The sequence below is a fragment of the Dendrobates tinctorius genome, unplaced genomic scaffold (genome assembly GCF_039654945.1).
Source record: "Dendrobates tinctorius isolate UK_male_01 unplaced genomic scaffold, ASM3965494v1 ptg000293l, whole genome shotgun sequence".
NCBI classification, from domain to species: domain Eukaryota; kingdom Metazoa; phylum Chordata; class Amphibia; order Anura; family Dendrobatidae; genus Dendrobates; species Dendrobates tinctorius.
The window spans coordinates 9,668,871-10,822,303 of NW_027361960.1; the positions used below are offsets into that span (position 1 = coordinate 9,668,871).

General features: G+C 45.6%; 1 protein-coding gene across 2 annotated transcripts; it reads left to right on the forward strand.

The window, feature by feature from the left end:
- Nucleotides 1-931,994: 931,994 nt before the first annotated feature.
- On the forward strand, nucleotides 931,995-938,639 carry LOC141072896 (uncharacterized). 2 transcript variants are annotated; one of them, XR_012226895.1, is made up of 5 exons: nucleotides 931,995-933,121; nucleotides 933,200-933,395; nucleotides 934,459-934,832; nucleotides 937,302-937,855; nucleotides 937,934-938,449. XR_012226895.1 is itself a non-coding variant. In XM_073560119.1 (5 exons), exons 1-3 carry the CDS (start codon nucleotides 932,659-932,661, stop codon nucleotides 937,329-937,331), a joined length of 867 nt encoding a protein of 288 aa, XP_073416220.1. In that variant the 5' UTR covers nucleotides 931,995-932,658; the 3' UTR covers nucleotides 937,332-937,855; nucleotides 937,934-938,129; nucleotides 938,491-938,639. The 2 variants fall into 2 exon arrangements, 1 of the variants encoding a protein (XP_073416220.1); XM_073560119.1 differs by lacking the exon at nucleotides 933,200-933,395 and adding an exon at nucleotides 938,491-938,639 and having other exon boundaries at nucleotides 937,934-938,129.
- The last annotated feature ends 214,794 nt before the right edge of the window (nucleotides 938,640-1,153,433 follow it).

Consider the following 1,153,433-nt stretch of genomic DNA (forward strand, 5'->3'; position numbering starts at 1 on the left):
TGCAGACTTTAAGCAGAAGTCTACACACATGTTCCAGGGAAACCAGAAGGTCCTAAAATGTGTGGGGAGAGAGACCGTGAGTGCACCTGTCGGTGTGAAGGACCTGAAGCACGTGACCACTGGGGGAGTGGCCGGGTCCAGACGCCGAGTAGCGACTGTGACCAGCGAAGCCAGGGAGTAGTCAGGACTTGCTGGAGTCTATCCAGGAGGTCGGAGTAGTGCCAAAGGATGAGACACAAAGAGTTGTCAGGATGTAGCCAGAAGTCAGGAAACCGAAGATATCAGAGAAGTACCAATGGGTCAGATAGGTCAGAATATAAAGCCGGGGTCATAACCAGAAACAGACAATCGGCACAGAATCACAAGGCAATACTCAGAATGGGAGGATGGATCGGGTCAGACACTTGAAGGCAGAAACAGACAAAGCAGTAGGCAAGCACAACGGGTCAGCTACTCAGCCAGGAATGAATGTATCACTGACAAGGAAGGGGCGGTTTCTTATAGCCCTCTCGAAATCAAAGGGAGGTCACACAAAATTAACCCTGCGAGGACGGAAAAGGAGATCCCGTCCACAATCATGACAGTACCCCCCTCTTAATGGGTGGCCACTGGCCACTGAACCCCCAGGCTTTTCAGGATGCCTGGCATGGAATGCTCGCACCAACCAATCGGCATGTAATGAATCGGCCTGGACTCAAGACCGATCCTCAGGCCCATACCCCTTCCAGTGAACCAGGTACTGCAGCTTACGGCACACCCACCGAGAATCCACAATGCGACCCACTTCATATTCCAAATAACCTTCAACCAACACTGGAGGGGTAATGGCCAAGGAATCCCAACGGCACCCAGCGGTTTTAAAAGGGACCTATGGAAAACATTGGAAATTTTGAAGGAGACTGGAAGCTGCAACCTGTAGGCTACAGGGTTGACCACCTCCAAAATTTCATATGGACCAATGAATTTAGGACCCAACTTGGCAGAGGGAATCTTGAGTTTCATATTGCGGGTAGATAACCACACCTCCCCCAGTTGGAAGGCAGGACCCGACAACCTCTTTTTGTCTGCAAAGAATTTATACCTACCCTGAGCCTTAGTGGTGTTCTGTTGGACCTCCCCCCACAGGACCCTCAGACGCTGCACCGTACCTTCTGTCCCCGGGCAGCCAGAATCAATTTGTGAAAACTCCCCAAAGTGTGGGTTAAACCCATAGTTGACCAGAAAAGGAGACATTCCCGTGGACTGACTCACCCGACCATTGAAGGCAAATTGCACCAGAGGCAACGCATCACAGGGACTGGTTGGTACGTTCAGTCTAGCCATTAGACTCAGGGTGATATGCAGACGAAAAAGACAGTGTGATTCCCAATTTTTTACAGAATGCCCTCCAGAACTTAGCTACAAATTGCACTCCTCTGTCAGACACAATATTCAATGGCACAACATGCAAGCGGACTACATGCTGCACAAACAACTTAGTCAAGGTTTCAGCAGACGGCAGAGTGGGTAGAGGTATAAAATGAGCCTGCTTAGAGAACCTGTCCACGACCACCCATATCACAGAGTTACCCCTGGAAGGAGGGAGATTACTGATAAAAATCCATGGACAGGTGAGTCCATGGTCTATCCGGAATTGGCAAAGGCACCAATTCCCCGGCCGGTCGGCAATGAGAACTTTTAGAATGGGCACAAACTCCACATGCAGACACAAACTTTCTGACATCCGCATCCAGAGAGGGCCACCAAAAAACCCTTGTAACTACTTACCGGGTGGCCGATATTCCTGGATGTGCTCTCAGCACAGACTCATGAAACTCCCGCAGGAGTCCAAGACGAAGTTGTTCTGGGACAAACAATTTACCCACATATTTATTATTAGGAGCCAGGTCCTGTGCCTCAAATATCTCTCTTTCCAAGTCTGACAAAATCTCGGCCACCAACACCTCAGGTTGAAGAATGGAGGATGGAGGTTCAGGGGAAGATACCGGATCAAAACTTTGGGATAACGCTGTTAGGCGTCGGGTTCCTGCCTCTGCACAGTAGGAATCCCAGGCCTTGCCTTCTGCGGTCTCCTATTCCTCTCCAGCCGCAGAGGAGCCTGCTCAGCAAAGACGTAGTTCCCAACGTCTTGCTCAGTCTACTTCTGTTGGCTTGGTTACTGCTGCCAAACAGGGTTCAGCTATGGTAACCTGCAATAGCCAGCAGCGAGCAGCTCTTGGAACTAAGTCCTTCTTTCGACCCACTGAGCATGCCCAGATCTCATTGGAGATCTGAGGTCACATGCTCAGGTCCTATTGCTGCTCCCATTGGACCACTAAGAAGGTCCCAGAAGGACCCTGTTATAAAGGGTTTGCATGGCCGCTTGGCCATGCGCTAGTACAGACTCTAATACTCATGGTGTGTATGATGATAGATGCATGTATCTGATGACTGACTCATTGGAAACGCCTACCCTTGGTTGTGTCTGTTGTTATAGGGATTCAGAGTTAGAGTCAGTGCCAAAGGGTGGCTGTGCTCACGCCACTGTGCTCCTGGTACTCTGCACACACTAGCGTCCGATGGTGTCGCCCACTGCAGGGCACTATCGTACCATGGCAAGTTATCGTCACTGCCTGTGCGGCGCCGTGCGCAAGTTTAGCACTTTCCTCCCTAGTCCGGGTGGTTAGTGGCTAGAGCGATGCTGTGCACACGTAGTGCACGTTATCTATTTGGTTGTTTCCTCTTGGCATTGCAGTTCCGGTGCTGAGCACTAGTGTGTCTAGAGGGACTCTGACCCAGTGTCTCAGAGGTAGAGTCCTGTGACTATACTCTAATGTTCACACTGCCATGCTCTGTGAGCTTAAACAGGCCACAGCATTTAAATTTGGCAGCCGTGCGGCTCTGTAAGGTAACAGAATTCGCCTCGGTACACACAGGGTGAAGTTAACCCCGTGTGTTCCTTTATTATACCGCCATATCACATCCTCCATTACTAGCAGCAGTTTACCATCTCTGCACGGTGGACCCCGGATTGCGATCACACTTCCTTATATTTTATATTTTGTGCGATCCGCAACCCTAACATTATACTAGCGCCAGGGTCTGGCTAGTAATGGCGGACGAGCAGCGACTCCTTGCGTACATCCGGCAGATGGAGAGCAAGTTGGCGGCTCTTGAGCGTCCAGCCTCAGCTGCGGATGTTACCGTGGTCGCGCTCCAGGCAGCCACAGAGACTGTCTCCCGTGTGACCACTGCCGTCTCTGCTCCGACTTTGTCTCACCTCCCACTGCCCTAGAAGTTCTCGGGGGATAGTGCCTCTTGTAGGGGTTTCGTGAGCCAGTGCGCTATACAGCTAGAGCTGCTGGCTGCACAATTCCCCTCTGAGCGGGCTAAGGTGGAATTTATCGTTTCCCTCTCGTCGGGCAGGGCTTTGGAGTGGGCCACACCACTGTGGGAGCGTGGTGATCATGTGGTGCAGAGTCCCTCACAGTTCTTGGCCACTCTGAAGCAGGTCTTCTTGGGACCGCGAGTCACCCATGACACCGCGCTCAGGCTGCTGGCATTATCACAGGGCTCGTCCATGGTCAGCCACTTCGCCATCCAGTTCTGGACACTGGCCTCTAAGTTGGAGTGGCCAGATAAGGTCCTCATTCCGGCATTCTGGAGAGGCTTGGCTGACCATGTGAAGGATTCTCTGGCCACCAGGGAGGTTCCTGCCACACTGGAGGAGCTTATCACCGTCTCCACCCGTATAGACCTTCGCTTCATCGAGCGAAGGATGGAGCAGTCCCAGTGTAGGCAGAGTTCTAGGTTGGCACCTAGTTTCGCTAAACCTCTGAAACCTCCCGATCGGGCGTCCGAGCCTCAGGGGGCTCCTTGTGCGGGATCCTGGTCCCGGTCCGCTCGAGCACCTGTGGTCTGTCATGTTTGCCGGCAGTCTGGTCACCTTGCCAACCAGTGCCCACAGTGGTCGGGAGAATGCTCGCCTCTAGTGGACATAGGAGGGGGTTCACTAGAATCAGCGGCGTTTTCCTCCAAGCTGACCTTTAAGGGAACGCTTGAGGTCGGTTCATCCACTCTGGCGGTGGAGGTTTGCGTGTACTCTGGAGCGGAGGGCAATTTCATGTCTTCTGCCTTCGCTCAATGGCTCGCAATACCTCTGGTTATGATGGCCAAGCCAGTCACCGTCAGGGTGGTGAATGGCGCAACGCTACCCTCACAAATTACCCACCAGACCGCCCCGTTGATACTCTCGGTGTCTCCATCTCATCAGTAGACGATATCCCTCCTCGTCATGCCGAGGGTGTCGATCAGACCTTTTTAGGGGTTCCCTGGTTGCGGTTCCACTCTCCCCATATAGAGTGGTCCTCGGGGAGGATTCTCGGTTGGGGGTAAAGCCTGTGAGGGTAGATGTCAGAGGGAGTGCGTTCAGATTGCTTCCACCGAAGTCCCCGCAGATCTTTCCTCTCTCCCCAAACACTATCAACAGTATGCAGACGTGTTCTCCAAGAAGGCGGCGGAGACCCTTCCGCTGCACCGCCCCTATGACTGTCCTATCGACCTCTTGACTGGTGCTGAGCCTCCTCAGGGTTGAGTCTATCCCCTATCTCTCCCGGAGACAGAGGCCATGTCTGAATACATCATGGAGAATCTGGCAAGAGGGTTCATTAGGAAGTCAGTGTCACCAGTGGGGGCGGGATTCTTCTTTGTCCAAAAGAAGAGTGGGGAACTACGTCCCTGCATCAATTACAGGGGTCTTAACACCATCACCATTAAGAATAAGCATCCACTGCCCCTGATATCGGAGCTGTTTGATAGGCTACGGGGAGCGAGAGTATTTACCAAACTTGATCTGCGGGGGGCTTACAACCTGATTTGCATCTGTGAGGGGGACGAATGGAAGATGGCATTTAACAACAGGGACGGGCACTATGAATACCGGATGATGCCTTTTGGGCTCTGTAATGCCCCGGCCGTCTTCCAAGACTTTGTGAATGATATCTTCCTGTATATGCTTACCACTAGTGTTGAACGATACCACCCGATATTGAAAAATATCGGATCGGAGTGGATCGGCCGAAATCAAAAAAGTATCGGGTATCGCCGATTCCGATCCCAGAAGTCCCATTCTAGTCAATGGAACAGAAATATCGGAATTAAAAAAAACCCTTTCTTTCCTTGTAGTTTAATTCTACATGAAGAAAAACAACTAAGAATAATGTAGAATGTATTGGGGGAGGTGGAGGAGACATTAAAGGCATAGAGGCTTAGCCCAATCAAATGGAATAGCAGGAATAATTTTTTTTTTTTTAAAGATGTTCGGAGTTACAAAGATATTGACTATGTTAACCTTTTGTATATTTTGTTAGATATGTATGTTTCACTACTTCCATGCTCTTCACCTTCTTTTTTACTTCTCCAACACTTTCTCCTTCCTCATCCTAAGCAGCAGCATCTTTTTCATCAACTTCTTCACTTTATTCATCTTCTTCTTCTTCACCTTCTTCCTATTATTCTTTTATTTTACATTCTTCATCTTCTTCCTATTATTCTTTTTTTTGTACATTCTTCATATTGTTCTTTTTCATCTTCTTCCTATTCTTCTTCTTCATCATATACTTATTTGTGACAGGCATTCCTGTAGTTGTTATCTATAAAAGTTTGAAGATTACACCTTCTGTTCTGCCTGTCACAAAAGATTTACAACAGGATTTGTCCGTGTTCAGTTTGCCCTGCAGCAGCAGGCATTTTCCAGGGACACCATGAGGAGGAACGGACTCACCCCCATACACTGCTTAGTCTTCTTCTGCTTATAATTTAGATAATATCATTTGCTCTGATTTTTAGTCTTATGCTTAAAGTTCTTCTGCTTTTGGTTTTTCTGCTTCTTGCTCTTCTGTCTCTTGTTGTTCTGCATCTTGGTGGTTGTCTTCATTTTCTTTGTCCTCTTGGTCATCTTCTTCAGGGTCATCTTTTTGGTCTTCTTCGGTGTGGTCTTCAGGGTCGTCGTCTTCAGGATGGACGTCAGGGAGATCCAGAGTGAGAACCAAAAACCATTTCCACAAGCGTGAACTTTGAAAAGTAGCAGAAGGTACAAGAAGGCTGAGGAACTGCCGAGAACCAGCTGATGGTACTGGAACCCGGATGGGAAGCAGAAGGAACGAGATCCAATGGCACAACCGTGGACCAGCTGACGGTGCTGGAACCCGGTTACTAAGCAGGAGGTACCTGTGCTACAAAGCACTACCAAGGACCAGCAGACGTTGCTGGAACTCGAATACTGAGAAGGAGGCACCTAGGCCAAAGGCACTGCCGAGAACCAGCTGACGGTGCTGGAACCCGGATGGGTAGCAGAAGCTACAAGAGTCAATGGAACTACCGAGAACCAGCTGACGGTGCTGGTACCCAGAGTGGCAGCAGAAGGAACAAGAGCCAATGGCACAACCGTGGACCAGCTGATGGTGCTGAAACACAGTTACTAAGCAGAAGGTACCTGTGCTACAAAGCACTACCAAGGACCAGCAGATGTTGCTGGAACTCAGATACCGAGAAGGAGGCACCTAGGCCAAAGGCACTGCCGAGAACCAGCTGACGGTGCTGGAACCCGGATGGGTAGCAGAAGCTACAAGAGTCAATGGAACTACCGAGAACCAGCTGACGGTGCTGGTACCCAGAGTGGCAGCAGAAGGAACAAGAGCCAATGGCACAACCGTGGACCAGCTGACGGTGCTGGAACCTGGTTACTAAGCAGGAGGTACCTGTGCTACAAAGCACTACCAAGGACCAGCAGACATTGCTGGAACTCGGATACCGAGAAGGAGGCACCTAGGCCAAACGCACTGCTGAGAATCAGATGACGGTACTGGAACCCGGATTGGTAGCAGAAGGAACAAGAGCAAATGGAACTAGCGAGGACCAGCTGACGGTGCTGGAACCCGGAGGGGCAGCAGAAGGAACAAGAGCCAATGGCACAACCGTGGACCAGCTGACGGTGCTGGAGCACAGTTACTAAGCAGGAGGTACCTGTGCTACAAAGCACTACCAAGGACCAGCAGACGTTGCTGGAACTCGGGTACCAAGAAGGAGGCACCTAGGCCAAAGGCACTGCCGAGAACCAGCTGACAGTGCTGGAACCCGGATGGGTAGCAGAAGCTACAAGAGTCAATGGAACTACCGAGAACCAGCTGACGGTGCTGGTACCCAGAGTGGCAGCAGAAGGAACAAGAGCCAATGGCATAACCGTGGACCAGCTGACGGTACTGGAACATGGTTACCAAGCAGGAGGTACCTGTGCTACAAAGCACTACCAAGGACCAGCAGACGTTCCTGGCGAAGGAGGCACCTAGGCCAAAGGCACTGCAGAGAACCAGCTGAGGGAACTGGAACCCAGATGGCTAGCAGAAGCTACCCCTGAAAAACAACGTTGCAAGGCCGTGAGCCGGCCACATTAACCGAAACCCATAGTCCTACTGTGGGTGCTTGTCCTATTGGCACTACAGAACCAGCCTTTATTACCAGAACCCGCAGCCCACATAGGAAGCACCTAAACTGCAGGCACCATAGGCTCGGCTGACCCGACCGCAACACGACTGGACAACGTTTTGGTGGCAAAGTGACGTTGACACTACCCGGAAACAGCAGGCGTGCTGGAACCAGGTTGGGCAGGAGGGAGTACCCGTGCCAAAGGCACTGCCGAGGACCAGCTGACGGTGCTGGAACCCGGATGGGTAGTAGAAGCTACCCCCCTGAAAATCAACGTTGCAAGGCCGCGAGCCGGCCGCAGTTACCGAAACCCACAGTCCTACAGGGGGTGCTTGTCCTATTGGCACTACTGAACCAGCCTTTATTACCAGAACCCGCAGCCCTCATAGGGAGCACCTAAACTGCAGGCACCATAGACTCGGCTAACCCGACCGCAACATGACTGGACAACGTTTTGGTGGCAAAGTGACATTGACAATCCCCGGAAACAGCAGGCCGTGCTGGAACCAGGCTGGGCAGGAGGGAGTACCCGTGCCAAAGACACTTCTGAGCAGCAACTGGCGATGTTGGAGCCCAGGGTCAATCATGCAGCAGGCTGAGGCCTACTTGGAGCGAGTAGTAAATAAGATGTAGTGTGATTTTGGAGGCAGCAGGAGACTTTGTCATCCACACAGCAGGGGAGCAGCTGGCTTTACTGAACCCCACACTGGAGCATGTGTTTTTCTCTGTGCAGATGGCACTTCCGAGCAACAACTGGCTGTGTTGAAGCCCAGGATCAATCATGGAGCAGGCTGAGGCCTACTTGAAGCAAGTTTTATATTGGTTGTACACTACTACTTATTGTAACCGTGCTCCACTTAGGCCTCTGGCTCTACTGTCTCTAGATTTTCCCTTGGCCTCCAACCCCGCAGGAGACCTTGCCGGATACACATCAGGGGATCAACTGACGTGACTGAGCCCCTGTAACCCAGGAACAAGTGTGGATTGTGCAGATGCCACTTCAGAGCAGCAACTGGTCAGTTGGAGGCCAGGGGAAATACTAGAGACAGTGGAGCCAGAGGCCTAAGTGGAGCACAGTTAAAAATCAGTAGTAGTGTGACTGTGTAGGCAGCAGGAGACTTTGCCATCCACACAGCAGGGGAGCAGCTGGCGTTCCTGAACCCCACTGACACAGGAGCTAGTGTTTCTCTCTCTGTGCGGACGGCACTTCCAAGCAACAACTGGCTGTGTTGAAGCCCAGGATCAATCATGGAGCAGGCTGAGGCCTACTTGGAGCGAGTAGAAAATAAGATGTAGTGTGATTTTGGAGGCAGCAGGAGACTTTGTCGTCCACACAGCAGGGGGACAGCAGACGTTACTGAACCCCACTAACACAGGAGCTAGTGTTTTTCTCTGTGAAGACGGCACTTCTGAACACCAACTGGCGTTGTTGGAGCCCAGGATCAAGCATGGAGCAGGCTGAGGCCTGATGGTTTTTGAATGTGGAGGCAGCAGGAGACTTTCTCGTCCACACAGCAGGGGTACAGCAGATGTTACTGAAACCCACTAACACAGGAGCTAGTGTTTTTCTCTGTGAAGACGGCACTTCTGAACACCAACTGGCGTTGTTGGAGCCCAGGGTCAAGCATGGAGCAGGCTGAGGCCTGATGGCTTTTGAATGTGGAGGCAGCAGGAGACTTTGTCGTCCACACAGCAGGGGAACAGCTGACATTACTGAACCCCACTAACACAGGAGCTAGGCCTGATGCTTTTTGAATGTGGAGGCAGCAGGAGACTTTGTCATCCACACAGCAGGGGTACAGCAGATGTTACTGAACCCCACTAACACAGGAGCTAGTATGTTTTTCTCTGTGAAGACGGCACTTCTGAACACCAACTGGAGTTGTTGGAGCCCAGGATCAAGCATGGAGCAGGCTGAGACCTGATGCTTTTTGAATGTGGAGGCAGCAGGAGTCTTTGTCGTCCACACAGCAGGGGAACAGCAGACGTTGCTGAACCCCACTAACACAGGAGCTAGTATGTTTTTCTCTGTGAAGACGGCACTTCTGAACACCAACTGGCGTTGTTGGAGCCCAGGATCAAGCATGGAGCAGGCTGAGGCCTGATACTTTTTGAATGTAGAGGCAGCAGGAGACTTTGTCGTCCACACAGCAAGGGAACAGCAGACGTTACTGAACCCCACTAACACAGGAGCTAGTGTTTTTCTCTGTGAAGACGGCACTTCTGAACACCAACTGGCGTTGTTGGAGCCCAGGATCAAGCATGGAGCAGGCTGAGGCCTGATGGTTTTTGAATGTGGAGGCAGCAGGAGACTTTGTCATCCACACAGCAGGGGAACAGCAGATGTTACTGAACCCCACTAACACAGGAGCTAGTGTTTTTCTCTGTGAAGACGGCACTTCTGAACACCAACTGGCGTTGTTGGAGCCCAGGATCAAGCATGGAGCAGGCTGAGGCCTGATGGCTTTTGAATGTGGAGGCAGCAGGAGACTTTGTCATCCACACAGCAGGGGAACAGCTGACGTTGCTGAACCCCACTAACACAGGAGCTAGTGTGTTTTTCTCTGTGAAGACGGCACTTCTGAACACCAACTGGCGTTGTTGGAGCCCAGGATCAAGCATGGAGCAGGCTGAGGCTTGATGTTTTTTGAATGTAGAGGCAGCAGGAGACTTTGTCGTCCACACAGCAGGGGAACAGCAGACGTTACTGAACCCCACTAACACAGGAGTTAGTGTTTTTCTCTGTGAAGACGGCACTTCTGAACACCAACTGGCATTGTTGGAGCCCGGGATCAAGCATGGAGCAGGCTGAGGCCTGATGCTTTTTGAATGTGGAGGCAGCAGGAGACTTTATCGTCCACACAGCAGGGGAACAGCAGACGTTACTGAACCACACTAACACAGGAGCTAGTGTTTTTCTTTGTGCGGACAGCACTTCCGAGCGACAACTGGCTGTGTTGAAGCCCAGGATCAATCATGCAGCAGGTGGAGGCCAACTTGCAGCAAGTTTGATATAGGTTGTAGACTACTACTGATTGTAACCGTGCTCCACTATGGCCTCTGGCTCCACTGTCTCTAGTATTTCCCCTGGCCTCCAACCCTGCCAGTTGCTGCTCTGAAGTGGCGTCTGCACAATCCACACTTGTTCCTGTGTTACTGGGGCTCAGTCACGTCAGTTGATCCCCTGATGTGTGTCCGGCAAGGTCTCCTGCTCTGTCCACATTCACACTACTAGTAATGGGAATGTGGACAGAGCAGGAGACCTTGCCGGACACACAATAGGGGATCAACTGACGTGACTGAGCCCCAGTAACACAGGAACAAGTGTGGATTGTGCAGACGCCACTTCAGAGCAGCAACTGGTGGGGTTGGAGGCCAGGGGAAATACTAGAGACAGTGGAGCCAGAGGCCATAGTGGAGCACGGTTAAAAATCAGTAGTAGTTCGATTGTGGAGGGAGCAGGAGACTTTGCCGTCCACACAGCAGGGGAGCAGATGGCATTACTGAACCCCATTAACACAGGAGCTAGTGATTTTCTCTGTGCAGACTGCACTTCTGAGCGACAACTGGCTGTGTTGAAGCCCAGGGATTACAGTTCAGGTGGTAGAAACATGAACACAACAGGAGACCTGGATACTGTTGCCAACCAATTATTTATTCTGGTAGAGGACTGGCAAATTCTGGCGAGATCCAGGCCTTGTTCATTTTCAGAAAAGTAAGCCGGTCAACATTATCGGAGGATAGTCGCGTGCGACGGTCTGTTAGTACACCACCTGCAGCACTAAAGACGCGTTCCAATAATACACTGGCAGCAGGGCAAGCCAACACCTCCAATGCATACTGGCTAAGCTCTGGCCATGTATCCAGCTTTGAGACCCAAAACTTTAAGGGGGAAGAGCCATCTGGGAGTACACTGACAGGGCAAGACATGTAGTCTGTCACCATCTGACGGAAATGTTGCCTCCTGCTGACTGGAGCCATCTGTGATGGTGTAGACATTTGTGGCAGAAACACAAAGCTTTGCCACATTTGGGCCATAGTGGTCTTGCCTTGTGCTGAGGCGCTGCCTCTGCTCCCTCTTTGTGCCGAGCTTCCTCCACTGCCTCGACGCACAGAGCTGCTTTGTAAAGCACTAGCAGCACTGCTGTCGGGTGGAATGGAGAACATGATGGACTGCACCAGTGTGTCTTGGTACTCCTGCAGTTTACGCTCCCGATTCAACGGTGATATGAGGCTTTGTAAGTTGTCCCGGTAGCGAGGATCTAGGAGGATGTACACCCAATAATCAGTCGTGTTGAGAATGTGGGCGATGCGGCGGTCGTTTCTCAGGCACTGCAGCATGAAATCAACCATGTGCTGCAGACTCCCAACTGCCAAAGAAACGCTGTCCCCTGCTTGAGTCGTCATCTCTGCCTGCTCTGCATCACCCCACCCTCGCTGTACATACTGACTAGAGCATTGTGTACCTCCCTCCTCTGGAGAGATGTCTTCTTCCTCCATTGAGCCCTCCTCATCCTGCTCAAAAAGTGTCCCCTGCCTAGGCCTTTGTGAGGAACCACGTAGCGCAGACTGTCCAGAAGCAGATGGCATTTGGGACTCCTCATCCTCCACCTCTTCCAAAACCTCCTCCCTTAGTGCTTGCAGTGTTTTTTGAAGCAGGCAGATAAGGGGGACAGTCATGCTGACTAGTGCATCATCTACACTCGCCATCCGCGTGGAATCATCGAAGACACGCAAAACGAGGCAGATGTCCTGTTTGCGTCTGATGCAGCTGGTACTCCATGACTGCTGCCTGCTGCTCACACATCCGCTCCAACATATGTAATGTTGAATTCCATCTGGTGGGTAGGTCACATATGATGCGATGTTCCGGAAGGCATAATTGACGCTGCAGAGGAGCAAGGCGTGATCTTGCCGTGCTGGAGCGCCGCCAGTGAGTGCACTCTATGCGGACCTTGTGCAGCAGTGCATCAAGATCCGGATAGTCCCTCAGAAAGCTCTGCACGACCAAGTTCAGCACATGTGCCAGACATGGGATGTGAGTGAGGTTGCCTAGGCCCAGAGCTGCCACCAGATTTCGGCCATTGTCACACACTACCAAGCCCGGCTGGAGATTCGCTGGCACAAACCACACATCGCTCTCCTGCTTGATGGCATTCCAGAGCTCCTGCGCTGTGTGGCTTCGATTCCCCAAAGAAATTAATTTGAGTACAGCCTGTTGACGTTTGGCCACGGCTGTGCTCATATCGGTCGTAACAGACTCCTGCAGCGCTGTTTCTGAGGAACTTCAGTAGGAGGAGGAGTCAATGTGTAGAGACTGGATTCCTGCAATCCGTGGAGTTGGCAGAACATGTACAGCGCCACTCTCCAGATCTGTACCCGGCTCCACAACATTGACCCAATGGGCAGTGAGGGAAAGGTATCGTCCCTGTCCATGGTTACTGGTCCACGCATCGGTGGTCAGGGGGACCTTGCTACTGACGGCGTTTAGTAGCGCATGTTTTATTTTTCCCTCCACATGTTTTTGCAGGGCAGGGACAGCTTGCCTGCTGAAATAAAAGCGGCTGGGCACGGTGTATTGTGGGACTGCCAATGCCATGAAGTTCCGGAAGGTGGCAGTCTCCACCAGCCTGAATGAGAGCATTTCAAGGGCCAGTAGTTTGGCAATGCCAGCATTCAGAGCCTGTGCTCGGGGATGGTTTGCCGAGTATGGCCACCTTTTATCCCATGCCTGTGCTAACGATGGCTGTAGAGTGGCCTGGGAGTGTGAGGATGACTGGGAACGTGGTGCTGTGGGTGGAATGTCACTGGGTCTCCGGACAACAGTGCCAGAGGTTCTTCCTTGGCGATCCTGTGAGGAAGTCGAACCAGCTGTGTGTGAGTTGGAGGAAGAGGCCCCAACACGAGCTGAAGAGGTGGTAGGTGGTGCTGTACGTTGGTCTACGTCTTCAGTGTGTCTGTGTAACTCCAGCTCGTGCTTGGTCCGCACATGTTTCCACATATTTGTGGTATTGAGGTTGCTGACATTTTTCCCTCTTTTGACTTTCTGATGACACAGCTTGCATTTGACAAAGCAAATGTCATCTGCAAGTGTGTCAAAAAAGGACCACGCACTGCAAGTCTTGGGAGCGCCCGTTTTGGCTTTTGGAAGAGGATTGCTCCTAACGGGTGCCGAAGTGGAGGCTACAGGCAACCAAGTCTGCCCCCTCCCTCTCCCTCCTGTTTTGGCCATTCGGGGAATCTCTTCCTCAGAGCTGCTCCCACCACCTCCCTGTTCCTCACGCCATGATGGGTCAAGGACCTCATCATCTACACTCCCCTCTTCAAACACCTGCTTCTCCTGGGTAGTCTCGCAGCACCGTATGCACCAGAAAGTGGCACCTGAGTCTCGTCATCATCTGATGTGTACTGAGGTGTGCTGACCATAGGCACTGGCCCACCCGCCTCTTCAGATTCAGAAGGACAAAGAAGTTGCGCATCACTGCATACTCCCTCTTCTTCACATTCTTGAATGCTGCTTGGCTGGCCCCCTCTTTCAAAGCCAACAGATTCAGAGAACAGAAGTAGAGACTGTGATGGCTACTGTCCAGGGCTCTCTGACTGCCTGGGCACTTTGGCAGGTGGTGAAGAGACAGATGGTTGCTCTTCAGTGCTCTGGCCCTGAGAGGACGTGGAAGTCATTGAAGTCGATGCGTTAGCTTCCATCCATCCGACAATGGCTTCAATTTGTTCCTCCCACAGCAGTGGGGTATGGCGAGGTCCTACAAAGCTGCGCATAAAGGACTGTTGCCTGCTAAACTGGGGGATGCTGACACACTGGTTCCCGCAGCAGGCACAGAATCCTCTCCCTGCAGAATCCCAATGTCCTCTCCCTGCAGAATCCCCACGTCCTCTCCCTGCTAAAACTCCACGCCCACGCCCACGTGCCTTACTCCCTGCCTTCTTCATCTTGGTAGACTGATAAAGATAGGCAGAAAAGTACAAAGGGGGGGCTTAGTGTGCTTATTCCTGAACAGCTGGTAACAGATATAAGAAACACTAATTTTATGAAGTGTGTGTGTGGACTACACTTTAATAGGAGCTAATGTGGCCTACACAACTGTCAAATGGAGTGTTTGGTGAACTTTATTTTGTTTTGTTTTTTGAAAAAAAACTAAAAGGATGTGACCAAAGATTTGAAAGCGATAGTATCACTAACTTTTTGGAGCTATTGCAATGCAGGAAGGTAACCTACAATGCAAAAGATGAGGCTCCAAAAAATAGGGTAATACTAATCTGGCTGCAGCTGAAGGGCACAAGCCAGAAAAAAGGCTCCTCTATCTACTCCTATATAGTGTTTGCAACCAACCAATGTAGATGGATACGGATGGATGCACACTAATAGGAGAATAAAAAATGAGCTGCAATAAAAGAAAAATATGTGTGATGCAGTGACGCACTCTTAGCGGCCTACAACCAGAAGTAGCTGCAGGACACACTACTCAGCGTGAGCTGCACTCACACACAGAGACCTCTCAGACAGCCGTGAACAGTGCAGATAAGTGGGCACTAGCACTGAAAGGCTGCAGAGAGTGTCCGCTGTCTACTCCTATAGTGTTTGCAACCACCGTATATGGATATGGATGGATGCACACTAGTAGGAGAATATAAAATTAGCTGCAATAAAAGAAAAATATGTGTGAGGCAGTGACGCACGTTGAGCGGCCTACAACCAGACGTAGCTGAAGGACACACTACTCAGCGTGAGCTGCACTCACACACAGTCAGAAACCTCTCAGACAGCCATGAACAGTGCAGCAAACTAGGCACTAGCACTGAAAGGCTGCAGAGAGGCTCCGCTGTCTACTCCTATAGTGTTTGCAACCAACGTATATGGATACGGATGGATGCACAGTGCACACTAATAGGAGAATGAAAAATAAGCAGCAAAAAAATAAAAATATGTATGAGGCATTGACACGCAGAGCGGCCTACAACCAGACGTGGCTGCAGGACACACTACTCAGCGTGAGCTGCACTCACACAGACCTTGCAGACAGCTGTGAACACTGCTGCAAGGCAAAAGAAAGCTACAGTGGTGGATTATGTAGCCTGGGTAAAGCACACTATGATTGTGAAAATCGCTATCTCTAACTGTCCCTCACAGTCTTGAACAGCAGCCTATCCCTAACTGAATTCACAGCAGAGTGAACCAGAAATGGCGGCTGTGGCGGCTTTTACAGTGCATCATGACATCATTTCAGCAGCCAATCACAGCCATGCCATTAGTTAACATGCCTACATGCCTAACAGGATGTGCCCACACTTCTGAGGATTGTCATTGGCTGAATCAAATCAAACTGGCTCATAGCATTATGGGAACTTCCGATTCCAGTATTCGATATGATAAAAGTATCGGAACTCAGTATCGGAATTCCGATACAGTGAATATCGGCGGATACCCGATACTTGCGGTATCGGAATGCTCAACACTACTTACCACCTCAGTAGTAGTCTATTTGGATGATATCCTCATCTACTCTCCAGATATTGACTCCCACCAGAGAGATGTTTGCAAAGTTTTCGACCTCCTGCGGGCAAACTCCCTCTATGCCAAGTTGGAGAAGTGTGTGTGCTGTGGGGAGCCCTGTGCGCTGCCTAGGGCCCTGTGCACTGCCTGGGGCCTCATGTGCTGCCTAGAGGCCCTGTGCACTGCCTGGGGCCCCGTGTGCTGCCTGGGGCCCTGTGTGCTGCCTGGGACGCCCGTGTGCTGCCTGGGGCCCTGTGCACTGCCTGGGGACCCCGTGTGCTGCCTGGGGCCACATGCACTGCCTGGGGACCCCGTGTGCTGCCTGGGGCCACATGTGTTGCCTGGGCCCTGTGCACTGCCTGGGGCACTGTGCAGTGTCTGGTGCCCCCGTATGCTGCCTGTGACCCCTGTGCTCTGCCTGGGACCCTGTGTGCTGCCTGGGGCCCTGTGTGGTTCCTGGGGTCCCCATGTGCTGCCTGGGGGTCCGTTTTTGATGGTTCTCAAAAGCGTGAAAAATCTGATCTACAGCAGCGGGGGTATATTCTGACCCAGAGGGGTATAATCTGGCCTAGGCCAATTTATATCCCGGGGTATGGTTTGGCCTAGGCCAGAATATACCCAGGCCTAGGCCACTCTAACCCCGAGTATATTCTGGGTATGGGGTTACTCTGGCCTGTTACATCGGGGCACCACAGTAAAAACACAGCTGATTATCTTTGCGGCGTCTCTTCTCTCTCTCTCTGACCGAGACGGCTCCCACCTCCATGGGTTCTGTGGTTGAAGAAATATCCCATGTACTGGGGTATAAATGGGTTTCTTGCTGCATCACCCCTCTGGCACGGAGCCTACGGTCCATACGGACAGCCTGGGTCATGGCATCCTCCAGGGTTTCTGTGGGAGGATGCAAGGCCAGTGCATCCTGCAAACGGTTGGACAGGCCTCTGCGGAACAACCCTTTCAGAGCTGCATCGTTCCAGGATATCTCAGCTGCCCAGCGTCTGAACTCGGAACAAAACCACTCTAAGTGCTTCCCCTGTGTCACACTCATCACCATGTCCTCAGCCTGATGCACTCTATCAGGCTCATCATAGATGTGACCAAGTGCCTCAAAAAACAGATCCACAGACATACGTTCTGGAGCAGAAGGAGAGAGAGAAAAAGCCAAGCCTGTGGAGCCCCTCTTAATAAAGAAATAATAATTCCCACCCTCCGGTTTTCATTCCCAGAGGCACGAGGCCGCGAAGAGAAAAATAATTTACACCCCTCTTTGAGCACCCTGAGCAATTTTTTATCCCCAGAAAAAGTATCGGGTAACTTAACAGGTGGTTCGGGGAACACTAAAGCGACATCCGTGGCACCCTCATCCCGAGACGCCAAAGGTGAAGAACCTTGCATGGCATCCGCAACCTCTCTCTGAACCCATTGATGTGATTGAGACAGAGAACTCTGCTCAACAGACAGTTTTTGCATCATTTGAGTGAGGCTTTGCACATGCTCAGAAAGTGCCTGCAGCGGATCCATGACTGGAGGAAAAAGAAACCCCACAGACTGGAGGAAAAAGAAACCCCACACCAGAAATAGAAAAGTACTGTGCAGTCAGTGATAATATAATGAACACTGTTGCAGACTTTAAACAGAAGTCTGCACACATGTTCCAGGGAAACCAGAAGGTCCTAAAATGTGTGGGGAGAGAGGCATTGATCGTACCTGTCGGTGTGAAGGACCTGAAGCACGTGACCACTGGGGGAGTGGCCGAGGTCAGACGCCTAGTAGCGCCCGTGACCAGCGATGCCAGAGAGTAGTCAGGACGTTCCGGAGTCAAGCCAGGAGGTTGGAGTAGTGCCAAAGGATGAGACACAAAGAGTTGTCAGGACGTAGCCAGAAGTCAGGAAACTGAAGATATCAGAGAAGTACCAATGGGTCAGACAGGAGGAAGGTTAGAATATAAAGCCGGGGTCATAACCAAAAACAGACAATCAGCACAGAATCATCAGGCAATACTCAGAACGAGAGGACGGATCGGGTCAGACACTTGCAGGCAGAAACAGACAAAGCAGTAGGCAAGCACACCAGGGGTCAGCTACTCAGCCAGGAATGAATGTATTACTGACAAGGAACACCTGGGAGGGGTGGTTTCTTATAGCCCTCCCGGAATCAAAGGGAGGCCACACAAAATTAGCCCTGTGAAGACGGAAAAGGATATCCTGTCCATAATCATGACATTTGCATCCTCTTAATATATTGTAATCATTATATTATATGACAATGTGCACTGACAATTGCTCCTTATGCCCTTCTGCCCAGCCAATTCTTCTCTTTTTCATTAGGTCTATAGCATCACATGATTAAAAACTGACTATCTGAATCTTTCTAAGCTCTATGTAGAAGCATGAGGTCAATTTTCCCTGTATGAGTGATAAGTCACCCTATGAGAGACCTAGAGCAGTTTTCAAAAGAAGAGTGGTCTAAAATACCAGTTGAAAGGTGTAAGAAGATTGTTGATGGTTATAGGAAGCGATTTATCAGTTTTTTATTCCAAGGGGTGTGCAACTAAATATTAAGATGAGAGTGCCAACAATTTTGTGCAGCTCATTTTTGGGGTGTTGTGTGAAATTATGTCCAATTTGCCTTCCTGTCATGTGACAGGTGCAAACAGACAGCATACAATCGTAGATTTCAAAGTATGCTATTCTGTCCAGAAGGGAGAGCTATGTTTATTTTGGTTCTCTGCATCTGTTACGACTCAGGAGACAATTATTAGAAGACTAAATTTGTGGAAAAAACTAATGGCCATAAACAGGGTTGGACTGGTCTGGCCGGTTCCTTGTGGGCCCTTGCTGGGGACAAGAGAGAGAGATGCTGATTGGATCACGCACACAATCTGTATTAAGGACTGACCTGGGTTGGAGTAGTGGTATTGAAACTACTAGGGGCAGCAGCGGCAGATAGCATAGTCAGGGATCGCCAAGGAGTCAGTACACAGGAGTAGCAATGTAGTTTAAGGGAGCAGCACGTAGCGTAGTGTCAAAGAAGGGATTTCTATGTCTCCTCAGGTATTATCTATCTTATGGGTACCCATGCAATGAAGCATAATCAGAGAGACAGACTGCTCGTTGTCTTTCAAAATAGTCTCTAAAGTTTATTGACAGTGTGTGGGTTTATAGTACAAGATCAAAGGGAAATGTGGCATTACACAATAATCTGGCAGAAATATGAGTTATACAGTTGGTTGTCAAACACATCCTGAAACGCGAGAGAGATCACACAAGAAAATGTGAGGGAACATTCCAAAACTTTTCATATGTCAGTGTAACCTGGTTCAAAAGTTGAAGTTCTCAAGAGAATTTGGACTGAGTTACAGAATTTTGGAAGCAAAAAGGAGTCGGTACTTGGAAGCAGCAATGTAGTTTTAGAAGGAAGGAGCAAGTGAAAGGAATCTTCACTAGAGGCTGGTAGCTCAATAATCTCACAAGGAAGGGAGTGCAATGCCAGGTTTAAATAGTATTCAATCAGGGTGGAGACAATCAGAAACAACACAGATACAAGTATCTGGGTTAGCATGGAACTGTCTAGCAAGCTGAAAAGATCAGAGGGTAGAGCTGCTGCCTGGTGCACAAGAGCTCCTGGGTTCAAGTCCTGACAGTACTCCCCTCATTCCTGGATGGCCTCTGTACATCTCAGACGCTGGCTTCTCTGGATGTCTCTGATGAAAAGCTCTTGTAAGCCTGGGTGCATGGACGTTGCCCTCCGGCTCCCAAGAATTATATTCTGGTCTGTAAACCCCTCCATTGCACCAAATATTGTAATCTTCCTCTAAATCTTCTAAAGTCCAGAATTTTATCCACAATGTACTCTTCTTCACCATGGACTTTTTCTGGTGGAGGAGGTGGCTAAGTACTACCTGGAAATGGGTTCTCACTGAAATGTTTGAGCAAGGATACATGGAATACAGGGTGTATTTTAAGGCTGTTAGGAAGTTTTAAATGGAAAGTAACTTGGTTAATTTGTGCAGAAATTTGAAAAGGTCCTGTGAATTTTAATCCCAATTTAGAAGATTGTATGTTTGTGTTCAGATTTCTTGTTGAAAGCCAAATCTTGTCACCGACCCGAAAGGTAAGAGGAGCTTTGCAATGTTTATTTGCTGTTTCTTTGTAATCTTTTTGGGCCTAGTGTAACATCTCAGTTCTTTCTAAGTTTTCTGCAACTCTGTAAGTCTGTTTGTAACAGCAGCAACCAAAATATTGAATGAAAATGTAGGAATAAATACTGGATGAAAGTCATAGATACCAAAAAAATGGACTTTGGGATGTAGAACTGTGGTTGGAATTATTATAGGCAAATTCTACTGTTGGCAAATAGTCTACCCAGTGATCCTGTAGGTAAGAAATGAAACAGTGTAGGTAATGTTAGAGAATTTGGTTAATTCTTTCAGTCTGGCCATTGGATTTAGGGTGGAAGTCAGTAGACAAATTGACTGTAACTCCTAAAGCTGTACAGAAGCTTTTCCAATAACTTGATGTAAACTGAACACGTTTATCAGAAATTACATTGAGAGGAATTCCATGCAGCCTAAATATCTCTTTGACTATTAATTCTGCAGTTTGTTAAGTGGTAGGAATCCATTTAGTTGGAATAAAATGAGCAATCTTTGTGAGCCGATGCACCACAACAAGGATAACAGTTATTTCTTTAGATGGAGGTAGGTCCACAATAAAATCTATTGAGATTGATCACCAAGGACCTGGATGGAACAGGAAGAGCTTGAAGCAGTCCTAGAGGAGATCTTGGCGTCTTGTTCCGTGCACATGTCAAACAGGGAGAAACATATTTTCGCACATCTTTCCTACAATTAGGCTGCCAAAAAGAAAGATACAATAGTTTCCTTTGTTTTCATGACTCCATCATGACTCCAGGATGTCCTGCAAGTTTATAATCATGGACAAGTTTGAGAACTTCAAGTCAAGCACATTTGAGGACATATATTTGGTGGTACTGCATTCAAAGCCCCTCCTTAACCCCTTACCTACAATTGACGTAATATTCCGTCCATGTGACCATGGACCTAATTACCATGGACGGAATATTACGTCATCGCGATCAGCGGCGCCCACGTGGTGAGCGCCGCTGATCGAGGCCGAGTGTCAGCTAATTATCATAGCTGACACCCGACACAATGTGTCAGGGGCGGTCACGGACCGCCCCCGACACGTTAACCCCTTGCACACCGCGATCAAACACGATCGCGGTGTACCGGGGGTTAAAGGGAAGCATCGGCAGGGAGGGGGCTCCCTCCGTGCTTCCCTGAGCCCCCCATGGCAGCGCAATGTGCAGCGCTGCTGCGGGGGACTCCTTTCCTGCAGGTCCCCGGATCCAATATGGCGACGGGGACCTCCGGGGGCCTGCAGGAAGTTGGCTTCCTCAGTGCCTGCAAAGCGCAGGCATGAGGAAGCCTGTGCAGTGCCTGTGACATTGTAATAAAGTAAAAAAAAAATAAAAAAAAAGTGTAAAAATAATTTTAAAAAAATCGCTAAATAAATTAAAAAAAAAAAAAAATATTAACCAATAAATTCATTTTTTGGAAATAAAAAAAAAAAAAACAATGAGAGTACACATATTTGGTATCGCCACGTCCGTAATGACCTGCCCTATAAAACTGTCCCAATAGTTAACCCCTTAAGCGAACCCCTTAAAAAATAAAAATAAAAAACGAAGCAAAAAATAATGATTTATTATCATACCGCCGAACAAAAAGTGCAATAACGCGCGATCAAAAAGACGCATATAAATATCCATGGTACCGCTGAAAACGTCATCTTGTCCCGCAAAAAACGAGCCACCATACAGCATCATCAGCAAAAAAATAAAAACGTTATAGCTCGCAGAACAAAGCGATGCAAAAATAATTATTTTTTATATAAAATTGTTTTCATTGCATAAAAGCGCCAAAACATAAAAAAACGACCTAAATGAGGTATCGCTGTAACCGTACTGACCCGAAGAATAAAACCGCCTTATAAATTTTACCGCACCCGGAACGGCGTAAACGCACCACCCAAAAGAAATTCATGAAACGCTGGTTTTTGTAAATTCTGCGTCCCAAAAAACGAAATAAAAAGCGATCAAAAAATGTCACATGCCCAGACATGATACCAATAAAAGCGTCAACTCGTCCCGCAAAAAATAAGACCTCACATGACTCGGTGGGTCAAAATATGGAAAAATTATAGCTCTCAATATGTGGTGATGCAAAAACTATTTTTACAATAAAAGCGTCTTTTAGCGTGCGACAGCTGCCAAATATAAAAACCGCCATAAATAGTAAATCAAACCCCCCCGTTATCACCCCCTTAGTTAGGGAAAAATAATAAAATTTAAAAAATGTATTTATTTCCATTTTCCCATTAGGGTTAGGGCTAGGGTTAGGGTTAGGGCTAGGGTTAGGGTTAGAATTGGGGGTTTCCACTATTTGCGCACATCAGGTGCTCTCCAAACGCAACATGGCGTCTGATCTCAATTCCAGCCAATTCTGCGTTGAAAAAGTCAAATGGTGCTCCTTCCCTTCCAAGCTCTGCCATGCACCCAAACAGTGTTTTACCCCCTCATATGGGGTATCAGCCTACTCAGGACAATTTGCAAAACAACTTTTGGGGTCCTATTTCTCCTGTTGCCCTTAGGAAAATAAAAATTTGGGGGCAAAAATATCATTTTTGTTGGAAATTTTTTTTTTTTTTATTTCACGCCTGGGCGTTTTAAACTTCTGTGAAGCACTTGGGGGTTCAAAGTTCTCACCACACATCTAGATAAGTTCCTTGGGGGGTCTAGTTTCCAAAATGGTGTCAATTGTGTGGGGTTTCCACTGTTTTGGTACATCAGGGGCTCTCCAAACGCGACATGGTGTCCAATCTCAATTCCAGCCAAAAAAGTCAAATGGCGCTGCTTGCCTTCCGAGCTCTGCCATGTGCCCAAATAGTCATTTACACCCACATATGGGGTATCAGCGTACTCAGGACAAATTGCGCAATAACTTTTAGGGTCCTGTTACCCTTGGGAAAATAAAAATTGGGGGTGAAAAGATCATTTTGTGGAAAAAATATGATTTTTTAATTGTACCGCTGTACATTATAAACTTCTGTGAAGCCCTTGTGGGTTCAAAGTTCTCACCACATATCTAGATAAGTTCCTTAGGGGGTCTAGTTTCAAAAATGGGGTCACTTGTAGGGGGTTTCCACTGTTTAGGTACATCAGGGGCTCTCCAAATGCGACATGGCGTCCGATCAGAATTCCAGCCAATTTTGCATTGAAAAAGTCAAACGGCGCTCCTTCCCTTCTGAGCTCTGCCATGCGCCGAAACAGTGGTTCCCCCCCACATATCAGGTATCAGCGTGCTCAGGACAAATTGCACAATAAATTTTGCAGTCCAATTTCTCTTGTTACACTTGGTAAAATAAAAAAAATTGAACCTGAAGTAATTTTTTTTGTGAAAAAAAGTTAAATGTTAATTTTTTTTAAATATTCAAAAAATTCCTGTGACGCACCTGAAGGGTTAATAAACTCCTTGAATGCGGTTTTAAGCACCTTAAGGGGTGCAGTTTTTAGAATGGTGTCACTTTTGGGTATTTTCTATCATATAGACCCCTCAAAGTGGCTTCAAATGTGATGTGGTCCGTAAAAATAAATGGTGTTGCAAAAATGAGAGATCGCTGGTCAACTTTTAACCCTTATATCTTACTAACAAATAAAAATTTTGGTTCCAAAATTGTGCTGATGTAAAGTAAACATGTGGGAAATGTTACTTATTAACTTTTTTGTGTGCCATATCTCTGTGATTTAAGGGCATAAAAATTCAAAGTTGGAAAATTGCGGAATTTTCAAAATTTTCGCCAAATTTCCGTTTTTCTCACAAATAAACGCAAGTTATATGAATGAAATTTTACCACTAACATGAAGTACAATATGTCACGAGAAAACAATGTCAGAATCACCGGGATCCATGGAAGCGTTCCAGAGTTATGACCTCATAAAGGGACAGTGGTCAGAATTGTAAAAATTGGCCCGGTAGTTAACGTGCAAACCACCCTTGGTAGTGAAGGGGTTAAAAGAAAGATCAATGTCTTTAGAAGGATGGTTAAGAAAAAAGTCAGTTTGGTCTTCATCTTTAATCTTTGTTAAAATTCTTTGGAGTCCAATATTCTCCCAAAAACTTTTGGACATAGAATGGCACAGTCAGTGTTTGTTAGACCTCTCCTGAGGTCTAGGTTCAGTAAATATCCTGGACAGAGCATCAGCCTTGCCATTTCTTGAACCAGGCCAATAAGAAATTGTAAAATAAAAATAAGGCTGATTTTACTGGGATCCATTCTCAGATCTTCTGGGTAGATGATAAATCCCAGAAATTGAGTTCTGGCTTGTTTAAAATCACATTTTTCGAGTTTGATATAGAGATGGTTCTCCTGTAGACGTTCCAGGACTAACTAAACATGTCTACAATGCTCCTCTCAGGAATCTGAAAATATAAGAATGCCATTGAGATAAAATACAACAAATTGATCCAAGATAAAACGATAAACATCATTAATGAAGTGATGAAATGTAGAAGAGGCATTGCTAAGGCCAAAAGGCATGTCCATATTTAGTTCTAAAAGCAGTTTTCCACTCATCCCATGGGCGAATTCGTATGATAATATAAGCCCCTCTTTGATCGAGTTTGGTAAAAATTATGGCAGAACACAGTGTCTCTAGCAGCTTAGGAAATAAGGGTAGTGGGTAGCGCTTTTTAGGAAAAGAGGGGGTGGAGGGCACCATCAAATCCATATAAACAATAGGATACAAGCATGGATCACCAATATGTACAAATTGTGAAATTCTTTATTCAGTTGATCACAGAAAATACACACCACAAGTACTTGTGGTGTGTATTTCGTGATCAACTGAATAAAGAATTAGTATGTCTCTTTCTCTCGTTTTTACGGGTAGCGATTTTTAATGGTAATCTTATTTATTTCTCTATAATCAATACACTGCCGCTGTTGTTGAGTCTTTCTTTTCTACAAAAAACAAGGGTGCTCCAGCTGGCAAAGAAGGTTTAATGGAGTCTTTCTCTAAATTTTCATCTAAATATTATTTTAGTAGTTTCAATTCTAGCTCAGAAAAATTATAAATTCGCCAAAATGGAATGGATGATCCAGGATTAATTCAATGGGACAATCATAAGAACCATGAGAAGGCAGTTGATCGGCTGAGGAGGTAATCTATCATCATTCTCATGAGAAATCTTGGATACTTGAATTTGTAAACAAATGCATTAGCATGGTAATTATTCTTACATTACTCAGAGGAAAAGGTAATGGTCCTCGATGCCCAGGTGATAGACGGGTTATGGATTGAAAACCAGGTAATTCCTATAATGTCTGGAAATTACGGCGATGAAATAAGATGAAAACTAATGGCTTCTTGATGATTTAGTCAGCCACCAATTGTGTAAGTTCTCTCACTTAAAAAGATGAGAGAGGCCTGTAACTGACATCATAGGTAGACCACACTATGAGAGTCAAAATGAGAAAACAAATCCAGAAAATCACCTTGTCTGATTTGGCAAGATTTATTTTGAAAATTATGGTGGAAAATAAGTATTTGGTCAGTAACAAAAGTTAGCAAAAGTTCATCTCAATATTTTGTTATATACAGTGGGGAAAAAAGTAATTAGTCAGCCACCAATTGTGCAAGTTCTCCCATTTAAAAAATGAGAGAGGCCTGTAACTGACATCATAGGTAGACCACAACTATGATAGTCAAAATATGAAAGCAAATCCAGAAAATCACCTTGTCTGATTTGGCAAGATTTATTTTGAAATTTATGATGGAAAACAAGTATTTGGTCACCTAAAAACATGCAAGATTTCTGGATCTCACAGACCTGCTGTCATGATCTGACAGTTTTAAATTGCACTGGGTGAACTTTTTTTACTTTGGAAAGTTCCAAGGTGTCTTGACTGTCCCCGGTGGTGGTTAGTAGTATTGCACTTTAGGCTTTTGTGCACTTAATTATGGATCAGGTGTGACACCCTATAAAGGTGTGCTAGGGGTGTGCAATCACTGCCTGTGATATTGTGAGTTTGTGTTCACTCTGAGTTGGAGAGCCTGGAGGAAGGATGGAGCTGGTGAGGAGTCCTGCGCAGCTTAGCCAGGGGGGACGTGTTGCAGCGATGGTGTCTGGACGAAGGGTTGGCATGGCGTGGTGGGGTCGCAGTGATGGTGTCAGCGGGAAGTGTCTGCATGGGCTGGTGGAGTGGCGACTATGGAGAGTGGCACTCACCATGTGGGACTTGGCCGCTGAGCTGGACTCAAGCATGCTCGACTTCGTGTCAGAAGCTGAACTCATCCTTGGGACTCTGTGACTAAGCAGCTGCAACTGGTGGTGGACTCTGCTCCAAGGCTGCACTAAGGTGAAGGATCCTGTTATGGTGATGGATCCGGGTGGAGGAGAAGACGCACGCAGGTGGTGGGCTCTGTTGCTAGGAGCGCACGCAACAGAGCAAAGCTAAGTGGTGTTTCCCCTGTATTGTCTCTTTCCTCATGTGTGTTATTAGTGCAGTGGTGGGATTAGTCTCCGCTCCGACCCATTCCCTAGTGAGGGTTTAGGGTCAGGGTGAGCAAGGGCGTTAAGGTACGCGTGCGGCGACAGGTGCGGAGCCTGTTTAGGGAATGTAAGGAGTGCAGGGACTCTGGCTCAGGGGAGCTTAGGAGGTCTCCACGTCCCCCATTCCCTATCGCAGGGCCCACCATTGTTAAAGTTTCCCAGGTTCCCCCTTTATTATTTAAATTTGCCTTTCTGGAGGCGGGGTTTCCAGATTGTATGTATAACGTGTAATACCCAAATTCGCCAGGTGGAGACGGCGTATCCACCTGCACGTTTTATTATTTAAATGCGCCCCACTGGAGGCGGTGTATCCAGGGTCACGTGTGTCACATGGGTTCGCCTTACGGAAACATCTGCATCCTGACACGCGTGACCATGACACCTGCAACTTCTTCTTTAAGAGTCTCCTCTGTCCTCCACTCATTACCTGTAGTAATGGCACCTGCTTGAACTTGTTATCAGTATAAAAGACAACTGTCCACAATCTCAAACAGTCACACTCTAAACTCCACTATGGTAAAGATCAAAGAGCTGTCAAAGGACACCATAAACAAAATTGTAGCCCTGTACCAGGCTGGGAAGACTGAATCTGCAATAGGCAAGCAGCTTAGTGTGATAAAATCAACTGTGGGAGCATTAATAAGAAAATGGAAGACACAAGACCACTGATAATCTCCCTCGATCTGGGACTCCACGCAAAATCTCACCACGTGGGGTCAAAATGATCACAAGAACGGTGAGCAAAAATCCCAGAACCACACGGTGGAACCTAGTGAATGACCTGCTCCTCTAGAGCAGTGATGTTTTGGCTCTGTCGCTGGGCAACATGGACTTTCAAATCTGTCCAAAGGTTTTCTATGGGGTTGAGATCTGGAGGCTGGCTAGGCCACTCCAGGAACTTCATATGCTCCTTACGAAGCCACTCCTTCGTTGCCCTGGTGGTGTGCTTGAGATCATTATCATGGTGAAAGACCCATCCACCTTTCATCTTCAATGCCCTTGCTGATGGAAGGAGGTTTGCACTCAAAATCTCACCATACATGGCCTCATTCATGTACACGGATCAGTCGTCCTGGTCCCTTTGCAGAGAAACAGCCCCAAAGGATGATGTTGCCACCCCCATGTTTCACAGTAGGTATGGTCTTCTTTGGATGCAACTCAGCATTCTATCTCCTCCAAACATGATGAGTTTTGTTCCTAATAAACAGTTCTACTTTGGTTTCATCAGACCATATGACATTCTCCCAATACTCTTCTGGATAATCCAAATGCTCTCTGTCATGGTCACGCGTGGCTGGACACAGCGCCTCCAGCAGGGCTGATTTAGATGACACGCGTGACCCTGGATACACCACCTCCCGTTGGGCGAATTTAAATAATAAAACGTGCAGCTGGATACGCCGCCTCCAACAGGCGAATTTCGGAAATACACGTATATCTGGAAACCCCGCCTCCAGTAAGGCGAATTTAAACAAGGGGAATACCTGGGTAACCTGCGATAGGGAACGGGGAAGTGGAGACCTCCTGCACTCCCCTGAGTCAGTGTCTCTACACTCCTAATGTTCCCAAGGCCGGTTCCGCACCGGACGACGATCAGGAACCTAAAAACCCTGACTCGCCCTGCACCTAAACTAATCCCACCACTGCACTAAAACACACATAAGGAAAAGAGACAAAACAGGGAAACACCACTTAGCTTTGCTCTGTTGCTTACTCTCCCAGCAACAGAGCCCACCACCTGCGTGCATCTTTTCCTCCGACCGGATCCAACACCATAGTGCAGCCTTGGAGCAAACAGAGTCCACCATCTGCGTGCAGCTGTCCAGAAACAGAGTCCAGCATATGAGTCCAGCTTTCCAGCAAAAGAGTCCAGCATCTTGAGTCCAGCTTACCAGCAACCGAGTCCAGCATCATGAGTGCAGCTCTACACCATAGCTGCCACGCCACCAAGCCATGCAAGAACTCCTTGCTGACACCATAGCTGCAACTCCACCAAGCCATGCCAGACCTCCTCGCAGACACCATAGCTGCCACTCCAGGACTCTCACTGAGCACTGAGCTGCCCGGGACTCTCCTTCAGCTCCATCCTTCACCCAGGCTTGTTTGTAACTGAGGACTAATCACCAAACGTGATTGACACACCTGACACTCTCTTATAGAGCAATCACACCTGTTACATAATCACATGCACTAAACCAAAGGAACCAGAGTGCAATGACCCTAATGGCCACCGGGGGGAAAACTACCTTTAGCACAGCTAAAGGAAAAAAAGGTTACTTGAACATTTAATCTGTCAGATCCAACCTGGATCATGACACTCTCTAGCAAACTTCAGACGGGCGCAGAGATGCACTGGCTAAAGCAGAGGGACACGACTGGTACTGCAGGATCTGAGTCCTTACCAACGTAGTGATGGTAACCTTTGTTATGTGGTCCCAGCTCTATGCAGGTGTCACGATGTAACTGGCCCTGCATGACGCGATCAGTCGGTCACAAAACCAACAAAGACAAACAAGGGGACACCGGAGACACAATTACAACGGTGGGCCCTGTTTGTGTGTTTTTGTATTTTGGTTGTTTATACTACTAATTTATTATTTTTTATTTATTATATTTTTTAGTCTTTTCAGTAATCAAGTATTCTATGACCATCTTGATGTGTTAGTTGACAAAAGATCTATTGGGCCAAGTCTGTGTTGGAATTGTCTTCCATTCCTGCCTCTTTAGAATAAGGAATCATGATAATTAAATTGAAAATGCATTTCCCTTTTATTCACATTGTTTGTCTTATCTATTTATGTGGTGCCTGTATTGTAATTTTATATGTGCTATATTGTATAGTATTGTCATATGGATATTTTTGACTAGCACTATTTATATGTAAGGATTACTGATATATATGATGTATTTTATTATAATTCATATATGGTTAATAGACATGTAATTTACATATTATTATGCACACTATTCTCACGTTGTAAAAATATATATTTTTCTATGTGCTTTAGTCACCATCTTATTGTCTATATTGCACGGTGTAATATACTTTTTTATAATAAGGGAATGAGTCATCAACATGTAACAATACAGGTTCCTAGTCCGCATGTCTCTTGTTTACTGAGGTCCAGAACATTGCCGATGGCGCTGGGTGATGACGTGTGCGGGTCAGTAACGTCACAGCGACGGTCGTGACCCACAGCGCCATTTTTCCTTGACGGAAGTAATCTAACATCCATCTGGTATTACCGGACACATGCGCTGCTATGAGGGACACCTGGACTGAAGTGACAATGAAGATACATAAGGTAAAGCCCAACACACATTATACCATCGCACCTTGACAAAGCTAACGTGAAAGACACATGTTCTTCCTGTACGGACTATGGCTAAGCACTGTTAGGGTAGGGATGACATAGCTTCCATGACTTATGTGCGCACTGCGCACTAAGATGAAGCTTTGCTTCAAGCATCGGTATTTATCCCACTTAAGCCCATAATAATATTAGAACTTTATTGCATATTTGTCCATTCATGGCTGAACATTTGTAGTCACTACTTACCTGATCCTGCTGCTTTTTGCGTCTCTCATACCTCTTTGTTTACATTTTTTACTTGTTTTTGCATTATACATGTAATCGATATAAATATGTGTTTAATAAATGTATACCTTTTTACGTACCTTTTGGACTCTGTACTCAAATTTCTCTTGTTTTTATATGTGTATTATGGAGTGTCCAATCTTTTTGCCTAATACCAAGCCATATGGCTTGTGGTGTTTTTGGCATTTTGTTATCAATGTGTCATGAACACCGCTCTGCACTTGCTCACTGAGCCAGTGCGCATGTCCTGAGTAAAGCTAACTGCGCTCAAAGATACCTGTGGAGCGGGGCAGCAGCGGTGAAGATGCATGCTTCAGACAAACAGGACTTGAAGCACGTGACTGCTGGGGGCATGGCCTAAACTCCAGAGAGCTAGGAGCTGAAGGAAACCTCCTAGAAAAGGTAACTACGGGACAAAGTTACCAAGGGGCATAGACAGGGACATAAACCAGATCATGCCGGGGTCAAAGCACAAGATAGCACGACAATACAAAAGGATTAGACAGAACGGATAGTCAGGACGTAGAAAGAGATCAGTAAACCAGAACGGGCAATAGACGGTACAATAGGGACAAACTGTAACGGAGTAACAATAACCAAGCCAGGAGGTCAGAACCGGAGAAGACAATAGTACCAAAACGTGGGGGTCAGGCACACAGTCAGAGCAACAGTACAGCTGACAGGGAATCCTATTCTGGAGTGAGTATAAATACCCCTCCCAGATAAGGGAGGGTGGGGTTGGATAGGGTTAAAGGAGCAGTTTTTCAAAAGAAGGAAACCCACTCCTCCACCATGTCTGTTGCCAGGGTGGTGGAAGTGTGCTGCAGGGGTCTGGAGTTCTCGGGTGATCAGGCCGTATTGGGTGTCGGGCATTTTCGGCCCAGGGACTTACCAACTGGAAATGCCCCCAGTAATGCCTATACACAACTCATTTCCAGGTCGGCGCTCGGGAGATTTGTGGTGCCTCCGGAGCATACGTTACCACCTCCATCAGTCCACATTTGCCATGACCCTGAGAGTCAGGTGGCTGCTGAGGTGAACTCTGGTGGATCTAGGCATCCTCTCTGTAGGTGGTTTTCTGGTGAGGTGCAGTGGTGAGGGTCCATAGGCCCCTCATTGTAAGGGGGGTACTGTCACGATCAATTTTTGGATCTGTGTCAGTTTTGGGCTGTTCACATTTAAACTTTTTTCCTTTCTGGCCATCGGGGGTTAATGTCAGTTTTCCCCGCCCGGTGGCCGCTGGTGTTACTACAACTTTAGTTAGTCTGCTGGTAGGTTTTTCCCCCTGTGGCCATTGGTGTTACTGCATTGTGATTAATTATCTATGCAGGTGGGTGCCACTCCCACCTCCCTTTATAAGGCCACTTGGTGCTGCAGCTCACTGTTGGTGATACACTGCCTTTTGGAGACCAACCGTGCTTAAGAGAGGAGCTATCATGAGCAATGGTGTTTGCAGCTTATCTGGAGCAGTGATGATTCTGCTGGAAGCTGTGTTCTTGTGCCTTACTCTGCGGTCCGGTGCATATGACTGCAGAGCAAGCTAAGTGTTGTTTGTTTTTCCCTGTCTGTTGATTTCCTTGGTGTTTTATTAGTACAGTGGTGGGACCAGTGTCCACACTTGCCAGTTCCCTAGTAAGGGATAGGTGCAGGGCAAGTGAGTGACCAAGGTATCCTGGTCGGCGACAGGTTGAAAGAAACTGTATAGGGATCATCAGGTGAGTTCAGGGCTCTTCCTTAGGAGAGTGCAGGAGGTGTCCATTTCCCTGGTCACTATTGCAGTGTGGGTAAAATGAAGGCCGCCATAACTCAGTGCAGCCGGGAAGGCCATGTCAGGGGGTGTCAGCAAGGTCTCAGTGAGGACTAGGAAGGAAAGGTTGCGGGAGGTAAAGAGGTCGTGGATCACTTGGAGCTTGTTGCAGATGGAGCGAGCATTCCAAAGTGCTCCAGAAAGAGGGTGCAGGAGGGAGGGGGTCAGTGGCACAGGTTGTCACAGTGTGAGGGATTGCGGTAGTTTCTCTTAGTGTGAGAAAGATAGGGGTGAGGGTTAGTGGGATGTATGAGGCAGGGGGGCCAGGATTGGGGATATGTCACCAGCAGTGAAAAGAAGCAGAGAAAGGGAAAGCAGGTGGGTGAAGGAGAGTGATCGTCTTGTATTGTATTTTAGTAGGAGAGGTCTGAGGTTAAGGAGTATGTCTGCAGATAAAGCGAGGTGGAGAGGTTAGAGAGAGGGGGAGATAGTTATTTGGTTCAAGGGTGCAGGGGTTTGGGGATAGCGAAGGAGAGTGAAGATTAGTGGAGCAAAAGCAGTGATGGAAAATGTGAGCATGGTTAAAGAGCAGGGTAAAAAAAACCCAAGTCAAGTAAGAAAGCAATGGTTAGTCTTACCGTCTGACCGATTTCTGGACTATTTCTGGTATATTTCTCATTATCACTTTAAAGATGTCACTTCAAATGATGTCAAATCTGACCTGCTCTGTTCAACTTATACCGTTCAAATGGTATAATACTCGAATACTAATAAAGCTCTAATACTTGTTTCTGAGATTCTGAGAGAACATGTGAAGATAGATCGATAACCTCCAATGTATTCATTTAGGCTTTTTTATCACCCTTAGGTGAAGCCACAAACTTCCTTTTATTATTGGACTTTCCACCTTTCCAACGACTATCCTTCACATGAGCTCTCCTGTCCCAAAGTGATCTTATATTCTCAGAACATTGCGTTGAATCCTCAACTAAAGACATGGATGAGATCGAGGTTGATCTGCCTCTCACAAAAGTCTTTTTGCTATTTAAATGACGTCCTTGCCATCTATAGATCCTGCTCATGATCTGCCAAATCACGTTGATATTTTTTAGTTTTTCTCTGGACTATTTCTGTTTCTCATTTTTTTCAGAGATTCATCAACTTTGGTTTTAAATTTAGTTACCATCTCTACAGTTAAATTTTTATTAATTTCATCATGTTTTGTTCCAAATCCAACTGGTTATGTTGTTTTTCATTGGATTTGGATAATAACTCTATAAACTTTTTGGAACATACAGAAGCAGCATCTTCCCATTGTGTAACAAAATCAGGATCATTGATTGTAAAAGAGGGGACAACCTGGACATGTAAACCCCTAGGTATAAGGCCACAAGTCATGCATCTCTAAAGAAACGCTCTATTCCACCACAAGTGTGTACGTTTGTTGAGCATCTCCTTGTATTTAGTAGTAAGTGAAACAGTGTCTCCGTATTTAAAATCTAAAGCACTACCAGATCCTTCACTAAAGACTCAATCAAGCTGTGTCAGGCACGCTTTTTCACGTTCATGATAATCCTTATGTTCCGTAATGGTAACTGTGAAATCACAGAGGGCAATCAGATGAATAACAACCATATAGGGAACCATTGATAACAAAATGCCAAAAACACAACAAGCCATGTGGCTTGATATTAGGCAAAAAGATTGGACACTCCTAAATATATATATGAAAACAATAGAAATTGGAGTACAGAGTCCAAAAAGTACTTTTCCACCATAATTTACAAAATAAATGTTGCCAAATGAGACAAGGTGATTTTCTGGATTAGTTTAGACTCTCATAGTTGTGGTCTACTTATGATGTCAATTACAGGCCTCTCTCATCTTTTTAAGTGGGAGATCTTACACAATTGGTGGTTGACTAAATACTTTTTTCCCCACTGTAGATTTCAGGTTCAATTGTCTCGTGAGTAGTGTTGAGCTTTCCGATACCACAAGTATCGGGTATCGGCCGATATTTGCCGTATCGGAATTCCGATACCGAGTACCGATACTTTTTTCGTATCGGATACCGGAATCGGAAGTCCAAAATGCAATGAGCCACTTTTGTGGCTCTGATTGGATGCCGAAATGACGTCATCATGATGCGCTGTCTGTGCGCATCATGATGCGCCGTCAGTTCGGGCCTTCGGGGGGGCTGTGCCGACTGTCCGGGGGGGTCTGTACCGGCCTGCCGGTGGTCTGTGCAGGCTCCGGGGGTCTGTGCCGGCCTGCCGGGGGGCTGTGCCGGCCTGCCGGTGGTCTGTGCAGGCTCCGGTGGTTTGTGCCGGCCTGCCGGGGGGCTGTGCCGGCCTGCCGGTGGTCTGTGCAGGCTCCGGGGGTCTGTGCCGGCCTGCCAGGGGGCTGTGCCGGCCTGCCGGTGGTCTGTGCAGGCTCCGGTGGTCTGTGCCGGCCTGCCGGGGGGCTGTGCAGGCTCCGGGGGTCTGTGCAGGCATCGTCCGATGGGACTACAAGTCCCATCGGGCGATGCCTGCTACCATGACAGTGATTGACACATTAGCCAATGATGGGACAGTAGTAGTCCCATCATCCGGCTAATGTGTTGAATGTAAAAAAAAAAAAAAAATAAAATTTACATGCTACATACATACAACATGCATACTACATATATACTACATGTAACATACTACATGCAACATGCATACTACATACATGCTACATACTACATGCATGCTACATACTACATACATGCTACATACATGCTACATACATACTTCATACATAATACATATATACTACATGCATGCAACATACATACAACATATATACTACATGCATGCAACATGCATACTACATATATACTATATATACTACATGTAACATACATACTACATATATACTACATGCTACATACATGCTACATACTACATACATGCTACATACTACATACATACAACATACATACAACATATATACTACATGCATGCAACATGCATACTACATATATACTATATATACTACATGTAACATACATACTATATATACTACATGCTACATACATGCAACATACATATTACATACATGCTACATACATAATACATATATACTACATGCATGCAACATACATACAACATATATACTACATGCATGCAACATGCATACTACATATATACTATATATACTACATGTAACATACATACTACATATATACTACATGCTACATACATGCAACATACACATTACATGCTACATACATGCAACATACATACTACATACATGCTACATACATACACACTACATGCTACATACATGCAACATACATACTACATACATGCTACATACTACATACATACTACATATATACCACATGCATGCAACATGCATACTACATATATACTGCATATATACTACATGCATGCAACATACATATATACTACATACAATACATACATATAGACATACAGTACATATAACATAGAGTACATACTCACCGTCACTTGTCACTTTGATCCCCGAAGCCATTGTCCCCTTGAGGAATAAATATCAAAATAAAAAAACACCAATATACTTACCCCGATCCGCAGAAGTCCACGAGGGTCCCACGTCCATCTTGCGTGGAGAACAGCAGCATCAGCTGATGCTACCGTTCTCTACCAGCTCCAGGAATACAATGACAGAAGGTAGGTATCCTTCCGCACTGTATTCCTCCACCACTGTAAAAAAAATTTTCCCACGCAGCAATGGCATAAAGTGAGACTAGGGACTTTTTTTTTTAAAGTGGTGGAGGAATACAGTGCGGAAGGATACCTACCTTCCGTCATTGTATTCCTGGAGCTGGTAGAGAACGGTAGCATCAGCTGATGCTGCTGTTCTCCACGCAAGATGGACGTGGGACCCTCGTGGACTTCTGTGGATCGGGGTAAGTATATTGGTGTTTTTTTATTTTGATATTTATTCCTCAGGCGACAATGGCTTCGGGGATCAAAGTGACAAGTGACGGTGAGTATGTACTCTATGCTATATGTACTGTATGTCTATATGTATGCATTGTATGTAGTATATATGTATGTTGCATGCATGTAGTATATATGCAGTATATATGTAGTATGCATGTTGCATGCATGTGGTATATATGTAGTATGTATGTAGCATGTATGTAGTATGTATGTTGCATGTATGTAGCATGTAGTATATATGTAGTATGTATGTTACATGTAGTATATATAGTATATATGTAGTATACATGTTGCATGCATGTAGTATATATGTTGTATGTATGTTGCATGCATGTAGTAGATATATGTTAAGTATGTAGTATGTATGTAGCATGTATGTAGTATGCATGTAGCATGTAGTATATATGTAGTATGTATGTTACATGTAGTATATATAGTATATATGTAGTATGCATGTTGCATGCATGTAGTATATATGTTGTATGTAGAAAGGACGTAGAAAGAGATCACTAAACCAGAACGGGCAATAGACGGTACAATAGGGACAAACTGTAATGGAGTAACAATAACCAAGCCAGGAGGTCAGAACCGGAGAAGACAATAGTACCAAAACGTGGGGGTCAGGCACACAGTCAGAGCAACAGTACAGCTGACAGGGAATCCTATTCTGGAGTGAGTATAAATACCCCTCCCAGATAAGGGAGGGTGGGGTTGGATAGGGTTAAAGGAGCAGTTTTTCAAAAGAAGGAAACCCACTCCTCCACCATGTCTGTTGCCAGGGTGGTGGAAGTGTGCTGCAGGGGTCTGGAGTTCTCGGGTGATCGGGCCATATTGGGTGTCGGGCATTTTCGGCCCAGGGACTTACCAACTGGAAATGCCCCCAGTAATGCCTATACACAACTCATTTCCAGGTCGGCGCTCGGGAGATTTGTGGTGCCTCCGGAGCATACGTTACCACCTCCATCAGTCCACATTTGCCATGACCCTGAGAGTCAGGTGGCTGCTGAGGTGAACTCTGGTGGATCTAGGCATCCTCTCTGTAGGTGGTTTTCTGGTGAGGTGCAGTGGTGAGGGTCCATAGGCCCCTCATTGTAAGGGGGGTACTGTCACGATCAATTTTTGGATCTGTGTCAGTTTTGGGCTGTTCACATTTAAACTTTTTTCCTTTCTGGCCATCGGGGGTTAATGTCAGTTTTCCCCGCCCGGTGGCCGCTGGTGTTACTACAACTTTAGTTAGTCTGCTGGTAGGATTTTCCCCCTGTGGCCATTGGTGTTACTGCATTGTGATTAATTATCTATGCAGGTGGGTGCCACTCCCACCTCCCTTTATAAGGCCACTTGGTGCTGCAGCTCACTGTTGGTGATACACTGCCTTTTGGAGACCAACCGTGCTTAAGAGAGGAGCTATCATGAGCAGTGGTGTTTGCAGCTTATCTGGAGCAGTGATGATTCTGCTGGAAGCTGTGTTCTGGTGCCTTACTCTGCGGTCCGGTGCATATGACTGCAGAGCAAGCTAAGTGTTGTTTGTTTTTCCCTGTCTGTTAATTTCCTTGGTGTTTTATTAGTACAGTGGTGGGACCAGTGTCCACACTTGCCAGTTCCCTAGTAAGGGATAGGTGCAGGGCAAGTGAGTGACCAAGGTATCCTGGTCGGCGACAGGTTGAAAGAAACTGTATAGGGATCATCAGGTGAGTTCAGGGCTCTTCCTTAGGAGAGTGCAGGAGGTGTCCATTTCCCTGGTCACTATTGCAGTGTGGGTAAAATGAAGGCCGCCATAACTCAGTGCGGCCGGGAAGGCCATGTCAGGGGGTGTCAGCAAGGTCTCAGTGAGGACTAGGAAGGAAAGGTTGCGGGAGGTAAAGAGGTCGTGGATCACATGGAGCTTGTTGCAGATGGAGCGAGCATTCCAAAGTGCTCCAGAAAGAGGGTGCAGGAGGGAGGGGGTCAGTGGCACAGGTTGTCACAGTGTGAGGGATTGCGGTAGTTTCTCTTAGTGTGAGAAAGATAGGGGTGAGGGTTAGTGGGATGTATGAGGCAGGGGGGCCAGGATTGGGGGATATGTCACCAGCAGTGAGAAGAAGCAGAGAAAGGGAAAGCAGGTGGGTGAAGGAGAGTGATCGTCTTGTATTGTATTTTAGTAGGAGAGGTCTGAGGTTAAGGAGTATGTCTGCAGATAAAGCGAGGTGGGGAGGTTAGAGAGAGGGGGAGATAGTTATTTGGTTCAAGGGTGCAGGGGTTTGGGGATAGCGAAGGAGAGTGAAGATTAGTGGAGCAAAAGCAGTGATGGCAAATGTGAGCATGGTTAAAGAGCAGGGTAAAAAAAAAACCAAGTCAAGTAAGAAAGCAATGGTTAGTCTTACCGTCTGACCGATTTCTGGACTATTTCTGGTATATTTCTCATTATCACTTTAAAGATGTCACTTCAAATGATGTCAAATCTGACCTGCTCTGTTCAACTTATACCGTTCAAATGGTATAATACTCGAATACTAATAAAGCTCTAATACTTGTTTCTGAGATTCCGAGAGAACATGTGAAGATAGATCGATAACCTCCAATGTATTCATTTAGGCTTTTTTATCACCCTTAGGTGAAGCCACAAACTTCCTTTTATTATTGGACTTTCCACCTTTCCAACGACTATCCTTCACATGAGCTCTCCTGTCCCAAAGTGATCTTATATTCTCAGAACATTGCGTTGAATCCTCAACTAAAGACATGGATGAGATCGAGGTTGATCTGCCTCTCACAAAAGTCTTTTTGCTATTTAAATGACGTCCTTGCCATCTATAGATCCTGCTCATGATGTCCTTGCCATCTATAGATCCTGCTCATGATCTGCCAAATCACGTTGATATTTTTTAGTTTTTCTCTGGACTATTTCTGTTTCTCATTTTTTTCAGAGATTCATCAACTTTGGTTTTAAATTTAGTTACCATCTCTACAGTTAAATTTTTATTAATTTCATCCTGTTTTGTTCCAAATCCAACTGGTTATGTTGTTTTTCATTGGATTTGGATAATAACTCTATAAACTTTTTGGAACATACAGAAGCAGCATCTTCCCATTGTGTAACAAAATCAGGATCATTGATTGTAAAAGAGGGGACAACCTGGACATGTAAACCCCTAGGTATAAGGCCACAAGTCATGCATCTCTAAAGAAACGCTCTATTCCACCACAAGTGTGTACGTTTGTTGAGCATCTCCTTGTATTTAGTAGTAAGTGAAACAGTGTCTCCGTATTTAAAATCTAAAGCACTACCAGATCCTTCACTAAAGACTCAATCAAGCTGTGTCAGCCACGCTTTTTCACGTTCATGATAATCCTTATGTTCCGTAATGGTAACTGTGAAATCACAGAGGGCAATCAGATGAATAACAACCATATAGGGAACCATTGATAACAAAATGCCAAAAACACAACAAGCCATGTGGCTTGGTATTAGGCAAAAAGATTGGACAATCCTAAATATATATATGAAAACAATAGAAATTGGAGTACAGAGTCCAAAAAGTACTTTTCCACCATAATTTGCAAAATAAATGTTGCCAAATGAGACAAGGTGATTTTCTGGATTAGTTTAGACTCTCATAGTTGTGGTCTACTTATGATGTCAATTACAGGCCTCTCTCATCTTTTTAAGTGGGAGATCTTACACAATTGGTGGTTGACTAAATACTTTTTTCCCCACTGTAGATTTCAGGTTCAATTGTCTCGTGAGTAGTGTTGAGCTTTCCGATACCGCAAGTATCGGGTATCGGCCGATATTTGCCGTATCGGAATTCCGATACCGAGTACCGATACTTTTTTCGTATCGGATACCGGAATCGGAAGTCCAAAATGCAATGAGCCACTTTTGTGGCTCTGAGTGGATGCCGAAATGACGTCATCATGATGCGCTGTCTGTGCGCATCATGATGCGCCGTCAGTTCGGGCCTTCGGGGGGGCTGTGCCGACTGTCCGGGGGTCTGTACCGGCCTGCCGATGGTCTGTGCAGGCTCCGGGGGTCTGTGCCGGCCTGCCGGGGGGCTGTGCCGGCCTGCCGGTGGTCTGTGCAGGCTCCGGTGGTTTGTGCCGGCCTGCCGGTGGTCTGTGCAGGCTCCGGGGGTCTGTGCCGGCCTGCCGGGGGGCTGTGCCGGCCTGCCGGTGGTCTGTGCAGGCTCCGGTGGTCTGTGCCGGCCTGCCGGGGGGCTGTGCCGTCCTGCCGGTGGTCTGTGCAGGCTCCGGGGGTCTGTGCAGGCATCGTCCGATGGGACTACAAGTCCCATCGGGCGATGCCTGCTACCATGACAGTGATTGACACATTAGCCAATGATGGGACAGTAGTAGTCCCATCATCCGGCTAATGTGTTGAATGTAAAAAAAAAAAAAAAAATTTACATGCTACATACATGCTACATACATACAACATGCATACTACATATATACTACATGTAACATACTACATGCAACATGCATACTACATACATGCTACATACTACATGCATGCTACATACTACATACATGCTACATACATACTACATACATAATACATATATACTACATGCATGCAACATACATACAACATATATACTACATGCATGCAACATGCATACTACATATATACTATATATACTACATGTAACATACTACATATATACTACATGCTACATACATGCTACATACTACATACATGCTACATACTACATACATGCAACATACATACAACATATATACTACATGCATGCAACATGCATACTACATATATACTATATATACTACATGTAACATACATACTATATATACTACATGCTACATACATGCAACATACATATTACATACATGCTACATACATAATACATATATACTACATGCATGCAACATACATACAACATATATACTACATGCATGCAACATGCATACTACATATATACTATATATACTACATGTAACATACATACTACATATATACTACATGCTACATACATGCAACATACACATTACATGCTACATACATGCAACATACATACTACATACATACTACATACATACACACTACATGCTACATACATGCAACATACATACTACATACATGCTACATACTACATACATACTACATATATACCACATGCATGCAACATGCATACTACATATATACTGCATATATACTACATGCATGCAACATACATATATACTACATACAATACATACATATAGACATACAGTACATATAACATAGAGTACATACTCACCGTCACTTGTCACTTTGATCCCCGAAGCCATTGTCCCCTTGAGGAATAAATATCAAAATAAAAAAACACCAATATACTTACCCCGATCCGCAGAAGTCCACGAGGGTCCCACGTCCATCTTGCGTGGAGAACAGCAGCATCAGCTGATGCTACCGTTCTCTACCAGCTCCAGGAATACAATGACAGAAGGTAGGTATCCTTCCGCACTGTATTCCTCCACCACTGTAAAAAAAAATTTCCCACGCAGCAATGGCATAAAGTGAGACTAGGGACTTTTTTTTTTAAAGTGATGGAGGAATACAGTGCGGAAGGATACCTACCTTCCGTCATTGTATTCCTGGAGCTGGTAGAGAACGGTAGCATCAGCTGATGCTGCAGTTCTCCACGCAAGATGGATGTGGGACCCTCGTGGACTTCTGTGGATCGGGGTAAGTATATTGGTGTTTTTTTATTTTGATATTTATTCCTCAGGCGACAATGGCTTCGGGGATCAAAGTGACAAGTGACGGTGAGTATGTACTCTATGTTATATGTACTGTATGTCTATATGTATGTATTGTATGTAGTATATATGTATGTTGCATCCATGTAGTATATATGCAGTATATATGTAGTATGCATGTTGCATGCATGTGGTATATATGTAGTATGTATGTAGCATGTATGTAGTATGTATGTAGTATGTATGTTGCATGTATGTAGCATGTAGTATATATGTAGTATGTATGTTACATGTAGTATATATAGTATATATGTAGTATACATGTTGCATGCATGTAGTATATATGTTGTATGTATGTTGCATGCATGTAGTAGATATATATTAAGTATGTAGTATGTATGTAGCATGTATGTAGTATGTATGTTGCATGTATGTAGCATGTAGTATATATGTAGTATGTATGTTACATGTAGTATATATAGTATATATGTAGTATGCATGTTGCATGCATGTAGTATATATGTTGTATGTAGAAAGGACGTAGAAAGAGATCAGGAAACCAGAACGGGCAATAGACGGTACAATAGGGACAAACTGTAACGGAGTAACAATAACCAAGCCAGGAGGTCAGAACCGGAGAAGACAATAGTACCAAAACGTGGCGGTCAGGCACACAGTCAGAGCAACAGTACAGCTGACAGGGAATCCTATTCTGGAGTGAGTATAAATACCCCTCCCAGATAAGGGAGGGTGGGGTTGGATAGGGTTAAAGGAGCAGTTTTTCAAAAGAAGGAAACCCACTCCTCCACCATGTCTGTTGCCAGGGTGGTGGAAGTGTGCTGCAGGGGTCTGGAGTTCTCGGGTGATCGGGCCGTATTGGGTGTCGGGCATATTCGGCCCAGGGACTTACCAACTGGAAATGCCCCCAGTAATGCCTATACACAACTCATTTCCAGGTCGGCGCTCGGGAGATTTGTGGTGCCTCCGGAGCATACGTTACCACCTCCATCAGTCCACATTTGCCATGACCCTGAGAGTCAGGTGGCTGCTGAGGTGAACTCTGGTGGATCTAGGCATCCTCTCTGTAGGTGGTTTTCTGGTGAGGTGCAGTGGTGAGGGTCCATAGGCCCCTCATTGTAAGTGGGGTACTGTCACGATCAATTTTTGGATCTGTGTCAGTTTTGGGCTGTTCACATTTAAACTTTTTTCCTTTCTGGCCATCGGGGGTTAATGTCAGTTTTCCCCGCCCGGTGGCCGCTGGTGTTACTACAACTTTAGTTAGTCTGCTGGTAGGTTTTTCCTCCTGTGGCCATTGGTGTTACTGCATTGTGATTAATTATCTATGCAGGTGGGTGCCACTCCCACCTCCCTTTATAAGGCCACTTGGTGCTGCAGCTCACTGTTGGTGATACACTGCCTTTTGGAGACCAACCGTGCTTAAGAGAGGAGCTATCATGAGCAGTGGTGTTTGCAGCTTATCTGGAGCAGTGATGATTCTGCTGGAAGCTGTGTTCTGGTGCCTTACTCTGCGGTCCGGTGCATATGACTGCAGAGCAAGCTAAGTGTTGTTTGTTTTTCCCTGTCTGTTAATTTCCTTGGTGTTTTATTAGTACAGTGGTGGGACCAGTGTCCACACTTGCCAGTTCCCTAGTAAGGGATAGGTGCAGGGCAAGTGAGTGACCAAGGTATCCTGGTCGGCGACAGGTTGAAAGAAACTGTATAGGGATCATCAGGTGAGTTCAGGGCTCTTCCTTAGGAGAGTGCAGGAGGTGTCCATTTCCCTGGTCACTATTGCAGTGTGGGTAAAATGAAGGCCGCCATAACTCAGTGCGGCCGGGAAGGCCATGTCAGGGGGTGTCAGCAAGGTCTCAGTGAGGACTAGGAAGGAAAGGTTGCGGGAGGTAAAGAGGTCGTGGATCACATGGAGCTTGTTGCAGATGGAGCGAGCATTCCAAAGTGCTCCAGAAAGAGGGTGCAGGAGGGAGGGGGTCAGTGGCACAGGTTGTCACAGTGTGAGGGATTGCGGTAGTTTCTCTTAGTGTGAGAAAGATAGGGGTGAGGGTTAGTGGGATGTATGAGGCAGGGGGGCCAGGATTGGGGGATATGTCACCAGCAGTGAGAAGAAGCAGAGAAAGGGAAAGCAGGTGGGTGAAGGAGAGTGATCGTCTTGTATTGTATTTTAGTAGGAGAGGTCTGAGGTTAAGGAGTATGTCTGCAGATAAAGCGAGGTGGGGAGGTTAGAGAGAGGGGGAGATAGTTAGTTGGTTCAAGGGTGCAGGGGTTTGGGGATAGCGAAGGAGAGTGAAGATTAGTGGAGCAAAAGCAGTGATGGCAAATGTGAGCATGGTTAAAGAGCAGGGTAAAAAAAAAACCAAGTCAAGTAAGAAAGCAATGGTTAGTCTTACCGTCTGACCGATTTCTGGACTATTTCTGGTATATTTCTCATTATCACTTTAAAGATGTCACTTCAAATGATGTCAAATCTGACCTGCTCTGTTCAACTTATACCGTTCAAATGGTATAATACTCGAATACTAATAAAGCTCTAATACTTGTTTCTGAGATTCCGAGAGAACATGTGAAGATAGATCGATAACCTCCAATGTATTCATTTAGGCTTTTTTATCACCCTTAGGTGAAGCCACAAACTTCCTTTTATTATTGGACTTTCCACCTTTCCAACGACTATCCTTCACATGAGCTCTCCTGTCCCAAAGTGATCTTATATTCTCAGAACATTGCGTTGAATCCTCAACTAAAGACATGGATGAGATCGAGGTTGATTTGCCTCTCACAAAAGTCTTTTTGCTATTTAAATGACGTCCTTGCCATCTATAGATCCTGCTCATGATCTGCCAAATCACGTTGATAGTTTTTAGTTTTTCTCTGGACTATTTCTGTTTCTCATTTTTTTCAGAGATTCATCAACTTTGGTTTTAAATTTAGTTACCATCTCTACAGTTAAATTTTTATTAATTTCATCCTGTTTTGTTCCAAATCCAACTGGTTATGTTGTTTTTCATTGGATTTGGATAATAACTCTATAAACTTTTTGGAACATACAGAAGCAGCATCTTCCCATTGTGTAACAAAATCAGGATCATTGATTGTAAAAGAGGGGACAACCTGGACATGTAAACCCCTAGGTATAAGGCCACAAGTCATGCATCTCTAAAGAAACGCTCTATTCCACCACAAGTGTGTACGTTTGTTGAGCATCTCCTTGTATTTAGTAGTAAGTGAAACAGTGTCTCCGTATTTAAAATCTAAAGCACTACCAGATCCTTCACTAAAGACTCAATCAAGCTGTGTCAGCCACGCTTTTTCACGTTCATGATAATCCTTATGTTCCGTAATGGTAACTGTGAAATCACAGAGGGCAATCAGATGAATAACAACCATATAGGGAACCATTGATAACAAAATGCCAAAAACACAACAAGCCATGTGGCTTGGTATTAGGCAAAAAGATTGGACACTCCTAAATATATATATGAAAACAATAGAAATTGGAGTACAGAGTCCAAAAAGTACTTTTCCACCATAATTTGCAAAATAAATGTTGCCAAATGAGACAAGGTGATTTTCTGGATTAGTTTAGACTCTCATAGTTGTGGTCTACTTATGATGTCAATTACAGGCCTCTCTCATCTTTTTAAGTGGGAGATCTTACACAATTGGTGGTTGACTAAATACTTTTTTCCCCACTGTAGATTTCAGGTTCAATTGTCTCGTGAGTAGTGTTGAGCTTTCCGATACCGCAAGTATCGGGTATCGGCCGATATTTGCCGTATCGGAATTCCGATACCGAGTACCGATACTTTTTTCGTATCGGATACCGGAATCGGAAGTCCAAAATGCAATGAGCCACTTTTGTGGCTCTGATTGGATGCCGAAATGACGTCATCATGATGCGCTGTCTGTGCGCATCATGATGCGCCGTCAGTTCGGGCCTTCGGGGGGGCTGTGCCGACTGTCCGGGGGGGTCTGTACCGGCCTGCCGGTGGTCTGTGCAGGCTCCGGGGGTCTGTGCCGGCCTGCCGGGGGGCTGTGCCGGCCTGCCGGTGGTCTGTGCAGGCTCCGGTGGTCTGTGCCGGCCTGCCGGGGGGCTGTGCCGGCCTGCCGGTGGTCTGTGCAGGCTCCGGGGGTCTGTGCCGGCCTGCCGGGGGGCTGTGCCGGCCTGCCGGTGGTCTGTGCAGGCTCCGGTGGTCTGTGCCGGCCTGCCGGGGGGGGGGGCTGTGCCGGCCTGCCGGTGGTCTGTGCAGGCTCCGGGGGTCTGTGCAGGCATCGTCCGATGGGACTACAAGTCCCATCGGGCGATGCCTGCTACCATGACAGTGATTGACACATTAGCCAATGATGGGACAGTAGTAGTCCCATCATCCGGCTAATGTGTTGAATGTAAAAAAAAAAAAAAAAAAAAAAAAATTTACATGCTACATACATACAACATGCATACTACATATATACTACATGTAACATACTACATGCAACATGCATACTACATACATGCTACATACTACATGCATGCTACATACTACATACATGCTACATACATACTACATACATAATACATATATACTACATGCATGCAACATACATACAACATATATACTACATGCATGCAACATGCATACTACATATATACTATATATACTACATGTAACATACATACTACATATATACTACATGCTACATACATGCTACATACTACATACATGCTACATACTACATACATGCAACATACATACAACATATATACTACATGCATGCAACATGCATACTACATATATACTATATATACTACATGTAACATACATACTATATATACTACATGCTACATACATGCAACATACATATTACATACATGCTACATACATAATACATATATACTACATGCATGCAACATACATACAACATATATACTACATGCATGCAACATGCATACTACATATATACTATATATACTACATGTAACATACATACTACATATATACTACATGCTACATACATGCAACATACACATTACATGCTACATACATGCAACATACATACTACATACATGCTACATACATACACACTACATGCTACATACATGCAACATACATACTACATACATGCTACATACTACATACATACTACATATATACCACATGCATGCAACATGCATACTACATATATACTGCATATATACTACATGCATGCAACATACATATATACTACATACAATACATACATATAGACATACAGTACATATAACATAGAGTACATACTCACCGTCACTTGTCACTTTGATCCCCGAAGCCATTGTCCCCTTGAGGAATAAATATCAAAATAAAAAAACACCAATATACTTACCCCGATCCGCAGAAGTCCACGAGGGTCCCACGTCCATCTTGCGTGGAGAACAGCAGCATCAGCTGATGCTACCGTTCTCTACCAGCTGCAGGAATACAATGACAGAAGGTAGGTATCCTTCCGCACTGTATTCCTCCACCACTGTAAAAAAAAATTTCCCACGCAGCAATGGCATAAAGTGAGACTAGGGACTTTTTTTTTTTAAAGTGGTGGAGGAATACAGTGCGGAAGGATACCTACCTTCCGTCATTGTATTCCTGGAGCTGGTAGAGAACGGTAGCATCAGCTGATGCTGCTGTTCTCCACGCAAGATGGACGTGGGACCCTCGTGGACTTCTGTGGATCGGGGTAAGTATATTGGTGTTTTTTTATTTTGATATTTATTCCTCAGGCGACAATGGCTTCGGGGATCAAAGTGACAAGTGACGGTGAGTATGTACTCTATGTTATATGTACTGTATGTCTATATGTATGTATTGTATGTAGTATATATGTATGTTGCATGCATGTGGTATATATGCAGTATATATGTAGTATGCATGTTGCATGCATGTGGTATATATGTAGTATGTATGTAGCATGTATGTAGTATGTATGTAGTATGTATGTTGCATGTATGTAGCATGTAGTATATATGTAGTATGTATGTTACATGTAGTATATATAGTATATATGTAGTATACATGTTGCATGCATGTAGTATATATGTTGTATGTATGTTGCATGCATGTAGTAGATATATGTTAAGTATGTAGTATGTATGTAGCATGTATGTAGTATGTATGTTGCATGTATGTAGCATGTAGTATATATGTAGTATGTATGTTACATGTAGTATATATAGTATATATGTAGTATGCATGTTGCATGCATGTAGTATATATGTTGTATGTAGAAAGGACGTAGAAAGAGATCAGTAAACCAGAACGGGCAATAGATGGTACAATAGGGACAAACTGTAACGGAGTAACAATAACCAAGCCAGGAGGTCAGAACCGGAGAAGACAATAGTACCAAAACGTGGGGGTCAGGCACACAGTCAGAGCAACAGTACAGCTGACAGGGAATCCTATTCTGGAGTGAGTATAAATACCCCTCCCAGATAAGGGAGGGTGGGGTTGGATAGGGTTAAAGGAGCAGTTTTTCAAAAGAAGGAAACCCACTCCTCCACCATGTCTGTTGCCAGGGTGGTGGAAGTGTGCTGCAGGGGTCTGGAGTTCTCGGGTGATCGGGCCGTATTGGGTGTCGGGCATTTTCGGCCCAGGGACTTACCAACTGGAAATGCCCCCAGTAATGCCTATACACAACTCATTTCCAGGTCGGCGCTCGGGAGATTTGTGGTGCCTCCGGAGCATACGTTACCACCTCCATCAGTCCACATTTGCCATGACCCTGAGAGTCAGGTGGCTGCTGAGGTGAACTCTGGTGGATCTAGGCATCCTCTCTGTAGGTGGTTTTCTGGTGAGGTGCAGTGGTGAGGGTCCATAGGCCCCTCATTGTAAGGGGGGTACTGTCACGATCAATTTTTGGATCTGTGTCAGTTTTGGGCTGTTCACATTTAAACTTTTTTCCTTTCTGGCCATCGGGGGTTAATGTCAGTTTTCCCCGCCCAGTGGCCGCTGGTGTTACTACAACTTTAGTTAGTCTGCTGGTAGGTTTTTCCCCCTGTGGCCATTGGTGTTACTGCATTGTGATTAATTATCTATGCAGGTGGGTGCCACTCCCACCTCCCTTTATAAGGCCACTTGGTGCTGCAGCTCACTGTTGGTGATACACTGCCTTTTGGAGACCAACCGTGCTTAAGAGAGGAGCTATCATGAGCAGTGGTGTTTGCAGCTTATCTGGAGCAGTGATGATTCTGCTGGAAGCTGTGTTCTGGTGCCTTACTCTGCGGTCCGGTGCATATGACTGCAGAGCAAGCTAAGTGTTGTTTGTTTTTCCCTGTCTGTTAATTTCCTTGGTGTTTTATTAGTACAGTGGTGGGACCAGTGTCCACACTTGCCAGTTCCCTAGTAAGGGATAGGTGCAGGGCAAGTGAGTGACCAAGGTATCCTGGTCGGCGACAGGTTGAAAGAAACTGTATAGGGATCATCAGGTGAGTTCAGGGCTCTTCCTTAGGAGAGTGCAGGAGGTGTCCATTTCCCTGGTCACTATTGCAGTGTGGGTAAAATGAAGGCCGCCATAACTCAGTGCGGCCGGGAAGGCCATGTCAGGGGGTGTCAGCAAGGTCTCAGTGAGGACTAGGAAGGAAAGGTTGCGGGAGGTAAAGAGGTCGTGGATCACATGGAGCTTGTTGCAGATGGAGCGAGCATTCCAAAGTGCTCCAGAAAGAGGGTGCAGGAGGGAGGGGGTCAGTGGCACAGGTTGTCACAGTGTGAGGGATTGCGGTAGTTTCTCTTAGTGTGAGAAAGATAGGGGTGAGGGTTAGTGGGATGTATGAGGCAGGGGGGCCAGGATTGGGGGATATGTCACCAGCAGTGAGAAGAAGCAGAGAAAGGGAAAGCAGGTGGGTGAAGGAGAGTGATCGTCTTGTATTGTATTTTAGTAGGAGAGGTCTGAGGTTAAGGAGTATGTCTGCAGATAAAGCGAGGTGGGGAGGTTAGAGAGAGGGGGAGATAGTTAGTTGGTTCAAGGGTGCAGGGGTTTGGGGATAGCGAAGGAGAGTGAAGATTAGTGGAGCAAAAGCAGTGATGGCAAATGTGAGCATGGTTAAAGAGCAGGGTAAAAAAAAAACCAAGTCAAGTAAGAAAGCAATGGTTAGTCTTACCGTCTGACCGATTTCTGGACTATTTCTGGTATATTTCTCATTATCACTTTAAAGATGTCACTTCAAATGATGTCAAATCTGACCTGCTCTGTTCAACTTATACCGTTCAAATGGTATAATACTCGAATACTAATAAAGCTCTAATACTTGTTTCTGAGATTCCGAGAGAACATGTGAAGATAGATCGATAACCTCCAATGTATTCATTTAGGCTTTTTTATCACCCTTAGGTGAAGCCACAAACTTCCTTTTATTATTGGACTTTCCACCTTTCCAACGACTATCCTTCACATGAGCTCTCCTGTCCCAAAGTGATCTTATATTCTCAGAACATTGCGTTGAATCCTCAACTAAAGACATGGATGAGATCGAGGTTGATTTGCCTCTCACAAAAGTCTTTTTGCTATTTAAATGACGTCCTTGCCATCTATAGATCCTGCTCATGATCTGCCAAATCACGTTGATAGTTTTTAGTTTTTCTCTGGACTATTTCTGTTTCTCATTTTTTTCAGAGATTCATCAACTTTGGTTTTAAATTTAGTTACCATCTCTACAGTTAAATTTTTATTAATTTCATCCTGTTTTGTTCCAAATCCAACTGGTTATGTTGTTTTTCATTGGATTTGGATAATAACTCTATAAACTTTTTGGAACATACAGAAGCAGCATCTTCCCATTGTGTAACAAAATCAGGATCATTGATTGTAAAAGAGGGGACAACCTGGACATGTAAACCCCTAGGTATAAGGCCACAAGTCATGCATCTCTAAAGAAACGCTCTATTCCACCACAAGTGTGTACGTTTGTTGAGCATCTCCTTGTATTTAGTAGTAAGTGAAACAGTGTCTCCGTATTTAAAATCTAAAGCACTACCAGATCCTTCACTAAAGACTCAATCAAGCTGTGTCAGCCACGCTTTTTCACGTTCATGATAATCCTTATGTTCCGTAATGGTAACTGTGAAATCACAGAGGGCAATCAGATGAATAACAACCATATAGGGAACCATTGATAACAAAATGCCAAAAACACAACAAGCCATGTGGCTTGGTATTAGGCAAAAAGATTGGACACTCCTAAATATATATATGAAAACAATAGAAATTGGAGTACAGAGTCCAAAAAGTACTTTTCCACCATAATTTGCAAAATAAATGTTGCCAAATGAGACAAGGTGATTTTCTGGATTAGTTTAGACTCTCATAGTTGTGGTCTACTTATGATGTCAATTACAGGCCTCTCTCATCTTTTTAAGTGGGAGATCTTACACAATTGGTGGTTGACTAAATACTTTTTTCCCCACTGTAGATTTCAGGTTCAATTGTCTCGTGAGTAGTGTTGAGCTTTCCGATACCGCAAGTATCGGGTATCGGCCGATATTTGCCGTATCGGAATTCCGATACCGAGTACCGATACTTTTTTCGTATCGGATACCGGAATCGGAAGTCCAAAATGCAATGAGCCACTTTTGTGGCTCTGATTGGATGCCGAAATGACGTCATCATGATGCGCTGTCTGTGCGCATCATGATGCGCCGTCAGTTCGGGCCTTCGGGGGGGCTGTGCCGACTGTCCGGGGGGGTCTGTACCGGCCTGCCGGTGGTCTGTGCAGGCTCCGGGGGTCTGTGCCGGCCTGCCGGGGGGCTGTGCCGGCCTGCCGGTGGTCTGTGCAGGCTCCGGTGGTCTGTGCCGGCCTGCCGGGGGGCTGTGCCGGCCTGCCGGTGGTCTGTGCAGGCTCCGGGGGTCTGTGCCGGCCTGCCGGGGGGCTGTGCCGGCCTGCCGGTGGTCTGTGCAGGCTCCGGTGGTCTGTGCCGGCCTGCCGGGGGGGGGGCTGTGCCGGCCTGCCGGTGGTCTGTGCAGGCTCCGGGGGTCTGTGCAGGCATCGTCCGATGGGACTACAAGTCCCATCGGGCGATGCCTGCTACCATGACAGTGATTGACACATTAGCCAATGATGGGACAGTAGTAGTCCCATCATCCGGCTAATGTGTTGAATGTAAAAAAAAAAAAAAAAAAAAAAAAATTTACATGCTACATACATACAACATGCATACTACATATATACTACATGTAACATACTACATGCAACATGCATACTACATACATGCTACATACTACATGCATGCTACATACTACATACATGCTACATACATACTACATACATAATACATATATACTACATGCATGCAACATACATACAACATATATACTACATGCATGCAACATGCATACTACATATATACTATATATACTACATGTAACATACATACTACATATATACTACATGCTACATACATGCTACATACTACATACATGCTACATACTACATACATGCAACATACATACAACATATATACTACATGCATGCAACATGCATACTACATATATACTATATATACTACATGTAACATACATACTATATATACTACATGCTACATACATGCAACATACATATTACATACATGCTACATACATAATACATATATACTACATGCATGCAACATACATACAACATATATACTACATGCATGCAACATGCATACTACATATATACTATATATACTACATGTAACATACATACTACATATATACTACATGCTACATACATGCAACATACACATTACATGCTACATACATGCAACATACATACTACATACATGCTACATACATACACACTACATGCTACATACATGCAACATACATACTACATACATGCTACATACTACATACATACTACATATATACCACATGCATGCAACATGCATACTACATATATACTGCATATATACTACATGCATGCAACATACATATATACTACATACAATACATACATATAGACATACAGTACATATAACATAGAGTACATACTCACCGTCACTTGTCACTTTGATCCCCGAAGCCATTGTCCCCTTGAGGAATAAATATCAAAATAAAAAAACACCAATATACTTACCCCGATCCGCAGAAGTCCACGAGGGTCCCACGTCCATCTTGCGTGGAGAACAGCAGCATCAGCTGATGCTACCGTTCTCTACCAGCTGCAGGAATACAATGACAGAAGGTAGGTATCCTTCCGCACTGTATTCCTCCACCACTGTAAAAAAAAATTTCCCACGCAGCAATGGCATAAAGTGAGACTAGGGACTTTTTTTTTTTAAAGTGGTGGAGGAATACAGTGCGGAAGGATACCTACCTTCCGTCATTGTATTCCTGGAGCTGGTAGAGAACGGTAGCATCAGCTGATGCTGCTGTTCTCCACGCAAGATGGACGTGGGACCCTCGTGGACTTCTGTGGATCGGGGTAAGTATATTGGTGTTTTTTTATTTTGATATTTATTCCTCAGGCGACAATGGCTTCGGGGATCAAAGTGACAAGTGACGGTGAGTATGTACTCTATGTTATATGTACTGTATGTCTATATGTATGTATTGTATGTAGTATATATGTATGTTGCATGCATGTGGTATATATGCAGTATATATGTAGTATGCATGTTGCATGCATGTGGTATATATGTAGTATGTATGTAGCATGTATGTAGTATGTATGCAGTATGTATGTTGCATGTATGTAGCATGTAGTATATATGTAGTATGTATGTTACATGTAGTATATATAGTATATATGTAGTATACATGTTGCATGCATGTAGTATATATGTTGTATGTATGTTGCATGCATGTAGTAGATATATGTTAAGTATGTAGTATGTATGTAGCATGTATGTAGTATGTATGTTGCATGTATGTAGCATGTAGTATATATGTAGTATGTATGTTACATGTAGTATATATAGTATATATGTAGTATGCATGTTGCATGCATGTAGTATATATGTTGTATGTAGAAAGGACGTAGAAAGAGATCAGTAAACCAGAACGGGCAATAGATGGTACAATAGGGACAAACTGTAACGGAGTAACAATAACCAAGCCAGGAGGTCAGAACCGGAGAAGACAATAGTACCAAAACGTGGGGGTCAGGCACACAGTCAGAGCAACAGTACAGCTGACAGGGAATCCTATTCTGGAGTGAGTATAAATACCCCTCCCAGATAAGGGAGGGTGGGGTTGGATAGGGTTAAAGGAGCAGTTTTTCAAAAGAAGGAAACCCACTCCTCCACCATGTCTGTTGCCAGGGTGGTGGAAGTGTGCTGCAGGGGTCTGGAGTTCTCGGGTGATCGGGCCGTATTGGGTGTCGGGCATTTTCGGCCCAGGGACTTACCAACTGGAAATGCCCCCAGTAATGCCTATACACAACTCATTTCCAGGTCGGCGCTCGGGAGATTTGTGGTGCCTCCGGAGCATACGTCACCACCTCCATCAGTCCACATTTGCCATGACCCTGAGAGTCAGGTGGCTGCTGAGGTGAACTCTGGTGGATCTAGGCATCCTCTCTGTAGGTGGTTTTCTGGTGAGGTGCAGTGGTGAGGGTCCATAGGCCCCTCATTGTAAGGGGGGTACTGTCACGATCAATTTTTGGATCTGTGTCAGTTTTGGGCTGTTCACATTTAAACTTTTTTCCTTTCTGGCCATCGGGGGTTAATGTCAGTTTTCCCCGCCCAGTGGCCGCTGGTGTTACTACAACTTTAGTTAGTCTGCTGGTAGGTTTTTCCCCCTGTGGCCATTGGTGTTACTGCATTGTGATTAATTATCTATGCAGGTGGGTGCCACTCCCACCTCCCTTTATAAGGCCACTTGGTGCTGCAGCTCACTGTTGGTGATACACTGCCTTTTGGAGACCAACCGTGCTTAAGAGAGGAGCTATCATGAGCAGTGGTGTTTGCAGCTTATCTGGAGCAGTGATGATTCTGCTGGAAGCTGTGTTCTGGTGCCTTACTCTGCGGTCCGGTGCATATGACTGCAGAGCAAGCTAAGTGTTGTTTGTTTTTCCCTGTCTGTTAATTTCCTTGGTGTTTTATTAGTACAGTGGTGGGACCAGTGTCCACACTTGCCAGTTCCCTAGTAAGGGATAGGTGCAGGGCAAGTGAGTGACCAAGGTATCCTGGTCGGCGACAGGTTGAAAGAAACTGTATAGGGATCATCAGGTGAGTTCAGGGCTCTTCCTTAGGAGAGTGCAGGAGGTGTCCATTTCCCTGGTCACTATTGCAGTGTGGGTAAAATGAAGGCCGCCATAACTCAGTGCGGCCGGGAAGGCCATGTCAGGGGGTGTCAGCATGGTCTCAGTGAGGACTAGGAAGGAAAGGTTGCGGGAGGTAAAGAGGTCGTGGATCACATGGAGCTTGTTGCAGATGGAGCGAGCATTCCAAAGTACTCCAGAAAGAGGGTGCAGGAGGGAGGGGGTCAGTGGCACAGGTTGTCACAGTGTGAGGGATTGCGGTAGTTTCTCTTAGTGTGAGAAAGATAGGGGTGAGGGTTAGTGGGATGTATGAGGCAGGGGGGCCAGGATTGGGGGATATGTCACCAGCAGTGAGAAGAAGCAGAGAAAGGGAAAGCAGGTGGGTGAAGGAGAGTGATCGTCTTGTATTGTATTTTAGTAGGAGAGGTCTGAGGTTAAGGAGTATGTCTGCAGATAAAGCGAGGTGGGGAGGTTAGAGAGAGGGGGAGATAGTTATTTGGTTCAAGGGTGCAGGGGTTTGGGGATAGCGAAGGAGAGTGAAGATTAGTGGAGCAAAAGCAGTGATGGCAAATGTGAGCATGGTTAAAGAGCAGGGTAAAAAAAAAACCAAGTCAAGTAAGAAAGCAATGGTTAGTCTTACCGTCTGACCGATTTCTGGACTATTTCTGGTATATTTCTCATTATCACTTTAAAGATGTCACTTCAAATGATGTCAAATCTGACCTGCTCTGTTCAACTTATACCGTTCAAATGGTATAATACTCGAATACTAATAAAGCTCTAATACTTGTTTCTGAGATTCCGAGAGAACATGTGAAGATAGATCGATAACCTCCAATGTATTCATTTAGGCTTTTTTATCACCCTTAGGTGAAGCCACAAACTTCCTTTTATTATTGGACTTTCCACCTTTCCAACGACTATCCTTCACATGAGCTCTCCTGTCCCAAAGTGATCTTATATTCTCAGAACATTGCGCTGAATCCTCAACTAAAGACATGGATGAGATCGAGGTTGATCTGCCTCTCACAAAAGTCTTTTTGCTATTTAAATGACGTCCTTGCCATCTATAGATCCTGCTCATGATCTGCCAAATCACGTTGATATTTTTTAGTTTTTCTCTGGACCATTTCTGTTTCTCATTTTTTTCAGAGATTCATCAACTTTGGTTTTAAATTTAGTTACCATCTCTACAGTTAAATTTTTATTAATTTCATCCTGTTTTGTTCCAAATCCAACTGGTTATGTTGTTTTTCATTGGATTTGGATAATAACTCTATAAACTTTTTGGAACATACAGAAGCAGCATCTTCCCATTGTGTAGCAAAATCAGGATCATTGATTGTAAAAGAGGGGACAACCTGGACATGTAAACCCCTAGGTATAAGGCCACAAGTCATGCATCTCTAAAGAAACGCTCTATTCCACCACAAGTGTGTACGTTTGTTGAGCATCTCCTTGTATTTAGTAGTAAGTGAAACAGTGTCTCCGTATTTAAAATCTAAAGCACTACCAGATCCTTCACTAAAGACTCAATCAAGCTGTGTCAGCCACGCTTTTTCACGTTCATGATAATCCTTATGTTCCGTAATGGTAACTGTGAAATCACAGAGGGCAATCAGATGAATAACAACCATATAGGGAACCATTGATAACAAAATGCCAAAAACACAACAAGCCATGTGGCTTGGTATTAGGCAAAAAGATTGGACACTCCTAAATATATATATGAAAACAATAGAAATTGGAGTACAGAGTCCAAAAAGTACTTTTCCACCATAATTTGCAAAATAAATGTTGCCAAATGAGACAAGGTGATTTTCTGGATTAGTTTAGACTCTCATAGTTGTGGTCTACTTATGATGTCAATTACAGGCCTCTCTCATCTTTTTAAGTGGGAGATCTTACACAATTGGTGGTTGACTAAATACTTTTTTCCCCACTGTAGATTTCAGGTTCAATTGTCTCGTGAGTAGTGTTGAGCTTTCCGATACCGCAAGTATCGGGTATCGGCCGATATTTGCCGTATCGGAATTCCGATACCGAGTACCGATACTTTTTTCGTATCGGATACCGGAATCGGAAGTCCAAAATGCAATGAGCCACTTTTGTGGCTCTGATTGGATGCCGAAATGACGTCATCATGATGCGCTGTCTGTGCGCATCATGATGCGCCGTCAGTTCGGGCCTTCGGGGGGGCTGTGCCGACTGTCCGGGGGTCTGTACCGGCCTGCCGGTGGTCTGTGCAGGCTCCGGGGGTCTGTGCCGGCCTGCCCGGGGGCTGTGCCGGCCTGCCGGTGGTCTGTGCAGGCTCCGGTGGTTTGTGCCGGCCTGCCGGGGGGCTGTGCCGGCCTGCCGGTGGTCTGTGCAGGCTCCGGGGGTCTGTGCCGGCCTGCCGGGGGGCTGTGCCGGCCTGCCGGTGGTCTGTGCAGGCTCCGGTGGTCTGTGCCGGCCTGCCGGGGGGGCTGTGCCGGACTGCCGGTGGTCTGTGCAGGCTCCGGGGGTCTGTGCAGGCATCGTCCGATGGGACTACAAGTCCCATCGGGCGATGCCTGCTACCATGACAGTGATTGACACATTAGCCAATGATGGGACAGTAGTAGTCCCATCATCCGGCTAATGTGTTGAATGTAAAAAAAAAAATAAATAAATAAATAAATTTACATGCTACATACATACAACATGCATACTACATATATACTACATGCAACATGCATACTACATACATGCTACATACTACATGCATGCTACATACTACATACATGCTACATACATAATACATATATACTACATGCATGCAACATACATACAACATATATACTACATGCATGCAACATGCATACTACATATATACTATATATACTACATGTAACATACTACATATATACTACATGCTACATACATGCTACATACTACATACATGCTACATACTACATACATGCAACATACATACAACATATATACTACATGCATGCAACATGCATACTACATATATACTATATATACTACATGTAACATACATACTATATATACTACATGCTACATACATGCAATATACATATTACATACATGCTACATACATAATACATATATACTACATGCATGCAACATACATACAACATATATACTACATGCATGCAACATGCATACTACATATATACTATATATACTACATGTAACATACATACTACATATATACTACATGCTACATACATGCAACATACACATTACATTCTACGTACATGCAACATACATACTACATACATGCTACATACATACACACTACATGCTACATACATGCAACATACATACTACATACATGCTACATACTACATACATACTACATATATACCACATGCATGCAACATGCATACTACATATATACTGCATATATACTACATGCATGCAACATACATATATACTACATACAATACATACATATAGACATACAGTACATATAACATAGAGTACATACTCACCGTCACTTGTCACTTTGATCCCCGAAGCCATTGTCCCCTTGAGGAATAAATATCAAAATAAAAAAACACCAATATACTTACCCCGATCCGCAGAAGTCCACGAGGGTCCCACGTCCATCTTACGTGGAGAACAGCAGCATCAGCTGATGCTACCGTTCTCTACCAGCTCCAGGAATACAATGACAGAAGGTAGGTATCCTTCCGCACTGTATTCCTCCACCACTGTAAAAAAAAATTTCCCACGCAGCAATGGCATAAAGTGAGACTAGGGACTTTTTTTTTTTAAAGTGATGGAGGAATACAGTGCGGAAGGATACCTACCTTCCGTCATTGTATTCCTGGAGCTGGTAGAGAACGGTAGCATCAGCTGATGCTGCAGTTCTCCACGCAAGATGGACGTGGGACCCTCGTGGACTTCTGTGGATCGGGGTAAGTATATTGGTGTTTTTTTATTTTGATATTTATTCCTCTGGCGACAATGGCTTCGGGGATCAAAGTGACAAGTGACGGTGAGTATGTACTCTATGTTATATGTACTGTATGTCTATATGTATGTATTGTATGTAGTATATATGTATGTTGCATGCATGTAGTATATATGCAGTATATATGTAGTATGCATGTTGCATGCATGTGGTATATATGTAGTATGTATGTAGCATGTATGTAGTATGTATGTAGTATGTATGTTGCATGTATGTAGCATGTAGTATATATGTAGTATGTATGTTACATGTAGTATATATAGTATATATGTAGTATACATGTTGCATGCATGTAGTATATATGTTGTATGTATGTTGCATGCATGTAGTAGATATATATTAAGTATGTAGTATGTATGTAGCATGTATGTAGTATGTATGTTGCATGTATGTAGCATGTAGTATATATGTAGTATGTATGTTACATGTAGTATATATAGTATATATGTAGTATGCATGTTGCATGCATGTAGTATATATGTTGTATGTAGAAAGGACGTAGAAAGAGATCAGTAAACCAGAACGGGCAATAGACGGTACAATAGGGACAAACTGTAACGGAGTAACAATAACCAAGCCAGGAGGTCAGAACCGGAGAAGACAATAGTACCAAAACGTGGGGGTCAGGCACACAGTCAGAGCAACAGTACAGCTGACAGGGAATCCTATTCTGGAGTGAGTATAAATACCCCTCCCAGATAAGGGAGGGTGGGGTTGGATAGGGTTAAAGGAGCAGTTTTTCAAAAGAAGGAAACCCACTCCTCCACCATGTCTGTTGCCAGGGTGGTGGAAGTGTGCTGCAGGGGTCTGGAGTTCTCGGGTGATCGGGCCATATTGGGTGTCGGGCATTTTCGGCCCAGGGACTTACCAACTGGAAATGCCCCCAGTAATGCCTATACACAACTCATTTCCAGGTCGGCGCTCGGGAGATTTGTGGTGCCTCCGGAGCATACGTTACCACCTCCATCAGTCCACATTTGCCATGACCCTGAGAGTCAGGTGGCTGCTGAGGTGAACTCTGGTGGATCTAGGCATCCTCTCTGTAGGTGGTTTTCTGGTGAGGTGCAGTGGTGAGGGTCCATAGGCCCCTCATTGTAAGGGGGGTACTGTCACGATCAATTTTTGGATCTGTGTCAGTTTTGGGCTGTTCACATTTAAACTTTTTTCCTTTCTGGCCATCGGGGGTTAATGTCAGTTTTCCCCGCCCGGTGGCCGCTGGTGTTACTACAACTTTAGTTAGTCTGCTGGTAGGTTTTTCCTCCTGTGGCCATTGGTGTTACTGCATTGTGATTAATTATCTATGCAGGTGGGTGCCACTCCCACCTCCCTTTATAAGGCCACTTGGTGCTGCAGCTCACTGTTGGTGATACACTGCCTTTTGGAGACCAACCGTGCTTAAGAGAGGAGCTATCATGAGCAGTGGTGTTTGCAGCTTATCTGGAGCAGTGATGATTCTGCTGGAAGCTGTGTTCTGGTGCCTTACTCTGCGGTCCGGTGCATATGACTGCAGAGCAAGCTAAGTGTTGTTTGTTTTTCCCTGTCTGTTAATTTCCTTGGTGTTTTATTAGTACAGTGGTGGGACCAGTGTCCACACTTGCCAGTTCCCTAGTAAGGGATAGGTGCAGGGCAAGTGAGTGACCAAGGTATCCTGGTCGGCGACAGGTTGAAAGAAACTGTATAGGGATCATCAGGTGAGTTCAGGGCTCTTCCTTAGGAGAGTGCAGGAGGTGTCCATTTCCCTGGTCACTATTGCAGTGTGGGTAAAATGAAGGCCGCCATAACTCAGTGCGGCCGGGAAGGCCATGTCAGTGGGTGTCAGCAAGGTCTCAGTGAGGACTAGGAAGGAAAGGTTGCGGGAGGTAAAGAGGTCGTGGATCACATGGAGCTTGTTGCAGATGGAGCGAGCATTCCAAAGTGCTCCAGAAAGAGGGTGCAGGAGGGAGGGGGTCAGTGGCACAGGTTGTCACAGTGTGAGGGATTGCGGTAGTTTCTCTTAGTGTGAGAAAGATAGGGGTGAGGGTTAGTGGGATGTATGAGGCAGGGGGGCCAGGATTGGGGGATATGTCACCAGCAGTGAGAAGAAGCAGAGAAAGGGAAAGCAGGTGGGTGAAGGAGAGTGATCGTCTTGTATTGTATTTTAGTAGGAGAGGTCTGAGGTTAAGGAGTATGTCTGCAGATAAAGCGAGGTGGGGAGGTTAGAGAGAGGGGGAGATAGTTAGTTGGTTCAAGGGTGCAGGGGTTTGGGGATAGCGAAGGAGAGTGAAGATTAGTGGAGCAAAAGCAGTGATGGCAAATGTGAGCATGGTTAAAGAGCAGGGTAAAAAAAAAAACAAGTCAAGTAAGAAAGCAATGGTTAGTCTTACCGTCTGACCGATTTCTGGACTATTTCTGGTATATTTCTCATTATCACTTTAAAGATGTCACTTCAAATGATGTCAAATCTGACCTGCTCTGTTCAACTTATACCGTTCAAATGGTATAATACTCGAATACTAATAAAGCTCTAATACTTGTTTCTGAGATTCCGAGAGAACATGTGAAGATAGATCGATAACCTCCAATGTATTCATTTAGGCTTTTTTATCACCCTTTGGTGAAGCCACAAACTTCCTTTTATTATTGGACTTTCCACCTTTCCAACGACTATCCTTCACATGAGCTCTCCTGTCCCAAAGTGATCTTATATTCTCAGAACATTGCGTTGAATCCTCAACTAAAGACATGGATGAGATCGAGGTTGATTTGCCTCTCACAAAAGTCTTTTTGCTATTTAAATGACGTCCTTGCCATCTATAGATCCTGCTCATGATCTGCCAAATCACGTTGATAGTTTTTAGTTTTTCTCTGGACTATTTCTGTTTCTCATTTTTTTCAGAGATTCATCAACTTTGGTTTTAAATTTAGTTACCATCTCTACAGTTAAATTTTTATTAATTTCATCCTGTTTTGTTCCAAATCCAACTGGTTATGTTGTTTTTCATTGGATTTGGATAATAACTCTATAAACTTTTTGGAACATACAGAAGCAGCATCTTCCCATTGTGTAACAAAATCAGGATCATTGATTGTAAAAGAGGGGACAACCTGGACATGTAAACCCCTAGGTATAAGGCCACAAGTCATGCATCTCTAAAGAAACGCTCTATTCCACCACAAGTGTGTACGTTTGTTGAGCATCTCCTTGTATTTAGTAGTAAGTGAAACAGTGTCTCCGTATTTAAAATCTAAAGCACTACCAGATCCTTCACTAAAGACTCAATCAAGCTGTGTCAGCCACGCTTTTTCACGTTCATGATAATCCTTATGTTCCGTAATGGTAACTGTGAAATCACAGAGGGCAATCAGATGAATAACAACCATATAGGGAACCATTGATAACAAAATGCCAAAAACACAACAAGCCATGTGGCTTGGTATTAGGCAAAAAGATTGGACACTCCTAAATATATATATGAAAACAATAGAAATTGGAGTACAGAGTCCAAAAAGTACTTTTCCACCATAATTTGCAAAATAAATGTTGCCAAATGAGACAAGGTGATTTTCTGGATTAGTTTAGACTCTCATAGTTGTGGTCTACTTATGATGTCAATTACAGGCCTCTCTCATCTTTTTAAGTGGGAGATCTTACACAATTGGTGGTTGACTAAATACTTTTTTCCCCACTGTAGATTTCAGGTTCAATTGTCTCGTGAGTAGTGTTGAGCTTTCCGATACCGCAAGTATCGGGTATCGGCCGATATTTGCCGTATCGGAATTCCGATACCGAGTACCGATACTTTTTTCGTATCGGATACCGGAATCGGAAGTCCAAAATGCAATGAGCCACTTTTGTGGCTCTGATTGGATGCCGAAATGACGTCATCATGATGCGCTGTCTGTGCGCATCATGATGCGCCGTCAGTTCGGGTCTTCGGGGGGGCTGTGCCGACTGTCCGGGGGGGTCTGTACCGGCCTGCCGGTGGTCTGTGCAGGCTCCGGGGGTCTGTGCCGGCCTGCCGGGGGGCTGTGCCGGCCTGCCGGTGGTCTGTGCAGGCTCCGGTGGTCTGTGCCGGCCTGCCGGGGGGCTGTGCCGGCCTGCCGGTGGTCTGTGCAGGCTCCGGGGGTCTGTGCCGGCCTGCCGGGGGGCTGTGCCGGCCTGCCGGTGGTCTGTGCAGGCTCCGGTGGTCTGTGCCGGCCTGCCGGGGGGGGGGGCTGTGCCGGCCTGCCGGTGGTCTGTGCAGGCTCCGGGGGTCTGTGCAGGCATCGTCCGATGGGACTACAAGTCCCATCGGGCGATGCCTGCTACCATGACAGTGATTGACACATTAGCCAATGATGGGACAGTAGTAGTCCCATCATCCGGCTAATGTGTTGAATGTAAAAAAAAAAAAAAAAAAAAAAAAATTTACATGCTACATACATACAACATGCATACTACATATATACTACATGTAACATACTACATGCAACATGCATACTACATACATGCTACATACTACATGCATGCTACATACTACATACATGCTACATACATACTACATACATAATACATATATACTACATGCATGCAACATACATACAACATATATACTACATGCATGCAACATGCATACTACATATATACTATATATACTACATGTAACATACATACTACATATATACTACATGCTACATACATGCTACATACTACATACATGCTACATACTACATACATGCAACATACATACAACATATATACTACATGCATGCAACATGCATACTACATATATACTATATATACTACATGTAACATACATACTATATATACTACATGCTACATACATGCAACATACATATTACATACATGCTACATACATAATACATATATACTACATGCATGCAACATACATACAACATATATACTACATGCATGCAACATGCATACTACATATATACTATATATACTACATGTAACATACATACTACATATATACTACATGCTACATACATGCAACATACACATTACATGCTACATACATGCAACATACATACTACATACATGCTACATACATACACACTACATGCTACATACATGCAACATACATACTACATACATGCTACATACTACATACATACTACATATATACCACATGCATGCAACATGCATACTACATATATACTGCATATATACTACATGCATGCAACATACATATATACTACATACAATACATACATATAGACATACAGTACATATAACATAGAGTACATACTCACCGTCACTTGTCACTTTGATCCCAGAAGCCATTGTCCCCTTGAGGAATAAATATCAAAATAAAAAAACACCAATATACTTACCCCGATCCGCAGAAGTCCACGAGGGTCCCACGTCCATCTTGCGTGGAGAACAGCAGCATCAGCTGATGCTACCGTTCTCTACCAGCTCCAGGAATACAATGACAGAAGGTAGGTATCCTTCCGCACTGTATTCCTCCACCACTGTAAAAAAAAATTTCCCACGCAGCAATGGCATAAAGTGAGACTAGGGACTTTTTTTTTTTAAAGTGGTGGAGGAATACAGTGCGGAAGGATACCTACCTTCCGTCATTGTATTCCTGGAGCTGGTAGAGAACGGTAGCATCAGCTGATGCTGCTGTTCTCCACGCAAGATGGACGTGGGACCCTCGTGGACTTCTGTGGATCGGGGTAAGTATATTGGTGTTTTTTTATTTTGATATTTATTCCTCAGGCGACAATGGCTTCGGGGATCAAAGTGACAAGTGACGGTGAGTATGTACTCTATGTTATATGTACTGTATGTCTATATGTATGTATTGTATGTAGTATATATGTATGTTGCATGCATGTGGTATATATGCAGTATATATGTAGTATGCATGTTGCATGCATGTGGTATATATGTAGTATGTATGTAGCATGTATGTAGTATGTATGTTGCATGTATGTAGCATGTAGTATATATGTAGTATGTATGTTACATGTAGTATATATAGTATATATGTAGTATACATGTTGCATGCATGTAGTATATATGTTGTATGTATGTTGCATGCATGTAGTAGATATATGTTAAGTATGTAGTATGTATGTAGCATGTATGTAGTATGTATGTTGCATGTATGTAGCATGTAGTATATATGTAGTATGTATGTTACATGTAGTATATATAGTATATATGTAGTATGCATGTTGCATGCATGTAGTATATATGTTGTATGTAGAAAGGACGTAGAAAGAGATCAGTAAACCAGAACGGGCAATAGATGGTACAATAGGGACAAACTGTAACGGAGTAACAATAACCAAGCCAGGAGGTCAGAACCGGAGAAGACAATAGTACCAAAACGTGGGGGTCAGGCACACAGTCAGAGCAACAGTACAGCTGACAGGGAATCCTATTCTGGAGTGAGTATAAATACCCCTCCCAGATAAGGGAGGGTGGGGTTGGATAGGGTTAAAGGAGCAGTTTTTCAAAAGAAGGAAACCCACTCCTCCACCATGTCTGTTGCCAGGGTGGTGGAAGTGTGCTGCAGGGGTCTGGAGTTCTCGGGTGATCGGGCCGTATTGGGTGTCGGGCATTTTCGGCCCAGGGACTTACCAACTGGAAATGCCCCCAGTAATGCCTATACACAACTCATTTCCAGGTCGGCGCTCGGGAGATTTGTGGTGCCTCCGGAGCATACGTTACCACCTCCATCAGTCCACATTTGCCATGACCCTGAGAGTCAGGTGGCTGCTGAGGTGAACTCTGGTGGATCTAGGCATCCTCTCTGTAGGTGGTTTTCTGGTGAGGTGCAGTGGTGAGGGTCCATAGGCCCCTCATTGTAAGGGGGGTACTGTCACGATCAATTTTTGGATCTGTGTCAGTTTTGGGCTGTTCACATTTAAACTTTTTTCCTTTCTGGCCATCGGGGGTTAATGTCAGTTTTCCCCGCCCAGTGGCCGCTGGTGTTACTACAACTTTAGTTAGTCTGCTGGTAGGTTTTTCCCCCTGTGGCCATTGGTGTTACTGCATTGTGATTAATTATCTATGCAGGTGGGTGCCACTCCCACCTCCCTTTATAAGGCCACTTGGTGCTGCAGCTCACTGTTGGTGATACACTGCCTTTTGGAGACCAACCGTGCTTAAGAGAGGAGCTATCATGAGCAGTGGTGTTTGCAGCTTATCTGGAGCAGTGATGATTCTGCTGGAAGCTGTGTTCTGGTGCCTTACTCTGCGGTCCGGTGCATATGACTGCAGAGCAAGCTAAGTGTTGTTTGTTTTTCCCTGTCTGTTAATTTCCTTGGTGTTTTATTAGTACAGTGGTGGGACCAGTGTCCACACTTGCCAGTTCCCTAGTAAGGGATAGGTGCAGGGCAAGTGAGTGACCAAGGTATCCTGGTCGGCGACAGGTTGAAAGAAACTGTATAGGGATCATCAGGTGAGTTCAGGGCTCTTCCTTAGGAGAGTGCAGGAGGTGTCCATTTCCCTGGTCACTATTGCAGTGTGGGTAAAATGAAGGCCGCCATAACTCAGTGCGGCCGGGAAGGCCATGTCAGGGGGTGTCAGCATGGTCTCAGTGAGGACTAGGAAGGAAAGGTTGCGGGAGGTAAAGAGGTCGTGGATCACATGGAGCTTGTTGCAGATGGAGCGAGCATTCCAAAGTACTCCAGAAAGAGGGTGCAGGAGGGAGGGGGTCAGTGGCACAGGTTGTCACAGTGTGAGGGATTGCGGTAGTTTCTCTTAGTGTGAGAAAGATAGGGGTGAGGGTTAGTGGGATGTATGAGGCAGGGGGGCCAGGATTGGGGGATATGTCACCAGCAGTGAGAAGAAGCAGAGAAAGGGAAAGCAGGTGGGTGAAGGAGAGTGATCGTCTTGTATTGTATTTTAGTAGGAGAGGTCTGAGGTTAAGGAGTATGTCTGCAGATAAAGCGAGGTGTGGAGGTTAGAGAGAGGGGGAGATAGTTATTTGGTTCAAGGGTGCAGGGGTTTGGGGATAGCGAAGGAGAGTGAAGATTAGTGGAGCAAAAGCAGTGATGGCAAATGTGAGCATGGTTAAAGAGCAGGGTAAAAAAAAAACCAAGTCAAGTAAGAAAGCAATGGTTAGTCTTACCGTCTGACCGATTTCTGGACTATTTCTGGTATATTTCTCATTATCACTTTAAAGATGTCACTTCAAATGATGTCAAATCTGACCTGCTCTGTTCAACTTATACCGTTCAAATGGTATAATACTCGAATACTAATAAAGCTCTAATACTTGTTTCTGAGATTCCGAGAGAACATGTGAAGATAGATCGATAACCTCCAATGTATTCATTTAGGCTTTTTTATCACCCTTAGGTGAAGCCACAAACTTCCTTTTATTATTGGACTTTCCACCTTTTCAACGACTATCCTTCACATGAGCTCTCCTGTCCCAAAGTGATCTTATATTCTCAGAACATTGCGTTGAATCCTCAACTAAAGACATGGATGAGATCGAGGTTGATCTGCCTCTCACAAAAGTCTTTTTGCTATTTAAATGACGTCCTTGCCATCTATAGATCCTGCTCATGATCTGCCAAATCACGTTGATAATTTTTAGTTTTTCTCTGGACTATTTCTGTTTCTCATTTTTTTCAGAGATTCATCAACTTTGGTTTTAAATTTAATTACCATCTCTACAGTTAAATTTTTATTCATTTCATCCTGTTTTGTTCCAAATCCAACTGGTTATGTTGTTTTTCATTGGATTTGGATAATAACTCTATAAACTTTTTGGAACATACAGAAGCAGCATCTTCCCATTGTGTAACAAAATCAGGATCATTGATTGTAAAAGAGGGGACAACCTGGACATGTAAACCCCTAGGTATAAGGCCACAAGTCATGCATCTCTAAAGAAACGCTCTATTCCACCACAAGTGTGTACGTTTGTTGAGCATCTCCTTGTATTTAGTAGTAAGTAGAGTTGAGCGATACCGTCCGATACTTCAAAGTATCGTATCGGATGGTATCGGCCGATCTTTAAAAAAAGTATCGGTATCGCCGATTCCGATACCGGAAGTCCCATTCAAGTCTATGGGACTTCCGGTATCGGAATAAGAAAAACCCTTTCCTGCCCTTGTACAGCCTCTCTGAGGTCTGTACGGGCCTTTCGGGGGGCTGTGCCGGCCTGCCAGGGGGTCTGTGCAGGCTCCGGTGGTCTGTGCCGGCCTGCCGGTGGTCTGTGCAGGCTCCGTGGGGCTGTGCCGGCCTGCCGGGGGGCTGTGCAGGCTCCGGGGGGCTGTGCCGGCCTGCCGGGGGGCTGTGCCGGCCTGCCGGTGGTCTGTGCAGGCTCCGGGGGTCTGTGCAGGCATCGTCCGATGGGACTACAAGTCCCATCGGGCGATGCCTGCTACCATGACAGTGATTGACACATTAGCCAATGATGGGACAGTAGTAGTCCCATCATCCGGCTAATGTGTTAAATGTAAAAAAAAAAAAAAAAATTACATGCTACATACATACAACATGCATACTACATACATGCTACATTCATACTACATACTACATACATGCTACATTCATACTACATAAATACTACATGCAACATACATACTACATATATACTACATGCATGCTACATACATACTGCATGCTACATACATACCACATATATACTACATACATACTACATGCATGCTACATGCATGCTACATGCTACATACATAACACATATATACTACATGCATGCTACATACATACTACATGCATGCTACATGCATGCTACATACATACCACATATATACTACATGCATGCTACATACATACTACATGCATGCTACATACATACTACATATATACTACATACATACTACATATATACTACATGCATGCTACATACATACTGCATGCTACATACATACCACATATATACTACATACATACTACATGCATGCTACATGCATGCTACATACATAACACATATATACTACATGCATGCTACATACATACTACATGCATGCTACATGCATGCTACATACATACCACATATATACTACATGCATGCTACATACATACTACATGCATGCTACATACATACTACATGCTACATACATACTACATATATACTACATGCATGCTACATACATACTACATGCTACATACATACTACATATATACTACATGCATGCTACATACATACTACATGCTACATACATACTACATATATACTACATGCATGCTACATACATACTGCATGCTACATACATACCACATATATACTACATACATACTACATGCATGCTACATGCATGCTACATGCTACATACATAACACATATATACTACATGCATGCTACATACATACTACATGCATGCTACATACATACTACATGCTACATACATACTACATATATACTACATGCATGCTACATACATACTACATGCTACATACATACTACATATATACTACATGCATGCTACATACATACTACATGCTACATACATACTACATATATACTACATGCATGCTACATACATACTGCATGCTACATACATACCACATATATACTACATACATACTACATGCATGCTACATGCATGCTACATGCTACATACATAACACATATATACTACATGCATGCTACATACATACTACATGCATGCTACATGCATGCTACATACATACCACATATATACTACATGCATGCTACATACATACTACATGCATGCTACATACATACTACATGCTACATACATACTACATATATACTACATGCATGCTACATACATACTACATGCTACATACATACTACATATATACTACATGCATGCTACATACATACTACATGCTACATACATACTACATATATACTACATGCATGCTACATACTACATGCTACATACATACTACATATATACTACATGCATGCTACATACATACTACATGCATGCTACATACATACTACATGCTACATACATACCACATATATACTACATACATACAATACATTCATACAATACTTTTTTCGTATCGGATACTGGAATCGGAAGTCCAAAATGCAATGAGCCACTTTTGTGGCTCTGATTGGATGCCGAAATGACGTCATCATGATGCGCTGTCTGTGCGCATCATGATGCGCCATCAGTTCGGGCCTTCGGGGGGGCTGTGCCGACTGTCCGGGGGTCTGTACCGGCCTGCCGGTGGTCTGTGCAGGCTCCGGGGGTCTGTGCCGGCCTGCCGGGGGGCTGTGCCGGCCTGCCGGTGGTCTGTGCAGGCTCCGGGGGTCTGTGCCGGCCTGCCGGGGGACTGTGCCGGCCTGCCGGTGGTCTGTGCAGGCTCCGGTGGTCTGTGCCGGCCTGCCGGGGGGCTGTGCCGGCCTGCCGGTGGTCTGTGCAGGCTCCGGGGGTCTGTGCAGGCATCGTCCGATGGGACTACAAGTCCCATCGGGCGATGCCTGCTACCATGACAGTGATTGACACATTAGCCAATGATGGGACAGTAGTAGCTAATGTGTTGAATGTAAAAAAAAAAAAAAAAAAAAAAAAAAATGTACATGCTACATACATACAACATGCATACTACATATATACTACATGTAACATACTACATGCAACATGCATACTACATACATGCTACATACTACATGCATGCTACATACATGCTACATACTACTCACATGCTACATACATACTACATACATAATACATATATACTACATGCATGCAACATACATACAACATATATACTACATGCATGCAACATGCATACTACATATATACTATATATACTACATGTAACATACATACTACATATATACTACATGCTACATACATGCTACATACTACATACATGCTACATACTACATACATGCAACATACATACAACATATATACTACATGCATGCAACATGCATACTACATATATACTATATATACTACATGTAACATACATACTATATATACTACATGCTACATACATGCAACATACATATTACATACATGCTACATACATAATACATATATACTACATGCATGCAACATACATACAACATATATACTACATGCATGCAACATGCATACTACATATATACTATATATACTACATGTAACATACATACTACATATATACTACATGCTACATACATGCAACATACACACTACATGCTACATACATGCAACATACATACTACATACATGCTACATACATACACACTACATGCTACATACATGCAACATACATACTACATACATGCTACATACTACATACATACTACATATATACCACATGCATGCAACATGCATACTACATATATACTGCATATATACTACATGCATGCAACATACATATATACTACATACAATACATACATATAGACATACAGTACATATAACATAGAGTACATACTCACCGTCACTTGTCACTTTGATCCCCGAAGCCATTGTCCCCTTGAGGAATAAATATCAAAATAAAAAAACACCAATATACTTACCCCGATCCGCAGAAGTCCACGAGGGTCCCACGTCCATCTTGCGTGGAGAACAGCAGCATCAGCTGATGCTACCGTTCTCTACCAGCTCCAGGAATACAATGACAGAAGGTAGGTATCCTTCCGCACTGTATTCCTCCACCACTGTAAAAAAAAATTTCCCACGCAGCAATGGCATAAAGTGAGACTAGGGACTTTTTTTTTAAAGTGGTGGAGGAATACAGTGCGGAAGGATACCTACCTTCCGTCATTGTATTCCTGGAGCTGGTAGAGAACGGTAGCATCAGCTGATGCTGCTGTTCTCCACGCAAGATGGACGTGGGACCCTCGTGGACTTCTGCGGATCGGGGTAAGTATATTGGTGTTTTTTTATTTTGATATTTATTCCTCAGGCGACAATGGCTTCGGGGATCAAAGTGACAAGTGACGGTGAGTATGTACTCTATGTTATATGTACTGTATGTCTATATGTATGTATTGTATGTAGTATATATGTATGTTGCATGCATGTAGTATATATGCAGTATATATGTAGTATGCATGTTGCATGCATGTGGTATATATGTAGTATGTATGTAGCATGTATGTGGTATATATGTAGTATGTATGTAGCATGTATGTAGTATGTATGTAGTATGTATGTTGCATGTATGTAGCATGTAGTATATATGTAGTATGTATGTTACATGTAGTATATATGTAGTATGCATGTTGCATGCATGTAGTATATATGTTGTATGTATGTTGCATGCATGTAGTATATATGTATTATGTATGTAGTATGTATGTAGCATGTATGTAGTATGTATGTTGCATGTATGTAGCATGTAGTATATATGTAGTATGTATGTTACATGTAGTATATATAGTATATATGTAGTATGCATGTTGCATGCATGTAGTATATATGTATTATGTATGTAGCATGTATGTAGTATGTAGCATGTATGTAGCATGCATGTAGTATGTAGCATTCATGTTGCATGTAGTATATATGTAGTATGTATGTTACATGTAGTATATATGTAGTATGCATGTTGTATGTATGTAGCATGTATGTAGCATGTAAATTTTTTTTTTTTTTTTTTTTACATTCAACACATTAGCCATATGATGGGACTACTACTGTCCCATCATTGGCTAATGTGTCAATCACTGTCATGGTAGCAGGCATCGCCCGATGGGACTTGTAGTCCCATTGGACGATGCCTGCACAGACCACCGGAGCCTGCACAGGCCACCGGCAGGCCGGCACAGACTACCGGAACCTGCACAGACCACCAGCAGGCCGGCACAGCTCCCCGGCAGGCCGGCACAGACCCCCGGAGCCTGCACAGACCACCGGCAGGCCGGCACAGCCCCCCCGGCAGGCCGGCACAGACCACCGGAGCCTGCACAGACCCCCCGGCAGGCCGGCACAGCCCCCCGAAAGGCCCGTACAGACCCCAGAGAGGCTGTACAAGGCAAAAATAGGGTTTTTCTTATTCCGATACCGGAAGTCCCATAGACTTGAATGGGACTTCCGGTATCGGAATCGGCGATACCCGATATTTTTTTTTAGATCGGCCGATACCATCCGATCCGATACTTTTAAGTATCGGACGGTATCGCTCAACACTACTCGTGAGTAACAGGTCCAGACGATAAAGGTGATCCAGCCACAGTTTCTATATGGATTGGCATACATTTAGTCCTACTTGCAATGTAATTATCAAGTGTGAATTGTAAGTTCACAAAATTTCCTCCTTCTCTAAAATCTAACATAGCAGAGCATTGTATTTTTTGGCTTCCAATTATGACCTGTTTTGGAACGACAAAATGAGATGATGATTTGCCTTTATCCTGCATTGCAGATGAGATGGTCTGCATAACTGGATCTAGCCATTCAGAAAGGTCTAACGTGATTGCAGTTTTGAAATTTGTGAAGGCTATAGTCCTTTAATTAGGACAATTAATGACAAAATGTCCAGAGCTCCCACAATAAAGGCATACATTTTCTGTATGTCGCCTCTCCTTCTCTACTGCAGAGAGAGGTTTTCGGATTACATCAATTTGCATAGGTTCAAGCACACTTTACATTTCCTGTTGTTTTTTAATGTGAAGGAGTAGTTAGGATTGTTTCCAAATTCTTGCAGTCTTTCCTTTTTTCGCTCAGTGAGTCTCTGATCAATTCAGTGGCACAATTGAATAAAGTTCCCTAAATTATCACGGGTTTCGACTAGAGATGAGCGACTTTGCCTTTTTTCGGGTCGAGTCGGGTTTCATGAAACCCGACTTTCGAAAAAAGTCGGGTCGAACGCAATCGGCTGATTATCGTGAAAAGTCGAAGGCCGACTGAAACACGAAACCCAATGCAAGTCAATGGGGAAGAAAAGTCGGCAGTGAGTGAAGGATAGGAAACACACCTACAGTGCCCATTTTAATGCCAAAAACATCAATTCTTATTACTTAAGCTTGTCAACCTTAATTTACTTTATAATAATAGTTAGGCATTGTAAACTGGGGGTTATTTGGCTAAAGTTGTGGGGGATGGTAGGGCTGGCTCCAGATTTTCGTGGGCCCAGGGCCAAAGAGTGTCATTGGGCTCCTTTAACACATGCCACAATTCATGATCCTCTGATACGGCAGAGAAATAGCGGTATAGTACAATGAAAAATACTTCACTTCTTACATCACATGACTGATATCCATTTTAAATTCTCCAATAGCTCCAAAAACGGACAGTATATTACTCCATACAGTATTATGGGCACCGCATAGTGCGCTATACAGAGTAATGAGGCCCATATATTTCTCCATACAGAATCATTGGTCCCATATAATGTTCGATACAGTATATGATGAGCTCCACATAATGCTACAGTATGTGTTGGTCCCCATGGAAGAAGATCCACTGTCTTATGGGCCCAAATAATGCTCCATGTATAATGGGCTCCATTTCTAATGCTCCAGTGTATAATGGGCCCTGTAAATGCTGCTCCAATGTCTGATGCCCCCCATTTGGAAAGCTCCAGCATATGATGGGCCTCACGGATGATGCTCTAGTGTAGTGAATTGGTCCAAATAATGCTCCATATATAATCTGCCCCATTTGCAATGCTGCAGTATATGATGGGCCCCATGGATGATGCTCCAGTGTCTTATGGGCCCAAATAATGCACCATATATAATGGGCCCCATTTCTAATGCTCCAGTATAAAATGGGCCCTGTAAATGCTGCTCCAGTGTCTGATGTCCACCTTTGGAATGCTCCAGTGTATGGTGGGCCCCATATATCATTCTCCAGAGTATAGTGCTCCCCAAAAATTGCTCCCAACCTTTAAAACAATTAAATAAGTCTCCTCGCTAGGGAATCCCTGTACTAGTCTGGACGCCTCGTCGTCCCCATCTTCCATCTCTCTGCACTTGGACTGTTTAGGCAGAGGGCGTACAGACGTGATGTCATCGCGCTCTCTGACCAGAATGTCACTGTCAGGAAACGCGGAAGACGTCACGGCGGTGGAGCAGGGAGAGGTAAGTAATTCAACTTTGCAAGTGCTGTGATCCTGAGCAAGCAGGGGGGGCCCACTTATTGGCGACAGCACTGGCACAGGGCCCCTCATAGTATGGTGGTGTGTCTGACGGCGGCAGAGACACTTTTGCGTACTATGAGGGGCCCTGTGCCAGTGCCGTCGCCCATGAGTATGCCCCCCACCTGCTCAAGGAACCTGCACTTTCATCTGCACCTTCCTCTTTGTCACCGTGTAAGGTGGTATAGTATGCGGGAAGGGGAACTTGAGTTTCATCAGGGTCAGATTCTGGCTGTGTAGAGTGCGAGGGGAATGTAGTGGTCTGGGTCAATGTACCAGCAGAATAATCTAGCAGTGGCTGGGCATCAGTGCACTTGTGGTGCCGCCAGGATTACGGTCGTCACAGTGGCATTACCTTCCTCCTAGGGAGTGTGATGTTATGCTTGGGAGCAACGAAGGATCTCTCTAGCAGTTAAACCAACACACAACACAGTTCCCACTCCAGGCCAGCAGGGAGTGCTCTGAACCTGACTGCTGAGGAGCTGCTCTCTGTGGTCGGGAGGAGGAAAGTTAGGGCAGTCTGTGAAGGGAAGGGGAAGTGTGTGGACATGAGAAGGGGAGCTGGTGGATGAGCAGAGTTAAGGCTCACTCCTAGCTGGTTCGCATGATCCGGATTCCGGTCTCCGAGTTTGTAGGGACAATGACGGTCCTGCAGCAGAAACCGGAGGAAGTAGCAGCTGTAAATGCTCTGTTCCCAACTAAGGCTTGGAGAACCCTGCAGCGACGTGTGTGAGACAGAAGGAAAAGGCTACGGCTGCCTGCCATACGAGAAAGTTCCAAAAGAGAGTCAACAGGGGGAACTTCAGTGAACTCAGTACTGCGAGTACCTCAGATAAGCGCTAGAACGGAGGCCACACTACCTATCTGCAGAGAGAGAATTCCTAATTTGCTTCCAGGCTGACCAACTCCTTCTCCATCTGTACTCTGGGTCCTGGACGGCACTTACCAAGTACAGGTAAAGGAACTGCACGACTGTGTCTGTCATCTTTCTCCTGTGCCTGGCGCACGGCTCTGCTACATCCTGCACTGCACACCATCTGCCAACTCTTTCATCTGCCCTGCGACTACGGCCCTACCTGTGCAGGGCTTCTACATCTTAGCTGCACCACAACATCTGTCCCAGAGAAGCGACACTGCAGCGCTGGTCAATCTGATCAGAAACCACAGATGGCGTGACGTATCATTCACCTATAAACGTTATTCACCCCTTTGCATGGACGCCCAGGGCCACGGACCTGGTCACCACCACCGTGACACATCCCTCTGAGACACTGGCCTGGTACCGATTAACCCCACTGCCCGGGCTGGCGACCCACACTTCATGTCAGATTCATCTTGGACTGGGGAATTCATGATTTGACTTGATAACCAAGGTATGGTATGTGAAATGAGCTCCATGGAGTAATCTGTAGTGTGGCCTGCCGCATTCTTCACTTTTGGTAGGGGTGAAGGACACAAGGAAAGGTGTTGTTCCTGACCAGGAGCCTCCACTGACGACTCAGTGCTTTTATTTTTTGAAACCTCAGAAGAGGAGGTGATAGAGCTGGAGGCTGTGTCAGCAATGTAAGCCAAAACTTGTTCCTGAAGCTCCGGCTTTAAAAGCGGTTTACATACTTCCAGAAAAGGGAGCATTCGAGGCCTTATGGAGCCAGACGATGATGCAGGCTCAACACCTCCTGCCTTAGGTGCCATTGTGCTTTTCCCACTACCAGCAGATGCACCACCACCACCATCAGTACCAGCTGGCAACCCCCGCCCACTTCCACGGCCTCTTCCACCATACTTCTTCATTTTTGGAAAAATGTACCCAAAATACCACCAGCTATATAGTTCTGTAAAACAAGGTACAAGGTGTATATAGTATTGGGGAGAATTTCAATCTCCCTAGACATTTTAGGAAGCTGAACTATTATCTCAGGCCCACTATAGATTACACCTCAATTTAACAGGCTGAAATAGGCTGGTGTATGACAAGGTACAAGGTGTATATAGTGTTGGGGAGAATATGAATCTCCCTAGAGATTTTAGGAAGCTGAACTATTATCTCAAGCCCACTATAGATTACACCTCAATTTAACAGGCTGAAATTGGCTGGTGCATGACAAAGTACAAGGTGTGTATATAGTATTGGGGAGAATTGGAAGCTCCCTAGAGATTTTAGGAGGCTGAACTATTATCTCAGGCCCACTATAGATTACACTACAGACTACTCCATGGTGCTCTTTTCACATACCATGCCTGGGTTATCAAGTCAAATCGTGAATTCCCCAGTCCAAGATGAATCATGGAGTGCACTGATGCACAGCCACTGCTAGATTTTTCTGCTGGTACATTCACTCAGAGCACTACATTGTACTCGCAGTGTACTGAGCCAGAATCTGACCCTGATGAAACTCAGGTGCCCCTTCTGTAAATTATGAGTTATTTTTATATGGTTTCAATCAGTTTAATATAATGTACACTGAGATGAGGTAAGCAAAAGGTCACTGAAACTTGCATAAGATAAAGGAATGTAAATTACTGGTCATTTGTTTATCCATCAACAAAGGACCATTGATAATCAAGGCAACTACCCTAATTAGATTGGGTGTGTTAACTTTCCCAAGGATGTTGTTATCTTGTGCTCTGAAGCCCCTCCTCCAGCTTGCTGTATTTCTGCCATGTGGCACACATGAGACCCCCTCTAGCTTCCTGTATTATATACTGGTTAAAACAGGTATTGAGGGGTTGGTTTATAGCCAATGCACAATAGACTTGTGACATCATTCCCCACATGGTGGGGCTGGACACACCTTTTAGCTGGACATTTAAAAGAACTAGGACACATGTACTCACTCTCTTTTGGCTCCTGGAGGATGACTGGTTGACGTCTATCTGAATAATGTAACGTATTAATAATGCTTGTTTCTGATTAATGCATATGTATTTATAGTTTTATATTGTTTATTATTTGATCTTATCACTTTATATAGTAAATCAATTTAGTAAATTCAATTCTTGTGTGAGCATTTTCTTATTCATCACAATCCATTGGAACCCTTACAATACACCTTCCCGCATACTATACCACCTTACACCGTGACACAGAGGAAGGTGCACATGAAATTGAAGAGGAGGAGATGGATGACCCAGTTGTTGACCCAGATTGGCATCCATTGGGGGAAGAGGGTGCCGCTGTCAATAGCTCAGAAGAGGAGGAGGAGGATCCGCAGCAGGCATCGACATCGCAACAGCTGTTATCTGGCAGGCCCGTAGCAGTCCAAAAATGGTTTACAAAAACCCAAAGGGTTGCAGGACAGCTTGGCCAGACGGTCAAATTAGCATAGCGTGCAAGGGCTCAAAATGTCTTCCATAGTAGGAAGAGTGCAGTGTGGCACTTTTTTGAAAAAAATCCTAATGATGAGGCAAAGGTTATCTGTAAGAAGCGCGCAAAGACCTTTAGCCAAGGGAAAAATCTGAGAAATTTGAATACCAGTTGCATGCTTAGACATTTAACCACCATGCACTTGCAAGCGTGGAAGGACTACCAAACCTCACGTACCACACATGCACCTTCTCCGAATGAAGGTAGTCAGCAACGCTACATCGCATCTCCCACTGTAAGCCCACCGGTTAGAACACCACCAGCAGCAAATGTTGAGGTGTCGTCGCAAGGCCAAAGCAGTCAGGGAATCACAATGTTATTGCTGCAAAAGACTGAATCTAGGCCATCAGCAACACCACCAACACCATCACCAACCCTCTCTCAGTCCACCATGTCCACCGCTAGTTCCACCATATACAGCTCTCAAGTCCAGCTCACCCTACCAGAGACTCTCAGTAGGACAAGAAAGTACTCATGCTCTCATCCGCGTACACAGTGTTTGAACGCCCACATTGCCAAACTAATCTTGTTAGAGATGATGCCCTACCTGTTGGTTGAAAGCGAAGCTTTCCGCGAGCTCATGGCCTACGCAGTACCACGCTATGACCTACCCAGTCGGCACTTTTTTTCTCGAAAAGCCATCCCAGCCCACCACCTGCATGTGAAAGACCGCATTGTCCATGCACTCAAGCAATCAGTGAGTGGAAAGGTGCACCTCACAACAGATGCATGGTCCAGTAGGCATGGCCAGGGCCGTTACGAGTCCATCACTGCACACTGGGTTAATATGGTGGATGCAGGGTCCACAGGGGACAGCGGCGGTGGGATAGTGCTGCCTAGGCCACGGTATAGGAAACAGTTGGCTGTAGGCGTTCGACCCTCCTCCTCCTCCAGAAGCGAAAGCTCGTCCACAGAGCGCAGTCGCACAAGCACTCCATCCGCAGCTGTCAGTGTTGCATATGAGGTGTCCCACTGTCGAACAGCTAGTGGTAAGCGTCAGCAGGCTGTGTTGAAGATTATGTGTTTGGGCGACAACAGACACACCGCGGAGGTACTGGCTGACTACTTGCAGCAACAAACTGAGTCATGGCTGGGCAGTCTACATCTTGAGGCAGGCAAGGTAGTTAGTGATAACAGCCAGAATTTTGTGGCCGCAATAGCCCTTTCAAAACTCAGACACATACCTTGCCTGGCTCACACCTTGAACCTGGTGGTGCAGTGCTTCCTCAATAATTATCCGAAGTTAACAGCCCTGCTCCATAAGGTGTGAAGACTGTGCTCGCACATCCGCCAGTCGCCCATACACTCCAGTCGTATGCAGAAGCTGCAGCGATTGCTCCACCTTCCCAAGCACCGCCTAATTATCGACGTTGCAACAAGGTGGAACTCCACCCTGCACATGGTTCAGAGGCTGTGCGAACAGAGGCAGGCTGTAATGCATTTGTGGGAGGATACACGGGCAGGCAGTTTGAAGGCAGACATGGAGTTGTCTGGTGTGCAGTGGTCGAAGCTGAAAGACCTCTGTAAAGTCCTTCAGTGTTTTGAGGAATGCACACAGCTGGTAAGCGCAGACGACGCTGTCATAAGCATGAGCATCCCACTTATGCATCTGCTCATGCAAACTTTGATGCACATTAAGGAGCAGGCGTCTGCAGCCGAGGAGGAAGAGGAGGAGGGAAGACTTGATGACAGTCAGCCATTGTCTGCTCAGGGAACTCTCCTGGACGAGATGGAGGAAGAAGAGGAAGAGGAGGAGGATGATGGGGATGATTATTTAGGGGAGGAGGATGCTTCTCAGGGGGCAAGAGAAAATGTTGGCATGGCAAGGTCAGGTACAGTGTATGTGCGTGACTGGAGGGATGTTGATTTGCCAGAAAGTGCTCCTCCACCCAGCACTCACAGTGCATCATTGACACCTGGAACATTGGCCCACATGTGTGATTATGCCTTGCAGATCCTAAAAAGGGACGACCGCATTGCCAAAAAGATGAACGATGACGACTACGGGTTGGCCAGCATCCTGGATACACGCTATAAAGGCAAATTCCAAAACATCATGCCACAGGAGAACCTAGAGCTAATATTGGCTAACAAACAAGCAACTCTGGTAAACCGTTTGTTTGAGGCATTCCCAGCACACAGCGGCGGTGATGGTTCTCCCACGAGCCATAGGAGGGCTGTTAAATCCTTCACTGGGACTGCCAATACAAATTTGGAGAACTGATAGATGATGGTTAATACGTAGCTATTCCCTGTCCTGCTGGGCTCTATCTTCAGATGATCAATCGCTTCCATTTGTTATGGACGTCGACTCACAATGAGATGCAGTGGTGGTTTATCATCAGCTTTCACGGTTTTCCTACTCACAGACGTGTGACATTCCTGCCCTCATTTTTAAATGTGTCCTCTCATGCCAATCCAATAGAATCGCCTACGGCCTGTGGCTTCTGTCTTTTGCACTCCAAAGTTACCTGACAGATCATGATAGGCAGTGAGGACAATGTCTACATCTCTCCCTGTGATCACAATTTGATGGAGATGAGTAACGGTGATGGGATCCACGGTACTGCGATACAGCAAACCTTTCTGCACAAGAACTGTTTTTGCTGTCTCCACAGACAAAGTAATTGAGGGTCAGCATCGATTCTGAGAATTCTCCCGGGAGTTTTTCCCGTGATTAGTAATTCCAAAATTTCTGCAATCACTCGATTTTCCGTCTGTACCTGTATCCATCTTGTTTCCTCTTGCGGAGAGTCTGGACTCTTTACTGAGACTGAAATATATATGAAGATTGAAAAAATACCCCAACAGTGTATACTGATGTGCGCTTCGAATACATTACCCTTTTTCTACTTTTTAGATTCTTGTCTAATCCATACTGAGCCTGTGAGTGTCTTTGTCGCACTATGGAAATATACACGGAGATTTTTAATGTTTAAACTATGCTATATATACCTGTTATCCAGTGAAACTGTACCCTTTCTCAACTTTCTACAATCTTGTCGAATCCATACTGGGCCTGAGACCGTCTAAGTCTGCCTCCTGATTAGAGATGAGCGGTGTTCGAATCAACCTGTTCGCCAAGTTCAAATTCGAGCTGTTTTGGGCGGTGTTCGAGCCATTTGTCGGACTCGAACACTTTGCTTAAAATTCGGCTGTTAGAGGTTCCGTTCGAGAACAGTTCGTTCACCAAAAGCGTAACTTTATTTTCACATTAATAATGGTTTTAAATGTTAATAGACAGTTTCATGGCATAGTAGCGGTGTCTGGTAGCCAGCGGTGTAGTGCACCTGTCAAGGAGCAACACCGTGTGTGTTTCTAATAATTTTTTATCGCATCTGGTCCAGAAAATCCTTTTGGACCTTGTAGCACTGTCTGCTACTCAGCAGTGGAGCCCACCCGTGAATCTAGCTATGCCGCTTGTTTATGAAAGAACCAATTTTTGACTGCATTTAGCCCAGTTAATACTTTGGGCCTAGTAACTGTGTCTGCTACTCAGCAGAGGAGCCCACCCATGAACCAAGCTGTGCTGCCTGTTTATGTAAGAACCATTTTTTAACTCCATTTTGCCCAGTCAATACTTTGGGCCTAGTACCTGTGTCTACTGCTCAGCAGAGGAGCCCATCCGTGAACCTAGCTATGCCGCCTGTTTATGTAAGCACTGTCTGCTAGCTGTGGTTTGGACAATTAACTTTTTCACATTCTTTCTGGAATGCCGGTTAGGCCTAATTCCGGAATTCCGGTTGACCTGCACTTACTGGGAAATCCTCTTTCACGGGGAAGAATTGGAATCCCAGACCACCTTTACTAATGTGGTTCAACGGGTTATCTGCACCTGTAAGCAACACATGCTGGTCATTTCAGTGTAGCGCGCATGCAGCCCCGGACATGTAAGGGCATGACAGACCTGTTATTGCTCGATCTCGCGTGCCAGAGCCTTGCGTGTCCCTCTAGTAAGCTGGATGCTGACCGCGGGGTCATGCCGGAGTCTCGTTCGTTAACGGAATTAAGCTGACAAATCGCTAACACAACTAAAAACGGCCATGCACCACCACCCACAGAATCGACAAAGCTTGCAATCTGACAATGTTTTCCATAGCTGGCATGGTTGAGGTTGCCCATGTGGACTCCAATTTAGCCGCAGGCTCCACTCCTGGTGGTGCCCTTCTGGACATTCCTTTAAGGTTTAGCTTTGCAACCATACTGGCCCCGGAAACCAAACACTTTGCCTTCATGGATGCTGTTCGGAGGGTCGTGGGAATAACGCCGCCCGATCTGCAGTTGGCATAATTTATGGTGGGAAGTCCAACGGTATATGATCGACTTCGATTTTAGAATTTTAGATTTTTTTTATTTTAGATTTTTAGTCCAGCCTTTCTTGACTTCATGCCTATATCTGTGTCTCCTCCTCCTCCTTTTACTCCTCCACCTCTTTTCTATATGTAGTTGCCCTTTTCCATATGTTATTTTTGTCTTCTGAGCATTGTGTCTGCTTTGGGATACCTTTTAAGGTGTTTTGTAATTGTTTTCTATGTGTTTGTATGTGTTTGCCTGCCATTGTTTTCAATGGGGCTCGACGGTGTTCGACGAACGTTCGACGAACATTCTACGAACTTGTCTCCTGTTCGACGAACCGAACCGAACTCAAACACTAGTGGGGAGGCTCAACACTACTCCTGATATATAGACGTACATTTTTAATGTTTAAACTATGCTATATATGCCTAGTATCTGGTGATACTGTACCCTTTCTGCCAGGAAGTCCTCCTCCACCCACCACTCTAAGTGTATCATTGACACCTTGAACATTGGCCCACATATGTGATTATTTCTTGCGGATCTTCTTTTTATATTGTGGTGTGATCCATCCAGAGCGTGTGAGAGTCTGTGGGTTACTCCTGCAATTTATATGTAGATTTAAAAATTACCCCAGCACTGTATACAGCTCTACGCTTGTGATACACTACCCATTTACTGCTTTTTATATTCTAGTCTAATCCAAACTGACCAAGTGAGAGTCTGTTTCTGACTGTGAAAATAAATACTGAGATTGACAATGACCCCTACACTGTGTACAGCTGAACGCTTCAGATCCATTACCATTTTACAGCTTTTTATATTGTGTTGTAATCCATACCGAGCCTGAGAGCGTCTGTGTCTGCTTCCTGAAATATATACGGAGATTTAGAATGTATAAATTATACTATATATACCTGGTAGCTGATGATACTGTACCCTTTTTCTACTTTTTATATTCTTGTCTAATCCATACTGAGCCTGTGAGCGTCTCTGTGTGACTCATGAAATATATAGGGAGATTGACAATTATCCATTGACTGTATAGAGCTGTATGCTTCTGATACAGTACCATATATCTGAGGTTATTTTGGGTACATTTTCTCCAAAATTTGGAAGTATGGTGGAAGAGGCCGCGGACGTGGGCGTGGGGGGCCAGCTGGTACTGATGGTGGTGGTGCATCTGCTGGCAGTGGCAAAAGCACAATAGCAGCTAAAGCAGGAGGTGTTGAGCCTGCATCATGGTCTGGCTCCGGAAGGCTACCCTTTCTGGGAATAGGTTAACCACTTTTAAAGCCGGAGCATCAGGAACTGGTTTTGGCTTACATTGCCGAAACAGACTCCAGCAAATATGCCCTCCTCTTCTGAAGTTTCAAAAAATGAAAGCACTGAGTCGTCAAGTGTTGGCTCCTGGTCAGGAAGAACCCCTTTCCTTGTGTCCTTCACCCTCACCAAAAGTGAATGATGCAGCAGGCCACACTTCACATTAGTCCATGTAACTCTTTCCCACATACTATGCCTGGGTTATCAAGTCCAATCGTGAATTCCCCAGTCCAAGATGAATCTGACATGGAGTGTGGGTGGCCAGCCAGGGCAGTGGGGTTAATCGGTACCGGGCCGGTGTCTCAGAGGGATGTGTCACGGTGGTGGTGACCCGGTCTGTGGGCATGGGTGTCCATGCAAAGGGGTGAATAAAGTTTATAGGTGGTGAATGATACGTTATGCCACCTGTGGTTTCCGATCAGATTGACCAGCGCTGCAGTGTTGCTTCTCTGGGACAGATGTTGTGGTGCAGCTAAGATGTAGAAGCCCTGCACAGGTAGGGCAGATGAAAGAGTTGGTAGATGGTGTGCAGTGCAGGATGTAGCAGAGTCATGCGCCAGGCACAGGTGAAAGATGACAGACACAGTCGTGCAGCTCCATTACCTGTACTTGGTAAGTGCCGTCCAGGACCCAGAGTACAGATGGAGAAGCAGTTGGTCAGCCTGGAAGCAAATTAGGAATTCTCTCTCTGCAGATAGGTAGTGTGGCCTCCATTCTAGCGCTTATCTGAGGTACTCGCAGTACTGAGTTCACTGAAGTTCCCCCTGTTGACTCTCTTTTGAAACATTCTCACATGGCAGGCAGCCGTAGCCTTTTCCTTCTGGCTCACACAAGTCTCTGCTGGGGCCTCTGAGCCTTAGTTGGGAACAGAGCATTTACAGCTGCTACTTCCTCCGGTTTCTGCTGCAGGACCGTCAGTGTCCCTACAATCTCGGAGACCGGAATCCGGACCATGCGCTCCAGCTAGGAATGAGCCTTAACTCTGCTCATCCTCCAGCTCCCCTTCTCAAGTCCACACACATCTCCTTCCCTTCACAGACTGCCCTAACTTCCCTCCTCCCAACCACAGAGAGCAGCTCCTCAGCAGTCAGGTTCAGAGCTCTCCCTGCTGGCCTGGAGTGGGAACTGTGTTGTGTGTTGGTTTAACTGCTAGAGAGATCCTTCGTTGCTCCCAAGCATGACATCACACTCCCTAGTAGGAAGGTAATGCCACTGTGGCAACCGTACTCCTGGGGGCGCCACAAGTGCACTGATGCCCAGTCACTGCTAGATGATTCTGCTGGTACATTGACCCAGACCACTTCATTCCCCTCGCACTCTATACAGTCAGAATCTGACCCTGATGAAACTCAGGTTCCCCTTCCCGCATACTATACCACCTTACATGGTGACAAAGAGGAAGATGCAGATGAAAGTGCAGGTTCCTTGAGCAGGTGGGGGGGCGACAGCACTGGCACAGGGCCCCTCATAGTATGCAAAAGTGTCTCTGCCGGTGGGAGGGCCACCCGCCGTCAGACACACCGCCGGACTATAAGGGGCCCTGTGCCAGTGCTATCGCCAACAAGTGGGCCCCCTGCTTGCTCAGGATCACAGCACTTGCAAAGTTGAAATACTTACCTCTCCCTGCTCCACCGCCGTGACGTCTTCCGTGTTTCCTGACAGTGACATTCTGGTCAGAGAGCGCGATGACATCACGTCTGTACGTCCTTTGCCTAAACAGTCCAAGTGCAGAGAGAAGGAAGATGGGGACGACGAGGAGTCAAGACTAGTACAGGGATTCCCTAGCGAGGAGACTTATTTAATTGTTTTAAAGTTTGGGAGCAATTTTTGAGGAACACTATACTCTGGAGAATGATATATGGGGCCCACCATACACTGGAACATTCCAAAGGTGGACATCACACACTGGAGCAGCATTTACAGGGCCCATTATGCACTGGAGCATTAGAAATGGGGCCCATTATATAGGGAGCATTATTTGGGCCCATAACACAGTGGAGTTTCATCCATGGGGACCGACATATACTGTAGCATTATGTGGAGCTCATCATATACTGTATGGAACATTATATGGGACCAATGATTCTGTATGGAGAAATATATGGGCCTCATTACTCTGTATAGCGCACTATGTGGTGGCCATAATACTGTATGGCGTAATATACTGTCCGTTTTTGGAGCTATTGGAGAATTTAAAATGGATATCAGTCATGTGATGTAAGAAGTGAAGTATTTTTCATTGTACTGTATCGCTATTTCTCTGCTGTATCAGAGGATTATGAATTGTGGCATGTGTTAAAGGAGCCCATTGACACTCTTTAGCCCTGGGCCCACGAAAATCTGGAGCCAGCACTACCCCCCCAACTTTAGCCAAATAACCCCCAGTTTTCAATGCCTAACTATTTGTTATGATGAGTCACCGAAGGAGGAAAAAACAAAATACCAGCTAAGTCCAGAAAAACCAGAGAGGTTGGCAGCTATCGGATTGCAGACCCCTGAACCTATCCACAACAACTAGCAGTAGCCGTGGGGGGTTCCTACGGTGCCCTAGACCCCTCGATCACAGCCGGAGAACTACATAGCCTAAAGACAGAAAGGGGAAAAACTAAACTGCCCCAGAGCAGACCCCAAAGCAATAGGCAGCCCCCAACAAATAATGACGGTGAAGCAAGATGAAAACACTAACACAGATAGAAAGATAGTTTGAGCAAATGATGGGGCCCAAGCTAACTACATAGGACAGGATAGGAAAGCTGCTGTCTGCCATCCGCAAAAACCATATCAAAATGAGCCAACCGACTGATAGGAAAAACAGGCCCTGAAGTCGCTAGGCTTCAAAAGACTATATCAGCACTCAGGTATATTCTGAAGACAGAGCAAAAGATCAACAGACCAGAGACAAAAATGGAATTCAGCTCACCCCCGGCTGGGGATGGCAGAACTCCCAAAAAACAAGGCAAAACAAAAACAAAACTGAAGAGTACAAAGCAGAGCAGAAAAACTTAGCTTTGAGATGCAGGAATCAGACTGGTCTCCAAGAATCCAGCAGGAAAATCACCAGCCAGGAAGAAGGGCGTCGGCAGCCTTATATCCAGTCCTCAATTCCAGCCACCCAGTCATCATCTAGCTGCCCAGGTGTTTGGTAATCAGCCTCACTACCTTCCTTCACCGGAGGAGGGAGTTCATCAGACCTCAATGGTGAAGGGAAAAATGAACTCACAACAAGCTCCTGCACCAATCTCCGAAGCATCTACCTGTACCTGAAATGGAAGTGAAACATCAGGCTGCCGTAAAACCGGAGCAGAAGTGAACCTCCGCTTCAGCTCCTGAAATGCCAAAACAGCCTCTGGAGACCAATACAGCACATCAGCGCCCTTCTTGGTCAGATCAGTCAGTGGTTTGGCAATACCAGAAAAATTAGCTATAAATTTACAATAAAAATTAGCAAAACCCAAAACTTCTGGAGAGCCTTCAAAGAAGTGGGCTGAACCCAATCATAAATGGCCTGTACCTTGGCCGGGTCCATTTGAATAGTTGACGAAGACAAAATAAATCCCAAAAATGAAATCCTCTGTACACCAAAAAGGCATTTCGATCCCTTAACATACAGGGAATTCTCCCTCAAAATCCGGAACACAGTCCGAACATGTTCCACATGAGAATCCCAATCACTGGAAAAGATCAGAATATCATTCAAATAGATGATCAAAAACTTATCCACAAAGTCCCGAAAAATATCATAAATGAAGGGTTGGAAGACAGAAGGGGCATTAGTGAGCCCAAAAGGCATGACCAGGTACTCGAAATGTCCCTCCGGAGTATTAAACGCCGTCTTCCATTCATCCCCATGCTTGATGCGAATAAGATTATACGCCCCTCTGAGGTCAGGCTTAGTAAACCAGCAGGCACCTTTAACTCTGGAGAACAAATCAGAAATCAGGGGTAACGGATACTGATATTTAACCGTAATCTTGTTAAGGGAACGATAGTCAATTCAAGGCCTTATTGAACCATCTTTCTTAGACATGAAAAAAAACCCCAGCACCTAAGGGTGAAGAGGATGGTCTAATATGACCCTTCTCCAACGACTCCTTAATATAAGATCGCATAGCCTCGTGTTCCGGTACAGATAAGTTGAAAAGCCGACCCAAGGGAAATTTACACCCAGGCCTCCACTCAATTGCACAGTCATAACTCCTATGAGGAGGCAGGGATGCAGACTTACTCTCACTAAATACATCATACAAATCAGCCAAATAGTCAGGAACATCATGAGACTGGGGAGAGGTGGAGAAAACAGGAGTGTCACCAAGAGCACACCGACAGCCCCAACTCACCACAGACACAGATTTCCAATCCAAGACTGGATTATGGATTTGCAACCAGGGAAAACCTAGAACAATAGTATCATGCAAATTATGCAGTACCAAAAATCTACAATTTTCTTGGTGGTCTGGGGCGACCTGCATTATCACCTGTTTCCAAAACTGAGATTTATTCTCCGCCAAAGGAGTAGCATCAATACCCCTCAAAGGAATAGCCGTCCGCAGAGGTATCATGGGAAAACCACAACGTTTAGCAAATTCCAAATCCATCAGATTCAAAGCCGCTCCTGAATCCACAAAAGCCTTGGCGGAAAATGTGGATAAGGAGCAGATTAGAGGCATTGCCAAAAGAAACTTAGGTTGTACGCCACCCACCGGAAATGTGTGTGCAAAACGTTTCTCTCGTTTAGGGCAGACAGAAATAATATGAGAGGCATCTCCACAGAAAAAACACAGCTTATTACGCCTTCTATACTCCTGACGTTGCACCCTAGACAACACTCTATCACATTGCATAGGTTCAGACATTTGTTGAAAAGGTGGCAACACCTCTCGTGTAGTTTTACATTCACGTAAACGCCGATCAACTTGAATGGCTAATGACATAGAATCATCAAGACCAGAGGGAACAGGAAATCCCACCATAATATCTTTTACGGTTTCTGATAAACCCTTGCGAAAGAGAGCTGCCAAGGCACCATCATTCCATGTTGTAAGGACCGCCCACTTTCGGAATTTTTGACAGTATAACACTGCAGAATCCTGACCCTGGTTCAATGCCAATAGGGCTTTCTTAGCTTGATCAATAGCATTAGGGTCATCATACAACAACCCCAAGGCTTGAAAAAATGCATCCACCTTAGTCAGAATAGGATTTTCAGGTGTCAAAGAAAACACCCAGTCCTGGGGATCGCCACGCAGCAAGGAGACGACAATTTTAACCTGCAGCGCAGAGCTCCCCAATGAGTTAGGCTTCAAGGTAAGAAATAATTTACAATTATTCTTAAAATTCAAAAATTTAGACCGATCCCCAGAAAACACATCAGGAGTAGGGATTTTTGGTTCAACAGCATGTGATTGAACGAGATAGGCGGAAATTCCCCGCACTTCAGCAGCGAGCTGCTACACTCGATCAGACAATTGCTTAATCTCCATTAAGGAAAAAATCCTCCTACGGCCCCAGAGAAAAAGAGGAAAAAATACATAATATATATATATAAAAAAAATTCTGACACTTTTTTTTTTCCTGCTTTTGAGTACCCTAGAATCTGCGGTATGGCTGGTGATTCTGTTATGAATGTGTTACCTAGGAGGAAAAACAAAAACAAGCTAAGCCACAGAAAACCAGAGAGGTTGGCAACTAAACGGATTGCAGACCCCTGATCCTATCCACACAACTAGCAGTAGCCGTGGAGTGTACCTACGATGATCCTAGACGCCTCGTCACAGCCGGAGAACTAAATAAGCCTAAAGCAAGAAAAGGGGAAATCTAAACTGCCTCAGAGCAGACCCAAAAGCAATAGACAGCCGCCAAACATGTATTGTCGGTGAGACAAGATGAAAACACAAACACAGATAGAAAAATAGGCAAATGATGGGGCCCACACTAACTAGAAAGGACAGGAAAGGAAAGATGCTGTCTGCAATCACGCACAAAACCCTGCCAAAAAATGTCCAACAACTTCTGAAAACAAAAACCCTGAAGTCGCTAGACTTCAATTCCCTATATCAGCACTCTGGTATATTCTGAAGACAGAGCAAACAAAAACCAAACTGATCAGGGACATAAAGCAAACTGGCATAAACAAAAACATAAGAATGGAAATTCAGCACAGCCCCAGCAGGGGCTGGCTGACCACAAAAACTGAGTAAACCAGACCAAATCTCATGTGAAAAAATAGCAGAGCACACTTAGCTTGAGAAGGCAGGAACAGAACTGGAAACCAGAACCACAGGGCAGGAAAAATCACAGCACAAAATTTGGGAGTCAGCTGTCTTAAATCCAGTCAGAGACTCCTGATGTCCAATCACAGTCCTCCTCCTCAGGTGGCAGGTCTCTGCCATTTAGATCAGCTTCATTACCTACTGTCACCACTAGAGGGAGCCCGGATGGAGAACTCACGACTCCTCTGTCAACACAGCCAGCTCCACCACCCTCACCAGAAGCCAGAGGTAAACCAGAAAATGAGTTCACAACATTCCTCTCTCCTCTCTACCGGCATCATCTTGAGACTGCTCACTGCCCCCACTCTGGATGCTGTCTCAGCTCTGCTTGGTGTGCCCCCACTTCTGAGGAGATACCACTACATGCACTGCCCCTCGGTAAGGTTATCAGCTGTTTTCACGCCGTCCTGGAGAGTCGCCTTGTCGTTTTTGTGAGATTTAGTGCAGTGGCTAGCCAGAGCTTCTTACCTCCCTCACATCACATCACAGCGCCGGAGCCGGAAGTGGCACTCTGTTTTGAAGGTAGCAAGCTGTCATGATGGCTTCTCCCCAATACATTATGTTATAGGTAGATTTGCATCGAAAAAATGTACTTCTTCCACTTTCACAGAGAGTACGGTTCTTTCTCTTTACAATGCCATTTTGTTCTTGGTTGTATCGAATGGTAGTCTGGAACTCGATACCATCCTTTTTCAAAATGGTTTGCACCTTACCATTTGTATATTCGGTTCCATTATTTGCACGCAGGGCTTTCGGCATTCTCCCAAATTTGTTAAGCACTACAGCAAGATATTCTTCAAGTTTCTGTGGAACTTCATCCTTACTGTGAAGCAGGTAGGTGACTGTATATCTGGAGTTGTCATCAATAAATGTGAGAAAATATCTCTTCTTACTATGAGTTTGAATACTCATTGGACCGCATACATCTGTATGTGTCAGATCCAGTGGCTGTGCAGACCTAGTGGTGCTTATTTTAGGAAAGGATTTTTTAGACATCTTCCCTTTAAGACAGCTAGTGCACTTCATCATTTGACTACACTGGTTGATTTCAATATCATTTGCAAGTTGAGCTAGCTTCTGTAAGGCGTCAGGTGCCTGTCGCTGCACAGCAGGGATCCCCAGTAGAGTTGAGCGAAACGGGTCGAAAAAATTGAAAAGTCGCTGACTTTCGCCAAAGTCGGGTTTCATGAAACGAAACCCGACCTTAGCGTGAGGTTGGCCACGAGGTCGGCGACTTTAGCGCCAAAGTCGCGTTTCAAAAGATGCTTGAGCGCCCTTTTTGCAGCCAATTAGGAAGAACGGACACTGTGGGCAACGTGATGACATAGGCAGTGGTCACCACCATCTTGGAGAAGGGCATGCAAGTGATTGGCTTGCTTTGTGGGGCGTCACAGGGGGTATAAAAGGGCGGGGACGCCGACCGCCATGTTACTCATGCTGATCTCAGAATAGGGAGAGCTGCTGCCAATTCTGTAGGGAGAGTGTTAGGCAGGGAAGAAGATACCAAAAACTGATTCTGCTGCTAGCGATTTTGCCTGTACAACACACCAGTCACTGTGCAGTGCAAGGGGAGGCTATATTTTGGTGCATCAGCTCTGTTGGTTATTAGGCTGCCTTTTAAGGCTACCTGGTAGCTGCATTGCTGTGTGCCCACTGCTGAGTAAACTGCTTTTTTCAAAGCAATCCAGATTTTATTGTTTTGTCCTTGTGAGTTACTGAGCGTTCATTTTTCACACACCGTACAGCGGTGTACGCTCCTTTCTCAGTACCATGTAACAGCTGTTATCACGGCCACAGTGAAGCTATCTGTGTGTGACTCTGTAAGGATAAGTCGAGGAGTTGTTCCGTTCTTACAGACCTCCACCTTATAGTTTTGTCTGGTTTTCAAACAGTTTAGTATATTTGCTGTTTGATTACATTCAAATCTATAGAGAAACAGTGTGTGTCAGTCCGTATACTAAAACACGGAGCTTGACAATTTTACATACACTGGACAGCGGTGTACGTGCACGCTCCTCTCAGTACCGTGTAACGGCTGTTATCACGGCCACAGTGAAGCTATCTGTGTGTGACTCTAAGGATAAGTCGAGGAGTTGTTCCGTTCTTACAGACCTCCACCTTATAGTTTTGTCTGGTTTTCAAAGAGTTTAGTATATTTGCTGTTTGATTACATTCAAAACTATAGAGAGACAGCGTGTGTCAGTCCGTATACTAAAACACGAAGCTTGACAATTTTACATACACTTTACAGCGGTGTACGTGCACGCTCCTCTCTCAGTACCGTGTAACGGCTGTTATCACGGCCACAGTGAAGCTGTGTGTGACTCTGTAAGGATAAGTTGAGGAGTTGTTCCGTTCTTACAGACCACCTTATAGTTTTGTCTGGTTTTCAAACAGTTTAGTATATTTGCTGTTTGATTACATTCAAAACTATAGAGAGACAGCGTGTGTCACTCTGTATACTAAAACACGGAGCTTGACAATTTTACATACACTGGACAGCGGTGTACGGGCATGCTCCTCTCTCAGTACCGTGTAACGGCTGTTATCACGGCCACAGTGAAGCTGTGTGTGACTCTGTAAGGATAAGTCGAGGAGTTGTTCCGTTCTTACAGACCTACACTGTAGGGAGATTCCAGTTCTGCTCAATTCTATATACACCTTGTAGTTTGTCATACACTAGGCAATTTCTGCCGGTCACATTGCGGTGTTAAATAAACAGGGCATGACTGAATCCCACAGTGTCCTGAAGTGTAGAGACATTCCAATTCTACACAGTCCTCTATACACCCTTCTAACAGCATAGAGAATCTGCCTGTCATATTGTGGCGTTAAATAGACAGGGCATGACTGAATCCCACAGTCTCCTGAAGTGTAGAGACATTCCAATTCTCCACAGTCCTCTATACACCCTTCTAACAGCATAGAGAATCTGTCTGTCATATTGCGGCGTTAAATAAACAGGGCCTAACTGAATCCCACAGTGTCCTGAAGTGTAGAGACATTTCAATTCTCCACAGTCCTCTATACACCCTTCTAACAGCATAGAAAATCTGCCTGTCATATTTCGGTGTTAAATAAACAGGGCCTGACTGAATCCCACAGTGTCCTGAAGTGTAGAGACATTCCAATTCTACACAGTCCTCTATACACCGTTCTAACAGCATAGAGAATCTGCCTGCCATATTGCGGTGTTAAATAAACAGGGACTGACTGAATCCCACAGTGTCCTGAAGTGTAGAGACATTCCAATTCTACCCAGTACTATATACACCTTGTTTTACAGTACCAGAGAGTTGGTGTAAATTTGGGTAAATTTTTCCAAAAAATGAGGAAGTGTGGGGGAAGAGTCCGTGGAAGTGGGCGGGGGTTGGCAGCTGGTAATGACGGTGTTGGTGTTGGTGGTGGATCTGCTGGTAGTGGCAAAAGCAAAATAGCACCTAATACTGGAGGTGTTGAGGCTGCGTCATTATCTGGCTCCACAAGGCCTCGAAGGCTCCCTTTTCTGGGAGTAGGTAAACCGCTTCTAAAGCCGGAGCTTCAAGAACAGGTTTTGGCTTACATTGCTGACTCAGCCTCCAGCTCTATCACCTCCTCTTCTGAAGTTTTAAAAAATAAAAGCACTGAGTCTTCATTGGAGGCTCATGTTCATGAACCTCACCTTTCCTTGTGTCCTTCACCACTACCAAAATTGAAGAATGCGGTAGGCCACACTACAGATTACTCCATGGAGCTGTTTTCACATACCATGCCTGGGTTATCAAGTCAAATCGTGAATTACCCAGGCCAAGATGAATCTGACATGGAGTGCACTGATGCACAGTCACTGCTAGATTTATCTGCTGGTACATTCACTCAGAGAACTACATTGTCCTCGCAGCGTACTGAGCCAGAATCTGACCCTTATGAAACTCAGTTGCCCCCTCCCACATACTATACCACCATACACGGTGACACAGAGGAAGATGCACATGACATTGAAGAAGAGGTGATGGATGACCCAGTTGTTGACCCAGATTGGCATCCATTGGGGGTAAAGTGTGCCGCTGCCAATAGCTCAGAAGAGGAGGAGGAGCATCCGCAGCGGGCATTGACATCGCAACAGTTGTTATCTGGCAGGCCCGGAGCAGTCCAAAAACGGGTTACAAAAACCCCAAAAATTGCAGGACAGCTTGGTCAGACGGTCAAAAAAGCACAGCGTGCAAGGCCTCAAACTGTCTTCCCTAGTAGGAAGAGTACAGTGTGGCACTTTTTTGAACAAAATCCTAATGATCAGGCAAAGGTAATCTGTAAGAAGTGTGCAAAGACCTTTAGCCGAGGGAAAAATCTGAGAAATTTGAATACCAGTTGCATGCTAAGACATTTAACCACCATGCACTTGCAAGCGTGGATGGCCTAGCAAAACTCATGTACCACATGTGCTACTGCTCAAAAAGAAGGTAGTCAGCAACACAACATTGTTTCCCCCACTGTAAGTCCATCGGTTAGCACACCACCAGCAGCAAATGTTGAGTTGTCGTCGCAAGGGCAAATCATTCAGGGAATCACACTGTTATTGCAACGAAAGACTGAATCTAGGCCATCAGAAAGAACACCAACTCCATCACCATCATCAACCCTCTCTCAGTCTGCCATGTCCACCGCTACTTCCACCATATCCAGCTCTCAAGTCCAGCTCACCCTACTAGAGACTATGAGTAGGACAAAAAAGTACTCATCCTCTCATCCGCGTAGACTGGCTTTGAACACCCACATTGCCAAACTAATCTCGTTAGAGATGATGCCCTATCGGTTGGTTGAAAGCGCAGTTTTCCGCGAACTAATGGCCTACACAGTTCCACACTGTGAACTACCCAGTCGCCACTTCTTTTCTCGCAAAGCCATCCCAGCCCTCCACCTTCATGTGAAAGACCGCATTGTCCATGCACTCAAGCTGTCAGTGAGTGGAAAGGTGCACCTCACAACTGATGCATGGTCCAGTAGGCATGGCCAGGGCCGTTACGTGTCCTTCACTGCGCACTGGGTTAATGTGGGGGATGCAGGGTCCACAGGGGACAGCGGTGGTGGCACAGTGCTGCCTTGCCCACGGTATAAGAAACAGTTGGCTGTAGGCGTTCGACCCTCCTCCTCCAGAAGCGAAAGCTGGTCCACAGAGCGCAGTCGCACGAGCACTGCATCCGCAGTTGACAGTGTTGCAAACGAAGTGTCCCCCTATCGATCAGCTAGTGGAAAGCGTCAGCAGGCTGTGTTGCAGATGATGTTTTTGGGCGACAGACACACCGCAGAGGTACTGGCCGACTACTTTCAGCGACAAACTGAGTCATGGCTGGGCAGTCTACATCTTGAGGCAGGCAAGGTAGTTAGTGATAACGGCCAGAATTTTGTGGCAGCCATAGCCCTTTCAAAACTCAGACATATACCTTGCTTGGCTCACACCTTGAACCTGGTGGTGCAGTGCTTCCTCAATAATTATCCGGATTTAACAGGCCTGCTTCCTAAGGTTCGAAGACTGTGCTCGCACATCCGCCGGTTGCCGGTACACTCCAGTCGTATGCAGAAGCTGCAGTGATTGCTCGACCTTCCCAAGCACCGCCTAATTATCAACGTTGCAACTAGGTGGAACTCCACCCTGCACATGGTTGAGCGGCTGTGCGAACAAAGGCAGGCCATAATGCATTTGTGGGAGGATACACGGGCTGGCACTTTGAGGGCAGACATGGAGTTGACAGGTGTGCAGTGGTCGAAGCTGAAAGACCTCTGTAAAGTCCTTCAGTGTTTTGAGGAATGCACATGGCTGGTAAGCGCTGACGATGCCATCATAAGCATGCCCACTTATGCGTCTGCTCATGCAAACTTTGACGCACATTAAGGAGCAGGTGTCTGCAGCCGAGGTTGAGGAGGAGGGAAGCCTTGATGACAGTCAGCCATTGTCTAGTCAGGGCACTGTCGTGGACGAGGTGGAGGAAGAGGAAGAGGAGGAGGATGATGATGGGGATGATTATTTAGGGGAGGAGGATGCTTCTCGTGGGGCAAGAGAAAATGTTGGCTTTGCAAGGTCTGGTACAGGGTTTGTGCGTGACTGGAGGGATGTGGATTTGCCAGAAAGTGCTCCTCCACCCAGCACTCACAGTGCATCATTGACAACGGGAACATTGGCCCACATGTCAGATTATGCCTAGCAGATCCTAAAAAGGGACCCCCGCATTGCCAAAATGATGAACGATGATGACTACTGGTTAGCCAGCATCCTAGATCCACGCTGTAAAGGCAAATTCCAAAACATCATGCCACAGTAGAACCTTGACCTAATATTGGCTAACAAACAAGCTACTCTGGTAAACCGGTTGGTTGAGGCATTCCCAGCACACAGCAGCGGTGATGGTTCTCACACGAGCCGTAGGGGCCGGGGGCAACTTGGAAGCGGTGTTGGTGGTGGACACATCAGAAGTGGCGTTGGAGATAGGGGTTTCATGACCATGTTGTGGACTGATTTTTCAAGTCCCGCTCACATGACTAGTAAATACTGCATCGATTGAAAGTGACAGGAGACAGGACTTGTCAAGTATGGTTACAAACTACTTTTTCTCCCATATCGATGTTCTCCCTCACAGGTCATTCCCATTTGACTATTGGGCAGCTAAACTGGACACCTGGCCTGAATTGGCACAATATGCCTTACAGGAGCTCGCATGCCCAGCTGCAAGTGTGCTATCGGAAAGAGTCTTCAGTGCTGCTGGATCAATACTGGTAGAAAAAAGGACCCGTCTGTCGACCCAAAATGTGGATGATCTAACCTTCATTAAAATGAACCATGCATGGGTTTCCAAGGATTTTGTCCCACCTTACCCTGATGACACATAGGTTGCCAGAAAAATTGTTTTCTTTGGTCCGCCTGTTCCTGGGACTTGACCAATTTTGCCTTTAGCAGCAGGTGAATGTCCCACATCAACATATGCCATTTTGTAAACCTCCTTAACTAGGCAGCCTCCTCCCCCCAGTGGCCGGGGTCACCACCGAGCGCACGCAACCGTGCGAGTGCCATTGCCCTGGACAGGTGGGTGGGCCGGCTCGTGGGCGCGGGCACTGGCACAGGGTCCCTCATAGTGCAATCAAGTGTCTCTGACGATGGTGGTGCACACCCGCCGTCAGACACACCGCCGTACTATGAGGGGCCCAGTGCCGACGCCCACGAGTGGGCCCCCCTTGCTTGGGCAGGGCCCCAGCATTTGCAATGTTTACCTCTCCCTGCTCCTCCGCTGTGTAGTCTGGGCTGTCAAATCCATCACTGGGACTGGCACTTCAAATTTGGTGAACTGATAGAAGATGATGGTTAAGACGTAGCTATGCCCTGTCCCGCTGGCCGGGATCCAGCTTCAGATGATCAATGGCTTCCATTTCTTATGGACGTCGACTCACAATGAGATGCAGTGGTGGTTTCTCATCAGCTTTAACAGTTTTCCTACCCACAGACGTGTGACATTCCAGCGCACATTTTTAAATGTGCCCTCCCTCTCATGCCAATCCAATTGAATCGCCTACGGCCTGTGGCTTCTGTGTTTTGCACTCCAAAGTTACGTGACAGATCATGATAGACAGTGAGCACCATGTTTACATCTCTCCCTGTGATCAAAATTGGATGGATATGAGTAACGGCGATGGGATCAATGGTACTGCGATACAGCAACACTTTCTCCACAAAGAAAGGTTTTTGCTGTGTCCACACACTAATTAATTGAGAGTCAGCATCGCCTCTGAGAATTGTGACGGAAGTTGTTCCCGTGAATAGTAATTCGTAGATTTCTGCAATCACTAGACTTTAGGTAAATAATTGTATGCATCTAATTTCCTATTGCAGAGAGTCTGGGCTGTCTTACTGAGACAGAAATATAAAAGAAGATTTAAAAATACCTCCAAAAGTGTATCATGGTGTACGCTTGAAATACATTTCCTTTTTTCTAGTTTTTAGATTGTTGTGTAATCCATGCAGAGAGCACGGAGATTTTAAATGTTTAAACTATGCTCTATATACCTGCTATCCAGTGATAATGTATCCCATCTCAACTTTGTACAATCTGGTCTAATCCATACTGGGCCTGAGAACGTCTGAGCCTGCCTCCTGATCGATACACATAGGTTTTTAATGTGTAAACTATGCAACATATATACGTGTTATCCGGTGAAACTGTACCCTTTATCAACTTTCTCGAATCTTGTAAAATCCATACTGGGCCTGAGAACGGCTGCAGGGGTGTTAAGCAAGCTACAGCACCTGTGGTTTGGACACGTAATGTTTTGCATTTTTTCTGGAATGGCGGTTAGGCCGAAATCAGGAATTGCTGTTGACCTGCACTTACTGGGAAATCATCATTCACGGCGAATTATTGGAATCCCAGATCCCCATCACTAACGGGGTTCAGCGGGTTTTCTGCACCTATAAGCGACAAAAGATGGTCCTTTCAGTGTAGCGCGCATGTAGCCCCGGACATGGAAGGCCATGATAGCCCTGTTATTGCTCAATCGCGCGTGCCAGAGCCTCGCGTATCCCTCTAGTAAGCTTTACGCGTACCGCAGGGGCATGCCAGAGTCTCGTTCGTTAACGGAATAAAGCTGACAAATCGCTAGCACAACTACAAACGGATATAACACACCACACACACACAATCGACAAAGCTTTCAATGTGTGCATCTTTTTTTGAGGTGGCATGGTTGTGGTTTCCCGGGTGGAGTCCAGTTAAGCCGCAGGCTCCACTTCTGGTGGTGCCCTTTTGGACATTCCTTTAAGGTTCAGCTTTGCAATCATACTGCCCCCGGAAAGCAAACACTTTGGCTTCATGGACGCTGTTTGGAGGTTCATGGGAATAGCGCCGCCCGATCGCCAGTTGCCATAATTTATTGGTGGGAAGTACGATGGTATATGATCGTGTTCGTTTTCAGATTTTGGTTTTTTGGGTTTGGTTTTTACATTTTTAGTCCAGACTTTCTTGACTTGATAAGGGCATGACAAGCCTTGATCTGTGTCTCCTCCACCTCCTCCTTTTACTCCTCCACCTCTTTTGTAAATGTAGTTGCCCTTTTCCATGTTATTTTTGGCTTCTGAGCATTTAGTCGGCTTTGGGACACCTTTTAAGGTGTTTTGTAATTGTTTTGTATGTGTTAGTATGTGTTTGTGTTTGCCTGCCATTGTTTTCAGTGTGGTTCGACGAACATTCGACGAACTTGCCTCCTGTGCGACGAACCAAAACACTAGCGGGGTGGCTCAACACTACTCATGATATATAGACGTACATTGTTAATGTTTAAACTATGCTATATATACCTGCTATCTGATGATACTGTACACTTTGTCTACTTTTTATATTCTTGTCTAATCCATACTGAGCCTGGGAGTGTCTCTGTGTGACTGATGGAATATATGTGGAGATTGACAATTATCCTTTGACTGAATAGAGCTGTACGCTTCTGATACAGTACCATATATGTGATGTTATTTTGTGTATATTTTGTGCTAAATTTGGAAGTTTGGTGGAAGAGGCCGTGGACGTGGGCGTGGGGGGGACAGCTGGTGCTGATGGTGGTGGTGCATCTGCTGGTAGTGGCAAAAGCACAATAGCAGCTAAGGCAGGAGGTGTTGAGCCTGCGTCATGGTCTGTCTACGGAACGCCTGGAAGGCTACCCTTTCTGGGAGTAGGTTAACCGTTTTTAAAGCCGGAGCATGAGGAACTGGTTTGGGCTTACATTGCCGAAACAGACTCCAGCAAATATGCCCTCCTCTTCTGAAGTTTCAAAAAATGCAAGGACTGAGTCATCAAGTGCTGGCTCCTGGTCAGGAAGAACCCCTTTCCTTGTCTCCTGCACCCCCACCCAAAGTGAATGATGCAGCAGGCCACACTTCACATTAGTCCATGTAGCTCTTTCTATCATACCATGCATGGGTTATCAAGTCAAATCGTGAATTCCCCAGTCCAAGATGAATCTGACATGGAGTGTGGGTGGCCAGCCAGGGCAGTGGGGTTAATCGGTACCGGGACGGTGTCTCCCTGGGATGTGTCACAGTGGTGGTGACCCGTTCCATGGCCCTGGGCGTCCATGCAAAGGGGTGAATTACGTTTATAGGTGAATGAGTAGATTGACCAGCGCTGCAGTGGCGCTTCTCTGAGACAGAAGTTGTGGTGCAGCTAAGATGTAGAAGGCCTGCACAGGTATGGCCATTGTCGCAGAGCACATGAAAGAGTTGGTAGATGGTGTGCAGTGCAGGATGCAGCAGAGCCGTGCGCCAAGCACAGGAGAAAGAGGACAGACACAGTCGTGCAGTTCCTTTACCTGTACTTTGTAAGTGCCGTCCAGGATCCAGAGTACAGATGGAGAAGGAGTTGGTCAGCCTGGAAGCCAATTTGGAATTCTCTCTCTGCAGATAGGTAGTGTGGCCTCCGTTCTAGCGCTTATCTGAGGTACTCGCAGTGCTGAGTTCAATGAAGTTCCCCCTGTTGACTCTCTCTTGGAACTTTCTCGTATGGCAGGCAGCCGTAGCCTTTTCCTTCCAGCTCCCACACGTCGCTGCTTGTGCCTCCGAGCCTTAGTTGGGTACAGAGCATTTACAGCTGCTACTTTCTCCGGTTTCTGCTGCAGGAACATCAGTGTCCCTACAAACTCGGAGACCACAATCCGGACCATGCGCTCAAGCTAGGAGTGAGCCTTAACTCTGCTCATCCTCCAGCTCCCCTTCTCACGTCCACACACTTCCCTGTTATGAATGAGTCACCGTAGGAGGCAAAAGCAAAAATACAAGCTAAGTCCAGGAAACCAGAGAAGTTGGCAACTATCAGATTGCAGACCCCTGAACCTATCAACACAACTAGCAGTAGCCGTGGGGGGTTCCTACGATGCCCTAGACCCCTCGATCACAGCCGGAGAATTAAATAAGCCTAAAGAAAGAAAGGGGAAATCTAAACTGCCCCAGAGCAGACCCCAAAGCAATAGGCAGCCCCCAACATATAATGATGGTGAAGCAAGATGGAAACACTAACACAGACAGAAAGATAGACTGAGCAAAGACGGGGCCCAAAACTACCTAGATAGGAAAGGACAGGAAGGCCTGCTGTCTGCAATCTGCCAAAACCCTATCAAAGACATAAGCCAACAAGCTGATATGAAAAGGCCCTGAAGCAGCTAGGCTTCAAAAACTAAATCAGCAGTCAGGTATTTTCAGAAGACAGAGCTAAAGGAATTCAGCACACCCCGGCAGGGAATGGCAGAAATCCAGAAAAACAAAGCAAAACAAAGTCAAAGCACCAAAGCAAAAGGCCGAGCAGCAAACTTAGCTTTAGAGGAGCAGGAATTCAGACTGGTCTCCAAGGATCCCACAGAGAAATCACCCGCAGGGCAGAAGGGCGTCGGCAGCCTTATATCCAGTCAGTAACTCCACTCAGCCAGTCATCATCATCAGCCTCAGGTGTTTGATAATCAGGCTCACTACCTTTCTTTACCAGAAGAGGGAGTTCCTCGGGCCTCAGTAATGAAGGGGAAAATGAACTCACAACACTTCCCCTTCCCTTCACAGACAGCCCTAACTTACCTCCTCCCGACCACAGATAGCAGCTCCTCAGCAGTCAGGTTCAGAGGTCTTGCTGCTGGCCTGGAGTGGGAAATGTGCTTTGGTTTAACTGCTAGAGAGATCCTTCGTTGCTCCCAAGCATGACATCACACTCCCTAGGAGGAAGGTAATGCCACTGTGGCGACCGTACTCCTGGGGGCGCCACAAGTGCACTGAGGCCCAGCCACTGCTAGATGATTCTGCTGGTACATTGACCCAGACCACTACATTCCCCTCGCACTCTACACAGCCTGAATGTGACCCAGATGAAACTCAGGTTACCCTTCCCATATACTGTACCACCTTACACGGTGACAAAAAGGAAGGCGCAGCTGAAAGTGCAGGTTCGGCCCACCCGCCGTCAGACACACCGCAGTACTATGAGGGGCCCTGTGCCAGTGCCGTCGCCAACGAGTGGGCCCCCCCTGCTTGCTCTGGATCACAGCACTTGCAAAGTTGAAATACTTACCTCTCCCTGCTCCACCGCCATGACGTCTTCCGCATTTCCTGACAGTGATATTCTGATCAGAGAGCGCAATGACATCACGTCTGTACACCCAGACTAGTACAGGGATTCCCTAGCGAGGAGACTTATTTGATGAGACTTATTTAATTGTTTTCAATGTTGGGACAGCAATTTTTGGGGAGCACTATACTCTGGAGAATGATATATGGGGCCCATCATACACTGGAGCATTCCAAAGGTGGACATCAGACACTGGAGCAGCATTTACAGGGCCCATTATACACTAGAGCATTAGAAATGGGGTCCATTATATATAGAGCATTATTTGGGCCCATAAGACAGTGTAGCTTCATCCATGGGGACCAACATATACTGTAGCATTATGTGGAGCTCATCATATACTGTTTCAAACATTATATGGGACCAATGATTCTGTATGGTGAAATATATGGGCCTCATTACTCTGTATAGCGCACTATGCGGTGGCCATAATACTGTATGGAGTAAGATACTGTCTGTTTTTGGAGCTATTGGAGAATTTAAAATGGATATCAGTCATGAGATGTAAAAAGTGAAGTATTTTTTCATTACACTATACCGCTATTTCTCTGCCGTATCGGAGCATCATGAGTTGTGGTATGTGTTAAAGGGGCACTCTTTGGCCCAGGGGACATGAAGACCTGGAGCCAGCCCTACCCCCACACAAATTTAGCCAAATAACCCCCATTTTTCAGTGCGTAACTAGTATTATGAAGTAAATTAAGGTTGAAAAGCTTCAGTAACAAGATTTGATGTTTTTGGCATTCAAAAGGGGACTGTAGGTCTGTTTCCTGGCCTCCACTCCCTGCCGACTTTGCTTCCCCATTGACTTGCATTGGGTTTCGTGTTTCAGTCGGCCTTCGACTTTTCACAAAAATCGGCCGATTTCATTCGACCCGACTTTTGCAAAAGTCGGGTTTCATGAAACCCGACTCGACCCAAAAAAAGGCAAAGTCGCTCTACTCTAATCCCCAGCTTTGCATTCGGCAGTCTCCCATTCCTCTCCGGCCGCAGTGGAGCCTGCTCAGCAGAGTTGGGTCGCCCTCCCAGGGCTGTGGGGTACTCGGTACCGGGCCCAATGAGCTTCAATGGGAGATGTCACGGCAGCTGGGACCCGACCCGTGGCCCTGGATGCCCATTCTAAAAGGGGGAATGTTCAGTGTGCTTATGATGATTAGAATGAATGAGTCGTGACGCCACCTGTGGTGTTCGGCAATGAAGATGTTAAGCCGATACTGCAGACAGATCCTCTGGGACAGATGGTGTGGTGCAGCAATGATGTTATAGCCCTCCACAGGCAGGGCTGAAGTCCCAGGGCAGAGTAAGTGAAGTGACACTTAGATGGTGTAGTGTCGGGCGCAGGGAATGTAGCAGTGCTGGGCAGGTTGACGCAGGAATAAGTGGAGGACACCAGGGCATGTAGTTCCAAAGCTTTACTCACAGTCTGTTGTGGCACAAGAGCCCGCCGCCATGCCATGTCCTCCGGGTCAGGAGCTCAACCAACTTCCAGGCAAGATAAAGTACTCTTTTCCAACACTCCGCCAACATATGTGCCTTTTCTGAACGTCTCCCTCTTAGCGCCTTTAGTGAAGTACTCACAGTACTGAGTTACACTGGAGTTCCTCCTGTCAGATGTTCCTATGAACTCTACTTGTACGGCAGACAGCTGTAGCCTGCTTCGGGGACTCCTTACTACCTAGTTCTGGCTCTCTCTCACGATGCTGTTGTGCCCACAAGTCTGGTGTGGGAATAAAGTGGTGACAACTTCTATTCCTCCGGTGTCTGTTGCAGGACCATTAGTATCCATACAACCTCGGGGACCGGACCCCGGCCTTGCGGTTAGAACTTGGGAAGGGTTCTCCTCTAAGCCTACTCCGTAGTTCTCTTCTTCTCCTCACGTTCCATACTAATCCTTTCCTTCTTATGGAGAGCCAGGCTTTCTATCAAAGTTCCTTTCCTGTGCCAGCGGACCCAGGTCCCTGAGGTCGGCTGCAGCACTCCCTTCATCCATCCCACTCCGGGGATCTTCTCTCTCCGACTCGCTCTGTCTGACTGACTAAATCCTAATCTCTTCCCGCTCTTTTGATGCAGACTAAACTCCACCCGCCTCCCAGCACGCTTCGTGTTCCAAGCAGGGAGCCACCAAAGGGTGCTTTGCTACACTACTATGTTGTGTGGGATGCAGGTGTTGGAGCGTGGTCAGGTGTCTCCACCTTACCTGAATGGTGGGGTACCACACCTCATTAGGAGGTGCAGTACCTCTGTGGCGACTGAACCCTCAGGGGAGCCACAGACTCGTCGATCCCGGCGCTCTGCTCACACTAGCATTGTGGGTTTGGTTGCTGCTGCGACCTCTGGTCCAGCTATAGCAATGCATGCTGGTCAGCAGCGAACGACTCCAGGGGCTAAGTCCTCCTTTTGGTCCACTGAGCATGTCCGTGGGATGATCTCTCATTGGAAATCGGAGGTCACATGTTCAGGTCCTTCTCCAGCTCGGATTGAACCATCATGAAGGTCCCAGAAGGATGCTGCTTTAAAAGGTTTGCATGGCCGCCCCGCCATGCGCTATGATTGACATTGATTCTATATTGTTTAGCGGTGTGAGTGATGATGGATGTATGAGACTGGTGACTGACTCATTAAGACTCCCTCCCTTTGATATGCATGAGTTAGGGTCTTATAGAGTCAGTACCTAGCACTTGCACTGCTTAGTGCCGCAGTGTACTCAGCTCTCCTTCCTGTAGCACCTGTGGGCATCAGTCAGTACAGGCATCACATACCGCTGATACCGCAGCCTCTGCCATAGCGGCGGCGTGCGCAGATAGGTGCGCTTTCCAGCACTGTGCTTATGCTGGTTAGTGGCGACCGCCAGGGTAGACATAGTACCCGCTCTGAGCGGTAATTTGCATAGTCGTCACCTGTGATGCTTGACAGGTCACGCTTAAACACCGGCTAGTGCGGAATCTGTGAGGTAACAGAGTCTGTCCTTGCACACACTGGGTCAGAGGTTACCCGCCGGTGTCCGGCTACCTCCTGTTATATCATCCCATTCGTCATTGTCTAGCAGGAGTTTACATCTCTGCACGGTGGACCCCCGGCTGTGAACGCATCATATACCATATACCATCTTCATTATTTGGTGCGTTCCGCTAGCCCTTAACAGCTTCCTTACTGCTTCTGGGTCTCTGTGCCCAAGATGTTTGTGCCATAAATGGATACAGTTCATATGTAGATCTTGTCTAGCTCTTTACACTGTTTCTTTGCATTTTAGCTGATAAAGTTCATCTAGGATTTTTCTTTTTGTAAGAATGTGACCCTTCTTTGAAATGATGCAGCTGTTATATTTAAATGTAACTATATTCCTCTTTTACGTGAGCTTCTTTACTGACAGAAGATTGCTTTCAAGTCTGTGAACATAGAGAACATCCTTTATTAGGATCTTTCTGCTTTGTGCTGAGGAAACTGGACAGTGGAGGTAGCATATCCTACTCCGTCTGAAGTTATATAGTGACCATTAGCTAAGATGACCTTCTCTGACTTGCTTTTATTAAGGTCAGTACGACAGTGAAGAAATCCTTGTTATTTATCATATGGCTGTTTGCACCAGAATCTATACACCATATATGCTTTGCAGATGGGCCTGTACTGGCATTAATTGCAGCTTCAACACATGCAGACTCTTCTTTTAAAACTGTTTTAGCCCTTTGATGACTGTTCGGCTTTTTAAGCTGACTCATTCTTGCTGTCATGATCCAGACCGGGGTTGGAGTCCTGTTTTCCCTTTTTCCCGGTCTGGTCATGAAGGGCTTAACATTTCTCAGCCTCAGTCTGGGTTCAGGTTTGCTATTTATCGCCGCTGCTTCCTGCAGGCGATGTCGGTTATAGTTCCTGCCTAGTGCTGCTATAGCTGACTCTGATTGCTTTGATTGGTCCGGCTACGTTTGCTATCTGATCCCGTGTCTCTGTCTTCCCCTATTCCCGTCCTGACTCTGTGTTTCTCTTTAGTGTGCCGACTCCCTGGTTTTGACTTCGTTTGCATCCTGACCTACGTCTGTGTTTTGTCTTTGTCTTATTCGCTTCCGACCATTGCTGATTCTCTGGCTTGTCTCTGACCGTGAATTTGCTTATTCCTTTGGTACTGCGCCACAGTCTAGGTTTTGACCCAGCTAGTTCGATTACTCTGCTGCCTCTTGTGGTAGCTTTGCTGCTGCACTGCAGGCCAAGCTGTTTAGGTGCAGTTCTGCTTCCACTCTACTGCCATCTTGTGGAGCCTGCACTAACCTGCATCGCTGCAGCATTATACTTGCTTTCCAAATTCTGCAGTCTGCTTTAATGTGGCCAGGCTTTTATGAACAAAGCATTCAAGAGTTTCTCTTCGATTACTCTTATATTTAGGGAAATACATTTTTTTAATGCTGTTTCTGCTCTGGATTCATTACTGCTGCTTACATGCTGCGTTTGTCTCTTGAATTCATCCACAAGTTTGCCTTTAACATACTCTAGTGTCAGCTCATCATCTGGCTGTGCATCTAGGGCAGTCATGAGTGTGTCATAACTTTCTGGAAGACCGCTTAATAGAAATGCAGCAACAAGAAAATCTTTAATTTCTTCTCCAATACCCCTGAGATGCTCCACAATCTCTAGGGTGTTTCTTATATAATCCTGCATATTTTGTCCATCACTTAGCTTGGACTCATACAGCTTTCTCATAAGATAAAGATTATTGCTGAGATTTGATCTTTCATGCACTTTCTGTAACTCATCCCACATCTCCTTTGCAGTTGTACACTTGCACACTGTTGCACACTGATTATCATCTACACTGAGGGAGATTGTGCTTTGTGCTTTCTGATCCTTCTTTAGCCAATCATCTGGTAATGGATGAGGCAATTGTTCCTGAGTATATTTCCACATACCGTCTCTTATGACCAGCATGTTCACCTTGAATTTCCAAGACTGGTAGTTCTGGTTAGTGAGGCTGGGCACTGAGAACTTGTCAGGATTGCTGCTAGTGGACATCTTATCTGTTGCTGTGTGCTGCTTTTGCTCTGGGCTTCTGTTGCTATGTTACTCTGGGCCCATAACCTGTTGGCAGCAAATTATACAGGATACTCTCCAAGCGTGTGACAACAGAGCTTCTTTATTCAGGAACAAACAGGAACAATATGCTTAATAGATCAGGAATAAATCATTTGTGTGTTTCTATCTGTGCAGCATCTACAGCATCTTCTCTCATACACAAACACAGGAAAACAGGAAATACAGTCACATTGTAATGCTGCTTAGACTCTGTGATGTGCAACCTCCACCAGAGGGTGCTGGTGGGGGATAAAGGTTGCACTAACCACAGAGCACCACAACGCCGCAGCACAGGCGCCAATAGGTGGCAGAAGCGTAGTCAGACAGGCCTGGTCAGAAACCAACAGGAAATGAGTCGTGAAATTTCCGGAGCACCCTTAACAGATATTGGACAGGCACAAGGAACTTATTATCAGGCACGGACGGAGGAGCAAGAGACTGGGCCTCCCAAATCTCCCACTCTGATGCCAAGGAAACCCCAGCTACAACCACCCCATGCTGAAGAATGGAAGAAGGAGGTTCAGGAGGTGATATTTAATCCAAACTGCAAGATAATGCATCAGCCTTCACATTCTTGGATTCAGGCCTAAAAGTGATGGAAAACTGAAATCGAGAAAAGAAAAGTGACCACTTCACCTGCCTCGGGGTTAAACGTTTGGCAGACTCAATGTAGAACAGGTTCTTGTGGTCCGTGATAACCGTGATTCAATAGACAGCCCCCTGCAAAAAATGCCTCCATTCTTCAAAAGCCAGTTTAATGGTTAGTAACTCCCAGTTACCCCCATCATAATTCCTTTCAGCAGAGGAAAACTTTTTAGAAAAGAAGACGCAGGGTCTTAAATTGGTCAATGTGGTGGGCCGCTGGGACAACATTGCCCCCACTCTCACCTCTGAGGTGTCCACCTCGACGATAAATAGTTCAGACAGATCAGGTTGAATCAGTACAGGGGCAGACAAAACATTATTTTAAAGAAGAAAATGCCGCTAAAGCTGGAGCAGACCAGTTTTTGATATCAGCCTCCTTGCGAGTTAAATCAATGAGGGGTTTAACCACCTGCGAAAACCCCTTGATGAATTTTCTATAATAATTGGCAAAACTCAGAAATCGCTGTAGACCCTTGAGATCTCTGGGTTGCACCCAATCCACAATAGCCTGTATCTTTCTAGGGTCCATGTGAAACCCCTTAGCGGACAAACTAAGGCTGGTTTCACACTTGCGTTTTTTTTCGCGGGATTTTAGCGCTAAAAAACGCATGCGGTTTTTTTTCCTATACTTTGCATGGGATGCGCATATGTGCGCATACACATGCGTTTGTATGCGTTTTTCCGCGCATGCGTTTTTTTGCGGTATGCGCTCGGGCGCACAAAATGCATCCTGTTGCATTTTTTGGGCGTCCGACTTGCCTCAAAAAAACGCATGCGCGCAATGCGTTTTTTTACAGCAGGACACCCATTATAAGTCTATGGGTGCGCATATGTGCGCATTGGCATGCTTATGTATGCGTTTTTTTGCGCATGCGTTTTTTTTTTACCATTAGTTTGACAATGGAATTTAGGGGTTTGGGTTAGAGTTAGGGTCAGTTAAGGGGGTTTAGGGTTAGGGTTAGGGTCAGGGTTAGGGTTAGGGTTAGTATGGTTTGGTTAAGGGTTAGGGTTAGGGTCAGGGTTAGGGTCAGGGTTAGGGTTAGTATGGTTTGGTTAAGGGTTAGGGTTAGGGTCAGGGTTAGGGTTAGGGTCAGGGTCAGGGTTAGGGTCAGGGTTAGGGTTAGGGTCAGGGTTAGGGTTAGGGTCAGGGTTAGGGTCAGGGTCAGGGTCAGGGTCAGGGTTAGGGTTAGGGTCAGGGTTAGGGTTAGTAAAGTCATGGTTTGGGTTAGTGTGAGGGGCCACCTAATGTTGGAAAAAACCGCAAACGCGGTAAAAACGCACTAAAAACGCATACAAACGCATAAAAACGCTGCGTTTTTTTCATGCATGCTCATAAAAATGCTTGAAAAAAACGCAGCATTTGTATGCGTTTGTATGCGTTTTTTCAATGCGTTTTTTTGCGGGAAAAACGCGCTGCAAAAAAAAGCAAGTGTGAAATTAGCCTAAATCCCAGAAAAGACAATTATTGTACAAAAAATGAACACTTCTTCAGTTTAGCAAGAGAGAATTCTCCCTGAGCCTCTGGAGGACTGTACGGAGATGACCCATATGTTTCAGTTCATCAGCAGAATATATCAGGATATCATCCAGATACACCACCAGGAAGTGCCCCATAAAATCAGAAGAAAAATTTCTGAAATACCGCTGGCATATTAGTCAGACCAAAAGGCATAACCAGGTTCTTAAACAGACCTTCAGAAGTGAGGAAAGCTGTTTTCCATTCACCCCCCTCCCACAAGTGGATGAGATTATATGCTCTCCTGAGGTCCAACTTAAAGACCCACCTGGCCTCAGACAATTGATTGCACAAATCAGGAATAAGTGGGAGGAGGCAAATATTCCTCACGGTGATTTTGTTTAATTCTCGAAAATCGAGGCATGGGTGCAAACCACCATCTTTTCTCTGAACAAAAAAGAACCCCGCCACCACAGGAGAAACAGAGGGGAGAATGTGCCCTTTACAAAGGCTTTCGGAGATATACTCCTTCATAGCAGCCCGCTCCGGGCCGGAGAGATTGTACACATGGGCCTTGGGAAATTTAGCATCAGGAACGAGATTAACAGCACAATTAAATGGGCGGTGTGGTGGTAGGACCTCAGCCTCCTTCTCAGAGAATACATCCTCAAAATCCTTCAGGTACTCCGGAATACCCTCCAGACTGATGGATGACAGACACATTAATAAGGCAACCTTTGAGACAATTAGGACCCCAACTAACAATGCCCCGAGATTCCCAGTCAATGATAGGGTTATGTAATTGTAACCAGGGAAACCCCAACACCAATCCTGCAGGTAGATTGTTCAGAACAAAGCATGTAATACGTTCTTGATGACAGGACCCCACCTTAAGGATAAACTCTTCAGCCATGAACTTAACAACATTCTTAGCAAGGGGTGTTTTATCGATGGCCACAATATTAATGGGAGTTCCCAACCTGACTGTCCCTAACTTACATTTGGCCACCAAATCAGAGTCAATCAAGTTGAAAGATGACCCACAGTCCACAAAAGCTGAAGTGGGAGTACAACTGTTCTTGGCACAAAGTTCTACTTCCAACTGTAATTTAAGAGATGAGGAAAAAGGTACCTGAGAGTCAGGGCAACCTCCTCGACAGTTACCCAGACTTAGGCGTTTCCCGGCACCTTGGAAGTTGAAGGATAGGAAGGAAAGTCGTTTTTCCAATGTCCAGGATTACCACAGTAGAAGCAGAGTTTCCCTTCTCATCGTCTCCTCTCCCTTTCCTTGATCGTGGTGACCCCCACCTCCATGGGCTTGGACTGAGGCGTAGCATCAGGATTACTCGGCAGTAAAGGAACATCCTGCTGCATAACACCCCTCTCGCTTAATCTTTGATCCATCCGGATGGCCTAAGTCATAGTTTTTTTCCAGAGAACTAGGCGGTGGATAGAGAGCCAGAGCGTCCTTCAAATGATCAGACAGTCCCCTCTGGAACTGGAACCTAAGTGCAGAGTCGTTTCATGACACTTCTGGTGACCATCGTCTGAACTCCGAGCAATGTCACTCGGCTGAGAGCTTTCCCTGAGCAAGACCTATGAAGGACCCATGATAGTATCTTCTGTCACGATGACAGAGTCCGGTCTGTCATAAATGAGTCCTAAGGTCTCAAAAAACCTATCCACCAACATCCGCACAGGGGCAGTAGGGGACAACAAGAAAGTCCAAGATTGGGGACCCTCCCTGAGTAAAGAAATAATTATCCCCATCCGCTGACTCTCATTCCCAGAGGACCGAGGTCTAAGTGAAAATAACAATTTGCAACTCTCCCTGAAGGTATGAAACGCATCCTTCTCACCAGAAAAGGTGTCAGGGAGCTTGATCGAGGGTTCGGGAGAGTGCAAGGTGGCATATACAGGATCACCAGACCTACTGACAACATGGGGTGTGGCACCCTGCACAGTTTTAACCGTCTCCGTCAACTCTTTCTGCAACTGAGTAAGGGGCGTGGCCAGGGCCCTATGTTCCACCGACAACTCCCACATCATCTGCGTCAAACTGGACACCTGATCAGCCAAGTTGCACAGCAGATCCATAACCAGGGAAAAAAAAGAATAAACCCCTCCAAATATAAGGTCAGTTATAATGCAATGCTACTTAGACCCTGTGATGCGCAACCTCCACCAGGGGGTGCTGGTGGGGGAGAAAAGTTGCACTTACTGTGGAGCACCACAACACCGCAGCACAGGTACAACTAGGTGGCAGAAGAGTAGTCAGACAGGCTGGATCAGAAACCAACAGGAAACGCAGTGCCAGAGCAACGCACGTGGTCAGAAATAAGGAGAGAGGTATGGAAACCAAGGAATGACCAATAAGTCTGTTTTATGCTGAAAAAGAATAACCTTATTGAACAAATTGGACAAACAGGTGGTGAAACAGTGGACAAAGAAGTAAAATGGCGCACAGAAACATAGAAGCCAAAGATTCCTGCAATATTTTTGCCACATGGGGTTTTTGCCTTCCTCTGGATCAACATGTTAGGGCAAGTTAGGATAGGATATGGGTTGAACTAGATGGACTTAAAGTCTTCCTTCAACCTTAATAACTATGTTACTATGTTACTATGTATAAGTATCATAACAACAAGATCAAAAGATAGAGTAAAATAGCAGGAGAATCTGCCATAAATCATTGTATGTGATTGCGCTTAAAACATGCATTAGGCATAGCGATTGACAATAGTTGTCATGAATGTTGATGAAATCAACAAATATGGTAGTATAAATATACGTGGAGTAACCCACAGTTGGTGGAATATATCAATTATAGGAAATAATGCATGTAAAGCACCAAAATGGAAAATGCATGGCAGAAGATAAAATGCTAAGTAGCTATCAAGGAGAAGGTGCCAACTATGTATAGAATTACCTCCAGTAAGGCTGGAGTCACACACAACGTATAAAAAAATTGGTCCGTTTTATACGGCCAAGAATCACTGAAATGTTCCCTGAGCAGTGATCCGTATGTCATCCGTGTGCATGCGAGGATGCGATTTCGTCGTGTGACATCCATATGACATCCGTATGGTGAGTTTTTCTCGCAACCTTGCAAAATGGATATCTAACGGATTTTAGGCCTGAAACTAATTTACATCATAATCAACAACCCTATTTATTGCCTCTACAACAGGTGGCATCCTCCAATATTTGCATTTAGAGTCCGTGCTTGTGTTGGGATTTTTCTGCTTTGCGTCAAACGTCAGACAGGCTTATTTTAAACACTACTGAGCGGGTGCTTTACAACTGGGTTTTGTCACGACACTTTGGGGAGCCATACCCAGTGATTGTGGATCCGAAGAGGCTTAGTTTAATGTGGGTACATCCACTTTTGAGGCAACGCCTCACTAAACGCCTCACTAAAGGCCATTTCCACCGTCTCTATGCATCTCTGTGTACCCATCCTGACAAGTTCTTCCAATATTGTAGGATGAGCCTTGCCACCTTTGACATTCTGTTGGAGATAGTGCGCCCTGGGATCACCTTTAAGGACACCAGGATGCGCAAGTGTATTTCTGCCAAGGAGCGCCTTATCCTTACGTTACGGTATGTATTCCTCCTCTATGTTCAAACAGCCTTGTTTATTAAATTTTCTCATACCTTACTTTTTGTTCTCCTCATTTTATAATATGAAAATACATCATGTGAATATTCTGAATATTTGATTAATTTTGTAACAGCAAAGCCATTGCATGTATTTTAATGTTGTAAAGGCATGGCTTGGTAGCTACAGACTATAACTTTGCTGAATGTGAAAATGGTTTGTTATGGTGAATGTTCTCTAATTTTTTTTTTTCTGCTTACTTTTAGCTTCCTTACAACTGGGCTTTCCTATGCGGCACTGCATCATGAATTTTTAATTGGAAAATCAACAATCTCAGGCATAGTCCTGTCAACGTGTTCGGAAATATGGTCATGACTCCATCAAGTGGTCATGCCTTAGCCAAAAATGGATGACTAGTTGTGGATAGCCCGTGGTTTTGAGGAGACGTGCCAGTTTCCAAACTGTATTGGAGCCCTGGATAGGAAACACATCTGTGTGCGTAAGCCGCCAAACTCAGGGTCCCAATATTATAATTATAAACAGTATTTTTCTGTAGTGTTGTTGGTCGACAGTGCCTACAGGTTTATAATTGTAGATATTGGGGCCTATGGAAGAATTGGAGACTCTAGAGTCTTCAATTTTTCCATTATGGGTCGGCGGCTGCACAATAATCAGTTGGACCTACCACCCCCACATCACCCACCAGTGTCCACTATGGATGCTGTGCCATATGTGATGGCTTCTGATTAGGCCTTTCAATTAACACATCACGTCATGAGGACCTATCCCCGGAGAGGCCTGGACTATCGGCACAGAATTTTTAACTTACGCCTATCCCGCGCACGATGACTGGTTGAGTGTGCCTTTGGCATTCTTTGTGCCAAATGGCATGTCCTGCAGTCAGCCATTCTGCTTAGTGAATCCAATGTAATGAGGTGATTAAAGCGTGTGTAATCCTTCACAACTTTACAAGAATACATAACTGCTCCTCAACTGAAGGAGATGAAGTTGTGTTGTCAAATGTGAGGCTTATTACACATGTGATACCTCTCCATCGTCAGCCCTCTGGATTAAAAGTGCGGGATGTGTTTACCAATTATTTTGTCACACCAGAGGGAGCTTCACCATGGCAATACAATGCTATTTCTATGTTGTAACTTTGAATTTTGTGGTTCAACCCCATAACGACCGCCGATACGCCTTTTAACAGCGGTAGTTAAGGGTACTTAAACCACAGCACCGTTAATTAACGGCACTGTGGAAAAAGTGTATAGCACCCCCAGAGTCGGATTTTCTCCGGGGTCTCGGCTGCCGGGGGTAGCCGAGACCCCAGAGAATATGATTCGGGTCGGATTTTACCGACCCCACATTTGCGATCACTGCTACTAACCATATAGCGGAAACCGCAAAAAAAAAGTCAGATGTGCCATTTAATTTCTCTCTCATCTGATGTGATCGCACATCAGAGGAGAGAGAAATAGGGTCCCCGATCCCTCCCGGTACCTCCCAGTGGTCCTCGGCCTGCGTTCTTCCCCTCTATAGGCGCCGCCATCTTCTTATGGGAAGAAAATGGTGGCGCATGCGCAGTGTGCCCGCCGAGATCTGCCGGCTGGTACCCGGCAACAATAGGAAGATTTTTCCTATTGGTTCATTTTTGGTCACTGTGATAGACCCTATCACAGTAATCAAAATAAAATAATTAGTAAATAAACCCCCCCCCTTATCACCCCCATAGGTATGGAAAATAATGAAATTAAGAAAATATATTTATTTTCATTTTTCCATTAGGGTTAGGATTAGGGTTGGAATTAGGGTTAGGGTTGGAATTAGGGTTAGGATTAGGGTCAGGGGTGTGTTGGGGTTAGGGTTGGGATTAGGGTTAGGGATTAGGATTACGGTTAGGGATGGGATTAGGGTTAGGGTTGGCATTAGGGTTAGGGTTGGAGCTAGAATTGAGGGGTTTCCACTATTTAGGCACATCAGGGGGTCTCCAAATGAGGCATGGTGCCACCATTGATTCCAGCCAATTTTGCGTTCAAAAGGTCAAATGGTGCTCCCTCCCTTCCAACCCTACGTGCACCCAAACAGTGATTTACCCCAACATATGGGGCATCAGTGTACTTCAGACACATTGCACACCAACTTTGGGGGTTTAATTTCTCCTGTTACCCTTGGGAAAATAAAAAAATTGGGGGTAAAAAATCATTTTTGTGCAAAAAAAATGATTTTGTATTTTCACAGCTCTGAGTTACAAACTTCTGTGAAGCACTTGGGGGTTCAAAGTGCTCACTACACATCTAGATAAGCTCCTTGGGGGGGTCTAGTTTCCAAAATAAGGGCATTAACTCAATTGCGCAGTCATAACTAATATGAGGAGGCAAGACGTGGACTTACTCTCACTAAACACATCAGAAAAATCAGCCAAATAGTCAGGAACGTCTTGAGACTGGGGAGAGGTGGAGAAAACAGGAGTGTCACTAAGAACACATGGGCAACCCCAACTCACCACAGACAGAGATTTCCAATCTAAAATAGGATTATGGGTTTGCAACCAAGGAAAACCCAGTACAATAGTATCATGTAAATTGTGCAACACCAAAAATTTACAATTCTCTTGATGGTCCGGAGCAACCCGCATTACCACCTGGGTCCAAAACTGGGGTTTATTCTCCGCCAAAGGGGTAGCATCAATCCCCCTCAAGGGAATAGGGGTTCTCTAGGGGCACCATGGGGAAACCACAATGCTTGGCAAGTCAAGATCTATTAGATTCAAAGCTGCTCCTGAATCAACAAAGGTCTTAGCAGAAAAAGTACACAAGGAGCAGATAAAGGCAACTGCCAACAGGAACTTAGGCTGTATACTGCCCACCGCAAATGCGTGAGCAAAACGTTTCTCATTTAGGGCAGACAGAAATAACATGAGGCGTCCCCACAAAAGAAGCATAACTTATTTCGCCTTCTGAACTCTTGACGTTGCGCCCTAGGCAAAACCCTATCACATTGCATGGGTTCAGAAGTTTGTTCAAAAGGCAGCACCGCCTCTCGCGTACTTTTACGTTCACGTAAATGTCGATCAATTTGAATGGCTAATGACATGGAGTCATTAAGACCAGAGGGGACAGGAAATCCCACCATAACATTTTTTACAATTTCTGCTAGACCTTTCTGAAAGAGAGCTGCTAGGGCACCATCATTCCATTTAGTAAGGACCGCCCACTTTCGGAACTTCTGGCAGTATAACTCCGCAGCATCCTGACCCTGGTCCAATGCCAATAAGGTTTTCTCAGCTTGATTAATAGCATTAGGTTCATCATACAACAACCCCAGGGCCTGAAAAAACGCATCCACATTAGCCAGAATAGGATCTCCAGGTGTCAGAGAATAAGCCCAATCCTGGGGATCGCCGCACAGCAGGGAGATGACAATTTTTACCTGCTGCACAAGCTCCCTGATGAATTAGGCTTCAAAGCAAGAAATACAGTAGTTTACAGTTATTCTTGAAATTCAAAAATTTTGACTGATCCCCGAAAACACATCAGGAGTAGGTTCTACAGCAGTTGATTGAGCGAGATACGCAGAAATTCCCCACACTTCAACAGCGAGCTGCTCAAAAAGATCGGACAATTGCTTAGTCTCCGTTGTCCCAAAGGAATAGACAGCCTCCAAACATATATTGTTGGTGAGACAAGATGAGACACAAACACAGGCAGAGAACAGACTGAGCAAACGGTGGGGCCCAAGCTGTTTAGACAGGACAGAAAAGATACTGTCTGCAATCATGCACAAAACCCTAAAAAAGTCCAACGCTTCTGATATACAAAAAACCTGAGGTCACACGACCTCACCCCCGCTAGATCAGCAAACTGGTATAAACTGGAAGCAAAGCAAAAAGATACTAACATAACAGGGGACTGAACAATCTGTAACATATGAAGCAGTGCCCAGCGCAGCCCCAGCAGGGAGCACGCTGAACCCTAGCAACAAAGCAGAAAGAAAAAAAGGCACAACCAGATTAGATGCAAAGGATTAACAAAAAAAATCACTTAGCTGAGACATGCAGATCAGGCAGGGGACAAAAGAACTCCAAATGCACAAGGAGGAAATCACCAGCAACCTCCAAGAGCAGCCAGCTCAATTATATGCTCCCAGCCAGTAATCCCAGTTTCCCAATTATCATCGTCAGGTGGGGAACTTCCATCCACCTGGCCAGCTCCACTACTCTCAGTAACCACTAGAGGGAGCTTCGGCTCAGAACTCTGAGCAAGAGAATTCACAACATGTTACTCTTGGGAAAATAAAAAAAATAGCAGGCTAAAAAATTTTTTTTGAGGAAAAAAAAGATTTTTTTTTCACTGCTTCTGCGTTATAAACTTCTGGGAAGCACTCGAGGGTTTAAAGTGCGAACCAAACATCTAGATAAGTTCCCTAAGGGATCTAGTTTCCAAAATGGTATCACTTGTAGGGGGTTTCCACTGTTTAGGCACATCAGGGGTTCTCCAAACACGACATGGTGTCCAATCTCAATTCCAGCCAATTCTGAATTGAAAAAGTCAAACGGTGCTCCTTCCCTTCTGAGCTCTGCCTTGTGCCCAAACAGCAGTTTACCCCTACATATAGGGTATCGTCGTACTCAGGACAAATTGCACAAGAACTTTGGGGGTCTAATTTATCCTGTTACCCTTATGAAAATAAAAATTTGTGGCAAAAAAATAATTTTTTGGGAAAAAATATGATTTTTTATTTTCATAGCTCTACGTTATAAACTTCTGTGAAGCACTTGGAAGTTCAAAGTGCTCATCATACATCTAGATAAGTTCCTTAAGGGGTTTAGTTTCCAAAATGGTGTCACTTGTTGGGGGTTTCCATTGTTTAGGCACATCAGGGCTCTCCAAACGCAACAAGACATCTGATCTCAATTCCAGCCAATTCTGCATTAAAAAAGTCAAACGGCTCTCCTTCCTTCCAAGCCCTGCTGTGCACCCAAACAGTGGTTTACCCCCACTTATGAGTTATCGGCGTATTCAGGAGAAATTGCACAACAAATATTGTGCTTCATTTTCTCTTTTTTACACTTGTGAAAATTAAAGAAATTGGTTCTGAAGTAAAATGTTTGTAAAAGAAAGTTAAATGTTAATTTGTTTCCTTACACATTGCTTCAGTTCCTGTGAAGCAAGTAAAGGGTTAATAGACTTCTTGAATGTGGTTTTGAGCACCTTGAGGGGTTCAGTTTTTAGAATGGTGTCACTTTTGGGTATTTTCTGTCATATTGACCTCTCAAAGTGACTTCAAATGTGAGGTGGTCCCTAAAAAAAATGGTTTTGTAAACTTTGTTGTGAAAATGAGAAATTGCTGGTCAACTTTTAACCCTTATAACTTCCTAACAAAAAAAATTTTGGTTCCAAAATTGTGCTGATGTAAAGCGGACATGTGGGAAATGTTATTTATTAAGTATTTTTTGTCACATATCTCTCTGATTTAAGGGCATAAAAATTAAAAGTTTGAAAATTGCAAAATTTTAAAAATTTTCGCCATATTTCCGTTTTTTTCATAAATAAACGCAAGTCATATCGAAGAAATTTTGCCACTGTCATTAAGTAAAATATGTCATGTATAAACAATCTCAGAATCAGCGGGATCCGTTAAAGCGTTCCAGATTTATAACCTCATAAAGTGACAGTGGTCAGAATTGTAAAAATTGGCCTAGTCATTAAGCTGCAAATTGGCTCCGTCACTAAGGGGTTAAGTAAACTCATGTCTTGGTTTCAAGTGTGTGTTGTATTTCCCTTATAATGTTGCAAATGTTTAAATGAAAAGATTACCAATTTCGTCATGGCATTACACATTAGTCAGTTTTTAAAAACTGTTTTTACTTCAAACATAGTTTTATTCATAACAAAAAACAATACTATGAGCATACTGTTTTTTTCCCAATACAAATGGGACAACAAAGAGCAAAAAAAAATAGCATAAGAAAAACAATAAAGTTCAGTTTAACAAAAAACAAAAAAACAAATAAAAAAATTATAAGTTATGGTACGTTGGGAGTGGTGATGGCGGAAGGGCAGCTTGACCTGTTTGCTGCGTTGGAAGCGCAACTTGTACCTCACTCTGTGCATTTACATATGATGCCCCCAGATGGTGAATCTGGCCAGGATCCTGTAGTGAAGCCAAGAAATGTGATGGTGGATACTGTAGTGGATACTCCTGGGGATTGGAGTGTCCACGTGGTTCATACCCCCCCCAATATGGCCATGTCGACCATACCCATGTAGGGAGCAGCTTCCAACAGTGGGTCTGATCAAGTGGCCATATTGGGCAGGTGCAATATAGCCTGACATTTGGGCCTGTGTAGGCCAATGAAGTGTTTGGGGGGAGGATGTGGCTGTGGTGTTGGCACACGGGGAGGAGGTGACTCAGATACTGATTTTGCCTGCACTTGTGAAATTCCCGGCATTTGAATCTGATTTCTGGTTGAGAGTTGCCAGCATTCCAAATATTCAAAAACCAGGTAGGAATCATTGGAGGATGTGCAGGCATTAATCAGTATCTGAATCACTCCACAGGCACGCAGACTGACCTCACGAGGTACTGGACGGAGGTACCGGGCCAGGCTGCGGGCATAGGCTTCCTCACCATCATCGTGGGCAGCCCTTGCCAAATAGTTTAATACCCCAGTATCAACGTGCCTCCTGGTGCTAGAGGCTGTAATGTCTATCCTGCGTCAGCCATGGCATGGGATCACAGCAGCCTGGGGTGAGGTCTCCAGAGGCATGGTAGGGCTGCTGCTGTTTCCCTGGTCCTCTTCTGGATGTTCCTCGTATTGCTCTGATGCCAGTGCTGGTGGTGGTGGTGTTTGTGTGAGGATGCAGTTGGAAGGTGCAGATGATGGGCCAGCCATCTCTTCACCTTCCCCGACTGGATCTATAGGAGCCTCTGAGTCAGAGGCTGTCTCCCTCTCAGTTAGGTTTGATTAAGTACTGTTTTAATTGCGATAAAAAAAAAAAATTAGATTTGACTCTAAAACCAGCATGTGTAAAATGTTGTGTGATGCATGCATTTACGGTCTCAGATCCAGAACGGGAGCCAGAAAGGAAAGCCTGTCAAAGAATATATACTTTCTTTTTGTCGGTGCTGCATCCCTACTCCTGGCATACTGCTGTTTTTCACGCCTGTACTGATCCCTCACACTGCGCCAGCGTCTCATGACATCATTCACTGCAACGGAACATACACAAAATATTTTAACATTGAAAATATGCTTTGGAAATCCAAAAAGTAGTTTACAGTCTCAAGTGGCATGGTACTTTTCAAGTTTTAACTCTGTAATATGCCATATATTGGTATAATAAAAGCACATATCATTTTGCGGTCAGATGGTAAAACGTGTTATATAGCTCAATAAAATTATACAGGGATTGTACTTACTATTTTGCTGCTGGGCCTCACAAGGTTTGTCCTCAAAGTCATGGGACATCTGGGCACATATCCTCCTCCATGCTGCCTCCTTTCTTGCCCAGTCGGCATAATGTGCGTCCCTCTGATCCCATAGTTCTGGCCTCTCTTGTACCAGAACTATGAGCATCTCAACGTTGATATATGTGGGCATGATGGTGGACTCCATGGAGGTGTTCTTACTGTTTTTTTGTACTGCTTGCCAAGCTAATTAGCATGTCCTAGCTTCCTGATAATGGCTGCTTCAATTTCATGTCACCTGAAGAAGTCTTGCTTATTTCTCACAAATCCCACACATGGTCCGTGTGTAATCCATTTTTTTCTTGCACCCATAGACTTGCATTGACGAGTCTCGGCCATAATACGGTGCAAATCGCAGCATGCTGCAATTTCCCTTGAACGTATAATACGGGCGAGAAAAAAACGGATGATGGGAGCTGCCCCATAGATTAACATTGGTCCGAGTGCTATGCGATTTTTTCTCGCATAGCACTCGTCCATATTTCTCTCTAGTGTAACTCCGGCCTAAAGCTTCAGATGCGGGAAGCCTTACTGTGGCACTCACTGGAGGTAATTCTATACGTAGTTGGCACCTTCTCCTTGATAGCTACTTAGCATTTTATATTCTGCCATGCATTTTCCATTTTGGTGCTTTACATGCATTATTTCCTATAATTGACATTTGCCACCAACTGTGGGTTGCTCCACGTATATTTATACTACCAAATATATTGATTTCATCAACATTCATGACAACTATTGTCAAACGCTATACCTAATGCATGTTTTAAGCGCAATCACATACATTGATTTATGGCAGATTCTCCCGCTATTTTACTCTGTCTCTTGATCTTATTGTTATGATACTTATATTGCGGGAATCTTTGGCTTCTCTGTTTCTGTGCGCCCTTTTACAGCCGTGCGATTGTACTCATGGTTGCACTTTTTTATCCACCGTTTCCCCACCTGTTTGTTCAATTTGTTCAATAAAGTTATACTTTTTCAGCATAAAACAGACTTATTGGTCTTTCCTTGGTTTCCATACCTCTCTCCCTTTGTCCTTTTTTCAGCAACTAGTCCACATCTAGGTCCAGCCATCATGTCAGCATTAATTTAATTATTATAATTATATATACTCCTACTGATTTTCCAATATGCTACTTGCTTTCATGAGTATTTTTGTTGTGGTCAGAAATAAGCCAGAAAAGTCACAGCCGAATGGGAGCAGGAACACCAGAGACAGAAGACAGACAAACAGGTCAGGAGACAAGCCAAGTCAAATACCAAGGGGTCACAACACGGAGAGCAAGCACTAGGAAGAGCGTAGTCACAGGGGAGAGCGGGAACAGGACCTAGGCAAATGGGCAGAGGACAAATCAGGGTATAACGGGGTCAGCCGCTCAAGCTTGAGGCAGGAACTATAACTGCCTGCAAGTAACAATGGACTGAAATAGTCAAACAGATTTCAAAACGAGGCAGCGAAAGTTAACCACTGCCTGTTCAGACCGGGGAGGAAATAACCAGAAACAAACCCCGACTTGGACCATGACACACTTGCTGTCCCTGTTTGAGCCTCTAGCAGATGTTTTTTTTTGCTCTAACTTTATGAACAGCATATAAATCTAGCAACTGAACACTCAGACAGGAATGGAGTTGTTGCACCAAACATATTCCAACAACACTGTATCCATCCAAAATCTGCAGTGTATTAAATACTCATTTTCTGTATATACTATAGAACCTGCTTTGTGTGCTTAACGACCAATACGTGGACAAGCGCTTGTGGTCAGGGATGCTACATTTCTGTGACGACACACTGGGAGAACATTGTGGAGACTGGGGCCAAGTCCCACCCTGACACGGCACATGTGCTATCGACGCCGAGGATTGCTGGCCCTACTTCTAACAGAATTTCCTCCACCTTATACATGAGTTACTGCACCTCCTCTTGCTCCTCTTCATCTTTCATCTCCGATGTGCTATCTCAGAGCACGTCATCCATATTAGCTGGAAGCCCTGCAGCACTGCCTCAGCAAAGCGGCAACAGGCCGCTACTACTCCCCTCTTCTCTGGTTGGAGGAAAGATACAGACTGAGGGTACATCCAGGAGCTAAGGCAGGGTACATGGCCCTGGAATCTTCAGCATCAGAAGTAATCCAGGGAACAGGGTGAGCTAGGGCGCCCCTAGCATTAGGGACAGGGAAGGAGCCCCTGGTCCCGGGACACCGGACAACAGAGTCATGACACAGGCATGGTTTTCTGTGTGATAATGGCCATCATCTGGTGGTGGCTGTGAAGCTTGGCAAGCTCACACACAGATCATGTATGGCCCATGTCCTCAACTTGGTAGTTCAGCGGTTTCTGAAAACCTACCCAGATTTGGCAGAGATTCTGGTCAAGGTACGCCACTTCAGCGCCCATTTCCGCAAGTCAGATACAACTGCTGCAGCAGTGCATGCAAGTTCCAGCTCACTAACTTGTGTGCAACATCATCACGTGCTGGAACTCCACACTGCACATACTGGCAAGGCATTGTGAGCAGCAGAGGCCAGCTGTGGAATTCAAACTCCAACACATCCATCGGTCTTCTGATCAGCCTCTGCACATATTTTCTAAATTGTGGGCATGGATGTCTGACATTTTTGCAGTTCTCCGTGACTTTGAGGACTCTACAAAGATGGTAAGCAGCGATGATGCAATCATCAGTGCAAAGATCCCCTTTCTGTGTCTAATTAAGGCCTGTTTCAAACTACAGTTTTTTGACCTCAGTCAAAATTCGCCACATTTAGAAAAAAACGGATCCACCCCTTTTTTTGGCGGATCCGTTTTTTCCCCATAGACTTACATTAACGGCGGATTTTGACTGATGGTCATCCGTTGCATCCGTTTTTTGACGGATCCGCAAAAATTTTAGTGGTTCCCGGGCGGAGCAGACGGACAATGAAACGTTTTTTACACTGGCGGACCGCTTTTTCTGACTGCCCCTGCCCAGGAGAATTTCTCGGCGATGCATTTTAACCCTAAACACTGGTCTGGAAGCGGCGAAAAATCTCTCTCTCTCTCAGGCCACGGTTCCTTTAAATTTCCAAACCTTTCCTACTTCAGCGGATCCATAAAAAAAAACGGTCCGGTGACATCCGTTGGTGTCACAAAGGAAACGGATCTGTTTTTCCCATCTTTGTCAGATTGCAACTGAACAAAAAAAAACTGAAGTGTGAAACAGGCCTAAACAGTCACTGCTGACATTAAACATGAAGCTTTGCATGCAGATCAAGTGGAGATGGAGGAAGACATGAGACAGGGAGAACCTACCCAGGCTCACTCTGATAAAAATGAACAACACACAAAACTTGGATTGGCCCTGACTTTTCCACCCCACCACATGACAGCAGCACATAAAGTGTTTTTAATCCTCAATATTTGAATGAGGCCCTCCAGTTGTTGACGTCAAGGGTCTATGGATGACCCTCCTTATAATTTACTCCTGGTGTTTCACTGCGTGCAAAGCTTTTATGAGTGTAGAAGAGCCACAACTACACTTTCTTATTTTTTTAAGAGGCATTTCAGTTGGTGCCTTGAATGGTGTATACATGACCTTACTTTTTATTTTTTTTTGGAAGATTTGAATTGTGCATAGAGCTTTTATGAGTGTAGAAGTAGCGCAACTACACTTTCTAAATATTTGTATGAGGTACAACAGTTGGTATCTTGAAGGGTGTATGTATGACCCTGCTTGTAATTTTTGGCAGGCTTTGCACTTAGTGCAAGAGTATCAATATATGGCAATTTGAACAGAATGTGCATGAGGCCCTTCTTTAAAATAATAATAATAATAATTTTATTTCTATAGCTCCCACATAGTCTGCAGCACTTTACAGTTTAGAGTGGAGTTGTAAAGGCACTAAAAGACATTACAGAATAACAATAGTCACATAAATCAACAGATAACAAGAGGAATGAGGGTCCTGCTCGCAAGTTTACAATCTATGAGGAAATAAGGAAGACATGAAAGGTAGATGGGAACAATTGCTTGTATTGTATGGTCCATTTTTATTATTATTTTATTATTATTATTTATTTATATAGCACCATTGATTACATGGTGCTGTACATGAGAAGGGGTTTCATGCAAATTACAGATATCACTTACAGTAAACAAACTAACAATGACAGACTGATACAGAGGGGAGAGGACCCTGCCCTTTCGGGCTTACATGCTACAGGATGGTGGGGAAGGAGACAGTAGGTTGGTGGGTTGCAGCAATTCCGGTGTTGGTTGAGGTGATATCACCGGTAGTGGTGAGAGAGAAGGAGGTAGCGGGGTCATTGCAGGCTGTAGGCTTTCTTGAAGAGGTGGGTTTTCAGGTTCCGTCTGAAGGATCCAAATGTGGTTGATAGTCGGACTTGTTGGGGCAAAGAATTCCAGAGAATAGGGGCAGTTCGGGAGAAGTCTTGGAGGCGGTTGGGTGAGGAGCGAATAAGTGTGGAGGAGAGAAGGAGGTCTTGGGAGGACCGGAGATTACGTGAGTGAAGGTATCGGGAGATTAGTTCAGAGACATATAGGGGAGACAGGTTATAGATGGCCTTGTAGGTCAGTATTAGTAATTTGAACTGGATACGCTGAGGGAATGGGAGCCAGTGAAGAGATTTGCAGAGGGGAGAAGCGGATTAGTAGTGAGGAGAGAGATGAATTAGTCGGCCAGCAGAATTAAGGATGGACTGGAGAGGTGCGAGGGTGTTAGCAGGGAGACCACAGAAAAGGATGTTGCAGTAGTCGAGGCGGGAGATGATGAGGGCATGCACAAGCATTTTAGTAGAATGAGGGTTGAGGAAAGGACAGATTCTGGAAATATTTTTGAGCTGGAGGCGACAGGAGGTAGAAAGAGCTTGGATGTGCAGTTTGAAGGACAGGGCAGAGTCAAAGGTTGCTCCGAGGCAGCGGACTTCCGGTACTGGGGAAAGTGTGATGTCATTAATTGTTATAGCTAGGTCGGGTAAGGAAGATCTGTGAGATGGAGGAAAGATGATGAGTTCAGATTTGTCCACTTTGAGCTTGAGGAAGCGAGAGGAGTAGAAGGAGGATATGTCTGATAGACACACTGGGATTCTGGACAGCAGAGAGGTGACGTCTGGGCCAGAGAGGTAGGTTTGAATGTCATCAGCATAAAGGTGGTACTGGAATCTGTGGGACTTTATGAGTTGCCCCAGACCAAGTGTATAGATTGAGAAGAGTAGGGGTCCTAAAACAGAGCCTTGGGGGACTCTAACAGAGAGAGGGTGGGATGAGGAGGTGGTGTAGGAGTGGGAGACGCTGAATGTGCGGTTGGAAAGGTATGAGGAGATCAGGATAAGGCGAAGTCTTGATGCCAAAGGAGGAGAGGATCTGTAGTAGGAGGCAGTGGTCAACTGTGTCGAATGCAGAGGACAGGTCTAGAAGCAGGAGTATAGAGTATTGTCCATTTGATTTGGCTGTAAGAAGGTCATTACTAATTTTGGTCAGGGCTGTCTCAGTGGAGTGATGGGGCAAAAACCAGATTGTAGATTGTCAAAGAGCAAGTTAGATGATAGGTGGGAGGAAAGTTCAGTGTGGACGTGCTGTTCCAGGAGTTTGGAAGCGAATGGGAGCAACGATATTGGGCGATAGCTGGACATAGCGGTTGGGTTGAGGGTTGGCTTTTTAAGGATAGGCGTGATTGTGGCATGTTTGAAAGCAGAAGGGAAGGTACTGGATGTTAGTGATAAGTTGAAGAGGTGGGTTAGGGATGGGATAAGTGAGGTGGTGATGTTGGGGAGGAGGTGGGATGGGATGGAGTCAAGTGCACAGGTTGTGAGCTGTGATTTGGAGAAGAGACGATTAAGCTCCCCTTCAGTGATGTTGGAGAGTGAGGTTATGGGGTTTGGGCATTGGTCTGGTATACAAAGGGGGTTGTGGTGGTTGAGCGATGAAGACTAGCCTTGTTTGGTCAATCTTATTTTTGAAGTGTGTGGCAAAGTCCTCAGCAGAGATGAAGGAGGTTGGCAGAGGCAGTGGTGGGCGGAGGAGGGAGTTAAAAGTTTTGAATAACTGTTTGGAGTTGTAAGATAGGGAAGAGTTGGGTCGCCCTCCCAGGGCCGTGGGGTACTCGTTACTGGGCCGGTATCAGCGGGATGTGTCACAGCGGCGGTGACCCAGACCGTGGCCCTGGGCGCCCAAGTAATGGGGGAAGTTATAGTGAATGGTGGAATGTAGTTAAATGAATAGTTTGTGACGCCACCTGTGGTGTTAAGCAAGGGAGGTGTTAAGCCGACGCTGAAGACAGATCCTCTGGGACAGATGGTGTGGTGCAGCAAGGATGGTATAGCCCTCCACAGGCAGGGCTGTTGTCCCAAGGCAGTGTAGATATGGTGACACTTAGATGTTGTAGTGTTCGGCGCAGGGGATGTAGCAGTGCCAGGCGGACGGACGCAGGAAGGAATGGAGGACACCAAGGCTTTACTCACAGTCTGTAGTGCCCGCTTCTGTGCCGTGTCCTCTGGGTCAGGGACTCAGTCAACCTCCAGGCAAGATGGAATGCTCCCTTCCACACTCCGCCAACTTATGTGCCTTTCCTGAACGTCTCCTCTATAGCGCCTTTAAGTGTGAAGATCTCCTAGTACTGAGTTACACTGGAGTTCCTCCTAACAGATGTTCCCAAGAACTCTACTTGCATGGCAGACAGCTGTAGCCTGCTTCGGGGACTCTCTACTCCTAAGTCCCGGCTCTCTATCCGTGTTGCTGTTGTGCCCTCAAGTCTTAGATGGGAGTAATGCATTTACAGTCCACTACTCCACCGGTGTCTGCTGCAGAACCATTACTGTCCATACAACCTCGGGGACCGGGCCCTGGCCTTGCGCTTAGAACTTCTAGGCAGGGTTCTTCCTCTAACCCACATCCTCTGTGTTCCCTTTCACTCCTACATTCCGTACTTGTCTTTTCCCTTCTGTAGAAGCTCAGGCTTCGATTCAATGTCCTTCTCCTTCTTTCCTTTCCTCTGCCAGCTGGCTCAGGTCACTGAGGCAGCTGCAGCACTCCTTCCTCCACCCCTCTTCCAGGGATCCCCACTCCTCCCGAGTGGCTTCCTCTCCTACTCAACCTCCGAACTCAACTGAACTGAACCTCAATCCTGGAACCATCCCACTCTTTTATATGTATCCTAAACTCCACCTCCCAGCACGTCTAGTGTTCCAAGCAGGGAACCACCAAAGGTGCTCTGCCTCTCTCTAGGCAAGGGTCGCAATGTGGTTTTGCTGAACTACTCTAGTGTGTGGGGTACGAGTGTTGGAGCATGGTCAGGAGCCTCCAACTTACCTGGATGGTGGGGCACCACACCTTAGGAGAAGGTGCAGTACCTCTGTGGCGACTGAGCCCCCCGTTAAACACCGCACATCCGCGGGCTGCAAGGTAAACAAAGTTGACAATACAAAACATACAAAGTTTTGTAATGCTGAATAAGCATTTCTTATACCAAACTTCCCAATGTGAGAGGCACTCATTCTTGAACGTTGCAAGCAATTCTTAATTATTACCTAAAATCCTAAGTCAAAAGTGCAATTTTCCATACAATACTCAATTCAAAGTGCCATTATCTGTTAGTCTCTATCACTTCAGTATTCTTCATCAACACATTTCCTTTCTCTCTTTAATGCACATTTTCTGCTTTCTTTCAACTCTGAGTGATAACCGTGATGCCTGGTTCATCATATACATTTTCAATTCTTTATTCAGATCTCTCATCTCTGTACCAAAACATTCCTAATTCTATATAAAAGCCATTTCCTAGTTACCATCAGTCTTATAAGACACATCATCAAATACTTCACATTAAAACTTTTCAATAATTCTTGTAAGTGCTGGACACCGCTCCCAGCCGGGATCTCTTGCAGTGTCCTTTGATTGGAGTCATGCTCCAAATGAGGTAGACGTAATCTCCGCAAAGTGTCTATATGTAAAACCAAGAGAGGGCACCTAAAGAGGTGCAACTATTTACAAACAAAAGTTTTTGGATCACTCCAAGTTCATGATCGCTCAGTTCAAATGTAAAGGCTGCCAACAACACAGGGCAACACTGGAAAAACCAAAACTAAACCATGCTGGTCAAAAATAGAACAAAAGGCACAACGGTGCAAATAAACCCTCCTGGGCAACGAGAGTTAGTGTTTGTTGTCCCCTTCTGGGGTTCTGGAAGCTGCTGATTGGGAACTGCTACCACATGCAAGGAACGCATGGGCAGTCTTCAAATACTCTTCTTCCAGGTGGGGTGAAACCTGTGGCTTTCTGTACCTTTGGCACATCTTGGCACATGGGGGCAGTAGGTGGTCTCTGCCTGCAAGTCTTGATGAGACCCTCTGGGACTCACCGGATGTTCATGGCATACCAGCCTCTCATACCTTCATGTCTGGTGAAGGTCACATGGTCTCCCGGGCTCAGGTTCCTGGCAGGGTGTCCTTTCCTCAAGTGAGGTTCCACATCTCTCCGGTTGAAAAACAGATTGGAGATTCGGCTAGGGTCATGGATAAAGCTAAACCCCCTCTCATGGTTCACGTTCAGGGCATGGTCCCAACCTGCCGCATCCTTGGGACCATAATGACCGGCACGGATCCGCTCCTTCCGGTCCAAATCTGGGCTTAGTACCGCTTGCCGGCGCTGCTCCCTCTCCTGGTGTTCAGCTGCCAGTTGCCGGATGGTAGCTTGACAGCTAACCAAGTTCTCATCATCCTCCCACTCCTCCCGGGACCGATCCAGGCTGGTTTGGTACTGCGGCGCCACCTTCAGGGGTTCCGGTGTTCCCCCCCGGGGACTGGTATCTCGGTCCCAGACCAGATCTAGCACGACCTGGCCAGCCGCTGCGACCGTGGTGCACCCCAGGGCCTTCCCAGGTGTCGGGGCATCGGACATACCTGGGGCCTCCTGGCGGCATGGTCTCTGCTCCGGTGCCGGTGAAAGCGGGCCGGTGTCAGCGGGTGGTGGCTCCGGGTCCACGGGGGCCTCTGGTGGGACCTGCGTGGCTGCGTCAGGTCCAGGCGGGAACCCCTTCTCCTCCGCTTCAGCTCCCGGGGCCTCGTATAATTCTTCCTGTGGCAGCAGCAAAGGGGCTTAGGATGCTGCCGGTGAGGCGACGGCGGCGGCAGGCTCCACTGAATCTGCCTGGGGAGGCTACTGTGGAGCGGCGACAGTAACCGCAGATGTAGGCCACCTCCTGGGCGCGCTGCCAGTTCAGCCTCCACGAGGCCTTCTGCCTCAGCCGCAAACATCGGGTCAGCCGGGCGATTTCGTCCTCCAGCTGCTGACGGTTCTTCTCTGCTACGGGGTTGGAGCCTTCAGCCATGGCGCCGGGGAGATCCGCTTCCCCGCGCTCCGCAGGCCTCCTTCCCTCTCTCTCCAAGATCAATACAAAAATGGTGGGGGGAACAAGAGGCGCAATAGTGCCCTATCACTAGTGATACTTGAAGTATGAGCGGTATAATACAGTTCCACTCACCTATTCCAGTTATGTAACCCACAACAGGCTTGAGAGCATATCACAGAATCAGCTGCTGCAGGACCTCCACCAACCACTCGCACGTGGAAAAACCTTCAGAAAGTTGTGGGAAGCAGGGTGTGTTGCAGTCCGCGCTGCCGAGATTCACAAATCACCTGGGATACAAGATGTTATAGCAGTGTACTCCTTTATTTCCTCCTACGCGTTTCGGCGCCCTTCATGGCACCTTCCTCAGGGATATCCCAGGTGATTTGTGAATCTCGGCAGCGCGGACTGCAACACACACTGCTTCCCACATCTCTCTCCAAGATGGCGTTCTGGCATTCTTCTCCCTCCTCTCTCGTCCCCTTTCCCGCCACTGGCTTCTGCCCCTCCTTCTTGGGGCGGTGTATTCTTCCAGCACCTCCATACCAAGCCAGTATATGAACCCCTCGGGGGGTGGGCCATGTTGCTGTCACATAGTAATTCAGGCAGGGGAGGCCCAAGACTGTTCGCGGTCTTTTCCTAGGACCTCCCATCTCGTCACGCCCTTCTTCTCCACGCCAACGGCCATTTTTAATGTTCATTTCACAGTCTATTAAATTGGGTCTTCTGCACATTCTCAAAAGTTTTAAGTCCAACAAATCTTAGGAGCACAGAACCCGATGGCATCGGGTCTCGTCATCCCGTTCATGACGCCAAGTTGGGTCACCCTCCCAGGGCCGTGGGGTACTCGGTACCGGGCCGGTATCAGCAGGATGTGTCACAACGGTGGTGACCCAGACCGTGGCCCTGGGCCCCCAAGTAATGGGGGAAGTTGTTGTGAATGGTGGAATGTAATTAAATGAATAGTTCGTGACGCCACCTGTGGTGTTCGGCAAGGGAGGCGTTAAGCCGACGCTGCAGACAGATCCTCTGGGACAGATGTTGTGGTGCAGCAAGGATGGTATAGCCCTCCACAGGCAGGACTGTTGTCCCTGGGCAGTACAGATATGGTGACACTTAGATGTTGTAGTGTTCGGTGCAGGGGATGTAGCAGTGCCAGGCGGACGGACGCAGGAAGAAATGGAGGACACCAGGGCATGTTGTTCCAAAGCTTTACTCACAGTCTGTAGTGCCCGCTTCTGTGCCGTGTCCTCTGGGTCAGGGACTCAGTCAACCTCCAGGCAAGATGGAATGCTCCCTTCCACACTCCGCCAACTTATGTGCCTTTCCTGAACGTCTCCTCTATAGCGCCTTTAAGTGTGAAGATCTCCTAGTACTGAGTTACACTGGAGTTCCTCCTAACAGATGTTCCCGAGAACTCTACTTGCACGGCAGACAGCTGTAGCCTGCTTCTGGGACTCTCTACTCCTAAGTCCCAGCTCTCTATCCATGTTGTTGTTGTGCCCTCAAGTCTTAGATGGGAGTAGTGCATTTACAGCCCACTACTCCACCGGTGTCTGCTGCAGAACCATTAGTGTGGTTTTACTCCTACGTTCCGTACTTGTCTTTTCCTTTCTATGGAAGCTCAGGCTTCGATTCAATGTCCTTCTCCTTCTTTCCTTTCCCGTGCCAGCTGGCTCAGGTCACTGAGGCAGCTGCAGCACTCCTTCCTCCATCCCTCTTCCAGGGATCCCCACTCCTCCCGAGTGGCTTCCTCTCATACTCAACCTCCAAACTCAACTGAACTGAACCTCAATCCTGGAACCGTCCCACTATTTTATACTGTATGTATCCTAAACTCCATCCACCTCCCAGCACGTCTAGTGTTCCAAGCAGGGTACCACCAAAGGTGCTCTGCCTCTCTCTAGGCAAGGAGCCGCAATGTGGTTTTGCGGAACTATTCTATTGTGTGGGGTGCGAGTGTTGGAGCGTGGTCAGGAGCCTCCAACTTACCTGGATGTGGGGCACCACACCTTAGGAGAAGGTGCAGTTCCTCTGTGGCGACTGAGCCTCAGGGGCGCCACAGATACGAGGGTTGTGAAGTAGGCCTGTTTAGCAGAGGTGAGGGCAGATTTGAAATCGAGTGTTGCCTGTTTGAATGTGGTGAAGTCATCTTGCGAATTTGTTTTCTTCCAGCGCCGCTCTGCAGTCCTGGACACTTTCTGGAGCTTTTTAGTGGTGTTATTGTGCCAGGGTTGTCTGTTGATACGTCGCATTCTGCCATGAATGAGAGGGGCAACCGCATCAATAGCTGATGCGAGAGTGGCATTGTAGAAAGCACTGGCACCGTCTGTGTCATGGAGTGAGGATATGGATGCTAGTGGTAGAATAGAGTCAGTGAGCGCGTGGGTGTCTAGGTGTGCAAGGATTCTGCGGAGGTGCGCGTGTTGCTGGACATGGGTGCCAGGTGAGGAGGACAGGGATGAGAAAGTGAGTAGATGGTGGTCAGATAAAGGGAGAGAGGAGGTGGTGAAGTGAGAAAGAGAGCAGAGACAGGTGAAGACCAGGTCTAATGTGTTTCTGTCTGTGTGGGTGGCTGAGGAGGACCACTGAGTAAGTCCAAAAGATGAAGTAAGGGACAGGAGTTTGGAGGTTGCTGACTGAAGGGTATTAGTGGGGATGTTGAAGTCGCCCATGATGATAGTGGGGGTGTCAGTTGAAAGAAAATGAAGAAGCCAGGTAGAGAATTGGTCAATGAAGGCAGTGGTCGGGCTTGGAGGTCGGTATATGACAGCCACTTGGAGGTTGGAGGGAGAGTAGATGTGGACAGAGTGGACTTCAAAAGAGGGGAGGATTAGGGAGGGAAGAGGTGGGATTGGGTTAAAGGTGCAGTTGGAAGAAAAGGAGAAGACCCACTCCTCCACCATGTCTGTTGCCAGGGCGAGGAGTTTGGGTGAAGTGGAAGCCGCCGTAACACAGCGCAGCAGGGGAGGCGGTGTCAGAGGGTGTCAGCCATGTTTCTGTGAGGCCGAGGAAGGCAAGATTGCGAGAGAGAAAGAGGTCATGAATCACATGGAGCTTATTGCAGATGGAGCGGGCATTCCAAAGTGCTCCCGACAGAGGGAGCAGGGGGTTGTGTGTCAATGGCACAGGTTTTAAGTTGGAAAGATTGCTGTAGTTCTTATTAGATAGGGAGCAGTAGGAAGGGGTAGTAATGGGGGGTATGAGCTGTGGGGGTCCAGGATTTGGAGATATGTCACCAGCAGTGAGGAGAAGCAGAGAAAGGGAGAGCAGATGGGAGGAGAGTGGACAGCTTGCTTTATGATTCATTCGGACAGATTTGAGGTTGAGGAGCAGTTCAGCAGAGGAGGCCAGGTGGGGAGGAAAGAGGGAAGGGGAGATGATTATTTGGTTAGAGGGTGCTGGGCTTTGGGGATAGCGAAGGAGAGTGAGGATTAAAGGAGCAAACACTGTGATGGCATATGTAAACATGGTGAAGAAATAAGATGGTTAAAAGAAAAGCTAAGTCCAAGTAATAAGAAGGGCTTATTCAGCAGACATACCCAAAAGAGACAGGTACATAGTGTGGGGTCCTGACTCCTGCCATGACTAACTGCAGTAGTAATAACTGCATCTTCACGATACTTTTGCTGCAGTGATACTTATGCTGCAGGGAGACACGTCCCAGACCTGCACACGGGCCCCCCCTAGGAGGCATCTGAATATATAGGACTGAGTAGAGGATCAGGTGAGAGGGATTGTGGGAACTGATTTGGAATAAATTACCAATTGCCTAGCACACCAGGGTATGTTAGACAAAAGGCACAGGTACGAACTATTAGAGAGTTATTTTTAGTCCAAAAAATACAAAATGTCAAATCGTATATCATAAAGGACCAAAATGAATGATCCATACCTTTATTTCATAATACAAAATCACCAATAAATTCACAAAGTTAAAAATCTAACAATACAAGAACAGGCGGGCAGCTTCATAACCATGTCTGCAATGGTACGCATAGTCATTAAGGTAAAGACAAATAATTCCACTCATAAATGTATATAAATTTCACAACAAGAGAAAGTGCAAAGTGCATTATGTCTGGGAATATATGTCTATTTCAAGCATGGCTCAGGGGAAAAAAAGGGTTCAAAATATTATGAGATTCCTGTACTAATGCATAATATATGTCCATTACTGAGCACCACAACCACGGATGAAAAACACCCCCAATTCCATCAACAAGCCCAAGTAATGCTTACCCATAATGAATGCGTTTACCAAAGCGCAATTACCCCGACGCGCGTTTCGCTGTTGCTTCCTCTGGGGGCAGTGCACATTGTGTTCAATAGCCCCTCTTTAAATCACCCATCACAAGACGAACAACCAATAACCAAGCTGTTTGCAGCTGCATCACGTTATGTCTAAATACCCTTCACACATACGTCATCTCTGCGCCCACTGACACCTCTTACCCTGTGTCATCAGCGCGATGATGTGTCATAAATTTCCCCATATCCATCACATGTAGCGCGGCGTGCACGGGGGCGGAGTTATCCTGGCATGGCGAGGAAAACATTTCCTCTATTGCACGTCACATCCCGTAACGTAACGGAGCGGAGTCACCACAGCTCACCGTCACGTCATGTAGTAAGGCCATGTTAACTGATGAATCCGGCGCTGCACCCCCGGATGTATGGAGGCGGAGCATCCACAACGAGACATCACATCAGGCGTCAAGGGATGGTGAATGGGGAATCAGTATTCCGTCCATCACCTGTAATACCCACCCCGTAAAGACGTCATCAGCGACACCCATTGAAGGATGACCGTCGGCACACATCACCCGCAGCATCCATAACAACCCAATCAGTACATTCCCAATTGATATTATTCCATACACGACAACGGGAAAATAAGGTGCAGAGGATAGTGCATATAAATTTACAATTGTCACATAAAAAATATCGCTATAACCACATACATAGAGTGACACATGTTATATTGATGCATAGTTTAAGCTGCATAAATATTTCATCCAACAGGAGAGTCCAATATTTCTTCAAAGGGATGTCCATCAAATCATCTGGAAGATTGTGTTGTGTATGGGAACTCAAAAAGGGGGCACAGGTAAATGCTGAGATGAAATCCGCTAGAAAGAAGATTAAAAAACACAATTAAAAATCATATTAAAAATTCCATGGGCAAACAGACAGAACCACATAGCAAGCCAAAGAGCAGCTAAACAAGCACAAAAAGTCACTGTGTCTCATAAAAATGATGAGAAACTTAATTTTTCATTAAGACCCGACGGGGTCATGGTGTTCAAATTAATAATCCATTTACATTCAAGCTGCGCAGATCCCCTCCTCTAATGCCGCCATATATGCGGTCAATACCTCTGACTTTAAGGAGATCCGAATCGCAAGAATGGCGCAGCCTGAAATGCTGTGGAATAGTCTTTAGGGACGTCACATCTGCTACATTCCTGGCCGCCCCAAGATCTCTAACATGTTCCCTAATGCGGACACGCAGTTCCCTAGATGTTAATCCTATGTAAATCAATTTGCAGGGACATGTGGCGTAATAAACCACATAGTCACTGCTACACGAGATGTATTCCCTAATCTGGAAAGTCCTAGTGCCATCGGATGTGCTAAAATCCTGTCGGGTCTTAATGAAAAATTAAGTTTCTCATCATTTTTATGAGACACAGTGACTTTTTGTGCTTGTTTAGCTGCTCTTTGGCTTGCTATGTGGTTCTGTCTGTTTGCCCATGGAATTTTTAATATGATTTTTAATTGTGTTTTTTAATCTTCTTTCTAGCGGATTTCATCTCAGCATTTACCTGTGCCCCCTTTTTGAGTTCCCATATACAACACGATCTTCCAGATGATTTGATGGACATCCCTTTGAAGAAATATTGGACTCTCCTGTTGGATGAAATATTTATGCAGCTTAAACTATGCATCAATATAACATGTGTCACTCTATGTATGTGGTTATAGCGATATTTTTTATGTGACAATTGTAAATTTATATGCACTATCCTCTGCACCTTATTTTCCCGTTGTCGTGTATGGAATAATATCAATTGGGAATGTACTGATTGGGTTGTTATGGATGCTGCGGGTGATGTGTGCCGACGGTCATCCTTCAATGGGTGTCGCTGATGACGTCTTTACGGGGTGGGTATTACAGGTGATGGACGGAATACTGATTCCCCATTCACCATCCCTTGACGCCTGATGTGATGTCTCGTTGTGGATGCTCCGCCTCCATACATCCGGGGGTGCAGCGCCGGATTCATCAGTTAACATGGCCTTACTACATGACGTGACGGTGAGCTGTGGTGACTCCGCCCCTTTACGTCACGGGATGTGACGTGCAATAGCGGAAATGTTTTCCTCACCATGCCAGGATAACTCCGCCCCCGTGAACGCCGCGCTACATGTGATGGATATGGGGAAATTTATGACACATCATCGCGCTGATGACACAGGGTAAGAGGTGTCAGTGGGCGCAGAGATGACGTATGTGTGAAGGGTATTTAGACATAACGTGATGCAGCTGCAAACAGCTTGGTTATTGGTTGTTCGTCTTGTGATGGGTGATTTAAAGAGGGGCTATTGAACACAATGTGCACTGCCCCCAGAGGAAGCAACAGCGAAACGCGCGTCAGGGTAATTGCGCTTTGGTAAATGCATTCATTATGGGTAAGCATTACTTGGGCTTATTGGTGGAATTGGGGGTGTTTTTCATCCGTGGTTGTGGTGCTCAGTATTGGACATATATTATGCATTAGTACAGGAATCTTATAATATTTTGAACCCTTTTTTTTTCCCCCTGAGCCATGCTTGAAATAGACATATATTCCCAGACATAATGCACTTTGCACTTTCTCTTGTTGTGAAATTTATATACATTTATGAGTGGAATTATTTGTCTTTACCTCAATGACTATGCGTACCATTGCAGACATGGTTATGAAGCTGCCCGCCTGTTCTTGTATTGTTAGATTTTTAACTTTGTGAATTTATTGGTGATTTTGTATTATGAAATAAAGGTATGGATCATTCATTTTGGTCCTTTATGATATACGATTTGACATTTTGTATTTTTTGGACTAAAAATAACTCTCTAATAGTCCGTAACTGCATGACTCAATATTTTTGAGAGTATCCTTTTGTTAAGGAATATGTATAGATTAACCCAGTTTTTCCCATATATAATTGTAATCAAAGGCACAGGGCTTGGCTACATCCATATGCTAGTAACACTTTACACCTGATAACATCTCTACTGGCCCCAACATGGCTATACAGCAGTAAGTATTGAGTTCAATGCAACAAATGAATTTAACAAACATTCAGTAGGCACTGTTATATACCATTAAATGAAATGTTGCACTAGATGACAGCAAACAGGGATTGTAGCAGTAGCAGTAGGTCCATCCATCGAATATAATAAATAGGGTGGTTCACATAATGCTGCATGAACCGGTCACCAACAGGTATGTGTAAAATTACAGAGGGGGGCTATTAAGTACATGTAGAGTGTGTGAACAGATGATACGAGGGTCCTGGTTTTGAAGAAAAATTTTTATGGGCAAAACAGGAACAGTTAGATAATGTATGTCTAGGTGAAATGCCAGTCCTTATGTCTGATACAGGGTGTATCGGAGTCCCCGTGAGTACCTTATCTTTTGCACTTCTTGCTTTCTTCATAAATTACACAGAAATTCAATTTTGATTTACTTAAATTATTATTTTTCTTAACCACTTAATGACAGCCAATACGTCTTTTTACTGACCTGAGATATAAGAGAATATCATCCCCATACAGGTGACAATCCAGCAGCTGTCAGCTGTACACTATAGCTGACAACTTGCTGTATCACAAACAGTGTTTGCGCCATCCATATCTGTTTAACCCCTTAGTTGCTGCTGTCAAAAGTGACTACATTCGAAAAATGGTTTAAAGATTTTGGGGGCTTCCGCTTTAATCTACCTGACACACTGAGATCATGATTGTGTGGTCCTGATGTTTGCCATAGCAGTTCATGGCCAAATAACGGCCTTAGAGTCTCCCGGCTACAGTGGTCAGTTCAGAAGTTAGCGACATTTAGGTGGTACATTTTACATTTTTTCATTTCTGCTATACCACTTTACATTAATTCCTGAATATCACCTGAAGGGTTAATAAACTACCTGACAGAAGTTTTCAATATGTCAGGGGGGCTGTTTTTAAAATGGTATCACTTTTGGGGGTTTTCCAATATATAGGATCCCTAAAGTCACTTTAAACCTGGATAGGTGCCTCAAAAAATAAATTTTGGAAATTTCCTTGAAAAAATGAAAAATTGCTGCTACATTTTTAAACCTCCTAAAAGGCTAACAAAATAAATTAGTGTTTTAAAAATGGTGCTGCTGTAAGGCAGACATGAGGGAAATGTTATTTATTAATGTTTTTCTGTGGTATGACTATCTGGATTAAACAGATCATTCAAAGTTTGAAACTTGCAATTATTTTACATTTTTGTCAAGTTTCTGATATTTTTTACAAATAAACACAAAACATATCAACCTAAATTTTCCATTATCATAAATTATTAATGTGCCATGAAAAAACAGTCTCAAAATCAATGGGATTTGTTGAAGCGTTCCAGAGTTATTACCCCATTAAGTGATATTGGTCAGAATTTAAAAAATTGGCTCCGTCACTAAGGGGTTAAATCCTTTTAAAGTTTTGCCTCGTATGCAAGTCATTATACAGGAAAATGCTCGGATTTATCATTGATTCCCATTATATTTGCTACACAAACCAAGCATCCGAGTATTAGGAATTACTGTCTTTTAATAATGAGCATCCGAACGTTTTGGTGCTCGTTCATCCCAAATTACCAAAATACGTAATTTTTTTGTGACATACAGCTGTGGCCAAAAGTATTGACACCCCTGCAATTCTGTCAGATAATACTCAGTTTCTTCCTGAAAATGATTGCAAACACAAATTCTTTGGTATTATTATCTTCATTTAATTTGTCTTAAATGAAAAAACACAAAAGAGAATGAAGCAAAAAGCAAAACATTGATCATTTCACACAAAACTCCAAAAATGGGCCAGACAAAAGTATTGGCACCCTCAGCCTAATACAAAATATACATTTACAAATTAAAAATGCTTACAGAAGCATACTAAAGAAATCCAATGCGACAAAAATATCTTTTGACTCCAAAATTTAAAATTTTAGGAGACAAAGGCAGACAAGTGATGTTTTCAGCTTAGAGCTCTGTTGCATATACATAGATTTAATTAGTAGACTGTATTCAGGCTGCCTACAGAAACAGCTAAACGCGGTACTTTCTGCATACTGTGTTACTATAGAGCTTCGTGTAAAATAGAATGCTGTAAGTAGGTGTGCTGTCTCTAGTGGCAGCTGGAGGTAGCTAAAACATAGAACACTAGTTTGTATGAAGACAGAAATCCAAAGGCACTGTCATCAGGCAGTACAAAACATCCAGGCAATCTCCCAATTATCATCCACAGACAGCAATTAAAAACTCAGCTGGGGTAGGCTTTTAGAGCGGTGCTCAGCAGTACAGTAATAGTAGGACAAAAAGTATTTTAGAATCGTGTAATCCATGACACTTACAATGTGACCATTCTAACAATTTCAACCGTTTCGCATGCAGACACTTTTTCACGGCCTCATGAGCATACCACATCGTCTCGTGTTAAGTACACATACACTACATCACCTCCTCAGAGGTAGCACATATAAATAAAACCAGCAATGCACAGGTGTAAAATTTATAGAAAAAATACAAACAATATCTTCCTAAACAAAAGTGTGATAATCAAATTGCTTCTTCAGTAAAAAGCTACCGTAACTGCATTATAGCACTAATTACAAAAGAAATCTACAAGTGCATTCTCATTAAACACAGTAATGTATACCTATATAGATTAATGCTATGTTCACACACAACATTTTATAAGGCTAATAACTTTTATGAGAAATCTAATTAATTATATTGGATAAATAGCACAGATATTTAAGTTGTGTTTACACACTGCGGAAAACCAATTGCAACCATAGTAGAGAGGAACAGTCATGCAAAGGCATCCCCATGGCTGCAGGCAAAGCAAGAATAACACATTGTAGCTGTCATGATTCCACCATGCGCGGTGTCCTAGGGACGCTGTGAATGACCGCTCTACCACACTATGGGATTGAGGGCTGGCTGAGCTGTCAGGATTGTGAGTGACAGGTCTGCCTCCCAATCTGAGGCAGAGGTGTTAATATTGCGTCAATCTCAGACAGTGACATTAATGGCACGTGGCTTGTTCTTACCACTCAGCGGAGGCTGCACGCCAGCGCTGACAGGATCCTGACATTATAACTGACCGTTAAGTTTTTGCGGTTTTTTTTCTTTCTCTGCTGAGAAATATGGATCCCATACAATCTCTTGCTGAGCAAATGAAAAATCTCAGTCAGATGTTTCAGGGTTTATCTCTGGAGCAGCAAGCTCTGGCTCGTTCTCAGCAGCAGTTTTCTGAGACTGTGCGGGGGGCTTTAGATGCTGGGTCTCTGGGGGCTGGGGCGAGTGATGTTGTTTTGGTGTCCCCAGAACCACCTGTTAAACTGCCTGATTTATTTTCTGGGAACAAAAAGGAGCTCAGGGTCTTCATGGAGGGGTGCAAACTCTTCTTTAGTTTGAGGCCACGTTCCTCTGGGGACGAAAGTCAGAAGGTTGGGGTCATTATGTCTCTGTTAAGAGGGTCCCCCCAGCTTGGGCTTTCTCCCTTCCTCCCACTGCCCCTGAAAGAGTGTCTGTGAATGCATTTTTTGAGGCCCTCGGCCACATATATGATGAGCCGGACCGAGTGCGATTGGCAGAGGACATGGTGATGAGTGTCTGTCAGGGGAAACACTCAGCTGAGTGGTTTTGTACAGAATTCCAGATGCCTTGGTATTACATCCCCACCTAACTCACTCGAGGACGCCATGACCCAGGCCTTCTGGATGGACCGCAGGCTGCGGGCCAGGGGGTGATGCAGGCGGAGACTCCATTGTTCCCTAGTGGAAAAGAGACTGTTTCTGTGTCCATGGACATAGGGGTTCTCTCCCTGAAGGAAAAGGAGAGATAACGCCGGAGAGAAAAGCAGTTATGCTTCTACTGCAGTAAAACGGGACATTGGAAAAGGGAGTGTCCTGATTGTCCATCCTCAACCAGGTCGATGGGAAACGACTAGGTCTGGGTAGTCAGCCGGGAGACTACTCAGACCCTCAGGTGCCCTTTTCCTCATTTTCTAAGGTGTTGCTTCATGTGGAACTGTTAGTGGACGATTGATGTTTTCCCTCTACAGCTGTCGTGGACTGCGGATCATCCATCAATCTCATTGACTCCCAATTGGTCACACGCTGTAAGATAGGGACAGTTAGACTTAAGGTTCCGATCAAAGTGGTGGCCATTGACTCCTCCCCCCTCACTAAAGAGGGAATTCTCTTTATGTCTGACTTGTTTTCGCTCAAAGTGGGCGCTACCCATGTGGAAAAATTAAGTTTTTTGGTTCTGGACAATCTACCAGCAGGATTGGTGTTGGGCATGCCCTGGTTACAACGCCATAACCCAGTCATTAACTGGAAAACGGGGAGATTATTGAGTGGGGGTTTAATGATTCGATGTTATGTGATAAGTCTGCACTATTGGTTGAACCTGTTAAATCTGTATCTGTGTCATCTGTCGAGCTGGAAGGTATTCCGGAGTACCTGAAAGAATTCAAAGATGTGTTCTCTGAAAGCGAGGCCGAGACGTTGCCGCCACATAGACCCTCTGACTGCGCTATCGAGTTAGTCCCGGGGGCTAAATTGCCTAAAGCCCGTCTGTTTAATTTATCTGGCCCTGAGCGCTTGGTAATGAAATATTACATTGCTGAGAGTCTTCACAGTCTCACCTGTGGCGGCAGGGGTTTTTTTTGTAAAGAAAAAAGATGGTGGTTTACGTCCCTGCCTCGATTTTTGTGAGCTCAGCAAGATTACTGTACGCAATACGTACCCCCTTCTGTTGATTCCCGATTTGTGTAACCAACTTTCAGTGGCAAAATGGTTCTTCAAGCTGGATCTTCGGGGGGCATATAATTTGATAAGGGTCCGGGAGGGGGATGAATGGAAAACCGTGTTCCTCACGACCGAGGGACTGTTTGAAAATGTAGTCATGCCATTTGGTCTTACCAATGCCCCAGCCATATTTCAGAATTTCATCAATGTGGTATTCTCGGATCTCATTGGTCATTTTGTTATTTACTTAGATGATATTCTGATACACTCTCCCGACAGTCAGTCAATCTCATCTGAATCATGTACGAACCGTTCTCCAAAGACTGAGGGAAAATCTAAACTTCAGCGTCCACAGGTCCTGTGTATCTGTACTTTCCGGCTGTACCTGACCCCGGGGCCCCTACAGTGCGGGTGAGTCCCTGCTCAGCGGAGGCTGCACGCCGGCGCTGACAGGATCCTGACACTTGGACTGTTTAGGCAGAGGGTGTACAGACGTGATGTCATCGCGCTCTCTGACCAGAATGTTACTGTCAGGAAACGTGGAAGACGTCACGGCGGTGGAGCAGGGAGAGGTAAGTATTTCAACTTTGCAAGTGCTGTGATCCTGAGCAAGCAGGGGGGGCCCACTCGTTGGCGATGGCACTGGCACAGGGCCCCTCATATTACGCCGATGTGTCTGACGGCGGGTGTGCACCCCCACCATCAGAGACACTTGATTCTACTATGAGGGACCTTGTGCCAGTGCTGTTGCCAAAGAGTGTGCCCACCCACCTGTCCTGGGCAACGGCACTCACACGGGTGCGTGCACCAGGTGGGGACCCCGGCCCTGTGGGGGGAGGCAGCCCAGGTAGGGAGGTGGAAAAATTTGCATATGTTGATGTTGGACATTCAGCAGCTGCAAATGGAGTAATTGGAGAAGTCCGCGGAAGAGGAGGACAAAAGCAAGCCATTTTTCTGGCAACCTACGTGTCAGCAGGGGAGGGTGGGAGAAGATCCTTTGAAACCCATGCATGGTTCATTTTAATGAAGGTTAGATCATAAACATTTTGGGTCGACAGACGGGTCCTTTTTTCTGTCAGGATTGATCCAGCAGCACTGAAGACTCATTCAGATAACACACTAGCAGCAGGGCAAGCGAGCTTCTGTAAGGCATATTGTGCCAATTCAGGCCAGGTGTCAAGTTTACTGGCCCAATAGTCAACGGGGAATGACCGGTAAGGGAGAACATCGATATGGGAGGAGAAGTAGTTTGTTACCATAGTTGACAACTGCTGTCTCCTGTCACATTCGATCGATGCAGTATTACCAGTCGTGTGAGCGGTACTTGAAAAATCAGTCCACAACATGGTTATGAAACCCCTGTGTCCAACGCCACTTCGGCTGTGTGCACCACGAGCACCTCTTCCATGTTGCCCCCTACGGCTCATTGGAAAAACATCACCATCGCTGTGTGCTGGGAATGCCTCAAACAAACGGTTTACCAGAGTTGCTTGTTTGTTAGCCATTATTAGCTCTAGGTTCTCCTGTGGCATGATGCTTTGGAATTTGCCTTTATAGCGTGGATCCAGGATGCTGGCCAACCAGTAATCGTCATCGTTCATCATTTTGGCAATGTGGGGGTCCCTTTTTAGGATCTGCAAGGCATAATCAGTGTAACATCGGCGGCCGCGTCTTCTGCAGCGGCGCCCGCCGCCGCCTCCCCTTACCGGCGTCTCTGCCGCAGCACGCACTCCCGTCCTGCCTCCAGCACTGCGGCGCTCCTGCGCCCCTTCCTCAGGCCGTGGGCGCGCGCCAGCGCTTCCTCTTCTGCTGGCGGTGGGCGGCATTGAGGCGGCGCTTGTCCTCTTCCTTCCGGTCCCTAAGGTATTTCAGGCGTCCTCTCTGTTGAGAGGACCCCTGAGGATTTTTGTGCTAAACCCACGTCTTCCTGGCCGATCTAGCCTCTATAAGTTACTCTTGTTATTTCTCCTGCTTCCTCCTGTCAGCTCCCGTGTTGTCCCGCCTTCCTCCCTCGTTCTCCTGCTCCCCTGTTTTCCCTCTCCTCCAGCCTATCACCACCCTTTCCTCCCCTGGCGTCTCCCTCGTTTGCATACCTCCTGCCCCCGTGGCTACTCCTGCTCTCCCCACTAGCCTCTGCCGCCTGGGTGTTCCCCGTTTCCTATAACCTGCTCGGGCACTCCTGTCTCTCTCCGGTGACCTAGCCGCCTTCTGGTTTCTTGTCCTTGAGCCGTCCCTCCTGGTACCGGCTGTCGCGGTTCTGTCCTCTGCGGTTTTGTCCCTAACGATCCCTGCATAGGGGTCGGTCATCACCTGGCGCGCTCGACCCAGGGGCTCCAGATCCGCGACCCAGAGGGTCCACTCTCGGACGTACTCCATCCCCGGAATGTTACAGTATCCTCAGGCCATGGACCCCGCCGGTGCCGCGGCCGCCACGCAGAAGGAACTACTGTTCCTGCGTGAGAATCAGACCCGGATAATGTCCTTCATGAAGTCTATGGACACCCGGTTATCCGCGCTGCAGACCTACGACCCAGGGCACGCTCCCCTCCTAGTTAGTCTTCAGCAGGAGCTCGCGCAGCAGCGCGATGCCCAGTCTCACATTTTGGGTTACATGGCGTCCGTTGACGATCGACTGCTTGCCTTGCAGTCTGCTGCGGTCGCTCCTACCCCACCCCGGGACGCAGTCTCATCTCCGCCACCTCGCCTGGGAAAGCCTCCCCGGTATGGCGGAGATCCTAAGCTATGCCGGGGTTTCCTAAACCAGTGCAGACTGCACTTTGAGCTTTTACCCCAACAATATCCCACAGATCGCGCCAAAGTGGCGTTCATTGTATCCCATCTTGAGGGAGAAGCTCTGGCCTGGGTGAATCCTTTATGGGAGAGGGATGATCCTGTCGTGTCTAGTATCCAGATCTTTCTGGAGACGTTCCGGAGAGTGTTTGATGAACCCGGACGCTTAGCGTCTACTACTGAGGCCCTCTTTAACCTCCGCCAGGGTTCCCTTACTGTGGGACAGTACGCCATCCGCTTTCGGACATTGTCGTCGGAACTTGGATGGAATAATGAGGCACTTGTAGGGGCCTTCTGGAGAGGTCTCTCGAGTAAAATTAAGGACGAGCTTGCCGGACGAGATACCCCGACCACTCTAGAGGATCTCATATCCCTGGCCACTCGCATAGACCTGCGGTTTTTGGAACACGCTCGGGAGTTGGTTAGGGAGCGCAGACCCTTCAAGCTGTATCAAGCGCCCATTTCGCGCTCCTCAGCTTCCGCTACTAGCGTCGCTCCCGAGCCCATGCAAGTAGATCGGATCAGGTTGTCCGAGCAGCGACGCAGGGAGAGGATGACGAACGGGCTCTGCCTGTACTGCGGGGGGGGTCAATCACTTTGTGTGCACCTGTCCTGAGAGACCGGGAAACGCCTCCACCTAGGTCAGGTAAGAGAGGCCTCCCTAGGTGATCATGATTCATCTCGTACCCTTACCCTGTCAGCTTTAATTATTGCAGGTCGGGAGCGCAGATCTGTGGAGGCGTATGTGGACTCGGGTGCGGCTGGGAATTTCATCCGACAAGAAGAGGTGGATAAATTTCGGATTCCGGTGGTCTTCCTAAAAGACCCGCATGCTATCGCCTCCTTGATGGAAAGCCTCTTCCTGAGCTTGTCACCATGGTTACGGCCGAAGTTGACGTACAAATTGGAGCGCTTCATCATGAAAAATTAGCCTTCTACGTCCTGCCTAAATTGTCCCACGCTGTCCTCCTAGGATTACCCTGGCTTAGGTTGCACGAGCCCGTTGTCGACTGGCGCTCGGGGGAGATTCTACGCTGGGGCCATTCCTGCCATGCACGTTGCCTGCAGTCCGTCCTCCACCCTCATTCCCTGCCTATGCCGGCCGATCTCCCGGGTCTTCCCGCACCGTACCACGTGTACGCAGACGTCTTTAGCAAGAAAGAAGCGGATTCTCTGCCTCCTCATCGGGCCTACGACTGTCCTGTCGACATAATTCCCGGAGCCACCCCTCCCAGAGGGAGAACATACCCCTTGTCCGCCGCAGAGACCACGGCTATGACTGAATACATACAGGAGAACTTGGCCAAGGGGTTCATTCGGAAATCCTCGTCCCCTGCTGGCGCAGGCTTTTTCTTCGTTCGGAAGAAAGACGGATCCCTTCGGCCATGTATCGACTACCGGGGCCTGAACAATATCACGGTTAAGAATCGATACCCGCTTCCGCTTATTCCGGAACTCTTCGATCGGCTGAGAGGGGCTCGGATCTTCACGAAGCTGGACCTACGGGGAGCCTACAATTTGATCCAGATCCACACAGGGGACGAGTGGAAGACGGCCTTCAATACCCGTGACGGTCATTATGAGTATTTAGTCATGCCGTTTGGTCTCTGCAATGCTCCGGCTGTATTCCAGGAATTTGTGGACGAGGTGTTTAGGGACCTTCTCTACTCATGCGTAGTAGTGTACTTAGATGATATTCTCATCTTTTCGCCAGACCTATCCTCTCATCGGAGAAGCGTACGCATGGTCCTGCATCGCCTTCGGGAGAATCACCTCTACGCCAAGATTGAGAAGTGTCTTTTTGAGCAGACCTCGCTACCCTTCTTGGGTTATATAATCACAGATTCCGGTCTGAAGATGGATCCCGAGAAACTCTCTGTGGTACTCAAGTGGCCCCGTCCTGTCGGTATAAAAGCCATCCAGCGTTTTCTCGGATTCGCGAACTACTACCGACAGTTTGTGCCGCATTTTTCCACGGTGACCAAGCCCATCACGGCCCTGACCCGTAACGGAACTAAGCCTAACAGCTGGTCCTCCGAGGCTGAAGACGCCTTTTTGGCGCTGAAACGCGCCTTTGCCTCTGCACCGGTCCTACATCGGCCGGTTGCCAGTAGGCCTTTTGTTCTAGAAGTGGACGCCTCTTCCACCGGTGCTGGGGCAGTCCTTTCCCAGCAGGCTCCCTCAGGACGACTGGTTCTCTGCGGGTTCTTTTCCAAGTCCTTCTCGCCTGCAGAGTGCAATTATTCCATCGGAGACCGGGAGTTACTGGCCATCAAGATGGCTCTAGAAGAATGGCGGTACTTGCTCGAAGGGGCTGTGCATCCCTTTACTATCTTCACGGATCACAAAAATCTGGCCTATCTGCAGTCCGCTCAGAGACTCAACTCCAGACAGGCCAGGTGGGCCTTGTATTTTTCTCGGTTTGATTTCAAGCTTCTCTTCTGGCCCGGTGATAGAAACATCAAAGCGGACACACTCTCCCGGTCTTTACAGTCGCCTGAGGAGAACGAGGGCCCATCATATATTATCGAGCCCACCAAGGTGATCTCCGTGGCTCCTGTAAACTTTTCTACTCCGCCACCAGGCAAGACCTTCGTTCCTCAAGACAAACGTCTAGAGGTGTTGCGCTGGGGGCACTCCTCGAAGGTAGCTGGGCACGTGGGGACCAAGAAGACCCTCTCGCTTCTCTCCCGTTATTACTGGTGGGCCACTCTTCACCAAGACGTGATGGATTTCGTCGCTTCTTGCACAACCTGTGCTCAAAACAAGGTCCCAAGAACCCTGCCCTCTGGCCTTCTTCATCCGTTACCTGTTCCGGAGGCTCCGTGGCAGCACATTGCAATGGATTTCGTAACCGACTTGCCCCGCTCAGCTGGTTGCACCACCATCCAAGTCGTGGCGGATCGCTTCTCTAAGATGGCTCATTTTATCCCCTTGTCCGGACTGCCGTCAGCCCCGAAGTTGGCCGAGATCTTCATTCACCAGATCTTCAGGCTACATGGTCTCCCGCTGCGTATTGTGTCTGATCGTGGGGTTCAATTTACTTCTCGCTTTTGGTGGGCCCTCTGCCGGCTTATGGGTACATCTCTCGACTTCTCCTCCGCGTATCATCCACAGTCCAATGGACAAGTAGAGCGGATTAATCAGGGCCTGACGACCTACCTATGTCACTTTTCCAACGCCCATCAGGATAATTGGGTCTCGCTTCTACCATGGGCAGAGTTCTCTCATAATAACCATCCCAACGAATCGACCACCTACTCGCCATTCTTTGTGGTCTTTGGTCAGAATCCTGGTGTTCCGCTGCCCATTACTGCATCATCTGGAGTTCCCGCAGCAGATGTCCTCGCCGTAGAATTTTCGGAGATTTGGAAGGAGACCAGACAGGCGCTCGAGAAAGCCAGTACCCGAATCAAGAAGCATGCGGACAAGAGACGGAGGGATCTTCCTCCATATCATCCCGGCGACAAGGTCTGGCTCTCGACCAAACACATCCGCTTGAAAGTTCCATCCTATAAGTTGAGTCCTCGTTTCATCGGTCCCTTCGAAGTTCTGAGACGCATCAACGAGGTGGCTTATAAACTGAGATTGCCGGCTTCACTTCGGGTCCCTAACGCCTTCCATGTCTCGCTTCTGAAACCTGTAGTTCTGAATCGGTTCCAACCTGTCTCCGCGGTCCCTCCTTTACCTATTGGATCGGGTGACATCTTTGAAATAAAGGATATTTTGGCCATGAAAAGAGTCCGGGGGAGGACTCTCTTTCTTATTGACTGGCAGGGATTTTGCCCTGAAGAGAGGTCCTGGGAGCCTCGAGAGAATGTTATCGCCCCCCTAATATTAAAAAGATTTCTGGCCAACCTCAGAAAGGGGGGATGTAAGGAGGGGGGTACTGTAACATCGGCGGCCGCGTCTTCTGCAGCGGCGCCCGCCACCGCCTCCCCTTACCGGCGTCTCTGCCGCAGCACCCACTCCCGTCCTGCCTCCAGCACTGCGGCGCTCCTGCGCCCCTTCCTTAGGCCACGGGCGCGCGCCAGCGCTTCCTCTTCTGCTGGCGGTGGGCGGCATTGAGGGCGGCGCTTGTCCTCTTCCTTCCGGTCCCTAAGGTATTTCAGGCGTCCTCTCTGTTGAGAGGACGCCTGAGGATTTTTGTGCTAAACCCACGTCTTCCTGGCCACTCTAGCCTCTATAAGTTACTCTTGTTATTTCTCCTGCTTCCTCCTGTCAGCTCCCGTGTTGTCCCGCCTTCCTCCCTCGTTCTCCTGCTCCCCTGTTTTCCCTCTCCTCCAGCCTATCGCCACCCTTTCCTCCCCTGGCGTCTCCCTCGTTTGCATACCTCCTGCCCCCGTGGCTACTCCTGCTCTCCCCACTAGCCTCTGCCGCCTGGGTGTTCCCCGTTTCCTATAACCTGCTCGCGCACCCCTGTCTCTCTCCGGTGACCTAGCCGCCTTCTGGTTTCTTGTCCTTGAGCCGTCCCTCCTGGTACCGGCTGTCGCGATTCTGTCCTCTGCGGTTTTGCCCCTAACGATCCCTGTATAGGGATCGGTCATCACCTGGCGCGCTCGACCCAGGGGCTCCAGATCCGCGACCCAGAGGGTCCACTCTCGGACGTACTCCATCCCCGGAACGTTACAATCAGACATGTGGGCCAATGTTCCTGGTGTCAATGATGCACTGCGATTGCTAGGTGGAGGAGCACTTTCTGGCAAATCCACATCCCTCCAGTCTCCCACAAACCCTGTACCTGACCTTGCCACGCCAACATTTTTTCTTGCCCCCTGAGAAGCATCCTCCTCCTGAAAATAATCATCCCCATCATCCTCCTCCTCCTCCTCTTCCTCTTATTCCTCCACCTCATCCACGAGACTTCCCTGACCAGACAATGGCTGGCTGTCATCAAGGCTTCCCTCCTCCTCGGCTGCAGACGCCTGCTCCTTAATGTGCGTTAAAATTTGCATGACCAGGCGCATAAGTGGGATGCTCATGCTTATGATGGCATCGTCTGCGCTTACCAGCCGTGTGCATTCCTCAAAACACTGAAGGACTTTACAGAGGTCTTTCAGCTTCGACCACTGCACACCAGACAACTCCATGTCTGCCTGCAAACTGCCTGCCCGTGTATCCTCCCACAAATGACTTACAGCCTGCCTCTGTTCGCACAGCCTCTGAACCATGTGCAGGGTGGAGTTCCACCTTGTTGCAACGTCGATAATTAGGCGGTGCTTGGGAAGGTGGAGCAATCGCTGCAGCTTCTGCATACGACTGGAGTGTATGGGCGACTGGCGGATGTGCGAGCACAGTCTTCGCACCTTATGGAGCAGGGGTGTTAACTCCGGATAATTATTGAGGAAGCACTGCACAACCAGGTTCAAGGTGTGAGCCAGGCAAGGTATGTGTCTGAGTTTTGAAAGGGCTATGGCTGTCACAAAATTCCGGCTGTTATCACTAACTACCTTGCCTGCCTCAAGACTGCCCAGCCATGACTCAGTTTGTCACTGCAAGTAGTCGGCCAGTACCTCCGCGGTGTGTCTGTTGTCGCCCAAACACATCATCTTCGACACAGCCTGCTGACGCTTACCACTAGCTGTTCGATAGTGGGACACCTCATATGCAACACTGGCTGCTGCAGATGGAGTGCTCGTGCGACTGCGCTCTGTGGATGAGCTTTCGCTTCTGGAGGAGGAGGAGGGTCGAACGCCTACAGCCAACTGTTTCCTATACCGTGGGCTAGGCAGCACTGTCCCACCGCCGCTGTCCCCTGTGGACCCTGCATCCACCACATTAACCCAGTGCGCAGTGATGGACTCGTAACGGCCCTGGCCATGCCTACTGGACCATGCATCTGTTGTGAGGTGCACCTTTCCACTCACTGATTGCTAGAGTGCATGGACAATGCGATCTTTCACATGCATGTGGAGGGCTGGGATGGCTTTTCATGAAAAGAAGTGCCGACTGGGTAGGTCATAGCATGGTACTGCGTAGGCCAGGAGCTCGAGGAAAGCTTTGCTTTCAACCAACCGGTAGGGCATCATCTCTAACGAGATTAGTTTGGCAATGTGGGCGTTCAAAGCCAGTGTATGCGGATGAGAGGATGAGTACTTTCTTGTCCTACTCAGAGTCTCTGGTAGGGTGAGCTGGACTTGAGAGCTGCATATGTTGGAACTAGCGGTGGACATGGCGGACTGAGAGAGGGTTGGTGATGGTGATGGTGTTGGTGGTGTTGCTGATGGCCTAGATTCAGTCTTTCGTAGCAATAACATTGTGATTCCATGACTGCTTTGCCCTTGCAACGACAACTCGACATTTGCTGCTGGTGGTGTGCTAACCGGTGGGCTTACAGTGGGGGAAGCGATGTAGCGTTGCTGACTACCTTCATTCGGAGCAGGTGCACATGTGGTACGTGAGGTTTGGTAGTCTGTCCACGCTTGCAAGTGCATGGTGGTTAAATGTCTAGGCATGCATCTGGTATTCAAATTTCTCAGATTTTTCCCTCGGCTTAAGGTCTTTGTGCACTTCTTACAGATAACTTTTGCCTGATCTTTAGGATTTTGTTCAAAAACGTGCCACACTGCACTCTTCCTACTATGGAAGACATTTTGAGACCTTGCACGCTGTGCTAATTTGACTGTCTAGCCAAGCTGTCCAGCAACTCTTTTGGTTTTTGTAACACGTTTTTGGACTGCTACGGTCCTGCCAGATAACAGTTGTTGCGATGTCGTTGCCTGCTGCGGATCCTCCTCCTCCTCTTCTGAGCTATTGGCAGCGGCACCCTCTTCCCCCAATGGATGCCAATCTGGGTCAACAACTGGGTCATCCATCACCTCCTCTTCAATTTCATGTGCACCTTCCTCTGTGTCACCGTGTAAGTTGGTATAGTATGCGGGAAGCGGCACCTGAGTTTCTTCAGGGTCTGATTCTGCCTCAGTACACTGCGAGGACAATGTAGTGCTCTGACTGAATGTACCAGCAGAAAAATCTAGCAGTGGCTGTGCATCAGTGCACTCCATGTCAGATTCATCTTGGACTGGGGAATTCACGATTTGACTTGCTAACCCAGGCATGGTATGTGAAAAGAGCTCCATGGAGTAATCGGTAGTGTGGCCTGCCACATCCTTCACTTTTGGTAGGGGTGAAGGACACAAGGAAAGGTGTTGTTCCTGACCAAGAGCCTCCAATGACGACTCAGTGCTTTTATTTTTTGAAACTTCAGGAGAGGAGGCGAGAGAGCTGGAGGCTGTGTCAGCAATGTAAGCCAAAACTTGTTCCTGAAGCTCCGGCTTTAAAAGTGGTTTACCTACTCCCAGAAAAGAGAGCCTTCGAGGCCTTGTGGAGCCATATGATGATGCAAGCTCCACACCTCCTGCCTTAGGTGCTATTGTGCTTTTGCCACTACCATCAGATGCAAAACCACCACATCGGGACCAACTGGCAACCCCCGCCCACTTCCATGGCGTCTTCCACCATATTTTCTCATTTTTGTGAAAATGTACCAAAATACCACCAGCTATATGGTATTGTAAAAGAAGGTAGAAGGTGTATCTACTATTGGTGAGAATGTGAATCTCACTAGAGATTTGAGGACGGAGAACTATTGTCTCAGGCCCAGTAGAGATTACACCTCAATGTAACAGGCTGAAATTGGATGGTGTATGACAAGGTGTAGGGTGTCTATAGGACTGGTGAGAATTTGGATCTCACTAGAGATTTGAGGATGCTGACAATAATGCTCTCAGTCCAAGTATGGACGCAGGCAGCCTAATAAGCAGGACTGCTGCACAGTGCACACACAAAAGGGTGGAAAAATGAACGCTTGGTAACTGTGCAGAAAAGAGGAAGAAAAGTATTTTTGCTTTTAAAAAAGCAGTTTGCATAGCAGTGTGCAAGCAGCAATGCAGCTATCAGGGAGCCTTATAAGGCAGCATAATAACCAACAAAGCTGATGCACAAAAATAGAGCCTCCCCTGTCACTGCACACAAAGTGTTGTGTTGTAAGTGGAAATCGCTAACAGCAGAAGCAGTTTTTTTGGTTCTTCTTCCCTGCCTAACGCTCTCCCTATCAGCAGCAGCAGCAGCTCTCCCTATGCTAAGATCGGCAGAAGTAAGATGGCGGTCGGCGTTTACGCCCTTTTATAGCCCCTGTGACGCCACAGAAAGCCAGCCAATCACTTGCATGCCCTTCTCAAAGATGGTGGTGACCGATGCCTATGTCATCGCTTTGCCCACAGTGTGCCTCCTCCATCATTGGCTGAAAAAGGGCGCTGGAAGCATCTTTTGAAACGCGACTTTGGCGCTCTAGTCGCCGACCTCGTGGTCGGGTTTTGTTTCATGAAACCTGACTTCAGCGAAAGTCGGCAACTTTTGAATATGACCGACCCGTTTCGCTCAACTCTAATTAAAAAGACTATTAAAAAATTAGGTTAATTTGTTTTTTTAATGGCATTTTAGTGCATTTTTATATAAGTTTAATTGAGTTTTTGACACTGTGCTTTTTGTCTCTTTTTAGTATGTCACGTAGTGTTGAGCGATATCATCCGATATCGTGAAATTGGATTGGACCTATACCCAAAAAGTCTCGGATATCGCCGATTCCGATACCGAAAGCCCCATTAAAGTCAATGGGACAGAAATATCGGAATTAAAAAAAACCCCTTTCTTTCCTTGTAGGTTAATTCTACATGAAGAAAAACAACTAAGGGTGTGCGCACACGCTGCGGATTCTGCTGCGGGTCCGCAGCAGATTTGGCCGCTGCAGATTCGCAGCAGTTTTTGCTGCGGTGTACAGTACCATTATTCCCCATGGGAAATGGAAACCGCAGGGCAGACGCTGCGGAATTTTCCACGTGGATTATCTGCGGTTTCTAAACCGCAGAAAGAATTGACATGTCCGCAGCGGTTTCCTATCTCCTCCATTGTGGAGATGGTGAAACCGCAGAATAATCCGCAGATAAACCGCTGGTCTTTTGAACTGCGGATTTATCTGCGGATTTTGCATAATCCGCGCGGATGAATCTGCAGACCAATCCGCAGCGTGTGCATGTACCCTCAGAATAATGTAGAATGTATTGGGGGAGGTGGAGGAGACATTAAAGGCATAGAGGTTTACTGCAATCAAATGAAATAGCAGGAATAAAAATTTTTTTTTAAAGACATTCGGAGTTAGGTTACTTTCGCACATCAGGTTTTCGGCGTCAGGCGCGATCCGGCGTCGTGCCGGAATGCCGGATCCGGCAAATGTTTTGTAAAACCTGATGTGCCGGATCCGGTTTTCTGCCGGATCCGTCTTGTTCTTGACCGACAAAACCGGATCCGTCTCATCCGGTTCATCCGTTTTTCTATCCGTTTTTCGACGGATTACGCCGGATCTGGTTTTTAAAATTGACCCTTGTGGCCTTCCGAACGGGATTGGCTACTGGAAAACTATATATAGCATGTTCCTACAGCCCTTCTTTGACAGGTTGTAGAGGAGAAAGTGCAGGTTGGAGAGAAGAGCAAGTTACTGGCGAAGATGGATGTTGTCATTGGAAATATTACCACTAGAAGTTCTGTGACGGTTTCAGTAATGAGGGACAATTTTGCACTATACTTTATGTCACCTCAAGGCAGAATACACTGGCAGGATGACAGAGTGTGAAAGATTTGTGCCCTAACCAAACTTGTGTACCTTCTGGACCAACAGTATATACCTTTGCCAACCAAAGTTGGCTATCTTGTCATGGTCTTACTATTTTTAGCTTTAGGCCACAGGTGTGTTCCTTGGTTGTGTTTTATGCAAAGTATTTCACCTTTTAACAAAAGTTGTGTTCATTGTTAGGAAATCACCAACAATAAACACAACTTTTCAGGTGAAATACTTTGCTTCAAACACAACCAGGAAAACAACTGTGGCAAAAAGCTAAAATTTACCCACAGTTATATACCTGGTTTTGAATACCTTTTTACCTTTTAAATACCCTGTATTTAACCTTTTTTTTAAACATATTTCGCCGCAGAAAGAAATGACAGACAACCAGTGTAAACAATAATTTAACTTTTATTTAAAATATTGTTTTTTGTGTAAACTGTTTTTAAAGTTAAAAAAACTTTTTTAATAAAGGTTTGAAACCAACCAAATGGGCATTTTTATTACAAAAAAAACATTATAACTCGGTGTAGTGTGGGGTGGAAATACTGCTGGAGGGGCTGCGGGACACTTCGACAATGGGAGTGTGGAGAGAGGACTGGGATCGTGGTGGGGAAGGTACAGTTAGAGGTGATGGTGTGGAAAAAGCTACAGAATGGGTGGACATGTGGGAGGCAGAAGAGGTGGTGGGCGGTGGAGTGGAGGGTTGGGCAGGGACTGTAGGAGCAGATGATGTTGATGGAAAGTTGTATGGGGAAGGAGTTTGGTACGGGGAAGGAGTTTGGTACGGGGAAGGAGTTTGGTACGGGGCAGGTTGCTGGAAGTGGGGAGATGTCTGGTACTGGGGAGGTTGCTGGTACTGGGAAGGTTGCTGGTACTGGTGAGGTTGCTGGTATGTAATAGGAGGGGGAGGATGGAAAGTGGCTGGAGGGGGTGCAGATGTAATAGGAGGGGGAGGATGGAAAGTGGCTGGAGGGGGTGCAGATGTAATAGGAGGGGGAGGATGGAAAGTGGCTGGAGGGGGTACAGATGTAATAGGAGGGGGAGGATGGAAAGTGGCTGGAGGGGGTGCAGGTGGAGGAACTACAGTGGTGGGAGGTGGAGGTTGGGATGTAACCTGCTGTAGAGCACCGTGGCACGAATGCATTACATGCATCTGCTGGGTAGGAGATAGTGTTGCCATGCGCTCCACAACAGACCTGACAAAGGTGTGGTTTGGCGAAGATCTTGCTTCTGAATGCATGGTTTGCAGAAGTGTCTTCACCTCCAGAATGCTGGAGTTGATCTGCTGAAAGCCTGCGGAGATTTGCTCTGACAAGACTTTTAGACAGTTCTGGAAAGATGCATTCAGATGCAAGAACTCTGGCGCATAACTCTTTTCCTGACCCCTCTGCTGCTGCCGCCCAGTACCCGCAGGTGTACTAGAGGTGACAGGGGCAGAAGGGTGGGGTAAAGGGAAAGCGATCTCCTCACCAGCAGCTTCATGTAATGTAGGCGGCCACGATGCTCCTGTGCTGGTGGATGGGACAGATGGGTCGAATGTGTGGGAAGGCTGGGAAGGTGCAGATGTACCGGGGCGGTCGAAGTGTCCCTCGGTGCCGGTCTCCTCAGGGATCGCCTCAGAAGGGTCCAATCGTGCAGGCTCCCGAGTGCTGCTCACCGTGCTGTGGAATAAAGAGAAAAAAAAACAATTAAAATACTGACATGGTATGGCCCTGGCTGAAAAAAAAAAGTTACATCTAACATTTTTTTTCACATGTGGTGTGTAATATTTACCTTCTAGTGACCATTGTTTCCCGGAGGAACGACAGGGCTTGTGCGTACTTGTACTTGCTCCTGCGTCCTCCAGATCCACTCGGGGCCCGCATCTCTTTATTGAACTCCTTCTTGAAACGATCCCTCACAGACCGCCACCGATTCACAATTCTGTTCCCTGAAACGAGAAAGGAGTGGTTAGTAGAGTTGAGCGATACCGTCCGATACTTCAAAGTATCGTATCGGATGGTATCGGCCGATCTTTAAAAAAAGTATCGGTATCGCCGATTCCGATACCGGAAGTCCCATTCAAGTCTATGGGACTTCCGGTATCGGAATAAGAAAAACCCTTTCCTGCCCTTGTACAGCCTCTCTGGGGTCTGTACGGGCCTTTCTGGGGGCTGTGCCGGCCTGCCAGGGGGTCTGTGCAGGCTCCGGTGGTCTGTGCCGGCCTGCCGGGGGGCTGTGCAGGCTCCGGGGGGCTGTGCCGGCCTGCCGGTGGTCTGTGCAGGCTCCGGTGGGCTGTGCCGGCCTGCCGGGGGGCTGTGCCGGCCTGCCGGGGGGCTGTGCAGGCTCCGGGGGGCTGTGCCGGCCTGCCGGGGGGCTGTGCCGGCCTGCCGGGGGGCTGTGCAGGCTCCGGGGGGCTGTGCCGGCCTGCCGGGGGGCTGTGCCGGCCTGCCGGGGGGCTGTGCAGGCTTCGGGGGTCTGTGCAGGCATCGTCCGATGGGACTACAAGTCCCATCGGGCGATGCCTGCTACCATGACAGTGATTGACACATTAGCCAATGATGGGACAGTAGTAGTCCCATCATCCGGCTAATGTGTTAAATGTTAAAAAAAAAAAAAAAAATACTACATACATACTACATGCATGCTACATACATACTACATACATACCACATACATACTACATACATGCTACATACTACATACAAACTACATACATACTACATACATGCTACATACATGCTACATACATGCTACATGCATGCTACATGCATGCTACATACATACTACATGCATGCTACATGCATGCCACATACATACTACATACATACTACATGCTACATACATACTACATATATACTACATGCATGCTACATACATACTACATGCTACATACATACCACATACATACTACATACATGCTACATACATACTACATATATACTACATGCATGCTACATACATACTACATATAGACTACATGCATGCTACATACATACTGCATGCTACATGCATGCTACATACATACTACATACATACTACATGCTACATACATACCACATATATACTACATACATACAATACAATACATACATAGACATACAGTACATATAACATAGAGTAACATACTTACCAATACTTGTCACATTGTTCCCCGAAGCCATTTTCTTTTCCGGAATAAATATTAACATAACAAACCACAAAAATACTCACCCACGATCCGAAGCAGTCCACGAGTGTGTCCCACGACGATCTTGGATAGAGAACTGCAGCATCAGCTGATGCTGCCGTTCTCTACGGGCTGCAGGAATCCAATGACGGAAGGTAGGTATCCTTCCGCACTGTATTCCTCCGCCACTTAAAAAAAAAAAAAAGTCCCTAGTCTCACTTTATGCCATTGCTGCGTGGGAATTTCCCACGCAGCAATGGCATAAAGTGAGACTAGGGACTTTTTTTTTTTTAAGTGGCGGAGGAATACAGTGCGGAAGGACACCTACCTTCCGTCATTGGATTCCTGCAGCCCGTAGAGAACGGCAGCATCATCTGATGCTGCAGTTCTCTACCCAAGATCGTCGTGGGACACACTCGTGGACTGCTTCGGATCGTGGGTGAGTATTTTTGTGGTTTGTTATGTTAATATTTATTCCGGAAAAGAAAATGGCTTCGGGGAACAATGTGACAAGTATTGGTAAGTATGTTACTCTATGTTATATGTACTGTATGTCTATGTATGTATTGTATGAATGTATTGTATGTATGTAGTATATATGTGGTATGTATGTAGCATGTAGTATGTATGTAGTATGTATGTAGCATGCATGTAGCATGCAGTATGTATGTAGCATGCATGTAGTATATATGTAGTATGTATGTAGCATGCATGTAGTATATATGTAGTATGTATGTAGCATGTATGTAGTATGTATGTGGTATGTATGTAGCATGTAGTATGTATGTAGCATGCATGTAGTATATATGTAGTATGTATGTAGCATGTAGTATGTATGTAGTATGTAGTATGTATGTGGTATGTATGTAGCATGTAGTATGTATGTAGCATGCATGTAGTATGTATGTAGCATGCATGTAGTATGTATGTAGCATGTATGTAGCATGTATGTAGTATGTATGTAGTATGTATGTAGTATGTATGTGGTATGTATGTAGCATGTAGTATGTATGTAGCATGCATGTAGTATATATGTAGTATGTATGTAGCATGTAGTATGTATGTAGTATGTATGTGGTATGTATGTAGCATGTAGTATGTATGTAGCATGCATGTAGTATGTATGTAGCATGCATGTAGTATGTATGTAGTATGTATGTAGTATGTATGTAGTATGTAGCATGTATGTAGTATGTATGTGGTATGTATGTAGTATGTATGTAGCATGCATGTAGTATGTATGTAGCATGCATGTAGTATGTATGTAGCATGCATGTAGCATGCATGTAGTATGTATGTAGTATGTATGTAGTATGTATGTAGTATGTAGCATGTATGTAGTATGTATGTGGTATGTATGTAGCATGTAGTATGTATGTAGCATGCATGTAGTATATATGTAGTATGTATGTAGTATGTATGTGGTATGCATGTAGTATGTATGTAGCATGTATGTAGTATGTATGTAGTATATATGTAGTATGTATGTAGCATGTAGTATGTATGTAGCATGCATGTAGTATGTATGTAGTATTTTTTTTTTTTTTTTTAACATTTAACACATTAGCCGGATGATGGGACTACTACTGTCCCATCATTGGCTAATGTGTCAATCACTGTCATGGTAGCAGGCATCGCCCGATGGGACTTGTAGTCCCATCGGACGATGCTTGCACAGACCCCCGGACATCAGCACAGCCCCCCGGCAGGCCGGCACAGCCCCCCGGCAGGCCGGTACAGACCCCCACAGGGTGCACAGACCACCGGCAGGCCGGCACAGCCCCCCGGCAGGCCGGTACAGACCCCCACAGGGTGCACAGACCACCGGCAGGCCGGCACAGCCCCCCGGCAGGCCGGTACAGACCCCGGGCAGTCCACACAGCCCCCCGGCAGGCCGGCACAGCCCCCCGGCAGGCCGGCAGAGACCCCCGGAAGGCCCGAAATGACGGCGCATCATGATGCGCACACACCGCGCATCATGATGACGTCAGTCTGTCAATCAACTTTGAACTTCCGATTCCGATGCCGAATTCCGATATTGAAAAAATATCGGAAGCCGGTATCGGAATTCCGATACAGCAAGTATCGGCCGATACCCGATACTTGCGGTATCGGAATGCTCAACACTAGTGGTTAGTATACAACATCAGTGTTTCACAAACTCCAGTCCTCATGGTCCCCAGGGGTCATGTTTTCAGGATTTCCATAGTAAATAGAAATCCTGAACACATGATCCGTGGGGACCACGAGGACTGGAGTTCGGGAAACACTGGTTTACATCAAGCAACCGGTACTGTGTATACTTACGCTCTTTAATCTGGGCCCGAACATCGAGGTCCTCCCAGCGGCCCACAAGGAGCGAACAGATTTCCTCCCAGAGTCGTCGGGTAACGATAAGGTCAGCGTGGCGGCGGTCAGCCATATTCCAGAGCGGCTCCCTTTCTCTGACGAGATCGATGAGGTGGTCCACATCGAGTCCTCCATCCTCACCGTCAGAGTCGGGAGCACGCTGTGAAGGCTGTTAAAGAAAAAGACAAAAATAACATAATTAGCCTCCACAAAAGAAATGAAATAAAAAGTGCAAAAAAAAAAGAAGAAAGCAAAAATATTTATACTTACACGCTGGTGACCGCAGCGTTGCTGTCGCCGACGACCCTGGGAGGCACTGCGAGGACCTCTTGGCCGAGCACCAGATTGGGAAGACTAGAGAAGAAAACAAAAAATGTTATGTCTTTGGATGTAGGCATTTGTTTGCTGTGTGTGGTCTGCAGAACATTGCTTTCTATGTGTTGTGTGTAGTGTGATGTTGTGTTTGATGCAAAAAACTTACCAATTGTGAGCCCACTCCAAGTGTCTGTCCACCCCTTCCTTCTTCTTCTGGGAGCTCCTCTTCATCTTGTGAATCCTGTTTTGAAATAAAAGGCAATGAATAGACATATATTACAGAGATGATGGATTTTGGAAATAAAAACTTACCGTCAAACGCTGACGATGCGAGGGAGGGCTCCCAGAAGATGATGTGCTGTCTTCCTGGTGGCCACACTCCATGCCTGTGGGTGGTGTTTCTGCTGCTGCTGCTGCTGCATCTATTGGGCGGCTGTTGAATAAAGAGAAACAAAGGGCCAATGAATATCTTGATATTCAATAGCCCTAGTTTGGAGGAATGGGGGATTTGATAATTACCGTCTCTCATCTGCTGCTGGCCTCCCCTCCTCAGCATGTTCCATTTGCTGCTCCATTTGGGGTGGTGGTGGTGCTGATGGTGCTGCAGTGGTCTCCTGCCTTCTCCTGCTGCGCTTGGTTGCTTTCTTGGGTGGCATGTTGGGTGTGGCTGTGGGTCCCACTGTCTTGCTTTTATATATGTCTTGTGGGCAGAGCTACTGAGCATGCTCAGACCAAAAAAACCGGATCCGGCCACCGGATCCGGCTTTCGCCGGATCAGGCGCATTGCGGCGCTCATAGGCTTTCATTGTGTGAAAAAGCCGGACGCGCCGGATCCGGCGTGTCCGGCTTTTTCGCCGGAGACAAAAAACGTTACAGTAGCCGTTTTTTCCAGACGCCGGATCGCGACACATTGCCGGATCCGGCGAAAACCGGATGAAACGCATGGCCATCCGGCGCGATCCGGAGCAAATGCAAGTCAATGGGGGGGAAACCGGATCCGGCATTGCATTTCGCCGGATCCGGTTTCTGTCAAAAGCGCCGGATCGCGCCTGACGGCGAAAACCTGATGTGTGAAAGAGGCCTTACAAAGATATTGACTATGTTAACCTTTTTATATTTTGTCAGATATGTATGTTTCACTACTTCCATGCTCTTCACCTTCTTTTTTACTTCTCCCACACTTTCTCCTTCATGATCCTCAGCAGCAGCATCATTTTCATCAACTTCTTCTTCACCTTATTCATCTTCTTGACTTTCTTCCTATTATTCTTTTTTTTACATTCTTCACATTCTTCTTATTCAACTATTATTCTTCTTCATATTCTACTTCTTCATCTTCTTCCTATTCTTCTTCTTCACCATATTCTTATTTGTGACAGGCATTCCTGTAGTTGTTATCTATAAAAGTTTGAAAATTACACCTTCCGTTCTGCCTGTCACAAAAGATTTACAACAGGATTTGTCCGCGTTCAGTTTGGACTGCAGCAGCAGGCATTTTCCAGGGGCACCACGAGGAGGAACGGACTCACCCCCATACACTGCTTAGTCTTCTACTGCTTATAATTTAGATAATATCTTTTGCTCTGATTTTTAGTCCTATGCTTAATGTTCTTCTGCTTTTTGTTCTTCTGTTTCTTGGTCTTCTGTCTCTTGTTGTTCTGTATCTTGGTGGTTGTCTTCATGTTCTTTGTCCTCTTGGTCATCTTCTTCAGGGTCATCTTTTTGGTCTTCTTTGGGGTGGTCTTCCGGGTCGTCATCTTCAGGGTCATCGTTTTCGTGGTCGTCGTCTTCTTCGGGGTGGTCTTCAGGGTCGTCGTCAGGGAGATCCAGAGTGATAACCAAAAACCATTTCCAAAAGCTTGAACTTGGAAATGAAGCAGAAGGTACAAGAAGGCTGTGGAACTGCCGAGAACCAGCTGATGGTGCTGGAACCCGGATGGGTAGCAGAAGCTGCAAGAGCCAATGGAACTAGCGAGGACCAGCTGACGGTGCTGGAACCAGGAGGGGCAACAGAAGGAACAAGAGCCAATGGCACTACCGAGGACCAGCTGATGGTGCTGGAACCCGGTTACTAAGCAGGAGGTACCTGTGCTAGAAAGCACTACCAAGGACCAGCAGACGTTGCTGGAACTCGGATACTGAGTAGGAGGCACCTCAGCCAAAGGCACTGCCGAGAACCAGCTGACGGTGCTGGAACCCGGATGGGTAGCAGAAGGTACCCATGAAAAACAAAGTTGCAAGGCCGTGAGCCGGCCGCAGTTATCGAAACTCACAGTCCTTACAGGGGGTGCTTGTCCCATTGGCACTACGGAACCAGCCTTTATTACCAGAACCCACAGACCACATAGGAAGCACCTAAACTGCAGGCACCATTGACTCGGCTAACCCGACCGCAACACGACAGGACAATGTATTGGTTGCAAAGTGACGTTGACACTTCCCGGAAACAGCTGGCGTGCTGGAACCAGGCTGGGCAGGAGGGAGTACCCGTGCCAAAGACACTGCCGAGAACCAGCTGATGGTGCTGGAACCCGGAGGGGCAGCAGAAGGAACAAGAGCCCAAGGCACAACCGTGGACCAGCTGACGGTGCTGGAACCTGGTTAACAAGCAGGAGGTACCTGTGCTAGAAAGCACTACCAAGGACCAGCAGACGTTGCTGGAACTAGGATACCGAGAAGGAGGCACCTCAGCCAAAGGCACTGCCGAGAACCAGCTGACGGTGCTGGAACCCGGTTACTAAGCAGGAGGTACCTGTGCTAGAAAGCACTACCAAGGACCAGCAGACGTTGCTGGAACTAGGATACCGAGAAGGAGGCACCTCAGCCAAAGGCACTGCCGAGAACCAGCTGATGGTGCTGGAACCCAGATGGGTAGCAGAAGCTGCAAGAGCAAATGGAACTAGCGAGGACCAGCTGACGGTGCTGGAACCCGGGGAGGCAGCAGAAGGAACAAGAGCCAATGGCACTACCGAGGGCCAGCTGACGGTGCTGGAACACGGTTACTAAGCAGGAGGTACCTGTGCTAGAAAGCACTACCAAGGACCAGCAGACGTTGCTGGAACTCGGATACCGAGAATGAGGCACCTCAGCCAAAGGCACTGCCGAGAGCCAGCTGACAGTGCTGGAACCCGGATGGGTAGCAGAAGGTACCCATGAAAACAAAGTTGCAAGGCCACGAGCCGGCCGCAGTTACCAAAACCCACAGTCCCTACAGGGGGTGCTTGTCCCATTGGCACTACGGAACCAGCCTTTATTACCAGAACCCGCAGCCCACATAAGAAGCACCTAAACTGCAGGCACCATAGACTCGGCTAACCCGACCGCCACACGACAGGACAATGTATTGGTGGCAAAGTGACGTTGACACTACCCGGAAACAGCAGGTGTGCTGGAACCAGGCTGGGCAGGAGGGAGTACCCATGTCAAAGACACTTCTGAGCAGCAACTGGCAATGTTGGAGCCCAGGGTCAATCTGGGTGTAGACTGACGCCTAATTTCATCAAGTTTTATATCTGTTGTAGACTACTACTGATTTTAACCATCCTCCAATTAGGCCTCTGGCTCCACTGTCTCTAGTATTTACCCTGTCCTCCAACACCGGCAGTTGCTGCTCAGAAGTGCCGTCTGCACACTCAACACTTGTTCCTGTGTTACTTGGGCTCAGTAACGTCAGTTGATCCCCTGATGTGTGTCCGGCAATGTCTCCTGCTCTGTCCACATTCCCACTACTTGTTTGTTGTTTCAATGTTGTTTTAATGTGGAGGCAGCAGGAGACTTTGCCGAACACACAGCAGGGGATCAGCTGGCATTACTGAACCCCACTAGCACAGGAGCTAGTGTTTTTTTCTGTGCGGACGGCACTTCCGAGCAACAACTGGCGATGTTGGAGCCCAGGGTCAATTATGGAGTAGGCTGAGGCCTAATTTCATCAAGTTTAATATCTGTTGTGGACTACTACTGATTTTAAACGTGCTTCAATTAGGCCTCTGGCTTCACCCTGTCTCTAGTATTTCCCCTGGCCTCCAACACCGCCAGTTGCTGCTCAGAAGTGGCGTCTGCACAATCAACACTTGTTCCTGTGTTACTGGGGTTCAGTAACGTCAGCTGATCCCCTGATGTGTGTCCGGCAATGTCTCCTGCTCTGTCCACATTCCCACTACTAGTAGAGGGTGCTGAAGTGGTGCTGAAGTGTGACCGGCGCACAGTGCGACTTGTTTGCGCCTGATGCAGCTGGTACTCCATTACTGAGGCCTGCTGCTCACACATCCGCTCCAACATATGTAACGTTGAATTCCACCTGGTGGGTAGGTCACATATGATGCGATGTTCCGGAAGGCGTAATCGGCGCTGCAGAGCTGCAATGCGTGATTTTACAGTGCTGGAACGCCGCAAGTGAGCGCACTCTATGCGGACCTTGTGCAGCAGTGCATCAAGATCCGGATAGTCCCTCAGAAAGCACTGCACGACCAAGTTGAGCACATGTGCCAGACATGGGATGTGAGTGAGGTTGCCTAGGCCCAGAGCTGCCACCAGATTTTGGCCATTGACACACACTACCAAGCCTGGCTGGAGTTTCGCTGGCACAAACCACACGTCGCTCTCCTGCTTGATGGCATTCCAGAGCTCCTGCGCTGTGTGGCTTCGATTCCCCAAACAAATTAATTTCAGTACGGCCTGTTGACGTTTGGCCATGGCTGTGCTCATATCGGTCGTAACAGGCTCCTGCAGCGCTGATTCTGAGGAACTGGAGTATGAGCAGGAGTCAATGTGTAGAGACTGGATTCCTGCAATCCTTGGAGTTGGCAGAACACGTACAGCGCCACTCTCAAGATCTGTACTCGGCTCCACAACATTGACCCAATGGGCAGTGAGGGAAAGGTATCGTCCCTGTCCATGGGTACTGGTCCACGCATCGGTGGTCAGGTGGACCTTGCTACTGATGGCGTTTAGTAGCGCATGTTTAATTTTTCCCTCCACATGCTTTTGCTGGGCAGGGACAGCTTGCCTGCTGAAATAAAAGTGGCTGGGCACGGTGTATTGTGGGACTGCCAATGCCATGAAGTTCCGGAAGGTGTCAGTCTCCACCAGCCTGAATGAGAGCATTTCAAGGGCCAGTAATTTTGCAATGCCAGGATTCAGAGCTTGTGCTCGGGGATGGTTTGCCGAGTATGGTCGCCTTTTCTCCCATGCCTGTGCTACCGATGGCTGTAGAGTGGCCTGGGAGTGTGAGGATGAATGGGAACGTGGTGCTGTGGGTGGAATGTCACTGGGTCTCTGGACAACAGTGCCAGAGGTTCTTCCATGACGATCCTGTGAGGAAGCTGAACCAGCTGTGCGTGAGCTGGAGAAAGAGGCTACAACACGAGCTGAAGAGCTGGTAGATGGTGCTGTAGGTTGGCCTACGTCTTCAGTGTGTCTTTGTAACTCCACCACGTGCTTGGTCCGCACATGTTTCCACATATTTGTGGTATTGAGGTTGCTGACACTTTTCCCTCTTTTAAGTTTCTGATGACACAGCTTGCATTTGACAAAGCAAATGTCATCTGCAACTGTGTCAAAAAAGGACCACGCACTGCAAGTCTTGGGAGTAGGGATGAGCGAAACGGGTCGAAAAATTTCAAAAGTCTCCGACTTTTGGCAAAGTCGGGTTTCATGAAACGAAACCCGACCCTAGGATGAGGTCGGCCACGAGGTCGGCGACTTACGCGCCAAAGTCGCGTTTCAAAAGTTTGTTTTGCGCTCTTTTTCAGCCAATCAGGATCCACGGACACTGTGGGCAACGTGATGACATAGGCACGGGTCACCACCATCTTTCAGAAGGGCATGCAAGTGATTGGCTTGCTTTGGTGGGCGTCACAGGGGGTATAAAAGGGCGTGCACGCCGACCGCCATCTTACTTCTGCCGATCTCAGTATAGGGAGAGGTTGCTGCTGATTCTGTAGGGAGAGCGTTAGGCAGGGAAGAAGACAAAAAAACTGCTTCTGCTGCTAGCGATTTGGCCTGCACAACACACCAGTCACTGTGTGTGCAGTGCAAGTGGAGGCTATATTGTGGTGTATCAGTGGTGTTGGTTGTTGGGCTGCCTTTTAAGGCTTCCTGACAGGCTGGCATTGCTGTTTACCCACTGCTCTGCAAACTGCTTTTTTAAAAGCAATCCAATCTCCCTTATCCTCTAGTCACTTTTGTCACAGCTGTGCCATCGAGCCTGTGACATAGCGCTCAGATATCAGTGGGCCTCACACAATCCAAAAGTGTCCAGTGTCCACAAGTGTCTGCAGAAATTCAAAATCTCCCTTATCCTCTAGTCACTTTTGTCACAGCTGTGCCATCGAGCCTGTGACATAGCGCTCAGATATTCAGTGGGCCTCACACAATCCAAAAGTGTCCAGTGTCCACAAGTGTCTGCAGAAATTCAAAATCTCCCTTATCCTTTCGTCACTTTTGTCACAGCTGTGCCATCGAGCCTGTGACATAGCGCTCAGATATCAGTGGGCCTCACACAATCCAAAAGTGTCCAGTGTCCACAAGTGTCTGCAGAAATTCAAAATCTCCCTTATCCTCTCGTCACTTTTGTCACAGCTGTGCCATCGAGCCTGTGACATAGCGCTCAGATATCAGTGGGCCTCACACAATCCAAAAGTGTCCAGTGTCCACAAGTGTCTGCTGAAATTCAAAATCTCACTTATCCTCTAGTCACTTTGGTCACAGCTGTGCCATCGAGCCTGTCACATAGCGCTCAGATATTCATTGGGCCTCACACAATCCAAAAGTGTCCAGTGTCCACAAGTGTCTGCTGAAATTCAAAATCTCACTTATCCTCTAGTCACTTTGGTCACAGCTGTGCCATCGAGCCTGTCACATAGCGCTCAGATATTCATTGGGCCTCACACAATCCAAAAGTGTCCAGTGTCCACAAGTGTCTGCTGAAATTCAAAATCTCACTTATCCTCTAGTCACTTTGGTCACAGCTGTGCCATCGAGCCTGTCACATAGCGCTCAGATATTCATTGGGCCTCACACAATCCAAAAGTGTCCAGTGTCCACAAGTGTCTGCTGAAATTCAAAATCTCACTTATCCTCTAGTCACTTTGGTCACAGTTGTGCCATCGAGCCTGTCACATAGCGCTCAGATATTCATTGGGCCTCACACAATCCAAAAGTGTCCAATGTCCACAAGTGTCTGCTGAAATTCAAAATCTCACTTATCCTCTAGTCACTTTGGTCACAGGTGTGCCATCGAGCCTGTCACATAGCGCTCAGATATTCATTGGGCCTCACACAATCCAAAAGTGTCCAGTGTCCACAAGTGTCTGCTGAAATTCAAAATCTCACTTATCCTCTAGTCACTTTGGTCACAGCTGTGCCATCGAGCCTGTCACATAGCGCTCAGATATTCATTGGGCCTCACACAATCCAAAAGTGTCCAGTGTCCACTAGTGTGAGCAGAAATTCAAAATCTCCCCTGTCCTATAGACACCTTGTACCTTGTTTTACATTACTATATAGTTTGTTGGATTTTGTCTACATTTTTACCAAAAATGAGGAAGGCTGGTGGAAGAGGCCGTGGAATTGGGCGGGGGTTGGCAGCTGGTAATGATGGTGTTGGTGGTGGATCTGATGGTAGTGGCAAGAGCAAAATAGGACCGAATGCAGGAGGTGTTGAGCCTGCGTCATCGTCTGGCTCCATAAGGCTTCGAAGGCTTAGTTTTCTAGGAGTTGGCAAACCGCTTTTAAAGCCAGAGCATCAGGAAAAAGTTTTGTCTTACATTTCTGACTCAGCCTCCAGCTCTATCGCCTCCTCTTCTGAAGTTGTAAAAAGTAAAAGCACTGAGTCGTCATTGGAAGCTCATGTTCATGAACCACACCTTTCCTTGTGTCCTTCACCCCAACCAAGATTGAAGGATGACGCAGGCCATACTACTGATTACTCCATGGAGCTGTTTTCACATACCATGCCTGGATTATCAAGTGAAATGGTGAATTACCCAGGCCAAGATGAATCTGACATGGAGTGCACTGATGCACAGCCGCTGATGGATGACTCTGCTGGTACATTCACTCAGAGCACTACATTGTCCTCGCAGTGTACAGAGCCAGATTCTGGCCCTGATGAGACTCAGGTGCCCCTTCCCGCACACTATACCACCATACACGGTGACACAGAGGAAGGTGCACATGACATTGAAGAGGAGGTGATGGATGACCCAGGTGTTGACCCAGATTGGCATCCATTGGGGGAAGAGGGTGCCGCTGCCAATAGCTCAGAAGAGGAGGAGGAGCATCCGCCGCAGGCATCGACATCGCAACAGCTGTTAGCTGGCAGGCACGGAGCAGTCCAAAAACGGGTTACAAAAAGCCGAAAAGTTGCTGAACTGCTTGGCCAGACGGTCAAAATAGCACAGCGTGCAAGGACGCAAAATGTCTTCCATAGTAGAAAGAGTGCAGTGTGGCACTTTTTTGAACAAAATCCTAATGATCAGGCCAAGGTTATCTGTAAGAAGTGCGCAAAGACCTTTAGCCGAGGGAAAAATCTGAAAAATGTGAATACCAGTTGCATGCTTAGACATTTAACCACCATGCACTTGCAAGCGTGGACACAACACCAAACCTCATGTGCAACTGATCACAACGAAGGTAGTCAGCAACGCTACATTGTTTCCCCCACTGTAAGCCCACCGGTTAGCACAGCAGCAAATGTTGAGGTGTCGTTGCAAGGCCACAGCAGTCAGGGAATCCCACTGTTATATCAACGAAAGACTGATTCTAGGCCATCAGAAAGAACACCAACTCCATCACCATCATCAACCCTCTCTCAGTCCGCCCTGTCCACCGCTACTTCCACCATATGCAGCTCTCAAGTCCAGCTCACCCTCCCAGACACTATGAGTAGGTCAAGAAAGTACTCAGTCTCTCATCCGCGTACACTGGGTTTGAACGCCCACATTGCCAAACTAATCTCGTTTGAGATGATGCCCTTTCGGTTGGTGGAAAGCGCAGCTTTTCGCGAACTCATGGCCTATGCAGTACCACGCTATGACCTACCCAGTCGCCACTTCTTCTCTCGCAAAGCCATCCCAGCCCTCCACCATCATGTGAAAGACCCCATTGTCCATGCACTCAAGCAGTCAGTGAGCGGAAAGGTGCACCTCACAACTGATGCATGGTCCAGTCGGCATGGCCAGGGCCGTTACGTGTCCATCACTGCGCACTGGGTTAATGTGGTGGATGCAGGGTCCACAGGGGACAGCGGTGGTGGGACAGTGCTGCCTAGCCCACGGTATAGGAAACAGTTGGCTGTAGGCGTTCGACCCTCCTCCACCTCCTCCTCCTCCTCCAGAAGCGAAAGCTCGTCCACAGAGCGCAGTCGTACGAGCACTCCATCTGCAGCTGCCACTGTTGCACACGAGGTGTCCCCCTATCGAGCAGCTAGTGGAAAGCGTCAGCAGGCTGTGTTGCAGATGATGTGTTTGGACGACAGACACACCGCCGAGGTGCTGGCCGAGTACTTTCAGCGACAAACTGAGTCATGGCTGGGCAGTGTACATCTTGAGGCAGGCAAGGTAGTTAGTGATAACGGGCGTAATTTTGTGGCAGCCATAGCCCTTTCAAAACTCAGCCACATACCTTGCTTGGCTCACACCTTGAACCTGGTGGTGCAGTGCTTCCTCAAAAATTATCCGGAGTTAACAGCCCTGCTCCAGAAGGTGCGAAGACTGTGCGCGCACATCCGCCGGTCGCCTGTACACTCCGTTCGTATGCAGAAGCTGCAGCGATTGCTCCACCTTCCCAACCACCGCCTCATTATCGACATTGCAACAAGGTGGAACTCCACCCTGCACATGGTGGAGCGGCTGTGCGAGCAGAAGCAGGCCATAATGCATTTGTGGGAGGATACACGGCCAGGCACTTTGAGAGCAGACATGGAGTTGACCGGTGTGCAGTGGTCGAAGCTGAAAGACCTCTGTAAAGTTCTTCAGTGTTTTGAGGAATGCACACGGCTGGTAAGTGCAGACGACGCCATCCTAAGCATGAGCATCCCACTTATGCGTCTGCTCATGCAAACTTTGACGCACCTTAAGGAGCAGGCTTCTGCAGCCAATGTTGATGAGGAGGAAGAGGAGGAGGGAATCCTTGATGACATTCAGCCATTGTCTGCTCAGGGACCTCTCCTGGACGAGGTGGAGGAAGAAGAGGAGGAGGAGGAGGATGATGGGGATGATTACTTAGGGGAGGAGGATGCATCTCGTGGGGCAAGTGAAAATGTTGGCGTGGCAAGGTCTGGTACAGGGTTTGTGCGTGACTGGAGGGATGTGGATTTGCCAGAAAGTGCTCCTCCAACCAGCACTCGCAGTGCATCATTGACACCGGGAACGTTGGCCCACATGTCAGATTATGCCTTGCAGATCCTAAAAAGGGACCCCCGCATTGCCAAAATGATGAACGATGACGACTACTGGTTGGCCAGCATCCTGGATCCACGCTATAAAGGCAAATTACAAAACATCATGCCACAGGAGAACCTTGACCTAATATTGGCTAATAAACAAGCAACTCTGGTAAATCGGTTGCTTGAGGCATTCCCAGCACACAGCAGCGGTGATGGTTCTCACACGAGCCGTACGGGCCAGGGTCAGCTTGGCAGAGGTGTTCGTGGTGCACACAGCAGAAGTGGCGTTGGAGACAGGGGTTTCATGACAATGTTGTGGACTGATTTTTCAAGTACCGCTCACACAACTGGTAATACTGCATCGATGGAAAGTGACAGGAGACAGCAGTTGTCAACTATGGTTACAAACTACTTTTCCTCCCATATCGATGTTCTCCCACACAGGTCATTCCCCTTTGACTATTGGGCCGCTAAACTGGACACCTGGCCTGAATTGGCACAATATGCCTTACAGGAGCTCGCTTGCCCAGCTGCAAGTGTGCTATCGGAAAGAGTCTTCAGTGCAGCTGGATCAATCCTGACAGAAAAAAGGACCCGTCTGTCAGCCCAAAATGTGGATGATCTAACCTTCATTAAAATGAACCACGCATGGGTTTCCAAGGATTTTGTCCCACCTTCCCCTGATGACAGATAGGGTGACAGAAAAATGGCTTGCTTTGGTCCACCTCTTCCTGGGACTTGACCTATTTCACCTTTTGCATCAGCTGAATGTCCAACATCAACATATGCCACTTTCTAAAACTCCCTAACTGTGCTGCCTCCCCCCCCCATGACCGGGGTCAACACCTAGCGCACGACACCGTGCGAGTGCTGTTGCCCTGGACAGGTGGGTAGGCCGACTCTTGGGCGCGGGCACTGGCACAGGGTCCCTCATAGTGCAATCAAGTGTCTCTGACGGTGGTGGTTCACACCCGCCGTCAGACACACCGCCGTACTATGAGGTGCCCAGTGCCAGTACCGACGCCCACGAGTGGGCCCCCCTTGCTTGGGCAGGGCCCCAGCATTTGCAATCTTTACCTCTCCCTGCTCCTCCGCTGTGTAGTCTGGGCCGTCAAATCCATACTGGGCCTAACACCGTCTGAGCCTGCCTCCTGATGTATAGACATATATTTTGAATGTGTACGCTATCCATACATGTTATCTGGGGATACGGTACCCTTTCTCACCTTTGTGCAATCACGTGCAATCCATACTGGGCCTGACACCGTCTGAGCCTGCCTCCTGATGTATAGACATATATTTTGAATGTGTACGCTATCCATACATGTTATCTGGGGATACGGAACCCTTTCTCACCTTTGTGCAATCACGTGCAATCCATACTGGGCCTGACACCGTCTGAGCCTGCCTCCTGATGTATAGACATATATTTTGAATGTGTACGCTATCCATACATGTTATCTGGGGATACGGAACCCTTTCTCACCTTTGTGCAATCACGTGCAATCCATACTGGGCCTGACACCGTCTGAGCCTGCCTCCTGATGTATAGACATATATTTTGAATGTGTACGCTATCCATACATGTTATCTGGGGATACGGAACCCTTTCTCACCTTTGTGCAATCACGTGCAATCCATACTGGGCCTGACACCGTCTGAGCCTGCCTCCTGATGTATAGACATATATTTTGAATGTGTACGCTATCCATACATGTTATCTGGGGATACGGAACCCTTTCTCACCTTTGTGCAATCACGTGCAATCCATACTGGGCCTGACACCGTCTGAGCCTGCCTCCTGATGTATAGACATATATTTTGAATGTGTACGCTATCCATACATGTTATCTGGGGATACGGAACCCTTTCTCACCTTTGTGCAATCACGTGCAATCCATACTGGGCCTAACACCGTCTGAGCCTGCCTCCTGATGTATAGACATATCTTTTGAATGTGTACACTATGCTATCCATACATGTTATCCGGGGATACGGTACCCTTTCTCACCTTTGTGCAATCACGTGTAATCCATACTGGGCCTGAGAACGGCTGGCGAGCTATTAAGCAAGCTACAGCACCTGTGGTTTGCACACGTAAGTTTTTCATTTTTTCAGGAATGACGGTTAGGCCTAATCCCGGAACTGCGGTTGACCTGCACTTACTGGGAAGTCATCGTTCGCGGGTAATAATTGTAATCACAGATCCCCATCACTAACGTTGTTCAGCGGGTTATCTGCATCTGTAAGCGACAAACGCTGGCCTTTTCAGTGTAGCGCACATGCAGCCACGGACATGTAAGGGCATGACACACCAGTTATTGGCCAATCTCATGTGCCAGAGCCTCACGTGTCCCTCTAGTAAGCCGGACTCGGACCGCGGGGCATGACAGAGTCTCGTTCGTTAACGGAATTAAGCTTGCAATGTGTGCATCTGTTCTGTAGCTTGCATGGTTGAGGTTTCCCAGGTGGAGTCGAATTAAACCGTAGGCTCCACTCCTGGTGGTTCCCTTCTGGATATTCCTTTAAGGTTCAGCTTTGCAACCATACTGCCCACGTAAAACAAACACTTTGCCTTCATGAACGCTGTTTGGAGGGTCATGACTCATGGGAATAACGCCGCCCAATCAGTTAACCTGCTAGAGAGATCCTTCGTTGCTCCCAAGCATGACATCACACTCCCTAGGAGGAAGGTAATGCCACTGTGGCGACCGTACTCCTGGGGGCGACACAAGTGCACTGATGCCCAGCCACTGCTCGATGAATCTGCTGGTACATTGACCCAGACCACTACATTCCCCTCGCACGCTACACGGCCTGAATCTGACCCTGATGAAACTCAGGTTACCCTTCCCATATACAGTTCCATCTTACACGGTGACAAAGAGGAAGCTGCAGATGAAAGTGCAGGTTCGGCCCACCCGCCATCAGACACACCACCGTACTATCAGGGGCCCTGTGCCAGTGCCGTCGCCAACGAGTGGGCCCCCCTGCTTGCTCAGGATCACAGCACTTGCAAGGTTGAAATACTGTGCAGTGAGATGGAAGATGGGGACGACGAGGAGTCCAGATTAGTACAGGGATTCCCTAGCGAGGAGACTTATTTGATTGCTTTCAATGTTGGGACAGCAATGTTTGGGGAGCACTATACTCTGGAGAATGATAGATGGGGCCCACCATACACTGGAACATTCCAAAGGTGAACATCAGACACTGGAGCAGCATTTACAGGGCCCATTATACACTAGAGCATTAGAAATGGGGCCCATCATGTTTGGAGCATTATTTGGGCCCATAAGACAGTGGAGCTTCATCCATGGGGGCCAACATATACTGTAGCATTATGTGGAGCTCATCATATACTGTTTCAAACATTATATGGGACCAATGATTCTGTATGGAGAAATAGATGGGCCTTGTCATGAGCTGTAAAAAGTGAAGTATTTTTCATTGTACTATACCGCTATTTCTCTGCCGTATCGGAGCATGATGAGTTGTGGTATGTGTTAAAGGGGCGCTCTTTCGCCCAGGGCACATGAAAACCTGGAGCCAGCCCTCCCCCCCCACAACTGTAGCTAAATAACCCCCATTTTTCAGTGCGTTACTTGTATTATGAAGTTAATTAAGGTTGACAAGCTTAAGTAAGAAGAATTGATGCTTTTGGCATTCAAATGGGCACTGTTGGTGTGTTTCCTGTCCTCCTCTCACTGCCGACTTTTATTCCACATTGACTTACATTGGGTTTCATGTGTCGGGACGACCCCGACTTTTCCCTATAATCGGACGATCTTGCTCGACCCGACTTTTGGAAAAGTCGGGTTTCACGAAACGAAACGCGACCCTAAAAAAACAAAAGTCGCTCAACTCTACTTGGGAGCACCCGTTTTGGCTTTTGGAAGAGGAATGCTCCTAACGGGTGCCAAAGTGGAGGCTACAGGCAACCAAGTCTGCCCCCTCCCTCTCCCTCCTGTTTTGGCCGTTCGGGGAATCTCTTCCTCAGAGCTGCTCCCACCACCTTCCTGTTCCTCACGCCATGATGGGTCAAAGACCTCCTCATCTACACTCCCCTCTTCAAACACCTGCTTCTCCTGGGTAGTCTCGCCATCATCGTACGCACCAGAAAGTGGCACCTGAGTCTCATCATCATCTGATGCGTACTGAGGTGTGCTGACCATAGGCACTGGCCCACCCGCCTCTTCAGATTCAGAGGGACAAAGCAGTTGCGCATCACTGCATACTCCCTCTTCTTCACATTCTGGAATGCTGCTTGGCTGGCCCCCTCTTTCCAAGCCAACAGATTCAGAGAACAGAAGTAGAGATTGTGATAGCTCCTGTACAAGGCTCTCTGACTGCCTGGGCAATTTGGCAGGTGGTGAAGAGACAGATGGTTGCTCTTCAGTGCCCTGGCCCTGAGAGGATGTGGAAGTCATTGAAGTCGATGCATTAGCTGCCATCCATCCGACAACGGCTTCAATTTGTTCGACCCACAGCAGTGGGGTACGGCGAGGTCCTACAAAGCTGCGCATAAAGGACTGTTGCGGGGTAAAACTGGGGGATGCTGACTCACTGGTGCCCGCAGCAGGCACAGAATCCCCACGTCCTCTCCCTGCTGAATCCCCACGTCCTCTCTCTGCTGAAACTCCATGCCCATGCCCACGACCACGTGCCTTACTCCCTGCCTTCTTCATCTTTTTGTAGACTGATAAAGATAGGCAGAAAAGTACAAAGGGGGGCTTAGTGTGCTTATTCCTGAACAGCTGCTAACAGGTATAAGAAACACTAATTTTATAACGTGTGTGGATTACACTTTAATATGAGCTAATGTGGCCTACACAACTGTCAAGTGGAGTGTTTGGTGAACTTTATTTTGTTTTGTTTTTTCAAAAAAACAAAAAAGATGTGACCAAAGATTTGAAAGCGATAGTATCACAAACTTTTTGGTGCTATTACAATGCAGGAAGGTAACCTACAATGCAAAAGATGAGGCTCCAAAAAATAGGGTAATACTAATCTGGCTGTGGCTGCAGGGCACAAGCGAGAAAAAAGGCTCCTCTATCTACTCCTATATAGTGTTTGCAACCAACGTATATGGATACGGATGGATGCACACTAATAGGAGAATGAAAAATGAGCAGCAATAAAAGAAAAATATGTATGAGGCAGTGACGCACGCTCAGCGGCCTACAACCAGATGTGGCTGCAAGACACACTACAGCGTGAGCTGCACTCACACACAGAGACCTCTCAGACAGCCGTGAACAGTGCAGAAAACTGGGCACTAGCACTGAAAGGCTGCAGAAAGGCTCCGCTGTCTACTCCTATAGTGTTTGCAACCAACCAATCTATATGGATACGGATGGATGCACACTAATAGGAGAATGAAAAATGAGCAGCAATAAAAGAAAAATATGTATGAGGCAGTGACGCACGCTGAGCGGCCTACAACCAAACGTGGCTGCAGGACACACTACACAGCGTGAGCTGCACTCACACAGACCTTGCAGACAGCTGTGAATAGCGCTGCAAGGCAAAAGAAAGCTACACTGAGAATGTAGCCTGGGTAAAGCACAATATTATTTTGAAAATCGCTATCTCTAACTGTCCCTCAGAGTCTTCAACAGCAGCCTGTCCCTAACTGAATTCACAGCAGAGTGAACCCGAAATGGCAGCGGCTTTTATAGTGCATCATGACATCATTTCAGCAGCCAATCACAGCCATGCCATTAGTTAACATGCCTACATGCCTAACAGGATGTGCCCACACTTCTGAGGATTGTCATTGGCTGAATCAAATCAAACTGGCTGATAGCATTATGGGAACTTCCGATTCCGGTATTCGATATGCTAAAAGTATCGGAACTCAGTATCGAAATTCCGATACCGTGAATATCGGCCGATACCCGATATTTGCGGTATCGGAATGCTCAACACTAATGTCACATTTTAAATTTTGCTGCTTTGTTTTGGATACTTTCTGTTACTGAGCTTCGACAAAAAAACTTTACTGATACAATAATGTGAAGTTTCCTGTTCGGAATTGTCATGAAGGGGTTGTTACAGAAGCAGGGTGAATGACATCAGCGAAACCCCATCCTCCATCTATCACCACGCCCAAACTCAAGATGATGTCACCATTCATAAGTAACTGCAGCTGGCGTGAAAAGAAGCAAAGTGCCATGCCTTGGATGTTTAAGGAATTGTAATTTTGTGCTTCTGGGACTGGATCGGTTCTGGTGCTACCATTGTCCTGATCCTGGAGGCGGAGCTACCACACACGCGGTGAAAACGCCCCTATCTTATAGAGCATTGCATTCTGGATTAGTAGGATGTGTGGGGACGCGGGGTGCCATATCTTCAATTGATTTCACTGCCCGCGGAACATGGTAGGCAGTGGTTGGATTGTATCCATTCTGCTGTGCAAGTTACATAGAGTGGTTGTCTGGAGATGATTGGGAGGTATTCAACACTTGATCATTTCCTTCAGCATCAGGTGGACTATTTAACCCTGTTTCAAGCTCAGGTATTTGCTTAGGGTTTGTTTCCCTCTCTCTTCGTGCTACACTCCCAGGGTTTGTCACAGAAGAATCTACCTATTCTGGACTAGGCTCCCATTTTCTGGGAGCTGGGTGAAGAGGTTCCCGGGCCTTTAAGGCTCGTTTAGCTGGGGAGGCTTGCGCTAAGTGCGTCTGTGGCAGCGCCTTTGCTGGTTTGATGCCAGTCTTGTTCGATCTCTCTGCGATTGCGCATAACAGGTTGCCTCTGCCACAGCTTGTATCAGTGCCATAGATTCAAGACATCGTCTCGTCAGAGGATGGCAATGAAAGAACCAGTGGTAAATGACTGCAACACTGACCCCTGATGACGTTCTGTTCCAGGCAGGGTGATAGACATGGTGGGAAAGGGAATGTAGCCCTAGCCTCCTGATGACTGCTCGTTTGAGAATTCTCTCAACTGAAACATCACTGGAAGTAAAGTAAAAATACTCATTTAGGATTTAATAACACAAAAGAAACCCCAATTGAAAATAATGTGGCAAAAACTACTATAAATATTAATCCACCACAACAAAACACAGTTTATATTGCCAATAAATACAAATTTTTATTATGCACAATTCACTACAGAAATTAATATTGTCAAACGAACGTAATAACAGGGATACTGCTATCCAAACAGGGAGCCATATTACACGTTGTCCAAAACAGAATAAATATTAGTATAGTTTCTAATCCAGGAAAAACAATATATATTGTGTTACTTTAATTAGAACAGGCCCAGCCTGTATCGGAGTTCATGGAAAACTATGCCAGCTTTAGTATAAACTACCTATGTAGGCAATTCTAATAATATAAGACTAACTGGATAGGCATAGTCTAATAGGAGGAGAGAAATCTTGGAGGCCATTGGGTGAGAAGCGAATAAGCATGAAGGAGAGAAGGAGGTCTTGGGAGGACCAGAGATTACATGATGGAAGATATTGAGAGACTAGTTCGGAAATATATGGAGAAGAAAGGTTATGGATGGCTTTGTAGGTCAGTGTTAGGAGTTTAAACTGGATATGCTGGGAAATTGGGAGCCTGTGAAGGTATTTGCAAAGAGGGGAAAGCAGGCATGTAGCGAGGAGAAAGATTAATTAGTTAGGCAGCAGAGTTAAGGGTGGGGTGACTGGAGGGGTGTGAGAGTGTTTGAAGATAGGCCACAGAGGAGGATGTTGCAGTAGTCGAGTCGGGAGATGATTAGGGCATGCACAGGCATTTTGGTAGAGTGAGGGTTGAGAAAAGGATGGATTCTGGAAATATTTTTTTGAGCTGGAGGCGACAGGAGGTGGTGAGAGCTTGGATGTGCAGTTTGAAGGACAGGGCAGAGTCAAGGGTTACTCCGAGGCAGCGGATTTCCGGGACAGGGGAACGTGTGATTTCATTTATTGTGATAGATAGATCAGGTAGGGAAGGTATGCGAGATGGAGGAAAGATAATTAGTTCTGATTTGTCCACGTTGAGCTTGAGGAAGTGAGAGAAGGAGAATATGGCTGATAGATACTCTGGGATTCTGGACAGCAGAGAGGTGACATCTGGACCAGAGAGGTAGATCTAAGTGTCATCAGCATATAGATGGTACTGGAAGCCATAGGACTTTATGAAATGTCCCAGGCCAAGGGTATAGATTGAGAAGAGAAGGGGTCCTAGGACAGAGCCTTGAGGGACACTAACAGAGAAAGGGCGAGATGAGGAGGTTGCCATGATCCATTTTTGGATCTGTGGCAGACCTGGCTTCTCAGATTAAAACTTTTTTCCTTTCAGGCCATTGGGGGTTAATGTCAGTTTTTTCCCCCGCTGGCCTGCTGGTGTAATTGCGTTGCTGCTGGGTCTGCTGATGTGGGTGGTGACCACTCCCACCATCCTTCAAGAGGTCACCTGATACATCAGCTGACTGTCGGTGTTAGAGGAATCTGCAGTGACTGAGCTGGAGACAGCAGCTTCCTGGGTGGGGTGGTGCTTCAGCTTTAAACGTATCTGGTGTATTTATTCTGCCATGTGGTGCGTTGCAGCAGAGAAAGCTAAGTGTTGCATTTTTGTTACATTGTCCCTTTTGGTGAATGTCTTTGCATCCCTTTTTTTTTAATTAGTGCAGTGGTGGGACCAGTGCTCTCACCTACCAGTTCACTAGTTAGGGATAAGAGCAGGGCAAGTGAGGGATTAGGCATCTTGCTTGGCGACGGGGTGAAAGAACCTGTATAGGGACGATAGTGAGATCAGGGCCCATCCTCAGGTAAGTGCAGGAGGTGTCCATTCCCGCGTTCCCTATCAACAGGGCCCACCATTGTTATTGTTTCCCTGGTGTTCCCTTGTGTGTTGGGCTGTTTGGTGACCGACCAACCATTGAATTATGTCACACAGGGTCAGTCACTCCATGACAGAGGTAGTATGGGAGTAGGAAACTCTAGATGTGCGGATGGAAAGGTATGAAGAGATCCAGGATAGGGCAAGGTCTTTAACACCACAGGAAGAGAGGATCTGTAGTAGGAAGCAGTGGTCAACTGTATCGAAGGCAGAGGACAGGTCTAGAAGAACGAGTATAGAGAGTGGTCTGATAGCCTTGGCTGTAAATATGTCTTTAGTAAGTTTTGTCAGGGCAGTCTCAGTGGAATGGTGGGGACAGAAGCCATATTGTAGGTTGATGAAGAGCGAGTTAGATGCAAAGTGTGAGGAAAGTTTAGCGTGGACGTGCTGCTCAAGGAGTTTGGAAGCAAATGGGAGCAAAGGAGAAAGCTCTCCTTCAGTGATTTTGGAGAGGGAAGTTATGGGTTTAGGACATTAGTTTGGTATACAAAGGGGTTGTGGTGGTTGGACAACAAAGACTTGCCTTGTTTGATCTATTTTATTTTTGAAGTGCGTGGCAAAGTCCTCGGCAGAGATTACAGAAGACGGAGGAGGCAGTGGTAGGCGGAGGAGGGAGGTAAAAGTGTTGAACAACTGTTTGGGGTTGTGGGATAGGGGAGATCCAAGAGATTTAAAGTAGGCTTGTTTAGCAGAGGTGAGAGCTGATTTGAATGCAAGTGTTGCTTGTTTGAATGAGGTGAAGTCGTCTTGCAAGCACGTTTTCTTCCAAAGACGCTCTGCAATTCTGGATACTTGCCGAAGCTTTTTAGTGATGTTATCGTGCCATGGTTGTCTATTGATTCATCGCACTCTGCTATGCATGACAGGGACGACAGAGTCGATGGCTGATGCAAGAGTGGCATTGTAGAAACTAGTGGCTGTGTCTGTGTCATGGAGTGAAGCTATGGAGGACAGTGGTAGAATAGAGTCAGAGAGTGTGCGAGTGTCTAGATGTGGGAGGTTTATGTGGGGGTGCGCAAGTTGGTGCCAAGGGTGACAGGTGAGGAGGGCAGTGATGATAATGTGAGTAGATGCACATTTAAATAATATATGGTACTTAGTTAACACTATTTTGATAAAAAAAAAGTAAAAGCCATCCCACCGTGACAAGGTGTACTCAATCAGGAGAGTCTTATCCTATATCTAGTGTTAAAACCTCACCTTGTGTCAGCGGACCTCAATATAGATAAGGGCAGAGGATACAAACACCTGACTATGGGAAGCTAGATGAAATGCCCAGATCAAAAAGGGAGCGCCGCTCCCCTGTTTATACTGAGCTCAAGAAACTACAGCAAAACTAAAGAAATGAACAGGGACATAAGTTAGTGTAGGTGTAATGTGTAGGAGCATGTTCACACTGGCCATGTCACAAACAAAACCCAAGAAAAATAAACAAAATGAGCATATACCCTGGAAGAAGTAAATTATAATAGTACATGTAAATAATATGGGGTACTTAGGTAACACTATTTTGAATAAAAAAGCGTAAAAGCAATTTATCTCTGGCATGAAAACCTATTTAACTAATTTATTTGAGTCTTGGGCAGGACCACACTCCATCTAAACCTCCTGCAGCCTGCAAGTATTCTCCAGTTATAAGTTATACGTATCCTGGTCTACATCGTTATTTAACCCCTTAAGCCCCAAGGGTGGTTTGCACGTTCATGACCGGGCCAATTTTTACAATTCTGACCACTGTCCCTTTATGAGTTAATAACTCTGAAAAGCTTCCATGGATCCCGGTGATTCTGACATTGTTTTCTCGTGACATATTGTACTTCATGTTAGTGGTAAAATTTCATTCAAATAACTTACATTTATTTGAGAAAAAAATGGAAATTTGGCGAAAATTATGCAATTTTCCAACTTTTATGCCCTTAAATCACAGAGATACAGCACACAAAAAACTTGATAAGTAACATTTCCCACATGTTTACTTTACATCAGCACAATTTTGGAACCAAATTTTTTTTTTGTTAGGAAGTTATAAGGGTTAAAAATTGACCAGCGATTTCTCATTTTTGCAGCACCATTTTATTTTTACGGACCACATCACATTTGAAGCCACTTTGCGGGGTCTATATGATAGACAATACCCAAAAGTGACACCATTCTAAAAACTGCACCCCTTAAGGTGCTCAAAACCACATTCAAGAAGTTTATTAACCCTTTAGGTGCATCACAGGAATTTTTTGAATATTTAAAAAAAATACTTCTGGTTCAATTTTCTTATTTTACTAAGGGTAACAGGAGAAATCGGACTGCAAAAGTTATTGTGCAATTTGTCCTGAGTACGCTGATACCTGATATGTGGGGGGAACCACTGTTTCAGCGCATGGCAGAGCTCAGAAGGGAAGGAGCGCCGTTTGACTTTTTCAATGCAAAATTGGCTGGAATTCAGATCGGACGCCATGTCGCGTTTGGAGAGCCCCTGATGTACCTAAACAGTGGAAACCCCCTACAAGTAACCCCATTTTGGAAACTAGACCCCCTAAGGAACTTATCTAGATGTGTGGTAAGCACTTTGAACCCCCAAGGGCTTCACAGAAGTTTATAATGCCCGGGCATGAAAATTAAAAAATCGTATTTTTTCCACAAACATGATCAATTAGTCCCCAATTTTTTTTATTTTCCCAAGGGTACCAGGAGAAATTGGACCCCAAAAGTTGTTGTTCAATTTGTCCTGAGTACGTTGATACCTCATATGTGGGAGAAAACTACTGTATGGGCACACGTCGGGGCTCGGAAGGGAAGTAGTGACATTTTGGAATGCAAACTTTGATGGAATGGTCTGCGGGTGTCATGTGCGTTTGGAGAGCCCCTGATGTACCTAAACTATTGAAACTCCCCACAAGTGACCCCATTTTGGAAACTAGACCCCCCATGGAACTTATCTAGATGTGTGGTGAGCACTTTGAACCCCCAAGTGATTCACAGAAGTTTATAACGCCCGGGCGTGAAAATAAAAAAATCACTTTTTTCCACAAAAATTATATTTTTGCCCCCAATTCTTTATTTTCCTAAGGGCAACAGGAGAAATTGGACCCCAAAAGTTGTTTTGCAATTTGTCCTGAGTAGGATGATACCCTATATGTGGGGGTAAAACACTGTTTAGGCGCAAGGCAGAGCTTGGAAGGGAAGGAGCACCATTTGACTTTTTCAACGCAGAATTGGCCGGAATTGAGATCCGACGCCATGTTGCATTTGGAGAGCACCTGATGTGCCCAAACAGTGGAAACCCCCCAATTCTAACTCCAACCCTATCCCCAACACACCCCTAACCCTAATCTCAGCCCTAGCCCTAACCCTAGCCCTAATGGGAAAATGGAAATAAATACATTTTCTTTTAATTTTATTATTTTTCCCTAACTAAGGGGGTGATAACGGGGGGTTTGATTTACTATTTATGGCGGTTTTTATGTTCGGCAGCTGTCATAAGCTAAAAGACGCTTTTTATTGTAAAAATAGTTTTTGCATCACCACATATTGAGAGCTATAATTTTTCCATATTTTGACCCACTGAGTCATGTGAGGTCTTATTTTTTGCGGGACGAGTTGACGTTTTTATTGGTACCATTTTCGGGCACGTGACATTTTTTGATCGCTTTTTATTCTGATTTTTGGGACGCAGAATGAACAAAAACCAGCATTTCATGAATTTCTTTTGGGGGGTGCGTTTACACCGTTCCGCGTGCGATGAAATTGATAAGACGGTTTTATTCTTCGGGTCGGTACGGTTACAGTGATACCTCATTTATATCTTTTTTTATGTTTTGGCGGTATTATGCAATGAAAACTATTTTATATAAAAAATAATTATTTTTGCATCGCTTTATTCTGCGAGCTATAACTTTTTTATTTTTTCGCTGATGATGCTGTATGGCAGCTCGTTTTTTGTGGGACAAGATGACGTGTTCAGCGGTACCATGGATATTTATATGCGTCTTTTTAATCGCGCGTTATTGCACTTTTTGTTCGGCGGTATGATAATAAATCATTATTTTTTGCTTCGTTGAATGAATTTATTTATTTATTTGGGAATATTTTTTTTTGGTGTCCTTGTCCGCCCCTGACACATTGTGCCGGGTGTCAGCTGTGATAATTAGCTGACACCCGGCCGCGATCAGCGGCGCTCACCACGTGGGCGCCGCTGATCGCTGTGATATACTATCCCGTCCCTGGGAATCAACTCCCAGGGCACATGGACGGGATAGTACGTCACATGGGACTAAGGGGTTAACTCCTGCCTTTTGATCTTTCTGGTTATTAGAGGTTATTAGTTCCTTATCATGGCTCATTATTCTAACCACCTGAGTGTCTACGATTATCGTATTTTACGGATTATAAGATGCGCTTTTTTTCCCCAAACTTGGTACTGTTGCTGCAGGAAGGGGATGAGGGGGTGTCTGGCGGTGCTGCGGGGTTCTCCGGTTCAGCGCTGAAATCTCATCTCATAAGATCTTGATGCTGAGATTTCCATCTGCGCATGCCCCGTCTCCCTGCATTATTTTCCCCGGAGTCCACCGCACAGGAAACCATGTAACTGCGGGTCTGTGGGGGCTCTGGACTTTCACAAAATGTCGGCAGAGCCCCCCCTGCAGCACTTGAGACCCCAGCAGCACCACCGGACTCCCCTTTGCAGCACCGCTGGGCACACCAGCAGCAGTGTCGGATATCCCAGCAGCACCGCCAGACACCCCAGCAGCATCGGACACCCACAGCGGTGCACTGCACATCGGAACACCCACTCATCCCAACCTGAGGCCTGCAGAAGCAACCCTGGGACCCCGCTTCACCGCAGCCACCACCCCCGGTAAGCAACAAAAGACGCATGGATTATAAGAAGCACCACCATTTTATTAAAAAAAAAAATCTTTTATTATTTTTTTACCTCAATATTTGGGTGTGTCTTATAATCCGGAGCATCTTATAATCCGAAAAATATGGTATGTCCCTGATTTATACCTTGTGGCCACCGCTATTCTGTCAGCTTGCTCCACCATCCAGCAGCCACTTCATAATGAGGCCTGGGGGGGCTACATTAATCCAGATCCCTGTATAGGGGTTAAAGAGTGAAGACCAGGGTTCCATGGGATCTGCAAAACTGAGGGCTTGGGCATTGTCTGTCATTAAAAGTCCTATTATGTGCTCTCATCTTTCTACGGACTATCCTATGCTGTTTTTTTTATAATGTTATTTATTCTTTCTTTAACCTTTTTTGTATCTAATTAAAGCAAAAAACTACATGTTTTGCAAAATGGCTCAAAATTGTGCAAAAATAATTGGAATACATAAAATCACTTCAGAGGGGGAATGGAGTATATTTGAGAATTATTTTGTGACTTTTAGACGTCGCAAATGATGTCTTTCGAAAACATCTGGAACCCCTAAACTCTGTCTACTTTGGCAAACTAAAAAAAACAGGTGAACACAGATAAACTAGCCCTTAAAAACGGTGCAGAGAGAAAGATTAATATGGCGCAAACAAAAAATGTGCAAAACTCTAAAAATGACACAAAAAGAGGCACTAATGCAATTATGAAATGGGCTCTTACGTTAAGGCTCGGCAACCAAATTTTTATAGTACAGACTGAAAGCAGATTAACTATTCTCATAGTTATAAAAACTGTTCAGTGTCCCTTTGTCTGGTGTATGTATATATAATGTTACTATAAATGTAAGTATATTTATAGTAACTGAAGGTTAAATGGTTTGCATTGAAGATGCATTAAGCAGAATGGTTATATTGATTAAAATGCTGATTTAACAGCCCCAATTCTCGCCTCTATAGCGTAGTAAGAATAAGCCAGCTGCTGTCTAAGAATGTCAGGTATCCATGGAGAGTACAGTATCTATCATCACAATATGGTGATCAGAGATGTTTTATGTTTGTGCTAATCTCCCTCACTAAATCAGTAATTATTACAATACGGTCCCTGTTGTTTACCTTGCAGCTGTTTTTCCATTTGTCGAGAGAGTGGGAGTTCTCTAAGGATCACATATGCTTCTATAGTGCATAAATTGTCTCAGCCCTTAACTGTTCTTTCTGAAAAAATTGTGTGCTCAAACTTTCATTGAATATATAAGCATTTTATTTAACCAGATAATTTGCACATTTAGGCCTCAGCGAATTTTCTCGTATGCAAAAAAAAGATAGAATGTCAATTTTTACTGTCAGAGTGTCATCAGTTTTTTTGGCATATGAAAAGCTTTTTCAAGTTTCTTCAGTAAAAAAAAAAATAATATTGGACAGCCCACAGATGGCATCCGAATGCTGTCTGTATTTATTTTTTAGGCTGGGGTCACACTTGCGAGTGCAATGCGAGAAACTGGCGCGAGTCTCTCGCTTCAGTACCTGGCGCTGCCGCCGACATGCAGCCGCACACTCCGATCCTGAGTGCCGGCGGCAGTGCTGGGTATTGAGGCGCGAGTTTCTCGCATTGCACTCGCAAGTGTGACCCCGAACTTAAAGGATTCACCTGTATTAACAAGTTTATCCATGACTAGGATCAGAGTTGGACATGTCTCCATATTTGGGGGTGGATTAGTGATGATTAAGCACTAAAATGCTTGAGTGCTTGGTTATCGAATTGAGCAGGTCGCAAACTCGGTCTTGCTCGACTTAAAAATAAAGTGCATGTGCATAATCACCCACTCAGTAAGAGTAAACATTAATATGTAAAAAGTGCGATATGCAATCAAAAGTGCATTGCATCAGTACATACCAGCCAAGGGGCTCATTACTGCCCCCTGCAACGCGTGTTGGAGTGGTGTGTGCTGTTATTTTTAGGTAATATGACTCAGTAATTATTACATACGGTATATATAAATTTATGCACATTTATTTTTATAGTTGTACTGATTTAAATTGCTTCAACCACTATTTATTACATTGGATACACATTAATATACATGTATTCTCATATTTCCTGTGATTTATTTTTCTTAATACATTATATATACATATATAATATATATATATCTTTCAGCCATTGAGGGTTGTCTTGTCCTCTGCACACTTTTGATGTTTTTAATATATTTTCATTATTAAATTCTTTTTGTAAATATAATTGTCTTGATATTATTTTCTCATTTTATTGTCATCTCTGTCTTTTTTGTGATACAATAAATTTATTTTTAACATGAATATTTTGAATGTCTTTTGTGAGGGTGAAACCATTATTTATGGAGCATTGCATGACGCCCATCATACACTGGAATATCATATATGGGGTCCATCATATACTGTATGGAGAATTATATGGGGCCTATTCTGTATGGAGCATCCTATTGTTTCCATTATATATGGAACATCCATTATATATGGAGCACTATATGGAGACCATTATATATGGAGCATTATATGGGGCTAATTATTTAATATGGGGCCCATTTTGTATGGAGCAATATATGGAGCCCATCATATACTGTATGGAGCATTATATGGGACTCATTATACTGTATGGAGCAATATATGCAGCCCATCCTATACTGTATGGAGCTTTATATGGGTCCTATTATATGTGGTGCAATATATGGGTCCCATCATATACTGGAAAATTATATGGAGCCAATTCTGTATGGAGCATTATATGGGGCCCATCATGTACTGTATGGAACATTATATGGAACCCATTTGTATGGAGCAATATATGGGGCTCATTATACTGTTTGGAGCATTATGTGGGGCTTATTATACGGTATGGAGCATTATATGGGGCTCATTACACTGTTTGGAACATTATATGGGGCAAATGTTACTGTTTGGAGCATTATATGGAGCTCATTATACTGTATGGAGCAATATATGGGGCTCATTATTCTTTATGGAGCATTATGTGGGGCCCATTATACTGTATGGAGCATTATATGGAGTTCATTTTATGGTATGGAGCATTATATAGGGCTCTGTTTTGAATGAGTCACCGAAGGAGGAAAAAACAAAAATACAAGCTAAGTCCAGAAAACCAGAGAGGTTGGTAGCTATCGGATTGCAGACCCCTGATCCTATCCACAACAACTAACAGTAGCCGTGGGGGGTTCCTACGATGCCCTAGACCCCTCGATCACAGCCGGAGAACTAAATAGGCCTAAAGAAAGAAAGGGGAAATCTAAACTGCCCCAGAGCAGACCCCAAAGCAATTGGCAGCCCCCAACATATGATGACGGTGAAGCAAGATGAAAACACTAACACAGATAGAAAGATAGGTTGAGCAAACGATGGGGCCCAAGCTAACTAAAAAGGACAGGATAGAAAAGCTGCTGTCTGCAATCCGTAGAAAACCCTACCAAAAAATGTCCCAACCGTCTGATAGGAAAAACAGGCCCTGAAGTCGCTAGGACTTCAAAATGACTATATCAGCACTCAGGTAAATTCTGAAGACAGAACAAAGAGAAAAACTGATCAGAGACAAAAATGGAACTCAGCACACCCCCGACCGGGGATGACTGAACTCCAAAAAACAAGGTAAACAAAACAAAACTAATAAGTTCAATAGCAGAGCAAAAACTTATCTTTGGGAAGCAGGAATCAGACTGGTCTCCAAGAATCCAGCAGAGAAATCACCAGCTACTCAGAAGTGCGTCGGCTGCCTTATATCCAGTCAGAAGTTCCTGTTACCCAGTCATCATCTACCAGATCAGGTGTTTGGTAATCAGCCTCACTACCTTCCTTCACCAGAAGAGGGAGTTCATCAGACATCGACGGTGAAGGGGAAAATGAACTCACAACAGGGCTCATTATACTGTTTGTAGCATCATATGGGGCCCATTATACTGTATGGAGCATTATATGGGGATCATTATACTGTTTGGAGCATTATATGGGGCTCATTATACTGTATGGAACATTATATGGGTCTCATACTGTTTGGAGCATTATATGGGGGCTCATTATACTGTATTGAGCAATATATGGGACTCATTTTTCTTTATGGAGCATTATGTGGGGCCTATTATACTGCATTGAGCATTATATGGGGCTCATTATAAGGTATGGAGCATTATATAGGGCTCATTATACTGTTTGTAGCATTATATGGGGCCCATAATACTGTATGAAGGACTATACTGTCCGGTTTCTGAGCTATTGTAGAATTTACAATAATTGTCACTCATGCAATGTAAGATGCAAGTGAAATCTTTGTCATTGTACTATATTTATATTTCTCTGCCATATCTGTGCATCATGACTTGTGGTACGTGTTAAAGGGGCTCACTGAGACTCTTTCACCCAGAGCCCACGAAAACCTGGAGCCGACCCTACTAAAAATACAAGCCTGCAGCCACCCCAGAATTGGCACATCACATTCTGACACTTTGACCAGCTCTTCCTGATTGCCTTGCTGTGGTGGCAGTCGAGGTAATGGCAGTTGGGTTTGATGACAGCTGTGATTTGTCAAATCAAAACTGGAATCAAGCCCTGGGGTTAGTAATGGAGAGATATCCATTAGTGATGAGCGAGCACTAAAATGTTCGAGTGTTCAGTACTCAAATAGTGCAGGTCAGACGCACGAACGGCTTGACTCAAGTACCGAATATAATGGAAATCAAAGGGAAACTCAAGCATTTTTCCAAAAGACCCTAACAGGAGGGCTGGGGAGGGCAGGAGAATTGCTGAAAAGCATGGAAACAGCTCTCAAATATGTCTGGATGCATCTCCGACTCCCAGATCGCTGCTGGGAACAATGTTGTCAGAGTATTACTCCATTTTTAGTGCACGTTCCCACGATCAGTGTTTGTTCAGGCTTTAACACAGTTGAATTTCCAAACGAATCCCACACCTCACCTCACTTGTATTTTTCCTTGCATTTTTGTATGCGCTTTTGCATGCCTTTTGTCTCTCTTTGGTATGTTATTAGATGTGCAAAGCTATAGATCAATAGATATGGGGTAGATGGCTAGATAGATATCCGTGAGATATATGTGGGGAGGAGGACCCCCATATAGTGATTGGGCCGGAACCAAGGGGACCGCCATCAGGGTTATTGAAGGAACCACATCAGGAGGATTACAAAGGGAGACATGCGACTGAGGTTGTCAGGGCAACAGGGGGCGGGGCTAGGGTAAAAGGAGCAGGGGGCACGCTGCGGTGGCAGTTGGGAGAGAGTGAGAGAAAAGGCAGGAGGCAGGGTGACTTGCAGGGGCACCGAGAGGAGCCTGAGAGTAGAAAGCTGGGCATTGACCAACAAGAGAGACGTGAGAGACTGTTACCAGAGACTGCTCCCAGCCCCGTTCTGAGAGAATCATCCCCGCTGCCCCTCGCCTTGGTGGGAGAGGAACTTTACCTCAGGTTGTGGCCGTGAGTACACGTAACCAGGTCACAGAGGCCTGGATACTTCCTCCCAGCCTTCCCCCATCACGCCGACCCGGCTGTCACCGGCCTGAAGATACGCCACCTCGTCACAGGCGAGATAAAAGGCCCACTACCCCGGCTTTGGGAGAGACTCCTTGATAAAGGACGGCTACAGGTCATCTGGGGAACTGCATCATCACCGCACGCCACCATCATCGTTTTCTTCAGGGCCTGTTGCGCCCCACCGACATCGTTTTCTTCAGGCCCTGTTGCGCCCCACCGGCATCGCTTTCTTCAGGGCCTGTTGCGCCCCACCGGCATCGCTTACTTCAGGGCCTGTTGCGCCCCACCGGCATCACTTTCTTCAGGGCCTGTTGCGCCCCATCGGCATCGCTTTCTTCAGGGCCTGTTGCGCCCCAGCGGCATCGCTTTCTTCAGGGCCTGTTGCGCCCCACCGACATCGCTTTCTTCAGGGCCTGTTGAGCCCCATTCCTTCCCGGAATAGCGAGGCTTCAGGACAGCCGCCTCAGTGACCTCTGCGCGGCCGCGCTCACGAAACCAGCAGTCCCTGGAAGGCTAAGTGGCATTATAATCTTGTTAAGATTGTTGAGTCCCTGCGTGGACTGTTTGTTTTTGTCTTTAATTTATGTTTGTTCAGCCAAGCCCAGTGGCTACAGTTAGATACAAGTTATTTCGCAAACCACCATCCGTCTAGTGTCTCGTCACTGCTTCATGCAAACCTACTCAACCCTACATATATACAGTGGGGAAAAAAAGAATTTAGTGAGCCACCAATTGTACAAGTTCTCCCACTTAAAAAGGCCTGTAATTGACATCCTAGGTAGACCACAAATATGAGAGTCAAAATGAGAAAACAAATCCAGAAAATCACCTTCTCTGATTTTGCAAGATTTATTTTGCAAATTATGTTGGAAAATAAGTATTTGGTCATTAACAAAAGTTCATCTCAATATTTTGTTATATATCCTTTGTTGGCAATGACAGAGGTCAAACATTTTCTGTAAGTCTTCACACAAGGTTCGCACACACTGTTGGTGGTATGTTGGCCCATTCCACCATGCAGATCTGCTCTAGAGCAGTGTTGTTTTGAGCTTGTTGCTGGGCAACACAGACTTTCAAATCCCTCCAATGGTTTTCTATGGGGTTGAGATCTGGAGACTGGCTCCAGGACCTGCATATGCTTCTTATGAAGCCCCTCCTACGTTGCCCTGGCAGTGTGCTTGGGATAATCATCATGCTGAGAGACCAATCCACATTTCATCTTCAATGACCTTGCTGATGGAAGGAGGTTTGCACTCAAATCTCACAATACATGGCCCCATTCATTCTTTCATGTTCATGGATCAGTCATCCTGGTCCCTTTGCAGAAAAACAGCCCCAAAGCATAATTGTGCCACTCCCATGCTTCACAATAGGCATCGTGTTCTTTGGTAGCAACTCAGCATTCTGTCTCCTCCAAAATTGACGAGTTTTGTTTCTACCAAACAGTTGTACTTTGATTTCATCAGACCATATGACATTCTCCCAATACTTTTCTGGATAATCCAAATGCTCTCTAGCAAATTTCAGATGGGCCCGGACATGTACTGGCTTAAGCAGGGAGACACGTCTAGCACTGCAGGATCTGAGTCCCTGGCGACATAGTGTATTACTGATGGTATCCTTTGTTACAATTGTCCCACCTCTTGCAGATCAATCACTAGGTCCTCCCGTGTAGTTCTGGGATTTTTGCTCACCGTTCTTGTGATCATTTTGACCCAATGGGGTGAGATCTTGAGTGGACTGATAGAGACGTACCCCAAGCGATTTGCAGCTGTAATCGAATAATATTGCACGCCCCACTTTTCAGTTTTTAAATTTCCACAAAAATTTAAAATAACCAATAAATTTTGTTCAACTTCACAATTGTGTCCCACTTGTTGTTGATTCTTCACCAAAAATTTACATTTGGTATCTTTATGTTTGAAGCATGATATGTGGGAAAAGTTGAAAAGTTTCAGGGGGCCGAATACTTTCGAAAGGCACCGTATGTTCAGTAAATGCACTACATACTTGGTCAGGGCTCCTTTTGCATCACTAACTGCATCAATGCGGCATGACACGGAGGCAATCAGCCTTTGGCACTGCTGAGGTGTTATGGAAGCCCAGGTTGCTTTGATAGCAGCCTTCAGCTCGTTTGCATTGTTGGGTCTGGTGTCTTTCATCTTCCTCTTGACAATACCCCATAGATTCTCTATGGGGTTAAGGTCCGGTGAGTTTGCTGGCCAATCAAGCACAGTGATACTGTTGTTGTTAAACCAGGTATTGGTACTTTTGGCAGTGTGGACAGGTGCCAATTCCTGCTGCAAAATGAAATTTCCATCTCCAACAATCTTGTCGGCAGAGGGAAGCATGAAGTGCTCTAAATTTCCTGGTAGACGGCTGCACTGACTTTGGTCTTGATAAAACACAGTGGACCTACACCAGCAGATGACATGGCTCCCCAAACCATCACTGATTGTGCAAAGTTCACACTAGACCTCAAGCAGCTTGAATTGTGTGCCTCTCCAATCTTCCTCCAAACTCTGGGACCTTGATTTCCAAATAAAATGCAAAATTTACTTTCTTCTGAAAACAACACCTTGGACCACTGAGCAACAGTCCAGTTCTTTTTCTCCATGGCCCAGGTAAGACGCTTCTGGCATTGTCTATTGGTCATGAGTGGCTTGACACAAGGAACGCGACACTTGTAGCCCATGTCCTGGATACGTCTGTGTGTGGTGGCTCTTGAAGCAATAACTCCAGCAGAAGTCCACTCCTTGTGAATCTCCCCCAAATTTTTGAATGGCCTTTTCTCTATAATCTTTTCAATGCTGCGGTTATCCTGGTTGCTTGTGCACCTTTTTCTACCCCTTTTTGTCCTTCCACTCGACTTTACATTAATATACAGCACTCTGAACAGCCAACTTCTTTAGTAATGATAATGACCTTTTGTGGCTTACCCTCCTTGTGGAGTGTGTCAATGACTGCCTTCAGGACATCTGTCAAGTCAGCAGTCTTCCCTATGATTGTGGAGCCTACTGAAACAGACTAAGGGACCTTTTTAAATGTTTAGGAAGCCTATGTAAGTGTTTTTATTAACTACTCTAATTTACTGAGATAATGACTTTTGGGTTTTCATTGGCTGTAAGCCATAATTATCAACATTAACAGAAATAATCAATCTGTTTGTAATGACTCTATATATGAGTTTCACTTCTTGTATTGAAGAACTGAAATAAATGAACTTTCTGATGATATTCTAATTTTGTGAGAAGCACCTATATGTGGTATAGTATTATCTAGTCTGATAGATTGATTATAAGAGACCGCCTCCTGTGGGATTTGATAGGCTGAGATATATGGCAGTCATGGAGGCCATTGATTGGTATGTTAATAAGAAAACCTATCATCAGCCCTCCATGATAACACTGTGATCTTCCTCCTTACATGAAGTTGTCAGTGTTAACAGAATCTCTGAGGGATTACAGTGTTCGGATCAGAGCTAGGTCCAGTCACAGCATACACAACAGGCGTTTAAAGGGATATTCTCATTTCCAAGATTCTATCCCAATTTGTAGTAGGTATAATAATAATATTAGCAAATACCTCAAATAAGAAATGTATTATAGTTCTTCAGATTCGCTATGTCGCTTACTTCATGAAAGGCATTGCAGTACCTTAGGTATCCATGGTTATGACCACTCATATACTGACAGTGTGAGCTGGTTGCGGGATGGACAAGAGACAGAGCAAGGGTTAACGCATTTTACTTTAACAACTATGTACTCCAAGCAGGGAGGTAAAAATTTAAACAGTGATAATGCAGGTGATAGTTAATAAAGAGTATGCGGTTTGGGAAAATGCAGGGGAGAATAACAGTAACAGTTCTTAGGGTATAATTTATCCAATCCAACAACTTACAGTCTGTAGAGTCCACGGGACAAGGATTGGCACCAACAGCAGTCAGCGTGGTGTTAAATCCATGTAGTGTTGAAGACAACGCCGAGCAGTGTCCATCCTGCAGCAGAGAGTCTCTGATTCCCTCCACGGGTTCTGAAGTCCAGCAGGTGCTGTGGAGTGTAAGACACAAGCCACAGCAATTTCGGAGCCCAGCGTGGCCCGACAAATATGCACTGGGGGTGGTCAGGGTTCAGTTCACGGTCACACACCCGGTACTACTTAGGCGTCACGCACGCGGTGTAAGGGGGTGAAGCACCGTAGGAGTCAAGGGGGAGTTGCCTTCTTGGCTCTGTGCCTGGAACCATCGAGCAGGGCGTTAGGTTCCCCGGGGGATGCTTTAGGGGACTTGACGGTAACCAGGAAAAGGAAGAGGTCAGGACTGGGAGCGGGAGAACTGCACGCGCTTTCAGCATAGCAGTGCAGAGAGGAGAAGGAGGAGGACGCTGACAAAGGAGCAGAGAGTAGACGGGTGCAGCGGCTGGAGACTGAGAGACCACGGACACAGGCGGTGTGCAGTGAGTACGTGAGGCCTGTCACTGCACCACCAGGAAGGCTGTTGACTCGCCTCCTTGATGAGACCCTGCCCCACAGACAGACCACATATCTTGACAAGACGCTCCCATGCAGAGAGACCCTGCCTTACCCTGAGACACTTCCCTGTGACCAAGGGACATACCATAACATGACACTGACCTGCCAGGAGAGACTGTCTCAGGCAGAGCCCCTGACCCTGGTGAGAGAACGCCGCTGTCACAGCAGAGGGAAGGACCTTGAGTACAGGGGGGATACCGCCATCCACAGACCCCTTGGGCTCCCACATTAACCCCCATACTACAGTTGCACTATACCCAGGACTCCAGAGACAGAGGACATCAAGCACCGCTTGTGCCTTGGTGCCTATGTTGGAGAACAGTGATCTCTGCAATCAAGATCGCCGAGAACTGATAAGTTTCTTCCTCATAAGAAAATAACTTCTGCTGTTTGCACCCCTTATACTTCTACAGTTACTGATATAACCTTAACAGCATTTTTCTCTGTTATACTGTATGTTTACCAGTATTACTCCCTGTAAATAAACCTCCCCTTTACCAGTATTACTCCCTGTAAATATACCTCCCCTTTTACTGTTGGTCTGCCTGCTCCGTGGTGACATATATCCCTCCTGCACGTTATTACAGCGGTAAACACGAGCCCGAAGCATTTAACACTTTGATTTGCGGGTACCGGCGGGCACACGGTACGTTTCCGTCCACAGTCTCTGCAGGCGGCAGTGGAGATATTGTAGCGTGTGCCTACACTACTATGGTGCTCGAGGGATGGAGCACTCACCTCCCCCTGCTGCACGCTGTCTGTTGCCACCAAGTCTGTCTGTTTCCATGCGCGCTTTTGCTTTTTAGCCTCAGACAAGCCCCCTGCTGCCAAGTGGGTCTGGTTCTTTAACCCTCCGTCAGGAACAATGGATCTGACAGGCGCAGCTCTTCTACTTTCATTTCTCCCTTCTCACCAGATTTTCAGGAAACCCCTTCCCTCTAGATAGTCTCCTGGCTCTAGCTGCTGTGTGAAACCTGATACCACAGTTGGTCTGCAGAGCTTCAGGAAGGAAGATATAGCTGTGCTGGCTTCTCAGGCTCATTGGTCCCAAACACATCACACTTTATAAGGTTGGTATGTAATGTTTTTAGTCATTACTATTGTTTATTTAGCTTGTTTTATGAATGGATAGAGAAAGGTTTGTGGATATTTCATATAAATAAGGCAGATTTTCTTACAAATGAAAGTGTACTTCTCAGGAGTTTTGAAATTTGTGTATATCAAAGTTATTACTTTTATGTTGAGTAAATGGGTTTGTTTTGCACCTGATAATGTGTAGTCTCTTTTATTACATCCCTATGAAGGTCTCTGATCACTTTTAGATCACTGAAATTGAGAAAATTAGATATTCTAGGCATTTTTCTAGCTTGCGCTTGACAGGCACATTGTTCCATTACGAGTTAGTGCGAATATTGTTCCTGACGGAGGGTTAAGCTTTACCCAGGACTCCAGAGACAGAGGACATCAAGCACCGCTTGTGCCTTGGTGCCTACGTTGGAGAACAGTGATCTCTGGAATCAAGATCTCCGAGAACTGATAAGTTTCTTCCCCATGATAAAATAACTTCTGTTGTTTGCACCCCTTATACTTCTACAGTTCCTGATATAACCTTTTACAGCATTTTTCTCTGTTATACTGTATGTTTACCAGTATTACTCCCTGTAAATAAACCTCCCCCTTTACTGTTGGTCTGCCAGCTCCGTGGTGACATATATCCCTCCTGCACGTTATTACACTTGGCGTAGTCAGTAGGATGTCACACGAAGGCACGGACGGAGCGGACCAAGCAGTCAGGGAAGGCCCCAAGACTAGCATCTCTCTGGGAGCCATGTTGAATAATCTGCCGAGGTTTACGGGGAACAATGTGATGTTATGGAACTGGACTGAGAGAATTCAGGGGTTACTGTGGATGCACCCCTTGGTCCCAGCACTACAGGCAGAAATAGCATTAATGGCCTTAGAGGGGGAGGCCCAGGACTCTGTAATGCATAGACCCCCCCCAAGAAAGGAATACTTTGGAAAAGGTGCTACGTATTCTAGAGGAGACACATGGGGACCCCACTGAAGTAGGGGAACTGCGTATGTGACTGTTCCATCGTGTGCAAAGAGAGGGGGAGACCGTGACCCAGTTTATGAATGCCCTACAAGATCTTCACATTGCTATTAAAAGAAAGGATGGGGTAGGTGTAGGGTCAGTAGACATGGTGCTCAGAGACCAGATGGTGATGGGGTTACGTGACGGAATGATGAAGCAGGCTATGCGAGAGCGCCTGCGGGTGAAGCCAGGTATGACCTTTTCCAAAGTAGGTCCGAAGCAGGGCAGCACGGTGGCTCAGTGGTTAGCGCTGCAGCCTTGCAGCGCTGGGGTCCTGGGTTCGAATCCCACAAAGGACAACATCTGCAAGGAGTTTGTATGTTCTCCCCGTGTGTGCGTGGGTTTCCTCCGGGCACTCCGGTTTCCTCCCACACTCCAAAGACATACTGATAGGGAATTTAGATTGTGAGCCCCATCGGGGACAGTGATGAAAATGTGTGCAAACTGTAAAGCGCTGCGGAATATGTTAGCGCTATACAAAAATAAAGATTAATATTTATTTATAGTAGGTAGTGAGGCGCGCACACGCGAGCAAGAGCAGGGTGTGATGGGCTCGGTGGGAAAGGTGCTGAGCGGGGAGGCAGCTTCCCTGGAAGATAAAGTTCCCCAATGGGTGGAAGACCTGAGGATGGAGATCAGTCAGTTCCGAGAAGAAATGGCGACTTCCAGGAGGACCCAGGCAGAGGGGCTTGTGCCATGGACGTGGGGAAGAGGAGCCATTCCCCAAAGAGAAGCTGCAGCTACCCCGAGAAGACGTCCCCCCACATGCTATACCTGTGGAGAGCCCGGTCATATCGCCCGGTGGTGTCCCGAGCGGAGCCGACCATCCCCGTTGCTCCCGTTAAACTAAGGGGCTCCGAGCATGAGGGACACTGCCCGGAGAGTGAGTGAAAATAGTCCCACCAGCCTTGTGTCCATGTGCCCCTTGGTCTGGGCCAAAATCAACGGGAGAGCTGTGCGATGCCTGGTAGACACCGGTTCGCAAGTGACCACCATGCCCGAGAAATTTTTTCATAGACACTTCACAGAGGTGCTGCGGCCTGAGTGGGGCCCAGTCATTCAACTTATGGCGGCCAAGCACCTATCCATCCCAGTCGCAGGGGTGGTGTGGCTGAACATTGAAGTCTGTGGAAAAGATTGGGGGCGAAAAGGAGTAGCATTGGTAGATGGAGAAGCCGCTCGGGATCGTAATGTAACCCTGGGCATGAACGTGCTTAAAGACCTCGGAAGCCTACTGCTCAACGAGACGCCAGATCAATTCTTACAACAGTGGAGTGACCAGACTCCACAGAAGAAGGTCTTTCAACAACTGATTCGGGCAGCACGGGTCTGGGAAATATGCAGCAGTGGAAAAGAACTAGGCAAAGTCATCGTCCCTGCTTCTTTGAACCGAGTGTTACCCCCTGGACAGACCGTGCTTCCTCTGCTGGTGCGAGCAGGAGTCCCAATAGAAGGAGCGGAGGTACAGGTGGAGCCTAGCCCAGCTGATCAATTGCCATCTGGGATACTGGTCGCACGGACCTTGGCCACTGTGCGAAACGGCACCGTCCTTGTGCGCTGTGTGAACTTGGGAGAGACTGACGTGACCCTGGCTCCCAGAGCAGAATTGGCCCACATTCTAGGTGTACCAGATGAGTTAGTATCCTCCGAAACAGTCAAGCTGACTGCCAAAACAGAAGATCCCTGGTTGGTGACTGTAAAAGCGGAGGTCGCCCCGGATCCCAGGGTGTTACAAGAAGGCCGAAGGATACTTGAGAAAATGCGGGCTGAACTCTCAGAAATGCCCCCTCATCAGGTTGTCCAGGTGAAGGCTTTGCTGGGGAAGTACCAAGAGGTGTTTGCAAAGGATGAAGATGATTTTGGGCGCACAACTGCCATCACTTATGAGATACCCACTGGGGACGCGGCACCGATACGGGAGAGATATTGCCAGATACCCCCACAAATGTATCAGGAGGTCAAGGGGATGCTGTCACAGATGCTGAAGAAGGGAGTGATCCGTGAGAGCCAGAGCCCGTGGGCTGCCCCCATCGTCTTGGTGCGAAAAAAAGATGGAACTCTACGTTTCTGTGTGGATTACCGCCGGCTCAACGCTTGCACAGTGCGAGATTCTTATGCACTACCACAGATAGAGGAGTCCCTGTCAGCACTGGGAAATGCCCGGTATTTTTCCACACTGGATCTGGCCAGCAGGTACTGGCAAGTACCCATGTCTGAACAAGACCGAGCCAAGACAGCATTCATTCTTCCAATTGGACTATTTGAGTTAGACTGCGTGCCCTTCGGGTAAGCCAACGCTCCGGGAACATTTCAGCGGCTCATGGAGCGGTCTCTGGGAGACCTGAACTTCGAAGTCACCCTGATTTACCTTGATAATATAATCATCTTTGCTCCCACCGTTGAAGAACATCTCTGGAGACTGGAGCAAGTTCTGAGACGGCTACAAAAATATGGCTTGAAGGTGAAACCCCAGAAGTGCCACCTCTTCCTAACACAAATTGACTATCTGGGACATGTGGTCTCTGCTGAGGGAGTGAAGCCCTTGCAGGAGAAGATCGCTGTGGTGCAGGAATGGCCGACCCCAAAAACTGTGAAGGATGTACGAGTATTCCTGGAACTCACGGGATACTTCCGGCACTTTGTGAAGGATTTCACCCGCATTGCAAACCCTCTCCCGGAATTGCTGAAAGGCGTACCCTCATGTGCAAAGAACGGGAACGTACACTGGGGAGAGCCACAAGAGATAGCATTCCAGGCCCTGAAGAAGGCCCTGACTGAGGCCCTGGTGTTGGCCTACGCTGACTTCACGCAGCCGTTCATCTTGCACACTGACAGAAGTCTATAAGGACTCGGGGAAGTACTCTCACAGATGCAGAATGGGAAGGAGCGTGTCATCGCATACACCAGTCGCTTCTTACATGACTCAGAAAGAAATCTGGATAATTACAACTCATTCAAGCTGGAGTTGTTGGCGCTGGTGTGGGCGATGACTTAAAAGTTTGCAGAGTATTTGGCTGGCTCAGAAGTCCACGTGCGTACGGATAACAATCCGTTGGCTCACCTTGAAACAGCAAAGCTAGGGGCCTTAGAACAACACTGGGTAGCACGAATGGCAAAATTCCAGTACAGGATCTCCTACAGGAGAGGAGTGGAGAATACTCATGCAGATGCCCTTTCTCGCCCAGTCGGGATGAAGAGTTGGGCTAGAGGTTCCAGAGTTCGGAGGGACTGCCAGGACGGTGGCAACGACACAGGAAACAGTTCAAGAAAGTACACCTGAGAATTTGTTTGAACAACCCCGAGATGAGTGGGTTCGAATACAACAGGAATATCGAGAGATAGCTCAGCTGAGACGGTGGCTCGTGGCCGAACGGGTGCCCGGCCGCAGTGAGAGGGCAGCCATGTCCCCTGAGATGTTACAATGTTGCACCAGTGGGAGCGGCTACAGTTACGGGATGGCATCTTGTACAGGAAAGTGTACCTACAATCTGAACTGAGTTTCGTTTGGCAAAACGATCATCCCCTTGTCCCTCGTAGAACAGGTGTCACGGTCACGTGTGTCTGGACGCAGCGAGTACCGCAAGACGAACCCATGTGACGCACGTGACCCTGGATACACCGCCTCCAGTGGGGCGAATTTAAATAATAAACACGTGCAGCTGGATACACCGCCTCAAACTGGCAAATTTAGACATTACACAAGGGCTATGAACATTGCCTTGTGGTGATCGACCACTTTTCCAAATTTGCTGTGGTCACACCTGCTCGGGACCAGACTGCAGAATCTGCGGCCTATGCTATCTGTAAACATTTCATTCAAGTGTACAGGTGTCCCAAGCAAATCCATTTGAATCAAGGAGCCTGCTTCCTGGGAAAGGTGATGGAGGAGTTGCATCAGCTGTACAAAATCGATAAGTCTCGGACTACCCCTTACCATCAACAGGGGAACAGAGCTTTTGAGAGATTCAACCGCACCCTGATCCAGATGCTGAGAACACTTGAAGAAGATCAGAAAGCGCACTGGACTGAGTCTGTCCCTGAATTGGTGTGGGCATACAATAACCGTAAACACAGCACCACAGGATTCACGCCCTATTCACTGTTCTTCGGCCGACCCGGGAAGGGACTGACTGAATTGGCGTTAGAGCCCGAGGAGGACTACCCATGGACGGGGGTGTACTCCTGGGTTCGAGAACATCGTCGCCGGCTACGGACCATTCAACGATTGGTGCAGAACCGGCTTCGTGGGTTGGAACACCCGCAGGTCCCTCCCCCGAAGGGGACAGCTGTACAACCGGGGGACCGAGTCTTAGTCAGGGAAAAGCGCCCTAACAGCAAATTGGAGTGTCAGTGGGAGAAGAGCCCGTATAGGGTGAAGCGACAGCTCGGTAGACGGGGACCCATCTACGAAGTTCAACCGGAAACGGGTGAGGAACTCCCCACTCGCACATTACATCGGAATATGCTGCGTCCCTGTTTGTCTCAAGATCCTCCAGTGGTGCCATCTGCCCCGGTGGCCCCGGTGGCTGAACTCGTGCTCGTTGCTGAAGACGACGAAGAGGGAGACTCTCTACTATTTCAGGGAAACCCGGAAACAGGGCTGGTGCCTAAGACGCCGGAAGTAACCGAGGAGACTCCAACTTCCATTTTTCCAGTGACTGATCCCACAACCTTCACTGATCTGAGACGTTTTGAATGATCAACGGCAGGCGTGCCCCCAAGATGCTACAATCAGGACGAATTCATCTGGCAGCAAATTGTACGAGGTCTGGACGATTGTCGACAAGAACTCCAGAAACTCTCGCCCATGGAATGGCGAGCTCACAGAGAGGGGGGAATGTAAGGGGGTGAAGCACCGTAGGAGTCAAGGGGGAGTTGCCTTCCTGGCTCCTTGCCCGCAACCATTGAGCAGCGTGCTAGGTTCCCTGGGGGATGTTTTAGGGGACTGGACGGTAACCAGGAGACGCTTCCCTTTGACCAAGGGACGTACCATAACGTGACATTGACCTGCCAGGAGACTGTCTCAGGCAGAGCCCCTGACCCTGGTGAGAGAACACCGCTGTTACAGCAGAGGGAAGGACCTTGAGTACAGGGGGACACCGCCATCCACAGACCCCTTGGGCTCCCACGGTAACCCCCATACTACAGTTGCACTATACCCAGGACTCCAGAGACAGAGGACATCAAGCACCGCTTGTGCCTCGGTGCCTACATTGGAGAACAGTGATCTCTGCAATCAAGATCTCCGAGAACTGATAAGTTTCTTCCCCATAAGAAAATAACTTCTGTTGTTTGCACCCCTTATACTTCTACAGTTACTGATATAACCTTAACAGCATTTTTCTCTGTTATACTGTATGTTTACCAGTATTACTCCCTGTAAAAAAACCTCCCCTTTACCAGTATTACTCCCTGTAAATAAACCTCCCTTTTACTGTTGGTCTGCCTGCTCCGTGGTGACATATATCCCTACTGCACGTTATTACAGTGGTACACACGAGCCCGAAGCATTTGACACTTTGCTTTGCGGGTGCCGGCGGGCACACAGTACGTTTCCGTCCACAGTCTGCAGGCGGCAGTGGGGATGTTGGAGCGTGTGCCTACACTGCTATGGTGCTCGAGGGATGGAGAACTCACCTCCCCCTGCTGCGCGCTGTCCGTTGCCACCAAGTATGCCTGTTTCCGCGCACGCTTTTTCTTTTTAGCCTCAGACACGCCCCCTGCTGCCAAGTGGGTCTGGTTCTTTAAGCTTTCCCCCGGACAACAGAGGAGACAGCCCCGACAGTTCCAGACCCGGTGCAAGCTTGTTTCTTCTGCTTTCATTAGTTAGAAAGCCCTTAGTGGTCATAACCACCATGGATACCTAAGCTACTGCAATGCCCTGCTTTTATTTAAGCAATATAGCGAATTGAAAGAACTATGCTATATTTCTAATTGAAGGTATTTACTTGTTAGGATGGCGGATCGCACTAAATAATAAATAGAAAGTGCGTTCGCCGCCCAGGGTCCACCGTGCAGAGGTGTTACACTGCTGCTATGTAATGGCAGATGCTCGATATGGCGGTATTGTGCACGTGGGATGAACATCACCCGGTGTGCGCTGGGCAGACTCTGTTAATTCACACAGACACAAATGCTGAGCCTGTTGATCTCACAGGTCTCAGCAGAATGCACGCACGGTATATGGTCACAGGACTCGGGCCCAGACACACAGTCAGCGTTCTTCTAGACCTACCGTGCATACGGCGTTGCAACCGCGGACGCCAATAAGTACTGCTGACTGCAGTGCGGCGACAGACACTGCCGCAAGATGCCAATGCCCAGTAGCAGGCACACTGTCGGACGCTAGTACCGTGGATGATATGCACTGTGGCCTGTAGCTTGCCACTGACTGCTCAGAGGGAGGAGAATCTCAATGAGTCATTTGAAAGTCCATGCATCCATCATCATTCACACAGGTAGCAACTAGAGTCTATACTAGCGCATGGCCGAGCGGCCATGCAAACCTTTTATAGCCGGGACCTTCCGGAAGCTTTCAGATTCGAACGTATGAAATATATATCTCATGGGAATCAGAAATAGTGCGAACATATAAATCCCTTAAAACGAATTATTTATTTTATACATTAAAAACACCTATCCCAGTGAAAAATGGCCAATGCCAAAAATAACCAAACCTACACTGGGATGCTACATATCCCTACTTAAAGGCTCACTGATACCTTCCTAGCCGTGGAGGTTGGCACCCTAAAAATGAGAATTGGCGCCCCCACTCAACGTGGACTGTCCCTCACTCCCCTACCAGTCCCTATTCAGACAGGAGGGAAAACAATAATCCGATAGTGCAGAAATGAAACTTCAGAATGCCCTAAGCTCGAGCAAAACCTCAAACACTTGATGTTATCCTGATAAAACCCCCACACAGGGGTATATTAACCAATAAATTGCTTGTCATATGTAGGTATGCCCTTCTGATATTACAGCAATGAACATTAAAGTTGCCTTAGGCTACAGTAGGACCCCAGGATACTATTAAAGATAAAAAATCTAATACCTCCACATCATGATCATATGTGACAGACTAATATGTCCGACAGACAGATAATACAAACTAGCCCCTCTCAAGGGTATATTCTGAATCATAGTAAAATAAATAAAATGTCACTTATCATGTGCAGGTCAACCCCGACGCGTTTCCCCGCCTGTAGTGGTTCATCAGGAGGATCAATCAATAAACGTCATATCCATATATGATACCCAGATGATGCATGACCTCCACGGCTAGGAAGGTATCAGTGAGCCTTTAAGTAGGGCTATGTAGCATCCCAGTGTAGGTTTGGTTATTTTTGGCATTGGCCATTTTTCACTGGGATAGGTGTTTTTTAATGTATAAAATAAATAATTCGTTTTAAGGGATTTATATGTTCGCACTACTCCGGAAGCTTCCAGATCCCTGAGATGGACCAATCAGATCTAGAGAAGGACCTGTGCATGTGACTCCCGATCGTCTCGTGAGCATGCTCAGTGGAGCGACAGAATGACTGTTAGGCGTTGGATTCCTGCAGCTGCACAGCGGGAATCTAGAGCCATACATCCAGCGGTCTCCAATTCCTTTCCAACCGCTCAGGGACCTGCACAGCAATCTCGGCAATCCAGGCGCCCTGCTCAGACCAGCTCTCTGGGTCTGGATGTTGCTGCCACCTCTGGACCAGCAATGGTAGCGCCACCTGCTTTGCAGGAAACCACTCCAGAGGCTAAGTCCTCTCGCCGCGCTACTGGGCATGCCCACGAGACGATTTCCCAGTGGAGATCGGGGGTCACGTGCTCAGGTCCTTGTCCTGATTGGCCCATCTCAGAGGTCTGGAAGGTCCCGGAAGCGCATGCATGGCTATAAAAGGCCCGAATGGCCACTCACCCATGCGCTAGTATAAACTATACTTGCTATGTGTGAATGGTGATGGATGTATGATTCTGGTGACTGACTCATTATGAAACCCTTTCTCTCTGATATTACACATGTGGATAGGGAATTAGAGTTATAGTCAGCGCCAGTCAGTGGCAAGCCATACGCCACAGTGCATACTGCACCGCTACACTAGCGTCCGATAGTGTGATGCCTCACAGCACTGTCATACAGTGGCAGTAGTTACCGCCGCGCTGCAGTTAGCAGCACTTACTGGTGTCTGCGGTAGTGACGCCGCATGCATGGTAGGTCAAGACGGACACCAACCTCTGCCTTGGGCCATGTCCTGTGACCATATACCGTGTGTGCACGCCAGCTGAGACCTGTGAAGCTAACAGGCTCGGCGTTTATGCTTTATTTGTACTAAAGCGTCTCTGTGAGTTTAACAAAGTCCGCTCTGCGCACCTCCAGTGACGTTTAACTCAAGCACAGTATACCGCCATATAGCGAGTCTGCCATTACTCAGCAGCGGTTGTTACACCTACTGCACGGTGGACCCCGGGCGGCGAACGCACTTCCTATTATTTATATTTAGTGCGTTCCGCCATCCCTAACAAGGACTTAGCCTTTGGAGTGGCTTGCTGCTGAGCAGCCTGCGTTGCTATTGCTGACCCAGAGGTGACAGCAACAACCAAACATACAAAGCTGGTCTGAGCAGAGCTTTGGGATTGACAGGACTGCTGAGCAAGCTCCTCTGTGGTTGATGGAGAATGGGAGACTGCTGAATGTGAGGCTCTGGATTCCTGCTGTGCCGCTGCAGGAGCCTGATGCCTAACATTAATACACACTGGAATAGGTGTATATAACAGCTGTCTCCTTGTGCAGATGACACAGACACAACTCATGTGCCTGGGATGTAACTCTATAATGGATTGTGCTATACTACTTGTAATCTAGACATATAGATTAGGAAGGGGCAAAATAGGGCCATGTCCCCAGAATTGGTTAACGGATACAGTTTCTTACATTTTAGAGTGACTATGCCTGATATTGCACTTCAGTCCCGTTTACTCGAGACTGTGCTGTACTAGGCACAGCCACCGCAAAATGTATGCAGCTGAGACTGGTAAGGCTTGGATCACACTTCCGTCTAAATCCGTCGTTTTCCGTTAAAAACGGATCCGCCATTTTTTTTGAGGATCTGTTTTTTTGTCCCATAGACTTCCATTAGCGGCTACCGCGGATCCGTCAATAAAAAGGAACCGTTTTCATCCGTTTGCGGGAAAACGGAAAAGGATCTGTTTTTCACACTTTGACGGATGCATGCGGATGCCAAAAAACGGATGTGTGAAACAGGCCTAAACAGGTGTGGGATTCCGATTAAATTCACTGCCTTGTGTGCGAGATGCCTGTCCTGTAGCTAGCCTGAATCAAATAGACCAGTTTCTGAGTTGGGTAAAGTCATAGCATTGAAGTTAGTAGGATTATGGAACTACAACTCCCAGTATGACCTGAAGAATAGTAAGGATATGGTGAAAAACTGTAATTAGACCTACCAGTAATTGTGTTTCCAGGAATCCATCCTGACAGCACACTGGAGGACGTCCTTCTTATCCACAGTGGGACAGGAAACCATGAGAGCTTAAAAGGACCCTCCCCTACCACCCTTCAGTGACTTCTCAAAGTAACACATCTGGATGGATGCAAAAAATAAACTTTTATTTAAACCAACATTCCTCATACACATGTTACATCACAGTCGTATGGAAAGGGAACTAGCAGTGCTGTCATTATGGATTCCTGGAAACACAATTACCGATAGGTCTAATTACTGTTTTCCAGATCACCAGCTGACAGCACACTGGAGTAGTACCAAAGGATATTGGTCCTAGGGTGGGACTACTGCATGGAGTACTTTTCTCCCAAATGCTAACTGTGTGGAGGCCACGTCTAGTTTACAGTGCTTAGAGAAGGTACTGAGACTGGCCCAAGATGCTGCCTTGCAGATCTGTTCTGCCGAGGCTCCTCCCCTCTCTGCCATGGCCCTAGTTGAGAGGGCTCTAAGGCTCCCTGGGGGACTCTGACCCTGTGCTCTATAGACTATGCTAATAATGGATCTAATCCACCATGCTATTTTGGATTTTGATGCCTTTTTCCCTTTATTCGGGCCTCTGTATTGGACAAAAATTATTATCTTGCTTCCAAATCCTGGTTGCGTCCAGGTACCTGAGTACTGTTTCCCTGACATCTAGGTTAAGGTAAGCCTCTTCCCCCTTATTCTTGGGGAACTGACAAAATGAAGGGAGCACTACCTCTTGATTCATGCTTGAGTCTGAGATAACCTTGGGGAGAAAGGCCGGGTCAAGTCTTTTGACTAACCGGTTGTCAAATACCTGTAAGTAGGGATCTCGGATAGATAGGGCCTGAAGTTCCCCTAGTCTTTTGGCTGACGTAACTGCTATTAGGAAAGCCGTTTTGAGTGAGAGGTTACCGATTTCTATCTCTGCCCCTATCTGGTATGGGTGTTTACATAGCACATTCAGGACTTGGTTAAGGTCCCAAGGAGGGACGGTCTTTCTTATTAAGGGTTTAAGCCTCTGCACAGCCCTCGAGAAACGGGCTATCCAAGGGTGCGACGATAAGGTCGTATCGTAGAACACACTTAAGGCCGCAATCTGCACTCTCAGAGTGCTGGGTCTAAGGCCCTTTATGAACCCTACCTGCAAGAAGTCAAGTATTTTTGGGATGCCAGGTTGGTCAGTCTCGACTGTCGCCTCTCCACAAAAACTGCAGAATTTTTTCCAGATTTTGTTATATATAGCTGCGGGTCACTGGTTTCCTACTTGCTTGTAGGGTAGATATAACTTCGTCTGATAGACCCCTTGCTCTTAGGACCTACCGCTCAGGATCCAAGCTGATAACTGGAGCGCTTCTGGCATTTGGTGCAAGACCGGACCTTGGTGGAAGAGGTCTTCCCTTCTTGGCAGGAGAATGGGTTCCTCCTGTGATGTCTTCCTGAGCAGGGGAAACCAACTTCTTCTTGGCCAGTAGGGCATCACTAGTATGGCTCTGTCTTCGTAAATTTTCCTGAGAATTCGTGGAATGAGAGCGAGAGGCGGGAAGGCGTATAACAGGCCTCTGCTCCAGGATTATGATAGAGCATCTATTCCTGCTGGGTTTCCCAGAGGGTTCAGAGAGTAGAAGGGTTTGACCTTTGCGTTCTGTTTATCCGTGAATAGGTCTATCTCCAGTTGTCCCCACCGGTCGCATAGGCTGTTGAACACTTCGTCGTTGAGTTCCCATTCCGTTGTGGCTATTCTTCTGCTGAGGAAGTCTGCGACCTGGTTTCTGGTACCCTCCAGATGTACTGCTGAGATTGAGAGGACCTCTCTTTCTGCCTATCTGAAGATTTGTTCTGCTAGGCGTTGTAGCGCTGGATGTCTTGGTCCGCCCTGGTGACTGAGAAAGGCTACTGCCGTGGTATTGTCTAACAGTATCTTGATGTGTTTGTTCCTTACCAGGGACCGGGCGGCGAGTAGTACCTTCCAGACCGCATGCAGTTCTCTGAAGTTGGAGGACTTGTTGCTGTCCTCCGGACTCCATTGTCCCTGGTAGTGTCTTCCTTTGACGTGTCCACCCCAACCTTGTTGACTCGCGTCCGATGTCACTACGATCTCCAGGGACTGGCTCCACGAGTCACCGGTTTGTAAATTTCTTGGGAAGGTCCACCACAGCAGCGACCTTCTGACTCGGGGAGATAACTGAATTTTTTTGTCTAGTGAGTTCTGCCTCCTGTCCCAGGATGCTAGGACTGCCCGTTGTAAGTCTCGGGAGTGGAATTGGCTCCACCTGACACAGGGAATGCACGAGGTCATCAGCCCCAGGATCCTCATTGCGTCCCTGATTGATACCCGATTCTTTGAGAACTGACAAATCTTCTTCGGCATGCTGGCTTGCTTTTCCTCTGGTAGATAAGACATTCTTCTTTCTGAGTCTAGCATGACCCCCAAAAATTTTATTCTGGGCTTGGGTATGAGATATGATTTTGGCCAATTTATGATCCACCCCAATCTCTGCAGTGTGGAGATTGAAGACTGACAGTCGACTCTGAGCTGGGCAACTGAATCTGCTGCGATTAAGAAGTTGTCTAAGTAAGGGACCACCGTGATGTTCCGGCCTCTTAGGTAGGCCACTACTTCCACCATTAATTTTGTGAAGACTCTTGGGGCTGACGCTAGACCAAAGGGGAGGCAGCGGAACTGATAGTGGTATATCCTGCCATCCCTTTCGACCGCAAATCTGAGATATTTTTGATGGTTTGGGTAGATGGGGACGTGGTAATACGTGCGCTTTAAATCTAGAGTGCACATTAATACTGCTTTTCCCAGAAGAGGAATCGTGGATCTTATCGATTCCATCTTGAAACATTTGTATGTTACCCATTTGTTTAGGGGTTTGAGATTTATTATCGTTCTGGACTCCCCGGATGTTTTTTTTTTATCGAGAAGAGGCTTGAGCAGTGTCCTCTCCCCTCTTCTCGGGCGGGTACTGGAACGATCGCCGCTATCTCCAGGAGGTCCTGGATATCCAGCCACATAGGGGAAGCTGAACGGAGTCGAGAGCTGGCCACTAGAAATCTGTTCGGGGGGGAGGGAGTCGAATTCTATCCTGTACCCCTGAAAAATGACCTGTAGTACCCAGGGGCTGGTGGTAACCTCCTGCCATTCCCTCCCGAACTTGAGCAATCGCCCCCTACTCTGGTGGCGTCATTTTCTTCAGGAGCTCGACCCTGGGCCGGAGAAGATGGTATCCCTATTCCTACTTCTGCCCTCACCCCCCTTGTGGTAGCTCCATCGACCCAATTTCCCCTTCCCTCTATAGTCCATTCTCTGGTTGTAACGGGGTCTACGAAAGGGCTGATATCTTTTCCGTTTCTCTTCAGGGAACCCCTTCTCATCTGAAGCCTTTTCTAAAATATCATCGAGCATGGGCCTGAAGACTCTTCCCCCCGAGAAGGGGCTTGAGCACAGCTTATTCTTCGACTGCATGTCACCCGACCAACTCTTAAGCCAGATGGCCCTTCTGGCTGCGTTGGACAGGGACTGACTTCTGGACGTGAATCTGACAGACTCTGCCAAGGCGTCAGCCAAAAACCCTGTAGCTAACTTTAGTAAGGGGAGGGATTTTAAGATGGTTTCTCTCGGAGTTCTATCTGACAGGTGCTCCTCCAAATCATCTATCCATAGATGCATGGAGCGCGCTACTGATGTCGCAGCTATATTCGTTTTTATGACCGCTGCTGAACTCTCCCAGGTCCTTTTTAAGAGCCCGTCTGCGTTCCGATCCAAGGGCTCCTTTAAGTTTGAGGAGTCCTCGAAAGGAATCGCCGTATTTTTTGATACTATCGCTACTGGGATGTCTATCTTGGGGATCTCCTCCCAGACCTTGACCTCCTCTGGGTCAAACGGCAGGCGAAGTCTGAAGTCTCTGGGGATAGTCAGTCTCTTCTCTGCTTCCTCCCATTCGTCTAGTATCATCGCCCGTATATTGGTGTTTACTGGGAAGACCATCGAGGTCTGGGAGCGCAACCCCCCAAACATCCCATCCTGTACTGAGAGAGTTGTCGGGGGTTTCTCGATCTGCATAGTCTGCCGCACTGCACCCAATCGCTCATCCGCATCCCCGGACAAAAAGAGATATTTCCTTCCCCTTTCTGGGTGCTCTCTGATCTCTTCCTCTTCTGCTTCTGATTTGGACAGGATCTCTTCAGAAGAGGTGTTCGACTCCCTCTGCCTCTTTCTGGATACCTGAGGGTTCACCTGTGGGGTCTGGGGAATGACAAGGCCTGACACCGAAGCCTGCACCTCTTCCCTTATAATCGCTCTCATGTTAGTCATGAGTGTAGCTTGTTCTTCCTCCGCAATGTATCTTGTACATGCATCACAGAGGGCTTTCTGCCACGTGTCCTTTAGCTTCTTAGAGCAAATCGGACACTTCTTATCTTTCCTCCTGGGCTCCTTTCTTTCTGAGGTGGAGGTTCCCCCCTGGAACATATAAGATACATGTTCTGTGGGGATCTGCCTTACTGGGGCCCTGCAGTGACCTTCTTTGAGGTTACTCACGTGACCCTGGCTTTCCGGCCCCGTCTCAGTCTTTGCCTGGTCCTCCATCTTTGGATAGGGAGGACTGCTGTGGGCTGTTCCTGCTGACCGTGCTGTCTGCGTTTTCCGATCCGCTCCACTGGAGAAGACGCCGCTCTCTTCCTGATGGTGATCCTATACAGGCTGCGGCCTTTGACGCCGGGCGGCCGTGACCCGGAAGCTGCCCTGTGATGACGCGACCGGAAGTGATGCGCCCCGCCTATGATGACGCTCCTCTCCTCTGCCTGGAGCGATATGCCGCGTCCAACTGCAGGGGGATGCCCTGTGGTGATCCGATGCCGGGGTCCGCTTGTGGCGCCAGTGGACTCCATAGAGGCAGCCCGGGCTCAGGGACATCGGCGGCGGTGTCCGGGGTCGAGAGCCCCCAACAGGAGGAAGTGACCCCATCTCCCTGGACCAGCGCTACACTGGGTGTGCTGAGGGACCCTCTGTCGGGTGTCAGCTGCAGAATTCTTGAGGTAGGAAGGGAAAGGTTGGGCCCCCCGATCCTAACCATCTGCGTGGGACGGTCGGATCTTCTCTCGCTGTTCCTATCCACAGTGGGACAGGAAAAACACAGAAGGGTGGTAGGGGGAGGGTCCATTTAAGCTCTCATGGTTTCCTGTCCCACTGTGGATAAGAAGGACGTCCTCCAGTGTGCTGTCAGGTGGTGACCTGGAAAATATTGTTTCCCAAACTGGAAAGGTATCTGACATTATGTGACCGCAGACCTGACAAGTGACTACAGGACTGATCAGACAATGACAGAACGCATTTACTCTCTCGATCACTTACTGGTAATGTCCTTCCCTTTTTTCTTCATTTGACCTAGACTGCCATGATGACTTATAACAGCCATGGCTTGATCTCTGCTTAGATTGCTATCTATATGTCTTTGGATTCTCATTCTCTAGATTATCTCCGAAAACTGCCACTTACAGCGATGCACTCTACCTCCAAAAACATCAGCTCCATGCATTGTCTTCTTTGTACTGTATATGAGAATAATTCAAGCTGTACCTCTTGAAAATAATGGCACCACACCTTGTCACCTAAAAACAGTTGCACTTGCTATGCTTCCTTTAATTGGTCCCATAGAATGTGCCCCTTGGAATTATTAATAAAAACTTTCTCCCTGAAATAAATAATATTGTCCACTGTGCCCACTGAAATGAATAATCACTATTATTCCCCCTAAAATAAATATCAACATACATTATTCTTCCTGAGCTACCTACGGTAAATAGTAACAGACTTAGTGTCTCCTGAAGTAAATGGGGTGTTGGGAGGTAGTCCCCAGCAAGCTGATATTAATGGTCTATCTTAACTACTTCAGCACTGCCCATAGACTTTAAATGTTCAGGCAATCCACTCATATTCCTGCGTTCTAAACAGTCAATGTAGAACAGTCAATGTAATCAGTTTTCACGAGATTGTGATGCTGTTGCGCAGTGAAGCCACTGTCACAAGTAACAAGAATTCCCAGAGAAAAGAAAAACAGGCGGTGGTATGCAAGTATATAGATCAATATAATTTATTAAAATATTTAAATCAATCAAATGGTCCACATTAATAAAATCCACAAAGGAGCATGTAACACCAAATAATCAAAAATGTTAATTTATTGATAACAGCACAAATCTGTGACGAAAAAAATAAAATCACACAAATGAGACAAATAAGGCCGGGGTCACACTAGAGAGGAATACGGACGAGTGAGAGGCGTTAAAAGCACGCATTACACACGGACCAATGATTCTCTATGGGGCAGCTCCCAACAGCCGTATAATTCTCGTCCGTATTCTACGGTCCGTGCCAATCGCAGCATGCTGCGATTGTCAGTGTACTACGCCCGTAGTACGCCAATGCAAGTATATGGGTGCGCAAAAAATACGGATTACACACGAACCACACATGTGACTTACAAGAAATACGCAGGTCTTTTGGCAGGTGACAGGAAATGGGCCAATTCATCATCAGGAAGCGTAGACATACTAATTAGCTCAAAAAGCGCTCCAGACATCCAGGAAATATGCCTCCACGGAGTCCTGCAGCGTCATGGCGCCATATTTTCTCAATGTGGAGATGCTTATTGTATTAGTGCGGGAGTGGCCAGAAATCTGTGACCAACGTGATGCCCATTATGCCAACCGGGCAAGAAAGGAGGCGTCATGGACGCGCATATGTCGCCAGATGTTCCACGATTTTGCTGATCGGCCACGAGAGGAGCAGCAGCAACTGAGTAAGTACAACCCAAAAACTGTTTAAAAGTACCTCACATCAAAAAAGGCATTTAGAATCAGCCCCCCCTTCCTGTGCCTGGACTTTTTGCTTCATGAGGCGGGTAGATTTTTATGTGACCCATGGTTTTACACTGCCATAATTTGGCCCAGGCCACAAGCTCCTCATCCTCCTAGCCAACCAAGTTATTAAGTGTAGTTACTTGATACCTGAACTAGTGTGACCCTGTGTATCTGGCCTGGATGCCCCAATTATATATGTCACCCTGGATAGAAAGCACACCCTAGAAGGCCACATGCCTAGGCTGCTGGTAGCAAATTTGACCTAGCAAATATGTGAAATTGATAATATTTCCTGTCACATTGCAGTGGAAGATGTGATGAGACGCTGGCGCAGCATCCGCGACCAATACAGGCGGGAACGTCAGCAGCGGTCCAGGAGTGGTGATGCGGACCACCTAAAGAGGAAATATATATATATTATGACGGCCTCTCCTTCCTCGCTCCAATTCTGGATCTGAGACCGTATGTAAATACCTCACACCACATTACACAGATAATTTATAGGGCCAAAAAAAAATATTTATTTTTGGCTCTGTTCTATTTCATAACAGAACTCAGTCCAACCTTACGGAGAGAGAAACTGGCTCAGATACCGAGCCCATCATAGATCCTGGGTCTGTAGGGGAAGAGGTGGCTGGCCCATCTTCTCCCCCCTCCAAGAAGCATGGGTGAAGATTCCTCTCAGGAAAACCCTGTGCCTGCACCACATACCCCACCACCAGGACCACATCCACAAGCAGGACCGTCTGCTGCTGCACCATCAGTCATACAGGAGGAGCAGGGCAACAACAGCTGCAGCCCAACTGCCCAGATCCGGGGCTCCCCACAGCCTGCTGAACCATCCCAGCGAGGAAGAAGAAGGAGCCAGATCCCTGCCCAAGATACCCGTACCAATATTGAACTGGCTAGAGTCAATAATGATGATGGCGAGGAGGCATACTCACGCAGCCTGGACCTTTATCCTCATGCCCTTTCCCATGAGGTGAGGCTACGTATTCGAGGATGTTTTCAGATCCTGCTTGATGCAAGCACACACCCTAATATCCCATATGAGTTATTTGAATATCTGGAGAGGTGGCAGCTTTCCCCCAGGAATCTGATGCGCCTTAGGCACCCCACACACATGCTTGCTCAAGCAGGCTCTGAGGATCCTCAAATACGTGGGCCTACACCTCACCCCCTTCCTCCCCCTACCCAACCTTTCCTACAGCAGCCACATATGTCTGGCTCTAGCCAACCTCACCAATATGGCCACTTGCTGACACCCAGTGTTGGAGGCTGGTCCCAACCTGGTTGGGGATGACATGGCTATTTTGGTGGGTATGAGACACGGGCCTACTAGCCCCAACAAGAGGCCCCTCTCCAGTATCACTCTGGCCAGTACCAACCACAATCACAGGAGGCAGTACACTACCCACATCATGGGCAACAGTATGCCTCCACACAGGGCGATGGCCAAGTTGGGCAAAGTAGCCAGCAGCAAACACAGGCTGGTCTTCCGCCTTCTCCTCCCCCGACCTACCAAAATTTATAATGTTGCCATTTTGGTATTGCCTAATGGTTATGTGGTTGTTTTGTTTGTCCGAAAATGTTATTTGTACCCAATTTTCACATCTGCACAAAAGCCAATTTGGCCCATTGCCACATTTACCATATGGCAATAGTATTTTTTTTTTTTTTTTAAGAAAAACAAAGGCAAAAGTAAACATTTGTCTACTACATTTTACGTCTCTGTCTCAATTCTAAAAAAAGGTGTCAGCATACTAACATACGCTTACCAATGCTATTAAACAGTCATCGAATCATAAGGGGTTTAAATATATATGCCGTATATACTCGAGTATAAGCCGACCACCTAATTTTGCCACAAAAAAATAGGAAAACTTATTGACTCGAGTATAAGCCTAGGGTGGGAAATGCTCCATAGATTATTCCCCCATATGGTGTCCCCAGAAGAAGCTCCATAGATTATTCCACCATATGCTGCCCCCATAAGAAGCTCCATAGATTATTCCCCCATATGCTGCCCCCATAAGAAGCTCCATAGATTATTCCCCCATATATCACCCCCATAAGAAGCTCCTTAGATTATTCCCCCATGTGCTGCTGCCGCTGCATGTAAAAGTAAAAAAATGACATACTCACCTCTCCGTCACTGGGTGTCAGATGCTCACCGCCATCTGCCACGTCATCGGTCAGTGACGTTCAGACTGCAGGGGGCGCAGCGCGCACTAATCACGTCACCGCGCCCTCTGCTGTCTGAAGTCACTGACCGATGACAGACAGCAGCAAGCAGCCATGAACGCAGGAAAGGTGAGTATCGCTATACTTACCCATCCTGACGCTGTCTCTTGAGCCCCCAGCTTCTCTGCGTTCTCTCTTCCTGCTTTCAGTGGTCTGTGATACCGCTCATTAAAACTCATGAATGTGCGCATATTCATGTGTTTTAATAAGCGGTACCACGTGACCGCTGAAGGCAGGAAGAGAGAGCGCGGAGAAGCTGGGGGCTCAAGAGACAGCGTCAGGATGGGTAAGTATGACCTGACACCTCCGACCCCCCGGTGTATATGACTCGAATATAAGCCGAGAGGGGGACTTTCAGCCCAAAAAAATGGGCTGAAAATCTCAGCTTATATTCGAGTATATACGGTATTTAGACAGACATAAAACAAAAAATTATAACATAGACACAGCATGCTCTTGCCAAGAAGTTTCCCCCTCAGGTGACAAAGTAATTTGTGAAAATATCACGCACTTTGAGCCCAGAGAGCGGTCTACATTAAGGGTTGATAGGTGGTCTCGCCCTACGCACGTTGTCCGACCCACGCACAACACCAGCAGAGGAGGAATAATCATGTATCCTGGTGAAGTTATGAAGAACCACACAGGCTTTAACAACTTCATTAACATTTTGTTCACTCAGCTGAATTGTAGACTGCAATACCCGTCATTTGGCACAAAGAATGCCAAAGGAACACTCCACCAGTCACTGAGCACGTGATAGGCGCAAGTTAAAAATTCTGCGCTGGTGGTCCAAGTTGCGCCGGGGATATGGCCTCATGACATTGCGCGTCAACTGAAACGCATCATCTGCCACAAGGACATAAGGGACTGATTCTTGAGTGGAGCCTGGTAGCTGGCGTGGTGGTGTTAGATCCAACTGGTTGGTGCGTAGCCGCCGACCCATAATGGAAGTATTGAACACTCGAGAGTCTCCCGTCCTTCCATAGGCCCCAATGTCAACAATTATAAACTTGCATTGAGGGTCGGCCAGAGCCAACAATACAACAGAAAAGTATTGTTTATAATTGAAGAATTGGGAGCCAGAGTTCGGCGGCTTACGCACCCGGATATGCTTTCCATCAAGGGCCCCAATACAATTTGGAAACTGGCATTCCTCCTCAAAGTTCCTTGATATCCTCAACCAGTCTTCCATCCTGGGCTCGGGCATGATGAGTTGATGTAGTCTTGACCATATTTCACTACATGTCGACCTAACTATGCCAGAAATGGTAGATCTTCCAATGAGAAACTCATGGTGGAAGGCGGCATAAGACAGGCCAGTGGACAGGAAGCTGAAGAACAACAGAAATGGAACATTTTAGAATGTACAAATTAACAAAAGACCAGGTACATACATACCAAACTTGTTAGTGATTCTGATCTACTAACACACATATATTTGGTCGCACAATGACTAAGTGATATTCAGTACATATTACACATAACATTCTGGTCTGTAAATTTAAACATATCTGGAATAAGATGAGGGCATTAAACTTAGCCCAAAAAGCAAAAAATACACATACTTTGGGCAACACATCATGAACATAGAGAATGTGGTTGTGTAGAAAGTACTGTAATGTGAGTAGAAGTCGCTCCTCTGCAGATATAGCTTTGCGCATCCTTGTGTCCTGACAGGTTATCCCAGGGCGCACTGTCTCTAAGAGTAGATCAAATGTTGCAAGGCTCATGCGACATTATTGATAAACTTTTTCAGGATGATCCCGCAGAGAAGAATAGAGGCGGTGAAAATGACCTCTTGTGAGTCGTTGCCTCAAAAGTGGATGGACCCACATGCGTCTCCTCCTCCGCGGATCCACTATCACAGGGTATGGTTGACCAAAGCGGCGTGACAAAAGCCAGTTGAAGAGAACCTGCTCAGTTGTGTTGAAAGTCAGACTGTCTGCCATGTTGCACATACAACAGCAACACACCTAGTCAAGGCAAGGTCACAAATGGACAGAATGGAGGCAGCCACCTGTTCCAGAGCCAATAAATAGGGTGCAGGCTGATGATTTAAATAGTTAGCAGGCCTCAAAACCGTTAAATGTCCATTTTGCAAGCCTGCAAGAAAATCTCGCCATACGGATTACATACGGATGCTGACATGCGCAAAATACGCGACCACACCTTGCTTAAGGATAACATACGGAGCACTATTTAGGGGTCATTCATCCGTATTAGGCTGGTTTCACACTTGTGTTTTTTTGCGCTGCTTTTTAGCGCAAAAAACGCATGCGTTTTTCCCCTATACCTTAACATGGGTGCGCTTATGTGCGCATACATATGCGCACGTACGCATTTGTATGCGCATGCGTTTTTTTTTGCAGTGTGCGCTCGGGCGCACAAAATGCATCTTGTTGCATTTTTTGTGACTCCGACTTGCCCCCAAAAAACGCATGCGCACGCAATGCGTTTTTTTTTACAGCAATACACCCATTAAAGTCTATGGGTGCGCATACGTGCGCATTGAAATGCGCACGTATGCACAAAAAAAGCATGCGTTTTTTAAAAAATGCACCAAAACCTGCAAAAACACGCACACAAATGCATGATGCGTTTTTTTCATGCGTTTGTGTGCGCAAAAAACGCACAGCAAAAAACGCAAGTGTGAAAGTAGCCTTACGCATGTAAAACACGGACCGTATTTTGCGTCGGTTAGTGTGACCCCGGCCTTAAAGTCATGATAGGTGGAGGGATACAGCGCAAAAAGATAGAATTAATGATAATGACCAAGCAATTATATATGAGTAGTTAAATCGTTAGCCAATGTAATTCAATGTACCAATAGCACCAAGAGTCCATCTAGGGGTCTGTATGTAGGGAACACGGACAAAAATCTCAAACACCTCAATCCGAGAACAATAAAACTTTTAGGCTATGTGCCCACGTATGCAGAAAATTTCTGCGTGAAAACCGGACTCCTTCCCAGAAAACGCGCGTTTTTTCCCGCACGTTTTTTGCGCAAAAAAGCACGTTTTTTCCGCGCGTCCCCAGTCTCATAGAAAATAGCTAAAAACGTGGACTTTTCCTCAAAATTAATGAGCATGCTGCGTTTTTTACCATGATGCGTTTTTTTCGCATCAATAGGCACAAAAAGTGCAGAATGCATTAAAATTAATGGGATGCTTCTTTTAAGCGATTTTTGCCAGTAAAAACGCTTAAAAAAAGCGAAAAAACGATTACGTGGGCACACAGCCGAACACTGCTTATCTGTGAACTGCACCAATATTTACATCCACAACTGTTTTTCCCCTTCCCAAACTGAAAGTTCTGCTTCACAGTTGTTTATCTACTTTAGTTCATTATTCCTGTGCCCTGCTGTGTATTAATATGTGACTCTTCAGATTTTGTGTTATACTATGCCTGATTAAGAGACCTGAGTAGTCTCGAAAGCTTGCTATATATCTATATAGCATCTATTCAATTAGCAAATAAAAGGCGTCAACCACTGAGAACTTGCAAATTTTAAAAAGTAATAACAGGATAGCTACATAAATTCCTACGTAGATGGTATAAGTGATCTACACATATCAATAAAATGATATACAGTAATACACAAAAGAAAGTCACACCCTGAAGAAGCACTTGCGAAACACATGTTGGAGGGTGAGGTGGAGGACACACAGCTCACATGGAGACCTCTGGTCTGTTTTGAATTTTTTATATGTGTATTATAGTATTTTATTATTTGTGTTATCAATTATACCATCTACAGTATATAGGAATTTATGGATCTATTCTGTAATTGCTTTTTGACACATTTTGCCTTTTTTGCACCTTATTAATTTATTATTGCATTTTTTTCACTGGCCTCTTATCAGTATTACCATTAACGAGTGCACTATTATTCCATTTATTTGGACTCCCATTATAATGCCTCATGCTGTAAATTTGGTCATTATCATTAATTTTATATTTTTTAGGCCTATACCTCTCATGAATTTAATTTGTCTGATCTATGTGATTTAAAATTGTCTGGTCCATGGTTTTTTGTTATCCAAAAAATTCCCATTTTTGATTATTTGGTGTTATTTAGTCCTCTCTGTATTTTGTAGGTGTGATGGTTTATTACCATGTCTATTTTCTCTTTCTCTCTTTCTGCGCTGAACTACGAGAGTACTTACCATGCTTCCTCCATGGACCCCCTGAACATGTAATCACTGGGGGGAGCGAGAGAGCTGAATACTAGGAAACTCAGACAACTCTGCTATGCAAGAACAAAAAGACTTTATTGGTGTGTTATTATCCCCCCTTCCTCCGCCCATAGGTCTTTTATGATCTTATGGAGGACACAGTCTGTACAATACATTAATTAATTAACAACAATAGCATAAATAAAATAGAAAAAGCATTAAATAAAACTAAACTAAAAATAGAGACACTGCCAGTCTAAAAAGCTGTTTCTAACCCCACCTCAATAAGAAAATGTCCAGAAAATAAAAGTAATTTCTAAAAGGGAACACATTTTAAACAGTTTTTAGATGTTCTTTATGGTCGTAAATGAAAAATCAAAGTAATAGTGAAAAATATACACATATTTCTTATTTTTACACCAATATCAGAAAAAGAGGAATATAATAATAGCATAAAAATTGAGCGCCATGTGTTATGAAAAGATGAAAAACATTTAAAGATAAGAATAAGAAACAATTATAGATCCATTAAAAGCATGTTTGATAAAACCTGAAAATGTCCCTGGTCAGTAAGGTGGGTAAGTGGCTTAGTTATGAATTGGTAAAGGATAGGCAATGTTAAAGCCGCAAAAATGCTGGAAACGTAAAATGCCGAAGATTTCCTTGCAGGAAATCTGGATGAAAAATCTGCAGTCTTAGGCCGGAGTCACACTAACCTGCGCAAAATATGGTCCGTAGTTTACTTGCGTAATACGGATGAATGACCCCTAAATAGTGCTCCGTAGGCCATCCGTAAGCAAGGTGCGGTCGCGTATTTTGCGCATGTGAGCATCCGTATGTAATCTGTATGGCATCCGTATGCAATCCGTATGGCGAGATTTTCTCGCAGCCTTGCAAAATGGACATTTAACGTTTTTCAGGCCTGCAAACAATTTAAATCATTAGCCTGCACCCTATTTAGACACTCAGAAACAGGTGGCTGCCTCCATTCTGTACATTTGTCACCTTGCTTTCACGAGGTGTGTTGGTGTTCTTTGTGCAGCATGGCAGAGGGTCTGAGATTCAATACAACTGAGCAGGTTCTCTTTACCTGGCTTTTGTCACGGCGCTTTGGGCAACCATACCCAGTGATAGTGGATCCGCGGAGGAGGAGACGCATGTGGGTCAATCCACTTTTGAGGCAACGACTCACAAGAGGTCATTTTCACCGCATCTATTCTTCTCAGCGGGCGCATCCGGATAAATTTTACCAGTACTGTCGCATGAGCATTTCCACATTTGATCGACTCTTGGAGACAGTGCGCCCTGGGATAACCTTTCAGGACACAAGGATGCGCAAAGCCATATCTGCAGAGGAGCGACTTCTACTCACAATACGGTATGTACTACACAACCACATTCTCTATGTTCCTAATGTGTGTCCTAAATTATGTTTTTTGGCCTTCTTGGACAAAGTTTAATGCCCTCATCTTACTCCAAATATATTTCACCTGACACAGCAGAATGTTAGATCTAATATGTCCTGCATATCACTTAGTCATTGTGCCACCAAATATGTGTGTGTTCTTCTCTCTCATTTCCTAACAAGTTTGGTCGGCATGTAACTGATTTTTTTTTTTACTTTAGCCATTCTAAACTTTACTATTTCTGTTGTTCTACAGCTTCCTGTCCACTGACCTGTCTTATGCCGCCCTCCACCATGAGTTTCTCATTGGAAAGTCAACCATTTCAGGCATAGTGAGGTCTACATGTGCACAAATCTGGACAAGACTCCATCAAGTGGTCATGCCCGAGCCCAGGATGGAAGACTGGTTAAGGATATCAAGGGACTTTGAGGAGGACTGCCAGTTTCCAAATTATATTGGGGCCCTGGATGGCAAACATATCAGGGTGCGTAAGCCGCCGAACTCAGGCTCCCAATTCTTCAATTATAAACAATACTTTTCTGTTGTATTGTTGGCTCAGCTAGACCCTCAATACAAGTTTATAATTGTTGACATTGGGACCAATGGAAGGACGGGAGACTCTCAAGTCTTCAATACTTCCATAATGGCTCGGCGGCTACGCACCAACCAGTTGGATCTACCACCACCACGCCAGCTACCAGGCTCCCCCGAACAATCAGTCCCTTATGTCCTTGTGGCAGAAGAGGCCTTTCAGTTATCGTGCAATGTCATGAGGCCATATCCCCGGCACAACCTTGACCACAGGCGCAGAATTTTTTACTTGCGGCTATCACGTGCTAGGCGACTGGTGGAGTGTTCCTTTGGGATTCTTTGTGCCAAATGGCGGGTACTCCAGTCTGCCATTCAGTTGAGTGAGCAAAATGTGAATGAAGTTGTGAAAGCCTGTGTTGTTCTGCATAACTTCACCAGGATACATGATTGTTCCTCCTCTGATGGTGTTGTGCGTAGGCCGGACAATGTGCGCAGGGTGAGACCACCTATGAACCCTCAACGTAGACCGCTCTCTGGCCTCAAAGTGCGTGATATTTTCACTAATTACTTTATCTCACCTGAGGGGGCAACTTCTTGGCAAGAGCATGCTGTGTCTATGTTATAATTTGTTTCTTTAATTGTGTCTAAATATATATTACTCAAGCCCTTATGATTCTATGAGTGTTTCATTGCATTGGTTGGTGTCTGTTAGTATGTGGTGAGGGATTGTGAAAAATCACACAGAGACGTTAACTAGAGTAGACAAATTTTTAGTTTTGCCTTTTTTTTTTTTTGCTTAAAGGCAAACATAATATTGCCATAAGACAAATTTGGCAATGGCCAAAATGACCCTTTGTGCCTTCTTTAACTTGTTGTAAAATTAACATTACATAACAAAACAGCAACAAACATTATGCAATAACAATATTGCTGCATGCCTACATTAACCTAGATTTGCCAACAAAAGGTGAGCTCCATCACCAAAATAAAGGCTACAAGATAACACTCACATTTCCTCATAATGTTATCCAATCATAGAAAGATTCCACCATGACAGGCAAGGCTACCTCACAGCTTTCACACAGATATTACCTGTCTGTATAACAGAGAATATTTATCCATGCTATACTTGAAAGGATGAAAAAACAAAACTCACTTGTTAAGACATAGAGAGCGTAATATTCTGAATGCTGGTCACCTAGAATTTTTTTACTAGAGATTGCTAACAAAAAAGGTGACTACTTAACTAAGGCGAGCACGCCTTTCCTAGGCGTTAGCAAGTGAGTAGTGTATTTTCATCCTTTCATTTTACAGTATAGCGCATTTAAATATTCTCATTTCTACACACATGTAATATCTGTCTGAAAGGCGTGAGGTAGCGTTGCCTGTCATGATGGATTGTTTTATATGTTTGGAAAAGATAATTTAACATTCACATTTTGAAACTATGTTCTAAATGTTGGTGAAGGAGAACACCTGTTTTTTCATTTATATTAGGAGCACCAGTTACATCTCACTGGACATCTCCACCCATCAGAATCATAAATCCTCATATGTTGGGGAAGGGGAACGTGGAAGAACAGCCTGTGGGTGCTGCTGGACATTGTGGCCAACATCGCCCTGTGTGGGGCCATACTGTTGCCCATGATGCTGGAATTGTCCAGCCTCCTGGGACTGTTGGGGATACTGGCCAGAGTAATGATGATGGTGAGGGGCTTCTTGTTGGCTCTGGTAGGCCGTGGCTCATACCCACCAAGATAGCCAGATCGTCCCCAACCAGGTTGGGACCAGCCTCCAACACTGTGTGGGTACAAGTGGCCATATTGGTGGGGTTGGCTTGAGGAAGACATTTGGGGCTGCGGAATAGAAGGTTGGGTAGGGGGAGGAAGGGGTTGAGGAGTTGGCCCACGTATTAGGGGCTGTTCAGACCCTGCTTGAGCAAGCATCTGTGTGGATGGTCTCATGCGCATTACATTTTGTGGTGAGAGCTGCCACCTCTCCAGAAATTCAAAAACCTCATATGGGGTATTGGGGGGGGGTGCTTGCATCAAGCAGGATCTGAATACATCCCCTAATACGGAGCCTGACCTCATGGGTAAGGGCACGGAGATAAAGGGTGAGGCTACGTGCATAGGCCTCCTCCCCATCATCTGTAGTTACTCTGGACAAATAATTGAGCACCCCTGTGTCCACATTGGTCCTGCTCTCTTGAATAGTGACCTGGCGCCTTCTTCTTGTTCGCCGTGATGCTAGAGCAGCCTGTGGGGAGGACCTGATCTGGGCAGTTGGGCTGCTGCTCAAGTTGCCCGGCTCTTCCAGGATGGGTGATGGGGCAGCAGCAGACCGTCCTGGTGGTGTTGTGTGTAGGCCAGCCATTGTGTGGTCTTGTGATGCCTCATCTTCAGCCATCCTTCTTGTAGGGGGAGAAGATGGGCTCTGCCTCTGAGGCCGTTCCTCGATCCGTAAGGTTGGATTGAGTTCTGTTATGAAATAGAACAGAGGCAAAAATACATCAATATTTTTGTCCCTGTAAAGTATTTGTGTAATGTATTTGTGTAATGTGGTGTGAGGTATGTACTTACGGTCTCAGATCCATAATTGGGGCGAGGAAGTTCAGCCGGTCATAGTATATGTATTTTCTTTTCACATCTCCAGCATCCCCACTCCTGGATCGCTGCTGGCGTTCCCGGCGGAACTGGTCCCGGATGCTTCGCCAGCGTTTCATCACATCTTCCACTGCAATGTGACAGGAAAGATTGTCAAAATCAGATATTTGATAGGTCACATTTGCTAACAGTAGTCTAGGCATGGGGCCTTATGGGGTGTGCTTTCTACCCATGGTGGCATATGTAATTGGGCCGATACACAGGGTCTCATTAGCTACACTTAAACTAATTTTATTGGCTAGGAGGATGAGGAGCTTGTGGCCTAACCCCTAATTATGGCTGTGTGAAGCCACGTGTCACATCCAAATGTAACGGCCTCATGAGGCTAATAAAAGTACATGCCCAGGAAGGGGGGTGCTGATTGTAGAATCATTTTTTAGCACGCGCTAAGGTTAATGATGTTTTGCGTTGCACTTACGAATTTTATGCTGCTCATCACGTGGTCGGTCACCAAAGTCATGGTACATCTGGCGACAGATGCGCCTCCATGACGCCTCCTTTCTTGTCCGGTTCGCATAATTTGTATCGTGTGGGTCCCATATTTTGGGACGCTCCTGCACCAGCACAATTAACATCTCCACATTTATATAAGTGGACGCCATGATGCTGCTGTACTCCGTGGAGGCGTACTTCCTGGATGTCTGGAGCGCTTTTTGAGCTCATTTGCATGTCTAGTCTTCCTGATGATGGATTGGCCCATTTCCTGTCACCAGCCAAAAGACCTGCGTATTGCTCGCAGGTCACACGTGTGTTCCGTGTGTAATCCGTATTTTTTGCGCACCCATTGACTTGCAGTAGCGTACTACGGGCGTAGTACGCTGACAATCGCAGCATGCTGCGATTGGCACGGAGCGTAGGATACTGAGGAGAAATATACGGCTGGTGCGAGTGACCCCATAGAAAATCATTTGTCCGTGTCTAATGCGTGCTTTTTGCTCCTGTCACTCGCCCGTATTCCTCGCCAGTGTGACTCCGGCCTTAGTCCCAATAGGAAAGTGCGAACAAAATCACACAGATAAGGCTCGCTCACACTGGTGTGTAATACAGAGGAGAGCAGTGCAAGTAGTCTCTCATTGTTCGGTGTCCAGTGCTATTCAATGAGGAGGAGCAGACCTGCAATTTTTTCTCATGGCAATTCGAACATTGCAACATGTCGCGATTGGCAGCATGTCTCGCACGGTGCGCACCAATTCAAGTCAATGGGTGTGTATAAAACATTGGACTGCACTCGGATGTCATTAGAGTGCACTTCAATATATGCTGAGACAGGCAATGTAGATGTAACAATTATGAAGATACTATGGAATCTGTTTGCATAGGATAAGAACGAATCTGAGACCGAATTTGTTACAAAATAAACTGTAGTAACAAGCAATGCATACAAGACAAACAGAGATTATCCTGAATTTACAGTGAAGTCCAAACAGCACAAAAAAAAAAAAAAATGTCCAGCAACAGCGTTATATGGATCTGGTGCAACCAACACTTACACGTAATGAAAATGTCCAGCAACTTTCATGGCAGTCCAGAAATATGCAGGTGATAGTCAGCAATGAGGAGGATTTCCAGTGTACGACTTTAAGGCTGAAAAAGTCCCGGTAAGTCATGCCCACATATACACAGTTCAAGAATTAGTACACTGATAATAATATAAAAGGTTCTTACGGACACAGCAGTTCCAGAAATGTATAACTCCTGACTTAGACGTCTGAAGAAAAGTAACCACAGCCAGGATCAGGAAGCATTACAGATGACTGAAGGCAGCTGGAAGTGATGAGGCAGAGCACCGGGTAACGAGCATCAGTAGGAACTACAGAAGCAAGCCAGGAGGAAGCTCAGGAGGCAGCAACACACAAAATACTCAGGCAAGGGGTGTTTCCCAACCCAGACTTAAATAACAGGACAGACATGAAGTTCAAGGGCAGGACGAAGTACCAGACTCCATGGAACATCCAGAATCCTTACAGTAGAAGATGGAAAAATTAAAATTTCCTCCTCGCCTTTGATCCAATCCTCCTATGCCAGAGCATCGGATCAATGTACCATGACACTCGGCTCGCGCTCATAGCAGAGTGTCATTAGCACATTGCATCCAATACTATATGCTAATTTGACCCCCGGCCTTATAAGTAAGGTCTGACTCAGACTTTTTTGTATCATGGTCCAAGTACAAACTGCAGTTCACTGGCTCTAGCTCTCCTGACCTGATCTCATGCTTGATTTAGTAAGGGGCACACATCTCAAGTCAGAAAATTCAATGTACGCTATCTATGGCTAGATTTCTGCCACTTTCTGGTGTAAATTATATCATATTTGTTGGCTGCAAGTGGCCTCATCCCTTCTGCTAACCCCCACCCACTTTAAGGAAAAGTGCCACGGGTTGTAGAAAAGCACCCTAAAAGCCCCAAATTATGGAGTACAAATGGCAAGCCTCATTATTTGCATTTTTTTATGCCAGTTTTAGCCACATCTCTAATCCCCCTCCCCCTTACTAAATGAACAGTTTGCATTTCACGGCAAAACTACTGAAATGGGCAGCCTGGTTTAGCAAACCGGCACATTATTGATTTGGTGTGGGTTACAGAAATGTGACTTCATTAAGGGGTTTATTTACAAGCTAGTAAAAAATGCTCATGCTTTATATTTCATTATGCAAAAATGTGCTTATTTGTCCGCCAGGTCCGAGCGCAAGTGCTTGCCACATACTGAGTTTTGGAACTTCTCCTAGAAATTTACTCTGCAACTATTTTTGGGTTTCTGGTTTTCAGCTGGCTTTAAAAGTGGTGATATTAATAAAATTAATTACCTAAACCTCCTGCTTAGTAGCAATTTTATTAATTTCAGCTTTTACACTTTACTCTCCTCTACTGCCCGTTGAGATCCATTTGTGTGGGAATTTTATCACCAATTTCAGAGGACACTGAAATGACATTTCTAGCGAGAGTCAGACTGCTATATGTGTGTGTATGTTGTAAGGCAGCGCTTACTGCATGTGTTCGGGGACACTCGCTTGGCAATGGGATTAACCCCTTAAGGACCAAGCCATTTTGTAGGTTAAAGACCAGGCCTTAATTTTGAAATCGGACCACTGTCAATTTATGTGCTTATAACTCTGGAACACTTCCATGGATCCCGTTGATTCTGACAATGTTTTTTCGTGACATATTGTACTTCATAAGAATAATAACCTGAGGCTGAAAGAGCTTTTTTTGATATGCTTGATTATTTTATTGAAAATAACAGTCACACAAATCACCCAATGTTTCGGCTTTACTAGCCTTTTTCAAGGGTATCTTATCTAGGTAAAACAAAAAATAAACACCAAATCACAAAATATGAATTATTATACAAAATATGAATTATTATACAAAATAAATGAATTGCTGACTGATACATATTTATATATCAATATTAAATCTATGATATTGTAGACATATCACTCAAATAGCAAAGTTATAGATAGTTCTGATGTCCATCATTGGAGGCAGTTCACATTGAGCAGAAAAAAACATTGACAAAAAGGTCAAAAAATTAACTAGAACCTAAGGCAGTTTCTGGTATCTCACCAGTGTGGTATAGAAAGAGGAAAAATATATATAAAAATTTTTTGGATATACCTGTGTAACCGTGAGGATAATGATAAGATTCTAGAAAAGGGAAAGGAAAAAAAAAAAAAAGGTTTTTGCCAAATGAAACCAAGTCCATAAAAAACATATTATATACACCACCATTATTGTGAAGCAATCAATTCCAGATGACAAACCTCTAAGCAGGATAAGCGGAGAACAGGACAGCACCGCAGTCAAGGGAGAAGTGAATAGAACACCAGTGAATGAAACTATTTAAAGCATTTTAATTAGGAAAATGTGGAGCAGCTGAAAAGATAAGCTAGCGGTAAAGGCGCGTGAGCAGACCATCAGTCAGGACGGAAGTGTGGCATGTCAGAAAAAGCAAAGAGAAATAAACGATGTATGAGACATCTGTGTATGTGCACATGCGTCGTCCTGCACTAAAGACGGAAGTGGGGCATGTTCAGACCAGAAGAAAGGCTTGATAGCCAGCGAAATATTGAAAGCAATTATCTGTAAAGAATATCTATGGAGTGTTCGTATTAGATGCAGTGAATATGTGTGTCCACTATGTGAATAAACATACTATATAGAAAAAGTATTATAAACGCGCCTGGGAGGCAGATAATAAAATCTGATGATAGTAAGTATCATAATGAGCACCATCCACTATAAATACATAGCGGCGCAGCAATGTGGGCATATATAAAAGTGATGTGTATACATGCAAAAGGAAAAAGAAAAATAAGAAAAAGGAAAATAATCTTTGAAGAAAGAGAAAAAATTAAAAGATATAAAGGAAAAAAATGTTTGAAAAAAATTTTTTGAAAAATTTTTTTGGCAAAAAAAGGGGAATTTTTTATTATTTATTCATATGTAATAAGTCATATTTAATATCCAATCATTGATAATGAAAATTAGAACCAGAAGGTGAGTACCATACTCCCACGATTAGGTCTGTGGAAACAAAAACAAAAAATATTAATAAAAACATATTCAGAATAATACATTCAAAATACATCACCGATCAACATTATAACCATAAGATAATAAATCTCAAAATAATAAAGAAGAAGGGAAACATCAATTCCACCAAGCTAAGAAAAATTAGTGAAAGACTTCATATTCACGATTGAGACCGAAAGGTTCCAATGTTTGAAGCATATATATCCAATATGCCTCTCTTTCTTTCAATTTCTGTACCCTGTTGCCCCCCCGTCTAGCCAACGGTACACTTTCTATAATTTGGTAACGTAGTTGGGAGATACGGTGATTATAAGCAATAAAATGAGCTGGAATCGGTAATAAAGTTCTCTTGCACCTAATGGTTGACTTATGTTGTGAAATGCGGTCTCGGATATGCTGGTTAGTCTCCCCAACATATCCGAGACCGCACGGACATTTAATCAAATAAACTACGTAAGTAGAATCACAACTATGGTAATTTTTGATAGAAAAAATCTTCCCAGATCTAGGATGGGTGAATGTGTCCCCCTTCGTAATGTTAGAACATTGTAAACAATGTAAGCAAGGGAAAGTCCCATTGCGCTGTGGTCTAAGTAACCTTTGTCTATTGAAGTCACGTAAACTACCAATGTCTGCCCTAACCAACAAATCTCGTAAATTAGGAGATTTCTTGTAACAAATCAAAGGAGAAACTTGGAATTCCAAAATGTGAGGGTAGGACTCAGAGAGAAGGGGCCAATGTTGGCGAATGATCTTATGGAACAAATACATAAAAGGATGAAATGTATTGACAAAGGCCACCTTGTTAACTTTGGTAATCGATTTAACTGTAGACGAAGATGGAAGGGACAATACCGAATCTGGATAACCCCGAGATTCGAATTTAGATTTCATGTCGGCATAACGAATAGTGCGAATGTGATTATCTGTCACAATACGTTCAATCCATAGAAATTGTGATCGGGGGAGAGATTTTTTAATGTGTTTGGGATGGCAACTCGTAAAATGTAAAAGACTATTTTTGTCCGTTGGTTTGACAAATAAATCAGTGGAAAGAGAGCCATCAATATTTTTGATGACCCTGGTGTCAAGAAAAGGAATAGACTCCCCATTGTATTGCATAGTAAAAGATAAACCCCCAACTTTAGAGTTAATATCTTGAACAAATATCTCCAAAGAATTCAAATCACCAGACCAAATGAGAAATATGTCATCTATATATCTCTTCCAAAGAACGGAATATTGTTGGAAGAGGATGTGGGTATAGACAAATTCAGATTCAAATTCTGCCATAAAGATGTTGGCATAGGGAGGCGCCACATTAGAGCCCATTGCTGTACCTGATAATTGAATGAAGAACTTATCCTCAAACAAAAAGAAATTCTTTGTCAGAACAAGAGTTAACATAGATATACAAAATTCTTTCTTCTCTGTGCTAAATTCAGTATTCTTATTAAGAAAATTCTTAACAGAAAAAATCCCCTTTTCGTGGCTAATACTAGTATATAAACTCGTTACATCCAGGGTAACTAGATAACAATTAGTAGTAATTGCTCTCAATTCTTTAATAAAGGACAAAAAGTGTGATGTGTCCCTAAGCCATGAAGGAATAAGGTGAAGAAGTGGAGAAAGAATTTTTTCAAGGATCATAGATAAAGGTGACAACAATGAATTTGTGGATGCAACAATCGGTCTCCCCGGAAGGTGTGTCAGATTTTTATGTATCTTAGGGAGTGTATAAAATACAGGTGTGACAGGATAAGAATTGATCAAAAAATCACCCAACTTAGTGTCAATAACACCCCGTGATACAAAATGCTGAACAGTACTACGAACCTCCATTGCAATGGAGGAAGAAGGATTCGAGGACAAGGGAAGATAAGTATCAGTATTGTTGAGTTGTGAGTAGATTTCCTTAACATAATATTGTCTATCCATCACCACAATTGAACCACCTTTATCGGCTGGTTTGATGATAAGCTGTTTATTTTGAAAAAGGCCATCTATGGCCATACGTTCAATTTTAGATATGTTACTCAAAATCCGATAACGGCCATTATGAATCAACCGTAGTTGATTACTAATGTCCTTTTGAACCAGACCAATATAGGTTTCTATTGGATGATATGACCTCGGAGGGGTATAACTACTAGGCTTATATAAATTCAATTCCTTTAATGTAAATTGATCCATATTAGGACATGAATCAGATAGAGTATTAATTGAAGAATTTTGTGTGGTAGATGGATCCTTAGCAAAATGAACCTTCAACCGTAAAGATCTGAAAAAACGATGCAATTCCTGATCTAAGGTAAATTCATTAAACCTAGGCGTTGGACAAAAGGAAAGACCCTTTTGAAGTGCAGACATCTCATTAGTCGACAAATTATATGATGAAATGTTATATACCAACTGATCCTGAGTTACCTGTGAGCGAGTCTGAATACGTGTAGTTGTGGTACTAGACCCTCCTTGATTTCCTCTATTGCTACGATTTCTTGAGTTTCTTCCCTGCCTTTGTTCGAAACTACGAAATGAGCCTCTAGAGCTCTCACTATCAGAGCTATTAGAGAAAGAGAGATCCCAACGTTTTGTAGATCTACGTTCTCTAGAAATATTCTGGTTTCTCCAATAATAAACATTATTACGTTGGTAGTCATCAGCATCTCTCAGGAACTTCAGTCTCTTCCGTTCCTGTAAATGGGTCTGAAATTCAAGATTAGATTTCTCAACCTGTGATTTTATTTTGTTAAATTCCTCCTGAGGGAGTATACTTCGTAGTTACTGTTCGACATTGTTGATTTCCGTGTCTATTGTTGATAACTCCTTCTGTAAAAACTCAACAGTGAGTAAAATTAAGTCCATAGAACACTTGTTAAGTATGGCCAAAAATTTATTACAAAAGTCCATCTTGTCAGAAAAGAGGGTAGGCCTGAGAGAAACTCGAAGGCCTCTAGGTATCCTCTTTACCCGATGATATTCAGCCAATGTAGCATAGTGAAGTTGATGTGCCGTCTTCTTTTTACACATCCTTTCGAAGTCACGAGATCGTAATTGGTCAGAAGGTGTATGGAGAAATTGACCAGGTATGTCCACCTGACCAATGATGGTGTTCGCCTCAGACTCATTGTAAGATAATGTGTCAAAAGACATCATGTCAAGGTTGTAAAATTATATCCCAAAAATAAGTAACATATATGATGATAAATGGGAAAGATACAACCAAGCCGTCAGGAAGAACAGAATTCTGATAAGAATAATAACCTGAGGCTGAAAGAGCTTTTTTTGATATGCTTGATTATTTTATTGAAAATAACAGTCACACAAATCACCCAACGTTTCGGCTTTACTAGCCTTTTTCAAGGGTATCTTATCTAGGTAAAACAAAAAATAAACACCAAATCACAAAATATGAATTATTATACAAAATATGAATTATTATACAAAATAAATGAATTGCTGACTGATACATATTTATATATCAATATTAAATCTATGATATTGTAGACATATCACTCAAATAGCAAAGTTATAGATAGTTCTGATGTCCATCATTGGAAGCAGTTCACATTGAGCAGAAAAAAACATATTGACAAAAAGGTCAAAAAATTCACTAGAACCTAAGGCAGTTTCTGGTATCTCACCAGTGTGGTATAGAAAGAGGAAAAATATATATAAAAATTTTTTTGGATATACCAGTGTAACCGTGAGGATAATGTGATCAACATTATAACCATTATAACCGCGTTTATAATACTTTTTCTATATAGTATGTTTATTCACATAGTGGACACACATTTACTGCATCTAATACGAACACTCCATAGATATTCTTTACAGATAATTGCTTTCAATATTTCGCTGGCTATCAAGCCTTTCTTCTGGTCTGAACATGCCCCACTTCTGTCTTTAGTGCAGGACGACGCATGTGCACATACACAGATGTCTCATACATCGTTTATTTCTCTTTGCTTTTTCTGACATGCCACACTTCCGTCCTGACTGATGGTCTCCTCACGCGCCTTTACCGCTAGCTTATCTTTTCAGCTGCTCCACATTTTCCTAATTAAAATGCTTTAAATAGTTTCATTCACTGGTGTTCTATTCACTTCTCCCTTGACTGCGGTGCTGTCCTGTTCTCCGCTTATCCTGCTTAGAGGTTTGTCATCTGGAATTGATTGCTTCACAATAATGGTGGTGTATATAATATGTTTTTTATGGACTTGGTTTCATTTGGCAAAAACCTTTTTTTTTTTTTTTTCCTTTCCCTTTTCTAGAATCTTATCATTATCCTCACGGTTACACAGGTATATCCAAAAAATTTTTTATATATATTTTTCCTCTTTCTATACCACACTGGTGAGATACCAGAAACTGCCTTAGGTTCTAGTGAATTTTTTGACCTTTTTGTCAATATGTTTTTTTCTGCTCAATGTGAACTGCCTCCAATGATGGACATCAGAACTATCTATAACTTTGCTATTTGAGTGATATGTCTACAATATCATAGATTTAATATTGATATATTAATATGTATCAGTCAGCAATTCATTTATTTTGTATAATAATTCATATTTTGTATAATAATTCATATTTTGTGATTTGGTGTTTATTTTTTGTTTTACCTAGATAAGATACCCTTGAAAAAGGCTAGTAAAGCCGAAACGTTGGGTGATTTGTGTGACTGTTATTTTCAATAAAATAATCAAGCATATCAAAAAAAGCTCTTTCAGCCTCAGGTTATTATTCTTATTATCAGAATTCTGTTCTTCCTGACGGCTTGGTTGTATCTTTCCCATTTATCATCATATATATTGTACTTCATGTGAGTGGTAAAATTTCTTCGATATAACTTGCGTTTATTTATGAAAAAAATGGAAATATGGCAAAAAATTTTAAAATTTTGCAATTTTCAAACTTTCAATTTTTATGCCCTTAAATCAGAGAGATATGTCACAAAAAAATAGTTAATAAATAACATTTCCCACATGTCTACTTTACATCAGCACAATTTTGGAACCAAAATTTGTTTTGTTAGGAAGTTATAAGGGTTAAAAGTTGACCAGCAATTTCTCATTTTTCCAACAAAATTTACAAAACCATTTATTTAGGGACCATCTCACATTTGAAGTCACTTTGAGGGGTCAGTATGACAGAAAATACTCAAAAGTGACACCATTCTAAAAACTGCACCCCTCAAGGTGTTCAAAACCACATTCAAGAAGTTTATTAACCCTTTATGTGCTTCACAAGATTTGAAGCAATGTGGAAGGAAAAAAATGAACATTTAACTTTTTTCCCCCAAATTTATCTTTGGACATAATTTTATTTTATTTTGTCAAGGGTTTCAGGAGAAAATGATCCACAATATTTGTTGTGCAATTTCTCCTGAGAACACCGATACCCCATGTGTGGAGGAAGACCAGTCTTTAGGCGCACGGCAGTGCTCAGAAGGGAAGGAGCATCATTTGAGATTTTGAATGTCAAATTGTCTGGAATCAAGAGCGGACGCCATGTCGCGTTTGCAGAGCCCCTGCTGAGCCTAAACAGTGGAAACTCCCCATAATTGACCCCATTTTGGAAACTAGATCCCCCCCCAAGGAACTTATCTAAATGTGTGGTGAGCACTTTGAACCCCCAAGGGCTTCACAGAAGGTTATAATGTAGAGCCGTGAAAATAAAAAAAATCGTATTTTTTTCCACAAAAATGATCCTTTTGCCACCAAATATTTATTTTCACAAGGGTAACCGAAGAAATAGGACCCCAAAAGATGGTGTGCAATTTGTCCTGAGTACGCTGATACCCCATATGTGGAGTGGAACCACTGTTTGGGCGCATGGCAGAGCTCAGAAGGGAAGGGGCGCCATTTTGGAATGCAGACTTTGATGGAGTGGTCTGCGGGTGTCATGTTGCGTTTGCAGAGCCCTTGATGTGCCTAAACAGTAGAAACCTCCCACAAGTGACCCCATTTTGGAAACTAGACTCCTCACGGAGCTTATCTAGATGTGTGGTGAGCACTTTGAACCCCCAAGTGCTTCACAGAAGTTTATAACGTAGAGCCGTGAAAATAAAAAAAATCATTTTTTTCCACAAAAATGATCCTTTTGCCCACAAATATTTATTTTCACAAGGGTAGCAGGAGAAATAGGACCACAAAAGTTGTTGTGCAATTTGCCCTGAGTACACCGATACCCCATATGTGTGGGTAAACCACTGTGATCGCTTTAATGCGATTCTTGGGAGGCAGAATGCACAAATCCACAAAAGGTGAAGAAATGATTTTATTTTTTATGCCGTTCCTTGTGTGGTATTAGTGATTAGGCAACTTTTTTCCTCGGGTCTATGCGATTACAGAGTTACCAGATTTATATCCTTTTTTCTTGTTTAGCTTCTGTCACACACTAAAAGACGCTTTTTTTTGTAAGAATTTTTTGTGAGAAATTTTTGCATCGCCATATTTTGAGAGCTATGATTTTTCTATATTTTGGTTCTCAGAGTCAGGTGCGAGCTTGTTTTTTGCGGGACGAGCTGACGTTTTTATTGGTACCATTTTCGGACACATAATATTTTTTGATCGCTTTCTATTCCGATTTTTGTGGTGGCAGAATGAACAAACACCAGCAATTCAGGAATTATACCTGAATGATACCGCTTGGAAAAAGTATAATTTTCAACTTTGTTTTTTTTTTACGACATTCACTGAAGGGGTTAACTAGGGTGACACTTTTATAGATGGGATTTTTACGGACGCGGTGATACCAAACGTGTATTTTTTTTTTGTTTATTTTATTTTTTACATAAAAATGTGTATTTATTAGGGGATTTTTTAATTATTTTTATTCCTTTTTATATATTTTATGTACTTATTTTTAAAAAAAATGTTTTTTTTAACTAGTCTCCTTATGCGAGTTTCACTTTCATTTCAGGTATAATACATTGCAGTGCTCCAGCATTGCAAAGTATTTTACCCTATGGAGAAAGCTGATGAGACCATGCTGTGAGCATGGTCTGAGCAGTTTTCCGTAGCTGAATGACCCGGAGGTTGTCATGACAACCCCCGGGTCATCATGGCACAGATTGGGCCCCGCGATTACATCATGGGGACGCCGATCTGAATCAGAGGGAGCCCCCTACTCTCTGCCTCCCCTCCTGAACGCTGCGATTGTGCTCGTTTGCAGCAGTCAGGGGGTTAACAGCCAGGGGCGGTGGGGGCGCTGCTCCTGGCTGTCAGTGCAGGAAGCTCAGCCACTGCATCGCTGAGCTCCTGCACTGCTCAGGCAGGAGATGCTGAAATTTCAGCATCTCCTGCCCGATCGCTGCTGTGTTTGGTCACTCAGATTGACTGACCAATCACAGCGCTCGGGGTGCAGGGACCGACTGCAAGAGTCCCTGCACCCCTTGCCGTGCCTGACAGCTGTCAAAGGCATGACGTGCACAGTCCGTCCTGGTGCGGTAAGTTACAACCGCCCATGACGGACTGTGCACGTCTATGGACGTTAAGGGATTAAGGCAGACAGGCACGTTTTTCTCACAAAACAGTCTAATTTGGTTTATTTTACTCAGCATAAACCACTGTAGGCTGTGTTGTATATCACAGATCTAACCTATAGTCCATTCTCCTCTTTATAGTACACTGCTTTAAATTGCAGACTCTAAACACGCCAGACTTCTCTTCGTCCTGTTACCGTGGGTGACCGCACGCCATGCCAATGTCTCAAAACTTTACTCCACGGCACACGACATTAGGTTGCAGTCTCTAGACATCCTGGACCTCACTTTGTCCAGTTACCGTGGGTGACTGCATGGTTCATTAACATCCATGGAACACACTCCATGGAACACAACAAGCACCAACAGTGTGTTCCAATGGTAGATACTTGACTGCCCTTACTATAACTCCCTTGTCTGGAGTTACCTTACAGGAGCTCCTGGTCCTCGCACTAAGGCTGGAGTCACACTAACCTGCGCAAAATACGCTCCGTATTTTACATGCGTAATACGGATCAATGACCCCTAAACAGTGCTCCGTAGGTCATCCGTAAGCAAGGTGTGGTCGCGTATTTTGCGCATGTGTGCATCCGTATGTAATCCGTGTGGCATCCGTATGCAATCCGTATGGCGAGATTTTCTCGCAACCTTGCAAAATGGACATTTAACGGTTTTGAGGCCTGCAAACAATTTAAATCATTAGCCTGCACCCTATTTAGACACTCAGAAACAGGTGGCTGCCTACATTCTGTACATTTGTCTCCTTGCTTTCACGAGGTGTGTTGGTGTTCTTTGTGCAGCATGGCCGAGGGTCTGACATTCAATACAACTGAGCAGGTTCTCTTTACCTGGCTTTTGTCACGGCGCTTTGGGCAACCATATCCTGTGATAGTGGATCCGCGGAGGAGGAGACGCATGTGGGTACATCCACTTTTGAGGCAACGACTCACAAGAGGTCATTTTCACCGCCTCTATTCGTCTCTGCGGGAGCATCCAGTGAAATTTTACCAGTACTGTCGCATGAGCATTTCCACATTTGATCGCCTCTTGGAGACAGTGCGCCCTGGGATAACCTTTCAGGACACTAGGATGCGCAAAGCCATATCTGCAGAGGAGCGACTTCTACTCACAATACGGTATGTACTACACAACCACATTCTCTATGTTCATAATGTGTGTGTTAATTTATGTTTTTTGAGCTTCTTGGACAAATTTTAATACCCTCATCTTACTCAAAATATGTTTCACCTGACACAGCAGAATGTTACATCTAATATGTCCAGCATATCACTTAGTCATCGTGCCACCAAATATGTGTGTGTTGTTCTCTCTCATTTCCTACCAAATTTGGTCGGCATGTAACTGTTTTTTTTTTTACTTTAGCCATTCTAACCTGTACTATTTCTGTTGTTCTACAGCTTCCTGTCCACTGGCCTGTCTTATGCCGCCCTCCACCATGAGTTTCTCATTGGAAAGTCCACCATTTCAGGCATAGTGAGTTCTACATGTGCAGAAATCTGGACAAGACTCCATCGGGTGGTCCTACCCGAGCCCAGGATGGAAGACTGGTTAAGGATTTCAAGGGACTTTGAGGAGGACTGCCAGTTTCCAAATTGTATTGGGGCCCTGGATGGCAAACATATCAGGGTGCGTAAGCCGCCGAACTCAGGCTCCCAATTCTTCAATTATAAGCAATACTTTTCTGTTGTATTATTGGCTCTGGTAGACCCTCAATACAAGTTTATAATTGTTGACATTGGGGGTCTATGGAAGGACGGGAGACTCTCAAGTCTTCAATACTTCCATAATGGGTCGGCGGCTACGCACCAACCAGTTGGATCTACCACCACGCCAGCTACCAGGCTCCCCCGAACAATCAGTCCCTTATGTCCTTGTGGCAGATGAGGCCTTTCAGTTATCACGTAATGTCATGAGGCCATATCCCCGTCGCAACCTTGACCACAGGCGCAGAATTTTTAACTTGCGCCTATCACGTGCTAGGCGACTGGTGGAGTGTTCCTTTGGGATTCTTTCTGCCAAATGGCGAGTACTCCAGTCTGCCATTCAGTTGAGTGAACAAAATGTGAATGAAGTTGTCAAAGCCTGTGTTGTTCTGCATAACTTCACCAGGATACATGATTGTTCCTCCTCTGATGGTGTTGTGCGTAGGCCGGACAATGTGCGCAGGGTGAGACCACCTATCATCCCTCAACGTAGACCGCTCTCTGGCCTCAAAGTGCGTGATATATTCACAAATTACTTTATCTCACCTGAGGGGGCAACTTCTTGGCAAGAGAATGCTGTGTCTATGTTATAATTTTTTTTTTTTTTCAAAGTGTGTCTAAATATATATTACTCAAGCCTTTTTATGATTCTATGAGTGTTTCATTGCATTGGTTGGTGTCTGTTAGTATGTTGTGAGGGATAGTGAGAAATCACACAGAGACGTTAACTAGAGTAGACAAATTTTTAGTTTTGCCTTTTTTTTGGGGTTTTGCTTAACCCCTTACCTACAATTGACGTAATATTCCGTCCATGTGACCATGGACCTAATTACCATGGACGGAATATTACGTCATCGCGATCAGCGGCGCCCACGTGGTGAGCGCCGCTGATCGCGGCCGAGTGTCAGCTAATTATCATAGCTGACACCCGGCACAATGTGTCAGGGGCGGTCACGGACCGCCCCCGACACGTTAACCCCTTGCACACCGCGATCAAACGCGATCGCGGTGTACCGGGGGTTAAAGGGAAGCATCGGCAGGGAGGGGGCTCCCTCCGTGCTTCCCTGAGCCCCCCACGGCAGCACAATGTGCAGCGCTGCTGCGGGGGGCTCTTTCCCTACAGGCCCCCGGATCCAAGATGGCGACGGGGGCCTGCAGGGAGCTGACTTCCTCACTGCCTGCAAAGCGCAGGCATGAGGAAGTCTGCAGCAGTGCCTGTGACAGATCGCTGATCTGTCACAGTGATCTGTGATGTGACAGATCAGCGATCTGTCACAGGACAGTGATGTCCCACCTGGGACAAGGTAATAAAGTAAAAAAAAAGTGTTAAAAATAATTAAAAAAAAAAAAAAAATCGCTAAATAAATCAGTAAAAAAAAAAAAATATTCCCCAATAAATCCATTTTTTCAAAATAAAAAAAAACAAAAACAATAAAAGTACACATATTTGGTATCGCCGCGTCCGTAATGACCTGCCCTATAAAACTGTCCCATTAGTTAACCCCTTTAGCGAACCCCTTAAAAAATAAAAATAAAAAACGAAGCAAAAAATAATGATTTATTATCATACCACCGAACAAAAAGTGCAATAACGCGCGATCAAAAAGACGCATATAAATATGCATGGTACCGCTGAAAACATCATCTTGTCCCGCAAAAAACGATCCACCATACAGCATCATCCGCAAAAAAATAAAAAAGTTATAGCTCGCAGAATAAAGCGATACAAAAATAATTATTTTTTATATAAAATAGTTTTCATTGCAAAAAACCGACAAAACATAAAAAAACGACCTAAATGAGGTATCGCTGTAACCGTACTGACCCGAAGAATAAAAACGCTTTATCAATTTTACCGCACGCGGAACGGTGTAAACGCACCCCCCAAAAGAAATTCATGAAACGCTGGTTTTTGTTCATTCTGCGTCCCAAAAATCGGAATAAAAAGCGATCAAAAAATGTCACGTGCCCGAAAATGGTACCAATAAAAACGTCAACTCGTTCTGCAAAAAATAAGACCTCACATGACTCGGTGGGTCAAAATACGGAAAAATTATAGCTCACAATATGTGGTGATACAAAAACTATTTTTACAATAAAAAGCGTCTTTTAGCGTGCGACAGCCGCCAAACATAAAAACCGTCATAAATCGTAAATCAAACCCCCCGTTATCACCCCCTTAGTTAGGGAAAAATAATAAAACTAAAAGAAAATGTATTTATTTCCATTTTCCCGCTAGGGTTAGGGCTAGGGTTAGGGTTAGGGCTCAGATTAGGGTTAGGGGTGTGTTGAGGTTCGGGTTGGAGTTATAATTGGGGGTTTCCACTGTTTGTGCACATCAGGTGCTCTCCAAAGGCAACATGGCGTCTGATCTCAATTCCAGCCAATTCTGCGTTGAAAAAGTCAAATGGTGCTCCTTCCCTTCCAAGCTCTGCCATGTGCCCAAACAGTGTTTTACCCCCACATGTAGGGTATCAGCCTACTCAGGACAAATTACAAAACAACTTTTGGGGTCCAATTTCTCCTGTTACCCTTAGGAAAATAAAAAATTGGGGGCAAAAATATAATTTTGCGGAAAAAAATGTTTTTTTTATTTTCACGCCCAGGCGTTATAAACTTCTGTGAAGCACTTGGGGGTTCACAGTGCTCTCCACACATCTAGATAAGCTCCGTGGGGGGTCTAGTTTCCAAAATGGGGTCACTTGTGGGGAGTTTCAATAGTTTAGGTACATCAGGGGCTCTCCAAACGCATATGACACCCGCATACCAATCCATCAAAGTCTGCATTCCAAAACGTCACTACTTCCCTTCCGAGCCCCGACGTGTGCCCATACAGTAGTTTTCTCCCACATATGAGGTATCAGCGTACTCAGGACAAATTGGACAACAACTTTTGGGGTCCAATTTCTCCTGTTACCCATGGGAAAATAAAAAAATGGGGACTAAAAGATCATGTTTGTGGAAAAAATACGATTTTTTTATTTTCACGCCCGGACGTTATAAACTTCAGTGAAGCACTGGGGGGTTCAAAGTGCTCACCACACATCTAGATAAGTTCCTTGGGGGGTCTAGTTTCCAAAATGGTGTCATTTGTGGGGGGTTTCTACTGTTTTGGTACATCAGGGGCTTTCCTAACGCGACATGGTGTCCGATCTCAATTCCAGCCAAAAACGTCAAATGGCGCTGCTTCCCTTCCGAGCTCTGCCATACGCCCAAATAGTGGTTTACCCCCACATGTGGGGTATCAGCGTACTCAGGATAAATTGCACAATATCTTTTAGGGTCCTGTTACTTTTGGAAAAATAAGAATTAAGGGTGAAAAGATCATTTTTGTGGAAAAAATATGATTTTTTAATTGTACTGCTGTACGTTATAAACTTCTGTGAAGCCCTTGGGGGTTCAAAGTTCTCACCACACATCTAGATAAGTTCCTTGGGGGGTCTAGATTCCAAAATGGTGTCATTTGTGGGGGGTTTCCACTGTTTTGGTACATCAGGGGTTTTCCAATCGCGACATGGTGTCCGATCTCAATTCTAGCCAAAAACGTCAAATGGCGCTGCTTCCCTTCCGAGCTCTGCTATGCGCCCAAATAGTCATTTACACCCACATATGGGGTATCAGCGTACTCAGGACAAATTGCACAATAACTTTTAGGGTCCTGTTACCCTTGGAAAAATAAAAATTGGGGGTGAAAAGATCATTTTTGTGGAAAAAATATGATTTTTTAATTGTACCGCTGTACGTTATAAACTTCTGTGAAGCCCTTGTGGGTTCAAAGTTCTCACCACATATCTAGATAAGTTCCTTGGGGGGTCTAGTTTCCAAAATGTGGTCACTTGGGGGGGTTTCCACTGTTTAGGTACATCAGGGGCTCGCCAAACGTGACATGGCGTCCGATCTGAATTCCAGCCAATTTTGCATTGAAAAAGTCAAACGGCGCTCCTTCCATTCTGAGCTCTGCCATGCGCCGAAACAGTGGTTCCCCCCCACATATCAGGTATCAGCGTACTCAGGACAAATTGCACAATAAGTCTTGCAGTCCAATTTCTCCTGTTACCCTTGGTAAAATAAAGAAAATTGAACCTGAAGTATTTTTTTTGTGAAAAAAAGTTAAATGTTCATTTTTTTTTAATATTCAAAAAATTCCTGTGACGCACCTAAAGGGTTAATAAACTTTTTGAATGTGGTTTTAAGCACCTTAAGGGGTGCAGTTTTTAGAATGATGTCACTTTTGGGTATTTTCTATCATATAGACCCCTCAAAGTGGCTTCAAATGTGAAGTGGTCCCTAAAAATAAAATGGTGTTGCAAAAATGAGAAATCGCTGGTCAATTTTTAACCCTTATAACTTCCTGACAAAAAAAAATTTTGGTTCCAAAACTGTGCTGATGTAAAGTAAACATGTGGGAAATGTTACTTATCAAGTTTTTTGTGTGCCGTATCGCTGTGATTTAAGGGCATAAAAATTCAAAGTTGGAAAATTGCGAAATTTTCGCCAAATTTTAACATATTTATTAATGACCTTGTAGGGGGCATAGAGAGTAGAATTTCAATATTTGCAGATGACACTAAACTCTGCAGGGTAATTAATACAGAGGAGGACAATTTTATATTACAGGAGGATTTATGTAAACTAGAAGCTTGGGCTGATAAATGGCAAATGAGCTTTAATGGGGATAAATGTAAGGTCATGCACTTGGGTAGAACGAACAAGTTGTATAATTATGTGCTTAATTGTAAAACACTGGGCAAAACAGTCACTGAAAAAGACCTGGGTGTATGGGTGGACGACAAACTCACATTTAGTGGCCAGAGTCAAGCAGCTGCTGCAAAGGCAAATAAAATAATGGGATGCATTAAAAGAGGCATAGATGCTCATGAGGAGAACATAATTTTACCTCTATATAAGTCACTAGTGCGACCACACTTAGAATACTGTGTACAGTTCTGGTCTCCGGTGTATAAGAAAGACATAGCTGAACTGGAGCGGGTGCAGAGAAGAGCGACCAAGGTTATTAGGGAACTAGGGGGTCTGCAATACCAAGACAGGTTATTACACTTGGGGTTATTTAGTTTGGAGAATCGAAGGCTTAGGGGTGATCTTATTACAATGTATAAATATATGTGGGGACAATACAAAGACCTTTCTAATGATCTTTTTACTCTTAGACCTGTGACGGGGACAAGGGGGCATCCTCTACGTCTGGAGGAAAGAAGGTTTAAGCATACTCACAGACGCGGATTCTTTACTGTAAGAGCAGTGAGACTATGGAACTCTCTGCCATATGATGTTGTAATGAGTGATTCACTACTAAAATTTAAGAAGGGACTGGATGCCTTTCTTGAAAAGTATAATATTACAGGGTATATACACTAGTCTCCTTAATATTGCGTTGATCCAGGGAGCTAGTCTGATTGCCGTATGTGGAGTCGGGAAGGAATTTTTTTCCCCAATGTGAAGCTTATTGTTGCCACATGGGTTTTTTTTGCCTTCCTCTGGATCAACATGTTAGGGCAAGTTAGGATAGGATATGGGTTGAACTAGATGGACTTAAAGTCTCCCTTCAACCTTAATTACTATGTTACTATGTTACTATGTAAATTTCCATTTTTTTCACAAATAAACGCAAGTTATTTGAATGCAATTTTACCACTAACATGAAGTACAATATGTCACGAGAAAACAATGTCAGAATCACCGGGATCCATGAAAGCGTTCCAGAGTTATGACCTCATAAAGGTACAGTGGTCAGAATTGTAAAAATTGGCCCGGTAGTTAACGTGCAAACCACCCTTGGTAGTGAAGGGGTTAAAGGCAAACATAATTTTGCCATAACACAAATTTGGCAATGGCCAAAATGACCTTTTGGGCCTTCTTTAACTTGGTGTAACAATAACATTACAGAAAAAAAATGCAACAAACATTATGCAATAACAACATTGCTGCATGCCTACATTAACCTTGATTAGGCAACAAAGGGTGAGCTCCATCACCTAAATAAAGTCAATAAGATAACACTCACATTTCCTCATAATGTTTTCCAATCATAGAAAGATTCCACCATGACAGGCAAGGCTACCTCACATCTTTCACACAGATATTACCTGTCTGTAGAACAGACAATATTTAAGCATGCTATACTGGAAAGGATGAAAATACAAAACTCACTTGTTAAGACATAGAGAGAGCGTTATATTCTGTATGCTGGTCGCCTCAAATTGTTTTACTAGAGAATGCTAATAACAAAGTTGACTACTTAACTAAAGGCAAGCACGCCTTTCCTATGCATTAGCAAGTGATTAGTGTATTTTCATCCTTTCAGGTAACAGTATAGCGCATTTAAATATTCTTTTATACACACATGTAATATCTGTGTGAAAGGCGTGAGGTAGCGTTGCCTGTCATGATGGATTGTTTCATATGTTTGGAAAACATTGTTTAAAAATGTGAGTGTTAAATTATGTTCTAAATGTTGGTGAAGGAGAACACTTGTTTTTTTGACTAGATTAGAAGCACCAGTTACCTATTACTGGACATCTCCAAACTTTGGATTCATAAATCCTCATATGTAGGGGAAGGGGAACGGGGAGGAACAGCCTGTGGGTGCTGCTGGACATTGTGGCCAACATCGCCCTGTGTGGGGCCATACTGTTGCCCATGATGCTGTTGTTGTCCAGCCTCCTGGGCCTGTTGGTGATACTGGCCAGAGTAATAATGATGATGGTGAGGGGCTTCTTGTTGGCTCTGGTAGGCCCGTGGCTCATACCCACCAAGATAGCCAGATCGTCCTCAACCAGGTTGGGACCAGCCTCCAACACTGGGTGGGTACAAGTGGCCATATTGGTGGGGTTGGCTTGATGAAGACATTTGGGGCTGCGGAATAGAAGGATGGGTAGGGGGAGGAAGGGGTTGAGGTGTTGGCCCACGTATTAGGGGCTGTTCAGACCCTGCTTGAGCAAGCATCTGTGTGGATGGTCTCATGCACATTAAATTTCTTGGTGAGAGCTGCCACCTCTCCAGAAATTCAAACACCTCATATGGGGTATTGGGGGGGGGGGGTGCTTGCATCAAGCAGGATCTGAATACACCCCCTAATACGGAGCCTGACCTCACGGGTAAGGGCACGGAGATAAAGGGTGAGGCTACGTGCATAGGCCTCCTCCCCATCATCTGTAGTTACTCTGGACAAATAATTGAGCACCCCTGTGTCCACATTGGTCCTGCTCTCTTGAATGGTGACCTGGTGCCTTCTTCTTATTCGCCGTGATGCTAGAGCAGCCTGTGGGGAGGGCCTGATCAGGGCAGTTGGGCTGCTGCTCAAGTTGCCCATCTCTTCCAGGATGGGTGAGGTTGCAGCTGCAGACCGTCCTGGTGGTGTGTTGTGTAGGGCAGCCATTGTGTGTTCTGGTGATGCCTCCTCTTCAGCCATCCTTCTTGTAGGGGGAGAAGATGGGCCAGCCACCTCATCCCCTACAGGATCTATAATGGGCTCTGCCTCTGAGGCCGTTCCTCGATCCGTAAGGTTGGATTGAGTTCTGTTATGAAATAGAACAGAGGCAAAAATACATCAATATTTTTGTCCCTGTAAAGTATTTGTGTAATGTTTTTGTGTCATGTGGTGTGAGGTATGTACTTACGGTCTCAGAGCCAGAATTGGGGCGAGGAAGTTCAGCCGGTCATAGTAGATATATTTTCTCTTCACATGCCCAGCATCCCCACTCCTGGACCGCTGCTGGCATTCCCGGCGGTACTGGTCCCGGATGCTTCTCCACCGTTTCATGACATCTTCCACTGCAATGTGACAGGAAAGATTGTCAAAATCAGATATTTGAGAGGTCACATTTTCAAACAGTAGTCTAGGCATGGGGCCTTATGGGGTGTGCGTTCTACCCATGGTGGCATATGTAATTGTGCCGATACCCAGGGTCTCATTAGCTCCCCTGAAACTAATTTTAGTGGCTAGGAGGATGAGGAGCTTGTGGCCTAACCCCTAATTATGGCTGTGTGAAGCCACGTGTCACATCCTAATGTAACGGCCTCATGAGGCTAATAAAAGTACATGCACAGGAAGGGGGGGGGGGCTGATTGTAGATTCATTTTATAGCGCGCGCTAACGTTAATTATATTTTTATGGTTGCACTTACGAATTTTATGCTGCTCATCACGTGGTCTGTCACCAAAGTTATGGTACATCTGGCGACAGATGCGCCTCCATGACGCCTCCTTTCTTGTGCGGTTCGCATAGTTTGTGTCGCGTGGGTCCCATATTTCTGGACGCTCCTGCACCAGCACAATTAGCATCTCTACATTAATATATGTGGACGCCATGCTGCTGCTGTACTCCGTGGAGGCGTACTTCCTGGATGTCTGGAGTGCTTTTTGAGCTCATTTGCATGTCTAGGCTTCCTGATGATGGATTGGCCCATTTCCTGTTCACCAGCCAAAAGACCTGCGTATTGCTCGCAGGTCACACGTGTGTTCCGTGTGTACTGCGTATTTTTTGCGCACCCATAGACTTGCATTGGCGTACTACGGGCGTAGTACGCTGACAATCGCAGCATGCTGCGAGTGGCACGGAGCGGAGGAGAAATATACGCCTGGAATCATTTGTCCGTGTCTAATGCGTGCTTTTAGCGCCTCTCACTCTCCCGTATTCCTCGCCAGTGTGACTCCAGCCTAACTCCTTGTCAGTCCTCTTTCCCAAGGAAGCTGCCTTACTGGGATCACTGTCCTTGTGACCAGGGCACTCCTGACAATTCCAGACCCTCAGAAGGTCAGTAGCTTCTCCAACGCAGTGCCGTCACAGACTCTGCACACACATAGGCTCACCCTGTGATCTTCAGGAATCCAGTCCCCTCATGGGACCTTCCAACACAGAGACCATCCCAGTCCATGGTCTCCCCATATGCTTTTCAGGAGTCCGGTCCACTCACAGGACCCTCCAACAAAGAAACCGTGAGGTCCATGACCTCGCCATGTGCTCTTCAGGAATCCGGTAGACACACAGGACTTTCTAACACAGAGGCCATTAAGGACCTTACAACCTAGACTGTGTGACCCAAACCCTGGTCATATTATGCAGCTGTAGCCACCTCCATAAGTGGGAGGTGTGTGGTTAGCCAGTTCCGCCCAGCTCTCCGGCTAACCCTGTAAGCCCCCTTATAAATGAAAACAAAAGCTCAGAACTACAAATCCCTGAGCAACATTTCTGGCTTACAGCACAGAGGAACTCCCCCTCTACGACACATACCTTCCATATACAGCAATACCGGCCAATGTCTTGCAGTGTGTATATATAATATACTGTATATTAATATACAGTATATATATTAGAAATATGTTTTCTCTGAAATGCTGTCAGGACTACTTTATTATTTTTTTACTTTTGTCTTATTTATAGATGTTCTATATGTATTATATATATCTAATATATAAAGCTGAGTATGGGTGTGTGTGTGTATATCAGCCATGCCCACTCAACATAGCCCCGCCCACTCCGCAACCAATCATTAAGCATCTTTCATTTCACTAGAGCTGTATAAAAGTTGAAAGCTGAGCTGTGATTGGTTGCTATGATCAACAGTTTTCCTTGTAGACAGTTGTCGTAACTGAGGCCTATTCTTCTTAGCATTTCTATGGTGTTATCATTCTTCTGTAAAGCTGTAAATAACACAATTTATTACCCTGCCGACACAGACCACTCTCTGACACAGACTGCAGAGGAAGCCTAGAATCAGTAACTTCTCTTTGTATGGCATGAAGCATCTCATTAACTTAAAACTTCAAAAACTGATTAAGAAAATAATAATAATCTTTATTTTTATATAGCGCTAACATATTCCGCAGCGATTTACAGTTTGCACACATTATCATCACTGTCCCCAATGGGGCTAACAATCTAAATTCCCTATCAGTATGTCTTTGGAATGTGGGAGGAAACCGAAGAACCCGGAGGAAACCCACGCAAACACAGGGAGAAAAGAAACACAAGACGGATTTCTCCAACCCAGGTATCATTTTAATCAGTGTAACAGTACCAACCTGACAATGTTGGCTTTGACGGGATGATGTGGGATATTAGGGGTAGTAGTCCGGTGGCTCTGGTTGACGGGATGATGTGGGATATTAGGGGTAGTAGTCCAGTGGCTCTGGCTGACAGGATGATGTGGGATATTAGTGGTAGTAGTCTGGTGGCTTTGGCTGATGGGATGATGTGGGATATTAGTGGTAGTAGCCCAGCGGCTCTGGCTGACAGGATGATGTGGGATATTAGGGGTAGTAGTCCGGTAGGTCTGGCTGATGGGATGATGTGGGATATTAGCATGAGTGTGACTACTCAGTTATATATATATATTCATTATAATTTGTTATAACTAACTACATTTAGTTACTATGCGAGGCCAATGCCGGGCCCTTCAGCTAGTATACTGTACAGTATATATATATATATATATATATATATATATATATATATATATATACATATATATATATACACTAGCTGAAGAGCCCGCTGTTGCCCAGGCATAGTAACTAACTGTGGTTAGTTATAACAAATTTTAATGATTATTTTGCACATAAAAACATTTCACATCATATATTTAGTTAATTTGTGTTGCAAATCTGTAATGCTAAATGATACACCTCATGCTTCTGCTTTTTACACAGCCTCCTCCTGCACCTCACTTCCTTTTAGTATCAGCCACAGGGGATATATACCGTTTCACTCCTGCCATCCGCAGCCCCGCTGTCCACTCGCCGTCCTGTTCTCTCCGTCCGCAGCCCCGCTCTCTCTCTCTCATATATATATATATATATATATATATATATATTATATAAAGCTCAAGTGTGTGTGTATGTATGTATGTATGTATGTATGTGTATGCATGTGTGTATGTCCGGGATTGGCATCCGCACCGTCGCAGCTACAGCCACAAAATTTGGCACATTCACACGTCTGGACCCCGAGAGAGTCCTAGGCTATGTTGTGTGGCAAAATTTTAACCCCGCGTGTTCCAATTCACCAAACAATTTTGCCCCTATCTACATAATGGGGAAAAAGTGTGTGTATCAAGCCCCGCCCCTCATTATGATGTCATAATGGTTGCCATGGCGACGCTGATGTCATCATAGGTTGCAAGCCCCGCCGCTCATTATGATGTCATAATAGTTGACTATGGGATGGAGGATGTGAAATGGGTATATGGGCACTGGACTATGGGATGGAGGATATGTGTGACGGGTATATGGGCACGGGACTATGGGATGGAGGATGTGTGATGGGTATATGGGCACTGGACTATGGGAGGGAGGATATGTATGATGGGTATATGGGCACGGGACTATGGGATGGAGGATGTGTGATGGGTATATGGGCACGGGACTATGGGATGGAGGATGTGTGATGGGTATATGGGCACGGGACTATGGGATGGAGGATGTGTGATAGGTATATGGGCACTCGACTATGGGATGGCGAATATGTATGATGGGTATATGGGCATGGGACTATGGGATGGAGGATATGTATGATGGGTATATGGGCACTCGACTATGGGATGGCGAATATGTATGATGGGCATATGGGTATGGGATGGAAGATATGTATGATGGGTATATGGGCACTCGACTATGGGATGGAAGATATGTATGATGGGTATATGGGCACAGGACTATGGGATGGAGGATAATTATAATTTGCTATAACTAACCACAGTTAGTTACTATGCACGGGCAGCGCCGGGCTCTTCAGCTAGTATATATCTATATACACATACAGTACAGACCAAAAGTTTGGACACACCTTCTCATTCAAAGAGTTTTCCTTATTTTCATGACTATGAAAATTGTAGAATCACTCTGAAGGCATCAAAACTATGAATAAACACATGTGGAATTAAATAATTAACAAAAAAGTGTGAAACAACTGAAAATATGTTTTATATTCTAGGTTCTTCAAAGTAGCCACCTTTTGCTTTGATTACTGCTTTGCACACTCTTGATGAGCTTCAAGAGGTAGTCACCGGAAATGGTCTTCCAACAGTCTTGAAGGAGTTCCCAGATATGCTTAGCACTTGTTGGCCCTTTTGCCTTCACTCTGCGGTCCAGCTCACCCCAAACCATCTCGATTGGGTTCAGGTCTGGTGACTGTGGAGGCCAGGTCATCTGGTGTAGCACCCCATCACTCTCCTTCTTCGTCAAATAGCCCTTACACAGCCTGGAGGTATGTTTGGGGTCATTGTCCTGTTGAAAAATAAATGATGGTCCAACTAAATGCAAACCGGATGGAATAGCATGCCGCTGCAAGATGACGAGGTAGCCATGCTGGCTCAGTATGCCTTCAATTTTGAATAAATCCCCAACAGTGTCACCAGTAAAGCACCCCCACACCATCACACCTCCTCCTTCATTCTTCACGGTGGGAACCAGGCATGTAAAGTCCATCCGTTCACCTTTTCTGCGTCGCACAAAGACACGGCGGTTTGAACCAAAGATCTCAAATTTGTACTCATCAGACCAAAGCACAGATTTCCACTGGACTAATGTCCTTTCCTTGTGTTCTTTAGCCTGAACAAGTCTCTTCTGCTTTTTGCCTGTCCTTAGCAGTGGTTTCCTAGCAGCTATTTTACCATGAAGGCCTGCTGCACAAAGTCTCCTCTTAACAGTTGTTGTAGAGATGTGTCTGCTGCTAGAACTCTGTGTGGCATTGACCTGGTCTCCAATCTGAGCTGCTGTTAACCTGCGATTTCTGAGGCTGGTGACTCGGATGAACTTATCCTCCGCAGCAGAGGTGAATCTTGGTCTTCCTTTCCTGGGGCTGTCCTCATGTGAGCTAGTTTTTTTGGAGCGCTCGATGGTTTTTGCCACTGGACTTGGGGACACTTTCAAAGTTTTCCCAATTTTTCGGACTGACTGACCTTCATTTCTTAACCCCTTAACCCCCAAGGGTGGTTTGCACGTTCATGACCAGGCCAATTTTTACAATTCTGACCACTGTCCCTTTATGAGGTAATAACTCTGGAACGCTTCCATGGATCCTGGTGATTCTGACATTGGTTACATATTGTACTTCATGCTAGTGGTAAAATTTCATTCATATAACTTGCGTTTATTTGTGAAAAAAGTGGAAATTTGGCGAAAATTTTTAAAATTTCGCAATTTTCCAACTTTGAATTTTTATGCCCTTAAATCACTGAGATACGGCACACAAAAAACGTAATAAGTAACATTTCCCACATGTTTACTTTACATCAGCACAATTTTGGAACCCAAATTTTTTTTTCTTAGGAAGTTATAAGGGTTAAAAGTTGACCAGCAATTTCTCATTTTTGCAACACCATTTTATTTTTACGGACCACATCACATTTGAAGCCACTTTGAGGGGTCTATATGATAGAAAATACCCAAAATTGACACCATACTAAAAACTGCACCCCTTAAGGTGTTCAAAACCACATTCAAGAAGCTTCACAGGAATTTTTTGAATATTTAAAAAAAAAAAAAAATGAACATTTAACTTTTTTCACAAAAAAAAAATACTTCAGGTTCAATTTTTTTTTATTTTACCAAGGGTAACAGGAGAAGTTGGACTGCAAAAGTTATTGTGCAGATTGTCCTGAGTGCGCCGATACCTGATATGTGGGGGGGAACCACTGTTTCGGCGCATGGCAGAGCTCAGAAGGGAAGGAGCGGCGTTTGACTTTTTCAATGCAAGATTGGCTAGAATTCAGATCGGACGTCATGTCGCGTTTGGAGAGCCCCTGATGTACCTAAACAGTGGAAACCCCCCACAAGTGACCCCATTTTGGAAACTAGACCCCCCCCAAGGAACTTATCTAGATATGTGGTGAGAACTTTGAACCCCCAAGGGCTTCACAGAAGTTTATAACGCCCGGGCGTGAAAATAAAAAAAATCGTATTTTTTTCCACAAACATGATCTTTTAGTCCCCAATTTTTTATTTTCTCAAGAGTACCAGGAGAAATTGGACCCCAAAAGTTGTTGTCCAATTTGTCCTGAGTATGCTGATACCCCATATGTGGGAGAAAACTACTGTATGGGCACACGTCGGGGCTCGGAAGGGAAGTAGTTACGTTTTGGAATGCAGACTTTGATGGATTGGTCTGCGGGTGTCATGTTGCTTTTGGAGAGCCCCTGATGTACCTAAACTATTGAAACTCCCCACAAGTGACCCCATTTTGGAAACTAGACCCCCCACGGAACTTATCTAGATGTGTGGTGAGCACTTTGAACCCCCAAGTGCTTCACAGAAGTTTATAACGCCCGGGCGTGAAAATAAAAAAAAACTTTTTTCCACAAAAGTGATTTTTGCCCCCAATTTTTTATTTTTCTAAGGGTAACAGGAGAAATTGGACCCCAAAAGTTGTTTTGCAATTTGTCCTGAGTACGCTGATACCCTACATGTGGGGGTAAAACACTGTTTGGGCGCATGGCAGAGCTTGGAAAGGAAGGAGCACCATTTGACTTTTTCAACGCAGAATTGGCTGGAATTGAGATCAGACGCCATGTTGCATTTGGAGAGCACCTGATGTGCCCAAACAGTGGAAACCCCCCAATTCTAACTCCAACCCTAACCCCAACACACCCCTAACCCTAATCTCAGCCCTAGCCCTAACCCTACTGGGAAAATGGAAATAAATACATTTTTTTAATTTTAATATTTTTCCCTAACTAAGGGGGTGATAACGGGGGGTTTGATTTACTATTTATGGCAGTTTTTATGTTTGGCAGCTGTCACACGCTAAAAGACGCTTTTTATTGTAAAAAATAGTTTTTGCATCACCACATATTGAGAGCTATAATTTTTCCATATTTTGACCCACTGAGTCATGTGAGGTCTTATTTTTTGCGGGACGAGTTGATGCTTTTATTGGTATCATGTTCGGGCACGTGACATCTTTTGATCGCTTTTTATTCCAATTTTTGGGATGCAGAATGAACAAAAAACAGCGTTTCATGAATTTCTTTTGTGGGGTGCGTTTACATCGTTCCGCGTGCGGTAAAATTGATAAAGCCCTTTTATTCTTCGGGTCAGTACGGTTACAGCGATACCTCATTTAGGTCGTTTTTTTATGTTTTGTCGCTTTTATGCAATGAAAACAATTTTATATAAAAAATAATTTTTGCATCGCTTTATTCTGCGAGCTATAACTTTATTTTTTCACTGATGACGCTGTTTGGTGGCTTGTTTTTTGCGGGACAAGATGATGTTTTCAGCGGTACCATGCCTATTTATATGCATCTTTTTGTTCGGCGGTATGATAATAAATAATTATTTTTTGTTTAGTTTTTAATTTTTATTTAAGGGGTTCGCTAAAGGGGTTAACTAATGGGACAGTTTTATAGGGCGGGTCGTTACGGACGCTGCAATACCAAATATATGCACTTTTATTGATTTTTTTTTTTTTTATTTCCAAAAAATTAATTTATTAGGGAATATATTTTTTTTTTTTAATTTATTTAGCGATTTTTAAAAAAAATTATTTTTACACTTTTTTTTTTTAACTTTATTACATTGTCCCAGGTGATCGCTCATCTGTCACATCACAGATCACTGACAGATCAGCGATCTGTCACAGTCACTGCACAAGGCTTCCTCCTTGCCTGCGCTTTGCAGGCATGAGGAAGCCAGCTCCCTGCAGGCCCCCGAAGGTCCCCGTCACCATCTTGGATTCGGGTACCTGCAGGGATGGAGCCCCCCGCAGCAGCGCTGCACATTGCGCTGCTATGGGGGGCTCAGGGAAGCACGGAGGGAGCCCCCTCCCTGCCGAGGCTTCCCTTTAACCCCAGATACACCGCGATCGTGTTTGATCGCGGTGTGCAAGGGGTTAACGTGTCGGGGGCGGTCCGTGACCGCCCCTGACATTGTGCCGGGTGTCAGCTGTGATAATCAGCTGACACCCGGCCGCGATCAGTGGTGCTCACCACGTGGGCGCCGCTGATCGCTATGACGTACTATCCCGTCCCTGGGAATTAAGTCCCAGGGCACATGGACGGGATAGTACGTCACATGACAGAAAGGGGTTAAAGTAATGATGGCCACTCGTTTTTCTTTACTTAGCTGCTTTTTTTTTGCCATAATACAAATTCTAACAGTCTATTCAGTAGGACTATCACACTGATGGTCCCAACCCCATTTATAAGGCAAGAAATCCCACTTACTAAACCTGAGAGGGCACACCTGTGAAGTGAAAACCATTTCCAGCTCATCAAGAGAATGCCAAGAGTGTACAAAGCAGTAATCAAAGCAAAAGGTGGCTACTTTGAAGAACGAAGAATATAAGACATACAGTATTTTCAGTTGTTTGATGCCTTCAAAGTGAATCTACAATTTTCATAGTCATGAAAATAAAGAAAACTCTTTGAATGAGAAGGTGTGTCCAAACTTTTGGTCTGTACTGTATATTGTAGGGATTCGCTCTGGTAGGTAATGGCAGGGCTGCAGTAACGAGGCAACACAGGCTTAAAGTCCAATTTCAGTGGAATAATGTCACGTTGTAAATAGCAGGTTAACAGAAAGTAAGGAAAAACATAAATATACTCCAGCTTGGAGAACCACTGGTCCCAGACTCACCCCTTGCACGGGACAGGCTTAACTAAGCGGCTGCCAGGTCCACGGCATCCGCCAGGTGCCATTCCCAGGGTTGTTGAGAGTCTTGCTGCTATAGTCCTGCAGCATGGGGATCCTGTATACAAGTTCAGGCTAAGTCCAGCCAAGCTCCTGTAACTTCCAGACACACTCACCATGTGCCAAACACAAACCTCAATTACATAGACCCTAACCCCTCCTACAAGTGAGGTAGACATCACATGGGCTGATCACGTGACCATGACATCATCGCAGGTCCTGTCTTTAGGGAAAAACCCTGCCAAACATTAACCTGCAGTGAGAAATCTATCTCCCATCCAGTAAAACACCCTTTACTGTACCACAATATATAGTGCAGTATGTGTTCCCTGAAACAATGGAGCATTTCAAAATAAGACATGCACGACAGCCACAGTGCAGGCAGTGACTGATTCACGCTGCTTGTATTTCATGCAGCAATGATTTCCTGTGGGTTTCCTTTAAGCCAGAAAAAGTAAAAAAAAAGACATGAGTAAATGTTTATTATCTGAGAAGAAATAGTCTAATAAATATGAATTTGCAACATATTTGCATTTTCCATCAGGTAAATTTTCACCATAATTTTCTAAAATGATCATAATATAAAAGCTATTACTTGCGCATGCTTTACATTTCATTCAATTCAGAAATGTTAAAAGGAATCTGTCAGCAGGTTTTTTATGTAACCTGAGAGCAATATGATGCAGTGGCATAAAGCATGTTTCCAGTGATGCATCACTTATTGGACTGCTTGGTGTAGTCTTGACATAATCACTGTTTACCAGGACGTCCCTCCTGACAGCACCATCAGGAGGTTGTCCTTCTTATCCTTGATAGGGATAGGAACACACGAGAGGCTAAAAGGCCCTTCCCTCCATCACTCCTCAGTGTTTTTCCTGTCCCTATCAGGGACGGAAGCATAAGAGTGTACCATACATCTCCCAGCGAGCTGAGGCTACTGATACCGGACACAGGAGGATCGGGACAGGATCCTCCTCTCTCCCCTTCCTCCTGCTGGAGGTCTGGAGGCCAACACCCCACTGAAGTAAGGGGTCCCTCAGCCTGTCCAGTTTAGCGGTGGTTCCTGTGGTGAGCCGTTTCTTCTTTAAGGGGGCTCTCGGCTTACACTGCCCATCCCTGCACGCATCTCCGGTATGTGCTAATGCTTGAAAGCGGCACTCCCGGTTACAGAAAGATGATGTGCAGGCCTCTAGTGCCTGGCATGCGTTCCACCGTGGAACGCACTTCCGGGAAATTTAAAAAAAGGCTCAGAAATCTAAATTAAAGGGAAACCGCCTTTTGACAATTCAGATGGAAGACAGATGAGACAATTCTATTTAAATTATTTGCAAAGGGGAGCTGAGGTACCAGTGCCTCTAGACTGCCAGCTATGGAAGACCAAACCACTGGCTGGTCTGATACCCCTGCTGAAACCCTGGTCCAAGTTAGTTTTCTGGGGGTTTTTGTTCACACTGTCTGTCACCTGAGGTATATTTCATAGTACGGTCCTTTGTTCCTTTATAGGACTCAGAAGCCTCTAAAAAGTCAGTGACATCATTCACACCTTAAAAGAGGGGGAAGAGATGTGCCATGTGTAATGCTAAACGACCGGACACATATGGGAAATATGGGAAACATTTATGCACTGAGTGTATTGCCAAGGTGGTTAAATATTAACACTACCTCATTTATGACCAATATTAGCACCATAATGAGAGAAGGTCCAGAATTCTGTCACGGAGTTAGTTACCCTGCAATCCTCCCGGATGGCTCCCAGGCAAAAAAGACCACGATGGGAGATGGAATCCAGTTCAGAGGGGTAGGAGTTATCAGGTTACACTGACCTGAAAAAGAAGAATTTGTTGCAATTTTCCCTGAAGAAAAGAAGTACCTTTTCTCTGAGGAACATATTGACACACTATTATCAGCCGTCAGGAATACTATGAAGGTAGAGGATACCCACTAGCCCTCTTCAATACAGGAGGAAACGTTAGGAGGTTTAAGGAGACATATAAACAGAGTGTTCCCTATCAATAATCATATTAAAACTATGATCCCGGAGGAGTGGAAAAGAGACTGATAATCCCAAGAAGTTTCAGATCACGTCTACCTTTTGAGTCTGAGGACATAAAATTATGCGAAGCTATCCCTAAAGTAGATATCCCTGTAGATAAGGTAAAAAAAGAAAACTGCTATCCCCTTTGAAGACTCATCATGCCTAAAAGATCCGATGGACAGAAAGGCAGAGGGTCTTCTCAAAAAAGCATGGTAGACCTGTGCAGCCATAGTTAAGGTTAATATACCATCTACCTCTGTGACCAGATCCATTAATATATGGATAGACAAGTTAGACGCTCATCTAAGGAAGAAGACATCCAGAGATGAGATCTTACTCAAAATGGCAACAGGGTTCATGGCGGAGGCCGACTTTCCATCAGAAACTGGAATATAAAGGAAAAGGGAAGACCGGTAGATGGAGCTACCCGAAGGGTGGTAAAGGAAGTAATACCTTTTACAGTTCAGCAATTAGTTTGGGTAAGCAATGACGGCAAGAAAGTGGGGGGAAGACTCCAAAACTTTCTTATAGCATGGACAGAAGTATCCAAGAACCCATGGATACTGTAGACAATAGCAGAAGGATACAAAATAAAATTTGTGCAGATACTCCAGGGAAGATTCCACAACTATCCAGTCTCCCCAGGTTGCAAAAAGGCTGCTGGTGGACATAAGGAAATTGGTGGATTCAGGAGCAGAGGTTCTAGTGCCAGAGTCAGAATGTTGTCTTGGATACTATTCGAGTATGTTCTTAATAAAGAAACCCGTGTACAACTATCGCACCAAAATAAAGTCTCGAAACAGATGGTTATGAAGCACCCCAGGGGCCGTGGGTTACTCGGTACCAGGACGGTTGTCTTAAAGGGAAGTGTCATGGTGGCAGTGACCCGGTCTGTGGCCCCAGGCATTCATGTAAAATTAAGGGATTCTAATAGGGAATAAAGTTTGTGTATAAATCATGACACCACCTGTGGTTTTCTGGTCAGGGTGACCAGCGCTGCAGTACAGATGCTCCGGGACAGATGGTAAGATGCAGCAGAGTTGGTAAAGCTCTCCACAGGCAGAGCTGTAGTCCCAGGGCAGTTGAGAGGAATTTGGAGATGATGATGTAGTGTGGAGTAAAGGATGTAGCAGTGCTGGGTTGCTGACGCAGAAAGAAGGTAGCTGACACAGTTGAGTGCTGTTACAAGACTTTACTTACAGTTCTGTGCACACAGATGCCCGCTTCAGTGCTGTGTTCTCCAGGTGAGGGGTCCAACCAACTTCCAGGCAAAATGAAGTACACCGTTCCAGCACACCCTGTCAGTATGTGCCCTTTCCTTGCCATCTTCACACAATATGCTGCTTTCCACTTTCCTTCCTTTCCAGCACTTCACAGTTAATGTCCCAGGCCAGCAGCTGCAAATCCTGTCAGACAACGTGTACCCTTCGCTTCTGTGATCCTATGTAGCTGCCTTTCTGGTAGGAATAACTGTGGTAGGGGCTATGGTCCATAATGTCACCACAACTATCGGCTTGCTAGTAGCGCCCTGAAGTACGCTCGCTAGGCTTGGGGCAGTCACCCTTTGCGACCAAGTTTCTTCCCCACCTGACGTCTGTCAGCGTGGAATGAGCCCCACAGGGAGTATGCTCCAACCGTGTCTCAGAAGAATCGCCTTTCCTTTTAGGGAGCTTTCTGTAAAAGCCAATCTGTCCAGCAACTCCTGCAGACTGGAGCTGCACAAGACACGTCCTTCTCCTTCCCTCCCTCTGAGGGAACGCAACCCAACTTCCTTGTAACCTACAATTCTCCCACTCTCAAACTATGTTCCGCCCACCTCCCAACACCCTTCATGTTCTAAAGCAGGGGCCATAAAGGGTGCTCGGCTATTCTACATGTGTGTGGGATGTGGGATGGAATGTGGTCGGGTGTCTCCACCTTAACTGGTTGTGGGATACCACACCTCTGGGAGAGGTGCAGCATCTCTGTGGTGACTGGACCCTCAGGGGCGCCACATTCCCCCCCGTTGAACCCGGCACGTCCGCGGGCTGAAATAAAGTACAAGTTGTTACAGGGAACAGACAAAAAAAAATATATTTTTTAATCATTACTGCAGTAGTTAACAATATAAGTAACACTATAAAACATCTCCTGAAGAGAGGTACTTTTACTTTAAACGTTACTTTTAACATTGCAAGATAACATTACCTACATATCTATCTGTCTCCTGGTGACAACCGCCAACTTTAGTTCGTCACCTGGTATGAACTTTTATTTATTAAACATGCATTTTTATTAAGTAGTACCACTATAGTATAAAGTGCTTTTAATAAATGGCAATTACCATTGATAATTGGTAGATACTGGTCCAGGCGAAGTATCTTTAAAGCGTTCTTGTGACGTCCGTCTGGTGCGAGTCTGGACTGCAATTGAGAGAGCACCCTGAGCAACCCCGAGACCCTTTACCCCTATACAGGGATCTGGAATTACAGCAGAGCGCAGGATGTAGCTGTCTGTATAAGAGCAGTGGACCAGAGCAGGACGGTCACCAGAAAGGGATAAATTAACAGAACCGAAAGCGTAGTCTAAACCAGGCGGGCGGCAGAGGTACAAAATCGGCGAGCTAAAGCAGAGTTGGAGTCGAGGCCAAGGACAGAGTCATTAACCGGGAGGGCAGCAGAGAGTAGCAGAGTCAAAATCCAGGCCAAGGTCAGAGTATTAAACCAGGAGGGCAACAGAGGTACAAAATCAGCAGGCAGTAGCAGAGTCAAAATCCAGGCTAAGGTCAGAGATAGCAAAAGCAAATAACACACTAGCACACTGGGGAAACCAAGACTATATCTGGCGGCCCTCAAGACGGGCCCCAAGGTATTTGAAGGATCAGGCTATCCCTCACAGGCTCACAGTCTGATGACGTCATTTGGACCGCCCCCAGAACCAGGCCAGATGGTGATGCACCAGCCACCAACCCCTTCATGACTGACAGAGGAGCGGAGCCTGCACCCACCAGATGCCTGTGCAGGTGCCCCTTCTCTGTCACCACCACACATGGGCGAACCACGGCGCCTCCTAGTGGCCGAGGCAGGAACATCCGTCCCCGAGTCTGACGGCGACGTGACAGTCCGGTGCCTCCCAGTGGCCGAGACCGGAACAGCAGTCCCTGTGTCTGACGGCGATGTGACAGTCCTTGTGTTGGTGGAGGACCTGCTCAAAACCTCCAACGGTGGTCCTGGGTGGGCTGCAGGACATAACTGGTCTTCCCCTTTAGACCCTGTCTTCGGCCACACCCAACGGGTTTTTGTTCAGGTCTGCTATCATGGACTGATGAGGAGTCCTTATTTTCCTACAAGGGATAAGTAAAACCAAGAGGGGGCACCTACAGAGGTGCAGAACTATTTACAATAAAGTTTTTGGGTCAGACATTGTCCATGATATCAGCAGTCTTTCCTTTAAAGAAAACTAGGGAACAATTTACCAATGTAGAAAACTTGCAGAACCCTCCAGGGGTTTACTATGTACAGTCATACTCAGTTACTGTGATTCAGCTTTTACTGTGGTGGAGTAATATAGCCTCCTGAGGTGGTGGAAGCATTGAGACTCTTCTGCTTCCAGGGTAAACGGTCTGGATGCCCGCTACTGGGAGGCATAACAAAGTGGAGGTAGTCCTCCTGTTGAGCTCCTCCTGGTGGAGCTGGAGTAGTGGCTGCTTGCGGTGGTGGAACTGCAGCCTGTTGTTTGGTTGCAGCTGGTGTTACTGCTGCTATTGACATGGAGGCTGCGGTGGTAGCTATTGGGGCTGCTGCTGCTGTTATTGGAGCTGCCGTGGTGACTATTGGAGCTGCTGCTGCTATGGGCACCCCCTGGTGGTAATATACGGCTGCCAGCTCTGCAGGAATCCTCCTCACATTCAGAGCATACCAGCCGCGGGCCCCCAGGTGGCGGGTAAAGGATACATATTCACCTGGGTACAAATCACAGCCTGGATGTCCCCGGATCAGGTGCGCCTCCACATCCCATCTGCTGACTAATAAATCCGCTATTTCCCGGGAGTCCTGAATGAAACTGTCCCTTTTCAACATCAAAGTTGAGGACTTTGCCCCAACTTAGAGGATCGTGGTTCTCCACACATTCAGCGCAGATCAGCCTTTTTGCCGTGAGGTCCCGTTCTACCAGGGCCATCCGCTGCTCCTTTCTTTCCCTCTTTTCTTTGGCAAATTGAAGGAGCTTCAGTTGGCAGATCTCCTCTGAGGACAAGGGGAATCCTCTTGCTGGTGCCTCTAGTGTATCTCGGGCGGTTACTTCCCGCTTGCCTCTACCTGTGGAGGATGGCTGCGGTATGGGGACAGGCTCCAGTATTCCCCCCTGGGTGTTGTCTTCCGGTCCCAGGCGATATCTAGCACCACTTGGCCGGATTTTGGGGTAAGTGGTGACCCAATGGGGCCTAACAGGGTCTCCCATGACTCAGGGGTGGCAGGCGTACCTGTGTCTTCAGGACCACATTGTTCCTCCTCAGACGCCAGCAGCAGGGATACTGGGGAGACTGCAGGATCTGATGCTGGTGGTGCCGGGGAACCGCTCTCAGGGGCTGATGGTGGCGACCCCTGGGCAATGGCGGCGGCTTCCAGGAGCGATATCAGCAGGTAGCAGTGGCGGTGGTTCTTGGACAGCGGCAGCGGGTGCCGGTGGTGAGGGTACCTGGACAGGGGCAGCGGGTACTGGTGGTGAGGGTACCCTGAGGGCGGACCCCTCCTGGGCATGCTGCTTCCTCAGCGCTAGCAGGGCCTGTCTCTGCTGTAAACTCCGGTGCAACTGGGCAATTTCTTCCTCCAGCTGCTCCAGGTCTAGCGTCTCCAGGGGGCCGGAGCCTGGTGCCATGGAGCCGAATGATAGATGTTCTTCCTCACCGCGCTCTTCAGGCCTCCTTCCACTTTCCATGATGGCTGCCTGGTGTTGTGACTTCTTCCTGGCTTTCTCCTCCCCTTGGGGGCTGTGTCTCTTCCCTTTGCCACCATACCAGGCTAGGACCCGGACTGCGTCAGCCATGACGCCGTTGCATAGAAATACAGGCAGGAGAGGTTCATGATTTTTTGCGCTTTTTCTTGGGTGCCACCCATGATGACACGCCCCCCTGCACGGCCATGGTGGCCATTTTCACAGTCCAATTCACAGTCTATTAAATCCGTTCTTTTGCAAATTTTAGGCTTTTCAGTTCGCAAATCCATTAAATCTTCAGCACACAGGACTCGGTGATGCCAGGCTTTGTCATCCTGTTTGTGATGCCAAAATGAAGCGCCCCAGGAGCCGTGGGTTACTTGGTACCGGGCCGGTTGTCTTAAAGGGATGTGTCACAGTAGCAGTGACCCAGTCCGTGGCCCCAGGTGTTCATGTAAAATTAAGGGAATCGAATAGGGAATAAAGTATATAAATCGTGACGCCACCTGTGGTTTTCTGGTCAGGTTGACCTGCGCTGCAGTACAGATTCTCTGGGACAGATGATAAGATGCAGCAGAGTTGGTAAAGCTCTCCACAGACAGAGCTGTAGTCCCAGGGCAGTTGAGAGGAATTTGGAGATGATGATGTAGTGTGGAGTAAAGGATGTAGCAGTGCTGGGTTGGTGGTGCAGAAAGAAGGTAGATGACACAGTTGAGTGCTGTTACAAGACTTTACTTACAGTTCTGGTGCACACAGATGCCCACTTCAATGCTGTGTTCTCCAGGTGAGGGGTCCAGCCAACTTCCAGGCAAAATGAAGTACACCGTTCCAGCACGCCCTGTCAGTATGTGCCCTTTCCTGGCCATCTCCACACAATATGCTGCTTTCCACTTTCCTTCCTTTCCAGCACTTCACAGTTAATGTCCCAGGCCAGCAGCTGCAAATCCTGTCAGACAACGTGTACCCTTCGCTCCTGTGATCCTATGTAGCTGCCTTTCTGGTAGGAATAACTGTGGTAGGGGCTGTGGTCCATAAAGTAACCACAACTATCGGCTTGCTAGTAGCGCCCTGAAGTACGCTCAATAGGCTAGGGGCCGTCACCCTTTGCGACCAAGTTTCTTCCCCACATGACGTCTGTCAGCATGGAATGAGCCCCACGGGGAGTACACTCCAATCTGGCTGAGGTGCATCATCTCTGTGTCAACTGGACCCTCGGGGCACCACAGTTACCCTACAAGAAATTCAAGATGGAGTCTATAAGATCTACAACTCCATTGATCAAGGAAAATATGGTAATGTGCACGTTAGATCTTAACGAAGTGTATTATCACTTGCCTATTCATACTCACAGCCAGTGGTATCTAAGATTTGCATTGGAAGAGGAAGGGAAGATTCAACATTACCCATTCAAATACCTCCCACTTGGTCTTTCCTCAGCAGCACGCATTTTCACCAAGCTGATGGCAGAAGTTATGGCCTGTTGTGGCCTTCCGCAGGGAGCAAGGGATATTGATTGTTCAGTACCTGGACAACTTCTTGTTCATGGCACAGTCCCCTGTGATGCTTGGGAGACTCCAGGAGTGAACCCGCAGGACCTCAATGACTAAACTGCCTCAGGCGAGCTGGCCAGGTGGACCACCCACTATAACGGGAGCATTAGGGGAAGGCCCAGGGGAGACTATCGCCACAGAAGCTGATACCCGGGGACAGATGGAGGGAGACACAAAGGGGTGGTGGGCTGGAAGACAGGAAGGAGCAACCAGCGACCACAGGGGAGACTGCTGCAGGTCCAGAAGGAGGCGGCTGAAGAGAAGGGACTGACGACACAGGAGGAGGTAGGCACAGGTTGGGATGGATGGGCACTAGAAAGAAACACAAGGAGGTCACAAGGAGAGGTCACTAAGTGGTACGGTAGCACAAAGGTGCAGGACAGGACGCAAGGCAGGAGAGGTGCAGGGAAGCGTGGGCCTGAATCAAACGTGAAACACAAGTGATAGTCAGGCACAGAACAGGGGGCGAGGCTACCTGATATAGGGCACGTGCTGCAGGACTTCCGGGTCAGGGTCCTCCAGGATCATAGAGGAAAGGGATGGAGTGGTTGCAGTTCAGCCTTGAGGAAGTGTCTGTGGTGCGAGGTGCGCATGCACACCCGATGAGAGCCAGAAGCCGGCCGCATGACCGGAAGTGAGGGGGCCGGGTGACGTGCACTCACTCCGGGAACGCAGCGGGAGAGGTGAGCACACCGGGGCACAGAGGGTAGCGGGGTCGAGGAGGCAGCGGGCATGATAGCGGCAGATTCAGCGGCGGCAGAGGCAGCGACTACAGAGGCAGCGGCAGGCGTGACAGTACCCCCTCCTTACGCCCCTTCTTCTTAAGACTGGAAAGGAACCTTGCTAAAATTTGAGGAGCCTGGATGTTCTCCTGGGGCTCCCAAGACCTTTCTTCAGGACCAAAACCTTTCCAGTCAATTAAGATGAGGGTTTTTCCTCTAGACCTTTTCATAGCAAGAATGTCTAACTTCAAAGACATCCTGTGCGGAAACAGGCGGAGGCGAGCAACCAGTAGAAGCGTGGAACTGGTTAAGTAAGACAGGTTTCAGGAGGGAAACGTGGAAAGAATTGGGAATTCGTAGTGAGTTGAGGAGCTTTAGCTTGTAGGCAACATTGTTGATACGAGCTAAGACCTCAAAAGGTCCGATGTACCGGAGACCTAGTTTATACGTGGGGATCTTTAATGGACAAATTTGGAGGACAGTCATACTTTATCCCCAGGATGATACAATGGAGGATCCAAGCGCTTCTTATCAGCATATCTCTTTATCTTGTCCCACGCTTGTTCAAGTGCAGTTTTGGTCTCCTGCCAGACCCATAGAGAACTCCTCGGGCAGAAGATCGTCCGCCGGCACACCCGAGACAAGGGGTACTGGCAGAGGTACACCAGTATGTTGCCCGTAGGCGATAAAGAAAGGTGAGTTGGATGAGGATTCGCTGGTGTGGTTGTTGTAGGCAAATTCGGTCCAAGGGAACAAGCTGGACCAATCGTTCTGGTGGGCGTTGGAGAAATGACGGAGATAAGTTACCAGGATTTGATTAGTACGTTCTGCCTGACTGTTAGTTTGGGGATGGTAGGCAGAGGAAAAGCCTAACGTCACATCCATCAGTTTGCATAGGGCTATCCAAAACCGCGAGGTGAACTGGACTCCTCTCTCTGAAACAATATGCTGAGAAAAGCCTTGAATCCAGAAAACATGGGTGATGAGAATTCTTGCCAACTCGGGAGCAGAGGGTGATCCTGGCAGAGAGATGAAATGGGCCATCTTGTAAAATCGATCCACGACCACCAGGATGATTGTATGACCCGAAGACCGAGGCAGATCAGTAATAAAGTCCATTGCAATATGTTGCAAAGGAGCCGAAGGAACCGAAAGCGGGTGCAAGAGACCAGAGGGTAGGTGTCGAGGGACTTTGTTTTTGGTACAAGATGGACAGGAGGTGATAAAACTTCGAACATCTTGAGGAAGAGAGGGCCATCAATAGAAATGAGAGAGAGAGTTTTCTTGAGGCCGGCATGGCCTGCCAGCTTGGAGGCATGACCCCAGTGTAAGGGTCCCGTTACATTTAGCGATGCACCAGCGATCCCGATAACGATACGACCCGGTCAGGATCTCTGGTGCATCGCTAAATGGTCGCTAGTGAGCTGCAAAACAGGCAGATCTCACCAGCGATGCAGCGACGCAGCAGCGGTCATTACTTACCTGTCACACGCAGCGATGATGAAGTCCTCCGCCAGCGTCCACGCATCGCTCGTCGGCGCCAGCAGGAAGCCCAGCAGGAAGCCGCTGACGAGAAACGGCCCAGGACGTTCTCTCGCAATCAGCGAAAGCCAGCGAGGGAGCCGGTCGGAGGTAAGTGTCAAACATAGCGATATCGCTAGCAATATCGCTGCTGCGTCACAAAATCGGTGACGCTTTAGCGATATTGCTAGTGATATCGCTATGTGCGACGCCCTCGTTAGACTTGCTTCCTATTGCTTTCTTGAACAAAAGTCTTACCCGGGGAAATGAAGTCAGATTAACAGGAGCAACCACGATGACCTTACAAGGATCTATGATGTGTGATGGTTCCTCCTCACTAGAGTTGAGCGAAACGGGTCGAAAAATTTCAAAAGTCGCCGACTTTTGGCAAAGTCGGATTTCATGAAACAAAACCCAACCCTAGGATGAGGTCGGCCACGAGGTCGGCGACTTACGCGCTAAAGTCGCGTTTCAAAAGTTTGTTTTGCGCTCTTTTTCAGCCAATCAGGATCCACGGACACTGTGGGCAACGTGATGACATAGGCAGGGGTCACCACCATCTTTCAGAAGGGCATGCAAGTGATTGGCTTGCTTTGGTGGGCGTCACAGGGGTTATAAAAGGGAGTGCACGCCGACCGCCATCTTACTTCTGCCGATCTTAGCATAGGGAGAGGTTGCTGCTGCTGATTCTGTAGGGAGAGCGTTAGGCAGGGAAGAAGAAAAAAAAAACTGCTTCTGCTGCTAGCGATTTTGCCTGTACAACACACCAGTCACTGTGTGTGCAGTGCAAGGGGAGGCTATATTGTGGTGGATCAGCGGTTTTGGTTGTTAGACTGCCTTCTAAGGCTTCCTGACAGCTGCATTGCTGTTTACCCACTGCTCTGCAAACTGCTTTTTTAAAAGCAATCCCAATTTTTTTTTTGTCCTGCTGAGGTACTGAGCGTGCATTTTTTCACACCATACAGCGGTGTACGCTCCTCACACAGTACCATGTAACGGCTGTTATCACAGCCACAGTGAAGCTATCTGTGTGTCACTCTGTGAGAATAAGTCGAGGACATGTTCCGTTCTTACAGACCTGCACCTACTAGTTTTGTCTAGCTTTCAAACAGTTAAATATATTTGCTGTTTGATCACATTCAAAACTATAGAGAGACAGCGTGTGTCAGTCCGTATACTTAAAAAACACGGAGCTTGACAATTTTACGTACACCGGACAGCCGTGCACGTGCACGCTCCTCTCAGTACCGTGTAACGGCTGTTATCACGGCCACAGTGAAGCTATCTGTGTGTCACTGTGGAAGGATAAGTGGAGGACTTGTTCCATTCTTACAGACCTACACTCTAGGGAGATTCCTATTCTGCCCAATTCTACATACACCTTGTAGTTTGTGATACACTAGCCAATTTCTGCCTGTGACATAGCGCTCTGATATTCAGTGGGCCTCACACAATCCAAAAGTGTCCAGTGTCCACTAGTGTGTGCAGAAATTCAAAATCTCCCTTATCCTGTAGTCACTTTTTTCACACCTGTGCCATCGAGCCTGTGACATAGCTCTCTGATATTCAGTGGGCCTCACACAATCCATAAGTACTGTTAACGCCACAGACTGTGAGGAGGAATACCCTGGAGTGGACCCTCTGGACCGTGGCACCGAGGGACCCCGGACGAGCAACCTGGTGTGACTGACCCCTATACAGGGATCGTTAGGCGCAAGACCAGAGACTCGAATGCCATGGCAGCCGGAACCAAGAGGGGCGGCTAGGAATGGTGCACAGGGCGTGAGCAGGAACAGACACAGGACTTGAACAGGCACGGTTACCGGACTGGAGCAGGCACAGAGACAGGACTGGAGCCGGCACGGACACAGGACTTGAACAGGCAAGGACACAGGACTGCAGCTGGCACGGACACTGGACTGGAACAGGCACGGACACTGGACTGGAACAGGCACGGAGACAGGACTGGAGCAGGCACGGAGACAGGACTGGAGCAGGCACGGAGACAGGACTGGAGCAGGCACGGACACTGGACTGGAACAGGCACAGACACTGGACTGGAGCAGGCACGGACACTGGACTGGAGCAGGCACGGACACTGGACTGGAGCAGGCACGGACACTGGACTGGAGCAGGCACGGACACTGGACTGGAGCAGGCACGGACACTGGACTGGAGCAGGCACGGACACTGGACTGGAGCAGGCACGGAGACAGGACTGGAGCAGGCGCGGAGACAGGACTGGAGCAGGCGCGGAGACAGGACTGGAGCAGGCGCTGAGACAGGAATGGAACAGGCGCGGACACAGGACTGGAGCAGGGCTGGAAGCAAGCACAGAGGTTAGGCAGCGAGCCGGATTCCAGCGGCGTACACAGGGCCTGAGGCGCAGAAGGAAACAACCACGGTCAGGTGCCTCCACTAAGGGAGGGCGGCCTGATATGGCTGCTGCTGAGCCCCCATTGGTCCGGCGGTGCAATTGGGGCAGGGCACCGCCGGAACCCAGCTGTCATGTCGGACGCTGTTCACACCACAGCATCCGGCAGGCAGAGGTAGTTCCACCTCCAGCCACTATAGCCTCAGTGGCGCCGGTTTAATCTTCAGGCTCTCGGGGGTTAATCCTGCTGGAGACCAGGTTGGAAGGTTAGTCACGCCCACGGTCTTTAAATAGTCATACTGGCACATGGGCGTCGCCGATTATAGCTTGTGTTTCATACCAAGTGGTTCCGGTCTGGAGTGGAGGTGTTCAAGAGAGAGAGATTCATATCTGGTGTCGTATGATCCGTCGTTATCCTTTCTCCTTCCCATATTTGTGTTTAGTTGTTCCCTGTTCACATTACTGTTTATTCCTGTGTGTGTGTGGCGCAGTGCAGTTTAGGTTCTCCCTGTCTGTCATTATTTGTGTGGGAGCTTTGGTGGTGTGACTCCTCACTGGGTGGAGGGTGGAGGGTTAAGTGCAGGGCTGAGCAGGAGATAAGGAAAGGTCGGAGGCTCAGGCATTTGCACCTTCAGCAAAAACCCTGGGTTGAGGGTCAGACAGGGTTTCCCCTAGTAAAAGGGACACCACAGGGGCCCCGGGTATTTCAGCCTTAGTTGAACTAAGCCCCCGTGACATTATAATCGGCCCACATTTTTTCAGGAGTCCATGGATCCATTAGATTCCATAACCCGCCAGTTGGCGGCGCTGTCCATACAGGTCTCCGAGTTGAAAGGGGCAGTTCAGCAGCAGGGCCTGGTAGTAGCAAAGGTGCAAACGGCATCTGCAGGTATCGGTGCAGAGCCGAAGTTTCCGCTGCCAGAACGATTTTCAGGCGATCGCAGCAAATTTGTCGTATTTCGGGAGGCCTGCAAATTATACTTCCGCATGCGGCCAATATCCTCAGGTAATGAGGCCCAGCGAGTAGGGCTGGTGTTGTCATTACTGAGTGGTGACCCCCAAGCATGGGCATTTTCCTTACCAGCTGACTCTGCTACATTTCATTCGGTCGATAATGTTTTTTCTGCCCTCGGGCTCATTTACGATGACCCTGACCGACTGGCTCTAGCGGAATCTAAAATCCGCGCCCTCCGCCAGGGGGAGCGCTTGGCAGAAGACTATTGTTCGGAATTTCGCCGCTGGGCTGTAGACACACAGTGGAATGACCCAGCACTGCGGAGCCAGTTTATTCATGGGGTATCAGGGAGGGTGAAACAAGCCCTCCTGATGTATGAGACTCCGGCATCATTGGAGTCTGCCATGAGTTTGGTGATACGTATTGATCGCCGTTTTCGTCAGGGGGCACAGGAGACGCTACCTCTGGGGGAAAACGGAGGTGCAGGTGTGGTTGAAGTAGATGAGTCCCCTGAACCTATGCAGATTGCTGGCGTGGCACAGGTTCAGCCTCGCGCTCCGGGATTCCGGAAGCCCGGAGCATGTTTCTACTGTGGTAAAGGAGGTCATTATGTTAACGTTTGCCCGGTACTACCTAAGAGGGTCACACCGGCGGAAAACTGTTAAGCTCAGAGGGTATGGAGGAGACCCAACTGAGCGTATGCATATCCTCCATGATGGTATCTCAATGTATGCTCCCTGCCAAGGTTATTATCGCCGGCAGAGAGCTACCTATATCAGTGTTTGTGGATAGCGGTTCCGCCACCAATCTCATAGATGAGGAGTTTGCACACACCGCCGGGTTTAAGATCGAAAAACTTCCTCACCCCATACAGGTGGTGAGCATTAATGCTGTTCCCCTCCCTCAAGGGGAGATTACTGAGTTTGTGGCAGAGGTGAAACTCCACATTGGGGTCCTACATTCTGAGTCGGTTACATGTAGGGTCCTCCGTAATCTCCCAGCTCAAATGGTCCTGGGTTTTCCATGGCTGTCCAGGCACAACCCGGTAATTGATTGGAAAACTCAGGACATAGTACAATGGAGTGGTTTCTGCCAAGACAATTGCTTGGCCACATGTGTGTCCGCCGTGACGCCCAGCCTGCCGGAGGCTTTGCAGGATTTCGCGGATGTTTTCTCTGAGAAGGGTTGCTCAGAACTGCCTCCACATAGAGCCTATGACTGTGCTATTAGGTTAAAACCCGGGGCCAAATTACCTAAGGCCAGGATGTTTAATATTTCTGGTCCTGAGAGACAAGCTCTGAAAGACTACATCGCGGAGAGTCTGAGCAAAGGTCACATCCGGCCTTCGTCCTCGCCTGTAGCCGCGGGGTTTTTCTTCATTAAGAAGAAAGATGGGGGGTTACGCCCGTGTCTGGATTTCCGAGAGTTAAACCAGATTACTATCCGTGATCCCTACCCAATGCCGTTGATCCCGGATTTGTTCAACCAGGTAGCGGGGGCGAAATGGTTTTCCAAGCTGGACCTCAGGGGGGCGTATAACCTCATAAGGGTCCGTCAGGGGGATGAGTGGAAGACGGCGTTTAACACTCCTGAGGGTCATTTTGAGAGTCTGGTTATGCCGTTTGGGTTGACTACCGCGCCTGCCGTTTTCCAACATTTTATTAATGATGTATTTGCTCATGTCCTGGGGAGATTTGTGATTGTATACCTGGATGATATCCTCATTTATTCTAGCGATCGGGACACTCATTTGGAGCATGTTAGGCAGGTGTTACAGTTGCTCCGGGAGAACCAGCTCTATGCTAAGCTGGAAAAATGTTTATTTTTTGTCCAGGAGTTGCCCTTTTTGGGATATATTGTGTCCGCAGCCGGTTTTAAAATGGACACCGCTAAGGTGCAAGCGGTGTTGCAATGGGAGAGGCCGGAGAGTCTGAAAGCACTCCAGCGGTTCCTTGGGTTTGCGAATTATTATAGGAAATTTATAAAACACTTTTCGACTGTCGCCAAACCGCTCACGGACATGACAAAGAAGGGTGCCGATCTGGCGAACTGGCCTGAGGTGGCTATACGTGCATTTGAGCGTCTGAAGAATAGTTTTGCTTCAGCCCCCATTCTGGTGCAACCAGACGTGTCTAAACCTTTTGTGGTAGAGGTTGATGCGTCGGAGGTGGGAGTGGGGGCAGTACTGTCTCAAGGCTCGTCCTTGAGCGAGATGCATCCATGCGCCTACTTCTCCAAGAAGCTGTCGCCGGCCGAACGGAATTATGATATCGGCAACAGGGAGTTGTTGGCCATCAAACTGGCTTTTGAGGAATGGCGACACTTCTTGGAGGGGGCGGCTCACCAGGTCACAGTTATCACCGACCATAAGAATCTGCTCTACCTGGAGTCGGCCAAGCGTCTGTCTCCTAGGCAGGCTCGCTGGGCATTGTTTTTTACTCGTTTCAATTTTCTTGTGACGTACCGTCCCGGGGCTAAAAACACCAAGGCGGATGCTTTGTCTAGGTGTTTTCCGGGGGGAGAACCTCGGGAAGAGCCGGTACCCATCCTCCAGAAAGGGGTAGTGGTCTCGGCTCTCACGACTGAGGTAGAGGCGGAGATTGCCGAGGCCCAAGAGGAGGTACCACCAGGACTTCCCGCCAACAAATCATTTGTACCCCTGCATCTTCGGCCTAAGGTGTTGAAGGAACACCACGATTCGGTACTGGCTGGTCACCCAGGGGTGAAGGGCACCTTAGAGCTGGTATCGCGTCGTTTCTGGTGGCCCAAAATCCGGCAGGACGTGGTCTCGTACGTGGCAGCTTGCATCACGTGCGCTAGGGCTAAGTCACCCCGAACCCGTCCTGCTGGCACGCTTCAGCCTCTGGGGGTACCCAATAGGCCATGGACAGAAATCTCCATGGATTTTATCACTGACTTGCCAGCCTCGGCAGGGAACACGGTCATCCTGGTGGTGGTTGACCGTTTTTCAAAGATGGCGCATTTTGTGGCGTTGTCCTCTTTGCCCAATGCTAAGACGTTGGCTCAGGTATTTGTGAAGGAGGTGGTCAGACTCCACGGAGTACCGTCTGACATAGTATCTGATAGGGGTACGCAATTTGTGGCGAGGTTTTGGAAAGCTTTTTGCTCTAGGTTGGGGATCAAGTTGTCACATTCATCGGCGTTTCATCCACAGTCTAATGGACAAACTGAGCGCATGAACCAAAATCTAGAACAGTATTTACGATGCTTTGTGTCCGACAACCAGGAGGAGTGGTCTACTTTCCTTCCTCTGGCCGAATTCGCATTAAATAATCACCGCCAAGAGTCATCAGGAGAGTCTCCATTCTTTTGTGTGTACGGTCAACATCCTCAGTTTTGTACCTTACGTCAGGGTGACTCCGGGGGTGTCCCGGAGGAGGATCAGCTAGGAGCCCAATTGTCATCAGTCTGGAGGCGGGTGAAACAGCGTTTGTTGAGCATGAGTGCCAGGTATAAATGGGTGGCTGACAGTAGACGCGTGCCAGGTCCGGACCTGTGTGTGGGTGAATGGGTGTGGTTAGCTACGAAGAACATAAAACTCAAAATCCCATCTTTAAAACTGGGTCCAAGGTTTATTGGGCCTTTTAGGATTTCTGCCATCATTAACCCAGTGGCTTATCGGTTGGAACTTCCTGCGGTGTACAGAATACATAACATTTTTCACAGGGCTTTATTGAAAAAGGTGGTAGGCTTGGTGGACACGACGCCGATGCCACCTCCAGTCATGGTGGATGGCGAGTTAGAGTTCGAGGTCGCCAAGGTGGTGGACTCTCGAGTAGTACGCCGTACTCTTCAGTATTTGGTGCACTGGCGGGGGTATGGTCCAGAGGAGAGGTCTTGGGTTCCAGCCTCAGACATACATGCGGATCGGCTGGTCAGTTCTTTTCACCGTCGTCATCCGGACAAGCCGGGTCCTATGAGTCTTGAGGGCCCTGGGGTCCCTCGTAGAAGACGGGGTACTGTCATGTCGGACGCTGTTCACACCACAGCATCCGGCAGGCAGAGGTAGTTCCACCTCCAGCCACTATAGCCTCAGTGGCGCCGGTTTAATCTTCAGGCTCTCGGGGGTTAATCCTGCTGGAGACCAGGTTGGAAGGTTAGTCACGCCCACGGTCTTTAAATAGTCATACTGGCATATGGGTGTCGCCGATTATAGCTTGTGTTTCATACCAAGTGGTTCCGGTCTGGAGTGGAGGTGTTCAAGAGAGAGAGATTCATATCTGGTGTCGTATGATCCGTCGTTATCCTTTCTCCTTCCCATATTTGTGTTTAGTTGTTCCCTGTTCACATTACTGTTTATTCCTGTGTGTGTGCGGCGCAGTGCAGTTTAGGTTCTCCCTGTCTGTCATTATTTGTGTGGGAGCTTTGGTGGTGTGACTCCTCACTGGGTGGAGGGTGGAGGGTTAAGTGCAGGGCTGAGCAGGAGATAAGGAAAGGTCGGAGGCTCAGGCATTTGCACCTTCAGCAAAAACCCTGGGTTGAGGGTCAGACAGGGTTTCCCCTAGTAAAAGGGACACCACAGGGGCCCCGGGTATTTCAGCCTTAGTTGAACTAAGCCCCCGTGACACCAGCTTAGCGGCGGAGGACCGGCCGCGACCTACTGCGCATGCGCGGGACCCGCGGTGACGTCACCAGCCGTGGGCCGGAGGAAGGGAGAGGCCGACGCCGGGGCTGGAGGAAGCGAGGCTGCTGGAGGGAGCGCGGCTGCCGGACGAGGTGAGTATCGCTGCGCGCACGGGGGCGCAGGGCTGGGAGCGTGACAGGGGGATCGGGGACCGTGACAGTACCCCCCCCTTAAGCCGCCCCCCGCTGCGGTTGGCAAAAAATTTCCTGAGAATGTGGGGGGCGTTGATGTTCTCCCGGGGCTCCCAGGATCTCTCCTCAGGACCAAACCCCTCCCAGTCAACAAGGAAAAATGTCCTCCCTCTAACTCTCCTCATGGCTAGAATATCCCTCATCTCGAAAGTATCATCCGAGCCCACAGGCTGAGGAGCTGGAGTGGGTGAAGGATGGAATTGATTCAGGACCACAGGTTTCAGGAGGGAGACGTGGAAGGTGTTCGGGATACGGAGCGAAGCAGGCAACCCCAATTTGTAGGCGACTTCATTGACTCGATCCAGGACCTCAAAAGGACCTATGTACCGGGGACCCAGCTTGTAAGAGGGTAGTTTCAGTCGAATGTACTTGGATGAGAGCCAGACCTTATCCCCAATGTGAAACGGTGGAGGGCGCAGCCTCCTCTTGTCTGCGTGGTTCTTCATTCGCTCACTGGCCCTTTTGAGAGTGGAGTTGGTCTCGGACCAGATTTCAGAGAATTCCTGGAACAAGGAGTTGGCTGCCGGTACTTCAGAGGTTGGAGCGACAGGAAGAGGTATGTTAGGGTGTTTGCCGAATACCACAAAAAAGGGCGATTTAGTAGAGGATTCGCGGGCATGATTGTTGTAGGCGAATTCCGCCCAAGGAAGCAGATCAGCCCAATTATCCTGGTGGCCGTTGGAAAAATGCCGAAGGTATGCAGTCAGGATCTGGTTAGTTCATTCCGCTTGCCCATTGGTTTGTGGATGATAGGCAGAAGAAAAATCCAAGGAAATATCCAGAAGTTTGCAAAGGGCTCTCCAAAATTTTGCCGTAAACTGTACCCCACGATCAGAGACAATTCGTTCAGGTAGACCATGTAGTCTGAAAATCTGATGGACGAAGATCTTGGCTAATCCGGGTGCGGAAGGGAGGCCGCTTAGCGGAATGAAATGCGCCATTTTAGAAAAGCGGTCCACTACCACAAGAATCACCGTACAGCCAGACGAACGGGGCAGATCCGTGATAAAGTCCATGGCGATATTCTCCCAAGGCGACTTCGGTACCGGCAGGGGAAGCAGCAGGCCAAATGGAGGATGACGGGGTGTCTTATTCCTAGCACAGGAGGAACAGGAGGCGACAAAGTCTGCCACATCTTGACGGAGAGTGGGCCACCAATAATACCGCGTTATGAGGGCCAGGGTCTTCCCAATTCCGGCATGACCAGCCAGTTTGGAGGAATGCCCCCACAGAAGAACTCTCCTCTTAACGTCCTCTGGTACGAGAGTCTTGCCCGGAGGTGGAGAAAGCAGAGACAACGGAGCCACTGTGATTATCTTCGTAGGCTCGATAACATGGGAAGGTTCCTCCCCAGATTCAGTTGGTTGAAAGACTCTGGATAGAGCATCGGCTTTAGCGTTCTTGTCTCCAGGGCGGAAGTGCAGCTCGAAATCAAAGCGGGCAAAAAACAGAGACCATCTAGCCTGTCGAGGAATGAGTCTCTGGGCGGTCTGGAGGTAGGCTAGATTTTTGTGGTCAGAGTAAACAATAAAAGGGTGAACTGCTCCTTCCAGAAGGTGACGCCACTCCTCCAATGCCAACTTCATGGCCAGAAGCTCACGGTCGCCAATCGAATAGTTACACTCTGCCGGCGAAAAGGCTCTGGAGAAAAAGCCACAAGGATGTAGGTGGCCCGAACCGGTCCTCTGGGACAAGACAGCCCCGGCGCCAGTCGAGGAAGCGTCCACCTCCAGCACGAAAGGCTTGCCGCTCTCAGGACGGATCAATACGGGAGCTGTGGAAAAAGCTTGTTTTAGCAACTGGAAGGCCTCTTCGGCTTCAGGTGTCCAGGAGTTGGCAGAGATCCCCTTTCAGGTAAGGGCCGAGATCGGCCTGGAGAGCGAGGAGAAGTGCGGAATGAACTGCCGATAGTAGTTCGCGAAGCCCAAGAAACGTTGAATAGCTCTTAAGCCAGCGGGGCGAGGCCACTTGAGAATGGCGGAGAGTTTCTCGGGATCCATCTGAAGCCCGGCATCGGAGATGATGTAGCCCAGAAAAGGCAGGGAGGTCTGTTCGAACAGGCACTTCTCCATCTTGGCATATAGACGATTCTCTCGAAGACGCCGAAGAACAAGGCGGACAGTCCTCCTGTGGGATGGAAGATCCGGGGAGAAGACCAGAATGTCATCCAGGTAGACTACGACACAGGAGTACAGGAGGTCTCGGAGGATTTCATTGACGAACTCCTGGAACACCGCCGGGGCATTGCACAGACCGAATGGCATCACCAAGTACTCATAATGACCGTCACGGGTGTTAAAGGCGGTCTTCCATTCATCGCCGGCACGGATGCGGATGAGGTTGTATGCCCCCCTGAGATCCAGTTTGGAGAAGATGCGTGCCCCCCTGAGACGGTCAAACAAATCTGGGATAAGAGGAAGTGGGTACCGGTTTTTGATAGTGATGTTGTTCAATCCTCTATAATCGATACATGGGCGCAGCGAATCGTCTTTCTTTTTAACGAAAAAGAACCCGGCGCCGGCAGGAGATGAAGACTTCCGAATGAATCCCTTGGCAAGGTTCTCCGTGACGTATTCGGACATGGCGGCGGATTCTGCAGGGGACAGCGGGTAGATCCTGCCCCTGGGAGGAGTAGAACCGGGGATAAGCTCAATCGGGCAGTCGAAGGCTCGATGCGGTGGAAGAACCTCCGACTCCTTCTTGTCGAAAACGTCCGCATAAGCCCAATAGGCGGAAGGAAGCCCAGAGAGATCCTGAGGTGGGCGAACGGGAACCACTGGCTGAATGGGGTTCAGACAGCGACCATGACACGGGTCTCCCCAGCGCAAGACCTCCCCGGTCGACCAGTTGAGAACCGGCTGGTGTGTCCGTAACCACGGGAGACCGAGGAGAATGGCATGAGACAAGTCGGGCAGCACATAGAAGGCTACTTTTTCATGGTGGAGGGCACCAACTTGCAAGATTACCTCTTCTGTGACCGCGGTGATGGAGTCCAACAACGGTCGGCCATCAACGGAAGCGATAATCCGAGGGTTCTTCAGGGAGACCACGGGAATCCGATATTTGTCCACCACTTCACGCCGGATGAAGTTGCCTGCTGAGCCCGAATCCACATAGGCCACCTCGGACCCACGCCTCCCCCCTGAAAGCAGAAGAACGGAAAGTGTGAGGGCCTGAGAGGAATCATAATCACCTAGGAAGGCCTCTCTTACCTGGCTTGGGTGGAAGAGTTTCCCGGTCTCTCAGGACAAGAGCGGATGAAGTGGGATGCCCCTCCACAGTAAAGACAAAGCCCTTGCTCCCGTCTCTCCCTCTGACGTCTCTCAGCCATCCGGACCCGATCTACCTGCATGGGCTCAGGGGGCGGAGTATGTCCAGGACCAGGCGGACGAGGATTAAAGAACCGGCTAGCGATCTGGGCCGGCCTAATGGGCCTCCTATCCCTCGCCGTTTCCCGGGCGCGCTCCTGGAACCTGAGGTCAATTCGAGTGGCCAGGGAGATGAGGTCCTCGAGGTTGGTGGGGGTATCACGCCCCGCCAACTCGTCCTTAATTCTGCCCGACAACCCACGCCAAAAGGCCCCGACCAATGCCGCGTTATTCCAACCCAATTCGGAGGACATGGTGCGGAACCGAATGGCGTATTGACCAACAGTCAGGGAGCCCTGGTGTAGGTTGAAAAGAGATTCGGTAAGCGAGGCTACCCGTCCAGGCTCATCGAACACCTTACGAAAGGTGTCCAAGAAGAGCGGGATGTTAGAAACAATAGGATCGTCCCTCTCCCAGAGCGGATTTAACCAAGATAAGGCCTCTCCCTCCAGATGGGACATGATGAAGGCCACCTTGGCCCGATCGGAAGGATACTGATGAGGCTGAAGCTCAAAATGCAAGCCACACTGGTTTAGGAACCCTCTACACTGTCTGGGGTCCCCAGCGTATCGGGGTGGTTTGGCAAGGCGAGGAGAGGGGAACGGAGCGGGACTGGGGATGGCGGCCGAGGCCGCAGCGGCGGACTGGAGATCTCCCAGACGGCTATCTACCGAGGCCATATATGACAAAATGTGGGACTGAGCGTCCCGCTGCTGGCTCAACTCCTGCTGGAGGCCGGCCAGCTGTGCGGCATTCCCCGGATCGGCCGCCTGGAGAGCGGACAAGCGGGACTCCATGGCCTTCATGACCGACATAATGCGCCCCTGGTTCTCCCGTAAAAAGAGAAGCTCCTTTTGACCGGGAGCGGCAGCACCGGCGGGATCCATGGCCTGACCGTACTGTTAACGCCACAGACTGTGAGGAGGAATACCCTGGAGTGGACCCTCTGGACCGTGGCACCGAGGGACCCCGGACGAGCAACCTGGTGTGACCGACCCCTATACAGGGATCGTTAGGCGCAAGACCAGAGACTCGAATGCCACGGCAGCCGGAACCAAGAGGGGCGGCTCGGAATGGTGCACAGGGCGTGAGCAGGAACAGACACAGGACTTGAACAGGCACGGTTACCGGACTGGAGCAGGCACGGAGACAGGACTGGAGCCGGCACGGACACAGGACTTGAACAGGCAAGGACAAAGGACTGGAGCTGGCACGGACACTGGACTGGAGCAGGCACGGAGACAGGACTGGAGCAGGCACGGAGACAGGACTGGAGCAGGCACGGAGACAGGACTGGAGCAGGCACGGAGACAGGACTGGAGCAGGCACGGAGACAGGACTGGAGCAGGCACGGAGACAGGACTGGAGCAGGCGCGGAGACAGGACTGGAGCAGGCGCGGAGACAGGACTGGAGCAGGCGCGGACACAGGACTGGAGCAGGGCTGGAAGCAAGCACAGAGGTTAGGCAGCGAGCCGGATTCCAGCGGCGTACACAGGGCCTGAGGCGCAGAAGGAAACAACCACGGTCAGGCGCCTCCACTAAGGGAGGGCGGCCTGATATGGCTGCTGCTGAGCCCCCATTGGTCCGGCGGTGCAATTGGGGCAGGGCACCGCCGGAACCCAGCTTAGCGGCGGAGGACCGGCCGCGACCTACTGCGCATGCGCGGGACCCGCGGTGACGTCACCAGCCGTGGGCCGGAGGAAGGGAGAGGCCGACGCCGGGGCTGGAGGAAGCGAGGCTGCTGGAGGGAGCGCGGCTGCCGGACGAGGTGAGTATCGCTGCGCGCACGGGGGCGCAGGGCTGGGAGCGTGACAGGGGGATCGGGGACCGTGACAAGTGTCCAGTGTCCACAAGTGTGTGCAGAAATTCAAAATCTCTGTGATCCTGTAGTCACTTTTTTCACACCTGTGCCATCGAGCCTGTGACATAGCACTCTGATATTCAGTGGGCCTCACACAATCCAAAAGTGTCCAGTGTCCACTAGTGTGTGCAGAAATTCAAAATCTCTGTGATCCTGTAGTCACTTTTTTCACACCTGTGCCATCGAGCCTGTGACATAGCACTCTGATATTCAGTGGGCCTCACACAATCCAAAAGTGTCCAGTGTCCACTAGTGTGTGCAGAAATTCAAAATCTCCCTTTGTCATGATCCGAAGTGATCTGACAGTTTTAAAAGCACTGTGTGAACTTTTTTTCCTTTTGGCAAGTTGCCAAGGTGACTTAACTGTCCCCGGTGGTGGTTAGTGGTATCGCACCTTAGGTTTCAGTTTAATGTGCACGTAATTAGGAATCAGGTGTGGGCCTCTATAAAAGAGTCTCAGGGTGTGTAATCACTGCTGGTGATACTGATTCATTTATTCTGAGTTTGTGAGAGCCTGGTGGAAGGATGGAGCTGAGGAGGAGTCCGGCGCAGCTTAGCCAGGGGGACGTGTGTCAGCTTTGGTGTCTGGACGAAGGGCTGGCATGGTGTGGTGGGGTCGCAGTGATGGTGTCAGCGGGAAGTGTCTGCATGGACTGGTGGAGTGGCTACTATGGAGAGTGGCACTCACCATGTGGGACTTGGCTGCTGAGCTGGACTCAAGCATGCTTGACTTCGTGGCAGAAGCTGAACTCATCCTTGGGACTCTGTTACTAAGCAGCAGCAACTGGTGGTGGACTCTGCTCCAAGGCAGCACTATGGTGCAGGATCCTGTTATGGTGATGGATCCGGGTGGAGGAGAAGACGCACGCAGGTGGAGGGCTCTGTTGCAGGAGCATAAGCACAGAGCATAAAGCTAAGTGGTGTCCCCTGTATTGTCTCTTTCCCTCATGTGTGTTGTTAGTGCAGTGGTGGGATTAGTTTCCGCACCGACCAATTCCTTAGTGAGGGTTTAGGGTCAGGGCGAGCAAGGGCGTTGAGGTACGCGTGCGGCGCCCGGTGAGGAACCGGCATAGGGAACGCTAGGAGTGCAGGGACACTGGCTCAGGGGAGCTCAGGAGGTCTCCAATTCCCTTTTCCCTATCGCAGGGCCCACCACTGTTAATGTTTCCCAGGTCCCCCTTATTATTTAAATTCGGCGTACTGGAGGCGGGGTTTCCAGAATTTATGTTAACGTGTAATTCCTAAATTCGCCAGGTGGAGGCGGTGTATCCATCTGCACGTTTTATTATTTAAATTCGCCCCACTGGAGGCGCTGTATCCAGGGTCACGTGTGTTATGGGTTCGCCTTGCGGTAACATCTGCGTCCAGACACGCATGACCATGACACCCTTATCCTGTAGTCACTTTTTTCACACCTGTGCCATCGAGCCTGTGACATAGCGCTCTGATATTCAGTGGGCCTCACACAATCCATAAGTGTCCAGTGTCCACAAGTGTGTGCAGAAATTCAAAATCTCTGTGATCCTGTAGTCACTTTTTTCACACCTGTGCCATCGAGCCTGTGACATAGCGCTCTGATATTCAGTGGGCCTCACACAATCCAAAAGTGTCCAGTGTCCACTAGTGTGTGCAGAAATTCAAAATCTCCCTTATCCTGTAGTCACTTTTTTCACACCTGTGACATAGCTCTCTGATATTCAGTGGGCCTCACACAATCCATAAGTGTCCAGTGTCTACAAGTGTGTGCAGAAATTCAAAATCTCCCTTGTCCTATAGACACCTTGTACCTTGTTTTACATTACTATATAGTTTGTTGGATTTTGTATACATTTCTACAAAAAATGAGGAAGGCTGGTGGAAGAGGCCGTGGAATTGGGCGGGGGTTGGCAGCTGGTAATGATGGTGTTGGTGGTGGATCTGATGGTAGTGGCAAGAGCAAAATAGGACCGAATGCAGGAGGTGTTGAGCCTGCATCATCGTCTGGCTCCATAAGGCTTCGAAGGCTTAGTTTTCTAGGAGTTGGCAAACCGCTTTTAAAGCCAGAGCATCAGGAAAAAGTTTTGTCTTACATTGCTGACTCAGCCTCCAGCTCTATCGCCTCCTCTTCTGAAGTTGTAAAAAGTAAAAGCACTGAGTCGTCATTGGAGGCTCATGTTCATGAACCACACCTTTCCTTGTGTCCTTCACCCCAACCAAGATTGAAGGATGACGCAGGCCATACTACTGATTACTCCATGGAGCTGCTTTCACATACCATGCCTGGATTATCAAGTGAAATGGTGAATTACCCAGGCCAAGATGAATCTGACATGGAGTGCACTGATGCACAGCCGCTGATAGATGATTCTGCTGGTACATTCACTCAGAGCACTACATTGTCCTCGCAGTGTACAGAGCCAGATTCTGACCCTGATGAGACTCAGGTGCCCCTTCCCGCACACTATACCACCATACACGGTGACACAGAGGAAGGTGCACATGACATTGTAGAGGAGATGATGGTTGACCCAGTTGTTGACCCAGATTGGCATCCATTGGGGGAAGAGGGTTCTGCTTCCAATAGCTCAGATGAGGAGCATCCACAGCAGACATCGACATCGCAACAGCTGTTATCTGGGAGGCCCGGAGCCCTCCAAAGACAGGTTCCAAAAATCAAAAGAGTTGCTGGACAGCTTGTCCAGAGGGTCAAAACATCACAGCGTGCTAGGCCGCAAAATGTCTGCCAAAGTAGGAAGAGTGCAGTGTGGCACTTTTTTGAACAAAATCCTCATGATCAGGCCAAGGTTATATGTAAGAAGTGCGCAAAGACCTTTAGCCGAGGGAAAAATCTGAAAAATTTGAATACAGTTGCATGCTTAGACATTTAACCACCATGCACTTGCAAGCGTGGACACAACACCAAACCTCAAGTGCCACATGTGCAACTGATCACAAAGAAGATAGTCAGCAACGCTACATTGTTTCCCCCACTGTAAGCCCACCGGTTAGCACAGCAGCAAATGTTGAGGTGTCGATGCAAGGCCACAGCAGTCAGGGAATCCCACTGTTATATCAACGAAATACTGAATCTAGGCCATCAGAAAGAACACCAACTCCATCACCATCATCAACCCTCTCTCAGTCCGCCCTGTCCACCGCTACTTCCACCATATGCAGCTCTCAAGTCCAGCTCACCCTCCCAGACACTATGAGTAGGTCAAGAAAGTACTCAGTCTCTCATCCGCGTACACTGGGTTTGAACGCCCACATTGCCAAACTAATCTCATTTGAGATGATGCCCTATCGGTTGGTGGAAAGCGCAGCTTTCCGCGAACTCATGACCTATGCAGTACCACGCTATGACCTACCTAGTCGCCACTTCTTCTCTCGTAAAGCCATCCCAGCCCTCCACCATCATGTAAAAGACCGCATTGTCCATGCACTCAAGCAGTCAGTGAGTGGAAAGTTGCTCCTCACAACTGATGCATGGTCCAGTCGGCATGGCCAGGGCCGTTACGTGTCCATCACTGCGCACTGGGTTAATGTGGTGGATGCAGGGTCCACAGGGGACAGCGGTGGTGGGACAGTGCTGCCTAGCCCACGGTATAGGAAACAGTTGGCTGTAGGCGTTCGACCCTCCTCCAAAAGCGAAAGCTCGTCCACAGAGCGCAGTCGTACGAGCACTCCATCTGCAGCTGCCACTGTTGCACACGAGGTGTCCCCCTATCGAGCAGCTAGGGGAAAGCGTCAGCAGGCTGTGTTGCAGATGATGTGTTTGGGCGACAGACACACCGCCGAGGTGCTGGCCGAGTACTTGAAGCGACAAACTGAGTCATGGCTGGGCAGTGTACATCTTGAGGCAGGCAAGGTAGTTAGTGATAATGGCCGTAATTTTGTGGCAGCCATAGCCCTTTCAAAACTCAGCCACATACCTTGCTTGGCTCACACCTTGAACCTGGTGGTGCAGTGCTTCCTCAAAAATTATCCGGAGTTAACAGCCCTGCTCCAGAAGGTGCGAAGACTGTGCGCGCACATCCGCCGGTCGCCTGTACACTCCGTTCGTATGCAGAAGCTGCAGCGATTGCTCCACCTTCCCAACCACCACCTCATTATCGACATTGCAACAAGGTGGAACTCCACCCTGCACATGGTGGAGCGGCTGTGCGAGCAGAGGCAGGCCATAATGCAATTGTGGGAGGATACACGGCCAGGCACTTTGAGAGCAGACATGGAGTTGACAGGTGTGCAGTGGTCGAAGCTGAAAGACCTCTGTAAAGTCCTTCAGTGTTTTGAGGAATGCACACGGCTGGTAAGCGCAGACGACGCCATCCTAAGCATGAGCATCCCACTTATGCGTCTGCTCATGCAAACTTTGACGCACCTTAAGGAGCAGGCGTCTGCAGCCAATGTTGATGAGGCGGAAGAGGAGGAGGGAATCCTTGATGACATTCAGCCATTGTCTGCTCAGGGACCTCTCCTGGACGAGGTGGAGGAAGAAGAGGAGGAGGATGATGATGGGGATGATTAATTAGGGGAGGAGGATGCATCTCGTGGGGCAAGTGAAAATGTTGGTGTGGCAAGGTCTGGTACAGGGTTTGTGCGTGACTGGAGGGATGTGGATTTGCCAGAAAGTGCTCCTCCAACCAGCACTCGCAGTGCATCATTGACACCGGGAACAATGGCCCACATGTCAGATTATGCCTTGCAGATCCTAAAAAGGGACCCCCGCATTGCCAAAATGATGAACGATGATGACTACTGGTTGGCCAGCATCCTGGATCCACGCTATAAAGGCAAATTACAAAACATCATGCCACAGGAGAACCTTGACCTAATATTGGCTAATAAACAAGCAACTCTGGTAAATCGGTTGCTTGAGGCATTCCCAGCACACAGCACCGGTGATGGTTCTCACACGAGCCGTACGGGCCGGGGGCAGCTTGGCGGAGGTGTTCATGGTGCACTCAGCAGAAGTGGCGTTGGAGACAGGGGTTTCATGACAATGTTGTGGACTGATTTTTCAAGTACCGCTCACACAACTGGTAATACTGCATCGATGGAAAGTGACAGGAGACAGCAGTTGTCAACTATGGTTACAAACTACTTTTCCTCCCATATCGATGTTCTCCCACACAGGTCATTCCCCTTTGACTATTGGGCCGCTAAACTGGACACCTGGCCTGAATTGGCACAATATGCCTTACAGGAGCTCGCGTGCCCAGCTGCAAGTGTGCTATCGGAAAGAGTCTTCAGTGCAGCTGGATCAATCCTGACAGAAAAAAGGACCCGTCTGTCAACCCAAAATGTGGATGATCTAACCTTCATTAAAATGAACCATGCATGGGTTTCCAAGGATTTTGTCCCACCTTCCCCTGATGACACATAGGGTGACAGAAAAATGGCTTGCTTTGGTCCACCTCTTCCTGGGACTTGACCTATTTCGCCTTTTGCATCAGCTGAATGTCCAACATCAACATATGCCACTTTCTAAAACTCCCTAACTGTGCTGCCTCCCCCCCCCCATGGCCGGGGTCACCACCTAGCGCACGACACTGTGCGAGTGCCGTTGCCCTGGACAGGTGGGTAGGCCGACTCTTGGGCGCGGGCACTGGCACAGGGTCCCTCATAGTGCAATCAAGTGTCTCTGACGGTGGTGGTGCTCACCCGCCGTCATACACACCGCCGTACTATGAGGGGCCCAGTGCCAGTACCGACGCCCACGAGTGGGCCCCCCTTGCTTGGGCAGGGCCCCAGCATTTGCAATCTTTACCTCTCCCTGCTCCTCCTCTGTGTAGTCTGGGCCGTCAAATCCATACTGTGCCTGACACCGTCTGAGCCTGCCTCCTGATGTATAGACATATATTTTGAATGTGTACGCTATCCATACATGTTATCCGGGGATACGGTACCCTTTCTCACCTTTGTGCAATCACGTGCAATCCATACTGGGCCTAACACCGTCTTAGCATGCCTCCTGATGTATAGACATATATTTTGAATGTGTACGCTATCCATACATGTTATCCGGGGATACGGTACCCTTTCTCACCTTTGTGCAATCACGTGCAAGCCATACTGGGCCTAACACCGTCTGAGCCTGCCTCCTGATGTATAGACATATATTTTGAATGTGTACGCTATCTATACATGTTATCCGGGGATACGGTACCCTTTCTCACCTTTGTGCAATCACGTGCAAGCCATACTGGGCCTAACACCGTCTGAGCCTGCCTCCTGATGTATATACATATATTTTGAATGTGTACGCTATCCATACATGTTATCCGGGGATACGGTACCCTTTCTCACCTTTGTGCAATCACGTGCAAGCCATACTGGGCCTAACACCGTCTGAGCCTGCCTCCTGATGTATAGACATATATTTTGAATGTAATTCTTAGGAGAAGAAACACAAGAGCACGCAATAAATTCCATATAGAAAAATGTTAATTTTTTATTAAATAGTTAACAATATAAAAATGGATAGCAAAAGATGTGCTCATGAACAATTAGGACAATAAATCCCATGTACCGACCCAATCCCCTCCAGATGGAAAACCAGGTGAGTATGTATTAAGAGCCTCAAATCATATCTTAGATCAAAATACCACCCCAGCAGATATGAAATACATAATCAAGGTAGCAGTAACTGATATTATCAATGTCAATACACGCAAACAGCGGAGATCAAAGTGCTGGTGGAAGTAAGAGATGACCTTCGGATCATGCCATAGATCAGAATACCACCCCAGCAGATATAGAGTGAATAATCATAGAAGCGGTGACCGATGATACCAGTGCCAACACACACTGCCAGTGGTGGTCAAAATGCTGGTAAAGATAAAGGATCAAATAGGTAACAACTCACCAGGGAGGGGAAGAGGAAGGAGTCCAGCAGTTGGAGCAAAAATCTTCACCTTTCACTGCACAGTAACTACAGTGAAAAGCGCTAGCAGCAGAAGCAGTTTTTTTTTCTTTTTGACTTCCTAACGCTCTCCCTACAGAATCAGCAGCTGCAGCAGCTCTCCCTATTCTGAGATCAGCATGAGTAACATGGCGGTCGGCGTCCCCGCCCTTTTATACCCCCTGTGACACCACACAAAGCAAGCCAATCACTTGCATGCCCTTCTCCAAGATGGTGGTGACCGCTGCCTATGTCATCACGTTGCCCACAGTGTCCGTTCTTCCTGATTGGCTGAAAAAGGGCGCTAAAGCATCTTTTGAAACGCGACTTTGGCTCTAAAGTCGCCGACCTCGTGGCTGACCTCACGCTAAGGTCGGGTTTCGTTTCATGAAACCCGACTTTGGCGAAAGTTGGCGACTTTTGAATTTTTTCGACCCGTTTCGCTCAACTCTAGTGACCACGATGCCTGAAACCTATTTCTGACGACACTTTCCAGAGGCAATGCAGCCTGAGTGGGGCCCAGTGAAGTTGACGGCTGCAAATCACTTGCCCATCCCGGTCGCAGTTGTGGTATGGATGCACATATCTGTCTGTGGTAAAGATCTAGGATGAAAAGGAGTGGTCCTGACCGCCGGGGATGCAGGTAATGGATACACTGTCACTCTGTGGATGAACGTGCTGAAAGAATTCGGAAGTCTTCTCATCAACGGCTACCCAGACGTGTTCCTGAAACAGTGGAGCCCCCGCACTCCTCAGCCCAAGAGACTGAAGGATGTTGGAGAAAGTGATTGTTCCAGCCTCTACTCGTCTCGTCTTGCACCAGGACAGACCGTGCTTACTCTGCCCGTCCAGGCCTCTGGAAGGAGTTGAGATACAGATAAAGCTGGCTAACATGGAGCAACTACCTCCAGGGCTCCTTGTTGTGCGGACGCTAGCCACTGTACATGACTGGACAGATCCAGTGTGATGCGTTAATTTGGGAGAAAGTAACATCACGTTCCCATCCAGGAGTGAAGTAGCGCAAATTCTGGGCATGCCGGAAGAACTAATACAGCTACAGGCCGAGCAATTGACAGTGAAACAGGGAGATCCTTGGACCGTGGCTGTAGATACCTCTTTAACAACAGAACCTCAGCACCTGCGGGAAGATCACCACATGCTCTCTTAGGGCGATATCAGGATGTGTTCGCACATCATGAGGATGACTTCGGCTGCACTACAGCAATCACACATGAGATTCTGACTGAAAAGACAGCGCCCATAAGAGAACGGTACTGACAAATTCCGCCACAAATGTACCAAGAGGTGAAAGGAATGCTGTCCCAAATGCTATAGGATGATGTTATTCAAGAGAGTCAGAGCCAGAACTTTGCGCTTTTGTGTGGACTATTGTAAACTCAGTGCCTGCACTGTGCGAGATTCCTATCTGTTACCAAAGATTGAAGAGTCTTTATCTGCCCTGGGAAGCACAAAATACTTCTCATCGTTGGATATAGCCAGTGGCTATTGGCAAGTGCTGATGTCAGAGTAGGACCGAGCCAAGACGGCCTTTATACTCCCCATGGATTTATACGAATTCAACTGGATGCTGTTCGACCTGGCCAACGCACCTGGGACTTTCCAATGATTGATGGAAAGGTGTTTAGGTGACTTGACCTTTGAGGCCACTCTTATTTATTTAGATGATATCATTGTATTTGCTGCCTCGTTCGAGGAGCATCTCCAAAGACTGGAACAGGTGTTGAGCCACCTTTAAAGACACGGTTTGAAAGTAAAGCAGCAGAAGTGTCATCTGTTTTGCACCCAAATGGAGTACTTGGGTTTCATGTAGTTTCTGCTAAAGGGGTGAGACCGTCCCATGAGAAAATTGCTGCAGTACAGGACTGGCCTACTTTGAAGACCGTGAAGGATGTACGGGCTTTCTTAGGACTTACCGGATATTATCGGCGATTCGTGAAGAACTTTACCCGCATAGTGAACCCACTGCTAGAAATTTTGAAGGGGGTGCTGTCTGGTGCGAAGAACAGAACCATTTCATGGGGAGAATGTCAGCATAAAGCATTCAGAGCTCTGAAGGTGGCATTGATGGAACCGCCAGTGCTAGGGTATGCTGACTTCTCGCAAGCGTTTATTCTCGACACTGATGGAAGCCTACATGGAATTGGGGCTGTGCTGTCTCAGATTCAAGATGGAAAAGAACGAGTAATCGCATACGTGAGTCGGTCTCTCCATGACTCCAAAAGGAATCCTGACAACTAGAGTTCATTCAAACTAGAGCTGTTGGCATTAGTGTGGGCCATAACAGAGAAGTTTGCCAAATACTTTTCTGGCTCCAAAGTTCTGGTACACACTAACAACAAACCTTTAGCTCATCTGGAAAATGTAAAGTTAGGAACCCTGAAGCAGCGCTGGGTGGCTTGGATGGCGAAATTTCAATATAAAATCGTCTACAAGAGAGGAGCTGAGAACACTCACGCCGATGCCTTTTCCAGAGTGACACATAGGAAACCTGGGCCCAACCAATATGAGGAACTGGAAGCTGAGGAGGTCCCTGGATTGGAGTATGCTGCCAGAATGTTGGAAGCTACTCAGGAGCAGATGCAGGTAGTTTCTCGAGAATGCATATTGGGACGTTCCCGTGATGAGTGGGTCAGGTTACAGCAAGAAGATGGGGAATTCGCTCAAATGAGACAGTGGGTGATATTAAAGAAGCTTCCCAGTCAGAGAGAGAGAGACGCCCTGTCTCTGGGGGCTCTACAGATCCTTCAGCAGCGGGAAAGGCTTCAAATAAGAAATATATTGCTGTATCAGAAGATCCAACTTCAGCGAGAGCTGGGTGTCCCCAGCAAGTCTTAATCCTGGAGGCACTGCTGTCTAAAGTGGCCACTGAAGCACATGAGAGAGGAGCTCACTTTGGTCAGAAGTCCTTTCAATGGCTACAACGATTAGTTTATCAACCCCGGCTGAAGGTCGTGGCGGAAGAGACCTGTCAGCTATGTTGAAGTTGTGAATTAGTAAAATCTCCAGAACAGAGAGCTCCCACACAGACCATTGTGACCTCTGCTCTTCTGGAAGTACTGATGATATACTATCTGACAGTTGGCACGGCTCATCAAGGGTATGAACATTGTCTAGTGTTTACGGATCACTTCACAAAGTTTGCTGTTGTGACCCAGATACATGACCTGACTGCTGAATCCACTGCGCATGCCACCTGCAAGAATTTCATTTAAGGGGCCTGTTTTATGGGGAAAGTGATGGAAGAACTGCACCATCTGTACCAGATTGAAAAGTCTCGGACAATGCCTTACCATCCTCAGGGAAATGGGGCCTGTGAATGATTCAACAGCACTCTGATACAGATGTTGAGGATGCTGGAAGAGGACTGAAAGGCCAAGTGGCCTGAATTCGTAACTGAGTTAGTGTGGGTGTTCAACAACCGAATTCATCGTACCACTAGTTACACTCCATATACCTTGCTGTTCGGCCATACAGGAAGAGAGATTACCAAGCTGGAGCTGGATCCAGAGGAGGACTACCCACAGATGGGGGAGCCACCTGGGTTCGAGAACACCGTCATCATCTGCAGACTCTACATCGTCTGTTGCAGACCAGATTCCAGGAACTAGATCATCCAGAAACAACAACTGTGTGGGGGACAGCTGTTCAGGCTGGGGACCAGATGTTGGTTTGAGATAAACGTCCATGAGACAAACTGGAGTACCGATAGGAGAAGAACCCATATCGGGTGAAGCGGAGAATCAGCTCTGAGGAGTCCATCTACGAAATTCAGCCAGAAGGGGAAGAAAACGCTTCCACTTGAATAGTTCACCGGAATATGCTACGACCCTGTTTGTCAAGAGATCCTGACCAGGTGGAGGAAGTGCAAGACGTTCCTGAAATGCCTCCTCCAGACATCACTGATGGTGAAGAAGAGGAAGGCCTGAACCACAGCATGTAGATCTAAGAGAGGAATAAGAGCTTGAAGTTCCTGACGAGACTGTCCCATTGGAAACAGGTGTGTCCCTGTCTTCACCTGTACTGCCTGACGTGACTACACAACTTGACTTCGTTACTTTTTCTGACTTACGGCGCTCCAAACGGACAACAGCTGGAATACCCCCCAACTGTTACAATCAAGATCAATTTATTTGTCAACAAATCGTTCAAGGTCAAGAACTCTCGATCGTGGAATGGCGAGCAAAAGGAGAGGGGGAGTGTAAGAAGATGGACTGGACTGGGGGTACCTCTCTTGCGCCGGTTCCGGAACTGATGGAGCTGTCACCATTGTTGCCTGGGGGAAAGCTCTCTGAAAATGTCCGACCTTTGCACAGTTCAACAGGGAGCATGTCTTTGTTGAAAGGGACTGTACACGGGAACAGAGGAGGAGACTTGGCAGGAAGACAGTGCACGCAGCAGGGGAAGGTTGGTGCTCTGTCCTTGAGCAATGTGACAGCGCAGGCCCGCGCTATAGTCACCCAACTGTAAAGGACAGTTACTGTGAGCAGAGACCTGCTGTGTGCCCACTGGTCCCTGCATCCAAAAGTGCCAGACACTCCGGGCCGGTTTTGCTGCTTGCGTGCTGCCTGAGACAGACAGGGTGACTTGCATAGAACTGTGTCCAACCTCACCTGCAGTGTTCTGCCAAGCTGAACCACACTCAGGCAGTATCATAGACTATTCTCCAGGACCCCGTTCGAGACAGAGAGGACTCGTTGCCACTGTTGAAAATCAGATCTTCAACTTCTTCAGGACTACCCCGGGATCATCACGCGTCGGTTACGAAGGCGCCATCGTTGAACATTACGACTATGCAGCTAAGAAGCCGTCAGACTGATAAGTTTAACCTCTCAAAAACAGTTTCTCTATTGCCATTATTACTTAAACCCGCCTTATACTGGGCCTTTCCCTCCTGCAATATCCCTGTTTACCCATCACCTCTCTGCGTGGATTAATCCATTTGTTAATAAATCTGTTAACTCTTGTTCTGCCTCCTGTCCGTCACTGCATCCTGCAACCTGTCCACACCACATTGATGCAGTAATTGATACAAAAGGAGCCCTGAACAAGTATTGATTGCATTTACTGAACATATATTTCAGTAGGCCAACATTTCGGATTTTAAAATAATTTTTCAAGCTGGTGTTATAAAGTATTCGAATTTACTGAGATAATGAATTTGGGGTTTTCATTGGCTCTAAGCCATAATCAGCAACATTAACAGAAATAAAAACTTGAAATAGATCACTCTGTTTGCAATGACACTAATAATATGAGTTTCACTTTTTGTATTGAAGAACTGAAATAAATGAACTTTTTGATGATATTCTAATTTTGTGAGAAGCACCTACAGTGGGGCAAAAAAGTATTTAGTCAGTCAGCAATAGTGCAAGTTCCACCACTTAAAAAGATGAGAGGCGTCTGTAATTTACATCATAGGTAGACCTCAACTATGGGAGACAAACTGAGAAAAAAAAATCCAGAAAATCACATTGTCTGTTTTTGTTTCATTTGATTTGCATATTATGGTGGAAAATAAGTATTTGGTCAGAAACAAAATTTCATCTCAATACTTTGTGATATATCCTTTGTTGGCAATGACAGAGGTCAAACGTTTTCTGTAAGTCTTCACAAGGTTGCCACACACTGTTGTTGGTATGTTGGCCCATTCCTTCATGCAGATCTCCTCTAGAGCAGTGATGTTTTTGGCTTTTCGCTTGGCAACACGGACTTTCAACTCCCTCCAAAGGTTTTTTATAGGGTTGAGATCTGGAGACTGGCTAGGCCACTCCAGGACCTTGAAATGCTTCTTACGAAGCCACTCCTTCATTGCCCTGGTGGTGTGCTTTGGATCATTGTCATGTTGAAAGACCCAGCCACGTTTCATCTGCAATGCCCTTGCTGATGGAAGGAGGTTTGCACTCAAAATCTCACGATACATGGCCCCATTCATTCTTTCATGTACCCGGATCAGTCACCCTGGCCCCTTTGCAGAGAAACAGCCCCAAAGCATGATGTTTCCACCACCATGCTTTACAGTAGGTATGGTGTTTGATGGATGCAACTCAGTATTCTTTTTCCTCCAAACACGACAAGTTGTGTTTCTACCAAACAGTTCCAGTTTGGTTTCATCAGACCATAGGACATTCTCCCAAAACTCCTCTGGATCATCCAAATGCTCTCTAGCAAACTTCAGACGGGCCCGGACATGTACAGGCTTAAGCAGTAGGACACGTCTGGCACTGCAGGATCTGAGTCCATGGTGGCGTAGTGTGTTACTTATGGTAGGCCTTGTTACATTGGTCCCAGCTCTCTGCAGTTCATTCACTAGGTCCCCCCGCGTGGTTCTGGGATTTTTGTTCACCGTTCTTGTGATCATTCTGACCCCACGGGGTGGGATTTTGCGTGGAGCACCAGATCGAGGGAAATTATCAGTGGTCTTGTATGTCTTCCATTTTCTAATTATTGCTCCCACAGTTGATTTCTTCACTCCAAGCTGGTTGGCTATTGCAGATTCAGTCTTCCCAGCCTGGTGCAGGGCTACAATTTTGTTTCTGGTGTCCTTTGACAGCTCTTTGGTCTTCACCATAGTGGAGTTTGGAGTCAGACTGTTTGAGGGTGTGCACAGGTGTCTTTTTATACTGATAACAAGTTTAAACAGGTGCCATTACTACAGGTAATGAGTGGAGGAAAGAGGAGACTCTTAAAGAAGAAGTTACAGGTCTGTGAGAGCCAGAAATCTTGTTTGCTTGTTTCTGACCAAATACTTATTTTCCACCATAATATGCAAATCAAATGAAAAAAAAACAGACAATGTGATTTTCTGGATTTTTTTTTCTCAGTTTGTCTCCCATAGTTGAGGTCTACCTATGATGTAAATTACAGATGCCTCTCATCTTTTTAAGTGGTGGAATTTGCACTATTGCTGACTGACTAAATACTTTTTTTCCCCACTGTATATCTAACTAGGTACTGGTGGCAGTTGTAACGGGCTGGCAGTGCTCTCTCCTTGATGCTAGTGGAAGGAGCCTTTCAGCCTGTCAGACTCCTTTCATTGAGATGCCTCTCAATGAAGTCATCGACCCGAGGCATTCGGTTACGCGTCAAAACTTCGACGTCTCATTTAGCTTTCTGTAGTCATTACAGAAGCGCCACTCTCCATCCGGTTTCGGCACATGGACAACAGGGCTAGACCAGCTGTTTTTTGACTCCTCGATGACTCCCAGGCTAAACATTCTCCTCATCTCTTTTGAGATCACCTCGTGGCGGGCTTCAGGAATCTGATACAGCTTTTGGTTTACCCTCACATGTGGTTCAGTCAGGATTTTGTGCTCCACAACCTGTGCACATCCTGGTAACTCCGTAAACAGGTCCCGATTCTGCTGAAGCAGCTCATGGCACTGTTGTTTCTGGGACTGTGAGGCTAAGTTCACACGTACCGGAACTCTCACGGAAATTACCACGAGAATTCCGGAATTCCATTCCGCGGGAAAATCGCATTTTTAATTCCCGCGATCCCGCGATCTGCCTGCCGGCACCCGGCAGATTCATTCATCCATTGCAGGTACATTTTGATCACTGTGATAGGGCCTAGTTTGGTTTCATCAGACCATAGGACATTCTCCCAAAACTCCTCTGGATCATCCAAATGCTCTCTAGCAAACTTCAGACGGGCCCGGACATGTACAGGCTTAAGCAGTGGGACACGTCTGGCATTGCAGGATCTGAGTCCATGGTGGCGTAGTGTGTTACTTATGGTAGGCCTTGTTACATTGGTCCCAGCTCTCTGCAGTTCATTCACTAGGTCCCCCCGCGTGGTTCTGGGATTTTTGCTCACGGTTCTTGTGATCATTCTGACCCCACGGGGTGGGATTTTGCGCGGAGCACCAGATCGAGGGAGATTATCAGTGGTCTTGTATGTCTTCCATTTTCTAATTATTGCTCCCACAGTTGATTTCTTCACTCCAAGCTGGTTGGCTATTGCAGATTCAGTCTTCCCAGCCTGGTGCAGGGCTACAATTTTGTTTCTGGTGTCCTTTGACAGCTCTTTGGTCTTCACCATAGTGGAGTTTGGAGTCAGACTGTTTGAGGGTGTGCACAGGTGTCTTTTTATACTGATAACATGTTTAAACAGGTGCCATTACTACAGGTAATGAGTGGAGGAAAGAGGAGACTCTTAAAGAAGAAGTTACAGGTCTGTGAGAGCCAGAAATCTTGATTGCTTGTTTCTGACCAAATACTTATTTTCCACCATAATATGCAAATAAAAGGAAAAAAAACAGACAATGTGATTTTCTGGATTTTTTTTTTCTCAGTTTGTCTCCCATAGTTGAGGTCTACCTATGATGTAAATTACAGACGCCTCTCATCTTTTTAAGTGGTGGAACTTGCACTATTGCTGACTGACTAAATACTTTTTTGCCCCACTGTATATATATATAATTGTAGAGCCCCGCCCACTCCACATAGCCGCATTCACTATAATATCCCACATCATCCTGTCAGCCAGAGCCACCAGACTACTACCACTAATATCCCACATCATCCCGTCAAAGCCGCCGGACTACTACCACTAATATCCCACAGAATTCCATCAGAGCCACCGGACTACTACCCCTAATATCCCACATCATCCCGTCAGCCAGAGCCATCGGACAACTACCACTAATATCCCACATCATCTCGTCAAAGCAGCTGGACTACTACCACTAATATCCCACAGAACTCCATCAGAGCCACCGGACTACTACCCCTAATATCCCACATCATCCCATCAGCCAGAGCCACCGGATAACTACCACTAATATCCCACATCATCTCGTCAAAGCAGCTGGACTACTACCACTAATATCCCACAGAACTCCATCAGAGCCACCGGACTACTACCCCTAATATCCCACATCATCCCATCAGCCAGAGCCACCGGATAACTACCACTAATATCCCACATCATCTCGTCAAAGCCGCCGGACTACTACCACTAATATCCCACAGAAGTCCATCAGAGCCACCGGACTACTACCCCTAATATCCCACATCATCCCGTCAGCCAGAGCCACCGGACTACTACCCCTAATATCCCACATCATCCCATCAGACAGAGCCACCGGACTACTACCCCTAATAGAACCAGATCGCTGAGTGGAACGGTCCTAAGTTCCATACCGGGAATCCCTTTAAGAGAGGCCTGGCGTCAGAACCAGAGCGCTGAGTGGATTTGCCCTGAATTCCATACCGGAGATCCCTTTAACAGAGGCCTGGGGTCAGTAACAAAGCACAGTGGATTTGCCCTCACTTCCATACCGGGGATCCCTTTAAGAGGGGCCTGGAGTCAGAACCAGAGCGCTGAGTGGAATTGTCCTAACTTCCATACCAATGATCCTTTTAAGAGAGCCTGGGATCAGAACCAGAGCGCTGAGTGGATTTGCGCCGAGTTGCATACCAAAGATCCCTTTAATAGAATCCTGTGGTCAGTACCAGATCTCTGAGGGATTTTCCCTAACTTCCATACAGGAGATCCCTTTAAGAGAGGTCTGGGGTCAGAACCAAAGCGCAGAGTGGATTTGCCCTCACTTCCATACCGGGGATCCCTTTAAGAGGAGCCTGGAGTCAGAACCAAAGCGCTGGATGGATTTTCCCTGACTTCCATACCAATGATCCCTTTAATAGAAGCCTGGGATCAGTATCAGAGCGCTGAGGGATTTGCCCTAACTTCCATACCGGAGATCCCTTTAAGAGGGAAGATGTGCCTATGGGATGGAGGATGTGTCATGGGTATAAGGGCAGGGAGGATTTGTCATGTGCTCTCTGCTCCTTTCTGGGGGCAGACAATGGCTGGGAGCTTATGTTCCTGGGGATGCTAGATTTCTCCCACCATGTCAGCGTCTGCAGAGGTGTTGTTGAGTGGGAAAACTGTTGCTCATAGCAACCAATCACAGCTCAGCTTCTTTTAACCAGCTCTGGTGAAATGAAAGATGCTTTACGATTGGTTGGTGATACATATCTAATATATAAAGCTGAATGTGTGTGTGTATGTTTGTATGTATGTGTGTATGTCCGGGATTGGCATCTGCACCGTCGCAGCTACAGCCACAAAATTTTGCACAGTCGCATGTCTGGACCCTTAGAGTGTCATAGGCTATGTTATGAGGTGAAATTTTAACCCCGCATGTTCCAATTCACCAAACAATTTTGCCCTTAGGTAGATAATGGGGAAAAAGTGTATGTATGCATGTATGTATGTGTGGATGTCCGGGATTGGCATGTGCACCGTTGCAGCTACAGCCACAAAATTTTGCACAGTCACACGTCTGGACCCCGAGAGCGTCATAGGTTATGTTGTGATGCGAAATTTTAACCCCGCGCATTCCAATTCACCAATTTTGCCTATTATTCTTATAATTTTTATGGTGTTATCGTCCTTCTGTAAAGCTGGAAATAACACAATTTATTACCGTGCCAACACAGACCACCCTCTGACACAGACTGCAGGGGGAGCCCAGTATCACACAGGATAGGATTAGACACATGGCTCAGCAGTCAGTATCACACAGGATAGGATTAGATACACAGATCAGCAGTCAGTATCACACAGGATAGGAATAGATACATGGCTCAGCAGACAGTATCACACAGGATAAGATTAGATACACAGCTCAGCACACAGTATCACACAGAATAGCATTAGATAGATAGCTCAGCAGACAGTATCGCACAGAATAGGATTAGATACACAGCTCAGCAGTCAGTATCACATAGGATAGGATTAGATACACAGCTGGGCAGTCAGTAACACACAATAGGATTAGATACACAGCTAAGCAGACATTATCAAACAGGATAGGGTTAGATACACAGCTCAGAAACAGGATGTGCCAAAGGAGAGGACATTTTCATTCCAAGAATTCCACTCATTCCATCTGATTTCCATCTCCTGTTTCCAGTTCAAACAGAATAGGATTAGATACACGGCTCAGCAGTCAGTATCACACAGGATAGGATTAGATACATAGCTCAGCAGTCAGTATCACACAGGATAGGATTAGATACATGGCTGAGCAGTCAGCAACACACATAATAGGATTAGGTACACGGCCCAGCAGTCAGTATCACATAGGATAGGGTTAGATACACGGCTCAGCAGACGGTATCACACAGGATAGGATTAGATACACTGCTCAGCAGTCAGTATCACGCAGGATAGGATTAGATACATGGCTGAGCAGTCAGTAACACACGATAGGATTAGATACACAGCTCAGCACACAGTATCACACAGAAAAGCATTAGATAGATAGCTCAGCAGACAGTATCGCACAGAATAGGATTAGATACACAGCTCAGAAGCAGGATGTGCCAAGGGAGAGGACATTTTCATTCCAAGAATTTCATTCATTCCATCTGATTTGCCTTTTGATTTTAAACGCCTCCAGTTTCCAGTTCAACTGCTATTTGCAATGTCCATTAACAATGCTCAGGGACAGTCCTTGAAAGTAGTAGGGATTGATTTGCAATCTCCATGCTTTTCTCATGGTCAACTTTACGCGGTCTGTTCAAGAGTTGGAACTGCCAAATATCTGTTCATCTTTGCACCGAAAGGAAAAACCAAAAATGTTGTTTATCAAAAGGCTCTTGAATGAGTTGAATATAAAATACTATCAATACTTGTGTAATCGTTTAGTTAATTTGTGTTGCAATTCTGTAGTGTTGAATATATGATGTGAAATGTTTTTATGTGTAAAATAATCATTACAATTTGTTATAACTAACCACAGTGGGTTACTATGCCCAGGCAACGCCAGGCTCTTCAGCTAGTATATATATATAGATAGGTGGAAAGCTAAAGGAGTGAATACTTTTTCAAGGCACTGTAAATATATTTATATTTTCTTACTTTCTTACATTTAAGATAGCTGCAACTAGCAACACCTATGAGGTAGACACAAGTACATCCATAATTTTCCATGAGTTCATGCTTTGATGTTAATGGTCTGCATTAATTACAGAGGTTTCATCTCTAAATAACATTTCACAACACCAAAGAACTATGTACAAGTTGCTGTATTAAAATAACCATTATCCTACACATGTAGTAAGTGTGAGCTTCAGAGCTTATGCCTACTGACATCTATTTAGCAAAATGCCCAGGGAACAGCAATATGCTTCACACATTTTTTTTTAATTTCAGGTAACAGATGGTGCCATTTTGACCCAAAGCTTTGCCATTTTATGATCAACTATGAGCATCTCACAGAAGATAAATAAAGATGTATATTGTATACAGTTGTCATTTAACACTTTGGATAATGCCTCTTTTCCATCCTTACTGCATCATAATTGCAAATATTGATGGTGTTTCTGGTTAGAAGGTAAATTCAAAATAAAATGTTTTAATTTGTGATTTATTAGTTAACTCACAAAGTTAGGATACTTTGAACGTCCTTTCAGCTGCAGACACAGACAAGCACATGTGCCGTGTATAACTCATTGGCTCGGATACTTTGCCGGGCGATTAGGAACAGGAAAATTGTTGCTGTTCAGTTCTGATTACACTGATCAGTGAAATCTCTGATATTTCAAATCCTTCTGTGTTGCGATCTAATTGATATTATTGTAGAATGCAAGGGAAAAAAGCATGGGGGATTAGACTGCATGATTTTGCTGCAGCACAGATTTAAAAGAAACTGCTACCAGGGACCAGCTTGTAGACTGTAGGCCTTATAGGCCAGGTGGAAATGTGACCAATCAAAGCTTGGGGGATGGATGGCGCCAAACAAGGTCTGTGATACAGTCAGACAGTATGGCAGCGCTGCCTGTGTGCAATGAGCAGCAACAAAGAGAACTACTTTTATGTAAGATGAAACTGCTGGTCCTCAAAAAGATGTTGCTGTAGAGATAGTGTATTGCCAAGCAGGGCTTAATCAAGCCAGAAGGGGTGCCGGCTTTTATATGAGAAACTTTTTCGCATGGTACAAGTTGTCAAAGTGGTAGTCTTTAACACCACCAAATAATCTCTATATATTCAGACCTCAACTTACCAATATCCAACTTATGAACATCAACTAGTTATGAATGTAATATGTTAAAAGACAAAACTAATACTCACTTAGGAACCTCTCTGACTGCCCTGCTGCTTGCTTTCCACCATCCGGTCGTCATCCTTCCGCTGTCATGTGTCACATCTCCGGTCTCCTCACCATAGGCCTCAGATGTCAGTGTATATTGTAAAGTTGTGATATCACGCCATGCACCATACCCTTGTGATGCACAATGACCTCTGTGGCCTGGATCCAGCAAGAAGTCCTGACCTGTAGAGAAGAGGCTGGAGATGTGTGGCACCCCTGAGGGTCCAGTCACCACAGAGGTACTGCACCTCAGCCAGAGGGGGCACTACCCAGTATCCACACACCCAACACAACACCTCTTTAGGCCAGGGAGGAACTAGGTAGAGGAAGTAGATAAGGGTAGGAAAGCTGGAGAGAAAGCTAACATTTGGTAGTGGAGAGTTGTCATGGTAACAAGAGTCAGTTGGAGGAGGAGTCAGGAAGAGAAGTCAGTTGGTGGAAGAGACTGAAGGAGTTAGGAGCTCATCCCAGAACTGAAAAGTAGAGTGTAGTGAAGAAGGGGTCCTAGGGGCCAGGGAGGTGAAGAATCCACCCATGGCGCCTGAAACCATGCTGACAGTAATGTAGGTGGAGGGACCAGGCTTCAGTTGGGGACTGACCCCAGACTAGTGAGAGACTATAGGACTCATGTCACGCTCACCTCCTCCCTGGCGCCTGGCACGCTCACCTCCCCGGCTCTGGTCCGGTTTGCGGCGTCTGCGACCGCTGTCCCAACCGCCGCTGTCTCTGCTACCTCTGTCCGGGTCTCTCCATCAGCCTATGCCGCGGCTCCACCACTTGTGGCACCTTGGGTCCCCGCCACCTCCCGTGCCTCCACGCCGTCTGGGCCTCTCCGGCGGGTCCGCTCCTCTCGCTCTGCCCCCTCTGCTGGCACCTGTCAATCATCCTTCCTGCGGCCGGCTCCTGCTCCTTCACACAGGCGTACTGATAGATACGCCCCCTAAACCTGGCGTCCTATCTCATGGTCCCATGGTTCAGCTGCACTCTGACCCGGAAGTTCTCTAGCATGTCCTATATCAGGCAGTCTCACCCTATGCTCACTGCCTGACTATCATTTGTGGTATCGGGTCCACGTGCTCCTGCGTTCCTCTTCGTTCCTGCGCTGTCTACCTCTCCGTGGCCTCCTCTGTTCTTCCTGTTTGTGACTTTCCTGTGTTCCCTCCTAGATCCAGTCCGTTCCTGCTTCCGTCCTCCTGCTCCTGTGTCTTGTCCTGTACCGGTTCCTGCCTCCCGCCATTGCCAGTCTCATCTGCCATCCACCACCATTCCCGCAGTCTCAGCAGACATCCCTGTGGCCGTCGTCATCTCTCATCTGGTCGCCTGTATTTCCCTGCCTGCTTACTTACCCGGCTGTTCCCAGGTATCAGCTTCCGCGGCGATAGTCTCCCTTGGGTCTGCCCCTAACGCTCCCTGTATAGGGGGTGGTCCACCTGGTTCAGCTAGCCCGAGGGAGGTTCGTCGTCGCGGTCCTGAGGGTTCACTCCGGAGGTCCCCAATCTCACAGTATAGTCAGGCCATGGACCCTGCTGGTACCCCGACCCCGACCCAAAGGGAACTCCTGTTCCTGCGAGAGAATCAGATGAGGATAATGTCCTTCCTCAAGTCTATGGAGTCTCGTCTGTCCTCCCTTCAGTCCTCAGATCCCACCAGCGCTTCCCAAATGGCGGGTCTCCAGCAGGAGCTCGCTCAGCAGCGCGACACTCAGGTCCATATTTTAAATTATATGGCCTCGGTGGATAACCGTCTCCTTGCCCTCCAGTCCGCAGCCTCTGCACCGGTCCAGGCGGTAACCCCCACCCCTCACCTAGTTTGGCGAGACCTCCACGGTATAATGGGGACCCCAAATTATGCAGGGGGTTCCTAAACCAATGCCTGCTCCATTTTGAGCTGTCTTCCCTGCAGTACCCTACGGATCAGGCCAAGGTGGCCTTTGTTGTATCTCATTTGGAGGGGGAGGCTCTAGCTTGGGTAAATCCTCTCTGGGAGTGAGACGACCCCATTGTCTCCAAACTCTCCAATTTTTTGGACACCTTTCGGAAGGTGTTTGATGATTCGGGACGTTTGGTCTCCACTACCGAAGCATTGTTTAATCTCCAACAGGGCACGCTCTCGGTAGGCCAGTACGCCATACGCTTTCGCACCCTATCCTCTGAACTGGGGTGGAATAACGAGGCCTTGATAGCAGCTTTTTGGCGGGGGCTCTCTGGCCGAATCAAAGACGAGCTGGCGGGACGAGATACTCCAGCCTCCTTGGAGGATTTGATCTCCTTGGCCACCCGTATCGACCTCCGCTTTCAGGAGCGATCCCGAGAGGCTGATAGAGAGAGGAGGCCTCATGTCCTGCCAGCCGCTCGAAGTCCACCTCGCTCCCGCTCAGTGACGTCCTCGGCGGCTTCTGCACCAGAACCCATGCAAGTGGATTGTCTCAAGCCGGTGGAGGAGCGTCGGAGAGAGATGAATGATCAGGGGCTCTGTTTCTATTGTGGGAGTGCATCCCACTTCCTCCGTTCATGTCCCATACGCCCGGGAAACGCCTCCGCCTAGGTCAGGTAAGAGAGGCCTCCCTAGGTGATTGTGATTCCTCTCTACCCCTGATTCTTTCTGTTCTTTTTCACGTAGGCTTCAAACGATCCTTTGAGTGGGCCTACATTGATTCGGGTGCTGCCGGCAATTTTATTCAGTTTGAGGCAGTTAAAAGACTTCGGATCCCTGTCCGATCCCTGGAGACTCCTCGGCAGATTGCTTCGGTCGACGGTCGACCCCTGCGGATGTCCGTCACTCAGGTCACTGAAGAAGTGGAACTGCAGATTGGAGCCTTACACCGAGAGAGGATAGTCTTTTATGTTCTGCCTTCGTTATCTCACCCCATACTCTTGGGCCTGCCCTGGTTAAGAACTCATGAGCCTGTTTTGGATTGGCGCTCTGGGGACATCCTGCGTTGGGGACAGTCGTGTCAAACCGAATGTCTGTCTGCCGTTCAACCGAAGAACGTCAAGCCTTCCGCTCCAGTCCCTACAGGATTACCTTCGGCCTATTGGGCCTTCGCGGACATCTTCAACAAGAAGGAGGCGGAGGCTCTGCCCCCGCATCGGCCCTATGATTGCCCGATCGACCTGGTCTCTGGTTCTACTCCACCCCGTGGTCGGATCTATCCTCTATCTCTCTCCGAGACCCTGGCCATGACCGAATACATCCAAGAGAACCTGGCCAGAGGTTTTATTCGCAAATCATCTTCACCGGCAGAAGCAGGGTTCTTTTTCGTCAAGAAGAAGGATGGTTCCCTTCGTCCCTGCATTGATTACCGGGGTCTCAACGATATCACCATCAAAAACAAATATCCGTTGCCTCTCATTCCGGAGCTATTCGACCGTCTACGGGGGAGCACGAGTCTTCACTAAACTGGATTTCCGAGGGGCGTATAATCAGATCCGCATTCGCCCTGGAGATCAATGGAAGACCGCCTTCAATACCCGAGACGGCCACTATGAATATTTAGTCATGCCCTTTGGCCTGTGCAATGCTCCCGCAGTATTCCAGGAGTTTGTCAACGACGTCTTTCGAGACCTTCTCTACTCCTGTGTGGTGGTGTATTTGGACGATATCCTTGCTTTCTCCGAGGACCTGGCTTCCCACAGAAAAGACGTTCGCCAAGTTTTACTACGCTTAAGAGAGCAGCGTCTCTACGACAAACTCGAGAAGTGCGCCTTCGAGCAGTCGTCGCTGCCATTCTTGGGATACATCATTTCCGACTCGGGTCTCCGCATGGACTCTGAAAAAGTGTCTGCCGTGCTCAAATGGCCGTGTCCTCAGGGAGTCAAGGCGATCCAACGATTCCTTGGGTTTGCTAATTATTACCGGCAATTCATCCCACACTTTTCTTCTCTGACCGCTCCTATCTCCTCCTTGACCCGTAAAGGAGCCAACCCTCACCTCTGGTCCTCGGAGGCCGAAGATGCTTTTCTGTCATTGAGACAAGCTTTCGCTTCCGCTCCCGTCCTACATGGTCCTGAAATTAACAAGCCATTCATTCTCGAGGTGGACGCGTCAGCCATAGGAGTCGGGGCAGTTCTTTCCCAGAAATCTTTCTCCGGTCGGCTACTCACCTACAGTTTTTTCTCTAAATGTTTTCCACCACCGAGAGAAACTACACTATTGGTGACAGAGAGCTACTTGCCATCAAGTTGGCTTTGGAGGAGTGGCGGTATCTCCTTGAAGGAGCTGTTCATCCGTTTAAAATCTACACCGACCACAAGAATCTGGCATACATCCAGTCGGCACACAGACTTAACCCCCAACAAGCCAGATGGTCGCTGTTCTTTGCCCGGTTCGATTTTGAGCTTCATTTCCGTCCCGGTGACAAGAATCTGAAAGTTGACGCTCTATCCAGGTCTTTTCTGGTCTCCGATACTGAGGAAGAGCCATCACACATCGTAGATCCTGGTAAAGTCATCATGGTTGCACCCATTAACCTGACTCCTTTGCCGCCCGGTAAGACCTTTGTGCAAGAGAGCGAGAGAAAGCGAGTGTTACACTGGGGTCATGCCTCCAAGCTGGCCGGCCACGTGGGTCTCAAGAAGACACTCCTTCTCATCTCTCGTTTCTATTGGTGGCCATCTCTTCTTCAGGATGTCCGAAGTTTTATCGCCTCCTGCCCGTCGTGTGCCAGAAACAAAGTTCCTCGGCATCTACCGTCTTGTCTCTTACACCCGCTTCCGATTCCTTCGGTCCCATGGCAACACATCGCAATGGACTTTGTTACTGATCTGCCACGATCTTCTGGTCACACCGTCATCTTGGTTGTGGTGGATCGATTTTCCAAAATGGCCTATTTTATTCCGTTGCCAGGGTTACCCTCCGCACCTGAATTAGCAAGGATTTTCGTCACCCATATCTTCCGGATTCATGGCTTCCCCAAGCATATCGTTTCCGACAGAGGGGTGCAGTTCACCTCGCGGTTTTGGAGGGCCCTATGCCGTATGATGGAGGTAACGTTGGATTTCTCCTCTTCCTACCATCCTCAGACTAACGGCCAGGCAGAACCAACAAATCAAATTCTCGTGACCTAGCTCCGGCATGTTTCCAATGCTCACCAGAACGACTGGTCCAACCTGCTCCCATGGGCCGAATTCACCTACAACAATCATTACAGTGAGTCCTCCTCCAAGTCACAATTCTTTATTGTCTACGGGCAACATCGAGGTGTTCCTTTGCCGGTACGTCCTGTCTCGGGTGTGCCGGCGGCCGATCTTCTGACCGAGGAGTTCTCCAGGGCCTGGCAGAGACAAAAACCGCGCTTGATCAGGCTTAAGGCCGGATCAAGAGACATGCCGATAAGAGACGCCTGGATTCTCCACGGTACCAGCCCGAAGATAAAGTATGGCTGTCTTCTAAGTTCGTCCGCCTGAAGCAACCCTCGTATAAACTGGGTCCTCGGTATATAGGTCCATTTTAAGTCTCGGCTCGTATCAACAACGTTGCCTACAAGCCGAAACTTCCCGCTTTGCTAAGGATTCCAAATTCTTTCCATGTCTCTCTCTTAAAGCCTGTCGTACTTAACCGCTTTCACCCCACCACCGGCCATCCTCCTCCGCCTGTATCTGCTCAAGATGTCTTTGAAGTCAAGGACATTGTCGCAATGAAAAAGTCCAGACGTAAGACCCTCTTCTTAATGGACTGGAAGGGTTTCGGTCATGAGGAAAGATCTTGGGAGCCTCGGGAAAACATTCAGGCTCCTCATATCTTGGCCAGATTCCTTTCCGGTCTTAAGAAGAGGGGGTGTAAGGAGGGGGGTACTGTCACGCTCACCTCCTCCCCGGCGCCTGGCACGCTCACCTCCCCGGCTCTGGTCCTCTCTGCGGCATCTGCGACCGCTGTCCCGACCACCACTGTCTCTGCTACCTCTGCCTGGGTCACTCCATCTGCCGATGCCGCGGCTCCACCGCTTGCCTTCGGTCCCCACCGCCTCCCGTGCCTCCATGCCGTCTGGGCCTCTCCGGCGCGTCCGCTCCTCTCGCTCCGCACCCTCTGCTGGCACCTGTCAATCATCCTTCCTGCGGTCGGCTCCTGCTCCTTCACACAGGTGTGCTGCTAGATACGCCCCCTAGACCTGGCGTCCTATCTCCTGGTCCCATGGTTCAGCTGCACTCTGACCCAGAAGTTCTCTAGCATGTCCTATATCAGGCAGTCTCACCCTATGCTCACTGCCTGACTATCATTTGTGGTATCGGGTCCAAGCGCTCCTGCGTTCCTCTTCGATCCTGCGCTGTCTACCTCTCCGTGGCCTCCGCTGTTCTTCCTGTTTGTGACTTTCCTGTGTTCCCTCCTAGATCCTGTCCGTTCCTGCTTCCGTCCTCCTGCTCCTGTGTCTTGTCCTGTACCGGTTCCTGCCTCCCGCGATTGCCAGTCTCGTCTGCCGTCCGCCACCATTCCCGCAGTCTAAGCAGCCATCCCTGTGGTCGTCGTCATCTCTCATCTGGTCGCCTGTATTTCGCTGCCTGCTTACTTACCCGGCTGTTCCCAGGTATCAGCTTCCACGCCGATAGTCTCCCTTGGGTCTGCCCCTAACGCTCCCTGTATAGGGGGTGGTCCACCTGGTTCAGCTCGCCCGAGGGAGGTTCGTCGTCGCGGTCCTGAGGGTTCACGCCGGAGGTCCCCAATCTCACAACTCAGCTGGCAAACCGGAGGTTGGAGTATCTGTATGTGCCACAGCCAAATTCACACACATTCACTGAAAAGGCAGCTACATAGGGTCAAGGGGACCAGGAGATCGTTACCTGACAGAATCCGAGGCTGCTGGCTTGGGACATTGTGTGTAAGGCGTTGGGCAGCAGAGGCTGGAGCCAGCGCAGTGAGACAACCAGAGAAAGAATATAAGAAGGGGGTTTCTGTAAAGTGTACCCGAAACTACCTGAGAGTTGACTGGACCACCAACCCCGAGGACACAGCACCCCGACTGGGGATTGTAACTTGAAAGACCATGTGTAAAAGTGTGAAGACTGCACCCCGCTGTGTCCTCAAATTTATTTACTGCGTCATCTGCCCTGCACTATTATCATCATCAAAGTAACCCTATAACTGCCTTGGGGCCTAGCTTTACCTGTGGAGAGCTGTAACATCTCTGCTGCGTCACCAACTGCCCCAGTGGATCTGAATCACAGCGTCAGCCATCTTCTTATTGCCGAATACCACAGGTGGCGTCACAAACTTTTCCCCAATCATTTTATTGCACGCTCAGGTCCATGGACCGGGTCACTGCTGCCGTGACATCCCCTGAAGAACTGACCGTCCCGGACCGAATGCCCCCGGCCCTAGAGGATGTCACAGATGCAGTGCAATGTTATGAATGAGTCACCGTAGGAGGCAAAAACAGAAATACTAGCTAAGTCCAGAAAACCAGAGAAGTTGGCAGCTATCGGATTGCAGACCCCTGAACCTAACAACAACAACTAGCAGTAGCCGTGGGGGGTTCCTATGGTGCCCTAGACCCCTCGATCACAGCCGGAGAACTACATAGCCTAAAGACAGAAAGGGAAATCTAAACTGCCCCAGAGCAGACCCCAAAGCAATAGGCAGCCCCCAACATATAATGACGGTGAAGCAAGAAGAAAAAACACTCACACAGATAGAAAGATAGGCTGAGCAAATGATGGGGCCCAAGCTAGCTAAATAGGACAGAATAGAAAAGCTGCTGTCTGCAATCCGCCAAAAAACAAGAGCCAACAGACTGATAGGGAAAAAAGCCCTGAAGACGCTAGGCTTCAAAAAGACTATATCAGTACTCAGGTATTATCTGAAGACAGAGCAAAAAGTAATTCAGCTCACCCAGCAGGGAAAGGCAGAAATCCAGAAAAACAAGGCAAAACAAAACCAAAACACAAATGCAAAAAGTAGAGCAGAAAACTTGGCTTTTGAGGAGCAGGAATCAGACTGGTCTCCAAGAATCCCTCAAAGTAATCACCCGCAAGGCAGAAGGGCGTCGGCTGCCTTATATCCAGTCAGCGGTTCCATGACAATTGTGTACAAGATAATTGTGAACGGACAATTGTGTACAGAAAATTGTGTACAGGCCAATTGTGTCCAAGGACAATTGTGTACAAGGACAATTGTGTACAGGGCAATCGCCTTGTACACAATTGCCTTGTACACAATTGTCATTGTACACAATTGGCCTGTACACAATTGTCTGTACACAATAGTCCGTACACAATTATCTTGTACACAATTGTCCTGTCACCCCAGTCAGCAATCCCAGTCACCCAGTCATCATCATTCTGCTCAGGTGCTTTGTACTCAGCCTCACTACCTTCCTTCACCAGAAAAGGGAGTTCATTAGACCTCAATGGTGAAGGGGAAAATGAACTCACAACAGTGCAATGTTGGAAAGAAAAGGACCATAATGGCTCTCATAATGGTAAAATGTGGTGATCGGTAAGGGCATTAACACCTAAATTGATTTATAGCATAGTTTAAAGGTGATTTGTAAATGATACAAGGAAAATAAAATAAAAAGGAAGGCAAGGTCACTATTTCTGTACCGCATTTTGGAGACTATAAGATGCATTGGACCAGTTCTCTTAGGAACCTTGAGTACTGCAGAAATTCTTTTGTAACCTTGGCCAGATATGTGCATTGCCACAATTCTGTCTCTGAGCTCCTTGGCCAGTTCCTTTAACCTCATGATTCTCATTTGGTCTGACATGCACTGTTAGCTGTGAGCTCTTATATAGACAGGTGTGTGCCTTTACAAATCAAGTCCTATCAGTTTAAGTAAAAACAGCTGGACTCCAATAAAGGAGTAGAACCCTCTCAAGAAGGATCACAAGGAAATGGACAGCATGTGACTTAAATATGAGTGTCTGAGCATAGGGTTTGAGTACTTAAGACTATAGATGAGCGACTTTGCCTTTTTTCGGGTCGAGTCGGGTTTCATGAAACCTTGCTTTGTTAAAAGCCGGGTCGAGCGAAATCGGCCGACTATAGGGAAAAGTCGGGGTCCGACTGAACCACGAAACCCAATTCAAGGCAATGGGGAAGCATAGTTGGCAGGGAGAGGAGGACAGTAAACACACCTACAGTGCCCATTTCAATGCCAACGACATCAATTCTTATTACTTAAGCTTGGCAACCTTAATTTACTTTATAATAATAGTTACGCATTGAAAACTGGGGGTTATTGGCAAAAATTGTGGGGGGGGTAGGGCTGTCGCCAGGTTTTCATGTGCCCTGGGCCAAAGAGTGTCAGTGCGGCCTTTTAACACATACCACAATTCATATTGCTCCAATACGGCACAGAAATATAGGTATAGTACAATGAAAAATACTTCACTGCTTACATGACAAGACTAATATCTATTTTAAATTCTACAATAGCTCAAAAAACGGACAGTACAGTCATATGTTAAAGTTTGGGCACCCCTATTAATGTTAACCTTTTTTCTTTATAACAATTTTGGTTTTTGCAACAGCTATTTCAGTTTCATATATCTAATAACTGATGGACTCAGTTATATTTCTGGATTCAAATGAGGTTTATTATACTAACAGAAAATGTGCAATCTGCATTTAAACAAAATTTGACCGCTGCAAAAGTATGGGCACCCTTATCATTTTCTTGATTTGAACACTCCTAACTACTTTTTACTGACTTCCTGAAGCACTAAATTGGTTTTATAACCTCATTGAGCTTTGAACTTCATAGCCAGGTGTATCAAATCATGAGAAAAGGTATTTAAGGTGGCCACTTGCAAGTAGTTCTCCTATATGATTCTCCTATGAAGAACGGTATCATGGGCTCCTCAAAACAACTCTCAAATGATCTGAAAACAAAGATTATTCAATATAGCTTTTCAGGGGAAGGATACAAAAAGTTGTCTCAAAGATTTAACCTGTCAGTTTCCACTGTGAGGAACATAGTAAGGAAATGGAAGAACACAGGTACGGTTCTTGTTAAGCCCAGAAGTGGCAGGCCAAGAAAAATATCAGAAAGGCAGAGAAGAAGAATGGTGAGAACAGTCAAGGACAATCCACAGACCACCTCCAAAGACCTGCAGCATCATCTTGCTGCAGATGGTGTCACTTTGCATTGGTCAACAATACAGCGCACTTTGCACAAGGAGAAGCTGTATGGGAGAGTGATGGGAAAGAAGCCGTTTCTGCAAGCACGCCACAAACAGAGTCGCCTGAGGTATGCAAAAGCACATTTGGACAAGCCAGTTACATCTTGGAAGAAGGTCCTGTGGACTGATGAAGCAAAGATTGAGTTGTTTGGTCATACAAAATGCATGGAGGCTAAAAAACACAGCATTCCAAGAAAAACACTTGCTACCCACAGTAAAATTTGGTGGAGGTTCCATCATGCTTTGGGGCTGTGTGGCCAATGCCAGCACCAGGAATCTTGTTAACGTTGAGGGTCGCATGGATTCAACTCAGTATCAGCAGATTTTTGACAATAATGTGCAAGAATCAGTGACAAAGTTGAAGTTACGCAGGGGATGGATATTTCAGCAAGACAATGATCCAAAGCACCGCTCCAAATCTACTCAGGCATTCATGCAGAGGAACAATTACAATGTTCTGGAATGGCCATCCCAGTCCCCAGACCTGAATATCATTGAACATCTGTGGGATGATTTGAAGCGGGCTGTCCATGCTCGGCGACCATCAAACTTAACTGAACTGGAATTGTTTTGTAAACAGGAATGGTCACAAATACCTTCATCCAGGATCCAGGAACTCATTAATAGCTACAGGAAGCGACTAGAGGCTGTTATTTTTGCAAAAGGAGGATCTACGAAATATTAATGTCACTTTTATGTTGAGGTGCCCATACTTTTGCACCGGTCAAATTTTGTTTAAATGCAGATTGCACATTTTCTGTTAGTACAATAAACCTCATTTGAATCCAGAAATATAACTGAGTCCATCAGTTATTAGATATATGAAACTGAAATAGCTGTTGCAAAAACCAAAATTGTTATAAAGAAAAAAGGTTAACATTAATAGGGGTGCCCAAACTTTAACATATGACTGTATATTACTCCATACAGTATTATGGCCACCACCTAGTGTGCCATACAGAATAATGAGCCCATATATTTCTCCATACAGAATAATTGGTCCCATATAATGTTCCATACAGTATATGATGAGCTCCACATAATGCTACAGTATATGTTGGTCCCCATGGATGATGCTCCACTGTCTTATGGGCCCAAATAATGCTCCATAGAGTCCATATATAATGGGCCCCATTTCTATTGCTCCAGTGTACAATGGGCCCCATATAAATGCTGCTCCAGAGTCTGATGTCCCCCATTTGGAATGCTCCAGTTTATGTTGGTCCCCATGGACGATACTCCAGTGTGTTATGGGCCCAAATTATGCTCCGTATATAATGGGCCCCATTTCTAATCATTCAGTGTATAATGGGCCCCGTAAATGCTGCTCCAGTGTCTGATGTCCCCCATTTGGAATGCCCCAGTGAATGATGGGCCCCATATATCATTCTCCAGTGTATATTGCTCCCCAAAAAATGCTCCCAACATTTAAAAAAATTAAATACCTCTCCTCGCTGGGCACTGCTCTACTCTGGACTCCCCAGCATTGCCATTTTAAAGCTCTCTGCACTTATACTTTTTCGGTAGAGGGCATACAGACGTGATGTCATCGCGCTCTGTAACCTGAATGTCACTGTGAGGAAAGGCAGAAGACGTCACGGCGGTGGAGCAGGGAGAGGTAAGTATTGTAAGTGTTGTGGCCCTGAGCAAGCATGGGGGGCCCACTCATGGGCGACGGCACTGGCACAGGGCCCCTCATAGTACGACGGTATGTCTGACGGCGAGTGGGCCCTCCCACCTGCAGAGACACTTTTGCGTACTATGAGGGGCCCTGTGCCACTGCCGTCGCCCATGAGTAGGAACCCCCCACCTGCTCAGGGAACCGGCACTTTCATCTGCACCTTCCTCTGTGTCACTGTGTAAGGTGGTATAGTATGCGGGAAGGGGCACCTGAGTTTCATCAGTGTCACTTTCTAGCTCTGTAAAGTGCGAGGGAAATGTAGTGCTGTGGGTCAATGTACCAGCAGAATCATCTAGCAGTGGCTGTGCATCAGTGCACTCCATCTCCGATTCATGTTGGACTGGGGAATTCAGAATTTCACTTGAGCTCCATGGAGTAATCTGAAGTGTGGGCTGCCGTATCCTTCACTTTTAGTGGGGGTGAAGGAGACAAGGAAAGGGGTGGTTCCTGACCAGAAGCCTGCACTGACGACTCAGTGCTTACATTTTTTGAAACTTCTGAAGAGGAGGCGATAGAGCTGGAGGCCTTTTCGGCAATGTAAGGCAAAACCAGTTCCTGATGCTCTGGCTTTAAAAGCAGTTTACCTACTCCCAGAAAAGGGAGCCTTAACTGCCTTCTTGTGCCAGCTGATGACGCAGGCTCAACACCTCACCTCAATACCAGCAGATGCACCACAACCACCATCAGTACCAGCTGGTCCCCCCACACCCATGTCCGCGGCCTCTTCCACCATACGTAATAATTTTTGTGAAAATGGACTAAAAATACCAGCAGATATATTGTACTGTTTCAGAAACGGACAGCTCTATACAGTCTAGGGATAATTGTAAATCTCCGTATATATTTTATGAGTCAGATTCAGATGGTCACAGGCTCAGTATGGATTAGACAATAATATAAAAATTTGCAAAAGGGTACAGTATCACTAGATACAAGGTATATATAGTATAGTTTAAACATACTGAATCTCCGTATACATTTCAGGAGGCAAACACAGACGCTCTCAGGCCCAGCATGGAACCGACAACAATATAGAAAGTTGAGAAAGGGTACTATGGCGCCCCTGAGGGTACGATCACCACAGAGGTACTGCACCTCATCCAAAGGTGTGGTATCCCACCCTCAGGTAAGGAGGGATCACCACTCAGGACTCCTAAACCTGCACTCAACACACACTAGTTAGTCAGTGCTTTCTGGGTGTACCCAGTGGGAGGATGGCCTCATCCCAGACTGACTAGGAAAGGGTGTTGGGGGTTAGTGTGGAAGGTAGGTACAGTGTGAGGAGCTTAGGTAGTGGAGTGATTGTGGGCATCCAATCAGAGAGAGCAAGTTGACAGTTGATGGGTGGAGCTAGTCTGAGGTAAATGGATCTTTCTAGAGAGTTGTCAGTCGGTGACAGGACAGAGTAAGAGCAGGATTGCTGTGAGAGGGCTGAGGGTCAGAGAAGAGAGAAAAATCTTGTCCAAGCTCCTAGACTGGAAGGAAGGGGTCCTTGGGGCACGGGAAGTGCAATAAGCTACCTGTGAAGCCCGTTTCTGGAGAAGGAAGGACCAGGCCTCATTGGGGAAGGTGGCTCCTGAAGGTAGTGGAGAAATACAGGGCTCAGCTAGAAAGACAGAGGCAGAGGTAACTTTAAGTGCCTCAGTCGCAGCCGCATTCAATACTCAAAAAGGCAGCAGTTGGAATAAAGGTCCCTGGAGCCTGACCCACGTCGCCCGGTGTGATCCGTGGCTGCTGGCTTGGGACACTGTTTGCGAAGGTGCATAGCAGGAAGGAAGGGAGAGATCAGCGCAGAGACACGGCCTAGAAAGGATACACAAGGAGGAGTCTTGAACAGGTGCTCCTGATCTACCTTGGAGTTTGCCGGACCCCTCCCTCGGATGACCCAGTACCAATCGGGTCATCTTGTGCACAAAACTTTTGAGGAAAAACTCAGAAACTGCACCCAACTGTGTCCTTGGTGGCTTTTACAACTCGCCTGCTACACACGCTACACTCACCATCACCATCAATGGCTCTTAAACACCATCTCAACTGCCCTGGGATACAGCTCTGCCCGTGGAGAGCTTCATCATCTTGGCTGCTTTAACACCGGCCCAGAGGATCTGTATTGCAGCGTCGGCTACCCTAGCCGAGTACCATGGGTGGCGTCACGATCCCCCTTTTCCAAATTAATTATCATACCATCTTCCCTCTCATCTGAACTGTCATCTTCTTTATTGGACACCAAGGGCCACGGACCTGGTCCCAATCACCAACGTGACATACTTCCCCCTTAAAAGAGCCTGAAAGGCCCGGTACTGAGTAACCCCCTGCCCTGCGTGTCATTTCATTTTAACACCAGATAACAGGGATAATGTCAGGGTCCTGTCATCGCCGACGTGCAGCCTCCGCGGAGCAGGGACTCAATCGCACTGTAGGGGGGCCCGGGGTCAGGTACGGCCGGTTATGTGACTGCAAGGGGTGGGGTTTAGCATCCTGCTGCCAGAGATCAGCAGGACACAACTACAGGAATGCTCAAAGTCAGGCAAACGGGGGTCATTCACAGAGATAGCAGTAAAGTACCAGGGGTGAGACAGAACGGATAGTCAGGGCCAAGCAGAGGTCAAAACCAAACAGACATAGAAGGTATCAAGCAGAATCCAACAAACAGTATCCAGAGAACAGACCGAGTCAAAACCAAAGTATCAGGCAACCAGAACACAGCACAAACGCACTCAGGGGTCAACACACTCTACCAAGGGCGAAAGTATAACTGACGGGGATTGGAGCTTCCTGAGGCTATAAGAAGCCTTCCCAGAACCAAGGAGAGTCCACAATAATAAACCCCAGGTGTGCAGGTAAGAGTCTGCACTGAGAACATAACATTAACCCCAGAAGTGCAGGTCCACCAGCACTGGTTCCAGACATTAACCCCAAGCGTGCGGGTCCAACCCGCACTGGGATCATGACAGTTATATTGTATAGTTTCAACTTTATAAATCTACATATATATTGAGGAGGCAGACACAGATGCTGTCATGGCCAGTATGGATTCGACAACAGTATCACCAGATCCAAGGTATATATAGTATAGTTTCAACATTCAAAATCTCCGTATTTATTTCAGGAGGCAGACCAGGACGCTCTGAGGCCCAGTATGGATTACACAACAATATAAAAAGCAGTAAAAAGGGAATGGATCCCAAGCGTACTGCTGTATACAGTGTTGGGGTCATTTGGCGATCTACATATATATTTCAAGAGTAACACACAGCCTCTCATAGGCTCAGTATGGATCACACCATAATATAAAAAGATCCGCAAGAAATAATCACACATGTGTGCCAATGTTCCAGGTGTCAATGATGCACTTTGAGTGGTGGGTGGAGGATGAATTTCGGGCACAAAGGGTACTGGGTCAACAGATACAAGGTATATATAGTATACTTAAAATACAAAAAAAATCCGTATGTATTTCAGGAGGCAGACACATATACTCACACGCTCAGTATGGATTTGACAATAATGTAACAAGTTGAAAAAGGGTACAGCATGACCAGATACAAGGTATATATAGTATAGTTTAAACATTCTAAATCTCCGTAGACATTTCGTGAGGCAGACACAGTCGCTCTCAGTCCCAGTATGCATTAGCCAAGAATATAAAAAGTATAAAAAGGTTACTGTATCACCAGATACAAGGTACATATAGTATTGTTTAAACATTATAAATCTCCTTATTTTATTCAGGAGGCAGACACAGACGCTCTCAGGGTCAGTATGGATTGCACAATATAAAATGCAGTAAAAGGGTAATGGATCAGAAGCGTACAGCTGCACACAGTGTTGGGGTAATTGTAAATCTCAGTAGATATTTCCAGAGTCAGAAACAGACGCTCACTGGCTCAGTATGGATTAGACCACTATATAAAAAGCAGTAAATGGGTAAGGTATTACAAGCGTACAGCTGTATACAGTGTTGGGTTAATCTTAAATCTACAAATATATTTCTGGAGTTACAGACAGACGTTCACAGGCTCAGTATGGATTACACCAGAATCTAAATAGCAAAAAAGGGTACTGTATCATTAGCGTACAGCTTTTTCCAGTGTTGGGCAAATTTTACATCTTGTGATCGATTTCCGTCGTCACCCTCAGATGCTCACTTACTATGGATTTGACCGTAATACAAAATGTCGATCAAAGGTACTGTATCACAAGATAGGAGGTGTGCTATGAGTTCATTTTCTCCTTCACCTCTGATGTCTGAAGAACTCCCTCTGCTGGTGAAAGGAGGTAGTGAAATTGATCTGGATGGGAAGAACCTGTCATCTGAACAGGTGGAGTGTGATTGGACATCCGGAATTTCTGAGTGGATATAAGGCAGCCGACGCCCTGCAGGGTTGCTGGTGATCCTTTCTGCTCTGAGCTCTGGCATCCAGTTTTGTTCCTGTCTACTTAAAGCTAAGTTTTTGCTCTGCTATTTTTCCATGAGATTTTGTCTGTTTACTTAGTGTTTGTGTTCAGCAAGCCCTGGTTGGGACGGGCTGAACTCCATTTTTGTCTCTGATCAGTTGATCTCTTTGCTCTGTCTTAAGAATATACCTGAGTGCTGATATAGTGATTTTGAAGTCTAGTGACTTCAGGGCCTTTTCTATCAGATGTGTTGGACATTATTTTTGGCAGGGTTTTTTGCGTGATTGCAGCCAGCATCTTTTCTGTCCTTTCCTATCTAGTTAGTTGGGCCCCATCATTTGCTCAGCCTGTCTTTCTGTCTGTGTTTGTGTTTTCATCTGTTTTTCACCGACAATACATGTTGGGGGCTGTCTATTGCTTTGGGGTCTGCTCTGGGGCAGTTTAGATTGCCCTTTTCTTTCTTTAGGCTTATTTAGCTTTCCGGCTGTGACGAGGGGTCTAGGGCACCGTAGGAACCCCCCACGGCTACTGTTAGTTGTGGTGAATAGGATCAGGGGTCTGCAATCCGCTAGCTACCAACCTCTCCGGTTTTCTGGACTTAGCTTGTGTTTTTGTTTTTTCCTCCTCCGGTGACTCATTCATAACAGAGGTGTATATAGTATAGGGTAAACTTTTAACTATGTATATATAGAAGGACTAAACCACACACGCTCACTCACTATGGATTATACCGTACTAACAAATTTAGAACATCAGATACCTGGTGTATATAGTATAACTGAAAATGTAAATCGCCCTATATATTTCCCGAGTCACATACAGATAGTCAGCATGTATTTCTCCATGATACCAGTTGGGACACGGTACTGTGTGAGGAGCGTACAGCTGTATACGGTGTGGGAAATTATGAACGTTCGTTCACTGTGCAGAAAAAAAGAATAAAAGTATTAGTGTTGTGTAAAAAGCTGTCTGCACAGCAGTGTACACACAGCAATACAGCTATAAGGCAGGCTGCACACAAGAAAATCCTCCCCTGTGACTGAACCCTAACTGTACCCAACAATTGCGTTCAGCACAAGCACATAAGAACTTCTGTTTACAGGCCTAAGTGTCTCCCTAAAGACAGGGACCAGAGGGAGCCAAAACCCCACCCTTCCCAGAGGCATAAGTGGAGGCCCACATGACAGTGGGTTGGAGGGAGGGGGTTAACTGTCCCTGGGGGGTGGAGTATGGAAATTAGGGGGGGATTTGCAGTCGGCATATGGGGCGGTTACCTCAGTTCCCACTACAGAGCCGCAGAGACTGTTCCACAGCCAGACGGCATGGAGTCCATATCAGCTGGATTGGATAGGCTGCAGCGTAGTTGCAGCCTGCCAGCGTGGATCGTGGAGCAGGTCGCGGGGATCATCGGTGGAAGCAGCGGGTCGTCGCTGGTGTCTCTTCCCGTGCGAGGCGGCGGTCAAGGGCCACGGAGCGTTTATCCCCCGACGCAGATCCCAGGACCCAGCGTTGGCCACGGAGACCCTTCCAGGGACCCTCCGGGTCTGGTGCCTGCTGGTAAGTGTGCACGCAGGCCCCGGGCTGGGAGGAATCCACGAGCTGGGCTGGGTCCAGTGGCGTTTGCAAGTCCTTCTCCCCAAGCAGAGCGAGATGCGGGGCCTGCACTCACCAGGTCGGCGATGAACAATGGCGTCACTGCAGGCCGTCAAGGAGCCGGGCGGTCTGCCTCCTCTTCTTCTGGCGGCGGTGAGAGTTACCCGAAGGGGAGTCGTCGGGCAGCAGCCTCCATTGCCCAAGGCTGTCAGCTATGCCCAGTACCTCGGGCACCCTGACCAGAATAACGGCGGTGGATCAGCATGGACGGTGCGTCAGACTGTCGGTGGGGGTTGCGGGGGGTGGGTGTCTGCAAGCGGAAGCCCCCGTGGCTGTGCTGCCCGCTTGCCTCAGCGGGGGCCGGAGAAGCAAACAGCCATGAACGGAGTTCCCCGTGATGGTGGCGGCGTAGGTAATGGGGGACAGAGGGTCTGAGGGGAAGCTCCGTAGTCGACGGCCAGCGGGATATGAGATTGGCGGCTGGAGCAGTCACAGCATCATCACAGCCCAGTGAGTATGGCTCCATGTCTTGTTTGTCCTCATCTCTAGTGAGGTCCCCTGAGGTTGGGAGTGGGTTGGGGTCCGGCCGGTGGCGTTTGGTCAGGGAGCTATGGATCAAGTTCCTTCATGGATAGGGGGGCTGGTGGAGATGTTGACTTCCATGCGGGATTTGTTGTCACGGATGGAGGGATTTAGAGCGCACCTGGCGCATTTAGCCGCTTGTGTGAGGTCACAGGAGCGAGGGACCAGTTTGTCGGGGGCGGTTACCGGGGTGTCAGTTGGCCGAGCTGACTCTGTGTCTGTTTCGGTTCAGACTGGGAAGGAAAAGGAATGTCGGATCAATGTAGATGATAGAGCGCATGGGGAGGTATATGTATGCTTTGAGGGCCCACTGGGCGCTCATCGTAAGAAGGAGGTGCAGGAAAAGATACAGAAGGACGAATATGTCGTGATTTTGTCACTGCTTCCTTTGTAAAAGTTAAACTTGGACAAAGGGAAGAAGGATGATAGCCAAAAAGAGGAGTAGGAAAAACAGAGATGGCGATTGATTCCGCACAGATTATCTAATTGGCTACAGGCGTTCGATATTTCGGCTAGCGTGTTTGGAGAGAAGGCACCTGAGAATTGTTCTCCTCTTTTTTTGTTTTTTTGGATTCGATTGGGGAGGCTTATAGGGTGTAGGGGGTTCAGGCTTGGCTCCGTTACGACAAACAGTTTAGGCGTAGGAAGGCATTTCGTCCGGCAATTCGAAAAGAAAGACATCCATCTGTGGTTGAAGGTTATGACGCCGACTAAGTTCAGCCATTCCTTTCCTGGGGGTGCCGGTTTGTGAAATGCACAAAGCAGTGGACAAGGGGCAAGGGGGTCACTCAGGGCAATTGGTCAGCCAGAAGCAGGGTCTCTGCTGGCAATGGAATGATGGTCAGTGTAAATTTGGGGCTACATTGCTGCAAATTCAAGCACCTTTGATCCCATTGCAAAGGAACCTCACATGGTGGTTCCAGATGCTTTAGGAAGCAGAAAGGAGAAGCAGAGTGAGAGTGCAAATTCAAAAGGGGTAGACGCCATTGAACCTGGCCGTGACGGTACCTTATGTAAGTTGTTTTCCTGATGGGGTTAAGTCGGAACTGTTGTCCATTTTCAGTGACGGTTTTAAAATTCCCGCCCCTCCTTTTGAGATACCACGGGTGATTTTCGATCTGAGGTCAGCTGACCAATATGCTGAGGTGGTGTCGTAACAGTTGGGGAAGGAGGTTAAGTTGGGAAGGAGGTCTGTGCCGTTTAAGGATTTGTTAGTCTCGCCCCTGGGTGTAGTGCCTAAGAAACAGCAGCATAAGTTCAGGCTCATTCATCTTCTGTCTTTCCCTCGTGGTAGGTCGGTGACTGATGGAATTGACCCGGAGCTGTGCTTTTTGTTTCATAAGTCATTTCAGGATGCGGCAAAGTTTGTCCGGAAATGTTGGAAGGGGGCACTTTTGCCTAAAACGGATATTGAGATGGCGTTTATGTTGATCCCTGTTCATCCGGATAGTGTTAAGTTGTTGGTGTGTTACTGGGGCGGTGTTTCTTGGGTTGATAGGTGTTTGACAATGGGTTGATCGGTGTCTTGTGCATTTTTTGAGGCATTCAGTTCTTTTCTCGAATGGGTTGCCCGTGAAGTATCGGCTTTTGATTCCTTGATTCATTTCCTGGATGATTGTTTGTGCATCGGTGGTGATAATTCTGGTTGTTTGGAGAGGTTACTTAGAGCGGCGGAATGGGTGGCGGAGGGTTTTGTTGTACCGCTTGCTCCCGGGAAAACAGAGGGGCCTTGTACGTGCCTATCTTTTTTGTGAATCGTGATTGATTCTTTAAAATGTGATTTCCGTTTGACGGAGGCTAAGGTAAAGGCATTGCGGGATGAGGTGTCTCGGGCAAGAAGACGGTTGAAGAAGTTGTCGTTGACATAGGTGCAGTCACTACTTGTGAATTTGACTTGAATGTCACATTATTACAATGGGTCGGGTAGTTTCTCGGCGGTTGGCGAGCGCTACGCCGGGAGTGCGGGCTCCGCATCATTTTGTTCGGCTTTACAGTGAACATAAGGCTGATTTGGAATGGTGGGACTATTTTTTGGAGCAGTACAATGGATGTTTTTGGCTCATGGAGGAGGAGGCAGTTGTAAATGATGACTTGGAGTTGTTCACAGATGCGTGATGGAGTGTGTTTAGGGTCATATTTTAGGGGCCTGCCGTGTGCGCGGGACTTGAGAAATCAGACCACCACATGGTCAGGAAACCCCTGTCTCCAACGCCAGTCCGGCTGTGTGCACCACGAACACCTTTTCCATTTTGCCCACTACGGCTCGTGGGAGAACCAGCTCTGCTACTGTGTGCTGGGAATGCCTCAAACAACCTGTTTACCAGAGTGGCTTGTTTGTTAGCCATTATTAGCTCTAGGTTCTCCTGTGGCATGATGTGTAATTTGCCTTTATAGCGTGGATTGAGGATGTTGGCTAACCAGTAGTCATCATCCCTCATCATTTTGGCAATGCGGGGGTCCCTTTTTAGGATCTGCAAGGCAGAGTCACACATGTGGGCCAATGTTCCAGGTGTCAATGCTGCACTGCCAGTGGTGGGTGGAGGAGCACTTTCTGGCAAATCCACATCCCTCCAGTCACACACAAACCCTGTACCTGACCTTGGCACGCCCACATGTTCTCTTGCCCCCTGAGAAGCATCCTCCTCCCCAAAATAATCATCCCCCTCATCCTCCTCCTCATCTTCCTCTTCTTCCTCCACCTCATCCACACCAGTTCCCTGACCAGACAATGGCTGACTGTCATCAAGGCTTCCCTCCTCCTCCTGTTGCTCCTCAGCTGCAGATGCCTGATCCTTGATGTGCGTCAAAGTTTGCATGAGCAGACGCATAAGTGGTATGCTCATGCTAATGATAGCGTCGTCTGCGCTTACCAGCCGTGTGCATTCCTCAAAACACTGAAGGACTTTACAGAGGTCTTTCATCTTTGACCACTGCATACCCGAAAATTCCATGTCTGCCCTCAAACTGCCTGCCCGTGTATCCTCCCACAAATGCATTACAGCCTGCCTCTGTTCGCACAGCCTCTCAACCATGTGCATGGTGGAGTTCCATCTTGTAGCAACATCTATGATTAGGCGGTGCTTGGGGAGGTTGAGTGATCACTGCAGCTTCTGCAAACGACTGGAGTGGACGTTTGAGCGACAGATGTGTGAGCACAGTCTTCGCACCTTATGGAGCAGGGCTGTTAATTCCAGATAATTATTTAGGAAGCTCTGCACCACCAGGTTCAAGGTGTGAACCAGGCAAGGTATGTGTGTGAGTTTTGCACGGGCTATGGCTGCCGCAAAATTCCGCCCATTATCACTGACTACCTTGCCGGGCTCAAGATGTGGACTGCCCAGCCATGACTCAGTTTGTATATGCAAGTAGTCGCCCAGTACCTCCACGGTGTGTCTACTGTCGCCCAAAGACATCATTTTTAAAACAGTCTGCTGCCACTTACCACTAGCTGTTCAATAGTGGGACACCTCGTGTGCAACACTGACAGATGTGGATGGAGTGCTCGTGCGACTGCGCTCTGTCGACGAGCTTTCGCTTCTGGAGGAGGAGGAGGAGGAGGGTCGAATGCCTACAGCCAACTGTTTTCTATACTGTGGGCTAGGCAGCACTGTTCCACCGCTGTCCCCTGTGGAGCCTTTATCCACCACATTAACCCAGTACGCAGTGATGGACACGTAACGACCCTGGCCATGCCTACTGGTCCATGCATCTGTTGTGAGGTGCACCTTTCCACTCACTGATTGTTTTAGTGCATGGACAATGCGGTCTTTCACATGCCGGTGGAGGGCAGGGATGGCTTTTCGAGAAAAGAAGTGCCGACTGGGTAGGTCATACCGTGGGACAGCATAGGCCATGAGCTCTTGGAAAGCTTCACTTTCTACCAAACGGAAGGGCATCATCTCTAATGAGATTAGTTTGGCAATGTAGGCGTTCAAAGCCAGTGTACGCGAATCAGAGGATGAGTACTTTCTTGTCCTACTCAGAGTGTCTGGTAGGGTGAGCTGGACTTGAGAGCTGCATGTGGGGGAACTAGCATAGGACATGACGGACTGAGAAGGGGTTGGTGATAGTGAGGGTGTTGATGGCCTAGATTCAGTGTTTCCTCGCGAAAATATTGTGATTGCCTGACTGGTTTGGCCTAGCGACGACACCTCAACATTTCTTGATAGTGGTGTGCTTAGCGGTGGCCTTACAGTGGGGGAAGCGATGGAGCGTTGCCGGCTAACTTCAGTCGGAGTAGGTGCACATGTGCTACCTGAGCTTTTGTAGTCCATCCACGTGTCCGTATCTAGTCCTGGAATCTGTTTCTCTTGCCCTTAGACTTGCCCTTAGTTAACATGGATCTTGATGTTTCCACGTCGGCCATCTTGCTTCCTGCCAAAGCTGTATATAAAGCCAGCACCTGCTCTGATTCATTGCTTGTGTATTATGTATTGGACTTTGTGCCTCTGCAGTCCCAAGCCTGGACTTACTATCCCTGTTGGTCCTCTCTTAATGGCGGAGTCCTCTGCCAACCTGCACCTCTGGATCCCTGCCTGCTGACCGAGTGATTGCTGAACACTTGACTTCAGGAACCTCTGCCTGACTACACCTGTGGTGAAGTAAGAACTCCAGCCAGCTAGTGTGTTCCTCTGCCCTGCAAGAGTCTGGGTCTTGTGCACTCATTGCTCAGTGACTTTGCATGCTGTGTCGCAGAGTATCAGCTCTGCTATTACCATTTATCATATTGACTGAACATTTATCTGGACTTATATGCTATATTGCATTCAGATCATTAATACAATATTGCTTGCGCAACCCACTGTGTCTGTAGTCTCTTTGACCTAGCCACTGGTGTCCAGTTGTATCCACTAGTATCGTGACACCACGCTTGCAAGTGCATGTTGGTTAAATGTCTAAGCATGCAACTGGAATTCAAATTTCTTAGATTTTTCCTTCTGCTTAAGGTCCTTCGGCACTTCTTACAGATAACCTTTGCGTCATCAGTAGGATTTTGTTCAAAAAAGTGCCACACTGCACTCTTCCTACTATGGTACAAATTTTCAGGGCTTGCACACTGTGCTAATTTGACCATCTGGCCATGTTGTCCTGCAACTCTTTTAGTTTTCTTGCCAAGTTTTTTGACAGCTACGGGCCTGCCGGATAACCGCTGCTGCGATGACGATGCCTGCTGCGGATCCTTCTCCTGTTCTGACCTATTGTCACCAGCACCCTCTTCCCCCATTGGATGCCAATCCGGGTCAACAACTGGGTCATCCATGACCTCGTCTTCATTGTCATCTGCACCTTCCTCTGTACCTTCCTCGATGTCACCGTGTAAGGAGGTATAGTATGCGGGAAGGGGCACCCGAGTTTCATTAGGGTCTGATTCAGGCTCAGTAGACTGCGAGGGCAATGTAGTGCTGTGGGTGAATGTACCAGCAGATTCATCTAGCAGTGGCTGTGCATCAGTGTCAGATTCATCTTGGACTGGGGAATTCAGGATTTGACTTGATAACCCAGGAATGGTATGTGAAAAGAGCTCCATGGAGTAATCTGAAGTGTGTGCTGCAGCATCCTTCACTTTTGGTGTGGGTGAAGTACACAACGAAAGGTGTTGTTCCTAACCAGAGGTCTGCACTGGCGACTCTGTGCTTGCAGTTTTTGTAACTTCAGAAGAGGTGGCAATAGAGCTGGAGGCTGTTTCGGCAATGTAAGCCAAAACCTGTTCCTGATGCTTCGGCTTTAAAAGCGGTTTACCTACTCCCAGAAAAGGGAACCTTAAAGGCCTTCTTGTGCCAGATGATGATGCAGGCTCAACACCTCCTGCCTTAGCTGCCATTATGCTTTTGCCAGAACCAACCGATGCACCACCACCACCACCATCAGTACCAGATGCACCCCCCGCCCACTTCCGCGGCCTCTTCCACCAGACTTCCTCATGTTTGGGAAAATGTACCAAAAATACCAGCAGAGAAATGGTACTCTATGAGTAGCGTACAGCTGTGTAAGGTGTATGTAAAAAGTGAAATCTCTGTATATATTTTGTGAGTCACAGACACTCATCCAGTATGTATTTCACCATAATCCAACAAGCAGATATACGGTACTGTATCAGAGGTGTACAGCTGTATACGTTGTTGGTGAAACTGTCAATCTCCATATATGTATTTACGGAATGTCACACACACGCTGACTCTGTGTAGATGTGACCATAATGAGAACACCAGATATCCCACGCTGTATGAGAATCAAACAGCTCAATACGGTGTATAGAGAAATGGAAATGTCCATATATGTATTTATGGAGTGTCACACACACCCGCTGACTGTGTGTAGATGTGACCGTAATAAGAACACCAGATATCCGATACTGTTTGATAACCGGACAGCTCAATATGGTGTATGGAGAAATGGAAATGTCCGTATATGTATTTACAGAGTGTCATAGACACACGCTGACTCTGTGTAGATGTGACCGTAATAAGAACACCAGATATCCGATACTGTTTGATTATTGGACAGCTCAATATGGTGTATGGAGAAATGGAAATGTCCGTATATGTATTTACAGAGACTCACAAACACACGCTGACTCTGTGTAGATATGACCGTAATAAGAACACCAGATATCCGATACTGATTGAGAATCGGACTGCTCAATGCAGTGTATAGAGAAATGCAAATGTCCGTATATGTATTTATGGAGTGTCACACACACGCTGACTCTGTGTACATGTGACCGTAATAAGAACACCAGTTATCCGATACTGTTTGAGAATCGGACTGCTCAATATGGTGTATAAAGAAATGGAAATGTCCGTATATGTATTTATGGAGTGTCACACACACACACGCTGACTCTGTGTTGATGTGTCCGTAATAAGAACACCAGATATCCGATACTGTTTGATAATCGGACACCTCAATACGGTGTATAAAGAAATGGAAATGTCCGTATATGTATTTATGGAGTGTCACACACACACTGACTCTGTGTAGATGTGACAGTAATAAGAACACCAGATATTCAATACTGTTTGAGAATCGGACTGCTCAATGCGGTGTATAAAGAAATGGAAATGTCCGTATATGTATTTATGGAGTGTCATACACACACGCTGACTCTGTGTAGATGTGACTGTAATAAGAACACCAGATATTCGATAATGTTTGATAATTGGACAGCTCAATATAGTGTATGGAGAAATTGAAATGTCCATATATGTATTTATGGAGTGTCACACACACACTCGCTGACTCTGTGTAGATGTGACCGTAATAAGAACACCAGATATCCGATTCTGTTTGATAATCGGACAGCTCAATACGGTGTATAGAGAAATGGAAATGTCCGTATAAGTATTTGTGGAGTGTCGCACACACACGCTGACTCTGTGTAAATGTGACCGTAATAAGAACACCACATATCCGATACTGTTTGAGAATCAGACTGCTCAATACGGTGTATAAAGAAATGGAATTGTCCGTATATGTATTTATGGAGTGTCACACACACACGCTGACTCTGTGTAATGTTACCATAATACGAACACCAGATATCCGATACTGTTTGATAGTCGGACAGCTCAATACGGTGTATAGAGAAATGGAAATGTCCGTATATATATTTATGGAGTGTCACATACACACGCTGACTCTGTGTAGATGTGACCATAAGAAGAACACCAGATATCCGATACTGACTGATAATCGGACACCTCAATACGGTGTATGAAGAAATGGAAATGTCCGTATATGTATTTATGGAGTGTCACACACACACGCTGACTCTGTGTAGATGTGACAGTAATAAGAACACCAGATATCCGACACTGTTTGATAATCGGACAGCTCAATACAGTGTATAAAGAAATGGAAATGTCCATATATGTATTTATGGAGTGTCACACACACGCTGACTCTGTGTAGATGTGACAGTAATAAGAACACCAGATATCCGATACTGTTTGATAATCGGACAGCTCAATACGGTGTATGGAGAAATGGAAATGTCCGTATATGTATTTACAGAGTCTCACAGACACACGCTGACTCTGTGTAGATGTGACCATAAAAAGAACACCAGATATCCGATACTGTTTGAGAATCGGACTGCTCAATACGGTGTATAGAGAAATGGAAATGTCCGTATATGTATTTATGGAGTGTCACACACACACACGCTGATTCTGTGTAGATGTGACCGCAATAAGAACACCAGATATCCGATACTGTTTGATAATCTGACACCTCAATACAGTGTATGTATGGAAAAATGTTAATCTCCGTGTATTTTTTTACGGAGTCACACACATATAGCATGTATTTGTCCGTGATACCAGCCAGTACACGGTAGTGTGTGAGGAGCGTACACCTCTATACGGTGTGTGAAAAAATTTACGCTCAGTATCTACTGTGCAGAAAAAAAGGAATAAAAGGATTTTTGCTTTTAAAAATGCAGTCTGCACAGCAGTGTGCAAACAGCAATGCAGCTATCAGGGAGCCTTATAAGGCAGCCTAATCACCAACAGAGCTGCTGCACAAAAAAATGTGAAAAAATGAAGGATTGGTAACTGTGCAGAAAAAAAGGAATAAAAATATTTTTGCTTTTAAAAAAGCACTCTGCACAGCAGTGTGCAAATAGCAATGCAGCTATCAGGGAGCCTTATAAGGCAGCCTAATAACCAATAGAGCTGCTGCACAAAAAAATGTGAAAAAATGAAGGATTGGTAACTGTGCAGAAAAAAAGGAATAAAAATATTTTTGCTTTTAAAAAAGCACTCTGCACAGCAGTGTGCAAACAGCAATGCAGCTATCAGGGAGCCTTATAAGGCAGCCTAATAACCAATAGAGCTGCTGCACACAAATATATCCTCCCCTGTCACTGCACACTATACTGTTGTGTTGTACAGTGACATTCGCTATCAGAAGAAGCAATTTTTTGGGGGGGCCTAAACACTCTCCCTATTGAGAATGAGCAGCTGCAACCTCTCCCTATGCTAAGATCGACAGAAGTAAGATGGCGGTCGGTGGTCACGGCCTTTTATAGGCACTGTGACGCCACACAAAGCCAGCCAATCACTTCAATGTCCTTTTCTAACATGGTGGGGTCGCTGCCTATGTAATAGCTTTGCCCACATTGTGCTTCCTTGATGATTGGATGAGAAAAGGCGCTGGAAACATTGTGGGTAACGCAACTTTGGCGCGCGGGTCAGCGACCTCATGGCCAACCTCACACTATGGTCGGGTTTCGATCGGCGAAACCCGACATTAGCCAAAGTCGGCGGATTCTGAATTTGTCCGACCCGTTTCACTCAACTCTACTTATGACCATGTGATATTTCAGTTTTTCTTTTTTAATAAATTTGCAAAGATTTTTATATTTCTGTTTTTTTCAGTCAAGATGGGGTGCAGAGTGTATTGAATTTACCAAATGGCTGCAATGAAGCAAAGAGTGAAAAATTTAAAGGGGTCTAAATACTCTGTACCCACTGTAGTTTGAAAGGCCATCAGTCGGAAATGTTGGAGGGCCATCAGTCTTCTCTCAGTCATAAATTTTTGAGGGACATAAAGCGGCCCTCGCTCAGATATTTTGGAAGGACATGAGGAGACCCTCAGTCATACAGTTTGGAGGGCCAGCAGGGAGACCTCCACGTTAAATTCATTTTCAGGTCTACATTTTTTTTTAAATAACACCATACAGTTTGCAGGTTCGAGTAAAACAAACATGGTCATCCACGAGAGCTTGCTTCCTGTCCTACTTTGAATAGTGGTGTGAGACACCACTCTTGAAGCCAGAAAAGTGCAAACAGGTGGTCGGTTGGATGGCAGATAATGCTTCCAGTCTGTTTCCCAGCACCACCCATTTGTCCACATGGCCCAGTCTCAGTAGCCAAGAGTCTAGACCACATAATCCTCATCCTACTTCCTCCCACCATGGTGAGTCCCAAGACACAAGTGGCACATTTCAACAGGGACATTAGGAAATCGTGTGTAGTGATGGCCAAATATTTGAGCCGCCATAGTCAGAAGAGGTCAGAAGAAGATGATGGTTTGCAATGCAATTAGTGTCTCAAGAGGTACTGTAGATGATGATGAGACACCGTTGTCAACAAGTGTTGTTAGGTCAACATGTCAGGAGGACCAAAGGGTCAGAAGTAGAAGACAAGGTGATGGACGATGAAGTCATTGACTCAACCTGGGAAGATGCCATGCAGAGAGAGTACAGCAGCGCAGAGGAGGAGGGATTTGCAGCACTGCAACAAGCAGGCATAGGCAGTGGATGGCCAGAGGGAGAAGGCAGGTATTCCCTCAAACGTGACAAGTTCTCAAACTAAGGGTTAGGTGTTGCTTAGTCTGGAGAATTTTTAAGGAAAGTGTGGATGAAAAAAGAATGGTCATTTGCAACTTGTGCCATGCCAAGATGAGTAGGTGCCAGACCACTACCAGCCTGACCACCTCAAGGCACAGTTGTGTAAAGGCATAACAGACAAGACAGATCTGTGGATTTCGCTACTCAACCTACAACCATGCATGGTTGTGTGTGATAATGGCTCTCAGGGCCGCCATCAGGGCATGACACCCGTTAAAGGTGTATGGGGCCCTGGTGATTAGGGTGGCCCGCCCGGGCCCAGTAGTGCCCGAGCACGCTGGCAGCCCGGTCCGTGCTTGGGTCCCGGACGGGCCCCCCTCAGCCCTGCCCTGCTGCCCTGACACATTCATGGTAGACTGGCCTGGTCTGGATATCGGCATAGCGCCTGCTGGGCCCCTCCTCCCTCCCAAGTGCTGAAGTGCTCTATGGTCCAGCGCCGCCCCCTTACGTGACGTCACACTCTGGCCTCTGCTCTCCACTCCCTCATTCCAGGGTGGCTGAGCAGGAAGTGGGTCACCCTCCCAGGGCCACAGGGTACTCGGTACCGGGCCAGTATCGGCGGGACGTGTCACAGCAGCGGTGACCCAGACTGTGGCCCTGGGTGCCCAATGAATAGGGGATGTTGTGAACAGTGGAATGTAGTTAGATGAATAGTTTGTGACGCCACCTGTGGTGATCGGCAAGGGAGGTGTTAAGCCGACGCTGCAGACAGATCCTCTGGGACAGATGGTGTGGTGCAGTAATGATGTTATAGCCCTCCACAGGCAGGGCTGTTGTCCCAGGGCAGTGTAGATGTGGAGACACTTAGATGGTATAGTGTTTGGTGCAGGGGATGTAGCAGTGCCAGGCAGATGGACGCAGGAAGGAATGGAGGACACCAGGGCATGTAGTTCCAAAAGCTTTACTCACAGTCTGTAGTGCCTGCTTCTGTGCCGTGTCCTCCGGGTCAGGGACTCAGTCAACCTCCAGGCAAGAAGGAATGCTCCCTTCCACACTCCGCCAACTTATGTGCCTTTCCTGAACGTCTCCTCTATAGCGCCTTTAAGTGTGAAGATCTCCTAGTACTGAGTTACACTGGAGTTACTCCTGACAGATGTTCCCAAGAACTCTACTTGCACTGCAGACAGCTGTAGCCTGCTTCGGGGACTCTCTACTCCTAAGTCCCGGCTCTCTATCCATGTTGCTGATGTGCCCTCAAGTCTTAGATGGGAGTAGTGCATTTACAGCCCACTACTCCACCGGTGTCTGCTGCAGAACCATTAGTGTCCATACAACCTCGGGGACCGGGCCTCGGCTTTGCACTTAGAAATTCTAGGCAGGGTTCTTCCTCTAACCCACATCCTCTGTGTTCCCTTTTTACTCCTACATTCCGTACTTGTCTTTCTCTCCTATGGAAGCTCAGGCTTCAGTTCAATGTCATTCTCCTTCTTTCCTTTCCCGTGCCAGCTGGCTCAGATCACTGAGGCAGCTGCAGCACTCCTTCCTCCATCCCTCTTCCAGGGATCCCCACTCCTCTCTGAGTGGCTTCCTCTCTCAGCCTCACTCACTGACTGACTGATTGACCTCTAATCCTAAACCATCCTGCTCTTTTATGTGTTGTAAACTCCACCCACCTCCCAGCACGTTTAGTGTTCCAAGCAGGGAACCACCAAAGGTACTCCGCCTCTCTCTAGGCAAAGAGCCGCAATGTGGTTTTGCTGAACTACTCTATTGTGTGGGGTGCGAGTGTTGGAGCATGGTCAGGAGCCTCCAACTTACCTGGATGGTGGGGCACCACACCTTAGGAGAAGGTGCAGTACCTCTGTGGCGACTGAGCCTCAGGGGGGCCACATCATTATCTCAGTAAATTAGAGAGCGGTGTGCGCGTCCGTGCCACGTGGCGTCGGCGTGGGACTGGGAGCAGCTGTGCCGGTGGCAGAAGATGTCGGTGCGGTGGACGGTGAGCGAGCAGGTAAGGTAATAAGTATCTTTTTATGTCTCTGTCAGGGGCCGGCTGATCATGGGGAGTCTGGGGGGGAGCCAGGGGCTGAGGGGCGCATGTGGCCCGGCTGAACATGGGGGGTGGGGGACCCAGGAGCCCAGCTGATGATGGAGGTCTGGGGGATCCAGGAGCCAGGGGCCCGACTTTTGTTCATGGGGGAGCCAGGGACCCGGCAGCTGATCGTGGGGGAGCCAGGGGCCAGGCGGCTGATCATGGGGGAGCCAGGGGCCCGGCAGCTGAGCATGGGGGAGCCAGGGGCCAGGCGGCTGTTCATGGGAGAGCCGGGGGGCCCGGCAGCTGTTCATGGGAGAGCCAGGGGCCCAGCGGCTGTTCATGGGGGAGCCGGGGGCCCGGTGGCTGTTCATGGGGGGAGCCGGGGGCTCGGCTGGTGATGAGGTTCTCGGGGAGCCGGGGACCCGGCTGATGATGGGGGGAGCCAGGGGGCCCGGCTGATGATGGAGTGAGCCAGGGGGCTGATGGGGTGAGCCAGGGCCCAGGGGGACAAATCTCCAGCATCCCTGATTAGTAGGCACATTGTTGACTGTCTCCACCTGCAGCTCAGCCCGTAGTCCTATCCTCTTAGTCAGCACAGCCTGTGCTGTTACCAGTACCAACATCATGTTGACTGTCTCTACCTGCAGCTCAGCCCGTAGTCCTATTCTTTAGACAGCACAGACTGTGCTGACCAGTACCAGCATGTTGACTGTCTCCATCTGCAGCTCAGCCCATAGTCTTACATGGGGTATCAGCCTACTCAGGACAAATTTCACAACAACTGTTAGGGTCCAATTTCTCATGTTACACTTGGGAAAATAAAACATTGGTGGTGAAAAGATCATTTTTGTGAAAAAAAATTTAGATTTGGGGGTTCAAAGTGCTCACCTCACTTCGAGCTATAACTTTTTAATTTTTTTGCTGATGATGCTGTGTCATGGCTCGTTTTTTGCGGGACAAGATGACATTTTCAGAGGTACCATGATTATTAATATTTGTCTTTTTGATCGCGCGTTATTGCACTTTTTGTTCGGCGGTATGATGATAAAGCATTGTTTTTTGCTTTGTTTTTTTTGAAGGGGTTCACTAAAGAGTTAACTAGTGGGAGTTTTATAGGGCAGGTCGTTATGGACGTTGCGATACTAAATATGTGTACTTTTATTGTTTTTTTTGTTTATTTAGAAGAAAAGAATTTATTAGGGAATATTTTTTTTTTTTTTCATTTATTTTGGGATTTTTTTTTAAATTATTTTTACAAGTGTTTTTTTTTTTAACTTTATTATATTGTCCCAGGGGGCATATCACTGTCTTGTGTCAGATCACTGATCTGACACTTAGAACAGTGCTGTGTCAGACCAGCGATCTGACAGGCGCTGCTGCAGGCTTCCTGCAGGACCCTGAAGGCCCCCGTGGCCATATTAGATCCGGGGCCTGCAGGGAGAACTCTCGGAGCGACGCAGCACATCGCGTCACTCCGGAGGTCGCAGGGAAGCACGGAGGGAGTCCCCTCCCTGCACGCTTCTCTCCTATGCCCCTCGGTACACTACGATCATGTTTGATCGCAGTGTGCCAGGGGTTAATGTGCCGGGGCGGTTCGTGACCACCCCTGACACATAGGGCCGGGTGTCAGCTGTGATAGTCTGCTGACTCATGGCTGCGATCAGCGGCGCTCCCCCCGTGAGCGCCGCTGATCGCGTGTGATGTAATATTCCGTCCTTGGGACTTAGGTCCCTGGTCACATGGACGTAATATTACGTCCAATGTAGGAAAAGTGTTAAAATGGTTAAGGCGCATGGCAAGGTATGGGGAAGAGGATGTGATGGTGATGGTGTATGCAGAAGCCGAGGCCGTGAGCAAGCTGAAATTGTGCCACAGCAAACGCCCACATCTTCTCGCCCGACATTCCTGTCCCAATTACTAGGGGACTGCAGCAGCACACCACTATTGAACACAGAGCAGTGTCAAAAGGTTGTTGGTAGGATAGAGGATAATGCTTATGATTACTTTGCCAACACTACCACCGCCCTGGCTTCCACATAGTCAAGTCTGAGTAGGCATTAGTCTAGACTGCATATTCCTCACTATGATCCTCCTTCCTCCCACAATGCAGAGTGCCCAGGGGAACTGATTCCACACTTCGACACTCCGAAGAGCTGTTCACGTTTCCATTTAAAGATTCGGGCCTCTCGCCCGGTCCACTTGAAGTTGAGCAAGAGGAGATCGCATGTAGCGATGTCTAAATATTTGAGCAGCCATGATCACACGAAGGCGACTGTGAGAAAGTGTCACAAGAGTTGGATGATGATGAGACACAATTGCCAGAAAGTCAGGAGAAGGACCAGGGTGAGGAAGTGGAGGACAAGGTGGTGGATGATATAGTAACTGACCCAAGCTGGCAGGATGACATGCAGAGCGAAGACAGCAGCACACAGGGGGGGGGAGGCGTATCACCCCAACAGGCACAAAGAAGCAGTGTGGTGGCCGTAGACAGAAGGCGGGCAACCATTCCACATAACAAGAACACAACGGAAATTGCCAGTCCAACTGTTAGGTCTTCCCGAATCTGGTTGTTTTTTAAAACTCTGCCGATAACCCCAAAAAGGCCATTTGCACCACCAGCCAGGCTAACATCAGCAGGGGTAGCAAAACTACTAGTCTGACCACCACCAGCATGATCAGGCACATGCAGCAAAGCACCCGACTTTGTGGGCCGAACCCCAGGGTCCAAGAACAGTGTCTGCGTGTGACACCACTGCTTCTTCCACTGTTGTGCATGCAAGCCAATCCCCTGTCCATGGTGTATGCGAAGATGCCTCCTGCCCTGCACCTGTTGTTACACACACTCAATTAGCACCATCATCAAGCACATCCACGTGCTTGTCCCAGTGCAAAAGGTGGAGCAACAAAGTATTAAGTTAAAGGGGCCAAATAATATTGCACGCCCCACTTTTCAGTTTTTGTATTTCCACAAAAATTTAAAATAACCAATAAATTTCATTCAACTTCACAATTGTGTCCCACTTGTTGTTGATTCTTCACCAAAAATTTACATTTGGTACCTTTATGTTTGAAGCATGATATGTGGGAAAAGGTTGAAAAGTTCCAAGGGGCCGAATACTTTCGCAAGGCACTGTATATATTTATATATATATATATATATATATATATACACACATGTCATTGGGACTCCTATATATATATATGTATATTTATATTTTATAGAGTTCTGCGTAGCATAATAGCCGCTAAATCAATTGCCAGCTTCTGTAAAATCATTACAAAACCCGACATGAAATGACACATGGTTTACATACAGTAAACCATTTCATGTCATTTAGTTTTTTATGTCTTTGATTAATAATTAGATTAGGGTATGTGTGTAAAATTTTGGACATGTAGGTGTTAAATTAAATTCGTTGAAAAAAATTGCGTTGGCTCCCGCGGTAATTTCTCCGCTAGAGAGGGAAAGCCAGAGAGTGAGGGCAGATTTGAATAGCCTAGAGAGGGACCATTGTTTTTGGCCCCCCCAGGCTAAAAAAATCTGCCCCCAGCCACACCAGAAAAGGCGCATCTATAAGATGGGCCTTTTCTGTCACTTAACTTCTCTATTCCCATTGCCTTTAGCAGTGGCTCATGGGTTAATAATAATGGGTTAATGTCACCTTGCTATTGAAAGGTGACATTAAAGGGAATCTGTCACCCCATAAGCTGGGGCCACCATGATCAGGGGCTTATCTACAGCATTCTGCGGAGTCGGGTGTGGTGGGTGTCGCGGTCTGGTCCGACGCCTCCCATCTTCATACAATGATGTTCTCCTCCTTGCTTCTCCCTGTTGAGGGCAGAGTAAAGTACTGCAGTGCGCAGGCGACGGGAAAGGTCAGAGAGGTCCGGCGCCTGCGCACTGCAGTACACTGCTCTGCCCTCAACAGGGAAGATACAGTACCCATGCGCAGGAGCCAAGGGAGAAGCAAGGAGGAGGACATCATCGTATGAAGATAGGAGGCGCCGGACGGGACGGCGACTCCCATCGGACCATACTGAACGCCGGGATGAGTATAATCTATTTTTTCTTATCTTTCAGGTTTCATCGGGGGCTTATCTACAGCATTACAGAATGCTGTAGATAAGCCCTTGATGGCGGTTGCCGCAGCTGATAGGGCTAAAATGGGGTGACAGATCCCCTTTAAGCCGGGTTAATAATGGTGAGGTGTCAGTAAGACACCTATCCATTATTAACCCTAGAATAGTAAAGGGTTAAAAAAAGACACACAATAATTAAAAATTCTTTTAATGAAATAATCACAAAGTTTTTGACCAAATTTATTATTCTACTTATCCAACAAAAGCCCTTGTTCTGTAAAAAAAAAAAAAAAAACAATATCCATTAGTGATGGGCGAGCACTAAAACGCTCGGGTGCTCGTTGCTCGGGTCGAGCAAATTGGAATACTCGGGTACCCGGATAGAACAATGAGCCCAATGTAAGTCTATGGGTGACCCGAGCATTTTTGCAGCAATCCCCCAAGGGTGGTCCTTTAAAGGTCTAAAAACGCCTGAAAATGTTGGAAACACTGCTCAAATGACACGGGGACATCATGGGGATTACCCTTGGAAGCATTCCTAACTCCTAGTTCACAGCTTTAAACAAATTTTTTTCAGAGTTGCATGCCATTTTAACCGATACACGAAAAAACATGCCAAAACGAAACCAAAACGGATTAATGACTTGCATATACTTAAGGCAAAATAATTAACCCCAGACCAAAATGTTCCTTCCCCACTTGGGCTATGTCCAGATGCAGCGTTTTTGAAGAGTTTTTTAACTTTAACATTGCTTTCAACCAATACAAATGCATTCACTGGGAAATGTCATTGTAACATTTAACAACCCTAGCTAGCCATGTGGTGTGTGACACATAAGCAGACACATCTTGCTTCATTTATTTTTAAAGGGGCATCAGGTGGCATTAACCCCTTTACTCCCAAGGGTGGTTTGCATGTTAGGCTATGTGCACACGTAGTTTTTTTGGTGTGCGGATTTTGGAGAGAAAACCGCAGGTAAATCCGCAGGACTTTTTTATCTGCGGTTTTGCCTGCAGTTTTGCCCTGCGGTTTTACACCTCATAATGGATGAGGTGTAAAACTGCAGGGTTTCTGCACCAAACAATTGACATGCTGCGGATTGTAAACCGCAGCAAAACCACGCAGAAAAATCTGCAGCATGTGCACAGCGTTTTTTAATTTCCATAGGAAATAAAGGTACTGTACAACGCAGCAGGATCTGCTGCGGACCCGCAGCTGCAGAAACGCTATGGAACCGCAGCAGAATCCGCACCGTGTGCACATACCCTTAATGCCAGGACCAATTTTACAATTCTGACAACTTTCCCTTTATGAGGTAATAACTCTGGAAAGCTTACATGGATCCTGGTGATTCTGACAATGTTTTCTCGTGACATATTTTACTTCATGTTAGTGGTAAAATTTCATTTATAAAACTTGCGTTTATTTGTAAAAAAATGGAAATTTGGCAAAAATGTTGAAAATGTCGCCAATTTTCCAACTTTGAATTTTTATGCTCTTAAATCACAGAGATATGGCACACAAAAACTTAATAAGTAACATTTCCCACATGTTTACTGTACATCAGCACAATTTGGGAACCAAAATTTTTTTTTGTTAGGAAGTTATAAGGGTTAAAAGTTGACCAGCGATTTCTCATTTTTACAACACCATTTATTTTTACGGACCACATCACATTTGAAGTCACTTTGAGGGGTCTATATGATAGAAAATACCCAAAGGTGACACGATTCTAAAAACTGCACCCCTCAAGGTGCTCAAAACCAGATTCAAGAAGTTTATTAACCCTTCAGGTGCTTCACAGGAATTTTTTGAATGTTTAAAAAAATGAACATTTATCTTTTTTTCACAAAAAAATTTACTTCAGGTTCAATTTTTTTATTTTACCAAGGGTAACAGGAGAAATCAAACTGCAATAGTTATTGTGCAATTTGTCCTGAGTATGCTGATACTTAATATGTGGGGGGAACCACTGTTTAGGCGCATGGCAGAGCTCGGAAAGGAAGGAGTGCTGTTTGACTTTTTCACTGCAAAATTGGCTGAAATTCAGATCGGAGGCCGTGTCAAATTTGGAGAGCTCCTGATGTGCCTAAACAGTGGAAACCCCCGACAAATGACCCCATTTTGGAAACTAGACACCCCAAGGAACTTATCTAGATGTGTGGTGAGAACTATGAACCCACAAGGGCTTCACAGAAGTTTATAACTTACAGCCGTACAATTAAAAAATCATATTTTTTCAACAAAAATGATCTTTTCACCCTCAATTTTTATTTTCCCAAGGGTAACAGGACCCTAAAAGTTATTGTGCAATTTGTCCTGAGTACGCTGATACCCCATATGTGGGGGTAAACCACTTTGGGCGCATGGCAGAGCTCGGAAGGGAAGCAGCGCCATTTGACTTTTTTGGCTGGAATTGAGATCGGACGCCATGTCACATTTGGAAAACCCCTGATGTACCAAAACAGTGGAAACCCCCCAATTCTAACTCCAACCCTAACACACCCCTTGCTCTAACCCTAGCCCTAGCCCTAGCCCTAACCCTAGCCCTAGCGAGAAAATGGAAATACATTTTTTTATTTTATTATTTTTCCCTAACTAAGGGGGTGATGACGGGGGGTTTTGATTTACTATTTATAGCGGGTTTTTATATTTGGCAGCTGTCGCACGCTAAAAGACGCTTTTTATTGTAAAAAAACAGTTTATTCATCACATTTTGAGAGCTATAACTTTTCCATATTTTGACCCACCGAGTCATGTGAGGTCTTGTTTTTTGTGGGATGAGTTGATGTTTTTATTGGTACCATTTTCGGGCACGTGACATTTTTTGATCACTTTTTATTCTGATTTTTGGGACGCAGAATGAACAAAAATCAGCATTTCAAGAATTTCTTTTGGGGGGTGCGCTTACACCGTTCCGTGTCCGGTAAAATTGATATTGCTGTTTCATTCTTCGGATCAGTACGATTACAGCGATACCTCATTTATGTCTTTTTTTATGTTTTGGCGCTTTTATGCAATGAAAATTTTATATAAAAAATAATTATTTTTGCATCGCTTTATTCAGCGAGCTATAACTTTTTAATTTCTTCGCTGATGACGCTGTGTGGTGGCTCTTGTTTTGTGGAACAAGATGAAGTTTTCAGCGGTACCATGGTTATTTATATACGTCTTTTTGATCGCACGTTATTGCACTTTTTGTTCGGTGGTTTGATGATAAAGCATTATTTTTTGCTTCGTTTATTTTTATTTTTTAAGGGGTTCAATAAAGGGGTTAACTAGTGGGAAAGTTTTATAGGGCGGGTCGTTATGGATGCAGCGATGCTAAATATGTGTACTTTTATTGTTTTGTTTTTTTATTTTCAAAAAATGAATTTATTAGGGAATATTTTTTTTTTTATTTATTTGGCGATTTTTTTATAAATATTTTTACACTTTTTTTTTTTAACTTTATTACATTGTCCCAGGGGGGACATCACTGTCATGTGACAGATCGCTGATCTGTCAGATCACAGATCAGCGATCTGACACAGGCGCTGCACAGGCTTCCTCATGCCTGCGGTCTGCAGGCAGTGAGGAAGCCAGCTCCCTGCAGGCCCCCGAAGGTCCCTGCCGCCATTTTGGATCTGGGGACCTGCAGGGAAGGAGGCCCCCAGAGCAGCGCAGCACTTCGCGCTGCTCCTGGGGTCTCAGGGAAGCACGCAGGGAGCCCCCTCCCTGCGTGCTTCTCTCCTATGCCGCCGGTACACTGCGATCATGTTTGATCGCAGTGTGCCGGGGGTTAATGTGTCGGGGGCGATAGTGCTGGGTGTCAGTTGTGATAATCAGCTGACACCCGGCTGCGATCAGCGGCGCTTCCCCCATGAGCATCGCTGATCGCGCTAGACGTACTATTCCGTCCTTGGGACTTAGGACCCAGGTCACATGGACGGAATAGTACGTCTAATGTAGGAAAGGGGTTAATCTTCTTATAGGGCTTTTGTTGGATTAGCAGAATAATAAATTTGGTCAAAAACTTTGTGTGATTATTTCATACTGTACCTCTCGTGAAAGGGGTATTGTGGTGCGTTGTAATTCTTGGCAGCCCATCCTCTCACTGTATGGGCAATAACAGTTTAGGAGACCCACTGATTAATGATGGGCTGCCAAGAATTACGAAGCACCACAATACCCCTTTCACGAGAGGTACAGGAGGGCTTCCTGAAAAAATGTTGCATTGAATGCAAGGCCTGGCCTGCTCCAAAGTTACATGCACCCCAATAAGCTTTTCAAGCCACGTACTGGATGTCCACCGGAAAATCCACCTCACATTATTCATTTTGTAATCCCAAACTATTTTCTTATGCATAGTCTGCAAGGCCTGCCCTGCTGCCAAGTTATCTGCACTTTGAAGCCACATACTGGATGGGCACAGGAAAATCCACTTCACATTATCCATTTTGCACTCCCATTCTGTTTTCTTATGCATAGACTGCAAGGCCTGCCCTGCTACCAAGTCATATGCACACCAATAACCCCAATCACCCTTGGAAGAAACATGTAGGAGGGCCTATTAACAAAAAATATCCCATTAAAAAGGAGCATGTCTCCTAGATTTGGAATGCCCATACACTAAGTGTGTTGGCTGTTAAACATTTTCCCCTGTGGGGTACACCTCAACCTTTTCCATATCAAGTCTTTTATGCCCAGCAAAGCCACCCACCCTTGTTTGGAATTCGACCCTGGCTGTAGCAGCATGGAACACATTAACGCTGGTGATCTAGTGGCAGAGGATGATGAGACATGGAGGAAGGACTGATTTAAAACTATACCCAACTTAAAGGAGCGGGTCTCCTACACTTGAAATGCCCATACACTTAGTGTATGGGCTGGCAAACATTTCCTTTGTGGGGTACACCTCACCTTTTGGCAGAATAAGTATTTGACGCCCAGCCTAAACACCCAACCTTGTTACAAATTCGGCACTGGCTGTAGCTGCACGGAACACGTAAACCCTTTGAATCTAGTAGGGGTGGATGATGAGACTTGGAGGAAGGCCTTATTAAAAAATAGGCCCAATTTAAAGGAGCGGGTCTCCTAGACTTAGAATGCTCATACGCTTAGTGTATGGGCTGGCAAACATTTCCCCTTGGGGGTGTAAATATTTTTTAAATTTGGGTGACGGACATCATAACACCCTTGCAAAAACATAGAGTGGCCAGAGCATGATTGAATACGTTCACCCTGGTGTTCAAGTGGTGGTGGATGGTGAGGATGGGGAAAAGGAGGAGGAGGACACCAAATAGCAAAACACAAGAAGCGTATATCCATGTTTGGTTGTGAAGAGGCGCATGTGAATACACCTCCCAAAAAACACTACATTGGAGATTATGCTTCGCTGTCATCATTTGGTGGTGTCGCGAAGTCAGGCCCAATCCATCCCTTGTTCATTTCTATAAGAGTCAGCCTGTCTGCATTTTCCTTAGAAAGGCGAATGCGCTTATCTGTGATAATGCCACCAGCAGCACTAAATACCCAATCGGACAAAACGCTAGCGGCAGGGCAGGCCAGGACCTCCAAGGCATAGAGAGCCAGCTCATGCCACGTGTTCAGCTTGGATACCCAATAATTTAAAGGCACAGAGGAAGTTGGTACAGTCAGCAAGGTACTCCCTCAGCATCTTAGAAAACATTGCATTCCTTGTGAGATTACCCTGCGCCTCAGTGCATGGGTGATGGGAGGGTCTTAGAAAACTGTCCTAGAACTTTGCCAGTGTTCCCCTGCCTCTGCTGGAGTGGACTTGTGTCTGTGTCACCTGTCCTGCTTGGTTGGCCAATGAAATATTATCTCTGCCGCCTGCTTTTTGAGAAGGGAATTTTTTTAATGACTCTGCAATGATGGCCCTATGGTACTGCACCATTTTGGTACACCTGTCTGCCTCTGGAACAACAGATACAAAGTTATCCTTGTAGCGTGGGTCTAAAAGTGTCACTAGCCAGTAATGACTTACCAAATATTTTGACAATACGAGGGTAACGGGAAAGGCAGCACAACATAAAGTCAGCCATGCATGCCAGACTGGTAACAGGCAAGCCTTTCGTGTCCTCACCAACAGGATGACTGACCAAGGTGTCCTCCTCCTCTTCCTCTTCTCTGTCCTCAGGCCATCCATGCTGAACAGGCGTTATGACAGTTGTGGCTGTAGTCCCGTCTATAGCGCATAAAAGTAGCTCCTGTTCTTCCTCCTCCTCCTCTTCCTCATTGTCAACCAATCCACATTGGGATGACATGGGGCTGGACTGTGTGTAATTACCCTGTATGGTTCCTTGATCCATGTCCTCATGCTCCGCCTGCAATGCATCCTCTTTCATTGTGAGCAGAGAGCTTTTCAGAATGCAGATGAGCGTGATAGTGATGCTAATTATGGCGTCATCGCCGCTTGCCATCTTGGTGGACTCCTCAAAGATTTGGAGGATGCTACATATGTCTGACATCCATGTCCACTCCTGAGATCTTTTGTGTGGTGTCATACCTGAAACACGACGGCCTTGTTGATACTGGTATTTAACAACTGCCCGCTTCTGCTCACAAATCCTTTCCAACATATGGAGTGTAGAGTTCCAACATGTGGGGACATCACACACCAGTCGGTGAGCCGGAATCTGCAATTGCTGCTGAAGAATAGCAAGGACGACTGAAGCTGTAGCTGACTTTCTAAAATGTGCCCACAGGCCGCGTACTTTAACCAGCCTTTGTGCAAGTAGGAACAGGAGAAGCACTGCCAGAGCCCTGCAAAATGACCTCCAGCAGGACACAAATGTGCATGTGTCTGCACAAACGGTTAGAAATCAACTCCATGAAGACGGTCTGAGCGCTGCTGCGGGGGCATCCTTCCCTGCAGGTTCCCGGATCCAATATGGCCCCGAGGGCCTGCAGGGAGGCGGCTACCTCATGCCTGCAGAGCGCAGGCATGAGTAAGCCTGCTGCAGTGCCTGTGTCAGATTGCTGATCTATCACAGCGCTGTGTGACGTGTCAGATCAGCGATCTGACACATGACAGTGATGTCCCCCCCCCGGGACAATGTAATAAAGTAAAAAAAAGTGTCAAAATAATTTATAAAAAAAATGGCTAAATAAATTAAAAAAAAATATTCCCTAATAAATTCATTTTTTGGAAATAAAAAAAAACAAAACAATAAAAGTACACATATTTAGTATCGCTGCATCTGTAACGACCCGCCCTATAAAACTTTCCCACTAGTTAACCCGTTTAGCGAACCCCTTAAAAAATAAAAATAAAAAACAAAGCAAAAAACAATGCTTTATTATCATACTGCCGAACAAAAAGTGCAATAACGCGTGATCAAAAGACGTATATAAATAACCATGGTACCGCTGAAAACAACATCTTGTCTCGCAAAAAACTAACCGCGATACAGCGTCATTAGCGGAAAAATAAAAAAGTTGTAGCTCGCAGAATAAAGCGATGCAAAAATAATTATCTTTTATATAAAATTGTTTTCATTGCATAAAAGCGCCAAAACATAAAAAAAGACATAAATGATCATACTGACCCAAAGAATAAAACAGCTTTATCAATTTTACCACACGCAGTACGGTGTAAACGCACCCCCCCAAAAAAATTCATGAAACGCTGTTTTTTGTTCATTCTGCGTCTCAAAAATCGGAATAAAACAATGAAAAAATGTCACGTACCCGAAAATGGTACCAATAAAAACTCAACTTGTCCTGCAAAAAATAAGACCTCACATGACTCGGTGGGTCAAAATATGGAAAAATTATAGCTCTCAAAATGTGGTAATGCATAAACTATTTTTTACAATAAAAAGTGTCTTTTAGGAAAAATAATAACATTTAAAAAAAAATGTATTTATTTCCATTTTCCCACTAGGGTTAGGGCTGAGATTAGGGTTAGGGGTGTGTTGGGGTTAGGGTTGGAGTTAGAATTGGGGGGTTTGCACCACTGTTTAGGCAGATAAGGTGCTCTCCAAACGCAACATGGCGTCTGATCTCAATTCTGGCCAAGCTCTGCCATGAGGCCAAACAGTGCTTTACCCCCACATATGGGGTATCAGCCTACTCAGGACAAATTGCAAAACAACTTCTGGAGTCCAATTTCTCCTGTTACCCTTAGAAAAATAAAAAGTTGGGGGCAAAAATATCATTTTTGTGTAATAAAAAAATATGATTTTTTTTATTTTCATGCCCGGGCGTTATAAACTTCTGTGAAGCACTTGGGGGATCTTAGTGCTCACCACACATCTACAGTCATGGCCAAAAGTTTTGAGAATGACACAAATATTAATTTTTACAAAGTCTACTGCTTCATTTTTTCTAAAGGCAATTTGCATATACTCCAGAATGTTATAAAGAGTGATCAGCTTAACAGCAATTACTTGCAAAGTCAATATTTGCCTAGAAAATTAACTTTATCCCCCAAAACACATTTCAGCATCATTGCAGCCCTGCCTTAAAAGGACCAGCTAACATCGTTTCAGTGATTGCTCCATTAACACAGGTGTGGGTGTTGATGAGGACAGGGCTGGAGATCAATCTGTCATGATTAAGTAAGAATGACACCACTGGACACTTTAAAAGGAGGCTGGTGCTTGACATCATTGTTTCTCTTCTGTTAACCATGGTTATCTCTAAAGAAACACGTGCAGTCATCATTGCACTGCACAAAAATGGCCTAACAGGGAAGAGTATCGCAGCTAGAAAGATTGCACCTCAGTCAACAATCTATCGCATCATCAAGAACTTCAAGGAGAGAGGTTCCCTTGTTGCCAAAAAGGCTCCTGGGCGCCCAAGAAAGACCAGCAAGTGCCAGGACCGTCTCTTAAAAGTGTTTCAGCTGCGGGATCGGGCTACCAGCAGTGCAGAGCTTGCTCAGGAATGGCAGCAGGCAGGTGTGAGTGCATCTGCACGCACTCTGAGGCGGAGACTCTTGGAGCAAGGCCTGGTCTCAAGGAGGGCAGCAAAGAAGCCACTTCTCTCCAGAAAAAACATCATGGACAGACTGATATTCTGCAAGAGGTACAGGGAGTGGACTGCTGAGGACTGGGGTAAAGTCATTTTCTCTGATGAATCCCCTTTTCGATTGTTTGGGACATCTGGAAAACGGCTTATTCGGAGAAGACCAGGTGAGCGCTACCACCAGTCTTGTCTCATGCCATCTGTCAAGCATCCTGAAACCATTCATGTTTGGGGTTGCTTCTCAGCCAAGGGAATGGGCTCTCTCTCAGTCTTGCCTAAAAACACAGCCATGAATAAAGAATGGTACCAGAATGTCCTCCAAGAGCAACTTCTCCCAACCGTCCAAGAGCAGTTTGGTGATCAACAATGCCTTTTTCAACATGATGGAGCACCTTGCCATAAAGCAAAGGTGATAACTAAATGGCTCAGGGAACAAAACATAGAGATTTTGGGACCATGGCCTGGAAACTCCCCAGATCTTAATCCCATTGAGAACTTGTGGTCAATCATCAAGAGACGGGTGGACAAACAAAAACCTTCAAATTCAGACAAAATAAAAGCATTGATTTTGCAAGAAAGGACTGCTATCAGTCAGGATTTGATCCAGAAGTTGATTGAGAGCATGCCAGGGAGAATTGCTGAGGTCCTGAAGAAGAAGGGTCAACACTGCAAATATTGACTTGCTGCATTAACTCATTCTAACTGTCAATATAACCTTTTGTTACTCATAATATGATTGCAATTATATTTCTGTATGTGATAAAAACATCTGACAAACACACATAAAAACCAGAGGGCAGCAGATCATGTGAAAATATAATATTTGTGTCATTCTCAAAACTTTTGGCCATGACTGTAGATAAGTTCTGTGGGGGGTCTAGGTTCCAAAATGGGTTCACTTGTGGGGAGTTTCAACAGTTTAGGCACATCAGAGACTCTCCAAACGCGACAAGACACCAGCAGACCATTCCATCAAAGTCTGCATTCCAAAACGTCACTACTTTCCTTCCAAGCCCTGACGTGTCCCCATACATTAGTTTTCTCCCACATGTGGGGTATCAGTGTACTCAGGACAATTTGAAGAACAACTTTTGGGGTACAATTTCTCCTGTTACTCTTGGGAAAATAAATAAATTGGGGATTAAAAGATCATGTTTGTGGAAAAAATATGATTTTGTTCTTTTCACGCCCGGTCGTTATAAACTTCTGTGAAGCCCTTGGGGGTTCAAAGTTCTCACCACACATCTAGATAAGTTTCTTGGGGGGTCTAGTTTCCAAAATGGGGTCACTTGTGGGGGGTTTACACTATTTAGGAACATCAGGGGCTCTCCAAACGTGACATGGCGTCCAATCTGAATTCCAGCCAATTTTGCATTGAAAAAGTCAAACGGCGCTCCTTCCGTTCTGAGCTCTGCCATGCGCCGAAAAAGTGGTTCCCCCCACATATCAGGTATCAGTGTACTCAGGACAAATTGCACAATAACTTTTGCAGTCCAATTTCTCCTGTTACCCTTGGTAAAATAAAAAAAATTGGACCTGAAGTAATTTTTATGAAAAAAAGTTAAATGTTCATTTTTTTTTTAAACATTCAAAAAATTCCTGTGAAGCACCTGAAGGGTTAATAAACTTTTTGAATGTGGTTTTGAGCACCTTGAGGGGTGCCGTTTTTAGAATGGTATCACTTTTGGGTATTTTCTATCATATAGACCCCTCAAAGTGACTTCAAATGTGATGTGCTTCGTAAAAATAAAATGGTGTTGCAAAAATGAGAAATCACTGGTCAACTTTTAACCCTTATAACTTCCTAACGAAAAAAAATTTGGTTCCAAAATTGTGCTGATGTAAATTAAACATATGGGAAATGTTATTTATTAAGTTTTTTTGTGTGCCATATCTCTGTGATTTAAGGGCATAAAAATTCAAAGTTGGAAAATTGCAAAACTTTCAAAATTTTTGCCAAATTTCCGTTTTTTAAACAAATAAACGCAAGTTATATCAATGAAATTTTACCACTAACATGAAGTACAATATGTCACAAGAAAAGAATATCAGAATCACCAGGATCCATGGAAGTGTTTCAGAGTTATTACCTCATAAAGGGACAGTGGTTAGAATTTTAAAAATTGGCCCAGTCATGAATGTGCAAACCACTCTTGGGGGTAAAGGGGTTAATCCCTTGGGCACCAAGGTATTCAACCTAAAAATCCACTAGCTTTCAATCTGACTCAAAATCCTGAACAAATTACCACCCCTCATTCCCAGAGATACCTGATCGATAGCCATAATACATAGTCCCCTTGCATCAGAGTCATGGATATCCTTGAAGTGTCTTGGGAGGGTCTTGAGTTGTTCCCCCTCCTTGGCATTCTTGAATTTTTCAATATCGCGTACATGTTCGCGAAACCTTACACGTAGTTCCCTGGTAGTCATCCCTATATAGATCTTATTACAGGGGCAGTTGGCATAATAAATTACCCCTTGGGATGTACAAGTTAGGTGTTTCCTGATCTGAAATATTTTGGTGTGGTCCGAGTTAAAAAACTCTTTACCCCTAACAGTGTTGGCACAGGCCTTGCATCTCTTACATGGAAAGAAGCCTTGAGTTGCACCAAGAAAGTTGGTTTGAGAAGATTTTTATAAAAAAATAGTGACTTCTTACAAGGAACCTTAACATGCGTTTAAAGGATAGGGGATATCCTAGATCAGTATTTTCAGGAGCATAATCTAAAGCAATGTCCAAGACCCGTGAGGACATTTTGTGGCCCAAATCATGTATTGAAAATTATGGGATTAGGTTTATTACCATGTACCACAACCAGTGGGATAGGGTACGTAACCTTTTCTAAAAGCACTGGCAAATATTGAAAACTGACACTAGAATCTATGGTCTCTTGCCGGAGAGACCACTACTCACAGCGAAAAGGGCTCCAAATCTCTGACATTCGCTGATGAAACGTTATTTTGTCAGGCCAACATTGAGGACTCATACTGGGATCCGACTACAGGGATCTTATCCCTGTGGTGAGTGCAATGTCTGTCCATTTATGAATCGAACGGAGTCATTTTGCAATCAAGTTGACTCCGAACTGTATAAGTTGGGGGACTACATAAATTGCAAAGCACAAAATGTTGTGTATGCAATAGTTTGCCCTTGCCCTATGGTGTATGTAGGGCAAACGTCACAAGAGTTACGTAAAGCATTCAAAAACACATATCTAATATTAACCTGGCTAAGTCGGATTTGGCGAAAGGCAAAACCTTGTCTTCTGTGGCAGCACATTTTTTAGAACATCATATTGGAAAAACCATTGGGCTTAGGGTTATAGGTTTTCAAAAGATAAAAACTAACATACGTAAGAGAGATCGACAGGGTGGACTACTCAGGATAGAATCCAGATGGATCTATAAACTTAATTCGGTTAGGCCTATAGGAATTAATGAAGAATTATATTTTACAGGGTTCCTCATGAACTGAGTTGCTATAAGGTTAGGTGATGTAGAGCTAGACCTCCATTGTTCAGGTTTGGTTGGTTTTTGTGTAGTCCATCTTTGAGTGTCAAATAGTGTTTTTTTACTAACTCACCTGCTATATTTGATGTACTGGGATACTTAAGATTATTGTGTAAATATTTGATATTTTTGTAAGATTAATGCTTTTTCCCTTGTAATATATAGGTCATAGCTATTAATGGGATATATGAGCTGCTAAAATATGATAGCCAAAAAGTATCTAACTATTACTAGGGCTTTGTATAAACGCTGTTTTCGTTCAGTGAGTTATAGCAGTGACGATATTTGGAGGGCGTTTCTAGTTTGTATGGACTTCCTATCGTTGAAACGCAAGGGCGCCATCTTGGCCACAGTGGAACGCAAACATTAAGCGGGCGCATACGCAGTAGAAATCTTGATACTCTGCTTCCCATGTGATTAGAAGTACCCAGAAGGCGCCACACATAGGTGACGGCACGTACTGGGGAAATTGTAAGTGCACTTACATCATATAAATAGGGGCTTGATCCACAATTAGACTACTTTCCCTGAGGAAGCTGTCTTTGGGACAGCGATACGCGTTGGACTGGACTGAGCTAACTGTATGACGTCTCCACCTGGTAACTATGCTGACAATTGGGTTATAGGAAATATCTCTTGTGGGTGTCTAATTGCAGGATCATGTGGAGGAACCACTGAGAGGAATCATCTCTTTTTGGTGTTGAGATTTGGATATATTTGCATCATTCAGAGGGACAAGCATGACTATAATGTTTAGTTTCATAATATACTGTATATTTGGACAATTTTATAGTCCTTTATGACAAATTGATATGTAGCATTTGGTGCATATCTGTCTCCTCTGTAAGATTTATTCAAATTTATTATTGGATACTCGGTGGTGGCTGCATGGTCCTGCTTATATTCCACATCCCACTGCCTTTATATGGAGATCTAATATAATCAACCTGGTGGTAGCTATAATTGTTTATTATATTTATATATATATATATTCAACAATATTGTATATTGGTCATACATGTTTGCCATTTTCTGTCCTTGCATGTCAGAAAATGTTTTTTAACGGTGTTTTAATTGTTGTATTTTCTGATTGGCATTTTTTTCTAAATAAAGCCTGCTTTTTACATGTTATATGGGCTGAGTGTGCGATGTTATTTGCGCTTCTTCCTTCTTTTTTGTTTGGTCTCTATTATTGCCGCATGTCTGCACCGGGCCAGAATATTCTTGTGACATATAAAGTGGTGCCCACCTTCACCTCACACAGTTATTAAGTTCAGACGTCAGTTCCTTAAGTTTGTTAATAGTTCCCTCCCAAACATAATGTCATCAATATATCTTATCCAGTTCTGGATTTTGTCTACACCTGGAATGGAGGCACACTGGAAGATGTCATGTTCCCAGCGGCCTAGGAATAAATTAGCATATGAGGGTGTGCAGGCCGCCCCCCATAGCTATGCCCTGCAATTGAAGGAACACCTGATCTTTAAAAATAAAGCAGTTGTGAATTAGAACAAGTTCAAGAACAGTTAAGAGGAATTTAGTCAGAAAGGAGTACAAATTGCTGTTCTTTTAAAACCAAGAGACAGCGGCTAGACCTTGAGCATGTCAGATGGAGGTGTCCGTTGTAACCAATATCATGTCTTCATCAAGATGAAGTTGGTCCAATCTTCTTATTGTAGCAGTAGTAACCAAGATGTGGAAAGGGAAGGCAGTAATAATGTGTTTGAAGTAATAGTCAATTAATTTACAGATCACTTCACTAAGTTCCTTATTACTAGAAACGATCGGACGACCAGGAGGATCCATAGGATGTTTATGTAACTTCGGTAATAGATAGAAAGTTGGTAACTTAGGTTTCATACTCTCAACCTGTTTTAAAAGTTTTTTAGGGATGACACCTTCCTCATGGGCCTCCTTAAGGATGCTCACAAGTTTTTATTGATAGACAGGGGAATAAAAGTCAGTTTTTATAACAATTCTTGTCCATAAGTAATTTGTAAGCCTGTTTTTCGTATAATTCAATTGGCCGGATGACTAGAATGCTCCCTTTATCCGCCATCTTGAAGATGACATCATTCCATCCCTGTAACTCTTGAATAATTTTTCTATCTATGAAATCAGCCGATTTCAATCAATGTGTATTATGGATATTCTCAATATCTTTGGTTACCGATTTAACAAAAACTTTCACAGTGGAGCAGGTATTAATGTTAGGGAATTTTTTGGATTTGTTAAAAAGGAAAGTGCTCACCATCTCAGGAGTGTTTCTCTCCACAGCCAAGGATTCTAATATGGTGAGGGCTTTAGCTTCTTCCTCTGAGTTGAGTGATAACCCCATATCTGATTTTTCATGAAATCTCTTTAAGATAAGCTTTCCTGCAAACAAGTGTATGTACTTTACGGTCATGAAGATGTCTAAAGTTTGGGGAGGACAAAAGGTTAAGCCTTTCTCTAATAGGGTGATGTGGTCAGCAGAGATGGTCATTCCTTTGATTAGCGTGTCTCCCTTGAAATCTACCTCTACCACCAAAACAGGTTTTGACATGTCCAGGGTTAGGGTAGTCATGGTCCTGTGTAGAAGTGGCAACGCTGGAGAGAGAGGAAATGGACGACACCGAGGGGCTCCTAATGGGCATCTTTTTTTTATTCTTGGTGTTCTGAGTCCTATTCTGCCAGCGAAAGACCCTCTTGTGTTCATAGTCTTGTGAGTCTCGTTGATATTTTTTCATTTTGGCAGTGCTGAATTGTTGTTCCTATTTACCTCCTGGTAAATGACCTCTGGCTTCCTTAACTACGATTCCTGTTTATTCCTTCAAATGACACTGCTGCTCCAGGAAAACGACCCCTGGCTTCCTTGACTATGATTCCTGCTTATTCCTTTAAACTCCATTGCTGTTCCTATGTATCGACTCCTTGACTATTCCAGACTATCTGCCCGGTGCTGCCCATAGTGGTTGCAATATTACTACTCCAACCAGGTCAGTCCGTAACAGAACCGCAGGAGCCTTTATTGAACCAATGGAGCCCACAAACCCCTCAATGGAAGGTGTTCCAGAAGTTAATCCAAAAAGCTGAAGCTCAGGAGACATCGGGAGACAGAAGAGTCTTGGGGAAAGTGATGGTACCGGCGGCTGCAAAGATTACCCTACCGCCCAGCCAGACAGTGCTCACATTGCAAGTATGAGCTTGTACTCTTCTAGAGGGAGTGGAAGTGCAGCTCTAGCCAACAGAGATGGATCAAATACCCCCTGGATTTCTCAACGCTTGGATTTTAGCTGCAGTTCAAGATGGCAACGTTGTAGTGCGGTGCGGTGTGTCAACCTGGAGACCGAAAGTATCACCCTTCTACCCAAAAGTGAAATGGCCCAAATCCTGGGCATACTAGAGAAGCTAATGCTACCCAAAGTAGTTCAACTGGTTGTTGTGCGAGGGGATCCCTGGTTTCTAGCAGTTACAGCAACACCACAGAGTCCTCGTCTGGCAGCAAGAAAGAGGGTCGTAGAATCTTAGAGCAGATGCAGGCAGAACTGACGGGACTATCACCTCAATAAATGCAGCAAATCGAGGATGTATTGGAGAGTTATCAGGAGGTTATTGCCAGTCATGAAGATGACTTCGGTTGCACTCAAACCGTCGCTTATGAAATTCCTACCGGGAACACTGCACCAATCCGAGAAAGGTATTGTCAAATAACGCCTCAGATTTATAAAGACTTGAAGGAGATGCTGGCACATATGTTGCAAAGTGGAGTGATACGAGAGAGTCAGAGTCTGTGGGCAACCCCCATTGTGCTGGTCCGAAAAAAAGATGGGACCCTGCGGTTCTGTGTAGATTATAGGTGGCTGAACTCCTTCACAGTGCGAGGACTCCCTCTCTGCCCTAGGTCGAGCAAAGTATTTTTCCACCCTTGATCTGGCCAGCAAGTACTGGCAGGTGCCAATGGCTGAACACGACCAGCCGTAAACAGCATATGTACTGTTCATGGGGCTGTTCGAGTTCAATCGCATGCCCTTTGGCCTGACTAATGCCCCGGGACGTTCCAGTGCTTGATAGAGAGATGTTTGGAGGATTTGAATTTTTGAGGCTACTTTGATCTACCTGGACAACATCATCCAGAAACTAAAAAATGATAGTGTTGGACTCCTTAAAAATAGTCTGTGTGAAATGGTGGATGAGGATGAGGAAAAAGACAATATGCTTAATGAATTTTTTTCAACAGCATTTACACAAGAAAATCCCATGACGGATAACATGATCATTGATATCAAAACATAGTAACATAGTATTTAAGGTTTAAAGGAGACTTTACGTCCATCTAGTTCAACCCATAGCCTAACATGTTGATCCAGAGGAAGGCAAAAAAAAAACCATGCGGCAAACAGTAAGCTCCACATTGGGGAAAAAATTCCTTCCCGACTCCACATATAGTAATTAGACTAGTTCCCTGGATCAATGCCCTATCAAGGAATCTAGTATATATAACTTGTAACATTATACTTTCAAGAAAGGCATCCAATCTCTTCTTAAATTTTAGTAGTGAATCACTCATTACAACATCATATGGCAGGGAGTTCCATAGTCGCACAGCTCTTACAGTAAAGAATCTGCATCTGTGATTATGATTAAACCTTCTTTTCTCCAGACGTAGAAGATGCCCCCTTGTCCCAGTCACAGGTCTAAGAATAAAAAGATCATTAGAAAGGTCTTTGTACTGTCCCCTCATATATTTATACACAGGGCTGCCACTAGGAATTTCGGGGCCCCATACTGGCAAAATTTTCGGGGCCCCCTTGAGACTCCGCCCAGGCTCCACCCCAGCCCTGCCTCCACCCCTCAAACTGTCCACAGTCCCACCGCTCTCTCTTGGAAAAACTCCACTTCTCACCAATCACACATTAACAGTTCCCATCACCAGATCACACATATAGCCGGCAGCTTTTGTTTTGGCCAAAAGATTTTTTTAAGCCGCCACCATGACACGGTAGACACTTTTGGCCAAGCTCTACTCTACTGTAACCAATTAAATATTTGCTAAAATATGCAATACAGTGTAGGTATATTTTATTTATTTTTCAATTATTAAAATGACCAATAATATCACATACAAGGAACAAATACCACAACACCATGACCAGACCACATATTACCACCACAGTGACCGAATAATATCACATACAAGGAACAAATACCGCCACATCATGACCAGACCACATATTACCACCACAGTGACCGAATAATATCACATACAAGGAAAAAATACCGCCACATCATGACAAGACCACATATTACCACCACAGTGACCGAATAATATCACATACAAGGAAAAAATACCACCGCGCCATGACCAGACCACATATTACCACCACAAAGTGACCAAATAATAGCACATACAAGGGGCAAATACCGCAACACCATGTCCAGACCACATATTACCACCACATAGTGAATGAATACTACAATACTGATCAGTAATAAAAAAACACAATACTATCACCATAACTGCCATTATACACAGGAGATCTGTACTTAGTATGCAGTATCTGTGTACAGGTAATACAGTGATCAATGACATTATACACAGGAGCTCGGTATATAATGTATAGGTAATACAGTGATCACTGGTGTGACATTGTACACAGGACCTCTGTATATAGTATACAGTGTATAGTGTCAGTGTATAGGTAATACACTGACTCACAGTGATGTCTCTAGGTGAAGTCCTTTATCTTTGCTTTTCATCTTTCATTCAGCACAGACCACCATCACTTCTTCCAGCCAGGACTCGTCTTTGCAGGAAATAACACAGTTATCTAGAGCTCCGCTTGCATAGCACATTACTTATTTTTTTCCCACCTTCTATATTACACCACATGAAGAAAAAAAGGCAACATAGTATCACTCTACACAGTAACAGGACCGCCCCCCATTTAAAACAGCATACTCAAAAAATAAAATAGATACATCACTGCAGAAATAATATCCCTTAATTAGCCCCTATATTGATAATATCCCCAATTCTGGCCCCTGTGTGTCTCATTCCTGGCTTCAGCCATATTTTCTCCCATCCCGCTCTCATGAGTATCCATTCTGCCCCATACGTTCTCCCCATCCTGCCCCATCTGTCTCCATTGTATCCATCCTGCCCCATGATCCTGCACGATCTGTCTCCAACCCTGCCCCATCTGTCTCCAACCCTACCCCATCTGTCTCCAATCCTGCCCCAGTGTCTCCAATCCTGCCCCCAGTGTCTCCAATCCTGCCCCCAGTGTTTCCAATCCTGCCCCCAGTGTCTCCAATCATGCCCCCAGTGTCTCCAGTCATGCTCCCATGTCTTTCATCCTGTTACTTGATTGGCAGAATCCTGCCGCTGGGGACAAGGCAGTGGGGCCCGATGGGTAGAGGTGATGGGGCCCGATGCGGGCCCCCTCTGCTGATCGGGCTCCACATGCCAGTCAGGGCAGTAATGCCCTGATGGCGGCCCTGTTTATACATTATAATAAGATCACCCCTAAGCCTTTGTTTTTCCAAACTAAATAACCCCATGTGTAATAACCTATCTTGGTATTGCAGACCCCCCATTGCTCTAATAAACTTGGTCACTCTTCTCTAGAAGAACCCGCTCTAGTTTAGCTATGTCTTTCTTATACACCGGAGACTAGAACGGTACAAAGTATTCTAAATGTGGTCACACTAGTGACTTCTATAGGGGTAAAATTATGTTCTCCTCATGAGCATCTATGCCTCTTTTAATGTATCCCATTATTTTATTTGCCTTTGCAGCTACCTGACACTGGCCACTAAATGTGAGTTTGTCGTCCACCCATACACCCAGGTCTTTTCAGTGACAGTTTTGCCCAGTGTTTTACAATTAAGCACATAATTATACATCTTATTTCTTCTGCCCAAGTGCATGACCTTACATTTATTTCCATTAAAGCTCATTTGCCATTTATCAGCCTAAGCTTCTGGTTTACATAAATCTTCCTGTAATATTAATTTGTCCTCATCTGTATTGATTACCCTGCAGAGTTTAGTGTCATCTGCAAATATTGAAATTCTACTCTGTATGCCCCTTACAAGGTCATTAATAAATATGTTAAAAAGAAGTGGGCCCAACACCGAACCCTGCGGTACCTCACTGCTAACCGCAACCCAGTCAGAGTGTGCTCCATTTTAACCACTGTGAGAATCATGTGGGAATAGTGGATGAGGGCAGGTATATCTCGCCCAGATTCCTTTCCTATGTGGCCTAGTCTGGTCAGTATCGCACCTGCTTGCTAATGAATAATGGGAGGTGGATATAAAAGGATGCCAGGTGGTTGTGTGAGGGTCTCAGCCTGGGAACACAGAGAGCCTGTCTGTGTGAGAGACACACGTGAGTGGAAGCAGTGCCCACTGCATCTGTGGTTTGGCTGGACGGGAGAAGCCCGCCAGTTGGTAGTTAGGTTGTCCATTGTTTAGTTAGTGCCGGACAGGCAAGGATTTGTTTTATGTGTTATTTCCTTTTTGCATTGCTTTCACCGTTAATAAACCTGACCCAGGGTCAGTTACACCCGAATCCCAGCTCTGCGCCTGAGTTTCATGTTGAACGCACGTGGCCTTTGACCCCAGCAAAGGCGATCCCGGAGTGTTTTATCACACCACCCTTTGTTTCCTATCCCTGAGACAGCTCTTAACCTACTTACACATTTTCCCCTATCCCCATTGTTCTCATTTTATGTATCAATCTTTTGTGTGGCACCATATCAAAAGCTTTTTGGTTAAGTACAACTACACCACGCCCACTGCGTCTCCTTGGCGCAGTCCGGAACATAACTCTTTATAGAAACTTATCAGATTAGTCTGACAGCAACGGTCCCTTGTAAACCCATTTTGATATTGGGTCATGACGTTATTCTTCTTCAGATACTCCAGTATATCACCTCTTAGAAACCCTCCAGGATTTTACCCTTAATAGAGGTTAAGCTTACTGGCCTATAATTTCCAAGTTCAGTTTTTGTCCCCTGTTGTGAATTCGCTTTCTGGCCTCCCTCTGGTTATTACTGAAGGTAGTGGAGCTGGTCAGATCGACAGAGGGGTTGCGAGTTCTCTTTCTGGGCTTCCTCTGGTGGTTACTGGAGGTAATGGAGCTGATCTGAATGACAGAGGCTTGCCACCTGATAATGATGATGATTGGAGATCTGGGGTTTCAGATTGGGATTCACGACAGCCGACTCCCTCTATCCCTGCTGGTGATTTGCTTCCTGTTCCTCCTGAGGTCTGATTTCTCCAGCTCTGTCCCTGCATGTTCAGCTAAGTGGTTTATTTGCTATTCTGTTTGCATTTGATCTGGTTTTGTCCATCTGTTCATGGTGCGGGTCAGCCAGCTCCGGCTGGGGCTGTGCTGAATCACTGCCCATATGTTACTGCTTGTGCCAGTTTGTTTTATCCCCTGTTAGATTGGTCTCTTTTTGCTCTGCTTTCAGAATATACCAGAGTGCTGATATAGTGGGGGGCGAAGTCGTGTGACTTCAGTGTTTTTTGCATCAGATGTGTTGGACTTTTTGCAGGGTTTTTTGCGTGATTGCAGACAGTGTCTTTCCTTTCCTGTCCTGTCTAGTCAGTGTGGGCCCCATCATTTGCTCAGTCTATTTTCCTGCCTGTGTTTGTGTTTTCATCTTGTCTCACGACAATATATATATGTTTGGGGGCTATCTATTCCTTTGGGGTCTGCTCTGGGGCAGATTAAATTTCCCCTTTCTTGCTTTAGGCTTAGTTAGCTCTCCGGCTGTGCCGAGGCATCTAGGATCATCGTAGGTACGCTCCACGGCTACTGCTAGTTGTGTGGATATGATCAGGTGTCTGCAATCCGCTTAGGTACCAACCCCTCTGGTTTTCTGTGGCTTAGCCTGGACTTACTCTCCTCCTCAGTGACCCATTCATAACAGTCCCCTTTTTGAAAATTGGCACCACGTTTGCTAGTAGTACTTCCAGAGAAGTTGATTAAGATGGTGGCCACACCACCGATGTTCATGAATGAAGAACTCACTTCGGTACAGAGAAAACGTTCCAGTGGCTACAGAGATTAGAGTATCACCTATGACTGAGGAATGCGGTGGAAGATGCGTGATAACAATGCAGAAGCTGTGAGCTGGCTAAGCCCCCAGAACAGTGGACTCTATTACAGACTATTGTGACTTCCACCCCTTTGGAAGTCTTGATGATTGACTGCCTGACGATAAAACCAGCGCATCATTTCACCAAGTTTGCCGTGGTAACTCCAACTAGAGTTCAGACTGCCGAATCAGCTGCACAAGCCATATGTCAAGATTTCATCCACGTGTATGGCTGCCTGAAAAAAAATCCATTCCGATCAAGGTGCAGGCTTCCAGGGGTGAGTCATGGTAGAATCACACAGTTTGGACCAGATTAGGATGTCCAGAACTACTCCTTATCACCTTCAAGGGAATGCGGCTTGTGAACATTTCAATCGAACTTTGATTCAGATGTTACGCACTTTGGAAGAAGACCGGAAGATCCGGTGGCCCGAGTTTGTTGCGCAGCTAGTGTGGATGTACAAAAACTGGGTGCACAGCTCGACAGGATTCACTCTGTACACCTTGTTGTTCGGGCGAAGAGGGCAAGAGATTACGAAGCTGGAGCTGGACCCGGAGGAGGACTACCCACTAACAGGGGTGTCCTCTTGGGTTAAGGAACACTGACACCGCATGCAGACTCTCCCTCTACTGGTGCAGACGAACGAAGTTCCGGGAACTCAAGCACCATGAGGCACCAACTATTCGTGGGACAGCTCTGAAACCCGGGGACCGAGTTTTGGTCCAGAACAAGCAACCCTGGGGAAAATTTGAAAGTCGGTGAGAGCGGACTCCACACTGAGTGACACGACGGGTTGGCCCTGACAGGCCGGTGTATGAAGTCCTGCCTGAAAACGAAGAAGGAGCACCTACTAGAGTAGTCCATCTTAGCGTGTTGCAGTTCTGCTTGTCCAAAGACCTCAAAAATAGGAAAGAATTGTTAACCACCAGGGAGGTTCCCTCTTTTCTGGTTCTCGACTTCGATGGAGAAGAAGTGTTAGCCCCGTGCTTAGACTCCAATGATGTGCCATCTACCCCTCCTGAGGAGATGAACACTGAACCACCAATTCTGGAAGACGATGAAGTGGTCGAACCACCGGGTCCAAGCATCCCTTTACCACCCATGAGTCAACCCGAATTACGCCGATCAGAGCGAACAACAGTGGGAGTGCCTACTGCTCAATATTAGCAAGATCAGTTTATTTGCAAAGAATTATCCAAAAGATTTGAAATTGTGAAAGTTTGGAGGAGTTCTCACTACAGTTGAGCGACTTTTAGTTTTTTAGGGTCGAGTTTCGTTTCGTGAAACCCGACTTTTCCAAAAGTCGGGTCGAGCAAGATCGGCCGATTATAGGGAAAAGTCGGGGTCGTCCCGAAACACGAAACCCAATGTAAGTCAATGGGGAATAAAAGTCGGCAGTGAGAGGAGGACAGGAAACACACCTACAGTGCCCATTTGAATGCCAAAAGCATCAATTCTTGTTACTGAAGCTTGTCAACCTTAATTAACTTCATAATACTAGCTACACAATGAAAAATGGGGGTTATTTGGCTACAGTTGTGGGGGGGGGAGGGCTGGCTCCAGGTTTTCATGTGCCCTGGGCGAAAGAGCGCCCCTTTAACACATACCACAACTCATCATGCTCCGATACGGCAGAGAAATAGCGATATAGTACAATGAAAAATACTTCACTTTTTACATCTCATGACGAGGCCCATCTATTTCTCCATACAGAATCATTGGTCCCATATAATGTTTGAAACAGTATATGATGAGCTCCACATAATGCTACAGTATATGTTGGTCCCCATGGATGAAGCTCCACTGTCTTATGGGCCCAAATAATGCTCCAAACATAATGGGCCCCATTTCTAATGCTCTAGTGTATAATGGGCCCTGTAAATGCTGCTCCAGTGTCTGATGTCCACCTTTGGAATGTTCCAGTGTATGGTGGGCCCCAACTATTAATTTTCCAGAGTATAGTGCTCCCCAAAAATTGCTGTCCCAACATTGAAAACAATCAAATAAGTCTCCTCGCTAGGGAATCCCTGTACTAGTCTGGACTCCTCGTCGTCCCCATCTTCCATCTCACTGCACAGTATTTCAACTTTGCAAGTGCTGTGATCCTGAGCAAGCAGGGGGGCCCACTCGTTGGCGATGGCACTGGCACAGGGCCCCTGATAGTACGGTGGTGTGTCTGATGGCGGGTGGGCCGAACCTGCACTTTCATCTGCAGCTTCCTCTTTGTCACCGTGTAAGATGGAACTGTATATGGGAAGGGTAACCTGAGTTTCATCAGGGTCAGATCCAGGCCGTGTAGCGTGCGAAGGGAATGTAGTGGTCTGGGTCAATGTACCAGCAGATTCATCGAGCAGTGGCTGGGCATCAGTGCACTTGTGTCGCCCCCAGGAGTACGGTCGCCACAGTGGCATTACCTTCCTCCCAGGGAGTGTGATGTCATGCTTGGGAGCAACGAAGGATCTCTCTAGCAGGTTAACTGATTGGGCGGCGTTATTCCCACGAGTCATGACCCTCCAAACAGCGTTCATGAAGGCAAAGTGTTTGTTTTACGTGGGCAGTATGGTTGCAAAGCTAAACCTTAAAGGAATGTCCAGAAGGGCACCACCAGGAGTGGAGCCTACGGTTAAATTCGACTCCACCTGGGAAACCTCAACCATGCCAGCTACAGAAAAGATACACACATTGCAAGCTTAATTCCGTTAACGAACGAGACTCCGTCATGCCCCGCGGTCCAAGTCCGGCTTACTAGAGGGACACGTGAGGCTCTGGCACATGAGATTGGCCAATAACTGGTGTGTCATGCCCGTCCGTGGCTGCATGTGCGCTACACTGAAAAGGCCAGCGTTTGTCGCTTACAGGTGCAGATAACCCGCTGAACAACGTTAGTGATGGGGATCACTGATTACAATTATTACCCGCGAATGATGAATTCCAAGTAAGTGCAGGTCAACCGCAGTTCCGGAATTAGGCCTAACCGTCATTCCTGAAAAAATGAAAAACTTACATGTGCAAACCACAGGTGCTGTAGCTTGCTTAACAGCTCGCCAGCCGTTCTCACGCCCAGTATGGATTACACGTGATTGCACAAAGGTGAGAAAGGGTACCGTATCCCCGGATAACATGTATGAATAGCGTACACATTCAAAATATATGTCAATACATCAGGAGGCAGGCTCAGACGGTGTTAGGCCCAGTATGGATTGCACGTGATTGCACAAAGGTGAGAAAGGGTACCGTATCCCCTAATAACATGTATGGATAGCGTACACATTCAAAATATATGTCTATACATCAGGAGGCAGGCTCAGACGGTGTTAGGCCCAGTATGGATTGCACGTGATTGCACAAAGGTGAGAAAGGGTACCGTATCCCCGGATAACATGTATGGATAGCGTACACATTCAAAATATATGTCTATACATCAGGAGGCAGGCTCAGACGGTGTTAGGCCCAGTATGGATTGCACGTGATTGCACAAAGGTGAGAAAGGGTACCGTATCCCCGGATAACATGTATGGATAGCGTACACATTCAAAATATATGTCTATACATCAGGAGGCAGGCTCAGACGGTGTCAGGCACAGTATGGATTTGACGGCCCAGACTACACAGCGGAGGAGCAGGGAGAGGTAAAGATTGCAAATGCTGGGGCCCTGCCCAAGCAAGGGGGGCCCAATCGTGGGCGTCGGTACTGGCACTGAGCCCCTCATAGTACGGCGGTGTGTCTGACAGCGGGTGTGCACCACCACCGTCAGAGACACTTGATTGCACTATGAGGGACCCTGTGCCAGTGCCCACGCCCAAGAGTCGGCCTACCCACCTGTCCAGGGCAACGGCACTCGCACGTTGTCGTGCGCTAGGTGGTGACCCCGGCCATGGGGGGGAGGCAGCACAGTTAGGGAGTTTTAGAAAGTGGCATATGTTGATGTTGGACATTCAGCTGATGCAAAAGGCGAAATAGGTCAAGTCCCAGGAAGAGGTGGACCAAAGCAAGCCATTTTTCTGTCACCCTATGTGTCATCAGGGGAAGGTGGGACAAAATCCTTGGAAACCCATGCATGGTTCATTTTAATGAAGGTTAGATCATCCACATTTTGGGTTGACAGACGGGTCCTTTTTTCTGTCAGGATTGATCCAGCTGCACTGAAAACTCTTTCCGATAGCACACTTGCAGCTGGGCAAGCGAGCTCCTGTAAGGCATATTGTGCCAATTCAGGCCAGGTGTCCAGTTTAGCGGCCCAATAGTCAAAGGGGAATGACCTGTGTGGGAGAACATCGATATGGGAGGAAAAGTAGTTTGTAACCATAGTTGACAACTGCTGTCTCCTGTCACTTTCCATCGATGCAGTATTACCAGTTGTGTGAGCGGTACTTGAAAAATCAGTCCACAACATTGTCATGAAACCCCTGTCTCCAACGCCACTTCTGCTGTGTGCACCATGAACACCTCTGCCAAGCTGCCCCCGGCCCATACGGCTCGTGTGAGAACCATCACCGCTGCTGTGTGCTGGGAATGCCTCAAGCAACCGATTTACCAGAGTTGCTTGTTTATTAGCCAATATTAGGTCAAGGTTCTCCTGTGGCATGATGTTTTGTAATTTGCCTTTATAGCGTGGATCCAGGATGCTGGCCAACCAGTAGTCGTCATCGTTCATCATTTTGGCAATGCGGGGGTCCCTTTTTAGGATCTGCAAGGCATAATCTGACATGTGGGCCAATGTTCCCGGTGTCAATGATGCACTGCGAGTGCTGGTTGGAGGAGCACTTTCTGGCAAATCCACATCCCTCCAGTCACGCACAAACCCTGTACCAGACCTTGCCACGCCAACATTTTCACTTGCCCCACGAGATGCATCCTCCTCCCCTAAGTAATCATCCCCATCATCATCCTCCTCCTCCTCTTCTTCCTCCACCTCGTCCAGGAGAGGTCCCTGAGCAGACAATGGCTGAATGTCATCAAGGATTCCCTCCTCCTCTTCCTCCTCATCAACATTGGCTGCAGACGCCTGCTCCTTAAGGTGCGTCAAAGTTTGCATGAGCAGACGCATAAGTGGGATGCTCATGCTTAGGATGGCGTCGTCTGCGCTTACCAGCCGTGTGCATTCCTCAAAACACTGAAGGACTTTACAGAGGTCTTTCAGCTTCGACCACTGCACACCTGTCAACTCCATGTCTGCTCTCAAAGTGCCTGGCCGTGTATCCTCCCACAAATGCATTATGGCCTGCCTCTGCTCGCCCAGCCGCTCCACCATGTGCAGGGTGGAGTTCCACCTTGTTGCAATGTCGATAATGAGGTGGTGGTTGGGAAGGTGGAGCAATCGCTGCAGCTTCTGCTTATGAACGGAGTGTACAGGCGACCGGCGGATGTGCGCGCACAGTCTTCGCACCTTCTGGAGCAGGGCTGTTAACTCCGGATAATTTTTGAGGAAGCACTGCACCACCAGGTTCAAGGTGTGAGCCAAGCAAGGTTTGTGGCTGAGTTTTGAAAGGGCTATGGCTGCCACAAAATTACGGCCGTTATCACTAACTACCTTGCCTGCCTCAAGATGTACACTGCCCAGCCATGACTCAGTTTGTCGCTTCAAGTACTCGGCCAGCACCTCGGCGGTGTGTCTGTCGCCCAAACACATCATCTGCAACACAGCCTGCTGACGCTTTCCACTAGCTGCTCGATAGGGGGACACCTCGTGTGCAACAGTGGCAGCTGCAGATGGAGTGCTCGTACGACTGCGCTCTGTGGACGAGCTTTCGCTTCTGGAGGAGGAGGAGGAGGGTCGAACGCCTACAACCAACTGTTTCCTATACCTTGGGCTAGGCAGCACTGTCCCACCACCGCTGTCCCCTGTGGACCCTGCATCCACCACATTAACCCAGTGCACAGTGATGGACACGTAACGGCCCTGGCCATGCCGACTGGACCATGCATCAGTTGGGAGGTGCACCTTTCCACTCAATGACTGCTTGAGTGCATGGACAATGCGGTCTTTTACATGATGGTGGAGGGCTGGGATGGCTTTGCGAGAGAAGAAGTGGCGACTAGGTAGGTCATAGCGTGGTACTGCATAGGCCATGAGTTCGCGGAAAGCTGCGCTTTCCACCAACCGATAGGGCATCATCTCAAACGAGATTAGTTTGGCAATGTGGGCGTTCAAACCCAGTGTACGCGGATGAGAGACTGAGTACTTTCTTGACCTACTCATAGTGTCTGGGAGGGTGAGCTGGACTTGAGAGCTGCATATGGTGGAAGTAGCGGTGGACAGGGCGGACTGAGAGAGGGTTGATGATGGTGATGGAGTTGGTGTTCTTTCTGATGGCCTAGATTCAGTATTTCATTGATATAACAGTGGGATTCCCTGACTGCTGTGGCCTTGCAACGACACCTCAACATTTGCTGCTGTGCTAACCGGTGGGCTTACAGTGGGGGAAACAATGTAGCATTGCTGACTACCTTCTTTGTGATCAGTTGCACATGTGGCACTTGAGGTTTGGTATTGTGTCCACGCTTGCAAGTGCATGGTGGTTAAATGTCTAAGCATGCAACTGGTATTCAAATTTTTCAGATTTTTCCCTCGGCTAAAGGTCTTTGCGCACTTCTTACAGATAACCTTGGCCTGATCATGAGGATTTTGTTCAAAAAAGTGCCACACTGCACTCTTCCTACTTTGGCAGACATTTTGTGGCCTAGCACGCTGTGATCTTTTGACCCTCTGGACAAGCTGTCCAGCAACTCTTTTGATTTTTGGAACCTGTCTTTGGAGTGCTCCGGGCCTGCCAGATAACAGCTGTTGCGATGTCGATGCCTGCTGTGGATGCTCCTCATCTGAGCTATTGGAAGCAGCACCCTCTTCCCCCAATGGATGCCAATCTGGGTCAACAACTGGGTCATCCATCACCTCCTCTTCAATGTCATGTGCACCTTCCTCTGTGTCACCGTGTATGGTGGTATAGTGTGCGGGAAGGGGCACCTGAGTCTCATCAGGGTCAGAATCTGGCTCTGTACACTGCGAGGACAATGTAGTGCTCTGAGTGAATGTACCAGCAGAATCATCTATCAGCGGCTGTGCATCAGTGCACTCCATGTCAGATTCATCTTGGCCTGGGTAATTCACCATTTCACTTGATAATCCAGGCATGGTATGTGAAAACAGCTCCATGGAGTCATCAGTAGTATGGCCTGCGTCATCCTTCAATCTTGGTTGGGGTGAAGGACACAAGGAAAGGTGTGGTTCATGAACATGAGCCTCCAATGATGACTCAGTGCTTTTACTTTTTACAACTTCAGAAGAGGAGGCGATAGAGCTGGAGGCTGAGTCAGCAATGTAAGACAAAACTTTTTCCTGATGCTCTGGCTTTAAAAGCGGTTTGCCAACTCCTAGAAAACTAAGCCTTCGAAGCCTTATGGAGCCAGACGATGATGCAGGCTCAACACCTCCTGCATTCGGTCCTATTTTGCTCTTGCCACTACCACCAGATCCACCACCAACACCATCATTACCAGCTGCCAACCCCCGCCCAATTCCACGGCCTCTTCCACCAGCCTTCCTCATTTTTTCATTTTTTATAGAAATGTAGACAAAATCCAACAAACTATATAGTAATGTAAAACAAGGTACAAGGTGTCTATAGGACAGGGGAGATTTTGAATTTCTGCACACACTTGTGGACACTGGACACTTATGGATTGTGTGAGGCCCACTGAATATCACAGCGCTATGTCACAGGCTCGATGGCACAGGTGTGAAAAAAGTGACTACAGGATAAGGGAGATTTTGAATTTCTGCACACACTAGTGGACACTGGACACTTTTGGATTGTGTGAGGCCCACTGAATATCAGAGCGCTATGTCACAGGCTCGATGGCACAGGTGTGAAAAAAGTGACTACAGGATCACAGAGATTTTGAATTTCTGCAAAAACTAGTGGACACTGGACACTTTTGCATTGTGTGAGGCCCATTGAATATCAGAGCGCTATGTCACAGGCTCGATGGCACAGGTGTGAAAAAAGTGACTACAGGATAAAGGAGATTTTGAATTTCTGCACACACTAGTGGACACTGGACACTTTTGGATTGTGTGAGGCCCACTGAATATCAGAGCGCTATGTCACAGGCTCGATGGCACAGGTGTGAAAAAAGTGACTACAGGATCACAGAGATTTTGAATTTCTGCACACACTTGTGGACACTGGACACTTATGGATTGTGTGAGGCCCACTGAATATCAGAGCGCTATGTCACAGGCTCGATGGCACAGGTGTGAAAAAAGTGACTACAGGATAAGGGAGATTTTGAATTTCTGCACACACTAGTGGACACTGGACACTTTTGGATTGTGTGAGGCCCACTGAATATCAGAGCGCTATGTCACAGGCTCGATGGCACAGGTGTGAAAAAAGTGACTACAGGATAAAGGAGATTTTGAATTTCTGCACACACTAGTGGACACTGGACACTTTTGGATTGTGTGAGGCCCACTGAATATCAGAGCGCTATGTCACAGGCTCGATGGCACAGGTGTGAAAAAAGTGACTACAAGATAAGGGAGATTTTGAATTTCTGCACACACTAGTGGACACTGGACACTTTTGGATTGTGTGAGGCCCACTGAATGTCAGAGCGCTATGTCACAGGCTCGATGGCACAGGTGTGAAAAAAAGTGACTACAGGATAAGGGAGATTTTGAATTTCTGCACACACTAGTGTACACTGGACACTTTTGGATTGTGTGAGGCCCACTGAATATCAGAGCGCTATGTCACAGGCTCGATGGCACAGGTGTGAAAAAAGTGACTACAGGATAAGGGAGATTTTGAATTTCTGCACACACTAGTGGACACTGGACACTTTTGGATTGTGTGAGGCCCACTGAATATCAGAGCGCTATGTCACAGGCTCGATGGCACAGGTGTGAAAAAAGTGACTACAGGATCACAGAGATTTTGAATTTCTGCACACACTTGTGGACACTGGACACTTATGGATTGTGTGAGGCCCACTGAATATCACAGCGCTATGTCACAGGCTCGATGGCACAGGTGTGAAAAAAGTGACTACAGGATAAGGGAGATTTTGAACTTCTGCACACATTAGGTGACACTGGACACTTTTGGATTGTGTGAGGCCCACTGAATATCAGAGCGCTATGTCACAGGCAGAAATTGGCTAGTGTATCACAAACTACAAGGTGTATGTAGAATTGGGCAGAATAGGAATCTCCCTAGAGTGTAGGTCTGTAAGAACGGAACAAGTCCTCCACTTATCCTTCCACAGTGACACACAGATAGCTTCACTGTGGCCGTGATAACAGCTGTTACACGTTACTGAGAGGAGCGTGCACGTACACGGCTGTCGGGTGTATGTAAAATTGTCAAGCTCCGTGTTTTTTAAGTATACGGACTGACACACGCTGTCTCTCTATAGTTTTGAATGTGATCAAACAGCAAATATATTTAACTGTTTGAAAGCTAGACAAAACTAGTAGGTGCAGGTCTGTAAGAACGGAACATGTCCTCGACTTATTCTCACAGAGTGACACACAGATAGCTTCACTGTGGCTGTGATAACAGCCGTTACACGGTACTGTGTGAGGAGCGTACACGGCTGTATGGTGTGAAAAAATGCACGCTCAGTACCTCAGCAGGACAAAAAAAAAATTGGGATTGCTTTTAAAAAAGCAGTTTGCAGAGCAGTGGGTAAACAGCAATGCAGCTGTCAGGAAGCCTTAGAAGGCAGCCTAACAACCAACACCGCTGATCCACCACAATATAGCCTCCCCTTGCACTGCACACACAGTGACTGGTGTGTTGTACAGGCAAAATCGCTAGCAGCAGAAGCAGTTTTTTTTTCTTCTTCCCTGCCTAACGCTCTCCCTACAGAATCAGCAGCAGCAACCTCTCCCTATGCTAAGATCGGCAGAAGTAAGATGGCGGTCGGCGTGCACGCCCTTTTATAACCCCTGTGACGCCCACCAAAGCAAGCCAATCACTTGCATGCCCTTCTGAAAGATGGTGGTGACCCCTGCCTATGTCATCACGTTGCCCACAGTGTCCGTGGATCCTGATTGGCTGAAAAAGAGCGCAAAACAAACTTTTGAAACGCGACTTTGGCGCGTAAGTCGCCGACCTCGTGGCCGACCTCATCCAAGGGTCGGGTTTCGTTTCATGAAACCCGACTTTGCCAAAAGTCGGCGACTTTTGAAATTTTTCGACCCGTTTCGCTCAACTCTAGTTCTCACTCGTGGATTAGTGAGCTAAAGGAAGGCGGGGATGTAGAAGAGAAGACCAGTCTGCAATGGCCGCTGAAGCCCCGAGTCTGGAACTGCTGGGGCCGAACCTCCTGTTGCTGGAGGGAATGAAATTTCAGATGGAGCGAGCCGGTAACCTGGGTGAAGGGGGTGTGGCCAGGGGAAGTAAGTTAAAAAGGGTTGCGCGGAAACACAGGGGGCCTTCCCACTGAAACGCTGAGCAGGTGCGGATCACGGCAGCAGTGAGGGGAACGAAAGGCCACAGTGTGCAGTGATAGGGCGGCTGCGTGAGAGACTCACTCATATCGGCAGGCATGCAGGGTAACGCACGTCAGGCAGAGCACCGCAGCACAGACAATCAGGTGTCAGCTGGCACACAGAGAAGCGCACGCTGAGCAGAGCTTTTCAGGGCAGCCCTTAAAGTGACTGCGGCTGCTCAAAGAGACACAGGCCATGCGGAACCTTGTGGAGAGCTCTACCCTTTGACTCCGCATTTAAATGAACTAGGGGCTCAGCAAGTAGAACCGGAGACCGCCCACTGCTGCCAGAAGCAGGACCGTGTGTTTGGTGGGAACACGTGAAGATGTTGCACAGACCTCCATCGGCATTCTATTACCCACTGGACCTTCAGAGAGTGAAGAACAGCGGAGCCATGATAAGTGAATTTGTTAACAAAAGACTATTTAGTTAAACAACCCTGTTATAGTTCAGTTTAACATCCCGTTACCTCTGTTATCTCCCTGCGAAGAGTTAAATAATGTTGAACAATTAAATAATAGTTAAACCCTGCTCTGAGGCATTTGTTTTACTGCATCAAGGCATCTGTATATTACGTGTGTGTGTTTGTATGTGTGTAACCCATTCACTATCTATCTGAGACTAATCCTCCATCAAATACTGGCTGGGGACTACCTCATGCAGCCTTTATCTATCCCCCACTCCCTCTAGATGGCTGGACCATCAGTACTTTGTGTCTCTCCCTACCTCATTGTAGATTATAAGCTCTCATGAGTAGGGTCATCTTATTTTGCTTTAAAGGGAATCTGTCACCTATTTTTAGCCCTATCAGCTGCTGGCACCGCCATCAGGGGCTTATCTGCAGCATTCTGTTATGCTGCAGATAAGCCCCTGATGTAACCTGAAAGAGAAGAAAAATGAGTTATATTACACTCACCCAGGGGCGGTCCGGGTCCGGTTTTGGTCCGATGGGTGTCGCGGTCCGGTACGGCGCCTCCCATCTTGTAGAGGTGACATCCTCTTCTTGGCTTCCCGCCGTGGCTCCAGCGCAGGCGCACTGCTGCTTTGCCCTATTGAGGCGCCGGGAAAGGTCAGAGAGGTCCGTCGCATGACATATTCCCTTTAATTATTGTATTATTTTTAACATTGTTACTTATGACTTGTGTATGAACTGTTAAATGTAAAGCACTCTTGAATACGTTGAATGGTGCTATATAAATAACGATTATTATTTTTGTGCAGACAGTGGAATTTCACTGCCATTAAATAACAAGGTGAAATATGGCATGGTGATCACGGTTGCAACTACCAAAAAAATATTTTTTCATACCCAACAGCTCAAATAACAGAACAATGTAACCACACCACTAAATGACAAGGTGACATATTTCTTGCTGTATCACACATGGAGCACAACAGAAGCGGTGCACTACACACTTCTATGAAATGTGCCCTGCTGACATTGCATGTGGACCTCCCTCAGTAATGGCACAAAAAATGGCGCTACAACAAGATGTTCAATGTTTATATGGAGAGGGACATGTGATTTCAGCAGCCAATGACACAAGCCGTTGTGTCACGACATTGTGGATGTTTCCTGTACCCTGGCTGGCTAGCCACAATGTGCACAGATAAAGTTAGAAGAAAAAAAAAGTTTACAAGCACGGTGCTTCTCTGAGCTCTGCCAACCCCCTCATCAAACACTTGCCCCATGCTCATCATACACCATCATTATTGTCGCCAAAGTGCTCAAAATACTTTAGTGGCCATTCAAATATTTTCCCGCACTTTTTACCAATTGTTTCCGATTTTTTCGGATTTCATTAAATATTGCTTGCCTTTTTGATCACGAATATGAATGTGCCATATTCGTGATGATTTTATGTTTGGTAATCATTTTTCGAACAAATTCGCTCGTCACTAGTTGTTTACAAAGGCCTTTTCTGCCATTTTTAATTCTGAGCTTAACATTGTATCTTTGGCTTTCTGTTTATATTTGGTAATGTAAATACCCCAAAGATAGGCTTCATTGCATCCCATATATAAATGGGTGAAGACATTCCTTCATTGATCTGAAAGTATTCAGAGAGTTTTTTAGGAAAAGATTTTTCTTTGTCAATTATAGATAACCAAAAGGGATTTAGTTTCCAACCAACATTGCTGTACATTAAAGCATCTGAGAATTTTCAGGAAACTTGGAGAGGGGATTAATCAGATAGTGTTCTAGCAAGATACTCAACTTTTGGCTGGGATCACACATGCAAGAAACTCGGACGAGCTTCGCATATTAATACCCGGCACTGCCGCCGGCACTTGGATCGGAGCGTGTTGCCGCATAGCAATACATGCAGCTGCACACTCCATTCCCGAGTGTCGGCAACAGTGCTGGGTATTGATATGCGAGACTCGTCTGAGTTTCTCACTTGCGTGATCCCAGCCTAATCAAAGGATTGGTTTAGTTCATTCTCTAGTGTAGAGACCCAGAATTTTCTAGCGCTGACTCTTGCAGACTTTTTGAAGGTTAAGTCTAATGATATACAAGTCCTCTCTAATTTTGCCCATTAGAGAGTGCATTAACAGATCAGTTTCCCTGAGATACAGTGGTCATTAAATCTCTCATAGTGGGTTCTTTATTCTTAACTGTACTTTATCATGGTGTTTTTTCACACTCCTCTGCTGTAATGGCGCCTGACCATGAACCTCCTCAGAATGGCTGTCCTCAGAGGACCAGTCCCCAATGTTGGATTCTGTAGTCTCGCTCCTCTGGCCCCAGTAATCCACTAACATTTCACCCACCTTAGCTACCTGCTTCTGGGCAAACTTTTGCAGCCCAGCTACTTTGTCTCTCCTTTTACCTCCTGCTTCGTCCGCAGCACCATCTTGGATACTCGGATCTCTGTTGCTTTGCAGCATCACAAAGCTTTTTTTGGCATGTTTTTTCCAACTAATACAGATGATCCGGTATAGGGATACTTGAGACGTCACCCAGTTGTTGCTGTGTTTCGCTCTGGTAAGTTTAGCAGCTATTATAACAGATAATTGGAAGGAGAATGTGCATATATGTCCTACAGTATGCTGAGTTAGGCCACACCCCTAGATCCTTCACAATTAGTAAACAATAGCACATACTTTAACAAGTGATACATCCCTGAATTCTGTGTTTCAGCCTCTATTTCCTGCTGTCTTCAGATTACATAGCAGAAACCAGCTGACAGATTCCTTTTAATAACTAGCTATGTGATAGGAAACAAATGGTGGTTATTAATGGAATACTCTAGATTTGGCCACAGTTAACAGTAGGGCACCACATGGGTCAGTATTGGGCTTTCTTCTTTTTATTAATGACCTTGTGGGGGCATACAAAGTTTCAACATTTGCAGATGATACTAAACTCTGCAGGATAATCAACACAAAGGATAATTTAATATTACAGCGGGTGTAAGCTGCAGGCTTGGGATGAGAAATGGCAATTAAAGTCTGATCCCATCACCCTACGCCATTTTCCATTTTTTTGTTTTTCACTCCTCTTCTTCACAGAGCCATAACTTTTTATTTTTATCTGTTAATATGGCCATGTGAGGAGTTGTACTTTTGAATGACATCATTGCTTTTACCATATAGTGTACTGAAAATTGGGAAACAAGTGGGATGAAATTGCAAAAATTGCAATTACACAATATTTTTTTTTCTTTTTTTTTACCATGTTCACTAAATGCTAAAACTGACCTGCCGTTATGATTCTCCAGATCATTATGAGTTCATATACACCAAACATGTAGAGATACTTTTTTTATTTAAGTGGTGAAAAAAAATCCAACGTTTGTTAAATTTTTTTCTCATTACATTGTTTACCAATTGGATTAATTCTTTTTATATTTTGATGGATCGTGCATTTCTGAATGCGGCGATACCAAATATGTGCTATTTTATTGTTTTATCGTGAATGGGGCAAAAGGAGAGTGGTTTGAACTTTTATATTTTTTATTTTTTTTAGATTTTTAAAAACTTTTTTTACAATTTTTACTTGCTTCAATAGTCTCCTTAGGAGGTTTGTGCTATTCATAGCCCTACTATGTGTGCCAAAAATGCTCATCTGCTATGAGCGTTGGCCACGGGGCATTGCTCTAGCAGATAGACAATGGCAACCATGGGGGTCCCCTGCAGACCCCGGGTTGTCATGTCAACCCATCGGAGCCTCGTGGTCATGTGACTTGCATTCCGACGTTATCATGCTAAATGCCACTGTCAGAAATTGAAGGAAGACCACCACTGACTGCTCAAAATACCTCTTAAAAGTGCATAGCTCATTAGACAGAAGCACACAGGTAACCTATGACTTTCGGCTGTGTATATACTGTAAACTATATTTTGCAGATTATAAGACACACAGGTTTATAAGACGCACCCCAAAGTTTGTGGAGGAAAAAATAGGAAAAATATGTTTTTTTTTAATAAAATGGTGCTTGTTATAATCCGCTTTTGTGGTGCCCCCAGGGGTATGGTCGCCACACTGGCCTTGCCTTCCTCCAGGGGAGGGTAATCCCAGGCTTGGAGGCAGTGATGGGTCTCTCCAGCAGTTAACCTAATGCATGCAACACAGTTCCACTCCAAGCCAGCAGGGGGAACTCTGAACCAGGATTAAGGGGAGGGGGTGCTCCCTGAGGGCCGAGAGGAAGGAGTGGTCAGTTTGTTGAAGGAGGTCCACGTGTGCAGACGTGTGGAGAAAAGTGGAGGTTGAGCTCCGGGTGGAGAGCTCCCTCACTGCAAGAGCGCAAGGACTGGAGCCTGGTCTCCACGGTGGTACGGATACTAACGGCCCTGCCACAGATACCAGAGGAGTAGGAGGCTGTAAATGCCCTGCTCCCATCAGAGACTTGGGACACAACAGCAATTGAATAGAGAACCAGGACTCAGGAGAGGAGTCCCCGAGAGAGGCTACAGCTGTCTGTCATACAAGTATAGTTCTAGGAACATCTGAAGAGAAGCATTCCAGAGTAACTAAGTACTGGGGTGCTTCACACCACAAGGCGCTAGGAAGGAGACTGCACAGCCCTTCTGCTGAGAGAGAATTCTGATCTGCTTCCAGGCTAACCTGCTCCAACACCATCTGTAATCAGGACCCTGGACTGCATATACTAAGTAAAGGTACAGAAACTGCAACCGCTGTGTCTTGTCTGTTCCCTACGCTTCCAGCACTGCTACATCCCCGTGCTGGTTACATCTACACTGCCCTGGGACTACAGCTCCACCTGTGGGGAGCTTTTACATCTCTGCTGCACCCTACCATCAGTCCCAGCGTATCTGTATGCAGCATTGGCCTAACACCATACTTGCCAAACACCACGGGTGGCGTCACAAACTATTCTACCATTAACTACATCTCCCATTGTTTGGGCGCCCAGGGCCACGGACCGGGTCACCGCTGCTGTGACACATTCCCCTGACACCGACCTGGTACCGAGTACCCCACAGCCCTGGGAGGGCAACCCACTTTTGCGGTAGCTTACTTGGGGGACAGCAACGGTGGTGTGGGGTGGTCCCAGGTCACAGGGTCGCTGCTGGCGGAGGCAGGAGATGCTGTGGGCTCCAGTCTGGTAGGAAAGGGTATTCAGCGGCAACAGGAGTTAGGTCATAGCTGCGGGCCACAGGCTGAAAAAACGAGATGTTCAGTGGTGTGGGGGCTCAGCCGACATTTTGTGACAGCCCGGAGTCCCACACCTCCAATACTTTCTAATGCGGTGGAGGCGGCAAATGTGCAATTGAGATCTCGGTAGCCAATATCTCGGGAGATAAGATCAATTTGTGCATGCCCCACCTCCGGCATCCACCACATAGAAGAATATGGAAAGTACGGTGCTCTGGGCTGTCACAAAATGGCGATGGGGCCCCCACACCGCTGTTAAATTCGGTATACCAACCTGGAGCCTGCAGCCATCACCCGACTTCTGCCTCCACCGCCGCCAGAACTTCCGGCAGCAGTGACCCTGGGACCCCGCTCTACAGCAGCCGGTAAGCTCCACCGCAACTGCAATTCTGATTCTAAAATTTTACCAAAAATTTTTTGGAAAAAAAAGTGCATCTTATAACCCGAAAAATATGGTACTCTCCTGTGTCCTCTCCTGTGTTAGGGTATGTGCAGATGATCAGTAAACGCTGCTGGTTGTACGCTGCATACTTCTGCAGTGTCCAACCCTCAGTGTCCAGATGTTACAGCATAATGGATCGGATTTTAATAAATCTCATGCTCACTATGCCTCTAGAGATGCCTGCGGCTCACCCATGGAGACAGAAATGCGGTTTGTCTTCCCAGACAGCAGCATGTCTATTTCTCTGTGTTTACATAAAACACAGAGATGGGCCGGACACAATCCTCAGGCACAACTTGCAGTCCAACAGGGAATGAACTTTAATAACAGAGATGAAGCAAAGTGCAACACTGGTTTCCTGCTCTCTCCTTAGCAATGTCCATGGCGATACCAACAACAGCGACGGTAGCTGAAACAAAGCAGTAGTCCATACGCCGGAATCTGGATGCTTGAAGTCCCTTCGCGGGGCACCCATACAGTCCGTATTGCAGTCCTAAAGTCCCAGAGCAACAGATTATTTCCCCTCCTGGGGTCTGGCAGTGCTCCAGCTGTCACTGTTGTCCTTAGGTCCAAGGGCAGCAGATCCTATCTGGGGTCTGGCAATGCCCCGGCTAAACCTGCAAAGGGCAACCATGCCCAGGCTACTGACTGGAAGCAGCAGCTTTCTCTAGCCTTTTTGCTGCTGGCCCAGCCCACCAGATTAACATCTACTTTCCCTAAAGGGGGCTTTACACATAGCGATATCGGTAGCGTCACCGATTTTGTGACGCAGCAGCGATATTGCTAGCGATATCGCTACATGTGATACTTACCTCCGACCGGCTCCCCCGCTGGTTATCGCTGATCGCGCAAGATCAGCCTGGTCCATTTCTCGTCGTTGGCTTCCTGCTGGTGCCGATGAGCGGGCCATGGGCGCAGGCGGAAGATGGACACCCCCGCCACATCTGAAAGGTAAGAGAGACTGCCGAGCATCGCTGCGTCGCTAGTGAGATCTGCCTGTTTGGCAGCTCACTAGCGACCATTTAGCGATGCACCAGCAATCCTAACCGGGTCATATTGTGGTCGGGATCGCTGGTGCATCGCTAAATGTAAAGGGGCCTTAACTCTATTGAAAACAAACACATGGGCCATGCACATACAGTGAACAAGTCGGTAAGACAGTGCAGTGGCGTATCTAGGGGGGGGCAGCCGGGGCAGTTGCCCCGGGCGCAGCCAGCAGGGGGGCGCAGTCGGGCCGCCTAATGCAGCGGTCCGCAGTGTCCTCCCTGGCGGCTGCGTTCTGCCGCCCCCCGCCTGAGAGTCGGCGGTTCTCTGTGTCAGCTGTCAAGCTGACAGCCGGCGCAGAGAAGGAGCGCGTGCCGGCTCCCAGGGAGCAATTGTACTGGCGTCTATACAGACGCCTGTACAATTGAAGCTCTGACCGCCGGGCCAGAGCGACGTCAGCAGCGTGATCAGGTCATGTGATCACGCTGCCGACGTCACTCCCCGGCGCCCAGAGCAAACGCTGGTGGTAAGTGTGCTCCACTGTGGAGCTGAAGAACCACCGAAGATGGGAGATGAGGGGGAGTTAATGAGTGGAGATGGGGGGGATTTTTAGAGGGGATGGCGGTTAATGTGTGGGGGTATTTAGAGTGGGGATGGGGGTTAATGAGTGGGGATGCCATGGGGTTAATGTGTAGGGGGATTTGGAGTGGGGATGGGGGGATTTGTAGAGGGGATGGCGGTTAATGTGTGGGGGTATTTAGAGTGGGGATGGGGGTTAATGAGTGGGGATGCCATGGGGTTAATGTGTGGGGGGATTTGGAGTGGAGATGGGGGTTATTTAATGTGATGGGGGTTAATGAGTGGTGGGGTTAATGAATGGGGATGGGGATTAATGTGTGCCGGCATCAATGAGTGGGGATGGGGGTTAATGTGTGTGGGGGTATTTGGAGTGCAGATGGTTATTTAATGTGTGGGGGGGATTTGGAGTGGTGATGGGGTTAATGAGTGGGGATTGGGTTAATGTGCGCGGGGGTTAATGAATGGGGATGGGGGTTAATGTATGGGGGCGTTAATGAGTGGGGATGGGGGTTAATGTGTGTGGGGGTATTTGGAGTGCAGATGGTTATTTAATGTGTGGGGGGATTTGGAGTGGTGATGGGGTTAATGAGTGGGGATTGGGTTAATGTGCGCGGGGGTTAATGAATGGGGATGGGGGTTAATGTATGGGGGCGTTAATGAGTGGGGTTGGGGTTAATGTGTGGGGGTATTTGGAGTGGGGGTGGGGGGATTTGGAGTGCTGATGGGGGTTAATGAGTGGGGATTGGGTTAATGTGTGGGGGGATTTGGAGTGGGGATGGGGGGTACTTAATGTGTGTGGGGGATTGGGGATGGGGGGATTTAATGTGTGGGGAGATTTGAGGACACAAAATAAAGAGTATGTATGAGTAAACAGTATGGGGGATTGGTGCAGACAGTATGGGGAGCGAATGGGTTAATGTATGTGGATGGACACAGTATGGGGAGTCGGGGGTATGTGTGAGCAGACAGTATAGAGAGTGAGGGGGTAAATATATGAGGAGACAGTATGGTGAACAGGTGGGATGCTAGAGGGGAATAGTGTGAGGAGACAGTATATTGCAGACATTTTTATTTAGGGGCATTATAATGACACTTCTATCTTTAAGGGCGTCGTGTGGAGATTTTCTGCAGAAGACCGGAGAAGATGGAAGTCTGCAGAGACAAGATGTGGATGAGAAAACTCATCATGGGGTCTAGAAGAAAAGGTGACTGACTCCAGAGACGTCATCTATAAGGTACCTGGATGTAAATGTTATTTGTGATTCTGACTAATTCTCATGTTTTTATTTGTTAGGAACATTAAAGGGGTTCTCCAGGTTTGTGCTGAGTCTGCAGTCATTCTATGTGACTGCAGACTTCTGAATTCTCACAGTGCTCACTGAACGCTGTCAGGATTCTCTCGTGCCGGTAATTTACATACATGCGGTCACATGCTGACTAGACATGTGTGGCCTCACTCAATGAAAATGAACAGAGCGAGGCCGGGCACGTCTAGTCGGAATGTGGCCAGATGTATATAAATCACATACTTGTGCTGACATGACGGTACATCAGCAAGGGAGAATCCTAAAAGTGTGCAGTGCTTTCGTTGTGAGAATTCAGAAGCTGCAGTGTCAGGATTCAGCTCTGCAGGTTCCAGTAGTCATCACATGGACACTTCACTCATATGCGATTTTCATAGGTATGATCCTGTGACAACGAGCTTCTCATCCTGCTTCTCTCAGTTTTTTACTGAACATTGAGAGCATTAGGAGGCGCAGCTCGTGGGTACATGGATAAGTGTGCAAGTCGCATATGTACTTGGGCGGGGGGGGGGGGGGGCGCCGAACCGAATTCTTGCCCCGGGTGCCAGAAAGCCTAGATACGCCTCTGAGACAGTGTTAACACCACCAAGAGACTGAAACACAGAGAAACACAGTACAACAAACGTGAAAAAATACTCTGCTTTAAAAAAATATCTAGCAATAAACAGCAAGTGCTAGTAAAAAGATGATAACAAAACAGGGTATTTAGTTGATACGTTTTTTGCAAAAAATGTATACTAAGCAGCTCTACCAAACACCAAGGTATACCCATATCAGAGCAGTCCTAACCAATGTATTTAAAACCTAACCATGTGAATAGTACCTATATGAGCAGGATTCAGAAAGTAATGTCTGATGTGGACAAGCTGTGTAAGACGGCTTTATATGTGCATGACCGACAAGAGAGGGGTGGAGACCTCCCAAAAACTTGCAAAAGCAAGAAACCAATTGAATATAAAACTCCTTCCCTAACTCTAGCAACAGCAATTAACCCCTTAAGCCCCAAGGGTGGTTTGCACGTTAATGACCAGGCCAATTTTTACAATTCTGACCACTGTCCCTTTATGAGGTAATAACTCTGAAATGCTTCCATGGATACCGGTGATTCTGACTTTGTTTTCTCGTGACATATTGTACTTCATGTTAGTGCTAAAATTACATTCAAATAACTTGCGTTTATTTGTGAAAAAAATGGAAATTTGGCGAAAATTTTGAAATTTCGCAATTTTCCAACTTTGAATTTTTAAATCACATTAAATTTACATTAAATTAAATTAAATAACAGAGATATAGCACACAAAAAACTGAATAAGTAACATTTCCCACATGTTTACTTTACATCAGCACAATTTTGAAACCAAAATTTTTTTTTGTTAGGAAGTTATAAGGGTTAAAAGTTGACCAGTGATTTCTCATTTTTGCAACACCATTTTATTTTTACGGACCACATCACATTTGAAGCCACTTTGAGGGGTCTATATGATAGAAAATACCCAAAAGTGACACCATTCTAAAAACTGCACCCCTTAAGGTGCTCAAAACCACATTCAAGAAGTTTATTAACCCTTTAGGTGCGTCACAGGAATTTTTTGAATATTTAAAAAAAATGAACATTTAACTTTTTTTCACTAAAAAAATACTTCAGGTTCAATTTTTTTTAATTTACCAAGGGTAACAGGAGAAATTGGACTGCAAAAGTTATTGTGCAACTTGTCCTGAGTACGCCGATACCTGATATGTGGGGGGGAACCACTGTTTCTGCGCATGGCAGACCTCAGCAGGGAAAGAGCGCCATTTGACTTTTTCAATGCAAAATTGGCTGGAATTCAGATCGGACGCCATGTCGTGTTTGGAGAGCCCCTGATGTACCTAAACAGTTGAAAACCCCCAAGTGACCCCATTTTGGAAACTGGACCCCCCAAGGAACTTATCTAGATATGTGGTGAGAACTTTGAACCCACAAGGGCTTCACAGAAGTTTATAACGTACAGCGGTACAATTAAAAAATCATATTTTTTCCACAAAAATGATCTTTTCACCTCCAATTTTTATTTTTCCAAGGGTAATAGGTCCCTAAAAGTTATTGTGCAATTTGTCCTTAGTACACTGATACCCCATATGTGGGTGTAAATGACTATTTGGGCGCATGGCAGAGCTCGGAAGGGAAGCAGCGCCATTTGACGTTTTTGGCTGGAATTGAGATCAGACACCATGTCGTGTTTGGAAAGCCCCTGATGTACCAAAACAGTAGAAACCCCCCACAAATGACACCATTTTGGAAACTAGACCCCCCAAGGAACTTATCTAGATGTGTGGTGAGCACTTTGAACCCCCCAGTACTTCACAGAACTTTTTAACGCCTGTGCGTGAAAATACAAAAATGTTATTTTTTCCACAAACATGATCTTATAGTCACCAATTTTTTTCATTTTTTCAAGGGTACAAGGAGAAATTGGACCCCAAAAGTTGTTGTCCAATTTGTCCTGAGCACGCTGATACCTCATATGTGGGAGAAAACTACTGTATGGACACACGTCGGGGCTCGGAAGGGAAGTATTGACGTTTTGGAATGCAGACTTTGATGGAATGGTCTGCGGGTGTCATGTTGCCTTTGGAGAGCCCCTAATGTACCTAAACAGTGGAAACCCCCCACAAATGACCCCATTTTGGAAACTAGACCCCCTAAGGAACTTATCTAGATGTGTGGTGAGAACTTTGAACTCCCAAGGGCTTCACAGAAGTATATAATGCCCAGGCATGAAAATAAAAAAAATCGTATTTTTTCCACAAACATGATCAACTAGTCTCCAATTTTTTTATTTTCCCAAGGGTAACAGTAGAAATTGGACCCCAAAAGTTGTTGTCCAATTTGTCCTGAGTATGCTGATACCTCATATGTGGGAGAAAACTACTGTATGGGCACACGTCGGGGCGCGGAAGGGAAGTAGTGACGTTTTGGAATGCAGACTTTGATGGATTGGTCTGTGGGTGTCATGTGCGTTTGGAGAGCCCCTGATGTACCTAAACTATTGAAACTCCCCACAAGTGACCCCATTTTGGAAACTAGACCCCCCACGGAACTTATCTAGATGTGTGGTGAGCACTTTGAACCCCCAAGTGCTTCACAGAAGTTTATAACGCCTGGGCGTGAAAATAAAAAAATCATTTTTTTCCACAAAAATGATATTTTTGCCCTCAATTTTTTATTTTCCTAAGGGTAACAGGAGAAATTGGACCCCAAAAGTTGTTTTGCAATTTGTCCTGAGTAGGCTGATACCCTATATGTGGGGGTAAAACACTGTTTGGGCGCATGGCAGAGCTTGGAAGGGAAAGAGCACCATTTGACTTTTTCAACGCAGAATTGGCTGGAATTGAGATCAGACACCATGTTGCATTTGGAGAGCACCTGATGTGCCCAAACAGTGGAAACCCCCAATTATAACTCCAACCCTAACCCCAACACACCCCTAACCCTAATCTGAGCCCTAACCCTAGCCCTAACCCTAGCCCTAACCCTAACCCTAGCCCTAACCCTAACCCTAGCCCTAACCCTAACCCTAATGGGAAAATGGAAATAAATACTTTTTTTTAATTTTATTATTTTTCCCTAACTAAGGGGGTGATAACGGGGGGTTTGATTTACTATTTATGGCGGTTTTTATGTTTGGCTGTCGCACGCTAAAAGACGCTTTTTATTGTAAAAATAGTTTTAGCATCGCCACATATTGAGAGCTATAATTTTTCCGTATTTTGACCCACCGAGTCATGTGAGGTCTTATTCTTTGCGGGACAAGTTGACGTTTTTATCGGTACCATTTTTGGGCATGTGACATTTTTTGATCGCTTTTTATTCCGATTTTTGGGACGCAGAATGAACAAAAACCAGCGTTTCATTAAATTCTTTTGGGGTGTGCGTTTACACCGTTCCGCGTGCGGTAAAATTGATAAAGCGCTTTTATTCTTCGCGTCAGTACGGTTACAGCGATACCTCATTTAGGTCGTTTTTTTATGTTTTGTCGGTTTTTTGCAATGAAAACAATTTTATATAAAAAATAATTATTTTTGCATCGCTTTATTCTGCGAGCTATAACTTTTTTATTTTTTTGCGGATGATGCTGTATGGCGGCTCGTTTTTTGCGGGACAAGATGACGTTTTCAGCGGTACCCTGGATATTTATATGCGTCTTTTTGATCGCGCGTTATTGCACTTTTTGTTCGGTGGTATGATAATAAATCATTATTTTTTGCTTCGTTTTTTTATTTTTATTTTTTAAGCGGTTCGCTAAAGGGGTTAACTAATGGGACAGTTTTATAGGGCGGGTTGATATGGACACGGCGATACCAAATATGTGTACTTTTATTATTTGTTTTTTTATTTTCAAAAAATGAATTTATTGGGGAATATTTTTTTTTTTTAACTAATTTATTTAGCGATTTTTTTAAAATTATTTTTACACTTTTTTTTTTTTTTTTTTACTTTATTACATAGTCCCAGGTGGGACATCACTGTCCTGTGACAGATCGCTGATCTGTCACATCACAGATCACTGTGACAGATCAGCAATCTGTCACAGGCAGTTCTGCAGACTTCCTCATGCCTGCGCTTTGCAGGCAGTGAGGAAGTCAGCTCCCTACAGGCCCCCGAAGGCCCCCGTCGACATCTTGGATCTGGGGGCCTGTAGGGAAAGAGCCCCCGCAGCAGCGCTGCACATTGCGCTGCCGTGGGGGGCTCAGGGAAGCACGGAGGGAGCCCCCTCCCTGCCGAAGCTTCCCTTTAACTCCCGGTACACCGCGATCGTGTTTGATTGCGGTGTACAAGGGGTTAATGTGTCGGGGGCGGTCCGTGACCGCCCCTTACACATTGTGCCGGGTGTCAGCTGTGATAATCAGCTGACACCCGGCCGCGATCAGCGGCGCTCACCACGTGGGCGCCGCTGATCACATTAGACATACTATCCCGTCCTTGGGAATTAAGTCCCAGGGCACATGGACGGGATAGTACATCTAATGGCAGAAAGGGGTTAAAGGGAAACTCCCCACCACACACAATATAGACATAATGCAGTATACTGCATAGTAGGATAACATATTGACATATGACAGCACATAGTTAACACATGAAACATGACATCTTTTCATAAAGTGCATGGAGGCCAGACAGAAAGGAGGGAGAGAGCGCAGAGGTTCTCTGCCACATCCTTACACAACCATGCCCCATCCTATTTTGCAATTTTGGTGAAAACACCAAAAGTAGCAACATTTTGAGTAGCTTCTCATTGCACAAAAATTGTACAACTTTTGAAAGTGTTTTATGCATAAAATGCACTTTGGTAAATCAGGGCCTGAACATTTATCACACAACTAGATGGAGGGTGGTAATGTCATGATAGGGGCAGGCTATGCAGCGTTGAAAATCTCTCCCCCCAAGTGCTCACCCACCTATCCACTCTCTCTTTCCCCATGTGCTGACTTCTCCCATCTGTGCTCTCTTCTTTGACCTGTGTACCCCATGTGCTATCCCCCTTGTCTGCTGTCTCTCTCCTTCCTGTGCTGTGTTCTCTCCTCATGTGCTGTCCTGTTTGAGCTGTCTCGCCCTATGCTCTGTCTCTCTCACCACTGTGTCTGACTGTGTACAGAACATACCATAGCTCCTGAGCAGGGGAGGAAGCAAAAGACAATACAGACATTACAGCAGGAGATCGCAGAGGATATATTTTGTGAGGTAAAATATTGTTTAAAAACAGTCATTGAAGCATTTTACCTGACAAAATGAATCCTCTGTGATCCCCTGCTGTAATGTCAGTATTGTCTTTCGCTTCCTCCCCTGCCCAGGAGATGTGGTATGCTCCGTATGGTCAGACACAGACAATTTTTAAAATGAACTTTTGTTTGTGGGAAAGCCCCTTTAATGTGACCGGCTTCCTCTGCCTGTAGACACGTTGCGCATCTACCGACGGGATCAGCCGAATGATTCACAGCGCTTGGGCGGAATTCACTCAGGCGCAGTAAATCAGACCACCGCCATCTTTGTGCAGACAGATAGCAGCAGTCACATTAAAACTGCGCATGCGCTTCTCCTGTACAAAGATGGCGGCGGTCAGTGAATAATTCAACTGATCCTGGGGGTGGCGTGTTTGCGATGGTGTTCCGCTGGTGGTACCGCACAAGAGGCTGCGTACGTGTATGCAGTGTGTGTTTGTGGTGCTTACGGCATATGAAGTGTGTACTGCGTATTCAGTGTGTGTGAGGTGCATATGGCATATACAGTGTGTTTGTGTGTGGTGTGTATGGTGTATACAGTGTGTGTGGTGCGATGGTGTTCCGCTGTTGGTACCGCGCAAGAGGCTGGTACCATCAGCAGTTTCCATATTGAGACACCTATCACTTGGGTGTCCCAATATGGCGGTCGGTGAACTTCCGCCGCTTGGAATTCTGGGATCCGGAGACATCTGGACAGAACAGGATGTAAAGACATTATAAGGTAAGTATATATTAGATGGCCCCTAATCATGAAGACGGGTGTTTTGTAAGCAAGTATTGATGAAGAGTGAGCTGGAGTAAGATACATCAAATTCATTTAAACTCATGTGCCTTTAAAGAATTTGGTACATCTTTAAAGTACATTTCTGTAGTAATTTTGTGACGTAAATTATGAATCATTCACTTGGCTAGTCCCCTCTCTCGAAAAGCTGCCAATTTTCAAAAAGTAGGTGGAGCGGGTGTAACAACTAAAAAATCGCAACATTTTCGCACATCTATGAGTTACGCATTTTTGTCCAAAAAACTTACACCTGAACCCAGGCGAAAATGAATCATGCCCTATATCTTTTGAAATGTTTTTTTTTACAAAACGACCAATTGCAAGACTGTCATATGTGATCTGATTATTATGCTTTGAAATATTTGTGGCCATGAAGTGGTTAAACAAGCAATGATAGCTGTGGCCAGCGTGTTTTATATTCTGCAGATAGTACACTTCTTGCTTGGTTCGCTCTACCCCACGGATTGCAGCTTCTAAAATTAGAATAGACTGAAAATTTATTGAAAGAACACTGTTATTCCTTTAGGGAAAAATGTAAACAAGACTAGTCTGCATCAAGGTGCGGTGACAACAGCCATCATCTGCATAAGCACGTGCTAAACAACAAGCAGGTGTTCTATTTCACAAGTAACACCATGATGATGCTTTCTGTAGGAATTATGTGCAAACTGTTACAAGTAGTTTGCAGCCAGCTGTGATTACTATAATTAGTTGTTCACTTTACAAGACTTGGCTTTTTATTACGTACTCAATGCCACTTTTTTCAATCAGCAAACTACACCTCTGTATGTTTGTCGTTTTTTCTTTTCTTTAACTGAAATCCAAAACATTGTAAAGCGATGATATGAAGAAAATAGATAATTAAGGTTCATTTATTTGCACAAAAACTGCAAAAGAATTGACAGAAAGGTACCAGAAACCTGTATGAAGACCATGGGACTCATGGATAAATAATGTTACTTTGTCATTATATTTTTTGAAATTTCTAATATCAATACAAGATCTATTCGGAACCTAAGATTCTGTCCACACTGGCGTTTTGTTTGTTTTTTCAATGTTTTTTTATAGTCAATGGAAATTTTCATTTTTTAGGTTATTCCTTTTACAACATTAGTATGAATGCTAATCCATGAAATATACCATCCCTCCTCCTATTCCAATGTGTACAGCCACTTATAAAATGCAATTCTCAGACCTATGAAATCTTCCTGTTTACCCCTAAACTATGGCTTCATTTCAACCAATTCTAATGACGAGTTTCATCACCCACAACAAATCCCTATCCTCACATTTGGTTAGCCAAGTCCAAGTACCCTATTCAACCTAAGCATACTAGCTTACCCTGTAGCCAATATTCAGCTACAGTTTTCTGAACCTGATACAGTTTCTTTTGGCTATAGAAAAGTGCCACAGAGGAGGGACTTCTATTTCCCACCTCATGTAGCCCGATTCCAAGGAAATCGAACTCTCTAAATACTAAAGGGCCGATTCATCAAAATGTTTTTCTGCTATAAAACTGGCATACAACACTTTGAAAAGTAGCAAAACATGTGTAATACAGAATTGCACAAACATTTTGCAATTTTTGTCATTTTCATGCCAGTTTAAAGCAGCTCTACCAAAATAGGAGGAGGATGGGAAGAGACAGAGAAAAACAGGGTGTCATATTCATCAGTGGTGTCGGTAGTTCTTATGCCAGACCTGTTGCTCCAGTCCCTGATGAGAGTTACATTTTTGGCAAGATGCACAGAGGCGCTGTAAGAAGATGAGTCAAGACGGAGTCAGCGGTGTGTGGTGCCCTTTAAGGCCAAAACTATTGGGGCTGTCACCACTGTTGGCGGGAGATATTTCCTCTGAAAGGGAGAGACCTTTCTGTCAGACAGCAGGGGGTGTGGGGTTCAAAAGGAGACCTGTGCACGGGAACAGGGCAGACTTGGCGAGAAGTCAACAAGAGACGGGTTGACTCCCTCTCCTCTGCTTATACTGACAACTCCATTTTTCCCACCTCCATGTGCTGACTTTGAGACTTCTCATGACACTATTAGGTTACCGTCTGTTCTCGCACTGTTGGACACCCCTGTACTACCCAAGATACAGGATCAACTGCTTAGAGACTACTCCGAGAGACAGTGGGCTGTTGCGGCTTGTACATGTGCTCACGACCGATACCCAGCGCCATTTCTGAGGCATCCACATAAAGGACAGTTTCCACCTTCCAGCGCACCCAAGGCAAGCCAGGACTGCACTGTTGGGCGGCAGTGTTACTCATTTCTTCGCAGCAGAGCCAGAGACTTTGTTCATCATTTGAGACGTCATTGGGAGATTTTCCAGCCTACCCCTTGCCAGAACTGCAACTGATAAGTGTCCCTTACATTTTGGCATAGTCGGCAAGATGCAGTCTGGTAGCATAAAAACAGCAGAACAGGCGGTTGGGCCCAGAACCAGTATCTCTTTGCTGAGCAACTTGCTGAAGTTTACGGGGTCTAATACTATGTTGTGGAGTTGGTCGGAAGGTATGAGGGGTACGATGAGAATGCTCGCGATGACCCCCGCACTCGAGGCTGAGGTGGCCATTATAGCTTTAGACGTAGAGGCTCGATACTCTATGATGTTGCGTACTCCCTGTGTCACGATCCAGGTTGGATCTGACAAATTAAATGCACAAAGTAACCTTTTTTTTCCCCTTGGCTGTGTGCCAAGGGTGGTTTTGCCCCCGGTGGCCATTAGGGTCATTGCACTGTGGTGATTTCTGTTGTAGTTTTCCCCCCGGTGGACATTAGGGTCATTGCACTTTGGTTACCTTAGTTTGTGCACGTAATTATGTAACAGGTGTGATTGCTCTATAAAAGAGTATCAGGTGTGTTAATCACGGTTAGTGATAGTTCCTCATTTGCAAGCAAGCCTGGGTAAAGAATGGAGCTGAAGAAGAGTCACGGGCAGCCCAGTCAGAGTGCTGGAGTAGCAGCTATGGTGTCTGCAAGGAGGGCTGGCATGGATTGGTGGAGTGTCAGCTATGGTGTCTGCAAGGAGGGCTGGCATTGCTTGGTGGAGTGGCAGCTATGGTGTAGAACTGCTCTCAGGATGCTGGACTCGGTTGCGGAAAGCTTTACTCAAAATGTTGGATTATTTGGCAGAAAAGCTGGACTCATTTGCTGGACCCTGTTTCTGGACAGCTGCACACAAGTATGGACTCTGTTTGCTCCAAGGCTGCACTATGGTGCTGAGAAGAGTCCAGGACAACTTAATCAGAGTCCTGGAGTGGCAGCTATGATGTCAGCGAGGAGTTCGTGGAAAGCATGGTGGAGTGGCAGCTATGGTGTCAGTGAAGAATTCTTGCAAAGCTTGGTGGAGTGGCAGCTATGGTGTAGAGCTGCACTAAGTTGCTGGACTCTTTTGCTGAAGCTGCACTCAGGTGCTGAACCCCGTTGCTGGCGAGCTGCACTCAGGTGCTGGACTCAGTTGCTGAACAGTGCACCCAGATGAAGGAAAAGATGCACGCAGGTGGTGGGCTCTGTTGCTGGGAGCATAAGCAGCAGAGCAAAGCTTAGTGGTGTTCTCCTGTTTTGTCACTTTTCCTTTTGTGTGTTTAGTGCAGTGGTGGGATTAGTTTCCACACCAACCAATTTCCTAGTGAGGGTTTAGGTTCAGGGCGAGTCAGGGTTTTTAGGTTCCTGATCTGTGCCCGGTACGGAACCGGCCTAGGGAACATTAGGAGTGTAGAGACACTGACTCAGGGGAGTGCAGGAGGTCTCCACTTCCCCGTACCCTATCACAGGGCCACCATTGTTATTGTTACCCAGGTTTTCCCTATTCCCTTGTCTTATTGTATTAGTTATCGGCCTGCGGGCCACATCACATAGGACAATTACATGTGCCGCGTACTGTCGTATCAGTCACCGGCCTGCTGGCCGCGTCACTCAGGACGGGGCACGTGACACCCCGGGACTGAGACACGTTTGCTAAAATACTCCAGATCTTAGAGGTGACTCATGGGGACCCAACTGACGTAGGGGAACTTAGGACACGCCTGTTTAGCCATATGCAAAGAGAGGGGGAGACGGTTATGCAATATATGAATGCCCTACAAGAATTACACAATGGCATTGTCAGAAAAGATGGGATGGGGATAGGGTCAACGGATGTCGTGCTGCGTGACTTGTTGGTGACCGGCCTGTGGGATTCCTTGACCAAACAGACCCTGAGAGAGCTGGTGCAGGTAGATTCTCGTATTACTTTTGCTGACATAGGGAGAGAGGCCCGCTCACATGAACAGGCGCAGGGTGTGACAGTCCCTGTAGGGAAGGTCCAGAGTGGTAGAGTAGCAATGCAATCAGTAGTTGAACCCCAATGTGTTGAAGAGATGCGAAGAGAACTGGTGAATATTCAAAGGGAACTGGCCCAAATAAAAGAGAAAGTTGAGACCGGCCAGTGTACCGCCGGAAGTCAAGGCGAAACAAATGCCCGTAATGAGGGCCAAATGTCCGTCGTCCGAGGTCTTTCGCATGCTATAACTGTGCAGAAATAGGACATTTAGTTAGCGAGTGTCCACGACTGGCTGTCCACCGTCCCAGCCGCCCGTTAAACTAGAGGGCTCTGTGCTTTGGGGACGTCGCCCGGAGCCAGAATGGAAAGGAAGGAGTAGTGAAAGTCCCAGGAATCTGGTGTCTACTAGTGATGAGCGAGCACTAAAATGCTCGGGTGCTCGTTGCTCAGGTCGAGCAAATCAAAATACTTGGGTACTCGGACAGAACAACGAGCCCAATGTAAATCTATGGGAGACCCGAGCATTTTTACCATGATTCCCCCCCTGGGGGTCCTTTTTAAGGTCTAAAAATATCTGAAAATGTTGGAGCAGTGCTCAAATGACATGGGGACATGATGGGGATCACACTTGATAGCATTTCTGACTCATAGTTCACAGCTTTAAACAATGTTGTCAGAGTTTCATGCTCTTTTTACAGGTGCACCAAAAAACATATCAAAACAAAACCAAAACTGATTTTGCTGGGAAATATGTTAAGGTACATCCTTTCCAGGTTAATGACTTTATATAAGGCAAAATAATTAACTCCAGACCAAAATGTTCCTCCACCACCTTGGGCTATGTTCAGACACAGCATTTTTGAAGCATTTTTCAACTTTAACATTGCTTTCAACCAATACAAATGCATTCACTGGGAAATGTCATTGTAACATTTAACAACCCTAGCTGGCCATGTGGTGTGTGACATCTTGTTTCCTTTATGAAGGAGGGACTCTTAAAGTCACAGAGCCTATTTTAAGAGGGCCATCAGGTGGCATTAATATTCTTAAAGGGCCATTATTAACCCATTTACCCCCAAGGGTGGTTTGCACGTTAATGATTGGCCAATTTTTACAATTCTAACCACTGTCCCTTTATGAGGTAATAACTCTGGAACGCTTCCATGGATCCCGGTTATTCTGACATTGTTTTTCTCGAGACATATTGTACTTCATGTAAGTTGCAAAATTTAATTAATATTACTTGCATTTATTTTTGAAAAATGGAAATTTGGCAAAAATTTTGAAAATTTTGCAATTTTCCCATTTTGAATTTTTATGCCCTTAAATCACAGAGATATGGCACACAAAAAACTTAATAAGTAACATTTCCTACATGTTTACTTTACATCAGCACAATTTTGGAACCAAAATTTTTTTTGTTAGGAAGTTATAAGGGTTAAAAGTTGACCAGCGATTTCTCATTTTTACAACATCATTTTTTTTAGGGACCACATCACAATTGAAGTCACTTTGAGGGGTCTATATGATAGAAAATACCCAAAAGCGAAACCATCCTAAAAACTGCACCCCTGACGGTACTCAAAACCACATTCAAGATGATCATTAAACTTTTAGGTGCTTCACAGGAATTTTTTGAATGTTTGAAAAAATGAACATTTAACTTTTTCCACAAAAAAATTACTTCAGGTCCAATTTTTTTTATTTTACCAAGGGTAACAGGAGAAATTGGACCCCAAAAGTTATTGTGCAATTTTTCCTGAGTACGCTAATACCTGATATGTGGGGGAGACCACTGTTTTGGCGCTTGGCAGAGCTCGGAAGGGAAGGAGCGCCGTTTGACTTTTTCAATGCAAAATAGGCTGGAATTGAGATCGGACGCCATGTCACAGTTGGAGAGCCCTTGATGTGCCTAAACAGTGGAAACCCCAGCAAGTGACCCCATTTTGGAAACTAGACCCCCCAAGGAATTTATCTAGATATGTGGTGAGAACTTTGAACCCCCAAGGGCTTCACAGAAGTTTATAATGTACAGTTGTACAATTAAAAAATCATATTTTTTCCACAAAAATGATCTTTTCACCCCCAATTTTTATTTTCGTAAGGGAAACAGGACCCCAAAAGTTATTGTGCAATTTGTCCTGAGCATGCTAATACCCAATATGTGGGGGTAAATCATTGTTTGGGTGCATGGCAGAGCTCAGAAGGGAATGAGCGCCGTTTGACTTTTTCACCGCAGAATTGGTTTGACGCCATATTGCATTTGGAGAGCCCCTGATGTGCCTAAACAGTGGAAACCCCCCACAAATGAAACCATTTTGGAAGCTAGACCCCCAAGGAACTAATCTAGATGTGTGGTGTAATTTGTCCTGAGTACGCTTATATCCCATATGTGGGGGTAAAACACTGTTTGGGCGCATGGCAAAGCTCAGAAGGGAAGGAGCGCCGTTTGACGCAAAATTGGCTGGAATTGAGATCGGGTGCCATGTCGCGTTTGGAGAGCCCCTGATGTGCCTGAACAGTGGAAACCCCCCACAAGTGAACCCATTTTGGAAATTAGACTCACTGTTACGCCCACAGGGCGTGAAGATACAGTGGGGAAAAAAAGTATTTAGTCAGTCAGCAATAGTGCAAGTTCCACCACTTAAAAAGATGAGAGGCGTCTGTAATTTACATCATAGGTAGACCTCAACTATGGGAGACAAACTGAGAAAAAAAAATCCAGAAAATCACATTGTCTGTTTTTTTTTCATTTTATTTGCATATTATGGTGGAAAATAAGTATTTGGTCAGAAACAAGCAATCAAGATTTCTGGCTCTCACAGACCTGTAACTTCTTCTTTAAGAGTCTCCTCTTTCCTCCACTCATTACCTGTAGTAATGGCACCTGTTTAAACTTGTTATCAGTATAAAAAGACACCTGTGCACACCCTCAAACAGTCTGACTCCAAACTCCACTATGGTGAAGACCAAAGAGCTGTCAAAGGACACCAGAAACAAAATTGTAGCCCTGCACCAGGCTGGGAAGACTGAATCTGCAATAGCCAACCAGCTTGGAGTGAAGAAATCAACTGTGGGAGCAATAATTAGAAAATGGAAGACATACAAGACCACTGATAATCTCCCTCGATCTGGTGCTCCACGCAAAATCCCACCCCGTGGGGTCAGAATGATCACAAGAACGGTGAGCAAAAATCCCAGAACCACGCGGGGGGACCTAGTGAATGAACTGCAGAGAGGTGGGACCAATGTAACAAGGCCTACCATAAGTAACACACTACGCCACCATGGACTCAGATCCTGCAGTGCCAGACGTGTCCCACTGCTTAAGCCTGTACATGTCCGGGCCCGTCTGAAGTTTGCTAGAGAGCATTTGGATGATCCAGAGGAGTTTTGGGAGAATGTCCTATGGTCTGATGAAACCAAACTGGAACTGTTTGGTAGAAACACAACTTGTCGTGTTTGGAGGAAAAAGAATACTGAGTTGCATCCATCAAACACCATACCTACTGTAAAGCATGGTGGTGGAAACATCATGCTTTGGGGCTGTTTCTCTGCAAAGGGGCCAGGACGACTGATCCGGGTACATGAAAGAATGAATGGGGCCATGTATCGTGAGATTTTGAGTGCAAACCTCCTTCCATCAGCAAGGGCATTGAAGATGAAACGTGGCTGGGTCTTTCAACATGACAATGATCCAAAGCACACCGCCAGGGCAACGAAGGAGTGGCTTCGTAAGAAGCATTTCAAGGTCCTGGAGTGGCCTAGCCAGTCTCCAGATCTCAACCCTATAGAAAACCTTTGGAGGGAGTTGAAAGTCCGTGTTGCCAAGCGAAAAGCCAAAAACATCACTGCTCTAGAGGAGATCTGCATGGAGGAATGGGCCAACATGCCAACAACAGTGTGTGGCAACCTTGTGAAGACTTACAGAAAACGTTTGACCTCTGTCATTGCCAACAAAGGATATATCACAAAGTATTGAGATGAAATTTTGTTTCTGACCAAATACCAAATATTCCACCATAATATGCAAATAAAATGAAAAAAAAACAGACAATGTGATTTTCTGGATTTTTTTTCTCAGTTTGTCTCCCATAGTTGAGGTCTACCTATGATGTAAATTACAGACGCCTCTCATCTTTTTAAGTGGTGGAACTTGCACTATTGCTGACTGACTAAATACTTTTTTTCCCCACTGTATATAGTGGACTCACTAGACCACTGGTGGTGCAGTGGTAGCTGTATACCCGATACACAAGAGACAGGAGGATGAGCTTCAAAAACCAAGGATGTTTATTACAGGAAGCAAACAAATGGAAAGGTGCCTGAGGGAAGAACTCTCTGGACCACGACACAGAATCACGTAGTGGAGCACCGGGCAAGGTGTATCCCTATACAAGGGCTCCCCGTTGCAACACCAGGTGACCTTAAGGCCGTGATACCCGGACCAGAGGGACGACCGATACAGACCGTATAGAGGAGGTGGCGACAATCCTGGAAGTTCTGTGTAATCTCAGAGAGGCTGATCTAGCCGGCAATGATATCTGGATGGTTCCGGGAGGAGATCCTTGGTCAGCCTGGGGTAGAAACCGGAGTGTCCAGAAGGATTCCAGAGAGGGAACTGTCAGCAGAGGATTCTGAGGAGACTGAGGTATTTAAAATAAAGCTAACAACAGCCTTCAGAACACAGAGCACAGCAGAGTGTGGCCTGAGTGGGAGGCAGAGATCCCAGAGAATGAACACTCTGTTCAGGCACCTCCCTCAAGGGGAGGATGCCTTTTATGCACAGAATATCACATCACAGACAGTCCTAATAGAGAACAGGTGGCCTGCTGTTTTAAGTATGTTCAGGAAGTGGGGCGTGCCTCCTAAGAGCATAACGAGACCTGCCAAGAGGATGCAGGGTCTTAGCAGAGAAATGAGCCACTGATTGTCTGCAGCCATGGACAGGGTGATTAGTACCAGTGAAGCTACGAGATAGGCGCCGGTCTCCCTATGCAGCAGAGACCAGGCCTGTGGCTGAGGGCATGACAGTACTCTCCCTCTTATGCCTCCCCTTCATCAAACATGCCAGAAACTTTCTAAGAAGAACTGGAGCATTAATGTTCTCCTCAGGCTCCCAGGATCTCTCCTCAGGACCGTATCCCTTCCAGTCAACCAGAAAGAGTGACCTCTTCTCTTCATGGCCAGGATGTCCTTCACTTCATAGACATCCTCGGAACTGACAGGAGAAGGAAATTTACCTGGATCCTGGGTGAAGCGACTGAGAACAACTGGCTTCAGCAGGGAGACATGGAAGGAGTTATGAATCCTAAAGGAGGCTGGCCACTTCAAACGATAGCACACATCATTGATCCGGTGGAGCACTTCAAAGGGACCGATGAAATGAGGAGCCAGCTTATACAGTAAGAAGGGACCTTAAGACGGATATGCCTGGAAGAAAACCATAAGTCTCTGGGTGGCGGATCCAGACATCTCTTATCCGCATGGTCCTTGGTTAGAACTGATGCCTGCTCCAGTGAGGTCCTGGTCTCTGTCCAGACCTTTGAGAAGTCCTTGGCCAGGGACTCAGCTGCAGGATTGCCGGAAGCAAGAGGCAGTGGTGTCGGGATACTAGGATGCTGTCCATAAACAATGAAAAATGGGGAGTTAGAGGAGGACTCACCGACTTGATTGTAGTAGGAAAACTCCGCCCATGGCAGCAGGTCAGCCCAGTAGCTGTAGTGACCATTCACAAAGTGTCGCAGATAGTTTGTGAGGACTTGATTCACTCTCTCCACTTGGCTGATAGATTGTGGGTGATAGGTCGAGGAGAAGTCCAGGGTGACATCCAACAACATACAGAGGGACTGCCAGAAGCAGGAAATTAACTGAACTCCTCTGTCAGAGACAATGTGGAGTGGAAGTCTGTGAAGCCAAAGGTCATGCCGAATGAAGAGCTCTGAGAGTTAAGGAGCAGAGGGAAGACCAGACAGCAGAGTGAAGTGTGCCATCTTGGAGAATCGGTAAACAACAACCCAGTTTACTCTGCAACCGGACGATGCTGGCAGATCCATGATCAAGTCCATGGCAATGGGTTGCCAGGGAGCAGATGTAATCAGGAGCGGGAGGAGGTGACCAGCTGGCAGTTTCTTGGGTGTTTTATTGCAAGCACAGGAGGGACAGGCTGCAACGATGTCCAGAACATCTTGGCGCAAGGTGGACCACCAGTAGTGTCGAGATATTAGTTGTAATGTCTTCTTTTGACCGGCGTGTCCGGCAAGCTTAGAAGAATGACCCCAGCGTAGAACTCACCTCTTTACTCTTTCAGTTCCAAGAGTCTTACCGGGAGGGATCTGCGACAGCTAGTGTTGAGCATTCCGATACTGCAAATATCGGGTATCGGCCGATATTCTCGGTATCGGAATTCCGATACTGAGTTCCGATACTTTTTGCATATCAAATACCGGAATCGGAAGTTCCCATAATGCTATGAGCCAGTTTGATTTGATTCAGCCAATGAGGAATCCTAAGAAGTGTGGGCACATCCTGTTAGGCATGTAGGCATGTTAACTAATGGCATGGCTGTGATTGGCTGCGAGAAGACCACCCAGCTGCTCCTCCCCCAGACACACGCTGAACAGTGATCTATGGAAAGTGAAACTAGTGAGGGAGGAGGAAACGACCAGTTCTCATTTCAATGCCTGAACACCCCCCCGGATGTTTATCTTAGAAGCAAGAGATTATATCTTGGAAACCGTGCAGACTAGCCACCGAAGGTAAATTACTTATTGTTAGCATTCTGCAGCCTAGATATGCACTGAGATTATGTGAAAAGTCCAGACAACCTGTTCTGTTATGTATTTCCGCCAAGTTGGATCGCCCACCAGGGCTGGTGGGGTACACGGTACCGGGCCTGTTGGTTTCAATGGGAGATGTCACTGTAGCTGTGACCTGGTCCGTGGCCCTGGGCATCCATTGTAAAAGGGAAATGTTGAACGTGTGGATGATGATTAAAGTTTATGAGTGAATGATTTGTGATGCCACCTGTGGTGTTCGGCAATGAAGATGTTAAGCCGACGCTGCAGACATCCTCTGGGACAAATGGTGTGGGGCAGCTTTGATGTTGTGACCCTCCACATGTAGGGCTGTAGTCCCAGGGCAGTGTAGATGGAGAGGTAGTGAAGAGACGTAGATGGTGCAGTGCCAGGCACAGAGATGTAGCAGTGCTGAGTGTGTTGGCGCAGGAATAACTGGAGGACACCAGGGCATGTAGTTCCAAAGCTTTATTCACAGTCTGTTGTGCATACAGGTGCCCGCATCCGTGCCGTGTCCTCCGGGTCAGGGGCTCAGTCAACCTCCAAGCTAGATGAAGCACTCCGTTCCAACACTCCGCCAACATGTGCCTTTTCTGAACGTCTCCCTCTATTGCTACACAACCCCTTTAACATAGTCAATATCTTTGTATCTCCAATCCAAACGTCTTAAAAAAAATTATTCCTGCTATTCCATTTGATTGGGCTAAACCTCTAGTTGTGTTCCTTCATGTAGAATTAACCTACAAGGAAAGAAAGGGTTTATTTTAATTCCGATATTTCTGTCCCATTGACTTGCATTGGTTTCCGATATTGGAATCGGCGATATCCTATACTTTTTGGGTATCGGTCCGATCCAATCCGATATTTCACGATATCGGAAGGTATCGCTCAACACAGAGAGAAATTGAACCGAGCAAAAACTAAAGACCAACGAGCCTGGTGAGGGTTGAGTTTTTGAGCTGATTGGAGATAGGACAGGTTCTTATGATCTGTTTAAATGATGACTGCATGAACTGCACCTTCAAGCAGATATCACCATTCTTCTAAGGCTAACTTAATTGCAAGTAACTCTATCCCCAATTGAGTAGTTACATTCGCAGGGCGAGAATGCCTTGGAAAAGAAACCAAAGGTCACCATCTTACCGGTAGAAAGTTTCTGTGTGAGGACTGCTCCGGCTCCAGATGACGAAGCGTCTACTTCCAGGAAAAACAGCTTGTTGGTAATTGGTCTGTGAAGAGCTGGGGCGATAGAGAAGGCTTGTTTGAGGGAAGTAAAAGCTGTCTCAGCCTCAGTAGTCCAATCCTTTGGTTTGGCACCTTTACAAGTCAAGGAGGTGAGTGATCTTACCAGAGAGGAGAAGTGAGGAATGAATTGCCGATAGTAATTGGCGAATCCCAGGAATCGCTGTATGACCTTGATTCCCTCAGGTCACAGACAGCCCTAATAGAGAACAGGTGCCCTGCTGTTTTAAGTATGTTCAGGAAGTGGGGCGCGCCTCTTAAGAGCATAACCAGGAGACCTGCCAAGAGGATACAGGTTCTTAGCAGAGAAAGGAGCCGCTGATTGTCTGGAGCCACGGACAGGGTGATTAGTACCAGTGGAGCTGCGAGATAGGCGCCGGTCTCCCTGCGCAGCAGAGACCGGGCCTGCGGTTGACACCCCCCAAAGAACTTATCTAGATGTGTAGTGAGCACTTTGAACCACCAAGTGCTTCACAGAAGTTTATGACGCCCGGGCGTAAAAATAAAAAAATCATATTTTTTCCACAAACATGATCTTTTAGTCCCCAATTTTTTTATTTTCCCAAGGGTAACAGGAGAAATTGCATCCCAAAAGTTGTTGTCCAATTTGTCCTTAGTACGCTGATACCACATATGTGGGAGAAAACTACTGTATGGGCACACGTCGGCGCTCAGAAGTGAAGTAGTGATGTTTTGGAATGCAGACTTTGATGTAATGGTCTATGGGTGTCATGCTGCATTTGGAGAGCCCCTGATGTGCCTAAACTGTGGAAACCCCCCCAAGGAACTTATCTAGATGTGTGGTGAGCACTTTGAAACCAAAGTGTTTCACAGAAATTTATAACGTAGAGCCATAAAAATAAAAAAATCATATTTTTTTTCCACAAAAATGATATTTTTGCCCCTAATTTTTTATTTTCCCAAGGGTAACAGGAGAAATTGAACCCCAATAGTTGTTGTGCAGTTTGTTCTGAGTAGGCTGATACCCCATGTTGCATTTGGAGAGCCCCTGATGTGCCTAAACAGTGGAAACCCCCCAATTCTAATTCCAACCCTAACCCCAACACACCCCTAGCCCTAACATTTGCCCTAACCCTAGCCCTAACTCTAACCCTAATCCTAGCCCTAACCCTAATCCTAATGGGAAAATGGAAATAAATACATGTGTTTTAATTTCATTATTTTTCTCTAACTAAGGGGGTGATAAAGGGGGGTTTGATTTACTATTATGGTAGGTTTTTATGTTTGGTAGCTGTCACGCACTAAAAGATGCTTTTTATTTTAAAAATTGTTTTTGCAGCACCACATTTTGAGAGATATAATTTTTCCATATTTTGACCCACAGAGTCATGTGAGGTCTTAATTTTTGCAGGACGAGTTGACCTTTTTATTGGTACCATTTTCGGGCATGTTACATTTTCTGATTGCTTTTTATTCCGATTTTTGGGACACAGAATGAACAAAAACCAGCATTTCATGAATTTCTTTTTTTTGGGGGGCGTTTATACCGTTCTACGTGTGGTAGAATTGTTAAAGCAGTTTTATTCTTCGGGTCATTATGATGACAGCGATGCCTCATTTATATTTTTTTAATGTTTTGGTCTTTTATACAATAAAAACAATTTTATATAAAAAAATAATTATTTTTGTATTGCTTTATTCTGCGAGCTATAACTTTTTTATTTTTTCGCTCATGATGCTGTATGGCGGTTCGTTTTTTGCAGGATAAGATGACGGTTTCAGCAGTAACATTATATTTATTTATATAAATCTTTTTGATCGTACGATATTGCACTTTATGTTCGGCGGTATGATAAAACATTGTTTTTTGCTTTGTTTTTATTTTTTTAAGGGGTTCACTAAAGGGGTTAACTAGTGGGACAGTTTTATAGGGTGGGTTGTTACAGACACGGAGATATTAAATATGTGTACTTTTATTTTATTTTTTTATTTACAAAAAAATAGAATTTATTAGGGAATTTTTTTAAAATTTATTTAGGAATTTTTTAAAAATTATTTTTACACTTTTTTTTATTATAATGTCCCAATGTGGTAAATTACTGTAAAGTGTCAGATCGCTGATCTGACACTTTGCAGTGCACTGCGTGCCCTACTACCAAGTCATATGCACCCCAATATGCCTTTGAACCCAGGTACTGGATGGTCACATTAAAATCCACTTCACATTATTCATTTTGTACTCCCATTCTGTTTTCTTATGCAAGGCCTGGCTTGCAAACAAGTCATATGTACTCCAATAACCCCAATTCCCCCTTGGAAGACACATGGAGGTGGGCGTCTTAAAAAAAAAAAAATTCCCATTAACCGGTTCCCGACCTGTGACACAGCGTATGCATCATGAAAGTCGGTGCCAATCCGACCTATGATGCATACCCTGTGTCATGAATTCAAAGCCCCCCTGTGGGTCGGGTGACAGGGGCCAATGAAAGGTCACCTGACCCGCAGATACAGGGGGCTTTGTAATTCACCACAGGGGGCGTGGCTTCGCCCCCACATGGCTACGATCGCTCTGATTGGCTGTTAAAAGTGAAACAGCCAATCAGAGCGATAGTAATATTTCATCAATGAAAATTGATGAAATACTACAATCCAGCCATGGCCGATGCTACAGTAGCATCGGACATGGCTGGAGACACCGATTCGACCCCCCCACCGGCGATCGCCCCCCCGCAACTGAATGACAGCGGCGATCTGCCGCCGCTGTCATCATCTGCCCCCCTCCCATTCCCTCCGCTCCCCGCCAGCTTCCGATAGCCCCCTCACCCACTCTCACCGCCCCCGGCACCTTCTAAGTCCCCCCGTCGCTCCCGGTGTCCGGCGGGTCCGGTTCATGGGCGCCGCCATCTTAGAAAATGGCGGGCGCATGCGCAGTGCGCCCGCCCGAATCTGCCGGCTGCAGATTCCATTATTTCATTTTGATCACTCTCACAGTGATCAAAATGAAATAAAAAGTAAATGAACCCCCCGATTATCACCCCCATAGGTAGGCATAACTAATAAAATAAAGAAAATATATATATTTTTTTTCCATTAGGGTTAGGGTTAGGGTTGGAAAGAGGGTTAGGGTTAGGGTTGGAAAGAGGGTTAGGGTTGGAAAGAGGGTTAGGGTTGGAATTAGGGTTAGGGTTGGAATTAGGGTTAGAATTGGGGTTAAGGTTGGAATTAGGGTTAGGGTTAGAATTAGGGTTAGGCTTGTGGTTAGTGTTATGGTTAGTGTTGGGGTTAGGGGTTTGTTGGGGTTAGGGTTATGGATAGGGTTGGGATTGGGGTCAGGGATGTATTGGGGTTAGGACTGTGGTTAGGGATGTGTTGGGGTTAGGGCTGGAGTTAGAATTGAGGGGTTTCCACTGTTTAGGCACATCAGGGGGTCTCCAAACGCGACATGGTGCAACCATTGATTCCAGCCAATTTTGCGTTCAAAAAGTCAAACGGTGATCCCTCCCTTCCAAGCCCCGACGTGTGCCCAAACAGTGGTTTACCCCCACATATGGGGTATCAGCGTACTCAGGAAAAATTGCACAACAACTTTTGAGGACTAATTTCTCCTATTACCCTTGGGAAAATAAAAAAATTGGGGGCTAAAAAATTATTTTTGTGGAAAAAAAATGTTTTTTTCATTTTCACGTCTCTGCATTCTAAACTTCTGTGAAGCACTTGGGGGTTGAAAGTGCTCACCATACATCTACATAAGTTCCTTGGAAGGTCTAGTTTCCAAAATGGGGTCACTTGTGGGGGTTTCCACTGTTTAGGCACATCAGGGGCTCTGCAAACGTAATGACGACCGCAGACTATTCCATCAAAGTCTGCATTTCAAAACGTCACTACTTCCATTCCGAGCCCTGACGTGTGCCCAAACAATGGTCCCTCCCCACATATTGGGTACCAGCGTACTCAGGACAAACTGGACAAAAACTTTTGGGGTTCAATTTCTCCTGTTACCATTGTGAAAATAAAAAATTGCGGGCTAAAAAATCATTTTTTGAGGAAAAAAAAGATTTTTTATTTTCACGGTTCTGCGTTATAAACTTCTGTGAAGCACTTGGGGGTTCAAAGTGCTGCTCACCACACATCTAGATAAATTCCTTGGGTGGTCTAGTTTCCAAAATGGGGTCACTTGTGGGGGGTTTCCACTGCTTAGGCACATCAGAGGCTCTGCGAACGTAACATGATGCCCGCAGACCATTCGATCAAGTCGGTATTTCAAAACATCACTACTTCCTTTCCGAGCCCGGACGTGTGCCCAAACAGTGGTCCCTCCCCACATATGGGGTATCAGCGTACTCAGGACAAACTGGACAACAACTTTTGGGGTCCAATTTCTCCTGTTATCCTTGTGAAAATAAAAAATTGCGAGCTAAAATTTCATTTTTTGAGGAAAAAAAAAGATTTTTTATTTTCATGGCTCTGCGTTACAATCTTCTGTGAAGAACTTCGGGGTTCAAGGTGCTCACCACACATCTAGGCAAGTTCCTTATGGGGTCTAGTTTTGAAAATGGGGTCACTTGTGGGGGGTTTCCACAGTTTAGGTACATCAAGGGCTCTGCAAATGTAACATGATGCCCACAGACCATTCCATAAAGTCTGCATACCAAAACGTCACTACTTCCCTTTCGAGCCCTGACGTGTGCCCATACAGTGGTCATCCCCCACATATGGGGTATCAGCGTACTCAGGACAAACTGAACAACAACTTTTGGGGTCCAATTTATCCTGTTACCCTTGTGAAAAAAAATTGCGTGCTAAAAATCATTTTTTTGAGGGAAAAAAATGATTTTTTATTTTCACGGCTCTGCATTATAAACTTCTGTGAAGCACTTGGGGGTTCAAGGTGCTCACCACACATCTAGATAAGTTCCTTGGGGGGTCTAGTTTCCAAAATGGGGTCACTTGTGGGGGGTTGCTACTGTTTAGGCACACAGGGGCTCAGCAAATGTAACATGACGCCCGCAGACAATTCCATCAAAGTCAGCATTTCAAAATGTCACTACTTCCCTGCTGAGCCCCAACGTGTGCCCAAACAGTGGTTACCCCCCACATATGGGGTACCAGCGTACTCAGGACAAACTGGACAACAACTTTTGGGGTCCAATTTATCCTAGTACCCTTGTGAAATAAAAAATTGCCAACTAAAAAAATTTTTTTTTAGGAAAAAAAAGATTTTTTATTTTCACTGCTCTGCATTATAAACTTCTGTGAATCACCTGGGGGTTCAAAGTGCTCACTATGCATCTAGATAAGTTCCTTAGGGGGTTTAGTTTCCAAAATCGGGTCATTTGTGGGGGAGCTCCAAAGTTTAGGCACACAGGGGCTCTCCAAACACGACATGGTGTCCGCTAACGATTGGAGCTAATTTTCATTTCAAAAAGTCAAATGGCGCTCATTCCCTTCTGCGCCCTGCCGTGCACCCAAACGGTGGCCCCCCCACATATGGGGTACCAGCGTACTCAGGACAATCTGGACAACAACTTTTGTGGTCCAATTTCTCCTGTTACCCTTGTGAAAATAAAAAATAGCGTGCTAAAAAATCATTTTTGAGGAAAAAAAATGATTTTTTATTTTCACTGCTCTATGTTATAAACTTTTGTGAAGCACTTGGGGGTTCAAAGTGCTCACTACACATCTAGATAAGTTCCTTAAGGGGTCTAGTTTCCAAAATGGTATCACTTGTGGGGGAGCTCCAATGTTTAGGCACACAGGGGCTCTCCAAACGCGACATGGTGTCCGATAACGATTGGAGCTAATTTTCCATTCAAAAAGTCAAATGGCGCTCCTTCCCTTCCGGGCCCTGCCGTGCACCCAAACAGTGGTTTATGACCACATATGAGGTATCGGTGTACTCAGGAGAAATTGCCCAACAAATTTTAGAATCCATTTTATCCTGTTGCCCATGTGAAAATGAAAAAACTGAGGCTAAAAGATAATTTTTGTGAAAAAAAAGTACTTTTTTTTTTTTACGGATCAATTTGAGAAGCACCTTGGGGTTCAAAGTGATCACTATGCTTCTAGATAAGTTCCTTGGGGGGTCTAGTTTCCAAAATGGGGTCACTTGTGGGGGAGCTCCAGTGTTTAGGCGCACAGGGGCTCTCCAAACACGACATGGCAAGCGCTAAATATTCCAGCATATTTTCCATTCAAAAAGTCAAATGGCGCTCCTTCCCTTCTGAGCCCTGCCGTGCGCCCACACAGTGGTTTATGACCACATATGAGGTATCGGTGTACTCAGGGGAAATTGCCCAACAAATTTTAGGATCCATTTTATCCTGTTGCCCATGTGAAAATGAAAAAATTGATGCTGAAAGAAAATTTGTGTTGGAAAAATTAAAATGTCCATTTTTTCCTTCCACATTGCTTTAGCTACTGTGAAACACCTGAAGGGTTAATAATCGTCTTGAATGTGGTTTTGAGTAGCTTGAGGGGTTCAGTTTTTAGAATGGTGTCACTTTTGGGTATTTTCTGCCATATAGACCCCTCAAAGTGACTTCAAATGTGAGGTGGTCCCTAAAAAAAATGGTTTTGCAAATTTTGTTGTAAAAATGAGAAATCACTGGTCAACTTTTAACCCTTATAACTTCCTAACAAAAAAATATTTTGCTTCCAAAATTGTGCTGATGTAAGGTAGACATGTGGGAAATGTTATTTAGTAGCTATTTTGTGTCACATAACTCTCTAGTTTAACAGAATAAAAATTCAAAATTTGAAAATTGCAAAATTTTCAAACTTTTCACCAAATTTCTGATTTTTTCACAAATAAACGCAAAAATTATCGACCTAAATTTACCACTAACATGAAGCCCAATATGTCACGAAAAAACAATCTCAGAATCGCTAAGATGCGTTGAAGCATTCCAGAGTTATTACCTCATAAAGGGACACTGGTCAGTATTGCAAAAAATGGCCAGGTCATTAAGGTCAAAATAGGCTGGGTCATGAAGGGGTTAAAAAGGAGCGGGTCTCCTAGACCTGTAATGCCCATACACTAAGTGTATGGACTGGCAGACATTTCCTCTGTGGGGTACACATCAACCTTATGCTGAACAAGTATTTGATGCCCAGGATAACCAACGACCCTTGTTAATAATTCGACACTGGCTGTAGCGGCATGGAACACGTTAAACCCAGTGGTGATCTAGTGGCGATGGATGATGAGATGTGGAAGAAGGCCTCATTAAAAAATAGGCCCAATGTAAAGGAGTGGGTGTCTTAGGCCGGGATCACACACAGCGAGATACTGCCGAGTCTCGCAGGTTAAAACCAATCTCTGACGCCGGCACTCCGGAGCGGAGCGTGCGGCTGCATAGAAATAAATGGAGCCGCACGCTCTGCTCCCGTGTGCTGACAGCAGTGCCGGGTATTACCATGCGAGACTCGGCCGTATTCCTCGCATGTGTGATCCCGGCTTAAGACTTATAATGCCCATACACTAAGTGTATGGGCTGGCAAACATTTACCCTGTGGGGTACGCCTCTACCTTTTTCTGAATAAGTATTTTACACCCAGCATAACCAACGACCCTTTTTAAAAATTCGACACTAGCTGTAGCAGCACGGAAAACGTTAAGCCTAGTGGTGATCTAGTGGCAGGGGGTGATGAGTTGTGGAAGAAGGCCTCATTAAAAAATAGGCCCAATGTAAATGAGTGTGTCTCCTAGACTTGGAATGCTCATACACTAAATGTATTGGCTGGCAAACATTTCCCGTGGGGGTGTACATATTTTTTTAAATTTGGTGACGGGCATCATAACACCCTTGCCAAAAAACAGAGTGGCTAGAGCATGACGGAATACGTTCACTCTGGTGTTCGAGTGGTGGTGGACGGTGAGGATAAGGAGAAGGAGGAGGACACCAAATAGCCAAAATCAGGAAGCGTATACCCAGGTTTGGTTGAGAAGAGGTGCATGGGAATACACCTCCCAGTCTGTATGCATTTTATGTTGAAAGGCAAATGCGCTTATCTGTGATAATTCCAACAGCGGCACTAAAAACTTGCTCTGACAAAATGCTAGAGGCAGGGCAGGTCAGGACCTCCAAGGCATAGAGAGCCAGTTCATGCTATGTGTCCAACTTGGATACCCAATAATTAAAAGGCACTGAGGAATCACGGAGGACGTTGGTACAGTCAGAAAGGTACTCCCTCAGCTTCTTAGAAAGCATTGCTTCCCTGTGAGGGTCTGAGAAAACTGTCCCAGAATTTTGCTAGTGTTCACTTGCCTTTGCTGGATTGGAGTTGTGTATCTCTCACCTGTCCTCCTTGGTTGGCCAGATCACTGTTATCTCTGCCGCCAGCGTTTTGAGATGGGAATTTTTTTAATAATTTGGCAACAATGGCCCTGTCGTACTGCACCATTTTAGTACACTGATCTGCCTCTGGAACAATAGATTGAAAGTTCTCCTTGTTTCGTGGGTCTAAAAGTGTCACTACCCAGTAATGACTGTTACCCAATATTTTTACAATATGAGGGTCATGGGAAAGGCAGCACAACATAAAGTCAGCCATGCGTGCCAGACTTTTAACAGGTAAGCCTTCCGTGTCCTCAAGACAGGATGACTGACCAAGGTGTCCTCCTCCTCCTCTTCCTTTTCCTCCCTGTCCTCAGGCCATCCATGCAGAACAGACGTTATGACAGTTGTGCTTGTAGTGCCATCTATAGTGCATGAAAGTAGCTCCTTTTCGTCCTCCTCCTCTTCCTCATTGTCAACCAAACCACTTTGGGATGACATGAGGCTGGACTGTGTGTAATCACCCTGTATGGTTCCTTGATCCATTTCCTCATGCTCCGCCTGCAATGCATCCTCTTTCATTGTGAGCAGAGAGCTTTTCAGAATACAGATGAGCGGTATGGTGACGCTAATTATGGCCACTCACCATCTTGTTGGACTCCTCAAAATTTTTGAGGATGTTACATATGTCTGACATCCATGTCCCCTCCTGAGATCTTATGTGTGGAGTCAAACCTGAATAACGACAGCCTTGTTGATGCTGGTAATCAACAACTGCCCTCTTCTGCTCACAAATCCTTTCCAACATATGCAGTGTAGAGTTCCAATGCATGGGGACATCACACTCCAGTCGATGAGTCGGAATCTGCAATCACTGCTGAAGCACGGCAAGGGTGGCTGAAGCTGTAGCTGACTTTCTAAAATGGGCACACAGGCGGCGTACTTTCACCAGCAGATCCGGCAGCTCTGAGTAGCTTTTTAGAAAACTTTGAACAACAAGGTTAAGCACATTGGCCAGGCATGGTACAGTATGTGTGTCAGTTCGCCTTGCCTCAGAGCCGCCACCAGGTTCTTGCCATTGTCACACACAACCATGCCTGGCTGGAGAATCAGCGGTGTCAGCCATCATCAGCCTGCTCTTTCAGAGCTGTCAACAACTCTTCAGCATTGTGCGGTTTGTCACCTAAGCAAATTAGCTTAAGCACAGCCTGTTGCCGCTTGGCTTTGGCAGTGCTGCAGTACTTCCAGCTTGTGACTTATGCGCTCATTTTGGAGATGGAGGCTGAAGAGGAGGAGGAGGTGCAGGAGTTGCACACAGGGGGGGGGCAACCCTGATTTACATAGGGCCCGCAATCCTTGGCATCGGGAGGAGGTGTCCATCCCAAGGTCTGACTGGGTCCCGGCTTCCCCTATGTTAACCCAGTGTGCCGTCAGAGAGATATACCATCCCTGGCCACAAGCACTTGTCCACGTGTCCATGGTTAGATGTACTTTCCCAGTAACTGCATTGTTGAGGGCACGGGTAATGTTGTGGGACACGTGCTTATGTAATGCCTGGATGACACAGCTGGAGAAATAGTGGCAGCTGGGGTCTGAGTACCTTGGGACGGCCACCGCCATCAGGTTGTGGAAAGCTTCCGTCTCCACGAGCCTAAAAGGCAACATTTCGAGCACAAGCAGATGTGAAATAAGGAAATTGAGTACTGTGGCCTGTGGGGCGTTGGCTGCGTATTTACGCTTACGTTCCAATGACTGGGGTATGGACAACTGAAGGCTGCACTGGGACAAGGATGTGCTTGATGATGGTGCTATTTGACTGTGGGCAATGGCTGGTGCAGGGCAGGAGGCATCTTCGCATGCATCGTGGACAGGGAATTGACTTGCACGCACAACAGTGGAAGAAGCTGTGGTGTCACCCGCAGACACTGTTCCTGCAGCAAGGGGTTGGGCCCACAAAGTCGGGTGCTTTGCTGCCATGTGCCTGATCATGCCGGTGGTGGTAAGGCTGGTAGTTTTGCTACCCCTGCTGATGCTGGCATGACAGGTGTTGCAAATGGCCTGTTTGGGGTTATTGGCAGAGTTTTTAAAAAATAACCAGGCTCGGAAAGACCTTGACTTCCGTCAAGTTGGTGTCGGGGAATGGTTGCACGCCTTCTGTCTGCAGCCACCACACTGCTTCTTCCTGCCTGAAGTGGTGCTACGCCTACCTCCCCCTGTGTGCTGTTGTCCTTGCTCTGCATGTCCTTCTGCCAGGTTGGGTCTGTTACAATATCATCCACCACCTCATCTTCCACTTCCGCACCCTGGTACTCCTTCTGACTTTCCGGCAATTGTTGCTCAAATATTTGTGCATCGCTACATGGAATATCATCTTGCCCCGCTTCAAGTGGACCAGGCGAGAGGCACGAATCTCCAAATGGAAAACTGTACAGCTCTCCGGAGTGTCCGAGTGTGGGATCAGTTGTCTCAGGGCATTCAGCATGGTGGGAGGAAGGAGGATCAGGGTAAGGAATATGCGGTCCAGATTCACGGCTACTCTGACTTGATCGTGTGGAAGACAGGGTGCAGGTGGTGGTGGATAAGTATCTGGAAGTATTATCTGCTATCCAACCAACAACCTTTTCACACTGCTCGGGCTTCAATAATGCGGTCTTGCCGCAGTCCCCTAGGACTTTGGACACTAAGGTCCAGCGAGAAGATGTGGGTGTTTTTGGTGGCCCAATTTCAGCTTGGCCACGGCCTCGGCCTTGGCATGCACCATCACCATCACGTCCACTTCCCCGTCCCTTGCCACGCACCTTGCCCATTGTAAATGGACTAGAATATTATACGCGTTCACTACAAATGGCTGATTTGGGAGCCAACTTGTAAGTGATACGTGTCCGGTAAAACCACACTTTTACCTATCTGGACTGTAGGTAAAAATGTTTTTTGGCTTATCAGATTTGTGTCAATAAGTATGGTAACAGACTGCAAAAACACTACAATATGTAGGTCTAAAATGGCCAAAATTTTGGTACAGATAATTGAGGCCTGTTAGGGAGATACCACACTGAGATATCTGTGGCCTGTATTTTTTGCTTTTTTTGGCTAAATAGTGCTTTAGATAAATACAGTGACACAGGACAAAAAAAGGAAAATCGGCCTAAACTGGCCAAACTTGGAGCACGCACAGATATGAGCTGGCAAGGAGATACCACACTGAGAAATCTGTGACCTGTATTTTTGCTTTTTTAGGCTAAATAGTGGTGTATATAACTACAGTGACAGCCAGCAAAAAAATTTAATGTGGGGCTAAAATGAGCAAAATTTTTAGCAGACGGATGGATGAGGCGTGTCACAGATATACCGCACTGTAAAATATGTGGCCTGTATGTATTTTTGGGGGGGTTCAGCAAAATGGTGTCAAGAAATTGTGTAAGACAGGCAAAAAAAATCGACTCTACCGTACCGCATAAAAATTAAATATTTCTCTACGCACTCAAAATTGATTTTTGGGACCCCTGTAAAATTGCAGGATTTTCATGCTGTGCTAGGAAAAGAATCTGGCTGTATTGTGCACTGTCAAAAAGCAAATGGAGAAAAAAAAGGGCTCTGGATTGCTTTGCAAATATAAAAAGCTCTATTAACCCTGGCCAATTTTTTTTTCCAAGCCAATTAGACCTGGGGCTAGGTATATAAGGTCAATATATCCCACAGGTAGCAGCAGCAGTGTAGGAGGAGGAGTCCCCGCTGTGTATCCAGCCCGGAACCAAGGGGACTGTCACCAAGGTTCCTAGGGGGATTGTTTCCGGGGGACATGATTAGGGGACGGAACACAGAGAGTTCTAGAAAGGTTGGGGGTGGAGTCAATATAAAAGGGGCTGAGGACGCCAGCAGACGGCAGTCGACAGAGCAGGAGAGAAGAAGCAAGGAAGCTAGAGGGCGCCAGAGCCAGAGCAAGGAGAGCAGAGCAGCGACAGGAGTGACTGAAGGGAGACTCACCGATAACAGAAGGGAGATGGCACCAAGCCATCCAACGGAGAGACACCGACCGCCTGCCTGTGCTCCCAGTGGCCGCCACTGCCCAACTTCACCCCTCGGGTGTGGCCTGTCTGCTGCCACCCGCTGCCGCCCGACTCCAGCCCATGGGTGCGGCCTGTCCGCTACCGCCCACGGCCACCACCGCCCGACTCCAGCCCACTGGTGCGGCCTGTCTGCTGCTGCCCACGGTCGCCACTGCCCGACTCCAGCCCGCGGCTGTGGCCTGTCCGCTGCCACCCACGGCTGCCGCCGCTCCACTCCACCCCACGGTTGCAGTCTGTCTGCTGCCACCTGCAGCCCCCGCAGCTCGGCTCCGACCCGTGGCTGCGGCCTGTTTACCGCCACCTGTGGCTGCCGCTGCCCGTCCCCAGCTGGTGGCTGCGGCCTACACCGTCCAGTCCCCGTGCAACGCTGTCCCACCTCCACCGGGAGGTGTGACGCAGAGGAACTCTTCAGGGGCCTACCGTACCCCCACTTCGCCGGGGCATAGGAACGCCCGAAGTCTCCGCCAAATCCTCATCGACTGGGCCCAGCGGCTGAAACGCCGAAGCAACACTGACCACCGCTCTGTCAGATGTCAGAGAGGATAAGTGACACATTGTAGTTAATACTCAGGACCCATAGTCGGCCATACCGCGGCCCTATAGTGACCGGTCTTTGCCAGGTTAGTTGTGTTCGCTTTCCCAGTGTATTCTTGTTTTGATCCCTGTGAGGATAACTATTGTTAGCTTGTTTGGTTGCTCGCGATAGCCCTAAAGGTATATATATATATATATATATATATATACACATATATATATATATGTTACATCTCAAGTTCATCCCGTCTCCCGTCTCATCACTGCATCCTGCGTACCTGCGATTACTACAGCAGCACCACCACACAGGAAGGGAATGGACCCTCTTGATGTATGCAATGTTATGTATACACACATACAGTGCCTTCAGGCCTTGCACTGATATGTATAGAGCGATGTACAATCCCCTGCCTACCTAACACTGTAACCTATATACTACGGAATTAGTCCTTAGAAGGACTGTTGGTTTAGTTGGATTTGAGTAGTTTATGATGGTAGACCCCACACTTACTAATAAATCCCCAAATCACCCTATCTCGGCAGCCGCTCTCCCTACACTATCTAAATCTGGAGCTGAATGTGCCAAGCAGGGCGGCGTCCAGTCACTTGTATCCCTGATGATGCTGTGCGGCCAGCCAATTACTGAACGACAACAACAAAGATGGCTGTGACGTTTCATTGCCTGGCAGACAATCCCTGCATCATGATTGGGTCTCTAAAAGTCCACCAAAAAAGCTGGGTGGAGACCCAAGTTCCCACTGAGTAATCCCGGAAATGCTCGGTGCTCACCAAGTACACCGAGTACCGTGATACTCGGTCGAGTAACAAGTAATGGCGAGCATGTTAGCTCATCACTAGTGTCTACATGTCCACTGGTATGGGCTGGATTCGATGGTCAGGCCGTGCGTTGCCTGATGGATACCGGATCGCAAGTAACCACGATGCCAGACATTTCCCAGAAACCCTGAGTGGGGCCCGGTAGTAAAGGTCACCGTGGGAGAGGCTGCGCAGGCAGCTTCTCATTTATTCCTCCATGGTTTACAGCCGGGGCGGTTGTAAACTATTTAAGCCCTTGAGATGGATTGTGGCGTGAGACTTGACAGTACGGCGGACAGGTATGGGATATTGTTGCTTTTTTATTTTTAATTTTTTACAGGAGAACGATGGCTTTGATTGGATTGGGAGTTTAATAAAGATGACAAAAATGGGTGTGTAATTATTTCATTAAAAGTCTTTATTCTTAATGTCTGTATGTTTTTTTAACCCTTTCATACTATTGGATTAATAATGGATAGGTCTTATTGACACCTCTCCATTAATAACCAGGCTTAATGTCACCTTACAATAGCAAGGTGACATTAACCCCTTATTACCCCATATGCCACCTGCTACAGGGCAATAGGAAGAGAGAGGCTAAGAGCCAGAATTGGGGTGGCTGGGGGCAGATGTTTTTAGCCAGGGGGGCCAATAACCATGGTCCCTCTCTAGGCTATTACTATCTTCCCTCAGTCACTGGCTTTCCCTCTCTGGCATAGAAAATTGTGCGGGAGCCCACACAATTTTTTTTCCATTATTTAGTTCTTTAATTTAACACCCACAGCTAAAAAATGTTAACACATATACACTAATAACATTAGTAGTCAGGGACATATATAAATCAAAATGTTATACAATGGTTTATTGTATGTAAACCATGTGTCATATCCTGTCGGCTTTGCAATTATTTTACAGAAGCTGAAAATTGAATTATCGGCTATTCTACTATCTATATCTCTATCCAATATAAAGGTGTATATATATATATATATATATATATATATATATATATATGTATATATATATATACACCTATTCTATGTGTGTACATGTATTCTATCTTTTCTAGTTTAACCTGTCAGTGTGATTTTACCGAATAGCCGCATATGAATTGCCGGTTTTTCAAAGGACATCGATGCGTAAAAATTGCACAGCACTCACATGGTGCGAGTGCTGTGTGATTTTTTTATCGCACCTATTGACTTCTATTGGGGAATGCAATCTGATGCGATCCGTTTTGCGATTACAATCGCATCATGCTGCGATTTTTTTTTCCAGCCCGATCTTGATCCGATCCGAGCTAGAAAAAAAAACGCAGATGAAGACACCATTATAGATTAACATTGGTATAAGTTCAATCCGATTTTTTATTGGATTGAATTTGTTCGATTTCATCGCAAATGAGCATGAGCCCTGACCAAAAAAATCACAGCATGCTGTCATTGTCCTCATATATCGGACAAGACTCGCCCATGCAAGTCAATGGGTGCTAGAAAAACATCACCCGGCACTCAGACCATGCGAGTGCCATACAATTTTTGCACACATATGTCCTTTGAAAATGCGGCAATTCATGTGACGCGTACAGTAAAATCACAGCATGACCTGACAGAATAGAATAGATAGAATAGATAAATAGATATATACACATAGAATAGATAGAAATAAAGATGTCATTGACATATACAGTGGGGAAAAAAAGTATTTGTCAGCCACCAATTGAACAAGTTCTTCCACTTAAAAAGATGAGAGAGGCTTGCAATTGACATCATAGGTACACCATAACTATGAGAGTCAAAATGATTATGAACTTGTTTTCTTAGCATTATTTGAGATCTGCAATAACTTTTTTTTAAAAAATTTTGACCATTTTTCTTTGTCAGAAAAAATACAAAATTTATTGCTTGGAAATTTGGAAACATGCTGTCAGCAGTTTATAGACTAAAAGAACAATTTACATTTTACTCAAAAATATACATATAAAGAGAAAAATCAGACAAACTGAACATTTGAAAGTTTGAAAGTGGTCTCTTAATTTTTGCCCAAGCTGTATATATTTTATATATAATATATATATATACATATATATATATTACATTTTGTGAGGTAGTGACCCCTGTTACAGCTAGGGGGCGCTGTATATTCTCCCCAGGATATGCACGGAGGCGTATTGAAGCAATGGGAATGCATTGCGGTCACAGGCGTAGCTGGGATTGCAATGGTGAAGCAGTGATCGATTTCACAGGTAGGAGTCACTGTGTAGTCTCCCCAGGATATACACGGAGGTGTATAGAGGCCATAGGTGTCTATGGCAGTTATAGGTGTAGCTGTGACTGCAATGCAGACTGATAATAAAAGTGTTAGTCTTGGACATGTTAGTGTCCAAGGCAGAGGTAGGGATATTGTGTTTGAAACAGACTGCAGTATGATAGTGTTGCAGTCTGTTCCATTCCGGACCCAGGTTTTCCATGTGGCTGAAAGCCTCAGGTTTCTGTGTTAAAAGCCCTGCAGGAAAGGGTTAGTGAAGTCTGAGTGAGTTTGAGGAGTCTCAGGTGTGTCATGTCCAGAGTGAGGACTGGCAACTAGAGTTGAGCGAAACGGGTCGAAAAATTTCAAAAGTCGCCGACTTTTGGCAAAGTCGGGTTTCATGAAACGAAACCCGACCCTAGGATGAGGTCGGCCACGAGGTCGGCGACTTAAGCGCCAAAGTCACGTTTCAAAAGTTTGTTTTGCGCTCTTTTTCAGTCAATCAGGATCCACGGACACTGTGGGCAATGTGATGACATAGGCAGGGGTCACCACCATCTTTCAGAAGGGCATGCAAGTGATTGGCTTGCTTTGGTGGGTGTCACAGGGGGTATAAAAGGGCGTGCACGCTGACCGCCATGTTACTCATGCTGATCTCAGAATAGGGAGAGCTGCTGCTGCTGCTGCTGATTTTGTAGGGAGAGCGTTAGGCAGGGAAGAAGACACCTAAAACTGCTTCTGCTGCTAGCGATTTTGCCTGTACAACACACCAGTCACTGTGTGTGCAGTGCAAGTGGAGGCTATATTTTGCTGGATCAGCGGTGTTGGTTGTTAGGCTGCCTTCTAAGGCTTCCTGACGGCTGCATTGCTGTTTACCCACTTCTCTGCAAACTGCTTTTTTAAAAGCAATCCCAATTTTTTTTTTGTCCTGGTGAGGTACTGAGTGTGCATTTTTTCACAACATACAGCGGTGCACGCTCCTCTCTCAGTACCGTGTAACGGCTGTTATCACGGCCACAGTGAAGCTATCTGTGTGTCGCTCTGTAAGGATAAGTCGAGGACATGTTCCGTTCTTATAGACCTGCACCTTCTAGTTTTGTCTAGTTTTCAAACAGTTAAATATATTTGCTGATTGATCACATTCAAAACTATAGAGAGACAGCGTGTGTCAGTCCGTATACTTAAAAAACATGGAGCTTGATAATTTTACGTACACCGGACAGCCGTGTACGTGCACGCTCCTCTCTCAGTACCGTGTAACGACTGTTATCACGGCCACAGTGAAGCTATCTGTGTGTCGCTCTGTAAGGATAAGTCGAGGACATGTTCCATTCTTACAGACCTGCACCTTCTAGTTTTGTCTAGTTTTCAAACAGTTAAATATATTTGCTGTTTGATCACATTCAAAACTATAGAGAGACAGCGTGTGTCAGTCCGTATACTTAAAAAACATGGAGCTTGATAATTTTACGTACACCGGACAGCCGTGTACGTGCACGCTCCTCTCGCAGTACCGTGTAACGGCTGTTATCACGGCCACAGAGAAGCTATCTGTGTGTCGCTCTGTAAGGATAAGTCGAGGACTTGTTCCGTTCTTACAGACCTACACTCTAGGGAGATTCCTATTCTGCCCAATTCTATATACACCTTGTAGTTTGTCATACACTAGCCAATTTCTGCCTGTGACATAGCGCTGTGATATTCACTGGGCCTCACACAATCCAAAAGTGTCCAGTGTCCACAAGTGTGTGCAGAAATTCAAAATCTCCGTTATCCTCTAGTGACATTTTTCACACCTGCGACATCGAGCCTGTGACATAGCGCTGTGATATTCAGTGGGCCTCACACAATCCAAAAGTGTCCAGTGTCCACAAGTGTGTGCAGAAATTCAAAATCTCTGTTATCCTCTAGTGACATTTTTCACACCTGCGACATCGAGCCTGTGACATAGCACTGTGATATTCAGTGGGCCTCACACAATCCAAAAGTGTCCAGTGTCCACAAGTGTGTGCAGAAATTCAAAATGTCCATTATCCCCTAGTGACATTTTTCACACCTGCGACATCGAGCCTGTGACATAGCGCTATGATATTCAGAGGGCCTCACACAATCCAAAAGTGTCCAGTGTCCACAAGTGTGTGCAGAAATTCAAAATCTCCGTTATCCTCTAGTGACATTTTTCACACCTGCGACATCGAGCCTGTGACATAGCGCTGTGATATTCAGTGGGCCTCACACAATCCAAAAGTGTCCAGTGTCCACAAGTGTGTGCTGAAATTCAAAATCTCCGTTATCCTCTAGTCACATTTTTCACACCTGCGACATCAAGCCTGTGATACAGCGCTGTGATATTCAGTGGGCCTCACACAATCCAAAAGTGTCCAGTGTCCACAAGTGTGTGCAGAAATTCAAAATCTCCGTTATCCTCTAGTGACATTTTTCACACCTGCGACATCGAGCCTGTGACATAGCGCTGTGATATTCAGTGGGCCTCACACAATCCAAAAGTGTCCAGTGTCCACAAGTGTGTGCTGAAATTCAAAATCTCCGTTATCCTCTAGTGACATTTTTCACACCTGCGACATCGAGCCTGTGACATAGCGCTGTGATATTCAGTGGGCCTCACACAATCCAAAAGTGTCCAGTGTCCACAAGTGTGTGCAGAAATTCAAAATCTACCCTGTCCTATAGACACCTTGTACCTTGTTTTACATTACTATATAGTTTGTTGGATTTTGTCTACATTTCTACCAAAAGTGAGGAAGGCTGGTGGAAGAGGCCGTGGAATTGGGCGGGGGTTGGCAGCTGGTAATGATGGTGTTGGTGGTGGATCTGATGGTAGTGGCAAAAGCAAAATAGGACCGAATGCAGGAGGTGTTGAGCCTGCGTCATCGTCTGGCTCCACAAGGCCTTGAAGGCTTAGTTTTCTAGGAGTTGGCAAACCGCTTTTAAAGCCAGAGCTTCAGGAAAAAGTTTTGTCTTACATTGCTGACTCAGCCTCCAGCTCTATCGCCTCCTCTTCTGAAGTTGTAAAAAATAAAAGCACTGAGTCGTCATTGGAGGCTCATGTTCATGAACCACACCTTTCCTTGTGTCCTTCACCCGAACCAAGATTGAAGGATGACGCAGGCCATACTAATGATTACTCCATGGAGCTGTTTCCACATACCATGCCTGGATTATCAAGTGAAATGGTGAATTACCCAGGCCAAGATGAATCTGACATGGAGTGCACTGATGCACAGCCACTGATAGATGATTCTGCTGGTACATTCACTCAGAGCACTACATTGTCCTCGCAGTGTACAGAGCCAGATTCTGACCCTGATGAGACTCAGGTGCCCCTTCCCGCACACTATACCACGATACACGGTGACACAGAGGAAGGTGCACATGACATTGCAGAGGAGGTGATGGATGACCCAGTTGTTGACCCAGATTGGCATCCATTGGGGGAAGAGGGTGCTGCTTCCAATAGCTCAGATGAGGAGGAAGAGCATCCACAGCAGACATCGACATCGCAACAGCTGTTATCTGGCAGGCCCGGAGCACTCCAAAGACAGGTTCCAAAAATCAAAAGAGTTGCTGGACAGCTTGTCCAGAGGGTCAAAATATCACAGCGTGCTAGGCCGCAAAATGTCTGCCAAAGTAGGAAGAGTGCAGTGTGGCATTTTTTTGAACAAAATCCTCATGATCAGGCCAACGTTATCTTTAAGAAGTGCGCAAAGACCTTTAGCCGAGGGAAAAATCTGAAAAACTTGAATACCAGTTGCATGCTTAGACATTTAACCAGCATGCACTTGCAAGCGTGGACACAACACCAAACCTCAAGTACTACATGTGCAACTGATCACAAAGAAGGTAGTCAGCAACGCTACATTGTTTCCCCCACTGTAAGCCCACCGGTTAGCACAGCAGCAAATGTTGAGGTGTCATTGCAAGGCCACAGCAGTCAGGGAAACCCACTGTTATATCAACGAAAGACTGAATCTAGGCCATCAGAAAGAACACCAACTCCATCACCATCATCAACCCTCTCTCAGTCCGCCCTGTCCACCGCTACTTCCACCATATGCAGCTCTCAAGTCCAGCTCACCCTCCCAGACACTATGAGTAGGTCAAGAAAGTACTCAGTCTCTCATCCGCGTACACTGGGTTTGAACGCCCACATTGCCAAACTAATCTCATTAGAGATGATACCCTATCGGTTGGTGGAAAGCGCAGCTTTCCGCGATCTCATGGCCTATGCAGTACCACGCTATGACCTACCCAGTCGCCACTTCTTCTCTCGCAAAGCCATCCCAGCCCTCCACCATCATGTGAAAGACCGCATTGTCCATGCACTCAAGCAGTCAGTGAGTGGAAAGGTGCACCTCACAACAGATGCATGGTCCAGTCGGCATCACTGTGTCTAGACCCCAATCAGAGGACCATAAAACATCCAGACTCCTTATCTATGAACTGGTCCAATGTTTATATTTATGTTTCTCCCTCTCCCATATTGATAGTTCTGCTTCACGTCACTTGTCTTATCTATTGCATTTTTTCTAGGCTGTATTGTGCATAAATATGTGACTTCAGATTTTGTATTAGTCTAGCCTGATGAAGAGACCTGAGTAGTCTCGAAAGCTTGCAATGTATTACCATCTTTTCAGTTAGCCATTAAAAGGTATCAACTACTGAGGACTCTCAATCCTGAATATTTTCCTGTCTAACAGATGTTCCTCAGACTTTACTTGTATGGCAGACAGCTGTAGCCTTTTCCTTCTGCCTCGCACACGTCGATGCTGGGGCCTCTGAGCCTTAGTTGGGTACAGAGCATTTATAGCTGCTACTTCCCCCGGTTTCTGCTGCAGGAACGTCAGTGTCCCTACAAACTTGGAGGCCGGAATCCGGACCATGCGCTCCAGCTAGGAGTGAGCCTCAACTCTGTTCATCCTCCAGCTCCCCTTCTCACGTCCACACACTTCCCCTTCCCTGCACAGAGTGCCCTAACTTACCTCCTCCCGACCACAGAGAGCAGCTCCTCAGCAGTCAGGTTCAGAGGTCTCCCTCCTGGCCTGGAGTGGGAAATGTGTTGTGTGTTGGTTTCACTGCTAGAGAGATCCTTCGTTGCTCCCAAGCTTGACAATACACTCCCTAGAAGGAAGGCAATGCCACAGTGGCGACTGTACTCTTCGGGACGCCACAAGTGCACTGAGGCCCAGCCACTGCTGGATGATGCTGCTGGTACATTGACCCAGACCACTACATTCCCCTCGCACTCTACACAGCCAGAATCTGACCCAGAGGAAACTCAGGTTCCCCTTCCCGCATACTATACCACCTTACACGGTGACAAAGAGGAAGGTGCAGATGAAAGTGCAGGTTCCTTGAGCAGGTGGGGGGGCATACTCATGGGCGATGACACTGGCACAGGGCACTGCATAGTACGCAAAAGTGTCTCTGCCGGTGGGAGGGCCTAAACAGCCAAGTGCAGTGAGATGGAATATGGGGACGACAAGGAGTTCAGAGTAGTGCAGGGATTCCCTAGCAAGGAGACTTATGTAAATGTTTTCAATGTTGGGACAGCAATTTTTGGGGAGCACTATACTCTGGTGAATGATATATGGGGCCCACCATACACTGGAGCATTCCAAAGGTGGACATCAGACACTGGAACAGCATTTACAGGGCCCATTATACACTAGAGCAGTAGAAATGGGGCCCATTATATATGGAGCATTATTTGGGCCCATAAGACAGTGGAGCTTCATCCATTGGGACCAACATATACTGTAGCATTATGTGGAGCTCATCATATACGGTTTGAAACATTATATGGGAATAATGATTCCGTATGGAGAAATATAAGGGCCTCATTACTCTGTATAGCGCACTAAGCGCTGGCCATAATACTGTATGGAGTTATATACTGTCCATTTTTGGAGGTATTGGAGAATTTAAAATGGATATCAGTCATGAGATGTAAGAAGTGAAGTATTTTTCATTGTACTATACTGCTATTTCTCTGCCGTATCGGAGCATCATGAGTTGTGGTATGTGTTAAAGGGGCGCTGGCCCTGGGCCCACGAAAACCTGGAGCCAGCCTCCCCCCCCACAACTGTAGCCAAATAACCCCCATTTTTCATTGTGTAGCTAGTATTATGAAGTTAATTAAGGTTGACAAGCTTCAGTAACAAGAATTTATGCTTTTGGCATTCAAATGGGCACTGTTGGTGTGTTTCCTGTCCTCCTCTCACTGCCGACTTTAATTCTCCATTGACTTACATTGGGTTTCGTGTATCGGGACGACCCTGACTTTTCCCTATAGTCGGCCGATTTTTCTCGACCCGACTTTTGGAAAAGTCGGGTTTCATGAAACGAAACTCGACCCTAAAAAAACAAAAGTCGCTCAACACTACTGGCAACCCACAGCGTACACAGTGGTGCTGCTGTCCACAGTGACTGGTATCGGATGTGGATGTCTTGTGCCCGCAGGTGAACCGGAGGAAGACAGTTCCTGTAATCGAAGAAGAAAGACTGGTGTGCGTAATGGCTGCAACCAGATGGATATGATGTCCAGCTGCAATCCAGAGGATATCAAGCACTGTGTACGGCTGTATGCATGAGTAAAGAGACTAAAGGAGGCTGTAAATGAGAGACAATGGCATGGCGTGCAGTTGCCTATGGAAACTGGACAAGGTGGTCTGGCATGTTTAGGGACTGTGATACAAAGCCGTGTACTATGCAGTGCTATGAACTGGTGTGAATTGAACAATAAAGTTATATGCACTGAAGTTATATGCACTTGTGTGAAGTGGGCCCTTTAATGCTGAGAAGATAACACATTAAAGAGACTTATGTTTGAACTTTGTAGGTCACTGCGTACAGTTCTACCACTGCACTACATATGGTGGAAAGAATGCGGGTAGTGTGAGCTGAGGCATACCCCAGAGAGTGCTGCAGATCGTTGCGCATGTCTGCTGGAGAAATGGAGTAACTTTTGGAGCCGTTTGTTCTTAGACAGCAACGGCTTTAGCAAGAGGCGCTGCAGTTTCAGAAGTCTCAGCAAGAGGTTCAACAGCAGCAAGAGGTGCTGCAGTTTCAGTAGTCACAGCAAGAGGTTTGGCAGCAGCAGGTGCTCCAGTTGCAGCAGGAGCAGCAAGAGGTGCTACAGTGGACGCTACCAGAGCTTCAGCGGTGTAAAGAGGAGATCCCTAAGGTGAGGGGCGATCAGCAGAGTCATGAAGAGACCCCAATAGTAACAGGTGATCATTGGGTGTACCAGTGGACCTATGTAGAGTCTCGGCCCACCAGGTCTCAGGCAAATGACTTGTTGCAGTTTGTGGAGGAGTGGCTCCAGCGTGAGTTTTTTTCCCTGATCGAGTTGTGGTTGATCGGATGGTGCGGGCTCTGCCGGACGCCATGCAGCATTGGTCGGGCAAAGGGACCTGGGCAATCTGGACTTGCTGGTAGGATTGATTGAGCGGTATAAACCCACTTAGGACGTGGTACCAGAGCAGAGGAAAAATCCGCAAATCACTGATGGGGCTAACCAGAAACCAAGCCCGTGATGTGGGGGTAACCGAAAGTGAGGATGATAAAGCTCCCGTTTCCCCTAAAGCAGTTGTTGAATATTGGCAGTGTCAAGAGCCCTGACATGGGGCTAGCAACTGTTCTGTGACATCTAAGCCCATGAACTGCGGATATACTAGCCCTGTATCTATGTATGCCTAGCCAGTCTGTACCACCACTAGGGGCACTGCGGACAGGTGCTTGTGAACGGGTGCCACACAGAGGCTCTCCTGGACTCAGAGAGCGACTTTGGTCCATAAGTCACTTATTACCGGGGACAACCCTAAAGGACAGAAAGTGAACGTGGTGGGAATCGATGGGAAAGTCCATAAATATCCAACTGTGGAGGTTAAATTTTCCACATCATGTTGGGACTTTATACATGTGGTAGGGGTGGGGAAGATCCTTCCATATGAGACTGTGTTGAGGAGAGACTTGCCCCTGTTTTGGTCCCTCTGGGAGACCAGGGTCAACCCTCTCACGGTAAAAGATGTGCCGGGAATAGAACCCGAAGATGTTGAGATACCTGACATAGGGGTCACCAACCTAGGGACAGAGTATAATCCCGATATGCTCCCCCTAGAGGTATTGGCAGGGAAGGATGAAAATGTTGTTTTGGGCGCAGAACCCGAAGATGGGAAATCAGAGATATCTGCCACAGGGGTCGCCAACTTAGGGACAGAGTGTATCCCCAATTGGCTTCCCCTAAAGGTTTTGGCAGTAGAGGTCATGGAGACTCCACTGAATCCCGAGCTGGAAAGTCCCCTGGTGAGTTTGGGACAGCTCAGTTCCAGGGTCCCAGGCAGAGAAACTGGTGTACAAACCGCAGGTTTAAAAAGAACGCCAGGAAGAACCGGGAGTGTGTGGTTGCGAAGGCGACTGGGGATGTACACATGAGGAACCCTCTAGCATAGGCCAAGGATGTGGCCAGGGGTCAGGGTAAAATGGAGAGAGCGCTTGCTAGACAGCAGTGTCGGGAGGCTAAGGTTCGGGTGCGACGTATTAAAGATGAATGCTCGGATTTGCTGGCGCGGACAGCGGCATTTCAGTGTGACATGGTCACTGAGGCACGGGTAAAGGTACGGAGGTGACGCACCCCAGGGGCCGTGGGATACTCTGTACCAGGCCGGTTGTCTTAAAGGGATATGTCACAGTGGCAGTGACCCGGTCCGTGGCCCCAGGCAGTCATGTAAAAGGGGAGTATTGATTAGGGATAAAGTTTATATAGTGATTCGTGATGCCAGTTGGAGTGTTCGACTGTACTATAGCTGGCACTGCAGATGATCCATTGGGGAGTAGATGGGGATGGCAGTGCAGATGTTTAACCCTCTCCAACCAGGGCTGACTCCCAGAGATTGTGATGGAAGTAGAAGGTACGGAGTAATAAGGCAGGAGACAAGGGAAGTTACTTTACCATTTACTGTAGTTCAGGTGCAGTTCAGAGGAGATATTACAACTATCACCAGATTACAGTCTGCTCTGGAGAATGGGAGTTATCCTTCTCTCTGCTGTGACTTGGTGTAAGCTTCCTGCTATTCTAATCTCTTCAGGGATTTAGGCTTCCCAGAGTTTGCAACTTCTAGTATAGCCTCTACTCACTGTGTTTTCCTCCTCGGGCAACTTGTAGCTTGTATCCTGTGTGAAGCTCAAGTTGCTTCTTGCACAATCCTTCACTGATCCTAGTTTGTGGCAGTCTTCCTCGGGAAAATACTTTGATGTTGGTTGTATAAACTCACACAGTCTCTCAGCTTACCACCCTGCTCTAAAAGCATGGATGGCCTAAGGGCTGATTCCCTGATGCTTCTTAGCTTTGCTCCTGAAGAAAGCGCATGGCATGCCTTCCAAGAGCATTCTCCATTCTCTCCTTCTTCACCACTGAAAACAACAACTCTCGACTCCTCCCCCTCCCAGTTAGGGTATGTCTGCAAAGCTCTAAGCTTCAGACAAGTAAGGGAGTGAGGTAAATTGTGTGGGTGTGTTGTGGTCTCTAGCAGAGAAAACATAACTCCCATTACCAAACAAAACAGTACATATTTAACCCTTTTGTGGTGGTAAAGACGCAGCGCGCCACAGAGGAAACAGTACCAGGGGCCAGAAGGTGACTACTTAAGTGACAGGATGAGATGCAGAGTTACTGAACCCAAAAATAAACAAGGTCGAGACCACCCAAAACAGGCCCAAATCTATGGTTAAACTTGAAAGTGAGAGTGGCGTCTGCAACGGAGAATGGCGAGGTGGGTGGTCCCGTAATGAAGTGTGGAGGAGAAATACAAAGGGAAGGGATACATGTGCTGATCGATAGTTCCGGACCCTACTTTGGTTTCTTAGTGCAGTCACGGTCGGGGATGTCACGGGGCATGTAGATGCCCTGTATCGCGTCCATGTGGGGTGAGAAGTGTTCAACCCCACAGGTTTGAACAGGGGAGGGGTATATGTGAGGCAGTGACCCCTGTTACAGCTAAGGGGCACTGTATGTTCTCCTCAGGATATACACATAGGCGTATTGAGGGTATGGGAATGTACTGCGGTCACAGGAGTAGCTGGGATTGCAATGGTGAAGCAGTGACCAATGTCACAAGTAGGGGTTGCTGTGTAGTCTCCCTAGGATATGCATGGAGATGTATGAAGGCCATAGGTGTGCATGGCAGTCACGGGCGTAGCTGTGACTGAAATGCAAACTGATACTGTAAGTGTTATCAGACTAACACTTTTATTAAGTGTTAGACTGATAACCAAAAAAGTATTATTTTTTGGTGGTGATGGTAACCTGTCTGCAGACCTAATGCGCATTCTGATGCTGAATGTGATACAGGCCGCCGTATCACACATTGTCATGTCGTGGCATTAAAAAAATAATTTTTTCTGTTGATAAACGTGATACTGCCTGCTATATCCAATCATTTCATTTAGTGCCATTGAAATTCTTCTGTGTGCAGAGCTGTTGCACATTAAAATTATTATATATATATATATATATTTTTTTTTTTACTATGTTAGCTTGGCAGATCATTTTCTTTTCCAAACTTTTTTATTGGTTTTGGAATTTAAAAGGGAAAGGGTAAAAGGGAAAGGAAGGGGAGAAGGGGGGGTTGGGAGAGAGATGGAGAGGGAGGGCAAGAGGGGGGGGACAAAGGAGTACCAGGAGGGAATAGGGAACAAACTATTTTTTAAACATTGGTAATACCAACATGCCATTATGCAGAATGGCTTAAAATGAATAGAGACAATGTTAACATATGTACATTTGAAAGTATTCTATATCAATTCTAATATAGAAATAGTAGTTGACCAACCGATATGGTATTAGATTAGGTGAATATATCGACCAATGTTAAATCGAATGACCAACTAACATGGTATATATGTATATATACTTACACATACACACACATATATACATATATATATACATACACACATTCAAAAAAAAAATATATATTGTAGTCCATAGGGGTTCAAGGATATAGTTCTATCCAACGAGTCCATTTCTTTATAAATTTGTCATAGGAGTTGTTTAACATGGCTAGCTTACATTCAAATTCTTTGTGAAGGCTAACTTTTTCAATAATATTTTGAATTGATGGCGGGTCAGGCTTTTTCCAGTAATAGGCCAAAGCATTTTTAGTAACTAATAAGATGTGGATAACAAGAGGTTTTAAGGTAGGGTCTATTTGATCTGAGTTCAACGATAGAAGTGCCAATTGAGGAGAGAGGTGAATCTTTTTTGAAAGTATTGAGTTTATGAGTTTATTAATATTTTTCCAAAGAGACTTAATAATAGGACAATGCCAAAAGATGTGAATTAAGCTCCCATATTGCCCACAGTTTCTCCAACAGGTTGAAGAATGTTCTTGGTTTATTTTGGAAAGTTTGGCAGGTGTATAATACCATCTAGGAAGAATTTTATGGTGGGATTCTTGTAAGGACATTGAAGCTGTGGCAGAGTAAGAAATGGTACAAGCTTTTTCCCATTCAGAAGGATCAAGACTCAAGTGAAGTTCAGCCTCCCATTTTATTATGTTATGGGTTTTTGTCAATTCATAGCTTTTGTTTAAACATTTATATATGAATTCCATACTCCAGAATATACTGTGATCAATATTATTGACCAAGTTTACTGCTGGTTCAGAGATACGAGAATTTTTGAGAAGAAACTTATCAATATGATTTTTCAAAATCAGATACTGAAAAAATGAAGAGGAAGGAATGTTAAACTGTTTTTTTAGGAGACTAAATGTGTGACAAGCCAGTCCTCCACTCAAGTCTTTTAGTTTCTTTATCCCTAATTTCTCCCACAGAGGGTCTATGGTGTGTTTCAATGACGAGGAAATGACATGAAGTGAAAGATTTTTTAGAGAATCAAAGTTATTTTGACCCCTTTTAGGTTTAGAAAAATTTTTCCATGCACCCAGTATGGGTTGGAAGATAGGATGAGAGTTTATAATGTCTTTTCTTAGTAGTATTTGGTCTAGGATGAGTAGATTTAGAGATTTGTTATTATTGAAATGGAGTTCTAAGTCATACCAGGCAGGGGGTTCTAAATGCGGCCACCAATGAAGACTCTGCTTTATTAAGTTGGCGTAATAGTATGCCGAGATATTAGGAAGTCCAGCTCCTCCATATCTTTTACTATTATATAGAATATTCTTTGCAATTCTGGGTTTCTTATTTCCCCAGACGAAGGAGTTGATTTTATTTTGTAAACTAGTTAGAAGAGAAGTCGATATTTTTATTGGGAGTGACCTGAACAAATATAAAATCTTCGGCAATACATATGACTTAAAAGTCATGATTTTCCCCCACCATGATTGTTCCCTATCTCTATATATGTTGAAGCCATCCGAGATATTTTTAAGCAAGGAGCCAAGATTGTTGGGAATTAAGGAGTCAATATTTTTGCAAAAGTCTATGCCAAGATATGTGAGATTATTATCTGTCCAAGACCAGGGATTGATTTTTTTGATCTCCTCTATCTCAGAATTGTTTAAATTGAAAGGGAGAATTTTTGATTTTGTTTGGTTAATTCTAAAGTAGGACATTTTTGAGAAGGCTTGGAGAAGCTTTTGGATTTTTATCAGGGAATCATGAGGATTAGAGATAGAAAGGATTATATCATCAGCAAAAAGGCTGATTTTAAACTCTCTAGTGTCCACCTCTAAACCTCTAATTTCTGTGTCATCCCTAATCAATTGGGCCAAAGGCTCTATGGCCAGGACAAAAAGTAGGGGCGATAGGTGGCAACCCTGACGGGTGCCATTAGTTATTTTAAATGACGGAGAGAGGTTATTATTGGCATAAACTCTTGTTTTGGGGTTTGAATAAAGTGCCATTATGGTTGTTAAGAATTGGGAATGAAAACCGAATTTATGTAGAACTGCTTGAAGGTACTTCCAATTGAGGCGGTCAAACGCCTTTTCAGCATCTAGGGATATTATAGTGGCTTTTGTTTTAGTAGATTTGATTAATTTTATTAGATTGATAAGCCTTCTTGTGCCGTCAACTGTTTGTCTGTTTTTTATAAAACCAATTTGGTCATTTAGTATAAGCTTGGGTAAAAATTGGTTTAGTCTATTTGCAATTATTTTAGCGTAAAGTTTCAGATCGCTATTGATAAGGGATATAGGCCTGTAATTTTTAATTTGGATTGTGTCCGAATTAGGCTTGGGGTTAACTATGATGGTTGCTTCCTGCATTTCATCAGGAAAGTGACCACTTTTCGAGGCTGCGTTAAAGACTTTTGTTAGATAAGGGGCTAATAGATTACCAAATGTTCTATAATAATCATTGTTGAACCCGTCTGGGCCTGGCGATTTAAAATATTTAAGATGGTTAATGGTATCCAAGACTTCTTTGTCAGTAAAAGGAGAGGTGAGGTATTTTATGTCATCGCTGTTTAGTTTAGGGAGATTCACTGATTTTAAAAATGCATCAATTTTGGATTTGTTTGGTTGGAGATGGGGTTAGTCTGGTTGATGTTGTATAGGTCTTGATAGTAGTTTGCAAATGACTTTACAATATCTTGGGGATGATTTAGTGACTCACCTTTTGGAGAAGTTATTTTATTTATTCTGCTTCTTATCCTGAGCTTTTGAAGTCTGTTCGTCATATATTTTGAAGGCTTATTGAGATTTTTATATTGTTTTAATTTTGATGATTTTAAGGCAGAATCATAGAATGAGAAGATTATGGCTCTCAGGTCTTGTCTGAGTTTTGAAAGCTCGGATTGAATGATGGGGCAGGGAGATGATCTTTTTGCTTGGTTTGACTCTTTGGTTTTGATTTGATTTTGTATATTGACAATTTTCTCTCTGTTTATTTTTTTTATTCTAGAAGAGATGTAGATTAAGACTCCCCTCAGAACTGCCTTATGGGCATTCCAACAAATGAATGGGTCCACAAGGTTTGAGTCATTTTCGTTGAAGTAGTTTTTAATTGCTGTGGAAATTTCAATATTTAAGGTAGGGGAATTGAAAAGTGATGAATTACATTTCCAAAGAAAATGTTTTCTGATTGCAGCTCCTTCTAAAAATTCACCAATGACTGGAGAATGGTCAGATATCGTTTTTGGCGAAATAGAAACACTTGAGAACTTAGGGAGAGAGAAAACATCTGACAAAATTAAGTCTATCCGAGAGGCTGAATGATGTGGGTCAGAGAAATGACTAAATTCAATTGAGGTCGAATTTAGACATCGAAAAACGTCGAACAATTCGTTTGTATGCAACCATTTGCTGAGCGTTTCAGATTTGTTTCTATTTGTTGCTGTGGAGTCCATTTTGCCGTCTGGAACGATATTGAAATCGCCAGCAATTAGTAGAGTACCTTTTTTAATTGCATTTATTTTTTTCATAAGATTATTAAGAAATTTAATTTGGCCTCTGTTGGGGGCGTATACATTCACTATTGTATATGTGACTTGATTTAGATTACATATCAGGATGTGAAAATGACCTTTTTTGTCTTTGACCTCATCCAAAAGTTCGAAGGAAAGAGAGTTTTCAATTAGTGTTATTACCCCTGCCTTTTTCTTTGGACCGGAAGATTCAAAAATGTTAGGAAAGTTTTTGTCTAGAAAGTTGGGATGAGAATTATGTTTGAATTTCGATTCTTGAAGGCACACAATGTCAGAATGAGAGCAATTCAACTCATTGCGAATTAAAAATCTCTTTCTTGGGCTGTTAAGCCCTCTGACATTGTACGTCATCAATTTTAGTTTCATTTTGTGTAGATTGGACCTGATGGACTACTTTAGATTAAAAAAAAAAACCTGAAAATTTAAATCAAACTGTATCTGAAATTGCTCAGATAAAATGTATACAGTGTGACAAGCAAATATAACTTTAGCAAACAATACTAAAACCGAACAAGGTCCTCCAGAAGGAATCCACTCCTGTGGATTCTACTTTAGTGTGGGGGAAAGTTTGTGGTAACAAGCTCTAAGGAACTTCTATAACAGTAGAAACAAAGAGACTTTAGAACATCATGTGAAACTTTAAGGCTGATAGCCTGAATGACAAGATTAGGCCTTGAGGAGAATCAAGATTATTTCATGTGGTGCCTTTGGAGTCGTCAGAGGCTGTAGTTTTGTCGCGATGAGGGATTTTGTTTGCTTTCAAGAATTCCATACCATCTTTTGGAGAAAGTAGGGCTGTCGTTTTTCCCTTGAAATGGACAAGGAGCTTAAGGGGGAAACCCCATTTATATGAAATCCCATTGTCTCTTAGAGGTACCGTTATGATCTTGAATGCTTTCCTACCTTCAATTGTATCTTTGGAGAGATCCGCATAAAATCTCAAGTGGTTATAGGGTTCAGGGAACCCACCTTTTTGTCTGATGCAATTTAGTAATTGATCTTTTATGTGGAAGAAGTGAACTCTCATTATTGTGTCTCTTGGTGCCTCCTTAGGGATGTTAGGCAGTTTAGGAAGTCTATGGATCCTGTCAATTATGAGGTCCTGGTCAGTTAAAGATGGGATAATTTTCTTGAACACTTTCTTTGTGTAGTCAGCTAAATTATTGGGAGAGACAGACTCAGGAATTCCTCTAATTTTGAAATTGTTTCTCCAATTTCTGTCCTCCAAGTCTGCCAATTTTGTTTTTAGGTTGAGTAACTCTTTCTTTATTTCTTGGTTTTCTTTTTGGGTGGAGTTTAATTTTTCCTCTACAACTATCAATCTGGTTTCCTGGTTTTCCAATTTTTTGTGGAATATTTCAAGTGTTTCTTGGAAAATCTTAGTTTGGTTATTCAATGTGATTTTTAGGCTATTATTGATTTTGTCAGCGAGACTAGCCATATATAGCTCAATGGAATTTTTGTCATTTGAATTAGGGTATTCAATTTCTGGCTCTCCTTTTTTAAACTTTGATTTTTCAGGGCTGAGGTTTGGTGAAGAGAGCGAAGAGTTATCCGATTCTTCACTTGTTGAGTTATATTGTAAGAGAGGTTTTTCCCCCCATTCTCCTGGGACTTTTCTCTTTGATGAAATGGAGGTGTCCATATCATCTGTTATTTTGGAGGAAGAAATTGTTGTTTTGGTTCGTTCATTTGGTGTTTTACCACTGTTGTTTGTCTGATTTGGTTTTAAAGTTTTGTTAGAGAGTAGTTTTTCATCTCCTTTTATGGGAGACCTTGATTTGGTAGGGCTCAGAGTGTTAATTGCATCCATTGAAAGATTGCGGTAAAGGCCTTTTTGTTTTTGAGCTCTTAAAGGGATGGATGATTTTGAATTTTTCTGGGCCATATTACTGTTTGCGGGTATGAGGGAATCAAGCATAGAACCAGTCAATATGGTATTAGAAGTTTAAACCAATCAATATGGTATCAGATGACCAACTAGTTTGATATTAGGTTAGGTGAATATATCAACCAACGTGGAAACAAATGACCAACTAATATGGTATTATACAGGGAAACCTGAAAACAAAGGATTAACCTGGGTATCCAGATGTGTTCTTTCTTGTGGTAGTAGGTAGATGCGGTAGACAGTCTTGCTGCTTTCAAACTGTATTCAGTGATGATAGCCTATGGATAAGAAAACAAAGCGCTCACGTGCTCAAAAATAAATGAGTTGTTGTAGATAATATGACCCCTTTAAATGGATCCAATATGAAAGATGAAATCCAATTCGTGGGTTTTGTCAGGTCTGGTGTTCTATACAAGGCAAATTATGTCTTAAATTTTTTAGGATAAATGACCCCTCTGACTCAGAGATAGAGATTTCAAGGGGTCAATGATCCTGTGAATATATAACTATAAAAGGTGCGTCCCCTCTAAATTATTTCACAGCAGTATCTATGGTATTGAGGGGTTAATAATATAGTACACTCTTATATATGTTGGTAGAGATATTTGTGGTAGTAATCCCTCTTATTCAGAGCTTATTGAAATTTGATACCTCCGCTTTACGAGAAAGCTATTATCCTGGTGGCCTCGCAGTAGTCAGCCACTTTTCCTTTTGAATATAAAACTACAAAAAGTGTGTCCCCTTTAAGTGATTTTAAAGCAATATCGGTGGTATTGAGGGGTTATTTATAAAGTGCACTCATATATATTGGTAGAGATGTTTGTGGCAGTAACCCCTCTTATCCTGAGCTTATTGAAATTTGATACCGCTGCTGTATGAGAAAGCTGTTTTCCTTATGGTCTTTCAGTTATCAGCCACTTTTTTAACAGCAGTTGCGGCTCTTCTCAGCTGTTTCTATAGATGTGCGCTTATATCCCCAGCAGAATACAGGGGTCACTACCCCATTTAAACCGGGAAACGCAAGGCCCAGACGGGGGTTTACTTGCTTCTGAGTGGAGCGCTGAGTCACTGATGACAGCGGTTGGTGTTCACGATGTCAGGAACTTAGATGTAAGCTTCTGGCAGTCTCATATGTACAATAAAGGGCTGCTGTAGCATATGAGGTAATTAGGCCTCAGAAATGCGGCCTAGCAGGCCTCCCTCAGGCTGAAGCCGGTATAAGTCCAAACTTTATCAATTTGAACAATATTGGGCTTATTTTGCTCTAGATGATGAGCTTGTGATGTCTCTTGAATGGATGGATAATAAAAATCACTTGTTTGCAGGAATGGAAGTCGCTTTAGGGAAAAGTTCCTTAGAGCTCATAGACTGCACCTCTCACTCCATGACAGTCCTAGGCCACGCCCCCATTATATATATTTTTTTACAAACGTGATACATCAGGCGAGATCTGAGTTTGAAATTGTTTTGAGCCTATCTTCTAGTTTATGTGCTTCTTTGGCATCCAATTTCTCCTGGGCATCTTTTATATATAGGTGTAACAGATGCATGTCTCAAGCTATCTTCTGACGAGCATCAAACGCTCTCTGGTAATTGTTGTTGGGAAGATGAGTAATAGTTGTAGTCTGGATCCTGGATCTTATACTTCCCCTGTTATTGATTCTGTTGTACGTTCCCATTACTGCCGAAAAAAATTCTTCTGTTACTAACGTCATACAGTAGGGGATATGTGACTGAAATTGTTTGCAGCATCTAGTCAATATCATACAGGCCTTATCGACAGGCCCCCAAAAATTCTTTTGTTACTAACATCATACAGTAGGGGACGTGTCACTTTTAATTTGTTTTAAGCATCCACTCAATCTTATACAAGCCTTATCAACAGGCTCCCCAAAAATCTTCTGTTACTAAAATCATACAGTAGAAGAGATCTCAGTTTTAGATTTTTGGTCATACAGGCCTCATCCACACATAAAAATTTGGTTTTACTGTGACTAACTCGATTCACCACCTCATATTTCACCCTCTCATTTAGTGCCAGTGAAATTCAGCTGTGCAGAGCTTGTGCTGAGTAAAAAGTCTAATTTTTAGTTGCTAATACTGCGCTCATAGCACACTATGTGAGCAACATGACTGTGAAAAAGTCGAGGTTGTAGTGGAAGGGGGATTAGGCTTGGTGTTTGAGGTGTAAATGGGGTAGGTGATGAAATTGATGCCACTTTATTGGTGTCTGGAACTAATTTTTGGAAATGTGTATACTCTTGGTTGGGTGTCCATTTGCTGGGTTAGCTGTAGTAGAAGATGCGTCGGTGCCTATTATACTATTCCTACTCTCTTGAAATTTATACCACTTTCTTGTTGACGCCAACTAATTTTTGCAAATGTGTGCATGAGTGGTGGGTGTACATCTGCTGGGTTGGCAAAAGTGGAAGATTTGTCGGTCCCTATTATACTATTTTTACTGTGGTTAAATTGATGGTGTCTGTTAATACATTTTTGGAAATGTGTAGACTCCTGGTTGAATTTCCTTCATGTGTGTTGCTTGTAGCAGTAGGCCATTGAGACCGGCAGTCCTCCACTGTCATTGAGTCAACTACCCGTGTTACTATTCTTACATTTTTCTGACAATATTAATCAACGAAACTGATATTTGTGCCACCTGAGTGTGGCTGAGCATCAATTTCAAATTTTTTTTATTACTTATATAGCGCGAATAATTCAACATTCACTTTACAGACATTCACAGATATTACTGCTACTGTTGTCACCATTGGAACTCACAATCAAAATGTGATATCTGTATGTCTTTGGAATGTGGGGAGAAAAATAAGTACTGGGAGGAAACCCTTGCATACATTGTTAGAACATATAAACTCTTTGCCAATGATGTTCTTGGTGGGGTTTGGAACACATGATTCCAGCGCTGCAAGACTGCTAATGTTTTTGCGCTGACAACCCAACGTTTCTGTGGTTGGAAGCCTATCAATGTGATAAACTCTATGTCACTGCTGTCTTGGGGAAAACCACTGTCAAGATTGTCTTCAAACATATTTTGATACTGCACAATGGGCGCACCCCTTTTTCAGGTGGGGAGTAGTGATGAGCGAGTATACTCGTTGCTCGGGTCTCCCCGAGCATGCGCGGGTGGTCTCCGAGTATCTTGGCATGCTCGGAGATTTAGTTTTTGTCGCCTCAGCTGCATGATTTGCCACTGCTAGCCAGCTTGAATACATGTGTGGAATGCCTGTTTGTTAGGGAATTCCAACATGTATTCAGCCTGTCTACAAGTCGCAAATCATGCAGCTGAGATGACGAAAACTAAATATTCAAGTACGCCAAAATACTCGATATCACCCGAGCAATGATGCTACTCGCCCATCACTAGTGGGGAGGCAACTGTCAAAATGTACTTTTGTATCATGAATAGACCACAGTGGCACCCAGAAGTCAGCACTATTTTGAATCATAACTATATGGGTAACAATCATGTTGCAAGAAGGCGCTCATGGCTCGGTCTTAGGGATGAGCGAGTATACTCGTTAGGATTCGGTACTCGAATCCTAGCAACTAAATTCCACTACTCGCTTTGCAATATTCGGATCTCCGGCACAGGCCCCACACAGCTCGCACAGCCCTCCACAGGCCCCGCACAGGCCGGCACGGCCCAGCAAGGCCCCACACAGCCCGCATAGCCCCGGCAGAGGCCCCACACAGCCCCGGCAGATGCTTATCCATTATTAATCCTATAGTAGGAAAGGGTTAAAAAAAAGACACAGCCAGAAAAAAGAATTTTAATGAAATAAAACACGACACGGTTTTTCATAAGTTTTATTGTACGCCCAGATCCTAGCAAAGCCATCAATCACCTGCAAAAAAACAACCTTTACTTATCTTTCCAATGCAGTCTCTCTTTAAAAAAGAGTGTCCCACGACAATCTCTCCTATAGAGCAGTCACATCAGCAGATGTGACTGCTCTACAGGGCCTCCAATGACATACTGACCGGAGATAACCTCCCGCAGTGTATCATTGGAGTTCACTTTATGGCAGCACAGCTGCGTGAGAAAATTCCCACGCTGTAGTGCTGCTGTAAGTTACAGGTGAACTCCTGTGACCTCCTAGTGTAGTGATACAGTGTTATCTCCGTCACTGTATCGCTGGAGCCCCTGGAGAGCAGTCGCATCAGCTGATGTGGCAGCTCTCCAAGGGAGATTGACGTGGGACCCTTGTCATTAATAGATTACGGCGGAAAGGTGAGTATAGCTTGGTTTATTATTTTAATATTATTTGCAGGAGACAAAGGCTTTTGGGAATTAGGTGTGTGTGGAGAGCATGTACTCTATGTTATGTGTTGTATGTTATGTGTATGTACTGTATGTTATATGTTGTATGTTCCGTATGTCTTTTTTTTTTTTTTTTTTTACATTCACCACATTAGCTGGATGATGGGAATACTACTTTCCCATCATTCGCTAATGCTGTCACCTGTAGTGGGCATAGCCGGATGGGGCAAGTAGTCCCATTGGACAATGCTGACACAGCCTTGCACAGGCCCGCAAAGCCTGGCACAGCCGGCACAGGCCCCGCACAGCCCGGCACGGGACATGCACAGCCCAGCAAGGCACAGCCTGGCACAGGCCCCACACAGGCCAGTACAGCCCAGCACAGCCCCTGCACAGCCCGGCACAGGCCAGGCACAGCCCCGGCAGAGGCCAGGACAGCCCCACACAGCACTGACAGAGGCCGGCACAGGCCAGACAGAGCCCGGCACAGGCCCCGCACACACAGCCCCACAGACCCCTGCACACATTCTCCCCGCACACATAATCTCTGCCCACACACATTCTCGGCCCATTACTCGCATTTCCCATAGACTTACATTGGACTCGATACTCGTTACGAATACCCGAATATTAGGAGCTACTCGTAACGAGTACATCGATCCCGAGTATTTCAATACTCGCTCATCCCTAATCGGTCTCTTTCATGAGGTCCAACTCCACAGTGTATTGGTGGTAGGATAACACTTAAGCTTTATTTCTTAGTCCATCCCCTTGTGGCAACAATGGACAACAGAGAGGGAATCATTATTCTCTTCATCTCCTAACTGGTGCACGTCCATTACCTCTTCCTTCTGATAGGTTCTATGGTCCAGCATTTAGATGACAGTAATAGTAATGCAGCTTACGGCATCGTCACCACTAACCATCTTATCAGCAATTTCGAAAACATGCAGAAGGGTGCAGAGGTCCTTCATCTGTGTCCCCTACGCAAGTGTGAATTTCAACACGTCCACACTGCTATGTGTCAGGCTATGCAAAATGTCATACTGCACCAGGTCTCGGCGCTACTGCCACAGTCGCTGCAACATGTGCAGACTTGAATTCCACGGTGTGGTCACTTTACATATCAATTTGTTAACCAATAGCCTGAAAGATCTCTATAAAAAAAATACTAGCAAAAAGGCAGAGATGCTTACCTGCCCAGGCCTACAAACAAATGCACCATCAGGATGCAGTGGATCCATGTAGTTAAGATGGTGGCAACACAGGTGCAGAAATACCGATGAGGCAACCACTCACAACCTACCAATCCCAAAGGAGGGGATTGCTGCTTGGCACAGTTGTGGCCAAAAGTATTGACACCCCTGCAATTCTGTCAGATAATACTCAGTTTCTTCCTGAAAATGATTGCAAACACAAATTATTTTGTATTATTATCTTCATTTAATTTGTCTTAAATGAAAAAACACAAAAAGAATTGTCCTAAAGCCAAATTCGATATAATTCCACACCAAACATAAAAAAGAGGGTGGACAAAAGTATTGGCACTGTTCGAAAAATCATGTGATGCTTCTCTAATTTGTGTAATTAACAGCACCTGTAACTTACCTGTAGCACCTAACAGGTGTTGGCAATAACTAAATCACACTTGCAGCCAGTTGACATGGATTAAAGTTGACTCAACCTCTGTTCTGTGTCCTTGTGTGAACCACATTGAGCATGGAGAAAAGAAAGAAGATCAAAGAACTGTCTGAGGACTTGAGAAACCAAATTGTGAGGAAGCATGAGCAATCTCAAGGCTACAAGTCCATCTCCAAAGACCTGAATGTTCCTGTGTCTACCGTGCGCAGTGTCATCAAGAAGTTTGAAGCCCATGGCACTGTGGCTAACCTCCCTAGATGTGGACGGAAAAGAAAAATTGACAAGAGATTTCAACGCAAGATTATGCGGATGTTGGATAAAGAACCTCGACTAACATCCAAACAAGTTCAAGCTGCCCTACAGTCCAAGGGTACAACAGTGTCAACCCGTACTATCCGTCGGCGTCTGAATGAAAAGGGGCTGTATGGTAGGAGACCCAGGAAGACCCCACTTCTTACCCCGAGACATAAAAAGCCAGGCTGGAGTTTGCCAAAACTTACCTGAAAAAGCCTAAAACATTTTGGAAGAATGTTCTCTGGTCAGATGAGACAAAAGTAGAGCTTTTTGGGCAAAGGCATCAACATAGAGTTTACAGGAGAAAAAAAGAGGCATTCAAAGAAAAGAACACGGTCCCTACAGTCAAACATGGCGGTGGTTCCCTGATGTTTTGGGGTTGCTTTGCTGCCTCTGGCACTGGACTGCTTGACCGTGTGCATGGCATTATGAAGTCTGAAGACTACCAACAAATTTTGCAGTATAATGTAGGGCCCAGTGTGAGAAAGTTGGGTCTCACTCAGAGGTCATGGGTCTTCCAGCAGGACAATGACCCAAAACACACTTCAAAAAGCACTAGAAAATGGTTTGAGAGAAAGCACTGGAGACTTCTAAGGTGGCCAGCAATGAGTCCAGACCTGAATCCCATAGAACACCTGTGGAGAGATCTAAAAATGGCAGTTTGGAGAAGGCACCCTTCAAATATCAGGGACCTGGAGCAGTTTGCCAAAGAAGAATGGTCTAAAATTCCAGCAGAGCATTGTAAGAAACTCATTGATGGTTACCGGAAGCAGTTGGTCGCAGTTATTTTGGCTAAAGGTTGTGCAACCAAGTATTAGGCTGAGGGTGCCAATACTTTTGTCTGGCCCATTTTTGGAGTTTTGTGTGAAATGATCAATGTTTTGCTTTTTGCTTGATTCTCTTTTGTGTTTTTTCATTTAAGACAAATTAAATGAAGTTATAATACCAAAGAATTTGTGTTTGCAATCATTTTCAGGAAGAAACTGAGTATTATCTGACAGAATTGCAGGGGTGTCAATACTTTTGGCCACAACTGTATATTACTGCACAAATAAGACTTGTATGTGGTGCTGTTCACACAATGGAAATGCACAGCATCCAGGTTAACAGCCTATTAGTGATGCCCTTGTATTAGATCAGGCGGGCTGCCCAGTTCTATCCAAATGCATCCCATGTGTTTTTATATATAAACAGCTTATTCTCTGCGTCTCTGAACATAATTCACCATCAAACTCAACTGTACCCAAAAGGCTCATGGATCTTTTATCGACCCCCTATTTCCTGAAGATCATTGTACGATCATTGTAAATAAGCACCTGTAATTGTTGTCACCCCACCTCATTGTAGATTGTAAGCTCTGAACAGCAGGGTCGTAATTATTTTTGCTTCAATTGTTTGATTATCTTAAACGTGGTAACTTTTGACTCTTTTATATGAACTGCTGACTCAAAAAGCTATGCGTAAAGACAAGGGATGGAGCAAGCCGCGCAACCCCCCACCCCACAGCGGCTAAGTGGAGGCCCTTCATGACGGTGGGTTGGTGGGAAGGGGTTAATAATTCCAGGGGGTGGAGGAAGGGGGTTAGAGGGGTATATATATTAAGTGGCTGAGGGGCGGTTAACTCAGTTCCCGCTCTGGAGCCGAGAGGGATTATCCTGCAGAAGACCCTGAAGTGAGCCATGGCGTCCATACAAGCGGTCCTGGAGAGGCTGCGGGCGGCAGCAGAGGCACAGTCAGTTGGGTGGCTGGAGCAGCAGGTGGCCGGTATTATCGGGGGAGGCGGCGGTGCGGCCGCTGCTGCAGATTCTCCCCGGACGAGGAGGAGGGTCAGGCCACCGGAGCGCCTGTCACCGGGTTCTGCTCCGAGCACCCAGCGCCGGTGTCGGAGCCCCTCCCGGGACCCTCCGGCCTGGGTGCCTGCCAGTAAGCGCGCTGGCAGGCCCAGGGCCGGGAGGAATCCACGGGCCGGCCCGGGTGCAGCGGCGGTCGACAGGCCTTCTCCTAGGCCTCATCGGGAGGCAGGGCCTGCACGCGCCAGGACGGCACTGATGGATGACGTCATGGCAGGCCACAGTGGAGTCGGGCGGCCTGCCTCTGCAGCGCGCCGAAGGCTGACGGGGACAAGAGCGGGGGATTATCGGGCGGCAGTCCCCGGCAGACGGGGCGGGCTGGTGCATCCTGCGCTGCGGGCCCCTTGACTGGACCGGCAGAGGAGGAGGAAGAAAGTGGACGGAGCCGCAGACAGGCGGTGAGGGGTGCCGGCAGTGGGTGGCCACAGGCGGCAGCCATTGGGCCTGTGAATCCTGCAGGCCTCGGCGGGGGTCGGAACGTGGGCGATTTGGGAAGAGAGTGGCCCGGGAGTGCGGCGGGGTCAAGAGAGCCTGTCTCCGCAAGTATCGGACCTCTGGGGTCAGAAGGTATTCCACGCAACTCCAGCCATGATGATCAGCGGGATTCGGGAATGGCGGCTGGAGGAGACACAGCGTCCTCGCAGCCCGGTGAGTATGCTTCTGTGTCCTGTCTGTCATCACCCTTAGTAAGGTCTCCTGCGGTCGGGTGTGGAGTGGGGGGCCGGCCCGGGGGGACAAGTAGTGGAAGAGCAGGGCCCGTCGCCGATTGGGGGGCTTGGGGACGTGTTAGCATCCGTGCGGGAGTTGCTGGTGCGGATGGAGGGAGTTAGAGAGCCGTCGGCGCCTTTGGCTGCCTGGGTAGGGTTGGCGGAGCGAGGGGCTGGCTCGTCGGGGGCGGCTATCGGGGTTTCCGGGGGCCGGGCGGACCCCGTATCTGTGTTGGTGCAGACGGAAAAAGAGAAGGACTGTCGGGTCCATTTAGATGATAGGGCCTACGGGGAGGTTTAAGTATGTTTTGAGGGCCCGTTGGGAGCTCATTTAAAAAAGGAGGTGCGGGAAAAGATATGGAAGGAAGAGTATGTCGAGATTTTTTCCCTGTTACCGCTAGTAAAGTTCAATTTGGATAAGGGGAGGAAGGACGATAGCAAAAAGGAGGAGGAGGAAAAGCGGAGATGGCGTTTGATTCCACAGACGTTTGCTAATTGGCTACAGGCGTTTGCAATCCTGGCCAGCGTGATTGGTGAAAAGGCGCCTGAGAATTGTTCTCCTCTTTTTTGTTATTTGGATTCGATTGGGGAGGCATATAGGGTATACGGGGGTCAGGCTTGGCTTCGTTACGACGAGCAATTTAGGCAGAGAAAAGCGATTCGTCCGGCGATTTGGTGGGATCAGAAGGACATAAGTCTGTGGTTACGGGTCATGACGCAGTCTAAATTTGGCCATTCCTTTCTTGGCGGAGGGGGGGCCAGCTCATCAAATGTGCAAAGTGGCGGCCAAGGGGCAGGCGGTCAGTCGGGTCAGTCGGGTACCCAGAAGCAGGGTCTCTGCTGGCAATTTAATGATGGGCAATGCAAATTCGGATCGAACTGCAAATTCAAGCACCTGTGCTCCCATTGCAGTGGATCTTCGCATGGGGCTTCCAGATGCTTTAAGAAACAGAAAGGAAGGGCTGAGACTGGTAATTCCAAAGGGGGAGACGCCAGTGAGAATAACCGCGATGGCCCCTTATCTAAGTAGGTTCCCGGATGATGAAAAGGCGGCAATATTGGTGTCTGGTTTTACGGATGGTTTTCGAATTCCCGATCCTCCTTTTGAAATACCGTGGGGGCGGAAGAATCTCAGGTCAGCTGACCTGTATGGGGCGGTGGTGTCGGAGAAGTTAGCTAAGGAAGTGAAGTTGGGACGGATGGCGGGGCCATTTAAGGATCCTCCGTTTGTGGATCTGGTTGTTTCGCCCCTGGGGGTGGTGCCAAAAAAAGAGCCAAATAAGTTTAGGCTTATTCATCACCTATCTTTCCCTCGTGATAGGTCGGTGAATGATGGCATTGATCCGGAACTGTGCTCGGTGGGGTATACGTCGTTTGATGAGGTGGCAAATTTGGTCCGGAGGTGTGGAAAGGGGGCACTGTTGGCGAAAACGGATATCGAGTCGGCGTTTCGTTTGCTCCCGGTTCATCCGGAAAGTGTTAGGTTGTTGGGCTGTTATTGGGAGGGGGAATTTTTTGTTGATAGGTGTTTGCCAATGGGTTGTTCGGTTTCTTGTGCGTTGTTTGAGGCGTTCAGCTCTTTTCTTGAATGGGTTGTCCGGGACGTGTCGGGTTTGGATTCGGTGATTCATTACCTGGATGACTTCTTGTGTATCGGTCCGGGTGACTCAGGCTGTTGTGAGAGGTTGCTTAGGGCCGTGGTCTGGGTTGCTGAGCACTTTGGCGTACCGCTCGCTCCAGGTGGAGTGGGTTTTGGGGCGTATTTTAAGGGCCAATGGTGCGCGGCGGCGTGGCCCGACGAGTGGGTTCAGCTGGGTCTCGTTAAGAATATCGCTTTGTTGGAGATTTTTCCCATATTGGTGGCGGTGTACCTGTGGAGGGAGGAGTTTCGGAATAAAAAAGTCCGTTTTAATTGTGACAACATATTAAGTGGCTGAGGGGCGGTTACCTCAGTTCCCGCTCTGGAGCCGAGAGGGATTATCCCGCCCGCCCGCCCTAATTTTATGCAGGAGGGGTTGCATAGGGTGGGGTTATTTCCATATCACGGGTCATGGCGGCTGGTTGGCGTGTGGGGGAGGGGGTCCTTGAAGTTGGTGCTAAATTGGTTTTGGGGGATCTGTGGTTATATGGATTCCTCAATGTTATTATCCGTGGTTTGGGTCTGGTGATTTGGGGGGAATTCCGGCAGTGGTTCATCGGATCCCCAGGGATTAAGTGGACAGTGTAACCCCGACGGGGTTTTGGTGCTCCCGAGCCAGTGGGGTAACGGCTGGGAGTAATTTATGGTAGGTGTTTGTCCACGAAAAAGTATTCTTTACGTTTTGGTCACCAGATTTGGAGCTTCAAGGACCCTCCCCAAGGTTGCTATAGATTTACAGAATGTTGTACGTTACTTAAATAAAAGGCTGCTGTGGCCATTATATTCCATTTTTGGTGTCCTGGTGTTTTTTGGGGGCTCAAAGGGGTGTGGAGTTTCCTGGGAGGTTGGTGGTTGGATGGGGAATCCACCCGCACTTCGCCAACACCAATGTCATGTGTTTGTGATATACATAAAGTTTAGTATTATTAGTAGATTGAAGATGGCGAAAATTCAAACTGTGCCATATGTAGGAGTGAAGAATCTTTTATGTCAGCACAACTGAAGAAATGAGGGTTTGCTGCTGTACCAATGCAGGGTGGAGTAGGGTGAACAAGACAAGCTGCTGGACTGTGAGAGAGGTTCAGGGGGAATGTTACAGTGGATTGAAAAATATAGGGGTGTGCTTGGTAGGTAAAATCAGTCAAAAACAGCAGGCATGTCCATTTCTGTATCAGCTGACAGGCTATCAATCACCCCAAGAGTAGAAGGTGAACAAGTGGAGGTTCTTCGGCCACAGATGTGTGTGACAACACTTTCTATGGTGAGCAAGGAGGAAGAATCTGAAGATGCGGTTGATGGGGTAGACGGTGGTTGGTGAGACCAACTAGTCTGCATTTTAGCACAATGACATTCCCAGATTAAAGCAGGTCAATCATGCATGTGGTAGGTCATGCACGTAGTACTGAAATGATTTCAATATTTTCACTCTACTAGGTTGTTTTTAAAAAAAATTGACATCACGATTTTTAAGATTTTTGCAAATATGCAAAAAAGGACCCAAGCTAGGCAATTGCAGACCCGCGAACGATGCTATTAACTGCAAGAGTTGGCCCTCAGGATGCATTGGTTGTCACGATTGCATAACTGTTTGTACGTAACCTCATCTTCATCCACCTTCTCCTCTGCTGAGCTACTCAGCTGCATGCCTTGGGGTTTACCACAAGTGTAATCTACTACCTCATCATCATCCTCTCTGTTTTCCCAGTCCTCAACCGGAGAGTCATCCTCCTCCTCTTCCTTCCTTGACAGGACAGTACAGTCCGCAGGCACCTCAAATATCTGAGTCTCGTCCATCACAAATGGATCCCCTTCACCCAAGTGGTTAACATCTGTTGAAGAGGGTTTGGTTGATGCTCTGACAAAACTTTGTCTGGCCATAGATCTAAGTCAGAAAAAATTTGGCCACTTGTGCAGATGATTTCCTAAGCTTAACTCTGTGAATGTTTAGAGCAGACCACTGATACCCATGGAATAGAATGTGTGAACATCTCTGCAGAATGGCCCATCTGTGGATCTTCACAGTCAGTTGGGCCCTTGGAGAGTTGTGATGTGAGGGGGAAAAAAGCTAATTGGGCTGCCACCACAAAGGACTGTACTGTGTGTGATGTTAAGGTGGAGGAAGAAGAGCAGGGGCCACCTAATGCAGCGCTTGCCATCTACTGGAGCACATGTTCTTTCTGGCCCTCATCTACAAAGCGTACTGTTGTATGACTGCCAAAGAAAGGGACCAGATAAAACTAAAAAGGAAAGAGCGCAATAGGGTCTTATCTGGGTGGAAGATAGAACAAATTCAAATGGAATCTACTCACCTTTCCCAGAACGAATAAAAGCATGTGAATCACTGTCAGCCTGCTGCACGCCCGAGGTTCACAACCGTGACCGCCAGTATAATTCCTTAATAAAGAGTTAAAAAGATTCTCATGTGGTGACTTTATCCTAGTCTCAGCAGCGCACATTAAGCCTAAATATTTATCCAAAAGGAATTAAAGAAAGGGACCAGGGTTGCCTGTCCAGTAACAGAAATTGTAAAAATGCTGCTCAAATTCTGACTGAAGCAAAACAAACCGACTTCTCTTCCCTCATATCATACCTGTCTCACAACCCTAAACAGCTATTCAGTACTTTCAATTCTTTCCTGCATCCACCAGCTCCTTCTCCCTCTCCTCTCATCTGAATACTTTGCCTTATCATCTGTGAACGTGACACAATAACGTCCCACCTTATTCCAAACTTTACCTCAGTCTTCATCACAAGCATAACCCACCTCTTCAACCTGTCACTAACAACTGGTGTCTTCTATCCTGATTGAAACATACCTCTTTCATATCCATCCTTAAAAAGCCCACTGTTGACCCATCCTTTGTGTCTACCTATGGCCTCATATCATTTCTACCCTATGCCACCAAAATACTGTAACATGTCCATTTTGAACAGTCCTCCCACCTCTCCTCTTGCTCCCTCTTTGACCACGTAAAATCTGACTTCAGACTGCACCATTCCACTGAAACTGCCCTGACTAAAGTCACCAACAACCTACTAACTGCTAAATGAAAGCAACACGAGTTTGTCATCCTCTTTTTGGACCTTGCATCTGTCTTTGACACCGTGGACCATTCCCTCTTACTACAGATGATCTGATCTGTTCATATTACAGACTTGGCCCTTTGTTGGATCTCCTCATGCCTAACATACAGGACATTCAGTGTCTCCCACTCACACACCACCTCCTCATCTCGCCCCCTATGTGTCGGTGTCCACCAAGGTTCAGTTCTAGGACCGGGAACTATGCTTAGAGGGTGCACTCGCTCGCTCCCTCCCTCTTAAAGGGAGTACACGCATCAATCTAAGGTATTCCCAACCTATCGCTGGGCAACACCTTCTATTTAAGGCTTTTCCTCCAATATGGAGGTGCCTGAGCTACGTTGTTTGCTTTGCATGCTTGCTAGTTGTCAGGTTCCCCAGGTCCGTCTGTCTGCTTGTCTACCCTGTCCCCCCCTGCTATTACCTGTCCGTGCCCATCTGCTCATACCTGTCTGTGCTCTTCTGTCCATCAGCTGGTCCAGATTGCACCAGCCAGCACCCATCTGTCCCAACACCCGGTTCAGACCACACCTGCCAGTGCTTTTATGTTCCTCAGCCGGTCACATCTGCATCCATGGTTCCAGAGTCTCTATAGTGCCTGCCTGCATTTTTCATTCCTCCTTTGGGCTTAGTAGCTTACCGCTGTAGGGGGTTAGCTGCCACATTCTGTAGGTCAGCCATGGAGTAGCATCTGGTGCCACCTCTTTATACGTCCTTGGGTTGCAGTTTTTGCCTGCTGCCACTTGTCCGAGTAGGGATTTGGTAGGCCACCTAGTTACGCCCCTTCCAGGCTTTCAGAGGGATACGCAACAGTGATTCTACCACCTTGCTTGTTACAGTCTCCATCTGCTGAGTTAGCTGTAGTAGAAGAGGTGTCGGTCCCCGCTATACTAATTCTACTTTATTGCAATTGATGCCGCTTTGCTGGTGTCTGCTACAAAATTTTGTAAATGTGTAGACTCCTGGTTGGGTCTCCTTCATGCGTGTTGCCTGAATCAGTAGGCCTCCGAGACCATCAGGCCTCCACTTCTTGCACTCAATTACCCGTGCTACTATCCTTAAATTTTTCTGACAATGGTAATCTACAAAACTGATATTTGTGCCAACCTGAGTGTGGCTCGGCATGAAAGCAGGTAGAGGTGTTGCATGTGTTATCAGGGCTCCCAGCAAAGGGGCCCTACACCGATCCCTCACCCACCTCTTATTACTGTTACGTTCACTGGAATGCTGTAAATGCTGTCCCAGATCCCCAATACCTCATGCTTGGCTGATTGTTGCAGTTCCATGCTGCAATTTGTACTGTGAGTGAATTGAGGCCACTTTCCTGGTGTCTGTCCCTCACTTGATGTATTTTGACAGCATTTGGGGCCCTTCTAAGGTGTTGTGCATTTATTTTTGCCTCCCATTGACTATAACGGCGTTTGGCTATGTTCCGCGAATATTCGCCAAATTAATCGGAGAATATTTGCAAATTTGGCAAACGGAACCCGAACCGAATATTTAAATATTCACGCATCTCTATTTACTAATAACTTTTCTTTCAAATATATTCTTGCATTGTTGTTTTCATGTTTTGATACAATCTTATAAATATCTGTCTTGTAGTGCCAAAATGTGAACAAGGCTGGGGATGAGCTGAAATGTAATATATTAATGAAAAGTCACAGTTTTCCTTTATTAAAGACATTGTTATCTACATTATTTTTTTGAATTTCTGAAATAAAATTGGTCACTGACACAAATAATTATGAAACTGCTCTATCTTAGCTTTTTTCGCTTAAGGGCCTGTCACACTCTTTCGCGAGAGAATGTCCTGGACTGTTTCTCGTCGTCAGCTTCCTGCTGGGCTTCATTTGGCGCCGACGAGCGATGCGTGGACGCGGGCGGGAGGATGTCAGGATCGCCTCGTCTGACAGGTAAGTGGCGACCCCCCGACCGCTGCTATGTCGCTGGTCAGATCTGCCTGTGTGGCAGCTCACTAGTGACCACTTAGCGATGCACCAGCGATCCTGACCGCGTCATATCGCTGGTGCATCGCTAAGTGTGACAGTACCTATAGTGTAATGGTTATCTGAGCACACTCTTCCGGTGCCACATTTCATTGGGAAAAAACAAGAGTGAAAAACTTCAACCCGTGGAATCTTTTATCTTTTCTGTTAGGCTATGTTCACACAAACATATTATACAATCCTTGTGTAGACGGCAATGCGCTGATTGATGGAAAATGTATTGATTTGCATGTGATAATTGTCTTTGCTGTTAACTACACAATTACTCATATCATAATTATAGTAGCATGTCATTTACTAGTATGATTGCAAGCAGGTACAGTCTTCCTACTCACCCTTTGAAGGATGTATTTCTTCCTCTTTCTAGCTGTAGTAGAAGCAGCTTATGAACCAGCTGTAACACCAGAAGGTAGCTCCTGCAGGAGTGATTTTCAAGTAAGAAGCCTTGACAGATGCTGGCAAGAAAACAGGGAAATCAGCAGTAGCTGCAGGGCAGACAAAGCCAGGATGCAGGCCAGGGTCTGTCAGGCCAATCATCAGATGAAAGTAGTCAGTAAACAGGCGGTTTGCAGACAAGAATAGTTAGGAAACATGCTGGAGGTCAGGAAACAATCAGGTAGACAGAAAGCAAGATTTGCTGATGTTCAGTCAAGGAGCATTGCTCAACCAACAGACAAAGCCATTATGTAGACATGTAGACATTTGCTCTAAAACCACATTCATAAAGGGAAAATAGTCATAGTTTACAGATATCAACCTGAGAAGACACACTAACATCTCAGACAATAAAATATGCCATTGCAAACAAGTGACTGCATTCTGCCACTCTGGGCGGTAACAGTCGTGCTGTCGCATGCGATGTATTTTGAGAGTTATTACATGTATCAGAAAAGTGAAAACAATTAATATAGACATCTGAAATGAGTTCAGTGTTCCTTTAAGGCCGGGATCACACATGCAAGAAACTCGGACGAGTCTCTCATGTTAATACCCGGCACTGCCGCCTGCACTCAGAAGCGGAGCGTGTGCCTGCATGATCTGCTCCCGAGTTTAGGCGACAGTGCCAGGTATTAACATGCGAGACTCGTCCTAGTTTCTCGCATGTGTGATCCCGGCCTAACAACTATTATTTTGTCGCTCTTTGAAAACTTGCTGAATTGGATAATTTTGTTTTATGCATCAACTTAATAATAAATATACAAATTGTATCTTCTAAGAGAACACGAACTGTAGTGTCACCTGTTGAAGTAGCAATCCTAAAAGTCAATATGGACCCATTAACGAGTCTTGCAATATGATATGGTGTTGCCCCTCATCAGTGCAAAGTATCAGATCTGATTTTACTAGGTGAGAGGCTGAGACTGGGATCTACGGTTTCTCTTTGTTGAGAGTCACAAGCTAAGTTAGACATTCTAGTATGAGAGACTTAGGCCTGTTTCACACTTCCGTTTTTTCAAATCCGTCAAAATCCGTTGGTTTCCGTAAAAAAACGGATCCGCCATTTTTTTTGCAGGATCCGTTTTTTTGTCCCATAGACTTCCATTAGTGGTTACCGCGGATCCGTCAAAAAAACGGATCCGTTTTTTTAAAAACGGATCCGTTTGCATCAGTTTCCGTCAAAAAAACGGAAACGGATCCGTTTGGCGGACACAAAAACGGAAGTGTGAAACAGGCCTTAAATGCCTTTCAGGCTTCTCTGGGAAATTAAATATGCTCTTCAGAGAGCAAGATATCTTGAACTCTAATGTCACCTATTGGAAAGTGCAATAGTATACCTAGCCAAATCAGATTTCATACTTTGCATTGATGAGAGGCAATACCGCGAAACACCGTGTCTGCAAATTGTGATTCTGGTTTGGCTTTTATTGTAAGTCAAATTGCAATTGCAAGGGTCAATATTGACTTGTAAGCTTGCTACTTCCAATAGGTGGCACTAGAATTCAAGCCCTTTTCCTCTCTGAAGAGACAATTTGTGTAAGAGGTTGAACTGTTATTACACCAGGAGAGCACTAGGACCCTGTGGTGTTTGCCTTCTGCAGCTAAGAGCAGGTGCTGCGAGTGCTCGGGAATCTGTGTGTGCTGGGGGGTGGGGCCTAGTGTCAGCTGTCTAGAGCTGTAAGGGAAACTTCAAGAAGAAGAAGAGAGACTGCCCTGTGAGACACTGTGTGCGTGGAGCAGTTTGAGAGAAGCTAAAAGATTGAACGCTGTAAGAGACTGTGTACTGCAGCCCTTCATCTTGGGAGCCTGAGACCTTGCTGTGGAACAAAGATTGAGCATTCCTGAGAGCTGTGTAACTGTGGTGCTCTGTAGAGTCCCTGTTGTGATGAACTGAGAAGCAATATTGGACAGACATTTTATACAGAAACAGGCGTATTGCTTATAGGAGAATTTGTGAGGGGTACAGGAGGAGAGACGGCATCTGAAGGCTACAGAACTATAAATCCCCGGCGTTTGGGCTTGGCACCGACCGACAAGAAGAGGAACATTGTGTTGCTGCAACTGAGTGGCGCCAAAGATTTGGGACTGGCTGTAGCCTATACAATCTATATGCCTGAGAGGAGACTCACCTCAGGTTAAAGGTACCATAGTCATAGATACCCGGGTATTCCTAGCTGAAGCGCTTAAGGACCTTTGTATTATATTTATATGTATTGTTATTGTAGATTTGTGTAGGTTATACTCAGTGTGCCATTCCAGGGGGTCACTTGATATCACTACATTCGATTTGGGGTACCGTTACACTTAGCGATGCACCAGCGATCCCGACCACGATATGACCCAGTCAGGATCGCTGGTGCATCGCTAAATGGTTGCTAGTGAGCTGCCACTCAGGGAGATCTCACCAGCAACATAGCAGCGGTCGGGGGTCGCTACTTACCTGTCAGATGAGGCGATCCTGACATCCTCCCGCCCACGTCCACGCGTCGCTCATCGTCACAGCAAGAAGCCCAGCAGGAAGCGGCCGACGAGAAACGGCCCAGGACGTTCTCGCGCGATCAGCGATAACCAGCGGGGGAGCCGGTCGGAGGTAAGTATCACACATAGCGATATCGCTAGCAATATCACTGCTATGTCACAAAACCAGTGACGTTATAGCGATATTGCTAGCGATATCGCTTAGTGTAACGGGCCCTTTACACCTGTTCTCTGAGTACCTGAATTGACTTTTCTGATAGGTAAATTTATTTCAAATCCCTGTGTAAATACACTCTTCAGGGAACCTTGGATTGGCATTGTGATTTCAGCTCTGGCTGAGTGACTGTACTGGATAAGGGTATTCAATCTGTTTTTTCCATTTACTAAAGGCCCTGTCACACATAGCGACTCACCAGCGATCCCGACAACGATATCAACGTGTCAGGATCGCTGGTGAATCGCTACATGATCGCTGGTGAGCTGTCAAACAAACAGCTTCACCAGCGATCAGCATAGCGACACCGAGCGTGCGACGTCGCTGTGTTCGTTAGTTACCAGCGCGCTGATGCAGGGAGCTGGTAACTAACATACACATTGGGTATCTAAGGGATGCACTCCCTTGGATACCCGATGTGTACGTTAGTTACCAGCAGATCGCTGGTCTCCCACCTGTCACACGCAGCGACCAAAGAAAAGTCCAGAGGTTTCCCAGAGCTATCAGCGATACCGGCAGGGGGGCCGGTCGCTGGTCGCTGTCACACACAGCGATCTCGCTGGTGAGATCGCTGTTGTGTCACAAAACTTGTGACTCAGCAGCGATCTCGCTAGCGAAATCGCTATGTGTGACGGGGCCTTAAGTTCTACTTTATCTGATGTTTGAGTAAAGACTCTTTTGGGATTTCTGCCTCAGTCTCGGTTTGTGACCCACTGGATCTTATTCGAACCTAGGCTCCGATCATTACATTTTCATATTTAATTTTCCAGAGTATGCAAGAAGATTTCATATTGGCATGCCATACCTGGCTTGTCACTCTCAACAAGGAAAAACCTTACTCCTTAGATAACCTTCATAACATAAAAACAGGGTCCTCAGTGGCCATAACTGCAAGAAAATTAGACAGCAGGATAAGTAACCTCTCATATAATCAATAATTGATCTTGTCAACTGTTACTGAATTTCAGGAAGTGAAATACCAGCTGTTGCTTAAGCCAAAAAAAGGTGGAGAACTGATGAAAACCTATCTCATTAGATATCTGAAAATCATAGTTTTAACTAGTGATGAGCGAGTAGTGAAATACTCGGACTCGCTGTACTCGTTACGAGTACCTCCTAATACTCGGGTTCTCGTAACGAGTAGCGAGTCCAATGTAAGTCTATGGCAAATGTGAGTAATGGGCTGTGTGTGCTGGGCTGGGCAGGGACTGTGCGAAGACTGTGCCGGGCTGTGCGGGACTGTGCTGGCCTGTGTGGGACTGTGCTGGGCTGGGCAGGTACTGTGCGAGGACTATGCCGGGCTGTGTGGGACTGTGCTGGACTGTGCGGGGACTGTGCCGGGCTGTGCGGTACTGTGCTGGGCTGTGCGAGACTGTGCTGGGCTGGACGGGGACTGTGCTGGCCTGTGCGGGACTGTGCTGGGCTGTGCAGGTACTATGCGGGGACTGTGCCGGGCTGTGCAGGACTGTGCTGGGCTGTGAGGGGACTGTGCTGGGCTGTGCAGTTACTGTGCTGGGCTGTGCAGGTACTGTGCGGGGACTGTGCCGGGCTGTGAGGGGACTGTGCTGGGCTGTGCAGTTACTGTGCTGGGCTGTGTGGGACTGTGCTGGGCTGTGCAGGTACTGTGCGGGGACTGTGCTTGGGCTGTGCGGGACTGTGCTGGGCTGTGTGGGGACTGTGCAGGGCTGTGCGGGACTGTGACAGGCTGTGCAGGACTACACCGGGCTGTGCGGGACTGTGCTGGCTGTGTGGGGACTGTGCTGGGCTGTGCGGGACTGTGCTGGGCTGTGCAGTTACTGTGCTGGGCTGTGTGGGGACTGTGCTGGGCTGTGCAGGCTGTGCCGAATATTGCCAGGATTCGAGTACCGCGAGTACCGCATTACTCGCTGATTACCGAATCCTAACGAGTATACTCGCTCATCCCTAGTCTTAACCCTTTTACCCCAAAGGGTGGTTTGTATGTTAATGACCTGGCCAATTTTTACAATTCTGACCACTGTCCCTTTATGAGGTAATAACTCTGGAACACTTTGGATCCCGGTGATCATGACATATTGTACTTCATGATAGTGGTAAAATTTATTTGATATTAGTTAGAAATTTGGCAAAAATGTGTAAAATTTCGCAATTTTCCAACTTTGAATTGCCCTTAAATGACAGAGATATGTCACATAAAATACTTAATAAGTAACATTTTCCACATGTTTACTTTTCATCAGCAGAATTTTGGAACAAAAAATTTTTTTGTTAGGAAGTTCTAAGTGTTAAAAGTTAAACAGTGATTTCTCATTTTTACAACACCATTTTTTTTAGGGACCACATCACATTTGAAGTCACTTTGAGAAGTCTATACTCTATATGATAGAAAATACCTAAAAGTGACACCATTCTAAAAACTGGACCCCTGAAGGTGCTCAAAACCACATTCAAGAAGTTTATGAACTCTTCAGGTGCTTCACAGGAATTTTTGGAATGTTAAAACAAAATGAACATTTAACTTTTACAAAAAATTTACTTTGGATCCATTTTTTTTATTTTACCAAGGGTAACAGGAGAAATTGGACCCCAAAAGTTGTTGTACAATTTCTACTGTGTACGCTGATACCCCATATATGCAGGTAAACCACTGTTTGAGCACATGGCAGAGCACGGAAGGGAAGGAGCGCTGTTTTACTTTTTTAAAACAAGATTGGCTGGAATTAAGATCGAATGCCATGTCGCTTTTGGAGAGCCCTTGATGTGCCTAAACAGTTGAAACCCCCCACAAGTGACACCATTTTGGAAACTAGACCCCCTACGGAAGTTATCTAAATGTGTGGTGAGCACTTTGAACCCCCAAGTGCTTCACAAAAGTTTATAAAGTAGAGCCATAAAAATAAAAAATATTTTTTCCACAAAAATGATCTTTTAGCCCCCCATTTTTTATTTTCCCAAGGGTAACAGAAGAAATTGGACCCCAAGAGGTATTGTGCAATTTTTCCTGAGTACGCTAATACCCCATATGTGGAGGTAAACCACTGTTTGGGCACATGGCAGAGCTCAGAAGGGAAGGAGTGCCAGATTTTACTGTTATGGTTTGCAGGTGCCTGCCATGACCCACTGGAAGAGCCCATGAGGTGCCTAAACAGCAGAACCCCCCATAAGTGACCCCATTTTATGAACTACACCTCTCAATGAATTCATTGAGTGGTGCAGTGATCATATTGACATCATGCATGGTTCACAGAATTTTATATCATTGGACAGTGAGGACAAAATAACTACACTTTTACCACCAAAATTTTGTTTTAGTCAAACATTTTATATTTTCACGGGCTAAACTACCCAAGGCTCATTTGATTAATCTGTCCAGGCCCAAGCTCCAAGCCATGAAGAAGTATATTGTGGAGAGTCTCCACAAAGGGCATATTCACCCTTCTGTCTCACCTGTAGCCGCTGGAAAAAAGAATGATGGTTTGCGGCCGTGCCTCGACTTTCGGGAACTCAACAAGATTACCGTGAGAAACACGTATCCACACCCCCTCTTTTCGGATCTGTGTAACCAACTTTCTGGGGCCAGTGGTTTTCCAAACATGATTTACGGGGGGCCTATAACCTTATAAGGGTTCGTGAAGGGGATGAGTGGAAAATGGCGTTTCTCACGTCTGAAGTACTGTTTGAGAATCTGGTCATGTCCTTCGGTCTGACTAATGCTCCTGCTGTTTTTCAAAATTTTATTAAAGTAAATTTTTTTTATTTTACCAAGAGTAACAGGAGAAATTGGACTGCAAAAGTTATTGTGCAATTTTCCTGAGTACGCTGATACCTGATATGTGGGGGGGAACCACTGTTTCGGCGCATAACATGTCATGTTTGGAGAGTCCCTGATGTGCCTAAACAGTGGAAACCCCTCAGAAATGACTCTGTTTTGGAAACTAGACACCCCATGGAACTTATCTAGATGTGTTTGAGAACTTTGAACCCCCATGGGCTTCACATAAGTTTATAACGTACAACTGTACAATTAAAAAATCATATTTTTCAAAAAAAAAGATCTTTTCACCCCAATTTTTATTTTCCCAAGGGTAACAGGACCCCAAAAGTTATTGTGCAATTTGCCCTGAGTACGCTGATACCCCATATGTGGGGGTAAATCACTATTTGGGCGCATGGCAGCGCTCGGAAGGGAAGTAGTGCCATTTGACTTTTTTTGGCTGGAATTGAGATCGGATGCCATGTTGCATTTGGAGAGGCCCTGATGTGCCTAAACAGTGAAAAACCCCCACAAATGACACCATTTTTGAAACTAGACCCCCCAAGGGACTTATCTAGATGTGTGGTGAGCACTTTGAACCCCTAAGTGCTTCACAGAAGTTTATAACGCCTGGGCGTGAAAATAAAAAAATCATATTTTTTCCACAGACATGATCTTTATTCCCCATTTTTTTATTTTTCCAAGGGTAACAGGAGAAATTGGACCCCAAAAGTTGTTGTGCAATTTGTCCTGAGTAGGCTGATACACCATATGTGGTAAACCACTGTTTGGGCGCATGGCAGAGCTTGGAAGGGAAGGATCACCATTTGACTTTTTCAATGCAGAATTGGCTGGAATTAAGATCAGACGCCATGTTGCGTTTGGAGAGCCCCTGATGTGCCTAAACAGTGGAAACCCCCAATTCTAACTCCAACCCTAACCCCAACACACCCCTAACCCTAACCCTAGCCCTAACGCTAATGGGAAATTTGAAAGAAATACATTTTTTTTTATTTTATTATTTTTCCCTAACTAAGGGGGTGATAGAGGGGGGGGTTATTTATTATTTATGGCGGGTTTTTTTGTTTGTCAGCTGCAATACGCTAAAAGACTCTTTTTTATTGTCAAAATAGTTTTTGCATCATCACATTTTGAGAGCTATAATAAAACCAGCATTTCATGAATTTATTTTGGGGGGGGGGCGTTTACACTGTTCCGCATGTGGTAAAATTGATAAAGGGATTTTATTCTTCGAGTCATTACTAGTACAGCGATACCTCATTTACATCATTTTTTTATGTTTTGGCACTTTTATACAATAAAAACAATTTTATATAAAAAATAATTATTTTTGCATCGCTTTCTTCTGCGAGTCATAACTTTTTTTTGCTGATGACGCTGTGCGGTGGCTTTTTTTGCAGGAGAAGATGACGTTTTCAGTGGTACCATGTTTATTCATATTCGTCTTTTTGATCGCACGTTATTGCACTTTTTGTTCGGCGGTATGATGATAAAGCATTGTTTTTTGCCTCATTTTTTTTTGAAGGGGTTCACTAAAGGGGTTAACTAGTGGGACAGTTTTATAGGGCGGGTCGTTACGGACGCGGTAATACTAATATGTATTTTTATTGTTTTTTCTTTACTTACAAAAAAAAAGAATTTATTAGGGAATATTTTTTTTTTAATTTATTTAGGGATTTTTTATAAATTGAGGAAGCCACCTCCCTGCAGGCCCCTGAAGGCCCCACTGGCCATATTGGATCCGGGGGCCTGCAGGGAGCAGACCCTCGGAGCAGCGCAGCACATAGTGCTGCTCCAAGGGTCTCAGGGAAGCACGCAGGGAGCCCCCTCCATGCGCGATTCTTTCCTAATCCCTCGGTACAATGCGATCATGTTTGAGCGCAGTGTGCCAGGGGTTAATGTGTCGGGGGTGGTCCGTGACCACCCCTGACACATAGTGCCAGATGTCAGCTGTGATAATCAGCTGACACCCAGCCACGATCAGTGGCAATCCCCTGGGGGCGCCGCTGATCGCTATGACGTACTATCCCGTCCCCGGTCATACGGACCCGGGTTCCATGGACGAGATAGTACGTCAGATGGCAGAAAGGGGTTAAGCAAAAGCAGTCAGGGAAAACACAGAAAAAAGCCGTAAACTGACCAGAGTTTCACCACTCACAAATAACAGCTGGCACGAAGATACCGCACCCCAAAATTTTTTTTTCTTTTTTTTGGGACTAAATAATGCTTTATGTCATCCAAACTCACAGCCAGGCAAAGAAGAGAAAAAAGCTGTAATCTGGCAACAATTTCACCACGCACAGATAACAGATGAATATACCGCACAAAAAAATGGCTTCCCTGTTTTGCTTTGTTTTTTGGGCACTAAATGCTGCTTTATTTAAGCAAAAAAAGCAGCTAGGGAAAACACAGAAAAAATCTGTAAACTCGCCAAAGTTTCACCTCGCACAAATAACAGCTGGCACGAAGATACCGCACCGAAAAATGATTTTTTTTTCTTTTTTTGGGCAAAAATAATGCTTTGTCAGCCAAACTCAGAGCCAGACCCAAAAGAGAAAAATGCTGTAATCTGGCAACAATTTCATCACGCACAGGTAACAGCTGGCACAAATACACTCACTGGCCACTTTATTAGGTACACCTGTCCAACTGTGTGTTAAGACTTAATTTCTAATCAGCCAATCACATGGCGGCAACTCAGTGCATTTAGGCATGTAGACATGGTCAAGACAATCTCCTGCAGTTCAAACCGAGCATCAGTATGGGGAAGAAAGGTGATTTGAGTGCCTTTGAACGTGGCATGATTGTTGGTGCCAGAAGGGCTGGTCTGAGTTTTTCAGAAACTGCTGATCAACTGGGATTTTCACGCACAACCATCTCTAGGGTTTACAGAGAATGGTCCGAAAAAGAAAAAAAATCCAGTGAGCGGCAGTTCTGTGGCCGGAAATGCCTTGTTGATGCCAGAGGTCAGAGGAGAATGGGCATACTGGTTCGAGCTGATAGAAAGGCAACAGTGACTCAAATTGCCACCCGTTACAACCAAGGTAGGCAGAAGAGCATCTCTGAACGCACAGTGCGTCGAACTTTGAGGCAGATGGGCTACAACAGCAGAAGACCACACTGGGTACCACTCCTCTCAGCTAAGAACAGGAAACTGAGGCTACAATTTGCACAAGCTCATCGAAATTGGACAGTAGAAGATTGGAAAAACGTTGCCTGGTCTGATGAGTCTCGATTTCTGCTGCGACATTCGGATGGTAGGGTCAGAATTTGGCGTAAACAACATGAAAGCATGGATCCATCCTGCCTTGTATCAACGGTTCAGGCTGGTGGTGGTGGTGTCATGGTGTGGGGAATTTTTTCTTGGCACTCTTTGGGCCCCTTGGTACCAATTGAGCATCGTTGCAACGCCACAGCCTACCCGAGTATTGTTGCTGACCATGTCCATCCCTTTATGACCACAATGTACCCAACATCTGATGGCTACTTTCAGCAGGATAATGCGCCATGTCATAAAGCTCGAATCATCTCAGATTGGTTTCTTGAACATGACAATGAGTTCACTGTACTCAAATGGCCTCCTCAGTCACCAGATCTCAATCCAATAGAGCATCTTTGGGATGTGGTGGAACGGGAGATTCGCATCAGGGATGTGCAGCCGACAAATCTGCGCCAACTGTGTGATGCCATCATGTCAATATGGTCCAAAATCTCTGAGGAATGCTTCCAGCACCTTGTTGAATCTCTGCCACGAAGAATTGAGGCAGTTCTGAAGGCAAAAGGGGGTCCAACCCGTTACTAGCATGGTGTACCTAATAAAGTGGCCAGTGAGTGTATACCGCACCCAAAAAATAGGTGGTCTTTTTTTTTTGGCCCTAAATACTGCTTGATTTCAGCAAAAATAACAGCAGGGGAAAAAAAAAGAAAAATGCTGTAAAATGGCCAAATTTTCAACACGCACAGATATGATATATGCAATGCTCTATATACACACATACAGTGCCTGCAGGCCTTGCACTGATGAGTATACAGCGACGTGCACTCCCCTGCCTACCAAACACTGGAACCTATATTCTTTGGAATTAGTCCTTAGAAGGACTGATGTTGTAGTTGGAGGTGAGTATTTAGGATGGTAGACCCCACACTAACTTATAAATCCCCAATTCTGACCCTATCAAGGCAGCAGCTGTCCCTACACTCTCTCAATCCGGAGCTGAATACGCTGAGATAGGCAGCGTCCGGTCTCTTATACACCTGATAATGCTGTGCGGCCAGCCAATCAGTGCACGACCACAACAAAGATGGCTGTGGCATTTCATTGCCTGGCAGACAATCCCTGCACTGTGATTGGGTCTCTAAAGTCCGCCAAAATTGCTGGGTGGAGACCCAAGTAATCCAGAAGTGCTCGGTGCTCGCCGAGTACATCGAGTACAGTGAAACTCGGGCGAGTAACGAGTAGTGGCGAGCACGTTTGCTCATCACTAGTGAGGATTCTCTTGCTCCACTGCTGGTGCAGCATCTGCTGCTTGAGCTCGTTGATCTTCAGGCTGGTCTTGAGTCACATCTCTCTCTGCCACTTCTAGTTGAGGAAAGGTTAAGACGGGCATGACTATGGCCTGGTTCACTCTTGTCCAATTTGAAAGGAACTCACCAAGGACGGTGCTGATCTTTTCTTCCCCTTTTTCAACTGACTGAGGATTGTCTTTGTCTTCAATCCTTTCCTTCAGTTGGTCAGGGCATGGTTTTAGGTGATCCCTTGACACTGCTGCTGAGATTTCTCCTCTATCTTTGCTGATAAGGCAAACCTTGGTATTGTCAAAGTTTGAAGGCATGATGGTATATGGCTCAGCTTCCCACTGATCAACAAGTTTGTGTACTTGCCTTTTTCTTTTGAGTACCTGTTTTCCAGGTGACAAGGGAACTGCAGGTGCATGCTAATTGTAGTTTCTTTCTTGCTTCTGTCTTGTTTGGGTTAGACTCTTCTCTACGCATTCTTGCACTTTGCAGGACTGCTGCTGTTGCTCTGTATCCCAATCTGCATCTGGCGATGTTACCTCAGGTGTTAAGACTCCCATGTCCAACTCAATGGGTAACTTGCCAGGTCTTGCTCTCATTAAGTAGGCTGAAGTACAATTGGTGTAGTTTACAGGGATATGATTGTAGAGATCTACCAGATCTGTCAACTTCTCTGGCCACAAGTTTCTCTCTTCCAAGGGCAAGGTCTTCAATAGGTAAATTCATTTTCTCACACATGCCATTTGTCTGTGGATGATATGGCATTGTCCCGATTTTCTTGCAGCCGTAAAGATTACAGAACTCCTGGAACACTTCTGCTTCAAAGGCTGGGACTTGGTCGGTAAGCACTCGTTCAGGGTATCCGTGCTGTCGGTGTTGTTGAAATGCTTAGGCTACTGTCTTTTCTGTTTGGTCCTTGACAGGCATGACTACCAAGAACCTTGAGAAATGGTCAACGATGGGGAGTGCGCAGACAAAGCCTGAACGGTTTGGGACCAGCTTCACATGGTCTAAGGCTACCAACTCAAGCGGCTGTTTGGTGATTATTGGCTGTAATGGGGCTCGCTGGCTGTTATGGTCCTTCCTGCGCAGGTTGCATGGTCCACACTCTTGGCACCAATCATCATTGGCCTTCCTCATACCAGCCCAGTAGAATCTCTCGCGAAGTAGGACCTCCAAGTTCCTCCATCTGAAGTTTCCTGCTCCATCGTGGTACGCTTCCAAGACCATTGGCGCATCTCACTTCGGGACTACCACCTGCCAGACCAGTTCGTGAGTTCTGGCGTTGACACTCCTCCAACACAGCTTTCCCTCGTAAATGAATAGCCTGCCCCTTTCCTTCCACAACTGTTGGGTCTCTTGTGGAGCATCTGGACTGGGGCACGAGTCAGCTTGCGTCAGTAGCTCCTTTACCAGGCGGACTGCTAGGTCGCTATCCTGCGTCTCTGCCCACTCATGGTGGGGCAATGGGTTTAGCGTGGCCTCTTTCACGATGTAGCGCTTGTTTTTCACCCCTTGGGCGCTTTGGGGCATGAAAGGCTAGTAACTCGATTTCTTCTACTGCTTCCGGATTTTCTCCCCCATCTGGCAAGTTGGGCATTCTGGACAGAGCTGTCAGGATCCTGTCAGCGCCGGCGTGCAGCCTCCGCTGAGCAGGGACTCACCCACACTGTAGGGGTACCGGGTCAGGTACAGCCAGAAAGTACCGATACACAGGACCTGCGGACGCTGAAGTTAGCAAGCAGACACAGGACCTACGATCATGTGACTAAGGGGGCGGGGCTTAGCATCCTGCTTAGTGAGATGGCAAGACACCATACAGGATTACTCAGAGTCAGGCAAAACGGGGTTCATACACAGAGATAGCAGTAACGTACCAGGGATGAGACAGAACGGATAGTCAGGACCAAGCAGAAGTCAAAACCAAACGGACATAGAAGGTACCAAGCAGAATCCAAAACAATATCCAGAGCACAGACCGAGTCATACACAGATAATCAAGCAACCAGAACACAGCACAAACACACTCAGGGGTCACCACACTATGCCAAGGGCAAGAGTATAACTGACCGGGATGGGAGCGTCCTGAGGCTATAAGAAGCCTCTCCCAGAACCAGGGAGAGGCCACAATCATAGCCCCAGGTGTGCAGGTAAGCCTGCACCGGGATCACAACATTTAACCCCAGAAATGCCAGTCATCAGCACTGGTTCCAGACATTAACTCCATGTTTGCGAGTCAAACCCGCACTGAGATCATGACAGTACCCCCCTCTCAACGAGGGGCCTCTGGACCCCCAGGCTTGCCCGGGTACTTAGCATGGAAAGCCCGCACCAGGCGATCAGCATGTATCAACCGGGCCAGTACTCAGGGCCTGTCTTCCGGTCCATACCCCTTCCAATGAACCAGGTACTGTACCAACCACCGTACCAACCTGGAATCTACGATATGACCAACCTCGTACTCCACCTGCCCCTCGACCAAAACAGGAGGAGCAGCAGACTCGAAGTCTCCCCGGACTGCTTCAAAAGGTTTCAGTAGAGATTTGTGGAAGACGTTAGGGATCTTGAAAGAGGGTGGAAGGCACAGCCTATACGCCACTGGATTGATTTTTTTCCACAATCTTGTATGGGCCAATGAATTTGGGCCCCAACTTTGCTGAAGGAACCTTCAACTTAATGTTTCACGTGGAGAGCCAAACCTTGTCTCCAACCTGAAACGTGCGCCCTGGTGTTCGTTTCCTGTCCGCGAAAAACTTATACCTGCCCTGAGACCTAGATATACTCCGCTGAACTTCTGCCCAGGTATTATGTAATCCGTGAACAGAGCCCTCAGCCCTGGGACACCCCGAGTTCAGACGAGAAAACTCACCAAAATGAGGACTGAACCCATAATTGATCAAAAAAGGAGTCATACCCGTGGATTGAATCACCCGACTATTGAAGGTAAATTCAGCCAACGACAGTGCATCGCACCAGTCATTCTGTCTAGCAGAGGTTAGACACCTGAGGATCTGTTCCAGGGACTGGTTATTGCGCTCCGTCTGACCATTGCTCTCAGGATGGTATGCAGACGAAAAGGACAGAGACATCCCTAAGTTTTGTGCAGAAAGCACGCCAAAACTTAGCCACAAACTGCACCCCACGATCAGACACCACATTCAGGGGTATTTAGCAGACTCAATGTATGACAAATTTTTGTGATCCGTGATCACCGTAACTGGGTAACTGGCCCCCTCCAAAAAGTGCCTCCATTCTTCAAACGCCAATTTGACCGCAAGAAGATCTCTATTGCCTACATCGTAATTTCTTTCCGCAGCAGAGAACTTCTTGGAAAAGAAAGCACATGGCCTGAGGTTGGTTAGAGTAGAGTGATCCCCATGCAACCGGATCACATGCTGCACAAACAACCTGGACAACGTCTCAGCTGACGGTAGTGCGGACAGGGGTACAAAATGAGTCTGCTTAGAAAACCTGTCCACCACTACCCATACCACTGTATTACCCTTACATGGAGGGAGATTGGTAACAAAATCCATGCATAAGTGAGTCCATGGTCTTTCGGGCACTGCCAAGGGCATCAGCTCCCCTGCCGGCCGGCTATGAGAGCTTTTAGAACGAGCACAGACCCCACAACCAGCAATGAATTTTTTTATGTCTGAACCAAGGTTAGGCCACCAAAAGATCCTAGCCACCGCCAGACGTGTGACTGAAATACCAGGGTGAGCACTCAGCTTGGATTCATGGAACTCCTGCAAGAGTTTCAGGCGAAGTTGCTCTGGGACAAACAACTTCCCCTCTGGCTTGGCCGCCGGGGCCCGCGACTGGGCCCCCTGAATCTCCCGTTCCAATTCAGATGAGACCTCTGCTATCACAACCCCAGGGTGAAGAATGGAGGACGGTGGCTCAGGGGGCGACACCGGCTGAAAACTGCGCGATAAGCCTTGACATTCTTAGACCCTGGACGAAATGTAATCGTAAACTGAAAACGGGAAAAAAAAAGTGACCAACGGGCCTGTCTGGGCATTAGTCTTTTAGCAGACTCAATGTATGACAAATTTTTGTGATCCGTGATCACCGTAACTGGGTAACTGGCCCCCTCCAAAAAGTGCCTCCATTCTTCAAACGCCAATTTGACCGCAAGAAGATCTCTATTGCCTACATCGTAATTTCTTTCCGCAGCAGAGAACTTCTTGGAAAAGAAAGCACATGGCCTGAGGTTGGTTAGAGTGGCAGGCCCTTGGGACAACACCGCCTCCACCCCCACCTCAGAGGCGTCCACTTCCACGACGAATGGTTTGGACGGATCTGGCTGTACTAACACAGGAGCAGACATAAAGCTTCTTTTCAGGGTCGCAAAGGCCTCTTTTGCGAGCAAGGACCAGTTTCTCACATCCGCACCTTTACAAGTAAGATCTGTGAGTGGTTTGACCACCTGTGAAAACCCCCAAATAAATTTGCGGTAATGATTGGCGAACCCCAAGAAGCGCTGAAGACCCTTAAGGTCTCGGGGTTGCACCCAATCCGCAATGGCCTGCACCTTCTTGGGGTCCATGCGAAAACCCTCACAGGGCACAATTAATCCCAAAAAAGACAATTCTTGAACAAAAAACACACATTTCTCCAATTTGGCATACAGATGATTTTCCTTCAGTCTTTGGAGAACGGTTCGTACATGATTCAGATGAGATTGACTGTCGTGTGAGTATATCAGAATATCGTCTAAGTAAATGACAACAAAACGACCAATGAGATCCGAGAATACCACGTTGATGAAATTCTGAAATATAGCTGGGGCATTGGTAAGACCAAACGGCATGACTATATTTTCAAACAGTCCCTCGGTCGTGAGGAACGTGGTTTTCCATTCATCCCCCTCCCGGACCCTTATCAAATTATATGCCCCCCGAAGATCCAGTTTGGAGAACCATTTTGCCCCTGAAAGTTGGTTACACAAATCGGGAATCAACGGAAGGGGGTACGTATTTTGTACAGTAATCTTGTTCAGCTCACGAAAATCGAGGCAGGGACGTAAACCACCATCTTTTTTCTTAACAAAAAAAACCCTGCCGCCACAGGTGAGACTGGGGGACGTATGTGTCCTTTGCGAAGACTCTCAGCAATGTAATCTTTCATGGCCAAGCGCTCAGGGCCAGATAAATTAAACAGACGGGCTTTAGGCAATTTAGCCCCCGGGACTAACTCGATAGCGCAGTCAAAGGGTCTACGTGGCGGCAACGTCTCGGCCTCGCTTTCAGAGAACACATCTTAGAATTCTTTCAGGTACTCCGGAATACCTTCCAACTCGACAGATGACACAGATACAGATTTAACAGGTTCAACCAATAGTGCAGCCTTATCACATAACATCGAATCATTAAACCCCCACTGAACAATCTCCCCCGTTTTCCAGTTAATGACTGGGTTATGGCGTTGTAACCAAGGCATGCCCAACACCAATCCTGCTGGTAGATTGTCCAGAACCAAGCAACTTAATTTTTCCACATGGGTAGCACCCACTTTGAGTGAAAACAAGTCAGACATAAAGAGAATTCCCTCTTTAGTGAGGCGGGAGGAGTCAATGGCCACCACTTTGATCGGAACCTTAAGTCTAACTGTCTCTATCTTACAGCGTGTGACCAATTGGGAGTCAATGAGATTGATGGATGATCCACAGTCCACGAAAGCTGTAGAGGGAAAACAACAATCGTCCACTAACAGTTCCACATGAAGCAACACCTTAGAAAACGAGGAAAAGGGTACCTGACGGTCTGAGTAGTCTCCCCGCTGACTACCCAGATCTAGTCGTTTCCCGTCGACCGGTTTGAGGATGGACAATCAGGACACTCCCTTTTCCAATGTCCCGTTTTACCACAGTAGAAGCATAACTGCTTTTCTCTCCGGCGTTGTCTCTCCTTTTCCTTCAGGGAGAGAGCCCCTACGTCCATGGGTACAGAAACAGTCCCTTTTCCACTAGGGAACAATGGAGTCTCCGCCTGCATCACCCCCCTGGCCCACAGCCTGCGGTCCATCCAGACGGCCTGGGTCATGGCATCCTCAAGAGAGTTAGGTGGGGGATGTAATGCCAAGGCATCCTGTAACCGCTCGGACAAGCCTCTGCGAAAGAGTCCTCGGAGTAGTCGTCGTCCCAAGAGACCTCTGCGGCCCAGCGGCGGAATTCTGTACAAAACCACTCAGCCGAGTGTTTCACCTGACAGACACTCATCACCATGTCCTCTGCCAATCTCACTCGGTCCGGCTCATCATATATGTGCCCGAGGGCCTCAAAAAACGCATTCACAGACACTCTCTCAGGGGCAGTGGGAGGAAGGGAGAAAGCCCAAGCTTGTGGGGACCCTCTTAACAGAGACATAATGACCCCAACCTTATGACTTTCGTCCCAAGAGGAACGTGGCCTCAAACTAAAGAAGAGTTTGCACCCCTCCATGAAGACCCTGAACTCCTTTTTGTTCCAAGAAAATAAATCAAGCAGTTTAACAGGTGGTTATGGGGACACCAAAACAACATCACTCGCCCCAGCCCCCAGAGACCCAGCATCTAAAGCCCCCCGCACTGTCTCAGAAACCTGCTGCTGAGAACGAGCCAGAGCTTGCTGCTCCAGAGATAAACCCTGAAACATCTGACTCAGATTTTTAATTTGCTCAGCAAGAGATTGTATGGGATCCATATCTCTCAACAGAGAAAAAAAAAAAAACCCAAAACTTAAGGGTCAGTTATAATGTCAGGATCCTGTCAGCGCCGGCGTGCTGCCTCCGCTGAGCAGGGACTCACCCACACTGTAGGGGTACCGGGGTCAAGTACAGCCAGAAAGTACCGATACACAGGGCCTGTGGACGCTGAAGTTAGCAAGCAGACACAGGACCTACGATCATGTGATTAAGGGGGCGGGGCTTAGCGTCCTGCTTAGTGAGATGGCAAGACACCATACAGGATTACTCAGAGTCAGGCAAAACAGGGTTCATACACAGAGATAGCAGTAACGTACCAGGGATGAGACAGAACGGATAGTCAGGGCCAAGCAGAAGTCAAAACCAAACGGACATAGAAGGTACCAAGCAGAATCCAAAACAATATCCAGAGCACAGACCGAGTCATACACAGATAATCAAGCAACCAGAACACAGCACAAACACACTCAGGGGTCACCACACTATGCCAAGGGCAAGAGTATAACTGACAGGGATGGGAGCGTCCTGAGGCTATAAGAAGCCTCTCCCAGAACCAGGGAGAGGCCACAATCATAGCCCCAGGTGTGCAGGTAAGCCTGCACTAGGATCACAACCTTTAACCCCAGAAATGCCAGTCATCAGCACTGGTTCCAGACATTAATCCCACGTGTGCGAGTCAAACCCGCACTGAGATCATGACAAGCGCATCAGCACTGGCGTTCTTATGTCCCGCTCGGTACTTGATGGTAAACTCGTAGTTGTACTGCCAGGCCATCCATCGCTGCTCCAGTGCACCTAGCTTTGCGGTTTCCAAGTGAGTCAGCGGATTGTTGTCCATGAAGCTAGTAAACTTTGCTGCAGCTAGGTAGTGTTTGAATCGCTCGGTCACAGCCCAGACTATGGCGAGGAACTCCAGTTTAAAGGAGCTGTAGTTGTCAGGGTTCCTTTCAGTGGGATGAAGCTTCCTGCTGGCATAGGAGATTACTCTTTCTGTACCTGCGACAGTGCTGCTTCCAGTCCCACGTTGCTTGCATCAGTATAGAGGATGAATGGTTGGTCATAGTCTGGATAGGCCAGAACTTCATCCCTTGTGAGAGTCAACTTCAACCAAGTGATGGATTTTTCCAGTTCATCATTCCAGTCAAATGTAGGACTCTTCTTCCTGGCCTGGCCCATGAGAAGGTTCTGCAGGGGTGCAGCTATTTCAGTTAAGTCTTTGATGAACCTTCAGGTATTAGCCTACCAACCCAAGGAACTGACATATTTCATGAATGTTGCTGGGCCTCTGCCAGTCCTGGATAACAGTAACTTTGTTGGGGTCCGGTGCCACACCTTCCACGCTCACTACGTGGACGTGGCCCAGGTTCTGCACCATGGGCTTCAGGATGTGGCATTTGGACAGTTTCACTTTCAGGCCAAAGCTGGACAGGGCTTCAAACACCACAGCCAGGTGCTCCAAATGGTCTTCGTAGGTCTTGGAGAAGACAATGATGTCATCTAGGTACAACAGAACTGTCTTGAAGTTCTTGTGTCCAAGGCAGCACTCCATCAACCTCTGGAATGTTCCTGGCACATTGCAAAGTCTGAACGGCATGTAGTTGAATTCTGAGATGCTCTTTGGTGTTGCGAAAGCAATCTTCTCTTTGTCCACCTCTGCCACAGGAACCTGCCAATACCCTCTAGTGAGATCTAAGGCAGAGAAATAGTTAGTGGTTCTGTTAGGCATCGGGTTCCTGTCGCTGTACAGCAGGAATCCCGAGCCTTGCCTTTGGCGGTCTCCCATTTCTCTCCGGCCGCAGAGGAGGCTGCTCAGCAGACTTGTCGATTCCGGCGCTCTGCTCAGACAAGCACTGTGGGTTTGGTTGCTGCTGCCACCTCTGGTCCAGCTATAGCAACACATGCTGGTCAGCAGTGAGCTACTCCAGGAACTAAGTCCTCCTTTCGGTCCACTGAGCATGTCCGTGGGATGATCTCTCATTGGAGATCAGAGGTCACATGCTCAGGTCTTTCTCCAGCTCGGATTGGACCATCAGGAAGGTCCTGGAAGGACGCTGCTATAAAAGGTTCACATGGCCGCTCGGCCATGCGCTAGTATAGACAGTTATTGTAACTTGTACAGTTGTGGCCAAAAGTATTGACACCCCTGCAATTCTGTCAGATAATACTCCGTTTCTTCCTGAAAATTATTGCAAACACAAATTCTTTGTTATTATTATCTTCATTTAATTTATCTTAAATTAAAAAACACAAAAAGAATTGTCCTAAAGCCAAATTGGATATAATTCCACACCAAACATAAAAAATAGGGTGGACAAAAGTATTGGCACTGTTCGAAAAATCATGTGATGCTTCTCTAATTTGTGTAATTAACAGCACCTGTAACTTACCTGTGACACCTAACAGGTGTTGGCAATAACTAAATCACACTTGCAGCCAGTTGACATGGATTAAAGTTGACTCAACCTCTGTCTTGTGTCTTTGTGTGTACCACATTGAGCATGGAGAAAAGAAAGAAGACCAAAGAACTGTCTGAGGACTTGAGAAACCAAATTGTGAGGAAGCATGAGCAATCTCAAGGCTACAAGTCCATCTCCAAAGACCTGAATGTTCCTGTGTCTACCGTGCGCAGTGTCATCAAGAAGTTTAAAGCCCATGGCACTGTGGCTAACCTCCCTAGATGTGGACAAAAAAGAAAAATTGACAAGAGATTTCTACGCAAGATTGTGCGGATGTTGAATAAAGAACCTCGACTAACATCCAAACAAGTTCAAGCTGCCCTGCAGTCCGAGGGTACAACAGTGTCAACCCCTACTATCCGTCGGCGTCTGAATGAAAAGGGACTGTATGGTAGGAGACCCAGGAAGACCCCACTTCTTACCCTGAGACATAAAAATGCCAGGCTGGAGTTTGCCAAAACTTACCTGAAAAAGCCTAAAACGTTTTGGAAGAATGTTCTCTGGTCAGATGAGACAAAAGTAGAGCTTTTTGGGCAAAGGCTTCAACATAAAGTTTACAGGAGAAAAAAAGAGGCATTCAAAGAAAAGAACACGGTCTCTACAGTCAAACATGTCGGAGGTTCCCTGATGTTTTGGGGTTGCTTTGCTGCCTTTGGCACTGGACTGCTTGACCTGTGCATGGCATTATGAAGTCTGAAGACTACCAACAAATTTTGCAGCATAATGTAGGGCCCAGTGTGAGAAAGCTGGGTCTCCCTCAGAGGTCATGAGTCTTCCAGCAGGACAATGACCCAAAACACACTTCAAAAAGCACTAGAAAATGGTTTGAGAGAAAGCACTGGAGACTTCTAAGGTGGCCAGCAATGAGTCCAGACCTGAATCCCATAGAACACCTGTGGAGAGATCTAAAAATGGCAGTTTGGAGAAGGCACCCTTCTAATATCAGGGACCTGGTGTTAGGCGTCAGATTTCTGACTCTGCATAGCAGGAATCCAGAGCCGTACATCCAGCAGTCGCCCATTCCCCTCCGACCGCTCAGGGTTCTGCTCAGCAATGTCGGCGATCCAGGAATCCTGCTCAGACCTGCTCTGTGAGTCTGGATGTTGCTGCCACCTCTGGTGCAGCAAAGGTAGCGCAACCTGCTTTGCAGGGAACCGCTCCAGAGGCTTAGTCCTCTCCCCGTGCTACTGGGCATGCCCGCAAGATGACCTCTCAGTGGAGAGCAGGGATCACATGCTCAGGTCCTCCGTCGGATCTTATTGGTCCTTCCCAAAGTACTGGAAGGTCCTGGAAGCGCATGGCTATAAAAAGCCTGCATGGCGGCTCGGCCATGGGCTAGTGTAGACTTATTATGCTATGTGTTAATGGTGATGGATGCATGTGTCTGGTGACTGACATATTTGTAACCCCTACCCTCAGATATTACGTATGGTGACTGAATGTTGGTTAGTCAGTGCCAGGTAGTGGCTAGCTATGCGCCACTGAGCTACCATACCATACACTAGCGTCCGTTAGTGACCTCTTCCCCGGCACTGATGTTAAGCGGCCGTAGTTCACGCCGCTCTGCAGTCAGCAGCATCTCTTGGTGTTCGCGGCTGCGACGCCACACGACGACAGCCTGTGAGGTTAACAGGTCCGGCACTTACGCCTTATTTCCTCTAGGGCGTCTCTGTGCCTGTAACAGAGCCGTGCCTAGCACCTTGGGTGACGCTAACCCAAGTGTATGCTCCGCCTCCTAGCTAGTCTGCCATTGTCCAGCAGCGGTCTTGTCACCTACCGCATGGTGGACCCCGGGTGGCGAACGCACCTCCTATTATTTATATTTCGTGCGTTCCGCCGTCCATAACACCTGGAACAGTTTGCCAAAGAAGAATGGTCTAAAATTCCAGCAGAGCATTGTAAGAAACTCATTGATGGTTACCGGAAGCTGTTGGTCGCAGTTTTTTTTTTAGCTAAAGGTTGTGCAACCAAGTATTAGGCCGAGGGTGCCAATACTTTTGTCTGGCCTATTTTTGGAGTTTTGTGTGAAATGATCAATGTTTTGCTTTTTGCTTCATTCTCTTTTGTGTTTTTTTCATTTAATACAAATTAAATGAAGATAATAATACCAAAGAATTTGTGATTGCAATCATTTTCGGGATGAAACTGAGTATTATCTGACAAAATTGCAGGGGTGTCAATACTTTTGGCCACTACTGTATGTGTGATGATGGATGTATGGCACTGGTGATTGACTCATCATGAAACCCCTTCCTTTGATACGCACGTTGTAGGGTATCTTAGTCTGAGTCACTGCCTTGTAGTGGCTAAGTCTAGCACCATGGTTCTTCCTATCCACAGCACTTCTCTTTGCGCCATATTGTACCATGCAGCACAAGGCACCTAAGTAGCTGCATCTGCCAGTGCAGCGCCGTGCGCAGGTAGCGCTTTCCTTACCCAGTCAGGGTGGTTTGTGGCATCCGCCAGAGCGGTGCAGTGCACACTTAGTGTGTTAAATATATTCTGTTCCTCTCTTGCTGGCACCGCTGCTGCGGTGCCGAGCACTAGTGGACTAGAGGGACTCCCACCCTGTGTCCTTGGGGCAGAGGCCTGTGTCTGTATCCTAGCAATTATTCAGATGAGCCCTGTGAGCTTAACAGGCTTCAGTATTTACTTTGTGCGGCACCACGGTTCTGTGAAGGAACAGAACTCGCTCCTGTACACACCGGGTGATGGTAACCCGCGTATGTTCACTTATTATTTGCCGTATAACCTCCGCCATTACTGAGCAGCAGTTTTCCATCTCTGCACAGTGGACCCCGGGCTGCAAACGCACCTTATACCATCTTCATTATTTGGTACGTTCTGCCAGCCCCTAACATTATTCTAGCGCCAGGGTCTGGCTAGTAATAGCGGACAAGCAGCGACTTCACAGGAGCATCAAGCAGCTGGGGGCAGGTTGGTGGCTCTCGAGTGCTCAACCTCAGTTGCGGATCTTACCACGGTTGCTGTTCAGGCAGCCACAGAGGCTGTCTCCCGTGTGTCCACTGCCATCCCTGCCCCGACTTTGTCCCACCTCCCGCTTCCCGAGAAGTTCTCGGGAGATAGCGCTTCTTGTAGGGGTATCGTGAGCCGGTGCATTATACAGCTGGAGCTGCTGGCTGCACGATTCCCTTCCAAGCGAGTGGGCCACACCGCTGTGGGAGTGTGGTGATCATGTGGTGCAGAGTGCCTCGCAGTTCTTGGGCACTCTGAAGCAGATCTTCCTGGGACCGCGAGTCACCCATGACACCGCGCTCCGGCTGCTGGCATTGTCACAGGGCTTGTCCATGGTCAGCCACTACATCATCCAATTCCGGACGCTGGCCTCTGAGTTGGAGTGGTCCGATAAGGTCCTCATTCCGGCATTCTGGAGAGGCCTGGCTGACTATGTGAAACACGCCCTGGCCACCAGGGAAATTCCCGCCACACTGGAGGAGCTCATCACCGTCTCCACCCGTATAGATCTTCGCTGTGCCGAGCGAAGGTTGGAACGGTCCCAGTGTAGGCAGAGGTTTAGGTTGGCACCCAGTCTTGCTAAACCTCTAGAATCTACCGATCGGACGTCCGAGCATCAGGGGGCTTTCCATACGGGATCCAGGCCCTGGTCCACTCAAGCTCCTGTGACCTTTCATGTTTGCCGGCAGTCTGGTCACCTTGCCAACCGGTGGCCACAGCAGCTGGGAAAATGCTCGCGTCTAGTGGCCGTAGGAGGCGGCTCACTAGAATCTGCGGCGTTTTCCTCCAAGCTGTCCTTTAAGGGGACACTTGAGTTTGGTTCTTCCACTCTGGTGGTGGAGGTTTGCTTGGATTCCGGAGCGGAGGGCAATTTTATGTCATCTGCCTTCGCTCAACGGCACTCAGTACCACTGGTTTTGATATATAAGCCAGTCACCATCAGAGTAGTGAACGGCGCGACTCTGCCCTGACAGATTACCCACCATACCGCTCCATTGATACTCTCAGTGTCTCCATCTCATCAGGAGACGATATCCCTCCTCGTCATGCCCAAGGGTATCGATCAGTTCCTTCTAGGGGTCCCCTGGTTGTGGTATCATTCTCCCCATATAGAGTGGTCCTCAGGGAAAATTCTTGGTTGGAGTAAATCATGTGAGGATAGATGTCTGAAGGAATGCATTGCCTCCACCGAGGTCCCCACAGATCTTTCCTCGCTCCCCAAACACTATCGACAGTATGCGGACGAGTTCTCCAAAAAGGCGGCGGAAACCCTTCCACCGCATCACCCCTATGACTTTCCTATTGACCTCTTGCCGGGTGCTGAGCCTCCCAGGGGTCGAGTCTACACCTTTTCTCTCCTGGAGACAGAGGCCATGTCTCAATACATCAGGGAGAATCTGGCAAGAGGATTCATTAGGAAGTCAGTGTCACCAGCGGGGGCGGGATTCTTCTTCGTCCAGAAGAAGAATGAAGAACTGTGTCCCTGCATCGATTACAGGGGTCTTAACGCTATTACCGATAAGATCAAGTATCCTCTGCTCCTGATATCGAAACTGTTCGATAGATTATGGGGAGCGAGAGTTTTCACCAAATTAGATCTGCGGGGGCCTATAACCTGATATGCATCCGTGAGGGGGACGAATGGAAGACGGCATTTAACACCAGGGATGGCCATTATGAGTATCTGGTCATGCCCTTTGGTCTTTGTAATGCATTGGCCATCTTCCAGGACTTTGTCAATGATATCTTTCGGGATATGCTCTCCACTTCAATGGTTGTCTATCTGGATGACATCCTCATCTTCTCTCCAGATATGGACTCCCACCGGAGAGAGGTTGGCAGTTTCTTTACTCGCTTGCGAGCTAACTCCCTCTATGCCAAGTTGGAGAAGTGCCTGTTTGAGCAGGAGTCCGTTTATTTCCTGGGCTATATTATCTGTCCAGGGTTTGGCTATGGATCCTGCCAAACTGCAGGCGGTAATGGACTGTAAACCTCAAAAGAAGAATAATTTGGGGTTCAAGGGTTAAAAAGTATACCAGAAAGCACAAAAAGAAAAACCCCTAAAATTTAGCTTTTAATTCAATGATTAAAAAAGACACACAGTTGTGAAATCAGTAGATACCATGGGGTCAGGAATCAAACGAACAACACAGTTACATAATCCGTATTGAGAATATAGTTATACTGTATATATCAGAAGGGCAAAACGCTATCATTAACCCTGGCCAAGAGACAAACGCAGTGTGCGGCTGCAAGCTGCATTTGTCTCTCAGCCAGGGGTAATGAGACCCCGCTTTTTTGACCCCTGATGAACCCTCACCAACCTAGAGGGGGAAATGTGTCGGGTTCCTGTTATGAATGGGAAACCGAGGAGGAAAAACAAGACAACAAGCTAAGTCTCAGAAAATCAGAGAAGTTGGTAACTATGCAGATTGGCAAATACTGATTAATAGGAGTGGAATTTCAGCATAGCCCCAGCAGGGGCAGGCTGATTACACAACAAACTGAATTGACCAACAACAGCAAGTGTGAACATTAGCAAAAAACAAACTTAACTTGAGAAGACTGGAAGAGAGCTGAAGTCCAGGACCTGAGAAGCAGACTGAATCACCAGCACCCAGATAGGGCGTCGGCTGTCTTATATCCAGTCTGATACTCCAGAGAGCCAATCATTATCTTCCTCATCAGGTGGCAGATCACTACCACTTAAACCAACCGCACTACCTCCTGTCACCACCAGAGGGAGAACGGAAGGGGAACTCTCAACTGGTGGAGCAGAAAATGAGTTCATGACAGGTTCCGCTGTCCTCAATGGCTGATAAGTATTATTCTCTTGCACATTATATTTGGCAGACCGCTATACCTCATGATTAATCATGATTGAGGTAATTTTGTTAGCCTCAGTGAGATGGTGTTTTATTAAGAATTGATTTTGCTGCAAGGAGGATCGTATATTGTATGCAATTTCTGTGAGCAATTTTTGTGCCTGTCACCACTTGCTGAGGTGGATATAGCCTCTTGTTATACAGAGTTATTATACCTCTGTCTCTCTTTTTTGCCTTGTGTTACATTGGGTTAATGTATACCCCTGTCTTTCTGCAACAGACGTCGCATGTGGAATACGTTTTTTTCATTTTTTTTTCCTCATTACTTTGTCTATCATTTAATGTGCAGTGTGTTTTGAAATATTCCACAGGTTTGTCCTGAGTTTAGGACATCTTCTATAGGTGCTGTCTATTGTATATCTATTATACTTCTGTGTAGACGTTTTTTGAATTTTTTAAGGGAGTATTTACCCAGTGGTCTGCCTATTAGCGGCACGTCAGTATTTTTTGACTATGAGATAAGTGTCATGAAGCTGCATTTTTTATACCCTTGCTTGACTCCGAGATAAGATTTCATTGTAGGGGGTATTTACAGTATACTACGAGATAAGTTTACAGCACTATTGCACTTTTTTTAAATCATTGTTTTTCGGTATTATAGGTGTGAGTGTGTGTTTTTCTTTTTTTGTGTCCCTTTTTGTATATGTAGGGTGGTCTAGGGCGCTACTAGGGACGCCGACGTTGAGCGGCGTGCCATGTTGTCAATAACTAGGGTGCCAACCTCCGCAGTCAGGAAGGGCTGTATTAGAGTGTATTAGGGCATGATAGCCTTTTGCCCTTCTGATATATATATATATATATATATATATACAGTGGGGCAAAAAAGTATTTAGTCAGTCAGCAATAGTGCAAGTTCCACCACTTAAAAAGATGAGAGGCGTCTGTAATTTACATCATAGGTAGACCTCAACTATGGGAGACAAACTGAGAAAAAAAATCCAGAAAATCACATTGTCTGTTTTTTTTTCATTTGATTTGCATATTATGGTGGAAAATAAGTATTTGGTCAGAAACAAGCAAACAAGATTTCTGGCTCTCACAGACCTGTAACTTCTTCTTTAAGAGTCTCCTCTTTCCTCCACTCATTACCTGTAGTAATGGCACCTGTTTAAACTTGTTATCAGTATAAAAAGACACCTGTGCACACCCTCAAACAGTCTGACTCCAAACTCCACTATGGTGAAGACCAAAGAGCTGTCAAAGGACACCAGAAACAAAATTGTAGCCCTGCACCAGGCTGGGAAGACTGAATCTGCAATAGCCAACCAGCTTGGAGTGAAGAAATCAACTGTGGGAGCAATAATTAGAAAATGGAAGACATACAAGACCACTGATAATCTCCCTCGATCTGGTGCTCCACGCAAAATCCCACCCCGTGGGGTCAGAATGATCACAAGAACGGTGAGCAAAAATCCCAGAACCACGCGGGGGGACCTAGTGAATGAACTGCAGAGAGCTGGGACCAATGTAACAAGGCCTACCATAAGTAACACACTACGCCACCATGGACTCAGATCCTGCAGTGCCAGACGTGTCCCACTGCTTAAGCCTGTACATGTCCGGGCCCGTCTGAAGTTTGCTAGAGAGCATTTGGATGATCCAGAGGAGTTTTGGGAGAATGTCCTATGGTCTGATGAAACCAAACTGGAACTGTTTGGTAGAAACACAACTTGTCGTGTTTGGAGGAAAAAGAATACTGAGTTGCATCCATCAAACACCATACCTACTGTAAAGCATGGTGGTGGAAACATCATGCTTTGGGGCTGTTTCTCTGCAAAGGGGCCAGGACGACTGATCCGAGTACATGAAGGAATGAATGGGGCCATGTATCGTGAGATTTTGAGTGCAAACCTCCTTCCATCAGCAAGGGCATTGCAGATGAAACGTGGCTGGGTCTTTCAACATGACAATGATCCAAAGCACACCGCCAGGGCAACGAAGGAGTGGCTTCGTAAGAAGCATTTCAAGGTCCTGGAGTGGCCTAGCCAGTCTCCAGATCTCAACCCTATAGAAAACCTTTGGAGGGAGTTGAAAGTCCGTGTTGCCAAGTGAAATGCCAAAAACATCACTGTTCTAGAGGAGATCTGCATGGAGGAATGGGCCAACATACCAACAACAGTGTGTGGCAACCTTGTGAAGACTTACAGAAAACGTTTGACCTCTGTCATTGCCAACAAAGGATATATCACAAAGTATTGAGATGAAATTTTGTTTCTGACCAAATACTTATTTTCCACCATAATATGCAAATAAAATGAAAAAAAAACAGACAATGTGATTTTCTGGATTTTTTTTTTCTCAGTTTGTCTCCCATAGTTGAGGTCTACCTATGATGTAAATTACAGACGCCTCTCATCTTTTTAAGTGGTGGAACTTGCACTATTGCTGACTGACTAAATACTTTTTTGCCCCACTGTATATATCTATATCCATGGTAATGGACTGGCAGGAACCCCACTCCCTCAAAGTGGTGCAGCATTTTCTGGGGTTCGTGAACTACTACCGCCAGTTCATTCCCCAATTCTCCACCTTGGTAGCTCCCTTGGTTGCCCTCACCAAGAAGGGCGCAAACCCCAAGTTATGGTCGGAACAGGTCTCCAAGGCCTTTTCCTCCATCAAGTCCCACTTTGCTAGCGCTCCCATTCTACATCGCCCTGATGTAGATAAACCCTTCTTTCTGGAGGTGGATGCCTCTTCTGTCGATGCTGGATCGGTCCTCTTTCAGAAGGACGCTCAGGGTCGGAAGCACCCTTACTTCTTCTATTCCAAGACCTTTTCACTGGCGGAGAGGAACTATTCCATCGGGGACAGGGAGTTGCTAGCAATGAAATTGGCCTTCTTGGAGTGGAGACACCTCCTGGAAGGGGCTCGGTTCCCTTTCCAGGTGTTCACCGACCATAAGAACTTGATATACCTACAGACAGCCCAGGGGCTGAATTCTCGCCAGCCCAGATGGTCCCTTTTCTTCTCACGATTCCACTTAACCCTTCATTTCCTTTCTGGTGAGAAGAACGTACGGGCCGATGCCCTCTCTCGCTCCGTGGTGTCAGCGGAGGAGGAGGATGAGGTGCCTCCGCTAATTGTCCCTTCTGAAAGTCTGAGGACATTTGTCCCTGCCCGTTTGCGATCGGAGGTCCTCTCTTGGGCTCACGCATCCAGGGTGGGTGGACACATTGGGACGAAGCGGACCTCTGAGTTACTGGCAAGGACATATTGGTGGCCACATATGGCCGGGACATTGGAGACTACATTTGGACATGCGTTTCCTGCGCCCAGAAGAGGTCTTCTCATCAAAGGCCCACTGGGTTACTTTACCCCCTGCCAGTGGCAGACAGGCCCTGGTAAATGGTCAGCATGGACTTCGTGGTGGGTCTGCCCAAGTCCAGTGGCAGCATGGTAATCTGGGTTGTCACCGACCATTTCTCCAAGATGATCATTCTTGGTAAGGTGCCTCCTCCTCCCCACAATTTAAGATGCGTACAGGTACCCTCCCCTTGCGGACATCAACTACCCCTCTAGCTGTCAGGACAGTAGACCTACTATCAGAATACATTGGTTCTACCAGAGCTTGGTAGTCTCTTCCCCTGAGGCCTATGGCTGCCCGACACCAAATTAACATTTCACTCCTTGGGGGTATTACAATGGGGAATGAATCACTCACTCTTGGTCCGAGGATCTTCATTCTTGGTAAGTGTCCGGTATGCTGGCTGTGATTTCCAGGCACGGGTGATGTGGCGGGCCTCGACCTCCCGCCGCCATTTCCACTCCACCCATCCAAGGCCACGACAGCTGCAACATCTCATCGTGTCCATTCTTTCAAGGCTCAGTGGCTCCAAGCAGCTGCACCCAGGCAGATAAGTTGTGTCACTCCCGTTCCTGGATGGGGCATGGGCCAGCCCCTCCACCCATTTTCCATCATTCAGTGGGATTGGTGCGGCTGTCAATTGATGTACACCGCTCCCCCCAGGGGTGAGCTCAACATAGCTGACCCTGGTAACCCAATTTAACGCCAGCCTCCTCTTTCCAGACAGTCACTGGCGCTGGAGGGGCGCAAAGCCTCTTTTGGGTTCTTTCCCAATAGTACCAATCACAGTCCCAATTTGTATTCCACTTAGGCACCATCTTCAACCTGTTCAGCTCAGGTCTTAATTTGTAATCCACTCCTGTATATCTTCAACCTGTTCAGCGCAGGTCCTTTGAATCTTCGGCGCGGTCTCACCACTGGCATTGGTGTATTAGACGGTGATGATCCTGCCGACTACGCCACTTGTAGTACATGTGCCGACTGGGGGGTGGTCCCTTTTGGCTGTGGAACAGATCGGAGACAGATGCAGAGATCCGTTCAATCAGGTCCAACTTTATTGGGTGTCCTCTTGACATCCACAGCCGACATGACAGCTGCTGCTCCCAAGCCCGGGTACCCGTCATCTCCTCCTACTTTGATGGGTGTTAACCCTCCGGGTTCCTTCGCCGTGGCTGCCGTTAGGCCCCTGGCCACAACGCTTCCCCCGAGTCTGACTGCTGTGACACTTACTCTTCAGCGTCCAGCCGTCCGGTACCCCAGGCCTCTGTTAGTCACTGCCATCCTGTCCTGCAGCTGTCCTCTCCGGGCCACCCACCTCTCCGAATGACCGTCTCTCTCTCTTCTATCTCTCCTGAGCTTTTATTCCTCCCTCCTCTCCTGAGCTCTTCTCACTTCTCTCCTCCTCCCGGGTGTCTGCCCTCCCCTGGGACTCCTTCCTTTTTATCTCCTCTTTCTGGAAATCCCCTTCCCAGTCCCGTGACTCAACACACTATGACTCTGCGATTTCCCTAGCCTAAGGCTGTTATTGAGTCCTTTTCTCACTGCTCTCTGTCTCCATCTTGTGGCCAAAACCCGGTACTACGTCGTCCTGTACTAATTCCAGCTGTTATCCTTACACATATAATAAAGCATAGAGCACATCATCTTATACATCTTCTTTCCACATCAGACAGGTCCATAGGTCAGTCCACCCCCTACAGAGGTAATGTTCATTGGTAGGGCTCTGCTGGGATTAAAATCCTTTGCTGTGTGTGAGCAGAGTGGCTCTAACTTTGTATGAGTGAAATGACTTTAGACAAGAGGCCTCAAACACACTGCCCATGGGCCGCATGTGGCCCCTGAGGCTGCTTCATGTGGTCCTCAGGCGTTGTAGACTGTCAGGAACACCGCACTGTACTTGCTCACTGAGCCAGAGCGCGTGTCCTGAGTACAAAGACTGTGCACAAAGATACCTGCGGAGCGGGCAGCAGTGGTGACAATGCATGCTCCAGGACCTGAATCATGTGACTGCTGGGGGTGTGGCCTAAGCTCCATGGAGCTAGGAGCTGCAGGGAAACTCCTAGAAAGGTAACTACAGGACAATGTTACCAAGGGGCATAGACAGAGACAGAAACCAGATCAAGCCGAGGTCAATGCACGAGATAGCAATACAGTACCAAAGGATTAGACAGAATGAATAGTCAGGACGTAGCAATAGATCAGAAAACCAGAACGGGCATTAGACTGTACAATAGGGGTAAACTGTAACGAAGTAACGATAGCCAAGCCAGGAGGTCAGAACCAGAAAAGAGAATGGTACCAAAATGAGAGACGGAGTACAGAGTGAAGGAACAAGCCAGGTCATACACGGGAAGCAAACAAACAAAGCAGAGTACACGCACACCAGGGGTCAGCCACACCAGAACAGCAGTATAACTGACAGAGAATGCTAGTTTGGAGTGAGTATAAATACCCCTCCCAGATCCAAAGAGAGGCCGGCAAAAGTTAACCCTGTGAGACCAGGACATTAACCATGTCCTAACCATGACAAAGACCCTTTGGCATCCCTGCCTTGTTCAGGGGATCCACTGACGGCAGCGTTTTATTTCAGCCAAATGTTAATTCTTAAACGCACATTCATTTTAAATGATGTACCTGCTGTGATGGAGATTTGGGGGAGTGGCAACAATGGGTCACAGGAGGTAGGAGTCGACTGCCATGGCTAACCCCTGTGCCCACTGCTAAAGAGAAATGAATATTCAGGACTCTCCACACCCATGGGAGTAGAGAGAAGTGAATATTCATTTCTCTTTAATAACGATATCCAAGAAGTATCATTTCTCCTTGCGGAGAATGACATACTAAGCATGTCGAGATGAGGAGACTTAAAGCCGCAATGCTCCTCTGGGAAATATGCTAATTATGCAAATTGTCTCTTCAGAGAGGAGGAGGGCTAGAACTCTAGTGCCACCTATTGGAAGTAGCAATCCTAAAAGTCAATCTCGACCCTTTAACAAGCCTTGTTACATGACTTAGGATAAAAGTCAAGCCAGAATCTCAATAACGAGCACAGTAATTGCAACCTTCCTGCAGTGGTTGGGTGATCATGTGGGCCTGCTAATAAAGAGAATGAACATTCACTGCCCTCTACGCCTAGCAGGCACACGTGATCGCCCGGCAGCAGGTAGCTGGCTACTGTGCACGCTATTAAAGATCAATAAATAATCACTGCTCTTTACTCCTATAGTCCCGATGTGGAGAGCAGTTAGTATTTCGGCCGCTGTCCTCTGCTTGTAAGCATCTCATGACGTACAGCATACCAGGATGGGGATGATGAAGTCATGCATACCAGTATAAAGATGAGGGGACCATGCATACCAATATAGGGATGAGGAGGCCATGCATACCAGTATAGGGATGAGGGGGTCATGCATACCAGGATGGGGATGAGGGGGCCATGCATACCAGGATAGGGAAAAGGGGACCATACATACAAGGATAAGGATGAGAGGGCTATGAAAACCCGGATAGGGAAGAAGGGGCCGTGCATATCAGGTTAAGGATGAGGGGGCCATGCATACCAGAATAGGCATGAGAGGGCCATACATACCAGGATAAGGATGAGGAGACCATTACGTACCAGGATGGGGATGGGAATGATACTTACCAGGAGAGGGATGAGGGGGCCATGCAAACCACGATAGGGATGGGCGCTAAGCATAGCAGGATAAGGATGCGGATTGGTGTTGGTGCCATGCATCGCAGTATAGGGATCAGGGCACCATTCATACAAGGATAGGGATGAGGGGACCACACATACCAGAATAGGGATGAAGGGGCCATGTATACCTAAATTTGAGACATATATTTACCAGGATGGGGGATATTAGTACATAATTGACCACATTTTTTGCTTTACTTTTTTTCTATTTTCCTCCTCTAAACCTAGGGACATAACTACAATATGAGGCCCTGGATGGGGACATGACTACAATATGAGGACATGGATATGGGGACATGATTAAATATGAGGACCTGGATCAGGCCATAGCTACAATATGGGGGCATAACTACAGTATGAGGAAATAGATGGGGACATAACTACAATATGCGTGCCTAGCGTGTCTAGCGGTGTACGCTCCTCACACACTACCGTGTATTCCGGCTGGTATCACGGACAAATAGAAGCTATCTGGGTGTGACTCTGGAAGAAAAAGCCGAGGAGTTTGTCCGTTTTTCAAGACCTACACCTTAGAGTTGTGTCCATTTTTCAAACAGTTTCGTATATCTGCTGTTTGATTACACTCAAAACTAGACAGAGACAGCGTGTGTCAGTCCATATACAAATACACGGAGCTTGACAATTTTCCATACAGACACCGTCTAGCGGTGTACGCTCCTCACACACTACCGTGTATTCCGGCTGTTATCACGGACAAATAGAAGCTATCTGGGTGTGACTCTGGAAGAAAAAGCTGAGGAGTTTGTCCGTTTATCCAAACCTACACCTTAGAGTTGTGTTCGTTTTTCAAACAGTTTCGAATATCTGCTGTATGATTACAGTCAAAACTAGACAGAGACAGCGTGTGTCAATCCGTATACAAAGACACAGAGCTTGACAATTTTCCATACAGACACCGTCTAGCGGTGTACGCTCCTCACACACTACTGTGTATTCTGGCTGGTATCACGGACAAATAGAAGCTACCTGTGTGTGACTCTGGAAAAAAAAAACGAGGAGTTTGTCCGTTTTTCCACACCTACACCTTAGAGTCATGTCTGTTTTTCAAACAGTTCCGTATATCTGCTTGTTGGATTACGGTCCAATACATACTGTGAGAGCGTCTGTGACTAACATAATATATACGTTGATTTAATTTGTTTAATACACCTTACACAGCTGGACGCTCCTCATACAGTACCATCTCTCTGCTGGTATTTTGGTTACATTTTCCCAAACATGAGGAAGTATGGTGGAACAGGCCGCAGACGTAGGCAGGGGGGCACGGCTGGTACTGATGGTGGTGGTGCATCGGCTGGTTCTGGCAAATGCACAATAGCAGCTAAGACAGGAGGTGTTGAGCCTGCGTCATCCTCTGGCCCAAGAAGGCCTGTAAGGTTGCCTTTTCTTGGAGTAGGAAAACTGCTTTTAAAGCCGGAGCATCAGGAACAGGTTTTGGAGTACATTGCCAAAACAGCCACCAGCTCTATTACCTCCTCTTCTGAACGGTCGAAACCTGCAAGCACAGAGTCATCAGTGCAGGGTTCTGGTCATAAAAAACCCCTTTCCTTGTGTCCTTCACCCCCACCAAAAGTTAAGGATGTGGCAGCCCACACTGCAGATTACTCTATGGAGCTCTTTTCACATACCATGCCTGGGTTATCCAGTCAAATCCTGAATTCCCCAGACCAAGATGAATCTGACATGGAGTGCACTGATGCACAGCCACTGCTAGATGAATCTGCTGGTACATTGACCCACAGCGCTACTTTGCCCTCGCAGTCTATTGAGCCAGAATCTGACCCTGATGAAACCCAGGTGCCCCTTCCCGCATACCATACCACCTTACACGGTGACACAGAGGAAGGTAAAAAGGAAGGTGCAGATGACTTTGAAGAGGAGGTGATGGATGACCCATTTCTGGACCGGGATTGGCATCCATTGGGGGAGGAGAGTGGCGCTGGCAATAGTTCAGATAATGAGAAGGATCCGCAGCAGGCTTTGACATCGCAGCAGCGGTTATCTAGCAGGCCAATAGCTGTCCTAAAATGTGGAACAAAAACTAAAAGAGTTGCAGGACAGCTTGACCAGACGGTCAACTTAGCACAGCGTGCAAGGCCAGAAAATGTTTACCATAGTAGGAAGAGTGGAATGTGGCACTTCTTTGTCCAAAATCCTACTGATGAGGCAAAGGTTACCTGTAAGAAGTGCGGAAGGACCTTTAGCCGAGGTAAACAACTCAGAAATTTGAATACCAGTTGCATGCTTAGACATTTAATCAACATGCACTTGGAAGCGTGGACGCACTACAAAACCTCAGGTAGCACAAGTGCACCTGCTCCGACTGAAGGTAGCCAACAACGCTCCATCACTACCCCCACTGTAAGACCACCGCCACCATTAAGCACACCTCCTCTACCTCTTCCTCGGACTTGCCCAATAACGCCCTTTGCAGCAGCTGAATGTCCAGCCAACACATCTACATATGTCAATTTTTAAACCTCCCTAACTGGGCTGCCCACCCCTCCCCCAACGGCTGGGGTCAAGACCCGGTGCACCCCGGCAAGTGCCGTTGCTCTGAACAGGTGGATGGGCCCAATAATGGCCGACGGCAATGGCACAGGGCCCGTCATAGTACAATACAGTGTCTCAGACTTTGGGAGCGCCCACTCGCCGTCAGACACCCCAGCGTACTATGAGGGGCCCTGTGCCAGTACTGTCGACCATGATTGTGCCCCCCCTACTTGGTCATGGCCACAGCACTTGCAAGTTGCAATACTTACCTCTCCCTGCTGTTTAGTCTGGGCAGTTAAATCCTTCACAGGGACGGCCACTCGAAATTTGGTGTATTGATCAATGATGGTTAAGATGTAGCTATGGCCTGTCCTGCTGGCCTCTACCTTCAGATGATCAATGGCTACCATTTGAAATGGACGTCAACTTACAAGCGGATGCAGTGGTGGTTTATGATCACCTTTCACAGTTGTGATAGTCACAGACTTGTGACATTCCTGCCACCATTTTTCAATGTCTTATCTCATGCCAATCCAATAGAATTGCCTACGGCCTGTGGCTTCTGTCTTTTGCACTCCAAAATGACCAGACACATCATGATAGGCAGTGAGGACCATGGGTACATCTCTCCCTGTGATCACAATTTGATGGAGACGAGTAACGGTGATGTGATTCACGCTACTGCGATAAAGCAATCCTTTCTTCACAAAGAACCTTATTTGCTTTCTCCACAGACCCAGTAATTGAGGGTCTGCATCGCCTCTGCAACATATACCGGGAGGTTTCCCCGCGATGAGTAATTCCAAAATTTCTGCTAACACTCGACTTTGCGTCTATACTTGTATCCATGTAGTTTCCAGTAGCGGAGATTCTTGACAGGCTTACTGAGATTGAAATGCATACGAAGATTTAAAAGTACCACAACACTGTATACTGATGTATGCTATGAATACCTTCCCCTTTTTCTACTTTTTTAATTCTGGTGTAATACATAGTGAGCCTGTGAGTGTCTGTGTCTAACTCTGGAAGTATAGACAGAAATTTAACTCTAGACTGGACACACCTGGTATGTGCTGATACAGTACCTTGTTTCAAAATTTGTATTAAGGTATCATCTGTAGGATAACCAACTGTGGGGGGGGGACCCTCTTCTTGCCGCAGACAAACACGAGACTGAGACAGAGTTTGCATTGAACAGGTACGCTTTTATTGCCCATCCTTCTGTCAACAACAGCAATTCACCACAGCTGTTTCACATTTCTCTGTACACAGGCCCTGGTACCTTCACTTCCTTTGTAACTATAATAGTGGCGTCCTCTGTGGCTCTTCCACTGTGGCTGGCCGAGGCCCAACCACCACAGCGCTGCACCAGGCCGTCTTCGTCTGCGGCTACCGTCCTCTGGCCCACCCCCCCGTGACCGCCTCTACTGTCAGTCCTCTCTGGAGCCTCTACACTGTCTCTATTTCCTCAGCAGAACTTCCTCTTTACTGTGCTCCCTTCGCTGACTGACTCTTCCAGAACCTTCCCTCAGCCTTTTATACTTCCAGTTCTGGTAACTCCGCCCACCATCACCTTACAGTTTCTCTGACCAATGGCAGTTATTCAGTCCCACTCCTACCTACACTCTCCACTGCCCTCCAATTGGCAAGCTAAAACACTGCACCCTTTCTCTTTATCTTAGCGGTTTCAAACATACACTGCGCTACACCTCTACTTCTCACTACAGGCTGGTTTGTCTGTCAGTCCACCTTCCCTACATCATGCATAGTGAGTGAGCATGTGTGGGTTACGCCTTCTATATATACGGTGAATCGTAGAAACAAATTTTTACACTATACTCGATCTTGTATCTTGTTATACAGTACCTTTGTTCGACATTTAGCATTGCGGTCCAATCCATGCTATGTAAGCGTCTGAGAGTGACTACGGGACTATTTATATGGAGATTTCAATTGTCCCCTAAAAAATATATACTTGCTATCTTGTTATCCAGGAACTTTTTTACAACATTTTTTATTATGGTCAAATCCAAACTGAGTGAGCGTCTGAGGCTGACTACGGAAATATATACCGATATTTTCAATTTGGCCAACACTGTATACAGCAGAACGCTTCTGATACAGTAACCTTTTTTAGTTATTTAGATTCTGGTGTAATCCATAATGAGCCTGTAAACGTCTGTCTGTTACTCCAGCAATATATTTGGAACTTTAAGATTACCCCAACACTGTAAACAGCTGTACGCTTGTGTTACATAACCCATTTACAGCTTTTCATATTCTTGTGTAATCCATACTGGGCCTGAGAGCGTTTGTGTCTGCCTCCTGAAATGTATGCGGAGAATCAGAATGTTTACACTATACTATATATACCTTTTATCTGTTGATTCTGTACCCTTTTTCAACTTGTTATTTTATTGGGTAATCAATACTGAGCCTGTGAGCGTCTGTGTATGCCTCATGAAATATATACGGAGATTTACTGTTATCCATAGACTGTATAGAGCTGTACGCTTATGATACAGTACCATATATCTGCTGGTACTTTGGGTCCATTTTCAAAAACATGAGGAAGTATGGTGGAAGAGGATGCGGATGTGGGTGTGGAAGGCCACCTGGTACTGATGGTGGTGGAGGTGCATCTGCTGGTAGTGCCAAAAACACAATAGCAGCTAAGGCAGGAGGTGTTGAGCCAGCGTCATGGTGTAGCTCTGGAAGGCCTGTAAGGCTCCCTTTTCCGGGAGTAGGTAGACTGCTTTTAAAGCCGGAGTATCAGGAACTGTTTGTGGCTTACATTGCTGAAACAGCCTCCAGCTCTATCGCCTCCGATTCTGAAGTTGTAAAAAATGCAAGCACTGAGTCGTAACTGCAGGCTTCTGGTCAGGAGCAACTCCATTCCTTGTGTCCTTCACCCACACCAAAAGTGAAGGATGTGGAAGCACACATCTCAGATTACTCCATGGAGCTCTTTTCACATACCATGCCTGGGTTAATTAAAAATAGGGCCCATCATGTACTGGAGCAATGTAAATGGGGAAGATCACACACTGGAGCAGCATCTAAGGGGCACATTATACACTGGAGCATTAGAAATGGGGCCCATTATATATGGAGCATTATTGAAGCCCATCAGACACTGGAGCATCATCCATAAATCCATGAGGCCCATCATGTACTGGAGCAATGTAAATGGGGCAGATCAGACACTGGAGCAGCATCTTAGGGGCAAATTATACACTGGAGCATTACAAATGGGGCCAATTATATATGGAGCATTATTAGAGCCCATCATACACTGGAGCATCATCCATAAGGCCCATCATGTACTGGAGCAATGTAAATGGGGCAGATCAGACACTGGAGCAGCATCTAAGGGGCCCATTATGCACTGGAGCATTACAAATGGGGCCCATTACATATGGAGCATTATTAGAGCCCATGATACACTCGAGCATCATCCATGAGCCCCTTGATGTACTGGAGCAATGTAAATGGGGCAGATCAGACACTGGAGCAGCATCTAAGGGGCACATTATACACTGGAGCATTACAAATGGGGCCCATTATATATGGAACATTATTGGAGCCCATGATACACTGGAGCATCATCCATGAGGCCCATGATCTACTGGAGCAATGTAAATGGGGCAGATCACACACTGGAGCAGCATCTAAGGGGCACATTATACACTGGAGCATTACAAATGGGGCCCATTAAATATGGAGCATTATTGGAGCCCATCAGACACTGGAGCATCATCCATGAATCCATGAGGCCCATCACGTACTGGAGCAATGTAAATGGGGCAGATCAGACACTGGAGCAGCATCTAAAGGGCACATTATACACTGGAGCATTACAAATGAGGCCCATTATATATGGAGCATTATTAGAGCTCATGATACACTGGAGCATCATCCATGAGGCCCATGATGTACTGGAGCAATGTAAATGGGGCAGATGAGACACGGGAGCAGCATCTAAGGGGCACATTATACACTGGAGCATTACAAATGGGGTCCATTATATATGGAGCATTATTATAGCCCATCATACACTGGAGCATCATCCATGAGGCCCATGATGACTGGAGCAATGTAAATGGGGCAGACCAGACACTGGAGCAGCATCTAAGGGGCACATTATACACTGGAGCATTACAAATGGGGCCCATTATATATGGAGCATTATTATAGCCCATCAGACACTTGAGCATCATCCATGAGGCCCATCATGTACTGGAGCAATTTAATGGGGCAGATCAGACACTGGAGCAGCATCTAAGGGGCACATTATACACTGGAGCATTACAAATGAGGCCCATTATATATGGAGCATTATGTGGAGCTCATCAGATACTGTATGGAACATTATATGTGACTAATTATTTGGTATGGAGAAATATATGGGGCTCATTATTCTGTATGGCGCACAATGTGGTGGCCATAACACTGTATGAAGTAATATACTGTCCTGTTTTTGAGCTATTGTACAATTTAAAATAGATCAGTCATGTCATGTAAGCAGTGAAGTATGTGTCATTGTACTATACCTATATTTCTGTGGCGTATCGGAGCATCATGAGTTGTGATATGTGTTAAAGGGGCGCACTGACACTCTTTGGCCCAGGGGACACGAAAACCTGGAGCCAGCCCAAGCCCCCCACAACTTTAGCCAAATAACCTCCAGTTTTCAATGCGTAACTATTATTAGGAAGTAAATTAAGGTTGACAAGCTTCAGTTATAAGAATTGATGTTTTTAGCATTGAAATGGGCACTGTAGATATGTTTACTGTCCTCCACTCCCTGCCGACTTTGCTTCCCCATTGATTTGCACTGGGTTTCGTGTTTCAGTCGGCCTCCGACTTTTCCCTATTGTCGGCTGATATTGTTTGACTCGACTTTTGCGAAAGTCGGGTTTCATGAAACCCGACTCGACCCGAAAAAAGGCAAAGTCGCTCATCTCTAGATATAGGCCGCGACTCTAGACTGTTCTCTGGCTTGTGGGAGAGGGGAGTTCCTCTACAGCAGGGGGATGGAGACCTTTCTACTGTTGGGCTAGCAGACATTGAGACGGTGACGCCTGCTAAAGTGGACAGGTCAGATGTAGAAGTGACCGGAAGAAGGGGTACGTCTGCCCAACTGAAGGACCTGATGTCTCGTGACAGGACTGATGGTGACCTGATTGATAAGACAACTGGAGTAGACACACGGTTAGACAGTAACTGGAGGGTTCACTCATCTGATGGGGGTGACTCAGACTTTGGGGGTGACTGTGGCTCTAAGAGAGAAAGGGAGCACAGAATAGATGAGCTGGAGAAGGAGGTCTCTGAGCTCAAAGGTCACCTATCAACATGGCAAAGTCTGAACAACACCCTAATGGAAGAGGTGAAAATGCTCAAAGAAACTGTAAGAGGGAGAAAGAGGTTGGACAAGGACTTAGAGCGGCCAAGCGCGAGTGATAACAAGACGGAACTGCCAGTATCCATCTTGGCAAAGGGTCTTGAAGAGGCTAAATCTCATGAAGATTTGGAGCCAGGAGCTGAAGAAGACAGTCACCTAGATGGGACAACTGTAATGAAGGAAGTGTACATGGTAGACCCAAAGCCTTCTGTCCAGGAAGAGAGCAAGACCACGACCGTTAAGTCTGTGATTGACGTGTCCGAAGACATGCAAGAAGCCTGTACTGAGGAAGGTGTGCATGAGGCTTTTAAAAGAGCGGTCAAAGCGTGTAAGGTGCACTTGGCACCTGAGACTCGGCAGTTGATGATAATATCAGCCAGGGAAGATACAGCAAACTGGGTAGCTGTGCTAGAAAATATGCATCTGCAATGTCTCCACGCTAAGCAGTTGTTTAGGCAGAGTAATATGAAAGCTGCTCGACGCCTAGAGCTAGCAAGGGAAGTGAAGAAACGGCTGGGCTTGGGCAGGGCTGCCACTAGGAATTTCGGGGCTCCATACTGGCAAAATTTTCAGGGCCCCCTTGAGACTCCGCCCAGGCTCCACCCAGTCCCGCCTCCACCCCTCAAACTGTCCACAGTCCCACCGCTCTCTATTGGAAAAACTCCACTTCTCACCTATCACACATTAACAGTTCCCATCACCAGATCACACATATAGCCAGCAGCTTTTGCTTTGGATAAAAGATTTTTTTTAAGCCGCCACCATAACAGGGTAGACACTTTTGGCCGGGCTCTACTCTACTGTAACCTATTAAATATTTGTTAAAATAAGCAATACAATTTAGGTATATTTTTATTTATTTTTCAATTTTTAAAATGACCAATAATATCACATACAAGGAACAAATACTGCTACACTATGTCCAGACCACATATTACCACCACATAGTGACCTATAAGACCACATACAAGGAACAAATACCACCACACCATGACTAGACCACATATTACTACCATAGTGACCGAATAATATCACATACAAGGAACAAATACCACCGCACCATGACCAGACCACATATTGCCACCACAACGTGACCAAATAATAGCACATACAAGGGACAAAAACCACCGCACCATGCCCAAACCACATATTACCACCACATGGTGACTGAATACTATAATACTGATCATTAATAAAAAACATAATACTATCACCATACGTAGCATTATACACAGGAGATCTGTATTTAGTATGCAGTGTCTGTGTACAGGTAATATAGTGATCAATGACATTATACACAGGAGCTCTGTATATAATGTACAGGTAACACAGGGATCACTGGTGACATTATGCACAGGACCTCTGTATATACAGTCATGGCCAAAAGTATTGACACCCCTGCAATTCTGACAGATAATATTCAGTTTCTTCCTGAAAATGATTGCAAACAAAAATTCTTTGGTATTATTATCTTCATTTAATTTGTCTTAAATGAAAAAACACAAAAGATAATGAAGCAAAAAGCAAAACATTGATCATTTCACACAAAACTCAAAAAATGGGCCGGACAAAAGTATTGGCACCCTCAGCCTAATACTTGGATGCAAAACCTTTAGCCAAAATAACTGCGACCAACCGCTTCCGGTAACCATCAATGAGTTTCTTATAATGCTCTGCTGGAATTTTAGACCATTCTTCTTTGGCAAACTACTCCAGGTCCTTGATATTTGAAGGGTGCCTTCTCCAAACTGCCATTTTTAGATCTCTCCACAGGTGTTCTATGGGATTCAGGTCTGGACTCATTGCTGGCCACCTTAGAAGTCTCCAGTGCTTTCTCTCAAACCATTTTCTAGTGCTTTTTGAAGTGTGTTTTGGGTTATTGTCCTGCCGGAAGACCCATGACCTCTGAGGTAGACCCAGCTTTCTCATACTGGGCCCTAAATTATGCTGCAAAATTTGTTGGTAGTCTTCTGACTTCATAATGCCATGCACACGGTCAAGCAGTCCAGTGCCAGAGGCAGCAAAGCAACCCCAAAACATCAGGGAACCTCCGTCATGTTTGACTGTAGGGACCGTGTACTTTTCTTTGAATGCCTCTTTTTTCTCCTGTAAACTCTATGTTGATGCTTTTGCCCTAAAAGCTCTACTTTTGTCTCATCTGACCAAAGAACATTCTTCCAAAATGTTTTAGGCTTTTTCAGGTAAGTTTTGGCAAACTCCAGCCTGGCTTTTTTATGTCTCGGGGTAAGAAGTGGAGTCTTCCTGGGTCTCCTACCATACAGTCCCTTTTCATTCAGATGCCGACGGATAGTACGGGTTGACACCATTGTACCCTCGGACTGCAGGGCAGCTTGAACTTGTTTGGATGTTAGTGGAGGTTCTTTATCCAACATCCGCACAATCTTGCGTTGAAATCTCTTGTCAATTTTTCTTTTCCGGCCACATCTAGGGAGGTTAGCCACAGTGCCATGGGCTTTAAACTTCTTGATGACACTGCGCACGGTAGACACAGGAACATTCAGGTCTTTGGAGATGGACTTGTAGTCTTGAGATTGCTCATGCTTCCTCACAATTTGGTTTCTCAAGTCCTCAGACAGTTCTTTGGTCTTCTTTCTTTTCTCCATGCTCAATGTGGTACACACAAGGACACAAGACAGAGGTTGAGTCAACTTTAATCCATGTCAACTGGCTGCAAGTGTGATTTAGTTATTGCCAACACCTGTTAGGTGCCACAGGTAAGTTACAGGTGCTGTTAATTACACAAATTAGAGAAGCATCACATGATTTTTCACACAGTGCCAATACTTTTGTCCACCCTCTTTTTTTATGTTTGGTGTGGAATTATATCCAATTTGGCTTTAGGACAATTCTTGTTGTGTTTTTTCATTTAAGACAAATTAAATGAAGATAATAATACCAAAGAATTTGTGTTTGCAATCATTTTCAGGAAGAAACTGAGTATTATCTGACAGAATTGCAGGGGTGTCAATACTTTTGGCCATGACTGTAGTATACAATGTATAGTGTCAGTGTATAGGTAACACACTAACTCATCAGTGATGTCTCTAGGTGAAGTCCTTCATCCTTGCTTTTCTTTCATCCAGCACAGATCGCCATCACGTCTTCCAGCCAGGACTCGTCTCTGCAGGAAATAACACAGTTATCTAGAGCTCCGCTTGCAGAACACATTACTTATTTTTTCCCAACTTCTACATTACATCACATGAAGAAAAAAAGGTGACATAGTGTCACTCTGCACAGTAACAGGACCGCCTCCCCATTAAAAACAGTATCCTCAAAAAATTAAATACATTACTGCAGTAATAATATCCCTTAATTAGCCCCTATGGTAATAATATCCCCCATCCTGACCCCATGTGTCTCATTCCTGGCTTTAGCCATATGTTCTCCCATCCCACCCTCATGAGTATCCATTCTTCCCATATGATCTCCCCATCCTGCCCCATCTGTCTCCATCTTATCCATCCTGCGATCTGTCTCCAACCCTGCCCCATCTGTCTCCAATCATGCCCCGTATCTCCATTCTGCCCAGTGTCTCCAATCACGCCCCATGTCCAGCATTCTGCCCCCAGCATCCAGCATTCTGCCCCAAGCGTCCAGCATTCTGCCCAGTCTCCAGTATTCTGCCGCATGTCCAGCATTCTGCCCCCAGCGTCCAGCATTCTGCCCCCAGCGTCCAGCATTCTGCCCCAGTCTCCAGTATTCTGCCCCATGTTCAGCATTCTGCCCCATGTCCAGCATTCTGCCCCCAGCATCCAGCATTCTGCCCTCAGCATCCAGTATTCTGCCCCAGTCTCCAGTAATCTGCCCCATGTTCAGCATCCTGCCTCATGTCTAGCATTCTGCCCCAGTCTCTAGCATTCTGCCCCATGTCCAGCATTCTGCCCCAGTCTCTAGCATTCTGCCCCATGTCCAGCATTCTGCCCCAGTCTCTAGCATTCTGCCCCAGTCTCTAGCATTCTGCCCCATGTCTAGCATTCTGCCCCAGTCTCTAGCATTCTGCCCCATGTCTAGCATTCTGCCCCAGTCTCTAGCATTCTGCCCCGGGCCCCCGAATCACCGCTGTCAGAAAACAAACAAAAAAAAAAAACAAAGTTCTCCTTACCTGGCCGTTCTCCAGCGGTGGGCGAGGCTCAGTCCCTCCACGCTGCTGAAGCAGAAGCGTGCTCTAGCTGGCGACTGACAGTGACGTCAGATGCCGGCGATATGCACGCTGCAGCTGATGTCCGCTGCCAGCCTCTGATTGGCTGGCGGTTGTTAACTATTGATGTGCGGCCTGGCGGGCCCGCATGTCAATAGCGTTTAGCTGCTGCAGCGCCGTGCTAAGGGTCAGCTTTACCTGCCAGTAGGGGCCCGGTAAGCAGAGGAGACCGGGCCCGATGCGGGCCCCCTCTGCCCACCGGACCCCATGCAGTAATTCCCTGATGGCGGCCCTGGGCTTGGGGGAAGATATCATTCCCGTACCCAAAGGTCTGATCGGTAGAGTCATTGGAAGACTCGGGAAGGTAATGCAAGAACTTGTAAATATCTCCCGTGTGGCGAGTGTGAGGATCCCTCCGGATGATGAAGTCCAGGTATCAGGTGAGGAGGCCATGGTTCCCATCATTGTTGTTGGCTCCATGGAAAGCCTGAGAAACTTTTGGATGCTCTTGGAGTATCGAGTGGTGTACCTGCAATAGATTGAGCAGTTGAGGCTGCACCGACTACAAATAATGAGGTACGGAACATCAGGTGGCGGCCGCCTTAAACCCAAGAGGTAAGGATCCGAAGGGTCCCTTCAAGTAGTGACATGGCAGGTGGCGGTAGAATGTCAGAAAGGCAAAGACATCAAAAATCTGCAAGTGACAGTTAGAATGGCAGTACGAAGCGGAGAAACCGCAGCTCTGATGCAATATGCAATGGGTGAGACTCAGACCGGACAGTTGGCGTAACTGTAAGGGAGACTTCTGATTGTACCCACTGGGAGAGCCAGCCTGTGAGAGAAAGGTCGGGTGACGGAGCCCACTGCAGAAAGGTGGAGACTAAACAGTGTCTGATGATGCAGACAGACAGTGACTGGAAGGCCAGAGCCCAAGGCCGATGTACTAACCGCTGGGGGCGGGGGAGGCCTAATGTAGATATGATACTGTATGACAGACAAAACAGGCAGAGAAGGTTCTCTCGTCTTGTAGGGCAAGGTGACATGGGTGACCGGTCTCGAGGTCCCGGGGTGATGTCGTGTGTTCAACCCCACAACTTTGAACAGAGGGGGAGGTATGTGGTGTAGTGACCACTGTGTCTGCTAGGGAGCGCTGTTATAACTGGGTCACCGAGGAGGAAAGCAAGACCAAGCTAAGCCACAGAAAACCAGAGAGGTTGGTAACTAAGCAGATTGCAGACCCCTGATCCTATCCACAAAACTAGCAGTAGCCGTGGAGCGTACCTACGATGATCCTAGATGCCTCAACACAGCCGGAGAACTAAATAAGCCTAAAGCAAGAAAGGGGAAATCTAAACTGCCCCAGAGCAGACCCCAAAGCAATAGATAGCCCCCAAACGTATATTGTCGGTGAGACAAGATGAAAACACAAACGCAGGTAGGAAAATAGACTGAACAAATGATGGGGCCCACACTAACTAGACAGGACAGGAAAGGAAAGACTCTGTCTGCAATCACGCAGAAAACCCTGCAAAAAATGCCCAACACGTCTGATAGGAAAATACTGAAGTCACTAGACTTCACCCACTATATCAGCACTCTGGTATATTCTGAAAGCAGAGCAAAAAGAGGCCAATCTAATAAGGGACAAAAACAAACTGGCACAAGCAGTAACATAAGGATGGAAATTCAGCACAGCCCCAGCCAGAGCTGGCTGACCACACAAAACTGAAATAGACAAAACCAGATCAAATGTTAACAATAGCAAAAGAACACTTAGCTGAGCATGCAGGGACTGAGCTGGAAACTAAGACCTCAGGAGGCAGGAAAAAATCACCAGCAGGGATAGAGGGACTTGGCTGTATTAAATCCAGTCAGAAACTCCAGATCTCCAGTCATCCTCCTAATTATCAGGTGGCAGGCCTCTGTTAATTAGATCAGCTCCATTACCATTGTCAGGGAGAAGCCTTCAGGTGACTGGTGAGATGGGTGGAACCAGCCACCTACAAACCCACCCAGGCGCGGGTGTCTAAAACGCCCATAGTAAAGTGTATGTGTGTGAATGGTTGTAGTACCTGCGAGAAGGTCATAGCCATGTGATCCGGTGGGCATGGCTACGGACCATATAAGGTGACCAGGGTAGGTCACATGAGTGAATGCCTGGACCTGGTTGGTCCGGATGGAAGGTCTCGTGAGGCCGACGTGCTGGAACATGTGGCTGCCTTCCTGAGAGCACGTAAGGACGCTGTGTGTAATGGCGACGTGTGTCTGATAGTTTGCTGGAGGGAACGGACGTCTGCAGTGTGAAGCAGCTAAAAGGTAACCCAGACTCGGGAGAGTAACTGAGAGACTGTATAGCCTATTGGCTGGATGAAGCACAGCCTGTGTGACCTGAAGGCTAAGGGGAGCAGAGCTCCACTATGAAGATACCCTGTTGTCTGCTGTAAGACTGTTGCTTGCTGGTTTGATTTATAATGCCTAATAAACCGCATGGACTATGTTGATGTTTTGTTAAAACCCTGTGCCGGACCAGGCTGCACAGCGAGTATCCCCAACCTGAAAAAGCTACCTTACACTATATACAGAGTTCCTGTGTACAATGTCACCAGTGATCACTGTATTACCTGTTCACTGGCATTATATACAGAGCTACTGTGCATAATGTCACTAGTGATCACTGTATTACCTGTACACAGACACTGCACCCTAATTACAGATCTCCTGTGTATAATGGCACTTATGGTGATAGTATTATGTTTTTTATTAATGATCAGTATTGTAGTATTCAGTCACCATGTGGTGGTAATATGTGGTCTGGGCATGTGCGGTGGTATTTGTCCCTTGCATGTGCTATTATTCTGTCACTGTGGTGGTAATATGTGGTCTGGTCATGGTGTGGCTGCATTTATTCCTTGTATGGCATTTATTCCTTGTATGTGGTATTATTGGTCACCATGTGGTGGTAATGTGGTGTCTGGTCATGGTGCGATGGTATTTGTCCCTTTGTATGTGATATTATTGGTCATTTTAAAAATTGAGAAATAAATAAAAAATTATACCTAAATTGTATTGGATATTTTAACAAATGTTTAATAGGTTAGAGTAGAGTAGGGCCTGGCCAAAAGAGTCTACCTTGTCGTGGTGGCAGAATTAAAAAATCTTTTGGCCAAAACAAGAGCTGCTGGCTATGTGTGTGATCTGGAGATGGGAACTGTTAATGTGTGATTGGTGAGAAGTGGAGTTTTTCCAAGAGAGAGCGGTGGGACTGTTGACAATTCGAGGGGTGGAAGGCAGAGCTGGGGTGGAGCCTGGGTGGAGTCTCAAGGGGGCCCAGAAAATTTTGCCAGTATGGGGCCCCGAATTTCCAGGTGGCAGCCATGGCCACAACACTATGGGAACTTAGTCTTACTGTATATGCTGAGTATTGATGCCATTAAGTGGACATTATTACTGTGTATAAGATTTGGGAAGTAGCAACATGATTCAGTTATAGGGATAAGAAAGGAGAAACTTTTAGGCCGGGGTCATACGAGCGTGGATTCTCTCTTCCGATAGAACCAGATTGATTATGTAAATGACACTGATCGATAAATCTACATGATCTTAGTGTCAGCTTTGTGTGATCCAATTGTCTTGGAAGAGAGAATAGTAGCACAGGTAAGCAGAAGATGAAGAGCAACTTTTCTCCATCTTCTCCATTCTTGGAGCACCTGGAAATCAAACTGCAGTCCGATGTCATCCAAGAGCAATTTGATGTTTTCCACACACCCATAGACTTAAATACTCTGCAAATCGTATGCTGCAATTTTTCTCTTATGCCGATGAGAAAAAAAAACGCTAATCAGCACTGCCCCATAGTGTCACGAATTGCAGGGGGGATATATTCGGGTATCCCACTGCTGCCACCAATATGTCATGAACAGGGGTGTTTGGTTGCCCCCAGTTAGTCAGGGATCCAATTTTATGACCCCACTCCAGTTCCTGTTTTGGAACTTGCTGCTCTCTGGCACCCCCTTACCCTCAGGTCAGTTAGGGAACACCTAGGGTAATCAGTCGCCAGACGGGCCGCCGGGATGTGTACTGGCTATTAAGCACGCTGCAGCGAGGGAAATATAACTACTCCCAGCCACAGCCATGCTTATAAAACCTGTTCCGTCACTGCCAGCTTTGCCCAACAAGCCCAGGACAAGGCACCACCACCAGTTCCTATTCCTATGATTAGTAACGGGTCAAGAGTAGTGTTGAGCATTCCGATACCGCAAGTATCGGGTATCGGCCGATACTTGCTGTATCGGAATTCCGATACCGACTTCCGATATTTTTTCAATATCGGAATTCGGCATCGGAATCGGAAGTTCAAAGTTGATTGACAGACTGACGTCATCATGATGCGCGGTGTGTGCGCATCATGATGCGCCGTCATTTCGGGCCTTCTGGGGGTCTCTGCCGGCCTGCCGGGGGGCTGTGCCGGCCTGCCGGGGGGCTGTGCCGGCCTGCCGGGGGGCTGTGTGGACTGCCCGGGGTCTGTACCGGCCTGCCGGGGGGCTGTGCCGGCCTGCCGGTGGTCTGTGCACCCTGTGGGGGTCTGTACCGGCCTGCCGGGGGGCTGTGCCGGCCTGCCGGTGGTCTGTGCACCCTGTGGGGGTCTGTACCGGCCTGCCGGGGGGCTGTGCCGGCCTGCCGGGGGGCTGTGCACCCTGTGGGGGTCTGTACCGGCCTGCCGGGGGGCTGTGCCGGCCTGCCGGGGGGCTGTGCTGATGTCCGGGGGTCTGTGCAAGCATCGTCCGATGGGACTACAAGTCCCATCGGGCGATGCCTGCTACCATGACAGTGATTGACACATTAGCCAATGATGGGACAGTAGTAGTCCCATCATCCGGCTAATGTGTTAAATGTTAAAAAAAAAAAAAAACTACATACATACTACATGCTACATACATACTACATATATGCTACATACATACTACATACATGCTACATACATACTACATGCATGCTACATACATACTACATGCTACATACATACCACATACTACATGCATGCTACATACATACTACATACATACTACATGCTACATACATACTACATATATACTACATGCATGCTACATACATACTACATACATACTACATATATACTACATGCATGCTACATACATACTACATATATACTACATGCATGCTACATACATACTGCATGCTACATACATACTGCATGTTACATACATACTACATACATACTACATGCTACATACATACCACATATATACTACATACATGCTACATACATACTACATACATACTACATGCATGCTACATACATACTACATACATACTACATGCATGCTACATACATACTACATGCATGCTACATACATACTACATGCATGCTACATACATACTACATGCTACATACATACCACATACATACTACATACATACTACATACATACTACATACATACTACATGCTACATACATACTACATATATACTACATGCATGCTACATACATACTACATACATACTACATATATACTACATGCATGCTACATACATACTACATATATACTACATGCATGCTACATACATACTGCATGCTACATGCATGCTACATACATACTACATACATACTACATGCTACATACATACCACATATATACTACATACATGCTACATACATACCACATACATACTACATACATGCTACATACATACTACATACATACTACATGCATGCTACATACATACTACATGCTACATACATACCACATACATACTACATACATACTACATGCTACATACATACTACATATATACTACATGCATGCTACATACATACTACATGCATGCTACATACATACTACATATATACTACATGCATGCTACATACATACTGCATGCTACATGCATGCTACATACATACTACATACATACTACATGCTACATACATACCACATATATACTACATACATACAATACATTCATACAATACATACATAGACATACAGTACATATAACATAGAGTAACATACTTACCAATACTTGTCACATTGTTCCCCGAAGCCATTGTCTTTTCCGGAATAAATATTAACATAACAAACCACAAAAATACTCACCCACGATCCGAAGCAGTCCACGAGTGTGTCCCACGACGATCTTGGGTAGAGAACTGCAGCATCAGATGATGCTGCCGTTCTCTACGGGCTGTAGGAATCCAATGACGGAAGGTAGGTATCCTTCCGCACTGTATTCCTCCGCCACTTAAAAAAAAAAAAAGTCCCTAGTCTCACTTTATGCCATTGCTGCGTGGGAAATTCCCACACAGCAATGGCATAAAGTGAGACTAGGGACTTTTTTTTTTTTTAAGTGGCGGAGGAATACAGTGCGGAAGGATACCTACCTTCCGTCATTGGATTCCTGCAGCCCGTAGAGAACGGCAGCAACAGCTGATGCTGCAGTTCTCTACCCAAGATCGTCGTGGGACACACTCGTGGACTGCTTCGGATCGTGGGTGAGTATTTTTGTGGTTTGTTATGTTAATATTTATTCCGTAGACGACAATGGCTTCGGGGAACAATGTGACAAGTATTGGTAAGTATGTTACTCTATGTTATATGTACTGTATGTCTATGTATGTATTGTATGAATGTATTGTATGTATGTAGTATATATGTGGTATGTATGTAGCATGTAGTATGTATGTAGTATGTATGTAGCATGCATGTAGCATGCAGTATGTATGTAGCATGCATGTAGTATATATGTAGTATGTATGTAGTATGTATGTAGCATGCATGTAGTATATGTGTAGTATGTATGTAGCATGTAGTATGTATGTAGTATGTATGTAGTATGTATGTGGTATGTATGTAGCATGTAGTATGTATGTAGCATGCATGTAGTATATATGTAGTATGTAGCATGTAGTATGTATGTAGTATGTATGTAGCATGCATGTAGTATATATGTAGTATGTAGCATGTAGTATGTATGTAGTATGTATGTAGCATGCATGTAGTATATATGTGTTATGTATGTAGCATGCATGTAGCATGCATGTAGTATGTATGTAGTATGTATGTAGTATATATGTGGTATGTATGTAGCATGTAGTATGTATGTAGCATGCAGTATGTATGTAGCATGCAGTATGTATGTAGCATGCATGTAGTATATATGTAGTATGTATGTTGCATGTAGTATGTATGTTGCATGTAGTATTTATGTAGTATGAATGTAGCATGTATGTAGTATATATGTAGTATGTATGTTGCATGTAGTATTTATGTAGTATGAATGTAGCATGTATGTAGTATGCATGTTGTATGTATGTAGCATGTAATTTTTTTTTTTTTTTTTTTTTTACATTTAACACATTAGCCGGATGATGGGACTACTACTGTCCCATCATTGGCTAATGTGTCAATCACTGTCATGGTAGCAGGCATCGCCCGATGGGACTTGTAGTCCCATCGGACGATGCCTGCACAGACCACCGGCAGGCCGGCACAGCCCCCCGGAGCCTGCACAGCCCCCCGGCAGGCCGGCACAGCCCCCCGGAGCCTGCACAGCCCCCCGGCAGGCCGGCACAGCCCACCGGAGCCTGCACAGACCACCGGCAGGCCGGCACAGCCCCCCGGCAGGCCGGCACAGACCACCGGAGCCTGCACAGACCCCCTGGCAGGCCGGCACAGCCCCCCGAAAGGCCCGTACAGACCCCAGAGAGGCTGTACAAGGGCAGGAAAGGGTTTTTCTTATTCCGATACCGGAAGTCCCATAGACTTGAATGGGACTTCCGGTATCGGAATCGGCGATACCGATACTTTTTTTAAAGATCGGCCGATACCATCCGATACGATACTTTGAAGTATCGGACGGTATCGCTCAACTCTAGTCAAGAGCCAACCCAATCAGTAGTGAATTTAGCCTCAGAGAACATTAACGTACAGTCATGGCCAAAAGTATTGACACCCCTGCAATTCTGACAGATAATATTCAGTTTCTTCCTGAAAATGATTGCAAACAAAAATTCTTTGGTATTATTATCTTCATTTAATTTGTCTTAAATGAAAAAACACAAAAGATAATGAAGCAAAAAGCAAAACATTGATCATTTCACACAAAACTCAAAAAATGGGCCGGACAAAAGTATTGGCACCCTCAGCCTAATACTTGGATGCACAACCTTTAGCCAAAATAACTGCGACCAACCGCTTCCGGTAACCATCAATGAGTTTCTTATAATGCTCTGCTGGAATTTTAGACCATTCTTCTTTGGCAAACTACTCCAGGTCCTTGATATTTGAAGGGTGCCTTCTCCAAACTGCCATTTTTAGATCTCTCCACAGGTGTTCTATGGGATTCAGGTCTGGACTCATTGCTGGCCACCTTAGAAGTCTCCAGTGCTTTCTCTCAAACCATTTTCTAGTGCTTTTTGAAGTGTGTTTTGGGTTATTGTCCTGCCGGAAGACCCATGACCTCTGAGGTAGACCCAGCTTTCTCATACTGGGCCCTAAATTATGCTGCAAAATTTGTTGGTAGTCTTCTGACTTCATAATGCCATGCACACGGTCAAGCAGTCCAGTGCCAGAGGCAGCAAAGCAACCCCAAAACATCAGGGAACCTCCGCCATGTTTGACTGTAGGGACCGTGTACTTTTCTTTGAATGCCTCTTTTTTCTCCTGTAAACTCTATGTTGATGCTTTTGCCCTAAAAGCTCTACTTTTGTCTCATCTGACCAAAGAACATTCTTCCAAAATGTTTTAGGCTTTTTCAGGTAAGTTTTGGCAAACTCCAGCCTGGCTTTTTTATGTCTCAGGGTAAGAAGTGGAGTCTTCCTGGGTCTCCTACCATACAGTCCCTTTTCATTCAGATGCTGACGGATAGTACGGTTTGACACCATTGTACCCTTGGACTGCAGGGCAGCTTGAACTTGTTTGGATGTTAGTGGAGGTTCTTTATCCAACATCCGCACAATCTTGCGTTGAAATCTCTTGTCAATTTTTCTTTTCCGGCCACATCTAGGGAGGTTAGCCACAGTGCCATGGGCTTTAAACTTCTTGATGACACTGCGCACGGTAGACACAGGAACATTCAGGTCTTTGGAGATGGACTTGTAGTCTTGAGATTGCTCATGCTTCCTCACAATTTGGTTTCTCAAGTCCTCAGACAGTTCTTTGGTCTTCTTTCTTTTCTCCATGCTCAATGTGGTACACACAAGGACACAAGACAGAGGTTGAGTCAACTTTAATCCATGTCAACTGGCTGCAAGTGTGATTTAGTTATTGCCAACACCTGTTAGGTGCCACAGGTAAGTTACAGGTGCTGTTAATTACACAAATTAAAGAAGCATCACATGATTTTTCGCACAGTGCCAATACTTTTGTCCACCCTCTTTTTTTATGTTTGGTGTGGAATTATATCCAATTTGGCTTTAGGACAATTCTTGTTGTGTTTTTTCATTTAAGACAAATTAAATGAAGATAATAATACCAAAGAATTTGTGTTTGCAATCATTTTCAGGAAGAAACTGAGTATTATCTGACAGAATTGCAGGGGTGTCAATACTTTTGGCCATGACTGTATGCTATAGAGCAAGGAGAAACGAAGCTAGTTATTTTATAGATTTTACTCCAAAAGGTAGGCAGTGTTTACAAAAGGTACAAAAGATATTACAAAATGAGACAATTGAAATATGTACAAACGATTACAAAATAACAGGGATTAAAAGGAGAAAACACTTACAGTTGCTTAAGTCATTTCATAGCAGACCATGCGGTGCAGGTGAGGGGCGATACATCACAGTGCATCACAAGGCCCCCTGTATCAAGGTTCCAGGGCAAAGACGCCTGCAAAATGAGTTCCCACTATCTTATACCCCCTGGTCGTGACATCACTGAGGGGGGTGAGTTTTGGAAGCACTCCTCTTTTCTCAGAGGGGCTAACACGTACTGAAAACTCATAAGTATCATATCTCAGGGAGGGAACCTCATAGAGCAATGATGGAAATATCATCCTTTCGAGCATGAGCCTGGCATTAATTTGAGCACAAACACAAAGTAGCTATATGGACCGGTTAAGTAGGAATCCATTTCTTGGATTCTGCTGGAGCTGGAGTCTAGAAAACTAAAGGGGTGGGTAGCTCTAATGAAGCATATCCCAAATATGTAACTTTGTTACCTACAACACCAACGGGAGTCAAGATATGCCCTAATATATAGATCTTAAATAAACTCTATCTTAGACAAAAGAGCATGTTTCCCCAACTGCCTTCAGCCAGCTTAGGGCCATAAACTAGTATCACGTTACAGAGAATGTGGAGCTAGAAGGAGCTGGGAGGGAAGGGGGTCGAAAAGCCCACAGCATGTGTCTTGCACAGACCTAATGGATGTAGCAGAGCTCAGTGTGTGTGGCAATGAAAAGTTCTAGAAGGGTACTTTGAATGTGAGCATATTCATAGTATCATTACACCTCCCTCTTTTGGAATGCGTTATGGAGGCGGGACCCTTCAGTACTCCTCTATGTGCACCTCATCAGGTTCACCCTGGTGGGACAACCCATCTGTATTGTCATGCTTGCTTGTTGTGAATTCTCTTTCTGGGCTCCCCCTGGTGGTTACTGTAGGTAGTGGAGCTGGTCACATTGACAGAGGTGTTGCGAGTTCTCTTTCTGGGCTCCCTCCGGTGGTTACTGGGGGTAGTGGAGCTGGTCAGATTGACAGAGGCTTGCCACCTGAATATGATGACGATGATTGGAGATCTGGGGTTTCTCACTGCCCATATGTTACTGCATGTGTCAGTTTGTTCTGTCTTCTGTCCCCTGTTATACTGGTCTATTTTTGCCTTGCTTTCGGTATATACCGAAATGCTGATATAGTGGGGGCGAAGTCGTGTGACTTCAGTGTTTTTTTGTGCATCAGACGTGTTGGTTTTTTCAGGGTTTTTTCTAAATGGAGACTAAGCAATTGTCTGATCGTGTTGAGCAGCTTGCTGCTGAAGTGCGGGGAATTTCTGCCTATCTCGCTCAATCATCTGCTGTTGAACCAAAAATCCTTACTCCTGATGTGTTTTCTGGGGATCGGTCTAAATTTTTGAATTTTAAGAATAATTGTAAACTGTTTTTTGCTTTGAAACCTAACTCATCTGGGAGCTCTGTGCAGCAGGTTAAAATTGTCATCTCCCTGCTGCGTGGCGATCCCCAGGATTGGGCCTTTTCTTTGACACCCGGCGATCCTATTCTGGCTAATGTGGACGCCTTTTTTCAAGCCCTGGGGTTGTTGTATGATGAACCTAATGCTATTGATCAAGCTGAGAAAACCTTATTAGCATTGAACCAGGGTCAAGATTCTGCAGAGTTATATTGTCAAAAATTCCGAAAGTGGGCAGTTCTTACTAAATGGAATGATGATGCCCTAGCAGCTCTCTTTCGGAAGGGTTTGGCAGAAACCGTAAAAGATGTTATGGTGGGATTTCCTGTCCCCTCTCATCTTGATGATTCTATGTCATTGGCCATTCAAAATGATCGGCGTTTACATGAACGTAAAACTACACAAGAGGTGTTGCCGCCTTTCGAACGAACTTCTGAACCCATGCAATGCGATAGGGTTTTGTCTAGGGCGCAACGTCAGGAGTTTAGAAGGCGTAATAAGTTGTTTTTTCTGTGGGGATGCCTCTCATACTACTTCTGTCTGCCCTAAATGAGAAACGCGTTTTGCTCACGCATTTGCGGTGGGCAGTGTACAGCCTAAGTTCCTTTTGGTGATTACCTTGATCTGCTCCTTGTCTACATTTTCCTTCAAGGCTTTTGTTCATTCAAGAGCAGCTTTGAATCTGATGGATTTTGACTTTGCCAAATGTTGTGGTTCTCCCATGATACCTCTGCAGACTCCTATCCCTTTGAGGGATATTGATGCTACTCCTTTGGCGGAGAATAAACCCCAGTTTTGGACCCAGGTGATAATGCGGGTCGCCCCGGACCACCAAGAGAATTGTAAATTTTTGGTGTTGCACAATTTGCATGATACTATTGTTCTGGGTTTTCCTTGGTTGCAAGCTCATAATCCTGTTTTGGACTGGAAATCTGTGTCTGTGGTGAGTTGGGGTTGTCAATGTGTTCTTAGTGACACTCCTGTTTTCTCCACCTCTCCCCAGTCTCATGATATTCCTGACTATTTGGCTGATTTTTCTGATGTATTTAGTGAGAGTAAGTCTGCGTCTTTGCCTCCTCATAGGAGTTATGAATGTGCAATTGAGTTAATGCCCGGGTGTAAATTTCCCAAGGGTCGGCTTTTCAACTTATCGGTACCCGAACATGATGCTATGCGATCTTATATCAAGGAGTCATTGGAGAAGGGTCATATTAGACCATCCTCTTCACCTTTATGTGCTGTTTTTTGTGGCCAAGAAAGATGGCTCCTTAAGGCCATGTATTGACTATCGTTCCCTTAACAAAATCACTGTTAAATATCAGTAGTCGTTACCCCTGATTTCTGATTTATTTTCCAGAGTTAAAAGTGCCTGCTGGTTTACCAAGCTTGACCTCAGGGGGCGTATAATCTTATTCGCATCAAGCACAAGGATGAATGGAAGACGGCGTTTAATACCCTGGAGGGACATTTTGAGTACTTGGTGATGCCTTTTGGGCTCACTAATGCCCCTTGTGTCTTCCAATCTTTTATGAACTATATTTTCCGGGACTTTGTGGATAAGTTTTTGATCATTTATCTGGATGATATTTTGATCTTTTCCAGTGATTGGGATTCTCATGTGAAACATGTCCGGACTGTGTTCCGGATTTTGAGGGAAAATTCTCTGTATGTTAAGGGATCGAAGTGTCTCTTTGGTGTACAGAGGATTTCATTTTTCATTTTTAGGATTCATTTTGTCCCCGTCTGCTATTGAAATGGACCCGGCCAAGGTACAGGCCATTTATGATTGGATTCAGCCCACTTCTTTGAAGGCTCTCCAGAAGTTTTTGGGTTTTGCTCATTTCTACAGTAAATTTATAAGTAATAGTTCTGTTATTGATAAACCACTGACTGATTTGACCAAAAAGGGCGCTGATGTGGTGAATTGGTCTCCAGAGGCAGTCTCGGCATTTCAGGAGCTTAAGCGGAGATTCACTTCTGCTCCGGTTCTACGGCAACCTGATGTTTCACTCCCATTTCAGGTGGAGGTAGATGCTTCTGAGATTGGTGCAGGAGCCGTTTTGTCCCAAAGGGGAGAATGACTGTGATCTGGGTGATCTGTGATAGATTTTCTAAGATGGTCCTTCGGAGTTGGTGCCCTTGTTTTTACAACAGGTGGTTCATTTGCATGGGATTCCTGAGAACACTGTGTCGGACAGAGGAGTCCAGTTTGTTTCCAGATTTTGGAGAGCTTTTTGTTCAAAACTGGGAATTTAGTTACCTTTCTCCTCTGCATTTCATCCTCAGACCAATGGGCAGACTGAGAGAACAAACCAGACTTTGAAATCCTATTTGAGATGTTTCATATCTGCTCATCAGGATGACAGGGTCTCATTTTTGCCCTTGGCCGAATTCACGCTAAACAATAGGGCTAGTTCTGCCACTTTGATGTCGCCTTTTTTCTGTAACTTTGGGTTTCATCCTCGATTTTCTTCAGGGCAGGTGGAATCTTCGGCCTGCCCAAGTGTGGATTCTGTGGTAGAGAGAATGCAGCAGATTTGGGACCAAGTAGTAGATAAGTTGTCCCTCTCTCAGGAAAAAGCCCAATGGTTTTCCAACCGGCATACGACCATTGGTCCCCAGTTTAAAGTGGGTGATATGGTTTGGCTGTCGTCAAAGAATATTCCTATGAAGGTTGCGTCTCCAAAATTCAAGCCAAGATTCATTGGACCTTATAAGATTTTGGAAATCCTTAACCCCGTTTCTTTCCGTTTGGCTCTTCCAGTTAGGTTTAAGATTCATAACGTTTTTCATAAATCTTTGTTGAAGAGGTGTGTGGAGCCAATAGTTCCTATGGCGGCGGCGGCGCCTCCTGACCCTGTATTTGTTAAAGGTAATTGGGAGTATGATGTAGAGAAGATATTGGATTCTCATTTGGCTAGACGGAGACTCCAGTACTTGGTCAAGTGGAAGGGTTATGGCCAGGAGGATAATTCCTGGGTCTCTGCTTCTGACGTTCATGCTGAGAGATTCACAAACAAGAAGTATTCAGCTCACCCCTCTTCACTCCTGATCACACCTCCGACGCATGGAAACACCCTGACCCGGGTGTATAGTGCATGCACAACATAAAGAAGGATTTTTCCAGCGTCTCCAGGAGATAAAATAATAATTGCTTTATTGAGAATATAAAATCTTCATACCATCAGGTAAAAATGACATAAAGAGGCGTATGGAGGGGAGCAATTTCCTACGCGTTTCACCCTAAGAGGGCTTAATCATGCTAAGAGATTGGTTTGTGCTTTTCACCGGGCCCATCCTGACCGGCCTGGTGGCGTGAATGAGGGTTTGGTGACCCCTCCTCAAAGGGGGGTTCTGTTGTGAATTCTCTTTCTGGGCTCCCTATGGTGGTTACTGAAGGTAGTGGAGCTGGTCAGATTGACAGAGGTGTTGCGAGTTCTCTTTATGGGCTCCCTCCGGTGGTTACTGGAGGTAGTGGAGCTGGTCATATTGACAGAGGCTTGCCACCTGATAATGATGACAGCGATTGAAAATCTGGGGTTTCTGACTGGAGTATTTAAGACAGCTAACTTCCTTCAATCCCTGCTGGTAATTTTCTTCCAGTGCCTTCTGAGGTCTGATGTCTCCTGCTCTGTTCCTGCATGGTTCAGCTAAGTGTTCATTTGCTAATCTTTTTGCATTTGATCTGGTTTTGTCTATCTCTGCTTTGTGCGGGTCAGCTTGCTCCTGCTGGGGCTGTGCTGGATCACCGCCCATATGTTACTGCTTGTGTCCGTTTGTTCTGTCCCCTGTAATACTGGTCTCTTTTTGCTTTGCTTTCAGTATATACCAAAGTGCTGATATAGTGGGGGTGTAGTCATGTGACTTCAGTGTTTTTTTGTGCATCAGACGTGTTGGTTTTTTCAGGGTTTTTTACGTGATTGCAGACAGTGTCTTTCCTTTTCCTGTCCTGTCTAGTCAGTCTGGGTCCCATCATTTGCTCAGTCAATTTTTCTGCCTGTGTTTGTGTTTTCATCTTGTCTCACCGACAATATATGTTTGGGGGCCATCTCTTCCTTTGGGGTCTGCTCCGGGGCAGTTTAGATTTCACCTTCCTTGCTTTAGGCTGAGTTAGCTCTCCGGCCATGCCGAGGCGTCTAGGGCATCGTAGGTACACTCCACGGCTACTGCTAGTTGTGTGAATAGGATCAGGGGTCTGCAATCCGCTTAGTTTCCAACTTCTCTGGTTTTCTGTGGCTTAGCCTGGTCCTGCTCTCCTCCTCGGTGACCCAATCATAACACTTGCTGCCCTTTTAGTGTTTCACAGTAAAGTCATAATGCTGGAGGGCAAGGCTCCAGCGTAGCAACCTTCTGTTGGTTCCAGACATGGTATGCAGCCAGCTCAGGGGGTTGTGGTCGGTCACCACAGTGAAGGTGCGACCGTACAGGTAGGGCTGCAAACATTGCAGTGCCCAAACCATGGCAAGGCACTCCTTCTCTATGGTTGAATAGGCCACTTCCCTTGGCAGAAGCTTCCGGCTCAGGTACAACACGGGGTGCTCTTGGTTCCCCGAGTAGACCTGGCTGAGCACAGCACCGAGGCCAAACTCGCTAGCGTTGGTCTGTACCAGGAACAGCCGACTGCTGTCAACTTCTTTTAACATGGGAGAGTTGCACAGGGCTGCTTTCAAAGCCTGGAAGGCCACCTCACCTCTTTCTCGGTCCTCGGGGTGGGCCAGGACGCAATCGCATCCACTTTCCCTGGCTCTAGCCTTTTTGAGCCCCTGCCTACCCTGTGCCCCATTTAGTGGACATCACTCATGCCCATCCGGCACTTTCCTGGCTTGATGGTCAGGCCAGCTTGGTGAACACGCTGGAGCACCTCCTGGAAATGCTGAAGGTGTTCCTCCCAGGTGGAACTGAAGACGGCAATGTCATCCAGGTATGCCACCACGTACTTCTCCAGTCCCTGAAGCAGGTGGTTGACCATCCGCTGGAAAGTGGCAGGGGCATTCTTCATGCCGAAGGGCACGACCATAGACTCGTACAGTCTGAAGGGGTTGATAAACTTCACCTGAGCCTCAAGGCTCAGGGGGATCTGCCAATATCCCCGACTCAGATCTATGATGGACAGGTATTCTGCGTTTGCTAACTGCTCCTTGATGCCTAGCATTGGGTGTGCATCAGAGGTAATGATGCGATGGTGTTGAGCCCCCTGTAGTCCACGCAGAACCGGGTGGTCCGATCCTTCTTCAGCAGGAGGACTACAGGTGAGGTCCATGTGCTTTTGGACCGTTGAATCACCCCCCGCTGTAACATATCATCGATCTCCTGGCGCATAACCTGCTGCACCTCGTCAGAGATCCGATAGGGTGTTCAACGTAGTGGGGCATGATTCCCGGTGTCCACTTCGTGGACCACTAAGTCAGTCCTTCCAGGTCGGTTGGAGAACATGGCCCGGGAGGGTTCCAGCATGGACCACAGCTGCGACCGCTGGGGTTCGGAGAGCAAGGCGCTTACCTCCAGATCCTCGATTGAACCACTGGCCTTGGCTTGGGCCAGCATGTCCAAGAGGGGGTCTTTCTTCCTGTCCTCAGGCAGGGTGCAGACCGGTAGGATGCCAGCTTCATGTTCATGATGAGCCTTCATCATATTGACGTGAAAGGCCTTTCGCCTACCCCGAGCATGGTCAAGCGTGAGTGGGTTGTGCTGTTGTTGGATGAAGTACGGGCCTTCCCAGCCTGCCTGAAGCTTATCCTTTGGTATGTGGACCAGCACTCACACATTTTGACCCACCTGGTAGGTCTGCTCCCAGGTGTTCTGTTCATACCAGTGCTTCTGGTCAGCCTGAGCCTGCGTCATGTTGTCATGCACCAACTGCGTCAAGGTCTGCATTTTGTCACGGAAGCGCATAATCCACGATGGACACTTCTGAAGGAGTCGGCTCTTCTTCCCAGGATTCCCTTACTAACCCAAGGAGTCCCCGGACTTGCCTGCCATACAGGAGCTCGAAGGGGAGAACCCCATCGAGGCCTGCAGAATCTCTCAGTAAGCAAATAGCTGGTGTGGGAGGTATCGCTCCCAGTTGCATCCTTGGGTCTCAACCAGCATGCGTAGCATCTGTTTGAGGGTACCGTTGAAGTCCTCACACCAACCATTGGTCAGGGGGTGATACGCACTCAACACTAGACGCTTCACCTGCAGTTTCTTACAGAGAGCCTCCATTAGGCGAGACATGAATTGGGCTCCTTGGTCGGTAAGCATCTCCCTGTGAAATCCTACTGGTGAAAAGATGGCCAACAGTGCATCCGCCACCTAACCACCCTAGTTGAGGACAAAACCACTGATTCCAGGTACCGGGTAGCGTAGTCCACTACGTTGAGGACATATTGCTTTCCAGAGTTGCTGGGGACAGCCAGCGGGCCCACAATGTCCAAAGCAATCCTCTGTAAAGGCTCCTCTATCACTGGCAAAGGGATCAAGGGAGCCTTAAGAGCAGGCCCCACCTTCCCCACTCTTTGGCAGGTGATACAGGATCGGCAGTAGTTTGTTATGTCTGTCTCCATCTTGGCCCAGTAGAAGTGTTGAGATAGCCGGGCCTTAGTTTTGCTGATCCCCAAGTATCCAGCAAGTGGAATCTCATGGGCAATCTGCAACAGCTTACCCCTGAATTGATAGTGGACGACCAGCTGTCTTTCCCTCAACCACTCCTTTTGGGATTCTCCGGGTACTGTCTCCCAGTACAACCTTCCTCGTTCCCGGAACACCCTCTTCTTATCAGTCATGGAGGTGGGCGTCTCTCGTCGAGGCATCTCAAGTTCTCCAGGCTCGCATCTGATTGCAGAGCAGCCTGGAACTCCTGGCTGGACGCAACCAGTAGCAACGTCAAGGTTCCTTCCTCATGGGAACCCTCTGGGAAAAGCTCGGGGTCCATCTCTGTTTCAGTCAACCCTCAGACTGAGGACGGTCTGGAAGGCAGGGTGTTACCTGCGTTCCGGGCACTCTGACTGCAGGTGACAGCAGCTACGTAAGCTGTCTCCCCGGGGATTTCTACAGACCCATCAGCCGGCGCTACTATGGGTTCCATCTCCCCGTCCGCCCCCAACACTTCAGGAGCAGTGCTATTTATGGGCCAGATACCTTCCTCGGTGGCATTGGTCAGTTGCACGGCATCACCTTCCTCACGGTTCCCATGCACCTCCCCATTTCCATTAGCACCGTCATTTGCTCCTATTAGGGGTTCCTCAGCCATCTCACCACGCAGAGTGACGAGGCTGAGGAATACATCAACCTTTTCAGAAAAATGGTTAGCAGATACAGCCTGCACATTTACGTCACTATCATCACCATCACTAGGGATAAAAGGTTATCCGATGCATCATTACTCGGTAAAGCATTGTGAGGTAACACATACAGTTTCCCATCATCATCAGCAGCAGCATTAGTATCACCCTCATTATCCAATTGGGGAAGGGCATCAGGGATATAATACGCAACCATCCTCCCCAAATCAGTCCCCAATAAATCGTCGGTGGGCAAGTTTTCGGTCAACCCCGCTTTCTTCACCCGGCTCCTGGCACCCCAATCAATAAAAACCCAGGCCATCGGCAAGGGACAGCAGACACCCCCAATCCCAGTGACAGGGTTTTCCCCGCAATAAACTCTTCAGGGGTTGCCAGTTCAGGTCGGATGAGGGTTTGTTCAGCCACGGTGTCCTTGAGGCCTCTAGCGACATGGCCCCCCACGGCGACTTGCTGCACGTTGTCACAGAACCTCCCAACTGCCCCACCCACCAACAGGACAGCTGCAATAGGCCCGGATGCCTTGGCTGGGGGGTTCTCTGCTTCTCCAGACAGGTGGCGCAGGAAAAACACTGGCGAGGGTATGATGTAGGCCTGGAGTTGGTTGGCAAATGGGACAGGGTCTCCAGTGTGTTGGCTGGCAGGGGCACTGGGGTTGGTTGCAGGCTTACCCTCTCTCCAGCTGTTGGTGACTGGCTTCCACACGTCTGGTTTCCGGTTGGCCTCATAGGTGTCAGCGATCTGTGCCACTTTGTCCGCATCCTTTGGCTCTCGGTCCATCACGAACTGTTGCAGCTCAGCTGGGCAGAGATGTAGGAATTGTTCTTTCATCATCAGGTCCTTCAGCTGCTCAAAGGTGATCGCTGACAGTCCTTGGATCCAATGGTCATAGTGGGTCCTGAGTCCTTGCACCATATTGCTGTAACTGTCATGCGGGCCACATTGGAGGTTCCGGAACTTCTTGCGGTATACTTCTGAGGTTAGCTGGTACTTCTTTATCAGGGCCTGTTTGATGGCCTCATAATTTCCATCTTGTTCAGGAGGGAGAGAAGCAAGGCCTCCAGAGCTTTGCCTTTCAGCCCTGGGATCAAGTACCTGGCCCATTGGTTCTCAGGCAGCTGGTACTGTCTGCAGGCTTTCTTGAAGGCCCGCAGAAAAGTGTCCAAGTCCCTGTCCCTTTCCATCACTGGGAAGTGCTCTGGCCAGGGTGTATGACTTTGAGCTCTGCTGGGCTCACTGCTCCATGCTATGTAGGGTACCACCCTTAGCTGGGCCATCTGCATTTCATGGTCTCCCTGGGCTTGACGATCAGCCCTCTCAGCCGCTCGTTGCTCAGCCTCTCACCGCTCGGCTCTCTCTTGAGCTTGCTGGATCAGCTGCAGACGTGTGTCTGTATCGTTTGCGGGGCAGAGTTTAGGGCCATTTTCAGATAGCGGTCCATGACTCCCTGGCTGCAGGTATGGACGGCCTGCACCAGCTGGGCCTCTGGTTCAGTAACAACCATACTTTGGCTGGTCCCAGCCCCCCTGGGCTCTGGGTACGGTCCTGACCCTCTTCCAATTGCACTAGCTCCCTGACCAGTTGTTCTTTGGTTTTGTCGGTGGCATCGATCTGGTTCGATGTGCACAGGGCAATAAGAGCGTCCTTGGACTGCCGCTTATAATAAGCTTCTCCCCACTTAACAATGGTTGCCAAATAAAAGATAGGACAGAAAAACAAAGAGTATGGAGGGGGTAATCGCTATACACACTATTGTCTCAGGAGGACTAGTAAACACTGAGTTTCTTCCCCAAAAGTTTTGCGCAGGGTCCTCGCAAGAACCATGCAAGTTTTTAGTGAGAGGAATGATTGCTCAGACCAGATCTCTAATGCTTTATTATCCCACCGCTTTCCAATCAATATGACATGAATTGCAGGGGAGATATATTTGGGTATCCCACTGCTGCCACCAATATGTCATGAACTGGGGTGTTTGGTTGCCACCAGTTCGTCATGGATCCTATTTTATGACCCCACTCCAGTTCCTGTTTTGGAACTTGCGGCTCTCTGGCGCCCCCTTACCCTCAGGTCAGTTAGGGAACTGCACCTAGGGTAATCAGTCACAAGACGGGCCACTGGGATGTGTACTGGCTATCTAATAGATTGCAAGCTGGCGAGCAGGGCCCTCATTCCTCTTGGTATCTGTTATGATCTATGTGATTATTGTTATGCTGTAATGTCTATCATCTGTACATGTCCCCTCTGAAATGTAAAGTGCTGCGGAATATGTCGGCGCTATAGAAATAAAATGTATTATTATTATTATTAGGTACGCTGCAGCAAGGGAAATATAACTACTCCCAGCCACAGCCAGGCAATATGCGTATAAAACCCGTTCCATCACTGCCAGCTTTGCCCAACAAGCTCAGGACATGGCGCCGCCACCAGCTCCCATTCCTATGATTAGTATCGGGTCAGGAGCCAATCCAATCAGTAGCGAATTTAGCCTCAGAGGACATTAATGTATGTTATAGAGCAAGGAGAAACAATGCTAGTAATTTTATCGATTTTACTCCAAAATGTAGGCAGTGTTTACAAAAGGTATAAAAGATATTACAAAATAAGACAATTGAAATATGTACAAACAATTACAAAATAACAGGGATTAAAAGGAGAAAACATTTACAGTTGCTTAAGTCATTTCATAGCAGACCATGCGGTGCAGGTGAGGGGTGATACATCACAGTGCATCACAGGGCCTCCCTGTATCAGGGTTCCAGGGCAAAGACGCCTGCAAAATGCGCTCCCACTATCTTATACCCCCTGGTCGTGACATCACTGAGGTGGCTGAGTTATGGAAGCACTCCTCTTTTCTCAGAGGGGCTAACATGTACTGAAAACTCATAAGTATCATATCTCAGGGAGGGAACCTCGTAGAGCAACGACAGAACTGCCATCCTTCCGAGCATGAGCCTGACATTAATTTGAACCCAAAACACAAGGTACCTGTATGGACCAGTTAAGTAGTAATCCATTTCTTGGATTCTGCAAGAGCTGGAGTCTAGAAAACGAAGTGGGTAGCACTAATGAAGCATATCCTAAATATGTTATTTTCGTACCTATATACCTATAACACCAACTGGCGTCAAGATATGCCCTAATATATAGATCTTAAATAATCTCTATCTTAGACAAAAGAGCACGTTTCCCCAACTGCCTTCAGCCAACTTAGGGCCATAAACTAGTATCATGTTACAGAGAATGTGGAGTTAGAAGGAGCTAGGAGGGGAAGGGGTCGAAAAGCCCACAGCGGGTGTCTTGCACAGACCTAATGGATCTAGCAGAGCTCAGTGTTTGTGACAATGAAAATTTCTAGAAGGGTACTTTGAATGTGAGCATATTAGTAATATCATTATACATAGGATAACACTGGGTCAAGTGCTATCTGATATATAAGCTCATGTGAGTGAGTCCCTAAAATTAATGTGTGAAGGGTGGTGAATGTTCCCAAGATCCCTAAGTCGCAAACTCTACAGGCATGACCAGGAGAAGTTATCATGATGATTTAGGCTAGCTGAAAACAGCGATAATCAGGGACAATGTCACCCGTGACTGTATATTGTCTGCAGATCACTTCTGTACACCTGCTATCTACCACTAGATTGTCAATGTATGGTGGTATATTGATCTTGCTCACAAACTATATGGTCACTATGTGGTCATGATGTTACGCTATTATTTACCCTATTATTATTAAAGAGATATCACACATAAATTAGTTTTTATGATGAGTCAAATTATTTGGACGCAGGTCGTCTGTAGAGACAGGTTTGAAGCCTAACTTGTTATGAAACATACATTCTATGCCCCTGTGAATAAACCATATATTTTGCATTTACTATTTATATTCACTTTAGTCATTTATATTCACATTTACTTTACAGTGTGGATCAACACCATCTGTTTTAGTTATATGTGGCTTAGAGCCTGCGAAAGGACCAATCAAGTACTATGCCTCCTATGGCCACCATTATAAGCTAAGTTTTAGAATTAGGTATAAAGATGAGTGCACCAGTGACAACTTGTTTGCAGGATTCATGCTTGTTCAGCTGATAGGTGTCCCGATTTCCATAACCGTATGCATGTTATAATTACTCTTAGACACATACTGTGTAAATAAATATGTATAATAAATTTGTTTTTTACCTCCATAACATCGGACATTTTTTCCATGTATGACAATTTCTAGAGCTTTGTAATTTGGTGTAAATATTGCTAAAAGTGTAAAATGTTCAGTCTATGGGAGAGCAATGGTCCAGTGAAAGGCATTTTCTTTTTAACATAACAGGTTTTGGCATTGTTTTTCTATTTCGATCCAGCCATCTTTCACACAGGCACAAACAGAAATGGTTTACTTTCATAAACTTTTGCATGATTTGTCATTATCTTTCTTTATAGATAGCTAGCAAAATAACGTATACTCTGCTTAAAGCTGAGTTTTTTTCCCCTACAAAATGCAGCAAATTCCTAGCTCTGATTTTTGGGGTTGGATATTATTATGGATGAAGAGAAAAAGTTCTTTTTAAAAATGGCACATTTTCTAATTATAAATGTTGTTATCTCTTAGCATCCATTGCCAAAATTAACATGTGCCTTGCACTAAGAAATCCCAGGATTGTCACAACTTGTGCCAGCTGTTGAGGTTATGACACCTGTGCCAGTATCGCCAGCTCTGCCCACTGTCATCTGTTCCAACCGTTCCATCTGTACTGTTTGTACCAATTCTCCCATTACTGCATCTGTACCTTCTGCAGAAACTGTTCCAATAATGCCAGCTGTGTCATTGGTGCCAAATATGCCAGATGTTCTATTCATCCACCCTGGGCCAGATCAATGTAGTTTTTTGCTCATTAGTTTTAGCTGGTAGACTCTATTCATATTATTTTATGCTTTTTATTAAGATGATTCAATGTAAAAATAAGCTATAAAAACAATTATTTCAAGTCTATCTGTAAAGATTAAATATTGGGGCTCACTGGTCATTCTGTTTGATCCGTTTTGTCAAAATGACAGGTTTCTGGGAGGGACAGGAGTTTTGTTCAGTTCTGTAAATTCTGGCTGATAGGAAATAATCATAATACAGTGCTCATAAAACACACACAGCTATTACTCTGAAGCAATATGCAAGACTTAGATGGCTGAAGCCAATTTGTATCAAATTTTTCCAAATTAAAATAATTCATATTATCATGGCTGAATGAAGTGACTTGTGAAAAAAAAATCATGCCCATCATGATGTATTGCAAGTATATTAGCAGACATTAAAGTTGATATATGAAAACTGAAATTTGACATTTCTTGTTAATATTTGCAGTTAGTAACATATAACAGATCTTTACATGAACAAATAATAGTTGTGTCTATTAGATACATAAATATGTCTATGCAGATAGAATTATTTCATGTATTGATTTTAACTAAACTAAAAGCAAAATAAAAGGAAAATAAGTATTAAGCAGTGCCTGCAAATCTACTGACATAAAGTAAATAACAATCATCTAATTGCAATGGCATTTATCAAGAGGAGAGACACAGTATATTAGGCTTAATCAACTCTTGACGTTGAAGTTACTTTATCAAGGATGAAATATACTGAGGGATAGACAACTAGGTGAAAGAATCTCCAAAACAAGAGGTCCTTTGGGTAGTTAATATTATGTAGTGATAAGTATCTTCCAAAAGTAGGGCAACCTGGTAGGTACCACCTTCAGCAATATTGTATAGATTCTCTGTGACATCAAAATAAAAGCTTTAGATCAATCATAAGATGGACTCCACACAACCTTTAATGGTATTTGTGACTAAGACATCAGCAACAGATCCTTTAACCAATTAGTTACTTGGTAATTCTTCACTTTCCTTCCAATAAACAATACTTTTTTACTTTTTTTATTGACATAGCCATAGGAGAGCTTGTATATTTCTGGGTGAGTTGTAATATTAGGATATACAAGTATAATCAAGATAAATAACTCAAAAAAATATAACTATTAATTATATCATCTTAAAACGTATTAATGGAATGAATAACTGACCACACTCAAGATTGGACACGACATCTTGGAATTGAACATCCTAAAGCTTGAAAACATTCAGGGTTCTTAAAGGGATTGTCCACTACTAAGTTAATCCCTTCTCATAACACACACTTGGCCCTGATAAAATAGAAAAGCTTATACTCACCTCCTGTGCTCCTGTGGTGTTCCTGTGGTGTCGGCACTCACTCTCTACGGTACAAGTACTGTTGTTGTGACCGCAGTGCCCAATCAGCGCTGGCATCTCTGTCCCCGCCTTCGGACGAATTGAACATGAAGATGAAATCCAGGCTACAGCTTCTCTATGACTTCCTCTTCATGATAAATTTGACAGAAGGCAGAGACAGTGACACCAGTGCTGATTGGGCACCAGGGTCATGTCTCACAACAACCGCACTAGAGCCCAGGGGAGAGCAAGTGCCGACACTGTTGGAACGGAGCCGGCAAAGTAGGTGAGTATAAGCTGTTTTACTTTATCTGGACTGAGCGTGGGGTATGACAAGGAGTTGTCTAAGTAGTAGGCAATTTCTTTAACCACTTTACCCCGGAGAGTGGTTTGCACGTTAATGACCAGGCCAATTTTTAAAATTCTGACCACTGTTCCTTTATGAGGTAATAACTCTGGAACACTTCAATGGATCACAGTGATTCTCAGATTGTTTTCTTGTGACATATGGTACTTCATGATAGTGGTAAAATTTATTTCCTATGATGTGTTTATTTGTGGAAAAAAAACAAAAATTTGAAGAAAATTTAGAAAATTTTGCAATTTTCCAACTTTGAATTTTCATGCCCTTAAATCACAGAGATACGTCACACAAAATACTTAATCAGTAACATTTCCCACATGTCTACTTTACATCAGCAAAATTTTGGAGCCAAAATTTTTTTTTGTTACTAAGTTATACAGGTTAAAAGTTGACCAGCAATTTCTTATTTTTACAACACCTTTTTTTTAGGGACCACATCACATTTGATGTCACTTTGAGGGATCTATATAATAGAAGATACCCAAAAGTGACACCAGGTGCTTCACAGGAATTTTTGGAATGTTTTAAAAAAAATGAACATTTATTTTTTTTCACAAAAAAATTTATTCAGATCCAAATGTTTTTATTTTCCCAAGGGTAACAGGAGAAATTGGCCCCAAAAGTTGTTGTGCAATTTGTCCTGACCCCCAAGGAACTTATCTAGATGTGTGGTGAGCACTTTGAGCTCCCAAGTGCTTCACAGAAGTTTAAAACGTAGAGCCATAAAAATAAAAAAAATTTTCGCCCCCAATTTTTTATTTTCCCAAGGGTAACAGTAGAAATTGAATGCAAAATGTTGTTGTTCAATTTGTCCTGAGCACGCTGATTCCTCATGTGTTGGGGTAAACCACTGTTTGGGCACATGGCAGAGCTAGGAAACGAAGGAGCTCCTTTCGACTTTTTCAACGCAAAAATGGCTGGAATTTAAATCGGACGCCATGTCGCGTGTGGAGAGCCCCTGATGATGTGCCTAAACAGTGGAAACCCCCCATAAGTGACCCCATTTTAGAAGAAAGACCCTCCAAAGAACTTATCTACCTTTTGTGTGGTGAGCACATTGAACCCCCTGGTGCTTCACAGAATTTTATGACGTTGAGCCGTGAAAAAATAAAATCACATTTTCCTCACAAAAATGTTATTTTAGCCCCAAATTTTGCATTTTCATAAGGGTAACAAGAGAAATTGCACCATACAATTTGTTTTGCAATTTCTCTTGTGTACGCCGATATACCACATGTAGGAGAATACTACTTTTGAGTCACAGTGCAAAAATCAGAAGGGAAGAGGCATCATATTGGAGTTCAGATTTTTCTGGAATGGTTTGAGGGTGCCATGTCACACTGGCAGAGCACCTTAGGTGCCAGAACAACAGAAACCCCCTATATGTGAACTCATTTTGCAAACTATACTCCCCAATGAATTCATCTAGGGGTGCAATGATCATATTCACATCACATGTACCTCACATGTAGAATTTTATACCACTGAGCAGTGAAGAAAGAATAAATTACTTTTTTACCACTAAAATGTTGTTTCAGCCCCAAGTTTTTAATTTTTCTAATGGCTAATAGGATCTTTTTTCCAACAATCTGAGGTCCATTTTTCTCTGAGTGCACCAATACCCTATGTTACGCCGCTCTCACCGCGCTCTTGACTCTGTGGCTGCACGCCCATCTCTGGGGCCCATCGGGCGCGCTTGCGCACAACCGCAGCTCTGACTGCGCCCGCTCTAACCTAGATGTCTCTATGGTCCTGGAGGATCTGACCCGGAAGTCCTGGCGCAAATTCCCTATATCAGGCGGCCTCTTCCTGTAGGCGGCACCTGATTATCGTTTTGCTTCCTTGCTAGGGCTTCTTGGTCCCTGCATGGTCACTCTCTGTACTCAGGTCCACTACCTTGTACTCTGGCGTGCTTCCTAGTACATGCTCTGCACTACCTTGTACTCTGGCGTGCTTCCTAGTACATGCTCTGCACTACCTTGTACTCTGGCGTGCATTCTAGTATGCGCTCTGCACTACCTTGTACTCTGGTGCGCTTCCTAGAATGCGCTCTGCACTACCTTGTACTCTGGCGTGCTTCCTAGTATGCGCTCTGCATTGTCTAGTACTCTGGCGTGCTTCCTAGTATGCGCTCGGCATTGTCTAGTACTCTGGCGTGCTTCTTAGTACGTGCTCTGCATTGTCTTGTACCCTGCGTGCCCCCATGCCCCCGCTCTACGCACTCCTGTACCCAGCGTGTCCTGTGTGCATGCTCAGCACTATCCTGTACCCTGTGAGCCCCCGTGTACACGCTTTCCCATTCCTGTACCCTGCGTGCCCCCATCTTCACCCTGCTAGACATGGTCTCTCACACCTCCTTCGAGCCGGCCACCTGGTTCCAGCAGTCGTGGTACTTTATCCCCCTGGTTCTGCCCCTGACGCTCCCTGTATAGGGGGTGGTCTTCACTAGGTCAGTTCGCCCAGGGTGGGTTGTTATCACGACCCAGAGGGTCCACGCCAGGAGTCGTTATACCCTACATGTAATCTGGAAATATTTTTCAGGCACAGTGCAAAGCTCAGAAGGCAAGGCGCTTCACATTTTACTGTTATGATTTGCAGGTGCCATATCCTACTGGGAGAGCCCATGAGGTGCCAGAACAGCAGAAACCCCCATAAGTGACCCCATTTTACAAACTATACCTCTCAATGAATTCATCTAGAGGTGCATATTAACAACATGGGTGTGTCACAGAATGTTATACCATTGGGCAGTGAAGACAAAATAACTACATTTTTACCACCAAAATTTTGTTTTAGCCAAACGGTCAACATTATAAAATTCAGTGAAGCCCCTGGATGTTCAAGGTGCTCACCAGAAATTTAGATAAATTCCTTGAGAGGCCTAGTTTCTGTCATGATCCCAGTGCAGGTTTTTGAGCTGCACGTCAGGGGTTAATGTCTGGAGCTCAGTGCAGGTTTTGACCTGCACACCTCAGGTTAATGATTGTGGCCTCTTTTTGGTTCTGGGAGAGCTTCTTAAACCCCTGGGAAGCTCCAATCCCTGTCTGTTATACTTTTGCCTTTGGCCGAGCGTGGTGACCTCCGTGTGCCTGTTCGTTGCTATAGCTTGTTTATATGGTTCTGACCCAGTTATGTTCCCCGTTGTGAGTTTGCCTGTTGATTCTGTACTGTGCTACCCTCTCTATGTATGACTCGTTGCCTGTTATCTGACTACTCTGTGCTCGCCCCTCTTGTACCTTGCAGCTATCTCTGTGTATGACTCATTGGCTACGTCCTGACTATCCTCCCTGTCTATGCCCCTTGGTAACTTTGTCTCACAGTTACCCTGCTAGGAGTTCTCTTGCAGCTCCTAGCTCTCTGGAGTTTAGGCCACGCCCCCAGCAGTCACATGCTTCAGGTCCTGCTGTTCTGAAGTACGCACCTACTCGGCTGCTGCCCGCTCCACAGGTATCTTTGAGCACAGTTCACTTTACTCAGGACACGCGCACTGGCTCAGTGATCAAGCTCAGTGCAGTGTTCCTGACAGTTTCCAAAATGAGGTAATTTGTTTTGTGTTTCTACTGTATTGGTTAGTCACATCAGTGGCTCTCCAAATGCAACATGGCATGCGCTATTGATTCCTGCCAATTTTGCATTCCAAAAGTCAAATGGTGCTCCTTCCCTTCCATACCCTGCGGTACTCCCAGACAGTAGTTTTACACCACATACTGGGTATTGGCATACTCATGAGAAATTGCAGAACAAACTTTGGGGTCTATTTTTCTTGCTACCCTTGTGAAAATAAAAAAGTGGGGGCTAAAATAGCATTTTTGTGGTAAAAAAAAAAAAAAATGAATATTTTGCCAAAACTGTTGTAGCTGTTTTCATTCTGACCCAAAGTCAGGCATGGCAGATCACCAGTGAGGCAAAATTAGTAGGTTATGCCCTTAATTTACAAGCGCTTGGAGACAAACGAGACTGCACACAGGTCGTGGGCAAATCACTTATCTAACATAATGAAACACAAGGCAATATTTTATACCATTTACAACAAATGTAACTCTATGTAGCTCATGTAGCCCCCACCGTAACCCAGGGTCTTACCTTGTTTACAATGTACCCAGAACACGTTGAGGTTGACTATTGAGAACATATAAGATAAGAATCATAGTTTTCTTGAAGAGGAGACTACTGCGTCATGAGAATAAATTCTAGCAGTTAAAGGCAATTAAAGGCAAACCATTAACCCTTCTATATCAATGGCTCAACATTATAAAATTCTACGAAGCCCTGGAGGTTTAAAGTGCTCACCAGACATCTAGATAAATTCCTTGAGGGGTCTAGTTTCCAAAATAGGGTCACTTGTTGGGGGGGCTCCACTGTTTAGGCTAATCATGGGGTTCTCCAGAAGCAACATGGTGTCCACTATCGATTCCAGCCAATTTTGCATTCCAAAAGTCAAATGGCGCTCCTTCCCTCCCGAGCCCTGCATGCATACAAACAGTAGCTTTCCACCACATATGGGGTATCGACATACTCAGGATAAATTGCACAAAACATTTTATTGTGCATTTTCTCCTTTTTTTGTGAAAATGAAAAAAATTTCGTCTAAAGTAAAATTTTGGTGGGAAAAAGTAAAACTTTCATTTTTTCCTTCTATATTTCATTAATTCCTGTGAAGCACCTGAAGGGTTAATATACTTCTTGAATGTGGTTTTGAGCACATTGAGGGCTGCTGTTTTTAGAATGGTGTCACTTTCAGGTATTTTCTGTCATATAGACCCCTCAAAGTAACTTCATATGTTATGTGGTCCATAAAAAATGGTTTTGTAAATTTTGTTGGAAAAATGAGAAATCGCTGGTAAACTTTTAACCTTTATAACTTCCTAACAAAAAAAATATGTTTCAAAAATTGTGCTGATGTAAAGTAGACATGTGGAAAAAATTTTAAAATTGCAAAATTTTCTAAATTTTTGCCAAATTTCTGATATTTTCAGATATAAACAAAAGTCATATTGAAGAAATGTTACCACTAACATGAAGTAGAAAATGACACGCAAAAACAATATCAGAATCAGAGCGATATGTTGAAGCATTCCAGAATTATTACCTCATAAAGTGACACTAGTCAGAAATGAAAAAATTGACCCAGTCACGAGAGGCAAAAACAGGCTCTGGCATGAAAGATTTAGGCAAAATATTGCATAGGCAATGGACATGGTAGTGTGATATACAGTACATATAACTACTCAAAAAAATAAAGGGAACACTAAAATACAAGATAGATATCATTGAATGAAACATTCCAGTTGTAAATCTTAATTCATTACATAGTGGAATGCTTTGAGAATAATAAAACATAAAAATGATCAATATAAATCAAAATGAATATGCTATGGAGGTCTGATTTGGAATGATACTCAAAATCAAAGTGGAAAATCAAATTACAGGCTTATCCAACTTCAGTGGAAATTCCTCAAGACAAAGAAATGATACTCAGTAGAGATGAGCGACTTTGCCTTTTTTAGGGTCGAGTCGGGTTTCATGAAAACGAAATCGTCCGACTATAGTGAAAAGTCGGAGGCCGACTGAAACACGAAACCCAATGCAAGTCAATGGGGAAGCAAAGTCGTCAGGGAGTGGAGGACAGTAAACACACCTACAGTGCCCATTTCAATGCCAAAAACATCAATTCTTATTACTGAAGCTTGTCAACCTTAATTTACTTCATAATAACAGTTATGCATTGAAAACTGGGGGTTATTTGGCTAAAGTTGTGGGGGGTAGGGCTGGCTCCAGGTTTTCGTGTGCCCTGGGCCAAAGAGTGTCAGTGCGCCCCTTTAACACATACCACAACTCATGATGCTCCGATACGGCACAGAAATATAGGTATAGTACAATGACAAATACTTCACTGCTTACATGACATGACTGATCTAATTTAAATTGTACAATAGCTCAAAAATAGGACAATATATTACTCCATACAGTGTTATGGCCACCACATTGTGCCCCATACAGAATAATGAGAACCATATATTTCTCCATACAGAATAATTGGTCACATATAATGTTCCATACAGTATATGATGAGCTCCACATAATGCTACAGTATATGATGGTCCCTATGGACGATGCTCCAGTGTGTTATGGGCCCAAATAATGCTCCATATATAATGGGCCCCATTTCTAATGCTCCAGTGTATAATGGGCCCCGTAAATGCTGCTCCAGTGTCTGATGTCCCCCATTTGGAATGCTCCAGTATATGATGGGCCCCATTTTTAATTAACCCAGGCATGGTATGTGAAAAGATCTCTATGGAGTAATTTGAAGTGTGTGCTGCCGCATCCTTCACTTTTGGTGTGGGTGAAGGACACAAGGAAAGGGGTTGCTCCTGACCAGAAACCTGCACTTACGACTCAGTGCTTGCATTTTTTACAACTTCAGAAGAGGAGGCGATAGAGCTGGAGGCTGTTTCAGCAATGTAAGCCAAAAACAGTTCCTGATGCTCCGACTTTAAAAGCAGTCTATCTACTCCCAGAAAACGGAGCCTTACAGGCCTTCCAGTGCTACACCATGACGCAGGCTCAACACCTCCTGCCTTAGCTGCTATTGTGTTTTTGGCACTACCAGCAGATGCACCACCACCACCATCAGTACAAGGTGGCCCCCCATGTCCACGTCCATGTCCTCTTCCACCATACTTCCTCATGTTTTTGAAAATGGACCAAAAATACCAGCAGATATATGGTACTGTATCAGAAGCATACAGCTCTATACAGTCTAGGGATAACCGTAAATCTCCTTATATATTTCATGAGTCATACACAGACACTCACAGGCTCAGTATGGATTACCCAATAAAATAAAAAGTTGAAAAAGGGTACAGTATTACCAGGTAAAAGGTATATATAGTATAGTGTAAACATTCTGAATCTCTGTATACATTTCAGGAGGCAGACACAAACGCTGTCAGGCCCAGTATGGATTACACAAGAATATGAAAAGCTGTAAATGGGTAATGTAACACAAGTGTACAGCTGTATACAGTGTTGGGGTAATCTTAAAGCTCCAAATATATTGCCGGAGTAACAGACAGACGTTCACTGGCTCATTATGGATTACACCAGAATCTAAATAGCTAAAAAGTTACTGTATCAGAAGCATTCAGCTGTATACAGTGTTGGACAAATTTGAAATCTTGGTATATATTTCCGGAGTCACCCTCAGACGCTCACTCAGTCTGGGTTTGACCATAATAAAAAATGTTGTAAAAAAGGTACTGGATAACAAGATAGCAAGTATATATATTATAGGGTACAATTGAAATCTCCGTATACATAGTCCCGTAGTCACTCTCAGATGCTTACTCAGTATGGATTTGACCGCAATACTAAATGTCAAACAAAGGTACTGTATAGCAAGATACAAGCTGTATCGAGTATAGGATAAAAATTGGTATCTCCGATTCACTGTATATATAGAAGGCGTAAACCACACACGCTCACTCACTATGGATGATACCGTAATAAAAAATTTTGAACAAAGGTACTGTATCAGCACATACCAGGTGTATCCAGTCTAGGGGTAATTGTAAAATTTCTGTCTATACTTCCGGAGTCAGACACTCACAGGCTCATTATGTATTACACCAGAATTTAAAAAGTAGAAAAAGGGAAAGGTAGTTGAAGTGTACAACAGTATACAGTGTTGTGGTACTTTTAAATCTTCTGATATATTTCAATATCAGTAAGCCAGTCCAGACTCTCTGCTACTGGAAACTACATGGATACAAGTACAGACGGAAAGACGAGTGTTAGCAGAAATTTGGGAAATACTCATCGCGGGAAAACGTCCCAGTAGATGTTGCAGAGGCGATGCAGACCCTCAATTACTGTGTCTGTGGAGACAGCGAAAACGGGTCTTTGTGAAGAAAGGATTGCTTTATCACAGTAGAGTGGATCACATCACCGTTACTCATCTCCATCAAATTGTTATCACAGGGAGAGATTTAGACATGGTCCTCACTGCCTATCATGATGTGTCTGGTCATTTTGGAGTGCAAAAGACAGAAGCCACAGGCCGTAGGCGATACTATTGGATTGACATGAGAGGAGACATTAAAAAATGGTGGCAGGAATGTCACACGTCTGTGACTATCACAACTGTGAAAGGTGATCATAAAGTACCACTGCATCCACTTGTTAGTTGACATCCATTACAAATGGTAGCCATTGATCATCTGAAGGTAGAGGCCAGCAGGACAGGCCATAGCTACATCTTAACCATCATCGATCAATACACGAAATTTCTAGTGGCCATCCCTGTGAAGGATTTAACTGCCCAGACTACACAGTGGTGGAGCAGGGAGAGGTAAGTATTGCAACTTGCAAGTGCTGTGGCCATGACCAAGCAGGGGAGGCACACTCGTGGTCGACGGTACTGACACAGGGCACCTCATAATACGCTGGTGTGTCTGATGGTGAGTGGGCCCCCCACCGTCAGAGACACTGTATTGTACTATGAGGGGCCCTGTCCCAGTGCCGTCGGCCATCAGTGGGCCCATCCACCTCTTCAGAGCAACGGCACTTGCTCGGGTGCGCCAGGTGTTGACCCAGCCCTTGGGGGGGTGGGCAGCCCAGTTAGGGAGGTTTAAAAAATGGCATATGTTGATGTGTTGACTGGACAATCAGCTGCTGCAAAGGGCGGAATTGGGCAAGTACGAGGAAGAGGACAAAAGCGAGGCAGTTTTCTGGCAACCTATGTGTCATCAGGGGAAGCTGGGACAAAAGCCTTTGAAACCCATGCATGGTTCATTTTAATGAAGGTTAGATCATCAACATTTTGGATCGACAGATGGGTCCTTTTTTCTGTCAGGATTGATCCAGCAGCACTGAAGACTCTTTCAGATAACACACTAGCAGCAGGGCAAGCGAGCTCCTGTAAGGCATATTGTGCCAATTGAGGCCAGGTGTCCAGTTTAGAGGCCCATTAGTCAAAGGGGAATGACCTGTGAGGGAGAACATCGATATGGGAGGAGAAGTAGTTTGTAACCATAGTTGACAACAGCTGTCTCCTGTTACTTTTAATCGATGCAGTATTAGCAGTCGTGTGAGCCGTACTTGAGAAATCATTCCACAACTTGGTCATTAAACCCCTGTCTCCAACGCCACTTTGGCTGTGTGCACCACGAATGCCTCTTCCATTATGCCCACTACGGCTCGTGGGAGAACCAGCACCGCTTCTGTGTGCTGGGAAAGCCTCAAACAAACGGTTTACCAGGGTTGCTTGTTTGTTAGCCAATATTATCTCTAGGTTCTCCTGTGGCATGATGTTGTGTAATTTGCCTTTGTAGCATGGATCGAGGATGCTGGCCAGCCAGTAGTCGTCATACCTCAATCATTTTAGGATCCGCAAGGCATAATTGCACATGTGGGCCAATGTTCCAGGTGTCAATGATGCACTGCCAGTGGTGGGTGGAGGGAGGAGCACTTTCTGGCAAATCCACATCCCTACAGTCACGCACAAACACTGTACCTGACCTTGGAAAGCCAACATTTTCTCTTGCCCCCTGATAAACATCCTCCTGACCAAAATAATCATCCCCCTCCTCCTCCTCTTCCTCTTCTTCCTTCACCTCGTCCAGGACAGTTCCCTGACCAGACAATGGCTGACTGTCCTCAAGGCTTTCCTCCTTCTCCTCCTCCGCTGCAGACGCCTGATCCTTAAGGTGTGTCAAACTTTGCATAAGAAGACGCATAAGTGGGATGCTCATGGTTATGATGGCATCATCTGCGCTTACCAGCCGTGTGCATTCCTCAAAACACTGAAGGACTTTACAGGGGTCTTTTAGCTTTGACCACTGCACACCCGACAATTCCATGTCTTCCCTCAAACTGCCTGCCCGTGTATCCTCCCACAAATAGAGGTACAGAGAGAAACATAAAGTGCATGTATACTAATGCCAGAAGCCTCACCAACAAAATGGAGGAATTGGAGTTAATGTTGTTGGAACATAATTATGACATGGTGGGGATATCTGAGACATGGCTGGACAAGAGCCATGACTGGGCAGTTAATTTACAGGGCTATAGTCTGTTCAGAAATGACCGAACAAATAAGCGAGGGGGAGGCGTGTGTTTATATGTAAAATCATCCTTAAAACCCATCCTTCGTGATAGTATATATGAATCTATTGAAAATGTAGAGTCCCTGTGGGTAGAGATAAGGGGAGGGGGGAAAAATAATAAATTACTGATAGGGGTTTGTTATAAGTCTCCAAAAATAATGGAAGCAACAGAGAATATCCTCATAAAGCAAATAGATGAAGCTGCGACTCAAGGAGAAGTCATTATTATGGGGGACTTCAACTACCCTGAAATACATTGGGGAACCGAAACTTGCAGTTCCAGCAAAGGTAATAGGTTTTTGACTACTATGAGAGACAATTACCTTTCACAACTGGTTCAGGACCCAACAAGAGGGGGGGCACTGCTAGGCCTAATATTAACCAACAGGCCAGACCGCATATCAAATGTAAGGGTTGAGGGTCACTTGGGTAATAGTGATCACAAAATAATAAGTTTTCATGTATTCTTTAATAAGATGTGTAGTAGAGGAGTTACAAGGACACTAAACTTCAGGAAGGCAAATTTCCAATGGATGAGAAATGATCTTGGTGCAATTAACTGGGACGATATCCTGAGACATAAAAATACACAAAGAAAATGGGAGACGTTTATTAGCATCCTGAACAGGACCTGTGCACAATATATACCATATGGGAATAAACATGCTAGAAATAGGAGGAAACCAATATGGCTAAATAGAGCTGTAAGGGGTGCAATAAGAGCTAAAAATAAAGAATTTAGAGAATTAAAGCAAGTAGGTAGTGATGAGGCATTAAATAAATACAGAAAATTAAATCAATTCTGTAAAAAACAAATCAAGACAGCAAAGATTGAGACAGAGAGACTCATTGCCAGAGAAAGTAAAAATAATCCCAAAATATTCTTTAACTACATAAATAGTAAGAAGGTAAAAAATGATAGTGTTGGGCCCCTTAAAAATAGTCTGGGTGAAATGGTGGATGAGGATGAGGAAAAAGCCAATATGCTAAATGACTTTTTTTCAACAGTATTTACACAAGAAAATCCCAAGATGGATAACATGATCAGGGATAAAAAATTCTCCATTAAGGGTTTTCTAAGAGATACTATACTGGAGTATCTGGAGAAGAATAACCTCATGACCCAATATCAACATGGGTTTACAAGGGACCGTTCCTGTCAGACTAATCTGATAAGCTTTTATGAAGAGGTAAGTTCCAGACTGGACCAAGGGAATGCAGTGGACGCGGTGTACATGGACTTTTCAAAAGCTTTTGATACGGTGCCACACAAAAGGTTGATACATAAAATGAGAACAATGGGGATAGGAGAAAATATGTGTAGGTGGGTTAAGAGCTGGCTCAGGGATAGGAAACAAAGGGTGTTTATTAATGGAGCACACTCGGACTGGGTCACGGTTAGCAGTGGGGTACCACAGGGGTCAGTGTTATGATTGAGTCACCGTAGGAGGCAAAAACAAAAATGCTAGCTAAGTCCAGAAAACCAGAGAGGTTGGCAGCTATCGGATTGCAGACCCCTGATCCTATCACAACAACTAACAGAACCGTGGGGGGTTCCTACGATGCCCTAGACCCCTCGATCACAGCCGGAGAATTAAATAGGCCTAAAGAAAGAAAGGGGAAATCTAAACTGCCCCAGAGCAGACCCCAAAGCAATAGGCAGCCTCCAACATATAATGACGGTGAAGCAAGATGAAAACACTAACACAGACAGAAAGATTGACTGAGCAAAGACGGGGCCCAAACTACCTAGATAGGAAAGGACAGGAAGGCTGCTGTCTGCAATCCGTGAAAAACCCTATGAAAATAAGAGCCAACAGACTGACAGTGAAAAAGGCCCTGAAGACGCTAGGCTTCAAAAAAGCTATGTCAGTACTCAGGAATATTCTGAAGACAGAGCAACAGGCAAAAGGAGATTCAGCTCATCCCAGCAGGGAATGGCAGAATCCAGAAAAGCAAGGAAAACAAACACAAAACATAAATGCAAACAGGCAAAGCAAAAACTTAGCTTTAGGGAAGCAGGAATCAGACTGGTGTCCTAGAAGTCCACAGAGAAATCACCCGCAGGGCAGAAGGGCATCGGCAGCCTTATATCCAGTCAGTGACTCCACTCAGCCAGTCATCCTCATTAGACTCAGGTGCCTGATAATCAGGCTCATTACCTTCCTTTACCAGAATAGGGAGTTCACCAGACCTCAGTGACGAAGGGGAAAATGAACTCACAACAGGTCAGTTTTGGGCCCGCTTCTTTTTAACATATTTATTAATGACCTTGTAGGGGGCATAGAGAGTAGAATTTCAATATTTGCAGATGACACTAAACTCTGCAGGGTAATCAATACAGAGGAGGACAATTTTATATTACAGGAGGATTTATGTAAACTAGAAGCTTGGGCTGATAAATGGCAAATGAGCTTTAATGGGGATAAATGTAAGGTCATGCACTTGGGTAGAACGAACAAGATGTATAATTATGTGCTTAATTGTAAAACACTGGGCAAAACTGTCACTGAAAAAGACCTGAGTGTATGGGTGGATGACAAACTCACATTTAGTGGCCAGTGTCAGGCAGCTGCTGCAAAGGCAAATAAAATAATGGATGCATTAAAAGAGGCATAGATGCTCATGAGGAGAAAATAATTTTACCTCTATATAAGTCACTAGTGCGACCATACTTAGAATACTGTGTACAGTTCTGGTCTCCGGTGTATAAGAAAGACATAGCTGAACTGGAACGGGTGCAGAGAAGAGCGACCAAGGTTATTAGGGAACTAGGGGGTCTGCAATACCAAGACAGGTTATTACACTTGGGGTTATTATATTAGTTTGGAAAATCGAAGGCTTAGGGGTGATCTTATTACAATGTATAAATATATGCGGGGACAATTCAAAGACCTTTCTAATGATCTTTTTACTCTTAGACCTGTGACAGGGACAAGGGGGCATCCTCTATGTCTGGAGCAAAGAAGGTTTAAGCATAATAACAGACGCGGATTCTTTACTGTACGAGCAGTGAGACTATGGAACTCTCTGCCATATGATGTTGAAATGAGTGATTCCCTAATAAAATTTAAGAAGGGACTGGATGCCTTTCTTGAAAAGTATAATATTACAGGGTATATACACTAGTTTCCTTAATATTGCGTTGATCCAGGGAGCTAGTTTGATTGCCGCATGTGGAGTCGGGAAGGAATTTTTTCCCCATGTGAAGTTTACTGTTTGCCACATGGGTTTTTTTTGCCTTCCTCTGGATCAACATGTTAGGGCAAGTTAGGATAGGATATGGGTTGAACTAGATGGACTTAAAGTTTTCTTTCAACCCTAATAACTATGTTACTATGTTACTATGTAAATGCATTACAGCCTGCCTCTGTTCGCACAGCCTCTCAACCATGTGCAGGGTGGAGTTCCACCTTGTTGCAACGTCTATGATTAGGCGGTGCTTGGGGAGGTGGAGCAATCGCTGCAGCTTCTGCATACGAGTGGAGTGGACGTTTGAGCGATGGATGTGCGAGCACAGTCTTCGCACCTTATGGAGCAGGGATGTTAACTCCGGATAATTATTGAGGAAGCACTGCACCACCAGGTTCAAAGTGTGAGCCAGTCAAGGTATGTGTGTGAGTTTTGCATGGGCTATGGCTGCCACAAAATTACGGCCGTTATCACTGACTACCTTGCCTGTCTCAAGATGTAGACTGCCCAGCCATGACTCAGTTTGTCGCTGCAAGTAGTCGGCCAGTACCTCCATGGTTTGTCTGTTGTTGCCCAAAGACATCATCTTTAACACAGCCTGCTGACGCTTACCACTAGCTATTCTATAGTGGGACACCTCGAGTGCAACACTGCCAGCTGGGGATAGAGTGCTCGTGCGACTGCGCTCTGTGGACGAGCTTTCGCTGATGGAGGAGGAGGAGGGTCGAAAGCCTACAGCCAACTGTTTCCTATACCGTGGGCTAGGCAGCACTGTTCCACCGCCGCTGTCCCCTGTGGAGCCTGCATCCACCACAATAACCCAGTGCGCAATGATGGACACGTAACGGCCCTGGCCATGCCTACTGGTCCATGCATCTGTTGTGAGGTGCACCTTTCCACTCACTGACTGTTTTAGTGCATGGACATTGCGGTCTTTCACGTGTCGGTGTAGGGCAAGGATGGCTTTTCGAGAAAAGAAGTGCTGACTGGGTAGGTCATAGCGTGGGACAGCGTAGGCCATGAGCTCGCGGAAAGCTTTGCTTTCAACCAAATGGTAGGGCATCATCTCTAATGAGATTAGTTTGGCAATGTATGCGTTCAAACACAGTGTATGCGGATGAGAGGATGAGTATTTTTTCTTTCCCTACTCAGAGTGTCTGATAGGGTGAGCTGGACTGGAGAGCTGCATATGGGGGAACTAGCGGTGGACCGGACGGAGTGAGAGGGGGTTGGTGATGGTATTGGTGGTGAAGGCCTAGATTCAGTGTTGTGTTGCAAAACCATTGTGATTCCCTGAGTGCTTTGGCCTTGCGATGACACCTCCACATTTAGTGCTAGTGGTGTGCTTAACAACGGTGGCGGTGGTCTTACAGTGGGGGAAGCAATGGAGCGTTGCCGGCTACCTTCAGTCAGAGCAGGTGCACTTGTGCTACCTGAGGTTTTGTAGTCCATCCATGCTTGCAAGTGCATGTTGATTAAATGTTTAAGCATGCAACTGGTGTTCAAATTTCGGAGTTGTTTACCTCGGCTAAAGGTCCTTCCGCACTTCTTACAGGTAACCTTTGCCTCATCAGTAGGATTTTGGACAAAGAAGTGCCACATTGCACTCTTCCTACTATGGTATACATTTTCTGGCCTTGCACGCTGTGTTAAGTTGACCGTCTGGCCAAGCTGTCCTGCTACTCGTTTAGTTTTTGGTCCACGTTTTTGGACAGCTACGGGCCTGCCAGATAACCGCTGCTGCGATGTCAATGCCTGCTGCCGATCCTTCTCCTTATCTGAACTATTACCAGCGCCACCCTACTCCCCCAATGGATGCCAATTCGGGTCAAGAACTGGGTCATCACCTCCTCTTCAAAGTCATCTGCACCTTCCTCTTTACCTTCCTCTGTGTCACCGTGTAAGGTGTATAGTATGCGGGAAGGGGCATATGAGTTTCATCAGGGTCAGATTCTGGCTCAGTAGACTGCGAGGGCAATGTAGTGCTCAGGGTCAATGTACCAGCAGAATCATCTAGTAGTGGCTGTGCATCAGTGCACGCCATGTCAGATTCATCTTGGACTGGGGAATTCAGGATTTGACTGGATAACCCAGGCATGGTATGTGAAAAGAGCTCCATAGACTAATCTGAAGTGTGGGCTGCTGCATCCCTAACTTTTGGTGGGGGTGAAGAACACAAGGAAAGGTGTTTTTCCTGACCAGAACCCTGCACTGGCGACTCCATGCTTGCAGGTTTCGAACGTTCAGAAGAGGAGGCAATAGAGCTGGTGGCTGTTTTGGCAATGTACGCCAAAACCTGTTCCTGATGCTCCGGCTTTAAAAGCGGTTTTCCTACTCCAAGAGATGGGAACCTTACAGGCCTTCTTGGGCCAGATGATGACGCAGGCTCAACACCTCCTGCCTTAGCTGCTATTGTGCTTTTGCCAGAACCAGCCGATGCACCACCACCATCAGTAACAGCTGCGCCCCCTGCCCATGTCCACAGCCTCTTCCACCATACTTCCTCATGTTAGGGAAAATGTACCAAAAATACCAGCAGAGAGATGGTACTGTATGAGGAGCGTCCAGCTGTGTAAGGTATATTAAAAAAATTAAATCTACGTATATATTTTGTTAGTCACAGACGCTCTCACAGTAGGTACTTGACCGTAATCCAACAAGCAGATATACGGAACTGTATCAGAAGTGTACAGCTGTATTCGTTTTTTGTGTAACTAACAATCTCCGTATATGTATTTACGGAGTGTCACACACACGCTGACTGTATAGGTGTGACTGTAATGCGAACAGCAGATATACAATACAGTTTGAGAATCGGACAGCTCTATACGGTGTCTGTATGGAAAATTGTCAATCTCCGTCTATTTGTATACGGACTGACACACGCTGTCTCTGTCCATTTTTGACAGTAATCAAACAGCAGATATACGAAACTGTTTGAAAAGCGAACAGCTCTCTAAGGTGTAGGTCTGGAAAAATGGAAAATCTCCTCGGCTTTTTTTTCCAGAGTCACACACAGATAGCTTCTTTTTGTCCATGATACAAGGCGGTACACGGTAGTGTGTGAGGAGCGTACACCGCTATACGGTGTCTGTATGGAAAATTGTCAATCTCCGTCTATTTTTATACTGACTGACACACGCTGTCTCTGTCTAGTTTTGACCGTAGTCAAACTGCAGATGTACAAAACTGTTTGAAAAGTGGACAGCTCTGTAAGGTGTAGGTCTGGAAAAATGGAAAATCTCCTCGGCTTTTTTTTCCAGAGTCACACACAGATAGCTTCTTTTTGTCCATGATACAAGGCGGTACACGGTAGTGTGTGAGGAGCGTACACTGCTATACGGTGTCTGTATGGAAAATTGTCAAACTCCGTCTATTTTTATACTGACTGACACATGCTGTCTCTGTCTAGTTTTGACCGTGGTCAAACTGCAGATATACGAAACTGTTTGAAAAGCAGACAGCTCTCTAAGGTGTAGGTCTGGAAAATGGAAAATCTCCTCGGCTTGTTTTTCCAGAGTCACACCCAGATAGCTTCTATTTGTCCGTGATACCAGCTGGTACACGGTAGTATGTGAGGAGCGTACACCGCTATACGGTATCTGTATGGAAAATTGTCAATCTCCGTCTATTTGTATATGGACTGACACACGCTGTCTCTGTCTAGTTTTGACTGTAATCAAACAGCAGATATATGAAACTGTTTGAAAAGTGGACAGCTCTCTAAGGTGTAGGTCTGGAAAAATGGAAAATCTCCTCGGCTTGTTTTTCCAGAGTCACACACAGATAGCTTCTATTTGTCCATGATACAAGGCGGTACACGATAGTGTGTGAGGAGCGTACACCGCTAAAAGGTGTCTGTATGGAAAATTGTCAATCTCCGTCTATTTGTATACGGACTGATACACGCTGTCTCTGTCTAGTTTTGACCGTAATCAAACAAAAGATTTAGGAAACGGTGTGAAAAGCGGACAGCTCTATAAGGTGTAGGTCTGGAAAAATGGAAAATCTCCTCGGCTTGTTTTTCCAGAGTCACACCTAGATAGCTTCTATTTGTCCGTGATACCAGCCGGTACACGGTAGTGTGTGAGGAGCGTACACCGCTATACGGTGTGTGAAAAAATGGACGTTCGGTAACTCACCAGAGCAAAATAATAAAAGTTGGAGTGCTTTGAAAGAAGCAGTTTGAACAGCAGTGTGCACACAGCAATGCAGCTATCAGGTAGCCTTAAAAGGCAGCCTAATCACCACCAGCGCTGCTGCACACAACAAAAATCCTCCCCTTTTACTGCACACTAACTGTACAGTGAAAAGCGCTATCAGCAAAAGCAATTTTTTTTTTCTTCTTCCCTGCCTAACGCTCTCCCTATTCAGAATCAGCAGCACCTCTCCCTATTCTAAGATCGGCAGAAGTAAGATGGCAGTCGGCGGTCACGGCCTTTTATACCCACTGTGACGCCACACAAAGCCAGCCAATCACTTCAATGCCCTTCTCTAAAGCCTCCTTTACATTTAGCGATGCACCAGCGATCCCGACCACGTTATGACCCGGTCTGGACCGCTGGTGTATCGCTAAATGGTCACTAGTGAGCTGCCGAACAGGCAGATCTCACAGCGATGCAGCGACGCAGCAGCGGACGTTACTTACCTTTCAGACGCGGCGATGATGACGTCCTCCCGCCTGCGTCCACGCATCGCTTGTTGGCGCCAGCAGGACGCAGCCAACGAGAAAGGGGCACAGGGGCTCGGATAGACAAGGCCACTACCATCTGCCTGGTGGTAGCACAAGTGGAGGGGTCGCCAGCGCGATCACCTTCCCCGGCACCTCGCCCTCCTGGCAGTCCTGTAGGACCCGCACTCCCCGCACCAACTGTTTGAAGACCTGTCCTTGGGGCATGCGGGATCCCCACTGGCTCAGAGTCTCTTGCGTGGGCTCATTGAGGAGTAGGCTGCCGAACTCTTGCAATATGTTCATACCCAAGGTAACCGGATGTTTGTCGGTTGCGCCTTCCTGGGTCAGGATCACTTATCGTGGCCGAGTGGCTTGCCGTATAACGAAATCTGCATCCAGACTACTCCGACGACAGGGACTGGTAGCTGGTTGGCGGCCAACAACTTTATCACGGACCCCACTGAGGTCTCACTGCTTCGGGAAAGTGCTCTGGCATGGTCGTTACTTGCGACCCTGTATCTACTAGGCATCATACGGCATGGCCCTCGAACTCTGCCCATATCACTGGACACTTTGCAATCAGATCTTCGGGACTTCCACCACCCCACGTCATGGTTTCTGGCTCCAAGCGGCGTCCCACCAGCTCAGAGCCCTCTAGTTTAATGGCCGCTGGGGTGGGTATCTCTCACGCCACGGCACTCTCGCCAGGTTCTCCACATTCATAACATTCCCGAGGCTGCGGGGGCCGACCACCCCTGGGATTACGAGGACCCCAGGGCCCCTGGCCTGCACCAGGCCGTTCACTCGTGGCCTCGGCCCTTCTCTTCACCTCAGCCAGTTCGCCTCTGAAGTTTTTCAGCTCCCGTTTCATTTCTTCCACCCATTGGGGCTCTCCAATGGCGTTCATGGAGTGCTCCGGACCTTCCCCACGGGGACTGTCAGCTCCTGTTCCTGCTCCCGCGCACGCGCCTGACATTTCACCTCGGAGAGAGCCATACAGGGGTTTACCCAGACTTGCTCTTGTAATGCCTGCTTAGTCAGAGGGTGTCGGAGTCAGGTCACTAAAAGGTCATGTAGGGTGATGTCGTTGGCCGTGTATAACTCCTGGGTGACCGTCTCCCTTTCCTCTTGCATACAACTGAACAACCGGGTTCTCAGCTCCCCCACAGTCGTCATGTCCCCATGAGTCTCCTCCAATATCTGTAAGACCCTAACAAAGGTGTTGCGCTGTCCTGGGGGTCTCAACATTACGGAATCCTGGGCCTCCCCGTACAATGCCATAAGGGCCACCTCAGCTTCTAAGTCGGGGGTCATCGGATGCATTCTAAATAGCCCACACATCCGTTCCGTCCAGCTCCACAGCATGGTATTGGTGCCAGAGAACCTAGGCAGGTTGCTCAGCATAGCCCCCAAGGATATACTGAACCCCAAAGTCCATGCCCCCCCCTTGGTCTGCGGCATCTCCGCTCACGCTCGGAGACTGTCAACTACGCCAAATGTGGTAATCGCAGGTACACAGGATGCAGTGACGAGACAGGAGACGGGATGAACTTAAGATGTGACTTTTTATATATATATGCCTATTGGGGCTATCTTGAGCAACCAAACAAGCTAACAATAGTTATCCTTGCAGGGATCAAAACAAGAATACACTGGTAACAGGAACACCCCTATCCCGGTAAAGACCGGTCACTATAGGGCCGGGGTATGGCCGACTACGGGTCCTGAGTATTAACTACAATGTGTCACTTATCCTCTCTAGCTTTCTGCAGAGTGGTGGTCGGTGATGCTTCGGCATTTCAGCCGCTGGGCCCAGCCAAAGAGGATCTGGCAGAGACTTCGGGAGTTCCTACGCCCAGGCGAAGTGGGGGCACAGCAGGCCCCTGAAGAGTTTCTGTCACGATCCATGCTGGATTGTGACAGATAAAAGCACATGTAACCTTTTTTTACCTTTAAGCTGTTTGCTTAAAGTTAGTTTTGCCCATGATGGCCATAGGGTCATTACGCAATGGTGTCTTTAGATCTAGCTTTGCCCCCGGTGGTGGCTAGTATTATTACATGAGAATCACTAGCAGGTGTGATTGCTCTGGCTCTTGCCTATAAAGGAGAGTCAGGTGGTCTCACTCACTGTTGGTGATATTGGTCATTTCCAACCATCCTTGGTGGAGGAAGGAGCTAGAGAATAGTTCCTTGCAGCTCAGTCAGAGTCCTGGTGGTGAAGGAGCAACAGTGAGGAGTTCCTTGCAGCTCTGACAAAGCTTTGGTGAAGTAGCAGCTATTCAGGAGGAAAGCTGCACTCTGGTGCTGGACTCTGTTGCTGGGAGCAATAGCAACAGAGCAAAGCTAAGTGATTTTTCCCTGTTTGTTACTTTCTTTATGTGTGTTTTAGTGAAGTGGTGGGATTAGTCTCTGCACCATCCAATTCATTAGAAAGGGATAGGTACAGGGCGAGCTAGAGTTTTTAGGTACCCTACTCATTGCCAGGTGCAGAACCTGCCTAGGGACCGTCAGGAGTGTAGAGACACTGACTCAGGGGGGTGCAGGAGGTCTCCACATCCCCGTTCCCTATTGCAGGGCCCTCCATTGTATGAGTTTCCCTGGTGTTTCCCTTATCTCTGTAAATTCGCCCCGCTGGAGGCGGTGTATCCAGATACACGTGTAACTATTGATATTCGCCTGCTGGAGGCGGTGTATCGGGCTCCACGTGACATTGTTTAAATTTGCCCTGCTGGAGGCGGTGTATCCAGGGTCATGGGTGTCATAGAAATTCACCCTGCTGGAGGCGGAGTATCCAGTCACCCGTGACATCACATTATCACCAACCATACATTTTTTTTCTGCTGAGTCATGGACCCAATGTAGACCTTTGCCCAAATGCTGCATATCTTTACTGATGAGATTAGGGGACTGCGCGGTGAGTTGGTGCAGCAACTGCAGCTGTTGATGGGCTTTGGGGGCTTGGTTCAGGAACAGGCTAAGCCAGAACCCAAGATATCCCTCCCTGACAGGGTTTCTGGAGGGAGAGATCAATTCTTGGTTTTTCAGCAGGCCTGGAAATTATACTTCAGGCTGCGCCCTCGTTCATCAGGGAGTGAAGAGCAAAGGGTGGGAATCATTATGTCCCTTCTTAAGGGGGATCCCTAATCCTGGGCCTTCTCCCTGCTGGACGATTCACCATCATTAGAGTCCGTGGAGGAGTTTTTTGCGGCTTTGGCGCTAGTGTATGGCATCTCCCTGGCAGAATCCCGACTCCGTAGGTGTAAACAGGGAGCCCGGGTTGCTGAGGAATACTGCTCAGAGTTTAGGAGGTGGGCCACTGACACCCAATGGAATGACCCTGCACTTAGGAGTCAATTTGTGCAGGGTCTGTCTCCAAAGTTGCAGGATACTCTGGTGCAGTACGCCGCCCCCACGTCTCTGGAGGCTGCCATGTCCCTGGCCAGCCGGGTGGATAGATGCCTTAGGGAGAGACATATACAAAATGTGCCCCCTGTTGTCCTCGCTAGGGAGGAGGACCCACCAGTGCGGACGGATGAATCCAGGCAGCCCGGTGTTGTTGGTACAAAAAAGGGGTTGTCTGCGGCTCGCCGTGGTGGTGGGTATGCTTTTCCTGTGGGAAGCCAGGCCATTTCATGGGAGCCTGCCCAGTGCATGCCAAGTCTCCAGACGACCCCATGCAAGTAGGAGGAGCTAGTTTGTGTACAGGGCTGCCTACGGTTCAGGGAGTGGTGTTGGCATGTTTCTACTGTGGGCAGACTGGTCATGTCCTTAAGGCTTGCCTTACGTGCGCCAAATTATCTATGCCATCTCAGAAGCCGCATTCCCCTGGTCGCTTGGAGGGAGGCGACCAGGGAGTGTATATTTCCTCCATCTTGCCCTCCCAAGGTACTATGTCAGCGGAGGTGTTGGCTGGCGAGGTACCGGAGGTGATACCGGTGCTTGTGGAAAGCGGAGCAGGAGTCAGTCTCGTGGATGCTCGTTTTGTCCAGACTCATGGCCTGAGGTGTAGGACGCTAGTCACCCTATAAGCGTCCAGGCCATTAACTCTGTTCCACTGAGCCAGGAGAGCTTGACTCAAATCGTAGAAAATATCCATCTGCGGATAGGACATCATGAGGAGTCCTTGGCATGCTACGTCTTGGAAGGAATGCCAGTGCCTATAGTTCTAGACCTCCCTTGGCTGAAAAAACACAACCCAGTAATAGATTGGCGGGCTAGGGAAGTAGTCAGCTGGGGCAGTCGTGTGAGGGCCGCTGCCTAGGGGCTACTGTCTCTGCCGTCTCTTTGCACCTGGCCCCTTCCTCTCCCATGGGAGCAGTAGATGTGCTGCAAGAGAGTAGGGGCAAGTCTCAACCCTCGCCATTAGCCAACCCTGGGAGGCACAGACCTCGTGGTGGAAGGGGTTGGAGGGTGGTGAGCCCCTTGGTGAATTGCTGGGGTGTGAGTGTGGTGACACAGGGGGACGCCTCTGTTGTCAGTTCCAGTAAGAGTTCACCGTATTGTGACAAACTAATGTGTGGCAATAAACGTTCAGGTCTGGACCTGTGTGTGAACGAGCATGTATGGTATGGGTGGCCACCAAAAAACATCCAGTGGAAGTGTGTTGCGGAGTCTTGCCAGCTCGAGTTACCCCCAAACATGCACATACACAACTCGTTCCCCAGGTCGGCGCTTTGGAGATGTGTGGTGCCTCCAGAACATACATTGTCAATACCAGCGGTGCTCGTTTGTTAAGAACCTGAAGTTCAGGAAGTGGCTGGGGTGAACTCTGGATCTGGGTGTCCTGTTGTGAGTTCATTTTCCCCTTCATTACTGAGGCCCGAGGAACTCCCTCTTCTGGTAAAGAAAGGTAATGAGCCTGATTGTCAAACACCTGAGGCTGATGATTGTGACTGTCTGAGTGGAGTTTCGGACTGGATATAAGGCTGCCGACGCCCTTCTGCCCTGCGGGTGATTTCTCTGTGGGATCCTTGGAGACCAGTCTGAATTCCTGCTCCTCCAAAGCTAAGTTTGCTGCTCGGCCTTTTGCTTTTGTGCTTTGACTTTGTTTTTTGCTTTGTTTTTCTGGATTTCTGCCATTCCCTGCTGGGGTGTGCTGAATTCATTTAGCTCTGTCTTCTGAAAATACCTGAGTGCTGATTCAGTTTTTGAAGCCTAGCTGCTTCAGGGCCTTTTTCATATCAGCTGGTTGGCTTATGTTTTTGATAGGGTTTTGGCAGATTGCAGACAGCAGCCTTCCTGTCCTTTACTATCTAGGTAGTTTTGGGGCCCCGTCTTTGCTCAGTCTATCTTTCTGTCTGTGTTTGTATTTTCATCTTGCTTCACCGTCATTATATGTTGGGGGCTGCCTATTGCTTTGGGGTCTGCTCTGGGGCAGTTTAGCTTTCCCCTTTCTTTCTTTAGGCCTATGTATTTCTCCGGCTGTGATCGAGGGGTCTAGGGCATCGTAGGAACCCCCCACGGCTACTGCTAGTTGTGTTGATAGGTTCAGGGGTCTGCAATCTGATAGTTGCCAACTTCTCGGGTTTTCGGGACTTAGCTTGTATTTCTGCTTTTGCCTCCTACGGTGACTCATTCATAACAGTGTCCCCTCTGTAGGAGGTTCCCTGATGAGGAGCGGTTTTGAGGGTCCAGAGGCCCCTCATTGAGGGAGGGTACTGTCACGATCCATGCTGGATTGTGACAGATAAAAGCACATGTAACTTTTTTTTACCTTTAAGCTGTTTGCTTAAAGTTAGTTTTGCCCATGGTTGCCATTAGGGTCATTACACTGTGGTGTCTTTAGTTCTAGTTTTGCCCCCGGTGGTGGCTAGTATTATTACACAGGAATCACTAGCAGGTGTGATTGCTCTGGCTCTTGCCTATAAAGGAGAGTCAGGTGGTCTCACTCACTGTTGGTGATATTAGTCATTCCCAACCATCCTTGGTGGAGGAAGGAGCTAGAGAAGAGTTCCTTGCAGCTCAGTCAGAGTCCTGGTGGTGAAGGAGCAGCAGTGAGGAGTTCCTTGCAGCTCTGACAAAGCTTTGGTGAAGTAGCAGCTATTCAGGAGGAAAGCTGCACTCAGGTGCTGGACTCTGTTACTGGGAGCAATAGCAACAGAGCAAAGCTAAGTGGTTTTTCCCTGTTTGTAACTTTCCTTATGTGTGTTTTAGTGAAGTGGTGGGATTAGTCTCTGCACCGTCCAATTCATTAGAAAGGGATAGGTGCAGGGCGAGCTAGAGTTTTTAGGTATCCTGCTCATCGCCAGGTGCGGAACCTGCCTAGGGACCGTCAGGAGTGTAGAGACACTGACTCAGGGGAGTGCAGGAGGTCTCCACGTCCCTGTTCCCTATTGCAGGGCCCTCCATTGTATCGGTTTCCCTGGTGTTTCCCTTATCTCTGTAAATTCGCCCTGCTGGAGGCGGTGTATCCAGATACACATGTAACTATTGAAATTCGCCTGCTGGAGGCGGTGTATCCGGCTGCATGTTACATTGTTTAAATTCGCCCTGCTGGAGGCGGTGTATCCAGGGTCACAGGTGTCATAGAAATTCGCCCTGCTGGAGGCGGAGTATCCAGTCACCTGTGACATCACATTTCCTCTGCGTTGCACCTCCTGGCGAAGGCAGGACGGCGTTGCCCGGGGACCAGAAGGTGTAGGCCGCAGCCACAAGTTGGGGACGGGCAGCGGCGGCCGCAGGTGGCGGCGAACGGGCCGCTGCTGCGGGCTGGTGTGAAGCGGCGGCTGCGGGCGGCAGCAGATAGGCCGCAGCCGTGTGTTGGAGTCAGGCGGTGGCGGCCGCGAGCGGCAGCGGACAGGCCGCAACCGCGGGCTGCAGTGGAGCGGTGGCGGCTGCTAGGAGCGCGGTCGGACAGTCGGTGTCTCCCTGCTGGATGGCTCGGTGCTGTCTCACTTCTGTCTGCGGTGAGTCTCCCTTCAGTCTCTCCAGTCGCTGCTCTCCTCTGGCTCTGGCTCTCACTCTGGCTCTCTGGCGTCCTCTAGCTTCCTTGCTCCTTCTCTCCAGCTCCGTCGACTGACTTCTGCTGGCATCCTCAGCCCCTTTTATACTGGCTCCACCCCCAACCTTTCTAGAACTCTCTGTGTACCGTCCCCTAATTATGTCCCCTGGAAACAGTCCCCCTATGAACCTTGGTGCCAGCCCCTTTGGTTCCGGCCCGGGCACACAGCGAGAACTCCTCCTCCTACAGTATCTTGGTGCCAGCTGATATCTGTGCGTGCTCAAACTACAGTATAGCAATTTTACGGCTCTTTCATTTTTTGGGCTATCTGTACCTTTTGTAAATACAGCAGCATTTAGCCCAAAATAATTTTTTTAAAAAACCCAGCACATTCATTTTTGTGGTATCTTTGTGCCAGCTGATATCTGTGCATGCTAAAACTATAGCCATTTTATGGCTGTTTCATTTTTGGGACTATCTGTACCTTTTGTAAATACAGCAGCATTTAGCCCCCCCAAAAATTAAAAAAAAAAAAACACATTCATTGTAGTGTTATCTTGGTGCCAGCTCATATTTGTGTGTGCTCAAACTCTTGCCAGTTTCTGCTGTTTTATTTTTGGGTGCTGCCTGTTACTTTGATTTAAATACACAAGAATTTAGCTCACAAAATGAAAAGGGCCAACCAAACATTGTAGTGTTACCTGTGTGCCAGCTCATATCTGTGTGTGCTCAAACTCTTGCCAGTTTACGGCTGTTTTATTTTTGGGGGCTGCCTGTAAATTTGCTTTAAATACACGAGAATTTAGCCCACAAAATAAAAAAGGCCACACATGACCGCGCATGGAGAGTCCGGCTTCTCCTTTGGCTACCGACCTCCAAGACAGCCCCACGCTGCCATGCCAACCCCCCTTTCTAAAATTAACACACTATACAAAATTCTTTTTGGATAATTTTGCCACAGCAGCCAATTTTATTAACAAACAAACATACAACCATGAATAATAATACAATATGTAAACCATAAAGAAAAGGGGGGGGATTCTTGGAGCTAAAAGATCTAACTTAATAATCCAGCAAACAAATTGGAAAAACTTGACCACCATGTTACTCTCAGCCGTCCGTCCCAGCTCGAGGGCACCATACATCCCGTTCCGGGAAGATTAACCACAAAGGCTCCCGGAGTAATAAGCCCCATCCAGAGCCCATAACCAAAACTAGATCAACCATACAATTTTAAATGGTTAGGAATTTTACTAACAATTCCTTCCCCCGACCGATCCACGTCAACTCCAAGAACCCCCACCCCCCACCCACCACGAGCAGCCCTGACCACCTCAGGCTCACGAGTGCCCCACAGCCACCAAAGCCCTCTCAATCCCTTTCTGAATCGCTAAAGCCCATAGATCGAATCCAATTGCATTTAAGTGTACTCCATCCTCCATCCAAAAGTTACCAACCCCCGCTACTAGTTCTATATGCCTCACACTAACACCCCCATTCCTGGAAACAAAGCCAGATACCACTCTATTCAATTTAACCCTAGCCCTATTGATCCCTTTTAACGATCTGGCATGCCTCCACTTTTGTCTAGGCACAATGTCTGACCATACAATAACCATGCCCGGACAAGACGTCCACAACTGCAATAAATCAAAACGTATGTCCCTTATTTATTCCCTATCTGGCCGAACCCCCAAGTCATTGCCGCCCACGTGCATGAGCAGAATGTCATGCGATCTGTCCAGCCAAACAACCCTAGAAAAACACGGCAGCACCCTATCCCAAACCATCCCTCTGAATCCCAACCAATGAATCACCACTTGCTCCCTCCTAAAACCCAATTGCCTACCGTCCGGCCAGACGCAGTGTCCAAAAATCCAGGCTAGAAGGGGTTCTCCACCTGAAAAATACACATACAATCAAGTTGAAATGAACCACGTAACCATCCACCCCCAAAGCTAATGACGCACATAAGTCAAATAACGGTCCGAGCTCCACCTGCCAATCCGCCTTATCGCGTCCGCACCCAAACCGAGACTATCAGCCTCGGAAGCAGCCTAAACGAATGCGACCCAAATATGTCCGGGTTAAACCCCAACTCTGTTAGTCCCCTCTTTAGGACTGCAATGAATTGATAACGGAACAGAAAAACCCCATTCGCATGACACAACAATGGGCCGACACGAACTGACCAAAGATGCCAGTAAGTCTCCCAGCACCCTCGGGGGCACATCGCCGACCCCTCAACCCGGCCCAGAACTACCCGTCTACCTTTTTCGCAACTGATCGGTTTTCGACTTTCTTATCCAAAAAGTAACACCCCCTGTCCAAAACTCTGTATCTTCTGCCAACAACCCGCCAGCCCTCAACCTGCTGTAAGAGACGAGTTCACCTATTCTCATCGCCCCAAAAAAGGCCAATGAAAAAGCCAGTCTAAATAAAGCCAATTCAAACCTAGAGGCACAAATGGTCTCCAATACTCTTCCCAACCTTTCCAACACACTGAATGAAATCGGTCTACACCTATCAAAACTCCTATTGTCTCTCCTAAACCCCCTTAATGCCTGCCTAACAAAAATCTCCTTGGTAACGTCCGGCGACCCCTGCAACTTAAAACCAAAGGCCAATCCCGCAATAAATTTATTCACCTTAGCACTTGACCAACCCATTTCGGTGGCCCTGCCAACAAAAAATAGCACTGCTAACAACTTATCTTCCTCAGAGTCCACCCCACCCCAACTTGTCACCCAGCTCTGCCATACCCTCCACGAGGATTCATATGACGACCAAGTTTGGCTTGTAACCGACTCCCGGATCAACCTTTCTGCTACTCCATAGTCACTTGCCACAGATGTGAAGGGCATTCCACCCCCGAGGCTTCTGCTCCTAGTGCCAGCTCCCGAAAACGCTCCCACTGGAAACGAGACAAAGCATCCGCTATTGAATTCTGCACGCCCGGCACGTGCACTGCAGAAATCCATGCATTCAATTCGAGACAACGAAGAACCAGTACTCAGACTAACTTAATCACCGGGGGGATGAGGCCGACAAGCTGTTAATTACTGAAACCACACTCATGCTATCGCAATGAAATCTCAATGAAATCGCAATGAAATGTGGGCGGAGCCTGCCAAAGAGCGCAAGGAAGTGAAGTGCCGCGTGGGAAGAGAGGACAGCGTGCGAGAAGGGGAGGAGCTGAGGCCTACAGCCGGTAAGCCGCTCAACCCCGGGGCCTGGCAACCGCTAACTAGGGGGGAAGGAGAATGTCTGAGGCAAGCGCCGATGCAGCGGCGGACGCCCCCGCCAGCCCCTCAGCGCCGCAAGATGCAGTGCCCAACGTGGCTGCGGCTCCAATAGCACCCACCGCAGCGGTCCCAATAATACCGCTGTCTATGCCTTACATACCGGGAGCAGCCTGGCTACCGCAGTATTCAGGGGAGTCACATACCCTGAGTGAATTTAAAGAGAGACTGTGCAGTTTGTTTGAGGTGTATCCTCTATCTGAAAGCCAGAAGGTGAACATCCTGATTGGGCAGCTAAAAGGTGCAGCACAGAGAGAAGTAAAAGCCTGGCAGGACACTGACAAAGAGACTGTTAAAACGATTCTGGCCAAGCTAAGAAGCATCTTTGACAACCGCACTGCAGCTGAAATCAAGATGAGGTTCTTTGGATGTAAACAGAAAGCGCAGGACAATATAAGGGACTATGCTCTTAACCTGCAAGAGGATGACCCGTGGCTCCAGAAGAGGAGAACCCCGCCACTCCGAGGGAGGAACAATGATCGCTATGACCAGGACGGACGTCCCATCTGTCGTTACTGCCACAAGGCAGGTCACCTTGCAAGATTTTGTTATCTAAATGAGCAACCCCTGGGGCAGAGGGCCAACCCCAGAAGTAGGACCACAAGGCCCAAGGAACTGGCGAGCCAAGTTTGTTGGAGGGAGACCGATCCTTCCAGTGGTGATTGACGGCATCCCCATGAACACTCTGCTGGATACTGGCTCCCAGGTCACCACTATGCCCTATATCCTCTACAAGCGGTATTGGGCTGACTCTGAACTTACCCGTGGGCCAAGTGATGAACTGACAGTAGTTGCCAGTAATGGTGAGTCTTTACCGCAAGTGGGATGTAAAGAAATTACTGTTAAAGTGGGTAAAGTAGAGTTAAAATGTCAAGGTCTGATAGTTGTGGATATTGATGGACGAGAATGTAATCCCATGATGACTCTTGCTACAAATGTAATTGAAAATTGTCTTTCTGAGGTTATTGTCTTGTTGCAACAGGTGGCTGAGACTGCTGGTTCCAGTGAACAACGAGTCCTGCAAAAGGAGATCAAGGCCCTGATGCAAAGACAGCAGGTAGAACTCTCTGGTGGAGAAATTGGCAGCGTCAGAGTGAGTGATGCTTTCCCCATTGCAATACCCGCCAGATGTGAAATGTTGATTTGGTGTCGGGCAGCCATGGGCCTCAGAGGAAAACATTACCAGGCATTGGTAGAGCCAGTATACTCTGATAGCAGGCCCACTGTCCTGACAGCCAGAGGGGTAGTTGATGTACGTAAAGGGAGAGTACCTGTACGCTTTTTGAATTGTGGGGAGGAGGAGGCCACAATACCTCGGTATGCCACAGTTGCTAAGCTGCTCACTGTTAGTAATAATGCAATGCAGGCAGCAGAGCCCTTGGTCTCATCCGACCAGGTGGAGGATAATGACTCTGTAAAGCAGCAGGAGGAGTGGTGTCAGCAACTGCAGGTGGGAACTGACTCCACCCCTTCATACCAAAAGAATGGGGTTTACAGAGTGACCCAGGAGTATGAGCGGGTATTCAGTAAACACCCTCTAGATTTTGGGAAGGCAAAAGAGGTTCAGCATCATGTCCCCACTAGAGATCATCCACCCATAAAAGAAAGGTACTGGCCTATACCCCCAACACAATACCAATGTGCCAAAGGTATGTTGAGAGAGATGTAGAAAGCAGGGGTTATCAGAGACAGTTGTAGCCCCTGGACAGCTCCAATAGTTTTTGTAAAGAAAAAGGATGGTACCATGAGAATGTGTGTTGATTACAGGAAAATTAACAGCATTACACATAAGGATGCCTACCCATTACCCAGAATTGAGGAATCATTAGCTGCACTTAAAACTGCTAACTATTTTTCCACCTTAGATCTCACCAGTGGGTATTGGCAGGTTCCCGTGGCAGAGGCAGACAAGGAGAAAACATCATTTACCACCCCAATGGGTTTCTGTAAGTTCAACTATATGCCATTCGGGCTCTGCACCGCCCCAGGAACATTTCAACGGCTGATGGAGTGCTGCCTGGGACACAAGAACTTCGAGACGGTCCTGTTGTACCTTGTTGATGTCATTGTTTTCTCCAAGACTTATGAAGACCATCTGAAGCACCTGGCTGAGGTGTTTGAAGCCCTGTCCAACTTTGGCCTGAAGGTGAAGCCTTCCAAATGCCACCTCCTGAAGCCCAAGGTTCAGTACCTCGGTCATGTAGTGAGTGCAGAAGGTGTGGCACCGGACCCTGACAAGGTCACGGTCATCCGGGACTGGCCGAAGCCCAGCAACCTCCATGAAGTACGTTAATTTCTCGGGTTGGTAGGCTACTACCGAAGGTTCATCAAGGGCTTCACTGAAATAGCGACTCCTATACAAAATCTTCTGGTGGGACAGTCCAAGAAAGCCAAACAGAAAAGTTCCACATTTGAATGGACTGAGGAGTTGGAGAGATCATTCACCCGACTGAAGATGGCTCTCACAGGAGATGAAGTTCTGGCCTACCCAGATTATGACCAACCATTCGTGTTGCATACGGATGCCAGCAACGTGGGACTGGGAGCAGTACTGTCACAGGTACAGAATGGCAAAGAAAGAGTGATCTCCTACGCCAGCAGGAAGCTGCGTCCCACCGAAAGGAACTCTGACAACTACAGTTCCTTCAAGCTAGAGTTCATCGCCATAGTCTGGGCTGTGACTGAAAGATTCAAGCATTACCTATCTTCAGCCAAGTTTACCATCTTCACAGACAATAACCCATTGACTCACTGGGAAACTGCCAAGCTAGGTGCACTGGAGCAGCGATGGATGGCTTGGCTGTCTAACTATGAATTCACCATCAAGTACCAAGCAGGGCACAAGAATGCCAATGCTGATGCACTGTCCAGAATGCCTAATCTGCCAGATGCAGGAGAAGACCCTAAGGCACTTGAAGAAATCGAGTTACCTGCCTTCCACCGGCCAATGCGGCCCAACGCGCCCAAGGAGTGAGAAACAGACGGTCTGACTTGAAAGAGGCCACCCTAAATCCATTGCCTCATCATGACTGGGCAGAAACGCAGGATAGCGACCCCGCAGTCCGCCTGGTGAAGGAGCTACTGTCACAAGCTGACTCACGCCCAGAGTCGGATGCTCCTGAAGAAACCCAACAGTTGTGGAAGGAAAGAGGTCGGCTGTTCATCTATGAAGGAAAGCTGTGTCGGGGGAATTTCAATGCCCGCACTCATGAGCTGGTCTGGCAGGTGGTAGTCCCCAAGAGAGAAGCATCAATGGTCTTGGAAGCATACCATAATGGAGCTGGACACTTCAGATGGAAGAAGTTGGAAGCCTTGCTCCAGGAAAGATTCTACTGGGCTGGTATGAGGAAGGCTATTGAAAATTGGTGCCGGGAGTGTGGACAATGCAACCGGCGCAGAAAGGACCGAAACAGCCAGCGGGCTCCTTTACAGCCAATAACAACCAAACAGCCACTTGAGTTGGTCGCCCTGGACCATGTGAAGCTGGTCCCAAGCCGTTCAGGCTACATTTATGCTCTTACCATCGTTGACCACTACTCAAGATTCTTGGTAGTCGTGCCTGTCAAGGATCAAACAGCCAGAACAGAAGCCAGAGCATTCCAACAGCACTTTTGTAGACCACATGGATATCCAGAGCGAGTGCTTACAGATCAAGGTCCAGCTTTTGAGGCAGAAGTGTTCCAGGAATTCTGTAACTTGTACGGTTGTAAGAAGATCAGGACAACACCGTACCATCCAAAGACCAATGGCATGTGTGAAAAGATGAACCAGGTGGTGATCGACCTACTGAAGACCTTGCCCTTGGAAGAGAGGAATCTGTGGCCAGAAAAATTGCCAGATCTGGTTGACGTATAAATCCCCTAAAACAAATTTTTATTTAGTATATTAAAAAACACCTTTCCCAGTGAAAAAATGGTCAATGCCAAAAATAACCAGACCTAAACTGGGATGCTAAATAGCCCTACATTAAGGCTTACTGATACCTTCCTAGCCGTGGAGGTTGGCACCCTACAAACGAGAATTGGCGCCCCCACTCAACGAGGACTGTCCCTCACTCCCCTACCAGTCCCTATTCAGACAGGAGGGAAAACAATAATCCGATAGTGCAGTAATGAAACTTCAGAATGCCCTAAGCTCGAGCAAAACCTCAAACAATTGATATTGTCCTGATAAGACCCCCACACAGGGGTATATTAACCAATAAATTGCTTGTCACATACAGGTATGCCCCTCTGATATTATAGCAGTGAACATTCAAATTGCCTTAAGCTAAAATAGGACCCCAGGATAATATTAAAGATAAAAAATCTAATACCTCCACATCATGATCATATGTGACAGACTAATATGTCAAACAGACAGATAATACAGATTCACTCCTCTCAGGGGTATGTTATGAATCATAGTATAATAAACAAAGTCACTTATCATGTGCAGGTCAACCCCGACGCGTTTCCCCGCCTGTAGCGGTTCATCAGGAGGATCAATCAATAAGCGTTATATCCATGTACGATACCCAGATGATGCATGATGGCACCGGTGGTCAGGAAAGGGTGGATTTAAATAACCCCCATGATGCAAAGCCACAAGTCAGCCCCACCCATTATCAGGTGGGCAAATCACGTAAGAGACGGTAGTAATAGCCCCAATACATCCACATGATAACGTAATCAATAGCCGCCCTCAGCGTCAGCGTTAGCGTCCCACGTCATCACAACCGCCCCAGATACATGGCGGGCGGGTAGGGCCCCGGTGTGCGCTCCACAATGGAGCGCATCCAAGATGGCGCCGGGACTTCCGGTTTCGGCAGACATAGTTAGGCTCTAATACCAGCATTCATTACGCCCTCCAACACAGGGAGGAGCAAAGGGTATATGCCTCATAACGGGGAGCACCAAAGATGGCGCCGGACCTTCCGGCCCTAGTACTTATTACTAGGCATACCCTCCAGGGTTACCATGGGGAAAATAAGACGCTGAGCAACACGCAGGGTGCAAGATATTCAAAAGTATAAAGTTTATAATTATATCGCTCATTTATACTAAGATTCCACCAGCGGATTATTATTATATTGGGGACCAATATTTGGAGGGCATATCTGAGGATGCCTTCTAGGCATATGCTGCATTGAAAAGGCGGCATGTATTTATTATATTGGTTTGCTGATTTCCATCTATACATAGAATTTTTGGTCCCCAATATTGTCTCCCTAATAATAGTCCGCTGGTGGAATATTAGTATAAATGAGCGATATAATTATAAACTTTATACTTTTGAATATCTTGCACCCTGCGTGTTGTTCAGCGTCTTATTTTCCCCATGGTAACCCTGGAAGCGGGGTTATAAGTACTAGGGCCGGAAGGTCCGGCGCCATCTTTGGTGCTCCCCGTTATGAGGCATATACCCTTTGCTCCTCCCTGTGTTGGAGGGCATAATGAATGCTGGTATTGGAGCCTAACTATGTCTGCCGAAACCGGAAGTCCCGGCGCCATCTTGATGCGCTCCATTGTGGAGCGCACACCGGGGCCCTACCCGCCCGCCATGTATCTGGGGCGGTTGTGATGACGTGGGACGCTAACGCTGACGCTGAGGGCGGCTATTGATTACGTTATCATGTGGATGTATTGGGGCTATTACTACCGTCTCTTACGTGATTTGCCCACCTGATAATGGGTGGGGCTGACTTGTGGCTTTGCATCATGGGGGTTATTTAAATCCACCCTTTCCTGACCACCGGTGCCATCATGCATCATCTGGGTATCGTACATGGATATAACGCTTATTGATTGATCCTCCTGATGAACCGCTACAGGCGGGGAAACGCGCCGGGGTTGACCTGCACATGATAAGTGACTTTGTTTATTATACTATGATTCATAACATACCCCTGAGAGGGGTGAATCTGTATTATCTGTCTGTTTGACATATTAGTCTGTCACATATGATCATGATGTGGAGGTATTAGATTTTTTATCTTTAATATTATCCTGGGGTCCTATTTTAGCCTAAGGCAATTTGAATGTTCACTGCTATAATATCAGAGGGGCATACCTGTATGTGACAAGCAATATATTGGTTAATATACCCCTGTGTGGGGGTCTTATCAGGACAATATCAATTGTTTGAGGTTTTGTTCGAGCTTGGGGCATTCTGAAGTTTCATTACTGCACTATCGGATTATTGTTTTCCCTCCTGTCTGAATAGGGACTGGTAGGGGAGTGAGGGACAGTCCTCGCTTAGTGGGGGCGCCAATTCTCATTTGTAGGGTGCCAACCTCCACAGCTAGGAAGGTATCAGTAAGCCTTAATGTAGGGCTATTTAGCATCCCAGTTTAGGTCTGGTTATTTTTGGCATTGACCATTTTTTCACTGGGATAGGTGTTTTTTAATATACTAAATAAAAATTTGTTTTAGGGGATTTATATGTTCACACTACTTTTGATTCCCATGAGTTATACATTTCATACGTTCGATATCAGATCTGGTTGACCTCTACAACCACATTCCAGTGAATTCCACCAACTGCACTCCAGTCTACCTAATGAGAGCAAGGCCTGGTAAGCTGCCTATTGATTTTTATACGAAGAAGTGACTCAAGAAAATCCTGAAAATCAGGCAGCAGATGCCACACCAGCAGTGGAGCCAGAGAACCCTTGCCCTGCCAGTGGTGAATCTGTCATGCCCACAGTGAGTAGAAGTGGTCCTAGGAAATCTAGTATCCCTGTGCTACGCAGAACCACGAGTAGTGTACCGAGTACATCACACACTACACCAGCAGTTAGCATCAGGCAACCAGCAAGATCCTCAACCATGCCAGTGTTACGTAGATCTACCCGTACTACTCAAGGTATACCGCCCCTTAGATTCCGCATATGAATAAGTTAAAGCAATGTAAGTGTTAACATGTATATATGTAACTGTTCAAATTTTGTGCCTACAGATATTCTGTAAGAAATTTCCTTTTTTTTTATTTTTCCCATTTGTATTATGGACATTTTGGCCACTAGACTAGGTGTGGTCACTAACTTTGTACATAGTTCACCATTTGCGCAGGAATAGACCATGGACGTTGATGCATAGACTTATCATCACAGGACTATTTTTGGAGCTTTTGGTTTTTGTAATTTTTCATTTTTCTAAATCTTGTACATTTATACTTGTTTATTTGTTTATATTTTGTGTATGTTTTTCATCAGCCCAGGAGTGCTGAATTGCACTATGGGGGAATGTGGTTGCCACACTGGCATTACCTTCCTCCTAGGGAGTGTGATGTCAGGCTTGGAGGCAATGAAGGGTCTCTCTGACAGTTAACCATGTCATGCAACACAGTTCCCACTCCAGGCCAGCAGAGGGATCTCTGAACCAGAATTGGGGGAGGAGTGCTCTCTGAGGGCCAGGAGGGGAAATGGTCAGTTAGTGTGAGGAGGGCAACGAGTGTAGACATGTGGAGAGAAGCTGGAGGTTGAGCTGAGGATAGAGAGCTCTCTCCCAGTCATACCGCATGATCTGGAGCCTGGTCTCCATGGTTGTATGGATACTGAAGGTCCTGCAACAGAAACCAGAGGAATAGGAAGCTGTAAATGCTCTATTCCCAACTAAGACTCGGAGGCACAACAGCGAAGGGTGAGCCAAGAGAGATAGAAGGCTACAGCTGTCTGCCATACGAGGTAGACCCAAAAGGGAAGAAGAAGGAGGAACGTTAGTGTAACACAGTACTGCATGTACCTCAACTCAGCGCTAGAGAGGAGACTACACAACCCATCTGACAGAGAGATTCCTAAGTTGCTTCCAGGCTAAGCATCTCCTGTGCCATCTGTAATCTTGACCCTGGACTGCACTTACAAGTAAAGGTAAAGAAACTACATTCCGCTGTGTCCTTGCCTTCTTCCTGCAACTTCTTCAGCACTGCTACATCTCTGTATTAAAATGCACAAACAGCTTAAGTGCTCTCCACAGGTGCCATAACAGACAGAGGCTACGCGTTTCGACCTTGTCGGTCTTTAGTTAAAGACCGACAAGGTCGAAACGCGTAGCCTCTGTCTGTTATGGCATCTGTGGAGAGCGCTTAAGCTATTTGTGCATTTTATTACATTTTTTCAGTAAAGAAGAAAAGGATTTTATACGCAGCTGGAACCAATTCTTCCATTGCCATTTAAAAGTTCCTGCAGTGCTTCTGCCTCCTCCACCTCCTCTAGGGCCTTCTCCTGCACCCTTAACCTCTGCCTTAATTAAACTCACATTCCAACACTTCAGAGAGAATCCCTCCCCCACCTCCATACTGCGCAGCCAGGGCTCACCATAATCAGGCAGTGTTTACAATAATATGCTTTGGAGATCGCAGTCATACATATCAACAGTTGTGGACAGCTATCTATGCTGAGTTTGAGCAATGACTGTCTTTGGAGCCAGGGAAGGCCATGTGCGATAATGGTGCAAACCTGGTGGGGGCCCTATGCTGGGCCAACCTTGCACGTCTTGCAGCCTGAACCTGATGGTACAGCAATTCCTCCGCCACTGTCCCTGCCTGGATGCGCTGCTGCAGAAACCACTGTCATGCTGACTTCGACCATTCCACTTCAGTTGGTATAGAGATCTATCGGACTACCCGTTAACCGGTTGATATGCGATATGGCCACACCGTGGAATTAAACTCTGCACATGTTGCAGCGACTGTGGCAGTAGCGCTAAGACCTGGTACAGGATGACATTTTTCATAGCCTTTAAAAAATAGATTTTTTACTCTGCACAACCTCTGCACACAGCTGAATTTCAGTGACACAAAATTAGAAGGTGAAATATGGAGTGATTAATCACGTTACACACAGCAGAAAGAATTGTTTCAGTGTCGATGAGGCCTGTATGACAAAGAAGATCTGCTCCAAAAAATTTCAAAGTGAGATGTCCCCTACTGTATGACATTAGTATCATAACTTTTTTGTTTTTTTTTATGTAGATGAGGCCTGTATAACATTGACTAGATGCTCCAAACAATTTCAAAGTGAGATGTCCCCTACTGTATGATGTTAGTAATAGAAGAATTTTTTGGGCCTGTTGATGAGGCCTTTATAACATTGACTAGATGCTCCAAACAATTTCAAAGTGAGATGTCCTCTAGTGTATTACGTAAGTAACAGAAGAATTTTTGGGGGCCTGTCAATAAGGCCTGCATAATATTGACTAGATGCTCCAAACAAAGTCAAAGTGAGATGTCCCCTAATGTATGATGCTATTAACAGAAGAATTTTGGAGGGGCAGTCGTTAAGGCCTGTATAACATTGACTAGATGCTCCAAACATTTTCAAAGTGAGATGTCCCATACTGTATGATGCTAGTCTCAGAAGAATTTTGCGGGACCTGTCGATGAGGCCTGTATAACATCGACTAGATTCTTAAACAATTTCAAACTGAGATCTCCCCTTCTGTATTCTGTATTTTTTTTAGTGTGGATGAGGCCTGAATAATGTACAAGATTTTCCATGGCATTGGAACCCCTCTTTCCTACAGTTGCTGCTCGTAAGATGCAGGTTTGCAGGAGAAATATGGCTGACGTGTCGTTACATGAATTGATCAGGAATAGGGCCATGATGACAGCGGGAATGGGAATGTTAGGCTGGTTTCACATTTGCGTTTTTTAGCGCTGGAAAAAAACGCATACCTGCGCATGCGTTTTTTCCCCTATATTTAACATGGGTGCGCATACCTGCGCGCTGTTAAGCGCATGTATGCGATTTTCATGCGCTGCGTTTTTTTGGGGTGTGCGTTGGTATTTTCCAGACGCAGCATGTTGCATTTTTTGGCCCTGCAAAAAAGCGCATGCGCACATATGCGCACGTTTTGCGCTAAAAATGGCCATTATAGCCTATGGATGCGCATATGTGCGCACTGGCATGCTCATGTATGCGTTTTTTTGCATATGCGTTTTTTTTTTAACCATGGAATTTAGGGGTTTGGGTTAGAGTTAGGGTTAGTTAAGGGGGTTTAGGGTTAGGGTTAGGGTCAGGGTCAGGGTTAGGGTTGGGGTTTGGGTCAGGGTTAGGGTTAAGTATGGTTTGGTTAAGGGTTAGGGTCAGGGTTAGGGTCAGGATTAGGGTTAAGTATGGTTTTGTTAAGGGTTAGGGTCAGGGTTAGGGTTAGGGTTAGGGTTAGGGTCAGGGTTAGGGTTAGGGTTAGGGTCAGGGTTAGGGTCAGGATTAGGGTTAAGTATGGTTTTGTTAAGGATTAGGGTCAGGGTTAGGGTCAGGATTAGGGTTAAGTATGGTTTTGTTAAGGGTTAGGGTCAGGGTTAGGGTTAGGGTTAGGGTTAGGGTCAGGGTTAGGGTTAGGGTTAGGGTCAGGGTTAGGGTTAGGGTCAGGGTTAGGGTTAAGTATGGTTTTGTTAAGGATTAGGGTCAGGGTTAGGGTCAGGATTAGGGTTAAGTATGGTTTTGTTAAGGGTTAGGGTCAGGGTTAGGGTTAGGGTTAGGGTTAGGGTCAGGGTTAGAGTTAGGGTTAGGGTTAGGGTCAGGGTTAGGGTCAGGATTAGGGTTAAGTATGGTTTTGTTAAGGATTAGGGTCAGGGTTAGGGTCAGGATTAGGGTTAAGTATGGTTTTGTTAAGGGTTAGGGTCAGGGTTAGGGTTAGGGTTAGGGTCAGGGTTAGGGTTAGGGTTAGGGTCAGGGTTAGGGTTAGGGTTAGGGTTAGGGTCAGGGTTAGGGTTAGGGTTAGGGTTAGTTAGGGTTTAGGGTTTGGGTTAGGGTTAAGTATGATTTGGTTAAGGGTTAGGGTCAGGGTTAGGGTTAGGGTTAGGGTCAGGGTTAGGGTTAGGGTTAGGGTCAGGGTTAGGGTTAGTAAAGTCATGGTTTGGGTAGTGTGAGGGGCCACCTAAAAATGTTGGAAAAAAACGCAAACGCGGTAAAAACGCACTAAAAACGCATACAAACGCATAAAAACGCTGCGTTTTTTTCATGCATGCTCATAAAAATGCTTGAAAAAAACGCAGCAGTTGTATGCTTATGTATGCGTTTTTTCAATGCGTTTTTTTGCGGGAAAAACGCGCTGCAAAAAAAAGCAAGTGTGAAACTAGCCTTACCCTTCCTTTTGTTTTGCCCTTTGTGTGTCTTAATAAAGCTACTCAAACCTATTCCGAACCCCTTATTCTGCCCTTCCCTTTGTCTTATATTTAAAATTTCAAGAAAGTTATTTGAAAATGGGAATGGGAATGTACAACAGGATCATTAACAGGGCAGCTATGGGAAGCACGCGGTCCAGGATCCAGCCTACGATTACTCATTTACCCAACACTAATTACTAGAGAGCGTTTGATGCTTGTCAGAAGATAGGTGTAACAGATGTGCTTCTCAAGCTAGGTATAAAAGATGCCCGAGAGAAATTGGATGCCAAAGGTGCACATAATTTACAAGATAGGCTCAAAACAATTTCAGACTCATATCTCGGCTGCTGTATCACGTTTGTAAAAAAAAAAAAATAATTTTAATGTGCAACAGCTCTGGACACAGAACAATTTCAACGCCACTAAATGAAAAGGTTGGATATAGCGGGCTGTATCACGTTTATCAACAGAAAAAAATAAATATTTTAATGTAATTGAGGTCTACAGACGGCTTCGTATCACCGCCACAAAATGATAACGTGGGATACGGCGGGCTGTATCACATTCATCAACAGAAAATATTATAATTTTTTTGATGCGCCTTAGGTCTGCAGACAGGTTCATATCACTGCCATAACATGACAATGTGGGATACGGTGGGCTTTATCACATTCAGCAACAGAAAATATTTTTTTTTTTCAATGCGCTTTAGGTCTGCAGACAGGTTCATATCACTAAATGACAAGTTGGGATACAGCAGGCTGTTTCACATTTAGCCAGTGAAAAAATATTAATTAGAATGCTATTTTCGTGCATGGAGCACAATAGAAGCAGTGCACAACACACTTGTAGCACATGTGCCCTGCTGGCTTTGTCTGTGGACCTCAGCAATGACCCCCCCCAAAAATGCTGGAAGGCAAATTTAACAGGCACACTGGACACTAGCTAGCTACACTATTTAACTGATATACAACCACCTAACTATCTAACTAACTAGCTAAAATCTTGCTGCTAACAGTGCCAGCGTCAGGAGCAGCTTCTCTGCGCTGTTACAGTGTCAAAATGGCACTAAAACAAGATGACCACTATTTATATGGAGAGGTACGTGATTTCAGCAGCCAATGACACAAGCCGTTGTGTCAGGACATTGTGGGCGTTTCCTGCGTCCTGATTGGCTAGTCGCAATGTGCACACATAAAGTTAGGAAAAATAAGGCTTTAAAAGAACACCGTGCCTCTGAGCTCTGCAAACCCCCTCCCCTCATCAAACACGTGCCAAAAGCTCATGATACATCACCATTATCATTGCTAAGGTGCTGAAAATACTTTTGTGGCAACACAAATATTTTTCCGCACTTTTACCGAATGTTACCGATTTTTCCCGATTTTATAAAATTTTGCTCGTGTTTCCGATCACGAATCCGAATGTGCCATATATGTTATGAATTTATGTTTGGCGATCGTTTTCCAAACAAATGCACTTATCACTACTCATTAACTCAAAACTGAAAATGAAGATTAAACAACAACCGCAAGATGACTTTAATCAACCAAGGTATCATTTTAATCAGCATAACTGCCCCGACCTGACACTGTCTGTAGGTTACTGTGCACAATCCTGCAGACAGGTTCCCTTTAAGTCTGCAAAAGCATATGGAAAAGCGTGTTATGGTTGAACTTTATGGCAATCTTTCCTTCCTGGGCTTCACTGAAACATAGCTGACACCCTCTGACACCGCATCGCCAGCTGCGCTGTATTACGGTGGCCTCCTCTACTCCCTTACTCCTTGCCCTGGTAGCAGACATAGTGAAGGGGTCTTCTCCTTTTTCCCAACTGCACCTTCAACCCACCTCCACCCTCCCTTATCCTCCCTTCTTTCGAAGTACACTCTGTCCTTATATACGCTCCCTCCAACTTCCAAGTGGCAGTCATATACTGACCTCTGAACCCGGCCAGTGCCTTTATTGACCAATTCTCTACCTGGCTTCTTCCCTTTCTCTCTGCTGACATTCCCACCATCATCTTGGGAGATTTCAACATACCTACTGACTCCCTCCAATCAGCAGCCTCCAAACTCCTCTCACTTACTTCATCTTTTAGACTTACCTAGTGGTTCTCCTCAGCCCCCCACACGGACAGACATATATTAGACTATCTTCACCTGCCTCTGCTCCCTATCTAACCTCAGAACCTCTTTTATCCCCTTATCTGACCACCATCTGCTTACTTTCTCATCTGTGTCCTGCCCATCTGTCACCCATGTCCAACAACTATCACACCCCTGCAGAAACCTTGCACATGTAGACACTCACACACTAACTCTATTCTATCAACGGCATCCATATTTTCACTCCATGACACAGACAGTGCCACTGCTTTCTACAATGCCACTCTTGCATCAGCTATTGATGTGGTCACCCCTCTCATGCATGGCAGATTGCAATGAATCAATAGACAATCCTGGCACAATAATCTCTCTAAATAGCTTCAGCAAGTGTCCAGGGTTGCAGAGTGACTTTGGAAGAAAACACATGCATAAGATGACTTCTCCACTTTCAAACAAGCAACACTGGCATTCAATCAGCCCTCATCTCCACTAGACAAGTCTACTTTACATCTCTCGTATCATCCTTATCCTACAACCCCAAACAGTTATTCAACACATAACTCCCTCCTCCACTCAAAATATAAAGACCAGAGGTTCGAATAAGATCCAGTGGGTCACAAACTGAGACTGAGGTAGAAATCCCAAAAGAGTCTTTACTCAAACAGCAGATAAAGTAGAAATTAGTATATGGAAGAAAGAGATTGAATACCCTTATCCAGTACACTCACTCAGCCGGAGCTGAAATCACTATGACAATCCAAGGTTTCCTGAAGAGTGTATTACACAGGGATTTTAAATAGATTTACCTATCAGAAAGGTCAATCCAGGTCCTCAGAGAACAGGTGTAAATCGAATGTAGTGATATGAAGGGACCCCCTGGAATGGCACACTGAGTATAACTTATACCAACCTACAATAACAATACATATAAATATAATACAAAGGTCCTTAAGCGCTTCAACTAGGGAAACCCGGGTATCTATGACTATGGTACCTTTAACCTGAGATGACCCAGCGTAGGGGAAGGAATTTTTTTCCCTATGGAGAAAATTGGCTTCTACTCTGTGGGTTTTTTGCCTTCCCCAGGATCAATAATGCGGAACAGCTGCACTAAAAATAGGCTGAACTAGATGGACATAAGGTCTTCCTTCAGCCTTCAAAACTATGTTACTATGTTATGTTACTGTGGAGAGTCCTCCCGGTGTGATGACATCAGAAATAGCACGATTGAAGAAACCAGAGCTTGTTATCAGTGCACAGAAACCTGTATCTCTGATGGTATGGGGCTGCATTAGTTCCTATGGCATGAACAGTTTAAAGATTTTGAAAGTCACTATTAATGCTGAGGATTATATAGAAGTTTTAGAACAACATATTCTTCCATCCCGATAAAGTCTATTTTAGGGAAGATCTTGCATATTTCAGCAGGACAATGCTAAACTACACATTACACCAATCACAATAACATGGCTTCACAGAAGAAGAGATCGGGTGACTTACTGGCCACCTGCAGTCCCGACATTTCACCAATAGAAAACATTTTCCTTCATTAGGAAAGTAAAAATCAAGCACTGAAGAGCCAGGACTGTTGACCAGCTAGAGTACATCAGACAAGAATGGGGCAACTTTCCATTCTTAAAACTCCAGCAATTGGTCTCCTTACATCTTAGATGTTTACTGACTATTGTAAAAAGATGAGTGAATGCTACACAATGGTAGACTTTTCTGGCAGGGCATTTCTGTTCAGTAAGACTAACAGAGTTCTAGGCATCCTCTCAGTATCATGAATATCCTGAGTAAAAAGTATGCTACACTGCATATGCTGTCATAGTTACTGTACATAGTTATATATGTTGAAAAAAGACCTAGGTCCATCAAGTTCAACCTTTCTCCACCAATTGTACATTTGTCACTAATTTAACTATAACCCACAATGTTATGTGTATTGAGGAAATAATCCAACCCTTTTTTAAAAGCTGTTATAGTGCCTCTTGTGGTAGGGCATTCCACAATCTAACTACTCCAACTGTAAAGAACCATTTCCTATTTCGCTGACAGAATCTCCTTTCTTCCACCCGTAATGACTGCCCCCTGGTCCTTAGTACGGTCTTTGGAAGGAATAAGTCTGAACAAGCCCAACTTTTTCAACCTCTCATCATATGAGAGGCCTTCCATCCCTTATAATAACCTAGTTACCCGCCTTTGAACTGACTCTAACTTCTAAATATGCTTTTTAAAGCACCTGCTGCTTGACATTGAGTACTGCTGCTCATCTTACTTGTAACCAGAATACCCAAGTCCTTCTCCTGTTCTGTAGTTCCGAATATACTCCCATTTAATGTATATGCAGCAATAGGATTACTCCATCCCAGGTGCAAAACTCTATATTTATCTACATTAAACCTCATTTGCCAAGTGTTTACCCATTCAGACATCTTATTCAGATCACTTTTCAATATTGTAATATCAAAGTCAGAATTTAATATCATGCATAATTTGGTGTTGTAAGCAAAGACTGACACTTTACTCTCAATCACATTCTAGATCATTAAGAAAGAGGTTAAAAAGAATTGGTCCAAGCACACATCCCTGCGGTACCCCATTGGTGATCCCATCCCATTCAAAGAACGCATCATTCATGACCATTCTTTATTTCCTATCATTTAGCCAGTTCCTTACCCATCTGCATATAGTGGGTACGGAAAGTATTCAGACCCCTTTAAATTTTTGACTCTTTGTTTCATTGCAGCCATTTGGTAAATTTAAAAAAGTTCATTTTTTTCTCATTAATGTACAGTCTGCACCCCATCTTTACCGATAAAAACCAGAAATGTAGACATTTTTGCAAATGTATTAAAAAAGAAAAACTGAAATATCACATGGTCATAAGTATACAGACCCTTTGCTCAGACACTCATATTTAAGTTACATGCTGTCCATTTCATTGTGATACTCCTTGATATGGTTCTACTCCTTCATTGGAGTCGAGCTGTGTTTAATTAAACTGATAGGACTTCATTTGCAAAGGCACACACCTGTCTATATAAGACCTCACAGCTCACAGTGCATGTCAGACCAAATGAGAATCATGAGGTCAAAGGAACTGGCCAAGGAGCTCAGAGACAGAATTGTGGCAAGGCACAGATCTGGCCCAGGTTACAAAATAATTTCTGCAGTACTCAAGGTTCCTAAGAGCACAGTGGCCTCCATAATCCTTAAATGGAAGAAGTTTGAGACCACCAGAAGTCCTCCTAGACCTGGTCGTCCAACCAAACTGAGCAATCCTGGAAGAAGAGCTTTGCTTAGAGAGGTAAAGAAGAACCCCAAGATCCCCTGTGGCTGAGCTCCACAGATGCAGTAGGGAGATGGGAGTAAGTTCCACAAAGTCAAGTATCACTGCAGCCCTCCAACAGTTGGGCCTTTATGGCAGAGTTGCTCGACAAAAGCCTCTCCTCAGTGCCAGACATATGAACGCCTGCATAGAGTTTGCTAAAAAACACATGAAGGACTCCCAGACTATGAGAAATTAGATTCTCTGGTCTGATGAGAGGAAAATAGATTTTTTTGGTGATAATTCTAAGTGCTATGCGTGGAGAAAACCAAGCGCTGCTCATCACCTGCCCAAGACAATCCCAACAGTGAAACACGGTGGTGGCAGCATCATGCTATGGGGGTGTTTTTCAACAGCAGGGACAGGATGACTGGTTGCCATTGAAGGAAACATGAATGTGGTCAAGTACAGAGATATCCTGGATGAAAACCTCTTTCAGACTGCTCTGGACCTCAGACTTGGCCAACTGTTCACCCTCCATCAAGACAATGACCCTAAGCACACAGCTAAAATAACAAAGAAGTGGCTTCAGAATAACTCTGTGACCATTCTTGACTGGCCCAGCCAGAGCCCTGACATAAACCCAACTGAGTATCCCCAAAACCAGGTGTGAAAAACTTGTTGCATTATTCCTAAGAAGACTCATGGCTGTACTAGCTCAAAAGGGTGCTTCTACTCAATACTGAGCAAAGGGTCTGAATACTTCTGACCATGTGATATTTCAGTTTTTATTTTTTAATAAATTTGCAAAATTTTCTACATTTCTGTTTTTTTCAGTCAAGATTTGGTGCAGAGTGTACATTAATGAGAAAAAAAATGAACTTTTTTAAGTTTACCAAATGAATGCAATGAAACAAAACGTGAAAAATTTAATGGGGTCTGAATACTTTCCATACACACTGCATAGTTTCCTCCAGTCCTTGCCTCTGTAGCTTCAGTATAATGCTGTTATGTGATACAGTATCAAATGCCTTTGCAAAGTTGAAATAGATCAACATGCAGATTTGCTCTAACCTCTTCATAGAAACCCAACATGTTAGTTAGACATGACTTTTCCTTCATGAATCCATGCTGCTTGTCATTTAGTATAATATTTTCTGTAATATATCTCTTCAACTCATCTCTTGTGATGCCCTCATAAACTTTGCACACTACTGATATCAGGCTTACTGGACAGTAGTTACCTGGATCTACCTTATTACCTTTCTTAAATATCGGTACCACATCAGTCATCCTCCAATCCTGTGCCAACACCAATATTACAAGAGAGTCTAAGAATATGAGATACAGCATTCTGTCAATTACTGAGCTCAATTCCCTCAGTATATGCGGATGAATGCCATCTGAGTCAGAGGATTTGTCAATGTTTAATTTGGTCCAACTTTACCGTACTTCATTTGTGTAAAACTAGTTATATCAGTTGGTGAACTTTGATTTTTGCCTTTTGAAAGATCACTGGAACAAACAAGTCATTGGTGAACATCAATCAAATTTTATTATCGCCAAGTACATATTACATATATACAAGGAATTCTTTGTGGCAAAGAGGCAACATAATATATAACAACAGATACAACAAGTAACATCTAACAAGACAGATACAGTATATAGTCTACACATGACGATTTAATTGTTGAACAGAGAGTGGATAGAAGTTGTTCATATGGCGGTTGGTGCTGCATTTGGGGACTCTGAAGCGACATCCTGAAGGGAGTAGTTGGAATGAGGAGTGTCCCGGGTGAGAGGGATCGGATGAAATTTTCAATGCGTGGGATCGAATACTCTTAGGCTACTTTCACACATCAGGTTTTCGGCGTCAGGCGCGATCCGGCGTCGTGCCGGAACGCCGGATCCGGCAAATGTTTAGTAAAACCGGATGTGACGGATCCGGTTTTCTGCCGGATCCGTCTTTTTCTTGACAGACAAAACCGGATCCGTCTCATCCGGTTCATCCGTTTTTCTATCCGTTTTTCGACGGATTACGCCGGATCCGGTTTTTAAAATTGACCCTTGTGGCCTTCCGAACGGGATTGGCTACTGGAAAACTATATATAGCATGTTCCTACAGCCCTTCTTTGAAAGGTTGTAGAGGAGAAAGTGCAGGTTGGAGAGAAGAGCAAGTTTACTGGCGAAGATGGATGTTGTCATTGGAAATATTTTGAAGAATTTGGCGGATTTTACAGCGGAGGCAAATCGTTTGAGAGTGATTGTTCTGGAGAAGGAGAGAGCGAGACAGCAGCGCATCAGGCATCGTAGACGACGTTTGTGGATCCACCCCATCACAGCCAAGAGAATGACGCGTGGGGTCTATTCTACACTATGCATGGACCTTCGACAAAACCCGGATAAATTTTTTGGATATGTTAGGATGAAAATGGAGAATTTTGATTACTTGGTGGAGTGCATTGCACACCTCATAAGAAAAGCGGACACCTATTGCCGCTTCTCCGTTTCACCCGCAGAGCGTCTGATGGTGACTTTAAGGTAAGCCACATTTATTGGATATGATCGCATCAGAGCACACTTTCACTGCAATCTTGTTGGTGGTAATTTGTATCTCCAAGTGTTAGGTCAGTTTTTGTATGTAATGCTGTGATTTAAAACTAATTTATTGTTTGTTAATTCCCCACAGATTTCTTGCAACTGGAGAATCACTTTCGTCACTGCATTTCCAGTACAGACTCGGGATTTCCACCATATCTGGAATTGTGAAGTACACATGCCGTGCACTGTGGGACTCCTTAGCTGAAGAGTTTTTACCAGAGCCCACAACAGAGAGGTGGATTGAAATTGCTGACAAGTTTCAACAGATATGTCAGTTTCCAAACTGCTTGGGCGCTGTGGACGGGAAACATATCCGCATTGTAAAGCCAGCTGGATCTGGATCGGAATATTTCAATTACAAGAAATATTTTTCAATTGTCCTCATGGCCATCGCTGACGCGGAATACAAATTTATTGCGGTTGATATTGGGGCCTATGGCCGCTCCAGTGACTCTCAAGTTTTCAAACTGTCTGCCATGGGGCGTAAACTGTATGGAAACACCTTCCAGTTCCCACCACCTAGACCGCTGCCGCAAACATCTGGTCCACCTATGCCATTTGTCTGTGTAGGGGATGAAGCCTTCCAGCTGTCAGAACACCTTTTGAAACCGTACTCTAGCAGAGGATTGACAAGACCAAAACGCATTTTTAATTACCGCCTCACAAGAGCAAGAAGAATGGTTGAATGTACCTTTGGTATTCTGACAGCCAAATGGCGGGTCCTATTGACTGCGATCAACCTCAAGACAGAAACTGTGGACGAGGTGATCAAAGCGTGCGTGGTACTCCACAATTTTGTTATATGCAAGGAACCCATTTCCATTGAGGACACCTCTGAAGAAACCACCTTGCAAGATTACCATGACATTACCACTAGAAGTTCTGTGACGGTTTCAGTAATGAGGGACAATTTTGCACTATACTTTATGTCACCTCAAGGCAGAGTACACTGGCAGGATGACAGAGTGTGAAAGATTTGTGCCCCAAACTTGTGTACCTTCTGTACCAACAGTATATACCTTTGCCAACCAAAGTTGGCTATCTTGTCATGGTCTCTATTTTTAGCTTTAGGACACAGGTGTGTACCTGGTTGTGTTTTATGCAAAGTATTTCACCTTTTAACAAAAGTTGTGTACATTGTTAGGAAATCACCAACAATAAACACAACTTTTTAGGTGAAATACTTTGCTTCAAACACAACCAGGAACACAACTGTGGCAAAAAGCTAAAATTTACCCACAGTTATATACCTAGTTTTGAATACCATTTCACCTTTTAAATACCCTGTATTTAACCTTTTTCGCCGCAGAAAGAAATGACAGACAACCAGTGTAAAATAATTTAACTTTTATTGAAAAATGTTTTTTTTAGTAAACTTTTTTAAAATTTTAATAAACATGTTTAATAAAAATTTGAAACTATAAAACTGAAACCATAAAACTGGTCATTTTTATTTAAAAACACACATTATAATTCTGTGTAGTGTGTGGTGGAAATACTGCTGTAGGGGCTGCGGGACACTTCGACACTGGGAGTGTGGAGAGAGGACTGGGATCGTTGTGGGGAAGTAACAGTTAGAGGTGAAGGTGTGGAAAAAACTACAGAATGGGTGGACATGTGGGAAGCAGAAGAGGTGGTGGGTGGTGGAGTGGAGGGTTGGGCAGGGACTGTAGGAGCAGATGATGTTGATGGCAAGTTGTATGGGGAAGGAGTTTGGTACGGGGCAGGTTGCTGGAAGTGGGGAGATGTCTGGTACGGGGCAGGTTGCTGGAAGTGGGGAGATGTCTGGTACGAGGCAGGTTGCTGGAAGTGGGGAGATGTCTGGTACGGGGCAGGTTGCTGGAAGTGGGGAGATGTCTGGTACGGGGCAGGTTGCTGGAAGTGGGGAGATGTCTGGTACTGGGGAGGTTGCTGGTACTGGGGAGTTTGCAGGTACTGTGGAGGTTGCTGGTACTGGTGAGGTTGCTGGTGCTGGGGAGGTGGCTGGTGCTGGGGAGGTGGCTGGTGCTGGGGAGGTGGATGGTGCTGGGGAGGTGGATGGTGCTGGGGAGGTGGATGGTATGTAATAGGAGGGGGAGGATGGAAAGTGGCTGTAGGTGGATGGTATGTAATAGGAGGGGGAGGATGGAAAGTGGCTGGAGGGGGTGTAGATGTAATAGGAGGGGGAGGATGGAAAGTGGCTGGAGGGGGTGTAGATGTAATAGGAGGGGGAGGATGGAAAGTGGCTGGAGGGGGTGCAGGTGGAGGAACTACTGTGGTGGGAGGAGGAGGAGGAGGTTGGGAGGTAACTTGCTGGAGAGCAGCGTGGCATGAATGCATTACATGCATCTGCTGGGCAGGAGAGAGCGTTTCCATGCGCTCCACAACAGACCTGAAAAAGGTGTGGTTTGGCGAAGATCTTGCTTCTGAATGCATGGTTTGCAGAAGTGTCTTCACCTCCAGAATGCTGGAGTTGATCTGCTGATAGCCTGCGGAGATTTGCTCTGACAAGACTTTTAGACAGTTCTGGAAAGATGCATTCAGATGCAAGAACTCTGGCGCATAAGTCTTTTCCTGACCCCTCTGCCGCTGCCGCCCAGTACCCGCAGGTGTACTAGAGGTGGCAGGGGCAGAAGGGTGGGGTAAAGGGAAAGCGATCTCCTCACCAGCAGCTTCATGTAATGTAGGCGGCCACGATGCTCCTGTGCTGGTGGATGGGACAGATGGGTCGAATGTGTGGGAAGGCAGGGAAGGTGCAGATGTACCGGGGCGGTCGAAGTGTCCCTCGGTGCCGGTCTCCTCAGGGATCGCCTCAGAAGGGTCCAATCGTGCAGGCTCCCGAGTGCTGCTCACCGTGCTGTGGAATAAAGAGAAAAAAAAACAATTAAAATACTGACATGGTATGGCCCTGGCTGAAAAAAAATTTTACATCTAACATTTTTTTTCACATGTGGTGTGTAATATTTACCTTCTGGTGACCATTGTTTCCCGGAGGAACGACAGGGCTTCTGCGTACTTGTACTTGCTCCTGCGTCCTCCAGATCCACTCGGGGCCCGCATCTCTTTATTGAACTCCTTCTTGAAACGATCCCTCACAGACCGCCACCGATTCACAATTCTGTTCCCTGAAACGAGAAAGGAGTGGTTAGTATACAACATCAGTGTTTCCCAAACTCCAGTCCTCATGGTCCCCAGGGGTCATGTTTTCAGGATTTCCATAGTAAATAGAAATCCTGAACACATGATCCGTGGGGACCACGAGGACTGGAGTTCGGGAAACACTGGTTTACATCAAGCAACCGGTACTGTATATACTTACGCTCTGTAATCTGGGCCCGAACATCGAGGTCCTCCCAGCGGCCCACAAGGAGCGAACAGATTTCCTCCCAGAGTCGTCGGGTAACGATCAGGTCAGCGTGGCGGCGGTCAGCCATATTCCAGAGCGGCTCCCTTTCTCTGACAAGATCGATGAGGCGGTCCATATCAATCCCTCCATCCTCAACGTCAGAGTCGGGAGCACGCTGTGAAGGCTGTTAAAGAAAAAGACAAAAATAACATAATTAGCCTCCACAAAAGAAATGAAATAAAAAGTGCAAAAAAACAAAGCAAAAATATTTATACTTACATGCTGGTGACCGCCGCGTTGCTGTCGCCGACGACCCTGGGAGGCACTGCGAGCACATCTTGGCCAAGCACCAGATTGGGAAGACTAGAGAAGAAAACAAAAAAAGTTATGTCTTTGGATGTAGGCATTTGTTTGCTGTGTGTGGTCTGCAGAACATTGTTTTCTATGTGTTGTGTGTAGTGTGATGTGTTTCTGCGTTTGATGCAAAAAACTTACCAATTGTGAGCCCACTCCAGGTGTCTGTCCACCCCTTCCTTCTTCTTCTGGGAGCTCCTCTTCATCTTGTGATTCCTGTTTTGAAATAAAAGGCCATGAATAGACATATATTACAGAGAAGATGGATTTTGGAAATAAAAACTTACCGTCAAACGCTGACGATGCGAGGGAGGGCTCCCAGAAGATGATGTGCTGTCTTCCTGGTGGCCATACTCCATGCCTGTGGGTGGTGTTGAAGCTGCTGCCATTGCTGCTGCTGCTGCTGCATCTATTGGGAGGCTGTTGAATAAAGAGAAACAAAGGGCCAATGAATATCTTGATATTCAATAGCCCTAGTTTGGAGGAATGGGTTATTTGATAATTACCGTCTCTCCTCTGCTGCTGGCCTCCCCTCCTCAGCATGTTCTATTTGCTGCTCCATTTGGGGTGGTGGTGGTGCGGATGGTGCTGCAGTGGTCTCCTGCCTTCTCCTGCGCCTGGTTGCTGTCTTGGGTGGCATGTTGGGTGTGGCTGTGGGTCCCACTGTCTTGCTTTTATATATGTCTTGTGGGCAGAGCTACTGAGCATGCTCAGACCAAAAAACCGGATCCGGCCGCCGGATCCGGCTTTCGCCGGATCCGGCGCATTGCGGCGCTCATAGGCTTTCATTGTGTGAAAAAGCCGGACGCGCCGGATCCGGCGTGTCCGGCTTTTTCGCCGGAGACAAAAAACGTTACAGTAGACGTTTTTTCCAGACGCCGGATCGCGATACATTGCGACACATTGCCGGATCCGGCGATAACCGGATGAAACGCATGGCCATCCGGCGCGATGCGGCGCAAATGCAAGTCAATGGGGGGGAAACCGGATCCGGCATTGCATTTCGCCGGATCCGGTTTCTGTCAAAAGTGCCGGATCGCGCCTGACGGCGAAAACCTGATGTGTGAAAGAGGCCTTATCATAAAGATCCTGGATTTTAGGCAGGGGGGAACCTATAATTCTCTCTGCTGTTCTGAAAGTCCTTTGTAAGCGGAGTTTGTCATGCGCAGTGGCTCTCCCATACCAGACTATCAGAGAGGAACAAATCACAGATCTGATGACAGCATTAAAGAATAAGATCAGCAGATTCTTAGACAAACCATATCTTTTCAGCTGACGCAGGAAGAACATCCTCTGTTGTGCTTTTCTTATAACAGCATCCACGTTTTTCCCCCATTTAAGATCATGAGAGAAGATGAAAAGATGAAAAGATGAAAGTGCCTGTTTAACCCCTTTCCGATATCGGGCGTAATAGTACGCCGATGTAGGACTCCTTTCCTTTGATGTGGGCTCCGGCGATAAGCTCACATCTTTGCTGGGACATGTCAGCTGTTTTGAACAGCTGACATGTGCCCACAATAGCCGTGGGTGGAATCGTGATACACCCGCAGCTATTAACTAGCTAAATGCCACTGTCAAACGCTGACAGCAGCATTTAAACGGCACTTTCGACTATTGGGCTGGAAGTACGCACACCGGTGACCCGCATCACGCGATCACGGGTCACTGGTGTGTCGGCATGACAACCCGAGGTCTCCTGACTCAGTGGTCAGCGCTCATAGCAAGTCAGCAATTCTACTACATAGAGGCGATCTGACCATCACCTCTATGTAGCAGAGCTGATCGGGCTATGGCAGCTTCTAGTCTCCTATGGAGACTATTAAAGCATGCCAAAAGTAAAAAAGAAGTGTCTAAAAATATAAAAAAAAATAAAAAAACATAACAGTTCAAATCACCTCTCTTTCGCCCTATTCAAAATAAAACAATTAAAATAAAATCAAACATACACATATTTGATATCGACGCATTCAGAATCGCCCGATCTATCAATACAAAAAAGGATTAACCTGATTGCTAAACGGCATGGTGAGAAAAAAGTCAAAACCCCAGAATTACCTTTTTTTGGTCGCCGCGACATTGCATTAAAATGCAATAATGGGCAATCAAAAGATCATGTCTGTACCAAAATGGTATCATTAAAAATGTCAGCCCAGCATGCAAAGAATATGCCCTCACCCAACCCGAGATCACAAAAAATGGAGACGCTACGGGTCTCAGAAAATGGGGCATTTTTTTATTTTAGCAAAGTTTGGACTCCCGTAGAATCATAATGGCAGGTCAGTTTTAGCATTTAGTGAACCTAGCCAAACAAAAAATAAATGTGGGATTGCACACACTTTTTTTTCTAGTAGACGACATGGTATAACCAATGCTATCATTCAAAAGTACAACTCGTCCCTCAAAAAAAATTAGCCCTCACATGGCCAAATTGATGGAAAAATAAAAAAAGTTATGGCTCTGGGAAGTTGGGGAGCAAAAAACGAAATGCAAAACCGAAAAGAACTCAGGGGATTAAGGGGTTAATGTCTCAGCCTTTTCTTTGTGCTCTATAATTATCTTGTTATTATCATGTTGGGCCGATATCATCTGCTTTTTTCTTCTTGGCATTGATGCCAAGATGTATTTATAATTTTTTGGGATACATTTTAATATCGCTGGCTATTTGTTTCTCTGTAGATAACATTGCTCTCTTGATTTCTTTTTTGCATTTCTTATTTAGATCTTTATTCCTAAAATGCTATTTCTGTTTTCTTCATTTTCAGGATTTTGAATGCCCTTTGTTTTTGTCTTATTAAACTTTGTACTGTCTTTATCCATAAAGGTTTCTTTTTATTCCTTGACATTTTACTACCAGATGGTAAACATGCCCATTTACCATGACATGGTCCAAGTCTATTTGATTAAGTTCTTGCCTTAATTTGTTTTAATCATCTTTCCTAAAGTTCCAGGTTTTTGCATTTCCCCTTTCAAGTGTTTGATCTACCAGCTTACAGAGGTAATTGTCCTGAACTGTTCATAAGAACGTGTAGCTTTTAGCACAACTAGAGAATTCTATATCTCATTGAATGTCTGAATAGTTAAAATCCCCAACAATAAGGACCTATCAGGATCCTGACAGGGCCGGCGTACAGCCTCCGCTGAGCAGGGGCTCACCTGCACTGTAGGGACCCCTGGGGACCAGAATAGCCAGAAAGTATAGGTGCACAGGACCTTAGGGATGAAGTTTAGCAAGCTGGCACGGGACCTACGGTCATGTGACTGCAAGGGGGCGGGGCTTAGCGTCCTGCTTTCACAGAAGACAGCAAACTCAGAGTCAGGCAAAACGGAGGTCGTTCACAGTATGGACAGCAAGGTACAGAAGGGGTAAACAGACGGGAGGTCAGACAAAGCCAAAGGTCATACACAAGAGGGCGACGCGGTACCAAGGGGACGAGCAGAGAGAAGTTGGGTCACAAGCAGAGATTCATACACGAGAGGTAGTGCAGTACAAGAGGGACAGGCAGAACTCGTAACAGGGACAGAGCCGAATCAAAACCAGACAAGCAAGCAAGATATCAGGCACAAGGCACACGTACACACAAGGTCAACTAACTCAGCCGAGGGCAGGAGTATAACTGACACCGGACCTAGGTCCAGTGAGCATTAAATAGCCGCCCTCTGCCAGGGAGAGGCGGAATAATTAACCCCCAATCAGACCAGGACGGGCCAAAGCGAGACCCCGTCCTGGATCATGACAGGACCGTATTATTACATGCTGCCTTTTTAATTCGTTGCAGCATTTCATCCGCTACCTGTATTTGGATGCTTGTAGCAAACTCCAATTAGCAGCTATCCATTATTGCCATTCCAATATATACAGTGTGTCCGTAAAGTCATGGTGCACATTTGACCAGTCACTGGAAAGCAACAAAAGTCGATAGAAATGTGAAATCTGCTCGAAATAAAAGAAACACTCTCCCAGTTTCATACCTAGTCAGTGCAGTTCAATGTGGGCTCCATTTGTTGCCCTACACACATCCAAACGATAGTGAATTTCTTGCCACACACGGGTAACGACGTCTGATGTAACAGAGTGAATAACGTCTATGTGATACACGGTCCCTGCGTACTCACCCGGCCATTGCTCTCACGCCGCAGCCTCCCGCCGCCCGACATCCACGGAGGTCACCTCTGGCAGGTGCGCGGTCGGCGGCATCCCTGCATGCAATGCGCATGCGCCATAGGCCGAGGCCGCGCTTCCCTCCTGCTTCTTGTGCTCCGGCTGTGCCCTGACCCGGAAGCACCTCCCTGACCAATGGCAGACCAGATAGGAGCATATCAGGCCGCTTCCCCCTGTGGGAGGTGCCTGATTGTTGTGTTTCCAAGCCTCGCTGGCCTCGCTGCATCGTGTGCTCTCAGCTCCTGCAGTTCTGTTCTTGCCTGCTCTCCGCAGCAGCCTCTCAGTCCTGTCTCCGGTGTTCCTGCCATCCTACTCCAGTCCTGTCTCCAATGTTCCTGTTCCATCCTGCTCCAGTCCTGCTGTCCTACTCCAGTCCTGCCTCCAGTGTTCCTGTTCCATCCTACTCCAGTCCTGCCTCCAGTGTTCCTGTTCCATCCTACTCCAGTCCTGCCTCCAGTGTTCCTGTTCCATCCTACTCCAGTCCTGCCTCCAGTGTTCCTGTTCCATCCTGCTCCAGTCCTGCCGTCCTACTCCAGTCCTGCCTCCAGTGTTCCTGTTCCATCCTACTCCAGTCCTGCCGTCCTACTCCAGTCCTGCCTCCAGTGTTCCTGTTCCGTCATCTATACTTCTGTCCCACAGTCCTACTCCGGTCCATCCTGAGCCGCCCCTCTCGGTACCGGTTACTGTGGTACTCGAACCCCTGGGCCTGCTCCTAACGGTCCCTGTATAGGGGTCGGTTCCACCTGGCAGCTCGCCCGGGGCCCCTCGGTGCCACGGTCCAGAGGGTCCACTCCTGGAGTTTCCGGCTCCAGACTACCCACGCTAACAGTACAATCAGGCCATGGATCGCGCCGGTACCACAGCTGCCACCCAGAAAGAGTTACTCTTCCTGCGGGAGAATCAGGGATGCATTATGTCCGTCATGAAGTCCATGGACACCCGTTTGTCAGCCCTGCAGGTGACCGATCCTGGAACTGCCACGTTACTGACCAGTCTTCAACAGGAGCTGGTTCAGCAACAAGATACCCAAGCCCATATTTTGTCTCACATGGCCTCCTTTGATAGCCGCCTGTCGGCCCTATGTTCTGCCGCCGCAGCTCTGACTCCTCCCCCTGCTCCTACAGCTCTCCCAACTCCCCGCCTCGCCAAACCGCCTCGCTTCACTGGGGATCCTAAGCTCTGCAGGGGGTTCTTAAATCAGTGTAGTCTCCACTTTGAATGGTTGCCGCAGCAATATCCCTCTGACCGGGCCAAAGTAGCCTTCATTATGTCCCATCTGGAGGGAGAGGCCCTGTCCTGCTTGAATCCCCTCTGGGAACGTGACGATCCCATTGTCTCGAGTCTTCCGGATTTCTTGGATACTTTTCGCAGGGTCTTCGATGAGCCGGGTCGGTTAGCGGTCCTCACTGAATCACTCTTTAATCTACATCAGGGTTCTCTCACGGTCGGTCAGTACGCTATTCGCTATCTCCTCCGAGCTCAGCTGGAATAACACGGCTTTGGTAGGGGCGTTCTGGCGCGGTCTTTCAGGCAGAATAAAAGATGAACTCGCAGGTCGAGAGATCCCGAACTCCTTAGAAGACCTTATTTCGCTGGCTACCCGCATTGACCTACGCTTCCAGGAGCGCGCTCAGGAGTCAGCGAGAGAGAGGAGATCCACCAGGCCAGCCCCCTTTTTCATCCGTTCTGCCAGTCCTCGGTCAGTCGAGCCCATGCAGATTGACCATCTCAACTTGACCGAGTTGCGTCAGCAAGAGAGGCGGGCACAAGGTCTGTGCCTCTATTGCAGAGCTTCATCGCACTATATCCGCACCTGTCCTAAGAGACAGGGAAACTCCTCCGCCTAGGTCAGGTAAGAGAGGCCTCCCTAGGCGACGATGGTTCCTCTCAACCTCTTACTATTTCTGTGCTTCTGGTTTCAGGGGAGAGACGTGGGTCCGAGGTGGCCTACGTGGATTCGGGTTCGGCAGGTAACTTCATTCGGCCAGAAGAGGTGGACAAATACCAAATTCCCGTGGTGGCCCTATCTAACCCTCTCCAGATTGCCGCGGTGGATGGCAAACCGCTACAGGTGACCGTCACCTTGGTCACTGAGGAAGTGGAGTTGCAAGTTGGTGCCTTACATCGAGAGAAGATAGCCTTTTACGTTTTGCCTAAGCTCTCCCATGCCATTCTACTCGGTCTCCCATGGTTAAGGACTCCTCAGCCTGTCCTCGATTGGTCTTCTGGGGAGATACTCCGCTGGGGGCACCCGTGCCAAGCTCGCTGTCTGATTCCTGTCCACCTGGTGGCCGCTCCTCGGCTGCTCCCAGACCTTCCGGGTCTTCCTCCAGCCTACAGTTCCTACGCCGATGTCTTTGATAAGAAGGAAGCGGAGGTCCTTCCTCCACACCGGCCTTTTGACTGCCCAATTGAACTTGTTCCTGGTTCAACTCCCCCAAGGGGCAGAATCTACCCCCTGTCTCCCGCTGAGACCACAGCTATGTCTGAATACGTTCGAGAGAACCTCGCCAAAGGTTTTATACGGAAATCCTCGTCACCCGCGGGAGCCGGGTTTTTCTTCGTCAAAAAGAAGGACGGAGCTCTATGGCCGTGCATTGACTATAGGGGTCTGAATGAAAATACCATTAAGAACAGGTACCCTCTTCCACTCATTCTGGAGCTGTTTGATCGTCTTAGAGGAGCCCGGGTCTTCTCCAAGCTGGACCTCAGAGGAGCCTATAATCTGGTCCGTATCCGGGCTGGAGACGAGTGGAAGACGGCCTTCAACACTCGAGACGGCCATTACGAGTACCTGGTCATGCCCTTTGGCCTCTGCAATGCTCCTGCGGTGTTTCAAGAGTTCGTCAATGAGATCTTCCGGGACCTCTTGTACTCCTGTGTGGTCGTATACTTGGACGACATCCTCGTCTTCTCGCCGGATATCTTGTCCCACAGAAAGAGTGTCCGCTTGGTGTTACAGCGTCTTCGGGAGAACCGCCTGTATGCGAAGATTGAGAAATGTCTCTTCGAACAGACCTCCCTGCCGTTTCTGGGATACATTATCTCCGAAGCTGGACTAAGGATGGATCCCGAGAAGCTGTCTGCCATTCTCAAGTGGCCTCGCCCCGTTGGAATAAGGGCAATTCAACGATTTCTCGGATTCGCCAATTATTACCGGCAATTCATCTCTCACTTTTCCGCCATCACAAGACCTATTTCTGCTCTCACTCCGTAAAGGGGCTACTCCCAAGGATTGGCCACCGGAGGCTGAAGAGGCCTTTCTGACCCAAAAACGGGCCTTCTCCACAGCTCCGGTTCTGCATCGCCCCAAGAGCAACCAACCTTTTGTACTCGAGGTGGACGCTTCCTCGACAGGTGCCGGGGCAGTATTGTCCCAGAGATCCGCCTCCGGTCGTCTGCACCCTTGTGGCTTTTTCTCGAAGGCCTTTTCTCCATCCGAGTGTAACTACTCGATCGGCGACCGGGAACTCCTGGCCATCAAGTTGGCTTTGGAGGAGTGGCATCACCTCCTGGAAGGAGCTGTCCATCCCTTTGTCATCTTCTCGGATCACAAGAATCTGGCCTATCTCCAGTCTGCCCAGAGACTTAACCCTCGTCAGGCCAGATGGTCCTTGTTTTTCGCCCGATTTGACTTTGAGCTCCGTTTCCGTCCTGGCAACAAAAATACCAAAGCCGAAGCTCTGTCCAGGGTCTTTCAGCCACACGAAACCACGGAGGAACCCTCACATATCATTGACCCCACTAGGATCATCACAGTGGCTCCAATGAACTGGCTTGCTCCTCCTCCTGGCAAAACACTTGTGCCTGAGAACCTCAAGCGAAAAGTCCTCCTATGGGGGCACTCCTCCAAACTGGCTGGCCAAGCTGGGATCAAGAAGACCCTGGATCTTATCTCGCGTCACTATTGGTGGCCCACAATTCGCCAAGATGTACCCGATTTTGTGGCCTCTTGTCCATCCTGTGCAAAAAACAAAGTGCCCCGAAGACCTCCGTCCGCCTTGTTGCTGCCGTTGCCCGTTCCTGCAGTCCCTTGGGAAAACATTGCCATGGATTTCATCACCGACCTGCCCTGTTCTTCTGGCTGCACAGTCATCTTGGTGGTGGTGGATCATTTTTCCAAGATGGCCCACTTCGTCCCTCTGCCCGGTCTCCCCTCGGCTCCGTAGCTGGCTAAAGTCTTTGTCCACCAAATCTTCAGACTCCATGGACTACCTCAACGCATTGTGTCGGACCGAGGGGTTCAGTTTACCTCCAAGTTCTGGCGATCGCTTTGTAAGTTCATGAACATTTCCCTTGACTTCTCCTCAGCCTACCATCCACAGTCCAACGGGCAGGTGGAGCGCACCAACCAGACGTTGACTGGGTACCTACGTCATTTCTCCAACGCCCACCAGAGCGATTGGGTTGACTTACTTCCCTGGGCAGAGTTCGCTTACAACAACCATGCCGGTGAGTCCTCGGCCAAGTCTCCGTTTTTCATTGTGTTCGGCAGACATCCTGGTGTTCCTCTTCTGATAACTCCTGCCTCCGAGGTACCCGCGGCCAACGCTTTGTCTTCCGAGTTTTCCAAGATCTGGGCCGAGACCAACACGTCACTCAAGAAATCCGCTGATCGGATGAAGAATTTTGCTGACAAGAAGAGATTGGATCCTCCACCCTATCGTGTTGAGGACAAGGTCTGGCTCTCATCCAAATTCATCCGGTTGAAACTGCCTTCTTACAAGTTGGGGCCACGCTACATCGGTCCGTTTGAAATTCTTGGACGTATCAATGAAGTCGCCTACAAATTGAGGTTGCCTGCTTCGCTCCGGGTCCCGAACACCTTCCATGTCTCTCTCCTGAAACCTGTGGTGCTGAATCGCTTCCATTCCTTGCCTGATTCCGGTCCTCAGCCGGTGGGTGCCGATGATGTCTTTGAAGTGGAGGACATTATCGCCATGAAGAAGGTTAGAGGTAGGACATTTTTCCTTGTTGACAGGAAGGGCTTTGGTCCTGAGGAGAGATCCTGGGAGCCTCGGGAGAATATCAATGCTCCCCGTATCCTCAAGAGATTTCTTGTTAATGTCCGGGGAGGGCGGCTTAGGGGATGGGGTACTGTTACACCGTCCCTGCGTACTCACCCGGCCATCGCTCTCACGCTGCAGCCTCCCGCCGCCCGACATCCACGGAGGTCACCTCTGGCAGGTGCGCGGTCGGCGGCGTCCCTGCATGCAATGGGCATGCGCCATAGGCCGCGGCCGCGCCTCCCTCCTGCTTCTTGTGCTGCGGCTGTGCCCTGACCCGGAAGCACCTCCCTGACCAATGGCAGACCAGATAGGAGCATATCAGGCCGCTTCCCCCTGTGGGAGGTGCCTGATTGTTGTGTTTCCAAGCACACTGGCCTCGCTGCATCGTGTGCTCTCAGCTCCTGCAGTTCTGTTCTTGCCTGCTCTCCGCAGCAGCCTCTCAGTCCTGTCTCCGGTGTTCCTGCCATCCTACTCCAGTCCTGTCTCCAGTGTTCCTGTTCCATCCTGCTCCAGTCTTGCTGTCCTACTCCAGTCCTGCCTCCAGTGTTCCTGTTCCATCCTACTCCAGTCCTGCCTCCAGTGTTCCTGTTCCATCCTACTCCAGTCCTGCCGTCCTACTCCAGTCCTGCCTCCAGTGTTCCTGTTCCATCCTGCTCCAGTCCTGCCATCCTACTCCAGTCCTGCCTCCAGTGTTCCTGTTCCATCCTACTCCAGTCCTGCCGTCCTACTCCAGTCCTGCCTCCAGTGTTCCTGTTCCGTCATCTATACTTCTGTCCCACAGTCCTACTCCGGTCCATCCTGAGCCGCCCCTCTCGGTACCGGCTACTGTGGTACTTGAACCCCTGGGCCTGCTCCTAACGGTCCCTGTATAGGGGTCGGTTCCACCTGGCAGCTCGCCCGGGGCCCCTCGGTGCCACGGTCCAGAGGGTCCACTCCTGGAGTTTCTGGCTCCAGACTACACACGCTAACACTATGATTCTCTGTTTTAAGTGATTACTGTCATTGATACGTTCAATGTACACATGTTGCTTCACATAACCCCAAACTGGGAGGGTTTTCCTTTTATTTGGTGCAGATTTCACATTTCTATCGTCTTTCAACCAGTCACAGGAAAGCAACAAAAGTGCACAATGACTTTACGGACACACAGTATTTATCTATACTGACTCTATATTGTCACAGGTCCCCAAATGTTGTCATTGAGCACAGGTTTTATGTCGGATTTTACAAAAAATACACACCCCTCCACCTTTTTTATCTTCCCTGTCCTTTCTAAATGTAGTGTAACCCTCTATGATTGTCATCCAGTCATGGCTTTCATCCAGCCACGTATTCGTAATGCCCAACACATCATATTCTGTGACCGACATAAGAGTCTCTATTGCATTCATTTTGTTTGTGACGCTTCTTACATTTAACAGCAGACATATACGATTAGCACATTTGTTATTCCTACTCAGCTCCCTACTTTCCTTGCATGTCCAAGCCAACCCCTAAATCCTCATTGGCCCCTATTGTCTCACTGTCTTTGTCTACTCTATCTATCCCCTTTTTAGCACAACTACCCTCCCTCCCCATAGATCCTAGTTTGAGGCTATGTGCCCACGTTGCGTGTTAAAACGCACACCAAAACCGGACTCCTTCCCAGAAATCGCGCGTTTTTTTCCGCGCGATTTCACTGCGATTTTACCGCGATTATGATCGCGATTTTCGTGTGCGATATTCAAGCACTTTCCAAGCGATTTGAAGCATCGCTTGGAAAGTGATTGACAGGTTGGTCACACTCGTCAAACATAGTGTTTGACAAGTGTGACCAGGTTTTTACTATTGAGGCCGCCTATGCGGCATCAATAGTAAAAGATAGAATGTTAAAATGCTAAAAAAAATAAAAAAATCGGTGTATATTTACCTTCCGGCGTCCCGCGCTGCCATCCCAGGCCCCAGCATTCCCAGCGATGCCTTGTGAAACCTGTGATGACGTAGTCTCGCTTTGCTATAGCGATCTCGCGAGACCGCTAGAGTCACGCGAGACTACGTCATCACAGGACCGTGCCGCAAGGCATTACTGGGAACGCTTAGGCCGGGAATGCAGCGCGGGACGCCGGAAGGTAAATATACCCCGATTTTTTATTTTTTATTCTTTTTTTTTACAGGGGTATGGTACCCAGGGCCTGGAGGACAGTCTCCTCTCCTTCACACCGTGGGTACCAACCGCACATGAGACGCTTAACTTCCCGCATGGTGGGCATAGCCACATGCGGGAAGTAAGCGATTCTCATGCATTCCTATGGGTGCAGAATCGCGGCAATTCTTTGCGATTCCGCACAAAAGAATGAGCATGCTGCAATTTTTTCCGCGATGCGATTCCGCCGCGGAAAAAAGCGCAGCATTAGCACAACATGTGCGGAATGACATAGGAATGCATGGGGGGCATTCTGTACACGATTTTTAAACGTTTTCGCTGCGTTTTCGCGCCGAAAATCGTGGCAAAAACGCTTAAAAATCGCTACATGGGCACACAGCTTAAAAGTTCCTTCATCCATCTGACTATTTTTTCCTTTAGTACAGCAGCACCCTCCCTATTGAGGTGTAGCCTGTCCATACCGTAGCGCCTGTAGCCAACAGAAAAGTCGGCCCAGTTCTCCATGAACCCAAACACTTCCTTCCTATACCAATTTCTAAGACACTTATTTATCTCCCTAAGCTCCCTCTGCCTTTCTAGTGACACTCGTTGCACCGGCAGTATTTCTGAAAACAATACCTTAGAGGTCCTAGCCTTTAGCTTCTCTCCTAGCTCACTGTAATCATTTTTAAGAACCTTCCACCTCCCTCTAACTTTGTCAGTTGTACCAATGGGTACCAAGACAACTGGGTTTTTCCCAGCCCCACCCATCAATCTGTCTATCTGATCGGCAATATGTCGAGCACCCGACAGACAACACGCTGTTCGGCATTCACGTTCTCGGCGTCAGATGACCCTGTTTGTCTGCCTAATTATAGTGTCCCCTACCACCATCTGTCTGGCTTTTGCTGCACTCCGATTTTCCGCCTTCCTACAGCAGTCGTTTTCCTAGTTGCTAGGAGCTACGTCCTGCTGTAGTGATCCCAGTACCGGGCTCACATTCCTAATATCAGCCAAACAGGCATATTTACTAGGTTTGTCAGATCAGGACTGGGTTCCCTGGCATATTCCCCCTACCCCTTTCCTCTAAATGTTATCCAGCTACCTACTTCTGGATCCTGATCTTCCCTACCTCCATCCTCCTCCATATTACTCGCCCCAGCCAGTGCATGCTCATTTAGCTTCCCAACATGTAACATGCTGACATCTATTGCAGATATATTCACCCTCAAACGGCCATCAATTTATTATGTATTGTCAGTGGCATACAAAAAAATCACAGCGCAAAGAAAAGTTGTAATTGGCCCCCTCCCCCTCAAAAAAACCCATATAATTTTGAGAAGTTATATATCCCAACGTTTATGAATTAGGAGAAGGGCATGTATTGGGACATGTACACGAATGAGACACGGCCTTTACATTTTATCAGCATGATGTCATCAGTGACGCCTCAAACAGAGCAGAACACTGCTTTGTCGATGTGAAGTCAATTATAGCAAGGGAATAGCTGACAGGAGCGGTCTATGACTGCTCTGAGCCACAACGGATCATTGCATGGCAGTCAAGGCAAGTACAGGTGCGTCTCACAAAATTAGAATATCATCAAAAAGTTCATTTATTTCAGTCCTTCAATACAAAAAGTGAAACTCATATATTATATAGAGTCAAACAGAGCAATCTATTTCAAGTGTTTATTTCTGTTAATATTGATGATTATGGCTTACAGTCAATGAAAACCCAAAAATCATTATCTCAGTAAATTGGAATACTTTATAACACCAGCTTGAAAAATGATTTTAACCCCTTCACCCCCAAGGGTGGTTTGCACGTTCATGACCACTATTCTGACCACTGTCCTTTTATGAGGTAATAACTCTGAAATGCTTCCATGGATCCCAGTGATTCTGACATGGTTTTCTCGTGACATATTGTACTTCATGGTAGTGGTAAAATTTCATTCATATAACTTACATTTATTTGTGAAAAAACGGAAATTTGGCAAAAATTTTGAAAATTTCGCTATTTTCCAAATTTGAATTTTTATGCCCTTAAATCACAGAGATACGGCACACAAAAAACTTAATAAGTAACATTTCCCACATGTTTACTTTACATCAACACAATTTTGGAACCAAAATTTTTTTTGTTAGGAAGTTATAAGGGTTAAAAGTTGACCAGCGATTTCTCATTTTTACAACTCCATTTTATTTTTACGGACCACATCACATTTGAAGTCACTTTGAGGGGTCTATATGATAGAAAATACCCAAAAGTGACACCATTATAAAAACTGCACCCCTCAAGGTGCTCAAAACCACATTCAAGAAGTTTATTAACCCTTCACAGGAATTTTTTGAATACTTAAAAAAAATGAACATTTAACTTTTTTTCACAAAAAAAATAATTCAGGTTCAATTTTTTTTATTTTACCAAGGGTAAAAGGAGAAATTGGACTGGAAAAGTTATTGTGCAATTTGTCCTGAGTACGCTGATACCTGACATGTGGGGGGGAACCACTGTTTCGGCGCATGGCAGAGCTCAGAAGGGAAGGAGCGCCGTTTGACTTTTTCAATGCCAAATTGGCTGGAATTCTGATCGGACGCCATGTCACGTTTGGAGAGCCCCCTGATGTACCTAAATAGTGGAAACCCCCCACAAGTGACCCCATTTTGGAAACTAGACCCCCCTAGGAACTTATCTAGATATGTGGTGAGAACTTTGAACCCACAAGGGCTTCACAGAAGTTTATAACATACAGTGGTACAATTAAAAAAATCATATTTTTTCCACAAAAATGATCTTTTCACCCCCAATTTTTATTTTCTCAAGGGTAACAGGACCCTAAAAGTTATTGTGCAATTTGTCCTGAGTACGTTGATACCCGATATGTGGGTGTAAACGACTATTTGGGCGCATGGCAGAGCTCAGAAGGGAAGCAGCGCCATTTGACTTTTTTGGCTGGAATTGAGATCGGACACCATGTCGCGTTTGGAAAGCCCCTGATGTACCTAAACAGTGGAACCCCCCCACAAGTCCCCCATTTTGGAAACTAGACCCCCTAAGGAGCTCCCCCAGTGCTTCACAGAAGTTTATAACGCCCGGACGTGAAAATAAAAAAATCGTATTTTTTCCACAAACATGATCATTTAGTCCCCATTTTTTTTATTTTCCCAAGGGTACCAGGAGAAAATGGATCCCAAAAGTTGTTGTCCAATTTGTCCTGAGTACACTGATACCCCATATGTGGGAGAAAACTACTGTATGAGCACACGTCGGGGCTCGGAAGGGAAGTAGTGACGTTTTGGAATGCAGACTTTGATGGAATGGTCTGCGGGTGTCATGTTGCCTTTGGAGAGCCCCTGATGTACCTAAACAATGGAAACCCCCCTCAAATGACACCATTTTGGAATCTAGAACCCCTAAGGAACTTTTCTAGATGTGTGGTGAGCACTTTGAACCCCCAAGGGCTTCACAGAAGTTTATAACGCCTGGGTGTGAAAATAAAAAAATCATATCTTTTTCCCACAAAAATGATATTTTTGCCCCCAATTTTTTATTTTCCTAAGGGCAACAGGAGAAATTGGACCCCAAAAGTTGTTTTGCAATTTGTCTTGAGTAGGCTGATATCCCATATGTGGGGGTAAACATTGTTTGGGCGCATGGCAGAGCTTGGAAGGGAAGGAGCACCATTTGACTTTTTCAACGCAGAATTGGCTGGAATTGAGATGTTTTCAGCGGTACTATGGATATTTATATGCGTCTTTTTGATCGCGCGTTATTGCACTTTTTGTTCGGCGGTATGATAATAAATCATTATTTTTTGCTTAGTTTTTATTGTTATTTTTTAAGGGGTTCGCTAAAGGGGTTAACTAATGGGACAGTTTTATAGGGCAGGTTGTTACGGACGCGGCGATACCAAATATGTGTACTTTTATTGTTTTGTTTTTTTTATTTCCAAAAAATGAATTTATTAGGGAATATTTTTTTTTTTAAATTTATCTAGCGATTTTTTTAAAATTATTTTTACACTTTTTTTTAACTTTATTAGGTTGTCCCAGGGGGGACATCACTGTCCTGTGACAGATCGCTGATCTGTCACATCACAGATCACTGTGACAGATCAGCAATCTGTCACCGGCAGTGTGCAGGTTTCCTCCTTGCCTGCGCTTTGCAGGCACTGAGGAAGCCAGCTCCCTGCAGGCCCCTGAAGGTCCCCGTCACCATCTTGGATCCGGGGACCTGCAGGGATGGAGCCCCCCGCAGCAGCGCTGCACATTGCGCTGCTGTGGGGGGCTCAGGGAAGCACGGAGGGAGCCCCTCCCTGCCGATGCTTCCCTTTAACCCCCGGTACACCGCGATCGTGTTTGATCGTGGTGTGCAAGGGGTTAACGTGTCGGGGCAGTCCGTGACTGCCCCTGACACATAGTGCCGGGTGTCAGCTGTGATAATCAGCTGACACCCGGCCGCGATCAGCGGCGCTTACCACGTGGGCGCCGCTGATCGCACTAGACGTACTATCCCGTCCATGGGCATAGGGGCCCGGGTCCCATGGATGGGCTAGTATGTCTGATGTCAGAAAGGGGCTCTTTTTTTGCATCAATTACTGCATCAATGCGGCGCGGCATTGAGTTGATCAGCCTGTGGCACTGCTGAGGTGTTAGCCCAGGTTGCATTGATAGCAGCCTTCAGCTCGTCTGCATTGTTGTTGGGTTTGGTGTCTCTCATCTTTCTCTTGACAATACCCCATAGATTCTCTATGGGGTTAAGCTCAGGTGAGTTTGCAGGCCAATCAAACACAGTGATACTGTTGCTTTTAAATCAGGTATTGGTACTTTTGGCAGTGTGGACAGGTGCCAAGTTCTGCTAGAGAATGAAAAATCCATCTCCAAAAAGCTTGTCGGCAGAGAGAAGCATGAAGTGGCTCTAAAATTTCCTGGTAGCCGACTGCACTGACCAATGTCTTGATAAAACACAATGAACCTACACTAGCTGATGACATGGCTCTCCAAACCATCACTGACTGTATTAACTTCACCGTAGACCTCAAGCAACTTGGACTGTGTACCTCTCCACTCTTCCTCCAGACTCTGGGACCTTGATTTCCAAATGAAATTAAAAATTTACTTTCAACTGAAAACAACACCTTGGACCACTGAGCAACAGTCCAGTTCTTTTTCTCCTTGGCCCAGGTAAGACGCTTCTGGCGTTGTCTATTGGTCATGAGTGACTTGACACAAGGAACGCGACACTTGTAGCCCATGTCCTGGATACATCTGTGTGTGGTGGCTCTTGAAGCAATGACTCCAGCAGCAGTCCACTCCTTGTGATTCTCCTCCAAATTTTTGAATGGCCTTTTCTTAACAATCCTTTCAAGGCTTCAGATATCCCGGTTGCTTGTGCACCTTTTTCTACCACACTAATTCTTTCCACTCAACTTGACATTAATATGCTTGCATACAGAACTCTGTGAACAGCCAGCTTCTTTAGCAATGACCTTTTGTGAGTAAACTGTATTTTTGTATATTTTTTACTTCACTCTGTATCAATATGTACTGTATATGATTATGTATTAATCTCTTCAAGCTATATCTTTATTGTTATTTACTGATATGTTGTTTGATTTAGCTCTGAATAAATGTTAAAGGTTAACTTGGGAAATTAACCCTCATGCGAAGTTTCCCATAACATATATTTTTATAGTTATTGTGGAACAAAGGCATAATTTTAATTATAAACACTATTCTAATTCAATTATCTATTTTGCATTATGCACATGTAGAAAATAATGGAATTTGCAAATTGTTCTTTGATTTAATCTTTTATGACGTGCCAGATGCCAGATTTTTGAACCGGTATACATGATGCATGCATTGCTGTATATTTTATCAACACATGTTTCTCTTAACAAATATGTTCAAGCAAATGTTTCTTTGTGTTCATCATTCTAATTAGAATTATATTATTTTACAATACAAGTTTCTGTTCTTCTGATTAAAATGATCTCTTTAATATAGTCAAATGAAATCAAATCAACATGATTGTATGATTGACTGTAGACATCAGTGGACCTTTTGAAATTCACATTTGCCGACTTTGAATGAATTTTCCCTAAAAATCTAATTTGTGGAGAATAAATTTGTGCAAATCTTAATACTAGAAATCTTAGTAGGTAGTGATCCAGAAAAGTGCTTCCGTTTTGAGGAAGGAGATCTCAAATAGGATGGTCAGCAAAGGATCGTCATTGAGTGGTAGATTCTAACAGATTTGGAATAAAGTTTTTATTCAAAATTTGTATTGCTGCTTTTATATCAATATATAAAAGCAGCAATACACTCAGTGTGAAAAATGCCACAAACACATAACAGAAATGGTTAAAAAAGGCTAAAAATGTATAAAAATTGTATGAAAAGCACGACGTGTTTCTGCTAGATAAGTTTTTGTCAGTTTACTTTCACCCATTGCCTATGGGTGTAGTTTATTTCTAATTGTACAGCAAAAACACACATACAAAAATATAGCCTGCAGGGGTACTAAGTACTCCCCAACAATCATGGACAAATGAACAATAACAGAGGAAAGTAGAGAATCTATGACCCAAAAATCCTAGTAGAAATAGATATTATAATATGGGCATTGTTGCTAAAAACAGCACAAAAATATTAAATCACAGTATAGATGCCGATAATTATTTTAAACAAAAGACTCACAGTCCATGAAACATGTATAACTTAATCCAACCATATTAAATACCATACCAATCAACAGTCTATGAAATTAGCTATTATATACACATGATCATGCATAATATAGAAATTAGATACTAAATACCTGCAGTCATCTTTCTACAGGATGAGGGTCAAAAAAACAAAGGAAAAAACAATGTGTGTATATACCCTAATGAAAATAAATAAGTAAAAAAGCAAGTGCATTAAATAACTTAGGGTACTTGATAAACACTGTTTTGATCAAAAAAGTATAAAGCTGTCCCACCATGGCAAGGTGTACCCATTTGAGACAGTAACTACACTAACGGTAAAACCTACCTAGTGTTAATAGTGGCAGAGTCTCTGGGTCCCACACGGACACCCAGGATGAGGGTCAGTAGCTAATCTCGACGCGCGTTTCACCGCCTCTGCAGTTTCGTCAGGAGGTAGATAGTGCTGTGTCCTGCTTCTATTTACATCCTGAATCAAGATATGAAGTACTAACAGGTGTAACGGCGCGTCCCCGCCATGTTGTCACTCCGTAGCGGGGGTCGCACTCTTGGCTCGCGTCTTCCGGTCACATGATCTTGTCAGCTGGCCGGACCTGTTACAAAAGTCAACGCTATGCCTGTATAGAGCGCTTCGCTCGCACCGAGCAGCAGCGCATGCACGGTACACGCACATGTCTGCTTAATAAAATAACAATCCTGTCAGGGATTATGCGTCCAAATATAATTACCGCACAATAACCATAATAATAGAAAGTGTGATAAATTTAACTAATAATGCTAAGAAAATGATTAAGCTGATTAGACATGAATTGGGATAATCTAATTACATGTATGAAATTATTTCCTGCCGCTATAAATAAAGTGACATGCGCAATAAAGTGACATATATAATATAGAACTACCTAAAATACTTCACCTATGTGTACTGACATATCATATCATACCAGTAACTGGTATACATATTACACATAAAAATACAGTGAAAAACATAATAATATTATAGCTGAATATTATATCAAATAATGCTTCATCAATAGAAATTGACTATACATGGTAAAGTGAACATCTTATCGTCATATATATATGTAAAAAGTCATTACCTATACATATATATGCATACACAACATAATAATACACATAAAATGTGAAAAATAAAAAATAAAAATAATAACTAATATATGAAAAGTAAAATATAAAAAAATAAAAATAAAATAAAATAATAAAAAATAAACAAACAAAAAACACCAGAAAATACAATACCATACAGTAAAAGACATTGAGACCAAATGAAAATTAACAACAGAAATCCCAAGTGTTATCTTCAAAATGAGCTGGTAGAAGGATATTGTTCCTTTCTTTGTTGTCTGTCTAGAAAATTCATACGTTCAGCCAGTCAATCCCAAAGCATGGATAGCCCCATCAGAATTGAACCATACTGGAAGATGTAAAACTACAATGAATAAAATACCCTATACATCTAAAAATTATGAACTAAAATAACCCCAAAAAACACAAAAAGACACACAATAAAATAAAATTTGCGCACTCAAATGAAGGATTTGAAGCTCAGCGTCTCATTTAAACCCATGGATGTAAGGGTATTTCGAGAAACAATCCATTTAGTCTCTTTCTTCAACAACTCTTTTTTGTAATTACCCCCTCTTATACCCAACTGCACTCTATCAATCGCCTTAACTCTAAAACCTTTTGGATTGCTGTTATGGTTTAACCTGAAATGTTTAGAAATTGTCTATAATGTTTAATGTTATCCTGTACTGCAGCGCCATTTCGTATATCTCTCACATAGGGATGAGCGAATACTGAAGTATTCGGACTCGCTATACGCGTACCGAGTATACCCTAATACTCGGGTATTCGGTACAAATAGCGAGTCCAATGATAGTCAATGGAAAATGCGAGTAATTGTCTGCTGGACCCTTCAAAGTGGTCTGGGGGCTGAGGAAAACGCTAAAAAATGTGTAAATGTTAAAAAATGTATGCTGTAAACAAATGTATATAACATGGGGGCACCTGGTCAGGGGCTGCACGATTGTTTTTACCCCACTGCTTCACTAGAATGTACAAACACTATTTTAAGTCCTTTTGTTTTTGCCAGAAGAGCGGGACTCGTACGCCACTTACGCAGTGCCAGTGATATATCAGAAGTGCCGTAAGAGCGAGTGATGATGGAGGCAATCTGCCCTAGGTGTAGGTGCTGTGTTATGGTTAATGCAGGAAGAAGTCACCCATCATCATCATCATCATCACAAGGGATTCACAAAGCTTCGACTACTGTCCTTGTTGTGCCACTGCCCAATGTGTAGGCATAGATTTAGTGTCTTCCAAACATTAGCCATAGGGGCTGTATCATGGTTGATGTAGGAAGCAAGGCAGGTCTGAAGGGCCTAACAATTATGATAAAGCCAGGACTTCTAGCATAGAGATGGCTGTGCCCAGTGTCCAGGCATAGCAATAGTGTCTCCTAATATTAGCCCATGGGGCTGTATCATAGTTCATGAAAGAAGCAAGGCAGGTCTGAAGGGCCAAACAATTATGATGAAGCTAGGAGTCGGACTACTAGCATAGAGGTGGCCATGCCCAGTGTCCAGGCATAGCTATAGTGTCTCCAAAAATTAGCCAAAGGGGCTGTATCATGGTTGATGAAGGAAGCAAGGCAGGTCTGAAGGGCCAAACAATTATGATGAAGCTAGGAGTTGGACTACTAGCATAGAGGTGGCCGTGCCCAGTGTCCAGGCATAGCAACAGTGTCTCCAAATATTAGCCCATGGGGCTGTATCATAGTTCATGAAAGAAGCAAGGCAGGTCTGAAGGGCCAAACAATTATGATGAAGCTAGGAGTCGGACTACTAGCATAGAGGTGGCCGTGCCCGGTGTCCAGGCATAGCCATAGTGTCTTCACAAATTAGCCAAAGGGGCTGTATCATGAGTGATGAAGGAAGCAAGGCAGGTCTGAAGGGCCAAACAATTATGATGAAGCTACTAGTCAGACTACTAGCATAGAGGTGGCTGTGCCCAGTGTCCAGGCATAGCAACAGTGTCTCCAAATATTAGCCCATGGGGCTGTATCATAGTTCATGAAAGAAGCAAGGCAGGTCTGAAGGGCCAAACAATTATGATGAAGCTAGGAGTCGGACTACAAGCATAGAGGTGGCCGTGCCCAGTGTCCAGGCATAGTAATAGTGTCTCCAAAAATTAGCCCAAGGGGCATGATAGCATGGTTGATGAAGGAAGAATGGTCTCACTCTCATCACAAGTGCCTCCGATGGGAAATATTAACATAACATTGCTTTTAGCTTATTGACCATGAGGTACATGTGTCAGAAGCAGGTTTTGAAAGCAGAAGAAGAAAAGGGGCTTGTATGGGAATGGAATGGGATGGATGTGATCACCAATTTAAAAAAACAAAACATGTTGGGTGACCTTAGGTTGGGATACTGTCATCTGGAGGGCTTAAATACTGTTGCAAAATCCAGTCCTTGTTAAATGTTATCAGAGTCAGCCTGTCTGCATTCTCTGTAGTCAACCGTGTGCGTGTATCTGTGATGGTTGCCCCAGCGGCACTGAAAACATGCTCTGACATCACACTAGCTGCAGGGCAGGCCAGCACCTCCAAGGCATAGAAGGAGACGTCGGGCCAGCTATGCAGCTTGGATACCCAGCAATTAAACGGTACAGAAGCGTCAGGAAGGACGCAGGTATGGTCACTTAGATAGTCATTGACCATCTTGTTCAACTTCTCCCTCCTTGACATTACTACTGTTGCAGCTAGTCCTTGGTGATAAGCAGATTTATTGAAGATGGCCCAGTTTGTGGACATTTTACCACCACCTCTTTTGGACCTGCTTGGTGTATCTCTCCCCATTAATGCATGCTGTTGCACAGAGCTGGTATCTCTGCTAGCAGTGGTGTCTGAGGGTGCTGTTGCCATCAAATTATCGACAACGGCCTTCTTGAAGGATTCCTGTCACGTGGACCCGTCCTGTGTGACGGGACCAGCAGGCCAGTAACTAAACAGGACGCGGCATGTGATACTGTCCTGTGTGACACGGCTTGCAGGCCGGTAACTAAAACAACAAGACAAGGGGTAGGGAAACAGTTACAACGGTGGGCCCTGTGATAGGGAAAGGGGACGTGGAGACCTCATGCAGTCCCCTGAGTCAGTGTCCCTAACGCTCCTAGCGTTCCCTATGCTGGTTCCGCACCGGGCGCCGATGACGAACCTGTCGCCCTAGCACACCCTACACCTATCCCTTGCTAGGGAGCTGGGTGGTGGAGGCACTGGCCCCACCGCTGTACTAATACACACTAAGGAAAAACACAAATAGGGAAACACAACTTAGCTTTACTGTGTTGCACTTGCTCCTGGCAACAGAGTCCACCACCAGCATGCAGCTCTCCTCCTGAATCGCTGCCACCAAGCTCTGTCAGAGCTAAGGAAATCCCTTATGACTCCTTTCACACCAGGCTAAGACAATGCTGCCAGGGACCTCTCTCTAGATCCTTCCTCCACCAAGGATGGTTGAAATGAACACTATCACCAACACTGATTGCAACACCTGTGACTCTTTTATAGCAGAGCCAGCAATCACACCTGCATTATAATCATGTGCACTTAACAAACGAAACTAGAGTGCAATGACGCTCACCACCACCGGGGGGAAAACTTAAAACAAACGACACAACAGTGCAATAATCCTAATGGCCACCGGGGGCAATAGCACCTTAAGCACAGCTTAGGGAAAAAAAGGTTACCTGTGCTTTATATCAGCCATGATTAAGCATGGATCATGACAGTACCCTCCCCTTAATGAGGGGCCTCTGGACCCTCAAGACCGCTCCCCATCAGGGAACCACCCACAGCGGGGACACCCAGATCCAGAATTCACCCCTGTAACTACCTGCATCTCAGGTTTATGACAAACGAGCCTGCTGGTATGGGCAACGTATGTTCTGGAGGCAAGACACATCTCCGAAGCTCTGACCTGGGGAATGGGTTGTGTATGTGTATGTTTGGTATGAGCTGGTAACACTCCACAACACACTTCCACTGGATGTTTTTGGTGGCGACCCATACACGCTCGATCACACACAGGTCCGGACCTGAACGTTTATTGCCACTCGTTCGTTTGTCACCATTTGGAGGACTCTTTCTGGGATTGACAACAGAGGAGTCCCCCTGTGTCACCACACTCACACCTCCGCACCTCACCAAGGGGTACACCACCCTCCAACCCCTTCCACCACGAGGTCTGTGCCTCCCAGGGTTGGCCAATGGCGAGGGTTGAGACTTGCCCCTACTCTCCTGCAGCACATCTGCTGCCCTCACTGGAGAGGAAGGGGTCCGTTGAAGAGAGATGGCAGAGAAAACAGTTCCTAGGCAGCAACCCTCACACGAGTGCCCCCAGCTGACCACTTCCCTCGCCCGCCAATCTATTACCGGGTTGTGTCTATACAGCCAAGGGAGGCCTAAAACAACCTATTGTGGAGTTGAGGAGTTGAGGACATGAGGAGTCCTTGTCATGCTACGTCTTGGAGGGAATGCCAGTACCTATACTGGCATTCCCTCCAAGACGTAGCATGACAAGGACTCCTCATGATGTCCTATACGCAGATGGATATTCTCTACGACCTTGGTCAAGCTCCCCTGGCTCAGTGGAGCAGAGTTTATAGCCCGGACGCTTATAGGCTGAGCTAGCGTCCTACACCTCAGACCATGAGTCTGGACAAAGCGAGCATCCACCAGACTGACTCCTGCTCCGTTGTCCACAAACACCAGTATCACCTCCGGTACCCTGCCAGCCAAGACCTCTGCTGACATGGTACTTTGGGAGGGCAAAATGGAGGAAATTTATACTCCCTGGTCGCCTCCCTCCAAGCGACCAGGGGAAAGTGGCTTCTCAGATGGCACAGATAATTTGGCGGTAATGGGCAAGCCTTCAGGTCATGACCAGTCTGCCCACAGTACAAACATGCCGACACCACTCTCCGAACCGTAGGCAGCTCCGTACACAAACTAGCTCCTCCTACTTGCATGGGTTGGTCAGGAGACTTGGCATGAACTGGGCAGGCTCTCATAAAATGGCCAGGCTTCCCACAGGAAAAGCATACCCCCCCACCACGACGAGCCGCAGACACCCCCTTTTTTCTATCAACAACACTGGGCTGTCTGGGTTCCTCTGTCCGCACTGGTGGGTCCTCCTCCCTAGCGAGGACATCAGGGGGCACTTTTTGTATATGTCTTTCCCTAAGGCGTCTATCCAGATGGCAAGGGACATGGAGGCCTCCAGCAACCTGGGGGCGGCGTACTGCACCAGAGTATCCTGCAACTTTGGAGACAAACCCTGCACAAATTTACTCCTAAGTGCAGGGTCATTCCACTGAGTATTAGTGGCCAATCTCCTAAACTCTGAGCAGTACTCCTCAGCGACCCAGGCTCCCTGTTTACACCTATGGATTCGAGATTCCGCCAGGGCGACGCCATCAGGATCCCCATACACAAGCGCCAAAGCCGCAAAGAACTCGTCCACGGACTCTAAAGATGGTGAATCGTCCAGCAGGGAGAAGGCCCAGGATTGAGGATCCCCCTTAAGAAGGGACATAATGATTCCCACCCGTTGCTCTTCACTCCCTGATGAACGAGGGCGCAGCCTGAAATATAATTTGCAGGCTTGCTGAAATACTAATAATTGATCTCTCCCTCCAGAAAATCTGTCAGGGAGGAATATCTTGGGTTCTGGCTGAGCCTGTTCCTGGGCCAAGCCCCCAGAGCCCACCAACAGCCGCAGCTGCTGCACCAACCCACGGGCGGCCCCCTAATCTCATTAATAAGGGTCTACAGCAATTGGGCAAAGGGCTGAACTGGGTCCATGGCTCAGCAGAAAAAAAGTTTGGTTGGTGATAATGTCACGTGGACCCATCCTGTGTGAAGCGACCAGCAGGCCGGTAACTAAAACAACAGGACGCGGCACATGATACTGTCCTGTGTGACAAGGCTCGCAGGCCGGTAACTAAAACAAGACAAGGGGTAGGGAAACAGTTACACAAACCTGTTGCCCTAGCACACCCTACACCTATCCCTTGCTAGGGAGCTGGGTGGCGCAGGCACTGGCCCCACCGCTGTACTAATACACACTAAGGAAAAACACAAACAGGGAAACACAACTTAGCTTTACTCTTTTGCACTTGCTCCTGTCAACAGAGTCCACCACCAGCATGCAGCTCTCCTCCTGAATCGCTGCCACCAAGCTCTGTCAGAGCTAAGGAAATCCCTTATGACTCCTTTCACACCAGGCTAAGACAATGCCGCCAGGACCTCTCTCTAGATCCTTTCTCCACAAAGGATGGTTGAAATGAACACTATCACTAACACTGATTGCAACACCTGTGACTCTTTTATAGCAGAGCCAGCAATCACACCTGCATTATAATCATGTGCACTTAACAAACGAAACTAGAGTGCAATGATGCTCACCACCACCGGGGAGGGAAATCTTAGAACAAATGACACAACAGTGCAATAATCCAAATGTCCACCGGGGGGCAAAAACACCTTAAGCACAGCTTAGGGAAAAAAAAGGTTACCTGTGCTTTATATCAGCCATGATCCAGCATGGATCATGACAATTCCATTGTGAAACCCCTTGGTGACTGCAACAGTAGCGAAGGAAATTTGTCCTTGTACTGTGGGTCTAGAAAGGTGGCCAACCAGTATAGGTTGCTATTGAAAATGTGGATTACGCGAGGGTCTTGGCACAGACAGTCAGATATGAAGTGTGCCATGTGTGCCAAGCTGCATAGAGGTAAATTTTCTGTGACCCCTGAAGGAGGAACAATACCCATCCTCTCCTCACACTGACTCTTCTCCTCCACCTCCTCTTTAGCCCATCCATGCTGGACAGACATGAAGCTGGGGTTTGGATTCCCCTCTGTAGCATGACGTGTCCCCTCGGTACCACTGAAAAAGAAGTCCTCTCCCTCCTCATTTTCATCATCATCTTCATCCCCCAATGTTACCTGATGATATTGGCTGGGCTGGGTAGGATCACCCATTGTGAAATCTTGCTCCATACCCAGCTGCCGGGCACGCGAAGTTTCCATTTTTTGATTCTGCAGAGATTTTTTTAGCAGACATAGCATAGGGATGGTTACACTGATAATAGCCTGAACACCGCTCACAAGCTTGGTGCAGTTCTCAAAGTTATCAAGCACCTCACAAATATCAGTGATCAACACCCACTCGACAGTTGTTATGTGTCTTGGCTGAGTCTCAGTGTGACGGGCATGTTTAAGCTGGTATTCAGAAAGTGTCCTCTGCTGCTCACTTACCCACTTACCCTTGCAAACATATGATATGTTGAGTTCCACCGTGTTGGCAGGTCGCAAATCAGTCTGTGGTTTGGCAAATTAAATTGCTTTTGAAGCGCTGCAAGACCGGCAACAGCGGTTGTTGAGGAGTGGCGGAAATACGGCGCACCTTCTCAAGTAGGTACGGCAAGTCAGGGTATGTTTTTATAAATTTCTGCACCATCAGGTTCAGTACGTGAGCCATGCATGGCACGTGTGCCAGCTTCCCGAGCTTTAAAGCCGCCACCAGGTTACGCCCATTGTCGCAGACAACCAGACCAGGTTGGAGTTGCAGTGGGGAGAGCCACTGATCGGTCTGTTGTTTTATTCCTTGCCACAGCTCTGCTGCAGAGAGTGGTGTTTCACCTAAGCAGATCAACTTCAACAGAGCGTTTTGCCGCTTTGCCGATGCACTGCTGCACAGCTCCCAACTTGGGAGTGATGTGGAGGGTAATTCAGCATAGGATGGCGAGGCAGAGGAGGAGGAAGAGGGGAGACTGGATGTATATGATGAGGTGGAAACCCTGATTGAGGTTGGGCCCGCTATTCGTGGCGTGGGTAGGATATGTGTTGATGGTCCAGTTTGAGACTTTGTCCCACCCTCCACCAGGTTCAGCCAGTGTGCCGTGACAGAGATGTATCGTCCCTGGCCACAATTACTTGTCCACGTGTCTGTTGTAAGATGGACCTTCCCAGTTACAGCATTAGTGAGAACGTGCTGGTGTAATGCGGGGACAGCACAGCAGGAAATATAGTTTGGCTGGGAACCGAGTATCGTGGGGCAGCCACAGCCAAAAGATCATGGAAAGACTGTGTCCCCACAAGCCTAAACGGCAACACCTCCACGGCTAAAACTTGGCAATGAGCGCGTTCAGTATTTGTGCTTGTGGGTGCGCGGCTTGGTATTTACGCCTCCTTTCATACATCTCGGGCACGGACAATTGGACGCTTTCCTGGGACAAACAAGCAGATGAGCTTGTTGTGGCCTGTGTCTGTGCAACCGCAGCTTGTGAGCAAGAGGTATGATGATCACCTGCTTCCTGCCCAGCAGATTGGTGAGGCCATATCACAGGTGACATGGCAGTGGTTTGACCCGCAGTCGCAGACACTGATTTGGTACCCTGTTGTTCAGCCCACCGACTAGGGTGCTTGGCTGCCATGTGTTTCCGCATACTGGTGGTGCTTTGGTTGCCTTTGCCCTGGCGTCTGCTCAGCTTCCTATGGCAGATGCTACAGATGACAACATTTCGTTCAGAAGGACTATTGGAAAAAAAATTCCAGACAGCGGCTGAACGCACCCTTGCCTTGACTTGGGGCACAGAGGGATTGCTCTTGGCAACAGTTGACACACTTCGCACTTTGCTCAAACCAGTAGCCCTTGGTGCCTTTGTTGGTACTACGTATCCACCTTCATCCTCTGTGCTGCTGTGTTGGCTATGCATGCCAACGGCCCAGGTCAGATCGGTGGTCTCCTCATCAACCACCTCATCGTCCATGTCATACTCCTTCCGTGTTGATATTGGCGACTGGACAGATGGCAACTGTGTGTCTTCACCATCAGCCTCCACCTCTTCACCTGGTATATCATGTGGATGAAAGTGGCTTTCTTCTGGAAGTGGGGTCTCAAATATTTGGCCATCTTCAACAGACAATACCCCCTCACATTCCTCTACAATGTTGTGCGGTGAGAGGCCAGAGGCAACGAAAGAAAATGGACCAAAGAGATCCTCGGAGTGACCAAGGTTGGGGTCAAATGTTGCCTGTGACTCCTGACCAGGTGATGAACTAGGAACAGGTTGAGAATAGGATGACCCAGCGTTATCTGTATGGACAGTAGACTATCATGTACGATTGGGTGCTGCTAGAACATTTCGTGGAGGCCTTGTCAGCCATCCAAGACAGTATCTGCTCTTGTTCTTCTGGCTTCCAGGCCCGTTTATGTTCCAGACTGGGAAATTTTGCCAGGAAACTAGATGCATCAACCTTCTTCAATCTCCCAGGCTCTGTGCCTTGTTGGGCACCAACGACCCCACGTCCATGTCCTTGTCCCTTCACAACAGCCTTTTTAGGAATTTTGGATTTTTCTGCCATAGTTGCAGATGTTCAGATGCAGATATTGGGGAACAAAGAGCAGTTAGTGCTTTGTGGATGGTAGCACAACAGCCTAGTACTGCTTTGTGTTTTACAAACAGCACCGCAGCAGCAGAAAAAAATTGCCCTGAGGCCTAAGGTGAGATTACGCACCACAGGAACCACACAAGACAGCTGTGCTGCCACTAAAAAATTGCCCTGAGTTTTAAGGCAAGAATACGCACCCCAGACACCACACAAGACAGTGGTGCTGCCTGCGTGTTAGTTGTGCAGTACCGTGCGTGCGTACTATTTGCTGTTATTATGTGAACGCAGCATGGTAGCAGCACAAAAAACTGCCGTGAGGTTTAAGGCAAGAATACGCAGCCCAGACAGCACACAAGACAGTGGTGCTACCTGCGTGTTAGTTGTGCAGTACCGTGCGTGCGTACTATTTGCGGTTATTATGTGAACGCAGCACGGTAGCAGCACAAAAAAACTGCCCTGAGGTTTAAGGCAAGAATACGCACCCCAGACACCACACAAGACAGCGGTGCTGGCTGCGTGTCAGTTGTGCAGTACCATGCATGCTATTCGCTACTCGCTGTGAACGCAGCACGGCATCAGCATAAAAAAACTGCCCTGAGGTTTAAGGCAAGAATACGCAGCCCAGACAGCACACAAGACAGTGGTGCTACCTGCGTGTTAGTTGTGCAGTACCGTGCGTGCGTACTATTTGCGGTTATTATGTGAACGCAGCACGGTAGCAGCACAAAAAAACTGCCCTGAGGTTTAAGGCAAGAATACACACCCCAGACACCACACAAGACAGCGGTGCTGGCTGCGTGTCAGTTGTGCAGTACCATGCATGCTATTCGCTACTCGCTGTGAACGCAGCACGGCATCAGCATAAAAAAACTGCCCTGAGGTTTAAGGCAAGAATACGCAGCCCAGATACCACATAAGACAGTGGTGTTGCCTGCGTGTTAGTTGTGCAGTATCGTGCGTGCTATTCGCTGTGAATGCAGCACGGCAGCAGCACAAAAAACCTGCCCTGCAGGAGTAAATGTGACCTAAAAAAAGCTGGGAAAGCGGTCACTACTCGGTCCCTAACCTTATACTTTCAGCTCTGAAAAGAGCTTTTGGGTTTCACAGAGGATTTCTGGCTGATTTGAACAAAAAAAACATAACTCTCCCTAGCAGCTGCTCACACTCTCCCTACACTAGCTGTGTTCTGCATGCAATGTGTAGAAAATGGCGGCGGCAGGCAGGGCTTAGTGCCAGGCTATGATTGATGACTCATAGGAAGCTGGGCGGCCAGCCAATCATAGTAATGCCGCCCACAACCAAGAAGGGTGCGGCATTACTGTGATTGGCAAATACTGGGTGGGAGAACCGAATAGCGAGGCGAGTAGTGAAATACTCGCTTTGGTTCGAGTACTGAGAGTACCGCAATACTCGCTGAGTACCGAATACCCACGAATATGCTCGCTCATCCCTACTCTCACATGCTCTAAGGTTCTAACTCTGAGCTGGCAAGTTGTCATTCCTACGTACACGAGTTTACAGGGACAATAAGCAAAGTAGATCACCATGTCTGTCTTACAGTTGATATGATGCGTAATAGTATACATACGAGAGACATCGCTATTGCAAAATGAAAATGCTCGTTCTATGTAATCACATGCAGAGCAATCTCCACATTTAAAACAGCCCCATTTAGGGCCTGCTTTATCTGAAAACCATGATTGCTTAGGAGCCACATAGTGACTGTGTGTTAAGAGATCTTTAAGATTCTTGGAGCGCCTCCAGGTTACTGATGGATTTTCTGGCAAGTACTTTATCAGATCATTATCTGCTCTCAGGACTGCCCAAAGTTTCCTAAGTATATGTAAAATATCAGTCCATAGAGAGTTGAAATCAGTTATCAACCTCACCGGTTATTGTTTAAATTTATTCTTTTTTTACTAATAACTGATTTCTAGGAGTAAATTTAGCTCACCTGTATCCTGCTCGGATGCTTTTATGATTATGTGGGATTGAGGGTCCCCGCCGAGTGTCCGGGTCGAAACCAAGGGGATCGTCACCTGGGTTCCGGGGGAACTGTTTCCGGGGAACAGAGTTCAGGGACGGACCGTGGAGAATGACAGGTGGGCTGGGGGAGGAGCCAATATAAAAGGGGCGGGGAACTCGAGTCACAGTGAGTTAACAGAACGAGACAGAAGGAGCAGTAGACCGTGGGAGCGACTGAGAGCCAGAGCGACTCACCGGAGCCAGGAAGAAGGCCAGAGACAGGAGAGATACTCCCCCTGGACATCAGTGGGATGGCGCGAAACGACCATCCAAGAACCGCTGCCCCGTGTTGACCAGCGGCCGCTGCTGCCTTCCTCCAGCCTGCAGTTGTGGCCTGCCTGCGGTCACTCGCGGTCATTGCCACCTCGCTCCTGCCCGCGGACATCAGTGGCCGCTGCCACCTCACTTCAGTCCGAGGCCGCGGCCTGTCTCCCGCTGCCGGCAGCTGCCCCGCTTCTACCCGTGGCCGCGGCTAGTTCTGTGCTGTCAGCGGCCACCACTGTCCCGCTCCAGTCCGTGGCAAGAGCCAGGCCATTGCTCTCCGTGGGTCCTCCGTTGCAGTCGCTGGCTGCGCAGGTGGCCTGCCAGCCGCCACCCCGCATCACCGCTGCTTGCCCCTATCCGGGGGCTGCGGCCCATCTGTCCAAGGACTCCACCAGGGCCTGTTGTGCCCCCGCTTCACCGGAGCTTTGGAACGCTCGAAGACTACGCAAGATCTTCAGCGGCTGGGCCCAGCGGCTGCTACGCCGAACAACCATCGTCCGGGACGCCGAGGGACGTCGAGCCAGTTAAGTGACACTATATAGTTAAGGACCCGTAGTTCGCCATACCGCGGCCCTATAGTGACCGGCTTTGCCGGACTTAGTCATGTTCTTAGATTTCCGTGTTGGATTGTATGGAGTCCCTGCGAGGACAATTCCTGTTATTTTGGTCGGTTGCTTAGACTATCCCTGCGGAGAGTTACCTATAAACCAATAAAAGTTGCTACCAAAAACGTCTCGCGTCTCGACACTGCATCCTGCGTACCTGCTAGTACCACATTTATATCCATGTTGTTTTAGGTTATATCTCAAAATCTGAGCTTGGTTTTCAAACTTGCTATTATCTGAGCATATGCGTCTCATCCGTAAAAATTGTCCTGGCTCTAATTGTCTGGGGATGATGTGATGAGGCTGCGAGAAGGAGAGCGTTAGTAGCTGTGCTTTTGCGATATACATTGGTTGCCAAAAATTTGTTCATGGCTGTTTCAATAAGGACATCAAGAAACTCTACCCTTTTCTTACTATATTATCACCATTGAGTGGTAGATTCCAACAGATTCGGAATAAAGTTTTTATTGATATAAAAGTAGCAATACACTCAGTGTGAAAAATGCCATTGCCTATGGGTGGAGTTTATTTCTAAGTGTACTGCTGCTTTTATATCAATAACTCCTTAATTCCAAACCTGTTGGACTCTACCACTCCATGATGATCGTTTGCTGACCTTCCTGTTTGGGATCTCCTTAGTCTAAACAGAAGCGTCTTTCTGGATCACTACATATTACTATATCCATGTGGAAGGGACTTTGAGAAAGGAAAATCCTTGGCTTACCGAATTGGCAGCACACCTGTGAAGGAACCCTTTTTACCACAAGTGACATCTAGTGTTGTGCCTATTTGCACAACCGATGTAGGTGAGTAAAACTCTTGCCAATTCACTTTGGTATAAAAACCACACTTACAATGTTAGATAGCTCTCCCCTATATTTCCCATCCACTCTCCCCTTTCCAAATCCAAATGACTAGAAATCTTGTGATTGCTCCTATACTACACGCAGAGGAGAGAGAGGACTCAGCTGATCACAAGAACTTACGCTCTACAGGAGAGAAAGGACCTTGTTGATCATACTAGCTTACACTCTACAGGAGAGAGATGACCCTGCTGATCATAAGAGCTTACACTCTACAGGGTAGAAAGGACCCCGCAGATCATGAGCGTACGCTCTACGGGGGAGAGAGGACCCCGCAGATCATAAGAGATTACACTCTACAAGACAGAGTGGGCCCTGCTGATCATAAGAGCTTACACTCTACAGGAGAATGAGGACCCAGCTGATCACAAGAGCTTACACTCTAAACCAGAGAGCAGACCCTGCTGATCATAAGAGCTTACACTCTACAAAAGAGAAAGGACCCTGCTGATCATAAGAGCTTACACTCTAGAAGAGAGAGCAGACCCTGCTGATCATAAGCGCGTACAATCTACAGAATAGAGAGGACCCTGCTGATCATAAGAGCTTACACTCTACAGGAGAGAGATGACCCTGTTGATCATAAGAGCTAATACTCTACAAGAGAGAGCAGCTGTTGTGAGCTCATCTGTTTATTCATCTTTTGTGTCCGAGGATCTCCCTCTTCTGGTGAAGGAAGGTAGTGAGGCTGATTACCAAACACCTGATCAGGTGGATGGTGACTGGGTAACGGGAACTTCTGACTGGATATAAGGCAGCCGACGCCCTTCTGAGTTGCTGGTGATTTCTCTGCTGGATTCTTGAAGACCAGTCTGATTCCTGCTTCCAAAGATAAGTTTTTGCTCTGCTATTGAACTTATTAGTTTTGGTTTTGTTTAGCTTGTTTTTTGGAGTTCAGCCATCCCCGGCCGGGGGTGTGCTGGATTCTTTTTCCTTGATCAGTGTTCTCTTTTGCTCTGCTTCCAGAATATTCTGAGTGCTGATATAGGGTTTGAAGTCTAGTGACTTCAGGGTCCTTTTTGCTTATCAGTTGTGTTGGTAATATTTTTTAGCAGGGTTTTTCTCAGATTGCAGACAGCAGCTTTTCTATCCTGTCCTTTTTAGTTAGCTTGGGCCCCATCGATTGCTCAGCCTATCTTTCTATCTGTGTTGGTGTTTTCATCTTGCTTCACCGTCATTATATGTTGGGGGCTGCCTATTGCTTTGGGGTCTGCTCTGGGGCAGTCAGTTTTTCCCTTTTCTCTCTTAAGGCTTATGTAGATCTCCGGCTGTGACGAGGTGTCTAGGATCACCGTAGGAACACTCCACGGCTACTGCTAGTTGTGTGATAGGATTAGGGGTCTGCAATCCGCTAGTTTCCAACCTCTCTGATTTTCTGGGCTGAGCTTGTGTTTTGTTTTTTCCTCCTCGGTGACTCAATCATAACACCCTGCTGATCATAAGCACTTACACTCTACAGGAGTGAGAGGATCCAGCTGATCACAGCTTACATTCTACAAAAGAGAAAGAACCCTGCTGATCATAAGAGCTTACACTCTACAGGAGAGAGCAGACCCTGCTGATCATAAGAGCATACTCTCTACAAAAGAGAGAGGACCCCACTGACCATAAGAGCTTACACTCTACAGAATAGAGAGGACCCCGCTGATCATAAGAGCTTACATTCTACATGGGACCCTTCTGATCATAAGAGCTTAAAGAGAACCTGTCACCAGAAAAAAATGCTATTAACCTGTTGTAACAGGGTCACTGGCACAGTGTATGAGGGGAGATATGTGTCACTGCGCATAATGGCATCAGTGATGTGAAACCAGGATATTTGTCCTCCAATGCACTTCGTGTTGAGAGGGTTAAATTAAAATTGCATAGATGGGCTAGTTTTATGTGGGCACCCATAGAGTGGGTGGGAGGGTGCTCATCATTTCTCCACCTACAGAGCCGACACAGGTATTTGTATTGAAAGGGCCTGGGATGATGTCACCATCAGGTGATCATCACATGGTCTGGCTTAAATAGCATGTTTAGAGAGTCAGTGTGTGTTGTGTCTTGGGAGAGGAGGAACTCCCACATGGCTCCAGCAAGAGCTGAGAGTGTTGTGTGTTACCTGCGGGTGAATCCTGCAGGGAAAGGACTCTTTTGGACTTTATCTTTGTTTTGTTTTTCCATTAGGCCAGAAAGGCCACGTTTACTTTATTTAACCCTGCAATAAATGGTTTCACCCAACCACAAACCATGAGTGGAGAAAAAGTTTTGGAGTTATCATTCATATTCTCTGAAAAAAGGCAAAGAAAGCAAAAATTCTGCACCTGGTTTGTAAACTTTTGAACACAACTGTATATATATATATACTAGCTGAAGAGCCCGGCGCTGCCCGGGCATAGTAGGTAACTGTGGTTAGTTATAACAAATTATAATTATCCTCCATCCCATAGTCCCGTGCCCATATACCCATCATACATATCCACGATCCCATAGGCCCGTGCCCATATACCCATCATACATATCCTCCATCCCATAGTTGAGTGCCCATATACCCATCACACATTCTCCATCCCACAGTCCCATGCCCATATACCATCATACATATTCTCCATCCCATAGTACCATGCCCATTACCCATCATACATATTCGCCATCTCATAGTTGAGTGCCCACATACCCATCACACATCCTTCATCTCATAGTCCTATGCCCATATACCTATCATACATATCCTCCATCCCATAGTCCAGTGCCCATATACCCATCACACATCCTCCATCCCATAGTTCCGTGCCCATATACCCGTCATACATATCCTCCATCCGATAGTCCAGTGCCAGTGTCCAGTGCCCATATACCCATCACACATCCTCGATCCCATAGTCAACCATTATGACATCATAATGAGCGGCAGGGTTTGCAACCTATGATGACATCAGCGTCGCCATGGCAACCATTCTGACATCATTATGTAGATAGGGACAAAATTGTTTGATGAATTGGAATGTGCGAGGTTAAAATTTCGCCTCACAACATAGCCTAGGACACTCTCGGGGTCCAGATGTGTGACTGTGCCAAATTTTGTGGCTGTAGCTGCGACGGTGCGGATGCCAATCCCAGACATATACACACATATACATACATACATACACACCCACATTGAGCTTTATATATTAGATATATATATATATATATATATATATACAGTATATTGTAGAGATCCACCAAATGAGTGGACGGGGATTAACTCGCTTGGCGGCGTTATTGAGGCACACAGAAACACTTTTGCTTAAAGTAACAGTCTGTGTGGTTTATTTCCTTCATAAACCAATGTCAAAGGAACACAAGGCAAACAGTCTTACATCAGACAGACAAATTCTTAATGTCCATAGTAGAGCTTCGCTCTCTCAGGCCTGTGGGTACACAGGCTGTCCCATGTCCAACACGCATGCAGTGTTACCATGTAAAGCATACAAAGTCTCTTACTGACCCTGGTCAGTGTTACTCACAGTTTATCCCTCACAGGTTATCAGGGAAGCAGCTGCACTGGGATCACTGTTCCAGACAGTGCCTTGCTCACTAGGCCGTCTACAGTTGCAGAGCCACAGCCGGACAGTACCGTCCCTACAAAGAGCCCTCACAGACTCTACCAGGTCCGGGCCTTTCCATGTGCTCTCCAGGAAGTTCAGTCCCAGACACTTCCAACACACACACATAGGCCTTCCGGGACCTTGCACTCTGACCACTCAGGATCAAAACACACAACCCATGTGACCAGACCTCAGTCACACTATATGGTACATGACCACACCCACAAGTGAGGTATGAATCACATGGTCATGACCTCACTACAGGTCCTATTACTTACAGCCAGACACATACAGGCTTTATCATGGGCGTTCGGACATACGTCCACATGCATATTCTGAGTAGCATATGGAGTGCCCCGTGCCAGAGCTGTGGGGTACTCGGTACCGGGCCCGTTGATTTCAATGGGAGTTGTCACGGTAGCTGTGACCCGGTCTGTGGCCCTGGGCATCCATTGTAAAAAATGTTGAGTGATGGAATAAAGTTTATTAATAAATGTTTTGTGACACCACCTGTGGTATTCGGCAATGAAAATGTTAAGCCGACGCTGCAGACAGATCCTCTGGGACAGATGGTGTGGTGCGGCAATGATGGTGTAGCCCTCCACAGGTAGGGCTGTAGTCCCAGGGCAGTGTAGATGAAGAGATAGGGGAGAGACGTGGATGGTGCAGTGCTAGACACAAGGATGTAGCGGTGCTGGGTGTGTTGACGCAGGAATAAGTGGAGGACACCAGGGCATGTAACTCCAAAGCTTTACTCACAGTCTGTTGCAGGTACAGGTGCCCGCATCTGTGCCGTGTCCTCCGGGTCAGGGGCTCAGCCAACTTTCAGGCAAGATGAAGTACTCCTTTCCAACACTCAGCCAACATATGTGCCTTTTCTGAACATCTCCCTTTTGCGCCTATAGTGAAGTACTCACAGTACTGAGTTACACTGGAGTACCTCCTGTCAGATGTTCCTATGAACTCTACTTGTATGGCAGACAGCTGTAGCCTGCTTCAGGGACTCCTTGTTACTAAGTCCCGGCTCACTCACGTTGCTGCTGTACCCCCAAGTCTTGTGTGGGAATAAAGTGGTGACAACTTCTATTCCTCCGGTGTCTGCAGCAGGACCATTAGTATCCATACAACCTTGGGGACCGGACCCCGGCCTTGCGTTGTGAACTTGGGAAGGGTTCTGCTCTAACCCTGATCCCTAGTCCTCCTCTCCTCATGTTCCATACTAATCCTTCTTTCTTATGGAGAGAGTCAGGCTTTCCATCAATGCTCCTTTCCTGTGCCAGCAGACCCAGGTCACTGAGGTCGGCTGCAGCACTTCCTTCATCCATCCCACTCAGGGGATCTTCACTCCTCCTCTGACTCTGTCAGACTGACTGACTCCTAAACTCTTCCCGCTCTTTTGATGCCAACTAAACTCCATCCGCCTCCCAGCACGCTTCGTGTTCCAAGCAGGGAGCCACCAAAGGGTGCTTTGCTACACGTTTGTGTTTTGTGGGATGCAGGTGTTGGAGCATGGTCAGGTGTCTCCACCTTACCTGGATGGTGGGGTACCACACCTCAGGAGGAGGTGCAGTACCTCTGTGGTGACTGAACCCTCAGGGGCGCCACACATATATGGAGCGCCCCGGGCGTGCGATGCGCAGGTAGGGCCATGGGGTACTCGGTACCGGGCCTGTCGACTTCAATGGGGAACGGTGTCACGGCGGCAGTGACCCGGTCCGTGGCCCTGGGGCATCCATTAAATAAATAAAATAGGGGAAGGGAAAAGTTGTTTGTGATGTTGTTAGATGTGGTAAAAATGAAGATAAAGTTTATAGATGATTAAATACCTGACGCCACCTATGGTATTCTGGTCAGAGGCGACCAGCGCTGCGGTGTTGTTCCCCTGAGACTGTTGATGTGTCGCAGCTGAGGTGAAAATAGCTCTCCACAGATAGAGCAATAGTCCCAGGGCAAAGATGTTTGATTAATAGTTAGGATGGCTGTGAACGTTGGGGTGCAGAGAAATGAGAGAAAGACACAGAGAGGTGCAGTTTCTTTACCTTTTACTGGTAATAGGTTGCAATCCGGAGTACCACATACAGGTGATGGATTGAGTCCAGCTCGCCTGGAGGCATTCAGGGGATCCACCTTGCCAGGTGGGGGTTTAGGACCTTCCTTCTGCGCTTTGTGTGTGGGTCTCCGCTGTTTATAACTAAGCTGCGACCCTCAATTGCGTGATGATTTCACTAACCTGTACGGCTGTCAGCATGAGCCTATTCCATGGGTACCATCCTCTTCACTGTCAGCCCCGGGCTCCTTATCTGCTGCCGTGCCCTCAGGTGTTCAATGTCGCACAGGAACTTACAGTCCCCTGTAGTTTCAGATTCGGCTATCAGGGCGTACAGCTCCTGTCAGCCTAGGACTCTGGTGTCCTCTTTCTCTCTATTAGCGCTTCGCTCTGGGGTCTGCTATACGTAGTTTTTAGCTTCCCCAGAGCCTCCCTGCCTCTGCTTTTGTCCTTTCCCTCTTCACACAGATCAGCTCCCCCCTCACCAGCTCCTCACAGATCAGCTCCCTGTCTTGAACTCGCAGGATCTTCCAGAAAGATCTTTTTACCTCACGTTTAACTGTCTTGTCATTTGCTCACAGCTGCTCTTGTTTCCATGACAACTCCCTTAGCTCACTTCTAGCTGACTCACCAACCCCCTCTACTGGCCAGAATTTATAAGGCAGCTCCCTTTTCTGACCTGCAGCAGGAATTGTGATTTAATCTGTTACCTGGCATGGGGGCCCCTTCTGCCTCCAAGAATGACTTCACTTCTTAGAGGGAGGCAATGTGTGGGCGGCACGGTGGCTCAGTGGTTAGCGCTGCAGCCTTGCAGCTGGGGTCCTGGGTTCGAATTCCACCAAGGACAACATCTGCAAGGAGTTTGTATGTTCTCCCCGTGTTTGTGTGGGTTTCCTCTGGGTACTCCAGTTTCCTCCCACATTCTAAAGACATACTAATAGGGAATTTAGATTGTGAGCCCCATCGGGGACAGTGATGATAATGTGTGCAAACTGTAAAGCGCTGCGGAATATGTTAGCGCTATATAAAAATAAAGATTATTATTATTATTATTACTGTGACAACCGATCTCTGGGGTGTCACATGTACAGTGCCTCCTAGCTTTAACAGAGGTTAACAGAGGTAGCGCTGTCATTTAAGTAGGGGATCACTCGCTTGGCCACCACAAAATCAGATCCGGCACAGGTTTTCCATAAACTCAGAACGGTCCATGCGGTTTATTAAACATCATAAACCATGACCAGCAATATATAAATGGCATAGCGTCCATGACAGAGCTTCACTCTGTTAGCAATGTCCAATACGCAGGCTTTTCAGCCTCACAGTTATATCTCACCCCATCAGGGTTCTCTCATGGCTGCTTCTCCATACTGCAGACATTCATTCCCTCCAGGGAACTCTCAGGCACTTGCAGCCATTAAACACAGCGTCCACACGTGCTGTCAGGCAGGAAGCCCCATCTCAGCGGGACATTCCACACTGGACCAACCAGGACCCAGCATTCTCCCCCATGTGACCTACCCTGGCAACATTATATGGTCCATAGCCACGCCCACCGGGTCACATGACTCTGATCTCATCACAGGTCCTTCAAGCTTTTACATACTCTTTACAATAGTGCTTTAAACACACCCCCTGCGTGGGTTTGTAGGTAACCAGGTCCGCCCATCTCTCTAGTTACCTGGAGACTTCTCCCTTACACATTGGAACAACAGCTCAGCAGTATCACTGCTGATCAACACCTAAGTCTCCTTCCCAAAGCCACCCACTTTGAGATACATAACGGCCATTCAGTATTCTGCCATTCATCCTTTCTCCTGGGACATCCACACAGCGCCCCCTAGCAGACTCAGTGGTTACTACACCACAATATATAACTCTGGCAAAAATTAATAGACCACTTCCAAATGTTCAGTTTTTCTGATTTTTCGCTTTATAGGTATATTTTTGAGTAAAATGTAAATCGTTCTTTTAGTCTACAAACTTGTGACAACATGTCTCTGAATTTCCAAGCAATATTTTTTATTTTTTCTGAAAAGGAGAAATGGTCAAATTAAAAAAAAACAGTGCTTTCAGACCTCAAATAATGCAAGGAAAACAAGTTCATAATCATTTAGAAACAATAATACTAATGTTTTAACTCATGAAGAGTTCAGAAATCAATATTTTTTGGAATAACCATGATTTATAAAAACAATTTTCATGAATGCTTGCCACCAGACTTTTACACTGCTTCTGGTGCAAAAAATTTAAGCAGTTCTTCTTTTTTTGATGGCTTGTGACTATCCATCATCCTCTTGATTACATTCCAGAGGTTTTCAATGGGGCTCAGGTCTGGAGAATGGGCTGCCATGACAGGGTTTTGATGTGGTGGTCTCTTAATTTTCGCCAGAACTCTATATATTGTAAGGTAGCGCTGTCATTCGGGTAGGGGATTCTCACTTGGCAGCCAGTAAACCACATCCGGCACAGGTTTTCCATAAAACAATCACAGTCCAAGCGGTTTATTTAGGCATCATAAACCATGACCATCAACATAAAGTTCACAGCATAGAGTCCATGGCAGAGCTTCACTCTGTTATCCCTGTGGTCACACAGGTTGTGCCATGTCCAGCACACAGGCTTCCTCAGCCTCGCAGTGCATTCACTCCATGTGACCTACTCTGGCCACCTTATATGGTCCGTAGCCACGCCCACTGGGTCACATGGCTATGACCTCATCACAGGTCCTTCAACCACTCATACACACTTTACAATAGCATTCGTAAACACACCCCCTGGGTGTGTTTGTAGGTAACTGGTATCGTCCATCTTACCAGCTACCTGGAGACTTCTCCCTGACACACTGGAACGAAAGATCAGCTCTGCTGATCAGCACATAAGCAAGCCTCCATCCCAAGGCCACCCACCTTGAGATACATAACGATCCTTTAGCACCCTGCTCCTATTACCACTCTGGACAAGGCTATCCGTTCATCCTGAGACACCCACACAGCGCCCCCTAGCAGACACAGTGGTCACTACACCACTATACAGTATGTATAGATATATATATATGAAGTGAGGAAGAGAAAGTTTTAGATAGCTTGCAGCATCAAAATAGATTTCTTTGTCATGCTTGTCTCCTGAATCAATTCTTTCTAGTTAGAACCATCCACAGACAGTACAGTAGCTGTAACAGACAATGTAGCTATGTCCACATATACCTTGGGAGAAACGGTTAAATCCCTAAACCTAAAGACGGGTACTATATTTATGAAATATCAGAGCTGAGACTCTATCATCTACCTTTAACCCCTTACTGCCATGTGACGTACTATACCGTCCATGTGCCCTGGGACTTAATTCCCAGGGACGGGATAGTACGTCACAGCGATCAGCGGCGCCCACGTGGTGAGCGCTGCTGATCGCGGCCGGGTGTCAGCTGATAATCACAGCTGACAACCGGCACAATGTGTCAGGGGCAGTCACGGACCGCCCCCGACACGTTAACCCCTTGCACACCGCGATCAAACCCGATCGCGGTGTACCGGAGGTTAAAGGGAAGCATCAGCAGGGAGAGGGCTCCCTCCGTGCTTCCCTGAGCCCCCCACAGCAGCGCAATGTGCAGCGCTGCTGCGGGGGTCTCCTTCCCTGCAGGTCCCCGGATACAAGATGGCGACAGGGACCTTCGGGGGCCTGCAGGGAGCTGGCTTCCTCAGTGCCTGCAAAGCGCAGGCAAGAGGAAGTCTTCTTCAATGCCTGTGACAGATCGCTGATCTGTCACAGTGATCTGTGATGTGACAGATCAGCGATCTGTCACAGGACAGTGATGTTCCCCCTGGGGCAACCTAGTAAAGTTAAAAAAAATTAAAAAATGTAAAAATAATTTTAAAAAAATCGCTAAATAAATAAAAAAAAAAACAATAAAAGTACACATATTTGGTATCGCCGCGTCCGTAACGACTTACCTTATAAAACTGTCCCATTAGTTAACCCCTTTAGCGAACCTCTTAAAAAATAAAAATAAAAACGAAGCAAAAAACAATGTTTCATTATCATACCGCCGAACAAAAAGTGCAATAACGTGCGATCAAAAAGACGCATATAAATATCCATGGTACCGCTGAAAACGTCATCTTGTCCCACAAAAAACAAGCCACCATGCAGCATCATAAGAGAAAAAATAAAAAAGTTATAGCTCGCAGAATAAAGCGATGCAAAAATAATTATTTTTTATATAAAATTGTTTTTATTGCATAAAAGCACCAAAACATAAAAAATGACATAAATGAGGTATTGTTGTAACCATACTGACCCGAAGAATAAAACCGCTTTATCAATTTTACTGCACGCGGAACGGTGTAAACGCACCCCCCAAAAGAAGTTAATGAAAAGCTGGTTTTTGTTCATTCTGCGTCCCAAATATCAGAATTAAAAGCGATCAAAAAATGTCACGTGCCCGAAAATGATACCAATAAAAGCGTCAACTCGTCCCGCAAAAAATACGACCTCTCATGACTCAGTGGGTCAAAATGTGGAAAAATTATAGCTTTCAATATGTGGTGATGCAAAAACTATTTTTACAATAAAAAGCGTCTTTTAGCGTGACCAGCTGCCAAATATAAAAACCGCTATAAATAGTAAATCAAACCCCCCCGTTATCATCCCCTTAGTTAGGGAAAAATAATAGAATTAAAGAAATGTATTTATTTCCATTTTCCCATTAGGGTTAGGGCTAGGGTTAGGGCTAGGGTTAGGGTTAGGGCTAGGGGTGTGTTGGGGTTAGGGTTGGAGTTAGAATTGGGGGGTTTCCACTGTTTGGGCACATCAGGTGCTCTCCAACCTCAACATGGCGTCTGATCTCCAGCCAATTCTGCGTTGAATAAGTCAAATGGTGCTCCTTCCCTTCCAAGCTCTGCCATGTGCCCAAACAGTGTTTTACCCCCACATATGGGGTATCAGTCTACTCTGGACAAATTGCAAAACAACTTTTGTGGTCCTATTTCTCCTGTTGCCCTTAGGAAAACAAAAAATTGGGGGCAAAAATATCATTTTTGTGGAAAAAAATGTGATTTTTTTATTTTCACGCCTGGGCGTTATAAACTTCTGTGAAGCACTTGGGGGTTCAAAGTGCTCACCACACATCTAGATAAGTTCCATAGGGGGTCTAGTTTCCAAAATGGTATCATTTGTGGGGAGTTTCAATAGTTTAGGCACATCAGGGGCTCTCCAAAAGCAACATGACACGCGCAGACCATTCCATCAAAGTCTGCATTCCAAAACATCACTACTTCCCTTCCGAGCCCCGACGTGTGCTTATACAGTAGTTTTCTCCCACATATGGGGTATCAGTGTACTCAGGACAAATTGGTCAACAACTTTTGAGGTCCATTTTCTCCTGTTACCCTTGGGAAAATAAAAAAATTGGGGACTAAATGATCATGTTTGTGGAAAAAATATGATTTTTTTATTTTCACGCCCGGGCATTATAAACTTCTGTGAAGCCCTTGGGGGTTCAAAGTGCTCACCACACATCTAGATAAGTTCCTTAGGGGGTCTAGTTTCCAAAATGGTGTCATTTGTGGGGGGTTTCCACTGTTTAGGTACATCAGGGGCTCTCCAAAGGCAACATGACACCCGCAGACCATTCCATCAAAGTCTGCATTCCAAAACGTCACTACTTCCCTTCCGAGCCCCAACGTGTGCCCATACAGTAGTTTTCTCCCACATATGGCATATCGGTGTACTCAGGACAAATTGTACAACAACTTTTGGGGTCCATTTTCTCCTCTTACTCTTGGGAAAATAAAAAAATTGAGGACTAAATGATCATGTTTGTGGAAAACTACGATTTTTTTAATTTCACGCCCGGGCATTATAAACTTGTGTGAAGCCCTTGGGGGTTCAAAGTGCTCACCATACATCTAGATAAGTTCCTTAGCGGGTCTAGTTTCCATTCCAAAATGGTATCATTTGTGGGGGATTTCCACTGTTTAGGTACATCAGGGGCTCTCCAAAAGCAACATGACACCCGCAGACCATTCCATCAAAGTCTGCATTCCAAGACGTCATTACTTCCCTTCCGAGCCCCGACGTGTGCCCATACAGTAGTTTTCTCCCACATATGGGGTATCAGCTTACTCAGGACAAATTGGACAACAACTTTTGGGGTCCATTTTCTCCTGATACCCTTGGGAAAATAAAAAAAATTGGGGACTAAATGATCATGTTTGTGGAAAAAATACGATTTTTTTATTTTCACGCCCGGGCGTTATAAACGTCTGTGAAGCACTGGGGGGGTTCAAAGTGCTCACCACACATCTAGATAAGTTCCTTAGGGGGTCTAGTTTCCAAAATGGGATCACTTGTGTGGGGATTCCACTGTTTAGGTACATCAGGGGCTTTCCAAACGCGACATGTTGTCCGATCTCAATTCCAGCCAAAAATGTCAAATGGCGCTGCTTCCCTTCCAAGCTCTGCCATGTGCCCAAATAGTCATTTACACCCACATATGGGGTATCAGCATACTCGGGACAAATTGCACAATAGCTTTTAGGGTCCTGTTACCCTTGGAAAAGTAAGAATTGAGTGTGAAAAGATCATTTTTGTGGAAAAAATATGATTTTTTTATTGTACGGCTGTACGTTATAAACTTCTGTGAAGCCCTTGTGGGTTCAAAGTTCTCTCCACACATCTAGATAACTTCCTTGGGGGGTCTAGTTTCCAAAATGGTGTCATGTGTGTGGAGTTTCCACTGTTTAGGTACATCAGGGGCTTTCCAAACGCGACATGGTGTCCGATCTCAATTCCAGCCAAAAAAGTCAATTGGCGCTGCTTCCCTTCCGAGCTCTGCCATGCGCCCAAATAGTCGTTTACACCCACATATGGGGTATCAGCGTACTCAAGACAAATTGCACAATAACTTTTAGGGTCCTGTTACCGTTGGGAAAATAAAAATTGGGGGTGCAAAGATCATTTTTGTGGAAAAAATATGATTTTTTAATTGTACTGCTGTACATTATAAACTTCTGTGAAGCCCTTGTGAGTTCAAAGTTCTCACCACATTTCTAGATAAGTTCCTTGGGGGGTCTAGTTTCCAAAATAGGGTCACTTGTGGGGGGGTTTCCACTGTTTAGGTACATAATGGGCTCTCCAAACGTGACATGGCATCCGATCTGAATTCCAGCCAATTTTGCATTGAAAAACTCAACCAGTGTTCCTTCCCTTCTGAGCTCTGTCATGCGCCGAAACAGTGGTTTCCCCCCCCCCCAACATATCAGGTATCAGCGTACTCAGGACAAATTGCACAATAACTTTTCCAGTCCAATTTCTCCTTTTACCCTTGGTAAAATTAAAAAAATTGAACTTGAAGTATTTTTTTTGTGAAAAAAAGTTAAATGTTCATTTTTTTTAAATATTCAAAAAATTCCTGTGAAGCATCTGAAGGGTTAATAAACTTCTTGAATGTGGTTTTGAGCCCCTTAAGGGGTGCAGTTTTTAGAATGGTGTCTCTTTTGGGTATTTTCTATCATATAGACCCCTCAAAGTGGCTTCAAATGTGATGTGGTCTGTAAAAATAAAATGGTGCTGCAAAAATGAGAAATCGCTGGTCAACTTTTAACCCTTATAACTTCCTAACAAAAAAAAATTTTGGTTCCAAAATTGTGCTGATGTAAAGTAAACATGTGGGAAATGTTACTTATTAAATTTTTTGTGTGCCATATCTATGTGATTTAAGAGCATAAAAATTCAAATTTGGAAAATTGCGAAATTTTCAAAATTTTCGCCAAATTTCTGTTTTTTTCACAAATAAACGCAAGTTATATGAATTAAATTTTACCACTAACATGAAGTACAATATGTCATGAGAAAACAGAATCACTGGGATCGATGGAAGCGTTTCAGAGTTATTACCTCATAAAGGGACAGTGGTCAGAATTGTAAAAATTGGTCCGGTCATGAACGTGCAAACCACCCTTGGGGGTTAAGGGGTTAAGGCCCCTGGCCCCTAGAGGTGGTGTTTTTATAGTCTCTGTGGTCTATATCCAGGACCTGTGACTAGATTTACTAGTAGACATCAGAGGTGAGGAGGGTGTAATCCAGCAGGCTTTTGTACTCGTAAATGTAGTGATTCTCACTCTCGGTGTTTTCCAGGTATCTAGACTATGTACCTCTATTTCTACATTAAGATTAAATATTAATATACTTATATACATTACATTTAAATGATGTCATCTGATAGGCTACCAAGAATGCAAGAGTCTTCAGCATGCATCTGAATAGTGGAACAACATCTACAGGCAATATGGTTGTGACATTACTGGCAAAAGCTTTTTTCATATTGCACATGTATACTTATCTAATCCTATACAATACATATATGCATACCGTACATATAATTAGAAAGCATATACTTAAAGATGCCCACAGGCATGGAGAAGCCACAGATGCCCTATATTTCTTTACTATGAGGCTTTGTAGGAGGAAAAAAAAATCCAGAAATACTGAAGCTGCTTATGTTGTGACCAACATTTGTGGGTTGCTCTAGACACAATCACTAAACTATGCAATAACAATGAAGATTACTGCAGATAATTCTGTGTAATACATGTGATCTAGAAGCCAGTAAAGATCTGCAAAACAAAGAAATATGGCAAAGGGTCCAAAACATTTTACTCATTTTGATGCCAAGAAATGCTGAGATATCTGTATAATAAAGAAAAGAAAGATTCGGTAGCAGATTTCCCTATGTGTTATTTGTAGGTTTTTGTTTTTCATTTTATTATAATATTAGTATTTTCATAGTTAATAGTAATAGACTTATTTGTCCAAAGCACAATTATGCATTTATAGAGGCTAATGTACATTATTTTTATTAGTGTCATTTTTATTCTAGTTCCTGAAGCCTGACAACAGTTTATTTACCAGCAAGCAACTTAAAAAACTGCTATAATACATCCTGTACTAATAGTAAAAAAATGAATCATAAGAAAGCTCTTCATGAGTTTTGTTATAGTATTCACTATTAATTTGTATATTGCAAAGTGCCAGAAATAAGCAATTATCGCAAGTCTCGTGAAAAAATATTACTTTTTGGCTGCCTTACAGATCTTATATTACTGGTACCTTGATGTACTGTATTATTAAACCTGATTGTGGAGTGTTAGCTTGTCCCTTCTTCAAGCCACAGCTGTTTCCCTATTAAACACTCCCCCATCTGTCTCTTCTTTTATAAAGCTGGAGGCAGTATAGCATAAGTAGTGAAGCAATTCAGTACTATTTTGGATAAACATAACTGAAACTTGAACATTTGCCATCTTTCTTGTTTAAATGCTGCATAGAGGGCTGTCAAAAACAAGCACATGTTTGAATTACAAGAATAAAATTATGATTAGCTTTATATTATAAATTTCAGTTCTCCCTGATCTGTTCGTAACATCATTTTTATTGACTAACATATTTTTAGAATTTTCTTGTAATTTGATACCTAGTTGGTGGAGGTGTTGTAGCTAGTGGATAATGCTGTTGGTGACTATGTGCTGGCAATGCTTTTCACTGCAGGTACTAGTACTAAGGTACAAGTTAGAAATACATTTCAGTGGAAGTATAGTCAACACCTTCTCAAGGGTTTTTACAAATTTGACCCTTGATGTTAATAACATTAGCGTAAAGGTGTCCTGTGGCTGAGAACAAGTGGAAGATGAAAAGTGATGCCAGAGGCTGACTCTATAACAGATGGGCTTCCTATGCCACACTTTTGACACTATGTTGCGTCCATGCTTTGATGAAGGTAAGATTTTCAATTCTCAATATTACTTGTACATAAGTAATAAAATAGACATAAAAGTGTAAACATTGAAACTGCTATTAATATTTTCTCTTAGTAACAAAGTATAAAGAAAAAAACAAAAAAATCCAAATCAAGATAAAACAAAACCCCTGGATGATGCAAGTTAATTTTGTGACAGGTCTTAGGATAATTTCCAATTTATTTCCGCATACATAGTGTGGCTGATTTCCAAAAAATACATGTCAGAAATCTGACTTAACGAGTTGTAAAATACTGTTTTTATTACTTGTACCACATTTTTTGTATTTTTCGATATGTCCAACAAGGGTACATGGTCAATTGGAAAGTGGGAGGAGAAAGGCGCGTGGCCTAAATTGCAGCCCATGCTCCAAAATTGCCTGGAATTTGGATTACACAATGATTTGGAATAACATAATTGACCAAAGTACCGTAAGCCAAGTAATGGATGGTATAAAGCTTAGACTAGACAGTTTAAAGATGCAGCAAAAATATTAAACATCACAATAAATCTGCTACATTTTAAGATTGTCTAATCAAATGGCACTTTTGCACAAACCTTTAGTAGGAGAATACTTATGTTTGTGAGAATGCCTGTTTCTGATTATTTGCCAATGTAAACATGTTTACAATCACATCCCGAATAAACGAATCACTCATTGGACCCTTATAAACAGCTAATGTGATGCCGATAATATATACTCTATATATATCTTTTGTTCCCATCATTGCTTGTTGGGGTGTGCAACTGGTCGCTGAATTACTTGAATTTAGTTGATCACTGCTTGTTACTGGTCTATTTTGCCTCTGTAAATGGGCCATAAGTTTGCATTAACACGTATGCAGCTTTAGTAAAACATTCCCCAAAGTATACTAAAGTACATACTACCAAGTAGACAATGAGTAGCTGCATTGTAAGGAGAGAATGTAGCAAGCAGAGACCAGCCCTGTCGCCGAAAGCAATGTCAATTAATGCGCTCTGTTGCCACCTGGTTAGTTGAATTAGAGCCAGGGAGGGATCACATTGTCACTGTACATTGATAAAAATATTGCATAGCAAGAAGGGAGCTCGAGCTAAGCACATGTCGGAATTGACAACCGATGCACACTCAGTAGAGCAGTGACAAGCACAGCCCTGGAAAAAGACTTCAATGATGATGCTTCATTTCAGTGTGGAGACAGAGCGTCATGGGTGTGTCAGAGGCTGCAGACAGTCACACTGCATCTAGCTGCAGAAGGTCACAGCGGTTGGCTTTGCCCACTTCTTCCTAGTTCTTCTGACTTTAGGACCCAGTGGCAACCTCCCTTGGCTCTAGTTGACAAACCTGGAGAGGGATGTTTATCACCGCCAGCTTGATGCTAGCAGTTGCTGTTAATATTTATTTTTCCAGTTCCCTGTTGTGGCTTTGAGCTACTGCAATCGGCTATCTTTCGCCTTGGTGTTGCTGGAGGACGTCTGTGTTTCTCTCTGCATCTACTCAAGCTAAGTGTTCCCCCTTGTTGTAAATCCCATCTGTCTTTAGCAGTAGTGGGAATTGACTAGCACTCATCCTGTCCTTCCTCATGCAGGGCTTATCGCTAGGGTCAGGCAGGCAATAGGTATTCTGCTCTGCAATAGAGTGTGGAACCTATATAATTGTAATGAGATCGACAATGCCGGTGTCAGGGCCAGAACTATCAGGGCTGTCACTAATGTTACCAGGGGGAGAGCTTTCTGACCTTTGCACTCAACTGTAGGGGGCGGGTCAGGCATACTAACTGTGAGCTAAGTGTAGCTGTGTGCCCGTTCACTCCTGACACAGAGGGCACAGTCCGCATCTCTCTGCTGACCGTCGCTGGCACGCGGCCTTGTACTGACCGAGTGGAACACGCAGAGCCAGTTAGCAAAGCCCCGTCCCCCGCCTCTGTACTTAGTCACTCTCCGGTGGCCCAACAGACTACTTCCCATCAAGGAAGTAGTCAGGACACGCCGTTGTCATCAGGAGACAATGCCTCACTTTTCTCCAAGACCGAGCCAGAGACTTCATGTGCCACTTGCGGCACCACCGTGGAAATTCAAGTCTCCACCATCCGTTAACATCAGACTGATAAGTTTACCTGTTATATGAACATTTGTTCTTATCCTGTTATTATATTAACCTTTACCTCCCCTATCTTTTATCTTCTCCCTGCGTGGAGTATCCCTATAATAAACCCATTAACTCTTGTTCTGCCTCCTGCTCGTCACTAAATCCCGCATTTCTGCTATCTAACATTTGGCGCAGTCGGCAGGATGCAGTCTAACAGCACGGAGGCTGCAGATCAAGCTGGGGTCAGCCCTAGGTCCAGTTTTTCTCTGGGGCAATGATTATGGGAAATAATACTATGTTATGGAGCTAGACGGAACGCATTAGGGGGATGATGAGGATGCACCCTATGACCTCTGCATTGGAAACTTGTCAGGGGAGACTGTTACTCAGTACATGAATGCCATTCAGGAGATACATACAGTACTGCTATCATTTGGAAAGATGGCATAGGCATAGGGCCTACTGCTGTGGGACCAATTGGTGAAAGGCTTGCGGGACGAACTGATGAAACAGGCTTTGCGGGAGCGCTTACGGGTGAACCCTCACATGACTTTTTCTGAGATAGTAAGCGAAGCACGCACATGAGAACAAGAGCAAGGGGTGACAGTCCCGGTAGCGAAGGTCCGGAGCGGGGAGGTATCTGTAAACATGATCACCGAACCACAATGGGTGGAAGAATTGTGGAAGGAACTCCAAAATATCAGAGGAGAGTTGGCTGATATAAAGAAGTCAGGAGGTACCTTGAATCTGCCAGGGGCAGAGAGGGCCTGGAGCTCCATCGTGAGTCAAGGATGTGCCATTGACAGAGACCCTCCCCACTTGCTTCATTTGTGGAGAGATTGGACATTTGGTTCAGGAGTGTCCACGACGGGATAAGCCCCAACAACGTCGTCCATTAAACTAGAGGCCTCTGAGCCTAGGGGAGTGATTTTGACTGCACTACAGCAATCACACACGAGATACCGACTGGAAACACTGCACCCTTAAGAGAGCGATATTGACAAATTCCTCCACAACTATATCAAGAGGTGAAAATTATGCTAAGTCAAATGCTACAGAAAAGAGTTATAAGGGAGAGCCAAAGTCCGTGAGCCGCCGCCATAGTGTTAGTGCGGAAGAAGGATGGCACACTGCGTTTTTGTGTGGACTATCATAAACTCAAAACTGTGAGAGATTCATATCAGTTACCCACTATTGTCTGCATTGGGAAAAGCCAAATTCTTTTCATCGTTGGACCTCGCCAGCGGCTACTGGTAAGTACCGATGTCGGAGCAGGACTCAGAGAAGACAGCCTTTATACCTCCAATGGGACTGTATGAATTTAACAGGATGCTATTCGGGATAGCCAATGCTCTTGGAACATTCCAACGGTTAATGGAGAGGTGTTTAGGTGATTTAAATTTCGAAGCCATGCTCATTTATTTAGACAACATCATAGTTTATGCCGCTTCATTTGAGGACCATCTACAAAGACTGGAACAGGTATTAAGTCGCCTTCAAAGACACGGATTAAAAGTGAAACCTCAGAAATGTCATATGTTCCACACCCAAATTGAGTACTTGGGTCATGTTGTTTCTGCTGAAGGGGTATAACCTTCCCGAGAGAAGATTGATGTAGTGCAAGATTGGCCCATACCGAGCACAGTGAAAGATGGTTGGCGTGAGCATGGGGAATGTGGCCCCATTGGACCACAATCCAGACTACCCTGGAAGGGGAGTAACTAAGCAGCTACCTTGGTGTTCACTGGAGCCTCTGATGGTGAGGTCAGGCTTGTGCGGCAGGTAGCTGCCAGGTACCACTCCAGGGTGGTGTCTGAATGTGGCTGCTGATCCCACTGAGGGACTGGATCCTGCGAGCAGGTATGGACTAGTACAAACTAACACGACGGGTACTCTAGCGGGCACGGCTTGAGACACTGGCAGGCAGGTGGGCATGGCTGAGGCACTGGCAGGTAGATGGGCACGGCTGAGGCACTGGCAGGCAGACGGGCATGGCTGAGGCACTGTCAGGCAGGAACTGACTCAGTAGTGACAGTGACATGGAACTGGACGAGTAGGATATATGAAAAGGTAGGGGCTGTTCACACTGGAGATGTAGTAACTGGTTCGAGAAGGACGGAACATAGACAGATATGAATGGTGTGAAGGAACAGGTACAGAAATGTTCAAACAGAAGATGCAGGAACTGGTTCAAGAACCAATAAAGACGGGTAGGACAAAGATCCACAGGACACGGAATGGAAACAGAGCAGAACCGCAGGATTGCGGAGCAGAGAAGAACTGCAAGGAACCGAGCAGGGTAGAACCACAAGGAGCGGAGTAGGATAGAACCGCAAGGCTGCGGAGAGGAGCTGCTTCTTGCAGCAAGAGGTTCTGCAGCTGCTGGTGCCACAGAAAAGGAGAGCAGAGCGGAACTGCAGGTATGCAGAGAGAAACTGCAGTTTGCAGCAAGAGGTTCTGCAACAGATGCCACAGAGAAGGAGAGCAGAGCGGAACCACAAGTTTGCGGAGAGAAACTGCAGTTTGCAGCAAGAGGTTCTGCAGCATCAGGTGCCACAGAGAAGGAGAGCAGAGCCGAACCGCAGGTATGTGGAGAGGAGCTGCAGCAAGAGGTTCTGCAGCAGCAAGAGCGAAGCAAGGCAGAACCGCAAGGTACGTGGAGAGAAGCTGCAGCAAGAGGTTCTACAGCAGCAAGAGCGAAGCAAGGCAGAACCACAAGTTATGCGGAGAGAAGCTGCAGCAAGAGGTTCTGCAGCAGCGCCACCCCCCTTTGCACACAACCAGGTAGTATGCAGAGAGCAGGCGTGAGGCATACAGCATAGAGCCGGCAGCAGACAGAACTCACAGCATGGTCCGGAGTAGTGAGTAAGGTAGGTGGGGGATGGGAGGCCATGCAGTGATGCAGGCAGGGTTGTTACAGATGTCCAAGCATTCTTAGGACTGAACGGGTATTATCGGCGTTTCATGAAGAATTTTGCTCGCATAGCAAATCCACTGCTGGACCTTGTAAAGGGAGTACCTTCAAGCACAAAATATCAACTATTCGTTGGGAAGAACGCCAGGAAAAGGCCTTTCAAGATCTAAAGAAGGCATTGACAGAAGCACCTGTACTGGCTTATGCAGACTTTTCTCAATCGCTCATTCTTCACACTGACGGGAGCTTGCTTAGGCATGGGGCTGTATTGTCGCAGATGCAGGACGGGAGAGAAAAGGTCATCGCTTATGCGAGATGGTCCCTTCACGATTCCGAATGGAATCCGGACAATTACAGTTACTTCAAGTTAGAGCTGCTGGCGTTGGTGTGGGCTATAACGGAGAGGTTCGCAGAATACTTTTCCGGGTCTGAAGTACAGGTGCGCACCGACAACAATCCCTTGGCTCATCTGGAAAATGTGAAGATGGGAGCTCTGGAGCAACAGTGGGTGGCTAGAATGGCAAAATTTCTATATAAGATCGCCTACAAAACAGGAGCTGAAAATACTCATGCTGACACCTTATCCAGGGTGAAACATGTGAAACCTGGGCGAAATAGGGATGAGGAGTTAGAAGATGAGGAAATCCCCAAGTTCCGAGACTTTGCCAGGACGGTGGTGGCTACACAAGAGCAGGTGCAAGTTTTGGTCCGGGAAGGTGTCTTGGGACAATCTCGAGATGAGTGGGTCCGGTTGCAACAGGAAGATGAAGAGCTTGCCCAACTGAGACAGTGGGTGACGTCAAAGCGACTTTGCAGTCTAGGAAAAAGAAATGCCCTATCTCCAGAGACCCTGCTGATTCTCCAACAGTGGAAACGTCTCCAAATGAAGAATGGATTGCTGTATTGAAAGGTTCAATTACAACGGGAGCTGGCAAGTGGTCATCCCACAGATGTTGTTAATCTAGGTGGCCACAGAGGTACACGAAAGAAGAGCACACTTTGGCCAAGAGAAGACTTTCCAGTGGTTACAGCGGCTAGTTTACCATCCTCGGCTGAAGGCTGTAGTGGAAGAGACTTGTCGGCTATGCTGGAGTTGTGAGTTAACAAAGCCACCAGACCAGAGAGCTCCCACTCATACCATCGTGACTTCTGCCCCCAGTAAGTGTTAATGATAGACTATCTGTCTACCAGGCCAGCTCATCAAGGGTGCGAACATTGTCTAGTGATGATGGACCACTTCACGAAGTTTGCTGTCATGACCACAACACGAGATCAGACGGTGGAATTCTCCATGCATGCCATCTGCAAAAATTTCATTCAAGTCTACGGTTGCCCAAGGCATATTCATTCTGATCAGGGGGCCTGCTTTTTAAGGAGAGTGATGGAAGAATTACACCGTATACACCAAACTGAGAAGTCTCGCACCACGCCATATCATCCTCAGGGAAATGGAGCCTGTGAGCCGTTCAACCAGACTTTAATTCAAATGTTGAGAACACTGAAAGAAGACCGGAAGGCCCGGTGGCCCGAGTACGTAGCTGAATTAGTATGGGTGTACAATAATCGAACACATCGAACTACCGGTTATACGCCATACACCTTATTATTTGGTCACTTGGAAAGAGATTACCGAGCTGGCGCTGGATCCAGAAGAGAACTACCAAAGGACAGGGGTGTCCACCTGGGTTCAAGAACATGGCCATCGTTTACAGACTTTGCATCGCCTGGTGCGGACCAGATTCCAGGAGATAGAGCATGCGGAAAGGACTCCGCTGTGAGGTACAGATCTCCAAGTAGGGGACTGTGTACCAGTATGAAAAAAACGTCCTCGAGACAAACTGAAAAACCAGTGGGAGAAGAACTCGTACCGAATGAAACGGTGAGTCAACTCTGAAGGACCTGTATTCGAGGTCCAGTCTGAAGAAGGAGAGAATCCCACTACTCAGATAGTTCACTGGAATATGCCTTGGCCCTTTCTGTCAAAGGATTGTGCTCCAGTAGAAGAGGTGCAAGATGCTCCTGAAATATCTCCACCAGTTGCAGTGGATTGTGAAGAGGAAGAAAGTCCTGAACGACCACTTAAAGATGTTCAAGCAGGATAAGAACCAGAAGTTTCTGAAGGGCCTGCTCCAGTAGCTACATATGTTCTGCCACTCTCTCCTGTACAACCCGATTCGACCACACAAGGTGACTCGACTACTCCTTCTGACTTACGGTGCTCCGAACGGACAACAGCCGGAATACCCCCAAAAAATATAGGATCAATTTATTTGGCAGCAAACCATTCAAAAAGAAGTTTGTCAACGTGTTCTACAAGTACCCTCGCCCGTGGAATGGCGAGCAAAAGGAGAGGAGAGTGTAGGGAGATGGACCGTGTCAGTGGTACCTCTCTCGTGTCAGGGCCAGAACTATCGGGGCTGTCACCATTGTTGCTGGAGGAAAGAGCTTTCTGCCCTGGACAGACCTTTGCACTCGACTGTAGGGGGCAGCTCAGACTTAAAAGCGACAGAGCATGCCAATGTGAGAGACTTGGCAGGAAAACTGACAGCACAGCAGGAGAAGGTTGATTCAATCTCCGGACAGTGACGCCAGAGTACAGGCCCACATTTCACCAGCCCCTGCGCATACTAACGTTTGAGCTAAGTGTAGCTGTGTGCCCGCTCACTCCTGACACAGAGAGCATGTCCTGCACCGCTCCGCTGACTGTCACTGGCGCATGGCCTAGTACTGACTGAGTGGAACATGCAGAGCCAGTTAGCAGAGCCCTGTCCCAGCCTATGTACTTAGTCACTCTCCTTTGTCCCAACAGACTACTTCCCATCAAGGAGTATGCGCCGGTACCACAAAGCTTCACCTGAGAGAGCCAGGATACGCCGCCGTCGTCAGGAGACAGTGCCTCACTTTTCTCCAAGACCGGGCCAGAGACTTCACATGCCACTTGCGGCGCCACTATGGGAATTCAAATCTCCACCATCCGGAAACATCAGACTGATAAGTTTTCCTGATATATGAACATTTATTCTTATCCTGTTAATATATTACGCTTTATCTCCCCTATCTCTTATCTTCTCCCTGCATGGAGTATCCCCTGTAATAAACCCGTTGACTCTTGCTCTGCCTCCTGCTCATCACTGCATCCCGTGTTCCTGCTATCTAACATAAGGATGATAGGGCAGACAGGGTGACATTAGATCTGTCTAAGGGTCTCCACTCCCCCCCCCCCCCAGTGTTTGGTTCCCTTTCCCTTATCACTTCATGTTTCACTTAGTCTCCGTTCACTGTGGTGACATTATCAACCGCCATGCATATTAGAAAAAAAAATTGACACGTGTTTTTTTCTGTGTGTTTTTTTTTTCTTTTCTTTACTTGGTATGGATCCGGTTACAGGACTAACACAGCAGCTGCACTGTCTGTCTCTGGAGGTGAATGACCTCTGCTATGGGGTTCAGCAGCAGTGACAGCAGCTACAGGTCACTGATGTTGCGGTCTCTGCAGGTAAGCCGGTCCAGCCTGAACCTAAGATTGCTCTCCCAGACAGATATTCTGGAGGAAGGGACAATTTTTTGTGTTTAAAGAAGCTTGCAAACTTTATTTTAAGCTTTGTCCTTACTCCTCAGGAAATGAAGAGCAAAGATTGGGTATTGTGATCTCTCTGCTACAGGGAGATTCACAGTCCTGGGCTTTCTCTTTGCCACAGGAAATTTCTGTCTCCAGTCTGTGTAGGGATTTTTGCAGCTGTTGCCCTTATCTATGATGACCCTGACCGAGTCGCCTTGGCTGAGTCCAGGTTGCGTCACCTTCGGCAGGTATATCAGTCAGTGGAGACGTATAGCTCCAAATTCCGCTGGTGGTCGACTGATACTAAGTGGAATGACCCATCTCTCAGAAGCCAGTTTCTTCAGGGTCTCACTGAGAGGCTGAAGGATGCTTGGGCAGTATACGAAACTCCAGAGTTCTTGGAAGTCAGTATGTCTTTGGCTATTCATGTGGATAGACGTCTTCAGGGTAGGTGGGTAAGACCACCTTCTCCGCAGCCTCTTTTTCTGGGTGTTGCCCCTTTGCCAGCAGAGCAGTCTAGCGGTAAACCAGTACTGAGGAGGGCTGAAGAACCCATGCAGTTAGAGGGTGCCTCTGCATCGGACATTTCACATGAGGTTCACAAGGAAAAGCGGGTGTGCGTTTTTGTGGGAAAAAAGGGGCATTTTATATGGGCCTATCATTTGAAGCCTAAACAAAGGGAGACTTGTTTAACCCTTGGTGGTCTGGAGTTAAAGGGAATCTCTCATCAATTTTTTTGCCTATCAGCTGCGGCCACCGGCATCAGGGGCTTATCTACAGCATTCTGTAATGCTGTAAATAAGCCCCCGATGTTACCTGAAAGAGAAGAAAAACGAGTTAGATTATACTCACCCAGGGGCGTTCCGGTTCGGGTCCTGAGGGAGTCGCGAACCGGTCCGGCGCCTCCCATCTTGCAGCATGACGTCCTCTCCATTCCTGGCTGTCGCAGCTCCGGCGCAGGCGCATTGCTCTGCCCTGTTGAGGGCAGAGTAGAGTCCTGCATGCGCCTGAGCCGCGACGGCCAGGAATGAAGAGGACGTCATCACTGCAAGATAGGAGGCGCCGGACCGCGACTCCCTCCGGACCCGAACCAGACCCAGAATGCCCCTGGGTGAGTATAATATAACTCCTGTTGTCCTCTTCAGGTTTTCGAATGGATCCGGAGAATGTCCGTGCTGTCCTTGATTTGGACCATCTCGAAACCTGAAAGCCCTGCAACGTTTTCTGTGTTTTACTAATTTTTACCGGAAATTCATTTGAACATTTAAGTTGAGTGCCAAGTTTCTTTGCACAATCTTTTGGTTGGAGACCATGCTTGTGCACCTTCACAGAAGTGCCATGACTTGCTTTGTCACAGATTCCAAGTTCTAGCGGGCTTTCTGTTCTCAACTGGGGGTGCAGCTGTCCTTTTTTTTCTGCCTTCCAATCCCAGTTGAATTGACAGACCGAACGTGTTAACCAGAATTAGGAGACATACCTTCAACAAATTAAAGGAAGAGCTTAAGAGCTTTATCGTGTAGGCTGGGACCATGTCATGGTAACTGGGGATGCTGAACTTAAATGGGGCATGTTTAAGGATAAACTAGTAGAATCCTGTAGAAAATGTCCAGTAATAAAATTACATCATTATGGATAAATAAGACACTACAAAGTCTAATAAGACAAAAACAAAGGGCATTCAAAATCTTGCAGCCAGAGAAAACAGAAATAGCACTTCAGGTGTATAAAGGTCTCAGTAAGAAATGTAAGAAGAAATCAAACTAGTAAAGTTATCTAGAGAGAAACAAATCGCCAGGGACATTAAAATAAATCCCCAAAATTTTTATAAATACATCAATGCCAAAAAGAAAAAAAACAGAACATATCGGACTCTTAATGCTATGTGCACATGATGCGTTTTTGATGCATTTTCGCAGCCTTTTTTTATGCTCGTAAATGCTCCAAAACTGCAATGAAATACTAAAGCAAGGTAATGCAATGACAATTCTGAAGTGTTGTGCACATGATCTGTAAATTTCTGTCCGTATCTGCAGCATTTTATTTTCTGCAGCATGTCAATTCTTTTTGCGTTTCTGCAGCGTTTTTGACTCATTAACTTTATTTAAGTCAGTCAAATCTGTAGCAAAACGCAGTTGTAAAAAGGTTTCCGTATTTGCTGTGTATTTGCTGCAGATTTGATGCCAAAAACACTGCAAAATTTCCAAAGGAAATGATGTCAGAAGGAAGAAGAGTGTGGGCCGAGTATATGTGTTAGCGAAGAATATGTGTAAGCGGAAAATATGAGTAAGCGGAGAATATGTGCGTATCTGTCTGCATCTGTCTGCAGGTGCCTGTGTGTGTGTCTGTCTGCGTTTGTCTGCAGGTGTCTGTGTGTGAGAAACTGGGTCTGAGCAGAAAAAGTAAATTAATGTGCATGCAAAATGTAATTGCATATGAACACATGACCTTTACACAGAAAAAAACCAAAAGCAAAACACAAAACAAATATCCTGGAATAAAAAAGTAAAAAAATATATTGCAAAAACTGCATGAAGGTAGTAATAATAGTAATAATAATATTACTATTATTACTACCTTCATGCAGTTTTTGCAATATATTTTTTTACTTTTTTATTCCAGGATATTTGTTAGGTGTCTGTGTGTGTCTGTCTGCAGGTGTCTGTGTGTGTCTGCGGGTGTCTGTGTGTGTGTACTGTGAGAATCATGTGGGAATAGTGGATGAGGGCAGGTATATCTCGCCCAGATACCTTTCCTATGTGGCCTAGTCTGGTCAGTATCTCACCTGGTGACTAATGAATAATGGGAGGCGGATATAAAAGGATGCCAGGTGGATGTGTGAGTGTCTCAGCCTGGGAACACAGAGAGCCTGTCTGTGTGAGAGACACAAATGAATGAAAGCAGTGCCCACGGTAACTGTGGTTTGGCTGGACGGGAGAAGCCCGCCAGTTGGAAGTTAGGTTGTACCTTGTTTAGTTAGTGCCGTACAGGCAAGGATTTGTTTTATGTTTTATTTCCTTTATGCATTGCTTTCACCATTAATAAACCTGACCCAGTGTCAGTTATACCCAGATCCCGGCTCTGCGCCTGAGTTTCATGCTGAACGCACGTGACCTTTGACCCCAGCAAAGGCGATCCCGGAGTGTTTTATCACATTGTGGTGGAGAACGCGGGCATCACGTTGCAAGCATGAGCATGGGGGACGTGGTGAAAGCGCTGGTACAGTCCACTGCCGTCCAGCAAGAAGCTAATCGGGTGATGATGGCCCAGCTGAAGGAGTTGGTGGACATGACAGCTACCGATCGTTCGCTTCTCCAGCAGGTGGCGCAGCGCCTGGCAAGCTTACCTGAGGTTAACCTGGAAGCAGAGTCGAGAGTGATTCACGTGAGTCGGTACTGGCAGAAGATGACGACCGAAGATGACGTCGAGGCATACCTGACCACGTTTGAATGGTCGGCGGTGCGAGAAAAATGGCCGAAGGCACGATGGGCCAGCCTGATTGCCCCGTTTCTTTCCGGTGAGGCCCCAAAGGCTTATTATGACTTAGAGCCTGAAGCTGCGCAGGACTTTGACAAACTGAAAACCGAGATCTTGGCCCGGCTGGGAGTGACGACCGCTGTCCGGGCACAGAGAGTGCATCAATGGACTTATCAGCCGGATAAACCACCGCGGTCACAGATGTTCGACCTGATCCACGTGACGAAGAAGTGGCTACAACCCGAGGTGCTGACAGCGCCAGAGATAATCCAGAGAGTCGTCATGGACAAGTACCTGAGAGCTCTATCGCCAGCCCTGAGGAAGTGGGTAAGCCATGGAAATCCTACGACGGTAGATCAACTGGTGGATCTGGTAGAACGTTACTCCGTGGCGGAAGGACTCCGAGACGACGCTACCCCTCCTCGTTCTTCATCATCTCCAAGTGGAACTGGTAAGACTGTTCCAGGGAGTAGGGAAGAAGGAAAAATCCCTAAGACAGTGGGGGAGGAAACCGGGACTGCCCGCAATGCGAGGCCAAGAGTAACGAACTATGGTCTAAGCAAGGGGCCCGTTAGATGTTTCCGCTGCCAAGAGATGGGCCACATTGCTGCGAACTGTCCGGTCACTACTGAACCCATGCAGTGCGACGTCACAGACTCTAAAAACCGCATGTCTATGGTTGCACGGGTAGTGAGTGTGAATGATGGTCAAAAGGATGTGGAAAAACACTTGTGTGATTTAACTGTTGATGGCAAAAATGTGGTGGCATTGTTAGACTCGGGAAGTGTGGTGACTCTGGTGAAGGCCAGTCTGGTGTCAGCCCCGACTGGACCATCAGACAAATTTTCTGTAACGTGTGTGCATGGAGACACCTGTTCGTACCTCACCACGGTCATATGCATTACTACTTCCTATGGGTCTGTGCAACATAAAGTGGGACTCGTCCCTGCGTTATTGCATGATGTTATCTTGGGCCGGGATTTTCCCCACTTCTGGCAATTGTGGGAGAATCAGTTGATACCCTCGGGTAATAGTGTACATGATTCTTCTCCCAGGGCGCGTGTGGGTCCCGAACCCCTGGAAGAGGTCTCCCCGGAAGACTCGGGGGAAGAGTCTGCTGGAAATGACCTGCAGTTCCCATTTTCAGTCATGGCGGGTGATACGGAGGAGACCAGGGAAGAGGAGGAGGCCGACAGCCGTCCACCTCCCCGTTTGCCGGATTTGGAAGTTCAGAAAGATGACTTCCAAAGTGAGCAATTAAAGGATCCTACCCTTTCTCAGGCTAGGACAAATGTAAAAGTGATAAATGGGGTACCCGTAGAACCTGGCTCTAGGCTGGCATATCCTTACATGGTCCTGGAGAATGATTTACTATATCAGATAGAGAGAAAGGGGGAAGACACCGTGCAACTATTAGTCGTGCCCAAACCCTACCGGCGGCAGGTGCTGGACCTGGCCCATGGACATGTGATGGGAGGTCACCTGGGTGTCCAGAAAACCACCGAAAGGATATTACACTGTTTTGTTTGGCCAGGCATGCTTCACGATATTCGTGTATATTGTGAGTCTTGTCCTGACTGCCAAGCCTCGGCGCCTAAGCCCCGGTTCTGTAGCCCTTTGGTACCCCTACCTATTATTGAGGTCCCGTTTGAGAGGATTGGGATGGATTTAGTTGGGCCCCTTCCACGGTCTGCACATGGACACCAACATATCCTGGTCATCTTGGATTATGCCACTCGTTACCCAGAGGCCATCCCTTTGCGTAACACGGCCACCAAGACGATTGCCAAGGAACTGGTGCATGTGTTTAGTCGGGTCGGTATACCAAAACAGATACTCACCGACCAGGGGACTCCCTTTATGTCCAGGGTAATGAAGGAGCTCTGCCGGTGGTTACAAATTGAACCGTTACGCACATCCGTGTATCACCCTCAAACAGACGGGTTGGTCGAACGGTTCAATAAAACTCTGAAGCAGATGCTGAGAAAGGCGATAGACAAGGATGGGAAGAACTGGGGCCATTTACTTCCGTATTTGCTTTTTGCCATCAGGGAAGTGCCCCAGTCTTCCACGGGGTTCTCGCCTTTCGAGTTATTGTACGCCCGACGTCCTTGCGGACTGTTAGACGTCGCCAAAGAATCCTGGGAGGGTCAGGTCACTCCGTTTAAAACGGTGATAGATCACGTATCCCAAATGCAGGACCATATTGCGGCTGTTATGCCTATCATCAAAGAACACATGATGCAGGGTCAGGGAGCCCAAAAAAGAATCTATAATAGGGGCGCCAAGATCCGTACCTTTGCACCCGGAGATAGGGTGTTGATCCTGGTCCCCACGGTGGACAGTAAGTTCCTAGCAAAGTGGCTGGGCCCCTTTGAGATTAAGGAAAGAGTTGGTGAAGTAAACTACAAAGTATACCAGGCAGGTAAACGGAAACCTGAACAGATTTATCATGTAAATCTGATAAAACCCTGGAAAGATCGGTCTGCCTTATCAGCGGAGCTGGCCCGTTCCGTCTGCTCGCATACCGTACCGGAGGTACGGGTTGCAGAGACTCTCTCGGAGCGGCAAAAGACTGACGTCAGGCAGTTTCTACTTCACAACCAAAAGTTTTTCTCAGAAAAACCCAGGCAGACTACACTAATGAAACATGACATCAAAACGGAACCTGGTGTCACAGTTGATGTGAAACCCTACAGAATTCTGGAAGCGCGCCGTGAAGCCGTTTCCAGAGAAGTAAAGGCAATATTATAGTTAGGAGTCATTGAGGAGTCGCACAGTGCTTTGTCCAGCCCGATTGTGTTAATTCCTAAACTGGACGGCACTATCCTGTTCTGCAATGACTTCAGGAAACTGAATGCGGTCTCAAAATTTGATGCCTACCCTATGCCCTGGGTCGACGAGTTAATAGATCGGTTAGGAAAAGCCTGGTATATTACGACCCTAGACCTAACAAAGGGGTATTGGCAGATCCCTCTGGCGGAGGCTGCCAGAGAAAAGATGGCATTTGCTACGCCGGAAGGTCTATTTCAGTATGTGTATATGCCGTTTGGACTGCACGGAGCACCGGCGACCTTCCAGAGACTGATGAATCCAGTCCTGAGGCCGCATAGGCAGTACGCTTCGGCCTATTTGGATGACATTGTCATTTACAGCTTGGACTGGGAGACTCATCTCCAGAAAGTACAAGCTGTGATTGACGACCTGTGGGAGGCAGGTCTAACCGCGAACCCCAAGAAATGTCACATCGGGCTAGAAGAAGCCCAGTATTTGGGGTATGTAATTGGGAGGGGTGTTGTTAAACCCCAGGTTGATAAGATTCAAGCGATTCAGGACTGGCCGCAACCTGTCAACAAGAAGCAGGTGCAAGCCTTCCTGGGGATCGCCGGCTATTATCGCCGGTTCATACCCAATTTTGCAGCCATCGCTACCCCCCTGACGGATCTTACCAAAGGGAAAGACTCCGTCATGATTAAATGTAATTTAGCGGCTGAAGAAGCCTTCCATAGCCTAAAACGGGCACTTTGCTCTCAACCCGTACTGGTGACTCCGGACTTCCGCAGCGAGTTTGTGGTACAAGCGGATGCCTCTGATACCGGTATCGGGGCCGTACTGTCACAAGTGAGGGACGGAGTAGAACACCCAGTCCTCTATCTCAGCAGGAAGCTGAATAAACATGAGCAAAAGTATGCGGTAGTAGAAAAAGAGTACCTAGCCATTGAGTGGGCTCTAGAGGCCCTCAAATATTACCTGGTGGGCAGAAAGTTCAGACTGATCACTGACCATGCCCCTCTCAAGTGGATGCACTTGCACAAGGAACGGAATAGCCGGGTGACCCGGTGGTTCCTTGCCCTGCAGGCCTACACTTTTACGGTGGAGCACCGCCCAGGGGTACAGATGGGGAATGCAGATGCCCTGTCCCGAGTGCACTGTTTGGCGGGTGTCATTGCTCGACCAGAGTGGTCTGAGCAGAGGGGGGGGGGGGATATGTGAGAATCATGTGGGAATAGTGGATGAGGGCAGGTATATCTCGCCCAGATACCTTTCCTATGTGGCCTAGTCTGGTCAGTATCTCACCTGGTGACTAATGAATAATGGTAGGCGGAAATAAAAGGATGCCAGGTGGTTGTGTGAGTGTCTCAGCCTGGGAACACAGAGCCTGACTGTGTGAGAGACACATGTGAGTGAAAGCAGTGCCCACTGCAACTGTGGTTTGGCTGGACGGGAGAAGCCCGCCAGTTGGTAGTTAGGTTGTACCTTGTTTAGTTAGTGCCGTACAGGCAAGGATTTGTTTTATGTTTTATTTCCTTTATGCATTGCTTTCACCGTTAATAAACCTGACCCAGTGTCAGTTATACCCAGATCCCGGCTCTGCGCCTGAGTTTCATGCTGAACACACGTGACCTTTGACCCCAGCAAAGGCGTTCCCGGGGTGTTTTATCACAGTACCCATGCGACGAACAGCCCATATTGATTGTACTTAGGTGTTATCTGATGGGACTACTACTCCCATCCAACTATGTCTGCTGTTACATATAACAGGGACAGCATGAGCCAATGATGGGAGAATAGTCTCATCATCGGGCGCCTGAGTTCAATTGTAAAAAAAAATTCAAAACATTTACATAATCATATACATATTCACATACAATATACATACTCACCGAACACCTATTCCCAGATATCCATGTCTCCTGCAAGCAATAAAAAATAATAGACCAACATATACTTCCTGTCTGCCATAGTCCATTTAATACTGAGTGTCCCACGTCGATGTTGCCTGGCCACCAATGATACACTGACAGGAGGTAATCGCTCCTGCAGTGTATCACTGAGCTGCCGTGAGAGTTCACTGGAGTATATCAGCTGATCAGCTCTGGTGCTCTCACTTATGGCACCGCTGCATGAGAAAGTTCTTACACTGCGGTAGTGCCATAAGTAAGAACATGGGAGCTGATGAACTCTGGGAAACTCTCATGGCAGAGCAGTGATACACTGTGGGAGTGATTACCTCCTGTCATTATATCGCTGGAGACAGGGTAGAGCAGTAACATCTCTCGATGTGACTTTTCTACATGTGAGCTCACAGTGGGACACTCGGTATTAAATGTACTACGTTGGACAGGATAGTATTATATGTTGGTTTATTATTTTTTGATTGTTTGCAGGATACGAGGGCATCGGGGATTAGGCATTCAGTACGTATTGTTAATTTAGATTCAAGGAGTCTGTGTGATTATTTCAAATAAAAGCCTTTATTCTGGCTGTGTGTTTATTTACCATATAACTATAGGATTAGTAATGGGTAGGTGTCCATTACTAACCTGTGGGCTTGATGTCATCTGACAATACAAAGGTGACATCAACCCCACAAATATGAACCCCACTTGCCACCACTACAGGGCAAGTGGGAAGAGAGAGGCTAAGTGCCAGAATTTCTGGGGCAGCTGAGAGCTGATTTTTTTAGCCTGGGGTGCCAATATGCATGGCCCCTTTCCAGGCTATTAATATCAGCCCGCAGCTATCTGCCTTACCTTTGCTGGTTCGATTTTATAGGGGGTACCCATGTGAATTTTTTCCTGGGGTTCTCCTGTAAACTAACCAGTAAAGGCTAACCTAATATCTATGAGCTGGTATTAATATTCTTGGAATTTTATGGAGATTGAATCCTTCCCAGAAATATAACATCAGCCCTCAGCTGTCGGCTTTCCCTGTGCTGGTTATGAAAATTATGCGGGAGCCCACACAATTTTTTTGTGAAAATTTTTTGAAAAATAAACAGATAGTGCATCTCATGCAGATTTCTGACAGGTGCTGTTTTGTTACAGCATATGTAGGTTAATTATGTTAATGCTTCTACATAGGTATGTGTGTGTATTTATTTAACTCTTTATGTACTGTTTTATTAATGAGGGTATCTGACTGACACCTGTTCATTACTAAACCTCGGGCTTGGCATTATATATACAGTATATATATATATATATATATATATATATACACTCACTGGCCACTTTATTAGGTACACCTGTCCAACTGTGTGTTAAGACTTAATTTCTAATCAGCCAATCACATGGCGGCAACTCAGTGCATTTAGGCATGTAGACATGGTCAAGACAATCTCCTGCAGTTCAAACCGAGCATCAGTATGGGGAAGAAAGGTGATTTGAGTGCCTTTGAACGTGGCATGATTGTTGGTGCCAGAAGGGCTGGTCTGAGAATTTCAGAAACTGCTGATCTACTGGGATTTTCACGCACAACCATCTCTAGGGTTTACAGAGAATGGTCCGAAAAAGAAAAAAAATCCAGTGAGCGGCAGTTCTGTGGCCGGAAATGCCATGTTGATGCCAGAGGTCAGAGGAGAATGGGCAGACTGGTTCGAGCTGATAGAAAGGCAACAGTGACTCAAATTGCCACCCGTTACAACCAAGGTAGGCAGAAGAGCATCTCTGAACGCACAGTGCGTCGAACTTTGAGGCAGATGGGCTACAGCAGCAGAAGACCACACTGGGTACCACTCCTCTCAGCTAAGAACAGGAAACTGAGGCTACAATTTGCACAAGCTCATCGAAATTGGACAGTAGAAGATTGGAAAAACGTTGCCTGGTCTGATGAGTCTCGATTTCTGCTGCGACATTCGGATGGTAGGGTCAGAATTTGGCGTAAACAACATGAAAGCATGGATCCATCCTGCCTTGTATCAACGGTTCAGGCTGGTGGTGGTGGTGTCATGGTGTGGGGAATTTTTTCTGGGCACTCTTTGGGCCCCTTGGTACCAATTGAGCATCGTTGCAATGCCACAGCCTACCTGAGTATTGTTGCTGACCATGTCCATCCCTTTATGACCACAATGTACCCAACATCTGATGGCTACTTTCAGCAGGATAATGCGCCATGTCATAAAGCTCGAATCATCTCAGATTGGTTTCTTGAACATGACAATGAGTTTACTGTACTCAAATGGCCTCCTCAGTCACCAGATCTCAATCCAATAGAGCATCTTTGGGATGTGGTGGAACGGGAGATTCGCATCAGGGATGTGCAGCCGACAAATCTGCGCCAACTGTGTGATGCCATCATGTCAATATGGTCCAAAATCTCTGAGGAATGCTTCCAGCACCTTGTTGAATCTCTGCCACGAAGAATTGAGGCAGTTCTGAAGGCAAAAGGGGGTCCAACCCCTTACTAGCATGGTGTACCTAATAAAGTGGCCAGTGAGTGTATATATATACTCATTTATATTTGTTTTGTGTGTGTAAACATTATAAATTTGAACATGGTATGTAACGATTTTATGGTCTTCAATGGAGAATGATTATTTATTTAGCTTTATGCATTTACAAAATTGCATGAAAATCCGCATGAAATACCGCATCAAAAACGCAACATGAATGCATAAAAAACGCACAGATTTTCAACTGCATTTTTCTGCCAAGAGATGCAGAAACCTTACAGAAATTTCTGCAAGCAAGTACGCAACGTGCACACATAGCCTTAAAGACAATAATAAGATAATTATAGAGTACAGAAAAAAGGCTGAGCTATTAGACAGGCACTTTCATCTGTGTTCACCAAAGAACTGACTGTTCTGGGATCATTCAACAAAGCAAAAATCAAAGTTCACCACCTGATATAACTAGTTTAACATAAGAAGTACGCCTGAGTTTGAGCAAATTAAACATTGATAAATCACCCAGTCCAGATAGCATTCATCCACAGATATTGAGGGAATTGAGCTCAGTAATTGACAGATCACTGCATCTTATATTCTTAGACTCTCTTGTAACAAGGTTGGTTCCACAGGATTGGAGGATGGCTCATATCGTACCGATATTTAAGAAAGGGTGAATCCAGGCAACAACCGCCCAGTAAGTTTGACATCAGTAGTGTGCAGTTTTTGAGGGTATTATAAGGGATGACGTTCAGAAACATAAAAATATATTTCAGAGTATAATATAACGGACAAACAGCAAAGATTCATGAAGTATAAGTCATGTCTAACTAACATGTTGGGTTTCTATGAGGAGGTAAGTGCAAATCTGGATGTTGGTAACGCAGCTTATGTGATTTATCTGGACGTTGCAAAGGTATTTGATACTGTAAGGCATGGCAACCTTATACTGAAGCTACAGAAACAAGGATTAGGGGAAACTATGTGCAAATGGGTAAGGAAATGGCTAAATGACAGGAAACAAAGAGTCGTCATAACTGGTACGTTCTCTAAATGAGATATAGTCAGCAGTGGGGTTCCGCAAGGATTTGTACTAGGACTGATTCTTTTTAACATCTTTATTAATGATCTTGTGGATGGGATTAAGAGTAAACTGTCAGTCTTTGCTGACAATACCAAACTATGTTGGATATTAAAATCTGACCTTGACATTACAATATTGTAGAAAGATCTGGATAAGATCTCTGAATAGGCAAACACTTGGCAAATTAAATTTAATGTTGATAAAGGTAGAGTGATGCACCTTGAATGAAGTAATCCTATTGGTGCAGATACATTAAATGGGAGTATACTCAGGACTACAGAACAGGAGAAGGACTTGGGTAGTCTAGTTATAAGTAAGCTGAGCAGCAGTACTCAATGTCAAGCAGCAGCTGCAAAAGCAAACAAGATTTTGGGATGTATGAAAAGAGATATAATCATGTGATCTCAAGGTATTGTTACCCCTTTATAAATCACTTGTGAGGTCACATCTAGAATATGGGATCCAGTTTTAGGACCCACATTTTAAAAAGGCTATTCAGAAGTTAAAGTCTGTCTAAAGGTGCATAGCTAGATTATTACAAGGAATAAAAGGCCTCTCATATGATGAGAGGTTGGAAAAGTTGGGTTTGTTCAGCTTAGAAAAAAGATGCCTCAGAGGAGATTTCATTTACATGGATAAATATATGTGTGACAGTTCAAAGGACTGACACACAACTTATTCCATTCAAAGACCATACTAAGGACCAGGGGGCACTCATTACAGGTGGAAGAAAGGCAATTCCAGTAGCTAAATAGGAAATGATTCTTTACACTTTGAGCAGTGAGAATGTGGAATGCCCTACCACAAGAGGTAGTATTTGTAGAAACTGTAACATCTTTTTAAAAAGGGCTGGATGATTTCCTCAATACACATAGCATTATGGGTTATAGTTCAGTGACAAAATGTATAATTGGTTGGGAAAGGTTGAACTTGATGAACCTAGGTCTTTTTTCAACCTATGTAACTATCTTAGGCTACTTTCACACATCAGGTTTTCGGCGTCAGGCGCGATCCGGCGTCGTGCCGGAATGCCGGATCCGGCAAATGTTTTGTAAAACCTGATGTGCCGGATCCGGTTTTCTGCCGGATCCGTCTTGTTCTTGACAGACAAAACCGGATCCGTCTCATCCGGTTCATCCGTTTTTCTATCCGTTTTTTCGACGGATTACGCCGGATCCGGTTTTTAAAATTGACCCTTGTGGCCCCTCAAGGCAGAGTACACTGGCAGGATGACAGAGTGTGAAAGATTTGTGCCCTAACCAAACCTGTGTACCTTCTGGACCAACAGTATATACCTTTGCCAACCAAAGTTGGCTATCTTGTCATGGTCTTACTATTTTCAGCTTTAGGCCACAGGTGTGTACCTGGTTGTGTTTTATGCAAAGTATTTCACCTTTTAACAAAAGTTGTGTACATTGTTAGGAAATCACCAACAATAAACACAACTTTTTAGGTGAAATACTTGGCTTCAAACACAACCAGGAACACAACTGTGGCAAAAAGCTAAAATTTACCCACAGTTATATACCTGGTTTTGAATACCTTTTTACCTTTGAAATACCCTGTATTTAACCTTTTTTTTAAACATAGTTCGCTGCAGAAAGAAAAGACAGACAACCATTGTGAAACGATAATTTAACTTTTATTTAAAATTTTTTTTTTTTTTTTTAAATTTTTTAAAGTGCAAAAAACTTTTTTAATAAAGGTTTTAAACCCAATGGGCATTTTTATTAAAAAACACACATTACAATTCTGTGTATTGTGGGGTGGAAATACTGCTGGAGGGGCTGCGGGACACTTCGACACTGGGTGTGTGGAGAGAGGACTGGGATCGTGGTGGGGAAGGAACAGTTAGAGGTGAAGGTGTGGAAAAAACTACAGAATGGGTGGACATGTGGGAAGCAGAAGAGGTGGTGGGTGGTGGAGTGGAGGGTTGGGCAGGGACTGTAGGAGCAGATGATGTTGATGGAAAGTTGTATGGGGAAGGAGTTTGGTACGGGGAAGGAGTTTGGTACGGGGCAGGTTGCTGGAAGTGGGGAGATGACTGGTACTGGGGAGGTTGCTGGTACTGGGGAGGTTGCTGGTACTGGGCAGGTTGCTGGTATGTAGTAGGAGGGGGAGGATGAAAAGTGGCTGGAGGGGGTGCAGATGTAATAGGAGGGGGAGGATGGAAAGTGGCTGGAGGGGGTGCAGGTGGAGGAACTACAGTGGTGGGAGGTGGAGGTTGGGAGGTAACCTGCTGTAGAGCACCGTGGCACGAATGCATTACATGCATCTGCTGGGCAGGAGAGAGCGTTTCCATGCGCTCCACAACAGACCTGAAAAAGGTGTGGTTTGGCGAAGATCTTGCTTCTGAATGCATGGTTTGCAGAAGTGTCTTCACCTCCAGAATGCTGGAGTTGATCTGCTGAAAGCCTGCGGAGATTTGCTCTGACAAGACTTTGAGACAGTTCTGGAAAGATGCATTCAGATGCAATAACTCTTGCGCATAACTCTTTTCCTGACCCCTCTGCCGCTGCCGCCCAGTACCCGCAGGTGTACTAGAGGCGGCAGGGGCAGAAGGGTGGGGTAAAGGGAAAGCGATCTCCTCACCAGCAGCTTCATGTAATGTAGGCGGCCACGATGCTCCTGTGCTGGTGGATGGGACAGATGGGTCGAATGTGTGGGAAGGCAGGGAAGGTGCAGATGTACCGGGGCGGTCGAAGTGTCCCTCGGTGCCGGTCTCCTCAGGGATCGCCTCAGAAGGGTCCAATCGTGCAGGCTCCCGAGTGCTGCTCACCGTGCTGTGGAATAAAGAGAAAAAAAAACAATTAAAATACTGACATGGTATGGCCCTGGCTGAAAAAAAAAAGTTACATCTTTTTCACATGTGGTGTGTAATATTTACCTTCTGGTGAGCATTGTTTCCCGGAGGAACGACAGGGCTTGTGCGTACTTGTACTTGCTCCTGCGTCCTCCAGATCCACTCGGGGCCCGCATCTCTTTATTGAACTCCTTCTTGAAACGATCCCTCACAGACCGCCACCGATTCACAATTCTGTTCCCTGAAACGAGAAAGGAGTGGTTAGTATACAACATCAGTGTTTCACAAACTCCAGTCCTCATGGTCCCCAGGGGTCATGTTTTCAGGATTTCAATAGTAAATAGAAATCCTGAACACATGATCCGTGGGGACCACGAGGACTGGAGTTCGGGAAACACTGGTTTACATCAAGCAACCGTTACTGTATATACTTACGCTCTTTAATCTGGTCCCGAGCTTCGAGGTCCTCCCAGCGGCCCACAAGGAGAGAACAGATTTCCTCCCAGAGTCGTCGGGTAATGATCAGGTCAGCGTGGCGGCGGTCAGCCATATTCCAGAGCGGCTCCCTTTCTCTGACGAGATCGATGAGGCGGTCCACATCAATCCCTCCATCCTCACCGTCAGAGTCGGGAGCACGCTGTGAAGGCTGTTAAAGAAAAAGACAAAAATAACATAATTAGCCTCCACAAAAGAAATGAAATAAAAAGTGCAAAAAAACAAAGCAAAAATATTTATACTTACACGCTGGTGACCGCCGCGTTGCTGTCACCGACGACCCTGGGAGGCACTGCGAGGACCTCTTGGCCGAGCACCAGATTGGGAAGACTAGAGAAGAAAACAAAAAATGTTATGAGTTTGGATGTAGGCATTTGTTTGCTGTGTGTGGTCTGCAGAACATTGTTTTCTATGTGTTGTGTGTAGTGTGATGTTGTGTTTCTGCGTTTGATGCAAAAAACTTACGAATTGTGAGCCCACTCCAAGCGTCTGTCCACCCCTTCCTTCTTCTTCTGGGAGCTCCTCTTCATCTTGTGATTCCTGTTTTGAAATAAAAGGCAATGAATAGACATATATTACAGAGATGATGGATTTTGGAAATAAAAACTTACCGTCAAACGCTGACGATGCGAGGGAGGGCTCCCAGAAGAAGATGTGCTGTCCTGTTGATGGCCAGACTCCATGGCTGTGGGTATTGCTGCTGCCAGTGATGCCATTTCTGCTTCTGCTGTTGCTGCATCTCTTTGGCGGCTGTTGAATAAAGAGAAACAAAGGGCCAATGAATATCTTGATATTCCATGGCCCTAGTTTGGAGGAATGGGGGATTTGATAATTACCATCTCTCATCTGCTTCTGGACTCCCCTCCCGTTCAGCATGCTGCTCCATTTGGGGTGGTGCTGATGGTGCTGCTGCTGCATCTCTTTGGCGGCTGTTGAATAAAGAGAAACAAAGGGCCAATGAATATCTTGATATTCCATGGCCCTAGTTTGGAGGAATGGGGGATTTGATAATTACCGTCTCTCATCTGCTTCTGGACTCCCCTCCCGTTCAGCATGCTGCTCCATTTGGGGTGTTGCTGATGGTGCTGCTGCTGCAGATGTCTGCTGCCTTCTCCTGCGCCTGGTTGCTGTCTTGGGTGGCATGTTGGGTGTGGCTGAGGGTCCCATTGTCTTGCTTATATATCTCCTGTGGGCAGAGCTACTGAGCATGCTCAGACCAAAAAAACCGGATCCGGCCACCGGATCCGGCTTTCGCCGGATCCGGCGCATTGCGGCGCTCATAGGCTTTCATTGTGTGAAAAAGCCGGACGCGCCGGATCCGGCGTGTCCGGCTTTTTCGCCGGAGACAAAAAACGTTACAGTAGACGTTTTTTCCAGACGCCGGATCGCGACACATTGCGACACATTGCCGGATCCGGCGAAAACCGGATGAAACGCATGGCCATCCGGCGCGATCCGGCGCAAATGCAAGTCAATGGGGGGGAAACCGGATCCGGCATTGCATTTCGCCGGATCCGGTTTCTGTCAAAAGCGCCGGATCGCGCCTGACGGCGAAAACCTGATGTGTGAAAGAGGCCTTAGGTGTTTTGTGTCTGAGAATCAGGAGGATTGGGCTACTTACTTAACTCTACCATTGTCGTGAGTATACTGGCAAGTCACATTCCTTCGGGGCCTATGGGCTTCATCCTCTTTTAATAGGAATCGTTCTTCAAGAATACCTGTAGAGGAACAGTTTTCATCATCTATTACATCTGTCTGGCAAGGGGTTCTGAATAATTTGAAGAGGATGGGGTCCAAATGTAAGTGTGTGGCTGATCTTAGATGTGTGGTGGGTCCAGATCTGTGTGTTGGTGAATTGGGGTGGTTGTCCTCGAGGAACATTAAGTTGAAGGTTCCGTCTTGGAAAATGGGAACCAAGGTACATCAGAATTTATAAGATTGTGGCCGTCATCAAACCTGCAGCATTCTGCCTTGCTTTGCCTCCCACTTTTAGGATTCATATTGTGTTTCCATGGTTTTTACTCAAAAAATAATTTGCGTCCTCTGAACCATCACCACCATCTCCATAGTGGTCATTATTTATGAAAATTTGGAATTTCAGATAGCTAAGTTTGTCGCTTGGATCATTGGTCTCTTCAGTATCTGGTTCACTGGAAGAGTTAAGCTTAGGGTCCTGAAGTGAGAACGTGGTATCAGCATTTGACGTCCATATGGTCAGGTTGATACATTTCTTTCACACGGCACACCCTGATAGACCTGGCCCTGAGGTTGTGTAGTTCCCTCTTAGAAGGTAGAGTACTGTCACAGGTTTACCGTGACAGAGAAGGGCCAGAAGACAGCGGCGTCTGATTTCACATACTCCTGCATTGATTAGAAGTACTTCATCATTATATTAAACAGTTCAGGTTTCTGCTAGCAGTGAAGGGGTTAATCTGTTCAGTTTAGAGTTCCTTGAGCTTTCCTGCTTTGATAGTCTCAGCTGTTCAGTGTTGGCCACTCCCCTCTGCTATATATACTCGCCTCTGGCAATAAAGGGTTTGCCAGTGTTAGTTTCATACTGCTTGGTTCTGGAGTTATTATTATTATTATTATTATTTATTATTATAGCGCCATTTATTCCCTAGCGCTTTACATGTGAGGAGGGGTATACATAATACATACAAGTACAGTAATCTTAAACAATACAAGTCACGACTGGTACAGGATGAGAGAGGACCCTGCCCGCGAGGGCTCACAATCTACAAGGGATGGGTGAGGATACAGTAGGCGAGGGTAGAGCTGGTTGTGCATTGGTTTGGTGGATTGGTGGTTAATGCAAGTTGTAGGCTTGTCGGAAGAGGTAGGTCTTCAGGTTCTTTTTGAAGGTTTCCATGTTAGGCGAGAGTCAGATATGTTGTGGTAGAGAGTTCCAGAGTAGGAGGGATGTGCGGGAGAAATCTTGTATGCGATTGTGGGAAGAGGAGATAAGAGGGGAGTAGAGAAGGAGATCTTGTGAGAATCGGAGGTTTCGTGCAGATAAGTATCGGGAGATGAGGTCACAGATGTACGGAGGACTCAGGTTGTGGATGGCTTTGTATGTCATGGTTAGGGTTTTGAACTGGAGTTTTTGGGTAATGGGAAGACAGTGCAGGGATTGACAGAGGGGACAGGCCGGGGAATAGTGGGGGGACAGGTGGATTAGTCAGGCAGTAGAGTTTAGAATAGATTGGAGGGGTGAAAGAGTATAAGAGGGGAGGCCACAGAGCAGGAGGTTGCAGTAGTCAAGGCCGGAGATGATGAGGGCATGGACTAGGGTTTTTGCAGATTCTTGGTTGAGGAATGTATGGATCCGTGAAATATTTTTGAGTCGAACTCAGCAGGAAGTGGAAAGGGCTTGGATATGTGTCATGTCGGACACTGTTCGCACCAGGGTGTCCGGCAGACAGCGGTAATTCCCCATCCTACCACATGGTTCTCAGCGGCGCTGGTTGGTCTTCTGATCCGGCTTGGATTGGGTTAACCAGGTTGTCATTCTCGCTGAGGGCTTAGCCACGCCCTCTGTCTTTAAATTGCCCTGTGTGACTATGGGCGTCGCCGACTATAGCTCTTGCCTTGTGCTAAGCGATACCGGTCTGGAGTGGTGGTCTAAGGAGCATACGGTTGCTGGTGTAGTATATTCCATTGTTGCCATTTTGCCTCCCTGTGTTGTATTATTTGGTTGCCCTTGCACATTTCTGTATTCCCCTGTGTGTATGCGGTGTGGGGCATTTCCGTTATCCCTGTCCATACTTATTTGTGGGGTCTGGTGTTTGGTCTCCTCACTGGGTGGAGGGTGGTGGGTTCAGCTTAGGGCTGGACAGGAGTCAAGGACAGGGTGGAGGCCCAGGCAGGCACACCTTCAGTGTAAACCCTTGGTTGAGGGACAGACAGGATTTCCCCTAGTCTGAGGGACACCGCAGGGGCCCCGGGGTTTCAGCCTAAAGTTACCTAGGCTTCCCTTGACATTATAGTCGGCCCAAAAAAAAAAAAAAAAGGAATTATTTACCATGGATCATATAGTCTCCATAACCAAGCAGCTGGAGGCTCTGTCCATACAGGTCACTGAACTGAGGGGGGCGGTCCAGCAACAAGGCCTGTCAGTTCCTGCTGTGCAAACTGAGGCAGCAGTCAGGGCAGCTGAACCCAAGTTACCTCTCCCTGAACAATTTTCTGGTGATCGCTGTAAGTTCGTTGTATTTCGTGAATCCTGCAAATTGTATTTTCGCATGCGTCCTCTCTCCTCAGGAAAGGAGGCTCAGCGTGTGGGCTTGGTAGTTTCCTTGCTGGGTGGTGATCCACAAGCATGGGCGTTTTCACTACCTTCTGATTCAACTGCATTTGAGTCCGTAGACCTTTTTTTTTCTGCTCTGGGGTTAATCTATGACGATCCTGACAGACTGGCGTTAGCAGAGTCTAAAATACGCTCTCTACTCCAGGGTGAGCGACTGGCGGAGGATTATTGTACGGAATTTCGTCGCTGGGCTGTGGACACGCAATGGAATGACCCTGCACTAAGGAGTCAATTTTTGCATGGGGTTTCTGAAAGGGTTAAACAAGCTCTGCTAATGTATGAGACTCCCGCCTCTCTGGAGGCTGCTATGGCGCTTGTAGTACGCATTGATCGCCGTTTTCGTCAGAGGTCGCAGGAGACATTGCCTGTGGGGGGAGGGGCAGTCTCTGGTGAGGTCGCCTCAGGTGAATCCATGGAACCTATGCAGATCGCTGGTATATCACATACACATAATAACAAGCATAAATGTCCCTTGCCCAAAAAGCAAGGGGTCTGTTTTTTTTGTGGCAAAAAAGGACATTTTATTAATGCTTGCCCCCTGGTACCTAAGAAAGACATGCCGGCGGAAAACTGCTAGGCTCAGAGGGTTTGGAGGAGTCTAGTCTGAGCCTTTGCATATCCTCCGTGGTGGTCTCCCAGTGTATGCTCCCTGCCAAGGTAGTTATCGGGGGCCAAGAGCTGTCGATTACTGTATTTGTAGATAGTGGTTCAGCCGCTAATCTCATTGATGAAAAGTTTACGCGTACTGCGGGATTTAAGGTGGAGACGCTGCCTAATCCTATCCGGGTGGTTACCATCAATGCCTCCCCTCTCTCACAAGGGGAGATTAAAGAGTTTGTGGCTGATGTAAAACTCCACATTGGGGTCCTACACTCTGAGCGGGTAACATGTAAGGTGCTCAGTAATTTACCTGCTCAGGTAGTTCTGGGGTTTCCATGGTTGTCTATGCACAATCCGGTGATTGATTTGAAAACCCAGGACATAATTCAGTGGAGCAGATACTGCCAGGAGAGTTGTCTGGCCACGTGTATCTCCACTGTGACTCCCAGCATCCCGGAGCCACTGCTGGACTTTGCTGATGTATTTTCTGAAAGAGGTTGTTCAGAGCTGCCACCGCACCGACCCTATGACTGTGCTATTAGGTTAAAACCGGGGGCCAAGTTACCAAAAGCCGGGATGTTTAATATCTCAGGTCCTGAGAGGCAAGCTCTCAAAGAATACATTGCAGAAAGTCTAAGCAAAGGGCACATCAGGCCTTCATCATCTCCATTGGCGGCAGGGTTCTTCTTTGTCAAGAAGAAAGATGGCGGATTACGCCCGTGTCTGGATTTCAGGGAACTCAACCAGATTACGGTTCGTGACCCCTACCCGATGCCACTGATACCCGATTTGTTCAACCAGGTGTCTGGTGCCAAATGGTTTTCCAAGCTTGACCTCAGGGGGGCGTACAATCTCATAAGAGTCCGTCAAGGGGATGAATGGAAGACGGCATTTAATACCCCTGAGGGTCATTTTGAGAATTTGGTGATGCCATTTTGGTTGACGAGCGCGCCAGCAGTATTTCAACATTTCATAAATGATGTCTTTTCTCATCTCTTGGGGAAATTTGTTATTATATACCTTGATGACATTCTTATTTACTCACGCGACCGTGATGCACACATAGAGCATGTTAGGCAGGTGTTGCAGTTGCTCAGGGAAAACAAGCTCTATGCCAAGCTTGAGAAATGTGTATTTGTTGTCCAAGAATTACCTTTTTTGGGTTATGTAATTTCTGCCTCAGGGTTCAAAATGGACACCGCTAAGGTGCAAGCGGTGCTGCAGTGGGATCGGCCTGATAATCTCAAGGCGCTTCAGCGATTCCTGGGCTTTTCAAACTATTATAGGAAATTTATTAAGAATTTTTCTATGATTGCTAAGCCGCTCACCGACATGACTAAAAAAGGTACCAATTTTTCTGACTGGTCTGAGGCTGCTGTGCGCGCGTTTGAATTCCTCAAAAACAGTTTTGCTTCAGCTCCCATCCTGGTTCAGCCTGATGTCTCCCGACCATTTACCGTGGAGGTGGATGCATCTGAGGTTGGAGTGGGGGCGGTACTGTCTCAGGGTCCATCCTTGGGCGAATTGCATCCGTGTGCCTACTTCTCCAAGAAACTGTCGCCGGCCGAGCGTAATTACGATATTGGTAACAGGGAATTGTTGTCCATCAAGTTGGCATTTGAGGAATGGCGACACTTCTTGGAGGGGGCTGTCCATCAGATTACTGCTATAACAGACCATAAGAATCTGCTTTATTTAGAGTCTGCTAAACGCCTGTCCCCCAGACAGGCTCGCTGGGCGTTATTCTTCACCCGGTTCAATTTTTTTGTGACATACCGACCAGGTTCTAAGAATACTAAGGCGGACACCTTGTCCAGATGTTTTCCAGGTGGAGAGCCACGTGAGGATCCGGTGCCTATCCTCCAAAAGGGAGTTGTGGTCTCGGCTCTCACGACAGAGGTTAAGGCAGAGATTGCTGATGCTCAGGAGGAGGTTCCGCCGGATCTGCCTCCTAATAAATAGTTTGTGCCACTACACCTATGCTTAAAAGTGTTAGGGGAACCCAGGAGTTAAGGGCACTCTGCAACTTGTATTGCGTCGTTTTTGGTGGCTCAAAATCCGGCAGGACGTGGCCTCATATGTGTCAGCCTGTACCACGTGCGCACGGGCTAAGACACCACGCTCCCGTCCTGCTGGCACATTGCATCCTCTCTGTGTGCCCAGTAAGCCATGGACTTAGATTTCCATGGATTTCATTATGGATTTGCCCTCCTCGGCTGGGAACACGGTCATTCTGGTAATAGTTGATCGATTCTCTAAAATGTTGCATTTCGTTGATTTGCCATCTTTGCCCAATGCGAAGACCCTTGCTCAGGTATTTATTCGTGAGGTGGTCAGACTTCATGGTGTCCGGTCTGACATTGTATCTGATAGAGGTACACAATTTGTGGCAAAATTTTGGAGAGCTTTTTGTTCTCGCCTAGGGATTAAATTGTCTCATTCATCGGCTTTCCATCCTCAGTCGAATGGGCAGACTGAGCGTATGAACCAAAACCTGGAACAATACTTACGCTGTTTTGTGTCTGACAATCAGGAAGAGTGGTCGGCGTTTCTTCCTCTGGCTGAATTCGCGATAAACAATCATTGTCAGGAATCGTCTGGGGAATCTCCTTTCTTTTGTGTTTATGGTCAGCATCCCCAATTCTGTACCTTGCGCCAAGGGAGCTCTGCGGGCATCCCTGAGGAGGACCAGTTGGGAGCACAATTGTCATCCATTTGGAGGAGAGTAAAGCAGCGCTTGCTGAAAGTAGGTTCTAGGTATAAACGTGTGGCTGACGGTAGACGTGTGCCAGGTCCGGACCTGTGTGTGGGTGATTGGGTGTGGTTGTCTACAAGGAACATCAAACTCAAAATACCATCGCTTAAGTTGGGGCCCAGGTTCATTGGTCCATTTAGGATCTCCGCAATTATCAACCCTGTGGCATTTCGTTTGGAGTTACCTGCCGTATACAAGATACATAATGTGTTTCACAAGGCGTTACTTAAGAAAGTCGTGGGTGCTGTTGATGTTTCTCCCATGCCACCACCTCCCGTCTTGGTGGATGGCACGTTGGAGTTTGAGGTGTCCAAGGTGGTTGACTCTCGGTTAGTGCGTTGCACTCTACAGTACCTGGTCCACTGGCGTGGCTATGGTCCTGAGGAGAGGACTTGGGTGCCGGCCTCGGACATACATGCGGACCGACTGATTACAGTGTTTCATCGCCGTCATCCGGACAAGCCGGGTCCTCGACATTGTGAGGTTCCTGGGGTCCCTCGTAGAAGGCGGGGTACTGTCATGTCGGACACTGTTCGCACCAGGGTGTCCGGCAGACAGCGGTAATTCCCCATCCTACCACATGGTTCTCAGCGGCGCTGGTTGGTCTTCTGATCCGGCTTGGATTGGGTTAACCAGGTTGTCATTCTGGCTGAGGGCTTAGCCACGCCTTCTGTCTTTAAATTGCCCTGTGTGACTATGGGCGTCGCCGACTATAGCTCTTGCCTTGTGCTAAGCGATACCGGTCTGGAGTGGTGGTCTAAGGAACATACGGTTGCTGGTGTAGTATATTCCATTGTTGCCATTTTGCCTCCCTGTGTTGTATTATTTGGTTGCCCTTGCACATTTCTGTATTCCCCTGTGTGTATGCGGTGTGGTGCATTTCCGTTATCCCTGTCCATACTTATTTGTGGGGTCTGGTGTTTGGTCTCCTCACTGGGTGGAGGGTGGTGGGTTCAGCTTAGGGCTGGACAGGAGTCAAGGACAGGGTGGAGGCCCAGGCAGGCACACCTTCAGTGTAAACCCTGGGTTGAGGGACAGACAGGGTTTCCCCTAGTCTGAGGGACACCGCAGGGGCCCCGGGGTTTCAGCCTAAAGTTACTTAGGCTTCCCTTGACAATATGTGGTTTGAAAGAGAGATCAGTGTCAAGGATAACCCCGAGACAGCGAGCTTGTGGGACTCAAGAGAGTGGGCAGCCTTTTACTTTAATGGATAGGTCCGTTGGGGGGGGGTCACGTGAGATGGGGGAAAGATGATTAATTCTGTTTTGTCCATATTAAGTTTTAGAAATCTAGCGAAGAAGAAGGATGAAATAGCAGACAGACATTGAGGGATTCTGTTTAGTAGGGAGGTGATATCTGGTCCAGAGATGTAGATCTGTGTGTCATCAGCATAGAGGTGATACTGAAAGCCATGAGATGCTATGAGCTGTCCGAGGCCGAAGGAGTAAATGGAAAAGAGCAGGGGCCCTAGGACTGAACCTTGCGGGACTCCAACGGATAGGTGGCACGGTGAGGAGGTGGTGTGCGAGTGGGAGACGCTGAATGTCCGGTCTGTTAGGTATGAGGTAATCCAAGATAGGGCCAATGTCATGAACACCGCACTGAACTTGCTCACTGAGCCAGTGCGCGTGTCCTGAGTAAAGCGAACAGTGCTCAAAGAAACCTGTGGAGCGGGCAGCAGCCGAGTAGATGCGTACTTCAGAGCCGCAGGACCTGAAGCACGTGACTGATAGGGGCGTGGCCTAAACTTCACAGAGCTAGGAGCTGCAAGATAACTCCTAGCAGGGTTACTGCGAGACAAAGTTACCAGGGGGCATAGACAGGGAGAATAGTGAAGATGTAGCCAATGAGTCACACACAGAGATAGCTGCAAAGGTACAAGAGGGGCGAGCAGAGAGTAGTCAGGTCAAAGGCAATGAGTCATACAAAGAGATAATAACGCAGTACAAAATCAACAGGCAAACTCACAATGGGAAACAGAACCGGGTCAGAACCATATAAACAAGCTATAGCAACAAACAGGCACACAGGGGTCAGCACACTAGGCCAAAGGCAAAAGTATAACTGGCAGGGATTGAAGCTTCCCAGGGGTTTAAGAAGCTCTCCCAGAACCAGAAAGAGGCCACAATCATTAACCCCAGGTGTGCAGGTCAAAACCTGCACCGAGCTCCAGACATTAACCCCAGGTGTGCAGCTCAAAAACCTGCACTGGGATCATGACAGCCAAGTCTGTGATACCAAGAGATGAGAGGGTCTGTAGTAATAGGGAATGGTCCACTGTGTCAAAGGCAGAGGACAGGTCCAAGAGGAGGAGTTGGAGGTGTTGGTTGTTTGCGGAGGCATTTGGAGTGTTGTTCAGCAGACTGTTGCTTGGTGATACGTCTGTGTGCATATCCTCATCCTCTCTTATTTGGTTTTCCTTCCTTTACTTCCCGGTGTTCCACTCTGTTGGTTGTGAGTGCATATTTGTATGATGAATATTTTAATTTATCCCTGTGTGTCTTCCTTCGTTAGTCTGGTTTTTGTATTCTAATACGCTGCAACTCCCCACTTCCCTGGGCGGGGGAGGGGACAGATAAGGCCTAATTTAGGAGCTCAGCAAGACACATGGCCTCGGCATCTCCACCATACCATTAGAAGTAATCCTGGGAGCAGGGATCGCTAGGGCACCTCTAGCTTTAGGGATAGGGAAGAAGCCCCTAGTAGTCCCATGATATCATGCAACAGGGCTGTGATACCCTACCCTTAGTGATTCATGAGTAGGGGAGAATGAACTTGTTAGGAAAATGTTCACCAATCTCAAATTTGGCACGAACATAGCACATTCGGAATTGTGTTCAGTTTCACAAGCATTTTTACTCAAAGTTGGCAAAATTTGGTCATAGCTCGCTTAATCATCGCATTTCCACAAATGCTTTTGCTGTTACTTTAGATAGAATAGTTGTGCTGTATGATAAACGAGGGGGATGGGATGACTGATTGATGACGGGAGGGGATGTGGCGAGGTTGGAGGAGAGGCGCGCTCTATTCTTTTCCCTTTAACTTTATATGTGTTGATTCCAGTAGCCAATCAGGGTGCATAAACCATTCACAATGTCATGGCACAAGGTCTTCTATGAAAGGCTGCTGAAGTCACATGTCCCTGGCCATATAAAACGCGGATATCTTGTTTTGCTTGCGCCATTTTCTTAGTGTCACAGTGCAGAGAAGCCACTCCTGATAGTGCTGTAGTGCTGCAAGTGAACTTGTCAGTTAGCAAAATAGGATCCTGTCCTGTGTGAAATCAATCTTCCAGCACATAAGTAGATGTGCAAAACTGTGTGGCAGTCTCCAGAGGCCCCATTTCCTAATCCAAATCGTTTGTAATAAAACTGTGTTTCAGTGAGAAATCATAAGGTCAGATTTCCACTTAAAAATCATTAGACCTAACAATGTGGTGCAGCGAAGAAACCCAATTAGTTAATCCAAATTGTTTGTGATAAAACTGTGTTTCAGTGACAAATAGTGTTGAGCATTCCGATACCGCAAGTATCGGGTATCGGCCGATACTTGCTGTATCGGAATTCCGATACCGACTTCCGATATTTTTTCAATATCGGAAGTCGGCATCGGAATCGGAAGTTCAAAGTTGATTGACAGCCGAAATGACGTCATCATGATGCGCGGTGTGTGCGCATCATGATGCACCGTCATTTCGGGCCTTCCGGGGGTCTCTGCCGGCCTGCCGGGGGGCTGTGTGGACTGCCCGGGGTCTGTACCGGCCTGCCGGGGGGCTGTGCCGGCCTGCCGGTGGTCTGTGCACCCTGTGGGGGTCTGTACCGGCCTGCCGGGGGGCTGTGCCGGCCTGACGGTGGTCTGTGCACCCTGTGGGGGTCTGTACCGGCCTGCCGGGGGGGCTGTGCCGGCCTGCCGGGGGGCTGTGCTGATGTCCGGGAGTCTGTGCAAGCATCGTCCGATGGGACTATAAGTCCCATCTGGCGATGCCTGCTACCATGACAGTGATTGACACATTAGCCAATGATGGGACAGTAGTAGTCCCATCATCCGGCTAATGTGTTAAATGTTAAAAAAAAAAAAAAAAAAAAAAATACTACATACATACTACATACATACTACATGCATGCTACATACATACTACATGCTACATACATACTACATATATACTACATGCATGCTACATACATACTACATGCTACATACATACTACATGCTACATACATACTACATACATACCACATATATACTACATACATACTACATGCATGCTACATACATACTACATACATACTACATACATACTACATGCATGCTACATACATACTACATACATACTACATGCATGCTACATACATACTACATGCTACATACATACTACATATATACTACATGCATGCTACATACATACTACATGCTACATACATACTACATATATACTACATGCTACATACATACTACATGCATGCTACATACATACTACATACAGTACATACCACATATATACTACATACATACTACATGCATGCTACATACATACTACATACATACTACATACATACTACATGCATGCTACATACATAACACATATATACTACATGCATGCTACATACATACTACATACATACTACATGCATGCTACATACATACTACATGCTACATACATACTACATGCATGCTACATACATACTACATGCTACATACATACTACATATATACTACATGCATGTTACATACATACTACATGCTACATACATACCACATATATACTACATGCTACATACATACTACATGCATGCTACATACATACTACATACATACCACATATATACTACATACATACTACATGCATGCTACATACATACTACATACATACTACATGCATGCTACATACATAACACATATATACTACATGCATGCTACATACATACTACATGCTACATACCACATACATACTACATACATACTACATACATACTACATGCATGCTACATACATACTACATGCTACATACATACTACATACATACTACATGCATGCTACATACATACTACATACATACTACATACATACTACATGCATGCTACATACATAACACATATATACTACATGCATGCTACATACATACTACATACTACATACATACCACATACATACTACATACATACTACATACATACTACATGCATGCTACATACATACTACATGCTACATGCTACATACATACTACATATATACTACATGCATGCTACATACATACTGCATGCTACATGCATGCTACATACATACTACATACATACTACATGCTACATACATACCACATATATACTACATACATACTACATACAATACATTCATACAATACATACATAGACATACAGTACATATAACATAGAGTAACATACTTACCAATACTTGCCACATTGTTCCCCGAAGCCATTGTCTTTTACGGAATAAATATTAACATAACAAACCACAAAAATACTCACCCACGATCCGAAGCAGTCCACGAGTGTGTCCCACGACGATCTTGGGTAGAGAACTGCAGCATCAACTGATGCTGCCGTTCTCTACGGGCTGCAGGAATCCAATGACGGAAGGTAGGTATCCTTCCGCACTGTATTCCTCCACCACTTAAAAAAAAAAAGTCCCTAGTCTCACTTTATGCCATTGCTGCGTGGGAAATTCCCACGTGGGTGAGTATTTTTGTGGTTTGTTATGTTAATATTTATTCCGTAAAAGACAATGGCTTCTATGGCCTCTATGTTATATGTACTGTATGTCTATGTATGTATTGTATGAATGTATTGTATGTAGTATGTATGTAGTATATATGTGGTATGTGTGTAGCATGTAGTATGTATGTAGTATGTATGTAGCATGCATGTAGCATGCAGTATGTATGTAGCATGCATGTAGCATGCAGTATGTATGTAGCATGCATGTAGTATATATGTAGTATGTATGTGGTATGTATGTAGCATGTAGTATGTATGTAGCATGCATGTAGTATGTATGTAGTATGTATGTAGCATGCATGTAGTATATATGTAGTATGTATCTAGCATGTAGTATGTATGTAGCATGCATGTAGTATATATGTAGTATGTATGTAGCATGTAGTATGTATGTAGCATGCATGTAGTATATATGTAGTATGTATGTAGTATGTATGTGGTATGTATGTAGCATGTAGCATGTATGTAGTATATATGTGGTATGTATGTAGCATGTAGTATGTATGTAGCATGCAGTATGTATGTAGCATGCATGTAGTATATATGTAGTATGTATGTAGCATGTAGTATGTATGTAGCATGCAGTATGTATGTAGCATGCATGTAGCATATATGTAGTATGTATGTAGCATGTAGTATATATGTAGTATGCATGTTGCATGCATGTAGTATATATGTAGTATGTATGTTGCATGTAGTATATATGTAGTATGCATGTTGCATGCATGTAGTATATATGTAGTATGTATGTTGCATGTAGTATATATGTAGTATGAATGTAGCATGTATGTAGTATGTAGTATGAATGTAGCATGTATGTAGCATGTAATTTTTTTTTTTATTTTTTTTTTTTTTTACATTCAACACATTAGCCGGATGATGGGACTACTACTGTCCCATCATTGGCTAATGTGTCAATCACTGTCATGGTAGCAGGCATCGCCCGATGGGACTTGTAGTCCCATCGGACGATGCCTGCACAGACCCCCGAAGCCTGCACAGACCACCGGCAGGCTGGCACAGCCCCCCGGCAGGCCGGCACAGCCCACCGGAGCCTGCACAGACCACCGGCAGGCCGGCACAGCCCCCCGGCAGGCCGGAACAGCCCACCGGAGCCTGCACAGACCACCGGCAGGCCGGCACAGCCCCCCGGCAGGCCGGCACAGCCCCCCGGAGCCTGCACAGCCCCCCCGGCAGGCCGGCACAGCCCCCCGGCAGGCCGGCTCAGACCACCGGAGCCTGCACAGACCCCCTGGCAGGCCGGCACAGCCCCCCGAAAGGCCCGTACAGACCCCAGAGAGGCTGTACAAGGCAAAAACAGGGTTTTTCTTATTCCGATACCGGAAGTCCCATAGACTTGAATGGGACTTCCGGTATCGGAATCGGCGATACCGATACTTTTTTTAAGATCGGCCGATCCATTCCGATCCGATACTTTGAAGTATCGGACGGTATCGCTCAACTCTAGTGACAAATCAAAAGGCCAGATTTCCACTTAGAAATTGTTAGGCATAATATTGGGGTTCAGCCAGGAAGCTCAATTAGCTAATCCAAATTGTTTGTGATAAAACTGTGTTTCGGTGACAAATCAGAAGGCCAGATTTCCAGTTAAAAATTGTTAGGCCTATTATTTGGGTGCAGCCACAAGCCCCAGTTAGCTAATCCAAATAGTTCGTGATAAAACTGTGTTTCAGTGTCAAATCAGAAGTCCAGATTTCCCTTTAAAAATCGTTAAGTATAACAGTGTAGTTCAGGCACATTAGCTAAGAAAATAAACAGTAATTGTTCATTTAGTGACAGGTGACATACAGCTGTGGGCCTGAGGTGTGAAACAGCAGGTTACAGTTGAACATAGAACATGAGTGGGAAAAATTGAGGTCGTGATGGAAGGGGGAATAGGCTTGGCGTTTGATGTGTATGTGGGTTAGTTGCTAATGTTATTGAAAGCTCAACCGAACAAACACCGTTTCGTCCTATCCAAAGACCACTGACAACATTGGTTACTGGATGGGCTGCTTCACTCCCTTTCCTTGGCAGCTGCACAATGGTAAGCCTTGTAGATTCTCCTCCTCTTCCTCTACTTTAGCACCAAACACAGTGCAATCCTCAGAGGTGGCATCCCAATCATCCTTGTTTCCCCCCCACGCCACAAATTTTCAAATGCCCAACTGACTGTGTTGAACCACAGGTGGGACATTCTGCGGATCAGTTCACACATTCTATTCCATGGGCATCAGAGGTCTGCTCCGAAGATTCACAGAATCCAGAGGAGGAAAGTATCTGACCGTAGCCCTAAATTTTTTCATGCTGGATCTGGGGCCAGAAAAAGTAAGGTCTGAGCAGAATCCAAATCCTTGTCACCAGACATTAACCACCCACCAGGAGTGGAAGTGATCCTGATGAGACTCAGATACCAGACGCGCATGCGGATTGCACTGTGGTGTCAGGGCAGGAAGAGGAGAAGGGTGACTCTCGGGGTGAGGAGTGTGAAGAGGGTGATGATGAGGTTGTAGATCCCACTTGGTGTGAACCCCGAGGTACACAGCTGAGTAGATCAGCAGATGAGGTGGCTTCTCACACAGACACGAAGTGATGCAACCACGACAAGCACTCAACTCTATCTGTGGCCAGCACCGGTCGCGAGTGTGCAGTTCGCAGTGGCGTCAAGGGTTGCCTATCTTGAGTCTTTTTTGAGACCGCAAAGGATGACACAACTCACTTTTTCTGACAAACTTGCAAAATAATGCAAAACACAAGCCGCGGAGACACCATCACATGATTTTCAACGCAAGCAATGACTAGCAAGGTCTTTCCCCGGGAAGGAACAACCATGGGAAGGGCAGTCTCCAATTAAGGAATCCACCTATGCCAAAACATGGTACCCACAGACAGCTGTTTCGGGGTATTGCCCCTCATCAGTGTGGAGTAGGAAACTGGCTATTAGGCTAGTAGGAGCAATGCCTAGTAAAAGACTGTGAAAAATGAGGATGAATGAACTCACGGAAATCAACATCCAACACTGCGGAGACACCATCACATGTTTCTCAACGCAGTGATTCTAGAACAATGCCCCCATCCCTTATGGGAAATATGCAAAAACATGCAAAACACAAGCTGCGGAGACACCATCACATGTTTCTCAACGCAAGCAATAACTAGCCAGGTCTTTCCTCGGGAAGGAACAACCACGGGAAGGGCAGTCTCCAATGAAGGAAACCTCCTATGCCAAAACATGGCATCCATCGACAGACAGCTGTTTCTTTTTTTTTTTTTTTTTTTAAACCATTCAGGCTAGTTATAAACAACTCAATATAAGCTCATCAACTTAAACGTCGTTGTTTCAACTCTCATCATCATGATTCATATTCATTTTAGTATAAAAAACCAAGGGTATACACAAAAGACATCCTGAACATCATTAAACATCACTAAAATTCACTGATATTTGATCAGGTGCTGCCATTTTTAAATTTCCAGACACCCTCTGCATCAGAACCACCACCGCCTTCGCTGTCTAATTTAGAAATCAAGTATAATCTAGAAAGGATCAGCCCGTCACACTTATTCACAGATACATGCTTCTCTTTGAAAATTCCTAAATTCCTCACATCCCACAAACTCTGCATCACACAAGTCATAATTAACCATAGGATTCTATTTTTCACACGACCACATGCACCAATTCCAAACATCGCAACACGCCAGTCAATAAAACTCAGACCCGCTAACGCCTTACACAACCCACCTACACACTTCCACACACTGCACGCGTAATCACAGTCCCACATAGTGTGCCACACAGTCTCACATCCACCACATCCTTCCCTTGGGCACACATCAGTTCTGGTCAGACCTCGTCTCTTCTGAACCTGTCGCACAGGCAAAATATTGTGCAAGGACATCCATACAATATCCCTTTGTCTATTAGACATCCCGTGCGTTCCCAAACTCTTCCATGCAACCGAAACTTCATTCCCTCTCAACCCCACAATATTACATTCCACATCATTCTTACATATTATTTTCATCACATTCTTAGCCATTCTAAAATCATTCATCGGTACACTCAGCAAATCATGCTTCCTCACAAACTTCTCAATCACCTCATACCAGACCGGACACTTGAAAGCAACAGGCACTCTAGCATCCCTCTTTCTCCAACATAAGCCATATAACATCCAACCAGCAGAATAACTTGCCATATACGCTCCCTTATTTCCTTTATTCAGCAAAATAGCAACAGTTTTGATATACTGAAGCCCCAGAAAAATCTCAATGTTTGGAAAGGCCATGCCACCATGGTGACACACCTTGAAAACACTCTCTCTCTTAAGTTTCTCTATTTTACTGCTCCAGAAAAAAGTAAAAACTAACTTTTCCACTCTTTTTATTTTCCTACATGATGGTGGAAAAACTGTTGCAATAAAAAGCAAAATCGGAAAAATCACCGCTTTTATGACCAAAATCTTACCACTCCAGGTCAAGTCTCTCAGTCGCCAAAAATTTAACTTACGCTCTATGCGCAATCTACACTCCTCCCAGCTCTCCTTGCCTTCCAAGTCCTTATTAAATAATACTCCCAGCACTTTGATAGCACCCTCCTCACTTTACCTCCTCCATTTTAACCCTGTCATCCCCAAAACATTTAAAACTACATTTATTCCAATTCACTCTAAAACCAGATGCACCACAGAAAAACTCCAGAAGCAACTTAACCCTACTCATAGACGCAACACTTTCACTCACAGCCACAACATCATCCATATATCCAAGAACTTTCACATGCTTCCCACCACTCCCAGGTACCAACAAACCTCGCATCATTTTATCATGTCTCACCAAGCACAACAGAGGTTCAATCACACATACAAACAAGACAGGGGACATGGGACACCCCTGCCTTACACCAGACTTAATATTCACTTTCTCACTCAACCACCCATTAACAAGAAACTCACTTGACACACAATCATACAAAGACATTATCCCATTCACAAATTTTTGAGGAAATCCCATTCTATCCAGAACTTTAAACAAAAACACATGCGAGACCCTATCAAATGCTTTCTCAAAATCAATTGACAGAACCATACACTTCCGTTTCCTTCCCATGCAGTCTCCAATCAAATCCCTTAATAACAATAAGTTATCACTCATACTTCTTCCAGGCACAGCACACACTTGATCCTCATCCACAATACTACCAATCACGTCACGCATACGATTCACCAACAATTTGCTATAGATTTTGTAATCTGTGGTCAGCAATGTTAGAGGTCTCCAATTCTCTAAACACTTTCTCTCACCTTTCTTATGCACAAGCACAACCACCCCCTCTTTCATTGATTCTCACAACTTACCACTCTCCCACATATACTTACATATCTCAGTCAAATCAGCACCCAGAAAATCCCACGCCTTCACATAGAATTCTCCCGGCAATCCGTCTTTACCTGGTGTCTTATTCTTTTTAGCACTCTTCATCACATTTTCTACTTCTTCCATAATTACATCCTCATTCAAAATATCACATTCTCCACTATCCAACTTGTTCTCTAACCCATTCAGCACTTCTGAAACAAGACCAGAATCAATCCATTTTTTATCATATAACTTGCTATAGAACCTATTCACCTCCTTTATCACATTCTCACCTGACACACACAAACCATTCCTATCCAGGATTTTATCCATATCAACCTTTCTCCCATTCATTTTCTTAAAAAAGAACCTCGTGCACTTTTCATCTTTCTCAAGACGTTCTATTTTGGTGCGATAGATGATTTCTTTCCCTTTTTCATCCATAACACTCTTTAATTCACTCTTTGTCTCAGCCAGCAGATCAGACACATCCATGCCACTTTCTCCACACTTCTTTAACCAGTCTAAGGGTACCGTCACACCTAGCGATGCACCAGCGATCCCGACTATCGATATGACGCAGTCAGGATCGCTGGTGCATCGCTGGGTGGTCGCTAGTGAGCTGCCACTCAGGTAGATCTCACTAGCGACATCGCTGGGGACGGGGATCGCTACTTACCTGTCAGACGCAGCGATCCTGCGTCCTCCCGCCCGGCTCCACGCGTCGCTCGTCGTCACAGCAGGAAGCGCCGCAGGAAGTGGACGACGAGAAATGATCCAGCAGCTTCTCGCGCGATCAGCGATAACCAGCGGGAGAGCCGGTCGGAGGTAAGTATCACATGCAGCGATATCGCTAGCAATATCGCTGCAACGTCACAAAATCGGTGACTTTGCAGTGATATTGTTAGCGATATTGCAGTGTGTAACGGGGGCTTAAGCGCCTGTTTAAATCATTAAATCTACTCCGATAAATAGCAGCTTTTTTATAGCCCCACTTTTTGAAGAATTTTTTGCAACACAACTTAACCCAGTCCCACCATTCCAGTACACACGCAAAATCCCTCTTACATACTCTCCACTCTTTATACTTTATTTTTAATTCAATCATCACATCCTCATCTTCTAACAATCTTACATTCAGCTTCCAAACCCCACCCCCATACACACGGTCATCAATCGCACTAAACACACCTCTCAAACACTCATGATCAGAAAAAGGTACAGCATTTTGTTCAAAATTCATACACAACAAATTTTTTTGGAAAACAACATTTTATCTATCCCGGATGCAATACCACCCCTATCAGCATGGTACATTGGCGGTGGTGGGATGCCAAATTTCAGAGCAGCAGCATCTAGAAGGGAAAAATCAGAAATAAGATTGGATAACATTTTACCAGTTATGTCACAATTCCCTTCTGTGGTGCAATTAAAGTCTCCAACTAAACCTGTAGGCATTTTGCCCGGAAGAAACAAACTTAATTTTTCCAAAAGAGCCAGATGCTCCTTTTTCCTGTCGTGTCCTGATGGACAGTACACATTAATAATTCTAGCCCGCCACCCCCTATAGCTAACATGTGCAATTATACATCTACCCACCTCTACCACCGTGTAGCTATCTAAACTAATCTCCCTGTTACCCATTAATATCCCTACACCATCATTCCTATTAACACATGAGCCAGACCATACATGCTGTCCGTAAGGCCAGTCCTTATCGCTTGGAGCGTCCACAATCCCACATTCCTGAAGACAAAAGATGTGAGCATTCATCTGTTTAATATAATCTAGAACGATTGCCCTCCTGAATTTGGATCTAACTTGCCTGACATTCAGGGACACAATGACCCAACCAGCTTAGGGAGCCATAACATGACTGTGGTATTTACACGACGACAAACACGCCACTTCCTCTTCAGCCGTTTTTGTCTTCCATCTGGAACTGCAACTCCTTGAATCTGTTTACGTCTGTGGGAATGCCTAAAAAAGCATTGGTGTCAGAAGAGAAGACATTCTGAGGGTAACTACGTTCACTCACCGGACTTAAACCAACTTCACCGGGGTCTGCCCAATCCGTTCTGGGCTTCTTACAGGAATTTCCAGGCTCCTCATCCTCAGAGGACCTCGCAAGAGTTGAGTCACCTTGATCTCCACAACTGGCCAACTTCTCCTCAGTAGCAAACCAAGATACACTGGGGGTATTGCCAAGAGTACTCTCCAACTCCCCCTCTCCACAGACATCAGACTGATGAAGGAGCTCACATTCAACATCAGTAGCTTCCAAAACTGCCACCTCTGGGCTGGGAGACTCCGTTTGGGGCAGGGCCTCCTCATGTGCATCCATGATTTCAGGTTCCTCAATAAGTTCCGGGTCTGAAACCTGTGGAATGTCAATAACAGCAGCAGGGGGTGCAGCTGCCCCACCTGAGACCTCAGCGTAAGACCTAGGACTGATCCTGGCCTTACAGTCCCAATATTTATGGCCCTCCTCACCACAAGCATTACACATAACAGGATTTGTGCAGTCTTTTGCCATATGGCCAGAAGCATTGCAATTCCTGCAAGTTGGCATCTCCTTGCAACTATCCTGGGTATGCCCGAAATTTTTACACCTCCTGCAATACATCGGGGCATCTGGAAAGAACTAGAAAACAGTATTTTTCCCCATTGAAAAAATAAGAGGGGAGGTAATGGATGCCTCCCGGGCCTTGGGGATCCATCCCAAATCTCACAAAAAATTTGTACTTCCCGGTCCAGAGCCCTTCTCCATTCAGGACCCTGTGGGAGTACTGAACATAAATGCAATGTCTTTTCAAAAATAAAGCAATGTCCTCCAGGGAAACAAAAGGGCTGTGCATGAAAACTACAAGTGGGATATCTCCCTTAGAGTACAGCACAGTAAAGGTAAGACCTTCCAGCAAAGGATTTGCCACTCCATTTTTCAGGGCAGTAAACAAATGCTGGCAAGCCGCCATAGAAGATAGCACCAGTACATACTTGCCTTCTCTCCTAAACTCCTGCAGTCATATTATATCGGACTTCCGAATCTTCAGGATGTCATAAAACACCATGTTGACCAAATATCCCAGGGAAAAATGCAACTTCTTATCTTCAGCGATGTCAATCCTGAATCCATTTTTGACCCGGCTATCACCGGTCCCAGAGAATTGAAGTCGGACTCCCATCGTCCACAACTCCAAGGGTCTTCTCCCTGAAACCTCCTGGCTATCTCCCAAAAGCAGCGACTGGCTTAAGTCACCGAAGTGACGATGCCAGAAGGCCAAGAGACAGCACTCAAGGCTGTGAAAAATGAGGATGAATGAACTCATGGAGATCAACATCCAACACTGCGGAGACACCATCACATGTTTCTCAACGCAGTGATTCTAGAGCAATGCCCCCATCCCTTATGGGAAATATGCAAAAACATGCAAAACACAAGCCGCGGAGACACTATCACATGTTTCTCAACGCAAGTAAAACGTGATGGTGTCTCCGCGGCTTGTGTTTTGCATGTTATTTGCATATTTTCCACAAGGGATGGGGGCATTGCTCTAGAATCACTGCGTTGAGAAACATGTGATGGTGTCTCCGCAGTGTTGGATGTTGATCTCCATGAGTTCATTCATCCTCATTTTTCACAGTCTATTGCTAGGCATTGCTCCTACTAGCCAGTTTCCTACTCCACACTGATGAGGTGCGGAGTTTCCTGAATACCTTGAGTGTTGTCTCTTGGCCTTCCAGCATCGTCACTACGGTGGCTTAAGCCGGTCGCTGCTTTTGGGAGATAGCCAGGAGGTTTCGGGGAGGAGACCCTTGGAGTTGTGGACGATGGGAGTCCGACTTCAATTCTCTGGGACCGGTGATAGCCGGGTCAAAAATAGATTCAGGATTGACATCGCTGAAGATAAGAAGTTGCATTTTTCCCAGAGATATTTGGTCAACATGGTGTTTTATGACATCCTGAAGATTTGGAAGTCCGATATAATATGCCTGCAGGAGTTTAGGAGAGAAGGCAGGTATGTACTGGTGCTATCTTCTATGGTGGCTTGCCAGAATTTGTTTACTGCCCTGAAAAATGGAGTGGCAAATCCTTTGCTGGAAGGTCTTACCTTTACTGTGCTGTACTCTAAAGGAGATATCCCACTTGTAGTTTTCATGCACAACCCTTTTGTTTCCCTGGAGGACATTGCTTTATTTTTGAAAAGACATTGCATTTATGTTCAGTACTCCCACAGGGTCCTGAATGGAGAAGGGCTCTGGACTGGGAAGTACAAATTTTTTGTGAGATTTGGGATGGATCCCCAAGGCCCGGGAGGCATCCATTACCCCCCTCTTAATTTTTCAATTGGGAAAAATACTGTTTTTTTGTTCTTTCCAGATGCCCCGATGTATTGCAGGAGGTGTAAAAATTTCGGGCATACCCAGGATAGTTGCAAGGAGATGCCAACTTGCAGGAATTGCAATGCTTCTGGCCATATGGCAAAAGACTGCACAAATCCTGTTATGTGTAATGCTTGTGGTGAGGAGGGCCATAAGTATCGGGACTGTAAGGCCAGGATCAGTCCTAGGTCTAAAGGGCATGTCACACTAAGAGATATCGCTAGCAATATCGCTATAACTAGTGACGTTATAGCAATATTGCTAGCGATATCTCTGTGTCTGATACTTACCTACGACCGGCTCCCCCGCTGGTTATCGCTGATCGCGCGAGAACGTTCAGGACTGTTTCTCGTCGTCAGCTTCCTGCGGCGCTTCCTGCTGTGAGGACGAGCGACGCGTGGACGCGGGCAGGAGGACGTCAGGATCGCCTCGTCTGACAGGTAAGTAGCGATCCCCGTCCCCAGCGATGTCGCTAGTGAGATCTGCCTGTGTGGCAGCTCACTAGCGACCACTTAGCGATGTACCAGCGATCCTGACCGCGTCATATCGCTGGTCGGGATCGCTGGTACATCGCTAAGTGTGACAGTACCTTTACGCTGAGGTCTCAGGTGGGGCAGCTGCACCCCCTGCTGCTGTTGTTGACATTCCACAGGTTTCAGACCCGGAACTTATTGAGGAACCTGAAATCATGGATGCACATGAGGAGGCCCTGCCCCAAACGGAGTCTCCCAGCCCAGAGGTGGCAGTTTTGGAAGCTACTGATGTTGAATGTGAGCTCCCTCTTCAGTCTGATGTCTGTGGGGAGGGGGAGTTGGAGAGTACTCTTGGTAATTCCCCCAGTGTATCTTGGTTTGCTACTGAGGAGGAGTTGGCCAGTTGTGGAGATCAAGGTGACTTCACTCTTGCGAGGTCCTCTGAGGTTGAGGAGCCTGGAAATTCCTGTAAGAAGCCCAGAACGGATTGGGCAGACCCCGGTGAAGTTGGTTTAAGTCCGGTGAGTGAACGTAGTTACCCTCAGAATGTCTTCTCTCCTGACACCAATGCTTTTTTAGGCATTCCCGCAGACGTAAACAGATTCAAGGAGTTGTAGTTCCAGATGGAAGACGAAAACGGCTGAAGAGGAAGTGGCGTGTTTGTCGTCATGTAAATAACACAGTCATGTTATGGCTCCCCAAGCTGGTTGGGGCATTGCGACCCTAAATGTCAGGCAAATTAGATCCAAATTCAGGAGGGCAATAGTTCTAGATTATATTAAACAGATGAATGCTCACATCTTTTGTCTTCAGGAATGTGGGATTGTGGACGCTCCAAGCGATAAGGACTGGCCTTACGGACAGCATGTATGGTCTGGCTCATGTGTTAATAGGAATGATGGTGTAGGGATATTAATGGGTAACAGGGAGATTAGTTTAGATAGCTACACGGTGGTAGAGGTGGGTAGATGTATAATTGCACATTTTAGCTATAGGGGGTGGTGGGCTAGAATTATTAATGTGTACTGTCCATCAGGACACGACAGGAAAAAGGAGCGTCTGGCTCTTTTGGAAAAATTAAGTTTGTTTCTTCCGGGCAAAATGCCTACAGTTTTAGTTGGAGACTTTAATTGCACCACAGAAGGGAATTGTGACATAAATGGTAAAAAGTTATCCAATCTTATTTCTGATTTTTCCCTTCTAGACGCTGCTGCTCTGAAATTTAGCATCCCACCACCGCCAACATACCATGCTGATAGGGGTGGTATTGCATCCAGGATAGATAAAATGTTGTTTTTCAAAAATATGTTGTGTATGAATTTTGAACAAAATGCTGTACCCTTTTCTGATCATGAGTGTTTGAGAGGTGTGTTTAGTGCGATTGATGACCGTGTGTATGGGGGTGGGGTTTGGAAGCTGAATGTAAGATTGTTAGAAGATGAGGATGTGATGAATGAATTAAAAATAAAGTATAATGAGTGGAGAGTATGTAAGAGGGATTTTGCGTGTGTACTGGAATGGTGGGACTGGGTTAAGGTGTGTTGCAAAAAATTCTTCAAAAAGTGGGGCTATAAAAAAGCTGCTATTTATCGGAGTAGATTTAATGATTTAAACAGGTGCTTAGACTGGTTAAGGAAGTGCGGATAAAGTGGCATGGATGTGTCTGATCTGCTGGCTGAGACAAAGAGTGAATTAAAGAGTGTTATGGATGAAAAAAGGAAAGAAATCATCTATCGCACCAAAATAGAACATCTGGAGAAAGATGAAAAGTGCACGAGGTTCTTTTTTAAGAAAATGAATGGGAGAAAGGCTGATATGGATAAAATCCTGGATACGAATTGTTTGTGTGTGTCAGGTGACAATGTGATAAAGGAGGTGAATAGGTTCTATGGCAAGTTATATGATAAAAAATGGATTGATTCTGGTCTTGTTTCAGAAGTGCTGAATGGGTTGGAGAACAAGTTGGATAGTGGAGAATGTGATATTTTGAATGAGGACGTAATTATGGAAGAAGTAGAAAATGTGATGAAGAGTGCTAAAAAGAATAAGACTCCAGATAAAGATGGATTGCCGGTAGAATTCTATGTGAAGGCGTGGGATTTTCTGGGTGCTGATTTGACTGAGATATGTAAGTATATGTGGGAGAGTGGTAAGTTGTGTGAATCAATGAAAGAGGGGGTGGTTGTGCTTGTGCATAAGGAAGGTGAGAGAAAGTGTTTAGAGAATTGGAGACCTATAACATTGCTGAACACAGATTACAAAATCTATAGCAAATTGTTGGCGAATCGTATGCGTGAGGTGATTGGTAGTATTGTGGATGAGGATCAAGTGTGTGCTGTGCCTGGAAGAAGTATGAGTGATAACTTATTGCTGTTAAGAGATTTGATTGGAGACTGCATGGGAAGGAAATAGAAGTGTATGGTTCTGTCAATTGATTTTGAGAAAGCGTTTGATAGGGTCTTGCATGTGTTTTTGTTTATAGTTCTGGATAGAATGGGATTTCCTCAAAAATTTGTGAATGGGATAATGTCTTTGTATGATTGTGTGTCAAGTGAGTTTCTTGTTAATGGGTGGTTGAATGAGAAAATTAATGTCTGGTGTAAGGCAGGGGTGTCCCATGTCCCCTGTCTTGTTTGTATGTGTGATTGAATCTTTGTTGTGTTTGGTGAGACGTGATAAAATGATGCGAGGTTTGTTGGTACCTGGGAGTGGTGGGAAGCATGTGAAAGTTCTTGGATATATGGATGATGTTGTGGCTGTGAGTGAAAGTGTTGCGTCTATGAGTAGGGTTAAGTTGCTTCTGGAGTCTTTCTGTGGTGCATCTGGCTTTAGAGTGAATTGGAATAAATGTAGTTTTAAATGTTTTGGGGATGACAGGGTAAAAATGGAGGGGGTAAAGTGTGAGGAGGGTGCTATCAAAGTTCTGGGAGTATTATTTAATAAGGACTTGGAAGGTAAGGAGAGCTGGGAGGAGTGTGGATTGCGCATAGAGCGTAAGTTAAATTTTTGGCGACTAAGAGACTTGACCTTGAGTGGTAAGATTTTGGTCATAAAAGCGGTGATTCTTCCGATTTTGCTTTTTATTGCAAGAGTTTTTCCACTATCATGTAGGAAAATAAAAAGAGTGGAAAATTTAGTTTTTACTTTTTTCTGGAGCAGTAAAATAGAGAAACTTAAGAGAGAGAGTCTTTTCAAGGTGTGTCACCATGGTGGCATGGCCTTTCCAAACATTGAGATTTTTCTGGGGCTTCAGTATATCAAAACTGTTGTTATTTTACTGAATAAAGGAAATAAGGGAGCGTATATGGCAAGTTATTCTTCTGGTTGGATGTTATATGGCTTATGTTGGAGAAAGAGGGATGCTAGAGTGCCTGTTGCTTTCAAGTGTCCGGTCTGGTATGAGGTGATTGAGAAGTTTGTGAGGAAGCATGATTTGCTGAGTGTGCCGATGAATGATTTTAGAATGGCTAAGAATGTGATGAAAATAATACGTAAGAATGATGTGGAATGTAATATTGTGGGGTTGAGAGGGAATGAAGTTTCGGTTGCATGGAAGAGTTTGGAAACGCACGGGATGTCTAATAGACAAAGGGATATTGTATGGATGTCCTTGCACAATATTTTGCCTGTGCGACAGGTTCAGAAGAGACGAGGTCTGACCAGAACTGATGTGTGCCCGAGGGAAGGATGTGGTGGATGTGAGACTGTGTGGCACACTATGTGGGACTGTGATTACGCGTGCAGTGTGTGGAAGTGTGTAGGTGGGTTGTGTAAGGAGTTAGCAGGTGTGAGTTTTATTGACTGGCGTGTTGCGATGTTTGGAATTGGTGCATGTTATCGTGTGAAAAATAGAATCCTATGGTTAATTATGACTTGTGTGATGCAGAGTTTGTGGGATGTGAGGAATTTAGGAATTTTCAAAGAGAAGCATGTATCTGTGAATAAGTGTGTCGGGCTGATCCTTTCTAGATTATACTTGATTTATAAATTAGACAGCGAAGGCGGTGGTGGTTCTGATGCAGAGGGTGTCTGGAAATTTAAAAAATGGCAGCACCTGATCAAATATCAGTGAATTTTAGTGATGTTTATTGATGTTCAGGATGTCTTTTGTGTATACCCTTGGTTTGTTATACTAAAATAAATATGAATCATGATGATGAGAGTTGAAACAGCGACGTTTAACTTGATGAGCTTATATTGAGTTGTTTATAACTAACCTGAATCTTTTAAAAAAAAAAAAAAAAAAAAGACACAGCTGTCTGTGGATGGATACCATGTTTTGGCATAGGTAGTTTCCTTCATTGGAGACTGCCCTTCCCGTGGTTGTTCCTTCCCGGAGAAAGACCTGGCTAGTCATTGCTTACGTTGAGAAACATGTGATGGTGTCTCCGTGGCTTGTGTTTTGCATGTTTTTGCATATTTCCCATAAGGGATGGGGGCATTGCTCTAGAATCACTGCGTTGAGAAACATGTGATGGTGTCTCCCCATTGTTGGATGTTGATCTCCATGAGTTCATTCATCCTCATTTTTCACAGTCTTTTACTAGGCATTGCTCCTACTAGCCAGTTTCCTACTCCACACTGATGAGGGGCAATACCCTGAAACAGCTGTCTGTGGATGGATACCATCTTTTGGCATAGGTGGTTTCCTTCATTGGAGACTGCCCTTCCCATGGTTGCTCCTTCCCGGGGAAAGACCTGGCTAGTCATTGCTTGCGTTGAGAAACATGTGATGGTGTCTCCGCGGCTTGTGTTTTGCAAGTTTTTGCATATTTCCCATAAGGGATGGGGGCATTGCTCTAGAATCACTGCGTTGAGAAACATGTGATGGTGTCTCCACAGTGTTTGATGTTGATCTCCATGAGTTCATTCATCCTCATTTTTCACAGTCTTTTACTAGGCATTGCTCCTACTAGCCAGTTTCCTACTCCACACTGATGAGGGGCAATACCCCGAAACAGCTGTCTGTGGATGGATACCATGTTTTGGCATAGGCGTTTTCCTTCATTGGAGACTGCCCTTCCTGTGATTGTTCCTTCCCGGGGAAAGACCTGGCTAGTCATTGCTTGCGTTGAGAAACATGTGATGGTGTCACCGCGGCTTGTGTTTTGCATGTTTTTGCATATTTCCCATAAGGGATGGGGGCATTGCTCTAGAATCACTGCGTTGAGAAACATGTGATGGTGTCTCCGCAGTGTTGGATGTTGATCTCCATGAGTTCATTCATCCTCATTTTTAACAAAATTTGCAAAATAAGACTCAGTAGAGGCAAATTTGCAATAATTTGACAACTACATGCATGAACCGACACATGTACTGTTAACATGCCTTAGTCCGGGAATCTCACTGAGCTAAAATGCCGACAAGCAGGCCTCGCCCAGCAACAGCCATCAGCCACATCTGTTTCTTCCTCCTCCATTACCATGCCAAGTGTTCTCACACAGGTCTATGGCCACAGAAAATACACTTGTTTACCCCCTACATTCGGGGTGTGAGAGAGCCCGTCAGCTGTTACGGAAGTGGACATAGCTACTGTTTTAGTGTCACCTAGCAAAAGTGTGCATGAAAAACCATTTAAAACATGAATTTATTAGATTATATCAATAAAAAACACCTGGCCCTGTGCACGGTATTAATAAGACAATAAATTGTTTGGGTACCAATGTAAGCCACGATATCCAAGAAGTATCATTTCTCCTTATGGAGAATGACATGCTAAGCATGTCGAGGTGAGGAGACTTAAAGCCGCAATGCTCCTCTGGAAAATATGCTAATTATGCAAATTGTCTCGCAAGTAAATAATTAGCATATTTCCCAGAGGAGTATTGCGGCTTTAAGTCTCCTCACCTCGACATGCTTAGCATGTCATTCTCCATAAGGAGAAATGATACTTCTTGGATATCGATCAGACGCCTCTCTCACAGCCAAACCAGATCTCCCACTTTGCACTGATGAGGGGCAGTACCCCGAAACACAGTGTCTGCAAATGGAGATTCTGGTTTGACTTTTATCCTAAGTCATGTAAGAAGGCTCGTTAAAGGGTCGACATTGACTTTTAGGATTTCTACCTCCAATAGGTGGCACTAGAGTTCTAGTTCTCTTCCTCTCTGAAGAGACAATTTGCATAATTAATGTAAGCCACTAAACACTTGAATTATAGTGATGTGGGGAGATGACATGGTGCTAAGATAATGCTATCACCATAACGGGATGAATCAGATAATTTAAAATACCACTGTTGCAGGTTAGTGGAAATAACCTCAAGTCGTATCGCAAAATGTATAAGGCCTATTTATCCCTGTGATCAATACTAAGCTGTATCTGCCTAGCTGTGGAGCTTGGCACCCTAATAATACGGGATTTGGTACCTCCGCTTCACAGTGGCTCACCCTAATTTTCCCTAATTGTCCTTGCTAGACATACAGATGCAAATATAACAAACATAATACTTCTCCTCAACAGGAACTTTCTAATGGGCAATTATCAACCGACAGTTTCAGGAACTTATCTGAACAAAAGGCTACATTTGAGCTCTTTGCAAAAGGAGTCGTGTATGGACAGAATTTCTGTTAGTGAAAACTTTCCCACGAGTAACCCTTTATTTTATCCTTTGTACTCAAGACCTTCAGACTTTGGCTATGTGCACACGCTGCGGTTTTTGCTGCGGATCCGCTGCGGTTTTGTCCGCAGCGGATCTGCAGCAGTTCTGCAGTGTACAGTAGCATGTAAATCTATGTGAATTACAATCTGCTATGCACATGCCGCGGATTTTTAACTGTGGAAAAGCTGCGGTTTTGAATCCACAGAAAGAAATGACATGTCAATTCTTTTCTGCTGATTCTGCTGCGGTTTACCATCTCCTCCATTACAAAAGGGGGAGGACGAATCCAAAAACACAACTGAATGTCAAATATAAAATTGCTTTATTAGCGTGGAAGGCAAGGTACAAATATGATGTACTATAAAATCATAAAAACACAATCAGCGAAAATGGACACTGATACCCTGTTGGCCAATACTGCCCATAATTGTACAATAGAGTACATAATAAACATATATCTGAAGACTGGTTTTTAAATAATATATATATAATACCAATGATATACCAGTATATAGTCAAGCTAGATAACAACATATCCAGGCAAGGTAAAAAATGCAAATTTAAATAAACAAACAATGCATAATACCTGGACTGAGAGGAAGATAGAGGCCGCGGGGTACCCTTGTCCGCCCCAACGCGCGCTTTGGGAAACCTTCGTCGGGGGCCGCAGAGAATTAAGTAAGGGCGCTGATTTAAATAGCGGGCATTGGCCGGAAATTGAACGGTGACACAACTGGAAGTCGTCATCGGTTGCTATGACAACGCGCACGCTATGCGTGTGAGTATAAAAAACATGGGCGGCGTATAAGCCATTACCCAGGGAACACCCCAGCTCCTCCAGGCCGACAGTGCAGAGGTGTGACGCACAGATCTCGCGGGGCCCCACGAGACCGGACGTCCATAGCCCGTACTGTCAGACAGGAAAAGATGGGGGAACCACGCATGCGCTGTTAAGCAAGTATGACAAATGCCACCATATTAGAAGCAGGCAAATGTGCCCAAATTGCCGCTCAGCAATAAATACAAATAGTAGCACCCAATCGTTACATCATGCATCCTCAGTTACGTCTCTTTCATCTATGAGTGGCCAATCAGATGCCTCATCTATTTCTATGAAGACCAGGTCTGGCGCTACTATGAACAGATTTCGTACTCGCAATTAACATCCATACAAGAGACGACAGTCAAATTCACCTGATCGCTCTGCTAAAGATAATAAGGTGATTAATTTGAGCAGCCATATTCTTTCATCTGCTGATATTTCCTTGTTGAATAAAGGTCTATCTTTTTCGCCCACAGCCGGTTTTGATACTTTCACGGCGATTAAAGATTTCCATCTTTTTGCCAGATCCTTGCTGTTTAAGCGACATTTTTTTGACAGTGATTCTTGTTCGTCTCTCCCTACAGAGGAAGAACAGAATGCGGTGAGGATCCTTGAGGAGCTCACCGGTGAATGTGCCTGGGAAGGAGGTAAGATATCACCATCGATTAAACCACGATCCAGGAAGTTCCTCACCCTTTCCACCTGTTCGAACATTGATATGTTCGTTCAGGTGGTCACACAAGATTTTCTTAATATTCCACAACGGTCTGGCAGTGACAATCTGGATGGAGATGAAAGGTCGAGATTGCAATTTCTAAAAAGACTCCAGGATGCTGTGCTGAAACCGGCGGACAAGGGGGGTAATGTGGTGATATGGCCTAAGAATATGTACGAAAAAGAGGCCTTTCGCCAACTTAATAACACAGTCAGTTATAAAAACTGACATTTAACCCCTTGTCCGCCTTCAGCACTCAATTAGATAAAATCCTTGATTCATCAGTGGAGGATAATATCATTACTAAAAACTTGGCGGACGCACTCAGAGTCCATGAGCTGGTGATCTCGACCTTTTATCTCCTTCCGAAGATTCACAAGGATGCAAAGGTACCGCCAGGTAGACCCATCATTTCAGGGAGTAGGAACTTCCTGGAAAATGTTAATCGATGGATTGATTACCATCTTCAACCCCTAGTGGAGAGCTTGCCTTCCTTCCTTAAGGACACCGGGGAGCTCCACAAGAAAGTAGATTATCTGAATTTGGACAGTGACACTGTCCTAGCCACAGCAGACGTTGAGTCGCTATATACCAGTATAAAACATCAGGATGGCTTAAGGGCAGTGCGCTTCTTTCTTGAACATTCTGGATCCTCCTCACATTTTGGCGAACTTATTTTAGATTTGCTGGAATTTTCGTTAACCCACAATTTTTTTGTTTTTAAGGGTTCCTTCTACCTGCAGCTCCAGGGAACAGCCATGGGAGCAGCCTTTGCGCCCTCTTATGCTAATCTGTTCCTGGGGCTGTGGGAGAGGGACCTCTTCCTGTCGGATCATCAGTCGTCAATGGACCGGGTCCTACTTTGGACCCGGTACATTGATGACATATTGATGATCTGGCAGGGGTCCTCGATTGACCTCTCCCAATTTTTTTTGGACTTAAACAGCAATGACCTGAATATCCATTTGACATACACGCATGATAGTGAGAGTGGAATTCCTTGACACTATTGTCAAGAAGGACATTACTGGCATGCTGCATACTGGCATCTATCGCAAACCCACTGCCACAAACTCACTCCTACATGCGTCTTCATGTCATCCCGGTCATGTCATTAGGGCGGTACCTGTGGGACAATTTCTCCGCTTTCGGCGGATTTGTTCCTCAGATGAGGACTTTGAAAAGCAGGCTGCTAATTTCAGGTGTCGATTTTTGGATAGAGGTTATAGCCGACGGTCCTTGAAAAGAGCATATAATAGGGCTAAGCATAGTTCTCCTGTATGATAATAGGCGTGACATGGCTCCTAATAAGGAATCCCAAGTCAGATTTATTACTGGCTATAATTCACAGGCCACTAGTGTTCGGGAGGCCCTTCAGAAGTCCTGGCCAATTTTAAAAGTGGATCCTATCTAAAATCATACCTGAGAAGCCGGCGTTATCATTCAGGAGAGCTATAAATCTGAAGGACCACCTTACCCGTAGTCTCTATGTTAGTGAGCCTAGGACTACCTTTCTTGATAGGAGGACTAATAGGCGAGGGTGCTATCCATGTGGCCACTGCGTCGCTTGTCCAAGCATGGATCGCGCCACCACCTTCACTGACTCTAGTGGCAAGAGATACAACATCAAGAAATCCATCTCATGTGACACACGGTATGTTATCTATTATGCCACTTGTCCATGTGATCTTATTTATGTAGGCCTAACTTCACGTCAGTTGAAGGTGCGTGTGCGGGAGCATGTTTTGGGCATTGAGGCGTCAGTTGGCCAGGTGGATGCATCCTCGCTGATAACGATTCCCCGGCATTTTAAACTATATCATGAGAGCAATAGTAGTTTGATCAGATTTAGAGGCATTGATGCCCTTGATGTCAATATTAGGGGTGGCAAACTATCTTCTAAATTAGCACGTCTTGAATCCCTTTGGATTTGGACATTGAGAACTGTGCATCCTTACGGGTTGAATGAGAACCTCAGCTTTGCCCCCTTTTTGGATTAGATTAGATTAGTTTGGAGTCCCTAGTACTATTTTTAATTGTATATTGATTTTTACTCTTTTTTCAATTTTAGTTTTCTATGCTCTGTCTGCGGGCTACTGGACGGATTTGTCGCTACATGTGTGCACCAAAAACGAAGTTTCCTTCTTTATTGCTGATGAATCAAGTGGACATGCGGCTATTTGTCTTATGGACATTATTGTTTTGTCAATATGGAAGTTGCTGTGGCCTACTGTTTATTATCCATTTGTTTCACTTTTGTATTATGCCTCATAAGATATAACTTAGGGTGCGTTTTTGTGTCATTCTTGGTATGATCTGTATCGCTATGGATCATCTAGTATTATTTGTATATGTATACGCTAATCCAATGTCTACTACAAGTAATCCTTTATGATAGATGCTGCTATTATTGCGATATGCTATTACTTACTGATTTTGTATATATTACCATGCACTGAAATTGTATTCTAATTATAATATAAAGTGTTATCTAGCATGATGTCAATTAGTCCCATTAACTGTATCCCTAGAATTGTCTTACACTTCCTTTTTGGGTGCCACTATTTGTATTTATTGCTAAACGGCAATTTGGGAACATTTGCCTGCTTCTAATATGGTGGCATTTGTCATCCTTGCTTAACAGCGCATGCGCCGTTCCCCCATCTTTTCCTGTCTGACAGTGCGCGGTTATGGACGTCCGGTCTCGTGGGGCCCCGCGAGATCTGCACGAGCTGGGGTGTTCCCTGGGTAACGGCTTATACGCCACCCATGTCTTTTATTCTCACACGCATAGCGTGCGCGTTGTCATAGCAAACGATGACGACTTCCGGTTGCGTCGCCGTTCAATTTCCGGCCAATGCCCGCTATTTAAATCAGCGCACATACTTCTTTCTCTGAGCCCCTGATGAAGGTTTCCCGAAACACGCGTTGGGGCGGACAAGGGTACCCCGCGGCCTCTATCTACCTCTCAGTCCAGGTATTATGCATTGTTTTTTTATTTAAATTTGCATCTTCTACCTTGCCTGGATATGTTGTTATCTAGCTTGACTATATACTGGTATATCATTGGCATTATATATATTATTTAAAATCCAGTCTTCAGATATATGTTTATTATGTACTCTATTGTACAATTATGGGCAGTATTGGCCAACAGGGTATCAGTGTCCATTTTCGCTGATTGTGTTTTTTTGATTTTATAGTACATCATATTTGTACCTTGCCTTCCACGCTAATAAAGCAATTTTATATTTGACATTCAGTTGTGTTTTTGGATTCGTCCTCCCCTTTTGTTGTGCATGTCTTTGCAACTGGTCATATATAGTCCTTGGGTGTTCATGTTGGTGGTTAATTACATAATTTTACACTGGATATTTTGATTAGAATTCCCCACATGTCTTATACACCAGGTTCTACTACCTTCTTTATTTATCATCTCCTCCATTGTAGAGGTGATAAACCGCAGGGCAAAACCGCAGGCCAATCCGCAGGTAAAACCTGCAATTCCGCTGATACCAATCTGCAGCGTGTGCACATAGCCTTAGATAGGTTTCAAGATTTGATAGAGAAAGATTTATTGAGTTAAAAAATCAAATGGATAAAAAAATTTTTCCAAACAACAAAAAAATCTGTCCTATAAGGAAAAACAGGCTCTATATGATCTTAAAATTAACAAAGGTCTTATTATAAAAGAATCAGACAAGGGGGCACAATAGTTTTACTAAATGCTAGTTTACATAAAAAATTGATTTTTCTGGATTTAGATAATAAGGATATCTATGAGGAGATGTTCTGTGATCCCACTGATGATTTCAATTTGGTTCTATTCAACCTGCTACAAGAAGGCTTACATATGTGTGGCGCCCCTGAGGCTCAGTCGCCACAGAGGTAGTGCACCTCCTCCTGAGGTGTGGTGCCCCACCATTCAGGTAAGGTGGAGACACCTGACCACACTCCAACACCTGCACCCCACACCACAAAGTAGTGTAGCAAAGCACCTTCGGCGGCTCCCTGCTTGGAGTATAGCAAAGCACCCATTGGTGGCTCCCTGCTTGGAATACGAAACGTGCTGGGAGGTGGGTGGAGTTTGTTTACATTACAAAGAGAGGGAAGAGTTTGGGGGAAGAGGTCAGTCAGCAGTTGCTGAGTAGAGAGAGAAGGAGATCTCCGGAGAGAGGGATAGATGGATGGAAGTGCTGCAGCAGGTCCCAGTGACCTGGGTCTGCTGGCACTGGAAAGGAAGGGAGAGAGAGCAACATAGATTGACAGCCTGACTCCCCATAGAGAGGAAGATCGGTACGGAACGTGAGGAGTAAAGGAGAACAGAGGACATGGGTTAGAAGAGAACCCTTCCTAGAAGTTCTAAGCGCAAGGCCGGGGCCCGGTCCCCGAGGTTGTACGGATACTAATGGTCCTGCAGCAGACACCGGAGGAATAGAAGTAGTGACCACTTTATTCCCACACAAGACTTGGGGGCACAACAGCAACTAGTGAGCCGGGACTTTGTAGCAAGGAGTCCCCGAAGCAGGCTACAGCTGTCTGCCGTAAAAGTAGAGTTCATAGGAACATCGAACAGGAGGAACTCCAGTGTAACTCAGTACTAGGAGTACTTCATTTAAAGGCGCTATAAGAGGAGACGTTCAGAAAGGCACATGTTGGCGGAGTGTTGGAAAGGAGTATTCCATCTGGCCTGGAGGTTGACTGAGTCCCTGACCCGGAGGACACGGCAAGGAGGCAGGCACCTGTTTGTACAACAGACTGTGAGTAAAGCTTTGGAACTACATGCCCTAGTGTCCTCCACTCATTCCTGTGAGAACCTGCCCAGCACTGCCACATCCCTTGCACCAGACACTACATCATCTACGTGTCACTTCACTTACTCTGCCCTGGGACTACAGCTCTGCCTGTGGAGGGCTATAACATCATTGCTGCACCACACCATCTGTCCTAGAGGATCTGTCTGCAGTGTCGGCTTACATCTCCATTGCCGAACACCACAAGTGGCGACACAAACTATTCATTTAATCAACTACATTCCACCATTCAATTTCCCTTTTTACATTGGGCGCCCAGGGCCACGGACCGGGTCACTGCTGCTGTGACACCTTCCCCCCTGAGTTGCCGGCCCAGTACCGAGTATCCCACAGCCCTGGAAGGGCGACCCAACTGCAAGCTGTTGATAAAAAAATTTCTGATTTTTTATTTAATGATCACCCAATTATTCCCATATACCATGCGCTCCCCAAGGTCCATAAAAATATATTCCCACCTCCTATGAGGCCATTTGTGGCCGGTATTGGATGCTTGGGTGAGCGCTTGGAATCTTGGGTGGATTTCCACCTTCAGCCACTTGTACAGGCTCTTCCTGGATATATTAGAGATTCCAAGATTCTAACCACTATCTTTAATGATTACACATGGCAAACCAATTTTTCATGGCTCTCTTGTGATGTTGTGGGGCTGTATCCCTCCATCCCTCACAATATAGCCTACAGAGTTTATATTTCCAGTTGGATAAGTATGGTCTCTATGATACAGCTACATGTGAATTTATCTTATTGGCAGTTGATTTTTTTGCTATCCCATAATTATTTCAGGTTTGATAATCGTTTTTTTTTTTACAGAGAAGAGGAGTCAGCATGGGAGCCAAATTCTCCCCTTCATTGGCTAATCTCGTTATGGCACATTGGGAAGAATTATTTTTATATAATGATAACAATCCTTACAGTAACCAAATCATATGGTATGGTCGTTATATTGATGACCTCCTCCTGGTGTGGGGAGGTACACAGGAGGAGGCCATAATGTTTGTCAGATACATTACCAATAACCAATTTAATTTGAAATTCACATATTTTTACAATAATTTTTCAATTAATTTTTGGACCTGACTTTATCTGCTGACCATGTTAATCATTCAGTGATTATTTCACCTTATTATAAACCCACAGCCAGTAATTCTACTCTAATGGCAGATTCTTGTCATCCCAAACACGTTATGAAAAATATCCCTTATGGTGAATTGATCAGATTGCGGCGCAATTGCAGCAATCTATCCACTTTTTTGGATGAATCTAAAAAAACCAGTATAAAATTATGAGAGCGTGGGTATTCTGAGGAGGATTTAAACTTTGCTAGAAACAAGGTAATAAAAATGGATAGAAAAAACCTTCTAAAAAATAAAAAAACTAAATTTTGCAACAATCTTTATTCTTCAGGGGTTACTTTTACTACTAATTTTAGTTCCCAATATAACAAAATAGTAACCATTATAAAAAATGTTTTACCCCTTTTGAATCAGGATAAAAAATTAAAGGAGATTTTAAAACATCCTGTGCGATTTGTGCCCAGAAAAGCTCCCACTTTGGGTTCTATACTTTCACCCAGCGTTTTTATTCATTCAGATGCTTCTTTCTCCCGAAAAAATTGGCTTAATTTAAAAGGCTTTTATAAGTGTGGAGCCAACAGATGTAAGACATGCAATTATGCAAGAAAAACTGATACATTTTTTTCAACTCAAGATTCTAGCGTTTTTTTACATTAATGACTACATAAATTGTAATACACCTTATGTAGTCTATCAGGTGGAGTGTATTTCCTGCAAATTACAATATATCGGATGTACTACATGCCACTTAAGGTCTGCATCAGAAAACATTTGGCTGATGCAGTTAACCCTAATGCAATTGCACCATCTGCGGTGTCTAAACACTTTGTTAGCCATCATAAAGGTAGGGTTAACTCCTTCAGATTCAATACAATTGAAAAGGTCCACAAGCCACACCGAGGTGGCAATTATAAACGCAAGTTATTAAGCAGGGAATCTTTTTGGATTTTCACATGAAATACAAGGGCACCGCTGGGCTTGAACAATAGACAAGATTTAATTAAATATTATAATTGATTTGGTTTATCTTATATGTTTTTCTTGTCATTGTAAAAAATTTTTTTTTTTTTTTTTTTGGACCTGTTCTCCATATTCTTTTTTCTTGTGTGATTTTTATCATATAATTTTTATGTTTTAAAAAAAATTGTTTTGTTTTTTTTTGCATGTATTATGTTTTAATAGGATATTCAAATTATGTGTATTGTCTGACCAATCATGTTCAACTTCCTTGTATATAATTATGTATGTTTCATCCAGTAGACAGATCTTGACGAAGACTGCAAAGTCGAAACGCTTTGATCTGACAACAATGTGCTTTTTTACCTGACAACTTTGTGCCGTCCATGTTTTTAAATAATGGATTAAAAGTTATTTTTTAGACTGCTATTTTCTTGCTGAATCCTTCCCTCCTGTTGTTACATATGTTTGCTTCAATGGAACCGTGCTGAGTGCCAGCTCTGTAACGAGGAGTCTACACACTGGTGAGCTGACTTCACAGTCCTTTTTTTTTCCAAATATAACACTAGTCTAGACAACATAGGCACTATTCTAAACAGGGCATAAAGACACACCATCAAAGAAAAGAAAGAACTGCCATTACCCCGTTCATTATTCATGTTCTGCCTCTCGTGCGTCACTGCATCCTGCAACCTGCTCACACATCAACGCGTTTACCTAAGACAGTGGATAGTCAGGAGGCCAAATTATAAATTACTCCGAGATAGAGATGACTGCAGACAAGCAGGCTAATCAAGAGCGCATTGTAATATGCCTGGGCTAACAAATAAGGAGTTTAAATATGGTTCCCAATAGAATAATGCACACCCACTTAATAACATACACATAGACAATTTCCAGTCTTCAAGGTCCCCAAAACTGTGATGCACCTGCCCGAGATCTATAAGGCGAGATCACAGAGGTATAAGATGTGCTGCTTCCTGTTTAAATCATTAGGTTGGTCGGATGTACCTGAGTGCGTTCCAGGCTGGAACGCACAAGATCTGATGGGCAAATGCACCAGAGAAATAGAGCAGCGACAGGCAAAGAGCTGAAGAGCTTCTAGAAGGAGTGCGGAGGAAGCGGATATGAAGTAGGAGACTGTGGCATAGCATTCCACACTGGAACACACTCAGGTGGCTGTCATCGCCTGGATGGCGTCAGTAGAGGCGGAACCACGTGTATGCGTTCCAACAGTGGAACACAAGCAGAAAAGCGTCGGGACAACAGGAGCTGTCCACAACCTAGGTCAGAGCGAAGTTTAGAGTTGCAGAACCCTACAGGAGGCGATAGAAACGTGGGGAGAGGAGTGGTTAACACTAGAGTTGAGCGACTTTTGTTTTTTTATGGTCGAGTTTCGTTTCGTGAAACCCGACTTTTCCAAAAGTCGGGTCGAGCAAGATCGGCCGATTATAGGGAAAAGTCGGGGTCGTCCCGAAACACGAAACCCAATGTAAGTCAGTGGGGAATAAAAGTTGGCAGTGAGAGGAGGACAGGAAACACACCTACAGTGCTCATTTGAATGCCAAAAGCATCAATTCTTCTTACTTAAGCTGGTCAACCTTAATTAACTTCATAATACAAGTTACGCACTGAAAAATGGGGGTTATTTGGCTAAAGTTGTGGGGGGGTAGGGCTGGCTCCAGGTTTTCATGTGCCCTGGGCGAAAGAGCGCCCCTTTAACACATAATACCACAACTCATCATGCTCCGATACGGCAGAGAAATAGCGGTATAGTACAATGAAAAATACTTCACTTTTTACATCTCATGACGAGGCCCATCTATTTCTCCATACAGAATCATTGGCCCCATATAATGTTTGAAACAGTATATGATGAGCTCCACATAATGCTACAGTATATGTTGGTCCCCATGGATGAAGCTCCACTGTCTTATGGGCCCAAATAATGCTCCAAACATAATGGGCCCCATTTCTAATGCTCTAGTGTATAATGGGCCCTGTAAATGCTGCTCCAGTGTCTGATGTCCACCTTTGGGATGTTCCAGTGTATGGTGGGCCCCATCTATCATTCTCCAGAGTATAGTGCTCCCCAAAAATTGCTGTCCCAACATTGAAAACAATGAAATAAGTCTCCTCGCTAGGGAATCCCTGTACTAGTCTGGACTCCTCGTCGTCCCCATCTTCCATCTCACTGCACAGTATTTCAACCTTGCAAGTGCTGTGATCCTGAGCAAGCAGGGGGGGCCCACTCGTTGGCGACGGCTCTGGCACAGGGCCCCTGATAGTACGGTGGTGTGTCTGATGGCGGGTGGGCCGAACCTGCACTTTCATCTGCAGCTTCCTCTTTGTCACCGTGTAAGATGGAACTGTATATGGGAAGGGTAACCTGAGTTCCATCAGGGTCAGATTCAGGCCGGGTAGCGTGCGAGGGAAATGTAGTGGTCTGGGTCAATGTACCAGCAGATTCATCGAGCAGTGGCTGGGCATCAGTGCACTTGTGTCACCCCCAGGAGTACGGTCGCCACAGTGGCATTACCTTCCTCCTAGGGAGTGTGATGTCATGCTTGGGAGCAACGAAGGATCTCTCTAGCAGGTTAACTGATTGGGCGGCGTTATTCCCACGAGTCATGACCCTCCAAACAGCGTTCATGAAGGCAAAGTGTTTGTTTTACGTGGGCAGTATGGTTGCAAAGCTGAACCTTAAAGGAATGTCCAGAAGGGCACCACCAGGAGTGGAGCCTACGGCGTAATTTGACTCAACATGGGCAACCTCAACCATGCCAGCTACAGAACAGATGCACACATTGCAAGCTTAATTCCGTTAACGAACGAGACTCCGTCATGCCCCACGGTCCGAGTCCGGCTTACTAGAGGGACACGTGAGGCTCTGGCACATGAGATTGGCCAATAACTGGTGTGTCATGCCCTTACATGTCCGTGTCTGCATGTGCGCTACACTGAAAAGGCCAGCGTTTGTCGCTTACAGGTGCAGATAACCCGCTGAACAACGTTAGTGATGGGGATCACTGATTACAATTATTACTCGCGAACGATGATTTCCCAGTAAGTGCAGGTCAACCGCAGTTCCGGAATTAGGCCTAACCGTCATTCCTGAAAAAAATGAAAAACTTACGTGTGCAAACCACAGGTGCTGTAGCTTGCTTAACAGCTCGCCAGCCGTTCTCACGCCCAGTATGGGTTACACGTGATTGCACAAAGGTGAGAAAGGGTACCGTATCCCCGGATAACATGTATGGATAGCGTACACATTCAAAAGATATGTCTATACATCAGGAGGCAGGCTCAGACGGTGTTAGGCCCAGTATGGCTTGCACGTGATTGCACAAAGGTGAGAAAGGGTACCGTATCCCCGGATAACATGTATGGATAGCGTACACATTCAAAAGATATGTCTATACATCAGGAGGCAGGCTCAGACGGTGTTAGGCCCAGTATGGCTTGCACGTGATTGCACAAAGGTGAGAAAGGGTACCGTATCCCCGGATAACATGTATGGATAGCGTACACATTCAAAAGATATGTCTATACATCAGGAGGCAGGCTCAGACGGTGTAAGGCCCAGTATGGCTTGCAAGTGATTGCACAAAGGTGAGAAAGGGTACCGTATCCCCGGATAACATGTATGGATAGCGTGCACTTTCAAAAGATATGTCTATACATCAGGAGGCAGGCTCAGACTGTGTAAGGCCCAGTATGGCTTGCAAGTGATTGCACAAAGGTGAGAAAGGGTACCGTATCCCCGGATAACATGTATGGATAGCGAACACATTCAAATATATGTCTGTACATCAGGAGGCAGGCTCAGATGGTGTAAGGCCCAGTATGGCTTGCAAGTGATTGCACAAAGGTGAGAAAGGGTACCGTATCCTCGGATAACATGTATGGATAGCGTACACATTCAAAAGATATGTCTATACATCAGGAGGCAGGCTCAGACGGTGTAAGGCCCAGTATGGCTTGCAAGTGATTGCACAAAGGTGAGAAAGGGTACCATATCCCCGGATAACATGTATGGATAGCGTACACATTCAAAAGATATGTCTATACATCAGGAGGCAGGTTCAGACGGTGTAAGGCCCAGTATGGCTTGCAAGTGATTGCACAAAGGTGAGAAAGGGTACCGTATCCCCGGATAACATGTATGGATAGCGTACACATTCAAAAGATATGTCTATACATCAGGAGGCAGGCTCAGATGGTGTCAGGCACAGTATGGGTTTGACGGCCCAGACTACACAGCGGAGGAGCAGGGAGAGGTAAAGATTGCAAATGCTGGGGCCCTGCCCAAGCAAGGTGGGCCCACTCGTGGGCGTCAGTACTGGCACTGGGCCCCTCATAGTACGGCGGTGTGTCTGACGGCGGGTGTGCACCACCACCGTCAGAGACACTTGATTGCACTATGAGGGACCCTGTGCCAGTGCCCGCGCCCAAGAGTCGGCCTACCCACCTGTCCAGGGCAACGGCACTCGCACGGTGTCGTGCGCTAGGTGGTGACCCCGGCCATGGGGGGGAGGCAGCACAGTTAGGGAGTTTTAGAAAGTGGCATATGTTGATGTTGGACATTCAGCTGATGCAAAAGGTGAAATAGGTCAAGTCCCAGGAAGAGGTGGACCAAAGCAAGCCATTTTTCTGTCACCCTATGTGTCATCAGGGGAAGGTGGGACAAAATCCTTGGAAACCCATGCATGGTTCATTTTAATGAAGGTTAGATCATCCACATTTTGGGTTGACAGATGGGTCCTTTTTTCTGTCAGGATTGATCCAGCTGCACTGAAGACTCTTTCCGATAGCACACTTGCAGCTGGGCAAGCGAGCTCCTGTAAGGCATATTGTGCCAATTCAGGCCAGGTGTCCAGTTTAGCAGCCCAATAGTCAAAGGGGAATGACCTGTGTACATCGATATGGGAGGAAAAGTAGTTTGTAACCATAGTTGACAACTGCTGTCTCCTGTCACTTTCCATCGATGCTGTATTACCAGTTGTGTGAGCGGTACTTGAAAAATCAGTCCACAACATTGTCATGAAACCCCTGTCTCCAACGCCACTTCTGCTGTGTGCACCATGAACACCTCTGCCAAGCTTCCCCCGGCCCGTACGGCTCGTGTGAGAACTATCACTGCTGCTGTGTGCTGGGAATCCCTCAAGCAACCGATTTACCAGAGTTGCTTGTTTATTAGCCAATATTAGGTCAAGGTTCTCCTGTGGCATGATGTTTTGTAATTTGCCTTTATAGCGTGGATCCAGGATGCTGGCCAACCAGTAGTCGTCATCGTTCATCATTTTGGCAATGCGGGGGTCCCTTTTTAGGATCCGCAAGGCATAATCTGACATGTGGGCCAATGTTCCCGGTGTCAATGATGCACTGCGAGTGCTGGTTGGAGGAGCACTTTCTGGCAAATCCACATCCCTCCAGTCACGCACAAACCCTGTACCAGACCTTGCCACGCCAACATTTTCACTTGCCCCACGAGATGCATCCTCCTCCCCTAAGTAATCATCCCCATCATCATCCTCCTCCTCTTCTTCCTCCAACTCGTCCAGGAGAGGTCCCTGAGCAGACAATGGCTGAATGTCATCAAGGATTCCCTCCACCTCTTCCTCCTCGTCAACATTGGCTGCAGACGCCTGCTCCTTAAGGTCCGTCAAAGATTGCATGAGCAGACGCATAAGTGGGATGCTCATGCTTAGGATGGCGTCGTCTGCGCTTACCAGCCGTGTGCATTCCTCAAAACACTGAAGGACTTTACAGAGGTCTTTCAGCTTCGACCACTGCACACCTGTCAACTCCATGTCTGCTCTCAAAGTGCCTGGCCGTGTATCCTCCCACAAATGCATTATGGCCTGCCTCTGCTCGCCCAGCCGCTCCACCATGTGCAGGGTGGAGTTCCACCTTGTTGCAATGTCGATAATGAGGCGGTGGTTGGGAAGGTGGAGCAATCGCTGCAGCTTCTGCATACGAACGGAGTGTACAGGCGACCGGCGGATGTGCGCGCACAGTCTTCGCACCTTATGGAGCAGGGCTGTTAACTCCAGATAATTTTTGAGGAAGCACTGCACCACCAGGTTCAAGGTGTGAGCCAAGCAAGGTATGTGGCTGAGTTTTGACAGGACTATGGCTGCCACAAAATTACGGCCGTTATCACTAACTACCTTGCCTGCCTCAAGATGTACACTGCCCAGCCATGACTCAGTTTGTCACTTCAAGTACTCGGCCAGCACCTCGGCGGTGTGTCTGTCGCCCAAACACATCATCTGCAACACAGCCTGCTGACGCTTTCCACTAGCTGCTCGATAGGGGGACACCTCATGTGCAACAGTGGCAGCTGCAGATGGAGTGCTCGTACGACTGCGCTCTGTGGACGAGCTTTCGCTTCTGGAGGAGGAGGAGGAGGAGGAGGGTGGAACGCCTACAGCCAACTGTTTCCTATACCGTGGGCTAGGCAGCACTGTCCCACCACCGCTGTCCCCTGTGGACCCTGCATCCACCACATTAACCCAGTGCGCAGTGATGGACACGTAACGGCCCTGGCAATGCCGACTGGACCATGCATCAGTTGTGAGGTGCACCTTTCCACTCACTGACTGCTTGAGTGCATGGACAATGCGGTCTTTCACATGATGGTGGAGGGCTGGGATGGCTTTGCGAGAGAAGAAGTACTGCATAGGCCATGAGTTCGCGGAAAGCTGCGCTTTCCACCAACGGATAGGGCATCATCTCAAACAAGATTAGTTTGGCAATGTGGGCGTTCAAACCCAGTGTACGCGGATGAGAGACTGAGTACTTTCTTGACCTACTCATAGTGTCTGGGAGGGTGAGCTGGACTTGAGAGCTGCATATGGTGGAAGTAGCGGTGGACAGGGCGGACTGAGAGAGGGTTGATGATGGTGATGGAGTTGGTGTTCTTTCTGATGGCCTAGATTCAGTCTTTCGTTGATATAACAGTGGGATTCCCTGACTGCTGTGGCCTTGCAACGACACCTCAACATTTGCTGCTGTGCTAACCGGTGGGCTTACAGTGGGGGAAACAATGTAGCGTTGCTGACTACCTTCTTTGTGATCAGTTGCACATGTGGCACTTGAGGTTTGGTGTTGTGTCCACGCTTGCAAGTGCATGCTGGTTAAATGTCTAAGCATGCAACTGGTATTCAAATTTTTCAGATTTTTCCCTCGGCTAAAGGTCTTTGCGCACTTCTTACAGATAACCTTGGCCTGATCATGAGGATTTTGTTCAAAAGAGTGCCACACTGCACTCTTCCTACTTTGGCAGACATTTTGCGACCTAGCACGCTGTGATGTTTTGACCCTCTGGACAAGCTGTCCAGCAACTCTTTTGATTTTTGGAACCTGTCTTTGGAGTGCTCCGGGCCTGCCAGATAACAGCTGTTGCGATGTTGATGTCTGCTGTGGATGCTCCTCATCTGAGCTATTGGAAGCAGCACCCTCTTCCCCAAATGGATGCCAATCTGGGTCAACAAATGGGTCATCCATCACCTCCTCTTCAATGTCATGTGCACCTTCCTCTGTGTCACCATGTATGGTGGTATAGTGTGCGGGAAGGGGCACCTGAGTCTCATCAGGGTCAGAATCTGTCTCTGTACACTGCGAGGACAATGTAGTGCTCTGAGTGAATGTACCAGCAGAATCATCTATCAGCGGCTGTGCATCAGTGCACTCCATGTCAGATTCATCTTGGCCTGGGTAATTCACCATTTCACTTGATAATCCAGGCATGGTATGTGAAAACAGCTCCATGGAGTAATCAGTAGTATGGCCTGCGTCATCCTTCAATCTTGGTTGTGGTGAAGGACACAAGGAAAGGTGTGGTTCATGAACATGAGCCTCCAATGACGACTCAGTGCTTTTACTTTTTACAACTGAAGAAGAGGAGGCGATAGAGCTGGAGGCTGAGTCAGCAATGTAAGACAAAACTTTTTCCTGATGCTCTGGCGTTAAAAGCGGTTTGCCAACTCCTAGAAAACTAAGCCTTCGAAGCCTTATGGAGCCAGACGATGACGCAGGCTCAACACCTCCTGCATTCGGTCCTATTTTGCTTTTGCCACTACCATCAGATCCACCACCAACACCATCATTACCAGCTGCCAACCCCCGCCCAATTTCACGGCCTCTTCCACCAGCCTTCCTCATTTTTGGTAGAAATGTAGACAAAATCCTACAAACTATATAGTAATGTAAAACAAGGTACAAGGTGTCTATAGGACAGGGGAGATTTAGATTTTCTGCAGACACTTGTGGACACTGGACACTTGGATTGTGTGAAGCCCACTGAATATCACAGCGCTATGTCACAGGCTCGATGGCACAGGTGTGAAAAAAGTGACTACAGGATAAGGGAGATTTTGAATTTCTGGGAGATTTTGAATTTCTGCAGACACTTGTGGACACTGGACACTTGGATTGTGTGAGGCCCACTGAATATCACAGCGCTATGTCACAGGCTCGATGGCACAGGTGTGAAAAAAGTGACTACAGGATAAGGGAGATTTTGAATTTCTGGGAGATTTTGAATTTCTGCAGACACTTGTGGACACTGGACACTTGGATTGTGTGAGGCCCACTGAATATCACAGTGCTATGTCACAGTGTCACAGGCTCGATGGCACAGGTGTGAAAAAAGTGACTACAGGATAAGGGAGATTTTGAATTTCTGCAGACACTTGTGGACACTGGACACTTGGATTGTGTGAGGCCCACTGAATATTACAGTGCTATGTCACAGGCTCGATGGCACAGGTGTGAAAAAAGTGACTTACAGGATAAGGGAGATTTTGAATTTCTGCAGACACTTGTGGACACTGGACACTTGGATTGTGTGAGGCCGACTGAATATCACAGTGCTATGTCACAGGCTCGATGGCACAGGTGTGAAAAAAGTGACTACAGGATAAGGGAGATTTTGAATTTCTGCAGACACTTGTGGACACTGGACACTTGGATTGTGTGAGGCCCACTGAATATCACAGTGCTATGTCACAGGCTCGATGGCACAGGTGTGAAAAAAGTGACTACAGGATAAGGGAGATTTTGAATTTCTGCAGACACTTGTGGACACTGGACACTTGGATTGTGTGAGGCCCACTGAATATCACAGTGCTATGTCACAGGCTCGATGGCACAGGTGTGAAAAAAGTGACTACAGGATAAGGGAGATTTTGAATTTCTGCAGACACTTGTGGACACTGGACACTTGGATTGTGTGAGGCCCACTGAATATCACAGTGCTATGTCACAGGCTCGATGGCACAGGTGTGAAAAAAGTGACTACAGGATAAGGGAGATTTTGAATTTCTGGGAGATTTTGAATTTCTGCAGACACTTGTGGACACTGGACACTTGGATTGTGTGAGGCCCACTGAATATCACAGTGCTATGTCACAGGCTCAATGGCACAGGTGTGAAAAAAGTGACTACAGGATAAGGGAGATTTTGAATTTCTGCAGACACTTTTGGACACTGGACACTTGGATTGTGTGAGGCCCACTGAATATCACAGTGCTATGTCACAGGCTCGATGGCACAGGTGTGAAAAAAGTGACTACAGGATAAGGAAGATTTTGAATTTCTGGGAGATTTTGAATTTCTGCAGACACTTGTGGACACTGGACTCTTGGATTGTGTGAGGCCCACTGAATATCACAGCGCTATGTCACAGGCTCGATGGCACAGGTGTGAAAAAAGTGACTACAGGATAAGGGAGATTTTAAATTTCTGCAGACACTTGTGGACACTGGACACTTGGATTGTGTGAGGCCCACTGAATATCACAGCGCTATGTCACAGGCTCGATGGCACAGGTGTGAAAAAAGTGACTACAGGATAAGGGAGATTTTGAATTTCTGCAGACACTTGTGGACACTGGACACTTTTGGATTGTGTGAGGCCCAATGAATATCAGAGCGCTATGTCACAGGCTCGATGCAGTAGGTGTGAAAAAAGTGACTACAGGATAAGGGAGATTTTGAATTTCTGCAGACACTGGACACTTTTGGATTGTGTGAGGCCCAATGAATATCAGAGCGCTATGTCACAGGCTTGATGCAGCAGGTGTGAAAAAAGTGACTACAGGATAAGGGAGATTTTGAATTTCTGCAGACACTTGTGGACACTGGACACTTTTGGATTGTGTGAGGCCCACTGAATATCAGAGCGCTATGTCACAGGCTCGATGGCACAGGTGTGAAAAAAGTGAATTGTAGAATTGGGCAGAATAGGAATCTCCCTAGAGTGTAGGTCTGTAAGAACGGAACAAATCCTCCACTTATCCTTCTACAGTGACACACAGATAGCTTCACTGTGGCTGTGATAACAGCCGTTACACGGTACTGTGTGAGGAGCGTACACCGCTGTATGGTGTGAATAAATGCACGCTCAGTACCTTAGCAGGACAAAAAAAAAATTGGGATTGCTTTTAAAAAAGCAGTTTGCAGAGCAGTGGGGAAACAGCCATGCAGCTGTCAGGAAGCCTTAGAAGGCAGCCTAACAACCAACACCGCTGATCCACCACAATATAGCCTCCCCTTGCACTGCACACACAGTGACTGGTGTGTTGCACAGGCAAAATCGCTAGCAGCAGAAGCAGTTTTTTTGTCTTCTTCCCTGCCTAACGCTCTCCCTACAGAATCAGCAACCTCTCCCTATGCTAAGATCGGCAGAAGTAAGATGGCGGTCGGCGTGCACGCCCTTTTATAACCCCTGTGACGCCCACCAAAGCAAGCCAATCACTTGCATGCCCTTCTGAAAGATGGTGGCGACCCCTGCCTATGTCATCACGTTGCCCACAGTGTCCGTGGATCCTGATTGGCTGAAAAAGAGCGCTAAACAAACTTTTGAAACGCGACTTTGGCGCGTAAGTCGCCGACCTCGTGGCCGACCTCATCCTACGGTCGGGTTTCGTTTCATGAAACCCAACTTTGCCAAAAGTCGGCAACTTTTGAAATTGTTCGACCCGTTTTGCTCAACTCTAGTTAACACGCCTCACCCAATTTCAGTCAGCAGGAATATGCTGTGATTGTGCCCAGTATGGACACTGACAGCACCCAAAGGAGCCCAGTCTGTTTATGGATGGAGAAAATCTTAAATTAGTGAAAACCCATATAAGGTGATGTTGATGGTTCAATTATTAACACTAATAAAAAAGCAACAAAGACTGGCTGTAATATGAAAAGCCTATACGAAGAAGCAAATAATCAGTGCTGCTGCACAACTGCGTTGCTTAACCCAACAGTGGGGTCACAAAAACTCTAGGCTTATATGTCCGGACACTTGGGAGCTCAATCCAAGAAAAAAAATATTGCCAAAGCCCATTCCCAAGAAATGAAATGGATGGCACTCACCGTCCTATAAAATCCAAGATTTATTGAAGCACTAAAATCTTCAGCAGGGGAGCAATGTGTGAGATACAAGGATGATGACCGTTTTGCGCGGCTGCGCTTCCACGGGTCCTACTGATGGAGGAAGTGGAGAGGCACCGTTGTCCTTGAATCTAACACGTTGCTCCCCTGCTGAAGATTTTAATGCTTCAATAAATCTTGGATTTTATAGGATGGGGAGTGCCATCCTTTTCTTTTCTTGTGAAGGGACTTTGGTAATATGAAAATGCTTATATGTCTAAGTGAGCTGGGGCTTAGGTAACATCATTGGTAAAGGATGAGAGTCACATAATGGTGTCATAAAATAAGATAATGATGACAGAATCATAATAGAAATATCACATGAAGTGATACATGCCAGAATATGATTATTAGACCCATACTTATAGACTAATACTTATTTCTCACTACTACAAAAAGCAAATAAATTTATATAATTTATACAATGTGATTTTCAGGATTTTAGTTTGATATTCTATCTCTCAATGTTAAAATTGACGTCATGATGATGTCATCGCAAACTCACTGTGTGCCAGGCAGAGCAGCCTCTGAGACAGGAGCCGGGAGAAGCGCGGGCACAAGGAGCGGTGAGGATTTTTTTTTTTAATATAACAGTAAGTACTGGACTATGGGGCCATTCCCAGGGGGGGAGATGTGGGCTGTGCTATATACTACATGGCTGTGACATATACTACGTGGCTGTGCTATATACTATGGGAAGTAAATTGTACTACATGGATGACTATGGCAGTGCATTATACTATCATTATACTATATGGAGCACTATGAGGAGTGTATTATACTATGTGGAGGACTCAGCAGTGTATTTTAATATATGGAGGATTGAGGAGTGTATTTTAAAATATGAAGGACTGAGGAGTGTATTATACTATATGGAGAATTATGGGGCATATTACATTATATGGAGGACTATGGGTTGTGCATTTTACAATATGGAGGACTGTAGTGCATATTATAACATATGGAGGACTATGGGGTGTATAATACTAAACAGGCAAAATGCTGCCTATTCATCAAGTGATTGTTCTCAGCAGCACATTGCCGGTGTAAACTGTAGATGTACTGCTGATAACATGATACTGTATGGGGACAGATTGATCTAATAGTGATTGTTCTCAGACGGTGGAAAGAGGCCGGGAAACAAGTGTTGAATGATTTCAATATTGTTGATCACGCTTGTTTAGCGGCCTGAACTCAGCTCATGTGACTACAACCAAAATGCTTCTGTGTGATGTGCAATATGTTAGTATTTGGGGACCCATTTTAAACTTTGCCTAGGGCCCCACTTTGCCTAAAACCGGCCCTGACTGCACCATAATGAAGGGAGGATGGATGGGGTCATGTACCCCGAGATTTTGGCCAACAACATCCTTCTCTCAGTAAGAGCATTGAAGATGGGTAATGGTTGGCTTTTCCAGCATGACAATGACCCAAACACACAGCCAGGGCAATTAAGGAGTGGCTCTTTAGAAGCATTTTCAAGGTCCTGGAGTAGCCTAGCCAGCCTCCAGATCTGAACTCAATAGAAAATCTTTGGAGGGAGCTGAAATTCAAAGTTGCTCAGCTACAGCCCTGATATCTGAATGATCTGGAGAAGATCTGTATGGAGGAGTGGGCCAAAATCCCTGCTATAGTGTTTGCAAACTTGGTCAAGAACTACAGGAAACATCTGACCTCTGTAATTGCACGCCATGATTTCTGCACCAAATATGAATTCCTGTTTTTCTATTATATCACTTACTTATTTTATGTAATAAAATACAAATTATGTAAAAATCATACAATGTGATTTTCTGATTTTTTTTAGATTCTGTCTCTTGCAGTTGAAGTGTACTTACCATAAAAATTACATGCAGTACCTCTCCATTTTTTGAAGGTGGGAAAACTTTCAAAATCAGCATAGTACATCTTTTCAGGCGTGCATAAAAGTGCTGTCTGCCACAGTTTTATGCACCTCTGAAAAGAAGGACACCACTGAACAGAGGCCAGACAGAGTCTAGAGTAACTATGCTGTCTCATTATAGTGAATAGATCCCTCTGGGGTTTCATCTAAATCACATCACTTGGAGATTTAGATGTAAACCCCAAAGTAAGTGCTCAGCGTAGAACACAGGATAAATGTAATCCCAAATGTTATATAAAATATTCCCAATAAAAGCTTAAACTCAATCCACAAAAAAATCCCCACTTAAGTCAATCATCTGTCAATGGAAATATAGCAGGCTTCCATGTTACTGTTAGTACAAAGGCTCTGAAAAAGCACTAGGGAATTCTGCTCTCCCATAGCCAAATGACCCTCTCCCTTCTGAGACCCATAGTGTGACCAAACCACATTCAACATTGACATGTTTGACATTTCTGCAGCAAAGAGAGTCCACCTAATTTACAGGTGCATGTCTCCAGAAGCCTGACTTGGGCATAATGTACTGGGCAATACAGTGTACGGGCACTACAATAGCAGATTTGCAATTTTCACTCAGCAACATCCACTGCTGCTTGTTTATGGAAAACACACATGGAGTAAAATGATCACTACATCTGTAAATAAAGACCCAAAGGGGTATAATTTCCAAAATTGGGTCACTTGAAGTGGGTATTCTGCTCTTCTAGCACTTAGGAGCTCTGTATATGGTGTCTGAAAACTACTACAGGAAAATCTGCGATCCAGGAGGCTCCTAGCGCTCTGTCCCTCCCGAGTCTCGCCACATGGCTAGGCAGCACTGTACAACCACATATAGGGTATTGTCATGTTCAGCACAAATTGTATGACAAATTTTGGTGCCATGTTTACCATTTCCCCATGTGAACATGTCAAATGTGGGGCTAAAACTAAATTTTTGTGATAAAAATGTAATTATTTTATCTTTACCGCCCAATGGTATAAAATTCTGTCACACACTCGTGGTGTCAATATGATCACTGCACTCTTAGATAAATTCATTGCGAGGTATAGCTTGCAAAATTGGGTCATTTATGGGGGAATTTACTGTTCTGGCACTTCAGAGGCTCTGGCACCCACAAACCATAGCAGTAAAATTTGCACTATAATACGGCACTCCATCCTTTCTGAGCTTTGCACTGTGCCTCGAAAGCAGTTTCCAATTTCATGCAGGGTATTGTCACAATCGGGGGAATTTGGCCAACAAACTGAAAGGTTTAGCCCTTATATAAAGTAAAAACTTGAGGCTAAAATTATTTAGAGGTAAATATATAATTATTTTTTCTTCACCGCCCAATATAAATTTCTGCGAGGCAGATGTGGTATCAACATGCTTTCTGCACGCCTAGATGAAGTCATTGAGAGGTGTACTTTGTAAAATTTTGTCATTTTTGGAAGGCTTCTGCTGTTCTGGCACCTCATGGGCTCTCCAGACGCGACATGGCATTCACCAATGATTCCAGCAAATTTTACGTTCAAAAAGTCACACTCCTTCCTTTCCAAGCCCTGCCATGCACCCAAGCAGTAGTTTTCCTCCACATGTTGGGTATCAGCTTACTCAGGATAAATTGTAGAACAAATTATATGATGAATTTCTTCCTGTTACCCTTGTGAAAATAAAAAATTTGGGGCTAGAAGTAAAATGTATTACTTTTTACTTCTACATTTCATTAATTTATGTGACTCACCTGAATTGTTACTAAACTTTTCGAAAGTCGTTTGGAGGACTTTTCGGAGTGCAGTTTTTAGAATGGTGTCACTTTTTGGTATTTTTTGTCATATAAGCCCTTCAAAGTCACTACAAATGTGGTTTTGTAAATTTTGTTGAAAAAATGAGAAATTGCTGATAAACTTTTAACTTCTTTATTAAAAAAAATGATTGTTTCAAAAATGATGCAGTTGTAAAGTAGACATGTGGTACATCTTATTTATTGACTATTTGTGTGACATAACTCTCTGGTTTAAGGTGATAAGAATTAAAACTTTGAAATTTTTTACTCACACCGAATACAGCTGAGAAAAGATACGCAGATCTACACTGCCTCATTGAATAACATTGGTCCAATGTACACGATCGAATGAGCGAATCCTAAAGTTGATTTTGTCAAATCAGCATTTATTTATGATATACATTACTGTGATTTGTTTAGATTACTATTACTACATTACTTGGTTTTGTTATTTTTTTCTGATGGACTTAAGATATTTCTATATTTGTGTTGAATTTACATGTTCAAGAAGACACAGATGGATTTATCTAGTTATATAGCTATATAGTACTGTGGATTGTGTGGCTTTGCTAAAAGGACTAAGAAACTGGACTTTAAGCCAGGCGGGCTAATCAGCACTAATGTATGGACATTTTATCCAAAGCTGTGTGCACACGGTGCGGATTCTGCTGCGTTTCCGCAGCGGTTTTGCCGCTGCGGAAACACAGCAGTTCCGCTGACAAAGTACAGTACAATGAAACCCTATGGGGTTTCAAAAACGCTGTGCTCACGGTGCATTTTTTTCCTCGCGGTTTTGCTGCGGTTTACAAACCGCAGCATGTCAATTGTTTGGGCAGTTTCCGCAGCAGTTTCACACCTTTAACATAGTAGAGGTGTGAAACCGCAGGGCAAAACCGCAGACCAAACCGCAGGTCATTTTACCTGCGGTTTTACCTGCGGTTCCGCGCGGAAAAACCCACAGGTAATTCTGCACCGTGTGCACATAGCCTAATGTTTCACTTTGTGCTGGACAAAGGCTGTATTTCAGTTTTGCTGTGATATGGTTTATGAGGACCACATCACAGAAAAATAAACCAGCCGGACTTTTAAATAAAAACAATTCCTGTGATACCTCCTATTGCTCTCAAGTGAATAGCATTGTTACAGTGTGAACATATGGTCAATGGATTTTGCATATTTTAAAATAATTTCTATTTGTAGGTATTCTTTTTCAATATAAACCATATATCTTTCTACTTCTACCTATTTTATTACCATTTCTATGTATGTGTAGAAGGGAAGACCGGGCTCCCATAACTGCTGAAGTGCTTGGTCCGGAACTGATGGGGCCAAACCTCCTGTTCATGGGGGGAGCGAGATTGCAGCCAGAGCGAGACAGTAACCAGGGTGAAGGGGGCGTGGCCAGTCAGTGTGAGGTAAAATGGGCTGCGAGGCAACGGAAGCGGTCTTCCCGCCAGAACGCTGAGGTACAGACTGCAAATGCTGAGAGGGGAGCGACAGGCCACAGCGTGAAGAGAAAGAGTAGCATAGTGAGGGACTCACCAAAACTGGCGGGCGCATAGTGGAGCGTGTGACCGACGGAGCATTGCAGCTCTGACATCCAGAGAGGTGCACGTCAGGCAGAGCATTGCATCGCAGCCCTTCAGGTGAAGGCAGCTGCTCAAAGAGACACGAGCTGAGAGGAATCCTGCAGAGAGCTCTATTCTTTTGCTCCACAGATATAGGGACTGGGGGCTCAGCAGGCAAAATCGGAGACCGCCCACTGCCACCAGAAGCAGCACTGTGTCCTGGGCAAGGATGCCAGCAGACTCCACACTGACCGCCACCATCATCCTGCTACCCACGGGACATTGAGCGAGTGACAGGCTACGAGCCACGATAAGTGAACTGTTAACCAGAGACTGTTAGTTAAACAACCGTTTGGTCAAGTTAGTTTTGTACCCTTTTACCCTGCTATCTCCCTGCGTGGAGTTCCCTACTGTTGATTAATTAAATATAGTTAACCCCTGCTCTGCAGCATTTGTGTTACTGCATCCCAGCATTTGCATATTACATATGCACAATATTTTTTTTGTGCAATATGGGCTAATCTAATTTTTATATATTTTATATGCATGAATAGGTGGAGTGAGTAGGATAATTATTAGGATAATTATTGATGAGTCTGTAAAATGAACACACACCTAATGACACAATTTATTATGCTTTGTATGTGCGTCAATTTATTGTTGGCCTGAGGAAGAAATCAATTCTTTGCCGAATAAAGTATTTTATACCATATGAACTGGATGTACTTGAATTCATTATCCGTCTGTGGTGCCCATACTTCTTTGGAATTTTTATTTTCCTTGATTTATTTCTCCATTGAGAATCCAACATGGGTTGGATTATCACCACTGGTTTCTATGATGAGGACCTGCTACAAATGTGTTTAACTAATACAGGTACCTCGTAGGGTTGTGCCTACCATAGCAAAAGCTGTTCAGTTTAGCAGGAGTGTCCTCACTTTTTTATTTATACCACTCTAAACATACTACCTTAGAGGAGCATCACTGCTTTTTCTATTCTGGATTCCCTTTGAATAACATGGCTGATCATGTTCCAATGCATGAAGCTTTTTCCATGTCAAATCTAAGCTGGAAGTGGAAATGCTAGCACCCAGAACTGGTGCCAACAGCGATAAATTGATGGAGGTTTCATATTAAAAATATATAATTAAATTGCATATACAGTAGTTCTAGTTTAAACACATCTAAAGGTCATTTTCTTTAGTCGTGTAAAACATTTGATACAATATTCAATGAGCAAATTAGGCTGTTGTGCCTTTAAAGATTATATTTCTTATTCCAGTAATTTTTAAATTGTTCTAAAACTAGGTAGAATGTAACAAACAAATTATGATCTTACATGCTGTACAAGATGGAAAGAAACGGAAAAGTAGCATGGAAGCAGATGTGCTGCTAGATCTACAGGCTTCTGCCAGCCATATGGCATCTTAAATAAAGATGGTTGGAGCGTCTGGATTAGCAAACATTTGAGAGAGAAAGCCATGTGTCGTGTTGGTACAGGCAGTTTGATTTAGCTCTGTACAAAAGGCTTCAGGAGATTGTGTAATGGAACAAATGGTACTGCAGGCCCTGTAACAGTCTTACCGCTGCTGGAAAGGCAACTAGCCCCGAGGTGGAAACTATTTCTCTTCTATTATCATTTTTTTCCTTTTGCCTCAAATTCTTATGTGAATTAGTATTTTGGAAACTTTATTAACTAATATTCCTGAAATATTAAAATGATCCAAGTAATTAACTTTTTATGACAAAACATGAAAAATATGGGAACTCAAAAATGATTTCTTTACACTTTAATTATCATGTGGAATTTCTGATTGCAAGAAAAACAGAATTGGTATATAACATTGCCTCATATCAATATACTGTTGGTTTGTCTGGTTTTGGAATACATTTTGCAATGTGACTAAAAGTGCTCAATTTTATTTTTTAGATTTTAATACAATTTCAAGTGTCAAATGGAGACAGTTGTAGCCTAGTCAATTATGGTATGATGAAAGGATGGTGCATATTATCCATCCGTCTAAAATATGTAGACACTTGTATTTTTTTATTTTGAAAATGGTGATGGAGGCACTACATATCTTTATGATAGATTAGTCACTGTTTTATACAATAATAGCTGCAGCATATAAGTACAGTATACTGTAGATCTGATGCAGGTCTTCCAAAAATATAAAAAGGAGTCTTCAGCACTTTGTATGGGACTCAGCCCTAATAAAAATCATATTCCCTCTTTCTTAACTCTTTCCTGCAGGACAAGGTATTTATGTCCTGGGTTGTGCAGGGGGCTCAACATTTGAGCTCATTTCACACACAGAAGATACCGGCTTTATTATACTGTGTATGTGGCATCACGGTCATCTTGGACCTCTTGTGAAGGTCATCTTCTGGAGACGGAGATTTTAACTATACAGTGTTTAAAAATATAATAAGTATTTGAAAACTATAACAATTAAAGTCATGCCCCTTTTAACCACTTCATGACTTTTGACATATGCATCAAAAGTCATGCCTTTTCCTTCCCTATCCTGCATACAAACATCTTTTCCTGCACATGATGGATGATTTAATCAGCCATTATGTGACTTTAACAGCCACGGTTGTAGCGGAGCTCCACCCACAGCTGTTAACATGTTTAATGCCACTGTCAATCTATGACAGCGGCATTTAACACACAGTGGCAGGGGAGTGCGTTGGTCTGCTGATGATGATCCCTGTGCCTGTAATTACCATCCTACTGTGAAAGCCAGCCTGAAGCTTGTCATGCATTGCTATGTTTAGCACAAGCAATCGGATGATCGCAGCTTCAATTCTGTTAGGCCTGTTTCACACTTCAGTTTTTCCTGTCAGTCCGAATCCGCCAAAATAGCAGAAAACGGATCCGCAGGCGGACTGACAGGAACGGGTGACATCGGATCGGCGGATGTACGGATCCGCCGAAGTTGAAAAATTACTGCAACCGCACCCGTGAAAAAAAAAAAAAATGTAAGAATACCGGCGATGTAGCGCTGTCCGGGAGCGGGCATGGTGACGCGGGAGCTGTGGGCACGGCGGGATCAGCAGCGGTGAAGTAGCGGGAGCAGCAGCGGTGGTCGCGGCATCAGTAGGTACGCTGTTGTGGAGAAGGTGCCGTTAAGGAGCGGCGATGTGGAGGAGTATGTCGTGGAGGAGAGAGAGATCTCGAGGGACAGCAGCGGCGATGTGGAGGAGTATGTCGTGGAGAAGAGAGATCTCGCGGGACAGCAGCGGCGATGTGGAGGAGTAAAATAACGTTACATGCTCCGTCCGGGCCGCTGAGCAGACGCCAAAATCTTGGCGAATCCGTACAAAAGCGGATCGAACGGACGACCATCCGTCAAGATCCGCCGATAATGCAAGTCTATGAGGAAAAAACGGATCCGCCAAGAAAAATGGCGGATCCGTTTTTTTTAAAATTGGCGGATTTTGACTGATGGTCACAAACGGAAGTGTGAAACAGGCCTTACATACAGCAAAAAACAGAATTTTTTTAATATAAAAAAAATCAAATCACCACCCTTTTGCCCCATTAAAAATAAAACAATTTAAAAAAAACACACATATTTGGTATCACTATATACAATTATCTCAGCATATGAACATTTTTTATTAACATATCCCATTGTGAAACTTATTTTTATTCCAAGATCTATAAATTAAAATATACACTATTTTTGGATTATGAGACGCACTTTTTTTCCCCCAAAGTTAACAAAATATTGACTGAGCCCGCACACCACTGCACACCCACATTGTTGCACCTCCGAATACCTTTCCTCCTAGCCTGGAGCACACGCATCGCCCTACTCCTGCCTCCTGGGATCCTGCTCTACTGCAGTCGCCACCCACGGTAAGCAATAAGATGCACGGATTATAAGACGCACCACCATTTTATTAGAAAAGGTTTTTTGCCATTTTTCTCCCCAAAATTTGGGATGCGTTTTATAATCTGCAAAATACGGTACTTTGTGAGAAAACCCCTTTAAATGGAGAAAAAAACTGATTTATGTTTGGTATCGTCGTAATTGTACTGATGTGGATAATCAGATTTCCAGGTCATTTTTACAACATAATGAACTCCATAAAAACAAAACCCAAAAACCAAATGGTGGAATTGCATTTTTTTCACCATTTCATAACATATACTTGTGTATCAGTACATTACATAGTAAAATCAATGGTGTCATTCAAAACTCTAACTCATCCTGCAAGAATAAGCTCTCATTTCTCTATGTGGATGGAAAAATATAGAAGTCATGGCACTTGGAAGAAGGTGAGGAAAGCATAAAATGCAAAAACAAATAACTCCCCAATCGTTATAGCGTTAATTGACAGCTTTACAAGGGCCAAAGTAGGGTGGAGAAAGATGGAAAACAAGTTGGATGTTTCGCAGAACTACTGTATATACTCGTGTATAACCCGAGATTTTCAGCCCATTTTTTTTTGCTGAAAGTCCCCCTCTCAGCTTATACACGAGTCATATATGCCAGAGGTCAGCAGGGGAGGGGGAGCGGGAGTGTCAAATCATACTTACCCCCCGGAACGTCTCTGCAGCCCCCCCCTTTTCTCCCATGCCTTCCTTCAGTGGTCACGTGGTAACGCTCATTAAAATCATGAATATGTGCATATTCATGACTTTAATGAGCGGTACCACATGACTGCTTAAGGAAGGAAGAGCTGCCAGAGACACAGGGGCTGCAGAGATCGCGCCAGGAGGGGGTAAGTATATGCGATATTCACCTGTCCCCGGTCCATTGCTGTGCCCACTCTGTCCTCTGCATCCTCTGTCAGTGACATTCAGGCAGCAGAGGGCGCGATAGCGTAGTTAGTGTGTGCCGAGCCCTCTGCTGCCTGAACATCACTGACAGAGGACCCGGAAGACAGAGCGGGCGCAGCAATGGACCGGGGACAGGTGAATATCGCCAGTGCTGGGGTCCTGAGCCAGCGGTGACACCGGCAACTGGCCCCCAGTGACGGAGAGGTGAGTATGTCATTTTCTTTAAATGGCAGCAGCATATGGGGGGTATTCTATGGAGCATTTTATGGGGCAGCATATGGGGCATAATCTATGGAGCATCTTATGGCGACGTAATCTATGGAGCATCTTATGGGGGCATACTCTATGGAGCATCTTATGGAGGCATAATCTATGGAGCATTTTATGGGGGAGCATATGAGGCCTATTCTATGGAGCAGCATAGGGGGCATAATCTATGGAGCATCTTATATCTTATGGGGCATAATCTATGGAGCATTTTATGGGGCATAATCTATGGAGCATCTTATGGGGCATAATCTATGGAGCATTTTATGGGGCCAAAACCTTTACGGAGCAGCATATGGGGCATATTATTCTATGGAGCATCTTATGGGGCCATTATTAACCTTTGTGCAGCATTATATGGGGTGTATTTTGTATGGAGCATCTTATGGGGCCATCATGAACTGTATGGAGCATTATATGAGGCTCCTGATACAATATGGATATTCAAAAACATTTAACCTACTGATGTCTCAATTAATTTTACTTTTATTGGTATCTATTTTTATTTTTTAAATTTACCAGTAGCTGCTGCATTTTCCACCCTAGGCTTGTACGCGAGTCAATACGTTTTCCCAGTTTTTGTGGCAAAATTAGGGTGTCAGCTTATACACGAGTATATACGGGACTCTGCCACACACGCAGGAGAACACTGACTACCGGATTTATATATTTAAATGAAAAACAATTTCTAACAAAAGCTGCAATGGATTTGGTCGTCAAAGATGGCCACCATTAGAGTTATCCCAAGAAGGTGCTGTGTTTGGTTTGACTGCCATTTAGTACTGACATACACTGTGTGCACAATTATTAGGCAATTGAGTAGTTTGATCATATCATTTTATTAAAATATTTTCTAGCTAAAAACTGTATACACCGCGCTGCAAATTATTATGCAAATTGAATTTAAGTGTCATAAAGTTGTAGTTTTTTTTGCTTTTCAAATAAACTCATTAATGGTATTGTGTCTCAGGGCTCTTTGGATAACTGAAATAAATCAGTCTCAAACACCTGTGATAATTAATTTTCCGGGTGAGCTCAATTAAAGGAAAAATACTTAAGAAGGACTTTCCACATTATTTAGAAGGCCACAGATTTCAAGCAATATATGAAAAAGGATCTCTCTGCTGCCAAAAAGATGTAATAAGTGCAATGCCTTGGACAAGGTATGAAAGCATTAGATATTATTCAAAGACTCAAGCATGATCATCATATTATGAAGAGATTTGTGGCTGATGCAGAGCACATGTCACGCTCAGACACGTGTAAGTCTGGAGGATGACACAGCATACAAATATGACGGGATGGAAAAGGGAGAGGAACGCCCTAACAGTGGGGAACAAGGGATGGGACACCTCCTGACACCAACGTGTGCATGTCCCTAAGCTCCCCTAATGCACTATGCGGGTCCTTCACTCCGCAGCTGTTACGTGCCTAGTCCCTGATTGTCACCTCAATATACCCACTGCAGAGAGCAGAAACACAGGGAAAGTGACAAAGAAAAAGGGACAAAATACTAAGCTTCAGGCTCTGCTGATAAGCTCCAAAGCAGCACAGAAAACAACACCAGGAATCCGAAAACTCACAGCTGCAGCAAAACCACTGACACAAGAGAGCTCCTCACTCCAGGCCGGTCTGCATTGAATTACCGACGATCAGCTGATGGGTCATGTGACTATTTAAAGGATGGTGGGAGTGGCTACCAACCAACATCAGCTGACCAGCAAAAATAAGCTGTCAGCAAGAGACTGACATTAACTCTTGCTGGACCAAAAGGAAAAAAACAACATTTAAATTACAGCAGAAGCAGAGCTTCCATGAATCCCATAATGAAGAAGGTTTCTGCTAAACAAATCAACATAATTAAGAGAGCAGCTGCTAAAATACCATTACAAAGCAGCAAATAGGTATTTGAAGCTGCTGGTGCCTCTGAATTCCCATGACCCTCCACAGGCTCCCAGTTGTGCATAAGCCTACTATTTGGCCATCCCTAAACCATGCTCACAAGCAGAAATGGTTGCAGTGGACCACACATACACAAAGACTAATTTTAAAACAGTCTTCTTTACTGATGAGTGTCGTGCAACCCTGGATAGTCCAGATGAAAACAGTAGTGAATGGTCAGTGGGTGGCCAGCATGTCCCAACAAGGCTGCACCATCAGCAAGGAGGTGGTGGAGTAATGTTTACCAGAATCAAGGGGAGACAGCTCTTGGCCTCTTTACGGTCCTTGAAATTGTGAAAATTACCTCAGCATTATACAGTGGGTACGGAAAGTATTCAGACCCGTTTAAATTTTTCGCTCTTCGTTTCATTGCAGCCACTTGGTAAATTCAAAAAAGTTCATTTTTTTCTCATTAATGTACACTCTGCATCCCATCTTGACTGGAAAAAAACAGAAATTTAGAAATTTTTGCAAATTTATTAATAAAGAAAAACTGAAATATAACATGGTCATACTGTAAGTATTCAGACCCTTTGCTCAGCATTGAGTATAAGCACCCTTTTGAGCTAGTACAGCCATGAGTCTTCTTGAGAATAACACAACAAGCTTTCACACCTGGATTTGGGGATCCTCTGCCATTCTGTCTTGCAGATCCTCTCCAGTTCCATCAGGTTGGATGGTGAACGTTGGTGGACAACCATTTTCAGGTCTCTCCAGAGATGCTCAATTGGGTTTAGGTCAGGGCTCTGGCTGGGCCAGTCAAGAATGATCAGAGAGTTGCTCTGAAGCCACTCCTTTGTTATTTTAGCTGTATGCTTAGTTTCATTGTCTTGTTGGAAGGTGAACTCTCGGCCAAGCCTGAGGTCCAGAGCACTCTGGAAGAGGTTTTCATCCAGGATATCTCTGTACTTGACCACATTCATGTTTCCTTCAATGGCAACCAGTTGTCATGTCCCTGCAGCTGAAAAACACCCACATGATGCTGCCACCACCATGTTTCACTGTTGGGATTGTATTGGGCAGGTAATGAGCAGTGCCTGGTATTCTCCACACATACGGCTTAGAATTATCACCAAAAAGGTCTATCTTCATCTCATCAGACCAGTGAATCTTATTTCTCACAGTCTGGGAGTCCTTCATGTGTTTTTTAGCAAACTCTATGCAGGCTTTCATATGTCTTGCACTGAGGAGAGGCTTCCGTTGGGCCACTCTGCCATAAAAGCCTGACTGGTGGAGGGCTGCAGTGAAAGTTGACTTTGTGGAATTTTCTGCCTACTGCATCTGTGGAGCTCATTCACAATGATCTTGGGGTTCATCTTTACCTCTCTCACAAAGGCCCTTCTCCCACAATTGCTCAGTTTGGCTGGACGGACTGGTGGTCCCAAACTTCTTCCATTTAGGGATTATGGAGACCACTGTGCTCTTAGGAACCTTGAGTACTGCAGAAATTCTTTTGTAACCTTGGCCAGATCTGTGCCTTGCCACAATTCTGTCTCTGAGCTCCTTAGCCATTTTCTTTGACCTCATGATTCTCATTTGTTCTGACGTACACTGTGAGCTGTGAGGTCTTATATAGACAGGTGTGTTCCTTTCCAAATCAAGTCCTATCAGTTTAATTTGACACAGCAGGACTCCAATGAAGGAGTAGAACCATTTCAAGGAGGATCACAAGGAAATGGACAGCATGTGACTTAAATATGAGCGTCTGAGCAAAGGGTCTGAATACTTATGACCATGTGATATTTTTTTTTTCTTTTTTAATAAATTTGCAAAAATTTCTACATTTCTGTTTTTTCTCAGTCAAGATGGGGTGCAGAGTGTACAATAATAGTGATGGGCGAGCACTTAAATACTCGGGTGCTCGTTGCTCGGGTCAAGCAAATTGGAATACTTGGGTACTCTGACAGAACAACGAGCCCAATGTAAGGCTATGGGAGACCTGAGCATTTTTAACCGCCATCCCCCCTGGGGGTCCTTTTAAGGTCTAAAAAAGTCTGAAATTGATGGAAACACTGCTCAAATGACACGGGGACATCATGAGGATCGCGCCTGGAAGCATTCCTGACTCATAGTTCACAGTTTTAAATAATGTTGTCAGAGTTTCATGCCATTTTTACCGGTGCACCAAAAAATATACCAAAACGAAACCCAAACAGATTTTGCTATGAAATATTAATGACTTGTATATAATGCAAAATAATTAACCCCAGACCAAACTGTTCCTCCTCCACTTGAGCTATGTTTAGACACAGCGTTTTTGAAGCATTTTTCATCTTTAACATTGCTCTCAACCAAAACAAAAGCATTCAAAGGGAAATGTCATTGTAATGTTTACCAATCCTAGCTGGCCATGTGATGTTTGACACACAAGCAGACACATCTTGTTTCATTTATGAAGGAGGGACTCTTAGGCCGGAGTCACACTGGTGAGGAATACGGGCGTGTGAGAGGCGCAAAAAACACGCATTACACACGGACAAATGATTTTCAATGGGGTCACTCGCACCAGGCGTATTTTTCTCTTCCGTATTCTACGCTCAGTGCCAATCGCAGCATGCTGCGATTGTCAGCGTACTACAGCCGTAATACACCAATGCAAGTCTATGGGTGCGCAAAAAATACGGACTACACACGGACCACACATGTGACTTGCGAGAAATACGCATCCGGTGTCTTTTAGCAAAGCCGGCAATTCAGTGCGCTATACACTAAACTCACACTGACAGTTTTAATAAAGAAACGAAAGAATAGATATAGACACATAGAATACATATATATATATATATATATATATATATATATGCATTCTATGAGTATATATCTATTCTTTGGTTTGTGTTATAAAACCTGTCATAGGGCTCCATTATATGTCCATTTTGCAATCCTGCGAGAAAATCTCGCCATACGGATGCCATACGGATTGCATACGGATGCTTACATGCGCAAAATACGCGACCACACCTTGATTACGGATGACATACGGAGCACTGTTTAGGGGCCATTGATCCGTATTACGCATGTAAAATACTGACCGTATTTTGCGTTGGTTAGTGTGACCCCGGCCTTAAAGTCACAGAGCCTATTTTTACAGGGGCATCAGGCAGCATTAATCTGCTTAAAAGGCCATTATTAAACTGTGGGTCTCCTAAACTGTTGTAGCCTATGCAGTGAGTGGAGGGGCTGCCAAGAATTATGATGCACCCCTATACCCCTTTCATAAAATTGGAACACAGAGAAACACAATACAACAAACATGAAAAAATACTCTGCTGTAAAAAAATTTTCAACAATAAACAGCAAATGCTAGTAAAAAAGATGATAGCAAAACAGGGTATTTAGTTGATATGTTTTTTGCAAAAAATGTATGCCAAGCCACTCTAATAACGCCAAGGCATACCCATCAGAGCACTCCTATCCAATGTATTTAAAACCTGACCATGTGAACAGTACCTATATTAAAAAAAATTCACATCTAAAAACGTTGGCAGCAGAGGTCAAAGTGTGTTGACCAAGCAAGGAGTACAGGTGAGAGAGACATAACTCCAAGCCAGCAAAGGCAGTGGAACACTGACAAAGTTTGGGGAGAGTTTTCTCAGACCCTCCCATCGCCCTGTCCCTGAAGCGCAGGGGACTCTCACATGGAGTGCAAGTTTTTGAAAATGCTGAGGGAGTTCCTGACCGTACCAACATCCTCTGTCATTCCGTGGCCCCACGAGGTCAGGTGAAATGGGTGGAATTGAATGGGAATAAAGTTTATATGTAGTAATTCGTGATGCCAGCAGTGGTGTTCTGGTCAGAGTGACCAGCGCTGCCGTGTTGCTTCTCTGGGACAGATGTTATGATGCAGCAGAGTTAAGTTCTCCACAGGTATAGATGTAGTCACAGGGCAGTTGAGATGTGTTTGTAGCTGGTAAGGTAGTGTGGAGTAGAGGATATAGCAGTGCTGGGTGAGAGGCGCAGAAAGAAGGTAGATGACACAATTGCATGTAGTTCCAATGGGCTTTACTCACAGTTCTGTCTGCAGTACAGATGCCCGCTTCAGTGATGCATCCTCCAAGTGAGGAGTCCGGACAACTTCCAGATAAGATGAATTATACTCTTCCAGCTTTCCCTGTCAGTATGTACCTTTCTTGGCCGTCTCCACACAATATGCTGCTTTTTCTCCTTCATTCCTTCCAGCACTTCACAGTTTCTGTGATCCTATAAAGCTGCCTTTCCCGTGGTAGGGGCGACGGTCCATAAAGTAACCAAAGCTATCCAGCTTTTAGTGGCGGGAGACTACGGAAACAGTCCTTTGCAATGCCACTGCACTAAGGATGGAGCATGCTACTCAGCCTCCTATGCGCTGCTTGTCCACGCCAAAAATCATTGCTGTCTTGCCCGCTTCATCTTAAGCAGGCTCCCTGCCTCTAGGTCACCTGGTCTGTCTGTATGCTGCATTTTGCCGCAGCATCGGCACTTCAGGTGCATATTGCACTGCCCCACTTGCTGCTCACACGGTCACAACTGGGGACTCACTCCTTCTTCTCTTTTTTTCCCTCATCTTCCTTTTTCAAATAACTTTATTGAACATTTTTATGGCAATAAAATAGAATAGATGGGGTAGGGGAGGATACAGTAGAAAGAAGCTGCTGTACAGACTTATGGGAACAGTACAATGGAAAGTATTGGGGGAAAGGGGATAGCTAAACACTTAGTAGTGTTTAGAACCTATAATGCAGTTAATAGTTACTGTTGTTTCTTAAAGATAAATATAATGAATTCTGAGTAGCTGTAAATAAATAGCTATAAATTGAGGAGAGACATCTTTAGCACATGTTCAGGGTGCAAAGCTCTTCCAGGATTCCCACCTCTTGAGATAGGTTGTGTAGTAATTGTTATCATTTGCGTGGGATTTTCCCTCATCTTCCGGCCTTGATCCCTGTCTAAACACAACCCCTCGTTCTGTGTAATGGGGCCTGTCCGTTCCCCTATTCCTTCCGCCAGTAAACAGGGGACGCAGCCAAAACAGGTACAGAACCAGCGAAGCACTGGAACCCACGGACCGATCATCCTGACTCCGTACATATCTGGCAAATCAGTTCTTTAATGCAAGCACTATACTGTAGAGGGCATGTACTTCCAAATTTCAAGCGAAAATTCTATAGTACATCCACAATAGTTTCAATTTGAAGGGCTTTGTGGCTCATATCATTCCACAAGATGACACTAGTCTTATACTTAAAATTTTTGGTGGAAAATAATTGCCCCACTGATAGCTTGTGTTTGTTTAGAATTATGTTACATCATTTGTGTGATTAATTATTCATACCTATTTGGTTCTCAATATATTCATCTTTTTCTTCAAGGCTTTGGAATATAATGTTGTAAGAGTTAAAGCAACTTGTTGAAGTGTGATTTACCTCAAATGTGAAACTACTTGTCAATCGTCATCTTTACTATTTCTCCATTCTGTGTGCGGCTAACATGACATTGTGCCAACACCCACTGGGGTATAGCTACCAAGTTGACATAGTTTGTGCATAGCTGAACAGAGTTGTCAGAAAAAAAAATTCTTCAATAACATGTTTGATAGATTGTCTAGTGGAAACACCCATATAGTAATATTATTATTAATTCCATGGTGCTGTACATGACAAGGGGTTACATACATAGTAATAGATGTCGTTTACTCCCAAAAAAATTACAATGACAGACTGTTACAGAGGGGAGAGGACCTTGTCCTTGCTGGCTTTCATTCTGTGGGAGAATGGGAAAGAGACAGAAGGTGGTGGGTGCGGCACCTCGGGTGGTGGAGAGGCGTCAGCTCGTGTGGTGGTGTAGAATTCACATCTACGACCACCACGCTCTCTAATTGACATTTCTGGGAATGCATCCGAAATGTCAAAATCTCTAGCTTCAGTTATATAAAATACATGGGCTCCTTTTAAACATCATAGTCCAACCAGTTCAGTATTAGTAGGTGAGGGCTTGTCAGAATCCTGCCCAGGAACACCAGGCTTCAGTAGTTGCGAGTCCTGTCCCCGTGATCTTCAACGCTATCTTGCTATGGATCTTCCAGGCATGATTTCATCAAGAAGATTTAGCCTTCATAATACAGAGACAGAGAACAATACAGATTACAAAACCATCTACTACTTCTATCTCCGCAGTGGCTGCCTCTAGGCTGAAGATGATGATGGCGGTAGTAGTTGGAACCTTTAACACAGTCATGAAGCTGCCATAACAACTTGAAACAGAACTCTTTTTACCGACATACCCTACTGTAAAAATTATTTTTTTTTTTTGGGGGGGGGGGGATACAAAAGAGTGCTGAATATAATGAGAGTGACAGACTGCCCAAAAAAGGGAATTTAGGCCTAAAATGCATCAATTTTTGGATCAATTTTTGGCACACGGATGTATGAGGCATGTCAGAGATAGATCTCATTGTAAAATGTGGCCTGTTTTTTAAAAAGATGCAACATAGTGCTGTATATACAGTAACTTGAGTATCAGACAGGAAAACACTGGAGTACCGGCCTAAAATCCACAAATTTTTATCACACGAACGTATGAGGCATGTCACAGATATACCACACTGTAAAATATGTTTCTTTGTTTTTTGGTGGATGCAAAAGACTGCTGGATATAACGAGAGTGACAGACTGCCCAAAAAAGGGAATTTAGGCCTAGAATGCCTCAATTTTTGGCAAACGGATGTATGAGGTGTGTCGGGGATAGACCCCACTGTAAAATGTGGCCTGTTTTTTAAAATAATGCAACATAGTGCTGTATATAAGTACAGTTTCACCCAGGACAAAAAAAGAAAACCACTGTAAACTGGCAGAACTTTGAGTACACACAGATATGAGCTGAAACGGAGATACCACTACGACAAATGTGTGCCCTGTTTTTTTGGGGGGGGCTAACTAGAGCTGTATATAAGTAAAGTTTCACCCAGGACAAAAAAAGAAAACCACCGTAAACTGGCAAAACTTTGAGCACACACAGATATGAGCTGACACGGAGACACCCCTATGACAAATGTGTGCCCTGTTTTTTTTATTTTTGGGCTAACTAGTGCTGTATAAAAGTAAAGTTTCACCAAGGACAAAGAAGAAAACCGCCGTAAACTGACAAAACTTTGAACACACACAGATATGACCCGCCACGGAGATACCACTACAACAAATGGGTGATCTGTATTCCAATTACACCTGGGGCTTGGTATATACATCCAATATATCCCACAGGTAGCAGCAGCAGCACCAGAACACAGGACCCTCTTGTTTTATGCAATGATCTATATACTCACATACAGTGCCTGCAGGCCTTGCACTGATGTGTATAGCGTGACATACACTACCCTGCCTACCTAAGGCTAGTTTCACACTTGCTTTTTTTTGCAGCGCGTTTTTCCCGCAAAAAAACGCATTGAAAAAACGCATACAAAAGCATACAACTGCTGCGTTTTTTTCAAGCATTTTTATGAGCATGCATGAAAAAAACGCAGCGTTTTTATGCGTTTGTATGCGTTTTTAGTGCGTTTTTACCGCGTTTGCGTTTTTTCCAACATTTTTAGGTGGCCCCTCACACTACCCAAACCATGACTTTACTAACCCTAACCCTGACCCTAACCCTAACCCTGACCCTAACCCTAACCCTGACCCTAACCCTTAACCAAACCATACTTAACCCTAATCCTGACCCTAACCCTGACCCTAACCCTAACCCTAACCCTGACCCTAACCCTTAACAAAACCATACTTAACCCTAATCCTGACCCTAACCCTGACCCTAACCCTTAACAAAACCATACTTAACCCTAACCCTGACCCTAACCCTAACCCTGACCCTAACCCTAACCCTAACCCTGACCCTAACCCTAACCCTAACCCTAACCCTAACCCTGACCCTAACCCTTAACCAAACCATACTTAACCCTAATCCTGACCCTAACCCTGACCCTAACCCTTAACAAAACCATACTTAACCCTAACCCTGACCCTAACCCTAACCCTGACCCTAACCCTAACCCTAACCCTGACCCTAACCCTAACCCTAACCCTAACCCTGACCCTAACCCTTAACCAAACCATACTTAACCCTAATCCTGACCCTAACCCTGACCCTAACCCTTAACCAAACCATACTTAACCCTAACCCTGACCCAAACCCCAACCCTAACCCTGACCCTGACCCTAACCCTAACCCTAAACCCCCTTAACTAACCCTAACTCTAACCCAAACCCCTAAATTCCTTGTTTAAAAAAAAAAACGCATATGCAAAAAAACGCATACATGAGCATGCCAGTGCGCACATATGCGCATCCATAGGCTATAATGGCCATTTTTAGCGCAAAACGTGCGCATATGTGCGCATGCGCTTTTTTGCAGGGCCAAAAAATGCAACATGCTGCGTCTGGAAAATACAAACGCACACCCCAAAAAAACGCAGCGCATGAAAATCGCATACATGCGCTTACAAGCGCGCAGGTATGCGCACCCATGTTAAATATAGGGGAAAAAACGCATGCGCACATGTGCGTTTTTTTCCAGCGCTAAAAAACGCAAATGTGAAACCAGCCTAACACTGGAACCTATATACTCCGGAATTAGTCCTTAGAAGGACTGTTGCTTTAGCTGGATGTGAGTATTTAGGATAGTAGACCCCACACTAACTAATAAATCCCCAATTCTGACCCTATCAAGGCTGCAGCTCTCCCTACACACTTTAAATCCGGAGCTGAATGCGCCGAGCAGGCCGGCATCCGGTCTCTTATACTGCTGATGATGCTGTGCGACCAGCCAATCACTACATGACAGCAACAAAAATGGTTGCTGCGGCATTTCATTGTCTGGCAGACAATCCTTGCAGTGTGATGGGGTCTCAAAAGTCTGCCAAAAATGCTGGGTGGAGACCCGAGTTCCCGCCGAGTAATCCCGGAAATGCTCATTGCTTGCCGAGTACACCGAGTACCGTGATACTCGGACGAGTACCGAGTAGTGGCGAGCATGTTCGCTCATCACTATACATTAATGAAGATAAAATTAACTTTTCTGAATTTACCAAATGGCTGCATTGAAACAAAGAGTGAAAACTTTAAAGGGGTCTGAATACTTTCTGCACCCACTGTATATTTAGTTTCTGACCAAATACTTTCTTAAATGGTGCAAAAAGAAAAACAATGCCATCCATAGCAAACTCAGGCATGCATTGAACTATTTCATGCTGCAAAAAATACCTCATTGGTTGCTTTTGGCAAAAGAGGAAAGAAACTTATGACGTCATCACCAGCTTCTCTTGACTTCAACCCTATTGAGAACTTTGCAGTGTCCTCAAGCAAAAGATCTATGAGGGTTGGAGGTAGTTCACATCAAGACAGCAGCTCTTGGAGGGTATTCGGTCATCCTGCAAAGAAATTCAAACAGTAACTATCCAGTTTAATGGATGCAAAAATTGTGAAGGTGATCTCAAAGAATAGTTTCTATGTAGTGATGAAGTCGTTACTTGCTCGATCTTCAGTGTCCTGGGGATGCTTGTTACTCAGCAAGTAATTTTTTAATGCTCGAGCGGTAGCTCGAGTCCCTTCTCCACATGTTTGGAGCTTTTTAGACAGCCAATGAACAGGTAGGAATTACCTGCCAGTCATTGTAATACCATAGTCATCTTGGTTGTGGCATTACTGTGATTGGCTGTCCGCCTAGCGTCATCAGGTCTATGAAAGACCTGTGACGCCATGTTCAGCACACTGTACCCCGGACACGTGCAGTGCAGGTGTGATGAGCGAGGGACAGAATTGTAGCTGCATATTAGCCAGGGATTCAAGCACATTAATATTTCTGTGAAGCACAACAACAGCCCTTCTTAGAGCTAATTATAATACATATTAATACTACTATTAGCAGCATGTAGGGAGAGATTGTACTGAAGGGATCGTGTAGCACAGGATATGGAGCATTGCATGTCATTTATGCCGCAGCCTGCAACTGATATCAAAACCCCTTCTCTGGGCTAATAATATTCCTCTAGTTCTTAATCCTGCAAATTGTTTAGAACAGGGAAATATTATACACGCTTTTAACTGTGGCAGTTGTGCATCAAAAGTATACATCCAGACTTGGTTGGGTCTCAATAGCATTGCTATATTAACACTGCAGTCTCATACATCCATCTCAATTGGGTAAATTTGCCTGAAATTGTAATACCGAAATTTTTTTATGCAGTGAAATTTTATATGGCTACAGTGGTGCCTCCAAACTCCCCCCAAAAAGAAATTGTATGTTAAAAAAAAAAATCACATTTCTATATTTATACTGCAGTCTATTACTTCCATCTGAGGTGTACAAATTTGCCTGGCATTGCAATACAGTCTTTTTTTGGAGCTGTGAAATTTTATATACACTTTAGCTTGCTACAGTTGGGCCTCAAACTCCCCCAAAAAGTAACTGTTAAAAAAAATTGCATTGCTACAGTATATTTATACTGCAGTCTGATATGCCCATCTGAGGTGTGCAAATTTGCCTTGCATTGTAATTATAGATGACAGAAACTTTCAAGCTTTGGTTTGATTCGCCAAATGTTGAGACGTTCAACAAACATATTCACCAAACAGTTAGATGAATGTACCTGAACCCCATTAAATTCAATGGGAGGCCAAATGTATACACAACACCTTAAAGAGTGACAAAAAGCTTCCCAAATAAAATTAGGGGCAGACACCATGAAAAGTGGCATCAATTGTCCCATAGTATAAATTTGCTAATGACAGTCAGTCATGGGCCATGCATGAGGTATCAGGGTCTGGGCCAGTATTTGAATTCTCTACATTTCAAAAAGAATATTGTCACATACCACAAAAGTGGCATAAAATTCTACAGAGTAGAAACAGTATAATAGGCCTCTGACATATCTTCCACTACAGGCAACCTACCAGATGAACACGCAACTTCGAGTCTCCACATTTCTAAAAAATTACTGTCACACACCACAAAAGTGGCATCAATTTCCAAAGAATAGAAACAGTAAAATAGGCCTCTGACACATTCTACTACAGGCAACCCACCAGTTGAAGACCCAACTTGGAGTCTCCACATTTCAAAAAATAATTGTCACACACCACAAAAGTGGCATCATTTTCCACAGAAAAGAAACAGTATAATAGGCCTCTGATACACCTTCCACTACAGGCAACCCACTAGCTGGAGACTCAACTTCAAGTTTCCACATTTCAAAAAATTTTTGTCACACACCACAAAAGTGACATCAATTTCCACAGAGTAGAACAGAATAATAGTGTCATGATCCAGGATGGGCTTTGTCTTTGGCCCGTCCTGGTCAGACAGGGGTTAATTGTTTCTGCCTCTCTCTGGCAGAGGGCTGCTATTTAATGCTCACTTGACCTAGGTCCAGTGTCCGGTGTCAGTTATACTCCTGCCCTCGGCTGGGTTAGTTGACCTCGTGCGTACGTGTGCCTTGTGCCTGATATCTTGCTTGCTTGTTTGGTTTTGATCCGGTTCTGTCCCTGTTACGAGTTCTGCCTGTCCCTCTTGTACTGCGCTATCTCTCTGTGTATGACCCTCTGCCTGTGACTTGACTATTCTCTGCTCGTCCCTCTGGTACCGCACAGCCCTCTCCGTGTATGAACCCTCGCTTGTCTGACCTGCGTTTTCCTCCACTACAGTTTCCCTGCAGTAGGTACATTATATCATCTACAGCAGTAGGACGCTAAGCCCCGCCCCCTGCAGTCACATGATCTAGGTCCTGGGACTCCTTACTATTTTCAGTGCCGCAGGTCCTGTCTGCTTGAACCATCACTACTGTATTGGACCCCGCGCTCTCCCATAGTGGGGATAAGTCACCCTGCTTGGCGTGGCAGTTTGCCGACACTGACAGGGTCCTGACATTTGAGTCCTGACAAATAGGCCTCTGACATACCTTCCACTACAGGCAACACACCAGATGGAGACCCAACTTCGAGTCTTCACACTTAAAAAAATTGCTTGTAACATCAGCAGCAGTTGCAACATTAGGCACAGAAGCCACAACAAAGGTGTCACAGACTGCAATAGCGTGAGATCAATGTATGACACTAAAAATGACATCATCGCCTAGTCTGCCCATTCTGTGACTGGGGTGCAAACTTCATTGGTGATCCATGACTTATTCATTTTGATGAAAGTTATGGTCTACATTTTCAGGGGACAGCTGGATGCATCAGGACACCACCAGCAGTGCTGAAGACATGTTCTGAGAGAACGCTGGCTACTGGGCATGACAAAACCTCCAAGGTGTGACAGGCGAGCTCAGGCCACATAGGAAGGCGCTCATGTGTCGGGCCCTTCCATGAGGTCCAAGTCCATGATGTTTTGGTTGCGTGGTAACACTCAAGCTTGCTTCCTCCATCCCCTCCTGCCAACCACGAACAACAGAGAGGGGATCATTATCCTCTTCTTCTCCTGACTGTTGTGTGCCCATCACCGCTTCTTCCTCATCCTCCTTCATTTGTTCCTTGGCTACTGGACCTTCAATAACAGTTTGTCTGGTACCATGAGCCCCCCTCGATCACTGTAATCCACCCTTCTATGGCAGCCGCCTGTGTGATGGCAGTCTGGATCTTAGAGATGTTGTTACCCTTCCTGTCACGCACTGTGTGGGAAAACTAAGTGCAACACAAGTGGAAGAGGGGAAGGAAGCCCAATCGCTAGGGAAAAGTGGAGTGGAGACCCCCTAGACAGATCTAATAGCATCCTGCCTCCCCTACCGCCCCTATATTGGTTCCACACCAATCGTCAAGCAGGAACCTAAGCCCTGTATATCCTTAGAGGTAGGCCCTAAAAAGGGAAGAGGGGGGGATGAGCACTGGTCAGTTCCCACATAACACTAAAGAGAAGAAGGGAGACAAACAAGGGGGAAGCAACTAATCTTGAGCAGACTCAGAGAAGTAGCACCAAACGTTCTTCACCAGCACCAGAGAGGAAGTTAGCTGACTGCTATTGCTCCAAGCCTTCACAAGGGAAAATGTGAATATAACCTGCGACTCTCTGAAACAGACTGGGAGTCTATAAACACCCAGGTCCAGGTGTGTCAATTAGAGCCAAAGGGAGGTTGCCACTGGCTCTAAAAGTCAGAAGGATTAAGAAGGGGTCTGCAATGCCAAACACAGAGAACTTCTACATCTAGATGCAGAGCAACCGTCTGTAGCATCTGACACATCCGTGACACTTCCGTATCCTCCTGTGCTTCCTCCTCTTCCTCTGGGACCACCACCTCCTCCTGCAGACTATTCAAAGTGTGCTCCAGCATGCAGATGATGGGAATAGTGATGCTGATGACTTAGGCCAAGCTTCTATTTTTGAAGACCAAAATGCAAAAGAGTCCAAAGCCTCCTTGATGGCATTGATATTGAGCTCCAGATACTCCTGCACCATCCACTCCAAACATTCACAATGTGTGAGATTTGCACTCTGTTCTGATGGTGCACATGCTGGTCTAAAATATGTGTGAAATGACTTACAGAAATTGCTTATGTCACTTGCACTGTTTCTGCTACTAATGTTTTTGTGATGACGCCTTGACGTTCACAGGGTTGAATATCTACAACTGAGATAAACACTGTGTGCCTCACTGCTGTCTTTGGGAAAACCACTCTTAAGATTGTCTACAAGCGTGTTTTGATACTTCAGTATGCACGTATCCTTTTTCAAAGGAGGAAAGCATCTGTCTAAATTTACTCTTGTACCGTGGATCTAACAGAGTGGCAAACCAGTAGTCAGCACTATTTCTAACCCCAAGAATACTTGTATCATCTTGAAAATAGTGCAGCAAGAAGGCACTCATGTGTCGGGCGCTTCCATGAAGCCCAAGTCCATCGTGTGTTGGTGGCAGGGTAACGCTCATGGTTGCTCCCTCTGTCCCCTCCCGCCAACCATGGACAAAAGAGAGGTGATCATTAACCTTTTTGTCTCCTGACTGCTGAGCATTAATCACCTCTTCCTCATCCTCAATTTGTTCCTCGGCTTCTGCACCTTCACTTAGTTTGTCTGGTACCGTGAGCCCAACTCGATCGCTGTAATCCAGCCTCGCATGGTATCCACCTGTGCATGACAATCCGGAACTTAGAAATATTGTTATCCTTCCACATCCTAATCTTCTTCCACCTCTTCCTCTGGGACCACCAACTCCTCACACAGAATATTCAAAGTGTGCTCCAGCATGTAGATAACCGGAATAGTGATGCTGACGATGACATCATCAGCGCTAATCATCTTAATAGCTGTCACGGTCATGCGTGGCTGGAAAAGCGCCTCCAGCAGGGCGGATTTAGATGACACGCGTGACCGTGGATATACCGCCTCCAGTGGGGCGAATTTAAATAATAAAACGTGCAGCTGGATACACCGCCTCCAACAGGCGAATTTTGGAAATACACATGTGTCTGGAAACCCCGCCTCCAGTAGGGCAAATTTAAACAATAAAAGGGAAAACCTGGGTAACAATAACAATGGTGGCCCTGTGATAGGGAATGGGGAAGTGGAGACCTACTGCACTCCCCTGAGTCAGTGTCTCTACACTCCTAACGTTCCCTAGGCCGGTTTCGCACCAGGCGCCACTCAGGATACCTTTAAACCCTAGCTCGCCCTCCACCTACCCCTTTCTAGTGTAATGGCCGGTGCGGAAACTAATTCCACCACTGCAATAAACACACATAAGGAAAAGAAACAAAACAGGGAAACACCACTTAACTTTGCTCTGTTGCTTACACTCCCAGCAACAGAGCCCACCACCTGCATGCATCTTTCCCTCCGACCGGATCCAACACCATAGTGCAGCCTTGGAGCAAACAGTGTCCACCACCTGTGTGCAGCTGTCCAGAAACAGAGTCCAGCATATGAGTCCAGCTTTCCAGCAAAAGAGTTCAGCATCTTGAGTCCAGCTTTCCAGCAACCGAATCCAGCATCATGAGTGCAGCTCTACACCATAGCTGCCACTCCACCAAGCCATACAAGAATTCCTTGCTGACATCATAGCTGCAACTCCACCAAGCCATGCCAGCCCTCCTTGCAGACACCATAGCTGCCACTCCAGGACTCTCACTGAGCTGCCCGGGACTGTCCTTCAGCTCCATCCTTCACCCAGGCTTGCTCGTAGCTGAGGACTTATCACCAAAAGTGATAACCACACCTGACACTCTTTTATAGAGCAATCATACCTGTTTTATAATTACGTGCACAAAACTAAAGTAACCAAGTGCAATGACGCTCACCACCACCGGGGGCAAATTTAGAACAAAAGACACCACAGTGCAATAATCCTAATGGCCATAGGGGACAAAAACCAAACCTAAGCACAGAAAAAAAAGGTTACCTGTGCATTTTCTCTGTCATATCCAACCTGGATCATGACAATAGCAATTTCGAAACCTGAACAGAAGGGTGCAGAGGTCTTTTATCTGTGCCCACTCTGCAAGTGTAATTTGCACCATGTATGTACTGCGTTGGCCCAGGCTATGCAAAAGGGCAAACTGCACCAGCGTTCGTCACTACTGCCACAATAACTGCAACATGTGCAGAGTAAAATTCCAACATGTCGGAACATCACAAATCAAGCTGTTAACCGGTATGCTGAGAGGACTCTGTAGTGACGCAAGTTGAAGACTTGCAGCGTGCGATTGTCAGAAGTGAACCATGCTTTCTGCAGCAGTGCATCCAGGCCAGGAAAGTGGCGGAGAAATTGCTGTACCACCAGTTCTTTGGTCATAAGCCATGCAAGGCATGTGTGTGAGGTTGCCCCGGCATAGAGCCGCTACCAGGGTTGCAACATTATCGCACATGGCCTTCCCTGGGTCCAGTTATACCGGAGACAGCGATTCATTTATTGGCCAAGCACTCCGTCCTTCAGCATGTTGTGGATTTTAATTGCAGCAATGTCCTGCCTACCAATAATATCTGGCTTGGAAGAGAGGTTTTCACATTTACCCAGTAATTCAAACGTCAGCCGTTCGTCGAGGTCGAGTCTCGGACGAATCTCGCACGTCAATAACCGGCATGCTCTCTCACTCACTCACACTCTCTCACCCTCACTGCCGGTGAAGATGCTGCTACATCCAAAATCCTGGAGATAAGAACGCTGTAGAGCTGATGTCAGAGGCTTTAGATAGAAGGACACATATCTGGTTATAAGATAGATAGATAGATAGTGTAGCGTGGATAAGGGACGTATAGTCGATGGGAGGTATGTGTCACAGAGATGGCTTGTTTCTGTGATGCACTGTAGCCTGGAGTCTTTTCTTTAATGCACGTAAGCATTAAGGGACTTCACCGTACCCCTATATGTGTTTTAGGACCTGCGGTGATGTCACGGTCACGTGACTAGTCATGTGATAGGTTCCTGGGTGTGGTTATACCTATATAATGTAGGCTACTGCTTAACACAGGGCTGTATGTGGGAGAGGGAAGCCTACTGTATTTGTTGAGGCTCCAGGAGCGAGCCTGAAGTACTGGACACTTGTACTTTGTTTTGCCTGAGCTAAAGGCTATTTTTTGTTCTGTTCTGTGGGTTTGTGAAGCAATAAACCTCATGAACTTTAAAAGGAACGTGCCTCCTGAGCTAGTACAATCCCTACAATTGGTGCTAGACATGCGGGCAGCGTTCCCAGCAGGAGGTGGAGTCCCATTAAGGGGTGGGGCATTCAAGGTTGAAAGGGGTGGGGGAGGTGGTGCCCAAGGTCCCTACAGGTGATGTTATTTGTTGGAGGTGCCACGGGCCACGACATATAGCTCCCATTGTCCCCAGACCACCAAGCAGATGGACTGCAGCATGGAACACCGTAGTTCATACTATGCATATCCAGCCTACAGTGTGAACTCTCCACCTAACGAGGGGCATCAAGCGTGTCCCGTGAAGGTGAACGGTCGAGCAGTAATGGCGTTGCCAAACTCCGTGAGCTTGGTGACGATAGTGAGGGCCACTTTTCCTCTTTACCTACTCCCAGGGAAAAAGGTCTGCGTTCGGTGCATACATGGTGATGCAAAGGCCTACCCTATGGCCAGAGTGGACATTGAAACAGCACATGGCATGGAGTCCCATGAACTCAGCTTCGTTTGGGACTTGTTGCACCCTATAATTATAGGCTGGGATTTCTGCTTGTTTTGGGATCTGTGGGGAAAGAGTTCTGAGGTCGCTAGCAAGAGTAGGGAACCAATGAACCCTAATAATTTATTGCCACAACCAGAGGCAGACAGGTTTCCTTTTTGTGTCCTTGTAGGGGAAGATGAGGAAGTGTCCCCTGTATCTGATATTCTTGAGTTAGGGGTTCCTGGTGAGAATTTTGGGACTGCCCAACATAGGGACCCAACTCTGAGTAAAGCCTTCAACAATGTCACCGTCATTAGTGGGGTTGCACAGGAGCCTGGGGCTGACACAAGATTTCACTATTTTATGATGAGTGGGGAGTTGTTATACCAGGTCACGAAAATAAAAGAGGCGTTGGTAGAGCAGTTGATAGTGCCTGGCCTGTATAGACGGAAAGTGTTGGACATGGCCCATTCACACACTTTGTGGGGACACCTGGGGGGTGGAAAAAACACAGGAATGGGTTGTGCAAAGGTTCTCTTGGCCTGGGTGTGACCGGGAAATAGTAAACTATTGCAGGTCCTGCCCTACATGTTAGTTAACTGTCCCCACCTCTCATTTCTGTAGCCCTCTTTGCAATTGCCCATTATTGAGGTGCCATTTTAGAGAATTGCCATGGACTTGGTCGGAGCCCTAGTTAATTCAGCCCGGGGTCATCAGTATATATTTGTCATCCTGGACTATGCCACACTCTATCCTGAGGCAATTCCCCTGAGATATTCCTCCGCGAAGAGTATAGCCCGCGAGTTGGTCCATGTGTTTTTCCGGACAGGTTTGCCGAAGGAGATTCTGACCGACCAGGTGACACCTTTTGAGAGCAAGGTGATGAGGGAGTTGTGCAAGGTCCTGCAAATTTCCCAGTTGAGGACTTCAGTGTACCATCCTCAGTCAGATGGCCTTGTTGAGAGATTTAACAAGACACTGAAGAGCATGCTAAGAAAAGCCATAGAGAAAGATGGTAGAGACTGGGACTGTCTTACCATAACTGCTGTTTTCCACAGGCCTCCACGGGGTTCTTGCCCTTCAAGCTTCTGTATGACAGACATCCGCGAGGTCTCCTAGATATAGCAAAGTAAACCTGGGAAGCCAAAGTCACGCCCCACAGAAGCGTCATTGAGCATGTGACCTTGATGCAGCAGAGGATTGCGAAGGAGCGCAGGTGGTCTGAACTGGGAGCGCAGGTGGTCTGAACTGGGAGCGCAGGTGGTCTTCTCTTCCATCCTCCCAGTGGATGGCCATGGAACAAGGAGGTGGAATAAGATTCTGCAGGTGAACAACTGGCTACGTCGATGGTGCCGTCAGCAACGATTTGGATTTCTGGATCACGGAGTGAACTACTTATACGATGGACTACTTGCTAGAGATGGGGTGCACCTTACAAAGACTGGAAAGCATGTATTTGGAAGTCGCCTTGCTACACTTGTAAGGAGAGCTTTAAACTAGAACAACATGGGAAGGGAAGCAAAAGACCAGAAAAAGCCATACACCTGACAAATGCTATTGAGAACTCTGCTATTAGAAGTGGAAAGGAAGAACAAAGACGAAAGAATCTAATTAATAAAAATATTGGAGAAAGAGAAACCAATCACAAACTAAAATGTTTCTATACTAATGCACAAAGCATGGGCAACAAACAAGGAGAATTGGAACTACTAACACAGGAACAGAAATATGATGTAATTGGAATCACTGAAACTTGGTGGGACAATACACATGATTGGAATACAAGACTAGAAGGATACAACTTATTTGCAAGAAACAGACTTGATAAACGAGGAGGGGGTGTCGCATTGTATGTTCGAAACGCATATATCTGCACAGAGATTGAAGCTTCAGAGACTGGGAGTTCTGTGGAAACTGTTTGGGTAAGAATACAAGGACAGAACAATGGAAAGGACACCATTGTAGGCATTTACTACAGGCCGCCTGTGCAAGCTGAAGATATAGATGAACTCTTTATGCATCAGATGGCCAAGTTCTCCAAAAAATATGACATAGTTGTCATGGGAGATTTTAACTATCCAGACATTTGTTGGGAATCTCTCTCAGGCAAAACTAACAGGTCAAGGAAATTCTTATCCTCTCTTGCTGACAACTTTATCTTCCAAAAGGTAAGGGAGAAAACAAGGGGAACTGCTACCTTGGATCTAATCCTTATAAACAGGGAGGAAATGGTTGAGGAGGTAAAAGTGGCTGGGACCCTAGGAGGTAGCGACCATGCTATTTTAGAATTTTGGATTACTAGAGGTGGAAGACCTGTGAAGACTCAGACGTCAAGGTTAGATTTCAGAAAGGCAGATTTTAAGGGATTCAGAAAGAGAATTGGAGGGATCCAATGGCTGGATATCCTTAAAGACAAAAATGGCCAGGAAGGATGGGAAATCTTGAAAAATGAAATTCTCAAAGCACAGTTGTTAACAATTCCGAAAAGAGGGAAGAATAGGAAGCATTTAAGGAAACCAGGATGGATGAACACAGAACTTAAGCACATGCTAAAAAGGAAGAAAAAAATGTTTATAAAATGGAAAGAGGGAGGCATATCTAAAGAAGAATATAATGCTGTCTGCAGAACCTGCAGGGCACAAATCAGATTAGCTAAAGCTGAAAATGAACTGAGGCTTGCAAGAGATGTCAAAAGCAATAATAAAGGATTTTGGGGATATGTCAAAAGTAAAAGAAAAGTCAAAGATGCTATAGGATTTTTACAGGATGAAAATGATGAAATGGTAAGACAGGATGTTGAGAAGGCTGAACTTTTAAATTCCTATTTTGCATCTGTTTTCTCTCAGAAAGGAAATGCAACATCAACTGTTATTCACTGTCCTATTAAGGGAATAGAAGAATCCAGGATATCTATAAACAGAAAGATAGTGAGGAAACACTTAGCTAACCTAAATGAATTCAAGTCTCCAGGTCCAGATGAATTACACCCCAGAGTACTGAAGGAGATAGCAGAAGAAATTTTTGAACCCCTCTCCATAATCTTTGAAAATTCTTGGAGAACAGGAGAAGTGCCAGAAGACTGGAGAAGAGCAAATGTTGTTCCTATCTTCAAAAAGGGGAAGAAGGTGGACCCAGGCAACTATAGGCCGGTGAGTCTGACTTCTATACCAGGAAAGATCTTTGAACAAATTATTAAACAACATGTATGTCAATACCTGGATAAGAATGAAGTGATTAAACAGAGTCAGCATGGGTTTCTAACTAATAAGTCATGTCAGACTAACTTAATTTCCTTCTATGACGGTATCACTGATTGGGTGGATCAAGGAAATGCTGTAGATATAGTATATCTTGACTTCAGCAAAGCATTTGACAAAGTCTCTCATACAATCCTTATTGAAAAAATGACTAAGTATGGAATGGACAAGGCAACTGTTAGGTGGATTCATAGCTGGCTTAGTGATCGGACCCAAAGAGTGGTCGTAAATGGCTGCACATCCAGTTGGAAGAATGTCTCAAGTGGGGTACCACAGGGCTCTGTCCTGGGCCCTGTATTGTTCAACATCTTTATCAATGATTTAGATGAAGGAATTGAGGGTAAACTGATTAAATTTGCTGATGACACAAAGCTAGGAGGGATAGCTAATACTAGAGAAGAGAGAGAGAGGATTCAAAAAGATTTAAATAAACTGGAGAAGTGGGCAGCAACTAACAGAATGGTTTTTAACAGGGAGAAATGCAAAGTACTACATCTGGGCAATAAAAATGAAAAAAGCATATATAGAATGGGAGGAATAGGGCTAAGTGACAGCACATGTGAAAAAGACTTGGGTATACTAATAGATCACAGACTGAATATGAGTCAACAGTGTGATGCAGCAGCAAAAAAGGCAAATGCAATTCTAGGATGTATTAACAGAAGCATACAGTCTAGATCACGTGAAGTCATTATTTCCCTCTACTCCTCTTTGGTCAGACCTCATCTGGAATATTGTGTCCAGTTTTGGGCACCACATTTTAAAAAAGACATCAACAAACTGGAGCAAGTTCAGAAAAGAGCGACCAGAATGGTGACCGGTCTGCAAACCCTGTCTTATGAGGAAAGGTTGCAGGATTTGGGAATGTTTAGTTTGCAAAAGAGAAGACTGAGAGGAGACTTAATAGCTGTCTACAAATATCTAAAGGGCTGTCACATTGTAGAAGGATAAACTTTATTCTCATTTGCACAAGGAAAGACTAGAAGCAATGGGATGAAACTGAATGGGAAGAGACACAGATTAGATATTAGAAAAAACTTTTTGACAGTTAGAGTGATCAATGAGTGGAACAGGCTGCCACGAGAAGTGGTGAGTTCTCCTTCAATGGAAGTCTTCAAACAGAGGCTGGACAGACATCTGACTGGGATGATTTAGCGAATCCTGCTTTGAGCAGGGGGTTGGACCAGATGGCCCAGGAGGTCCCTTCCAACTCTACGATTCTATGATTCTATGATTCTATGAAGATGATGCCCATCGTGAAATAAGACCTCCGCCAGGCACAAGAAGCTCAGGCCAGGGCCTACAACTGGTCAGCAAGAGTTAGGCAGTTCAATCCTGGAGACCGAGTTCCCATGCTAATTTCGACGGTGGAGAACATGTTCTTGGCCAAATGGCAAGGGCCGTAAGAGGTGGTGGAGAAGTTTTGTGAGGTAAACTATAAGATTCACCAACCAGGAAGACAGAAACCAAACCAGGTCTACCATATCAACCTCATCAAGCCAAGGCAAGACAGAGAGCCAGCGGTAACTCCGTGCTTGCTGGGCAATCCAGAAGGTGAGGTTGAAGGGGTTACTATAGCAGAGACGCTATCAAAGGCCCAGAAACAGCAGTGCTGGGAGTTGCTCCAGAAGAACAGGGACCTGTTTCAGAGTTGCTGAGTTGCACGAAGGTTGTTGAGCATGAAGTTCTGACAGAGTCACCTGTGTGGGTGGACATGAAGCCTTATCAAATTCCTGAGGACCATTGAGAAGTGCTCTCCAAGGAGGTGGAGTGCATGTTAAAACTCTGGGTCATTGAGGAGTCCAAGAGCGGTTGGTTGAGCCCGATTGTCCTGGTCCCAAAACCCGAAGGTGAATGGAGGTTCTGATGTCATGCTGCTACAATGCAGGTAGGTGCAGGCTCCACTAGATGGCAGTTGTCATGCCTCCGGAGGGAGAGCTACCTGGAGTGGACCCTCTGGACTGTGGAACTGGCCAACCCCTGGGCAAGCTGACCTGGTGAGGACCGACCCCTATACAGGGACCGTTAGGAGCAAGCCCAGAGGTCATGGAAACCATAGTAGCCGATACCAAGAGGGGCGGCTCAGGAAGCACACGAGTAAGGAGGCATAGGAAGTCGGGAAATGATACGGGAGCCAGGGACGAGGATCCAGGCAGGCTGAGGAAACTGGACCCAGGACAGACAAAGAACCAGGGACGAGACTCCTAGTGGGCAGGTAGAACAGGACTCTGGACGGAAAACAGGGAAAGACACCGCAACAGAACTCCAGACTATCGGTAGCAGGTGGAACTATGTAGAGAAACACGGTTATATGTGCGCTGTAATGCTAGCAGCGCAGCACACAGTAACACAAGGGGCCTGAGACGAATGGGGTGAACCTATAAGAAAATCAGGCGCCTTCACTGAGAGGAGGCAGCCTGAAATACCCTAACCCTTGCCCTGATTGGCCAGAAGGGTTTTTGGGTCAGGGCACCTAGTACCTTTAAAAAGCAGGAGCTGCGCGTGACCGCGCACTAAGTGATCCAGGACGCAGGCGCAGGTGCCGGGAGTCGATTACGGAGCGCATGCCCAAAAGCCAAGGAGAAATGTGGCGGGACTGCGCAGGGATAGTGCGCCAGGACCCAGCAGCATCAGGAAGACGGGCAGTAGCAGCAGGGACCCGGACAGCGGTGGTGCCAGTGGATGAGCCAGCAGCAGCACGGAGCCGGGCAGCGGCGGTGGCAGCGGACGAGCCGGCAGCAGCAGGGACCCGGGCAGCAGCTGTGGCAGTGGAGGTAATAGCATTAGAGTAGAAGCAGGACTGCACCTATACAGAGCAGGCCTGCAGTGCAGCAGTGAGGCTACCATGGGTGGCAGCAGAATAGTCAAACAAGCCAGGTCAAATCCTAGACTATAGCACAGTGCCAAAGGAATAATCAAACTAACTGTCAGAGACAAGCCAGGGAATCAGTAATGGTCAGGAGTGGATAAGCCAAAAGACAACAGACAGAAGCAGGTCAGGATATAAGCCAAGTCAAAACCAGGAAGTCAGCACACTAAAGGGAAACAATGAGTCAGGACGGGAATAAGGGAAAATAGAGAAACCGGTTTAGACAGCAAACACAGCAGGAAGCAGTGGCGATAAATAGCTAACCTGAACCCAGACTGAGGCTGGGAAAGGTTAACTCTTGACATTACCAGATCAGGAAAAAGGGAAAACAGGACTCAAACCCCAGTCTGGATTATGACATCTGCAACGATTATCCAAAGTTGAATGAGATCTTCAAGTTTTTCGCCTACCCCATGCCACGCATCAATGAGCTAATCGAGAGACTTGGGTCTGCAAGGTACATAACCAACTTGGATTTGATGAAGAGATATTGGCAGATCCCCATGGCACAGGAAGCCAAGGAGAAGACTGCATTTTCTACACCGGATGGATGCTTCCAGTATGTCCGGATGTCGTTTGGACTGCAGGGGTCTCCGGCGACCTTCCAGAGAGCTATGGATAGAATCCTTGCACCCCATAAACAATACGCCGCTGCATACCTGGACGATATTGTTATCTTTAGCTTGAACTGGGAGAGTCAACTGGAAAAGGTCCAAGCGATGTTTGATGCTCTAAGGAAGGCGGGGTTTACAATAAACCCGAAGAAGTGTGTCTTGGAGAAGGAAGACGCCAAGTACCAGGGATATGTAGTGGGTTGAGGAGACATAAAACCCCAAATTAGTAGTGGAGGCAATTCAAACATGACTGAGACTGTTATCAAAGAAGCAAGTTAGAGCCTTCCTGGGTATCGTGGGATACTACAGGAGGTTCATCCCGAACCTCGCCATGATGACCGTGCCCCTGACTGACCTACTTAAAGGGATGAAATCGGTAATGGTCAAATGGTCTGAAGAAGCAGAGATGGCCTTTCAAGAAATGAAAGGGGCTCTGTGCAAGCTACTAGTTCTGGTAGCTCCTGACTTTAAGAAAGAGTTTATTCTCCAGACAGATGCTTCAGATGTCGGGATAGGAGCAGTCCTTTCCCAGGAAATACATGGGGAGGAGCACCCTGTTCTCTACTTGAGTAGGAAGCTACCCTGATATGAGAGGAATTACTCAGTCGTAGAGAAGGGGCTTTTGGCCATAAAGTGTGTGGTGAACACATTACGGTACTATCTGGTAGGACATAAGTTTAGGTTGGTATCCGACCATGTCCCACTCAGATGGTTGAGGGAAACAAAGGGGGAAAATGCTAGGGTCACCAGTTGGTTTTTAGCCCTACAAGATTATAATTTCCATGTAGAGCATAGCTTGGGGAAGCTACATGGTAATGCCGATGCCCTCTCAAGAATCCCTTGTCTGGTAGGATAAAATGCCAAGCCCCACAGCTTTAGGCAGGGGAGAGGTATGTAGTGTGGCTAATATTTGACTAGTCAATGGGAGGTATGTGTCACAGAGTTGACTTGTCTCTGTGATGTAACCTGGAGTATCTTCTTAAGTGCACATAAGCCCTGAGAGGTTCGTTTGGTGAACTTAAGTCCGGGTTGTGGGTAGCTATGAGAGATGGGCCAGTTTGGCTACCCACATACCTCACATCTGGGTGTGGTTATAGCCTATGTAATGGCAGCTGTTTTTTGGCACATAGTCTGTGTGTTGAGAGGGAGATGGCCTCCTGTGTGTGTTTTGCTCTAGACCAAGCTTGAATACTGGACACTAACCAAGCCTGTGTGACCACAGGCCTGACAGAGTAGAGCCCTGCTATGGACATTGTTACTTTGTTTTGCCTGATGTAAAGACTGTTTACTTTCTGTTGGTGCTTCCGGGGTTTATGAAGTAATAAACCCACATGAACTATTATAGGAACATGCCTTCTGTTTTTCTCCCATCGCACCCGAGTGAGTACAACCCCTACAATATATATATACAGCTCTGGCAAAAATTAAGAGACCTGTCATGATCCATTTTTGGATTTGTGGCAGCTCTGGCTTCACCCACATTAAAACTTTTTTCCTTTCAGGCCAGCGGGGATTAAATGCAGTTTTTCAGTTTTTCCCCGCTGGCGAGCTGGTGTTACTGCAGTGCTTGCTGGGTCAGCTGACGCTGCTGGTGACCACTCCCACATCCTTTAAAAGGTCACCTTGTGCATCATCTGACTGTTGGTGATACAGTTCCTCTTTGGAGACAAACCTTTGCAGAAGCAGCTCTCTGGTGTTCAGCCAAGTTTGGTGTTTGTAGTCCTGTTGCTGTGCTATCTGTGGTGTGGAGTTAAGCAGCAGTGTGCACAAGCAAGGTGTTGTATTTTTGCTACCTTTTCCTTTTGGTGTCTGTCACTGTGTGCTTTATCTGCAAAGGTGAGGCTATCTGTTAGGGTTTCTAGGGAAAAACCAAAAAGTGGACCCTCTGGGTCATGGCTTCAGAGACCCCAAGGGCGAGCATACCAGGTGAAACCACCCCCTATACAGGGAGAGTAAGGGGCAGGCCCAAGGGACATGGAACCACAAAGGCTGGAACCAAAGGAGCGACTCAGGGCAACACAGGGAGGATATGAAGGAGGATTAAGATGAGGACGGAATTATTGGAATGAGGAAGGAGATACCCAGGAACGGAAAAATACAGAAGAGAAGCGGGACCAGAAGGACCTGGGGCTGGCGGGGGCTGGATGCTGCAGAGAGGGAGAGGAACAAAATGAGGGAGGTACATAAGGACAGTTCCAGGAAAATGGACACATGGCTGAGAGGACACAGGAGGCACACGGACACAGGGACAGAAGGACAGCGGGAGATACAGAAGACAACAGGTAGCAAGGCTAGGGGCCTGAGGACGAGGGAAGGTACCAGGCGAACAGACGCTAGCGCTAACCGCATTAATGATCAAGTGTCTTACCTGTGCAGACGCCGTGCTGAAATAACCGGTGGACCCCACCACCGGGTCAGGGCCTACCAGGGACATTTGCGGCAGAGGGAGCACAGCCACACATGCGCGGACCACTGCCAAGCCGAGACCCCAAGAAGACAGTCGGGGAGCGGCGCGGGACAGCATCGGTGACGTGCAGGGGGCGGAGGCACACCAGTGAGTACCGGTGGCTGTGACACTAGCGCACCTTGCCGGCCAGTGCACTAGCCAGGGCAGATCTTGGTGACAAATAGGTACCAGGTACACTGACGTCAGCAGGGGGATGGACCTGCTTAGTGTGTTAGGTGAGAACAGAAACAGGATCAGGGTGGAGCTTAATAGGTGACTGTCACTGATTCCCTATTGTCAGTGCCTTCCTCTCCCCTATACCATCGGTGTTGTGTTGTGCCATTTGGCGACTGACCAATCGTTGGGTCGTGTCACACTGGTCAGTCACTCCGTGACATTATCACTAACTGCTCATTTTTTTTTTGGTGAGCCATGGCTCAAATGCAGGCCTTTGCCCAACTGCTCCAGACTCTCACCGATGAGCTCAAGGTGCTGCGTGGTGAGGTGGAGGAGCAGCTGCAGCAGTTGATGGGATTCTGGGCCTCGGCTCAGAGGCAGGCTCAACCAGAACCCAAGATACCTCTCTCTGACGGGCTCTCTGGAGGGAGAGATAAACTTTTGGTATTTAAGGAAACATGCAAGTTATACTTCAGGCTCCACCCTCATTCATCAGGGAGTGAGGAACAGCGTGTGGGGATTATAGGCTCCCTTCTCAAGGGTGATCCCCAATCCTGGCCCTTCTCCCTGTTGACTGGTTCTCCATCTTTACAGTTGGTGGACGAGTTTTTCACGGCTCTGGCGTTGGTGCATGGAGATCCTGCTTCCTGATGGCGTCTCCCTGGCGGAATCCCGACTCCTTAAAATCAAGCAGGGGGAGTCGGCTGGCTGAGGAGTACTGCTCAGAGTTCAGGAGGTGGGTCACTGACATGCAGTGGAATGACCCTACCCTTAGGAGCCATTTTATTATTTTATTCAGGGTCTGTCCCCAAGGTTGCAGGATACTACTGTGCAGTACGCTGCCCCCAGGTCATTGGAGGCCATCATGTCCCTTGCCACCAAGGTGGATAGACACTTGAGGGAGAGGCATACACCAAATGTGCCCCCTGTAGTCCTTGCTAGGGAGGAGGACACACCTGAGCAGGCGGACAAACCGATACAGGTGGGAGGAGCTGGATCCCAAACGGGGTTGCCTGTGGTTCGCCGTGGTGTAGGGGCATGTTTTTTCTGTGGGCAGACTGGTCATTTTATCGGAGTCTGCCTAGCTCGCGCCAAAGTAGTACTATCTAAGAAACCGCGTCCCCCTGGTCGTGTGGAGAGAGGTGACCAGGAAGTGTATATTTCCTCGATTTTTTCCCCTCAATGTACCTTGTCGGCTGAAGTGGTGGTTGGTGGGGTAACTGAGAATATACTGGTGCTGGTGGACAGTGGATCGGGAGTCAATTTGGTGGATGCCCACTTTGTCCAGACACATGGTCTGAGGAGTAGGACGCTAGCGAAACCCCTATGCGTCCAGGCCATTGACTCCATCCCTCTCAGCTAGGAGAGGGTGACCCAAGTCGCTGATGATATACACCTGTGTTTAGGAACTCGTCATTAGGTGTCCCTGTCGTGCTACGTCTTGGGGGGAATGCCAACACCCATCGTTTTAGGACTCCCTTGGTTGAAAAACACAACCCAGTGATAGATTGGCAGTCCAGGGAAGTGGTCAGCTGGGATCAGTTGTGCGAGCACTGCTGCCCGGGAGCTACTATCTCTGCCGTCCTTCTACAACCTACTCCTTCTTCTCCGGTGGGCAGCAGAGGTGCTGTCAGGGAGTAGGGGCAGGACTCAACCCTCACCACATGACAACCCTGATTTGGAGGAGGAGTCAGGGGAGGGTGGTCGTTCCCTCTGAGCACAGTGGGGGTGTGAGTGTGGTGACACAGGGGGACGCCTCTGTTGTCGGTTCCTCAAAGAGTTCACTATCTGGTGGCAAAGCGTATGCTTGGCAATAAAAGTTCAGGTCCGCACCTGTGTTTAAATGAGTACGTGTGGGTGTCCACCAGACTCATCCAGTGGAAGTGTGCTACTGGGACCTAGAGTTTCAGGGTGATCGGGCTGTATCGGGTGTCGGCCATTCTCGGCCCGGGGACTTTCCAACTGGAGTTACCCCCAGTGATGCAGGTACACAACTCATTCCTCAGGTTGGTGTTCTAGAGATTTGTGGCACCTCCAGAGCCTACGTTGTTGTCACTTCCATCAGTCCGCATTTGTCATAAACCTGAAGGTCAGGTGACTGCTGAGATGAGCTCTGATGGATCGAAGCATCCTCACCGTAGGTTGTTTTCTGGTGAGGTCCAGTGTTGAGGGTCCAGAAGCCCTACATTGAAATGGGGGTACTGTCATGATCTGATTTCACTCACATTAAAACTTTTTTCCTTTCAGGCCAGCGGGGGTTAAATGCATATCATCCAAAAAGATCAGGGAAGCATATAGCCATAAAAATAACAAGCTTTATTTCAATCAATACAAAAAGACATAGACAATGATTAAAAGGAGATGAGTATCCAATAGGACACCACAAAGTGCATTGGCATTACAGTTCCAATAATATCATGCTCAATGCTACAAAAAGGGGCATGTTCATGAGTGAAGATCCAATTTGATGAACTAGGTATGCAGAATATAGAGGCATCACTGTAATTATAACACTTATGGTGTATTAGATAGATGAGAACACCACCAGAGTATATGTCATTAGAGCATTATTTCTGCAACATCCTGGAGGATACAATAACTAAAGTGCACAAATAGGGGTAAGTACCCAGCATAAAGACACTGATGTTAAATAGTGCAGTGAGCCGTAGGCTAAAAATAGAAAAAAGTGTCTTAATGGATGAAATTTAAGCAGAAACCACAGTCTAAAATATATATAACATATAACACAAGTACTATCGTGTATATAGAACATATACTGCCACAATGCTTTGATCTTATCATGGGGTGGTGAGCAAGTAGAGATATCAGCGCAAATGCCAAGGTAAATGACCCAGAAGGGCTCCTACAATCCACTGCTCCCATTCCCCAGATATGCCATGACAGCCCCATAAAGAAACATAATGAAGTATACGACCTTGTGGTATAGTGGTCCCCGACGTGTGTTTCGCGTGATCTTCGTCCTGGGGGGTAAGTGAGTATGGCTATGTGATAGCTGAGACCTTATATAGAGCCACTAATATGAAAATACCTTCCATGTGTGTTTAGTTACAGTGCCGCGGCTCCCGGCGTGTGACGTTATCCAGGGGCGCGCCTTCTGGCCGCTCAGCCACTCCCCCATCTGACACGTCATGATGTTGAGGCGGCTAGAGCATGCTCGGAAGGACGCGTTCCCAGGGCAACGCACAACACTATGTGATAACGTCACCGGCGGCCAAGACACACCTCCGTCCGGCGTGTCAGGACAGGAAGGCCGCCTCAGCTCAAGCCAGCGCACGCATTCTCCACATAGTTTGCCGGGAGAGCGGCACGGTCGAAAAAGATATGTAGCTATACCATAATCACTGTGGAAAAGATTTATGCTGCTATGCGCCTAATACAATATAAATATGCATAGAGCAGTATGCTTATCCAACTTCTTATGTGCTACAATAAACAGCCATATAAATAAAAATCAGAGCTCAGCGTCTCCTAGAAATGCTAAAAAACATGAAAGATATAGTAAATACAAATGCACAGAAATTCTTATATAAATATAGATATGGAAGTGGGTATAAACAGGACCACTAAAGAAGAAGTGACCTGTCATTCCTTGATAAGTATGGCCCCTAAAGCCAAATAACATAATGTCCCGATGTCTTTATAGATTCCAAAACTGAATGGACTCTTATATTTCCAAAGGCACTTGGATAATCCCAAATATCCACAAAGAGCGAACCGTCTCTTTCGAAAGATGTTCCTTAGTAAATAGGGACCAAAAAAGGTCATTAGTTGATTGTAGAGGTCATCAGGTAGATCATCCAGACCATAATATTTCATCAGTTCCATATCTTGAGGTCACATAATATAAAATAGCAAGGGATTCATAGAAGCTGAAAACTAAGAAAAGAGCTGTTAAAAATGACAAAATCATAAAACACAGAAACCAAACAAGACACTTACAGGAAGGGGGCAAAACTCAAGACCTCATTAAGTCCTCTGGGTTGTACTGTTCCCAGCTTATAGATCCATTCAGCTTCCAGTTGGGCCAATCTTCTTCTCCAATTGCCACCTCGCTGGTCAATAAAGACCTTATCTATACCAGTAACTTTAAGTAATTTTGGGTTACTCTCATGGAACATCTTAAAGTGTTTTGGGATTGGTTTGAGGGTGGTATTATCCTTAAATGCAGTTTTTCCCTGCTGGCGAGCTGGTGTTACTGTGGTGCTGCTGGTCAGCTGATGTTGCTGGGGGCCACTCCTACATCCTTTAAAAGGCCACCTGATGCATCAGCTGACTGTTGGTGATACAGCTTCTCTTTGGAGACCAACCTTTGCAAAAGCATCTCTCTGGTGTTCAGCCAAGTCTGGTGTTTGGAGTCCTGTTGCTGTGCTATCTGTGGTGTGTAGTTAAGCGCGGTGTGCACAACCTAATTGTTCTATTTTTGCTACCTTGTCCCTTTGGTGTCTGTCAATTCCCCCATGTTTTATCTGCAGAGATGAGGCTAGCACACCTTGCCGGCTAGTGCACTAGCCAGGGCAGATCTAGGTGAAAAATAGGGACGAGGTATCTTGATGTCGGCAGGGGGAAGGACCTGCATAGGGTGTTAGGTGAGAACAGGGACAGGCTCAGGGTGGAGCTTAGGAGGTGATCGTCCTTGATTCCCTATTGTCAGGGCCTTCCTCTCCCCTATACCAACGGAGTTGTGTTGTTGTGCCGTTTTGGAACTGACCAATCGTTGGGTCGTGTCACACTGGTCAGTCACTCCATGACAAGATCACTTCTAAATGTTCAGTTTGTCTGATTTTTCTCTTTATAGCTATATTTTTGAGTAAAATGTAAATTGTTCTTTTAGTCTACATACAAAATTCTGGCAACATGTATCCGAATTTCTAAGCTATAATTTTTTTTTTTTTTCTGAAAAAGAGAAATAGTTAAAATTTAAAATAATGCAAACCTCAAATAATTCAAAGAAAACAAGTTCATAATCATTTAGAAACAACAATACTAATGTTTTAACTCAGGAAGAGTTCAGAAATCAATATCTTGTGGAATAACCATGATCTTTAGCTTTCATGCATCTTGCATCATGCACCAGCTTTCATGCATCTTGGCATGCTTGCCACCAGTCTTTCACACTGCTTTTGGAACAAAAATTTAAGCAGTTCTTCTTTGTTTGTTGGCTTGTGACTATCCATCATCCTCTTGATTACATTCCAGAGGTGTTCAATGGGGTTGAGGTCTGGAGACAGGGCTGCCCATGACAGGGTTTTGATGTGGTGGTCTCTTAATGTTTGCCAGAGCTGTGTATATATATATATATATATATATATATATATATATATACATATATATATACTGTATATGTATATATATATATATATATATATATACTGTATATATACACCTATGCCTAACATTGTCATTTCTGCGTGTGGTTCCACCATTACTCTCCAGCAACATGCCCACTGTCATGGGGTTATACTAGATTCTGAGTTTTCATTCACCCCCCACATCAGATCACTGGCTTGCTCTTGTTATCTGCACATCAAAAACATTTTTAGAATTCGACCCTTTCGTACTTTAACTTCTGCAAAAACTCTTAGGCTGTGTGTCCACGTAGCGTTGTTTAAGCGTTTCTTTTAGACAAGCGATTCTGCTGCAGAAACGCTTAAGAAAAGCATCCAATTGATTTTTAATGAAAAACGCACATGTTGTACCAATGGTGCGTTTTTACCCGCTGCGGAAACGCTTAGCGGTTAAAAACGCAGCATGTTCATTAATTTTGTGGAATCGCACGCGGTTCCGCATACCATCAATTATATTGGCAAAAACGCTTAGGAAAATGCATGCAAAAACGCTTGACAAACGCTTACAAAAGCGCGTCAAAAAACGCATGCGTTTTCCCGGGAGCAGGGTGTGCGATTTTGCTCAGGTTTATTCTACTTCAGAATCGCCACGTGGGCACATAGCCTGAATGTTTCTCTTATTCATTCCCGTCTGGACTATTATAACTCTCTACTAATCGGTCTCCCTCTTACCAAGCTATCCCCTCCCCAACCTGTCTTGAATGCTGCAGCCATGATCATATTCCTCACCAATCATTACTCCGATGCCTCTACTTTGTGCCAGTAGTGTTGAGCATTCCGATACTGCAATATCGGGTGTCGGCCGATATTCGCTGTATCGGAATTTCGATACTGAGTTCCGATACTTTTAGTATATCGAATACCGGAATCGGAAGTTCCCATAATGCAATGAGCCAGTTAGATTTTATTCAGCCAATGAGGATCCTAAGAAGTGTGGGCACATCCTGTTAGAGCATGTTAGGCATGTAACTACTGGCATGGCTGTGATTGGCTGCTGAAATGATGTCATGATGCACTATAAAAGCCGCCGCCGCCATTTTGGGTTCACTCTGCTGTGAACTCAGTTAGGGATAAGACGCTGCTGTTCTGAGGGACAGTGTGACCTAGCGATTTGCTATATTGTGCTTTACCCAGGCTACTTTATCAACCGCTGTAGCTTTCTTTTGCCTTGCAGCGCTGTTCACGGCTGTCTGCAAGGTCTCTGTGTGTGAGTGCAGCTCACGCTGTAGTGTGTTCGGCAGCCACCTCCGGTTGTAGTCCGCTCAGCGTGCGTCACTGCCTCATACATTGTCTTTTTTGCATTAGTGCTGCTCATTTTTCCAGATTTCTCCTATTAGTGTGGTTCCATCCGTATCCAGCTAGAATATTTGCAAACACTATATAGGAGTAGATAGAGGTGCCTTTCTGCTGGCTTGTGCCCTGCAGCCCCAGCCAGATTAGTATTAGCCTATTTTTTGGAGCCTCATCTATTGCATTGTAGGTTACCTTCCTGCATTGTAATAGCTACAAAAAGTTTGTGATACTATCGGTTTTAAATCTTTGGGCACATCCATTGTCTTTTTGTGAAAAAAAAAAGTTAATAAAGTTCACCAAACACTCCACTTTACAGTTGTGTAGGCCACATTAGCTCATATTAAAGTCTAGTCCACACTTTATAAAATTAGTGTTTCTTATACCTGTTAGCAGCTGTTCAGGAATAAGTACTTTTCTGCCTATCTTTATCAGTCTACCAAGATGAAGAAGGCAGGGAGTAAGGCACGTGGTCGTGGGCTTGGAGTTTCTGCAGGGAGAGGATGTGGGGATTCTGTGCCTGCTGCGGGCACCAGTGACTCAGCATCCCCCAGTTTTCCCAGGGAACAGTCCTTTATGCGCAGCTTTGTAGGAGCTCGCCGTACCCCACTGCTGCGGGACGAACAAATTGAAGCCGTTGTCGGATGGATGGCAGCTAACGCATCGACTTAATTTAGTTCCAGATCCTCTCAGGTCCATAGCACTGAAGAGCACCCATCTGTCTCTTCACCACCTGCCAAATTGCCCAGGCAGTCAGAGAGCCATGGAAAGGAGCCATCTCTACTTCTGTTCTCTGAATCTGTTGGCTTGGAAAGAGGGGGCCAGCCAAGCAGCATTCGAGAATTTGAAGAAGAGGTAGTATGCAGTGATGCGGAACAGCTTTGTCTCTCTGAATCTGAAGAGGCGAGTGAGCCAGTGCCTATGGTCAGCACACCTCAGTACGCATCTGATGATGAGACTCAGGTGCCTCATTCTGGTGCATACTGTGCTGTCGAGACTACCCAGGAGAAGCAGTCGTTTGAAGAGGGTAGTGTAGATGATGAGGTCCTTGACCCATCATGGCGTGAGGTACAGGAAGGTGGTGGGAGCAGCTCTGAGGAAGAGATTCCCCGAAAGGCCAAAAAAAGAGGGAGAGGGAGGGGGCAGACTCGGTTGCCTGTAGCCTCCACTTTGGCACCCATTAGGAGCATGCCTCTTCCAAAACCCAAAACGAGCGCTCCCAAGACTTGCAATGCCTGGTCCTTTTTTGACACAGTTGCAGATGACATTTGCTTTGTCAAATGCAAGCTGTGTAATCAGAAAGTGAAAAGAGGGAAAAGTGTCAGCAACCTCAATACCACAAATATGTGGAAACATGTGCGGACCAAGCACGTGGTGGAGTTAACCTATAGCGCCACCTACCACCTCTTCAGCTCATGTTATAGCCTCTTCCTCCAGCTCACACACAGCTGATTCGGCTTCCTCACAGGATCGCCATGGAAGAACCTCTGGCACTGTTGTCCAGAGACACAGTGTCATTCCACCCACAGCACAACGTTCCCTGTCATCCTCACACTCCCAGGCCAATCTACAGCCATCCGTAGCACAGGCATGGGATAAAAGGCGCCCATACTCGGCAAACCACCCCAGAGCACAGGCTCTGAATGCTGGCATTGCAAAACTACTGTCTCTTGAAATGCTCTCATTCAGGCTGATGGAGAAACCTTCCATAACTTCATGGCATTGGCAGTCCCACAATACAACGTGCCCTGCCACTTTTATTTCAACAGGCAAGCTTTCCCTGCCCTGCAAAAGCATGTGGAAGGAAAAAATAAACATGCGCTACTAAACGCCGTCAGTAGCAAGGTCCACCTGACCACTGATGCGTGGACCAGTAACCATGGTCAGGGACGATCTCTTTCCCTCACTGCCCATTGGGTAAATGTTGTGGAGCCGGGTACAGATCTTGAGAGTGGCGCTGTACGTGTTCTGCCAACTCCAAGGATTGCAGGAATCCAGTCTGTACACATTGACTCCTCCTCATACTCCAGTTCCTCTGAATCAGCGCTGCAGGAGCCGTCACAGTCTACATCCACATGGACCCGTGAACGTTTAGCTGTTACGACTGATATGAGCAGAGCCGTGGCCAAACGTCAACAGGCCGTATTGAAATTAATTTCTTTGGGGAATCGAAGCCACAAAGCGCAGGAGCTCTGAAATGCCATCAAGCAGGAGAGCGACGTGTGGTTTGTGCCAGCGACTCTCCAGCCAGGCATGGTAGTGTGTGACAATGGCCGAAATCTGGTGGCAGCTCTGTGCCTAGGCAACCTCACTCACATCCCATGTCTGGCACATGTGCTCAACTTGGTCATGCAGAGTTTTTTGAGGGACTATCCGGATCTTGATGCACTGCTGCACAAGGTCCGCATAGAGTGTGCTCACTTGCGGCGTTTAAGCATGGCAAGATCGCGCATTGCAGCTCTGCAGCGCCGATTCCGCCTTCCGGAACATCGCATCATATGTGACCTACCCACCAGGTGGAATTCAACGTTACATATGTTGGAGAGGTTGTGTGAGCAGCAGGCAGCAGTAATGGAGTACCAGCTGCATCAGGCGCAAGTAAGTCGCACTGCGCGCCGTTCACACTTCACCACCACTGAGTGGGCCTCTATGAAGGACATCTGCCACGTTTTGCATGCCTTCGATGATTCCACGCGGATCGCGAGTGCAGATGATGCACTAGTCAGCATGACTATCCCCCTTATCTGCCTGCTTGAAAAAACACTGCAAGCACTAAGGGAGGAGGTTGTGGAAGAGGTGGAGGATGAGGAGTCACAAATGCCATCTGCTTCTGGACAGTCTGCACAACATGGTTCCTCACAAAGGCCTAGGCAGGGGACACTTTGTGAGGAGGATGAGGAGGAGTCAATGGAGGAGGAAGACATCTGTCCAGAGGAGGGAGGTACACAATGCTCTAGTAGCCAGTATGTAGAGCGAGGGTGGGGTGATGCAGAGCAGGCAGAGATGACGCCTCAAGCAGGGGACAGCGTTTCTTGGCCAGTTGGCAGTCTGCAGCACATGGTTGATTTCATGCTGCAGTGCCTGAGAAACAACTGCCGCATCTCCCACATTCTCAACACGGCTGATTATTGGGTGTACACCCTCCTAGATCCTCGCTACCGGGACAACTTACAAAGCCTCATAACACCGTTGAATCGGGAGCGTAAAATGCGGGAGTACCAAGACACACTGGTGCATTCCATCATGTTCTCACATTCCACCCGAGAGCAGTGCTGCTAGTCCTTTACAAAGCAGCTCAGTGCATCGAGGCAGTGGAGGAAGCTCTGCACAAAGAGGGAGCAGAAGCAGCGCCTCAGCACAAGGCAAGACAAGTATGGCCCAAATGTGGCAAAGTTTTGTGTCCCTGCCACAAATGTCTACACCATCACAGACGGCTCCAGTCAGCAGGAGGCAACGTTTCCGTCAGATGGTGACAGACTACATGTCTTTCCCTCTCAGTGTTCTCCCACATGGCTCTTCCCCCTTCAAGTTTTGGGTCTCTAAGCTGGATGCATGGCCAGAGCTTAGCCAGTATGCATTGGAGGTGCTGGCTTGCCCTGCTGCTAGTGTATTATCGGAACGCGTCTTTAGTGCCGCAGGTGGTGTACAAACAGAACGTTGCATGCGACTATCCTCCGATAACGTTGACCGGCTTACTTTTCTGAAAATGAACAAGGCCTGGATCTAGCAGGAATTTGCCAGTCCTCTTCCAGCTTAAATAATTGGTTGGCAACAGTATCCAGGTCTCCTGTTGTGTTCATGTTTCTACCACCTGAACTGTAATCCCTGGGCTCCAACAACGCCAGTTGCTGCTCATAAGTGCCGTCTGCACAGTCAACACATGATCCAGTGTTATTGGGGTTCAGTAACGTCAGCTGATCCACTGCTGTGTGTCCGGCAATTTCTCCTGCTCTGTCCACATTCACACTACTACAGAGATTAAACTTGCTCCAATTAGGCCTCTGCCTCCACTCTGTTTCTATTTTTTACCCTGGGCTCCAACACCGCCAGTTGCTGCTCAGAAGTGCGGTCTGCACGGTCAACACATGCTCCAGTGTTATTGGGGTTCAGTAACATCAGCTGATCCCCTGCTGTGTGTCCGGCAATTTCTCCTGCTCTGTCCACATTCACACTACTACAGATATTAAACTTGCTCCAATTAGGCCTCTTCCTCCACTCTGTTTCTATTATTTACCCTGGGCTCCAACACCGCCAGTTGCTGCTCAGAAGTGTCTTTGGCATGGGTACTCCCTCCTGCCCAGCCTGGTTCTAGCACGTCAGCTGTTTCCAGGTAGTATCAACATCACTTTGCCTCCAATACGTTGTACTGTCGTGTTGCGGTCGGGTTAGCCGACTCTATGGTGCCTGCATTTTAGGTGCTTCCTATGTGGGCTGCGGGATCTGGCAATGAAGGCTGGTTCCATAGTGCCAATAGGACAAGCTCCCCCTGTAGGACTGTGGGTTTCGGTAACTCCTTGCAACTTTTTTTTTCATGTGTACCTTCTGCTGCCTATCTGAGTTCCAGTACCATTAGCTGGTTCTTTGGAAGTCAATCTTGAATATGGCCCCCTGGGTTCCAGTAACGTCAGCTGTTTCCAGGCAGAGCCTTTGGCTTAGGTGCCTTCTTCTCGGTATCCGAGTTCCACCAACGTCTGCTGGTCCTTGGTAGGGCTTTCTGGCACAGGTACCTCCTGCTTAGTAACCGGGTTCCAGTACCATCAGCTGGTCCTCGGTAGTTCCATTGGCTCTTGTACCTTCGTCTACCCATCCAGGTTCCAGTACCATCAGCTGGTTCTCAGCAGTTCCTCAGCCTTCTTGTACCTTCTGCTACATTTCCAAGTTCAAGCTTTTTGAAATGGTTTTTGGTAATCACTCTGGATCTCTCTGACGACGACCCTGAAGACCACACCGAAGAAGACGAAGACCACGAAAACGGCGACCCTGGATACGACGACCCTAAAGACCACCCCAAAGAAGACCAAGAAGATGACCCTGAAGAGGATGATGAAGGAGAAAGTGTGGGAGAAGTAAAAAAGAAGGTGAAGAGCAGGGAAGTAGTGAAACATAAATATCTGACAAAATATAAAAAAGCTTAACATAGTCAATATCTTTGTAACTCTGAACGTTTAAAAAAAAAATTAATTCCTGCTATTCCATTTGATTGGGCTAAACCTCTATGCCTTTAATGTCTCCTCCACCTCCCCCAATACATTCTACACTATTCTTAGTTGTTTTCCTTCATGTAGAATTAACCTACTAGGAAAGTAAGGGTTTATTTTCATTCCGATATTTGTGTCCCATTGACTTGCATTGGTTTCCGGTATCGGAATCTGCGATATCCGATATTTTTGGGGTATCAGTCCGATCCAATCCGATCCGATATTTCCCGATATCGGAAGGTATCACTCAACACTATGTGCCATTCATTACACTGGTTACCCATCCACTCCAGAATCCAGTACAAACTTATAACCCTCACCCACAAAACACTCCATGGCTCAGCACCACCCTACATCTCCTTCCTCGTCTCAGTCTACCACCCTAGCCGTGCCATCTGTTCTGCCAATGACCTGAGGTTAACATCCTAAATAATCAGAACCTCCCACTCCCGTCTCCAAGACTTTTCACAAGCTGCGCCAATTCTTTGGAATGCACTACCCAAGTTAATACGATTAATCCCCAATTCCCACAGTTTTAAGCATGCCCTAAAAACGCATTTGTTCTGACTGGCCTACCATCTCAATGCATTAACCTAACTATCCCTGTTTTGCCCATTAAAAATCTTTTACCATAACCAGGTTCCTCGCATCATGTTCTCACATGCTTTATGCATTTAATAGCCCTCTGAGTCTGTATTGTTACATACTTAAGTTGATAATCGGTTCATGCAGCATTACATGAACACCTGATTCTTACTCTTTGGCTGGTCCGAACAACGAAAGCAATTGTTACCATCTACCTTCCGTGTCTCCCCTTTTTCCTCATAGATTGCAAGCTTGCGAGCAGGGCCTTCATTCCTCTTGGTATCTGTTGTGATCTATGTGTCTATTGTTATGCTGTAATGTCTATTGTCTGTACAAGTCCCTTCTAAAATGTAAAGTGCTGCGGAATATGTCAACTAAAATTATTATTTGATATATATATATATATATATATATATATATATATGTATACATATATATATATATATAAATGCTCAAAAAAATAAAGGGAACACATCCTAGTACATTGAGTTGTTTAAGTGTTCCATTTATGTTTTTGAGCAATGTACAATATTTATACATATATATATCTATATATAAAAATGTATGTGGGTGTGTGTGTATCACCAACCAATCACGAAGCATCTTTCATTTCACCAGAGCTGTTCAAAAGAAACTGACCTGTGATTGATTGCTATGAGCAACAGTTTTCCTTGCAGCTAATCACTAAGCATCTCTCATTTCACCAGAGCTGGTTAAAAGAGGCTGAACTGTGATTGGTTGCTATGAGCAAGTTTTCCCACTTGACAACACCTCAGCAGACACTGATATGGTGGGAGAAATCTAGCATCCCTGGGAACATAAGCTCCCGGCCATTGTCTGCCCCACAGAAAGGAGCAGAGAGCACATGACAGAAATGAATCCCCCCTCCCATGCCCATAGTCCCATCACACATCCTCCATCCCATAGGAACATCTTCCCTCTTAAAGGAATCATTGGTATGGAATTCAGAGCAAATCCATCCAGCGCTTTGGTTTTGACCCCAGGCCTCTCTTAAAGGTATCCCCGTTATAGAAGTTAGCACAGTTCCACTAAACTCTGTGGTTCTGACCCCAGGGTCTCTTAAAGGGATCATTGGTATGGAATTTAGGGCAAATCCACTCTGCGCTTTGGTACTGACCCCAGGCCTTTCTTAAAGGGATCTCCGGTATGGAAGTCAGGGAAAATCCATCCAGCACTTTAATTCTGACCCCAGGCCTCTCTTAAAGGTATCCCTGGTATGGAAGTCAGAGCAATTGCTTTCAAATGCTCTGGTACTGACCCCAGGCTCTCTTAAAGGGATCTCCTGTATGGAAGTTAGGGCAAATCCCTCAGCACTCTGATTCTGATCCCAGGGTTCTATTAAAGGGATCATTGGTATGCAAGTCAGGGCAAATCCACTCAGCGCTCTGGTTCTGATCCCAGGCTTTCATAAAGGGATCCCCGGTATGGAAGTTAGGGCAAATCCACTCAGCACTCTGGTTCTGACCCAAGTCCCCTCTTAAAGGGATCTTCGGTACGGAAGTGAGGGCAAATCCACTTTGCGCTTTGGAAACTGACCCCAGGCCCCTCTTAAAGGGATCTCAGGTATGGAAGTTAGGGTAAATCCCTCAGCACTCTGATTCTCACCCCAGGCTTCTATTAAAGGGATCATTGGTATGGAAGTCAGGGCAAATCCACTCAGTACTCTGGTTCTGACACCAGGCCTCTCTTAAAGGGATCCCCAGTATGGAAGTTAGGACCATTCCACTCAACGCTCTGGTTCTGACTCCAGGCTGATGGGATGATGTGGGATATTAGTCGTAGTTGTCCGGTGGCTCTGGCTGATGTGATGATGTGGGATATTAGGAGTAGTAGTCAAGTGGCTCTGGCTGATGGGACGATGTGGGATATTATGGGTAGTAGTCCGGTAGCTCTGGCTGATGGGATGATGTGGGATATTAGTGGTAGTTGTCTGGTGGCTCTGGCTGATGGGATAATGTGGAATATTAGGGGTAGTAGTCCAGTGGCTCTGGCTAACGGGATGATGTGGGATATTATGGGTAGTAGTCCTATAGCTCTGGCTGACGGGATATTATAATGAATGTGGCTATGCGGAGTGGGCGGCGCTCTACACTCAGCTTTATATATATATATAGATATAATCATTATAATTTGTTATAACTAACCGTAGTTAGTTACTATGCCTGGGCAGCGCCGGGCTCTTCACTTAGTATACAGTTGTGGCCAAAAGTATTGACACCCCTGCAATTCTGTCAGATAATACTCAGTTTCTTCCTGAAAATGATTGCAAACAAAAATTGTTTGGTATTATTATCTTCATTTAATTTGTCTTAAATGAAAAAACACAAAAGAAAATGAAGCAAAAAGCAAAACATTGATCATTTCACACAAAACTCCAAAAATGGGCCAGACAAAAGGATTGGCACCCTCAGCCTAATACTTGGTTGCACAACCTTTAGCCAAAATAACTGCGACCAACCACTTCCGATAACCATCAATGAGTTTCTTACAATGCTCTGCTGGAATTTTAGACCATTCTTCTTTGGCAAACTGCTCCAGGTCCCTGATATTTGAAGGGTGCCTTCTCCAAACTGCCATTTTTAGATCTCTCCACAGGTGTTCTATGGGATTCAGGTCTGGACTCATTGCTGGCCACCTTAGAAGTCTCCAATGCTTTCTCTCAAACCATTTTATAGTGCTTTTTGAAGTGTGTTTTGGGTCATTGTCCTGCTGGAAGACCCATGACCTCTGAGAGAGACCTAGCTTTCTCACACTGGGTCCTACATTATGCTGCAAAATTTGTTGGTAGTCTTCAGACTTCATAATGCCATGCACATGGTCAAGCAGTCCAGTGCCAGAGGCAGCAAAGCAACCTCAAAACATCAGGGAACTTCCGCCATGTTTGACTGTAGGGACCGTGTTCTTTTCTTTGAATGCCTCTTTTTTTCTCCTGTAAACTCTATGCTGATGCCTTTGCCCAAAAAGCTCTACTTTTGTCTCATCTGACCAGAGAACATTCTTCCAAAACGTTTTAGGCTTTTTCAGGTAAGTTTTGGCAAACTCCAGCCTGGCTTAATTTTGTCTCGGGGTAAGAAGTGGGGTCTTCCTGGGTCTCCTACCATACAGTCCCTTTTCATTCAGACGCCGACGGATAGTACGGGTTGACACTGTTGTACCCTCGGACTGCAGGGCAGCTTGAGCTTGTTTGGATGTTAGTCGAGGTTCTTTATCCAACATCCGCACAATCTTGTATTGAAATCTCTTGTCAATTTTTATTTTCCGTCCACATCTAGGGAGGTTAGCCACAGTGCCATGGGCTTTAAACTTCTTGATGACATTGCACACGGTAGACACAGGAACATTCAGGTCTTTTTAGATGGACTTGTAGCCTTGAGATTGCTCATGCTTCCTCACAATTTGGTTTCTCAAGTCCTCAGACAGTTCTCTGGTCTTCTTTCTTTTCTCCATGCTCAATGTGGTACACACAAGGACACAGGACAGAGGTTGAGTCAACTTTAATCCATGTCAACTGGCTGCAAGTGTGATTTAGTTATTGCCAACACCTGTTAGGTGCCACAGGTAAGTTACAGGTGCTGTTAATTACACAAATTAGAGAAGCATCACATGATTTTTCGAACAGTGCCAATACTTTTGTCCACCCCCTTTTTTATGTTTGGTGTGGAATTATATCCAATTTGGCTTTAGGACAATTCTTTTTGTGTTTTTTCATTTAAGACAAATTAAATGAAGATAATAATACCAAAGAATTTGTGTTTGCAATCATTTTCAGGAAGAAACTGAGTATTATCTGACAGAATTGCAGGGGTGTCAATACTTTTGGCCACAACTGCATATATATATATATATATATATATATATATATGCTGTATATATATCTAGGTGCCAATATATTATGCCTGACAAAAAAAAATAGAAATAAAGAAAAATTTAAGTTTTGTGGTAGTAAAGTTTCTCTCATACACAACAGCACAGCCTGAAGCTCACTTTAGTCCTCATTCAGTGATTTTTCAAATACCTTTTCACCATCAGACTTTCATCATGTTTTTTTACGTATGGAAAAAAAAACTTTTAAAGCTTGAAAATGTTAATCACGAACAGCACATCATCCGTGTGCTGACCGAGATTTACATGATCCCATTGACTTGAGTGGGTGATTTTCATCAGTGACGCTGATTAAAAATTGACATGTCTCCGGCTAGTTTCAGACTAGCGTTTTTTGCCAGCAGCGCATGTTGACGCTAAGCCCCGCCCCCAGCCTGCCCCCTCCGGTCTTCTCCGCCTAGTATCGCACAAGGCTGCATGCGATCTGCACACCCTATCTTTAGCATAGGGTGCACAGACCGTGCGCTGACCGTGCGCTAGTAGAATTTTGCGTGCACTGCGCCCTTTTGACGGTGCGCGCCGTGTGCACCATGTTGCATTTTTATGCACTCGGCGCACCGTCAAAAGGGCGCAGCACATGCAAAATTCTACTAGCGCACGGTCTGCGCACCCTATGCTAAAGATAGGGTGTGCAGATCGCATGCAGTCGTGTGCGATACTAGGCGGAGATGACCTGAGGGGGCGGGCAGGGGGTGGGGTTTAGCGGCGGCGTGCGCTGCTGGCAAAAAACGCTAGTCTGAAACTAGCCTCTGTGATTTTTTTTGCTGACACATAGGCCATATATGCAAAGCAATCTAAGCTAAATTCTCCTCCCCGTATATCTGTAGTAGTACATATAATGATGTAATTGTTTCTCAGGGAATAAAGGGGTTTGACCATCAACTGGGTCTTTCAGCGGTGAAATTCTTGTCACAGGATCAATCATTATCATATGACCAATTTCTCTTATGGGGTATTAAATTTATTTTAGCCATATTTATTTCTTTTGAGAGTCAGACTTATTGAGAGTTGAAGGGCTGCACAATGGGGAAATAATTCGCCCCAAGCCACTCTAATGTCTTCATGTGGCATTTTTAGTCCTTATATGCGCAGCACAGCCCAGGGTATCGGGGGATCACATTCCTTTTTACAAACACTTCATTTATTTCTTTTATCTGCTTTGGGACAGAAAAGGAGGTCAATTCATGTGTATGTGAACTTCGCTCTAAGCCACAATGTCTTGTTTTCACACTTATTTTCTGCATATTAAAAATGAATTTATTTTGGATCTGGTCCTTTCTCAGGGTAGTGATGACCACATTATCACATCAATATGTTTTAAAAATGTGGATATGAAAAGCTCTCTTTGAGAGTGGCTATTATTCCAAATTATCCTAAATGGTTAAAGAACATCCCATATGGGATTTGCAGTCACGTGTTTTTAAGGAAAGGTGTTTAGATAAAGGTTATCATAAGGGTGTTTTTATTGATACATAAAAAAATAGTTTCAAATAGAATGTATATGTAAGAAAAATGAAAAAAGCAGATGAATGTGTACCATTATAGAACATAAGTGGAAATTTAACCTTATTACCACTAAAGATGAGCGGACCGAGTTCGAATCGAATTTCCTGAAATTTGTGGTTTCACATGAATTCAAACAATTTGAGATTAGATTTGTGGTTCGCAATTAAAAAAATGTACCGCAGTATTAGAGAGTATACAGAGTAGGTTAACGTCATGCGTTGCCATAGGCTTTGGGCCTATCCATAATGCTCAGCAGCTAAGACATCTAGTGGTTTTCATAATTTGTATAGGGGAGGTCAGTAGCTGAGCCATCACAGATCACTAGTTCCCAGTAGAGCACGGTTTGCATGACAGAGTCATTTCCCATCTCCAGAGTCTCTGGGTAAGTCTATCTGTCCTGTAAAGTGTAAGCTCATAAGTAGAGATGGGCGGACACCTGGATGTTCGGGTCTGGCGGGTTCGACCGAACAGTTACAAAAAGTTCGGGTTCGGGAACGAGAACAGTACCCAGACCCGAGCCCAAACCCGGACCCCATTCACTTGAATGGGCGGGCCCAAACATCCAGTGTTTGCTGCACTGTAATGTGCATGACAGCAAACACCGCTTCTGATCGGCAGGGAAATCATCCTTGCTGGTCAGAGAGCCGCGGTTTCTACACTGTCAAAAGGCAGCGGGAATGCTCAACTGTGATCGGTCACTGGTGTCAGCTCATGGGACTACTGATCCCATCATCCGACACCTGCTACAGCTAATTACAGTGAGTGGTGGATGGGAGTATTTATCAGCCGCTCCTGCACTGTAAATAAATATTTTTTTTAAAAAATGGCGTGGGTTCCCCTTATTTTTGCTAAACACCCGGTGTTTGGGCAGCCGAACCTGAACAGTAACAAGGACTTCCTTTGGTGAAATCCGTGTTCGGTGTCTGAACAGTAAGGTTCGGCGTCCGTACCAATCACTTACTGTTTGGGCACGGACACCAGGAAGTCTGTGTTACTGTTCGTGTTCGGCTGCCTGAACATTGGGTGTTTGCCACGCTGTCATGTGCATGACAGCATGGCAAACACCACTTCTGATTGGCGGTGAAATCATCCCTGCCGGTCAGAGATCCATGGTTTCCATGCTGTCAAAAGACAGTGTGAGTGCACAGCTGTGATCGGAAGTAGAAAGTTTACCTCCAGTCACTGGTGTCAGCGGATGGGACTGCTGCTCCCATCATCCGACACCTGCAGCCGCTAATAACAGTGAGAGCAGGAGCGGCAGATGGGAATATTCAACTGCTCCTGCGCTGTATTTTTGATAACCAGCCAGGCAAAACTCCCAGCTGGGGGCTGCAACCCTGAGCTGTCAGCTTCAACAAGGATGATTATCAGGAATAGAGGGATCCCCTCAGTTTTTTTATTTATTTAAATAAATAATTTTTAAAAAATGGCGTGGAGTCCCCCCATTTTTTACAAACAGCATTGCTAAAGCAGACAGCTGGGGGTTGGTATTCTCAGGCTGTAAGGGGCCATGGATATTGGCCCCCCAGCCTAAAAATAGCAGGTCACAGCTGCCCAGAAAAGACACATCTATTAAATGCACCAATTCTGGAACTTTGCCCGGATCTTCCCACTTGCCCTGTAGCGGTGGCAAGTGGGGTTCATGTTTGTGGGTTTGATATCACCTTTGTATAGTCAGGTGACATCAAGCCCACGGATTAGTAATGGAGAGGCATCTGTAAGACATGTATCCATTACTAATCCTAGAGTTATATAATAAATAAAGACACAGCCAGAATAAAGTCTTTTATTAAAAATAAAACAAAGCACAGTTTTCCATTTTTATTTAAAAATAGCAAACACAGTTGTATTCACTAAACATCTAATTTCACCAAAGCCCTTGATCTCCTGTTATAAACCAAAAACAAAAAAAGCAACAATATGCCATACCTGTCTATCATTCTGTCCCACACAGTAATCCTTGTTTGGGGATTAAACAGTTTTCAACCTGGACGGTGCCAAGATGCGACTGTTCAGGCTGAGAACCCTTGGTGACTGAACTGCTGCAAGCACTGCCTCAGTGACCGGTAACCTCGGTGACATCCCCGCTAGCACCGTGAGACTACCGAGGGCTGAAAGATATCACGGTCAAGAACAAGTACCCACTGCCACTGATCCCAGAGCTCTTTGACCAGCTTAGAAGAGCTCGAATTTTCACCAAGCTGGATCTTCATGGAGCCTACAACTTGATCCATATTCATTCCGGTGACGAGTGGAAGACCACCTTTAACACCCGAGATGATAACTGCAAATACTTGGTCATGCCTTTTGGCCTCTGAAATGCCCCAGTGGTATTCCAGGAGTTCGTGAATGATGTCTTCCGAGATATGCTGTACTCCTGTGTGGTAGGCTATTTTGATGACATCCTCATTTTTTCTCCAGATCTCTCTGCTCACAGAAAGAACGTGCACCAAGTCCACCAGTGCCCGAGGGAGAACCGCCTTTACACCAAGCTCGAGAAATGTGTCTTCGAGCAGACGTCCTTGCCATTCTTGGGGTACATTATCTCGGACTCTGGTCTATGCACGGATCCTGCGAAGGTGTCCACCGTTCTCGACTGACCACGGTCCTATGGGGTGAAGGCAACCCAACACTTCCTTGGTTTTGTGAACTACTACCACCAGTTCGTTACCCATTTCTCCTCGTTGGTTCGCCCTATTTCATCCCTTATCCGTATCTGGATGCTTTGTCACCTGTGGCTTCTTTTCCAAAGTATTCTCCCCAACTAAGCAAAACTACTCCATTGGCGGCAAACAGCTATTGGCCACTAAACTGGAGATACTTACTGGAAGGTGCCATACATCCGTTCAAAATCTTCATGGACCATAAGAACCTGGTGTACATCCAGCCCGCACAGAAGCTCAACCCTCGGCAAGCCAGGTGGTCCTTGTTCTTCGCCCGCTTTGACTTTGAACTACATTTTCGGCCCAGCGATAAAAACGTTAGAGCGGATGTGTTATCAAGATCATTCCAGTCATCTGAAACTGAAGAACATTCTCATATCATTGACCCGTCCAAGGTAATAACCGTGGCTCCTATCAAGTTAACCAAATTACCACCAGGGAGAACCTTTGTGGCTGAGAATGTCCAAAAACAAGTGTTAAACTGGGGACATTCATCCAAGATTGTCGGCCACGTTGGTGTCAAAAAGACTTTTTCCCTAATCTCTCACTACTATTGGTGGCCATCCCTTTCCCTGGATGTTAAAGACTTTGTTGCTTCTTGCCCTTCCCGTGCCCAGAACAAGGTCCCCAGGCAACCACCTTCCGGTCTTCTGCTCCCGCTTCCTGTACCGTCGGCTCCATGACTGCACATAGACATGGATTTCATCACTGATCTTCCTCATTCCTACAGTTGTACTGTGATCCTAGTGGTTGGAGACCGATTCTCGAAGTTGGCCCATTTCATTCCTCTTCCCAACCTACCCTCTGCCCCTGAACTGGTGAAGATCTTCATTTCCCACATCTTCAGAATTCACGACTTCTCTCTGCATATCGTGTCAGACAGAGGGGTCCAATTCACCTCCCGGTTTTGGAGAGCTCTATGTGGACTCATGAAAGTGTCATTGGACTTCTCTTCCGCCTATCACCCCCAAACCAATGGGCAGGTGGAATGTACCAACCAGATCCTTACATCCTATCTCTGGCACTTTTCAAATGCCTATCAGAATGACTGGGTCGGTCTACTTCCTTGGGCTGTTTGCCTACAATAACCACTCCAGTGAATCGTCCACCAAGTCTCCCTTCTTCATCGTCTTTGGACAACATCCCAGTGTGCCTTTACCGGTTCTTCCTGTCTTGGGGGTACCTGCGGCCAACTCTCTGTCCGTGGAGTTCTCCAGGGTATGGCAGGAGACCAAAACCGCTCTTGAGAATGCACGTGACAGGATGAAATTACACGCTGACAAGAGGTGCCTGGATGTTCCTCCTTATCTCCCTGGTGACAAGGTGTTGCTTTCCTACAGATACATTCACCTTAAGGTGCCATCTTACAAACTGGATCCCTGTTACATTGGTTCTTTTGAGGTCCTTAGGCATATTAATGATGTTGCATACAAACTGAAGTTACCACTTTCGCTCTCTATTCCCAATTCCTTCCATGTGTCTCTCCTCAAACCTGTGGTACTTAACCGGTTTCATCCTTCTCCAGGCCAGTCGCTTCACTGACAGCTGCGATCCTTACATCAGTGAAGTGACTCACTCACTTTGCCGGGCTTGTCTTGCGTTTTTATTCTGAGCAGCAGTTGGCTGTTGTACAGCTTCCCGTGTGTTGCTGCACCTAATTTCCTTTTATGATACATTTCTAAACTCACTCCCCTTTCTTTAGTACATAAAAAAATAATTTTATATTTATCAAATTATCATAGTTTAACTTAAATTATATGTTTTTTTTATTGTTAAAGAATTAAAATCATGTTTTTATTTGACCTTTATTATAAAGATTGCAATATTTATCTTGAGAAAAAGTAGCTTGCTGACTCCATATGGTAGTCCATTTGTAAGGCATCCACCTACAAACAGGAATATCCCCTTCTTTTACAGGTTCTTGTCCATCTGAGTAGATATCCATTCCTTCTTTTCCTTTTAATTTTCTTTTTCCCTGTTAAAATCATAAACCTGATTTTTCTGGAAATGTAGTTTAATTAACAATTTTTATACTACTCACATTTTTGTAATATATCTCATTTGAATTGTTAACTATGTGATGTCATTGAACTTTGATACTGCATCATCTGACTTGTTGGCGCTCATTTTTTTTAAATTCAGAGTCATCTCTAAACTATTTGTCTGTGATACCTGTATGTACTGTGTGGTATTTCCTGATGAAGGGGGCATGAGACCCCTGAAACGCATAGAATAAAACCACTGCAATCATACAGCATTCTCCAGAATCACTGACTGGTTGGATCAGGGAAATGCTGTAGATATAGTATATCTTCAGACTTCAGAAAACCATTTGACAAAGTATCTCACACAATCCTTATTGAAAAAATGACTAAGTATGGAATGGACAAGGTAACTGTTAGGTGGATTCATAACTGGCTTAGTGATCGGACCCAAAGAGTGGTCGTAAATGGCAGGACATCCAGTTGGAAGAATGTCTCAAGTGGGCTACCACAGGGCTCTGTCCTGGGCCCTGTATTGTTCAACATCTTTATCAATCATTTAGATGAAGGAATTGAGGGTAATCTGAATAAATTTGCTGATTACAGAAAGCTAGGAGGGAAAGTTATTACTAGAGAAGAGAGAGGGTTCAAAAAGATTAAAAAAAACTGGAGCAGTGGGCAGCAACTAGCAGAATGGTGTTTAAGAAGGAAAAACGCAAAGTACTACATCTGGGCAATAAAAATGAAAAAAAACATATAGAGAATGGGAGAAATAGGGCTAAGCAACAGCACATGTGAAAAAGATTTAGCTATACTAATAGATCACAGACTGAACATGAGTAAACAGTGTGATGCAGCAGCAAAAAAAGGCAGATACAATTCTGGGATGTATTAACAGAAGCATACAGTCTAGATCACGTGAAGTCATTATTGCCTTCTACTCCTCTTTGGTCAGACCTCATGTGCAATATTGTGTCCAGTTTTGATTACTGTTATAAATGAGTCACTGAGGAGGAAAAACAAAAACAAGCTAAGCCACAGAAAACCAGAGAGGTTGGTAACTAAGCGGATTGCAGACCTCTGATCCTGTCCACACAACTAGCAGTAGCCGTGGAGCGTACCTATGATGATCCTAGATGCCTCGTTACAGCCGGAGAACTAAATAAGCCTAAAGCAAGAAAAGGGGAAATCTAAACTGCCCCAGAGCAGACCCCAAAGCAATAGACAGCCCCCAAACATGTATTGTTGGTGAGACAAGATGAAAACACAAACACAGATAGAAAAATAGGCTGAGCAAACGATGGGGCCCACACTAACTAGAAAGGACAGGAAAGGAAAGATGCTGTCTGCAATCACGCACAAAACCCTGCCAAAAAATGTCCAACACTTTCTGATAACAAAATCCCTGAAGTCGCTAGACTTCAATTCCCTATATCAGCACTCTGGTATATTTTGAAGGCAGAGCAAAAAGAGACCAATCTGATCAGGGACAAAAAGCAAACTGGCATAAACAGAGACATAAGAATGGAAATTCAGCACAGCCCCAGCAGGGGCTGGCTGACCACAAAAACTGAGTAAACCAGACCAAATCTCATGTGAAAAAATAGCAGAGCACACTTAGCTTGAGAATGCAGGAGCAGACCTGGAAACCAGAACCTCAGGGCAGGAAAAAATCACCAGCGCAAAATTAGGGAGTCGGCTGTCTTAAATCCAGTCAGAGACTCCTGATGTCCACTTACAGTCCTCCTCCTCAGGTGGCAGGTCTCTGCCATTTAGATCAGCTACATTACCTACTGTCACCACTAGAGGGAGCCCGGATGGAGAACTCACAACTCCTCTGTCAACACAGCCAGCTCCAGCACCCTCACCAGAAGCCAGAGGTAAACCAGAAAATGAGTTCACAACAGTACCCCCCTTGAGGAGGGGTCACCGAACCCTCATCCACACCACCAGGCCAATCAGGATGGGCCCGGTGAAAAGCACGAACCAATCTATCAGCATGAATGTCAGAGGCAGATACCCAAGAATTGTCCTCCTGGCCATAACCCTTCCACTTGACCAAATACTGGAGTCTCTGTCTAGCCAGACAAGCATCCAGTATTTTCTCTACCTCATATTCCACATTACCTTCAACCAACACAGGGTCAGGAGGTGCCGCCATAGGAACCACTGGCTCAACAAACCTCTTCAACAGAGACTTATGAAACACGTTATGGATCTTAAACGTAACTGGAAGAGCCAATCGAAAAGAAACCGGGTTAAGAAATTCCAAAATCCTATAAGGTCCAATAAATCTTGGCTTGAACTTTGGAGATGTAACCTTCATAGAGATATTTTTTGACGACAACCAAACCATATCACCCACTTTAAATCGGGGACCATTGGTCCTATGCCGGATGGAAAAACGCTTGGCCATTTCTTGAGAGAGGGACAACTTATCCACCACTTGGTCCCAAATCTGCTGCATTCTCTCTACCACAGTGTTAACACCTGGGCAGGCTGAAGATTCCACTTGCCCTGAAGAAAATCGAGGATGAAACTCAAAGTTACAGAAAAAGGGCGACATCAATGTGGCAAAACTAGCTCTATTATTTAGGGCAAATTCGGCCAAGGGCAAAAATGAGACCCAATCATCCTGATCAGCAGATATAAAACATCTCAAATAGGACTCCAAAGTCTGTTTCGTTCTCTCAGTCTGCCCATTGGTCTGTGGGTGAAATGCAGAGGAGAAGGATAACTGAATTCCCAGCTTGGAACAAAAAGCTTTCCAAAATCTGGAGACAAACTGGACTCCTCTGTCCGACACAATGTTCTCAGGAATCCCATGCAACCGAACCACCTGTTGTAAAAACAAAGGCACCAACTCTGAGGAAGATGGCAGCTTTGGGAGTGGTACAAGATGGACCATCTTAGAAAATCTATCACAAATCACCCAGATAACAGTCATTCTCTGAGAGACAGGAAGATCAGAAATAAAATCCATTGATATATGGGTCCATGGCCTCTTGGGCACCGGCAAGGGCATCAACAACCCACTAGAACGAGAACAGGGATTATACCGGGAACAAGTCCCACAAGACTGCACAAAAATCCTTACATCACGATATAAGGCGGGCCACCAAAAAGACCGACTCACCAAATCTCTGGCACCAAAAATACCTGGATGACCAGCCAACGCGGAGCAATGAACTTCAGACATCACACTCTCTTCCTCCACTGGTCAGGAACATACAATTTTCCCATAGGACAACGCTCAGATTTGTCCTCCTGAAATTCTTCCAGGGCACGTCTCAAATCGGGCGAGATAGCAGAAAGAATTACCCCCTCACCTAGGATGGTAGTAGGTTTGGTCACAATAGGAGAATCAGCAAATAAACTCCTAGAAAGGGCATCTGCCTTAACATTCTTAGTGCCCAGAAGAAAGGAGACCACAAAATCAAAACGCGTGAAAAACAAGGCCCACCTAGCCAGAAGAAAGGAGACCACAAAATCAAAACACGTGAAAAACAAGGCCCACCTAGCCGGTCTAGGATTCAAGCGTTTGGCCGACTCCAGGTAAATCAAATACTTGTGGTTAGTGAGGACCACAACTTGATGTCTAGCTCCCTCCAACCAATGTCTCCACTCCTCAAATGCCCACTTTATGGCCAACAATTCCCGATTCCCCACATCATAGTTGCGTTCAGATGGGGAGAACTTTCGGGAAAAGAAGGCACAGGGATTCATTTTATAAGTCACCGTATCTTTTTGAGACAAAACAGCTCCTGCACCAATCTCTGAAGCATCTACCTCTACCTGAAATGGAAGTGAGACATCAGGTTGCCGTAAAACCGGAGCAGAAGTGAATCTCCGCTTCAGCTCCTGAAATGCCAAAACAGCTTCTGGAGACCAATTCAGCACATCAGCACCCTTCTTGGTCAGATCAGTCAGTGGTTTGGCAATACCAAAAAAATTAGCTATAAATTTAAGATAAAAATTAGCAAAACCCAAAAACTTCTGGAGAGCCTTCAAAGAAGTGGGCTGAACCCAATCATAAATGGCCTGTACCTTTGCCTGGTCCATTTCACTAGTTGACGGAGACAAAATAAATCCCAAAAATGAAATCCTCTGTACACCAAAAAGGCATTTCGATCCCTTAACATACAAGGAATTCTCCCTCAAAATCCGGAACACAGTCCGAACATGTTCCACATGAGAATCCCAATCACTGGAAAAGATCAGAATATCATCCAAATAGATGATCAAAAACGTATCCATAAAGTCACGGAAAATATCATTCATGAAGGATTGGAAGACAGAAGGGGCATTAGTGAGCCCAAAAGGCATCACCAGGTACTCAAAATGTCCCTCCGGAGTATTAAACGCCGTCTTCCATTCATCCCCATGCTTGATGCTAATAAGATTATACGACCCACTGAGGTCAAGCTTAGTAAACCAGCAGGCACCTTTAATTCAGGAGAATAAATCAGAAATCAGGTGTAACGGATACTGATATTTAACCATAATCTTGTTAAGGGAACGATAGTCAATACAAGGCATTAATGAACTATCTTTCTTAGCCACGAAAAAAAAACAGCACCTAAGGGTGAAGAGGATGGTCTAATATGACCCTTCTCCAATGACTCCTTAACATAAGATCGCATAGCCTCGTGTTCAGGTACAGATAAGTTGAAAAGCCGACCCTTGGGAAATTTACACCCAGGCCTGAACTCAATTGCACAGTCATAACTCCTATGAGGAGGCAGGGACACAGACTTACTCTCATTAAATACATCATAAAAATCAGTCAAATAGTCAGGAACATCATGAGACTGGGGAGAGGTGGAGAAAACAGGAGTGTCACCAAGAGCACACCGACAGCCCCAACTCACCACAGAAACAGATTTACAATCCAAAACTGGATTATGGATTTGCAACCAGGGAAAACCCAGAACAATAGTATCATGAAAATTATGCAGTACCAAAAATCTACAATTTTCTTGATGGTCTGGGGCGACCCGCATTATCACCTGGGTCCAAAACTGAGGTTTATTCTCCGCCAAAGGAGTAGCATCAATACCCCTCAAAGGAATAGGCGTCCGCAGAGGTATCATGGGAAAACCACAATGTTTAGGAAAATCCAAATCCATTTGATTCAAAGACGCTCCTGAATCCACAAAAGGATTGGCGGAAAATGTGGATAAGGAGCAGATCAGAGTAATTGCCAAAAGAAACTTAGGTTGTACGCCACCCACAGCAAATGTGTGTGCAAAACGTTTCTCTCGTTTAGGGCAGACAGAAATAATATGAGAGGCATCTCCACAGAAAAAACACAGCTTATCACGCCTTCTATACTCCTGACGTTGCACCCTAGACAAAACTCTATCACATTGCATAGGTTCAGACATTTGTTGAAAAGGTGGCAACACCTCTCGTGTAGCTTTACGTTCACGTAAACGCTGATCAACTTGAATGGCTAATGACATAGGTTCGTCAAGACCAGAGGGAACAGGAAATCCCACCATAATATCTTTTACGGTTTCTGATAAACCCTTGCGAAAGAGAGCTGCCAAGGCACCATCATTCCATGTAGTAAGGACCACCCACTTTCGGAATTTTTGACAGTATAACTCTGCAGAATCCTGACCCTGGTTCAATGCCAATAGGGCTTTCTCAGCTTGATCAATAGCATTAGGTTCATCATACAACAACCCCAAGGCTTGAAAAAATGCATCCACATTAGTCAGAATAGGAATTTCAGGTGTCAAAGAAAACGCCCAATCCTGGGGATCGCCGCGCAGCATGGAGATGACAATTTTAACCTGCTGCACAGAGTTGCCCGATGAGTTAGGCTTCAAGGCAAGAAATAATTTACAATTATTCTTAAAATTCAAAAATTTAGACCGATCCCCAGAAAACACATCAGGAGTAGGAATTTTTGGTTCAACAGCATGTGATTGAGCGAGATAGGTGGAAATTCCCCACACTTCAGCTGCGAGCTGCTCCACACGATCAGACAATTGCTTAATCTCCTTTAAGGAAAAAATCCTCCTACGGCCCCAGAGAAAAAGAGGAAAAAATACATATAAAAAAAAACAAAATTCTGACACTTTTTTTTCCCTGCTTTTGAGTACCCTAGAATCTGCGGTATGGCTGGTGATTCTGTTATGAATGAGTCACCGAGGAGGAAAAACAAAAACAAGCTAAGCCACAGAAAACCAGAAAGGTTGGTAACTAAGCCGATTGCAGACCCCTGATCCTATCCACACAACTAGCAGTAGCCGTGGAGCATACCTACGATAATCCTAGATGCCTCGTCACAGCCGGAGAACTAAATAAGCCTAAAGCAAGAAAAGGGGAAATCTAAACTGCCCCAGAGCAGACCCCAAAGCAATAGACAGCCCCCAAACATGTATTGTCAGTGATGAAAACACAAACACAGATAGAAAAATAGGCTGAGCAAATGATGGGGCCCACACTAACTAGAAAGGACAGGAAAGGAAAGATGCTGTCTGCAATCACGCACAAAACCCTGCCAAAAAATGTCCAACACTTTCTGATAACAAAATCCCTGAAGTCGCTAGACTTCAATTCCCTATGTCAGCACTCTGGTATATTCTGAAGGCAGAGCAAAAAGAGACCAATCTGATCAGGGACAAAAAGCAAACTGGCATAAACAGAGACATAAGAATGGAAATTCAGCACAGCCCCAGCAGGGGCTGGCTGACCATAAAAACTGAGTAAACCAGACCAAATCTCATGTGAAAAAATAGCAGCGCACACTTAGCTTGAGAAGGCAGGAACAGACCTGGAAACCAGAACCTCAGGGCAGGAAAAAATCCCCAGCACAAAATTAGAGAGTCGGCTGTCTTAAATCCAGTCAGAGACTCCTGATGTCCACTTACAGTCCTCCTCCTCAGGTGGCAGGTCTCTGCCATTTAGATCAGCTTCATTACCTACTGTCACCACTAGAGGGAGCCCGGATGGAGAACTCACGACTCCTCTGTCAACACAGCCAGCTCCAGCACCCTCACCAGAAGCCAAAGGTAAACCAGAAAATGAGTTCACAACAGATTACCACATTTTAAAAAAGACATCAGCAAACTGAAGTAAGTTCAGAGAAGAGCAACCAAAATGGTGACCGGTCCTATGAGGAACGGTGACACGATTTGGAAATGTTTAGCTTGCAAAAAAGAAGACTGAGAGGAGACTTAATAGCTGTCTACAAATATCTCAAGGGCTGTTGTGACGACCCCTGGAGTGGACCCTCTGGGTCATGGCACCAACTCTTCCAGGGCGAGATGACCTAGTGAGGACCATCCCCTATCAGGGAGTGTCACAGGCAAGCCCAAGGGGGTAAGGTACCACGACTGCTGGCACCAGGTGGCCGGCTCACAGGAGACACGAGTGAGTGTGTCTGCAGGAGCGTGCAAACCATGGACACAGGGACACGCAGGGTACAGGTCGGTACAGGGTGAGCATACGGAGGCACAGAGAATATAGGACAATACAAGGCATGTACACGGGAGTGTGCTAGATGCAGGATAGTGCAAGGTGGGTACACGAGAGCATGTATGGCGCGCATAGACAAGCACGCCCAGGTGCGAGCAAAGCAGGGTGCATGCTAAGGAGCACGCCTGAGTACAAAGTTAGACAGAGCGTGTGCAGAGAAGCAGGCAGAGTTCAAGGACAGAGCATGTGCCAGTAGGAAGAGGTAGCCTGATATAGTACATGAGCACTAGGATTTCCGGGTCAGGTCCACCATTACCATAGAGAGGACGTGACTGGAGGTGAGCAGAGAAGAGTACACGTGCGCACAAAGAATCTTGTGCAGATATGGCACTAAGTACGAAAAGTGCGCATGCACACCTGACGGGACCCAAGGAGCGGCTGCGGCACCGGAAGAGGTGACGTCGGGCCCGAGGTCCCGCTCCCAGGCGAAAGCGACGTGACAGGCGGCATGACAGTGAGAGCAACGTGACAGGCGGCGTGACAGGTGTCACATTGTAGAAGAATAATCTTTATTCTCCTTTGCACAAGGATAGACTAGAAGCAATGGGATGAAACTGAATGGGAGGAGACACAGTTTAGATATTAGAAAAAACTTTGACGGTGATCAATGAGTGGAACAGGCTGCCACGAGAGATAGTGAGTTTTCCTTCAATGAAAGTCTTCAAACAGAGGCTGGACAGACGTCTGTCTAGGATGATTTAGTGAATCCTGCTTTGAGCAGTAGGTTAGACAAGATGACCAAGGAGGCACCTTCCAACTCTAACATTCTATGATTCTATGATGTGGAAAAATGCTATGCTTTTTTACTTGCAATTTTCTGTAACTCAGTGTACACTCAAGAAAAATTGACATGTTTTGCAATTTCAAATATGCACCTCAGATCAGTTTACATGGAATATAATGTAAATCACACTGGGAGTGAGAGTTCAATAAATTCCATCCATTTTACTGTAAGATGTTGCTACTTGTCAATGGAGAGAATAGGTATCTGTTTAATCCCCTTACCATTAGATCTTATGTTGGATGGTTAGATGTGGTTGTAAAGAATAGTCTTAGGACTCATGCAGATGTTCATGGAAATTGGTCCAAGCACAGAACGCTAATGCACAGCACAGACTTGGCGTGGGTCTTCCTCATCGGATCATGACAGCTTCATGTATTTCTATGAGGCTGTCACGCTTGGGTCAGGAGAGCGGTGGCATTACATCCATTGTGTTCTCAGATCGGACCAAGATCCACGGACATCTGCATGAGTCTTTAAAAGCTGCGCCCTTGCTATGCTAGGTAGGTGTTTTTTTATAGCCGGCATCTGACACTGATAGAGCAGACTGGATTGCTGCTCTTCAACCATTTAAATGTCACTGTCAATCTTTGAAAGTGGCATTTAAATTGCCCGATTGTATGATGTAATCTTTCTGTAGCCCATATGCCCCCCCTGTGATTAGACAGCAGGGAACTAATTGCTGGCAGCTGGTAGCCTGATGAAGGCTCTCATCATGACCATGTTGGTGCTTCTATGAAGTCGAGCCTGTGGCAATAATCCTATATACTACTATACTGTAATATTGCACTATATAGCAAAAGGGAACAAACAGTTACAGGTTCAAGTCCCCAAGGATGACTAACACAAACAAAGTAAAAAATAGAAAACAAAATAAAAAAAAATGCAACTCTTCGAATAACCCCTAATTAAAGTTCCAAAACATCTTTTGATGATGGAGAAAAGTGAACAAAATATACCCCAAAATGGTAGCATTAAAAACGTCAGATTGGCAAACAAACCTTCATACAGGTCCATGAATATATACTGTATATTTTTTTTTAAATGACAGATATCAGAAAGGGTGGTACAAAGCATTTTTTATACAAAGTTATGATTTTTTTTGCCAATAAAAATTAAAAATCCCCTTCTGTTTAGTATTACAGTATTCATAACACAGGTCAACGAAAAAAAATTTTTTTTCTGGTGTCCAAAATATTTTAATGAATTTGGGGTATTTTTGGGGTGCTGATTCTGAATATGTCATCAGTTTTGCCAGATTGGCTCAAGTTTTTGAGATTTTTGGTATCTTATTTATAGCACTTGTTGGTAAATGCGACGCATCATCTCATTAATTTCTTTGGATTAGTACTTGAACTGAGCAGTTCTCAATATAGTTTTGTGTTAATTAGTGTTCTAAAAGTTTGTTCATAGCTTGATTTTTGCACTAACTTTATGTTGTTGTCTGTTTTCCAGTGAAAAGCATGAACTCATCATGAAGAAGTTGTCTTAACGATCCAGACTCATTCTGTTACATTTGTGGTGAATATACACTGCCAAAACATAGAAGAAACATAACAGACTTCGTTAAAAAAGTGTATTTTGCCTATTTTGGGGTTATGCTTGGGGACCAAGACAAGTTTTGGGCACCACACATAGTGTGCAAAGCATGTATCGAATTATTACGAAAATGGAGCAAAGGACAAAGAAAAAGCTTCAAATTTGGTGTTCCAATGGTGTGGAGAGAGCCAAAAAATCATCATGATGACTGTTATTTCTGTGCAGTGCAAGTGCAAGGATTCAATAAGCATAAGAAACGAAAATGGGAGTAACATGGAATCTGCAAGAAGGCCTGTCCCTCATTGTGAAGATGTGCCTGTACCTGTGTTTACCATAAATAACAGTCATCATGATGATTTTTTGGCTCTCTCCACACCATTGGAACACCAAATTTGAAGCTTTTTCTTTGTCCTTTGCTCCATTTTCGTAATAATTCGATACATGCTTTGCACACTATGTGTGGTGCCCAAAACTTGTCTTGGTCCCCAAGCATAACCCCAAAATAGGCAAAATACACTTTTTTTACGAAGTGTGTTATGTTTCTTCTATGTTTTGGCAGTGTATATTCACCACAAATGTAACAGAATGAGTCTGGATCGTTAAGACAACTTCTTCATGATGAGTTCATGCTTTTCACTGGAAAACAGACAACAACATAAAGTTAGTGCAAAAATCAAGCTATGAACAAACTTTTAGAACACTAATTAACACAAAACTATATTGAGAACTGCTCAGTTCAAGTACTAATCCAAAGAAATTAATGAGATGATGCGTCGCATTTACCAACAAGTGCTATAAATAAGATACCAAAAATCTCAAAAACTTGAGCCAATCTGGCAAAACTGATGACATATTCAGAATCAGCACCCCAAAAATACCCTAAATTCGATGAAATATCTTTGGCACCAAAAATGCTGTTGACCAGTGTAATGAGCTGAAGGTTTTTTTCACCATTTAACCCCATTGGAATTATTTTCCCATTGTTCAGTACATAATACTGTATAGTAACATAAATGGTCCTGTTGAAATCTACAACCAACAGCAAAAAAAAGCCCTAGTTTGGCTATGTCGATGAAAAGATAAAAGGGTGCAATTCTTAGAAAAAGGGGAGGAGAAAGCAAAATTGCAAATAAGGAAATCACTTGATTATTACGAAATGATTAAAGCATCTACAGTCATGGCAATTACAATCTATGAAAATTAAATATTTTGCCAAAAAAGTATTGCAGTTGCACATGTTTTAGGTATATGTATGTTTATTTCCTTTTGTGTGTACTGGGACAGCACAAAAAAAACTGAGAAAAAGGCAAATTGGACATAATTTCACACAAAACCTCAAAAATGGGCCAGACAAAATTGTTGTCACCTTTCCAAAATTGTGAGCAAACAACTTTGTTTCAAGCATGTGATGCTATTTCAAACTCACCTGTCACAAGTAACAGGTGTGGGCAATATAAAAATCACACCTGAAACCAGATAAAAAGGGGATAAGTTGACTCAGTCTATGCAATATGTGTTTGTGTGTGTCACACTAAGCATGGAGAACAGAAAGAGGAGAAAAGAACTGTCCGAGGACTTGAGAACTAATATTATTAAACAATATCAACAATCTCAAGGCTACAAGTCCATCTCCAGAGATCTTGATGTGTCATTGTCTATGTTGTGCAACATAATCAAGAAGTTTACAACCCATGGCACTATAGCTAATCTCCCTGGACGTGGATTCCAGAGAAAAATTGATGAAAGGTTGTTATGCAGTATGGTCCAGAGGGTGGATAAGCAGCTCCAATCAAGTTTCAAAGAAATTCAAGTTGTCCTGCAGGCTCAGTGTCAGTGTCAAGTGCATCAGTGTCAGCGTGAAGTATCCGTCAACATTTGAATGAAATGAAATGTTATGGCAGAAGACCGAGCAAGGAGGACCCCACTGCTAAGACATAAAAAAAGCTAGACTGCAGTGTGTCAAAATGTATTAAAGTAAGCCAAAATCATACTGGGAAAGCATTTTGTGGACAGATGAGACCAAGAGCTTTTTGGTAAAGCACATCATTCTACTGTTTACAGAAAACTGAATGAAGTCTACAAAGAAAAGAACACAGTACCTACAGTCAAATATGATGGAAATTCAAAAAATGTCTCAGAGTTGGTTTGCTGCCTCTGGCACTGGTTGCCCTGGCTATGTGCATGGCTTCATAAAATCTGGAGATTACCAAGGGACTTTGGGTCGCAATGTAGTGCCCAGTGTCAGAAAGCTGGGTTTGTGTCATAGGTCAAGGGTCTTTCAGCAGCCATCCAAAGCATACTCTGAAATCTATACCAGTGGGGGCATATGCGCGATTAAAAAGAAATTGTACACAAGAGAGGGATATGAACCTTGAGTTTGAGATGTTAGAAAAAAGGTGAAAAAACGGCGCTATCCAACCTGGTTATTAGAAAGAGCGTGGAACATAGAGAAAAATAAAGATTGGCTGGAGTGTAAAGGTTTTAATAGGTGTGGTGGCACAAAATGTGCAACATGTAAATATGTGCAAACTGGTAAGACATTTAGTAATCAGGAAGGTACACATATTTACAATATAAATAATTTTATTAATTGCAACTCAAAAAATATTGTATATAAAATTGAATGTACTGAGTGTAATTTAATGTACATAGGGTGCACCACCAGAAAATTAAGAACTCGTATTTCTGAACACATTAAGGAATATTTAATAATGATATCAATAATCACAATATTTCTATGGACTATAAGCATTTTATTTCTCATCATAATAAAAACATTTCATCATTAAAGGTTATGGATTTGGAGCAATTAAAAAATCCCAAACGAGGAGGAGATACTAGAAGATGCCTCCTTAGGCATTTTGGATATATAGTCTGGAAACGAGATATCCATGAGGATTAAACAAAAGAATGAGATTATGTTCCATTACTGAGGATTGGAGGTTTTTGTTCATTTTTTTAATTTCATTTTTTTCATTTCATTTTTTCTGTTTGTTTATCAATGTATTGATTTTAAATGTGTATTCTAAGGGTTAAATGACCTAGACATTTGAACCATGCGATTGGGTCCTAACATTTCATTGGTCAATTTAGATTATATAACTATGTATGAAATGGAATTTAGTCAGCTGTGACAAAGATCCTAGTGATCGGAACGCATCGCTGTATTCCTGTATGCCCTGTGTGTACTTTCACTTTTTGAGGACAAGCCGCATGTGAAATTTTTTAGTGGATAAATAAAGACTTTCAAGTTTTAAGGAGCTGGGGCACCTTTTTCCTTCTTTTCCTCTTGGATGTTACACGTCTGTCCAGACGGAGTCCCGGGCACCTCAGGCTGTCGGTGAGCTGACATGGGCAGATAGCCCAAATTTTTCTATTTATATGAAAGAAAAGAACACAGTACCTACAGTCCAATATGATGGAAATTCAAAAATGTCTCAGAGTTGTTTTGCTGCCTCTGGCACTAGTTGCCCTGATTGAGAGCATGGCATCATAAAATCTGAAGATTGTCAAGGGATTTTGGGTCACAATGTAGTGCCCAGTGTCAGAAAGCTGGGTTTGCAATCATAGGTCAAGGGTCTTCCAGCAGGATAATGACCCCATACTTAAAGAAACACTGAGAAAAAGGAGGGAAATAAAGCACTGGTGAGTTCTGAAATGACAAACAATGTGTCTGGATCTAAATTGAACTGAGAACCTGTGCAAAGACCTTAGAATTGCTGTTGGGAGAAAGCATCCTTCTAATATGAGAGGACTGGAGCAGTCTGCAAGCGAAGAGTGGTCCAAACTTCCAATTGAGAGGTGTAAGAAGCTTGATGATGATTATAGGAAGAGATTGATTGCAGTTATTTATTCCAAAGGCTGTGCAACCAAATATGAAGTTGAGGGAGCCAACAATTTTGTCCAGACCATTTTTGGTGTTTTGTGTGAAATTATGCCCAATTTGTCTTTTTTTGTTTTATTCCAATTCACCCAAAGTAAATAAACATGTATAACAAATCACATGTAATTGCAATAATTTTGTGGGAGAAATTCTTCATTTGCTAGAACAATTTCAACACTTTCAGCTGTGACTGTATGAAAGACAGAAATAATATGTAAATTCCACCAAACATTATTCTAATGTATCATATAATTTATATTGCACACCCTTATTCTAATTAAATCTAATGACAGCTGCCCAAAGCACAAGTTTAGTTTGTCTCTATATCACAATGTAACTTGGTTGTGCTTTTTTAATGTATCACTATATTTTCCTTTTAACTTAAAATATAAGGAAATTCCTTAATAAAAGGTTGCATATTACATGTGAAATAACATAATTTTCATGATGTTTTTATCAGATTGTTTTTTTTCTTTTTTTGCAAATTCCTCCTCATCTGTTATTAAACAGGCAATTTGCTACCCCCACTGCATTTAACCATAGATAACGGAAGCCCCTGGTTTTAGGTAACTCTTCTGGCACTGCGCCAGGTATTGTTAACCTCAACATCCTTCTATCCCTCCAACTCTCTTCTTTTACATGGCTGGTAGTCTAGCTGGAAGTACTGTACAGATCTTGAACAGTTTTGGCAGTACTGCTTGTAATAGCAGTACATCCATCTGTATCAACCTTCTTCTCAGTGTAGAGAACAGATGCAGAGACTGTTATATGTATGAGACAAAAAAAATAAAGATTATACAGCACAGACATTTTTTTCATTGCACTAAATGGAAAAGATATTCCACAGTTTTTAAATATGGTTGTTGAATTGTAAAGCATTACTCTTTTGTTACTGCAAGAAACTTTCATTCACTTTAGCATTCCAAAAGCAGCAACATTCTTTTAAAAAGAATCTGTCAGCAGCAGGGGTGGACATATTGGCTATGCATTCAGTGCAGCTGCACTGTGGCCTAGAGGTAGAGGGGGCAGCAGACACCAGGGATTATTTCAGCTGGAGGTACCTGCAAGGACGCACATCCAGCTGAAATGTATTCTGATGCAGGGATTTCCTTTGCTGCAATACACGCCGCTGGCCAATCAGAGGCTGGCGGCTGACAGTGGTGTGCCTGTGACTGCAATCCCATGGCAGTGATGTCATGCTCCATGGCGTGCATGTCGAACACAGATGCCGGTTCCTGTGCTGGCTGTGGAAGAGGACCCATATCTGTAGTGGGAGTGTGGAGGAAGATAAGAATAACCTTTGTGTGTGTATTGGAGAAGAACATAACCTTACACCAGTAAGAGGCGCAGGCTGGGGTACATTAACCTATGACTGGGACGAAGATGGGACATATTAACCCATGAAGGGGACAATGATGGGGCACATTACCTCATGAAGGGGCCCTGGATGAGGCACATTAAAGAAGCACTCCCATCAAAATGTATATCCTATTAATATATTGCCTTTGTGCCCAGCTAATTTTTCTGTTATCCATTAGGTCTATGACACCACATGATTAATAACTGACTAGCTGAGTTCTGCTTTATGTGGAAACAAGAGGTAAATTTTTCCTGCATGAGTCATAAGTCACTACAAAAGTCTCTAGTAGGGGGAGGAGCGGAACAGTTGGGTCAGGAAATGAAGAGGATCTTGATACACAACACGTTTGATCAGAGATGTTCTGGGACTGAAATTCAGTACTGGCATTTGAAAGCACACAGGCCCATGCAGTCCCCACCCACAAGCCTCAGATGAGGATATCTATTACTAACATTACCCTGCCTGGAGGTAATCAAGATTTGCTACCATTTTTTCCAATAATACCACTATATAGGATTGAATAATAATACCGCAATAATAATATTAAAATTTAACAGACAAATATCATCAAACCATAACCAAATATTGCCACCATATGCAGTATTGAGAAACCATCACACTAATCGTTAAAGGGGCTGTCCAGGCTTGAGGTTAAAGACTATGTGACTTCAGACATCTGAATCTTCACACTGTCAGGATTCTCCAGTGTCGGCTTTCGGAGGGGGCCGTCATGTGACCACAAGTATGCGATTTCCACACCTCCATCCATTCCGAATAAATGTGCCTGGCCTTGCCAAATTCAACTGCACCTCATGTACTCAAGTTGAATACTTGCACATGATGCGCTCACTGTGATTACTCATAAGTCTGTAGTCACATAGAGTGACTGCAGGCTTTAACCTCGAGCCTTAACAATGCCTTTAACCAAAACCACTGTAATAGGACTCCTATCACCAACACACACTGACCATATAATGGTGTAATTAGGTCTACACCAGTGCTTTGCAGGCTATGTACAGTGGGCAAAATAAGTATTTGATACACTGACGATTTTGCAAGTTTTCCTATCTACAAAGAATGAAGAGGTCTGTAATTTTTATCATAGGTACTCTTCAACTGTGAGAGACAGAATCTAAAAAAAATCCAGAAAATCACCTTGTCTGGTTTTTGCATAATTAATTTGCATTTAATTGCAAGAAATAAGTATTTGATACAATAGAAACACAGAACTTAATATGTAGTACAGAAACCTTTGCTTGTGTGGCGCCTCTGAGGGTCCTGTTGCCACAGAGGTACTGCACCTCACCCAGAGGTGTGGTATCCCACAACCAGGTAAGGTGAGTGCACCTGACCAGATTCCAACACCCACATCCCACACACACCAGTAGTGTAGCAGAGCACCCTTTATGACTCCCTGAATTGAACAGAAGAGTGCTGGGAGGTGGGCGGAGCATAGCTTAGAGCTGGAGCAGGATAGAAAGTGAGATCAGATTCCCTCTGATGGAGGGAAAGAGAAGGTCGTGTCTGCAGCAGCTCTACAGATTAGAGGCTGCTGGACAGAATGGATTACAAAGGAAGCTCCCTAGGAACGAAGGTTCTTCTGGGACACAGCTGGAGCAAACTCCCCGTGGGTCCCTTATCCACGCTGACTACAGTCAGGTGGCGGAAGAAGTGAATGGTGCCTAGCCTAGATCGCATTCTTCAGGGTGCCACTAGCAAGCCGACAGCTTTGGTTACTTTATGGACCATCACCCCTACCACGGTTTGTCTGACTGGAAAGGCGGCTATATAGAATCACAGAGACGGTGAGGCATTGTCTGAACAGGATTCGCAGCTGCCTGCCCAAAACGATAACTGTGAAGTGCTGGAGTGGTAGTAAGGCGGGAAAAGCAGCGTATTGTTTGGAGACGGCCAGGAAAGGCACACACTGAGAGGGAAAGCTGGAAAGGTGCATTTCATTTTATCTGGAAGTTGGCTGGACCCCTCACCTGGAGGACACAGCACTGAAGCGTGCATCTGCGTGTACAGCAGAACTGTGAGAAAAGCCCATTGAACTACATGCCACTGTGTCCTCCGCATTCTTTCTGCGCCACTCATCCAGCACTGCTACATCTCCCTCTCTACACTACCTCACCATTTACCAACTCATCTCTACTGCCCTGGGACTACAGCTCTACCTGTGGAGGGCTTCAACATCTCAGCTGCACCCAACATCTGTCCCAGAGAAGCAACACCGCAGTGCTCATCAATCTAACCAGAAACCACAGGTGGCATCACAAATCACTTCATAGACTTTATCCCCATTCAATTCAACCCCTTTTACATGACCGCCTGAGGCCACGGACCGGGTCACAGCCACTGTGACATTTCCCATTGAAGTTAATGGGCCCGGCGCCAAGTATCCCACGGCCTCTGGGGCACATCACTTGCAATTACTAATGGTCACTTCTTCATGCTAATTCTCTTGGATCTCTCTGCAGCATTCAGAACTGTGGATCATCAGCTCCTCCTCACTATGCTCTGATCCATCGGCCTCAAGGACACCGTTCTCTCCTGGTTCTCCTCCTATTTCTCTGACCACTCCTTCACTGTATCTTTTGCTGGCTCCTCCTTCTCTCATCTTGCCCTTACTGTTGGGGTTCCTCAAGGATCAGTTCTAGGCCTCCTTCTCTTCTCTTTGTATTCTGCCCATATTGGTCAAACAATCAGTAGATTTGGTTTCCAGTACCATCTCTATGCTGATGGCACCCAATTATACACTTCTTCTCCTAATATCACACCTGCCTTTTTAGAAAACACCAGTGATTGTCTTACCACTGTCTCTAACATCATGTCCTCCCTCTATCTGAAACTGAACCTGTCAAAAAGTGAACTCCTTGTGTTTCCTCCCTCTACTAAAGTACCTATGCCCGACATTGCCATTTCCGTGTGTGGTTCCACCATTATCCCCCAGCAACATGCCCGCTGTCTTGGGGTCACACTTGTTTCTGAGCTTTCATTCACCCCCCACATCAGATCACTGGCTTGCTCTTGTTATCTGCACCTCAAAAACATTTCTAGAATTCGACTCTTTCTTACTTTCGACTCTGCAAAAACTCTTACTGTTTCTCTTATTCATTCTCGTCTGTACTATTGTAACTCTCTACTAATCGATTTCCCTCTTACCAAACTCTCCCCTCTCCAATCTGTCTTGAATGTTGCAGCCAGGATCATATTCCTCACCAATCGTTATACTAATGCCTCTACCTTGTGCCAGTCATTACACTGGTTACCCATCCACTCCAGAATCCAGTAAAAAATTATTACCTTCACCCACAAAGCACTCCATGGCTTCGCACCACTCTACATCTCCTCCCTCATCTCAGTCTACCACCCTACCTATGCCCTCCGTTCTGCTAATGACCTGAGCTTAACATCCTCAATAATCAGAACCTCCTACTCCCATCTCCAAGACTTTTCACATGCTGCGCCAATTCTTTGGAATGCACTACCCAAGTTAATATGATTAATCTCCAATTCCCACAGTTTTAAGCCTGCCCTAAAAATGCATTGGTTCAGACTGGCCTACCATCTCAATGCATTAACCTATCCCTATGTTGTCCATTCAAAATTTTATATCATAACCAGTTTCCTCGCATCATGATCTTACATGCTTAATGCATTTAATAGCCCTCTGTGTCTGCACTGTTACATACTTAGGTTGATAACCGGTTCATGCAGCATTACATGAACACTTGATTCTTACACTATGGCTGGTCCGAACAGCGAAATCAATTATTACCATCTACCTTTCGTGTCTCCTCTTTTTCTTATAGATTGTAAGCTTGAGAGCAGGGCCCTCATTCCCCTTGGTATCTGTTTTGATCTATATGTTTATTGTTATGTTGTATTGTCTATTGTCTGTACAAGTCACCTCTAAAATGTAAAGTGCTGCGGAATATGTCGGCGCTATAGAAATAAAATTATTATTATAATTAGAGAGGTCAGACATTTCCTGTAGTTCTTGACCAAGTTTGCACACACTGTCACAGGAATTTTGGCCCACTCCTGCATACAGATTGTCTTCAGATCTTTCATGTTTCTGGACCCACTCATGCATACAGATTGTCTCCAGATCTTTCAGGTTTCTGGGCTGTCGCTGGGCAACATTGAATTTCAGTTCCCTCCAAAAAAATTTCTATAGGGTTCAGGTCTGTAGACTGGCTAGGCCACTGCAGGACCTTCTTACAGAGTCTCTCCTTAGTTGTCCTGGCTGTGTGTTTCGGGTCATTGTCATGCTTTAAGATCCAGCCTCGACCCATCTTCAATGCTATTACTGAGGGAAGGAGGTTGTTGGCCAAAATCTTGTGAAACATGGCTTCATCCATCCTCCCTTCAATACAGTGCAGTCATCCTGTCCCCTTTACAGAAAAGCATCCACGAAGTGTGATGTTTGCCCCACCATGCTTCACGGTTTGGATGGTGTTCTTGGGGTTGTACTCATCCTTCTTCTTCCTCCAAACACGACGAGTGGAGTTGATACCAAAATGTTCTCTTTTGGTCTCATCTGACCACATAACCTTCTCCCATGTCACCTCTGGAACATCCAGATGATCATTGGCAAACTTCAATAGTTCATTGATACTAAGACACTGAGCTGTGCATGCTTGCTCAACTCAGTACCTCACGGTGAACTCCTTTCACCTCACTGACATCACAGCGAGTGGGAGAAAGCTCTCTCATTTGTGGTGCTGTTTGAAAGGTCCTGGGCGTTCACAGCCAGTGAACTCAGTTCAACTCACTGCCGTCTGCGCAAGGGCCGTGGAACAGTTGTAAGCACGAGGCTCTGAACTGAGCAAGTACGTGCAGCTCAGTTTCTCTGCTGGATGAGTGGCTGTTTAGTTGAATTATGTAACAATGCAGCCTGCCATTTAGATTTAGCACAGCTACCTGCTTCTTGCGACAAATGGATTATTTTCTTCTTAGAGAACAGACGAAGAATAAGTTTGTTTATTATTTTAATTCTGCTACAGGAGACATTGGCTTCAATGGAAAGGACTTTGAGGTGAGTATAGCTGGTTTGGTTTAATTAAGATTCATTAAATGAGTCTGTGTCATTATTTCAATTAAAGGACTTGTGTGTGTTTCTTTGTACAATATCATTATGGGGATAGTAATGGGGGCATCTTATAGACATCTCTACATTACTAACCTCTGGTCTTGATGTCACCTGACAATAGAAAGGTGACATCAACTCCACCAACTATCACCCCACTTACCACCGCACCAGGGCAAGTGGGAAAAGCGAGGCTAAGTGCCAGAAATGACACATCTTTTGGATTTGTCTTTTCTGGGGCAGTTGAGAGTACAGTAAACTACACAAGCATTGTACTAATTATATATGTCACTGACATCTTTATAGATAGTCTATGTGTATATATCTATTCTATTTTGTTGGGTGGCGCTGTGATTTTACTGTACGCGGCAGATGAATTGCCAGCTTTTCAAAGGACATGGGTGTGTAAAAATTTCTCCCGACTCGCATGGTCCAAGTGTCATGCAATTAATTTATCACACCCATTCACTTACATTGTTGAGTCTCCTCCAAGATACGAGAACAGTCACAGCATGCTGCGATTTTTCTCTCATCTCGATCTGAGCTGAGAAAAAAATCACAGATGAGCAGGGACTCATAGATTAACATTGATCACAGTGCAATCCAATTTTTTATCTGAATTGCACTAGTCCGTTTTTCTTGAAGATGACTATTATTATTATTTATTTATATAGCGCCATTAATTCCATGGTGCTGTACATGAAAAGCGGGGTTACATACAAAGTTATAGATATCGTTAACAGTAAACAAGTTTCCACAACAAATTTACAATGACAGACTGGTACAGAGGGCAGAGGACCCTGTCCTTGCGGACTTACATTCTATGGGATAGCGGGGACTATGAGACGAAAGTTGCCTCTTGTGCAGCAAAGAACAGTGCATTTTTTTTACTTACTGATTTCTAGCAGAGCGGGCTCCCCTCCTTGAGTAACATTTATGGTGGAGAGTGAAACTACAGTAATAGTAGAACTATAAAGCTCAGCATAACTTCTGCTGAAACTGTAATTCAGTTGTAACATTCAGCTTCCAATGGTTTATTCCAGGTCTACACTGCTATCAATATGGAGATAACAAGGCATTTGAACAAGCATGCATCTCCAGTCAGGAAACAGAAAGCCAAGATTAGTCCTACTCTGAATGATGCTGGTGATGTTGTAAGAGAGAGAAAAGGAGGGGGAGGAAGTTGAAAAAAAAAACTACTGCATAGAGATCAATGAACTGGAGAGAGATGGCTAGTATGTTAAGTGTTAATACAGTATCTCTCCTGAAATGTAGCCACTGCACACTTACATTGCAGTAGAATGAGAGCAGGTAGAGAAAGCAAGTTAATTGCAAACTTGCTTATGTTCAAGCTGTATAACTAATTAACAATTGAATTAATAACGAAGAACTTGAGAATTCCCCTTTAATGGAAATGTAGGGGGTTTCCGCATTGCTGATAGCACTAAGGCTCTGAAAAAGTTACATGGTTCCCCCAAAAGATCCAGCAAATATGAGCTCAGAAATCCAAATGCCCCACTTAATTCTGAGCCCTACACTGTGCCTAGGCTACAACCACAGTAAGCATCCACATGTTTGTCATTATTGTAGCAAGGATGAGACATGTTACCCGTAGGGATGGGCGAATCCTGAAATACTCGGAATCGCTAGACTCTAACGAGTCCGACTCGGAAACTCGCTACTCGTTGCGAGTCTAGCGAGTCCAATGTTAATGAATGGGGATGCGAGTATTGCAGCGATTCCTGTGCTGCCATTTTTTTGTTCCGCTTACTTTCCGAATGTGGCTGTGCACACCATGCGGAAAGTAAGCAGAACAATTGCGGATGGTACCCACGGTCCGGAGGAGAGGAGACTGTCCTCCGGGCTTTGGGCACCATATCCCTGTAAAAAATAGAATTTAAAAATAAAAAATATTGTTATTCTTACCCTCCGACGTCCCACGCAGCCTTCCCGCTTCTCCACGCATCCGTTCGCAGTAGTCCTTTGCGAAAATGCCCGCGATGGCGTCCGTTCTCGCGGGATCGCAAAGTCTAGCGGTCATTCGCGCGACGTCATCGCGAATAACCGCGAGACATCGCGATCCCGCGAGAACGGACGTCATCGCGGGCATTTTCGCAAAGGATTACTGGGAACGGATGCGTGGAGAGGCGGGAAGGCTGCGCGGGACGTCGGAGGGTAAGAATAACAATATTTTTTATTTTTTTTTACATTTTGTCTTTTACTACTGATGCTGCATAGGCGGCTTCAGTAGTAAAAAGTTGGTCACACTTGTCAAACACTATGTTTGACGAGTGTGACCAACTTGTCAATCAGTTCTCCAAGCGATGCTACAGATCGCTTGGAAAACACTAGCATTTTGCAAGCTAATTACACTTGCAAAATGCTAGTTTTTCCGCGGGAAAATCGCGGGAATTTAAAATGCGATTTTCCCGCGGAATGGAATTCCGGAATTCTCACGGTAATTTCCGCGAGAGTTCCGGTACGTGTGCACTTAGCCTTATTTGCATTGGACTCGTTACTGTGCGAGTAATCGCTTGGAAACTTGCAGAGTACCGACTCCTGCGAGTCCCCTACTACTCGCAGAGTAACGAGTCCTAACGAGTAGATTTGCCCATCCCTAGTTACCCGCAAATTGTTTCAGCAAAATCTGTACTCCAACATGGCAATCCTTCCCTTTTGACCTTTAGGCTGTGTGCCCACGTTGCATTTTTTTAAGCGTTTCCGCAGCGTTTGTGCCGGCTCAGACGCTGCAGAAACGCTTAAAAGATGCTTCAAATTAATTTGCATGCTTTTTGTGCCAATGCATGCGTTTTTAACCGCTCAGGAATCGCTTAGCGGCTAAAAACGCAGCATGCTCATTAATTTCCACATTGCTTCGCGTTTTTAGCCTTCCCCAATGTTCCCAGAAAACGCGTGTCAAAAAACGCGTCAAAAACGCGCTGCTTTTTTGCACAAAATGAACAAGAATCGCGCAGAAAAAAGACGCGCGTTTTCTGGGAAGGGGATCAGTTTCCTGAGCGTTTAAAAACGCTAGCGTGGGCACATAGCCTAACACTGTTCCTGAAAATTATATTTCCAACCACAAAACAGGTAATGGCTTGCTAACGAGAAACTGGACCACACAATTTATTTTGTGATTCCTCCTATTAGTATTTTTGAAAATTGAAAACTTGGTGCTAAAAGATCTTAGTGGACAAAATAGTAAATTTAATTTCCACAGTTCTATCTTTTATAATTCCTTGAATCACCTGTGGGATTAAAATGCTCCTTATACGCATAGATGAATTCCAAAGGTGATACATTTTCCAAAATGAGGTCAAATATGGGGGCTTCTGTTATTTGGGATCTCTTAGTCTCTCTTGATGTGACATGGCCTCTTGCAATCTATTGTAGCAAAAAAATGTGTTTAAAAATTTAAATGGTTCTATTTCCTTTTTGAGCCCTGACGTGTGCCTAAGCAGTAGTTTTTGACAACACATGTAGTATTAGATCACCCAGAAAAAACTGCACGAAATATTGTGTGGTCTATTATCTTCTGTTTCTCTTGTGAAAACGAAAAAAAGGGGTAAAGCAACATTTCAATGGAAAATAGCATAATATTTCATTTCCATGACCCAATATTTTAAAATTCTGATGTTCGAGATGGTCATGACAGACCTAAATAAATTCATTAAGGTGCTTTGTTTCCAAAATGGATCACTTGTAGAAGGTTTCTGCTATTTTTGCAATTTGAGGGCATGAAAAGTGTGACGTGGTGGCCACAATCTAGTCCAGACAAATTTGCACTCCAAAGATCAAATTGTACACCTTCCCTTCTAAACCCTGCTATGTGCCAAACTGTAGATTCTGACTAAACATTGGTTTTTGGTGTACTCAGGAGTATTTGCACAACAAATTATTATGTCTATTTTCTCCAGTTACCCTTTTGAAAATGAGACATTTTGGGCTAAAGGAAAAAATGTTATAGTAAAAAATCTTTCAATTTTTACGGCCCAATGTTATAAAATTTCTCAAATCACCTGTTGGTTTAAAATGTTCACTAGACCCCTAGATAAATTTCATGAGGCGTGCAGTTTCCAAACTGGGAGGTGCCAATTGGGTGTTACTTTTTTTGCATCTTGGAGGCTCTCCAAATGTGACATGGCAATCTTAAATCTGTCCTAGTACGAATTGTATTTTAAAAGTCTCCCCAATGCTCTACCATGAGCCCAAACAATAATTTCTGACCTCATGTAGGATATCAGTGTACTCAGGGCTAGAGATGAGCGAACCCAAACAATAAAGTTCAGGGTCCGTACAGAACATGGACCCTGAACACGGACCTCTCAAGGAAGATCAGCATATAACTGAGCTTCAGAGGAGAAAAAATATGCCAGGGACAAAGTCCTTCTGAAGGACACTGACTGCCATGACAACCCATCAATACTCTGCGATCAAGTCAAGGGGAAGCTAATGGAAGCAGGTACATGCAAGCACTGTCACACTTTCCATTTCATTGAAATTTGTAGGTAGGAAGTGGGCCAATAATCATGTGCATTCCCAGCCTATTAAAATAAGCCCGCATATATCTGCTTTTTCTTAACTGATTATTAAAAATAGGGGGGGACTCCACGGGGATTTATATATTTATTTATTACTAATAAATAAATGCTTATATGAAAAATACTAATAAATAAACAAATTAAAAATGTGGGGTCCCCCCTATTTTTAATAGCCAGCCAAGGGAATAAATAACTCTTAATATCCAGCTGTGAGCTGGTATTATTGTTCTGGGAAGTGTCTGCTTTACTTTTGCTGGTTATTAAAAATGGGAGGACCCTAAAAAAGACTTAAGCTCCCCACTATTTTTATTAATCAGCAAAGGAAAAGCAGAAGCTGGGTATTAATAGTCAGGGAAGGGCCATGTATATTGGCCCCTTCCCAGCCTAATAAGACCAGCCCAGAAATGTCACATTCATTAGATGCGCCATTTCAGACTTTTAGCCTCAGCTCTTCCTGGTTGCCCTAGTGCCGTGGAAATCAGAGTAACTTGATTGTTCAGTTTATGTCATCTGTGTAAAGTCATCAAGTCCATGAGTTAGTAATGGAGAGACGTCTATCAGACACCCCCATTGCTAACCCAGTAAGTAAAAATAGAAGAAAACACAGAAAAAAATTATTTGGAAAAAATACAGAAATTTGTTTTTATTTGAATAAAACTCACCAACAATTTTACTCTTTTCCCCATTTATTAAAAAAAGACACAAAAAATAGTCCACAGGATCCATTGTAATCCATAATATGGAGATCCCATGATGATCTCAGTCTTGCTCATCCAGTCTATGTGGAGCACCCGCCAGGACAAGTGAGGTATTCGGTACCGGGCAGCTTCTTAGAGGGGCAGTGTCACAGCGGCGGTGACCCGGTCAGTGGCCCTGGGCGTCCAATACAAGGGGAGTATTTACAGGGGATGAAAATAATAAAGCGTTTTTGTATAAATTGTTTGTGACGCCACCCGTGGTATCTGGTCGGAGGCGACTCCACTCCACTAGGCTAAGGGGCCGAGACCCTTCTGCGATGTGGATTTTCCCCTACTTGACATTTGCCAGCGTGGAATGAGCCCCACGGGGAGCACACTCCCCCCCGTGCCTCTGGGAAATCCCTTTCCCCTTCAGGGAGCTTCTTTCAGTCCTTCTGTCCGTATCAGTACTTCTTCCAGCAGCCCCTGCTGATAGGGGACTGCTGCACATGTCCTCTCACTTCTTCCCCTAAGGGGAGACTGTCCTAACTTCGCTCTATTCTTCCGCTCTCAACTCCAGCTCCACCCACCTCCTAACACTCTTTCCTTGCCAGCAGGGAGAAGAAAACCTGCTGCCCTAGTGTATGGTGGATGCAGTGTTGTCAGAGCCAGGTCAGGTGTCTCTATCTAACCTAAAAGGTGGGATACCACACCTCCGGTTGAGGTGCAGTACCTCTGTGGTGACTGGGCCCTCAGGGGTGCCACATATGAAGCTCCATTCAGAGAATGCAGCTCCATAGACTGGAGCAGCAGGGACTGTTGGGTCTGGCACTGTACTACATGAGACCCAGCTGCTGTGAACTGAGGTGACATCAGTAAGGTTATTTTAGTTCATAGCGGTCGGTTCTCATGAAGGCAGTGTCAGTGCCGGACTAATGGCTGTTCTCTTATGGCACAGATACTGACCACTGATGTACATATAAGACATTAGCCTGCTTTCTGAAGCTTCTTCAGTGTGTGAAAAGGTGCCGTACACATATTTTCATACTTGTTTTTTTAGTTAATCATGAATCAAGACCCAAAGTGCTTTCATTTCGTGTGGAACCATGAATTTCAGGAAATTCATCTCAAACTCAGTCCTCCATAGATCAATCCACTCATCTCTAATGGCAACCTATTATCACCCCACGATTGTGTAGCTGATAGGTTAATAGGAACACATCCCTGGCCCATAATGAGAAGCAGATGCTGGCTATGTAACACAGCCATCATCTAAAGGGTATGATGCGAGCTTCATTTATGAGCCCACATCATACATGGGATTCCAATATATCATATACAAGTATGTTATATGTTCAGAAGGATTTAAATTAATGTCTTAACATGTCAGAATTTTATTACAGAATGTACAGGAAGTTTGATATAAAATTTCAATTTACGTACAAATTCAGTTGCTTAATATACAAATAAAAAAAGAATTGCAATAATATTATATTTCACATTCAGGACAGTGTATGAAATTTAAGTCTATATAATTATGTATTTTTTTCATATTTATAACCATTACCATTGCTAGCAATCAATCAACCCCTTTGCAAATACCAAACTACATACCGCATTTCAGAATGTTCTGTTTTCTTTACACCATTCTGAGCCACAGATGACAAAGTTTGCTTGAAGCTGTAATTACTCTGTAAAGCTATGAAGCCAATTAGAGGACCAGAAACCTGCCAGTTTCAAAAAGTATAATAATAATAATAATAGATCTGTACATCTGTTCATATGTATCATAGTAACTATATTTTTTTGTGTCTTTAACTGTTTCTAGACTGCCTGATCAAGAATTTAATTTATAAAAATTAATTTACTAAAGTTAGTTTCTTAAATTCTTATAATTCAGTTATTCCATATCCATTGGTATACCAAAAGATGTACACTTGTGACATTTTTGACATTTATTACATTCTACGGTATCTCCAGAATGTTGCTAAAATGATCGATAACAAAATTTCAACATGTTGGAAACATAATGATTTTAAAATGTGTTACTTCAAGAACATATAAAACATTTACCATCTAAAACATACAAATACACATGTATAACAGAAAATCAGGGAATTAAATAGTTTTAAGTCAATGAATTAACAAATGGCAGTAAATAATCTTTATAAATTATTGAACAAGTAGTGACTTATTGTTTTAGCATGTTAATTCAGCATTCTAGGCATAGGAACCTGTATGACTAATAAAATCATTTATACATTATTTACTACATATCAATTTTCTCTAGTTCAAATTTTAAACAGTATTTTACAGTTGTATAATAAAATTGTAAAATAAGTATATATCAGCGGTGGGCAATTAATTTTCCTGAGGGGCCACATGAGAGACCATGACTCTTGTGGAGGGCTGATCCAATAGACTGTAATTAATTATTCTCATACTAACATTAACATACAATTATAATTATGTTATATTAATATTAATTGAATCACTTAATATTGAGCAGACTTAAGTATGCTTACATCCTCCTATTTACTATAAGGGCCCTCACACAGCCCTTTATATACTATAAGAGACCCCCCACAGTCTCCAATATACAGCATGAGTCCCCACACAGCCTCCTATAAACAGGATGAATCCCCATATAGCATCTTATATACAGGAGGAGCCCTCACACAGCCCCCTATATACAGTAGGAGACCCGACACAGCCCCCTATATACAGGAGGAGCACCTACATGGCCTCCTATATACAGTAGGAGCCCCAACACAGCCACCTATATATAAAGGAGGAGACCTCACATAACTCCCTATACACAGGAGGAGCCCACACATAACCTACTATATACATGAGAAGCCTCCACATAGTCTTTCATGATCAGCATTGGACCCATATTGCTACCCCATGATCAGCATGAGACCCACATAGACTACCCATGATCAGCATCAAACCCACATAGCCTCCCCATGATCAGCATGAGACCCACACAGCCTTCTCTTGTCCAGCATGAGACCCCATAGCCTCCCTATGTCCAGCATGAGAGCCCATATCCTCCCCATGTCCAGGATTAGAGCACCATATCCTCCCCATGGCCAACCTGAGAGCCCCATAGCCTCCCCATGTCCAGCATGAGAGCCCCATAGCCTCCCCATGTCTAGCATGAGAGGCCCATAGCCTCTCCATGTCCATCATGAGATCTCCATAGCCTCCCCATGTCCAGCATGAGAGCCTTATAGTCTCCCCATGTCCAGCATGAGGCCCACACAACCTCCTCTTGTTCAGCATGAGATCCCACACAGCCCCCTCTTGTCCATAATGAGATTCCATAGCTATTCCATGTTCAGCATGTGACCCTCATAGCCACCTCTTCTCCAGCATTAGACCTCCATACCCTTGCGATGTCCAGCATGAGAACCCCATAGCTTCCTCTTGCCCAGCATGACAACCACATTGCCTCCCCATGACCAGTATGAGACCCCCATAGACACCTCTTGTCAAGCTTGAGACTCACAAAGCATTCCCATGCATTTACTCTCCGCAGTTCATAGCTGACGAGATAAAATTACGTCATTGGGTCAGCTGTCTCACACGCTGATTGGTGGATGGAGGGGACGGTGGCCCCTCCTCAGTTGAAGGGGGAGGCAACAGCCCCTCAGTGGAAAGAGAGGGTGATGGCCTCTCTTCCAACAATGCATTCACTGCTGTCTGCATCCCATAACACTTTCAAAACTCTGGGACAGTTTTCTCAGACCCTCACATCGCCCAAACCCTGATGCGCAGGATGCTCTGACAAGGAGAGGAAAGTTTTAGAAGATGCTGAAGGAGTACCTTGCTGACCATACCAGCATCTTCCGTGATCTCCTCTGTACCTTACAACTATTGGGTATCCACACATGACATGAACTCTCTCTCTTTGCTGTGGATGTCCTGGCCTGCCATGCTGCTAGCGTTTTGTCAAAGTAGGTTTTTAGTGCCAGGGGTATTATAACCGATAGGCGCATCTGCCTGTCAACTGAAAATGCTGACAGGCTGACTCTTATTAAAATGAACAAGGGCTGGACTGGCTCAGAGTTTTCAACACCACCGGATGACAGCTGGGGAACATAAACTCAAATCCTGTGGAGTTTTTTTTCATTCTGGTCTATTCCCTTGCACCCCTTCCCACCTAACCATTGTATATGCTTCTGGATTTTGTCTTCTTTCTTCTTTCTTTTTTCACTAACATATAAACAGGGTGATCATGCTACCTTCACTATAAAGGGTGTTTATGATGCCCGCATTAAGAGTTTTGAGAAGCCTTCTTCTAACATTCTTATTATAGATGTATACCCCCCCAAAGGGTAAATGTTTTTGAGCCCATGCACTTAGTGCATGTGCATTATCAATGTAGGATACCCACTTATTAATAATGGGAAAAAATGTTTTCTGAGGGCCTTCTCTACGTCTCTTCAAAGGGGTATTGGAGTTTCTCCTTCTAATTTTTGGCACTTAGTGCATACACTTTACCAGTGCAGGAGACCCACTCCTTAGTAAACAGAAAAAATGCTTTTCTGAGGCACCACCTTCTAGTTGAGGAAACATTTTTGGAAACCAAAATAGCCGGTGGGTTCTATTAGTAATATTGGATCCAGTGCCTTGTTGTGGGCTGTCAGGTGGTCATGACATAGAGTGTTCTCACATTGCATACAGGATTTTACATGCAGGACAGGAGACTTTCTACGGTAAGTACAGAAGACTCTGGTCTCCTTCATATCAGGCTGAGTAGATGCAAAATGCTCCACAATATTCCCCAGCAGGGTTGATGAAATAACAGTCCTTGATGCTGCTAAGTTAAACTAATAGCTTTTTTTCAGAGGTAATTTAAATAGATTCTATTCTGCTATAATACTACCGCTCTTATCTACAATTCCTCTGCGGTGAGGTGTGGTAGTAGGTATAGCATATGAAAAGAATCTAGTGTGGAATTACCTTACAAATTCTAAATCTTTCTGCTGCTTTTCCATGAACTCATTGACCATTTCGTGTTTTTATGGTGATCTGTACTCAGAAATTCATCAAAACTGACAGTGTTGCTTGCATTCCTCCACAGTTACTGCCATATACAAGAAAAAATCTTTTGAGGGCTGGTTCAAAACCTGTCTATATTCTACAATAATATCGTTGTTACCTGCAATTCATTATGGTGAGGTGTTGCAATAGGTATAGCATATGATAGGCATCTAGTGAGAAAGTATTGCCTTATAAATTATAAGTCTTGCTGCTGTTTTTTTCCATGCACTCATTGAGTGATTAGTTTTTTTATGTTGATCTGTACTCAGAAATTCATCAAAGCTGGCAGTGTTGCTTGCCTTCCTGCACAGTTTGCTGCTTCCATGTACAAAAAAATATCTTTTCAGGGCCAGTTCAAGTCACTTCTATATTCTACAATATTACCGCTCTTATCTGCAAATTGTCTACAGTGAGGTGTAGGAGTAGGTACAGAATATTACAGGCAACTAGTCAGGGATTATTGCCTTATAAATTATAAGGCAAAATTAACTGATTTAATGTGTTCATTCGCAGTTTATCTGTAGCATCTGTAGGTAAGAGGTAGTGGTGGGAGACTTTACGCTACTAGAATTACCACTTCTAAACTCCCTAGTAGAGTTGAGCGAAACGGGTCGGTCAAATTCAAAAGTTGCCAACTTTAACTAAAGTCGGGTTTCGCCGATCGAAACACGACCATAGCGTGAGGTCGGCCATGAGGTCACCGACCCACGCGCCAAAGTCGAGTTTCAAATAATGCTTCCAGCGCCTTTTCTCAGCCAATGGTGGAGGACGCACACTGTGAGCAATGCGATGACATGGGCAGCGGCCATCACCATCTTAGAGAAGGGCATTGAAGTGATTGGCTGGCTTTGTGTGGCGTCACAGTGTCTATAAAAGGCCGTGACCGCCGACCGCCATCTTACTTCTGCCGATCTTAGAATAGGGAGAGGTGCTGCTGCTGATTCTGAATAGGGAGAGCGTTAGGCAGGGAAGAAGAAAAAAAAATAGCTTCTGCTGATAGCGCTTTTCACTGTACAGTTAGTGTGCAGTGAAAGGGGAGGATTTTTGTTGTGTGCAGCAGAGCTGGTGGTGATTAGGCTGCCTTTTAAGGCTACCTGATAGCTGCATTGCTGTGTGCACACAGCAGTTCAAACCGCTTTTTCCAAAGCACTCCAACTTTTATTATTTTGTTCTGGTCAGTTACAGAGCGTTCATTTTTTCACACACCGTATAGCGGTGTACGCTCCTCACACACTACTGTGTACCGGCTGGTATCACGGACGGAAAAAAAAAAATTACATCTTTATGACACTTAAATCCAATTTGCATAATAATTTGGAACACAGTGTACAGAGACAGCGTGTGTCACTCCGTATAAAAATAGACGGAGATTTAAAATTTTAAATGCAGACACCGTATAGCAGTGTACACTCCGCACACACTACCGTGTACCGACTGGTATCACGGACAAATACAAGCTATCTGTCTGTGACTCTGGAAAAACAAACCAAGGAGATTTTCCATTTTTCCAGACCTACACCGTATAGAGCTGTCCGCTTTTCAAACAGTTTCGTATATCTGCTGTTTGATCACGGTCAAAACTATACAGAGACAGTTTGTGTCACTCTGTATAAAAATAGATGGAGATTTAACATTTTCCATACATACACCGTATAGCGGTGTACGCTCCTCACACACTACTGTGTACCGGCTGGTATCACGGACAAATACAAGTTATCTGTGTGTGACTCTGGAAAAACAAACCGAGGAGATTTTCCATTTTTCCAGACCTACACCTTATAGAGCTGTCCGCTTTTCAAACAGTTTTGTATTTCTGCTGTTTGATGACGGTCAAAACTATACAGAGACAGCGTGTGTTACTCCGTATAAAAATAGACGGAGATTTAAAATTTTCCATACAGACACCGTATAGAGCTGTCCGATTCTCAAACATAGAATCATAGAATCATAGAATCATAGAATCGTAGAGTTGGAAGGGACCTCCTGGGCCATCTGGTCCAACCCCCTGCTCAAAGCAGGATTCGCTAAATCATCCCAGTCAGATGTCTGTCCAGCCTCTGTTTGAAGACTTCCATTGAAGGAGAACTCACCACTTCTCGTGGCAGCCTGTTCCACTCATTGATCACTCTAACTGTCAAAAAGTTTTTTCTAATATCTAATCTGTGCCTCCTCCCATTCAGTTTCATCCCATTGCTTCTAGTCTTTCCTTGTGCAAATGAGAATAAAGTTGATCCTTCTACAATGTGACAGCCCTTTAGATATTTGTAGACAGCTATTAACTCTCCTCTCAGTCTTCTCTTTTGCAAACTAAACATTCCCAAATCCTGCAACCTTTCCTCATAAGACAGGGTTTGCAGACCGGTCACCATTCTGGTCGCTCTTTTCTGAACTTGCTCCAGTTTGTTGATGTCTTTTTTAAAATGTGGTGCCCAAAACTGGACACAATATTCCAGATGAGGTCTGACCAAAGAGGAGTAGAGGGAAATAATGACTTCACGTGATCTAGACTGTATGCTTCTGTTAATACATCCTAGAATTGCATTTGCCTTTTTTGCTGCTGCATCACACTGTTGACTCATATTCAGTCTGTGATCTATTAGTATACCCAAGTCTTTTTCACATGTGCTGTCACTTAGCCGTATTCTTCCCATTCTATATCTGCTTTTTTCATTTTTATTGCCCAGATGTAGTACTTTGCATTTCTCCCTGTTAAAAACCATTCTGTTAGTTGCTGCCCACTTCTCCAGTTTATTTAAATCTTTTTTAATCCTCTCTCTCTCTTCTCTAGTATTAGCTATCCCTCCTAGCTTTGTGTCATCAGCAAATTTAATCAGTTTACCCTCAATTCCTTCATCTAAATCATTGATAAAGATGTTGAACAATACAGGGCCCAGGACAGAGCCCTGTGGTACCCCACTTGAGACATTCTTCCAACTGGATGTGCTGCCATTTACGACCACTCTTTGGGTCCGATCACTAAGCCAGTTATGAATCCACCTAACAGTTGCCTTGTCCATTCCATACTTAGTCATTTTTTCAATAAGGATTGTATGAGAGACTTTGTCAAATGCTTTGCTGAAGTCAAGATATACTATATCTACAGCATTTCCTTGATCCACCCAATCAGTGATACCATCATAGAAGGAAATTAAGTTAGTCTGACATGACTTATTAGTTACAAACCCATGCTGACTCTGTTTAATCACTTCATTCTTATCCAGGTATTGACATACATGTTGTTTAATAATTTGTTCAAAGATCTTTCCTGGTATAGAAGTCAGACTCACCGGCCTATAATTGCCTGGGTCCACCTTCTTCCCCTTTTTGAAGATAGGAACAACATTTGCTCTTCTCCAGTCTTCTGGCACTTCTCCTGTTCTCCAAGAATTTTCAAAGATTATGGAGAGGGGTTCAAAAATTTCTTCTGCTATCTCCTTCAGTACTCTTGGGTGTAATTCATCTGGACCTGGAGACTTGAATTCATTTAGGTTCGCTAAGTGTTTCCTCACTATCTTTCTGTTTATAGATATCCTGGATTCTTCTATTCCCTTAATAGGACAGTGAATAACAGTTGATGTTACATTTCCTTTCTGAGAGAAAACAGATGCAAAATAGGAATTTAAAAGTTCAGCCTTCTCAACATCCTGTCTTACCATTTCATCATTTTCATCCTGTAAAAATCCTATAGCATCTTTGACTTTTCTTTTACTTTTGACATATCCCCAAAATCCTTTAATATTGCTTTTGACATCTCTTGCAAGCCTCAATTCATTTTCAGCTTTACTAATCTGATTTGTGCCCTGCAGGTTCTGCAGACAGCATTATATTCTTCTTTAGATATGCCTCCCTCTTTCCATTTTATAAACATTTTTCTCTTCCTTTTTAGCATGTGCTTAAGTTCTGTGTTCATCCATCCTGGTTTCCTTAAATGCTTCCTATTCTTCCCTCTTTTCGGAATTGTTAACAACTGTGCTTTTGAGAATTTCATTTTTCAAGATTTCCCATCCTTCCTGGACATTTTTGTCTTTAAGGATATCCAGCCATTGGATCCCTCCAATTCTCTTTCTGAATCCCTTAAAATCTGCCTTTCTGAAATCTAACCTTGACGTCTGAGTCTTCACAGGTCTTCCGCCTCTAGTTATCCAAAATTCTAAAATAGCATGGTCGCTACCTCCTAGGGTCCCAGCCACTTTTACCTCCTCAACCATTTCCTCCCTGTTTATAAGGATTAGATCCAAGGTAGCAGTTCCCCTTGTTTTCTCCCCTACCTTTTGGAAGATAAAGTTGTCAGCAAGAGAGGATAAGAATTTCCTTGACCTGTTAGTTTTGCCTGAGAGAGATTCCCAACAAATGTCTGGATAGTTGAAATCTCCCATGACAACTATGTCATATTTTTTGGAGAACTTGGCCATTTGATGCATAAAGAGTTCATCCATATCTTCAGCTTGCACAGGCGGCCTGTAGTAAATGCCTACAATGGTGTCCTTTCCATTGTTCTGTCCTTGTATACTTACCCAAACAGTTTCCACAGAACTCCCAGTCTCTGAAGCTTCAATCTCTGTGCAGATATACGCGTTTCTAACATACAATGCGACACCCCCTCCTCGTTTATCAAGTCTGTTTCTTGCAAATAAGTTGTATCCTTCTAGCCTTGTATTCCAATCATGTGTATCGTTCCACCAAGTTTCAGTGATTCCAATGACATCATATTTCTTTTCCTGTGTTAGTAGTTCCAATTCTCCTTGTTTGTTGCCCATGCTTTGTGCATTAGTATAGAAACATTTTAGTTTGTGATTGGTTTCTCTTTCTCCAATATTTTTATTAATTAGATTCTTTCGTCTTTGTTCTTCCTTTCCACTTCTAATAGCAGAGTTCTCAATAGCATTTGTCAGGTGTATGTCTTTTTCTGGTCTTTTGCTTCCCTTCCCAAGTTTTTCTAGTTATACAAACAGTATTGTATATCTGCTGTTCGCATTACGGCCACATCTATACAGAGTCAGCGTGTGTGTGACACTCTGTAAATACATATACGGACATTTCCATTTCTCCATACACCATATTGAGCTGTCTGCTTCTCAAACAGTATTGTATATCTGCTGTTCGCATTACAATCACATCTATACAGAGTCAGTGTGTGTGTGTGATACTCTGTAAATACATATACAGAGATTGTTAGTTACACAAAAAACGTATACAGCTGTACTCTTCTGATACAGTACCGTATAGCTGCTTGTTGGATTACAGTCAAATACATACTGGGAGAGCGTCTGTGACTAACAAAATATATACGTAGATTTAATTTTTTTAATACACCTTACACAGCTGGATGCTCCTCATACAGTGCCATCTCTCTGCTGGTATTTTTGGTACATTTTCCCAAACATGAGGAAGTATGGTGGAAAAGGCCGCGGACGTGGGCAAGGGGCACGGCTGGTACTGATGGTGGTGGTGCATCGGCTGGTTCTGGCAAAAGCACAATAGCAGCTAAGGCAGGAGGCGTTGAGCCTGTGTCATTGTCTGGCCAAAGAAGGCCTGTAAGGTTCCCTTTTCTTCGAGTAGGAAAACCGCTTTTAAAGCCGGAGCATCAGGAACAGGTTCTGGCGTACATTGCCGAAATAGCCACCAGCTCTATTGCCTCCTCTTCTGAACGTTCGAAACCTGCAAGCACGGAGTCGTCGGTGCAGGGTTCTTGTCAGGAAAAACACCTTTCCTTGTGTCCTTCACCCCCCCAAAATTAAGGATGCGGCAGCCCACACTTCAGATTACTCTATGGAGCTCTTTTCACATACCATGCCTGGGCTATCCAGTCAAATCTTGAATTCCCCAGTCCAAGATGAATCTGACATTGAGTGCACTGATGCACAGTCACTGCTAGATGATTCTGCGGAAAAATTAACCCAGAGCACTACATTGCCCTCACAGTCTACTGAGCCAGAATCTGACCCTGATGAAACTCAGGTGCCCCTTCCCGCATACTATACCACCTTACACGGTGACACAGAGGAAGGTAAAGAGGAAGGTGCAGATGACGTTGAAGAGGAGGTGATGGATGACCCAGTTCTTGACCTGGATTGGCATCCATTGGGGAGGAGGGTGGTGCTGGCAATAGTTCAGATAAGGAGAAGGATCCGCAGCAGGCATTGACATCGCAGCAGCGGTTATCTGGCAGGCCCGTAGCTGTCCAAAAACGTGGACCAAAAACTAAAAGAGCTGCAGGACAGCTTGGCCAGACGGTCAACTTAGCACAGCATGCAAGGCCAGAAAATGTATACCATAGTAGGAAGACTACAGTGTGGCACTTCATTGTCCAAAATCCTACTGATGAGGCAAAGGTTACCTGTAAGAAGTGCGGAAGGACCTTTAGCCGAGGTAAACAACTCAGAAATTTGAATACCAGTTGCATGCTTAGACATTTAATCAACATGCACTTGCAAGCGTGGACGGACTACAAAACCTCAGGTAGCACATGTGCACCTGCTCAGACTGAAGGTAGCCAGCAATGCTCCATCGCTTCCCCCACTGTAAGACCACTGCCACCGTTAAGCATACAACCAGCACTAAATGTTGAGGTGTCGTCGCAAGGCCAAAGCACTCAGGGAATCACAATGATTTTGCAACACAACAATGAATCTAGGCCATCACCACCAATACCATCACCAACCCCCTCTCACTCACTCACCGGTCCACCGATACTTCCTCCATATGCAGCTCTCCAGTCCAGCTCACCCTACCAGACACTCTGAGTAGGACAAGAAAGTACTCATCCTCTCATCCACATACACTGTGTTTGAACGCCTACATTGCCAAACTAATCTCATTAGAGATGATGCCCTACCATTTGGTTGAAAGCGAAGCTTTCTGCGAGCTCATGGCCTACTCAGTCCCACGCTATGACCTACCCAGTCGACACTTCTTTTCTCGAAAAGCCAACCCAGCCCTCCACCTGCATGTGAAAAATCGCATTGTCCATTCACTCAAGCAATCAGTGAGTGGAAAGGTGCACCTCACAACAGATGCATGGTCCAGCAGGCATGGCCAGGGCCGTTATGTGTCCATCACTGTGCACTGGGTTATTGTGATGGATGCAGGCTCCACAGGGGACAACGGCGGTGGAACAGTGCTGCCTAGCTCACGGTATAGGAAACAGTTGGCTGTAGGCTTTCGACCCTCCTCCATAAGCAAAAGCTCGTCCACAGAGCGCAGTCGCATGAGCACTCCATCCCTAGCTGGCAGTGTTGGACATGATGTGTCCCACTAGCGAACAGCTAGTGGTAAGCATCATCAGGCTGTGTTAAAGATGATGTCTTTGGGCGACAACAGACACACTGCGGAGGTACTGGCCGACTACTTGCAGCGACAAACTGAGTCATGGCTGGGCAGTCTACATCTTGAGTCAGGCAAGGTAGTCAGTGATAACGGCCATAATTTTGTGGCAGCCATAGTCCTTGCAAAACTCACACACATACCTTGCCAGGCTCACACTTTGAACCTGGTGGTGCAGTGATTCCTTAATAATTAGCGAGAGTTAACATCCCTTCTCCATAAGGTGCGAAGACTGTGCTCGCACATCCGTCGCTCACCCGTACACTCCAGTCGTATGCACCACGTAATCATAGATGTTGCAACAAGGTGGAACGCCACCCTGCACATGGTTGAGAGGCTGTGCGAACAGAGGCAGGCTGTAATGCATTTGTGGGAGGATACATGGGCAGGCAGTTTAAGGGAAGACATGGAATTGTCGGGTGTGCAGTGGTCAAAGCTGAAAGACCTCTGTAAAGTCCTTCAGTGTTTGAGGAATGCACACGGCTGGTAAGCGCAGACGACGCCATCATAAGCATGAGCATCCCACTTATGCGTCTGCTCATGCAAAGTTTGACGCATATTAAGGATCTGGCATCTGCAGCAGAGGAGGAGGAACAGGAGGAGGAGGAGGAGGGAAGCCTTGCTGACAGTCAGCCATTGTCTGGTCAGGGAACTGTCCCTGGACGAGGTGGAGGAAGAAGAGGAAGAGGAGGAGGATGAGGGGGATGATTATTTTGGGCAGGAGGATGCTTCTCAGGGGGCAAGAGAATATGTTGGTGTTCCAAGGTCAGGTACAGGGTTTGTGCGTGACTGTAGGGATGTGGATTTGCCAGAAAGTGCTCCTCCATCCAGCAGTGGCAGTGCATTATTGACACCTGGAACATTGGCCCACATGTGCGATTATGCCTTGCGGATCATAAAAAGGGACCCCTGCATTGCCAAGATGATGAATGATGACGACTACTGGCTGGCCAGCCTCCTCGATCCACGCTACAAAGGCAAATTACACAACATCATGCCACAGGAGAACCTAGAGATAATATTGGCTAACAAACAAGCAACTCTGGTAAACCGTTTGTTTGAGGTTTTCCCAGCACACAGCAGCGGTGCTGGTTCTTCCACGAGCCGTAGTGGGCACAATGGAAGAGGTGTTTGTGGTGCACACAGCCAAAGAGGCGTTGGAGACAGGGGTTTCATGACCATGTTGTGGACTGATTTCTCAAGTACCACTCACATGACTGCTAATACTGCATTGATTAAAAGTGACAGGAGACAGCAGTTGTCAACTGTGGTTACAAACTACTTCTCCTCTCATATCGATGTTCTCCCTCACAGGTCTTTCCCCTTTGACTATTGGGCCTCTAAAATGGACACCTGGCCTGAATTGGCACAATATGCCTTACAGGAGCTCGCTTGCCCTGCTGCTAGTGTGTTATCTGAAAGAGTTTTCAGTGCTGCTGGATCAATCCTGTCAGAAAAAGGACCCGTCTGTCAACCCAAAATGTTGATGATCTAACCTTCATTAAAATGAACCATGCATGGGTTTCAAAGGATTTTGTCCCACCTTCCCCTGATGACACATAGGTTACCAGAAAACTACCTCGCTTTTGTCCTCCTCCTCCGCGGATTTGCCCAATTCTGCCATTTGCAGCTGCTGAATGTCCAGCCTACACATCAACATATGCCATTTTTTAAACCTCCCTAACTGGGCTGCCCACCCCCCCCAAGAGCTGGGGTCAACACCTGGCGCACCTGGGCAAGTGCCATTGCTCTGAACAGGTGGATGGGCCCACTGATGGCCGACGGCACTGGCACAGGGCCCCTTATAGTACAATACAGTGTCTCTGACGGTGGGGGGGTCCACTCGCCGTCAGACACACCAGCATACTGTGAGGGGCCCTGTGCCCGTTTCATCGCCAACGAGTGTGCCCCCCCGCTTGGTCATGGCCACAGCACTTGCAAGTTGCAATACTTACCTCTCCCTGCTCCACCGCTGTGTAGTCTGGGCAGTTAAATCCTTCACAGGGATGGCCACTAGAAATTTGGTGTATTGATCGATGATGGTTAAGATGTAGCTATGGCCGACTTCTACCTTCAGATGATCAATGGCTACGATTTGTAAGGAACGGCAACTTACAAGCGGATGCAGTGGTGCTTTATGATCACTTTTCACAGTTGTGATAGTCACAGACGTGTGACATTCCTGCCACCATTTTTCAATGTCTCCTCTCATGCCAATCCAATAGAATCGCCTATGGCCTGTGACTTCTGTCTTTTGCACTCCAAAATGACCAGACACATCATGATAGGCAGTGCGGACCATGTCTACATCTCTCCCTGTGATCACAATTTGATCGAGACGAGTAACGGTGATGTGATCCACGCTACTGCGATAAAGCAATCCTTTCATCACAAAGAACCGTTTTCGCTGTCTCCATAGACACAGTAATTGAGGGTCTGCATCGCCTCTGCAACATCTACTGGGAGGTTTTCCCGCGATGAGTAATTCCCAAATTTCTGCTAACACTTGACTTACGTCTGTATTTGTATCCATGTAGTTTCCAGTAGTGGAGAGTCTGGACTGGCTTAATGAGATTGAAATATATATGAAGATTTAAAAGTAGCTCAACACTGTATACTGGTGTAGGCTTCGAATACCTTTCCCTTTTTCTACTTTTTAAATTCTGGTGTAATACATACTGAGCCTGTGAGTGTCTGTGTCTGACTCCAGAATTATAGATGGAAATTTACAATTACCCCTAGACTGGATACACCTGGTATGTGCTGATACAGTACCTTTGTTCAAATTTTTTTATTACGGTATCATCCATAGTGAGTGAGCGTGTGTGGTTTACGCCTTCTATATATACGGTGAATCGGAGATACCAATTTTTACCCTATACTCGATACAGCTTGTATCTTGTTATACAGTACGTTTGTTCGACATTTAGTATTACGGTCAAATTCATACTGAGTAAGCGTCTGAGAGTGACTACGGGACTATGTATACGGAGATTCCAATTGTACCCTATAATATATATACTTGCTATCTTCTTATCCAGTACCTTTTTTAACAACATTTTTTATTATATTCAAACCCAGACTGAGTGATCGTCTGAGGGTGACTCCGGAAATATATACCGAGATTTCAAATTTGGCCAACACTGTATACAGCTGTACGCTTCTGATACAGTAACCTTTTTTGCTATTTAGATTCTGGTGTAATCCATAATGAGCCTATGAACGTCTCTCTGTTACTCCGGAAATATATTTGGAGATTTAAGATTACCCCAACACTGTATACAGCTATACGCTTCTGTTACATTACCCATTTACAGCTTTTCATATTCTTGTGTAATCCATACTGGGCCTGAGAGCGTTTCTGTCTGCTTCCTGAAAGATATACGGAGATTCAGAATGTTTACACTATACTATATATACCTTGTAACTGGTGATACTGTACCCTTTTTCAACTTTTTATTTTATTGTGTAATCCATACTGAGCCTGTGAGCGTCTGTGTATGACTCATGAAATATATACGGAGATTTACTGTTATCCCTAGACTGTATAGAGCTGTACGCTTCTGATACAGTACCATATATCTGCTGGTATTTTGGGTCCATTTTCCAAAACATGAGGAAGTATGGTGGAAGAGGACATGGACATGGGCGTGGGGGGCCATCTGGTACTGATGGTGGTGGTGGTGCAGCTACTGGTAGTGCCAAAAACACAATAGTAGCTAAGGCAGGAGGTCATGGTGTAGCTCCGAAGGCCTGTAAGGCTCCCTTTTCTGGGAGTAGGTAGACTGCTTTTAAAGCCGGAGCATCAGGAACTGTTTTTGGCTTACATTGCTGAAACAGCCTCCAGCTCTATTGCCTCCTCTTCTGAAGTTTCAAAAAATGCAGTGCAGGCTTCTGGTCTGGAGCAACCCCCTTCTTTGTGTCCTTCACCCACACCAAAAGTGAAGGATGCAGCAGCACACACTTCAGATTACTCCATGAAGCTCTTTTCACATACCATGCCTGGGTTCATTAAAAATGAGGTCCATCATATACTGGAGCATTCCAAATGGGGGACATCAGACACTGGAGCAGCATTTTCGGGGCCCATTAAACACTGGAGCATTAGAAATGGAGCCCATTATATATGGAGCATTATTTGGGCCCATAAGACACTGGAGCATCATCCATGGGGCCCATCATATACTGGAGCATTCTAAATGGGGCAGATCAGACACTGGAGCAGCATCTATGGGGCACATTATACACTGGAGCATTAGAAATGGGGCACATTATGTATGGAGCATTATTAGGGCCCATAAGACACTGGAGCATCATCCATGAGGCCCATTATATACTAGAGCATTCCAAATGGGGGACATCAGACACTGGAGCAGCATTTACGGGGCCCATTATACACTGGAGCATTACAAATGGAGCCCATTATGTATGGAGCATTATCAGGGCCCATCATACACTGGAGTATCGTCCATGGGGACCAACATATACTGGAGCATTCCAAATGAGGGACATCAGACACTGGAGCAGCATTTACGGGGCCCATTAGACACTGGATCATTAGAAATGGGGCCATTATATATGGAGCATTATTAGGGCCCATAAGACACTGGAGCATCATCCATGAGGCCCATCATATACTGGAGTATTCCAAATGGGAGACATCAGACACTGGAGCAGCATTTACGAGGCCCATTATACACTGGAGCATTAGAAATGGAGCCCATTATATATGGAGCATTATTAGGGCCCATCATACACTGGATCATCATCCATGAGGCCCATCATATACTGGAGCATTCCAAATGGGGGACATCAGACACTGGAGCAGCATTTACAGGGCCCATTATACACTGGAGCATTAGAAATGGAGCCCATTATGTATGAAGCATTATTAGGGCCCATCATACACTGGAGAATCATCCATGAGGCCCATCATATACTGGAGCATTCCAAATGGGGGACATCAGACACTGGAGCAGCATTTACGGGGCCCATTATACACTGGAGCATTAGAAATGGAGTCCATTATATATGGAGCATTATTAGGGCCCATCATAATCTGGAGCATCATCCATGAGGCCCATCATATACTGGAGCATTCCAAATGGGGGACATCAGACACTGGAGCAGCATTTATGGGTCCCTTTATACACTGGACCAATAGAAATGGAGCCCATTATATATGGAGCATTATTTGGGCCTATAACACACTGGAGCATCGTCCATGGGGACCATCATATACTGTAGCATTATGTGGAGCTCATCATATACTGTATGGAACATTATATGTGACCATGACCAATTATTCTGTATGGAGAAATATATGGGGCTCATTATTCTGTATGACGCGCAATGTGGTGGCCATAATACTGTATGGAGTAATATACTGTCCTATTTTTGAGCTATTGTACAATTTTACAATAGATCAGTCATGTCATGTAAGCAGTGAAGTATTTGTCATTGTACTATACCTATATTTCTGTACCGTATCAGAGCATCATGAGTTGTGGTATGTGTTAAAGGGGCACACTGACACTCTTTGGCCCAGGGCACAAGAAAACCTGGAGCCAGCCCTACCCCCCACAACTTTAGCCAAATAACCCCCAGTTTTCAATGCGTAACTATTATTATGAAGTAAATTAAGGTTGACAAGCTTCAGTAATAAGAATTGATGCTTTTGGCATTGAAATTGGCACTGTAGGTGTGTTTACTGTCCTCCACTCCCTGCCAACTTTGCTTCCCCATTGACTTGCACTGGGTTTCGTGTTTCAGTCGGCCTCCGACATTTCCCTATAGTCGGCCGATTTCGTTCGACCCGACTTTTGCGAAAGTCGGGTTTCATGAAACCCGACTCGACCCTAAAAAGGCAAAGTCGCTCATCTCTACTCCCTAATACTTTGCTTCCATTAATTTTCTAAGAGCTTCTTGAGGTATGCTTGGGGTCATTGTCCTGCTGGAAGACCCATGACCTAGCATGCAAACCCAGCTTTCTGACACTGGACACTACATTGCGACCCAAAATCCTTTGGGAATCTTCCTATTTCATGACGCCTTGCAAACAGTCAAGGCACCCAGTGCCAGAGGCAGCAAGACAACCCCAAAATATCTTTGAGCCTCCACTATATTTGACTAACTACTGTGTTTTGTATTTGTAGTCCTCATTTCATTTACAGTAAACAGTAGAAATGATGTGCTTTACCAAAATCTTTATCTTGGTCTCATATATCCATAAAATGCTTGCTGGCTATCTAAAAATAATGGGAGTTGCCTGTTGACCATCTATAAGTTGTGAGGGCCGTCTGCTGGTCCTCCAAATTTCAATCTTTACAGTATTAATACAAAATAGAAAATTTGCCCACCTAATGGATACATTTTATTACAGTAGCAATATACGGCTATGCAAGGCATTACTAGCCCTCTAAATTAGGGTGAGGGCCACCTGATGACCCTGCTGGCCCTCTAGCAATAGTGAGAGCCAAGTAATGGCCGTCTAACAATCATAAGGGCTGACTGATGGTCCTTTACAAATTTTGAGGGCTGCTTGATGGACCTGAAAAAAAAACATTGTGACATTCATAGTCCCTCCTTCATAAATTAAACAGAATATGTCTAATCATTTCTCACACACCAAATCGCCAGATAGGGTAGTAAAATATTAAAATTACGGTTCCTGGTAAATGGTAAAATATTACGTGTGAACATAGCTCAAGGTGTGGAGAACATTTATTTTTCTCTTATTTGTTTTCTCTACATACAGTCAAAGTCATTATCCTGGAAAGAATGTTTTTTAACATTTTTTCCAGTAAAATCCATTTTACTGCCACGCTCACACCTTGGCAGGTTGGCGTGAGACGGGAGGTTGTGGCCCCACTGTGCCACAAACCAGACTACCCTGAAAGGGGCGTGACTACAACAGCTACCTCGGTCTTCGCTGGAGCCTCTGAGGTGAGGTCAGGCTTGTGCGGCAGGTAGCTGCCGGGTGCCACTCCAGGGTGGCGTCTGGCTGTGGCTGCTGATCCCACTTGGGGACAAGGCACTTGGACAGGTGTGACTGACAGGCAGGCAGGTAGGCACGGCAAGCATGGCTGGTACCCAGGCAGGCACGGCTGAGACACAGGGCAGGCTGGCACGGCTAGAGACCCAGGGCAGGCTGGCACGGCTTGAGACACTGACAAGCGGGCATGGCTTTGAGACACTGGCAAGTGGGCACGGCTTTGAGACACAGTGCAGGCCAGCACAGGAGAGACACAGGGCAGGCTGGCACGGGAGAGACACAGGGCAGGCAGGAGTGGTATATGAAGGGACAGGTACAGACCTGTTCACACAGCGGGTACCAGTACTAATACAGGCAGGAAGGAGTGGAATATGAAGGAACAGGTTTTGGACCTGTTCACACAAGAGACGCAGGTACGGATACAGGCAGGAAAGAGTGGATTAGACGGAGCCACAGGAGTGTGGAGTAGGCGGAGCTGCAGGAGTGCGGAGTAGGTGGAGCCGCAGGAGTGCGGAGTAGGCGGAGCCGCAGGAGTGCAGAGTATAAGCAGACAGGGAGGACACAAGGAAAGATACAGCAGGGTAAGAAGCCAAAGACTAGGAGACAGACAGACGGATGTAGGACAGAGTTCAGACAGGGTAACAGCACGAGACAAGGAACAAGACCGAGGGCACAGGGAGCAGAGTATGCACAGATACAAAGCAAGGTTAGGAGCTACAGCACAGGGACCAGGAAATACTGCCTCCTGGAGGGTGGCAAAACAGGTACGAGACAAAGCTAGGACAAAGACACAGAGACCAGGATATACAGCCTCCTGGAGGGCAGACAGAGAGAACCAAGCAAGACTAGGAGTGAGACCTCCAGAGAAGGAGATACACAGAAGAGGACCTGGCAGGCTCAGTAGCAAGATACTATCTAAGTGAACACATTGCTCAGGCAAGGTTCCAGTGGGTGGAGCAGCCCTAAATAGTAAAGGGCTCTTGGTAATTGGTCAGGGATACATTAGCCAGGTGCGCCCTGACTCCATAAGAACTAGAGAGTTCAGGTGCTATACACACCCCCCTATACACACAGCCAGGAAACATGAACACAGCAGACAGGAGATAAGAGGGACAGAGCATGGAACTGGCAGCAGATAGAAATCTCAGCATGGCCTGGCCTGGAGCAGTGAGAAAGTTGGTGAGTGGGGGATGGGAGGCCATGCAGCGATGCCAGCAGGGTTGTTACATTTACCTTTGTTTTTGTATGTTTTATTGTCAATCCGTAAAAGTGGCATAATACTCCTACAACATTGTTCCCAGCAGCAACCTCGGATTCAGAGATGCTTCCAGGGGTTTTCCTCATGCTGTTCCCATGCTATTTCAGCAGTTTCCATGGATTCCATGAATTTGACCAATTTTTAGACCCCTCCAGACCTCTGGGGGAGGGGTGGCGCACAAGAAAAATGCTCACGTTTCCTACTGACTTTCATTATTCCATTATACTCGTTACTAAATTCAAGCACCAGAGCATTACGATTTGTTTGACTCGAGTAACGAGCAACTGAGCATTTTAGCTCTTGTTCATGACTACTGACAATTAAAATAAAATTACTCACATCACCCCTCATTGCTTAATTCTAGACTTGTGTGTCACTGAAAGTATGATCTCTGTATTTTGAGATGCAGAAGCCAAATCATTTTGTTTACTTTCTCGTCTTAAAAAAATAGAAATCTCCATAATCCAGAAACTTACACGCAACTATTTGCCTACCAAACTGTGTGTTTTGATTAAAATATTTTTTTCGCCAATTTCACTGGTGCATTAATTTAATATTAGAAACATGCGTACACCACCGAAATGCAGTGGCCTGTTGCAAGTATTTGCTTTTGGGACACGATTCTACCTAGATTTTCAGTTCCTATCCTATTTTATAAAGGGGCATGAGTGTGTTTTTCGACCTTTAACATAAATTTTATTTTTTGAATACCTGTTTTTTCCTCTTCAGATGCCATAAATCACACACCCATACTGCCCACTGTCAATGCACAATCATTTCCCGTCGTGAACAAATATATGAGTAGCAATTCACAACCTAGCATTTTCAGTTTCCTTACATTATGTTTCAGTTTTTGTTGTATGAAAAAAAAATAATATTAAAAAATAAGAATGATAAAAAAACAAAACAAATAATCTCAAAGTCACAGGTTAAAATTTTGCAACTGTTTCACTTGTCACATTTAACAATCGTAAGTGCCACAAAAATAAGCAACCTCTTTTTTTAGAACCATTTTTTTTAAAGAATTGGATCATTTTAAACCAAAAATATCTCCCCACCTCCACAAAAAATAAAAAAAAATAAATACAGTTACACAGGTATTAATTTTTGCCTTTCGATTTCAATATTACATTTTGGCAACAGCTTACCACATAACTATTCTGTGGTCTGTGCAGCATTTTTAGGCAGTGTTTTTATATCCTGGAATTAGTTTTTATGTGGTCATTTTCTGCTGTCTTCATTCCGGAATGGTCATGCGGGAGTTAATCTCCTCAGCCTCGTTCTGGAGCTAGCTGGGCTATTTCAGTCTCTCACAGCCTGCTGACCAGTGTTAGTGATAGCTCAAGCTTCCAATTTAGAGCCTCTGACCCTTGTACCTTGGTGATCCTCTGGCCTGTCACGGTCACGTGTGTCTGGACGCAGCAAGTACCGCAAGGCGAACCCATAAGACACCCGTGACCCTGGATACACCGTCTCCAGTGGGGCGAATTTAAATAATAAACACGTGCAGCTGGATACACCGCCTCCAACTGGCGAATTTAGACATTACAAGTATATACAAGTCTGGAAACCCCGCCTCCAGTAAGGCGAATTTAAACAATAAGGGAAACCTGGGAAACATTAACAATGGTGGGCCCTGCGATAGGGAATAGGGAAGTGGAGACCTCCTGAGCTCCCCTGAGCCATTGTCCCTGCACTTCCAACATTCCCTATGCCGGTTCCGCACCGGGCGTGCAACAGGAACCTAAAAACCCTAGCTCGTCCTGACCTAAACCCTCACTAGGGAATTGGTCGGTGCGGAAACTAATCCCACCACTGCACTAAAACACACATGAGAAAAGATGACAAAACAGGGGAAACACCACTTAGCTTTGCTCTGTTGCGTACGCTCCTAGCAACAGAGACCACCACCTGTGTGCATCTTCTCCTCCACCCGGATCCATCACCATAACTCGATCCTTCACCATAGTGCAGCCTTGGAGCAGAGTCCACCACCAGTTGCAGCTGTCCAGTAACAGAGTCCCAAAGATGAGTTCAGCTCCTGCCCAAAAAGTCCAGCATGCTTGAGTCCAGCTCTCAGCAATCAAGTCCCGCATGCTGAGTGCAACTTTCTCCATAGTCGCCACTCAACCAAGCCATGCAAGCACTTCCTGCCAACCCCATAAACTGTGACTCCACCACGCCATGCCAGCCCTTCTTGCAGACCACCTAGCTGCCACTTGCCCCTCTGGCTGGGCTGCGCAGGACTCATGTTCAGCTCCTTCATTCACCCAGGCTTCCTTGTGAATGACTAACACACAATCAATATCACCAACAGTGATTGAACCCACCTGGCTCCCTTTTATAGAGCCTAACACCTGATTTGTAATTGCGTGCACATTAACCCTAAAATTAAGGTGCGATACCACTCACCACCACCGGGGCAACTTAGAATCAACGACACCACGTGTAATAATTCTAATGGCCACCGGGGGCAATCAACCCACTTTGGCACCAAGCCAAAGGAAAAAAAGTTCACTTTGTCCATTTAACTTGTCAGATCCAGTCTGGATCATGACAGTACCCCCTCCTTAATGAGGGGCCTCTGGACCCTCAAGACCACTCCTCTTTAGGGAAACACCTACGGCGGGGACGCCCAGATCCTGAGTTCATCCACCACTACCTGACACTTCAGGTTAATGACAAATGCACCGCTGGTATTGGCAATACATGTTCTGGAGGCACCACTCATCTCCACAGCACCGACCTGGGGAACAAGTTTATGTATGTGTTTGTTTAGTATGCGCAGGTAACACTTCGCAACACACTTCCACTGATGTTTTTTGGTGGCCACCCATACATGCTCGTTCACACACAGGTCCGGACCTGAACGTTTATTGCTACACATTCGCTTGTCATATTTTGGTGAACTCATTCTGGACTCGACAACAGAGGCGTCCCCCTGCTGTCACCACACTCACTCTCCCACTATTCACCAAGGGAAACCACCCTCCAAACCTTTCACCATGAGGCCTGCGCCTCCCAGGGTTGGTTAATGGTGAGGGGTGAGATTTGTCCCTACTCCCCCACAGCCCACCTGCCGCTCACACCTTGAGGAGAAGGGGACAGGAATATGGAGGAAATATACACTCGCTGGTCGCCTTCCTCCGAACGACAAGGAGGGGGCGGCCTCTTCGGTGGTATAGAAGATTTGGCCTGAGCCCCGCGGACTATCGCCAGTCTGCTCACTACAGGGACGTACCCCTTCACCTCGGGGAACCCCAGACAGCACCATGGGATCACCAACTCCACCCACCTGTCTGGTTACGTCCGCCTGTATGAACAAGTCCCGCTCCCCAGCAGTGACTCTAGGGGGCACTTTGCCAGAGGCGCAGTAATATGGAGGAAAAATACACTCGCTGGTCGCCTCCACATGACCAGGAGGGGCGGCTTCTTCGGTGGTATTGAAGATTTGGCATGAGCCCCGTGGACTATCACCAGTCTGCTCACTACAGGGACGAACCCCTTCACCTCGGGGAACCCCAGACAGCACCATGGTGATCACCAACTCCACCCACCTGTCTGGTTACGTCCACCTGTATGAACAAGTCCCGCTCCCCAGCAGCGACTCTAGGGGGCTTTTGCCAGACCCGCAATTTGCCAAAGCCACCATTTTGATGTCCTGGTTACCTGAGCAGAGGCCCCAGACCCTGATAACTGCTGCTGCAGCGGCTCTAAACACCTTGCCGCTCCCAACTCACCTCAGTGAGGCCCGGCAGCAATTACTCAGAGGTCTCCACATGGCCAAAGCTCACCAGAGAAAAAAAATGTATGGTTGGTGATAATGCCACGGTCACGTGTGTCTGGACGCAGCGAGTACCGCAAGGCGAACCCATAAGACACCCGTGATCCTGGATACACCGTCTCCAGTGGGGCGAATTTAAATAATAAACACGTGGAGCTGGATACACCGCCTCCAGCTGGCGAATTTAGACATTACAGTATATACAAGTCTGGAAACCCCGCCTCCAGTAAGGTGAATTTAAACAATAAGGGAAACCTGGGAAACATTAACAATGGTGGGCCCTGCGATAGGGAATAGGGAAGTGGAGACCTCCTGAGCTCCCCTGAGCAAGTGTCCCTGCAATCCCAACGTTCCCTATGCCGGTTCCGCACCGGGCGTGCAACAGGAACCTAAAAACCCTAGCTCGTCCTGACCTAAACCCTCACTAGGGAATTGGGCGGTGCGGAAACTAATCCCACCACTGCACTAAAACACACATGAGGAAAGATGACAAAACAGGGGAAACACCACTTAGCTTTGCTCTGTTGCGTACGCTCCTAGCAACAGATCCCACCACCTGTGTGCATCTTCTCCTCCACCCGGATCCATCACCATAACTCGATCCTTCACCATAGTGCAGCCTTGGAGCAGAGTCCACCACCAGTTGCAGCTGTCCAGTAACAGAGTCCCAAAGATGAGTTCAGCTCCTGCCCAAAAAGCCCAGCATGCTTGAGTCCAGCTCTCAGCAACCCAGTCCCGCATGCCGAGTGCAACTCTCTCCATAGTCGTCACTCCACCAAGCCATGCAAGCACTTCCTGCCAACCCCATAAACTGTGACTCCACCACGCCATGCCAGTCTTTCTTGCAGGCCACCTAGCTGCCACTTGTCCCCTCTGGCTGGGCTGCGCAGGACTCATGTTCAGCTCCTTCATTCACCCAGGCTTTCTTGTGAATGACTAACACACAATCAATATCACCAACAGTGATTGAACCCACCTGGCTCCCTTTTATAGAGCCTAATACCTGATTTGTAATTGCGTGCACATTAACCCTAAAACTAAGGTGCGATACCACTCACCACCACCGGGGCAACTTAGAATGAACGACACCATGTGTAATAATTCTAATGGCCACCGGGGACAATCAACCCACTTTGGCACCAAGCCAAAGGAAAAAAAGTTCACTTTGTCCATTTAACTTGTCAGATCCAGCCTGGATCATGACACTGCCTTTGACTGATATTCACATGTATGACCCGGACTGATTTCTGACCTCGTCTCTTGGTATTCATCTCTGCTATTACGTTCCCTCAATGGCATCTGACTCCCCGGCTTGTACCACAACCACGTATTTCGTCTCACGTTTTGGACCCTGTGCTCATGTTCTGGCTTTCTGACTCTTGGCTTGGTATTTTGACTACGTGTATTGCTGCTCCTTCTGGTACGTCTGCTCCTGCTAGTTTCTGACTCGGTTCGTCTGACTATTCTCTCTCGTTACCTGTGGTACCTGTGCTGTTGCTCAGGGTTGCTGCTCTTAGTGTGTAACCCCTCTTCCCTCACCAGCTCCCCCTGGTGGAGGCTTCACTACATTATCACTAACCTATACATTTAAATGGGATTTTGCACTTTTTTTCTTTGGTCGTGGATCTGCTGCATAACTTGGCAGATCAAGTGTCCAGTTTGACGCAGATGGCGCAGGACTTTTCTGTGAATCATCAGTCCCTTGTCATGTCTCATACCCACTTACAGAAAGAACTGACTGAGACTATTAAGACCATGCAGGGAAACACCTCTCATATTGTTTGTCCACCAGGTGACTCTGTAGATGTTATTTTGCACTCTCCTGAACCCTCAGTTAAACTTCCTGACACTTTTTCTGGTGAAAAAGATAAATTTCACATATTCAAGGAGAGTTGTAAAATTTGGTTTTCTCTTAGACCCCAATCGTCTGGGGATGAGACTCAGCGGGTGGGGATTGTTATCTCCTTAGTTAGGGAGGGTCCCCAATCCTGGGCTTTTTCGTTGCCCCCTACTGCCCCTGAACGGATGTCGATAGATAGGTTCTTTGAGGCCCTATGATGAACTGGACTGTGTTAGGCTGGCAGAGGACACTATTTTGGTATTTGGGCAAGGGAAGCACTCAGCCGAATGGTACAGCTCCGAATTCCGTCGATGGTCCACTGAGGTATCCTGGGACGACTCTGCACTGATTTGTCTGTTCAGGAAAGGACTGTCGGATTGCTTGAAGGATGCTCTGGCTCTCCATCCACCTCCCAGCTCATTGGAGGAGGCTATGACTCAGGCTATCCATATGGATCGGAGACTGCGGGAGAGAGGTGTTACTCAGCGAGGGTTTCCGTTTTTCCCTGCTAACCCTGATGTTTTGCTTCCATCTGAACCTATGGAGGTGGGAGCCACCAACCCCCAGGAGAAAGAGAGGAAACGGCGACGTGATGAAAAATTGTGTTTTTACTGCGGAGATCCCGGACATTGGAAAAAAGACTGCCCCTCCTGTCTTCCGACTAACAAACGCCTGAGTCTGGGAGGTCATCCAGACTCTCAGGTACCTTTTTCTTCTTTTTCAAAGATACTGCTAAAGGTGGAACTTAGTGTTGAGAACGGCTTTTTCCACACTTCGGCTTTTGTAGACTGTGGGTCATCCCTGAGCCTGATTGACTCTAAGCTGGTGGCTCACTGTAGATTAGGGATAGTTAGGTTGGGGACTCCCTTAAAAATTGTGGCTATTGACTTTACACCTCTCACTAAGGATGGTCTCCATTTAATTTCTAAAGAATTCACCCTCAGGGTAGGGGCCCTACACCAGGAGTGCATGTCATGCTTTGTTTTGGATAACCTCCCTGCTGGCCTGGTGTTAGGGTTTCCCTGGTTGCAACGGCATAACCCGGTTATTGACTGGGGGTCCCGGGATATTGTTAAATGGGGACCTGGTTGTTCTGAAAATTGTCTTGCTACTGTGTCTATGTCATCCGTCAGGCTGGAGGGTCTTCTGGAGTACCTTAAGGATTTTGAGGATGTGTTCTCCAAAAAGGAGGCTGAGGTTCTACCACCACACCGCCCATTTGATTGTGCCGTGGATCTTGTTCCCGGTGCCAAATTGCCCAAAGCCCGGCTGTACAATCTCTCCGGCCCTGAGCAGGCTGCTATGAAGGAGTATATCTCTGAGAGCCTCCGTAAAGGGCATATAGGGCCATCTGTCTCTCCCGTGGCAGCAGGGTTCTTTTTTGTGAAAAAAAAGGATGGTGGTTTACACCCATGCCTCGATTTTCGAGAACTGAATAAAATAACCATAAGAAACGCTTATCCTCTCCCACTGATACCTGATTTGTACAATCAATTGTCGGAGGCCAGGTGGTTCTCTAAGTTGGACCTCAGGGGAGCATACAATCTCATCCGTATGCGGGAGGGGGATGAATGGTAAACTGCGTTTCTCACCTCTGAGGGTCTGTTTGAAAATTTGGTTATGCCCTTCGGTTTGACTACCGCACCAGCGGTATTCCAGAATTTCATTAACCATGTTTTTTCTGATTTTATTGAACACTTTGTAGTTGTTTATCTTGACGATATACTCATATATTCTTCTGATAGACAAAGTCATATGGGTGATCTTCATGCGGTTCTCCAGAGGTTCAGGGAGAACTCACTCTTTGCCAAATTGGAGAAATGTTCATTTTTTTACTCAAGAATTGTCCTTTCTATAGGTCATCCTGTCTGCTGAGGGGTTTCGTATGGACCCTAAGAAGGTACAGGCCATTGTGGATTGGGTGCAACCCAGAGATCTCAAGGGTCTTCAGCGATTTCTGGGGTTCGCCAATTATTATAGAAAATTCATTAAGGGGTTCTCTCAAGTGGTCAAACCCCTCACTGATTTCACCCAAAAGGGGGCGGATCTCAAAAACTGGTCAGCTCCAGCTGTGGCGGCGTTTTCTTTGTTAAAAGAATGTTTCATGACTGCTCCGGTACTGGTGCAACCTGACTTGTCTAAACCATTCATCATAGAAGTGGATACCTCTGAGGTGGGAGTGGGGGCTGTGTTGTCCCAGGGACCCACCACATTAACTAACTTAAGACCCTGTGCCTTCTTTTCTAAAAAATTTTCCTCTGCTGAAAGGAATTATGATGTGGGTAACCGAGAGTTGTTGGCCATTAAATTGGCTTTTGAAGAATGGAGGCATTTTTTGGAGGGGGCTGTCCATCGCATCACTGTCATTACAGATCACAAGAACCTGTCTTACATCGAATCCGCCAAACATCTAACTCCGAGACAGGCAAGGTGGTCACTTTTTTTTCCCGATTTCAGTTTTCCATCACTTTCAGACCAGGTTCCAAGAATGTGAAGGCGGATGCCTTGTCTCGCAGCCTAGATCCGGTATCGCCTCCTGAGCCTCCTTCCTCCATTCTTCAGCACGGGGTGGTGGTGGCTGTGGTGTCCCCGAGATTGGAGCAGGAGATTCGTGAGGCCCAATCTCTTGCTCCTCCGTCCATACCTGAAAATAAGTTCTTTGTGCCTGTCCAGTATCGGTTAAGGGTGCTTCGGGAGTTCCACGACTCAGCTCTGAGTGGGCATCCTGGAATCTCGGCCACTCGTAAAGCTTCTGGTGGCCCTCGTTGACTTCTGACATCACTGGTGTTGTGTCCTCCTGTGAAACTTGTGCCCACTCTAAAGCCTCCCACAACCGGCCAGCCGGGGAATTGGTGCCACTGCCAATTCCAGATAGACCGTGGACTCACCTGTCCATGGATTTTATCACTGATCTCCCACCCTCTAATGGCAAAACTGTGATCTGGGTAGTTGTGGATAGGTTCAGTAAACAAGGACATTTTGTACCCTTAACGTTCCTTCCTAATGCTGAGACTCTATCTAAGCTATTCATTGAGCATGTGATTCGATTGCATGGTGTGCCTGTCAGTGTGGTGTCTGATAGAGGGGTGCAATTCGTGGCAAAATTCTGGAGAGCTTTTTGTAAAAGGCTGGGCATCAGTCTGACCTTTTCATCGGCCTACCATCCCGAGACCAATGGTCAGACTGAAAGGACCAATCAGTCTTTGGAGCAGATCCTGCGGTGTCTTGTCACATCCAGACAGGATGATTGGTGCTCTGTGATACCTATAGTGGAATTCGCCTTCAATAATCGTGTCAATCAGTCTACTGGCACTTCTCCTTTCTTCTGCAACTATGGGTTTCACCCTCATTTTGGTGAATTCTCCAGACTTGATTCGGAGTGTCCAGGGGCTGATTCGGCCTTTTTGCGGTTGGAGGAGGTTTGGAGGGAGGTTCAGAGAAACATTGGGGAGGCTCAGGGCAAATATATTTTTTTTGTGGATAAACGGCGCTCGGTGGGGCCAACTTATCAGGTGGGGGATACGGTATGGCTATCCACGAAAAACATAAGGCTGAGAATTCCCTCTGCTAAGTTGGGTCCCAAGTTTATTGGTCCGTATGAGATTTTAGAGGTGATTAATCCTGTGGCCTTTTGCCTGCGTTTGCCTTCATCATTACGGATTCCTAATGTGTTCCATAAAGCGCTTCTGAAGCCGTCGGTGCCTTCCTCTGATGAGCCTCCCTCGCACCCGCCGCCTGTTATGTTAGATGATCAGACTGAGTACGAGGTCGAACAGGTGGTGGATTTTCGTATGCTCCGTCGTTCACTTCAGTACTTGGTCCATTGGAAAGGATACGGTCCTGAGGATCGGTCATGGGTGCCGGCGCGTTCGGTCCATGCGGATCGGTTGGTCCGGGCCTTTCACGCTCATCATCCAGGGAAGCCTGGGGGTCCAGTGGCCACCCCATTGAGAGGGGGTACTGTCATCGTCCAGTCCGGAGTTTACTTTCTGCTGTCTTCACTCCGGACTGGTCATGTGGGAGTTAATCTCCTCAGCCTCGTTCTGGAGCTAGCTGGGCTATTTCAGTCTCTCACAGCCTGCTGACCAGTGTTAGTGATAGCTCAAGCTTCCAGTTTAGAGCCTCTGACCCTTGTACCTTGGTGATCCTCCTACCTTTGACTGATATTCACGTGTTTGACCCGGACTGATTTCTGACCCCGTCTCTTGGTATTCGTCTCTGCTATTACATTCCCTCTATGGCATCTGACTCCCCGGCTTGTACCCCGACCACGTATTTCGTCTCACATTTTGGACCCTGTGCTCATGTTCTGGCTTTCTGACTCTCAGCTTGGTATTTTGACTACGTGTATTGCTGCTCCTTCTGGTACGTCTGTTCCTGCTAGTTTCTGACTCGGTTCGTCTGACTATTCTCTCTCTCGTTACCTGTGGCACCTGTGCTGTTGCTCAGGGTTGCTGCTCTTAGTGTGTAACCTCTCTTCCCTCACCAGCTCCCCCTGGTGGAGGTTTCACTACAACCATTTTGCCGCTCATGTTTAAGTTGTCAAATTAAAGACACTTAAAAAGCCACACTGATATTATGCTGTTGTTGAATTGTCCTTTTTGTCCATCATGTGAACTCTGCTAATGTCTAGCATTTTTGGTTGATTTGTTAAGCTTGCCAACAAAGATTACAAATTTTATACTTGCATCTAAAGTGTATGCTAAACCCAAATGTGACAATGGCAATGGATGCGGTAGGGTTATAGAAAAGAAAAATATCATGGATAAGAATGTTAGCCGCTATCAGCAGCAACACAACCAAAACTGCTTGCAGCAACCATCATAGCATTAGTAGTACCAAACGCAAGTCACATTTGGCCTTGTTTGCCTCTGGCAAGGTTATCAGAAAAGAAGCAGAGGTCATAATAGAGAATATATCCCATAACTCATCTCAATCACAGCAGGATGATGTACTGATCGATAGTAATAATAAGATATCTATATGTGGCGAATGGCGATATAAAACCATATAAAAATCATCCCGAGATTATGAGTCTATTTAGAAGTATTAGAAGTAGAATGCAAAATAAGTAAAAGGAAATTGTCCAAAAAGAATGTTGAAAATTTGGACGGGATGCAATACCAGAGTTTGGTTTTAACTGCAACCAAGAGATTAACCAGAGTACAGATATAGCCATTGAAATTATAGATGAAATTGAATGCAGTCTAACCATCAAAGTTATGTTGGAGGGTAGGTTTTCCATCCACTTAACATAAGATGTTGAGAATACACCATCTCAACCTCCATTTCTCCAGGAACACAGGGATAAAACGCCAATAACATTTTGTACCCGACACTCTTAAAAAATGTGGATATTCCAACGAATTCCTCTAACCCTGTATCACCTATGCATATCCCAACCCATAACATGTTTGTGATTTTGGCTGAAATATGGGGATTTCCCTCTAGTGTACCCACTAATCATGAGACTCAAATGAAAGACAAACAAACTGTAACTTCAACCTCAACAAGCAACAACAATCAAACAAGAGCGTAAAAACATTGTCAATCCAATTTTTTTTACAGAGGCTTCCCCCAAAAAAACGCAAAAAGGGCTGTAAGTGAGGGCAATTCACAAAAAAGAAAAATAAACCATTTAATGAATAAGGAGTAAAGGTCATTTTCAATGTCAGTCAATACACTTTATAGCAGAATGAAATATCCCTCTTAAATAAAGGCCTTAATGATCTCAGATGGGTTAGTAATGGAAGATGCACTAATTATTAATACAACTTAACCTTTTTTTTTAATGTAAAGCAATTAGACAACTACAGGACAATACAAATTTATCATTCGTCCTGCTGATAAGGGGAGTGGGATCTTGATATTGGACCAAGAACAATATTACAATGAACCTAATGTATTGTTGAGCGATAGTAGAACAAATAAGATAATGAAAAATGTGCCTTCATATTGGAAATGAGGAAACTAATTAATGGATGACTACAAAAATATTTACCCCTTTACCCCTAAGGGTGGGTTGCATGTTAATGACCAGGTCAATTTTTACAATTCTGACCACTGGACTTTTACTGTATGAGGTAATAACTCTGGAACGCTTCCATGGATCCTGGTGATTCTGGCAATGTTTTCTCATGACATATCGTACTTCATGAAAGGGGTAAAATTTCTTTGATATGACTTGCATTTATTTGTGAAAAAAAGGAAATTTGACGAAAATTTTGAAAATTTTGCAATTTCCCAACTTTGAATTTTCTTGCCCTTAAATCACAGAGATATGTCACACAAAATACTTAATAAGTAACATTCCCCACATGTCTACTTTACATCAGCACAATTTTGGAACCAAAATTATTTTTGTTAGGAAGCTAAAAGGGTTAAAAGTTGACCAGCGATTTCTCATTTTTACAACAAAATTTACAAAACCATTTTTTTAAGGACCGCATCACATTTGAAGTCACTTTGAGGGGTCTATATGACAGAAAATACCCAAAAGTGACACCATTCTAAAAACTATACCCCTCGAGGTACTCAAAACCATATTCAAGAAGTTTATTAAAACTTCAGGTGCTTCACAAGAATTTTTGGAATGTTTTTTTAAAAAAAATAATATTTAACTTTTTTTCACCAAAAATGTACTTCACATGCAATTTGTTTTATTTTACCAAGGATAACAGGATTGAATTGAGATTGGACGCCATGTTGCATTTGGAGATTGTGACGACCAGGAAGGTTATGTCTGAGAGTGGACCCTCTGGATCGCGGCACTGGAGCTCCCGGGGGCGAACGAGCCAGGTGGTACCGACCCCTATACAGGGGCCGTTAGGGGCAGACCCTCAGAAGACAGAAGCCGTGACTGCTAGAACCAAGAGGGGCGGCTCAAAGGACTGAGTGAGAGGTACAGGACAGAAAATGGAATGCAGAACGGAGTATAGAATGGTGACACGGAGTACTGGGTGCTGGAGTACAGGACTGGGTACTGGAGTACAGGACAGAGACATGGGGGCCAGGACTGAGCACTGGAGTGTAGGACAGAGACACGGAGTACAGGACTGGGCACTGGAGTACAGGACGGAGGCACGGAGTACAGGACTGGGTACAGGAGTACAGGATGAAGACACGGAGTACATGACGGAGGCACGGGGTACAGGACGGGGCACTGGAGTACAGGACGGAGGCACTGAGTATAGGACGGGGCACTGGAGTACAGGACAGAGGCACGGAGTACAAGACAGAGGCATGGAGTACAGGACGGAGACACGGAGTACAGGACGGAGGCACTGGAGTACAGGACGGAGGCACTGGAGTACAGGACGGAGAGTGAAAAGGGGGAACCCCTAAACACTTGGCCAGGATATCGCACGGAAAAGGCACATGATAATCAGGCGTCTCCACCATGTTGGAGATGCCTGATATACCCCGTGCTGCCGGCTGATTGGGCGCTCAGGCTTCTGGGCGGGCGCTGCAAGGTTAAGAAACCTGCAGGGCGCGCGCCCGCGGCCTAAGGCGCCCGCATGAAGCAGGCACGCGCCGGGCAGAGGCAGAGGGGAAAGAGGAGGAGGAGGCGGACACAGTGCGGCGTGGCAGGCGCTGGTGAGTATAGGCTACTGCCGCCGATGTAACAGAGAGCCCCTGATTTGCCTAAACAGTGGAAACCCCCCCACAAGTGACAGCATTTTGGAAAGTAGACACCCTAAGGAACTTATCTTGACGTGTGGTGAGCACTTTGAACTCCCAAGGGCTTCACAGAAGTTTATAATGTAGAGCCGAAAAAATCAAAAATCATATTTTTTTCACAAAAATGATCTTTTTGCCCCTAATTTTTTATTATCACCAGGGTAACAGGAGAAATTAGACCACAAAAGTTGTTGTTCAATTTGTTTCGAGCATGCTGATTAGTGTAATGACAAAAAAAAATTTTTTATGAAACCATGTGCAATGGAGGAACTTTTATGGGTTATTTAAGAATAAGTATTGCTTTTTTTTGTTTTTTAAAAAAAGTTCCCCCTTTCATTCAAATGAAATAAGGCAAAAATGGTATTTTTCCGCCAAAAAAGGACATGCAATTTTGCATTATTATCTTTTATGTTGACAATAGGAGGGCAGATTCCTCGTCCAGGTAGACCTGTTTGCTTTTACACTGTTGCTGGAATTTCTAGAAGACATTTTCTGAATGCACTTCTTGATCGTAAAACTTGAAGCTTTGCACTGAAAATGAAAAGATAATACTAAGTTCCAAAATATTTTAAAATATTCCAGAATGTTCTAGATGTGAATAAAATACCACTTTTTGTTACAACTTAGAAAGATATTTTCTTTAAAGATTAAAATTAAAAGACAAAAAATCTTTTGAAAAAGAGGGGGAACTTTTTTGAATATTTTACAAATTTGATGATACTAATGTCATTTGAATGCAATTGTTCCTCCAATGTAAGGGGTTTCATTTTCGTTTTGCAAAATTTTTAAAATTGTCATCACCCTAATGCTGATACCCTATATGTGAGGGTAACCCACTGTTTGGGCGCATGGCAGAGCTCGGAAGGGAAGGAGCACCATTTGACTTTTCAGTGCAAAATTGGCTGGAATTGAGATTGGACGCCATGTTGCGTTTGGAGAGCCCCTGATGTGCCTAAACAGTGGAAATCCCCCAATTCTAACTTCAACCCTAACCCCAACACACTCCTAACCATAACCCTAACCACAAACTTATCCCTAACACACCTCTACCCCTATTCCCAAACTTAACCCTAATTCCAACCCTAACCCTAATCCCAACCCTAATCCTAACTTTAGCCCCAACCCTGACCCTAACTTTAGCCCCAACCCTAACCCTAACTTTAGCCCCAAGCCTAACCCTAACTATAGACCCAACCCTAACCCTAACTTTAGCCCCAACCCTAACCCTAATGAGAAAATGGAGATACATTTTTTTATTTTATTATTTTTCCCTAACTAAGGGAGTGACAAAAGGGGGTTTGATTTACTATTTATAGCTGGTTTTTATGTTTGGCAGCTGTCAAACACTGAAATACGCTTTTTATTGCAAAAAAATAGTTTTTGCATCACCACATTTTGAGAGCTACAATTTTTCCATATTTTGGCCCACAGAGTCATGTGAGGTCTTGTTTTTTGCGGGACAAGTTGACGTTTTTATTGATACCATTTTTGGGCACATGACTTTTTGATCGCTTTTTATTCCGATTATTGGGAAGCAGAATGAACAAAAAAACAGGATTTCATGAATTTCTTTGGGTGGGCGTTTATACCATTCCGCATGTGGTAAAATTGATAAGACAGTTTTATTCTTTGGGTCAGTACAATGACAGCGATACCTCTTTTATATCTTTTTAATGTTTTAGAGCTTTTATACAAAAAAGACTATTTTATATATAAAATAATTATTTTTGCATCGCTTTATTCTGAGAGCCAGAACTTTTTTATTTTTCTGGTGATGGAGCTATATGGCAGCTTGTTTTTTGCAGGACAAGATGACATTTTCAGTGGTACCGTGTTTATTTATATCCGTCTTTTTGATCTCGTGTTATTCCACTTTTTGTTTGGTGGTATGATGATAAAGCATTTTTTTAATGGTGTTCATTAAAGGGGTTAACTAATGGGACAGTTTTATAGGTCAGGTTGTTACAGACGCGGCGATACTAAATATGTGTACTTTTATTGTTTAGATTTATTTAAATTTAAATAATTATTTATTGATGCTATAAATAATTATTTTTTATTATTATTTTTTTAAATATTTTTACAATTATTTTAAAAAAATTAAATTAGTGCATAAAGAGTGGAAGATCCAAAGTGTACCAAAAGTAAAAGCAATAAAAAAGATTACTTACAAAAGTGATATGGATCCTTCACTCTTGGATGTCATCCTCCCCTATGCGCATTTCAGTACGCTGCCTTCATCCACTCTTCATGCACTGATTTACATAGGATATGTTTCTTTTACACCCTGGCACTTATGTCTTTAGCACATTTAGCACTTTATTATGCCATTTTGTGACCTTTATACATCAATCCTGATAGATGAATATATTTGATAATCATTCATCATCATTTTTATTGCACACCCAGCACTTTATATTGTCATTTTGTGACTCTTATTTTATATATTAATTTATTGTTTTTGGTCACATCACATCAGCATTTTATTATTATTTTTTAATTTTAATTTTTATATTTTCAACGTATTTTTCATTTTTTATTTATTTTTCATTTTTTTCATATATTTTCCTGGATGCGTCCTTTTCTTTTCGCATTCTCATTTCTGCATTGTCTTGTCCTGTTGTTTTAAACCTGTATTTTACTATGAATATTACACAACAATAAGCGTCATTATCTTGGCCTATATGGTCGATTTTGGTGCTTTTTTCTTGTGTTGTTTTCATCGCCTTTATGTAGAAAAAAAATGACTCAAAGATGAATGGAAATAAAAATCCCACAGGGTGAAAAGATGTAGAAATTAATATAACATATAAAAAATGTATATAAAAGATAAAAAAATAAGTAACACAATATTTGGATATAAAAATGCCTTTATTAAAATATTGGCACAACAATTAAGTGCATAAAAAATGTATATATAATAAAATATACAATGACATTAGCAATATATTTATGGATAATGGAAAAACCAATCCATAACAAAAGGCTTGATTAATAAACCAGGTAAAAAATAAAGTGAGTACCGTATATACTCGTGTATAAGCCGAGATTTTCAGCCCATTTTTTTGGGCTGAAAGTCCCCCTCTCGGCTTATACACGAGTCATATACCGGGGGGATTGGCAGGGGAGGGGGAGCGGGGGTGTCAGATCATACTCACCCTTCTCTGCAGCTCCCCTGCTTGTTCCATGTTGTCGGCGCTGCTCTCTTCCTGCTTCAGCTGTCAAATGCTACCCGCTCATTAAATATGCGCATATTTAATGAGCGGGTACCACGTGACCGCTGAACCAGGAAGAGAGCAGCGCCGACAACTTGGAACAACAAGCAGGGGAGCTGCAGAGACAAGCGCCAGGACCCGGTGAGTATGAACCGGGGGGGGGAGGCATAGTCACCTGTCCCTGCGCTCTGCTGTCTTGCGTCCTCTGCAGTGATATTCAGGTCAGAGGGCGCTATCGCGTTCTCTGCCTGCACAGTCACTGCAGAGCGCAACGCTGATGAGCAGGGGGCAGCGACTGAGGTGAGCATACAGGTTTTTGTTTCTTTTGTAAGGGAGGCAGCGGCAGCAGCAACATGCTGGGGCCACACACTGTGCAGATAACTGGGGCCACTCACTGTGCAGCAAAACTGGGGCCACTCACTGTGCAGAAAAGCTGGGGCCTGTTATGAATGAGTCACCGTAGGAGGCAAAAACAGAAATACAAGCTAAGTCCAGAAAACCAGAGAAGTTGGCAACTATCTGATTGCAGACCCCTGAACCTATCAACACAACTAGCAGTAGCCATGGGGGGTTCCTACGATGCCCTAGACCCCTCGATCACAGCCGGAGAATTAAATAGGCCTAAAGAAAGAAAGGGGAAATCTAAACTGCCCCAGAGCAGACCCCAAAGCAATAGGCAGCCCCCAACATATAATGACGGTGAAGCAAGATGAAAATACTAACACAGACAGAAAGTAAGACTGAGCAAAGACGGGGCCAAAAACTACCTAGATAGGAAAGGACAAGAAGGCTGCTGTCTGCAATCTGCCAAAACCCTATCAAAGACATAAGTCAACAAGCTGATATGAAAAAGGCCCTGAAGCAGCTAGGCTTCAAAAACTAAATCAGCACTCAGGTATTTTCAGAAGACAGAGCTAAAGGAATTCAGCACACCCCAGCAGGGAATGGCAGAAATCCAGAAAAACAAAGCAAAACAAAGTCAAAGCAACAATGCAAAAGGCCGAGCAGCAAACTTAGCTTTAGAGGAGCAGGAATTCAGACTGGTCTCCAAGGATCCCACAGAGAAATCACCCGCAGGGCAGGAGGGCGTCGGCAGCCTTATATCCAGTCAGTAACTCCACTCAGCCAGTCATCATCATCAGCCTCAGTTGTTTGATAATCAGGCTCACTACCTTTCTTTACCAGAAGAGGGAGTTCCTCGGGTCTCAGTAATGAAGGGGAAAATGAACTCACAACAGGGGCCACTCACTGTGCAGAAAAGCTGGGGCCACTCACTGTGCAGAAAAGCTGGGGCCACTCACTGTGCAGAAAAGCTGGGGCCACTCACTGTGCAGAAAAGCTGGGGCCACTCACTGTGCAGAAAAGCTGGGGCCACTCACTGTGCAGAAAAGCTGGGGCCACTCACTGTGCAGCAAAGCTGGGGCCACTCACTGTGCAGATAACTGGGGTCACTCACTGTGCAGATAACTGGGGCCACTCACTGTGCAGATAACTGGGGCTACTCACTGTGCAGATAACTGGGGCCACACACTGCAGATAACTGAGGCCACTCACTGTGCACCCTCGGCTTATACACGAGTCAATAAGTTTTCCCAGTTTTTTGTGGCAAAATTAGGGGGGTCGGCTTATACTCGGGTCGGCTTATACTCGAGTATATACGGTATTTAAATAGAAAATAGAGTATTTATCCCCCTGACGAAGGAGATTTATTTCTGAAACGAGCGTCGGGGCACGTTCAAATACAACCCACACAGCGTCATTTGGCTTACAGGTAATTTACACATTGCACCTTGATTTTGTTGCACATTTTTCAGTGTGATCTCAATTTTTGCACAGTTGCACTCTTGCACTTTGAGCACACATATTATATATTTTTTTCTTATATATTTTTCTTATTTTGTTACACTTTTTGTGTCACTTTATTTTTTACCTGGTTTATTAATCAAGCCTTTTGTTATGGATTGGTTTTTCCATTATATATAAATATATTGCTAATGTGGTTGTATATTTTATTATATATACATTTTTTATGCACTTAATTGTTGTGCCAATATTTTAATAAAGGCATTTTTATATTCAAATATTGTGTTACTTATTATTTTTTATATGTTATATTAATTTTTACATCTTTTCACCCTGTGGGATTTTTATTTCTATCCATCTTTGAGTCATTTTTCTTCTACATATACCGGATGGTCTGCCATCCTTTGTTAGGGGGATTGGTTCAACCACATTTTTGAGATTAACATATATTATCATACATATGTTTATAGAATATTATATATAAATATATTGTGAGTTTGAATCCTTTTCCTCTGTTTATCGCCTCTATGTAGCAGAGCTGATCGAGTTGTGACAGCTTCTAGTCTTCTATGGAGACTATTGAAGCATGCCAAAAGTAAAAAAAAGAGTTTAAAAATATAAAAAAATATAAAAATACAAAAGTTCAAATCACCCCCCTTTTGCCCCATTCGAAATAAAACAATAAAAATAAAATCGAACATACACATATTCGGTATCACCGCATTCAGAATCACCCAATCTATTAATAAAAAAGAGGATTAACCTGATCGCTGAACGGCGTAGCGAGAAAAAAAGTCCAAACGCCAGAATTAAGTATTTTTTCGCTGCCGCAACATTGCATTAAAATGCAATAACGGGCGATCAAAAGATCGTATCTGCACCAAAATGACATCATTAAAAATGTCAGCACAGCACGCAAAAAATAATCCCTCACCCAAACTGAGATCATGAAAAATGGAGGCACTACGAGTATCAGAATATGAAGCAATTTTTCTTTAAGCAAAGTTTGGAATTTTTTTTCACCTCTTAGATAAAAAAGAACCTAGATGTGTTTGGTGTCTGTAAACGCGTAATGACCTGGAGAATCATAATGGCAGGTCAGTATTAGCATTTAGTGAACCTAGTAAAAAAGCCAAACAAAAAACAAGTGTGGGATTGCACTTTTTTTGCAATTTCACCACACTTGGAATTTTTTTTCCATTTTCTACTACACGACATTGTAAAACCAATGGTGTTGTTCAAAAGTACAACTTGTCCCACAAAAAATAAACCCTCACATAGCCATATTGACAGAAAAATAAAAAGTTATGGCTCTGGGAACGAGGGGAGCGAAAAATGAAAATGCAAAACCGAAAAAAAGCACCGGGGGTTAAGGGGTTAAAAAAACATGTGTGTCCTACTCCAAAATCCACAACAGAAAAATAACACAAATACAGATATTATTGATGTGCCCATTATTACTCAATTTAATGTAAGCACAAATATTTTGAGAAAAATAGTGAATAAATATTGGGACATCTTAAAGAATTACAAAATTATTGGTGATAAACAGCCAAATCATCATCACTTTATATTTACAAAGGCTTGAAATCTTGGGAATTTGATTTCCCCTTCAGTTCAAGAGCCTTGAACTGAGAAGCAAGCTACTTTTTTACTCCAATCCCTGAGGGCTTCTTCCCATGTAAAAAAATGCCAAGTGTGTCATGTGCCGCATACTAAAAGATGACTGAGGTTCAATAAGGGGCATATTAAATACATTTTTTACTATATGTGGTATGTCGACTGGTCATGTGGTTAATGTGCGGTATGTATAACAGAGGTGGGTGGCCCTGTGATGGAAGACTGAGCTTGTTTGCTCAGCAGAGTTACGAGATTTACAGATTTACTGCTGAGGGTTTATTATACCTTGGGAAGGCTTCCAGGTGACTTGGAGAGATGGGTGGGTCCAGTCACCTACATACTCCACCCAAAGGTGTGCTGGCTATCCTTAGCCCAAGTGAGATGTATTGGAACGAGGCCTCTGAAGATTAAGAGGTATCCGGGAACCTGTGCGGATGTCGCTCACAGGTAACAGACATTGATCCGCATTAGGCACCCGGGGCTTAGCAAGGACCATGGGTTCTATAAAGCTGGATGGTTGCCGGATGGTGCATGGGGTGCTGTATGTTATGCAAGTTCAAGAAGGGAGGTTTATGCCGTGTAAATAAACCGAATGGACTTTTTTTTAATCCTGAGTGTTCCGGTATATTTCTCAACGACCAGCAAAGTGAGATAGTGAAGACCTGTTACACATATAACTTGAACTACCAAAGGTGTAATTTAATGCATGAAATGCTCTTTCAATGAACTATACATAGGACTCACTAAGCGCTCTATGAACCAACAGATCATCGAACACCTGAGGAATATAAGAAATACGTATTGTGTTCTTCCCCTATCTAAACACTATCTAGAGAAACATTGGGGATCTATAAATGGCACAGAATTGTGGGATATTCAGAAAGTTTTCAGACACTGATGAAGTGGGGACTATTTTAAGAAAACGTCCCGTGCAGAAAGCCGTCGGATATTTGAACTAGACACGTTGAAACCAAAAGGCTTGAACAGTGAAATGGAACTATTTGCCTTTTAATGATCGATTCACACCTGATGGATATACACCTGAATGACATCATTACAGTTGTGTATATAAAGAACTACTGACAATTCATGGACCATTCATGGACCATCCCCACTTAGATAAAAAAGAACCTAGATGTGTTTGGTGTCTATAAATTCGTAATGACCTGGAGAATCATAATGGCAGGTCAGTATTAGCATTTAGTGAACCTAGTAAAAAAGCCAAACAAAAAACAAGTGTGGGATTGCACTTTTTTTGCAATTTCACCACACTTGGAATTGGAGGTTTATGCTGTGTAAATAAACCGAATGGACTTTTTTTTTAATCCTGAGTGTTCCGGTATATTTCTCAACGACCAGCAAAGTGAGATAGTGAAGACCTGTTACACATATAACTTGCACTACCAAAGGTGTAATTTATTGCATGAAATGCTCTTTCAATGAACTATACATAGGACTCACTAAGTGCTCTATGAACAAACAGATCATCGAACACCTGAGGAATATAAGAAATACGTTTTGTGGTATTCCCCTATCTAAACACTATCTAGAGAAATATTGGGAATCTATAAATGGCACAGAATTGTGGGATATTCAGAAAGTTTTCAGACACTGATGAAGTGGGGACTATTTTAAGAAAATGTCCCGTGCAGAAAGCCGTCGGATATTTGAACTAGACACGTTGAAACCAAAAGGCTTGAACAGTGAAATGGAACTATTTGCCTTTTAATGATCGATTCACACCTGATGGATATACACCTGAATGACATCATTACAGTTGTGTATATAAAGAACTACTGACAATTCATGGACCATTCATGGACCATCCCTGGGGAAGGAAACCATCATTTGATGAAACGCATAGGATGAAGTTTGGCCCATTAAGCGAGTCATCATCTATCAGCTGTTCCCCGTGAAGACTCGCACAGAGTGTGTGCCACTGGCCGAGGCACCATCATTAACTTAACTTTTATCACGCAGGCTTATTATTGCCTGATTATCTGGACTGACAGGTGAAGTATTTTGCTATATTTGGGGGTAAATTGAGGGAGAGACGGTGGTCATGCTAAGAAATGGTATTATTTGCATATTTGAGAAAAATTCAGTTGTATAACACGGAGATATGTATGTCATAATCATTTTTATTATTATCTTTGCATAATGGTCATCAGGGTTTTAATACTGGTAATAAATTATAGTATTTTGAGATTGAGTTTTCAATTTTTTTGTATCATGTATTCCATTATTCAAGAGATTTTTCATTTTTAGTGAGGGAAAAACATGCCTTTTCTACTGTAGAGTATATATAAGGTCCAGTTTGTTGGTCCATTTTAGTGTGGAGGGCAGATCTATGCCTTTCCAATGTCTTGCAATGATGATTTTAGCAGCATTGATAAAATGAGGTATTATACTTACTGTTAAGGGCGGCACTGGAGATATCATGCAGAATCCCACCTCTGCAACCACATGTAAAGGATGGCACCGGAGAGATCAAGAAGAATCCCACTGCTGCCACCACATGTGAAGGATCCGCACCTCGCCACTCCACCTGACGTCAATATTACATTAGTGAGATTACATGGTAAGGTCACCCCACTTGTATCTATGTGACATTCCGCACCCCCAAGGGTCACAAAAGGACAGCTTGGCACAGTTTTACACAGACACTCCCTGTCCACACGGACTCAGGAAGAGGCCCCTTTCACTAGCCCCCCGTGAAACAGAACCCTATCAGCCTAGTAGAACTGCCTCCAGTTCCTTGCTAGATATAAGACAGGTGTTAGGCATTGGGTTCCTGTCGCTGCACAGCGGTAATCCCGAGCCTTGCTTCCAGCGGTCTCCCATTCCTCTCCAGCCGCAGAGGAGGATGCTCAGCAAACTCGTCGGTCCAGGCACTCTGCACAGACACTCTGCCCAGACCAGCTCCGTGTGTTTGCTTGCTGCTGCCACCTCTGGCACAGCTATGGCACTACATGCTGCTCAGCAGCGAGATTCTCCAGGGACTAAGTCCCCATGTCGGGCCACTGAGCATGCCCGTGGAGTGATCCCCCATTGGAGATCGAAAGTCACGTGCTCAGGTCCTGCTCCTGTTCGGATTGGCCCATCCGAGAAGCCAAGAAGGTCCCGGACGCTCGCGGCTATAAAAGGTTTGCATGGCCGCTCGGCCATGCGCTAGGATAGACTGTATTTACAGACTATGTGGAGTGTGTGATGTATGCATGTATGAATGTCTCTGGTGAATGACTCATTAAGAAACCCCTACCCTTGGTATGCATGTGTTGTGCAGCCTAGCCTGCTAGCGCCCAGGCTTAGGTGTAGGTAGGAGAGAGGTTGAGTCAGGCATCAGTCCTCACCAGGGACTCAGCACGCCTCAGTGCATGTGCTCCACTTCAAAGCCAGCGTCTATAGCGGCGCTCGCGGCAGCGACGCCGTGCACTCAGTGGGCCTAGAAGGACTCTAACCCTCTGTCCTTGGGGTAGAGTTCTGTGGCCGTACACTGTGCTCTCTTTTGGCCGGGTTCTGTGAGCTAAACAGGCTCCGGCACCTACATTCAGCGGTTGTGCGACTCTGTGCATTAACAGAGTTCGCACCTGTTCACATTGGATGACGTAACCCACGTGTGACTGTTTTACGCCGCTCTATTCTTCAGCCATTACCTAGCAGCAATGTACCACCTCTGCACGGTGGAACCCAGGCTGCGAACGCACCTACTATTATTTTATAATTTGGTGCGTTCCGCCAGCCCTAATAACAGGTCTGTTAATGGGAATTATCGGGCCAGAAACCAGCCCCGATAGTATGGAATATTAAACCAAGACTTGTGGATTTGTGGATCGAGATAAAAGAGCAGGCCAAGGTTAAATTATGAATGACACAATCTCAAATACAGATACCAAAATCTGGGGATTGACAACCCGAACTAACATGGGTACATACCCTATGGAGCTCCCAAACAACATTAAACTACAAGGACATGGAGCATATAAACCACCAAAAGAAGATTTAAATTTGATTAAAAAGTTTTTCCTTTTAATAACATGGACAACATGGGTATTACTGATAGATCATACTCATGGCCCTTTTGCTTGTTAGGTTTTCCCTTGTTTTGAGAGATCACTGACCTAATAATCTTTTATGTAGTTGAAATATAATTGACCTATGTAGCATTAAGGATTTATAATCGTGGAGTAGGCACTGTCACTTTACTTTTATTAATACTCTGATAAAGATTTTTTGATATACATGTTTGATATACTACTTAATCCCATTTTTATGTCTTTGATGTAGCACTATTTTTACATCTGTGCACCTTTTGCGAATTTAGACAGCTCTGTTTTTTATTTCTATTTACCTAATTTTGTCTTTGTGATGTAAAGGAAAAAACTTTTTAATCAAATTTAAATCTTCTTTTGGTGGTTTATATGCTCCTTGCCCTTGTAGTTCAAGGTTAAATTATGCTTTCAATCGCCTTAACGGCACACTAGACAATACACTATATACACAATGGTTATACATATGTAGAGGTAGCAAATTGGTATATCATAAACAATAAAACATAACCTTTAATGATTCTTTAAAAAACATACATCAAATCTAAACAAACGTGTGCCAAAGTGCAATTGTGCAGTGCTCTATTAAAAACAAACCGTTTTGTACTCTATGAGGTACCATATGGCCCTGGACATTATCGTATTTCTTGTCCAAGTGTTTCAAAACCTGGACTCTCCGACCATATGGGCCTTATATATATGTAATTGTGTGTCAACCGGCCTTTATGTCATCAGAATTATTATTACTTAATAGACATGTATCCAGCCCGTATACAAATAGCACAGCATATGTACAGCATCGGTCAAATGCATAAGCATAAAATCACCTCATCAGCAAATTGTATCCATTTATGATACCACTATAAAAACTGAGACCGCTGTACTTATCTTTAAACGCTTCTATAAAGAACGGATGATCAGGTAAGGTCCATCTGAAAACCCCAAGATCGTGACCCGATCTCCAGAATTGTCACCCAACGCGTTTCATCAATGTCTGACTCATCAGGGGTATTGTGACACCTTCTTCTGGCGCATAGCACGCCCGTTGTGAGATAGCTGCCTTTTATAAATCGCGGCATACCGCGGCTTATTGCCGTTTCCGGTTGCCCCGTTCAGTACTTCCGGTTTGCGCATGACGCCGGCATCTGCTCAGGCAACTTGCCCCACTTCCTGGGTTTTCCTAAACAGGCGCCGCGCGTCATGTTGAGACAGGAACCGACCATACCTTGCCCCACTTCCTGGGCGTAACCGGGCCTGTCGGTCTGCATATCAAAATATTGCGTGATTGGTCTAAGCAGTCACCTGACCATCACGTATCATTAGGAGCCGCTCACTTTGTTTTATTGCATCAATCTAATAGTGCGGCTTCATTTACTCAATCATAAATATTGAATGCGTCCCCCTATCATTATTTATACGGGATCCGAATTATTTTATGATTGCATAGGCGTTATGAATCAGTACAAAACACTTCCCTTTCTTCCTTCCTGTAGGGAGTTTCAATAGGGCTTTCTAGTTCAGGGAGAGCCGACGAGGAGTGGGGGCGCCATTTGCGCAGGAATTTAGGGTGCCAACCTCCGCGTGAGGTAGGGAACAGCTAGTTAGGGACATATAGGGCCAGATTTAGTGGGCACCCTTTCTATAATTCCTACAGATACATGGAGGTTGGTGGTATCCCCTTGTTATGCATGCAACAAAATTAATTGAATAATTTCCACATTACACATAATTTGCAGTTGGTATCCTGACTCTTTTTTTCTGCTTCTTTTCCTATGATGGGGTGTAAAGAATTTGTTTTTATTCACAAGATAATCCCTGACAATGTCCATAATATGGGTGTTGGCGTTTTGTACTGATTCATAACGCCTATGCAATCATAAAATAATTCGGATCCCGTATAAATAATGATAGGGGGACGCATTCAATATTTATGATTGAGTAAATGAAGCCGCACTATTAGATTGATGCAATAAAACAAAGTGAGCGGCTCCTAATGATACGTGATGGTCAGGTGACTGCTTAGACCAATCACGCAATATTTTGATATGCAGACCGACAGGCCCGGTTACGCCCAGGAAGTGGGGCAAGGTATGGTCGGTTCCTGTCTCAACATGACGCGCGGCGCCTGTTTAGGAAAACCCAGGAAGTGGGGCAAGTTGCCTGAGCAGATGCCGGCGTCATGCGCAAACCGGAAGTACTGAACGGGGCAACCGGAAACGGCAATAAGCCGCAGTATGCCGCGATTTATAAAAGGCAGCTATCTCACAACGGGCGTGCTATGCGCCAGAAGAAGGTGTCACAATACCCCTGATGAGTCAGACATTGATGAAACGCGTTGGGTGACAATTCTGGAGATCGGGTCACGATCTTGGGGTTTTCAGATGGACCTTACCTGATCATCCGTTCTTTATAGAAGCGTTTAAAGATAAGTACAGCGGTCTCAGTTTTTATAGTGGTATCATAAATGGATACAATTTGCTGATGAGGTGATTTTATGCTTATGCATTTGACCGATGCTGTACATATGCTGTGCTATTTGTATACGGGCTGGATACATGTCTATTAAGTAATAATAATTCTGATGACATAAAGGCCGGTTGGCACACAATTACATATATATAAGGCCCATATGGTCGGAGAGTCCAGGTTTTGAAACACTTGGACAAGAAATACGATAATGTCCAGGGCCATATGGTACCTCATAGAGTACAAAACGGTTTGTTTTTAATAGAGCACTGCACAATTGCACTTTGGCACACGTTTGTTTAGATTTGATGTATGTTTTTTAAAGAATCATTAAAGGTTATGTTTTATTGTTTATGATATACCAATTTGCTACCTCTAAATATCTGACATTGGTTTGAGACACCCCCGCTATATAATTTGTAATAGTTGGACATGGCAGGATTCCTTGTTACAGGAATAGACACCAATCAGTGGATTAATGAAGTGAAAGACGTATTTTCAGATGGTACCTTCACACAGAAAAAGTATATACCCTCTTTCAGTGCTGCTTTTAAAGAGTTGACCAAGGTTTATAAAGAACAAGTTACTTCGTGGTGGGAGGTACAGAGCTTGGAAAGCTATATAAAAGCAGGAATAGTTCCCCGCCATCTTAGAATATCAATTAATTTTGGTTATAGATATAAGAATACAACACTATTGGCCAAATTAGAGAAAGAAGCAACTGATAGTTCATTGAAACTTATGAAAATACTCCTTGAGGAGGAGAAGTGTATGTTAAATAATATTAACGAACGTCTGAGAGATCAGATAGAGGTCACGAAGAAATTTTCTGCAGAGGCCAAGTTTACGGTGAAAGAATCTAGTCTACAAAACATTATAGAAAAATTTCAATATCATCTTAAAGAAAGGAAACATAAATATTTTATCCGGGATTTACAAGAATTCAGGGATAATAAAGCATATTCAGTATATTACGGAAAAACCAATAGACCGCAGGAGACAGATATATCATCTTCAGAGGCTGAGTTTTCTGATTCAGAAACGAGGTACAAACCCGGAAGAGGGAGAGTAAGGGGAAGGGGGGGTCTACGTGCGGGGAGAGGATCTGGTCGAGGTTCCCCACAGAGGGATCATTTTTTAGACACAAGCTACCCATTAAGAAACAGGTTCAACGGCAGGAACCCCGTATAGAAAATCATATAATTAACCTTTCCTCGAAATCCCTCAGTAAAGAACAGATGGCGGTTCTCAGTAAGGGGATGTCTTTTGTCCCAACATCGGATCTTGAATGTTTTGAAACGATTAAGGATTTACAGCTCTTCATCCGTAAACTTAAGTGGAAAAAACATTTTATAAATATGGATAAAAAAAGCTGCACTGAATTGGGTATAGAGGGAGACCTACTTAATGATGTGAGATTTTTGTTCAATTTGGGGGATATGAATCCCAACGATTTGGGTGAGGGACCATTCACACAATTAAAAATTAAAAAATAAGAGTAAACAAATGCCACCTATTAGCAATGATATAGGGGCCCTTGACATATTTGCCAACTTGGTATCTAGAGATATCAAGGAATTGGATAAGGGGAAAAAAAGACGATTCCATAACCTTACCAAGTCTGAGATGGATGGGCTTCTGGAGCTGGAGAGAGACAATACTATAATAGTGAAACCCGCAGATAAAGGGGGGAATATAGTATTGATGGATGTAGCACAATACAAAACCATGTGCTACTCATTGCTAGATAGATCTATGGGGTATGAAAGAATGGAACATAACCCCACAAACACTTTTTTGAATGATCTTAAGAAGTTGGTGAATGGGGCCCTCCAAGCAAAACTCATTGATAAAAATGAGAAAGATTTTTTGATTCCACAACACCCGACTGTGGCAACATTTTATGCTATGCCTAAGATTCATAAAGGCCTTTCGCCCTTGAAAGGCCGACCGATTATATCGGGTATAGGAAGTCTAACCCAAAATCTGGGTATATATGTAGACAAAATTTTAAGACCATTTGTCACATCACTTAGTTCCTACACAAGGGATACCACCGACCTTTTATTGAAACTCGACCACATCGAATTGGACACCGATATGATATTGGGTTCAATAGATGTAGAAGCCTTGTACTCATCCATTCCCCATGATAAAGGTCTAATGGCTGCGGACTATTTCCTAAAGACAAGGGGCGTCCAATGTACGAGACATAACTTGGTCGTTATGCAAGCCTTGGAATTCTGTCTTACAAAAAAAATTTTTCTTTTTGATGGCAGGTTCTTCCATCAGCTCAGGGGCACTGCGATGGGCAATCCCTGTGCGCCATCGTACGCAAATCTGCTCCTGGGCTGGTGGGAGGAAAATGTCATTTTTGGTGAGCAGGTTGATGTGGCGGAGGACAAAATAGTGCTATGGCTCCGCTACATCGACGACGTATTTGTTATTTGGAGAGGTGATGAGAACAGTTTTAGAACCTTTGTGAAAGATCTTAACATAAATGATATTGGTCTTAGCTTCACATGTGAGGTTAGTGCGAATAGACTATCCTTCCTGGATATAGTCATTAAGAGGGGAGAAAATGGCCGTATAGTTACAGAAACATACAGGAAACCTACCTCTACGAACTCCCTTCTAAGATGGGAATCCAGTCACCCAGTCCCCTTGAAAAAAGGTATTCCTAAAGGCCAGTACCTACGCATGAAAAGGAATTGTACGGATCAGAGAGACTTTAAGAGACAAGCAGATGACCTTAGATCTCGTTTTCATGAACGAGGATACCCAGATGACATTCTTAAAGGGGCATATAAATCTACGGTAGAGAAGGAAAGAAAAGAACTACTTATACCCAAACAGCAAACCAATGAAGACAATATCATAAGGTTCATCACCACTTTTTCCAATGGGGCAAATGAGCTGAGAGCCATTATGAACCGACATTGGCCAATACTATGTATGGACAAAGATCTTGGAGGCTTGATCTCGGATAATCCACAAATTACATTTAGGAGGGGCCGCTCCTTGAGGGATAGGTTGGTCCGCAGCCATTATACCCAGAAAACCTCATACAGCCCAACATGGCTAGGCACACAGCCGAAAGGTTGTTACAAATGTGGTAGCTGTAAATATTGTACCTCTATTCAACAGAGTAAAGAATTTCAGAGCAATGTCACAGGAAAGATCTACCGTATTGGTCAATTCATTAATTGCAGATCAATAGGAGTGGTATATAAAATCACCTGTAGCTGTGGCCTTGAATACATCGGCAAGACCAAGAGGGAGCTGAGGGTGAGGGTAGGTGAACACCATAGAGATATAATTCTTAAACGTGATACACTGGTAGCCACCCATGTCAACCAAAGACATAAGGGTGACGTGAAGGCGGTCAGTTTCATGGGCATAGAAAAGGTCCCCCAAAATCCAAGAGGAGGTGATTGGGATAAACGCATACTTCAAAGAGAAACATATTGGATTTTCTCATTACAATCTGTATATCCCAAAGGACTGAATGAGACACTTTCCTTTTCTTCCTTCCTGTAGGGAGTTTCAATAGGGCTTTCTAGTTCAGGGAGAGCCGACGAGGAGTGGGGGCGCCATTTGCGCAGGAATTTAGGGTGCCAACCTCCGCGTGAGGTAGGGAACAGCTAGTTAGGGACATATAGGGCCAGATTTAGTGGGCACCCTTTCTATAATTCCTACAGATACATGGAGGTTGGTGGTATCCCCTTGTTATGCATGCAACAAAATTAATTGAATAATTTCCACATTACACATAATTTGCAGTTGGTATCCTGAATCTTTTTTACTGCTTCTTTTCCTATGATGGGGTGTAAAGAATTTGTTTTTATTCACAAGATAATCCCTGACAATGTCCATAATATGGGTGTTGGCGTTTTGTACTGATTCATAACGCCTATGCAATCATAAAATAATTCGGATCCCGTATAAATAATGATAGGGGGACGCATTCAATATTTATGATTGAGTAAATGAAGCCGCACTATTAGATTGATGCAATAAAACAAAGTGAGCGGCTCCTAATGATACGTGATGGTCAGGTGACTGCTTAGACCAATCACGCAATATTTTGATATGCAGACCGACAGGCCCGGTTACGCCCAGGAAGTGGGGCAAGGTATGGTCGGTTCCTGTCTCAACATGACGCGCGGCGCCTGTTTAGGAAAACCCAGGAAGTGGGGCAAGTTGCCTGAGCAGATGCCGGCGTCATGCGCAAACCGGAAGTACTGAACGGGGCAACCGGAAACAGCAATAAGCCGCGGTATGCCGCGATTTATAAAAGGCAGCTATCTCACAACGGGCGTGCTATGCACCAGAAGAAGGTGTCACAATACCCCTGATGAGTCAGACATTGATGAAACGCGTTGGGTGACAATTCTGGAGATCGGGTCACGATCTTGGGGTTTTCAGATGGACCTTACCTGATCATCCGTTCTTTATAGAAGCGTTTAAAGATAAGTACAGCGGTCTCAGTTTTTATAGTGGTATCATAAATGGATACAATTTGCTGATGAGGTGATTTTATGCTTATGCATTTGACCGATGCTGTACATATGCTGTGCTATTTGTATACGGGCTGGATACATGTCTATTAAGTAATAATAATTCTGATGACATAAAGGCCGGTTGGCACACAATTACATATATATAAGGCCCATATGGTCGGAGAGTCCAGGTTTTGAAACACTTGGACAAGAAATACGATAATGTCCAGGGCCATATGGTACCTCATAGAGTACAAAACGGTTTGTTTTTAATAGAGCACTGCACAATTGCACTTTGGCACACGTTTGTTTAGATTTGATGTATGTTTTTTAAAGAATCATTAAAGGTTATGTTTTATTGTTTATGATATACCAATTTGCTACCTCTAAATATCTGACATTGGTTTGAGACACCCCCGCTATATAATTTATACATATGTAGGTATGTGTGCCGACTGGGGCGTGGTCCCTTTTTCGCCGCAAACAGACTGGAGACAGAAACCGATGTTCATTCAACAGGTCCTCTTTATTGGCCGTCCTCCCAACGACCACAGCAACACAGCAGCAGCAAGACAGCTTCTACACACAGGCCCAGGTACCTTTCACCTTCTTCTCTGTCCTTTACAGTGACGTCCTTCGCTGCTCTTTCACTGTGACTTCCTTAGGCCCACCACCATAGCGCTTCACCTGTCCGAGTCTGTCCGTCTGGTACCCCCGGGCTTCCTCTGTCCTGCTGGCTCTCCTTTCAGGGCCACCCCCCTGACCGTCTCTCCTTCCAGTCCCTTCCGGAGTTCTTCCTCTCTCTTTTCTTCTTCAGTCTCCTGCTCTGCTGAACTCCTCCTCCTGGACTGGCTCCCTTCTGGAACTCCCTCTGCCTATTTATTCCCCTCCCCGGGAATTCCCCTCTAGAGCCCCTGAAACTCTGCCCACCATGACTATGCAGTTTCCTAGCCTTAAGCTGCTCTTAAGCCCTTTCCTCACTGCTCTCTGCCTCAATCTTTTGGCCAAACTTTAGTACTGCACCGTCTCTTTCTCCTGCTGTCCTTGGTCTCCCCCTAGTGGTCAAAACCCAGTACTTTACCATCCTCCACTGTCTATAGCTGTCTCCTCACATACATCTACACCAGTTCACGTCAAGTAGTTTTAGGGCACATTTTGCATTCACCTTCCTGCTGCAGACAGGTCTATAGGTCAGTCCACTTCCCTACACATATATAATGGTTCAGATATTTAAATACAGGGAATAGCACAAAAGGAATAAGCAGATGGATCATGTCAATCACCGGTGTGACATCCGATCATGTGTACGCTGAGCTGAGCCTTAGAGAACATTGACTTCCAGCTGGGTCCTTCAAAGCACGATACTTGACGTGACCCCCAGTAAAGATTCTGGATTTCCATTTTAAGCCTGTTTGCCCTTATCCAAGATGGAGTCCTATATCTCGCCCTGTCATGGAACTTCCTGTCTGTCCTGTTATTTAAGTTCGGGGCGTGTGTTCCTCCTTGGCTGAGTATTTTGTGCTGTTAGCTCCTGAACTCCTGCTTGTTGTGCTGGTAAACTCCCTGCTACTGCTGCTCATTACTTGGGGGTCTGCCTTGCCTCATTCAGTTGCCTTCCATTTTCTGTGTGCTCCAGGATACTGACTGGTTTTGCCTTTTGACAGGAATACTTGGGAGCTGTCTCTCACCTCAGAAGCTGCTGCGGTCAGTAAAAAGTGTAACTTCTTTATATCTTCTGGACTACATCTGCTGGGCTGTGTGCGGGACTTGATCAGGACTTGTCAGCCCTTAAACATACCTTTAGAGACCTTCCCCTGTCTTCCCTTCTTAGGCGTATTATTGGACTCCCACAAACAATTGCCGTACGCACGTGTGATCAAGATCTTGCTGGACTCCCTCATATAAGTACTGTGTGCATTTCCACTACCCCCTTGCTGGATAACCACGTTTAAGTACTGCATGCATACCCACTGATATCTCTTATGGACTTCCCCGTTTAAGTGTCTTGCACACTCATGCGTCATATCCTTGCTGGACTAGTTAGTATTAGCAGTCGCGTCCCGCTATTCAGTTTGCTGTGATTTATTATATTGTGCTGAGCACCTCGTTTCAGTTGCAGGAATATCTGTGTTAGTTCTGTTTGCAATTCTGTTTTGTTTAAATACATCTTTTTGCTGCAGATTTGTTCTCAAACTGGTTTTATCCCACGCTATCAGATTCCTTAGTATCTATGTTCTGCCCTCTTAATAGGGCAAATAATGTTTTATTATTGCTGGGTTAATTATAGCACCATCTAGTGGTGGCTGAATTTATAGCAGTTTCTTCAATAGCATTATAAAGCCTGTGACTTTAACAGAAGCAATGCACTATGGGATTAAAGCAGTGCTTTGTGGGAAGGAAGCAATGTATTCTGGGATGAAGAAGGGCCATTTTGCTTCTGTGGATCTCATAGGATGCACATGTTATTTTGTACTCCTGTGTAACCTTTGTTTTTCCTGCAACTTCTCTACTTGAGTCACTACCCTGCTAAAGCATATCTGGTAAGCTTAATCTTTCTTGCAATGCAGTGATTCAGAGTGGTGTTATTTACTGCCTAGCAGCCAAGAGATGTCATTAACCCTTTAGTTGCCGGTTCTCAGTAAATGTAATCATAAACTAATGTATTCCTATGTAATGTTTGCATCTCAATGTACACTTCTGTGATTGTGTTAGTTATGATCATCTGCCCAATACTTATGCATGTTATTTGTATTCCTTGTTGTTTTACCGCGCATATTCTATACTCTTCACAAATAAACAAGTTAGACCACAGAGAACAGTCTGCTTATTTTGGAAGACAGAGCTGTGGTTTATACTGTATGCTGGATTGCAAATCGTGTCAGTGTGCCTGAAGGCAGAATAGTAAAACAGATTGGCAGACACCTGCGATAGTGAATTCAGGCTGTAAGGGACCGCTATCACCCAGACTGCTCCGCATATGGGTACTACAGCAGCTGCCATACAGCCACAGGAGACAAGTCCAGGGCCCAGTAAAACAGATCGCCATATGCCTACGACAGTGAATTCAAGCTGTAAGGGACTGCTATCACCCAGACTGCTCCACATACAGGTACTACAGCAGCCGCCATACAGCCGCAGGAGACAAGCCCAGGGCTCAGTAAAGGACCGCCGGTCACACGTGGTGATTGCATAGACTGTACGGGACCACTAACACCCACTGCTCTGCATACGGGTATCACAGCAGCTGCCATACAGCCGCAGAACGCCACTGCAGCCCGCCAAGAAGTGCTACATCTTTCCCGCCACGCGGAAGCCCACCATACACAGACTGTTTCCCTCCAATATACTCAGCAGTACTCAGCCAAGCGCACAATGTCTCGGAAAAGCACATCCTCACTCAAAACGAGGTCACGAGCAAGCTCCAGCAGATCGTCATTAGCAGAGCTAGCTACTGTCGCTCGCGCCGAGGCTGAGGCAGCCAAAGCAAGATCTTCCTTTGCCGAACGAGAGATGCATCTAAAACTGAGACAGGCAGATCAAGATGCAGAAACCGCCCGTTTGCAGGCAGAGAGAGAGGCGGAAGCTGCATGCCTGCAAGCCGAAACCGCCTGTTTGCAGGCAGAGAGAGAGGCAGAAGCTGCACGTCTGCAGGCAGAGAGAGAGAGGCGAAAGCTGCATGCCTGCAAGCCGAAGCTGTACGTTTGCAGGCAGAGAGAGAAGCAGAAACTGCATGTTTGCAAGCAGAGCTAGAAAGACTTGCGGCAGACAAAGAGACAGCAGCCGCAATAGCTAAAGCAGAGTATTTGGAAGCTATGAAAGATCCTGATTATGAAAGACGCAGCAACATTCTCAGACCAGATCTAGAGCAGCAAGATCCAGTGCAACGCGTCGCAGAGTAGGTCCGTCAACATTCCAGCGTAGATGAAAGCCCTGGCGCATCATATCGATCAGCCCATGCCGATTACCAACGATCCAAACCTGAGCTTCACTACCATAGGCGAGGAGACGTCCAGCACAGAGAGGTCGACTACAGCTACCGTTCCACTGAAAAGAAGGTACAGCTCCCATCCCGCCTTAAAGAGACACCTTCTTCACCAACAAGGTACCGCACATTCTATCCGGAGTCACAAGCGTCTTACAGGTATGGTGATGCACCAGACACTAGACATGACTATCACACACCGGCTCGTGCCAGCACTGACGGAGCCATCAAGGACCTTGCAAAGTTCCTTGCCCGCCAAGAACTGGCTACAAAGGGATTTGCAAAGTTCACTACAAACCCGAGAACTATTGGTCATGGCGAGCCTCGTTCCGGAACGCCATTCATGGTCTGGACCTTTCTTGTGGTTAGGAGTTAGATCTCCTGGTAAAGTGGCTCAGAAGTGAGTCAGTCGAGCATGCCAAAAGACTGAGAGACATTAATGTAAAATATCCTCGCACAGCCCTACATAAAGTGTGGGAAAGACTTGATGAATGCTATGGGTCAGTAGACGTCATAGAGAGTGCTTTATATAAAAGAATTGAGGATTTTCCTAAGATAGGACCTAAAGGTTATCTAAAGCTTAGAGAACTGAGAGATTTATTGAATGACTTGCAGGGTGCTCAGCAGGAAGGAGACTTGCCCGGTTTGGCATTCTTAGATACCGCTAGAGGTGTTAATCTGATAGTACAGAAACTTCCATACAACCTACAAGAAAAGTGGATTACATGTGGTTCAGAGTATAAACACAATCATTGTGTATCATTTCCTCCTTTCACTATATTTGTTGATTTTGTCACCAAACAATCTAGGATTAGAAATGACCCTAGTTTTGATTTTACTCTGTCGTGTTCCACTGCCACTGGTGTAAAATCTGGTAAGACACCCGTGGCAGTCCACAAAACTAACATTGATTCCACAGGCCCTCCTCAAAAAGTGAATAAACCCCCTCCAGATGAGAACAAACCTCCGGATGTCAGTAAATATTGTCGACTACACAAGAAAGCACATCCTCTACTAAAATGCAGAGCCTTCAAGGAGAAGTCTTTAGAGGATCGCAAAGGTTTCCTCAAGGAGAACAACATCTGCTTCAAATGTTGTGCCGCAACCTCTCACTTTGCCAGGAACTGTGAAGCTAGCGTGAAATGTGCAGAATGCAGCAGCATGGATCACAATACAGCCTTGCACCCTGGATCACCTCCACGAGTGTTGTCGCAGCAGAGGAGCACAATGGGAAGCAGAAGGACACTGACGAAGACACCCCTGAGGTCAGCTCTAAATGTACTGAGATCTGTAGAGGACTCACAGGTGGAAGGTCCTGTTCAAAAATCTGCCTTGTCCGAGTCTATCCTGCAGGCCGCAAGGACAAAGCCTTCAAGATTTACGTAATCCTGGATGACCAAAGTAACAGGTCTCTAGCCAGGTCCATCTTCTTTGACAACTTCAGCATCGTAGGCCCTGGTTCTCCCTACACCTTGAGGACGTGTTCAGGTACCGTTGAGACAGCAGGGAGAAAAGCAACCAGATACAAAGTGGAGTCCATAGATGGCCAGATCTGCCTATCATTACCGACCATCCTGGAGTGCAACCAGATTCCTGACAACAGGTCAGAAATACCTTCATGGGAGGTGGCGTCATATCACCCCCATCTAAAGCGTATAGCCCACCTGATACCTGAACTACATCCAGGAACCCCAATAGCTCTACTTCTGGGGAGAGATATTCTACAAGTCCACAAGGCTAGAGAATGTATAAACGGCTCCAGGAACACTCTGTACGCACAGAGGCTCGACCTTGGATGGGTCATCATAGGAGACGTCTGCCTAGGAGGAGCACACAAACCAGCCTAAGTCGACAGCATGCTTACCAATACTCTTGAAAATGGACGTCTGTTGTGAGTTCATTCTCCCCTTCACCTTTGATGTCTGATGAACTCCCTCTGCTGGTGAAGAGAGGTAGTGAAATTGATTGGGATGGGAAGAACCTGTCATCTGAACAGGCGGAGTGTGATTGGACATCTGGAATTTCTGAGTGGATATAAGGCAGCCGACGCCCTGCAGGGCTGCTGGTGATCCTTTCTGCTCTGAGCTCTTGCATCCAGTTTAGTTCCTGTCTACTAAAAGCTAAGTTTTTTGCCCTGCTATTATTCCATGAGATTTTGTCTGGTTTCCTTAGTGTTTGCATTCAGCCAGTCCTGGTTGGGACTGGCTGAATTCCATTTTTGTCTCTGATCAGTTGATCTCTTTGCTCTGTTTTCAGAATATACCTGAGTGCTGATATAGTGATTTTGAAGTCTAGCGACTTCAGGGCCTTTTTCCCTATCAGACGGTTGGGACATTTTTGGTAGGGTTTTTTTGGATTGCAGCCAGCATCTTTTCTGTCCTGTCCTATCTAGTTAGTTGGGCCCCATCATTTGCTCAGCCTGTCTTTCTGTCTGCGTTTGTGTTTTCATCTGTTTTTCACCGACAATACATGTTGGGGGCTGTCTATTGCTTTGGGGTCTGCTCTGGGGCAGTTTAGATTTCCCCTTTCCTTCTTTAGGCTTATGTAGTTCTCTGGCTGTGACGAGGGGTCTAGGGCACCGTAGGAACCCCCCACGGCTACTGTTAGTTGTGGTGTATAGGATCAGGGGTCTGCAATCCAATAGCTACCAACCTCTCCGGTTTTCTGGACTTAGCTTGTATTTTTGTTTTCTCCTCCTCCGGTGACTCATTCATAACAGAATCACCAGCCATACCGCAGATTCTAGGGTACTCAATAGCAGGAAAGAATTGTAAAAAAAAAAAAAGAAAAGAAAAAGAGGTGTCAGATTTTTTTTTTTGTGTATATTTTTTCCTCTATTTCTCTGAGGCCATAGGGGGAATTTTTTCTCAATGGAGATTATTAATCAATTGTCTGATCATGTGGAGCAGCTTACTGCTGACGTGCGGGGAATTTCCGCCTATCTTGCTCATTCACATGCTGCTGAACCAAAGATTCCTACTCCTGATGTGTTTTTTGGGGATCAGTCTAAATTTCTGAATTTTAAGAATAATTGTAAATTATTTTTTGCCTTGAAGCCTAACTCATCGGGGAGCTCTGCGCAGCAGGTTAAAATTGTCATCTCTTTGCTGCGCGGCGATCCCCAGGATTGGGCGTTTTCTTTGAAACCTGATGATCCTATTCTAACTAATGTGGACTAGAGTTGAGCGACTTTTGGTTTTTTAGGGTCGCGTTTCGTTTCGTGAAACCCGACTTTTCCAAAAGTCGGGTCGAGCAAGATCGTCCGATTATAGGGAAAAGTCGGGGTCGTCCCGAAACACGAAACCCAATGTAAGTCAATGGGGAATAAAAGTCGGCAGTGAGAGGAGGACAGGAAACACACCTACAGTACCCATTTGAATGCCAAAAGCATCAATTCTTCTTTCTTAAGCTTGTCAACCTTAATTAACTTCATAATACAAGTTACGCACTGAAAAATGGGGGTTATTTGGCTACAAACTGTGGGGGGGAGGGCTGGCTCCAGGTTTTCATGTGCCCTGGGCGAAAGAGCGCCCCTTTAACACATACCACAACTCATCATGCTCCGATATGGCAGAGAAATAGCGGTATAGTCCAATGAAAAATACCTCACTTTTTACATCTCATGACGAGGCCCATCTATTTCTCCATACAGAATCATTGGTCCCATATAATGTTTGAAACAGTATATGATGAGCTCCACATAATGCTACAGTATATGTTGGTCCCCATGGATGAAGCTCCACTGTCTTATGGGCCCAAATAATGCTCCAAACATAATGGGCCCCATTTCTGATGCTCTAGTGTATAATGGGCCCTGTAAATGCTGCTTCAGTGTCTGATGTCCACCTTTGGAATGTTCCAGTGTATGGTGGGCCCCATCTATCATTCTCCAGAGTATAGTGCTCCCCAAAAATTGCTGTCCCAACATTGAAAACAATCAAATAAGTCTCCTCGCTAGGGAATCCCTGTACTTGTCTGGACAGGTGCTGTAGCTTGCTTAACAGCTCGCCAGCCGTTCTCACGCCCAGTATGGATTACACGTGATTGCACAAAGGTGAGAAAGGGTACCGTATCCCCAGATAACATGTATGGATAGCGTACACATTCAAAATATATGTCTCAGGAGGCAGGCTCAGACGGTGTTAGGCCCAGTATGGATTGCACGTGATTGCACAAAGGTTAGAAAGGGTACCATATCCCCGGATAACATGTATGGATAGCGTACACATTCAAAATATATGTCTATACAGCATGAGGCAGGCTCAGACGGTGTTAGGCCCAGTATGGATTGCACGTGATTGCACAAAGGTTAGAAAGGGTACCGTATCACCGGATAACATGTATGGATAGCGTACACATTCAAAATATATGTCTATACAGCATGAGGCAGGCTCAGACGGTGTTAGGCCCAGTATGGATTGCACGTGATTGCACAAAGGTTAGAAAGGGTACCGTATCCCCAGATAACATGTATGGATAGCGTACACATTCAAAATATATGTCTCAGGAGGCAGGCTCAGACGGTGTTAGGCCCAGTATGGATTGCACGTGATTGCACAAAGGTTAGAAAGGTACCGTATCACCGGATAACATGTATGGATAGCGTACACATTCAAAATATATGTCTATACAGCATGAGGCAGGCTCAGACGGTGTTAGACCCAGTATGGATTGCACGTGATTGCACAAAGGTTAGAAAGGGTACCATATCCCTGGATAACATGTATGGATAGCGTACACATTCAAAATATATGTCTCAGGAGGCAGGCTCAGACGGTGTTAGGCCCAGTATGGATTGCACGTGATTGCACAAAGGTTAGAAAGGGTACCGTATCACCGGATAACATGTATGGATAGCGTACACATTCAAAATATATGTCTATACAGCATGAGGCAGGCTCAGACGGTGTTAGGCCCAGTATGGATTGCACGTGATTGCACAAAGGTTAGAAAGGGTACCGTATCCCCAGATAACATGTATGGATAGCGTACACATTCAAAATATATGTCTCAGGAGGCAGGCTCAGACGGTGTTAGGCCCAGTATGGATTGCACGTGATTGCACAAAGGTTAGAAAGGGTACCGTATCACCGGATAACATGTATGGATAGCATACACATTCAAAATATATGTCTATACAGCATGAGGCAGGCTCAGACGGTGTTAGGCCCAGTATGGATTGCACGTGATTGCACAAAGGTTAGAAAGGGTACCGTATCCCCGGATAAAATGTATGGATAGCGTACACATTCAAAATATATGTCTGTACATCAGGAGGCAGGCTCAGACGGTGTCAGGCACAGTATGGATTTGACGGCCCAGATTACACAGCGGAGGAGCAGGGAGAAGTAAAGATTGCAAATGCTGGGGCCCTGCCCAAGCAAGGGGGGCCCACTCGTGGGCGTCGGTACTGGCACTGGGCCCCTCATAGTACAGCGGTGTGTCTGATGGCGGGTGTGCACCACCACCGTCAGAGACACTTGATTGCACTATGAGGGACCCTGTGCCAGTGCCCGCGCCCAAGAGTCAGCCTACCCACCTGTCCAGGGCAACGGCACTCGCACGGTGTCGTGCGCTAGGTGGTGACCCCGGCCATGGGGGGGGAGGCAGCACAGTTAGGGAGTTTTAGAAAGTGGCATATGTTGATGTTGGACATTCAGCTGATGCAAAAGGCAAAATAGGTGAAGTACCAGGAAGAGGTGGACCAAAGCAAGCCATTTTTCTGTCACCCTATGTGTCATCAGGGGAAGGTGGGACAAAATCCTTGGAAACCCATGCATGGTTCATTTTAATGAAGGTTAGATCATCCACATTTTGGGTTGACAGACGGGTCCTTTTTTCTGTCAGGATTGATCCAGCTGCACTGAAGACTCTTTCCGATAGCACACTTGCAGCTGGGCAAGCGAGCTCCTGTAAGGCATATTGGGCCAATTCAGGCCAGGTGTCCAGTTTAGCGGCCCAATAGTCAAAGGGGAATGACCTGTGTGGGAGAACATCAATATGGGAGGAAAAGTAGTTTGTAACCATAGTTGACAACTGCTGTCTCCTGTCACTTTCCATCAATGCAGTATTACCAGTTGTGTGAGCGGTATTTGAAAAATCAGTCCACAACATTGTCATGAAACCCCTGTCTCCAACGCCACTTCTGCTGTGTGCACCACGAACACCTCTGCCAAGCTGCCCCCGGCCCGTACGGCTCGTGTGAGAACCATCACCGCTGCTGTGTGCTGGGAATGCCTCAAGCAACCGATTTACCAGAGTTGCTTGTTTATTAGCCAATATTAGGTCAAGGTTCTCCTGTGGCATGATGTTTTGTAATTTGCCTTTATAGCGTGGATCCAGGATGTTGGCCATCCAGTAGTCGTCATCGTTCATCATTTTGGCAATGCGGGGGTCCCTTTTTAGGATCCGCAAGGCATAATCTGACATGTGGGCCAATGTTCCCGGTGTCAATGATGCACTGCGAGTGCTGGGTGGAGGAGCACTTTCTGGCAAATCCACATCCCTCCAGTCACGCACAAACCCTGTACCAGACCTTGCCACGCCAACATTTTCACTTGCCCCACGAGATGCATCCTCCTCCCCTAAGTAATCATCCCCATCATCATCCTCCTCCTCCTCTTCTTCCTCCACCTCGTCCAGGAGAGGTCCCTGAGCAGACAATGGCTGAATGTCATCAAGGATTCCCTCCTCCTCTTCCTCCTCATCAACATTGGCTGCAGACGCCTGCTCCTTAAGGTGCGTCAAAGTTTGCATGAGCAGACGCATAAGTGGGATGCTCATGCTTAGGATGGCGTCGTCTGCGCTTACCAGCCGTGTGCATTCCTCAAAACACTGAAGGACTTTACAAAGGTATTTCAGCTTCGACCACTGCACACCTGTCAACTCCATGTCTGCTCTCAAAGTGCCTGGCCGTGTATCCTCCCACAAATGCATTATGGCCTGCCTCTGCTCGCACAGCCGCTCCACCATGTGCAGGGTGGAGTTCCACCTTGTTGCAATGTCGATAATGAGGCGGTGGTTGGGAAGGTGGAGCAATCGCTGCAGCTTCTGCATACGAACGGAGTGTACAGGCGACCGGCGGATGTGCGCGCACAGTCTTCGCACCTTCTGGAGCAGGGCTGTTAACTCCGGATAATTTTTGAGGAAGCACTGCACCACCAGGTTCAAGGTGTGAGCCAAGCAAGGTATGTGGCTGAGTTTTGAAAGGGCTATGGCTGCCACAAAATTACGGCCGTTATCACTAACTACATTGCCTGCCTCAAGATGTACACTGCCCAGCCATGACTCAGTTTGTCGCTTCAAGTACTCAGCCAGCACCTCGGCGGTATGTCTGTCGCCCAAACACATCATCTGCAACACAGCCTGCTGACGCTTTCCACTAGCTGCTCGATAGGGGGACACATCATGTGCAACAGTGGCAGCTGCAGATGGAGTGCTCGTACGACTGCGCTCTGTGGACGAGCTTTCGCTTCTGGAGGAGGAGGAGGAGGAGGAGGAGGGTGGAACGCCTACAGCCAACTGTTTCCTATACCATGGGCTAGGCAGCACTGTCCCACCACCGCTGTCCCCTGTGGACCCTGCATCCACCACATTAACCCAGTGCGCAGTGATGGACACGTAACGGCCCTGGCCATGCCGACTGGACCATGCATCAGTTGTGAGGTGCACCTTTCCGCTCACTGACTGCTTGAGTGCATGGACAATGCGGTTTTTCACATGATGGTGGAGGGCTGGGATGGCTTTGCGAGAGAAGAAGTGGCGACTGGGTAGGTCATAGCGTGGTACTGCATAGGCCATGAGTTCGCGGAAAGCTGTGCTTTCCACCAACCGAAAGGGCATCATCTCAAACGAGATTAGTTTGGCAATGTGGGCGTTCAAACCCAGTGTACGCGGATGAGAGACTGAGTACTTTCTTGACCTACTCATAGTGTCTGGGAGGGTGAGCTGGACTTGAGAGCTGCATATGGTGGAAGTAGCGGTGGACAGGGCGGACTGAGAGAGGGTTGATGATGGTGATGGAGTTGGTGTTCTTTCTGATGGCCTAGATTCAGTCTTTCGTTGATATAACAGTGGGATTCCCTGACTGCTGTGGCCTTGCAACGACACCTCAACATTTGCTGCTGTGCTAACCGGTGGGCTTACAGTGGGGGAAACAATGTAGCGTTGATGACTACCTTCGTTGTGATCAGTTGCACATGTGGCACTTGAGGTTTGGTGTTGTGTCCACGCTTGCAAGTGCATGCTGGTTAAATGTCTAAGCATGCAACTGGTATTCAAATTTTTCAGATTTTTCCCTCGGCTAAAGGTCTTTGCGCACTTCTCACAGATAACCTTGGCCTGATCATGAGGATTTTGTTCAAAAAAGTGCCACACTGCACTCTTCCTACTTTGGCAGACATTTTGCGGCCTAGCACGTTGTGATCTTTTGACCCTCTGGACAAGCTGTCCAGCAACTCTTTTGATGTTTGGAACCTGTCTTTGGAGTGCTACGGGCCTGCCAGATAACAGCTGTTGCGATGTCGATATCTGCTGTGGATGCTCCTCATCTGAGCTATTGGAAGCAGCACCCTCTTCCCCCAATGGATGCCAATCTGGGTCAACAACTGGGTCATCCATCACCTCCTCTTCTATGTCATGTGCACCTTCCTCTGTGTCACCGTGTATGGTGGTATAGTGTGCGGGATGGGGCACCTGAGTCTCATCAGGGTCAGAATCTGGCTCTGTACACTGCGAGGACAATGTAATGCTCTGAGTGAATGTACCAGCAGAATCATCCATCAGCGGCTGTGCATCAGTGCACTCCATGTCAGATTCATCTTGGCCTGGGTAATTCACCATTTGACTTGATAATCCAGGCATGGTATGTGTAAACAGCTCCATGGAGTAATCAGTAGTATGGCCTGCGTCATCCTTCAATCTTGGTTGGGGTGAAGGACACAAGGAAAGGTGTGGTTCATGAACATGAGCCTCCAATGACGACTCAGTGCTTTTACTTTTTACAACTGAAGAAGAGGAGGCGATAGAGCTGGAGGCTGAGTCAGCAATGTAAGACAAAAATTTTTCCTTATGCTCTGCCTTTAAAAGCGGTTTGCCAACTCCTAGAAAACTAAGCGTTCGAGGCCTTATGTAGCCAGACGATGACGCAGGCTCAACACCTCCTGCATTCGGTCCTATTTTGAATGTCTGCACACACTTTTGGACACTGGACACTTTTGGATTGTGTGAGGCCCAATGAATATCTGAGCGCTATGCGACAGGCTCGATGGCACAGCTGTGACCTAAGTGACTAGAGGATAAGTGAGATTTTGAATCTCTGCACACACTTTTGGACACTGGACACTTTTGGATTGTGTGAGGCCCAATGAATATCTGAGCGCTATGTGACAGGCTCGATGGCACAGCTGTGACCTAAGTGACTAGAGGATAAGTGAGATTTTGAATGTCTGCACACACTTTTGGACACTGGACACTTTTGGATTGTGTGAGGCCCAATGAATATCTGAGCGCTATGTGACAGGCTCGATGGCACAGCTGTGACCAAAGTGACTAGAGGATAAGGGAGATTGGATTGCTTTTAAAAAAGCAGTTTGCGGAGCAGTGGGTAAACAGCAATGCCAGCCTGTCAGGAAGCCTTAAAAGGCAGCCCAACAACCAACACCACTGATACACCACTATATAGCCTCCCCTTGCACTGCACACACAGTGACTGGTGTGTTGTGCAGACCAAATTGCTATCAGCAGCAGAAGCAGTTTTTTTTTCTTCTCAGCAGGACAAAAAAAAAAATTGGGATTGCTTAAGCAGTTTGAGGCCCAATGAATATCTGAGCGCTATGTGACAGGCTCGATGGCGCAGCTGTGACCAAAGTGACTAGAGGATAAGGGAGATTGGATTGCTTTTAAAAAAGCAGTTTGCGGAGCAGTGGGTAAACAGCAATGCCAGCCTGTCAGGAAGCCTTAGAAGGCAGCCCAACAACCAACACCACTGATACACCACTATATAGCCTCCCCTTGCACTGCACACACAGTGACTGGTGTGTTGTGCAGGCCAAATCGCTAGCAGCAGAAGCAGTTTTTTTGTCTTCTTCCCTGCCTAACGCTCTCCCTACAGAATCAGCAGCAACCTCTCCCTATGCTAAGATCGGCAGAAGTAAGATGGCGGTCGGCGTGCACGCCCTTTTATACCCCCTGTGACGCCCACCAAAGCAAGCCAATCACTTGCATGCCCTTCTGAAAGATGGTGGTGACCCGTGCCTATGTCATCACGTTGCCCACAGTGTCTGTGGATCCTGATTGGCTGAAAAAGAGCGCAAAACAAACTTTTGAAATGCGACTTTGGCGCGTAAGTCGCCGACCTCGTGGCCGACCTCATCCTAGGGTCGGGTTTCGTTTCATGAAACCCGACTTTGCCAAAAGTCGGTGACTTTTGAATTTTTTCGACCCGTTTCGCTCAACTCTAATGTGGACGCATTTTTTCAGGCCTTGGGGTTGTTGTATGATGAACCTAATGCTATTGATCAGGCTGAAAAGGCCCTGTTGGCATTGAGCCAGGGTCAGGATTCTGCAGAGATGTACTGTCAAAAATTCCGAAAGTGGGCGGTCCTTACTACCTGGAATGATGGTGCCTTGGCAGCTCTCTTTCGGAAGGGTTTGTCAGAAACCGTAAAAGATACTATGGTAGGATTTCCTTTTCCCTCTGGTCTTGACGATTCTATGTCATTAGCCATTCAGGTTGATCGGCGTTTGCGTGAATGCAAAACTGCATGAGAGGTGTTGCCACCTGTTGAACAAATGTCTGAACCTATGCAATGTGATAGAGTTTTGTCTAGGGCGCAACGTCAGGAGTTCAGAAGGCGTAATAAGCTGTGTTTTTTCTGTGGAGATGCCGCTCATATTATTTCTGTCTAGCCTAAATGAGAGAAACGTTTTGCACACACATTTGCTGTGGGTGGTGTTCAACCTAAGTTTCTTCTGGCAATTACTCTGCTCCCTGTCCACATTTTCCGCTAAGGCTTTTGTGGATTCGGGAGCAGCTCTGAACCTGATGGACTTGGATTTTGCTAAACGTTGTGGGTTTCCTATGATGCCTCTGCGGACGCCTATCCCTTTGAGGGGTATTGATGCTACTCCTTTGGCGAAGAATAAACCTCAGTTTTGGACCCAGGTGGTAATGCGGGTCGCCCCAGACCATCAAGAAAATTGCAGATTTTTGGTGTTGCATAATTTGCATGATACCATCATTCTGGGGTTTCCCTGGTTGCAAATCCATAATCCAGTTTTGGATTGGAAATCTGTGTTTGTTGTGAGTTGGGGTTGTCGGTGTGCCCTTAGTGACGCTCCTATTTTCTCCACCTCTCCCCAGTCGCATGATGTTCCTGACTATTTGGCTTATTTTTATGATGTATTTAGTGAGAATGAGTCTGCGTCTTTGCCTCCTCATAGGAGTTATGACTGTGCAATTGAGCTGAGCCCTGGGTGTAAATTTCCCAAGGGTCGACTTTTCAATTTATCTGTACCCGAGCACGAGGCTATGCGATCCTATATTAAGGAGTCATTGGAGAAGGGTCATATCAGACCATCCTCTTCACCCTTAGGTGCTGGGTTTTTTTTGTGGCCAAGAAAGATGGTTCATTAAGGCCTTGTATTGACTATCATTCCCTTAACAAAATTACTGTTAAATATCAGTATCCGTTACCCCTGATTTCTGATCTATTCTCCAGAGTTAAAGGTGCTTGCTGGTTTACCAAGCTTGACCTCAGGGGGCGTATAATCTTATTCGCAACAAGCAGGGGGATGAATGGAAGACGGCATTTAATACTCCGGAGGCACATTTTGAGTACCTGGTGATGCCTTTTGGGCTCACTAATGCCCCTTCTGTCTCCCAGTGCTTCATGAATGATATTTTCCGAGACTTTGTGGATAAATTTTTGATAATCTATCTGGATGATATTTTGATCTTTTCCAAGGATTGGGACTCTCATGTGGAACATGTTCGGATTGTGTTCCGGATTTTGAGGGAGAATTCCCTGTATGTCAAGGGATCGAAATGCCTTTTTGGTGTACAGAGGATTTCATTTTTGGGATTTATTTTGTCTCCGTCAACTATTGAATTGGCCCAGGCCAAGGTACAGGCCATTTATGATTGGGTTCAGCCTACTTCTTTGAAGGCCCTCCGGAAGTTTTTGGGTTTTGCTAATTTTTATCGTAAATTTATAGCTAATTTTTCTGGTATTGCCAAACCATTGACTGATTTGACTAAGAAGGGTGCTGATGTGCTGAATTGGTCTCCGGAGGCTGTTTCTTCCTTTCAGGAGCTGAAGCGAAGGTTCACTTCTGCTCTGGTTTTGCGGCAACCTGATGTCTCACTCCCGTTTCAGGTAGAGGTGGACGCTTCTGAGATTGATGCAGGAGCTGTTTTGTCCCAAAAAGATCCTGTAACATCTAAAATGAATCCCTGTGCTTTCTTTTCCCGAAAGTTCTCCCCATCCGAACGTAACTATGATGTGGGGAATCGGGAACTGTTGGCCATGAAATGGGCATTTGAGGAGTGGAGACATTGGTTGGAGGGAGCTAAACATCAAGTCGTGGTCCTTCCTGACCACAAGAATTTGATTTACCTGGAGTCGGCCAAACGCTTGAATCCTAGACAGGCTAGGTGGGCCTTGTTTTTCACACGTTTTGATTTTATGGTCTCTTTTCTTCCGGGCACTAAGAATGTCAAGGCAGACGCCCTCTCTAGGAGTTTCTTTGCTGATTCTCCTATTGTGACCAAGCCTGCTACCATCTTAGGTGAGGGGGTAGTTCTTTCTACCATCTCGCCCGACTTGAGACGTGTTCTGGAAGAGTTTCAGGAGGACAAACCTGAGCGTTGTCCCATTGGAAAATGGTATGTTCCTGACCAGTGGAGGAAGAGAGTGATGTCTGAGGTTCATTGCTCCGCATTGGCTGGTCATCCAGGTATTTTTGGTACTAGAGATTTGGTGAGTCGGTCTTTTTGGTGGCCTGACTTGTCTCGTGATGTCAGGAATTTTGTGCAGTCCTGTGGGACTTGCTCCCGGTCTAAACCTTGTTCTCGCTCTAGTGGGTTGTTGATGCCTTTGCCGGTGCCCAGGAGGCCATGGACCCATATTTCAATGGATTTTATCTCTGATATGCCTGTCTCTCAGAGAATGACTGTTATTTGGGTGATTTGTGATAGATTCTCTAAGATGGTCCATCTTGTACCACTCCCTAAGTTGCCATCTTCCTCAGAGTTGGTGCCCTTGTTTTTGCAACAGGTGGTTCGCTTGCACGGGATTCCTGAGAACATTGTATCTGACAGAGGAGTTCAGTTTGTTTCTAGATTTTGGAGGACTTTCTATTCCAAGCTGGGAATTCAGTTGTCCTTCTCCTCTGCGTTTCACCCTCAGGCCAATGGGCAGACGGAGAGAACAAACCAGACTTTGGAGTCGTATTTGAGATGTTTTATTTCTGCTGATCAGGATGATTGGGTTTCATTTTTGCCCTTGGCCGAATTTTCTTTAAATAATAGAGCTAGTTCTGCCACTTTGATGTCACCTTTTTTTTGTAACTTTGGGTTTCTGCCTCGATTCTCTTCAGGGCAGGTGGAGTCTTCTGCCTGCCCAGGTGTTGACACTGTGGTGGAGAGAATGCACCAGATCTGGGACCAAGTGGTGGATAAGTTGTCTCTCTCCCAGGAAAAGGACCAGCGGTTTTCCAACCGGCATAGGACCATTGGTCCCCGGTTTAAGGTGGGTGATATGGTTTGGTTGTCATCAAGGAATATCTCTATGAAGTTGGCTTCTCCAAAGTTTAAACCTAGATTTATTGGACCTTACACGATTTTGGAGATTCTTAATCCGGTCTCTTTTCGATTGGCTCTTCCTGTTACATTCAAGATCCATAATGTGTTTCATAAGTCTCTGTTAAAGAGGTTTGTTGAGCCAGTAGTTCCTGTGGTGGCACCTCCTGACCCTGTATTGGTTGAAGGTAATGTGGAATATGAGGTTGAGAAGATACTGGATTCTCGTCTGGCTAGACGGAGACTCCAGTATTTGGTTAAATGGAAGGGTTATGGCCAGGAGGATAATTCTTGGGTTCCTGCATCCGATATTCATGCCGAAAGATTGGTTCGTGCTTTTCATCGGGCCCATCCTGATCGCCCTGGTGGCGTGGATGAGGGTTTGGTGACCCCTCCTCAAGGGGGAGGTACTGTTGTGAGTTCATTCTCCCCTTCACGTTTGATGTCTGATGAACTCCCTCTGCTGGTGAAGAGAGGTAGTGAAATTGATTGGAATGGGAAGAACCTGTCATCTGAACAGGCGGAGTGTGATTGGACATCTGGAATTTCTGAGTGGATATAAGGCAGCTGACGCCCTACAGGGCTGCTGGTGATCCTTTCTGCTGTGAGCTCTTGCATCCAGTTTAGTTCCTAAAAGCTAAGTTTTTTGCCCTGCTATTATTCCATGAGATTTTGTCTGGTTTCCTTAGTGTTTGTATTCAGCCAGTCCTGGTTGGGACTGGCTGAATTCCATTTTTGTCTCTGATCAGTTGATCTCTTTGCTCTGTTTTCAGAATATACCTGAGTGCTGATATAGTGATTTTGAAGTCTAGCGACTTCAGGGCCTTTTTCCCTATCAGACGGTTGGGACATTTTTGGTAGGGTTTTTTGCAGATTGCAGCCAGCATCTTTTCTGTCCTGTCCTATCTAGTTAGTTGGGCCCCATCATTTGCTCAGCCTGTCTTTCTGTCTGTGTTTGTGTTTTCATCTGTTTTTCACCGACAATACATGTTGGGGGCTGTCTATTGCTTTGGGGTCTGCTCTGGGTCAGTTTAGATTTCCCCTTTCCTTCTTTAGGCTTATGTAGTTCTCCGACTGTGACGAGGGGTCTAGGGCACCGTAGGAACCCCCCACGGCTACTGTTAGTTGTGGTGTATAGGATCAGGTGTCTGCAATCCGATAGCTACCAACCTCTCCGGTTTTCTAGACTTAGCTTGTATTTTTGTTTTCTCCTCCTCCGGTGACTCATCCAAAACAGACGTCCGTCTCTCTTCCAGCCATGTAAGAGTAGCTTCCTGGTAAAAGAGTTGCCACACAATGCTCCTCTATCTTCTCCATTAGCTGATCCTTCCTGTGAGGACCACTCTTGTGACGGTGACCACGATCACATAGGGTGGACAGTTTTCCACAGAACAAGATAGGACAACAAGGTAGCAATGTCCATAGAAGACAGACTGTTTTTGGACATCATGGATCGAGCGATGGTAAGTGATGAGTCAAAGAGTTGGATGGCCCCTCTACCATTTAAACCCCAGAGGCAACGCTTACTCACCAGTCAGAAGTCTTGTAAAGGTTGGCACCATTGCAAACACGCATTTACCGCTCCTAACCTGGAAACCGCCAAAAACACGATAATTCGTACCACACAGCGCGAGTGTTACGCCAAAGAAATAGACAACCTTAACAAAGGTCAACCCATTTCTAGAGACAATGTCTTGAAAAAGCTTGATCCAATAATTGACCAAAATAGGCTGATAAGAATTGGAGGTCGTCTTCAGGAAGCCAAGGTGGAATTCGTGGAAAAACACCCTGTAATAATTCCTGGTCATCACCATGTGACTACTCTGCTAGTACAGCACCATCATGTTTTGGTGAAACATCAGGGCCGATTGTTTACCGAAGGGAAACTACTAGAGTTGAGTGAAACGGGTCGAAAAAATTCAAAAGTCGCCGACTTTCGCCAAAGTCGGGTTTCATGAAACGAAACCCGACCTTAGCATGAGGTCGACCATGAGGTCGGCGACTTTAGCACCAAAGTCACGTTTCAAAAGATGCTTTAGCGCCCTTTTTCAGCCAATCACTGTAGGCAACGTGATGACATAAGCAGCGGTCACCACCATCTTGGAGAAGGGCAAGCAAGTGATTGGCTTGCTTTGTGTGGCGTCACAGGGGGTATAAAAGGGCGGGGACGCCGACCGCCATGTTACTCATGCTGATCTCAGAATAGGGAGAGCTGCTGCGGCTGCTGATTCTGTAGGGAAAGCGTTAGGAAGGCAAAAAGAAAAAAAAACTGCTTCTGCTGCTAGCGCTTTTCACTGTAGTTACTGTGCAGTGAAAGGTGAAGATTTTTGCTTTTGTGCAGCAGTTGCTGTGTGCACACTGGTGCTCAAACTGCTTTTTTAAAAGCAATCCAAATTGTATTGTTTTGTCCTGGTTGGGTAGTGAGCGTTCATTTTTTCACACACCGTACAGCGGTGTACGCTCCTCACATAGTACCGTGTAACGGCTGTTATCACGGCCAAATTGAAGCTATCTACATGTGTGACTCTGTAAGGAAAAGTCGAGGAGTTTGTCCGTTCTTACAGATCTACACCTTATAGTTTTGTCCATTTTTCAAACAGTTTAGTATATTTGCTGTTTGATTACATTCAAAACTAGAGAGAGACAGCGTGTGTCAGTCCGTATACAAAAACACAGAGCTTGACAATTTTACATACACCGTACAGCGGTGTACGTGCACGCTCCTCTCTCAGTACTGTGTAACGGCTGTTATCACTGCCAAATTGAAGCTATCTAAGTGAGTGACTCTGTAAGGAAAATCCCAGGAGTTTGTCCTTTCTTACAGACCTACACTCTAGGGAGATTCCAATTCTGCCCAATTCTATATACACCTTGTAGTTTGTCATACACTAGGCAATTTTTGCCAGTCACATTGCGGTGTTATAGACACAGGGCCTGACAGAATCCAACTGTGCCCTGAAGTGTAGAGAGATTCCAATTCTCCACAGTCCTCTATCCACCTTTCTTACAACATCCAGAATCTACCTGTCACATTGCGGTGTAAAATAAACAGGGCCTGACAGAATCCAACTGTGTTCTGAAGTCTACAGAGATTCCAATTCTCCACAGTCCTCTATCCACCTTTATTACACCATCCAGAATCTGCCTGTCACATTGCGGTGTAAAATAAACAGGGCCTGACAGAATCCAACTGTGTCCTGAAGTCTACAGAGATTCCAATTCTCCCCACTACTATATACACCTTGTACCTTGCTTTACTGTACCATATAGTTGGTGGTTTTTTGGGTACATTTTCCCCAAAAATGAGGAAGTGTGGTGGAAGAGTCCGTGGAAGTGGGCGGGGGTTGGCAGCTGGTAATGATGGTGTTGGTGGTGGATCTGCTGGTAGTGGCAAAAGCAAAATAGCACCTAATGCAGGAGGTGTTGAGCCTGTGTCATCGTCTGGCTCAACAAGGCCGCGAAGGCTCCCTTTTATGGGAGTATGTAAACCGCTTTTAAAGCCGGAGCTTCAATAACAAGTTTTGGCTTACATTGCTGACTCAGCCTCCAGCTCTATCGCCTCCTCTTCTGAAGTTTTAAAAAATAAAAGCACTGAGTCATCATTGGAGGCTCATGTTCATGAACCACACCTTTCCTTGTGTCCTTCACCCCAACCAAAATTGAAGGATGCGGCAGGCCACACTACAGATTACTCAATTGAGCTCTTTTCACATACCATGCCTGGGTTATCAAGTCAAATCGTGAATTACCCAGGCAAAGATGAATCTGACATGGAGTGTACTGATGCACAGCCACTGATAGATGATTCTGCTGTACATTCACTCAGAGCACTACATTGTCCTTGCAGTGTACTGAGCCAGAATCAGATGAAACTCAGGTGCCCCTTCCCGCATACTATACCACCATACACGGTGACACAGAGGAAGGTGCACATGACATTGAAGAGGAGCTGATGGATGACCCAGTTGTTGACCCAGATTGGAATCCATTGGGGGTAGAGGGTGCCGCTGCCAATATCTCAGAAGAGGAGGAGGAGCATCCGCAGCGGGCATCGACATCGCAACAGCTGTTATCTGGCAGGCCCGGAGCAGTCCAAAAGCGGGTTACAAAAACCAAAAGAGTTGCAGGACAGCTTGGTCAGACGGTCAAAATAGCACAGCGTGCAAGGCCTCAAAATGTCTTCCATAGTAGGAAGAGTGCAGTGTGGCAATTTTTTGAACAAAATCCTAATGATCAGGCAAAGGTTATCTGTAAGAAGTGCGCAAAGACCTTTAGCCGAGGGAAAAATCTGAGAAATTTGAATACCAGTTGCATGCTAAGACATTTAACCACCATGCACTTGCAAGCGTGGACGGACTACCAAAACTCACGTACCACATGTGCTACTGCTCCCAAAGAAGGTAGTCAGCAACGCTACAATGTTTCCCCCACTGTAAGTCCACCGGTTAGCACACCACCAGCAGCAAATGTTGAGTTGTCGTCGCAAGGGCAAATCAGTCAGGGAATCACACTGTTATTGCAATGAAAGACTGAATCTAGGCCATCAGAAAGAACACCAACTCCATCACCATCATGAACCCTCTCTCAGTCCGCCATGTCCACCGCTAATTCCACCATATGCAGCTCTCAAGTCCAGCTCACCCTACCAGAGACTATGAGTAGGACAAGAAAGTACTCATCCTCTCATCCGCGTACACTGGGTTTGAACTCCCACATTGCCAAACTAATCTCGTTAGAGATGATGCCCTATCAGTTGGTTGAAAGCGCAGCTTTCCGCGAACTCATGGCCTACGCAGTACCACGCTATGACCTACCCAGTCGCCACTTCTTTTCTTGCAAAGCCTTCCCAGTCCTCCATTGTCCATGCACTCAAGCAATCAGTGAGTGGAAAGTTGCACCTCACAACTGATGCATGGTCCAGTAGGCTTGGCCAGGGCCGTTAAGTGTCCATCACTGCGCACTGGGTTAATGTGGTGGATGCAGGGTCCACAGGGGACAGCTGTGATGGCACAGTGCTGCCTAGACCACAGTATAGGAAATGCCTAGACCACAGTATAGGAAACAGTTGGCTGTAGGCATTCGACCCTCCTCCTCCTACTCCTCCAGAAGCGAAAGCTCGTCCACAGAGCACAGTCGCACGAGCACTGCATCCGTAGCTGACAGTGGTGCACACGATGTGTCCCACTATCGATCAGCTAGTGGAAAGCGTCAGCAGGCTGTGTTGCAGATGATGTGTTTGGGCGACAGACACACGGTGGAGGTACTGGCCGACTACTTTCAGCGACAAACTGAGTCATGGCTGGGCAGTTTACATCTTGAGGCAGGCAAGGTAGTTAGTGATAATGGCCGGAATTTTGTGGCAGCCATAGCCCTTTCAAAACTCAGACACATACCTTGCTTGGCTCACACCTTGAACCTGCCTTACAGGAGCTCGCTTGCCCAGCTGCAAGTGTGCTATCGGAAAGAGTCTTCAGTGCTTCTGGATCAATCCTGACAGAAAAAAGGACCCGTCTGTCGACCCAAAATGTGGATGATCTAAACTTCATTAAAATGATCCATGCATGGGTTTCCAAGGATTTTGTCACACCTTACCCTGATGGCACATAGGTTGACAGAAAAATGGCTTTCTTTGGTCCGCCTCTTCCTGGGACTTGACCAATTTCGCCTTTAGCAGTAGGTGAATGTCCCACATCAACATATGCCATTTTGTAAACCTCCCTAACTGGGCTGCCTCCTCCCCCCATGGCCGGGGTCACCATCTAGCGCACGCAACCGTTCGAATGCCATTGCCCTGGTGGGTGGGCTGACTCTTGGGCGCGGGCGCTGGCACAGGGTCCCTCATAGTGCAATCAAGTGTCTCTAATGGTGGGGCTGCACACCCGCCGTCAGACACACCGCCGTACTATGAGGGGCCCAGTGCCAGTACCGACGCCCACGAGTGGGCCCCCTTGCTTGGGCAGGGCCCCAGCATTTGCAATGTTTACCTCTCCTGTTGTGAGCTCATTCTCTGGTTCACCAGTAGTGAGTTCCCCTTCTGGACTCCCTCTGGTGGTGATGGAAGGTGGTGCGGCTGATTTGATCAGTGGAGATCTGCCACCTGAGAATGAGGATGACGATTGGATCTCAGGATTCTCAGATTGGATTTAAGACAGCCGACGACCTATCCAGTTGCTGGTGATTCCTTCTGGCTTGTCAGCTCTTGGTTTTCAGCTCTGTTCGAGGCATCTAAAGCTAAGTTTTTCTGCTAATGTTCACACTTGATTTTGTTGGTCTATTCAGTTTTTTGTGTGGTCTGCCAGCCCCGGCTGGGGGCTGAGCTGAACTTCCACTCTTATTTATCAGTATTTTGCCAATTGGCTTTTTGTCCCTTACTAGTTCAGTCTCTTTTTGCTCTGTCTCAGAATATTCCAGAGTGCTGATATAGTGGGAGAAGTCTAGTGACTTCAGGGTTAATTTTGCTATCAGAAGTGTTGGACATTATTTTTGTAGGGTTTTTTGCAGGCTGCAGACAGTGACTTGCCTTTCCTTTCCTGTCTAGTTAGTTTGGGCCCCATCATTTGCTCAGTCTATTTTCCTGCCTGTGTTTGTGCCTTCATCTTGTTTCACCATCAATACATGTGTGGGGGCTATCTATTCCTTTGGGGTCTGCTCTGGGGCAGTTAGTTTTCCCTTTTCTTGCTTTAGGCTTAAGTAGTCCTCTGGCCGTGACGAGGCGTCTAGGAACATCGTAGGCACGCTCCACGGCTACTGCTAGTTGTGTGGTAAGATCAGGGATCTGCAATCTGCATAGTTACCAACTTCTCTGGTTTTCTGTGGCTTATCTTGTTTTTTTTCTCCTCGGTGACCCATTCATATCACTCTCCCTGCTCCTCCGCTGTGTAGTCTGGGCTGTCACATCCTTCACTGGGACTGCCACTACAAATTTGGTGAACTGATAGAAGATGATGGTTAAGACGTAGCTATGCCCTGTCCCGCTGGCCGGGATCTAGCTTCAGATGATCAATGCTTCCATTTCTTATGGACGTCGACTCACAATGAGATGCAGTGGTGGTTTCTCATCAGCTTTCACAGTTTTCCTACCCACAGACGTGTGACATTCCAGTGCACATTTTTAAATGTGCCCTCTCATGCCAATCCAAATGAATCGCCTACGGCCTGTGGCTTCTGTCTTTTGCACTCCAAAGTTACGTGACAGAGCATGATAGGCAGTGAGCACCATGTTTACATCTCTCCCTGGGATCAAAATTATATGGATATGAGTAATGGCGATGGGATCAACCGTACTGCGATACAGCAACACTTTCTTCACAAAGAAAGGTTTTCGCTTTCTCCACACACTAATTAATTGAGGGTCTGCATCACCTCTGAGAATTGTGACGGAAGTTTATCCCGTGAATAGGAATTCCTAGATTTCTGCAATCACTAGAATTTATGTCAGTAATTGTATGCATCTCATTTCCTATTGCGGAGAGTCTGGACTGTCTTACTGAGACAGAAATATATATGAAGATTTAAAAATACCACCAAAAGTGTATACTGGTGTACGCTTCAAATACATTTCCCTTTTTCTACTCTTTAGATTGTTGTCTAATCCATACTGAGAACATGGAGATTTTAAATATTTAAACTATGCTATATACCTGCTATCCAGTGATAATGTACCCTTTCTCAACTTTGTACAAGCTGGTCAAATCCATACTGGGCCTGAGACCGTCTGAGCCTGCCTCCTGTTATATAGACATAGGTTTTTAATGTGTAAACTATGCTATACATACCTGTTATCCAGTGATACGGTACCCTTTCTCACCTTTGTCCAATCACGTCTAATCCATACTGGGCCTGAGACCGTCTGAGCCTGCCTCCTGATATATAGACATAGGTTTTTAATGTGTATGCTACATATATACGTGTTACCCGGTGAAACCGTACCCTTTATCAACTTTCTAGAATCTTGTCGAATCCATGCAGGGCCTGAGAATGGCTGCCGAGCTGTTAAGCAAGCTACAGCAACTGTGGTTTGGACACGTAATTTTTTGCATTTTTTCAGGAATGCCGGTTAGGCCTAATTCAGGAATTGCGGTTGACCTGTACTTACTGGGAAATCATCGTTCGCGGGGAATAATTGGAATCACAGATCCCCATCACTAACGGTGTTCTGCTGGTTATCTGCACCTGTAAGCGACAAAAGCTGGTCCTTTCAGTGTAGCGCGCATGCAGCCCCGGACATGTAATGCCATAATAGACCATGATAGTGCCAGAGCCTCGCGTATCCCTCTAGTAAGCTTGACGCGTACCGCGGGGGCATGCCGGAGTCTCGTTCGTTAACGGAATAAAGCTGACAAATTGCTAGCACAACTACAAACGGACATACCACACCACACACACAATCGACAAAGCTTTCAATATGTGCATCTTTTCTTGAGGTGGCATGGTTGTGGTTTCCTGGGTGGAGTCCAATTAAGCCGCAGGCTCCACTCCTGGTGGTACCCTTTTGGACTTTCCTTTAAGGTTCAGCTTTGCAATCATACTGCCCCCGGAAAGCAAACACTTTGCCTTCATGGACGCTGTTTTGGAGGTTCATGGGAATAACTCCGCCCGATTGCCAGTTGGCATAATTTATTGGTGGGAAGTCCGACGGTATATGATCGTGTTCGATTTCAGAATATTTTTTTTTTTGGTTGGTATTTTACATTTTTATTCCAGCTTTTCTTGACTTCATAAGGGAATGACAAGCCTATATCTGTGTCTCCGCCACCTCCTCCTTTTACTCCTCCACCTCTTTTCTAAATGTAGTTGCCCTTTTCCATATGTAATTTTTGTCTTCTGAGCATTTTCTCTGCTTTGGGACACCTTTTAAGGTGTTTTGTAATTGTTTTCTATGTGTTTGCATGTGTTTGTGTTTGCCTGCCATTGTTTTCAATGGCGTTCGACCAACATTCGACGACTTGCCTCCTGTGTGAAGAACCAAAACACTAGCGTGGTGGCTCAACACTACTCCTGATATATAGATGTACATTGTTAATGTTTAAACTGTGCTATATGTACCTGCTATCCTATGATACTGTACACTTTGTCTACTTTTATATTCTTGTCTAATCCATACTGAGCCTGTGAGCGTCTCTGTGTGACTAATGGAATATATATGGAGATTGACAATTATCCTTTGACTGAATAGAGCTGTACATTTCTGATACAGTGCCATATATCTGATGTTATTTTGTGTCTATTTTGTGCAAAATTTTGAAGTTTGGTGGAAGAGGCCGCGGACGTGGGCGCGGGGGGGCCAGCTGGTGATGATGGTGGTGGTGCATCTGCTGGTAGTGGCAAAAGCACAACAGCAGCTAAGGCAGGAGGTGTTGAGCCTGCGTCATGGTCTGGCTCCGGAACGCCTGGAATGATACCTTTTCTGGGAGTAGGTTAACCGCTTTTAAAGGTGGAGCATGAGGAAATGGTTTTGGCTTACATTGCCGAAACAGACTCCATCAAATATGCCCGCCTCTTCTGAAGTTTCAAAAAATGCAAGCACTGAGTGGTCAAGTGCTGGTCAGGAAGAACCCCTTTCCTTGTGTCCTGCACCCCCCCAAAATTGAATGAGGCAGCAGGCCACACTTCACATTAGTCCATGTAGCTCTTTCTATCATACCATGCCTGGATTATCAAGTCAAATCGTGAATTCCCCAGTCCAAGATGAATCTGACATGGAGTGTGGGTGGCCAGCCAGGGCAGTGGGGTTAATCAGTACCGGGCCGGTGTCTCACAGTGATGTGTCACGGTGGTGGTGACCCGTTCCGTGGCCCTGGGCGTCCATGCAAAGCAGTGAATTACGTTTATAGGTGAATGATACGTGACGCCACCTCTGGTTTCTGATTAGATTGACCAGCGCTGCAGTGTCGCTTCTGCGGGACAGATGTTGTGGTGCAGCTAAGCTGTAGAAGACCTGCACATGTAGGGCCGTTGTCGCAGGGCACATGAAAGAGTTGGGAGATGGTGTGCAGTGCAGGATGTAGCTGAGTTGTGCGCCAGGCGCAGGAGAAAGATGACAGACACAGTCGTGCAGTTCCTTTACCTGTACTTGGTAGGTGCTGTCCAGGACCCAGAGTACAGATGGAGAAGGAGTTGGTCAGCCTGGAAGCCAATTTGGATTTTTCTCTCTGCAGATAGGTAGTGTGGCCTCCGTTCTAGCGCTTATCTGAGGTACTTGCAGTGCTGAGTTCAATGAAGTTCCCCCTGTTGACTCTCTTTTGGAACTTTCTCGTATGACTGGCAGCCGTAGCCTTTTCCTTCTGGCTTACACACGTCGATGCTGGGGCCTCCAAGCCTCAGTTGGGTACAGAGCATTTACAGCTGCTACTTCCTCCGGAATCTGCTGCAGGAACGTCAGTGTCCCTACAAACTCGGAGACCGGAATCCGGACCATGCGCTCCAGCTAGGAGTGAGCCTTAACTCTGCTCATCCTCCAGATCCCCTTCTCACATCCACACACTTCCCCTTCCCTGCACAGAATGGCCTAACTTACCTCCTCCCGACCACAGAGAGCAGCTCCTCAGCAGTCATGTTCAGAGGTCTCCCTGCTGGCGTGGAGTGGGAAATGTGTTGTGTGTTGGTTTAACTGCTAGAGAGATCCTTCGCTGCTCCCAAGCATGACATCACACTCCCTAGGAGGAAGGTAATGCCACTGTGGCGACCGTACTCCTGGGGACGCCACAAGTGCACTGATGCCCAGCCACTGCTAGATGATTCTGCTGGTACATTGACCCAGACCACTACATTCCCCTCACACTCTACACAGCCAGAATCTGACCCAGAGGAAACTCAGGTTCCCCTTCCCACATACTATACCACCTTACACGGTGACAAAGAGGAAGGTGCAGATGAAAGTGCAGGTTCCTTGAGCTGGTGGGGGGGCATACTCATGGGTGACGGCACTGGCACAGGGCCCCTCATAGTACGCAAAAGTGTCTCTGCCGGTGGGAGGGCCCACCCGGGAGGGCTCACCTGCCGTCAGACACACCGCCACACACCGCCGTACTATTAGAGGGGCCCTGTGCCACTGCCGTCGCCAACGAATGGACCCCCTGCTTGCTCAGGATCACAGCACTTGCAAAGTTGAAATACTTACCTCTCCCTGCTCCACCGCCATGACGTCTTCCACGTTTCCTGACAGGGATAGTCTGATCAGAGAGCGCATTGACATCACGTCTGTATGCCCTCTGCCTAAACAGCCAAGTGCAGTGAGATGGATGATGGGGACGACGAGGAGTCCAGACTAGTACAGGGATTCCATAGCGAGGAGACTTATTTAATTGTTTTCAATGTTGGGACAGCAATTTTTAGGGAGCACTATACTCTGTAGAATGATATATGGGGCCCACCATACACTGGAGCATTCCAAAGGTGGACATCCGACACTGGAGCAGCATTTACAGGGCACATTATACACTAGAGCATTAGAAATGGGGCCCATTATGTATGGAGCATTATTTGGGCCCATAAAACAGTGGAGCTTCATCCATGGGGACCAACATATACTGTAGCATTATGTGGAGCTCATCATATACTGTTTCAAACATTATATGGGACCAATGATTCTGTATGGAGAAATAGATGGGCCTCATTACTCTGTATAGCGCACTATGCGGTGGCCATAATACTGTATGGAGTAATATACTGTCCGTTTTTGGAGCTATTAAAAATGGATATCAGTCATGAGATGTAAAAAGTGAAGTATTTTTCATTGCACTATGCCGCTATTTCTCTGCGGTATTGGAGCATCATGAGTTGTGGTATGTGTTAAAGGGGCGCTCTTTGGCCCAGGGCACATGAAAACCTAGAGCCAGCCCTACCCCCCCACAAATTTAGCCAAATAACCCCCACTTTTCAGTGCGTAACTAGTATTATGAAGTAAATTAAGGTTGAAAAGCTTCAGTAATCAGAATTGATGTTTTTGGCGTTCAAAAGGGCACTGTAGGTGTTTCTTGTCCTCCACTCCCTGCCGACTTTGCTTCCCCATTGACTTGCATTGGGTTTCGTGTTTCAGTCGGCCTTCGACTTTTCACGATAATCGGCCGATTTCGTTCGACCGGAGTTTTGCGAAAGTCGGGTTTCATGAAACCCGACTCGACCAGAAAAAAGGCAAAGTCGCTCATCTCTAGAAACTACGAACTGCTGGACTATGGATAGTCAGAGCAAAGAGATGTGTGAGTAAACTCATCTTCAACTGTGTGAATTGTCACAAACTCTGCTGCTCGACTCAAAGCCCAAAGATGGCCAATCTCCCATCAGACAGACTTAGTATGGATCCTCCCTTTACCAACGTTGGACTGGATGTATTCGGGCCGTGGTCTGCGGTTGCACAGCACACCAGAAGAGCCCAAGCCAATGCAAAACGCTGGGCAGTTATGATTACCTGCATGTCCATCAGATCTGCCCACATCGAAGTGATTGAATCCATGGACACATTAAGTTTCATAAATGCACTCCGACGCTTCATTGCCATCAGAGGCACCATGAAACATATTCGCTCTGACAGAAGTACAAATTTCGTAGGAGCAGTGAAAGAACTCCAAATTCCTTCCAACCTAGACATTACCAGTGTGGAAAGATACCTGAGTGAACAGGGATGTACCTGGACCTTCAATTTACCAAACTCTTCTCACAAGGGAGGTGCTTGGGAGAGGATAAAAGGAATAGCATGCAGAATCTTAGACTTTATCTTCTTGCAAGAAGGTAGCACAAGACTCACACAAGAAGGTTTGACTACATTCTTGGCAGAAGTTTCGGCCATCATAAATGCCAGACCATTGACTGCACTCTCGAGTGATGCTGAAGATCCAACCATTCTCTCTCCCGCCATGTTACTCACTCAGAAAACACTCCTAGCGCTCCACTGGGAGAATTCAGCAACAAGGACCTCTACAGACGTCAATGGCGACAAGTTTAGGCTATGTGAACATGTTGCAGATTCACCTGCGTTTTTTTCAGCGCGGAACCGCAGGTAAAATGACCTGCGGTTTGGTCTGCGGTTTTGCCCTGCGGTTTCACACCTCTACTATGTTAAAGGTGTGAAACCGCTGCGGAAACCGCCCAAACAATTGACATGCTGCGGTTTGTAAACCGCAGCAAAACTGCGTGGAAAAAAGCGCACCGTCAGCACAGCGTTTTTGAAAACCCATAGGGTTTCATTGTACTGTACTTGGTCTGCGGAACTGCTGCGTTTCCGCAGGGCCAAAACCGCTGCGGAAACGCAGCAGAATCCGCACCGTGTGCACATAGCCTCAAAGTCTCTCCAATACTTTCTGGGACAGATGGAGAAAGCAATACCTCTCCACCTTACAGCCTAGGAAGAAGTAGCAGATCGACAAGCTGAACATCAAACCCGGTGATATTGTGCTCATGAGGGACAGTCAGTCACATCAAAATGAGTGGTCTCTGGGCCTCATCACCAAGGTGTTCCCAAGCAAAGATGAGAAGGTGCGCTAGGTCGAGGTCAAAGTGTGGAAGGCTGGGGAGAGTAAACTATTCCTCAGACCAGTTACGGAGCTAATTCTACTGCTTTCGTCTAAAGAGCCTGTAAGTGGCATTAGTTAATGCCAATTGGGGAGTGTTCTGCCCTCTTAATAGGGCAAAGAATGTTTTATTATTGCTGGGTTAATTATAGCACCATCAAGTGGTGGCTGAATCTATAGCAGTGTCTTCAATAGCATTATAAAGCCTGTGACTTTAACAGAAGCAATGCACTATGGGATTAAAGCAGTGCTTTGTGGGAAGGAAGCAATGTATTCTGGGATGAAGAAGGGCCATTTTGCTTCTGTGCATCTCATAGGATGCACATGTTATTTTGTCCTCCTGTGTAACCTTTGTTTTTCCTGCAACTTCTCTACTTGAGTCACTACCCGGCTAAAGCAAATCTGGTAAGCTTAATCTTTCTTGCAATGCAGTGTTTCAGAGAGGTGTTATTTACTGTCTAGCAGCCAAGAGATGTCATTAACCCTTTAGTTGCCGGTTCTCAGGAAATGTATTCATAAACTAATGTATTCCTATGTAATGTTTGCATCTCAATGTACACTTCTGTGATTGTGTTAGTTATGATCATCTGCCCAATACTTATGCATGTTATTTGTATTCCTTGTAGTTTTACTGCGCATGTTCTATACTCTTCACAAATAAACAAGTTAGACTACAGAGAACAGTCTGCTTATTTTGGAAGTCAGAGCTGTGGTTTATACTGTATGCTGGATTGCAAATCGTGTCAGCATGCCTGAAGGCAGAATAATCTACATAATTGTTACACCCCCATCCAAAATAGACTGCATGAATCATAGAGAGAGAGACAGACCACATGGCCATACACTAGCTTTTATCCATTTTGGGGAAACTCCCCAACTGCCCTCTGGCTGAACCTAAGTCCCCTCCCCGTGACTATGGTAGCTAAAAACTCCAAAACATCAGATGGGTCATAAGTTATAACTCCTTAATGGACCATCTTAATGAGGCAGTTCTGGTGCCATCAGATACAGCCGGGCCCCTTCTACACAATAAGACCAAACACAGCTTTTTTTCCTACTAACCCCCAAATGTAAGAAGAATCATTGTCAGAAGCTCCCTGTCCTCTCCAACAGCTGCCGGAACCTTTCCTTGCAACCAGAAAAAATGTAAAACCTGTCCCTTTTTAATGATCACGGACAAGATAAAGATACCCAATTCACATCAGGACTACAAGATCCCATGTACTTTCAGCTGCATCACATTTAATGTGGTGTACCTAATTATTTGTACTAAATGTCCAACTGGGGGTCTGTATGTAGTGGAAACAGGGCAAAAGCTTAGAACAAGGATGAATTCCCACTGGCACACAATAAGAGAAAAAAAGAATGGATCTACCAGTGGCAAAACATTTTTGTATCCCAGATCACAGCATCATGGACATGAAATTACTTGTATTGAAAGGTAACTTCAAGTCTCAGAGAAACAGAAGAATCTGGGAGTATAAACTTATGACAACCTTTGACACACTCAGTGCAGTAATGATCTGGGAGTATAAACTTATGACAACCTTTGACACACTCAGTGCAATAATGAATGTGTTGCATGGATTTATGTCTTTTTACATCAGTTAAGGAATTTTCTCCTCTGACCTTGAGGAGGCATCAGGACCATGGACCAGACCTCAATCATCGGACAATGACAGTTTCTCCCTCCTTTTCTATGAACTGTTCCAATATTTAAGGCCACAACTGGTTTTCCCGCTCCCATAATGATCACTCTGCTTCATGTCACTTGTCTTATCTACTGCATTATTTCTCTTTTGTGTTGTGTATAAATATGTGATTATTTAGATTTTGTATTAGTCTAGGCTGAAGAAGAGACCTGAGTAGTCTCGGAAGCTTGCAATTTGTTACTATCTTTTCAGCTAGCCATTAAAAACTATCAAACACTAAGGACTCTCAATTCTAAATATTTTTCTAAGCCAAGGGGGAACTTTTCAGCACAAAAAAAGTGCTGAAAAACTCTGCTTATACACAAGTATATACGATATTTCTTATGTAAGAATTATTTTTGAAAGGTATTATCCAAGATCAAACTTGATATCTTGCACATAAAATGTAGCTAAATCTTTAAGAATTAAATATTTTTCATTATTTTATCTTAAATTAATGAAAAGGTATTATATTTCATTTATGGAAAAAGCCTCATTATTATCTATCGGATGTCCAACATATATTTTAGATATTCTTTGAGGCTCTAATTTTGTTTTACAAGGATTCGTATTTATGTGGGATCAGGTATACTAACTGAGTGAAACCTATTAAATATAAAACATAGCCAAAGAAAATTGGCATCACATAATGCAAATTTCCCTCTTTAAAAACAATTGTTCGACAATTACATACAAATGAAGATAATAATACCAAAGAATTTGTGTTTGCAATCATTTTCAGGAAGAAACTGAGTATTATCTGACACAATTGCAGGGGTGTCAATACTTTTGGCCACAACTGTACCTAGAGACAAAAAATAGTAAGAATGATGAATTGAGGGTGGGAGAAGGTGACTGCAAATGATGAATTGAGGGTGTGCGACGGGGGACAACAATTGAGTTGAAGGTGCAGGGTGAGGAGAGCAAATGATAAATTGAAGATGGGGTGGGGAGAGCAAATGATGACTTGGAATGGGGGACAGTAAATGATGATGTATTGAGGCTGGGGACAAAAAAATTATGAATTGGGATGAGGTAGCAAATAATGATAAATTGAGGGTGGAGGAGAGTAAATGATATATTGAATGTGGGGCAGAGCACTTGATAATTAATTGAGGGTGGGGGTGGCGGCATCCTCCGCCGCCACAGCCAGTCACACGGTGCCCGCCCACCGCAATATCTGCCACGTGCCGCCGTCTGCACTGCCCCAGTCAGTCACCACCCAGTCTGCACCCGAGCCATAAAGCTTCTGGGAGAATGTCCTATGGACAGATGAAACAAAAATTGAACTTTTTTGCAGGGCACATCAGTTCTATGTTCCCACAAAAAAATGAAGTATATCAAGAAAAGAACACTGTCCCTACTGTGAAACATGGAGGAGGGTCTGTTATGTTCTGGGGCTGCTTTGCTGCATCTGGCACAGGGTGTCTAGAACGTGATAGCCTGCTCTAAGCAAATGTGTTTTGAGGGAGCGTCTAAAACTGTGCAAGTTGTGGCTGATTCTAATTTCTTGGGGTAGAACTTTCCAGAGGATTAGCGCAATGCGAGAGAAGTCTTGGAGTCGGTAGTGGGAGATACGGATTAGTGCAGAGGTTAGTAGAAAGTCATTTGCAGAGCAGCAACGACGCATGTGGCAGCATCCGCATACTGCGGCACGGCTTGTGCACCCAATGTTAAAGATAGGGTACGGAGGCTGCATGCAGAAATGGGCGGAGATAACCGGAGGAGGCGCGCGGGGGGGCAGAGCTTCATGGAGGAAGTCTGCAGCCCTCCATCTGAAAATGTGAAACTAGTCTAACAGTTCCCATCTCCAGATCACACACATAGCCAGCAGCTCTTATTTTGGCCAAAAGATTTTTTTAAATCTGCCACCACGACAAGGTAGACTCTTTTGGCCAGGTCCTAATCTACTCTAACCTATTAAACATTTGTTAAAATATCCAATACAATTTAGGTATATTTTTTATTTATTTTTCAATTTTTAAAATGACCACTAATATCACATCCAAAGGAACAATACCACCACACCATGTCCAGACCACATATTACCACCACATAGTGACCTATAATACCACATACAAGGAACAAATACAGCCACACCATGACCAGACCACATGTTACCACCACAGTGACAGAATAATAGCACATGCAAGGGACAAATACCACCGCTCCATGACTAGACACCATATTACCACCACATGGTAACTGAATACTACAATACTGATCATTAATTAAAAAAAAAACAATACTATCACCATAAGTGCCATTATACACAGGAGATCTGTACTTAGTATGCAGTGCCTGTATGCAGGTAATACAGTGATCACCAGTGACATTATGCACAGGACCTCTGTATATAGTGCCAGTGTACAGATAAAACAGTGATCACTGGTGACATTGTACACAGGAACTCTGTATATAGTGTATAATGTCAGTGCACAGGTAACACACTGACTTACCAGTGATGTCTCTAGGTGAAGTACTTTATCTTCGCTTTTCATCTTTCATCTAGCATAGAACGCCATCACGTCTTTCAGCCAGGACTCGTCTCTGCAGCAAATAACACAGTTATCTATAGCTCCACTTGCAGAACACATTACTTAACTTTTTCCCAACTTCTGCACTACACCAGATAAAGAAAAAAAGGCGACATAGTGTCGCTCTGCACAGTACCAGGACACCCCCCCCATTTAAAACAGTATCCTCAAAAAAATAAAATAAATGCATCACTGCAGTAATAATATCCCTTACATAGCTCCTATGGTAATAATATCCCCCATCCTGGCCCCTGTGTGTCTCATTCCTGGCTCCAGCCATATTTTCTCTCATCCTGCCCTCATGAGTATCCATTCTGCCCCCATATGATCTCCCGATCCTGCCCCATCTGTCTACATCGTATCCATCCTGCCCCATGATCCTGCTTCTTGTGTCTCCCATCCTGCCCCCTGTGTCTCGCATTGTGCCCCCTCCTGTGTCTCACTGTCACATTCTTCCCCCTCCTGTGTCTCACATTCTGCCCTGTGTCCATTCTGCCCCATTCTGCCCCCATGCCTCACATTCTGCCCCCTCCTGTGTCTCAGTCACATTCTGCCCCCTTGTCACACATTCTGCCCCTTGTCTCACATTCTGCCCCATGTCCATTCTGCCCCCATGTCTCACATTCTGCCCCCAAGTCCATTCTATCCCTGTGTCTCACATTCTGCCCACATGTCTCACATTCTGCCCCCATGTCCATTCTGTCCCCGTGTCGCCCATTCTGCCCCATGTCTCACATTCTGCCCCATGTCCATTCTGCCCCATTCTGCCCCATGCCTAATATTCTGCCCCCTCCTGTGTCTCACTGTTACATTCTGCTCCCGTATCTCACATTCTGCCCCCGTGTCTCGCATTCTGCCCCATGTTCATTCTGCCTCCATGTCTCACATTCTGCCCCATGTCCATTCTGTCCCTGTGTCTCACATTCTGCTCCCATGTCTCACATTCTGCCCCGTGTCGCTCACATTCTGCCCCATGTCCATTCTGCCCCATGTCCATTCTGCCCCCATGTCTCACATCCTGCCCCCAAGTCCATTCTGTCCCTGTGTCTCACATTCTGCCCCCTTGTCTCACATTCTGCCCCCATGTCTCACATTCTGCCGCCATGTCTCACATTCTGTCCACATGTCCATTCTGCCCCATGTCTCAAATTCTGCCCCCGTGTCTCACATTCTGCCCCATGTCCATTCTGCCCCATTCTGCCCCCATGCCTCACATTCTGCCCCCTCTAAGTGACCCTAAACTTTTGAACTGTAGTGTATATATATATATATATATATATATACATACATGTCATTGAGACACATATATATTTACATTTCATAGAGTTCTACAAAGCAGAATAGCCGCTAAATCAATTGCCGGCTTCTATAAAATCAATACAAAACACATCATGAAATGACACATGGTTTACATACAGTAAACCATTTCATTACATTTATTTTTTATATGTCTTTGACTAATAATTAGATTGGGGTATGTGTGTAATTTCGCAACCAGAGAGGGAAAGCCAGTGAGTGAGGGTAGATATTACTAGCTTAGAGAGAGACCATTGTTTTTCGCCCCCCTGGCTAAAAAAATCTGCCCCCAGCCACCCTAGAAAAGGCGCATCTATAAGATTCGCCTTTTCTGGCACTTAGCCTGTCTATTGCTATTGCCCTGTAGCAGTGGCTAATGAGTTAATAACAATGGGTTAATGTCACCTTGCTATTGAAAGGTGACTTTAAACCGGATTAATAATCGAGAGGTGTCAATAAGACACCTCTCCATTATTAACCCTAGAATAGTAAAGGGTTAAAAAACACACAAACATTATTTAAAAATTATTTTAATGAAATAAAACACACCTTGTTTTTGACCAAATTTATTCATCTGCTAATCCAAAAAACAGGCATGGATCTGTAAACAAAATAAAATAAAAAAAACAATATACATACCTCTCTGCTGTTCAGTAAGGTCCCCCCCTGCAATCCATCAGAAGGGGTTAAGTAGTTTGCAAAGGGGACCGGTGCTAATGTGACCAGCACCGCTGTAAACCACTACAGAATGAAATAATTCTTATCTGCTCAGCCTCTCCAGCTGACCGTAGATGAACTAATAAGTGTGGGAAAGTTTCTGAACTTTTACCTATGCTCATCAATTCACCTCAGGTCAGCCAGGGGACTACGCGCAGCCTCACTGACTACTGCTAACGGCTCCTCCATCAGCAGTCATTTTATATTCTAACAAGAGAGGGGAGTATGTCAGAGAAGAGGGTGCTGTGAATAACAAAAGCAAGAATATACTATGTAATAGACAGTGCTGTATGTAAGGAGGAAGACCGGGCTGCGGGTACCTGCACCAGGCAGGGTCTGGAACTGTTGAGGCTGCATCCCATGTTGCCTGGGGGAAGGAATAGGGGATCGGACAGGCCTCATGACCCAGGGAGAGGGGGCATGACTAAACCGGGCAGAGAGTAGAAAGCGCGCAAAGGAGCAGTCAGTTTCCCGCCATCTGGGAAACAGCAAAACGAGAAAAAAAGTCTAAACACCAGAATTAGTTTTTTTGGTCACAGCAGCATTGCATTAAAATGCAATAACTGGTGATCAAAAGATGTTATTTGCACCAAAATGGTATCATTAAAAACATAAGCTTGGCATGCAAAACTTAAGCCCTCACCCAAATTGAGATCACGAAAAATGGAGACGCTACGGGTATTTGAAAATGGCGCAATTTTTTTTTTAACAAACTTTGGAATTTTTTTCACCACTTAAAATAAAAAAGAACCTATACATGTTTGTTGTCTATGAACTAGTAATGACCTGGAGGATCATAATGGCAGGTCAGTTTTAGCATTTAGTGAACATGGTAAAAAAATTTTTTTTTTCCATTTTCCAGTACACGAATATGTTAAAACCAATGGCACCATTCAAAAATACAATTCATCCCACAAAAACAAGCCTTCACATGGCCATTCTGACCAAAAAATAAAAAAAAGTTATGGCTCTGGGAAAAAGTGGGGCAAAAAATGAAAATGCAAAAACAAAAAATACCTCTGGTTGTTAATTGGCTAAAATTTATTGGCATTATATTTCTCACCCATAGGGTATTACATCTTCTTGGGTACATTTTGTTGCTACAAAACTAAAAAAAGGATTCAAAATTTATTGGTATCATAGTGCTCACCCATATGGTATTAAAACTTCTTGATACACTTTGTTGCTATATAAGCCTCGAAAAACTTGTTTCAAATTTATCGGTATCATATTGCTCACCAGTAGGGTGCTATATATTTTTGGGCACATTTCATTGCTATAAAAGGCTCAAAAATCATGTTTCCAATTCAATACTGGTCACCTTTAGACATTTAGTACATTTCGTTGGTATAAAAGCCTGAAAAAGCTTAGTAAAAAATATATTGGTATTATATTGCTCACCAATAGGGTATTATATCTTCTTGGGTACATTTTTTTTAGTATTAAGATTCACAGATTCACAGCAGAATGACCAGGCCCTTCACAATCAATGTCATACATGTTAGTTCAGTTCCCTTTTCCAGACTCATCTATGTATTTGATAATCCGCCCTGAAACGTCCATCTAAGTCTCACGCACCTATTTCTCTTACTCATGAGTCCATGTCTATTGATGGTGACTCAGTCCGATCAACAACAAGGGATCAAGTGAAATAAATTGGATAAATGCCAATACTTTTGATAGTCTGGTCATCAGATTAAAACCTTCCAAAGAAAACCACTGGCAGAGAAGCATCAGCGTCTATATGGGATGCCTACTTAGGTGGACATATATTTCCCTTTTAATAATCTCTACTTGTTTATTTTATCTAGAAAAACTTCAGGCTTTTACTGATTGCAGCTCCACGGCAAATTTTGTTGATGCCAAAAGGGCAAGATCTAGGTTTACCCTTGCAAAAATTATGTTTTCTTATGAAGTTCACTGCCATTTATGACACAGCTCTCACCCTGGGGGTAGTGAAGTATATCACTGAAGAAATATCCCTCCTTGTTGGTACCTTACATTCTGAATCTATATATTTTTTTGTCCTTGAAATTCTGTCCATAACTGTGGTCTTGTGCATGACTTGGTTATGTACACACAACCCTAAATGTCAGAACAAATGTATGTCTTTACCTATGAATTTGTCTGAAACTTTTCCCAGTGGTTTTCATGAAATATTGAAAAAATACCAACATTTTTCATTTAGAAATATTTTGATATCTTGCCGATGTTTTTTAGGTGTCTGAATTTGAATAATTACCCCCGCAGAGATTTTATGATTGTCCCATTAATCTGGCCTAACTTCCCAAGGATAAATGATTTAATCTTTTTTGTCCATCATGTCAGGCTATGAAAGATTATATAGCAGACAGCAGTCATCAGACCTTTCATGTCACCATTTAGGGCAGATTTCTTTTTCTTGTTTTGTTTTTCCAGCCGAAGCAGCTACAGGAAAACACTGGTGATTTTGCTACTGTTATTTTGGTGACTCTGCCGCCATCGTCTTTTATTCTTTATTGTTAACAATAAAGAGCTGCAGTGCTTCTAATCACTTTAGGGTTTCCGAACGCAGAAGTGCTAAAAAAAGTGACATCAGACTTAACATGTACACAGCAATATTGTTTTTATCGTGATCCATTTAAGAGATGATAAACAGAAGACAACAAGTGATGAGTAAGTACTGCAATACTCAGATGCTTGTTACTTGAAACAAGCAATTTCTAAAGCTTGGATGCTTGTTTTGAGTAACGAGTATAATGGGAGACAATGGAAAATCTGAGCATTTTTCCAGGAGACCCTACAAGGAGGTCTGTGGCGCAATTGAAAATGTTGAAACAGATAGAAAAAGTGCTGAATGGAAGGAGAGCAGCATGAGGAAAACCCCTGGAAGCATCTCTGACTCCCAGATCGCTGCTGAGAACAATGGTGTCATACTTTTACTCCACTTTAAGGACTTACAATAAGACATTCAAAATCGAAGAGAAATTGGAATTTACAGGAAAAAAAATGTTAAGAAAAATTTTCTCTTCTGTAATCACTTACATATAAGGCAAAACTTAAAAAAGGATTAAAAATAACAATAATTTGAGTAAACCAAAGATGAAAATTTTATTACAAAATTGGAAACTTCACTGTAATTTATGAAGGAAGCAAGAACTGCCAACAGTTTAATGGAAGAGGGACATAAAGGAGGGCATCATACACATTATGTTCAAAGTGTCATGCAATGCAAAGCTAGACAAAAATTACAAGCCGTGTCATCCATGCACCCTTGAAGGCACTAAGTTGAGTGCCTCATTCAAATATTAAGAAAGTGCAGTTGTGGTACTTCTACACTCATAAAGACTCTGCACACAGTGCAAAGCCAGAAAAAAATAATAAGCAGGGTTATCCATACATCCTTGAAGGCACTAACTGGAGTGCCTCATTCAAATAATAAGAAAGTATAATTGTGCTACTTCTGCACTCATAAAGGTTCTGCACACTGCAAAGCCATAACAGTTTACTTATGGAGGGTCATCCCTACAACTTTGAATGCACCAACTCGAACACCTCATTCAAATATTAACAAAGTGAAGTTGTACTTTTGCACTATTAAAAGCTCTACACACAGTGCAAAGCCAGAATTTTTTTTAAGGAGGGTTATCCATACATCCTTGAAGGCAACAACACCCTTGAAAATTAAAAATAATTTATGTGCTGCTGTCATCTGGTGGTGTGGAAAAGTTGGGGGTAATACAGGTTTTGTTCACTTTAATTAGAGTGAGCGCGTCAGCATTTTATGTTGGCAGGTGAAAGCACAACACCTCCAAGGCATAGAGGGACAGCTCATGCCAGTTGTCCAGATTTGAGACCCAATTAGGGAGTGTGCCATTTGGTCGGCAAGGTATTACTTAACTATCTTTAAAAACTTTTCCCTCCTTGTCAAAAATACCCGGTCATCAGGGCCTGACTGCTGGGAGGGTGTCATGAAATTGGCCTATGACTTTAACAGTGTACTCCTGCTGCTGCAGTACCCACTGTGTGTCTCCCTCACCTCTCCTCTTTGGTTGTGCAAGGAAACTTGCCCCTTGTTGCTCGCATTGTCTGATGGGATTTTTTTCAACATATTTTTCACAATGGCCTATGGGCGGCACGGTGGCTCAGTGGTTAGCGCTGCAGCCTTGCAGCGCTGGGGTCCTAGGTTCGAATCCCACCAAGGACAACATCTGCAAGGAGTTTGTATGTTCTCCCCGTGTTTGCGTGGGTTTCCTCCGGGTACTCCGGTTTCCTCCCACATTCTAAAGACATACTGATAGGGAATTTAGATTGTGAGCCCCATCAGGGACAGTGATGATAATATGTGCAAATTGTAAAGCGCTGCAGAATATGTTAGCGCTATATAAAAATAAAGATTATTAATAAAGATTATTATGGCCTTGTGGTATAGCACCATTTTATAGACGTCTTTGCCTCCTTGCAGCGTGGGTCTAGCAGGGTGAATATAAAGAGGTATATAAAGTTGACCATATGTGCCAAGCTCCATACAGCCAACTTTTCCCTGTCTCCACCATGATGACAACTCTCCAACTCCTCTTGCTCCAACTCTTCCCTCTCTTCCTCCTCATCTCCCTTTTCATTCCAACCATGTAGGGGAGATGGGACGACGCTTTTGTGGGTACTAGCCTCTGTTTCATTAGCAACCAGCTACTGTTCCTTCTCCTCCTCAGCCTCCACCTCCTCATTGTAACCCAATCTGCGCTGAGCAAATGAGATGAGGCTGGTCTGGGTAGTATCTCACTGTCTCATATGTTCCATCATCTCCACCTGGTCTGTATGCAAAGCTTCATGTTTTATTCTGAGCAGCGACTGTTTAAGTAGGCACAGAAGCAGGATCATGGCTTCCTCACCGCTCACCATCTTTGTAGAGTACTCAAAGTCTTAATGATCAGAACAAATATCTGACATCCATGTCCATACTTCAGTTGTTATGTGCGAAGGGTGACCCTAATACCGACGGACATGTTGGAGCTGGTATTCAACAACTGGCTTCTGCTGCTCACAAAACTTTGCCAGCATGTGCAGTGTGGAGTTTAAGCATGTGGTCATGCGGCACAACAATCAGTGAGCTGGCACTTGCATGCGTTGCTGCTGCACTGCCAGAGCGGCAGCAGCTAAAGATGACTTGCGGAAATGGGCGATGACACGGCAAACCTTGACCAAAAGCTCTGGTAAATCTGGGTAGGTTTTCAGAAACCACTGAACTAATAAATTGAGCACGTTTGCCAAGCATGGTATATGTGTCAGCTTGTTCACACAAGAAGTGGGTATAAATGGCACCATAATTTGTCCCACAATTTCAATTGAACGTGGCACTATCCCATATGTGGCTATACAGTACTGCTTAGCCATACTGAGAGACTTGGGAGGGACAGAGCGCTATTTGCCTCCTAGAATGCAGATTTTTCTAGAATAGTATGCAGACTCCATAAACCGAGCCTCTATGTGCTAATTTATCTCCAGGTGTAGTGAAGATTTTGACACCATTGGTGTTTTCCAGAAACAAACAGCAATTAAGGTTGCCAAGTGAAAATTGCAAATTGCCATAGTAATGTCCAGTATGTTGTAGTCACCAGTACATTGTAGTGACCAGTACCTTATAATGACCAGTACATTATGCTCAGCTCATGCTTATGGAAAAATGCACCCATAAGTTAGGCAGGTTCTCATCGCTTCAGAAATGCAAAACATGTGGACGCTATGTGTGGCTTAGGTACACTATGGGGATCAGAAAAGAAGGGGGCATTTGAATTTGGGAGCAAAGAATTTGCTGAATATCTTTTGAGGAGCGAGGAGTCATTTTGCTTTTCCAGAGCCTTTGTGCTACCAGTAACGTGGAAGCCCCTATACTTCAGTTAACAGATGACAGACCTGAGTGGGGACTTGATTTTTTGTGGATTGAGTTGAAACTTTTGTTATGTACATTTTACCTAACGTTGGGGATCATATTTATCTGCCACTCTACGATGAGCACTTACATCGTGCTTTCCATCTAAATCTCTGAGTGATGAAACTCCCGAGGAATCTGTGGTGCCCCCAGGAGTATGGTCGCCACAGTGGCATTACCTTCCTACTAGGGAGTGTGATGTCATGCTTGGAAGCAATGAAGGGTCTCTCTATCAGTTAAACACAACATAGTTCTCATTCCAGGCCAGCAGAGGGAGCTCTGAACCAAAACTGGGGGAAGAGCTACTCTCTGGGGGCCAGGAAGGGGAAATTAGGAGTTTGTGTGAGGAGGGCAACGTGTGTGGACTTGAGGAGAAGAGCTGGAAGATTGAGCAGAGTTCAGGCTTACTTCTAGCTGTAGCGCATGATCTGGAGTCCGGTTTTCAAGGTTGTACGGATACTGATGTTCCTGCAGTAGAAACCGGAGGAATAGGAAGCTGTAAATGCTCTGTTCCCACATAAGACTCGGAGGCACAACAGCAACGTGTGAGCCAGAAGAAGGAGGCTACAGCTGTCTGCCATACGAGGAAGTTCTAAAAGAGAACAAGCAAGTGGAACTTCAGTGTAACACAGTACTGCAAGTACCTCAGAAAGCGCTAGAAAGGAGACTACACAACCCATCTGCATAGAGAGATTCCTAAGTTGCTTCCAAGCTGGCCAGCCTCTGTTCCATCTGTAATCTGGACCCTAGACTGCACTTACAAAGCACAGTAAAGGTAACGGAAACTGCACCCTGTTGTGTCATTGCATTCTTCCTGCAAACCCTCCAGCACTGCTACATCTCTGTGCCAGACACTACACCTATTACCACTGCCCTGGGACCACAGCTCCACCTGTGGGGAGCTATTATATCTTGCTGCCTTATACTATCTGTCCCAGAGGATCTGCCTGCAGCGTCGGCTTAACCCCTTCATTGCCAATCACCACAGGTGGTGTCACGTATCATCCACTTATAAACTTTATCCAGCCACTCTTAACCCCTTTTACATGGACGCCCAGGGCCACGGACCGGGTCACGCTACTGTGACACTTCCCTCTGAGATACCGGCCCGGTACCGAGTACCCCACTGCCCTGGCGGGCGACCCAAGTCCATTCCCTATAAATGAGGCAGCAGTAGCAGAGGTACTCTGGACTTCATCTGGCCTCTCTTCAGTGGTGTCCTTCTTTTTAGAAGTGCACAGAACTGTGGCCAACCGCACTTTTATGCAATCCTAAAAAGACTGACATTGCCAGATCAGAGGTACTATGGCATTCACAGTTCCTCCATCTGCCTCATTATAGGGCATATTCCACTGAGTGTTCCATCTGAATCACGTATTTCATAGATTTACCTGGAAACCTTGGTGAATAATTGGTTTTATTTTTTTATACGCCATTCCTCGTGTGATATAAGTGAATAAGTGATAAGGCGACTTTATTCTTCAGGTCGGTGTGATTACAGCGATACCAGATTTATATCTTTTTTATGTTTGGCTATTGTCACACAGTAAAAAATGCTTTTTATTGCAAAAATTAGTCTTTCAAGGTGCTTACCAGACATCTAGATACATTCCTTAAGGGGAACCGTATATTCCCAGAAATGCGTTGGTCAACTTTTTGGTCCTTCTGAGACTCTGATCCACTGTGATGTCACACGCAGTCTTCAGCATTGTGGGCCTTCTTTTTCCTGCCTGGTATCCAGCAACCTATAAGTATAAAAGTAATCATGCAGTTAAAATAATACACTTTGAATTATACATCATTAGATAACAAGCCTGTAGGTTTTAATCTACAAGTGATGGTATTACCAAAATGCAGATTTAATTAGTCCCCAGAAAAAGTCACATACCATGCCGTTTCACCATTGGATTTAGCAGAAAGGATCCGGGTTGTTGCTGGTGTCTGGCTTTCAGATGATACCAGGTGGAATCAGGGGTTTAGGTAGAGCAACTAGTCTTGTGTGGACCGAAGTCTGCAAATGAGCCTGGAGCGCTCCAGTCGGTAGTGTCCCTGTACACCCCTATTTATCTGGGTTAAATCTTTGCTTCACTGGTCAGTACCCTGCTTAATTAAGCACTTTTCTTAATCAGTATACAATTCATCTGCATGCCAAACAGTTCTACTAATAACAAATAGCACAAAAAAATTAGAGTTTTTCCGTTTTTTCCACCGATACGGTATATCACACAGAATCCGGTGTTTATCTGCGGCTTGTTGGTCTCCTACTCCTCGCTTCTTCATTTCCATAGTGAAATCGCTTCCCCTTTTTTTTAAAAAATAGTTTTTGCATCACCATAGTTTGAGAGCTATAATTTTTCATATTTTGGCCAATAGAGTAACGTGAGAGCTTGTTTTTTGCAGGACATTTTTATTGGTACCAGTTTCAGACACATGACATATTTTGATCGCTTTCTATGTCGATTTTTGGGAGACGGAATGAACAAAAACTAGCAATTCAGGATTTTTTTTATGTCGTTCCGCGTGTGGTAACATTGATAAGGCAGTTTTATTCTTCAGGTCGGTACGAGTACAGTGATACTCCATTTATATCTTTATGTTTTGGCGCTTTTACACAATAAAAACTAACATTGCTTTATTCTAAGAGCTATAACTTTTTATTTTTCTGCTGATGGAGCTGTATGGTGGTTTGTTTTTTGCATGACAAGATCACATTTTTAGCTGCACAATGGTTATTTTGTATTCTTTTTTATTGCGTTTTATTCCACTTTTTGTTTGACAGTATGATGATACAATATTTTTTTTGCCTTGTTTTTTATTTATTTTTTCATGGTGTTCACTTAAAGGTTAACTAATGGGACAGTTTTATAGGTCGGGTCATGTCAGACGCGGCAATACTAAATATGTGTACTTTTATTGTTTATTTATTCATGAGTACAATATATTTAGTTTTTTTTATTATTTTTTCAGATTTTTACAATTTTTTAAAACTTTTTTAACTTTTTTACTTTGTCGCACTTTGGGACTCATTTTTTGCGGGCTGAATGCTTGTATAACATAGGCACGCAGGAGCATCCCTATGTTATGCAAACTGTTAGCGCTGCACTGACAAAGTCATGCTCTGATCATGATCAAACTTTGTTAACTCTGGTGACCCGGATGTCATCGTGGCACCATGGCAACGATAGGGACCCCGTGATGGCGCCGCAGGTCCACAATCCAAGAGTAGAGGGACTTTCTTACCTGTGACTGCTCCCAAAATGCTGCGATCAAGTTTGATCGCAGCTTTTAGGGGGTTTACATGCCGGGAGTGGTGCGGGACCACTCTTGGAACTGAATTCCAGGTCTCAGCTATCAGAATCAGCTGACAATTGGCAGCCTCTGTGTGCGCAAAATTGCCTGGACGTAGTCATACGTCAATAAGTAACAGGTTACAGGGACGTATGGATACATCTCAGGTGTTAAAGGGGTAAAAAAAAAGTTCCAGACTGGGAAACACCTAACTCTTTGATGGAGAAATTCACGAGTGTCGGTGCCCTTCAGAAAGGTTTCCCACCTTCTCCCTCTGGTCAGCCCACTGCCTCTTCCTGGCTGGTTTTGTTGCTGCCGATCCCTGCCCCTCAGCGCTGCCATCCTTGCACTGCAATGCCAGCTTTCCAGGTTGGGTTGGGTCAGTGACTTTGTTATCCACCATCTCGTCTTCAACCGCCGCACCCTGGTGGTCCCCCTGTCTTGGTAACTGTGTCTAATCATCATGGACCTCCTTAGACAAAATTTGCCATTCCCCACTGTTATCTTCTTGTGACTGTGGCTGCCCTAAGTTTTGTGGATCAATAAACAGCATGTCCTCCGGTCCCTCTTGGAACATGCAGGGTGAGATGCCACAATCAACAAATGATAATGTAAAGAGCTCCTTGGATTCTCCTAGTGTTTAGTATCACTAGTCTCCTTGGACTCAACATGGTGGTGGGAAGGAAGGAGGATCAGGGAGAGGATTAAGTGATCCTGACTTTAGATCCAGACTGATGATACTGGACCATGTAGAAGACTGTGTGGTGCTGGCAAGCATGTTGGAAGCGTTATCTGCTATCCAACCGATTACCTGCTCAATCTGGTGTGGCTTCAGAAGTAGTGTCTGTGTTTCCCTGCAAAGTGGGACAGGCAGCTACAGTATATGTCATGGATGGTCATGTTGCTTGTGCTTCAGCAACAGACACAGTCGCACCTAGTCCATGCCCTTTCAGTTTGCATGTATCATCATCAGCACTTCCACTTCCCCGTCCCTTACCGCACGCCTTGCACATTTTATAATTGCTAGCTCTCTGGAAACCAAGTGTCCTTTATTAACTGAAAATATTTATTATAATAAAAAAACTGGTCGCCTGTAGTAGGCAAAGCGTTTTTTTAAAATAACATATCACTGTAATTTCACACAAAGCTGGTTAAACTGTATGGATGACACTGGTCAATTTTTGGAACAAAAACAAATTTGGTCTCCTGTAGCAGACCAGGAGTTTTTTTTTATTTCAAACCACTGTAATTTCACACATAGTACTTTAAACTGTATAGATGACAAATTCAATCTGGTAAACTTTTAAAACTTTTTTGGGGAGTTTAATACCACTGTAATTTAGCACAAAGCATGTTGAACTGTATGGATGGCAATATATTCAATTTTTTCACAAAAAAAGTGGTCACGTGCAGTAACTATATATTTAACAACATACTGCAAAGCCCTAAGCCCTGCCTAGAAGCTGTATTCAGCCACTCTCCCTGCTGCATCAGCTGTCCCTAGGCTAAATGCAGAATGCATCGCATAGAAACAGCAAAGCACAAGGTTAGCCTTTCGAAGGACTTTTAGTATGATGGTTCGGCAAAATATTACCCTAGAGGATTCTGATTCCTAAAACTGTGCACACAGTCCTGGACAACTTCTCTCTCGCTCCAATAAGAACTGTCCCTTGGCTATGCAATGGCATCAGTGTGCTGAACATGCCAGCGCCACTCCTTTTATAATCTCTGGTGAGGTAATGTGGACAGCCAATCACAATAATGCTACTACCAAAATGTCTACAGCATTACAATCACTGGCAGGCAATTCTGCATGTTTATTGGCTGTGTATCAGGAAGCAAACATGCGGAGTGGGGATTCAAGCATTAAATCCGAGCACCAGCCAATGCTCAGCCAGTGCTGAGCATATCTGAGGACATAGATACTCGAGTGATATCCGAGTATCACCAAGGATATTTGCTCATCACTAAAGACAATATTTAACACACCTGAGCATTACTATAACTATCTCAGCAAGTACAAACTCTTCTCAGAAGCCATAAAAAAGTAATTAGCTAAATGCCTCAATAAAAACAAACTTCATCCAGTAAAAACAAGAGTACTACAATAAGTATAACTCAATTCAGAGGCTGTAAAGGAGGACTTGAAAATGTGCTACAAGTAAAAACACCATTTAGAAGTTGTAAAGAGTACTTGGCTAAAACTCCATGCAAAAGCCATAAATGAGTACTTGCCTAAATACCACAATAAGTACAAATTCCCCAAAGAAACTAAGCAGGAGTATTTAGCAAAGTATCACAAAAAGTACAAGCTCCAGCCAGAAGCCATAAAGGAATACATGACTAAGTACTTTCAGCTTCTCAATGCAGTTTATTCTTACTGTGGTACTAAGCCAAGCACTCCTTTACAGCTTTTAGTTGGAATTTTTACTTATTGGATGAGATTATTAAAGACTGCTTAAAATGAATGAAAAGTGAGAAGAGACACCTACAGCTGAATCTCATAAATGTGCATCACCAACCAATCACTAAGCATCTTTCATTTCACCAGAGCTGTTTAAAAGAAGCTGAGCTGTGATTACTTGCTATAAGCAACAGTTTTCCTTGCAACCAATCACTAAGCATCCTTCATTTCACCAGAGCTGTTTAAAAGAAGCTGAGCTGTGATTGGTTGCTATGATCAATAGTTTTCTCACTCCACGACAATACCTCAGCAGACACTGACATGGTGGGAGAAATCTAGCATCCCCAGCAACATAAGCTCCCAGCCATTGTCTGTCCCCCAGAAAGCAGCAGCGAGTACATGACAGAAATGAATCACCCCTTCCGTGCCCATATACCCATCACACATCCTCCATCCCATAGGCACATCTTCCCTCTTAAAGGGATCATTGGTATGGAAGTTAGGGCAAATCCACTCAGCACTCTGGTTCTGACCCCAGGCCTCTCTTAAAGGGATCCCCAGTATGGAAGTTAGGACCGTTCCACTCAGCTCTGTGGTTCTGACCCCAGGGTCTCTTAAAGGGATCTTTGGTATGGAAGTTAGGGCAAATCCACTAAGCTCTCTGTTTCTGACCCCAGGCCCCTCTTAAAGTGATCCCCGGTACGGAAGGGAGGGCAAATCCACTCTGCGCTTTGGTACTGACCCCAGGCTCTCTTAAAGGAATCTCCAGTATGGAAGTTAGGGCAAATCTCTCAGCACTCTGATTCTGACCCCAGGCCCGTCTTAAAGGGATCATTGGTATGGAATTCAGGGCAAATCCATCCAATGCTTTGGTTCTGATGCCAGGCCTCTCTTAAAGGGATCATTGTTATGGAAGTCAGGGCAAATCCATCCAGTGCTTTGGTTCTGATGTCAGGCCTCTCTTAAAGGGATCCCTGCTATGGAAGTTAGGGCAATTCCACTCAGCTTTCTGGTTCTGACCCCAGGCTCTCTTAACCCCTTCCCGACCAATGACGCCACATAGGCATCATGAAAACTTGTGCCAATCCAACCAGTGACGCTTATGTGGTGTCACAACCTTAAAGCCGCCCTGCGGGTCGGGTGACCGGGCTTACTAAAAGGTCACCCGACCTGCAGATAGAGGGGGCTTTGTTCTTCACCACAGGGGGCGTGGCTTCGCCCCCACATGGCTACGATCGCTCTGATTGGCTGCTAAAAGTGAAACAGCCAATGAGAGCGATAGTAATATTTCATCAATGAAAATTGATGAAATATTACAATCTAGCCATGGCCGATGCTGCAGTAGCATCGGACATGGCTGGAGACCCAGATCCGACCCCCCCACGATTCACAGGGCTGATCGGCCTCCGATACCGACTGACGGTGGCAATGTGCCGCCGCCGTCATCATCTGCTCCCCTCCTCCTTCTCTCCACTCCCCCCACCTTCCAACCCCTCTCACCCCCCCAGTACCTCCGATGTCCCTCTCTGGCTCCCGGTGTCCCGCCGTCCTGCTTCATGGGTGCCACCATCTTGGAAAATGGCGGGCGCATGCGCAGTGCGCCCGCCGGCTGCAGATTAATTCATTCATTTTGATCACTGTGATAAACTCTCACAGTGATCGAAATAGAATGGAAAGTAAATAACCCCCCTCCTTTATCACCCCCATAGGCAGGAACAAATAATAAAATAAAGAAATTATTTTTATTTTTCCATTAGGGTTAGGGTTAGGGTTGGAAATAGGGTTAGGGCAAGGGTTAGGGTTAGGGCTAGGGTTAGGGGTAGGGTTGGAAATAGGGTTAGGGTTAGGGTTGGAATTAGGGTTAGGGTTAGGGTTGGAATTAGGGTTAGGGTTAGGGTGGAATTAGGGTTAGAGTGGAATTAGGGTTAGGGTTAGAATTAGGGTTAGAACTAGGTTTAGGGTTGGAATTAGGGTTATGGTTGGAATTAGGGTTAGGGATAGGGTTAGGGGTTTGTTGGGGTTAGGGTTATGGTTAGGGTTGGGATTAGGGTTAGGGATGTGTTGGGGTTAGGGCTGTGGTTAGGGGTGTGTTGGGGTTAGGGTTGGAGTTAGAATTGAGGGGTTTCCACTGTTTAGGCACATCAGGGGGTCTCCAAACTCGACATGGTGCAACCATTGATTTCAGCCAATTTTGCGTTCAAAAAGTCAAACGGTGCTCCCTCCCTTCCAAGCCCCGACATGTGCCCAAACAGTGGTTTACCCCAACATATGGGGTATCAGCGTACTCAGTAAAAATTGCACAACAACTTTGGTGGTCTAATTTCTCCTGTTACCCTTGGGAAAATAAAAAATTGGGGGCTAAAAATTATTTTTGTGGAAAAAAAATTATTTTTTTATTTTCACATCTCTGCATTATAAACTTCTGTGAAGCACTTGGGGGTTCAAAGTGCTCACCAGACATCTAGATAAGTTCCTTGGAAGGTCTAGTTTCCAAAATGGGGTCACTTGTGAGGGGTTTCTACTGTTTAGGCACATCAGGGGCTCTGCAAACGTAGCAACGACCGCAGACCTTTCCATCAAAGTCTGCATTTCAAAACGTCACTACTTCCATTCTGAGCCCTTACGTGTGTCCAAACAATGCTTCCCCCCATATATGGGGTACCAGCATACTCAGGACAAACTGGACAACAACTTTTGGGGTCCAATTTATCCTGTTACCCTTGTGAAAATAAAAATTTGCGAGCTAAAAAATGATTTTTTGAGGAAAAAAATGATTTTTTATTTTCACCTTTGCGTTATAAACTTCTGTGAAGCACTTGGGGGTTCAAAGTGCTCACCACACATCTAGATAAGTTCCTTGGGGGGTCTAGCTTCCAAAATGGGGTCACTTGTGGGGGGTTTCCACAATTTAGGCACACCAGGGGCTCTGCAAATGTAACATGATGCCCGCAGAACATTCCATCAAAGTCAGCATTTCATAATGTCACTACTTCCTTTCCGAGCCCCGACGTGTGCCCAAACAGTGGTCCCCCCACATATGGGGTACCAGCATACTCAGGACAAACTGGACAACAACTTTTGGGGTCCAATTTATCCTGTTACCCTTGTGGACAAAAAATTACTGGCTAAAAATCATTTTTTTAGGAAAAAAAATGATTTTTTATTTTCACGGCTCTGTGTTATAAACTTCTGTGAAGCACTTGGGGGTTCAAGGTGCTCACCACACATCTAGATAAGTTCCTTGGTGGGTCTAGTTTCCAAAATGGGGTTATTTGTGGGGGGTTTCCACAGTTTAGGTACATCAGGGGCTCTGCAAATGTAACATGATGCCCGCAGACCATTCCATCAGTCAGCATTTCAAAATGTCACTACTTCCTTTCCGAGCCCCGATGTGTGGGGGGGGTACCAGCGTACTCAGGACAAACTGGACAACAACTTTTGGGGTCCAGTTTTTCCTGGTACCCTTGTGAAAATAAAAAATTGCGCACTAAAAAATAATTTTTTGAGGAAAAAAAATATTTTTTATTTTCACGGCACTGCATTTAAACTGTTGTGAAGCACTTGGGGGTTCAAAGTGCTCACTAGAGTTGAGCGAAACGGGTCGAAAAATTTCAAAAGTTGCCGACTTTTGGCAAAGTCGGGTTTCATGAAACGAAACCCGACCCTAGGATGAGGTCGGCCACGAGGTCGGCGACTTACGCGCCAAAGTCGCGTTTCAAAAGTTTGTTTTGCGCTCTTTTTCAGCCAATCAGGATCCACGGACACTGTGGGCAACATGATGACATAGGCACGGGTCACCACCATCTTTCAGAAGGGCATGCAAGTGATTGGCTTGCTTTGGTGGGCGTCACAGGGGTTATAAAAGGGCGTGCACGCCGACCGCCATCTTACTTCTGCCGATCTTAGCATAGGGAGAGGTTGCTGCTGCTGATTCTGTAGGGAGAGCGTTAGGCAGGGAAGAAGAAAAAAAAACTGCTTCTGCTGCTAGCGATTTTTCCTGCACAACACACCAGTCACTGTGTGTGCAGTGCAAGGGGAGGCTATATTGTGGTGGATCAGCGGTGTTGGTTGTTAGGCTGCATTCTAAGGCTTCCTGACAGCTGCATTTCTGTTTACCCACTGCTCTGCAAACTGCTTTTTTAAAAGCAATCCCAATTTTTTTTTTTGTCCTGCTGAGGTACTGAGCGTGTATTTTTTCACACCATACAGCGGTGTACGCTCCTCACACAGTACCGTGTAACGGCTGTTATCACAGCCACAGTGAAGCTATCTGTGTGTCACTCTGTGAGAATAAGTCGAGGACATGTTCCGTTCTTACAGACATGCACCTACTAGTTTTGTCTAGCTTTCAAACAGTTAAATATATTTGCTGTTTGATCACATTCAAAACTAGAGAGAGACAGCGTGTGTCAGTCCGTATACTTAAAAAACACGGAGCTTGACAATTTTACGTACACCGGACAGCCGTGTACGTGCACGCTCCTCTCAGTACCGTGTAACGGCTGTTATCACGGCCACAGTGAAGCTATCTGTGTGTCACTCTGTGAGAATAAGTCGAGGACATGTTCCGTTCTTACAGACCTGCACCTACTAGTTTTGTCTAGCTTTCAAACAGTTAAATATATTTGCTGTTTGATCACATTCAAAACTATAGAGAGACAGTGTGTGTCAGTCCGTATACTTAAAAAACACAGAGCTTGACAATTTTACGTACACCGGACAGCCGTGTACGTGCACGCTCCTCTCAGTACCGTGTAACGGCTGTTATCACGGCCACAGTGAAGCTATCTGTGTGTCACTGTGGAAGGATAAGTGGAGGACTTGTTCCGTTCTTACAGACCTACACTCTAGGGAGATTCCTATTCTGCCCAATTCTACATACACCTTGTAGTTTGTGATACACTAGCCAATTTCTGCCTGTGACATAGCGCTCTGATATTCAGTGGGCCTCACACAATCCAAAAGTGTCCAGTGTCCACTAGTGTGTGCAGAAATTCAAAATCTCCCTTATCCTGTAGTCACTTTTTTCACACCTGTGCCATCGAGCCTGTGACATAGCGCTGTGATATTCAGTGGGCCTCACACAATCCATAAGTGTCCAGTGTCCACAAGTGTGTGCAGAAATTCAAAATCTCCCTTATCCTGTAGTCACTTTTTTCACACCTGTGCCATCGAGCCTGTGACATAGCTCTCTGATATTCAGTGGGCCTCACACAATCCATAAGTGTCCAGTGTCCACAAGTGTGTGCAGAAATTCAAAATCTCCCCTGTCCTATAGACACCTTGTACCTTGTTTTACATTACTATATAGTTTGTTGGATTTTGTCTACATTTCTACAAAAAATGAGGACGGCTGGTGGAAGAGGCCGTGGAATTGGGCGGGGGTTGGCAGCTGGTAATGATGGTGTTGGTGGTGGATCTGATGGTAGTGGCAAGAGCAAAATAGGACCGAATGCAGGAGGTGTTGAGCCTGCGTCATCGTCTGGCTCCATAAGGCTTCGAAGTCTTAGTTTTCTAGGAGTTGGCAAACCGCTTTTAAAGGCAGAGAATCAGGAAAAAGTTTTGTCTTACATTGCTGACTCAGCCTCCAGCTCTATCGCCTCCTCTTCTGAAGTTGTAAAAAGTAAAAGCACTGAGTCGTCATTGGAGGCTCATGTTCATGAACCACACCTTTCCTTGTGTCCTTCACCCCAACCAAGATTGAAGGATGACGCAGGCCATACTACTGATTACTCCATGGAGCTGTTTTCACATACCATGCCTGGATTATCAAGTGAAATGGTGAATTACCCAGGCCAAGATGAATCTGACATGGAGTGCACTGATGCACAGCCGCTGATAGATGATTCTGCTGGTACATTCACTCAGAGCACTACATTGTCCTCGCAGTGTACAGAGCCAAATCCTGACCCTGATGAGACTCAGGTGCCCCTTCCCGCACACTATACCACCATACACGGTGACACAGAGGAAGGTGCACATGACATTGAAGAGGAGGTGATGGATGACCCAGTTGTTGACCCAGATTGGCATCCATTGGGGGAAGAGGATGCTGCTTCCAATAGCTCAGATGAGGAGCATCCACAGCAGACATCGACATCGCAACAGCTGTTATCTGGCAGGCCCGGAGCACTCCAAAGACAGGTTCCAAACATCAAAAGAGTTGCTGGACAGCTTGTCCAGAGGGTCAAAAGATCATAGCTTGCTAGGCCGCAAAATGTCTGCCAAAAGTAGGAAGAGTGCAGTGTGGCACTTTTTTGAACAAAATCCTCATGATCAGGCCAAGGTTATCTGTAAGAAGTGCGCAAAGACCTTTAGCCGAGGGAAAAATCTGAAAAATTTGAATACCAGTTGCATGCTTAGACATTTAACCAGCATGCACTTGCAAGCGTGGACACAACACCAAACGTCAAGTGCCACATGTGCAACTGATCACAAAGAAGGTAGTCAGCAACGCTACATTGTTTCCCCCACTGTAAGCCCACCGGTTAGCACAGCAGCAAATGTTGAGGTGTCGTTGCAAGGCCACAGCAGTCAGGGAATCCCACTGTTATATCAACGAAATACTGAATCTAGGCCATCAGAAAGAACACCAACTCCATCACCATCATCAACCCTCTCTCAGTCCGCCCTGTCCACCGCTACTTCCACCATATGCAGCTCTCAAGTCCAGCTCACCCTCCCAGACACTATGAGTAGGTCAAGAAAGTACTCAGTCTCTCATCCGCGTACACTGGGTTTGAACACCCACATTGCCAAACTAATCTCGTTTGAGATGATGCCCTATCGGTTGGTGGAAAGCGCAGCTTTCCGCAAACTCATGGCCTATGCAGTACCACGCTATGACCTACCCAGTCGCCACTTCTTCTCTCACAAAGCCATCCCAGCCCTCCACCATCATGTAAAAGACCGCATTGTCCATGCACTCAAGCAGTCAGTGAGTGGAAAGGTGCACCTCACAACTGATGCATGGTCCAGTCGGCATGGCCAGGGCCGTTACGTGTCCATCACTGCGCACTGGGTTAATGTGGTGGATGCAGGGTCCACAGGGGACAGCGGTGGTGGGACAGTGCTGCCTAGCCCACGGTATAGGAAACAGTTGGCTGTAGGCGTTCGACCCTCCTCCTCCTCCTCCTCCAGAAGCGAAAGCTCGTCCACAGAGCGCAGTCGTACGAGCACTCCATCTGCAGCTGCCACTGTTGCACACGAGGTGTCCCCCTATCGAGCAGCTAGTGGAAAGCGTCAGCAGGCTGTGTTGCTGATGATGTGTTTGGGCGACAGACACACCGCCGAGGTGCTGGCCGAGTACTTGAAGCGACAAACTGTCATGGCTGGGCAGTGTACATCTTGAGGCAGGCAAGGTAGTTAGTGATAACGGCCGTAATTTTGTGGCAGCCATAGCCCTTTCAAAACTCAGCCACATACCTTGCTTGGCTCACACCTTGAACCTGGTGGTGCAGTGCTTCCTCAAAAATTATCCGGAGTTAACAGCCCTGCTCCAGAAGGTGCGAAGACTGTGCGCGCACATCCGCCGGTCGCCTGTACACTCCGTTCGTATGCATAAGCTGCAGCGATTGCTCCACCTTCCCAACCACCGTCTCATTATCGACATTGCAACAAGGTGGAACTCCACCCTGCACATGGTGGAGCGGCTGTGCGAGCAGAGGCAGGCCATAATGCATTTGTGGGAGGATACACGGCCAGGCACTTTGAGAGCAGACATGGAGTTGACAGGTGTGCAGTGGTCGAAGTTGAAAGACCTCTGTAAAGTCCTTCAGTGTTTTGAGGAATGCACACGGCTGGTAAGCGCAGACAACGCCATCCTAAGCATGAGCATCCCACTTATGCGTCTGCTCATGCAAACTTTGATGCACCTTAAGGAGCAGGCGTCTGCAGCCAATGTTGATGAGGAGGAAGAGGAGGAGGGAATCCTTGATGACATTCAGCCATTGTCTGCTCAGGGACCTCTCCTGGACGAGGTGGAGGAAGAAGAGGAGGAGGAGGATGATGATGGGGATGATTACTTAGGGGAGGAGGATGCATCTCGTGGGGCAAGTGAAAATGTTGGCATGGCAAGGTCTGGTACAGGGTTTGTGCGTGACTGGAGGGATGTGGATTTGCCAGAAAGTGCTCCTCCAACCAGCACTCGCAGTGCATCATTGACACCGGGAACATTGGCCCACATGTCAGATTATGCCTTGCAGATCCTAAAAAGGGACCCCCGCATTGCCAAAATGATGAACGATGACGACTACTGGTTGGCCAGCATCCTGGATCCACGCTATAAAGGCAAATTACAAAACATCATGCCACAGGAGAACCTTGACCTAATATTGGCTAATAAACAAGCAACTCTGGTAAACTGGTTGGTTGAGGCACTCCCAGCACACAGCAGCGGTGATGGTTGTCACACGAGCCGTACGGGCCGGGGGCAGCTTGGCAGAGGTGTTCATGGTGTGTTATGGAAATATATATGTATATGTATTTCATATAGATCTCACTTGCCTGCTATAGGCTATATACTCATGTACTCTTATATAGGCTATATACTGCTATATACTCATATATACTGCACACAGATACATATTCACAATTTGAACCTTATAACTAGTTGGTGGAAATAACCTGCTACCCAGTCAACTCATTGTCTTGTGATTTGAGAAATATCTAGCAGACATAGGGAATGAGGAACTTAGGCCAGGTGGTCCGGCCGATATTGGAGACTTGCTGACAAGTGCAAGACTCCGGACAGTAAATCACGTGGTGTCTAAATAACCCCAGGTCGGACACCCATATATGTTCATGCATTTAAACTGACCAATTAGCTAAGAAGAAAAGCCTTTATGTTAATGAGTAGCCACTCCTTTTCTGTACAATTGCTCAGACGGTGTCAGGCCCAGTATGGATTGCACGTGATTGCACAAAGGTTAGAAAGGGTACCGTATCCCTGGATAACATGTATGGATAGCGTACACATTCAAAATATATGTCTCAGGAGGCAGGCTCAGACGGTGTCAGGCACAGTATGGATTGCACGTGATTGCACAAAGGTTAGAAAGGGTACCGTATCCCCGGATAACATGTATGGATAGCGTACACATTCAAAATATATGTCTCAGGAGGCAGGCTCAGACGGTGTCAGGCACAGTATGGATTTGACGGCCCAGATTACACAGCGGAGGAGCAGGGAGAGGTAAAGATTGCAAATGCTGGGGCCCTGCCAAAGCAAGGGGGGCCCACTCGTGGGCGTCGGTACTGGCACTGGGCCCCTCATAGTACAGCGGTGTGTCTGACGGCGGGTGTGCACCACCACCGTCAGAGACACTTGATTGCACTATGAGGGACCCTGTGCCAGTGCCCGCGCCCAAGAGTCGGCCTACCCACCTGTCCAGGGCAACGGCACTCGCACGGTGTCGTGCGGTAGGTGGTGACCCCGGCCATGGGGGGGGAGGCAGCACAGTTAGGGAGTTTTAGAAAGTGGCATATGTTGATGTTGGACATTCAGCTGATGCAAAAGGCGAAATAGGTGAGGTACCAGGAAGAGGTGGACCAAAGCAAGCCATTTTTCTGTCACCCTATGTGTCATCAGGGGAAGGTGGGACAAAATCCTTGGAAACCCATGCGTGGTTCATTTTAATGAAGGTTAGATCATCCACATTTTGGGTTGACAGACGGGTCCTTTTTTCTGTCAGGATTGATCCAGCTGCACTGAAGACTCTTTCCGATAGCACACTTGCAGCTGGGCAAGCGAGCTCCTGTAAGGCATATTGTGCCAATTCAGGCCAGGTGTCCAGTTTAGCGGCCCAATAGTCAAAGGGGAATGACCTGTGTGGGAGAACATCGATATGGGAGGAAAAGTAGTTTGTAACCATAGTTGACAACTGCTTGTCTCCTGTCACTTTCCATCGATGCAGTATTACCAGTTGTGTGAGCGGTACTTGAAAAATCAGTCCACAACATTGTCATGAAACCCCTGTCTCCAAAGCCACTTCTGCTGTGTGCACCATGAACACCTCTGCCAAGCTGCCCCCGGCCCGTACGGCTCTTGTGAGAACCATCACCGCTGCTGTGTGCTGGGAATGCCTCAAGCAACCGATTTACCAGAGTTGCTTGTTTATTAGCCAATATTAGGTCAAGGTTCTCCTGTGGCATGATGCTTTGTAATTTGCCTTTATAGCGTGGATCCAGGATGCTGGCCAACCAGTAGTCGTCATCGTTCATCATTTTGGCAATGCGGGGGTCCCTTTTTAGGATCCGCAAGGCATAATCTGACATGTGGGCCAATGTTCCCGGTGTCAATGATGCACTGCGAGTGCTGGGTGGAGGAGCACTTTCTGGCAAATCCACATCCCTCCAGTCACGCACAAACCCTGTACCAGACCTTGCCACGCCAACATTTTCACTTGCCCCACGAGATGCATCCTCCTCCCCTAAGTAATCATCCCCATCATCCTCCTCCTCCTCCTCTTCTTCCTCCACCTCGTCCAGGAGAGGTCCCTGAGCAGACAATGGCTGAATGTCATCAAGGATTCCCTCCTCCTCTTCCTCCTCATCAACATTGGCTGCAGACGCCTGCTCCTTAAGGTGCGTCAAAGTTTGCATGAGCAGACGCATAAGTGGGATGCTCATGCTTAGGATGGCGTCGTCTGCGCTTACCAGCCGTGTGCATTCCTCAAAACACTGAAGGACTTTTCAAAGGTCTTTCAGCTTCGACCACTGCACGCCTGTCAACTCCATGTCTGCTCTCAAAGTGCCTGGCCGTGTATCCTCCCACAAATGCATTATGGCCTGCCTCAGCTCGCACAGCCGCTCCACCATGTGCAGGGTGGAGTTCCACCTTGTTGCAATGTCGATAATGAGGCGGTGGTTGGGAAGGTGGAGCAATCGCTGCAGCTTCTGCATACGAACGGAGTGTACAGGCGACCGGCGGATGTGCGCGCACAGTCTTCGCACCTTCTGGAGCAGGGCTGTTAACTCCGGATAATTTTTGAGGAAGCACTGCACCACCAGGTTCAAGGTGTGAGCCAAGCAAGGTATGTGGCTGAGTTTTGAAAGGGCTATGGCTGCCACAAAATTACGGCCGTTATCACTAACTACCTTGCCTGCCTCAAGATGTACACTGCCCAGCCATGACTCAGTTTGTCGCTTCAAGTACTCGGCCAGCACCTCGGCGGTGTGTCTGTCGCCCAAACACATCATCTGCAACACAGCCTGCTGACGCTTTCCACTAGCTGCTCGATAGGGGGACACATCGTGTGCAACAGTGGCAGCTGCAGATGGAGTGCTCGTACGACTGCGCTCTGTGGACGAGCTTTCGCTTCTGGAGGAGGAGGAGGAGGGTCGAACGCCTACAGCCAACTGTTTCCTATACCGTGGGCTAGGCAGCACTGTCCCACCACCGCTGTCCCCTGTGGACCCTGCATCCACCACATTAACCCAGTGCGCAGTGATGGACACGTAACGGCCCTGGCCATGCCGACTGGACCATGCATCAGTTGTGAGGTGCACCTTTCCGCTCACTGACTGCTTGAGTGCATGGACAATACGGTCTTTCACATGATGGTGGAGGGCTGGGATGGCTTTGCGAGAGAAGAAGTGGCGACTGGGTAGGTCATAGCGTGGTACTGCATAGGCCATGAGTTCGCGGAAAGCTGTGCTTTCCACCAACCAAAAGGGCATCATCTCAAACGAGATTAGTTTGGCATTGTGGGCGTTCAAACCCAGTGTACGCGGATGAGAGACTGAGTACTTTCTTGACCTACTCATAGTGTCTGGGAGGGTGAGCTGGACTTGAGAGCTGCATATGGTGGAAGTAGCGGTGGACAGGGCGGACTGAGAGAGGGTTGATGATGGTGATGGAGTTGGTGTTCTTTCTGATGGCCTAGAATCAGTCTTTCCTTGATATAACAGTGGGATTCCCTGACTGCTGTGGTCTTGCAACGACACCTCAACATTTGCTGCTGTGCTAACCGGTGGGCTTACAGTGGGGGAAACAATGTAGCGTTGCTGACTACCTTCGTTGTGATCAGTTGCACATGTGGCACTTGAGGTTTGGTGTTGTGTCCACGCTTGCAAGTGCATGCTGGTTAAATGTCTAAGCATGCAACTGGTATTCAAATTTTTCAGATTTTTCCCTTGGCTAAAGGTCTTTGCGCACTTCTTACAAATAACCTTGGCCTGATCATGAGGATTTTGTTCAAAAAAGTGCCACACTGCACTCTTCCTACTTTGACAGACATTTTGCGGCCTAGCACGCTGTGATCTTTTGACCCTCTGGACAAGCTGTCCAGCAACTCTTTTGATGTTTGGAACCTGTCTTTGGAGTGCTCCGGGCCTGCCAGATAACAGCTGTTGCGATGTCGATGTCTGCTGTGGATGCTCCTCATCTGAGCTATTGGAAGCAGCACCCTCTTCCCCCAATGGATGCCAATCTGGGTCAACAACTGGGTCATCCATCACCTCCTCTTCTATGTCATGTGCACCTTTCTCTGTGTCACCGTGTATGGTGGTATAGTGTGCGGGAAGGGGCACCTGAGTCTCATCAGGGTCAAAATCTGGCTCTGTACACTGCGAGGACAATGTAGTGCTCTGAGTGAATGTACCAGCAGAATCATCCATCAGCGGCTGTGCATCAGTGCACTCCATGTCAGATTCATCTTGGCCTGGGTAATTCACCATTTCACTTGATAATCCAGGCATGGTATGTGAAAACAGCTCCATGGAGTAATCAGTAGTATGGCCTGCGTCATCCTTCAATCTTGGTTGGGGTGAAGGACACAAGGAAAGGTGTGGTTCATGAACATGAGCCTCCAATGACGACTCAGTGCTTTTACTTTTTACAACTGAAGAAGAGGAGGCGATAGAGCTGGAGGCTGAGTCAGCAATGTAAGACAAAACTTTTTCCTGATGCTCTGCCTTTAAAAGCGGTTTGCCAACTCCTAGAAAACTAAGCGTTCGAGGCCTTATGTAGCCAGACGATGACGCAGGAACAGCACCTCCTGCATTCGGTCCTATTTTGCTCTTGCCACTACCATCAGATCCACCACCAACACCATCATTACCAGCTGCCAACCCCCGCCCAATTCCACGGCCTCTTCCACCAGCCTTCCTCATTTTTGGTAGAAATGTAGACAAAATCCAACAAACTATATAGTAATGTAAAACAAGGTACAAGGTGTCTATAGGACAGGGGAGATTTAGAATTTCTGCACACACTTGTGGACAGCGGACACTTTTGGATTGTGTGAGGCCCACTGATATCTGAGCGCTATGTGACAGGCTCGATGGCACAGCTGCCTGTGACCAAAGTGACGAGAGGATAATGGAGATTTTGAATCTCTGCGCACACTTTTGGACACTGGACACTTGTGGATTGTGTGAGGCCCACTGATATCTGAGCGCTATGTGACACGCTCGATGGCACAGCTGCCTGTGACCAAAGTGACGAGAGGATAATGGAGATTTTGAATCTCTGCGCACACTTTTGGACACTGGACACTTGTGGATTGTGTGAGGCCCACTGATATCTGAGCGCTATGTGACACGCTCGATGGCACAGCTGCCTGTGACCAAAGTGACGAGAGGATAATGGAGATTTTGAATCTCTGCGCACACTTTTGGACACTGGACACTTGTGGATTGTGTGAGGCCCACTGATATCTGAGCGCTATGTGACAGGCTCGATGGCACAGCTGCCTGTGACCAAAGTGACGAGAGGATAATGGAGATTTTGAATCTCTGCGCACACTTTTGGACACTGGACACTTGTGGATTGTGTGAGGCCCACTGATATCTGAGCGCTATGTGACACGCTCGATGGCACAGCTGCCTGTGACCAAAGTGACGAGAGGATAATGGAGATTTTGAATCTCTGCGCACACTTTTGGACACTGGACACTTGTGGATTGTGTGAGGCCCACTGATATCTGAGCGCTATGTGACACGCTCGATGGCACAGCTGCCTGTGACCAAAGTGACGAGAGGATAATGGAGATTTTGAATCTCTGCACACACTTTTGGACACTGGACACTTGTGGATTGTGTGAGGCCCACTGATATCTGAGCGCTATGTGACACGCTCGATGGCACAGCTGCCTGTGACCAAAGTGAAGAGAGGATAATGGAGATTTTGAATCTCTGCGCACACTTTTGGACACTGGACACTTGTGGATTGTGTGAGGCCCACTGATATCTGAGCGCTATGTGACACGCTTGATGGCACAGCTGCCTGTGACCAAAGTGACGAGAGGATAATGGAGATTTTGAATCTCTGCGCACACTTTTGGACACTGGACACTTGTGGATTGTGTGAGGCCCACTGATATCTGAGTGCTATGTGACACGCTCGATGGCACAGCTGCCTGTGACCAAAGTGACGAGAGGATAATGGAGATTTTGAATCTCTGCGCACACTTTTGGACACTGGACACTTGTGGATTGTGTGAGGCCCACTGATATCTGAGCGCTATGTGACACGCTCGATGGCACAGCTGCCTGTGACCAAAGTGACGAGAGGATAATGGAGATTTTGAATCTCTGCGCACACTTTTGGACACTGGACACTTGTGGATTGTGTGAGGTCCACTGATATCTGAGCGCTATGTGACACGCTCGATGGCACAGCTGCCTGTGACAAAAGTGACGAGAGGATAATGGAGATTTTGAATCTCTGCGCACACTTTTGGACACTGGACACTTGTGGATTGTGTGAGGCCCACTGATATCTGAGCGCTATGTGACATGCTCGATGGCACAGCTGCCTGTGACAAAAGTGACGAGAGGATAATGGAGATTTTGAATCTCTGCGCACACTTTTGGACACTGGACACTTGTGGATTGTGTGAGGCCCACTGATATCTGAGCGCTATGTGACAGGCTCGATGGCACAGCTGTGACCAAAGTGACGAGAGGATAATGGAGATTTTGAATCTCTGCGCACACTTTTGGACACTGGACACTTGTGGATTGTGTGAGGCCCACTGATATCTGAGCGCTATGTGACAGGCTCGATGGCACAGCTGCCTGTGACAAAAGTGATGAGAGGATAATGGAGATTTTGAATCTCTGCGCACACTTTTGGACACTGGACACTTGTGGATTGTGTGAGGCCCACTGATATCTGAGCGCTATGTGACAGGCTCGATGGCACAGCTGTGACCAAAGTGACGAGAGGATAATGGAGATAATGAATCTCTGCGCACACTTTTGGACACTGGACACTTGTGGATTGTGTGAGGCCCACTGATATCTGAGCGCTATGTGACATGCTCGATGGCACAGCTGCCTGTGACAAAAGTGACGAGAGGATAATGGAGATTTTGAATCTCTGCGCACACTTTTGGACACTGGACACTTGTGGATTGTGTGAGGCCCACTGATATCTGAGCGCTATGTGACAGGCTCGATGGCACAGCTGTGACCAAAGTGACGAGAGGATAATGGAGATTTTGAATCTCTGCGCACACTTTTGGACACTGGACACTTGTGGATTGTGTGAGGCCCACTGATATCTGAGCGCTATGTGACAGGCTCGATGGCATAGCTGCCTGTGACAAAAGTGATGAGAGGATAATGGAGATTTTGAATCTCTGCGCACACTTTTGGACACTGGACACTTGTGGATTGTGTGAGGCCCACTGATATCTGAGCGCTATGTGACAGGCTCGATGGCACAGCTGTGACCAAAGTGACGAGAGGATAATGGAGATTTTGAATCTCTGCGCACACTTTTGGACACTGGACACTTGTGGATTGTGTGAGGCCCACTGATATCTGAGCGCTATGTGACACGCTCGATGGCACAGCTGCCTGTGACCAAAGTGACGAGAGGATAATGGAGATTTTGAATCTCTGCGCACACTTTTGGACACTGGACACTTGTGGATTGTGTGAGGCCCACTGATATCTGAGCGCTTTGTGACACGCTCGATGGCACAGCTGCCTGTGACCAAAGTGACGAGAGGATAATGGAGATTTTGAATCTCTGCGCACACTTTTGGACACTGGACACTTGTGGATTGTGTGAGGCCCACTGATATCTGAGCGCTATGTGACAGGCTCGATGGCACAGCTGCCTGTGACCAAAGTGACGAGAGGATAATGGAGATTTTGAATCTCTGCGCACACTTTTGGACACTGGACACTTGTGGATTGTGTGAGGCCCACTGATATCTGAGCGCTATGTGACACGCTCGATGGCACAGCTGCCTGTGACCAAAGTGACGAGAGGATAATGGAGATTTTGAATCTCTGCGCACACTTTTGGACACTGGACACTTGTGGATTGTGTGAGGCCCACTGATATCTGAGCGCTATGTGACAGGCTCGATGGCACAGCTGTGACCAAAGTGATGAGAGGATAATGGAGATTTTGAATCTCTGCGCACAGTTTTGGACACTGGACACTTGTGGATTGTGTGAGGCCCACTGATATCTGAGCGCTATGTGACAGGCTCGATGGCACAGCTGCCTGTGACCAAAGTGACGAGAGGATAATGGAGATTTTGAATCTCTGCGCACACTTTTGGACACTGGACACTTGTGGATTGTGTGAGGCCCACTGATATCTGAGCGCTATGTGACACGCTCGATGGCACAGCTGCCTGTGACCAAAGTGACGAGAGGATAATGGAGATTTTGAATCTCTGCGCACACTTTTGGACACTGGACACTTGTGGATTGTGTGAGGCCCACTGATATCTGAGCGCTATGTGACACGCTTGATGGCACAACTGCCTGTGACCAAAGTGACGAGAGGATAATGGAGATTTTGAATCTCTGCGCACACTTTTGGACACTGGACACTTGTGGATTGTGTGAGGCCCACTGATATCTGAGCGCTATGTGACAGGCTCGATGGCACAGCTGCCTGTGACCAAAGTGACGAGAGGATAATGGAGATTTTGAATCTCTGCGCACACTTTTGGACACTGGACACTTGTGGATTGTGTGAGGCCCACTGATATCTGAGCGCTATGTGACACGCTCGATGGCACAGCTGCCTGTGACCAAAGTGACGAGAGGATAATGGAGATTTTGAATCTCTGCGCACTCTTTTGGACACTGGACACTTGTGGATTGTGTGAGGCCCACTGATATCTGAGCGCTATGTGACACGCTCGATGGCACAGCTGCCTGTGACCAAAGTGACGAGAGGATAATGGAGATTTTGAATCTCTGCACACTCTTTTGGACACTGGACACTTGTGGATTGTGTGAGGCCCACTGATATCTGAGCGCTATGTGACACGCTTGATGGCACAGCTGCCTGTGACCAAAGTGACGAGAGGATAATGGAGATTTTGAATCTCTGCGCACACTTTTGGACACTGGACACTTGTGGATTGTGTGAGGCCCACTGATATCTGAGCGCTATGTGACACGCTCGATGGCACAGCTGCCTGTGACCAAAGTGACGAGAGGATAATGGAGATTTTGAATCTCTGCGCGCACTTTTGGACACTGGACACTTGTGGATTGTGTGAGGCCCACTGATATCTGAGCGCTATGTGACACGCTCGATGGCACAGCTGCCTGTGACCAAAGTGAAGAGAGGATAATGGAGATTTTGAATCTCTGTGCACACTTTTGGACACTGGACACTTGTGGATTGTGTGAGGCCCACTGATATCTGAGCGCTATGTGACACGCTCGATGGCACAGCTGCCTGTGACCAAAGTGACAAGAGGATAATGGAGATTTTGAATCTCTGCGCACACTTTTGGACACTTGTGGATTGTGTGAGGCCCACTGATATCTGAGCGCTATGTGACACGCTCGATGGCACAGCTGCCTGTGACAAAAGTGATGAGAGGATAATGGAGATTTTGAATCTCTGCGCACACTTTTGGACACTGGACACTTGTGGATTGTGTGAGGCCCACTGATATCTGAGCGCTATGTGACATGCTCGATGGCACAGCTGCCTGTGACCAAAGTGACGAGAGGATAATGGAGATTTTGAATCTCTGCGCACACTTTTGGACACTGGACACTTGTGGATTGTGTGAGGCCCACTGATATCTGAGCGCTATGTGACACGCTCGATGGCACAGCTGCCTGTGACCAAAGTGACGAGAGGATAATGGAGATTTTGAATCTCTGCGCACACTTTTGGACACTGGACACTTGTGGATTGTGTGAGGCCCACTGATATCTGAGCGCTATGTGACAGGCTCGATGGCACAGCTGTGACCAAAGTGACGAGAGGATAATGGAGATTTTGAATCTCTGCGCACACTTTTGGACACTGGACACTTGTGGATTGTGTGAGGCCCACTGATATCTGAGCGCTATGTGACAGGCTCGATGGCACAGCTGCCTGTGACAAAAGTGACGAGAGGATAATGGAGATTTTGAATCTCTGCGCACACTTTTGGACACTGGACACTTGTGGATTGTGTGAGGCCCACTGATATCTGAGCGCTATGTGACAGGCTCGATGGCACAGCTGTGACCAAAGTGACGAGAGGATAATGGAGATTTTGAATCTCTGCGCACACTTTTGGACACTGGACACTTGTGGATTGTGTGAGGCCCACTGATATCTGAGCGCTATGTGACACGCTCGATGGCACAGCTGCCTGTGACCAAAGTGACGAGAGGATAATGGAGATTTTGAATCTCTGCGCACACTTTTGGACACTGGACACTTGTGGATTGTGTGAGGCCCACTGATATCTGAGCGCTATGTGACACGCTCGATGGCACAGCTGCCTGTAACCAAAGTGACGAGAGGATAATGGAGATTTTGAATCTCTGCGCACACTTTTGGACACTGGACACTTGTGGATTGTGTGAGGCCCACTGATATCTGAGCGCTATGTGACAGGCTCGATGGCACAGCTGCCTGTGACCAAAGTGACGAGAGGATAATGGAGATTTTGAATCTCTGCGCACACTTTTGGACACTGGACACTTGTGGATTGTGTGAGGCCCACTGATATCTGAGCGCTATGTGACACGCTCGATGGCACAGCTGCCTGTGACCAAAGTGACGAGAGGATAATGGAGATTTTGAATCTCTGCGCACACTTTTGGACACTGGACACTTGTGGATTGTGTGAGGCCCACTGATATCTGAGCGCTATGTGACACGCTCGATGGCACAGCTGCCTGTGACCAAAGTGACGAGAGGATAATGGAGATTTTGAATCTCTGCGCACACTTTTGGACACTGGACACTTGTGGATTGTGTGAGGCCCACTGATATCTGAGCGCTATGTGACACGCTCGATGGCACAGCTGCGACCAAAGTGACGAGAGGATAATGGAGATTTTGAATCTCTGCGCACACTTTTGGACACTGGACACTTGTGGATTGTGTGAGGCCCACTGATATCTGAGCGCTATGTGACACGCTCGATGGCACAGCTGCCTGTGACCAAAGTGACGAGAGGATAATGGAGATTTTGAATCTCTGCGCACACTTTTGGACACTGGACACTTGTGGATTGTGTGAGGCCCACTGATATCTGAGCGCTATGTGACACACTCGATGGCACAGCTGCCTGTGACAAAAGTGACGAGAGGATAATGGAGATTTTGAATCTCTGCGCACACTTTCGGACACTGGACACTTGTGGATTGTGTGAGGCCCACTGATATCTGAGCGCTATGTGACACGCTCGATGGCACAGCTGCCTGTGACCAAAGTGACGAGAGGATAATGGAGATTTTGAATCTCTGCGCACACTTTTGGACACTGGACACTTGTGGATTGTGTGAGGCCCACTGATATCTGAGCGCTATGTGACACGCTCGATGGCACAGCTGCCTGTAACCAAAGTGACGAGAGGATAATGGAGATTTTGAATCTCTGCGCACACTTTTGGACACTGGACACTTGTGGATTGTGTGAGGCCCACTGATATCTGAGCGCTATGTGACAGGCTCGATGGCACAGCTGCCTGTGACCAAAGTGACGAGAGGATAATGGAGATTTTGAATCTCTGCGCACACTTTTGGACACTGGACACTTGTGGATTGTGTGAGGCCCACTGATATCTGAGCGCTATGTGACACGCTCGATGGCACAGCTGCCTGTGACCAAAGTGACGAGAGGATAATGGAGATTTTGAATCTCTGCGCACACTTTTGGACACTGGACACTTGTGGATTGTGTGAGGCCCACTGATATCTGAGCGCTATGTGACACACTCGATGGCACAGCTGCCTGTGACAAAAGTGACGAGAGGATAATGGAGATTTTGAATCTCTGCGCACACTTTCGGACACTGGACACTTGTGGATTGTGTGAGGCCCACTGATATCTGAGCGCTATGTGACACGCTCGATGGCACAGCTGCCTGTGACCAAAGTGACGAGAGGATAATGGAGATTTTGAATCTCTGCGCACACTTTTGGACACTGGACACTTGTGGATTGTGTGAGGCCCACTGATATCTGAGCGCTATGTGACACGCTCGATGGCACAGCTGCCTGTGACCAAAGTGACGAGAGGATAATGGAGATTTTGAATCTCTGCGCACACTTTTGGACACTGGACACTTGTGGATTGTGTGAGGCCCACTGATATCTGAGCGCTATGTGACAGGCTCGATGGCACAGCTGTGACAAAAGTGACTAGAGGATAAGGGAGATTGGATTGCTTTTAAAAAAGCAGTTTGCGGAGCAGTGGGTAAACAGCAATGCCAGCGTGTCAGGAAGCCTTAAAAGGCAGCCCAACAACCAACACCACTGATACACCACAATATAGCCTCCCCTTGCACTGCACACACAGTGACTTGTGTGTTGTGCAGGCCAAATCGCTAGCAGCAGAAGCAGTTTTTTTGTCTTCTTCCCTGCCTAACGCTCTCCCTACAGAATCAGCAGCAACCTCTCCCTATACTAAGATCGGCAGAAGTAAGATGGCGGTCGGCGTGCACGCCCTTTTATACCCCCTGTGACGCCCACCAAAGCAAGCCAATCACTTGCATGCCCTTCTGAAAGATGGTGGTGACCCGTGCCTAGGTCATCACGTTGCCCACAGTGTCCGTGGATCCTGATTGGCTGAAAAAGAGCGCAAAACAAACTTTTGAAACGCGACTTTGGCGCGTAAGTCGCCGACCTCGTGGCCGACCTCATCCTAGGGTCGGGTTTCGTTTCATGAAACCCAACTTTGCCAAAAGTCGGCGACTTTTGAATTTTTTCGACCCGTTTCGCTCAACTCTAGTTGTCAACTATGGTTACAAACTACTTTTCCTCCCATATCGATGTTCTCCCACACAGGTCATTCCCCTTTGACTATTGGGCCGCTAAACTGGACACCTGGCCTGAATTGGCACAATATGCCTTACAGGAGCTCGCTTGCCCAGCTGCAAGTGTGCTATCGGAAAGAGTGCAGCTGGATCAATCCTGACAGAAAAAAGGACCCGTCTGTCAACCCAAAATGTGGATGCTCTAACCTTCATTAAAATGAACCATGCATGGTTTTCCAAGGATTTTGTCCCACCTTCCCCTGATGACACATAGGGTGACAGAAAAATGGCTTGCTTTGGTCCACCTCTTCCTGGGACTTGACCTATTTCGCCTTTTGCATCAGCTGAATGTCCAACATCAACATATGCCACTTTCTAAAACTCCCTAACTGTGCTGCCTCCCCCCCCATGGCCGGGGTCACCACCTAGCGCACGACACCGTGCGAGTGCCGTTGCCCTGGACAGGTGGGTAGGCCGACTCTTGGGCGCGGGCACTGGCACAGGGTCCCTCATAGTGCAATCAAGTGTCTCTGACGGTGGTGGTGCACACCCGCCGTCAGACACACCGCCGTACTATGAGGGGCCCAGTGCCAGTACCGACGCCCACGAGTAGGCCCCCCTTGCTTGGGAAGGGCCCCAGCATTTGCAATCTTTACCTCTCCCTGCTCCTCCGCTGTGTAGTCTGGGCCGTCAAATCCATACTGTGCCTGACACCGTCTGAGCCTGCCTCCTGATGTATAGACATATATTTTGAATGTGTACGCTATCCATACATGTTATCCGGGGATACGGTACCCTTTCTCACCTTTGAGCAATCTTGTGCAAGCCATACTGGGCCTAACACCGTCTGAGCCTGCCTCCTGATGTATAGACATATATTTTGAATGTGTATGCTATCCATACATGTTATCCGGGGATACGGTACCCTTTCTCACCTTTGTGCAATCACGTGCAATCTATACTGGGCCTAACACCGTCTGAGCCTGCCTCCTGATGTATAGACATATATTTTGAATGTGTACGCTATCCATACATGTTATCCGGGGATACGGTACCCTTTCTCACCTTTGTGCAATCACGTGCAAGCCATACTGGGCCTAACACCATCTGAGCCTGCCTCCTGATGTATTGACATATATTTTGAATGTGTACGCTATTCATACATGTTATCCGGGGATACGGTACCCTTTCTCACCTTTGTGCAATCACGTGCAAGCCATACTGGGCCTAACACCGTCTGAGCCTGCCTCCTGATGTATTGACATATATTTTGAATGTGTATGCTATCCATACATGTTATCCGGGGATACGGTACCCTTTCTCACCTTTGTGCAATCACGTGCAATCTATACTGGGCCTAACACCGTCTGAGCCTGCCTCCTGATGTATAGACATATATTTTGAATGTGTACGCTATCCATACATGTTATCCAGGGATACGGTACCCTTTCTCACCTTTGTGCAATCACGTGCAAGCCATACTGGGCCTAACACCATCTGAGCCTGCCTCCTGATGTATTGACATATATTTTGAATGTGTACGCTATTCATACATGTTATCCGGGGATACGGTACTCTTTCTCACCTTTGTGCAATCACGTGTAATCCATACTGGGCGTGAGAACGGCTGGCGAGCTGTTAAGCAAGCTACAGCACCTGTGGTTTGCACACGTAAGTTTTTCATTTTTTCAGGAATGACGGTTAGGCCTAATTCCGGAACTGCGGTTGACCTGCACTTAGTGGGAAATCATCGTTCGCGGGTAATAATTGTAATCAGTGATCCCCATCACTAACGTTGTTCAGCGGGTTATCTGCACCTGTAAGCGACAAACGCTGGCCTTTTCAGTGTAGCGCGCATGCAGCCACGGACATGTAAGGGCATGACACACCAGTTATTGGCCAATCTCATGTGCCAGAGCCTCACGTGTCCCTCTAGTAAGCCGGACTCGGACGGCGGGGCATGACGGAGTCTTGTTCGTTAACGGAATTAAGCTTGCAATGTGTGCATCTTTTCTGTAGCTGGCATGGTTGAGGTTTCCCAGGTGGAGTCGAATTTAACCGTAGGCTTCCACTCCTGGTGGTGCCCTTCTGGACATTCCTTTAAGGTTCAGCTTTGCAACCATACTGCCCACGTAAAACAAACACTTTGCCTTCATGAACGCTGTTTGGAGGGTCATGACTCGTGGGAATAACGCCGCCCAATCAGTTAACCTGCTAGAGAGATCCTTCATTGCTCCCAAGCATGACATCACACTCCCTAGGAGGAAGCTAATGCCACTGTGGTGACCGTACTCCTGGGGGCGACACAAGTGCACTGATGCCCAGCCACTGCTCGATGAATCTGCTGGTACATTGACCCAGACCACTACATTCCCCTCGCACGCTACACGGCCTGAATCTGACCCTGATGAAACTCAGGTTACCCTTCCCATATACAGTTCCATCTTACACGGTGACAAAGAGGAAGCTGCAGATGAAAGTGCAGGTTCTGCCCACCCGCCATCAGACACACCACCGTACTATCAGGGGCCCTGTGCCAGTGCCATCACCAACGAGTGGGCCCCCCCTGCTTGCTCAGGATCACAGCACTTGCAAGGTTGAAATACTGTGCAGCGAGATGGAAGATGGGGACGACGAGGAGTCCAGACTAGTACAGGGATTCCCTAGCAAGGAGACTTATTTGATTGTTTTCAATGTTGGGACAGCAATTTTTGGGGAGCACTATACTCTGGAGAATGATAGATGGGGCCCACCATACACTGGAACATTCCAAAGGTGGACATCAGACACTGGAGCAGCATTTACAGGGCCCATTATACACTAGAGCATTAGAAATGGGGCCCATTATGTTTGGAGCATTATTTGGGCCCATAAGACAGTGGAGCTTCATCCATGGGGACCAACATATACTGTAGCATTATGTGGAGCTCATCATATACTGTTTCAAACATTACATGGGACCAATGATTCTGTATGGAGAAATAGATGGGCCTCGTCATGAGATGTAAAAAGTGAAGTATTTTTCATTGTACTATACCGCTATTTCTCTGCCGTATCGGAGCATGATGAGTTGTGGTATGTGTTAAAGGGGCGCTCTTTCGCCCAGGGCACATGAAAACCTGGAGCCAGCCGTCCCCCCCCACAACTGTAGCCAAATAACCCCCATTTTTCAGTGCGTAACTTGTATTATGAAGTTAATTAAGGTTGACAAGCTTAAGTAAGAAGAATTGATGCTTTTGGCATTCAAATGGGCACTGTTGGTGTGTTTCTTGTCCTCCTCTCACTGCCGACTTTTATTCCCCATTGACTTACATTGGGTTTCGTGTTTCGGGACGACCCCGACTTTTCCCTATAATCGGACGATCTTGCTCGACCCGACTTTTGGAAAAGTCGGGTTTCACGAAACGAAACTCGACCCTAAAAAACCAAAAGTCGCTCAACTCTAGTGCTCACTATGCAACTAGATAAGTTCCTTAGGGGGTCTATTTTCCAAAATGGGGTCATTTGTGGGGGTGCTTTAATGTTTAGGCACACAGGGGCTCTCCAAACATGACATGTGTCCGCTAACGATTTAGAGGTAATTTTCATTTCAAAAAGTTAAATGGTTCTCCTTCCCTACTGAGTCCTGCTGTGCACCCAAACAGTTGTTCCCCCCCACATATGGGGAATCGGTGTACTCAGGACAAACTGGACAACAACGTTTGTGGTCCAATTTCTCCTGTAACTCTTGTGAAAATAAAAAATAGCGTGCTAAAAAGGAACAAAAAATGAGGAAAAAAATGATTTTTTATTTTCACTGCTCTGCGTTATAAACTTTTGTGAAGCACTTGGGGGTTCAAAGTGCTCACTACACATCTAGATAAGTTTCATAAGGGGTCTGCTTTCCAAAATGGTGTCACTTGTGGGGGTTCTCACTGTTTAGGCACACAGGGGCTCTCCAAACGCGACATGGTGTCCGATAACGATTGGCGCTAATTTTCCATTCAAAAAGTCAAATAGCGGTCCTTTCCTTTCCGTACCCTGCCGTGCGCCCAAACAGTGGTTTATGACCACATATGAGGTATCTGTGCACTCAGGAGAAATGACCCAACAAATTTTAGCATCCATTTTATCCTGTTGCCCATGTGAAAATGAAAAAACTGAGGCTAAAAGAAAATTTTAGTGAAAAAAAGTACTTTTTTTTTACCGATCAATTTGTGAAGCACCTGGGGGTTCAAAGTGATCACTATGCATGTAGATAAGTTCCTTGGGGGTCTAGTTTCCAAAATGGGGTCACTTGTGGGGGAGCTCCAATGTTTAGGCACACAGGGGCTCTCCAAACGTGACATGGCAACCGCTAAATATTCCAGCATGTTTTCCATTCAAAAAGTCAAATGGCGCTCCTTCCCTTCTGAGCCCTGCCATGAACCCAAACAGTGGTTTATGACCACATATGAGGTATCGGTGTACTCAGGAGAAATTGTCCAACAAATTTTAGGATCCATTTTATCCTGTTGCCCATGTGAAAATGAAAAAATTGATGCTAAAAAATTTTTTTGTTGGAAAAATTAAAATGTCCATTTTTTCTTTCCACGTTGCTTTAGTTCCTGTGAAACACCTGAAGGGTTAATAATCTTTTTGAATGTAGATTTGAGTAGCTTGAGGGGTGCAGTTTTTAGAATGGTGTCACTTTTGGGTATTTTCTGCCATGTAGACCTCTCAAAGTGACTTCAAATGTGTGGTGGTCCCTAAAAAAAAATGGTTTTGTAAATTTTGTTGTAAAAATGAGAAAACACTGGTCAACTTTTAACCCTTATAACTTCCTAACAAAAAAAATTTGTTTCCAAAATTGTGCTGATGTAAAGTAGACATGTGGGAAATGTTATTTAGTAACCACTTTGTGTCACATAACTCTCTGGTTTAACAGAATAAAAATTCAAAATTTGAAAATTGCAAAATTTTCTACATTTTTGCCAAATTTCTGATTTTTTTCACAAATAAACGCAAAAATTATCGACTTAAATTTACCACTAACATGAAGCCCAATATGTCACAAAAAAATACTCTCAGAATTGCTAGGATCCGTTGAAGCATTCCTGAGTTATTACCTCATAAAGGGACACTGGTCAGAATTGCAGAAAATGGCCTGGTCATTAAGGTCAAGATAGGCTTGGTCATGTAGGGGTTAAAGGGATCCCCGGTATGGAAGTCAGGGCAATTGCCTTCAAGTGCTCTGGTACCCCAGGCCTCTATTAAAGGGATCAATGGTATGGAAGTCAGGGCAAATCCATCCAGCACTTTGGTTTTGACCCCAGGTCTCTCTTAAAGGGATCCCCTGTATGGAAGTTAGGATCATTCCACTCAGCACTGTGGTTCTGAACCCAAGGCCTCTTAAAGGGTTCATTGATATGGAAGTTAGGTCAATTCCACTCAGCGCTCTGGTTCTGACCCCAGGCCCTCTTAAAGGTATCCCCAGTATGGAATTGAGAGCAAAACCACTCAGCGCTCTTGTTCTGACCCCAGACCCTCTTAAAGCGATCCCCGGTATGGAAATGAGGGCAAATCCACGCTGCGCTTTGGTACTGACCCCAGGCCTCACTTAAAGGGATCTCCGGAATGGATGTTAGGGTAAATCCCTCAGCGCTCTGATTCTCACCCCAGGCCTCTCTTAAAGGGATCCCCGGTATGGAAATTAGGGCCATTCCACTCAGCACTCTGGTTCTGACCCCAGGCTGATGGGATGATGTGGGATATTAGGGGAAGTAGTCTGGTGGCTCTGGCTGACGGGATGATGTGGGATATTAGGGGAAGTAGTACGGTGGCTCTGGATGACGGGATGATGTGAGATATTAGGGGTAGTAGTCCGGTGGCTCTGACGGGATGTTGTGGCATATTAGTGTTAGTTGTCTGGTGGCTATGGCTGACGGGATGATGTGGGATATTAGTGGTAGTTTTCCGGTGGCTATGGCTGACGGGATGATGAGGGATATTAGGGGTAGTAGTCCGATGGCTCTGGCTAATGGGATGATGTGGGATATTAGGGGTAGTAGTCCGGTGTCTCTGGCTGACGGGATGATGTGGGATATTTGGGGTAGTAGACCGGCGGCTGTCAAGGGATGATGTGGGATATTAGTGGTAGTAGTCCAGTGGCTCTGGCTGACAGTATGATGTGGGATATTAGGGTAGTAGTCCGGTAGCTTTGGCTGACAGGATGCTGTGGGATATTATAGTGAATGTGGCTATGCGGAGTGGGCGGGGCTCTACACTCAGCTTTATATATACTGTAGATATAATCATTATAATTTGTTATAACTAACTGTAGTTAGTTACTATGCCCGGGCAGCGCCAGGCTCTTCAGCTAGTGTTCTATAAATAGCAATAAATTCCTGCAGAGTCATTGAAGGCAAGAATAATACATTAAAGGCCTAAATACACATATATACAGTATGTATCTATATATAAATATTATTGCTTCAAATCATGGGACGATAAAGCAAACAAGGCTGTAAAAGTAGGATATTTAACATTCAATATATAATATAATAGATATCTATTTAAATCCTATGGAAAAAGATGAGATGTCTGGCACAGTAATCAAGTATGCCACACCCATTACACCCTTAGAACTATATTTTATATAAATGCAAATTACCTTATAAAGTTTAGTGTCAAGGAGGCTACCACACCCGATGCGCATTTCGCATTGAAATGCTTCGTCCAGTGTTGTTTTTTCCTTTTTTTTAGTATACATCATTTTATTGTTTCATTTTATCCATAATCCTCAAAACAAAGTATTTCATATTTAATTTGGTCTTTACATAAAGTCTTTTTCTTGGGATCTCTTTAAAATGAAAAGTGAAGCATCATTCAAATTCCAACTTTTCATTTTTCTAATTTTTTTGTAGAAATTGAAATCATCAGCCAGATTGTTTGCCATGAGCAACTTGTATTATAAATAAGAAATACACAGTGTTTATCGTTTATTGGTTCAGGAAAGTTCAAAAGTATTTCTGGGGTCTTTTTCATGAGCATTGTGCTCGCTAATTTTTTGCTAATTTTTGGAATTATTCTTACTTAAAGGTACATTTAGATGGATTCTTTTTGGCCCATAAACAAACAATCGGCTAGTCGATCAGTGATCGTTCAGTTTACACAGGCACCCAAATATTGGTAGGAAATGAATCACTCTGTCCTCATTCAGCAGCATGTTATCTGTATAAATGCAGTGATGTCCTGCCGATAAAAAGGATTTTGATGTCATAACTGATCCAATCAAGTTCTGCTTTAGTTCCGGAAGCATGCAGAGAATCCTTCTCTTGTACAACATAAAAACTAAAATGTCTCAAATTTGCAATATTTTTCCAACATAATAAGCATAATGTAGATTTTGAATGTCATAAAATCTGCATTTCTGCTACATGTAGTTATGTGTTATATTTTAAAATGTCACATAATTTCTTACACATAAAATTCTGTATACATTGGATTTTTTATTGTGTTAAACAACATATATTTCTGCTTTATCCTGAATATATTAATTTGCATTTACCCCCAAAAAGTTTTCTGACATGGACTGATCTCAGCATTATTCGCATGTAGTCACATCTGTTTATTTACCCCTTCTTGAGGCTTCTGTTGGTTATGTTGATGCAAATCTTTTCTGGTTTCTTGCCGTGCTGATTATATGTAAAATCTACAAGATCTTCTCATTGAAAGTCTTTTTAAACAAACTACTTCCGTGTCTTATTTTTAGAATTAGGCAACAGAATTTCCTTGCAGTTTTCTTACACAGATGGTAACGTACTTTTATAGTTATCGTGATGCCACTAATGCCTGAAGAAAAAAAGGCACATCTGCCCTCAGACTGCCAACACTCTAGGCACTTCTGTTTTTAGCTACAACAACCAGAGACACATTTAAAAGGTGTAAAAAAATATACATTAAAGCAATTTTCAAAAACACAATATTTTATTTGCAGTTTCAAAAACATGAAATATCTAGTTCTATGTACAGAATAACAATCCGGGACATTTATTTGTAACCCTTTAGACCTCTTCTGCATCTTAGCACTATAGAATGTACAGTAAATAATTACATTAGAAGTTGAATGCTGTGGGAAAAATTACCAAGTATGCAAATACTATTCAGATATTCTAGTTTGCGGAATGTTGCAATTCATTGAATTGGATTTGAAATAAAATATTATATGTAGGTTATTTATATTAAACCTACAACTGGTTTTCACATTTGATATCATATTAGGTTTTGATAAGAGAAGCCTTAGCAAAAATTCCTTAACTAATTGTTTAATGCTGAATGAGAGACTAATCAGACCGGCAGGACCTCGGCAGCTTCTCACTGGCACTGGGCAGGGATAGACAGCCAGGGACTAGCCTGTCCTATTAGTTTCCAGTACGGCTTGTTCTTCAGCAGCTTTTAAAGTGTGTTTCATTCTGAAACATGCAGTGTCAAGAGACAACGCCGGTGAAATCCCATCGCTTGCCACCAATTGTCAAAGATCGCTGTGTGGGATATCAGGTTCCCTTTAAAATCTGATAAACAATAATCATTTGGCCATCCAATTCTTCAAACATTTTAACTAGATAAATCAGTCAAATTAATAACTGCTTTGTCATAGGATTCTATATTTCCAGCAGATTAGTTCAACAACTTATGTCCTGTCAAAAGTAAGGGTGAAGCCGTCATCAAGAACCACCAGAGTCCTGAGTCAAAAACAAAGTGCAGTTGACAACATGCAGTTTTTGCATAAACATAATGTGCTTTCTGCATTTTCTGACTGAATTAACTGCATTTATTAGGTCATTTTGAAAAATGTGGAATGCCAATGCTAATAACCTTGCTAAAAACATGCAGACAATGATCTATCAACTGCATATGTTTTTACTCACATAGAAACATGGCCTAACCTTTGGCATTTTTAATGTTATAAACATCTAGATGCAGCAATATTTCAGTTGTAAAGTACCGGTAATATACATATTTCACTGATTCCCCAGAGGAACACTGCGGCTTAAAAGTTTCCTCTCCTTGGCATGTCAGGCTTGACATGTCGCTCTCCATAAGTAGAAACGTTACCCCTTGGATTCCGGTCAGACACCTCTCACCCAGCCAAACCACACTTTACAGTGACAAGGGGCAGTACCCAGTGTCTGCAAATTGAGGTTTTGGTTTTGTTTTTTATTCTAAGTTATATGACAAGTTAAAGGGTCCATATTGACTTTTAGGATTGCTACTTCCCATAGGTGGGCCTAGAGTTCTAGCTAGTACTTTTCCTCTCTGAAGAGACAATTTGAAAATTTGAGTAATTGAAATTTTCAGCAGCTTTCTATTAACCCCTTTCTGACATCAGACGTACTATCCCGTCCATGGGACCCGGGCCATTATGCCCATGGACGGGATAGTACGTCTAGCGCGATCAGCGGCGCCCACGTGGTGAGCGCCGCTGATCGCGGCCAGGTGTCAGCTGATTATCACAGCTGACACCCGACACAATGTGTCAGGGGCGGTCACGGACCGCCCCCGACACGTTAACCCCTTGCACATCGCGAACAAACATGATCACGGTGTCCCGGGGGTTAAAGGGAAGCATCAGCAGGGAGGGGGCTCCCTCCGCGCTTCCCTGAGCCCCCCACGGCAGCGCAATGTGCAGCGCTGCTGCGGGGGGGTCTTTCCCTGCAGGCCCCCGAATCCAAGATGGCGACGGGGGCCTGTAGGGAGCTGGTTTCCTCAGTGCCTGCAAAGCGCAGGCATGAGGAAGTCTGCAGTAGTGCCTGTGACAGATCGCTGATCTGTCACAGTGATCTGTGATGTGACAGATCAGCGACCTGTCACAGGACAGTGATGTCCCACCTGAGACTATGTAATAAAGTTAAAAAAAAAGTGTTAAAATAATTTTAAAAAATCGCCAAATAAATTAGAAAAAAAAAAATATTCCCCCAATAAATCCATTTTTTGGAAATAAAAAAAACAAAACAATAAAAGTACACATATTAAGTATCGATGTGTCCGTAACAACCCGCCCTATAAAACTGTCCCATTAGTTAACCCCTTTAGCGAACCTCTTAAAAAATAAAAATAAAAAACGAAGCAAAAAATAATGATTTATTATCATACCGCCAAACAAAAAGTGCAATAACGCGCGATCAAAAAGACATACATAAATATCCATGGTACCGCTGAAAATGTCATCTTGTTCCGCAAAAAACGAGCCATGATACAGCATCATCAGCAAAAAAATAAAAAAGTTATAGCTTGCAGAATAAAGCGATGCAAAAATAATTATTTTTTATATAAAATAGTTTTCATTGCATAAAACCACCAAAACATAAAAAATGACCTAAATGAGGTATCGCTGTAACCATACTGACCCGAAGAATAAAACCACTTTATCAATTTTACCGCACGTGGAATGGTGTAAACGCACCCCCCCCAAAAGAAATTCATGAAACGCTGGCTTTTGTTCATTCTGCATCACAAAAATTGGAATAAAAAGCGATCAAAAATGTCACGTGCCCGAAAATGGTACCAATAAAAACGTCAACTCGTCCCGCAAAAAATAGGACCTCACATGACTCGGTGGGTCAAAGTATGGAAAAATTATAGCTCTCAAAATGTGATGATGCAAAAACTATTTTTACAATAAAAAGTGTCTTTTAGCGTGTGACAGCTGCCAAACATAAAAACCGCCATAAATAGTAAATCAAACCCCCCGTTATCACCCCCTCTTTAGTTAGGGAAAAATAATAAAATGAAAAGAAAATGTATTTATTTCCATTTTCCCATTAGGGTTAGGGTTAGGGCTAGGGTTAGGGCTAGGGTTAGGGCTGAGATTAGGGTTAGGGGTGTGTTGGGGTTCGGGTTGGAGTTAGAATTGGGGGGTTTCCACTGTTTGGGCACATCAGGTGCTCTCCAAATGCAACATGGCGTCTGATCTCAATTCCAGCCAATTCTGAGTTGAAAAAGTCAAATGGTGCTCCCTCCCTTCCAAGCTCTGCCATGCGCCCAAACAGTGTTTTACCCCCACATGTAGGGTATCAGCCTACTCAGAACAAATACATAGTAACATAGTAACATAGTAACATAGTAATTAAGGTTGAAGGGAGACTTTAAGTCCATCTAGTTCAACCCATATCCTATCCTAACTTGCCCTAACATGTTGATCCAGAGGAAGGCAAAAAAAACCCATGTGGCAACAGTAAGCTTCACATTGGGGAAAAAAATTCCTTCCCGACTCCACATACGGCAATCAGACTAGCTCCCTGGATCAACGCAATATTAAGGAGACTAGTGTATATACCCTGTAATATTATACTTTTCAAGAAAGGCATCCAGTCCCTTCTTAAATTTTAGTAGTGAATCACTCATTACAACATCATATGGCAGAGAGTTCCATAGTCTCACTGCTCTTACAGTAAAGAATCCGCGTCTGTGAGTATGCTTAAACCTTCTTTCCTCCAGACGTAGAGGACGTCCCCGTCACAGGTCTAAGAGTAAAAAGATCATTAGAAAGGTCTTTGTATTGTCCCCACATATATTTATACATTGTAATAAGATCACCCCTAAGCCTTCGATTCTCCAAACTAAATAACCCCAAGTGTAATAACCTGTCTTGGTATTGCAGACCCCCTAGTTCCCTAATAACCTTGGTCGCTCTTCTCTGCACCCGCTCCAGTTCAGCTATGTCTTTCTTATACACCGGAGACCAGAACTGTACACAGTATTCTAAGTGTGGTCGCACTAGTGACTTATATAGAGGTAAAATTATGTTCTCCTCATGAGCATCTATGCCTCTTTTAATGCATCCCATTATTTTATTTGCCTTTGCAGCAGCTGCTTGACTCTGGCCACTAAATGTGAGTTTGTCGTCCACCCATACACCCAGGTCTTTTTCAGTGACTGTTTTGCCCAGTGTTTTACAATTAAGCACATAATTATACAACTTGTTCGTTCTACCCAAGTGCATGACCTTACATTTATCCCCATTAAAGCTCATTTGCCATTTATCAGCCCAAGCTTCTAGTTTACATAAATCCTCCTGTAATATAAAATTGTCCTCCTCTGTATTAATTACCCTGCAGAGTTTAGTGTCATCTGCAAATATTGAAATTCTACTCTCTATGCCCCCTACAAGGTCATTAATAAATATGTTAAAAAGAAGCGGGCCCAAAACTGACCCCTGTGGTACCCCACTGCTAACCGTGACCCAGTCCGAGTGTGCTCCATTAATAACCACCCTTTGTTTCCTATCCCTGAGCCAGCTCTTAACCCACCTACACATATTTTCCCCTATCCCCATTGTTCTCATTTTATGTATCAACCTTTTGTGTGGCACCGTATCAAAAGCTTTTGAGAAGTCCATGTACACCACGTCCACTGCATTCCCTTGGTCCAGTCCGGAACTTACCTCTTCATAAAAGCTTATCAGATTAGTCTGACAGGAACGGTCTCTTGTAAACCCATGTTGATATTGGGTCATAAGGTTATTCTTCTCCAGATACTCCAGTATAGTATCTCTTAGAAAACCCTCCAGGATTTTACCCACAGTTGAGGTTAAACTTACAGGCCTATAATTTCCAAGTTCAGTTTTTGTCCCCTTTTTGAATATTGGCACCACATTTGCTATACGCCAGTCCTGTGGCACAGACCCTGTTATTATGGAATCTTTAAAGATTAAAAATAGTGGTCTATCAATGACTGTGCTTAATTCCTGCAGTACTCGGGGGTGTATCCCATCCGGGCCCGGGGATTTGTCAATTTTAGTGATTTGTAGACGCCGCCGTACTTCCTGCTGGGTTAAGCAGGTGACATTTAATGGAGAATTTTTATCCCTGATCATGTTATCCATCATGGGATTTTCTTGTGTAAATACTGTTGAAAAAAAGTCATTTAGCATATTGGCTTTTTCCTCATCCTCATCCACCATTTCACCCAGACTATTTTTAAGGGGACCAACACTATCATTTTTTAGCTTCTTACTATTTATGTAGTTAAAGAATATTTTGGGATTATTTTTACTTTCTCTGGCAATGAGTCTCTCTGTCTCAATCTTTGCTGTCTTGATTTGCTTTTTACAGAATTTATTTAATCTTCTGTATTTATTTAATGCCTCATCACTACCTACTTGCTTTAATTCTCTAAATGCTTTATTTTTATCTCTTATTGCGCCCCTTACAGCTCTATTTAGCCATAGTGGTTTCCTCCTATTTCTCGCATGTTTATTCCCATACGGTATATATTGTGCACAGATCCTATTCAGGATGCTAATAAACGTCTCCCATTTTCTTTGTGTATTTTTATGTCTCAGGATATCGTCCCAGTTAATTGCACCAAGATCATCTCTCATCCGTTGGAAATTTGCCTTCCTGAAGTTTAGTGTCCTTGTAACCCCTCTACTACACATCTTATTAAAGGATACATGAAAACTTATTAATTTGTGATCACTATTACCCAAGTGACCCCCAACCCTTACATTTGATATGCGGTCTGGCCTGTTGGATAATATTAGGTCTAGCAGTGCCCCCCCTCTTGTTGGGTCCTGAACCAGTTGTGAAAGGTAATGGTCTCTCATAGTAGTCAAAAACCTATTACCTTTGCTGGAACTGCAGGTTTCGGTTCCCCAATGTATTTCAGGGTAGTTGAAGTCCCCCATAATAATGACTTCTCCTTGAGTCGCTGCTTCATCTATTTGCTTTATGAGGATATTCTCTGTAGCTTCCATTATTTTTGGAGATTTATAACAAACCCCTATCAGTAATTTATTATTTTTCCCCCCTCCCCTTATCTCTACCCACAGGGACTCTACATTTTCATTAGATTCATATATATTATCACGAAGGATGGGTTTTAAGGATGATTTTACATATAAACATACGCCTCCCCCTCGCTTATTTGTACGGTCATTTCTGAACAGACTATAGCCCTGTAAATTAACTGCCCAGTCATGGCTCTCATCCAGCCATGTCTCAGATATCCCCACCATGTCATAATTATGTTCCAACAACATTAACTCCAATTCCTCCATTTTGTTGGTGAGACTTCTGGCATTAGTATACATGCACTTTATGTATCTCTCTGTACCTCTATTCTTTCTTAAATTATTAACTGTTCTAACCCCACCCCCCATGCCACCCCCACCCCCAATGTCATTATTTGTGCCCAGGTCTCTATCTGCACTGTCTTCCCCTCCTATAAAAGGAATACCCTCCCCCCCGTCCCTAGTTTAAACACTCCTCCAACCTTCTAGCCATTTTCTCCCCCAGCACAGCTGCACCCTCCCCATTGAGGTGCAGCCCGTCCCTAGCGTAGAACCTGTAGCCAACTGAGAAGTCGGCCCAGTTCTGCAGGAACCCAAACCCCTCCTTCCTACACCAATTCCTGAGCCACTTATTAACCTCCCTAATCTCCCGTTGCCTCTCTGGCGTGGCACGTGGTACAGGAAGTATTTCCGAAAATACCACCTTGGAGGTCCTTGCTTTAAGCTTACAGCCTAATTCCCTGAAATCATCTTTAAGGACCTTCCACCTACCTCTAACTTTGTCATTTGTGCCAATGTGCACCATGACCGCTGGATCCTCACCAGCCCCTCCCAGTAATCTGTCAACCCGATCAGCGATGTGTCGGACTCGAGCGCCAGGTAGGCAGCACACCGTTCGACGATCCCTGTCTTTGTGACAGATTGCCCTATCTGTTCCCCTAATAATTGAGTCTCCCACTACCAGAACCTGTCTGGCCTGCCCTGCTCTCCTATTTCCCCCCTTACTGGAGCAGACACTCCTCCGGCTTTCAGAGGACATGCCTTGCTGCAGCAGTGCTACTCCTGCACTAACACTCCCCTCATCTGCCAACTTTGCAAACTTATTGGGGTGTGCCAGATCAGGACTAGCCTCCCTGGTGCTCTTCCCTCTACCCCGCCTTCTAACTGTCACCCAGCTAGCTGCTTCATTGTCCTGCAACTCCAACCTAGCATCCCCCCCCTCATCTATCCCATTGAGCGTCTGCTCAGTGAGCAGAAGACTCCTTTCCATATTGTCTATGGATCTCAGTGTTGCCAGCTGCACATTTAGATCCAGTATCTGGGCTTCCAAATGCACAACGTGCTCACATCTTGCACAGCAGTATGCACCCTTGACCGGCTGTTCAAGGACTGCATACATGCGGCAAGACGTGCACTGGATGGCATTGGCAATAGTGGAGCACATCCTAATGGGGATTGCACCAGACAATAAGATAAGCAAAAATAAATAAAAAAAAAAAAAAAAAAAGTATTACTATAACAGCAATTCAGTAAGACCTCCCATGGAAACTCTCTGAATCTAAAGTCACTGAATTTCAAGTCACACACTTACCACAGTTCGCACTTACGCTCAGGTCACACTCAGCTCGTTCACACTCGTTCAGGAAGAAGATTTAAAAGAGTTTTTTTTTTTTTTTTTTTTTCCCCTTTCAACAGCACACCACCTTGCTGCTCAATGCACTTCCAAAAGGAGTTGAGCCCCAACCAGCTGCCCCTTATAAACCCTTAATTACTGTATGAACTCCCACCCTTAATTAACCCCTTGTGAATATAGTTACACCTCTAGATTTAAATGCAATATAGTTTACCCTTAAAAACACAGATAGTAAAAGAAAAGATTAACCCTGAAGAGAGAAAATATAGGTTAAACAAGCCCCCAAAGCCCCCCAAAAATTGAACAGGTAGAAAGCACTCAGCAACCTACAATTCAGCAACTCACACAGGTATTTGTTATAGGTTTTCCAAATACCTCTTCACTGAATTTCAAGTCACACACTTACCACAGTTCGCACTTACGCTCAGGTCACACTCAGCTCGTTCACACTCGCTCAGGAAGAAGATTTAAAAGCGTTTTTTTTTTTTTTTTTTTTTTCCCCTTTCAACAGCACACCACCTTGCTGCTCAATGCACTTCCAAAAGTTGGCAAAACAACTTTTGGGGTCCAATTTTTCCTGTTACCCTTAGGAAAATAAAAAATTGGGGGCAAAAATATCATTTTTGTGGAAAAAAAATATCTTTTTATTTTCACGTCCGAGCGTTATAAACTTCTGTGCAGCACTTGGGGGTTCAAAGTGCTCACCACACATCTAGATAAGTTCGTGGGGGGTCTAGTGTCCAAAATGGGGTCACTTGTGGGGAGTTTCAATAGTTTAGGTACATCAGGGGCTCTCCAAACGCACATGACACCTGCAGACCATTCTGTTATGAATGAGTCACCGGAGGAGGAAAAAACAAAAACACAAGCTAAGTCCAGAAAACCAGAGAGGTTGGTAGCTAGCGGATTGCAGACCCCTGATCCTATTCACCACAACTAACAGTAGCCGAGGGGGGTTCTTACGGTGCCCTAGACCCCTCGTCACAGCCGGAGAGCTAAATAAGCCTAAAGAAAGAAATGGGAAATCTAAACTGCCCCAGAGCTGACCCCAAAGAAATAGACAGCCTCCAACATGTATTGTCGGTGAAAAAACAGATGAAAACACAAACACAGACAGAAAGACAGGCTGAGCAAATGATGGGGCCCAACTAACTAGATAGGAAAGAACAGAAAAGATGTTGGCTGCAATCACGCAAAAAACCCTGCCAAAAATAATGTCCAACACGTCTGATAGAAAAGGCCCTGAAGTCACTAGACTTCAAAATCACTATATCAGCACTCAGGTATATTCTGAAGACAGGGCAAAGAGATCAACTGATCAGAGACAAAAATGGAGTTCAGCCCATCCCAACCAGGGCAGACTGAACACAAACACTAAGTAAACCAGACAAAATCTCATGGAAAAATAGCAGAGCAAAAACTTAGCTTTTAGTTGACAGGAACTAAACTGAATGCCAGAGCTCAGAGCAGAAAGGATCACCAGCGACCCTGCAGGGCGTCGGTTGCCTTATATCCACTCAGAAATTCCGGATGTCCAATCACACTCCACCTGTTCAGATGACAGGTTCTCCCCATCCAGATCAATTTCACTACCTCCTTTCACCAGCAGAGGGAGTTCATCAGACATCAGAGGTGAAGGAGAAAATGAACTCATAACAGTACCTCCCCCTTGAGGAGGGGTCACCGAACCCTCATCCATGCCACCAGGGCGATCAGGATGGGCACGGTGAAAAGCACAAACCAATCTTTCGGCATGAATATCGGATGCAGAGACCCAAGAATTATCCTCCTGGCCATAACCCTTCCATTTAACCAAATACTGGAGTCTCCGTCTAGCCAGATGAGAGTCCAGTATCATCTCAACCTCATATTCCACATTACCTTCAACCAATACAGGGTCAGGAGGTGCCACCACAGGAACTACTGGCTCAACAAACCTCTTTAACAGAGACTTATGAAACACGTTATGGATCTTGAATGTACCTGGAAGAGCCAATCGAAACGAGACTGGATTAAGAATCTCCAAAATCTTGTAAGGTCCAATAAATCTAGGTTTAAACTTTGGAGAAGCCACCTTCATAGAGATATTCTTTGATGACAACCAAACCATATCACCCACCTTAAACCGGGGACCAATGGTCCTATGCCGGTTGGAAAACCGCTGGGCATTTTCCTGGGAGAGACAACTTATCCACCACTTGGTCCCAGATCTGGTGCATTCTCTCCACCACAGTGTCAACACCTGCGCAGGCAGAAGACTCCACCTGCCCTGAAGAGAATCGAGGATGAAACCCAAAATTACAAAAAAAAAGGTGACATCAAAGTGGCAGAACTAGCTCTATTATTTAAAGCAAATTCGGCCAAGGGCAAAATGAAACCCAATCATCCTGATCAGCAGAAATAAAGCATCTCAAATACGACTCCAAAGTCTGGTTTGTTCTCTCCATCTGCCCATTGGTCTGAGGGTGAAACGCAGAGGAGAAGGACCACTGAATTCCCAGCTTGGAACAGAAAGTCCTCCAAAATCTAGAAACAAACTGAACTCCTCTGTCAGATACAATGTTCTCAGGAATCCCGTGCAAGCGAACCACCTGTTGCAAATACAAGGGCACCAACTCTGAAGAAGATGGCAACTTAGGGAGTGGTACAAGATGGACCATCTTAGAGAATCTATCGCAAATCACCCAAATAACAGTCATTCTCTGAGAGACAGGCATATCAGAGATAAAATCCATTGAAATATGGGTCCATGGCCTCCTGGGCACCGGCAAAGGCATCAACAACCCTCTAGAGCGAGAACAAGGTTTAGACCGGGAGCAGGTCCCATAGGACTGCACAAAATTCCTGACATCACGAGACAAGGCGGGCCACCAAAAAGGCTGACTCACCAAATCTCTAGTACCAAAAATACCTGGATGACCAGCCAATGCGGAGCAATCAACTTCAGACATTACTCTCTTCCTCCACTGGTCAGGAACATACAATTTTCCAATGTGACAACGCTCAGGTTTGTCCTCCTGAAACTCTTCCAGAGCACGTCTCAAATCGGGCTAGATGGCAGAAAGAACTACCCCCTCACCTAAGATGGTAGCAGGCTTGGTCACAATAGGAGAATCAGCAAAGAAACTCCTAGAGAGGGCGTCTGCCTTGACATTCTTAGTGCCTGGAAGAAAAGAGACCACAAAATCAAATCGTGTGAAAAACAAGGCCCACCTAGCCTGTCTAGGATTCAAGCGTTTGGCCGACTCCAGGTAAATCAGATTCTTTTGGTCAGTAAGGACCACGACTTGATGTTTAGCTCCCGCCAACCATTGTCTCCACTCCTCAAATGCCCATTTCATGGCTAACAGTTCCCGATTCCCCACATCATAGTTACGTTCGGATGGGGAGAACTATCGGGAAAAGAAAGCACAGGGATTCATTTTAGATGTTACAGGATCTTTTTGGGACAAAACAACTCCTGCACCAATCTCAGAAGCGTCCACCTCTACCTGAAACGGGAGTGAGACATCAGGTTGCCGCAAGACCAGAGCAGAAGTGAACCTTCGCTTCAGCTCCTGAAAGGAAGAAACAGCCTCCGGAGACCAATTCAGCACATCAGCACCCTTCTTAGTCAAATCAGTCAATGGTTTGGCAATACCAGAAAAATTAGCTATAAATTTACAATAAAAATTAGCAAAACCCAAAAACTTCTGGAGGGCCTTCAAAGAAGTGGGCTGAACCCAATCATAAATGGCCTGTACCTTGGCTGGGTCCATTTCAGTAGTTGACGGAGACAAAATAAATCCCAAAAATGAAATCCTCTGTACCCCAAAAAGGCATTTTGATCCCTTGACATACTGGGAATTCTCCCTCAAAATCCGGAACACAGTCCGAACATGTTCCAGATGAGAGTCCCAATCCCTGGAAAAGATCAAAATATCATCCAGATAGATGATCAAAAATTTATCCACAAAGTCTCGGAAAATATCATTCATGAAGCACTGGAAGACAGAAGGGGCATTAGTGAGCCCAAAAGGCATCACCAGGTACTCAAAATGTCCCTCCGGAGTATTAAACGCCGTCTTCCATTCATCCCCATGCTTAATGCGAATAAGATTATACGCCCCCCTGAGGTCAAGCTTGGTAAACCAGCAAGCACCTTTAACTCTGGAGAATAGATCAGAAGTCAGGGGTAACGGATACTGATATTTAACAGTAATTTTGTTGAGGGAACGATAGTCAATACAAGGCCTTAATGATCCATCTTTCTTGGCCATGAAAAAAAACCCAGCACCCAAGGGTGAAGAGGATGGTCTAATATGACCCTTCTCCAACGACTCCTTAATATAGGATCGCATAGCCTCGTGCTCGGGAACAGATAAATTGAAAAGTCGACCCTTGGGAAATTTACACCCAGGGCTCAGCTCAATTGCAGTCATAACTCCTATGAGGAGGAAAAGACTCAGACTCATTCTCACTAAATACATCATAAAAGTCAGCCAAATAGTCAGGAACATCATGCGACTGGGGAGAGGTGGAGAAAACAGGAGCGTCACTAAGGGCACACCGACAACCCCAACTCACCACAGACAAAGATTTCCAATCCAAAACTGGATTATGGATTTGCAACCAAGGAAACCCCAGAACAATGGTATCATGCAAATTATGCAACACCAAAAATCTGCAATTTTCTTGATGGTCTGGGACGACCCGCATTAGCACCTGGGTCTAAAACTGAGGTTTATTCTTCGCCAAAGGAGTAGCATCAATACCCCTCAAAGGGATAGGTGTCCGCAGAGGTGTCATAGGAAACCCACAACGTTTAGCAAAATCCAAGTCCATCAGGTTCAGAGCTGCTCCCGAATCCACAAAAGCCTTAGCGGAAAATGTGGACAGGGAGCAGATCAGAGTAATTGCCAGAAGAAACTTAGATTGAACACCACCCACAGCAAATGTGTGTGCAAACGTTTCTCTCGTTTAGGGCAGAAATAATATGAGAGGCATCTCCACAAAAAAACACAGCTTATTACGCCTTCTGAACTCCTGACGTTGCGCCCTAGACAAAACTCTATCACATTGCATAGGTTCAGACATTTGTTCAGCAGGTGGCAACACCTCTCGTGCAGTTTTGCGTTCACGCAAACGCCGATCAACCTGAATGGCTAATGACATAAAATCGTCAAGACCAGAGGGAACAGGAAATCTCACCATAGTATCTTTTATGGTTTCTGACAAACCCTTCCGAAAGAGAGCTGCCAAGGCACCATCATTCCAGGTAGTAAGGACCGCCCACTTTCGGAATTTTTGACAGTACAACTCTGCAGAATCCTGACCCTGGCTCAATGCCAACAGGGCCTTTTCAGCCTGATCAATAACATTAGTGTCATCATACAACAACCCCAAGGCTTGAAAGAATGGGTTCACATTAGTTAGAATAGGATCATCAGGTTTTAAAGAAAATGCCCAATCCTGGGGATCACCGCGCAGCAAAGAGATGACAATTTTAACCTGCTGCGCGGAGCTCCCCGATGAGTTAGGCTTCAAGGCAAAAAATAATTTACAATTATTCTTAAAATTCAAAAATTTAGACCGATCCCCAAAAAACACATCAGGAGTAGGGATCTTTAGTTCAGCAGCATGTGAATGAGAAAGATAGGTGGAAATTCCCCGCACTTCAGCAGTGAGCTGCTCCACACGATCAGACAATTGCTTAATCTCATTGAGAAAAAATTCCCCCTATGGCCTCAGAGAAATAGTGGAAAAAATATACACAAAAAAAATCTGATACTTTTTTTTTTCTTAACAATTCTTTCCTGCTATTGAATACCCTAGAATCTGCGGCATGGCTGGTGATTCTGTTATGAATGAGTCACCGGAGGAGGAAAAAACAAAAACACAAGCTAAGTCCAGAAAACCGGAGTGGTTGGTAGCTAGCGGATTGCAGACCCCTGATCCTATTCACCACAACTAACAGTAGCCGTGGGGGGTTCCTACGGTGCCCTAGATCCCTCGTCACAGCCGGATAGCTAAATAAGCCTAAAGAAAGAAAGGGGAAATCTAAACTGCCCCAGAGCAGACCCCAAAGAAATAGACAGCCCCCAACATGTATTGTCGGTGAAAAACAGATGAAAACACAAACACAGACAGAAAGACAGGCTGAGCAAATGATGGGGCCCAACTAACTAGATAGGAAAGGACAGAAAAGATGCTGGCTGCAATCACGCAAAAAACCCTGACAAAAATAATGTCCGACACGTCTGATAGAAAAGGCCCTGAAGTCACTAGACTTCAAAATCACTATATCAGCACTCAGGTATATTCTGAAGACAGAGCAAAGAGATCAACTGATCAGAGACAAAAATGGAGTTCAGCCCATCCCAAAGAGGGCAGGCTGAACACAAACAATAAGTAAACAGACAAAATCTCATGGAAAAATAGCAGAGCAAAAACTTAGCTTTTAGTAGACAGGAACTAAACTGGATGCCAGAGCTCAGAGCAGAAAGGATCACCAGCGACCCTGCAGGGCGTCGGTTGCCTTATATCCACTCAGAAATTCCGGATGTCCAATCACACTCCACCTGTTCAGATGACAGGTTCTTCCCATCCAGATCAATTTCACTACCTCCTTTCACCAGCAGAGGGAGTTCATCAGACATCAGAGGTGAAGGAGAAAATTAATTCATAACACCATTCCATCAAAGTCTGCATTCCAAAACGTCACTATTTCCCTTCCGATCCCCGACGTGTGTCCATACAGTAGTTTTCTCCCACATATGGGATGTCAGCGTACTCAGGACAAATTGGACAACAACTTTTGGGGTTCAATTTCTCCTGTTACCCTTGGGAAAATAAAAACTCGGGGACTAATTAATCATGTTTGTGGAAAAAATACAATTTTTTTATTTTCATGCCCGGGCATTATAAACTTCTGTGAAGCCCTTGGGGGTTCAAAGTGCTCACCACACATCTAGATAAGTTCCGTGGGGGGTCTAGTTTCCAAAATGGGGTAATTTGTGGGGAGTTTCAATAGTTTAGGTACATCAGGGGCTCTCCAAACGTACATGACACCCGCAGACCATTCCATCAAAGTCTGCATTCCAAAACGTCACTACTTCCCTTCCGAGCCCCGACGTGTGCCCATACAATAGTTTTCTCCCATATATGGGGTATCAGTGTACTCAGGTCAAATTGGACAACAACTTTTGGGGTCTAATTTCTCCTGTTACCCTTGGGAAAATGAAAAAATTGGGGACTAATTGATCATGTTTGTGGAAAAAATACGATTTTTTTATTTTCATTCCTGGGCATTATAAACTTCTGTGAAGCCCTTGGGGGTTCAAAGTGCTCACCACACATCTAGATAAGTTCCCTAGGGGTTCTAGTTTCCAAAATGGGGTCATTTGTGGGGGGTTTCCACTGTTTAGGTACATTAGGGGCTCTCCAAAGGCAACATGACACCCGCAGAGCATGCCCTCAAAGTCTGCATTCCAAAACAACACTACTTCCCTTCCGAGCCCCGACGTGTGTCCATACAGTAGTTTTCTCCCACATATGGGGTGTCAGCGTACTCAGGACAAATTGGACAACAACTTTTGGGGTTCAATTTCTCCTGTTACCCTTGGGAAAATAAAAAAATTGGGGACTAAAAGATCATGTTTGTTGAAAAAATACGATTTTTTTATTTTCATGCCCTGGCATTATAAACTTCTGTGAAGCCCTTGGGGGTTCAAAGTGCTCACCTCACATCTAGATAAGTTCCTTAGGGAGTCTAGTTTCCAAAATGGGGTCATTTGTGGGGGGTTTCCACTGTTTAGGTACATTAGGGGCTCTCCAAAGGCAACATGACACCTGCAGACCATTCCATCAAAGTCTGCATTTCAAAACGTCACTACTTCCCTTCTGAGCCCCGACGTGTGCCCATACAGTAGTTTTCTCCCACATATGGGATATCAGCGTACTCAGGACAAATTGGACAACAACTTTTGGGGTCCAATTTCTCCTGGTACCCTTGGGAAAATAAAAAAAAAGGTGACTAAATATCATGTTTGTGGAAAAAATACGGATTTTTTATTTTCACGCCCGGGCATTATAAACTTCTGTGAAGCACTGGGGGGTTCAAAGTGCTCACCACACACCTAGATAAGTTCCTTGGGGGGTCTAGTTTCCAAAATGGTGTAATTTGTGGGGGGTTTCCACTGTTTTGGTACATCAGGGATTTTCCAATCGCGACATGGTGTCCGATCTCAATTCCAGCCAAAAATGTCAAATGGCGCTGCTTCCCTTCCGAGCTCTGCCATGCGCACAAATAGTGGTTTACCCCCACATGTGGGGTATCAGCGTACTCAGGACAAATTGCACAATAACGTTTAGGGTCCTGTTACCCTTGGGAAAATAAAAATAGGGGGTGAAAAGATCATTTTTGTGGAAAAAATATGATTTTTTAATTGTACCGCTGTACGTTATAAACTTCTGAGAAGCCCTTGTGGGTTCAAAGTTCTAACCACATATCTAGATAAGTTCCTTGGGCAGTCTAGTTTCCAAAATGGGGTCACTTGTGGGGGGTTTCCACTGTTTAGGTACATCAGGGGCTCTCCAAACGTGACATGGCGTCCGATCTGAATTCCAGCCAATTTTGCATTGAAAAAGTCAAACGGCGCTCCTTCCATTCTGAGCTCTGCCATGCGCCGAAACAGTCGTTCCCCCCCACATATCAGGTACCAGCTTACTCAGGACAAATTGCGCAATAACTTTTGCAGTCCAATTTCTCCTGTTACCCTTGGTAAAATAAAAAAAATTGAACCTGAAGTATTTTTTTTGTGAAAAAAGTTAGATGTTCATTTTTAAAAAGTTCCTGTGACGCACCTAAAGGGTTAATAAACTTCTTGAATGTGGTTTTGAGCACCTTAAGGGGTGCAGTTTTTAGAGTGGTGTCACTTTTGGGTATTTTCTATCATATCGTCCCCTCAAAGTGGCTTCAAATGTGATGTGGTCCGTAAAAATAAAATGGTGTTGCAAAAATGAGAAATCGCTGGTCAATTTTTAACCCTTATAACTTCGTAAGAAAAAAAATTTTTGGTTCCAAAATTGTGCTGATGTAAAGTAAACATGTGGGAAATGTTAGTTATCAAGTTTTTTGTGTGTCGTATCTCTGTGATTTAAGGGCATAAAAATTAAAAGTTGGAAAATTGCGAAATTTTCAAAATTTTCACCAAATTTCCGTTTTTTTCACAAATAAACGCAAGTTATTTGAATGAAGTTTTACCACTAACATGAAGTACAATATGTCACGAGAAAACAGTGTCAGAATCACCGGGATCCATGGAAGCGTTCCAGAGTTATGACCTCATAAAGGGACAGTGGTCAGAATTGTAAAAATTGGCCCGGTCATGAACGTGCAAACCACCCTTGGGGGTGAAGGGGTTAATCTACTGTAAATAGGGCTTTCAGAAATTAATGCACTTCTGTTAAAACAACCATAGAAACTGATGCCTAGATAATGTTATACTCTATAAAGTAATCAACACCAAGCATCATAATTTAATTTTATTAATGTAACCTGCAAACTATTGATATTCAAAGGGATTGTTGCCTTTAAATTAAATGCCTCTCTAGCTGCATTCTGTTATAGAAACACAAACTGCACTGTAATCATGTTCCAAGGGTCTATTAGCGAGTTTTCGTCACTGTTCCTGGTGTCTGGTCCTGGCTGGGGCATTCATGTAACATTAACAATGCAGCAGCCAATTAGTGAACTCAGTGATTCTGTCTACACGAGAATGCCCCTCTATAGCCGCAGAGTACACTGATTGGCCGTTGTACTGTCAATGGACATCAGCTTTGCGGTTAAGCCCAGACACCTGAAACACAGGAAGAGACTCACAGGTGGACCAGGAAAAGATTAATACAACCAGTTTGTTTTTTTAGAGCAAACTGCAGTCAGGGGAAATATTTAACTGAACGGGAACGACCGCTTTAATCTATATAAAATGGAAGGTTAACTATTTTGGCAGAGGAAATAATGTATATTTTATTTGCTTAGTTTTACCTAGTGTTTAACAATTATTATCATTACAGGAGACTTGGGTACATGGGTGGACAGCAAACTCAACTTTAGTGACCAGTACCAGGCAGCTAAGGCCAGAGCAAATAAAATAATGGGATGCATTATGAGAGACAAGATGCTCAACAGCAACACCATCAGCTCTGCTAAAGTCAGCGTTCTGCTCAGTCCAGCTCCTCTGTCGACGTAATAGTTAAAGGGGTTGTACACTACTGGAACAACCCCTTCTCAATCCATATGTTTGCCACCAGTAAAATCACAACATTTATACTCACCTCGAGTGGTGCCGGAACCGCTCCAGAGGTGTCAGCATTGTCTTTTCTGGGGCTCGTGTAACATTGTTACATCACAAGGGCTCTACAGTCAATCACTTACATCCAGAGGAAGTGAGTGTTGCTGCTCTATAACTTCTTCTGGACGTATTTGATACCTCAAAAGGTGGGGAAAGTGAAGCTGATTGGCTGCAGAGCTCTCGTTTTGTAACAATGTTACATGAGTCCCTGGAGAGACAGCGCCGACACCGCTGAACCTGTGCCGGTACTAGGAGCGAGTATAAATGTTGTTGTTTTACAAGGGGCAAACATACAGATTGAGAAGGGGTTGTCCCAGTAGTAGACAACACCTTTAAAGCGAGCCTGTCATAGGGATTTTACTAAGTAAACTACAGAAGCTTTCAGGTTGGCGCTGTTACACTGATTAAATTGATACCTGTGTTGAAGAAATTCATCTTATGGTTCTCATTTAATCTTTGTTTGCAATTTTTTTGGCTACAACAAAATGGTGCCAGCGCTTACACAGTAACATCTATCTGCAAGTGACACTCAGTGTAACAGCGCCAACGTGACAATGCCTGTAATTTATTCAGAAAAACTCTGATGACAGGTTTGCGTAAAGAGCGAAATCTCTAACTCCTTAATTTCCATTCCTATTCTGCCTCAAAGTCCTCTAACCCACATCACCCTGTGTCATGATGCTGGGGCTGAGACCTTGATTGGAATAATATGTCACTCACTAGGCTGTGTTTTGTTGTTTCAATTCTATCAGTTTTTAAACCTTCTCAAATGAAGTGAATTATCCAATTATTATTTCAGATTTATCTGTTTACTGCTATTGCACTTTATATTAAATATTAAGAGGATTATGTGTAATTGATTTTCATAAATTTTGGCCCTTGTATAAACTTTGTAAACGCTACTTCTTATGGTACTATATATGTCTATTGTTTGCTGGATTTTTTCTCCCTGTTTTTTTTTTTAAAAAAAAGAGCTATAATAAAGTATTTTAATATTTTCCATTTATTTGTATTTTTCTGTCTTGGATAATTCACTTCATTTGAGAAGGTTTAACAATTTGTATGGTGAATATCCTAATATGATATAGATTATTGAGTGGGTTGATCCCACTAAGTTGCTGGTATATATATCAGTGTTTTGTCAACAGGATTTTGTCACTAGAGGACTAGTTGTCTCATGCCATCAAGCCCTCCTGCTCGGTGTAACTGTAGGAGGGAGAGTCCCCACTGTGTAACCGGGCCGGAACCAAGGGGGCTGTCACCAAGGTTCCTAGGGAGACTGTTTCCGGGGGACATAATTAGAGGACAGACCGGAGAGAGTTCTAGAAGGATTTGGGGTGGAGCCAATATAAAAGGAGCTGAGGATGCCAGGGTTGGGCACTTGACAGAGCGGGAAGAAGGAGTAAGAAGACTGGAGGGCGCCAGAGAGTCAGAGCTAGAAGGAGATGACTGGAGAGACTGGAGAGAGATTCACCACAGGCAGGAAGGAGACGGCACCAAGCTGACCAGCAGAGGGATCCCGCCTGCACAACCGCGCTTCCCGCGGCCGTCACTGCCCGACTCCATCCCTCGGCTGCGGCCTACCAGCTGCCACCCGCGGCCTACACACAGCCCGACTCCAGCCCGTGACTGCGGCCTACCCGCTGCCTCCCACGGCTGCCGCTGCCCAGATCCAGCCCGCGGTCACGGCCTGCTCATCGCCACCTGTGGCCGCCGCTGCCCAAATCCAGCCCGTGGTTGCGGCCTGCTCGTCGCCACCCACGGCCGCCCATGTCCAGCTCCTGTCCGCGGCTGCAGCCTGTCCGCTGCTAACCGCGGCTGCCGCTGACAGGCCCCAGCCCGTGGCTGCGGCCCACACATCTCGTGCCCCGGCTGCCGCCATCCTGTCTCCACCAGGAGGCGCAACACAGAGGAACTCTACAGGGGCCTGTTGTCCCCACACACCCCTTGGGCGTAGGAACACCAGAAGCCTGCGTCAGATCTTCATCGGCTGGGCCCAGCGGCTGAGACGCCAAAGAGATAATGACCACCACTCTGCCGGACATCAGAGGAAGATAAGTAACACATTGTAGTTGATAACCTGTTGTTATTGTATCCATGGTCGGCCACACCGCGGCCCCATAGTTACCGGTTCCGACCGGATAGTCATGTTCGAGTTACTTGTGTATTATTGTTCTAAGCCCTGCGAAGATAGCTGTTGTTAGCTTTTCGGTTACTCAAGATAGCCCTTATAGATACAAATATATATATAAAAGTTACATTTCAAGTTCACTCCGACTCCTGTCTCGTCACTGCATCCTGCGCACCTGCGATTTTCACAAAAAATGAACTTCAGATCCAATTTGTTCTATTTTACCAAAGATAAGAGGAGAAATTGGACCCCAAAAGTTGTTGTACAATTTGTCCTGAGTATGCTGATACCCCATATATGCAGGCAAACCACTGTTTGGGTGCATGGCAGAGCTTGGAAGGGAAGGAGCGCCGTTTGACTTTTCAATGCAAAATTATCTGGAATAGAGATTGGATGCCATGTCGCGTTTGGAGAGTCCCTGATGTGCCTAAACAGTAGAAACCCCCCACAATTGACACCATTTTGGGAAGTAGACCCCCTGAGGAACTTATCTAGATGTGTGGTGAGCTGTTGTGAGCTCATATTCGGGTTTGCCTCTGGCTTCTGGTGAGGGTTATGGAGCTGGCTGTGCTGACAGAGGAGTAGTGAGTTCTCTATCTGGATTCCCTCTGTTGGTGAAGGGAGGTAATGAAGCTGATCTAAATGTCAGAGACCGGCCACCTGAGGAAGAGGACTGCGATTGGACATCAGGAGTTTCTGATTGGATTTAAGGCAGCCGACTCCCTAGTTTCTTGCTGGTGATTTTTCCTGACTGTGGCTTCTGGTTTCCAGTTTGGTTCCTGCCTTCCTAAAGCTAAGTTTTCTCTGCCATTGTTCATATGAGTTTTTGTCTGGTTTATTTAGTTTTTGTGTTCAGCCAGCCCTAGCTGGGACTGGGCTGAATCCCCATTTTGTCTCTGATCAGTTGATCTCTTTTGCTCTGTCTTCAGAATATACCTGAGTGCTGATATAGTGATTTGAAGTCTAGCGACTTCAGGGCCTTTTTCTATCAGACGTGTTGGACATTCTTTTTGGCAGGGTTTTTTGTGTGATTGCATACAGCAGCTTTTCTTTCCTGTCCTTTCTAGTTAGCGAGGGCCCCATCGTTTGCACAGCCTATCTTTTACCTGTGTCTGTGTTTTCATCTTGTTTCACCGACAATACATGTTGGGAGCTGTCTATTGCTTTGGGGTCTGCTCTGGGGCACTTTAGATTTTCCCTTTCTTTCTTTAGGCTTATTCAGTTCTCCGGCCGTGACGAGGCATCTAGGACCACCGTAGGCACGCTCCATGGCTACTGCTAGTTGTTGTGGATAGGATCAGGGGTCTGCAATCCGCTAGTTACCAATCTCTCCGGTTTTCTGGGCTTAGCTTGCTTTTTGTTTTTTCCTCCTCGGTGACTCATTCATAACAGTGAGCACTTTGAACACCAAGTGCTTCACAGAAGTTTATAATGTAGAGCCGTAAAAATGATCTTTTCGCCCCCAATTTTTTATTTTCCCAAGGGTAAGAGGAGAAATTGAACCCTAAAAGTTGTTGTGCAATTTGTCCTGATTATGCTGGTACCCCATATGTGGGGGGTAAATGACTGTTTGGGCGCATGGCATAGCTCAGAAAAGAAGGAGCTCCGTTTGACTTTTCAATGCAAAATTGGCTGGAATTGAGGTCAGATGCCAAGTCCGTTTGGAGAGCACCTGATGTGCCTAAACAGTAGAAACCCCCCAATTCTAACTCCAACCATAAACCCAACACACCCCTAACCCTTATCCCAACCCGAACCACAACCCTAACCACAACCCTTACCCTAATCCTAACCCTTACCCTAATCCCAACCGTAACCCTAATCCCAACCGTAACCCTAACCCTAACTTTAGCCCCAACCCTAACCCTAACTTTAGCCCTATTCCTAGCCCTAACCCTAACTCTAGCCCTAACCCTAGTCCTAACCCTAACCCTAGCCCTAACCCTAACCCTAATGGGAAAATGGAAATAAATACATTTTTTTTAATATATTATTTTTCCCTAACTAAGGGGGTGATAAAGGGGGGTTTTAATTACTATTTATAGCGGGTTTTTATGTTTGCCAGCTGTCACACTAAAATACGCTTTTTATTGTAAAAAATAGTTTTGCATCACCACATTTTGAGAGCTATAATTTTTCCATATTTTAGCCCACAGAATCATGTGAGGTCTTGTTTTTTGCAGAACGAGTTGACGTTTTTATTGGTATAATTTTCTGGCACATGACATCTTTTGATCGCTTTTTATTTTGATTTTTGTGAGGCAGAATGAACAAAAACCATCAATTCATGAATTTCTTTTGGGGGGCATTTGCACCATTCCGCGTGTGGTAAAATTGCTAAAGCAGTTTTATTCTTCGGGTCAGTACGATTACAGCAATACCTCATTTATATTTTTTATGTTTTGGCCTTTTTATATAATAAAAGCTATTTTATAGAAAAAATTATTATTTTTGCATCGCTTTATTCTGAGAGCTATAACTTTTTTATTTTTTCACTGATAATGACGTATGGTGGCTTGTTTTTTGCGGGACAAGATGATGTTTTCAGCAGTACCACGTTTATTTATATCCATCTTTTTGGATTATTCCACTTTTTGTTCGGCGGTATGATGATAAAGCATTGTTTTTTTGCCTTGTTTTTTATTTTTTTAATGGTGTTCACTAAAGGGGTTCACTAGTGGGACAGTTTTATAGGTCAGGTCATTATGGACGCAGCAATACTAAATATGTGTACTTTTATTGTTTACTTTTTTATTCAAATATTTATTGATGGAACAAATATTTATTTTTTATTATTATTTTATTTTATTTTTTTAAATATTTTTACAATTATTTTAATTTTTTTTTTATTTCGATCTTACTTTTAAACCTTGTCCCACTATGGGACACTCATTTTGTGCAGGCTGATCTCTTCTATAGCATGCAGATTTGCATGCTATAGAAGCTGTCAACACTGCAGCTTCAACGCACTAACCTGAGAGACTTCCTGACATGCACTGCGCATGACAGGAAGTCTCTCTGTTCTAGTAACCCGAATGTCATCATGACAACATTGGGTTACCATGGGAGTGATCGGGACCCCGCGTCATGATGTGGGGTCTCTGATCCAAAGGCTGTCAAACTTATACTGCCAATTGTGTGGTGAGGAAACAATTCTATGTGCCTAGTTCTATTTCCTGGTTTACCAACTAAGCTTTCATCTTGTCAGGTTCATGGAAGTGAAGTTGTTGCCTTACCAGCTTGTGGATTTTGCTGCCTTTAAAGAAATGATGACAAGCGCTCGGCCTCCCTGGCAGATACCAAGCCTCCATTATTTCTCACAGAAAAGAGTGCCCACTCACTATTTTCACGTGCTGAAGATAGGACACTCTCTGGATTTGCCTTTGAGTTTAAAAGTGCACTGCATTATGAATACCTGTTCATTGCTGCCCTCTGTCTGCTGGGGACTCTCATGGTCCATGTCACGTTCTGCAGAATTGCATAATTTGGAAGAGGAGGTGCAAGTGAAAGTGGCGAAGGACATATACTTGGCGCAAGTGTAGGTATACAAGCAGGAACGCAGGATGCAGTGATGAGCGGGAGGCAGAGCAAGAGTTAACACGTTCTTTATGCCGAGTTGTATCAGCAGTAGACTCTCTACGCAGGGAGTATGCGGTTATGTAACTAAAGAGTTACGGGGGGTAAACAGTGGAGGTACAAAGTGAATAACCATCCATAGAAACGAATCAACTTATCAGTCTGTGGCTCCTGGTCGGAAGAGGTTGAAAGATCCTACGAAGACGGTGGCGCAAGTGGCATGAGAAGTCCCTGAAACGGTCCCGGATGAAGTTGAAACACTGTCTCTGTACCAAAATGACACCTTTCTAGACGTATATTCCCGGTCCTGGCACACGGTGCTGTCCGAGGGGAGGAAGATGTCACGACAGGTGCAGCACAGTGTTCCGGAGTGGAAGCCACAGCAGGCCTCCCAAATCAGAAGGGACCGCGAGGTCAGTTCTATGCAGCTGCTCAGTCTTTGTCAGGGGTGCTGTCCTATCAGGGCTCTCAGGTAAGGAAGTCTGCAGACTACTCGGCACTAACTGCGCACGAGAGGCTTGCAGGTCTGCTCTGTACAGCAGAGACGGAGTCAACCTTCCCCTGCGTGTAGCATGTCTTCCTGCTAGAGACCACGTTTTCATGCTCTCAGCTCCTTTTATCTCCACCCTGCCCCCTGCAGTCAGGTGCAAAGGTCTGCTCCAGTCAACAAGTCCTTCCCCCCACAACAAGGGTGACAGCCCCGATGGTTCCAGCCCAGACACACAAGAAGCTGCCCCTGACCGGTCCATCTCCCTACAAAAGTAGGGGATGAGGAAGACAGACTATAAATGATGATGACTGCTGGCCGTAACAACTGTAGCAGTGGGGTTACTTCAATGAAACAAGTGGGCCCTCTTTCATGCTGATGTGCATGATAAGCTGTATGGTGCAATGCTTGTGAGGAAAGGTGTCTTGTTAATAAGAAGCAAAGTAATAACTATTCTATAGCCACACTTTTAGGTACTCGTTATAAAAGCAAATTGTGGAAATTTTTTCCAACTTCCGAAGGGGAGTCCAAATTGGCTTGCTACCAGGATAAGTTATGTTACCATATTTGCAAAAGTTTCACAGAGTAAAAGCCTACATCCTACATGACTGAACAACAGACCCCTCCGCAATCCATGCAGACACAAGTTTCTCTCACTTGGGCCAGTATAGAGCTACAATATGAAGCTGTGACAGCAGCAGCAACAAGTATAGTATATTTGACGTGTTGGACCAGATGTTTTTTTCTGCCATTGCAACAACCTGGCACATTTCAGCAAACAAATATGAGCAATCTGAACTGCAAGATTTAGTCATACCTAAACTATGCCCTTTCTCAGGCAGATACCCTGAGCACCAATCCCATGGATTTCTAGGTCAACAAATTGGACTAGTGTAAACAACTGGCCCAGTTTGCCATGGGAGTACTGTCATGTCCAGCCTCTTGTGTCCTGTCAGAGAGGGTATTCAGTGCAGCCAGTGGATTTGTCACACTAAAGTAGATCTGGTTATCTGCCAAAGGTGTGGAAAATATAACATTTCTCAAAATTAATCATGCATGGATCAGTGCATACTTGCATGCTGATGCCAATTATTAAATCAGCTATACCATCTGTCTGTCTGCCTGACAACTATCAACATCATCCTGATTCCACCAGTGCCATTGGACCACAAGCTGCCTTTCATCTACTGCCAGCTCATCATTAGAGATGAGAGAACTTGTTCAGAAAATGTTTGCCAATCTCAAATTCGGTATGAAAGTTACACATTCAAAATTGTGATCGGACTCCAGAGCTTTTTTCCCTAAAATTCAGCAAAAGTAGACCAAAGTTTGGTAAATGGCCGAGTTCACAAAGGGCTCTTTCAGACGTCAATGTTTTTCGGTAGCAGCACAGGCAGCAAAATGGCCCACACGTGCACACTGATGAAACACTGATAACATCCCTGTGTTAACAGTGTTACACATACCGGCACCTGGGAATCAGTGATACTGCTTGTGATGTTCCTCAGGATCGGGTGCTGAATTGAAGACAGCTCACACCACAGTCCTTGGCTCGCACTGTGATCAGTGCTAGTAGGGGACTATTTTGAGAGTTTTCTTCAACTGTTAACAGCAAGAGCAGGCAATGGCTTTTGGGAGTGTTCTTGCGCTATAAATAAATATTAAAACAAAAATGACATTTCTCCATTACTAAGCTGTGGGTTTGATGTCACCGGACTATACAAAAGTGGCATCAACCCCACAAATATGACCCCACTTGCCACCGCTACAGGGTAAGTGGGAAGAGTCTGGCATAGCACCAGAATAGATGTGCCTTCTCTGGGCAGCTGTGGGCTGCTAATTTTAGGCTGGAGGGTCAATATCCATGGCTCCTTACCAGCCTGAGAATACCAGCCTCCAGCTGTCAGCTTTAGCTTGGCTAGTTGTCAAAAATGGGGGGGACCCATGCCATTTTTTTTATTACTTATTTAAATAATTTAAAAAAATATCGTGGGAACCCCTCTATTCTTGATAACCAGCCTTGCTAATACTGATAGTTGTGGGTTATCAAAAATACAGGGAAACCCAAATAATTTTTTTTTTATTATTTATTTATAGCACAATTGATGGCACTTTTCCTGGTATCTGCCTCTAATTTTATCTGTTTTGGCAGCTTTTTGGTCCCTTGAAGGTGTTGTCTATGCTTTTGGTTTTCCCACCTATTGAAGTCAATGGGGTTTGGGTATGTTCGGGGAACTGTTCAGCGAAGATTGGGACATTCGCTGATCTGAGCTGAACCTTAAAAGGTTCGCTCATCTGTTTCCAGTTGCGACATCCGTTTTGTTCATGTCATTTTTACTGTAGTACTGCTGCAGCCAGGGCTGCCATTACTGGTCCTATAGTCCTGGTACTAAGCTGCTCCTGATACAATCACCGTACAGTCACACCAACCACACACCTCTTGGCTGCCCATTGTATTTCATAGGGTTAGCCTGTATTGCTGCTTCCTGGGCTGTATTTGCTGTCCTTAAACTGCCAAGCATCTCCTTACCTGCCCAATTTTAACTTCCACGCTGTTACTGCTGCAGCCACTGCACAGCCATGCCAGTCACATGCATCCTTGCACCCACTGTGTTTTAAAGTGCTCAAGTGTACTACTGATGCTGGGAAATATACTCTCATGAATTGGGATTGCCAAGAAACAGCTCTGAATTTACGACTAATTTTTTAAAAGTCTTGGTGACAATGAATCATAACTCCTCCAGGTTCAAAACAGAGTAACTGTTTTGTCTCAAGAAAAAAGCGCATTTGCAGCATCAGCGTCTCTGCCTTCTGCCTCTATTCCCTAGCAGAGAGACTGACTTACCAACATGGCCTCGTCCCGCACTTTTTGCTCTGACTAATGATGCCCGAGGTGCGCTCAGATCCTCAGGAATGGTGCTTTGGACATGCGGTTATGTCCTCTTAAAGGGACAGCGTGCGCCATCCTAAAGTGTCCCCAGCCAATGGCAAGGAGATATTCATTATAGAAGGCACTTCCACCTGAAGGGAAGTGGCTGTGCAACAATGTAAGTTTGTCCCTTAACACTCTCTTGTTAGTTGTCAAGTCCCAGTGTTCGCATTCCCGCACACCTGCATGTCTGTCAGCCATATGGGAATACGAAATAAGTTATTTCAGTTCCTCAATACAAAAAGTGAATTATTATTATTATTATTTATTTATATAGCACCATTGATTCTATGGTGCTGTACATAAGGGGTTACATACAAATTACAGATATCACTTACAGTAAACAAACTTACAATGATAGATTGATACAGAGGGGAGAGGACCCTGCCCTTTCGGGCTTACATGTTACAGGATGGTGGGGAAGGAACAGTAGGTTGGGGGGTTGCAACAGTTCCGGTGTTGGTTGAGGTGATATCTCCAGTAGTGGTGAGGAGTAGAGATGAGCCACTTTGCTTTTTTTCGGGTCGAGTCGGGTTTCACGAAACCCGACTTTCGCAAAAGTCGGGTCGAACGAAATCGGCCAATTATTGTGAAAAGTCGAAGTCCGACTGAAACACGAAACCAAATGTAAGTCAATGGGGAAGAAAAGTCGGCAGTGAGTGGAGGACAGGAAACACACCTAGAGTGCCCATTTTAATGCCAAAAATATCAATTCTTATTCCTTAAGCTTGTCAACCTTAATTTACTTTTATAATAATAGTTAGGCATTGAAAACTCGGGGTTATTTGGCTAAAGTTGTGGGTGGGTAGTGCTGGCTCCAGATTTTCGTGGGCCCAGGGCCAAAGAGTGTCACTGGGCTCCTTTAACACATGACACAATTCATGATCCTTTGATACGGCAGAGAAATAGCGGTCCAGTACAATGAAAAATACTTCAATTCTTACATCACATGACTGATATCCATTTTAAATTCTCCAATAGGTCCAAAAACAGACAGTTTATTCCTCCATACAGTATTATGGCCATCGCATAGTGCGCCATACAGAGTAATGAGGCCCATATATTTCTCCATACAGAATCATTGGTCCCATATAATGTTCGATACAGTATATGATGAGCTCCACATAATGCTACAGTATATGTTGTTCACCATGGATGAAGCTCCAGTGTCTTATGGGCCCAAATAATGCTCCATATATAATGGGCCCCATTTCTAATGCTCCAGTGTATAATGGGCCCTGTAAATGCTGCTCCAGTGACTGATGTCCACCTTTGGAATGCTCCAGTGTATGGTGGGCCCCAGATATCATTCTCCATAGTATCGTGCTCCCCAAAAATTGCTCCCAACCTTTAAAACAATGAAATAAGTCTCCTCGCTAAGGAATCCCTGCACTCTGGACTCCTCATCATCCCCATCATCCATCTCTCTGCACTTGGACTGTTTAGGCAGAGGTCGTACAGACGTGATGTCATCTCGCTCTTTGACGAGAATGTCACTGTCAGGAAAAGTGGGGGGGTAGGGCTGGCTCCAGGTTTTCATGTGCCCTGGACGAAAGAGCGCCCCTTTAACACATACCACAACTCATCATGCTCCGATACGGCAGAGAAATAGCGGTATAGTACAATGAAAAATACTTCACTTTTTACATCTCATGACGAGGCCCATCTATTTCTCCATACAGAATCATTGGTCCCATATAATGTTTGAAACAGTATATGATGAGCTCCACATAATGCTACAGTATATGTTGGTCCCCATGGATGAAGCTCCACTGTCTTATGGGCCCAAATAATGCTCCAAACATAATGGGCCCCATTTCTAATGCTCTAGTGTATAATGGGCCCTGTAAATGCTGCTCCAGTGTCTGATGTCCACCTTTGGAATGTTCCAGTGTATGGTGGGCCCCATCTATCATTCTCCAGAGTATAGTGCTCCCCAAAAATTGCTGTCCCAACATTGAAAACAATCAAATAAGTCTCTTCGCTAGGGAATCCCTGTACTAGTCTGGACTCCTCGTCGTCCCCATCTTCCATCTCACTGCACAGTATTTCAACCTTGCAAGTGCTGTGATCCTGTCAAGCAGGGGGGGCCCACTCGTTTGCGACGGCACTGGCACAGGGCCCCTGATAGTACGGTGGTGTGTCTGATGGCGGGTGGGCCGAACCTGCACTTTCATCTGCAGCTTCCTCTTTGTCCCCGTGTAAGATGGAACTGTATATGGGAAGGGTAACCTGAATTTCATCAGGGTCAGATTCAGGCCGTGTAGTGTGCGAGGGGAATGTAGTGGTCTGGGTCAATGTACCAGCAGATTCATCGAGCAGTGGCTGGGCATCAGTGCACTTGTGTCGCCCCCAGGAGTATGGTCGCCACAGTGGCATTACCTTCCTCCTAGGGAGTGTGATGTCATGCTTGGGAGCAACGAAGGATCTCTCTAGCAGGTTAACTGATTGGGCGGCGTTATTCCCACGAGTCATGACCCTCCAAACAGCGTTCATGAAGGCAAAGTGTTTGTTTTACGTGGGCAGTATGGTTGCAAAGCTGAACCTTAAAGGAATGTCCAGAAGGGCACCACAAGGAGTGGAGCCTACGTTTAAATTTGACTCCACCTGGGAAACCTCAACCATGCCAGCTACAGAAAAGATGCACACATTGCAAGATTAATTCCGTTAACGAACGAGACTCCGTCATGCCCCGCGGTCCGAGTCCGGCTTACTAGAGGGACACGTGAGGCTCTGGCACATGAGATTGGCCAATAACTGGTGTGTCATGCCCTTACATGTCCGTGGCTGCATGTGCGCTACACTGAAAAGGCCAGCGTTTGTCGCTTACAGGTGCAGATAACCCGCTGAGCAACGTTAGTGATGGGGATCACTGATTACAATTATTACCCGCGAACGATGATTTCCCAGTAAGTGCAGGTCAACCGCAGTTCCGGAATTAGGCCTAACCGTCATTCCTGAAAAAATGAAAAACTTACGTGTGCAAACCACAGGTGCTGTAGCTTGCTTCTCACGCCCAGTATGGATTACACGTGATTGCACAAAGGTGAGAAAGGGTACCGTATCCCCGGATAACATGTATGGCTGGCGTACACATTCAAAATATATGTCAATACATCAGGAGGCAGGCTCAGACGGTGTTAGGCCCAGTATGGCTTGCACGTGATTGCACAAAGGTGAGAAAGGGTACCGTATCCCCGGATAACATGTATGGATAGCGTACACATTCAAAATAGATGTCTATACATCAGGAGGCAGGCTCAGACGGTGTTAGGCCCAGTATGGCTTGCACGTGATTGCACAAAGGTGAGAAAGGGTACCGTATCCCTGGATAACATGTATGGATAGCGTACACATTCAAAATATATGTCTATACATCAGGAGCCAGGCTTAGACGGTGTCAGGCACAGTATGGATTTGACGGCCCAGACTACACAGCGGAGGAGCAGGGAGAGGTAAAGATTGCAAATGCTGGGGCCCTGCCCAAGCAAGGGGGGCCCACTCATGGGCGTCGGTACTGGCACTGGGCCCCTCATAGTACGGCGGTGTGTCTGACGGCGGGTGTGCACCACCACCGTCAGAGACACTTTATTGCACTATGAGGGACCCTGTGCCAGTGCCCGCGCCCAAGAGTCGGCCTACCCACCTGTCCAGGGCAACGGCACTCGCACGGTGTCGTGCGCTAGGTGGTGACCCCGGCCATGGGGGGGGAGGCAGCACAGTTAGGGAGTTTTAGAAAGTGGCATATGTTGATGTTGGACATTCAGCTGATGCAAAAGGCGAAATAGGTCAAGTCCCAGGAAGAGGTGGACCAAAGCAAGCCATTTTTCTGTCACCCTATGTGTCATCAGGGGAAGGTGGGACAAAATCCTTGGAAACCCATGCATGGTTCATTTTAATGAAGGTTAGATCATCCACATTTTGGGTTGACAGACGGGTCCTTTTTTCTGTCAGGATTGATCCAGCTGCACTGAAGACTCTTTCCGATAGCACACTTGCAGCTGGGCAAGCGAGCTCCTGTAAGGCATATTGTGCCAATTCAGGCCAGGTGTCCAGTTTAGCGGCCCAATAGTCAAAGGGGAATGACCTGTGTGGGAGAACATCGATATGGGAGGAAAAGTAGTTTGTAACCATAGTTGACAACTGCTTGTCTCCTGTCACTTTCCATCGATGCAGTATTACCAGTTGTGTGAGCGGTACTTGAAAAATCAGTCCACAACATTGTCATGAAACCCCTGTCTCCAACGCCACTTCTGCTGTGTGCACCATGAACACCTCTGCCAAGCTGCCCCCGGCCCGTATGGCTCGTGTGAGAACCATCACCGCTGCTGTGTGCTGGGAATGCCTCAAGCAACCGATTTACCAGAGTTGCTTGTTTATTAGCCAATATTAGGTCAAGGTTCTCCTGTGGCATGATGTTTTGTAATTTGCCTTTATAGCGTGGATCCAGGATGCTGGCCAACCAGTAGTCGTCATCGTTCATCATTTTGGCAATGCGGGGGTCCCTTTTTAGGATCTGCAAGGCATAATCTGACATGTGGGCCAATGTTCCCGGTGTCAATGATGCACTGCGAGTGCTGGTTGGAGGAGCACTTTCTGGCAAATCCACATCCCTCCAGTCACGCACAAACCCTGTACCAGACCTTGCCACGCCAACATTTTCACTTGCCCCACGAGATGCATCCTCCTCCCCTAAGTAATCATCCCCATCATCATCCTCCTCCTCCTCTTCTTCCTCCACCTCGTCCAGGAGAGGTCCCTGAGCAGACAATGACTGAATGTCATCAAGGATTCCCTCCATCTCTTCCTCCTCATCAACATTGGCTGCAGACGCCTTGCTCCTTAAGGTTCGTCAAAGTTTGCATGAGCAGACGCATAAGTGGGATGCTCATGCTTAGGATGGCGTCGTCTGCGCTTACCAGCCGTGTGCATTCCTCAAAACACTGAAGGACTTTACAGAGGTCTTTCAGCTTCGACCACTGCACACCTGTCAACTCCATGTCTGCTCTCAAAGTGCCTGGCCGTGTATCCTCCCACAAATGCATTATGGCCTGCCTCTGCTCGCACAGCCGCTCCACCATGTGCAGGGTGGAGTTCCACCTTGTTGCAATGTCGATAATGAGGCGGTGGTTGGGAAGGTGGAGCAATTGCTGCAGCTTCTGCATACGAACGGAGTGTACAGGCGACCGGCGGATGTGCGCGCACAGTCTTCGCATCTTCTGGAGCAGGGCTGTTAACTCCGGATAATTTTTGAGGAAGCACTGCACCACCAGGTTCAAGGTGTGAGCCAAGCAAGGTATGTGGCTGAGTTTTGAAAGGGCTATGGCTGCCACAAAATTACGGCCGTTATCACTAACTACCTTGCCTGCCTCAAGATGTACACTGCCCAGCCATGACTCAGTTTGTCGCTTCAAGTACTCGGCCAGCACCTCGGCGGTGTGTCTGTCGCCCAAACTTCAAGACATTCAGGCAGAAGACATTTAGCACGGTGCGCAACGGAACCTTCCCATGTTTGGGTTGCGCACAATGCACGAATGTTAGTAAAGGGCGATTCATTCACCCATCCGAGGTCCGGCAAACGGTACAAGATCAATGGCTATTTTACCTGCAACTCAAATTTTGTCGTCTATTTAATCAAATGCCCATGCGGCCTAGGATACGTTGGGGAAACCACCCAGCATGTGAAAGACCGCATTTCCAAACATAAATCAACCATCCGGTGTGAGAACACACTTTTACCAATTCCTGCCCATTTTGTGGAAAATAGACACTCTGTAAGCCAACTGAAATTTCAGGTTATCGAACAAATCCCTGTACCCAGACGAGGGGGTAATAGAATCCAAACGCTCAAAGAGCGTGAAGCGTATTGGATATATCACCTAAATACCCTCCATCCACACGGTCTCAATAGAGAATCTGAAATGTATTATTAATCCCTTCTAAATTCCACTTCATAGTGAATTAGTTTTGTTTTTCATCAGGAGTTTAAAATCACTACCAAATAAGTTCTTTTCCTACACAACGTTTTTTGGTTTATAGGAGATATTTCTGACATAAGTGTGTTAATATGAACGCCATTTTACTCTTTGTATGTAAACCTTGCTCTAATTACCTTTCTTTGTTTTTAGGCAGGAAAAGGAAGTTTCTCTGAAACCTGATAGGCACAACCAGCACTGAAATTATCACCGTGCATGAATTCCGCACAGTCCCACCGTTAAAATGGCCGCCTGTATGCATGTGACATTTCCTCACAACCCTCCCTTTTTTACTTCACTTCCTGGATGGCTCGCACCTGCTCAGTACATTCATTCTGACATTTTTGACCTCACCAAGATGGCGACTGCCAACATCACTTCCTGTCAAGTCAAAACATGTTCATTCTCTATCCCTGCCTTGCACATGCTCAGTACATTCATTCTGACATTTTTTGACCTCACCAAGATGGTGACTGCCACCATCACTTCCTGTCAAGTCAAAACATGCTCATTCTCTATCCCCGCCCTGCACATGCTCAGTACATTCATTCAGACATTTTTGACCTCACTAAGATGGCGATGGCCCTTCCCCCCATTCCCGCCCCTTCCCCACCCAATCAGGAAGTGCTTGACAGTATTTAACATCACTGCACTAAGCCACATGCACTTCCAGCCTCCTCCACACCTGACTAGATTTAGGACACAAGGTAATGGTGCCCTACAGTCTTCATAGACTGGGTTTGCTTTCTCCATCTCAGCTTATTGACCTGCTTTTTTGTCCTTAGGACGGGAGTCACGTGCTGACCCTACACATCGTTATGTGACCCCTAAAACTTTCTTTTATATCTTTTCTTTCTATATACCTTGCTATTCCTTAACCTATACCCTTTCTCAGTGGTTACTATAGGTACCGTTCCAGCAGCTGGATTACAAAGGCAAACCTATACCACTTATACACACACCTCAAAACCAAGGATCTAGGTATTTATACCTTATGCCTTAACATTTCCAAGAGCACCCCTTACACACTGCCTCCTTAGATGACCTCACCTTTATTCCCACTCCACTTCACTGTCCCCTAATGCCCTTTCTCAACACTACCTACACATTCATGCTTTTCAACTCCTTACACCTTCACTCTGTTCAACCTCTCACATGTTCACCGTATCACACCACAATACATACTCACTGGCCTCACATCATTATAGATCCATACACACCTTCACAAAGGATGTTTGACACTGTCCCCACCTTATGTATCACCTATCACTAGATTTTTGGTTTTATAATACTTTATAAAGTTTATTTATTGATTTTTGTTCTTTTATTGTATATATTGTAGTCATATCCCTGATGAAAGCTCGAGATGTAGAGCTGAAACGTTGGATTGTAACACCACCCTTTTTTGGATTGTAACACCACCCTTTTTTTTTTTTTTCACAATCAATAAAATCACAACAATTAAAGACTGTCGTTGAGAAGACTTTACTTTCATGTTATTAGTGTGCCGGGGTTACTCCTATACTTTAGTCTTGTTTTTTCCCAGAGCACCTAAGTTGGGGTTTGAGCCTGTCATATCTACTTTATATTTGATCTATTTTAGACAGTTGTCTCCCCCTCTAAACCATATTTTCTCAATTTTTCATGGCCTCCTTCGGTGTCTTCTCCTTCAACGAAGAAGAAAGATCTAGTATTCTTTCTACGGTCAGAGAAACTGACAATTTCCTGAATATCCCTACCTGTGAGGTGAAATCGAGGGATTATGAAAAGGAATTGAAGAAACTTTCATCTTTTGAATTGCATGCATATACTTTAGCTCAATACACGAAGGCACAGCGGATTCCGAGGGGACTCAGGGTCTCGTTACGACCAACCCTCTTCAGTGACAATGAGGAATATTGTCAACTTTTTGAAAATATTCTAAATAAGTGCTCTATAGATTTAATGGTGTTGACCATCAAATTTCTCCAGGAGAATATACAGATGGTGAAAGATCAGGTTGCTGCTATCGAAAATCAGTTGACTAACACCCTTTCTCCAACAGATCTCGCTAGCCTTAAGGCAAGAGCCAACAAAACTCTACAAGACTACACCAATGAACTGAAAACACGAAAAAAGAACAAGTTTCTGAGAGACCAGGACGACTATCTCAAAAACCAGGTCTATAGATGGCGGTATACCACACTTCCAGATGGTCCCCCCTACAGAAACCGATATGGCTCATCAGGTTCTTCAGGTTCGGATGGTGGTCAAGTTGGACGAGGCGGCAGAGGAGGACGCGGTGGGAAACCGCCCAAGTCTTTTTTCGACCCGCGCAAGAAACCCCCGGCACCTCCAAACACAGTTTCAGACGAGGAGGAAGAAGAAAAAACAGACGAGGACCCCCAGAGGGATACACGTCCCAATACTCGATCTCAGGTTAGAACAATCTTGTCTTCAACATCTCTACCTATTGTCTCTCACCTGCCGAGATCCGAGTTCTCCAGAGGGGCCTCTCATTCTGTCCCACTCCCTCCTTTGATCCGTTCCTCGTACACCAAGAGTTAAATCGTTTTTACCGCTCTTTGAGACTTAAGGTACATTTTGACAAAGATGGCGGAGACATAAACACCAACCAGGTACCTTTCTCCTCGGGAACCAGCACCCAAGAGACGTTTATTCTCAAAGATCTCGGACTCAAGATCCCGAGCACGTTTCAACCACCTCGCCTCTATCATCCTGTTGAGACGTATATTTCACTTGTTAATGCTTCTGTGGATAAGTATATAGATGAAATCAAACATGGTAAATACCACCTTAAGCATAACCTTAATAGAGAAGAATCATTAGCACTGAAAAGTCTTAAACACAACAAGGACATTGTCATAAAGCCTGCTGATAAAGGTGGCTCCATTGTAGTACTGGATAAGAAATACTATCTGTCTGAAATCCAGAGACAACTCTCTGACGTCACGACAGGACCCATCCCCACGAATCCTATCTACTCCATAGAGAGAAAGATAGACAATTTGATCAACTTCCACTTAAATTTGGGTACAATTGATTCTAAACTGGCAGAGTATTTGCACAAACAAAGTCCCATAACTCCAGTCATTTATATACTCCCCAAAATACATAAAAATTTGGAAAAGCCCCCCGGTAGACCCATAGTGGCATCTACCGACTCTATCCTCTCACCCCTGTCAATAACCTTGGAAAAGATCCTCACTCCACTAGTACCAAAAATTCCATCTTATCTTAAAGACACCTGTGATTTTCTGAACCATGTTAGAACCCTCCATGACATTCCTTCCTTTTGTTTATTAGCCAGCCTAGATGTCAACAGCCTATATACTAGTATAGATCACGATCTTGGCATCGAGGCTGTCAGATGGTTCCTAGATTTACAATCCTCTCTTAGCGAACCCCAGAAATTGTTCTGTACCGATACACTCAAATTGGTCCTCAACAACAACTATTTCCTCTTTGAGGACCAATTCTACCTTCAGGCACGGGGTACCGCGATGGGGGCGAATGTAGCACCCCCGTACGCTAACATCTTCATGTGTAAATTTGAGGCTGACTTTGTCTACACACATCATCTATATAGAAAACATGCTCTTACCTGGCTCAGATACATAGGCGACATCTTTTGTGTGTGGACAGGTGACACCAATAGCCTCACAGATTTTGTACATGACCTCAACCAGAGTATACCGAACCTAACCTTTACCTCACATTCCAACACACAGTCTGTCAGTTTCCTTGACACCATGATCTCTAAAACTGACTCTGGCACCCTTACAAGTGACCTTTACGTCAAACCTACAGACCGTAATAGTCTACTACACTGGTCCAGTTGTCACCCAAGACACGTGAAGATAGCTCTACCTAAATCCCAACATGACAGAATTGACCGCATAGTCTCAACACCAGATATCAGGCAAATGAGACATGACGAGATGACTGAAAAGTTTCAAACAAGAGGATACCCCAAAATTAACGCTGAACAACAAACCAGAATTACCCAATGTGACTGTGATGTAGAGAATAGGGTTAAGTTCATCAACACCTATCACCCGTTCTCTCCTCTGATCAAAAAAGCAGTCCTTGAACACTGGCCCCTACTAGAAAAGGCTTACCCGGGGATTGAAAATTTCCAAAATCCTCCTCATCTGCCATAAGCGGGCTCAGAACCTAAAAAACACTTTGGTTAGAGCCGACGTGGGCTCCCACTTCAAGACATTCAGGCAGAAGACATTTAGCACGGTGCGCAACGGAACCTTCCCTTGTTTGGGTTGCGCACAATGCACGAATGTTAGTAAAGGCGATTCATTCACCCATCCGAGGTCCGGCAAACGGTACAAGATCAATGGCTATTTTACCTGCAACTCAAATTTTGTCGTCTATTTAATCAAATGCCCATGCGGCCTAGGATACGTTGGGGAAACCACCCAGCATGTGAAAGACCGCATTTCCAAACATAAATCAACCATCCGGTGTGAGAACACACTTTTACCAATTCCTGCCCATTTTGTGGAAAATAGACACTCTGTAAGCCAACTGAAATTTCAGGTTATCGAACAAATCCCTGTACCCAGACGAGGGGGTAATAGAATCCAAACGCTCAAAGAGCGTGAAGCGTATTGGATATATCACCTAAATACCCTCCATCCACACGGTCTCAATAGAGAATCTGAAATGTATTATTAATCCCTTCTAAATTCCACTTCATAGTGAATTAGTTTTGTTTTTCATCAGGAGTTTAAAATCACTACCAAATAAGTTCTTTTCCTACACAACGTTTTTTGGTTTATAGGAGATATTTCTGACATAAGTGTGTTAATATGAACGCCATTTTACTCTTTGTATGTAAACCTTGCTCTAATTACCTTTCTTTGTTTTTAGGCAGGAAAAGGAAGTTTCTCTGAAACCTGATAGGCACAACCAGCACTGAAATTATCACCGTGCATGAATTCCGCACAGTCCCACCGTTAAAATGGCCGCCTGTATGCATGTGACATTTCCTCACAACCCTCCCTTTTTTACTTCACTTCCTGGATGGCTCGCACCTGCTCAGTACATTCATTCTGACATTTTTGACCTCACCAAGATGGCGACTGCCAACATCACTTCCTGTCAAGTCAAAACATGTTCATTCTCTATCCCTGCCTTGCACATGCTCAGTACATTCATTCTGACATTTTTTGACCTCACCAAGATGGTGACTGCCACCATCACTTCCTGTCAAGTCAAAACATGCTCATTCTCTATCCCCGCCCTGCACATGCTCAGTACATTCATTCAGACATTTTTGACCTCACTAAGATGGCGATGGCCCTTCCCCCCATTCCCGCCCCTTCCCCACCCAATCAGGAAGTGCTTGACAGTATTTAACATCACTGCACTAAGCCACATGCACTTCCAGCCTCCTCCACACCTGACTAGATTTAGGACACAAGGTAATGGTGCCCTACAGTCTTCATAGACTGGGTTTGCTTTCTCCATCTCAGCTTATTGACCTGCTTTTTTGTCCTTAGGACGGGAGTCACGTGCTGACCCTACACATCGTTATGTGACCCCTAAAACTTTCTTTTATATCTTTTCTTTCTATATACCTTGCTATTCCTTAACCTATACCCTTTCTCAGTGGTTACTATAGGTACCGTTCCAGCAGCTGGATTACAAAGGCAAACCTATACCACTTATACACACACCTCAAAACCAAGGATCTAGGTATTTATACCTTATGCCTTAACATTTCCAAGAGCACCCCTTACACACTGCCTCCTTAGATGACCTCACCTTTATTCCCACTCCACTTCACTGTCCCCTAATGCCCTTTCTCAACACTACCTACACATTCATGCTTTTCAACTCCTTACACCTTCACTCTGTTCAACCTCTCACATGTTCACCGTATCACACCACAATACATACTCACTGGCCTCACATCATTATAGATCCATACACACCTTCACAAAGGATGTTTGACACTGTCCCCACCTTATGTATCACCTATCACTAGATTTTTGGTTTTATAATACTTTATAAAGTTTATTTATTGGTTTTTGTTCTTTTATTGTATATATTGTAGTCATATCCCTGATGAAAGCTCGAGATGTAGAGCTGAAACGTTGGATTGTAACACCACCCTTTTTTGGATTGTAACACCACCCTTTTTTGGATTGTAACACCACCCTTTTTTTTTCACAATCAATAAAATCACAACAATTAAAGACTGTCGTTGAGAAGACTTTACTTTCATGTTATTAGTGTGCCGGGGTTACTCCTATACTTTAGTCTTGTTTTTTCCCAGAGCACCTAAGTTGGGGTTTGAGCCTGTCATATCTACTTTATATATTGTCGCCCAAACACATCATCTGCAACACAGCCTGCTGACGCTTTCCACTAGCTGCTCGATAGGGGGACACCTCGTGTGCAACAGTGGCAGCTGCAGATGGAGTGCTCGTACGACTGCGCTCTGTGGACGAGCTTTCGCTTCTGGATGAGGAGGAGGAGGGTCGAACGCCAACAGCCAACTGTTTCCTATACCGTGGGCTAGGCAGCACTGTCCCACCACCGCTGTCCCCTGTGGACCCTGCATCCACCACATTAACCCAGTGCGCAGTGATGGACACGTAACGGCCCTGGCCATGCCGACTGGACCATGCATCAGTTGTGAGGTGCACCTTTCCACTCACTGACTGCTTGAGTGCATGAACAATGCGGTCTTTTACATGATGGTGGAGGGCTGGGATGGCTTTGCGAGAGAAGAAGTGGCGACTGGGTAGGTCATAGCGTGGTACTGCATAGGCCATGAGTTCGTGGAAAGCTGCGCTTTCCACCAACCGATAGGGCATCATCTCAAACGAGATTAGTTTGGCAATGTGGACGTTCAAACCCAGTGTACGCGGATGAGAGACTGAGTACTTTCTTGACCTACTCATAGTGTCTGGGAGGGTGAGCTGGACTTGAGAGCTGCATATGGTGGAGGTAGCGGTGGACAGGGCGGACTGAGAGAGGGTTGATGATGGTGATGGAGTTGGTGTTCTTTCTGATGGTCTAGATTCAGTATTTCGTTGATATAACAGTGGGAATCCCTGACTGCTGTGGCCTTGCAACGACACCTCAACATTTGCTGCTGTGCTAACCGGTGGGCTTACAGTGGGGGAAACAATGTAGCGTTGCTGACTACCTTCTTTGTGATCAGTTGCACATGTGGCACTTGAGGTTTGGTATTGTGTCCACGCTTGCAAGTGCATGGTGGTTAAATGTCTAAGCATGCAACTGGTATTCAAATTTTTCAGATTTTTCCCTCAGCTAAAGGTCTTTGCGCACTTCTTACAGATAACCTTGGCCTGATCATGAGGATTTTGTTCAAAAAAGTGCCACACTGCACTCTTCCTACTTTGGCAGACATTTTGCGGCCTAGCACGCTGTGATGTTTTGACCCTCTGGACAAGCTGTCCAGCAACTCTTTTGATTTTTGGAACCTGTCTTTGGAGTGCTCCGGGCCTGCCAGATAACAGCTGTTGCGATGTCGATGTCTGCTGTGGATGCTCCTCATCTGAGCTATTGGAAGCAGCACCCTCTTCCCCCAATGGATGCCAATCTGGGTCAACAACTGGGTCATCCATCACCTCCTCTTCAATGTCATGTGCACCTTCCTCTGTGTCACCGTGTATGGTGGTATAGTGTGCGGGAAGGGGCACCTGAGTCTCATCAGGGTCAGAATCTGGCTCTGTACACTGCGAGGACAATGTAGTGCTCTGAGTGAATGTACCAGCAGAATCATCTATCAGCGGCTGTGCATCAGTGCACTCCATGTCAGATTCATCTTGGCCTGGGTAATTCACCATTTCACTTGATAATCCAGGCATGGTATGTGAAAACAGCTCTATGGAGTAATCAGTAGTATGGCCTGCGTCATCCTTCAATCTTGGTTGGGGTGAAGGACACAAGGAAAGGTGTGGTTCATGAACATGAGCCTCCAATGACGACTCAGTGCTTTTACTTTTTACAACTTCAGAAGAGGAGGCGATAGAGCTGGAGGCTGAGTCAGCAATGTAAGACAAAACTTTTTCCTGATGCTCTGACTGTAAAAGCGGTTTGCCAACTCCTAGAAAACTAAGCCTTCGAAGCCTTATGGAGCCAGACAATTACGCATTCTCAACACCTCCTGCATTCGGTCCTATTTTGCTCTTGCCACTACCATCAGATCCACCACCAACACCATCATTACCAGCTGCCAACCCCCGCCCAATTCCACGGCCTCTTCCACCAGCCTTCCTCATTTTTTGTAGAAATGTAGACAAAATCCCACAAACTATATAGTAATGTAAAACAAGGTACAAGGTGTCTATAGGACAGGGAAGATTTTGAATTTCTGCACACACTAGTGGACACTGGACACTTTTGGATTGTGTGAGGCCCACTGAATATCACAGCGCTATGTCACAGGCTCGATGGCACAGGTGTGAAAAAAGTGACTACAGGATCACAGATTTTGAATTTCTGTACACGCTTGTGGACACTGGACACTTATGGATTGTGTGAGGCCCACTGAATTTCAGAGCGCTATGTCACAGGCTCGATGGCACAGGTGTGAAAAAAGTGACTACAGGATCACAGAGATTTTGAATTTCTGCACACTAGTGGACACTGGACACTTTTGGATTGTGTGAGGCCCACTGAATATCAGAGCGCTATGTCACAGGCTCGATGGCACAGGTGTGAAAAAAGTGACTACAGGATAAGGTAGATTTTGAATTTCTGCACACACTAGTGGACACTGGACACTTTTGGATTGTGTGAGGCCCACTGAATATCACAGCGCTATGTCACAGGCTCGATGGCACAGGTGTGAAAAAAGTGACTACAGGATCACAGATTTTGAATTTCTGTACACGCTTGTGGACACTGGACACTTATGGATTGTGTGAGGCCCACTGAATTTCAGAGCGCTATGTCACAGGCTCGATGGCACAGGTGTGAAAAAAGTGACTACAGGATCACAGAGATTTTGAATTTCTGCACACTAGTGGACACTGGACACTTTTGGATTGTGTGAGGCCCACTGAATATCAGAGCGCTATGTCACAGGCTCGATGGCACAGGTGTGAAAAAAGTGACTACAGGATAAGGGAGATTTTGAATTTCTGCACACACTTGTGGACACTGGACACTTTTGGATTGTGTGAGGCCCACTGAATATCAGAGCGCTATGTCACAGGCTCGATGGCACAGGTGTGAAAAAAGTGACTACAGGATCACAGAGATTTTGAATTTCTGCACACACTAGTGGACACTGGACACTTTTGGATTGTGTGAGGCCCACTGAATATCAGAGCGCTATGTCACAGGCTCGATGGCACAGGTGTGAAAAAAGTGACTACAGGATCACAGAGATTTTGAATTTCTGCACACACTAGTGGACACTGGACACTTTTGGATTGTGTGAGGCCCACTGAATATCAGAGCGCTATGTCACAGGCTCGATGGCACAGGTGTGAAAAAAGTGACTACAGGATCACAGAGATTTTGAATTTCTGCACACACTAGTGGACACTGGACACTTTTGGATTGTGTGAGGCCCACTGAATATCAGAGCGCTATGTCACAGGCTCGATGGCACAGGTGTGAAAAAAGTGACTACAGGGTAAGGGAGATTTTGAATTTCTGCACACACTAGTGGACACTGGACACTTTTGGATTGTGTGAGGCCCACTGAATATCAGAGCGCTATGTCACAGGCAGAAATTGGCTAGTGTATCACAAACTACAAGGTGTATGTAGAATTGGGCAGAATAGGAATCTCCCTAGAGTGTAGGTCTGTAAGAACGGAACAAGTCCTCCACTTATCCTTCCACAGTGACACACAGATAGCTTCACTGTGGCTGTGATAACAGCCGTTACACGGTACTGAGAGGAGCGTGCACGTACACGGCTGTCCGGTGTACGTAAAATTGTCAAGCTCCGTGTTTTTTAAGTATACGGACTGACACACGCTAGTTTTAAATGTGATCAAACAGCAAATATATTTAACTGTTTGAAAGCTAGACAAAACTAGTAGGTGCAGGTCTGTAAGAACGGAACATGTCCTCGACTTATTCTCATAGAGTGACACACAGATAGCTTCACTGTGGCTGTGATAACAGCCGTTACACGGTACTGTGTGAGGAGCGTACACCACTGTATGGTGTGAAAAAATGCACGCTCAGTACCTCAGCAGGACAAAAAAAAAAATTGGGATTGCTTTTAAAAAAGCAGTTTGCAGAGCAGTGGGTAAACAGCAATGCAGCTGTCAGGAAGCCTTAGAAGGCAGCCTAACAACCAACACCGCTGATCCACCACAATATAGCCTCCCCTTGCACTGCACACACAGTGACTGGTGTGTTGTACAGGCAAAATCGCTAGCAGCAGAAGCAGTTTTTTTTTCTTCTTCCCTGCCTAACGCTATCCCTACAGAATCAGCAGCAGCAACCTCTCCCTATGCTAAGATCGGCAGAAGTAAGATGGCGGTCGGCGTGCACGCCCTTTTATAACCCCTGTGACGCCAACCAAAGCAAGCCAATCACTTGCATGTCCTTCTGAAAGATGGTGGTGACCCCTGCCTATGTCATCACGTTGCCCACAGTGTCCGTGGATCCTGATTGGCTGAAAAAGAGCGCAAAACAAACTTTTGAAACGCGACTTTGGCGCGTAAGTCGCCGACCTCGTGGCCGACCTCATCCTAGGGTCAGGTTTCGTTTCATGAAACCCGACTTTGCCAAAAGTCGGCGACTTTTGAAATTTTTCGACCCGTTTCGCTCAACTCTACTGAAGACTCTTTCCGATAGCACACTACCAGCAGGGCAAGCGAGCTCCTGTAAGGCATATTGTGCCAATTCAGGCCAGGCGTCCAGTTTAGAGGCCCAATAGTCAAAGGGGAATGACCTGTGAGGGAGAACATCGATATGGGACGAGAAGTACTTTGTAACCATAGTTGACAACTGCTGTCTCCTGTCACTTTCAATCGATGCAGTATTACCAGTCGTGTGAGCGGGACTTGAAAAATTAGTCCACAACATGGTCATTAAAACCCCTGTCTCCAACGCCACTTCTGATGTGTGCACCACGAACACTTCTTCCATGTTGCCCCCTACTGCTCATTGGAGAACCATCACCGCTGCTGTGTGCTGGGAATGCCTCAAACAAACGGTTTACTAGAGTTGCTTGTTTGTTAGCCAATATTAGGTTAAGGTTCTCCTGTGGCACGATGTTTTGGAATTTGCCTTTATAGCGTGGATCCAGGATGCTGGCCAACCAGTAGTCGTCATCGTTCATCATTTTGGCAATGCGGGGGTCCTTTTTTAGGATCTGCAAGGCATAATCTGACATGTGGGCCAATGTTCCAGGTGTCAATGATGCACTGCGAGTGCTGGGTGGAGGAGCACTTTATGGCAAATCCACATCCCTCCAGTCACGCACAAACCCTGTACCTGACCTTGCCACGCCAACATTTTCTCTTGCCCCACGAGAAGCATCATCCTCCCCTAAAAATGTAATCATCCCCATCATCATCCTCCTCCTCTTCCTCTTCTTCCTCCACCTCGTCCAGGAGAGGTCCCGGAGCAGACAATGGCTGACTCTCATCAAGGCTTCCCTTCTCCTCTTCCTCATCCTCCTCGGCTGCAGATGCCTGCTCCTTAATATGCGTCAAAGTTTTCATGAGCAGACGCATAAGTGGGATGCTCATGCTTATGATGGCGTCGTCTGCGCTTACCAGTCGTGTGCATTCCTCAAAACACTGAAGGACTTTACAGAGGTCTTCCAGCTTCGACCACTGCAGACCCGACAACTCCATGTCTGCCCTCAAAGTGCCTGGCCGTGTATCCTCCTACAAATGCAATACAGCCTGCCTCTGTTCGCACAGCCTCTCAACCATGTGCAGTGTGGAGTTCCACCTTGTTGCAACGTCGATAATTAGGCGGTGCTTGGGAAGTTGGAGCAACTGCTGCAGCTTCTGCATACGACTGGAGTGTACGGGCGACCGGCGGATGTGCGAGCACAGTCTTCGGACATTCTGGACTAGGCCTGTTAACTCCAGATAATTATTGAGAAAGCACTGCACCACCAGGTTCAAGGTGTGAGCCAGGCAAGGTATGTGTCAGAGTTTTGAAAGAGCTATGGCTGCCACAAAATTCCGGCCGTTATCACTAACTACCTTGCCTGCCTCAAGATGTAGACTGCCCAGCCATGACTCAGTTTGTCGCTGCAAGTAGTCGGCCAGTACCTCCACGGTGTGCATGTTGTCGCCCAAACACATCATCTTCAACACAGCCTGCTGACGCTTACCACTAGCTGTTCGATAGTGGGACACCGAGTGTGCAACACTGGCAGCTGCGGATGGAGTGCTCGTGCTACTGCGCTCTGTGGATGAGCTTTTGCTTCTGGAGGAGTAGGGTCGAACGCCTACACCCAACTGTTTCCTATACTGTGGGCTAGGCAGCACTGTCCCACCGCTGCTGTCCCCTGTGGACCCTGCATCCACCACATTAACACAGTGCGCAGTGATGGACACGTAACGGCCCTGGCCATGCCTACTGGACCATGCATCTGTTGTGAGGTGCACCTTTCCACTCACTGATTGCTTGAGTGCATGTACAATGCGGTCTTTCACATGAAGGTGGAGGGCTGGGATGGCTTTGCGAGAAAAGAAGTGCCGACTGGGTAGGTCATAGCGTGGTACTGCGTAGGCCATGAGTTCGCGGAAAGCTTCGCTTTCAACCAACCGGTAGGGCATCATCTCTAACGAGATTAGTTTGGCAATGTGGGCGTTCAAACCCAGTATACGCGGATGAGAGGATGAGTACTTTCTTGTCCTACTCATAGTCTCTGGTAGGGTGAGCTGGACTTGAGAGCTGCATATGGTGGAACTAGCGGTGGACATGGCGGACTGAGAGCGGGTTGATGATGGTGATGGAGTTGGTCTTCTTTCTGATGGCCTAGATTCAGTCTTTCGTAGCAATAACATTGTGATTACCTGACTGCTTTGGCCTTGCGACGACACCTCAACATTTGCTGCTGGTGGTGTGCTAACCGGTGGGCTTACAGTGGGGGAAATGATGTAGCGTTGCTGACTACCTTCATTGGGAGCAGTTGCACATGTGGTACGTGAGGTTTGGTAGTCCGTCCACGCTTGCAAGTGCTTGGTGGTTAAATGTCTAAGCATGCAACTGGTATTCAAATTTCTCAGATTTTTCCCTCGGCTAAAGGTCTTTGCGCACTTCTTACAGATAACCTTTGCCTGATCATTAGGATCTTGTTCAAAAAAGTGCCACTCTGCACTCTTCCTACTATGGAAGACATTTTGAGGCCTTGCACGTTGTGCTAATTTGACCGTCTGGCCTAGCTGTCCTGCAAATCTTTTGGTTTTTGTAATCCGTTTTTGGACTGCTCCGGGCCTGCCAGATAACAGCTGTTGCGATGTCGATGCCTGGGGCGGGTGCTCCTCTTCTGAGCTATTGGCAGCGACACCCTCTTCCCCCAATGGATGCCAATCTGGGTCAACAACTGGGTCATCCATCACCTCCTCTTCAATGTCATGTGCACCTTCCTCTGTGTCACCATGTAAGGTGGTATAGTATGCAGGAAGGGGCACCTCAGTTTCATCAGGGTCAGATTCTGGCTCAGTACACTGCGAGGACAATGTAGAGCTCTGAGTGAAAGTACCAGCAAGATAAATCTAGCAGTGGCTGTGCATCAGTGCACTCCATGTCAGATTCTTCTTGGACTGGGTAATTCACGATTTGACTTGATAACCCAGGCATGGTATGTGAAAAGAGCTCCATGGAGTAATCTGTAGTGTGGCCTGCCGCATCCTTTACTTTTGGTAGGGGTGAAGAACACAAGGAAAGGTGTGGTTCCTGACCATGAGCCTCCAATGACGACTCAGTGCTTTTATTTTTTGAAAGTTGAAAGAGGAGGCGATAGAGCTGGAGGCTGTGTCAGCAATGTAAGCCAAAACTTGTTCCTGAAGCTCCGCCTTTAAAAGCGGTTTACCTACTCCCAGAAAAGGGAGCCTTCGAGGCCTGGTGGAGCCAGACGATGATGCAGGCTCAACACCTCCTGCATTAGGTGCTATTGTGCTTTTGCCACTACCAGCAGATCCACCACCAACACCATCATTACCAGCTGGCAACCCCCGTGCACTTCCACGGCCTCTTCCAACACACTTCCTCATTTTTGGGAAATTGTACCCAAAATACCACCAGCAATATGGTACTGTAAAACAAGGTACAAGGTGTATATAGTATTGGGGAGAATTTGAATCTCCCTGCAGACTTGAGGACACTGAACTATTATCTCAGGCCCAGTGTAGATTATACCTCAATATAACAGGCTGAAATTGGATGGTGTATAAAATGTCTAAATAGGACTGGGGAGAATTTGAATCTACCTACAGACTTGAGGACACTGAACTATTATCTCAGGCCCAGTGTAGATTACACCTCAATATAACAGGCTGAAATTGGATGGTGTATAAAATGTCTATATAGGACTGGGGAGAATTTGAATCTCCCTACAGACTTGAGGACACTGAACTATTATCTCAGGCCCAGTGTAGAGTACACCTCAATATAACAGGCTGAAATTGGATGGTGTATGAAATGTCTATATACGACTGGGGAGAATTTGAAACTCCCTAGAGATTTTAGCAAGCTGACAATAATGCTCTCAGTCCCAAGTATGGCAGCAGGCAGCCTAATAAGCAGGACTGCTGCACACAAAAGTGTGGAAAAATGAACGCTTGGTAACTGGGCAAAAAAGAGTATGAAAAGTATTTTTGCTTTTAAAAAAGCAGTTTGCACAGCAGTGTGAAAACAGCAATGCAGCTATCAGGGAGCCTTATAAGGCAACCTAATAATCAACAGAGCTGAATGCACCAAAATATAGCCTCCCCTGTCACTGCACACTAACTGGTGTGTTGTACAGGCAAAATCGCTAGCAGCAGAAGCAGTTTTTTGTATCTTCTTCCCTGCCTAACGCTCTCCCTACAGAATCAGCAGCAGCAGCTCTCCCTATTCTGAGATCAGCAGAAGTAAGATGGAGGTCGGCGTGCACGCCCTTTTATAGCCCCTGTGACGCCACACAAAGCAAGCCAATCACTTGCATGCCCTTCTCAAAGATGGTGGTGACCGCTGCCTATGTCATCGCATTGCACACAGTGTGCGTCCTCCATCATTGGCTGAAAAAGGGCGCTGGAAGCATCTTTTGAAATGTGACTTTGGCGCCATGGTCGCCGACCTCGTGGCAGACCTCACGCTATGGTCGGGTTTCGTTTCATGAAACCCGACTTTTGCAAAAGTCGGCAACTTTTGAAATTGACCGACCAATTTCGCTCAACTCTAGTGAGGAGGTAGTGGAGTCATTGCAGGCTGTAGGCTTTCTTGAAGAGGTGGGTTTTCAGGTTCCGTCTGAACGATCCTAATGTCAGACATATTGGGGCAAAGAATTCCAGAGGATGGGGGCTATTCGGGGAGAAGTCTTGGAGGCAGTTGGGTGAGGAGCGAATAAATGTGGAGGAGAGAAGGAGATCTTGGGAGGATCGGAGATTACGTGAGGGAAGGTATCGGAAGTTTAATACAGAGACATATGGGGGAGACAGGTTATAGATGGCCTTGTAGGTCAGTATTAGTAATTTGAACTGGATACGCTGAGGGAATGGAAGCCAGTGAAGAGATTTGCAGAGGGGAGAAGCAGAGGAGTAGTGAGGAGAGAGATGGATTAGTCGGGCAGCAGAATTAAGGATGGACTGGAGAGGTGCGAGGGTGTTAGGGAGACCACAGAAAAGGATGTTGCAGTAGTCAAGGTGGGAGATGATGAGGGTGAGCACAAGCATTTTAGTAGATTGAGGGTTGAGGAAAGGATGGATTCTGGAAATATTTTTGAGCTGAAGGCAACAGGAGGTAGAAAGAGCTTGGATGTGTGGTTTGAAGGACAGGGCAGAGTCAAGGGTTACTCTGAGGCAGCGGACTTCCGGTACTGGGGAAAGCATGGATGTCATTAATTCTGATAGATAGGTCAGGTAAGGAAGATCTGTGAGATGGAGGAAAGATGATGAGTTTGAATTTGTCCACATTGAGCTTGAGGAAGCGAGAGGAGAAGAAGGAGGATATGGCTGATAGACACTCTGGGATTCTGGACAGCAGAGAGGTGACATTTGGGCCAGAGAGGTAGATCTGATTGTCATCAGCATAAAGGTGGTATTGGAATCCATGGGACTTTATGAGTTGACCCAGGCCAAGGGTAAAAATTGAGAAGAGTAGGGGTCCTAGATCAGAGCCTTGGGAGACTCCAACAGAGAGAGGGTGGGATGAGAAGGAAGTGTGGGAGTGGGAGACACTGAATGTGCGGTTTGAGAGGTATGAGGAGATCCAGGATAGGGTGAGGTCTTTGATGCCAAAGGAGGAGAGGATCTGTAGTAGGAGGCCGTGGTCAACTGTGTCAAATGCAGAGGACAGGTCTAGAAGCAGGAGTATAGAGTATTGTCCGTTTGCTTTGGCTGTAAGTAGATCGTTAGTAATTTTGGTCAGGGCTGTCTCAGTGGAGTGTTGGGGTGGAAACCAGATTGTAGATTGTCAAAGAGCAAGTTAGATGAGAGGTGGGAGGAAAGTTCAGCGTGGACGTGCAGCTCCAGGAGTTTGGAAGCGAATGGGAGCAGTGATATTGGGCGATAGCTGGACATAGCGGTTGGGTGGAGGGTTGGCTTTTTAAGGATATGCGTGATTGTGGCATATTTAAAAGCAGAAGGGAAGGTACTGGACGTTAGCGATAGGTTGAAGAGGTGGGATAGGGATGGGATAAGTGTGGTGGTGAGGTTGGGGAGGAGGTGGGATGGGATGGGGTCAAGTGAACAGGTTGTGAGGTGTGATTTAGAGAAGAGGCGATTAAGCTCCCCTTCAGTGATGTTGGAGAGGGAGGTTATGGGGTTTGGGCATTGGTCTGGTATACAAAGGGGTTGTGGTGGTTGAACAATGAAGACTTGCCTTGTTTGGTCGATCTTATTTTTGAAGTGTGTGGCAAAGTCCTCAGCAGAGATGAGGGAGGTTGGAGGGGGCAGTGGTGGTCGGAGGAGGGAGATGAAAGTTTTGAATAACTGTTTGGGATTGTAGGATAGGGAAGATACGAGGGTTGTGAAGTAGGCCTGTTTAGCAGAGGTGAGGGCAGATTTGAAAGCGAGTGTTGCCTGTTTGAATGCAGTGAAGTCGTCTTGCGGCGCTGGACACTTGCCGGAGCTTTTTAGTGGTGTTATTGTGCCATGGTTGTCTGTTGGTATGTCACATTCTGCCATGAACGAGAAGGGCAGCCGTGTCAATAGCTGATGCGAGAGTGGCATTGTAGAAAGCAGTGGCACTGTCTGTGTCTTGGAGTGAGGATATGGAAGCCAGTGGTAGAATAGCGTCAGAGAGCGCGTGGGTGTCTAGGTGTGCAAGGTTTCTGCTGGGTGCACATTTTGCTGGACATGGGTGTCAGGAGAGGAGGACAGGGATGAGAAAGTGAGTAGATGGTGGTCAGATAGAGGGAGGGGGGAGGTGGTGAAGTTAGAAAGAGAGCAGAGGCGGGTGAAGACCACGTCTAATGTATGTCCATCTGTGTGGGTGGCTGAGGAGGACCACTAAGTAAGTCCAAAGGATGAAGTAAGGGACAGGAGTTTGGAGGCTGCTGACTGAAGGGTATCAGTGGGGATGTTGAAGTCACCCACGTTGATAGTGGGGATGTCAGTTGAAAGAAAGTGAAGAAGCCAGGTAGAGAATTGGTCAATGAAGGCAGTGGTCGGGCCTGGAGGTCGGTATATGACGGCCACTTGGAGGTTGGAGGGAGAGTAGATGCGGACAGAGTGGACTTCAAAAGAGGGGAGGATTAAGGAGGGAAGAGGTGGGATTGGGTTGAAGATGCAGTTGGAAGAAAGGAGAAGGCCCACTCCTCCACCATGTCTGTTGCCAGGGCGAGGAGTGTGGGTGAAGTGGAGGCCGCCGTAACACAGCGCGGCAGGGGAGGCGGTGTCAGAGGATGTCAGCCAGGTTTCTGTGAGGCCGAGAAAGGCAAGATTGCGAGAGAGAAAGAGGTCATGAATCACATGAAGCTTATTGCAGATGGAGCGGGCATTCCAAAGTGCTCCAGAGAGACGGAGCAGGGGGTTGGGTGTCAATGGCACGGGTGTTAAGTTGGAAAGATTGCGGTAGTTTTTATTAGACAGGGAGCGGTAGGAAGGGGTTGTAATGGGGGTTATGAGCTGTGGGGGTCCAGGATTGGGAGATATGTCGCCAGCAGTGAGGATAAGCGGAGAAAGGGAGAGCAGATTGGAGAAGGAGAGAGGGCAGCTTGTTTTAGGTTTCATTCAGACAGATTTGAGGTTGAGGAGCAGTTCAGCAGAGGAGGTCAGGTGGGAAGGAAAGAGGGAAGGGGAGATGATTATTTGGTTAGAGGGTGCTAGGGTTTGAGGATAGCGAAGGAGAGTGAGGATTAAAGGAGCAAACACTGTGAGGACATATGTAAACATGGTGAAGGAGTAGGAGGGTCAATAGAAAAGCTAGATCCAAGTAATAAGAAGTGCTTACTCAGCAGACATACCCAAAAGAGACAGGTACATAGTGTGGGGTCCTGACTCCTGCCGTGACTAACTGCCATTGTAATAACTGCATCTTCACGATACCTTTGCTGCAGTGATACTTATGCTGCAGGGAGACACGTGCCTGACCCACACACGTGCCCCCTTAGGAGGCATCTGAATATATAGGACTGAGTAGAGGATCAGGTGAGAGAGACTGTGGGAACTGATTTGGGATAAATTACCAATTACCTAGCACACCAGGGGACGTTAAACAATCAAAGGCACAGGGCCTGGCTACATCCATATGCTAGTAACACCTTGCATCTGATAGCATCTCCACTGGCCCCAACATGGATATACAGCAGTAAGTATTGAGTTCAATGCAATCTCATATATTATACAGAGTCATTACAGAGTGATCTATTTCAAGTGTTTATTTCTGTTAATGTTGATGATTATGACTTACAGCCAATGAAAACCCAAAAATCATTATCTCTGTAAATTAGAATAATTAACAAAAAACACTTGCAAAGGCTTCCTAAGCATTTAAAAAGGTCCCTTAGTCTTTTTCAGTAGGTTCCACAATCATGGGGAAAACTGCTGAATTGACAGATGTCCAGAAGACAGTCATTGACACACTCCACAAGTAAGGTAAGCCACAAGAGGTCATTGCTAAAGAAACTGGCTGTTCACAGGGTGTTCTATCCAAACATATTTATGGAAGGTTGAGTGGAAGGAAAAAGTGTGGTAGAAAAAGGTGCACTAGCAACCTGGATAACCACACCCTTGAAAGGATTGTTAAGAAAATGCCATTCAAAAATTTGGGGGAGATTCACAAGGAGTGGACTTCTGCTGGAGTCATTGCTTCAAGATCCACCACACACAGATGTATCCAGGACTTGGGCTACAAGTGTCACATTCCTTGTGTCAAGCCACTCACGACCAATAGACAATGCCAGAAGCATCTTACCTGGGCCAAGGAGAAAAAGAACTGGACTGTTGCTCAGTGGTCCAAGGTGTTATCAGATGAAAGTAAATTTTGCATTTTATTTGGAAATCAAGGTCCCAGAATCTGGAGGAAGAGTGGAGAGGCACACAATCCAAGCTGCTTGAGGAAGACAGAAATTGTCTGTCGAAACGCGTTGTGGACTACCAAATAAAGATAATAATTGCTAATATTTTCATCCCCCTTCTTTGCGCTCCTTTGGACCGGGTCACCAAACTCTGCAACTTTCTTCCTCTTCTGAGGCACCCGGCTGGAGCTGCATCTCACACCCTAATTTACGCATGGCTGGCGCTCCTGACTGTCTCCTTTTTTGCTTGCAACTGAGCAGAGGCCCAGATCCCCGTCAACTGCTGCAGCTGCCACGTAGCACCTTGAGCTCATCGGTGAGATTCTGCAGCAGTTGGGCAAAGGCCTGCATTTGGGCCATGGCTCACCAGAGAAAATAAAGTACGGTCGGTGTTAATGTCACGGAGTGACTGACCAGTGTGACACATCCCAATGATTGGTCGGTCACCAAACAGAAAAACAAACAAGGGAACACCAGGGACACAATTACAATGGTGGGTCCTGTGATAGGGAATGGGGAAAAGGACACCTCCTGCACTCTCCTAAGGATGTGCCCTGACCTTCCTGACGTCACTATATAGGTTTTTTCAACCTGTCGCTGAGCTTGCCCTGCACCTATCCCTAAGTAGGGATTGGCAAGTGAGGACACTGGTCCCACCACTGCACTAATACAACACATGGTAATGATAGACAGGCAACAAAAGGGTACAGGGTAACAAAAATACAACACTTAGCTTTCTGCTGTAAAGCACCGCACAGCAGGATCACATCACCAGATGCACCATAACCAGCTGAGGCACCACGGCTCCCAGCAAGCTCCTTTCTCCAGCCAGATCGCTGTAGCATGAACTCTAACAACAAGTCAGCTGATGCTTCAGGTGACCTTTTAAAGAATGGTGGGAGTGGTCACCATCTGCATCAGCAAACTCAGCAGTAATGTAATTACACCAGCAGCAACAGGGGGGAAAAACAGACATTAATCCCTGATGGCCTGAAAGGAAAAAAGTTTATATGTGAGAATCCAGATTTGCCACACATCCAAAAATGGATTGTGACAGATAGTAAGAACATGGTCCAATGGTCGGGCAGCAGAAGATCAAAACTCAGAACAACAGAATCAGGCTAACACTCACCAGGAAGCACAAAGTATATCTGACAGGGATCGGGGCAGACAGCTGTGTTAGATAACTTGGGCAATCTCCAGAACACCGAACACCTGGAGAAAGTCCTGCACCTCCCAGTCACAGATTGGACAGCTGAGCTGTCAATCAAAGCCCTGACAGCTCAGTACACCCATCATAGGATAGGACAGCCAAGCTGTCAATCAAAACACTTACAAGTCAGCATGACACATTTTCCCACGGACAGCATAGCAATTACTCAGTGAGCAGAGGAATCGTGACAATCAACATGAAAATCTGAATATTTTGGAGCAACAAAATAATTTTAGGCTAAATTTTTCATATTTTTACAATTTGCACCTTACTACCCTGACTTGTAATAGAAAAAGAGCAACATAATGTAAATGTTATTGCAGAGGCAGCCTTATTTCTTGACAGACAGAGTAGTGACAACAAAATTAATGATTTTTCTTAATTTACCGATCACCTGTAATTTAACTGCATTTAATATTGTGATTTTGTCATTTTGTGAACAATTAACTGTTTCTCAAATTAAAATTAAAAAACATTTTAAAGCTGTTTTCACCAATGACCATGTAAAAATAGGTTTTGGCACACAACATTTAGTCAAGGATGTCCAGGAAATATTTCTTACTAAGTTAAATAATTTAATAGCTTGGAATAAACACAAAACAATTAAGAAAAAGCAGGTGGTAGACAACCATTGAACACATTACCTAAAGAAGGACTGACAAATTTCATTACCTGTTAGGTCCATTGTTTCTCATTTTGCTTGATTATCATAAACGGCTACATTTTCTATTTTATTCTTTTATTTTCAAGAACATTTCATGTTTGTTCTTTTTCCATAATGTGCAGTAAATTTTAAATTATAGTTCTAGTGTTGGGAAAATTGGTAATTGAATGTTCGTTTTAGTATAATTGTCAATCATAAGTGTTCAAGTAGCAAAAATGTTTGAAAATGCCTCTATGCAAATAATGAGTGTCAAGTATGTTTACAAAGATGAAAAAGTAACTGTATATAAGCTATAATCTAATACTGTTTAATGTAAAATCTTATTTAGTACTTTAATATAACATAGAATCAAAATTCATAATCATACTATAAGCTTTGCAAAAACATTGGCTGTTAATTTTATTAAGAAAACAACTAAAGTGGCAAAATTTACTCCTGTGATCTACAGACGACTGAGCAGCAGCATGTTAGCCACTGTCCGACAACTACTCAGACAACCTTTTCTCCATTGCTAAATTAACCCATGTAAAATAAAAACACGTGGATCAATTAACAGGCAGGAAAACCCCTCTAGATCCCTCGGTTTTCCTCCTTGGGGCGAAACACCCATCTTTCCCTAGAGGCCTCTACAGGTTGGTAAATTATCATTTCATGGCTACCAAAATCCATATAGCAGCAAAATGGAAATCCCCAACATTGTCACTATTGCTCATTAAAGAAAGGATGAATAATATTATGCTATATGAACTCATTGAAGCAACCAGAAACGACAAGTGGCATCAGTTCTTTAAGATTTGGGGGCCATGGATGGAGGTGGAATCAAATATTCAATTAGACCAGATCCTGCGCATATCACCATAATACCTTCGAACTATGGGGATGGGGAGTTGAGATTAGGACCTGGAAATGCAGTACAATAATAATAATAATGGGACAATAATATAGAAGAGATGGGACTGGAATAATCAGTGACACTGGGTTATCAAAAGGATACCAATGATGTTTTCATACACACCGTGGATTCAATGCTTCTTTTCCCTACTGTTGTAATTGTCTTGTCTTTCCCCCTTAGATTATATGTATGTCATGACAAGTTAAAATTCCCCTGCGAGGGAATATGATTTACAGTCTAATGTTCATTTGAATTATGAAAATTTCAATAAAAAACATTTTGAAATTTAAAAAAAAACCAAGCTATACTAAATACTAGTGCAAGCATCTAGTCTCTTGCAGCTCAGGTGACATTGTTATATCATGTGAGCCCCGCAGCCAGTCAGCAGCCACTAATAGGCCACTTCACTCTTACTTCTTTCAGACGTAAATGACATCCGGTAGCAGTAGCTTTCACTCCTTCTGGATGTCAGTTTCATCTGATTAGCTGCATGGTTCACATGGCAGGAGACACAGTGCTGACGTCTTTGGAACAGCACCATAACGGCACCAGAGATGAGTGTAGTCTGTTTTAATTTTATACTGAGAAAGACAGCAATTGAGGAAACTTTTCCTCAGTGGTAGACAACCTATTTAAGGACTGGGCCATTTTTCTTTCTTTTGCTTTAGTTTTTTCCTGTTCCTTTTTTTGTTTATTTCTTTGTTGACATAATCAAATGTGGTATGTTTATTTGTTATATGAGTTACAGTTTTGATCATAGTTTTTAGGATTTTGTTTTTATGATGGTAGTTGTGCGCTAAAAAAATCTAACAAAAATCATTTTCCAAGTCAGTACAATTACTGCAATATCAAAAATGCATAGGTTTTTTTTTAATATTCAGTGGCATAAAAAAATCTGAACTGTTTACTAACTCCTTCATGACCGGAGCTTTTATCGGGTGGCGTTTTCATTTTTCACTCCCCTTCTTCCCCAGAGCCATAACTTTTTAATTTTTCAGTCAATATGGCAAAGTGAAGGCTTATTTTTTTGCGGGATGAGTTGTACTTTTGAACGACATCATTAGTTTTACCATGTCGCATACTAGAAAACAGGAAAAAAAAATCCAAGTGTGGTGAAATTGCCAAAAAAGTACAATCCCACACTTGTTTTTTGTTTGGATTTTTTGCTAGGTTTACTAAATGCTAAAACTGACCTGCCATTATGATTCTCCAGGTCATTACAAGTTCATACAACAAAAAAGAAAGCACACTGTAGCGCCATAACATGCAAACATGAAATATGAAAAATGAATTGCATTACTGCATTAAAAGTATGAAAAATTGAGAAAGTTTAGCGCATAAAATGGCCAATTTATGTGTACCTGGAAGCTACGGTAAGGCATTTCTCGATTTCCAGGACCCTAACCTAATGCCAATCCTCACTTAGATTAAAGTCTTCATCTGAATGGGAACCTATGTAAATCCTCTCCTTAGACTGAAGTCTATATCTCTGTGGAGGCCTGGTGGCCCTGCTTTGATTAAAAACACCTGCGGCTAACAGGTGGAGTGCTCAGTCAGAAGGTTAATGAATACAAATTTCAAAAACTAACCATCACATCCAAGCATAAACATAGTGTGAACAGGTGCTTAACCTGCGGGAAATGGAAATCTGCACTCAAGAAAGCAGAGATGGAAATTGAATCTGCACGCAAGAAAGCAGAGATGGAAACAGAATCTGCACGCAAGAAAGCAGAGATGGAAGCTGAATCTGCATGCGAGAAGGTGGAAATGGAAGCCCTGCAGAAGGAATATGAACATGCAGCAGCCGTGGCAAAGCTAAAGGGCTTCGATCAGGCTCTAGGTGGGAGCCAAGTATGCAGCCTTAATTCGTACGAACTCAACACGAAAGACCCACTTAAGCGCACAAAAATTTACGTGCTGAGCCAAACCAATGAACCCCTGACCATCAACAACATTCCTGTCAGCACTGACCTCTCTCTAGAGCATCAAGATGTTGATCCACCTGCAGCTCCCAGCTTTCAAGGTCAGACCAATATACCACAAACATTCAAACCTGAACCTCCTTCATGAGTCAATACACGGGCTGACCCTACACCTCAGCAAACGCCATACGCCAACGTCTACATGCAACCTAACATGCCAACAAGGCACTACGCTCCCGGTAACTATGTGCCTCCAGCTCCGCATACAACAGAGATCATATGCCACAAACCGGTTGCTGGTCTAAACGCCTACGCCACTCCGTATCTTCACATGTTCTTGAACCAAGAAGCTACTACCCATGATAACAGCATCTCTCAGTCAGCAAATGCTTCTCCAAAGTCAGAAAGAACAGACATGTCCGATTTTGCGAGGTACATGATGCGCCGAGAACTCACCAACACCGGTCTCACAAGGTTCGATGACCAGCCTGAGAATTACAGAGGTTGGAAATGTTCCTTTAAAGCCACAATTAGTGACCTTGGCATCACTGCTGCTGAAGAGCTGGATCTGCTAATCAGGTGGCTCAGACCTCAATCCACAGAGTGGGTCAAGAGGCTCAGATCCGTCCACATCAGCAATCCAGCAGCTGGTCTCATGGCTGCATGGGAAAGACTAGAACGTAGCTTTGGCAGTTCTTTAAGCCATAGAGAATGCACTATTTAAGCGTCTACAGGATTTCCCCAAAATATCCGGCAAGGACAGATCAAAATTCCTAGAGCTCAGCGACCTGCTCCTAGAGATCCAGTTAGCCAAGACAGACACGCACCTACCTAGTCTCAGCTACCTGGACACTGCTTGGGGCATTAACCCAATAGTTTCTAAGCTATCATTCAATATACAAGAGAAGTGGACCACTATTGGGTCAAAATACAAAAGGGCCAATCAAGCCTCTTTTCCTCCATTTTCCTTCTTCTGTGACTTTTTCAAGGATAATGCAGAGTGTAAGAACGAGCCAAGCTTTTCCTATGTAGAACCCAGCGGCCTGGTCCAACCCCTCCTAAGTATGAGGGCCCATGTACTAAAATGTAAAGCCAAGGAGGCCCAGTGTCAGCTAAAAAGACTGTGAAAAATGAGGATGAATGAACTCATGGAGATCAACATCCAACACTGCGGAGACACCATCACGTGTTTCTCAACGCAGTGATTCTAGAGCACTGCCCCCATCCTTTATGGGAAATATGCAAAACATGCAAAACAATAGCCGCGGAGACACCATCACATGTTTCTCAACGCAAGCAATGACCAGCCATGTCTTTCCCCGGGAAGGAACATCCACGGGAAGGGCAGTCTCCAATGAAGGAAACCACCTATGCCAAAACATGGTATCCATCCACAGACAGCTGTTTCGGGGTATTGCCCCTCATCAGTGCGGAGTAGCAAACTGGCTGGTAGGAGCAATGCCTAGTAAAAGACTGTGAAAAATGAGGATGAATGAACTCATGGAGATCAACATCCAACACTGCGGAGACACCATCACGTGTTTCTCAACGCAGTGATTCTAGAGCACTGCCCCATCCCTTATGGGAAATATGCAAAACATGCAAAACAGAAGCTGCGGAGACACCATCACATGTTTCTCAACGCAAGCAATGACCAGCCAGGTCTTTCCCAGGGAAGGCTGGTCATTTTTCACAGTCTTTTACTAGGCATTGCTCCTACCAGCCAGTTTCCTACTCCACACTGATGAGGGGCAATACCCCGAAACAGCTGTCTGTGGATGGATACCATGTTTTGGCATAGGTGGTTTCCTTCATTGGAGACTGCCCTTCCCATGGTTGTTCCTTCCCGGGGAAAGACCTGGCTGGTCATTGCTTGCGTTGAGAAACGTGATGGTGTCTCCGCGGCTTCTGTTTTGCATGTTTTGCATATTTCCCATAAGGGATGGGGGCAGTGCTCTAGAATCACTGTGTTGAGAAACACGTGATGGTGTCTCCGCAGTGTTGGATGTTTGATCTCCATGAGTTCATTCATCCTCATTTTTCACAGTCTTTTACTAGGCATTGCTCCTACCAGCCAGTTTCCTACTCCACACTGATGAGGGGCAATACCCCGAAACAGCTGTCTGTGGATGGATACCATGTTTTGGCATAGGTGGTTTCCTTCATTGGAGACTGCCCTTCCCGTGGTTGTTCCTTCCTGGGGAAAGACCTGGCTGGTCATTGCTTGCGTTGAGAAACATGTGATGGTGTCTCCGCGGCTTCTGTTTTGCAAGCTAAAAAGACTGACATCCTTCCACACCTACATCAGCTCCAGACAAAAGCAACACAGGGACAAGGTTGAAGATCCTAATCATATGTATCCCATTCATAAGAAGTCACATCCCCTAAAGAAGTGCATTGGCTTCAGAAAGAAGCCGCTCCAGGAGTGCAAGGAACTTCTAAAGACATTTGGTGTATGTTACAGATGTTGTGCTTCTACTGAACACTTTGCTAAGGACTGTAAAATTCTTATTATGTGTCTGGAGTGTGACAGTGAGGACCACGTGCAAGCACTCCATCCATCCCAACCTAGCTCTGCTCAGCTTACACCTTCCGTACCCACCACAAGCTATGGCGGGGAGGAAACAGAACAAGCAAGTCCTACCAAGGTATCATCTTCATGCACAGAAGTTTGCGGAGAAGACCTCTGGGACAAGTCATGCGCAAAGATATGCCTGGTGAACGTATAATCCTAAGGGTCAGCCTGAAAAGAGCACAAGGGTGTACGTCATCCTGGACAATCAAAGCAACCGATCATTTGCAAGGTCAGAGCTCTTTGATTTGTTTGATTTCAAGGGAAATGCTTACCCCTACACCTTGGGTACTTGCAGTGGTGTTACAGAGGTCTATGGGAGAAGAGCCAATGGACTTATAGTATCTACACTTGAGAACAGTGTAGAGATACCTCTGCCCACACTCGTCGAGTGCAACCAGATACCATCCAATAGAGAGGAGATTCCAACGCCAGAGGATGCTCTTCACCACCCTCATCTAACGATGGTAGCCAACAAGATACCAGGTGGTAGAGACATTTTCTGACTGCACAAGGTACGTCAGCAACTCAATGGACTGCATGATGTTCCATTTGCTCAACGCTTTGATCTAGGCTGGGTTATCATAGGCAACATCTGTATAGACAAGATGAAGAGGCCTACAAAGATTTACTCATGTAAGATTAATGTCTTGCCAAATGGTCGCAGTACATTCTGTTAACCACGCCCACATCACTACTGGGTGAAAGAAACGCTGAGTGACTGCAAGCGGCAGCGAGAAACCCATGGCAACATGAACATGTTCTGGTCCCGCAACGACAACCTCGGGTCAACGGTGTTTGATTCTACAAATGAAGATAACAAGTTGGCACCAGCAAGAGAGGACAAAGAATTCATTAAGGTCATGAACAAGGAATTCACCCAGGATGACTCCAACAACTGTACAGCACCCTTACCCTTTCGTTCTCCAAGGACAAGGTTGCCAAACAATCTGCAGCAAGCAACTGCAAGACTTGCATCTTTAAAACGCACTTTAAAAAAGAAACCATAGAAGGAAAAACATTTCATCGACTTCATGCTGAATATCTTTGATAGAGATCATGCGGAGCCTGCTCCACAACTAAAGGAAGGAGAAAAATGCTGGTATCTTCCATTCTTTGGTGTCTACCATCCTCGCAAACCCAATCAAATCAGAGTGGTGTTTGACTCCAGTGCTCAGTATGAAGGTATCTCTCTCAATAACCTGTTCCTCACCGGACCCAACCTGAACAACAGTATCATAGGAGTACTGGTTCGCTTCAGACAACAACCCGTTGCAGTAATGGCCGACATCCAACAAATGTTTCACTGTTTCATCGTGAGGGAAGACAGTAGAAACTACTTCAGGTTCCTATGGCACAAGGACAATGACATCCGCAATGAGGTAATAGATTATCGGATGAAGGTACACGTCTTCGGCAACAGCCCCTCACCTGTTGTGGCAATCTATGGACTGAGATGGACAGCCCAACAAGGTGAGAGAGAGTATGGATCGGATGCTCGTCTATTTGTGGAAAGGAACTTCTACGTTGATGACGGACTTAAGTCTTTGCCCAGGAGTGAAGAAGCAATTGATCTGCTGTGCAGAACACAGGAAATGCTGTCTGCAGCAAACCTCAGACTGCACAAGATTATCTCCAGCAATCAGGAGGTAATGAAAGCATTCCCATCCGAAGACCATGCAACAAGCCTGAAGGACCTTGATCTGGGTTCTGATGTTCTTCCCATGCAACGTAGTCTTGGTCTGTTGCAGGACATTAAACAGGACACGTTCACATTCCAAGTATTGGCCTGCAATAAGCCTTTCACCAAACGAGGAGTCTTATCCGTGGTCAACAGCATTTGCGATCCCCTTGGATTTGTAGCACCCATCACTATTAAAGGCAAAATACTGTTGAGACAGTTAACCGCTGAGAACACAGATTTGGACACTCCGCTACAATCCCAGAAACAACAAGGGTGGGAAACATGGAAGAAATCTTTAAAGAACATCTTCAAGTCCCACGTTGTTATTCTTTAATGTCCCTTTCAACTGCCGTCCGAAAAGAGGTCCACATATTTTCTGATGCATCTACAGAGGTTATAGCTGCAGTGGCCTATCTGAAAGCCTCAGAATCCAGCAGAAGGGTACATTGTGGGTTCATCCTGGGTAAAGCAAAACTAACTCGGAAACCAGCACATTCCATACCAAGGCTTGAACTTTGCGCTGCCATACAAGTGTCAGGAACACCGCACTGTACTTGCTCACTGAGCCAGTGCGCGTGTGCTGAGTGTCAGGATCCTGTCAGGTACAGCCAGAAAGTACCGATGCATAGGACCTGTGGATGCTGAAGTTTAGCAAGCAGACACGGGACCTACGGTCATGTGACTGCAAGGGGGCGGGCTTAGCATCCTGCTTAGTGAGATGGAAAGACACTATACAGAATTACTCAGAGTCAGGCAAAACGGGGTTCATACACAGAGATAGTCGTAACGTACCAAGGATGAGACAGAGCGGATAGTCAGGGCTAAGCAGCAGTCAAAACCAAACAGACATAGAAGGTACCAAGCAGAATCCAAAGCAATATCCAGAGAACAGGCCGAGTCATACACAGATTATCAAGCAACCAAAACACAGCAAAAACACACTCAGGGGTCACCACACTATGCCAAGGGCAAGAGTATAACTGACAGGGATGGGAGCGTCCTGAGGCTATAAGAAGCCTCTCCCAGAACCAGGGAGAGGCCACAATCATAGCCCCAGGTGTGCAGGTAAGCCTGCACCGGGATCACAACCTTTAACCCCAGAAATGCCAGTCATCAGCACTGGTTCCAGACATTAACCCCACGTGTGCGAGTCAAACCCGCACTGAGATCATGACAGTACCCCCCTCTCAATGGGGGGGCCTCTGGACCCCCAGGCTTGTCCGGGTACTTAGCATGGAAAGCCTGCACCAGGCGATCAGCATGCATCAACCGGGCCGGTACCCAGGACCTGTCTTCCGGTCCATACCCCTTCCAATGAACCAGGTACTGTACCGACCGCCATACCAACCTGGAATCTATGATATGACCAACCTCGTACTCCACCTGCCCCTCGACCAAAACAGGAGAAGCAGCAGACTCGGAGTCTCCCCGGACTGCTTCAAAAGGTTTCAGTAGAGATTTGTGGAAGACGTTAGGGATCTTGAAAGAGGGTGGAAGGCACAGCCTATACACCACTGGATTGATTTTTTTCCACAATCTTGTATGGGCCAATGAATTTGGGCCCCAACTTGGCTGAAGGAACCTTCAACTTAATGTTTCGAGTGGAGAGCCAAACCTTGTCTCCAACCTGAAACGTGGGCCCTAGTGTTCTTTTCCTGTCCGCGAAAAACTTATACCTGCCCTGAGACCTAGATATACTCCGCTGAACTTCTGCCCACGTATTCTGTAATCGCTGAACAGAGCCCTCAGCCCCGGGACACCCCGAGTCCAGACGAGAAAACTCGCCAAAATGAGGACTGAACCCATAATTGATCAAAAAAGGAGTCATACCCGTGGATTGACTCACCCGACTATTGAAGGCAAATTCAGCCAACGGCAGTGCATCGCACCTGTCATTCTGTCTAGCAGAGGTTAGACGCCTGAGGATCTGTTCCAGGGACTGTTTAGTGCGCTCCGTCTGACCATTGCTCTCAGGATGGTATGCAGACGAAAAGGACAGAGACATCCCTAATTTTTTGCAGAAAGCACGCCAAAACTTAGCCACAAACTGCACACCACGATCAGACACCACATTCATGGGTACCCCATGCAACCAGATCACATGCTGCACAAACAACCTGGACAACGTCTCAGCTGACGGTAGTGCGGACAGGGGTACAAAATGAGCCTGCTTAGAAAACCTGTCCACCACTACCCATACCACTGTATTACCCTTAGATGGAGGGAGATTGGTAACAAAATCCATGGATAAGTGAGTCCATGGTCTTTCGGGCACTGCCAAGGGCATCAGCTCCCCTGCAGGTCGGCTATGAGAGCTTTTAGAATGAGCGCAGACCCCACAACCAGCAATGAATTTTTTATGTCCGAACCAAGGGTAGGCCACCAAAAGATCCTAGCCACCGCCAGACGTGTGGCTGAAATACCAGGGTGAGCACTCAGCTTGGATTCATGGAACTCCTGCAAGAGTTTCAGGCGAAGTTGCTCTGGGACAAACAACTTCCCCTCCGGCTTGGCCTCCGGGGCCCGCGACTGGGCCCCCTGAATCTCCCATTCCAATTCAGATGAGACCTCTGCTATCACATCCCCAGGGTGAAGAATGGAGGACGGTGGCTCAGGGGGCGACACCGGCTGAAAACTGCGCGATAAGGCCTCAGCCTTGACATTCTTAGACCCTGGACGAAATGTAATCGTAAACTGAAAACGGGAAAAAAAAAGTGACCAACGGGCCTGTCTGGGCGTTAGTCTTTTAGCAGACTCAATGTATAACAAATTTTTGTGATCCGTGATCACCGTAACCGGGTGACTGGCCCCCTCCAAAAAGTGCCTCCATTCTTCAAACGCCAATTTGACCGCAAGAAGCTCTCTATTGCCTACGTCGTAATTTCTTTCCGCAGCAGAGAACTTCTTGGAAAAGAAAGCACATGGCCTGAGGTTGGCTAGAGTGGCAGGCCCTTGGGACAACACCGCCCCCCACCCCCACCTCTGAGGCGTCCACTTCCACGACGAATGGTTTGGACGGATCTGGCTGTACTAACACAGGAGCAGACATAAAGCTTCTTTTCAGGGTCGCAAAGGCCTCTTTTGCGAGCGAGGACCAGTTTCTCACATCCGCACCTTTACAAGTAAGATCTGTGAGTGGTTTGACCACCTTTGAAAACCTCCGAATAAATTTGCGGTAATAATTGGCGAACCCCAAGAAGCGCTGAAGACCCTTAAGGTCTCGGGGTTGCACCCGATCCGCAATGGCCTGCACCTTCTTGGGGTCCATGCGAAAACCCTCACAGGACACAATTAGTCCCAAAAAAGACAATTCTTGAACGAAAAACACACATTTCTCCAATTTGGCATACAGATGATTTTCCCTCAGTCTTTGGAGAACGGTTCGTACATGATTCAGATGAGATTGACTGTCGTGTGAGTATATCAGAATATCGTCTAAGTAAATGACAACAAAACGACCAATGAGATCCGAGAATACCACGTTGATGAAATTCTGAAATATGGCTGGGGCATTGGTAAGACCAAACGGCATGACTAAATTTTCAAACAGTCCCTCGGTCGTGAGGAACGCGGTTTTCCATTCATCCCCCTCCCAGACCCTTATCCTATTATATGCCCCCCGAAGATCCAGTTTGGAGAACCATTTTGCCCCTGAAAGTTGGTTACACAAGTCAGGAATCAACGGAAGAGGGTACGTATTTCATACAGTAATCTTGTTCAGCTCACGAAAATCGAGGCAGGGACATAAACCACCATCTTTTTTCTTAACAAATAAAACCCTGCTGCCACAGGTGAGACTGAGGGACGTATGTGTCCTTTGCGAAGACTCTCAGCAATGTAATCTTTCATGGCCAAGTGCTCAGGGCCAGATAAATTAAACAGACAGGCTTTAGGCAATTTAGCCAACGGGACTAACTCGATAGCGCAGTCATAGGGTCTCTGTGGCGGCAACGTCTCGGCCTCGCTTTCAGAGAACACATCTTCGAATTCTTTCAGGTACTCCGGAATACCTTCCAGCTCGACAGATGACACAGATACAGATTTAACAGGTTCAGCCAATAGTGCAGACTTATCACATAACATCGAATCATTAAACCCCCACTGAACAATCTTCCCCGTTTTCCTGTTAATGACTGGGTTATGGCGTTGTAGCCAGGGCATGCCCAACACCAATCCTGCTGGTAGATTGTCCAGAACCAAGCAACTTAATTTTTCCACATGGGTAGCACCCACTTTGAGTGAAAACAAGTCAGACATAAAGAGAATTCCCTCTTTAGTGAGGGGAGAGGAGTCAATGGCCACCACTTTGATCGGAACCTTAAGTCTAACTGTCCCTATCTTACAGCTTGTGACCAACTGGGAGTCAATGAGATTGATGGATGATCCGCAGTCCATGAAAGCTGTAGAGGGAAAACAACAATCGCCCACTAACAGTTCCACATGAAGCAACACATTAGAAAATGAGGAAAAGGGTACCTGAGGGTCTGAGTAGTCTCCCCGCTGACTACCCAGACCTAGTCATTTCCCGTCGACCGGGTTGACGATGGACAATCAGGACACTCCCTTTTCCAATGTCCCGTTTTACCACAGTAGAAGCATAACTGCTTGTCTCTCCGGCGTTGTCTCTCCTTTTCCTTCAGGGAGAGAGCTCCAACGTCCATGGGTACAGAAACAGTCTCTTTTCCACTAGGGAACAATGGAGTCTCCACCTGCATCACCCCCCTGGCCCGCAGCCTGTGGTCCATCCGGACGGCCTGGGTCATGGCGTCCTCGAGAGAGTTAGGTGGGGGATGTAATGCCAAGCCATCCTGTAACCGCTCGGACAAGCCTCTGCGAAAGAGTCCTCGGAGTGCGTCGTCGTCCCTAGAGACCTCTGCGGCCCAGCGGCGGAATTCTGTGCAAAACCACTCAGCCGAGTGTTTCCCCTGACAGACACTCATCACCATGTCCTCTGCCAAACGCACTCGGTCCGGCTCATCAGATATGTGCCCGAGGACCTCAAAAAACGCATTCACAGACACTCTCTCAGGGGCAGTGGGAGGAAGGGAGAAAGCCCAAGCTTGTGGGGACCCTGTTAACAGAGACATAATGACCCCTACCTTCTGACTTTCGTCCCCAGAGGAACGTGGCCTCACACTAAAGAAGAGTTTGCTCCCCTCCATGAAGACCCTGAACTCCTTTTTGTTCCCAGAAAAAAAATCAGGCATTTTAACAGGTGGTTCTGGGGACACCAAAACAACATCACTCGCCCCAGCCCCCAGAGACCCAGCAGCTAAAGCCCCCCGCACTGTCTCAGAAACATGCTGCTGAGAACGAGCCAGAGCTTGCTGCTCCAGAGATAAACCCTGAAACATCTGACTCAGATTTTTCATTTGCTCAGCAAGAGATTGTATGGGATCCATATTTCTCAGCAGAGAAAAAAAAAACAAAAAAACCCAAAAACTTAATGGTCAGTTATAATGTCAGGAACACCGCACTGTACTTGCTCACTGAGCCAGTGCGCGTGTCCTGAGTGTCAGGATCCTGTCAGCGCCGGCATGCAGCCTCTGCTGAGCAGGGACTAACCCGCACTGTAGGGGTACCGGGGTCAGGTGCAGCCAGAAAGTATCGATGCACAGGACCTGTGGATGCTGAAGTTTAGCAAGCAGACATGGGACCTACGGTCATATGACTGCAAGGGGGCGGGGCTTAGCATCCTGCTTCATGAGATGGAAAGACACTATACAGAATTACTCAGAGTCAGGCAAAACGGGGTTCATACACAGAGATAGCCGTAACGTACCAAGGATGAGACAGAGCGGATAGTCAGGGCCAAGCAGCAGTCAAAACCAAACAGACATAGAAGGTACCAAGCAGAATCCAAAGCAATATCCAGAGAACAGACTGAGTCATACACAGATTATCAAGCAACCAGAACACAGCAAAAACACACTCAGGGGTCACCACACTATGCCAAGGGCAAGAGTATAAATGACAGGGATGGGAGCGTCCTGAGGCTATAAGAAGCCTCTCCCAGAACGAGAGAGAGGCCACAATCATAGCCCCAGGTGTGCAGGTAAGCCTGCACCGGGATCACAACCTTTAACCCCAGAAATGCCAGTCATCAGCACTGGTTCCAGACATTAACCCCACGTGTGCGAGTCAAACCCGCACTGAGATCATGACAACAAGCAGTAGAAATTGCAGAAGTTATAAGGGATGAAATGGACATTTTTTATTGATTCATTTATATTCTACACAGACAGTAGAGTGGTGCTTGGTTACATATACAATCAAACACAACAATTGTACGTCTATGTCAGCAATAGGGTGGAACGAATCAGAGCATTTTCTACTCCTGAGCAGTGGCATCACATCCCCACTGATCTGAACACAGCCAACAGAGGAACAAGACTGTTGTGAACTCATTTTCTGGTCTGCCTCTGGTTTCTGGTGAGGGAGCTGGTTGTGCTGACAGAGGAGTTGTGAGTTCTCTTTCCTGGCTCCCTCTGGTGGTGGCAGGAGGTAATGAAGCTGATCTAATTAACAGAGACCTGCCACCTGATATTGAGGTGAGGATTGGACATCTGGAGTCTCAGACTGGATTTAAGACAGCCGACACCCTATTCCCATGCTGGTGATTTTTTCCTGCCTCTTGAGGTCTTAGTTTCCAGCTCAGTTCCTGTCTTCTCAAGCTAAGTGTTCTCTGCTAACGTTCACATTTGTTTTGGTTTGGTCTATTCAGTTTTTTGTGTGGTCAGCCAGCCCCGGCTGGGGCTGTGGTGAATTTCCATTCTTATGTCACTGTATGTGCCAGTTTGCTTTTTGTCCCTTATTAGATTGGCCTCTTTTTGCTCTGTTCTCAGAATATGCCAGAGTGCTGATATAGTGGGAGAAGTCTAGTGACTTCAGCGTTTTTTTGCTATCAGAAGTGTTGGACATTTTTGCAGGGTTTTTTTGGCGTGATTGCAGACAGTATCTTTCCTTTCCTGTCCTTTCTAGTTAGTGTGGGCCCCATCGTTTGCTCAGCCTATTTTCTTACCTGTGTTTGAGCTTTCATCTTTTCTCACCATCAATACATGTGTGGGGGTTGTCTATTCCTTTGGGGTCTGCTCTGGGGCAGTTTAGATTTCCCCTTTTCTTGCTTTAGACATATTTAGTTCTCCAGCTGTGACGAGGTGTCTAGAATCATCGTAGGTACTCTCGACGGCTGCTGTTAGTTGTGTGGTTAGGATCAGGGGTCTGCAATCTGCGTAGTTACCAACCTCTCTGGTTTTCTGTGACTTAGCTTGTTCTTGTTTTCCTCCTCGGCGACCCAATCATAACACAAGACTTACAGCTGCATCTAAACTCAATGACAACATGTGGCTGTCGCCTCCAAGTTTCCTGTATAAAGACCCTTGTTTAAAGGACATCAGCAACACTTATGAGCTGGTAGAACCAGAATCTGACAAGGAAATCAGACCAACCATCTCTACTCACTACACTTCAGTGATACCAAAACCAAAGCTAAGGTCTCATCGGTTTGAACGCTTTTCAAGCTGGTCGTCCGTTGTGCGGGCCATAGCTCGTCTTCTTCACATTGCCCATTGTTTTAGCAGCTGCAAATCATCAGAGTTCCGTGGCTGGCACATGTGCAAAGGCCACCCTACTGTTGCCAACATTGAACATGCAGAACAGATCATCATCTGGTGTGTCCAACAAGAAGATTATTGTCACGAAATTGACAGCATCACAAGAGGTACCAGCTTATCCAAAAACAGCACATTACTTGAATTGAATCCAGTGGTCGATCATAATAAACTACTAAGAGTAGGTGGTCATATACAGAAATGCAAATTATGCAGTAAGTAGCAGAATCCTATCATCATTCCGGGTCGACATTACATTTGCTACTCTTTTGGTTCACCACTATCATGAACGAGTGCAGCATCAAAGAAAACAGTTCACCGAAGGTGTCAGTAGATCATCCGGTTTATGGATTGTGGGAATGAAGAGATGTGTCTCCTCAGTGCTTCACAGATGTGTTAAGTGCCAAAAGTTGAGAGGGAAGCACCAAATCAACAGATGGCAAATATTCCAGTTAATCGGTTAAGTACAGACTAGCCATTCTCATATGTCGGGTAGATATTTTGGCCCATGGTCGGTTGTTACGAGAAGGACCCGTGGAGGAGCGGCAAACAGTAAACGATGGGCCGTGCTGTTCACCTGTCTCAGCAACCGTGCAGTTCATATTGAGGTGATCGAAACTATGGACTCTTCTAGCTTCATCAATGCTCTCAGAAGATTCTTTTCCATTCGGGGACCAGCTAAACAACTCAGTTCTGACTGCGGCACTAATTTCATAGGGGCCTGCAAAGAACTTCAGCTTGATCATTTCTTGACCAACAATGAGTGTGCTTAGATGTTCAACCCTCCACATTCATCGCATATGGGAGGATCCTGGGAGCGCATGATTGGAATCGCACAAAGAATTCTTGATTCGATGCTGCTGGACCACAAGCTGACACTCACCCATGAAGTCTTGGTCACCTTCCTCATGGAAGTGTCTGCAATAATAAATGCCAGACCGCTGGTGCCTGTATCGTCGGACCCTGATGCCCCAATGATCCTTACACCAGCAACTCTTTTTACACAGAAAATTGGAATCGCCACAATTCCTCCTGGAAATTTCAACCACAATGATATGTACAGATATCAGTGGAAGCAGGTAAAACACCTGTCTAATGTCTTTTGGCACCGTTGGAAGACCGAATACCTGCATCTGTTCCAGAGCCATCACAAATGGCAGACAGCAAAACCTAACCTCCAAGAAGGAGACCTCGTCCTCCTAAAAGACAAAGAAGCTCATCGCAATGCCTGGCCAATGGGTCTTATCACCAAGGCTATGCCCAGTGAGGATGGAAAGACCTGAAAGGTGGAAGTCAAGGTAACTAAAGGTGGTTCATCACGATTTTTCCTTCGCCCAGTCACCAAACTTGTACTGCTTCTACCAAAGGAAGACATCACATGAAAGATATTTCTACTGGACACAGCTCACGATGGAGAGCATACCGACATACACCCTTAGCGGTAAAGAACTTGAACTTTCATCTTTGGATTGTTTGGGTTCGTGGAAGTGTTTGCTTGTTGCGGCTTCCCCAATCTGAAGGTAGGTTCTCCTATGGACTTGGACTATGCATCCATTGAGGACTTCACGTCATCAACCAAGAATTGGACTTACAAATGTTACAGTTTATTTTTGCATGTTGTGTTTCTTTTTTGTCTTCCAGGTTTCTAGGATGTCGTTGATCATCATCGTAACACGTCGTGTCAAGTTGAGTCATCATGAAATCTAAAGATTTCAGACGGGGTGTGTCATGTCCCATGATTTAGAATCATAAAGACAGTACTGCATTTAATTATATTGTTGTTTTTCATTGCTGTGTATAGATCTGTCCCTTTTAGAGGTTGTCTCGTCCCTCCTCGCATGTGACTCTCATTTCTGTAACCCCTCCCATCTTCTCCATCTTTGAGTCTATCTCCATTTTGAGACACATGTTTATACAGCTCTGTACAAGGAATGTCTCTTTTTACCTACTATAACTGCGCATTAAGCAAGGATTCAGCTGATTAAACCTTCTACTGGACCCTTCAACGTGCTCTTTTCCAGTCGAGTTTAAGCTATCTGCGGACATCACTAAACGTGAGTAATGGTAAACAGACGCCATGGGATGGCAGTCTGAGAGCCCAACACTTACAGTTTGGCCATGAGGCAGAATGCATATACATTCAAACATAAAAGAAAGCACACTGTAGCGCCATAGCAGTGATCAGGTTAATCATTTTTTATTGATAGATTGGGCGATTCTGAATGCGACGATACAAAAAATATGTGTATGTTTGTTTTTTATTAATTGTTGTATTTTGAAAGGGGGTGATTTAAACTTTTATATTTTTTTATTTTTCTATACTTTTAAAACTATTTTTCTTTCACTTTTGGCATGCTTCAATAGTCTCCATGGGAGGTTAGAAGCTGCCATAGCTTGATCGGCTCTGCTACATAGAGGCGATGCTCAGTTCGCCTCTATGTAGCAGAATTACTGCATTGCTATGAGCACCAACCATAGGGTGGTGCTTATAACAATCCGGGAACAACAACCAAGGAGACCTCTGGTTGTTATGCCGATGAAATGATGACCCCCAATCATGTGACGGGGGTCAGCGGTGCCCGTATTTCCAGCCCGATGGCCGAAAGCGTGCGTTAAATGCCGCTGTCAGAGTTTGACAATGCCATTTAACTAGTTAATAGACACGGGTGGATCGCGATTCCTCCAGCAGCTATTGTGGACACATGTCAGCTTTTCAAAACAGCTGACATGTCCTGGCTTTGATGCGGGCTCTCCACCAGAGCCCACATCAAAGCGGGGGTACTGCCACTGGATGTACTGTCCCATCCAATAGCAGTAAGGGTTTAAAAGAAAAATATTGGTTTATGTTGCCATTTTCTGACACACAACTTTTTTTTTTCCTTGCTGGAGCTGTATGAGGGTAGTTTTTTTTGCATTCCAAATGATGGACTTTATTGGCATCATTTTGCAGTAGATACTAGATTTTCCTGACTTATTGCACTTTTTGTGAGTGGTGTTTTGACCAAAATTTTTGTATTTTGATTTTTTTTATGACACTTTTTATACAGGTTAAACACTTTTATATTTTTATAGATCTGACTTATATGGAGACAGTCATACCAAATATATACAGGTGCTTCTCACTGAATTAGAATATCATTAAAAAGTTAATTAATGGGGTGTGGCCTGGATTTCTAACAGGGAGGACTTGTGTCCTTGCGGCTCCCGCTTCCAGGCCCTGTAATCTGCTGACATCGCTTTCCATCTGCGACCAACAAAGTCTCCCAGTGCCCCTAGAGCCCTATTGAATTGTTTAGATACCTCGGCAATCTTGACTGGCTCTCGTGATTGCAAAATCATCACCTACGAAGAGGTATCTATTCAGTTTTACCAGGATCTTGCACCATCGACACTCGCAAAACGTCGAAAAATGAGACCTCTGCTGGAAGTACTCCACTCCAACAAGATCTTATAAAAGTGGTTATTTCCTTTCGGATTGGCGATACATGGCAGGTAAAACAAGTCACTGTTCGTGTTCCGGAGGATCTTTCAAAAGTGTGGGAGACCTTCAACATTTCCTCTGTGGAGGTACCTTCCTGGTTGCCCCTTGATGTGGACATGAACATCCCCCTTCCTCTACTTCCTCCAATTGTGAGACCTAAAGAGTGGTCGCCAGTAAAAAGGCACGCTTCCCCCAAACAAGGGAAACATGGGTCCAAGAAGAAGATTCCTCCCTGAGACACAATGCACATCACTTGGATATTTTTCGTTTTTTAGCCCTGTGATAGGCCCTGACTTGACGAAGTTTGGGTGATGTTTTGGTAAGGGTTGAGAGATATCTACCCCCTCCCTTATTTTTCTTCCACCCCCCTCTTTTTTTTCTTCTCTTCTTTTGCTCTTGTTTCTTCTTCCTTCTCTTTTCCCTTTTTTCCTCTTGCAGCCTTCAGAGGAGTGAGCATGGCTCTCAAAAAGAACCTGCCCTTTGTACTGAGATACACCCTATCTGACCTGGATGGTTGATATATCATGGTAAAGGGCTTACTAGCTAACACTACAATTACCTTATGCAACCTTTTTGCTCCCATTAGAAATCAAATTGGATGGCTTATTAAAATCCTACAAACCCTCCACTTATTTTTATTATTTTTAATCCCCTGAACAGCTTATAGATAATTTTATTTTAATGACTTGATCCTGCCGTGGATCATTTGTTTGTCTTACTATGTGTCTTTTTTAACTTGTAAAAATAAAAGTTACATTTTATAAGTTTGTTCACCCATACCCTATCTGTGCTATAGCTATTTTGTACTCGGGTTACCGATTGATCCGGTCTTTTTTGTCCTTTTTCTCTAAAAGATGACATACTGCTATACCTAAATTCCTTAGGGGGGTCTACTTTCCAAAATGGCATCATTTGTGGGGGGTTTCACTGTTTAGACACATCAGGGGATCTTCAAATGCAACATGGCGTTCGATCTCAATTACAGCCAATTTTGCACTGAAAAGTCAAACGGCGTTCCTTCCCTTCCGAGCTCTGCCATGCGCCCAAACAGCGAAATATGTTGGAGCTATAGAAATAAAATTATTATTATTTGCAGAATTGAGATTTTAGGCAAATTTATTCACGGTGAATCTAATTTTTGAGGAGGATTCGCAGAGGCCTGAAAATTTGAATTTCCAAAGATATGATCATCTCTAGTTACTGCCAAATGATCTTGCTACAAAAACACTTAACTTTAGAAAGGCTAACAACTGAGACAATGAATTCAAAATTAAAGGGCACATAGAGAATGGGACACTTTTGTAAGTATCCTAAATAGGCCCTGTGTCCAAAATATATACGGTTATAAATAGGGGAAAATCACTATGGCTAAATAGAGCTGTAAGATGCTAGGCTGAGCTGCACTGATCACAGCAGAATGGTGTAGATAACAGACAATGGACAGTCAGGCTGGAATGGCATGACCGATTTAATAGTTGGCATCATTCGTAGATAAAACATAGGCAGCACTCATCCATGCCTAATTGATTTTGACAAAAGCAAGGTTTTTCACACTCGCAATGGCTAAACTGGTCAGATTTGGTGTGACAAAGCCACCAGCAGTGCTGAATACCCTCTCTGACATTACATTGGAGGCTGATATCACTCGCTCTGACATTACACTGTAGTGCACCCTTAGAAAACTCGATCAAATCTTGCCACTGGTTCACTCTGATGACCCAGAAGTCCATGGGATCAAGGCTAAGATCTGGTTAAGATCTGATTGAGAATGGACACAGTCTAGTTATCACTGAATCTGGATATTCAGTCGATGCATCTCTAATTGCTGAAGTGCATCAAGTTGTCGCAATGGGAGATAAAACATCTGGTTCATTATATGCAAAATAAACTGTAAATGTTGCTACCGCCTTGTCTACTTGTTTTAGCCCTAAAGCTGACGCACGCAGGGGAATGTTGTGTCTGCGTTCATCACTGCTGGTCAATCGTGCAGGTGACAGGTGTTTGTTTGGTGAAGCTTTGCAGAGCAGGTAACAAAGCTTAGTATGGATAGATGGCAGGATGAGGAACTCAGTATCAATAGAGAGCAATGTGGGCAGCTCAGTATGTAAAGTGGGGTAGCATGAGGGCTCAGTTTGGATGGAGGGATCAGTATGGAGAGTGGGTCAACATGGCTGACTCAGTATGGATAGAGGGCAGCATGAAAGGACTCAGAATGGATAGAGAGTGATGGGCGAGTAGCATTGTTGCGCGGGTCTCCCCGAGCATGCTCAGGTGATCTCCAAGTATTTTGGAGTGCTCAGAGATTTATTTTTCGTCGTCTCAGCTGCATGATTTGCGACTTGTAGACAGGCTGAATACATGTGGGAATTCCCTAACAAACAGGCATTTCACACATGTATTCAAGCTGTCTAGCTGTTGCAAATCATGTAGATGAAGCGATGAAAACTAAATCTCCAAGCACACCAGAATACTCGGAGACCACCCGAGCATGCTCGGGGAGACCCGAGAAATGAGTATACTCGCTCATCGCTAATAGAGAGCAGCATTTGGGGGCTCAGTATTGAGAGTGGGGTAGCATAGAGGGCTCAATATGGAGAATGAGAAGTATTGAGAGCCAAGTATGGATATAGGAAAGCATTGAGAGCTCGGTATGGAGAGTGAAGCAACATAGTGAGCTCAGTATTCATAGAGGGCAGCTTGGGGGACTTAGTATGGAGAGTGGGGCAGCATGTGGGACATAGTATAGAGTGTGGGGAAGTGTGGGAGCTTAGTATGGAGAATGGGGCAGCTTGGGAGGCTCAGGATGGAGAGTGGAGCAACATCATCCGTCATGCCAATAATATTTGGAGATAAATTGGACTGTTTTTTAATATCAAAATGGCTGTCTAAATTGAGTTTTCCTGCTAAATTAATTTATGTCTAAGCATGCATTTATGCATTTATACCATGTTTCGAACAAAAAGATAGCCCTTTATGAAAAGGCTGACTCCAGAGAAGTTAAGCATGTACTTAGCTAGGTTAAAAATCTTTATACTTTGCTTTTCTTCCCATTGTTGTGAGCTGTGGATTGAGATCCTCCATCACTCTTACCTCGTCTCCTTCTATGGTGAATTGAGGATTTCATTTTTTTTTTTGTCTGTTCTCACTTGATGTGGAGAGGTGCAATTTAGAATTGGAAAAAACTCTGAGATTTTTTAGTTGTTTAATTCCAAATGAGATGTCATAATAAGGGGAATCAGAGTGGTGTCCAACATTGCCTCTCAAAAGTCATTTTTGCACATAAGGATTAATATAATTATTCTTATCATTAATAGGACCACATTGCTACACAGCCATCAATTTAGTAGCCGGAGGTGATGCAATGATGGTACAACTAAAACTATTTAAGGATTGAAGATAATAGAACAAATCCCTGAATCTCAGCCATATAGGTTTAGGAGGCTGGTTACTAGAGAATCGTTTGCATATGTATGCATATTTCTACATCTTTATTTACTGATGCTCATCATTGCGACTTCAGTTTATTTGTTATTTATGTTTTTGCAATTAGTGTCATATACATTAACATAGCCTCCTGATATGCTGAGTGTATGCACACTGGGAGAAATGCATTGAGGAATCTTCTTCTATCTAGTATTTCTGTTATTTGTTATAAATTCAGGACTACAAGGAAATAATAATCTGGTATGATAATGATGGCTCTTTATCCCTGATTATATTGTTACAATCTGGATAATTTCACCCTTCCTTTACCTGTTTAGTAGGATAGGAAATAGAGCAAAAAGGGAAAGTACCTTCTTTCTTTATAGGTAGCTCTCCTCGAAATTCTCGATCTACTGTATCCTTTTCTTTCGCATAGGCCGGGGTCACACATGGGAGAAACTCGCACGAATTTCTTGTCTCAATACACGGCACTGCCGCCAGTACTCGGACCGGAGCGCTCAGCAGCATAGAAATACATGCAGCCGTACACTCCGGTCCTGAGTGCCGGCGGCAGTGCCGGGTATTGAGACGAGTTTCTGGCAAGTGTGACCCCTGCCATAGGGAGATAATAGTGTATAGAGAGCATTTTATTGTTAGTGAAATACTATTGAATTGTATATTTTAAGCGTTATAATAAAACTGGGCTTTAAAAATATATTTTTTTCAGTTTAGTCAGTGTTATTTTCAATGATTGGTTGATGGTATTCCTCCTGGTTTAGTGATATTCTTTTTCTGGACCAATCACATGGTCAAATGTTAAATATTCTTGTAACACAATGTATAGCTCCAGGTTTCCAGTTATCCACAGCTGACATCTTCATAGTCAAGTCAGTCAGTGGTTTGGCACTCTTAGAAACTTTTTTTTAATAAATATATGATAGTGATTTTAAAACTCAAGAAAACAATGCAAGACCTTTAAAGATTTGGGCTGCATTAATTCCTTGGACCTTTGATGGATCTATTCAAAAACCTTTAGCGGACTAGAAAGATACTATGCAATGGCATAAAGTGAGACTAGGGACTTTTTTTTTTTTTAAGTGGCGGAGGAATACAGTGCGGAAGGATACCTACCTTCCGTCATTGGATTCCTACAGCCCGTAGAGAACGGCAGCATCAGCTGATGCTGCAGTTCTCTACCCAAGATCGTCGTGGGACACACTCGTGGACTGCTTCGGATCGTGGGTGAGTATTTTTGTGGTTTGTTATGTTAATATTTATTCCGGAAAAGACAATGGCTTCGGGGAACAATGTGACAAGTATTGGTAAGTATGTTACTCTATGTTATATGTACTGTATGTCTATGTATGTATTGTATGAATGTATTGTATGTATGTAGTATATATGTGGTATGTATGTAGCATGTAGTATGTATGTAGTATGTATGTAGCATGCAGTATGTATGTAGCATGCATGTAGTATATATGTAGTATGTATGTAGCATGTAGTATGTATGTAGCATGTAGTATGTATGTAGCATGCATGTAGTATATATGTAGTATGTATGTAGCATGTAGTATGTATGTAGCATGCATGTAGTATGTATGTGGTATGTATGTAGCATGTAGTATGTATGTAGCATGCATGTAGTATATATGTGTTATGTATGTAGCATGTAGCATGCATGTAGCATGCATGTAGTATGTATGTAGTATGTATGTAGTATATATGTGGTATGTATGTTGCATGTAGTATTTATGTATGTAGCATGTAGTATGTATGTAGCATGCAGTATGTATGTAGCATGCATGTAGTATATATGTAGTATGTATGTTGCATGTAGTATTTATGTAGTATGAATGTAAGATGTATGAAGTATGTAGTATGAATGTAGCATGTATGTAGTATGCATGTTGTATGTATGTAGCATGTAATTTTTTTTTTTTTTTACATTTAACACATTAGCCGGATGATGGGACTACTACTGTCCCATCATTGGCTAATGTGTCAATCACTGTCATGGTAGCAGGCATCGCCCGATGGGACTTGTAGTCCCATCGGACGATGCCTGCACAGACCCCCGAAGCCTGCACAGCCCCCCGGCAGGCCGGCACAGCCCCCCGGCAGGCCGGCACAGCCCCCCGGAGCCTGCACAGACCACCGGCAGGCCGGCACAGCCCCCCGGCAGGCCGGCACAGCCCCCCGGAGCCTGCACAGCCCCCCGGCAGGCCGGCACAGCCCCCCGGCAGGCCGGCACAGCCCACCGGAGCCTGCACAGCCCCCCGGCAGGCCGGCACAGCCCCCCGGCAGGCCGGCACAGACCACCGGAGCCTGCACAGACCCCCTGGCAGGCCGGCACAGCCCCCCGAAAGGCCCGTACAGACCCCAGAGAGGCTGTACAAGGGCAGGAAAGGGTTTTTCTTATTCCGATACCGGAAGTCCCATAGACTTGAATGGGACTTCCGGTATCGGAATCGGCGATACCGATACTTTTTTTAAAGATCGGCCGATACCATCCGATACGATACTTTGAAGTATCGGACGGTATCGCTCAACTCTATTCAAGAAGTATGCTAACTGTTCAGGAGCTTCTCAGGAATTAAAGTGCAAGTATAAGTATAAAATTACATTTTTTTACTATAATGTTGCTTTCACCCCAAATTTTTCATGGGGAGGTAATAGGAAAAATGGGTTGCTCCATTTGTTATGCAGTTTATCTTGCATATGACATATGTGATATGACTGGAAACTATTGTTTGGGCACATTGCAGGGCTCGGAAAGGAAGGAGCGCTATTTGACTTTTGGTTGGAATAAATGACTGACACCATGTCGCATTTGCAGAGCTACAGAAATGGCAAAATAGCAAAGTCCTGCCACATGTGACCCCATTTTAGAAAATACACCTTTCTAGGAATTCAACTAGGAGTATGGTGAGCAATGTGAACCCACAGGTGTGTCACAGAATTTTATATACGGTAATTGGCATGTGAAATTACATCTTTTCCACTAAAATGTTGCTTTTGCCCCAGATTTTTCATTTACGCAAAGTTGACAAAGAAAACTGCCCAAAAATGTGTTTAGCAATTTCTCCTGAGTACAACAATATTCCCTCTGTGGTTGGACACTTATGTTTGAACATATGTCTTGACTTGGAAAGGGAGAAGAGCAATTGGAGCACAATTTTGGCACAAATAGATTGTGGCATCATGCTGCATGATCCTGTGAGATGCCAAAACACAGTACCCCCACAACTGACCCCATTTTGGAAAATTCATCCATCAAAACATTCATCTACTGGTATAGTGAGCATTTTGAAACCCTGGGTGGGTTAATTCAAAATTGTAACAGTGGGCTATGAAAATAAATAATTACATTTTTCTATAAGAATTTTGCTTTAGCACTAGCCTTTTCACTTTCACAAGGGCTAATAGGAGAACGTGGACATTTCATTTTGAAGTACAATTTCTACCAAATGTTGCAATATCCCATATGTAATCATAAACTACATTTTGGGAAGGGCTTGAAAGTAGATATGTACTATTTTTTGGAAGAGTGAATAGATTTTGGTTTGAATAAATTGTGGATGCTGTGTCACATGTGCCGAGCCTCTGAGGCACCAAAACAGTGTAAAACCCTCACTGAGCACCCCATTTTAGATGATTCATCCTTCAAGGAATTTGCCTACTGTATGTACAGTGTACTCTTAATATTGCATTTTTGCTGAGTTTTTCACTTTTTTATGCATTTTTGGTGCAAATTTGATGCATCGTTTTAATGCATTGTATTCGTGCAGAAACCTGGAGATTCTGCAATAACAAAATCTAAATCAATTTTTACATGCAATTTTTCAGTCTCCCTATATAACTCTATAGAGAAAAATACACCAAAAATTCACAGTTCAACAGCATCCATGAACGCACAGTAGGTATAAGTTTTCATAAATTCACCTCCACTTTGCTTGAATTATTAAAAAGAACCTGTCAGCAGGATTTTGCTAAGTAAAGTACACACGTGGCCATGTTGGAGCTGTAATACCCACAGTCCTGCCCAGCTGCTATGATTATAAGAAAACTTCAAGCCCTGATTACACAAAATCCACAAAATGGATTTTTTTCACAACATACAGTGGGTACGGAAAGTATACAGACCCCTGTAAATTTTTCATTCTTTGTGTCATTGCAGCCATTTGGTAAATTCAAAATAAGTTCATTTTTTTCTCATTAATGCACACTCTGCACCCCATCTTGACAGAAAAAACCAGAAGTGTAGAAATTTTTGCAAATTTATTTAAAAAGAAAAGCTGAAATATCACATGGTCATAAGTATTCAGCCTATTTGCTCAGTATTGAGTAGAAGCACCCTTTTAAGCTAGTACAGCCATGAGTCTTCTTGGGAAAAATGCAACAAGTTTTTCACACCTGGTTTTGGGGATCCTCTGCCATTCTTTCTTGCGGATCCTCTTCAGTTTCGTCAGGTTGGATGGTGAATGTTGGTGGACAGCCATTTTCAGGTCTCTCCAGAGATGCTCAATTGGGTTTAGGTCAGGGCTCTGGCTGGCCAGCCAAGATTAGTCACAGAGTTGTTCTGAAGCCACTCCTTTGTTATTTTAGCTGTATGCTTAGGGTCATTGTCTTGTTGGAAGGTGAACCTTCGGCCAAGTCTGAGGTCCAGAGCACTCTGGAAGAAGTTTTCATCCAGGATATCTCTGTACTTGGCCGCATTCATGTTTCCTTCAAATGCAACCAATCGTCCTGTCCCTGCAGATGAAAAACACCCTCATAGCATGATGCTGCCATCACCATGTTTCAATGTTGGGATTGCATTGGGCAGGTGATGAGCAGTGCCTGTTTTCTTCCCACACATACCACTTAGAATTATCACCAAAATGTTCTATCTTCGTCTCATCAGACCAAAGAATCTTATTTCTCATAGTCTGGAAGTCAGTCGTGTTTTTTAGCAAACTCTATGCGGGTTTTCATATGTCTTGCACTTGTAAGGAGGTGGCGTAGAACGTCGTTTGCCCCTCCCCCATGCAGAGAACATGTGGCCTTGTTTGCACGTTTTATATGTTATTCTACTATGTACTACTGTGTATTACCCTGATGTTATATATGTGTATTGCACTGCATATGTCATGTGGTTTTAATATGCTGTGCTGTGTTTGCCCTGTTCTGCTATGCTCCTATATATCTATCCTATATATACAGTATATCTCTGAGACATAGAAGTTGCAGACACTGGGGAGCACTAGGTTGGTCGGTCTCAAAGGGCTCAGTGTTGAGGAGATCCATCGCAGCTCCAGCCGTACACCGCCAAAGGAGGACACGAGCAATGTAAAGAAAAAACACACGGTCAGAGGAGCGCTAGGAACACCAAGACAAGGATATTTTGTTTCAGTACACAACGCGTTTTGACGGTAGCATCGTCTTCATCAGGTGGCAGTTTATTAATGACAGACAGGAAGGGGTATTTAAACATAAAACAACCAATCAGAGGATAATTGCAATTGACGAATCACATGATAAAATGAAGTTACAAGGAAACGGTGCAGGCATAATTAAAAAACAGGAGTTAAAACATATAATATGAACCTCAATAAAATAAAACATATAAAAAAATATATAAACAATATATAAAAATATATAAAAAATATATAAAAATATTATATTTAAAAATGCAGCAATAATAAACAAATTAAAATGAGAATGAAATTATCTGGTGACTTTTTCAATAGTTCAATTTAATCTCTCAGGGGCCAGTGTGCCTAGCTTAAATATCCAGAAGCTTTCTCTGTTGATTAAGCTGCTATAGCGGTCAGAAAAATTATCCAGTATATGATCAATAATTGTTAGTTTTAGAGATTTTAAACTTTTCTGATGAATGGTTAAAAAGTGTTTGGATAAACTATGCAATAAAAAGCCGTTCCGAAATATTCTGACAGTGCTTATTCAACCATGCGTGCATAGTTTGTATAGTGCGACCTACATATTGCAAGCCGCAACCACATTCTATTAGATAAACTACACTGCTCAAAAAATATAGGGAACACTTCAATAACAGTGTCACTTCACCGTTGGACTCGGTGGCTGGTGCTCCTGCCTCGGCCGCTGGGAGGTGCCGGACTCCCTCGACTGGTGGTGCCGGTGATAGGAGGGCTATTGTAACGTCGCCTTTGGACTCGATAGCTGGTGCTAATGCCTCAGCGACTGGGAGGCGCCAGACTTCTTCGACTGGTGGTGCCAGTGATAGAAGGGCTATATCCTCATATGGTCCCTCTCCTTTGATGCATGCCTCCGTCGTTGGGCATCATCAAGTTTCTCCTGTGGGTGATGTTGGTGACAGAGAAAAAGGGGTCCCTGCGCAGGCGTCTGGTGGGCGCAGGCTTCACTCTTCTGTCAGAGGTGAAGTGGTTGGTACCAGTCGTGCATTCCCATCTGGCCTGGTTCTGGGGGCGGTCCAGATTAGGTCATCAGGCTGTGAGCCTATGAGAGGTAGCCGTGTCCTTCAAATTCTTTGGAGTCTGTCCTGCAGCCCGCCAGATATAGTCTTGGTTTCCCCAGTGATCTAGTGTTTAATTACTATTTTGACTCTGACCTTAGCTTGGATTTTTCGACCCTTCTACAGCCTGCCGATTTTGTACCTCTGCTGCTCGCCCTGTTTTGACTTTGACCCCTGACTACGCTTTTGGTCCCATTTATTCGTCCCTTCCTAGTAACCGTCCTGCTCCGGTCTGCTGCTCTCATAGGCAGCTACCCCTTGGGCTCTGCTGTAATTCCAGATCCTTGTATGGGGGTAAAGGGTCTCAGGGTTTCTCGGGGTGCTGTCTTACTTGCAGCTCAGACTCGCAACAGACGGACGTTACAAACAGAATATAACTCCAAGTAAATCAAACTTCTGTGAAATCAAACTGTCCACTTAGGAAGGAACACTGACAGTCAATTTCACATGCTGTTGTGCAATTAGAATAGACAACAGATGGAAATTATTGGCAATTATCAAGACACCCTCAATAAAGGAGTGGTTCTGCAGGTGGGGACCACAGACCACATCTCAGTACCAATGCTTTCTGGCTGATGTTTTGTTCACTTTTGAATGTTGGTTGTGGTTTCACACTCGTGGTAGCATGAAACGGACTCTACAACCCACACAAGTGGCTCAGGTAGTGCAGCTGATCCAGGATGACACATCAATGTGAGCTGTGGCAAGAAGGTTTGCTGTGTCTGTAAGCACAGTGTCCAGAGGCTGGAGGCGCTACCAGGAGACAGGCCAGTACACCAGGAGAGGTGGAGGGGGCCATAGGAGGGCAACAACCCAGCAGCAGGACAGCTACCTCAGCCTTTGTGCAAGGAGGAAAAGGAGGAGCACTGGCAGAGCCCTGCAAAATGACCTCCAGCAGGCCACAAATGTGCATGTGTCTGCACAAACGGTTAGAAACAGACTCCATGAGGATGGACTGAGTGCCCAATGTCCAAAGATGGGGGTTGTGCTCACAGCCCAATACCATGCAGGATGCTTGGCATTTGCCACAGAACACCAGAATTGGCAAATTCGGCACTGGCGCCCTGTGCTCTTCACAGATGAAAGTATTCAGACCCTTTGCTCAGTATTAAGTAGAAGCACCCTATTGAACTAGTACAGCCATGTGTCTTCTTCGGAATGATGCAACAAGTCTTTCACACCTGGATTTGTGGATCCTCTTCCATTCTTCCTTGCAGATCCTCTCCAGTTGGATGGTGAATGTTGGTGGACAGCTATTTTCTGGTCTCTCCAGCGATGCTCAATTGGGTTTAGTTGAGGGCTCTGGCTGGGCCAGTCAAGAATGGTCACAGAGTTGTTCCGAAGGCACTCCTTTGTTATTTTAGCTATGTGCTTAGGGTCATTGTCTTGTTAGAAGGTGAACTTTCGGCCAAGTCTGAGGTCCAGAGCACTCTGTAAGAGGTTTTCATGCAGGATATCTCTGTACTTGGCCGCATTCATGTTTCCTGCAATTGTAATCGGTCATTCTGTCCCTGCAGCTGGAAAACACCCCCATAGCATGAAGCTGCCACCACCATGTTTCACTGTTGGGATTGTGGTGGGCAGGTGATGAGCAGTGCCTGGTTTTCTCCACACATACCGCTTAGAATTATCACCAAAAAGTTCTATCTTCATCTCATCAGACCAGAGAATCTTATTTCTCATAGTCTGTGAGTCCTTCATGGGTTTTTTAGCAAACTCTATGTGGACTTTCATACGTCTGGCACTGAAGAGAGGCTTCCATCAGGCCACTCTGCCATAAAGGCCCGACTGTCAGAGGGCTGCAGTGATAGCTGACTTTGTGGAACTTTCTCCCATCTCCCTACTGCACCTGTGGAGCTCAGCCTCAGTAATCTTGTGGTTTTTCTTTACCTCTCTCACCAAGGCTCTTCTCCCACGATTGCTCAGTTTGGCTGGACGGCCAGGTCTAGGAAGACTTCTGGTGGTCCCAAACTTCTTCTATTTAAGGATTATAGGCCACTGTGCTCTTAGGAACCTTGAGTACTGCAGAAATTCTTTTGTAACCTTGGCCAGATCTGTGCCTTGCCATAATTCTGCCTCATAGCACTGAGCTCCTTGGCCAGTTCCTTTGACCTCATGATTCTCATTTGGTCTGACATGCACTGTGAGCTGTGAGGTCTTACATAGACAGGTGTGTGCCTTTACAAATCAAGTCCCATCAGTTTAATTAAACACAGCTGGACTTAAATGAAGGAGTAGAACCATTTCAAGGAGGATCACAAGGAAATGGACAGCATTTGACTTAAATACGAGTGTCTGAGCAAAGGGTCTGAATACTTATGACCATGTAATATTTCAGTTTTTCTTTTTTAATAAATTTGCAAAAAGTTCTACATTTCTGTTTTTTTCAGTCAAGATGGGGTGCAGAGTGTACATTAATGAGAAAGAAATGAACTTTTTTGAATTTACCAAATGGATGCAATGAAACAAAGAGTGAAAAATTTAAAGGGGTCTGAATACTTTCCATACCCACTGTATATCATTTTAATCAGTACCACAGCACCAGTATGACCAAGGGTGTACTTTACTTAGCAAAAGTCTCTAGATAGGTTCTCTTTAAATGTAAGAAATTTTCTGCACATAAAAAAGGTAGCAGTTACACTACGTGGCAACATGACCTAAAACACTAACTTTTCTCTACTAAAACATGTATTTTAGTATGAAAAATACTGTATGGAAAAAAGTTTAAAAGAGTTGTCCAAGATAATTAATAAGCTGCACTAAGAAAGCAATATTAAAAATAAGTAAAATATACTCAATATCTTACTCACCAGTCACCACTGTTCCAGCGCTGTGTCCCCAATTCTTCAATTCTTCCTGCTGGTTACCTTGGCTGCAAAAGTCATGTCTACAGAATGGGTGGACATGTTGGAGGCAGAAGAGGTGGTGGGCGGTGGAGTGGAGGGTTGGGCAGGGACTGTAGGAGCAGATGATGTTGATGGAAAGTTGTATGGGGAAGGAGTTTGGTACGGGGAAGGAGTTTGGTACGGGGAAGGAGTTTGGTACGGGGCAGGTTGCTGGAAGTGGGGAGATGTCTGGTACTGGGGAGGTTGCTGGTACTGGTGAGGTTGCTGGTATTTAATAGGAGGGGGAGGATGGAAAGTGGCTGGAGGGGGTGCAGATGTAATAGGAGGGGGAGGATGGAAAGTGGCTGGAGGGGGTGCAGATGTAATAGGAGGGGGAGGATGGAAAGTGGCTGGAGGGGGTGCAGGTGGAGGAACTACAGTGGTGGGAGGTGGAGGTTGGGAGGTAACCTGCTGTAGAGCACCGTGGCACGAATGCATTACATGCATCTGCTGGGTAGGAGATAGTGTTGCCATGCGCTCCACAACTGACCTGAAAAAGGTGTGGTTTGGCGAAGATCTTGCTTCTGAATGCATGGTTTGCAGAAGTGTCTTCACCTCCAGAATGCTGGAGTTGATCTGCTGAAAGCCTGCGGAGATTTGCTCTGACAAGACTTTTAGACAGTTCTGTAAAGATGCATTCAGATGCAAGAACTCTTGCGCATAACTCTTTTCCTGACCCCTCTGCCGCTGCCGCCCAGTACCCAAAGGTGTACTAGAGGTGGCAGGGGCAGAAGGGTGGGGTAAAGGGAAAGAGATCTCCTCACCAGCAGCTTCATGTAATGTAGGCGGCCACGATGCTCCTGTGCTGGTGGAAGGGACAGATGGGTCGAATGTGTGGGAAGGCTGGGAAGGTGCAGATGTACCGGGGCGGTCGAAGTGTCCCTCGGTGCCGGTCTCCTCAGGGATCGCCTCAGAAGGGTCCAATCGTGCAGGCTCCCGAGTGCTGCTCACCGTGCTGTGGAATAAAGAGAAAAGAAAAACAATTAAAATACTGACATGGTATGGCCCTGGCTGAAAAAAAAAAGTTACATCTAACATTTTTTTTCACATGTGGTGTGTAATATTTACCTTCTGGTGAGCATTGTTTCCCGGAGGAACGACAGGGCTTGTGCGTACTTGTACTTGCTCCTGCGTCCTCCAGATCCACTCGGGGCCCGCATCTCTTTATTGAACTCCTTCTTGAAACGATCCCTCACAGACCGCCACCGATTCACAATTCTGTTCCCTGAAACGAGAAAGGAGTGGTTAGTATACAACATCAGTGTTTCCCAAACTCCAGTCCTCATGGTCCCCAGGGGTCATGTTTTCAGGATTTCCATAGTAAATAGAAATCCTGAACACATGATCCGTGGGGACCACGAGGACTGGAGTTCGGGAAACACTGGTTTACATCAAGCAACCGGTACTGTATATACTTACGCTCTTTAATCTGGGCCCGAACATCGAGGTCCTCCCAGCGGCCCACAAGGAGCGAACAGATTTCCTCCCAGAGTCGTCGGGTAACGATAAGGTCAGCGTGGCGGCGGTCAGCCATATTCCAGAGCGGCTCCCTTTGTCTGACGAGATCGATGAGGTGGTCCACATCGAGTCCTCCATCCTCACCGTCAGAGTCGGGAGCACGCTGTGAAGGCTGTTAAAGAAAAAGACAAAAATAACATTAGCCTCCACAAAAGAAATGAAATAAAAAGTGCAAAAAAACAAAGCAAAAATATTTATACTTACACGCTGGTGACCGCCGCGTTGCTGTCGCCGACGACCCTGGGAGGCACTGCGAGGACCTCTTGGCCGAGCACCAGATTGGGAAGACTAGAGAAGAAAACAAAAAATGTTATTTCTTTGGATGTAGGCATTTGTTTGCTGTGTGTGGTCTGCAGAACATTGTTTTCTATGTGTTGTGTGTAGTGTGATGTTGTGTTTCTGCGTTTGATGCAAAAAACTTACCAATTGTGAGCCCACTCCAGGTGTCTGTCCACCCCTTCCTTCTTCTTCTGGGAGCTCCTCTTCATCTTGTGATTCCTGTTTTGAAATAAAAGGCAATGAATAGACATATATTACAGAGATGATGGATTTTGGAAATAAAAACTTACCGTCAAACGCTGACGATGCGAGGGAGGGCTCCCAGAAGAAGATGTGCTGTCCTGTTGATGGCCAGACTCCATGGCTGTGGGTATTGCTGCTGCTGTTGCTGCTGCCAGTGATGCCATTTCTGCTGCTGCTGCATCTCTTTGGCGGCTGTTGAATAAAGAGAAACAAAGGGCCAATGAATATCTTGATATTCCATGGCCCTAGTTTGGAGGAATGGGGGATTTGATAATTACCGTCTCTCATCTGCTGCTGGACTCCCCTCCTCAGCATGTTCCATTTGCTGCTCCATTTGGGGTGGTGCTGATGGTGCTGCTGCTGCAGATGTCTGCTGCCTTCTCCTGCTCCTGGTTCTTGGCTTGGGTGGCATGTTGGGTGTGGCTGAGGGTCCCATTGTCTTGCTTTTATATATCTCCTGTGGGCAGAGCTACTGAGCATGCTCAGACCAGCCGGATCGCCGGATCCAGCGCATTGCGGCGCTCATAGGCTTTCATTGTGTGAAAAAGCCGGACGCGCCGGATCCGGCGTGTCCGGCTTTTTCGCCGGAGACAAAAAACGTTACAGTAGCCGTTTTTTCCAGACGCCGGATCGCGACACATTGCCGGATCCGGCGAAAACCGGATGAAACGCATGGCCATCCGGCGCGATCCGGCGCAAATGCAAGTCAATGGGGGGAAACCGGATCCGGCATTGCATTTCGCCGGATCCGGTTTCTGTCAAAAGCGCCGGATCGCGCCTGACGGCGAAAACCTGATGTGTGAAAGAGGCCTTATCTGGTTGGAACCGAGGGGAATAGATATTACGTATGTACCTTATTTTACATTCATTGCTGCCAATGTGCAGCTATTTATTACCATGCAAAAGTGCATCCACTTGTTTTATTGGTGCTCTTTCTATGTTCAACGTTCTTCATGTTCTTTTTCACAAAGTTTTATTCAAGCGTAAAAAAAAATCATAGATAATCTCATACATAGCACATATTCTCTCTCCTTCTTGTATAAGTATCAGTAGTAGTACTGGGCGAGTAGCATTGTTGTTGGGGTTTTCTCGAGCATGCTCGTGTGATCAGTTTGGATGGAGGGATCAGTATGGAGAGTGGGTCAACATGGCTGAGTCAGTATGGATAGAGGGAAGCATGAAAGGACTCAGAATGGATAGAGAGTGATGGGCGAGTAGCATTGTTGCTCGGGTCAACCCGAGCATGCTCGGGTGATCTCCGAGTATTTTGGAGTGCTTGGAGATTTATTTTTCGTCATCTCAGCTGCATGATTTGCGACTTGTAGACAGGCTGAATACATGTGGGAATTCCCTAACAAACAGGCATTTCACACATGTATTCAAGCTGTCTAGCAGTCGCAAATCATGCAGCTGAGGCGATGAAAACTAAATCTCCGAGCACGCCAAAATATTTGGAGGACACCCGAGCATGCTCGGGGAGACCCGAGCAACTAGTATACTCACTCATCACTAACCCGGAGTGCTTTGTAGGATACAACATCTTTTTTATCCTTGTAAAAGAAAGCAACAATACATCACAAGGAATCCAAATGCAATTCATTTTGGCATGTGTTTAACTAAAAAAAAACTTGGCCTGGTTAATGATAAAAAAACAGTATTCTTAAACAAAAATAGAAAAGACTCAACTATTAAAGCCCTTAGTACTAGAAGATTACAAACATTTACTCCCTAGCAAGCAAAACCTTACATTTTCATTTCAACTGAATTTAAATAAAATGAACAAACATTTTACATGTTAATTAACAGCATATGCAAGTTCCTTTTATTTGTTAAAATGTCACAGTATGCTTTACAAAGAACAATGCTTTGGGGCCCAATCAACATTTAATTTACAAAATTGTATGGCCACAGTACTGAAGAATGTAGTTTTACATTTCAGTAACCTCCTGTTAGCATGATTAAAAATAAATGCCTCAGAGGGACGGCTACCTGATGTGTCATATAAAGCAAGGTTCTGGCTACTATGGGATTTCTATATATAAGCTAGGAATTGGCTATGAAGCAGCTATTAACTAAAAGAATTAGCTATTTATAAGCAATTCAGGTGGTTTTTTGTTTGTTTTTGTTTTGCATTTTCTTTAACATTTTACTTTCTAGAAATCTTCTAATCTCTATACCGATAACAGATAACTGACTAAAAAAAACCTTTTTATGAAAGAAAATATATTTATAAATATAAATACATATATATATAATTAAAATATGCAATAAAGAAATATCAAGTTGCAAAATGCATGGCAAGGACACACAACTACAAATTGTGTCTTTTAAGGTCAAGATAAAGCAAGATTTCTATATGTACCGTATTTTTCGGATTATAAGACGCACTTTTTTTCTCCCAAATTTGGGGGGGAAATGGGGGTGCATCTTATAATGCGGATATACCTTACTGGCCACAGGGAAGCAGGGTCCCAGGGTCACTGCTAGAGCAGGAAAGAGTGGAGCGTTGCTGCAGGCCGCAGGCTGGGATGAGGGGGTGTTCGAATGTGCGGCGCGCTGCAGCGGGTGTACAGTGCTATGGGTGTCCGGTGCTGCGGGGGCTCTGCCGACATTTTGTGAAAGGTTAGAGCCCTCGCAGTTCCATGGTTTCCTATACAGTGGACTCTGGGAAAATGGCTGCCAGGGGGGCACATGCGCAGATGGAGATCTCGGCACCAAGATGTCAGGAGATGAGATCTCAGCGCTGAAGATATCTGAAACACTCTGACCTCAATCTATTCAACTAGTGGAAAACAGATGCAAATCAGTGGTAACCAAAAGACCTATTTATCAACACAGAGCATTACTGACTTTTCAGGCTACTTAAATTAGAAAAATGGCCCACAAATTATCCATTTTGGGGAGAAAATGTCTGCCTTATTGGTGTTTATGCACACAAGGATTGCAAGTGGAAGTACTGTTGTTATGACTTTTTCACAAGGGATAGTGAAAGTGTATGAAAATCTGCTTTTAAGTACATTGAATGTTTGGCAATGCAAGGCAAATGGATTGACCCACCTCTCAAAAGCCACCATCACCTGTTGGACTGATGGGTGGCACAATGTGTCTAGTTTATACAGCTTCTTTTGTTTTATAGTTGATTTTGTCATAAATAAAAAACACTCTGCCCATCAGGGGGATTTTCAAAGTCCGTTAGATTGGGCAGAAATTTACAAAAATTACAAAAGTTACACAGACGGGAACCTCCTTGTGGGTTAGTTAAACCTGATTGTCAGAGAGACCTACTAGCCATTGAAAAATCACTGTGTGTGAGTTGCTCAAACAATTTCTGTCCCCTGCAATTAATTACTGAAGGATATGTGCCAATAACCTGCTTTATATCTGGATCTGCTCTCAGAATTGGCCAGTATTTACGTAATATACTGAGAACACCACCCGCCTGCTCATCATAGGTACCAATGAGTCTGATCTGTTGATCTGTGTTTCCTTTAGTCTTTTGAACCAAAATACCATCCCTTTGAGTTGATTTCACTCTGTTATATGCTCTGTGCAGAACTTTCTTGGGATATCCCCTAGCTGCAAATCTCCTAATGAGATTCTGACACTCCCTGCTAAAGCTTTAATTTTAAGAACCATTTCAATGAGCCCTCAAGTATTGCCCAATTGGTATGCCTGCCTTGAGGGCAGGAGGGTGCCAATTGTTCCAGTGTAGAAAGCCATTAGTGGCAGTGCGCTTCCTATAAATATCCATGTGGATGCAGCCACCATCTCTAATAGTAATTGTCAAGTCTAGAAAGTTTAAGGTGTTTCCTTCAATTTCATATGTGAATAACATTCTTATGTTATTCTTATTTAGTAGTGTTGCAAAATCAGTAAACAATTGTGTATCCCCATCACATAGGATAAGTATATCGTCGATGTACCTACTCCAAAAGAAAATTTTGACTTGTGTAAAAAGTAAATTATTCACAGAAAACCAATCTATCTTCCCACCACCCTAAAAATAATTTTTCATAAGTGAGTGCCCATGACATATTCATGGAGATTCCCCTCACCTGGTGACAAAAGGCACCGCCAAAGGTAAAATAATTATGTATGAGAACAAACATTAGAAGTGAACTAAAAATATCATTATGTGCTTTAAACTGTCTCCCTCTGGCTTAAAGAGAATGAATGACTGCTGTGATACCCAGATTGTGATATTTGAATATAAGACCTCTACATCGAGGCTAGTGAGAATTGTGGAATCTGATATTGTAATATTCCGTAATTTCAGGACCATATGCTTAGTGTCACATATGTAGGATGGTAACACGTGTACAAATGGAGATGGTAGCTCATCCAAAAATTTGCTGATTCCCTCGATTAGTGAATTGTTTCCAGAGACAATTGGTCTTCCTGGAACAGATATGACACCCTTATGCACTTTGGGCAATGCATAGAAGGTCGGTAATGTAGGGTAGGGATTAAACATGTATTTTATTTCATCTTCTGAAATCAAGCTATTCTTGTGAGTTCCTTTTAATAGGGTCTGTAGTCTCCAACGAATGCATCCGTAGGGTCCTTATTCAGAATCTCGTAGGTATTAATATCATCCAAAAGAGCTCTCATCATAGTCACATAATCATCAATATCCATCAGTACAATATTGCTTCTTTTATTGGTTTGTTTTATAAATGTATTATTTTCGTGTAATTCTTTGAGGACCTTTTGTTCTTCTTGATTCAAATTATATGTAGTTTTTCTCTTAGTTGTCCTCATGAGTTGTTTAAGATCTTCCTCAACAATATTGACAAAAGGTGTCAATATTACTGTACAGGGAAAAATATGGAGTGTTTTTACTTCTTGATTTTAATGAAGATAATGGCAGAGAAATTGCAATATTAGAAGTCTCTGCACAGAGCTCCAATTCCTCTAAGGCCTCTTTCACACATCAGGTTTTCGCCGTCAGGCGCGATCCGGCACTTTTGACAAAAACCGGATCCGGCGAAATGCAATGCCGGATCCGGATCCCCCCATTGACTTGCATTTGCGCCGGATCGGGCCGGATGGCCATGCGCTTCATCAGGTTTTTGCCGGATCCGGCAATGTGTCGCAATCCGGCGTCTGGAAAAAACGGCTACTGTAACGTTTTTTGTCTCCGGCGAAAGCCTATGAGCGCTGCAATGCGCCGGATCCGGTTTTTTGGGTCTGAGCATGCTCAGTAGCTCTGCCCACAAGACACATATATAAAAGCATGACAGTGGGACCCTCAGCCACACCCAACATGCCACCCAAGACAGCAACCAGGCGCAGGAGAAGGCAGGAGACCACTGCAGCACCATCAGCACCACCACCACCCCAAATGGAGCGGCAAAGGGAACATGCTGAACAACGGGAGGGGAGTCCAGCAGCAGATGAGAGACGGTAATTATCAAATCCCCCATTCCTCAAAACTAGGGCCATGGAATATCAAGATATTCATTGGCCCTTTGTTTCTCTTTATTCAACAGCCGCCCAAGAGATGCAGCAGCAGCAGTGGCAGCACTGGCAGCACTGGCAGCAGCAACAGCACCACCCACAGCCATGGAGTCTGGCCAGCAAGAGGACAGCACATCTTCTTCTGGGAGCCCTCCCTCGCATCGTCAGCGTTTGACGGTAAGTTTTTATTTCCAAAATCCATCATCTCTGTAATATATGTCTATTCATTGCCTTTTATTTCAAAACAGGAATCACAAGCTGAAGAGGAGCTCCCAGAAGAAGAAGGAAGGGGTGGACAGACACCTGGAGTGGGCTCACAATTGCTAAGTTTTTTGCATCAAACGCAGAAACACAACATCACACTACACACAACACATAGAAAACAATGTTCTGCAGACCACACACAGCAAACAAATGCCAACATCCAAACATATACATTTTTTTCTTTTCTTCTCTAGTCTTCCCAATCTGGTGCTCGGCCAAGAGGTCCTCGCAGTGCCTCCCAGGGTCGTCGGCGACAGCAACGCGGCGGTCACCAGCGTGTAAGTATAATATTTAAGTTAAATTTTGGTACACTTTTTATTTCATGTCTTAAGTGTGGTGACTAATTTTGCTATTTTTCTATTTTACTTTAACAGCCTTCACAGCGTGCTCCCGACTCTGACGGTGAGGATGGAGGAATTGATGTTGACCACCTCATCGATCTCGTCAGAGAAAGGGAGCCGCTATGGAATATGGCTGACCGCCGCCATGCTGACCTGATCGTTACCCGACGACTCTGGGAGGAAATCTGTTCGCTCCTTGTGGCCTGCTGGGAGGACCTCGATGCTCGGGCCCAGATTAAAGAGCGTAAGTATATACAGTACCAGTTGCTTGATGTAAACCAGTGTTTCCCGAACTCCAGTCCTCGTGGTCCCCACGGATCATGTGTTCAGGATTTCTATTTACTATGGAAATCCTGAAAACATGACCCCTGGGGACCATGAGGACTGGAGTTTGGGAAACACTGATGTTGTATACTAACCACTTTGTCCTTTCTCGTTTCAGGGGACAGAATTGTGAAGCGGTGGCGGTCTGTGAGGGATCGTTTCAAGAAGGAGTTCAATAAAGAGATGCGGGCCCCGAGTGGATCTGGAGGACACAGGAGCAAGTACAAGTACGCACGAGCCCTGTCGTTCCTCCGGGATACAATGGTCACCAGAAGGTAAATATTACACACCACATGTGAAAAAAAAATGTTTAGATGTAACAATTTTTTTTCAGCCAGGGCCATGCCATGTCACTATTTTAATTGTTTTTTTTTCTCTTTATTCCACAGCACGGTGAGCAGCACTCGGGAGCCTGCACGATTGGACCCTTCTGAGGCGATCCCTGAGGAGACCGGCACCGAGGGACACTTCGACCGCCCAGGTACATCTGCACCTTCCCAGCCTTCCCACACATTCGACCCATCTGTCCCATCCACCAGCACAGGAGCATCGTGGCCGCCTACATTACATGAAGCTGCTGGTGAGGAGATTGCTTTCCCTTTACCCCACCCTTCTGCCCCTGCCACCTCTAGTACACCTGCGGGTACTGGGCGGCAGCGAGAGAGGGGTCAGGAAAAGACTTATGCGCCAGAGTTCTTGCATCTGAATGCATCTTTCCAGAACTGTCTAAAAGTCTTGTCAGAGCAAATCTCCGCAGGCTTTCAGCAGATCAACTCCAGCATTCTGGAGGTGAAGACACTTCTGCAAACCATGCATTCAGAAGCAAGATCTTCGCCAAACCACACCTTTTTCAGGTCTGTTGTGGAGCGCATGGCAACGCTCTCTCCTACCCAGCAGATGCATGTAATGCATTCGTGCCACGGTGCTCTCCAGCACGTTACCTCCCAACCTCCTCCTCCCACCCCAGTAGTTCCTCCACCTGCACCCCCTCCAGCCACTTTCCATCCTCCCCCTCCTATTACATACCAGCCACCTCCCCAGTACCAGCAACCTCCCCAGTACCAGCAACCTCCCCAGTACCAGCAACCTCCCCAGTACCAGACATCTCCCCACTTCCAGCAACCTGCCCCGTCCCAAACTCCTTCCCCGTACCAAACTCCTTCCCCATACAACTTTCCATCAACATCATCTGCTCCTACAGTCCCTGCCCAACCCTCCACTCCACCGCCCACCACCTCTTCTGCCTCCCACATGTCCACCCATTCTGTAGCTTTTTCCACACCTTCACCTCTAACTGTTCCTTCCCCACCACGATCCCAGTCCTCTCTCCACACTCCCAGTGTCGAAGTGTCCCGCAGCCCCTCCAGCAGTATTTCCACCCCACACTACACAGATTTGTAATGTGTGTTTTTTAATAAAAATGGCCATTTGGTTTAAAACCTTTATTAAAAAAGTTTTTTTCACATTAAAAACATTTTCCAAAAAAAAAAATATTTTAAATAAAAGTTAAATTATCGTTTTACAATGGTTGTCTGTCATTTCTTTCTGCGGCGAAATATGTTTAAAAAAAAGGCTAAATACAGGGTATTTCAAAGGTAAAAAGGTATTCAAAACCAGGTATATAACTGTGGGTAAATTTTAGCTTTTTGCCACAGTTGTGTTCCTGGTTGTGTTTGAAACAAAGTATTTCACCTAAAAAGTTGTGTTTATTGTTGGTGATTTCCTAACAATGTACACAACTTTTGTTAAAAGGTGAAATACTTTGCATAAAACACAACCAGGTACACACCTGTGGCCTAAAGGTAAAAATATTAAGACCATGACAAGATAGCCAACTTTGGTTGGCAAAGGTATATACTGTTGGTACAGAAGGTACACAAGTTTGGTTAGGGCACAAATCTTTCACACTCTGTCATCCTGCCAGTGTACTCTGCCTTGAGGTGACATAAAGTATAGTGCAAAATTGTCCCTCATTACTGAAACCGTCACAGAACTTCTAGTGGTAATGTCATGGTAATCTTGCAAGGTGGTTTCTTCAGAGGTGTCCTCAATGGAAATGGGTTCCTTGCAGATAACAAAATTGTGGAGTACCATGCAAGCTTTGATCACCTCGTCCACAGTTTCTGTCTTGAGGTTGATCGCAGTCAATAGGACCTGCCATTTGGCTGTCAGAATACCAAAGGTACGTTCAACCATTCTTCTTGCTCTTGTGAGGCGGTAATTAAAAATGCGTTTTGTTCTTGACAATCCCCTGCTACCATACGGTTTCAAAAGGTGTTCTGACAGCTGGAAGGCTTCATCCCCTACACAGACAAATGGCATAGGTGGACCAGATGTTTGCGGCAGCGGTCTAGGGGGTGGGAACTGGAAGGTGTTTCCATACAGTTTACGCCCCATGGCAGACAGTTTGAAAACTTGAGAGTCATTGGAGCGGCCATAGGCCCCAATATCAACAGCAATAAATTTGTATTCCGCGTCAGCGATGGCCATGAGGACAATTGAAAAATATTTCTTGTAATTGAAATATTCCGATCCCGATCCGGCTGGCTTTACAATGCGGATATGTTTCCCGTCCACAGCGCCCAAGCAGTTCGGAAACTGACATATCTGTTGAAACTTTTCTGAAATTTCAATCCACCTCTCTGTTGTGGGCTCTGGTAAAAACTCTTCAGCTAAGGAGTCCCACAGTGCACGGCATGTGTACTTCACAATTCCAGATATGGTGGAAATCCCGAGTCTGTACTGGAAATGCAGTGACGAAAGGGATTCTCCAGTTGCAAGAAATCTGTGGGGAATTAAAAAACAATCAATTAGTTTAAAATCACAGCATTACATACCAAAAGTCAGCTATAACACTTGGAGATGCAAACTACCACCAACAAGATTGCAGTGAAAGTGTGCTCTGATGCGAGCATATCCAATAAATGTGGCTTACCTTAAAGTCACCATTAGACGCTCTGCGGGTGAAACAGAGAAGCGGCAATAGGTGTCCGATTTTCTTATGAGGTGTGCAATGCGCTCCACCAAGTAATCAAAATTCTCCATTTTCATCCGAACATATCCAAAAAATTTACCGGGTTTCGTCTAAGGTCCATGCAGAGTGTAGAATAGACCCCACGCGTCATTCTCTTGGCTGTGATGGGGTGGATCCACAAACGTCGTCTACGATGCCTGATGCGCTGCTGTCTCGCTCTCTCCTTCTCCAGAACAATCACCCTCAAACGATTCGCCTCCGCTGTAAAATCCGCCAAATTCTTCAAAATATTTCCAATCACAACATCCATCTTCGCCAACTTGCTCTTCTCTCCAACCTGCACTTTCTCCTCTACAACCTGTCAAAGAAGGGCTGTAGGAACACGCTATATATAGTTTTTCAGTAGCCAATCCCTTTCGGAAGGCCACAAGGGGCGATTTTAAAAACCGGATCCGGCGTAATCCGTCGAAAAACGGATCGAAAACCGGATGAACCGGATGAGACGGATCCGGTTTTGGCTGTCAAGCGCAAGACGGATCCAGCAGAAAACCGGATCCGTCACATCCGGTTTTACTAAACATTTACTGGATCCGGCGCTCCGGCACGACGCCGGAACGCGCCTGACGCCGAAAACCTGATGTGTGAAAGTAGCCTTAGGACCGTATGGCTTCTGCTTCTTTAATGTTCAAAATTGAGAAATCCTTGTCTTTTTTCTAAAGGTATTTAAATAGGGCCAACTTAAGGGGAAATAAATTTAAGTCCTTGGTCCAATTAAAGGAGTCAAATCGTGGGATAGGAGTGAAGGACAGTCCCTTACTCAAAAGTCACACACATGACTTGCTCAAGAAGTAGGTAGATCAATTCAGAATCTACATTTTTTACATTACATCTTGACTGAAAAAACAGAAATGTAGAAATGTTTGCAAATTTATTAAAAAAGAAAAACTGAAATATCACATGGTCATATGTATTCAGACCCTTTCTGCAGTACTCTAGATTCCTAAGAGGAAAACGTCCTCCATAATCCTTAAATGGAAGACGTTTGGGACCACCAGAAGTCTTCCTAGACCTGGCCGTCCACCCAAACTGAGCAATCGTGGGAGAAGAGCCTTGGTGAGAGAGGTAAAGAAAAACCCCTAGATCACTGTGCCTGAGCTCCACAGATGCAGTAGGGAGATGGGAGAAAGTTCCACAAAGTCAACTATCACTGCAGCCCTCCACCAGTCGGGCCTTTGTGGCAGAGTGGCCTGACAGAAACCTCTCCCCAGTGCCAGACATATGAAAGCCCATATAGAGTTTGCTAAAAGCACATGAAAGACTCCCAGACTATGAGAAATAAGATTCTTTGGTCTGATGAGATGAAGATAGAACTTTTTGGTGATAATTCTAAGTGGTATGTGTGGAGAAAACCAGGCACTGCTCATCACCTGCCCAATACATTCCCAACAGTGAAACATGGTTAGTGAGTGCTGATTAAGTCTGAGGAGTCTCAAGTGTGGCAGGACCAGAGTGAGTTGTTGCTGTGCAGAGCACAGGGCAGAGCAATGCCAATAGGCCTGGAACCCACAGCGTGTTTAACAGCTGCAAACATGATTACGGCGTACCGGGGATTAAAGGAAGCATCGGCAGGGAGGGGGCTCCCTCCGTGTTTCCCTGCGACCCCCACAGCAGCGCGATGTGCAGCCCCGCAGGTCCCCGGATCCAATATGGCGACAGGGACCTTCGGGGGCCTGCAGGGAGCTGGCTTCCTCACTGCCCGCAGAGCGCAGGCATGAGGAAGCCTGCAGCAGTGCCTGTGACAGATTGCTGATCTGTCACTGGACAGTGATGTCCCCCATGGGACATTATAATAAAGTAAAAAAAAAAGTGTAAAAATACTAAACAAAAAAAAAATTCCCCAATAAATTCATTTTTTGAAAATAAAAAAACAAAAAAAAATAAAAGTACACATATTTGGCATCGCCACGTCCGTAATAACCCACCCTATAAAACTGTCCCATTAGTTAACCCCTTTAGTGAATCCCTTAAAAAATAAAAATAAAAAACGAAGCAAAAAATAATGATTTATTATCATACCACCGAACAAAAAGTGCAATAACGCACGATCAAAAAGACGCATATAAATATCCATGGTACCGCTGAAAACGTCATCTTGTCCTGCAAAAAACAAGCCACAACACAGCATCATGAGCAAAAAAATAAAAAAGTTATAGCTCACAGAATAAAGCGATGCAAAAATAATTATTTTTCATTTAGAAATTGTTTTCATTGCATAAAACCGCCACAACATAAAAAAAGACATAAATGAGATATCGCTGTAACCATACTGACCCGAAGAATAAAACCGCTTTATCAATGTTACCGCACGCGGAACGGTGTAAAGGCACCCCCCAAAAAAATTTCATGAAACACTGGTTTTTGTTCATTCTGCGTCCCAAAAAGCAGAATAAAAAGCGATCAAAAAAGTCACGTGCCCGAAAATGGTACCAATAAAAACATCAACTCGTCCCGCAAAAAATAAGACCTCACATGACTCGGTGGGTCAAAATATGGAAAAATTATAGCTCTCAAAATGTGGTGATGCATAAACTATTTTTACAATAAAAAGCGTCTTTTAGCATATGACAGCTGCCAAAAATAAAAACCCGCCATAAATAGTAAATCAAACCCCCCGTTATCACCCCCTTAGTTAGGGAAAAATAATAAAATAAAATTTTTTATATTTATTTACATTTTCCCATTAGGGCTAGAGTTAGGGATAGGGTCAGAGCTAGGGTTAGGGCTAGGGCTAGGGTTAGGGTTAGGTTTGGAGTTAGAATTGGGGTATTTCCACTGTTTTGGCACATCAGGGGCTTTCCAAGCGCGACATGGCGTCCTATCTCAATTCCAGGAAAAAAAGTTAAATGGCGCTGCTTCCCTTCCAAGCTCTGCTATGTGCCCAAATAGTGGTTTACCCCCATATATGGAGTATCAGCGTACTCAGGACAAATTGCACAATAAGTTTTGGGGGCCTGTTACTCTTGGGAAAATAAAAATTGGGGGTGAAAAGATCATTTTTGTGGAAAAAATATGATTTTTTTAACTGTACGGCTGTATGTTATAAACTTCTGTAAATACTAATCCTAATCGATTTTCCTTGAAAAAATCCTGACGCCTTTTACCAAAACCACCAGGTCTTTTGTTTTAGACACAAGTCATTTCCTCACTTTCATTAAATAAATGACTAACATTTCCCCAGACTACCTCTTGGTCACTTTCGATGTTAAAAGCCTTTACACATCCATCGACCACGACCTAGGGATCAAAGCCACCGCAAAGCTCCTTGACGCTTCCGATCTTGCTCCCAATTCTGTCCAGTTAGGCATTGATCTTCTCTCCATCATCCTGAAAGAAAATTTCTTTAATTTTGGGGATCAATTTTATTTCCAGCGGCGTGGGATCGCAATGGGTGCCAACGTAGCACCCGCCTACGCCAATGCCTATATGAATAACTGAATGTTCTTACATCTACAACAATGACCTCTTCCTGTTGCACAGCAAATACTGGCTACGTTACATCGACGATATTTTCTGTCTATGGTCGGGTACACCCGATGATTTGCATTCCTTCACTGAGTATCTTAATTCGATTCGATCGGAATTACAGTTTACCTTAAACAAATCCCTCCCAGATCTCCTTTCTGGACACCCTAGTAATGAAGACCAATACTGGTTCATTATCCACAGATCTTTATGTCAAACCAACCGACTCTAACAACCTCCTCCACTACACGAGCTGCCATCCTATCTCCACTAAGAAAAGTCTGCCCCGCTCGCAGTTCACAAGAGTAACAAGGATTGTTACAGATCCTACCCTTGCCCCGACTTGTCTAAATGAAATGGCCAACAAGTTTACAGAAAGACAATACCCAAAAAAATTTCTAGAAAGGGAAGTACGTCGAGCCTTGGAACCTCATTCTCTATAACCATTTCAACCTCAAAGGGAAAGAGTTACCTTTGTACACACTCATTATCCCATTATGCCCAAAATCTACTACATCATCAGAAAACATTGGTCCATTCTACCTAAGTCTTACCCCAACATTGAGGCCTTCAGTACACCAGCACTTATGTGCAAACGGCGACCTAAAAATATTAAAGACGAGTGGGTAAGAGCTGATATTGGTAGCCTCACCAAATTACCTAGACAAACCTTCCTGGGGACTGAACGTAAGGGTACCTTTCCCTGTCTGGGTTGTGCCTGTTGATCCAATGTCATCAAGGGGAGCCACGTGACACACCCACACACTGGCAAACGCCACGACATTAGGGGATTTTTTACATGTGACACTAACTATGTGATTTACCTAATTAAATGTCCTTGTGGCCTACTTTACGTAGGCGAAACTACCCAACACGTGCGCGACAGAATTGCCAGTCACAAATCTACCATTCGGTGCAAGAAAACCTGGCTCCCTATACCACACCATTTCATTAACGCCAATCATTCAGTTTCCCAGCTTAGGTTCCAGGTGATAGAGAAGGTTGACCGACCACGCAGGGGCGGTAACCATATTAAGCTCCTGAAAACTAGGGAGTCCTTTTGGATTCATAAGCTACAGACTCTGGCTCCTAAGGGCCTTAATCGTGAGTTGGATCTACTTCTATGACTGTCTTCGGCCATGAGCATGTGACTCTATATCAATGATTTATTAACATTTTTCTTTTTTGATCTATAGGGTGGTGGAACTTGCGGCCTTCATCTCACCTCTTGAACATTCTTTATTTTTCAGATTCACGGGACTCTGAAAAATTGTCTTTTTTCCTTATGTTTTGACACTCCTATTGAGGTTAGTATCTCATGTTTGCCACACTTTCCTGAGCCAGCCGCTCTCCTCCACCACCCCATTTTGGTTTACCAGTTATCCAAGCACATTAGGATTAGTATTGAATATTTGTTTGCCAATAGTCTGCAATATCTCCTATGACCATCTTCTTCTCTTACACTGCATCCCTATTATTGCGCAGATCCATGTGTAGTCCCATGTGTGTATGTATAGATGTTTGTATATTTTGTATCTATAGGGTTTTCTAGCATACACCCTTTTTAATTTTATTAATTTTGTACTTATTGAAGTACACTATGTCTCTAGCCTTTTGTACATTATCTTGATTAATTTGTTTAGTGTGGTAAATTTTTTTCTTTGCATTTTATCTTGCAGTATGGTTTGAGAAAGACCTAGGTATAGGTCGAAACGTAACCGTGTAATCCATGTAATACTCATGTTTGGAATCTGATCTTTGTTTGTGGTGTTTTTTCACTTTTTTTGATTAATTGAAAAAAATAAATAAAAATCATAATAATTCCTTTAATGACTCTGATGCAAGTGACATTCAATTTTGAGTGCAACTGTCTACCCATTGACTTTTACCTGTGGTATATCCACGTTCAGTCAGCACCTCCTCTTACAGCACGAGTGCGCGTCTTTATTTTTTCTACTAGGGACAAGATCATAGACCTGTACAAAGCTGCAATGGGCTACAAAAACCATACTTAAGACGCTGGGTGAGAAGAAGACAACTGTTTATTAAATAGTAAGAAAATGGAAGGAATACAAATTGACTGTCAATCGACATCAATCTGGGGCACCATGCAAAATCTCATCTTGTTGGGGTATGCTTGATCATGAGGTTAATGATCTCAAGGCAGCTGGGACCACAGTCACCAAGAAAACCATTGCCAACACATTACGCCGTAAAGGTTTAAGATCCAGCAGTGTCTGCAAGGTCCCCCTGCTCAAAAAGGCACATGTCTGACGTTTGCCAATGAACATCTGGATGATTCTGCGAGTGATTGGGAGAAGGTGCTATGGTCAGATGAGATGAAAATTGAGATCGTTGGCATTAACACAACTCGCCGTGTTTGGAGGAAGAGAAATTATTATTGTTAGCTTTAGTGTATGAGAAAATCCCTGTACTATAAGGGGGATGACATTCACTATATAGTGCAACTAAAGCTTTATAGCTATGGCCTAAATGGAATACCCCTGTATTAGAATCAGAACGGCAATGACTGCGACCACAGCTGACTATTAACATAGTAACATAGTAACATAGTTTTGAAAGCTGAAGGAAGACCTTATATCCATCAAGTTCGGCCTTTTTTTTAGTGCAGCTGTTCTGCATTGTTGATAGTGATAGTGAGATAGTGAGGAAACACTTAGCTAACCTAAATGAATTCAAGTCTCCAGGTCCAGATGAATTACACCCCAGAGTACTGAAGGAGATAGCAGAAGAAATTTTTGAACCCCTCTCCATAATCTTTGAAAATTCTTGGAGAACAGGAGAAGTGCCAGAAGACTGGAGAAGAGCAAATGTTGTTCCTATCTTCAAAAAGGGGAAGAAGGTGGACCCAGGCAACTATAGGCCGGTGAGTCTGACTTCTATACCAGGAAAGATCTTTGAACAAATTATTAAACAACATGTATGTCAATACCTGGATAAGAATGAAGTGATTAAACAGAGTCAGCATGGGTTTGTAACTAATAAGTCATGTCGGACTAACTTAATTTCCTTCTATGACGGTATCACTGATTGGGTGGATCAAGGAAATGCTGTAGATATAGTATATCTTGACTTCAGCAAAGCATTTGACAAAGTCTCTCATACAATCCTTATTGAAAAAATGACTAAGTATGGAATGGACAAGGCAACTGTTAGGTGGATTCATAACTGGCTTAGTGATCGGACCCAAAGAGTGGTCGTAAATGGCTGCACATCCAGTTGGAAGAATGTCTCAAGTGGGGTACCACAGGGCTCTGTCCTGGGCCCTGTATTGTTCAACATCTTTATCAACGATTTAGATGAAGGAATTGAGGGTAAACTGATTAAATTTGCTGATGACACAAAGCTAGGAGGGATAGCTAATACTAGAGAAGAGAGAGAGAGGATTCAAAAAGATTTAAATAAACTGGAGAAGTGGGCAGCAACTAACAGAATGGTTTTTAACAGGGAGAAATGCAAAGTACTACATCTGGGCAATAAAAATGAAAAAAGCATATATAGAATGGGAGGAATAGGGCTAAGTGACAGCACATGTGAAAAAGACTTGGGTATACTAATAGATCACAGACTGAATATGAGCCAACAGTGTGATGCAGCAGCAAAAAAGGCAAATGCAATTCTAGGATGTATTAACAGAAGCATACAGTCTAGATCACGTGAAGTCATTATTTCCCTCTACTCCTCTTTGGTCAGACCTCATCTGGAATATTGTGTCCAGTTTTGGGCACCACATTTTAAAAAAGACATCAACAAACTGGAGCAAGTTCAGAAAAGAGCGACCAGAATGGTGACCGGTCTGCAAACCCTGTCTTATGAGGAAAGGTTGCAGGATTTAGGAATGTTTAGTTTGCAAAAGAGAAGACTGAGAGGAGACTTAATAGCTGTCTACAAATATCTAAAGGGATGTCACATTGTAGAAGGATCAACTTTATTCTCATTTGCACAAGGAAAGACTAGAAGCAATGGGATGAAACTGAATGGGAAGAGACACAGATTAGATATTAGAAAAAACTTTTTGACAGTTAGAGTGATCAATGAGTGGAACAGGCTGCCACGAGAAGTGGTGAGTTCTCCTTCAATGGAAGTCTTCAAACAGAGGCTGGACAGACATCTGACTGGGATGATTTAGCGAATCCTGCTTTGAGCAGGGGGTTGGACCAGATGGCCCAGGAGGTCCCTTCCAACTCTACGATTCTATGATTCTATGATTCTATGATTCTATGATCCTGGGGAAGGCAAAAAACCCACAGAGTAGAAGCCAATTTTCTCCATAGGGAAAAAAAAAATTCCTTCCCCTAAGCTGGGTCAACCATCTACCTATAATAATATGTTATTCGTAACCTTCTATACTGTTACTCACAAGAAAAGCATCCATTCCTTTCTTAAAATCATACAGTGAGTTGGCCATCACCACTTCCTCAGGAAGAGAATTCCAGAGCCTTTAACCCCTTACCTACAAGGGACGTAATATTCCGTCCATGTGACCCTGGACCTAATTACCATGGATGGAATATTACGTCCCAGCGATCAGCGGCGCCCACGTGGTGAGCGCCGCTGATTGCGGCCGGGTGTCAGCTGATTATCACAGCTGACACCCGGCACAATCGCCCCCGACACGTTAACCCCTTGTACACCGCGATCAAACGCGATCGCGGTGTACCGGGGGTTAAAGGGAAGCATCGGCAGGGAGGGGGCAACCTCCTTGCTTCCCTGAGCCCCCCACAGCAGCGCAATGTGCAGCGCTGCTGCGGGGGTCTCTTTCCCTACAGGCCCCCGGATCCAAGATGGCTACGGGGGCCTTCGGGGGCCTTCGGGGGCCTGCAGAGAGCTGGCTTCCTCAGTGCCTGCATAGCGCAGGCACGAGGAAGCCTGTGTAGTGCCTGTGACAGATCGCTGATCTGTGACAGTGATCTGTGATTTGACAGATCGGCGATCTGTCACAGGACAGTGATGTCCCACCTGGGACAAGGTAATAAAGTAAAAAAAAAAAAAAAAAGTGTTAAGAATAATTTTAAAAAAATCGCTAAATAAATTAGTAAAAAAAAAAAATATTCCCCAATAAATCAATTTTTTCAAAATAAAAAAAAAAACAATAAAAGTACAGATATTTGGTATCGCCGCGTCCGTAGCGACCCGCCCTATAAAACTGTCCCATTAGTTAACCCCTTTAGCGAACCCCTTAAAAAATAAAAATAAAAAAACGAAGCAAAAAATAGATTTATTATGATACCACTGAACAAAAAGTGCAATAATGCGCGATCAAAAAGACGCATATAAATATCCATGGTACCGCTGAAAACGTCATCTTGTCCCGCAAAAAACGAGCTGCCATACAGCATCATCCGCAAAAAAATAAAAAAGTTATAGCTCGCAGAATAAAGCGATACAAAAATAATTATTTTTTATATAAAATTGTTTTCATTGCAAAAAACCGACAAAACATAAAAAACGACCTAAATGAGGTAACACTGTAACCGTACTGACCCGAAGAATAAAACCGCTTTATCAATTTTATCGCACGCGGAACGGTGTAAACGCACTCCCCCAAAAGAAATTCATGAAACGCTGGTTTTTGTTCATTCTGCGTCCCAAAAATCGGAATAAAAAGCGATCAAAAAGTGTCACGTGCCCGAAAATGGTACCAATGAAAACGTCAACTCGTCCCACAAAAAATAAGACCTCACATGACTCGGTGAGTCAAAATACGGAAAAATTATAGCTCACAATATGTGGTGATGCAAAAACTATTTTTACAATAAAAAGCGTCTTTTAGCGTCTGACAGACGCCAAACATAAAAACCCGCCATAAATAGTAAATCAAACCACCCATTATCACCCCCTTAGTTAGGGAAAAATAATAAAACTAAAAGAAAATGTATTTATTTCCATTTTCCCATTAGGGTTAGGGTTAGGGCTAGGGTTAGGGTTAGGGTTAGGGCTAGGGTTAGGGTTAGGGCTAGGGTTAGGGCTAGGGTTAGGGCTAGGGTTAGGGCTCAGATTAGGGTTAGGAGTATGTTCGGGTTAGGGTTGGAGTTATAATTGGGGGGTTTCCACTGTTTGGGCACATCAGGTGCTCTCCAAAGGCAACATGGCGTCGGATCTCAATTCCAGCCAATTCTGCGTTGAAAATGTCAAATGGTGCTCCTTCCCTTCCAAGCTCTGCCATGTGCCCAAACAGTGTTTTACCCCCACATATGGGGTATCAGCCTACTCAGGACAAATTACAAAACAACTTTTGGGGTCCAATTTCTTCTGTTACCCTTAGGAAAATAAAAAATTGGGGGCAAAAATATTTTTGCGGAAAAAAATTATTTTTTTATTTTCACGCCCAGGCGTTATAAACTTCTGTGAAGCACTTGGGGGTTCAAAGTGCTCACCACACATCTAGATAAGTTCCGTGGGGGGTCTAGTTTCCAAAATGGGGTCAGTTGTGGGGAGTTTCAATAGTTTAGGTACATCAGGGGCTCTCCAAACGCACATGACACCCGCAGACCAATCCATCAAAGTCTGCATTCCAAAACGTCACTACTTCCCTTCCGAGCCCCGACGTGTGCCCATACAGTAGTTTTCTCCCACATATGAGGTATCAGCGTACTCAGGACAAATTGGACAACAACTTTTGGGGTCCAATTTCTCCTGTTACCCTTGGGAAAATAAAAAAATTGGAGACTAATTGATCATGTTTGTGAAAAAATACGATTTTTTTATTTTCATGCCTGGGCATTATAAACTTCTGTGAAGCGCTTGGGGGTTCAAAGTGCTCACCACACATCTAGATAAGTTCCTCAGGGGGTCTAGTTTCCAAAATGGGGTATTTGTGGGGGGGTTCCACTGTTTAGGTACATTAGGAGCTCTCCAAAGGCAACATGACACCCGCAGACCATTCCATCGAAGTCTGCATTCCAAAACGTCACTACTTCCCTTCCGAGCCCCAACGTGTCCCCATACAGTAGTTTTCTCCCACATATGGGGTGTCAGCGTACTCAGGACAAATTGGACAACAACTTTTGGGGTCCAATTTCTCCTGTTACCCTTGGGAAACTAAAAAAAATGGGGACTAAAAGATGATGTTTGTGGAAAAAATACGATTTTTTTATTTTCACGCCCGGGCGTTATAAACTTCTGTGATGCACTGGGGGGTTCAAAGTGCTCACCACACATCTAGATAAGTTCCTTGGGGGGTCTAGTTTCCAAAATGGTGTCATTTGTGGGGGGTTTCTACTGTTTTGGTACATCAGGGGCTTTCCAAACGCGACATGGTGTCCGATCTCAATTCCAGCCAAAAATGTCAAATGGTGCTGCTTCCCTTCCGAGCTCTGCTATGCGCCCAAATAGTCATTTACACCCACATGTGGGGTATCAGCGTACTCAGGACAAATTGCACAATAACTTTTAGAGTCCTGTTACCCTTGGAAAAATAAGAATTGAGGGTGAAAAGATCATTTTTGTGGAAAAAATATGATTTTTTAATTGTACCGCTGTACGTTATAAACTTCTGTGAAGCCCTTGTGGGTTCAAAGTTCTCACCACATATCTAGATAAGTTCCTTGGGGGGTCTAGTTTCCAAAATGGGGTCACTTTGGGGGGGTTTCCACTGTTTAGGCACATCAGGGGCTCTCCAAACGTGACATGGCGCCTGATCTCAATTCCAGCCAATTTTGCATTGAAAAAGTCAAATGGTGCTCCTTCCCTTCCGAGCTCTGCCATGCGCCGAAACAGTGGTTCCCCCCCACATATCAGGTATCAGTGTACTCAGGACAAATTGCACAATAACTTTTACAGTCCAATTTCTCCTGTTACCCTTGGTAAAATAAAGAAAATTGGACCTGAAGTAATTTTTTTGTGACAAAAAGTTAAATGTTCATTTTTTTTAAACATTCAAAAAATTCCTGTGAAGCACCTGAAGGGTTAATAAACTTCTTGAATGTGGTTTTGAGCACCTTGAGGGGTGCAGTTTTTAGAATGGTGTCACTTTTGGGTATTTTCTATCATATAGACCCCTCAAAGTGGCTTCAAATGTGATGTGGTCCCTAATAATAAAATGGTGTTGTAAAAAGGAGAAATCACTGGTCAAATTTTAACCCTTATAACTTCCTAACAAAAAAAGTTTGGTTCCAAAATTGTGCTGATGTAAAGTAGACATATTTGAAATGCTGTTTATTAAGTTTTTGTGTGCCATATCTCTTTGATTTAAGGGCATAAAAATTCAAAGTTGGAAAATTGCGAAATTTTCAAGATTTTCGCCAAATTTCCGCTTTTTTCAAAAATAAACGCAAGTTATATCAATGAAATGTTACTACTGACATGAAGTACAATATGTCACGAGAAAACATTGTCAGAATCACCAGGATCCATGGAAGCGTTCCAGAGTTATTACCTTATAAAGGGACAGTGGTCAGAATTGTAAAAATTGGCCTGGGCATTAACGTGCAAACCACCCTTGGGGGTAAAGGGGTTAAGGGGTTAATATTTTGGTGGGAACTGCATTTACTGCAGAAGATTTCCCAGCATTTTTGAAAATTTTAGGTCTGAGGATTGGATATAGCCATTAGCCAAGCACCAGTGCGTCGCTGGGAGAAGTTTAGATTCTTCCCTGGCGACGTCTGCTTATAGGGCAATCTGTTTGTAACAGTGAGGGCTGAAGGAGATAAGAGGGGGCAACAACGAGGGTGGCTTGTTCGAACCTCATTGCTGCCATACCAGAAGTGTTGCCCCTCCTCCCTCCCTTACTTCTTTCATCATAGGCCAAATGGGTAAGTCATTCAGGGAACTGAATTGAAAACAGGTATTGTAAATGGTTAACGGGCTTGAGCCTTGGCTAAATTGCGGTATGGTTTATACATTTTTTAGAGTTAGGTGATTAAAATTTAAGGCAGTGGCCAAAATCCAACAAAGTCAAGGTGTCCTATCTATTTGGTCTAATATTTTGATATTTAATCATTTTTATTCGGTTAGATGTAATACCGGTCATCGTCTATGTAATACCATGGGGTGTTATCGTTTTGTACCTTGGAAGTAGTAAGAGAGAACAGGAGGAAGGATGACTGGGATAGATTTATTCTTCAGAAAGAAATCCAATGGATTTTTAGAATAGATACCATTTCTCCTAAAGGCCTAAAAGGAAAGATAACTTATGGTTGCTTCTTAAAGACTAAAATGGAAAACATGAATGCTTAGGATAAGAGTAGTCATCTGTATTGGTCAATTCAACATTTGTGAACCTGCTATGGATTTACATAGTCTTATGACATGGATTACAGTATATTCATGCCATTAAATTATTAAACTTGGTCCTTGGATGTTTATTCTTTTATGTTGACTGTGGGTCCCCTTTTAATATACCATTCTGCCTCACTATATCTTGTATGGTTTACATGAACATCCTTTTATCTTTTTCACAGTATAAGTTTATAGATACATATATTTGATAGATGCTAGGTAGATTCAATTGAACACATCTAGTGAACTCTCAGAAAGATCTGATATTGCAGCACTTCCTTTTGAATAAATATAGACTCTATTCAGGAGCCTGACTCAAAAGGATGCAGAAATTTAGTATTCAACCTTATAGCATATTAGAGGTGTGCCGCCCGATGCCATCGCATCAGGAGGGAAGTGTGTGTGTGAGTACATGTGTGTGTGTGAACATATGTGTGTGTGTCCCGCAGCTGCCTGCCCACCCACCTCCGTGCAGTCACAGCCGGCAGGAAAGAGGGTGGTTTGCGGCTTGTGCTGGAGATGTGAGTAAATGTGTGTGTGTGTACATGTGAGTACATGTGTGTATTTGAGTACGTGTGTATGTGATACCCCCCTCGTTACACCCCCCTCATTGGTGGCGGCGGGTTCGGCGGTGGGCTCTGGCGGCATGGCCAGCAGCAGTGGCGGGGGTGTCCAGCGGCAGGGGGGGTCCTGGTGGCGGCAGTACCAATATGGCTGTCGGCGTATTTCCGGTGCGGCACGGTGGATTGTGAGATTCGGGGACATCCAGACAGAAGTGGATGACGGACAATTTAAGGCAATTATATATAGAAGTTCCAAACAGTCGGCATACATGTATATGACACAGGGAATTTTCTGTCCCAGCGCATGAGCAGATGCAGCTGCTGATCACCTGGTTTAATGTACTGAATCACTGCATTTTACCTTTACCACATGTGTGAACAGGGGTCATGTGGCCGGGAGTGACTAAAGTGCCTCTCTCTGGGTGTGATGTCATCAGTGCTTGCGCAGTGGACCCACCTAAACCTCTAGTATTTTCATCCTCAGGATTGCAGAACACAGGTGCAGTAGCACAAGGGGAGACAATGAATGCATGGGATTAGAGGTGTAGCCCTTCCCTCTAGCCCAGTGGAGGATATTACAACACATGGGGGAGTGGTATATCAGACATAGTGTTAGGCGTTGGGTTCTGGGCGCTGCACAGCGGGAATCCCGAGCCTTGCCGTCAATGGTCTCCCATTCTTCTTTGGCCACAGTGGAGCCTGCTCAGCAGACTCCTCGTTTCCGGCGTTCTGCTCACATGAGCAGTGTGGGCTCGGTTGCTGCTGCCACCTCTGGTCCAGTTATGACAATGCAGCCTGGCTAGCAGTAAAAGACTCAAGAGTCTAAGTCCTTCCGTCGCTCTACTGAGCATGCTCATGGGACGATCTCCCATTGGGGATCGGGAGTCACATGCTCAGGTCCTTCTCCAGTTCTGATTGGACCATCAGGGGCATCAGGAAGGTTCCGGAAGGACACGGCTATAAAAGGTTCGCATGGCCGCCCCGCCATGCGCTATGATAGACTCTGAGGCTATAGTGCTTAGTGTATGTGTGATGATGGATGAATGAGCCTGGTGACTGACGCATTATATTCTCCCCCTCCTTGGATATTACGTATGAGTTAGGGTTAGGAATCAGAGTCCGCACCATAGCTCTGATACTGCTTAGCGCCGCAGTGTGTCTCCTCATCATCCACTAGCGCCAGGGCCTGGCTAACAATGACGGACGAGCAGCGCTTGCAGCAATATGTTCAGCATCTGGAGGGCAGGTTGTCCGCTCTAGAGCACTCGATCTCAGCTGCGGACATCACTGCAGTCGCCGTCCAGGCAGCAGCAGAGGCCGTCTCCCGCACCTCCACGTCCATTCCTGCCCCGACATTGTCCCGTCTCCCATTGCCCGAAAAGTTCTCGGGCGACAGCATCACCTGTAGGGGTTTCGCGAGCCAGTGCTCTATCCAGCTTGAGTTACTGGCCACGCGATTCCCTTCAGAGTGGGCTAAGGTGGGGTTCATCATCTCCCTTCTGTCGGGCAGGGCTCTGGAATGGGCCACCCCACTGTGGGATCGTGGTGACCCCATGGTTCTGAGTGCTGCCCAGTTCCTGACATCCCTAAAACAGGTCTTCTTGGGGCCACGGGTCACACACGACACCTCTCTTCAGTTATTGGCCTTAACACAGGGTCCCCTCTCGGTCAGCCATTATGCCGTCTGCTTCCGGACACTGGCTTCCAAGCTGGAATGGCCTGATAAGGTACTCATCCCTGTCTTCTGGAGAGGTTTGGCGGAGCACGTTAAGGATGCTCTAGCGACCAGGGAGGTTCTAGTTAGTCTGGAGGAGCTGATTACTGTCTCCACCCTCATAGATCTCCGTTTTACGGAGCGCAGGTTGGAGCGTTTTCAGTCCTGACCGAGGGTTAGGTCGGCTCCCGCCTTCTCTAGACCTCTGGACCCACCCGATCTGGGAGTTGTGCCTCCGGAGGCCATGGATGTGTCTCGTACCGGCTCCAAGTCTCGCCCGTTGCAAACCTCCATACGCTGCTTCTAGTGTCGACAGTCTGGTCACCTGGCCAGCAGGTGCCCTCTGCGGTCGGGAAACGGCCGTGTCTAGTGGTAGTCGTAGGAGGCCTACCATACACTGGAACTTTCTCCTGCAAACTGTCCTTCAGAGGGACGTTAGAGAGCGGTACTTCCACCTGGGAGGTAGAGGTCTGCGTTGACTCCGGGACGGAGGGAAACTTTATGTCCTCAGCCTTCGCCCAACGGCACGCAGTTCCCTTGGTGCCACTTCCTCCCCCTGTGACCATCAGGGTGGTGAATGGTTCGACCTTACCATCCCAAATCACACACCAGACAGCTCCCCTTGGGTTTTCGCTCTCGCCGTCCCACCATGAGGCGTTGTCTCTTCTCATCATGCCCGAGGGCATCGACCAGGTCCTCCTAGGAATTCCCTGGCTGCGTTGCCATTCTCCCCATATAGAGTGGTCCTCGGGGAGAATACTGGGTTGGAGCAAGTCCTGTGAGGGTAGGTGCATGAGGGACTGCGTTCAGATAGCCTCCACTGAGGTTCCCGCAGGTCTCTCCACACTCCCAAGGCACTACCAGCAGTACGCAGGATGTGTTCTCCAAAAAATCTGCTGAGACTCTTCCGCCCCATCTTCCCTACGACTGTCCTATAGACCTTTTGCCAGGCGCAGAGCCTCCTCGAGGCCGCATATATCCCCTGTCTCTCCTGGAGATGGAGGCCATGTCACAATTCATCTGGGAGAACCTGGCAAGGGGATTTATTAGGAAGTCGGTGTCACCAGCGGGGACGGGGTTCTTCTTTGTACAGAAGAAGAGTGGAGAACTGAGCCCTTGCATTGATTACAGGGGTCTTAACGCTATAACCGTCAAAATAAGTACCCTCTTCCCCTGATATCTGAGCTGTTCGACAGGATGCATGAGACCCAGACCTTCACTAAGCTAGATCTGCGGGGGCATACAACCTGATACGCATTCGTGAGGGGGACGAGTGGAAGACGGCCTTTAATACCAGGGATGGCCACTATGAGTATCTGGTCATGCCCCTCGGCCTCTGTAATGCACCAGCCGTCTTCCAGGACTGTGAATGATGTCTTTCAGGATATGCTCTCCACCTTGGTGGTGGTCTATCTGGATGACATTCTTATCTTTTCTCCAGATTTGGCCTCTCACCGGAGAGACGTCTGCAAGGCCTTCGACCGCTTGCGGGCGAATTCTCTCTTCGCCAAGTTGGAGAAGTGTCAGTTTGAGCAGGAGTCTTTGCCGTTCCTGGGCTATATCATCTTGGCCCAGGGGTTGGCTATGGATCCTGCCAAATTGCAGGTGGTAATGGACTGGCAGGGGCCCCACTCTCTTAAAGCGGTGCCAGCGTTTTTTGGGTTTGTCAATTACTACCGCCAGTTCATTCCCCACTTCTCTACCCTGGTGGCTCCTTTGGTCGCCCTCACAAAGAAGGGAGCCATTCCCAAGGTTTGGTCGGAACAGGTCTCCGTGGCCTTCTCTGCCCTTAAGACCCATTTTGCTGGCACTCCTATCCTTCATCGTCCTGATGTGGACAAACCCTTTATCCTTGAGGTAGATGCCTCGTCCGTCAGTGCTGGAGCAGTCCTTTTCCAGAAGGATGCTCAAGGTCGGAAGCATCCCTGCTTTTTTTCTCAAAGACCTTTTCACCGGCAGAGAGAAACTACTCCATTGGGGACAGGGAGCTGCTGGCAATGAAGTTGGCCTTCTCCAAGTGGAGACATCTCCTGGAGGGAGCGCGGTTTCCCTTTCAGGTGTACACCAACCATAAAAACCTGGTGTACTTGCAAACAGCCCAGCGCTTGAACTCTCGCCAAGCTAGGTGGTCGCTTTTCTTCTCCCGTTTCCGCTTCACCCTGCACCGGTGAGAAGAACGTCCGGGCTGATGCCCTCTCTTGCTCAGTGGTATCAGTGGAGGAGGAGGAGGCAGATTGTCAGCTAATTGTCCCCTCCGAGAGTCTGAGGACCGTGGCCCCGGTCGCTCTTGAGTCAGCGCCGCCGGGCAAGACCTTTGTTCCCCCCCGCCTGCGGCCAGTGGTTCTCTCAAGGGCTCACGCATCTAGGGTGGGTGGTCACTTTGGAACAAGGGAGACCACGGAACTCCTGGCAAAGACTTATTGGTGGCCACATATGGCTCGGGACGCAAGAGAATACATTCAGGCATGCGTCTAATGTGCTCGGAACAGGTCCTCTAGGCAGAGACCGGCTGGATTACTTTACCCCTTGCCACTGGCAGACAGACCCTGGGAGATGGTTCGCATGGATTTTGTGGTCGGCCTGCCCAAATCCAGCGGCAGCACGGTCATCTGGGTGGTAATCGATCATTTTTCTAAAATGGTGCATCTGGTGCCACTCGCGCGGCTGCCTTCTGCTCGAGGTCTAGCTGCGCTGTTCATTAAGCATGTATTTCGTTTGCACGGTATGCCGGACAAGATTGTTAGTGATCGGGGTCCTCAGTTTGCATCCTAGTTTTGGAGGGAGCTCTGCAGTCTGCTCAGCATCGAGCTAAATTTGTCTTCCGCCTATCATCTCGAGACAAACGGGTTGGTTGAGAGAGCTAACCAAACTCTTGTCACATACCTGCGACATTTTGTCTCGGTCAGGCAGGATGACAGGGCATCCTTACTACCGTGGGCAGAATTTGCCTTGAATAACGCAGTAGCCGATTCCACTGGCCAGACTCCGTTCCTCCTTAATTACGGCCAGCATCCGCACGTCCCTGTCCAGATGCCAGTGTTTTCCACTGATTCAAGGGTGGCAGACTGGGCAGTGGAGGCTCGCAACATTTGGGATCGCACTCAGGATGCCATCCGGGCCTCTAAGGAGAGAAAGAGGGCGTCCGCCGACACGCACCGGCGTCCCGCTCTGACTTTTGCCCCTGGCGACTTGGTGTGGCTCTCTACCCGTAATATCAGGCTGCGGGTCGAGTCCACCAAGTTTGCGCCGTGCTATATTGGTCCATTCAAGGTCCTGAAGCAGGTCAATCCTGTGGTCTATCGCCTGGCTCTTCCCCCCCACTTGGCCATTTCTGAAACCTTTCATGTGTCCCTCCTTAATCCTGCTCACTTGTCCTGGTTTTCCGAGTCATCTGCATTGTGAGATGCAGGGTAGTGCATGCCAGAAAGTTTTATTTGGTGGACTGGAAGGGCCATGGTCCAGTGTTATGAATTAGTCACCGTAGGAGGCAAAAACAGAAATACTAGCTAAGTCCAGAAAACCAGAGAAGTTGGCAACTATCGGATTGCAGACCCCTGAACCTAACAACAACTAGCAGTAGCCGTGGGGGGTTCCTACGGTGCCCTAGACCCCTCGATCACAGCCGGAGAACTACATAGCCTAAAGACAGAAAGGGAAATCTAAACTGCCCCAGAGCAGACCCCAAAGCAATAGGCAGCCCCCAACATAAGATGACGGTGAAGCAAGATGAAAAAACACTCACACAGATAGAAAGATAGGCTGAGCAAATGATGGGGCCCAAGCTAACTAAATAGGACAGAATAGAAAAGCTGCTGTCTGCAATCTGCCAAAACCCTCTCAAAAACAAGAGCCAACAGACTGATAGGGAAAAAAGCCCTGAAGACGCTAGGCTTCAAAAATACTATATCAGTACTCAGGTATTTTCTGAAGACAGAGCAAAAAGGAATTCAGCTCACCCAGCAGGGGAAGGCAGAAATCAGAAAAACAAGGCAAAACAAAACCAAAACACAAATGCAAAAAGCAGAGCAGAAAAACTTAGCTTTTGAGGAGCAGGAATCAGACTGGTCTCCTAGAATCCCTCAGAGAAGTCACCCGCAAGGCAGAAGGGCGTTGGCTGCCTTATATCCAGTCAGCAATTCCAGTCACCCAGTCATCATCATTCTGCTCAGGTGCTTTGTAATCAGCCTCACTACCTTCCTTCACCAGAAGAGGGAGTTCATCAGACCTCAATGGTGAAGGGGAAAATGAACTCACAACAGTACCTCCCCCTTGAGGAGGGGTCACCGAACCCTCATCCACGCCACCAGGGTGATCAGGGTGAGCCCGATGAAAGGCACGCACCAATCTTTTGGCATGAATATCAGAGGCAGAGACCCAGGAATTATCCTCCTGACCATAACCCTTCCACTTAACCAAATACTGGAGTCTCCGTCTAGCCAGACGGGAATCCAGTATCTTCTCTACCTCATATTCCATGTTACCTTCAACTAATACAGGGTCCGGAGGTGCCACCCCAGGAAAAACTGGTTCAACAAACCTCTTCAACAAGGACTTATAAAACACATTATGAATTTTAAATGTGACAGGAAGAGCCAAGCGAAAAGAGACCGGATTAATAATCTCCAAAATCTTGTAAGGTCCAATAAATCTAGGCTTAAACTTAGGAGCCGCCACCTTCATAGTGATATTTTTTGATGATAACCAAACCATATCACCAACCTTAAACTGGGGACCAATGGTCCTATGTCGGTTGGAAAACCGCTGGGCCTTTTCCTGGGAGAGAGAGAACTTATCCACCACTTGGTCCCAGATCTGGTGCATTCTCTCCACCACAGTGTCAACACCTGGGCAGGCAGAAGGCTCCACCTGCCCTGAAGAAAATCGAGGATGAAACCCAAAGTTACAATAAAAGGTGACATCAAAGTGGCAGAACTAGCTCTATTATTTAAAGCAAATTCGGCCAAGGGCAAAAATGAAACCCAATCATCCTGATCAGCGGAAATAAAACATCTCAAATACGACTCGAAGGTCTGGTTTGTTCTCTCCGTCTGCCCATTGGTCTGAGGGTGAAAAGCAGAGGAGAAGGACAACTGAATTCCCAGCTTGGAACAGAAAGTCCTCCAAAATCTAGAAACAAACTGAACTCCTCTGTCAGATACAATGTTCTCAGGAATCCCGTGCAAGCGAACCACCTGTTGCAAAAACAGGGGCACCAACTCAGAGGCAGATGGCAACTTAGGGAGTGGTACAAGATGAACCATCTTAGAGAACCTATCACAAATCACCCAAATAACAGTCATTCTCTGAGAGACAGGCATATCAGAGATGAAATCCATTGAAATATGGGTCCATGGCCTCCTGGGGACTGGCAAAGGCATCAACAGCCCACTAGAGCGAGAACAAGGTTTAGACCGGGAGCAAGTCCCACAGGACTGCACAAAATTCCTGACATCACGAGACAAGGCGGGCCACCAAAAAGACCGACTCACCAGATCTCTAGTACCAAAAATACCTGGATGACCAGCCAATGCAGAGCAATGAACTTCAGACATCACTCTCTTCTTCCACTGGTCAGGACTCAGGAGCATACAACTTTCCACTGGGACAACGCTCAGGTTTGTCCTCCTGGAACTCTTCCAGAGCACGTCTCAAATCGGGCGAGATGGCAGAAAGAACTACCCCTTCGCCTAAGATGGTAGCAGGCTTGGTCACCACAGGAGAATCAGCAAAGGAGCTCCTAGAGAGGGCGTCTGCCTTGACATTCTTAGTGCCAGGAAGAAAAGAGACCACAAAATCAAAACGTGTAAAAAACAAGGCCCACCTAGTCTGTCTAGGGTTCAAGCGTTTGGCTGACTCCAGGTAAATCAAATTCTTGTGGTCAGTGAGGACCACGACTTGATGTTTAGCTCCCTCCAACCAATGTCTCCACTCCTCAAATGCCCATTTCATGGCTAACAGTTCCCGATTCCCCACATCATAGTTACGTTCAGATGGAGAGAACTTTCGGGAAAAGAAAGCACAGGGATTCATTTTAGATGTTACAGGATCCTTTCGGGACAAAACAGCTCCTGCACCAGTCTCAGAAGCGTCCACCTCTACCTGGAATGGGAGTGAGACATCAGGTTGCCGCAAAACTGGGGCAGAAGTGAATCTTCGCTTCAGCTCCTGAAAGGAAGAAACAGCCTCCGGAGACCAATTCAACACATCAGCACCCTTCTTAGTCAGATCAATCAATGGCTTGGCAATACTAGTAAATTTTGCTATAAATTTCCGATAAAAATTAGCAAAACCCAAAAACTTCTGGAGGGCCTTCAAAGAAGTGGGCTGAACCCAATCATAAATGGCCTGTACCTTGGCCGGGTCCATTTCAATAGATGACGGAGACAAAATGAATCCCAAAAATGAAATCCTCTGTACCCCAAAAAGGCATTTCGATCCTTTGACATACAGGGAATTCTCCCTCAAGATCCGGAACACAGTCCGAACATGTTCCACATGAGAATCCCAATCCTTGGAGAAGATCAAAATATCATCCAGATAGATAATCAAAAATTTATCCGCAAAGTCTCGGAAAATGTCGTTCATGAAGCACTGGAAGACAGAAGGGGCATTAGTGAGCCCAAAAGGCATCACCAGGTACTCAAAATGTCCCTCCGGAGTATTAAACGCCATCTTCCATTCATCCCCATGCTTAATGCGGATAAGATTATACGCCCCCCTGAGGTCAAGCTTGGTAAACCAGCAAGCACCTTTAACTCTGGAGAATAGATCCGAAATCAGGGGTAACGGATACTGATATTTAACAGTAATTTTGTTGAGGGCACGATAATCAATACAAGGCCTTAATGAACCATCCTTTCTGGCCACGAAAAAAAAAACGGCACCTAAGGGTGAAGAGGATGGTCTAATATGACCCTTCTCCAACGCCTCCTTAATATAGGATCGCATAGCCTCGTGCTCGGGTACAGATAAATTGAAGAGCTGACCCTTGGGAAATTTACACCCCGGGCTCAGTTCAATTGCACAGTCATAACTCCTATGAGGAGGCAAAGACACAGACTCATTCTCACTAAATACATCATAAAAGTCCGCCAAATAGTCAGGAACATCATGCAACTGAGGAGAGGTGGAAAAAACCGGAGCCTCACTAAGGGCACATCGACAACCCCAACTCACCACAGACACAGATTTCCAATCCAAAACTGGATTATGAATTTGCAACCAGGGAAACCCCAGAACAATGGTATCACGCAAATTATGCAACACCAAAAATCTGCAATTTTGTTGATGGTCTGGGGCGACCCGCATTACCACCTGGGTCCAAAAATGAGGTTTATTTTTCACCAAAGGAATAGCATCAATCCTCCTCAAAGGAATAGGCGTCCGCAGAGGTGTCATCGGAAATCCACAACATTTAGCAAAATCCAAGTCCATTAGGTTCAGGTCTGCTCCCGAATCCACAAAAGCCTTGGCGGAAAATGTGGACAGGGAGCAGATCAGAGTAATTGCCAGAAGAAACTTAGGTTGAACACCACCCACAGAAAACGTGTGTGCACAACGTTTCTCTCCTTTAGGACAGACAGAAATAATATGCGAGGCATCTCCACAAAAAAAACACAGCTTATTACGCCTTCTGAACTCCTGACGTTGCTCCCTGGACAAAACTCTATCACATTGCATAGATTCAGACACTTGTTCAACAGGTGGCAACACCTCTCGTGCAGTCCTGCGCTCACGTAAACGCCGATCAACCTGAATGGCTAATGACATAGAATCGTCAAGACCAGAGGGAACAGGAAATCCCACCATAGTATCTTTTACGGCTTCTGACAAACCCTTCCGAAAGAGAGCTGCCAAGGCATTATCATTCCAGGTAGTAAGGACCGCCCACTTTCGGAATTTTTGACAGTACAATTCTTCAGAATCTCGACCCTGGCTCAATGCCAACAGGGTCTTTTCAGCCTGATCAATAGCATTAGGTTCGTCATACAACAACCCCAAGGCTTGAAAAAATGTGTTCACATTAGTCAGAATAGGATCATCTGGTTTCAAAGAAAATGCCCAATCCTGGGGATCGCCACGCAGCAAAGAGGACAATTTTAACCTGCTGCGCGGAGCTCCCTGACGAGTTAGGCTTCAAGGCAAAAAATAATTTACAATTATTTTTGAAATTCAAAAATTTAGACCGATCCCCAAAAAACACATCAGGAGTAGGGATCTTTGGTTCAGCAGCATGTGAATGAGCAAGGTAGGCAGAAATTCCCCGCACTTCTGCAGCGAGCTGCTCCACACGATCAGACAATTGCTTTATCTCCATTGAGAGAAAAAAAAAATTCCCCCTACGGCCTCAGAGATATAGAGGAAAAAATATACACACTTTTTTTTTTTTTTTTTTTACAATTCTTTCCTGCTATTCAGTACCCTAGGATCTGCAGTATGGCGGGTGATTCTGTTATGAATGAGTCACTGTAGGAGGCAAAAACAGAAATACTAGCTAAGTCCAGAAAACCAGAGAAGTTGGCAGCTATCGGATTGCAGACCCCTGAACCTAGCAACAACAACTAGCAGTAGCCGTGGGGGGTTCCTACGGTGCCCTAGACCCCTCGATCACAGCCAGAGAACTACATAGCCTAAAGACAGAAAGGGAAATCTAAACTGCCCCAGAGCAGACCCCAAAGCAATAGGCAGCCCCCAACATATAATGACGGTGAAGCAAGATGAAAAAATACTCACACAGATAGAAAGATAGGCTGAGCAAATGATGGGGCCCAAGCTAACTAAATAGGACAGAATAGAAAAGCTGCTGTCTGCAATCCACCAAAACCCTCTCAAAAACAAGAGCCAACAGACTGATAGGGAAAAAAGCCCTGAAGACGCTAGGCTTCAAAAATACTATATCAGTACTCAGGTATTTTCTGAAGACAGAGCAAAAAGGAATTCAGCTCACCCAGCAGGGGAAGGCAGAAATCAGAAAAACAAGGCAAAACAAAACCAAAACACAAATGCAAAAAGCAGAGCAGAAAAACTTAGCTTTTGAGGAGCAGGAATCAGACTGGTCTCCTAGAATCCCTCAGAGAAGTCACCCGCAAGGCAGAAGGGCGTCGGCTGCCTTATATCCAGTCAGCAATTCCAGTCACCCAGTCATCATCATTCTGCTCAGGTGCTTTGTTATCAGCCTCACTACCTTCCTTCACCAGAAGAGGGAGTTCATCAGACCTCAATGGTGAAGGGGAAAATGAACTCACAACAGTCCAGAGGCTTGGACCTGCGAGCCATTGGAGAATATCCGTGCCCCACTTCTTATTGCAGCATTTGAGCGCAGTGAGGCTCAGAGGGGAGGGGGCCCCAGGAGGGGGTTGTCACGTGCCCCATCATGAGTGACACGGCCAGAAGGCCGGTAACTGATACAACAGGACGTGGCACGTGTAATTGTCCTATGTGACACGGCCCGCAGGCCGGTAACTAATACAATAAGACAAGGGAATAGGGAAAACCTGGGTAACAATAACAATGGTGGCCCTGCGATAGGGAATGGGGAAGTGGAGACCTCCTGCACTCCCCTGAGTCAGTGTCTCTACACTCCTAACATTCCCTAGGCAGGTTACGCACCGGGCGACGATCAGGAACCTAAAAACCCTGACTCGCTGTGCACTTAAACCCTCACTAGGGAATTGGTCGGTGCGGAAACTAATCCCACCACTGCACTAAACACACATAAGGAAAAGTGACAAAACAGGGGAACACCACTTAGCTTTGCTCTGCTGCTTAAGCTCCCAGCAGCAGAGCCCACCACCTGCGTGCATCTTTTCCTCCACCGTGTCCAACATCTGGGTGCACTGTCCAGCAAAAGAGTCCAGCACCTGAGTGCAGCTGTCCAGCAACGGGGTCCAGCACCTGAGTGCAGCTTCAGCAAAAGAGTCCTGCAACTGAGTGCAGCTCTACACCATAGCTGCCACTCCACCAAGCTTTGCAAGAATTCTTCACTGACACCATAGCTTCCACTCCACCATGCTTTCCATGAATTCCTCACTGACACCATAGCTGCCACTCCAGGATTTTGACTGAGTTGTCCTGGACTCTTCTCAGCACCATAGTGCAGCCTTGGAGCGAAGAGAGTCCACACCTGCGTGCAGCTTTCCAGAAACAGAGTCCAGCAAATGAGTCCAGCTTTTCTGCCAAAGAGTCCAACATTTTGAGTCCAGCTTTCAGCAACCGAGTCCAGCATCCTTAGTGCAGCTCTACACCATAGCTGCCACGCCACCAAGCAATGCTAGCCCTCCTTGCAGACACCATAGCTGACACTCCACCAATCCATGCCAGCCCTCCTTGCAGACACCATAGCACTCTGACTGGGTTGCCCGGGACTCTCGTTCATCTCCATCCTTCACCCAGGCTGCTTGCAAATGAGGAACTATCACCAACAGTGATTAACACACCTGATTTATAGAGCAATCACACCTGTTATATAATCACGTGCACAAACTAAGGTAACCAGTGTGCAATAACCCTAATGGCCACCAGGGGGAAAACTACAACTGAAATCACCACAGTGCAATGACCCTAATGGCCACCGGGGCAAAACCACCTTTGGCACACAGCCAAAGGAAAAAAAAAAGGCTACTTTGTGCATTTAATCTGTCAGATCCAACCTGGATCATGACAGGGGGGTAATGTTAGGCGTCAGGTTCTGGGCACTGCACAGCAGGAATCCCGAGCCTTGCCGTCGACGGTCTCCCATTCTTCTTCGGACGCAGTGGAGCCTGCTCAGCAGACTCCTCGTTCCCGGCATTCTGCTCACACCAGCAGTGTGGGCTTGGTTGCTGCTGCCACCTCTGGTCCAATTATGACAATGCAGCCTGGCCAGCAGCAAAAGACTCCAGAGTCTAAGTCCTTCCGTCACTCCACTGAGCATGCTCATGGGACGATCTCCCATTGGGGATCGGGAGTCACATGCTCAGGTCCTTCTCCAGTTCTGAGAGGGCATCAGGAAGGTTCCAGAAGGACACGGCTATAAAAGGTTCGCATGGCTTCCCCGCCATGCGCTATGATAGACTCTGAGGCTATAGTGCTTAGTGTATGTGTGATGATGGATGAATGAGCTTGGTGACTGGTGCATTATATTTCCCCCCTCCTTGGATATTACGTATGGGTTATGGTTAGGAATCAGAGTCAGTACCGTAGCTCTGACACTGCTTAGCACCATATGTACTTCATGGAAAGAATCTCTTACTCAATTAAATACAGCTAGAATCAAAATACAATCACTCAATAGCATTATGAAGCTGGAGCGAAGAGATATATATGACAGGACAATATTGAGAAAGTCGCACAGGAAATTAAATATGAAAAGAAGACAACGACCAAAAATCTCACTAATGAGTATAATAATACAAAATATAATTTATTGGACAATCAAAATAATGACAGAATGTGTGAAAAACAGTGACAAGGAAGATCCAAGTCAGATTGTACATGCAGAAAAACACCAAAAGACACAAACATATAGCGGATGGGGGAAAGAAAAAGAATATAAGGCACATATAATGCCTAACAGCAAGATAGATATAATGAAACTTGCTCATAGCAAAATTGCACATCCCCAGATAAGCCTCATAATATCCACATCACCAGACATGTGTCCATGATAGGTGACAAAAACATAATGAAATTGTAGAATGTTAGATTCATACCTGATGTAGGTAGGAGGCAAACCGCTGTAGTGTGTGTCCCCCCGACGCGCGTTTCGGCGTAAAATGCCTTTCTCAAGGGGTGGTGTGAAGGGGGAAGTGAGGGGATTTAAAAACGCTAAGCCCACCAATCACAGGCAAATATGACGGTCATGTGACTCCGTTGACCAATCAAAGACCGCGTAGTAACGTATATGTGGATAAGAATCCCGGTTACCATGGGAATAGAAGGTGTATCCCAATGTATCCACGTCATAGCCAGGCCGCCTCTACTGACGCATGCGACACCATAGCAACCGCAGACGCCAGGCGGCGTCGGCGTCAGCTGACCGGCGACGTCACAGGAGGTGTGACTATCACCAGATCAACAGGAGACGCCGAAAGACGTCGGGCGCCACGGAGGCACAGGGCGCATGCGTGCCGGCGGTCGGCATGAGATGGCATAATAATTAATGATAACTCAAAACAGGAAAATCATTGTTGGTATAAGATACTAGATACATTGTCTTAGACGTATATATGCAAATACCACCTAATTTATATAGAATAATCATATAAAAAAGATCATTTATGATGGTATAACAAAGATGATGATACATAGTCAGAAAATATTGACAATGAGACATGCAAGATAAAGAGACATAAATGCAGCACTCGCAATAGAATACTCATAATACTATACAGAATTTCATAGATTGGATGGAATAGACACAATTGTGACTAAAACTGCATAGATATACAAAAGAGTAAATGGATGAATAATATCAGATGATAATCCAATGTGTACACAAAATGTTAAGAGATACATATAGGAGGAAATACAATTATTTCCATAATAAATGTCAATGTGTACCACCATGAATCTAATAATCATAGTATCACATGCATAGAGTTCCCATATATAAGGATATTACAATGTGCACACAAATATATTTAATATCACTTGCATGAAATATCATATCTCATAAAATAATACAATACTTTAAAGAAAAAAATATTTTTGACACACAACACAGCAGGGATCCCGATATTGCATGGCATATCCAAATCCACCGACGATTCATGCCTCGTGAATTTCAAATGGTAAGATGAGCTGAATAATAAAAAGTTAAAATGTAAACATAAAAAATAAAAACACCACATAACTGCAATGTAACAAAAGACTATAGATGTGGAAGCCAGGCAAGATGTTATAAAAATGGAACGAAGCTGTTTGATTCATTAAGGCCCTTAGGGTGAACAGTGTCTAAGGCCCAGATCCATCTTGTCTCGGATTGAGATAATTTTTGACTAATTTTTCCCCCCACGGATATTAGGCTCAATGATATCAATGCCTCTAATCTTGAGTAATGAGCCATCACATCCATGATATAATTTAAATGACGGGGAAGTGTCCCAAGCGTGGTTGGATCATCATGGTCGGCTGCCGCCTGAATGCCCAAAATGTGTTCAAGGGTGCGTACTTTTAACTGACGAGTCGTCATACCTATGTAGATTAAATTACATGGGCACAAAGCAAAATAAATCACATAACGTGAAGTACAGGAGATATGTCCCCTGATGTTATATGTCCTAGTGCCACTGGAATTAAAAAAAGAATCAGTACGTTCAATATTTGGACAGGCGACACACCGACCACAAGGGAAACAACCACGCCTAGGACCACCACTACCAAAAATATTGGGCTTCGGTTCACCATGATAGTGACTATGTACTAGATAATCTCTGAGGTTTTTTGACCTCCTTATGGTTATACTGGGTACCTCAGGGAGAATCTGCTTCAGAACCGAATCAGTTTGGAGGATAGGCCAGGCCTTCTGAATGCAATATCTCATTCGTGCAAATTGAGAATGGTAACTAGTGATGAATCTAATTTTTTGAGATGATCTTGGTACTTTTTGGCTATACAATAAAGAATGTCTTGTGGAGTATTTGGCTCTATTGTAGGCACGCTTTATGGATCGTCTGCTATATCCTCTCTCACGGAATCGAGTTGAGAGATCTAAGGCCTGTTTTTCAAAATCACAATCATCAGAACAGATTCTGCAAAGACGCAAAAACTGTCCAATGGGGATAGAGTTAATAAGTGACCTTGGATGTGCAGAAGACGCATGAAGTAACATGTTGGTTGATGTTTGTTTCCTAAAGATAGTAGTCTGAAGGACATTATCAGAATTGCGCCATACCGTAACATCCAAGAAGTCAATTCTGTCAATATGTACTTGATAAGTAACATGGATGTTACGATCATTAGAATTGATGCCATCCATGAATTCACTAAGTTGTAAAGAATTTCCCTGCCAGATTAGGAAAATGTAGTCAATGTACCGCACCCAAAAGGGGATGCGGTCCATTGACGACCCCCAATCAGACAGGGGGAGGTCCCTCTCCCACAGCCCCAGGAATAGGTTGGCGTACGAAGGGGCAAAAGATGCCCCCATAGCTGTACCCTGGAGCTGCAGGTAGAAGGACCCCTTAAAAATAAAAAAATTATGTGTAAGTGAAAATTCTAGGAGTTCCAGAATTAGGTCGATGATCCCCACAGGCAAATTGGACATGTTCAAAAAATATTTGGTGGCTACCAAACCATCTGTATGCCTGACATTGGTGTAAAGTGATTCAACATCACCCGTTACAAGCATGGTATCTCCTCCAATATGGAGACCATCAATCCTTTTCAGAAACTCCCCAGTGTCAAGAAGAAAAGAAGGAAGACTCTCCACAATCGGCTGTAATTTGGAATCGATCCAACAATTGACTTTCTCTAAATAATTGCCTGAACCCGAGATGATAGGGCGCCCCGGAGGAGACTCCACACTCTTATGCACCTTAGGTAAAAGGTACAATGTTGGAATAGTTGGTTCCTGAACCTGTAGTGTCGAAGCCAGCTCTTTAGTGATAGTACCAGTTTGTACCGCTCTATTCAAAATTTGTAGTAACTGTGCCACAAATGAGGACAAGGGATTAAAAGTAAGGCGTCTATAATAGATTTTATTGCCTAGTTGTCTAAAAGCCTCTTTTTCATACAGAGACTTGGGCCAAATTACAATATTCCCGCCCTTATCGGCTGGCTTCAACACTACATCAGGAAGAGCCTTCAAGAAATCTAACCTCTCTCGTTCCTGGGGACTAAGATTATCTATACCAATGCCTCTGGGAATCTTCATAAAATCATTGGTAACCACCTGTACAAAGAGATCAATCTGTGCACAGGTGGAAAGGGGAGGAAATTTTTTGGATTTAACTCTTATTGTTGATGGAATCTTACCTCCCTCACCCAGTTCATGTTCGGTGGATAGTTCTTCTAATTCCTGCAAGGCTATTTGTTCCTCCTCTGCGGGGAATAAAGTTTGTAAGTCAGGATTAAAGAAATGTCTTTTAAATATTAGGGATCTTGCAAAAAGATGTAAATCCTTAATAGCCGTAAATGTATTGAAATTGGATTTAGGAGAAAAAGAAAGTCCCCTACTTAATAACGATAAATCAGTGTTAGATAAAACATGAGTACTTAAGTTAATTACCTTATTATTATTCTTTGACTGTTTCCGTTCAGGGGATGCAAATTGCATCCGCTTATATGGATGAAAACCTGTATCTCTCAATCTCTTTGATCTTGGTCCAGACCATGTGGTAATGGAGGAAGCAGACCACTCAGATACATCACTCATAGCAGAGAGCGAACTCTCAGAAGAGGCACCCGTCAGTCGGGAAGTTTGAAGATTAGATTTCCTCCAGTGATAAATGTTTTTAATAGCAAAGTCCTTAGTATCTCTTTGTAATTTAGAAGCCTGTTTGTCATGTATTTTTTGGACACAGGTGTCCAATTTTTTATCAATCCTAGATTCATAGCCAGAGACTTTATCAGCTGGACATTTGATTTTAAAATTACGTTCAGCCTCATCTAATGACTTGTCAAGACTCAAGATCAACTTAGAATTATGATCCACCAATAGTTTCATAAAAATGGAGGAGCATGAATTACATGCTTCCTCCCATCGAGAAATAAATTCACTGTCTTCAATGGGAAAAGTGGGGATGACCCGCACTCTCAAGCCCCTAGGTATCAATTTGCACGAAATGTATTTTTCAAGAAAGGCCCGGTTCCACCATAACCTGGTTCTCTTAATAAGCAATCTTTCGATATCAAGGGCCTGATCCTCAATGCTCTGGTCCACTGCTGGCTGTGGATCTGCCCCACTGGTTCCAAACACCTGGTCAATTTGGCCGAGCCAAGTTTTATCCTTAGCTCGAAAGTCCATGTAACAGAAGAAAAAACCTGTGCAAAACACAGAAATTAAATACCATATGTACTTCATGGAAAGAATCTCTTACTCAATTAAATACAGCTAGAATCAAAATACAATCACTCAATAGCATTATGAAGCTGGAGCGAAGAGATATATATGAAGGACAATATTGAGAAAGTCGCACAGGAAATTAAATATGAAAAGAAGACAACGACCAAAAATCTCACTAATGAGTATAATAATACAAAATATAATTTATTGGACAATCAAAATAATGACAGAATGTGTGAAAAACAGTGACAAGGAAGATCCAAGTCAGATTGTACATGCAGTCTGTCTCCTCATCAACCACTAGCGCCCTGGGCATCGGCCAGTACAGGCCTCTGGACTACTGCTACCGCAGCATCCGCCAGAGCAGCGCCATGCACCGTATGTGCACTTTTCAGCACAGTTGACAGGCTGGTTACTGGTGTCCGTCAGGGCGGACATTGCACCCGCTCCAAGCGGTGGTTCACATTACCGTGACCTGTGTCGTGTCAGTAACGAAGTTTGTTCCTGCTAGCACCGGGTTAGTGGTTACCCACCGGTGTCCAGCTTTCCCCTACATGCCTTCTCCTCATTGTTTAGCTGCAGTTGGTCATCTCTGCACGGTGGGCCCCGGGCTGCGAACGCACCTCATATATTATTCCATCGTTATTATTTGGTGCGTTCCGCCAGCCCGTAACACATAGATATTAGCAAAACAGAGACCTATAGCAAATTCACAGAGTGTGTATTATGGACATTATAGATTGATGCCATGTTATCCAGAACCTCTTGATGAACAATATACTGGAGGGGAAGCACATAGAGGCATAGCATGGGATTCAGATAAATACTGGACAATTGTCAGGAGACATGCTACATATATATATATATATATATATATATATTACATACCTGATTGTAGAGCCTACACCCTTATTATTGAGGCTGGATCTTAGTTACAGCCTTATGCACTTTATATAGCAGTAATCCTTCAACATTCACAGCATTATACACTGTATATATAACAATAATCGCTTAAATATTTGCAATTAATGTAGGACTGTCTAGGGTATAACAGGGTGAGACACCATTGAGCGGGGTCACCATTTGCAACTTACACAGACATTTAAGGTGGACATCAGTAAAAAAAGAGGAAATGTAGGCCCCATAAACCTTGGCCATTAGGTATACCTTATATCACTGTGGTTATTATCTTAAACTTATATACAGTATGAATATTAATACAGTTGTGCTCAAAAGTTTACATACCCCGGCAGAATTTTTGCTTTCTTGGCCTTTTTTCAGAGTATAAGAATGATAACACCAAAACTTTTTCTCCACTATTGGTTAGTGGTTGGGTGAAACCATTTACTGTGAAACTACTGTGTTTTCTCTTTTTAAATCATAATGACCACCCAAAACATCCAAATGACCCTGATCAAAAATTTACATACTCTGGTGATTTTGGCCTGATAACTTGCACAGAAGTTGACACAAATGGGTTTGAACGGCTACCAAAGGTAACATCCTCACCTGTGAACTGTTTGCTTGTGATCAGTGTATGTCTATAAAAGCTGAGTGACTTTCTGGAATCCAGACAGACTCTTGCATCTTTCATCAGCCACTGATATTTCTGGATTGTGAGTCATGGGGAAAGCAATAGAATTGTCAACAGATCTATGGGAAAAGGTAGTTGTACTGTATAAAACAGGAAAGGGATACAAAAAGATATCCAAGGAATTGATAACGCCAGTCTGCAGCGTTCAAACTGTGATTAACAAATGGAAAATCAGGGGCTCTGTTAAATCAAAACCACAGTCTGGTAGCCCAACATAAATGTCGTCCACAACTGCCAGGAAAATTGTTTGGGATGCAAAGATAAACACACAAATAACATTGGCTGAAATACAGGACTCTCTGAAAACTAGTGGTGTGGCTGTTTCAAGATGCACAATAAGGAAGCACTTGAAGAAAAATGGGCTGCATGGTTGAGTCGCCAGAAGAAAGCCATTAACGCGCAAATGTCACAAAGTATCTCGCCTACAATACTCAAAACAGCATAGAGACAAGCTTGAAAACTTCTGGAACAAGGTAATTTGGAGTGATGAGACCAAAATTTAACTTTTTGCCACAGCCATAAACGTTATATTTGGAGAGAGGTCAACAAGGCCTATGATGAAAGGAACACAATTCCTACTGTAAAGCACGGAGGTGGATCGCTGATGTTTTGGGGATGTGTGAGCTACAAAGGCACAGGAAACTTGTTCAAAGTTGAAGGAAAGATTAATGCAGCACGTTATCAGCAAATACTGGAGGCAAATTTGCACTCATCAGTCTGGAAGCTGCACATGGGACGTACTTGGACATTCCAACATGACAACGATCCAAAACACAAGGCCAAGTCGACCTGTTATTGGCTACAGCAGAACAAAGTGAAGGTTCTGGAGTGGCCATCTCAGTCTCCTGACCTCAATGTCATTGAGAGCCACTCTGGGGAGATCTCAAGCAAGCAGTTCATGCTAGACAGCCCAGGAATTTACAGGAACTGGAGGCTTTTTGCCAAGAAGAGCGGGCAGCTTTACCATCTGAGAAAATAGAGAACCTCATCCACAACTACCAAAAAAGACTTCAAGATGTCATTGATGTTAGAGGAGGCAATACACAGTATTAAGAAATGGGGTATGTAAACTTTTGATCAGGGTCATTTGGATGTTTTGGGTTGTCATTATGATTTAAAAAGAGAAAACACAGTAGTTTGACAATAAGTGGCTTCACCCAACCACTAACCATGAGTGTAGAAAAAGTTTTGGTGTTATCATTCATATTCTATGAAAAAAAAGGCCAGAAAGCAAAAATTCTGCTGGGGTAGGTAAACTTTTGAACACAACTGTATATTTTTCTTTTGAGGAGTTTTTTAAAATAAATATTTCAATAAAGTGTTTGTTTGTAAAGAGTTTATTTATATTAGTCCAAGAGAAGTAGCATCAAATTCCCACCAGCTTTAAAAGGCATTTGGTAATAATGTCAGAGGAGTTTTGCTGGGTTAACTGAGAAACCCAGCATGGACTCCTGCGAAGGAAGGTGACCATAACACAAGAATCCAGTTCTTCAAGGCATAAGGCTCCAAAAGAATATCTGAGCTAAATAATATTAAAAAGGATCTTATGTGCAAAGGTTGTAACCCTTAACTAAGCCTGATTCCACACCCTAAATGTAGGTAGTATGAAATGAAAGGTTAAATAAGACAGATGCAAGGCAACAAACCCAGTCCCGTATCTCTGTGTATATCCTACCGTCTCTATTTCCTTCAGTAACATAGTGATGACTGATGGTAGCTGTGTAAGCAGGTGGAATTCTTATAAATAATGGTCAGAATTAAGGTGTGAAAGAGTTTCTTGTAGGTAGGGCTAAAGGCTCCGAATTTCTTTTTATCATAGAAGTAGTAGTGATAATTTGCTGGGTAGTGCACAAACACTGAAAAAGAATAAGCACCACCAAAAACGGGGTGCCGCCCATGTGTAAAGAAAATGCAGAGATATAAAAAAGACAAAAAAAGCTACTTTACAACATGACGACAATCAAATCATTTACGAAATCATGGTTATTTAATTACATGATAGACTGTATAAAAATATACAGACACTGGTGCTTCTCTATAGTATTATGCAGACACTGGCGCTTCTCTATAGTAGTATGGAGACACTAATGCTTCTCTATAGTAGTATGCAGACACTGGCGCTTCTCTATAGTAGTATGCAGACACTGACGCTTCTCTATATTAGTATGCAGACACTGACGCTTCTCTATAGTAGTATGCAGACACTGACGCTTCTCTATAGTAGTATGCAGACACTGGCGCTTCCCTATAGTAGTATGCAGACACTGGCGCTTCCCTATAGTAGTATGCAGACACTGGCGCTTCTCTATAGTAGTATGCAGACACTGGCGCTTCTCTATAGTAGTATGCAGACACTGGCGCTTCTCTATAGTAGTATGCAGACACTGACGCTTCTCTATAGTAGTATGCAGACACTGACGCTTCTCTATAGTAGTATGCAGACACTGGCGCTTCTCTATAGTAGTATGCAGACACTGGTGCTTCTCTATAGTAGTATGCAGACACTGGTGCTTCTCTATAGTAGTATGCAGACACTGGCGCTTCTCTATAGTAGTATGCAGACACTGGCGCTTCTCTATAGTAGTATGCAGACACTGGTGCTTCTCTATAGTAGTATGCAGACACTGGCGCTTCTCTATAGTAGTATGCAGACACTGGCGCTTCTCTATAGTAGTATGCAGACACTGGCGCTTCTCTATAGTAGTATGCAGACACTGGCGCTTCTCTATAGTAGTATGCAGACACTGGTGCTTCTCTATAGTAGTATGTAGACACTGGAGCTTCTCTATAGTAGTATGCAGACACTGGCGCTTCTCTATAGTAGTATGCAGCAGAGCTGGAAATAAAACGGACGTGTCATATTCTCACCTGTATGAGTTGTGGCATACAGTATATAGGCAGAACTCTATTATGTGTGAGTAAGATCAGCTCCAGGCTTTAGAACCAAATGGTAAAATATGCAAAAAAAAATCAGTGTAGATGACTGGGTTCCCAATCATCCACAATGATTTTCTCATATATTTTAACACTTATTTAATTACATGACACATACAGGAATTATATAAAGAACAACTACCATAAATACATCGAAAAGGAATATAGGGTCTGTAAGACATTTTTCTTACTGACCCTTTAGCAAGGAGTGATTGCCACAATATCACGCAAAATATCAAGCAAAATATCATATGCATCTGCCAGGGAAAACCAAAGAATGATGTGAAATTTAAGAGCAAAGTGTAATAATCCCACGTCACAAAAGTATATAGGACAGATAATTGCAAGATTAAGTCTAAAAACATAAACATCTAAAAAAATTACAAAAATATTCTAATTTAACAAATGAGCACACTGAACATATCCAGAGAGATGAAGTTAGTCAAATGTTCAACTTTCTAGAAAAAGGGTCACACTAATTGCTGTCAAAATGTCAGCTTTCGCAGGGGTCCTCATGACAGTCTTTATTCATAAAATGCACCTCATGCTTTTGTTATTTTTGACAGATTTCTATATTTTGCAAGATATTGTGATGATCATTATGTCTAGGGGGCTGGTATTATATATTTCTTATGGACCTCATGTTCCATTTCTGTGATTTTAATGATTTTCCTGTAGAAGTATGTATCATGTGAATAAATAAAGGTGATTTTTTTTTTTGTATTCTTTGATTGTAGAGTGTTGCCCTAATTTTGTTTATTTGTTTTAGATATCTTTCATAAAAATAACACATCAAATCCATAAAAAATGCTGGGCTCACAATACTCATTCCACCTTTAGATAAATAGCTCAAGGGTTGTAGTTTTTAAAATGGGGTCACTTGAATGTCAAATGGGTCTCCCTTTCTTCTGGGCCTCATTGTGCGTCTAGTAAGGACATAAGGATTACATTGGTGATATTTCTGAACACAGAAGAAACAGCACAATTTGGGTACATGTCTGTGATTTCCCTTGCCTTCTACAGGCAAATCTATAATAAAAATTAAATATTTGTGAAAAAGGATATTTTTTTTTTTTTTCATTTGCTTTCAATCAAACCCATAAAAAATTGTCAAATGCTCATTTTATCCATAGATAAATTCCGAAATGATTGTAGTTTTATTGGGTGTTTCTAACATTTTGCCACATTTTAGACTATGCAAACTTGACAAACAGCAAAAAAAATCAAAAATTGGATGCAAAATTTTAAAATTACTGCTATATATAAGCCTTGAAATATGCTCAGAATGTAAAAAAAAGCAAAATAATTGATGTAAAAATGAAGATAATATACATATTTACTATCAGGTTTTTATAAAGTATACCCACATATTAAACAAACAACAATTAACATCAAGAAAAGATACAATTTTTTTTCAATTTTTCATAAATAAACACAAAACATGTTTACCTCAATTTATCACCAAAATAAAGTACAACTTGTGACAAGAACAGTCATGTACCAAAATTACTTCAATACACCAAAGATCTTGAGTTATTCCCTAAAATATTCACACATATTCTGATAAGGTGATTAACGTGCAAACTTGCCGGGTTTTCAAGGGGTTACATCAAGAATAGGGAAACTAAAAATATGCATTTTGTCTAATACTTGTAACATTAAGATTGATATGATATTTGTAGAATAATTATATCAATTCTTAAATATTAGTGTAAAATAATATTTTTTTCATACATTCAAAATATCAAACTAATATTTTCGGCCATTTGCATTGTATAATCTTGTTATTACTAGCGATACTACTATCTATATATAATATAAACTAACTAATCATATTTGCGAAAATGTTAAGGTTTCATCAATGTTTGATGAAAAATAATGTGCCTGTGAGATCAAAAAAATCTAAAAACTAAAAGTTACATTATTTATTTACAGTACATGAGAATAATGACAGAAAAATAAGAAGATAATACTTTGCAAATTGCATAATTGTAAAATGCATATTTTTAAGCTTTGTAAATCACTTATCGGGATGACAGCGGGAAGGCTATTTGCGGTGTTCATTAGATAAACCATTTGAAACTTTTTCGCTATTCTGTCTTCCACTTTTCAGAATATATTTTGTTAGATTGTTTGCTGAATTTAATAACTGGAATACAAAAAATCATTGGAGCATTCACAGTGAATTGAGGTCAGCGGCCACTGTAGTCCAGAAGTATGGACAAGAACTGAAACAGAAGATGCGGCAAATGGAGTCACAGTATGACAGAACTGGTAGGTGATTTGAAAGATTAAAGCTTGCACATGCACTAACCGGCCCGGCTCATACCACGCTGTGAAATGACATCAGGCACACCTGTAACCTTTGGCTGGCCAAAGGGAGCAGATGCTAAGTTCACCCGAGATTTTCATATTACATATTAGTTAGTATTTAAAAGTGAAAATTAAAAGTATTGCCCACTGTCTGTTGACTCAGACTGTTGCTAACATCTGTTGGACCATCTGCATTATGAGTTTATTTACCTGCATTCAAGCCCTGAAAAAGCTAAGAGAGACCACAACAACACGGGAACACAAAGGTTTTCTGTTTGGCGAGAGTTTTCTGCACACAGTACAATATATAAAGAAAACAGCATCAGCATCTCTGTGGGAAATTCTCTGATAATGCCGTTAGTCTCTCAAATGGTAGTTAACGTTTCCCACAATAAACACATTATAGCTACTCTTAAAAGCTTAATGAGTTTGTTTCAGCATCCAAGCTGGAGAAAAAAATTAACCATTAATCAGTCCTTAATTCTCTCCCACTGCTGGATATAGCTCAGTAACTCCAAATTGGTTTCTGTCTATTGTACCTAATCACGGAATTGTTGATGTGTAATTGTTAAAACTTGTAACATGTTAGATTTAAATAACTTACAAAATTCTTGAAAATGCAATTTTTTAGATATTAAAGATATTTTGTGACGAGATAAAGATTAGAAAAATGCTGTATTTGTTCTTGTTTTTTTTCTTTTAAACAAAAAAAAAACAATGCCATTTTGGCCTATAGGTGGTACCAGGCATTGAAGCTCATTAATTTAACCCTTTTACCCCAAAGATTGGTTTGCATGTTAATGACCAGGCTAAGGGTTAAAAGTTGACCAGAGATTTCTCATCTTTACAACAAAATTTACAAAACCATTTTTTTAGGGACCACATCACATTTGAAGTCACTTTGAGGGGTATATATGGTAGAAAATACCCAAAAATGACACCATTCTAAAAACTGCACCCCTCAAGGTGCTCAAAACCACATTCAAGAAGTTTATTAACCCATTAGGTGCTTCACAGGAATTTTTGGAATGTTAAAAAAATGAACATTTAACTTTTTTCACAAAAAAATTGCTTCAGATCCAACTTGTTTTCTTTTACCAAGGGTAACAGAAGAAATTGGACCCCAAAAGTTGTTGCAAAATGTGTTCTGAGTACGGTGATACCCCATATATACAGGTAACCCACTCTTTGGGCACATGGCAGAGCTCGGAAGGGAAGGAGCGCTGTTTGACTTTTCAATGCAAAAGTGGCTGGAATTGAGATCGGACACCATGTCACGTTTGGAAAGCCCCTGATGTGCCTAAACAGTGGAAACTCCCCCACAAATGACACCATTTTGGAAACTAGATCCCCCAAGGAACTTATCTAGATGTGTGATGAGAACTTTGAACCCCCAAGGGCTTCAAGGAAGTTTATAACGCCCAGGCATGAAAATAAAAAAAATCACATTTTTTCCACAAACATGATCTTTTAGTCCCCAATTTTTTTATTTTCCCAAGGGTAACAGAAGAAACTATACCCCAAAAGTTGTTGTCCAATTTGTGCTGAGTACGCTGATATCCCATATGTGGGAGAAATCTACTGTATAAGCACATGTAGGAGCTCGTAAGGGAAGTAGTGACGTTTTGGAATACAGACTTTGATGGAATGGTCTGCGGGTGTCATGTTGCCTTTGGAGAGCCCCTGATGTGCCTAAACTGTGGAAACCCCCACAAATGACCCTATTTTAGAAAACTAGATGCCCCAAGGAACTTATCTAGATGTGTGGTGAGCACTTTGAACCCCCAAGTGTTTCACAGAAGTTTATAATGCCCAGACGTGGAAATAAAAAAATCATATTTTTTCCACAAACATGATCTTTTAGTCCCCAATTTTTTTTATTTTCCCAAGGGTAACAGGAGAAATTGGACCCCAAAAGTTGTCCAATTTGTCCAGAGTATGCTGATATCCCATATGTGGGAGAAAAATACTGTATGGGCACACGTTGGGGCTCGGAAGGGAAGTAGTGACGTTTTGGAATGCAGACTTTAATGGAATGGTCTGCGGGTGTCATGTTGCCTTTGGAGAGTCCCGATGTGCCTAAACTATTGAAACCCCCCACAAGTGACCCCATTTTGGAAACTAGACCCCCCAAGGAACTTATCTAGATGTGTGGTGAGCACTTTGAACCCCGAAGTGCTTAACAGGAGTTTATAATGCCCGGGCGTGAAAGTAAAAAAATCTTTTTTTCCACAAAAATATATTTTTGCCCCCAATTTTTTATTTTTCCAAGGGTAACAGGAGAAATTGGACCCCAAAAGTTGTTGTGCAATTTGTCCTGAGTAGGCTGAAACCCCATATGTGGGGGTATACCACTGTTTGGGCGCATGGCAGAGCTTGGAAGGGAAGGAGCACTGTTTGACTTTTTCAACGTAGAATTGGCTGGAATTAAGATCAGACACCATGTTGCGTTTGGAGAGCCCCTGATGTGCCTAAACAGTGGAACCCCCCCAATTCTAACTCCAACCCCAACCCCAACACACCCCTAATCCTATTCTCAGCTCTAACCTTAGCCCTAGCCCTATCCCTAGCGGGAAAATGGATATAAATACATTTTTTTTTATTTTATTAATTTTCCTAACTAAGGGGGTGATAAAGGGGATTTGATTTATTAATTTTAGCGGGTTTTTATTTTGTCAGGTGTCATACGCTAAAAGACGCTTTTTATTGTAAAAATAGTTTTTGCATCATCACATTTTGAGAACTATAATTTTTCCATATTTTGACCCACCGAGTCATGTGGGGTCTTATTTTTTGCGGGACGAGTTGACGTTTTTATTGGTACCATTTTTGGACACGTGACATTTTTTGATTGCTTTTAATTCTGATTTTTGGGACGCAGAATGAACAAAAACCATAATTTCATGAATTTTTTGGGGGGAGTGCGTTTACACCGTTCCACGTGTGGTAAAATTGATAAAGGTTAGTACGATTGCAGCAATATCTCATTTATGTCTTTTTTTATGTTTTGGCACTTTTATGCAATAAAAACAATTTTTTTATAACAAATAATTATTTTTGCATCGCTTTATTCTGTGAGCTATAACTTTTATTTTTTTGCTGATGACGCTGTGTGGTGGCTTGTTTTTTGTGGGACAAGATGACATTTTCAACGGTACCATGTTTTTTTATATATGTCTTTTTGATTGCGTGTTATTGCACTTTTTGTTCGGCGGTATGATGATAAAGCATTGTTATTTGCCTAGTTTTTTTTTTTAAGGGGTTCACTAAAGGGGTTAACTAGTGGGACAGTTTTATAGGGCGGGTCGTTATGGGTGTGGCGATACTAAATATGTGTATTTTTATTGTTTTTGGGTTTTTTATTTACAAAAAAGATTTTATTAGGGATTTTTTTTTTCTTATTTATTTAGGATTTTTTTTTTAATTATTTTTACACTTGTTTTTTTTTTACTTTATTATTTTGGCCCAAAGTGGGACATTACAATAAAGTGTCAGATCGATGATCTGACACTTTGCAGTGCCCTGTATCAGATCAGCGATCTGACAGGCGATGCACAGGCTTTCTCAGAGCATGCTCTCAGGAGGCACTGAGAAAGCCGCCTCCCTGCAGGCCCACAAAGGCCATACTTGATCCAGGGGCCTGCAGGGAAGAGACCCTCGGAGCAGCACAGCACTTTGCGCTGCTCCGAGGGTCTCAGGGAAGCACTCAGGGAGCCCCTGACACATAGTGCTGGGTGTCAGCTGTGACAATCAGCTGACACCCGGCCCCGAACAGGAGCGCTACCCCCAGAAGCTCCGCTGATCGCTATGATGTACTGTGGACGGGATAGTACTATATGTCAGATGGCAGAAAGGGGTTAAATCCTCTGCTTTCCTGAGCATTCTGGGGTTTTTTTTGTTTGTTTCTCTTTATCTGAACAAATATAGCACAAAAAAGGGATTTAGGGATCCTCCAAAAATTCAAAAAATACTAGCAAAAAGGCAGAGATGCTTACCTGCCCAGAACTCCAAACAAGTGCACTATCAGGATGCAGTGGACCCATGTAGTTAAGAAGGCGGCAACACAGGTGCAGAAATACCGATGAGGCAACCACGCACAACCTACCAATCACAATGGAGAGAGTGTCTGCTTGGTATATTACTGCACAAAAAAGACTTGTATGTGACACTGTTCAAACAATGGAAATGCACAGCATCCAGGTTAGCAGCCTATAAGTAACACCCTTCTATTAGATCAGGCGGGCTGCCCAGCACTATCTAAATACATCCCATGTGAACAGACACCACAGTTTACAAGACCAAATGGGCCCAACTGCACCCTGAAAAAAAGTGCAAAAAACACATATAAAAATATGTGAGGTATTAGTTAATATTTTGGCCAAATTACGTGAGCTCATAACCCACATCAAGGTTCCCCACGCTTACCAGTCCTAACACTAAACAAATATAGCACAAAAGGGGGATTTAGACATCCTCCAAAAATTCAAAAAATACTAGCAAAACGGCAGAGATGATTACCTGCCCCGGCCTCCAAACCAATGCACTATGAGGATGCGTGGGGACCCTTGACTTGGGTTATGAGCTTGCATCCACTGCATCGCAATAGCTTCTTCCGAGGATGTGTCTACATTTTGGGAGTGGGTATACTTTACACAAGAGGTTATTGAATAGAAAGACTTCAAATAATATTGATACTGATTAGTTCTTTGGTATGTATAGTTGGGGGAGGAGGGGGGCCGTGGTGTCCGTTGAATCTCTGCAATGGTGCATCACGTGTCCGCTTCCTGCCTCATGGATAACAACTTATTTCTGGAGCGACACGTAGTGAACCGCACGTGGAACGCATGTTGGTCACTTTGGTCACCTAATGTTAAAATTGGAAAATGTTTTTGCTTTTATGAGATTAGCACAGGCTTTACAAAAACCACAGGGATAAAAGCCAGATATAGTTTTTTTTTTGTATCCTGGATGTTCCTATTGTGCAGAGGGTCGTAAAAACTATGTACCAGGAGATGCTTTAGATTTCTACATCTTCGTGAGACCAATGATGGAGTTGAGGAACGAATTCTAGACAAGACTGGATCAGTATGTAAGATTTTCCAATGTCTAGTTAGGATTTCTGTAAGTTTATCCCATTGAGTGTTATATGTGGATATAAATCTTTGTTATTGTCTGAATTACCCTTTTTCCTATCACAGTTGTGAATAAGTTTTTCCTGTGGAGTTTTTTTGCTCTCACATAGCCACGCTTAATTTGTTTATTACTATGTCCTCTCTCACGGAACCAATCTGTCAAATCCCTTGCCTGACTCTCAAAGGTTTGAACGTCAGTATAGATTCTTTTTGCTTTAAAAAACTGGCCGATTGGAATCCCTCTAATAGTCGACTTTGGGTGGGATGAACTAGCATGAAGAAAAGCTTTAGTGGCCGTAGGTTTTCTATAAATATCTGTTGCAATTCGTCCATCATCCAAAACCCTGTTTTTTAGATCTAAAAAATCTAATTCCCTTCCATATTTGAAGGTAAGTTTTATCGTAAGATTATTGATATTAACCCCTTTCCTACAATGGACGTACTATTCTGTCCATGTGACCTGGGACCTAAGTACCAAGGACGGAATAGTACGTCCAGCGCGATCAGCGGCACTCACAGGGAAGCGCCTCTGATCACGGCCGGGTGTCAGCTGATTATCACAGCTGACACCCGGCACCATGTGTCAGGGGCGGTCACGGGCCGCCCTCGTCACATTAACCCCTGGCACACTGCAATCAAACATGATCGCAGTGTACCGGGGGATTAGGGAAGCATCGGGCAGGGAGGGGGCTCCCTGCGTGCTTCCCTGAGACCCCCGAAGCAGCGCGATGTGCTGCGCTGCTCCGAGGGTCTCCTTCCCTGCAAGCCCCCGGGTCCAAGATGGCAGCGGGGGCCTGCAGGGAGGCGGCTTCCTCAGTGCCTGCTGAGAGCAGGCTCTGAGAAAGCCTGAAGCAACACCTGTCAGATCACTGACAGATAGTGATGTTCCCCCCCGGGACAATAAAATAAAGTTAAAAAAAAAAAAAAGAACGTGTAAAAATTATTTATAAAAAATCCCTAGATAAATTTTAAAAAAAAGTATTCCCTAATAAATTCATTGGAAATAAAAAAAAAAAACAATAAAAGTACACATACTTAGCATCGCCACGTCCATAACGACCCGCCCTATAAAAGTGTCCCACTAGTTAACCCCTTTAGTGAACCTCTTAAAAAATAACTATAAAAAACAAGGCAAAAAACAATGCTTTATCATCATACTGCCGAACAAAAAATACAATAACACGTGATCAAAAAGACATATATAAATAACCATGGTACCGCTAAAAACCACATCTTGTCATGCAAAAAACGAGCTGCCATATAGCATCATCAGAAAAAAAATAAAAAAGTTATAGCTTGCAGAATAAAGCAATACAAAAAAAAATATTTTTTATATAAAATTGTTTTCATTGCATAAAAGTGCCAAAACATAAAAAAGGCATAAATAAGGTATTGCTGTAATCATACTGACCCAAAGAATAAACCCACTTTATCAATTTTACCACATGCGGAACGGTGTAAACGCACCCCCCAAAAGAAATTCATAAAATGCTGGTTTTTGTTCATTCTGCGTCCCAAAAATCAGAGTAAAAATTGATCAAAAAATGTCACGTGCCCAAAAATGGTACCAATAAAAACGTCAACTCGTCCTGCAAAAAATAAGACCTCTCATGACTCGGTGGGTCAAAATATGGAAACATTATAGTTCTCAAAATGTGGCGATGCAAAAACTATTTTTACAATAAAAAGCATCTTTTAGCGTATGACAGCTGCCAAACATAAAAACCCGCAAAAAATTAGTAAATCAAATCCCCCTTTATCACCCCCTTAGTTAGGGAAAATAATAAAATAAAAAAAAAATTATTTATTTCCATTTTCCCATTAGGGCTAGGGTTAGGGCTAGGTGTCATGGTTAGGACATGGTTAATGTCCTGTTCTCACAGGGTTAACTTTTGCCGGCCTCTTTTTGTATCTGGGTGGGGTATTTATACTCTCTCCAGACTAGGATTCCCTGTCAGCTATACTGTTATTCTGGCTGTGTGTCTGACCCCCCTGGTGTGCGTGGATACTGCATTGCTTGTTTGATTCTCGTGTATGACCCGGTCTGTCCCTCACTCAGTTCTCTGTCTCTCGTTTTGGTATTATTGTCTTCTCTGGTTCTGACCTCCTGGCTTGGCTATTGTTACCCCGTTACAGTTTGTCCCTATTGTACCGTCCATTGCCCGTTCTGGTTTTCTGATCTATTGCTATGTCCTGACTATTCGTTCTGTCTAACCCTTTGGTACTGTCCTGCTATCTCCCGCTTTGACCCGGCTTGATCTGTTTTACGTCTCTGTCTATGCCCCTTGGTAACTTGTCCTGTAGTTACTTTTCTAGGAGTTTCCCTGCAGCTCCTAGCTCTGTGGAGCTTAGGTCACGCCCCCAGCAGTCACGTGCTTCAAGTCCTGATAGTCTGAAGCGCGCATTGTCACCGCTGCTGCCCTGCTCCACAGGTATCTTTGAGCACTGTTTTTGTACTCAGGACACGCGCACTTGCTCAGTGAGCAAGTGCAGTGCGGTGTTCCTGACACTAGGGTTAGGGCTGAGATTAGGGTTAGGGGTGTGTTGGGGTTGGGGTTGGGGTTAGAATTGAGGGGGTTTCCACTGTTTAGGCACATCAGGGGCTCTCCAAACGCAACATGGCGTCTGATCTCAATTCCAGCCAATTCTACGTTGAGAAAGTCAAACGGTGCTCCTTCCCTTCCAAGCTCTGCCATGCGCCCAAACAGTGGTTTACCTGCACATATGGGGTATCAGCCTCCTCAGTACAAATTGCACAACAACTTTTGGTGTCCAATTTCTCCTATTACCCTTGGGGAAATAAAAAATTGGGGGCAAAAATATCATTTTTGTGGAAAAAAAACCTTGATTTTTTTATTTGTATGTCTCTACGGTATAAAGTTCTGTGAAGCACTTGGGGGTTCAAAGTGCTCACCACACATCTAGATAAGTTCCTTGGGGGGTCTAGTTTCCAAAATTGTGCCACTTGTGGGGGGTTTCAACAGTTTAGGCACATCGGGGCTCTCCAAACGCAACATGACACCCACAAACCATTCCATCAAAGTCTGCATTCCAAAACGTCACTACTTCCCTTCCGAGCCCCGAAGTGTGCCCATACAGTAGTTTTCTCCCACATGTGGGATATCAGCGTACTCAGGACAAATTGTGCAACAACTTTTGGGGTCCAGTTTCTCCTGTTACCCTTGGGAAAATAAAAAATTGGGGACTAAAAGATCATGTTTGTGGAAAAAATAAGATTTTTTTATTTTCACGCCCGGGTGTTATAAACGTCTGTGAAGCCCTTGAGGGTTCAAAGTGCTCACCACATATCTAGATAAGTTCCTTGGTGGGTCTAGTTTCCAAAATGGTGTCACTTGTGAAGGGTTTCCACTGTTTAGGCACATCAGGGGCTTTCTAAACGCGGCATGACGTGTGATCTCAATTCCAGCCAAAAAAGTCAAATGGCGCTGCTTCCCTTCCAAGCTCTGCCATGCACCCAAATAGTGGTTTACCCCCACATGTTGCATATAAGCATACTCAGGACAAATTACACAATAACTTTTGGGGTCCTGTTACCCTTGGGAAAATAAAAATTGGGGGTGAAAAGATCATTTTTTTTTAAAAAGTATGATTTTTTTAATTGTATGGCTGTACGTTATAAACTTCTATGAAGCCCTTGGGGGTTCAAAGTCCTCACCACATATCTAGATTAATTCCTTGGGGGGTCTAGTTTTCAAAATGGGGTCATTTGTGGGGGGTTACCACTGGTTAGGCCATCAGGGCCTCTCCAAACGTGACATGGCGTCCGATCTCAATTCCAGCCATAAAAGTCAAATGGCACTGCTTCCCTTCCGAGCTCTGCCACGCGCCCAAATAGTGGTTTACCCCCACATGTGGGGTATCATCGTACTCAGGACAAATTGCACAAAAACTTTAATGTCCTGTTACCCTTGGGAAAATAAAAAATGGGGGTGAAAAGATCATTTTTTTGGAAAAAATGTGTTTTTTTAATTTTCGGCTGTACGTTATAAACTTCTGTGAAGCCCTTGGGGGTTCAAAGTTCTCACCACTTATCTAAATAAGTTTCTTTGGGTATCTAGTTTCCAAAATGGGGTCACTTGTGGGGGGTTTCCACTGTTTAGACTATCAGGTGCTCTCCAAACCTGACATGGCGTCCGATCTCAATTCCAGCCAATTTTGCGCTGAAAATGTCAAACGGCGCTCCTTCCCTTCTGAGCTCTGCCATGCGCTGAAACAGTGGTTTCCCCCACATATCAGGTATCAGCATACTCAGGAAAAATTGCACAATAACTTTTACAGTCCAATTTCTCCTGTTACCCTTAGTAAAATAAAAAAATTGGACCTGAAGTAATTTTTTGGTGAAAAAAAGTTAGGCTAGTTTCACACTAGCGCTTTTGAGCGCAGCGACGGCCTGCGCACGGCCGCCACTAAGCCCCGCCCCCTGCCGCGCCTCCGCCGGTAGCTCCGTCTACCGGCGCATGACGCTGCATGCGTCCTGCGTCCCCTATCTTTATCACTGGGGGCGCAGGCCGTGCGCAGTATGCGTTTGGTGGCGCATGCGCCTTTTTGATGGTGCGCCGAGCGCAACGAAACTGCAGCAGGTTGCGTTTGGCGCAGGTCGGCGCACCGTCAAAAGGACGCATGCGCCGCCAAACGCATACTGCGCACAGCCTGCGCCCCCAGTGATAAAGATAGGGAACGCAGGACGCATGCAGCATCATGCGCCGGTAGGCGGAGCTACCGACGGAGGCGCGGCAGGGGCGGGGCTTAGCGGCAGCCGTGCGCAGGCCGTCGCTGCGCTCAAAAGCGCTAGTGTGAAACTAGCCTAAAATGTTCATTTGTTTAAACATTCAAAAAATTCCTGTGAAGCATCTGAAGGGTTAATAAACTTCTTGAATGTGGTTTTGAGCACCTTGAGGGGTGCAATTTTTAGAATGGTGTCACTTTTGGGTATTTTCTATCATATACTGTAGACCCCTCAAAGTAACATAGTAACATGGTTATTAGGGTTGAAAGAAAACTTTAAGTCCATCTAGTTCAACCCATATTCTATCCTAACTTGCCCTAACATGTTGATCCAGAGGAAGGCAAAAAAAACCCATGTGGCAAACAATAAGCTTCACATTGGGGAAAAAAATTCCTTCCCTACTCCACATACGGCAATCAGACTAGCTCCCTGGATCAACGCAATATTAAGGAAACCAGTGTATATACCCTGTAATATTATACTTTTCAAGAAAGGCATCCAGTCCCTTCTTAAATTTTATTAGGGAATCATTCATTACAACATCATATGGCAAAGAGTTCCATAGTCTCACTGCTCTTACAGTAAAGAATCCGCGTCTGTGAGTATGCTTAAACCTTCTTTCCTCCAGACGTAGAGGATGCCTCCTTGTCTCTGTCAGAGGTCTAAGAGTAAAAAGAAAGGTCTTTGTATTGTCCCTGCATATATTTATACATTGTAATAAGATCACCCCTAAGCTTTCGATTTTCCAAACTAAATAACCCCAAGTGTATTAACCTGTCTTGGTATTGCAGACCCCCTAGTTCCCTAATAACCTTGGTCGCTCTTCTCTGCACCCGCTCCAGTTCAGCTATGTCTTTCTTATACACCGGAGACCAGAACTGTGCACAGTATTCTAAGTGTGGACGCACTAGTGACTTATATAGAGGTAAAATTATGTTCTCCTCATGAGCATACAGTCATGGCCAAAAGTATTGACACCCCTGCAATTCTGTCAGATAATATTCAGTTTCTTCCTGAAAATGATTGCAAACACAAATTCTTTGGTATTATTATCTTCATTTAATTTGTCTTAAATGAAAAAACACAAAAGAGAATGAAGCAAAAAGCAAAACATTGATCATTTCACACAAAACTCCAAAAATGGGCCGGACAAAAGTATTGGCACCCTCAGCCTAATACTTGGTTGCACAACCTTTAGCCAAAATAACTGCGACCAACCACTTCCGGTAACCATCAATGAGTTTCTTACAATGCTCTGCTGGAATTTTAGACCATTCTTCTTTGGCAAACTACTCCAGGTCCCTGATATTTGAAGGGTGCCTTCTCCAAACTGCCATTTTTAGATCTCTCCACAGGTGTTCTATGGAATTCAGGTCTGGACTCATTGCTGGCCACCTTAGATGTCTCCAGTGCTTTCTCTCAAACCATTTTCTAGTGCTTTTTGAAGTGTGTTTTGGGTCATTGTCCTGCTGGAAGACCCATGACCTCTGAGGGAGACCCAGCTTTCTCACACTGGACCCTACATTATGCTGCAAAATTTGTTGGTAGTCTTCAGACTTCATAATGCCATGCACACGGTCAAGCAGTCCAGTGCCAGAGGCAGCAAAGCAACCCCAAAACATCAGGGAACCTCCGCCATGTTTGACTGTAGGGACCGTGTACTTTTCTTTGAATGCCTCTTTTTTCTCCTGTAAACTCTATGTTGATGCTTTTGCCCTAAAAGCTCTACTTTTGTCTTATCTGACCAGAGAATATTCTTCCAAAATGTTTTAGGCTTTTTCAGGTAAGTTTTGGCAAACTCCAGCCTTGCTTTTTTATGTCTCGGGGTAAGAAGTGGAGTCTTCCTAGGTCTCCTACCATACAGTCCCTTTTCATTCAGACGCCGACGGATAGTATGGGTTGACATCGTTGTACCCTCGGACTGCAGGGCAGCTTGAACTTGTTTGGATGTTAGTGGAGGTTCTTTATCCAACATCCGCACAATCTTGCGTTGAAATCTCTGGTCAATTTTTCTTTTCCGGCCACATCTAGGGAGGTTAGCCACAGTGCCATGGGCTTTAAACTTCTTGATGACACTGTGCACGGTAGACACAGGAACATTCAGGTCTTTGGAGATGGACTTGTAGCCTTGAAATTGCTCATGCTTCCTCACAATTTGGTTTCTCAAGTCCTCAGACAGTTCTTTGGTCTTCTTTCTTTTCTCCATGCTCAATGTGGTACACACAAGGACACAGGACAGAGGTTGAGTCAACTTTAATCCATGTTAAGTGGCTGCAAGTGTGATTTAGTTATTGCCAACACCTGTTAGGTGCCACAGGTAAGTTACAGGTGCTGTTAATTACATAAATTAGAGAAGCATCACATGATTTTTCAAACAGTGCCAATACTTTTGTCCACCCTCTTTGTTATGTCTGGTGTGGAATTATATCCAATTTGGCTTTAGGACAATTCTTTTTGTGTTTTTTCATTTAAGACAAATTAAATGAAGATAATAATACCAAAGAATTTGTGTTTGCAATCATTTTCAGGAAGAAACTGAGTATTATCTGACAGAATTGCAGGGGTGTCAATACTTTTGGCCATGACTGTATATGCCTCTTTTAGGCTATGTGCCCATGGTGCGTGTTAAAACGCACACCAAAAACCGGACTCCTTCCCTGAAATCGCGCGTTTTTTTCCGCGCGATTTCACCGCGATTTTACCGCAATTATGATCGCGATTTTGCCGCGATTTTCATGTGCGATATTCAAGCACTTTCCAAGCGATTTGAAGCATCGCTTGGAAAGTGATTGACAGGTTGGTCACACTCGTCAAACATAGTGTTTGACAAGTGTGACCAGGTTTTTACTATTGAGGCCGCCTATGCCGCCTCAATAGTAAAAGATAGAATGTTAAAATGCTAAAAAAAATTTAAAAATCGGTGTATATTTACCTTCCGGCGTCCCGCGCTGCCATCCCGGGCCTCAGCGTTCCCAGTAATGCCTTGCGAGACCTGTGATGACGTAGTCTCGCATTGCTATAGCGATCTCGCGAGACCGCTAGAGTCACGCGACACTACGTCATCACTGGACCGTGCCGCAAGGCATTACTGGGAACGCTTAGGCCGGGAATGCAGCGCGGGACGCCGGAAGGTAAATATACCCCGATTTTTTATTTTTTATTCTTTTTTTTACAGGGGTATGGTACCCAGGGCCTGGAGGACAGTCTCCTCTCCTCCACACCGTGGGTACCAACCGCACATGAGAAGCTTTACTTCCCGCATTGTGGGCATAGCCACATGCGGGAAGTAAGCGATTCTCATGCATTCCTATGGGTGCGGAATCGCGGCAATTCTTTGCGATTCCGCACAAAAGAATGAGCATGCTGCGATTTTTTCCGCGATGCGATTCCACCGCGGAAAAAAGCGCAGCATTAGCACAGCATGTGCGGAATGCCATAGGAATGCATGGGGGGCATTCTGTACACGATTTTTAAACGTTTTCGCTGCGTTTTCGTGCCGAAAATCGTGGCAAAAACGCTTAAAAATCACTACGTGGGCACACGGCCTTAAGCTGGCCACTAAATGTGAGTTTGTCGTCCACCTATACACCCAGGTCTTTTTCAGTGACAGTTTTGCCCAGTGTTTTACAATTAAGCACATAATTATACATCTTGTTAGTTCTACCCAAGTGCATGACCTTACATTTATCCTCATTAAAGCTCATTTGCTATTTATCAGCCCAAGCTTCTAGTTTACATAAATCCTCCTGTAATATAAAATTGTCCTCCTCTGTATTGATTACCCTGCGGAGTTTAGTGTCATCTGCAAATATTGAAAATTCTACTCTCTATGCCCCCTACAAGGTAATTAATAAATATGTTAAAAAGAAGCGGGCCCAAAACTGTCCCCTGTGGTACCCCACAGCTAACCGTGACCCAGTCCGAGTGTGCTTCATTAATAAACACCCTTTGTTTCCTAACCCTGAGCCAGCTCTTAACCCACCTACTCATATTTTCCCCTATCCCCATTGGTCTCATTTTATGTATCAACCTTTTGTGTGGCAAAGTATCAAAAGCTTTTGAAAAGTCCATGTACACCACGTCCACTGCATTCCCTTGGTCCAGTCCTGAACTTACCTCTTCATAAAAGCTTATCAGATTAGTCTGACAGGAACGGTCCCTTGTAAACCCATGTTGATATTGGGTCATGAGGTTATTCTTCTCCAGATACTCCAGTATAGTATCTCTTAGAAAACCCTCCAGGATTTTACCCACAGTTGAGGTTAAACTTACTGGCCTATAATTTCCAAGTTCAGTTTTTGTCCCCTTTTTGAATATTGGCACCACATTTGCTATACGCCAGTCCTGTGGGACAGACCCTGTTATTATGGAATCTTTAAAGATTAAAAATAATGGTCTATCTATGACTGTGCTTAATTCCTGCAGTACTCGGGGGGTGTATCCCATCCAGGCCCGGGGATTTGTCAATTTTAGTGATTTTTAGATGCCGCCGTACTTCCTACTGGGTTAAGCAGGTGACATTTAATGGAGAATTTTTATCCCTGATCATGTTATCCGTCATGGGATTTTCTTGTGTAAATACTGTTGAAAAAAAGTAAAAAGTCATTTAGCATATTGGCTTTTTCCTCATCCTCATCCACCATTTCACCCAGACTATTTTTAAGGGGCCAACACTATCATTTTTTAGCTTCTTACTATTTATGTAGTTAAAGAATATTTTGGGATTATTTTTACTTTCTCTGGCAATGAGTTTCTCTGTCTCAATCTTTGCTGTCTTGATTTGCTTTTTACAGAATTTAATTAATTTTCTATATTTATTTAATGCCTCATCACTACCTACTTGCTTTAATTCTCTAAATGCTTTATTTTTATCTCTTATTGCACCCCTTACTGCTCTATTTAGCCATAGTGGTTTCCTCCTATTTCTAGCATGTTTATTCCCATATGGTATATATTGTGCACAGGTCCTATTCAGGATGCTAATAAACGTCTCCCATTTTCTTTGTGCATTTTTATGTCTCGGGATATTATCCCAGTTAATTGCACCAAGATCATCTCTCATCCGTTGGAAATTTGCCTTCCTGAAGTTTAGTGTCCTTGTAACCCCTCTACTACACATCTTATTAAAGGATACATGAAAACTTATTATTTTGTGATCACTATTACCCAAGTGACCCTCAACCCTTACATTTGATATGCGGTCTGGCGTGTTGGTTAATATTAGGTCTAGCAATGCCCCCCTCTTGTTGGGTCCTGAACCAGTTGTGAAAGGTAATTGTCTCTCATAGTTGTCAAAAACCTATTACCTTTGCTGGAACTGCAGGTTTCGGTTCCCCAATGTATTTCAGGGTAGTTGAAGTCCCCCATAATAATGACTTTGCCTTGAGTCGCAGCTTCATCTATTTGCTTCATGAGGATATTCTCTGTTGCTTCCATTATTTTTGGAGACTTATAACAAACCCCTATCAGTAATTTATTATATTTCCCCCCTCCCCTTATCTCTACCCACAGGGACTCTACATTTTCATTAGATTCATATATATTATCACGAAGGATGGGTTTTAAGAATGATTTAGTCCCAAGAGTTGGATCCAGAGCACCAGTACTGGATAAAATAGGACATGGAACCACTGATCAGGTAGAAAGACTTGTTGATCAGTACTGTTGCAATGAGCTGGACTGTGACAGAGTAGGGTCAAAAAGTATGCTTCATCAGCCATGGAGTAGACTACAGTGAAAGGAAACTATGCGTGTGAAAATACTTTACACCGAGAAGGAAACATCCATAAGACTTACATTAGATCTGTTACAGACAGCCTGCATGGGCGCAAAGCCCTCACTGCACCAACACCCAGCCAGGAACCACTCTTTCATGTAGCGCGCCTTGTTGTCACAGTAGAAGACAAGTGCCTCACCGGCTGCTACCGCCCTGTGCTGTGCTGCACTAACTGTCACACCTCTCCATGCCATCATTAACTCTGCTCTCTGACTAATCCACCTCTCTGCATGCTATTCCTCTGTTTCTTCTCTCTGCAAATCCCTTCATTGGCTCCCAATTCCCCAACTTATCCAGTTCAAACTGTTAACACTGACCCTTGAACTTGAAAACCCATCTCTTCAATGACTCTGCTGCCATCTCGCCACCACTGACACTGCCGCAACCCCTTACCCTTCTGACTCCTTTCCCATTATCCTGTAGACAAGGGTTCCCCAACTCCAGTCCTCAAGGCCCACCAACAGATCATGTTTTCAGGATTTCCATAGTATTGCTCAGGTGATGCAATTATCACCTTAGTAATACTAAGAAAATCCTGAAAACATGATCTGTTGGTGGGCCTTGAGGACTGGAGTTGGGGAACCCTGCTGTAGACTGTAAGACATAAGGGCAGGGCCCTCTCCTTTCTGTACCAGTCTGTCATTGTTAGTTTTTTCACTTATTTTATATTTGTATCCTGTATGTAACCCCTTTTCCTGTACAGCACCATGGAATCAATAGTGCTTTAAAAATTAATAACTAATTGCAATATTAATTCATACTCATGGTGAAAAAATATGGCTGTAATTTTTATAGAGTGCTCTATTACTAAAATACTAAAACAATTTGAAAGCCTGTGTGGTTGCTTATTTGCTTTTACTTTTTAAACAACCAGTTTAAGACCAAACATACAGTATGTTCGGTTAGTACAGGAAAGGTTTTTTCAATTGCAAGACATGTGACTGATTTATGATCATTTTGCATCACTCTTCTGCAAAGAAGTTGCGTAAGCAATGTTCGTTCCTGTGTTTGTAGAGTGTTTCTAATCTCACACAATTAATACATTTGATAACATGGTATGAACCTAGATAATATGCATCTATCACATTAAAGATTAGAATCATGTTATGAAATTAGTATAGTTAGATAGCAGGACAATAAGCAAGTTTGAAATTGATTTGCTTTTTCTATCTACTGTCAATCTTCTGCAATGAGAACTTTTACCTTACAAAGCATACAAGTTTTTGCCAAGGAGATCAACCTCCAGAGCCTGGCCAATCACCCGCAATAGTTATATTCCAGGCTAAAGAGTTAACTACTAAGATACAAGTACTCTTTCTCCAGCCTATTGATTTTTATACAGCAGTTAGCTGCTAATCTCCCCATTCCGCTCAGCTCCTGACCAAGTGCTGTTATCAGTCCTGCAAAATAACAGACCCCCCCCCAAACTCCAGCTTTGGCATTTTCCAAAGCAGTTCTCCTAGTCACTAGAGATGAGTGAACCCGAACTGTAAAGTTCGGAGTTCGTATCGGACACCTAGTGTTTGGTGCTGAACTCTGAATGTGGACTTCTGGAAGTCTGTTTTACAATTCAGGATTTTGGGGAAGAGAGAGAAAACCTCTCAAGTTCCGGTCCCCATTTAATTGTTTGTGGATCGGGTTCTGGTGTAAGTTTGGGTATTGGTACCTGAACCGAACGTTAGACTAAAGTTCAGTCACACCTGACAAACCATAACTTCCACAGGACTGCTCATCCGTACTAGTCACTTATCACTTGAGCTCTGTGCTTCTTCAAACACCCGGTTATCTCTATATGCAAATATAGTGATGACAGTGTAAGCTTCAGAACAAGCACTGACAGACCGTTAATGTGTCACAAAAGCATAAGCATAAGTAGTAGGGTGAAACTACTAAACCATAACTGTCACTCAGATAGGAGTGCCTGCCCCCTGTCAAGATGGAAGAAAAAGAGACTGGAGATCCATTTTTTGCTGAAGACACAATTGAGAATAACCCTTAATTCTGTGTTCAATTTTAAACTCTGGTATTTCATTTACCTTGTATTAACAACTTCTATAATAATTATTTATGTGCAAAAAAAGATATAGAAAGAAATCATTAGTTATGATTGTAACATATTGGCTATGTTCACATCAGTTTGTTCCAAGGTTGACACATTTTTGTTAATTCTGTGTGCATGCTGATGTTGCACCACTGGAGTTCGGTTGCCACAATTGCCTTGCCCTCCTCCGGGGGGGAGTGATGTCATGCCTGGCGGCAAAGAAGGAATCTCCTCACCAGGTAGTTCCAGCATACAACACAGTTCCTGCTCCAGGCCAGCAGAGGGAGCTCTAAACCCGACTTCAGGGGAGCTGCTCTCTCTGGTCAGGAGGAGGAAGTTAGTGGAGTGAGTTAGTGCCTGAACAGGATTGAGACAGGACATGTGGAGAGGAGCTGGGGGACAGGAGCTATAGCTGAGCTCACCCCCAGGCTTAAGCGCCAGAGACCGGGCCCCGGAGCCTGAGGCTGTGTGGGTACTAAAGCCCCTTAAATCTCTTAAGAATCTCTGGTCTATGAAGCCTTATTTTCACGTGTTGGACGTTAATGTGTCCTCCTACCATGTTCTTACACATTTGTCAACTCTTAAGGTCATTTTATATGATGTTCAATTAAGAATAATATCTTTTAAGAATAACACCTTGGACGTTTTTCAGTGTAATGGTTTTGTATACCATGTTGGCTCTTAGGAGTATTGTATGTTACATTCATGGAAAGGATATTGATATTACAACCTGTTTTCACAGGCTAGGCCAAGCCTCGAGTATGTTTCACATTGATTATGACCTTGCTCCTATACCAGTCTAACTATTCTATAAGACTGGTTTATAGTACCATATGGGTTCCACCTTTTTGCGTCTCTATGTGTGGCTTCACCATTTTTTGGGGGTCTTATACCCCACTGTAATAGTTTGGCTTACAGGCTTCAAAATAGATCTTGAAGACTTCCTATCTAGGATGTACCCCCTACTATTCTATCTATCCTACATGGTGTTTCCATAGTACCATATTGGTTTTACTTCCTAAATTTCATGTTATATTTGAAAAAATTTTTCAGGTTTCAATATTTTGGGTTTTAGGGACCAGAAGTCAACATTGACAAGAATCTATTACCTTTCAAAAATTTATATATCTTTGTGTGTAAGTGCCGAATAGCGTCCTTATGCTCTCTATGGCATTGTAGCTCTAGTCTAATGTTCGCAATATGGGTCTGATTTACTCCCATGTATGATACATTATCTTTTGAACATAGCCCCCTCTTTTGGATACAATATGGTCAGCAGTCTATTATGCTAAATTGAACATGGTATTCGATTTTTCTAATCCAATTTTTTGAATCCAATATGGTCAGCAGTCTATTATGCTAAATTGAACTTGGTATTTTGATTTTTTGAATCCAATTCTCAAATACTTCATTCTATGCATGCATTCAATGATATTCTGAATTTGGTTGCTATAGGCTGTAGGAGCATGTATCTATATCCATTGTCATATTGTTCAGTATGTCTCTGGCGACCTTTCTTTTTTGCCGCACGCACAAAAAACTTTCCCCTTCTCTGTGTTATGAGAAACGGACAAAAAATGATATTGACCTTTCATGTTTATTGGTTTTGAGCCTATATATCTCTTTTTATTCGTCTTTTGTATTACCAGGCAACTATACTCTGGGAATTAATAATATGCGCATATTTGCCTCTTCGATTGACTGATGAGCTCATTGGTATATTTCGCGTTTCGAACTGTTCATACATATACAAATAAATTACTTTTTCATCATCAGTTTTTCACGTTTGCAAATGGACAATTCTATTGTGATGTGTTCCTTAACGTGGATTTTATGTATGCGCAGTAGAAAATTCTTACAGCTTGCAAAATGTAAACACTTTTCCGACGCGTTTATGTTGCCACTATATGCGCTCAACTTCCTTTGACTTTTACAATATGGGGTTTATTGGTATGCGTGTGCACTGCTGCAAGGCGTTAGTTTAGTTAAAAGCACTTATGTGGGCTATTGTGCCCAGCGCCTGCGCATTTGACTGGGACTGCATCCTTGCTACAATGGAACATTCACCTTGTCTCTGTTGCTCTGCACATGCGCTGTATATATATACATACACTTCTTCCTATAAACTAAACCTTATTTACAATGTCCATTTTGGGACACTGACAAAATCGTTGCGCCTATTATTTCTTTTGTAGCGCGGTTCACCAAAACCTGTGTGTATATGGATATATATTGATGGATATCAGGTGCGCAATAAGGAGATGTTTCTCTCAAAAGCGCCGTTGTTGTTGCCCTATGCTCAGTGCCTGCGCAGTTGACTGTGACTGTATGTTGCTGTAGATAACGCCCACTATGTCTCTGACGTCTTGCGCATGCGCAGTGCACAGCGCTTTTCAACTGATTCAACTTTATTTACAATATCCCTGCATGAACAAACACAAGATGGCTGCGCCCATACCTCTCCATGCGGCGCTCCGTGGTCTTCAGATTGCACAGGTGAACCACACATATCTTTAATCTTTGTGGGTATATATAGTTTGCAAACGCAATAGCAGTACATGCTATTCTTTCCCTGAAGAAGCCACAATTTGTGGCGATACACGTGGGAACCCATCCCACCCCCGTTTTTCTCCCTCCTGCCAGGGCCCTGGCTCCTATCTCAGGTTCCACATTCACTCTGATGTGTGAACCACTTTGGCTTAGGAATAGGTTTGCCATTCTATCTTTGCTAACATTGCGTGTCGCCAGTTCTTTCATCTTCTGGCCATTGGTTGGATGTTTATATTGAAAGGGGTTATTTGTCTCGTTGGGCCCATATGGTACTACTTGCACCAACTATATGCACTTTATAATTATTGAATATATTGTGATACTTTTCTTGGGATAGTCCCATTCTTTCACCCTTAGTCTCTGTAGGGGACCTGTATTTCACAAATTCATATCTTGTTCTCCTCATGTCTCTGTGGTGTTTTTCTGGGTTTACATGACGACACCTATCTGTATTAGCTGATAACTGATGCTGTATTGTTGTAATATACTTGTCGTTTTTTTGGTCTTATCTATGGTCATTCATGATATTCTAGTCATATGTGCTATACCACCCACGGTGGCTTTCATGTACATTTTTGTGCGAGATTTTTCAGGTGTAGGAAATCATTGCTTTCATTATAAGGCATGATTCAGTATAGTTCCTTTTCTGTACTGTTTGTACTTTTTAAATGTTTTTAACACTGTGTGTTTTTGTTGTTTGCATTATTGCTGTTCAATAAAGTGTCATTATGTCTTTTGTATATTATGGAGGTACTCCTTGATTATGGGCATGACCTTTTTTTCTTGCTTTCCATGTATGTTTTTTTTCAGGCCCTAAGGCTACTTTCACACATCAGGTTTTCGGCGTCAGGCGCGATCCGGCGTCGTGCCGGAATGCCGGATCCGGCAAATGTTTTGTAAAACCTGATGTGCCGGATCCGGTTTTCTGCCGGATCCGTTTTGTTCTTGACAGACAAAACCGGATCCGTCTCATCCGGTTCATCCGTTTTTTTATCCGTTTTTCGACGGATTACGCCGGATCCGGTTTTTAAAATTGACCCTTGTGGCCTTCCGAACGGGATTGGCTACTGGAAAACTATATATAGCGTGTTCCTACAGCCCTTCTTTGACAGGTTGGAGAGGAGAAAGTGCAGGTTGGAGAGAAGAGCAAGTTACTGGCGAAGATGGATGTTGTGATTGGAAATATTTTGAAGAATTTGGCGGATTTTATAGCGGAGGCGAATCGTTTGAGGGTGATTGTTCTGGAGAAGGAGAGAGCGAGACAGCAGCGCATCAGGCATCGTAGACGACGTTTGTGGATCCACCCCATCACAGCCAAGAGAATGACGCGTGGGGTCTATTCTACACTCTGCATGGACCTTCGACGAAACCCGGATAAATTTTTTGGATATGTTCGGATGAAAATGGAGAATTTTGATTACTTGGTGGAGCGCATTGCACACCTCATAAGAAAAGCGGACACCTATTGCCGCTTCTCTGTTTCACCCGCAGAGCGTCTGATGGTGACTTTAAGGTAAGCCACATTTATTGGATGTGATCGCATCAGAGCACACTTTCACTGCAATCTTGTTGGTGGTAGTTTGTATCTCCAAGTGTTAGAGCTGACTTTTGGTATGTAATGCTGTGATTTAAAACTAATTGATTGTTTTTTAATTCCCCACAGATTTCTTGCAACTGGAGAATCCCTTTCGTCACTGCATTTCCAGTACAGACTCGGGATTTCCACCATATCTGGAATTGTGAAGTACACATGCCGTGCACTGTGGGACTCCTTAGCTGAAGAGTTTTTACCAGAGCCCACAACAGAGAGGTGGATTGAAATTGCTGACAAGTTTCAACAGATATGTCAATTTCCCAACTGCTTGGGCGCTGTGGATGGGAAACATATCCGCATTGTAAAGCCAGCCGGATCGGGATCGGAATATTTCAATTACAAGAAATATTTTTCAATTGTCCTCATGGCCATCGCTGACGCGGAATACAAATTTATTGCTGTTGATATTGGGGCCTATGGCTGCTCCAATGACTCTCAAGTTTTCAAACTGTCTGCCATGGGGCGTAAACTGTATGGAAACACCTTCCAGTTCCCACCACCTAGACCGCTGCCGCAAACATCTGGTCCACCTATGCCATTTGTCTGTGTAGGGGATGAAGCCTTCCAGCTGTCAGAACACCTTTTGAAACCGTACTCTAGCAGAGGATTGACAAGACCAAAACGCATTTTTAATTACCGCCTCACAAGAGCAAGAAGAATGGTTGAATGTACCTTTGGTATTCTGACAGCCAAATGGCGGGTCTTATTGACTGCGATCAACCTCAAGACAGAAACTGTTGACGAGGTGATCAAAGCTTGCGTGGTACTCCACAATTTTGTTATCTGCAAGGAACCCATTTCCATTGAGGACACCTCTGAAGAAACCACCTTGCAAGATTACCATGACATTACCACTAGAAGTTCTGTGACGGTTTCAGTAATGAGGGACAATTTTGCACTATACTTTATGTCACCTCAAGGCAGAGTACACTGGCAGGATGACAGAGTGTGAAAGATTTGTGCCCAACCAAACTTGTGTACCTTCTGTACCAACAGTATATACCTTTGCCAACCAAAGTTGGCTATCTTGTCATGGTCTCTATTTTTAGCTTTAGGCCACAGGTGTGTACCTGGTTGTGTTTTATGCAAAGTATTTCACCTTTTAACAAAAGTTGTGTACATTGTTAGGAAATCACCAACAATAAACACAACTTTTTAGGTGAAATACTTTGCTTCAAACACAACCAGGAACACAACTGTGGCAAAAAGCTAAAATTTACCCACAGTTATATACCTGGTTTTGAATACCTTTTTACCTTTTAAATACCCTGTATTTAACCTTTTTTTTTAAACATATTTCGCCGCAGAAAGAAATGACAGACAACCAGTGTAAACAATAATTTAACTTTTATTTAAAATATTTTTTTTTTGTAAACTGTTTTTAAAGTTAAAAAAACTTTTTTAATAAAGGTTTGAAACCAACCAAATGGGCATTTTTATTACAAAAAAAACATTATAACTCGATGTAGTGTGGGGTGGAAATACTGCTGGAGGGGCTGCGGGACACTTCGACACTGGGAGTGTGGAGAGAGGACTGGGATCGTGGTGGGGAAGGAACAGTTAGAGGTGATGGTGTGGAAAAAGCTACAGAATGGGTGGACATGTGGGAGGCAGAAGAGGTGGTGGGCGGTGGAGTGGAGGGTTGGGCAGGGACTGAAGGAGCAGATGATGTTGATGGAAAGTTGTATGGGAAAGGAGTTTGGTACAGGGAAGGAGTTTGGTACGGGGAAGGAGTTTGGTACGGGGCAGGTTGCTGGAAGTGGGGAGATGTCTGGTACTGGGGAGGTTGCTGGTACAGGGGAGGTTGCTGGTACTGGGGAGGTTGCTGGTATGTAATAGGAGGGGGAGGATGGAAAGTGGCTGGAGGGGGTGCAGATGTAATAGGAGGGGGAGGATGGAAAGTGGCTGGAGGGGGTGCAGATGTAATAGGAGGGGGAGGATGGAAAGTGGCTGGAGGGGGTGCAGGTGGAGGAACTACAGTGGTGGGAGGTGGAGGTTGGGAGGTAACCTGCTGTAGAGCACCGTGGCACGAATGCATTACATGCATCTGCTGGATAGGAGATAGTGTTGCCATGCGCTCCACAACAGACCTGAAAAAGGTGTGGTTTGGCGAAGATCTTGCTTCTGAATGCATGGTTTGCAGAAGTGTCTTCACCTCCAGAATGCTGGAGTTGATCTGCTGAAAGCCTGCGGAGATTTGCTCTGACAAGTCTTTTAGACAGTTCTGGAAAGATGCATTCAGATGCAAGAACTCTGGCGCATAACTCTTTTCCTGACCCCTCTGCCGCTGCCGCCCAGTACCCGCAGGTGTACTAGAGGTGGCAGGGGCAGAAGGGTGGGGTAAAGGGAAAGCGATCTCCTCACCAGCAGCTTCATGTAATGTAGGCGGCCACGATGTTCCTGTGCTGGTGCTGGTGGATGGGACAGATGGGTCGAATGTGTGGGAAGGCTGGAAAGGTGCAGATGTACCAGGGCGGTCGAAGTGTCCCTCGGTGCCGGTCTCCTCAGGGATCGCCTCAGAAGGGTCCAATCGTGCAGGCTCCCGAATGCTGCTCACCGTGCTGTGGAATAAAGAGAAAAAAAACCAATTAAAATAGTGACATGGTATGGCCCTGGCTGAAAAAAAAAAGTTACATGTAAACATTTTTTTGTCACATGTGGTGTGTAATATTTACCTTCTGGTGAGCATTGTCTCCCGGAGGAACGACAGGGCTCGTGCGTACTTGTACTTGCTCCTGCGTCCTCCAGATCCACTCGGGGCCCGCATCTCTTTATTGAACTCCTTCTTGAAACGATCCCTCACAGACCGCCACCGCTTCACAATTCTCTCCCCTGAAACGAGAAAGGACAAAGTGGTTAGTATACAACATCAGTGTTTCCCAAACTCCAGTCCTCATGGTCCCCAGGGGTCATGTTTTCAGGATTTCCAAAGTAAATAGAAATCCTGAACACATGATCCGTGGGGACCACGAGGACTGGAGTTCGGGAAACACTGGTTTAAATCAAGCAACCGGTACTGTATATACTTACGCTCTTTAATCTGGGCCCGAGCTTCGAGGTCCTCCCAGCGGTCCACAAGGAGCGAACAGATTTCCTCCCAGAGTCGTCGGGTAACGATAAGGTCAGCGTGGCGGCGGTCAGCCATATTCCAGAGCGGCTCCCTTTCTCTGACGAGATCGATGAGGCGGTCCACATCAATCCCTCCATCCTCACCGTCAGAGTCGGGAGCACGCTGTGAAGGCTGTTAAAGAAAAAGACAAAAATAACATAATTAGCCTCCACAAAAGAAATGAAATAAAAAGTGCAAAAAAAACAAAGCAAAAATATTTATACTTACACGCTGGTGACCGCCGCGTTGCTGTCGCCGACGACCCCGGGAGGCACTGCGAGGACCTCTTGGCCGAGCACCAGATTGGGAAGACTAGAGAAGAAAACAAAAAATGTTATGTCTTTGGATGTAGGCATTTGTTTGCTGTGTGTGGTCTGCAGAACATTGTTTTCTATGTGTTGTGTGTAGTGTGATGTTGTGTTTCTGCGTTTGATGCAAAAAAACTTACCAATTGTGAGCCCACTCCAAGTGTCTGTCCACCCCTTCCTTCTTCTTCTGGGAGCTCCTCTTCATCTTGTGATTCCTGTTTTGAAATAAAAGGTAATGAATAGACATATATTCCAGAGATGATGGATTTTGGAAATAAAAACTTACCGTCAAACGCTGACGATGCGAGGGAGGGCTCCCAGAAGAAGATGTGCTGTCTTCCTCATGGCCAGACTCCATGGCTGTGGGTGGTGTTCCTGCTGCTGCCATTGCTGCTGCTGCTGCTGCATCTATTGGGCGGCTGTTGAATAAAGAGAAACAAAGGGCCAAGGAATATCTTGATATTCCATAGCCCTAGTTTGGAGGAATGGGGGATTTGATAATTACCGTCTCTCATCTGCTGCTGGACTCCCCTCCCGTTGTTCAGCGTGCTGCTCCATTTGGGGTGGTGCTGATGGTGCTGCTGCTGCAGATGTCTGCTGCCTTCTCCTGGTTCTTGGCTTGGGTGGCATGTTGGGTGTGGCTGAGGGTCACACTGTCTTGCTTTTATATATGTCTTGTGGGCAGAGCTACTGAGCATGCTCAGACCAAAAAAAACGGATCCGGCCATCGGATCCGGCTGTCGCCGGATCAGGCGCATTGCGGCGCTCATAGGCTTTCATTGTATGAAAAAGCCGGACACGCTGGATCCGGCGTGTCCGGCTTTTTCGCCGTAGACAAAAAACGTTACAGTAGCCGTTTTTTCCAGACGCCGGATCGCGTGACATTGCCGGATCCGGCGAAAATCGGATGAAACGCATGGCCATCTGGCTCGATCCGGCTCTAATGCAAGTCAATGGGGGGAAACCGGATCCGGCATTGCATTTCGCCGGATCCGGTTTTTGTCAAAAGCGCCGGATCGCGCCTGACGGCGAAAACCTGATGTGTGAAAGAGGCCTTAGTGAGCCCTCTTGATTTATAAGTGGTGCCCTCCATCCCCTGTATAACTACTAAAGCCCCAGCAGCAGAATCCGGAGGACAGAAGACCGCAGATCCTCTGTCCCCAACTGATACTCGATGACACAGCAGCAAGTGTGAGCCGGAGACGACAGATAGGAGCAATCCCTGAAGCAGGCTACAGTTGCCTGTCATGTGAGTGGAGTTCTGCCTAAGCATCAGACAGAAAGAGTGACTTGGATAGAGTTTACAGCAGCAAGTACCTCAGAGAATAGCGCTAGAAAGGAGGCGTCACAACCCACCTGAATAAGGAGATTCCCAAATTGCTTTTAGGCTGACTGACTCCAGAACCACCTGTAACCTGAGCCCTGGACTATACATGCACAGCTCAGTAAAAGATAAAGGAAACTGCACTCTGTTGTGTCTTCTGAATCTTTCCTGCGTCACCTGCCCTGCACCATATTCACCTCCAACATTATCTTTAATATCCTAACTGCCCTGGGACATAGCTCTGCCTGTGGAGAGCTGAACCAACTCTGCTGCATCAACAGCTGTCCCAGTGGACTGAATATGCAGCGTCAGCTAACATCTTTTTTGCCGAGTAACACAGGTGGAGTCACAAACACTTTATTTTTCCCTTTTTCACTATTCCCCTTTTATTGGACGTCCAGGGCCACTGACTGGGTCACCGCTGCCGTGACACTGCCCCTTTAAGAAGCGGCCCAGTACCGAGTATCCCCACTGCCCTGGCAGGCGCTCCACTGACAAAACATGTGTTTAAGTTCGTGGAATGGCTTTTCAATCATAGGAATTGTTGCATATATCCAAAACTTACAAAAACTATATCTCAGCATTTAACCATCGAAACTGACAGAATACATGATATTTTCTTTCAAGCCTACCTTTATTTTTTTCAGGCCTCAATTGCATACAGTATATTACATTAAGCTTTTCCTGACATATGACATTCTGGCACGTCATGGTAATTATCCAGACAAAGGAACTGTGCCCATATGATCGTCGCTGGGAGCTCGGCTATACTGATAGAGGAGCTCCGGCTTTAACAGCCTAAGTCGGTGCCCGTGTAGGAGGAAGAGTCCCCGCTGTGTGTCCAGGCCGGAACCAAGGGGGCCATCACTAAGGTTTCTAGGGGGTCTGTTTCCGGGGGACATAAATAGGGGATGGACCGCATAGACTTCTAGAAAAGTTGGGGGAGGAGCTAATATAAAAGGGGCTGGCAGCAGCAGTCAGTCCACGGAGCAGGAGAGAGGAGGCACGGGAGCTAGAGAGCACCAGGGAGCCAGGGTAATAGCCTTTGCCAGAGAACAGAGAGGAGATCAGCGACAGGAGACGGAAGGGAGACTCACCGTGGGCAGAAGGAGGATGGCACCGAGACGTCCAGCAGAGGAACACCGACCGTCCGCCCGCATTCCTAGCGGCCGCCACTGCCCGACTTCAGCCCACGGCCGCGGCCTGTCCGCTGCCGCTTGTGGCCGTCGCCGCTCACAGCCGTCGCCGCTCCTCTACAGCCCGTGGTTGCGGCCTGTCCGCTGCTGTCCATGACCATCGCCGCTCCACTCCAGCCCGTGGTTGCGGCCTTTCCGCTGCCATCCGTGGTCATCACCGCTCCACTCCAGCTCGCGGCTGCGGCCTGTCCGTTGCCACCGCGGTCCCCATAACGCAGCTCTGGGTTGCGACTGTGGCTTGCCTGCAGCCACTCGAGGCCGCCGCCGCCCGTTCCCATCTTGGGGCTGCGGCCTCCATTCTCCAGCCCCCAGGCGACACCGCACTGCCTCCGCCGGGGGGCGCTACGCCAAGGAACTCTCCAGGGGCCTGCTGTGCCCCCATCTTGCCTGGGCCTAGGAGCGATTGAAGTCTTCGCCAGATCCTCATCGGCTGGGCCCAGCGGCTGAAATGCCGAAGCATCACCAATCAGTACTCTGCCGGACGTCAGAGAGGATAAGTGACATGTTGTAATTAAAGACCCGTAGTCGGCCATACCACGGCCCTATAGTGACCGGTCTTTGCCGGGTTAGTCGTGCTTGCATTACTAGTGTATTCTTGTGTTGATCTCTGCGAGGACAATTATTGTTAGCTTGCTTGGTTGCTCAAGATAGCCCCAATAGACATCTATATATAAAAGTTACACTTTAAAGTTCAAACTGTCTCGTGTCTCGTCACTGCATCCTGCGTACCTGCGAGTACTACATTTGGCGTAGTTGGCAGGATGCAGTCTCCGAGCACGGACGGAGGTGCCACAGACCAAAGCGGGGCTGTGGACTCGACAGGCAACGAAGGCCTCTGGTCTAGTATATCCTTGGGGGCTATGCTGAGCAACCTGCCCAGGTTCTCTGGCACCAACACCATGCTGTGGAGTTGGACGGAGCGGATGCGAGGGCTCTTTCGAATGCATCCGATGACCTCCGACTTAGAGGCAGAAGTGGCCCTTATGGCATTGGATGGGGAGGCTCGAGATTCAGTAATGTTGAGACCCCCCAGGCATCGCAATACATTGGTTAGGGTCTTGCAGATATTGGAGGAGACCCATGGGGATCTGACGAATGTGGGGGAGCTGAGAACCTGGTTGTTCAGTCGTATGCAAGGGGAGGGGAAGACGGTCACCCAGTACGTGAACGTCCTTCAGGAATTATATACGGAATTATACATCGAGCAGAAGGACGGCGTAGGAGTGGGACCCATCGACATCACCCTACGCGACTTGTTAGTGACCGGACTCTGAGACCCTCTGACAAAGCAGGCATTACAAGAGCAAGTCCGGGTAAATCCACATATGGCTTTCTCCGAGGTGGGGAGCCAGGCACGCGCCCGGGAGCAGGAACAGGGGCTGATGGTCCCCGTGGGGAAGGTCCGGAGCACGGAGGTCTCCGTGAACGCCATTGGAGAGCCCCAATGGGTGGAAGACATGAAACAGGAATTGAAGAGCATCAGGGGCGAACTGGCTGAGGTGAAGAGGAGGGCCGAGGCCACCAGTGAGCGACCTGCAAGCCAGAGCCCCTGGGCACCCCGCAATCCCAGGGACGGCTGGCCCTCGCAACCCCGGGAGTTGCTATGAATGCGGAGAACCTGGCCACTTTGCCCGAGATTGTCCGCTGCATGAGAGATACCCACCCCGGCGGCCATTAAACTAGAGGGCTCTGAGCCGGGGGGACGCCGCTCGGAGCCAGAAACCACGAGATGGGGTGGTGGAAGTCCCGAAGATCTGATCGCGAAGTGTCCTTTGATATGGGCAGAGCTTGAAGGTCATGCCGTACGATGCCTAGTGGAAATGGGGTCGCAAGTAACGCTCATGCCAGAGGTCGGAGGCAGTGAGGCCCCAGTGGGGGTCCGTGATAAAGTTGGTAGCCGCCAACCAGCTACCGGTTCCTGTCATCGGTGTAGTCTGTATGCAGATTTCACTATGTGGCAAATCCCTCGGCCGCCGGGGGGGTGATCCTAACTCGGGGAGACACAAACGACAAACATCCGGTCACCCTGGGTATGAACATACTCAGGGAGTTCGGCAATCTACTCCTCAACGACCCCACTCAAGAGACTCTGAACCAGTGGGGCTCCCGCACGCCCCAAGGACGGGTCTTCCAGCAGTTGGTGCGGGGGGGCGTGAGTCCTCCAGGACTGTCAGGAGGGCGAGGTACTGGGGAAGGATTATGCCGGCAGCTCTTCCACTCACGCTGCCGCCCAGACAGACAGTAGTAGCCTTACCTGTCCGGGCCTCGGTGCCCCTGGAGGGAGTAGAGATGCAGGTCGAGCCGTGCTTCTCAGAGCGCCTACCCCCTGGAGTCCTGGTGGCCCGCACCCTGGCCACTGTACTGAAGGGGACCGTCCTGGTGCGCTGCATCAACCTAGAAGATCAAGACATCATCCTGAAGCCACGGGCCGAAATGGCAAAGCTGGTGAGGCATCTGGAAGAGGTGCTACCTGCTCCTGCATTCCAACTAAAAGTGCAGGCAGGGGACCCTTGGGCGGTGTCTATTTGGTCTCTTCAGACCACAACCGATGAAAAGGGCTGAGCCATCCTGGAGATAATGCGAGCCAAACTCTCTGGTCTTACCAGGGGCAGACCTACCGCCGGTTCAACCCGTGCGTTGCAGCGGGGCCCGGAGGTGGAGGGGGGCCCTTGCAGGCAGGGGCGTACATTGCCCAGGGCCCGGATTTCTGCTGCTTCAGAAGATCGGTGCCGCCAGCACTGTATTAGATGTGTACAAGTGCCGGCCGGTATCCCCATATTGCAGACACTATAGGCTGTGAACTGTGTCTGCTGATCTGACGTCACCTGCGCGCCTCTTTCACTGCCAGAGAGGAGGTTATATAATATAACTATAATAATGCTAAAAGAGTGAACGTGTGCTCTGACAATTATCATCTTTGGGCGTATGCTGCTGTTCCACAGAAAAAAAAACCCACAAGAAACACTTACCTCCTTCCTCTCACCCTCAGCGAAGCAAGGTATTGTGATGCCAGCTGTTGACTTCAGCGTCCAAGTGATAGAGCACATGACATCACTGCCACAAGACAAGTCACGTGTACGGCGATGTCAGCTGCTGGCCAGCAGCGTGTTTTGCGGCACACGGACCTGACAAGTTTATGTGCTGCAACACACTTCAGCTGGATGTGCATCCGAGGACACATATCCAGTTGAAGTAGGGGCTAGTGTTGCCGGGCTCCTCATCTGGGGGCCCCGGTCCACTGATATGGAATAGCACTCTTGCTGAGGTGATGGCGCACATGCCCCTTCTGGCACACGTGCCCCATGTTTGCCACCACTGATATATACCTATCACATATTCTCCTATATACCTATCACATATTCTCCTATATACTGTATGTAATATATTGTGTGCACAGACATCAGATGTTATATAGGATACAGGATCGGTCATCGATATATCACATAGCAGTCACATATTTTCCTGTCTATTTGTAACCAGGTCTATTACACAGACAGCATATAACTGTATGTCACTTATATTCTGCATTAAAGAAGTCTCCAAATAACCCCATCACCACCACCATCACTGATTCTGTGTAAATGTTAATGTACTGTAGTAAGACTGTGCCTAGCATCTTCTCCGGTGTCCAGCGCCATTCTGCTCCTCTTCTAAGTGATGTCATCACTCTTCAGACACTACGGCTCACTTTATGCTTTATGTGACGTGGAAGTCTCTTTTACAATGTAAGCCTAAGGACCCTTGTTATGAGCCTCATTCTTACGCTCCATAGTCTTATATTGTAAAAATCACTTCCAGGTCACGAGAAGAGGAGTAAAACGATGCTGGTCCAAGAGAAGGTGGCAGTAGGTGAGTATCCAGGTGTTTGATGGATGCAACTCAGTATTCTTTTTCCTCCAAACACGACAAGTTGTGTTTCTACCAAACAGTTCCAGTTTGGTTTCATCAGACCATAGGACATTCTCCCAAAACTCCTCTGGATCATCCAAATGCTCTCTAGCAAACTTCAGATGGGCCCAGACATGTACAGGCTTAAGCAGTGGGACACGTCTGGCACTGCAGGATCTGAGTCCATGGTGGCGTAGTGTGTTACTTATGGTAGGCCTTGTTACATTGGTCCCAGCTCTCTGCAGTTCATTCACTAGGTCCCCCCGCGTGGTTCTGGGATTTTTGCTCACCGTTCTTGTGATCATTCTGACCCCACGGGGTGGGATTTTGCGTGGAGCACCAGATCGAGGGAGATTATCAGTGGTCTTGTATGTCTTCCATTTTCTAATTATTGCTCCCACAGTTGATTTCTTCACTCCAAGCTGGTTGGCTATTGCAGATTCAGTCTTCCCAGCCTGGTGCAGGGCTACAATTTTGTTTCTGGTGTCCTTTGACAGCTCTTTGGTCTTCACCATAGTGGAGTTTGGAGTCAGACTGTTTGAGGGTGTGCACAGGTGTCTTTTTATACTGATAACAAGTTTAAACAGGTGCCATTATTACAGGTAATGAGTGGAGGAAAGAGGAGACTCTTAAAGAAGAAGTTACAGGTCTGTGAGAGCCAGAAATCTTGATTGCTTGTTTCTGACCAAATACTTATTTTCCACCATAATATGCAAATAAAATGAAAAAAAAACAGACAATGTGTTTTTCTGGATTTTTTTTTCTCAGTTTGTCTCCCATAGTTGAGGTCTACCTATGATGTAAATTACAGACGCCTCTCATCTTTTTAAGTGGTGGAACTTGCACTATTGCTGACTGACTAAATACTTTTTTTCCCCACTGTATATCAATTAAAACTATCACCTTATTCAGCTGCATTCCATAAATGGTTATATAAACCCTGACTGCCCCTGTATACCACCCAAAAACGCAAGATTTCTCCCATGAATGTGGATGATGCAAATGGAAAAGCAAGCAGCAGAAGAGGGAGGGATGGAGAGGCCTGAAACCTCGCCCATTGTACCGGTCCAACCCGATTACCCTTCAGAGCAGGAGAACTTAAAAAAGGTTTTTGAAGGTATATAGGGGAAGTTAGGGGTTATATAAGCATTTATGGAACGCAGCACAGGCGCTCAATAAGGTGATAGTTTTAGCTGATATATGACAATACTGGTGTCAGGTTCCCTTTAATCAATTCTGAAGACAACATGCGATTTGCCAGCCGCACACTGTTTGTTTCCAACACGCTTTTCATAGCTCATATTTCTGTAGTTCCTCTGTCACTGCATAACACCCAGTACACAGATCAGTATATGGCTCATAAATAACAGACCTGGGCAAAATGTGGAAATCGGACCGGGCTATCTGTGATATCCAAACGTCCGAAAACACTGGTCAGCAGATCGCACTATACGGCCGACCTGCATCCAGATTTCACTGTCATCTGCATCTTCAGGATGCAAATAGTGGTGAATATAATGGTGGAGGACAGAACCACCGACTCCTTCCACCAGTCACAGCGTGTGCGACGGAGACAGCAGATGCAATGATGTCACTACATCACTTCTGCTGTGCGGAGAGTCAGTGCACACAGCAAAGACAGGAGCAGAGCGCCGGGGAATGGGAGCGAGGTGAGTATTTTTTTTTTAAAGTATGTGTGTGATTTGTTCCTGTATACAGAGGATATAGGATGGCTCATAATGTATATAAGGGGCTATGTCATGGCTTGTATTGTATATGGGGTCTATGTGGGAAATCATGCTGTGTATATTGAGGCTGTGTGAGGGCTCCTGCTGTACGTAGGGGGCCCTGTGAGGGCTCTTTCTGTATATAGGAGACTCTGTGAGGGCTCTTGCTGTATAAGAAACTCTGTGAGGGCTTCTGCTCTATATAGGAGACTCTGTGAGGGATCCTGTTGTATATAGGGGACTTTGTGATTGCTTCTGCTCTATATAGGAGACACTGTGAGGGTTCCTGCTGTATATCGGGGGGCTCTGTGAGTGCTCCGAGTCCTATTGAATATATTGAGAATCTGTGAGTGCTCCTGCTGTATATAAGGGGCTCTGTGGGGGAACCTGTTGCATATAGGGAGCTCTGTGAGGGCTCCTGCTGTATGTAGGGGGCTCTGTGAGGACTTACAGTGTATATCGGAGGCTATGTAAGAGCTCATGCTGTACATCTGGAAACTATGTGGGTCAGGGGTGGATTAAGGGTAGCCAGGGCCCCTGTGTCACGTCACCGTCAGACGCGAGGCATGCTGTTCCGCCCTCAGCCACTAGGAGGCAACGGACTGTCACGCCGCCCTCGGGCTCGGGGCATGCTGTCCAGGCCTCGGCCACCAGGAGGCGCCGGACTGACACATCGCCGTCGAACTCGGGGCCTGCTGTTCCTGCCTCGGTCACTGGGAGGCGCCGTGGTTCACACCCGAGTGATGGCGGCAACAGTGAAAGGACTTCTGCGCAGACGTCTAGTGGACGCAGACTCCGCTCCAATGTCAGTCATGAAGGGGTTGGTGCATCATCATCGGGTCTGGTCCTGAGGGCGGTCCTGATTACATCAGCAGGCCGGGAGCCTGTGAGAGATGACCTGATCCCTCAAATATTTTGGGACTGGGCTTGCAAGCCGCCGGATATATTCTTGGTTCCCCTGTGTGCTACTTTGTGATTCTATAATTATCTCTGACCTCAGCCTGGATTCTGACTATTCTGTTGCCTGCCGTTTTCGTACCTTTGCCTTACTCCCGACTACTGACGCTGACCTTGGCTTGGATTCCCTGACCTCACTTCTGCCTGCTGATTCTGAACCTCTGCTATTCTCCCGGTTTGTGACCTTGGGCTGGATATTCGACTCTGCTACCGCCTGCCGTTTTTGCACCTCTACCGCTCGCCTGGTTTCTGACCTACGTTTTTGGCTCCCTTCCTGCTTTTCTATTGGCGACCGTCCTGCTCTGGCGCACTGCTCCTTTTCCGACAGCGCCTCCTGGGCTCTGCTGTAAATCCAGATCCCTGTATAGGGGTAAAGGGTATCGGGGTTACTCGGGGTGCTGTCTTTTCGCTGCCCAGACTTGCAGATGGATGTTACACCCGGGCTGTTCAGACTCTGTGGGCCCCCCGGTCATGTGACGGGGTCGGGAAGTCACTAGTTTTCATGACGCATATTGTGCGTCAAGGGGCGGGAAGGGGTTAAATACTGAGGTTAAAAAAACCTCTGCAAATACGCAACGTGTGCACGAGGCCTCACAAATACTGAGGTAAAAAACACCAAATGCTCAGCGTGTCCGTGAGGCCTTACAAGTACTTAGTGAAAAACTCACCAAATACTTGGTGTGTGCACAAGGCCTTGTAAATACTGAGGTAAAAACTCACCAAATACTCAGCGTGTGCATGAGGCCTTATAAATACTGAGGTAAAAACTCACCAAATACTCAGCGTGTGCACGAGGCATTACAAATACTGGAAGGCTTCCACCCAACATCTAGTACTGACTCACCTGTACCTAACATCGAAACCAGCTAATAGTCTGCAATCATCTGCTGACCTGGACCCATGACCTGTCAGACAAGTTGCTTCACATGAGTCACACAGAGGCTTCTGCTTCATGAACTTCCCCAGATAGAAGAAGCAGCCTCCGATGTGCAGCCTGTGGCTGGATACACAGGAAGAGATGCTCCTCGTCACAGACTGTGCCCAACATGTCAGCAGAGGGTTTAATGCCACAGACAAGTCGCCGTCTCCTCACACACTGGACACGACGCTGCATCTGGCGACGAACAAGCGCACATTGCGCAATGTTAGTCATGTCCCATATGGTCAGCATGTGGAGGACCAAGGGGGGACCAAAAAAGACCCCAGGATTGCAACAGGAGCATGGGAAAGTGGACGGCGGTCAGAGGGGCAGGGTTTATATTGGGGTCGGAGTAAGTAAATATATATATGCGGGCAGCGCACACATGCACAATCCTCAGGTTGTATAACTTTCAACTGGTCAAAACATTTCTCTCAGTATGCCAAGAAAGAAATGTGGCAGGAATAAAGTACACCTCATAGTAACTTATGTGTGAGGCAGAGGTGACAAGACCCGCCATCTTGTGCCCACATATAACAAAGTTGATGGAAACAGATGACTTCCACTATGATGATTGGTTACCGGCTGCCCGACCACACCCATTTCACAACTAGTCACACCCATGTCCACGCCCCAACCACACCCATCTAGCACTGCTGATCACACTGACTGGTACTGAGGGCACAGTGACTGGTACTGTGGGCACATTGACTGGTACTGAGGGAAAGAAAGAAAGAACAGAGAGAGAAAAAAAACGAGAGAGAAAGAACAGAGAGAAAGAAAGGGGAAAGAGAACAGAGAGGGAGAGAGAAAGAAAGAGGGGAAAGAAGGAACAAAAAGAAAGAAAGAGTTGAAAAAAAGAAAGGGGAAATAAAGAATCGAGAGGGAGAGAGAAAGAGAGGAGAGAACAGAAAGTGAAAGAAAGAGAGAAAAGAGAGAAAGACAAGGAAAGAGGGGAAAGAGATTCTATAAAGACACTATAACAGCCCGGCTCACATCGTAGTGCCCACCTGAGCCTCCTGGTGCAGGACATATCATGATCCACTCACATGGCCGACATCCCCGAGTCCAAGGCAATCCCGCTGTCTGCGCTGTTGGAAGAGGACATAGGACATGGTGATGATCTGAAGCATTCTCTGAAGTGCCTCCATGGATCCGTCACAATCTCCTCCGGTCAGCTTCCAGCACGTCACTTCCGATGGAATGTCACGTGCGAGTTTTCAAGTGCTCCTCGTGGCTCCGCCATATACTCCTGTGTCCGCGGGTAAAGTAAACTAATGGTCGGGGCAGTGGGGCAGACTCTCAAAATCTGGGACAGTTGGGAGGTATGAATGCTCCACATCATACACCATGTACACGCATGGCTCTGCACACCTCATACACACACGGTTCCACTTTGTATGCCTCGTACACACGGTTTCGCTCCGTACACCTCGCACACATGGCTCCACTCAGTACACGCATGGCTCCACTCCGTAAACCTTGAACACATGCGGCTCTGCTCCGCACACCTTATACACATGCGGCCATGCTCTGTACACCTTGTACACACATGGCTCTGCTCCATAAACCTTGTATACATGCGGCTTTGCTCCATACACCTCGTACACATGCGGCTCCGCTCCGTAAACACATGGCTCATCTCTGTGCACTTTGTACACACAGTGCTCCGTTACGTACATGTTGTACACACGCGGCTCCGCTCCTTACACCTCGTACACACATGCGGCTTTGCTCAGTACACCTCGCACGCCCGTGGCTCCGCTCCGTACACCTCATACACACACGGCTCCGCTCCGTACACATGGCATGTGCGCGGCTCCGCTCCGTTCAACTCTTACACACACATGGCTCCACTCCGTACATGCGCGGCTTCGCTCTGTACACCTCGTACACACACACGGCTTTGCTCTGTACACCTCGTACACACACGCAGCTTTGCTCCGTACACACACGCGGCTCCGCTCTGTACACCTCGTACACACGGCTCTGCTCCATACACCGCTCATGCGCGCAGCTCTGCTCCGTACACCTCGCACATGCGCAGCTCCGCTCCGTACACCTGACCTCGCGCATTCACGGCTCTGCTCCGTACACGTCTCGCACGCTCTGCTCCGTACACCTCGCACACATGTGGCTCTGCACACCTCGCGCGCGCACACACAGGGCAGCTACATTCACCCTGTAAACCCCTCCTGACCCCACACAATTCCCTCATCCAGCAATACGACAACCAGCACAGCAGTCCCACATACAATGCATTGACGGCTGTGTGCACAGGACCTGTGATGAGGTCACAAGAGGGGAGGAGTCAGGTGTCACATGATCCACTGAAGGGCCCCTGATCATGTAACCCCTGACTCCTCCCCTCCTGTGACCTCATCACAGGTCCTGTGCGCACAGAGCAGGGATTTATTAGTGAGGGGCTGGCGCTGCGGTGGCCGGTGGGTCTGGGAGGGGGAGGAAGGGGTTGGTACATGAGGGGGTGTGGTGCTATGGTGGTGGATTATAATGGGGCAATTTTCCTTGGGATGGTGGGCCCCCCACACCACTGGGCCCTGGGCTACCGCCCAGATTGACCTCATTATAATCCACCACTGATGTGGGTGCTCATACTGTATATAGGAGACTGTGGGGGGCTCATATTGTATATAGGGGGAGCTGTGTGGGGGCTCTCCCTGTAGCACATCTTTTACAGGATACTGTTGTATGGAGTAGTGCAGTCTACTACACTATTTCATACTTTTATTTGTGGTATACCAGACATATAATGTAATATAATATATACATGGTCAGGCTCTGCTGATTCCAGCAGGAATCACGTAACCACTAGGAGGTGCTTAGCACACTTGCGGTCATGTGCCAACTAGAGAGTCAGCCACATTTGCAGTGTTCTATTCACTGACTGCCGACACTAGTTGTCACCTGACTGCAAGTCTGACTGCACTGCAACCAAATCTTAACCAGGCCGGTGATAATGGGGGCAATCGGGCTTGTTGCTCTGAGCCAGATTGCTCTCATCATAAGCAACATGCTAAGCAGGGAGGGGGCCCAGACACATTTCTCGCACAGGGGCCCAAAGCTGTCAGTGTCCGCCACTGGGCCTTACCGCGGCCCAAATCCTCCAGGTGGAAATGCTTCTGGGCCAGTACCAGGAGGTATTTGCCAACCATGAGAATGATTTTGGATGTACCACAGCCATTGCGCACAGCATTCCCATGGCAGGAACGGCTCCCATCAGGGAACGATATTGCCAGATTCCCCCACAACTATACCAGGAGGTGAAAACTTTACTGGGCCAAATGCTGCGGAAAGGAGTGATCCGAGAAAGCCAGAGTCCCTGGGCGGCCTCCATCGTGTTGATCCGCAAGAAGGATGGCACCTTGCGGTTCTGTGTGGATTATCGAAAACTGAACGCTTGTACCATCAAAGATTCGTACCCGCTGCCCCACATAGAGGAGTCCCTATCCACCCTGGGAAAAGCTACATACTTCTCGACTTTACATTTGGCCAGTGGGTACTGTCAGGTGCCAATGTCAGAAGAAGACCATGCCAAGACCGAGTTCATTCTCCCCATGGGACTGTTCGAATTCAATCATATGACGTTCGGGCTGGCCAACGCCCCCGGGAGTTTTCAACGGCTGATGGAGTGGTGTCTGGGAGATCTCAACTTCGAGGCCACACTGATTTATCTGGACGACATCATCTATGCCGCCACATTCGAGGACCATCTGCGGCAGTTGGGGCAGGTGCTCGGGCGGCTGCAGAAGTATGGGTTGAAGGTAAAGCCCCAGAAATGCCACCTATTTCGTACCCAGATCAAATACCTGGGGCATGCCGTCTCTGCCGAAGGCGTTAGACCGTCCATGGAAAAGGTGGCCGCGATTCAAGGATGGCCTACTCCCGAGACGGTAAAAGATGTACGAGCCTTCCTTGGGCTGGCCGGATATTACCGTCGCTTCATAAAGAACTTTGTACGTCGAGCCTGAGCCTTGCAAGACCGGCTGAAGGGAGCCCCTGCCGGAGCGAATGGATGGAAGAGTCAGTGGCAAGAACAGCAGGAAGAGGCCTTCCGTGATCTCAAAGCCACACTCTCGAACGCCCCGGTGTTAGCTTATGCGAATTTCTCGCAGCCGTTCATACTGCACACTGACGGGAGCCTCCACATGCTAGGGGCTGTATTGTCACAAGTCCAAGACGGCCGGGAGAAAGTGATCGCTTACGGCAGTCGATCACTCCACGACTCCAAACGTAATCCCGACAATTACAGCTCCTTTAAGCTCGAGCTCCTCGCAGTAGTGTGGGCCATGATGGAGCGGTTCACAGAGTACCTGGAGGGCTCCGAGGTGGTGGTACGGACTGACAACAACCCGCTAGCTCACTTTGAAAATCCAAATTAGGGGCTCTGGAGCAATGATGGGTGGCCCGGATGGCCAAGTTCAAGTACAAGATCATCTACAAAAGGGGAGCGGAGACTGTACATGATGACGCCCTCTCCAGGATCCGGCGCACAATCCCAGGGTAAAGCCGAGACAACGAACTGGAAGGAGAGGAGATGCCGTTTGCTCTGGCCCCCGCCAGACTCACAGCCACCACACAAGAACAATCCCATATAGGACTCCCAAGGGGCATGCTAGAACAATCCCTTGATAAATGGATCCAGCAACAGCAAGAAGATGGAGAGATTGGACCTCTGCACCAATGGGTAGCCACCGGCAAAATACCTAGCGACTCCAAGAGGCAGACCTTGACTCAGGACACGTTAATGCTATGCCAATGGGAGAAGAAAAAAAAGATTGCTCCAGCTCCTTTAAAAATTTTTTATCCTTTAATGATTCCCAAAAAGTTTTCACACAATTAAAAACTCCACAGACAGTGTGCAAATATGAGTGCAAGCGACATGTTTCGATCTATTACAGATCTTTCTCAAAGCTCTGCACTTACTGACATACAGATACATTTAAACCCTGCATTTGTCAATCAGGAGGAGCTCAACAGCATTACAATTATTCTACAGTTGTGTGGTTTCGCTGACTCTGACTAATAGGTTCCTGATCTGCTTTGGCAGTAGTGTTTTAAGACAGACAAAATATATAACAACAATATATACATAATAATAAAATATCCCCTATTAGCTTTAGTAGTGAAACATTATTTCGTTGCGCTTGTTCATGTTGCTGGGCGCTCTGGTGTTCAGATAGTAGATCCAGAAGGCTTCACATGTGAGGAGACATCTTTTGTCATCTCCTCCATGTTCAGACCTCTGGATCTGCTCTATGCCACTAATTTGGAATGATGCCAGATTGCCTCCATGTGCTGAGATAAAGTGCCTTGCCGCTCCTGAAATGTTTAGAGTGTTTTTATTGATATCCCTAAGATGCTCTGTAATGCGCGTTTTTTTATCTTTCTCGTGGTGCAGCCTATATGTGATAGGTTGCATATGGAGCAATTTATTTTGTATATTACATTTTTTTGAATTACAATTGATGTATTTTTTTTTTAATGTTAAATTCTTTTGTATTTTCCTGATTTGTGAAGGTTTTTGTTACTAGCGCATATTTTACATGTGGTACAGTTTTTGCTACCACATTTGTAAAAGCCTTGAGTTTCCAGCCAAGCTCGTTTTTTTTCTAGAGCTATACACACTATTTGATACATAATTTGCTATAGTTTTACCTCTTCTTACCACCACATTTACTCTTTCATTTAATATGTCTGCCAAGATTTTATCCTCATATAGGATTGGCAAAAATGTATTTATGATGTGTTTAATTTGTTCGAATTGTGCACTACATTGCAAGGACACATAGGATTTATTGTTTTTTTTTTATTTTTCTTCTCGTTCTTGTTTTTATTCTCTTCATGGGTTTTTCCTTTTTAGTAGTTGTGGAGGTTATTAGTTCCTCCCTTATTCTTGTATCTGCTATGTGTTTTGCTCTATTTAGCATCCAGGTTGGATATTTGCATTTTTTTAAAATTTTTCGGTAACCATATTGAACTCAGACTGCACATAAATTTCATCGCTACAATTTTTTTATGTCTAATGAACTATCCAACTGGAACTGCTTTTATTGTATGTTTTGGATGATTACTTGTTGCGTGCAATATAGTATTGCCACTGAGAGGTTTTTTGTGTTTTTGTAATAATGATTTCATCATTTATACCCTTCAGATTCAAGTCTAAAAATACCATAGAGTTAGAATCGTATTTATATATGAACCTAATACCATGTTCGTTGGTATTGATATATTCATGGAATCTATGGCAGATATACAGTGGGGCAAAAAAGTATTTAGTCAGTCAGCAATAGTGCAAGTTCCACCACTTAAAAAGATGAGAGGCGTCTGTAATTTACATCATAGGTAGACCTCAACTATGGGAGACAAACTGAGAAAAAAAATCCAGAAAATCACATTGTCTGTTTTTTTTTCATTTTATTTGCATATTATGGTGAAAAATAAGTATTTGGTCAGAAACAAGCAATCAAGATTTCTGGCTCTCACAGACCTGTAACTTCTTTTTTAAGAGTCTCCTCTTTCCTCCACTCATTACCTGTAGTAATTGCACCTGTTTAAACTTGTTATCAGTATAAAAAGACACCTGTGCACACCCTCAAACAGTCTGACTCCAAACTCCACTATGGTGAAGACCAAAGAGCTGTCAAAGGACACCAGAAACAAAATTGTAGCCCTGCACCAGGCTGGGAAGACTGAATCTGCAATAGCCAACCAGCTTGGAGTGAAGAAATCAACTGTGGGAGCAATAATTAGAAAATGGAAGACATACAAGACCACTGATAATCTCCCTCGATCTGGTGCTCCACGCAAAATCCCACCCCGTGGGGTCAGAATGATCACAAGAACGGTGAGCAAAAATCCCAGAACCACGCGGGGGGACCTAGTGAATGAACTGCAGAGAGCTGGGACCAATGTAACAAGGCCTACCATAAGTAACACACTACGCCACCATGGACTCAGATCCTGCAGTGCCAGACGTGTCCCACTGCTTAAGCCTGTACATGTCTGGGCCCATCTGAAGTTTGCTAGAGAGCATTTGGATGATCCAGAGGAGTTTTGGGAGAATGTCCTATGGTCTGATGAAACCAAACTGGAACTGTTTGGTAGAAACACAACTTGTCATGTTTGGAGGAAAAAGAATACTGAGTTGCATCCATCAAACACCATACCTACTGTAAAGCATGGTGGTGGAAATGTAGTGTCGGTGGTGGGGTGCCGAGCTGGGGGGGTGGTCCTACTTTTATACCGCGCAGAGATGACAACAGAGACACGATGGAGGCAGATTCTGGGTGCAACAGGTCCAAGTTTATTTCTTCACTTGCCGTCCGACTGACGGCACACCTCGCGGCCCTCCGTTTCCAGAGCCGCTTCTCACACCGTACACTGGAGATGTGTCTGCACACACCGTCCCCTCCTTTACTGTCGACGCTCCTGACAGTTCCGTCACTGTGGCCGCCTTAGGCCCATTAACCAACAGCGCTTCTACTGCTCAGTCGTCGTGTCACATACGGTGTCTTACACCCAGTACCTCGTCTCAGCTGCGGTCCTTCCCTGTCAGGACCACCCCCCTGACGTTTCCTCTCCTCAGTCCCCCTGGTCGGATTCTCCTCAGGGAACACAGACTGGCGTGGTCCTCCTGTCACCTGGGCTCCCCCTGGGGACTGGAACCTTCTGGAACCCTCCCTCAGTATTTATAACTCTCCCGGTTCCTTGAAACTGTCACTCTAACTGTCACCACGCCCCCCATGACCAACGGTTTCTAAAGCCCTAAGCTGCTGTAAAGTCCTTTGCTCACACTCCACCCTGCCATCTAATGGTCATCCCAAGGTACTGCACGTCCACTACACTTTTCTAGTTGTTTCCCCACTGTAATCACTGTCTCCTACCTACACTGTGCAAACCTATCTTTCTTCACTCTGACTAGTCCGTCCGTCCGTCAGGTCACCTTCCCTACACTCCCCCTTCCTTTGTCCATTGTCGTCCTCGACAATCGTCATCCCTGCCTTCGTCGTTCTGAATCTACACCTACATTCTGTTGTCGGACCAGAAGTTGAGCCAAACCCACTATCTGCGGGGGCCGAACCATACTGGGAGCACTATGCTCTGAGCAGCCTACTGCTACTCACCAGCGCGCACGCCACATGACAACGTCTTTCAAATTGGGCAAGGTACACCCGTATTCTCTCTACGGCGTGTATCTTTCCCCTACTCTCCCCTACTGTTACCTTTCACTATCCGGTACGCCATGATCGAGGCCACTCACCTACCAGATCATTGCCGGCGCCCGCCTTTCCTTCTTCAGGGGTGTCCGTGGTGTTGGGGACCTGACCTAGGACGGCTGTCTTTCTCACGTCTTCCCACTCATTTTCCTTCTTTCAATTACATGTCATGGTCGGCGTCCCGGTCTCCCAGACCTCAACTCTTAGATCCCTACCGGATCTCACACTTTCCTTTGGTCCCGCAGACCTTCCCTTAACCCGGACCTGTTGCATTTTACTTTGCATATTATACATCATACAACTTTATAATAGCACAAGTACCCATTTTTTTTATAATTTTTTTTTTTTCATTTTCTCTTACTTTTAAAACCAAAATATAACATAACATTGCATTTCCTCTTTCTTCCTCCCCCCCTTCCTTGGACCTGGACACTCCTCCACTTTTCCGTATCCCCGTTCTGTCAGGTAAACATATTTTCGTATATAAAGAACATAGAAAGAAGAAAGAAAGAGAGAGAAAATAGTTGCATCAGTTAAACAACAACAAAACTTTTTTCTAAATGCAACTGTCCTTATAATCTGCACAACGGTGCATCGAACTCCTGACAGTCTATACCACTCTCAATGGACAGAGGTGAGGGCTCCACGGGGATACTGAGGGTGTCCATTCAAGTCCTCTTCTTTTCCATGACGGCCTCTCCTTGAGTGTGGAGCAGGTTCCACACTTCCTGCTCCCGGGCCTTTTTCTTCCTGATCACCTCCGCTTCCCACACGGAGGGAACAGCACGGGCCCTGGAGTCCGGTGGGCGGGACTCAGCTGAAAAAGACCGCAAGACAGAAACGGCCGAAGATTTCTGCGGCCCAGCAGCCGCTGGGGTCAGGTGGCAAATGGGGAGAACCGGGTCCTCGGGGGCTGGAATCACAGGGCCCGCTAAATCGGTCGCAGCCGACTCCAGCAGCGGCATAACCGCGGCCTCAGGACAGGCCGCATCCACTACTTCCAACGGAGCTGGAGTAACGGCCGATTTCAACGATGCAGCTGCTATTAGCAGGGAAAGCGCAGCAGCGTCTTCTTTGGGTGAGCTCTGCACTGGTGACTCCGGGCGGGGTAGTTCGGGGACATGAGCGGGGACCTCGCTCAGCTCTGCATACACCACGGGGCCCGTGGTAACTAGGCCTTCCGGTGCGCAGGGGGCCGCGTGCTGCAGCAGAATGGTGGGGGCCGCTTGCGGAGGCACTGGTAGGGCCGGGGGTACTCTCACCTTCCCCGGCGCTGCGGCCTCCGTTCCATCATCACGCAGTTTCCCCCGCAGCCTCCGTTCCTTGCTCCACTGTCCTGAGGGCCTTCCCTCCAGACTCGGGGGCTCCGCTGAGAAGTCCTCTGCTGGTATTGGTGGCAGCCGTTCTCGCTGACTCCCCTCAGGCTCCGCTCCCCGGCTCAGCATCCCGCTGCATCTCATACCGTCTGTTGGGCAGCACTCGAATGGCGTCAGACAGCCGCAGCCAAGTTTTTCTTCTGTGCCACTCCTCCTGCTGGGTGGGGCGTTGGCAGACCTTTCCATCCATCTGCCAGAGTCCAATATATGGAAACGTCGGTCTCCGGGCATATATTTCTTCCTTTTGGGGTACGTTGGAGGGGGTCCCAGTCCATTCTGAACAACTGCAAACACCCGGACCTCTCCTCTGCGCTGAAGTAATACCGCCATCTTGGGCAGAATCAGCTACTGCCTTGGATCCTCTGCAAGCAACACAGATCCGACACAGCGTCCCAATTTGTAATCCACAGGTCAGTAATTGGTAGTCCACAGGTATTTATAATCCGAAATAGAGCAGTCCAAGTTTTCCTCAGTCCTTCAGTTGCAGGCCTGCCGCTGAAGATAGCGTATTAGCGGCGGCGATCCTGCCGACTACGCCAAATGTAGTGTCGGTGGTGGGGTGCCGAGCTGGGGGGGGGTGGTCCTACTTTTATACCGCGCAGAGATGACAACAGAGACACGATGGAGGCAGATTCTGGGTGCAACAGGTCCAAGTTTATTTCTTCACTTGCCGTCCGACTGACGGCACACCTCGCGGCCCTCCGTTTCCAGAGCTGCTTCTCACACCGTACACTGGAGACGTGTCTGCACACACCGTCCCCTCCTTTACTGTCGACGCTCCTGACAGTTCCGTCACTGTGGCCGCCTTAGGCCCATTAACCAACAGCGCTTCTACTGCTCAGTCGTCGTGTCACATACGGTGTCTTACACCCAGAGCCTCGTCTCAGCTGCGGTCCTTCCCTGTCAGGACCACCCCCCTGACGTTTCCTCTCCTCAGTCCCCCTGGTCGGATTCTCCTCAGGGAACACAGACTGGCGTGGTCCTCCTGTCACCTGGGCTCCCCCTGGGGACTGGAACCTTCTGGAACCCTCCCTCAGTATTTATAACTCTCCCGGTTCCTTGAAACTGTCACTCTAACTGTCACCACGCCCCCCATGACCAACGGTTTCTAAAGCCCTAAGCTGCTGTAAAGTCCTTTGCTCACACTCCACCCTGCCATCTAATGGTCATCCCAAGGTACTGCACGTCCACTACACTTTTCTAGTTGTTTCCCCACTGTAATCACTGTCTCCTACCTACACTGTGCAAACCTATCTTTCTTCACTCTGACTAGTCCGTCCGTCCGTCAGGTCACCTTCCCTACAGAAACATCATGCTTTGGGGCTGTTTCTCTGCAAAGGGGCCAGGACGACTGATCCGGGTACATGAAAGAATGAATGGGGCCATGTATCGTGAGATTTTGAGTGCAAACCTCCTTCCATCAGCAAGGGCATTGATGATGAAACGTGGCTGGGTCTTTCAACATGACAATGATCCAAAGCACACCGCCAGGGCAACGAAGGAGTGGCTTCGTAAGAAGCATTTCAAGGTCCTGGAGTGGCCTAGCCAGTCTCCAGATCTCAACCCTATAGAAAACCTTTGGAGGGAGTTGAAAGTCCGTGTTGCCAAGCGAATAGCCAAAAACATCACTGCTCTAGAGGAGATCTGCATGGAGGAATGGGCCAACATACCAACAACAGTGTGTGGCAACCTTGTGAAGACTTACAGAAAACGTTTGACCTCTGTCATTACCAACAAAGGATATATCACAAAGTATTGAGATGAAATTTTGTTTCTGACCAAATACTTATTTTCCACCATAATATGCAAATAAAATGAAAAAAAAACAGACAATGTGATTTTCTGGATTTTTTTTTCTCAGTTTGTCTCCCATAGTTGAGGTCTACCTATGATGTAAATTACAGACGCCTCTCATCTTTTTAAGTGGTGGAACTTGCACTATTGCTGACTGACTAAATACTTTTTTTGCCCCACTGTATCTCCATCCCATATAATTAGGATATCATCGATATATCTGCCATACCAGATTACATGTTCTGCAAAAGGATTATTATGAGAAAATATGACCTTGGATTCCCAGAATGCCATCACTATGTTTGCAAGCGATGGGGAGAATTTCGCCCCCATTGCTACTCCCATTTTCTGCAAAAAATACATGCCGTCAAAAGAGAAGAAGTTGTGAGTTAGCAGATAGTAAGTGGTTTGTAGAATAAAATTGACTAAATCCTCAGAGTACATACTATGTTTTTTTAAGTGATGTTGTAAGGCATGCATGGCTAACTTATGGGGAATGTTGGTGTAAAGAGAAATTACATCACAGCTTAACCATGAGTAATTTGCTGTCCACTTGTTTTTAGAGAAGTCATGTAGTATATCTCTAGAGTCTTTGATGTAACCCGGGATTTTCACAACTAGAGGCTGTAGAAGAGAATCTATCCACTCCCCCAGGTGCTCATTTGCTGAGCCTATACCTGAGACGATTGGTCTCATTGCCAGTATACCTGTTCCCTTATGTATTTTCGGTTTACCATAAATTATGAGGAGTACAGGATCAGTAACACTCAGAAAATCTGCTTGTTTTTTGGTAATCACATCTAGATTGAATCCATTCTCAATAATTTCATTGATCTCTTTAATTAGTCTGGATGTGGGATTTACACTTATTTTTTCATATTTTTTTTTAATCAGATAGCATTTCCAAGACTTTCATTTTATAATCCTCTGAGTTTAACACCACTATTACTCCCCCTTTATCTAATTTTTATGATTATATTTTCCATTTTTTTCTAGTTCTAGTAGCGCTTTTTTCTGAGTGTTAGATTTTCTATGTTTTTACAGTATTTCTCATTAATTTTATTATCCAAAATTTTCAGTTCTCTTTCCATGACCTCCTGAAATCTGTCCATACATTCAGACCTGGTGTTCACCGGGTAAAAGTATGGATTTTTTTATATCAAAGTTCTCTGCTTGTTCATTTTTCTCTGGGTTAGTGTTTTCATCTTTGTATAGGTCTTTTAATGTTAGAAGAGCCATTTGTTCCTTAAAGTCCATATGACAATATTCATTGGGAGATAATTCCATTTTCAACCTGTGTTCCTTTTGTTCATTCCAGAAGTTTTTTTTATGGTTAGGTTTCTGATGAATTTATTAATGTCCAAGATGGTATTAAAAATACTGAATTTATGAGTTGGCACAAAATTGAGTCCCAAAGAGAGCACATCTATTTGATTTTGCGTTAGTTCTTGTAAGGAGAAATTCAATATACTATTCAGGATTATTTTATCCCTTTCTTCTTGTAGCGTGTGGTCACACCTGGATTTATGTTGGTGTTTCCTGCCTCCTCTCCTCTTGCGTTTTTTGTTTGTCGGAAACTTTTTTATTTTTTTCTCCCGCACCATCCTCATGTTTCAGATGTGCTACAACTGATATCAGATAAGTCCATTTATGAGGAAGTAAAAGACACGTGCATTTCATTTTGTGATCTGTTGAGACTGGCTGCGTTTTTGAATAGATCTGTGTTTTTTGAAAAAAAAAAATTTCCCATTGTCCCCACTCATATATTTTATTTGTGGAGTAGTCATTCAGATCTCTTACAAATTTTTGCTTTTTCCTCTTCATAATTTCTTCTTCCAGATCCAATACATTTTTATGCATTTGTGTTACTGTGGGTTCATATTTTGCACAGTCTTTATATTTTTCCAGCGTTATTTTAGCCGTGTCAATGTCCTTTTGTATCTCCTGCAGCTTTACCTCCTCATGTTTGATTATCAGCCTCATGAGGTCTAAGGAGCATTTGCTCAAAATTTCATTCCACTCTTCTCTAAGTTCAGCTGGAACAAACTTTTTTTCTTATCATTACAAGATGACATCGCATCGGGATGGAGTTCCGTGCACCTGATGGTCTGGTTGGTGAGCTGGCTTTGGTTTTAAACCATTTTTCTTTTCATATGCCAATGGGAGAAATTAGTAATCAGGAAGGGACTATTGTACCACAAGACAGTATCACGGATGACATCAGCTACAGCATGGTAAGTCATCGTACCTGGAGCCCAACTTGGTGAACTAGCCCGAGAAGCCCATGAAAAAGGGGCTCATTTTGTGGCTCAAAATACTTTTCAGTGGTTACAGCTTACCATCCTCGTTTGCAAACCGCAGTGGAGGAGTCTTGCCGGGCGTGCCGCCTATGCGAGCTAGCTAAACCACCTGCACAACGGGCCCAAGTAAAAACAATAGTAACATCAGCACCCCTCGAACTTTTAATGATTGACTATTTGACCATTGGCCCCACACACCAGGGGTATGAACATTGTCTCGTCATGGTGGACCATTTCACCAAATTCGCCATGGTAACCCCTACCCGAGATCAAACTGCGGAGTCAGCCACCTACACGATTTGCAAAATCTTTATACAAGTATACGGCTGCCCCCAACTGATGCTTTCAGAACAGGGGCGTGTTTCATGGAAAAGTCATGGAACAACTACACCGTCTCTATGGTATTGATAAGTCCCACACCACTCCGTACCACCTACAGGGATTGGGGCCTGCGAATGATTCAATTGGACGCTAACCCAAATGTTACGCACCCTGGAGAGCAACCGGAAGGCCCGTTGGCCTGAGTACATCCCTGAACTAGTGTGTGTTTATAATAACTGGGTACACCAAGTCACTGGCTAGACCCCCTACTCACTGCTATTCGGCCAGGAAGGCAAGGGGATCGTGGAGGTGGAACTGAATCCGGAAGAGCAACAACCATGGATGGGGGTTTCGTCGTGGGTCCGGAACCACCGGCATTGGCTACAGACCCTACAGCGAATCATCCATACAAAACTCCAGGACCTGGAGCATCCAGGGGAGACTCTGCCTCGGCCCATTGACCTCCAGGCCGGGGATTGGGTACTCATACAAGATCAGCGCCCGCAGAACAAGCTGGAGCCCCACTGGGAAGAGAGTCCATATAGAGTGTTGTGCCAAGTAAACCCCAACGGGCCAGTGTACGAAATACAACCTGAAAAAGACGGAGGCCTCCCTACCCATACCGTGCACCGTAATGTTACGACCCTGTACTTCCACCGACCCCCATACGACCCGAGCCCACTCAGGTCTCAGAACCTCTGCCAGCAATCTGGGATAAGGACGATGAAGACCTCCCAACAGTGCAAACGGACACTTCAAGGAATAATATCCCAGCGGACCCAGTCGACCTGCCAGGTCCGACTGATCCACCACCTTCCACAGCCCCAGAGGACTCCACCACAGTCGAACCCAGGTGCTGAAAGCGATCAACAGCTGGCAAACCCCCTGAACGCTACAAACAGGATCAGTTCGAATGGCAGAGGAAACATTTGTCTGAAAAAGCCGCCCCAGGCCACCCCAAGCCCTCGCCTGAGGACTGGCGAGCATACAGGATGGGGGAGTGTAGGAGGAGGAGTCCCCGCTGTGTGTCCAGGCCGGAACCAAGGGGGTCGTCACTAAGGTTCCTAGGGGGACTGTTTCCAGGGGACATAATTAGGGGACGGACCGCAGGGACTTCTAGAAAGGTTGGGGGAGGAGCTAATATAAAAGGGGCTGGGGACACCAGCAGCAGTCAGTCAATGGAGCAGGAGAGAGGAGGCACGGGAGCTAGAGTAAGAGCCTTCACCAGAGACCAGAGAGAGATGGAAGGGAAACACCGTGGGCAGAAGGAGGACGGCACCGAGCCGTCCAGCAGAGGAACCCTAACCATCCGCCCGCATTCCTAGTGGCCGCCACTGCCCGACTTCAGACCGTGGCCGCAGCCTGTCTGCTGCAGCCTGCAGCCGTCATCGCTCCACTCTAGCCTGCGGTTACGGCCTGTCCGCTGTCGTCCGCAGCCATTGCCGCTCCATTCCAGCCCGCGGTTGTGGCCTGTCCGAGGCCACCCGCGGCCGTTGCCGCTCCACTCCAGCCCGCGGTTGTGGCCTGCCCGCTACCACTGGCGGCAGTCGCCGCCTCACTCTAGCCCAAGTCTGCAGCCTGTCTGTTGCCGCCCGCGGTCCCCATAATGCAGCTCTGGGCTGTGACTGCGGTTTGCCTGCAGCCACTAGAGGCCACCGATGCCCGCTCCCATCTTGGGGCTGCAGCCTCCATTCTCCAGCTCCCAGGCGACACCGCACTGCCTCTGCCGGGGGGCGCTAAGCCGAGGAACTCTCCAGGGGCCTGTTGTGCCCCCATTTCACCTGGGCCTAGGAGTGCACGAAGTCTTCACCAGATCCTCATCGGCTGAGCCCAGCGGCTGAAGCACCAAAGCATCGCCGATCAGTACTCTGCCAGACGTCAGAGAGGATAAGTGACACGTTGTAATTAAGAACCCGTAGTCGGCCATACCGCGGCACTATAGTGACCAGTCTTTGCCGGGTTAGTCGTGTTTGCATTACCAGTATATTCTTGTGTTGATCCCTGCGAGGACAATTATTGTTAGCTTGTTTGGTTGCTCAAGATAGCTCCTATAGGCATCTATATATATAAAAGTAACACTTTAAATTTCAAACCGTCTTGCGTCTCGTCACTGCATCCTGTGTACCTGCGAGTACTACACCCGCACCCCTCTTGGGTGTTTAACCCTCTTAATTCCACAATCAAGAGCATTAAGAAGGTTTAGAGCTGGTGATCAGCACCACTGTAACATGATCATGAGGGCCCAAAAGGTCTAATACATTGCAATACATGTGCATTACAATGCATTAGACCAGTGATCAGAGTAATAAATGTAGAGGGACTAAGTAAATATAGAGGAACTAAGTAAAGAAGTTTAAAAAAAAAGTTGCAAGTTAATTTTAAAAAGAAAAAAAAACACAAAATAAAGAACCAAAAATTGAAAAAACATTATACCAATAAATAGTGTATATAGTATACCACATTTATATAAAAACAAAGAAAAAAACTACACATATTTGGTATCTCCACGTCCAGATTGACCCAATTTATAAAACTGTCACACTAGGCAACCCCTTCAATTGAAACCGTAAAAAATTCTAAAAAAAGTGGCAAAATGCTATGCTTTTTCATCATACTGCTGGAAAAAATTGGAAAAAATGCGACTAAAATTAAAAAGTTGAATGTAAATTAAAATGGTATAGCTGAAAATTTCATCTTGTTCCACAAAAAACAAATTTCTACTCAGCTTTGTGAGGAGAAAAATAAAAAAGCTATAGCCATGCAAAAACAATTCTTCTTTCTATAAAATAGTTTTTGTGTAAAGCACCAAAACATAAAAAAAAGTATGAATGGGGTATCGCTGTAATCGTACTGAACCGAAGAATAAAACTGCCTTACCAATTTTTAACATACGCGGAACGGCATAAAAAAATTCTTGACTTGCTGGTTTTTGTTCATTCTGCTTTCCAAAAGTAGGAGTACAAAGCAATCAAAAAGTGTTATCTGCCCAAAAATGGTACTAATAAAAACATCTGGAATGACCCCAGTATAAAAGTGTCACACAATTTAATGCCTTCAGTGAATTAAGTAAAAAATATTATTAAATGCCTTTTCATCATACCGCAAAAACAAAAGTGGAAAAAAGCAATCAAAAAGTTGATTCTAAATAAAAATGGTGTCTCTAAAAATGTCATCTTGCCCCAGAAAAAAAGAAATTACTGTGCAGCTCCTTCAGCTGAGAAATAAGAGTCATAGCTCTCAGATAAAGCAATGAAAAAATATTTTTTTTCCATAAAATTGCTTTTATTGAGTTAAAGTTGCAAACCTTTAACAAAATTATATAAAGGTGGTATCACTGTAATTGTACTGATCTGATGAATTTAGATGACTTATCACTTTTACAATATGGTGAATGGCATAAAAAAAATCCTGACTTGTTCATTCTGCCTCCCAAAAATCAGAATAGAAAGCGATCAAAAAATATGTGCCTGAAAATAGAACCAATAAAAACATCAACTCATCCCGCAAAAGACAAGCCCTCGAATGATTCTGTCAGTAGAAATATAGAAAAATTATAGCTCTCAGAATATGGGAATGCAAAAACTTTATTTTGCAAAACAAAGCATCTTTTAGTGTGTGACAGCAGCCAAACATAAAAAAAAATATATAAATCTGGAATCCTTGTAATCGCACCGACCCAAAGAAAAAAGGCATCGAATCATTTATACGGCATGAGAAACAGTGTAAAAAAAAAAAATTAAACCAGTTCTTCACCTGATGTTGATTTGTTTATTCCACCTCTCAAAGATAGTAAGGCTCGGTTCACATTTATCCTGTGCACTACGCAAAGCGCTTTTATTGGGGTATCCCTTCAAATTTCTGAAATGTGATTTAAAACGGAACCCCCCCAGCAGAAAACTTCCTATAATGATACAGATGAAGTAACTATGGATGCCGTCTGGCCTATGATCGATCTGTGTCCATGTTTTTAAGCGTGCACATAAGCGTAATCAGCAATACTACTACTGGTAGTTACTTGTAGCACAAAGTCTCTGGACAAGCACTATGCTCCTTGCCCCCCAAAAGAAATCCAGAGAATTCTGCACTTCCAAATCCAAATAGCCATCTCCCTTCTGAGCCTCAATGTGCCTAAACCACATTAGCTGTCCACATGTTTAGCATTTCTATAGTAGTGAGAGCCTGCTTAATTTATGGGTGTGTGTCTCCAGATAGACGAGCTTGGCATAATGTACTGGTCACTACAATGTACTAGGCACTATACTGGCAGATTTGCAATTTTCGCTCAGCAAAATCCACTGCTGCTTGTTTCTGGAAGACATCTATGGAGTCAAAATTGTCACTACACCTGTAGATAATTTCCTGCAGAGGTGTAATTTTCAAAATGGGTTCGCTAGATGGGTTCATTAGAGAGGCCGTTCTGCTCTTCTGACACTTAGGGGCTCTGTATATGGAGTCCTCAAACTGTTCTATGATAATTTGTTCTCCATCAGTCAAACAGCAATCCTTCCTTCCAAATCTCATATTAACATACCCATTTCCCTATGTGAAAATGTAACATTTGGGGCTAAAATGCAACATATTCATGGTGTCAATATGATCACTGCACCCTTAGATTAATTGAGAGGTTTAGTTTGTAAAATGGGGTTCATTATGGGAGAGGGGGTTCTGTTGTTCTGGCACCTCAGGGGCTCTCCCAGTGGGTCATGGTACCTGCAAACCATAGCAACAATATCTGCACTACAGTTATCACAGACAGAGACATGTATGTCCGGTGGGCAACACAACATACAGCTCTGGCAAAAATTAAGAGACCACTTTCAAATGTTCAGTTTGTCTGATTTTTCTCTTTATATGTATATTTTTGAGTAAAATGTAAATTGTTCTTTTAGTCTACAAACTTGTGACAACATGTCTCTGAATTTCCAAGCAATAAATTTTGTTTTGTTTTTTTCTTAAAAGGAGAAATGGTCAAAATAAAAAACAATAAAAAAACAGTGCTTTCAGACCTCAATTAATTAAAGAAAACAAGCTCATAATCATTTAGAAACAACAATACTAATGTTTTAACTCAGGAAGAGTTCAGAAATCAATATTTTGTTTAATAACATGATTTTTAAAAACAGCTTTCATGCGTCTTGGCATGCTTGCCACAAGTCTTTCACACTTCTTCTGGCGCAAAAATTTAAGCAGTTCTTCTTTGTTTTATGGCTTGTGACTATCCATCATCCTCTTGATTACATTCCAGAGGTTTTCAATGGGGTTCAGATTTGGAGAATGGGCTGCCCATGACAGGGTTTTGATGTGGTTGTCTCTTAATTTTTGCCAGAGCTGTATACATACAACAGGATGATAAAGGGAAAGAAAGGCTGTAAGGTAGGTAGAGGGGGTGGAACACCTCCTAACTCCAACCTGTGCCCAACCCTAAGGTCCCTTATCGCCATACGTGGGTCCTACCCCTCCGCCTTTACCATATGCCTAGTCCTTGGCTGTCACCTCTACTAACCCTGGCTAGTGCACGTATTACAAAACGAAAGAGACAAAGAAGAGACAGACAGAAAGAATACTCAAAATCAAACTCAAATAGGCTTTATTGGCAGGACCAAAATATATTTAGTGTTCCCAAAGCAAGGAAAATAGATCTAGATGTGACAGGGGAGGTGATTGGGAATTATGGGAATGGGGTGTTGGAGAGCACAATTTGGGAAATAATAGCCCATTTGGGGGGTGTTAAGTTTAAGTTTTTAACCCCTTAACCCCCAAGGGTGGTTTGCACGTTCATGACTGGGGCCAATTTTTACAATTCTGACCACTGTCCCTTTATGAGGTAATAACTTTGAAATGCTTCCATGGATCCCACGTTAGTGGTAAAATTTCGTCAAATAACTTGCGTTTATTTGTGAAAAAAATGGAAATTTGGCGAAAATTTTGCAATTTTCCAACTTTGAATTTTTATGCCCTTAAATCACAGAGAGATGGCACACAAAAAACTTAATAAATAACATTTCACATGTTTACTTTACATCAGCACAATTTTGGAACCAAAACTTTTTTGTCAGGAAGTTATAATAGTTAAAAGTGGACCAGCGATTTTCTCATTTTTGCAACACCATTTTATTTTTACGGACCACATCACATTTGAAGTCACTTTGAGGGGTCTATATGATAGAAAATACCCAAAAGTGACACCATTCTAAAAACTGCACCCCTCACAGTGCTCAAAACCATATTCAAGAAGTTTATTAACCCTTCAGGTGCTTCACAGGAATTTTTTGAATGTTTAAGAAAAATGAACATTTAACTTTTTTTCACAAAAAAATTACTTCAGGTCCAATTTTTTTTAATTTATCAAGGTAACAAGAGAAATTGGACTGCAAAAGTTATGGGGGGGACCACTGTTTCGGCGCATGGCAGGGCTCAGAAGGGAAGGAGCGCCGTTTGACTTTTCCAATGCAAAATTGGCTGGAATTCAGATCAGACGCCATGTCAAGTTTGGAGAGCCCCTGATGTACCTAAACAGAGGAAACCCCCACAAGTAACCCCATTTTGGAAACTAGACCCCCTAAGGAACTTATCTAGATACGTGGTGAGAACTTTGAACCCACAAGGGCTTCACAGAAGTTTATAACAATTAAAAAATCATATTTTTTCCAAAAAATGATCTTTTCACCCCCAGTTTTTATTTTCCCAAGGGTAATTTGTGCAATTTGTCCTGAGTACGCTGATACCCCATATGTGGGTGTAGACGACTATTTGGGCGCATGGCAGAGCTTGGAAGAGAAGCAGCGCCATTTGACTTTTTGGGCTGGAATTGAGATCGGACACCATGTCGTGTTTGGAAAGCCCCTGATGTACCAAAACAGTGAAAACCCCCCACAAATGACACCATTTTGGAAACTAGACCCCCCAAGGAACTTATCTAGATGTGTGGTGAGAACTTTGAACCCCCAAGGACTTCACAGAAGTTTATAACGTACAGCCGTACAATTAAAAAATCATTTTTTCCACAAAAATGATCTTTTCACCCTCAATTCTTATTTTTCCAAGGGTAACAGGACCCCAAAAGTTATTGTGAAATTTCTCCTGAGTACGCTGATACCCCATATGTGGGGTAAACCACTATTGGGCGCATGGCAGAGCTCAGAAGGGAAGAAGCGCCATTTGACTTTTTTGGCTGGAATTGGGATTGGACGCCATGCCGTGTTTGGAAAGCCCCTGATGTGCCTAAACAGTGGAATCCCCCGCAAATACACCATTTTGGAAACTAGACCCCTCCCAGGGAACTTATCTAGATGTGTGGTGAGCACTTTGAACCCCCAAGGGCTTCACAGAAGTTTATAATGCCCGGGCGTGAAAATAAAAAAATCATATTTTTTTCCACAAACATGATCTTGTAGTCCCCAATTTTTTTATTTTCCCAATGGTAACAGGAGAAATTGGACCCCAAAAGTTGTTGTCCAATTTGTCCTGAGTACTCTGATACCCCATATGTGGGAGAAAACTACTGTATGGGCACACATCAGGGCTCGGAAGGGAAATAGTGACGTTTTGGATTGCAGACTTTGATGGAATGGTCTGCGGGTCATGTCGCGTTTGGAGAGCCTCTGATGTGCCTAAATTGTTGAAACTCCCCACAAGTGACCCCATTTTGGAAACTAGACCCCACGGAACTTATCTAGATGTGTGGTGAGCACTTTGAACCCCCAAGTGCTTCACAGAAGTGTTAGGAATCTGGTTTCTGACACGTCTATACAGAAACCCAGATTCTCACATGCTGCAGTCTCTTGCCCATCTGCTGCAGCAGAAGGGATTGTTGAGGAGATTGTCTCACAACAACTGTCTCCAGAGGCTAAGTCCTTTATTCCATCTATTGGGTATGCTCACGGGACATGCTCCTATTGGACTTCGGGAGTCAGGTGCTCAGGTCCCGCTCCGGATCCTATTGGTTCTTTCTGGACTCCTGGAGATTTCCGGAAGGTCCCGTGCGCTATAAAAAGTGCGCATAGCCGTTCCGCCATGCGCTAGTGTAGCATATTATGCTGTGTGTGTATGGTGATGGATGCATGGACTGGTGACTGACTCATTAAGAAACCCCTTCCCTTGGTTAATATGAATGGTGACAGAGTGTTGGTCTAGTCAGTTACAGCGCCAGCGCGCCATTGCATCCCTGCCACAGCAGCTTAGCATCAGTATTTCACTTACATGATAGCAGCGTCCTCTTTGCGGCTGCGTTCCTGCTGCGCTGCGGTTGCAGCACAGTGTACGTCCGCGTTTGCGACGTCTCTGCCACACACGAATATGGTAGGTCTAGACGGAGTTGGTGCCGTCAGCTTTCACCTCTCCTGTGACCAATTACCGCGTCTGTGTCGCTGAGTCCCTGTGAGTTAAACAGACTCAGCACTTTTCTATTTCTGTTTATGCTGGCAGCTTTGGAGTTTAACTGAGCTTGCCCAGTGCACCAGGGTGACGTAACCCCGTGCACTCTACCGCCTTATATTCTGCCACCTCCTAGCAGCGGTCTTACCATCTGCCGCACAGTGGACCCCGGGTGGCAAAGGCACTTTATTTATAATTTTTATTTAGTGCCTTCCGCCACTCCTAACAAGAAGTTTATAACGCCCAAGCGTGAAAATAAAAATCATTTTTGCCCCCAATTTTTTATTTTCCTAAGGGTAACAGGAGAAATTGGACCCCAAAAGTTGTTTTGCAATTTGTCCTGAGTAGGCTGATACCCCATATGTGGGGGTAAAACACTGTTTGGGCACATGCAGAGCTTGGAAGGGAAGGAGCACCATTTGACTTTTTCAACGCAGAATTGGCTGGAATTCAGATCACACGGCATGTTGCGTTTGGAGAGCCCAAACAGTGGAAACCCCCCAATTCTAACTCTAAACCTAGCCCTAACCATAACCCTATCCCTAACCCTAATGGGAAAATGGAAACAAATACATTTTTTTAATTTTATTATTTTTCCCTAAATAAGGGGGTGATAAAGGGGGTTTGATTTACTATTTATAGCGGGTTTTTATTTTTGGCAGTTTTGGTTATTTATATCCGTCTTTTTGATCTCGCGTTATTGAACTTTTTGTTCAGCGGTATGATAATAAAGCATTATTTTTTGCTTTTTTATTTTTTAAGGGGTTTAACTAATGGGACTGTTTTATAGGGTGGGTCGTTACAGACGTGGCGATGCCAAATATGTGTACTTTTATTACTTGTTTTTTTTATTTCCTAAAAATGAATTTATTAAGGAATATATATATATATATATATATATTTAATTTAGCGATTTTTATTTTTTTTATAAATTATTTTTACACTTTTTTTTTTTAACTTTATTACATTGTCCCAGGGGGGACATCACTGTCATGTGACAGATCGCTGATCTGTCACATCACAGATCACTGTGACAGATCAGCAATCTGTCACAGGCAGTGCAGAAGGCTTGCAGGCATGACAAAGCCGGCTCCCTGCAGGCCCCCGAAGGTCCGCGCCGCCACTTTGCATTCGTGTACCTGCAGGAAAGGAGGCCCCCGGAGCAGCGCTGCACAACCGTGACCGCCCCTGACACACAGTGCCGGGTGTCAGCTGTGATATTTAGCTGACACCCAGCCGCGATCAGCTTCGCTCACCACGTGAGCGCTACTGATCGCTATGATGTACTATCCCGTCCCAGGGCACATGGACAGGATAGTACGTCATATGGCAGAAAGGGGTTAATACTACTTAGCCCAGAATCTACAAATAAAAAGTTCCAGAAAAACAGGGCTTAAAATTTTTTTACAATAAAAGCAATCAGCAGGTATACTCCAATAATACTTGCAATCAAAAAAGAGACTCAGGAGTATCAAACACCATATATAAATCGTATTAAATTTATTGAATATATTCATGAATATCAAAAACATTAAAAAGTTATATTAGCAAATTAGCGATGTGAAGGACACAAGGCAAAAAGTCCAATACAGTTACAATAGTTATAGATCAGGAATAATGAGATCATATAAGATATCTTGTAGCAACACTTATAACATGACATGATGTCTGCTATTTTTCCCTCCAAAAATGAAATGGCGTTCCTTTCTTTCCGAGCCTTTCCGTGTACCAAAACAGTCGTTTTCCACCACATATGGAGTTTCATATGGAGTGTCATCCCCTGAGGAAGAAGTGTAAACTTCGAAATGCGTTGGGAAATAAAAATACAATTAACATAATCTGGAAGGAGTGATCTGTCGAGCAACGCACGTTTAATCCATAAACTTTCTCCTTTACAATCTGATATTTTGAGAGCTATAATTTTCTAATAGATTTGCCAACAGAGTCATGTGAGGGCACGTTTTTTGCAGGAGGAGTTGACGTTTTTATTGGTGCCATTTTCGGGCACATGATACTTTTTCATCACTTTCTATTCTGATTTCTGGGAGGAAAAATGAACATAATCCATCAATTCAGGAATTCATTTTGCTTTTTTTTTATGTGTTGTAAAAGTGATAAGGCAGCTTTATTTTTTAGGTCCATACAATAACAGCGATACCACATTTATTTTTTATGTTTTCATGCTTTTTCACAATAAAAACTACAGCTCTGGCAAAAATTAAGAGACCACTGCACAGTTTTATAAAATTCAGCTTCTCTAATGTCTGACAGCCATTCCATTCCAGTGTCAGTTGAATTCCAACCAGAGTATACCTCATTGTACTTAATGTGCTTCTGATTAAGTGATCACCTGAACCAAATCTTATTTAACAAAGAAAAGTATAAAAAAAATCCTGCTGTGGTGTTCACAATCCTCTTGCAATAGGACAAGATGGGTGGCAAAACAAGTGCTAGTAATATCCCAAAAGTAATAGCAATGAAAAAATAACTTTTTACCATGCCAAAGGAGTTGAAAAGAAAAGTCTTGAGTGAGGAAAAGAAGTGCTCATTTCTGGCTTTAATAGCAGTGGGATACAGTGAGTGTCATGTTGCCTCCATGCTTAAAATTTCTAAGACGGCAGTCCATTACAACAAGGTCAAGCAGCAGACATTGGGGACAACAAAGCTACAGACCGGCAGAGGGCGAAAATGACTCTCCAATGACCAGGATGACGTAATTATATTTGAATGTCACTCAGCAACCGCAGGATGACATCAAGTGCCCTACAAAAGGAATGGCAAATGGCAGCTGGGGTGAAGTGCACAGCAAGAACAGTTCGTAACAGGCTCCTAGAGGCAGGGTTCAAGTCATGTAAAGCTAGAAAAAAGCCTTTGATCAATGAGAAGCAAAGGAGAGCCAGGCTGATGTTTGCCAAAGACCTTAAGAATTGGACCATAGAGGACATGAGTAAGGTAATCTTCTCTGAGTCTAATTTTCAGCTTTGCCCAACACCTGGTCGTCTAATGGTTAGACGGAGACCAGGAGAGACATACAAGTCAGTGTCTTGCACCCACTGTGAAATTTGGTAGATGATCGGTGATGATCTGGGGATGCTTCAGCAAGGCTTTAATTGGGCAGGTTAATCTTTGCGAAGGACTTATGAATCAAGCTGCATACAAGGTTATCCTGGAAAAACAGTTGATTCCTTCTGCTCAGGCAATGTTACCCCATCTCTGAGCACTGTTTTGTTTTTTTCCAGCAGGACACACAACTAGCTCAGTCAATGTGTGGATGAAGGACCACCACATCAAATCCATGTCATGTCCAGCCCAATCTCCAGACCTGAACCTCATTGAAAACCTCTGGAATGTAATCAAGAGGAAGATGGATAGTCACAAGCCATGAAACAAAGAAGAACTGCTTACATTTTTGTACCAGGAGTGGCATAAGGTCACCCAAAGGCAGTGTGAAAGACTGGTGGAAAGCATGCCAAGATGCATGAAAGCTGTGATTAAAAACCATGGTTCTTGAACAAAATATTGATTTCTTAACTCTTCCTGAGTTAAAACATTATTATTGTTTCTATATGATTATGAACTTATTTTCCTAGCATTATTTGAAGTCTGCAAGCACTGCATTTTTTTTTTGTTATTTTGACCATTTCTCATTTTCTGAAAATAAATACAAAACTTAGTGATTGGAAAATTCTAAGACATGTCAGTAGTTTATAGAATAAAAGGGGTAATATACAGTTTACTCAAATACACCTATAAAGAGGGAAATCAGACAAACTGAAAATTTTGCAGTGGTCTCTTAATTTTTGCCAGAGCTGTATTTATAGAAAAAATAATTGTTTTTACATTTCTATATTCTGAGAACTATGACTTTATTTCTCAACTGATATAGCTGCATTGTGGCTTGTTTTCTGCAGGACAAGATGTCGTTTTTAATTATGTTATTTTTATTTCCATTTGACTTTTTGATTGATTGTGTTTCACTCCACTTTTTGTTCGGTGGTATGATGAAGAAGCATACTTTTTTGCCACATTTTTTATTTAATTTTTTTTATGGTGTTCACTGAAGAACAGTGAACAAGTTAACTAGTGTGACAGATTTTAGATCATGTCGTTCTGTAAGCAGTGATACCAAAAAATTGCACTTTTTTTGTTTACTTTTTATTTTTACATAAGTAAGTGTATTTATTGCTATAAGATTTTTTCATTTTAATTGTTTTTATTTTGTGGTTTTTTTTTTTAATTTTTACAGCTTTTTTTTTTTTTAATTTTTACTTAGTCCCTTTGTCACAAGGGTGTCACGTCCCCCTGCAAGACCTGGAATTTAGATGGTCATGTTGGGTAATGTGTCGTAGGGCTTCTTTAGAGATGATGTGATTTGTGTCCTATATTAAATGGATTTAGTTTCTTCTGGTGCTGAAGAGGTTAACGGTCCATTGTATTCTGGTCAGAAACATGCATCTCCATTTCAGCTGCTTCTGATCTGGCCATTATCTCTTCCTCTATAAAATGATCAGACAAACATGTCCCTGCCAGTGAAAGATTTGTCTTCCTCTGCTTTGTGCTAAAGCTAAATGTTTGGAGTAGAGCTGTTGTAGAAGTGTTCTGTGATTTGCTGTAATATGTGTGTGTCTATCTCCTGTCCCTGTTTCTGCTTAGTTTATTCCTCCCTATCCCTATCCTCCCCCCTATTGTTGGTTAGTGCTCTTGTATGATAGAGGTTTTCTGTTATCCCTTTTTTTCTTTTGTGTCAGATGGCCAGGAGGAGTGGTCATTTATTCTACCATTAGCTGAGTTTGCCTTAAACAATCATTGCAGTGACTCCACTGGCAAGTCGCAATTTTTTGGTGCATAAGACTTCCATCCATAGTTCCGTACCTTCAGTAAAGATGGGACTTCGGGGCTTCCTGGGGAGGAACAATTTTCTTCATCAGAACAAATTAAAGATCATGGGGGACAGATACAAATGCAAGGCTGATAAGAAACAGTTGTCAGATCCACACCTGGGTGTGAATGATTTAGTATGACTGTCTACCAGAAATATTAAACTGAAAAGTCTTTCCTGAAAAGTGGGTCCTACGTTCATTGGTCATTAGAAGGTAGTCGCCATAATTAACCTTGTGACTTTTCGTCTTAAGCTTCCTCTAAATCTTAAAATCCACAACATTTTCCTCAGGTAATTGCTCAAAAAATATGCCGCCACCACCGATTGTTGTTGATGGTAATTTGGAGTTTCAGATGGCAAGAATTGTGGATTCTCGTATGATTCACCACTCTTTACAATACTATGATACTGAAGAGAGGATGAAGGTACCAGCCTCTGAGGTTAATGCCGGTAAACTAATTTGGTCCTTCCATGTGGCCCATCTGGATAAACCCGGTCCCAAGGATCCAGTGGCCCCTCTAGACTGCGGGTTTGTGGTACCGTCACAAGGGTGTCACGTGCCCCTGAAAGACCTGGAGTCAGATGGTCATGTCACGGAATAAATCGCAGATCTTCTTTAGAGATGATGTGATTTGTGTCCCATAATAAATGAATTTAGTTTCTTCTTGTGCTGAAGAGGTAAATGACCCATTGTATGTTGGTCAGAAACATGTGCTAAGGCTAAGTGTTTGGAGTGGAGTTGTTGAAAAAGTGATTTATGGTTTGCTGTAGTACGTGTTTGTTTATCTCCTGGTCCCTGTTCTCATTTAGTTTATTACTCTGTCTCTATCCTTCTCCCTATTGTTGGTTAGTGCTTTTATATGATAGAGTTTTTCTGTTATCCCTGTTTTGTCATTTGTGTCTTGTTTACATTACATTTCTGTCCCATGCCTTATGGAGGGGACAGATCAGGGTTTAACAGGAGCATAGTATGATCAAAGACTCAGGCCTCTCTACCTTCAAGAGTATCCTGGGATAGGAATAGTTAGGGTCGCAGATCCAGTGACAGTTTGAGGTCCCCCACTCCATCACAGTGTAACACCCTATATGGGACTTTTAACTTTTTTTACTGTAATCGTTGATATAATGCATCAGCACTGCAATGCATTATTCCTGTCAGTGCTGCAGTAACAAAAACCTCTTTGACCATGCTCCTTCACTGCAGCCCAAACCTGCCGACAAGATGGTGGAGCTTTTGAATCAGCTGTTCCTCACTCAACAACGGCAGCAGTTTCAGCAGCAATAGCAGCAGCTATGGCAGCAAGAGCAGCAGCAGTTGCAGTTTCAGCGGCAGCAGCAGGAGCAACTGCAGTTTCAGCAGCTGGAGCAGCAACAAAGGCAGCAGGAGTAGTACAATCAGCAGCTGTTGTATCAGAAACAGCAAAAGATTAATGAGCTGATTCTGCAGCCAGTTGCGGCTATGCGAGAGGCACCCTCAACAGCGACCCTGATCCGTTCTGAGGCCCAATACAAAGTTCAAACAACTCTGAGGAAGATATGGAAGCCTTCCTCACCATGGTCGAGCGCACAGCAGAGCAGGAGAGCTTGCCTATGTCACAGCGGGTTGAAGTGGTGGCCCCCTTCCTGACAGGAGATGCCTAGAAGGCCTGACTGGACCTCAGTCGGAAGGAGGCCATGGACTATTGGAAGCTGAGAGGTGAGATGCTTACCCAACTGGGGGTTAATACATATGTACGGGCTCAGTAGGTGTACCAATGGTCCTTTGCGGAGTCTCGGGCATATGACTTACTGCAGCTGGTAAAAAAAATGGCCCCAGACTGAAACCTTAACCCTGCTCCAGATGGTTCAGAGGGTGGTGGTCGACCAGCTGATGAGGGCTCTGCCAACAGCCATACAGCATTGGGTGGGACAAGGGCACTCTGGACCAGGTGGTTGGACTGGTTGAGTGGTATACAGCCACTCAGGACTTTATACGGGACACTGCTCCATTTTGGCTATCATAACAGCCACAGCCAACCCCAGGAGGCTGGGAAAAGTTCACAACCCTCTGGAGCTAATCACAACTGAGCCCGTACTGAGGGGGTAACCTGGAGTGAGTGTGACAGAAGTCTCGTTTCCCCTAAATCGGCCCCAAGGTCCAGTCGTAGTCCGCAGCTATTAAGTGTTGGTGGTACTAAGGGCCCAGACATGTGGTTAACTGCCCGCTAACAGCTGAACCCATGGACTGTGGGTATACTCACCGACTGTCTATGTATGCCCAGCCAGTCTGCCTCACCACCACAGGCACTGCTGGCAGTGAACCCCAACAGTGCCAGGTAGTCATCAAAGGGTACCAAACGGAGACTCTCTTGGACTCGGGGAGCTTAGTAACTCTGGCCATGGGTCTCTTGTTGCAGGGGACAACCCCAATGGATGGAAAGTGGGGGGTGATGTGTATCCATGGGGAACTCCGAGAGTACCTGATTGTGGAACTTACTTTTTCCAGACCGTGTGGAGAAAACAAACATGTTGTGAGAGTGGTGAAGACCCTTCCATATGGGACTGTGATGGGAAGAGACTTGTCCCTATTCTGGTCCCTGTGGGAAACAAGGGTTAACACTCCCAAGGAAAATGTTATTCCGGGTGCGGAACCTGAAGAGCCTGAGTCAGGGATACCTGCCATAGGTGTCGCCAACCTAGGGACAGAGTGTAACCCCCGAAAGGTTCCGCCTAGAGAAATTGGCTGGAGAGGTCGAGACCCCACTGATCCTCCAGTTGGAAGTGTCCCCTGGTGAGTTTAGGAAAGTGCAGCTCCAGGATCCTACCCTTGCACAGGCACGAGAAAGGGTGGTGGAAAAAAAAGGGATGGCTCAGCACCCAGGGGCGGAAATGTTTTTTCCCTGCATTGCTGCTAACCAAAACTTATTGTGTAGGGTTGATAAAATCTGGAATGTAGTGGAAGAACAGTTGATGGTGCCCCAGCCATACCGACGGACCATGCTAGAGATGGCACATCACACATGCTGGGAGGACACTTAGGAGTAAAGAAAACCCAAAAACGCATACTGCAGTGGTTCTTTTGGCCCAGAGAGTGTGCCGTGCTAGAAATGGCGCACACACGCTGGGAGGACACTTAGGGGTAAAGAAAACCCAAGAACGCATAGTGCAGCGATTCTTTTGGCCCAGAGTGTATCCAGATGTACAACGGTATTGTAAGTCGTGTCCCGAGTGCCAACTAGCCACACCCATTGCGAAGTTCCAGAGTCCATTGGTGCCTCTACCCATCATAAAGGTACCCTTTGAGGGGATAGCAATGGATTTGGTGGGCCCTATAGTGAAATACACCCGGGGCCACCAACATATTCTGTTCGTAGTGGATTACGCCACGCGGTACCCAGAGGCGATAACACTTTGCCACACCTCGGCAAAACTAATCACCCCCAAGAGCTATTTGCAATGTTTTGTTTCCTGGAGCTGCCAAATGAGAACCTTATCGATCAGGGGACTCCTTTTTATGTCCAAGGTGACCAGGGAGCTAGGTAAGCTGCTCCAGATTAAACAGCTACCCATGTCAGTGAACCACACACAAACCCACAGGTTGGTGGAGAGGTTTAACAAGACCCTAAAAACCATGCACTGAAAAGTGGTCTCTAAGGACAGGATGGATTGGGACATGTTATTGCCCTCTCTAATGTTTGCTATCTGCGAGGTACCACAGGCATCCACAGGTTTCTCCCCATTTGAGCTATGGCACACATCCAAGGGGGTTGCTGGACGTAGCGAAGGAGACGTTGGAACAGGAGCCAACTCCGCATAAGAGTGTCATTGAGCACATGGGAAACATGCAGGACCGGATTGCGGCAGTACAGCCCATAGTAAAAGAGCACCGGATGGATGCCCAGGCCGCGCAGAGCTGCACATATAATAAAAGAGCCAAAGTCAGGACCTTTAAAAAGGACTGGGTGTTGGTACTAGTGCCCACCACGGAGAATAAGCTCATGGCCAAGTGGCAAGGGCCACATGAGATACCGGGGAAGGTGGGAGAAGTAAATTGTAGAGTGTACCAGCCTGGAAAGAGGAAAACTGAACAACTGTACCATGTCAACCTGCTAAAGGCCTGGAAGGACCCGTAAGGTTTAGTTACAGAGGCGACTCCAGTCATACCAACCGGGAACTGTTATGAATGAGTCACAGGAGGAGAAAACAAAAATACAAGCTAAGTCCAGAAAACCGGAGAGGTTGGTAGCTATCGGATTGCAGACCCCTGATCCTATTCACAACAACTAACAGTAGCCGTGGGGGGTTCCTACGGTGCCCTAGACCCCTCGGCACAGCCAGAGAACTATATAAGCCTAAAGAAGGAAAGGGGAAATCTAAACTGCCCCAGAGCAGACCCCAAAGCAATGGACAGCCCCCAACATGTATTGTCAGTGAAAAACAGATGAAAACACAAACACAGACAGAAAGACAGGCTGAGCAAACAATGGGGCCCAATTAACTAGATAGGACAGGACAGAAAAGATGCTGGCTGCAATCCGCAAAAAACCCTACCAAAAATGTCCCAACCGTCTGATAGGGAAAAAGGCCCTGAAGTCGCTAGACTTCAAAATCACTATATCAGCACTCAGGTATATTCTGAAAACAGAGCAAAGAGATCAACTGATCAGAGACAAAAATGGAATTCAGACAGTCCCAACCAGGACTCTGGTGCAACATAATACAGATGTATTCTCAGAGCTGCCCGGGACAGACCTCGGTGATACAGCATGACCGAGCCTTGGGTAAGGGTATGGATGAAACCATACCAAGTGCCATAGGCCAGGCGGCAAGCCATCACTGCTGAAGTGAAGAAAATGCTCCAGTTAGGAGTCACCAAGGATTCCCAGAGTGAGTGGGCTAGCATCATTATTCTGATTCCAAAGCCAGACGGGTCGTTAACTCATTCAATTTCCTGAAGTCATCACAAAAGTTTATCAAAGTTGACCTCTATCCAATGCCCCGGGTGGACGAGCTAATTGAGAGACTGGGGGAGGCCCAGTACTTCACCATGCTCAATCTCACCAAAGGTTACTGACAGGTCCCATTGACATTCCGGCCACATTCCAGAGGCTGATGGACATACTGTTAGTGCCTTATCGGAAGTACGCGTCGGCATACTAAGAAGACATAGTCATCTTTAGTGCGGATTAGAATACCCACCTGTCCCAGGTACAAGCCGTGCTGGAGTCTCTCAGAAACGGGGGGTTAATAGCGAACCCAAAGAAAGAAATACGCCATAGGTCTCACAGAAGCCCTACTTAGGTTACGTGATTGGCCGTGTGTTTATCAAACCCCAAGTGAAAAAGATGGAGGCTATTCAAAACTGATCCAAGCCGTTAAATACCAAACAGGTGAAGGCGATCCTCGGCATCATTGGGTACTACCGCCGGTTTATACCCAATTTTGCTGGAAGACCGGCACCCCTAACTAACCTGTTAAAAAGTAAGAAATCTGTGATGGTATAGTGGAATCCTCAAGCGGAGGAAGCATTCCAGTCCCTTAAGTCAGCATTTTGTGGACAGCCGGTCCTAATCAGCCCAGACTTTAAGAAAAACTTCATTGTACAAGCGGATGCCTCAGAGGTAGGCCTAGGAGAGGTGCTGTCACAAGAGGGGAACAGGGATGAGCATCCAGTCACCTACTTGAGCAGGAAACTGACCCCGGCAGAGAACGATTATAATGTAGTGGAGAAGGAGTGCTTGGCGCTTAAGTGGGCCTTGGAGTCCCTACAATACTATTCACTCAGGTATCATCACCACTCGTATGGATGAGAAACGCAAAGGAGAGGAATGCTCGTGTCACCCGATAATTCCTGTCCCTACAAAACTTTAGTTTCTCAGTGGAACATCGGGCAGGGAAGTCACAGGGAAATGCGGTTGCCTTGTTACGGGCCCCCTGTAGGGTGACAAATGTTCAACCTCACAAGTTTGAACAGAGGGGATATGTGAGGCAGTGAACAGTGTCATATGCGAGGGTCACTATGTGTCCCCCAGGATGCGCACAGAAGCGTATTGAGGCCGCTGGTGTGCATTGCAGTCACAGGCATAGCTGTGATTGCAATGCAAAATAAAAGTGTCTGTCTTGGTTTGCAACTTTGCAGAGCAGGAAGCTCTGCAAAACTTTATCCGATGTGAAGCAACACTGAGCCAAAAGGCCCACAGCAACCGGTCTAGGTTACGGACTGTTTTGTTTGCCAGCTGTGATCCGGAGGATACCCTTTTGTTTTCTGTTTTGTGAGTACGTTGAACATTAAAGTGACCTTGTTTTTGAACTGTCCTGTGGTCACTGCCTGTCTGTCACAATGCATCAATCCTGCTACACTACACCTGCTGGTTAACCTATTGTTTGATGTAAGCATCATGAATTATTTTTAGAGTCTGTTAACATTACACTTTAATCTGCTATAAATTTAATAGGTTAATCTACAGCAGATGCAAATTATCACTTGCTGTAAGTATCACAAATTGCTATTAGCGATAGGTCACATTATGCTACAATCTGCTGAGCACTAACTAGTCATCAGCTTCCCTCACTATACGAGTGGCTTATTACTAGCCACCCAAAAATTTGAGCTGACCGAGATCTACAGAAAAAAAAACACATTCAGAAGTAGAATTTACCAAAGACCTAAGTAAACTATATTTTGCTAGGTATATCTAGCTTACCTAATATTTCCTAGATGAGGAATATGATTCTAGTATACATACAAGAAGAATCATGGGGATATAAATGAATCCTCAAACATTTGTCCTGTCACTATTTTACAGATCAAAGTTAGTACCTTTATAAAGGTATTTTTAGGTTGTTTGTTGGGCTTTTGCTACAAATAACAATGGCAATGTGAGAAGCATTGAAACACTCATTCCTCATCTTGTTTTGTAAATAAGAAAGATATTTACAACGAGTCTTAGTATTTAAATGTGTTGCTTAATTGTGCGACATTTTTGTGCCAAGCCTGGCATAAATAAGCACAGTCATGCAGTGAGAAGACAGCTTATCAGCAGCCTTGATTTTACCAGTTATAGTTAAAAAGATAACTGTATCTCATCTTCAAGTAAACTCCTTCTCATACCACAAGTCAAAAAAACCTATTCGGAGAGACCAGTTAGCAGAGGAATACTGCAATCTGCATTGAGATTGCATTTGACAATGACCTTTAGGTGCTTCAATTCTCAAAGTAAAAAACAGAAGCTAGTTGTAAACAAGGTTCACTTCTGACAGATGGATTGAATGACAGAAAGGTTGTGTGTGCCAGAATAGCCCTGGCAGAGGAGGAAATGTTCAATGGAATCCAACAGGAGAGGAGGTGTGAACAGGTGCGAGGCTGCTGTCGGAAGGGGAACCAGATGGAATGAGCCAGAGCCAGTTTATTTAAAGGAAAAAGCAGAAAACATTGATAAGCTATGGGATCAATGGCTAAAACGAGGTAGGTTAACAAAATAAACTGCCTAATTGGAACAATCTCAATGTCGTTATATATATTATTACACTTGCTCGAAAATCATTCTTGCCTTTTTCAAATAATCTTTGCATCCGCGCAATTATCTAGGTTTTGCATTATTTTAACAGCAGCCTGCTATACAGTTTGTTGTTTTGGAATTAGACTTTTTATTTTAAAGCAGTAGCACACATATTCGTTTTATCAAGCTTCTAATTTTGCAGAATTTGTCTAATTTTTACAATAAATCACACTTAAAACTAAAAATGTTCATTTATTCAGCACAAACTATTTAATTGAAAATATATATATTTTACAAATCAATATATGTGTGTGTGTGTGTGTTTAGATAAACATAAATAAATGTTTTTTAAAGATTTCTAATTTTTTAGTTTTTTTTTTTTCCATTTATATTGGAATCAATCTCCGTGAAAAAAATACATACCATCAGAGGGGTGTTTTTAGCTCAAACAGTAGTGTTTCAGTGTAGAGCCTATGAACGTTGCGTTACACCATAGCATTCATGTTACATCTGTATGTAACCCCTGAAGGCAATTTAAACTGGTCAAGTCTTGTAAAAAATTGTTTATTATACTTGCTTATAAAACGCCATCATATTCCACAGCGCTTTACAGACATTGTGTTTCCTCCCCACTATCTGTAACGATTATCTTTATGGTAATATCGATCAAATCATTTTTATGCAAATTTACTTACTAGCAATATTGTCCTGTATCTGAGATTATTATAACGAATCATGATAAAACTGCACATTATGAATTGCTTACTTAAAGGCTCTATGATGTACAGTTAAGTTGCGCTGTAGCTGGCAGCCAAACTCCCGCTGTAACAGCTGGCATCTAATAGGCTTGACAGGGGAGGGAGTTCCCTCCGGTTTCCTATCAGTGATACACTACACAAATATGGATTTCCAATGAGTTACCATAACAAAGGCCACCATTGGTTTAGGTTTATTAGACCATGTGTCTTCTAAGCATTATGTATGGAATTAAATTAGCACTTAAAATTTACATTTTATTTAAAGTTATTTTATTGTTTAAGATGTCATTGTTTTAGGATACTATTGCTATTGTATAGTTCAACAGAATAGGGTTACCTTATTACTCATACTGAATGGGGCACATTGTAAAAAATAATAGATAACACATTTGGTTTATTACTCCATTCTCCTCCCAAAAATATGTAAGAATAATTTCATATTTTATATGTATATACTGATATAAGCTACAACTTATCCCACAAAACAATTCCCCAAAAAGCTATAGTAGCAAAAAAAAGTAAATTTATATATGCTGACATGGAATAAATTCTGTCTGGATTTGCAGGAGTAATCTGAGGCAGAACCTCAGAGTTACATTACAGATTTGCTGTTTGCACTGCTAGAGCCCTTAGTGTACATTACCCTCCCTTGAGTAGGGGAAATTCATGTGTCATTACCTGCTTCAATTTTCTGGCGGAATTTGTAAAAAAAAAAAAAATATATGGCTCAATAAAACATGACTTTATCAACATCTCTGGGAATTGGCAATTGTTGGACATTGTTTTTATAGACATCTTCCTATTAATAACAAGAATTTGGAATCGGAAACACACCTACACTCAAGAAACCCTCCATCACTGAGAGTGAAGCAAAATAAATAGAATAAAATGAATATTTGCCAGCTCTAAAAGTGTAATTAATCTGTTTGTTACAATATCATGCTACACATAAAAGCTACCACCTGGCATAGATATAAACATATATAAAATATAGTAAATACTATGTACAGCATAGATCCAGCAAAGAAAAGTTAGAAAGAGATAAAAGGTACATAAAAAAATAACATAAAAAATGTTTATGTATGAATATATATATATAGCTAAAATATCTTATTGTGGGGACTTTGACTTGTACTTAATACTATGACTTGCAGTTCCACAACACACAGGTATAATAGCTGAACTTTGTGTTTTTTGTGCAAACAATCAATGCTAAAAAGCCTCTATGTAGTCATATCCATATGGGTCGTAGTATACCATCACACAAATTAGCTATTCTCTATCAATTTTATTGTTTGAAACGTACAATATAAAATGAAAAGATACCGAACATATAAAATGATACTTATTTGAAATTGTTGCATTCATACCAAGCTATATGATCCAGAAAACAAGTGTTTTTTCATCACACAGTAACAGCAGAAAAGTGCCAGAATTGCTGAAGGCTTTTGTCTCCCATCATATTCCTTGAAAAAAATAAGTAAAAGCTAATCAATAAATTATATGCAACAGTAGCTTAGCTGGCAGGACCGAAAAATCAAAAATGAATGGCTGATAGAAGTGTGCTGTGTTTAGAACTTTAAGAAAAATGTTACTTAATTCAGAGACTGCATATTGCAACTGGTTGTCTCTAAAGGTTATACTGAATATAATGAAATATTAACTTTTTTGTCATTTAATTGCAATATATATCTGCATATCACACCAGCATTAATAATAAACAAATAATATTGTTTTCATGCAATCATTTTTTAGTTTTATCATTTGTAGCCCCCAAAGCCTAGAGTTTTCCTCATTTGAAACATATATGCTTTCCCCACTGTAAATAAAGTTGTACATTGAATCTCACATTAGGATTTATCTCAATGCTTCTGACATTTTATTAAAATAGTAGTTTTTTGCTTCATTTTACAAGTCAATTCCAGGCAGCATTTCTGTGATGACAATTTTCATGCATCTGTTACATTTTCTGCCGGTATGTGAAAGATTAAGATATTTTTAAACACATGACTGTAATTGCTAATTTCTAAATAAAAATGATCTAAAACCCTGAGAAATAAAAGTATGTAGAAACGATAAGCTGGTAGAAAGGTCAAAGAACGGAGGTGAAAAAGAGAAAGCAGGTGAAAGGTCAAACCTCCATCTACAGCACAAAACAATTAGACCCATGAAGCCTAGGGAATAAAAATTCAAGCTTGATATATTTGTAAGATTTCTTCATAATTTTCATTAATAAAATACATAAGAACTGATTCATTATGATGTTTATGCCATAATTCTGGAGTAAGAGACCATAATAAGTCTTAAATTTTTTTGCGCATCTCAGAAATTGCACAACAATATTCCTTTTCACGTCTTTACATCATTCCCAGCCAAATATGCCAATATTGTTGGAAAATCATCAGTATAGTAATGGTGACAGAAATGTGCTCCAGTTCCTGACAGCCGACTCCATTTATAAAGGCAATGGGCATATGGTTCCCTTTAGACTCCAGCACAGCTGGTGAGTTTTCCCAGGTGAAGCTGCTTCAGGAAAACGATGACGGTCATGATTTTTCCATAGGTCTCGCCATAGTTCATTTGGTGGCAGAGCCACTTGCATCTTTCACTGTTTCATGCATGACATCAGTCTTAGTGAATTAGGGTCAAAACGTATTACTCTTTCAGTGGCTTATCTCCTGTGGAGACAAAGTATTTAATCATGTTCAACTCCAACATTTACCTGACATCTACCATTAAGAGAGACACAGATAAATATTAGTCAGCCGATCCAACCATTATCTGCTTGTCTAACCGATTTCCATCTAAAGTACAGGGGTTTCTTAGGCAAGTTTCACATCAGGGTTTCTAAGTTCCTTTGCAGATTCCATACTTTTCAGAGTTAAATGACAGAAACCACGCAAGAGACATGACAGATATCATAAGTCAATGGGGTCCATCTGGCACTGATACTGTTTGTCATGGGGCATGAGTCTGTATGAGGAACAGAATAATGAAAAGTTAAATGTCTATATGAACCTGCCCTACTAATGGAAAGCTGAAAACTGTTTATTTGGTGCACAGGAAATTATCTTTACTCTACTGCTGTTTTTTTTTTCAGATCATACAAAATCATTTCTGCAGCTTACTGTAAAGAGAGAAAGATGTGAATCTGACAGCATGGTAATACATCTCCATCAACACCAGCTGGGACAACAATGCAAGATGCACAAAAGACAGTGCACGCTTGTCGGGGTGCTTGTTGTAGAAAGCAGAGTGATAGTAATACAATATCAAGATGAAGCAGACAGACAGCATCAAACAAAGTGACTCTTTTCCTCAAGAGGAATTGTACCTACACATTTTTCTTGAAATAATGAGTATATCAGATGAAAAAGAAAGTGTAGATATGAGAAACTAACTGTCTAGATATCTAGCTGATAGCCAGCGGCGTAACTCTGATGGGTCCTGGTGAAAGATTTGGACCGTGCCACCAACCCTCCCTATATATGCCTTCCATCCTGGTATATACAGTATGTCCCTCATTAATGCCAATATCAAGCAGGGGCCAATGTACCAAATCAATATTCAATTTTATTTACAGCAGATTGGTAAATTAAAACTTAACATTTATTCTGTACTAGCTGAAGAGCCCGGCGCTGCCCGGCCATAGTAACTAACTGTGGTTAGTTGTAGCAAATTATAATTATCCTCCATCCCATAGTCCCATGCCCATATACCCATCACACATCCTCCATCCCATAGTCCCATGCCCATACACCCATCATACATATTCGCCATCCCATAGTCGAGTGCCCATATACCCATCATACATATCCGCCATCCCATAGGCCCGTGCCCATATACCCATCATACATATCCTCCATCCCATTGTCCAGTGCCCATATACCCATCACACATCCTCGATCCCATTGTCCCATGCCTATATACCCATCATACATATTCTCCTTTCCATAGTCCCATGCCCATATACCCATCATACAAATTCTCCATCCCATAGTCCCATGCCCATATACCCATCACACATCCTCCATCCCATAGTCCCATGCCCATACACCCATCATACATATTCGCCATCCCATAGTCGAGTGCCCATATACCCGTCATACATATCCGCCATCCCATAGTCCCGTGCCCATATACCCATCATACATATCCTCCATCCCATTGTCCAGTGCCCATATACCCATCACACATCCTCGATCCCATTGTCCCATGCCTATATACCCATCATACATATTCTCCTTTCCATAGTCCCATGCCCATATACCCATCATACAAATTCTCCATCCCATAGTCCCATGCCCATATACCCATCATACATATTCGCCATACCATAGTCGAGTGCCCATATACCCATCACACATCCTTCATCTCATAGTCCCATGCCCATATACCCATCATACATATCCTCCATCCCATAGTCCCGTGCCCATATACCCATCATACATATCCGCCATCTCATAGTCCCCTGCCCATATACCCGTCATACATATCCTCCATCCCATAGTCCAATGCCCATATACCCATCACACATCCTCCATCCCATAGTCCCGTGCCCATATACATATCCGCCATCCCATAGTCCCGTGCCCATATACCCGTCAAACATATCCTCCATCCCATAGTCCAGTGCCCATATACCCATCGCACATCCTCCATCCCATAGTCAACCATTATTACATCATAATGAGCGGCGGCGGGGCTTGCGACCTATGATGACATCAGCGTCGCCATGGCAACCGTTGTGACATCATAATGAGGGGCGGGGCTTGATACGCACACACTGCTTCCCCAGTATGCAAATAGGGGCATTATGACATCACAATGAGGGGCGGGGCTTGACACGCACACACTTTTTCCCCCAGCATGTAGATAGGGGCAAAAATGTTTGGTGAATTGGAACGTGCGGGGTTCAAATTTCGCCTCACAACATAGCTTAGGATGCTCTCGGGGTCCAGACGTGTGACTCTGCCAAATTTTGTGGCTGTGGCTGCGACGGTGCGGATGCCTATCCCGGACATACACACACACACACATACACATACACATACACACATACACACACACATACACACTTTGAGCTTTATATATTAGATTATTAAAAACTTGCAAAGTGCCAAAAAGTGCTCGTGCAATCGTGCAAATAAAATAGCAACCTGTGCTATACTGCCTTTTTAACTTTGAAGGACCAATAATTCATATAAGTATATTTACTGTAGCTGTTATATATATTAACTTAATACCCACCTCTTGGTATATTGCAGATACCTTATCACAACTTGGTATCTAATGACAAATGCATTCCCAAATATGTTCTCCGTAGTGTGATTATGTATCAACTATTGGCAAACCAGCCCCACATACAGTGGGGCAAAAAAGTATTTAGTCAGTCAGCAATAGTGCAAGTTCCACCACTTAAAAAGATGAGAGGCGTCTGTAATTTACATCATAGGTAGACCTCAACTATGGGAGACAAACTGAGAAAAAAAAATCCAGAAAATCACATTGTCTGTTTTTTTTTCATTTTATTTGCATATTATGGTGGAAAATAAGTATTTGGTCAGAAACAAGCAATCAAGATTTCTGGCTCTCACAGACCTGTAACTTCTTCTTTAAGAGTCTCCTCTTTCCTCCACTCATTACCTGTAGTAATGGCACCTGTTTAAACTTGTTATCAGTATAAAAAGACACCTGTGCACACCCTCAAACAGTCTGACTCCAAACTCCACTATGGTGAAGACCAAAGAGCTGTCAAAGGACACCAGAAACAAAATTGTAGCCCTGCACCAGGCTGGGAAGACTGAATCTGCAATAGCCAACCAGCTTGGAGTGAAGAAATCAACTGTGGGAGCAATAATTAGAAAATGGAAGACATACAAGACCACTGATAATCTCCCTCGATCTGGTGCTCCACGCAAAATCCCACCCCGTGGGGTCAGAATGATCACAAGAACGGTGAGCAAAAATCCCAGAACCACGCGGGGGGACCTAGTGAATGAACTGCAGAGAGCTGGGACCAATGTAACAAGGCCTACCATAAGTAACACACTACGCCACCATGGACTCAGATCCTGCAGTGCCAGACGTGTCCCACTGCTTAAGCCTGTACATGTCCGGGCCTGTCTGAAGTTTGCTAGAGAGCATTTGGATGATCCAGAGGAGTTTTGGGAGAATGTCCTATGGTCTGATGAAACCAAACTGGAACTGTTTGGTAGAAACACAACTTGTCGTGTTTGGAGGAAAAAGAATACTGAGTTGCATCCATCAAACACCATACCTACTGTAAAGCATGGTTTTGGAAACATCATGCTTTGGGGCTGTTTCTCTGCAAAGGGGCCAGGACAACTGATCCGGGTACATGAAAGAATGAATGGGGCCATGTATCGTGAGATTTTGAGTGCAAACCTCCTTCCATCAGCAAGGGCATTGAAGATGAAACGTGGCTGGGTCTTTCAACATGACAATGATCCAAAGCACACCGCCAGGGCAACGAAGGAGTGGCTTCGTAAGAAGCATTTCAAGGTCCTGGAGTGGCCTAGCCAGTCTCCAAATCTCAACCCTATAGAAAACCTTTGGAGGGAGTTGAAAGTCCGTGTTGCCAAGCGAAAAGCCAAAAACATCACTGCTCTAGAGGAGATCTGCATGGAGGAATGGGCCAACATACCAACAACAGTGTGTGGCAACCTTGTGAAGACTTACAGAAAACGTTTGACCTCTGTCATTGCCAACAAAGGATATATCACAAAGTATTGAGATGAAATTTTGTTTCTGACCAAATACTTATTTTCCACCATAATATGCAAATAAAATGAAAAAAAAACAGACAATGTGATTTTCTGGATTTTTTTTTCTCAGTTTGTCTCCCATAGTTGAGGTCTACCTATGATGTAAATTACAGACACCTCTCATCTTTTTAAGTGGTGGAACTTGCACTATTGCTGACTGACTAAATACTTTTTTGCCCCACTGTACATCCACTTATGAATCATATCATGATGCATGTCCTTCTTATTCTTTATATGGTGGACTACTCTATTGTCTTAGTGCAAAATCTAAGAACATTTCAAATAACAGTCTCATTATTTATATTTACAATGACCACCCCACCTATGGAGTCCCATAGATCCATACAACTGACTTGTTCAATAGGATCTACATATAAATGACTCTCATGGTGAGCTCTTATGTCATTATTCTCATCTGAGGTATTGTGATTCTATACACCAATGCCTGTATCCACGCTCTCATATAGGGGTCCTAGTCTCAGCATATCATGGCGCCTCTGCCTTACTGAGAGGCCTCTATCCTAGATAATGTCTCCCAACGCGTTTCATCATATCTTGATTCATCAGGGGAGTTGTGACATCTTTCATGTGGTATGAGACATAGCGCGCAGATTACCCATATGACTTGCCTTATATGTGTTCAAACACCCTGTGGCTGTCTGTCTGTTTCCGGACGCCAAGTTTTTCCCTTCTGGCTTATGGAGCGCATCAGTTCATCAGTGAACCGCATGCATCATTTCCTGTGTTTGTCACTGAACCAGCAACGTCTCTTCCGGTTTCTGGAGCACAGCGTAGTCCTCCTGGAGCGCTCACGTGATCTAACTGTGTCCATAGCAACCTTAGGCTGTACACAGATACCACATAACCAAAGGTTATTGTGCAATGCCGTGGTGTAATCAAAAAGTGACAAACCGATATTGGTCCACATAAATAAGTGCATTTAATCACTATTCATCTTTTAGGGATCCAATTCCGATATTTCAAACCAGCAAGTCATTTGTTGCTAAAGAAAATCCTTTATGGGGACATAATATGTCATATTTTATACAATAAATTGGACTTTTTGTGAAGCTAGACCTTTTTTCCAATTTGTTCTGACTATTGCAAGATACCCCATGTCTCAGCTTTGTCCATGTGCCTTCTTTTCATAAAAATTATATCTGCCGAGAGGAATTATGACATCTCCAATTATTCTGCCTTCTTCCACGTATGATGTTGTGTGGATTGCAGCATACGGCTTAACCTTTCATCCACTCCCAGAAACAAGACTGTATGTGTGCTTAAGTCTATATTTATTGGGATGATATGGGCAACAATGGGAGATGATAACAGATGGTATAGTAGAACACAGTAGTAGATGAGATCAGGGGTTATTGTACAAAGTTGTAGATGATATCAGAGATTGTTGAACACAGTTATGGCTGATTCAGATATTTTTGTACACAATGTGGATTATTCAGATAAAAACTGTAAGAGACAGATAATGCAGCATGTCAGTACCGGTAGATAATATACAATACACAAATACTGGCAGGTAATCACAGCAATACAAGGTACTATCACAACAGTAGGATTAATACAGGATGCTGTTATATCGGCAACATGCATTATATACAGTAGAAGCTGAGCAGTACAACATACACAGCAGTAAAAGAGAAAGATGTCTAAAACAACTAATGGCTGCAAGCTTTGCACTGACTGAACAGAGGATGCATATAACTAACATGCATTGCAAACATCATGGGGGCTGCATTATGGCTGCTAACACAGATGCATAGCATAGTTTACATAAATGCATTAAACCTTACCGAAATCCACTTGTTATAAGCAGTGGTTTTACAGGGAGCTGCGCAGATGTGAGCTACTCAGAAGACGACTGAAAATGGTTACATGTTGTTCACCTGGGCAGAAAGAAGGTGCGGTTCTGAACAGTTAACCATTTGGGGGAACAGAAGATTCCAAACACACAAATGATTAAAAATGAAATGCAACTATGACACCTAATGGCCACAGCTCGAACAGCACTTCAAATATCTTGCTGCACAGAATGGGCAGAACACCAATTGTGAAATGTTGGCAATCAAGTGGGCCTTCAAGGAATGGCACCACTTCCTCTAAGATGTCAAACATAAAATTACTGTCATCACTGGCTACATAAATCTTATTTATCTAGAATCTGCCAAAAGACTGACTTATGGGCTTATTATTTTCTTGTATGTCAGCACAAAAATGTGTCCTTACTGGGGGGCGTGGCCTGGATCTCACACAGGGAGGACGTGTTTTATGGCAGCTCCCGCTCCTAGCCACAAAATTGCCTTATTTGGCCCAGATAAAAGCGGCATAAAAGCGACAAACAAGATTTTTAGAGTGCCCCGGGCTTGGAGAAGAAGGTGAGGGGTGGTGTGGAGACGCGGCACCGGAGCGCTGAGCGGCCTCGTGGAGAGTGCTGCGGCGCTGGAGGAAGACGGGCGCCATCTTTATATTTCCCCTGAGTACAAGACCCGGAGATCCGGACCGCAGGAGGCCCTTGGTGGAGGTGTGAGACCGCAGAGCAGGGAGCGGTCTCGCCTGTTGGAGCACAAGGCGGTGAGAGGAAACCCCCGGTGTGCTGTCTGTGTGGCCTGCGGGGATTGCTGTCGCTGCATGAGCTGCATGAGGGGGAGGAGGGTGCTGGCTCTGGGCCAGACAGGTTGTTGACGGCCCCCGGCGTTGCTGAGACTTTCTGCAAGGCCTGAGCGGGGGATATCGCTCCCCCCACATAGAAGTGCTGCTGTCTGCTGATATAAACGCAGCAGTGGAGAGTTGGCGCTACCCTGTCTCTGCCGGCTCCAGCGGATCCCCGCGGATGTTTCCAATTTTTAACCCCTCACCCTCCAAGTTACATGGGGTTATTTTTATATAGCAAAATGCTGTACTAGACTTTTCTTGACGCACGGGTGGTAAATTTTAGGCACGCTTCAATTGAGCAAAATGGTCAAAACTAATAAAGAGCGTGCAAAATCGCTGATTGCGGAGGCGCATCGAAGCAAACAAGGTGAAATGGATAAATTTTTGAAAAACAAATCTGCTACGTCTAAGCCTAATGCTAAAAGGCTCCCTGCAGAGGTTGTGGAGGAGGAGCATGCCGAGGACTCAGATTCCAGTGACGATGCTTCTGGCAGCGATGTCACTCAATCAGACTCTGGGAAACTTTCTAGATCGTTTTTTAAAAAATTATTAGCACAGGCTATGAAACCATTGGTTAATGAAATATCTGGTATGAGAGCGGACTTGTTACACATTGGTAATAGAGTGGAGTCTTTGGAGTCCTCTCAGTCCTCTATCACTAGCCACTCCAATGCTATGAGAGAACATCTAGATTATCACAGAATTCAGCTTAACAACTCTTTTCTGGCCCTTGAGGATCAGGAAAATCGGAGTCGCAGAAAGAACATACGGATAAAAGGCTTGCCCGAAAGTGTTTCCACAGAGATATTGGAAAAAGCTACTAAGGAGATCTTCGCCCTCTTAATTCCACAAGAAACATGTGACCGAATTGTAATAGAAAGGGTGCATAGATCTCTTAGACCAAAGCCGAAACCAACGGAACCTCCGAGGGATGTGATTTGCGGCCTACTGAGCTATTTGGATACCAATGCTATTTTGTCCGCTTCAAGAGACATTAAAAATCTTTCTTATGAGGGATCTGCTATTCATCTTTATCAGGATGTTGCGCCGTCGACCCTTGCAAAAAGAAGAGTCCTAAGGCCCCTCCTGGAGGTGTTACGCTCGCGTAAAATCTTATATAAATGGCTGTTTCCGTTTGGTATATCTATACAAGGAGATGGTAGACAAATAATGGTTCGGACCCCTGAAGATTTACCCAAAATATGGGACGCTTTTGGCATTGCCCCTATGGACATTCCTTCCTGGCTTCCTCTAGACATGGATCATCGTACGCCTCCCCCTGTTCATGCTTTTACTGGAGGACAGGGGGACTGGGTCTTGGGAAAGAGACGCTCGACTCCCAAAAGAGGGAAATCTGGAACGGAAAAGGAGATACCCCCCTGAGCTTTCTTATGCTTCTCCCGGTTGTATTTGTTTTTTCCTCACTGGAGCCGGACCCCTCGGCCCGTTCGGACATGCTTTGTCTTATTTCAGCTTGCTAAGTTTGACATTTATTCAGGTGTTGATATCATTCAATTGCCGTATAAGTTAACATATGCCACTCGTGTGTCAGAAATGTTTTTTCCTGTTCTGTTATGGGAGGTATTTTTGACCCCCTGCCTCTGCCACAGACAGGTAGTTGGTTCTTGTTGTATTTCTCATGTTTTATCTTAATAATTTTTAGGTTTTTTGTTATTTTTCTTATCTCTTTGTTTTTTTCTTTTAATTTCTGTGGTTTGATGACGGAGGAATCCTTTTTATTACCTTCTTTAACAAATTATGGGTGATAAGGTGAACCTAGCCACTATAACTGTGGCCTCGTATAATGTAAAGGGCTTACGCTCTCCGAATAAGAGAAGCCAAGTGATGAATCTTTTGCACTCAAAGAAGTCTAGTATAGTTTTCATGCAGGAGACACATTTTAAAAAAGGGAGAGTCCCAGATATGTCTAGATCTCGCTACCCGACCTGGTATCACAGTACGGGCGGTTCAGCGTCGGGTGGAGTGAGTATTGCTATAAAGAAAAATGTTCCTTTTATTTTGAGCGATTGTTTATCTGATTCAGAAGGCAGGTACATTATAATTAAGGGCTTTTTGGCTAACACTAAGATTACCTTGTGTAACTTATATGCCCCAAATAGGAACCAGATAGGTTGGCTGTGTAAAACATTGAATGTTCTGGAACTTTTTACTGAGGGTCTGTTGTTGGTGGGAGGGGATTTTAATGTATCTTTGAACCCAGCCTTAGATACTTCAACGGGCAGATCGGCTCTTTCTCAGAGAGCGCTGAGACGATTACACCTTTCATTACAAAAATTGCATCTGATAGACCCTTGGAGAACGCTTTTTCCTTCGGGCAGAGATTACACTTTTTATTCCCATCCGAATAATAGCTATCACAGAATTGATTACCTACTGGTACAAACAGCTAATCTCCAATTAGTTAGAAAAGCTAATATAGATATCATTTCTCTCTCAGATCACGCTCCCATTTTTCTTGACATAGAGATAAAAACTCTACCACGGCCGGCTGGGTCGTGGTCACTGAATGAAACTCTTTTGGACTCGGATTCTCACATTGAAAAACTGACAAGTACTCTTGACTTCTTTTTTCAGAATAATTTGCACTCAGGCCCGCCCTTGCCTATGGTGTGGGAATCTCATAAAGCAGTAATGAGAGGGGAATTTATAGCCCTAGGCTCATATTTGAAAAAGGAGCGATCAAAAAAGGTTGTGTCTATTCTACATCAAATCAGTTCCTTCGAGAGGTTACATAAGAGATCTCAGGTGAATAAAATATTGTCAGAACTGACGGATCTGAGAACCTCATTAAAAAACCTTTTAAACATTAAATCAGCAAAAATTTATATGAGAAGTAGACAGAAGTTTTATCTACATGGCAATAAGAGTAGTAAGCTTATGACATCCCTACTTAAGAAACAAAAGGAAAAGACGTTTATCAGACAACTTAGAGCTTTAGATGGCTCTTCAATTCTCGGGACTGCAGATATTGCCAGGGAGTTTAAAGACTTTTATGAAAATTTATACAATTTAAATACACCTGATAGCATGCAGGAGCCAGTCACAGCCTTAGCAAAAATGAAAGAATTTTTGACCTCGTTACATCTCCCTAAAATAACTCTTGAAGGTCAGTCCTTATTGACTGCCCCAGTTACCCCTACAGAGATTTTAGACATTCTTTCTACTATTCCGAACGGAAAGGCACCGGGCCCAGATGGTCTTCCCATTATCTATTATAAAAAGTTTATAAAACCACTGTTACCTCACCTAGTGTCTTTGTTTAATTCCTATTTAGCAGGCCAGCTCCCCCCTAGACAATCCTTGGAGGCATACATCACAGTCCTCCCTAAGGAGGGTAAAGATCCCAATCTGTGCACTAGCTACAGACCAATATCACTGCTTAATGCAGATATCAAGATGTGGGCTAAAATATTAGCGGGCAGATTAAGCAATTTCTTACCTAAGCTAATTTATGCAGACCAAGTAGGCTTTGTAAGAGGCAGGGAGGGGAAGGATAATTCTACTAAAGTCATTCAGTCTATAATGTTTGCTAAGACTCGGGGTATGCCCTTGATGCTCTTGTCGACGGATGCTGAGAAGGCTTTCGATAGAGTGAGCTGGAGGTTTATGGAACAAGTAATGATTAAGTTTGGCTTCCCTCCTCAATATATAACAGCAGTCCTCTCGCTTTATTCACAACCGACGGCCAAGGTCAGAGTCAACGGCACCCTGTCAGATAGTTTTGGGATTAGCAACGGGACTAGACAGGGTTGCCCCTTGTCGCCTTCTTTGTTCATTTTAGTTATAGAAACTTTGATACAAAGCATCAGACAAGATCAACGTATAGAGGGGTTGACGGTGGGTCAGAGGTCAATTAAGACTCTAGCTTTCGCAGACGATTTGCTTTTCCTTATCTCCAATCCATCCCAGGCCTTTCCAATTATTCTTCAAGCCTTTCATCATTTTGGTCTCCTTTCTAATTTCAAAATCAATTTGTCAAAATCTGAAGTGTTAAACATTGGTCTCCCTCACTCTCAGACCTCCACCATTCGTACGCAGATTCCATTCTCTTGGGCCACTAATTCTATTAGATATTTGGGAATAATGATAACTAGAGACCCCACTAACCTATTCCATGACAATTACACTCCCTTAATTCAAAAGGTCAAAAACCTGATGCAGAAGTATAGCTTACCCACTTTATCCTGGATGGGTCGTATTAATGTGTTTAAGGCATATATAATGCCCATTATACTATATACAATGAACATGGTTCCGATTCGGATTCCCCTGACATTTTTTGGAACATTAAAATCCCTTATTGGAAAATTTATATGGAAAAATAAAAGGGCTAGGTTACCTTATAAGTTTCTTTCTCGTCCTCTCTCTTTTGGAGGGTTAGGGGTTCCAGACCTTCTTTTATATTATAAGGCTATCCATCTCAGTAGATGGTTAAAGGTGGTGTCCTGTGCTGAAAGGGAGGAGGGGGATAGTGTTGACTGGGCTTTACTGGGCCCGAGAGGTTTGCCGTATCTTTGGACTAGGGCTAAGCCGCCGGTCTCTCTTAGGTTGGATGATGTAACTACAACTACGTTGCGTATTAAAAGATTGGTAATGGGAGAGTTCCCGGAAGATACTTTCCCCTCCACATTGACACCGATTGGCTCAATTCCCTATTTGTTAGAGCAAGACTTTCAGGATCCATACAATTTATGGTCCAACCTCCCTAGAGAAACGTTAAATAGTTTTTATAGTAATAACACTTTGCGGGAGGGATCTTGGCCACAGGGGGCATCGGTCCAACCAACAAATTTTCTCCAGAAACAACACATCAAACGCATACTTTTACAGTTTGGAAGGAGATTCCCGTCTAAATCTAATTGGTCCTGGCTAGATATTATGATTAAACTTCCATCCCCACGGCAGAAAATTATATCCCGCATTTACTCACATCTCATCTCTCCGAATGTACATTCTAAACCCTCATTTATACACTCGTGGGAAATTGAACTTAATATCACGTTTACAGAAGATCAAATATCTAAAATGCTGTCAAATGCTAGGGGTTTTTCTAGATGTGTACTTTTGCAGGAGAATTCTTATAAAATATTAACTAGGTGGCATTTAACTCCAGCTAAGTTGTTCCAGTTAGGCCTCGTGGATAATGATGATTGTTGGCGATGCCTCAATCCTAGAGGACATCATACGCATATATTCTGGGAATGTCCTAGATTGCGAATTTTTTGGGAGGGAGTTGAGTTAGTTCTCAAAAAATTAGGATTAATAAAGGTGGATCTTGGAGCCACGGAAGCTCTCCTTTCATGCCCGTCAAAAGATTTTTTACCAAAAAAACATGGGCTTCTTCCACTGATGTTGAGTGCGGCGAGACAGTTAATAGCTACCCATTGGAAGGATGTAGCTCCTCCCACGTTGGGAGAATGGTATGCGAAAATAAATCAGATCTATCGTTTAGAGGAGCTGTCTAGCTGGGAAATTTATAATCATAAAGCTTTCGTGTCGACTTGGGCCCCTTGGAATAGGTACTTAGAAGACAATCCTCTTTAGGAACATTCTGGAGTTTTTTGTTTTGTTAGGCTCTACTGAATTGGGTGGCTTCTGCTTTGGGGCTCCTGGCCTTACTACCCCATATTAGATAGCTCAATTGTAATACATGGAGAAGCGTTATTTTTTGAAGTGCACCCATGCAATGATTGTGCTCATGTTGTCAACCACATGTTGTTATTGTTAATGTTGTTGATATTGTATATGAATATGTTCCCTTTTCCCCTTCCCTTTCTTTTTTCCTTTCCTCCCCTACCTATTTTTTCCTTATTTTCTCCTCCCTTCCCGCCCTAAACCAGACACTATTTAATATGTCGCCAACTGTACCTGAGAATTGGTGTTGTGTTTAATGGTGATGTTCAAAAACTTAAAAAATTCTAAAATAAAGAATTTACAAAAAAAAAAATGTGTCCTTACTATAACAAATTTTTTTTCACAGCACTTCAATATACCATATTAAATACACCATCTGGTGGCCACAATAATGACTAAATTATATTAAATGTACAATGCGTACACTGATGAAGTTCTTCTTTGACCGAAATGTCGCTTTTGCACTACCTCACTGCCATTATAACGAATCAAAAAATTCTTCATCCGTTTGAGTGGCAAGTTTATTATGTACTAGCTGAAGAGCCCAGCGCTGCCCGGGCATACTAACTAACTGTGGTTAGTTATAGCAAATTATAATTATCCTCCATCCCATAGTCCCGTGCCCATATACCCATCATACATATCCACGATCCCATAGGCCCATGCCCATATACCCATAATACATATCCCCATCCCATAGTCGAGTGCCCATATACCCATCACACATCCTCCATCCCATAGTCCCATGCCCATATTCCCATCACACATCCTCCATCCCATAGTCCCATGCCCATATACCCATCATACATATTCGCCATCCCATAGTCCCATGCCCATATACCCATCATACATATTCGCCATCCCATAGTCGAGTGCCCATATACCCATCACACATCCTTCATCTCACAGTCCCATGCCCATATACCCATCATACATATCCTCCATCCCATAGTCCCGTGCCCATATACCCGTCATACATATCCTTCATCCCATAGTCCCGTGCCCATATACCCGTCATACATATCCTCCATCCCATAGTCCAGTGCCCATATACCCATCACACATCCTCCATCCCATAGTCAACCATTATGACATCATAATGAGTGGCGGGGCTTGCAACCTATGATGACATCAGCGTCGCCATGGCAACCATTAGTACATCATAATGAGGGGCGGGGCTTGATACACACACACTTTTTCCCCATTATGTAGATAGGGACAAAATTGTTTGGTGAATTGGAACGCGCGGGGTTAAAATTTCGCCTCACAACATAGCCTATGACACTCTCGGGGTCCAGACGTGTGACTGTGCCAAATTTTGTGGCTGTAGCTGCGACGGTGCGGATGACAATCCCGGACATACATACATACATACACACACTTGAGCTTTATATATTAGATACTCCTATGGTTTTGGTCCCTGCTTGAGCACCTTACAACAGGAGTGAGTGCCTCAATTGAGGTGGTGAGTTCTCCTTCAATAGAAGACTTCAAACGGAGGCTGGACAGACATCTGTCTGGGATGATTTACCGAATCCTGCTTTGAGCAGGGAGTTGGATCAGATGGCCCAGGAGGTCCCTTCCAACGCTACGATTCTATGATTCTATTCAATTTCTCTATATATACCAGGATGAGACCATATACCAGGATGGGGACAAATACCAGGATGGAGCCCAGGATGAGGGCCATATACCAGCATAGAGGCAATATACCAGAATGGGGCCCAGGATGGAGGACATATATCTGGATGGGGGCCATATACCAGAATTGGGGACATATACCAGGATGAGCTGTGCAATATACTATATGGAGGACTATGGGGGTACATTATACTGTAGGGTGGACTATGTGCTGTGCATTATATGGAGGACAATGAGTGCATTATACTTCTGCTATGACTTCTGTGTTCACCCCTAGTGAGTATAATGGTCTACTTTTTTCTATACATTAATGAGGGTGCCAAAAAGTGCTCATGCAATTGTGCAAATAAAATAGCAACCTGTGCTATACCACTCTTTTTAACTTTGAAGGACCAATAATTCATATAAGTATATTTACTGTAGCTGTTATATATATTAACTTAATAGCCACCTCTTGGTATATTGCAGATACCTTATCACAACTTGGTATCTAATGACAAATGCATTCATAAATATGTCCTCCGTAGTGTGATTATGTATCAACTATTGGCAAACCAGCCCCACATACATTCCTCTACAGGGGACTGCAGTGGAGGAAGAGCACAACTTAGAGTGTGTACTGTATTCCACTTCCTCCACTGTGCCATTCCAGGCAGGCTGCAGCATCTAGGAGCACATGTCAGGTAAAGAGGCTCACTGCACAGGACATCTCCCAGAGGAGGTCCAGGGAGGGGAGCTCCCTGCACTGGAGAGCTCTGCAGCAGCAGGGAGCTGAAATCCTCTGTGCTCTGTGTCCCCATCCCCACAGTGGGCCCTGCAGTCGTCCCCAGGCTCCAGCTTATCTCTGCACTATGTGGCCGACCTCCATGGCTCATCTGAACAGAACACCTGAGGTCGAAGATTGTGTGTGTACAGTATATGTGTGTGTGAATGTATATGTGTGTATCTGTGTATGTATGTATGATATATGTGTATGTATCTGTGTATGTACGGTATACTATATGTGTGTATGTGTATATATATAGTGTATGTGGAGCGCCCTCACTCACCAGGGCCGTGGGGTACTCGGTACTGGGCCGGTTGATCTTCTCAACGGGGGGTTGTCACAGCAGCAGTGACCCGGTCCGTGATTAAATCAGCCTCATTACCTCCTGTTACCACCAGAGGGAGCCTGGAAGGAGAACTCACAACTGGAAGACCAGAAAATGAACTCACAACACAGAGGGTTTTCTTGACCCCGACGTGGCCCGCAATCTTGGAGGAGTGCTTCCAGTCTAGGATTTCCGACCTCTTATTCAGTGGAACGAAGGTCTTGCCTCGCGGAATGGGGGGAGCATCACGGGTGCCACCGTGATAACTTTGGCAGGCTCAATGATATAGGAAGGAGCCTCCTCAGTCTCAGGCGATTGCAATGACCTGGATAGGGCGTCCGCCTTTGTATTCCTATCTCCAGGCCGAAAATGGAGTTTGAAGTCAAAGCGGGAGAAATATAGCGACCACCTGGCTTGCCTGGAGTTGAGCCTTTGCACAGACTGAAGATACGCCAAATTCTTGTGGTCGTGAAGATTGTGAATGGATGGGCCGCCCCCTCCAGAAGATACCGCCACTCCTCCAGTGCCATCTTAATGGCCAGTAATTCCCGATCTCCAATTGAATAGTTGCATTCTGCGGGAGAGAAGGATTTAGAGAAGAACCCGCAAGGCACCAATTGACCAGAAGACGTCCGCTGAGAGAGGACCGCCCCGGCTCCAATGGAGGATGCATCCACCTCTAGGGTGAAGGGCCTATTAGCTGTCGGCCGGTGTAAAATCGGGGCGGTAGCAGAGGATCGTTTCAAGGCAACGAAGGCCTCTTCAGCCTCTGGTGGCCAGACATTAGCTTGGGTCCCTTTTCGGGTCAGAGCGGAGATGGGCTTGGTCACTGAAGAAAAGTGGGGAATGAACTGCCTGTAATAATTTGCAAAACCCAAGAACCGTTGGATAGCTTTTACTCCGACCGGACGTGGCCATTTGAGTACTGCAGACAATTTCTCAGGGTCCATCTTCACCCCGGAATCCGTGATAATGTACCCTAGAAAGGGTAATGAGGTTTGCTCGAACAGGCATTTCTCCAATTTAGCATAGAGTCGGTTCTCCCATAGACCAGTCGAACACTCCTCCGATGGGTGGATAAGTCAGGTGAGAAGACGAGGATGTCATCAAGATATACGATGACACAAGAGTACAGTAGGTCTCAGAAGATTTCATTAACGAACTCCTGGAATACCGCTGGGGCATTGCAGAGACTAAAAGGCATTACCAAATACTCGTAATGGCCGTCCCGAGTATTGAAAACCGTCTTCCACTCGTCCCCGGTACGGATTCGGATCAAGTTATAGGCTCTCCGCAGATCCAGCTTGGTAAAGACCTGGGCTCCTCTCAGACGGTCAAAGAGTTCAGGGATCAGTGGAAGAGGATACCTATTTTTGACTGTAATGCTGTTCAGACCTCGATAATCAATACACGACCGAAGGGATCCGTCTTTCTTCCGGACGAAAAAGAACCCTGCTCCGGCAGGGGATGACTTCCGAATGAAACCTCGAGCCAAGTTTTCCCGGATGTATTCAAACATGGCCGTGGTCTCTGCCGGGGACAGTGAATAAGTTCTCCCCCTGGGGAGATTAGCTCAAGAAATCAGCTCGATTGGGCAATCGTAGGATCGGTGCGGCGGCAGGGTCTCGGCCTCTTTCTTGCTGAAGACATCGGCGTATGAGCGGGAAGCCGTGGGAAGCCCAGGAAGGTCGGTAGGAGCATGCCGTGGTCCAGGACGAGGTACCGACAACAAACAATGCTCATGGCAGGAGTGTCCTCAGCGTAGGATCTACCCAGAACGCCTGTCCAGAACAGGCTCATGTGAACGTAAGCATGGTAGGCCGAGGAGCACGGCGTGGGACAGATTAGGCAGAACATAAAAGGCGATTTTTTTTCCCGGTGAAGAGCTCCAACTTGTAGTTCCACTTCGACAGTGACCATGGTGACGGGTTCAGGTAGCGGTTTGCCATCCAAAGAGGCGATAGTGCGTGCATTTTCCAGAGTAACCACCGGAATTCGGAACTGGTCCACTTCCCTGAGCCGGATGAAATTACCAGCCGCACCCGAGTCCACATACGCCTCCACAGATCTACGCTCCCGACCTGCAACAATTAGAACTGAAATGGTAAGGGGCAGAGAGGAATCGGTATCACCTAGGGAGGCCTCTCTTACCTGGCCTAGGTGGAAGCGTTTCCCGGCCTCACTGGGCAAGTACGCACAAAATGATTAGCCCTGCCACAGTAAAGGCATAACCCTTGCGTTCTTCTCTCCCTGTGTTGCTGCTCCGACAACTTTACCCGGTCCACCTGCATGGGCTCCGGGGCGGAACTACTAAGAGATGCCGGGGAGCGGGGAAAAGGCGCTGTCACGTCTCCGTCAGATTTGGGGCCTGCTGTTCCGGTCGCAGCCACTAGGAGGCGCCGGACCGCCACTTCGCCGTCAGACTCGGGGACGGCTGTTCCTGCCTCGGCCACAGGGAGGCGCCGTGGTTCTATTACGTCACCGTCAGACTCAGGGCCTATGGTCCCAGCTTTAGCCACTAGGAGGCGCCGGTCTGTCACATCACCGTTGGATTCGAGGCCACTGGGAGGCGCCGTGGTCCACCCGTGAGTTATAGTGGTGACAGAGAAGTGGCTCCTGCTCAGGCATCTGGTGGGCGCAGGCTCCGCCCCTCTGTCAGTCATCAGGGGGTTACTGCATCACCATCTGACCTGGTCCTGGGGGCGGCCCTAATGACATCACCAGTCCAGGAACCTGTGAGGGATGACCTGATCCCTCAAATACCTTGGGACTGGTCTTGCAAGCCGCCGGATATATTCTTGGTTCCCCTGTGTGTTACTTAGTGACTGATTTCTGTTTGACTCTGACCTCAGCCTGGATTTCTGACCCCTCTTTTGCCTGACGATTCTGTACTTCTGCTACTCTCATGGTTCGTGACCTTGGCCTGGATATTCTGACTCTGCTACTTCCTAATGATTCTGTACCTCTGCCGCCCTCCTGGTTTTTGACTCTGACCTTGGCCTGAAATTGACTCTGCTATTGCCTGCCGTTTTTGTACTTCACTCTGACGACCGTCCTGCTCTGGCCGCTGCACATATTCAGACAGCTACCTCCTGGGCTCTGTTGTAAATCCAGATCCCTGTATAGGGGTAAAGGGTATCAGTGTTTCTCGGGGTGTTGCCTGGCTGCAGACCAGAACCGCAGACGGACGTTACAGGCGCTTGGTATAGCCTAAAGGGTCTCCTCTCCCTAACTGACTCCCGAGAGCGTTCTTGAAACCGTAAATCTATACGGGTGGCTAGGGATATGAGATCCTCCAGGGTGGTAGGAGTGTCTCGACCGGCAAGCTCATCTTTTATTTTGCCCGAGAGTCCCTTCCAAAAGGCCCCAACCAAGGCCTCATTATTCCACCCTCGCTCAGAGGACAGTGGCCGGAAGCAAATGGCATACTGTCCTACGGTGAGAGAACCCTAACGGAGATTGAAAAGAGCCTCAGTGGTGGAGGCCACACGTCCAGGCTCATCAAATACCCTGCGGAAGGTGTCTAGAAAGTTCTGCATGCTAGACACCACTGGGTCATCTCTCTCCCACAAGGGATTGACCCAAGCCAAGGCCTCCCCTTCAAGATGGGACACAATAAACGCTACTTTGTGTCACGACCCCCGTGCCTCCCATGCCTCCAGACGCTCACCTTCCCGGGCCTTCCTCCTCCGCGCGCTCTCGCGCTGACACCACGCTGCAGCCTCTCCTCCCTCTGCTCTGGCGCCGGCGTCCTCCTCTGTCCGGTCCCCGGCCGGTGACGTCATTACGGGCTCTGCGCCTGCGCAGTAGGTCGTGCCCGAGCCTCCATCTCTGATGTCATCACCGGCGGTGCCCTGACCCGGTAGCACCGCCGGACCAATGGGGGCACAGCTACATGTATATCAGGCCGACCTCCCATAATGGAGGCGCCTGATCGTTGTTGTGATACAGCAGCTATAGGTTCCGATCCTGTCTTGCACTGAGCCTGCTTCCCTCTGACAGTTCTGTGTTTCCTTGCAGCCTCTCCCTCTCCAGCCCTGCCTGCCTGTGTCCATACCCGCTACCCGACTCCAGTCCTGCCTGCCTGTGTCCGTGCCCGCTACCTGATGCCAGCCAGTCCTGCCTGCCTGTGTCCGTATCTGCTACCCGACTCTAGTCCTGCCTGCCTGTGTCCATATCCTCTACCCGACTCCAGTCCTGCCTGCCTGTGTCCGTATCTGCTACCCGACTCCAGCTCTGCCTGTTATGAATGAGTCACCGTAAGAGGCAAAAACAGAAATACTAGCTAAGTCCAGAAAACCAGAGAAGTTGGCAGCTATCGGATTGCAGACCCCTGAACCTAACAACAACAACTAGCAGTAGCCGTGGGGGGTTCCTACGGTGTCCCAGACCCCTCGATCACAGCCGGAGAACTACATAGCCTAAAGACAGAAAGGGAATCTAAACTGCCCCAGAGCAGACCCCAAAGCAATAGGCAGCCCCCAACATATAATGACGGTGAAGCAAGATGAAAAAACACTCACACAGTTAGAAAGATAGGCTGAGCAAATGATGGGGCCCAAGCTAACTAAGTAGGACAGAACAGAAAAGCTGCTGTCTGCAATCCACCAAAACCCTCTCAAAAACAAGAGCCAACAGACTGATAGGGAAAAAAGCCCTGAAGACGCTAGGCTTCAAAAAGACAATATCAGTACTCAGGTATTATCTGAAGACAGAGCAAAAAGGAATTCCGCTCACCCAGCAGGGAAAGGCAGAAATCCAGAAAAACAAGGCAAAACAAAACCAAAACACAAATGCAAAAAGTAGAGCAGAAAACTTAGCTTTTGAGGAGCAGGAATCAGACTGGTCTGCAAGAATCCCTCAGAGTAATCACCCGCAAGGCAGAAGGGCGTCGGCTGCCTTATATCCAGTCAGCAATCCCAGTCACCCAGTCATCATCATTCTGCTCAGGTGCTTTGTAATCAGCCTCACTACCTTCCTTCACCAGAAGAGGGAGTTAATCAGACCTCAATGGTGAAGGGGAAAATGAACTCACAACATCTGCCTGCCTGTGTCCGTACCAGCTGTCTGACTCCGATCCAATCCTCCTGTGTCCGCACCTGCTATCTGACTCCAGTCCCACCTTCCTGTGTTAGCTCCTGTACCCTATTCCGAGCCGCCCCTCTTGGTTCTGGCTGCCGTGGCATTCGAACCCCTGGACCTGCTCCTAACGGTCCCTGTATAGGGGTCGGGTCCACCTGGTTGCTCGTCCGGGGTCCCTTGGTGCCTCGGTCCAGAGGGTCCACTCCGGGATTCCACCTTATCCAGCGTAGTGCTTACACTTTGGCTCAATCAGAGGGGTATTGCTGGGGCAGGAGCTCAAAGTGCAACCGACACTGATTCAACATAACTTGGAGTCCCCGCTAAACCTGAGAGGTTTCCCTAAACGTGGTGGCGGGTGAGATATGGGATCCCGTGGTTGAGCCGAAGTGGCTGCAGCGGACTGCAGGGACAGAAGACGGTCGTCAACGGACGCCATATAACTCAGAATGTGGGACTGGGAGTCACGCTGCTGCGCGAGCTCCTGCTGGAGCCCAGCTAGCAACGGGGCATTCCCTGGGTCAGCAGTTTGTAAGTCGGAGAGACGGGTATCCATGGATTTCATAAAGGACATTATTCTAGTCTGGTTCTCACGCAAAAATAGCATCTCTTTCTGCGTGGCCGCCGAGGCACTAGTGGGGTCCATGGCCTGATTATACTGTGATGATCAAGGTAACGTCCGAGAGTGGACCCTCTGGATCGCGGCACTGGAGCTCCCGTGGGTGAGTGCACCAGGTGGAACCGACCCCTCGGAAGACAGATGCCACGACAGCTAGAACCAAGAGGGGCGGCTCAAAGGACCAGAGCACAAGAAGAAACGGAACGGGTCAGGAACACAGGACAGAGTACCTAACTGGGGGAGTACAGGAAGGAGTATGAAGTACCAGACAGAGTATGGGACTGAGCATGGAGTGATGGAGAGGTGCAGAGCGGAGGATGGAGTACAGGGCTGAGTATAGGACTGAGTGTGGGGTACAGGCAGAGGAAGACGAGCTGGACAGGGGAAGGTCTACAGGGTAGAGCACGGAGTACAGGACAGACCACGAGCACCGGACTGACGCAAGGCAAGGAATAAGAGGAATTTACAGGAAAGAACTCCTGCAACTCGGCCAGAACACCGCAGGCAAGGCACACGATAATCAGGCGTCTCCACCATGTTGGAGACGCCTGATATACCCCAAGCTGCTACTTGATAGGAGGGCCAGAACCTTAGGGCGGGCCCTGCAGGGTTAAGAACCCTGCACGGCGTGCGCCCGCGGCCTAAGGCGCCTGCGCGTGAGGGCCACACTCCGGGGGGATGAGAGCGGGGAGGAGACCAGCACAGCGCGGCAAGAAGGGGGCAGGTGAGCACAAGCGGCGGCGGGCCCTGCCGCTGCTGGCACGGCGGCAGTCACCGCTGCCGACGTGACAGGGGAGGAGGCCAGCACAGCGCGGCGAGATGGGGCAGGTGAGCACAAGCGGCGGCGGGCCCTGCCGCTGCTGGCACGGCGGCGGTCACAGCCGCCGACGTGACACCATTCAAGTTGATCGACGTTTACGAGAACATAAAACTGCGCGAGAGGTGGTGCCGCCTTCCGAACAAACCTCTAAACCCATGCAATGTGATAGGGTTTTTTCTAGGGCGCTACGTCAACAGTTTAGAAGGTGTAATAAGTTATGCTTCTTTTGTGGAGATGCTTCTCATGCTATTTCAGCCTGCCCTAAACGAGAGAAACGTTTTGCTCACTCATTTGCAATGGGCAGTGTGCAGCCTAAGTTCATTTTGGCTGTTACCTTGATCTGCTCCTTGTCTACATTTTCCACTAAGGCATTTGTGGATTCAGGAGCAGCTTTGAATCTGATGGATTTTGACTTCGCTAAGTGTTGTGGTTTTCCTATGCTGCCCCTGCGGACCCCTATTCCTTTGAGGGATATTGATGCTACCCCTTTGGCGGAGAATGAACCGAAGTTTTGGACCCAGGTGATTATGCGGGTCGCCCCGGACCACCAAGAGAATTGTAAATTTTTGGTGTTGCACAATTTACATGATATTATTGTACTAGGTTTTCCGTGGTTGAAGACCCATAATCCTGTGTTGGATTGGAAATCTGTGTATGTGGTGAGTTGGGGTTGTAAATGTGCTCTTGGTGACACTCCTGTTTTCTCCACCTCTCCCCAGTCTCAAGATGTTCCTGACTATTTGGCTGATTTTTCTGATGTATTTAGTGAGAGTAAAGGTACTGTCACACTAAGCAATATCGCTAGCAATATCGCTATAACTTGTGACGTTATAGCGATATTGCTAGCGACATCGCTGTGTCTGATACTTACCTATGACCCACTCCCCCGCTGGTTATCGCTGATTGCGCGAGAACGTCCAGGACTGTTTCTCGTCGTCAGCTTCCTGCGGCGCTTCCTGTGGAGAGACGAGCAACGAGCGTGGAGCCGGGCGGGAGGACGCAGGATCGCCTAGTGTGATAGGTAAGTAGCGACCCCCGTCCCCAGCGATGTCACTGGTGAGATCTGCCCCTGTGGCAGCTCACTAGCGACCACTTAGCGATGTACCAGCGATCCTGACCGCTGATTTATTTTCCAGGGTCAAAAGCGCTTGTTGGTTTACCAAACTTGACCTTATAATCTTAGTATAATCTTATTCGCATCAAGCACGGGGATGAATGGAAGACAGCTTTTAATACTCCGGAGGGACATTTTGAGTACCTGGTGATGCCTTTTGGGCTCACTAATGCCCTTTCCGTCTTCCTGTCTTTAATGAACGATATTTTCCGGGACTTTGTGGATAAGTTTTTGATCTTTTATCTGGATGATATTTTGATTTTTTTCCAGTGATTGGGATTCTCATGTGGAATGTGAGAAAATACTCTGTATGTTAAGGGATCGAAATGTCTCTTTGGTGTACAGAGGATTTCGTTTTTGGGATTCATTTTGTCCCCATCTGCTATTGAAATGGACCCGGCCAAGGTACAGGCCATCTATGATTGGGTTCAGCCCACTTCTCTGAAGGCTCTTCAGAAGTTTTTGGGTTTTTCTAATTTCTATCGTAAATTTATAAGTAATTTTTCTGGTATTGTCAAACCACTGACAGATTTCACCAAAAAAGGCGCTGATGTGGTGAATTGGCCTCCAGAGGCAGTCTCGGCGTTTCAGGAGCTTAAGCGGCGATTCACTTCTGCTCCGGTTGTGCGGCAACCTGATGTTTCACTCCCATTTCAGGTGGAGGTAGATGCTTCTGAGATTGGTGCAGGAGGCGTTTTGTCTCAAAGGGATCCGGTAACATCTAAGATGAATCCCTGTGCCTTTTTTTTCTCGAAAATTATCCCCATCTGAACGTAACTATGACTTGGGGAATCAAGAGTTGTTGGCCATGAAGTGGGCATTTGAAGAGTGGAGACATTGGTTGGAGGGAGCTAGACATCAAGTTGTGGTCCTTACCGACCACAAGAATTTGATTTATCTTGAATCAGCCAAGCGCTTGAATCCTAGACAAGCTAGGTGAGCCTTGTTTTTCACGTGTTTTAATTTTGTGGTCACCTTTCTTCCTGGCACTAAGAATGTTAAGGCGGACGCCCTTTCTAGGAGTTTCTTTGCTGATTCTCTTGTTGTGACCGAGCCTACTATCATCCTAGGTGAGGGGGTAGTTCTTTCTGCCATTCCGCCCAATTTGAGATGCGCCCTGGAGGAATTTCAGGAGGATAAACCTGAGCATTGTCCTATGGGAAAATTGTATGTTCCTGACCAGTGGAGAAAGAGAGTGATGTCTGAAGTTCATTGCTCCGCATTGGCTGGTCATCCAGGTATTTTTAGTACCAGAGATCGGGTGAGTCGGTCTTTTTGGTTGCCTGCCTTATCTCGTGATGTCAGGAATTTTGTGCAGTCCTGTGGGACTTGTTCCAGGTCCAAGTCCTGCTCTCGTTCTAGTAGTTTGTTGGTGCCCAGCAGGCCATGGACCCATATTTCAGTGGATTTTATTTATGATCTCCCTGTCTCTCAGAGAATGACTGCTATCTGGGTAATTTGTGATAGATTTTCCAAGATGGTCCATCTTGTACCACTCCCGAAGTTGCCATCTTCTTCTGAGTTGGTGCCCCTGTTTTTACAACAGGTGGTTCGTTTGCACGAGATTCCTAAGATCATTGTGTCAGACAGAGGAGTCCAGTTTGTTTCCAGATTTTGGAGGGTCTTTTGTTCTAAACTGGGAATTCAGTTATCTTTCTCCTCTGCATTTCATCCTCAGACAAATGGACAAACTGAGAGAACAAACCAGACTTTGGAATCCTATTTGAGATGTTTCATATCTGCTGATCAGGATGACTGGGTCTCATTTCTGCCATTGGCTGAATTCGCTCTAAACAATAGAGCTAGTTCCACCACTTTGATGTCTCCATTTTTCTGTAATTTTGGTTTTCATCCTCGATTTTCTTCGGGGCAGGTGGAGGCTTCTGCTTGCCCAAGTGTGGATTCTGTGGTGGACAGAATGCAGCAGATTTGGGGCCAAGTAGTGGACAAGTTGTCCCACTCTCAGAAAAAGGCACAACGTTTTTCCAACCAGCATAGGACCATTGGTCCCTGGTTCAAAGTGGTTGATATGGTTTGGTTGTCCTCAAAAAATATTCCGATGAAGGTTGCGTCTCCAAAATTCAAGCCAAGATTCATTGCAACTTATAAGATTTTGGAAATCCTTAACCCCGTTTCTTTCCGTTTGGCTTTTCCAGGTAGGTTCAAGATTCATAATGTTTTTCACAAATCATTGTTGAAAAGGTTTGTGGAGCCAATAGTTCCTGTGGCGGCGCCCCCTGACCCTGTTTTGGTTAAGGGTAATTTGGAGTATGAGGTAGAGAAAATATTGGACTCTCATCTGGCTAAAGGGAGACTCCAGTACTTGGTCAAGTGGAAAGGTTATTGCCAGGAGTATAATTCTTGGGTCTCTGAAGAAAGGTACATGTTGGCGAAGTGTTGGAGAGGAGAATCCTCACTTGCCCGGGAGGTAGATTGAGTCTCTGCCCCGGAGGACACGGCACGGAGGCAGGCACCAGTGTGTACCTCGGACTGTGAGTAAAGCTTTGGAACTGCAAGCCCTGGTGTCTTCCACTCATTTGTGCACTAACACCGTCAGCAACGCTACATCTGGGTACCAGCATTCCTCACACCGCCTGCGCCTGTCCTCATCTATTGCAATTACACTGCCCTGGGGTTACAGCTTCACCTGTGGGGAGCTACACCATCTTTGCTGCAACACACCATCAGCCCCAGAGGATCTGCATGCAGCGTTAGCTTAACATCTTGCTTGCCAAACACCACAGGTGGCGTCACGAACTATCACACAAACTATATCACAAACCACCATTGATTTGGGTGCCCAGGGCCACGGACCGGGTCACCGCTGCTGTGGCACATTTCCCCCTGACACCGGCCCGGCATAGAGTACCCCACAGCCCTGGGAGGGTGACGCATTTCCACTTAAGATTACGTCCAAACAAATTCAAATCCTTAACCCAACTAAAGCAGTTAAATGAGTTAGTTGGCACAATATTAAGACCCTTCTTCAGAACAGAAAATTTATCTCCAGAAAGTGTATATGATGACAAATTTATTATCTGGCCCTGACTTACAGTGGCCTTCTCCTCAAATCGTACCCTACTGTCTGGCTTCGGTCCAAAAAAGATTGTGAGGATGAGAATGAGGAAGGCACAACTGTAGCAGGATTTATCTGGGCTTCTCTCCTATTCCCCCTCTGTCTGTACTGATTTCTTGGTGTATGCCATTTGCCTCTTGTCTGTCTGCCCCTACCGTTATATCCAGTGAAATTATCCATGCGTTCTGTGTCCGAAGTGTCTAAATCAGATTGCATGTTCCCCTCTTTTATCTTATTTCTTTGCCTCTATCATTATTAGGATATCCGTGAAGGTTTAAGAGAGACTCTAATCTTGGTAATAATGTCTATATATTTTTTACCTTAATGTAAGACAAAATAACAAAACTTCTGCCCTCTTTTTATATATCTTTATATTTATTATGCTGCAGTGGTTATTACTGTATATCTTGGGTTATTCTACTTTGGTTTTACCTCCCCTATAAGGCTATCTTATGACATTGCAGGGGGTGATGCGTCACTGGCCATGCGTTTCACATGCTGGAATACACCGTGTGGTATGTGGGGTGCCGGAAACCAGGAGGCGCGGCCGGAAGTGACACGATGGGTTCCACACAATGGAGTGCACATCTCGTTTGGTGGCTGGAAGTATTATTTCCTTTTGCTGGAACGCACGTGCAGCGCCCCTTAGGGCCAGGGTTACTCAGTACCGGGCCGGTGAGTTCTTAAAGGGGATGTCACGGCAGCAGTGATCCGGTCCGTTGCCCTGGGCATGCAATGAAAATAAAGAGGATGATGATTTTAGGGAATAAAGATGGGGATGATTCGTGACTCCATCGTGGTATTCGGCAAGGAAGGTGATAGCTGACACTGCAAAAGAGACCGCTGTGGCTGTTGTTGATGCAGCAGAGTTGCTACAGCTCTCCACGGGTAAAGCTAAGCCCCAGGGCAGTTATAGATGTTAGAAATGATGATGCTGGTTATAGTTGTGGTGAAAGGCAGGTGATGCTGTAAATAAGTCAGAGGACAAAGTGGAGTGCAGTCTTCACACTTTTACTCACAGTTCCTCCAGTTACAATCCCCAGATGGGGTGCTGTGTCCTCCGGGTCGGTGGTCCAGCCAGCTATCAGGTAATTTGGGGTACACCGTGTCAGAACCCCCTTCAGATGTTCCTTTCCTGGCCATCTCACTGCGCTGGCTCCCACCTGTCCTGCCCTGCGCCTTCACACACAGTGTCCCAAGCCAGCAGCCTCAGATCCTGTCGGACGACATTCTCTTAGTCTCCTTGATCCTATCTGGCTGCCTTTTCAGAGAATGTGTATGGAGTTGGTTTTAGCACATGCAGATACTGCAACCTCCAGTTTGCTAGCTGAGTTCTTAGTTTCTCCACTAGTCTGGGGCCGGTCCCCTTCTGCGACCTGGTCCCTCCACCCGACTAAAATCAGCGTGGATTTGGGCACAACGAGTGGATTCCTCACTGCCCGTGCACCTAGGACCCCTTCTTTCTCTCTTCCACTGAAGCTTATCTTTCTGTTTCTTCTCTTTCCTTTCTCTCTTTCTACTGTCTTCTGGTCTAGGGATGAGGTCCTCACTGCTCAAGTCCCCAGCTCCAACTGTCTAGCTCTCCTCACTGTCACTTCCTTCAGCTCTCCCCCTGCTGCTTTCTCCACCCACACCCTCTGCCTACTCCCTTCCTGGCCTGGAGGTCTGGTGTTGGATGCAAGTGTCTGGGTTCTGGGTAGTTCCCCCTCCTTACCTGAGAGCGGAGTACCACACCTCTGGCTGAGGTGCAGTACCTCTGTGGCGACTGGAACCTCAGGGGTACCACACATGCTGTAATGGGTGAGGATCTTTCTATACTAAGGAGCATGTTGTTTTGACCCGGTTATATAATTTTGCCGGATATCTTGTGGGTGGAGCACATCACGGCAGCAATGTTCAATGGGGGTTATTTAAGTCCACCCATTTGATCACCGACATATGTCATCAATCATCATGACATCTTCGACATCTATGTTACCTCCTGATGAACCGTGTTTGGTGGGGAAACACGTCGGGGTGCATTCGACTCATGCGAAGTTTTACTCCATATTATTTATTATTGTTTTTACTTCTTATCTAGCTGTATATATTTGGCCTGTACTATTAATTTATGTGCCAAATCCACTATATGATGTGTTGCATGAGTAGTAGTCATGATTTTGGATGGGATTTATATTATCTAGTTGCCTTACAAGACACCTGCAGGGAATCCTTATAGAGATTTAAGAGAAAAAAACCTCTCTTCATTTGTGCTTTATAATATATTGCTTTCCCATATACTGTATATTGATAGGGCTGTGATAGGGGAGTGAGGGATAGCCCACGTTTTGTGGGGGCACCAAAAAATTGTTCTTTAGGGTGCCAACCTCCACAGCCAGTAGAATGTACAATCAGTGCACTCATACAATTAGAAGAGGTTTGCTTCAAGTGGGTAATTTATTTAAAGGTGAAAAGGTGAAGTGACAGGCAAAAATAACGTTTTGACCAATCAGTGGCCTTGATCACAATGTCGCTGAAAAAAAGATATATACAATAAATTTCAACATAAACGTAAACGTGTATGTAGATTAACTGTTTGTTTTGTAGAATTGTAAGAACATTGAGGAAAACCTGATACCAATGGCAGACCTCTCTGATTTTCAATGAGGCCAAATTGTTGGTGCTCGTATGGTAGGCGCTAGTGTAACAGAAAATGCCCCTGAATGCTTGGCGTGTCAAGAGGTACTGTCTCCAAAGTAATGACTGCATTTGAAAGAGAAGGAAAAACATCTGCAGCAAAGCACAGGTCCGGCCAAAAGTCGAAGTTGACTGAGAGAGACTGTCGGACTCTAAAGCGATTTGTGAGTGAGGATCGCAAGACCACGGCTCTGAAAATCACTGCTGAGCTCAATGAACACCTACAGAACCCAGTTTCCATGAAAAATGTTTGTCGGGAGCTGCACAAATCTGGATTCCACGGAAGAGCTGCAATTTGAAAACCGCTGCTCTCAATGACAAATGTTTCCAAGCGTTTAGAGTGGTGTAGAAACCTCCAGAATAGGTCCCTCGAGCAGTGGAAACATGTGATATTCTCAGACAAATCATCGTTTACCCTATTTCCGACCTCCGGCCGAGTGTACGTTTGGAGACAGCCGAAGAAGCATTCCATCCAGACTGCCTTCTCCCAACCATAAAACATGGCAGAGGTTCTGTGATGATCTGGGGTGCTATTTCGTGGAGATCCGCTGGGCCAATGATATCCCTTGATGGAAGCATTAACAGCCGCGATTATTTAGGCATTTTGGGTGACCAAGTGCATCCTATGGTTCAAGCACTGTTCCCGGAGGAGAACGCCATCTTTCAGGATGATAATGCACCAATTCATACAGCTAGAATCATTAAAGCATGGCACGAGGAACATTGTAATGAAGTTGAGCAACTCATCTGGCCCCCACAATATCCAGACCTCAACATTATTGAGCATTTATGGCCGATTTTAGAGATTCAGGTTAGACGTCGATTTCCGCTGCCATCGTCGTTCAAAGAACTGGAGGGTGTTAATGTGGCGCCCCCAGAAGTATGGTCACCACAGTGGCATTACCTTTCTCCTAGGTAGTGTGATGTCATGCTTGGAAGCAATGAAGGGTCTCTCTATCAGGTAAATCTAGCACACAGCATAGTTCCCACTCCAGACCAGCAGAGCTAGCTCTGAACCCAAACTGCTGAGGAGCTGCTCTCTGGGGCCAGGAAAGGGAAGTTAGGGGAGTTTATGTGGAGAAGGTGAAGTGTGTGGACGTGGGAGAGAGGAGCTGGAGGATTGAGCAGAATTCAGGCTCACTTCTAGCTGTAGTGCATGGTCCGGAGTCCGGTATCCGAGGTTGTATGGATGCTGATGGTCCTGCAGCAGAAAACAGAGGAACGAGAACCTGTAAATGCTCTGTTCCCACATAAGACTCGGAGGCACAGCAGTAACGTGTGTGAGCCAGAAAGAGGAGGCTACGGCTGCATGCCATACAAGGGGAGTTCTAAAGAGAGCAAGCAAGGGGAACTTCAGTGTAACTCAGTACTGCAAGTACCACAGATAAGCGCTAGAAAGGAGACTACACAACCCATCTGCATAGAGAGATTCCTAAGTTGCTTCCAGGCTGATCAACTCCTGTTCCATCTGTAATATGGATCCTGGACTTCACTTACAAAGCAAAGTAATGGTAAAGGAAACTGCACCCTGTTGTGTCATTGCCTTCTTCCTGCAACCCCTTCAGCTCTGCTACATCTCTGTGCCTAACACTGCACCCTCTTCCTCAACACCTATTACTACTGCCCTGGGACTACAGCTCTACCTGTGGGGAGCTCTTACATCTTGCTGCCTTATACCATCTGTCCCAGAGGATCTTCCTGCAGCGTCGGCTTAACCCCTTCATTGCCGAGCACCACAGGTGGCATCACGTATAATCCACCTATAAACTTTATTCAGCCACGTTTCATCCCTTTTGCATGGACGCCCAGGGCCACGGACTGGGTCACCGCCACCATGACACATCCCTCTGAGACACTGGCCCGCTACCGAGTAACCCCATTGCCCTGGCGGGCGATCCATTTTGGCGTCACGAACAGGATTTACGAAGCCCGGTGCCACCGGGTGTTAGGAACGGCGGAACGCACTAAATAAAAATGAATAATAAAGTGCGTTCGCCGCTTGGGGTCCACCGTGCAGTAGGTGTTACACCGCTGCTAGGTAATCACAGAGGAGCAATATGACGGTATAATGCGCACGGGTTCAACTTCACCCGAAGTGCGCAGAGCAGGCCCTGTTCACACACAGAGGCGCCACAACATAAACATACAAAAACGCTGAGCCTGTTAGTGACACAGGCCTCAGGTAAATGCACACACGGTATATGGTCACAGGAGCAGAACCTAAGACTGAGGAGCTTCATCCCTATAGACCTACCATGTGTGCGGCGTCGCTACTGCGAGCGCCAAGAAGGGCTGCAACTGCAGCGCGGCGTAGGACACTGCCACTCGACGACAAAGCTAGAAAGCAAGCGCAATGTCGGACACTAGCGTAGCGGTGCGGTGTGCACAGTGGCCTAAGGCTTGCCACTGACTGGCGCTGACTGCTGAACTAATTCCCTATCCACATACGTAATATCAGAGGGAAGGGGTTTTATAATGAGTCAGTCACCAGAATCATACATCCGTCACCATTCACACATAGCAAGTATAGTCTATACTAGCGCATGGCGGAACGGCCATGCGCGCTTTTTATAGCCGTGAGGGACCTTCCAGATCTCCGAGATGGACCAATGAGATCTGGAACAGGACCTGGGCACATGACTCCCGATCTCCAATGGGAGATCGTCTCGTGAGCATGCCCAGTAGGAGCACAGATGGACTTAGTCTCTGGAGCGGTCTGCTGCAAAGTAATCTCCTCTGCAGTAGAAAGACAGCAGGAGACCGAAGAATGTGAGGCTCTGAATTCCTGCAGAGCAGACGCAGAAACCTGACACCTAACACCGGGTCCTGTGTGCCAGAGACTGTATTGTGTGCCATAGACTTATTGTGCAGTTGCCGCCATTACCCCTCCACTTGGCGCTCTCGGGAAGCAAAAGGGGCGTGCCGTCGTGGGTGAAGACTGCCAGAGAGCGCGAAAAGTGAGGTGCTGCGTGGGAAGAGATCAACGGGCGGGAAGTGAGGAGCAGAGGCCTGCAGTCCCGGCGTCCCCCGATCATCCAGACTGCGGAGCGGCAACCGGTAAGCCAGTGAAACACGGGGCCTGGCCAACGTTAACTAGGGGGGAAGAGAATGTCTGAGGCAAAAGAAGGAGCAGCTGTGAACGCCACCGCACCGCCCACAGCGCCACAAGATGCAGGGGCAAGCGCAGCTGTGGCCCCAATGGCACCGCAGAATCCAGCGGCCAGCGCCACCTCCAGAGCATCGCAAGAACCAGCGCCCACCGCAGCAGTCCCCATAATGCCGCTGTCCATGCCGTATATAGCGGGAGCAGCCTGGTTACCGCAGTACTCAGGGGAGTCACATACCCTGAATGAATTCAAAGAGAGACTGTGCAGTTTGTTTGAAGTGTATCCTCTGTCTGAAAGCCAAAAAGTGAACATCCTTATTGGGCAGCTAACTGGTGCAGCGTAAAGAGAAGTAAAGTCCTGGCGGGACACTGATAAAGAGACTGTTATAAAGATTCTGGCTAAGCTAAGAAGCACCTTTGACACCCGCCCTGCAGCTCAAATAAAAATGAGATTCTTTGGGTGTATGCAAAGAGTGCAGGACAGTATATGGGACAATGCTCTTAACCTGCAGGAGGCGCTGCGAGCCATAAAGCAGATTGACCCAGACAGTGTGAAAGATGGAGACAGACTGTTAAAAGAGCAATTTGTTGAGGGACTCCTATCCAGTACCCACAGAGCACAGCTGCGCATCATAGCCCTACAAAACCCTGATCTAGACTTTGCAGACTTTAAAGACAGGGCTATCCGGGTTCTGCATGAACCAAATGTCAGCCGTCCAGCGCCCCCTAGGCGCCCAGCGATCACATACCACCAAGAAGAAACATCTTTCCCTCCAAGCCCTGTGGAGGGTGACGCACAGACTCTAGATGATGATCCATCTACAGAACTGCGCCTTCAGGTGCAAGAGCTGACCAAAAATATGGCTGCACTTGCCAAAACTGTGCAGTCCATGCAGGTGTCCTCAAAGGAGAAGATCCAGCTGGCCTCCAGGCAAGAGGATGTCCCGTGGCTACGGAAGAAGAGTATCCCACCACTCCGAGGGAGAGACAACAATCGCTATGACTAGGATGGACGTCCCATCTGTTTTCACTGCCACAAGGCAGGCCACATCGCAAGATTCTGTTATTTAAACGAGCAACCCCTGGGGCAGAGGGCCAACCCCCAGGAGTAGAACCACAAGGCCCAAAGAACTGGCGAGCCAAGTATGTTGTAGGGCGACCGGTCCTCCCAGTGGTGACGGCATCTCCATGAACGCTTTGCTGGACACTGGCTCTCAGGTGACAACTATGCCATATATCCTTTACAAACGGGATTGGGCTGACTCTGAGCTTACTCGCGGCCCAAGTGATGAGCTGACAGTAGTTGCCAGCAATGGTCAGTCTTTGCCGCAAGTAGGATGTAAAAAGATTACCATTAAGGTGGGGCAAGTGGAGTTAAAATTGATCGACGAGAATGTAACCCAATGATGACCTTAGGTACTAATGTGATTGAAAATTGTCTTGCTGATGTTATTGCTCTGTTGCAAAAGGTAGCTGAGACTGCTGGTTCCAGTGAACAACGAGTCCTGCAGAAGGAGATCAAGGCCCTGATGCAAAGACAGCAGGTAGAACTGTCTGGCGGAGAAATTGGCAGCGTCAGAATGAGTGATTCTTTCCCCATTGCAATACCCCCAGATGTGAAATGTTAATTTGGTGTCGGGCAGTCATAGGCCTCAGAGGAAAAGATTACCAAGCATTGGTAGAGCCAGTGTACTCTGATAGCCGGCCCACTGTCCTGACAGCCAGAGGGGTAGTCGATGTCCGCAAAGGGAGAGTACCTGTACGCCTCTTGAATTATGGGGAAGAGGAGGCCACAATACCTCTGTATGCCACAGTTGCTAAGCTGTTTACTGTCAGTAACAACGCAATACAGGCAGCAGAGCCCTTGGTCTCATCCAACCAGGCAGGGGACAATGGCTCTGTAAAGCAGCTGGAGGAGTGGTGTCAGCAGCTGCATGTGGGCACTGACTCCACCCCTTCATACCAAAAGAATGGGGTTTTAACGAGTGGCTCAGGAGTATGAGAGAGTATTCAGCAAACACCCTCTAGACTTTGGGAAGGCAAAAGGGGTTCAACACCATATCCCCACTGGAAATCATCCATTCATTAAAGAAAGGTATGTTGCGGGAAATGAAGGAAGCTGGCGTGATCAGAGATAGTTGTAGCCCCTGGACAGCCCCAATAGTCTTTGTGAAAAAGAAAGATGGTACCATGAGAATGTGTGTTGATTACAGAAAAATTAACAGCATTACACATAAGGATGCCTACCCATTACCCAGAATTGAAGAGTCATTAGCTGCACTTAAAACTGCTAGCTATTTTTCCACCTTAGATCTCACTAGTAGGTATTGGCAGGTTCCCGTGGCAGAGGTAGACAAGGAGAAAACAGCGTTTACCACACCAATGGGTCTCTGCGAGTTCAACTACATGCCGTTCGGGCTCTGCACCGCCCCAGGGACATTTCAACGGCTAATGGAGTGCTGTCTTGGACACAAGAACTTCGAGACAGTTCTGTTGTACCTTGATGATGTCATTGTTTTCTACAAGGCTTATGAAGATCATGTGGAGCACCTGGCTGAGGTGTTTGAATCCTTGTCCAACTTTGGCCTGAAAGTGAAGCCATCCAAATGCCACCTCCTGAAGCCCAAGTTGCAGTACCTCGGTCATATAGTGAGTGCAGAAGGTGTGGCACTGAATCCTGACAAAGTCACTGTCATCCGGGACTGGCAGAAGCCCAGCAACCTCCATGAGGTACGTCAATTCCTCGGGTTGGTAGGCTACTACCGAAGGTTCATCAAAGGCTTCACTGAGATAGCCACACCTATGCAAAATCTTCAGGTGGGCCAGCCCAAGAAAGCCAGGAAGAAGAGTCCTACATTTGAATGGAATGAGGAACTGGAGAGGTCCTTCACTGGACTGAAAATGGCTCTCACAGGAGATGAAGTTCTGGCCTACCCAGATTATGACCAACCATTTGTTCTGTATACTGATGCCAGCAACATGGGACTGTCACAGGTACAGAATGGCAAAGAAAGAGTGATTTCCTACGCCAGAAGGAAGCTTCGTCCCACTGAAAAGGCACACTGACAACTACAGTTCCTTTAAACTGGAGTTCCTCACCATAGTCTTGGCTGTGACTGAACGATTCAAGCATTACCTAGCTTCAGCCAAGTTTACCATCTTTACAGACAACAACCCGCTGACTCACTTGGAAACCGCAAAACTAAGTGCACTGGAGCAGCGATGGATGGCTCGGCTGTCTAACTATGAATTTACCATCAAGTACTGAGCGGGGCACAAGAATGCCAATGCTGATGCGCTGTCCAGAAAGCCCAATCTGCCAGATGCAGGAGAAGACCCTGAGGCACTCGAAGAAATAGAGTTACCTGCCTTCCACTGGCCAATTGCGGCCCAACGTGCCCAAGGAGTGTGAAACAGACGTGAAAGAGGCCACCCTAAATCCATTGCCTCATCATGACTGGGCAGAAACGCAGGATAGCGACACCGCAGTCCGCCTGGTAAAGAAGCTACTGTCACAAGCTGACTCATGCCCAGGTCCAGATGCTCCTGAAGAAGCCCAGCAGTTGTGGAAGGAAAGAGGCAGGCTGTTCATCTATGAGGGAAAGCTGTGTCGGAGGAGTATCAATGCCCGCACGCATGAGCTGGTCTGGCAGGTAGTAGACCCAAAGAGGGAGGCATCGATGGTCTTGGAAGCGTACCACAATGGTGCAGGACACTTTGGATGGAAGAAGGTGGAGGCCTTGCTCCGAGAGAGATTCTACTGGGCTGGTGTGAGGAAGGCCATTGAAAATTGGTGCCGGGAGTGTGGACAATGCAACCTGCGCAGGAAGGACCGTAACAGCCAGCGAACTCCTTTGCAGCCAATAATAACTAAACAGTCACTCGAGTTGGTAGCCCTAGGCCATGTGAAGCTGGTCCCAAGCCGTTCAGGCTACGCTTATGCTCTTACCATCGTTGACCACTACTCGAGATTCCTAGTAGTCGTGCCTGTCAAGGATCAAACAGCCAGGACAGCAGCCAGAGCATTCCAACAGCACTTTTGATGACCACACAGATATCCCGAGCGAGTGCTTACAGATCAAGGTCCAGCCTTTGAGGCGGAAGTGTTCCAGGAATTCTGTAACTTGTACGGTTGCAAGAAGATCAGGAAAAGACCATACCATCCACAGACCAATGGCATGTGTGAAAAGATGAATCAAGCGGTGATCGATCTACTGAAGACCTTGCCTTTGGAAGAGAGGAATCTGTGGCCAGAGAAGTTGCCAGATCTGGTAGACCTCTACATTCACATTCCTGTGAATTCCACCAACTGCACTCCAGCCTACCTAATGAGAGCCAGGCCTGGAAAGCTGCCTATTGATTTGGATATGGGAGTCCTTACACCTGAGGTGACATCACCAGATGCTGACTGGGATACAGAACGGCAGCAGCAGTACCGTAATGTGCAAGAGTGCATGGAAAAGAGTCTAGCACAGGCAAGACAAAAGCAGGAAAAGAACTACAATCGACATGCACCTGCAGTTCCCCTGTCACCAGGAGAACAAGTCCTAAAGAGGAAAAGGAGGATGCATAAATTGGATGACCAATGGGAGGCTGAACCCTACACCATCCTACCATCAAACTTTGACAACACCAAAGTGTGCCTTATCAGTAAGGATGGAGGAGAAACCTCATCAGCAGTGTCGAGGGATCATCTGAAACTGTGCCCTGACCAACTAAAGGACAGGATGGAAGAGCAAAACAACATTCAGCCCATAGAGGAAGAAGAAAAGGTCAACACTGTACTCGGAGAATTCCCTGCAAATTGGACTAGAGAGAATCAGGCCATAGTGGTGCCAGTTTTGACCTTTCCCCAACTGGTAGTGCAAGAAGAAGTGACTCCAGACCACCCTGAAAACCAGCAAGTACAGGCAGCGGATGCCACACCAACAGTGGAGCAAGAGAACCCTCGCCCTGCCAGTGGTGAATCTGTCATGCCCACGGTGAGTAGAAGTGGTCCTAGGAAATCTGGTATCCCTGTGCTACGCAGAACCACCCGTAGTGTAGCCAGTACAACACGCACTGCACCAGTAGTAGTTAACACAAGGCATCCAGTAAGGTCCCCAACAACACCAGTGCTACGAAGGTCTGTCCGTAGTACCCAAGGTATACCACCCATAAGGTTTCGTATATAAATAAGTTATGTAAATGGTAAAATGTAAATATGCAACTTTTCAAGCTTATGTGCCTACAGAGACTCTGTAAGAATCTTTTGAGCAATCTCGGTTTGTTTTGATGGACAATTGGGCCACAGGACTATGTGTGGCCAAAACTCTACTTGTACATAGTTACCAACTACTCAGGACCATGGACAATGACGTAATGGACTAATCGTCAAAAGGACTATTTTTGAGCTTTGGTTTTTGTAATTTTTCATTTTTTAAATCTTATAACAGTTACAATTGTTCATTTGCTTAATATGTTTGCATGTTTTCTTCAGTCCGGGAGTACTGAATTGCACTAGGAGGGAATGTGGCGCCCCAGGAGTATGGTCGCCACAGTGAAATTACCTTCCTCCTAGGGAGTGTGATGTTATGCTTGGAAGCAATGAAGGGTCTCTCTATCAGGTAAATCTAGCACACAGCATAGTTCCCACTCCAGACCAGCAAAGCTAGCTCTGAACCAAAACTGCTGAGGAGCTGCTCTTTGGGGCCAGGAAATGGAAGTTAGGGGAGTTTATGTGGAGAAGGTGAAGTGTGTGGATGTGGGAGAGAGGCGCTGGAGGATTGAGCAGAATTCAGGCACACTTCTAGCTGTAGCGAATCGTCCAGAGTCCGGTATCCGAGGTTGTATGGATGCTGATGGTCCTGCAGCAGAAACCGGATGAACGAAAAGCTGTAAATGCTCTGCTCCCACATAAGACTCGGAGGCACAGCAGTAACGTGTGTAAGCCAGAAAGAGGAGGCTACGGATTCCTGCCATATGAAGGGAGTTCTAAAGAGAGCAAGCAAGGGGAACTTCAGTGTAACTCAGTACTGCAAGTGCCTCAGATAAGCGCTAGAAAGGAGACTACACAACCCATCTGCATAGAGAGATTCCTAAGTTGCTTCCAGGCTGATCAACTCCTGTTCCATCTGTAATCTGGATCCTGGACTGCACTTACAAAGCAAAGTAAAGGTAAAGGAAACTGCACCCTGTTGTGTCATTGCCTTCTTCGTGCAACCCCTTCAGCACTGCTACATCTCTGTGCCTAACACTGCACCCTCTTCCTCAACACCTATTACTACTGCCCTGGGACTACAGCTCTACCTGTGGGGAACTCTTACATCTTGCTGCCTTATACCATCTGTCTCAGAGGATCTTCCTGCAGCGTCGGCTTAACCCCTTCATTGCCGAGCACCACAGGTGGCGTCACGTATCATCCACCTATAAACTTTATTCAGCCACGTTTCATCCCTTTTGCATGGACGCCCAGGGCCACGGACCGGGTCACCGCCACCGTGACACATCCCTCTGAGACACCGGCCCGGTACCGAATAATCCCACTGCCCTGGCGGGCGATCCATTTTAACTGAAGAATGAGCTACAATTCCTTTGGAAACAATTCACACCTTGTATGAATCCATACCTCGGAGAACTGAGGCTGTAATCGCCGCAAAAGGTGGACCTACACCATATTAAACTAACTTTTGTTGATGTTTCCAGGTGTTTCAATTATTTTGTCCAACCCTTGTATGTACTCTATAAAAAACATGTCAGGATGATCAATGAATTACACCTAAATACATGGGCGTAAGCATAAGACACATGATAACAGGATATTAAAGAGCGAAAGGCTGGTTTAGATAGGCAAGGCATGAAAAATGCATATTTGAGAAAACAAATCGAGTAGACATACCCTTTTGTAGGTTCTTTCTAGAATAGAATATGTAGTGTCGCTGAGGTAGACAGATATGAGGGTATATACAAACAATCCTGTTGGGGGTGACAGAGGACACTGAGAGCAAACATATCTGGCACATAAAACTAGAGAGCTAATGAAGCAAGAGAATATGTAAAATCATATACAGGGTACGGTTTTGCCAGAGTGAGACAAAAGGTCGTATAGTGGTGTGTTTGTTAGATACAGACTTGTATTATATATAAAGGATAGATAATGTGATCTAGAATACTGTCCTCAATTACAGAGAGAGCATAATTGGAAATTGCATAAAAAAGTAATGAACAATAGGATCATTATTTACCACACTGAGGGAAATATGCACAAGGGTCCAAAAAAGACACCAAGGTAGGTATGCATATGGGTCGCCCTCCCAGGGCTGTGGGGTACTCGGTACTGGGCCGGTGTCAGGGGAATGTGTCACAGCAGCGGTGACCCGGTCCGTGGCCCTGGGCGCCCAAATCAATGGTGGTTTGTGATATAGTTTATGTGATAGTTCGTGATGCCACCTGTGGTGTTTGGCAAGCAAGATGTTAAGCCAATGCTGCGTGCAGATCCTCTGGGTCTGATGGTGTGTTGCAGCATAGATGGTGTAGCTCCCCACAGGTGAAGCTGTAGCCCCAGGGCAGTCTAATTGCAATAGATGAGAATCAGCGCAGGCAGTGTGAGGAATGCTTGGTACCCAGATGTAGCGGTGCTGACGGTATTAGCGCACAAATGAATGGAAGACAACAGGGCTTGCAGTTCCAACGCTTTACTCACATTTCATGGTACACACTGGTGCCCGCTTCCATGCCGTGTCCTCCGGGGCAGAGACTCAATCAACCTCACGGGCAAGTCAGGATTCTCCTCTCCAACACTCCGCCAACATGTACCTTTCCTGAACGACTCCTCTATTGCACCTTAAGGTGTGAAGAGCTCCAGTACCGTGGTACTCGGGAGTTCCTCCTGTCAGATGTTCCCTACAACTCTACTCATATGGCAGACAGCTGTAGCCTCTCTCGGGGACTCCCTTCTCGGGAGTCCTGACTCTCTATTCAGTTGCTGTTGTGCCCCAAGTCTTAGATGGGAGTAGTGCATTTACTGCGAACTACTCCACCGGTGTCTGCTGCAGAACCTTAAGCATGCATACAACCTCGGGGACCGGGCCCCGGACTTGCACTGAGAACCTATAGGCAGGGTTCCTCTTCCAACCCACAACTCCTCTCTGTTCTCTCTACTCCTCTTTCCTATAGAAGCTTAGGTTGCAGTTCTACATCTTTCTCCTTCTGTTCCTCTCCTGTGCCAGCTGGCTCAGATCACTGAGGCAGCTGCAGCACTCCTTCTCTCCCTCTTTTAGGGATCTCCATCCTCAGACTCTCCTGACTGACTGTCCAGACTCAAACTGTAATTCTAAACCTTCCCAACCTTTTATATGGATCTCAACTCCACCCACCTACCAGCACATCCAGTGTTCCATGCAGGGAACTACCAAGGCACTCCTAATGTCTAGGAGGAGAGAGACACCTCAATGTGGTGTAGTACCCTGTTGTAGTACCCTGTTGTGTGGGGTGCGAGTGTTGGAGCGTGGAAAGGAGTTCCCAACGTACCTAGGCGGTGGGGCACTACACCTTAGGAGAAGGTGCAGTACCTCTGTGGCGACTTGTAGAACGAGAGGGAGATTGCTGTAACATAAAAATGTAATAAGTAAAACAGAGCAAATGTGTAAGTGTACGGTTAACTATATAGTAGCATAATAAGCTCAAATACGTTGGTATGCTTGAAAAACAGACACATCCGTGTCGAAAAGTGGATAGATAGCTTTGCTGTACTAGCCGACATTGGTGGTACAATGGGAATGCTGACACATCTATGTCCAGGTAGGAAGCAGATGGGGCAATCAAATTAGCATCGCTGTATAGGGTTAATGGCCAGAGAAGGACATGGAAAGATAATGCTGTAAAAGAAAAAGAGGACGAGTGATGTGGTAACATGTATGAGTACAGGGTTACTTATCTAGGAGGCAAAGTCGGCTCACATCCGTTGGTGGCACAGCTGCGCCTGCAATCTCGGTAGTTTTGCTGAGGTAGCTACAGGAGCCAACGTTGGTGGCTAAGTGGAAGGTGCTGACATATGTGTCTAAGGCCTGTTTCACACTTCAGTTTTTTGGCGTCAGTCAAAATCCGCCAATTTCGGAAAAAAACGGATCCTCCAAAAAAGGGGCGGATCCATTTTTTTCCCCCATAGACTTACATTAGTGGCGGATCTTGACTGACGGTCGTCCTTCACACCCGTTTTTTGACGGATCCGCCAAAATTTTACCCTCTCCCGGGCGGATGAGATGGACTCTGCAGCGTCTCTCTCTCCGGTGGCACACGTTGCTGTTAAAGCCGAGATGGATCCGTTTTCCGCCATTTTCGCGGATTACAACTAATCTGAAATACGTAAGTGTGAAACAGGCCTAAGCAGGGGAGCAGCTGCGATCGCTAGAGTGCTGCCGCTGTATAAGGACCTAGCCGGTCACGTGACCTGAAGTTATGTGAGACGCCGGCGCATGCGCGGTGGCTGTAAACCCTTGCTGGCAGTGTGGTCATAAGTTAGTGTTTATGCATTGCCAAGGGGATAACCAGCACCTGCGCGGTGGGTGTAAAACCTCTCTGGTAGTGCGGACTAGAGTTTGTGTTGTATATATGTGTTACCATATGGGATACCATAGTGGGCCAGACACCTTGGAACCAGCGCAATGCATTATACATAGCACAGTATTGTGGTGTGAGATGAGAGGGAGCAATTCCAAATCCATAAAAAAATGCAGTAAAATACAGCAAAAGCAACAGGGCTAATAAATAAATAGTAAGTAAACCAATGAACAAGAGAGTACATAAATGATTAAGAAAATAAATAGGAGTCCAAGCTAAAAAAAGAAAAAAGGGTGAAAAAATATTTTGAAAAAAGTATAAAAATAAATATGAAAAAATAATAAAAATAATTAGGGGAAAGAAATGAAAAGAACCTAGGGGGGTATGGATCTTACCATCTTGAGTATGCCAAATGCCGAGACTACGTGTGCACTTAGTCAATTTATCTAGGAAAAAATAGATTTTGGTTATGTTAGCCAATCAATTTCTCGGTTTAGACCTCTTGGATAAAGGGTGTCAAGGGTGTAAATCCAGTATGTTTCCCACTGTTTTAGCAGCTGGATGTGATTACCGCCCCTTCTGGGTCTGGGGACCCTTTCAATCACCTGAAACCTAAGTTGGGCTACATTGTGTTTTGCTTCCTTGAAGTGTGCTGGTAGGGGTAGTCATAATTTCTCGCATCTGATGGTGGATTTATGGCTAGAGATGCGGTCTCTAATGGCCTGGGTTGTTTCTCCCACGCATAGTAATCCACACGGGCATTTAATAATGTAAATTACAAAGTTAGACTCGCAGGTATAGTAATCCTTAATGCGATATGATTTCCCGGTACGGGGATGTACCACTTCGTTACCCTTGATTATGTTTGAACAGCTCATGCAGCTCAAACATGGGAATGTGCCTGTCCTATTTTATCCAGTTAATGTCCTAAAAACAGGCGACTTGTGTGACCCTAGGTCTGCCCTAACTATTTTGTCTCGTACATTTTGTGGTCGTCTCATGCACATCAGTGGTGGGTTTTTAAAAATTTGGATGTTAGGGTAGGCCATGGTAAGAAGAGGCCAATGTCCCCGCATTAGATTATGGACCTTGCGCATGGTGGGATGGTGATTATGGACAAAGGGAAGTCTAGGATTCTTTTGTGTGGACATGGTGGTGTCATCTATATCATTTAGAGCTTTAATGGATTCCGCATTAAGGAGTTCCGTTGGATAGTTACGGCCTCTGAGTTTGTTGGCCATTTCCTGTAGTCTGGTTTCTCTAGTTAAGAGGTTGGAAACAATTCTGGTCACCTTTTTAAACTGTGATCTAGGGAGGCTGTCTTTGGTAGATTTGGGATGGCAGCTATTGTATAGCAGGAGGCTGTTGCAGTCTGTTGGTTTTGTGTAAATGTCCATACTGAGTACTCCCTGGGCATTTGAGTACTCTGGTGTCAAGGAATGTGACTTCATTCATCTGATGTGACAATGTGAATGATAGCTCCGGTCTATTATAGAATTCCAAAAGACTAGTATGGTCAGCCTGCCCGATGCAAAAAATATCATCTATGTACCTATACCATGTGAGGGCGTATTGTTGGAAGATGGGGTTAGAGTAAATGTGTTCACGTTCAAAACAATCCATGTATAGGTTTGCATACGCCAGGGCTACATTGGACCCCATAGCGGTCCCGCACTTCTGTATGAAGAAGTCGTCCTCGAAGAGAAATTCTCCCTGAGGACCAGATTGAGCAGATCTAAACATAATTCTTGGGAGCCCCTATCGATGTTAGCTTCTTGTAAAGTAAGGGATACAGCTTCATTCCCTTTATCATGGGCAATGGATGTGTACAAACTATTCACATCGAGGGTACATAGAATGCTGTCGGATAGGAAATTGGTGATGTTGCGGATTTTACCTAAGAATTCACCTGTGTCCAAGATAAAGGATCTCGTTGAGCGGGTGTATGGTGTGAGTAATTTCTCTAAGAAGATGGATAAGGGATTGAGGATGGAGTTGGTGGATGCCACTATGGGGCATCCAGGTGGATTTTGGAGGTTCTTGTATATTTTAGAGAGGATATACAGTACAGGGGTTACAGGATGTTGGTTAATTAGATATGTTTTGATTTTGGCATAGATGGTCTTGAGTTGTAGATGTTTATCTACAACGGTGTTTATTTTGTTGCGTATGGAGTTAGTAGGATCAGTGTATAGCCTCTTATAGGTAGTTGCATCTGAGAGTTGTCTTCTGACCTCAGCTATGTAATGACTCCTATTCCTGACCATGATAGCTCCGCCCTTGTCTGCCAGTTTGCTAATAATGTTCTTGTTATCCCTTAATGAGTCCAGGGCCTGTTTCTCAGAGGGATTAAGGTTATGGCGGACAGGGAGGAAATCTAAACGTTGGTCATGGATAGTTTTTTTAATGTCTCTGTCAAGTAGATCAATAAAGGTGTCAGGATCCTGTCAGCGTCGGCATCCGCCACGGCTGAGCAGGGTGACTTACCCACACTGCGGGAGAGCATCGGGCCCAATACGGTAGTGAAGGTTTAAGCAGACAGGACCTGAGGCACGGAAAATAGTAAGGAGTACCAGGACCTACGATCATGTGACTGCAGGGGGCGGTGCTTAGCGTCCTACTACTGCAGATGATGTAATGTACCTACTGCAGGAATACTGTAGTAGAGGAGAGGAAAACGCAGGTCAGATAAGCAGAGGTCATACACGAGAGGGCGGTGCGGTACCAAAAGGACGAGCAGAGAATAGTCAAGTCACAAGCAGAGAGTCATACACGAGAGGGCGGTGCGGTACAAGAGGGACAGGCAGAACTCGTAACAGAGACAGAACCGGATCAAAACCAAGCAAGCAACAAGTTATCAGGCACAAGGCACACGTACACAAGAGGTCAACTAACTCATCCGAGGGCAGGAGTATAACTGACACCGAACCTAGGTCCAGTGAGCATTAAATAGCCACCCTCTGCCAGAGAGAGGCAGAAACAATTAACCCCCTGTCTGACCAGGACGGGCCAAAGCGAAACCCCGTCCTGGATCATGACAAAAGGTCTTTTTAACCTTCACAGCCAGGCAGGGGCATTTTAGGCCTATTGTAGGTGTTCTGTCTCCGACAAAAGTAATGACTCTTGAACTGCCTATTTGATAACATACCATGATTGCTGTATGTACAGGATGTTCAGTTTTTCCTTAGTTATCTTTAATGTTCTTGGCTCCATCCAGTGGCCAATGTTATAACTGCATGTTATTATGCATTCTACTTCCAGATTCATTCCCTCCAATTCCCAATGTATCCTGGGTAAGTTACAAGGTATCATGGTCTAATACAGCCCCCTTTCTCTGTCCAGTCTGCCATTTTCTGCCAAGACTGCTTCATGTGGACATCTCATTTTTCTACCTCCCCTTGTGTCAGCATCGTCGGTGAGTAACCACACTCCCATATCTAATCCCTGTCTCAGATCACCCTTAGTCAGCTCTCCCCTGGTTAGCTGTTAGCGCAGGTAATCTGTAATGTATGTATCTATTTTATGTAGCCATACTGATTGTTTGCATTATGTACTTATTTGTAATTTCACTGTGCATCTATATACCATCGCGTTCAATAAAACACAGATTCAACCTACAGTCTTTTTATTGGACCCCCGGTATAGCGGTTTAGCTACCCGTATAAGCTATATGAACCCCGTGTATTTAGCTGAGGACAGAATAGTGAAACGACGGCTCTCCAGGTAGTGGGAATACAGAGAGAAGAGCCTTCATCCAGCTTGCAGGAACTAGTGATGCTGCAGAAATCCATCTAGTGACTGATTCAAGTCACTGGCTACACAGAGACTGAAACAGCTATAGCAATCTCTGCACAGCCAAGCATTCCTCTAAGACACCATGTTCCACAAATCACAGAGGACAAAATCTGCTACATCCGTCTCCTCAAAGACTGTATCCATCAGCAGCGCGGTCGCCATTGCCCGCTCAAATGCCGAGGCCGCCAAAATGCGAGCAAGGTATGCTGAAAAAGAGATGCAACTTAAGTTAGAGAAAGCACGCATAGATAAAGAGAGAGCTGATCAAGAGAGAAAGGCGCAGTTAGAGAAGGCACGAGTGGATACTGCCTTAGAGAGCCTAGCTGCAAAAATGGAAGCGGCTGCAGCATTCGCAGAGGCAGAAGCACTGGAAGCCACACAAAACCCTAAACTGCATAGTTACAGCAATACGTCAAGTCTGAAGTTGCCGCTCCAAGATTCACCACAACGCACATCTCAATATGTTAATGAACTTCCAGATCCAAACTATAACCAAGATCACGACACATCCAGTGAAATGAGTGAGTCATCATGAGGCTCAGCTCCAGGAAAACGTGAAGCAAAGCAACTCTCCTGTCTTCTTTGCCCCTCACCAGGTAACTAACAACGTGAATCACCTTCCTGACACACCGCATGTCAGACCGATGCAATATGACACCGGCTGGATACTAACAGGTATGAACACACCTCACATCACTATCAGGGTGACCCATCAACAGTATACTCTGCTGACAACAGGTTCACATCAGAACTTGCTAGGATCTTCACACGATGTGATCTAGTTGCCAAGGGACTCATGAAATTCACTGAC

Coding starts and splice junctions, on each gene's coding strand:
- LOC141072896 (XM_073560119.1), top strand. CDS start 932,659: ATGGCCGCCTGTATGCATGTGACATTTCCTCACAACCCTCCCTTTTTT. Junction 933,122..934,458: donor GACTAGATTTAGGACACAAG/GTAATGGTGCCC, acceptor TTTCTCCAACAG/ATCTCGCTAGCCTTAAGGCA. Junction 934,833..937,301: donor GTCCCAATACTCGATCTCAG/GTTAGAACAATC, acceptor CTTTGTTTTTAG/GCAGGAAAAGGAAGTTTCTC.